The sequence below is a fragment of the Homalodisca vitripennis genome, chromosome 3 (genome assembly GCF_021130785.1).
Source record: "Homalodisca vitripennis isolate AUS2020 chromosome 3, UT_GWSS_2.1, whole genome shotgun sequence".
Lineage (NCBI taxonomy): Eukaryota > Metazoa > Arthropoda > Insecta > Hemiptera > Cicadellidae > Homalodisca > Homalodisca vitripennis.
This window is the reverse complement of record NC_060209.1, coordinates 135,257,326-136,410,758: the sequence shown is the minus strand read 5'-3', so window position 1 is coordinate 136,410,758 and position 1,153,433 is coordinate 135,257,326. Positions and strand designations below refer to the sequence as shown.

General features: G+C 31.3%; 1 protein-coding gene and 1 pseudogene across 1 annotated transcript; one reads left to right on the top strand and one right to left on the bottom strand.

The window, feature by feature from the left end:
- Positions 1-891,108: 891,108 nt before the first annotated feature.
- On the top strand, positions 891,109-891,868 carry LOC124358365. Its single transcript, XM_046810665.1, has 2 exons — positions 891,109-891,198; positions 891,521-891,868. The coding sequence occupies exons 1-2, from the start codon at positions 891,109-891,111 to the stop codon at positions 891,866-891,868; spliced, it is 438 nt and encodes a 145-aa protein (XP_046666621.1).
- A 56,023-nt stretch (positions 891,869-947,891) lies between these two features.
- LOC124358364 lies at positions 947,892-956,254 on the bottom strand (annotated as a pseudogene).
- Positions 956,255-1,153,433: the final 197,179 nt, after the last annotated feature.

Genomic DNA, 1,153,433 nt, shown 5'->3' with positions numbered 1-1,153,433 from the left:
TATTCCAGTTTCTTTTATTTAAAATGAATTTTATGGTATCTAGTAGTATTTGTAACAGAAATTTTTTTCGTATTAAACGAATTAGTAATTATCTAAATTTCAAGTTCATAATAATTCCGTGCAAATTGTAACTAAACTATTATTATGCTCTAACTATTGCTGTTCTAGAAAATAGAGAGTTTATACCTAGAACTAATAAACAGGCGACAGACTCAAATTTACTGAAGGATTACAGAGTTGCCAATTTGCAATTTGATATCTACAGCTTACGTTAAGTCGACAAGGAACAGAATGTGTACTACTGTGATTTTCATCTCCTTGCATAAATGTACAGCAGTAGAATATTCTAGAATCATATTCTACTGGTTCCAATTCCCTGTACGACTAAACATAAGATATAAAAACAGATGTAGAAATTAATGTGTACTATCAATCTTATGTGATATATATTTTATTGCTTGAACTTCATATTGTAGTGGTAAATATTATAAAAATTGAAAATTTTAAAACACTATTTTATTGTACAAATATGAAAAGTTTGATACTCTTTTACTTTAATATTTTTGCAACATTTTAATTCATTTTTTATAATATTTACTTCTAAAATCATTAACGCCTAGTGAAAAGTATTATTTGTACTATTTAATTCCAGTAATTAGAAACACAAAATACGAAATAAATATTAAGTAGTTAAACCCTAAATATGTATAGCCCAATATGATCATTTGTAGAAAATCAAACTAATATTTTAACGTCCTTACCCTAGAGACTGTACTGTTAAAGCGTTTCATAAAATTCATTTGCTATATTGCATGTTTTGTATCACTTTATAGTTCGTGTTAACTATTTGTGTTTGTCCAAATAAAAGGTCAACTGTTATTTAAGTTTGATGGCCTGAACAGTAAACGTAATTTTTTAGTTGCATTTTAAATATTGCAACCGATCTCTTCATGGTTTACCTATTACTCTTGATACGTGTCATATAGGTATAGGTGACAATAGATATGGATTTACTCGTTCTAACCGTAAAATTTTTTATAATAGTTAAATGTTAAACAGCACAAATACTAGAGTAGATACAAAAAATACAATATGTTCTAAAAGATATGTCAATGTAATTTATAAGCCCGCAGGGGCCGTTATAATCACTCTTATTATGATAAGAGGTTTTCATCTCATGGTTGCTTTATCAGTTTAAAAGAGGATTGTTAATTTAATGTTAATGTTTAAACATACAGCATATAAAATTATGGTATTGGAAAGGTGGATTATAAGATATGTAAGTATTGATTAAGTTTTATTAATACAATTTAATTCCGTACAACAAAAAGTGACTCTATTTAGTTTGATATAAACCATTTCGTTATCGTATGGTACTAAACCAAACTACTGTAAACGTTACTAAAGTAAATCATTTGCCATTTTACGTATTATCTTTCTATATGATATTGAATAGGACTTCATATGGAAAAACCAGTTAAATTTCAAATTTCTAAGAGAAAATGTAACTTTGTCAATTATGTTCTATTTGTGTGAGATATAAAGCTAAAGTGAAAGCACGATAAATCCAGTTAATAACTGCAATGGTAAGTAAACAGCTGTTATCTGAGGCTATAAACGTGTCAGTTGCCAGATGATGAACTCTCCTAATGCTGTAAACCTCACAACAAAAACAGTTTTTCCTGAGTATTTCATTTATAACTACTTGTGTTTTACTTTCAATTACCTATACACTGTTAAATCAAACGTATTATGTTTGAATCCATTATATTTATAAATTACATTATTTTTATCTTATGACATTATTGCATTATTATGTTCTGATACGGGATTAGTAAAATCTGAATTACTCTCTTATCTAATTTTAGTATACACAGTGCTAAACATACAATATATTTTGTGCATGTGTAACGAAAGAAAAATAAGGATAAGAAAAATATTAGAAAATGTTTTAAGATTATACTGAAAATGGAAAGAAAACATAACATATAGGATAAACGGTATTTGAGGAGATCTTAACGGTAAGTTGATGATATCATCGGAAGGAAGAGGAGACAGGGACCTGAGAGTTATTGAATATGGCTTTTAAGGATTTGGGAGATACTTAAAGAGTATAGGAAGTAGAATATACTTAAAATAATATAAATATTAAATGATTTGTAACTGTTATTGTGCGGAAAGAAAATGTGTGAGCTGAAATGTGTGAAGAGAGGATTTTACGACGGAATTATGTGATCACTATTTTGGTTAAAAGTTAAACCTAGTTGTATATGTATTATGAGGAAGGATAACAATTTAAGCGCAACTATTAAATAGGTATAACGTATTTGGGTATGTTGTGTATAAAGAGAGATAAATCAGTGGCTGAGTAGGATATAAAATGTGGAGAATGTTTTATAACGTTAAAAATCTGATAAACCATCTTACCATAATATATTAGTAGAACGTGATTTATAAAAATCGTCTGAAATTGTTACTTTCCTATGTATGTTCAAGGAAAAGGTGATAGCAACATATTATGAACAATAAGTGTAAAATAAGAAAGGGAGAAGATATATATATATATTATATATATAGCATATCATGTAATATCATATAATAGCACTCTATGTTCATTCCTGTATTGCATTATGTTCTTAATATTATATCATAAAGCGTGTTAAGAAGCTGATAATAAAAATTAATTTCAATTAGCGGGTTGAGTGTTATTTACGTATATGTTACACTCAAACACCGAATTCGGACAATGTCCGAAATTTTTACTCACTCCGCGATGTGGACAACGTGAATTACCCACGTCGCGTATTGAGCATTTTTTTCGGACATTGGCCGAAGCGAAATACCCAGAACGCGTTGTGGGTAAGCGAAAGTACTCAAGAGACGAAATAAACACGTTCATCGGAGATTGAGCAAAACCATAATACCCATAACCCGACGTGGGTAATCTAATTTGCCCACGTCGGGTTGTGGGTATTTGTAATTTGCGCAAACGCCGAAAAGCCTCCAAACACAACCATACCATACCCTACACTACTTCCATTATAACAAGTAAAATAAAATCAAATTTTCCTTGAAATTCCATTTTATTTCAATCAAAACAAAAACTAAACAGTAAAATACAAGTATCTTATTATTGAAAATAGAAAAAAAAAGTTATTTTTCACACATGTACCACTTTCAATGTTTATTAAAGTTCTTTTCAGAAAGTATTCACTTTACTTGTTAGCACAAGAAGTGCTACCGTGACATTTAGAATTGCATTTTAAATTTGATTTTACACATTTGCAAGATCTGCCCGAACACTTCTTCTTGCATCCACATCTGATGAAACCTTGTTTGGACCCGGATGACTTCATTGCTTCTTTACGGACATTGAGCTGTTCATCAGGTACATCGATGTTATTAATAAATTTATTAGGAGCTACCTGGAACTGGTTTCTGGAAAACTGTTTGTCAAGAACTCCATGCTTTGTACCAAGGGTATAGGAATCATCGTTCTTATTTATTACAACAGCCATTACATTTCTTGGAGCTAGTCGGCCCCGGTCGACATCAGGAATGTTTACCAAAACGTTATCGCCGACTGAGACTGGAGTTAATTTTCTTTCAGTACGCTTTAACATTTTGGCTGCCTGACTTTTCAATGCAGTTACACAGTTTTCTCGTATTGTGTCTATGGCAGATTTTCTTGAGCAAAGAGTGCACAAAGGTAAGCCTAGGTCTTCGTTATTTAAAACTTCATAATGTATGTGCTGACCACATTCAAAACAGCTGTTTGCTTTGTCACAATCTATTGCTTTGTCACAATCTATTGCTTTGTCACAATCTATATTACAGAGTGTTAAGTTATCGCTGGACATAGTTTCTTTTTCTACGTGTTCATTGTTTTCTACAGTCCTTGTCAAAATCTCCGAAGCATCTTCATCCACAGCATTTATTTCTTCGTTGTCTTCTTCATTAAAACTTTTTTCAAGCTTAGAGAACTCTCCTTCTAGTTCTTCCTCAGTAGTTATATTTTTTTTACGACGTCGGCTGTCAAAGGGGAATCTAATAATCCATTTTTCTGTGGTGAACCAAACATTGCCTCATAAGGGGTTCTCTTGATCCCACTGTGGTAACTGTTGTTCTTAGTATTCTGAATGATCCTGAGACCATTTGCCCATCCTGAGGTGTTGTTATCAGTCATCCAAGCCACAAGACTATCTCGAACGTCTTGATTGGCCCGTTCGACAGACCCTTGACTCTGCGAGTGTCTTGGTTTTCCATGTACTAGTTTTATGGCACTCCATTTACTGGCTAGGTTCTCGATAACCTGAAAACCGTACCATTACCATTACAAAAATACTAAATTCTAGGGTGGAATCTTTTCACTACAGTAATTTGTTTTTACCACTTACCCGGTTACAAAATTCCCGTCCATTATCACTGTGAAGTATGTATGGAGCCCCAAATAAGCAAAATATATCCAAAAGGATGTCGGATACTTCATCAGCAGTTTTAGTTTTCAAGGGACGTAGAACAACAAACTTGGTGAGATGATCTTGATAATTAAGGATAAACTTGTATTCGCCGTCAGGCTCTGATTGCATATCAATTAGATCCACCTAAAATACAATAAAAATACATAAATCGACTCAACATAAATGTTATGTCAACTATACCATATACCTCATTATAACAACTGCCAGTGCGTAATACGCTTAGGTATTTGTCAGCAAAGGAGAAACTGTCTTATTTAGAGAAATGCTATGATATCTTACCTGGCAGCGTGAATTTAATGCTGTCATAATGATGGGTTTAACAACCAGCCCTTTACTTTTTGACTTTTTCTTAAGTGCGCAAGGTTCGCAAAGATCCAAATATATTTTAATTACCTCCCTGGTAATGTTACAAAATTTCTTTTTTAGCTCGGCTTCCATAGCTTTTTCTTTTTTATGACCAACTCGTAAGTGAGCTGAATGAATTGTGTCATACATTTGATCAATGCGACAGAAATATTTTATATCTGTCATTTCTTCAGTTGTTTTTTCAATCAACATTTCTTTATCGCCAATGTTTATGACATCAAACCGATTGATTCGGCGATAATCTTTAGACATCAAGGACTGACCATTTTTCCTCTTCTGTTTTGCCTCCTTTACTTCGCTGATAATTTCTTCATAGCGTGGCTCCTCGATAATAAAATTTCGACTTGTGAGACCATTCTTCTTGGACATCAGATCTTCCAATTTACTGTGAAATGATTCCTTCATTTCAAACAAAATCACAAAACACAACAGCACTTTAAAATAAGTCAACACACGCCACTTACGCACAGAACAAAGAAAAACTGCTTGTGTATAACGACAGTGCACTAATGTCAATGAAAATAGACAGTAGGCCTATTTGTTGCTAACAGTGACGATAGTGGGGGGGGGGGGCGCATGTCTCGACCTGCACGTCTGGACTGTGGGAAACGGATTTCGGCGTTTGCGCAAATTACAAATACCCACAACCCGACGTGGGCAAATTAGATTACCCACGTCGGGTTATGGGTATTATGGTTTTGCTCAATCTCCGATGAACGTGTTTATTTCGTCTCTTGAGTACTTTCGCTTACCCACAACGCGTTCTGGGTATTTCGCTTCGGCCAATGTCCGAAAAAAATGCTCAATCCGCGACGTGGGTAATTCACGTTGTCCACATCGCGGAGTGAGTAAAAATTTCGGACATTGTCCGAATTCGGTGTTTGAGTGTAACATATACATAATATCGGACGTGATTGGATATTAAATCTCTCTACATTAAGATTCATTAATAAAACTAAATATAAAATATAGGATAATTACCATATTTTAATTTCTAGTTGATCATATAGGTTACGCTATTTCAGATGTAAAGTAACTAGAAATAGTTATTTTATTTTATTAATGCAGTAAAGTAAAAAAAAATTCCTTAAACATTAAGATTATTTATTAATTTTTTTGGCCTATAAGTAATTTTTTGAAAATTTATCTAACAACGCCCATAGCACCGCGCAAATATATTTTTATATAAATAAATAATTAAAAATAATTTCAAAATGTTCCACGTCATGGTACCAGAAAATTTTTATAACACTTCAAAATTGTATTATAACTTACTGCTACCAAAATGAGTAAACTCAAAACTATGCTCTTAACCTTCTTACAAATTACACTTGTAAATTATATAGATTTAAGGAAAAAACATCCAAAATTTAATAGGATAATAATCCTCATAAAACATGCTTTTCTTACGTGTATTTATAAATAGGTCCTTGTAACAATATTATTTAACTTAAGTTTACTGCTGTTACTTCTAATGTGTATTTAATTTATTAATTTATGATATGTTTATTATTCCCTCAAAAATAAGCTAAATATAGTTGTAAAAAAAATTCCTTTTAAGGAATTTAAAAAACTTCTTAAAAAATTCCTGTATGTTGGTTTACTGATATAAGTTTTAAAACTCTTGCAATTTTCTTACGCAAGGGTCATACATAAGTAATAAAATTGGTAATAATTACGTTGTTTTTGGATAAATTAATGTTCTCGAAGTCATACTAAATAACATACTAGCCTTTGGCATCACCCAAGCTGTAATATTTTTACTCCCATATTTAAATAAAGTATACGTATATGTAAGTGCAATCATTTACTTTGTTGCATTATTTCATTAAATTTACGCACATTATCAATTTGGGTGATTACAAGTTGTACACTGAGTCAGGTGTAGGTTGGAGGAAGATTTATGTGTATAGGACGGTTTATGGCTGAGCAAGACGGCGATAGAATGTTGTGCAAGTGTGTAGTTGTACGTGCTCTGAAACTGCAGTGTGCGGACGTGATGCCGAGGTCCAGCCAACGCTGCAGAAAGTCAATATGTATTTCTTGACGAAGTAATGGATTGTCCTGCTACATCATTGTTTTCAAATTTTATGAAAATACTACTGTAAGGATACAACCAATCTTAAACAGTAGACATTCGTATTTGTACTATATTAATTACTGTATTTTATATAATTTATTCTTATGTTCCAGAAAAAATTCATTTAACATACGGTTCATTGTTTTCAGATATCATAAAATAAATAAAGTTACCGTTTTGTACAATAATAGCTAAAATAATGATCAAACTATCTGAGCAATATTTTAGGGAACTACAAGCGTCTATTTGCGTGGACTCGTACAGGCATAGAACTAACAGATCTATTACATGAACTAATTAAACTTCACACAGTTTTATTCTATTGCTACTTTTACTGGTTAAAAACATTACATTTAATCATTTGGTTTATTGAAAGTTTTTAAGTCGTACGTCATTTGCTCATTTAATAACTATCGGAGTAGATCTTACTTACAAATGTTGCATTCTGTTTATGTTTAACAGTGAGTGAGAGAGAGAGAGAGGGAGAGAGAGAGAGTGCAATAAAGTTGTAAGGGCTCCTTCCGTCATATACAAGCTGCTAGGCCTCATTAGATGTCAGTTCGCGTATCCAAGTAAATACAAATCCGTAAGATAATATGGTGAAATATAACCAGGTCTGTACTCACCAACAAGGAGTCACAAGGCAATCATGCATACGATTGGTCCAGACCGCGACGGAGGAGGTCGTAGTGCGTCTCGGTGCGACGCGAGCGCATCCGCGGAGTTGTAGCAGTACGGCTAGGAGAGTCACTGAAGCGGTTCAGTGTAGCCCAGAGTACCTACTGGTGGCTCGGCAATAAAGCCACAAGGCTCCATGAGCAGTCCAGGGATGGACCAAGACAAGAGCCCAATAGCCCTTAAACACATCCACTCCAATATAATTATGGGCCAAGCAAGCTTCTTATAGTTAAGTATAACACACCTAATTAGTTATTTTTATTATAAAAGAAAGAACACAAAAAAACAAAAACCTTAACCCCCTTCCCTTATACAAGATTGAATAAGGTTAGTCTAAATATTCCAGTTTCTTTTATTTAAAATGAATTTTATGGTATCTAGTAGTATTTGTAACAGAAATTTTTTTCGTATTAAACGAATTAGTAATTATCTAAATTTCAAGTTCATAATAATTCCGTGCAAATTGTAACTAAACTATTATTATGCTCTAACTATTGCTGTTCTAGAAAATAGAGAGTTTATACCTAGAACTAATAAACAGGCGACAGACTCAAATTTACTGAAGGATTACAGAGTTGCCAATTTGCAATTTGATATCTACAGCTTACGTTAAGTCGACAAGGAACAGAATGTGTACTACTGTGATTTTCATCTCCTTGCATAAATGTACAGCAGTAGAATATTCTAGAATCATATTCTACTGGTTCCAATTCCCTGTACGACTAAACATAAGATATAAAAACAGATGTAGAAATTAATGTGTACTATCAATCTTATGTGATATATTTTTATTGCTTGAACTTCATATTGTAGTGGTAAATATTATAAAAAATTGAAAATTTTTAAACACTATTTTATTGTACAAATATGAAAAGTTTGATACTCTTTTACTTTAATATTTTTGCAACATTTTAATTCATTTTTATAATATTTACTTCTAAAATCATTAACGCCTAGTGAAAAGTATTATTTGTACTATTTAATTCCAGTAATTAGAAACACAAAATACGAAATAAATATTAAGTAGTTAAACCCTAAATATGTATAGCCCAATATGATCATTTGTAGAAAATCAAACTAATATTTTAACGTCCTTACCCTAGAGACTGTACTGTTAAAGCGTTTCATAAAATTCATTTGCTATATTGCATGTTTTGTATCACTTTATAGTTCGTGTTAACTATTTGTGTTTGTCCAAATAAAAGGTCAACTGTTATTTAAGTTTGATGGCCTGAACAGTAAACGTAATTTTTTAGTTGCATTTTAAATATTGTCAACCGATCTCTTCATGGTTTACCTATTACTCTTGATACGTGTCATATAGGTATAGGTGACAATAGATATGGATTTACTCGTTCTAACCGTATAATTTTTTATAATAGTTAAATGTTAAACAGCACAAATACTAGAGTAGATACAAAAAAAACAATATGTTCTAAAAGATATGTCAATGTAATTTATAAGCCCGCAGGGGCCGTTATAATCACTCTTATTATGATAAGAGGTTTTCATCTCATGGTTGCTTTATCAGTTTAAAAGAGGATTGTTGATTTAATGTTAATGTTTAAACATACAGCATATAAAATTATGGTATTGGAAAGGTGGATTATAAAATATGTAAGTATTGATTAAGTTTTATTAATACAATGTAATTCCGTACAACAAAAAGTGACTCTATTTAGTTTGATATAAACCATTTCGTTATCGTATGGTACTAAACCAAATTACTGTAAACCTTACAAAAGTAAATCATCTGCCATTTTACGTATTATATTTCTATATGATATTGAATAGATCTTCATTTTGAAAAGCCAGTTAAATTTCAAATTTCAAAGAGAAAATGTAACTTTGTCAATTATGTTCTATTTGTGTGAGATATAAAGCTAAAGTGAAAGCACGATAAATCCAGTTAATAACCGCAATGGTAAGTAAACAGCTGTTATCTGAGGCTATAAACGTGTCAGTTGCCAGATGATGAACTCTCCTAATGCTGTAAACCACACAACAAAAACAGTTTTTCCTGAGTATTTAATTTATAACTACTTGTAAAGTGTTTACTTTCAATTACCTATACACTGTTAAATCAAACGTATTATGTTTGAATCCATTATATTTATAAATTACATTATTTTTAACTTATGACATTATTGCATTATTATGTTCTGATACGGGATTGGTAAAATCTGAATTACTCTCTTATCTAATTTTAGTATACACAGTGCTAAACATACAATATATTTTGTGCATGTGTAACGAAAGAAAAATAAGGATAAGAAAAATATTAGAAAATGTTTTAAGATTATACTGAAAATGGAAAGAAAACATAACATATAGGATAAACGGTATTTGAGGAGATCTTAACGGTAAGTTGATGATATCATCAGAAGGAAGAGGAGACAGGGACCTGAGAGTTATTGAATGTGGTTTTTTAAGGATTTAAAAGATACTTAAAGAGTATAGGAAGCAGCATATACTTAAAATAATATAAATATTAAATGATTTGTAACTGTTATTATGCGGAAAGAAAATGTGAGAGCTGAAGTGTGTGAAGAGAGGATTTTACGACGGAATTATGTGATCACTAGTTTTGTTAAAAGTTAAACCTAGTTGTATATGTATTATGAGGAAGGATAGCAATTTAAGCGCAACGATTAAATAGGTATAACGTATTTGGGTATGTTGTGTATAAAGAGAGATAAATCAGTGGCTGAGTAGGATATAAAATGTGGAGAATGTTTTATAATGTTAAAAATCTGATAAACCATTTTACCATAATACATTAGTAGAACGTGATTTATAAAAAAATCGTCTGAAATTGTTACTTTTCTATGTATGTTCAAGGAAAAGGTGATTGCAACATATTATGATCAATAACTGTAAAATAAAAAAGGGAGAAGATATGTATATATATATACAGGGTGTATATTATGTCTGGAAACACCCAAATATATCCTTTAATAATTTGAATATAAATTTGAAACCTCTTACAATCGTGATAGAGATTGGGCATCTACTTTTTGGAACAATGTTTTGTTATGTCACACCAACGGGGGACGTCCTGCCGAGGGTATCGTGAATATTCTTAATGGAAGCCTATACCTTGTGATACATAATTTTAAAGGTAATAGCTTACTGAATTGAATGCCACAAACCGCATCTCAAAGGAATTATTCTATCAGAAAATAGAGCATTTTTAGTATTGAAAATTTACTGATGTTCAACAATGTAATTTTAACATGGTTCTTGCCACAAAATGTGTTACACTAATTTTTTAGCATTTTTTAAATGTTCAATTAAAATAAAATAAACAATTTATTTTTAAGCTGGTTTCATTAGTACAAATTTACCAGTTTTTATTACAATGAATAAAACTTATGAGTCACTTTCTCTGATTACTTATGAATCTGTACTTGGTGTTTTCCAGTCAGCAGGAAGGTTTAAAGAGACAAAGGTCACTAGCCTATGAGAAACATTATTGTGTTATTAATCATCTGGTCTACAGGTTTCAGTTTGTTGAGCATGGAGCTTTCACTAGACAGGTCTAAGCTTGGGAATTACAAATGGACAAAGGTCATATCATTCCTGTCGAGTTAATCAGTGTCTCTGAAGCATTGCTGTCAACAAGTTATCTAATTACAGTAGTTCAGTTTTTATTTGGCATTTTAATGGAATTGTCTGAAAGAGAACGAATTACTCTGTTGATGATGCGAGGATATGGCGATCGTCAAAGATCTTATCGGGAAGTTTGTAATTTGTTTAATGACACTTTCCCAGAAAGGAATCCCATAAATGTTTCAACAATATCAAAAACTATTGAGCGTTTTGAAATGACAGGGAGTGTACGTAATCGGCCAAAGTCGGGTAGGATACAATCTGCAACAGATGAAGAACATGCACTAGATGTTTTGCAAACATTTATTGAAGACCCACATACATCGCTCAGAAAAGCTGCACAGCAACATGATATGCACCCTATGTCTGTGAGTAAGATTTTGAAAATTAATAAATACAAACCATTTAAAGTTCATTTAGTCCAACAGTTAAGTGAGGATGATTACGACAGAAGAGTTGAGTTTTGTGAACGTGTGATGCGCAAATGTGATGACAATAGAGATTTTCTGACCAACATACTATTTTCTGATGAGGCAACTTTTTTCCTAAATGGCAATGTTAACAGGCACAATTGCCGTTACTGGGCTAGTGAAAACCCACATTGGATTACTGAGTCCCCATTCACAGCAACCACAAAAACTGAACGTATGGTGTGGAATTTTAGGTAACAAAATTGTTTGACCCTTTTTCATCAATGGAAATTTAAATGCCGAACTTTACTACAATATGCTCCAAAATGAAATAATCCCAGCTATTCAAATTGCATCAGGAGAATACTTTGATAATGTATGGTTTCAGCAGGATGGTGCTCCACCCCATTATGGGAGACAGGTAAGAGAGTATTTGGATTTAAGGTTTCCTCATAAATGGATTGGCCGAAGATGAGAAATCGAATGGCCTCCAAGATCTCCGGATTTGTCACCAATCGATTTATTTCCTATGGGGTCATTTAAAATCCAATGTTTATAGAAGAAAGCCTCATAATTTGGAAGACCTAAGAAACAGGATTATAGAGGAGATTGCTTTGATAACTGAAGAAATGTTAGGCAAACTCTGTCGAATCATTTTACACAAGATTGGCTCATTGTCAAACCGTAGAAGGAACACAGTTCGAACAATTGCTTTGACACCAAATGCAGGTAAAACGTTTGTTGTAAGACTTTTCTAACATCATACATTATTTTTTATTTGTAATAAGAAATCAATAACATAAGTATTTCCATAATTGTACTGTAATAAAAACTGGCAAATTTGTGCTAATAGAACCAGCTTAAAATGAAATTTTTGTTTTATTTAATTTGAACATTAAAAAAATGCTAAAAAAATTAGTGTAACACATTTTGTGGCAAGAACCATGTTAAAATTACATTGTTGAACATCAGTAAATTTTCAATACTAAAAATGCTCTATTTTCTGATAGAATAATTCCTTTGAGATGCGGTTTGTGGCATTCAATTCAGTAAGCTATTACCTTTAAAATTATGTATCACAAGGTATAGGCTTCCATTAAGAATATTCACGATACCCTCGGCAGGACGTCCCCCGTTGGTGTGACATAACAAAACATTGTTCCAAAAAGTAGATGCCCAATCTCTATCACGATTGTAAGAGGTTTCAAATTTATATTCAAATTATTAAAGGATATATTTGGGTGTTTCCAGACATAATATACACCCTGTATATATATATTATATATATATATATTTATATATATATATATATATATATATATATATATATATATATCATATAACAGCACTCTATGTTCATTCCTGTATTGCATTACGTTCTTAATATTATATCATAATGCAAAAGCGTGTTAGGAAGCTAATAATAAAAATTAATTTCAATTAGCGAGTCGAGTGGTATATTACATATACATAATATCGGACGTGATTGAATAGTAAATCTCTCGAAATTAAGATTCATTAATAAAACTAAATATAAAATATAGGATAATTACCATATTTTAATTTCTAGTTGATCATATAGGCTACGCTATTTCACATGTAAAGTAACTATAAATAGTTATTTTATTTTATTAATGCAGTAAAGTCTAATAAAAATTCCTTAAACATTAGGATTATTTCTTAATTTTTTTGGCCTATAAGTAATTTTTTTGAAAATTTATCTAAAAACGCCCATAGCACCGCGCAAATATGTTTATATTAATAAATGATTAAAAATAATTTTAAAATGTTCCACGTCATTGTACCAGAAAATTTTTATAACACTTCAAAATTGTATTATAACTTACTGTTACCAAAATGAGTAAACTCAAAACTATGCTCTTAACCTTCTTACAAAATTACACTTGTAAATTATATAGATTTAAGGAAAAAACATCCAAAATTTAATAGGCTTGAAATAATCCTCATAAAACATGCTTTTCTTACGTGTATTTATAAATAGGTCCTTGTAACAATATTATTTAACTTAAGTTTACTGCTGTTACTTCTAATGTGTATTTAATTTATTAATTTATGATATGTTTATTATTCCCTCAAAAATAAGCTAAATATAGTTGTAAAACTATAATTATATATGCATATTCTTTTTCAAAAAAATTCCTTTATGTTGGTTTACTGTTATAAGTTTTAAAACTCTTGCAATTTTCTTACGCAAGGGTCATACATGAGTAATAAAATTGGTAATAATTACGTTGTTTTTGGATAAATTAATGTTCTCGAAGTCATACTAAATAACATACTAGCCTTTGGCATCACCCAAGCTGTAATATTTTTACTCCCATATTTAAATAAAGTATACGTATATGTAAGAGCAATCATTTACTTTGTTGCATTATTTCATTAAATTTACGCACATTATCAATTTGGGTGATTACAAGTTGTACACTGAGTCAGGTATAGGTTGGAGGAAGATTTATGTGTATAGGACGGTTTATGGCTGAGCAAGACGGCGATAGAATGTTGTGCAAGTGTGTAGTTGTACGTGCTCTGAAACTGCAGTGTGCTGACGTGATGCCGAGGTCCAGCCAACGCTGCAGAAAGTCAATATGTATTTCTTGACGAAGTAATGGATTGTCCTGCTACATCATTGTTTTCAAATTTTATAAAAATACTGTAAGGATACAACCAATCTTAAACAGTAGACATTCGTATGTGTACTATATTAATTACTGTATTCTTATATAATTTATTCTTATGTTCCAGAAAAAATTCATTTAACATACGGTTCATTGTTTTCAGATATCATAAAATAAATAAAGTTACCGTTTTGTACAATAATAGCTAAAATAATGATCAAACTATCTGAGCAATATTTTAGGGAACTACAAGCGTCTATTTGCGTGGACTAGTACAGGCATAGAACTAACAGATCTATTACATGAACTAATTAAACTTCACACAGTTTTATTCTATTGCTACTTTTACTGGTTAAAAACATTACATTTAATCATTTGGTTTATTGAAAGTTTTTAAGTCGTACGTCATTTGCTCATTTACATAACTATCGAGAGTAGATCGTACTTACAAATGTTGCATTCTGTTTATGTTTAACAGTGAGTGAAAGAGTGAGAGAGATAGAGAGAGATTATTAGTTCAGTTTTAAACATTACCAATAGATTTTCCAGGTTTCAAGGAAAGCACACATCTTAGTTCGAATTGTAGATTAGTACAAAGTGTTTACCGTTAGTGATTTTAACTGTTATTCCTATTTGTTTATTCATTAATTTTACGTGAATTAGCTATTAATAGTATGGCGTGCTTCTATACGTACGAAGTGCAAAACAGAAAAAATCAGTTTTCTAAAACCATAGATTTGTACGTCATAAGGCAATTATTTTCCTTATCATCACTTGCAAAACTAACAGGATTATCCTACAATAAATTATGTCATTGTTTTATTTTACAGTTTATTTTAAGAACCAAAAATTCATAGCAGCTTAAAATGTAAATGAAACAATAAAACATTGGTGAACGATACGGAATTACAAATTATAATAGGAGTGATTGTAAATATCTTAACATAGACCATATTATAAAGTATATTTATCTGAACAGTGGAGCTTCGATTAGTGTAATAAATGTGGCAAAAAAATGAGTGTGCATCTTTTTATTTTTAAGGGTAATTTCTATACAGTGGGTACTCTGTTTTAGTGAGTCTAAGGCAACTGCAGTCAAATAATGAACCTTTTTAAAACAAGTACAGTTTATTAGGCTGACTAAGGAAAGTAAATATTTCACATTATATAATAATTTTATATAGAACGTTGTTTGTTACCTTATTATAAAGATAAATCGACTAGAAATATTAATGAAAGAATCTCTTACTAATTTATGTATAAAGAACAATCTTGACCTACAAAAATTTAAACAAAACGTTAAATGATAAATATAAAATGCCTAACGTATTTAACGGTAGTGGTATAAAATTGATTTGTCTTTCTAACCTAACTATCACCTTATCTTAATTATTTCACCTTCAGTTTTCAACGTGACATTTATCCACGCTTCCTCTCGGATCCGGTAAGTCTTAAGTTCTGTTTTCTATGATCTTTCTCTCATCTGCCTCTTGATTTGAAGTTATCATATATTAAGTATATGATTATAAGTCTAGAATCTATTATAAGCCTACTATCCATAATCTTTCTCAGCGATTTTCAATTGAAATCAGCTGACGCATGTTTAACCTTTTAATGTAACTTCCTTATAAGGCATACGCAAACAATCGCGGTTTGATAAGAAGTGACGTCAATTAATTACGTTAATATTTACTTGATGATAAAATTGCTGCCTTCATCAAAATGATTACTATCTGCCCAAATAAGCCGTCCAAATTCCGTCATCAGTTTGACGTTTACAATAGTTCTTTCGGCAGTTTATTTATTTTGTCGTTGATAAATTTTTATGCAAATGTAACTCCCATATGGATTTAAACGCAATGTGATAAATAATGTTAAGTGTTATCGGATAATGTTTACATTTTATTAAGTCTTTTTTAATGTCTCGAATTATACTACAGGCAGCGGTGCTGGCAAAGATATTTAAACTAATACCTTTTAATCGTAGTTTACCTTGTTAGATATCCTTTAAGAGACTCATGCTATTAGATATACAATTTTGGAGCCAAAAAAGTGATTTAGTAATAAAATTTTACCATTATTTTCTACGGTTTGGCCAAGTGGATCTTTGTCTTTAAATAACTTTCTTTTATTGTCCACTGCCTGGACCAAATACGATGTCATGTCTCGTCTCGGACATCAAAGAATTTAATAACAAAATACCAAATCTCACGTTTAGTAATGACAAATTTATTAAGTAAAAAAAAATATAATGAGAATATATTTAACATTCCTACGGTTTATAGTTGTATGTTATTAACTAAAACACATGTTTTAAATATAAAATAAGAAGCTTGTTTGTATTTATAAGAAACGGAAAAGTTTGTATGCCAAATTTAAAATTTCTTATTCTGAATTTCTTGAGACAGTATAAAAATGTGCTTTGATTGTAAACAGTAATTTTTGTGATAGTCCCTTTTAATTGAACGTTATAACAACTTTTTAAAATATAATACTATTAAAAATCTAAAAAAAATTAAAAATAAAAATATTGATAAAAACATGTCTGTAATTTTACTAAAACTATATATTGTAGCATATAAAGTACGCTTCTAAGATCTGCTGTAAACAGAGTAGACAATGTTACCATCTGCTGAAAGTTAGCTGTTTGCTGTTTCGTAAAGCTGAAGGATGTGTATAATTAACACAGAGTTACCTTGGTCAAGACCTCCTTTGTTCTTGTGCGGGAGTTGTCTTGCCAGTTAATTAAGGCTATACACCATCATACACTGACTACACCCAGCCGCACTTACTGATTACATGGACTTGGGAAATAGGACATAAACTATTAAATAAGAAACTTAAACATTTAGGGATCACAGAAAAGACAACTCTACAAAAATAAAATTTTACTTCCATTATAAATATGACTAATTGAATGTAGTAAATATAAATTCGATGAGTAGCGTAATATAGCGATATATATATAGGTATATATATAAAATTGTATAAATGGCAATAGCCTTATTTAATTTCAATAAACATTGAATCACAAAAAGTACTTGCTCCGCTTTGTGATTCAATGTTTATTGAAATTATATATATATATATTATATATATATATATATATATATATATATATATATATATATATAAAAACACACACACACACACACACACACACACACACACGCTAAATTGATGTAAACAATTTCATTATTTGGATACGTTTAAGACCCAAAGTTTAAGGTTTATTAATAGTGCGATCATACCATAAAGCCAATAATATAGAAGACTTATAGGGGGTGGGGGGGTTTAAATTTGTTACTCAATTGGACAGGCTGAAATGCTGTACTAAAATCCATTATGTACCAATAAACCCATGAGCTTGGTCAGGTAAATAAAACAGTTTTCTTATTCATAACTGTCATATATTTTTGAGTGAGTTCTAAAATAAAATTATAATAGGATTTTTAGGACACTTGCCGTTGATAAATTACTATGATACATAATGTACGAAAATACGTTTCGGGGATCAAAGCCCATCCTATTTCTTAGCCGTAAAAAAGTTTTATACATAATCATGAATTTAAAACCTAAAACGTATATCGTACGATATTAGTAAACCATCAGCTTTAGGTCTAGACTGTAGAAAAAGTGCCCAAGTTTAGTTGATGACATTCTGTAAGGTTGCCTACTCCATAAGCTTTTTAATATTGGTAACCAAAGAGGTCTTGCCTCTAACAGAGGTTGACAGAGGTTGGTCTAATTGTACGTATATAGCCACAATAGATTTGCGTTTGAAGAAATTCTGTGTGAGGTGTGTTATATTAGCTTTATACCATGTCATGTGAATGTTTACTGACTACAAATGTTGAGGAGTTTTTAAATTTTAGATTTTTTACTTTACAGGTTTCCATACTTACCTTACGTTGTTTAGTGCATGACTTTTTTCTTTCAAATATGCATTCCTTATGATGCATATAACAAATATTCAATAAAGAATTTGAAATATGATTCTTTCATGAAGCACAATTGTAAGCATGTTTTAACATTACAACATACTTATTTACTCTTGAATGTGAAATGTGTTGTTCTTAAACAATAAGCTAGTGAAGCTGCAATACCAATTTGTGTAAATATAATTACTTTTTTATTATTTTTAATCTTCTTTGATAGATGTATAAGTGTAACTGTCTGGTTTCCGTTAATACATCCTAAAAATATTTATTAATTTATACTACTAGTATTTCGTTGTCATTCATAAACATTTTATTTAATAAAACGCTATCTATACGTCAGATAAAGATATTTAAATATACAAAATATCTAGTTCAATGGTGTAATTTTGAGCTTTGTAAGCAAGTACAAAGTAAATACGATTTTCCTTTAGTTTGAAATTCAATTTAAAATTAGTGTTTACTAATAATATCAATGTAACTATTTTTATATGCAGTAATTTTCAATCCGATGTTTAACTTGGCAATAAAAATACACAAAGTAGTTACTTACTTATTTAATAAAACTAATTTTTAAACATGATAAATACGTTGTAAGTTGAGAAACATACAATCAAGTAATTTGCGGAATTTTTGTAAATAAGTTATGAACAATCTGCATGGAAGGAATGTAAAGATCATTCATTGGGTATGCCGAATGCTCTGTCAAAATGACACCTGAATACCATGATAACGGAATACGCGTGGTATTACGTTATTTTCCCGTCACTCCTGTACCTACAATGGTAATGAACCAACATTGATTACCAACTGATATGCTTTTCTACCTCAGCTTGGCCCTGGTAATAAACCATATTAGCAAAGTATTAAAGCCCTTGCTCATAGCTACACTATAGACTTAATAGAAACCTTTATAATTAAAGCAATTATCTAGGTAGTCAATTTATAGCATGATAATTATTGATTCGTTTTAATTCATGCAATAATTTAAATTAAGACAACAATATTTCATTAATGTAACCAAAACATTTATTTTATAATCATGCCAATAAAAAATATGTATTATATATAATTGCGACGTAATTACTGATTAGTTTGATCTAGACGAATGTCACACGATGGGATTTGGCTGTGCGTTAGTGAACATGCCTTATAGGTATACTTAATGTAAACGATAAAATAGCACAATAAATATATATTCGTCACAAAAATCAGTAAGACCTAAATAAATTTTACTATGTGTTAGACTAACACGTTTAGCTAGCCTATAAGGATGAAATATGATATAGACATGGAATTTCTCGTGCATTCTGTGACGTCTATTACGCAGGTTTTTTATTTAGCGCACTCCTATCTTGTACATTTCTATATATTTTTCAAAGGTAATTGGAATTGGATATGCTATTTATTCTTTTAAGTAAGATGGTGACACTTCCTAAACATTCTGCTTATATAATTGGAACTGATTTTATGCTAACAATAAAGTGTTCAAAAGAACTACATATAGGATACTTGTAGAAACAATAAAATATTATGATAATAAAATTATATATTCAATTTAAAGATAATAAACCAAGCAGATTAAATTTTAAACATTTATTTATTGTCCAAACCCACTTTATTACATCATATTATATCAAAGATATTTATCCTTTTTACAATCGAACCACTAAAATTGTGTAATTTATGTGACCTCTATAAATCACATCCTAGCCTCAAATCTCAACAATAAAGTGAGTTATTGAGGTCAGTGATTTCCAGTTCCAGGAAAGTCCTGCCATCAAACGATTACACAGGGATGACATCAACTGCTACTGTCCAGTTTCAATATCGTTGTTTATGTATTTTAAACAGTCTTATAGAATTGTATTTTCTTATACACAGTTATAAGGATAATGAAACAACTGTTGGGTTCATAATTAAAATTATAAAGTATTAAGTGTTGTTTTGATAAAATACCAATGGCATAATTTTTTTTATCTCGTTTAACATTATGGAACAGTATCTTAAATCTATAGAGAGAGTTATGACACAGTCTAAATTTATTTTTATAAACGATATTTTGATCTTAACATATTATACGAGCAGTAAATAGCCCAAAAATATTTATTTTACATCCGATAATTCATCACAGACACTAATTTATATTTTAGTAATTAAGGCCCATGACTATCTCTATAAATAGGAAATAGTAGTTTTATATATTTATGTAATAACACGGTTAGTAATTCAGAGTATTAAAAAAGTTTTCCTAATGTGAGTATCACAACTTAAGAAAACGAATGTAGAAAACCATTTTCAAGACATACTTGTTCCATTAATAACACTATATTGCTATTTTAGGCAGTCTAATGTACCATATAGTAAACATATTTTCGGTTTACCTCTTCCAATATGGCTAACGAAATGCAAACCCGAACAATCACGTAGAAAGTATTACAGTGGTTGCAGGTTTAATCAATAGTGCGGCTTAATTAATGTGAGATAGTTGTTTATTGTGTAAATAAATTTGTGTTGTATATTAAATAATTTCAGGGTGTTAACTTAATATACACTCTTCATTTCCGATTGTTAATATTAATGTTAACTATAGCCAATTCTAATGATGAATGAATAAAATGCTATATAGAAAAGTGGTTGGTACCTTGCCCATGTAAATCTCGTTTTCTTTGGATCCTAATTTGTAATAATCTAGACCACTAAAAAGAGCCTTGTATGGTGGCCTGGCAAACCCATCAGCACTGAGTAATCTTACATAGATTCCATTCATGAAGCTGTCCAATACAATAAACTCGTACAATCTACTATCTACTGCCTTGCCGGAGCAAGGCAGTAGATACCAGCCCTTCTACCTGTTAGGTGCATATAATAACAAAGTTACTCAGAAAGTACCTAATATCAGTTAAATATTAACCTTGGATACAGAAACAGAATTATCGTTTTATTACAACTATACTAAGCTTTTCGATGTAAAATGTAAAAGAAATTATTGTATCGTTGGCCTCTTCATCATATTAAATCATAAATTGAATATTTACGATACACTACATAAACACAAGGTAGGACTACGTCATGCTATGTGACGTGATTTGCTAAGGTTGTTCTCGCCACATACTTAAAAAAGTTTGTCTTTGAGTTGTTTACATATAAGATTGACACAATAATAATCGTTTGTGTAAGCTAGAGACAGTCCAAAAACAGAACAATTGTAAAATCATATCATGCTATTGACTTTTAATATTAACTTTAATGTCTAAGTAAAAATAAGATTTCATGCACAATTAACAATTTTTAGATGATATTTTTCTCAAGATTTACCACTTGTTCAAAAAATTGTTCATTAGGTACAGTTACATAATAGAGTTAAACAATAATAAAGGTTACAAAGAAGTAGAGAGGGTACTACAACACAACAGTTTACTAAAATGAAATCCGTCACCCATTTTAACACTGAATCTCAACTCTATTACTTTTTTTCGACTGTATAATAAATCAAACTTACACGTTGATTCATACGATTAGACAAATTTCTTCATTATGATTTTTGAGATAGCTATTATAGTTGTACATAAAGCCAATATAAAACTTGTGAATTAATGTGCACCATCACCCAACTCAGTGTTGGCTATATTGAAATGAAGCTTCATGCAAACATCTATTGGTCAGTTTCTCTTGTGTACATAAATGCAATTCCTCAAGCCCATCAAGTTTTATGGTTCGCTTATGCTCATCCACTAATATTTAATACTCACTATGTCGAGTTTGACTGTATGATAAATTAATATAGATAGTCGGAATTTTTACGTACCTCCTATAAAACGCTAATATACTTTATGTCCTCTTCCACGCATCATTTGTAAGTTATACAAACACTACAAACCTGAGATGTCAAAAAAGTGAAGGCATGTGTATATAGAGCATTTATATTAATTAGCAAAAATGGAAAAGTATATTTTCTTCCATACTGTAAAAACAGATTACATTTCTTTAAATACACCTAATTTGTAATATTATTTGTCAAAAAATTACCTCAGTATATTATTTTCTACCATATTATATGATACTACCATTCTTTTGTACAGTTTATTTTTTAAAGCAAATTCAGAATTTTTTAATTTAGAAGTGAATATTTCCAAAGTATTTAAATATATTGCTGATTTAGTATTGTTTTGCATTTGTAAAGAAAAAATATGAAAACATGAGTTTATAAATCAGTTACAACCGAGAAATGCGTTGTCTCACTTCCTCATCAACAGTGGAGAATTTCAATAAATGTACAGCATGGTGCAAGTTAAAGTTGGCCTGGTGATGTCTCCACAAGTTACAGTAGAAACTTTAGGAGACACTGCCTACTACAATCTTTGCTTAACAATTAAAACCTGACCATGCATCGTGCAGAATACGTTAAAATCATAAACGGCAATTAACATTTGTTATTTTTTTTAAACTAAACATAGAGACTTCATTTTGTATGAAAGCATTTTGTTGCATTTTTATTTTATATTAGAAAAACGGTCGTAATAATACAGCATGTCTAATCGATATGAAGTAAGCGTAAATAGCAGGTTTAGACAGACCACTCCTGTAGTACGTATAGCTGTCACACTAACTTCAAAATTGTTTACCTCCAAATGGAAGTAAACGTGCTATTTGGGAACTTTTCACATGTAAAGATGGATTGTATGGCATATCAGTTAAAGTGACAACCTACATTGATCATATTGGCACTAACAAAAGTTATTAACACGCTTTTATAAGCTTCGGTTTTATCTACGTAACGGAATTTTAGAGCACAATTTTCACCAATTTCCAGAAGTCTGATTAATTTGAAACATTGCATACGTATCAAGGACCGATGACAAAGGAATAATTTGATCGATCACAGTTTTCCATTACCCTTATAAGGATAGCCAGGATAAATTCTTTTATAGATCCTCTGTAGTGGAGTAAAAAAGATAGAACTAGAGCGCGATCTGCGCTAACCCAGCGTTGAAGACTCCATTCAATCTGCGCTAACCCAGCGTTCAAGTCTCCATTCGTCTCGGTATTCTCGGATGTGCTTGACTCTTTTAATATAGTAATATTATAGTAGTCATCCAGTCTCTGCCATTTCCAGTGGTTTTCTTGACAGCCAGATCTCTAAGTACACGATCCATGCATGTTCTTTGTTTACTATACATTACATAATACTAATTTGAGTTGTTGCTTACAGAAACATAGGTACATAATATTTTTATCAGAAAAAGCCTTTAGTGTTTTTTTTTTAAATTCCATTTCAACAATATTCCAAATTTTTCTTGCATTTTCAATTTTATTTACTATAAAATGAAGTTACCGAAAGTTACATTACCGAAGATGTATAGCTAATAAATTAAATAATAAATGTACCAAAATATGGGTATATTCAAGTCTGAACTACAATAACCATTAATTTAATTATGTATGTGTATGTTTGATATATATATTATATATATATATACATATACATATATATATATATATATATATATATATATATATATATATATATATATATATATATACAAATTAATGTAAATAAAAGTCGTTTGACAGTTATTTGGTTTTCCGATCATATGTTAGTTTGCTTATTTAAAGCATATGTGTCAGATACGGCCAAATACAAAATAATTGAATCGGAAAAAGTGAGCGCTCTGTGGTGTAATGGTAGCACATTCACTCGGCAAGTGAAAGATCCGGGTTCGACTCCCGGCGGAGCAAGTACTTTTTGCGATTCGATGTTTATTAAAATTAAATAAGGCTATTGCCATTTATACAATTTAATGTATATATAGCCATTATATGATAAAAATATAAAATGATTTACGATACGAAAAATTCAACTCATTTAAGGGTGTAACATTTTATAATAGTATATCTCAAATACTTAATAGCTTTAATTCAGCTCAGTAAGAATGATATATACTAGCCAACATTACGTTTATTAAATACTTCACATACCTAACCTTCCATCCGGCAAAGGTGTTTCAAAGAGCCACAGATCCTTGGTAGTTTAGATGCCAGCCTTCGATTTTTACGACAATAATTAATCTAAAGAGAACTGCGAATCTCCGAGTCTCCAGGGATCAGAGCCGACATCTTAAGTGCAAGCTTGAGGAGTCATATTGAGGCGATGCAGGTTGCTATTTCCCCGTTGGTAGCTATGAATAGGCCATAACCTTTTATGGGGCACCGATGACAGAAAAGCACCAAGCGGGCAAAACCCTGTCCGACCCGACATCCTTGATCTAAGATCGCGATTGTTTGCTGCTGGACAAGCCTATGTAGCACTTAGTCGTGTAAGATCTTTAGACGGTATACGGATTGAAGAACTTGATTGCTCTAAGTTAACAGGAAATACCCCATGCAATAGTGAAGCTTTAAATGAAATGATGAGATTGCGGAATGATTCGTAAGAAATACCACATTTACACAAGAAACTAATTGATACATCGAAAAAAAAATGAAAAATAAATAATACTTCAAAAAACTATAAAAACACGCTTTTATAGCTAACGAAACTAAAAATTAGAAAACAATTTTTAATTACAACGAGTTTATATTATGGTAGTAGAAGGCAAAACAATCATTCATAGTCAATCACCTCAAAATTAAATTATAATAAAATTTAAGTTATTACCAGAATAAATTAATTCAGAGTAAAAAGCGTGGGGTGCATTTTACTACATTTCATAAGTCTCCTCTCAAAGATAATTACCGATAAAATGATTGTAATATTTAATATATCAAGCAACCCAGGCTTTTTAATCTGAATTAATTTATTATGTTAATAACTTGAATTTTATTATAATTTTATTTTGAGGTGATTGAATATGAATGATTGTTTTGCCTTCTACTACCATAATATAAACTCTTTGTAATAAAAATTATTTTCTATTTTTCAGTTTGGTTAGCTATAAAAGCGTGTTTTTTTAGTTTTTTAAAGTATTATTTATTTTCTTTAACCAGATTTATAGGGTGTATGAAAACGTTATGAAATAGAACATTAAATTAACTACCGTGTAGGTAGGTAATGAACAGGGGAACTTTCATAAAAATTTTCCGAAGTTTCTTTTTAATTCTGAAACCTAAGAATAAATAAAAGCATAGTTTTCTAAATTCTCCAATAGTAATTTTCAATATACTATTGTGTCTTTAATAAAAGATATGTTTAAACATTTGTTTTAAATATTTGAACTGTATTTTCTATAACTTACTTTATGGCAGCCGCAGAACAACCGAATTACATATAAGTAGTATATATGTTATTTATTTTTCAATGTCGTAAATCATAAGTACGACTAACAACACTCTAAAATATGATTAAATTAATCAGGGTCTGGGGAGTGCTATACAATCAATAAGAATTGTTGTAAAATTTAGAGAGCTCAATAATAGTTTTGAGAAAATAACAAAAAACAAATAAATATCTAAATTCAACTAGTTATGTTTCTAATTTTTATTACTAACCTATAAAACAATTCATTTCTGTTAAGTAGGTTTTATAACTTTTTGTATGGTCGGACAATATTAACCTGAAATTAACTTAAGATTTTCTATAAAGCTTCATTGTGACACATAGTTCGAGGATGGTGCATGTCTCTCCATGGGGTTTCAACAAGGTTTACTGAACAGGTTTATAGGCTTATTGAAAACCACTAATGTAACTGTTGTTTATTTTTATATAAACATTGCTATGAAGCACAAGATGATTCTTCAGAAAGATGTATAAGTCTCATGTGGAACATATCTAGGGAAAGATAATATCTGTTGACAAAAATGTTTGTATTATTTATAATTTGTTAATGTTTAATAAGGAGTATTAATAATGGTGCATTTACAACAATTCAACTTGGCTGACCGTTAATAAAACTTATTACTCAGTAGATTGACATAATTCGTCTTTTGTCTGCCTCTAGAATTCACTTAAGAATTTCTCTATTATTTCTTGTCACTCTGACAATTTGGCGGAAGTCTGGAGAATGAAATGAGATACTACAATTCACAGCAGTGATTTACACTGCACAGTACATTATGTCTGTATAAATACTGTCTAATACTGCTAAAAATTTAGGTTTCATTCAAACGCAAAAAACATTAGCTGAGTTATAGCGAAGGGACTTTGAGAAATGTCTTTGTCGATCTGAACGCAGTGTATTATTACTAGAATATAAATAGATTAAATAAACTATCAATTTGAAAATAGTTTTAAATTGCACAATTTTGTTTGACGATGCAAATCTAATCATATATATATATATAGTATATATGATATATGAATCATACACATATATATATATATATATATATATATATATATATATATATATATATATGTGTGTGTGTGTGTGTGTGTGTGTGTGTGTGTGTGTGTGTGTGTGTGTGTGTGTGTGTGTGTGTGTGTGTGTGTGTATTATATGTTACGTTACACATGGTCTTGACTACACCAAAAAATTTCAACATCTATACTATTATATAAAAATATAATACTCCTGTCTATGTGTTCATTTATTGTGTTGTTCAATTACATAAAAATTACTGAAATAGTGTAAACATAAAGACAGGAAAACTTTTGAAAATTATGCCTTACTCTAATTCCTGATAAGAAACCATTTTGTAGCGCTCAAAGCTTTTGAAGTGCGGTATGGGGTATTCTCCTTTGCTGACTAGCTCTTAAAATTGATGTGCAAGACGATCTATGAATACATTTAAGATTTTCCACCGAATCCTAACTTATAGCCATCCCCTTGAGGTGGTGAAGAACTACTCGTTGCATTATAAAATTAAATTTATGCTCTATGTCACTGTATAAAGTTTAATGTTCGTGAGAGTACAATAACTCATTTAAATTATTTAGTATTTACTAATATTGTAAATAATGAGATACCTTAACATAAAAATGCTTTTCTAAACATACTGTCTAACACGTTTATTCATGTCATAAATGTGTTTTTATTCAATAACGTAACACATAATAATTATTTCTTGTTTATAAAATTTTTTCTATGTAATTTGATTTAAAAAAATCAAAGAATGAGAATTATAGTATTTGCAACGTTTATTTAATGTGTCAGGTAGAACTTCTCCTAAAACATAGATGTAATTAATTCCTTTATAAGGGTTTCGCTTTTGCAGAAAAATGTATTCTTAAATTTTCCTTGGGCAAAAATATAATATTACGTTGTGATAGGTTTTAGGGGAACCAGCTTTGCGTCACAGACTCGGAAAAAAGGTGTAGTAACTACAGATGTATATTAGAAAGCTGGCGTTGATCCCTAGACACATAAATTAATTGTACTTTCAGCTTCTGTATCTACAAAGACCTTCTGAGGATCAGCAGATGTTACGTACATAGAGAAGCAAGAACGTAAAATAATGGTTTTTTCGGATATAAAAATCAATTATATTATTACCAAGTTTTTTATTATTTGTATACTGCTTAAAAAGTAAACTATATATTATCTATCAAAATTTTATACAAGGTGGTACTACTGTCATTATTAACAAATACGCTTCAAAGTAACAAATATCCATTCTGTAAATTAACAGGAATTGCTAACATTCAAAGCAACACAAACTATGTTTAATTAGTTTGGAGCTGTTCCGCTGAGGCTTTTGATATTTAATTAAATTCAGCTCAAACTCTAAAGGCAGTGCAGCAATGCCAAATGTATTGTTGCATGAACAAAGTGTACGCTCTAAGGATACAAATATGTTGTAAAAGATTGGATATCAACAATTTTAAGATAATTTATAGTATAAACAAATTTGCCTGTAATAACTACTACATGTGTAATTTTCTACCTAAATAATTGTTTACAGAATTAAAATTATTTGGAAATTTTCATAAGGGCTTTCAAAATCCCTTAATCTAAACAATTTTTATTGTAAGTAAAACATTAATGCACTAAAAGAGAAGTTTTTAAAATCTCTAAACATCATTATAAAATTGCCGTATTCGGAAATGTTTGTCCCAAATTTTTTATATAGCTCTGAAAAGTATTTTGGTTGTATTAAATATTGTATCTTTTTAACCAACACTAATGTTAATTTAGTATATAATTGAGTTTGGTGATGGAGTTAAAATTGTATTTTTTAATGTTACTGTTTTTAGAAATTTCATTAACACAACAAAATAAAATTTTCGTGACGTTTGAATAAATATTAAGATCTTGCTAATGTACTAGAATATTCTTATCAATAAAATCTATAAATCTTTAAGAAAATCAAAAATTTCTTATAAGCCATTTAAAAGTTATGTAAGTATGAACGTATTAATATCGAATAACAAGTGATTGATTAATTCTTTGATCTATTTATTTCCAAAATTTACATACATATTAAATAAAATACATGAAATATATATATATATATATATAGGAAACTATTCTTACATGGTCATTAGCCTGTGTGTAGGAAACGAGTTTATCAGTCTGCACTATACCAATAACACTCAAAAATCTTAAATCAAAATAAAGGAAAAGCAACATCAACAGTTGTGGGGGGTGACTAGGGGGGGACAATCGATTGATGGTTTCGCAGAAGTCGCTTTCACAATTTGTGGCCAGATTATCTTTAATTAAACAGAGTTGGAAACATCTTCACTACATTCTGCGGCTTGATTAAGCCATACTCCGCTGTAGCTTAGTTTACGTGGCAAATTTAATAAACTACCGCTTTAGTATCTAAGGTCTCCAAATATCCCAGTGAAAAATTTCCGACCATGACATAAACATTTACGAAGCAATAGTTTAACATAATTTAATTGTATTCACTTATAATAATGTTTAAATTGTAAATGTTTTGAATAAATTATTCTTTGCTCACATTTTTAACAAACTTGATGGATAGATTGTGAAGAAAACTATAATGGGTGTCATTTACGTTTCATTAATTGATTACGTAGTGTTACTAATTTCTTGCATCACTTGCATTCCGGACGGTTGAAAATGTCCGGAAAAAATTAGTTTAATGTTATTGTTTCCCAGTTTCAAATACTTAAAAAATTTAGTTTCGAAACTATTACTATCAAAATATAAATGAAAACGTAACAAATACAATTAATGAATAATGTTTATTAGGTTAATCAAACATTTATAAAATCTATTAAAACTAGCTTTAACTATGTAATACTGATTTTGAATATATTATATCAGTTTTAAGTGTTAAATGGTCACTCTTTTGACATTGTATGTTGAAATAAAATACAATTGCCAATGTTTTTTTACTTGTTTAATACTACTATATTGAATGTCAAACAATGAATTAGCTCTAAGTACGTGCAATATTCCCAGGTATGGTTTGAGGTGTATTACTTCATTAATCTAGAATTTTGCAGTATCTTCAGATGTTATGGAAATTATAACATACTTAATCTTTAAGGTTTTAGTAAGTTTTATTCTCAAAAACATATTGTGAAACTCCTGTATACAAAAGGCCATCTCTGATTAAAAGGTAATTAAACAGTATTTTACCCTATAAAAATTTTTATTTGAAGATATCGAGCTTTGTACGGATAGGCTAAATAATAAAAAAAGATTATATAAATATCATACTAGGTTCAGAAAAAGTGGCCTTACAAAATCATAAAACAGTACTAATTACGAAGTAATAAAGTTGTAACTGAACGGCAAGTATCACATAAATTACACTAGTCTTATTACATTACTAAGGTTCTACTGCTTATTAATAATCAGATGTTTGTTACATGTTATAGCTGAATTTTGTTAGGTAATTTTTGTGGCTTTAAACATTTGTCAAAAGTTATTGAATGGATAGCATAATATTTTTGAATTTAAGGAACTGTTTTTTCCTTGTATTCTGTACCAATATACCTGTTATTAATCAAGTATTTGTTTAGTTTATACACTTATCTTACTAATATATTTCATCTATGCTCAGTTTTAATAAATCAGTAATTTTAGATCTTAAATATAATATTTTTAGCGGAAAACCCCAAGAAACCCCATGAAAGACAAGTTTAACTAATTAAATTTAAAAATACAACATTTCGTGTTTTAACTGGCTTTATATGGGAGGGATTCACACAATCTATGTTATTTTTTACGAATGTCCACCGCTATATACAAAACTACTAAACCCATTAAACTGAAAAAGGTTATATATATAACAACTTTATTTATTATAACATAAAATAATAACAGCATTATATATACGCAAACCGGACTTCAAAAGGTGGATTCATTCAGTAGTTATAGCTATTTGAATTTTATAACAATTTAACAATGTAAATTATTAAGTATTACAAGTAAACACCAATTTTTAAGTACCTGTGATCAAAGTAAGTGTTCAAAATGTTCCCCTCCCATCGTCTGACAATGTCCTAGGCGGTTTTAAAACCATCCACTGCATTTTGAAGGTAGTCACGAGGAATATCTTGAGCTTCTTGGACTATGAGATTTCTTAGGTGCGCCAAATCTCGAGGCTTAGTACGATAAACTTTATCTTTGAGGTATCCCCAAAGAAAAAAATCCAGCGGAGATAAAGCAGGGGAACGAGCAGGCCACTCTACTGCACCACGTTTTTTCCAATCTGTGATGGAATATTGTATCCAAGTATTCTCTAACAAGGAGAGCAAAGTGTGGTGGCGCGCCATCTTGTTGGAAATAAATTCTTTGAAATTGTCGACCAAGAGCAGCTTGTAGTGCAGGAATTATCTCATTTTGGAGCATTGCTAGATACGAGTCACCATTTAAATTACCATTGATAAATAATGAGCCCATAATTTGATTTCCTATAATACCTGCCCAAACGATAAGTTTCTGTGGATGCTGTGTATGACTCAATCTGCCACTTTCTCATTCTAACAGTAATTGTGTTATTGGTAATAATTATTGATTCCTGGCTTTGATTACTACATTGTTAGATGATGGGAGGGGAACATTTTGAACACTTACTTTGATCACAGGTACTTAAAAATTGGTGTTTACTTGTAATACTTAATAATTTACATTGTTAAATTGTTATAAAATTCAAATAGCTATAACTACTGAATGAATCCACCTTTTGAAGTCCGGTTTGCGGCATTGTACTCTGCTAAGTGAGACCTTTAATTTGATACCAAACTTGACCTATGCTGCTATTTAAGAATTTTGTCTGACTCCTTGTGGACCGTCCCCCAAAGGGAATATCTGGTCGGTAATTGGGCAGATGTGTGCGTTACTATCACCAGTAAGCACGTTTGAACTTTGGTATTTCTTTCTATTGTGGTTCAAAAAATTAAAAAGGGGGTTCCAGACTTAATTGTCACCCTGTATATATATATATATATATATATATATATATATATATTATATATATATATATATATATATATATATATATAAAGCTCTAATTTTTTTTCTTGTGTATATATATATATATATATATACAAGCTAAAAAAAGCTATCTCGGTATTTCACAAGCGGTTAAGGCAATCATTTTATCATCATCATTACTTTAAGTGGCTTATGAACGAGTTGAATATTTAACTTACGTATCCTGAAAACGTAAATAAATGATGTAACGAACGCACTTGTGTTTATAGAATACTTATTTATTATGGCACAAATTTAAACAATAAAGATAATTTCTGAGGAATTCGGTACGGTCTTACTATAAATCACTCCGCACATTTATAAAAATGGATTATGTATTGAAATATATATTTATCTATTTACTTTTCTACCCATTACTTGTTATGACTCATAGCAAATCCAAAATGTAGGGTCGTATAAATTTAATATTGAAAAGAACGCTTTTTAAAACGGTCCAAGTACATAACCATAAAAAAGCTTTATTCCACCAATAAATGCATTTTATTTGGGCGCGATTACTCGTTCCTTGTGTTAGCAGATCGGAAGATTAAAGGAAAATAAATTAACAATATTATCCAGAACTGATTTTGATGGAGTAATAATTGTATGTCAATCCAAATCTGATGATAGATTCCTGAATAGCAATTTTAATGATTAAGTAAGAAGAATTATTAGGTCATGTTTGTTCCAAAAATAATATCTTACGTATGAAATTATAAAAATAAAACAGAAGCTATGGTTATTATAACGAACAAAATACACAGTGTAATTTGCTTAAGGTATGGTTGTGGTCTTGTATGTGCAGTTTCTCCCGTGTTATTCTCCTATCATTAATCATAATGAACTTCTCCTGTAGCTAACATTTCCTGTCTTTGTTTTAGTAATGATGACATTCCACTTGTTTTCATTTTACCACCCCTAACTAGACATTGTCCTGCTTTGTTTATCATAATAAATCCATACACTCTGGCTTGTATTAGAATTTTGTAATAAAGCTGAATCATTATAAGGTTTTCTCGCTGGATTAATATATCTGTGAATTTTATATAAAGCAATTATTATAAATTTATTGCAACATGTTGGTTTGACCTTGGCCGTTTCCTTTAAATAGAAATTAATAGTATTTTATGAATTTTGTTAAGGAGAGCCACAGCACGGAACAATTTTGTTAGTAATTAATGTTTTTATTTAGCCATATTTTATAAACATCCATATAGTACTACTTATAATAATCGGTAGTGTTGTTTGCTTTTACGTTGGCAACACTAATTTAAATCTATAATTTATTCTATCTACAGCTGGGATTCTTAATTTGTATTATCAGACATGCTTTTATTTGCTTTGATCTTTGATTTGTGTTCTGTTTTTTTAATTTTGGAATTTGCAGTGAGACATTTTTTTGTGTAATTTTTGTGAATATTGAACTATTATTTATTGATTAGTGTTGCAGATAGCTATTTCGTAGAGGAAAAAATTAACAAAGTAGGTTCTGCGAGTAAACTGTATAAGAAAGAAGTCTTACTAAGAGTAGTAGAAAAACTCACAAACAACCTAAATCTTAAGGAGAAACTAGGAAATTTTACAGCTCCAAGGTAAAGCTTTGTTAAATTGCTAATTATTTTAAGGCGCATATTCTGATAAATAAGAGTATGAATGTTTAGTCTTTAGCAATAGAAAGTGGAAAGTGGCCTAGCAGATATTGCAGTTTCATATTTTGTGTCAATAATTTGACAATATCAAAGAAGTCACTCGTAGGCGTAGTAAGAAAAATTATGATATTAGTTGTTAGAAAGGTAGTTACTGTACATTTTAATCCGATAGTGTATGGCATTGGACGGTTCTTGCCCAAAGCGAAGCCACCAATCATTTAATGGAACAGTTTAAAATTCCGCTGTATATAATAGTATTGTGATTGATATTCCCTGCAGATGAGAATTTATTATGTCCAAAAATAATGCAAAGTGACCATAAATGTATTACTAATGACATAGAAATAAATAGAGGGCTGGACTCCGAATGAGAAGTAAAAATTATTTTGTTAGGTCTAAACTCTCTACAATTTTGAATACAAACAAAAACTCAAAATACCCGTACAGTCCAAATTCTGTCTTTTTAATCGAACTATATAAAATTCGAGTACGTCATTTTTAAATATCAAAAAATAACACATGATTAAAGGTTACTGTATACAAATGTTATTTAGTTATAGACTTCAACGGTACAATTTTAAGAACATCGGATGCTAAAGAAGGGAGGTAATAATCGTTTAAAAGCCAAGTAATAAACAAATGTAATCTTTATCATGTGGCTGAACTGCTAAATATCTACAAAAATCATCTGCTTTATTTTAACAATTTTAGTCAGCTGATTATAACATTTTATTGTTGTATCGTGATTATAAAATATCCTCGCCTATTTTAGCATTTTTTATACAAAACTTTTTTTGTTTTTTGAATAAAGGGAAATCCTAATCATGCCTCAACATGCCTCAACATTTAATACTTAACATTAGTTTTATGCTAAAAATTACTTTATTTCCATGAGAATTGTAATGAATTTTACACAAGTTTTATATTAGATCAGATTATAAAATAATTGATTGAATTAAAATTTAAATTTCCACTACTGAACAATTTGTTTTCAGTATTAAACCAAAAGTGCTTAATATGACTACCGCCAGGTTAATTGTAGATTTGGAACCATGTTAGAAAAGTTACCCTAACATTAAAAAAGTTGATAGCCTATTGTATTCTGTTTTATAAAAAGAATTATGAATACTAAAAGTTTATTAGTAATCCTATGTAAATAAAATTGGTATTTCTGCAGTTTATACTTATATTCCTATTCCCATATGATTTAATTAAAGAAACCTAAATACTATAAAAGGGCAAGAATATTATGATCACGATGGAACGATACAATGATATATTCAGCTGATTAAAGAAGCCAAATTTAAAACAAGTGATTCTTGTAGCTAACTGGTGCTGTGGCATACTGAAACTTCATGTTTCAGCACTCGGCATGTTAAAGCGGAATACCTCCGTTATTTATAAAACTAGTTTCTTAAACCAATATCGTTGGGTTTTAACTAAATTGTGTAACTAAAACATAGCAACATAACAAACCAATTTTGTTATGTGTTGATTTTTAGGTATTTACGTTTACAGCTTTTAAGAGGCATTATTTAGAAAATGATGTTTCTTAAAAATTTAGTTTTTTTAAATTAGGTATTTAGAATATAAGACGGCATAACAAATTACAATTTATTCCAACAATTCAATTTCAAATCAAAAATATATACACGAAAAATACTAAAAGGTGACTGTACGAATGCTTATTGAGTTTCCTACATTGTAAATACGATTTGTTGTATTTTTGTATGGAAATGATATATAAGATATTGTTAGAGATTTCTAAGACACATTTTTTAGGCTATCAAGAGAAAGGATAGCCTAATGGATTTAAAGAAATAAAGCTTTTTCTTAAATAAAAAACAGACAGACATGCATAGGTAAATGAAGCAAGGTAGGAATATCCTTTACATGACATTATTTATTTTGACCCGACTTATCAAGTGGTGTAATATGTGGCATTTATGGACACTCTGTATATTGAATACTCTAGTACTTCTTTAAGCATTTTTGTCGGTTGGATGAGGTTTGTAATTGGCACAAATGGGAATATTTATTTATTAATGACTTGTCCCTAAGTAAGTGTGAGCTATTCCCTTTTCAAGAAATTTAAGTCAATGTATTCCCATTGCCCCGGATCTGGAAACATTTCACCTACAATAAATACTAAGCATTACTTATACATGTACAATGAATCAGGTTATAATTGTTTAATAATACCTGTTTTTTGCGTTCACCAATTTCTTGGATCCCAAGAACGGTGTAGGAATAAAACCTTCCACATTTTGTATTTGAAATTAAACGAAATAACTATGTTTATTGCAATTTTGAAATCATAATGGTAAAAATTATAAAATTATTAAGTGTATGATTATATATCATCAGATTTATATTTTTACGTCCAGAAAAATGTCTAGAGAAAGGGATATAAATGTTTGTACAGTTATTCAGCACAAAACCATTTCGACTGTCAAGCTGCCATGATGGAGACGAACGACCCCACTATCTGCTGTTGCTATCATCTGTCAATGTTTATATCGTGCTCCATATTTGCTGCTCACCAATACTTTACGTGTCATTTTCGATTACATATTTATATATATATATATATATATATATATATATATATATATATATATATATATATATATATATATATATATATATATATATATATATATATATATATGTGTGTGTGTAGAAAAAGGCCAACATATTAATATTAATTGACTATATTTCGCATTACGCTTCTTCAGGTAAAAAAAAAAATATATATATATATACTGTTTATTTATGAGTATATATATATATATATATATATATATATATATATATATATATATATATATGTACTGTTTATTTCATGCTCGGAGATATATAGCTATATACACCTAAGTACCTAAAACTTAAGATATTTTATCATTAAACAAGAGAATTTTATTTTAAATATATCCATACAGTTTATTATACAAATTAATAACCTAATATCATGCTAAACAGTTAGGAATGGAAACTTAATAGAATATAATTGATACGGTTAAGATAAAAATCTTGTACATAAAAACTATCATGGAATTAATGAGAAATATGAATTAATCTTTTAAATCATTATTTCTGATAAAATAAAAGTTTGGGAATAGACTATCCCGATCTTAAGGAAGGAATAATAGGGAGAATTTATTCGGTGATATTTGTAATTTTTTTCTTTAAACTTTGTGGAAAAACGTGTGGACATCAAAACATGAAATCATATTTAAAGTATTAGATAAAGATTTTCTTTAAATAAGTATTAGATTTTCTTTAAATAAAGAAAGTATCGTAAAATTTGAATAACAAAAAGAATATCTATAGTTATATATATTTAACACATTCTTTCGAAGTCATTCAGAAGCAACCGCATCAACCAGATTACGCAATTTAATTTAACAATTAATATAAAAAACGTTTGACCATACGATAAGTTAGATGAAGAATTTGAATTTTAAACGAATCCTTAAACTTAAATTCTAAAAAACAGCAATTTTGGGGTTTTAGATAAAATTATGTAAATAGTCAATAACCACATAAAATGTTTTTTAATTCCACTACGAATAAATTAACTATAATATACGTGTTATGGCATCATGAAAGTGCGAATATAACAAACTAGATTTGCCCCCCCCCCTCTCTGCCCCCCCCCCCAACCACACACACACATTTGTTTATACATGAGCTGATGTTTATTTCAATGTAGATTGTGTATTGTATAACAATAATGAACTATATATTTATTTCAACATTTATAATTACCCGAATTATAATATTATACTTGGAATAAATTGGAGAGGCTGAATTTATCCCAAAAGTAACATATAATAATACAATGTGTAATAAAACACGTAATTGCAACTGATGCCATTCAATTGACAAGTATCGTAAATTATAAATAGTTTAATAACATATGAATAACTAAGTTAAACTTAAGTAATACACATATGTATTAGAGTAATTAACAAACCGTGGTTAAACGACGACGTAATTAGAGACGATGGTAGGTATCGTTGTTCTAATTGCATCTTACAATACGTTACTTAATGACACAATTAGCGGCTTATACAAAACTGGAGGAAATGTGATAGGAGAATAGTATTCAGCGTTAAGATATTTACCCTAAGCTGAATATTTCGCAGTTCCTTTGTAGTTGATATAGGATTTGTATAAGTAGTTTATATCCAAATTGTGTTCATGTACAGAAATTATTTCAATTTCTTATCAGACTGATTTCAAAATATTTAACACCGAATAATCAGTGTTATTTCCTAGTAAATATGTTTGATGTGTTTATTTAAAATTTTATATAAATTATGGAAATAAACTAAAAAATATACAAAAAACTAAAAAATAAAGTAAAACTATACTTTATATGTTGTATAATTCTCATCTCAACCCAATAAGTGTGGGTTGTTAACTTGCAAAATATCTCTCATCCCTATATATCCAGAGAGAGCGAGAGAGTAAATCACGTGATATCTGGAAGCCTATTGGCAGCCTTCAATATATCAAGTATATCAAGCCAATAATCCATTACCGTTCAGAGTATGATATTAGTGTGGTTGATACAATTTACCACCCACTAGATATAATGTTGATGGTTTAAGTTTTTTATTAAATAATTAATTGAAATATCAATATTAAGTTTCTGATTAATCACTAACGCATAAATAAATCGATTACGTATTTCCTCATTTATTTATTTAACTACTACAATAAAGTATTTAAACATTCTACACTGCTTTAAATGCTATTTATTCTAACGTAGTCTTCATGTAATTAACCGATAGGCTGCAAATAATGTTACATTTTTTATCATTGATTTTGTTTGTCTGCCTTTCTGTCCAAGATGCTATACATATAAATACATACCGTAAACAAGCAGAACAATTTTATTACAAACTATAACCAACATAATCATATTCGATATTAATATGTAACAACAAGAACATTTAAAAATTCTATTTATTAATTGTTTAAAATATTCTAGAAATAAACATAATATTATAGCCTGTAATTTATAAAATATACGTTCTCTATGGCTTTTTGGGAGCTAAATGCAAAGTTACAGAAATGTTTAGAAATTAATGTACTATACAAATTGAACGACTATGCGTTATTATTCAGGAAATATCAACAATAGTTATGTTTCAAACAAAATAAATGATTAAGTTCATTGGATTGAAGGAAAATACTATTTATACTTAATTGTATATAATATTTTATTTAAATAAAAAATACCATTCAAAAATATAAGTATCATTTTATTTACATTACAAAGCCACACCAGAGCGTATTATCGTAAAAGGTTTCCTTTACATAGCAATAAAGGATATTTTGTATTCTGTTAATAATAGAAACTGGTTATTTATAAAGTATCTTTCCCAAGAGATTGTCCTTAACACTGTAAAAGCGATTGCTCTCTGTTAAGGTAATAACATTATCAGAGTTGGCAAAAGTCAACAGACCTTGAAATCCCATTCCAAACACTCTTAGTCTCAATAAATTAGTGCTTTCAAGTTTACATTCTACGCATTATGAGTTTATGGACTAGTTTTAGTTTTCTGCATTCAAGCATACATTATCATACAGGAATTAATTATGTTATGCGTATATTTTTAAACCAACATAATCAATACATACAATAAGGGTTTTCAAAATTATACACATTGATATTATACATCGAGCGGCAGACCACCCGTGTGGTATGTACAGGTGTTACTATTAACTACCCCCTAATTCGAGCTTCAAACAGTTTTAAAATTGTAAATTTAGGGAATTCAGGTGCTTTATGAAGAATTTTTAAATTTACACTTGTTTTCGGTAATTCATCATTTTAAATATCTCTCCACTCAGACAATTTTGTAGCAAATAAGACTTATTTATAATTAACTGTATTTATTTGTTGTATAATATCACTGATCGATGGCAGATGTCCGAAATAGGCCTTTAAATTATGTTCTCTTCAGCATAACGAAACAGGGATCAACAAGAAGTTTTTTAGGTATTAACATTTTTTATTTCTAATTGGTTAATAATTGCAGCTAAAAATATATTTGTGTATGACGTATAAAAATGAAAAAGTACTTCAAAAAGACCAAATAGAAAATTGTATATAATACGATACAGTAAATATTACTAAACCTAATTATGTCGCGTCATTCAAATGAATTTTTATTTTTGTTGGACTTGCAAGCACTTTTACGTCACCTTGTATTTCTGGCTTCTACGCAGGTAATCGTAATATAGTTAAACTAATATTATGTGTAAAATGACCAGTCAGATTTATACAAATCTCAGTGAAATAAATGTTATCAATTAGATTTTATACATTATTAGAATGATTTTATGGGATGAGGGTCTGAGGATTGTTAGACGGTCAGAAGTGTATTTAGTATTTAACAAAGACACAAAACTATATTATTAAGCGGTGTTAAGTATAATACTAGATATTGAAATGTCGGGATATAGACTCAGTCATATATATATATATATATATATATATATATATATATATATATATATATATATATATATATATGAAATTTTTGATATTTGTAAAAATTTTTATCTGAAAATTCGATACCCTTAAAAATTTAAATTCATTTTACTTGAAGTCAACAAATATATATATATATAAATTACTACGTGTCATAAATACAACGTTGGACACACACACACACACACACACACACACACACACGCGCGCGCGCGTGTGTGTGTATGTGTGTTGTGCGCGCGTTTGTGTGTGTGTATGTGTGTTGTGCGCGCGTTTGTGTGTGTGTGTGTGTGTGTGTGTGTGTGTGTGTGTGTGTGTGTGTGTGTGTGTGTGGCAATGTATAACTTGACATCTCCTTAAAGCACTGCAATTATAAAAATCTGGATGTTACGTCAGATTCTTAATAATATTTTCCCTTAACACGTATATGTGTATATTATTCTTAATAATTACTTTATGTTTCGTATCAACACGAATATGAACAAAAGTGATCAAGATGTCAGCTAACAGTGAACGAGATCAAATACAACAAAAATACTATATCATGTTTGGCATGGAAAAAACTTAAACAATATAGGCTATAAGATGAATCTTTTCTAATCAGGCTAACCTATACGAGCAAAAAGCAGAAAATATATCAAAGTTTTGTATTTTTATATTGTAAAATTTTAAATTGCCTATATGTGATAAGTTATGATTTTTCTTAGGTAAGGAATTAGACACACATGGGTAATGTTCATTGAAATCTTTTTTGTAATTTTGCAAATTATAGTTATAATAATATACGTTTCTAATAACATCAGTAATTGTATAATATTCTAATGTTACAAAAAACTAAAATTGCCATCAAAGGAGAAGGAAAACTTATATTAGGTACTTTTAGTCTAGATGTTTAAAATGACCTACTATGACTGTAATGCGAAGTGAGATTATGCAAACGAGGATCTAGAAGACGCGGGAAACTAGAGCGGAAGAAATGTTATTGTTCAAACTATCTTATTACTGTCATACCTTTCTTGAAAGCAAGGGTTTGAGGACGAACTATCCAAACTGTCACAAAGTATTGGTCATTTACAACTAAACCATCAACGAGATATATAAATACTATATAAAAATTTGGTCTCCACCTAAAACATTCATGCTAAACAATTGTCTTAATGTGAGAGTATGACAATGAAGTTTTTCTTAAGGAAATCGTGTTTATTTTTTGAAAATGAAGTAATGTTATTACTTCCACCTTTCTAGAAATACATATCTAGTTTCTAAGGTCTCTTACCCTATCCGGTGTGTAGTATATGCGTTTCTGTGACCCTGCACAGGGACGTGTTTTGTGTTTATTCTGATCACTGTGGGTTATTCTGTATACGCTTCACATTTTACTCGAATTCTTGTTGTCTTGTTTTACTTAGCTACTGCATTGCCACAAATTATATTTTAATTTTTGTACAAATGTAGCCTGATGCCCTATCATTTTGATTACAATCAATTAAGACGATAGATTCCAGTCTTTAATATGCAGTGTACTATATTTTTGTAAACATATTTCAATTTCAAACGTACAAAAACCTAATATAGTAACATCTAAATTCAAATTGTGTATATGAGAGTGCCAAACGTGTTTTTAAGTTACTCAAAGTAGATGATTAAGTAGAGATGTGTTATGATTACCCATCCAGCCTCTATTGTTACAGGTCATTTTTGTTTTTCCAATAGTGTAACTCAATTCAAAATTTCAGTTGGGGCTTAACTCACTATCGAAGTTAGTTCCCTAAGCTAAGTTCAAGCAAAGCAAAGACTTGGATAGAGTACTTATTTTTTATAATTAATCAAATAAATTGTGGATATGACAATGCCCTTTTTTCAAAACCCCGTGTTCGTAGTTTCATTATTAAATAGTTTAAAATCCATTTTTACATAAAATATTACAGCAGTAGCGTTTCTTTTTAATCAATATTGAAGCATTTCTGTGTTATATACGAGATTAGATTAATGTAATTAAAATAAGCATATTGATGTAACATAATGAAACTTGTTCAATTTAAAATACAGAATTGTAACATCTGTAATCATAAAACTATCTCTTTCAAATTTAAGAACTACGATACGATCTGGTAAAAGAAGTAAATGTTCCCACTGTGGCACAGCTGATAAAGTAAAAGGATGGTACAACAAATAATGTTGATTCAGACAGAAATACAATAGAAATAATAGCATTAAAATCGTTTAAAACGTGAGTTTCTAATATACCTATTCTGGAAATAATTTTAAAGAAGTCAACAAATATTATTTATTTATAGTATAACTATAATTAATGTTCATTATTGTTACAAGTATTGACTTATATGTTTGTCATTGCGGTAATGTGAAATCTAGCTTACAACCTTCTCTTATTTAAACCAAAGTTAGATTTCTTAACTGTTTAGAACATGATTATCCTGCGCCATACAACCATATAACCGATGTGTAAGGGTCGTGAAATTCGAAAGAACTAGACCAGTCGCTAGGATGACTGCTTCACTCCCTCTTGTTCTCGGTGTGGTTGTCTGGTTAGAATAAAGACGGGCCGTGGAATTGGAATAAACTCATGATACAACTTTAAGAAATCTGTAAGATTTATTTAGATCCCTTCAATACTAAGAATTCTAAAAAAACAACAGTTAAGTAGTTTTAATAATATATAGTGAGCACAAGTTTTATACCAACTAGAGTATTATTTATGATACTGAACGTGGGAAAAGGAGAGAGAAATCACCTTTGAAATTTCTAATGTTTTGCGGTATTTATAATACTTCTAATACATTTAAATTTACCATTAAATGAAATAGAATTATTAGAAATATTAATTAATTTCGTAGAAAAAAAACAAAATACCGTAAACCATTACTATGAGTTAATTACTGTACTGTGGATTGTATGTAACCAATTAGTTATCCTCTTATTTACGAGGTCAGTTTAATACTAAAAGCCAATATTCGACCAAACGCCGTCAGCTGGTGCGATAAGAGCAGAAAAATTATTGAGTTCAGTTAACTGAATACAATAAGCTTTTTAACAAAAACAAAAATATAATGCTGTTGTTGATCTGTAAGAGGGGTCTAATTAAACTTAATATGAAATAAATGATTATTTGTTAAATATGTTACATAATACATAAAGTACTTTTATATTATATTGCAATTGATTGTAGTTATTTTAATTCTATTTAAATTCCTTTTGGTTTTTTTCTCCGTGGATTGTAAATGTTTCCCGGATTATTTACGATTCTTTGCCAAACATAGGTTAAACCTTTGTAAGTATAGTATTGGCTTAAACATGCAGTTTATACCAATCTCCACAAGATTATAGGATATCTTACTCACATTTGATACTCGTATTGAATAAGGAATAAATGTAATAGACAGGAAAACGCCTACGTCTTCGTCCACACAGTTCATTTAAATAAGTGTGACGATTTAAAGTACAAGTTTTATAACCTCATGAGTAACTTCTTCTTTATAAAACTAACTTACAAAAAAACTTTATGCAAATTAATTTACCTGCAAGTTCCATGTTATTATTATCTATTTTTCTTACAAATATAATGTTAAAGCTTCCTTAATTTTAAAACTATTCCGAGCGAGTGCCGGTAACTAACTAATACACATCACAAGATCGTGAAGTTACTGACAGCTTTAGCATTTACCTGGAGTAGAAAATATACAACTATGGTTTTTTATAAATGTATTTGAATAATTGTAAAGCTGTTATGAAATAAAATCAAAATACTTTATTTGTATAACGTACATGATGTACAAGAGGGCGAATTTAGGGTCATAAGGCTTTGTCTTACAATTAACCCTTATCAGTTTACGCAGAACTAGTGTAGTGTTGGTCCTCGTTTCACAACTATGGCAGTAAAATAAACTGTATTTTATTTGAAATGACGATGACATATCATATGGACTCTATGGTATATAAAGTGGTTCATATACGTGTTCAAATTAAGTCTCTTTCGGATGGAATGTGGAATTTACGCTAATGAAGCTAGAAACGGCAAAGAGTGTGCTTGGAATTCTTTTTCCAAAAAAATTTACTTCCGTGATTTTATAGAAATATCCTACTCATATCTAGGACGCCGCTATTAATCTTTTAGCAATTCAAGGTTCACTGACTTCATTATACAAAATAGGAGTACGCCATACAACGTGTCGCGTATCACAGTTTGCTGATGTTGTTCGCAAGGCGTCAAATAAAGAACTAATTTCATTTCGAAGATGTCCTACTGTCCGATTGACAGATGAAATTCGTACATAAAAACAAAAGGTATTTTAAATTAAAAAAATTAATAGTCAAGGATGAAATCTTTCTCGGGATATATTGCAAAGTAATACCTTATATTTTTGTTTATTAAGTTAGGTTTCATAGCGGGGACACATAGTATAAGTTATGGTAAGTTACGGTAGACAGTGCAGCGTAGGAGGGCGCTAAAAAACCTTCTCGCCGGCTTTAAATATCGACTTTCCACTGGATTATATTTTCGTTATACACTATAGCTATTATAAAATAACTAATTATTAATGTAACTGTCACATAATAAAATCTTAACAATCTTATTTAAATGTACTAAACCTGTTAAAACATTTATTTATTCTGCTCCATGAAGTGGCATCCACCTTAGGTGCTGCTCATCAGTTGGAAATAAAGTTTATGCCAATTTTAGGTCCATATATTTTTACGTTTTTATTACATATTGTGGAGACAGACATAGGGACATAAATTAATTCTCCAGCCTTTTAGGCAATAGGTCTTTCTAAATTGAATGAATGATCCGCGTAAAATTGGAATGGTCTACTACAAAATAACATATATCATAATAAAAATCACTGAACGTCACTTGTCATACTCTAAGTATATCTGTCTTGATGCCTGGTGTATTTAAAGGCTAAAAAAGTAGCTACTAAACAATTTTGAACAATGAAAAAAATTTTTTAAAACAAAACGACTATGAAGATCTGTAAAACATTTAGTAACAAAATAAAGGAACCAACAAGTTTAATTTGAGAAAACAACAGTTATTCCTAGCTGATGCCACATGTCTTTCGAAGCCGATGCCGTATAATATGAAAATAACACTAATATCAGATCTGATCAAAATTTCACTTAAAAATAAAAAGAAGATACAGTACATATTTTTAAGCCGTAACCATTCAAGATTTAATCCTAATTTCTTCAGTCATCATCATACTGCTAATCTTCAAATGGTTTTACTATTGACTCCCACGCCAGTGGCCGTCAATCAAGATTCGAGTCTACTGTCACAGCGACTGACAACCTCATTACGTTGGATTAACAGAGAGCAAAACTATCTGACAGGGCCTTAAGTTGCGTTTGGATATCAACGACACGGTTTAACTGTTGCCAACCGGGTCTGTGTAGAGTATGGATTACACAGAGTACAAAAACAATATAAAGTAAACAACTGAAATTTAGTATACAGGATATGGTATTGGCACGCATTTATACTTCTAAATTAGTTTCGCACGATAATAAGTTGGCAAATTATGAATTACGTTAAATTTAATTCGTTTATAAGCCTCAGAATTCTATATATTAGACATTATATAATTATGTACTGGTCAAAATCTCATACATTATAAATTTAAAAATAATTTATTTACAGAACAGCACTTTATTATTAAACTATATTTATCTATGAGGAATTTGAGCTGTATTAAACTTATGCTTACGAAATTATACTGTTTTATGAAATTATGACTTTTTAGAATTTTAACTGAGATTACATGTTTAACAAGTAAATAAGCACCACATAAATAAACAATGGCTTTTATTACATTCCAGTGCATGAAATCGAATCGTAATTTGTCGCATCGTGTACCTATATATAAGTATACTATTACGTACGTGACATTAGTTCGTCTTTCTGTCTGGGCATCGTTAATACAGTATAGTGATATGGAATTTAAACAGTGTCTTAGTGAAAACACAGAAATGAACACCAGCATGCCTCAACGATTCGTATTACAGATTTCAATAGGCCTTATAAACAATTATTTTTAAATGTTGCATTAACCTAAAAGAATTCTCCATAGACCGTGATCGTCTTCTTAGGTCTTCGAATGTATTATAGTACTAGAAATAGTTTAGACTTCATGTACATTAAATGTGTAGGAAGAAGACTCTTTTTGACCGACGTAGATTTTCGAGCGCTGCAAACGTATATAGTTGATTGAAAAAACCCAAACTCACATGTGGCACTATAAGTAATTTTATAAGGTCAGAAGTAGACAATTTTTAAACGATGTAGGCTCCTCAGACCTACGTATATACTTTTTGTTTTCTTCGTCGGGGTGAAAGGCAAACTATAATATAGCACTGGAAATATTTTAAACCAGTAGTTGCATGACAATGTTTTAAGTAAACGCTTTTGAATGAAGGTTACCGAAGACCCTTGGAAATACAGTTAAATCAAACCAGAAGTGCTCATACACGGTTAAATGATGATAAATGTATAAGTTTAACTCTGATAATCTTAAGAATGTACACAAATTAGTATGTACCCGATGTACGCCTACTTAAGATTATAAAAATTGTATATGTCTAATAATATATAATACGTGCTTTTAATTAATATTATAATAACTTTGATATTGAAAAATTCTTGTTTAGCCGTGGGTAACATCTAGTTTCCTAAATCCTAGTTGTATGACTTTCATCTACCAAATTGGTCATACTATGATTTTATCAATCATGTTATAGTTTTGTTACGTAATTAGAAACTTTCTCATCGTCAAGTAGGATTGTATGTAGTACCTAAACTATATAAATCTATATATATATATAATAACGAAGTAATCTAAATAAAGCAGCTGATAGTAGCACGACGCAACCGCCAGACCTAGTAATAACATTGTGACATACAGCTCCACTATTGAGATCCGTTGACTTGTTTTAGCTACTAAACTCAAAAAGATGTTGTGATTCATTTTTTTTTAATTAAAAGTTAAAATGAAAAGTTAAATACATTTCAATCATTTTCATCATTATAACAAATACGCATTCATATATTTCACCACATTTAATTATATTGATTTTGATTAAGTTCAACACATTTAATTTCATTAAAATTAAACTGACATTAAACAGTTTAGATTTATTTGACATAAAAAGGTTTGTGTTAGCGCATATAAAATATAATATGATGTATAATGCGATGGGGTTGATTCGAATTTCTAATGACTTTTTCATATTTACTTAAGTGTCTGAAATATTGAGAGAACGTTTTGTACCTTTATATAACATTAATATGTTCAAATTTCCTGTAAAACAACTTAACCACTGTTTGTTTCATACATTAGGGATAGGAAACAATTAATTTAATTATGTATTGGTTTATAAAAATCAAAACATACCGAAATAGTGAGATACGCTGAGAGGACGTGACAGGATCTACGTTTTGACAGTGATGGATGGGTGTGACGACAGAGTAGCGATATCAGTCTTCATCGATAGGCTACGGCCTGTCATGTAAACGTGAATCCGGCTATTTGCATTGTCTACCTGTAAATGGGACCTAATATGTTATATGGACTCTGCATTCATTTTTTACTATAATATTTCACACTACCTAACATGTACAAAGTAGAAAACAGTCGTAAGAAGAGTGCTTTATGAGAATAAATAGTGCTTCCTAACCTAAAGTATTCAAATTGTAAACGGTATTCTGCCTAAACTAGTATGACTGGAAGCAAAAATTATAGCTAATGCTTTTTACTAATAAACTGTAGAAAATTAGATATTTTGACTTTTAACTTAAATAATGAGTGGATATAAATATAGACTAAGTATTTCATTATGCAGTGTACGTCTGTAGTAATAAAATATACAGAGAAAAACTTTACTAGGAAATATACGAATCAAGGATAGTGTATTAAAGAAATACGATGTATTCAGACAGTTTTCAGAATTCTACCACAACAAAAAAACGCTGCATGATAAATACTGTAAAATAACTTTCTTAATATGAGTTTTTTATCAAGCAAGATCCGTTACTTGCAATTTAAAACAGAAGTAACGTCGACCACAACTGTACAAATTAGTCAGTGATAAAATATGTTACTTTTTAAAAGGATAAATACATGAATATACATTATGAAATTCTGGATTTGGTTAAACATATTGATAACAAATAAACTATTAGCTCACCCCTATGCCTTCAAATTTAGTTTTTTTATGGCATGGTATTGAAATATGATAGTTAAAGTTGCTCCAATATTGTACAAAATGCAAGGAAGTTTTTATTACTTTTAAATTTAGTTTACAGTGTAAATATTTAGTGCAGTTCTTTAATAATTTGTACTCTTAATTTTCATTTGATAATTATTGAAACAAATTTGAAAGATAATTCTATACAAACTATAGTAGAAAATGTTCATAATTTGTGCCAAATATTTGTTATATTTTGCGATTATAATTTTTTGGCTGCTCGTACATTAAAACTTTCGTACCGCGGTACATTACTTGTACAATTGATTTTTGTTTTTTAGTTTCTATTTGTTTTGTTTGTAACCATTAGTGAAGACTAATTTTGTGTTGGAATTTGTTGTGCATTTAAAGTGCTGTCTGTGCACAATGCATATTTAAGAATGGATGAATCACATACCAATAAAAACATAAACCAATAGAAGTGTTACCATCAAGCTTTCTTGTCGTGATAGTAAAATTTTAAGCGAAATTATCATTTTTTACTAACCATACAAGCTGTCTATTTAGAATTAATAAACAGAAATACAAGAACATACATACCCACGTGGGTATTTTATATAATTAAAGTTAATTTCATTTATTATTTTTGTATAATGTCTTACCAGATTCCCGTTTATGTACAATTATTAGTAGTCCAAGATTATAAACAAAAATATGTAGTGTTAGTCACTGCATTGTTTAAAGTAGTTTTCTTAGCTCATACTTAATATCAATGTTGGCAAAAGAACTGTAAATATTAATAACCACAAATCATAAATCGTAGTACTAATTTGTTCCAGGTTATTTGTTGATTTTATTTCTTAAAACAAGAAATACTTTCTAAGGAAAGAAATCTCGACAGACTGGAAACAGTTCCCAATAAGCCCGGAAATCCCGTTTGATACTCAACGCCCAATCACCTATCTTATATGTCTCTATATACCTTATCACATATAAGATCCTATTACAAAAAGTAATAATGTGTATAACATTCTATATAAATGTGCAACATGTTTATTAACTTTAAATCAAGCACAACCTACTACATTTATTGCATGACTGTCAGTATTAATATTTTAATCAATACAAAAACTCTAACAAGATTGGTAGTAGTCTCACTATTGTAAGGTCCCACTGAACCAGTGTCCTACTTTCGCCAGTGCTGGTGTGACGAGACATAGTACTATTGAATTATCGTGCCGGTGACTTGTATCCTGTGTAGTGACAACGCCTAGGTTGATTATCTCCTGTCTAGGCACCAAGCAATGTTTGGGTACGTTTGAATCCTATTTCCTTTCTTTTATTTTTATATTTCTTTTATATCTATTTTACTGTATTAACTATTTTTTCACTCAATCAAGAGTATCGATTTCAATCCTGAAAACGTTGAGTTATATATTTTGCAACATAAAATTATAGTAAACTTCACACCATACTTTCATACTTACCACCGCTAATAAAAAGTTTGATCTTTAGAATTCGATAACAAATGTACGGTAGTCATAATAAAATCACATACAAAAACACCTGAGCCTAGACCACCTTCGTTTTTAATTTTATTGGGCCTAGTGTAACGAAAACTAATGAGTTACACATTAAAATATGTTAAATTTACCGTATTGTATTTGATTTTTATTGTGTGTAAACATACTTGTTTTTAGTTAATGAGGAATAGTCTATAATTATGCTTTCTATAAGAATTAATTAAAAACAACATAACTCGTTACTTTAATAAGAATATAAGAGACGCTATGAACAAAAAGTAACATAAAATGTAAATTTTATTGTATATTAAGAAATTCCTTTTACATTGTTATACACATATGAATAGTTAAACGACGCGACGGTTTGCACTTATGAATTACTTAAAAAGTCACGCTCAGGATAAGATTACATACCAGCAGCCGTTTACTGTGTACTATTATCCTCAACACAACAACTTATGTCAAGTGGTGTTTGTTTTACCAACCACTCCAGATACTCGAAATCACATCACACTCATTAATTACCTCAATAAAAAATATGCAAAACACACTCATTAACTACTTCAATAAAACAACAATGCACAAATCATGCATATCTTTTAGTAGCTTTCTCTTCGCTACAAACAAACTCTTCAATAAGTCATAACCATTAGAGACCATTTTATGTATTTACACTCTATCATAACAAGGTAATAAGTAAACGTGTTAACATAATCAGGCTATGTAAATACGAGGTAGGATTTCACCCCATCTCATGTCAAATACCAGCCATTAATGAATGTGCATTCAAAATTTCAAATGTTTAACTACTTGACTTACTATATCACATTTTATTGTCAATTGGCTTCAGAATTTATTTATCTTCTAACTTTCTTGTTACCATCACAATGATGAAAACCACCAAAGTGATCATAACGGTTCAATCAAATCTCAGGTGACATGTCGAAATATACGTTTCTGATTCGGTATAGAAATTAGGCTTCAAGAAAAATCTTAAATTACATAGGCTATTTTACTAATACCAGTCAATAAGGCAGATAAATGTGAAGGCAGAAATAAGATTTTATTAGGCCTATAAGTGATAGATTTAAATAACGCTCAGCTAATAATTTTGGCGTGACATTTTTTATCACTGGCTAAGAAAACACAGTACCCACCTAAGTAATTCTTTGGAGTTTGGTCAAGTATAAGTTATGCCATTGAAAAAAAAAGTATTTACTATTTTACTTATAGAAAAATTGTCTAGTAAATAGTAAGATGTATCCTTAAATTTACATACTTTTCTTGATCATAATGCATTCTACACAATACTACCTGATGTCTTCTAAACAAAATATATATATTGCCATATTTTGTCGTTCCTAAGCACAGTGCGCTACACTATATTTCAAATACTTTTTTTAACCACATATTATTTAATTATAAAACTGTACATACATATAATCATATTCTGTTACAAAAATGTATCCACAAGCAAAATCGAAGTGTTGGTAAAGTTATGTATTAAACCACCATGATAAAGATCAGTAAGTTAAACAATTATAGTTTAGGCGTTACAGAATGATCTTATAGGAAAAATGTGACATTTTAATAAATGACGGCAGGCTAAGCCGGGCAGGGGTGCTAATAATAATGACCAGAAGCGAAGAGGCTGTGACTTATGACGCTCTTACACCTGATGTTTACATTCTTCGGCATATATTTATAGTGCTGGTGTATCAATGTGATGAAAGTAGCTAGTTTTATTGAAAGCTTAGGTATTATGGAAACTATATCGTGTCACAGGTAAATTTTAACGTGCTCCAGCAGGTTTCATTCTTATATAGTTTATATCTTCAGGTTGAAGGAATGCCTGATAAACCGAAACTGAATTCACTTAAGCCATCATTACTAAAATATTGCGGTTAAATTATCCATCGATATGTATAGCCCATAGCAGTGTATAGGGTAGGTGAAGTTCCCTTAATGCCCCTAGCCTAGAATGTGTACCTTACCCAATATGATTCAACTAGAAGAGTCTGATATACAGATTTGCTCTTCTTCTTTCATAGTGACCTAATTGAAATTTTAAAAACCGGTATTCCTCCTTTTGGAAGATGACTATAGGCGGCCTATACCACTAACCATGCTCTATCTTAAAATCGATTTAGTTTGGAAGGAAGTTAAATGAACTTTTACGGCTAAATGCAAGCAAGGGTGTCCGTGTGCATTGATTATACTGTTTCTTCATATATACTCATTTAATAGGAATGCATACCTTATTACATATTTTTACGAAATAACGGTCTTAAAAAATCTAGTAGCACTGAAATAACAAATATCTTTCAAAACGAAACTTTTATTACAATTTTCAGTAACAAGAAAATCACAGTTCCACAGCAGATGACGACGTTCTTGCAGTTTCTGGTCAGATTAGCTTTAATTAAACCATGTCGGAAATATCTTTGTAATATTCCACGACCTCGAGTAAGCCGCACCCAGCGCCTGTTCAGTGTAGCCAAATTAATAGGCTTACTGTTCAATAGCTAATATGATTAAAACATTGTATATTTTAGTTTATAATTCATTTACATAAACAGTTTTTATAAGTTATACATTACGACTCTCTCCGATTATTAATTTTAAAATACTATGATTTCCTACTTGTACCAAATGCAGACCGTTTTTTACACTACAACACAGAACGAGGCATTTATACTGTTGAGGTATACTTTTATTATTAGTTTTCTTGTGTATATAAAACTATGACACGACAGAATCCTTACACGTACGAATTCCGTATTTGTCTTCAATCTTATAAGCTTTTCATAACAGCCATTTGTCACAAAGTAAACTCGCCTAAGTGTAAAGGTGTTATTATTTAACAAAAAAGTGTATTGATTGAAATTATTTTTACTTATCGACAAACATACATAATAAATCTTAATATAATATCAGATCACAAAATTAAAATTTATACGCAGTACGAACACGTAAGAACTATGTCACAGACAGTATCACTCCATTTACAGTGTGAAATACATGTTATTCGGCTTAAGCATATTAAGATTAGTATTACAAATTTAAAGTAAAAATTAAAAAGTGTCGAATTTGCTCACATATCACAGTAAGTAAAGATCACGTGTAAATAAATACAATAAAAACAATTATTATTGTTACTCATTTGTTATTCTGAAAATATAAAACAAGTAATAAAGAATATAATCAGTGGCACAAAGGTTTCTTGGAATCCAAGATGGGGTAACAAATACATATGTTTCCACGAGAAATTAATGAAAATTCCTGCCTGACATAAAAGCTGAAAAATAAATACGATAAACACAGTATTTATATTGATATAATTTTTAAAATGAGCTGGCGTAACTTAAAATGTTCTTTGCTTTAACCTCTATAATTGTTATTTGTATTGATTTTAGTAGTTTTTTTATTGTTTTTGTTGAGCAATAAAAAATCACTGCGTGTTATTGGTAACATTTACGGTATGAACCTGTTGAGTTATTATTTAATAAAAATTTAATAAATCCTTTAAGTATTAACTTTTTGTACAATAAAGTTATTTCTCACATAGAGACTTAGAATTCTTTGGTTGAAATTATTAATCAAAATCGATTTCGACTACTTCATCAAACACTATTATGAATCAAAGACCAAACCTACTTTTCCTTTTAACAAAAGTACCATTTGAAATTAATTAAATGTTTGGTTATAATTTAAACATATATTCTAAAATATTTAATATATAATTTTTAATAATATATTATGTTTAATATATTTACAGAAATCAGCAAGTTAACAATATTTTATATATATATATATATATATATATACATTTGCAGCACTTTTTAATGAACGAATTTATGAATACCATTAAATACCTTTATTGCACCCTTCCCCAGTGAATTTCTTTAATACTGTAAAAGCAATTTCTCTCTGTGGAGGTAATAATATTATCATAGTTTGTAAAAGTAAGTGGCGCTTGAAATCCTATTACAAACACTAATGGTCTCAATCGCTTACAGCTTTAAAGTGGTAATAGTTGACATACATAAGTAGTAATACATAGTTTATACTTTCCACTCTTGAGTATCATGAGTTCAAGGATTTAAGCATATTACACAATTTTTTTATTCATAGTAAGACATATCTCACTACATTATTAATATTATTTACAAACTATAGGCCTGCTATTTTTGACTAATATAGAATACTTTTATGAACCTAGATATTTTATTACCTACAAATACATACGCTAAATTGAAAAATGTTTTGCTTTTTATTTAGTTACAATTAAAATTTAATACAAAATGTTTTATATATAAATTTTGGTGTACAACTTTGGAAGAAATGTATGATTACAAAATATAGGCTCCTTTAACAATTCAGCTTCCTCTAAAAATGAAGTATTATTATCAAGATAACGCCTATACCTACTGAACGGTAAAATCAGCCAACAAGAAATTAGCCAAGCATTGAGTAGACTCTATCCTACCAATCAGTGACGGAATTTGTTCCTACTGTCATAACTTCTTTGCAAACAATGAAGTGTAAGGAGTGATTTACATATATTTTAAATGTTTATTAATATTAGTGTCATTAGAAAAGTTTAGGACACACTTATTTCATCTAAGTACTTAAACTTTTAAAATTTCATAACTCAAGTTTCATGATAAGAACCTAATTGTTGTGATAATACAACTCTGTATGATATTAACACTTCAGAAATTAAAACTAAGTTCATCTGATTAATTAGAATTTTGGAGTTGGAACCTAAATCAAAAATATCACCTATACAATGTCCTCATAAACTTTTCACCTGTGAAATAGAAACTGACGTATAGGCATACAAAATAGATTTTCTTAAATTACTTAATATAATTCATTAAAGGTTGATTGATAAACTATATATATATGTATATATATATATTTATATATATATATATATATATATATATATATATATATATATATATATATACATATAATCCATTTGGAATATATCCAGGCGAATCAGGACTTAATGTATAGTTTATATAGACACAAGATTAAAATATCACTCTAAACACTTCACAATTATTTAAATACTAGCTATTTAAATACTTTTTTGGACTTTTTTAAGAATAAACATAACTTCTCTCTTTTCCAGAACGGGGTAAAGGGGAATCACTTTACATTTTGTAACCTCTATCTTATTAAATGTCATTTTCAGGTAAATTTAAAAGAAGCACAATCACATGAACAAAATATATCTACGACGATCCTAGTTAAACTTATAGCCAAACAACCCCTTATATATACCCAATGTCTGTCGGGTCTGCTAGTATATATATATATATATATATATATATATATATATATATGTGTGTGTGTGTGTGTGTGTGTGTGTGTGTGTGTGTGTGTGTGTGTGTGTGTGTGTGTGTGTGTGTGTTGTGTGTGTAAATTAAGACCTGGTACGACAAAATACATTCCAAAAGGATTGAGATCGATGTAAAATCTTCACTATACCTATTAAAATACATTTTGGGATTTTTGTTATGTAAAGTAGTTTCACCTCCCTTTTTGAGGGGGTAGAAGGGGTACCTTTACATTATATGATTGAAACCTCTATTGGCTCATAATTTATGACGTTGTAATTCTACCTAGAAAACATCTTTTACCAAAACCTTGCACACCAGAAACATTTGATACTACATAAAGGGAAAAACTCCTCAAAGTCTTACTAAAAGATATAACGCGGGCATTGTGTTCATATTTACCAAACATTGGTATTGTCCCTAAACATTTTCATGGTATTGCATCATATGACCATAACCTTTGTAATAAACGGTTTAAGGGTGTTTTCTACCCTAAAAACCGTAATTTAAAATGTATGGTGAAGGTTGTACATTGATATCTTAATCTGTTTGGATTATATCTCGGCGTATCAGAACGTATACACCCTTAGACGCAATGAGTTGTTTTACTAACATCAATACTGTACCTCATACATTATTTAATAGTCAAATTATCTACTTTATATTTGAATAAGTAGGACTAAATAATTATCATATTTATTTATTTCATATATTTTGTTAAAAACTATATTATCATATTTTTATACAAAATATACAGGAAATATATTCCAAGGAAAGATATCTGGAGGAGCTGGAAGCAGTTCTCAATAAGCTTGAAAATCCCGTTTGATCCTTAAAGACCAATCACAAATCCTGTATAGCTATTTATTCCTTATACATATATAACTAGTTAAAAAAAGAATTATTATACATAAAACATTTTATATAGTATGTATTATTCTTTTTAAAAATGAAAGTAAGCATTCTAAAAACTTAAATTAGTTTTCTTCAAGTTGGATATAGAAAATGATTATTTAATTCCGTCTCAGTATATTTTGATCTTCCGATCATATGTTAGTTTGATTATTTCAACGCATATGTGACATATACGGCCAAATACAAAATAATTGAATCGGAAAAAAGTGAGGGCTCAGTGGTGTAATAGTAGCACAGTCATTCAACCGGCAAGTGAGAGATCCGGGTTCGACTCCCAGTGGAGCAAGTACGTTTTGTGATTCAACGTTTATTGATATATATATATATATATATATATATATATATATATATATATATATATATATATATATATATATATATCTATATATTAGGTTTGGTCATCAGGTCCTGTTGGTTTATAAATCATTATAGATATCTCCTTTCTTTAAATATATTCCATACATTGTAACATCAGAATAAGAATAATTGCATGTTACGAGTAAGCAACAATTGATCAGATTTGACTTATTTAAAATTAAAGAAATCTAATCAGAGAGTTATACATTTATCCCTTAACATTTTTATATTAGTACACATCAAATAACAGTGATAAACATTCTTACTTATTTGTATACAAGGGATTGTCTCTAAATGCTTGTGATTACCATAGCACCTTTCGAATCTTATTTTCCATAATATACTATTTAATGTTTTATATTATTGGCAAATAGTCATTTTTATACAATTTTCGTACAAATTCAGTGATAAAATGTATGGTTTAACTATTTTTTGATACTTGAATTCATGTAAAAGAGTTTTTACTAATTAGCCACTGATAAATAAGAGAAGAGCGAATGGTATATTTCATTATTATGAAAGTAGTTATGTATAATTTATGTGGCTTTATTGAATGATTACAATTGTTTGTCTATGTGATTGTCTATATATTCTGTGCAGACAGCCGATAGATACATAGTAAAAATATAAACCAATCGTATCTAACAACTAAATTATATTTTACACTAAAAAGAAGGACAGTTGTAAGTATTATACACCTCTTTACCAAAATATACTTACGTTATTCAAATAACGTTTTAAGCATCTCAAATAAACTTCACTTATTTTTCTTTACCTTTATACATTTGGAAAAAAATATGTGATCTGTTTAACAAGAAAAAACAATGAAAATAAAAAAAATATAATTTTTATAGTGGTAGTTTAATACCTAATTTTAATACTAAATGAAATAGGCTGTAGTGATATATTATTTACTATAGTGAATACTAAACCAGATTTTTAAGTACATCATACTAATGCAAAGAGCATTGTAATATCTGATTTGATCACCCCAACAAGCCGGTTAAGTGTGCAACAACTTTCAAAGTAAAGACATATACAGCCGAATCTTAATTCCCTCTTTACCGGAAGTAGCTTACGAGTTGAAATTACTTCTACATGGTAAAAGAATGATGCTTATTAACATAAATTTATCGTTATTAACACTAAAATTCGTTTTCATTTTAATATTTAATCATTTTTACTTCTTTGCGCAGTGTATTTGTTTGTCGTTATTTACATAGTCAGAAAACAATATGTAAGCTAATAATAAACTGCGATCTTATTACGGTTCTTTTTTTCCATTTAGTGGTCTTTTCTTAACTTACCACATAATTTTAACTCGATCTTACCATGTAAATTTAATCGTTTAGATAACAAACAGGGAACCAGTACTGGATAAAATTTATACATGACAATACTTTTTAATATAGGCTATTTACAATATTTAATGTAGGAAAGGATATGTTTCACGGACTATAAAGAGTAAATATAAAATTGTGTTTATCAATTAACTTTATTATATAGCTATTTTAATACTTATATTTTCATACAATTTTCGAAATACTAATGTGTTTAGTTATCTAATATAATGTGAATTATATAAGTTTCCTTTACTTATAAAATTTTATGTCTTACAATTTATTAAGATTTTTGTAACTGTTTAAAAAATATATATATATATATATATATATATATATATATATAAGCTAAATTAGAGTTTATTCTATTTTAAAACTCAACAGAAATGAAAGTTTAAACAGATTTATTAACTAGTATTGTACATAATTGTCAAACAGGGCATTCAATTTTTTTGATGGCTATTTATGGATCACCATTATATTTATCATTTAAAAGTTTCCACCTATCAGCAAATCGTTTATTGATTAAACACGTGATTGGCTAAGGTAATTTAATTGAATTCGTAATCAGTCAGCCTCCTAAACTCCCACAGTACAACACTATATCTCTAATTACAGTGTGACTAATGGCACGTTGTAACTGAATACTTAAAATTAAACATCCTTTTCTTCTTCTCTAGTCTGTTTTCTGGTTTAAAAAACCTTTTGGAGCTTTTATTAAGAGAGGATATTTACATTAAAACTCACTAATATGTAAGTATAAAACAAAAACCTTTGAAAGGAACTCATTACGTTTTGGTACATAACACTAATGTAGTAACTGTTATGTATAGGATGTCTGCATATTAATAAAGGCTGATACATATTTTAAAATCATAGGAAAAGCTTCCAACCTTATACATTAAAGAAAAAGCCTTTTAAAATATAAGACAGAATAAGTAATTATAAAAGCAGTGGTTATTACGTAAACATCAGCTGAATCTTTCAAGGGCTTGTAATTGGTTAGTTTTTTTATCGACAAGCGCTACTGAATATTTTACAGCAACTTAATTAAGAAGTCGGCGTTTGCTCATACCTTAATCCAGGTAATTCATTTCAATATAAAGATTTATTGAGGGTAAAATGATATTAAGTTTGGCAAGAATATTCCTCATCACACAGAGAAACCATTTAATTGTTTTAGTATGTATTTTTGGGAGAAAAAATAATTTTGGAAAACCATCATCAGTGTCTAACTTTTACTATAAATTTACAGACTGATATAAAACCCATCTTAGCTTTCTTTTGACAAAAGGAGCCTTCACATATATGTGCATGTATTTATATGTTCTTGATTGGAAAACAAAGCCAACTCAACTTTGGTACAAAAGTACTAGGACTGAAGTAGCTTAAAATGTTTTTGAAATATTTTTCGATCATAGCAACAAGTCAAACTGAACATTCGCGTTGGGAATATAACTTATTCGAACCAGAAGTTCTCAAACACGTGCAAAGCCTAAAATATTTCCTGCGAGGCTTCTGGTAACTGCTACTACATAGTATTTTCTCAAACTTTAATGTAAATAAAATTCATGTTTTGTCCTCTTGGATTTTTTCTTTTTGGAAACAACAACAACTGTTTAGTTTTTGTCAAATTTAGATTATGACATATAAATAATATTATTATTTTTCCAAACTCTAAGTCATCCTCGGATAATTTTCCGACCTACTTGAATAAACCTTCCTCGGATTTCATCAGATATGGTAAAAATATATTAACTGAGTTGGTGCAGCCGTTCTAGAGATTATCGCTTTTTTAAAACACATTTAGTGATTTTCTTACTTCTAAGATTGTAATGCCAGTATAGTGCGTCCCTAAGACCGCACTGAAACCTCGTTTTTGGCGTTAAGTCCTAGGTTTGCTTCAGAATATACTTTGTTCTTATTAAGACTTGGCGATCAATGAGATGCTGATTACGTATATAATTTATCATGATTAATGAATTATTATGTTATGATAGGATTCAATACAGAACCTTTGTTTGGCACCTAATATTTGTAACGAAGCTAAGTTTGAATAATACCGCCACCTTGTGTTATACTTCAGAAAGATGCCAATGCTTAAAAGACTAATACTTTTTAAATCATAAATTTTCCATTTACATTATTAAGTTGAAATGTTCACCATGGGTTACAATAAGGCCAGCCTACTATTTAGATATCCATTTTCACAGTGCCTTCTAAGTGATTGGTGTTTTTAAAATAATACATTATATTTTATGTGAATAGTGTTCATCATTATTAAAAAAATGTGTATAATTAACATATAGAATAATAACTAATATTATTATTGATGACTAAAACCCCTGAGTTGAAAGTGTTATCTAAGATTAGATTGTTTACGTTCATTCCTTTTACTCAATAATGATATATTTACGCTTGTATTTGGTCAATTAAAAATTCTCAACCTTCAAGTAGCATATTTTAGGACGTCCAGAAGGCGTAAATTTACAAAGAAGATATTACGTTGGAAGAATTTGCTGCAAGTAAATTAAACTTAGTTTTTTGTTAGAAAAGTAGTCACGTTTTCAATAACAGTTTTATAAATAACACTACTTTATATGAACAGAAGTGATATAAACTGTATTTCATAAAAAATTGATTTTTGTTTAGTAAGAATTTGTAATAAACCCCTTTATGATATCTGATTGACTATTATTGTAAAGTATCAATGGTCTTTTACCAAGTAGGTTACATACTTTATACAGTTCAATACATAAGCATTTGGATAATTAAGAATCCCTGCTTAAACGACGACGTAATTTGAAAGAATGGTGGGAGACGTCGTAACTAAATATCGCAATACGTTTCATTTTGCACAATACTGTACCAATAATTAGTGGCTCACACAAATCTGGACGAAAGATAGTAGAATATTCGTAATTAACCTTGGCGGTGATTACTCTAAACCGAAAATTTCAGAGTTGCTTGGTAGGTAATTTAGTAGTTGATTAAGTATTTTATATCCAAATTATTTTATATCATCAGAAAGTAACCCGGTTTTATATTTGATTGTCATATTTATTGAGTGACATCAATTCCACATATCCGCTTTTTAAGATTATAATCCCAATAGCGTGTGTTATCAAATTACAAGGGTATCTCTCATCCCTAAATGGTAAATGGTAAATGGTAAAGAGAGAGAGTAAATAACGTGATATCTGGGAGCCAACTGGCAGCCTTCAATATATCAAGTATACGAGTATCAGACCAATAAGTCATCACCAGCGCGGACTATGACATTTGGCTTGCTGATACAATTTACTAACCACTATGTTACATTTAACAATGCTTTATTTTAGTCTCTAATAGTTCGTTAGCGTATCTCTATTTACGTTTCTAAACAAATAGTAAAAATTATTAGTAAATACAACTTTTTTTAACTTGTAAACCATAAAATAAAATGTTCTAAATGTAAATAATTTTCAAAGCTTAAATGGTAATTTTTTGTAAAGGTATGCCCTTAAATAAGTTTTGGTCAATTTTTGAGTTTAATAAATTGTGCAATAAATTATTAATTATACAACATCTGGTAAAGCTTTTATATTTAATTTTAGACCTTTACTCCCAGTACATTTATAACAAGATATATTGAAAACATTATACTTGTTATACGGCTGAAATCAGTGACCCAGATTGCTTAGTTATCATGGACACAGTAAAAAAAGATCGATACTGGTGAATGTTCTTACAAAAGAGATTGCTGAGCGTTAACACTCTGGAGTATATCGCATGAAAAAATTGAGGGATAAAATATAGTGTATTCTTTTATTTTATCCTTATGTGTCACTGAGGATTCTGACAGTCTGTCTATTCATCTGCCTCTCTGTTGTTTTCCTCTGTATATCTAAAAATGAATATTGTGCTATAAACATTTAGTCAATTTCAAAACTGTATTATTAGTGTAAGTCGGGTGGAAAAGATATACGGTAAAGATATTGCAAATATTGTTGTGTACCATAATTTTGTAATTTTTTTTATATTTAAAAAGAAACGATCATCATTAGTAATAAGTCTATAGTTGTCAAAGACTCAGAATTTTTACTTGTATTCAGAAGTTTAGGGTAGCCTATGTAACCTATTTACCTGAGCGAAGCACATTATGTGACAGATAACGTTATGTAAGATTTAGTTTGCTCTGATAAAATCTTATCATAAAAATAAAACTGAAACAAATTTTTGCTGACGCGAATATCACAGATATATAACAATAATTCCTGATTTGTAGGAGGAATCCAGTGAGTTAATTTACTATTATAGTGCACAAATGTTTTTATCTAGCTCTCATAGCCTAATAAATATTAGGAAATTCCTTTGTTATTTACACTAAATGTCCATGTGATTCAAATAAAAATCAACAGTAGTTCTGCTTCATAAATCTAAAAAGTAATACTTCGGATTGTGAGTGAAATACATTGCATATTTTTTTATTTTTTATAAATATCTAAGTATTGTTTCGTTTCTTTAAGGGGGGAGTTCACGCCAAAAATGGCCAAAATATGAATTTTTACAATTTTTTTTTATTATTTTTTTATTATATATTAAATTCTGAACATAAAACAGTTAAAACCAACCTTATACGATTTTTTTTTTCTCATAAAAAAAATACTTTGAAGTTGCACTTTATTTTAGTGATTTTTGCACCATTACACAATCTTGACATAGTTTGCTTTTGTAGATTGATTACTTATTCTAAACTAAATCTAGCCACTAATTATAGTACTGGCATATAGTATTATGGATTTACTTCCAAAGCTAGAACCCATCAGTTGACTGAGAAACTAGTTCCAGGGAAACTCAAAATAGCAACGAAAGTTTGCACAGCCACATTTGGCGCAGATGCGACAAAGCCAAGAATACTTCCAAACGTTTAGTATAAACTGCAGTTTATAATGCTATCAGTAAATACAATTTTGGAAACGTTGCCACCATAGCAGGTCTTGTGAGAGCATCGTTGAAGCCGGGCGCAAACACCACAAGAATCGCCAAGATCCGTGACCGACGTCGTTGCCAAAGAATAGAAAAGGCTAAGTGTGAGAGGTTAAAAAGACGAAGACACTACTTAAAGTTAAAGAAAATCCATGAAGAAGAAGCAAAGAAAAAAAATGAAGGAGTCACTTATGGACCTGGAGAATTTTAATGTAAGTAGGTCTTTGTCAATCACTAAAAGCACCGTGTTTTGGTTTTCGGTCGTTTTTCAAAAGTTTACTTCGCATGGGAACATAAATATCTCAAGTTCTATACGAGATAGAAGGATGAAATTTTTTTATTTTGTTCAGTTTGACAAAATCTACAATCTCTAGCATGGATTTGTAAAAATAATGTCATTAAAATATTTAAAAAAATAGTTTTTACCAGTTATTTTGGGGAAAGAAAATATTTCGGAATTTAAAGATTTACTGTAATTTTATTTTATATAATTTCCTTAAACCCATGCTAGAGATTGTAGGTATTACTCTCAGGAACAGATTAAAAAAAACAACCCTCTATAACTTTAGAAAAACCTGAGAAATTTATGTTTTCGGAAACCCTTGCAATACACAAAAAATCCCCCCCCCACCATTGGGTAGCGGAAAAAAAAATGTTTCCAGTTTTTTTCTGTATGTTTTATATAACTTCACCTTAAGGTGTAGTATGAGTAAAATTGGTTTGTAAATAAAGATTTTCACTTTTTATTTGAACTCCCCCCCATAAACTCACAAGCACATGTTAGCTACACAGAATTTCTGTTTAAAGCACTAGAAGCAATAGAAGATTTTGGTAATAAATGAATTCGTTTATCAGTATATTACCATTCAGTCATTCCCAGAGAACTGACAAAATCTTGTAAAAGCGGTTTCTCTCTCCGTGGAGGTAATAACATTATCAGAGTTGGCAACATTTAAAGGCCCTTGAAATCCCATTCAAGACCCTCTTGGTTTCAAACGTTTACAGTTTTCAAGTGTAAATTCTACGCCTAATGAGCTTACCTGTTTCGCGTTCATAGTTTGTATATTAATCATCGTAAGAATTAATTACAAATACTTTACAATCGGCTTGTACAATATATATATTAAAGACTTTAATCATGCCATCACAAAATGATCAGATAATATTGTTTTTTGACGAATTGTCAATCAGTGATTATTAATTACCGGGATAAACTTAAATAGAATTTGGAAGGGATTTTGTATAATTACTTTTTTTGCGTGTTTTAATAAACCGTTTTTACTGTTCAGTGATGTTATAAGAAGCTGTTGCGTGTTGCATTTTAATTTATTCCCGAATTACATAATGAATGTAGCTGTAATTGTGCTACATTTGACTAAAGAACATGTCTACCTAAGAACTTAAAAAAAATTTGTTCTAAAGATGTGAGATTTTGCTGAAAAATTTAAAATGAGTTTACTATAGATAAAATACATTGTTTTATATGCCTATAACCAGTGCTGAAGAATAAGTGGGAAGGGAACTTTCAACAGGGTTCTTAAAAGATTTTACCAACAATATGAGGGAATAAAACAGGGATCGAAATAACAAGTGAGACTAAAAGAGAGAGAGAGAGAGAGAGAGAGAGAGAGAGAGAGAGAGAGAGAGAGAGAGAGAGAGAGAGTAAATTAAGTCTTGAAAATGAATTCTTATAGAGAATCAAATCTAATAAGTGTCGCAAAACTAGATCGAAAAAGTCATTACAATTGTAAACCACTTATATTACTTAAAAGTACTTAAATAATCGGAGGATCACAGATTTTAAAATTCTTACAGGTTCCCTAAATTCTCTAAACTTTATCCATTTACAAAATAGGTCTTTTAGCATCAAATGAATACATTTAACTATGCTATAATTTTATAAATGAAAACTTTTTTGATTTGTTCACAATATACATTTTTTAATAATATAAAAAGAAACTGTCAACTTCTCTCCTACACATCGCTCACATTAATGTGGTTCATATGCTGGCAAAACATTAAAACTAAAAGGGCAGTTAAATAAATGAAACCAATGTTTGAACAAACGCCGTCGGCTGGCATGACAAGAAAGGAAAGGTTTTTAATTTAATTTATTTAATTGTATACAATTTTAACGTTTTGGAGCAAGCATAAAATATAACTTTGTTAGTGAAATGGATATGTATTATACATTAATTATTATGAAACATTTGAGGATTAAATGTTAATAATATGTTATATTTTATCAATAATAACAATAATAAATTTAATATTACAATGGTATTAAATGTTACACAAGTAAACGATTTTCCCCATCATTGGTTTTTAAAACGCAATTCGATTTATAGTTTTTATTTATTTAAAGTTGCGGCATTTTTGGTAACATAGTAACATTTGATACGTGCAAGCTTTTCCAAGTTTTAGAAAATGTATTTATTTAATTATTTTTATTGTTTCAAAAGTTTATGTAAGTAGTTAGGCAGTATAAAAATAAATAACAATATTTGGGTAAAACAAACATTAAAATGATAAACATCATTACATTTCAAAAACGCTATATAAACAAATCTGCATGACTCTACTTTCTTGGTTAAAATATCTGACCCTGCTTTCACGTTGTCACAGCTGAATAAAAAACAATAAAGTCAGATAAATAAGTTATTTCCTTTTTTTATTTTTTGACAAGATATGTTTCTTTACTTGTAGAAACCTTTATAGTCAATAGTGCTTTTATTCTATTTAAGATGACAAGTTACCCATTAAACCTTCAAGCTGACATGATATTTATGTGTAGAACCTTCCGCATTACGAATCATTTCTTAATCGACAACAACCTACCCGTTCAACACTGCTGATGCTTTTTAACGACTTCAGGAGAATCTTCCAGCGAGTAAAGGAAGATCAATGTATAAGTACTAGGCAGTTAGCAGCAATACCCAACGTAGACCTCGTAACAGTATGGCGAGTTCTTCATGGACACATGTTGTATCCGTACCATTATAGGTTTGTAGAAGCCCTTAGCCCTGCTGACTCTCCATCATGTTTGCAGTTTTTCAAATGGTTTTATCAACAACCTAACAACGCTGGCTTTACATTATAAGCTTGTTTTAATCGATATAGAATAACTAAATACTACAATACGCATCAACGGGCTGATAAAAATCCACACACCATTCACGAATGAAGACATCAACAGTAGTGTAACATAAATGTTTGGGCGGGTATCATCGGAGACTGTTTGTGAAGGAAACAGGATTTTTTCCGGACATTAGCCATCAGTGAAACAAGAATTTTGTATTACCTGAGAGAGCACTGTTGTTTTATGCATGATGGAGCTCCCCCGCATTTTAGACTGGATTCGGAAACTTTCTGGACCAAACTTATGGAGAAAGATGCAGATAGGCAGAGGGGGACCTGTATTATGCCCGCCTCGGTCACCTGATCTAATCTAATAGATTTCTTCCATTGGGATAATTTGAAAGCTCTAGTTTTTGAAAAACCCGTTAACACCAGGGATGATCTTTTACAGCGTTTTACTGCATCCTGTAACAATGTAAGGAATACACCAGGAATATTCAGAAGAACTCGGCAATCAATGACCAAACATGTTATTGCATACATCGCATCAAATGGATGGTATATCGAACATTTGTTGTAAAGCGATCCCTAAGATTTAGCAATAACTGCTATACTGTTAAGTTGTTCCGTATTTCTTAGTAATGACAGCTGAAATTCTTTCTGATGGTGATATTTTTATGAACTTTGATTAACATGTATAATATTTTAATGTTATGAAACTTGGAAAAACTTGCAAATATGATATGTTACTAGTTTCAGGAAAATGTCACAACTTTTGTTACCTCTAGAGCGATTTCAATGAATGATGTACGGTATTTTTTAAATAAAATTTAAATATTGTTTGAACAAAGTACGTTTTTTACACAAGAAGTATTTTTTAAGATATTTAATATCAAAAATTTTAAGAAGCCACGGCTTAGTTTTTTTTGGACTATAAGTTAAAATTGTTTTTTAATTGACGATATTTTTTAGATTAATATACGTTGAAATTTATTTTCAATGAAGTAATTAACAGTGTATATATATTAAATACTGAATTGAACTAAATATATATGCAGAATGTCCTGGAACTTATACTTTGAAGTATTGCCAAAGACCAAAAACAAACCTGAATATCATATTAAAACTTTCGAAAACTCAATAATGAACCAAGTAATTAAGCCATTTGCTTTGTTCACAAATATTTTTTTAGAAAACGGCTTGTTGTTAAGTTAACATTTATAGTGCAATTTTAAAAATTTAAGGCTTAATACAACAAATTATAGAAGCTTTATTTTTAAAATGCCGGCATCCTAAACTCTTTAAACGTAAATATACTTAAAAAAACGTATGATATGAAAAGTCACAGTTATTAGATTTTGGTTATAGAATAAGTTAAATCAATATAAATAAATTATAATACTTGTAGGAAGCTTCCTAATATACACCGGAGTTACCAATAGTAATCTTATAACTCCTGTAAAATCCGATACCAAAAATGAATCCTTTCAAAGAAGTCATGATTGTATATTTGAGAGACTCACGTAAAATTAGCCCGTTATCTGTTGGTACTTATTAGCATGTTCTTAAGAAATATATAAATTAAATGTATAGACTCGAGTCAAGATCATGTGCCAGGACCTGCCCCTCTTTATTTATGTAACTGATATGAAATCGTTACGAAATATTGGTAAAACAATTAAACACATAGAATAAGATTTTTAAAATATAAAAAGAACTGAATTAAAACATTTTTAAAAACGATATTTTGAAGAACCAGAAAATTTAAATACATAAATAATTCAAGCAATTAAAAGATAAAAACAAGTTTTTAAGGCCTTTTAATATAATATTGTCCATAATTATACTATCTGACAAAAATTTCACATTTGAAGTTAGTGTCCAGTTTTAATCAAGGGACATTCTGGATGTGAATTTATTTACCAGGAGATCATAATATTGTTAATGATTAAACCAATGACTCCCACGCCAGCGGACGTCAATGAAGATTCTGGTCTACTGTTATTGCGACTGACAACCTTATTAAGTTGGATCAACAGAGAGCAAAACTATCTGACAAAGCTTCAAGCTGTGTTTGGATATCAGGCACGGTTTAACTCAAGCCAATCGCGTCTGTCGAGAGTATCGATTACGAAGAGTAAAAAAACAATATCAAAATTCTTGAATTAATATTTACTATATTGTAAAAGAATATTTAGTTATAAGTACTATTTCTAAGTTTTCCAGCGCTTTGATGTTAAATTTAAGTATAAGTAATGAAAATTTATATACATATATATATATATATATATATGTTTATATATACATATATAAACATGTATATATGTTATATATTACATAGGGAAACACTTCATATATGTTATAAAAAAGTGACCGCTCATACTGGCAAACGTACGGATGAAAAAATAAACAAACAGAAATCGTCATAATAAAAAACTAGTCATTTTGGCCCAATAATTTTAGCCATTTCATGTGATCAAAAAGTATTGTCAAAATATAGTTCGTAGATTGAAAACGTTGTTAATTCAACAAAGAGTTAATTTTAAACTTCATTTTCTTACGCATATAGGCCAACACTTTATATATATATATATATATATATATATATATATATATATATATATATATATATATATATATATATATTGTATAAATGGTAAGAGCCTTATTTAATTTCAATACAGATTGAATCGCAAAAAGTACTTGCTCCGCTGGGACTCGAACCCGGATCTCTCACTTGCCGGGCGAATGTGCTACCATTACACCACAGAGCGCTTACTTTTCCCGATTCAATTATTTTGTATTTGGCTGTATCTGTCACATATGCGTTTAAATAAGCACACTAACATATGATCGGATGACCAAATACCTGTCAAACGACTTTTATTTACGTTAAATTGTATAAATTGCAATAGCCTTATTTAATTTCAATAAACATTTAATCGAAAAAAGTACTTGCTCCGCCGGGACTCGAACCCGGATCTCTCACTTGCCAGGTGAATGTGCTACCATTACACCACAGAGCGCTTACTTTTTCCGATTCACTTATTTTGTATTTGGCCGTATCTGACACATATGCGTTTAAATAAGCAAACTAACATATGATCGGAAGACCAAATACCAATGTTTATTGAAATTAAATAAGGCTATTGCCATTTATACAATTGAATGTAAATAAAAGTCGTTTGACAGGTATTTTGTCTTCCGATCATATGTTAGTTTGCTTATTTAAACGCATATGTGACAGATACGGCCAAATACAAAATAATTGAATCGGAAAAAGTAAGCGCTCTGTTGTATAATGGTAGCACATTCACCCGGCAAGTGAGAGATCCGGGTTCGAGTCCCGGCGGAGCAAGTACTTTTTGCGATTGAATTTTTATTGAAATGATATGTATATATATATATATAATATATATATATATATATATATATATATATATATATTCAGTCAGTCAGTCTTCCTTCCTCAGTCAGTCGAACTGAGCGGTTCTCTGATAAGAGCTTATCGCTTATCGGCGTGCACGTTGAAACCTACATCTGACTGATCGCTTTTTTTGCATACTCTTGCATGTTTGTTTTTTTAATTATTTTATATAAAATATAGTTATGTCGGCGATCTGTAGCGTATGTGATGTGCTCTGTGACGGACTCTGATGAAGTGATTAAGTGCGGCGGGTAAGTGTGGAAAGGTCCTTCACCTAAAGTGTCTAGCAAGCAAATATCCTGAAGGACTCAGTGAAAACCCGTGACTCCAGGAGAAAGTGGTACTGTGAGGCCTGCAAGAAGACCAAGGGACCGTCAAGCTCTAGCATTAAGTCAGGTGAGACTGGAGCCACAACCCTCACTAAAGAGTTTATGGTTAGCCTCATGGACGCCTTTAAAAAGGAGGTTTTTGATGAACTAAAGTTGCACTCAAACCAGTTTCAAGAATTTAAATCGGCTCTAGATTTTTTTCTGAAAAAATTGATGACTCTAACAAGGCAATGGCTGAAATAAAAAATCAATACAGAGAAATTAGCCGAGAAAATCAGGAGTATAAGGCTATAAACGCACAGCTAACACTGAAGGTGTCTTCCCTGGAAACCAAGGTCCGAGATCTGGAGCAGTACTCTCGTCGAGGATAACATTGAGATTAGCGGACTGCCAAAGACAGCGGGCGAGGACGAGAGGAGCATCCTGCGGGACGTGGGACGAGCCATCGGTCTGGAGGTGAACGAAAACACTGTAGTCGCTGTCCATCGAGTTCCTACCTACAGCAGGACAAGAGCACCCCCCATCGTGGCCAGGTTCACCACCAGAGACCAGAGAGACGCCTGGATACAAGCCTTCAAAAAAGAAAAAGACGGTTATGGCCTGTGATATTAACGACAGATTCTCTGCCACCAGGATCTACATCGGCGAACACCTCACCCCTGATAACAAACAACTTCTGCGTAAGCTTAAAGATGCCTGTAAGGAACTTAACATCAAGTACGTGTGGTGTGTAGGGAGGGAAAGTTCTATGTAAGAAGAACCGAAGGTGCGAACCAGTGAAAAGGGTGAACAGTGTTGAAGATCTGCGGAAAATCAAATAACTTTCATACCGAAAAAGGTCAGATACAGCAAGAAACCTTACTTTTTTATTTAATATTTCTCATACAAAATTGTTACCAAGCGGTACATTATTTACCTTAGTATCTTATTTAGGCCTTAATATTTTATTCTGTTTAGTTACTTTTACTATGTATAGCAAAGTATTTATTTATAAGCATGGCGAAATATTATGCTTGTGAATTATAGTTTGTGCACGTTTTATATTTTTGGTAGTACTTAACAAGAAGTCACTGTCGTTTCCAAGAATTAAGTTTTATTCTTTTAGAGCTATATTTTATAACTATACAGAAACTGTATTTTATTTTGCTGTATTCATTAAAAAACTAGTAGTGACAAAATATTAACTACTTTTGAATCGTTATCACTCACACCAATGAGTTTTTATTCTGTAAATTGGTTTATACACATTTACTTTTCTGGCAATCAAGTTATTCCTGTCACATTTGTAGTTTGATACCTTAATCATGGAAGCTGAAACATCTAACTTTATTTTTTGACAGTTTAGATCATTGTACTTTTTACAGTAAACAAAAATGACATAGGTTTAGTGCATGTAAATATTCGTAGTATAAGAAAAAACTTTAATACTTTTTTAGCTATATTTAGAAACTTGATTGAATCAGGAGGAATCAACTTTATTGCTATGAGTGAAATCTGGATAACGGAGGCGGAAGTTAAGTTTTTATCAGATCCCAGGGTTCTCTTGTTTTGCATTGTTGTAATGAGACATACAGGGCGGGCGGGTCACTCGTGTACGTTAACACCAATATACCAGCTGCCCGTGTCGTCTGCCGTCTAGAGACGGCTGATTGTACAGTGATTGAGTTCAATGTAAACAAAACTCCGTTCTCTCTTGCGGTAGTTTATAGATTGCAGGCGTTCAATTCTAAGCGTTTCCTTGATGAATTCTCTAATTTGCTTCCGACACTTAGATGTAACTCTATGGTTGTAGGTGATTTCAATATTGATATTTCGTACGATTCTAATGATTTAGAAAAAGATAACTATTTATCAACATTAAATAATAATGGTTTTTGTTTCAACTTGTAAATAAGCATACGCGAGTGACACAAATTTCGAAAACTTGTTTGGATCATATTCTTTAAGATATTCGTAATTTTGAGAACTTCGAAATTGCTATCTTTGATATTGGGTTAACGGACCACTGTGCAATCGGATTGTCTTTTTTGGCTGATAAAAACCGCAACGTAAATACAAGAGATATTAAAAAATATTTTAAGTTCAAAAAGGGTTACCAATTTCGAAAAACTAGTAGACGACCTTCTTAGTGTTAAGTGGGATAGTTTGCTACAAAATAACAATATCGATGTTAGTTTTCAAAATTTTCTCAGCAAAATTACTGATTGCATAAATTTAAAGTACGCAAGTTACAACTATTAGTAATAAACTGGCTAAGGCTAGAGCGATTAGTCCCCTGGATGAATGAGGCGCTACTTAATCGTTTAGAAAGAAGAAACTTGCTTTACAATCAGTTAAAACGCTCCCCTTACAATCAAAAAATCTCAGGAGCTACTTCACACGTTTTAAAAATAAACTTACAATTGACCTCGACGAGAGAAAAAAAACCGGTACTATGCTGAGCTGTTTCACAAATGCGGTGGCCGTCCAGCGGAACAGTGGCGCTTGATAAACAGTTTATTAGGAAACAAAAAGCAACCAATTGGTAAAATTACTCTTCAAAATGGCCGCACTATTGAAAGTGAGGATGTTATAGCAAATGAATTTAACAACTATTTTCGAGCACCAAATTTATTTATCAGAATCTAGGCCAAAGTAACGAAACGTTTACTAATTTACAAAAGACAAAATCAATCAATGTTTCTTTTTCCTGTAGACAAAGATGAAGTGGAAAGTACAATTCGAAGTATTCAGAACAAAAAGTCTTCCGGCTTTGATAGCATTAATGTAATTCTTTTAAAGAAAATAAATCATGTCATTTCTGACCCCTTAGCCAAACTAATCAATATAAGTTTTTGCTACCGGAGTGTTCCCTACGGTTTTAAAGAAATCAATAGTTGTGCCAATTTTCAGGGCGGAAATCCAGAATTGTTAGAGCAGTAATAGGCCAATCACACTGCTCTCAATTTTTCTCGAAACTGCTGGAAAAAAACTTATGAGAACAAGATTTTTAAGTTTTCTTTATTCAAAAAATTTTTTTTTCTAACAATCAATTCGGTTTTAAAAAAGGTAAAAGCACAGAGGACGCGATTGAAAAACTTATGCATATGGTTTATACAAATTTAAATTCTGGCAAAAAAGTAAACAGGCTTATTTATTGATTTCAGAAAAGCGTTTGACTTAGTCCGTCATGATTATCTTTTAACAAAACTAGAAGTAAACCGGCATTAGAGGCCCTACACTAAATTGGTTTCTAACTTTTCTTCAAAATAGAGAACAACAAGTTCGGATACGCAACGTTTTGAGTGACATAAATTTAGTAAATATCGGCGTTCCTCAAGGCTCAGTTCTATCGGCAGATCTCTTTTCCTTCTTTATTAATGATCTCTTATTAGAAAAGTTTCGTGGAGAAATCATAGCATTTGCCGATGATATTGCATTCTTGTATTCGTCTGAAAACTGGGCTACAATTAAAGAGTCGATAATTCATGACTTAGCTTTTACTGAACAATTGGTGTAACAGGAATGCAATGGTAATAAATGCATCAAAAACAAAAATTTTAAACTTTGATTTGACTGGTTTTGAATTTGACTATGAGTTTAAGTACCACAACAATTGTTTTAGGTGTACAAAATTGTACCTGCGAAGTTATTCAACAAACACCCGAAATTAAATACCTTGGAATTTTAATTGACAACAAAATAACGTGGAAAAGTCATATAAATAAATTACACGCCGAAATCAGGAAATCAATTCGAACATTCTATTTCTTAAGAAATATCTGTGACATAACTTGCTTAAGATCACTGTATTACGCGTTGATAAACTCCCGCCTTCAATATGGGCTGCAGTTTTGGGGTGGCGCTTATGATAACTTAATTTAATAAACTTTTTGTGAGCCAAAAACACTTTGTTAGAATTATGCTTTTTAAAAAACAGCGTGAACACACTGACTATCTTTTCAAACAATCTGCAAATTTTACCTATAAAAAAACCTTTTTGTGTTTAAAGTTCTTCAAGCATTTTTCAAAAAAGAGCGGCAACAGTGGAACTGAAAATTTGTTTTATTTCAACTCGAAGCACAGTCCGCCGTTTTTTTTGTTAGACCAAAGGTAAAACAGATCATTCTTTGTAAAAACATTTGTATACTTAGGTCCAAAATGCTTCAATCTTTTACCTGATAATATAAAAACAAATTACTAGTTTTAAATTGTTTTCCAAAAAGGTTTAAAATTTGGCTCAATAATATTGACGATTTAGGCCATTTTACTGTATATTGTTTCCTAACTTTGACTGTCTAGCTTTACGATCTAATTTAGTATTAATCTATTTGTTATAAATTTTGTATATCTTTAATGTGTTGCTCTTCAATTATTTTCTCTTTAAACGGTGATGTAACTGTAAAATAGGTGCAATTATTAAATATGGTTTTTTTTTCGTTCTCTTACATACTTATTTTTATTATTATTAGTTGGTATGCGCTACAGAAGCCGAAAAAATAATAAAATGTTAATTTATTACGGAAGACTACTAATTTAAGTTGTAATTATGTTATAATTAAATTACCAAAATAACCACCGAATACTGGCAAATGGTGGTTATTTTTGCCTTTTCCAAGTTGTCATCTTATTATGTAACATAAATGAAAAAGATGGAAATAAATATATTCTATTCTATTCTATTCTATTCTATTCTATTTAGTAAAAAACAATAGGTTTTTTAATGTTATCACTAGTCTTAAATACAAAAATTATCAAAAAGCTTATTTAAAAAGATATAAAACATTATATACAGAGGGTGGCCAAATTATTAGACTAAACACTCAAATTTACTACATTTTTAGTTATCTCATAACTATGCTTTATAATACTGGAAATATATTGTTATTTTATCATATATTTACATTCAAAACTTTATATTTATATAGAACTTTATATTTCTACTTTAGGTATTGAAGTTGAAGTATTAGCCAGTTGGTAGCGCTTAAATCAGCTGATGCTTTTTAGGCAATTTTAACTGAGCATAATCTCAATATTGGCTATTCTTGTCTGTAGTGCTTTTTAACACGCTTTTTCCTTGTAATATGAGCTGGTAACAGTGTAAGGAGTGTTTTAAGGGTGTAAAACCATCAAAGATTCCGTATTATTGTGACATAATATTGTGAAAATACTTCAAGTGTGTGGGCACTTTTTAACGGTCATGGAAAAATTAATTGTGATTTATCTTCTACGGGAACAGCTTCAGTAAAGATTCTTTTGGAAGAAACGTGCTATTCACAAACTGAAATAGCGAAAAGGTTGGGTATTTTTCAAAAACCAGTAAGTAGGATCTAGTTTACCTGTGATCAAAACTTAATTTATCAGTCCCATCGAGTTGGCAAATGTGGCCGCAGGCCCAAAATGAATGATAGATTGATCAGGAAACTAAAGAATATTGTTAAAACAAACAGGAAACATACTAAAAAACTACTGACTGACCAGATAAATGAGTATATAGCCAATATTTCCCCTAGAAATGCGAGTAGAGTGTTAAACAGACAAGGACTCAACGCTCGCAGACCAAGGAAAAAGCAAAAGATCGCGTCTACAATGGGAAAGATGCGACTAGAGTGGGCTAAAGGCTTATACCATTGGACAACAGAGGAGTGGAAAAATTTAAGTCACAAATATCTAATAATTTTACTCAATTTATAGTTTATATACATTATTAATGCTTGTTCCAAAGGTACATAACCGTCCATCAATTTTCCTTAATCTAACCTTAATCTAATATTCAACCAAATTTAGCCTAACCTTCCTCAGCCTAATGGAACTTTTTGTACAATATTTTGTATGCTTCTCAGATGAATCAATAACTCAAATCAGCAATGGAAGCTATCAGTATGTACGGAGGAATGCTACGTATGAATTTTATGAAATTTGTATCCAACAATATTTGAAGCATCCATCTTCGGTTATGCCCAAGAAGGCTATACATAGTTGAAAAGACATTGAGGCAAAATCAATATTTGAATGTGCTACAAAGAAGGCTAATTCCACAGGCTCAAGAATGGTTTCCAAATGGGGAGTTCATCTTTATTCATGATGGTGCTCCATTACATAAGGCCAAGGCAGTATAAGATTTCTCAGTGAATCAGACATCTATGTGTTTTCTTGGCCAGGTAACAGTCCTGACATGAATCCAATTGAAAATTTGTGGTCAAGTAGAAAGCTATGCTATGTGGTCAAAAGAAGAGAATGCTAAAGTAGAATTTAACCGCACGTCAAGGGCTGATTGAACTCTTAATTTAAAGTGTAGCACCACGATGAAGAAATCAAAGAGAACTGTAAAACATTGGTACACAGCATGCCGAAAAGACTTAAAGTGTTGATAATGAACAAGGGTATTCATACAAAATATTAGTTATACAATTTTTACGTACACATACATTTATAAAACGATTTAATAAAATAATTTTCCCCGAAAACTGGTTCTAGTCTAATAATTTGGCCACCCTCTGTAGATACAAAAAAATTTAATTTAGTATTCCACGAAGTGCACTTTATATCACATTCATTAACATTCATATTAAAAAAGCAAACTAAAGCTGAAAAGTTTTTAAAAATAAAATTTTACCTTAAAATTATTAATATTGTTACTGGTCTCTCAGCAATAAGCTTCGTTTCTGAATGGTTTATATCCTACACTTGGTGCAGAAAATACGGATTTGTAACTTAAATATGTGTAATCCAAATAGAGGTCCAAAACTAGCACATTATTAAACACAAATTTCGAAATATAGGATTAAAACATCTATATTCATTTATGTATGTACAGCTCTCCTAATAATAGCAGTAAAAAGCAACATTAGGAATTAAATACTTTTAGTAGCTAATATTAGTTTTTACTTTCTGGCGATACGAGCAATATATTATTAGTTTAAAACTGAAGATTAAACGTTAAATTTTTTCAAAATATCCTAAAAAAAATTTATTTCGTAGTATTTAATATATATTGAAATGATTCCTAAATTCTGATTGCTCCTTGAACATCTATACAAATAAAAGACGCGAAACAACTGCGTCTATATAATGGAGTGAGATAGTTACAAAATATAAATCTACGTTGACAAGACTCTTGGTTTCATAGTCAAGCCTGCGGGTAGTTAAAGTCGACTGTGCATTAAGTATGTTGGAATGGATGAATAAATTACCCTAGCCGCAGGTACGTATAAGTAAGTACATATTCAACTAGTTATTCTCCTAATTTATTAAGACTTCCTTATCACAGTACCCGCAGGAGAACTACGATGCTAATATGCAACCCCATTGTTTCTTACAGGTTTCACTGCACATATTGTTAATAGTATTATAAACAACATTATAAATTTAAAAAATATTGTTTTATATATATATATAAATATATATATATATATATATATATATATATATATTGTTTACACACACACACACACACACACACACACACACACACACACACACACACACACACACACACACACACACACACACACACACACACACACTACACACACACACACACACACACATATATATATATATATATATATATATATATATATATAACAATATATATAGCATTTTCATTTATGTTTTATCTTTTTTATACTTAAGTATAATTATTAAAAAAACCTTTAATTAAAAAGTCAAACTAATAAGGGCCATAAAAGATGGCACTTTCATTAAACATCCTCCAAGACTCAATTGTTAGTACAAATTAAGTTTAATAAAAATAAAAAATAAATCTAAAACATTATTTAAAGATGCGTGTGATCAAATTATTTATACAATAACCTTTACCTGGACAATAATAATAACTTATAAACACAAATTTTAATTTTCCTTAAATAAATTTATGAAGTTCAAGCAATTGAATTTGAATATATATTTTTTACATTTCATTTACTACATTCTTTTCTACACCACTGTATGCATATTTCAACATAAGGGAGTTATTTCCAATTCTATTATTTGTTAGAATTTCTCGTCATAAACAGTGTTTCTATGGAAACTAATTTTCGTAATGCTAAATTAAGTAGACGGCCATCGAAACCTATACAGTTTAGTTTGTTTTAATGTTTATCGTATACTTTGAATTAAGAAAAACAATTATAATAGACTAATATGAAATGTTACACATTTTTTTACTTTACCTGCACACCAATTAGTCGAATGCAATTTCTACTTAATTTGTATGAGAACCTAATATTAAGCAAGGAATAACACACAGGGTTCCATGAGTATCGTGTTAAGTATTTAGAGTTTTTACAATCATGGTATTGCATTAATAATAAAAGCTAAACCTATCTAAATGCTTTAAAGGTAAAACGAATACAAGAAGGATGTTTGATTTTTTACAGAGAGTGTGCATTTCTGCAATGTGGAAATTACAAAGCAATCTAGCATTTTCGAGTATTCAGTTTAACTTTTAGAGTACTGACTGTTTTTTTTTTACTGTTACATAGATTGTGCATAGAAGATATTTAACCTAAAGCGTAAATATTAAACTAGGTTTATCTTAGGAATGTATGACGCATGATACTAATAAATACTATAGATTTAGTTACATTTAAATTATTTATTATGGATTAAAATGTACAAATTTATAACGGTTTCATGGTCTTTGAAAAATCTTAGCCTAAATTATATTTTATATTACTGTTTAGTAATTCCTAACAATTATTCATTCTAAATATTTTTTGAAGCACTTTAATATTTAAAATTAGCATGGAAATCTTGTCATTTTAGGCATTTAGACATAAATAATCTTCCAAGCACAACATCAAATCATTAATTTAAAATTTTTCTTTTTAAACCACACTTGAATAAGAATCTGCTTTAAATGTCTGAATTTTTTTATCTAGAATGACATTCAGAAATAGTTTCTTAACATAATATATCGGGACTAATGCGGTATTATTAAATCGTAAAATCGTCGTTTAATGCAAATTACAATGTGGGTAGACAATAACATTCTAATGAATGTAGAGATCTCCGTTGTGAAGTATTTATATTGCACCTCTAATCTACACAGAATAGAAGACACTTAAACAAAAATTACATTGTTTCATGTTTTCATGTCCCACTAGTCCTTTTAGATAAACTAACGATAATATTGCTACAACGATTGTTTACATTGTAAGTAATACTGTTAAAATCTTATGACTGATACTGTACTCAAAATAACCAAAAACAATTAGTATCTTACCTTTATTAGCAGTCAATCTTCAGTTATGATTATTATAATAATGTTGATTTATATCCTAAAAAAGTTGAGGCTACTTACTTCTGGAATTTATGTTTAATTGTGCATTAAAAAAGTTTATTTTTTAGTATAACATAAGTTTCAAATTACTTATAAATAAATATCACTATGGATATATTTTTGAGTGTTGTAGATTTAAAACTAGGTAACTGTGTCACTGGTTTCCGAAGTAACCAAAGATTTGTGAAATAGTATGACAGTTGATACAGATGAATAATATAGAGTATGTCCATGTTGCTAGTGTCCTGGGATTTTACTGGATGTGACGTAAGGGCTGGTACCGTGACTGTAGGTGTCCTGTGGGAGCCATTGGAGATCGCAAGGATAACACATTTGGGATTGTCTTAGCACTATCTTAGATTGTGGCGAGAGTAACAGGTTCTCAACGTATACAGTAATGTAGCATTTGTCACTTAAAAATTAATTTGTTACTTTACTTTCTACTAATTTATTTACTACACATATCGTTTAAAGATATTTCCATTATACCAAATAAAATCTCCATAATACAACATTGTTATCTTATTCTAAAAGAGTACACTCAACTTATGTAAGACTCAAAGATGTCACTATATCCCATATCAGCTAGAGAATGGCTTTGATGAGGATACTGTTTCATACAACATAAGTTATGCTTACGTATTAATCCAGTTTTAAAATAGTTTGCATGTAACTTTAGTAAACCTGTTTAATTATCTTAATTTAAGGCATCGTAAGCTACCATAAAAATCATTGAAAATTCTTTAACGATCTTTTTTCACTCTAGAATTTTATTGCGTAATCTATTTAGACAACGCACCCTACATCCTAAAAATAATCCCTTTCAAGAGATAAGCATTATGAGTCTGAATCCAATCCACCTATACCTTCCCCGTATCAGTGATAAAGCCTTCTTAATGTGCTTATCTCATTTATTATTTATTAATAATGTGATCTTGTTTATTTCAAATTATTCATTCGAGTGGGCCTGTCGGTGTTGACAGTCTGTGCATTACAGTTTATAACATATTTGCCCCTGAATAATGATTGAACATTTGTAATGCATTTTTAGCTATGGAGACTATTTCTTCAAGATTATTTGACTAAACAAAGTTTATTTTTTACGATGGAAGGACTATGAAGGAAACCGGATTGTAAATAAATTTGCCATTGTTCAATGAAACATAAAATCAGTAACATTACGTTCCGAGATCTGTAATCTGATCTCTTTTTCAGGTAAATAACAAACCTAATACATAATTGCAAACGAGGTTAAAATAAACAAATCATACCAAAGCGTTGTGTGCACTCCTAAGTCAGGAATCACAACTGCTATGTTGTGTATCAACTTTACTAACTCTAAAACTATGGATTAATATAAAAGAACTATACTCAACACTAATCATGAAAACTGAACTAAAGAATACAGGTCACAACACGTCTGCATTCGTCTACCAAACTCTTATGACCGACCAGAGCTGATTGGCAAATGGCAGTCGTCACGGCAGAAAGAAACAAGATGGCGGAAATAAAAAGAAAAGGGGACAGGAATGGGCCTTTATTATTATTATTATTGGTTAGGCTAGATGAACTTCTTAAAAACATATTGTGAGCCCGCATTAGTTTATTACAAATATCTGATCCGTTTGATACTTTTGGTTTTCTTTTTAGTTCATTTTTATAGAATTAGCCACTAAAGCGGCCTAATCTCGACTAATGGTTGACTGATTCGTTGGTCCGCCAATTTAATGTTGTTGCTCTATTAATTTCCATTTGAAGAAATGTGGTTCTCCATGTATTACGCTGGCTTCATCCCAATTCATATGATGGTCTTCGGACCAACAATGATGTGCAATATATTGCATAGTTCTAACAGTTCCATAATTACTGGCACGGGAAGTTTAGTTCTATCATTTAATGTTTGATCTTCTTTGAGACGTTATTCAATAGTTCCATTAGTTTCTGGGACTGATATATTTGTAAATAGATTTTCAACGTCAAAACTTACTAATTTGTCGGTTTCAGTCAACTTCAGGGATTTTGAACTCTTTAAAAACTCCCTGGAATTTTTGATAAAGGAGTCAATTTATCATACCAATGGCGTTATGTTGTCCAAGAGGACTTTAGGTAATTCTCTGCAAGGTGAATCCCGAAAACTAATGATGGGCCGGAAAGTGATAGTAGGTTTGTAGATTTTGGAAGGCCATACATATGGGGGATTTTGGAATGGTGAGGAGTTAATTTAGATCTAATATAACTAAAAAATATGCTTTGTGTTTTCTTTAGATGTTTGCTACTTTGCGTTCAAACAAATCAATAGGGTTGTTATTAAAACTGTATATTATTTAATGTTTCCGCAATCTTTTCTTTATACGCTATTGAGTCAAGTACAACAGTAGCGTTGCCGTTTTCGGCTGGTAGGATTTTGACCGTGTCGTCTTTACCAAGGATTGACATGGCCTTTTTATCCTCTATTGTCAAATTGGGTTTTGTGGGAGAAATTTTCATGAGCAAAAGACTGGCGTCACAATGAAACCGGTCACCCTGCTCCTCAGATAACTGTCAAAAAGCCGACTCGATTCCAGTTACGAAATCCAGTGCCTTTACCGATTTTTGTGCCACAGAAAAGTTTACATCCATGGATAAAACGGATATTTCCACTTCATTGAGGAGTTTTGAAGATAGATTGATTACGTTTTTATTATTTGTATCAAAATCTACCTTGCCATCTTTAGGAAAATCATATTGTTTGGGCCTATTTTATTCAAGTTTGGAGATTTTCTTTTTCTTGTATATTTCAGAAAAGTTTTTACATCTATTTAGGATGCTTTCGAGAATGTTGTTAAATTCTGTACTGATCATTGTTTTTAATTCAGTTTTTTGCACTCTATACTATACTTTACTCAGACAAGATTTTAATGGGTTTGCGACTATGAAAATGAGGTTTGGAGTTAACCCTATAGGCATAAGTTTTTCAACCTTACATTTATTCAAAAAAGTTTAATGATTAGTGTCTTTAGTTAATTTAAGATGCAACCTCTAAAAGCCTTTGATTTGTTTACTAGTTCCGGATCCGTACTGAGAATCAATTCTTTGTTTAAACGATGGAAGGATTGTGAAGGTTACAGGATTTTTCCGTCGTTCAGTGAAACAAAAAATCAGACGCACTACGTTCAAGATCTGCAATCTGATTTCTTCTTCAGTTAAATAACTAACCTAATACATAATTACACACTAGGTAAAATAAACAAATCATACCAAAGCGTCGTGGCACCCCTAAGTCCGGAATCACAACCACAACTCTAAAACATGCACTTAATAAAGAAAACTGGCATTGATGATTGCTATTGGCCTCTGGTCAGTCGTAGGTGGGTGGTAGACGAACAAAAACGTATTGCAACCTGTATTATGTAGTTCAGTTTTAATGATTAGCTTTGTGTATAGTTTTTTATAATATTATATAGGGAAATAACTTAAAAACAAATCAAATCACTTAAAAACAAACTATGGTATTTTAGTGAGTCTCTAACATGCGTTTTAAATACTTTTTACCGTGATACCGTGATAATATCTTTATGGTATACAAATTACTAAAAAGTCTACTAATTGTAGAAAATATGCCCAGGTGAAATAATTTTTAAAAGTTTAAAATAAAAATATTACACTTAAACTAAAAACAATGAGGCCTGTTACGTTTATGCCATTTATAAGGAAATCACATAACCATACTAAACATGTGATAACCTTATAAAGAAAAATTGCGTCATTTTATTCATAAAGCAGAATAGAGAGAGACAGTTGTTAAACTCCCATACTGAGCAGCCAGTTTAAATATGCAGTATTAATTAATTGTATTGTTACTTGTATATAATATTAACACAGGGTCACAAATAAAAAGTTTTCACATCAATCAGATAATCGGGATTATCACAAATTAAAGTACAATTCAACTATACGATAAGAATCGGTTTTATTTTAAGCGAATCAGTATTAATTGTTCATCATTCACTCATACTTGTAATCCTAAAACGGTAATGATACTAATTCAATGTCTTATATACTAGACTAATATATACGACTTATATTGGAATATATAAATAATATTTATTTTTCAAATAAAAGAGCATTAAATTTGTACGGCGCCGTACAGAAGAGACCATACGCTGAAAAAAATATAATTCCAATGAGAAAGGAATCATCTAAAACCGTTGTATGTTTGCATTAATCACGCAACAATATATATATATATTAGATATTACGATTTAGCGTTCGAAAAGAAATAGTTTTTTTACGTTTTCTTATTATAACTCTTAAAATGTTTCAATTAGTAAAAATATCTTTGTACAAGATATTGATTCCTGGTTACGTATTTGTAACAGAATAATTATGTAGGAAATATAAACGTAGTAAAATAGTTTGAAACACATACTGGATATCTTGTGAACATATAATTTGTTGGTTTAACTAATAATTACTTCTAAAACGGAATAATTTGTTTTAATTTTTTCAGATACTGTGAACAGAAAATAACATTACAGATTATATTTATTCACTTAGTAATATTTAAGACTTGTCAAAGTAACATTTTACTACTCAACGAGTACTACAATAATTGTTTTTGTTAGTTCAAAATTACATTCACAGTGACTCAATTTATATTATCTGGTGTCAAGGATGATCATAAAGTATAATCCGATCATTTATTATCACATTTTAGAAGGAATTTCTATATTTTCATCACATAGCGTATTCCAAACATCTCTTTAATTCCTGAAACGTGTTTAATATTTATACATTATATTTATTGTAGAGCTTTTTGTGTATCCTCACCTTAGAATTCTCTGGAGCAAATAGCGTTAAAGAGATAATCGTCTTCAACTGTCACCGTACTGTCTGGACAAAGCAATAAAATCAGTGAATCTAGGTCTCAATGTATCCATGTTAATGAAAACATTATAATAAAACTACTTACATAGTTATTGCAAAATTTTTTTAATGAAACCACAGATATATTTTACCAAAAAAGATTATATTAACAGCTTCTTTCAATGCCACTGCATCCTAAAAATATTGTATCTCAGTTTTCGAAGAATTTTTGTGACGGTTGCACCTAAGATTCCTTACAAATTCCACACTCCGACTAAGTATAATATGTCTTACAAGACCTCAGTAAGCTTACAATGCTGAAACCAAGCGCATTATTTTGTATGAGTGTTTCCCCTTTTGTTGCAAAATATACCATTCTAAATTATTTCTCAACAACTTAAGACCCTTTTGAGTAAATAATATATGCTAAAAATAAAACTTTTAATAGTTATTCAGGTTATATAGATATAATTATCGCCTAATATTCAAAATATAATTATAAAGGTGAAAGTTCTTTGTTGTTTTTTTTTTTTCAATTCAACTGATCTTATGAGCCCTAATAGGGATATAAGTTTATTCTAGATTTATTCTTATTTCAAAAAGCTCTCCTGTCCACACCAGACTGGTCTTTAAATTAGCGAATTATCCCAACTAGGTCTCTAAGTTGTGAAATATTAATTGAAAGAGCCTGTCAAATGTAATCAACTGAAATTGACAGCATAACCATGTTTAATTAGTTTAAAAATCATGGCAAGTTGTTTACATTGTTACTATACAAATTATCTAAAGATTAACCATTAGTTTTAAAGAATTCTGGTTTTCAGTGATTATTTATGTACTCATGTACCTCAGAACATGTCCTAAAACATTAGGAACTAAATTGACTCCAAGGACTCCCTATGAAGCCGTCCATAAGACCTTTGCTATATGAAAGTTCATGCTTTTAAACTAAGTTACCAGTTTTAGCTGTTCTAAAATACTTAAAATATTTTTCCTTTTGTAATGAAACGAAGACGTAAATAGTGTCGTTGTCAATGTTCTTTGAACTGTATATTTTTAGTAATATTAAGTATTAGACGTAAAAGTCAAAGTTACTATCAAATTATTATGTAAGGATAAAGACTGTTATAAAACTAGTCTTCGTTGTCTTTTGACAGAAGTAGGCTTATCTAATGAACTATGGACAAATATTAAAAAGGAAGTAAATTACAGTGCAACAAGGCAAACTCACCGTTGGCGTACCGAAAGATACAGGCGCAACACCTACTAAATTGTGAGTAAAGCAACGTGTAACTGCTAGCACTGTAGATACAATTGGCTAATTATTGGCTAACTACTCAAATCTTTTACTATACATTTAAAGATTTTATGAAACCTATCTTAGTTGCCTTTTGACTGAAGTAGGCTTCTGAAAGCTGAGAATTGATGAGCTGAGATGTATGGTTTATTGATGAGGAAAACGGAAAAATGACCATGGAACAAAAAATGCTAATACCGGAGTGATTTAAAATTACCATTAAAGTGCACTTTTTAATATATATTATTGATCGTAGGCAAACTCATATTTGGCATCGGAAACATCATTCCCTCGTACCAGAAGTGCTTATTCTCATACAGGTGCAAAAACTGCGAAATTGCGTGCAAAGCCATGGGTAACTTCTAGTAAAAAATATTGTACATTGAAATTTCTTCTCATCTCCAAAGGAAAACTCTGCCTACGTTAGTTGCTGTATAAGCTTTTAACTATCGGTTCAGTTAGGTTAAGTTCAAATAAAATTCGTAAATAAGATTTCCATCAGGTAAGAGTAAATTTGAAAAGAACCAGACAAAGCTGTGGGTGTGAGATCCGGGTTGTGGCAAATTCTAAATTTTAAGGCAACAAACATTCACACAGCGTCTACTACGTACTAATTACTATAAATTATATAATAATGAACAGATTGCATGTATTATATCATGTAAGTATTAAATATCTTTACGAAGATGAAATATTACGTAGAACGCCATAATTCCAGGAATCTACAATAATGATTGCTATGTGTTGTATTCTAATAGTTTATGTATCTATTTCAAAGATATAACAGTGAATTAATTAAAAAATAGTTTAGCGATAACCAGCTTAATACTGATATTAAGTTATCCATTAAAAATATGTGTTAATGCACTTCTATATAAAAAGTTATACCTAGTTTCTTGTTCACTTAATTATGCTGCTAAATTTTACCCATTTCTGAAGCACAATAGGTTATACTATTTTAAATTTCCGTATTCAACTAAATTATAATAGTTTAAATGTAAACATACAGCGATGTTTACTAAAACTTTATTGAGTGGCAGAAAAAAGCGCTGAAAAGTTATATTCGAAACCAAAGAAATAGGTATGAATCACTTAAATATTTATATTATAGCTGTTAAATAGCATTCTTCCAAGAAAAATGAGATACTTTTTATAAATGCCAGTGGGCCGAGCCGGGAGGGCCGGCAATATTAATGACGTGAGAAGCGAAGAAGCTGTGACTAATATCGCCTTTATCATGTGATGTTTACATTCATCTGCAGTTATTTCAAGATCAGGGGTATAAGTGCAATGCAAGTTAAACATTAACAGTTTTATTGAATCCATTAGTATTATGATATTTTAAATAAAGACCATCAGGCTTCACTTCTAGTTGGTTTATGGTTCACCGGTTCAACCTGCTATGTACTACAAAATCTACATGTCACATATATTTATCTGGGGAAACCCATTTATTTCCAGAAGCGGTGCACCGTTAAAAAGAGTATTGTAGTAAAGGGCGCTTTGATAGGTTTAGTCAAATACAAAGGATAACTGTTGGAGTTGGTGGAGCTCCCTCTCATATAAAGTCTGTGATAGCCTTAACATGAGAACTCGCTTTGGCTGGGAGAGGATTGAACAGAGCGTGTCTTTACTTTTCTCAAGGCGACATGACCTAAATATTGAGCTATCTGTCCCTCATCATATGATCTCCCATATGATATATGATGCAGCCCCCACCTTTCACTTCAGAAGGTAATTTTGCAGATAAATGCAATTAGGGCTGTCCTAAACTTGTTTTTCTAAGTGACAATTTAACTGACATAAGTATACATTGCTTGATTGGGTGTAGTATCCATAAATACGTTTATAATATCACAAAGGGTGATTCATTTTCTAATTATAAAAGTGGCTATCTGCCTCTACTTTACACAAGTAAAACAAACAAAATTTCACAAGTGAAATAGTGTAGATATTCTTTTTACACGACTTCATGACATAAGGCATATAATATACTTTATTATAGCAATTTACGAACTATACAAAAGTAGTGCCTTATAATATTTTACAAATGGAGTGTATGATTTGATAATAAAATGGCATAACGCCATTAAAAGTTTTCGTTTTATACATGAAAACCAAACGTTAACAGGCAGCTCCCAGTACCACAGCAGATGTCTCCACAGTTTCTGATCAGATTAGCTTTAATTAAACCATGTCAGAAATATTTTTGTTATATTTCACGAGTTATATTAGCTCTCAGTTACCAACTTAATAAGCTTAATTAATAATTATAACCTTAATAATTCTTCAATAGTTTAAAATATTAAAAATATTTAGATATAATCCATTTTTTAATACTTTATTTTCCGGATCATTTATAATCATAATAATTATTGTAACACATGTTCTCTTCCCTTACGAAATTAAAATGGTTGTACCTTATTTGGTCTCCGTTTATGTGCTATGAGACACAGTGTAGATGAACGTTCATAATTATGCAGGAGTTTAAATAACAAGTGATAACTTGGCGGTACTTTTCGAGCAAGCTGTTAAAAGCTCGAGTACCGGAACTGGACTGACCGAAAATTTTCTAAACTCTTGGCAACCAAATACAACAAAGTCGTTCCGTTATTCAAGTGAGGAGAATGGACAGAGGCACAGTTGTTACATTACAGTGCTGAGCAATCAGTGTATATCTATGGTATTAATTAAGTGTAATAATGTCAAAACTATTTAGTACTAACACACGATCACAAATAAATAGTTAATAAGAGCAATCCAATATTTGGGAGGATCAACCACAACACCAGCACAATTCAAGTATACATTACGTATCAGTGTTATCTAAAGCGATGCGGATATTCCTTGTCCATCGTTCATGGACACAGGTTATTTAAATTCCATACTGATCTTTATTTATTTCGTGTATATAAATAGGCCTATATATGACGCATAAATACACATGTACTGCACATTTCACTCCCTCCTATACATTAAAATTAAAAGTGCTTGATTAGGTTTTAGAAAAGACTTATATATACATATATACTTACAATAAAAATAGTATGTTTCAAATTACCTAAGAAATCAGCTTTAAATGTTGAGTCCTAGCATTATACATGCAATATTAGATAAGATATATTACAGTTTAGCGTTTCAATATAAATAATTATAAATATTTATTATTAATAATTTATTATAATTTATTATATACATTTATGTATTATAATAATAAAGAAAAAGTTTTCTAATTGCATTTATATTATTACAGCATTCCCTGGATATGTCATCGTAATTGAATAATCGTAACTGAGTATTTGAAATTCTATGTAATATATAGTTGATACATTTTTAAGATAAAACGTATTTGTTGGACCTCGCGGCAAATTTGTTTCGTCTCTCTTTCATTTACTATGAATTAAATTTATTATAACATTACATGAGGGTCGTGTTGGAAACATCGTAGGCTTCTCAATTGTCTACATGATGAGAAAATAATTTAACCTATTCCCCTATATTACACTGTATATTGCAAGACTAAATGCCTCTGATGTCGTAACTTTCCAAAGAGTTTCTTTTAAGCTTCTTTGTCATAGAATTTTTTTGGATCTCCTCGAACGAACACGACTCGAGATTCCAGGATTAAAGTCTACGGCAGCGTCAGATTTGGGATGTTGCACTAAAAAGGAATAAATATTATACTTAATTGAATCGACCCTTCTTGCCGTAGCTACTTTATGTGTAGAAAAATCGGTTGTCACATTAAGTTTTGGGACTGTGTCAGAAATCTCGTAGTGCCCTCGTACGTACACCTGATGAGTGAGACATCGAGAATACCTTTTCAAATAGATTGCTATTTTTTTGCTACATGTCTATGATGTCAAAACGATCTTTTTCTTGATGTTTTACTTGGTATAACATTCTCAACATGTATCCCAATATATTAGGTTTTGAAACGAGGTGATATTTACGCAGATGCTGCTATTTTTGGAGTGTGGCTTTGGAAGTACTTTTACATGTAACTGTCAACGAAATGTATTCTTCCGACAAAGGTACAATGCCAGTCGAATGAAGTTACATAGAAGCAGCTTTTTATTTAATTGTCATCTTTGGTGGTGGTATATTGGGATATATGTTGAGCATACTATGCCAAGTGAACCTCATGTATCACACCTATGAACAACTCAGTTAACCAATGCTCTAAACAAGCAGATCTTCTTTATGAGTGGCTTTCCCCTATTTCATTTAATATCGTATACTAAATGAATAAGTTTACAAATGCTTGAGACAATTGTGTGTATTTAATCAATGCTATTCAATTTAACACTTAATAAAGTTCAGGTTACATAATCAATGTCCAATATATGTAGTTATCATAGTTTGAAGTTCTTCACCATTTCCAAAATAGATATTTTTACTACCAGAGTAGGAATATTATAGTTTGGATTTTCAGGTCTGATACACAAAATTAGAACGAATGTGATCATTAATGGGAATAGGTTACAGTAAATTTGGAAAAGAACAAGTAAAATCTGTGGGTGTAAAATTTGCATCAAACGAGTTAGAACTGCCTCATTCCTACCTAAATATTACAACCATACAACGTCTCCAATGCATCAAACCGTCAAAAATCTGGGTTGTGTACATGTCGATTAAAACATAATTACCGTATATTATGTAATAATAAGTAGACTACATATAACATGTGATTAAATTAAATCGGTGCGTTTTTATTAATAGTATAAATATAATACACTATATTATTATTCATTTAAATATTTTACATAATTAAAATATTACCTAGAACACTATAATTTCAGAAAAATGTATCATAATGATTGTTAATGGCATCATTCCAATGTATTGTGTAGCTAGTTAAATGGTGTAGCATGCTTTGAATTAATAAACTACTTTATATTAGATAATATGTACATATTCGTAAACAGAAAAAGTAAAGTGCTAAAATGTAATACTTGTAACCATCGCGATAAGCATCAAGTATATAGTTATAATATAGCGGTTAAAGAGCTATCTTCCACGAAAATATGAGAAATATTTTATAAACGACGGCAGGCCGAGCCGGGCAGGGCCGGCAATATTAATGACGTCAGAAGCAAAGAGGCTGTGACTAATGACGCCCTTATCACCTGATGTTTACATTCGTCTGTAGTTATTTACAGAGAAAGTGTACCAGTGTGAGACATGTATGATACAAGTTAATATATGGCTAGTTTTATTGAATCCTTTATAATATTAGATCAAAACAAAGTTTCATTAATAAAATTTTAACGTTGGGTATAGCAGACATATTTTATCTCGTTGGTTATTACTACTTAAACTTACTGATTACAAAAATCCGACGTATAACATCTATGCACATGTTAATAGGTCTACAAATAAAATGAAGACTAGGAGTGGCACATCACTAATAAGGATGTTGCAGAGAAAGGGTGTACGATAAGTGTAGTGTGCTGCAAAGCATACATGTTGAAGTAGGTTGAACTATATTTATGATGAAAAAATCTCAAGTAGCCTAAACCAGAGTACCTTTCTCCACTTAAGGCGATTCAAAAGAGCTTGCTTGCGTTTGTTTAAATGACATGAATGAAATATTGGACAGCTATCACTTATCATGAGATTTCAAATGAGGTGGCCCTAACCACCAATGTCATACATCATGAAATCTCTTTAGATCCCAAAGGCCCTTCAACAAAGTGCAATTAAAGGTTTCATCAGCTTGTTTTATTAAACAAAACAATTTATTGAACTATAGTATAAAATGGTTTATTGTGTCCTGCCTATTTCTATTGACTTGAATATATGGGTTCGTAACCATATATCCGATGCAAACAATTATTTCTAAAGCGGTAATCTTACTCCATTGTACACAAGTAAAAAAAACTCAAAACTCAAAAATCTAAATATAATAGTAATTATTTATGTACTGTTTCATAACATAAGACATATGATACTTTTACATTTATTTTAGTTGTTTACGAACTAAAAAAATGTAATGAAAATTAATATTTTCATAATAGAATGTATGGTTTACAATAAAAAGGCATAGAATTTAATAAATATATTTGAAAACCAAACATTATCTTTTAGTTTTAGTGAAAAGCAACCCTCATTTCCACAACAGATATCGTTCCTGATGTTCTTGGACAGATTAGCTTTAATTAAACCGTGTCGGAATTATCTTTGTTATATACCACAGAATTGATTAAGCCGCATCCAGCTCTAGCGTTGTGTGGCCAACGTTTTAAAGTAAATTTAACAATTGTTCAATAGCTTATAATATTAAATCATTTTGATTCTACGCACATTAATTCATTATTGTAATTAGTCATTTCTTCTGATATTCTATTTTAAACGTATGTCTCTCTCCCCTTACTATATTAAGTGTACCTTTGTTCACAATTTGGCCGCAGTTTCAGCATAAACAACCAAAGGCAAATCATTTAGATAGCCAGTTAAATTTTTCTTACATATCAGAAGCCTTGATCTGATAAATGGAACAACCAAACTTACATCTTAGTCGTCAGAGCTTACATGCTTTAATTAGCATGCTTAAACAATGCTTAAAATAATGGTTCTCCTCTTTTAAGCATAAGAAATCAGATATAATATAATAAGGGATCGCAATTAAAAATGTTCTTGCAGAATATTGTATTAATAACTAGGAATCATTCTACATATGACTTTATATTTAGAAGGAAATTTTCAAAAACTCCTAAATTATGTGTGCTATTAACAGTTATTATAATGTAACATGCTGTCTTAATGTAAAAAGTAGAGTTATAAGAAACGCATTATGTCACTTATTTTTTATGACATACAGATAAAAAAGGTAATACAGAATACACAAAAATACTATATTTGATCATAATGGAGGGATTGGAATTGATTTAACTATATATATATATATATATATATATATATATATATATATATATATATATATATATAATAAAAAAGGTTTTATTAGTTTTTGTTTACATGTTATAGTTCTGTATTCATTTTTATTTAAAACTTCCTGAAGACGGGGGTATTAAATCCCCCGAAATATAGAAGTAAAAAATAGTTATTTTGTTTTCTTCTATTTAACACAGTGATTAGTATATATATATATATATATATATATATATATGTATATATATATATATATATATATATATATAATAAATGGCAATGGCCTTATTTAATTTCAATAAACATTGAATCAAAAAAAAATGGATGGTTGCCTGTAAAGTCGGTTTTACGGGCGAAGATTTTACGTGACAACGTCTTTTTCTCGGTAGAATATTTATTGATATGAATATTATTGAATTGCACAATAGGAACAATGAATTGAATGAAAATAAGAATTGCACAAATTTTAACTATAGAAATATATTTTGTTTACTAAAACATTGTACATCATTTGAAATTAATTAAAATTTGTTATTGTAAATGGTAAAGTTGAATAAAACATTTACTAAAATTGGAATTTGAAATTCTTGCTAAACACAAACTCCGCGCGTGGTGATTGGGTGGTTTAGTTCGTTTGTTTGGTCGCACTGTTATGACAGGTTAGAGGTTATAATTTGTTATTTTAAATGTTTGACTAGCAATACGCGCTGTTTCTTCTCAATCGACTGAATTACGATTGATTGCAGAGTGATTTAAACTAATAATTTACTTAACACTATCAACATTTGTCAATAGTATGACATAACCTATAAACTCAGTTTCTCAACTTTTGTGTCAATCTAACAATTAATCAATCAATCATAGTTTACGATAATGAAATATCAGTGTACAATTATTTACCTTTATTGTTGTAGTTGTTGTAAATGACGAATCTAAGCACTCCACATTTTCACGAATAAACATAGTTATCTGCTTTATCCCGTGCGGCGGACCCACAGTTATCTGCTTTATCCCGTGCGGATCCCGTGCGGCGGACCCACTGGACGGGCATCGTAACGTTACCGGGCGTTACACTTTTTAATGAGTGACTCCGAGCCGCAACCTAATTTAAGACGTTGTCACGTCAAAAAGTACTTGCTCCGCCGGGACTCGAACCCGGATCTCTCACTTGCCGGGTGAATGTGCTACCACGGCGGAGCAAGTATTTTTGTGAATCAATGTTTATTGAAATTATAAATATATATATATATATATATATATATATATATATATATATATGTGTGTGTGTGTGTGTGTGTGTGTGTGTGTGTGTGTGTGTTTTTTAAATGCCCAATGAAGTAATGAAGCTTAGTTAGCATGTAATATAAATTATATAATACTCAAAGTACTATCTGAGTTTTCTATTTGTTAAACAATGTCTCTTTTAGTCGGAAAAAAGTATCTTTAGACATTTAATTTTAATCTAAGTAGATTTTGGATGGCTCGTATTACACCCGTTTGCAACGTAAACAGCTGCTTTTCAATACCTGTTTTCAAAGTTATATTTTTTAGGTGATTAAATATATCAAAACTTCAGCCCAGGGCACTAAAAATCGTTGGACAAAAGTAAACATCAAAATACTTACAACGCAGTTTGTTATAGCTAATTATATATTTGAATAAGCTCCTACCAACGGGCAACACATAATTTGGTTGTAAATAATTCCACTACTTGCATAATTAATGTCAAACTGTGCAGTTATAAATATTTAGTCTTTAGTTTGAAATGTGTATTGGTAATAGTAATGGAAAACTAGATATGAAGTTCTAGAATATACTATTAAAGATAATAAAACATTTTATACAGTTTTTCATCCACCGTTGAGGATACAAATATGTTTCTATAAAAAAAAACTAACAAAGGATAGTTCCCTATTTATATTGTGGCGTACTAACATCAAACGGAGTTGGCACCCACTTAGCTAGACTTCAGAACATCTTGTTTCTCCAAAATAGTACAAACAAAACAAAGCAAAACATACAAACACCACAAAGCCTTCTCTTAAATAATGGACAGTTTACATTGTCACTGACCTAGTAACTTTTAAATTGTAATCCATTGTTCACTGCGTATTTTTTTAGTGTGTGGATAAATCTAAATTAGCGTATTTTAACATCATAAAGTGATAGTACGATTTTATGAGTCACATACACATCCACACGTAAGAAGTTACAAATATTAGTAACCAAAATAATACAAAACATTAGTCTCCAAATGTAGTAAGAAATCATCACAAATTTCAGGTTATAAATCATAGTTGATTGATTATTTTATATTTAAATTGGAAAAAATCTTACTTATTATTTGTTCATAATAAATGTGGGCTATTGATTGGATTCTATATTACTTGTTTAATCTTGCTATCTTAAACATATAATGTGTTACATAATCAGTTTCTTTTAACCCCAATATTTCTATTTAGATGTACTATATGAGACTATGATATTACAATTTAGAAATGTTATCATAACCTTCCAAAAAAGTTTAGAAGGTATGTTCTCATCTGTGTCAATAAAACACATCTTTTAAGAGTTTTTTAATATTTCCTTCTGTATATGAAGTAATTTCTAGAGTGAATGTTGTTATTATTACAATATTCTGCAGGAATGTTTTCGATTGCGATCCCGTATTATATTACATTACGGTTTCTTATGCTTAAGAGAGGAGAAATTAAATTTTAAGCACTTATCAATAATGACCACCCTTAATTTCTTGTAAGCTTTTTTGGGATTTAAAATTTGTTACTAACTTGTTTGGATTTTTTAGATATACTAAAATATAACATTTAGCGCTAATTACTTCCATAGTTTATTTTTTTATGTATCTTTTAAGGGGTTTCAAAATTGTTGGTTATAAGTTTGGATTGCTTAGATTTGTTTAAAAAAATAGTGTGAAATAGTGAAAAAATATTTAAATTTGTTCTATAGCTACTGCATAAAACATGTAAGGTCTCAGACTACTACGTTGTAAGTTTAGTTGAGGTTCTATGTATTAAGCCGAGGCTTCTGTTTTGCAGGAACAACTTATACTGGCTATCAAAGTGATTTGCCTTTAGTTTTTTCTTAATGCAGAAACGGAAACCAAATTTTGATCAAAGTTACACTTTAGTTTGTAAGAGGAGACAGACATACGTTTAAAAATTAATATCAGCAGAAGTTACAAATTGCAATAATTAATTTTAATGTGCGTAGTATGAAAACTTATTCAATACTCATAACTATTTAACAATTGTTAGAATTAACTGTTGAGAATGTTGGCCACACATCTAGAGCTGAATGCGGCTTAATTAGTCCCGTGGTATATAACAAAGATAATTCCGACTCGGTTTAATTAAAGCTAGTCTGACCTAAAATTTCAGGAACGACATCTGTTGTGGAACTGACAGTTGATTTTCACTGATAAATAACGTTGTGTTTTTAAATAAATGTATTAAGCTCTATGCCTTTTTATTGTAAATCATACACTCAATTATGAAAATATTAATTTGCATTACTTTTGTTTAGTTCGTACACAACTATAATAAACTAAAAAGTATCATATGTCTCATCCGATGAAACATTGCAAAAAGAATTGCTAGAATATTTCACTTCATGAGGTTTTTTTTTACGTTTGTGCAGTGGAGTCAGATAAAAACGTTAAACAATGAATGTTTGTAATGTTATTAACATATTTAGGGTTACTCTCTCCATATTTTCAAGTCTATACGTAATATTGCAGTAAATAATAAGGCAATTTATACTACATTTCAATAAATTATTTTATTTTAAAAACCATAATGAAAGGCCTAATTGCACTTTTTGAGCCCATCCTAAGTGAAAAATATTTCGTGATTGATAAGATTGGTGGTTAGAAAAACCTCGTGATGAGGGACACCTGGCTCAATATTTCAGACATGTCATTTTTAATGAAACGCAGGCCAGCTCTGTCCAGTTGTCTTTTAATCAAAGTAAGTTGAGGAAGGTACTCATGTTTAGGCTACTACAGCTTTTATTACAAATGGAGTTAAACCTACTCCAATAGTTATCATTTGCATTAGACTAAGTTTAACGAAAACCCCTGCAATATCCTTATTAGTGTTGTGCCACTCCTGGTCAGCATTTGATTTGTTGACCTAATAACATATATATGGATGTTATACGTCGGTTTTTGGTGTACATAGAAGATTTAACTGGTATATAACGACTAGATCAAATATAAGCCTGCTAAACCCTACGTTAAAATGTTACCTATGTTACTTTTTTTGGATCTAATATTACTAAGGGATTCAATACAAATAGTTACGTTTTAACTTGTATCACACGGGTACACATCCTTTGTAAAAAACTACAGATGAATGTAAACATCAGGTCATAAGGGCGTCATTAGTCCTAGCCTCTTTGCTTTTGACGTTATTAATATTGCCGCCCCGTCCGGCTTGGCCTGCCGTCATTTATAGAACATCACTCTCTAACCAATGTATTAGTACTATCTAATTGATTGATCTCTATTGAGATGTTTTTAAATATAGTATTTTAGCACTTTTACTCTCTCTGTCTGTGAGTATATATACATTACGTACAAGTTATTTTGTACTCTTGATATAAACACCGCCTATCCTCATATAAACATGTCTGAGCAAGGTCCAAAAATGCTATGTTTAAACACAGAAAATGGATTATACATTGTCAACAGACTTATGTTTGGTATGAAGATTGCTCCTTCTATTGGGAAAAATATTCTTAGACAAACATTACAAGAATTTTGTAATATACAGTGCTTTCTTCACGATATAACCATTCACGGAGTTTCTCCAGAAGACCTTTCAAAGCTTGACATCGTACTTGAACGTCTGCAAAAACTTATAACTTAACCGAGACACGTTTATTTGTTTCAGACCTGCCAAAAAAGCATTAACAAAATAAAACAATACATTGTTAGTGACAATGTACTTGTACGCTGTAACTTACCTCCTGTTTTCCTGCGCAGGCTAGGCGCAGGTATTTCTTATAGATAGATCGATGAAACTGATAGACCAATAAGTTTCACCAACCTCAAAATGCATTATCATATTAACCAATTGAATATTTCATATACTATACTTTACGATTAATTAAATTCATGATATTGAATAATTTCAAAAATTTAAATGAATCACTAATATGTTGCTAAGCAATAATTTTTGAAAACACCGAGACCAGTTTGGCTTATTATTTTTTTATTCATCCGTTGAATTAAGAGGAACCTTTGCATTAAGAGAAGGATCTGAAATTGAATGACGAATTTACACAATATAATGCATAGGAAATACTGTTTAAACTTCGCTATAAAGCCAACCTTAATGAATTAAGGTGTGTAAATATTTTCACGTAAGAGGCTCAAAACGCTTGGTCTTCCATTACATTGTCTTATTTGATTATAACATGGCTTATGAAAAGAAGAAATAAAAAATAACACGCCACAACGATTCATTATTTTCCAGGCTACTGTCCGTGAAATAGCATGACCTTATTAACGAAAAAACTTATAATCAATATTTTGAAATGTCGCATGAACTTAATAAATGTTTCTAACGACCATGATGGCATTTTAACGTAGCCCGTAACGTACTTCTCAGTCCTCATTATGCACGTATGTTTTCTGCGTTGTGATAAAAAGGCAAACAACAATCCTACTGGAAATACCTTAACCGAAAATAACAAAACAACTATGAAGTAGAAGTTTTGTTACCGAAGTTGATTTCAAACAGCTACATACAGTACGAGTATAGGTATTTTTTCAGAGTAATAAAGTTTACTCAAATTAGCACTGTAGTGAATTGAATGACCGGGAATAGACACAGTTTCATATAAGTAGACTTAGACTATCAGTCACAAGCGTATATTTTATATTTCTGTATTTGGACTTTGAGTCAATTTTTTTAAAGCACAGGAAATATCTTAACCCTCCGTATGTGAAAAGGCTAGATGTATTTTTGACTGAAAAAAGTATCCTGTACCAATGTATTTATATTTTATTGTTCGGGGGAAATAAGCCAACTTCGCTATAGCGACGGAAATCCATATATTTTGAGCTAGAATATCTCCTCATTTTTCATCATAAGTACTTTTACTGAACAGTATAGAACTTCAGTTTTAAAATTTGAAGCCACGAGTAACAGCTAGTATCGTAAAAAATGAATAGCAAAGTGTATGCTAATTTCTAATCTCTAAACCGGCTAAAGGAATTTCGCTAGATCATTGGGTAAAAATGTTCTTTATGCTCCGAGGAAGATCCATATAAATAAAAGTATTAGAAAAATTATCTCCAAACTTTTTGAATTTGGAGAAATGCAAATAATTTATGTTCCATTAACCAAATTTAACTGACTCTAAACATCAGTTCGACTAAAGAGCTGAACATCTACTTACGTTTACAAAAGCTATGCTTTACTTTGTACTTGATCAGTAGTGCGATGGATAGAGGCAGTCGACAGTATCGAATTAAAAACTTCTAATGCATTTTAAATACCATTTAATCTTTGTTATAAAATCAACCTTAAGGAAAGAAGCTGTGCACGTTTTCACATAAAGTAATCCAATCTGTAGGGATTTAAGTCTAAAAAGGTTAAACAAACAGTACCATGCCTCAATAATCCATTCTTCCGTGACAATAACAAAAAACAAGACTTTAAAACGCAAAATCATGTAACCTTCAATTGACTATCAATTATGTCTAGACTTAACTTTAAGGGACTAAAAGGTCAGTTTAACGCTATTTACTGCAGTTAAAGTTGATATACGATTACATTCACATCAAAGGAGCGCTCCATCATGAAACTGAAACTGCCTTTTGCAAACCGATTTGCATACGAGCCTATGTTAATTGATACTTTCAGACCCTTTATGCATAATGTAAACGGTTAGGTAATTTAACAGTTACCTGTGCAAGTTTATTAATGAACAATTACATAATTGTATATGTATAAAAAAGTGTAATTCTCATAATAAATTACAAAGGAGTTTTTGTGATTTCTGTGTTTGAACTATTATTATTTAAATAGCTTGTAGAATTACATGTATCTATTTTCCTCAATCATTAAATGCCTAAAAGATTGATCGTAGATTCAAAGCATTTTATATATTATTTCATGAGAAGCCGATCTCGTTTGTAGCTTTGTTCTCCTCATCCTTTTTGGTCTCTTTCTGGCCTGTGTGGATTATCAAACAGAATAAAGGGGAGTCGGCACAGTACATGGTCGATGTTACTGATAAGTAGGAGAACGGCCACAGATAGGATTTAAACCTATGATTTCTATAACTTATACTTGAAGCTCTCCATTTTCTCACCACTCGTTTTATAGTTTTTAATCATGTAAATCATATACAAAAAACATGATAAATCTGTTTTTATATGATTGTCTTAATTTTTTTTATATGCTTCCATTACATTTAGAAACGTTTCCCAGCACAAATTATTTTCGTCTTATGAAATCTTACATTCAAAATTTGTAAATTCTATTGATTTGTGTTAAATTTAATAGTTACAAATAAATGTAATTATATATTTAGAATATATATATATATATATATATATATATATATATGTATATATATAATTATATAAAAATTTTATTCTAACTTTATTCTTTGTAACACTGCATTGAGATCTTTATTTAAAAATATAATTACACTAAGTGGTAATTTTATCTCTTTATAAATGTATGATTGATTATATATCACATGCAAATAACAGTACCACTTTATATTTTTAATAAAAAAATTGGATTTCATACTTTAAAACCTTGGTTTCATAAATAATTTATAATTATTATGATCAAATACATATCGTGTCTGAAAGTTACTTATTTCCTATAGTAATTGTCTTTAAACATTCAGATAAATGATGTATTCATATATACAGAATGTATTACATCCAGCAGAATTATGCGGAAGAGAGGTCACGTTGAGTGTGGAGTGACACCCAAGTAGTCACACCCAATATCCGCAGTACAAGAGTCTTCAATTTCACTACGCCATCAATTTCTCCCTTTATCTGCTGCAGATCATTGTCAGTTGCCTCTTCAATGTTGTATCAGGATCACCAGAAACTTGCATTTGGGGGAGATATGCAAACCACCAGATACACGTCCCACCTTTAACTCTTGGCACTTTAAAAAAAGAGCAGTGGTTTATATCCAGCTGTACTTGCGTCATATAGCCTACCCGACCTTCCTTTGCTTGCCAAAGTGCTATCAGAATTTTTTTAAAGAAAGTAACGGCAGTTCATTATGACAAAGTAATGTTATTTTAAACTACATTTTTATGTCGAATGTGGAGTGACAAATCCATTGTATGTGTTCATTATCAGCGCGACAGATAATTACCGTATCTTTTTCAGCTGCCACTTGAATATTCTTACTTGCAGTAACCACTGCTATTCATTCCTACTAGAATGCCAAATAAGAGAACTCGTAGAACTAAGAACTCAGTGGGAAAATGGGCAAGTTGAGTGGAGGGTAAGAGGTCAAACTCGATAGCTGCAGTACTATAGTCATCAATTTGCTACACTATCAGTTCCACTCGTTGTCAGTTGAAGTCAGCTGCCACTTGAATTTTCCTACTAACAATCATAACTGGTATAATGTCATGTACCTTAAGCTAAAGCATGATTAAATTGGCGAAAGAGGTAATTCTATACACCGATACTACTGAATATGGAAGAACGCTATGGAATTTAACGAAAGTCTTAACAACTAATACAAACAAAGTAACTTCACCCCTTAAAAAAAGTCAGATAATAAAAAAGTATATGATGTTACCGATTTTGTTTCTGAATTGGTCTATTCTGAGCTTTTATTGTTGCTACATCGGTTAGTTAATATTTAATATTATTTGAATTGTATATTTACCTTTAATTTATGCCCGCAAATCCAGTAATATTCTTTAATGCGCTAAGAGGAACATTATTTTGGATTAAGAAGTATTGCTAACTGAGAAACTTTAAATAATGGCAGGTTCAGTAAGGGTTTTCCCGTTTATTCATGAGTTTCGACATATTATTAAGCAACGTAATTTCAAACAATGATTTCCATTAAAAAAATTTCTACTATCTATTAACTGTCTAGAACATTATGACTTAAGGTATTGAATATTGTAACAGTTTTAAATTTGCTTATACAGGGTGATTCATGAAGTTCTCCCCCCACTTCTACAGCACATTGTACTAGTAAAAATAATGAAAAAATGTTATATAAACATAGGTCCGAAAACGCTTCGTTAGCGAGTTACAGCTAGCGAAAGATTTCGCCTGAATTCCTGGGTAAAGAGTAAAATAAAGCCATACTGAACTTTTGGAAAGGTTAATTAAGTAAGAAATATCGTGGATTCTTATGTATTTTTACCTGATAACGCTAATAAAATAGGTTTCAGAACTGTACCTGTAGTAGTTTTTGAGGGATTCAGGGTTATTTTGTATTACTACTTATGTATGTCAACTATTACCACTTTAAAGCTGTAAGCGATTGAGACCATTAGTGTTTGTAATAGGATTTCAAGCGCCACTTACTTTTACAAACTATGATAATATTATTACCTCCACAGAGAGAAATTGCTTTTACAGTATTAAAGAAATTCACTGGGGAAGGGTACAATAAAGGTATTTAATGGTATTCATAAATTCGTTCATTAAAAAGTGCTGCAAATGTATATATATATATATATATATATATATATATATATATATATATAAAAGTAACAAATATACGATATAAATGTACTTTAAATTGAATAAAAATTATAATCCCTTACATGTTATCCTTGTCGAGTCCAAAACATGAGTATGGTGTTTAAGCCTCGCGTTAAGGTTTACTACTACTGTAAATTGACCGCTTATTTTACCTTGAACGACTGGGCCAGACTTCTGGTAGATAAATTAAAGTCGGATATCGACATTATTCTTTGTTAATAAATTATAAGTTGATTTTTATTTTGATAAAATTATAAATAATCATCTTTTTGTAAGGTTATAATTACAAATTTTAGTTTCAGTTTGTGTGAGCCCCGTAACTAATTGTTGGACCATGGTTTTGTTTTTTACAGCAATTCCTTACTATCAACATGTGTATGTAGAGCTGAAAGGATATTTGAAGATGAATTTGATATTCTACCAAACTCTACTTACTGTTATTATTGAGGTTGAATTATACCCTGTCACGTAAATCAGAAAATGCAAACAGTCGCTTAATTATTATTTCTTTCATGTATAATTGAAAATTCTCTCGCTTAATTTCTGCTATATATGTTGTAACATAGTTTTTTTCTTGCGTTTTTCTACATAAATGTAGTTTTCAAATAATTACCTGTAAGAGGTATTTAGTTCAAGAATGTCAGTCTGTCACAAATCAAATTAGGTATAGTAACGTTAATATGGTAGGGAGGATTTATTTATCTGAATTGTGAACTCAGCTCCAATTCATCTTTCTCTTACGGCGGCTTGTGATATCTGACGTTTTCATAAATTTTACTACTTGATTCTGGAACTAGAGCTTAACAGGGCTAAAATCAAAGCTTGCTTTTTAACGAAACCCACTAGCTAGATGAATTATTATAATTATTCACACTTGTTTAGTAAACAGCGTCGGATTAATTCCTGTTGAAAGTGCACATTTTATAACTATTGAAGATGCCAAGCTTATATTCATTAAACCTACAATAGTCTCTTAAGCAATGAAAGTTAAAGTTAAAAAGGTACTCAAAAGGTTAGAAGACGCCAATTATTTTCAAGGTAAGATTTATTTTTTTAATTATGTCAAAAATAATCATTTATGTAAATAATACCAGTGATTTTTAAGCTACGAATTAAATGAAAAGTTAATCAACCGATTACCACTTGGAGGATTGTAACGCTTGTTGTACAGAGCAATAGAGTTGTCTCAAGGGCTTAGGCTGAATAACGTATATGTGGTCGTTGGCTGTAACATTGAAAATGGAAATCTTATGTATTGTGTAGCGTTTCTGCCACTGAATTACAGTTTATTTTAATATGTAAATGCAAGCATATTAAAATTTCAAGTATCAGTAAATATAAATACTTAAAAACAGTATGGAAGTTCACGTAGTTAAGCTTATTTTCTCATCACTTTAACTGACACACAATAATTTACTTCTAAATTTGTTAAACTGTAAAGTAAGAAAATGTATTAGAAACGTAATAAATAAGATAATGTTTCTATGCTTTTGTTGTTATTTGAATAGGTAACTAATGCGTGTAACAGTTGTAGTTATTCATTTATTCAATCAAGTACACATAGTAACTTACATAAATCAGCGGATGATAAAGAATTATCAAACCATCTACCTCTTTTAGTACTATTACAATCGTCGAGCTTACTTGTTTTTGAAATTTATTTTGATGTATTAATGGACTGCCATGTTTAAATTATAACCAATATACTCGTATTATACTGAAGAATTCAACATGGTGATAGATCTCAATTTTCCACTGGAAATATGTAAAATAAACTATTTCACTTTGTTTCGGTGTTGAAACACACAGACACATCAACATATTTACTGACAAGTGAATATGGAGGACCAAAGCTTACCAAAATATATGTATGAACAGAAAAACTCTTTCTGCTTAAAATGTTTAAGGTAATTATATGTCCAACCTATCCCTGGAATAAAATCAACATTGCCAAAAAGATACACATTATTTTTACTCAACGGCTACAACATTCAAGTATATTACGGAGTTGCAAGTCATACTGTTGTACTGTTGTTGTGAAACCTAGCATGAATCTAACTGGATCTTAAAAGCCTTTAGCCTGCAGTGTACACTAAAAAATCTCTTCAGTAACTTTTGATTTGAGATAAACGTCTGAGAGCTTTGGTCTATAGCGCACAATACACAATCTCATAAATAAACTCTGAGTTCCGGGTAAACGTATGAGAGCTCTAATCTATATTATATACTAAATTTTTTTTAATAACATCTGAGTTCAGGTAAACTTCTGAAAGCTTAACTAATGATTACGATATAATTCATGATCACACCCATCAGTGAATTTAGTTAGAAGTATTTGTATATAGTTCCAATTAACCTGTTAGAGCTTACACCTTTCAGTATCAAGTATACAGTACATTCAGGCTTCTGATTGATTTATGGCTGGGTAGGTGAAAAGGATTTTACAAATTAAATTTAAATATATTTAATATTTAAATTTCTTATATATATATATATATATATATATATATATATTTTTAAATACAGAATTAATTTTCTCCAAACGAAGAATAAAGTTCATTGGAGTGAGAAAGTAAAAACTTATTGAGACCGTGCGACTACCGGATCGCGAAAGATAAGACTATCTCCTATTCAAATAGGAATATTCAGTTTTCAGATAATTAAGATAAAAGGAATTAATAGATGAATTTCGATTTTTTGTCTAGTTTAAATGTGGCTAGTATTATCTATATGGTTTTGCATTAAATATATTTATTTAATGTCGGAATTAGAGTTAATAGTAATAATCTGGAACCGTTAAAGATTCACATAACAAGACGAAATACCAGAATAAACCTCCTTTATTGTATGGCAGGCCTAAGCCTTGTAAACAGGCAAGCCTATAATGTTTAAGGAAAAGATTTTTGCCTATAAAGATTTGTTTAAAAAAAATAGTTTCCAAAGATATTAGAATACTTCGAAAAAGTAAATTTATTTTCTTTTGTTTCATTTCATTTCAATTTATTTTTCATTTTATTTATAAAAAATATCTTGACACACCTAACTGTACATAAACGTCAGTAGAATATATAATATATATCTACTCCTGATACCAAATTTGAAATTGTCACGTCTTCTTTAATGGTTACATCCATAACAGCAGATCTTTATCGTTTCTATTTACTACGAGACATTATCAACACTGATATGTCATGAGATATTGGATCTGACAGAGCACATGGCTTTGCATCTGGAATACGCTTGCTATGAATATGTATTAGAACATCTGCATTCATACAGTCCAGTATCAATTCCCTGATCTCCACGTTTTCTCCAAAATTTTTATAACTAATCAATTCACTAGTATTTATTATATTTCCGTATTTATTCTGAATCAATCCCAACATTAATTCCCGATAATAATATATCATGCATATAATTCTATAAACACCGTTTTAGTGTCTAACATATCTATAATAATAATTTTTAAATTTTTTTATCGTTTAATTGCAGACTGTATAGGATAACATATTAGTAAATACGAGTATAGTAATCGTAGTAATAGTAAATATAAAATAGGCAGCGTTATGCATAACTGTTATGATAATATACCATCCTTAGACGCTAATGTGACTACTTTGCTGGAATATCAAATGAAATCGATAGCCATGAAAGGTTAATGAGGCGTAACTCGTTAAAATAACACCTGTTGACAGCTCTTTTGTCGTAAAACCCCCTTAAAGGAAATATATAGTATTTAACATTTTTTTAAAGGTATATTTTAGCAAATACTGTTAAAAATATTTATCATAAACTTCTACTGATACAAAGTAGAAGTAAGTAGAAACACATGGGGAGTAACAGGCTTCACTGAGTATGATTGTTAATTTCAATCTATATTTGTTTTCACTCTCGAGATCATCAATAGAAAAATAGGCAGAGAGAATGACATAAGAGAATATGAAATTGTTAACTCCGACAAACAAAAATTAAAGTGTGCCTGACTACTTAAAGATAGTTTTAAATTATTTAATTATTGTCTATGAATAAATTAGGTTTCATAAAAACTTAAAGTCTACAGATTAAATTTTTCTCAAAATCTTGAAACATGGTGGCATAAGTTGTTACATAAGTTTAGTTTCATAGGAACTTTTAGTAGTAAAAGGTCCTGTGAGCTATGAAAGTTACTACAACACAAAAGTATCCTGAAGTAAAAATTTATCATATTGTCTTTTCACTCTATTATATTTGTACTCCTTAAATTAAATAATGTAACATTTTAGAATCTAGGATACTTGCACTCCGTCTCTTTTTAAATGTATTTATTTGGTAATTATTTTGTTTCTATCATAGTTACTTAGAAGACCTATGTAAAAATATTTACTAATATTAAGCCAAATCCCATGGAGAGGACAATCCAAACCATCTATCTCAGTGTTGAAATCATCTAGAAATCTAGAAATGGAGCTTCATGCAGAACTCAAGTCAGATTGTTTTAGACATACCATCACCAACACTTAACTAATTAGTTTGTATTTATTACGGTACTGAATACGTGATTGTTACCTTGGTTACGAATCGTGGAGTGAATAGAACTAGAGTTTTTTTAATAAAGGCAATGATCAATCACTTTATTTTTTAGAATTTTTGAGACATTGGTTCACAGTGTCCACCTTAATTGCGACATCATCGGGTTGTCAAAAACGACTAATTCATACGAACGTACAATTGAAGGTGCCAAAATTCTAGTAATTCAAAAAAGTTATGAATTAAAAGTTTAAAAATGTGTCAGTCATTTTGAAACACTAAAGTAGACTTAAAACATCTAATGGAGCGCTATTTGATTGATTGCAATTTTGGGGTATGCAGGAGTCAACAATTAAATTATATAAGGAATTTAATTGGTTCATTCCAGTTCCCCAAACGAATTAAGAATTCTAACTGCCTGAAGTGGTTCGTGGATATTTCATCCACACAACGTCGGTTGGTGTGCTCACAGTGTGAATTTTATACTACTCTGACAAAGTTAAACATACAGTTAGCGAAGTAATCATCCCAACATACGGTAATTTCGACCCAAACTTCAGTTGTTTAATCTAGCATTTACCATTTTTTACATATATAATGCGTACGTAACAAATAGTTCTACTTTACCAGAAAACACAATTACCACACTAGCGTACAGGTCAAAATAGGCCCATATTACTAATTATACATTTTTGTATTAAAATGATATTTAATAAATAGTTTAATCATGTATAAATAATAAATCCAAATCAATTTGTCTTTATATTATTAGTTTTATAATTTAAAAAATTTCAATTAATATACTTTGTTATTCAGCAATATTTTTCCAATTTTCAATGAAAAGAATTGTAAAGTTAACATATTTTAATTCACATAATTTTTTTTAAACTTTGTTTGAGATAACTTTTATTTACTACTAGTGGTCAGTAATACTGGCTGGGTGTTCACAAAAGAAGTAAACGACTTTTATATTAATTGTACAAAAATAATGCGTCCGACATCGCTGCTGTTGGTACTAATGGGTTGGGAGACACCTAAAGGTTTTCCCACACGGCAGACCGTTGTAAAAATGCCAAAAATGTAGCAAAAGTAAGTTGTTTAGTGCTTTGGTTACAAAATAGTATTTTTGTGTGCTGGAGTTTGAAAGCACTTGATCTGCTACCAATGTTCAACGTCGTTTTTGGATACGTTATCATAGGGACCCTCTAAATATTAAACCTATCTGCAATTGACACCGGAATTTCAAGCCAACGGGTCGCTTATAAAAAGGAAAGAGCTCCGGAAGACCAACGACGTCTGATGCTCATGTTATTAATCCAAGGATGTCAACGCGGAAGGTGAGTATGGAGCATTAAATGCCGCATTCCACGATTTGTAACATAATGAAAAAACGTCAGAAGATGTTTCCGTACGAACTGAAGCTGTTGTAAAGACTGAATGCTGACGACAATGTAAAATGGTTTGGGTTTTGTGGTGACCCAGTTTCTGAAGAAACTGCAGGAAAAACATGGTTCCTATATAATAACATACTTCAAAGAAGAAAGTCCAGTTAATTTTCAAGAGGAAACCATCAGAGGAGTTGTTACTTAGACATGCTGAGTAAACGGTTGATGTCTCAACTCGAGGAAGACAGTGAAGACTTTTTTTGGGTGCTAGATGTTGCACTTTACACTGTCTTCACCATGTAGGAGACTGCCTTGACGAAAGTCTACCACAGCGCTGGATTAGACGTGCCGCTGATGACAATTTGCATTTCTTACGTTGGCCTCCACGAAGCCCCGAGTTAATACCGTGCGATTTTTTGTAGGATTTTATGAAAGACAGGGATTTTATTCTTCTTTTTCAGTTGAATCTCTTATAGCTCAGGCATCGAATTACTGCTGCAGTACATGGTGTTAATGAAGCCACTCTTTAAAAAGATTAATCGAAATTAGATTTTAAAGTAGATATCTACAAAGCAAGCCGAGGTTCAAGTGTTAATCACTTGCAGTCTACAGAAAAAACTTGAGGTATTAATCATTCACATGGTGTATGTTGCTCGTTCTATTTTAGTAAAACTTCGCGGTAAAGTTTAAACAAAGTTGTTTACTTCTTTGTATACACCTATTAAATTTCATTTACTAGGACAGAAGGGTTTATCCTATATAATCCTAAAATATGCTCCATATTCTAAGCACGTCACCACTGATACAAAGTTGTTGTAGCTGAATGGCAATGATCACACAACTGTAGGCATATGACGTTACAAGATAGCACGTGATTGCAGTCATTATATGATGGAGGTTAAAATACTATTTTCTTGGGTGAAAAATTATAACTGAATACAATCAATTCATATACCTAATATAAAATTGCAGAAAACATTTTTTTTTTAATCTCACCTCACTATCATAATATTTATTTAACAAATTATTAAGTAACAATAATATATATCATATGTTTATAAATATTGAAATTTCTATCGTTGCTCGTAAGTGTGATTGAACCCTGGATTATCTCAATTAATTTCGTAGCTTTAATGAAGCTTAATTTTAATAAAGACATATTTAAACGTGTGTACTGCATTTTTATACAGTTCCGATTACTTTGTAACAGTTTTATGATGATTTTAAATTGCTGTAGTTCATCAGCAAATAGTTCATTTAAACTCTGTAGCAGCTCATACATTTTCTGTGGTTTTTTAATAAAGGGATAGTTGAGTTACGTACTTCTTCATAAAATAAGTATTACATAAAACATTAATTTATGTTGTGTGAACATTTTAAAATACAGAGTTAAATCTCATAGCACTTTTAAATAAAAATGTAAAACAATCTCAGGGATTTAAACAATTGTATAATTTATATTATTTAAACGGAACCTTCTAGTAATAAATAAGTATCTAAGGAACCTTGCCTATTTAGCATCTTAAAAGTTTGGTGTTAGTTAGGCAAATCTAGTTCGTTATATTCATAGTTTCACTATGCTATTACACATGCCATGTGATACAGTTAATTTATGCGTTGGAGAAGTAATGAAATAATTGTACATGCCAATGATTGGTTTACATGGTTTTCGTCCTGGTGCAAAAACAGATAATTTCCATCGATTCAATTTATATTCTCAGAAAATTTAGATTTCTTTAATTATCTTATTTTAAAAATGTTGGTATATTACTTTTAGAATGAAATTTAATACGATTTTTATCATCGTTATTGTTCTTTTATGGCTCTTTTTGGTATGTAACATATCTTTGAGTCTACATAATTTTATCTAGACACTATCCCAACTTTAACGGTCTCTTTGATGAACTGATACATATAATACAGTTTTTATACTCGAAATACCATAATATTACAAGTCCAAGTAAAAAGATCTGGTTCGAACATATCAATCCTGAATATTCTTTATAAATCCAAAATTTTCACATTTTCTAATTTTAATTTACAAAGTGATTTGATATTAGCATAATATACTATTCCTACTAATAATGTGTAAGTTCAAAGAGAAGTCACTTGTATTATGGTAAATATTTTAAAGACTTAAAATATTGGTGTAAGTCTATTACGTGCATATAGGTTACGGTAAATGTACGAGTACAAAGCTAAGTGTGTGTATATATCAGTAGGAATCATGTATCAGTAAATGTACAATACCCTAATGCTGAGCTTGAAAATGACATATGTAAAGTATTGGTGAGCAGCAAATGTACTGCACGATATAAACATTGACAGATGATAGCAACAGCAGATAGTGGGTCGTTCGTCTCCATCATGGACCTTGGCAGCTTGACAGTCGAAATGGTTTTGTGCTGAATAACCGTACAAACATTTATATCTGTTTCTCCAACCATTTCTTTAGATATTTCAAAATGCTTTGTTGTAATATCCATCATAACTTCTCATGAAACATATTCTATGAAAGTCTATGGACTGTCATTTGATTCGTTAAATATTTTAAGTTGACTAAAGCAATCAGCAATCTTACTTATTTCATAGTTAAAATATAATAATATATTTTACAATTTGACGATGGATTTACAATATAGTTTTGAAATTGTGATACTTTTATTATCTTATTTATTTTCATACAATTAAGGGAATGCATTTATTTGTGTTATTCATATTCTGTTCTTGTGCATGAAATAGTGGAAAACAAAAGCTAAACCGATAGTAGTATAATATAACTAAAATAATCGAAGTCTAACTCCTTATTCAAAGGATAACTGTAACCTAAGGTCTATGGTTGGGCTAATAATTCTAGTCCTAGGTCGGCGAGACGTGCTGCCACACCGTGACCTGGTTTCTTGAAACAAAATCTCGCATACTTACTTCGGGACAAGCCGCAATGTAAATAAATTTTCCCAATAGAGGTAATTAAAAATTTCATCTCATTTTCCAAAAATATCAATATTAGTACGAGATTAGTCAATACATTATTTTACCAAAAATCGCAATTTAATAGGTCAGGTCAAAATATTTAAGAAAATTCACATAAACTACTGTCGTGCGTTCTTAATTTACCTATATATGTCTTTCTGATTGTGTTTTTAAGAAAAACTTTCACTCTTTAAATATATTTAACGCAAAAATTTAAATATAATATTTTTGTGCTTAATTATTTTAATTAAAATTATATCTGTATTTACATTCCATGATTTCTTCATGAAATTACTATTTATAGTCGTTTCGAAACCAGTTTTGGTCTAGTAACATACTATTGTACAAAAAACTGTCCAATTACTTAAAAAAATACTATTAATGTTTTAAGGTTAAGAATGCATAGAATTACTCTGTATCACATTGCTTCATGCTCAACCACCAAGATACGTTTTGTAAATTCTGGGATTAGTAAATTTTTTGTTTAGTTGCATTTTTACATACGGTTTTCCATACATCGAAGTACACCGTAGATTGGATTTTTCTAGTTATTGAAACTTAATTTTTGTAAAGACTAGGCAGGTTAGCCGAAACGGGGTTTGATCGCTCCTCGCCTTTTAAAAATATAGGCTGAGTATTTTCCATCCCGACCAAAACTCTTAAAGAATTGATATCCCCAATGAACTACCAATGAACTCCCTGTGAGATACTACCTGCCATTTAACCGAAGTTCGTAAAGCCTGTGCTCTGTAAAGAGGACTCTGTGTTTATGTTCTTCTAATAGGGAATACGTAGGCGAAATAAAAAGACAATTAAATTTGAGGATTAAAGAACATAAATAAAATACAAAAATAAGGCTAATAGAAATGTTTGAAATTGCTCGACACAGCTGATCTGACAATCTTCATATACAATAAAATGAAGCTAATAAAATTATACACTGCGATGAGATTCCTTCAAACGCATACCTACTGTATGAGGATCATTCGTAAAATTAGCATAGTACACGTTAAGTCAACCTTCGGTTAAGGTTAGACCACTTTAGGTACCAGTAAAGAAACTCAATTAATAGGAAATCTTTTCATCAAACCTTAATAAAAATGATTTAACACTCAAACAACCTCAAACCGACTACGTAAATTTGTACACACCCAGAAACATTAAGATCTTACGCTAATTGGGCTAAAGTATAGGGCTTCTGCCTTCCTGCCTCATTGATTTTTTTAGTTTTTGGCATTTTTAGTCTACCACTTTCGCTTGTGTTGGAATTACGTGTGTTCATGCTCTTGAATTTGTGCAGTTCAAGGGGTTAATTTTCCTCTGCTTGTAATTCTAGCTGTTCCCCCTTTTACTTTTTTTGGTGAATTCCATTGCAGTGTATTGTAGGTTCTAATTTCAGTATATGTTTACGTTTTAATAAACGTGAGGAAGGGCGTAGATTTCATTATTCAAAACTCAGTGTTTAAATTTATAACTTAAAACAATGGAAAATTTTCGAAAACCTATTAGCATTTCAATCATACTCATTCTATATTCAAGCATAGTTATCCTTATATCATAAAATGTTTTGACAAGGAGGTAATTATATGACATGCGTATCCCGATGATCGCCTTAGCATCCATCCATCGTTGTCTCATTTCCTCTTATTTCCTTATGACCAGAGATTCAGCAAAATAGCTTTTATTTTTTTTTAGTTCAAGGAAGTCTTACAAATAAAAACACTTTTCACATTTCAGAAATATGCAGACATTTACTGTTTCTTGAATGAAATTTTATAAATTTGTAGTTTTCGGTTCCACTGATTCAATGGGTCGTTTCTCATTTATATGACGAACGCAGATTATTTACTTGAGCTTGGAACTAAGCTAGAAATGTTAAAGCTTGAATTTAGGTTAATATGGAATGTAATGAATTAGAACCTAAGTTAAGCGGTTTTTGTTAAACAGGGGTTCTTTTAAAATATGGATCGTTTTTTAATTATATATGCTTGTGTGTTGGTCACACAATTTATAATCAGGTGTCGAAATTTATGGATCTACTTCACCTAGAGGAAAAATAACGAAGTACTTAAAACCGGAGGGACACTCACACACAGGGGTTTTGTTAAAGGGCTTTGTTACAGGGAGGTTAGGTTTATTGAGGTAGTTAATTGAATAGACGGTTACTTAAGTGATGGATGAATAGACAGTGATTATGATGGGAATACGCACTGTAAATCACAGGCGATTTAATCAGTTGATAACGGTGATAAGAATTACTCTACACTAGTAGATCAATGTAGTGAACATCTTATAATGACCAAAAGTTCCTCTAAATCTATTTACTGATCGTATTGGAGTCTAAAGACATGTATTTGCGAGTGGTTATTGAAACCTTGAGATAAGGAAAAATCAATGCATACTCCTCCAATTAATATATCTATAAAGCAATCTAAATCTAAACTTAAAAAACACGCTTTTAATAAAACCCACATTTTATTGTATAACATATTTTAATTGTATATTTCAAACATCAATTCATAGGCAGTAAAATAATGTGATGTAGATGAATAAATAACACTTTTCGTGTTACGTAGCTTAGGTAAAATAAAGGTTTATAACGTTCATAATGTTGCTGGCTTATATTATAGAGTCTATAAACCATGGCTATTAATTAGCTGTTTTGTGGACGTCGTTTACAGGTATAAAGGCTTTAGTATCAGTGAAAAAATTTAATACAAGGAACGATCTAAAACCTGGTTTTCTTATCGAATAAAATATGTTTCGGTTCCTATGAAAGCTTGTACAAAAAATATTATTGTGAAGTAACAATTTTCATTAGAAAAATAAATACAAATAAACAACAACAATGTATACAATAAAACACATACATATGTTTTGTATTTTTTACATGTTGGAAATTAAATAAATAAAATGTCATTGTTTCCGGGACCAAAGCCTATCTCTCGTTCATTGTATTTTCATCGTTCTTCGGAGTTTATTATCATAAAATCGCACGTTGTTAAAAGTTGCTCGATTTATGCGCAACCTTATATAATGCAAAATTGGATAAAGTTTAAGAATTTTTTTTTAAATAACTACTATTAATACATGTAGCAAGAATTCTGGTAATTATAAATTGTACGTTTAAAACTCTCAAAACAGTAGAGATTCCTGACCTATTTGGCGTTTATATTATTTTCTCCAACACTAGGCTGTGAGTGAACTCTTAGTCACATCTTAAATCTTATGTCTCAAAGAGAAATACACTGTTACGATTGATAAGTTTTTTTTACATCCAATGATAGAATTACAATGACAAAAAAACTATATGTTGTCTACTTAAAAAACACATATTCTTATGATTTACTTAGCTCAACGGAAAACCTTCATTTCAAAGTCAATGATATCAATATTTTTGCTAATTTCAGAGGGTAGCTAAAAGCCCTTGGTGATGTAGCCTTCAGTAAGCCGATCACGAGTCATTTCCTTCAGTCATTCCTAGTCTTAAAATTACGCTGTTATTGGTTTTATTTGTTTCAGTTCATATTAGAAGATATATATTGAACCCTTTATAGTACTCAAGAAACTGGTAATGTTTAAAATAATTATATATTGTTATGTCATTACTTAAATATAATATAATATATGCTTAATATAATAGAAAAATACTTTGTTTTTGAATTTCGTGTCTGCAAATAAAAACACACTCAATAGTTTTTGCATTCTATGTGTACTGGTTTTATGAACAGAATACTTGGAGCGTAACATTAATATTATTAATACATTTTGAAATAGTATGATTACAGACAACCAAAATCTATCCAATACATGTACTTTATGCTACATATAAAGACACTTATATATTACTCAAAGGCTAAATCTATGTTACGATATCGCTTTATAAAAATACAACTGCTAGTTATATTGTATGAATTTAATATGACATACTGTGTATGACAATGTCTAGTTGGGGTAGTTGATTGAAAAGAACTATAACGTCAACATAACCACTTCAAATACGTGAAACGTTACCTACATTAGGAGTTTATTACGATTAATGGCAGGAGAATTACACGGGAGAAACTGCCACATACAAGTCCAAATCAAGGCAACATCTTATATATTATACTTATAAATTGTGCAACATATCCAATAGTTTTAATCACTTAATCGTTTTAAAATTGCTTTCAAAAATTAATCATCAATTTTGGTTGGACATACTTGTATTAATTCCTTAATAATGTTGACTTACCACTATTTTGGCACATTTATATACTTCACATTACATTTATTTATTCATTTCAACATTGTTTAATCTAATTCGGTTCAGTAGTTCAAGATATATCGGTAAACATATATGAAAAGGAAAATGAAAGCTTATACTACTATAGTCCTATAGTTATAGTTTTTTATAGTCTATGTATGACACTCCTGAGTGATAATCGTGGCCCCAACAATTAAATTTAGAAGATAAAGTTTTCAAAGCGCCTGCACATTGTAAACTGTAAATACGAATTTGTTACGTGTCAAGAGCTAAACACTAATTGAAAGCGCAAATGTATAATGTATATGTACACTTGATAGTTTTGAGAAAAGGTAGTTATATATTTTTAATATCCTTAAGTAATAAGGGTAGTCCAAACGGCAACATATATTTTAAGGATAAAGCAAAACTCATTCAGTACTCGGTACTCTGTTACTTCTTTCTGATGATTTTAGACAAACATGTCCTGTCAATCAAACGTATGCTGACGATATCAACGCCTCCTTGAAATTATCTCCACATTGCCCTAATTTTGAAAAACTAAAACTAAAATTAATTACGAGCATTCATATGCTTCAAGATGTATGTGCTGAAAGGCTCGCAAAACCACTATTATATATTAGCGATGTAAAATTTGTGTATATGCAACAGGATACATAAAATTACCGAGCGATTTCGGCACAATCGTTAATTCATATAATGCTTTCATTGACCATACATTTCTAGGTGTACGCACACACGATACATTAATCATGAAAGGCTGTCAGATATAGCAATTTTAGGAGCAAATAATGTTGGCGTCAATGAATAATTAAATCTCATGAAACACCAGTTGTTGCCTGGGAACATGGTCACACACAAATCGATTGATACAGTTTGTAATGATAGCGTAGCTGTTAATTATCCAGCAGAATTTTTAACTTGTTAGATTTACCAGGTATGCCACCGCATAATTTACAGTTAAAGGTTAGATTTCCGATTATTTTGCTTCGTAATTTGAACCCACCACTGTTGGGCAACGGCACGCTATTAGTTACAGTGTGCTAATCCTTAACAAGTTAATGAAAAACATTATCGAAGCCGTTACTTTAAATGACAAATTCTATTGTATTTGATACTTCCACGGATTCCTATTATACCCACATATGTGTCAATTCAAATAAAACTTTTCCAATTTAAAATTAGATTAGGATTTGCAAAGACTATCAACAAACCTCAAGGCTAAACGTTTTCTGTTTGTGGCATAGATTTGAACGTACCATGCTTTGCACACGGGCAATTATATGTAGCATTCTCTCGATTGGGCAAATTATCCAGTTAGTTAAGGAATTAATTTTTTTGTTGCTAAGTATCATATATGAATATAATTGTCTATACAAAATAAATTGTCTATACAAAAAAACTGAAAAATATGAATGTTTGTTTGTTTATTCTATCGTCGTTTACCGCACTCCATGCTATTCCACTTATACACCACATCCTCACATACTTACAATAGTTTATTCTTTTGTTTCTACTAAAATAACCTCTTAAAAGGATTTATATGGCAAAAAAACATTTGGCAGGTGAGCTAGTATACTTTTTAAAATTTTCTAAATGTTCTATGCTTATGAAAAAATTACAGAAACTTAATGATTTTATACGGACATTTGCCGTAGTTAAGTGATACAAGCAACCATTTACTTAATACAAAGTAATGAGTAAATAAAAGATAAGTGTCACTATGTAACAGCCATTTTTCCAGATAAATCGTTATCCTTCACAATTTTTCCATCGTCATAAACAAACAGGAAAGGAATAGTTCAGTTAAAAAATTAAAATTATAACTGCGTTATAAGTCAAAACAATTAGGTATGGTGCAACATTACTATAGCAGCTTTTAAGGATATATGTACGAAATATGTCACTGGGAAACTTAGGCAGCTTAGATACTACAGCTGGAGTTTATAAAGTTAACCACGCCAACCAAGCTATAGCGGAGTATGGCTTAATCAAGCCGCGGAATGTAGCGAAGATGTTTCCAACTCTGTTTAATTAAAGCTAATCTGGCCACAAATTGTGGAAGCCACTTCTGTGGAGCCGTCATTCGATTATTATTCCATGTGGGTATAGGTATATACTTACGTAACATTTAAATAGTTCGTAACAAAGTTTTAATTTTATTAAATATATAACGCAAAATCCTATGATAAAGAATATTCTAGAACCTTTGCAAGATTGTTTTATTTATTTAAACGATATGAAAAAGTTGATTGAGATGTGTTAAAAGTATCTGTAAATATCTAAAATTTTCAAAACCATTCCCATTTTTAACGATGTAGTAAGGTATCCTTAAAATTAGTACTTTGAAAACGTTAAATATTTAACTACATCTGTATATTTTTTAAAAAGTATTTCAAGAACTAGAGACAAACATAATAAACTACAGCATTTTCTCAATGATAGATAAACGTTTAAAACAAACCTTTTAGTGAACAGTAAGTAAAACCTTTTCCTTAATATTTACAGCTGTTTGTATGTGCTGTACTTTGTATATCCCTAATGTACATAGTTAATCAGGGCCTATATAATAAAAATTTTGAAAACGAGATATTTGTGAAGAAATAGACACTGGTTTTACGTAATATTGGTATGTTTCTTTATGCTAATTATTATCATAAATTGTTCGTTTTAAATATTTAACATTATATTTCTATGTTTATATTAAATGCATACTTTGTTTACGCAACAAAACTAGCTGTGCAGCTCTGCCTTTAAAGTTTGGGCTGATTTTAATTAAATATCCAAAGTTCCTGTGGAGCATCTCTAAACTAAGTAACCATAGCCTCTGTTGCTACGAATATTAGCAACTGCTTTTGATTTACAAAAAAACTTTCGACGTGTATTTGTAAATAAAAGTATTACTATGACATGTTTACTAAATGTTTAATTTTTTAATTCAGTGAGAGTTTAAATTAATTGTAGAAAATTAATTAATTAGTAAATAGAAGAATACAGTAAATTTTAAAAAATATTTAGTTATATACACAATTTTAATAATATTACCATTCATTAATATTATAACTGATAAATTAAATTGTACATATATCCTTTTCTGTCTACATAAAATCTGATAATCCTCAGAAGGTCTACGTCGTTACGGAAGCTGGTATTATAAAATAATCTAGGAGTATATTGATCAACGCTCGCTTGTATTTTATGCTAATGTACGTAATGATTTACGTAAAGATTTACCGAGTCTGTTGACCAACGTTATTTTTCTTAAAACGTATCCCAATATAATAAATCATCTTTGCACCAGGAAACAATCTGAGTAATGAATTGTACATAATAACAAACACAAATTAAAAGAATTAATTAAAGCTATGTGCTCTAAAAACCAATCCCTGACAAATTATATAATTTTTATTTTATTAGAACTCCTTTTTTGTCCGTAATTGTTTAACAAACATACACATAATAAATGAGTCTCTTCAAGAAATAACTGCCTGTTTTGTGTTAATGAATAAAAACTACTTTTGACATCAATTAGTTGAGTCAAAGAAAATATTTGGGTTAAGGTAACTCTTTATCTATATTAGTAACATTTACTAGGCCTACACAATTTAAAATGATTTCAAAAATATATCTCTACTCTCTTTGCTTAACGTTATGCGTATCAGATTCCGTTTTTGGATTGCTACTCTTACACTGCAAATACGATTAACAGCAATAGAAAAGATAAATCGCGATAAAAAAAGAATTACATTTTAATAATTATTAAGTGATCAAAAAAATATAAATATTGCTTTTCAATAACATGTTTACAAATCTGTAGCCATATTGAGCCATAAATTAATTAGTCAAGATTTAAAAGTTTATACATATTTACACATTAAATCCGGTTCCTAGTTTGAGTAAACGTTTTGTACAAACATAATAATTTCTTAAAAAAGGTGTTATTTGGAATATTTACAATAAGATAATCCCTCTTAGATTTCGAAATTAAACATGGTTTACTTTTCAACCTTACTAAAAGTGAAAATTGTCAAACATTTTTATTATCATATTGTTTTTAAATATGTTTCTACATTCAGGGCTTAATCAGAACCTAATTATAAACAGGCATCAAAATAGTTGTTTGGCACTCTTGTCGTACACTTACTATAAACTGTAAAAAATTGAACGGTAAATTGCGTTACTAATAGTTACCTGAATATACAAGTGTTATAGAATTAACATATATGTATTAACAAACCATTTTAGCAGTAATTTAACTAGCATTTAAGTGAACACAAAATGGGTAGGCTCATGATTAATATTCAATGAATCGCTTTAGACAACAATGATACTTCATATAGCCTATATTTGAGCTGGGATGGACATGATCGTGTGCGGCGCGTCGTGCTCGTGTTGTGGTTGATCCACCCAATTAACTGATTGATCTGATCAATTATTGATTTATGATTCTATTAGAATAGTGGTTCATCAGTGTTGGGGAGAGCATACCGAGGATAGGGATGTGCCTTATCAACAATAAAGTACGATCTAACAAATCAATTGGTGTAAAAACTCGTATCTACAGTGCGCTAACTATCAAGTTTGTTACTGCTTCATTACTAGTATACAGTATAATAGCTGGTGTTGATAAGTATACTTTGTATTGTGACTTTACATGGATTTAATGTAATAGAAAAAATATTACTCTATCATGGGCTTCATGGACGCTCAGCCAAGTATAATGATTGTACATGCACCATTTTAGACACTACCCTTATACATGGATCAATTATATTTCTTGGAAAATTATCGACTAAAAGACTAAAATTGAAATAAAAACTATATCTTTCTGTAGATATTTTTTCACAATATACTTGCACATTTTTTCAGAAATTGCTATTCGTAGCAACGTTTAAATAACATTAATTAACAATAACATAAGTGGTTACCCATAATCAACTTGTTTGGTAACGTCTAGTGAAATCCCATGGAAGTACGTGCATGATTACCAAAATCACAATTGCAACGTAGCTTCTTGAAAATCTCAAGTTTCTTATTCAATATTTTGTGCGAATATATGGTCAGATAGCCTGACAGAATGAAATGACATTATTGTACAAAGTTAGGATTAACTAATCGATTTAAAATGCAAGAACCGTTTTATGTATTATTTATAATTTTAGTACCTAAACAAAATTCCACTATAGTAGTTCTCTAAACTGTATAATATTGTCACAGCTCATTGATTGCATTGAATTTCCTGGCCCTGGATTTATAGCGTCAAAATTTTGAGATCCTGTTGCTCGTAAATTAAATCAATATTATGTGTATTTTAGTAATATGTTATGTGTATTTAGTTTTCCGCTGCTATTTTAAAATGTTAAATCTACCAAATTTTCTAATAAAAATATTTTTAAAGGGATTTATTTCCTTCATTTTATTATTGTATGTTAGACAGAATATGTTGAATATTGCTATTTAAGAACTTTGAATCTTTGGCTTTTTGGTATTTTCCATATACATTTAGGCTAAAACAGTATAAAGGTATATTTATAAAACGTTTTGTTACACACTGCAAATACAATTGCATAAAATTAACTTTTCTTGGCTCTAAAATGTTCAAGGTCTATATTTATTTTTAAATAACTATATTAAAATTATATGTGTAAAAATACCCAACAAGTTATTCTACTTCCCTAATTGAGTGTTTTGGAATATATTGAAAAGTTGAAAATAATTGTGTTAGATTCTGTTACGGTAAACTAGGAGAAATGAAAACAAAATTAATTTCGTGTGACAGCCATACATATTGCAGAGATAGTCTAAATCACTCTGCATTTTTTACACTTACTGATAATCGGTAAATTATTCCTTAATATTGCGCCAGACTTTCTAAAAGCAGATCAATGCAGGCAACGAAATGCGTTCAAATTAAACAAAGTCTTTATTTTTATTTCCAAAAATACCAAAATTTAATAAGCCGTGTGCGGTTTTAACGTATAATGCAAATGGTCAGAAGTTTGTTGTTGAGTTAAGATTATAGGAGGCTGCGAAATTGCTGTCCCCTAAAGTTTCAACTCCTGGAGACTTAGTGAAAGGCTAACTTTAACATAACATATACAGTACACTGAGTGAAACTTTCCAATGTTTATTAGGAGGGAAGGAAACGCGTTTCATGGTTGGGACGGATTTATCAATTCATATTTCTATATTATCCTTTGCCAAGTGCAAACTAAAAGGAATATAACAAAACAATATTAGAGACTTTAGGAATAAATATCTATCTATTTTATTGGGATTGTACAAAATGCACTTTATATTCATTTCCAAAGAACAATCAAGAAAAATGCTCGACGATTAGCTCATGAGCTCACCGTTATGTTAGTCATAACCGTCTTCCGGAATAAAACTTCAGTAGTGGTGTATTTATGTATCTTTGGAAACAGTATTGCTTTCTGCAGATTTTCATGACTAACATCTAATCCAATGAAGGTGATTTTTGTTTGCTCTTGAATGCAATGGGTGAAGCCAGAATTTCTTTTCGTCTGCAGCAAATAGTTGCAAAATGTAAGTAACCAATCTAAATCAAGTATGTCTAATGAATTTCTTTTAACCTGCATTGTTGCATAATGGGATTTTAAGTGTGAGACATTTTATAACATGTATGACAATTAGTAGGAAGTTGAAAGCGATTAGGCCTTTAGTTAATTATAATATAATAATGAAATAATGAATATTTATTCCTCAATATGTATACTAACAATAAGCATGTATATTAGGTAAGCATAAGTACTTATCTAATATGAAATTAATAAAATAAACCAAATTTCTGTATACATATATTCATAAACTATATGTATCCAAGATGTAATTCATAGGACCCTCAAATATAACTAAACTTAGCAATAATGTGCTTGTTTAATATTGTATTTATACTTGCTATATTATATTTGCGTATAAAGTTTTTTTAAATATAAGAGTTTATTAGGATTTTAATTGTGTAAAGTATAATGTATAATGGTCCTAGGTTGTTGCAGAGTAGTGATTACGTTAGAGCTGTGAAAGGTGCTCTCCTGAACTAATTTTAACAAAACAATATCACACGAGATTTAGTGGGAAACTAACTTTACCTTTATTTATACTCCATACTTTTCAGATATAATTTTTTAGTAATTGAATAGAGAAATAACGTAATTTTGATTAAGACAAGTGTACAAGTACTATTTATATTAGTTTTATAAAACCCGTAACATGTTTTTGGAGTTAAAAATGTGACCAGTAAAATATATTTTTGTATACTAAATTTTAAAAATTTCCTTCTCCAAAATTATAACATGCCACAAAACATATAGAATACAAGCAAATGTTGAGAATTGGGAATCAATTTACAGTTCAAAAACCAATTATTTATACAATTTTACGATAAATTTAAATTTTATTGCAACAAGATTGTTAACAAATTAACAAAGTATATTAAAGAATTAACGGATATTAAAAGATTTTTCAAAAGTTTTAGAGGGTGGCAGCTAACTTTGGAGGACATTGCCTTCCTGATTAAAATTAAAACTCAGCATTAATATTTACGATTGTACATCTTGTAAGTATTTTGCATCATTATTTTCCTTAGATGCTCTTAGACATACAGTGAATTTTAATTTTTTCCTTCAACGTCTTTTCTATTACAATTTTCATTTCAATAATTTCTTATGCACTAAGGAAGCAAAGAAGCACTATATTTAAATTTGTGATAAAAATTGTATTAAAATTTGTAAGAAAAAAACATTGGCCGAAAAAGTTAAAATAAATAAATTTAGTGTTGCACCATGTGGAAGCTGTAAAATATTTTAATGGTAATTTAATTTATACCTCTAAACAGACAGAGTGCTGTGGAGGCCCTGAATTTTCTCTTCAGCTATGTACAAAAGTCAGTATATTTAGAAGTTATTAGAATGATTAAATACGGAAGGGAACTGAAGGAAGTTGTATTTAGTTACTTTTTAAGATACATTACGTTACTTTTTTAAATATAAATACATGTTTAAGTTTTTATTTAGTGCATTTAGTCATTCTTGTAAGTGTAATTATACTGTTTATGATTTTTAATTAAGTAAGTCTTTCATTTATTTCATGCATGTTCTGTGGCAGAGTATGAAACTAAATCCATTGGTTTATTTAATGCGAAATAAAAAGTTAAAAATAGCTTTATATACAATCGCGTTATATACACAATTATATATACAATTATAGGTACATTTGTGTTCTAATTGCATCCCACAGTTGTTTTTGTAACCGATATTATAAGAATATAGTGGAAGAAAGTTCTTATTTTTTATGTACTAATGAATTTTTTGTGTTAGTGAATTTACGTAAATATAATGTATCATATTTTAAGTAGGTATAAAGTTGTTAAGCAATGCTTTGGTCCAAAAAAGATTTCCTTATCCTACTTATCTAGTGCTTTTAATGGCTGCACACAATAAACTATTTACATTGAAAATTAGTTTATTTCCTCACAGTTGCACTCATTACATTAGTTAGAAATGTATGATTTTAAAGTTTTTAAGAGATTTTTTATTACAGTATTGGTGATTGTAGCGATTTTAAAGCAACATTGATTTATTTTTTTTATTAAAACTTAAATTAAATGAAAATTTTGGGATCGAAATATTGGGATTTAATTTTAGATTAGATTGTGAAAAGTCAGGGTAAAAACGAACATGCAATCCTTTAACAAGTTAGTACTGGTAGTTTAAATTGTTAGGAAGGCAAGTTGACTGCCTGAAATTGATTAGAACTTGTCTTGTTGCGACTATTGTTCTCCTTGTTTGATACAGCTGGACCAATGAGAGAACACCGCGGATGTCCTGCAAAGTTGATTGGAAAGGGAAGTATTTAAGCGCCCGCTCATAATTTTCGCCCTTCTTTTGGTTATTTTCGTGTATTAAGTTAATTAAAGTGCGCCGTGTTTCTTAATTTTTTCCGCGAGTGATTTTGAGGTAAGCACCCAATTTATGTATTTATGTATGTTTAATTGAAATAGTCTTCCAGATCTGATATATAAATAATTTTGTTGTCTTTTTTATACGAAAAAATTAAATTCATAGAAACTATAGAGCAATCTGAATAATTTATTCTCGAGTAACAATAGAGCGTAATAGAATCATACGAGTTACATTTAGTTCATGCTTGCAAGAAAAGTGAATTAAAATTGAACTTTGTTAATAACTTTAATTGAAAGTTGAAAATTTAGTAATTTATTAATATTTAACTGGAATTATTTTATTGTGAATTATTAATTGGAAATTAATTGAACATTAATAATTGTTTGAGAGAGTTGTAATCTGAATTGCAGAGACTTGAAAGTTAAGGTTCAACTAGTGTAAAGAAAATTTTAAATTTGTATTTTTTGAATTGTGAGTGTACTAAGAAGTGAACAATTTTATTTTTAGTTGTTTCCAAGTGGTATTAGATTTTTATTTTAAAGTTTAGTATTTTATTTTATAAGAGAGCACTGATTTTTAGTTTGATATATTTGATTAATATTTTTATTTCTTGCCAAAGGAATTTTTAAATTTATTAAACGGTTTTTCAATTCTTTGTGGAAAATAGAGTGATAAAAATTCTGAAACTTTTAAATTATTAATTTTCCAGTTTAAAATAAATCCATTATTTTTATTTAGATGTGCGAATTTTATTTTAGACAAACCAGATAATATTTAATATTTAACAAAGTTAGTAATAAGTTGTACTGAATATTCAGTAGAAGCTTACTAATAAAAAAATATTTTATATCGTCTTGGATGTTTCATTGATAATTTAAATATTAATACTCTGGAATATTAATATCCACAATCCAAGTCGTTTTATTGACTGCGCCACTCTGCTTGTAAAGTATCCAGTGAATTTTTATAAACTTATACAAACTGTTATTAACTTTGTTAAAAAAACTTTGGCAAGAACTTGCGTTGTCTACAATTAAGTTGTGATAGTTAAGTTAAATTTATTTAACCAAAAATGGCTCTCAAGGTGGACTTTTTAAGTAACAACGAATTAATTTATAAACTGTGGTTCCGTGGTGTGGAAACAAATACTGATAACACTGTAGATAAACTTAGACAGTTATTGTGACAGGTAGTAGGTCTCAACATTGTTGGAAATAAGCCACATTTGTCTAGTAAGTTAAGTGGCAATGAGGAATATAAGCAATGTGCTGCTATGTATGAAGTGTTGGTTCTTCGATTGGAAAAGGCAATTAAGGGTTCTAATAATTTGGAAATTTCGCGGTGCCAGGTTAAAATCGCTCATTGGATAAGGCGAATGAACAACTTGAAGGGTTTATTTAAGTTAACGGATAACTTGATCAAAGAGATTGATAAAATGTCTGAGGGTTTAATAGCTCAGGAAGAGTCATTGAAATCATTAGAGTTAGACGAACAATTATGCAGTGAAATAGAACGCCGACTATCAGAATCGAACCTGGAGACGGAAAATGAAAGTCTAGCACTTGAAAATATTACGAAAGGACCAATTCCCGTTAATGTGTGTAATGATGTTTTCGTACCTGACAATCGTTCAATTGTTTATAATAAGTTGCGTAACCCACTCGAAAGGTATCTTAGAATGTTCAAGGTCACGGACGGGTTAAAAGTGAATGAACTATTGGAGTTTTTAAAAGTTGTTCACAAATTAAAAAACGAAACGAAATGTTCTGATCAAGAAATTCTGGAAATATGCATGTCTTATTGCCAAGGTCCATTATTGGCAACAATATTGGAAGCAAAAGGGTATGGAAAACCCGTCAGTGTTATTCATGAAAATTTTTTAAAAACTTTTGTACCCCTTTGTTATCCACAATCCAAGTCGTTATAGTGATGAAGATTTCTCAACAAAAGCTTATTAAAGTTATTTTATTTTCAGGTAATACGGCAACATTTCCGATTATGCTACAGCAATCTAAACTGATAGTAGCTTGCTAAAAATGTTTTTATATAGCTATATTAGTTACTAAAATGAAGTAACCTTGAAGAAAGGTGATGTACACTTTGTTTCCTCATTACAGATTTAGCTACATAATCTATTTTCTCGGTTTTGTATATAATATGATAATTTTGATGAATAATCTTTATGATTGTTTTAGTAAATATAAATGGCAAATAACGGATGTATTAAAAAGGCGTAGAATCCCGTAAGTTGTTACAGAAATTACTTACTACAATAATCAGATGTTCCCCTTATGGCGTGTCTACGGTCACTTCTATCTCTTTTGTAGAAATGTTGCCTGGAAAACAGATGAATGTAATATAAACGTACGTTAGATATTTCTTGATATTCATTTGTTTATTGTAACATATTTTAAACTAATAAATAGTATACGCAAAGCTTGCAACAGCGTTGGACGTGGGGAGCAGAGTTGGATTGAAATGCAACAGGAGATATCGAACTATTCATGTGGTGGTTGCTGCAATATCTTTTCATTTGCTTTTATATAATGTTTTCATACGATTTATAATATATTATTAATGTAAACATTCATATTTCACATTACAAACCTGATAGCCTATCAAGCTGTTACTGTAATGTAGGATGGATTGAGTAGATGTGGAAGATGACAGATTTAGAACTAGAGACTCTCCATAAACCATTTGTCTCCATAAACGAGGTTGGTTTATAGTATAGCGCTGGTCCTTTGTTTAAATTCGAAAGAGTAATACATTGGATGGAAAACTAACAACCAAATATATTATCGCAAAGGTTTGTCTAATTCTCTCCTGGTAATATATCTACTATAACTGACCAAATACACACTTGGTTTGTATATTATGGAAAGCCGTTTTGTATTTTGCTTCAGGTGTTTACACTATCTTCCTGAAACATTTATTTCCAATTACGATATAGTAATATTTATTGGACCGCTGAAATATAATAATTTGTTAATTCTAAAATTAGTAAGTTAGTAACTAGTTATTGTATTATTCCACTACTAGTAAGTAAGTAGTAAGTAGTACTAGTAATTCCATAAACGTTTTATATACGTGCTACAGTCTCCACATCAGAAACAATAAAATAAGGAATTAAACCTTTGAAGTTATTAATTTCCAAATTTTATCTCTACATTTTTACGGATATTGGTAGTATAAAAGAAATATTGTCCCGTTACACCCAAATGAATTTAATACTTAACATAAAAAACTATGGAGTATTTCTCAATTAAATCTAATTAATGGTTTATTAGGTATGGAAATATTCAAGTTCAACAACTGCAATATTTAAGGGAGAGGATAAAGATATTTTAAATAAATACAGGGGGTTTCCCTATAAAAAACAAGTTATAGGGAAAACAAACAAAACAATTAGCATAATGATATGGCCTATCTGGTTTTATTTCTCTGCCAATCAGCATAAACATACTACTAAAACTGTTTCAAATATAATTTTTCAATATTTATATAACAACCTAACTTCTAAATATCTAAAAAAATTATTATCAACAGTATTTTTACATCCCACGTGTTTTAAAATATTTAATTTACTTCTTCACGAAAACCCATGTAAGGAGTATAATTAGAAAAATTATTGGACCTTATATACACTCAAAACGTTTTGCTTTTATATTCAGATATAAAGGTATGAGAATATATATTAGCGTACACATAATAAAACACAGTACAGTTTATGGATCATACTAGCTCATTTTCTCGCAAACATAAAATTAAATTTTGTATAAGTGTCCTCCAATTATACTAAAACTCAGAATACATTTTTGAAGATAAAGATTTAGAATTCTATTTTCATGTAAGTGGCTAAAGTAATACTTATTACTTTTGTCTGTATAATACTTTTTTCTTCGTAATTTTAATAAATTTAATTACTTTGAAATGGATATTTCAAACTTGTAAAATATGTAAACAGACGTAATCATCTACTAGTATCCATAATCCTTATGGTTACAACATACTATATTTATGTATATTATATAACGATAAAAACATTCTTTATTGAGAATTTTACAAGTACATAGACTAGTCATTTATTTCTATATAACACAAATACTTTTAGTTCTTAGTAGCACTTCATATACTCACTCAATGGAATAAATCTAAACTGCACTGTATATTCAATTATTGTAATGTATATTCCATTTCTAAATCAATTTTATGTCAAGTTATTCCTCAGGTTTTGTCTTTTATTGCAGCTTCTTAATAAATGATATTCGAAAATCGATCTGGTGGGTCTATCAATAACTCTACTTAATAAACTTATACAATATAAATTATAAACAACTCCGTCCTGGGGGTTAACCGTATATCTTATGTCGTAGTTATATACTACGTGTGGGTATCGACTGACCATATACAGTCTCTTATATTTCCAACTCATTGTAAACAAAACAGTTAGAATTACGACAAAGAATTATATTGTGTTTGATATTTATATTTATAAATGTGTATAAAATCAGACAAAAATGATAAATTTAGAAGATATAATTGTCAATCTCAAAGGGTGGGTAACATAACCAGATTGAACCAAATAATTGCACGTGTGCACAAAACTGAAATTACGTTAGACATTTTCCATGAAATAAAGTTTTCTAATTTTATACAAATCGTCAAATTTTTATGAAATTCTTGTCTTACATGTCTTATTTTTCACTAGACTACTCTGTCTATGTAGCTCGAGTTCTACTGATAACAAAGTTAAACGAGTATCCTCTATCTTTGGCAGCATTAAGGATCCTGGTCCTTGGAATTTTCTGACACATGGCGGTAGTCGGAAAGTATTAGGCTAGAGAAAGGTGATCGTAAGTAGAATAGAAAAGTTAATTAAATAATGACTTATTCCAAAGAGTAATTACAATTTCAGAAAACAATTTAATATTATAGAACTCTCAAACCACTCTACCAGTAATGTGTTTAAAATAGTTAAACATTCTGTATATTAAGTTTATTACTATATTCATGAAAGAAGATTACTCTGTCTTGTTATTATTTGTTGGAACACTTTTTAAAATTTTTACTCAGAACATAAAAACCAAACTAATCATTAAAAATAAAAATTTAAACAATTCTACGTTTTTTATTTATTGTGTTTTAATAGATAATCAATATCCCCAGAGAACTTAGAATTTTGTATATTCACATAAATTTGGAAACTTGTAGTATAATTATTTTAAAACGCGGAGTGTTTTATTTTTCCAACTAGCGCTATTGGAAAATTCTTATTTACTATAAAAGTCATACAAGTACGAAGGTCTTGTATTCAATAGGTTATTTTTCTAAGCTTCTTACGCCCCAAGGCGTCAGATTGAAAGGTCAGAAGTCATACCAATAATTCTGCACTCCAATGGCCACTATTTAAAATTGAAATAATATGAAAAAATACATCAGAGACTTAAAGTAAATTTATATCTCTATTTTCTTGTTATTATTGCATAATGTTTACTTTAACTTCGGTTATAAAAAATATCAATCAAGGTAAATAGCTTACAAATAAACCATAGGCTCCACCATTTCTTTAACTATAATTTATAAATTTATAACTATAACTTCGTTGTTATGGCCAAACAAAGGGAAATGACTCCCTGATTCAAGCGGTTCTAAATCACTATTCTAGACGCTGTTGTGCAAATAAAGATGTACACAAGTGTAGTTGTGTAAAAAAACCGAACCAAGAGTGTATTTGTTTGGAGACAATAACGCCTTCGGCATATTGTTATGCCAAACATTTAGTCCAATTCATTTACATTAATATATGCAACAGTAGTTGCAAGATAGTACTCATATTTACTAATCTCTGTAAATATCAGCCAGTAGGATTGTTTTACGTGAGTAAACTATGAAGCTTTAAGAACGTATAGTCTCTTGAAATTTCTGAAGATCTTGGTCCCTAAAGAACAATAACAAATGCATGATCAGAGAACCTCTGGACGTTATGAAACGTCTTATGAGAACTTACAAGCTACAGGAACTTCAAAAAATGTTGAAGCATTTTTATCGGTTTCAAAAAAAGTAATCTGTCTTTATGGGGAGTAAAACGTAAATTGTTTTACACGCTTACACGGTTACATTTACACTGTGGCTGACTGAACAGCACAGAGTTATGAACTGCAAGTTGTCTTGTCAGACATGTTATAGTATAGAATTTAAAAATTCTTGAGTCTTTTCTGTTAGTTTTGTAGGCAACACTGTAGTTGACAAACAACAATAATCAGTTCATTTGTCACATGTTCAATGTTTTGTTTACAGATAATTGTGTTGGTTTAGTCTTCGTGATTTACCTATGATTTTGTTTGTGTTGTGATTTGTTTATTCATATTATATGTTTTAAATCATACCTAGAGAGAAGAGTCGGTGCTGTAATCGTAAGTTTACTGGTAACCAGAAAACTAACTGGAGCCAAAAGTAGTTTATTTAAGCCTATTTCTGCAGAGGTAGGTTCTAGTCAGGCTTAGACCTACCCAGTAAAAATGTGACTAAGCCTAGTGCTTCTACGAAGAAACTGTAAACTAGTTTTGAAGAAAGTGATCAATTCAGTTTTATAACCTCGGAAATCCCAGAACACAAAATATGCATTTCCGTTAAAATTATGCTAAAAAATTAAATATGTTAATTATCTGTACTGTTTAATAATATAAATGGATAGATGGAAAAACTCTACCTTGAAATGTATCTCCTTCTTTTAGCGTAATTAGACAAAAAACTAAGTCAACATTTCCTTAATAAAACAGTTGTAGCATTTTATGTTAAATTCCAAGAGTTATTTGATGTGGACAGTAGCTGTTTGGAGAACAAGATCGAATATTTTAACAATCCATGCGCTTATAGAATGTGTAGCCCTTATATAAATGTTACGCTCTAGGCAATTAGTGTAGTCGGTTTGCATTAAAAGTACATGTAATAATGTATTATGTTATACTAACTTGATAATTTTGAATATACCTCTCTTAGATCCCTTATATATCAATAATAATAAAAATCTAATAATTGTCGTACTGATACGTTTCCTTATTTTCAAAATCTAGTACAAAATTATTGGTAGAATGATTTGTTTCATCATATATTTAGGCAAAATATTTAGTCATAAATATTTTGTACAATGTACATACATTTTAATACACACATCGGTATGGTTTTACTAGGTACGAACATATTTAATTAATTTTTAATATACGCGGATTGTGTAAGGATCAAAATCATAATTACAAGTGTAATATTAAAAGTAAATACATATTTCATAGAGTTTTACTAACTACTTTCCACCTTTAATTTCTCCCTAGTGTTATGTTACTCCTATATCTTAGAATTATCTTACTGTAAATATTCGAATATTAAATAAAACCGCTATTAGTGGAACTCATGATGGATTGAGCAAAAGTGGAATATGACAGATAGTCCTCTGGAGACCCGCAACCATTTTTCTCCATAACTGAGGTTGGTTAATAGTATAGCGTTGCTGTCTAGATTTAATACGGAAGAGTAATGCATTGCATGGCATACTAACAACCGACAATATATCATCACTAATGCTTGAGTCATAAACGCTTCCAAGAAAGAGGTTCATTCTAAAATTTAGTAGTTATTTCACAATGCAGGGCTTCGAAGAGTAATACACTGCATGGCATACTAACAACCGACAATATATCATCACTAATGCTTGACTCATAAACGCTTCCAAGAAAAAGGTACGTTCTAAAATTTAGTAATTATTTCACAATGCAGGGCTTCTAGTTTTACATCTTCGCCTGTTTTGTGACCTAAAATAAAACCTTTCAAACACTTGGTAAAACTCATATAGTATAAAAGCTGAAAGGAACGTATAAATAAAACATATTTTAAAAATAAAATGTGCAACATTTTAAAATGTTATTCAATTTCAATTTCATTTGTTTTATTTAAATCTGTTTATTGTATTTATATTAATAAATATTGTTGTATAAATGATTACCCTTATTGACATTTATGAAACATAATATATCCCTGTATACATTTATTTAATATGAAAATAAAATATGTTACAAATCGAATGCATATAACGTCCTGTGTTCGTAGAGAAAATATATGTGTTTATATTTTAAATTACTCCAGTGATTCTTAACGGAACAGTACAAAGACAGACAGAAATTATCAAGGGGCCTTCGATAAAGTTCGACATTTCATCTAATCAGGGGATAAAGATGGAGAAGCTACAAATCCTTAGCCTAACTAGCTTAACAAATATACATCCGAACGTGAGTTTGTACGTTCTTTACGCTTTCACGCATGTAATATTCTACCAATTTTAGTAACATTTAACATTACGTTCTTAGCATCTTTGTTTAATTTAATGATCTGATCTTATTTTAAAAAAAACCTTTGGCTACGAGCCATTGATCTAAGTACCGAACAATCCTATCCTGGTCTCTAAAGTTGTTGAATAATTATTGAAAGATCCTATTAAATAAATAAATATATATAATATATATATATATATATATCTGTGTGTGTGTGTGTGTGTGTGTGTGTGTGTGTGTGTGTGTGTGTGTGTGTGTGTGTGTGTGTGTGTGTGTTTATACTGTATGCAGAAAAGTGGGCAGAGGCTTCTTAAAACAATCAAAGAAAGAGATTTCATGCAACCCTTCAATATTTCAACGAATGTTGTTGACAATATTTATATACTTTTTGAGAACAACATTATTTGTCGAAATAATAAAGCTTTGCATAAAGTACTTTAATTTTATTTATATGTATGTATATATTCAACCACAATAATTTTAATTCGTTTACGTTTATAGTGTGCGAGCATGATGTAACCTTCATAGTAACAATACTTCTTATTTAAACCTTTTGTGCTACCGCTGTTAAAAACAGGGGAAAATATCCAAATAAGAAAATTATTACAGTTTAAACAGTAGTTAGTTCAACAAAGTCCGCCAATTTATAATCGAGCACGACTATAAGTTAGAATCAGCAAACACTTTGCCTTTTGAGAGGCATCGCTTCGCTTAAAAGATAGCAAATATTTGAAAATGGGTAAACCAGTTATACTTTACTTTTCCATCGAAATCCGTCAACGCATAAGATGACTCAACCACTAGATACGCTTGCACTAGACGTGTGGGCGCCAAACATATAACAGTTAAAACATATTAGTTGTTTTTTGCTCCTGGCACATAAAATGATTTAGTTATGTTTAGTTTTATAATAGTAGTAACTGTAGCTATCTGGTGAAGGATTAGCTTCAAATTCATATTGGAGAAATAATTTATTCTATTTAAAGACTTTATCTAAATCTCTTTTATAAATAATCTATTTTACATGTATTAAAAATTATTTACACTGTTTTATTCTTATTACTGAAACCTATCATAATGTTAAATTAAATATATATTTATTAACGATTTATATTTCAATTATTTTTAATTAATTGCAATGAAGAATTTTTACTTTGACTTTGAATACATACTCCACAAACGTCGTCTTTAACCGTGACATGGCCATTCTAAGTAATTCACATTTCTCTCTAAATAACTAAATTATGTTATTAAACCAAGTAAGTTATCGATTTCAAGTTTAATTCCTACTTTGTAACGCATTTTGTTAAGTTAAAAGATATATTTCCCTGTTGAATTTTAAAAGAATTGCATAGTTCTGTTTATATAACTGTTCTAAATGTAGCCCGATTACTATTTTATTAGATTTAACCATAGTAAAATTAAATTAATTGTTATTTACTATGGAAAAAGTTAGCACATGAGGTTAACAATAATACATTTTTAGTTTGATTCGTATAAGGTCAAAAAATACAATGAATAAGGAGAGCATTAGATAGTTTGAGACTTACACAAGCGTGATGTAGTTTTACGGACAATTAACGCCACCAATGTAACCTTGGAATATATGTCATGATGGTGCTATTAAATCCTAACCTATCCAACAGCCTCATTTTGCAATATTAGTGTCTGTATTGTATAACTATGTTGGATATTTTATTTCCAGTATAAATTTACCTTTACCTGTGTAATAAAGTTGTAAACCTCCAATACAACATATGTTATATATTTTATAAATTATATGGTAACTTTATAATCTGTAAGATAGAAAAAACTATATACGCATTGAGATAACTTTATATCATTGGATGCCGTGATTGATCACATAATTATTGGCACGTAATGTACCCATTACATTGGCATCATGACACGCTTCAAAATATGGAATGTTATTAGATTATGATTAAATCACGCCTTCGGATTGTCACGCAATTACACATTTATGTCTGAATTGTGAATTATAACTCTTACTAAAACAGCAATAATGTTAGTATTTAATTTATTCAGTATGTCTATAAATAACTCTATTAAACGTCAAAACTTTGATTTATCAAGTCAAAATAAGTAAAAATTTCTCTCTGTAAATTATAGTCATACAATGTTTTATTTACGGAATTCTATATGTTTCAGGTTTTACAAGTAAATTAAAATTTATATTTAATAAAGATAGGAGAATTAAATATTTGTAAAAAGTACTGTATTGTATGAAATTTCTTACATATATTTATTTCTCACCTAAGAAATCAATCGGTGAAGTTTTATACAGTACCCAATGCACACCCTGTAGAATTCTCAATCTATGTACTCTTCTTCTTGCTCGAGTAGAGTATTTTTGATGTACTAAATAAAAAAGAAAAATAGAGTAATGCATATTATTAAGACTGTTAATTTAATTGATATTATGACAAACTTCTCACATACGTATATTGTAAATTTTAATCGAAATGATTTTAATAAAATGGGTAACATATTGTATTTATGATAATAAACCCTCTCAAATATGTAATTGACTTCATTTTGGATCATGTATTTTTAAGGCCAAACTTTTGACGCTATTATTTATGTAATAAAAATCTATTTCAGTCACTTAAAATTTTAATTTGAGGGGAAAACATCAAACTATTAATCCACTTAGTCTGCTTAGCACACATGCACTTTTATTATTCAAAAAGTTTATGGAACCTAAATTTTTAAAAAATTGGTTAATCATGAGGCGAGAAATATTTAGTAATGTTTCATCTAAAAACCTTTGTAAATTTTGCTTCATATGTATATTGTACATAGACACGAATGATTTTGTTGATAGCCTACGTCCATAATTAGATATGGGCTGAGCGTCATAGTTTATCATTCAGTAGGTATGATTTTCAGTATGTCTATCTGACCACAGGAAAAACTTTCTGACCACAAGATTGAAATTAATTATAAAAAGTAACATCTTGAATTCAACGTCAGCGAAGCCTGTTACGCGACACATGGTGTGACATACTTCTAACCTGTGTTTAATAAGTTTATCGTGTTATCGTATTTACGATTGCATATGATTTACACTAATTATTATATTTAAAAGTTATCTGGAACTGATATTAGGTACTTTATGCATAACTATGATTCTATACGCACCCAAGCGGGCTGGTAACTACTGCATGAAACACCTGGCCATAGATTGTGGTAGAAAGCATAACTAATGGAGGCAATTTAGGATAAATTACTGCAGATGTGGTTGCTAGGCCGTCCTTCAGGATCTTCTTATCAGTTTAGATCATTAGAAATAAAGATACTAAAAAATAAATTGATATATGATAAGGTCGAGTTATTAGTTTATTGACTAATAATTAGAAATAACTAGAGTAATGTTTTTGTACTGCCCAATAGAATTTTAATTTTGTTTTCTGTTATAATAATTCTAATAATACAAAAATATTTCACTAATAAGAATCTTATAGATTTGGCTTTGATACAGATAATACTACTGATACTGTTAACGTTTTCAATTTGTGTATATATTTGTATATATATCAAATATTACATATTTGAACAGTAAAACTGAAAACATATTTACTATATGGTAGACTGGACTGCTTATACAAAATATGACAAAATAATGTTATTAGCATAACATGGGCGTTTGATATTTCAAGTTGTGTTATTAAAACATGTATAGTACTCAAATATATTCTTAACCATATTATTCTATAAATTGATAGAACCACAATGTCCTATGCATTCAGATAGTGGCCTTTGGTTATTATTAAATTGCAATGTTCCTGTTATGATGAAGCACAAACTATAAATTAAATATTGTATTCCAAGTATACGACCACGTATAATTCGTTAAAATCTACAACATTTTTATAATATTACATTGACAGGGATTTTACAACTCTTTCTACAAAACTTTAAAAATATCGATCGTCCCACAGAACGAAAGATGACAAAATATCAATCATATATGATAAATGAAGAAATTTTAGTTACAATTAAATTGTAGCATTGACATGAAATATTATAGTACTTCAATAATATATTCATGAGTGTTTTATTCGTCTTTAAATAAAACAATTTAGTTCTAGGGTGAGAATAAATGTTAAAGTAAATGAAGCATGACTTCGACTCAGGAATGTAGCAGTTGAGGTCAACCTTGTATAATCGTTAGATGACAGGAGGTTCTCGGAATTGTCCATCACCGAACTCAATAACCCTCTTTATTATTCAGATGTGCTGTGATATATATATATATATATATATATATATATATATATATATATAAAATGTTTTATCAACAATAGTAAATAATATGCCTGATTTTATGAAGGGTTTCTATAACAGTCCTACATATTTATTTTCTATGAGGTCCTTCATGAATGTAGATATAATTTGACCTATATTCTGTAGTTTATTTTTAATAATTATAGTTTACACACACCATGGCTTTTGTGATTCCTGGCTTATGCATGTCACTACGCACTTGTACGATTTGTTTATTTTTATTTTAGATTATAGGTATGTTAATTATTCACCCGAGGAAATGATCAGACTGCAGATCTCAAAAAGTACTTTTACTGATTATGTTTAGTTTTGCTGAACAACGCCAAATGTCCACATAAGTCTGTTTCTTTAATAAAAACAGTGTTTATACGCTAAATATCTACACATTCCATTTGTTACATCTTAGATAGTAGTCTTGAAACTTAATCAAAATTGTATTATACTATATATCCAAATGCTATACATAATTTCTGCATACAACCTATATGTAGTTATGAACACACTTTATATTGTTGGCCTAAAAACAGTTATTGAAGTAAAATATTTTGGAAATGAACGCAACCATAAATATATTTATTCTGCTATTTTATCGTTCATATCATGATTACCCATTAGAACAATGTAAAACTTTTCGCTAACGCACAGCTAAATCCGATGCAGGACAGGCGCGATTATTGAACTCAGTATTTACCTATTAATATATTATTCAAAGTCTCTAGGGCAGGTAGTTTAGAGATATCGAGCGGACAGACAGACATACGGAGAGAAAAAAATTTGCAAGCCAATCGAGTGATAGACATCCCTAACCCTTAGGCCGTAGAAATAGTTTCCTTAAGTTTACGCGTAAAGATGTACTGATTAAAAGTGTACTAAAATATTAAAAAATACATCTTATTAAAACCATTCGCATGAAAAGTAAACATGTTATTAGGAAACATCATGTATGTAATTCGATTTGAAACTATATTATAAATTTTGTGTGATAATTAAAATACACTAGCAATGACTCATCGTGCAATTAGTATTAGAGATAATCTCACTGGGGGCTGTGATTGATTGGAGGGACAATAAAAGAGCTTGAAGAACATGCCCGGCTATTATTGGTGTATTCTGGGGTCAAGAATGTTGTATTTTTCGTATGAATAAGTTAAATTTGAAAGAAACAGATTTTGATAACTTCAACTAAAAAAATAATAATAAATGTTTTAAAATTCTACTTTCTTGTATATTTAGTTATTTGTGTAATATGTTTTTTAATTCTCATATGATGAAATCCGAATTTTAAGTTTGGTTTTCCACTTTCATTAAATAATTTTATAATTAAACATAATAACAGTAAGATACCATTCAAAGATGATGAAATCGGATACAGTTGTAATTATTAATTACAAAATTAATTAATTTTTAAAAACATAGATATTACTACTTCACAGGACTACAAAGACAGTTCCTAAACATGACTTTAAAAATAGGCTGTATACACTTAAATTTCTATTTAATAGCAAATAAAGTCTGTTGTAACACAAACATGTGCTTAAATGTTTAATCTTAGATAGGATTATGTTCCAGGTTTACTCTTCTAATTTTTATTGACTTTAAAAGAAATACAAATGTAAGAAAAAGAAATTAATGAATGTGGGTAATAAAGAACATAAAGAAATTAATAAAATATGCTAGTCAAAGATTTTGTACATTATGCAACACTGCTAGTCTGTGAGAAATTGCATGAACTGAGACACAAAGTATTAGATAAAATACACTGCAAGAATAAATTTTACTAACGCAAACTTCTTTAGGATTCCTAAATAAAACTGGCAAACGAACCACTAGTAAACCTATAGTTAAGATTAGGCCGCTTCGGTCACCAATATTAAAAACTAATTAGGTAAGAAACATTAACAATATTAGAAATTAAACAAAACGCAATCAACGGAGTTTGCTCGTACACTTTTATATTGCGTTCTAGGACCTAAAGTACTTTTTCCCTATCCCATCGACCATCGCCTACGTGTTCTATTTGTTTCGATAGCGCGTCGACCATGCATTGTCGACCTTGATTTTCTCGTTAGTTAGGTACAACTCATTTGCTGGTGAGTGTGTGGCGTGTTTGTGCTCTTGATCTCTGTACAGTGACAATACAGTGACAATACTCTGTACTTGAGTACAGTTCCGCCAGTCTGGACTTCAAGCTTTTGGAGTACTAGCACGTTAAACTTTTTTATGACACATTTCTTCTCTTTTTTGGTTTTAAACGTATGTTTATGTGTTAGGATTTCTCCATACGAAGAAGACAGTACATTTTTATCTTCGAAATGCAGGTGGTAACATATAATGATAAGAATTTCTAAAATCATATTATTATTTAATCTTTGGCCCTCACTTTATATGACAGTTATACGTAAAAAACCAATTTGTTTTATTCTACCAATGCATGTATTTATTATATAGTGTAATATCTACGTCACAATCATTAAGTAAGTAATTTTAAAGTATCTCTTTGTCCTAAGTAAAGTCGGTGCAACATGATGGATAATTAGCATAGAATAAGTGCTGAAATTATAACAAACTACTTTATGCATCACGCCTTCAAATAAAGGAAATAAAGAAGCAGGCGGGAGAGGGAACTAGAATTTCACACATAACGGATTCGAGGGAAAGGATGGATAAATTTCGAAAAGAAAAGTATAAAGTTTTTTAGAAAAGGTTAAGCCCGAAAAATATACTTTAATAGCTCAACACTATTCTTAAATAAATTAAGTTTTAATATTTTTTGTAGGTTTAGAGTTTTACTTTCATTTGATTTTCAAGAATGGTAGTAAGTCGAATTTGATCATTAGTATTATTATTAATTCCTTCTTTCATTTGTATTTTTAGTCGACTTATACTTGTAATAAGGTATTTAATATGTTCTGTAAGAATGTTTTATGCATATGGATTATTTCCTTTGCCAAACTCAGCATATGCTGTACTTAGTTTTATTAAGCTTATTTATTTTACCGCAGTTATCTTGAAAAATGTTGTCCTTAATAATACATAGCACTGAAATACATAATTCAGAAGAAGCACACTGAGTGTTAGACGCATTAATAACACTAATTTAAGCTCCATTTTCCAGCTGGGTGTACTTCATAATTGCCTTGTAAAGTGTAGTCAATAATACAGAGTAACCACTGTGTAGAGGTAACATTTATAATCCAACAAAAGCACACTCAGTGTTGGTCCCATTTATTACACTAATCCAAGCTCTACTGTCCAACTGGGTGTATTTCATGATAGTCTTTGGTTTATGGTGAGGCATTTACAATTATGTAATTTCATAATTTTCAGCAATAGTTTAGTTTTAAATAACCTGCCAAATAAAACTTGTTTAGTACGATAACTATGTATGTTTTTTAGTGATGATTAGGAAAAGATTTACCTAATAAGGTATAATGTGACGGTTTTAGTAATGTAGCATGTCTATGTATTGGAAGAAATAAGAAGATTTCGTAATTTTAGAAGCACTCCACAACAGAAATAACTTAGTGACGTTAAATATATAGACAGAATTATGAAAATTCACAATAATAAAAAGTAGCTTCTCAAACTGGAGGCAGATATATATGACAAAAATGTATTCGAAGTTTCTCAAACTGTAATTAGTAAAACTTTTATAACGGGCATTTAACTGACCACATCCATTAGTGTTATTAGTAGTTTTTTTATTTTATTGTTTTTAACAAATAGTTGTATCTACTTGAATTCTAAATCGAATTGAAAACTATTACTGTATATAATTATGTACAGGAGAACTTTAAAATCCTGGGAATGCTAAATAACTTTTAACATCGTTACAATAGTACTGTAAAATTGTACATCCACATATGGCAATATTAAACTGTCTTAACTATGAGGGAATTTCTGCTAGAGCTTGGTAATATTTTTAAATCGAAAATTCACCCTAAGTGGAATTTAATAAGTATGTAAAAATATTTCGTATACGTTGTGATCAATGCTTGCCGTTATGTAAGGGTTTCAATACATTTATACGTAATGTATCAATGACTTTTCACTTAGATTATTTATATTAAAAATACAGATATTAGTTATTTGTATTGATTTTAATTTGTGCTTCCATAATAAAAAATACATGTACAATTTTTCGATTAATAAATCATTGTTTAATCCCTTATTAGCTGTAAGATCCGGTAATATCTATATATCTACCGTTAGTAACGTTAAACTGTTGGATTACCGGAGGCTCATTAGACAGGTAGTAATCAAAAGTGGCGTGAAATATATAAGAAATATCGCGTAATCTTCTTAAAACCCTTACCTAATTCCTGGTTAGACAGAGACAATCCATACTAGATTCTTTACACGCCTCCTGGCTAAAGCTAAGTATATAGTTTAAAGTGTACTGAAGAAAAAACTAATGTTATACTTATAGACACACAATGCAAGCCTAGCCATGTGGGTAGTTAGCGTATCCCAATTCCCCTGCACCAAGCGGCATTGCACGTTGTCATAATCAGCTGATTCGCAGTTTGAGGCGCATGGCTATGTCGGGTTGTGTACATCCGTTTTGCTCTTTGTCTTACAGTAACTTTGATTTTTTATATTAATATTTATCCTTACGCTCTGTGTTACACTGTAAGCTCGTATTAATCTATTCCGTAAAAATGAATGATTAAGAAAGGTACATGAGTGGGAAAGATGACAAGTAACTATTACTCTATAGTTAAATTCACTCTATTATCTCTTAATTAGTTATTTTTTCGTAAAAGATGACAACATCACGCTACAAGCAAGTGTTCCATTTTGTACTATAGTGTTTGGGTACTGTGCTAACATATTAACATTGAGTTACAGTAAATATCAACAAGAATAATAAACATAACTCTATAGTCAAATTAAAAATAAAAATTTCATGAATTCATCTAGGTAATACTAAAAAAGAAACATACTTTTAAACATCTGTGAAGAATTTTGTAATTATATGAGCAGCTTAAAACGTATAAATTAATTTTTTCGAACATCCGAACAATAAACATAATAAACCCTATTTGCCTTCAATTATTTTTAATCTGTAAAAGGAAAACTTGTTTTTAACTTGATATTTAATATTTCATGTACAAATCAACTGAGAATCTAAGCTAATTTGATTGCACTATGTTCAATCAGCCAAATTTGTATCTGGCAACTTAGTTAGCCAAATCCACGATGTTTAAAATATCACCACTCAGTTGGCTAAATAGGAGGGAATCAATAGGTTTACGATCAATTAAAAGATTTTAGGGATAGGCTTATAACACAATTAGATATCGCATTATGAAAACAAATGCTACAATAAAAGTAATTCAAACATATTTTATTCTACATTGCTACACTATATTTTAACTACACCTTATGTGCACTTTCTTAATGCCTGCAAAACACTTTTAGTGCTGTTTAAGCTTGGGAGAAAATCTACTTAACATTTTTATACCTTGAAGTAAAAGTGCCTTTGTTTATTAGAAGGGACCATCTGCTTTTTCACGAGCACGTAATGGAGGCGAATCACTTGTCCCAAAAGGTTGGTCTTGAACTGATTTTTATGGTTTGTAATGCAAGAATCAGTTGAGGTAACTACGAAGACGAATACCAACCATCTCCATTTAGCACCAAACACTTAATTTAAGGTGAAGCATTTTGTACATTGAACACGCATTGACTACTCAATAAAGAGTTTTTTATGCACATTTTAGTCAATTAATGAACCCAATAAAACGACAAGAGTGAAGTGGGTTCTGATATGTGAAACATTGACTAGAATTAACACACCAGGAGTCCATTTAACTGCATTTGACTAACGCCGTCTAAATTTTATTATGTTCCTATAGACCGTATTTACATTTTTTTGTTATGAATGAGTGCAGCACGTAAGGACGATTCACTACTAAAATAATTAAATTAACAGAGGTAGTAGGAACGTTTTAAAACTAATTGATATATGAACTGAATGTTTTAAATCTAATGTTCCTAACGGGTTAAAATTCGTTTAAAACTCAATTTGGTCTGTAGCTCAGTTAGTTCTTGTTCGTACAAAATAGACTTTTGTATTTTATTCAAATACGCTACAGAATGTCTTAATACTTTACAAAAAATTTCAACCTGTTTAATAACTTCAAAAAATAAAAGGTATTACATTGCATGGGTTTTTATAGAATATTAAGACTCTTATATGTAAGATTATAGAAATTAATACAGTTTAAAGAGATAATTTCTTCAGTGAAATATTATTTTAATCTTGACGGTTTATCTATAAATTAATTTTCAAAACACTTTTCTAACAGCAAAATCTATTTCTTCGTGGAAATACATATTGACTTTCTGCAGCGTTGGCTGGACCTCGGCAGCACATCCGCACACTGCAGTTTCAGAGCACGTACAACTACATACTTGCACAACATTCTATCGCCGTCTTGCTCAGCCGTAAACCGTCCTATACACATAAATCTTTCTCTTACCTACATGACTCAATGTTTTTATAATACCTGTAGAAAAATGTATCGTGGTTGCAATGGTAATTAAATAAGATAATAAATAATATTATTACTGTTACAGTAACTTGTATTACTTTTAGAAATAAAACGAGAAAATAAGCAAAGTGATGGATAAACCAGGAACTAAGTCACAAAGACATGTGACTTTAGTATAACAAGTTATACTTTACTCAAAATATTTCATTATTAATAATTTTATTATTCATGTATGCACCTAGCATGAGAAAATTGCTGAAGTTTCATAACTGCCTTATATATCATTGGAACAACTTAGAAAAATCTGAGAAGTTTATAAATCTCAAAGAATGAAGAAATATAAAAAATTCTTATTGTAAAAAAATTATTATAATTAAATATATTATTATAATTAACGTACATTACTACGTTTATATTTAGTTAAAATAATGTTACAGGGAATAATAAATTTGAATTAACAGCATTAAGATGCAAATTAAACTGTAGTATCAAATTTGCTTATTTTTACATATTATGTTTTCTTCCAAGTTTATGTAAGGAAAATGTAACTGTAGCTGCAAATTTAGCGTTTAATACTAAAGTTTAATAAGTAAAATAACTTGATATACCAATCACAAGCTTAAGAAAAAGCTTCAATTATTTTAGTCTGTGTATGTCATATTTGATAGGCATAACGAGCATTATAGGATTTAATTTATAATTACGTTTTCTTGATTTCTGGTTTAACATAAATTGAGAATACATCTAAATGTTTAAAATATTAGTACTATATTAAACTGTATTAATACACTAGAAGACATATTTTAAGTTACTTTGCATCCTTTCCATTACCTGTAGGAACAACGTGGTATATAAATAATAACTAGGCCTATCTTATATTTTTTTATTGTTCTTTTAATAACAAAATATAAGATATACACTATAGCCAATGGCGTAGTGTAGCGGGTACGGCGGTTATCGCAAGGCTGCTGCTTGGATGGGTGACTGCTGATCGATCCTGTCCTTGCAAGCAGCCCACCTGCCCGGCCATTGGTGGTGGTACGGAAGTCACCTTTAAGCCGTTGGTTCCCATGTTGTGTTAGAGTACTTAGCCCTTACTTCGCATGGTAAAATAAGACATTCTTTACTTTTACTTTTTAATACGTTACCCTTAAAATTGGGGATGAACTGTCCTATCACTTAAGATATAAAGTATATACGTATAACACTTAACTAAATATTAAAAATTAACTTTTCCCAGTTTATTTAAATGTTGATATGTTATTAATAACATAATTAAAATACAAGAAAGAAAATAGAATGCTCTACTGTAGTAAAGAATATCTTTTATTATCATTCGACAGTTATTGTTAATATTATGTTTTGATAACCTTTTTGAACTGTGTAGTATAGTGTCAATTTCTAAAGAGTATTGTAAAAATTAATATAAAAGTATTGGGTATAAACCTGTAAAGAATGTATTAATTTGGTATTCAGATTATAATTTATAAATATTGGTTTAAAATTACCTGAATAATATTGAGACGATTAAAAAAGACAAATAGTTTTGGTTCACAGAAAATACATTTAAACTCCGGATTATTATATACTGAAATATAATACAAATAAAAATACTGTTCATTTTAAATAAGTTTTTCTCAGAAATCAAACTATGTTTAATCAGGCGGCAGATGCCATATTATATATTTTTTCTACATAGATTTTGAAATTATTTCATGTAAATTCGTGTTCAGTTTTGTCCTTATTAAAATACTTAGCTGAGGTAAAACCATTACTTTTAACATTAACATAAGCCATTATAATTTAGCCTATAAACTATTATGCAATTCATTAGTTTTCAGAGTGGCAATAGATTTTGATATATATCTTGATATTTCCTTCCTCATCTCTTATTAATCCTAAGCAGTGTATATCCCTCTTTTTTATACAATCTGCCCATATCTTATTTGAGGTTTATTTAAATTTTTGTCCTAGGGAAATAAAATACTCGTCCTAGGACACTGATCTTAGTTTATATGTTATTTCGTTACAGGAAAATCTATAAGTTATATAATACTTATATTATGTTAAGAGTATCCCACTTGTACTATTCATAAAAAACTTACCCAACGCATTAAACTCAACACACATTAACTCTCAAGTCCCTGTTTTTTATCCTCCCGATATATAAAACTCATAGTAATGATCTACCCCTTATTGGATCTTTAATTTCTTTTCGCAATAAGTTTTTAATATTTCTATACCGTGTGAAACTTTTACGTTCCATTTGCAATAAAATCTAACAAAAGTTATCTTATATTTCATGTTCTTATTCTTAGTTTTACTATGTACACAATTACATACGTCGTTTTCTTCGGCGTTGGGTATAAAACAATGAGCTAGGAGAGCAATTAATATTTTACCTCTTCTCGATTTATAAATATAATGTTTTTAATATTAATAAGGTTTATTTATAAGTTCGTAGTACATTTTACAACAAAAAAATGTTATAAATTAACTACTCAGGAAAATAAACATTATTTGTTGTGCTGTTTACAGCATTAGGAGAGTCCATCATCTGGCAACTGACACGTTTATAGCTTCAGATAACAGCTGTTTACTTACCATTGAGGTTGTTAACTGGATATATCGTGCTTTCACTTCAGCTTTATATCTCACACAAATAGAACACATTTGTGTAGTGTAACATTTCTTTTAGTAATTTAACATTAAATTCGATTTTCCAAATAACGACTTGTCTATTAACATATATAAAGCTAATAGGTAAAGGTCAACATTTGTTTGCTTCAACAACGTTCACTTCTTAATCCCAGTTAGCTTTATATCTCACAAAAATAGAACATGTTGATGCAATATTACACTTCTCTTAGCCATTTTACATTGACTTGTTTTTTATACAGACCTATTCATTAACTTACATGAAGATAATACTTAAATTATGAACATTTTTTCAGTATCGCTTATCGTAATTTTTATGAAATAATAAATAACATACTAAACCATAACTGATTATTGGTGTTAAAATTATTACCTTTATATAAGTCAAAATATTCTCCTCTGTACGTATGTCTACTCAATTTATGTATAAATTATACAAAATGTTAACTTAGTGTGAATTCCTTTGTACATAATATTTTCTAATCACAGCTCTAGTTATAGGTATGTTGGTTTTAAAACTCTTAACGAAACAAAAACATTGATATTATATTATACAAATTAAAACATGGCTGATAAAACATATTGACTGTGTCAAAATAAAATAATACAATTTATCTAAGAACTAAGTTACATTGTTGGGACTAAGAGTAATAAAAAAGTTATTTTAACTTAAACTCATTGTAAACGTGGAAAAATGTTAATACTAAGTCCAATACTGCACTTTAATACCTGCTTTTTAGCATTATTTTATATAAGTCAAATACTTAGTTTTTCCTTTATTAGTTCTTTCCAATCATGCTATACGGTGCCGCGGTGGGTACATATAACAAATTTTAATTTGGTTAAAATGTTATAAAGTGTCTTTATGATAATATACGCTAGACCTCACCGGATAAGTTTGAGGAGTGGTTCTTAACAAACTAAGCACTGTTACGTTTTAGTAATGCGGAATATAATTTAAATATTTAGGATCAAGATATCGAATGAGATGACAAAAAATATCATTTGATACATCAAACTTCATGCGATATTTTTACATCATGAAACCTATTTGACGAACACCCTTAATGTATTTGCCATTTTTTTTAAACAAAAACATTAAACCTATTATTGTTTATCAAAGTTATACAAAATCGTAAGACATTTATCATATTAAAATGACAAAATCTATCTTATTAAGATTAATCATAACTAATCCTTTCTACTTGTAAATTTCATTGACAACCCTTACAGGACAACTATTCTTTTTATTCTACTGTAATGCCAGATTTGATAAAAATGTCAACATTAAAAATTGAAATTAACGTTCAAGTATAATATATATTTGTCTTTAAACTCGTAAATAAAAAGTTACCTTACTTATTATATAAGAATATTATTTTTAAATTATTATTCTGTAACAAATATTTACAGTAAAGATTACATAAAGATTAATGTTAAACAAAATCTTACATGTATATATTTTGAAATAATAAATAATTTTTTACATACTAATTTTACTAGTTTTCATCACTGTAATAGGTTGTTTAGTAAGTCTAAATTATTCAGATATCCTATATAGTACGCATAAATATTTTTTATGTGTGTAGACATTTAAAAAATAGACAGGCTACGAATTTGTAATAGTAAAGTAAGATTATAAAATATTCGACTGCCTTACCTTCATGTAAGGAGACGAAAGTCACAGTAGTACACATTCTGTTCCTTGTCGACATAGGGTAAGCTGCGGATATCAGGTGAGGTAATTGGGAATAAATTGATCTTTTGAAAATTTGTATCTGGCGCTTGATTGCTTATTTTTGTCTATACACCGCTAAAAAATATGTTTCTTAGAGCTATATGTTTTTTGGGTAAAGCACTGTGTGATCAGAACAACCTTGTACTTTGGTCACAATACAGTGATTAATAAAGTAAAAAACCAAAAAAGTATAACACGATGACAAACTAAATTGTTTACAAATAAAATTAACAACGATGGCAATGACAAAGGCAGGTATTAGAATATTTAGCTTAACACCAGCAACTCTATTAAATTGGCCTCTTTAGCAACATGCTCTCAGCAAAAAGGTATGCCTGTTAATTTAAAAATAAAAACTAACTAATTACTTATTAAAGTTTGAATGATTGTCTGTAAAAAGTGAGTGTAACTGACTTAATTAATTGTTTATAAGTGGAATCTGTAAATCAATTAATCAATTATTTTAATTCCAAACCGTTCAAAGTGTTATGTTAATTCAATGATATTTTCATTGTATTTATAAATATTAAAATAAAAAAATCTGCTCTAAACAGATTTTCTCTTTCTTCTACATAATCACATAGATTTACATATATCAATAATTACGTGTTTTTTAAAATTACACCATAATCCAAAGGCAAGATGTGTTCTATGTGTTTTAGCAAAAGTTGTCAATTTATATTTATAAAAATTCTCATGTAATTTGTATGTTGCGATACACTTTTTTTACTTTTAAAGACTTTCATATATGATGCCTTATATTGAATGACTGGGTATGGATTAAATAGTGAAACATTTCTGATTGTTGTTTGAACTTTTAATTGATTTCCAATTTGTTTTGAATATAAATAATATATGTTTACAAAAATTTTTACTGTACATTGAATGATTTAACTACTTAAAGACTTGCTTTTAATATATATCAGATTAAGTAGGATCTATAAAGCTAAATTTGCTATATTCTGGAACTTTAATAGATCTATTATAATTGTTTTATAAAATAGTTTAAGCGTGAGAAACTGTACACATTTTGAGGGATCACATTTTTGAGATAGAATGTTACTATTTATCCAAATGTATTTATTTAAACAAAAATTAAACTTAGTTAATTTTCATAAATTATTGAAAAAATCTTAAAGGTTCGATTGCTTTTGTGAAGAATTTTGTTGAATTTTACTAGTTTATTTCAATATTTTTGTATTCAATTTTTACAATTTCGTTATATTATATTAAATATTTCATTTTTTAAGAAAAAGCCGTAAGTAGATTTTATGTTTGTACTTTATTAATAAACTTTAAAAATGTTTTAATAGATTCAATTCTTAAATATTTATAAAAGGAAATTTATTCAAAATATATTTTAGAATATGAATTGAATATAAGAATTGTTGAAGAATAGGTAAATTGAACATTTTATGTTTGAAGAAAGGTTCCACGACGATAGGTAGATAGCTAATGGGACAGACATCTGATTCTCCGGAGGTCGACTGCATTAACTGACTACGATTCTGCCCTCATAAACTTTAACTGTCACCAATGAATAAAGTTTTACAAGAAATAAGAAAAACTGTCTACTACACCTGCATTTTAGTTTCAATATGTTTTTGGAGTTTTACGGTTTAAAAACTTGTTTCATTGCCAATATCCTGATGCTAATAAAACAAATTAATTTAAGTGTAATATAAATTTTGTAAGTAATCATATATTTAAATAAACAAATTGCAGATAACCTTCAAAAGGAAAGAACACATGTACAATTTTTTTTTACATACGTTAAAAAAACTCAAAATTGCGATAAAAATCAATAGTTTTTTTTAAATAATAATGTCAGCTTGCTCTGTTTCCTAAAGAGACGTACAAAATGTGCGCCTGATAGATGGAATCAGTAGAGAAAGCTTTTAGTTTTTCCTGTTAAACCCTCTTAATCTTCCATTTTTTCTGGTGAATGAAAACGTTTTATACATGTTGTTTGCAAAAACTTCTATACTTTTGAAGTTGACTCTTGATATTTGCAAAAGTGTAGAAGACTTGTATTTTCTCTTTTTCATGTTGATTATCTGAAATATAATGTATTTAATTTCATGTCTGTACTTTAATTTTTGTTTAAAAGTGTAATCTTCAATTCATATAAGTCATCAGCAAATAGTTCTTCGATCATCCATTTTCCAATGTACACCTACTGAACATATTTTACAAAGTCTGAAAAATCATACACCATTCCACTAAGCTTCATGGGTAATTCCATTTGTTGATTCAAGGAGTCTACGGCCATGAACATATGACTCGGTTCATCATAAAAAATTTCAATTGTGTTCGCAGACATGTGTGGACTAAAATTTACTAGTTTGGAAACTACGGTTCTTATTTGTCCTGAATAATTTTCTATCCAAATGCAAATATGTTTAGTATATTTATATTGAAAAAAAGATATGCCTGTTCCGTTTTCAATATCTTCTTGTTGCTATATTTAATGAGCGGTGTATATATGTTATAGATACGCAGATCTAAAAGTCACATCCGCCCTACATGACAAGAGTGACAGTAACTGACACCATAACCTGTGTTACAGCTGAGCATGAATAAACACTTCATTATCATTCAGAGTCAACAAACAATTCCATCTCTTATACGCAGTGAGCACTTTACCACAGTTGTCACGTATTATTATAGATATGCAGATATGATAATTACATCAAACCAACATGACTGGAGTGATAATAACAGACACCTTAACATGTGTCACAGCCGAGCATGAATAATCATGAGGTAACAAGCGGCTCTGAGTTTAAAACCTGTTTGTTGAAATGATTAGTAACATTTTTAAACCAGCATACGTAAGTTCAACATTTAGCTTCTAATTTTAAATTATAGGAGTTAGACCAGTTTGAATAACAAAACGTTTTCCTCTTAAATAACATTTTGGTACATTGCTATTTTTAGTTTTTGGCATTTAGTATTTTTTTAAGTTTGAGCAAAGTTTAAATTTATAAAACGTAATAAAAGTGCCTCTACCCAACTATGATACATAATAGTTCAATAGTAACTTTGGAAAATTGTTATGCATTTCCTATGTAAGTTAGATTATCAGAGTACTTAATTTTAAAGGGCATGAAGTAGGGATGAAATTAATCAAGCTTTTTGTACCAATCGTTAGTGTAAATAGACCTATAAATTGACACGTCTTGCCAAGTAATGCCACATTGGGTCTTTTTTGCATTTACAAAGTTTAAAATATGACTGGTATACTAACGGCAAAGGTGGTCTGCATCATCCTGTATATAAATGAAGATTTAAGTAAAACTTGGGTTCTATAGTCCAGTTTGTTTTCTTCCAGCCAGAGAGACAGACAAATCGACCTAGAGAAATGACATTCTTCCAGCCCTTAAAGAAATAGGCTTTGCTTATGCTCAGGTAATCAACAGTTGTACATGATGGCTGTCAATCACTTTAATTCTTACGTGTAAATATTTAATAGTTTTAATAAACGCAGTAGAAATTATACAAAACTGTTTGCATAATTTTCATCACCTTTCTTTGTTTTTGGCTAAGCTTTCGAACATTTCATTTTTGAAGCTGATTCTTATTAATCAAGATAAGTATGTTTTGCATATGTTTGAAGCTAATGACTTTGACTCTAGAATGGTATCTGATATCCCAATACTTAATTCTTGTCAAACTTCTCAAAATTCTCAATATGTTTACCAAAAGAGTGAAAGTTGATCAAATGATATTTTATCACTACACTCAGCTAACCAGTATGTTTATGTGTTTATAACTTTGCTAACTTATTTAACCATTAGAACTAATACCCAGAGTATCTTTTTAACGAAAAAATAATCTACACATCCAATCATCAATGTTTGCATCCACCATTTGCATCATTGGTGTAGACTTAGTGGAAGTAACGTTTTTCACCAAATTTCAACCATCAAAGTCAACTCGTGTGATAATTACCGTACGAACAGAAAGGTAGGAAACGGATTACCATTATCAGAAACTGGCGGAACTCTCAGTCATACAGGCTGCAGTTGGCTTTGTATCACACCCATCAACGAGGTAGCGAAATGAAACCACGAAGGAGCCTATGAGTGCAAATAATAATAGAACACTATAATATATATAATAATAATAGTACAGTCAAATCCAACGTAGCGGTTCATTAAGTAAAATGGAGCTTATCAGAGTGGTGGTTTTCACAAAGGCAAATTTCGGGGTGAGCTAATTATTTTTGTGCGTTTATTAAATCTGCAGTTGCCCACGGCTTCGGACGTAATTTTATACGTACTTGACATATAACAATTCTGGGTCGAGTGAATTATATTTCCAATAATTTGTAAAAAAATTTATATTATAGCCATTTTAATTTACTCAAGTCTCAAGAATTGTTTTATTCGTACTTGAATTTATATTTTTAAATTTGCGGTACAATTAGATGGTTACTTTGATTTTTATCTAATAATAATAATAGAATATAATTATATGTATTGCGCGTGTGTTTAATTGTAGGCTAAAATTTACTTGCTAATAGTGTAAAATCAATAGTATATTAGCAATAAGACTATTTATATTTTTGTTTCATTATAAATTGAAAAATATTTTTAATATTAAAGAATATTTAGAGCTGAAATTAGTATATTAGTCCAAAATTAAAGGTTTAACAAACTCAAAGGGAGTCTTCGGAGTGATATTCTGACTATCTTATTTGTCAGGATATTTTACAAGATTTTATAAGAAGTTATACTCGCTGAAATCTAGAAACAGCGTGAAAACTAATGATTACTCCTTAAAGAAGTTAAACCCTTTAAATTTAACAAACTGAAAATAATTGTAAAATTCATTTAAAATATGGTCATGCTGTTATAAAACAATGTTTGCATAGAATAGGTTAATTACATTTGACAAGCTGTTTCAAGTGATATTTCACAACTAAGACAGGAATTTTTCCTAGTTTAGAAACTACTTGTACGTAGCTTGAAAGGATTTTCGAAATGAGAATAAGCCAATATTCATTCCAAGAACCGTAAAAATATCTATGTAAAAATTTCAATACAATTAGTTGAATAGTTTACGCATGAAAAAGAAACAAGGAAACATAGGCACTTTTGGATTGCAATATTATTACGAATTCTAATATTATAGACTCTCATTTGTCGATAGTGAAACTAAAATTCCTTTTATCATTTCATTAAAATAAATCATGTATTATTATTATAATATAAATTTAAATCACGGAAAGGACCAAAGCGTAAGTTACAGAGCGGAATAATTAGAGGATGGTTACCATAATACCCTCTGCCTTTACCTAGTACATCGCAGTCCAGTTATTACGTAGTGTGTAGCCATCTGGTAACAATTAGTAAGCTGACTCAGTCTACTTTCGAAATTACCCTATATGCAAAAAACCGTTAGAACTGTAAATAAGAGCATTATATCAGCATTGTCTTTGAAAGTAAGTTTTAAAAATATTTGATTAAATAATTGTACTTTAACAATAAAATTCAACAATAACATTTTATATGACTGTTCGTTAATAAAAAAGGGAAATTGTTTGAATAACCAAGCCTATATTGGTTTCCATCTGCTTGTATGCATTATTCAAATAATTTTCAAGTATATTTAGCTTCACAATAAACATTCAAAAATCCACTAACTTTCTATACTTATTAATTCTGTATGTACACTAAAAAAATATTTTAACTATCCAGAAAAATTTGAAATGGAACCATTTAAAATGAGTCTATTTCGAATGATAAAAGATTACTTTTTTTGATACTAATGATGTCACTGCTGTAAAAGTGCACGGTTGGCACTAGCATGACTCATTTCACCGTATTTATTCCATTATTTACGACATAGTTAATTTGAACCATACGTCCAGGTCTTATCATAAAAATTAATCTTAAATATTTTGTTTGTATATGTGTTTTTACGTAATAAAAGTTATTGACTGAACGTTACTCGGGGAACTGGGACAGTTTTATTACTGTCTGTCTGATCACATAATATCTCGAAAATAAGCTGACATGTATATTTAAAATTTTGCACGATGACATTTCTTAAAATAGATAACAGTAATATTTATGATAGGGCATCTAAATAAGAGGGATTTGACTGAATTGTAATTGTAATCTAGCGAGTATAATTACAATGGTTTTATGTCAATCAAGATGGCGATGAGAAAAGAGTAAAATAAATTATAAAATAATAACAGTGTGATTTTGTGAGGGAAAGTGTTCATTCACATAGTAAACCGAAAAACACAATAAAGTTAATATTTGGTTGTAAAATTTATTGACAAAATCTGATTTTACCGTTCAAGAAGTATCCTTCCCTAGCCCTCCGAAAATGCATAATTTGAACACTGCTAAAATCCAAACCTCATACACAAAAGTATGGAGTTATCATGTAGCAAGATATCTCAAGAAACTTTTTATCTGTAAACTTTACATTTGCCCGAAAATGTTTTTCTTCATAACCAAGAATGAATTTTTAGGTCGTTCATATCCAACCATGTAATTTAGCTGTGCTTATTTGTGCTTCTTTTTATTCCGCACTGGTAATGTAAAAATGAAAAGACGTGAAGTTCATTTATGATAGCCTGTGTGTCTTGCTGTCCGCCGGCCATCTTGTAAATGAAATAAACTATATATTTGAAACTGTGCATGTAAGCTCAGTAAAGCATATTCTTGCCTTAAAATTTAGCAGCAAATATTGTTATATTTGTAATTTTTTATTTTGATACAACACACTTATTTTTATTTAATAAATGTAATAATTATGTGTTGTGATTTAAATGGTTTCAATTACTTCTTTTATTGTATAAAGCACAATTTAGAAGTACGGTGTCTTAAATGTCAGTTTTACTATGTTTTATCACACCGATAGCCATGAAAGCGTAATAAGGCGTAAGTCGTAAAGGTATCAACTGTTAACAGCTCTTCAGTCGTAAAAAACCCTTTAACGTATACCATTTAATATACATATACATATTTGTATATTTTAAGAATGATTTGTAATTAGTTTAAAAATATTATATTTATACAAGGCAGGAATACACTACACCTCGTCTCGCGTAACAGGCTTCGCTAAAGTAACTTACATAATTTAAGATCTATAGTTTATATTGTTCCTGTGGACAGATAAACAGGCAGAAAAGCATAAAGAAAAGAAAGGGTATTTTCGACAGACAAGAGAAATATTGTTAGACTACTGAGTGACAGGCTTAAATGATGTCACTATTGGCTACGTACATATAAAGATTCAATAAAAGTTAAAATCTACCAATGAAATCTTTCTCAAGGCATCTTTCAACATTTTACATTTAGAACTGTGTCAGTTAAGTTTGGTTTCTTAGTCTATAAATAATAAAAGTCTCTGTCAGCTAGGGAAGATACATAAAGGCGAAGAGGCTCTGTAATAAAATTTCACAGACTTCACTTTATTATTATTTCTTACCTTATGAATAAAATATTTTATTAATATCAAATACGTGTGCTCTATGAGTTTAAAAATTTATTTATTTAAATATTTTTTTCGTTACCGCTCAGGCAAATCCCATCGATTAAACATGGCTCCATCATATAACTCAGTGTTCCTTATGTAGAATTAAAATGCTTCGTTTCAAGTAAGTTAGTTTTGGAGATACGGTGTGGACATATAGCGGAATTTTGCTAACAGCCTATTGGTATAAAATTATTTTGTTGAAATTGAACCAAGTGGATGACTCATAAAATACAAGTGTTCAATTTAATAATATTAACATAAAATCAGTGTATATTTACTACGTTACTGCAAGGGTGATTGATAGTTACCAGTCGATGAGGAATTAGAACTATAGTTTAGTTAATCAACACAAAGATTGTTCCGCTTAATTATATTAAATTTGGTATGTGTGTCATCGTTTGTGTTGCACACTGTGTCCATATTACTGTAATATTGTCGGTATCTCAAAAAAGAAGAAAGTTACAAATGTTCAAATTATGTTATTGACCAAAAATCGGTTTGCAAATTATGAATTTAGAGTTAAAAATGTTGACGTCATTTTTTAATATGGTAACCAACTAAAACTTTGTAATGGGATGCAATTCAATTCTTTTTGCTTTTTGATACAAAATAACTAAAAATAAGGTTATTTTTAAGAGTATTGCAAGTTACATAACGGACGTACCAAAACAAAATAAATTTGTGTGTGTGCCTGTTTGTAAAAGAAGGATTTATCCTTGCTAAGTCAGAAATATGCTGTATATGCTTCCACACACAACCACCGTTACAGAATTGTTGCAGCTGACAGGCGATAATCACACAACTGTCGGCACAACATGACGTCACAAGATAGCACGTGACTCAACTCCACTACGTGATTGAGGTTAGAATACACGGTTGTTTGGTTACAGATTTGTACATGAATATAATATGATTATATTTAATATTTTCTTCAAGTTAAATAAAAAAATTTACTTCTCTTTAAATTTTTATCTCAAACTAACACAAATTTATTGTATTAGTATTAGTAGTTTGTGTGTTGAATGTTGTTACAAATGTATAAAACAAAGTTTAAGTTTAAAAAACATACTTTTACAGTTAAAGAGTGGTACTTTGATCATGAGTGATGATTTTCAATTAATACATAGATCATTTCCGAATATTGAAGCATTTTTAATGCTATTATTACATGCAAATGGGCTACAAATACTATAAATATGAATTTAACTAATGTATAATAAATTGAATAGGGGTACGGATTTACAGAATAGGAATTACATTGTACGTATCACGTATGCTTCAATTTATGGTGTAGCTAGTTTTTGTTTTGGTATTAAACACATTTTGAAACATATTCCAGTAATATTTAATAACAGGAACTGGAAATTTTAATACTATTAATTCCATTTACAAACACGAGAAGGAAGGACCATCTTATGACATAGAAATAATAAGTCAATTAACTAAATCACTATTTATTGTTATTTATCTGATATCCCAATGACTAAAAGTACTTCCTTTGGTGAACTGTTACTTTAAAAAGTGTTTTGTATCTGGTTTTAAAAGTTTTACAAGTACAGATAAAAAAATAAAATTTCTCTAAATCAATTCCTCCGGCTATTTGTTCTTCAAGAATGGACGATTTTATCTTAAACATTTTCGTCTGCAACAATTGATTAGATGATTTTGAACATTTCTTATTTATACCAAAATGGGACAAACGTCAAAATGTTTTTCCGTAATATTAATTTTAATTAATGTCTGACTAGATTTTTATACATACCTTGTAAGGAATCTTTTGTTATCTAGGTAGTATGATATTTCTTCTAGTATTGTTTTAGATAGAAAAGGCTTACTTGTATTATGGTTAAATATTTCAGTTACGTAAATAAGATTTGTATGTCCATTAAGTGTATTTAGGTCTTCGTAACTTATCAGCAAATGTATAATTCCCAAATATATAGCTTTAAAATGACATATGTAAAGTATTGGTGAGCAGCAAATGTAGTGCACGATATAAACATTGACAGATGATAGCAACAGCAGATAGTGGCGTCGTTCGTCTCCATCATGGACCTTGGCAGCTTGACAGTCGAAATGGTTTTTGCGCTGAATAACTGTACAAACATTTATATCTCTTTCTACCATCATTTTTCTAGATATTCGAAATAACTCTTTTGTAATATTATCATAAAGACTTATAAATTATATTCTACAATACTTTTCAAAAGTATTACTTATTAAATAAAAGAAATATAATCAGAAACTTGATTATTTCACAATTGATTAACATCAAAAAGTATAAATTGGATACACTTAGTTGTATTTGGTTTATTTTTAGTAAAACTACTACCATGCGTAGTAATGGATGAAATCGATAAATACAAACTCAAACCTGATACAAACTAAAATCCCGTAAAGCCATTCTCCATACAAAGTATAACTGTTCTCTAAGATGAATAAATTATTTGTCTCGTATAAACATCATTCTTTCCTTTCATTCCTTAAACCATTGATATATTAATAGATAACCAACTCCGTTCTCTGGATTTGTTTGTAGTAACACAGAGGGAGGTCTTAAAGACAACAGTTAGAAAAACACACATGAGGCTATATATAACATTTTAATCAGACTTATGTGATGAAACTAACATGGGATAAAGAAAGGAATACAAGACATTGAATTATTAGTGAAATTAGTGATTAGTGGGTTGAAAAAGCCTCTAAGTTATGAATTAATATAGTCAACATCCTTCTGGTATAATTGATGATAAACTAATCTGTAAACATATTTAGAAAATAACAATGCGACAATATGGTAAACGGAATTGAAATCACTCTTTCAGTATCAAATACACTACCGTAAATACAACATTCTAATCAAAGAGTGAGTCCTGAAGATAATTAAGTAAAACTAGTATCTAAACAGAATTCTGTAAGTCTATTTTTACTAATTTGGTCGAAAAAAAGTTTTATTAAAATGTGATCAATTAAGGATGAAATGCATTCTAATTAAATTTACTCTCTCCTTACCAATTACTTTTATAGTATAACTGTAAGTCACTCTTTAACTATTTATTGAAGAAGTTATCAATTTGAAGTAAAGGTGTAAAGAGGTATAAAGAAATAAAACTATATCAAGAATTTAAATTGGCTCTTACCCCATGTACTACCTTTAGATTAGAGTTAAAAGAATCATGAATGGGTTTTTCGCGATACTCTAAAATCATTTCAATCTTGAAATTTACACACACACACACACACACACACACACACACACACACACACACACACACACACACACACACACACACACACATATATATATATATAAATATATATATATTCACCCAAATTACTCTGATTTTAAACACAAATATTCTTCTATGGAATACCCACCATGGTTTATACTAAACTTAAATAGATGTTTTGAAAATGCAAATAAACACTATTACACTAATAATGATATATAATGGTGAAATAAATTATGTTTTTTATAGTAATATAACCTTCATAATGTTGGTTTACATTAAACAGTCATTAAAAGCCACGGCTTTTAAAAATTTGTTTTATAGAAAGTAATTTTCTGATTTAACATTTTGTAGCACTTACTAAGTTCAATATAAGTGATGATTTTAAACCAATATTTTTTTATTCTGTATGTGTAGGTTATTTTGAGATTCAGAGTAGTACATACTACATTATGTGATACAATAACAAACTAAAATGAACTTAGAGGTTAAAACGTTGAAAAGCTTACCTGTAAACTAACCTAATAATTAAAAGTTGTGATATGCCTTCTTATGAAACACTCTCTATACGTTTTAGAATTATTAACATACCATAGAATGAGCTACAAACTTTAGTATTTTAGGTTTGGAGGCAATTAAAATTAGATGTATTGAATTTAAATTTTTTGCACACGTATATTAAAGAAACATGTTCAAAAGCTATTTGAGAATTAAATAAATTAAAGGAACCAAATCAATAGATCTCGGTTTATTATTCTGGGTCGTAATCACGTTTGAAATTTACGAGCCCGCGTGAGCTTAAAGCAACATAGATCTTCCTGTCTTTGAAAGATACTAAACTCTGAAAGCTCCCGGCTCCTGTGAGTACCTAGTATGTTAGTCTTTAGGGGATCTATCCTCCTAGGAATCTCTGGCCTTGGATATTCCTAAACATTTAAGTTTCTATATTAAGTAAAGCCTTAAAACCCCTAATGTACCCACCCTCTAAAATCTTCTGTAAAAAGCATATTTTTTCTAGATGGTCCAAGGCTTTCAGAGGTTCTAGCACAATATTTCTGCTTCTATCACTCCTGATATCTGGGAGATTCATTACATTACTAAACTTTAGGTCAACATGGACTAATTTGATCTCCGGAACTCTGGGAAGTTTACTTGGGCAGTTAGATTCTTTACTCTTGAACTCGGCAACCTTGTCTCTTATAATCTATAAACATTATTACGATTTACTGTGCGGTTTTTTTATGTGATAGAGATTTTACCAAGATAATTCCAGCACATAGTGTCAAAAGAACCTCAACATTTTTTTCCTATTATATATTCCATGAAATATTTATATCACTTTATATTTATATCCCTATATATATAAAACTACTACGGTTGTTTAGTGAATATTATGACGTTTAAATAACCTTTATTTTTTCTAAAAGAACTTTTAAATATTCAACCAATTATGCATATATTTAATAAAATGTAGCTAATTTTAGGATTTTATACTCTGATCAACGCACAACCATATTTAATGCAAAATTAATTGAAATTTAAATTTCTAATAGTTCCTCCACAAAGTCAAATTTCAAACCTATTTTTTTACCTGTCCTGTCTTTTCTCTAAAGCTCGGCTGTGGGATAACTATTTGAACTATCATAACTTAAATCTTATTTTAGAAAAAATTTGTTTTATATTCAGTAATTTTTGTTCATATTCAATGATTAAGTACAAAAAAGATACAACATATATACGTCTATTTAATTTTCTAAACGTTCTCTATACTATAACTAGGTCAACGAAAAACTTAAAATTTAAAGTAAAATACAGGTTTTAACTAATTTCAAGTTTGACCAAACAGTCCTTGGTGAATTCGGCGTCACCAAACCGATCACGAGTAACTATCTTCAGTTATTTATAATTTTCAAATAACGCTATAATTATTCTTACTTGTTATAGTAATAGAAGAGCGTGTTGGATCAAAAAATAAATTTGTAAGAGAGTTGAATATATATATATATATATATATGTGTGTGTGTGTGTGTATATATGTAAATACACATACATATACACACACACACTATATATATATATATATATATATATATATATATATATATATATATATATATATAGAGAGAGAGAGAGAGAGAGAGAGAGAGAGAGAGAGAGAGAGCATTTAATATATATGCTGTAGGTATGCACTAATTACGTATTGCTATGAATTATTAGTCTTTTTTATTAATCAATTATATGTGTTTTTACCATCTATGTGTAATAGATTTTATTCTAAATTATTATTTAAGGCTTTAGCTTCATTCATAGTATACGGTCGGGAATTTTTGAATAATTAAAATTGAATACACTAAATTTATACTGTTTTAATAATACAGTTACAAACAAGCCAACACGTTTTGATTAATGTATTATATGCTATATGCAAAAATCACTGTGGGGAAGTCCGTATTATGATACAGCTTTATAAAAACGCAATTGCAAGTCAGAGTGTATGAATATATTATGGTACACAAAGCAGGAAAGATTCTAGTTAAGGCAGTAGAATGAAAACAAGTGGAACGTCATCATTGCCAAGACAAACAGAGGAAACGTTACCTACAGTAAATCTCATCATGATTAATGACATCATGAAAACAACACGGGAGAAACTGCTATACAAATAAAAATTCAAGCCTAAATCTTATTAAATGACACTGCGTTCTTTTTTCGCTTTAACTACCATGATTTTTGTATTTACGTTTCATCCTATTTCTTAAACATATATAGTACATAGACTTGTTCAATAAAGTTTTTAGTTAATCGTTTCAAATTTCCTATTAGGAACTTGTTCATCAGCTTATGTTAGTCAAATAAGTTTTACATGCTTAATGAGACTGACTTAGATCTGTTTTAGAACATAATTGAGTCGTTAAAAAGTTTAAAACAAATAGGTTTAGTATTTTTAGAGATTTCAGTGAACGTACATAAAAAGGAAAAATATATTTTAAAGATTATCCCCTTTTAAGGTCTGCTAAAGAAACGGGGCATACTGTGTAAATCAAGCTGTCAAGTAAATTATGCAATCAAATGTCAAATTCCACAACGTAGTCTTTACGTTTTTCACTGCTTATTACAATCGAGATCTAAAATTACTGGTCCACTACATCTTATAATAAGATAAAATATATTAGTAAACTCATTATGTAAACCAACTTATTATGTGTTTATTAACCACTCGTTTATTGATGTACAGTAAACAAATGAAAATTAATAAATAATAGTTCTTTAATAAAATAAGTTCAGCTTCGAAAAACTTGTTATTTAAAATAAAAATAGCTAATTCACTTCAATGTTTACATGTAACAAACATAAAGTTATCAATCAGCAGCTAATTTTTTAGCACCTTCAAAGTATTTTAGTGGACAAAACAATATTAGTGGACTTTATGTGAGAGAGCCTGTTATTATTACTGCTTCGACGTTTGGCATAGTCACTATGTTTAACCTGTGATCATATGTACATAAATTAATTTCACGGGTTCTAAGATGTTCTCATTGAGTACGAAAGGCGTCACAAAAATAAAAACATATTATTGGAGAGTTTGTTTTAAACTAATATATGAATTCATTTGTTTAATTTCTATTGATTAAACTATCAAAGTTGACAATTTTGAAATATACACCTTCATTACCTAAATTTTCCGTTCATTAAATTTTAACAAGAGCGAGCCTATAAGTAGAATAATATATCATGATCGTAGCAGTTCCTATCACTGCTATCAATTGAGTATCATTCAACGATTAACTAGTTTTAAAATGACTATTTTCAATTAAATCTAAAAATATTGCACAAAAAGTGGAGTCAATGGAGCAATACCACTGAAATCTCTACGTGGGAATATTGTATGCATTTTGAACATAGCATTGTATGAGGTTTAATATGTTTGTAATAAATTAATAAAAAAAGACACTAACAAATTTTTTTAACGCAAAATACCATGACAAATGACAGTCTATTAACATTTTAAAAGTGAGGTATATTGTCTTCAACGGCAGTATTACATAGTTAAGACTAGTTTATCTAGATTTTAAAGATTTATCGTAATATTATTACGCCTTATTTATTTATAGAATTCGATATGTTTCATCTTAATTTTCAGAAAAATAGTTTTAAAGTAATAATAACAAAATATTTTTGAAAATACGAAACAATAACAGGAAACTTCAGTATTCTTCCGGAAATTTAAAATCCTTTACTGATACACGAAACACTAAGTAATGAATAAATACAAGGTAAATGATTCGGTAATAAAGGTAAAAGGTAACTTTTAATTAACATTTCATATTGGCGAGGAACTTTTCATAGAATATGTGACACATTAGGTGGAAGTTCGGAGTGATTATGAACCCCGTTTCCATTATAATAACACGTAAGCGTGCTTACATATAATACAAATGAAATAAAGCACAATTTTCACTATTCACGCTCACAAAGCAGGTGTATTCCATATATAACATTTTCGTATAACTAAAGCACTAAAGACAAGATTTTGTTAAGCTTCTACTTGTTTTTAAGTGTAATAGATAATGGTCATAAATTTTTTGATGAGTAAATATTACAGAAGAGGAGCGATAATTGCGTTGCTAAACTAATTCCAACAGAAAAATTTTACATGAGATTTAGTGGGAAACTAACGTTACTGCATTGTATAGGATATATTTTCACAGATAATCTTGAAATGAGATAAAGAGAGATTCAGGTTAACTTTGTTTAAACTAAATTTAAAAGCAGTTTTTATATTTTTTATAAAATACACTTAAAAATAATAACCTACAATAAAATACTCTAATTGAATCCTACAGTATTTCTAAAAACAATATTTTAAGAATATCGTGAGCCAAACCCCGTATTATTGATGCATAAAAGATTTCAACCTTCAAGAAACTGTCTGAAACGAATTGATAGTATCTGGAATATTGGTAGAAATTTAAAACTATCGTACAGGATAACCTCACATGAAACAGAGCCTTAAGCACAGAATTTTACGTAATTTCAGTGATCTGTCATTAGTAGTTGTGCACAGGTTGTCTCAAAAACTTATGATTGAAATTAAACGTATGTAATTTATTTCTATATATTAAAGTCTACTGAGGTTTCCTCCTTGCACCATCTTTTATGTGTATACTGATAAATAATATACGCAAACCTGTCAACTGCGTTATCTTGGAGAGCGGAGGGGAATTGAAATGCAGCAGCCAACATCTGACTATTTAGGTGGTGTTTTCTGTAATCTGTTAATTTAGTTCAATATAACGTGTTGGAAAGATTTAGAATCTATTAATGTAAACATTCATATATCATCATTGCAAACCTGTATTAAATATATCTCAACCTATTACTGTAATTTATGATGGATTGAGTAGAAGTGGAAGATGACATAGAGTCCACTGGAGACCCTCGACCATTTGTCTCCATAACCGAGGTTGGTTTATAGTACAGCGCTGCTCTCTAGATTTAATACGGAAGAGTAATGCACTGCATGGCATACTAACAAGCGACTATATATCATCACTAATGTTTGTCTAATTCTATCCTGGTAAAGTATCCACTACAACTACCCAAACACTTACCAGTTTTAAATATGTAGGCAAGTGCCTACTTATGTAACATCTTAACATAAACATTTAAGCCAGTTTTTGGTTAAAATATTATTAAGTGGCATTTTACACGAGTTTTATTCTTATGGTTTAGTTACAAAAACTTAATTCAAATTATTATTTATAATTACGATATTTTACTTTACATTGGACCGCTAAACTATAATACATTAGTAATTAAGTTTGGTGCTTGTTATTATATTCAATGAGTAAATCTTTTACTATACAATATTCATAATGTTGTCCTATTAAACGAAAATAATGTTAACTAAACATATTTGAATTATATCTAAGTATAAATTTCAACTATTATATGAATACATTATATTAACATGTAATTCTTAAAGTTTTGTACGAAAACAGATGTTTATAAATAAATAACATGTTTTAATCTTGATGTTTAGTTTAGTAAAAGGATTAATTCTCAGTAGTGCCTCTACGCCTAAACAATCTGCAGATAAAATATATATGCATATACTTCTACTTTTTTCAATTAAACATATCATTCCATGAAGGGTTTATATGAGTGTGACACGGGTATTTTTATTTTAAGTGATATAGAGTGTACTTTATTCTGAAATAATAAAGAGAAATATAAAACTGAGAATAAATGGAAGTTACCCATTTTACATTTCACGTCTGATACATATTCTCCTGTTACACTCAAATAAAACAGTTTGGATAAAACACCATAGAAGATTATTTTTAACATTGGTTCGTTATTTTTTTAATAGTTATAACCATGAAATTAATGCATACTTGCAGCTCATTTATTTATGTCTAGAATAAAATAAACTAATGTTCAAATAGGTACTAAAGTAGTAAAACATCATTTTCACAAAGCTAGTATTTTTTACACTAACGTGCTTTTTATTATGGAAGAATAAATTATATAAACGCATTGATATAAGTTTGTGTTATCAGTTGACGTGCCACATCTCATTATTATCGGCACGTAATGTAACCATTACATTGGTGTCATGACAAGTTTCGGAAATATGAAATGTTATTAGCTTATGATTAAATCAAACCCTTCCAATTGTCACGCGATTGTCCATTTTCGTCTCTATTATGGATTATAATTACTTTTTAAACATGCTCATAACCTTAGCATATTATATAAACTTAAAAAAGAAAAAGCTATGACAGTTTGTAAGTAAATATGTAACATAAATATAAAACTAAGAATAAGAATACTAATTTTCCTTATTTCAAAACGCTCGAATGTATGTCTCTGTATCGTCGGGGTCTAATTTATGACGCTAATATTCATGTAATAAAAGAAGAATATAGTCCCTTAACGTTGTACGTTAAGGGGATGTCGCAGAAATTATTAAAATTTTTGAAGTTTGCGAAAGTATTAATTTAGAATTAATAAGTTACCAATATTTGATATATTAGTCTATAGTTATTCCATACCAATTAAAAATGGTTTTGTAATCTTTCTACGTTTTCCCGTGTCCGTGGAAGAAGTTTACCTTCCTTATTATACGAAATACACTACTTTTCTATTATTAGATGGATAATTCAGACTCGTAAGTAAGTCAAGATAAATAGCCATCTACTAGCGTCAATGAGCCTCAAAGTTACAACCTATTATATTTATGGATCGGCTATAACAATAAAAACTTCTTTATTGAGAAGTTTACAAGTGCTTAGTCTAGACATTGCAGTTTATTATAGCGCAATTACCGCAACACTTCATAGTATAACTCAAAGGCCTAAAATTAAACTATACTTATATTTAATTAAATCCCAAATACAAATTAATATTAATAAAAAAATGTGAAGTAATAGGCTACTTTTATATTTAGTTATCTGACAAGAAAATGGTAAATTTAGAAGTCAGTGTTTGAAATCACGAAGAGCAGCTAGAATAAGGAAATGGAACCAAATAAATGCCTGTGTACACAAAACAGGTATTGCATTAAGTAACTTATATGTAATACAATTTTATAATTTTTAGGAATGGTTAAATCTTTATAAAAACGTATCCTCTTTGCATGTTCTCTTTGCCACTAAATTCCAGTAGTAGAATTTAGTGGCAAAGAGAACATGCAAAGAGGATACACTGTTTATATTGTAGCTCGAGATCTTATGATATATAAACTTGGACGAGTAGCCTCAATCTTTGGCAGCGTTAAAGAGGCTGGTCTTTGAATTCCCTGACCAATTGCGGTAGTCGCAAAGGACAAGGAACAGGAAGGAGAGATGGAAATTATCGAAAGTAGAATATTATCAGCTTACGATTATAACTAAAAAATATGCTGCATATTTACTTTATTACCTAAATCTTACTAGAAAAGTGATCTTGAAGGTTATAATTTTTTAGAACACTTTTTTTAATACTTAATTAGAACTTAGAAGAAAAAAAATATCACATGTATATATAGCAATGTTTTATTTATTATCTCACAGTCAAGATTACAAAAAAATTCCATGCTAATACGTATTTGCCATCACGTTATTCATTATAATTCTGCAATAAAACATAGACTAACCAAGAAGATAATAAATTTATATAATCATACAATTTGAAGTTGTTGCGTTTTAAATATCATTGTTCACAAAAACGTTCTAAAGATTTTTAAAATGTTTTTATGAAGCTTAGTGCTGCATTTATTCCAAAATATATTCAAAGGTATATTCATCAGAGGTCAGATATGAACGACAGGCTTGTATTCAATAAGTTACTTGGCAAAGCTTCTTCCCTGTCATACCAATAAAACTGCACCCTAAATGTAACATATAAAATTACTCTTGATATATTTTTTTCTAATTTCATAAATACTGAATTTGCATTTAAAATAAAACTTTAAAAAAGATTCGTGGTACAATACAATACAGAATAAAATAACATATTAAATTTTATAAATCTACACTAAATTATGTTTATTTACTGAATAATAGCCTGGTTTAATCGTTTGGAAGAAATCAATCGGTTTATGCTTTCAAAATAAATATAAATGCTCCAAAGACACTTGCCTTGAATGTTATGTTAGAAACAATACTGAAACGTTTGTAGTGTTCGTACGTCTTATAGATGATCCGTCAGAGATAGCATAAAGGACATTAGCTTTTTCTAAGTATTACTTCACAAACTCAAAATGTCCTATTGAATGTATTTTAGACGCAAACTAAATCAAGGGATCAATAATTATCTGTGCCTGAGCGTTACTTAAACCTGCCTCTCGATGGGCCAAATATTGCATTTCTATTTATTTTTCTGTACCCACGATATCTCGAAAAGGAACTAAGCTATAGACTTTTGCATAAAGGTTCATTTCCATATATGCAACGCTGAGTGCGATGATGGTTAATGTTAATCAGTAGGGTATGGCTGATTGTTATTATCGAATATTATCACGTTGGTTTTATGCTTAACAATAATTGCAACGGGATTATTACGTTTTCAGTTCTTTTTGTACCATAGTTGACTTTGTCTTGTTTGCCAATTAATAAAATACATATCACAGATCAGAGACGCCTTATTTCAAAAGGCAACTAAGATGGATTTCATAACAGTATTTACATGTATAGTAAAAGTTACATACAAAATTTATCTCTTATATCTAAAACCTAATATTTGCCCAAAATTAACTGTTAAAAGTACATTACATGGCACTATTTACATGTTAGTTTTTTAGTAAACAGAAAACATTTAAAAAATTTTAACATTTAGGCATATAATTGGTACAGTATTTTAAAAGCACACTCTAGCAAACATTATTCTAGTTCTTGCTGACTGCTTCTAATGGAGTTTTCAGAGTCGAATTCTTACCATCTTATGTTTTAGGAAATTTTCTATGGTACATTAGTACTTATATAATCGCTGAAATCTCAAAACGGCCTAGAAATAATGGTTACTATTTTAAGAATCTAAACAACATAAATGTAAAATAATTGAAAGTATCGTTAAAATAATTCTATGATTATTCTAAAATAATTCACATGTGGTTGTTCTATGATACATCAATTTTACACACAGAACATTTAATTACGTTTCACAGGTTCTAGCTATTTATATTTCACCACATTAGAGACCAAGAAAGCATATTTCACTACTTTCAGTACCAGTAACGCATATCCTACAGGGATTTTCTAAATGAGAATAGGTCTATGTTCATCGCAGGTTCCATGTTAAATTTTACTACAACAGTTTAATAGGAAGCATGAAATTAAAACAAAGAAACGAAGACACTTTTGAATTTGTATTATTATTATTATTATTATTATTATTAAGTAGAACTACAACATTCCCGTTATATAGATAGTAAGAGGCCTTGAGTAGTTACGAAAAAACACGAATTTCTATGACGATGAAGCACATACGAAATATACATGTATATTTTGTGGAATATTTACTGCCACGTATAGTTTGGTTAGATCAAAGTTTTGATTAGAAATATACATTGAGAGTCTTTTATAACTGTCTCTACACAGACCTTAAGATAATTTTTCATAGACACGAAAACTAAAACTTATGTGATTGGTATTTTACAATACAAAAAATGACACTTAAAACTATTAAAATGTAGCATCAAAAATAAATATTTTTTATTAATATTTATATTACTACGTATGACATATTAATTTTAGTATAATTTTGTATGTGACAGTATATAAACCAAGACGTTAAACCTGGACAGTAGCAGTTAAAATGACACCTGTCGAACCATTTGGCGACAGGATGTTCCCGGAGTTGGCCATCAATGACCTCAAAAGCCCATTTTATTGTTTAGATGTGAGGCTAGGATGTAGGAGTCAAAATAAATTATACAAATTAAGAATCTTCAATTATTAAAACTTTAAATATTTTAAATAGTAATATTGTGAAAAAATAAAGGGGTTTTGACACTAAATACTTGTAAATACAGTGAACATTATTGCTGTTATTGTAAAGCTTATGAAGCGTTATGAAGCAATATATGACAATAAAATCTTTTTCGTACTGTATTATTGCCTTTGTAATGTTAATATACTGTATTATTAAAACAGAAAGTGAGAACGTAATAACATACTTTCATTTTTCATTTATTACTTTCTTAATAATACATATGTACATATTTTTACTTATCAAAGGCCCAATCAATTCTTTATTAGCTTTAATGTCCATTGGAACCGATATCGCTATCCTTAGTAACGTTAAGCTGGTGGATTACCGGACGCTCTCCAGGTAGGCAATATCCAAAAGTGGCGTAAAATACATAGGGCAGCTAAATACCTCTTAATCTGCTTAAAACCCCTTCCTATTTCATGGTTGGCCAGGAATAATCACTAATCGATTCATTACACGCCTCCTGACCACAACTACGTATATAATTTAAAATTAACTATAGACGTAATATTATAATATATTAATAATAATAACATAATAATTATAATTATAATATAATAATAAGATGACAAATTATTGCTCGAGTTTGGATACATTGAATTCATTGTTACTTTACACTTGTCACGCTTTAAAAGCACACGGTTTCGAGTCATGTCGTTTTTTTTATTATTTTATTTCCAAACCACAGAATACAGGCTGCCCTAATTTTGAATTAAATTACGAAACTTATTACACTTAACTATGAAATAAAATGTGTGTTTAAATAAAACATTGCTTGTGTTTTAAATACTATATAATTACTGAACTTATTATTACTTTACACTTGTCAAGCAATTAAAACCCCACGTTTTTGAGTCGTCCCATTTTTTTGTTCATGTATGAACCTAAGAACATAGTGCATCCAAATTTTTAATCAAATTTCAAAACCTATTGCACTAAGCTGTGATGACTCCCATGACACAATATTTTGTCTATTTCTTTTCCTGATATATTTTAATGAAATTAAATCATCACTATTGCAAGGAAAGCTTGTGCAGTACGCAGATAACACGTCTCTCGGTTTTAGAGGAAGCTTACAACTAAGGGTAAAATTTCTGGCCGTTGTTGGGTTTAAAAAATTTGCCTAACGCTTCAATAGCACCAGTATTCTAATAAACTCATCAATATCAAATATCCTGAACTTTTCAATGCGCTTCTTAGGAGTGGATAGTGGTTATGCTATTATGTTTGGACATATATTATTAGAGGAGATACATTTTCAAAGTTGTTTGGAATACACCTTAATCGAGATTTGACATGAAAAACGCACATTGATCATGTTTATGCCAAATTAAATTCATAAGCTTATGTCTTAAGGACTTTGAGAAACTATTTTCGGTACGAAAAAATATAATAAAAAACACAATATGCATTTTTTGTATTTTGAACTTCAAACAGTTATACAGGAGAGTGTTCTAAACTTTGCAACAGTTGACTTTTACATATTTACAAATCTTAGAAAATATCTGTTGTCTAAATTTTGTTTATCGAAATTTGCATTAACCGTAGGACAATGCATACATGAATATGATACAAGAGGCATACAGGTACGCAAATGCACAGCACGGAAGTCTATAATCATTTTTCTTCACTGGCAGGTGTGTATTTTGTAATCAGATTGCCAAATTCATTAAAAATAGCTCTATGCCCAAAAAAGTCGTAGTAGGTGTTAAATACTTGTTTCAAATTCTGCAAGGCCAAATATTCATATGCTTTTTACAGTGTTTATGACTTTTTGGCATTTAAGTGGGAGACTAAGCGATACGAAAAATGACTCCACCACTGGAAGTGGGGGTTGGGTTTGTATTAAATGAATCATGTTCGAATTTTGTAAGTTTGGTTTTGGCCTACATGAGGATGAATACATTTTTTCATGATTCAATAATAAATGGCGTTAGCTATAAAATGTATATTTTTTACTGAAAAACAAAAGATTAGAAGATTTTATTTTATTTAACATAGAAATATTCAATTATAGTAAGAAGCAATAAAATTAGCTTGTATAATTGCATGAGCGTTATATAAAAGATAAAAGTTATAATGACATAAATTCATATAATAATCTATTTTTATGTTTGTGACCAACTAGTAATTCGATTAGCAGCTTATAAACTCGGATGATGTTAGTCTAAATATTCAAACATTCAAACTGTAAAACCGTATTTATCCTCAATTATTGTTTTTTACTCTGTAAAAGGAAAAGCTGTTTGTACTTTGCATTTACGTCTCATCCACAAATTAACTGTCTTTACTTAAATCTTGAAAGGTTTGAATCTATTATACCAAATAAACCAAATTTGAATCTGAAAATATACTTAGACAACTCTATGGCGTTTAAAAGTTTCCAATAAGTGCACTACTAACATTCCCAACCTTTATGGCAGAACATTTTAATGTTATTTTAGACTTCACCCAGGTCATATTTTATTGTTTTTCATTTAAAATAGGAACTTCGTAAAATAGAGGGAATTCATCAACTTTAGGATAAATTTAAGGATTTAAAGATAAATGTATTACAAAAGTATGTATAAAAACTGCAACCGCAAATACTACATTACGATATAAAGAGTATCGTCTCCTTGGACCTGCGAAACTCTATTGGTGGTGTTTGAGCTGAAACCAAAACTATTTAACAATGTACTACCTTGTGGTGAGAGTTTCTTTGTGTATATACAAGGGATTACTTACCTTTTTTACTAATATGAAACGGAGACGAGAGTCACTTAAATGTCCTAAAAGGTTACATTGAATACACATGGACTATTCAATAGGAAGTTCAATATACATTTTAGGCAATGAAAGAATAATAAAACCACAAGAGTGCAGTGAGTTTTAATATGAGGTAAATCGGCTATAGTGACCGTAACAGAAGTTTAACTAACTGCTTCTGACTCATGGTAAAGGTGGACTCGGGTTATTCTTTGATTAGTACCTAGATGGGTAGTTATTTTTGTTTTTTCATCACTGTCTTTCATTTAAAAAGATAAACACAGAGTCATCACTTGTGAATACTATATTATATAGTAATGAAAGAACATAAAGTCGTGGGTAAGTTTTAAAAACAGGATTTTGCATAAACAATGTTTTTTTGTTAAATTTGGCTTTAAAACTGAAATACTTTATTGTGTTGGTTTAAGTTTAGTTAAAAACATGGTATGAACCATATATCTCTTCGTTTGAATATACAAAAATAGACTGGTTTTTCGTCAAATATGATCGATATGGTTTTATTGATTAGCTATTATTGTGAAAACTGTAATTTGTTAATAATATGTCATAACAATAATTATTATATATTTTTTTTTTTTTTTTTAACGGAGGGCCAGGTTTCCTAGGCCTGGTAGTTGCCTCTCAGCCATCCGGCTTATTGTGCACCCTCTCCCAGGTTTAAGCTGTATCAAATCCCAGGCCTTTACAAAACCATGAGATCTTCTGACAACAATGCTTTCTGTTTCCAACCCCTCTTCCGTATGCATAAGAACACCTAGGGAATCTTGAGCGTTTTGCTCTGTAATGCCGGACATTCAAAATATGACGTGCTTGGCTGTTTCGTCCAGCCTCGCCACATTTCCTGCACAGTGTTTTTCCTGAACTGGAAATACCTATTCTGTTCAGGTGACTTCGGAATATCCAAGACCTGTAATAATAACCAGTCAACCTTTCTGATCTCCGTTCTACTCATTCTAAGGGCATCTGCTGCAATGTTCCTTGCTGGTCCCCTTGAGCATCCGCTTTGCTGTACATTCCCCTCAGTGTTTTCTCCAATGTTGTAGGTGTTTTGTTAGCCATCCCACTTGGTAAACTGATCTACGTGCTAAGTTATATGAGACCCCACACGTTGGTTTCAGGACCGGTAAGAAGACGGTTTTGGCTCCCAAGTTAAGCGCAAAAACCGTCTGCCCTTCATTTCCTCCTGTGGATTCCCTCTATGTCCGAGGCACCCAAGTTAGAATAAACTTTATTGGTTTTCGCCAGCAATTTCAAGACCTTATGGCATTCCCAGACTGCCTTCGAATTACAGTCAATGGTTGGCCAAGGCCTGCAGAGCAGCCCTGCTGTCCGAGTTAATGTAGATGTTTTTTGCCTTTGTAGCCCCTTTCCACATTAAACTCTTTGCACATTCTGCAAGGGCTGTAACTTCAGCCTGAAAGACAGTTGCCAGTTTACCTAGGCTAAAGCTTAAGTTAACCTTCGGTCTGGCTCCCCAGACCCCTGCCCCAGTACCCTTCAGAGTCTTTGACCCGTCCGTGTACCAGGTTAGAGCCTTCTTCATGTAGTCAGGCTCACCTTTTGACCATTCCTTCCTCTCAACAATGTTGACTTGAAAATGGTTTTTTTCCCCAGTCCGTAACCTTTGCCATTCTGTCAGACATCATTTCTAGAATATCCAGTTTTTTGGAAATGTCAACGATCTTGGAGTGCTTACTAGCATGGTGATAATGCCCAGTTCCCCATTGCACTTCAGTCTGTAGGCAGCCATCCTAGCCTCTCCTATGACGAATATGTCTAGGGGTGGGAGATTTAGCACTACTTCCATAGCAGCGGTTGGTGTTCCTCTCATGGCACCCGTTGTCCCCAAGCATGCCAACCGCTGTACCTTTGACCAGGTTTTTTGCGGCAGTCACCTGTTGGACTTTTGGCCACCATACCACTGAGCCATACACCATCATCATTGGCCTAATGACTCTGGTGTACAGCCAGTGTGACATGTCGGGTCTAAGCCCCCATTGTGCATCCTACTGCACGTCTCACCATCATCAATGTAGTCTGAGATCGTCTGATTATGTATTTCCAGATGACAATTCCAGGTGAGTTTTATCATCCAGTTTTGACACCTAGATATTTGAACTCCCTGCTTAACTGTATCTGGCCCCCACATAGGACTGGCTGTGTGATTTCCATTTTTCCTTCTTCTTGTAAATGGTATCATGACGGTCTTCGAAGGATTTACTACAAGTCCTTCTTCGTCACACCATCGCTCCACAATGGCCAGTGCTCTCTGCATCATTTTTCCAGACCACGTTACCATATGCTTACCTCTTATGAGTTATAAACAACATCATCTGCATAGCCTTGAGCATACATACCCTGTTCATTCAGAGTCCAGAGTAAGTCATCCACAACTATGTTCCACAGGCTTGGTGATAATACACCTCCTTGTGGACATCCTCGCTGCGTTTTTGACCTCTCTTGTGAATTCCGCACAGAGATGCCTGTGCTCTTCTGCTCTTAAGCATGTTGCTTATCCACCTAACAACAGTTTTTCTCCGTACCCCTGGATATAAGCTTAGACACTATAGATGAGTACTCGTATTATTCAAAAGCTCCTTCTATGTCCAGGAACACTGCTTAAAGCTATTTCCTTTTGTTCAATAGCTTGCTCAATCTTGCCAACCAGACAGTTTAGGGCTGTTTCACAAGATTTACCTTTTTCTGATAGGCATGTTGATTTGGATGTAAGGGACGATTGATGAGGACTGGTGTCCCTTAAATGCCTATCCAGGAAACCTTCTCCATGGTCTTGACAAAGAAGGATGTTAGGCTTATTCGTCTATAAGCCCTTTGCAACCTCATAGGAGGGTTTGCCTGGCTTCGGGATAAAAATATAACCCTAGAGGTCCTCCAAGATGAGGGTATGACTCCTGTCGCTAGACTAGTTCTAAACAGTCGTAGGAGCAGGGTATCACCAAGTCCCCACTCTCCTGCCAGTAAAAGCGGGAAAAATGCCATCGGTACCTGGTTGATTTGAACGGCTTAAAAGACTCCAAGGCCCGTTTTTATCCCTAAGTAGTTGATGACAGTCTTTTGCACAGTTCCAGTCCACCTTAGACGAGCTATCTCTAGGTTCTCGCCGCCAATTCACTAACAACTGTTTCCACTGGTTTGAAAACGATTCCTGGGAAAGTGTGTATTCAGTAAACACTGAAGAGTCTCCTCAGGATCCTTTGGTGTGGAGTCCCAACTTCCCTAAGTATAGTACCCCCACCGCATTTGTGGGGCTTCGAGCTAGGACTTTTTGGAGTTTTTGCGCAGTCAGGGAGCCTTATCAATTACTCTGACAGAATTCCTCTCCACGAGTTTCTCTTAGCTCTTCTCACCTCTTTAATTGTACTTTGTTAGGGCAGCAGAGTACCCTATCCCAGTTCTCTGCACGTTTGCATGTATTATATGCTCTGCGAAGGTTTTTTTCCTCAAAGGTTTCCAAGCCCCTGGTTCCACCACCAACATGCTTTTTTCCTTGAGTTTTTCTCAATCACGGGGCAGGCTTTGTGGTACGATTCTATCATGGCGTTTTTCAAAGAGTTCGCCATGTCCTCGACCCCCTTGCCCCTGATACCCATTTTTCTCTTACTAGATTGTTTTTTAGCTCTGCATTGGAAAAGCTACCCAATCTGTTTTCTTTGGGTTTCTATAGGTCTCCTTTATTTTTTATACGACCTCATGTCAAAGGAGATATACTTATGATCTGAAGCAGATGCTTCATCTAGCACACTCCAGTTTAAAACTTTAGTTGCAATATAGTTTTGCTAGTCAAGTTATATCTAAGACCTCTTCTCTTACCCCTGTACCTCTTCTTTGTACAAAAAGTAGGTTTACGGCCTTGATTCATAATAACTAAGTTAGATTCTACTATGAAATTCAAAGAGGCACTCACCCGATTGTTTGATGTTGCTGCTCCCCCCAAGCGGTGTGGTGGGCATTCGCGTCACAACCGACAATCAGGTGCCTCCGCGGTAAGGGTTCCGAACTCCACAATCCGCCTCATCTCCCGCAGTTGGCGGTGGTTCTGGAGAATCGTATGGGGAGGTAAACTGATGCAAACAGGATTCTGATGTTGCATCACCTGTCTGCAAGTGAACCTCTGGTCACGGCTGTGTCTCTAGAACACATTTGTGCCATTTTTAGTGATTTGATTTTTTGTTACTGACATATATACATGCTCTAGGGTTGTTACTGCCAGAATCATATATCAAATTACTTTTAGCGGTGCTCATCCCCATCACACGGCTGCCAATGGTCCATGGTTCTTGGATCAGGACCACGCCTATGTCGTCAGCCAGGATCTTCTGGCCAGAGTGTTGCCGTAGCTTGCTCTGCTGTGGTGTAAGTTTATATCTGGAGCACCGCTGTCATCCACTATTGATCATTACCTCCCTGCAGCTTGAAGGTGGATCCTGTCACTGCCCAAAAAAATGGGCGCATCGCCAGATTATTATATGGGTACGAGATTATTCTGGAAATGATTATAATACATAAGAATATTGGAATTAATACAGTGCAAATACGTAATTTCTACAGTGTAAGATTTTATACTACTAGTATTTTTATAAATTATATTCAAAACGCTTTTGTAGCAAGACAATACATTACTTACGTGAAGACATGCATATTGGCTTTCTGCAGCCGGACCTCGGCAGCACGTTCTCACACTGCAGTTTCAGAGCACGTACAACTACACACTTGAACAACATTCTATTGCTGTCTTGCTCAGCCATAAACCGTCCGGTACACATAAATCTTCCTCCTACCTTCATGAATTAATGTATTTATTTTTTAAGTCAGAGGAAGAGATAGTGTTTGTAAATATAAGTAAATAAGGTACGGGAGAAAATTATTATTCTTACAGATAGTATGCTTTAATTTAGAACTAAAACAAATTAATAGCCTGAGAAAATGGCTGAAGTTTTACAATTGTTCAGTATATCAGTGGAACAACTACGATGAATCTGTAGGAAAGATTAAGGATATGAAAAGTAACTCTAATTTTATATTGATATGTAGTGTATTTTTAATTTAAAATGTTACAACAGAAAAAATAAAATTATACAGCAGCAGTAAAATACAAGTTACATAATAGTGTTATAATGGTATATATATATATATGTGTGTGTGTGTGTGTGTGTGTGTGTGTGTGTGTGTGTGTGTGTGTGTGTGTGTGTGTGTGTGTGTGTGTGTGTGTGTGTGTGTGTGTGTGTGTGTGTGTGTGTGTGTGTGTGTGTGTGTGTTATGTTTGTTGTAACATTTCTATAAAGAAATAGTAATTATAGTGGTTCTATTAGTGTTTAAAACACAATTTTAGTAAGTAAAATTACTTGTTGTACCTTACCTAAGAATAATAAAATGTTTTAAGTATTTTATTTTATGTAGGCCATATGTTGGTTCTATATTAATCGATCTTCTAATTTAAATTTGGTGTCCTTTTTTATTATGAAGATAAACTTTCTGAACTGTTTGAAAACATCTAAGGAAAACATTATTAATAGTGTTATTTGTACCTATATTTGCTTTTACACTTTTTGTTTCAATCGATATAATGACCAACTGTAATCCGGAAGGACGGTTAAGTGTCTTATTTTGAGCATTTAGACAATATAAGATTATACAATATGCAAAATATATGATATTTTATAATACCATTTTGAAGTGTTAAAAAGACTTATCCGCACAATCATATGGCAATAGTAGATACTATCTTAACCACGATTTAATAAGAACATATTTGAAATGTATTATGAGCGTTATGAGATAAAATGTTTAATTACATTTTCTTGATTTCTAGTTTGACATAAATTGAGAACTAATTTAAATGTATATGGAATCATTACTATAGTATATTGGATGCATACACTAAAAGAAATATGTTTAATAAACTTTTAAATAATATAGCGTAACCTCGTATAAGACCAACTAGAAATAAAATACTATAATTGTGTTATATTTTATAACTTGTTTAGACATTACTTTTAAAATTGAGAGACAAGTTATCGAATTAATTCTGATACGAGGTATGTGAATATAACTCTTATCCTATAATTAAAAATTAATTTTTTCTAACGAATTCCTAACACACTTTTATATTATGATATAATATTAAGAACACAGTGAAATACAATAATAAATTAAGAGCTATACTAAATATATCTTCAATTTTCACTATACAGGTATTTATTAGAATATTTTGTTACCACCTTCTATTTGAACAAGAAAATATAAACAAGTGACAATTTTGGAGGGCTATTAAGAACATTCTATTAATTTACTAGGTATTAAACTCTAAAATTTATATAATGACTATATTTTTTAAATACTAGTACGATATTGCAAGTATAATATCGTGATAGTATTGTTAAAAAAAACTGAACCATTAGGAAATTTTTTGTTTAGAGGCTGCCATATTATTCTGATTTTTCTCTAACAACATAGTTAAGCTTATATTATACTATGATTTTGAAAATAGGTAATGTAAATCAATGTAACCTAACGTTTGGTTTTAGTCTTTAGCTAGGTTAAAAAAACTATTGATCCTAAAGTTATTTTTGACCATTATAATATAGTCTGTGATTGACCATGATCTCATTATTTTTTTGAGAATGGCGATACACTTTATCTTGTATTGATATTTCCTTTTGTCTCTGTAATTATTTCCTTGTGGTGTTTTTAATTCTCTTTTCTTCTATCATGTCAGTGCTATATATCAGGTTCATGAAGTTTCTAGGTACTTGAACTAAAATACACGTCCTATTCTTGCCTTATATCGGTTACATACTGCAGCATTGGCCCTAAACCTCTTGTACATACCTTTTCAGCATTTATGTACCTATACCACCGTAATCTTAAAAAGGTCTCCCTATGTTGCAAAATACAAGTTTTTTAATGACTGTTGTAGCCCACGTTCCTTATCCTGATTATCAGGCATTCCCCTGGAGCTTGACCTTCTCTTTCACATCTTCCTCCACCTCACGATCCCAACTTATTACCTTAGGAATGTGTTATTTTCTTGTTTGTCAAATTTTTATCATTATAATAAAAATTATTCTCTTTTTTATTTCCTATCCAGCTATTCTTCCACCTCTATACAAAACTCTCTAATACTTTATTCCAGCGGTGCGCTTTAGGGTATCAGCATTTCACATCTTAAGTTTTCCCTCTACCCACATTTTCAATCCCAAACCAAATACGTTGTGATCATTTAATTATCGCTTTAAAATCCTCTCTCTACTCACCTCAGCTCTCACATTTTATTTCATTACAATAACATCTATAAAAGATCTAATAACGATAATATTTTAAAATATTAGTTTGATCTATTATAAAGAATTTTTTTAACGCATCTAAGACCACATTCACTAAGAGGTCTCTTATATCAAACCCTTCCAAATTTCTAATTACTTAGAGGACAGTTCTTTCATTTCTTTTCCTAATAGTTTTTTTTTGTATATTTTTATTATGTCTAGGATGTTTTCTACCCAACTTCAATGCAACGTAACAAAATTTATCTTATTTTGTCTTGTATTATTCTTATTCATACTATTGTAGCGTATAAAACAGCATTTGCCTTGGCATTGAGTATTACCCATCTACGAGAGCAGTTAAGATCTCTCCTGTTGGAAAATATAATTAAGGAGTAATGTAATAATTACAAGGTAGTTAAAATTTTTAATATAACTTATTTGATAATATTAAGATTAATTTAACAGTATGTATGTGTATTTCGCTAAGAACATTTTATGATAAAATTGTTTATATGTTTACTAATTATAAAAATTAACATCGTTTGGTGTGCAATTTACATTATGAGGGAGAGTCCATCTCTGACAACTGACACGTTTATAGCTTCAGATAACAGCTGTTTACTTATCATTGCGGTTGTTAACTGGATATATCGTGCTTTTACTTTAGCTTTATATTTCACGCAAATAGAACATGTTTATATAATATTACATTTTCTCTTGGTCATTTTATATTGAATTGCCTTCGCAACTAAGGAACTAGTTATTACCATAAAGTAACCGTGACATAAAATTATAGATGCAACGTTTACCACAATAACTTTTGAACTAATAGTTACTCTGCATCATATTTAACCAAGAAATATTTAACTGTTCCGATTAAATTTGCTTTATCCAATGCTAAAAATATTCCTTTTTTTCCGTATATCCATTTCATTTGCTTATAACAGTATATTCTAATGTAGTTCGTGTACTCGAATAAAGTTTTAACATCGTATTTTATACTTTCTAAGTATTAAATATATTCCTACCACAGCTCCAGTTATCTTTTTGTTACATTTAAGTTCTTGTTTGAACAATACAATATATATATATATATATATATATATATATATATATATATATATATATATAATAGAATACAATTTAAAATATCATGTTATAAGTTCTTACTGTACATTTAAAAGAATAATTTACAGTTAAAAAACTTCAGGGAATTAACTACGAGATTGCTGAAACTAGGAATATTTTTAAAAATTTACTTCTCTCAATAATAATGGTACTATACTTTCACACTTGGTCATGTACTGAACTTCTAAAACTGCTTTCCGGTATTATAGTTTCACAATGAGGCAATCCTTAGTTTTGCTAAAATCAGTTTTTCCCAATCATTTTATGCTGTAGTTAGATATACGGAATATAAAATTCAATTGGACAATATCATAAAGAAAATAAAACAGTGTAAGTTTTGTCATACGGAATAGATGTAAACATTTAGCAACGACATGTCTTAACAGAGAAGTAAAATGAGAATTTGCAATGTTATATATCTAACTTTATGCCATACTTATATCTTAAAATGCAATAACCAACTTCATTAGTGTATACGCTATATGTCTAAACATGAAATTAATTTGTAAGTATCTCTTAAAGTCATACAAAATCTTAAATTGTTTAACACATTAAGATGATAATTTTTAATATCATAACGAATGACTACAACTATTCCCATCGGCTAATAAATTACTTTGACAATCCTTACAAATCAGTTTATCTTTTTATTCTATTGTTCTTTTAAGTGCACGGTGTAACATTTAATCACTTTAATAAATTAAAAATTACTTTGAGTTTCTTAATGTTTATTTTTACATATACAATGTAATTTTTAAAATTAATAATTAATCATAAAAAAATCTCATTGATAACATTAAATATTAAATAATAACTAAGTTTAGTATCTATTCTTTCAAACTAACTAAACAATCATACAATTTACACGAAGTATATAAAATAATACTTACAAAACATAAAAAAATCGCAGTTGAATTGAATGAAATGCTACGAAAAATACAACCCCTTCTAAGTAAGTTAATTAAATTATTAGTTTTGTCCTACAGCCAAAAGTATTCTGTTAAAATTATAAAGAAATTTGCCAGAACAATATTTATTTCAAGTTTTAATTAATTGAATTAAAAATGTATTAAAATAGTTTCTTCCAAATTGTTTAAACTGTATTGCAGCAAAGATTAAACACGTTATTAAAAACCTATTATAATTTTAAAGTACAAACATATCGTAAATCTATATATTTTTTAAACTAGGCGTTATTTAAAAACCAAGGTTACTTATTATAATATTAAATATTTTAACAATGTAATATGAAATTTTATCGCTGAATATTATTCTGAGAGGTAATATATTGAACATTAACATATGTTTGTGTTATATACGTTTATAAACATAAGCAGTCAACAAATTGGCACCAGCTAAATAATTTATATAATTTTCTACTGTCATACCTTTATTTGAGGAGATGACAATCACAGTAGTACACATTGTGTTCCTTGTCGGCTTAGGATAAGCTGAGATATCAGGTGAGCAAATTGGCAATATTGTAATCCTTTGGAAAATTTTATTGTGGCACCTTCTTTTCAGTTCTTGTCTAACGCCTGAAAAACTCTTTTCTTTAAGAATAACATTGATAATCGGTTATCACAGTTAGGTAAGAATAATTATATACTTATAGCTCAATCAGATGATAAATCGTAGGTAAAATATAAATAGAAACTATTTTGATTAGAAATATTACTGTAAACGTTATAATCCTTCACTTCTTTATTATACTGAACTTTAGCAATATGCAACCATATTAGTGAATAAACTAAAATAACCGATAACATGAACATGAACTTGGATAATAATAGCAGACAGAAATTCCTCGGCTCTTTTACAAATAATTCGGCCTCCTTTCACATTTTCAACTAGTTACTTTTAAGTTCAGTGCAACAAGTATTTAAAATATAAGAAGCCACTGTAACATATCCAAATGTCATCAATCACATGAAATATACGTTGTTGATGAGAGAAAATGAGTAAAAATAGGAAGATATATCATAATATTCATCGTGGATTCCGAAGGATACAGAATTCTCAAAAGTATTCGAGATATTCCTTGATATTTAGGCTCTAAGAAAATTACTATTCTTTCCTGGAATAATGCAGGGATCTACTTCATACTTTTTCAGTGGATGTTTAGTAAAGGTATGTTTCTCTAGAGTTACAAATATATACATTTCAACAAAGAAAATTTCGCTGCAACGACCCGGGATAGTTATTCCTATAAGCTTTGAAATAAGTCAACTAGCAATGATGAAATCCAAATGGGGTATTCTTAGTTTAACATCATAACTTTAGAATGGAAATAATCGGCATTACCTGCAGATATATGTAATTTAAAATGGCCACAGAACTGAGGAACTTCCAAAGCGATCGATGAATCTCGAATAATTTCAAAGTAACGTTTGTATTCATAAATAGAAATAGTGAAAATTCGTTGAAGCCCTACTAACTAGTATTTCAAGGGAAGGCTTCAATGAAGGCTCAATGCCTTATAAAGACACCAGAATACATCATAAGTCGTATTGTTCAATTTGAGTTCAACCATTGGTAGCGATTTTCCGGACCCATACATCAAGACATACAGTCCGGTTTCTTTTAAGGTAAATTTGCGAGATGCCAATTCCATTAATCGTTAGTCGCAACAGATCAAGTTTGAGGCATTGGACGTTAGGCATGGGTTCTAATGCTAGGAAGTTCACTTGATCTAGATTTTTAGCACTACTGTATATTTAGTGAATGCGGTAGAAATTGGATTATCCGATTCTTGTATACCAAAGTAAAGATGCTATTGTGGAATATGACTTAGATGTAAACATTACACAATATTATTTTATACAAATTCAATCTTATTCAAAACTTTTTTTCAAACAAATAGAAATACACTAGTGAACTAAATCGTTAGGCTAAAAAAGGGAAAGGTGCTAGTTGAACTCATTCTAATCACTTTTTTTGTTATGCTTAAAAAATTTAACAAAGGTAGTATGATGTCAGGACTGGAATCAGAGGCCATATATTCATGGCTAAAGCGTTGAATTGTAAGTACAATCATTGCACTGGAAATTTAATGTCTCCGTGTTTTCAAGAACATATTTTTTACCGGTTTATGATATTGCTTCTTGTATCCTAGTGTGGACTATTACATTTTATGATTAAATTTCCTTTTTTATTAATTTATTGAGTGTTAGTCGTATCATACTGTTCAATGAGGTTTGTAATTATAATTAATACACTCACTACTTTGAAACTCTAAATGACATAACTAATAACTTTTTTCATTATTAAAACAAAAATAAAATTTAAAGTCAAGATTTCTGTTCTGTAGCTTAAACCGTTTTAAATAAACCTATTTTAATATACGGAGAGAAAAGAATTCTAACCATATGACTATATTTTTGTATTTCTTTCCTTCTTTTGATGCTACGAACCAAATCCTGTAATAATGATCATCGGTTAGATAACGCAATATACTCACAATGTACATACATAAATTTACATTATAGAATGTCGAATAACATTATTGCCCTTTCAACAATTTGAAGAACAAAACTGGAATCTTAACTCTAGCTTCAGGTTACGTTATTAAAAATAGTCTATATCTATCAACATTATATATATATATATATATATATATATATATATATATATATATATATATATATATATATATAAGGTATAAATGTTTTACAAGGCGTTCACGTGAGTTGATTACTCTCACAACTCATATGAAAACGTCCCATCCACAGGCGTCCAGTAATAGTATATGGTATACAAAATTACACTATGAATAATGTAAGAAAATAAATTTTCCTTTAAAACTTGAAAAAAAGAAAAGCCTCAGGTAAAATAAAGTGTTAACAATTATATTACTCTCATTGATAGACATCATTACCTGTTGAAAATGGCATGATTAAAAATATACCTAAGTGAACTATAAAACTTGTAATGAAAAATTATATTATAGTGTTATTTGAGATAGAGTTTACTTTTAGCCGCAGACGGAACAACACTTGTCCCATATTATTCAGAGCGATTTTATGCCTCGTTGGTTCATGATTGCGTTCGCAGCAATGATGAGAAAGAGTTTGGTATTTTATCATCTGACAATCTAAGGAATAAACACAAATACAAGCTTTTCTCCAGTCAGAAACTATATTTGTCAGAACAATAATGCACTACTTTCTATCTCGCTGGGCTACAGTAACGTTCGATGAAGTAATGAGAAAGTGTTCTGTCATTTATTGTCTTACAATCCAATGAGTGAACATAGAGTCAAGCTTTTCCTCAGAGAACATATTTGTCGAACCACTTCTAGATTATTTTCTAACTCGCTGGGCTAAAATAACGTTCTCTGAAGTGATGAGAAACCATTTGCAACTTTATAATTTAGCAGTGAACACACACACAAGCTTTGCCCTGAGCAAAATACTCCTCATTCACTTCAGCACGATTTTCCAGCTCAGTGGTTCACTGCAATGTTCTCTGAATTTATATTTCTATCTCAATATACCTTTTAGACTGGTGATATCTGTATATCGCTTTAATATACCCTATATTTCTCAACCTTAAAATTTACATTAATTTTTATATTTTCTCTGTGTTAGTTAAACCTATCACTAAACGTACATAAAAAGGTCTGCCTGTACCACGATATCTGGAGAACGAACATGTATAAAGTAATGAAATGTTTCATAAAAGTTAATTTGTGTATAAGCATTTCTAGTTTAAAATCACAAAATCACACTTTTACTGAGTTTTATCGATCAGTTTTGCATTGCTTTTATGAGTAACCATGGTGGCAGCGAGAAAATCGCTGAAAGTAAAGTAACATAATAATAAAATTATTTTTTTTAATTATTCAATGGCTTTGGCTATGTTTTGTTGTTCCATTAATACTCCAAAGATTTGGTATATTTTTTATATAAACAAGATAGTATGTAATGATGGAGTATGTTTCCCCATGGCATATCGCTTAGCTTTAACAAAGCATACAATGTGATATCCGAGAAGGAATTAGACCAATTAGAATTTTGCATGCAACTTCAGCAAAACCTGTTACACGACTTGTGGTCCAGCTTATCCCTAGGGATAATAGCAGATATCCTTAAAATAAAACAAGAAACCTTTGTGTTTTTACAGAGGGATCAAAGGTAAAGTATGTTTTAAGATAAATTTTTACGAGATTCCCCGCATTTTTGGGGACGCATAAAATTTTCTAAATAACCTACATCTTTTCCACATTGCACCATTACCCAAAGGTTATTTCTTTATATAAATCTTACAACGAATTAAAGGGGAGGATTGTGACTTTGTATTTACCTTTTGAATATACATATATTGGGATATGTACATATGCACAAGAATATTTGTGTGAAAAACTATATGTAGTTATCTGTTGGATCATTAAACTGGACCAACAGTACCAAAAGTTGTTTTTTCCTGAAAATCCAATTGTATCAGAGGGTTATGTTATGTATAAGAAGGTCCAAATAGAGATTCTGTAAAAACAAACATAAAGCAGTGACATTCCAGTTAGTATTCTTTTGCTGTAATAATATTTCAGTTGACCCTCAAGCATAGTTGCTTGTTAATACAAAAACATGTTGATCTGTTAATGAGGAGCTCTACAGACTAAGGACTAAATTAAAATTGTATTTTTAATGAGCTTGTATTTGTTTTGCTTTCATGGAAAGTTGGGTATTTGCAAGTACTGTTCGAAAAGATTTAGAAAATAATATATATCTGTGTTCCGTTTTAAATTTAATAGAAAACGGATATAGGACTTTTTAAAACTTTCTGCTAATGGACTATCTATTTTGTTTAATGCCTGTGGTTAAACGTTCCATTTTTGATATTTACACACCTAGTATCGATTTCAATACAATTAATCTACTCCATGTTGGAATTATTAAGGCAATAAATAAATATGAATACTTAAAAAAATTTTAATAATATATAAGAAAAATATAACTTCGAAAAGTAAATAATAATAGTTAAGCCACCCGTTTTGTCATGGTCAGGCGTGTCTTTACTTTTTTATAGCAATACTGCCTGTTAGGCGATGCATGTTCGAGTTATGAAGTTAGGTCCTATTTTCAAAAGGTCAATAATTTATATTTTAGCCAAATAAGAGACAAACTTATATTAATATTATTGTTAATGTAACTTACATTTAATAATATGGAATGTATTGTAATAACAGATTTGTGTTTTTAATTTTGAGGAAGTACATTATAACATTGTTTTTCCATACAGATGCCGAAAGAAATGAAATTATTGTAAAACAAGAGATTATTTAAATTTTGAACATTATTTTCCTTTAAATAGATAATTTTCCTCCAAAGCAGTATATTCTTATCGAGAACAAATATAGTTATTCTGACCTGACATACTCACTTTTAATATAGGAATTGCTGAGAAATTATCTGGATAAAACCATCGCAAACTATATAAACAGCTATAACACGGCTAAATGTTAGAGAAACGTATCTGATCCGTCTTAGCTGAATATATATACTCAAATATTAGAACAGCCAATTTAGTTTTCATACACGATGTATTTTCATATAAAATTAGAATATTGTCTATTTACTCGTATTAGTGATAGTGAAAATATTTATGACGCTTGCAGGAAGTACAAGATAACACGATGTAAAGGGGTTTGCCTTCTAACCAGTTTAGAGGAGGATACGGTAGACAAAAACGGAAGAATAGCGTTCAGTGAGGAATAATTAGGTCACACTGGCTTGAGAAAGTGAAATGCCAACTTGTAAGATTTACGCAACATCAAAGCAATTAAAAATATACTTGAAGGAAACATCAAATAATATTACCTAGAATATGAAAATAATACATAAATGTGAAACGACAAAACTGAGTAAAAAGAAAGTACCAATAACACTTCTAATTCATTTTCAATTAATAATAAAGATCCTAAAGCTTCGACTGGAATAGGCTCATTAACTACGGAGAGCCACTGTGCTGCCACCACACCAGTAATTTACGTGACCACGGCTCTGACCGACGCAGACATGATTGTGTGGCCTCGGCCTGACAAGAACATAATTGTGTGGTCGCTGCACATTTCCGCGTGTCTGGATTACTTCCGGTTGAGTGTAATCCACGTAAAGGGCCATAAAAATCAAAGGACCATATACTCAATTAATATTGTTGCTTATATAGCAAATAAAATATTGGGCAATAACAGTGTCGTCGATCCCAAAACAAAATTTACTAACGTAAGTACCTCTGCCACAAGATCTAAAGTCCATCATTAATTGTAATTGTTATATTAATTGTTGATAGTAATTTTTTAAACTACAAACATTCCTATAAATGACAATATCAATAAATTTTTATTATTTTTGGATGTCTACCTTGTTGTACAGTAGCATTTGACGTGATCCATACTTTTGGGGACAATTTGGAGAATATTTTTCATTTTGGTCAGAAATTACTTAAATCACGTTATGGAAATACCGATTATGAATACCCCTGGCCACCCCCATAAATGACAATTTCGCCCCTACGCACTTCTGACGGCAAAAAGAAAACCATCTTTCGAGATAGTACCTCAAGTCAAGCTTACATTATTGAAGTGCTACTAAATGTCCTTGTCTGACCAACAGAAAGACGAAGACACTAATGAATTTCAGCGAGCCACATAGCAAATTTTGTGATGTGTCTCAATCATGATATTATATGCAGCTATCAGGTTGACGGTGTTATCTGATCTAATCTGGGTCAGGGTTATTTGCTTATGTCTAGTGATTACCATGATTAATGCTACTTGATGGCACAAGAATTCATACGCCTAACGATAATCTATAACATAGTATATTGCTGTTTGTGAAATTAATAGCAATGTATCTTTATAATTATCGAGTAACAAATAACATAGATATTATCTTCTATTCAATAATACACTACAAATTTTCTTATACGTATTATCAACATGGAATACTAATAATAGCGATTAATAATATAGCATTTAAAACATAGACTACATGTTACCCCGGTATGGCAGGTTATTATGTAGTACGTTGGCACATAATATCTTTCTATTGTCTTTCCCATTCACTAATTAAACACTCCTGAAAATAAGATATAGTTACTGGAAGATATACAAATCTCCTCATATATTTTTGATTACATTAAATTTACATTAAAGCAATTTGTTTGGGCCCTGAAGCTGGACATGTTTTAGGCCAAGTTAATTCTTAAATTTTCCTACAACATTTCATATTTTTTGTTTAATTATTAGACACTTTTTATTAACACTTAAATTATTTAAGGCCAATTTTCTGATGTAAATTGATAAAGCTGTAGATACATTAAAATCGGAAATGTAACTATTTATATATCTACCTATTATTTCATTGTCAATGCTTAAATGTGAAAGGTGCTAGTGAAATACCACTATTGGTGGGATTATTTCAGATATGAAGGTATTCTTTTCCATAGTATCACGATAAAAACACGTACAGGCGTGTATATGAACACTCCGCTTCAGTCAAACTGTTCCAAACATCTTCTGGTCTTACGTATCTTTTTACTGTACTAACATTTAAAAATAAACCCCTAAAATATAAATGGGTATAAGATGTCGGTCAAATAAAAAAACATATAATTTCGCCCTTGTAATCTACATATCTACGAATACATGTCGTAAAAAGATTTCTATTGTTGAAATCTACACCAAGAAAATATATAAATATATTGGTCTTAAAAGTCAACTTGTGAAAAACACGTCCCTTTCTATACATAATAATCTATACGGTATAAGTTATTATCCATTCTGTAATGATAACAAAATAGTTTGACACTTTTATTTATATTGATTTAAAACACGCACACATTTTATTTATGAATAATATTGTAATATTATTACCAAAACACATTACAAAAATACATTAACTTATTAAAAACAAATGTAAAGTTTCATTTTAACAAATGACATAGCTTATTTTATAGTTATACTTTCGCTTTTAATAAATAGATGTTTCAAAACATACCGGTGTGCTTTGTAAATCAAAACCAGACATAATATTTAAAGCATTCCTTACAAAGCCTAGGGTCAGTTATTGTACATTAGCTTTGTGTATATCGGGAATTGCCAATTTGTTCATGCTAATGTACATGTATCAATAATCATTTATTATTTAGGCTTATATTGTGGATGTAATCACTAAACCACTTGAATCACTCAATAAATAATAGAAAATATGTGTATCAATAGTTGTGTGTAAAGTTTAAAGTTTGCCTTGTTACTTTTATTCATTACACAGTTCATTAGGATTAATTATATAAAACCTAGTGAAAAGTATTCGCACTTGTTTGGTTCATTTCATTTATGAGTTTGATTCTATTATATAAATATGTAAATATTACAGAATTCTTCTCAATAAACTATCGACCTAAATAACATTTTGGATACATGAAATATTTGTATCATATTAAGGATAATAAGTGTAAGTTTTTACAATTCCTAAAATATTTATTATCATACTATTACATCAAAAAAGGTATACAAAAAATAAATTTAGAAAATCCACACATACCTTATGGAAATACAATTCATATATATTAATATATATATTTATTTATTTAGAACTAAACAATCGATTCTATCTTGTTTTAAGGAGACTTTTTAGGGGACTTAGAATTTTAACATAAGAATTTATAATGCACTATGAAATATGAGTAACGGTAGTAAAGGTGATTATATACATTAAGTCCGTATGTTATACTATTACAAACTCCAAATAACCTTGGAATCACCATGAAATTAAATTTAAATGCATTATTATAGCATATCAATATTATAAATTCAACATATTAATGAGATTTTACTGGCAATTTATCTTTCATTAAATTGTCACATGAGGAGATGGTGTTATCATGACTGTTCGGGAAAAGTAAACAGCTAATGCTGACGGTTCCAACTCTAACCCGTAATTTTGCAAATTGGATATTTCACGGAGCACAACCAAGTGCATTGCAAAATGTATCTTTGTTTTTTACTATCAGTTATAAGTTAAAAACTCTCTTCAATTTAGTAAAAGCAAAATTATACACTACATACCTTACATAAAAATAGCACAACCGTTTAATAACAAAACAATGGTGTCTGGGACATAGTGTATACTGTAAAGTAAGTATAAAGTAATATATATATATATATATATATATATATTATATATATATATTAAGTTAGAAGGGGGGTAGGTCTTTTGGGACACCCGGTATATATATCCTTGCAGGAAAATTCTAATTTATATTTAGATTCCAATTATATGTGTTAATGTACAATATTTTGAACCAATCATTATCTCGAACACAGTGCTATTCCGGATAATTAAAAAATATCATTACAGCTTTCACTCTCACTAGATTACAATATACGTTTTGAATATGGAATTATAATTCCTAAATGTTTGAGACAAGTACATATTGATTTGAAAATTGTAAAGAGAAATAACTCTATCCTTTCTTAGGTTTGAAATATTTCAGTTAGAGAAATAGTAAGATCATTATTATTCCCAAAATTATCTTAAACTTCTCAGTGACATTGTTAATATATAACAAGGATTAACATTTACCGAAAAAAATTATAACTATCACAATGTTTGGTTACCTTTTTTTACAAATTTCCACATTTTGCAATTGTTTCGTCTTTTGTGCACAATTAGTGGCTTTACCTATTCTGAATGAGACATAACTCTGAGGTCTACCACTTGTAGACGATAGCGTTAGTGAGCTATACACTCTTTTTTATTGAAAATATTGATTTACTTTTATTTCATAATAAATTATATAAAACTTTACAATATACGCATATCATGATTGTTATTGAGAGAAGTAAAACTTTACATGTTTACTGACAACCGTACCGATGCAAGATAAAAATTTTATAGGCTAATTAATGTTAAAAAACCTGTTCACTTAAATTACTAAAGTAAGTTACTGGCAATTGTTTTAATAAAAAGAAAAATAAAGTGGAAAATGCTAAATCTACATGAATAATCAACTAACAGATGTATTTTTCTTTCTTTGTTTTGTGAATTAACTAAATTATGTAAATTGTTGATCCATAAAAAATAAATTACATAAATTTCATAGTTGCGAAGTACTAAAAACAATAAAGATAACACGAGTATTTAATCGAAACCGTTACAACTTCTTAAGAGCCATGTCGGTATTCAACTATGTAAATAATAATCAATTTAAATGATTTAATTTTATATAAACATTTTTTTACCATAGCATACTTTTATTTTCAGTTTATTCAATAGCTTTCTGATTCATGTGTAGCATCTTGAAAATTGTTGCGATTTACTTCATAAATTTAAAAATTTAAAACCAAATAAATAAAAAACTGTATTGAAATATTTTTATTAAATACGAAAGGTTAGTAAAATGTGCAATATTTTAAGATGCATAGAAATTTTACTCCCAATTATAATGTTGAAATTTTCGCCTTTCAACAGAGCTTCTTTTTAAAATTACAACTAAACAAAATCTAAACACGTGATCGCCTCTGATATAAACTGTATGTCACATCCCGAATTAAACCGATATCTGGCATTGCAGGGAAGACTTCCGAGAAACACCCCGTTCCACGCTAACAAATTACTTAGAGTACGTTGTTGGATCTTGTTAACAATAGATCCCCACGGTAAAGACATATATTCCCTACAGTCCTGGTATTATTAGTTTCGTTTTTTTAAGATTAAAATATGGTTTATTTTATTCTTTTGAATTCGTATATCTAGCTTATAAGACATTAACAAATAATACAATCCTGAAAGACTGTCAGTCGTGACGTTACTAGTTATGGTCCGTCCAAATGTCACTTCTACGTGTACGTGTAAAATGTGTATATGTATATAATGAAACAAGTATTTAAACACAAAATAATTTATTCTCGTAGTGAAAAGTAAATTACCTCTCTGTTGCTACTTTACTTATATGTCGTATTTTATTCCAGAATGTGCGAGATCGAGGGATTTAAGTTGCAACATACCGCTGTCAAGCTGCAATAAATATAGAAGTATTGCTGTAGACAGATGTGGCTGATGTTTAGCGATGGATATTGCCTGCATTACGGGCAAGTAACTTTCCCCAAATTTCTCTTCTACGGAAACTAAATATTTGTTATTTCAATTCTACAATTGTCATTTCATTAAAAACCATTATTAACATTAGGTTATAAACGGTTCGGAGCAGTCATATAAGTTTTTTAAACTTGTGTTACTCATGAAAATGATAAACCTGCGTGTTATGTGATAACCAGCATCTTACTTAATGTAAAATACGCACGATTTAGAAGTTTACTATCATAAAATAAAGAAACATTTAAACTTATAAATTAAAATTGCTAATTTATGTTACAGGCAAAAAACATATAGACAATACCTGGTTAAAAATATAACGTAAACAAATTGTAATGCATGTACAATTTAAGAAAACAAACCGAGTATACTAATCACTTTCGTTATTTACAATTGATAATGAAGAAATTGTTCAGTAAAAGATTTTAAGTACATAATATAGTTGGTATAAATATGAAAATATAATACATGTAATTTTAAGTGACACGATAAATATGAAAATTAATTACATAATATTGACAACATTTTCCTATGACCTAGGTGAAATTCATATTTAATGTAAATTATATAGTACAGTGTTGTTTAGCTTTTATTTTTGGTGAAATATAAATAGATGAATTGTATACATATATTATAAAGGGATTTGTCTATTTAAATTTATATACAGTACAGAGGGGAAGGGAAAGGGAAAGACCAGATGAGTAAGGAAATGACTACATTCTTAACTTTATTCCAGTGTTATGTATTATTTTCTTATACATTTAAAATAGTATATCTTTACAAAGGTAAATGTATTGGTACAATATAAAAAATAATACTGATTATCTTATAATTCATACTGCCATGTATTAGTTGCTAAATAAATTCTTAGATACAATTTATTGGTAGTAACAAAACTGCATAATAAATTACATGTGTCAGTAAATTTATCGTGATAGAATCTGGGAAACTTGTATTGTATTGGAATAGTTATAATTGATATAGTTATAGTGTAGCGTTTCCTACAGTGCTTCAATAAAGCGCACAGTTAAACAATCAAAAACTTTACTGATCTACCGATTTTTAAATAAAAATCATACTCATGGAATTCACATAACAACAAGAAAGTACAAACGATCGAAACTGCTTAATACTAGTTGAGTATTTAGTGTTAACTCCGGTAACCAACATTCCGTGTTAAAGGGGATGTGGCTTATTAAAAATGGAGTTCCAATTTAGCTCGGGGCTGAAGAGCACTCGTCAAAAGTGTGACGTAATAGCTGCCTGTGAGCCTTTGTATGGGACTGCGCTATCTCAGTACCACTGTTAACTGCACCTGATCCTATACCACTACGTGACATGTTTTGTACTTAGATTAATCAAATGTATTTTTAGAACCACGCTAATTTTGTCCATTACCATATTTTAAATACCTAATTTGTCGAAATGGCTCTTAGTATCTAAATAAGAGTTGCTATGCGATTAAAAACTCTTGTCCTTTTAGTGTTTGAAATATAGCTTCTAATAGTGAAATATTTACACCCATCATTTACATAGGTAGAATGATTCATTTAACATTTATGAATTAGACAATTTTAAATTTTAGGTTTGAGTTCAATATCTCGTTAATGAAAGAATGAAATACTTAAGTATTTTAGTTAGGGACTCGACTCACCTCTCAGGGGTTACATTTTTGAAAACATTAAATACGCCCATTATTAGTTTCTATTTGTATGCCTTACTTCCGGGGAGTGCATAAGGAACCTGAGGATTAAGTGCATGGCAAAACGCCGCCCCATAGAATAAGAAGTAGAAGTTAAATAATTTATTTTATGGTATCAAAGATCAACAGTATATGCTCACACATATGTTTAACTTATATAACTTCTACGTAGAACACTAAAAGGGCAGAGACTCTATGAAGATCTGATTTCTGGTATTGCTAATTATATAAATGAAAACTCTTTACAATGATACTATTATATTTTCAAAGTACCTGAGGTTTGTGAATGTTTCAGTTTCAGTTTTGTGCAGCGCCTGTAATCTGATGCTGTCTCAGACATGGGACCTGTATTCATGTTCGTCTAAAAAGGTCAAATAAAAATCACCGATGAAGAAGTTCATAACCAACTTTTTGCATCATTTCGACAGCAGATACATGTTTATGCCGAGGCATACTCATTGTCAGTTGTGATAATTGAGATGAGACAATAAGATTACACAATATTTTTATATTTTATATTCGAACTATCCTTTCTATCAACAAATTTAAAGTGTTTTTTGAACTAAATATTAACGTTGAACCAGCCATTCCTCCCATTGCTACGTTATGTGTAGCTGAAGTTTTCTCGTAGGTAGGTTGGAAATAATATAGTATAAAGAATGCTTTATCGGGGACTTGAATAAATTGAAATCATTAAAATAATTTTTAAATATTTTAAATAGAAAAAGTATAAAAAATATACGCTATATACCTAAACAACTAGTCTTAGCCTACGTAATTACAAATAAATCAGTAATAAAACATTATTATTCTTACTTTTTAGTATTAGTGGAAATGCTGTTATTTATAGTGCAAGTGTAAAACTGAACAAATTGCCGTCACGTTTTAGGGACACAAAGGGTTTAATGCCGTGCGGTCTATCAATACACCCATACACGTCGATGGGTATTGCGGTTCTCACATCACCGTGTGGCTTAGGCCTGGTGGAAAAAAATATGTTGTTTATTTATCAAGTAAATGTAATAATGTATCATTATATTTTATGATATTGGTAAAGTTTAAATTATGTACAATAACAACAATTTGCGTATTGTTTAAATTAGTTATGAATATTAATTACGATTTTACACTCTATTAAGTATAAAGCATTAAGGTTTTGATTAACATATGCATTCAATGAAATAATACAAATGTAATGAGATATTTAAACATAATACTCGACTTGGTTTAATTTTTGTGTATAGTTTCCATAACGAACGCTGTGTGTATATTCAGCGTGTTGACCAGTTTTTTCGGTCCGTGGGAAAAGGTTCTTCCAATTATTTAGCTTTTAAGGTGAATAAGAGTAATGTCTACAATTCAAATTTAATCAGTTTTTCTCATGATTATACTTCCTTTACACTGTACTTTTACATTATAACAGTTTTCAAAATACTATACCCGTAAAATATCAACAGTTTTAAGCAAATGTGTTAAGGATCCGTGATGTTTATTACTGCAGTCGTCATAGCTTGTTACATAATAAAACGGGACATTTAAAATATTAACAAACTTCACAAACAACCATCGTTGGTCAAGCAATTTTATTCTAGTAATAAAATATAATTACTATGGTTTGTACCTGTACTGATATCTATTGTGGATTGTATCACAAAGTGAATGGATATTCAGACTACAAATTAAAGTTAATATTAGAGTCATTGAGTCAGATAGGTCAGAGCTAGTTTATATTATTTAATTAAACATAAACACGAACATGTGTATTTATGAGAACTGGTTTCCTAAAAAAATCTTAGAGCAATATTACTGTACTTATACGTCAGTACTTAAACGAACGTCTATGTTTACAAATATAAAAATGACTCTATGATGTACTCATTTAAAGAAATAACAAAGTGATTATAAAAAAATATATAATTACTTCGTCGAATTTTAAGTATGTTAATGCGATGCTACCAAAAGTTGTACAAGGTATCTTATTATAAGCTCTTATTATTGCAATAGCTAATGTTTAGTGCATGCACCCTTGAAGCATGCATTATGTTATATTCTCTTGATATAATTAAACTACTCTGTTGCTGAAAGAGTTTTAACTTGCTTAATAGATCAAAATAGAAATATTGCGATATTTTAAGAAGAACAAGGATAGTTGGATATGTTATTTATTATAACCACAGCTAGTGTAGACAGAATGCCGCCCTAGGGTGTAAGAGTATTACCCTAATAAGGGGAATGACCTCTAACAACACGTCAGATTTTTTGTACAACCTCTTACCCAATTTCTTTATTTTTTAAAGTACTTTTTAATAGAGTATAGAGGTTGGAAACTACAATATTGTTGATTATTCGTATGATGCGTATTTTACGTATGTGATGACAAAAATTATGTTTTTGTAATAATATATGTTCCAAGTTTATTTTTCTATGTTTAACATTTTAGCTGTAGGTTGAGTTTAATTTTAAAATATAATCCAAACAAAAATTAAAATAAAAATATTTTATGTTATATATTTTTAAATATATAATAAGAAACATCAAACCTGTTAACTCTATCCAATATTTACAAGATTAATAGAACCGCCTGAGTCATTGATTTATATATTAGTTTTAGGAATTTAAAAACTAATAGAGCAAAGTAGCTGCGATTTTATTGATTTTTAAAATTCTAAAAAAGTGCATTAAAGTTACTTTCAGTAACAATAGGGTCTAATTGACCCAGGATAAACATTAATAATATACGTATATTTATCATTAAGAAACTAATAACCGCAAACAAAAGAGGCTGTATTAGATGTTACCAATTTTATTTTGTAAATGTTTGATAACATTTAGTCTAGGTTTCGATACAATAATAACTTCTTTACATATAATAAAAAATTTGAATTTCAAAATAAAATGAAAATCGTACTCGGAGTATAATAAGCTCCTCCAATTACACCTAGTGCTAACTCCCTATGCTTCCTCTTTTGCTTTCATTGGCTACTCTCTCGCCCTCCCCTATTCATTATCCGGAAGTCCGGTACCATCAGACTAGTTTTGTTCCATCAGTCACTGTTTGCATTTGAAGGGGATTCAACCTCCAAATCTATACTACTATCATCTAAATCATCAACTTTCTTAGTTGAACATGATGGGCAGGTTCGGGAGTGCACCCAACCCCGAAGGGGGTTCGCAACGCACAACCTCTGCCATACATCTTTAGGCGGTCGCTTTACACCATGGGTTTGGAAGCCCCCAGTCATACAGAAGTATGTGTGTGATACGATTTCGGGCAGACCAATCGAGACTGAGTACGCCCAATATGGCACCACTAATGCGCGCCGCCGAGAGCAACTGCCGAGCAGAGTACACAATCGGGACTCTAGCGTTTATCCTGGGGTTCTGTAACAGTAGGTCCACCTCATGCAGAACGCATAAATAGCATTTATTAAATCCTAATTTTGGTTATTAAATAATAATGAAGTTGCATTGAGTTTTAATACAGGAAAGGAAAATATACCATAAATTAAATATTAACGTTATCGAACTAACAGAATTGAAAACCCATAAATGAATTGCAGCGAGCTACATGACTAAACTAGAGACAATATCTATATTAGGATACTACTGGCAGCTATCAGAGTTATCGGTAATAATTTCACTAATTTCACTCGGGTTATCTGCTTACACCTGTCTGCTAGCTTTTGTGTTACTTGGTCGAAAAACAGTGCAGACATCTAAAAATAGTATGGAAATTATACCGTCGTATGTCCCGGGAAAAACGAAGCACCTTTATAATGAACAAGTACCAAGTAATGTAATGAACACGGAAATCGTTTTTAATTTGATATTACACTAGCGAGTTTCATATAAGTATTACTAATAACTTGATAATAGCGGCTCGTAAGGGATTGAAATGAACGCAAATGTATCACTATTGTGGTTAACTGACTCAGGTATGGTTTTTTCGGATCATTTATTATTCGTTGAGGGTATCCATTGTTTCTAATATCCGATTCAATTTGCTTAAATTCATCTTTTGGTCTATTGTTTTTTGATTATAAGTAGACCTCGCCCGCATCGAGCCCCGCGCTCTGATTGGTCGAGAGGGGGTCACGTGATCCAAGATGGCGGCGCCCATGTATCACGTGATCAAAAAATAGTGGTGTGGGAGAAATTCCCTCATGTGCGGGAGAAATTCCCTGCTCACACTCTTATCCTAGTGTTTTGGGGTGATTTGGGGTGTCAAAACCTGTGTTTTTCTGTAAAATCGGTGATTTTGGGTGTGAAAATCGGTGTTTTTCGGTAAAATCGGTGATTTGTTGGGTCCGGTGAGGGAGAAACGAGGGACGGAGGGAATTCCAATATGGCTGCGCCCATGATGAATTGGCGGGAACAGGGGAACCTAACCTCACTTTCTTGGTTTCCCGCGTATTCAATATGGCTGCGCCCAGTTGGCGGGAACAGTAGAACATAACCTCAATTGTGAAATTGGCGGGAACAGGGGAACCTAACCTCACTTTCTTGGTTTCCCGCGTATTCAATATGGCTGCGCCCAGTTGGCGGGAACAGTAGAACATAACCTCAATTGTGAAATTGGCGGGAACAGGGGAACATAACCTCAAATGTAAAAAGGGCGGGAAAGTAAACTAAACAAGAGAAATAAAGACGAATCGTACCTTATTGTGTGATGATTTAGAGCTGAGCATAGGGGTTCCAGGAGTTTAAAATAAAACATTTTTTGGGTAAAAACTAATTTATTATACTATTTCTAAACAACTATCCACATTGGCACTCTTCACTCCCGCCACACAGATAGCAATATGTGGTGGTGACGTCATCAGAGGAAGTCTGTAACATAAATAGACCTGAGTTAGCCAGCTATGAACAAGAAAATCTCGCGCTTCCCCACTGGCTGGAATAAGCGCGTCCTTGATTGGATGTAAATAGTATCTAAGCGGTCTGATTGGTGGAACCTGAGAGGCCGGCACTCCTTCCTCTCTCTCCCGTCAGATCCGTGCGGGAGGTCAGGGAGATAGGACGTGTGTCGCTCTGAGTTTTACACAATTATTTAAACAATTACGATCTTTTGATATTACTCGAGTAAAATAATTCAATCTAATACGTTAAAATATTTTTACTTACTAATACTTATTTCAATTACCGTTAATACTATTCTTGTAACTATTTTTCTTAATCTAAATAGAAATTATCGTCACTAGTAGCAGTTAAGTTTATTAGTCATTTAGTTGATTTTCTAACGTAATATCGTTTCTATAATACCATATATATCCTTAGTTTTAAACATGTCTTACGAAAATATTGAAGTAGATTCTGAACCTGTATATATGGATATGGAGTTGGATCCTGTAAAAACGCTAGGTAAAAACGAGACTTACATAAAAAAATATAGGGTATACGGTACTAAGACCACCTTTAAATTCAATCCCGTCCCTGAAAACATTAATGAAATCGATTGGCTAAGGGCAGGATTTTCTAAAATTGTAAATGAAATGAAAGCAAATTGCACTGATTCGGACTACCTCGGATTTACACTTCATAGTCTAAATTTAAAAAGTAAAGATCCGGGCTACGTGGCATTTCGACCAGCTGATCAGGTCAAAGACGATATCCTTTTTGAAATTTTCGGGGGGATAATTCAAAGTAACGCGGACTCTGTAAAGTCTACCGATACGTTCAAAGTCGAATGTACGCGTGTCAATCTCCCTGTTGGTAGTGGTGGTCCCAGAAGACCTGGCTTGTACAATAATTTTCACGAAGAATGTAAAGCACGAACAGGTATTGTATCGATAGAAAATGTGGACAATCTGTGTCTGCCCCGAGCTATAGTGGTAGCAAAAGCTTACGCCAAAAAAGATCCTCAGTTCAAAGCAGTAAGGCAGGACAAGGGTAAGCGACAAACTTCTAGAGCCCAAAAACTGATGACTAAAGTCGGGGTCCAAATTTCTGAACAGGGAGCGGGGGTCCACGAACTTAATAAATTTCAAGATCACCTCAAAAAATATAATATTACAGTTTACAACTATAACAGTAAGGGTAGGGACGTGTATTTTAACGGTAATAATGAAAGTGCTCTGTATAAAATTAACCTACTGTACCATAGGGGTCACTACAATGTAATCACTAGTCTGACTGCAGCCTTTTCTTGCCATTTCTATTGTGAGGCGTGCCATGTCCCTTACGACCACAGAGGTTTTCACAGATGCTCAAACATCTGTCCTGCGTGTCAGACAGTTTCTCCGCCCTGTAAAGAGGAGCATGGAGGAATAGTTTGCCCAAATTGTAACATAACTCTAAAAAATCAAATATGTTTCGCGGCTCACCAGGGTGAACGGTGTAAATCTGTTAATAAATGCAAACAATGTCAAAGACTCGTATTTCTGAAACAGCGTAAATCGAAACACGTGTGCGGGGAAGTGTTTTGTAAAATCTGTAATGATTTCAAGGCCCCAAACCACCAGTGCTACATGCGAGTCGACACAGGCAAGCCCAAAACCGAAGACTTTCTGTTCATCTTTTTCGATCTGGAAACAAGACAGGACGAGTACATTGACGATAAAAGGGTTCATAAAGTAAATCTATGTGTCTCGCAACAATTCTGTTTCAAATGTATCGGTGGTGGAAATTGTGAACATTGTAATACCCGTACTCGAGTCTTCAGACAAGATCCTGTAGTTAAATTCATGGATTATGTGATGGATGTTAGAAAAAAATTCAAAAACGTTTGTGTAATGGCTCATAACGGCCAGGGCTTTGATTTTCAGTTCATCTTAAAGTACGTACTGGAACAGACAAAATTCACTCCAGAGCTAATTATGCGTGGCACCAAAGTCATTCTCATGGAATTGGACAACGTGAGATTTATCGACTCACTGAACTATTTCCCCATGGCCCTCTCAGCACTCAACAAAGCCTTTGATCTACCCCCAGAGAAGAAGAAGGGTTACTTCCCTCACTTGTTTAACACTCTGGCAAACCAAAACTATGTAGGCCCCATCCCACCCAAGGAATACTACTGCCCTGAATCGATGTTCGAAAAAAGTTATACAGATTTTGAAAATTGGCATAATGACCAGGTCAACAAAAACGTAGTGTTTGATTTCCAAAAAGAACTTATTGAGTATTGTATTTCAGATGTAGACATATTGGCGCAGGCGTGTATAAAATTCAGAGCAATGTTTCTCGAAGAATGTAACGTAGACCCGTTCATGGAAGCCGTCACCATAGCCAGCGCCTGTAACTTGGTGTTTAGACGTAAGTTCTTAAAACCCAATACTATTGGCCTGGTCCCTAACAATGGATACAGACTTGTTGACATGCAATCCCCCATCGCTTTGCAGTGGCTGACTTGGGAGGAGGATCAGCGTGGCATCCGAATCCAGCATGCAGGGCGGGAAAGAGAAGTCAAAATTGCCGGTATGAAAGTAGACGGTTTTGACGGTGAACGCGTGTATGAATTTCAGGGTTGTTATTTCCACGGGTGCCCTAAATGTTACAAGTACGAGAGGGAAGTGCCCTTACCCGACGATCCCTCAGACTCTTTGCATCTGAGGTACGAAAGGACCAAATCCAAAATAGCTAAACTCCAAAATTCCGGATACGAAGTTATCGAGATGTGGGAGTGTGAATTTAAGAAAATGAAAAAAGATCCTAGATTGGCATACCTAAATTCATTACCAATTCTAAACACGCTCCCACTTAATCCAAGAGACGCCTTCTTTGGTGGTAGAACAGGCAACGCAAGAACATACCACAAGTGTGCAGAGGGGGAGTCTATACAGTATGTGGACGTATGCTCTCTCTATCCTTTTGTTAATAAATTTAAAATGTATGTAAAATCTCATCCTAAAATCTATGTGGGTGACAGAGAATGTAGGGGGCGAGGCATGCAGGCTGAAGGTCTTCTTAAATGTAAAGTCCTGCCCCCGCTAAAGTTGTACCACCCGGTTCTCCCTACACGCATGAACGATAAATTAATGTTTGTTTTATGTAGGACGTGTGGGGAGGACATGTACTCGGGTGACTGTGCCCACACCACGGAAGAGAGAGCATTGACAGGGACATGGACGATGCAGGAAATTAGAAAAGCTGTAGAAAAAGGCTATACCATTTTAGAAATGTACGAATTATGGGAATACGAGGTAGTGACCTATGAGGATGGCGGACTCTTCACAGACTTTGTAAATAAATTTCTAAAAATTAAACAGGAGGCATCGGGCTACCCTTCCTGGTGTCTCACTGATCAGGACAAAGAAACGTACATTAAAAAATATTTTGAACATGAAGGTATCAGACTTGACCAAACAAAAATTGAAAAGAACGCGGGTCTTCGCTCCCTCGCGAAATTAATGCTAAATTCGTTTTGGGGAAAATTCGGACAGAGAGAGAACCAGACAAAGACATCGATAATACGATCACCCGACACATTTTTCAAACTACTAACCAGTCCCGGGACACAAGTAAATACGGTTCAAGAAATTAACGAAGAGGTTCTCCTCGTAAATTGGCAAAACATAGAAGAGGTTAGCGAGTCCCTCAGAACCGTCAACGTCGTCTTGGCCGCTTTTACCACATCTCACGCGAGGTTAAAACTGTATGAACACTTGGAACAGCTACAATCTCAAGTCCTTTACTATGACACAGACAGTGTACTGTACATACATAAAAACGGCATGTATAAAGTTCCTACCGGTGACTACCTCGGGGAGATGACCGATGAGTTGGTCGACTACGGTCCCGGGTCATACATTGTAGAATTCGTTTCTGGTGGTCCTAAAACCTATGCCTACTTAGTGTGGTCCACAAATAAAAATTCGTTAGTTGAAGTCTGTAAAATAAAAGGTCTCACTCTAAATTTAAAAACTAGTAAACGTCTAAATTTTGAAAAATTAAAAGAAATGGTGCTTAGTGAAACGGATCCAACTCTAGAAATAACAGAAAACCGTATTAGACGGACAAAAGACAAAAACATAGTTACCGTAGAAGAGACTAAACTATTTAAAATTACTGGTCCTAAGCGTAAGCGGGAAGGAGAGTACGAGACACTACCGTATGGCTATAGTAAAGTTTCTAAATATTAGTATATTATAGTATACTTACAGTAGGTGTAAATACAGCCTCCTTCACTCTTCTAAACACAGACACCACAAACAATAACCTTCGTAGGTCAATGCTTTTCCCCCTCATCCTCTTTAACTTCTCCCGCGATTGCTCGAGTAGATGCTGCTTCTCCTCCATCACTGACCGAGACTGAACGCTCTCCTCGCAACCGCGTACCCCCACTACCACACAGCGTCCACTGACTTTCCTGTCGCTGTGCTTGCTACCGGCCCTCGCAGACCCAAAAGCCTGAGTGTGTGTGTGTATGGGCTCTGAGGTCCCGGACAGAGTGGTTGCGATCCTTCAGGTGGCCTAAACTCCATAATTCCTTGGGATCATGTATGAATGTGTGTGGCAACGAGGCGGGCTAAACCCCATAGATGTACTCTTGCCGTGAATGTGCCGAGAGGTTCGTGGCCTTGGGGTTTGAATGTGATCCTTCAGGTGGACTAAACCCCATAATTCCTTGGGATCGAGTGTGAATGTGTGGGAGATAGCGATGGACCGGTTCAGCCATGACAAATTACAAATGTATATAGTGTTGATATTACTGTAAAATTGTAAATATTGCTGTAAACACCTATATTTGTGCAAAGTGTGAGGTCTCAGTGGGGGAGTCGGTGGTGGTGGGAGAGTAACCGTGGAGGCAGTGGTGGTGGTGGGAGAGCACTTCATTCTCAATCATGGCGTGGAACCCAAAGAGCCTCTATGATCTTTGTCTGCGGCAAATTGCCCAACACCGTATTGACTTCTTACGATATAACCAGATCCCCGAATCCATCCGTCGGGAAATTAAATCTAAACATCTTGAAAACTGCTTTGAAATGGTAGCCAGATACAAAGAAGTTTACGCCGGAGGCAGACTACGCAGACTTTGTCATACGTGTGCTCGAGACCGTTCAGCTGTTTGGGAAGAAGTGTCGACAACGCATTACTTCACGAAAGATACATTTTACACAATGCGTAGTTTATGGGAGTGCGCATCGTGTAACAGGCAACTCTTTAAGTATACGACCGGGCGTTGCATTTGCGATTATTCCATTGTCTAAGCAACAAGGGATGGGACAGTATTTGATCACCGGGCGACAACCAGTTACTTCTGGACTGGCCCTAAAAATCAAATACTGTTTAACCTGGGCATCGAGCATGCGAGTGTTCGATGTGGGTGTTCCAAACCACACCACTTAGACGGCTATAAATACCGGTATACAGATTTCTTTCTTCATTTACAAAATGGACGCTATAGCGAAAGAACTGCACAAACCGGCTAGGAAAAACTATCCCAGACGCAGGGTTACGCTGAAGGGACTCAATGATCTATACCAGGCTGACCTAGTAGAGATGATCCCGTATTCAAGGGTGAACAAAGGTTACAAGTATATATTGACAATGATAAACTGCTTTAGTAAACTTGCGTTTGCCATTCCTTTAAAAAACAAGACCGGTGCAGAAGTCGCGCATGCACTAGAACCTATACTGTCTAAACACAAGATGAAAAACCTTCAGACTGATCAGGGTAAGGAGTGGTACAACACTCACGTCAAAAAGCTAATGGACAAATATAAAATAAACCTTTACTCGACCTACTCACATCTGAAAAGCTCTATTGTAGAGCGTCTAAACAGAACATTAAAAGAGAAAATGTATAGAAAATTCACGACACGTGGAAGTTACGAATGGTTCAGTATTCTATCTGATATAGTCAAGGAGTACAATAATAATGTCCACAGAACAATCGGTATGAAACCAAAAGACGTTAAACAGAAACACGTAAAACAAATCCTTGTCCGTTTAAACAAAACCACAAAAAGAAAACAAAAAATTAAAATCACTAAATTCAAGCTAAACGATAAGGTAAGGATTAGCAAATACAAAGGAGTTTTTAAAAAAGGTTATCTGCCTAACTGGACAAATGAAGTATTTACAGTATATGCAATAAAACCTACAAAACCCGTAACGTACATTCTACAAGACTCTAAAGGTGAAGTATTGAAAGGTGGGTTTTATGAACAAGAACTCCTCAGGTCCAAAACTGGTAATGTATATCTAGTTGAGAAAGTGTTGAGGCGGAAAGGAGACAAAGTACTTGTTAGATGGCAAGGGTTCGATAAAAACAGTGACACATGGGTGAGCAAGCATGACATCACCACACACTGAGTGTGACTGCAACTGCAGTCGTGGGACCGGATGCAGCTGCACCAGCCGCTGCGTGGGAGCGGATGCAGCTGTGCGCTCCAACGTCCAGGAGGGCTACCAGTTCAGCTCTGTTACTTTATATACTATGTCATAATAATGTGCAACTTAGTTTATCTTCGACAATGAGACTGATTAGTCAATCTGTGAAATTACCAGTGAGAAACTTTGACGAGTTTGTAGGTGGTGGTATGAATCGTACAAATAAAAACGGTCCTCTGCTACCTGACACGATTCGCGGATTAATTGTTGGACCGTCCAATTGCGGTAAAACGAACGTACTGTTTAACCTATTGGTAGATCCTAACGGTTTGAGATTTGAAAATGTTTACGTGTTTTCAAAATCACTCTACCAACCAAAGTACCAGCTACTATCCAAGATTATGCCGAAAGAGATCGGATACCACGCGTATGATGACAATGCATCTGTCATACACCCGAGTGAGGCTAAACAGAATTCAGTAATGATATTCGACGACATAGCCTGTGAAAAACATAACAATATACGAAACTACTTCACCATGGGTAGACACAAGAATATTGACACATTCTACCTAGGTCAGACCTACAGCCATATACCCAAACAGCTCGTTAGAGACAATGCCAACTTTATCGTACTATTCAAACAAGACGAAACAAACCTTCACCATGCATACAGTGACCACGTCAATACCGATATAGACTTTGAAAAGTTTAAACAAATGTGTGCTCTGGCGTGGAAAGACAGACACGGCTTCCTGGTCATATGCAAGGACTGTGACATTGATAAAGGCAGGTATCGTATCGGAATCGATAGTTTCATTCAAGATCTATGATGGTAAGGATATACCACTACAATGACCTCAGAGGTTTCTCAATCCAGAGATCCAACAAAGTCCATTCAAACCTGTGCACCTGGTACTATGCCGATAAGAAAAAGTTTTGCGGTAATTACTGTAGCAGACGCGGACCACATGGTTTTCTCTTCAATAGGAGGTGCTGGAGACATAAGCGTGTAGGGATGTACAGTGCTAGTCTACCACCCGTAATCTTGTTAATGATTTCAGCAAGCGAACGGTTCTACAATCGCGATATATGGATAGAGTTTGTGAAAAGAAGTCAAAACAAAGGGGTACCGCTCGAACTCGTGGTGTACCACGAGGACATGCTAAATAGTACGGTAAGAAATCCACAGAACATGTTATCCAGATTCAGACCGTTTCCCGATCAATTCGGTCAAATCGTACCGTTGAGAAACGCTCATGGTAGTGTAAACTTTGCGCAGACCTGTATAAGGATGCTCCAGTACGGGTGTAACATACCGCATGCAGCTCGCTGTATTCTCATTACAGAGAGAACAATACCAATCAGGAACCCTGTCAAGATCTACAATCGTGCTCTAGCTTCAAAGTGCTACATTGACATTAGCTACAACGTAGGTTACGGCCCCGTCCCAGACGGTTTACCGCGAGGTCAAAGGAAGAAAGATTTTGCTGGTGTAAACAATCTTTGTCAAAGTCTGTTTACGACAGAATTTCTCAAATTGGCTTTACCGACCGTACCAATGTACTGCGATAAGTTCGGAATAACACTGCGTGACGGGACTTACTCAATTACAAATACCAAACAGTTTGAGGCTTGGAGGAGTTTTACAGGAGCTAATCCAAGTGAATTCTGGTTACTCAACTCTTACATGATTCACATACACAGTAGGGTGAACAGACCTATAGAGCATCTGAAACAATATATGGAAAAGCACGTGGAGAGTGACAAGTATACTGTAGCTGAGATACCCCAGTGGAGAGACGGATGGAAAAGGACCTTTGTGTTCAGGGACCCTGATAGACCTGTACAGATACCGAGAACAGTTTACCTAAGAGGGCTAGGTACCGTGGTGTCACTAAAGCAGGTCGTACGCTTTCTAAGAAAGCATAAAAAACGAGCCCTCTTCTTTAGACAGGTTGAACTGCCATAAAGTAGTTAGTATTAAAGTACTAAAACCGAGTCACATTGTCAGTTTAAACAATGGCTTCAAAGGAGAAGGACCTTACTCTCAGTATAACTCGTTTGAGGAAAGCTATAAAGCAAAAGTATAAACAGTTCAGAGAAGGAACTCTGGCCACAGACGTATTTCTAGAAAAACAGTACAAACCTATCCTGTCAGAGTTACGAAAAACAACAGGATCTGTAAAAACTGAACCGAAAACCGAACCAAAGCAAGAAGAAGAAGAGGAAAATGAAGATGAGGCAGCCGCACAGTTCACTCCGGACGTTATGTCAACCCCCAAAACACCTGCGTTCCTGCAGGACGATGATGTGCTTGAAGCAGGACCGTCGTCACCAGACGTCAGTGATATACTCAGCACGAAAGAAGGACAACTCTCAGCATCTGCATGGATACAGAACACGTTCTCCCATCCACTAACCATAAAGTACATGACAAGTATGATGAAGGATATGTCAGGTAAACATAGTAAGATCGACCATACGTACGGACCACGCTACGACAACAATACGCTAATGGTAGGAGATAAGAAGTTATCATTTGGAGATGACGGTAGCATACTCGTAGGTGAACGGTCCTACAGACCTACACAGGGACTTTATGAATTGCTTTTTAATCGTCTGCCTGATGACAAACGTTACAACGTAAACGATATGAGAGCTTACAAGGATATATTGACACTGTCGTCTGCTCACAAGAGAAGTTACAATTATAAAAATCACGTGAACCGTAACGCTTCAACGAAATACAAAGTCATTATTTCTCAACTCTTCCCAAAGACCGGTAGCGGGTATAAGGATGTAGGAGCACCAGACCCTATCTACTATGATGACCCAAACGAACTGTGTGACAGACTCAGACTCCTCGTGTCCTCAGCAGAGACCGGTAACACGGGACATAGGAACGAAATAATAAACATTATCGAAGAACTCAAAGAATCAAAGACTATATCAGGTGATGGTAACGCGAGATTCAGATCATTGATGAGATGACCGTCAATAAGTTTGGTCAGAGGCCACAATCTCTGAAGAAGCAAGACATTCAGAGAGTTACGAATACTGTAAACAAAAAGCTAAAGAAAGATGTAAGAAGACTGTACTCTCAAATTGCAATCCTTCAGAATCAAGCGCTTATTCAGCAGAATCAAATAAACAGCTTACAAAATACAAATGAAGAAGTTATAAGACGTCTAGCAGTTCAACTATTTCACTGGATCAATAAGATACACACTACCGTACCTCCAGCTCGCTTCCACGGCGTCTTAGATGTTGATGAAAACACATATATTGACTGGGATAAGATATTTATAAAGAGCAATGTACAGGAGGAGTCTTCATCACTTGCACAATGAGTGTTGACAAGTTTGGTCATACGGTCCGTGAAGGAAGTAAGAGAGGTCCGCCTGGACAAGGATTCAGTCTCACAGTCGACGGCAACTACGATATCAAGGGCAAGCGGTTATGTAACGTGGCCGACGCCCAGCACAGTCTAGACGCTATAAACCTGCAGACCTTGAAAAATAATGTGGATAGCGCAGTCCTCAAGACTGTGTCTGACGTTTCGCTTGTATCCAAGAAAAATGTGATGGACGCTAAAGGTAACAGAATTAGCAACATAGGTGATGCTCTACTCTGGACCGATGCTCTGACTCTTCGTCGTCTTGCTAGGGAGGTACCCTATAAGGACACGAACAGCAAATATTACAGGTTTGACAACTACAGGTTGCGCATGATAGGTGATCCCGCGGAGGATACAGATGCAGTGACGCTAAAATATCTTAAAACGAACACTCTAAAAAGAAGTAGTGATGGTAAAGTCTGGGAATGTGATAACAAAAGACTCGGACAGATGGCTGATCCTCTTCTCGCTGGCGACGGTGTAAACCTACAGACTTTGAACAGGAAACTGAATGAAAAAACGCTGGCGATAGACAAGGACACGATCGACGCTAAAAAGAGGAGACTAGTGAATGTAGCCGATGGTCAAGGACCAAACGATGCCGTTACACTCTCTCAGTGTCAAAATCTATTGCCTGCTACTAAAAGTATTGCGGACGGAACAGTTATCTTTAATAATTACAGAGTTTCTAATGTTGCCGAACCTAAAGAAGGTACCGACGCTTGCACTGTAAATTATGTGAAGGAAAGAACACCGGATACGGATAAGGATAAATGGTTATTTGGACGTAAACGATTAAGTCAAGTAGCTTCTCCGCTGTATGACGGAGATGCTGTTAATAGAGGATACCTTAAAGTGAACACTCCGATACTCGACGGTGACACGTGGAATTGTAGGAATAAAAGATTGAAACTTGTGGGCGACCCTGTCGACATGAGTGACGCTGTGTCTGTTAATTATCTGGTGAGAGTGGTGAGCGAAGTCTTTTACGGTATGTACAAACTACTGGCTCCGACGCTAGACGCTATACACCTAACCGATAAAGACGAGTGGATTAGGTTCAACATTGTCGACCCATACTTTAAAGACCCAGTGAGCAGGGTGAGATCGAAACCGTGATGGTTTTATTTATATGTGAGCAGCTGACATTTTTACCGCCAGTTTACTTTGGAACCTGGCGAGATGAGGTTCTTGGTATTTATTCTATGTGTAGCTCCTCTGATAGCTGCTAATAAAACTTTGTTGTACTTGGAGAGATACGGCTATCTCGATACTAATACCTCAGAGCTATCCACAGACATTACACAGGCGGTCATTAGGTTTCAGGAGACGTTCGGCTTGAATGTGACCGGATATGTAAATGAGGAGACGACTAACTTAATGAACCAGCCCAGATGCGGCAATTCGGACGAATTAATAGCGTCTTTCACTGCAAACCCAAACTACGGATGGCGGAAAAACGATATTACCTGGTTTATGTACGGTAGTAATTATCAGTATGACCAACTATGTCGGGATGCGTTCGCCCTATTCTCAAGACATTCCAACCTGACCTTCCGGCGGGACCCTATAAACCCCACAATCATTTTAAGTATCGCTCCCAGGAAACATCTTTTGTATTATCTACGGAAAAATTGCAGTAGAGTGTTTGATGGTAGGGGTGGTTTAGTGGGTCACGCCTTTCTCCCTATATTGGGGATGAACCAGACAGATGTTCATATGGACGGTGACGAAGATTGGGATTATACAATGGATCTACCTGCACCTGGAAAAGTTTCATTCTTTTTGGTTCTATTACACGAAATTGGACACGCTCTAGGCTTGCAACATTCATCACTTTCGTCGTCTATAATGTATCCTTTTTATTTTGTACCACATGGTATTTCAAATCTTTACCAATATGATTTAGACAGAGATGATCAATTGGCAGTACAGTATATTTACGGACTACCTGTTCCTCCATACACGTCCACCACTACTACTACAACATCTACAACAACCTCGAGCACGACTACCACTACTACCAGTACCACCACACCCACGTCAACCTCTACGTCCCCTACAATACCTACAGAGTTGGACATTTGTACATTGAGACATAGAATCAATACATTTTTTATTGTAAAAAATAGATTGTACGCATTTTACGGCAAGTATGTATGGGCTCTGAGTCTGAATCACGCGCTTAGAACACGTGAGGAGTTTACCAATCCTCTAATAATCACCGATTGGTTGCCGTTTTTACCGTCAGACTTTACAAACATTTCGGCTGTGTACCAAAGACCGAACGGAGAGGTGGCTTTGATTGTGGACAAGACATTGTACATTATTGAGTATCCGTCACTCGTACTTTTAAGACAGAAAAGAATTGATACAATCTTACACTCCAGAATAAATAAAGTGAACGCAGCGTTGAACGGTAATACAGGTAGGACCTTTATTTTTACCGATGACAAATTTGTTGTAGAACTTAACGAATGCACTCTCAGAGGCACTATGTTGGGTATGACCAGTAGCGTGTTGCCAGGAGTCCCTGATGGAATTAGAGGAGGTTTCAGATATATAAATGGCCGTCTGTACTTTATAACAGACAGTCACGTTCTGGAGTACGACGAGTTTACAGGAGTGGTTACAAGATCCGAGGCGGATATCTTTGACGTACTGCAGATCACATGTGTTAGGGAGACCCTGCTCAGGCAACTCTATAACGTATTACGGTATATAAGGGAATAAAATGGGAAAGCACAAAGTAAAGCGAAACAGATTGAAACGAACCGTCAAGCGAGGAAGAGGTCTGGTTTCGAGCGCTTTGCAAAACGCCGGATCGGTCGCTGGAAATCTTTTGAACCGTGCAATTGACGCTCTACCTGTCGAACTCCATTTACCTGGTGGGTACCGATACTGTGGTCCAGGTACGAAATTAGGGGTGAGATTGGCAAGGGGTGATAAGGGTATAAATCCCTTGGACGAATATTGTAAAATTCACGATATAGCGTACTCAAAATACAGGGATTCCGAACACCGAAGCGAAGCCGACAAAGAATTGGCCAAAAGAGCCTGGGAAAGAGTCAAATCGGCAGACGCAAGTATTGGGGAAAGAGCCGCAGCCTTAGCTGTAACAGGAGCCATGAAGACCAAAACAGCCCTCGGTGGAGGGAAGAGGCGGAAGAGCAAGCGAGGGAAGCCCAAACGTAAAGGTCAGGGTATGTACCTCAAGCCGTATCCAAAGAGAGGCGGTGGGGTAAGAAAGAAGAGGAGGTGTTGCAATAAAAAAAAACGTCGATACCAATAAAGCCGTTATCAAATTACGAGCTAGTACACTACGCGAAACTACTTAATATTCCGAATTTCCGTGGAGTCTATATGAGAGACGCTCTACCCAAACGCCCGCGATCGTATGAATCGGCCATAATTAATCTGGATAACTCGACCGGTGAAGGTACACATTGGGTGTGTTACAGGAAGATAGGTGACAGGGTATACTACTTTGACAGTTTTGGTAACTTAAGACCACCAATAGAGCTTATATCATACCTAGGACCAGACGTTAACGTACGGTATAATTACGAGAGAAGACAGAGTGAGGGCTCAGTAGTCTGCGGACACTTGTGTTTAAAGTTTCTCAGCAGTAATGTTTTCACTTAGCGGTCCTGCTCCACAGGTATCATGCGAGGTATTTCCTCCAATGGACGTGAGCGATGGTGATTACGAAATTGGTCTAGTTGACCTCTCCACATACTATACGATTCCAAATATTGAAACGGGAATAAACGATATGTTTTATTACGGTGACAATAAACAAATCAAGATAGCAGAGGGGTCGTACGAAATTGAAAATATCGAAGAATACATCAAATCCCATTTAGGCGCGGATGTGACATTTAGTCTGAAAGGAAACAATAATACGCTAAAATCCGAAATCACTTGTAATAAAATCATACACTTTGACAGAGAACAGACAATCGCTCCCCTACTAGGGTTCAGTAAAAAACCACTTTTTTTGTGTGAGCCAGGCAGGGTACACACATCCGATGTCCCCATAAACATAATGAATGTAAATACTATACGCGTTGAATGCAATATCGCACGAGGATCCTTTCAAAACGGTGTAGAGGGACACGTGCTGCATGAGTTCTACCCTGAAGTGGCCCCAGGCTATAAAATAGTTGAGAAACCCGCCAATGTAATCTATTTACCGGTGAACGTTCGTAGAGTGAACAACATTTCCGTAACACTCAAGGACCAGGACGGCAGATTGATTAATTTCCGTAACGAGATAGTCTCACTACGCTTGCATATAAGAAAACAATAATGGGTCTAGTATTTAGAGAGTTGCCGAGCCACACACTGGTCAGTAATCACCGAAAGGTGGCAGCGTTAACATCAAAGAACATAAAGTTTCTAAAGTCTCTAGGCTTTAAGTATGGCGCTTCTATCGATAGAGTCCGGAGCAATGTACGATGAAGTCGTAACGGGGTGGGAATTTCATACCCATAAACCGTACGCCTCGTCTACGTTTAAGAATAACGATGAAATCAGAATACCGATTAGTCAGCAAGACATAATCACAGCACCGTTCGAAAGCTTCATACATGTTAAAGGGACGCTGCAGGCTAAAAAAGCTGACGGCAGTGCTTGCAATGTAAATCTAGTGAACAACTCGATGGCACATTTATTTGATGAGATTCGTTACGAGTTGAACGGTCAAGTAATCGATAAAACACGCAGTGTCGGCATAACTACGACGATCAAAGGACTGGTATCTTTTAAGGAAAATGAAAAAATGAGTCTGGCTAACGGAGGGTGGCTCGGGGCGAATAATTCCGCAGACGCTGTTAAAGAGTTCAATTACGCCGTTCCCGTTAGGACATTGATGGGATTTTTCGAAGATTACAAAAAGGTAGTGGTTAACAGTAAACAAGAGTTGGTTCTTCTGAGAGCCGCCTCTGATAACAATGCTGTAATTTCAGCTGACGCTGCTACTGTTGATCTTGATATAACTGACTTGTACTGGAGGGTTCCTTACATTACAATATCAGACAGCCACAGGTTAAAGCTGTTGCGTATGGTCGAGAAAGATACACTGATTCACCTTCCGTTTCGATCATGGGAAATTCACGAGTACCCCAGTTTGCCGTTGACAACACGTCATAGTTGGACAATAAAAACGAGTACCCAAATTGAAAAACCTCGTTACGTGATTTTAGGTTTCCAGACTGGAAGGAAGAACAATTTGAAAAAAGACGCTTCCAGCTTTGATCACTGCGATCTACTCAATATCAAACTGTTTCTGAATTCACAGTACTTCCCGTACGATAACATCCATGGTGATCTACGCATTTTCTACGACATGTTTACCAGATTCCAGAGCTCATACTACCAGATACAAGGTGCCCCTACAGTTGATTTCAACACGTTTAAAAGTAACGTACCTCTCTATGTTATTGACTGCTCCAAGCAGAATGATTCAATAAAAACTGGCCCCGTAGACGTGCGTCTGGAGTTTGAGACTAAAAACGCTATTGCTGCAAACACTGCGGCTTACTGCTTAGTACTATATGACTCACACCTGGCATACACTCTGCTCACGGGTAACGTTAAGCGGATGGTGTAGGAGCGGTGGTGGGGTAAACACTTATAAGTAGCTGAATTTTGTACGTGTGTCTCATTCTGTGTCATGGAGAAGCTAAACAGTTTTCTAAACGAGCCTGACTCGGTCGAGGCGACTCGATACTTAACATTAAAGAACGAACTACTCTACAAGGTCGAGGGCATGCGAAGACTCTTTGCTCGCTTTAGACCTACAGTTAGAGTGCCCAGTGACTCTTATAGATACGGTCATTTCAAGGAATGCGCGTGGGCACGGCCCGACGCTACGTCAGGTCCTGACACTTGTCAGTGTCACTATATGGATTCATACATTAGGGGATCGATTACGATTTTGGATCAGTTAGCTGAAATGAACGATCCGTTTCTTTCGAGATTACAGGTTCTACTTGAACCCTTCCGTGATACCGCAACACAGGGGCTGTATTGTTAGGGTGGGGGTAATTGTTAGGGTGGGGGTAATTGTTAGGGTGGGGTAATTGTATAAATTGAGCGACTCCTACGCCGACGTACATTACCTACCCAGTGTTGAACACTCTCGCAACGATGGCGTTATACATTCTCAGTTATAAGGAAGACGAAGCAGAGGGGAAATTATTGGGATACTTCGACTGTACTAATTGTACATCCTATACCGACTTTTATGATGTTAAGGACTTTAACAAAATTGAGGTTTGTTTTGAGGTAGACGATGAGCCCGAGGCCTACGACACGGATGATGAGGATAATCCTGTTAAACAGGCTCTAAATAGGTATAGAGAGGGTATAAAAGCCGGAGTGTACACTTCCTTGTGGAAGGACGGAGAGATGAAGACATGTAAATACCTCGACTGTGCTAATTTCACACCTAATAGTGCGTTTTATGATGTGACGGGTTTTGACAGAATTAGGGTTAGATTTTGCAGAGAGGATGATGTGAAGCTGAAAGGGTATAAAAAGGGTATCAAAGCCGGAGTATACGCTTCCTTGTGGAAGGACGGAAAATTGAAAACAATTAAAACCATCAACTGTGCTAATTTAACATCCCATGGCGACGCCTGGGATGTGAGGGACTGTGACAAAATTTATGTCTCTTTTTCGATAGATCCTTTCACATACGAATGGGAGGAGGAGGTGGAGGGGGAAGAACCACCTGCTAAAAAATCTCATTGGTCAGAATAAGCGCGTCTCTGATTGGTCGAAATTCTCCTGTCTAAAAGTAAAATTTGAGAATTTACGTCAGACGTTGAGATGGAGTCGCAGACTATGGACGTGGAACCCACGCGGATTCCAAAACGTAAAGAGCGTATCAATGCGTTAACCGGGGTTTTTCTTAGATCTGTCTACTTTTTGGATAGTGATCTTTCAAAATGCGTAATTGTAGGGTTTGTTAAGAATCGGGGTGACTCTCTCGGGGTTCTCTTTAAGGGTAAAAAGGGATGCGTTTATTGGTCACACGATGTGTTCAATCAAATCACTCCTCATTTCAATTCCATAACCCTGGCTCTGGAGAATAAAACCAAATTTTATATTAAATCGGACACGGAGGAGGATATCAAGGTCACAAATGTTTTCGGTCGTATGCACGTGTTTCTCTTTGACGGGGAGCATACTTTAACGCTTAACGAGGCCGAATGGACTCAGTTTACAAACAGCCTTCCTCTGATGTACATTGCTCTCAGAGACAATTTTATTATCGAAGAGTCTGTACGGTTTACTATTCACGCACTAGCATCAGGGTTGGTAGAGGAGGACGTATTTGCAAAAGCAGATAGTCAGGGACTCCTCTGCTCCACAGCTCATAAATTAGCTCTTGAAGTGGCCTTGTACAAACGTTGGCCCAATGGATGTGGCAGTAGTTGAATTTCACGCATTTCAAGGCAATAAAAGACCCTTTATTCTTAAAGAGCTCGCGATCGTGGGAAACTCTTTTCAATGTCAAATTATATTTAAACCACCTTTTCCTAGAGAACGGTTGAGCGCCAAAAATCGTACAACAGCTCGCTGGCTTGAAGATAACTACCATAAGATTTCTTGGGAGGAGGGTGATTATCCCTACAGAGCTAATGTACTTCGCACTCTATGCAAACCCTTTGCCGTGATTTACACGCGCGGGTTGGAGAAGGCAGAGTTCTTGAGAAAGTTTCACGGTGATGTCCGTGAACTGGACGATATAGTGTGCGAGGAGGCCGGCAATCCGTGTAGCTGTAAAACAACACACAGGTTTGCTTGCTCGTTGCCACAACATACGTCAACTGAGGATCCCAATGTGAAATGCGCAATGATTGCAGCAAAGTGCCGTTTCGAGATCCTTAACAAACAGCTGCACAATACCAACGCTTATTAGTATCGGCGAGTGATTAGTAAAGGGGCGGAGGGGTTCGGCATTTAGTTGAGAATCCCGACGTGTTGGCTTGAAAGGACTCGCCGACGGGTCACATTGAAAGGCTTCACCGAGTAAAGTGACTTTTGACTGTAGGTTAGATACGAAAAATTCTAGAGCGGGGTGAGTGATTGGTAAGCTCCTAAGGCTGGCGTAAAACCTGTAAGTCCTGGGGCTCTTTACTGCTCTTACGGCAGGCCTAAACTCCGTAAGACCGGGAGCAGTTGTGTGTGTGTGTGTGTGTGACAGATACCTCTATGGCAGGCCTAAACTCCGTAAGTCCAGGGGTATGTACCTCGCTCTAGATGCTGTAAAAAATAAAAAAATATAAAAAATGTAAAATTCTCCGGTAAGTTTTTGAGTCACATTGAAAGGCTTCACCGAGTAAAGTGGCTATTGAAACTTACAGGAGACAAAAATATGTTGAGGAGCGATACATTGTAATGGAGTGAATCGCTATCGTGTACAGCGGTGGTTGGGGCTGTACACAAATACTGGTCACATTGAAAGGCTTCACCGAGTAAAGTGATTAGTAAAGTGAAAGAGTGAGAATAGGCCTACTGGGGAAACTCACTATAATCAAAAACGCACTGGGACCCCTACGGCCTAGCCATTCTGGCTTACCGTGGTGTGGAAACGTGGGTCACAAATTGCAGTTAATGCGGTGCAAGTGCGAGTCTCGGTGGGGGAGAGGCGTCCGCGTATAAAAGCGCGGTGCATCGGCTGCAGCTGCACTTGCTGTGATAGCTTTGCTATGTCTGTGGCAACTAGTTTTACCGTTTTCGCCATGTTGCTGTTGGTGGTGGCTGGCAACGATCTCGAGGTAATTATTGTTTTGATTATTTATTGTTCTGTCGAGTTGTCCCTCAACACTGTTTCTAACTTGTAAAGTGTTTTTTAGGAACAACCATCCACTTCAAACGGTTTGCGTAGGAGTCAACCGATCCCTGTGCCCGGGGCTATCCGGGATCGATACTTTACTACGGATAGCGGGTCTATAGTCCATCTGAATATGGTTAGCTCACATTTCAATACTCTAATTTTTACTCCTTAGGTGTGTGGCAGCTTTTCTAACTTTATTTTTCTCTTTTTCAGAATAATGGTGATGATCGGGCTACACTTCCTGTCCTTCAGCGTGAGGTGACCAGGGTCAGTACACTATTGTTACCGTTGTATTGTACTAATTACGCATTACTGCAGTCCCTATAATCGAACTCTATTTCAGAACGAGTACGAGGCTCAGATCCAGAGGATGTTCAGGTCTGGGCAATGGGTGACCACTCGACGCGGCCGACTGCATGTCATAAGCGCCGGTATTGAAGAGGTGATTACCATTATCCTATTTTCCATTCGTGCAGTATTCGTGTCTGCTAAGTCCCGCAACCGGTGGCGGGACCCGCCATGTATTAATTCACTTGTGCTTTAGGATGAGTCTCAACCATCGACTCTCGGGTGGACCGGTGATGCTAACCCAAACATCACTCTCCCCTCTGACATCTCTGAGGAGAGTCTAATCGCTGCTGCCGATAGGGCTATAGCCGAGGCGTCGACTTTTCCCGACGAGGCGACTCAAAGGGTGGTGATGGAGGAATCTAATTCCAGCTCAGATGAGGCGATTTCGGTTAGTATATAGGGCATTCATATTATATTGCAGGTTTCGCTCTGTTTACAGAATCAAAAAATGGATATTTCTTGTTGACAGTTGAGTACTTCTTGGGACTTCCGACGCAACCCCTCGACCCGGAGACAGTCCTCTGAGGATCTCTCTCAGTTCTATCGGAGGTTGAATCAGTCTACTCCACCAACAGTCTCGCCCATCAGTAGTGGCTCCTTCCACTCTGGTTTCTCCCCCGACCCCACCTCACAGGAGTCCCTCATATCCATGGAAGTGGCTGCCGGCTCGCCACCCCTCCTCTCACCATCTGCAGTACGTTTCATTCCCTACATTATCCATGCCACTACGTAGTGTTTCATCTGTTTAATTCGTTACCTATGTTACAGGACATAGATCCCCAATGGGAGGCAATGAGGGCGGTGTCAAGGTCCCTGAGTATAGTCGCTCAGGTGCAGGGCATCAGTGAGGGGGCCGTCTACGACACCGAACGGTGGATGGTGCGGAGACCCGAGGAGGAGGAGTTCCGTGCCGCCGCTCCAGCCGCTTGGGAGGAAACCCGCGAACGGTGGATGGTGCGGAGACCCGAGGAGGAGTTCCGTGCCGTCGCTCCAGCCGCTTGGGAGGAAATCCGTAGCATCCTCGCGGATTTCCTATACGAGACAGCTACCCGCATGGAGGAGGACTCCCGACGTAGAAACACCGCTGTGCCGTCCAACGGATCAACCCCTGCCACTCAACCCCGCGAAGTGTCCTGCCCCGTTTGCTTTGCGAATCTACCAACAATCGCTCTTCGACTGTGTGGGCATACACTCTGCCGTCCATGCTCCAACAGAGTGGGGGATAGATGCCCCACGTGCCGTGAGCTGATTGTGGGAAGATTCACAATATATCTCCCCAGGTAGATCTCTCTCTACCTCTATCTTAATTATTCAATTGGCTTCACATTCAAAATTTATATTCCAAATTCCAAAGGGACGGGACATTATCCAGTCGTAGGATGTCTACCAGTTCTCTGGACCGATTCTTATACTGGATAATGTTTAACCTGGGTACTATACGTAGTGCGGATGTTCCGAAACCACATCCAGGCCCACATCGACTCACCGCATCACACAATAAGGTACGATTCGTCTTTATTTCTCTTGTTTAGTTTACTTTCCCGCCCTTTTTACATTTGAGGTTATGTTCCCCTGTTCCCGCCAATTTCACAATTGAGGTTATGTTCTACTGTTCCCGCCAACTGGGCGCAGCCATATTGAATACGCGGGAAACCAAGAAAGTGAGGTTAGGTTCCCCTGTTCCCGCCAATTTCACAATTGAGGTTATGTTCTACTGTTCCCGCCAACTGGGCGCAGCCATATTGAATACGCGGGAAACCAAGAAAGTGAGGTTAGGTTCCCCTGTTCCCGCCAATTCATCATGGGCGCAGCCATATTGGAATTCCCTCCGTCCCTCGTTTCTCCCTCACCGGACCCAACAAATCACCGATTTTACCGAAAAACACCGATTTTCACACCCAAAATCACCGATTTTACAGAAAAACACAGGTTTTGACACCCCAAATCACCCCAAAACACTAGGATAAGAGTGTGAGCAGGGAATTTCTCCCGCACATGAGGGAATTTCTCCCACACCACTATTTTTTGATCACGTGATACATGGGCGCCGCCATCTTGGATCACGTGACCCCCTCTCGACCAATCAGAGCGCGGGGCTCGATGCGGGCGAGGTCTACTATTATAAACTCTGCTCTATAAAAAAAAAAGAGTAAACTACTCCTTATTTGATATTTTGCTTGGTATTATTTATAATTTAAATATTTTTCTTTGTGTAATTTCTTTTCCTAAACCGTAAAACATCTCTATCTATTAATACACACACTTTCAAAATAAGGAAGCTGTTTTGAACTTGAACTTCGAATGTGAGGCGGATGGAAGGATAAATACTAATAATATGATTCAAAACTCATTCAATTTAGTGTCTCCATTAGGTAAAGCAACACAGGTATCAATCACATACATCCACCAGATCTTCCGTTCGAACTAAGGTAAAGCCAAGTATTTTTGATCAAATTCCTCCATCCGTATGTTGGCAAAAGTAGGAGACAGTGGAAAACCCATTGTTAAGCCCTCATCTTAACGGTAAATGTTACCCTCTAACTCCAATTGCATTGAGTGCACAATTCTATCAGTTCCATAATTAATGGCACGCGAAGTTCAGTCCTTTCACTTAATGTTTTGTCTTATGTTTACTTGATTCAATGATTTCGATAGTTTCTGGGACTGTCACATTTGTAAAATATACTTTCAACGTATTAGTATGTCATTTTCAGTCAACATACCTAAAATCCTGGAATATTTGATAACTCCGTAACTTTTTCCATCCAATGGTGTTAAAATATTCCAAAGGACTTTAGACAATTTCTTGCAAGGTGAATCACGAGAACTGATTATAAGCGTTAGAGGTGTGGTAGGTTTGTGGACTTCGGGAAGGCCGTAAATTGGCCATGGATTAGTGATATACTGAATACTATAATCACTATAAAATATAATTAAACTTTAAAATCTTTTAAGGTTTTAGCCATTATAAGTTTAGTTAAATTACATATGACTGGATATAATATGTATGGATAAACTTGATAAGGGATAAATACGTCAAACGATGTCTACGGCTCCTTTTAGAGAACGGAATATTCAATGATTACGCTTGCAATAATCGTTTCTGTAATGTACATTTTTCTATACATTATTGAATTGTTCTTGATATGTATAACAATAAGTGATCGTATGGAAATCTCTATGAGTAAGCCCAAAATGTGTCTAAGTACACTAATTCAAAACTTATAGTTTAAAATGACAATACAATAACAATCAAATAACAGTCTCAGTGCATTGCTTTGATTGTCCTTTTTATATTCATTTATGAATGGATATTTTGTTATTAGGAACACAAAATACCAATATGTATGTAAATTTCCTCACTCCCAGCACATATTTACCCTCCTGCTTCTACTCATACGGGTTCATGTGCCAACCAAACAATGTGCGTTGCTGCGTGTGTACTGGTTATATTAATTTATGTATGGAAATCTAGTTATTAGAAATACAAAATATCAATACGTATGCAAATTCCCTCATCCCCAGCACAAATGTACACTCTGGCTGATAATCATATACGTCAATGTGCTAAAGAAACAACGGAAAATTTATCCTATAAAACGGCTTCGCTGTAGACTTTAAAAACACGAAATTTACAGTTTACGAATACAAAATCCAGTTAAGGAATATTAAAAATTCCTGATAAAAAAATACGTAACCTTCTAAAATATGGAACCTTGTAATTTTTCTTTACTATTAAAATACCAAAGTACTAAAAAATTTAAAACCACAATTACTATTTCCATGTCTTTTGTGAAAGTATTTTTAAATTATTATTAATAACTTGGCCTTATCTTAATTTTTTTATTCAAATACTAAGATCAAATTTGTATCTAATATAACAATTTACCAGATTTTGGCTTTGTAAAATAATGGCTTTGATAAAATATTGGTACTTATCTGTTTTTATAATATGGTAGTATATTAATTACCTAATTTTAAGATTTGAGAGATTATATAAACAAAAGCTTTTTCACAAATATTCCTCTACATAGTTTTAACGTATATTTTAAATCATAATTTACTATAAAATCTAATATAATGCCAATAAATATTATTTAATGTTTTCCTTATACTTGTTTTATATTTGTATAATGTGATGTAATATAAAAAAATAATAGGGTATAATCGTATATCATGGTTAATATTAGATTAAATATTTCAAATACTGTTATGTTAATATATACACACAAGCGCACTGTTTTGTGAACGAAACAGATGTTGAAAAAAATCAGTAGAGTTCATCTGCAGTCATCGTTAAACAGTATCTTACACACGACCACTGCACTCCGCCGCCCTTGTCGAACTCTTATTTATACCTTATCTGACTCATTACCTTATCTTCGCCCATTGGTCACGTTTGTATCAAATAAGTACTGTTTTTAAACTATAATGCATTAGTGTTTATTTTAAAACAAAGGCTACTGAAATTGGTGAACTAAACAAGATGAGTTGGAAACACAACAGGAATGAGTTTATTTAGCAATACTTATTTGGCAATACTTAAATGAATAATAATTATAAGAATACAAGGGTTTTAGTTTTATATTGCAGTGTAAATAAAAGAGTAGTATTCACCAATAGAGTAGTATTCACCATATTAAACTCAATATTGTTTATATTGAAATGAAGCTTTTTGAAAAGTTTCTTTAAAATTAACACGAGAATGGGAATATGATAACAAAGGCTACTGAAACTGGTGAACGAAACAAGATGAGTTGGAAACACAACAGAAGTGAGTTTATTTAGCAATACTTATTTGGCAATACTTAAATGAATAATAATTATAAGAATACAAGGGTTTTAGTTTTTTATTGCAGTGTAAATAAAAGAGCTAGCTAACGCTCAGCAAAATCCAATAGAGTAGTATTCACCATATTAAACTCAATATTGTTTATATTGAAATAGAGCTTTTTGAAAAATTTCTTTAAAATTAACACGAGAATGGAAATATGATAGGAAGAGTAAGAAGTGTTAGACAACACGTGCATATGGTTGTGGAATGTCCAATATGCTTTGAGAGATAACCTAATAATGTACGTAGAGTGGTAGAGATGTAAGATCTACGTCATAATAGAGTGTTACATATGTCAGAAATTGGGCTACTTAACCCAATATTATTTTCAGTAGGAGTGACCATGAATATAAGAAATGCAAGAAAAACTACAATAAATGTTAAGTAGAAAATGCTGGAAGAGTCATATTACAGAGTGGATAACTATATAACCTAAGCACTAGGGACGTTGTATGGGGTTCAGCAACGTATAGGTTCTTATACAAATATAAAAGGTAAACATAAAAGATAAGACTAAAGTGAGGCATCGGGCACTAACATGATTGAAAGTATATATAGTTTATAAGTATATATATATATATATATATATATATATATATATATATATATATATATATATATATATATAAACTTTGTGGTGCATGCGCTCGCTCCTTTTTTCACACCCTCGGTAAATGTTTTTCGAACATGCATATATATATATATATATACCTGATACAGTACAGAAAGTTCCCTTCCTTCTCAAATCTTGAACAGTTGCGTTTAGACTTTAATTAAAAACGTAAAAAAGAAGCTCTATTTTATGTAAATGTACCATCTTAATGTACCTGTAATTTTATTGCCAAAGAACATTCTTATTTCCATTTCATTTATTTGACGACGCAAAACATTTATACTACACCTGGGTCATAACATTATTTACTACTAGCGGTTTTTGTTGTCTATGTGAATATTTATCGTCTGTTTTTAAAAATTGTTTCAGATTACTCAAAAGAAATAGGACTGTTGAAGGATACATTTTTATTTTTCTTCTTAGTGATATATTTTCTTTTTAAGTTTAATTTTGATTTTATCTACGTGAATTTTACTTGAAATTTACTATACAACAGTAATTAGAGAGTAAATTGTAAATTTTAAGTACGCTTGATAAATAAAGGCTTTCAAACCTATCCTTCCCCTTTAGACTTTCGTGTTGATAGTTAATTATTATCTACTCCTTATTAGCTAAAATAAATAATTTATTAAACTTAACTAAATAATAAGTTAAGTTTAGTCTCTTTCAACCTTCGTATTTCAAAAAAATGATGAACACGGCAGCTGAAATACAAATTACTATCTCATACTCACAGCTTCGCCTTCAAATTTCTATGCAAAATCCGTTTTTATCTGAATATCTCCTCTAATTCCAGTAACACAAACTAATTTGGACTAATGTAGTGGAACTCCAAAGCCGATGTTTGTATCCTTCTTAGTGATAGATAGTAAGTGTGATGTAAAATGATAGGATCCTATGATAATTAAATAATTAAAATATCCATCAGGTACCTATTTTTCAGTGTGAATTTTCTAAGTGGACCATAGGATGAGCTTTGTTCTATATAACCATTACGAGTTTTCTAAAGTGTATGGTTAAAGATACTGTTTTTGATCATTTAAAAATCAACATCTATATTACTAACACATTTCAATAATTACATTATGCCAGTTTTCATCCATATGTAAAGATGATACAGTAGATGTAATACAGTAAAATTCTTGCATCGCAATCCGTATTCTCTATATCATACAATTTTAATTACAAATGCTTTAAAGAATCACATCATATCATGCTAAAACCCAGTCTCTACGTTTTCTGTTCCTTCAGCTACTGTAAATATGTAGTCCTACAATGTCTAGGGCAAACAAATTCAATAACTTACATGTTCACATTCACAATTTTATTCATTAAGTAAAATCCAGAATAATTTTTTTTCGTTTGAATCGTTGCTATATTGTTCAACTTGGAATTTGGGTTACTATTAAACATATTGACGTGGTATGATATTACAATTGTTACACAGAACATGGAATTATATTTGACACACTCTTTTAATTAATATTTCACAACATCATGGACCAAGATCGAATTGTTGTACTGTAAACACCAGTGTTTTGTAGCCTGCAGGTATTTTCGAAATAAGAATAGGCCTATATTTGTAGAAAGGACGTAATAATGTCCTTGTAAAACGTTATACAATCGGTTGAATAGTGTATGCGTAACAGTTCAACAAACAAAGAAGGCACTCTCGCATGTGAAAAATTATTAATATAATTGTAATGTTATAATGCAATACGTTACACATTAATACTTCAATAATTAGGTTTTAACTGATCGTAAATTATAGCTAAAAACATTTTAACCGTGATCATACAACTAAATACTGGACGAGAGAAAAGTACTTTCCAGCTACAATGGCGCAGTTTATAACACTGGAATAACTAGATCCCTGCGGCTTCCCACAGTCATCTTCCACGTGGCTTCCTCAGGATTGGTTTCTCTTTATATGTTTATCTTCCTCTCGATCATTACAGATATAATACTACACTAATAGCATTGTAAATTATGGCATTTTACACGTTAAAATATACATAAAGTGTTTTTGTACATTAAGTTAAATAGTTTTGATACTTTTCAGACCGGTTTGAGGTGTAGAGGACACACTCGTAACGTAGTTATCGGAAACATTTTGAAAATTTAAATAGCCGATGATTTTCGGAATTCTCTCTGTGTCTGTTATAATCTGCAGTAGCATATATAGTTCTTGCCGGACAAAGACTATGATGTATCTTAAACGGGATAATTGGCTACTTGTAATTGTTTCCACTACAGTATAATGACAGAAAAATTAAAGTTGGCCATCATGTTGGAAAATGCCGTAAATTGTTTAAAAATTTATTTTGAAGCTAACAAAAAGTTTAAAGGTCCTCCATTTACTTTTCGCCAGTCTCATGGTTTTAAAGATACCAATGCAAACCACGTTAAGATAACCCTGTATATGATACTGTATTAAAAACAAACTATATAGTCTTAAAACCAAATTATCTAAAAAAATATTTTTATTGTTTGGAGACTAAATTTTCTTTGAAGATTTTTAGGTGTCTTTGCTAATAAGCTGTTACAATTTTCAGAGAAATCGGGTAATGCTCTAAACAGAAACTGAAATGAAGTTCCTCAGGGTAATAATGACGAAAATTCGTAAAAAAATTTCTAGTAATATGGAACATTAAAAAATGTTGCTATGATGACTTTAAATGACTTATATTTTTGAAAAATAATCTATCAACAGAATTTTTCAGTCGACACAAATCTAAGAACCAAGCTGGCTAACCTATATTAGTTAAACTTATAGTTTATATACGGAAACTATACATGAGAATGTTTTAAATAATTTTGACATAATATTAAACTTGACATAATGAAGTAAACTTCATAATATTAAAAGTTATATTAATATTAAGTGTGTTATTCGACATTTGTTCTTGGAGTAAACTGTAAATTTCATATGTTTATCTGCTTAAATATAACATAAGCCGATTTCCGTTGTTAAATGTAGCTTGTGCTCATCACTCAACACCGACTTTAAGTAAAGTAGTAAAACTTGATATTTCTCTGCATATTATTCCACTTTCCCTATAAGCATTGATTGGAAGTTTTACGAAGTTTTAGTCCGATTAATGTAAATATCTTGCTAAAATGATTTAGAAAAGCTTTATTAAAAGAATGATTAGGTTAATTTCCTTTATGCTCCAATGGCCAATAGAATAGAACTAAAAAAATTATATTCCGTTCGTAAATGTTTTAAATATCTTATATTTATTAAATATATAATAAAATATATATTAAATAAATAGTTAAGTACAAAAAACAGCATACGTCTTTATGGTGTAAGGGATGTCATTGTACATGTCTGGGCCAAAGTAGCTGAAGCTTCTCTGCCCGACTTCAAGCCACAGTTAAGGAAACGATAATACAGTTTGTGTGCCACAAGGTTATGTGTTTTGGCATTTTTTATTTCTACAAGCATCCCTACCTGAGATACTATTTCTGTATGCAGGGTAACAGTAAAGACAGACTGACATAAAGTGACTGCATGATCCTGCAGATTTGCTGGCTTTGACAGCATCTAACAAACACCGCTGTATACCCAAGGCACGCTGTGTAGAATATGTTACGTGGTCACTAAAAGTAAGGTCTAAATACAGTATGACTCCCAAAGTTTGCACTTTGTCACATACTGATAGACTTCTGCCACAAAGCCTGACATGTAGTTGGTCTCGCCGAGGTTCTGTAAAATAGTGTGTTTGGCTACGTTTCTTAACGTTAATATAACACAGTATAACACAGTATGTTATGGTCAAACTACGTTCTTACGTAGAACTTAATTTGACCAATAGCTTCGCCGAACTGCATCGTTAGCTATACACTTAAGGTTTTGCACGCACCCTCAGCAAATCCTGTAACTTGAAACGTAGCGTAGAATTCTTCAACATATTACGTATTAAAATTTACAAAATCACCAAGAAGAACAATTAAATGTGTGTGTAAACGTGCTACATTTATTAACTTTATATTACACCAAGCAATACTAACAAGTTGGCACGCAGATGTCTTTATTATATAGTGATATACATATTTAATTTTCATATTTTAATTTTTCTCATATTAAATGATAGTATTACACTTACGACCTATATTTATTACAAAATTTATTATTGATTGAAACTATTTACTTTAAAGTACTGTATTTCAACTCGTTTGGAGAGTATGTTGAAATTGTTACTATATATAAGTAGCATAATTACTTTTATTTTATGAGAACCTAATTTTGGTGCTTAATTAACATAGTTACTGAAATTCTATTTATAAAGTATTTCGTCTCAAAGTGTTAAAACCTCGTAATAAAATATGTGTTTATGCATCAAACATTAACTAAGTATAAAGATTAACACTAAAGTTTCCACATCACATTACCAAGGATTAGCGCAATAGCTCAGTTGAAATTTAAACGTTCTCTCGGTTTAAGTGTGCACAATCTACCCCAGCTGACGGAACTAAGCCCATTTCATCTCTTGGACTCTACTCCGTCAGCTGCTGTTCTAAACCGTTTATTTAATGTTTCGTAACTTGTTTAAGTGGTTTGTAACACGGTAGGTTGTAAGATTTAACTTTGAAATAATATGTACTTAAGCATTATTTACATCTGAGGTACGCGGAAGAACGCAGTAAAAATGTATCTTAGATGAAAAATAATGAATATATTACATTACCTGGGTTATGACATATTTATTTTACATAGTGATCTCCCAAGCTTAATTTAACCTGTTTTTGTATTTTAGACGAAACATATAACTAATATTGTGATTTGTATTAAGATGGGAACCTCTTATATCTCCTTTTGAAACTTTTAAAGTTTAATAAAAAAATTGTAAGGTTATAAGAACTGTTTGTAAGGAAGTTTACAAGATATTAACCACGCAAAACGTAGCTATGGTGAGTGGTTAATTCAGTATTAATGTTCATTTTAGTTCCAGTTAACCTTAGTCGTAAGTCTGAAATATGAAGCTGCAACAGAATTCAATCCTGGAATCAGTGGGAAAGCTTGTTTGAAGAGATAAAAAAAGCCCGTGATAAAAAAGAGGAAGTAGTTATTTATATTAGAGTACAGAGAAACATGATAAACTTAACTGAGGTAGCAGAAATAAACTAGACCCTGTCATTTACAATGGCAGTATGTTAGTTTTTAACCATGTCGTATTATCATACCGGTCCCGGTAAACTCAAACCATGATGTTTGAAATACAAGTATAACTAACTCGAACCATAAGTACTCAAACATGTGTACAGCCTTCAGTAATACCTTTCCAAATTTCGTATAACGTTTGAAATCCTTAACGATAAGTACAGTGATATATAAACTCAAAATAAGCCTAACCCCATTTTAATGTTATACTCTTTACTACGTTATAAACATTTTAGCCCGAAAGTAAAGTTAGTCAATGTTAGGATTTTATTCAATACATAATTGTAGATTATTGGAGAGTTGTTTCTCAGTGACGTATAACAACAGTATAATATTTCGACTTATAAAATATAAATCTACTATTTTAACTTAAATCTAAAATGGATATGCCAATTTAATGCTTTTCACTAGATGCCACTTATCACAGGAGTATTTAGAATGTCATGAAAAGAAATTTGACCAAGATGCAAAGTAAAGTAAAGATGTTTGATTTTAACAGGCAAATTTTCGGCTAAGTAGCGCTCTCTAACACCTACTGCTAAAAGGTAACTTCCGAATCACCACCAATGGTCGGGTAGACGAGATGCTTGCAAGGACCGGATTACCCATCCAAGCAGCAGCCACGATTGACGTTGCTTGTTCCGGTTATCTTGCGATATCCTTTGTACCCGCTACACTACGCCATTGACAAGATGTCCTTGTCTTTCAGTAGAATACTTCGTTCGAAGTTGCAGGTCTGTTTTCTTTTATCGACTGCAAATACAAACAATTTGTTAGAATAAGTAACAGGTATATTACACTTTAGAAATGTGAAAGGGGCATTTCTTATTTTTTACTTGCTGTGTGTTGGTTATAAACATGTATGCTATAAATCAAATAGTAAAACTCTATGTAAATCAAATAGAGTTTTAGTCAATAACACGGTAACCAATGCTGTAATAATCTAGTTGTAGTCAAAAATTTTTAGAGATAACTTATACGCGTTACTCTCCGCCTACAAGTGATAATACTGGACATTGGAAACATCAAATACAATAACTGTGTAGGAGGTGAGAAGAATCCTTATTTGGTCTAAAAATGTTTATTACTTTCCGATAGAATATACTATAAATGATATGACCATTGAGTTATGCTTCATCATTTTAATTCACGAATAATGAATTTAACATATAGTATACACATTTCAGTTTACATTTTTGTTATAATTATTCTTCGTGAAATATGACGGAATTTATAAAAAGTGTTTTTAGGGGTTGGTTTGTTTTAAAGAAATATTGCACATTTTCTATGAGAAATAGAAAGGTATAATACACTAAGAACAATGATAAATATATTTTATAAATAATTCGTTAGAGTTATAAATAAATCGACAGTAATGTTTAAACCAGTAGTTAATCTTGAATATAATGCAGCTTTCTACAATAACAATTTAACCGTAATACAACTCCTACAGTGAAGTGTCGTCGAGTTAAAGTATTAAGTCTCAGAGGCAAAGATGAACAGTTTGAATATTCCCTGAGTTAGCGGCTCCAACGTAAACTGTGTTAGGATGATAAGGCACATCTCCACACTACCTAGTAAAGTTCCTAAGTCTATATCTTCGAGGTTTACTCGTGAAACGATTTGTTGTTACTTAGTTTTTTCGTTAGAATCACGATTACTCATTTGACCTATACAAGAATATTTGCCAAGGCTTAGCAAATTACCATAGAGTAACATACACTATCATCGAACTCAGTGTTACTAACTGAAAATGAATATTAAATCGAGATATGAAGTATGTATGTCCGTTAATTTTTCGTAATGTCGTGTAGAACGGTAGATACACACATTAAAAAATAGATTAATTACCCCACGAGGGATTAGCTTCTATAGCACACGAATGATTCAGGGCTTTAATTATTCTGTTGGAGCTTGAGTAGCTCCCATTGCATAAGAGCACAGCATAGCATGTGATAAATGTCAATGTTAGCAATCTTAAAATGTTAGGTATCACACAACCCTAATTTTAGTTAAATATTGTTATTTATTTTTATAAAATAACAAATTCTAAAGTAAAGGACAGAGGTTTCTATGCATTAATTTTATTTTGTAGGTTTTCGTTTCAAGTGGTAATTCAAGGTTTTTTCATTTCAGTTATAACTTTTTAGCATAGTCTTACATGTCTTTAGTAAGAGGAAATCTTTATGCATAAAAACTTACTAAAGACTTAATATTTCACTTGTTTTCTACTTAAATTAGTATACTCAAATAACTCTCATCATGTAAATTCTTTGAAAGTGGTAAATATTCGATGTTTTTTTTGCTTAAACAAATACAATCAAAATTTTACGAGATTTAGTACAGAAAACAAAATACGTATATCCTAACATGGTACACATTTCCTCCATTTAATGTTTAAGGACAGGGATCGTGGTTTTGTGATGGTGATTTGTGAGTAGTTACTAATATTCTACTTACATATAGGATCGCCCGATCAAAACGTATTATTAATTATTGTAGAATAACTAGCAAGAAAGTGTTATAGTCATAATTCCAAAGAAAATAAATGTTTATAGAATCAAAGACTGTTAAAACAGTACACTGAAAAAGGCCTGAATTATAACTCAAACCTTGAAATTATCCTAACTTAACTTTCTAGATATGAATATTTGCTTAATCTCTCTGCATCGTGTTACTCATCATGCAGTAGCGTGACTGATTTTATGTAATTACATCCACAAATAAAATCTATAGGTCTATTATACGTCCCATCTATTGAAATTGGACGTTTTTACAGTCTTTAGGATTTGTACTTAACTCTACGACAATAAATCTAAACATAAAATTCAATGTGGCTCATCAAATAAGGATTTTATATCCTAAAAATTACAGTTAGATGGCATTTCAGTGCTTTAGATTCTTGCTAATGCTATTATTAAAACTTTTGTACTATAAAACGTTATTATCCATGTAAGGAGAATACCTTGGTACCGTAAATTAAACACTAATGTGTAAAAGCTTTAAAATTACTTTTAATCCAAATGTTTTAAGAATAATGATGGGATTATTTTATTTCCAGTCAACACATTTACTGCTGGTTAACCCTCAATGTGTAACTGGGCCGTAAGACGTGCAGGTATTTATCACACAGGAGTTAGAATCCTTGTTGCTAAAAACATAAAATTATTACATGTTAACTTCACGGACAATGGATTCTTAGGGTGTCTCTTTATATTAAGCCCTCAGTAGAAAATCTTATCTATTTTTTTAAAGTAAAGGACCAATATCAAGGCCCATTCAATAAAAGACTCGACGCAATAAGAATTTTATGCTAAACATTTCTCAGACTTTCAGATCAAAACCTTGGATTGTATAATATTAATATACTTATTTTAATCTTTCAATAAAACATTATGTAGAAACAAAATTGTATGCAAAAGATAAAATAACTTACATTTATTAAAATTAATTTTTTAATAATTTTGAAGCATGTAAGAGACGAAATTGAATTAAATTAAACACACTTATTATGCAAGCTGTATTAAATTAAACATAATATTAGTTTCATGAAAAATATAAATATTACTGTAAACAATAATATTATATGGATGTTCTCAACATGTTATTATAGGTATTATGTATGTATTATTAAAAACTGTTTAGCTAGTAAAGGAAATGAACATAGGAAGTAAAAAGTGCAATCGAGTTGAGAACAGATAAACCAGTGAAGCGCGTGGTTAACATCACTTGGCGGGAGATCAACAGGTCTACCAACACAAGGGCAACAATCAATCAAGTGGTAATCCTGACAGTGGCGTGTCTACCTGTTACTGACATCACTCTCTCAATCACTGACTGAGGAATTGTTTTTACTTCACAGCGTTTACGATTTAAAAAGTTAAACATTTAAATGGTAATTTTTATTGTCACAAGTATATCTTTTAAAAATATATATCTTTTCGTTAATGGTCTTACGTGTTTTTTTAATATAGTGGTCCAGATTGTAATCATGCACAGTTTATAACAGCAACGCAAAAATAATGTTGAACACTATAGTTGACATCAAATATAGTAAATTTGTTCAAAACTAATACAGTATTTATATATTATTCGAATAAGTTAGTTGGCTAGTCTCAAACAATATGTCTGTTTAAAGATGCTTATTTTGGCGTAATATTATCTGGGGTGTTTCAGAATGTAAAATTAAAATTTGTATTTTTCATAAAATTTTCGAAATTTCATACAACATTTATTGATACTCATATTTTGATAACAGTTTAGATTTTAAGTTGGCGGTCGTTAAAATTTGTTTATGCAACTAAACCGTTGTAGAGGAACGTGTTTGAGATACTATTTTTTTTATAAAACCAATTTAGAGTTTATCTCCAGTTCACCTACCTCTTACGTATAGCATCTAAGATTTGATGAAACGATGATAACCTCTTCACTTATATTGCACTACTTTTCTGTAGTCTGGGTGTTTCTGGTGTGGGGGTTGGTTTTGAGCTTCTTCCTTCTTCATCAGTGACTAATTTAGGACCCCTTCAGAGGAACATGATTCCAGATTACGGAGTCAAGTCTGCAATAGCATTATAACTAATATGCTGCACGTAATAGGTAGGTAAACTGGAGCCAACTCAAAATTTGCGTTGAATCAACTATTCTCACCATTGCTGCATTATGTATAGATGACAGATAACTCTTCCTTGCAAGGGTATTATGTTTAAATAAATTACGCTTACTTAAAAACGTAAATGATAAAATTGTGTTGAAGTAGGCCTACTATATTTTCTGGTCTGCTTTTAGTGTAATAACGATTATTTATTTTATAACTTCATTTAAAATACACTAATACTAATAACTTTTTATTTTGTGAGGGCTTTCGATAGCAAGGTTATCTTCTTCAGAGACATCAATTACATTAACATTATTGAGTTGTATGATAGATAACTAAGTTTTTTCTTATTTGTAATGATTTCGTTAGGAGCCAAGAAGTCGTTATTCCGTTTTCAAAGATAAACAGCATCCTAGCAGGTGGAGCTTGATTATCATTGCTATTATGAATAATAAGCTTTATCCATAAAGCTGCTGAGCTTCTCTATTGCACTTTAAATGTCTCAACATGGTTGCTTAGATCATAAAATTTTATCATTAGTGCTTTTGGTAAAACTTTTCTAATTCGTATATATATAAAACTAAGGTTTTATAAAGATTATAAAAGAGTTATTTGGAGAAAGTATATTACTAATTAAGTACACTTAACGTATGATAGCATTGAGTAGCTCTTATCATACACACGAAATAAAAAAACAATGATTTGCAGTGGGGTATCATACAGCAAATCATGAGCCCCACAGGTTTGAGTTTGTAGTTAAATCAGTTACTTATACGTATGTACTCTAATTACGCGTTATTTTTGTGGGTTTCTTCCTTATTTATAGCATGGTATTAGTTAAAAATATCTTAAACTTATTCCTATGTGATTTATTTAGTTATATGAAGTTTTCTTGAAAAGATATTATTTAGTTAATTTTTTCGAGTGCGAAACGTGCGTAGTGTTTGATTATTTAGTGTAACTCTTTACTGAAATTTCGTATTTTCTCCTAACAGTAGTTGGTGTTGAAGGAGTAGATTTGTTCTGAGGTTAGGGATATCAATATATTGTAGTGTTATTGTGGGTTAGTCATGGTGTAAATTTTGTAGTTATCTGGAGTTAATTTTTTTCCTTGAATTTCAAATGTGGGTAGGATAAGTAGATTAGTTTCCTACTAGTTACCTACAAGTACTACTATATTCCATCGTTCCCGTTTGCATACTGACCAGACCTTTGGCCCTGTTACGAACATCCCTACTATACCATGCCGCTTTTCTATATGTTTAAAATATTTATTATGACCACATATTTCGATTTTGTTTTCTGCAGCTAGTTATTTGGCTATTATAACGATTATTTTCACGGTTTTTTTAGGAATTAGTAAGGATATTTTTCCCAACCCTTCTATGGAAGGTAAATATTACAAGCGCCGGACGTAGATTGTTTTTATCGAAATAGTTTTACCAGTCTACGTGTTTATAGGAGTATGTTTTCTTTGTTAAGATATCAAAATAAATTGAACTGTGCGTAGCATTCTAAATACACTACGCCGGAAGAGAATTTTACCGGCCGTAACAGACGGAATAATTTTACTTAAACTACGATCATTAAGCTTGAAAACTAAAATAATACGTTCATGATTTATGCCTCCTTTTATTTAAAAATATTGCGGGAATCTCTAATATTAAATAATGTGTCTTTCACTAAGAAGCCCACAGGATCATTGGATTCTTTAATTTCCTGCAAATCCGAGGTTGACTGCTAGTATTTATTTAAACTGTACAATAAAATATGTATTACAACCAATTCAATTAAAACATTACCTTGACGTATTGTGTGTAGAGCTGCAGTAATTCAAACATTTGAGCAACATAGTTTCAATTTGATATCAAATCCTGTTACAAGCGCTGCATTATCGATTAGGTCAAGGATTTCTTATGCAAAACCTCTTGAATCAACTATTTTTCTAAAGTTTTTACATAAAATCACTTTTACCCTTTGTATTAACTACTTACGTTTGAAAACTTTAACTGCATTATACTAATATGAAGATATACATAATTTCTGAACTTCCCATTGCAAGAGTTTGTTATTATTTATCTTATTTCATATAATTACAAAACTATCTACTACATCTGTTTTGAAATTTATATTATTAATTTAAAAAAGCTGTGGGACATTGAAGTTTTAAGTAGTTTGGAGTCTAATTGATTTTAGTCATAAGCAAGAATAATAAATAAGATAATTAATTGCGAACTTAACTTAATTTTTATGATCATTTTATTCCTACCAGTACAAACTATATTTTAAGAAACGTTCCAGAGAGCTATTAACAATTAATATTTATCCGGGTTTAGCTTTTTCACTATTATATACATATAAGTAAATAGCTACCACCAGCGATGACGTGTAACTTAATTCCAGATCCTACTCAATTAATTTATGAAAAGTGATTTATTAGCAACTAGTCATTCATCTTACTGCAGTCAAAGGTTTAAAAAAGTTATCAGAGCAAGTCAAGTTCTCCATAATGATGGATTACAATGTGGTTGCAAATAAACGTTGATGTCTTCAGGTCCCACTGCTTGGTAAACGCGCAGCATCAAAGAACAGTATATTCCTTTTATACGCAATACTGATGTCTACCCATATAACTCGTCATTACTATTATTCTTTTACCTCAATTAAAATTAATAATAAAAACTACGATTAATTAGCGTATAAGCTTTATCTTTTGCAATAAAGATACTCAACTTGTGCAAATGAATAAGGAAGATTTTAAATAATCTGTATGTACGACTGAAAAAACTTGCCGAAAATGTTGATTTACATTACAGCAATGCACACGCTCACTCAACTATTTTCTTAGTCATTTATAAATAAACATATTTAATGTAGCAATGAATTTAAGAAGTATCAAGCCGTCTAATACTCAATATTCTGTTATATTAAACTATACAGTTATATAAGTGTATTGTTTAATATAATAATTAACATTAAATTAAAACGTTACGATACGTTGCCTTTTTTAATTTTGTTACTTAGTATACGTAGAATAAAAATAACAGTTAATAGTTATATACAGTTATGAATAACTCAGCAAAACCTGTATTATCTATTGATTTTCACCTCTTCTCCTAGAAATGGCATATGTATTTAAGTAAATAAGTAAATTTACAAATTATGCACAACCTTATGTCTTAAAAGTGATTCATTTGTTAAATTTTTATATTTACACATTTAAAAACCAAGCTACCATTCTTACTTATTTAATTTGTAACGATTTATTTGACATTGTTTACAGTTACTATTATTTTAATATTACTGTGCAATCATATATAGGCAAAAGGGAAACTTAAACAAGTGAGGGCAGCAAAACCGACTAATGCTAGTTATTATTATGCAACAGGGTTTTATAATTAATTCTAAATACAGATGTGTCTATACATAAACCGTATTATGACATTTCGCTCAGATCTCCCTCAGATTTTAAACCAAAAATTAAGATAATTATAACCATTATCGGTTTAAGCATTCAAACAGCATATCAAAGGAATACTTTCCATATGTTTTATTTTAATATTTTAAGTGGAAAATGTAAAATAGGAGTATGACGCGCCATGTGTCGCGTAACGGGTGTTCCCTCAAGTATATAGCTCATTTCATTATCGTGATGGCCTGCAGATAGTCACATAGAAAGGCGATCAGACAGTGAAGAACCTTTTACAGCCCCCAGGCAGAAAATTATTTTCTTCGTCCACTGAGGGACGGTAAGTCAAATCGTATAGGTATAAATACACCTTCATAAAACAATTTTTTTTTCTCTATGAATTTTATTTAATATATAAAGTATGGAAATGAACTTGAGATATTTTTGGATATTTATCCTACGACAATGTTCAGCCATCGTGCTACCAGCAAACACGGCGACGTTCCGTATGAATATTATTTGCCATGGAAAATTTTAAAGTGGTAGCTCAACCATGTCTTAAAATATCCAGCGGAAAACTGACACACAGGCAAATACACAGACATAAATTACAATAAATATTTTCCAAAACCTTAGTAATAGCTAAGCAAAATATAAAGAGTTTTGAATTTTTATCTCCATTCATTCTCTAGATATCACCCTCACATATAGCCTTTGCTAACGCTCAGCTATATCTCATGGAGTACATGTACCATTATGGAACTTAATATTGTATGTATAAAATAATCTAACACAAAGGATTAACGAAGGACGCGATATAATGTAAGGAAATACCAACCTATCTACCAAATATCAAGGTAAAATTCATAAGGTTATTGACCTCAGTATTTTTGTAAATTATTCTATAATTTACTTGTTGCTATAACCGTTACCCATATAACTAACTGTAATAGAATATATTAGAAGACAAAAGATCACTGAGCACTGGCTGTTCACTTGCTGTATTCTATGCATTTTAATCCGTTTTAAAGGAATTGTGTATATACATTTTCTGCAATCCCATTATAAATACACATTTGGAGTTCTTTTTATCCAATAGTAAAGTTTGAACTGGATATTGAAATTATTATTGTGGCAACAAAATAATATATAATTATTATGTATATAATTAATGATAGTGCTATATTTAAATCAAATTTCGTGATAGAAAATAGATTTGATTCAAAATTCTACTTATGTAAAAACATGAGCTTCTAAAACTCATACTCGGTAAACGATACGTTACAATAACTGCATCTTACGTTAATTTTAAAGTTTATTTATTTATACACACAACAGTGTATCCTTCATAACTGAATTGATAAGTTTACATTCACTACCTGGCCAGGAATCAGTTTAAAATTTGTATTGACAAATAAATACAAACATCTAATGTTGTGTAATATTGCTTTAGGTTTTGCAGAAAAAAGAACAATTTAATACTGAACAATTATAAAAATAATAACCAGTTTTATATCCATATTCTGTATAAAATGCCTAAACGTTTGACACGTTCTAAACGGTTTTTACCGAACGTGATCGCATATAGCGTAAAATTGTATAGCATGGTTCTAGTTGATTGTTTTATATCATTGAGATTACCGACTGTATTTATTTCCCCTTTGTTGTACGTTTGTATGGGTAGAAAATAGGATATTACAGGTAATAGCAAGTCTATTGAATGTATAGCGGGTACGTTGGTGTTGTGATTGGATTCGATATCTCTTTCAATTCACGGTGATGGTTGATATGGATGGTAAAAGCTACCGTTAACGTTAACAAAAGAAAACTATCTAACAAGTTTCAACCTTCGAGGGCTTTTGTATGAAGGATCAACTATAGACGGAAATCGCACGTACAAGACGCGATGTCGAGGCACTGCAGGGAATCATATCTATCTTCAGATGAAAAGCACTTTTCTAAAAATGAACCATAATTTTCAGAGTATTTTAAATACGGCAAGTGAAACAAATTATAATGCTTACTGTTGTTCAGGTCTGAAACAAATTAATTATTTACTTTACTATTAACGATAATTTAAAATAAAGCATAGCAAAAATAATACAAAGAAAATAAAAGCAAATACATATTTCTGTTGTAACAAAACTACCAACTTATAACACAAACTTAGTATATTAAATGCTTAATAAAGTTAAAGGAAACCAATTACAAATCCTATATTGAAACATTAATTTTAGATGCAATAAACGATTATATTTACTTTGCATTCAATAATGGAAATATCTGAGACTATATAATTGGTATATATAGTGTATGTGTTAATGTTGATATCTGGCCAGATATGGCCAGTTAGTGTAGTTTTGGAATTCTATATCTGGCAACATTTTTCTGTATAGGTTGCATAGCTAGTCTTATATACTATTACTATTTCAAAACATTATTAAAACTAATCATTATCAAGATAAAACTTAAGTTTACTTATGAATCATATTTTTCGTTACTTAAAAAGGCAACATATATAACGATGATGAAAAAAATGAATTTATGAATACGTTCATTAAAATTTAATGTATCTTTATATTACGCCTTTTATTTATTAGTGACGGTTGCAGTAGCCTAAAATTATTATTAATTGTTTCTTGTAATAAAGAATACTATTATTATTATCACTTCATATACAACTTTGAGTCTATATGCTCAATCTGTGTGTTTTATTTACCTTTTTGTTTTTATATATCATTACAAAATGCATATGGTTTGAAGTTAAACAATCAATACATATTCACACTCATTGCAATAATATACAACATTTATAGATTTATAATAAATATGCCATATAATAGAAATGCAATTTATTTTGTATTTAAAATCTAACATATAAAGCAACATATCTACAGAACTCAAAAGTTAATGTAACCCCTTATATATAAAGTGTTTATATTGTACGTTTGTGCGAGTGTGTTTGTACATATTTATAAACAAAACAAATACATAACTAATCCTTCCCCTAACTTGAATGACTTTATACTTTATAATGTTATATGCATTAAATAATTTTAATGTAACATACTTTTAAAACAAGATAAAAATCTAACATACATTTTACAGTAATTATTATATAAGACATAACTATTGAGTAAAACTAAGCAAAACAAAATTCTCATGGTTAAAAGAGTTTGGATTTAAATTAACCTTATTAATTATACAATAAAAAAAATATAAAAGAACAGAACTTGAGTCACTGCATAATATGCAACTGTGTAAACATTTATATTATTGTGTTAACAAGTTAACATATTAAATGCATAGGAATATATTTAATGGAAGATTTATTTTTATGTTTGCATTGGTTTAATTAAATGTAGGTATATAAATGATATTTGAGGTTAAAGTATACTTTTTAACTATTTTAGTTTTGCGACGTAAGACGTTTTAAAAATAAATAGGGCACAATATTTGTCCTAACGATAGTAATAGTTTATTCCTACAACCGAATCATAAATTAAAACAAACATCAACGAAACTGCTAACACTGTTTATAAACATTTGAGAATAATTTCGAAACAGTTTTATTAGTTGTGCCTGCCATTACTAACTAATAATTCTATCGCAGACGTTACATTTTGTCTTATGTTTCATAAATATACTATTTTGTTATCCAGCATTTCATTAATTTGTAAAGTGTATCGCTACAAACATCAAAATTACTGTCTTTGAATGCATTTCTCATTGTATGGTATAATAAATTCAATAACACGATGTAATAGATTCGAGATAAAAATTATTATTAAAGGAAATTTATGTAACAGTATATAAACAATAAATACTACATTTCATAACATGAAATAAAAATGTATTTAATACTCAAAACAAAAACAAATCGAGAAGATTATACAACTATTCCTACGAAATAGATATTCAAGACGTGGAAATACGTTATTTTCCGTAAAGTAAGCAGAAGAAATACTTTTTACAGTTCTCGTTTTCGTCAAGAAACTCTCTTTAAGTATTTGAATAATGCATACCACTAATATGTATTTATTAATTTTAGTAGCAGGTGAAAGTATTATTAATAATTTTATAATGTTTTTGATTGTGAAAAATAGTAACCATAGTTGTGTGCTCTAAGGAATTCTTTATAACCCAAGAAGAAGTATTTTATATTATTAAACAATGAAGGAGGTACACTACTGATTTCCGTCGATGATGGAGTTTTCAGTGATTTTTAGTGAATAAATTTAATCGTGTATTTACTTTTATAACATGAATCGTTCGTAGTTTAATATATTGTATTTCGCTCGTGGTTTAATGCATTGTAATTAGGTAGTTAGTTTACAATCTGCCCAATTATATAGTTAGTTCCCTTGCTATTTAATTATCGTATATTGCGTTTTTAAATGTCTTTAATAATGTGCTGCTTATTTGAATTTCCAAAAGATTCTTCTCTATATATTCTTCAGGAAAGCCAAATTTTATGCGATACAAAAGTCAGTAATGGTCATACATTCCCAGCTATATAAGAAAAAATTATAAGGAGAAGACATGAATATGAACCTAAAGTATATTAACAGTCTCACGTAAGAAAAGTACATTATGTGTGTAAACTATACATAGCACTATTGCTTTAAACTTAACCAATGAATAATCGTCTGCATTATAATAACCGGCACATACACAACCGAATTATCAATATTCATGATTTTATAAACTACTGAAACCAAAATTTAAAAAAAGATTACCTAATAAGTTTTTCTCGTTCAATTTATAGTAGAGTTCAGCTGTTTAATATTTTAAAAGTTGTAATTTAATGATGAAATATAAACTACCTAGGCGATGTGTAATTATACAGTGTAATACAAAACCATTATAATTTTATCGTTTTGTATTACTTTCAAAGATAAACGTGTCTGACAGTGTTAAAGAATAAATAACATATGCATATTGGCACATTGCCCTTGTAATTATGGCTAGTAAGTGACGTATGACTAGTAAACAACTAAAATAAAATAAAATACGATTTTACTTTGATTGCAATAATTTGGGATGATATTGTTACTTAATTGATACTTAATTGTCAAAGCCTTTAATTCGAATTTTTGTATATTCAATAGTTTAGATATTTGTAATCGATAATTTGATGTTGGCTTCTTACTATACTGCAGCCGTCCTTTTTACGAGGATTTACAAATATGTTCTCTTTCTAATACTTAAATGTTTTCTACTTTTCGTTTAGAAAATACAACAAATGGGCTACAGAATAATAAGTGACCACCATCAAAACCGAATTAGAATATCAATATATTAATTAGAAATATCTAAACTATTGTATATAATAACGTAATTGTTGTTAATAACACTATTGCTCAAAATTTATTCAATCAAAGTAAAATAACTTTTATGCTATTCTACATATTAATAGCCACAAGCAAGAATGTACATGCGTTATATATGTTGTAACATTATCGGACACGTTTATTTTTAAAAATAGTAGAAAGCAATAACTATTTCACTGTTAAGTTTGTGGAATTTTAGAAATACGCATAGATAGAGTTTTTATTCATGATAATTATTTTTATGTTTTTAGATACTAAAGAAGCTAGACTGTAATTTTATTTAAAATAGGCCTACCTACAAATTAATTATGAACTTAGTATTTGATTCACAAATTAATTGAGCAATTTAGATAAAAATTGCACTCCTATTTATTTTTGTATGTAGTTCTTTAAATCATAATATTTCACATTCACTGTCATGATTCTTGGTTTGGTGGTAACAGTTCCTTTATTATTTATGAGACTGTCATTGTAAATTAATTATAATATAAGTGTTCAAATTCTATGAATTTCAATAATTAAATTCTAAGAATATCCATTTGATAACACTGTGGAGTGGAAATATTGCCAGTGCAGTATCGTAAAAAAATTCTGATGATATAAAGTATCGAAAAAGAAAATACAAAAATTTTGAACTGGTAGGAAAATATATAAACCGGATTATAGTACTGTTTAGCTTGATCTTAAATACAGAAAAGTGTTAACCCACTGATAAATTTGTTAAATTTTAATAATTCTTGGGAGATATTTAAATGCTCTCGCGTGATAGGATTTGCTGACACTCAGCTAATTGTCCTGTTGTAACATATCATTATATTAGTACAATGTTATTTTGATAAATGGATTTCCATAGAAACCTACATTTCAGAACAACATTTTAATATGACGGGTAAATTGTATACACATTCCCTCAATGATCACATTGAAAATATGGATTAAACCTTACCAATCTAATGTCATTTATTAATACTATTATATTATAATTCTCGAACTATTATAGGTAGTCAAGTGTACTTAAGGCGTAATATTAATTGAAAATATGGATTAAACCTTACCAATCTAATGTCATTTATTAATACCATTATATTTTAATTCTCGAACTTTTATAGGTAGTAAAGTGTACTTAAGGCGTAATATTAATTAGGCCTCATCATTATTGACGAATTTTGTTCATCACTAATAAGGTATTACGTTTGATAAGAATTAATTTAGCCCAACAAATATTTATTTTAAAATCTTTTTCGTTAAAATATGTATCTATACGTATGTAATCACTGTCTTGTATGAAATAAGTTTTACTATTATCATGTGTATAAAATATACAGAACAAACATTTGATAACAACCAGGCCTTAATGTATTATTCTACATATCGTTTTATGTTCCATCTGAGCGAATAAAATACATTTCATGACCACACATTGGAACAAACTAAGATGAGATCAAGTTGTTTATTCTAAAACAAATAGGAAAATCAAGTCAATAATAGGAACTAAATACAATGTGTTGGAAAACAGTAAATTAAAATATGACTAAAGAGAAAGATAGAGAATGAGACATACTGGGATGTGTCACTTTAGTTCTGAGGGACCACAAAAGTTGTGCACATTAACATAGAGAGATCAAATATAGCCAACAGATAAGGATAGTCCAAACTGAAAAGAGTCCAGGGACTGTTGGGGTGCTGGTCGTTACCACTAAGAATGAGTCTGGAAAGTATTTTTCTTGTCAGATCACTTTCAACGAGTAATGTTGATGATGTCTTCGTTGTCCAGTATCTACGTCTGTAGTTCTTCCATTCGTTAACTATGGAAGGTAACATTATGGACATAATCCAGAAAGAGTTAAGCTCCTCATGCATTCCATATAGTACGTTTTTCAAGATCGTATTGTTCTCGTAATAATTATTAATAAATATCATTGGAATGATCAATATAAGAGCCGAAGTTAACAAAGCGGTAAGTAAATAATACAGTTCATTGGATTTAAACTCCAAATCTTTAGTCTTGACGTGGATTTTCACCCATCGTTTACGCCTACAATGCGACTGACTTTGAAAATGGTTTGAGGTTCCACACTGCTCCAAGTCTTGTACAACATATATGGAATTATCTGTTTCGTCCATGGACCAAACACTCTGTAATTTACCTGCTTCATTATCAGTAAAATCTTCTTCAATTAAGTTTTCTGTAAACTCTAGTAGTTTTAAGGACAAAATTATCATATTGTAATACAGTGTCCAACCTGAAAAACTATCTGGAATATGAACAACAGCGTAAAACAATCTTATCAGTGCAATTTCTCGAAAGAAACTCATTAGACTGTTTATTAAACTTATGAGTACACCTAAAGCCGTAAACAATACCAGGGAGTGTTTAAAGACGATCAGATATACTTTATTACTGCCATTAAAGCAAAGCATATCTTTTTCAATTTCTAGGAACCTCGTGATATTTCTACTAATATTTCTTCGTCTTATAAACATTGTTATCACAGATATACAGTCCTGTGTCCAATATAGTAGCCATGCAACTTCGAAGTAAATTTCTACGATCAGTGCATTGCTTGAAATTTTTGATACAAAATATGATATTGACCTAGCAAGAGCCAACGACCGGCTAGCAAAACCCCAAATGAAAAACAAGGTTTCAATTTTTAAAATTGTATTACCCTCAGATAGTATAGGTACACCATTCATCTCGTACAACACGACCCCAAAACGCGTAAAACAAGAACCCTCTCTAAGAATCATTTTTGCAATAACAGTCCAACACAATACATACACAATTCACACTCAAATGTATGATGAACAAAATGTTCTGTTTGCGTTGTTTCCATGGAATCAAGTTATTGATACTCTACGAGTATACCATCAGCTAATTAGATTATTTGGTAATCTATATTGCGTTGTTGCAAGACCTAATAACTTCTTAGCAGACATAGTTTGAACAATTAATGTAAAACCATCCATTACTTCTAGATTTATCATTTGCAAAGTTTGTTAATTGTGAAAGTTTTGATGATTACAATTTCTACAAACTGAATTTTCTAGTATAATTTTGCCTGTGTTTTTTAGAAATATTGTAATATCCAAACTGGTTTGAAACCATAAATGATCCCGTTTCTTTCTATTATCTAAAGGGTAAAATTATTTTTAATATGGGTATAAGCTTCATGTAATTATTAAGAAAATTAAAGATATCTCTTAAAGTGCATAATTAATAAGATTGATCTAATTAGAACTCTATGCACTATAAAACAAAAAATTGGATTTGAAAAAAATAAAATACTCTATTATGTTTTGTAAAAGTGCTTATTGGGCATGTTCAGGGTACAAAACTTGATTTCTAAATTTCTATGACAACATTTAAAATGTTTTATTAATTTATAATCTTATCCCCCACCACCAGATATTTATAGTGATAAATAATTTGTGTTTATAACCTAAACTTGATGGAATTTGTTCCTCACATAATTATTAAGAGGAATGCATTTTTTATATAAACGCATTTGGCATGTGTTCTTTTTCTTCTAATAGGCGGCCCAATGCCATGCACTTAAGACTTAAGGGCCTTTTGCCTAAAGTATACCAGAAGGCCAATCAGTTTACGGTCTCCGCAGTTCTCTATACCATCGAAAACAACCGATTAGACCCTACTGTGTAAATTAACTACTTTACCCAAAGTTCCAATGATGGGGTAGTGCTCCCTTGCTACTGAGAATATTGATTCTCTGAAGATGCTTCCATAGGTGACCATGTCTCGTAATTTGACCCACAATCCAATAAGACACCAATCTACTTAAGGCGGGAGGGTCAGATGCAACCCTGGGGGAAGAAGACTGTACGAGCACTTTCTGCTTAGTCTTAAATCTGAAAGCAGCCTTCACCTTCTCTCATGTTCATCGTGAACCTATATTGAGACAGCCCCAAAGGATTCACACCTAGAACTACCAGAGAAATGTTAAGGTCCGTCATATTGGACCCTGAGCTCAAGTTGGCTAGAGCGTCAGCTCGTTCCTAGAGGCTCTTCATGAGCAAACATGAATCCAACTTACAGTCAAAATTTGTATTGTGCTAAGGGTAGAAAAGATATATCAATCCCAGAATTTGAAGTTGAACCCACGTTCAACGTGTCAAACGCCTTTAATTCATGCCTCAATCCGCCTTATCTATCAAAATGATAATCGTTTTTTCATATACCGGTGATGAGGAGCACATTTCCTTTATATAAAATGTCCTTATTTCCTACAACCAAATGTCATAATAAAGACTCATAGGGACCACTATTTCCCTAAATTGTTTCACTCCTGCAATTCAAATGCTTGTGCCACTTTTTCTTTCAAAGCGATCCGTATTCATCCAAAACCCCATAGTGGAAGAGTTTTATTTACCTCTAACCAAGCCTCTCTACAAGATGTCAAAATCATTCCTGAAAAAAACCATTTAACGCTATAATATCTTGAAATGAAAGAATCGTTTTATATACAAGAGACCACCTGCTTTTTTCAAGCGCAGGAAATGGAGATGAGATTTCCTGTTAATTCAATTAAATTTATCAATAGGTTTATCCTGAAACATTTTGAACAATTTGGTCTGCAAAACTCCGTTAATGTAATCGCAAAGACGCAGACTGAACCGAGATGCTGTAGATCTGCATTTGACTTTAAAACCTAATTTGAGTAGAAAAATGGGTTATATACTTTTAATACATACACATTCTGAGTAATGCATATTCACTAATTATGTAGATTTTTAGTAATCGAAAGACTTCATAACATTTCAAGAGTTATGATATGTGGTACATCTGCTATACCTTGCCAAGGGTTCAAGTAATTGCATCTGACTTATGTTAAGGGTAAAAGTCTGATATTATTTCATTTTTACCTATAGAGTTAATTATCAATGCTGAATTATGCATCACTCTCTCTCAATCCAAAATATAAACAGAGTGCACTAATTAATACTACTTACTGCTGTAGTAATTTCATAAGCAAAACATAGGCATGTCTTAAAAATATAGTTATACATAACCTGAAAGTTTTAAAACTAATTCAATTAACAGGTTACAAAATATAGAAAACAGTTTGGTCAAAATTTATTACCTCATATTAACAGAACGACGTGAAGTCTTCCCTTGTACGAATACAAAGAAAAAGACGCTTGAATTCCCGGCAAATATGCTAGTGAATATTTATTTTGATGGCTGATCAAAAACGCTAAATTTCGCTATTTAAATAGTATTCCAAAACAATAAATTTGATATGAAATGAATATTTTCTGAAACGTAAGAATATGTTATATGGCAATATAAGAATTATTAAAGTGGAACGAAGTTATTTCTACAATGGAGTAGGCCTATTGTTTGTATCTTAACAATATTTGATATAAATAAAAATCAACAAAATGATGATGTAGCAGTACAATCCATTACTTCGTGAAGGAATACATATTGACTGCCTGCAACGTTGGCCGGACCTCGGCAGCACGTCCGCACACTGCAGTTTCACATCACGTACAACTACACACTCGCACAACATTCGATTGTCGTCTTACTCAGCATTACACCGTCCCATCCACATAAATCTTACTCTAAAATCTGCATATTTTTAAAGTTATACAAACAAGTCGTAATGAGCTATTTGTAGTACCCATGTGCATAAAAAAGATATTTCGACTTTGACCGGTGTAATTTCTTCTATTATTTTATCCTAACCATACTATATTTGAGTTTCACGTAGTTAAGTTCTAGTGAACAAAAATACCCATTTTGATTCACCCCTAACCTCAGGTACATACTTAAGCATTAACCTATGAACTCATTTATATACTTAGCACGGCATTCTTTTACATACATATAGAGTCAGCCTTCCACTGTCTTCTAATATTTGATAATACGAACGAGTTTTCTACATTACGATTATATTCTACGATCCTTGGCATGATTTTCAGGTATTCTACTGAAGCTTGTATTTCCAACTCACACCTTGCTCTCTTTACGATACAAATTTATTTATAAGCTATGTTTTAACATCCGGTGTATAAAACTTTCTACATTAGAAACAAAATCCGTACTTTTCAGTCCTAGCTAGTTACTCCTCCCTCTCTATTAACCACTCCCTAAAACCTTCTTCAAGTAGTACGATTAAAGTAAAGACCTTAAAGGTCCTGTTTTCCTCTACCTACATCTCAATGTCGAATCAAACTTGTCTGTGATCATTTACTTATACCAGTAAAAATTATCTCTCTACTCCCGTCATCTATTACATTTCCTTTATCACGATAAAATCGATAAAATGTTTCTATTCTATTTCAAGGGTATTTTACTTCATTAAGAATCTCCTCAATTCTTTGAAAACCAAATTCATGAACTCTAAGGCTTGTGTCTCATATTCCTCCCAAAAAAATCTTCAACTTAAGTTGAAATCTCATCCGATAAATACTCTTCTTTCTCTGATCTTCGTAATAATTTTCTGAACCTTTTTATACTGTCCATGATGTATGTATTGGATACTCAATTAACTATTACAATATTTACAATATGTTCTATTTTCCTAACATTATTTTAAATTTCATTATATCTAAAAGCAATGTTTGCTTCGCCATTGTGTGTACTTTATTGCCTATGAGAGCATTTAAGTTTGTACTTTGCCTGTAACAGAACATAATTTAGCAATAATGTTACGATTATGAAATAGTAAAATTTTTAAATAGAATGAACTCAATCGTAATAAGGTTTATTTACAGCTTTGTATGTATTTATAGATAAGAACAGTGTACAATAAAGGTTGCTATAAACTAACTACTCATGAAAATAAACATTGTTTGTTGTGCGGTTTACAGCATTATGAGAGTCCATCATCTGACAACTGACACGTTTATAGGCTCAGATAACAGCTGTTTACTTATCATTGCGGTTGTTAACTGGATATATCGTGTTTTCACTTTAGCTTTATATCTCACACAAATAGAACACATTTCTGTAGTGTAACATTTCTTTTAGTAATTTAACATTAAATTAGATTTTCCAAATAACGACTTGTCTATTAACATATATAAAGCTAATAGGTAAAGGTTAACATTTGTTTGCTTCAACAACGTTCACTTCTTAACCCCAGTTATCGGTATGTCAGTTTAAGGTCTTGATAGAGAAAACATAAGAAAATTTAAGAAAATAAATTTCAGTAACGAGCTTTTTTAACTGCTGATGCTAGAAATAATTTGAAGAAAGTTCATTAAACTCATGGTTAATCGTTAAGCCTTATTGGATCAACTTAGTCCTGTTCTGAACTTCGAGAACTGCATTCCAGTATTATTTTATAATTGGTCAAACCCTCAGGTTGACTATTAGGTCTTACCGATTATGCCGTACTATAATATGCTAGAATACAGTATTTTAAACTCAATATTGGTAAACATAAAAAAGATAAACCAGTGTTCTTAGAACAAAATACCGTTTCAGTATAAGTTATACCTTATAAGTATAAGGAATAGGTAAAAAGCTATGTCTTAGTAATACAAGTTTTTAAATGTTCTTGTTATTAGGATAAAAACTTTTTAAAATATTAACAGTGATCAGCACTATATCTTTTGGATTATAAATTACTTCGAAAACCTTTACGGGACAATTTTTGTTGTTATTTTATTTAACTGGGAATCACTCAGCGTAAGATTTAATAATGCTAATAAATTATTAGGTCTTACCGATTATGCCGTACTATAATATGCTAGAATACAGTATTTTAAACTCAATATTGGTAAACATAAAAAAGATAAACCAGTGTTCTTAGAACAAAATACCGTTTCAGTATAAGTTATACCTTATAAGTATAAGGAATAGGTAAAAAGCTATGTCTTAGTAATACAAGTTTTTAAATGTTCTTGTTATTAGGATAAAAACTTTTTAAAATATTAACAGTGATCAGCACTATATCTTTTGGATTATAAATTACTTCGAAAACCTTTACGGGACAATTTTTGTTGTTATTTTATTTAACTGGGAATCACTCAGCGTAAGATTTAATAATGCTAATAAATTATAAGGTTAGTATGAATTACTTAATATCTATTGTCACATATAAGTTATCTATACAAAAGAAATAAATAAAATCATAAATAAGTTGAATTGACGCTGTAAAATTTGGGTAAAAGTACAATTTCCTGTCTATTCTTTGAAAATTTTTAAAATCTTTGATACTTAAAAAAAAATTAATAAATTGCATAAACAGTATAACCTTAGGACCACTACCAGGTATATTCATTATATTGTAGTTTTTTCTCAAATTAATATATTGACTTAAAATTATTAGGAATTTACTAAGACAATATTTATTTCTTTTAATATTTTATCTTTTAAATAGTTGACGTGAAACAGTAAGAATAAGTTATTCAATGTGGTGTTTGAATTTTATTACGGTCAAGACTAAAAATATTATTAAACTGCTAAATATAGGCAACACATTTCTCATACTAAATTCTGCACTATTTTCTAACTCCAACGTTTTTTAGGCCCATGGTAACGTTAGCTGCAGTGATGAAAAACCGTTTGGTCCTTTATGATCCCACAAGCCAAAGAATAAATACAGACTCAAGCTTTGCCCTAGGCAACATATTTGTCAAAGCCTCTCAGCATGATTTTCTAGCTCGCTGGTCCATGACAACGTTCATTGCAGTGATGAGAAGGTTTTTTTGTCATTTATCATATACAATGTAATGTTACATAATACCAGATACAATCGTTTTCTAGGCTACATATTTAGTAGACTAATTCTGCACAGTTTTCTAACTCTATAAGTCATGATGACATTTTCTGCAGTTATGAGAAGCCGTTTGGTCTTCTACCATCTTATAATCTAAAAATTGGGCATAGGCACAAGCGTTGCCCTATGCAACATACTTCTAAAAGCACCTTTGCACAATTCTCCAGCTCGGTGTACCACAATAATGTTCTCTGCTTGGAAAATTCTATCTTGATATAGTTTTTGGCTAATGGCATCTGATTATCATTTTAATATATTAGGCATTTTATATATGTTATGATAAAATGGATATTTTTATCCTCAAGTTTACATTAAACTTTGTATTATTTAGTTTTGGTTATTCCTAAAAGTAGAGGGATTTGAAAGTTTTTTTCTGTTTGTACCACGATATCTCTACTCAATAAACTGACGAATAGATACGACACATCACCTAATGGTTCATTTTTATATAAGTTGTCGAGATCAAGTCTCACATTCAAACCTTAACTAGGCGTTATTGGACAGTACATCATTGCTCTCAGGGGTAACAATAGTGTCAACGAGAAAACAGCAGTATTATTTAATTAGTAACATATTTATTGATATTACGTAGTTCAATTATTCGGTATTACTTTAGTTATGCTTTGTTTTTCCGCCAATACTGCTATGTTTCGGTTGTTTTTTTTAATATAATGTGATGACGGAACATGTTCCTCCATGGGATATTGCCAAGCGTTAACAAAGCATATAACTCAAGGTTATATCCCGAGAAGGAAATGACTTTCAGAATTTTGCATGCAAATTCAACAAAGTCTGTTACACGACTTGCCGTCTGGCTTACTTCTACTATGTACATGTTATATATGGATGACATCAAATAACGCTTAAATATAACAAGAAACCTTTTTTAGATATATATAAGATAAAATAATATATATATACAGATTAAGTGATAATATTTTATTGTAGAACTTATGTAAACTAAGTATAAAACTAATCTTAATATGATGAACAAAATATTTACGATCAGACAATATCAGATTTGTCTTTAATTGGCGTAATAGAAAAAATGGTATTAGCGTTAAAAAGTACTTTAACAAGAATGGGGAGATTAATTGAACTTTTTACGTCATGCAGTGATCTAAAGCAAATTTATATTGCATTATGTTTAAATATTAGAAGTTCCTTATCTGGGAAAAGTATCATTAAACAGATGCCTTATCTCTTCACATGATCTAATACGGTCACCAAACCCGCGCATCATTAATAAAGTTATTCTTTCTCTCTCGGAAAGCGCCATAGCAAAATAAACTAGCACTACTGAAACTACTTGCAAAATTAGGGCTTGAAGACTTCTAAGTGACTGAGTTGATAAAACAACTGTATCTGTCAGCTGGCAATTTCATTGTTGTCTTTTTGGTCTTGTTTGCTCCAGCTGATTACCTTCCAGATAAGGAAGGTAATAACCTTACCTGCTGATAAGGATTTTCCAGATAAATAATGCGATATCAGCGTTCTACAATCGATTGGGATATTGTCAGAAAACTGAAGGCAAACACTTTGAACATTTGTTATAACTGTTTTGGTAAGTGATTTGAAGTAAAAGAAGTAAAATAAAAGATTAAGTGTCTCAGTTTTCTCTAACAAACAGAATGTTTGCATTTGAAAAATTCTGTATTTTATAATCTTTGAGTGTCCGCCATTTTGTAATGCGTCAACTGTTTTACGTCAGATTTTGGCCAAAATGTTTCAATTAAAAAGAGCTTTAATTTGATGTACGACTCGACCTATGCTTCTATTTAAGAATTTTCACTAACCCCTAGCGGGACGTCCCCCATAAGCAGGATATCATGGTGAAATACATAAAATAATATTTTTATATGAGCAAAAGCTTGATGTAAATTTTGGTTCTTATATTGTAATTAGTTCAAAAGTTATTAGACCGTCCCGGGACTTTTCAGCACCCCTGTATATATATATATATATATATATATATATATATATATATATATATATATATATATATATATGTGTGTGTGTGTGTGTGTATATATATATATATATATATTTGTGTGGATATATACATATATATATATATATATATATATATATACATATAGAGATACATATATATATATATATATATTTAAATATATATATATATATATATATATATATATATAATATAAAGTCACCTTCCATTATTGTGCTTTGTTACGGTTAATTGATAATATACATAAAGAAAGGGGTTAATGTTATATTACGTTAAGCTCTGTTCATTGTGTCGATCTATTTAAAGGAAATTGGCACAAAGAGTTTATAATATTTTAATCTTAAGTGCATGTTTATTTATAAACTCAACTAACCGTAACAAAGCACAATAATGGAAGGTTCTTAAACCTTCAGGTACCTATAACAGGTACCTATAACAATTCCAAATAAGCAATTGAAGAAATGATTCATTAGAAAACATACATGTTTACGAGGATTTTGAAACTGAATATTCTAACTAATGGCGTATAATCAACGTGCGAGCGATGTTTATTTAGGGAGGGCTCTATCTGCAACACCTATTTAGCATATATGCTATTGTTGGAAATACGTCAGGTGAGAATCAGATGGTAATGTAACTTTAAGAGCCAGCTGTAATGGCGGCTATCTTTATTTTAGCTCATGAAGAAAAGTTATTACTTAAGACACTTTTGGCTCTTAGTTTTCGTCGTTAGATTATGATACATGACCATTTACAATATATGAATAATATACGTATTACCTAATTTCATAAAATTATATGTTTGTAGAGCCAATATTGGGTTAAGCATAGAGAGTTTTGATTACAAGTTACATATAACTAAAACAATATGCAATAATTTTATTTTGGTTATTTATTTTAAAATCCCCTATTGTCACTAAACAGTTGTGTTACTCAACGTTTTATTTCTTGAGATGCTCTCTAAGACTAGCAGTTAGTTGAGATGCTAACACCCTGCACTAATTGATAAATCCAGAAAAAAGTGGCCTATTTCAGTATAAAAATTTAAGACATTCAAGTTTGAAAGTGAACCACAAAATAACTAGTGGGAGCAACAATAACACTTGGCTTATTATTTTATTGCTAATGAAAACCAGTTTTTATGGCGATAAAAATATGTACTGATTGCTGTGCCTTTCAACCAAGCTGCGACTTAAAGAATTAATAACTCCAACTGTAAAATAAGAAATTTAAAATCCGAATAAAACCAAATGTTTGATAGAAAATAGTTTAAAATTTGAACGGATAAAGTTTGGCCTCTTTGAATGTATAAAAAATGATCATGAATTATAAAATAACTGTTATTCTTGACTGGACCGTTCATAGACTGCGTAACATTTCATACTGGAGCTCCTAAGTTACATTAATCAAAGCGTCCATGATTTAATTGAGTAGATTTTGTTAATTAACCGTTGCTGGCGCCTGCTTGATGAAACACGCAAACAACAGGACTGCCGAAACCTGTGCTGCCTGTCCTCAAACTTGGGTAACGAATATTTTAGAACTAAGAGTAACTGCAGCAATCGATAGTAACCATTTACATATTGCAAATTGCTTACCTTAGCTCAATTGTTATGCATAACAAGTGTGAGATTGGTTATGTTTTATTTACATTTGACAGACACATAATATACAACGCTTTCTTTAAAATCCAATTGGATTAGGTAATTTCTTTTTTTAATTTCGTTATGTACAATTGAACAAAATATTTTTATTATATATTTTATAGATAAGTATGTTAAACAGGAATGTTAAATACGTAAACTGTTACTTTAGTCTTCCCGTTGATGTTAAAAGATGAATAAAGTATAAATGATAAATTTTTATCAGTGATAATACAGGATATGAATAGTAATATAGAGTATCGCTACGAAACCGACCTTAAAGACCGTTGAATATTAACTATTATATTACTATGAAATATTTACAAAATATTTCAATAGCTTTTCTAAATTTGCACCAGATTCCAGGTGGCGCAGGCGTCTGTTGCCAATCCATGAAAATAAGAAGGTTCCACTGCCTTATTCATATCAAATAAGTTTTTGGTTCTTTATATAATTGCCTTGCCATATTAGCCATGTAATTCATAAATAATCCTATTTTATAAAGATCCTATTTTCAGTTTACCATCGGATAGACGCGTGTTGCTCATTTTTAGTTCAGATTATGCAACTGTGTGACCATTCTTTTCATTACATGTCACACACATTATAAATGTTTATGTCATATGAATTACCTGCCTTTACCAGAAACAATTAAAAAATTTCATATTACTTTTACAAAAAGTATAGTGACATTACAAAAAATATTCTAGAAAGCCAGAAGGGTACAGATTTATTATAATTAATTTATCTTAAAGAGTTAAAGTAACATTGTCACACCAAAAATGGTATTTTCGTGTTATCAAATGAAATTAAAAAAATATAAAATTGTTTTTATTTACCGTTGAATTCCCTTGATGTTGGTACTTTAGCTAGTAACGTATTACTATACAATACCCTCAGACCCAATGGTTTACCTTAGCAATTTCAGGCCTAGCAGTCTATTTAAATCAGCAACCTAAGTGATAATCCTAAATCGCAATTTCCACCTGGACCCGATATTTTAAATCCGTTCAATTTCCATTGGTTATTTGGCAAGTTTCGGTTTAAATTAAGTATAATTTTATCACTCATGTTGCGGATTTGCTTATAAAAATAAACTACATTATTTAACTAAAATATATAGTAGGCTACTTATATCTTGGTTATTTTAAATATTTAATGTTGGGCTTGAAATGGGTTTAAAAATTACTTATTTTTAGCGGATGATATTGTATTTTTATTATGCTTATTCAAAATGCAACTTTCGAAAAACGCGTCTATTTGCTATCAAACCCCTCTTGTTTACAACAACAAACCCTGTGAAATTGAAATGCAGTTCTATTCATAGTCTAGAAGGTTTTAGGCACAATAAGCCCCTCGTCACAATAAGAGCGCACATTTCTAGAAATATCAAAAAAATGAAAGCGTAGAGTGGTTACTTTAGGAAAAACATTTTTAAAGAATGAGAAACCAGAAACTTTGACTTAGAGGAAAGTGGTCTTTTGAGCAGTTATAAAACCTAGATTAAAACCTAGAACAGTGTGCCATAAACATTTAACAACAGTAATATTAGGAGAGGAATCGTATGTAATCTATATGATTATCGCGATGTAAAATAATTGTCTAAATGTTCTGTACTATGGATCCTATACTTATAAAAAGCAATATCGTCTATTTTTAGAGCTAGATTACCGTGCAAACAGCGGGGTAAAAAGATTAGTATGTCATATATGAAGAACACTGTTATATACTTATAGATAAGTGATGGTAACAAAATAAGTATTTAATACTAATGACCGAGGTCTAAGGATGAGCATATGTGGGTCCCTTTGTAAAATATACTGGCATTTGACAAGTTCCAAATAATAAATGACTAGATGTACTGTTTAGGAAAGCTTATCTTTATCTTTTCGGTCAGGATGGACAACATTTAAAGCAGTCAACTACCATTAAAGTCAACAAACCTCGTATCGGGGTGAATTTTAAATTCCGTAAGCTTTGCACGCCAGGACTGCAAAATATTCTGATAGGTTGTAGTGAAATAAGAAACACACACACGCACACACACACACACACACACACACACACACACACACACACACACACACACACACACACACACACACACACACACACACACACACACACACATATATATATATATATATAGGTGAGGAAGGTGTCAAATATCTCACAGTTGAACCACAACCAGAATGTTGCAAGCTTGTGACTATAGGAATCGCAGACAACTTACCGAGTAAAAACACCGCACATTATGGGAACAATACCCCAGTAAAAGGCTGGAAAAACGTATCTGCCACTTCCTAGTAGCCCTTATATACTCAATACTAAGAAAAGTTAATTTGGTTATAAGATATGACTTATTTAGATATGAAATCAAACTGCAAGTATTTTTAAACTAGAGATTGAGGTAATTTAAACGATGCTTGCAAAAACAAGTATGAAAGAAAATTTTTTAGGATACTCAAAGTTGTGGAATAATAAGATATAAAGGGATTCGCTTTTTAACTAGTTTAGAGGAGGATACGATAGAAGGTAAACGAGGAACAGAGTTCAGTGAAGTACGTCTTACACAGTAGCCTGAGAAAGTTATTTGACAACTTGTAAGATTACTGGAAGAATTAAATGTAAATTTAAGCAATACAATACTGGAAGGAATCAATAATATAAAAAGGAGACACAATTATAGAATATTAAAATTGAGTAAAAGGAAAATGACAATAACATTTATAAATACATTTTCTACTTATGAAAGAGATACTAATAACTTGATGAGGATATCCACGTTAATTACGGAGAGCCATTGTGCTGCCACCACACGAGTAATTTACGTGACCACGGCTCTGACCGACGCAGACATGATTGTGTGGCCTTGGCCTGACAAGTACATAATTGTGTGGTCGCTGAACACTTCCGCGTGTCGAGATTACTTCCGGTACAACGTCAGAACTATCATCCTAATAAAAGGACCATATACTCAATATTGTTGTTATAGCGAAAAAGTTATTCGACAAAAAACCTGTGATCAATCCCAAAAACTCTTTCACTCAAAGTATTACCCCTGCAACAAAATAAAACGTCCGAACAATAATTGATAATTAGTAATTATAAACATACATGGATGTTTACGGGAGGAAACGACAATATACTATTAGTTTTAATTATTTTTGGACGTCTACATTGTTGTAAATTAGCATTTATAAGATCTAAGTCTTTTAAACAGGGGAATAGTTTTCGTTTTCAACAGATATTGCGCACATCACGTGAAATGATTTATTAAAGAAATCGTAGATTTTCCTGTCCACCTTCATAAATGTTATCCTCACCACCACGCACTTCTGGCGGCAAAAATAAAAACACCCCATGAGACTGCACCTCAATTTAAGGTTATTACGAAAGTGCTCATTAATTTTAAACAATTAAGCATTACATTATTCTAACCAACGCAAATGGGAACGCAGAAATGAATCGCAGCGAGCGACATGACTAAAGTAGAAACTGTATCACAAGCAGGCTACTACTGGCAGCTATGAGTGTTAACGGCGTTATCTGACTATTCTGGCTCGGGGTTATCTGATTATGTCTGGTGGCTACTTCGACTAATGCTACTTGATCGCACAACATCGCAGACACTGAACAATAATCTAAAACCTAATACTTAGTATATTGCCGTTTGCCTCAGTAAAGCTCCATGCATCTCTATAAACAAGTTCTAAATAATGTATTGAACATGGGATTTGATTTCAATTCAATAATACACCAGAAATAATCCTATAAGTATTACTAACATCAAATACTAATAATAACATCTACCAATAATTACCAATAATTATTCTTAAATTTCTCTGCAACATTCCATATCATTGCGTTAATTATTAGCTTTAAGAATTTCAGTAGCAACTAAATTATTTAAGGTTAATGTTTTGATGTAAAATGATTAGATAATTTAAAGTGGAAAATTATATATTTATATATTTAAATATTATTTCAGTGTCCTTGATTAAAAGAATTTCCTTTACGTTTAATAAAAGATTCATTTACATTGATTTGAATCACATAAACATTTTATTTTTGAATAACTATGTAATATTTTTTAACAATAAACATTAAAAAACGTTATTGAGATATTATTATAGTTGGGGCTAAGTTTCATCTAAAAATTTCAAAGCTAATTTTAAATATATTCATTCACTTTTAATACTAGATTTTTTAAGGCAAACATAATGAAATGTAATGTGTAATTTATCAAACATAAACGAGCATGTTATTTACAGCATTCATTACAGCCTAGGGACATTGTTGAACATTAGCTTTTAGCATATCGGAAGTTGCCAATTTGTTCATGCTTATGCACATTTATCGTTAATCATTATTTATTGAGGCAATAAACAACAATAAGGTTGTCATTCTTAAATCACCTGAAACGTTGACTATATAATTAAAAATTATGGACCAATAGTTGTGAATGAGGTTTGAATTTTGTTGATTATAGAATTTGTTACGATTAAAAACATAAAATGAAGTGAATTGTCTATTGCATTTGTATGGTTCGCTTCATTGATGAGTATGATTGAACTATGTAAAGAAGTACAAAATACGAAAAACAACTTTATGTAATCTTGGATGTAAAATATTTTGCTTTGTGAAACATTAAGATAATTGTTATTTCCAAAATCATCTTAAATTTCAAAGTGATTTTATTTTAGGCGTAAATATGTACAGTAATTCTTTTATTATCATTATAGATACATTATAATGATAATAATAATAATGATTAATAATAATAATATGATCATTATTATATCATTATAATGATATGATATAATAGTATTTAACTATTATATTTATTCATAAGGAAATTACTATCGTATTATTTCTCAGTTTTTTACCTGATTATATAAAGATTACCACACAGTAGTCAATACAGTCAATTTTAGTAAAAATATTGTCATATTAAAACGTAAAAAATCATAGTATGAGGAGAAATCTTGCCTACTTCATATTACTTCGTTTTTCCTTAAGCTACTATTAAAATGACCTATTAGTAATTTAAGGAAATCCCCTAAGTTTGGAGTATTGTACGTCAAGTAAATCATAGCATTTTTAATTAAGGTTTGTTTTATAAATGTATTAAAATAATATTTGTAACGTACAAGACGTTTTCAGATCGTGTTCAGTGTAAACATATGTCTAAGCCTAATTATCAAACTTCAGTTGAAAGAGGCAAAAGCTGTTTATTGTCAGTAAAATTTAGATCAGGAAAAATAAATACAAGTTTTCCATAATTTCCTATAAATATAAAACATCTTAGTATTTCAAAAAATATTTTACAATAACAATCATCCGAATTAACTAGACATTCTGGAGACCAACACTTGGCAATACGTATTGCGGTTAGTTGTTATTTATAGGAGACTCAATGGTTTGTATAAACTGCCTATACAAACATACACGATTGCGTTTAGTCAGGTGCCCTTTTGAGTGGTCAGTAACCTAAGAGGCACCACTTGGGCGGTCGAACAACGCAACGTCACTCCGCTGCTTTGGCCGGAATTTTGTAATGTTAATCAGAGACTGTTTGATTTTGATCTTATATCACATTGAGAAGAACACATTCCCTTAGTATTCTCTGTATTTAATTGTACTCGCTTTTAAACAGACTTCCAACATGTAACTCTGGAATCTATGGCTTTTCTTTTCCCTTGTCAGTCGTAACGTTACTAGTTTTGTCCTATCCAAATGTCGCTTATACTCTATATTATTTTCGTTTTCGTTAAGCTAGATAGATGTGCTCTCATGTACTGCAATATTTCAACCCTTTGATACCGGGGGAATGTTGTCTGTTTGGCTGAGGGAACATAAAGTCTTGACTCCCTCAAGCCACATTTCCTCCATTATACGACGCATTGTTACCACTTGTTCATTGTAATAGAGATTAACCCTTACATTCGTAATTGTAGCCCTTTGCGGTCTAATATTAAAGTTTGTGCTTCAATAGTAAATATTTATTTATTTAATTAGTTATTACAATTATTTATATGAACTTTTTGTATACTGAATAGAATAAACTCAGCAAAATATAGATAAACATTTTAGTTTACAAAGGTTTTGCAAGTAGAAATGTAATTGTACCAAGTCTGAATAATACCTAATGAATAAACCGCTTGATTAATAAGACACATAGATTTACTTGCCGATGATAATTTAGTCAAACGTTAGTTGCCTAGGCTTCTTTCTTCGTGAAACGAATGTGCAATGGATTTGTTTGCAATAATCGTTTCTGTAATGTTAATTAATTAAATATACTATTGAATTGTTCGTGACTAGCAAAACAATGAGCATGTACATTAAAATTAGTAAGCCTTAAATGTGTAACCGTACGTTTTTTTTGTGTATACGTACGTCTTATGTCTATAAGACTTTTAATCATATGTTTTAAAAGACCAAACGATCACAATACAGTAACAATCTCAGTTAACTGCTGCGTTTATCTTGTTTAAATTCTTTTATGTATGGATATCTTGTTATTAGGAACACGAAATACCAATATGTGTGTAAATTTTCTACTCCCCTCCCTACACAAACAGCACATATTTACCCTCCTGCCGCTCCTCGTACGGATTCATGTTCCAGCCAAACAATGTGCATTGCTGTGTTTGTACTATTTACATTCATTTATGTATGGGTTTCTTGTTATTAGGAACACAAAATACCAATACGTATGTTAATTCCCTTACCCCGGCTCAAATGTACCCTCCTGCTGATTCTCATATGGGATAATGTGCTAACTAAGCAATGCAAAACTCACCATGTAATACGGCTACTATACAGAATGTAAAATAATTGCCTGATTAATACAGTACCCTCTTGAAAATATGCGATCTTTACGACATTTTCCTTTTCGACAAAAATATATACTTTTTTATCTTTTTAACCAGATTAACGATTGATCTGTCGTTATATATTCCATTAAATGTTTCAAATAAAGATTAAATTTAAAATCATACATAATAATCAATTCAAATTATTACCTAAATATAACTTTACTGCCTTTTTTGAATCAAAAACAATGATCAATTTTGTATAAAGGAAAACTGTTTTACCATATATCGGCTTTATTAGATAATAGGCTATGTATTTTAAACTAATCTTAAATACATATTATCTAACAAAGCCGATATATGGTAAATATAAAATATGTCGGAAAAGCATAACACTATTTATAGAAAAAAAAGATACATTCAGGCAAAGTTACATTGAGAACTATCTCTAATGTGGCTAGTTTTATCACTGTGGAGTATCTTTACTCGCATCTGAGGTATGGGGTGGTATTTTGGGGAAATGCTGTGTTATAAAAACAAAATTTAAAACTCATTATATACACCAAAAGAATATATCATTAGAATCATGTTCAAAGTTAAAAAGAGGACAATCCTGCAACCACTTTTTAAAACCATAACATTCTCACTTTACCATATCTATATAATCTGGAAACCCTATTTCTATTTAAAACTAAACAACTCTTAAAAAATCCAATATTGCGACATTATAACATCAGAAATCAACCCTTACAGTACTCCATACACGATTAAAATTATTAGAGCAGGCTAAAAATCCATCTTATTCGGATCTCAAAATCTATAATAAAGTACCTCAAAATCTAAAGAGAGAGAATTACATAAATACATTTAAAACTTCTCTAAAATGCTACCTCATTAACCGGGCATAATATTCAGTCGATGAAAACTTAAATGAATGAAATGTGACGTGTATTTTCTCAAAACAACCCGTTACTGTTAAGAATGACACGTATCGCATACCCTAGATGAGCCCGATCAAGCAGGGATTCGATCCAGAGTTCTAAATTTTATTCTTATTGTTTATGTATCTCAGTTGGGTTCAGATATATTGCTTTCACATAAGGTGGTGGTAAATTTTAAGCATATAGTAAATCATCATTACCCAACTGACCTTGAAAAAATGGAGAATTTGAAATAAAATGGTGCCAAAGTGTAAGGTATCAAAAGCAATATATCCTAGTATCATCAATTAATGAAAAGGATTTTATACAAAAGCGTAACTACCTAAATCTCTATCTAAATCAAAGCTATCTCAACCGCTACACACTAAATGTTATATAAAATAGTATGAACAAAAGTAGTATCAACACTAAGAATAATATAATGTTTGGTCAGTATCGTATGAAAAATGATTAAGGAAGGGGATAAAAGAAGTAGTAATAGACCCAGAGCTATAATCTATGAGGTCCATATTGCAAGAATATAGGTTAAGTAAGATAGTAAGTAAAGTAACCACCAGTACACAATTTAAAGTTTAGGTCCGTACTGCACGAACATAGGTTAAGTAGGTTAGTAAATAAAGTAAAGAACCACTAATACCAAATTTAAAGGTTAGGTCTGTATTGCACGAACATAGGTTAAGTAAGATAGTAAGTATAGTAAAGAACCAGTAATACAAATAACAAATAACCAATTTTAAGGTTAGGTCCGTATTGCACGAACTTAGATTGAGTAAGATAAAAGAATACCAAGAATAATACGTTATAAGTTAACTTCGTGTGGCACAACATATAAAAACGATACAGAATATGAACGAAAGGATAATTATGATAAGTATAGTAATTGAAGTAATAAATTACCAATAGCAATAAGTATTCGATATGTCCGTATATCACGAAAAAATTCGGAAGGAGTGAGGTTAAGATCTCAGCGCACCGTAGATCTAATCGTGATGACCGGATTGTGTAGAGTGTAGACTGACCTCTCGCTCCTCTGCTGGTCGGTCCGTCTGACGAGTTTGCGTTGGAGCGCATGCGCGAGTGATCGTTCATGCCGCAACCCGTCAAGCGTCGAACATGTCTTGGCACGATAGTTGAGGCGAACTTGTTTTATCTGGATCCCGTTACTCATTGTTGACGGTTAAACCAATCCCACAATAAAGATTGAATGGAAGACCCAAAAAAATATAAAAAAATTACACTGTACTCTTTAGTACGTCACAGAAAAAAAGTTGTGTTACTTAGGTGATGTACATATTATTAAATTTTTTGATTAAGCCTATTAAGCTTTGCAGATATGTAACTATTTCTTTATTGGTTTAGTTTAGTTTATTTTTAAACTTTGACAAATAACATGTTTATACTTAGACACGCTGCAAATTATAAACCTACGTGAAGCATATAATTAATAAAATTTATTTAAGGGTTAAAATAATAAATTATACGTACTCGCGCATTATTGTTAACATTAAAATCAATATCTAAATTGTTATGTAACACGTACTCATATGTACACACTAACACCTTGTTGTCTGACCCAAACAGATATAAAAAAATCAATGGATTATATCTGCAGTCATCGGTAGAATATAGCTTACGACACGATATTGCTGATCTGCGGAGCCTAAAGCGTGAACACCGCTGCACTCCGCCACCCTTGTCGAACTCTTAAGTCTTATTTATTACGTTCTTGACTCATAGATACTACCTCTTTGCCCTTCGCTTCCATTTGTACCAATTAAGTTTTCTTTTTAGGCTATATGATTGAAATTTAAAATAATGTATTAGTGCTTGTTTTAAAACAAGGGCATCTGGATTTAGTGAAAAAACTAAATGAATTAAATAGTGCTCAACCGTAAATTAAGCATAATTAACAGGGCAATACTTGCCCTGTGCCCTAAAATAATTCATTAACAAATGAAAGATTTGAAAAAATGAAAGTGTTCTTTATTTGTTATGCAAAAAAATAGCGAAAATATTTTAAAAAAATTTAGAACTAATTTTAATCAATAAAATAAATTTTAAACTTTCGTTTTACACCACTAATATAGTAAAAAGGAGGCCTACGTCACCTCACCTAACAAGGCATCGCGGAGGTTGCATCTAATTATTAAATTATACATCTTATTTTATTAAGTTATAGATGTTAATAAGTTGATATTAAAATGTTACAATATTATATTATATTACGCACTTTTACCAATTTATTTTTTGTGCGAATTACTCGTTTCCGTCATTGTTATTCATTACACCTATGTAAAAATGTATGCTAACGTGTAGCAAATTCCAATTGAGTAATACGCACCATATTCCTACTTAATTTTGCTTAAATTGAAATAAAACTCCATAATATACTATATCTTTCTGATAGAGAGGCATATTAACAGACAGACATAAATGAGTGTTTCAGCCTCAAGAGTGATAGGCTTCTATAAACGAGCAATTAGTTTTATACTATGTATCTATCCAATGTTAATTTGTTAACGGAATATTACTTGAGAAGTGAAGACGAAAAGATGTTGCTAGAGAAGTGATTTTTTCAAAGACTTAACGAAGAGAGATGTAGCTTGTGAGAAAGTAACCATTGATATTATGATGTTCTAATTGAGCTGGAAATTGACTAATAATAGGGTTATTGAAATATATCTCAAGGAGTTTACAAGTATTAAACACTAGTGAAATGGCTCTAAGCTTTAAAGTAAAATTAAACACATGCGTGGAATGTTAGGGGAAGTGTAAGAATTATTAGAAACAAGGTGCATACGATTGGGGAATGTCAGATATGTGTTGAGAGTTAAATAAACTATGTACATAGAATGGAACAACTGTAAGGTAAAAGCTACATCCTAGTGAGATACTACATATTGCAGAACCTGAGCTATGTGAGGAAGGGTTGCAATCGACCAAACCCTTCTGTTTTTTTCTGTTGTGGGTATGACCTTAACCCTTCCAGGTTCAACTTACTGTAGCCTTAGATTGCCTATTATTCATGTGTTGGGGTACATTTCTTTTACCAAAACTACTCAATTTGATTGTAATTTGCTTACCTGTGATGGAAAAATGGAAATCTATCCATAAATAAATTTTCCCACCTTTTTTGTGTGATGGACCAGTATGCGTATATAAGCTTCATTCAGCCTTCCACGAATTGACATGCGTATATAAATATAATTGATGTTTAGGTTTAGCGCAATAAAAACATTTTATGATTAAAAATAAGTATGTATTACATTATTAGGGTTAACATGCAAAAAAATAAAGTAATAACTAATCATATAACAAAGGAGATTGATCACTGTCCAGTCAAATAGTCCTCCATGTTATGATAAGCTCGAAACAGCTATCTGGGTGAAGGAACGGTTTGTTGACACACGTTTTACAAAAAAGATCGTTTCTTTTCGCAGATATTTTTTGTAGCAGATATGGCATCGATGACCCTTTGCGTCTCTTCCCATGAGATGAAGTGTTTCGTCTAGCCGTGGTACGCAGAGCGACTGAGAAAGAATGACGCAGGCAGCCGATAATGACCTTGACTTGCCGCTACCCTTCCCCCACCTTACTGCCTCAAAACTACTTCACTCAATAACTACAGAACTGATTGCAAATTTACATTTGAGAGTACAACTGGGTGAGATGTAGGAATAAAATATTCATGACTTATTTTAGGGCAACGTGCATTATAAATTTTATCTACATCAATTCAATAGGTTTGATCGAGTATGAAACAACCTAACAACTTCAGTTCAGTACGCCGAGTGGAGAGCGACTCAGTAAACAAAGAGGCAACAGACAATGACCTTCATTCAGTTGCCGCTAAAGCCCCTCCCCCACCAGGCAGCTCAAGTCACTCCGGCCCCCCCCCCCAACCATACTGCCGCCAAACTACTTATATTATGTTCCCGATTAGCAGGCATAGCTGACAACTGCAAATAATAAGGATATTCATAAACATAATTATGCGAATATACACGCATTTGACGCTTGGCCAAAATAAGTGTATGCGTAAATATACGCATATGACCCCCGGGAGATGTTAAGTTGGGCGTATATAACCGTCATTGACCCGGGAAGGGTTTTAAATACAAGACATGCAAGGAAACAGCTAAAAGGGTTAAATAGAATGTGTTTAAGGAGTCATCTTACTGGGAGGAGAGTTCTATTACCTAAGCGCTAAGGGTGTTGTATGAGTTTCAGTAATGTTTAGGTCTACATACCACTTTAAAAGCTAAAGATAACAAGATACAAAATACTCATTGATGTTTACAATTTGTAATAGTTATATGTGTACCGATTGCTAATTTACTTAATTTTTTATATCATCATACTTGAGATAAACTTCTTGATATTCATAGACTTACTGTAATATATATCTGGCATTTTGTGAGTTTGTAGTGAAATTAAAATCACCCTTTTATACGGTTTTCCTCTAGTAATGTAAAGCCCGAAAAGAGTAAGCAGGTTTACTCTTGTAAAGAGCAATCTGCTTCGAGACAGGGTTGCTTACGCTAAAATTCATTGTGATATCGGAAAGACCTAACTTCCTTGAAAAGCCAAGTGCCTACTTTGAATTCTACATTTTAAACTAATCGCTGAAAGCATAGTTAAATACAAAATTATCTTATATTTTGAATAAGCAAACCAAATACTTCATACTTAATGTTTGTTTCAAATTGACATTACCAACAAAACTTTAAATTAAATCAGAAGTGTTTATGTACGTTATATTAAATATTTGAAATGGTGAAGTGTGTTTTTGTGATTTACGGGTATAACAGGCGTTAATGTATAAGTTCTTGGGGGGGGGGGGGGGTGGGGGGGGGGGGGGGTGGGGGGGGGGGGGGGTGGGGGGGGGGGGGGGTGGGGGGGGGGGGGGGTGGGGGGGGGGGGGGGTGGGAATACATTATCCTCAGGTGTACAAAATTGTGTAAGCAATTTTCGACGAAAGTAATAAAAAATATTATGTCGAACCTTGAAAATTTAATCATCGTAAAAAAAGTATTTTTATTTCTGTAAGCAATATTTCCTCTTATGAAAGCTGTTATTCGCTTATAATTTAAACAAAATAAGAGTTTTAGGGTGAACCTTATTAGGAGCCTCTTAGTTGACATTTACTTGAGTTATCTTGGTATTGTAAATCACCTCCTCTCTACGTTGAGATCTACATAGTTCACCAAACTTGTTTTCGAACCATTACTGTTTTAAATCTATAATAAACGACCAGTAAGCCGGTAAAAGTATATAGAAGGGTTAATGAGGATTAAATTCATAAGGGTCCACATTTGTGAGGCAAAAGTTATATTTATATGAAAAGAACACATTAGACCCAAGTATCAATAACACCGTTATCTATATAAATGTTTGACACCAAACTATCTTAACTTATAAAATTGATACATAATAATAACAGTTACCGTAGTTAATTGGGTTACGATAAACTGTCGCATACGTATAAAAAACCCATAAAACCGACCTTCTCCATCTTGTTCAAAATTAACGGTATAGTCCTTTTTCCGTTTTTTCGTAGGATGATCAGAGCGATTAAGCAATTCACCTATATTTTAAAAGCAAATAAACTATCCCAAATTTGCGATAATAAAGTTTAGAAAAATTTTGTTTTAACCCAGTGAGTTAAGGTTCAGAACAACCATAAAAGTCATTCCTAGATGAAACATTTTGAATAGGATAATCATTTTCTTTGATAAACTACCACAATATGATTAAGTAATTTACATATACATACATATATATATTATATAATATAAATATATAAAAACAAATATGAAATATATATATAAGAGCAAACATATTAAACATGTTTTTTAATTTAGTAATGTATCACTGACGTGTTCACAAAATGTTTTCCCTGACGTCTAGTTGACTTGTAGTAAGATGATTCATTTAAAACAAATAATAGTATAATTTTTTTATAGCAGAAGTCAATACATGCCTCGTTTAGAACTACTAGCCACCAGCTTTGTGGTTTTTTTATTTAAAGCTAAAATTCCTATAGAACTTCGATAAGGTAAAAAAATTGCCTACGTGGGATTTTTAAATATATATATATAGTATATATGAAAAAATTTTTGTTCTTTACCAATTCATGTAAAAAAAATTTCACACCAGTGGTTCGATTTAATATCTTAAGTTCCAAATAACACAAAAAAACGGTAACATTTGATAGAAAAATCCCAATATAAATTTTAACTGTGTTATTAATCGGTTCAACAACAATTCAAACGGTACTTATAAAAACAATGGATAAAGTAGGGTCTGGGTTCTACATTACTCCAACGATCCTGAGCCCGACGACTCCCAAGCAACAGTTTTGCTTAAAATAGAAGGAGGGTTAAGTTTAAACCCAATGATCACGTGATAAATCGGGATCACACATTTGGTTTGGTAAAGTAGAAAACAATTAACATATAACGGGTCGATTTTGCCCAACGAACCTTGTTTTATAATTTAAAGACAGCCCAATTTATAATCAAGGTTAGTTGGCCCAATAATCTCAAAATCTTACTTATAGATACCAGAATGGAAGCATTGTATGGTTTCGGTTGTTGGCCATCGAACCCCATTGGTACAGTTTTATAGATTTCAGGGTCGATTACACAACCTTTGGCGTTTTGATACCAAACAACCCGATGAAATACAAACTCATTGCATTTTCAAACCAGAAACGGTTCGATTACTCCACTGACCTGGTTGAGTCCACTAATGGTCAAGGGCAGGCGGTGGCTTTGGCAGCCGTCGCCCTCCTGCCCACTATACCAATTTTAAACGGCAACAAGGCCTGATTTAATCATTATTGAAATCTACATTAGTATCCGAATTTTTTTATAATTATACATATACATTGTACAAGTAAAATAAGCTGCCCAAAGCAGTTGTATAATTGTTTCAGGGGAGTGGTGCAGAACAATATTACAGTAAATAATAAAGAAAGGAAAACTATATAAATCATTAACACTTAATTCCCTCGAATATGTTGCATCCAGTATTAAAAAAAAAGCCTCTGGAAGAAGTTAATGCAGATTGTTTAATAAGATGTGTGAGAGAGACAATTACGGGAAATTACTACTTAAAATTTTAAAATTTCCCATTTAAGTCCAAGAATAATTTCTTTTCATTAATCAAAATTTAAAATTTTTCAACATAAGTGATAATTTTTGTTTTTTATTTATTGTATTTGCTATTTAAAGCAAATCACAACCATTAGCATTTTCATTTTCTTTTTCTTTATCTAATAACCAAGGTTGGCAAAATTTTTGTATTTAATTTTTGGAGGAGTCCATTCCCATGCTTTTTAGTTAATTTTTTAAATGTAGGGCGTGGGCTATTTATATATAAACAAATGATAGGGAACTATTAATAGTACTACAAATATTTAGTATAACAACATACATATATATGTTTAAAACGTTATTTACGGGGGGCTGCTTGCTGAAAAAGTTTTCAACAGAGGCCTCTTAAAAGAAGTGTTATGTAAGCCTATATAAATATATAGAAAAACGCCACGAATTTTTTCCAAAACTTACTATTAAACTATTTACCTTTAAAGTAAAAAGTGTAATATGGGCACTTTTTCATTTCATTACACCTTAGATTGCATATCGAAGCTCTTTAAAAAAACGTTATCAAGTAACAAACAATGTAATTTTGTTATGACTTGTTTAATATAAAATTTAACCTAGCTGTGAAAACAAGGTGTTTGATTTGTATTTAAAAATATAAACTTTTGTATGATTTAAAAATTCAAAACTATATTAATGAAACATTTCAAGCAAAATATTGTAAAGCCAATAAAAAGTAAAAATTTAATTTGCTTTTATATTTTGCTGCCCATTTATTTATTACTACGAAATGCTGTTTCAACAATACAGCACTATAATCATAAATGTCTTAATAGCTATGAATATTTAAAAACACAAAGACATACGTTAAATTTAAGCACGGGAGATCAAAACAAAAAACATGTATGTCAAAACCTACATACAATACTACAGAATCTCTTACATGTACCTCCGATTTTCATATTGCCTAAGTAGATATCAGGACGAATTTAAATCTCAGAACGTACCGTGTTTTATAAACCACTTAAACAAGTTACAAAACATTAAATAAACAGTTGAGAACAGCAGCTGACGGAGTAGAGTCCAGAGGCTGAAATGGGCTTAGCTCCGTCCAGCTGGAGTATATGTGCATACAGTAAAATGAGAGAACGTTTTATATTTCAACTACGCTATTAACTATAATCCTTGGTGATAGTGGTGAAAACTAATAAAAGTGTAAGAGAATTAATTTGAAAGCCAATTTAAAAAATGTAGTTCACAGCCAGAAGTACTAAAATTTAATAAAAAGCAAAACTACAATTTTGGAAAACCATGTGCTCTTAACCTTCACAATTTGAAAAATAAAAATAATCACTAAAATTTAAAAGAAAGCAAAACTTACTCATCAGTGAGGGGCCGTAGAACTTAGCCGCACATGTCAGAAGGAAAACAGCTCAGCAAAACTAACAAAACACTTAATTAAACAAAATTTTTAAACTGGAGCTACTCCTAACCAGTACACCACGGCTCGGAGTCTTGACGCCCACTCTACCGGAAAAGGCCAAACGCCTTCAAAAGGTCAGTGGCCTCTGCAGCTAATAAACCACACACACACATACACTATATAAAACACACATGAGCCGGGGAATATAGGTATTGAACCGGCTCAATACCTTGACCTAGTATTTAAATTCTAAGAAAAACCAGTTTATATTGTATACTCGTATGTTCTTTAATTGATAATAATGTAGACGGATTGATGTATAAGCCAATAATTTTATTATTATGTCAATAAAAATTAATATAAGTTAGTATGAGATTTCAAATTGGTAATTGTGATTACCAATTTTCATTATATAGAATATTCAACAGTTTGCTGCTTTGAGTCTTAGTCTCTAGTGGTCCAATGATTTAAACCATGAACTTGTCGATTGAGTGGAAAGCCTTTGCAAAATTGTAGCCAATAAATACTTTAATTGTTTATAAGTTATATCGTCGTTTATAGGAAAGGCTATTAGAAGATGGTCCATTTTTATTCCACGTTATGATAATGAACATCTTTTAAACTTATTATTATTAGGAATTGTAGAAAACACGTAAAATTTACTACTGTTTATATCCGGCATTCCTTAGAATTGTTTTAAATAGCTATAAAAAATAAATTTGCCCGTGGAACATTTAAGACCAGTGGACAAGTTTTTCTTAGTGACGATGTTTTTAATTCATTATAATGTTGGTCTGTGGTAATATGTTGTTTTAGGTAAATATTTGAGTTTTTCAGCCAGATATATAGTTCATGATTTTATATATAATTAAAAATCAAATATACCTGTTGGTTTAATTTATCATGTTTTTACTTTTCCTAATTTATTCTTACACACAATTACTCCTATATTTCGATCATTATTACAGTAAAAGTATTAGTAAAGAAATTTATAGATTATTTTCCTTAAACCAATGTAAACCTTTAGTATTATTAACATGTTCCACGATTTTTCTGAAAGCGTAAAAATGTGTTGAATGCAAAACAATACTTTCTGTTAAATAGTACCTAAACAAATAGTTTCTATGTGTCCCTACTTAAATATTACCCCTAAACACATACAACTCGTTTTTCGGCATGAATTTCTCACAAATGCCACCAATTTTTCTATAATAAGTATTTTGTTTATGCTTTTTATAACCTAATTCAATTTATCATTTTATACCAATTTTTCTATACCCAATAGACATGTAGTGACACGGTATTCAAAATTATAAATATTATTTCTAAAAAAAAATGATTATTCTATTCATCAGAAACATTTGTGAATGATATAATTAATAATAATAAATCATATGAAAGCACAGTATCTTATCATTATAAGGCACTAAAAGGCAGTAGGATAAGGAAAAACAGATTCTTCCCATAATTTATATGAGCCATAACGGTGCTAGCCTTGCACCACTAAGATGCAAAGAGTTATATTTTGTGCTTAGGGTAATCCACAATTATATAACTAAAACCATCGGTTTGACTTACTCATCAGCCTCGTTAACTTCCTTATACCGATAATAACAAGAATTGACAGTCAAGTATAATTTCAAAGTGTACAGACATTTTCAGTTTCGTATATAAAACTATCCAAGAAAAATCTGCCTGTTTAACATAATTTAAAGCTATGTAAAATTAGTAAATAAATAAGCAATATACTAAAAGATTTATCTACATCTCTATGAAATTAAAATGTGAAAATGGGAATTCTCATTACATAATTTTAAGTTCCTGAAAAACAAACACCATATACAATACAGATCACTTTGGCTAAAGCAGTTTTAAGTTTTTCTAGAGTTTGAGGTATAGTCTAAGGTTTTGAACAATACTATGACTCAGAAATATGTTTTGTAGGCTATGAAATGCCTAACATGTGGGGATTCATAAGAAAGGTACATACTATACAAAAGTTTCTTGTGTGTGTTTTTTAGATACTAACACAATTTTAAATTGTTTCCGTAAGAGGAAGTTTCTAATTTTACAATAATTGATAATGTCAATCAATTAACATATAGAAAGTAAACAGACGCTAAAGGATCCTGAGAATTTACTGTCTTAAAATGGCTAAATTGCAATGTGAGGGGAATGAGCGCGAAAGAACTTACAACAGAATTCGGAAACATATTTTCTCGTGGCTTAGGTGTGAATGCATGACGTTGGGTTTTCGTTCAGAGCTATGATTATCCATAGCAATTATAACAATAGTCATAATATTTTAAATGAGGCTCTGCAACCAACGGTCTTTAGGCTTTAAAAACTATGTCTCGATGAGTTGTGTATAGTGATGCCTGGAGTATCTGTTGATGATGTCAGTGGTCTCATCACAGTCTTACGCCAGTGCCGACAACCTTACGGGTGGGGCGACATCGTTCCCATAAAACATGGTTTTTGTTTTCCCAGAGCAGAATATCTCAAAACATTGGAGTTATTCAATATAAAAGATTCATATAAAAGAAAAGGTAATGCTATCCGCAAAGCATACATTACTTTAAAGGTTGTTTACAATATACATACTTTCATTTAAATGAAACCTTGTTAATACATATTTTTACACTATTACAAATGTCCATTATCTGAGAAACGTAATCGTATATATTACATTGGTAAAACAGTAAAAGTACACAGCACGAAATGTCGTGTAACAGGCTTCCCTGAAGCCAACATTTTGGATTTAACATTTTAGAGACTGCAGCTTATTCGTTAGAAGAGGATTTATATCCAAAATGATAAACAGACAATTATGTATGACTCTTTTATGTAGATAATAAATGGGTCCTTCCTGCAGTAAAAGTAGAAATTTGGTCTTTCTCGGAAACGATAACTCTTTTATAAAAATATTCCATCTATATTAGGTTAGCTGCGATTTAATATTTTATTTACGCACAAAATGGTTAAATTTAAGAGTGTCAAGGTAAGAAAAAATACAACGTGAATAATATTATCATTTCACGGTTTACCATTTTTTGATATCCTTATATTTTGGCTTCTAACTATACTTTTTTGAGAAATTTTGCTATTGGCAAAATTAGCTTTCGGCTTATGGACCAATTCCAAATGCACTAATGCATTAATGTTAGCTCTGGAATTTTTAGAACACACAGACTGTTATTTATGTTTAAAAATACCATTGGTTCCAATCATAACACGTTGAAGAATTTTTCAGAAATTGTTGAGAATTACTTTACACCATACATGCATTCAAATAGATTATGAAACAAAGAACTTGGAGGATGAATAATACCCTTAAGTTTAACACGGGTAAAATTAAATAATGTAAAGTTGTGTCTTCATAATTCCCATATTTCAATATAAAGCGTCTAGTGCAAACCACGTTATTACTAAACTTTCGCTTTTTTTTTTGATGATGATCCTGACTTCAAAAATCTTTTTATCCTAAACAAGATGAATTATTTGCGCTAATGACTTCACAACTTAATAATGAGAAACATTGTCATTAACCTTTAGGCCGTGATCTGAACCAGTATAACCTTTAATGATGTATGGACATATCTTACAAAATTGTACAGAACGTATCTCGTTTTAAAAAGTCTGAGATGATTTAAATATATTAATACCTATAGTAACCATAATTTTTTATATTATGCAGCTATAAAATATCTAATTACAACAAGGATTAGAGTGTAATAATTTCACTGAAAATTAGTGTATTTTATATTTTTTATACAAATAATTAATTAGATATATTATTGCAGTTAATCTAGTACACCTGTATAACCTATTCATAACTTGAGATGAATACTGTAACAATAGATTATGAAATATATTATTTTTCTCCCAAAGTATAAAAACAATTATTTTCTGATAATACAAATATTTCTTACCAGTTTATCTTCAGTTGTGTTTCTAGTTTTAAAAATATATTATTTTAGCTGTTTATAGAGGTAGAAAGGAGAATACTTTCTCAATTTATTATATTAGTTAACTATTAAATAATAGTTTAATAAGACTCCAAAAGTCAATCGACAGTCAATAAAGAAATCGTGACCAATATTAGAATGACTTACATTTAATTATAAATTGGCTAAAGAACCACTTCAATTTTAGAAAATATCCCCAGAATACACGAGTGATAATATAAAATAAATAAAATACTTCTACACTGCAAAATAAAAAATCTAACTAAAAACGACTTTTTTATCACCCACAAATAAAATAAATATTTCTAAATATAATTCAAAACCATTCACGATTATAAGCATCACCAAAAAATATTTAAATTAAAAATTTCCTTGAAATCTTCCCGTTAAAATTTAAACTATAGTTATATTAAAGTACTTAAAACCTAATAACTTCAAACCTTGTAATTTCTTTTGCAAACAAACTATAAATAGAATAATAAATCTGTAAACTAAAACCCTCTTTAAAATTCTTTTATTTTAAACAAGTGAGTTCATAACATAAAACTATAAATAGTAAAATTTCAATTGAAAAATATACTTAAAAAAATCTTACTTTGACTGGTTATATCTTGCTATACTGTGTTAAATATTTAATTATTTTTGCAATTTGGTAGTAATTCAATTGTAATTAAATAATAAAATATTGCCTGTAGATACAAAACTTTATTAGTTTAATATAATTTCAGCTGCGGAAATCATAATTCTATAAAAAAGTTTTACTTCAGCAAAATTTCTTAATATCTGGTTTTGGACACCGAAATATTTTAAAACACACAAGTAAATATTACTTCCAGAGACTAATAAAAGTAGGATTCACAGATCAGAGCCTTAAGTACCACCACTTCCCTAACCTACATTATCTTATATCCAAAGCTTTTAATTGGTCTGCTGCGACCATCCAATTGTAAGACTGAAGAAGTTTAATTTTCAACTGTTTCTACTCAATTATAGTAAGTTATCGTCCACTTCCATATAGTTATCATTCTGTACCATTACCTATCCTTCGCGGATCCTTTCTTAAGATATTACATTTTTAATTTACAAATGTATTAATAATTACTACTTATTATCTAAAGTAATTTTTATTTTATAACCTTTTTCCCATGATTAGTAATTTATAAATATGTGAAATAACATGTAACATATGCTACAAATGCCGATTGCAGTGGTGTAAATGTTCATTTTCGCTAATTAATAAAGCGGGGAGCTATATTACTCCAACATTTTGCATAGTCTAAAATATTCTCCATTCCCAGACAACCCATACTTACCCATAAATCATTAACTATTTATTTTTCGCCAGGAGGACAGTAAAAACTGTATGTGGTATAATAAAATTAATCTTGTGCCATAGCTCTTAATCAATATTAATAGGTTTGTTGTATCTTATTTAATCAATTAATAGGCACAGAATGCATTGAAGGGTATATTAAATATTTTTTATTTAGATTCTGTGAATAAAAACACGTTTCAAGATAGGAGTTTTCAGCCCTTTATTATATCACCATCCAAGCAGTTGATCACAGACACAGGTTTAGGCCTTAGGTAACATATTTCTCAGAAAACCTCAGCACGATTTTCTACCTCAGTGGGCCATAATTAATGCCTAACCTTACTGCAGCAATGAGAACTCCGCCACAACGAGGAAAACCTCTTTGACGATGCTGACATCATTTTATCTTATCATGTACATAACATACCAGGAAAAAGTAATTAAGTATTTTTATCACCACCTTTAACCTAATAAAACTAACTAATTTTTATAGTAAAATAGTGATGCCCTTTAAACACTTAAAACATGCAAGAGTGATACAGTGTGTTATACTTTTAGAAAACATACTGGTAGAATATGATTAAGTTATCAGCATAATAAACTGTGAAAGATTTTTTAAATACAGATTTTATAGTTTTATTACAATATACAATAACTTTATTTCTATTTATATAAAAATTCATTGGTCAGGATACATTTTCTAACAGATATTGAATAAAAAATAGTAAGTAAGGAATAACAAGTACTATTACACCCAATGCGTGAAAAGTAGTTAATCCAGGAAGCAAACCATTTAACTCAAATTATTTTTTCTCGTCTCTCACATGCATTGCCCATTTTTACGTATGCTGTTTATAGTAAATGGTAAAATTTTATTTTCAAATTAGAAAAATTGTGACGATTATTAATTTTAATACCTTTGAAAATGTATTTTAAAGGTTTAAAAACCTAACAGGTATTACCACTGTCAACTGAAAATCATCTAAGAGGCTGTAAGTTGGTTTAAGTTTAAATGATTTTAAACAGTGTAAAGTGCTTGATTAGTAGTGTAATAAAAATGCAAAAACGAAGGTATTATCTATTTTTAAATTTACATTGCACCAATTATCAATTAACCATCCAATGCAAAGGAAATACTATTAAAAACTTCGTTATAAAAACTACCTTATTATATAAAGCTACGAATATTTGCACACAAAGTAATTAAAACTGGTGATATATAAATTAACTTTAAAGAGCCAAAGGAAGACGCTCGTATATATATATATATATATATATATATATATATATATATATATATATATCTTATATATATAAAAATCTTGAGTCACGATGTATGTTGCCAATAAACTCCAAAACGACTGAACCAATTTCAATCAAATTTCACATGTATCCGTAATTTAGTCTAACTTAGAAGATAGGATAGTTATTATCTGAATTATTCGCTTATGTCGTGAATATAAACGAATAAAAATGTATTAATTAAATGTTTATTAAGCAAGTGTTTATTTACTATTTAGTTTTATGAAGTGCTCATAGATGGCGGTTTAATTAATTTATCGATCAAATTCTTCAATATTGTTTGACATCTAAGTTGCAAATACACCTAATAGATAGCGCTGTGTTCTGTTTTTTAGAATATAAATTCTACAACTTTATTCCACGTAATATTTATTTATATTCACGACATAATCGTACTTATTTTAATTGTTTGTGACTGATATTTTATAATTATTCTGTGTATTATGTTACAATATTATTATCATTGTTAATAGATAAATTTTTGTACTACTTTTATTAGAGAATTATTAAAGTCTTGGCGCCAAATTCGAATCAAAGTCTCAAAATCTGGCGATCAAATTCTATCGAGTCGCCATCTCTGATTAGAATGTCCAAAGCTTTAGTATCTCATTCGCTCTCGAGATCTGCTCTGAATCTAAATAAAGCTCTCTCTCGAACCTTCGAGAATCACTATTTCGAACAATCGATCAATCGATTCTTCTCGAAGCATGCGCACTAGAACGTTCGGGAAATTCAAGGCCCAGAATATAAATACTGGCGTCGAGTGTCACTGCAGTTCAGTTCCTTTTTTAAACGAGTAAATACTATCTCCCGGAAAGATACTTATTTTGATTTTTAATCTGATAATTGTTAATTAATACATTCATTAATTTCGATCTAATTTATTAATTTATTTCAATTATAAATATTTTCAGTTTCAGAATAATGCCGCGGAAGAAATCTAACCTCCAACAATCCGTGTAGCAGAAAGGTACGACTCCAGCGCGCTCGGCGAGCTCGAGAATCAGAAGAAGAAACTGCAGCAAGAAATGCAGCTCAACGAATTAGAACAGCAAAATTCGTAGTCAAGAATCTCAAGAACAGCGTAATAAACGTCTGCGACAAAATGTATTAAGGGCAAGAACTGCGCGACAACAGAATATAGCCAGATTTAGAGAACTCGAAAGAACGAGGCAACAAACCAGTCGTGTATTAACACGTGCATCATTCTTTCGCCTTGCGTTTGAGTATGAACCAGACATTAATTACTCGGCACATTCTAAAATTACAATTGGTGCGATGGATAAAATATGTCAATATTGCCACGCGTTAAAATTTCGAAATGAAACAACTGGAATGTGTTGTGCATCAGGAAAAATTGTACTGCCACTTCTTCCTACTCCACCAGAACCTTTGAAATCACTTCTTGCTGGCGAATCAGACGATTCGAAATTATTTTTATGTAAGACACGTAAATTTAATTCTTGCTTTCAAATGACATCTTTTGGTGCAACTAAGATTTGCGATTTAACATCTGATGGACGTAATTTTGAAACGACATTCAAAATCCAAGGCCAAGTGTATCATAAGATTGGGTCACTAATGCCGATGCCTGATGAGGATTCAAAGTTTCTTCAAATTTTATTTTATGGGCAGTTGTGAGGATCGTGTGACAACTAGGTGCCTGCATAATTTCATAGAAGAAGCACAAGAAAGAGCAATTGTGGAATCGTTGGAAGTTTTTTTCGAAAATTAATAATCATCTTATTCAGCTATTTAAAAAGGTATCACCACAATTAATAAGTGACAATTGTCAAATTGTCATCAAAGCCGATAAAGTACTATCCGGGGAACATGCTGGCAGGTTCAACGCGCCAACTGTAGATGAAGTTGCTATTATTATGGTTGGTGATCCATCTAACAACAGAGACATTAGAATTACACGTCGAGATAGAATTGTTAGTGTAATTTCGGATATACATCGTTCATATGACGCACTTCAGTATCCTTTGATATTCTGGCAAGAGCAAGATGAATATCACATCAACATCAAACAGCGTGATCCAGTCACTGGTAATGAAACAAATAAAAAAGTTAGTTCAATGAACTACTATGCGCACCGATTGATGATTAGATTTAATCAAGACAATTATATCTTACGATATCGTCAGCTGTACCATCAATACGTTGTAGATATGTACGCTAAGATCGAAAGTGAACGTTTACGATTCATTAGATTCAATCAAGCTAAATTATGATCAGAGGAATACATCCATTTACGAGATGCTATTATTCGGGAAACGTCGACGAAAACTTAAGCATCAATGATATTGGAACTGTATTTATTTTACCTTCAAGCTACATAGGCAGTCCACGGAATATGCAAGAATACATGTAAGATGCTATGACATGTACGTCATTATGGTCGACCTGATTGTTCATTACATTTACGTGTAACCCAAATTGGGAAGAAATAAAAACTTTGTTATTATCAGGTCAACAATCAATACATCGCCATGATATCGTTGCACGTGTATTTAAACAAAAATTGAAATCTATGATTGATTTAATCGTTAAATATTCTATTTTTGGTAATACGTGTTGCTGGCTGTATTCTATTGAGTGGCAAAAGAGAGGTTTACCTCATGCTCACATTTTGATTTGGCTTGAAAATAAAATTCGTCCAGAAGAAATAGATCAAATAATTTCTGCTGAAATTCCGGATTCATCAACTGACCCAGAGTTGTTTGAGGTTGTTACCAGTCAGATGATCCATGGACCATGTGGTACTTTTAACATGACGTCGCCATGCATGGAGAATGGAAAATGTAAGAAACGTTTCCCAAAACCATTTACGAATGATACTATTACGGATATCGATGGTTATCCATTGTATCGCCGTAGAGACACTAACCATGGTGGCCGTACATTTAATATGCAAATGTCAAATTCTACAAATCAAGTTGAAATTGATAATCGGTGGGTAGTTCCATACTCACCACTGCTTTCCAAAACGTATAAGGCTCATATTAATGTCGAGTTTTGTAGTTCCGTGAAATCCATTAAGTACATTTGCAAATACGTTAATAAAGGAAGTGATCTGTCCGTATTCGAAGTACAAAATATTAACCGAAATGACGAAATAACACGATACCAAATGGGGAGATATATTAGTAGTAACGAGGCTATCTGGCATATTTTTAGTTTTCCCATACACGAAAGAGATCCTCCTGTTCAGCATCTTGCAGTACATCTCGAAAATGGTCAGCGAGTATATTTTTCTGAAAGAAATATTGTCCAAAAAGCACTTCAGCCACCAGAGACGACTTTAACTGAATTTTTTACTTTGTGTCAAAAATCTGATGTGTTTGGCCTATTCGCAAAAACATTATTGTATACCGAAGTTCCATGCTATTTTACGTGGAATAATGTAAGCAAAAAATGGGAACCACGTAAAAAAGGAACACCACATCCATCAATACCAGGTTTATTTAAAGCCAAGACATTGGGACGGCTTTACACTGTACATCCCAAACAACGTGAATGTTTTCTTTTTGCGTTTGTTGTTGGTAAATGTTCCTGGACCAACATCTTTTGAATTTTTGCGCACAGTTAATGGTCGCGTGTTCAATACATATCAAGATGCATGTTGTGAATTGAAATTATTGGAGGCAGACAATCATTGGGACTTGACACTTGCTGATGCAGCGTTAACATCCACACCCAATAGTATGCGTCAACTATTGCAATAATCTTGACGACATGTTATCCAACACATTCATTGACTTTATGGGAGAAATATAAAAATTATATGACTGAAGACATCCAAACAAACAAATCAATGTCCAAATCTAGATTTCACACCAGAGATGTATAATGAAGCATTAGTGTTGATTGAAGATTTATGTATTTTAATTGCAAATTTACCACTTAGTCATTATGGTATGCCAGCACCTAATCGTCCGGCCCACTGACTTACTTAACACTGATTTGCAACGAGAAACACATTACAATGAAATTGATTTAGCTTCAATTATTGCGAATAATGAGCCATCATTGACAACTGAACAAGAAAATATTTATAATCGAATTATAAGAACTGTTGATGCTAAACAAGGTGGATTTTTTTCTTAGATGCACCAGGTGGAACCGGGAAGACATTTTTAATATCATTAATCCTTGCAAAGATACGGTCGCAACAAAAAATTGCATTGGCAATTGCATCGTCAGGCATTGCTGCCACATTACTAGATGGTGGACTAACAGCACATTCAGCATTGAAGTTGCCATTAGACATTCACAACAAACCAAATGCAGTGTGTAACATTAAAAAAAAAAGTGGAATGGCTTCAGTGTTGCAAAAGTGTGCAATTATAATTTGGGATGAGTGTACAATGGCCCATAAGCATTCACTTGAAGCATTGGATAGAAGTATGAAAGATTTGAAAGGCAACGATAAAACTTTTCGGTGGTACTGTTTTACTATTGTCTGGTGACTTCCGACAGACATTACCAGTTATTCCTCATTCTACTTTTGCCGACGAAATTAACGCATGTCTAAATCAATCGTTTTTATGGCGAAACGTCGAGACTCTTCGATTGACCGTGAATATGCGAGTACAAATGCAAAATGATCCATTGGCACAAGTATTTTCTAAGCAATTGCTGGATATTGGAAACGGTGAAGTTGAAACTGTATCAAGATACTCAGTATATCAAACTACCAGATAATTTCTGCACTGTTGTTGAGACGAAAAGTGAACTAATTGAGAGTGTCTTCCCGGATATATTAAATAATTATTTAGATCATGATTGGCTCTGTAATCGTGCTATTTTAGCAGCAAGAAACGTTGATGTCGACAAAATTAACTTCCATATACAACAATTATTACCCAGTGATTTGATGCCTTTTAAATCAATCGATACAGATGTTGACGAAAACGAAGCCGTAAACTTTCCCACCGAATTTTTTAAATTGCCTAAATTTATGCAACGGTACACACGTTTAGTTATCAAGAGGATCACTGGAAATATTCTTGAAGCAACAATTTTGACTGGAAAGTTTAAAGGCGAAATCGTCCTGTTGCCGCGAATTCCATTAATAGCGTCAGAATGTTCAATACCATTCAAAAGACTTCAATTTCCCATTCGTTTAGCATTTGCGATGACCATAAACAAAATCGCAAGGTCAAACAATATTGACTTGCGGTTTAGATTTAGAAAATACGTGTTTTTGTCATGGACAACTGTATGTGGCCTGTTCACGTGTGGGAAAGTCATCAAATTTGTTTGTATTAGCAAAAGACAGATTAACCAAGAATATTGTGCACAAATTAGTATTGAGATAATTGTCAATTTTAATAATTTAAGAAAAAAAACTTTAAATCAAAACAATTGTTCAAAATCAATGTTATCTACCCTCATTTATAGATTTAGATTTAAATTATTCTCAGCTTTATTAGTGAATAATAATTTAATTGTATTTAGATAATGAGTAAAATATTAATTTAATCTATAGTTACTGAGCCACAGCAAACGCGTGGCCGGGTCAGCTAGTATATATATATATTCCTTTGGCTCTTTAAAACTTAATATAAAATCTGGTAGAGTATTCAGGGATGGTTCTATAACTGATTGAAATAAAAAATTAAGCTTATCTTAGATATATATATCTAAGATAAGCTTAATGTTTTTATTTCAATCAGTTATAGAACCATCCCTGAATACTCTACCAGATTTTCCGTTAGAAATGTCATTAATTACGATTCAAATGGAGCTGATGTATGCTATGCTCGTATGCACTGTGAAAGTAGATTTAGTAGTATTATTGCATAATAAATCTATGTTGAGACATTTCCAACATATCCAATCTTTAGGTTACCTTGAAGTTACTTTCCAATCATTAGCAAATATTGTACATAACAGAAAGGCAAAGGGAAATTATTAAAGTTTTCTTTCTGAAAAATTATAATTGAATTCCATTTGCGTCAATAATCTAAATTATATTGTGCTGCTACGTTATTAATATTCGTTATTAATGTCTCGTTATGGAGACGACATTCATTTTACTGCAAAATTGTAAACCTTTTTATTAAAAAAATATTAAAAAGTTCAACTACTTTAAGACAGAATTTGAAATTTCCACTAAACTGATAATTACTATTTTCAAAAACAACTTTGAGAGATTGTAGAGTTTGTAGTTTCACACTACTGTAGTCTTCAAATCATTCGATATTCATCCCATTCACAGACGGACGCAAACACAGACGTCGGACTTCATCATCACAACTCATAGAAAGCCTTTTTAGAAACTCAGCCATTTAAAATGTAAACAAAGTTTTTTAATAAGACCTAGAGGACCAAAGAAACAAGGGATTACAAAATTCGAAGCATAAAACCTATATTGCTTATCATAACGTCATACGCCTCTCGCTGAATAAAAATAAGCTAGATATGAATCGTGAGTGAGGTAGGTATGTAACGAAGTTCCATATGTTTCAAGTGAGTGTTATGTTTGATTAAAAGTAAACAGTCGATAGGTTTTATATTTATTGTAAAATTTTCGAAATGTTATTTTTCTAGTTCAGAAATTTCTTCAAGTGATTGAGGACCATGAATAATTAGTTAGACCCAGGTCTGCGCAGAGGATGAAAAACTAGATATTCAACGTAATTGCTTGCAATCAAGGGATGAACGCTGTTTATCTAGAGATGCCTTCATCTACAATGCCTATTCGGCACAACCTTTACTGTGTAAATGACGTCGTTCATGTGTAAGGAAAATTTTTAAGAATTCTTTTGCAAAATCATTATTTAAAACCTATTCGGATTTCTTGATAAACATATACGAGAGTATATATATATATATATATATATATATTTATATATACATTTTTATGCCGGAATATACGTATTTAAATGTAAAAGTATGCCTATGCCTAACAAAATATTTTTGAACTACATATTTAACTTAAAAACCTTTAATGACTCTACTAATTGAAAAAAAAACTTTCAGATACAAGTTTAATTATATTCCAGTAAAGGATTATAATTGAATATAGTGACAACAAATATTAATTTTAGCACTTTTTCTGACAGCACTTTTCTTTGAGTCTAACCTACAGTAAACCAACAAATATTGTTTATGTAACAGCAATACAGGCTATTGTTTCATACATGTTTTATGCACTTTTTTATAATATTCAATATAAACAAGGTACATAAAAAACAAGTTTTAGTGATAGTCCGTACGTTCTGTTTAGATGCATAGGCACATCAAGCCTATCATAAGATAGTGAATCACTCTCTTAGCCGTAAAAAGTACTGTGTTTTATATAAAAATGTAATATTATACTGGGTGTCCCAGAAAGGAATGCACTTTTATTTTGGGAAAGCCGAATGTCCAAGAGAGATAAGATAAAGAGCTTATCAGGACTTTGTAGCCATGCTCGCGGAAATCATTTGCCATGGATCGCTTTACCGGTGATCAGCGTGCTTTCTTGTGTACGCGAGTATTACTATACGCTTTTCTTATGTGACAGTTCGACGACACTTCCGCGCTCAATACAGACTTCATGATCTCAACCAAACGCCATCATCAGTGAACATAATTAAATGCTGGGTGCGCAAATTTGAAGCTACAGGATCAACTATGAACCCTCGTCCCATCGGTCGCCATAGAGAAGTGCGTTCTGAAACATAATATCGAGCATGTCCGAGATGCTGTGGAGGATAATCCACATCGATCAGTAAGAAAAACACGCTGCTGCTTTGAATATACCCCGAACCAGTATTCAACGCATTTTGAAACAAGATTTGAAGTTACACCCGTACAAAATCCAGTTAGTACAGGCATTGAAAGAGACTGACTACTCGCTTCGGCTTAACTACGCAAACGAGATGCTTCGTAGTTTTAGAAAATTTCAATAACCTAATCTTCAGTGATGAAGCACATTTCCATGTTGATGGATATGTGAATAAGCAAAACTGCCGTTATTGGTCTGCAGAAAATCCAAGGGTGAAACACCAACGCTGTTTACATTCCCCGAAGGTTACTGTCTGGGCGGGAATGACTCAAACAGGCATCATTGGGCCGTATTTCTTTGAGGATAACCAAGGGAACACTGTGACAGTAAATTCCCAGCGATACATAACAATGATTAATGATCATTTACAGCCGTTCTTGCAGACGTTACCTCGGGCTAACAGGCAAAGATTGTGGTTTCAACAGAACGGAGCTACGTGTCATATAGCAGGAAACTCCATGACTGCAATAAGGCAGCTGTTTCGTAGGAAAGTCATTTCCAGATTTGGTGACATCAACTTTCCTCCGAGAAGCCCAGACCTAACTCCCACTGGACTTTTTTTGTGGGGGTATCTAAAAAGTCGGGTGTACAACAACGCTCCTGCTACCCTCGATCATCTGAAGCAAAATATTCGTGAGGAAATTGAAGACATCCCACCAGAACTCTGCCGTCGAGTTTTCGCAGATGTAAGGTTTCGTTTGGCGGAGTGCCGGCGCCGGAGGGGTCTACATCTGGATGATGTAATCTTTCACAAGCAATTTCCCTGAAGTGTAAAAAAAACAGGTAATCCTGGGATAATAGCTGTAAATAAAGCCATTTTTCTGTTTTTTTTCTTTTTAAAAGTGCATTCCTTTCTGGGACACCCAGTATAATGCCATTTATTAGACTTCACGGTATAAAATTTCCGTTAATATTTCGGCATTTACCGGTTTCAAAAATGCATAATAAAAAATAACACACCAAACAAAATTAACATAATTAAATAAATGAAAATTTACATAAAAACATTAACAGAAACTTTTGGACATGTAATTAACAGCAAAGAGAATTATCATGAACACAGAAAGAATTGAGAAAAAAGTGTGATATATATATATATATATATATGTTCCATATATATATATATATATATATACAATTTAATATTCTAATTAACAAATTATTTAAATTTAATTGGGCTTTTAAACTAGTCTATTGCTAACTATACTAAATGTATCGCTGAATTTTTGAAAAATCTATAATTTTAAAAATCAATAAAAAACTCGATGCATAATCTATTGATATAATCGAACAATGTATTGAAAAGCTTCTTGTGCATACTCAGGTTTTCTGTCTACTGTATAGTTTTACAAACGTACAAAACTTTACCAAAAAGAAGTAGTAAATAATGCTAATTTGAAATGAATTTTGTTAGGTTACTTTTATATTAGTGATTTCCACATCAGTCAACACTAAAACAGTTGAAGTGAAGGTTAATTTTTCAAATATGACATTTAACTGACAGGTAAGTGCAAATTTTGTTGGCGAACACCGATATATCACCAGCCATTATATTGGTCGTCACTTTGTCCTCCATATTAAATTCCACAGCTGTCGGTCTCTTTGGAAGCTTTTGTAAACATGCCCCGATGATATTGCATCGCTACATATTTTATAATACCTTACATAAAAAAATGTTTTAACCAACAGTGTGTTGGAAACTGCGTGGATATATATATCAGGAGGAGAATTCTTACTTGTACATGGAAAAACACATTTATTTTACAAAGTATCTTCTCCGCGGTTCTTATTTTCAATTGTATATTTTCCAAGTAACCAATAAAATTGATAAACAAATACACCATTGTTAACATGTATATTATTTGGATGTTGTAACTATATACCTTCATTTTTATACAGAAAGTTTAAAGTCAATAAAACATGTAGTTAATTGTGTCTGTGGTGTTTCTATCTTTATTTTGAGTAAAGTTTATTGGAACAAACACTAAGAAATACTTTCCAAGATTATCAATGTTTGTAAAATAAAGTTATATACATATATTGGCGTCGATTTTAACATTTTCATCTTTTTGCGAGAGTATTTTCTAAGTACATAATATATGTTTTAATGAAACATAGTATTGTAAACTTATGAATGGAGTTTTTTTTTAACCACGTGTTTTCATGTTTTTTAGAATAAACTGGGAAGTATTTAATAATATTAATAATTTGTCTGTTATATTTCTATAAATTTATATCTCAAAGTAAAAAATTAATCGCTAAATGTGTTGCTAAGCAAGAATCTCAGGAACAAATTAATCAATTCTAAACTTATTTTTCTAAATATTCGTTGAAATTCGAGGAAATTGTTCATGGAGACTAAAATGTGACAGTATTTTCGGAAACGTTTTCGATCTCATAAAAAATTTATAATATTTACGAACAGAACCCAGATGTACCTGAGTATAAAACATTTGTTGACACTCTCAGCTATGGTACGCCAAAAAAAGCTAAAATATTTCTTTTCGCTGAAATGTTTTTAAATATAAAATATGAAGTACTTGATCAGTTGTGTAAGGTACACTGCAAAAGATTATCTAATTATTTATACTATAGTTAGGGCATTATAAATACTATCTCTACTCTGTTATAAAACCCCACCTTAATTAACACAACTTTGCATATTTGTACATACTGTAAGTAGAACCAAAAACTGGTTGGCTCCAGTTATTTTTTAAGGAAAACATGGGGGATGGAAAAAACACGTCACAGCGAGTTATTCTTCTCTACCTACAGCCCGAATTACAAAAAAAACTTATATTATGAAAAACTGACTTTAAACAATTATTTTGAAATTTTCAATAACTTAGTTTCAAGTTTCATCTATTCCACTCATTTCGGAGCAGACCAGAAGCGACTGTTGAAGCAGATGCTTTTCGACATAAGTAGTCTTTTTAAGTTTACGAATACATACGTATATATTCTTGATCGGTGCGAAATATAAAAAATGAGCCACCATTAGTAATATAGACAAAAGTAGACGCTTTTTAAAGTAAGTTGATTTTCGACACGTGTTCAAGCTTAAATAGGAAATTGTAAGTAAATTAGACAGCAAGTGAAATAAAACTGTAGTAATATAAATTGATTGGCACAAGTAACTTTTAGTCGTACAGTGTGATGTATATTTTCTGTATATATGAAAAGGGAAACTTATCTATGGCACGTGATTTATTTTAAACCAGAAAAGATTACTGGAGCCAGAGGTAGACTTAAATGGAAGTAGGTTTCCCTCGCCTTTATATTTAAGTATGTATTGATAGAGGAATTGGGACAGGCAAACTCAACTTTCGTGTAAGTAATATAATTGATTTTGACGCTAACGAACACGAATGAGTTTTTCGTTCATATTAAAAATATTTTATTTAAGTTTTTAATAACTTAAATCAGACACTAAAATAATAAAAATCAGATCTATTACTACTTCTGTTTGAAAATCACATGGATCCATCAAACATCATAGACGCTTTTACTAAGAAGGCCACGCCTTTTTATTTAGAAAGTTACGTGAAAAGCCTTGGTTAAAGTTAGTTTTAGTCAAAAGAGTTCAAAAAAGATGGAATAGACCAAAATGACAACTATATATTCCGAATTATCTATTTGTATCTGTCTTTTCTTATTACGGAAATTCTTAGTTACGTTACAAACATTGTGTTTTAAAATATATTTTTTTATTTACAATATATGAAGTTAATTAAGAAATCCAATTGAAATATGCATATATATATATATATAAAAATAAATATGTCACCTAAAATAAATCGTATGATGTTTATCTTACAACACTTATCATAAAATATAGTAAACAAAATTCGTACTACTAGTTTGTAACTTATTGATATATAAAATATGGCACCAATGCAACACTTAACTGTATATTAAAAATTAAAATCAAATGTTTAATATCAACATAAATGGTGTTACCTATACACTGTTAATTTTATATTTACAATGTATTGGAATTGTATTGCCAATGTTGATATAACTATGATGATAATATATGTAATATAACTAAATTTACAAGTACAAAACAACTTGTCTGTAAAGGAATAGATTCTACGGGATGACAATTAAGAGAAAATTGGCTGCGCTTGTGCTACCAAAGGTAATTACTATGCAGAGGAGGTCAGACCAGGTGTCGGCCCATACATAACACTAATCTAGGTACTTCGTCAGGTCCTGGAACTAGTAATTAATAACATGCTTTGAGACCGAAATGGCCACTTAAACCTGCTTTAGTAAATATAACAGTAGAGTATCTTCTAAAGTATACAACTTGTTTGATACGTGGATGATTAAGACACAGTAAGCACATTAAAGTTAGTACTCCTCAGAGCTTCAAAGTGATTCTGTAATTAACCTTCCTAAAAGTTGTTCACTCAATTAACTAACTAACGTAGAATTGTTTACAGTAAAATTTGTGCCAAGTACACTTTGCAGAAGTCATCCTCATATAAGCTGCGTTTAATTATGATAAGAAACAAACGACCGCGACCGGTTTAATCCGCATGATTGGTGGCAACGTAAAAAAATTACTATGATGAGCGAAGAAATACATTGTAACAGTTCATTGAAAGACAATTACTTGAAAAATCTCAATACATACATACTGTCTTGTAACTAAACAGTAAAAAACATATTTATACTCTTACGGTAATCATTACTTTGTTCAGTTATGACCATCAATAATTTGTTATTCCTTATAATTTTGCGCCTTTGTTGAAACAAAGATTATGTTACTTTGAAATTATATAAAATGTAATAAGCAAGAAAATAGCTTAATTAGGAAATGTTTCCTTCAACTTCTCATAAATATAAGTAATATTGACATATAAAACCCCAAGAAAATTAAGTCCTACTTACAATATTTTTAATTTTATGCAATTACGCAATAATAAAACAGGGTAATGTAAGTAGATCTCAGTGAACAATGTAAATAACTTATAAAACCCTGATATTTATTAAATATTGGAGGTTGTATTAGAACAATTTTACATGATTCCATTGTTTTTATGTATTAATTTGTATTAGTTTACGAGGAAAATAGGGAACTTTAATTAATCCTTCCGATATAATTTGTTTTAAAGGATACATATTTAACGTGTAGTTTAGTCTTATGTTATATAACTCATTCATATACGGTCCTAGCCTATAAATATTGAAAATAAAACATTATATTGTAACTAGTATAACACATTCAGTGCATAAATATGCAACAGCTATCCTGGCACTAACCCTATTGTAATACTTATCATTAACCACAGCTGAAACTTTGTTGCTTGGAATGAGAAAACGATTCCTCCAGTCAGTGATTTAGAGAGTGATGTCAGTAACAGGTAGACACTGCACTGTCAGGATTACCACTTGATTGATTGTTGCCCTTGTGTTGGTAGACCTGTTGATCTCCCGCCAAGTGATGTTAAGCCACGCGCTTCACTGGTTCATCTGTTCTCATCTTGATTTCACTTTTTCAACTGCTTCTTTCATTTTGTTAAAATTCTATAACGATGTTGATAAAATACTTTCAAGTGTTATTATTAAAGATCTATTTATATCTTTCATGAAATAATTTTAATATTTATTTTCGTTTATTTAATCCAATTAGATTACTTATTTACAATAAAAACTTCACAAGCATTATTATTTAGATAATATTACCTCTTATAAATATTTTATTTTCCAATAAAATATTTGCTGGAAATCTAAAGTAAATTTATTACTTATTATATCAAGAAATGTAGACAAATTGAGGTTTCAAATGTTAAGTCAGAAAATTATACTATTTTAAGGTACTCATTGCTTGAGATATGCCCTTTGGGCCTAACTCTTGAAAAACATTTCTGATTAGGTTTTATATTATGAGTGAATGATAATTATACATCCTAAGGTTTTATTGACAGGGAATTTAAAAAAGTTGTTTTTGTAACAAAGATGATTTAAACTTTTGTGAGATCACACATATAAGTCAAGTCCTGATAAGAAGCATTTGACATAAACATGTTTATCTGTAGTGGCAATCGTTTTACAGCGCAGTTTGATAGTAGAAGGTTTCAGTCAGTATTGACGAGGAGTGTAGTTTTATAATGATTGACTGGTAATAAAATAATTCTATCATTAAAAATTGAGATGGAAAAGTAATTAGTGGTTTTATTTACTCTTTTCTAGTGCATGATTTCAAGGAGACTTATAATATCACATTTATGGATAAATAATCGTATATAATGTTTGGTTATTCAAGCAAATGATAAGTTTATTTAGATTAAATTCCAAACAGAGTGTGTAAGAGTGTAAGGTTTGTAAAGTTGGTTTAGTTTAGATTAAGGTCGTGAAATATTATAATGTATTGTGAGCAAGGGCTGCTGTGAGAGGATTTTATAATAGGTTAGATTGGCAATACAACACCCTCAAATGAACTAACACATATTTTATTTGTAATAGCATCTCATTAGCGCATTATAAGAGCATTTCATACAGAGCATTATATTGATTAAAATTTTATATTAACAATGGATAACGTCAACCGACCATATTGAGCACAAACTTTAATACCTTAATTCTTTGAACACATGTTAAATTATTCATTACAATTCATGTTTAATTAACTATAACATTTACTAGTAATTTTTTGGAGTATTGCAATAAATATGTGTTCATGGACTAACGAGATAAAACTTTCATTAAAAATATCTAAACAATTACATAAATTTACATGATTAAAACAATGAGTGATTTTCGACATTTAAATAAAATATATGAAATAAGAAAATATGTATTTCGATATTAAACTATTCATTTGAATTCCACACATTATAATCTTTTTTTTTCATTATTTAGGTACAGGTACCTTGGAATAGTAAATGATTAATGAACCCTAATATATATATATATATATATATATATATATATATATATATATATATTTTATATATATATATATATATAACACTACGTTCCTAAAATGACTTATATTTTATTGCACTTCACACTTATTACGCCTAAAAGATTTTTCCCTGGGAGCACTGGCACTCCCGAACGTCGCTTTTCGAATCCCGTCCTCGACTTCCTCCTCTCCTCCTTGTTCTTCAGTTTTGATTGTAGTTCTCCCGCCAGCTCTCCATGACCACGCCTATGCCAAATCTCTCCATCATAATTGGTGAGTACCAATTTTTCATATCAGCACGGCTGTCCCTTACATCGTCGCACGGTTTTTAGAAATAAGCATTACCGCTGCTAAAACAAGCATTTCCTGTTTGTTCATCATCAGTGTCTGGGCGGATGTGCGTATCCACTTACATCCGGAGGATGTTTGTATCGAATTGTAATACAAGACTTCCTTTCCAGCAACTATCTGTACATTGATTCTAAGAATTTTTGTTTATACTAATAATTACGTATGTCTTACAAGAGGAAGAAGTATACAGGCTATAACCCAGGTCTATCAAAATAAATGTACATATAATACCTACTTACCTATCAATAAACTTAAAGTTTATAAAACTTTAATATTGTGTAACTTAAACAAAACAAAAACTTTATATCTCTGGGATATAAAAAGGCCGTCATAGTGTTTTAGTCGTGTAGCTTAACGTTAAAAATAGATTTTATAACACAAACATAACAAATGTAATAGACAGTTTTTGGCTTCGTATGGCAGAAAATGTAGTTGAAAGTGCATTTATCTAACAACAACCACAAATATAGAGCAAGACTATCTTTTACCATTTTACAACATTAATATAAGTTTATAACCATTTAGTATTCATAATCAGCGTCGCCTTCATTTCCGATTGATTCCTCATATAATTCTATGAAGACAAACTTAACGTGCCATTTTAAATCTAACCTGTCGATGTCTAACTACTAGTTAAATTTAATGCGTTGTGTCACGAAAGCCAATGATGGCAAAATGGCACGTTCAGAAATTAGATCAATTTATTAAATTGTAACCAAAACTAATGCATAAGAAACAAAAGTACCCTACTCCAAAGTGTATTCACGAGAAAACTTAGAAATCTTTTTTAGGATTGTCTGTTTTATCATCATAAATATTTATTTAATACTGGGAAACATTTTTGGTAAATAAAAGCCTTTGATTTTAAAACTAACACACAATATTAAAACATATTTAATATAATTATTTCAATTAATTATAGTCTGAATAAATGCTAGGTGTTCGGTACGGTTCTTAAAACGGTAGTTGCTATAATTTACATGAAGTGTGAACAGACTAGAATATTATTCCCTGTAAGCATTCATCCCTTGAGACTCTTCAGTGGGACCCTCTTACATTGAATCGTCAGAGATAAGTGTTTGGTTATGTCATTATATCGTTACGAGGGCTTCGTCTGTGGTAGTGACTCATTAAAAATTGTAACTAACAGTTTTATATTATTGAAATTACACCGTAACATGAGTGCCTCTTTATATAAAACAAATAAACACAACATAACAAATTTAAAGTAATATGTTTTACACCTGCTGCAGGTTTTCAAACGAATTTAGTAATACAGGTCATCAGGCATATCATATACTAACACCAATTAACGAAACGACCATTAGCATCTTCTTTAGACTATTTTTAGACTTGTCAAAATACTTTTCAATGTTTGATTACATAAACGGTTCTATACCCTGTACTAATATAGAGTTCCATTTACATAGTATATTCATGTTAATTAGTATTTACAATAACCGTAAATGATATAAGAAACATATTATTTTCCTTACTGTTGAATGAATAGAGTATATTCCGTTCTAAAATTCTATAAAATAAAAAATAATAAAAAATTGCAGTTTTAAAATCATTAATCCATCTGAACACTAACTTTATGTTTAATACTAAGTATTTTACAACACTAATATACTAAATATTCGTCATAAAATTAGAGTATCACCTATCTGTATCTTAACACATATAAATATCATTTGTAAAGTAAAAGATTGTATGAATTTGTTTGTTGTTGTTAAGTTAAGTTTTTTTCTGATACTCACAGACATTCTAGGAGTAACAATTTATAATGAAATAAGAATTTCAGTTTTGTTTTATTTGTGTAACCAATGACAAATACACTGATTAAGAGCCTTCAGACGAGCTGGAAGTATGTAACTAAATAAAAATATACGTCGATATACAACAATTAAAGAAAGAAGATCAGAAAATATGTATCGTACATATGTCAAGGATGACACTGATATGTTCGAGGGTATATAATAGTGCATGTTATATAATACAGTGAAGATTGCTAATAACTCAGTTGTAAAGGAGTTTCAGAAAAACAGAGGCTAATAAAAGAATTATAATTTTCCACCCATACTAACAATCTACTTTTCGCTCAATACATAATAGTATATATTTCAGCTTCATCAAGCTGAGTGAAACACTATACTTCAATGTAAATATGTTGAGTTTAGCTCCAGTTCAACTTCTTCTTACTGCAGGGTCTGATATCTGACGATGTCACGCCCTTGACTCCCGATGACTAAAGGATTGTCTGCATAGACCTAATAAATGTCAGCGATAAAAAACCCAAAATAAGGTCTTTACATCGTTTAGACAACAAAGACACTCTAAGTACAAAATATACGGTAATCTAGATGAATATGTATTATCATTGTCTCATCAGGGGCACTACAATATTTTAGACACGATCTCTAAAAACAATGGAGCAATGTTAAAAGTTTTACAAATCATTAAGTGGCATTGTAAAAATCAACTTATCTATAGTCCAATCACAGAATCGTTGTAATTTTATTTAATAAAATATTTTCTGTTTATGTAATTGTAATCATTAGATATAATAAATCATTAAGATTTTAACTTAGGGCTGTTAATGGTAATTATGTATCATCAAATAAAGTCACTAAAAAATAAATACTTTAACAACCCAAATTTTTTATATAAACTAAATGTTTCTATTATCGTGAAAGCATAGTAATATCTAGTAATAAATTGACGCAATATCTGTTAGTTGAAGTATGTCTGAGAAACTTGTTGTTGATTTACGAAATGACCACCAGGAACGCTAAACACATGTCGTAAACAGCAATAACATCATCAGCAATGCATGACATGAGCTGTTTGTGTAGTTGTATAGACGTGATTTTTACAGTGGCTTATTTGCAGATTTAAATATTGCTATATGCAGTAAAACATAACTGTATAAGTCGAACATTTAAAATATTTAACCTGGATACATTGTTTTTTTAAATAAATCTATATAGTTAGAATGTTTGTCCTATAGCCACAAATAGTAAGTTATGAAAACATCGAATTTTTATAGTACATAATATAGAATTATTTATATTGAAATCGTAAGAAAGATTATTTTAACATGTGTTATAAATATTTACGGTTAAATATTCGCACTTTAGTGTGTAAATATTGTTATTGTTTTAGTTATATGCACCTTAACTGTGTAGTAGAAAGTTTCTCGGTGAAGGAAGTATTTAAATTTATCAATATTTATTGGTAATTGAATGTATTATGTATAAAAATATATTAAATAATAAAAATATTCTAGCTGGTAAGATGGAAATTCTTGTATGCCGGGCACAGTAAAATAAATCAAAATTATTATAAATAAAGTATTATAAAATTGATATGTTATCAACAACTACGGGCTTGCGGAATAGAAACTCTAGCTCCCATAGCTTTAACATACAGGTTTATATACTAGTGGTTCAAATTCGTTTAACCAATCCATAAAAGATTTTGGAAAACTAAATTATATCAAAGAAAATTCTAAAATATTTTGATATTATTACACAACATTTAGGCATCTCCTTAAACTAACGGAGTATTTAATTATACTGTTTTAAGGATTTTTACCATCTCAGGCACTATAGAGATTAAGTAGATTAAGTAAAATAATAAATTGTTGCTTTTATTGCAACACAGAGGGAAGTAATGCGATTGCTTTAGATATAGTAGTAACGTTAGTATACATAATTAAGAATTTTAAATAACTTGAAATTTTAGGCTTATTCAAATTCGAATATGAGTCATTAAATTTTAGTTGCAATAAAAAGACATATTTTTTATTAAAGAGCAAGAATTTAGAAACAATATCCGTTAAGTACGTGGTGTCCATATAATGCATTGGGCCGAACACTCATTCTGATAGCAAAATTTATGTAACAAATAAAAGAGCCAAGAGTGATTTAACGCAGATTATACGGCATATAACGTGTATTTGTATTAAACTTGCGTATTTGGTGTACATGTAACGTATATTGCCCGACAGATCATCCTGTCTGACGGTAAAAGTCACGTAAGAAAGCAAAGTACCATGATTGACGTAACGCAAATTGGAAAATCCATGAAATTTATCTTGCATTAAATCTATGTATTATTTTGGTAAGCATATTAAGTATAGTGCCCGACGAGCACCCTGTTCAATGACAAAGCTCACGAAACAAATCTAAGTGCCAGGAGTGACACAACGCAGAATAACCGGCCTATGACATGTTTCTTGAATTAAACTTGTGTGTGAACCGGGACCATTATTATCGGATTAATTTGAGAGGTAGTGTTTTTTGTAAGTTTTAAATGGAAACATGATATTCCTCAGGTTGTCTTGGATGTATGAATTGCGTTATTTTAGTGATATAAAAGAGATTTAAATTAAGAATTGTGGAAATAAGGACATAATAATATTTCAATTATATTTGCTTTTATGTTTTCAAACATTTTTTTGCACCGCTAGAAAAGCTTTATATCTGAGATTAGTAAAATTTTATTGGTGAGGAAAGTTTTATAAAAAAATGTATTTACAGTTATATTGAATTCTTGGTAATAATGCTAATAGCAAACTCTATAATTTTCGAGGGGCCTTTCAGAAGACTTTCTATGACACAACATTATCATATCTATTTGTTCTAAATTAATGGAATTCTATATAAAATTTAAATAAATTCAAGTCACAGCTAATTCAGCAGACAATTATTGATCCCATAGCTTCAATATATATCAGTATATTATATTTTGTTGAGGTTAAGAAAACTTTTCGTATATTCCAATCGCAAAACGTACAAATTCCACTAAAGGACAGGTTTAGAATAAAAATTTTCAATTATTTTGGTAAAAAGCATGGAAAAAATATATACATAATTTCTTTGTATTTAATTATATTTTGAGGCATTTGATGTTAACGTTTGTGATTAATATTTCCCTACTAAAAGACTGTTTTTATTGAACATTATATAATTGGAGGTGTATCATTTAATATGAGTTAGACATAAATTTAGAGCTGAGTGCTTATGGAGTAATAATGTGAGATTTTTAGAGGTGTGAGGCCAAGTAATCAAAGGAAACTATATATTTATTGATTTCAACGGCATGTTTTGTGTCTAGTTTGCATCCATTTTGTCATATTAAGAGCCTGTAGACTTAAGCTTTAGAGGTGTAAGACTTGTTTGCGGATAAAAATTGATACTTGAGCAGGATTTTGCTGCATGAAATAGATATAATAAACGATAATTGAACTGTACTTCACAGATTTAATTAAACGTTGGTGGCAGTAAGTTATTGGTAAAGAAGAAACAATACGATTGTTGTATGCATGCTGATATATATTTTGTCAGTTAACTTTTATGACAGAATATACAAAGTGAAGTTCGATGTCAAAAAGAAGAGGGGACTTGATATACAACAAATTGACACGATACAACACAACTTGATTAGGGGTGACGTAAGCTGACCACTTCGGAGAAAATAACAAGAAAAGACAGTACGTTGAAAATATTACTTCATTGTTTGAGAAACTGAGACTCTTCTCAAAAGTTTTCTGACCTATAATTTTTTATAGAAATGAGTCAACTAGGGAACAGGAAACACATAGTTCTATTTGTATATTAGACTAGCAGTTATCAGCGACTTTGCACGCAGTTTTTAAAGCTGTAGGTCGTAGCTTTTCTTTATAAAGAATGTTCACTCAACATTATAATATAATCGATTACAAAAGTGTTGAGTGTTAAAAAGTCTTGTTTATGGACAATAATAAGAGAAATATTTCATAAATTGTGGCATTATACTATTATACTGTAGGCTATTAAAGTGACAAAAACCCACCTACTCACAGACATCACCACTAGATTTTATATGAGAGTATAGTTAACGTTAAAAAATAAATAAATTTTTTCAGAATTATTAATTGTACGTCCTAAATCAACGTGTACTCAAGGAGAGATGAGCTCTCTGTTTTTCAACAATTACAAAACATTAAGGAAAATCCATAATTAAGTTATAATAGCTCTAAAATATGTCAATACAAATGCTACCCTGTGAATATAACAGGTGAGCTTATGACTTGGTATGGCGCAGAATTAACGTTTACAAACACCAAAAAACTCACAGTTTTTATATAAATATAGGAAGAATATATGAGAAGTATTTATAGGGAATTTAACTCAGAAAACAGTGCTTAAGCTACAACAAGTTGTATAATTGTTATATTCAATTAGAGCTTTGATACGAAATGAAATAATATATTCGTAAATAAAATTTACATTAGAATTATACCTCTAACCAAAGTATAAGCAAAACATATAACTAGACACTCTATGGGCAATTAAGATAAATTTTGAATTTTGGTGGTAATTATAATAAAAAATATTTGTTCTAAATATTTTACTAAAGGGTAGAAGCGTATCATTATGACATTTACAACACTTCTGTTTAACAGAAACGTATTTGCGTATGTAAATTGTATTACTAAATGTATTATTTTATCTACAATCATGTATTCCGTATAAGACTAATATTATTTTAAAATTATTTTTGTTATTAAAAATAACCAATTTCGGAAGTAAATTTGTTGAATAATGTGCCGCAATACAGATTCTGTTGTCACCATGTAAATCTCATGATTTTACTCAAACTGTGAGGTGTGAAATCCCTCGCTACTATAACTATTAAAATTGTTTAACAAATCATAACTTTGTCGTTTTATTATAATACAATTTAAAGCATTTTATCTGTTACATCAGTTATTACAGTGAGCCAACGTTAACACACGAATTTTAATTAACTAACCACACAATAACAATTAGCCGTCAAAATCAGTTATTGAGTGCATTTTTTACGAAACCTCATCATAATTATTATTCTTGTTTATTATGAAAAACCTAGACTCACACAGGGAACTGACCCTTAAATTGTAGCAATAAAATTGTTATAAATCTTTTACAGAGTCTCAGAAGAAACTTTGTAAAGTATGAAAGTATTTGTTTAAAACTTTAGTATACTTAAAATTAATATACTTCTGTATTCATAAAAATAACAAGCACACGTTTTTTTAAAGTGACATTTTGTACAATGATTGGCATGGTTATAGGTTGGAAAATAGTTTTATTTTGAGTTTTAATGTGACTAAACTATGGAAGTTTCACTTTTAAATATATTTTAAAAAATATTGTAATTACAATAAATTATTTGGTATAAATACTAGTAAAGAGCATCTGCTGTTATCATTACTTTATAAATGTGAAGGAAAATCATGTTAATATCACAATCAATCATGTTAGCATTGTGAAATGTACATAATGAATTATTTAAGGCTTTAAGAAATACTGTTAAAGATAAAATACAAGTAGCAAATAGAGATTACATTTCTTCGGTAGAGAATAACATAAAATCCTAATAATTTCTGGTCTTTTATCAAATCAAAACGAAATAATGACCATTTGAGTGTGAGTGAATTTAATAATATGTCTTGTTTTGATGATACATATACTGGAGATAATATACCTGATGCTTTTGCAAGTTACTTTTCATCTGTTTATGACCCACAACCATCCAGTTACAATCTGGATCAGTTGATTAGTAGTCAATCCTTAGACAATTTTTTTATACCCAGTTTTAATTCTAGTGATGTAGTGAGTACTATTAGAGAGCTGAAATCAAAAAGGTCTTCGGGCCCAGATGGAATTCCTGCGTATATTGTAAAAGGTTGTGGGAAGATATTAGCAAAACCACTGTGTTTTATTTCTAATCTTTCACTTTCGTCATGTGTGTTTCCGGACAAATGGAAGGAGGCCAAAGTTACTCCTATTTTCAAATGTGGAGAAAAAAATAAAATTGAGCATTATCGTCATATTTCGTTGATAAATTCATTTGCAAAGGTTTATGAGCTTCTTTTGTATAAGCGGATGTTTAGTGCAATCAAGTCTAGGATTTCCTCAGAACATCATGGGTTCTTACCCAAACGCTCTTCAGCAACAAACTTAATGGAGCTTTCTTTGAATATATCAGCTGAACTTGATAGTGGCGGTAGACTAGATGTAATATATACTGATTTTTCAACAGCATTTGACAGGGTAAATCATGATATTTTGCTGCGCAAATTATTTCTCTTAGAATTTTTATTTGATTTTTGTATATTTATGGCGTCATATTTACAAAACCGAACTCAGTTTGTGTCAATATTAAACAAATCTTCTTGTGTTTACACAAGCTCCTCGGGTGTTCCTCAGGTCTCAAATTTAGGACCTCTCTTGTTTTTAATATTCATTAACGATCTCCCCCGTTGCTTTTCTGACTGTAAATGTCTATTATTCGCAGATGATATTAAATTATACAGGCCTATAAAAGATGATTTTGATGTTAACTTATTACAAAAATTCCAGTTGTATGTTTGGTGTTCGACTAATAAGTTGGAATTGAATATAAACAAGTGTTTTGCCATGTCATACTCACGGAGGAGGATTCCTGATTTTAACATTTACTTCATAAATAATAAAGCTTTAAAAAATGTTTCTAAAATTAAAGTTTTATATGTAATTTTTAGTTCTTCATTCTGTTTTAATGATCATGTCCACATGCTGGTGTCGATTGCATACAAACTTCTGGGCTTTGTCAAGAGAAATTCAAGATATTTTGACATTAAGATATATTTGAGACAATTATGACTTTGTATAAAACTATGATAAGAAGTAAATTAGAGTATTTTTCTGTTATATGGAATTCAATAAATGTGTTAGAGTGTAGCAATTTAGAGATAATACAAAAAAAATTTCTTAAATTTTTATTTTACAAACAACATAATTATGTATGTCCTTACGACATGCCCACTTTTAATTTCAGGGAAATGTTTGAGATTAAAAAATTGTCCATAAGAAGGGAACTAGCCTCAATAAGTTTTTTATGTAAGTTACTTAATAATTCAGTTGATAGTTCGTATTTGTTAAGTCACATAGGTTTGCATGTACCACATCATATATTTAGAGAATTTAATTTATTTGCTTTACCTAGATGTAGAACAGTTTCTCATTATAATTTTCCTTTGTACAAGACTCTACGGTTTCTTAATTTAAACCAATTAAACTTAGATATTTTTAATGATAATTTGGAAAATATTTTAAAGATATGCAGCAACCTTTGATTTTGATTTAATTTATTGTTCATTGTAGAAGTGTATGTGTACAATGTAGCAAGTTGTTATTTTTATTTAAATTGTATAGAGTTCATTTATTTATGCTGTGTAAAAAAAATTAAATATTAATTTGTGTAACTGCCAGCAGTTTAGTTTAGTTTGTTATGTAAAGTTCATATTAAGAGTACATTAATTTTAGTTAGGATGGCTGTTTTGGGAATAATTGAAGGTTTTGTACTTTGTTTGTGCTATATCATGTCCTCTAGCTGTCATGTAAAATTGAAAAATAGATAAATAAATGGGATATACGAAGTATTTCAAAGTATGTTCCATGATTTGTATTAATTATACAGTAGATAAGTTCTCGTATGTTATTTCACAATCATAACAGTAACTTTTTTAAAAGTTTGATATTAACTCTACATATAACTTTAAAACAACGTTACTATTTTAAAAATATATGTACATTGAAAAATAATACAATTACTATACATCAGAATGGCTGAAAAGATGAAAAAAGGCATATATATTTGTAGGGACTAGACTAAGGCCTTCAAGCAGAATATAGCCTTTAAAGTTGCCAACAGAGACATAGCAAATCGACGTAAGAGTAAATTTTTTTGATACATTATAAATATTCACTAGCATGTTGTAATCTCTAATAAACATTGTTTACAGACATTAAACAGGACCTATTGAAATACATTCCTCAATAAGATAGTAAAATATTTAGTTTAAAAATAATATACATAAAATCAAGGAAATAAATGGTAATATTTTACTTTCATTTATGTATTCATAAACTTATTATGTATTCTGACTATTTATTATTTATGTATTCTGTACTACACCTATTAATTTGGCGCAAAATTTTAGGAAACATGTATATTAGAATATTAACTAAATTTATACGTTATCTAGACATTTTATCTGAGGGAGTATATAGAGTCCTTTTGAATTGCGTGTAGTGTTTCATAAGCAACAAAGAGAACCCATCGTTGATCATGAGCCGTTGTATATTAAATACTATGATACTATGAGTTTGTGTATACAAGAGAGGTTGCACGAGTTTTTGAAAGTATGAATAATAAATAGAAACATTTAATCTGCCTTTCCAGCGAAGTAATTCAATTCTCGCTGTAGCATTCCATTTATAAGACAATGTGCTGAGAAATTTATACTCTTTAAACGTGTTTTATAAAATTGTTTTTATCTTCATATTGAATGCATTAAATTCTTACTTTAGTACCACATGTATAGTAATACAAATATTTAATATTTATATTTGGGCGTCGTCTTTAAAAGTGTTATGGCAGTGAGCAAAATTTGTTCTCTCAAAGTAAAATTATTTGCAAATTTTACATGCTAACTATTATAAACTGACGTTTAATACACCCAAAACGTTATCCTTACTCCAAGTAAGAATATGTTATTTTGTAGAAGGGCGTGATATTCGTCGTTGGTGGTGTATTTAATGAACGTATAGGCCCTGGACTTAATCCGTACTATTTTCCATGTTATGATAAATATAACTTATGAATTACCATCTAAGACATAACATAAAACGATAACATACATTTCATGTAAGGTTTACAGTCATGAAGAGACGTCTTAATCTAAACCTTCAATTCAGTCCCCCTGCTATGTGAAAATTATTTCCTGTGTACTCCAAGTGAGGTGGCATTTGCAACAAATTAATGAAAGTTAACTAATATCGATTCTTAATGTACCCATTTAAATATAGTCTGCTCCGCATAAAAATCTATCTCAACTGGTTCTTTTGTTAGGAGTCACTACCTGATAGATTAATATGAACGACGAAACATCTCCTGGCTACGTTAAAGGCTGCAGTTTAATAATTCACAGCTTATCTACTACATCTGTTATCATCGCTGTAGAATGTATACCAGAGTAAATTATAGAAAGCTTCATTTACAATAGTAACACAAAAAGAAAATATTTATAGACAACGCTGAGGTAAAGTAATACGTTTACCAGTTGTTTGTTAGTTTCAAAGCCTTTCCAAAGGAATTTTACTATAAGCTGAAAAGTAATTCTAAGAGTTACTAGTTTAATCTATGTTTTTTTTTAAGGAATTCTATTCTTTACTGTCATCTATGAAATTGCTATAGGATTGATTCTAAATCGGCTATAAAAGGAACACCAAAAGGAGTTTGAGTAGCAGAAGGTTTCCTAGATTCCGTGAATAAATAATGGTTAAAGGAAGAAACATGTTTAAAAATATTTATTCATGGTTGCTCTTAGTTATGTTTCAAAGGGCTTTAAGAAGAGCACAATCTGGGATCCATACAATAACAGTTAAATGCCCCATATATGCGATTAAAGTAACTTTCAACGAACTTCTAAAAGAAGAAGATTATTCATTTCTACCTATCTAATAGTCTTCTGAAGATTATTCAATTCTGTCAGGAAATTGGTTATGTTTCTTTTTTATATATTTTCACTGATTTTTCCGCAATTACTGAAATGATTTGGATGAAACCTTTTTCAAACGAAGAGGCTTGTCCCGTGGTAGTCGCATTTTAAATCTTTTTGTGGATTAAACAAGTGTCTGATCAGTAAATTACTTTAAAATTTTTTATATGAAACCATATGAAAATGTCAGAAAAAGCTATTCGCGTGGAAGAGGTATTCTTACATTTATTACGACTTGCCTCGTAATTTCTAGGAAACATGACGTTTCATGTTTGTCTTCTGAATGACGAACCTATTGGAAAAATAATTATCTCACTGTTACTGTAAGAAGTCTTGTTACAATTTCAGTCTATATCGTGGATTCCAGAACACGATCGTATAAAAGTAATTTAAATCATGACATATAGTAACGAGACGAGCTTTACGGATGCTAGGGAAAATTTCTTGTTCATAGTGATTTTTAGAGCTGGAGGCAATCTGAAATTCGTTTTGGAGCAATGATAGGATTAATTGCATAGATTAGAATTTTTCAAATTATTATAAGATACATAAGAGCTATTGTGTGGGATTTTCTAATCTGCAATCTCGGTTCCATAAAAAAAGATCATGTAGGAGTCCTTTGAATCACGACTGTGGTAAACGTTACGGAATGAGATGTAGTATGGTTTTCATCCAAAATCATATCTTACCTCACAGATTATAGGGCTCTACATGCCTTTGAGAGATGATAAGGATCATTGAGATAGAATATGTTCCCTTTACGAACTTTTGTTGCTACTAATATCTAGCTACTGCTGCATGTATGCGAAGACATATTTCAGTTTAACATTGAGGGATAAGTCACGCTCCGTTAGTCTTGACTACATTAATGACCTAGTAGGAATCGGTTCGACCTATTGGTTCATAAAATACCAAATCTACTAAATTGACTCAATAAATGTTGAGTAATAGTGCCTAATCATCTTCATCTTAAATATTAATAACTGAATAATAAAACACTCGTAATGAAAAATAAAAAATGCAATTGTTAAAACAAAAATTAAACCAAATTCAATACTTTTCTTTAATATAAGGAGCTAAAACGTAAATAACAACAAATTAGTTCATAAAATTAAAGTTATTCTACGGTAATAACATTCTGAAAGGAAATATATAGAATAATTATATGCTAAGAAAGATGAAATCTTAATAGAGGTCGTGGTTATACAATACTAGTTTAAAAGAATATAGTTTTTTTTCTTAGTTCATGGTAATATGAATTAAATTATGCCATTGAATTAATTCACAGACAAAGCAGATTAAATACGTGTTCTTATGGTTCTGTTATTTATAGAAGTTACTACCTTTTGCATCCACAAACTCACATTATAATATGTATTGTAAATTCATTAAAAATAGTGAATAATACAGTGTACTCACCAATATACAACTACTGAATGTATAAATTACTATGATGTAAAGTTATAAAATGTTAAATTTTCCTTTCGTTTTTTATAAAATATTATATTTAGAAGGAAACATTATATTAATAAGGGAGAAACTTTTATTATTATAACTATATCATTAGTGGTCCTTAAATTTCATACTGGTTTCTACATTTGTTATAATAGTTGGCGACGCGTTTCACATATTTATTATTCAGGTAACTAAACCAATTTTATTTACCCTCTTCACTCTGTTTAAACCCTATTTGGATAAGGAACTGTCCTAAACAATTGAAACAATTAGTACTCTAATTGTGTATGTCGCTCATAGGGTTTAAAAGAACATAATTGAAGCGTATCACACATTAGGATGGCATAATTTATTTTGGGACTGTCTTATTACTGTCAAAATTTACTTTATGTATGGGTGTTGGCTTTTGTGTTATATCCGGAATGATATGAGCAATAGTCAAAATTTATCACGCGACTTCACTCAACCTATTATATGTGGTGTGACGTATACCTACCTTTTACGTGACAACAATAGAATACAAGCTTTTACAATAGTATTTGTTCCATTTATGATGCGTAAAATCCTAAAAATATAATAAAGACCAACACAATCAGAAAACTAAATCTGTATATATTAATATGTATATCTATTATAACATATATGCATAAAGCACATCGTCAAGTGGTCAGTACGAGCTTTAAATGATGGTAATTAATGCTACTATACTACATTTCCATTTCGGCAAGGTGCTTTTAAAGAGCTCTAATGTCAGCTTTGAAACATGCTTCTGCTGTACAGAACCAGCTATAATAAAATATTATATTATCCTTACATTTTTCCTATTTGAATAAAAATATGTTAACCTCAAAACCAGTGTCAAGAACTGAATTATGTTTAGCTTCATTCAAATGGTTTGAACCTGTTATCATAAATCTAAGTATTTTATAATATCTTCCTAATTCTCAAGAAGTAAATTGTTTAGACTTTTGTTAATTTAAAATAAAACCTAAATCAATGTATAGCACAACGGTTTTGAGGAAACATATACTTTTAAGGTTTTAAAATTTATTATTTCTAACAAATAAAAAGTGTCACACATTTACGTTCATTACGTAACTAATCTAAGGGATCTCGTGTATTCAAAGCGATGCGCCATGTTTGGTGTAATGTGTGCTGTAAGGATGATAGATGAAGCCTCGTGAAACGAAGTGGAAAGATATTTCAAGCACAATGATGGCTACGGCTAATGTCTTATTGTGCGTGAGTCAATATGATATCTAAGATACAAAACTATGTTGGGATTTCGAGACTCTTATAGCCCATAAGCGATATAAAATGTTTTGAAGGAGCATATAGATGACAAATATGGAAATAATGTGCTATTTGCCAATAATATATGTGTAAAAGTTGCAATTGTCAATTTGATACTCTTTTTACTATTCATTTTTGGAATTTTATTTTAGCACCTTTGCATACGTAGTGTTAAATATGTCTCCTAATATGTAATTGGCGGCAATTGTTACTAGTTTCAATTGTTTAATTAACGGTTAAATTCCAACTCTCGTTATTAAAGATTATACTTGAATTGTTTACGTGAAAAGTTATTGTTTATTTCTTTTTGGGAGGCTTTCTTTTCTTTTCTTTCTCAGATAATTTTAATAATATGTGCTGTGAATCTTTAATTCCTCGAAAATATTTTAACTGATTGACAATTACATGAACTTCCTTACAAAGAAGTAATTAAAAAACGGATTCTATGCTAAACTTACTAACAAGGGACAAGTTATTGGTTTCTTACAACAAAGCCAAAGATTAGTTCAGCTACTGTAGACTGTATGCGCCTGGAGTTGTGCGAGTGTTCACGTAATAAGAGGGAACTTCTCTCGCTGTGGGGCAGATTTGAAATACATGTTTTATAAAACCTCTCCTCCATAGCCTTTTATATCTCAAGTCTTAACGTGATTCCTGCTGCAGAAAAGAAACATTATATTATTTTTATAAGATGTTGTCTGATTGGAGTTGTGCCGTCTTTATAAACTTTTAAATAAAGTAAATAAAATCTATTTAGTTTTTAAATGGAAATTGGTATATCATATTTAAATTGTTAGAAAAGACATATGCAGTATCACAACTAATTCATAAACATACTTATAAGTTTCCTATTGAAAATATTTTGTTCTAATCTAATCGAAGTTCTCGAAGAATAGTGAATACATTATCTCAGTGTAAAAATTGTGAAGTAATTTAGATGAAAGTAATAAAAATATTATCGACTTTGAAAATTTATCTAACAGAGTATTTTATTTTTAGCAATATTTCCTCTTATGCAAGCTGTTTTCCTTATAATTTAAACACAGAAGAGTTTAGGGTGAACTTTTAGGAGCCTCTTAGTTGAATTTACTTTTATCTGGTGTCACCTCTCTATGTGATTTACATAGTTCACAAAAACTTGTTTCGACCATTACTGAATGTATAAACGAGCAGTTGCGTAGAGTATATAAGGGTTTATTAGGATTAAATTCATAAAGTCACATTTGGAGGCAAAATATATTTATAGAAAGAACACTTAGACTAGTATCAATACACGTTATATAAAGTTTATACCAACTATCTAACTTATAATTGACACATAACAGTTACCTGTTATTGGATTACGTAACTGTGCATTAATATAAAAACCCATAAACCACCTTCTCCATTTTCAAATTTACTGCAGCCTTCCGTTTTTCGTAGATGATCAGAGCGATAAGCAATTCTCTATATTTTAAGCGAATAAATATCCCAAATGGCGACAATAAAGTTTAGAAAATCTTGTTTTACCAGTGAGTTAAAGTTCAAAAAACATGGAGTTATTCCTAGATGACAAATTTGAATAGGAAACATTTTCATTCATAAACAACACAGTATGATTAAAAAATTTGCATATATATAAATATATATAATATGTTTTAATTATATATACATCGTGTTCACGAAATTTTTTCCCGGACGTCTGTGACTTATAGTAATGATCATTAATATATATATATATATATATATATATATATATATATATATATTTATTTATATATATATATATATATATATATATATATATATATTACCAGAAGTCGATACATGCCTCGTTTAAAACCGCTAGACGCCACTTTGTGTTTTTTATTAAACTAAAATTCCTATAACTTGATAAGGTAACGAAAATTGCCTCGTAGGTTTAAATAGATATATGGACAAGTTTTTTTTTCTTATATCTGCAGTTGTAAACTACCGAGATTCCAATAACTGTTAAATATGACCTCTCTTTCTTCATTACTGATTTTTTCATAACATTTTAGCTTACAGTTTTCTGGGCAGGGTGGTTGAAGTGCTTTTCCTTTAATTATTTGGGGGTTTTCCGAGAGTTAGAAATGTATTCTTTCCCAGTGTTTCTGCACAACTTTTTGCTATTTTTCTTCCACATTTTAGGTTTTGCACGTCTTTTTTTACTCTTCTTCTTCATATTTTCATCTCCTAACTGACTTTCTATTACCGGTACTTCGGATTCATTTAACTCTTCTGTAGTGTCGTCTTCAACTTCTGATGAATCATTAGATGAAGTACATGTAAAGTTGGGGTCTTCATCAGTGTCATCCACATCTTCGGAACTTGAATTATTATTTTCCAAGCTTTGTTCTTTTATTTTACGTAACCTTAATTTCATATCTCCCGTTCTTTCTGTAGCTATCCAATTCGAACATGAGGTAGCTTCAGCATTTACAGGAACAGTGTTTTTAATTTGAGCAAAATCAGTTATGTCAGGGTCAGGAACAGTATTTTCAATTGAGACATTACTGTCGTCCTTTTTTGCAGTCGTGTGTGTGCAGTGTTCAAACTCTGTTACGTGTTCCTCTTGTTTCTTTTGTTTTATTTCTTGTTCTCTCGTTTCTTCAAGCATAGCAGCTTGCACCATTCTCTGGCCTCTGGATGCCATAGTCAACCTAAAAATAAACACATCGTTGTTGTACAATTGCCATGACTACCTTTTTATTGATTTTTAAATTTATTTTACTTATTTACTATCAATGAATAAATCAGATTTAAATGTTCATAATCATGGCAATAGTGACACAACTCAAAATAACAAGCTACAACCTTAAACTAATTTGTCCAACTAAAAGTAATAACGACACAACTCAAAATCAGAAAAGAAGAACAGCGGTTTTAGTTGTTAGTTGTCAGGATAATAATGACACAACTCAAAATGAAACGTTGCAACGTAATATTGGATATATCTGTGAAGCATTAATAATGACATAACTACAAATAACTAAGAAAGGAAATGAAAATGTTATTACCTTCAGTCAAGAAGAATGCCACAAGTCGAAAAGTGTCAGTATTTCAGCAAAACATCACATAACCTCACTGTTCCAAGTCAGAAGTGACACTGTTCACTGCTGACGGGAATCAAAATGGCATCCTACTAGAACGACACTTCTGCTGCCTAGCGGCGAGTTTTGTGACTGCAGAAGTGACACTATTCCAGATTTGTAGAGGGAAAATATGTTAGATCAAGTATGGGGCTAAGTAAAAAACTGGATATTTTGAGTTGTGACATTATTCTTGCCGTTGTGCGATATATAGAATTTGTATAAACGACAACAGCCTGATTTAAACATTATTTAAACTACATTAGTATAGATTTTTGATAATATACATGTAGATAAACAAATGAAATAACTGCCCAAGCCGTTGTATATTGTTCTGAGCATTTATACATTTTCATGTATCTAGTAAACTTCTTAAGATAGATATAAACTAAATTTACAGTAAATAATAAAGAAAACTATATCATTTATTAAAACTTAATTCAGAATATGTTGCCAGTATTAAAAAAACCTCAAAAGAAGTAATCCAGATAGTTAATAAGATGTGAGAGAAGGCATTATATTACGGGAATACTACCAGAGACTAGAATTTCCCTTAAGTCCAAGAATCATTATTTTCATTATTCAATTAGAAATTTTCAACAAAGTGCTATTTTTTTGCTATTAAATCAAATCACATCATTAGCTTTTTCATTTTATTTTTTTTATCATAACCAAGGTTGGCAAAATTTGGTATTTATTTTTTGAGGTTTCTATGCTTTCTTAGTAATTTTAAATGTAGGCGTGGGCTATTTGATACAAAAATTATGGAACTATTAATAGTATCATTATTTATTAAACAAAATCATATAATCTTTAACCGTATTTACGGGGCCTGCTAAAGTGCTTTCAACAGAGGCCTCTTAAAGAAGTGTTATGTAAGATTATATAAATATAGAAAAACACCACGAATTTTTCAAAAACTTACTATTAAACCATTCTTTAAGTAAAAGTGTAATATGGGCACATTTCATTTCATTACATCTAGAAGAAGTAATAAATAGTTGGGAAGCTGAACATACTACATGGCCTGCCTCAACCTGTAAATTTGTGCATTCGAAGCTCTTGAAACGATAACAAGTAACAACAATCTAATTTTGTAATGACTCTTAACATAAATTTAACCTAGCTGTGAAAACAACGTGTTTGATTTGTATTTAAAATATAAACTTTTGTATGGGTTTAAAATTCAAAACTATTTAAGAAATATTTCAAGGAAAATATTGTGAACCAATAAAAAGTAAACATTCATTTCTTTTATTTTTGCTGACATTTATTTATTACAGAAATGCTGTTACAACAATAAAACACTATAATCGTAACTGTATTAATAGCTATGAATATTTAAAACACCAAAAGACATACGTTAAATTTAAGCACGGGAGATCAAAACAAAAAACATGTATGTCAAAACCTAGATACAATACTGAGAGGCCTGTACAGAAATTATATATATAATTTCAATAAACATTGAATCGCAAAAACTACTTGCTCCGCCGGGAGTCGAACCCGGATCTCTCACTTGCCGGGTGAATGTGCTACCATTACACCACAGAGCGCTTACTTTTTCCGATTCAATTATTTTGTATTTGGCCGTATCTGTCACATATGCGTTTAAATAAGCAAACTAACATATGATCGGAAGACCAAATACGTGTCAAACGACTTTTATTTACATTAAATTGTATAAATGGCAATTGCCTTATTTAATTTCAATAAACATTGAATCGCAAAAAGTACTTGCTCCGCCGGGAGTCGAACCCGGATCTCTCACTTGCCGGGTGAATGTGCTTGAATATATAAATATATATATATACATACACACACACACACACATATATATATATATATATATATATATATATATTTATATTTACACGTTCTTAAACATACCTCCGATTTTAATATTGCTTAAGTAGGTATTAGGACGAATTTAAATCTCAGAACGTACCGTGTTATAAACCACTTAAACAAGTTACAAAAACATTAAATAAAGAGTTGAGAACAGCAGTTGACGGAGTAGAGTCCAGAGGCTGAAATGGGCTTAGCTCCGTCAGCTGGAGTAGATTGTGCACACAGTAAAACGAGAGGACGTTTAAATTTCAACTGCGCTATTACTCTAATCCTTGGTGATATGATGTGTAAGCTTTAGTGTAAGAATTTATATTCAGTTAATGTAGATTGCATAAACACGTATGTTATTACCGTGTTTGACATACTATGTGGAGAAATGATTTAATGTGCGTTTCAAACACTAATGAAATGTAACACAAAAATTACATTAACAGAAAAAACTATATATATAATTTAATATTTATTATTTAGTGTAAATTCCAACACACTCTCCAATGAGAGTTATATATTTTTAAATGTATAGTTGTTCTAAAATTAACTGCTGTAAGAAATGTAGGTCTTAATTTTATTATAGATTATATTTTAATTTTTACTAGTAAATATTAAATTATAATATTTATATTACTAGATAATGAAGACTTCGATGTGAGAACAAGTTGAGGTTACTTAATGTAATAATAGGTGGATAAATTTAGGATATTTACACCCAGATATAAACGTCTTCAGGTGAGATTGTCAATGGACCTAAAGTGTGGAAGTATCCCACGCTACGTGGTACGTTACAGGCTTTGCTGACATTGCGTGCAAAATTTCAAGTGTGCAGTTAATAATGTAAAAAACAATGGAGTGGAGCAAGGATATTGGTCAAAATATCTCAGACTTACTCAGTGTGAGCCTATGGAGAGTGACTAATAGCCTTAAGCTCAACACACAAAAGTGCACAGTTCTTCAAGTGTCCCATCATACTATTTTACAGAGCCTCAGTGAAACAAAATTACAGATAATGTTTTGTGGCAGCAATCTAGCAGTGTGTGAAAAAGTGCAAGCTTTGGGAGGCATACTGTGTTTAAGCCTCACTTTTAGTAACTTAGTTACTTAGTGTAGCATAAGTCACTAAAAGTGACTTATAGTGACTTATGCTACACAGCGTAACTTTAGTAGACTAAGGAATCTGTTTTGATTTAGAAATATGCTTCCAGAGTCCGCAAAGCTGTTGATGATGCAGTCACTTACTGACGGTGTTTTAATACTGGCTACCCAGCATGAGGAAATATTAACTCAAGTAGGGATTCTTTTAGAATTTTAAAATTGCAAATATTGGCTCATAAGTTGATTTATTGCCTAAAGAAACATTATACCCCTTTAGAAAGAATGTCGCTTTGGTAATAAAAGACTTATGCAGGGTTCTAAAGAACTTCATAATTCACAAAGTCGTATGTTTTCGAAGGCATCTGCATCTTGGGCACGAACATTTGTATCGGGGAGATATCACACAAAGAAGTACACGCTAAGGCAAAAATCTTAACTTTTCGTACCTGTGGCTTGATGACGGGAGGGGAAGCTTCAGCTACTTTCGTTTAGTTATGTATAGATGACCTCCCTGGCACTTTAAAGTGCCAATACTATTGGCTTACTATAGATCTTAGATCAATGGACTATTGATAAGAAGCGAGATGATGCTTTTTAAAACCTTTTACCACAGAAGATATATAGATAGTAAATGCATCATTTGATCCTCGAAAACTAAAACCTATCCTAAAACTACTGGACTAAAAATTTTATAACTTACTACAAATATTTTTTATATATGACGGTTGTAGACGCTGGCGCGTTGGAAAAGAAAAAAAATCAAACAGGCCATGTATTTCTGTAAGGATAGAATGTACATACACAAATATCGTAAATGAAATCGTACTATGTTGAGACATAGTACGTTGTTATTGAGATAACTGTTGTAATTTTCTTTAATTATTTTTAACACAGGTTTGAGTGAAATATAGACATTTTAGCTGTATGAAAATTGCTTTTGATAAGGATGGGAAGGAAAAACTAATCATTCTTTCAATGAAATATTCAAAATATTTTTTTCTAAATATTTACTTATCAAAATTTGATTTAAGCTGATAAATCTATCAAGTTAGCTACAAGAAGAAATGTTCGCTAACAAATGAAGAAATATATTTAAAGTTATTGATAGGTACTAACATTTGCTAAACTTTATGCGTTGTTTATTTTATCGCATTAGAGGAGGGAATTTGCAATGCTTTGAATATGTGGTTCCCTTATAAATCGAGATAAAGAAACAAATAAAAAGAAACCAATCCTGAGGAAGCCACGTGGAAGATGACTGTGGGAAAATAAGCCGCAGGGATCTCGTTATTTCAGTGATATCAACTGCGTCATTGTAGTTGGAAAGTTCTTCCCTCTTGTCAGGTCTTTAGTTGTATGATCACAGTTAAAATTTCTTTATGCTATTATGTGAGAGCAGTCAAAATGTTATCATTGAAGTACCAAAGTTTAATATTTTGAATTGTACTATTAACATTTATATATGTATTCCAACTGATGTTATTTTGCTTTAAATCAAAATACTAAAAAAATACATTTTATTTATTAAATTTAAAGAAATTAATTCAGTTTCAAATGAAAATTTGTAGAGCAAGGATATGTATAAAAAGGTTTAAATAACTAAATAAAAGATTTTACAGAGCTATCATATTTAAAAGTATCAAATTTATATTCAAATTAACTGTTCTTCAGTATAAGTCGTTAAAACATAATGTTAAAACTGGGCGTTGACGTCTAATGAAAAAAATGAGTATAAAATTTATATTTAACGTAGAAGATGAACAAAATGTTAGTAAAAGTTGAAATAACAAAATATAAATTACGTTATCCTTATGGCTTGCTATTCCTTTTGAGTACGTCTTTAAAACTATTTTAGTCATACTTCATAAATATCCATGTTTATGCGATACATGTAGTAAATTATGTTACAAGCCGGGCATGATATAAATGTACTTCGTCATTAAAGAAATGGTACTCGCGTGTTCCTCTGCAATCAGGACTAGAGGTAAACTAAGATTGTCTTAACTATCGCACATTTATGTCAAATAAAGCCTATTTACAATGTCTAAACGCAACTGCGTGTTTTTTAATAATTTACTAATTGCAGTGAATAAATCTAAATAAATATCCCCGTAATTCCTAACGCCAATTTCAAAAATCAATTTATGGACTTTTTAGAAATTAATGTAAAGAATAATTTGGTTACTTGGATCAATAGGACTGAATTTGGATAGAGCTCCAGTGTAAAATCCGTTTCTATTACACCCTCTAAAGATGTCATGATTTTTAAGTCTTTAAATAAGATTAGCATTGATATTCAATATTATAAATTTCATTTCAGCGTGTATAATTTTTCATTGCTGAGCCATAATATCAGAACTATAATATTTAAAATTAGGTTAAATGGGTTAAAAAAGTATGGATTAAAAAAAAAGATTTTTGAGGAAGGCTTACAATACCAATTCAACCAAAGATAGTTCGTAAGTGACTTTTTCATTAGTATAAGACGCTTTAAAGATACATGTACTAAAATCTAACTCATGGTTGTTGTTTGCCAACCTTTAAGTTCACCCTTTAAGAGGTGAAGGTTTATAATAAAATTAATTTTATCAATAACTATCACTCGCCAGCGGCCCCATATCTATTACTTGCCTAATAAGAGAGACGTAATAGGCATATACATTTTGAATGGCATACAAAATAATATGGAGGCTTGACCAAAGATTACATTAAAAAAAATAGTCCAATGGTCGGATCCATACAATGACGATGGTCTTTGAGTTTGTTGAGCAGTGTTCTTGAGTCCTGAGTTCTGGGAGTGAAACCTAAGTTATTAATACCAAAAAACTGCAATTTTCTGAATTCCATTTACTTAAGACAATAGCCGCATCAATTTCAGTTACATTATGGACTATATTTAATTAATGATATATTGAAACTCAAACAAATCTTAATGAAAAATTCTACCTAATTTAAATTATGGGTTTAATCTTTCAATGTTAGAAGATATATTTCCGTTATTAAAAGAAATCAAACGTCTTATTGCAACTTATATTGAGATACTGAGATAAAAGTCTCAAAATAGTTTATTTAAAAAATTTTTTAGATAAGATTGGGCTGATAATTATTAATTGTCAGAAAATATATCGGATTATTCTAAACGCAATCTAAGTAATACTGATCACATGATGTTATGTAGATCAGATCCAGTTAACAGTGGTACGCAGATAGCGAGGTCCCATACAAAGGCTCACAGGCAGCTATTACGTCACACTTTTGACGAGTGCTCTTCAGCCCCGAGCTAAATTGGAACTCCATTTTTAATAAGCCACATCCCCTTTAACACGGAACGTAGGTTACCGGAGTTAACATTAAATTCCAAACTTGTTTTAAGCAGTCTAGATCGTCTGCATTCTATGTTAGCGATGTTAATTTCTTTAAAGATAAGTCGTAATTTTATTAAAAATCACTACATTTGTTTTAAATTTTACAAGTTCACACTTTGATTATTCACTATATACAAAGATAGATTCAATATTACAAAAATATAATATATAAATATTCTTATATTATACATTTTTCCTGATTCAATGACGATAATTATTGTACATATTTAATTCATAATTTAGTACAGTAGTACTTTATATATTTGCTACTAATATAAGGAGCATCCTTAGTAACAAAGAAACGAAATTATGCATTTAAACATACAACAGTTGTTTTGTTTAGTTTGTTGTTTTACTTTGACACATAAAAAAAATAATCCATAAAATTGGGAACAAATTTTTAAAATATTTTGCGAATAAACGGTTTAAAATAATGTATTTTCTTTAGTCTTTGTTTATCTTTACTTTGAACGTTATGCTTAATAACCTTCATTTTTGAGATCTGAAATACACATTGTAAATTTATTATAAGTAAATGTCACATTGTACCGATAATCAATAGACGAAATCGTATGATAATAATAATAACAATAATTAAGGTTCTTGACATGTTATCAACAAATAGCGTGAATATTTTTGTATCCATCTGAACTATAAATTTTGAACTGTTTATATAATAAAATAGACAAAACTATCAATATATAGTTTATAGAGCACTAAATAAAATTTTTAAATATACTTTACTACATTGTACAATTTGGATTTTATTAAGGTTATAGTAAAATATTTCTTGATATTCTGTAGGCAATTTGCTCTTTTATTACAACTAATATTTTTGTGTTGCATAGATATACAAATATTTTACCATTCTTGATGTTGAACTTAAATATTTCAAGTATTCACCCTTTTTAAGTGATTAGAGAATGTTTTATATTCTTTTTGTATTCTTTATACTATAACTCTTTCATCCTTATGCATAAAGTTGAACATGACGATTGAAGTATATAAAGATAAAATTTTACTTTCTAAGATGGTCAAATTTCAATCATGAATACTATATGTCAAGTAATATGTGAGGTATCAGATACTATGCAAGTTTTATTTTTATGAATAACTTAAGTATGTAGTCTTCTTGGAAAGGAATTTTAGGTAAAGTTATTTGACCTTATTGCACGATAGCTGTCAGGCGCATCTGTCCACAGAACTCTTCTATATTTATTACTACTTAATAGCGTTATGTTGCAACTCAGATCAGTCAATCTTGTACATTATGGAAATAAATCATACCATAAATGTACCACTGTTAAAACTGAAATTTAATTCACGTTTCAATACAATATAAAACTATATAGGTTTGTGTTTAAATAATCGGTTGCTTAGTATACTACATCCATACACGGGGTGTTGCAAAACCTTGTACACAAACCTTGGGATACTTTTCCTTATGAGGAATGAATAAAAATTAAATGTAACCAATTGTTTGTCTATTTTCCTTAATCTCTGTCTACTGATCTGTTTTTTTATTAGTTAACATTTAAAAAATCATTTAACCAACTTGATCACTCAATTAGTTACCATGAACTACTGTTACAATAAGATTTTAAGTTCACAAATTCAATTTAACAAAGCGGCTGTTCAAAATATCATAACTATAATTTTGTAACAAGTAACAATTAAAAAATAACACAAATAGCGAAAAAATTTTCTTTTTATAAAAAAGTTACAAAAACTTAAAATTTCTCATTTTTCAAACGATTAGACGAAAACCAATCACAAGTTCCTTCACAATCATAAAAAATTTTGACAATGGAACAAATGACAGATACAAATGGCAAATATTGAGTTTGGTCGTTAATTTACACGGTTTCATTGGGAATAAGTGACCCCATAGTGCAATGTTGAAGATACTGAAAAAAGTGTTGTGGTCTAAAACAAAATATCAACATCAAATATAAAGTTCAGCGTTTTACACCGCTGGAACATCAACTCTTTTAATTAATACAAGTATGTTTTTAATTAAAGACCTTTGAAAATGTTGTTACGTACTAGATAAGCTCTTTTGTTTCGTTAAATGTGTTCCCAAATTAGATAGACGGTGAAAAAAGGCTGAACTGGCAATACTAATTATTAAATATAATGTTTATCATCATAAGTCAAATCCCCAGTGATTTTAGGCTTAATGAACTTATAAATTAACGCCTGTTATACCCGTAAATAACAAAAACACACTTCACCATTTCAAATATTGAATATAACGTACATAAGCACTTCTGATTTAATTTACAGTTTTGTTGGTATTGTCAATTTGAAACAAACCAATTTTCACGGAGTTAATATCATTAAGTATAAAGTATTTGGATCGCATATTCAAAATATAAGATAATTAATAATATATATTAATATATATAATATATATATATATATATATATATATATATATATATATATATATATAATATATTAGCAATAATAGATAATACTTGCTTTTATAAAGTAATAACAGATTTCCTTCACAAATTATTTCCTAATGGTTTTATTTATCGCATGTATTGTTTCAAAGTAAATATTGAATATGTAAAATAAATTCAGTACTGTAAAACTTCGTGTTATAAGAGTGTTCAAGATATGTATTAAAATTTTTTTATCATATATAGATTTAAATGAAACAAATACTAACAAATACGTTTCAAGAATTTAAAATAACTGGTGTTTATTTCAAAACAATATTCTATACTTACTAGCTACTTACTCAAATTATGAGATTTCTTGAGTCCAGTATTAAATTAAATTATTAACTTGTAAAAAACTTATTTTACGTTTGATATAAAAGAAATAAAGGTTCAAGTTTATTGTTTTCTATCCAATTCATGTATTATTTCATATGCTCTAAAAATAACGTTATTAAAAATGTAAGTTTGTAAAAAACTAAACTCTTTGAGGAGATCATCATTAAAATCCTTCACACCTAATAAATTTAAAGTAATGCATGGTTTTATATGAATTGTGCAAACACCCATGATGGAAGGTAAAAACATTACAATATAAAGGATTGGGTTTGAAGATAATCCTTTAAGCTCATGATATAATATGTCAATAACTTAATAGGTTTGATTCCATGGAAACAGCACCAACATGCTAGTTTTGTCGCCTTACATGTAGGCATAAGTTGTGAATGCAATGTGTGATAGTTAGTTATTGCAAAAAATGGTATTTCAAGGGACTTCTTTTTTTACTCGATTTGGGGTCGTGTTGTACCTGATGAATGGTGTACCTGTACTATCTGAGGGTAATCCAATTTCAAAACCATCAAATCGTACTTTTCATTTGGTCTTTTTTTAAACGTTTTTTTATTCTAGCAAAGTCAATATCTTCATTTGTCACTAAAGTTTCAAGTAATGCACGTATTGTAGAGATCTACTTCTCAGTTTCAGCACTCGTATACTGGACACAAGACTGTGTGTCTGTACTAACAATGTTTGTAAGACGAAGAAAAAGTTCTAGAAATATCACGAGGTCATTGGAAATTGAGCAAGATATGCATTGCTATATTGGTAATAAAAAAACATATCTCCGTGTGTTGATACCTTTCGTCGTATTGTTTACGATTCTAGGTATTTTCATGAGTTTAATAATTAATGTAATGACTTTCTTAGAAGAGACTGCATTAAACAAGCTTTTTATTGCTATTGTTCACATTCCAGATTGCTTTTCCGGTTGGGACACTGTATTACAATAAGATGCTGTTTATGTTAAAATTACTGGAGTTTACAGAAGCTTTCATTCAAGAAGCTTTGCTTAAAGACGAATCAGGACTGTTGAAGAGTGCTGAAGCTGTTTCGCCCGGCGATGAAATGAATAATACAATTTATGTTGTAAATGACTTACAGCAATGTGGACCCTCAAACCATGCTGAAAGCCACTCGGGTTGTAGGCGTAGAATTTTGATCAAAATCTAATCGATGACTAAAGATTTGGAACTCAAGGCAAATGAACTGTATTATTTACCAACCGCTTTGATAACATCTTGCCTTATAATGAAAATTACAATTATTTTTACTAATTATTTCTACGGGAATAATAACATATTAAAAGAATATAGAAAGCATGTGTGGCTTAACTCTATCTGGATTCTGTCCGTAATGATACCTACTATAGTTAACGAATGGAAACATTACAGGCGTAAATACTTGACAACGAAGACATCGTTGAGGTTGCTTGTCGAAAATGATACTCTGACAAGAAAGGCACTTTCCAGACTCGTTCACAGTGATAGCGCCCAGTACCCCAACAGCCCCTGGTTACTTTTCAGTTTGAACTACTCTTATTTGTTGGCATTATTTGATCTCACAATGTTAATGTGCACGACATTTGTTGTCCCTCAGTAGTAAAGTTACACATTAATGACTTCTCATCGCTTCTTTTCCTGTTCATTCAATAGTCTTAATTAGATATATTCAGCGAACAATATTATAGTTTAAATTGTTGAAATGCTTCTCCTATTTGTTTAAAACAAAAATGTGTCTCCTCGTAATGTGTGGCCATGAACTGTATTTTAGTTGCTCGGATGGTTCATGAAATTATATTATTTCAAAAAGATACATAGAAGGCCTGATTATAATTTAACGTGAAACCTAAATATTACATAGGCATAATAACTATAATGCCTCTGTAATATGATATATTGCAGAGTTATAATTACGTATTATTACTAAAATTTACAATTATAAAAAGTACACTGATAAAAATATTCAAAAATACTTTATTTATTAAAGACAAATATCTATTAGCACTATTTATTACTTTACAAATATTAGAACTCGAATATAATAGTTTTATTAATTCAAATAAAGTTGAGAAAGTTCAATGTTTTTTTGTTTTTAAAAACTAAATGCCTTGAAGATTTGCTCGTTAAAAATGTAATATTTATAATAAAGATGTTATGTGTTATGAACATTATGATAGCACACTAAAATTTAAGTTATGTATGGATTTGTCTTAGCAGAATAATAAGTGAGCGTTAATGAGACCGACACTCGAGAGGCTTTAACAATTTTAACTTGTTCCGTCTGTCACATATGAACTAGACTATATCCTTTAAATGTTGCATGAAGCTTGAATTCGATAATGTTTCTTTTCACGGTATAGAATTTTTATAAGCTTCAGTTTAAGTTTTTATATTGCTTTTATGGGTAACAATTGTACTATTGCAGAATCAAGTTTGTAAGTAAACGATTCAATACATCCATACGACATTTTAACATATGGCATTTAAAACATGCAGCTTGGTGTGCCACTTCGTTAAGATGTCATACACAATTTAGTTTAGAGCCCTTTATTTACTATACTTGTGTAGTTATTATACATTTTAAAGTTTAATATTTCAATGTTGAACACGATTTATATTATTGTTTTATTTTACAAATTTGTTGATACTGATATTTGTTACTTTCCATAATGGTTACCATAAGACCAATGAAACAATGTTTTATCATGCTCAGCCAAATTCAATGGAGTGGCATGTGCCATTATAAAATTCACTATTGGCTTTATAGAAATGAAGCTCAATGCGAAATATAAAGTCTTAAATGCAGTTAATTCCCTATCTTAGTTCTGAGAGACGGAGAGAAATGAAATGTATCAGTCATTCAAGTGATAGGCTTTATTATAGAACAGGTAATTACGATTAAAATGCACGATTATATTATTTTAGAATAATCACACAGAGTTGTAACGTCATAAGTATCCAAGTAAAGAATGAGGAATAGAGGCCAATAAGCGAGTTTTCCGGAGTGAGTAAACCTATATACCATTAAAACTTATTCAAATGGTTTCTTTACAAGGTGCAATGGAAATATGCTAGTTATTAGTGCCTATGAAGAATTTTCTTATATAAAAGATGGGATTAGTATCTTCAGTTATGTCATTATAATCGATTTATTTCATTCATTTGTATAAATGTAGTTGTATTGTCACTTGTATTTGTAATTACCAATCTTTATGTTTACTCATAATTTTCTTAAACTACCTTTTCGATGAACAAATTATTGATAATTATTAATTAAATTAATATAAATAAAATATTTGTTTAAGACACAAAAACAATAAACATGATGATTTGTTTTACTTGTAATTATTTACAGAATGGACAATATATTTTCATTTTTACAGAATTGCTTCATATTTAGAGTTATGTATAATTGTAAAAGACCTGCAGTGCTTTATTAACATGGAGTATTTGTACACCCGTCTCTCTGTCTGACGTTAACATTTATTCAAAAGTCCTACGAACTTGAAACTTGGTTGATAGATTTCTTTTATTACATTAAAGGTAGTTTTTACGATCTAAATACTGTGTTATAGTAAAGTGATAATAATTTAATCTGTCAGTTATACACACTGTAGAGACTATTGAGTTAGGTACAAACGTTAAGACGTGATTTAACAAGAATCGTTTCTCACTATGTAGCCACTAGGAGCAGGATTATAGCGGCCATTTTCATGTCTGGGCGTCTCTCTCTCAAATCAGTAGTTATCCAGGCGAGCCAGTGGGAGGTTACTGACACTTTTGGCGGATTATGGATGCTTTCAAAGAAGAATGACAACTTTACTGAAACGTAAACAAACCGTTATATAAACATATGATCTGAACTAACAAAAGTTGACGGTAATGTACAATTTGTTAGAAGATATTTAAATGGAAATATAAACAATACTAATATATAACATTGTAATGTGTTACTGTAATTTGCTTCATAACGGTTCGATCAGTTTACTTATATTATTATTGACGTAAATGGCATCGTCTGGATCTAACCCTGTTTTTGCAGACTTTTTGTGTACATATCTTTTTAGTTACTTAACTACCAATTTAAAAGCTATCAAAATATAATAAATTAATAATTATTCTGATATTTGCAGCTTTATTAACTTTTACAGAATTAAAAACTTCCAACGCCAAATAATTAATACAAAGAGGCTAAATATAAAGGATAATTAATTACTGGTTTGAATAAATCTAGGAACTACTAATTTATTTATTAATGAATCCATTGTAAAATCGATCAACTTCCTGCATCATTTAATAACAGTATTTAAAGGTCATCGGAATATAAATTAAATTTTAGCACGTTTGATAATAATTCCTGTTTAAGTTCACTACTAGTTTTGTCCTGAAAATATTTTAAAAATGATTAAAAATAAATTAATACAAATTAAATCTTAATTATAACGTATTATAAATACTTATAATTTAATATTTAGATATCAGTGACCATTTTAATATATGATGTCTAAAATATATCACAAAAATACGTATACAAATTATTAGTATAAAACTATTTACGTTAAAGAATTGAGTGTCTCATATCACTTTCAAATGTAAAAAAAAACTAACCGTTTAACTTTAACCTTTAACTTTAAAATATTTAACACGTATTTTTTCATGATATATATTCATAGACCGTTAAAAGAATTTGTCACTTCTGGCGGTCAGAGACTGTATTTAGATTTCTTTTTATTAATTTGTATGTGCTAAGCGTCGTCATTGCAAAATATAGCTTTCACGCTCATTACTCCTAATTTTTAGCATAATCGAGGAAAGAGAATTCTTTATAAATTGATTAAGGTATTTCAGCACAAAATTATTTGTTCTCTGGAAAATCCCTTCATGCTGATAAAACTTAGGAAATTTTGTACGGGTATTACGCTGTTGCAAATTGATATTGCAATAGCCAGTATTGCCTCTAAAACGGCTGTTTTGTTTCTTTGATCCGTTTGCTAAGCGTTGGATGTGACATCACCAACGTTACAAGCAATATTTGTACACATTGCAATATTTATTTGTAGAAAAATTTATTTGCTCTAATAACTTTTCTAATTATTGTCACTGATATGAAAAATGCATTAAAATTTGCAAATAAGTGCAAGTAAGTTTTAATTTTGGTTACCAAATGCATAGCATTAATTAGGGCAATTAGTAACACCTTCACATTATAATGTATGTTTACTTACACGTATACAGCAATCTTAAACGTTAAACATATATAAATATGAATTATTATTGACTCTCAGGAATATTTTTGTAAGAAAAAACTTTGTACTCCTAACTAAAAGTTTGTGCAAAAACAGAAAATTATGTTGATAAGGTAATCTCCCATTTGACAAACTGTAAAAGTTGATTTTCACATAGCTCTTATAAACTGTATATAAATTCTAAAACAGTTATAATTTCTTTTTTATCCAAACGAACACATAATTGGTTCTATTTTGCGTACCTTTTTTACGATTACTCACACTCATGGGTACTGACAAAAGTGTTGTTTGATGGATAAAGATCATGATTAGTAGCCGAAGGGCACAGTCACCTTTGTGCGGAGTCACAAGATAGGTCAAAACGAAGTGAGGATGTCCACAGGGCGGTGTACTATCACCAAGCCTGTGGAACATAGTTTTGGATGACGTAATCTGGACTCTGAATGAACAGGGTATGTATGCTCAAGGCTATTATGCAGATAATGTCATACTCATTAGGGACAAGCATATGGTCACGTGCTTAGAAATGATGCAGAGAGCACTATCCACTGTAGAGCGATGGTGTGATGTAGAAGTACTTGCAGAGGGATTCTTTGAAGACCGTCCTAATATAATTTACAAGTAGGAGGAAACTGGAAATTACACAGCTAGTCCTATGTGGGGGCCAGATACAGGTAAGCAGGTAGTTCAAGTATCTAGGAGTCAAACTGGGTGATAAATTCATTAGAACAGTCATCTGGAATACAAAATTGCCGATCTCAGAACAAATTGATTATGGTGAGACGTGTGGTAGGATGCACATGAGGGCTTAGATGCGACATGACACTTTGGATGTACACCAGAGTCATTAGATCGATGCTGATGTATGACTCACTGGTATGCTGGCCAAAAGTCCAAGAGGTGATGCCGCAAAAAAATTTTCAGAGGTAAAGCGGTTGGCGTGCTTAGGGACAACGCGCGCCATGAGAGGCACACTAACAGCTGCCATGAAAGTAGTGCTAAATCTCCCACCCTTTGACATATTTTTTATAAGAGAGGCTAGGATGGCTGCGTACAGACTGCAATTCAATGGGAACTGGCATCATCAGCTTGCTAGAAAGTACTCTAAGATGTCTGAAATTTTCAAACTGGACATTCTAGAGATGATTTCTGACAGAATGTCAAAGGTTACGGACTAGGAAAACCCTTTTTAAGTCAACATTGATGAGATAGAGGAATGGTAAGAAGGTGAGCATGTCTACATGGAGGCTATAACCCGGTACACGGACGGGTAAAAAAACTCTGCAGGGTACTGGGGCAGGGGTCTGTGGAGCCAGACCTAGAGCTAGGTTAAACTTTAGACTAGGCAAACTGGCAACTGTCTTTCAGGCTGACGTTACAGCCCTTGCAGAATGAGAGAGAATTAATGTGTAAAGATGCTACAAAGGCAGAACCATCTACATTAACTCGGACAGCAGGGCTCCTCTGCAGGCCTTGGCTAACCATGACTGTATTTCAAAGACAGTATGGGAGTGCTATAAGGTTGTGAAAATGTTGCGAAAATCAACAAAGTTATTCTAACGTGGCTGCCTGGACATAGAGGAATCACAGGTAATGAAGGGACAGACAGTTGTGCTAACTTAGGAGCCTACTCCTCTTACTAGTCCTGAACGAACTTGTGGAGTTTAATATAACTTAGCACGTAAATCATTCGCCAAGTGGGTGTTTAACATACACCGACAACACTGGAGGGAAACTGAGGGGAACGTACAAACAAATCGGTTGCTCAATGGCCCATCAATGAACATTGCAGCAAATGCCCTATGAATGAGTAGAACGGATATTCGTAAAATGATTGGTTTTATTAAAACTCATTGGATATTCCACAGCCATCTGAACAGAATAGGTATTCCGGTTTAGGAAATACTGTGCAGGTGAAAATTGACGAAACAGCCGAGCACGTCCGTTTGAATATCCGGCATTACAGATCAAACGCTCAAGGTCCCTAGGTTTTCTTAGGCACATGGAAGAGGGGTTGGAACAGGTGAGCATTGTTCAAAAGATCTCGTGGTTTTGTAAAGCCTTGGGATTTAACACAGCTTAAACCTAGAAGAGTGTGCACAATAAGCCGGGTGGGTGAGAGGTAACTACTAGGCTCAGGAAACCTGGCCCTCTGTTAAGAAAGATCAACACTGTACTCGATAGGAGTAAAAAAATTATTTCACCCTATGCTTAAACTTACTGCGTTTAAAACATAAGAAAAAATGGCGTTAAAAATATTGACTATTGCAAGTTTATATTTTTTTTAAAGGTATGATACAAAATATATAATAACAGTTCCTTGCAAAGGAAAAGTAAAACAAATTCTGTATAATGCAGTTAAAGGTTCTAAACTTAAGTGTCTTCTAATACAAACATAAAAAAGAGTCATTAAATCTTTAGAGAACTACTTTATTTAGAATAGTGTCACTCAACGAGATACTTGACATAACAATAATATCGTAGCGTTTGTAACAGGATATGATATCAACTTTAAGTTGTTTCTGATGTTTAGAATTACTATAACTATTCTAAACAACCACCATTGTAATGTGTTTTTTTATTGTGATGTTAACTACAGACAATTACAGATGTTCAGGGTATTCTTAAACTCCGACTGAATTTTCTTCTTAGTGACAAGGCTTATAGTGTAATACTACGTAGGAACACATCAGTTACGTTTTTATTTTCAATTTTTACGTTTAAACGATGTGTTAACTACTGGTTAGTGTTTATATTATACACAATTATTTATGAAGCATATGTTTCCATTCAGCCGTTATTAAAACTTTTAATTTAAAATTATTGTACCATACAATTTATTTACCACATTATAATATGCCAAACGCCTAATTGAAACTTAAAGAAACTAAAGTAGCTGACGATTATTTGGTCGCAGAAAAATCACTCAAAATGTATTGTGGTCATAACGTGCATGATATTCTTATACAAAAGCGATTTGCTATATTAGGAACGTCGGTAAACGTACAAGAGGTCATTAGAATAAAATCGACAGGAACCCAGATTTTAAACGATATAGTTGTCATTATTTTTAATAATTATAGAAATAATTTTACTATTATTTACAATAAAAAGTAATAATTAAATGTTTATATTTTCCATTCACCTTAAACACTCTGAAATCAAAAAGATTACTCTGGTCAGTGATTGAGACAGTGATGCCAGGTAAACACATTACTGTCAGGAATACCACTTGATTGATTTTTGCCCTTGTGTTGGTAGAACTGTTGATCTCCCGCCAAGTGATGTTAACCACGTGCTTCACTGGTTTATCTGTTCTCATCTCTCTTGCACGCAAAATAGAACCAATTATGTGTTCGTTTGGATAAAAAAGAAATTATAACTATTTTAGAATTTATTACAGTTTATAAGAGCTATGTGAAAATCAACTTTTACAGTTTGTCAAATGGGAGATTACCTTATCAACATAATTTTCTGTTTTTGCACAAACTTTTAGTTAGGAGTACAAAGTTTTTCTTACAAAAATATTCCTGAGAGTCAATAATAATTCATATTTATATATGTTTAACGTTTAAGATTTCTGTATACGTGTAAGTAAACATACATTATAATGTGAAGGTGTTACTAATTGCCCTAATTAATGCTATGCATTTGGTAACAAAATTAAAACTTACTTGCACTTATTTGCAAATTTTAATGCATTTTTCATATCAGTGACAATAATTAGAAAAGTTATTAGAGCAAATAAATTTTTCTACAAATAAATATTGCAATGTGTACAAATATTGCTTGTAACGTTGGTGATGTCACATCCAACGCTGAGCAAACGGATCAAAGAAACAAAACAGCCGTTTTAGAGGCAATACTGGCTATTGCAATATCAATTTGCAACAGCGTAATACCCGTACAAAATTTCCTAAGTTTTATCAGCATGAAGGGATTTTCCAGAGAACAAATAATTTTGTGCTGAAATACCTTAATCAATTTATAAAGAATTCTCTTTCCTCGATTATGCTAAAAATTAGGAGTAATGAGCGTGAAAGCTATATTTTGCAATGACGACGCTTAGCACATACAAATTAATAAAAAGAAATCTAAATACAGTCTCTGACCGCCAGAAGTGACAAATTCTTTTAACGGTCTATGAATATATATCATGAAAAAATACGTGTTAAATATTTTAAAGTTAAGGTTAAAGTTAAACGGTTAGTTTTTTTTTACATTTGAAAGTGATATGAGACACTCAATTCTTTAACGTAAATAGTTTTATACTAATAATTTGTATACGTATTTTTGTGATATATTTTAGACATCATATATTAAAACGGTCACTGATATCTAAATATTAAATTATAAGTATTTATACGTTATAATTAAGATTTAATTTGTATTAATTTATTTTTAATCATTTTTAAAATATTTTCAGGACAAAACTAGTAGTGAACTTAAACAGGAATTATTATCAAACGTGCTAAAATTTAATTTATATTCCGATGACCTTTAAATACTGTTATTAAATAATGCAGGAAGTTGATCGATTTTACAATGGATTCATTAATAAATAAATTAGTAGTTCCTAGATTTATTCAAACCAGTAATTAATTATCCTTTATATTTAGCCTCTTTGTATTAATTATTTGGCGTTGGAAGTTTTTAATTCTGTAAAAGTTAATAAAGCTGCAAATATCAGAATAATTATTAATTTATTATATTTTGATAGCTTTTAAATTGGTAGTTAAGTAACTAAAAAGATATGTACACAAAAAGTCTGCAAAAACAGGATTAGATCCAGACGATGCCATTTACGTCAATAATAATATAAGTAAACTGATCGAACCGTTATGAAGCGAATTACAGTAACACATTACAATGTTATATATTAGTATTGTTTATATTTCCATTTAAATATCTTCTAACAAATTGTACATTACCGTCAAATTTTGTTAGTTCAGATCATATGTTTATATAACGGTTTGTTTACGTTTCAGTAAAGTTGTCATTCTTCTTTGAAAGCATCCATAATCCGCCAAAAGTGTCAGTAACCTCCCACTGGCTCGCCTGGATATCTACTGATTTGAGAGAGAGACGCCCAGACATGAAAAATGGCCGCTATAATCCTGCTCCTAGTGGCTACATAGTGAGAAACGATTCTTGTTAAATCACGTCTTAACGTTTGTACCTAACTCAATAGTCTCTACAGTGTGTATAACTGACAGATTATTAAATTATTATCACTTTACTATAACACAGTATTTAGATCGTAAAAACTACCTTTAATGTAATAAAAGAAATCTATCAACCAAGTTTCAAGTTCGTAGGACTTTTGAATAAATGTTAACGTCAGACAGAGAGACGGGTGTACAAATACTCCATGTTAATAAAGCACTGCAGGTCTTTTACAATTATACATAACTCTAAATATGAAGCAATTCTGTAAAAATGAAAATATATTGTCCATTCTGTAAATAATTACAAGTAAAACAAATCATCATGTTTATTGTTTTTGTGTCTTAAACAAATATTTTATTTATATTAATTTAATTAATAATTATCAATAATTTGTTCATCGAAAAGGTAGTTTAAGAAAATTATGAGTAAACATAAAGATTGGTAATTACAAATACAAGTGACAATACAACTACATTTATACAAATGAATGAAATAAATCGATTATAATGACATAACTGAAGATACTAATCCCATCTTTTATATAAGAAAATTCTTCATAGGCACTAATAACTAGCATATTTCCATTGCACCTTGTAAAGAAACCATTTGAATAAGTTTTAATGGTATATAGGTTTACTCACTCGCTTATTGGCCTCTATTCCTCATTCTTTACTTGGATACTTATGACGTTACAACTCTGTGTGATTATTCTAAAATAATATAATCGTGCATTTTAATCGTAATTACCTGTTCTATAATAAAGCCTATCACTTGAATGACTGATACATTTCATTTCTCTCCGTCTCTCAGAACTAAGATAGGGAATTAACTGCATTTAAGACTTTATATTTCGCATTGAGCTTCATTTCTATAAAGCCAATAGTGAATTTTATAATGGCACATGCCACTCCATTGAATTTGGCTGAGCATGATAAAACATTGTTTCATTGGTCTTATGGTAACCATTATGGAAAGTAACAAATATCAGTATCAACAAATTTGTAAAATAAAACAATAATATAAATCGTGTTCAACATTGAAATATTAAACTTTAAAATGTATAATAACTACACAAGTATAGTAAATAAAGGGCTCTAAACTAAATTGTGTATGACATCTTAACGAAGTGGCACACCAAGCTGCATGTTTTAAATGCCATATGTTAAAATGTCGTATGGATGTATTGAATCGTTTACTTACAAACTTGATTCTGCAATAGTACAATTGTTACCCATAAAAGCAATATAAAAAACTTAAACTGAAGCTTATAAATGCAACATAAGATGTTAAAAAACATGTAAAAATATTATGAATAAAATGAAGAAACTAAAAGATTTATTTTATTTTATTAAGGAACTACAAGCCGATACCAGACTTCTTAAATCGGTGTCATATTTAAATAAACACGTGTATTAGAAATTAATATTAAAGTTAGATAGACATTTCAACGCTATATAGTTGCATTGTAGCATTACTTTGATATAGCGTAATGTTCAATAAGAATATAAGAGAACCTGTAATGTACTTTAGTTTTTTCCTTTATAATGATATAGATGTTTATAGTTGCATATCGATAGCTTCACTGCATTAATCGTTATTTTGGAAACAAAATTATAAATACAGATGTTTGATCTACCTTGCAAGTGAAGTAGCTCAATTATCGATGTCTGCATTATATGTTTATTGCCATTTATTGAGTAATTTATTTCCATAAACTTGTTTTATATAACTGAGTTCTACTTTAGTATCACATGTATAGTTTGACATTTAGAATTAATATATTCTGGCACCACCATAAAAGGATTTGTGACATTAAATGTAAAATAAAATATATTTCCCAAAATAAATGTACGTTTTACTTTTAGAGGAGAAATATTTGCTTCCTGTGCTATAAATATAAACACATTAAAAAATTAAATGGCTAGAAACCGAAATTGAATTACTTGATGTAAACAATATGGTATTTTGTAAGACTCATTTATGTCATTAATAAATATAACCTTCCTCATTTATAGTTTAGGTTACGTTAATTAATTATAATAATTATCATTCTAAAACTCATATCAAGAAGTCCCCGTAAAGTCTCTCATGTTTACAGTAATTTGGAGATATATTCATCTCTGCGCTGTATACTGCTTGTTCCAATGTGAATTATATTCAATAAGTACTCCAACCAAGGGGCTATTGCAAAATATGTAGATAAGAAAACATTTTTTGATTTTTACTGTATTCAATCATAATACAGTAGACATAGCTCTGCTCAGCGTACTTATATAATAACTAATAAACTAATATAAACTATCTGGGTTCCTCAAAGTTGGTTCTTCTGAAACTAAGCGTTATCTGGAACACACATATCATTGACAAAATATCTCCTAGCAACATTAAAGGCTACAGATTTGAGAATTACAGAAAATGTATTCTATCCTTTACTATTACTCTGGAATGGATCCAAAATTACCTCAGGACATTAGTAACATGCGTTAAAATAATATACACAAACTTTAACATCAAACTTTAAATATTTATTATAGTTCCCACGACTAAATGATGGTAAATTAAAATAAAATATATATTAGAAATATGATAATTTTTCCCTCACTTGTTTGCACGATATCTTGACTTTTGAATACGCTTAAAATTTTTGCATGACTTTCTTTTCTGTATAAGCATAAAGTTTGTCTCAGCGTTAGAGAATATTGGTACATTTTGCTTAATGTACCCATAACATAAAAGGATAACAGACCAACTGATTTGTAGTGTAATACAATAAAATAAATTAACAACGTGCGTTAATGTATGTAGATTAAATATCCAAAAATGTATGTAAAATATTTTTTGTAGAGACTTTAATTTTTGTAAAAACTTCATTTCCATATTGTCAAGAATGATGTGTGCCTATGTCTGGCATTTGGCTGACTGTGAATAAAGCGTATTACCCAGGAAGTAGGCACGATTTACCTTTTGCCGTTTTCAGGCTTAAAATCCTAAATCACTATGATTACAATGCAAAAGGTATAGGACTAGCACATGATGAAGAATACAACATCAAAGTTGTAAAAAAATCTGTAAGTAAAAGAAAAACATAAACAAGTAAATAGAAAACATCGATAAATTTTTATAAGTTTCAAACCAGTGCTATTTTTGTGTGTCTACATTATTGTAGACCATATTTCTACTGTTATAGCACATAACCTATGTAACTATCTGTAAAAGTAATATCCTCACATCTTCCCTATCTTCTTGGTATAACTTTCCTGTCTAACAAACAACTTATTTAAATTCCGCAAATTTCAAGTGGTTTTGGCCTTTATTTATTTATACAGGATGCAAAAAAAATTGGGTTTTTTAAAGCTAACTAAGCATTTTCAGATTATAAATAACATTCTGAGATAAAATTCGACAGTAATTTTTATCCAATTTCCACTTTAACACCTTTACATTAAATTTATATTTGTTGCTACCTTTCAGATTGTTACAAAACTTGGTAAACTGGTCAATGTCTAAAGGTATTATATTATAAAAAAACAGATTTTAAAATAAGTCTTAATATTTATAATATAGCGGCCATTTAAGTTTTGTTTTATGAAATAGAGGACTGTTTTTAAAAATTGTTGAGGACAAAAAAGATTATTAATTATTTTTTTCTTTTGAAACATACCTCTTATGTAAAATTCGGTTAAGAAATAAATATTTTATGGAGGCTTTGTATTGCACATTTAAACTAAATGGTCCATTATTTAAAAGTATTTTAACAACTATTATTTAATTTATTTGTTACTGTAATTAAAATGAAAGTCTGAAATTGACTATTGTACTTTTAACATCAAATCAGTCTAAGCATGAACAAATTAACATGTTTTTAAGACATTTTTTCCATAACATTGTCAATTGAAACTAATCTTATAAACGTAGGCCAATATTAACCATTGCTTAAATTTTAAATTGAAACTGTTCAAGTTAAATATAATTCTTAAGCGAACTATAAAGTTTGAGACTATTTTCAGATCAATGAAAAAATATCTGCTGTTAAACGATTACATAATGAATTTTAAATGATTAACAGTTATATTATCCTTATATTATTCTTAAAAACAAACAATTTATAACAGTTTTCAATGCTATACTTAATATTAAACAATAAGTTGTTGGTTTCATAAAACATTATTTTGCTATTTTGGTCTGAATGATGGCTGGAGTTATGCATATTAAGAGAGACTTACTTTTTAAAAAACTATTTGCATACATGCTTTTATTGATAAAATGCGCTTAACTGTATACATAATCTAATTATATAATTGGTATCCTGAATATGCTTGAAATCTGAGCAAATCTGTACATGCTGATAACGAAACATATATTAGCAACGACAAATTTAATCTGGGCCTCAATAATTACCAGATGGATAATACTCAACTCGTATATGTTTTATATACCGTACACCAACTACAAATTTGATAAACGGTGAAATTGCGTACATACGTACTTTATAAATATCGTAACATTTCGAGATATAAAGTACTCTAAACATCTCTGAATTATTAAATATTTTGTGTATGCAATTACATTAAAATAAGCAGTTAAGGTTGTTAACATTTTCACAATAAGAGGAATGTGCTTTAAGACATGTTTGAATATGCAGGCCGATAAATATCAGGCCATTACTGGTCACATTGTACAATAAAATGTACGACATTTAATAGAGATATTTGAATGCTACCGATAAAAGTAATTCTACTTTATAAAGTTTTATTTAAAGTAAGTTTCAAGCTATTTTTTATCGTTTGTGTAATGATTGAATTAGGAGGAATGAATCGAATAATCCTATATGTGAGTTAATTATATTTAAATTACATGTATTTGATATTGTTTAATTAACTATGATAAAGTATTCTTGTTTATAGACAATGACTCTTCAGATATCAAAGATATTAGTAAGTTATGTGCGAGAACAAAGCATAGACATTGTGTAAATCTGAGATTTGAGCTTATAAAATCCCTATTTCAAGAGCCAAAATTAGTAATGCAACAAAGCAGTAGTTGATATAAAATTACAAACATCTCTAATATATAGGAACGTAAAGTTTCAAGAGAAAAGCCTCCAAGATATAGACTTGAGAGCTTTACTAACTCAGGGAATATTCAAATTGTCGGTCGTTCCTCTTGCATTTAATACTTTGACTCGACGACACTCCGCTTTAGAGGATATCAATTAAATGTTTATCTGACAGTGTTGCATATTAGTCCGGATACATTACTGCTTTCAAACAATTACTGGCATTTCTCTATACTCAACAGCATTTAACAAATCAAATCAATACAATATTAGTTTATATTAAACATTGTATGGAACTCTAATAATTAAAAAACGTCACACGTTCATAACTCTTTGATGTATCATATACAGAATGGTAAAAAAGTCCCGGAACGGTTTAATATATTTTTTACCAATATAGATAAAGTAATAAGACTTAATATATCAATAATAGCCATAAATTTCTAGTTTTTTGAGGTATTAAAACTTTTTTATCCTTTATGGGGGACGGCCCACGAGGAGTCAGAACAAAATTCTTAAATAGCAGCATAGGTCGAGTTTTATATCAAATTAAAGGTCCTTAGTTAGCAGAATACATTGCCGCAAACCGGACCTCAAAAGGTTCACTCTAACTGAAATGGCGGCGTTTTAAAAGTCTGTGATGCGATAAATTAGTTCTTCTGTGTTGGCAACATTCATTGCAACAATGGGATTTCCGGGACAGTGTATAATTGGTCTTGAAAACTCATTAGTGTTTACAATCCTTTCTATTCAGTGAAAGTTGTTTTTGACATTCCTGTTGAAAGTCCAACTGCAGGGTCATTAACTGTGTATCTTATCATTCTGAGGGTAGAATGCGCTTAGACAGGGAAACTTAATTTTCCTCATGAGCTGTTAAAAAGTCGATCTTAAGTTAAGATTTGTAAAGTGTAGATTGGGTCTAATTTAATTGTTAACAGTGACTAGTTTTGTGAATCTTGTGATAGGGATGTCCTCTGACTGAGACTGAGAGAATAAACCTGCTTATGATGAGGGGGTATGGTGACCGTGTACGATCATATGACGAAGTTGTGCATTTATTTAATGACACATTTCCGGACCGGCCACCAATATCAAAGTCTACCCGTCTGTAGAAACAGTCCCAACGATTTCTAGATACTGGCAATGTTAAAGACCGTCCAAGAAGTGGTAGACCTTTATCTGCTACTGACGAAAATACATCCATAGAAGTATTACAAAGTTTCATCGAAGAGCCACACACATCAACAAGAACTGCAGCAACTAATCACGGAATAAGCCATGTTTCAGTGTTAAACGTTTTAAAACAAAACCACTATTATCCGTATAAGGTTAGATTGGTCCAGGAGCTTTCGGAAGACGATTTTGACAGAAGATTGGAATTTTGTGAGACAATGATAAATAGATATGTACAAGATCGAAATTTCTTAGCAAAAGTTGTATTTTCAGACGAAGCTAGCTTTACACTTCATGGCGATGTAAGTAAGCATAACTGTCGTTATTGGAGCGACGACAATCCTCACTGGATGAGGGAAAGCCATACCCAGAAAAACTGAAAAAAGTTAACGTGTGGGCTGGGATTGTTGGCAATCATATTGTTGGACCTTTCATAATCAATGGAAATTTGAATGGGGTGACATATGAATTGATGTTGAGAGAAACCATTATACCGGCTTTACGTGCTGTGTTGGGTTTGAAAGTTATAACACAGTATGGTTTCAACAGGATGGTGCACACCTCATTATGCTTTACAAGTACGAGCGCTGCTTGACAGAGAGTTTCGCAATCGTTGGATAGGACATAGGGGAGCAATAGAGTGGCCACCTAGATCACCTGATCTAAATTTCTCTTGATTTCTTTTTATGGGGTTTATTTAAAACAAAGGGTTTTTTTTAACTAAGCCTGCCAACACAGAAGAACTAATTCACCGCATAACAGAGGAAACTCATCACATACCTCCTGAGATGATTCAAAAAAGTTATTGAAGGCTTCTACCACAGATTGGGCTATTGCCAAGAGAAAAACTTGGACAACATTTTGAACACTTTCTATAACTGTAAGTACTAAATTTTCAATTCTAATTATTAAATTAATGTTATCTTTATGTAAGAGAATGACTTATTTGGATAAATGACGAATAACTTTAAAACGCCCACCATTTCAGTTAGAGTGAACCTTTTTAGGTCCGGTTTGCGGCAATGTGTTCTACTAACTAAGACCTTTAATTTGATATAAAACTCGACCTATGCTGCTATTTAAGAATTTTGTCTGACTCCTCGTGGGCCGCCCCTCATAAAGGATAAAAAAGTTTTTAATACCTCAAAAAACTAGAAATTTATGGCTATTATTTGATATACCAAGTCTCATTACTTTATCTATATTGGTAAAAAAATATATTAAAACCGTTCCGGGACTTTTTTACCATTCTGTATAATTCAACTTCCTAACGCAAATATTTTTCATATCTTTTAAAGAGACCTTTCCTTAAAATTTGTAATTGATTAAATCATTCTGTTAGAAGTTTGTATTTGTTATTTTTTTATACATTTATCTTTAAATTGCTTATACAAATATTTAACTTAAAAAACCATAGTTTTCATTTTATGTAGAGTGGTTAGAAAAGAAATTATCCATGAGATCCTTGCCAATAACACTCATAATTCTAGAGTTAAAAATAGGATGTGTGCATGGATTAGTCACCTTATTATAAAATAATCTAGTTATTGAATATTTTATGCATTCTAAAAATATAGCATATAACATACCACATTCTACTGCATTTTACTGCAAGTATTTTTCTCCACTTTTTATAGAATTAGCTATTACGCATTCTATATATCTAAGGTTCTTAAGAGATTATCACAATGAGACAGTAAATAACACGTATGGGTTGCCTCTTTTATCCAGTAGGTAAAACTACATTTTATAGCAGACCTAACCCTTTTAATTGAGTGAAAACGTATTAGGTTTTTACTATAAAACTGTACAACCGGTAAGTGTACAAAATCACTCCAATTCCTCTTTTTCAATCAATACTATTCCTAGAATTACATTTTTGACTTACTGATTTCTTTGGGCAGTTTGCTGTCGTTCACTTTTTTTACAAATCATTACCAGGATTATATAATATGATTTGTAACAATGGTTTATACAGCTAAAATAAAGTCAAACATGAAAAATTTACCAATGTGTTGCTCAAACATCTAATGTTGAAAATATTCAAAATAATAGAGTCATATTTCAATAAAAGTGATATATTTTTATAGTGTTTCTAACTACTAATATTTCTTTATATATAAGTGCAAAATCACATTAGAAAATTATAATATCAAATAATACCTTTTAATATTTTTACGTATAGCCCAATATTAACATATATAGTACAGCGCAAATATCATTAAATAAAATATTATATACAACCCAAATAATCTGTATAGAACAGCGAATCCTGAAGGATTAGTTGTGAGACACATAAACGTAACAATTATAAAACAAGTTATTGACTATTAGCTAAAGAAATTGTAACACTAGTTTGGCTTCCCTAGTGAGCATAGCTGGCTAATACTTAATCATAATTCTTATTGGTTGTATTTTGCAAGTAGGAGTAACAGTGGTAATATGGTGATTGGGATGTTACTTTAAATGAAATAAAACTTAACAATATTTAGTTTATACCTATTCCTATGAATATGTCTTTGTTTGAAATAACAGGAATTTTATTACATGTGTAGGTGACATTTATTTGTAGATCTTGAAAGTTTAAATTAGCAACAATGCCATTTTGCATTACCGTTAATATAATCCTTTCCGAAAAGCCATCTTTTGCAATTAACAAAGATTATTTAACTGCTTTTCGATTATTAAATTTAATAAATTTTAAATTATTGATGCATACTTCTTTTATTTGTTTTCCATACAAGTTGTATGAATTACGTATACAACAATTTAATACTACATTTCTGTAATTTTAACCTTTTAAGTGCTAAGGACTTTTAAAAATACAAACAGAACTATAAATACAAAATTAGACTCAGGCAACTCACAATGATAGTAAAAATTACGTTTGTAAGAACAAATTGAACAGTACAACAAAGTTTGTCCAGAGAGTTAAGACAGATATATCCGCATATAAGTGTATTTAAGTACATAATTTTACGATGTAAAATCTGTCAATTTACGGTGACATAAACCAAACACTTAAACAAAGTCACGAAAACATTAAACAAATAGCTGAGAACAGCAACTGGCGGAGTAAAACCCAGCTGCTAAATATGTGCACACAATAAAATGGTAGAACGTTTAAATTTCAACTGCGCTATTACTGTAATCCTCGACGTTGTGATGTGGAAGCTTTAGTGTGAAACTTAATATTCAGTTTATGTGGAATGCATACACGCGTATTTAACTGCAAGGATTTTCACACTTTGTAGCAAAACATTATAATGCATGTTTCAATAAAATTATTTATTTATTATTGTTCGTGATTTTGTTTTTTATTCAAACCACTGTCGTTTATTAATATTTGAAAAAAAATAATTGTTATGATATTTTATAATAATATGAGTACGATTCTGCTATCTGCTTCAAATAGAATGGAATATGGCCAAATATATTGTTTGACTGAAAATTACAATTACATTTTTAACCATTATGGATACTAATCATTTGTACGTTTTATACTATCAATCAATAACTCTTAAGGTACTAAAATTATTCCACGTAAAGTAATTATATGTAAGTACAATTTACTATTTTTTTAGCATAACATTGGCTGTAATAATTTTGTACTTTTCCAACCAGAAATGTTATTACTTTAGTTGGTCTGTAAACTGATAATTTTATACCTTTATTTAGTTCAGTTTTGTACCTAAATATCACCATTTGAGTGTTTAGATTATGCACATTAACGTGACAGAATGTAGTTGCAAAACGAGAAACAGAATGTAGTTCCCTTAAGCCTAACCGTCCTATATATTTATAGCGCAGTACATTATATATGCTTTCCTGCACATGCGCATTTTAATTACCTATATAGTCAATCCTGTTGTCTAGAAACATAGCTTTAAGGTCAAGTGGAATGTTGTGTAAATTAGGGAAGTCTTAATTTGTATTATCAAAAGGAGTCCTGTAGACTTCATAAAATAAGTCAGAGTGACCATCACAGCTGCAAGGGCTATGTACAGAAAGTAAGCAACAACCTAATGTTGTTTACTTCAAATACTATGCCTTATTTAAATAAAATTGGATATTTAAATAAGATAATAAATTTAATAAACCTCACTTCATTTACACCTATTAAAATCTTTAAGTTCGTATCAGAATACGTTATTTATATATTCATATTATTGTTACTTGTAATTTTTCACAAGAAAGATACTAGTTTTTTTATATAAATTATAGTTTGTTCGTTGATGATAAAACAATAATATTGGTACTAATAATATAATAATCAACAGAGAGCTGAAAGTCTCCCTCAGACACGTACTTTGAGGTCACGCCTTAGATTATCGCGTCATGTACAAGCCATAATGTAATGTAACATTTAACTTGTCATTTACATAATCACTTTCACTGAACATAAAACAGTTCCGGAAACAAACCGCTAATAGAAACATAAATTTGGGAAATCGAAAACTATGTACTAATACGATAGTAGTGATTTATCGCCTCACAGCAAATCCACGTTGAAAGTTCTTGACTTAAACACCAAGATTTTAATCAAGACTCACTTAATTTACTTGAACTTAAATAAAAAAACCTTTGACAATAACTCTTTTTTATTTTATTATTACTTTAAAAATATTTAAGTTATTTTACACTAATATAAATTGTCAATAGTTTCAGTTAATTTTTGATGTTATTATGTTTGTTGAAAGATTTAAATTTCTAAGCCTACTTGTAAAATACTTAAAATACTTAACCTACTTGTCTGATCACTGCACAACATGAGGTGTTACAAAAATATTGAAGGCCGTTTCAAATAAATAAATAAAACAAGAACCGTTATGAAGACGTATTTCAACAATACAAATATCATCACAATAACATATTTATGCTTTATTTATAACAAATTAGGAATAACAAGTTTATAATTTTTTATTTCATAATTTTCGTAATAACTATAAAAATAATATAAAAGCAATATAAAAGAAGATATATACTCTCTGGAACTGGGTCATCAGTTCAAGACTGGTAGCTGCTGTCACCAAAATGAGAAATCTATTATCCCATTACCCTACTTCGTATTGTACTGTCACTCAGTTAGAGTGAAATTGCTTGTTACGTGGCTTAATCTTGGCCACTTGGCTCATATGAATCTTTATTCATATGCTAAATATTTTTCGGTAGTGATGAATCGTAAAACATGTACAAATGAAGCATAAAATCTAAAATTGCATAGCATCTAATAATATTTTTTGAGTAAGCAATGCAGTATATATATATTGAAACTTAAGGCAGCAGGAATGTTTAAGTTTGTTTAATGTTTCGGTTGTACAATTTACCTCCTAGTAATATCTCAGGGATAACTTATGCTCCACCCACTCCACATAAAGAGTGTTCAAATTTTGAAAAACTATAAAATAATTTAATGGAATAGAAATTTTGAGAATTAGTGTTCTTGAATATAAGTGATTTATTTCTTTTAAGAATTTATTATATAATATATGAAAAAGTTACACACATATTGCATTATATTTATTAGAGTGGAATATAATGATCATAGAAAGCTAATATTGTTTTGATTTGGTTTATTATATACATTTAAGCATAGTGAAATGCAAGTAGTAGTTTAGATGCAGTAATGCATCCAGACTAATTTGAAGCAGTGTCAAACAATCACTTAACTCAAATCCCACACAGCTATGAGTAGTCGACTCTGATTACAGTATTAACATACACAGTACATGTGTCTGAGATGAAAAGTTGATCAGTTTGAATATTTCCAGAGTTATCGTTTGGCTCCATCTTAATCTGAGTTACGGTGATAAGGCACATCTCCATACTCAATCAATCAATGCATATTTTTATTGCTTTCAAACAATTTTACATCGGCAATATGTCACAGAGATACGATTTCAACCACTTCAGTTGGCAGACCACGTACCCCATACGATTCCAGTTTTCGCAAAAGAATGGCATGGTGAACAAAGTCAAAGGCCTTCGAAAGATCACGAAATACACGAATTATATGCACCCGACACTCAGAACCCTCCACGATCGCCTCCATAAGGCTTGTGATAGCATCAATTGTTGACAAGTTTTTCAGAAAATCAAATTGGCTTGAGACAAAATGTCATTTCTATCGAGGAAATCCATGGGCCTTGCAAGAAAACGTTTTTCAAATACTTTACTTAAAACTGGCAGAATGGAAATGGGAAGATAGTTGCTTGCGAGGCAAGGATCGTCCTTCTTGAAACTGGAATCAATTTAGCTGTTTTTAGCTTGGCTGGAAACACTCCTATTTCAAAGGACATGTTAACCAGTCTTGTCAATGGTTTCACAATGTGCTTTAGGCAACTTTTGAGTAGCCACACTGACATTCCATTAATGTCACATGATTTTTTTGTGTTTAATCCCCGTATTACCCCCGCCACCTCCTTCTCGCTAGCAGGAGAAAGCACCATGTACGATACCGGTCCCCTTATAGGTTCCAAACTAGATCGACTGCCTCTCAAAGGCAGGTTCGGCACCGCGATGGCATAAAAATTACTAAAACCCCTGGCCACTTCTTCAGGGATCTGTAAAAGTTCAACTACTACCTAGTAAACCTTACAAGTCTACATTACATCTTCAAGGCTTTTCTGGTGGTGAAACTTTACGTTGTCCCTTATTAGCGAGTTAAGAGCCTTCGAGTAGGGATTTTATATTCTCCAAATCTACTTTTTATGGAATTTGTATGCTTTCCATCTTTGCAGATAAACTTTTACTAATATCTCTGATATCTGAGACGTCATTGTAGTTTTTTAAAGAGGTATGTTTTATAGAACCATTTAAGCAATATTAAATATAGATGTTTAGAATACATTTTTATCCTACATATAGGTTTTATCAAGGATTTCTAAGGCACTCCTTACACCATTGATAAAAAATAGCTTGAATAACTACTACATACCTAACGTATACCGTACAAAGTAGTTTTTTTTACTGGCAGCACTAAAATGTCTGTATTGAATTTCAAAATGTTTATTTAAATTATGTAGAAGCAGTAACGGCCTGAAACTCTGCTATGCTATATATCTATGGGAGAAACGTAATAAAAGAATTCCTTGTGTTAATTTAACAAGACAAACTAGAAATTATTTATTTTACACATAGTTTTAATACTTTAGATTTCAAAATATTAATCCATGTTTAAGGTTATTTCTAGACAATTTCATAATTATCTATTTTTATTCATGTATATAATATTTTTAACGTGTTGATAATTATACATCTGCTACAAAATTATTATAATTGGGATTCCCAGATAGACTGAGTTGGAAATGAGTACACATGTGTGAGTAGATCTCTAGCCAAATTGAACTTTGAATTAGTAAATATCTCATCTCCGCGAACATGTAAAAATTTGCTTTTTTATGTATATTCCGTAAAAAATTTATATAATCAAAATATTAAACTATGACACTATATAACCACAAATAACAGGTATACAAATAGTGTTAGGGCCATCTTTCTGCAGTTATTGATTTCCTAAATCGAAATTAATTGTTCTTCTTTTTACAAACAAATGTAAGAGTTACCTCATGTATCGCGAAACAGGTTTCGCTGCGGTTACATGTAAAAACAAAATGTATACCTAAATTCTTTTGTGGGACAAATAAACAGACAAAATCGTACAGAAAAGAAACTGTTGCAATCCTCCGACATAGAAATTATGACAGATTATCAAGCGATAGACTTCAGTGACGAAAAGCCAAATTCCATGTTTGCCAATCCCCCAACATAGAAATCCATCTTATCCATCCATAGACGAATAAATTGGTACCGCGGAAGCTCGTTACCAGAAGGACTCTACAGAATGTAAAGAAAGTCATTCCAACAAATTCATTAAAATATAACTTGTTAAAATGTGAAATTATGGATATCAGACTGTTTCTAACTTTTTCCATTCTAGAATTTTCTCGTTGCCATCTTGGTAGCCCACAAGACCAATGTAAATATAAACAATTACGCACAGCCTAATTCAACTGAGTGTCATACGCAGTCATTGAACTCAGTTTTGTTACCTTAGAAATGTAATTTCACTTATACTTTAAAGTATATAAATCAGCTCTTGATTGAAATATCTTGCGGACAGAAGACAGGGAAGAATTTAATGTTCCCAGTCTCTCCACTAATAGCCTTTACTAACGATCATCTAATTAATTCAAAATATTAGTAGTTATATATATAGTATATATATATATACATATATATATATATATATATATATATATATATATATATATATATATATATATATATATATATATATATATATATATATACATTTAACGTACGATACATTTGATAATGTTACGTATTGTATTTAACCATATATATGGTTTGTCAAAAGAGTTTGGGTTTTCATAGATTGTAATCCTCGTAACTCGTATGTAGTCTACTTAACTGGTCCAAATGTTTATGAATTTTCAAGTGGTCGAGAAAAGATCCTGCTTTTTGTAGTTCACGTAAAGGCGGTTCAAGAGAAAACTGCTTTCCACTGTGAAGGTCATGGAAATTAAATTTTGTGACTGCAATAGTTCTTGATTTAAAACATACAGTCCCACCAGTAGCAATATTGCAAGATAAACAAAGCTTGTAGAAAATGTAAAAAACTCTGAAAATGTATTCACGAATGATTATTCCTTCGATTATATATTTTTATGATGTTCTTGCAAGTTTACTAAATTTTTCTGCGAAGAGACTCTAGAAAAAATTATACTCTAATCATAGTTTTAAATACATGTTACACAATTTTTTCACAAAAGTATAACTTTAAATATTTAACCAAATATCGTAAATAATTATAACTGTAATGTACACGGCAGTTATTCCTCATTTTCAGTAATACTACTAAAGTAAAATGACACAAAAGTATTGCAAAAACGATCTCAAATAGAATGTTACAACATTTAAACATAAAGTAGTGACGATACGTATGAAAATATAACGTATTGTATAGGAGGCTTTCTATGCTCTTTCGAAAAAAGTGCTCTTGAGTCTTGAAATAGCAACAGTGAATCTTAGATTTCGTATTGACTCGCACGCACAATGAGACATTAGCCGTAGCCGTCATTGTGTTTGAAATATCTTTCCACTTCATTTCACGAGGTTTCATCTATCATCCTTACAGCACACATTACATCAAACATGGCGCTTTGCTTTGAATAAACGAGATTCCTTGGCAGTTACATAATGAATGTAAGTATGTGACATTGTGTATTATTTACAGATGCACATATGCAACAGCCTAAAACCTATTTCGATTTTATGTTAATAGGAATTGATTTGGGCTTCATTTGAAATGGCCAGAATTATACTGTTCATTTAAATTATAAATACAGGATATATAAATACATAAAGTTATAGTTAATGATAATGTGTACAAAACAATTGAAATGTGAAGAATATAATTCAGTTATTGATAAAAATGTTTCAGTCTAATTAGGAAAACAAAAGAGCAATAAAATTAGAGACAGCTGCGTGAGTTATGAGCTAAAATAGCCTAAATACGGTTTAAATACTGATAAAATAAAAAGTTAGGATCTGTAATTTGATGCTGTTACAGACTTGAATCTCGTTTCTGAATCTGGAACCATATTTATTTGAAGAAATAAAAAACTTGAAGACAAAGGAGATCAAAACAAACAATTTTCATATTTTTGACATCATAGTCACTTAGATTACAAAATATAATATACAGTGTAATTCAGTTAAATTGGACTTCTATTGCCTTATTATGTATGTGCACAATTGTGTCAGTCATTCCCACAATAGCTACGTTTTATGTTAGAGTGACTTGAGTGAAAAATAACAGACTCCAAATTGTCGTGTTTTATAATGTAAATAAAAAGGTAGAACTACTCCAGATCAGTCGAAACAGGCTTTACTGCTGTTATATTTAAATTTTAAAGCCAATAGCTTGTTTTGAATTTAAAATGTGTTAGGAACAGATAGATATATTATTACATTAGATATATTATTACACAAACAATAAACGCTTAAATCCCACAGATCGACAAAAGAGACGTTATGCCAGCCTAATGAGTGACGCTTTAATTGCGGTCAGCTAAATTACTTTGATAAACATACATCATCATATATACACGTATCGCTATAACGTATTCTTGTCTATGGAGAAATTAAGATTCATACGAAATTTAAAGTGTGCAGATGAAACCTTTCTCTGAGTAGTTTTGCGGATAAATAATATACATGTTAATACACACATACACATGTTATATACATGTGTGGTTTTGATGAGGTTAAGTGGTAGAGAGGACTTTATCGTCCTAACTTCGCCTGTAATAAAGTCATTTTTCATTTCATTTTTTTTTTCATTTCATGTGTTACCAACTGTATTCACTTTACACATCTGTTCATTTTGTTTCACGTTGCTATTTTGGGAACCAATAATAAAATCTTTAAAAAAATATTCGGTAAAACATCAGTGTCTAGCCCTGAACATCTTCATATGCATTAACAATTTCAGTACAGGTTGAAAAACATTAACCCAGAAACTTTTAATGTAAATTTAGTTTGAAGACGGTCCCAAAATATAAATCTACTAAACATTTATACTGTACATGTTTAACCAAGTAGAGCATTAAAAAACAATTTTAAATGAATATAAATTACTCACATTCTTTTGAAGTTAATTCTAACAGCGGTAATTGAATTACTTCTCTGGCATAGCCACATTAAATACCTGCATTATTTATTTACACTCTCATAGAGGGTACATCCTAAACATAATATTTAATACATAACGGCTATTTATGAGAGACTTAATATGCAAGTATCAAATTGTATATAATTTTGACATAAAGTACTAAATTGAATGACAGCTTCCTTTGTCTTCTTGTCGAAGTACATCACACATCCAAATGTTGTAGCGAGGGTAAAATTTTTAAATAAACCTAAAAACTTCAAATTCGTTTTATAATTCACGGTTATAAAAAACGTTAGGTATAGGATTGTGTGTTTTTTTTTATTAAAAAATTACTTATTTGATTTGAGGTGCCTTATTTTATTTATTCTCAAGGTTTTTAAACGTTTTAATTTGGTATATTTATACAATAGAAAGAAGTATATTTATACAATGAAATATATAGACCTGAATGAGTTGTTACGATACATCAAATAATTGTACTCTTACATAGAGGTACTCTGTCTCAGTTTTATTACAGTTTGAGTTGTAATAGCCAGAGGAAAGGGTTGTGAGAAGAAACACCCGGGGGTGTACGCCTGAAGATCACAAATGTAACGTACCGCACAGTTTACGATGTAGGGGCAGGACTCGGTGACTCAGCAACTGGAATAGGCGCGTTCAATAGTGCTATTTGTGTCGTAAACAGAACATTAACTTGTGAAAGCACCATGTGACTTAACAGTGATAGTCTAATTTTTACTAATGTATTCCCTACCCGTTATAGAACGGTTAGTTTCCTTCTTTGTAAAGGTAAAGTAATATAAATCTCTTTTCTTACTTATATACTGTTATGAAAATCGTTACGTTAGATTAAAACAAAAGAAGAACGTAAAAAAATATTTAATCACGACAAATTTGGTGCACTTGGAAAATTCATCTTTTAGAACAATGGTAGGCTATTTTCCCATAACATCTTAAAATAGCAAAAGTAATTCCCTTATACAAAAATGTTGATTGAAAGGCGTCTGTAAATTTAGACCGTTATCACTACTGTCTACCTTTCCAAAATTTATGAAATAGTAGGTTACAACTAATTAATATATTATAGCGAGACTCAGTGTTTACATGGTTTCCGACTTAACCGATCTGTTATAACGACTTCCCTTGATTTTATTAATTCAGTTATCAACTCTGTGGATTAAGGAGATAAAGCAGTTAAAATTTCCTTTGCACCTAATAATTAGAGCATTTAGCAGTGTATCTCTTAAACTTCTTTTGAACAAAATGGAAACCCTGGGAATTTGCAGCAATTCTTTGAATAGGCTTTAAACTTAATTTCTACATGTTTGATAATCTTACTAGGATATATAATAATATGTGAATTGTACCCATTTAACGAGTCAGGGATTTTGAATAAAATTATTCCACTCATAAAGCAGTAATATCTTTGTCATGATATGACTTTCTAATGATAATTTTGAACACTATAAAGGTTTAAACTTTTTAGAATTATTATATTAGTTTTTTTAAGATATAGTTATTGCCATTATATGTGTTACTTCAACATTGATTGAATTTATATCAGAAATGAAATTTCAGTTTCATAATTTAAAGACTATAACAATAATGTTCTATTAAAATATCAAAATATGCTTCTGGTATAAAAAAGACTCTATAAACCCGCACCCTTTAATGTGTTTTGCAGATCTATGTTTAAAACTATTTACAAAAATGTATTACAATATTAAATTACGTTGTAATCGTAGTTTCATTTCAACCAATTTTTTTGAAATAGATATATTAGGATTTAAGATCTGCTGTAGACTGTTACTATGATGACGATGTTACTATATGCTGATAAAATCTAGCTGTTTGCTGTTTTGTAGATCTAACCACTGTGTATAATTAACACAGGGTTACGATTGTTAAGACTTCCTTTGTTCTTGTGCCCGAGTTGTCTTGCCGGTTAATTATGGTTACACAAGTATTTACACTGACTACCTATTCACACAACTGATTACATGGACTTGACAGTGGCATGTTAACTCACATAAACCACTGGTAAATATTAAAACCTGAAATTTACAGCATTAAATCTGTATTTCATTCCTCTATATATTGATTCAACATCAATGAGATGGACGAATAAACTACAGTTTGATAAGAATTTTAGTGTATCAACTGTAATTACACGTATGTCTTAGTTTCGTTATTTAACCGAATTAAAACTTTTATCTTCATTCTGTACCTATCTACAAAATGATATAAAAATATATAGGAAATGGTCAAGCAATAGTTAGTACCACTTTTGCCTTTTTATGTTCAAAAAATCATGGTTTCTATGAATTTTTAATTGTGTAAATCCTAAATATTGCGAAAATAATTTCATGAAATAGATCTATTTAAGAGAAATTGTTTTCTTATTTAGAACGTTTACACATTTAAGCATGATACTGCAGCATCACTATGCACAAAACTAAGTAAGAAAACACTTGATAATGCTCATTAACTGCTTTGCAAAATCAAACTCTTCAATTTTTCTTACAGAATTATGAGCTTAGGTATGACATCTTTAAGTGAAAAACATATTTATTATATATGTTCACAAATTCAGTTCAACGAATCATATTAAACATAACATACTTTTATTTTAAAAAATATAACTGTAATTTAAAAGGATTATAATAACTAGGAAAATATATTTGTTATATGTCATATGCTAAGGCCTCAATTTTAAACCTCATAAATTATACTAAACAATAAAAATTATTTAAATAATTCTTAGGCTTCTTTGTTAATTTAATGCACATCATATTTTAATACCTATAATCTATAATTAAACAATAAGATATATCGCACGGTTGGTCTAATACTATGGATGTAATTTATTGACGACAATTAATTACTCTTTATTGAAAATATGAATCAGTTCAATTTTAAATCAAACATGAATGTGACTTTAAATTATGAAACATAATAATAAAAAATGTACTAAATAGATCCTTATCCTATCTCTAGATCTTTAGAGTGCTAATAAATAAAAAAACATATTAACCATCACATTACTATGATAATGAATGTTTCTGAAAACATCTAATAGAAATGTTTGTGTTGAGCACTTGTCTTGTTTTAAATATGTGTGGACATATTAAAAACAATACTAAATCAAGAACAAACCTTTACTACTTCATTGTCCGTTTGGATAGTAGTTGAACTGACCTGACAGGTTCTATAACATTGTACGTTATTTTTCATATTGTATGGTCCTGAACTGCGAACTGACTAGTAACAATAACTACGTACCTTCGTCAAACAGTTCAAACTGTACTCATGTACCATAGTTGTGTATGACAACAGTTTCAACTGTTTGACGAAGTTATGTTATTAGACTATTACACGCCCCTTTCAGTTATTACATGCGCTTCCTCTGCTATCATTTATTATCGAAAGTTTGTCTACTAAACACAAATCGTATAGTTATAGACTCGGCTCACTATAATTTTAAATAAGCAGTTAGTTGAATTACTAAATCATAAATTACACCCATCTTGCTATTTATTTCTAATGCTTTATAACTTATTACATTTCTTATTCTTGATATTCTTTTTTGGTGCGAATTGGTTTTTACTTCCTGACAGTAATGGGTTGCACGAAGTTAAAAGAGGGGTGTAAAGTGGAGTAGCTACCGATGTAGTAAGAGAAGATAAAATTTACGAATATATTGGTCATATATTGCACCCATTTTAAGGTAATTTCAAATATAAGAGAGAGCGCATGTTTTCGCATGTACCCAAATACATTTTGAAGGACTATAGGCAAGGTTGTGCTGTAACTCTCGCTAAGAGAGAGTGTGTAATGATTTATTTAACGAGATACCAACTTGAATGCTGTAAATACACTTTGTCAAATAATTTTTGTGTTGGTTTTTATTTAGTATAACACATTTTGTGCAAGACGATCATGTCCATTAATGCTTCGCGATTTAACTGTAGAATTGCCCGAAATCCTAACAATGTTGGTGTCAAATTAAGCCAGAAAAATACTAAAATATGTGAAGTTACAGTTTTAAACTCTGATGCACTAAGTCCATAATTTCCTGGAATGAAATATGATTATTATCAAGGACTATTCCATTCACCATTGTAAGGAAATGTTTTTCTATCCACAACCAAGCCGGGGATCCAACATTTACGAAGTTTGTTGGTTTTAAGTGAGTGAGACTTCTTCAAATTCTCGTGATTGGATATGAAAACATTCCAAAACCAACCATTGTAAGTGTACCCATTGAACACATCTGGGATTCTAGTGGTGTTATTATGTTTTAATATTTCTCAGTATAACAATGTACATAGGTAGCGCTCGAAATTTTACCGTTAGACCGTTACGTTTTAACCTCACTTATTCTACGATAATAGTACTTGCTATGTTTATAATAATAACAATAGAAAATAAATAAATATATAAGCTATAACAATATATTACATATAAAAATATAGAATAAATATAATATAGTTGTAATAAAAAAACATTTAAGCTGTTTGAACTTAATCGTATTATAATATCAATTATTTTCATTGTCATTGTAGTATATTTTATGTTATTAGAGTGGTTAAACATTAATAATAAACAGTTAGTTAATAATATAAAGAACGCTCTTTGAAGAGTGTTTTGAGTTGTTACCGATTTATGTCGTTTTGAATAGTCTAATTGTTTTTATATACCTTCAGCACTATGGTTTACAACGAATATTAAAAGTTTATGTCTCTATGGACTGTCTTGTACCTCCTTTTAAAGATTCTGATTTTTCTCTCTAGTTGGAGGATAACTGGGCTATGAGGTAAACTGACTCTAGAGAGAGCGTACGTAAACTGACGATGGGAGAAAAAGTAAGTCCAACGATCTATAGCATCCACCGTCAAAGCCTGTCACTAATTTATTAATTGTCGTGGCGTAACACAGATTTATGAAAATATTATTTTGGTGAAATATGACAATTACGTGGTGTAAAAAAATTCTCCATGATTCACGTATATGAAAATTTTAGCTTTTATAACACATTAATTTGTGAATCATTCCCATCATTACAAAATCTGAAGGCTCATAATATTATATAAATATATATATATATATAAACATCACACTATTCTCGAGTTTCAAAACTTTTAGTTTAAAAATTTGGTTTTAATAAATTTCAAGGACGATTGAACATTCCGACACTCTCTCGCCCCGCTAACGTTCGTATATATCTTGGGGAGTATATACTAATAATTACTTAAAACTGACGGATTAGAATACATTATATGGATAAATGTTAAAGAAGGCTTAAAAAGTTTTATTAATAAGATCTTGATATTACATTGCAATGAAATGGGGAATGAGAAAAGTATTTCAAGACACCACACATTGTAATAAAATATAATTGGGAATATGACAAATTATCGTATGGGTTTAGATAATTTTTCGACTGATAAAATGAAGAGCTACTACCAGTTTAAAAGTAATTGTCTCATAATAAAATATAACGTCCCCACTAAGTACTTGTAAACTTCTCAATAAAGAGTTATTCATGGTTTTATTTTATACATAAACATAAAGGGACATATCTATGAGTATTGAAGCTTGTAGGTAGTTGCATTCAGTTACTTGTTCAAAACTACGAGGCATAATGTTTTGTCAAAGGCGCAGTGTAGTAGTTACGGCGAATCAAACAACGTCGAGCGTGGCTACTGTTTGGATGGGTGACCGATAAGCGTTCCTCTGCTAGCAAGCAGCCCGCATGCCCAGCCATTGGTGGTAGTTCGGAAGTCATCTGTAAGTCGTTGGTTTGCAGGTCAAGTTAGAGTGGGCTTATTGACCTTAACTTTGCCTGAAAAAATGATACATTCTTTTACTTCTGACTTTTAATGTATAACACTTCTATACGATACAGGCAGATTTCTTTACATAAAGTAGGTTAATACAGAACGCGAATGGAGACTGAAGAAAATTTCAGCAGATCAGTAATATCACACCAAATAAAAAAAATTAACACAATAGACGAGGGTTTGGTTCAAGTAAGGGGCACATGCTGGAGTTATCACTCCAGATTTCAAAATCTTGTAGCTGAATTCAATTAGTTTGTATTTATTTAATAATTATTACAATATATTTACTTTTATTTTCTTTTTTTTGTGAAATATTTTTATTGGAAACCAAAATGGCCAGACCATTACTTAGTGGGTTTTCTGCAAATAAAAAACAATTGTCTTAGCGATGTTTCCGACCTGTAATGTAGACGGTTTCTTACCTTTTCCATTAGCCATTTATACGTCTTATCTTTATATACCGAAACTCTCATTTTTGAGATCTAGATAATGTTGTACATTTGAATTACAGGTTTAATGGTGACTTTGTATTTTCCTTTTGAATACTCTTCTCTTAAGAATGCTTTAAATTTATAAAATGCATAATCAAAAATAGGTAATTGTGTAAAGATCATTGTGTTTAGAGATTCGAATATCGAAAAAAATATAATTAAGTTTAGTATCACCGTGAAAAAAGAGTTTTCGATCATTTTTAACTAAATCCTTGGTTACAATTTTGTTAAAGTCAAAACGTTTTTCTCTTATTATACAAAAATAATGGTGGTGGACATTGGCGATGTGGGAAACTCCTTTAGTGTTCACCTATCTTGATAGTAAGTTTATTCCTTAGCTTATATATGTATATGGAGTTCACAACTATGACAATTCAAAGACTGCTGTTTTTAGAAAATTAGTCCTCTAGGTTTTACATAAACTCCGATAAACGAGTTTCACAACGTTTAGTGAACAAGTTGTCAGTTATCATAAAAGCGAACCTACTTTCCTGCTTCATTAGAAGTTTCTATGAATTATTTAAATTTCTTAGGTTGTGACATGACCTCTCAGAATATTTAAGATAATTTATTACCTGATACCGTTTACAAGAACCAGAAACAAATATTATATTATATATGACAGTAGATATGAAGTTTCAGCTTTATTCTTTTTTGTAACGTATAGACTTTATTATATCACACAATACTGTATTTGTTTTTAATAATCTTAGATATATAACATATCAGATATGCAACACTAGTTAGGATGCCGTGCGTATAAATAAATCACAACAGCGTCCTGAACCACAGAGCGTGATTTAAACGTAAGCTGATAACAATGTTTATTATTTTTTAGCGTGACATGATACCAATGTAATCGTCTTATTACGTGCCAATAATATTATGATGCGTCACGCCAACTAATAGTAGTAATATTTTACACTGAATGTTGAAATGTTTTTATATATTATACAATTAAAATAGTTTTATTATACTAGTATTAAATCCACTTATTTTGTCTGATTGGTAACGTTTTATGATATATATACATAAAAACCTATGAATGATCGAAACAACAGTTATCCCTGTAATGATAAGAGTATTAATTAAAGAAATCATAATTAATTATGATCACGTAATTTTTAACAATTAATAGACTACATCAAGGTGTTTATTTTTATTTCATATGATTATTATTTTAAATTAAAATCCTAATATCCTCAAGTATTGTCACTGTTTATATGGTGTTGCATATTTTTGTATAACCTTTCTGTAGTGTTATAAGTTATAAACTATGGATTTCGACAATAATTTTGAATTTATCTCAAATATTAGAGAAATTATTTAGACTGACACACTATTTAATTAGGTCTTCTTATAGGTAAAAACTATTGACAAACTTATGTTAAATGGTGTTGTTCTAAGCCAAATTGGATAATAATGACCCACAATCACGACGACAAATCTTTTATCTTGGATTTTTAAGAGTATTTGAAAGATAAATTTGTTATTTTCTCTGCATTTCTGCGAAATTTGGTAAGTACTCATATATAGTCAGTCATACATCCCCTGGGCTAGATGACGGTAAGAAGACATTACAGGATTGTAGAGAATTCAAGAAATACATTTCATGTAATGGCAATAAATATCTGTTCTTATACTGTTTTTTCTATTTTATTTGTTTTCATGTTATTCTAAATATAGAAATACATATGGTTTCATTTGATAACGATTGAGTGTAACATTTTAAAGCTACATCACCATCATCAAAACCTAGATGATATACGTGGAAATAAATTCACATAAAAATTTTTAAGTCAATATCTCTATTATTTTTTAAAACTTCCAGGTAAAAAACAGACTCACAGGTAGGCAAATAGTAGAAAAAAGAGGAATGTTCCCATAAAAAATATACATAGTATAACATTATATTTAAATTTATTCTTGATATTTCACCATTATGTATAACCTTTTGCTACATTTAGCAAAATCACATAAAGTGGCATCACTCGTCATCTATATAGTCTACAATAAACAATATCAGACTAACGAATACCTCATAAAATGTAAAAAATGGATCACAGGACAATTTTACGAAGTAAACTATTACACGTGTTACTATGTTAGATATTAAAATATAAAATAAATGTATAAATTATAAGACGATTATGAAATGTCAACAATTACTCTAAAAATTTCCATGTTATATAAATGTAAAAACGATTGGTTCGCTAACGCTCAGAAAAACAAGGTTAGCGTAGTTTGATTCTTAATTAAATTTCGTTATTACTAGTTTAGCAAACAGCACTTTCGGCTTTTCCTGTAATCTATGCTCAACAAAACACTTAAAACCGTTAGCCATTAGACCCTAACACCATTAAACTCTTGTATCTTGGTACTAAAAATTGAAAAATAATTTTATCTGCTAAAGTTTTTGTGCTATCATTATCTATATTTTAAACACAAGTACATAAGATTACACAATCCATAGGTTTAAAAATAAACTATTTTGCAAACAAGGAAATTTTTGAGGTACATTTCATTATTTCGACTGTCATATTAGTTAAGTATAACAAATTCCCCTTAATAATTAGATAGGTGGGATTTGAATGTTAAATATAAATGATTATAAGAGAGATAACATTGTTTATTTTATACGCTGTTTTATATTTGATTATATTTATTATTTTTTAAATTTTAATTTGTTTTGTAATATACAATCCAATATTTTGTTAAAATTATTTTATACTAATCGTAAATATTATTCAATTAATATATAACCATAAATATCCCATTTACTAACCTTTACTTCAAACTTATACATCTCTTTGAAAAATTATTAGAGACCATTTCGTATAAACAAAAGTGATTTTATAAAATATACAAATTCATTAATTAAAGATTAGCCTACAGTAATAGATTTTCAAACAAGAAGGCTACATAATTGTAGGCTACGTTAAACAGCCTATGCAGATATAACAGTAAGTCAAAAAATTATACTGCAACATATTTCGCTTCAAATCAGCAATCCAGTTTTTACATGTCGAATATTAATACCTATACAATAGGAAATAAGCAGAGAGTTAGTAATTATAAAGTTCGTGAACTAACGAATTTGCATTTGGATAGACTGTAATGAAACTATGAAACTTGCAGGTTAATTATAACAAAATCTGTATTATATACACATAACCTTCTTGTAATACCACGTTAACTATACAGTTGGTGTGTGATACCTTTTTAAATGTTGAAACATTATAAAAATAATACGTGAAGAATATTGTGAACGAATAAATTGCATATTTTATACATTATTATGCAGTAAGATTAATACGTTTAATTTTCCAAAAACTATCAAACTAACAAAGCCGAAAGGCACCTAAGGGCAAGCTATATTTTCCTAATAAATGACTTATAAAAGATGAACAAAAAAGTAACATCATTAAATAATCAGAGCAACCGATTGATTAACCACAACACCAGCACACTGGACACTGACATATCTGACATACATTACCTATACATGAGGTATCAGTGTTACTTAATGGGGTTCGGTATTCATTATTTAAGGACACTGAAAATCACACTTCTACTCTATTTAGTACAATACATTGTTTATTTTAAAGATTTTGATCAAATAAGAATAAGTGTTCTTGAAAAGTTAATGAATATTTTATATCAGTCGAAATAAAATTCCCTATATTGAATATATAAATTTACTTCTGTAAACGTTTAATGAGTTTATTTTATTAATAAGGCGGAAAAAATAGAGAGGAAGTAAGTTGTAATTATACATGTAAATATGATCCTGGGGACAATTTGAAGAGTTCATACTACTCATAACAGAAGTTGATCATGGGTTAAGCAAATCCATTTCAATAATTCTATATTAAAAAGAGTTGTTAGTAATAAAATATGATTCGTAGATGTAGAATCTAATGCTCGGATTTACTAAAAGGAGATGGGATTCATTGCCTGAATAGAGAAACCCCTAATAAAGAAATTATAAATATCTCACAGTTATACGGGACGTAACAACGACGAATAGTGGCGTAATATAAAATGTCTATTAATTACTAAATAAAATACTATAATAAAAGATTAGCAACTTCTTTAGTATAAAAATGTAATACATTTGTCTTGGCTTCTAAGGCTATTAGTCTATAATACATAGCATGCACGGTAATAAACTACTGTAACAGGTGATGAATGTTAGAAATAATAAAAAAATATTGACTTACAAAAATTCCAGTAAAAATATACAAATGCAGTGCAAATTGTTAATCGACCACAGCATTATATATATACTACTTATAGATTTATATACCTAAAAACGTATTATGTTTTTTATGTGAAACGGTTAGTATATTGAGCTATATAGATACTTTACATACAAATAAATATATAATAGCATAGAAAACCAGTATTTGCATACTAACGTGTAAAAAACTGACGACTTCAGAGAAGATATAGAGCAGAGAATAGCAAAAAAATTGCCATTAGCTAAATTTTGGATCTCAAACCCTTTACCATGTTATATATCACATTGCCATTAAACTTAATGTAATAGTCATTCACATTCATAATGTAGGAAAGTAATGAAGCTTTGCCAGAAATTTCTCCATAACTGTACTGTATCTGTAAATTTCCTCATGCTGTACAGGAATAATAGGAACGTATGGGATAGTTTAACAAATTTTGGGTGCTACCGTAAAATAAACATTCTTCTACCTGCATGTAGACAGAATGATGATAACATGAAAACCAGAACATCGAACAAATAATTCAGTTAGTTAAAAAGATAGTACTAGTATAGGCTAGATACTGACAACATCAACTTACACATCTTATTGACATTGATGCGCAGAAGGCCGTCTGCCGTCTTATATATAAGACGATAGGCTTACCTTCACGCTTAATTTTACGGTCTCAACGAATCGTCAGACATGTCCACTTGCTAATACCTTTAGACGGATATCAGACTAAAAAAGGATATATTAACAGTTGTAATGAAAAGCTGCAATGAAATTATGTTGTTCGTCTGCAGTGTTTAGAGAAATGTATTATTAATATGGGATACCATTGGATGGAATCATTTTTTAAATTATTTGTATACCTCTGTAATGGATGGAAAATCGATTACCAATTCGTAGCGTTTTAAATCTCTAACAATAAAGCAGCACAACACTTGATCCATGACTGTGATACAGACATTGATATGTCAATGGTGACGAACGACTATACGGCAAGACAAACACGAACAAGGAATGGCAAAGATTCAAAGGATCTATTCATGCTGTCATCGCAACTGGGATTCGGCTTTCCGGAGGCAGTCTAGATATTATTACGACTGTAAAGGACGGGACTATAAGTCTTTTGTGAAATATGTCATTCACTTTTCTATGCCCCGATGAACATAATCGAGGCTTGCGCTTTGTTTTGTAGCAATATTTAAAATAGTTCAATGAAAAGCCCTCAGTTTAAACACTATTCAATAGGTGAGTTATAAAAGGCCCACGTGAACGGTTTTAAGGGTATAGAGGTCTCAATAACAAAGCAAGTAAAATTGTTTACATTTTTTAAGTGTGTAAGGAATGTACACGTAATTGTTAGTGTGTTCAATCGGGAAAGATTTCTTTATTAGAAAAATGTACGTATTTAAGTTAAAAAAATCTATGTTACACACATAATTTACGTGGAATAGATCCCTCTAATTAACAACTTCAGTGCAGAAAGCAGGACTGAATACAGCTCACAGGCCCTAGTATGCACCAAAATGAATGGCCACTGATAATTTTTGGCTGCAGTCCGCAAGGGGATAACTCTGACAACAGAGCGCTACGCAGCGGATTGTTTTAGCTACGCCTTCACACACACTATACGACGCACCAATGTACGTGTGGCTCCCTAACAAATGATGCTTTCCTAAACTTGATTTAAACAATCATATTTTTTTACCATCCATTAATAATACGTTCCATTCGTGATATAATGCATTAATGATCTAGTATTATATTATCACAGGAACTTATTCGAACTAAAATAATTCAGATGTTGAATGAGACTTAAAATTTTCAGAAAGTTATCTAGAGTATACGCATAATTTTCCTATCAGTTTTGTTGTTTTTTAGATTGCAGGGTTGTTAAATTACTAAACTTATAAAAATAAGAAATAAACGGTAATCTGCCATAACATTGAATTGTATTTTCAGAACCACATTTTTAAAACATAAACAAAAAAAACATCTGATGGATTAATTATAAAAGGCAAAATTAAATCAATCATATGTATCAATTCTCCCCCCGCCTAAAACTTCACATTTCAATAGCTGGTCAACATGCCTCCTCCAAACACTTCCATCGTCCATTTTAACTTTGTACAGTAGCGAACTTTCTTTTTCCATAATTGTTCCAAAAACTCCACTTGTATCTTGAGTTGGTGTAATCTCGAGCCTGTACTCTGTCTCCCACCTGAAATTGTCTGCGTACATTCGTGTAACTTCTTGTGCATTTTTGCTATCTGGTATTAATAGGCTCAAGTGAGTTCGAACACTTCTTCCAAACATTAAGTTGTATGAGTTTGAGCCAGTTGTGTTTGGAGATTGTCGAAGTTGCATCAAAAGCCTATATAATTTTAGCTCAATCTTTCCCCCTCATCTTCCATTGCCCTCAGTGATTTTTTTACTGTTTGAACATAACGCTCAGCTTGTCCATTAGACGAAGGATGGTAGGGAGCTGTAGTTTTGTGTACAACACCATTAGCAGATAAGAACTGGCGAAATATTGTAGATGTAAATTGGCTTCCATTGTCTGAAACTAAGACCAAAGGAAGGCCGAATGTAGAAAACATTTTTCTTAGCTCCTTCATACACCATTCTGCTGACGTGTTTTTAGTAGGGATTACTTTAACCCCACTTGGTAAAGGCGTCCACAACAATGAAATACCACTGACCTTGTATCGGGCCAGCAAAATCTATGTGTAATCTCTCCCATGGTCCTTGAGGGGTCAGCCATGGATGATTCGGTCCTTTTGCAGGTTGATTTTGTTTTTAGTCGACATTGTTTACATGTACGTACCATTTGCTCAATATCTCTGTCAATACTTTTCCACGTGCAAAAACTTCTAGCAAGGATTTTCATCTTCTCCATGCCTAGATGTCCAACATGTAGTTCATTTAACACTGAGTGTTGTAAAGCTTCTGGAATCATTATCCTGTAGCCCTTGAATATGCAACCATTTTGTAGTGTTAGTTCGTGTCGTGGAAACCAAAAGGTTCGACCGTCTCTCCTGTTTCAAGGGCATGTAGTACTGGTTGTAAATATTTATCTTGAGCAGTTGTTCTGGATATAAGCATACTGTCAATCTGCAATGAATCAAGTTGATTAAGTTGAAAAAGGCTGCAATCGTCCACAAAGTTTGTAGTGCTATGTTCAGTAGGAAAACGAGACAAAAAGTCAACGTTGGCATGGTCAGAGGTTCTTCTATATTCAATTGAGTAGTCAAAAATCTGATAAAAAGTGTGCATAATTGAACAGTCTTGTAGCAGATATTGTTGGAAGGGTTTTGGTGGGACTGAATATTGACACTAAACGGTTTATGGTCAGTCACTAAAATGAACTTTCGCCCGTAGCAGTAAGGGGAAAAATTTCTTGAGTCCCCAGTAAATACCTGTTGCTTCCTTATCAATTTGACTGTATTTTTGTTCACATTTGGGTCAAAGTGCGTGAGGCAAAACTAATTGGCCTCTCACTTCCATCGCTGTATCGATGTGAAAGACAGGCTCCAAGGCCCACTGGAGACGCATCGGTTGCAAGCACTAATGGGAGTTCTGGATTGTAGTGGACAAGTACATTGTTTACTGGTTATTTCCGACTTAACCTTCTGAAAGCCTTCTTCACATTTTGAAGTCCACATATAACGGTTGCCTTTCTTCAGTAAATTATTGAGTGGGTGGAGGATTGTTGCTAAATCTTTGATGAACTTGTTGTAATAGTTTGCCAGACCGAGAAATGTTCTAAGTTCACTTATGTTTTCCGGTCTTTTGCTGTTCATGATAGACAAGACTTTGTCTTTGGTTTTGTGAAGTCCTTGAGCATCAATGACATGCCCAAGATTATTGGATACTCGTTTGAAAAAACTTGCATTTATCTCGGTTCATCTTTAAGTTATTGTTTCTTAATCGTTCTAGAACTTTACGTAATCTAGCCAATAATTCTTCAGCTGTTTTACCCTGAACGATAATATCGTCAAAGAAACATTGTACACCAGAAAGTCCCTGCAAGGTTTTGTCCATGAATTGTTGCCAGAGAGATGGTGCTACCTTCACCCCAAACATCAAACGATTTACTTGTGTACATACCTTTATGGGTGCTGAGTGTCTGCATGTGTGCACTTTCTTCGTCCATTTTCATGTGGAGGTAAGCATTAGAAATATCCAAGGTACAAAATATAATTTTCCTCCGTTCATTTGAGAGAAGATTTCTTCAATCCTGGGTAATGGATGGTTTTCGTCTTTGATCACTTTGTTTAAAGTCACTTTATAGTCAGCACAAATCCGTGTTTGACCGTTCGGCTTGACAACAGGTACGATGGGTGTTCCCCAGTCTGAATGATCTACTTTTGTTATGATTCCACATTCTTCTAGTCTCGTAAGTTCATTTTCTACTTTACTTCTTAGGGGAAACGGTACTTGTCTTGGTTTTACAAATATTGGCGTCGCGCCATCAGTAAGTCTAAAATGTCCCAGATATTCAGGTATAACACCAATTTTTCCATCAAATAAGTCACTAAATTCACTTAACAAGCTTCCTAGATTTGAAGTCTGACTCGTTTGTAAGACTTTTAATCTCACCCCAATCTAATTTTAACTTCTCTCAACCAGTCCCTTCCGAATATGGCGTCAACGTTTTTGATCAATTAGGTAAAGTTTTCCAACAAACTTCTGAGTCTTGTACGTGCATTTAACAAATGTTACTCCTTTCGGTTTTATGTTTTCTCCTGTATAAGTTCGAAGTTCAATGTTAGTAGAAAATATTTTCTGTGGGATGGCAAGCTTTTTAAAACTCGTTGTAAGACATTGTACTAAGAGCTGCACCAGTATCTAATTCCATGGGTAATGTCCTGCCTTCGATGTTGATGTTAACCATAAATTTGTCATTATTTCTGTCACTAATTACATTAATCTCATATTCATTCTCACTATTCAAGTCACTTTTGTTTTTCAGTTTGATGTTGTCCAGGTTTCATTTGTAATTGAGACAAACAAACACTAGCTATGTGTCCAACTTTTCCACATTTTTGACAAGTTGCATCTATGAATCTGCAGCTATTAGCACGATGGGAGGGTGAACCACAACGATAGCATTTTCCTTTGAGCTTTTCAATGGCTGAATTTGTTGAACGTGGACTAAGTAGAGGTTTTGGCCGAGGTGAGACTCTCTTAGATGTGTTTTCTTCATTTGAATGTCTTTGCTGAACCTGATTTAATTCAATGTGTTCAGTACGTGTTCGGCTAACAGTCATACTTTCTGCTTTGGCAAGCTCTATAGCCGAAGCTATGTTCACAATGTCCTGATAGGTGTGTTTCTCGCGGTCTTGGAGTAATTTAGTCCGAATATCTATGTCTTTCAATCCACGAATAAACTGTAACTTGAGAAATAAGTTCTGCAACTGATTTACCGCAAACCACAATTGAAGTTACAGTTAATTGTCATCTTCTTGAGAGCCACCGAGAACTCACTAACTGATTCATGTTCTTGTTGAGTCCGTGAAATAAATTTATGCTGCAAGGCCCACTGGCTTGGTTGCGGGTCGATAAAATCCTTGAGAAGCTGTACTAACTCGTCGTAATTCTTTATCTAACGGGTCGTTGGGAGCACAAATATCGTACAGTTGTTGGTGCAGTTGGGGAGTGAGAGCATGTAGCAATGTGTAAACTTTAGTTTTATCATCAGCTCTTTGATTCTTTAGTGGTAAAAACACTTCTAATCTTCTCACAAAATTTGAAATGGTTTCATCAGGGTGGTAGGGATTGAAATTTAAATTCCCTGAAGTGTAGTTTGAAACCGTACAAACAGCTTCACTTGGAGATGAAGTAGATGTAATGTTTGTGTCTTTGAGATTGTGTACCCTTTCTTGTAATTTTTTTGTAAGGTTTAAATACTCATCCTCCACATTACATCTGTATTCTATTTCATGTTCTAAATAGTTTTCATTCTGTCAAACAATCAATGCCATTCTGAACCTGCTTGTAACGTGTCCCAGTATTCAGTCACAGCCTTGATTTTTATATTTAGTTCGGTTAATGTAGGGTTACCTTCAGCAAGTCTTTTGCCCTTTGAAAATTGGCCCTTAATAATAGATCGAGCTTTTTTTTTAGTTTTTGTAACTCTTCTTCTTCTTTAGTCATTTCTCCTTCTTTTATACCTCGTCGCCACTGTTAAATTACTAAACTTATAAAATAAGAAATAAACGGTAATCTGCCATAACATTGGAATTGTATTTTCAGAACCACATTTTTTAAAAACATAAACAAAAAAACATCTGATGGGATTAATTATAAAAAAGGCAAAATTAAATCAATCATATGTATCAAGGGTAGCTTGACATAGGTAAGCACTATTGTTCCTTAGTCTCAAGCTCTTTTCAAGTTATACATAGTTATTTTTATAAGGATTATAGGTATTAGAATATAATAACCTAAACTACTTGCTAACTACCACCCTCAGTTTCCTTTCTGCCCGCTCTGGAATTAGTGTTTCTAACACTAACATTTGTCTAAACTGAACTTTAAATCCCATTATTCTTTATACACCTGGGTTGCTACACCGCTCTACTTTAATACTCGCTGTTTAAGGGTTTTTACAGAATTACAAAACTTACTTTAACAAATTAAACATAGATAATAACTTTTACTATAACTTATTTTTTAATCTGCTATTTATCAGAGGCTAAGCACACACCTATTCTCGTTATATTTTGTCGAACGTTGATAAATCACTAGTCTAATAGTATAATAAATCAATAATTGATCAGATCAATCAGTTAATTGGGTGGATCAACCACAACACCAGCTCGACTCGCTGCACACAGACATGTCCGAATCAGATCAACTATGCATGAGGTATCAGTGTCATCTAAAGCGATTTTGTATTTATTGAAAATTATTCATTGACAATGTCAATCCACCCTTTGTATGCTTAGGAAAATGTTTACGCAGTTTAATTATTGCTATAAATGGTTTGTAAAATTTATAACCGGGCCTTGAATAAAGTATCAACACCTGTTTATTACTACAGATAAGACATGTACATTTATATGACTGCAGATGAGATAATATAATTACGTGACATAAAACATTTAATAGAAGAAGCAATAGTTTGTTACATACAATATATTCATGTTGTATAATATTTAATTAAATAAGAATATACTTGGTCATGTAACGCAACTATACTGATTTACCAAAGATCACCTGGAATTGTGATGCGTGTTTTTGTACGCATTACCGCAAGTTTTTTTGCACAAAAAGTCATTTTTTATAAACTCACAGGCACAACACTATTTACTATGAAAATAAATGTATATAATAACATTCAATATCGTACACGATGATATGTGAAGACAACGCTGTGTTAGCAAGCTAAAATTTAAATGCGTTATTCCATCGAAAATCTAAAATGTGATGTAGAAAAATATAGGACTATTACAGTACATACACGCAACCGGAAGCCTTTGTCCTAATTCACTTCTGGATCCACGATCAATAGCAGTGTATCTAAATGTATATATGGGCACTCGTTACAATTAATAACTCAATAAAGGGTTTCCCCTCACTTCCCTTATCAGTGTACACAACATTATGTTACACCTTTTGCAAACTATATTATAATTTGCCTTTTGAATTTAGAGTCAACTATCTCTTCTGGTGCCTTTTTTCCGATATTTTTTTCATATCCGGATTATAATGTTTACAAATTAAATTATAATTTTTTTTTAATAAGAAACATAAGAAAATCTTTCATTCCTACACAAAGTATAGACAAATATCATTTCATTAAAAGATGAGGATTTAAGAGAAAATATCTGACTTGGATATACCGAGTACAGATTTACTTAAAGTGATTTCTGTTAAAACTCTATACATCTGTAATATAACCGACGATAACTACAGTTTTTAACTGAAAGAAATTAGGAAATGAATGAAAAAGATATAACTTGATATAAAATTATATTTATCTTTAAACAAAAGTATCAAAAAAAGAAATTGAAATTTTATTAAACCAATGTATTGATTTAATTTGATAAAATATATTGCATAGACCCTCTAAGCACATCTTTAAGCGAGTCTATTTAAAATGTATTTAATGCCTATTTTATATGTCTACACGTAATCACAACTAAAAACAAATATTATTGTAGGAAAATGTATATAAATTTTAATACATCCTATTATAACGTGTGCACACAATCATACCAATGTATGCAACACTTCCATTAAATTATTACTTATGGATCTAAATGTTGTATTACACAGCAAATTCTAATAACACCCAAAACAGGATATCCCATGGTATTATTGTGTTAATAACGTTTCAAATGCAACGTCGAGTATCTGAATAAATACAGTGTATAATATTATCATATTATATAACTAACATTATCAAGTACAATATTTTAGATGCAAATGAGATGTATCCTTTATATATCGATAAACTAATGCATATCAAGTTTTAGTTTTAACTATTCAGAGAACGCTTCTTCTGGGTTATAGTACTTATTCGGGTTATTTAATATGCGTTACGCTTTGCACGGGATTGATCCACTTAGATTTTATTGTGCAGAGAGAAAATATCATCAAATAATGGATTGTTATGAAAGCAATAGTGCTAAACAAACTATTATAGTAAGCGATAAATAAGTACAGTACCATATGGAACAATCGGGCTTTTTCCAATAATTACTTTTTAGGATACATAATTGCCACTTTTTGAGTGGCCTTCATATACATTGTAATAATGATAGAACTATGTTTCTAAAATTGAAAGATAGTTCAGTAAATTTAAAATTGTTATTTCAAGATAAAAGTTTTTTTTTGCAAGCAGAACATAATTTCCTGTCGTTTTATTCTGTAAACAAGTATTACATTTAACTATATTCCCATTCAGTAGGACTTGTTGCAAAATAAAATTTCATTAAAGTTAAAAAAATTACTATCAATTAGTTACCAGTAATTTCCATTGCTACAAGCAATATCTAGTTGATTGATCCACAGCAATGCTAACATTCATAGCAACACAAGCAGTGTTTAATCAGTTTGAGGCTGTTCTGCTGAGGCTTTTGAAATTTAATTAAATTCAGTTCAAACTTCAAAGGCCGAGGTGCAAGGCTAGCGTTTAGTCGCGCATACAACATTAATTTCTCCATTTGAAAAAAACCAAAACTCTTAATATATTCAAGAGGGTTAATCAATAATTTCAATCTCTCATTAAAGAAAATAGGATACCAATGTTTAGTAAACAATAAAATAATTGTGTATTTGTGCCAATTTACTACAGTCTTTAGCACAATTTTAAATATATATGTGATCAAACAATATAATAAATTTAAAGCACCAGCAAAACAAACTCACTCAGGTTAGTTTTAGTTAAGCATAGTTGGAAATATCTTCCTTAGCTTCCACGGCTTGATAAAACCATACATTGTTTCAGCTTTGTTGCCGTGGAATATTTAATAAACTTCCGCTTTAGAATGTAAGCTTCACTAAGTTGTGATAGAAGTTGGATTTGCTTCACGTAGCATTGAAAAGCTTCAGATTAATGTTCGATATCTATAGATATGAATAATTCAATTTTTTGTATTATGAACACAGCAGAAATTAATTTTTTGTTTAAAAAATATAACAATCGTAATTTGATATATTTAAAAAATCTTGATAATTGGTAATCATGATCTTAAAATTTTTTTATAGGATAGAAAATGAAAAATAATACAAATCAGTATTGTTTGATAATCCAGTATAAATTTGTAAGGACCCAATTCTCATTACGTTATGGCGGATCACATTGTTTTCGTATACGACATTAAGTTTGAAAGGATACATAAGTAATTGTTTTACATTGTATTTTACGTAATATTACGTAATTAAATATGTAGGTAACTGTTTCTTGTTTTTTATATCCATATTAAGTACATTATTTTGTATTTTATTTAGTAGCTCAACCCAGTTGTATGTTCTACTCGTATATTACTGATATGATTGACAAGGGTTGTTGATATAACTATAAAACGCAATGAAATGTATTATAACACACAAATTCCCCATTGCACAATGCTTAATATTATTACATCTAAAGTCTAAAATATATTCTCAAATGAAAACCACATATATTTATCCGTGCGAAAGCCACCTCTGACCAACGTGTAACACTCAGAACCACCTTGTCGCGCACCTTTATCTTGTCTTTAAACACGAATGGATCATATATATATATATATATATATATATATATATATATATATATATATATATATATATATTATATATATATATATATATATATATATATATATATATATATATTTTCTAATTATATCACAAATTGTGTAACTCTGTCACGTGGGTTACTCTATCAGTGATCACCTTGATTATATTTGATGAGCATATAAGCGACTCGTTTCACTTATCATTAGAAAAAGTCTGATAACATTTGGTTAAATAAATAAAGTAATTAAAAAATCTACCAATAAACCTAAATACTCACATTAAAATAGAACTAATAACCGAAGTTTAAGTCCTTCAAGGTATTATAATACGTATCGTATCATATCGAAAGAATTGTAAATCTAATTCAAATTCATGTTTTAATGCTTACTCATTTCATAAATAATGATTAAGATAATAGGAAAACACCATACTGGAAAACATATCAGGCAATAGCATATATAAATACTTGCTTAGTTTCTATAACTATGGAAAATATACACGGAAGTTATTATTCTTGTATAAAAACATTAAAAAGTAACATTTGACTGAATAAAGCGTAGCCTTCAGGTTGTACTTGCATGTTGCTGTTCCTCTAGTGTTATTCTTCTGTCATTAATCGTAATGAACTCCTGTAGCAAACATCTCCTGTCATTGTCTTGGTAATGATGACGTTCCACTTGTTTTAATTCTGCCGTCCCTAAGTAGACATTGTTCTACTTTCTCTATCACAATGAACTCATACAATCTGATCAACGTGTTATTTAATTTCCCCCCAAAAAACACGTATGTTATGTGATTTCAGTAATAACTTAAATACCACTTATTAAGCAAAAATATTATAACAGTATAGTAATTATTTTAAACAACCAATACTATATAAAATTCTTCACTGTGGATGTACACTTGCGAATTACACTTTGAGATGGGAAGATTAAATTTAAAGAAAACTTTAACTTTGTGGCCTGAAATATTTGATAGGTTGCAGTTTTTTTATATTGTAATTCATTGTAGATTTGTAATAATGATGACTGTAGTACTGATTTATTCCACAATACCAACCACTTTATTAAGAGGTTTTCTATGTTCTCAATTCATTTTTAATGTCAGTTTTTCCGTTTAGCCTCGTTGGCCTTTAAGACAAGTGACAGTTACATTGAGTATAGTTATAGTAAACGCTCAAAAATTTAAGAAAGATCCGTGTTGGATATTTCTATTTCCAAACACTTCACATAGGAGTAAAAAGTAAAACACTGTTGTATTTCACAACAATAATATAGTTAAAAAACTTTTTAAACCTTTATACTTGTACTAAGTATATTAAATTTAAAGAACTCGTCACCAGGTTTGTACTTGATAGTGTTTTTTGAGATTGAAATGTAAATATCCCAAATTGAAATAGTTTTAATTAATTCTTTTAGTTATTATACGTGCTTGAAACAAACGTTACTTCAAAAAGGTGTAATTATATTGATATATGTTCAATTAAACAACAAGAATATTGTTACTCTTTGAATTGTATATTTTAAAACAATGTAGGAGTATACCACACAATTTATTTTGTAACTGGTTTCACTGAGTTGTTTGATAACTTTAAAATCTATAGCTAATTTAATTCTTGAGAAGTCCGGAAACAAATATATAGACATATAGACAATCATAATTAATAGAAATGCTTACTTCATTAGGCAGACAAATGAGATATTCTGCCAAACTTCTGGGTAAATAAGCTTGACCAAACTTCAAAGTTAGACATAAACCATCATAAAATTTACATTCCAGGTATATTCCACTATTTGTTCATAAAACTAGGTGCCATAATAGTTAAACATTTGTCATGTGTCATCATTTTATTATTTCCTCTGAGGTGAAATAATATAAGATTTGGCGAGTTGGGGAGGATACTGCAACGCAAAAGTGCACAAAAGTTTAATAAAATGTTTTAAATTATTTAAAACACGAAATTTCGACTCCATTAGTTTTTATTTCACGTCTACGAATAAAATTTCACATTTTGAAACTTCATATTATTGAACTTAGTTTGTTTAACAACATATTTATTCTGGTAATATCTCATCGCCATTACATCTATTTAAAAATACCAACGTACAAATATCCGCCAACTCTCAGACAAATCCAAAGAGGTTTAATGCTCCAATATATAACTCATGTATTATTCATATACAAATTAAGCTTCGTGAAAACTTTAAAATCTGTAGATCTGTTCGTTTCCGAGGTATCATACTGCAGAAAGATACACATACGGAATGACCGAATTGAAAGTTTTAGTCATAATGAAGATATTTTTAAATATAAAAGGTTGTTATTCAATATTTTGCGTTATATATAAATTTAATAGTTTTAATGCTATTGATTATTCTTTAATTAGTTTCTGAAGTGAAAGGCAAACAAAGTTTATTCACTTGAAAATGTTTGTATGATAACAGAAAAAAACAGACCATGTAAATTAGCAAATCGTATTTGCATAGTGACAATATACACGTCACGTTTGAGAGACTGTTATTGCTCTTAAAGCTTGTGCATAAATTGTATACGAGGGATTTTACGGTGTTGATTACTGACAGAGTTTTAGGTCGTATGTCAAAACTTTGAGCCTTTTGTGGAAATATTAATAAAACACATCAGTGTATTAAAATGCTCACACTATGCAATTAAAAATAAAATAATTATATCGTCAATCACAAGCATTAAAATGGATTAGTTTTAAAATAAATAGGTTTATATTTCTACACAAATAGTTTTTATGAAAAGGTTTCGAATTATTCCGAATTGCATTAGTTTAAAGATGATTGATTTAAATTTGGTCTGAAAATAACTAGTTTAACGAATCAACTTTACCTAACACAAGTTGAATATTCCCTTCGATACCCTTATAAATATTCACTTGGTCCCATTGATGGGCATTACAATCAATACTTTAAGCAATAGTTGTTTCATACTTATATTATGAAGAGTATAACTAATAATACATCTGTCATCAAGATACGTTCCATTGATAATTTTTTTCTACATTTTTCTCGAGGTTTGAACTGTACATCCAAACATAACTAAGATTATAATTATGTTATATTATACAGGGCTATTCATTTCCAACATATCAATCTAGCATATATCGTAACCTAAGTTCCACTACTAGAGCCTGTCTAACACTGTATCTTCAACGAGATCCAAGAATTTCTTAACGATGCTGATGTCAAAGTAATCCTGCTCCAACTGTCCAAACAGAGTGTTGTCCATACCCTAAAGGCTCTCACGATCCAAAATAATACTATGCAGTCTCCTTCAACGGATTATACAGTCTACATTTAGTGATTCATAAGATGTAGATTCGTTTTCTGAATTTTAAATTGAAAAAGGATAAGTTTATTTCGTTTAAACATTTTACAGTAATAAATTTGATTGTTCAATTGTACACAAATTTGCATTACGGTATTGCATGTCTCCATAAATGCATCCATATATGCATGTTTCCATCTTTTAGAAGTATCATACATAAACAAGTACCTGTACAATAATACCAAAATTGCTGCTTCATACTGAAGAAAATTATTTTAATTGCTACAAAATAGAATGAAAAGAGAAGGTAATATATCAATTACAAGCGAACACTTCCAGTAACAAGATCAAATTAATTTAAAAATTATTCACTCATTTATAGGAAAGCATTAGTGTATTTTACGGTAACTGCTTATTTCGTTATATTTTTCTTTTCGCTGTACGCCCTCTGTGCATTATTTCAAGAACCAACTGACCTGTACGATTGTTTGAATCTTAATTTCTATATAAGAAACATCTAGAATGATATGCTGAGTCTTAGCGAATACATTTACATTGTTCTTGTGGGTTAGTATGATGAAATCATAAAATAAGAAATAAAGCTTGTAAACTGGCACAGGTACAAGAGTATCAAATTTCAAAATGTGACATTTTAAGAATTAGAATTTAAAGCTTTTGTTACGTTCCATGTGTTACTAAGAGTTTTCTCAATACTGCTTTCTGTTTGTATGTCTGTCTACCTTCCTCTTTGTATGTTTTCCACTGAATATCTTACGAAGGAGTTGAACTATGTACACTAAGGCCATAATGGAACATGTTTGTAATAAAACTTAAATAATCTATTTCTAAGTGACATATTTAGTAAAATCATGATTGGTTTCGATAATTAAACTAGTTAAACATTATTGTAGACAAATTGCACTTTACGTATATAATATTGTGTCATTGAATATATCACATAAAAATATAATTGTTAATCAGGAATTATTATAGTAGGTATTTAAATACATCTACTCTGAATCATAAAAGGGAGTTATCATTAATGAAATAAGTAACAAGCTTTATAAATCAAAGCAATGAAGAATTAACCAACCATTTGACATTTATTCATAAGATCCTAATGCTGGTTGGATGGAACAATAGTGTTGTCTTAAGAGCTTAGGCTGAATAGCGTGTGTGTCATTGCGAGCTGTAACGTTGGGAAATGGAAATATCATGTATTGTGTAGCGTTTCTGCGTCTGAATTACCGCTCTCACATATATATATAAAAGGACCGCAATACACAAAATCGTTGTAAAGTGTGATTTTAAACACAAATACCTCTTATTTTAAGCTTTGGAAAATGTATTATTCTGGTTAGAATGAATTATATATATTTTTTTATTAATTTCATAGTTAAGTTAATTTGTTGAAGCTAATCAAGAATATACATGAAAATATAAATGTAATATATACTAAATTAAAAATTGTAATATTACATTCTGTGGATAATTTATTTCTCAGTGTGAATCATCATTGTACTAGGACATCGAGGAATTGCAAAAAGAATATAATTCGTTTAGGGATTGCAACCTTGTTTCTTCATATTTTGGTTATTGGTGTGTAAAAAATACAATTATTCTTTCTTTTGGTAGAACGAGGCATAGATGTGTGTTCTATCATTGTAAGTCATAATAAAATTGAAAATAATCAAGTACAGTTCTTATACCTGCAGCCCTATCTCAACCCCTTGACGTTAATCTTTCTGGACATATTGACGTGACAACGTCTTAAATTAGGTTGCGGCTCGGAGTCACTCATGAAAAAGTGTAACGCCCGGTAACGTTACGATGCCCGTCCAGTGGGTCCGCCGCACGGGATCCGCACGGGATAAAGCAGATAACTGTGGGTCCGCCGCACGGGATAAAGCAGATAACTATGTTTATTCGTGAAAATGTGGAGTGCTTAGATTCGTCATTTACAACAACTACAACAATAAAGGTAAATAATTGTACACTGATATTTTCATTATCGTAAACTATGATTGATTGATTAATTGTTAGATTGACACAAAAGTTGAGAAACTGAGTTTATAGGTTATGTCATACTATTGACAAATGTTGATAGTGTTAAGTAAATTATTAGTTTAAATCACTCTGCAATCAATCGTAATTCAGTCGATTGAGAAGAAACAGCGCGTATTGCTAGTCAAACATTTAAAATAACAAATTATAACCTCTAACCTGTCATAACAGTGCGACCAAACAAACGAACTAAACCACCCAATCACCACGCGCGGAGTTTAAACTGTGTTTAGCAAGAATTTCAAATTCCAATTTTAGTAAATGTTTTATTCTACTTTACCATTTTACAATAACAAATTTTTAATTAATTTCAAATTATGTACAATGTTTTAGTAAACAAAATATATTTCTATAGTTAAAATTTGTGCAATTCTTATTTTCATTCAATTCCTTGTTCCTATTGTGCAATTTAATAATATTCATATCAATAAATATTCTACCGAGAAAAAGACGTTGTCACGTAAAATCTTCGCCCGTAAAACCGACTTTACAGGCAACCATAATTTTTTATTTTTTGTAAAGGTGTCTCAGGTCATCGGTCCGACTTACAATGTGTGTCAGACAGGCTGTCCTCACCTAATAAATATATCTATTATTCAGAAATGACGTACATTAACTTGTATTGATAGAGCATACTGTGGCCGACATGCTATCTAAATGTAAACAATGTAATATGATTCCGAAATATCTCTTCATTCCAATTAACTAGGTAGGCTTGCAATTTCCAGGTTAAATGGACCAATCTCTATATTAAATAAATATTCGTTCATTTGTTTATTATGTCAAAAGGTTTATGTTTTAGTACCATTCCTAAGATTTCTTCTGAAATTAAGCTTAGTTATTTTCAGAGTTTATAAAACTCGGTTTTTAAAACCAATTAAGTATAACTTCTCACAATGTATGATCATTTGTTGGGAAACTGTACTGTATAAACAAGCATATAAGTGGTACATTCAAACTTCGATTTTCTTATACGAAGTATTTTTGTGTGTTTGTAGTATTTTACAATAATAGCAGAAAGGTTTTGGGAGATACACGAGAGAGCGAAAAATAAAGGGAATATTTGGCATTTTGAAGTTAAAGTTTTAAAATAATTCACCTATAAGCTTCGTAATTAAAATTAACACTTTAAAGACTATTTTATTTAAAACTTTTTAAGCATCGCAGTACCAATTTATATTGTATAAGAACATAACCGGATTGTTTAAATTAGTAGATTAATTATGTCTAAGAAACATAATGGACTTTAAACAACGCTAGGCTTGACGTATTGATAATTAGTTATATCACCGTCATTCAACTTAGTAACGGGATCGACAGTCACCACTGTAAGGGTCTATATAAGGTTAGCTGGCGCTTATTAAAAATTCATTTACGTGTCTAATGGTTGTTTCTGGTGATTCAGGCTAAGTAAAATATGAACTAATAAAACACATTATTTCATATTATACCTTTTAATACCCTCCTACTAAGACAGACACTCAACAAAGCTATCATGCCTGATAATCGATTCCTTTCTTTAACGAATTTTCTCTAATGGTTTCAAGACAAGTCTGATTGTGTGCTAATACAAAGCGATTTCGTCCTGTCCTCTTGGACCATACTCACAGACGTTTCAAATCATGTATTTATTATTGTTTATCAAAACAAACAAATATATTTTGTGAAGTATGTGGAATTTCTGTTACATAATTATGTTGATATTTAAAATTTCTATTATCTTTCTGGGTCTTTCTAATCCTAATCTTATCATCCAAAATAACATTTCCTAATATCGTCTCAATCGTTTGCCACTATAAAATACATGACCGCATTTCTTGTTAACGGTTTATTTTTATAGTTGATAAGAGGAGTGAATTCAAATACCAATGTGTTCTTTCTTATTTGTAAAAACAACCTTTTTATGAGATTTCTTTATAATTCTGACAGTTCAATCTAACAGATAGAATGATATGTACCTGTATATGGATTCGATTTTTCAGTAAGGAACATAATTAATTGGTGTGCATCGGTGGCTGTGTCTTCTAGTGGCCAATGAAAAACATAACTGATGAGTACCAATGGCTGCAGCTTGGGGTTGTCAATCTAGAACATAGTTGATGAGCACAGGAGGCTTCAGCTTCGACTTTTTGAGCATGAACATAGATGGTGTTCACCGGTAACTGCAGCTTCGCAGTTTTAATTAATAACTTAATCCATAAAATAAATAACATCAGACAACGGTTTCTAACCATTATTATACTTGTAATAATACTCAAAACGTAAGAGGCCATTTCATTGTCCATTTGTACAACCAAATTAGGTACTAAGATTGTATTAAAATTAACTTAGGTTTCCATAATTACTGACTTTTACTAAAGGCACAGTACCAAATTCCAAACAGTCACTAAAGCTCACAACGCCAATTATGAAATCAAAGGACAGGGTTGATGAGTAGGTATGCCAAAGTTAATTTATCAAGGCATTCAATTTCATAGGCAGGCATTTTTTCATAATCAGCTGGAGTTGCAAAGTAGTCTTACTATCAAGTATAGTTACAAGTGAACGTATACTTCCTTCTTGCATGCCAATTGACATTCCATTTTGAAATTTTGTGATTCAATAGTTTCTATGGACATCTTCTTCCTATGGACTCTGGATCTTTAAATACCCTAACCAAAATAAGAAAGAAATATACACTATCCTAGAACCTTGACTATCGCTATCTTATGAAATGGATTCAAAGCTCAAAGGATTTCATTCGGAACACAAGCAAAGCTCTTCACTTAGGGGATTCTTAAACTAATTATTAATTAAATTATAGTATTACTTATAAGGGCGAAAATATTAAAATCAATGTCAAATTTTCATAATTAGTAAGCAATAAGATTTGTATTAGGTGAAAGTAAGTATTAAGTATAGTATATTTTAAATATTAATATTATTATTTAATATATAATAATAAATAAGAAGAATATTATTTCATTTAATAACATTTTACATTCATCATAACCAATACCATTGTTCTTAGATAAGTTTAATGAGATGCTTCGTCATGTAAGCAAAAGATTTATAAATTTATATATTCGAATAATATTATGTAAAATATATAACTTACATAATAAAGGTTTTGTATGCCTATAACTACCTTATTGGATTAAAATCCATGGATAAATGTCAAGCTTTTTTCGTGATCAAACAGTAAATCCAAACAAATATGTAATTGAAAATGTCCTGTTTTCTTTAAATATCTGCCTTGAAATTAGTGCAAAAATGTGTTACTCTTATGCCATTAACTCGTATGCCAACATAGAATAAAATATATATTTTACATGTTTAACTTCCTTACTTCCGTTTGTGACCCTCATTTGTTAAAAATACTATAATTTAAAAGGAACAAAAAAGGATTTTTCTAATTTTGGATATATAAAAAAATATATGTCATGTTATGCGTTGAATTTATTTGGTAAATTCTGATTTATTTGTTATACATATTATATTTATTTATCTGATTGTTTATTGGATTAAGGCATTTTGATAGCAAACTGTATCATCAATTGAAGGTATTTCGTTATATCAAGAAAGACGTTGATGTAAAATTTTCTGCTCAGACCTTTGGAAAGAAATCAACAATTAAATTCCATCGAGGAACCAATTTAGCATTCCAGTTCCAAATACGAATTACGAATTCTAACTGCCTGAAGTGATTTGTGGATATTTCATCCACACAAGGGTTGCCGTGCTCACAGTGTGCATTTTTAACTACTCTGACAAAGTTAAACACACAGTTAGCGAAGTAATCATCTCGACGTACATTAATCGATCCAAGCTTCAATTATATGCCTCTAAGGAATTAACTTACATATACTAAAATACATATTCGCTTCTAATTAAGGTAAAGGGAAGAGGTGCAATAATGAGCATAACCTAAAATAAAAGCACTATATAAATATTTACCTATTTTGTTGTAAATCTGATATTAAATAAACTACTATCAAATGAATTATGAATATATAAAGAAGAACTATATGAATGTCTCTATTTAAATTATAGTCATAAGTAGTACAAAGGTAAATACTTTTAATATTCTTATATTTATGCAAAAAATATGTTTTAGTAATTAATTATTCTTAGTTACCAAAGAAAAACATCATGTATACTTCATTTATTCATGTTTTATAGTTTTATTAAAAATGATAACAATAAAATATTAAATTTACATCATAATTTAAAATGTATCATAGAGAAACTATATACTTCTATTACTATATATTTGTTCCTTCTAGTGGTCAGTGAAATGTGTGGTAAATATGGCAAGACAGATTTTCACTAATAAGTCTAAAAGATAGTATGTGACCCTCCACTTACAACCACCGTTACAGAGTTGTTGCAGCTGACAGCTGATAATCATACAACAGTTGGCACATGACGTCACAAGATATAACGTGATTACACTCCACTACATGATTAAGATTAGAATACAAAGTTGTTTGATGAAAAGTCGTACAACTTTAATGTAATTTAGTCATGTATTATGTTTCGATGACGATTCACTACCTTGATCTTGTGTAGATAGGCTTGTATATAGGTTTACATTTTAATTAATTAAACATTAATTTACGTTATCTTGCCATATAAACCCTATACATATTATGATAAATCATTTAGAAATTTTTATTATCAATATTAATTATTTCAACGAGAAAACCGCAGAGAAAATAATTTGTAAGCAAACTGAGTACAATCGTAATAGATTTTGACACATTTAGCCTAACTGCTTCAACACTGCAATATAAACTGTTGGGACTTCGAGTGTAGAATGTTTTAGGTTAAACACTTAAATGACTCATGGATCGATGAAAAAAATAAATACATGATGTAAATATAATTACCAATATCGCATTTAAAATATGTTACAGTGCACAATTATTGGAAAAATGTATTCATATAATGAAAATAGAGTAAGGGTACTCAGATAAAACTCTTATGCAATAGCTTTTAGTGATCAAGCAAATATTCAGAAATTTCTATTATTCTTTGTTCTCCTAGAATATTAGTTTAGGAGGGAAATGTTCAGGTCATACCAAAGGAGTATAGCCATACACCTAACCTTCAGACTTTTTGTCTGTATACCGGAGGGTACAAGTTCTAAGCATATTACAACTTAATTCTCAATTTAAAGAGAATCTTGCTATTTGTTTTGACCATTCAGCCTAATGATATAGCCCTTTCACAAGTGATGTCGATAAAAATTATTCTAGATACTAATTAGGTTTTAGATAACCGAGGTTAGATCTATAAATCTCATAAAATAACAACGTAGTAGCTAAATATTCTTAATTATTTGCGACAAGATCTGCAACTTCTTGAGCTATATAATGTTCTAATATTAAATTATTACACAGTCTTTTCTCAAGCCAAAATAATTTTAGATATACTATACAATATTAAAATATATTCTCCATTTTTTAACATTTTTATCACTTCGAGGTAAGTGTTGGGGTTCAGAAAAGGACGGGAGAAATTAATGGCATGGTGAATATGGGGACTTCTATTGCCTATAATCTAATCTAAAGCATATAAATATAATTGATTGTTGTAAGTGATAGTATTAAAGTGGCAGCTGGCATAACGTGCACCATATGTAGACCATAAATGTTATGACATGGCAATATTAAAGAGCCTTGTACTGCGACGATCAATCTTAACTCAACTTAACCTACTTACAATTCAGATTTCCTGCATCCTTCTTTATATCTAAATCACCCACCATCTAAGTGACTCTTAATAGTTAAAAAAAAATCGCAATATATAATTAAATAAATAGATTAGTTTATGAATTAGATAATATAAATGATTATTTTAAACCTTTGTTCAACTTTTATTTTGTTTTGTAAACTACACTGACTACCTATTCACACAACTGATTACATAGACTTGTCAGTGGCATGTTAACTCACCTAAACCACTGGTAAATATTAAAACCTTGAAATGTACAGCATTGAATCTATATTTCATTCCTCTATATATTGATTCAACATCAATGAGATGGACGAATGCACTACAATTTGATAAGAATTTTAGTGTTGTATCAAACTGTAATTACACGTATGTCTTAGTTTCGTTATTTAACCGAATTAAAACTTTTATCTTCATTCTGTACCTATCTACAAAATGATATAAAAAATATATAGGAAATGGTCAAGCAATAGTTAGTACCACTTTTGCCTTTTTATGTTCAAAAGAACATGGTTTCTATGAATTTTTAATTGTGTAAATCCTAAATATTGCGAAAATAATTTCATGAAATAGATCGATTTAATAGAAATTGTTTTCTTATTTAGAACGTTTACACATTTAAGAATGATACTGCAGCATCACTATGCCACAAAACTAAGTAAGAAAACACTTGATAATGCTCATTAACTGCTTCGTAAAATCAAACTCTTCAATTTTTATTACAGAATTATGAGCTTAGGTATGACATCTTTTAAGTGAAAAACATATATATTATTTATGTTCACAAATTCAGTTCAACGAATCATATTAAACATAACTTACTTTTATTTAAAAAAAATATAACTGTAATTTAAAAGGCTGATAATAAATAGGAAAATATATTAATGTTATATGCTAAGGCCTCAATTTTAAACCTCATGAACTATACTAAACAATAAAAATTATTTAAATAATTCTTAGGTTTCTTTGTTAATTTAATGCACATCATATTTTAATACCTATACTCTATAATTAAGTAATAAGATATATCGCACGGTTGGTCTAATACTATGGATGTAATTTATTGACGACAATTAATTACTCTTTATTGAAAAATATGAATCAGTTCAATTTTAAATCAAACATGAATGTGACTTTAAACTATGAAACATAATAAAAAAAATGTACTAAGAATCCTAATCCTATCTCTAGATCTTTAGAGTGCTAATAAATAAAAAACATATTAGCCATCATATTACTATGGTAATGAATGTTTCTGAAAACATCTAATACAAATGTTTGTGTTGAGCACTTGTCTTGTTTTAAATATGTCCACTCATCAAGAACAAACCTTTACTACTTCATTGTCCGTTTGGATAGTAGTTGAACTGACCTGACAGGTTCTATAACATTGTACGTTATTTTTCATATTGTATGGCCCTGAACTGCGAACTGACTAGTAACAATAACTACGTACCTTCGTCAAACAGTTCAAAACTGTACTCATGTACCATAGTTGTGTATGACAACAGTTTCAACTGTTTGACGAAGTTATGTTATTAGACTATTATACGCCCCTTTCAGTTATTACATGCGCTTCCTCTGCTATCATTTATTATCGAAATTTTGTCCACTAAACACAAATCGTATAGTTACAGACTCGGCTCACTATAATTTTAAATAAGCAGTTAGTTGAATTACTAAATCATAAATTAGACCCATCTTGCTATTTATTTCTAATGCTTTGTATCTTATTACATTTCTTATTCTTGATATTCTTTTTTGATGCGAATTGGTTTTTATTTCCTGACAGTAATGGGTTGCACGAAGTTAAAAGAGGGGTGTAAAGTGGAGTAGCTACCGATGTAGTAAGAGAAGATAAAATTTACGAATATATTGGTCATATATTGCACCCATTTTGAGGTAATTTCAAATATAAGAGAGAGCGCATGTTTTCGCATGTACCCAAATACATTTTGAAGGACTATATTCAAGGTTGTGCTGTAACTCTCCATAAGAGAGAGTGTGTAATGATTTATTTAAAGAGATACCAACTTCAATGCTGTAAATACACTTTGTAAAATAATTCTTTATGTTGGTATTTATTTAGTATAACACATTTTATGCAAGACTATCATGTCCATTAATGCTTCGCGATTTAACTGTAGAATTGCCCGAAATCCTAACAATGTTGGTGTCAAATTAAGCCAGAAAAATACTAAAATATGTGAAGTTACAGTTAAACTCTGATGCACTAAGTCCATAATTTCCTGGAATGAAATATGATTGTTATCAAGGACTACTCCATTCATCATTGTAAGGAAATGTTTTTCTATCCACAACCAAGCCAGGGATCCAACATTTACGAAGTTTGTTGGTTTTAAGTGAGTGAGACTTCTTCAAATTCTCGTAATTGGATATGAAAACATTCCAAAATCAACCATTGTAAGTGTACCCATTGAACACATCTGGGATTCTAGTGGTGTTATTATGTTTTAATATTTCTCAGTATAACGATGTACACAGGTAGCGCTCGAAATTTTTACCGTTAGACCGTTACGTTTTAACCTCACTTATTCTACGATAATGGTACTTAATATGTTTATAATAATAACAATGGAAAAATAAATAAATATATAAGCTATAACAATATATTACATATAAAAATATAGAATAAATATAATATAGTTGTAATAAAAAAAATTAATGGTTGCCTGTAAAGTCGGTTTTACGGGCGAAAATTTTACGTGACAACGTCTTTTTCTCGGTATAATATTTATTGATATGAATATTATTAAATTGCACAATAGGAACAAGGAATTGAATGAAAATAAGAATTGCACAAATTTTAACTATAGAAATATATTTTGTTTACTAAAAACATTGTACATAATTTGAAATTAATTAAAATTTGTTATTGTAAATGGTAAAGTTGAATAAAACATTTACTAAAATTGGAATTTGAAATTCTTGCTAAACACAGTTAAATTATAACTCCGCGCGTGGTAATTGGTCGGTTTAGTTCGTTTGTTTGGTCGCACTGTTATGACAGGTTAGAGGTTATAATTTGTTTGAAGGTTATTTTTGACGATGGAAGGATTGTGAAGGAAACAGGATTTTTCCGAACATTTGCCATCGTTAAGTGAAACAAGAAAACAGTAACACTACGTTTCGAGATCTGCAATCTGATCTCTTCTTCAGGTAAAGAACTAACCTAATACATAATTACAAACTAGGTTAAAATAAACAAATCTTACTAAAGCGTTGTGGCACGCCTGAGTCAGGAATCACAACCTACATGTTGTATGTCAACTTCACTAACACTAAAGACATGCACTTAATAAAAAAACTATAAAAAACACCAATCATTAAAACTAAACTACGGAATACAGGTCACAATATGTCTTCACTCGTCTACTAACCATTTACGACTGACCAGAGGGGGTAGCCAATGGTAATCGTGACGGCCGGCTAAAACAAGATGGCGGAAATACAAGGGAAGGGGAAACAGGAATGGGCCCTTTCGTTATTATTGGTTCATGCGAGATGAACTTCTTAAAACCATATTGTGACTCCGCATTGGTTTATTGCAAATATCCGATCCGTTTGATACTTTTGGTATTCTCTTTAGTTCATTTTTTAGAATTGGCAACCAAAGCGGCCTAATCTCGACTGATGGTTGACTGATTGGTTGGTCTGCCAATTTAATGTATGTTGCCTCAATTAATTTCCTTTTGAAGAAATGTGGTTCCCGATGTATTATGTGGGCTTCATCCCAATTCATATGATGGTCTTCGGACCAACAATGGTGTGCAATTTTTGACTTTTCTGTGAAAACCCTTTCTCGTGTTTTCTTTGTGTTCTTTTATCCTTATGTTTAGTGGTCTTTTTTGTCTCGCCTATGTATTCCCTATTGCAGCTACATTTTATACTGTAAACACAGTTTTTGGAATCCTGTGTGCCATTTTTTGGTTTTGTTTTTACGAGACTTTGTCTAAGAGTGTTGTGTGTTTTAAACGCGGTTCTAATGTTGTACTTTCTACCTACTCTTCTAATTTTCTCCGATAATCCCGGCACATAGGGGATTGACATAAACGCAAATTTATCACAATTCTGTTTTTCTGACTCAGGAATGATTCTTCTGGTTCGTTTGCACTTATTAATTACTAATTGAGGGTATCCATTGCTTCTGAGATCCGATTCAATTTTCTTAAATTCTTCTTTTTAGTCCATCTTTATCTGAGCACAAGCTCTTTGCTCTATCAAACAACGAGTAGGCTACTCCTTCTTTGACAGATTTTTGATGGTTGGATTGATAATTTAAATATTTTCCTGTGTGTGTTATCTTTCGAAAAACAGTTGTCTTAAGGACATCCCTATCTCTTAATACACACACATCCAAAAAGGGAAGCTTGTTTTGGACTTCCACTTCCATTGTGAGGCGGATGGAAGGAGAAATACTGTTAATGTGATTCAAAAAATTATTTAATTCAATGTCTCCATGAGAAAAAATAACAAAGGTATCATCCACATACCTCCACCAAATCTTCGGTTTGAACTGAGCTGAAGCCAAAGCTTTTCGCTCGAATTCCTCCATAAAGATATTGGCGAAAATAGGAGACAGTGGAGAACCCATTGCCATCCCCTCATCTTGACGGTAAATTTTTACCCTCTAACTCAAAATAATTGCATTGAGTGCATAGTTCTAACAGTTCCATAATTACTGGCACGGGAAGTTTAGTTCTATCCTTTAATGTTTGGTCTTCTTTGAGACGTGATTTAATAATTCCGAGAGTTTCTGGAACTGGTACATTTGTAAATAGACTTTCGACATCAAAACTTAACCAGTTTGTCAGTTTCAGTCAACTTTAGGGATTTTGACTTCTCTACGAAATCCCTGATTTGGTGGAGGTATGTGGATGATACCTTTTGTTATTTTTTCTCATGGAGACATTGAATTAAATAATTTTTTTGAATCACATTAACAGTATTTCTCCTTCCATCCGCCTCACAATGGAAGTGGAAGTCCAAAACAAGCTTCCCTTTTTGGATGTGTGTGTATTAAGAGATAGGGATGTCCTTAAGACAACTGTTTTTCGAAAGATAACACACACAGGAAAATATTTAAATTATCAATCCAACCATCAAAAATCTGTCAAAGAAGGAGTAGCCTACTCGTTGTTTGATAGAGCAAAGAGCTTGTGCTCAGATAAAGATGGACTAAAAGAAGAATTTAAGAAAATTGAATCGGATCTCAGAAGCAATGGATACCCTCAATTAGTAATTAATAAGTGCAAACGAACCAGAAGAATCATTCCTGAGTCAGAAAAACAGAATTGTGATAAATTTGCGTTTATGTCAATCCCCTATGTGCCGGGATTATCGGAGAAAATTAGAAGAGTAGGTAGAAAGTACAACATTAGAACCGCGTTTAAAACACACAACACTCTTAGACAAAGTCTCGTAAAAACAAAACCAAAAAATGGCACACAGGATTCCAAAAACTGTGTTTACAGTATAAAAATGTAGCTGCAATAGGGAATACATAGGCGAGACAAAAAGACCACTAAACATAAGGATAAAAGAACACAAAGAAAAACACGAGAAAGGGTTTCACAGAAAAGTCAAAAATTGCACACCATTGTTGGTCCGAAGACCATCATATGAATTGGGATGAAGCCCACATAATACATCGGGAACCACATTTCTTCAAAAGGAAATTAATTGAGGCAAACATACATTAAATTGGCAGACCAACCAAATCAGTCAACCATCAGTCGAGATTAGGCCGCTTTGGTTGCCAATTCTAAAAAAATGAACTAAAGAGAATACCAAAAGTATCAAACGGATCGGATATTTGCAATAAACCAATGCGGAGTCACAATATGGTTTTAAGAAGTTCATCTCGCATGAACCAATAATAACGAAAGGGCCCATTCCTGTTCCCCTTCCCTTGTATTTCCGCCATCTTGTTTTAGCCGGCCGTCACGATTACCATTGGCTACCCCCTCTGGTCAGTCGTAAATGGTTTAGTAGACGAGTGAAGACATATTGTGACCTGTATTCCGTAGTTTAGTTTAATGATTGGTGTTTTTTTATAGTTTTTTTATTAAGTGCATGTCTTTAGTGTTAGTGAAGTTGACATACAACATGTAGGTTGTGATTCCTGACTCAGGCGTGCCACAACGCTTTAGTAAGATTTGTTTATTTTAACCTAGTTTGTAATTATGTATTAGGTTAGTTTCTTTACCTGAAGAAGAGATCAGATTGCAGATCTCGAAACGTAGTGTTACTGTTTTCTTGTTTCACTTAACGATGGCAAATGTCCGGAAAAATCCTGTTTCCTTCGGTTATAATTTGTTATTTTAAATGTTTTGACTAGCAATACGCGCTGTTTCTTCTCAATCGACTGAATTACGATTGATTGCAGAGTGATTTAAACTAATAATTTACTTAACACTATCAACATCTGTTAATAGTATGACATAACCTATAAACTCAGTTTCTCAACTTTTGTGTGTCAATCTAACAATTAATCAATCAATCATAGTTTACGATAATGAAATATCAGTGTACAATTATTTACCTTTATTGTTGTAAATGACGAATCTAAGCACTCCACATTTTCACGAATAAACATAGCTATCTGCCTTATCCCGTGCGGATCCCGTGCGGCGGACCCACTGGACGGGCATCGTAACGTTACCGGGCGTTACACTTTTTCATGAGTGACTCCGAGCCGCAACCTAATTTAAGACGTTGTCACGTCAATAAACATTTAAGCTGTTCGAACTTAATCGTATTATAATATCAATTATTTTAATTGTCATTGCAGTATATTTTATGTTATTAGAGTTGTTAAACAATAACAATAAACAGTTAGTTAATAATATAAAGAACGCTCTTTGGAGAGTGTTTTTAAGTTGTTACCGATTTATATCGTTTTAAATAGTCTAATGGTTTGTATATACCTTCAGCACTATGGTTTACAACGAATATTAAACGTTTATGTCTCTATGGACGTCTTGTACCCCCTTTTAAGGATTTTGATTTTTCTCTCTAGTTGGAGGATAACTGGGCTATGAGGTAAGCTGACTCTAGAGAGAGCGTACGTAAACTGACGATAGGAGAAAAAGTAAGTCCAACGATCTGTAGCATCCACCGTCAAAGCCTGTCACTAATTTTATTAATTGTCGTGGCGTAACACAGATTTATAAAAATAGTATTTTAGTGAAATATGACAATTACGTGGTGTAAAAAAATCTCTCCATGATTCACGTATATGAAAATTTTAGCTTTTATAACACATTTGTGAATCATTCCCATCATTACAAAATCTGAAGGCTCATATTATATACATAAACATCACACTATTCTCGAGTTTCAAGCATTTTAGTTGAAAAATTTGGTTTTAATACATTTCAAGGACGATTGAACATTCCGACACTCTCTCGCTCCGCTAACGTTCGTATATATCTTGGGGAGTTTTATACTAATAATCGCCTAGAACTGACGGTTTCGAATACTTTATATGGATAAATGTTAAAGAAGACTTAAAAAGTTTTATTAATAAAATCTTGATATTAAATTTCAATGAAGTGGGGAATGAGAAAAGTATTTCAAGACACCACACATTGTAATAAAATATAATTGGGAATATGACAAATTATCGTATGGGTTTAGATAAGTTTTCAACTGATAAAATGAAGAGTTACTACCAGTTTAAAAGTAATTGTCTCATAATAAAATATAAACGTCCCCACTAAGTACTTGTAAACTTCTCAATAAAGAGTTATTACATGGTTTTATTTTATAAATAAACATAAAGGGACATATCTATGAGTATTGAAGCTTGTAGGTAGTTGCATTCAATTACTCGTTTAAAACTACGAGGCACAATTTTTTGTCAAAGGCGCAGTGTAGTAGTTACGGCGAATCAAAACAACGTCGAGCGTGGCTACTGTTTGGATGGGTGACCGATATGCGTTCCTCTGCTAGCAAGCAGCCCGCATGCCCAGCCATTGGTGGTGGTTCGGAAGTCATCTGTAAGTCGTTGGTTTGCAGGTCAAGTTAGAGAGGGCTTATTGACCTTAACTTTGACTGAAAAAATGAGACATTCTTTTACTTCTGACTTTTAATGTATAACACTTCCATACGATACAGGCAGATTTCTTTACATAAAGTAGGTTAATACAGAACGCGAATGGAGACTGAAGAAAATTTCTGCAGATCAGTAATATCACACCAAATAAAAAAATTAACATAATAGACGAGGGTTTGGTTCAGGTAAGGGGCACATGCTGGAGTTATCACTCCAGATTTCAAAATCTTATAGCTGAATTCAATTAGTTTGTATTTCTTTAATTATTACTATATATTTACTTTTCTTTTCTTTTTTATGAAATATTTTTATTGGAAACCAAAATGGCCAGACCATTTTGCAGTGGGTTTTCTGCAAATAAAAAACAATTGTCTTAGCGATGTTTCCGACCTGTAATGTAGACGGTTTCTTACCATTTCCATTAGCCATTTATACGTCTTATCTTTATATACCGAAACTCTCATTTTTTGAGATCTAGATAATGTTGTACATTTGAATTACAGGTTTAATGGTGACTTTGTATTTTCCTGTTGAATACTGTTCTCTTAAGAATGCTTTAAATTTATAAAATGCATGATCAAAAATAGGTAATTGTGTAAAGATCATTGTGTTTTAGAGATTCGAATATCGAAAAAAAATATAATTAAGTTTAGTATAACCGTGAAAAAAGAGTATTCGATCATATTTATCTAAATCCTTGGTTACAATTTTGTTTAAGTTAAAAAATTTTTTTTCTTATTATACAAAAATAATGGTGGTGGACATTGGCGATGGGGGAAACTCCTTTAGTGTTCACCTATCTTGATAGTAAGTTTATTCCTTAGCTTATATATGTATATGGAGTTCACAACTATGACAATTCAAAGACTGCTGTTTTTAGAAAATTAGTCCTCTAGGTTTTACATAAACTCCAATAAACGAGTTTCACAACGTTTAGTGAACAAGTTGTCAGTTATCATAAAAGCGAACCTACTTTCCTGCTTCATTAGAAGTTTCTATGAATTATTTAAATTTCTTAGGTTGTGACATGACCTCTCAGAATATTTAAGATAATTTATTACCTGATACCGTTTACAAGAACCAGAAAACAAATATTATATTATATATGACAGTAGATATGAAGTTTCAGCTTTATTCTTTTTTGTAACGTATAGACTTTATTATATCACACAATACTGTATTTGTTTTTAATAATCTTAGATATATAACATATCAGATATGAAACACTAGTTAGGATGCAGTGCGTATAAATAAATCACAACAGTGTCCTGAACCACAGAGCGTGATTTAAACGTAAGCTGATAACAATGTTTATTATTTTTTAGGCGTGACATGATACCAATGTAATCGTCTTATTACGTGCCAATAATATTATGATGCGTCACGCCAACTAATAGTAGTAATATTTTACACTGAATGTTGAAATGTTTTTATATATTATGCAATTAAAATAGTTTTATTATACTAGTATTAAATCCACTTATTTTGTCTGATTGGTAATGTTTTTATGATATATACATAAAAACCTATGAATGATCGAAACAACAGTTATCCCTGTAATGATAAGAGTATTAATTAAAGAAATCATAATTAATTATGATCATGTAATGTTTAACAATTAATAGACTACATCAAGGTGTTTATTTTTTATTTCATATGATTATTATTTTAAATTAAAATCCTAATATCCTCAAGTATTGTCACTGTTTATATGGTGTTGCATATTTTTGTATAATCTTTCTGTAGTGTTATAAGTTTATAAAACTATGGATTTCGACAATAATTTTTGAATTTATCTCAAATATTAGAGAAATTATTTAGACTGACACACTATTTAATTAGGTCTTCTTATAGGTAAAAACTATTGACAAAACCTATGTTAAATGGTGTTGTTCTAAGCCAAATTGGATAATAATCACCCACAATCACGACGACAAATCTTTTTATCTTGGATTTTTAAGAGTATTTGAAAAGATAAATTTGTTATTTTCTCTGCATTTCTGCGAAATTTGGTAAGTACTCATATATAGTCAGTCATACATCCCCTGGGCTAGATGACGGTAAGAAGACATTACAGGATTGTAGAGAATTCAAGAAATACATTTCATGTAATGGCAATAAATATCTGTTCTTATACTGTTTTTTTCTATTTTATTTGTTTTCATGTTATTCTAAATATAGAAATACATACGGTTTTCATTTGATAACGATTGAGTGTAACATTTTAAAGCTACATCACCATCATCAAAACCTAGGTGATATACGTGGAAATAAATTCACAAAAAAATTTTTTAGTCAATATCTATATTAGATTTTAAAACTTCCAGGTAAAAAAACAGACTCACAGGTAGGCAAATAGTAGAAAAAAGAGGGATGTTCCCATAAAAAATATACATAGTATAACATTATATTTAAATTTATTCTTGATATTTCACCATTATGTATAACCTTTTGCTAAATTTTAGCAAAATCACATAAAGTGGCATCACTCGTCATCTATATAGTCTACAATAAACAATATCAGACTAACGAATACCTCATAAAATGTAAAAAAATGGATCACAGGACAATTTTACGAAGTAAAACTATTACACGTGTTACTATGTTAGATATTAAAATATAAAATAAATGTATAAATTATAAGACGATTATGAAAATGTCAACAATTTCTCTAAAAATTTCCATGTTATATAAATGTAAAAACGATTGGTTCGCTAACGCTTAGAAAAACAAGGTTAGCGTAGTTTGATTCTTAATTAAATTTCGTTATTACTAGTTTAGCAAACAGCACTTTCGGCTTTTCCTGTAATCTATGCTCAACAAAACACTTAAAAACCGCCATTAGACCCTAACACCATTAAACTCTTGTATCTTGGTACTAAAAATTGAAAAATAATTTTATCTGCTAAAGTTTTTGTGCTATCATTATCTATATTTTAAACACAAGTACATAAGATTACACAATCCATAGGTTTAAAAATAAACTATTTTGCAAACAAGGAAATTTTTGAGGTGCATTTCATTATTTCGACTGTCATATTAGTTAAATGTAACAAATTCCCCTTAATAATTAGATAGGTGGGATTTGAATGTTAAATATAAATGATTATAAGAGAGATAACATTGTTTATTTTATACGCTGTTTTATATTTGATTATATTTATTATTTTTGAAATTTTATTTTGTTTGGTAATATACAATCCAATATTTTGTTAAAATTATTTTATACTAATCGTAAAAATATTCAATTAATATATAACCATAAATATCCCATTTACTAACCTTTACTTCAAACTTATACATCTCTTTGAAAAATTATTAGAGACCATTTCGTATAAACAAAAGTGATTTTATAAAAGATTCTAATTAGGCGAAGAATAGAGGACGAAAACTTTTACGACGTACGTAATTGTCGTAATAGAGCACTATACTAAATAGCTCATTGAAATGAGAACTTTATAATTTCAACAACATTTAATATCAAAACATATTATAATCATTAGTAATAAGTATAATTAACAGACAATAAAATTATACTGAAGTAACACATTTACTATAGCCTATTATAATAAACCGTATTCTTTGTTGGGATGAATGAATTCTTATCCAAATAATGAATTAATAATAAATTTAAATAAAATTGTAATACAAAGATAACTATATATTTTTACTAATGTAGGTTACACATTGAGTTTGATTTATATGTTTTATATTGGAATTCATAAGTATTGAAATTATAAAATATATTGCCTTTCATATCTTCATTGTCTAAGTACCTACTAGGCGCATATAATAAAATAATAGTCATATAAATATTACTAGATGCAACCAGCGTTACTGAGGTTTACGTAATTTATAAGGTTCTATTTCGTTATTATATTTAAACATATTTTTTCATGAAGATAATCATTACAGACGATGCAAGTAACTGTCATTGATTTATTTTAGGATATAAATGTAGGCCTTCTAGGCCTTCTAGACGAATCAACAACAATGAAGAATAATAAGAAAAACGGGAAAGCAAACAAAATGAGAATAAAATTGTTGTACAACCTGTATAACCACCACAATAATAAAGTCAACAGTAGTGCACGTTCAAAGCCTTTGGTAAAGTCAGTAATTTAGTTGCCAGATACACAAGTCCCAGTAATACTTTTTGTGTACAGCAACGAATACGTCATAGCGCTTGAGGCTAGTACATGTTTTTTTTTTGTAAATAGTAATTAGGGTATCAAAATAAACAATTGCATTATTATTTTGAATTGCATAAAATTATAACGATATAATAGCTTAATAAATTACTGAGAATGTATCACTTAGTTTATGTTATCACACACACAATATTAACACTCGATGGATTGGGAAACGTTCATTACTCTTTGTATATTTGTCTCTATGACTGTCCACCCAATATTTTGAGAACGAACTAACCTGTACACTTGGAAATATGCATGGAAACTCATTATTATTCAAGCCTCTGAAGGTTGGTGGTTGTTATACCATGGGACTTTTCTCAGCATTTGGAAATAACTTTACAGTCGTCGTATGGGTCGATAATAACACGAGAAAAACACAGAATAAACAAATGTTTAAACAGACTTTTAGAATAGTATGACATGTTAACATATGATATTCGGTGAATTGGCTAATAAGACTTTTATTGCATTCTGTCTGGTGCTTTGTCGTTCCATAGTATCAGTGTTTTTGCATATAGAAAAGATATAGTTCGATTATGATGTAGCCTATGTTTTCCATTAGCATTAATGTAACCGTTCTAAAAGTCTATAGTTTATGGTTTATCTTAAGTACGAGTTAAGTTTATAACTTGAACTTTTATAAATTTAAGGTCGTATATTTTGTGTTGTGTTTTACGAAATTCTTCTTTAGGCTGTCACACGATCTGTAAGTAATTCGCTGGACGTCTAAAGAACGAATTGATCTACGGACCTAAAATTTTTCATGGTAATAAATTTACACATATCCAACGTTATATTTGGTGCTCGGCTTGTTTCCCTTCATGAGAATTCGCTGAGCTTATACTTATTTGAAACCTCCATAAAATGTCTCAGGAATGATTTTATCTGTCATGAAACTTTATATTATAATAGATAAACAGGAATGAGTTCGATGCTGGTGAATAACTAATCATACCATAAGGGTGAATCTCAGTTAAGAATATTCAAAAATACTCTAAGATCTAAATATAGCTTTCCACAACGCTAAGTTAAAAAAAAAATACGTTCAATAGACACAAATTAAAAACGTTTATTTAATTCCATCAATGACTAATGTTACAATACTAAAGTAAGTAAGATGATAAATTATAACAAACGTCAACAATCTAAGATAGTGCTGAGACACTCCCAGCTGTGATATCCTTGAGATCTCCAATGGCTCCCACAGGACACCTACAGTCACGGTACCAGCCCTTACGTCACACCCAGTACAATCCCAGGACACCTTCAACATGGACATACTCTCTATTATTCAGCTGTCTCAACTGTCATAATATACCTCTGATTGTGTTACCTCCGACGAAGATGACAAAAATATCTACTTTAATTCTAAACAACCTATATTTCTCATACTAGTGTTAATTTAAAAGTACAGTAAGTTTCATACTAACCTTTAGTAGACATACGTTAAAACTTAATTTTTTATTTATAGAATATAATTTAAATAAGATAAACAGAACTAAAATTAATTACAACAATTTTACAATGTTTGTATTAGTAACTAGTAAACTGTGTTTTGAAACATATTATGATTTATACTGACTGTTGGCTTATGCTCGGTTCCGCTAATTCCTAGTCACATAGCTGAGTTTGCCTTGTCCCGATGAAGAAAATATACTACATACGGAGGACTGCGCACCCTACTTTAGTCAAAAAGCATTTACTTCCTGTATATGTGAGGTATCCTTACTAAATTCATGCAATATTAAAAAAATATCGTTTATATTTGGTTTTGTGTTATTGCGCGTTGAGTCACATAAGTGTTCATTTCTCAGTTTTCCACTATTGTAAGGATGCCTTATTTGTAAGCCAAGGAAGCTAAATAGTTGCGATTACGATAATAGACACATTCACGGCTTTTTTCACTAAGCGTATTGAATTACCAAATATTTATTTTCAGTTTAACAAACATATAAATGTTTCCTTATAACACTTGACAATGATAACTTTGAAAAATAAAACCATAGTATGAATTTTTTATGATTTTGTTACAATTCATTAACAGTTTTAACTGTCACAAGTAACTTTATACGTTTAATTCTTTATTTAGTATTCTGGTGATGTTATGGATTTTAATGGTTGATTTTGTATCCATTGTTTACACATATTAACCCGCGTATATATAACTATTACTATAATTTCCTTAAAAATATTAATAGGTAAATATTATTATATTTTTTGTAAATTTATTTTCAAATAATGTTTACAAGTAATAAAGAATACGCAATATTTTGCACTGGTATGATTAACAGGTATGTATGTTATTAACATAATACGTTTAGAAAACGAACATTAATTTATAGTTTGCATTAGTTGTAGATGTTTATCGTTAATTGACACAATTAAAATAATAATATCGTGTTTTTTTAGAGTTTAAAAAATTACAGAAATACACAATTGACAGAGTTTATTCATGTGTCTCAGTGGTTTGAACTTCTATTGAATGGTTTTTTCTGGGATTTGGATCCTTTACCTTAAAGTAGCTGAGCGCTAGCGAAGTCCATCATTCAGTGGGCAGGACAAATTTTATTTCTTCCTGTGTAAATTAATATATAAAATATATCAACGTGTACAGAACAGTTATAAAAAACAGATGTTCCATGCTTTTGAGTGTCAGAACAGCAGCAGCTAATTGAGTACTGATGTATCCAGTCAAAAAATAAAACAAACTTAGGGAGTGGCTCTGAATTATTAGAGATTACAATTGTAGATGATATATTTAAGAAGTAGTGAAATAACATTTAGGTTTTTGAACAAGTGTTTAATATCAAAGATACCACTATGAGGCATAACTTAACAATATAAACATGATTGCAAGGAACTTAAGGTACAGTTAATATCAGCTTAAAAGGTATTATGTCCCTAAAGGTATACATATTTATAACAATACATTGCTTTTCATGCTTTCAATAATTTATAAATGTTTAGACTGTTGCCAAACTTAGCCTAGATTGTCTAGTAATTTTTCTGTATAGCTAATTATTATACTATGTTTAGGTTACCATCCATGAAGATTCAACTTATTGATGTTTTCTGATCAATAGTAGAAAAATTCGTACTGGATTGAGAGCTCAAGCAAGTTTATACAAACTGATGGCTAAGCAGATATTTACAATGACAGAGTTCGATCTGGTTAGTGACGTCATAGTCATAAAACTCTTCCCTCCCTCACTACAACCCTACACACCTGGAAACCTCGTACTTAGCCCAATTCGGTATCAGATGCAACCTCTCTATGCGTTAAAAGCTTAACGTACACAACTTATATAGTCGGTATATCATAAAATTTTGTACATCTTCATTCTTTTGTATCTTTAGCAAATGTTTCCAATCCCTGAGGTAATCAATTTGTGATTTACTTAACAATTAAAAGCGTACATTTTATAATATTTGTTTTTTATAGACTGCAATAACAAGTAGTTTGGTTAAATTATGACCATAGGAGGATGGGCAAATAAGTAAATTTTAAGAATCTTTAGTAATTACGCACTTGACATTATTCCTCCTCGTCTTTGTAGTATAGACAAACAATTTCCTTAAAAACAATAAATCCTGAAGAATAATTATTTATCTATTTTCTTGAATTATTTATGTGATTATTTGGCTAAGTTTTGTAGGAAACAACTAGTAAAAGTAAAGTAAAGTAAAAGTAAACACTTTAATTTTACATTTAACACAACTAGTAAACCGTATATTACATGAAAAACCCATTACTGAGGTAGAAAAATCTGAATCAAGAGAACATTAATGAAAAGGAAGTTAAATGATATTGAAACAGCTGGGGATGAGGATGATCTAGAAAACCGCACATATAGTGCAGAAGCACATTGGATTATGTAGATTACTATTTTATTTTAGAATGCCTTACTGTCTAATATAGTTTGTAAGATTGCCAAAAATAACTTATTTAATATAAAAAAACGTTATTTTTTTCTACAATTTATTTAGATAAATATCTATTTACTGTCATGGGGATCGTTTTTATGTACATTACAATTATTAACTAATCTATAACAATAAAACTGCTTTTGAAATAGAGTTTTAATTTTTTTTTTTCATAATAACAAATTTTATGTTCATTAAAATCTCATATGAACTGTATAAAAGTCCATTATAAAAATACAAAATCAAATCAGGTTAACTTTAGGAGAACTTGTGTAATGCATATATATATATATATATATATATATATATATATATATATATAGAACATTACAAGGATTCTTAGTGGCCTTAAATTACTTCACTTACTTCATCTTTCCCTATAATTTATACCATATTTATATTTATAAATAGTTCTTGTTCTTAGTAAGATTTCCCCCTAAATGTTTCGCTTTCAAAATTGCGTTTACTTCCATTTATTGGCCAATTCATGAAGGTTTGTTACTATGATTAATCCAAATCTTTTGAGGCTAAGGTTATGTGATAGTGACCGCTACTAAATCACCTGTTTTTGCAGACGGATATTCAACAAAGTTACATTTAGTAAATATTTGTCATAGCTTTTATGACTTATTATTTTAATATGTTTTGGAAATAAACTTACTTGATAGAAAAACACTAGTATACATAAATAAATAACTTTAATTGAGTCAACAAGTAAAGAATGCAAATATAGTTTGAACATTAATTTAAAATAAACTGTACACGTGGGAAAAAAAAATATAAAATAACAACTATTGTCGTTGGGAAAGTAGAGCAAGTAAGCGATTTACAAGTACTTGTTTATGGAAAGACTTTGAATAATTTATTTTCACATTATATGACTTAAATATTTATGTATACAAAAATCATGTAATGGTTTAATTTATAACTACGTCTGCTTGAGCGAGTGTGTTAACGGACCAACATCAGAAAACAATGCAAGTCGCTAGTTGTTGCTTTGTCAACGAGCACATATAAAACATACTAGTGGAACACAATAAACTACAAATATCGTAATACGAGACTACGCCATAACATTTGCGATTGCGTGATAATTTAACATTAAATCATTGATTCCGTAAAATTACATGACTTGGTTTCTTCGAGAAAAGCAGCATTCCGTAAAATTACAAGATCTCCAATTTTGGGCACTTTTGGTACATTGTAAAATACCAAAACTAGAAATAAACTGTTAAATAAATACGAGGGTTTCTATTAACTGTAGACTCTCTTTACAAAACTTGTAACATACTGACGTATTGGCTCGGATTTCTTCAAGAAAAACAACGCTAAGACGAAGAATCAGCCCTTAGGCCTGAGAGAGTGTATGTATCTATTAGATGACAAAAGGGCCCGTAACCAATTCCACGTATCATCTCTTTGTACCATGCATGCCTTTATGTCTCTCACAATGCTTTATTTCAGAATATGGCTAACTAGTTTGGTCACTGTCCCAAAGAAAATAATTCCAACAATCTATACATTCAGAACTGCATGTCAAACCGTTGAAGACTCATGCAAAGACTAATTCCTGCGTTTACCTTTTCTCATCGTTGAGCCAAACATTATTTAATTTTACATACAACACAAAGTTTAAAGACAAGGTATTCTTTTTTTATTCCATCCGTCTTTAAAGTGATACTTTATAACTTTATATGTGTAATGTATGTATATAAAAACATATAGATCCATATTAATCGTCTTAAATATGCCTTTACAATAATTTAACAATTCATAACATATATAAATCTTAAGGAATATTATTAATCTTTTATTTACATCCCAGTTATCTTGATCATATTGCTTCTTTTCCCACAGCTATTGTAAATTAGTTTTTTTTTTCACCTTACATAGATGACACTTTTATATTCAATGTTACCATCAGAAGATGTGGGTATTTACTATGTGATTAAATAATTGCAGTGAAGGTACTTGAATATGAAACTTGATAAATTGTACTGAAAACGTTTGTGTGAAATAATGGAGAGATATGATAAAATACATTAATTTACCGCTTAGGCGACTAATAGTTAGAATAATGAGTCATACGAGGCTATTAACGTAATATTTTACGTTACTGGTGGAAAATTCCTCACACGAGATAATAAATAAAGCTTTTAATTTGAAGCCAGAATACTGTTATCTGAAACAGGCTTAATAAATATAAATTACTTAGTACATACTCTTACAAAAGGAATGCGGACAGCGAGAATTGAATTACTTCGCTTGCAAGGCAGATTAAATATGAGTATTTATTATTCTTACTTTTATAGATGGTACACCTTATTTATGTATATATAACTCATTGCATCATAATATTCACTTCATGTCGTAGCTAATATGTAATGAACGTATCCATATTTAACTATCAAAATGTATAAAATTATATATAAAAAAAATTATGGTTGCCTGTAAAGTCGGTTTTACGGGCGAAGATTTTACGTGACAACGTCTTTTTCTCGGTAGAATATTTATTGATATGAATATTATTAAATTGCACAATAGGAACAAGGAATTGAATGAAAATAAGAATTGCACAAATTTTAACTATAGAAATATATTTTGTTTACTAAAACATTGTACATAATTTGAAATTAATTAAAATTTGTTATTGTAAATGGTAAAGTTGAATAAAACATTTACTAAAATTGGAATTTGAAATTCTTGCTAAACACAGTTAAATTCTAACTCCGCGCGTGGTGATTGGTCGGTTTAGTTCGTTTGTTTGGTCGCACTGTTATGACAGGTTAGAGGTTATAATTTGTTATTTTAAATGTTTGACTAGCAATACGCGCTGTTTCTTCTCAATCGACTGAATTACGATTGATTGCAGAGTGATTTAAACTAATAATTTACTTAACACTATCAACATTTTTCAATAGTATGACAACCTATAAACTCAGTTTCTCAACTTTTGTGTCAATCTAATAATTAATCAATCAATCATAGTTTACGATAATGAAATATCAGTGTACAATTATTTACCTTTATTGTTTGTAGTTGTTGTAAATGACGAATCTAAGCACTCCACATTTTCACGAACAAACGTAGTTATCTGCTTTATCCCGTGCGGCGGACCCACAGTTATCTGCTTTATCCCGTGCGGATCCCGTGCGGCGGACCCACTGGACTGGCATCGTAACGTTACCACCGGGCGTTACACTTTTTCATGAGTGACTCCGAGCCGCAACCTAATTTAAGACGTTGTCACGTCAAAAGTAAAGAATGTCTTATTTTACCAGGCGAAGTTAGGGCTAAGAAGCCCTCTCTAACACTACTAACTAACTAACTTATTAACTTATAGAACTAAAATGAGTGACGGGTTCTTTTTGGTTGGTTTTGGAATATTATTTTCCATTAACCAAATTTATTTTGTATCTTTTAGTTTATACAATTTCTAAAATTTTCAATTACATTTTAAAACTTTCAAATAAGTATGTCAAGGGACCTTGGATAGAGAGGACTATGACACTTGTGTTGCAGGTGAAATTATTGAAACCAGTGTCTACTCGTAAACATTTATACATAAAAACAGTATGGATATCTCAAAATTCTAATATTTAGAATTAGTAAAATAGTTTAAACGAACAGCCAATCCTAAGGAAAACCAAAAAAAGTGTTTATGAGGCTGAATTGAATTCTTAAAACTACAGTTCCACATTGAAATTAAATAAAAAATTTATATTTCAAACCATATGTAAGAAGAGTTAATAATTAACGTATGTGAATACAAATAATGTTAAGTATTGTACGCCCATAAATACAACTGCAAAATAGATATCTTATAAAATTAAAAATATTAGTGTTAAAGAAGTAAAAAAATACTATTGGTCTTTAACTGCTAAGAAATGAAAAACTGTCACTTTATAAGCTCCACCACAAACCATTTCATCAGGACTCTTTTGGGACTAATATAAAAAGATATATCTTATTAAAATGACTTTGTTTCTACATATGCGTTATATCACATGCTTTATCAGAAGCAAACTGTATCTTTTAGATTTTAAGTACGTTCGTAGATTGTCTCTTGGGACATCGTTTGTGAAAGCATGTTTAATTCATAGGATTATGAAAGGTTAATTAGACAAAGATTGTCTAAAAATGTATATTTATCTCTGTAGAGCGAACCTATTATAAGGATGGTTTACATTTCTAGAAAATTTCTTTATTTACTCAAAAGAGTGCAATATTATGAATTTACATGTAAAAATCTTTAAAATAATCATAGCGAAAATTTTAATTTTCTTCACGAAATATCTAAGACTCGGATCGTAATGGAAAAATAATTTTCGTATTTTTTAGAATATAATTTAAAATGTTTTTAACTGTTTTATAACACATTCCTTTAAATTGCTATATATAATTTATTACACAAAATAAACTTTCATTAAGTTGTTTTTTTTATATATATATTTTCTGCGCTAGTACAAAAACAAGTTTATTTTATCTCCTCGGCGAGAATGCTTTTTGCCCCACATATCTCTTAATTTCTGTTTATCCATTATTTAGTATCTGACAGTGCTTGCCACACATGTGTTAATTCAGCTAAAGTAAAATGGAAGACTTTACCTGTCCAAATTACTTTTATTATTAGTTTAACTTTTATATATGGTATCATCAATAATTAAACTGTAGGAATTGTTCAACCCAAACACTTTTTACTATAGAACTGATTGGTATATACAGTATTGAGAGCAATAACTATGTTTGCAGCCTATTGTGGAAATATGTCAGCTTAAAGCGAATAATTTGGATCACCTATCACGTGAATATTTTTTCTTGTAATTTATGAACCAAAATTACTGAATCTACATTATTTTGGATAAACGTTCATTGTCTATGTAAATTATAAAAATATATGCAGTTATTTTGTAATAATACTACATTATTATGTATAGGTTGAGCTATTGTAACAGTGTTCGCTTAAATAAATTACTCAACTATCCATCACGTCTATGTACTAACACAAACAGCTCATGTCATGCATTGCTGGTGTCGTCGTTGTTTACGACGTGTCCAGCGCTCCTGGTGGCCATGTCGTAAATCTATAACACGTTGCTCAGACATACTTCAACATACGAACACCTCATCTATAAATTACTAAACATTATTAGTAGCTTTCATTATAAAAATAATGTATTTAGTTTTTGTCTTTTCAGTTTTATGTTTAAGTTTTGGGGAAGGCGCTCAGTTTATTTTATGGTTATTTTATTTTACACCATAACACCATCAGCATAAACAGTCCTCTGTTAAGTTCTTAATGACTTATTGTTAAAAACAAATATAGGTGCATAAAAAAAATTAATACATTGAGATTGAATCAGAACAAAAATTCAAAACTTTGTATGGCAATAATTATCATAATTATTGAAACCGAAGTATAAAAATTAACATTAAGGTTCTATAAGAGTCCTCTCATTACGCTAAAGACTTTTTTTTGTTTTCATAAACAGTAAAAAAAACTCTTGAAAACCTCTCATAACAGCTGACATAAACAAATTACGAGTGTTTTTTAATACGGTTACAGAATTTTGAAACAGAGAGATGTTTACCCCTAAGTTATACTTCTTACTAAATGTAAAAAACGTGTAAAACGCGTGAAAACATTAGTAATTTGTAACGCCTTTAATAAATTCGAAAAATTGAGAAAATGTTATTGCTTATTTTCACTATCACGATGTTTCGGAATATGGAGCTTTTTAATTTTAGGTAAAGTGTAGGAAGAACGCTCAAGAAGGAGAATTTTTTTATATTAAAAAGTTGTGAGAACACGTAGTAAACCACAAAAAAGTCATTATTCTTATTTAAAGATTAAAAACCAACAATTTGAAACAATCCTTTACTAGAATAAATGTGCTAGCACATTCAACTATTGTCCTTTAATTCATTATCAAATAGTACATTGAGTTAGATAAATTCCTTGAATGAAATCCAATAATCATGCAGATATTAATTTATTTACATAATCAATAATGTAAAAAAGTTTATAAATTGCAATCAGGGAAGGCCACTGGTCGTTATGTTTATTCTTGTCTGTACATGTCCTATCTGATGAGCTTGATTACTATATTGTTTAGGGCGCCCGCAGCAGTAAATATTACATAGCAGTTATTTTTTATGTGTTTTTATATGTCTTTGTAAAAGTGTTTTAAAAAAGGCATTTGGGAATCCATTAAATTTGGCCAACAATGATTATAATACGTAATAGATAATAAAAGTATATTATTGTTACACAATATTTTGGTAAACACTTTTGTATTTCCACTAAATGTAGCCTTTTTCAAATCTAAGGAAAGTCTACTGTTTTTACAATTTTTTATGGATTTAAGAGATATAGTATTACATTTCTCAACTGGCGCCATAAGGAAAATATATTATTTATGATGGAAAGGTCAGACATTGTACGCTGGTCTCTTATATCCAATATAATATTTTTCAAAGCTTCTTACACCCCAATATATCAGATTCATAGGTCGAGATTCGAACCGATAATAATACCCTCCATGGTAAACTGTAAAGATGATCTCTAAACATCTACTAGTGGAATATCGGATCAAAATTTGCATTTACAAATGAGTCATCAAAATCATATATTTTATGTAAAGAGATATTAAATAGTTTTTCAAAGGTATGATTAAAACATCTATAGTTTTAAAATGGCCCGGACTCTTTTAATCTTGGCACGTACTTTTAATTTACAATCGACCAGGATTTGAATTTCTTAGCATAATTATTGTAACTTCTTAAGAAGTGATACATAATACAGGGCTCAAGTACAAATAATACAGATAGGTATTCGCATTCATGAGTTTGTCCTGTTAAAACATTTCTGGGGGAAGGCATGCATAAAACTATGCATTGAAAATTACTGACAAGCTAATGAACATGGCTCTACGTATGAAGGAATAACTAATGTTATCCGTATTATAAAATATATGATTCACACAGATTCTAATGGGGTGGTTTTCGAAAGTGTTGTCTATTCTTCCAGGGAACCGTTTTGGTTTATACACAAAGAACATAATCTTATGAGATTTTGAAGCATATGCCAGATAAAATTAGGCATACTGCACCTTATATTTTTTTAATATAAAAGAATTGCTTGGTAAGGGTAAAAATACAGCATTCAAGTTGATACCCCGTTAAAGTAATGATCACTTTGAGGCATAACCACCAAAACGTCTACAAGTCTATTTTTAGCGGGGATTACAATTGAGTCTTATCTTGAGTCCGTTAAATATTATTATTACCCAAAATAGGAAATTTTTTGCTCGCTTTATTTTATTTAAATTGACTTCAAGATGTGCCAACTGGACAACTTGAAAATGGTTGCTAATAATTACAAACTGAAATTATCCTTGGTAAACTGAAAATATTTCTCTTGACTTTCTATTTGAACTTATAGGAAGTAATGTCAGGAAATAAAAAGTCCCTTATCACTTAATAAACTCAAGAAATCTAACTTGTTCAATAATTAATATACACATGATTGATTTTAAATTCTAACATTGAATGTTCATTAACCTTATAATATTAACCTTATTTCTAATGGGTAACAGTACAATTTGTTTCATTATGAGTATAAATATTTTAAGAAGATTCATTTCAGGTACGCAAAAAGGCTTTTGTCTAAACAACATTTATCTGTGTGCGTGATAGTGATAACATAATAAATATTAATTATTCGTTTGGTAACAATATATTTCGAAAGTTGATAAGTTTTTTATTCATTCCGTTGCCTAACTTAAACTCACATACATATTTAGTTCTTTGGATAAATTTACGAGTATTACAGTTGTTGGTAATGTCAAGAATATTAGACGTAGCGTGCAATAAAGTGTATTTTTTTATTTTCTTATAGGTTTTGTAACTATACTTTCTTTTAAACTAACCGACGTTTGCATTAAGTTTTTTAAGAAATCGTACACAATATTTGAATAAAAATAAGTCAAATAAAGTTAATAAAACGTATACATTTATTTATTAATCTTTAAAAACTGTCGGAAACAAAAATGATTCTAGGAGAATGCGACGTGTTACAGTAAATAAACCAAGACGTTGACTCTGGACAGTAGCAATGGAATCTTTGATGACAGGACGTTCCCGGAATTGGCCATCACTGACCTCAAGAGCCCACTTTATTGTTGAGATGTGAGGCCCGGATGTGATTTATAGAGGTCACATAAGTCACACAACTATTATACTGTACCCGACGATATAAAAACTTAGATGTTTAGATTTTTGCGAAAATTTTGATTATTTTTTTTCCTAATAATGAAAATAAAATCTCAGAATATTTTATAAATTCATTATGGAAATGGGGGAATGAAGTGAACCAGATTCAGCCTCTTCTATTTTTAGTTTTTAGTAAAGGAAAGTAACACCGGTTCATTTGCTGGGTAGGTATAGTAATGTTAAACCAGCGCGATTTTACGGCACAATCCTTACTTTGTATTTGATTTCCTTTACGATTCATGGAAATATTTTGAGATATCCTGTAGGACAGTCATACGTTAATAAAAGAATTCTAGGATAATTAGTTCTTAGCGTTTTGCTTAGGAAAATTGCAAAAGGCTTTCATGAATAATTGGGAATTTTCTTTGAAGAGAACGCCCTTCAGTAATATTATACTAAATTTGTATAACACGTGCATATAAAAGCACAATTATTGACGCCGCTACCGTGTTTCAAAATGTGTGGACAATCACGCTCACTGGAAGCTAATAGAGCGTCTACTACTTTGCAACGTGATATTTTTGTAACTCATCACATTACAATGTCTGTTTCAGTGTTTTATCATAAAATGATTGTTGTTCCAAGCAATAAGGATGATTCATTTGCTCTTATACAGAAGATCGTCCTGTATTAACAAGTACACGAAAAACGAAAAAATATATATAGTAAGTAATATACAGATATTGTTACTTGCATTTTAAACTGTAAATAAACATCAGATTTGTTTTATTCTTGAGAACTGTGTTTTAATATTGAAGCTTGACAACAGTAAAATTCTACTTACTATTGAAGCAGATACCTGGAAATTCTTATGTATGAAATTGGTCTTATAACATTCCATCCAAAAAAGAGATAAAACAATGTACGTTGATATATAATAGCAAAACCCTGCCCACCGAACAAAAGTTTTGAACATACACCTTACACTCAGCAAAACAATAGACGTTGTAAGAAAATCACTGATTTCCCTCTCAATAATTACATGTTTTGCACAGAGGAAGTGAAAAACAAATTAACAGAGCAAAAACTTTACCAAAGTCAACGTATTAACCAGCCTTCAGCCCTCAACCCACTAGACAGGCGACCTTTTTTTCAATAGCTTAATACTGTTAAACTTCGGTCATGAAGACTTATCAAGTTCTCTTAAATTATACTTTAGCCATATCAAATAGCTTTAGTGTTAACAAGGAAACGAATGGCAGGTAACATAACTGATGACCAGGTTAAAGCGGATGACGAAATCACGACTGAGCTTTCTGGAAGGTAAGAATGATTTTCTCAGCACAGACATCGTTAAAGTGATGATAGTTAAGGTCAAATACATTCAATTTATAAGGATTGTGAGTCACGGTCATATGGACGTGCTTTACAATAACTGTCGTGATATTGTGAAAGTATATTTTTCGTAGGTTGTATGAATAGATTCGACCATACTAAGGTCGATAATCGTCATAACCCATCGAAAAACGTAATGATCTTAACTTTTCGATACAAGGTGAAGACTAGAACCGGATGTTAACATCAGAATTTTGTTACAGGTTACAGGTTTTATAAACAAGTTTTACAAAATTTTATTTCATGTTTTAAAAAGACAATTAATTTTTCCATTATGTTTAATAATGTTGGAATGAAAATCTATTTCGGTAAAAAGCTCAAAAAGATTTATTAGCCTTCGATATTTTTCAAACATTTATTTATTTGGTGTAAGTGGGTATACTAAACTTAAGTTTGTACAGGTTCCTTATTTAGCTTTCCCTACGAACTTTATCACATTACAGTTGCCTTGCAAATTGTTGTTGCTAATACAGAGTGCCGAATGTGTAGAGGTCACATTTATAATTCAACAGAAGCACACTCAGCGTTAGTCTCATTTATTACACTAATCCAAGCTCCACTGTCCAGCTGGGTGTACTTCATAATAGCCTTTGGTTTATGGTGGGCCATTTACAATACAACCATCCTATTAACATTGTGTGATTTCATATCTTTTCATCAATCGTTTAATATTTTATTAAGACAAACTAGATTCGTTTTTAGAAAAAAAAAACTGGATCTGTATTTGCTATAGCTTTAATTTAGATTAAACCATATAAACAAAGTATACATGATATAGGTTAGTCGTAATATGTAGATGCAAGGATAAATATAATTGTATTGTATCTCTAAAACAAATACTTATAAATATCTAAAAAATAGAGATTTTACTCAAGCAATCAACCAAACATCACTCCGCTGCAGTTCGAACCTGGAGCTTCAATTTTCCGGGAAAGTTTATTACCATTACACCTCATAACTGATAAATTTCATAAAAAACACAAGTTCTTAACAGATTTTTTGGCCTTACATATCATAAAGCTTAGGTCAGGTTCAAGAATCAGTAGATGGAGACTAACTCTCGACGGATTGAGCACATTTGAACAAATCATTATTGATAATATGTATACATTATACTCATATATTCAATTCAAATTTGTTTCTATTCAAGTAACAATAAGAATTTAAAATTAAGCAATATTTGTAATTTTTTAATGTAGGCCCTACACATGTAATTACAATTTTCAACAAATATATTTACTGAATTTTAACTATAAAATCTTTGGCCTTTATCGTAGTCAACAAATTTATTTAACAACGTCGTATTTATTTCCACTAGACTTTTTGAATTATAGTAAGATTAAAATTAATCCTTGATTAGAAGTAAGATCCGGTAGGACCAATATCGCCATCGTTAGCAACGTTAAGCTGTTGGATTACTGGAGGTCCGCCAGGTAGGCAATATACTAAAATTCCGTAAAATACATAGGAAAGCCAATACGGCTTAATGTGGTGAAAAACCTTAACTATTTCATGGTTGTCCAAAAATTATTATTAACACATTCATTGGACGCTTCCTTAACTAAATATTTGTATAAATTATAGACTCAAATAGTTAAATTGAAAAAATATGTTTATTACTTATAAAAGATATAAATGTGTAGTTAATATCAATATAAAAATAACAATGTGATCCAAATGCAATAATGTAAATAAAATTCCTGATTCGTTTGAATAATTACTCCTTGGAGATAAAAAAATAGCTCTAGTGCTTACAAACTAACAACAAAGTTCGGTAAGCCCTAAAAGTATGATTCGTGTGGATAGGTATAAATATTTAATTTTTCATTGTTTGAAAACTGTTTTTGTTTTGTTGAGGGAAGGGGCGTGAGGTGAATATAATAATACAAATTATAATTTACTACAATACGTATATAATTCAGGTTAAAAAAGAGCGCTCATCAATGAATTTATTTAACTCATAAAGTTACTGAAAGATATTTACCAAGGAACCAACGCAATAAAAAAAGAAACAAACATTATATTCATCAGGCGTATACTTTGGCAATAAATATTCTTCAACCTGTGAACTCACTCATAATACAATACACTTTTCATATAAATAGTGTTATGGTGTGATTTTAAATTTATTTGGCTATATGGTTCCCCCTGATGATACGAGTATTAGGATGTTACCTGATCCCATTTAACCCCATTAACAATGGAAAATGTTCACAAATTCATAGTATATTTTTAGATGATTTAAATATTAATCAAACATGAATATTATAAAGTTAATAAGAAACTTGGAGTCACATATATTTAGGCCTACCAGAGCAAGTACTTTTTGTGATTCAATGTTTATTGAAATGGAATGTTTTGTAGAAATTTCATTTATATATATATATATATATATATATATATATATATATATATATATATATGTGTGTGTGTGTGTGTGTGTGTGTGTGTGTGTGTGTGTGTGTGTGTGTGAAATGAGCTGCAAATTTAAAATTTTGCATGCAGCTTTAGCGAATCCTGTCCCGCGTTGTGTGCCGTATTCTTACCTTTTAACATTTAAAGACCGAAAACCGGAACGGTTACACCTTCTGCATATATGTTTTTTTCTATACATTTATTGTATTTCCTCTTTAATTTATACTAAGGGATATACGAATATTCTTGAAAAATATGTACGATAAATCTGAAAAAAGGCAAATTATTTTTTTTATATTTAAATAAGTTTTTTACAGTTATAGACTTCGCTAACGCTTAGCAAACTAAAGACAGCAGATTTTATGATTGATAGGCAGTTTGTTTTATCCTTACAGCAAGTTTTAAAATAAATGTTTAAAGTGTCGAAGCAGGAGAATCCATTACCCATGAAGGAATACATATTGACTTTCTGCAGCGTTGGATGGACCTCGGCAGCACGTCCGCACACTGCAGTTTCAGAGCACGTACAACTACACACTTGCACAACATTCTATCGCCGTCTCGCTCAGCCATAAACCGTAGTATACACATAATTCTTACCAAATTTCTTACATGCTTTTATTCACATACCTTGACCTAGTATTTAAATTCTAAGAAAAACCAGCTTATTATATTGTATACTCGTATGTTCTTTAATTGAGAATATGTAGACAGATTGATGTATAAGCCAATAATTTTATTATTATGTCAATAAAAATTAATATATGTTAGTATGAAATTACCAATTTTCATTATATAGAATATTCAACAGTTTGCTGCTTTGAGTCTTAGCCTCTAGTGAACAATGATTTAAATCATGAACTTCTCGGTTGAGTGAAAGCCTTTGCAAAGTTGTAGCCAATAAATACTTTAATTGTTTATACAGTTATATCGTTGTTTATAGGAAAGGCTATTAGAAGATGGTCCATTTTTATTCCACGTTATGATAATGAACATCTTTTAAAATTATTATTATTGAGAATTGTAGAAACACGTAACACTGATTACTGTTTATATCCGACATTCCTTAGTATTTTATTTAATAGCTATAAAAATAAAATTAGCCCGTGGAACATTTAAAACTAGTGGACAGTTAATATTTTTCTTAGTGACGGTGTTTTTATTTCATTATAATATTGGCCTGTGGTAATATGTTGTTTTAGGTAAATATTTGAGTTTTGCAGCCGGATATGTAGTTCATGTAGTTCATTTATATATAATTAAAAATCAAATATACCTGTTAGTTTAATTTTACCATGTTTTTTACTTTTCTTAATTTATTCTTACACACAATTACTCCTATATTTTGATCATTATTACAGTAAAAGTATACTAAGAATTTATAGATTATTTTCCTTAAACCAATATAAACCTTTAGTATTAATAACTGATCCACGATTTTTTCTGAAAGCGTAAAAATGTGTTGAATGCAAACAATACTTTCTGTTAGTTAGTAACTAAACAAATAGTTTCTGTGTGTCCTTTTTAAATATTACCCTAAACATACAACTCGTTTTTCGGCATGAATTTCTCACACATGCCACCAATTTTTCTATCATAAACATTTTTTATACTATTTATAACATATTTCTATTTATTCATTTTATACCAATTTTTCTATACCCAATAGGCATGTAGAGACACGATATTCAAAATTATAAATATTAGTTCTAAAAAAAATGTTTATCCTATTCATCAGAAACATCTGTGAATGATATAATTAATAATAATAAATCATATTAAAGCACAGTATCCTATCATTATAAGGCACTAAAAGCTGTAGGATAAGGAAACACAGATTATTCCCATAATTTATATGAGCCATAACGGTGCTAGCCTTGCACCACTAAGATGCAAAGTTATATTTTGAGCTTAGGGTAATCCACATTATATAACTAAACCATGGGTTTGACTAACTCATCAGCCTCGTTAACTTCCTTATACCGATAATAACAAGAATTGACAGTAAAATATAATTTCAAAGTGTACAAACATTTTCAGTTTCGTATATAAAACTATCCAAGAAATATATGCATGTCATTTATGAACCTTTCATAAAAGATCTGCCTGTTTAACATAATTTTAAGCTATGGTAAAATTAGTAAATAAAAAGCAATATACAAAGATTTATCTACATCTCTATGAATTAAAATGTGAAATGGGAATTCTCATTACATAATTTTAAGTTTCTGAAAAACAATCATATATACAATACAGATCACTTTGGCTAAAGCAGTTTAAAGTTTTTCTAGAGTTTGAGGTATAGTCTAAGGTTTTGAACAATACTATGACTCAGAAATATGTTTTGTAGGCTATGAAATGCCTACCATGTGGGGATTCATAAGAAAGGTACATACTATACAAAAGTTCTTGTGTGTGTGTTTAGATACTAACACAATTTAAATTGTTTCCATAAGAGGAAGTTTCTAATTTTACAATAATTGATAATGTCAAACAATTACATATAGAAAGTAAACAGACGCTAAAGGATCCTGAGAATTTACTGTCTTAAAATGATCTAAATTGCAATGTGAGGGGAATGAGCGCGAAAGAACTTACAACAGAATTCGGAAACATATTCTCGTGGCTTAGGGTGAATGCATGACGTTGGGTTTTCAGAGCTATGATTATCTATAGCAATTATAACCATAGTCATAATATTTTAAATGAGGCTCTGCAACCAACGGTCTTTAGGCTTTAAAACTATGTCTCGACGAGTTGTGTATATTGATGCCTGGAGTATCTGTTGATGATGTCAGTGGTCTCACAGTCTTACGCCAGTGCCGACAATCTTACGGCTGGCGACATCGTCCCATAAAACATGGTTTTTGTTTCCCAGAGCAGAATATCTCAAAACATTGGAGTTATTCAATATAAAAGATTCATAAAAAAGAAAAGGTAATGCTATCCGCAAAGCATACATTACTTTAAAGGTTGTTACAATATACATACTTTCATTTAAATGAACCTTGTTAATACATATTTTTACACTATTACAAATGTCCATTATCTGAGAACGTAATCGTATATATTACATTGGTAAAACAGTAAAAGTACACAGCACGAAATGTCGTGTAACAGGCTTCCCTGAAGCCAACATTTTGGATTTAACATTTTAGAGACTGCAGCTTATTCGTTAAAAGAGGATTATATCCAAAATGATAAACAGACAATTATGTATGACTCTTTTATGTAGATAATAAATGGTCCTTCCTGCAGTAAAAGTAGAAATTTTGTCTTTCTCGGAAACGATAACTCTTTTAGAAAAATATTCCATCTGTATTAGGTTAGCTGCGATTTAATATTTATTTACGCACAAAATGGTTAAATTTAAGAGTGTCAAGGTAAGAAAAATACAACGTGAATAATATTATCATTTCACGCTTTACCATTTTCGACATCCTTCTTTTTTTGCTTCTAACTATACTTTTTGAGAAATTTTGCTACAGGCAAAATTAGCTTTCGGCTTATGGACCAATACCAAATGCACTAATGCATTAATGTTAGCTCTGGAATTTTTATGTTATTTATGTGAAAGGCAAACAAAGTTTATTCACTTGAAAATGTTTGTATGATAACAGAAAAAAACAGACCATGTAAATTAGCAAATCGTATTTGCATAGTGACAATATACACGTCACGTTTGAGAGACTGTTATTGCTCTTAAAGCTTGTGCATAAATTGTATACGAGGGATTTTACGGTGTTGATTACTGACAGAGTTTTAGGTCGTATGTCAAAACTTTGAGCCTTTTGTGGAAATATTAATAAAACACATCAGTGTAATTAAATGCCCACACTATGCAATTAAAAATAAAATAATTATGTCGTCAATCACAAGCATTAAAATGGATTAGTTTTAAAATAAATAGGTTTATATTTCTACACAAATAGTTTTTATGAAAAGGTTTCGAATTATTCCGAATTGCATTAGTTTAAAGATGATTGATTTTAATTTGGTCTGAAAATAACTAGTTTAACGAATCAACTTTACCTAACACAAGTTGAATATTCCCTTCGATACCCTTATAAATATTCACTTGGTCCAATTGATGGGCATTACAATCAATACTTTAAGCAATAGTTGTTTTATACTTATATTATGAAGAGTGTAACTAATAATACATCTGTCATCAAGATACGTTCCATTGATAATTTTTTTCTACACTTTTCTCGAGGTTTGAACTGTACATCCAAACATAACTAAGATTATAATTATGTTATATTATACAGGGCTATTCATTTCCAACATATCAATCTAGCACATATCGAAACCTAAGTTCCACTACTAGAGCCTGTCTAACACTGTATCTTCAACGAGATCCAAGAATTTCTTAACGATGCTGATGTCAAAGTAATCCTGCTCCAACTGTCCAAACAGAGTGTTGTCCATACCCTAAAGGCTCTCACGATCCAAAATAATACTATGCAGTCTCCTTCAACGGATTATACAGTCTACGTTTAGTGATTCATAAGATGTAGATTCGTTTTCTGAATTTTAAATTGAAAAAGGATAAGTTTATTTCGTTTAAACATTTTACAGTAATAAATTTGATTGTTCAATTGTACACAAATTTGCATTACGGTATTGCATGTCTCCATAAATGCATCCATATATGCATGTTTCCATCTTTTAGAAGTATCATACATAAAAAAGTACTTGTACAATAATACCAAAATTGCTGCTTCATACTGAAGAAAATTATTTTAATTGCTACAAAATAGAATGAAAAGAGAAGGTAATATATCAATTACAAGCAAACACTTCCAGTAACAAGATCAAATTAATTTAAAAATTATTCACTCATTTATAGGAAAGCATTAGTGTATTTTACGGTAACTGCTTATTTTGTTATATTTTTCTTTTCGCTGTACGCCCTCTGTGCATTATTTCAAGAACCAACTGACCTGTACGATTGTTTGAATCTTAATTTCTATATAAGAAACATCTAGAATGATATGCTGAGTCTTAGTGAATACATTTACATTGTTCTTGTGGGTTAGTATGATGAAATCATAAAATAAGAAATAAAGCTTGTAAACTGGCACAGGTACAAGAGTATCAAATTTCAAAATGTGACATTTTAAGAATTAGAATTTAAAGCTTTTGTTACGTTCCATGTGTTACTAAGAGTTTTCTCAATACTGCTTTCTGTTTGTATGTCTGTCTACCTTCCTCTTTGTATGTTTTCCACTGAATATCTTACGAAGGAGTTGAACTATGTACACTAAGGCCATAATGGAACATGTTTGTAATAAAACTTAAATAATCTATTTCTAAGTGACATATGTAGTAAAATCATGATTGGTTTCGATAATTAAACTAGTTAAACATTATTGTAGACAAATTGCACTTTACGTATATAATATTGTGTCATTGAATATATCACATAAAAATATAATTGTTAATCAGGAATTATTATAGTAGGTATTTAAATACATCTACTCTGAATCATAAAAGGGAGTTATCATTAATGAAATAAGTAACAAGCTTTATAAATCAAAGCAATGAAGAATTAACCAACCATTTGACATTTATTCATAAGATCCTAATGCTGGTTGGATGGAACAATAGTGTTGTCTTAAGAGCTTAGGCTGAATAGCGTGTGTGTCATTGCGAGCTGTAACGTTGGGAAATGGAAATATCATGTATTGTGTAGCGTTTCTGCGTCTGAATTACCGCTCTCACACATATATATAAAAGGACCGCAATACACAAAATCGTTGTAAAGTGTGATTTTAAACACAAATACCTCTTATTTTAAGCTTTGGAAAATGTATTATTCTGGTTAGAATGAATTATATATATTTTTTTATTAATTTCATAGTTAAGTTAATTTGTTGAAGCTAATCAAGAATATACATGAAAATATAAATGTAATATATACTAAATTAAAAATTGTAATATTACATTCTGTGGATAATTTATTTCTCAGTGTGAATCATCATTGTACTAGGACATCGAGGAATTGCAAAAAGAATATAATTCGTTTAGGGATTGCAACCTTGTTTCTTCATATTTTGGTTATTGGTGTGTAAAAAATACAATTATTCTTTCTTTTGGTAGAACGAGGCATAGATGTGTGTTCTATCATTGTAAGTCATAATAAAATTGAAAATAATCAAGTACAGTTCTTATACCTGCAGCCCTATCTCAACCCCTTGACGTTAATCTTTCTGGACATATTTTATTTTATGTAAAGGGTGTCTCAGGTCATCGGTCCGTGTTACAATGTGTGTCAGACAGGCTGTCCTCACCTAATAAATATATCTATTATTCAGAAATGACAGGCATTAACTTGTATTGATAGAGCATAGCGTGGCCGACATGCTATCTAAATGTAAACAATGTAACATGATTCCGAAATATCTCTTCATTCCAATTAACTAGGTAGGCTTGCAATTTCCAGGTTAAATGGACCAATCTCTATATTAAATAAATATTCGTTCATTTGTTTATTATGTCAAAAGGTTTATGTTTTAGTACCATTCCTAAGATTTCTTCTGAAATTAAGCTTAGTTATTTTCAGAGTTTATAAAACTCGGTTTTTAAAACCAATTAAGTATAACTTCTCACAATGTATGATCATTTGTTGGGAAACTGTACTGTATAAACAAGCATATAAGTGGTACATTCAAACTTCGATTTTCTTATACGAAGTATTTTTGTGTGTTTGTAGTATTTTACAATAATAGCAGTAAGGTTTTGGGAGATACACCAGAGAGCGAAAAATAAAGGGAATATTTTGCATTTTGAAGTTAAAGTTTTAAAATAATTCACCTATAAGCTTCGTAATTAAAATTAACACTTTAAAGATTTTTTTTTACTTTTTAAGCATCGCAGTACCAATTTATATTGTATAAGAACATAACCGGATTGTTTAAATTAGTAGATTAATTATGTCTAAGAAACATAATGGACTTTAAACAACGCTAGGCTTGACGTATTGATAATTAGTTATATCACCGTCATTCAACTTAGTAACGGGATCGACAGTCACCACTGTAAGGGTCTATATAAGGTTAGCTGGCGCTTATTAAAAATTCATTTACGTGTCTAATGGTTGTTTCTGGTGATTCAGGCTAAGTAAAATATGAACTAATAAAACACATTATTTCATATTATACCTTTTAATACCCTCCTACTAAGACAGACACTCAACAAAGCTATCATGCCTGATAATCGATTCCTTTCTTTAACGAATTTTCTCTAATGGTTTCAAGACAAGTCTGATTGTGTGCTAATACAAAGCGATTTCGTCCTGTCCTCTTGGACCATACTCACAGACGTTTCAAATCATGTATTTATTATTGTTTATCAAAACAAACAAATATATTTTGTGAAGTATGTGGAATTTCTGTTACATAATTATGTTGATATTAAAAATTTCTATTATCTTTCTGGGTCTTTCTAATCCTAATCTTATCATCCAAAATAACATTTCCTAATATCGTCTCAATCGTTTGCCACTATAAAATACATGACCGCATTTCTTGTTAACGGTTTATTTTTATAGTTGATAAGAGGAGTGAATTCAAATACCAATGTGTTCTTTCTTATTTGTAAAAACAACCTTTTTATGAGATTTCTTTATAATTCTGACAGTTCAATCTAACAGGCATAATGATATGTATCTGTATATGGATACGATTTTTCAGTAAGGAACATAATTGGTGTGCATCGGTGGCTGTGTCTTCTAGTGGTCAATCAAAAACATAACTGATGAGTACCAATGGCTGCAGCTTGGGGTTGTCAATCAAGAACATAGTTGATGAGCACAGGAGGTTTCAGCTTCGACTTGTCTAAGCATGAACATAGATGGTGTTCACCGGTAACTGCAGCTTCGCAGTTTTAATTAATAACTTAATCCATAAAATAAATAACATCAGACAACGGTATATAACCATTATTATACTTGTAATAATACTCAAAACGTAAGAGGCCATTTCATTGTCCATTTACAAAACCAAATTAGGTACTAAGATTGTATTAAAATTAACTTAGGTTTCCATAATTACTGACTTTTACTAAAGGCACAGTACCAAATTCCAAACAGTCACTAAAGCTCACAACGCCAATTATGAAATCAAAGGACAGGGTTGATGAGTAGGTATGCCAAAGTTAATTTATCAAGGCATTCAATTTCATAGGCAGGCATTTTTTCATAATCAGCTGGAGTTGCAAAGTAGTCTTACTATCAAGTATAGTTACAAGTGAACGTATACTTCCTTCTTGCATGCCAATTGACATTCCATTTTGAAATTTTGTGATTCAATAGTTTCTATGGACATCTTCTTCCTATGGACTCTGGATCTTTAAATACCCTAACCAAAATAAGAAAGAAATATACACTATCCTAGAACCTTGACTATCGCTATCTTATGAAATGGATTCAAAGCTCAAAGGATTTCATTCGGAACACAAGCAAAGCTCTTCACTTAGGGGATTCTTAAACTAATTATTAATTAAATTATAGTATTACTTATAAGGGCGAAAATATTAAAATCAATGTCAAATTTTCATAATTAGTAAGCAATAAGATTTGTATTAGGTGAAAGTAAGTATTAAGTATAGTATATTTTAAATATTAATATTATTATTTAATATATAATAATAAATAAGAAGAATATTATTTCATTTAATAACATTTTACATTCATCATAACCAATACCATTGTTCTTAGATAAGTTTAATGAGATGCTTCGTCATGTAAGCAAAAGATTTATAAATTTATATATTCGAATAATATTATGTAAAATATATAACTTACATAATAAAGGTTTTGTATGCCTATAACTACCTTATTGGATTAAAATCCATGGATAAATGTCAAGCTTTTTTCGTGATCAAACAGTAAATCCAAACAAATATGTAATTGAAAATGTCCTGTTTTCTTTAAATATCTGCCTTGAAATTAGTGCAAAAATGTGTTACTCTTATGCCATTAACTCGTATGCCAACATAGAATAAAATATATATTTTACATGTTTAACTTCCTTACTTCCGTTTGTGACCCTCATTTGTTAAAAATACTATAATTTAAAAGGAACAAAAAAGGATTTTTCTAATTTTGGATATATAAAAAAATATATGTCATGTTATGCGTTGAATTTATTTGGTAAATTCTGATTTATTTGTTATACATATTATATTTATTTATCTGATTGTTTATTGGATTAAGGCATTTTGATAGCAAACTGTATCATCAATTGAAGGTATTTCGTTATATCAAGAAAGACGTTGATGTAAAATTTTCTGCTCAGACCTTTGGAAAGAAATCAACAATTAAATTCCATCGAGGAACCAATTTAGCATTCCAGTTCCAAATACGAATTACGAATTCTAACTGCCTGAAGTGATTTGTGGATATTTCATCCACACAAGGGTTGCCGTGCTCACAGTGTGCATTTTTAACTACTCTGACAAAGTTAAACACACAGTTAGCGAAGTAATCATCTCGACGTACATTAATCGATCCAAGCTTCAATTATATGCCTCTAAGGAATTAACTTACATATACTAAAATACATATTCGCTTCTAATTAAGGTAAAGGGAAGAGGTGCAATAATGAGCATAACCTAAAATAAAAGCACTATATAAATATTTACCTATTTTGTTGTAAATCTGATATTAAATAAACTACTATCAAATGAATTATGAATATATAAAGAAGAACTATATGAATGTCTCTATTTAAATTATAGTCATAAGTAGTACAAAGGTAAATACTTTTAATATTCTTATATTTATGCAAAAAATATGTTTTAGTAATTAATTATTCTTAGTTACCAAAGACAAACATCATGTATACTTCATTTATTCATGTTTTATAGTTGTATTAAAAATGATAACAATAAAATATTAAATTTACATCATAATTTAAAATGTATCATAGAGAAACTATATACTTCTATTACTATATATTTGTTCCTTCTAGTGGTCAGTGAAATGTGTGGTAAATATGGCAAGACAGATTTTCACTAATAAGTCTAAAAGATAGTATGTGACCCTCCACTTACAACCACCGTTACAGAGTTGTTGCAGCTGACAGCTGATAATCATACAACAGTTGGCACATGACGTCACAAGATATAACGTGATTACACTCCACTACATGATTAAGATTAGAATACAAAGTTGTTTGATGAAAAGTCGTACAACTTTAATGTAATTTAGTCATGTATTATGTTTCGATGACGATTCACTACCTTGATCTTGTGTAGATAGGCTTGTATATAGGTTTACATTTTAATTAATTAAACATTAATTTACGTTATCTTGCCATATAAACCCTATACATATTATGATAAATCATTTAGAAATTTTTATTATCAATATTAATTATTTCAACGAGAAAACCGCAGAGAAAATAATTTGTAAGCAAACTGAGTACAATCGTAATAGATTTTTGACACATTTAGCCTAACTGCTTCAACACTGCAATATAAACTGTTGGGACTTCGAGTGTAGAATGTTTTAGGTTAAACACTTAAATGACTCATGGATCGATGAAAAAAATAAATACATGATGTAAATATAATTACCAATATCGCATTTAAAATATGTTACAGTGCACAATTATTGGAAAAATGTATTCATATAATGAAAATAGAGTAAGGGTACTCAGATAAAACTCTTATGCAATAGCTTTTAGTGATCAAGCAAATATTCAGAAATTTCTATTATTCTTTGTTCTCCTAGAATATTAGTTTAGGAGGGAAATGTTCAGGTCATACCAAAGGAGTATAGCCATACACCTAACCTTCAGACTTTTTGTCTGTATACCGGAGGGTACAAGTTCTAAGCATATTACAACTTAATTCTCAATTTAAAGAGAATCTTGCTATTTGTTTTGACCATTCAGCCTAATGATATAGCCCTTTCACAAGTGATGTCGATAAAAATTATTCTAGATACTAATTAGGTTTTAGATAACCGAGGTTAGATCTATAAATCTCATAAAATAACAACGTAGTAGCTAAATATTCTTAATTATTTGCGACAAGATCTGCAACTTCTTGAGCTATATAATGTTCTAATATTAAATTATTACACAGTCTTTTCTCAAGCCAAAATAATTTTAGATATACTATACAATATTAAAATATATTCTCCATTTTTTTAACATTTTTATCACTTCGAGGTAAGTGTTGGGGTTCAGAAAAGGACGGGAGAAATTAATGGCATGGTGAATATGGGGACTTCTATTGCCTATAATCTAATCTAAAGCATATAAATATAATTGATTGTTGTAAGTGATAGTATTAAAGTGGCAGCTGGCATAACGTGCACCATATGTAGACAAAATGTTATGACATGGCAATATTAACCCTTTTCCGGGCCAGGCGGCAATATATTGCCGCCATAGATCGTGTCTGAAAAGTGCCAGGCGGCAATATATTGCCGTCGGTGACATACGCCGATATTCGTAATTTTCTTTAAAAAATACGACATCAAATGATTAAAGTTTTATGTTTTTTTATTCCCTGGTATATTTGTAGATATTTAATATGAATATAATTTTTATTTTGGAGGTCTATGCATTTTTATTTCGTAATTGTCACGTGACATTATCAGGTGACTCGATCTATTGTTGTTAATTCTTTATGCTTTAGTGCAATCGTACCATTGTATGCTGGATTCTTCTTCATTATTTTATTTTGTGGTTGTAAATATTAGTAGTGTTACCTGCTTAGCTATTGTGTGTAGTAGTTACAATGACTGACAATTTGCGATCTCACGGGAGTGAAATTGTAAGTAGCATATTTGTAAATAGAAAAAGTGTAAATAAATTTCAAATAAAATTGTGTAAATATTTCTTGGTAAATAGTGTTTTTAACTGTATTGAAACTGCTTATGGATCCTACAATCATCTGTTTACCGGTACATCCGTAATGTGAATATTTATTTTAAGTTTCTTGCAGTTAAGAGTCAGTTGCTTTATCACTTGTTGCGAAGTACAATTATGCGTATTTATACAAAATGTGTCATAAAAAATTTATTTATGAGAGAAATAACACAAAATTTTGTATGGTTGTTCCTTTATAAATGTACAATATAATAACATAGCTTTCTACGGTAAAATTATTTTTCCTTTTTTAGTTATTTACGAAAAAAATTAAAAAATTAATTTTTTTTTTTATGTAATCCATTAAAACATTATTTTTTTTTAAATTTTAAATTACTTAAAACTACATCTTTATATTTTTTTGTTGATAGTATATATCTATACGAGTAATTTGGTGCAACTTTTAGGTCATTCTCTAATGTTTATGAAAAGTTATAAAATTTTAATCTAAGAGACTGCAAAATCGCCAATTTTAGCCTGGCACTTTTGACTAGTCACAAGGGGATAGATATGTGAAAAAATTTTGCAACATCTCATATTTGGTCCTGGCCCTGAAAGGGTTAAAGAGCCTTGTACTGCGACGATCAATCTTAACTCAACTTAACCTACTTACAATTCAGATTTCCTGCATCCTTCTTTATATCTAAATCACCCACCATCTAATTGACTCTTAAAAGTTAAAAAAAGTCGCAATATATAATTAAATAAATAGAGTAGTTTATGAATTAGATAATATAAATGATTATTTTAAACCTTTGTTCAACTTTTATTTTGTTTTGTAAACTACATCTTCATTATCCACATACTCCATATCTGTATGTACGAGGTTTATCTTATATGTAATCAAGATTTAATATTAAAAATTTGTCATTGACTTTTAACCCATGATTTTTTTGAAGTGTATAATATATTTCCAAAACAGATTATTTAGTTTTGAGGTATTTCGCAGCTCAGCATATAGGCTGTATCAGTAACACATTCTTCGAATCTGAACAGACTTAATAATATATTTTTAGTAAAAAGAGATACTTCCTTTGGAAACTTTAATTAAAATAACCAATATCTCGTAAGAAATTGAAACCATATGAGTTAACCATTCTAAACAGATATTTTTGTTATTTACATTTTAATTCTCATTATCAAGAAAATGAAACATCACACCTTCTGAACTTAATAGTTCAACACTTTGGCCTTAAACATTAAAATGTTTAAATTAAGTTAGAGTCAGTACATTTAGTATAGTTAAAAGTTATTTAAGCAATATGTTGATGCTAATCAATCATTTTTATCCGAAACGGCAATGTAATTTGTTAACTATTTACTTTGCTTGATAAAATAATAATATGTAATTTATAAATAATATACATTAGTCTTGCCTTAATTTTGCCTTTAATCTTCCCCGCACTATAGCTATTGCTGTATTAAGAGTCACAGACTCATTGCAGGACCAGGCGATTGTATGAAAAAATTTTTATTTTTTCATGTATCTATTATAATTACTAAACCACATTGCATGTAGGAGTTATTGCATTGCTGTATAGGTTTCAATCTTTACATATCATGCTTATTACATATGATTTATTATTAATGAATATCAAGAGTAAAAATATTGATACAACTTTTCATACATTGCCATATCTTTACAGCCTGTTACCATTAAATGTACATATCCTTATATTAAGATTTATACATCATAACTAAAGGCCATTTTATATTATAGCCTTATAAATAAATTTCTCTTTTTATTCTTTAAATTGACTCCACTTCGTGTAAATTATATCTAAACACAATATATCCTATACAATTCTAATATTTTAGCAGTAATGAAAGAAGTTTTTATGTAAAAGAATGCAATTTCCGGTGTTTGTTATCTACATTGTAAGCCATATACCACTTGATTTTTTTCATTGTGTCTCTCTGTTGTTTTCTGCTATTTAAATTATCATAAATATTAACGTTAACAGTATACTATGCCTGCATCATCTTCCCGGTACCGTTTAAAAATATAGAGAGATTAAACATATTGTTATTTAGTAGCCTAATGAAATAAATTTCTTTTTCCTATAATGTGATGAAATATTATTAAAGCTTTATGTTCACCCAACTATACTATTAATTAATTATAGGTTTAATGTGTACTATCCCTGCCTTGTGGTTGACAACCTAACGAAGGACGTGATATTAGTCTAATTAAATATTAATTTTTACATATACAGTATAAATAACTTCATGGTTTTTGTTTTATCTCAATCCCCAAAATTTTATCTCTTCGTTTTTAATTGCATATGTTTTAATTGAATTATAAATTGTTTGTATTATTACTTTAACTACTTTTATTTCATTTATGCGGGTCTGGATATATGGTCCTTGAATATGAAAAGCCTTACAAACATAAAGTCTCCAAATTATTGGAGTGTTTGTTTATAAATTAAGTATTCCTCTGATATCAACGAATATTTTATAACAAGAATTAGCCAAATTAGTTCGGTTATTCTTGAGTATAGTGCTTAGTAACACATTTCGCGAGAAAACTAGTAATAAGATAAATGTAGCTGTAATATTATAAATATATAAAGTTATAGATCTAGGTTTTTAAGCTCAAAACTAGTACAGGTAGCAAATACTTAAATGTCATGCTGAACACTTGGAAGACTAGCATAAATGGGACTTAGTCTATAAGGAATAATACCAAAGTTCAAACATGCACTTAAGAACAAGTCTGCTTGTTTCGTACGGTAACTCTTGATAAACAAATCCCTAAAGACTTAAAAGTAGGCAAATCTGTTTATCTAGATCCAAGAAATTCTTGATGTTTTGGATATCAAAAGTTAAAAGTAACAATATAAATCAAACTTTTTTTAAGTTCTTAAATTTTTATATAGGTCTTAAGTTTGACCCTGACAACAAAGTGATTTTTTTTAGAATAAACATATGTTAAAGCATTTGAATAAACGGCTTTGCAAGCGATTACATTTTTATTAATAAGTACGCCATAGGATATTAAACGGATTTTAAAAAACACACATGATAGTAAGTGATCACCCAAGGAAGAATCTCCTGACCCACTTCAAAATAATTAACCTTAAGTATAATGAGCAATGTTCTGGGGTCTTGAAGACGGAAAGTGGACAGTATTTATAAGTAACGATGAAAACACAAATTTATCTTCTACATTCCATAAAATTTGAATGAATGACGTTAAAAGTTCCAGTAATCCTTATGATTTATATACATTAGAACAGAGTGGAGAAAGTCTAATAGTGTAATGGAGTCCTATAATAGTTTTGAATCTGAATTAGATTTGTTTATGATACGTATGCTTAAGTGTTCATTGCAAAGAAATTCGTAGTGTAAACAAAATTGTGTTTAAGTCACATTCATTGTCCTGATGAATATTTCGTAAAGAATGTACTTCCTACCATTTATCTACACTGCGGTCTAAACTATTTTCAACGATATAATCAGAGTAAATCTAATTAAAACATAATCAGAGATTAATAACACATATAATTATTTGTAACTTTGCTGGATTCATTGGTGAGATTTTCATTAATTAAACAGGGAACTTGATACTCCTTTTTATCGTTTTATGCTATTAAACGATTGCATAATTTTTATAGTTGATATCGTAGTGACCTTCAATCGTTCACAACTGTACATTATTAAATTAATTATATATTATTATAGAATTATTTTACACACTTCATATAATGGTGGTAATTAAAAATTGTCATTATAATTCTATTTGTAAATTAATAAACAATCCGAAAACATTTATAATATTGTAAAATAAACAAAATTTCGCTCATTTAATTTTTAAATAAAACTATATAAAATCTAACTTACTTTACTGCACCTACTTTAAATACAAAATGTTATCTTTCTACGTTTATGTAAAATGTGTATATTATTACGAGGAATAAATACTTATTATTTAGCACAAACATTTATTCTTAGATACAAAATTAGAATATTATTTTATAAGCATTGATTTCAATCTAAAAATATATTTATTAGAAAGAGTTTCAATTTTTATTTTCTCATAGTTAAATAGCACCGTTCACAAAAATATTTCTTACATTAACATAAACTATTTAACTAATGTAACTTTTAAGAAAAAAACCTACTTTTTTCTTAAACTATCGACTTTTACTTATGATATGTGTAATTATGCTAATAAAGGGGATAAACATAAATTCTTCGCTCTTAAAGTACTAAAATGAGCATCAATTATTGATAAAATATACGACAATATGTCACAACTGTTGTGAAGTGCTCTAATCATATACAGAATGAACAGCTTGTTTAATCAATATGATAATGATGTGCTTATTCATGCTAGGTTGTGACACAAGTGATTGTGTCAGTCGTTGTGACTCCTCTCATTTAGGGTGGATGTGTATGTCATGCCTGTATATCTATAATAATACGTTACGTCAGTTAAGAATTGCTCATAACGTGTATAAAGTGGAACAGTTTATTGACTCAGTATCATAATGATGTGCTTATTCATGCTCGGTTGTGACACAGGTGATTGAGTCAGTCGTTATGACTCCTCTCATTTAGGGTGGATGTGTATGTAATGCCTGCATATCTATAATCTTACGTAATGTTGATAAGGAATTGCTCATAACGTGTATAAAGTGGAACAGTTTATAGATTCGTATCTATTGATGCTATTCATGGTCGCAGCACAGGTGTGTATCAGTCGTTATGACTCCTGTCATGTAGGTTGGATGTGTATGACATGCCTGCATATCTATAATCTTACGTAATGTTGATAAGGAATTGCTCATAACGTGTATAAAGTGGAACAGTTTATTGACTCAGTATCATAATGATGTGCTTATTCATGCTCGGTTGTGACACAGGTGATTGTGTCAGTCGTTATGACTCCTGTCATGTAGGTTGGATGTGTATGTCATGCCTGTATATCTATAATAATACGTTACGTCAGTTGATAAGGAATTGCTCATAACGTGTATAAAGTGGAACAGTTTATTGACTCAGTATCATAATGATGTGATTATTCATGCTCGGTTGTGACACAGGTGATTGTGTCAGTCGTTATGACTCCTGTCATGTAGGTTGGATGTGTATGACATGCCTGCATATCTATAATCTTACGTAATGTTGATAAGGAATTGCTCATAACGTGTATAAAGTGGAACAGTTTATTGACTCAGTATCATAATGATGTGCTTATTCATGCTCGGTTGTGACACAGGTGATTGTGTCAGTCGTTGTGCCTCCTTTAATGTAGGGTAGATGGGTATATAATGCCTGCATATCTATAATCATTCGTTACGTTGTTTAAATATTGCTCATAATGTATAGACAGTGGAACCGCTTGTTAGGATGATAATTAGATAATTGGTCCGGCTGCGACACAGGTAATTATTCGTTTTACAAATAGCTAAACTTAGAGGATTGATTGTGGGATTGGAATCCTCTAGGGCCATAAAATTTAAAAAATACAAATAAAAACAATCTGAATTTTTATTATATAATACAACATATGGACTAACATCTAGGCCGATTTACTTTTAGTTCAGTTTGTATTTTTTCAGTTTTATACCATATCTCCATGTACGGTGTACTTTTCAATAACATATATCCCTCATTTAAAGCCAAGTTCTAGGTAAACCAATTCTATGAGCCCTTTTTCTAAAAAAAAACATTTTTTATACTTATTAATTTGAACTGTTATTTAAAACAACTAATAATCAGAATAGTTTAATTGGTTGTAAGTTATTGCCTGAAATTAAAAGTTAAATTTAATATGAATATACAGAATAGAAGGACCAAACAGTGTACATAACCAAAGAGGTAAGTTTATTTAGTTAAATATGTCTTTGTTTGATAAAATCTAAAAACAATTACGTTACATGACTGTTTTTCCTTCTTCTACAAGTAACCGACTTAATACTGGATTTTCTCATTAAAACATATAGTAGTGATAATTTTAAATTTAACTTTCAGTACATCATTATCTTTGTACCAGTTATAGGAAAATTTTTATGGGTGGCATGTCACATAATATACCACCAATATAATTATAAAACATAAGTATCTATGATATTCTTATTAAGGTGGATACATACCACACGTTCTTATTATTACACATATACATGTTTAATTAATACGTATACAGTACCTAAAATATAATTATAAATAAGTAGAAACATAATAAATATGTGATAAGCAATCGTGATTTACATAAGCTAACAAAACTACAGAGCACTGTAAAGTTAGATATATGTTAAATACGGCAACACACAATAGATGTTGAAAAATCCATATGAACTCTGACACCAAAAAGTTAAATTATCATACTTTCTTATAATAACGTTTTATTAAGTTAAAATTCATAGGTTTTGAAGTAGAAGAGTGAAATATTTTTCAACATCCATGAAATTGATCAAATAATTTCTATGCAAATTCATTCATATGTCAGCATTACTTAGTTTTTTGATGGTGCACGTCAATTGATGAGATTTTATTGGGCGTTAGCGTATATGTTTACATGATTCTTATGGGTAACCATGATGGTAACGAGAAGAGCAGAGTAAATAAAATTTCAAGCAAACTGAATCCATTCACTTCAGATTTCAACATGCTACTAATATTCGTAGCGTAATAGGAACACGTAGGGAGAGTCAATTTTAATACTCTGTTACTAGAATGTATTTCGGCACGCTCATGCTTTTAAGTACTCTGCTTATTAACCGGAAGCTTTACTATTTGAAGACTACTATTAAACCTTAGTTAATGCAACAAAATTGGAACGCAATAAATAGCTGGAAACCTCCAGAATGAATGTTTTCTATGATCGTTAAATCAAACTGTGGAATTTTGCTGAGCGTAACTGAAGGCTATGACTTAGTACGCTGACACACGCCCACTTTATCAAGCCGGAAAGGATGGAAAATTTATTTATGATTGTCTGTTTTTTCAGTTGTCCGCAGGCTATCTCAAGAATGAAACGAGGAATAGATTTTAAAGTTTATAACCAACTTCAGCGAAGCCTGTTACGAAACACGTGGTGTGGCCTACTCCTGCCTAGTACAATAAATACCAGTAAGTTATGTAATAAAGTTATATAAAGGTTATTCAAGCACATACTACTATAATCACTATAATATGCATCAAATAGACTTCATATTTGACTTGTTTTTCACTATCATCGATTAATATTTTTGTTCGTAAAGACTATAAAGTATCCTCTCGCTGTTAACAGTTTATATAACCTCATTGGTCCAGCAAGTCTTGACAACGCCGGCGCAACGTTTACAAGCGATCTTTCCCCTATGGACTGGGCTTATATTGCAACTCCTGTAGAAGTTATACGTGGACGATCTTCTGTCTCGTTAGATGATAAATTTTCTAGCAAGCCTTTGATTAAATTTTGCCAATCTTGACTGCAAAACTTTATCTCTTATATTTTATTTAATTGGAAATTTTTCAATATCACGATATATGTACAGGAACCTACAATTAAGGTAAACAGTATCATATTTGTTTAGTGATATAACAGGTGTTTTAATCTGTGAATAATGGCTTTTAGTGTAGTGAATCACGAAAAACGTTTGAGATAATAAACTGTTTTTAAAATGTTTTATTTACATGGTTGAGTTAAACACGCCCTTCCGATACAAGTGTTGTAATTCCGTTTTAATGTAAGATTTTCTATCTTAGTCGTTGGCTAATTCCTGCTAGTTCTGTCTTTAATGTTTAATTTATACGTGTTAGAATAGTTATTAAGTTATTAATTAAGTTATTATTAAGTGTTAATAAGTTAATAAAGAAAGAAACATGTGTAAGTTTTGACTATATTTTTATTTAACATACAATAAAATTATATTGTTCTTAGGTTTTTAGAAGAGTTGTGTGTATTCACGTACATATCCGTTCTGGTAAAGAGCATGTTATTTTTTAGTTTGAGATTTGTTTCCTATTTGTTCGAGGAGTAATTTTGTTTTGTCAACATCATTTCATGAAAACATTTATGGACTGAATCATTGGATAGTAACACTATTTTTTATTCTTCCAAAGCCTTCCCTGGTGTAGTACGAGCTATAGAATGGGTGTTCAGTTACAAGTGAAGGTGCAAAAATATACAGATTAGGAGATATTAATATTGTGAACTTATAGAAAACATCTCGACAATTAGGAGAAGTCCTCATAGTTGGAACTATGATAGGAGTTACGCATCATAACAATTTATCCTGAGCGTCATGAAATTTAAAATATTACTTTTCAAAATGGCGCGTGGTACTACTTAACTTAAAGGATCATCATGTGCTCTATGCATATACTTGTAAAAATAATATTACTTAGTAGTTATAATAATTCCTAGAATATGTATAAAACAATATGAATAAACCTTTTAGCACTTTTTTAAACTTTTATTTTTCTTACAACGTACATTTTGAAATCTGCGATTTCATCTTCAGGTACTAACTCTTAAACTTAGTACCTGAAGATGAAATCGCAGATTTCGAAATGTACATTTTAAGAAAAATAAAAAATTAAAAAAAGTGTTAAAAGGTTTTTTGTATTGTTTTATACATATTTATAAAACACTTTTCGTGGCTACATCTCTAATTCCTAGAAGTTTGGAATTGGTTGATTATTGTATTCAATCCGATTCAAAACAACGATTGTCAGTAAATGCGATATTGTTTGTACCTTTTAAACCAGTCGTAGAGTATTGATTTAGAATACACAGTAAATATATTGGTTATAATAGTAGTAATGAAATCATTGTTGTCATCTGAACTGTGTTAGAAACATTCCCACTATAAGGTTGATTGCTGGAAACGCTGCAACTGGAAACCGTGTAATTATTCTACAGAGAGAACGTGGTATCACCATATTGACTTTACAATTGTTACTTTAACCAAAGTATAAGTTTCAAAATTATCTCATACTTACGGATTAATAGTAGAAGTATTATGAAGCACGCTTACAATCACCAAGACTAATTAGGTTACAGAAATGTTGTTTCTCTCAATAAACATGATTGTAGCAGCAAAGCTAAATAATTTGGTTTTACTGGTTAGGTTTAAATTTATATCTCTTTTCAAATTGTAATTTAATTATTACAACAGACATAACATATTATGGACATAAAACAGTTTTTAATGCTCGTAAGAATTACTTTATATTTCCAGATATTATTTATGTCACATATGCCTCATTATTACTATATCACACTAAGCTACATATAAGGAGTTGTTTTTAGACAACATATAGTTTTACATCAAAATTAATTTGAAATTAACAACGGTTAATTACCAGGAAACAATCAATTAATGCTAAAACCATAACTGAATATGTCAATATCCTAATGGACAGTGGTGATGACCCTCAGAGAAACACATTGGTTGTAAATCATCGTAATGTTTGATACAAACACAAGTACATTACCGCTGTTTCAGGAAATAAGCTCCAAAATACTATGGGCCGCTTAAAGGAAATAATATATATTATAATGTTTTGCTCAACGTTTTTCTTTACTCATTGTCTTGACTTGGGCCGTCTACAATTCAATTACATATCATTATACAGGTCATAATGTATTCAACGGCTGAGATCATACAAAATGCTCGTGGTATCGAAGCATTGGTGTTAGGCTAAACGTTAAATACCGGGTCGTACCAAAGGATCAGATCCAGGATATTCTGAGTCTCGAGCTACTCATAATAACGGTATGTTTTTTCACCAACTTCTCAGTTGTAATGTGAATTGTTAAGACATCTCTAAACGAATTTAAACTTTCTGGATACTGAGCGGAGTGCAATTTTACCACATATTTATACGCCAATTCTGGACTATCAACCCAATCTGTGGCTAGTCTCCATATGGTTAGCAGACCAGCGTCTCGACACTTATACCGATACACTAGTCAGTTAACGATATGAACTAAAACAACGGTTTAAAGTCTTTTTCTGTAGGCCTTTGCGAATCCTTGGTAATAGTATATTTCATTTGAGCAGTTTTTTGCTGTAGCGTATGAAAATATGTATTTAGTAGTTTAGCTTACAATATTTATGGTCATTTAATTTAAATATATATTATAATTTCGTTTTAGTACTTTTGTATTAAACCTGATGGATTTTTAACAGCTATCCTACTGTTAGCAAAGATGTCACCGTTTATTATTAAATAAGCAAACAAATAAAAGTAGATTGTAACCGTTGTATAATTTCAATAAATATGGAATTACAAAAAGTTCTTGCTCCACCGATACTCAAACCCGGATCTCTCACTTGCCGGGTGAATGTGCTACCTTTACATCACAGAGCCCTTATTTCTTACGATTAAATTATTTTGTATTGGCCGTATATTTCACATATGCGTTTAAACAACCATACTAACATATTATGATCGGAAAACCAAATACCTGTCCAACGACTTTTATTTACATTAAATAAATATTTTACATATATATATATATATATTTGTATATATCTATTTATATATAATATTTAATATATATGTAAATATAAAATTTAATATATTACACAAATACAAAAATATTTACTATTGGTATTTTACGATTCTAATTATTATAATGGTTATTAAAGTGATTGTTTAAATTGAATTAAAACACCGATTTCCATTTCTTATTTATTAAATTTTGGTCTTTTTAATTAGGGACCTGTAAGTAGTTAGCAAGTTGCGTATTATGTATTTTTTTGTAATTTTAACTCACGGAATTGAACCTAATTAGCGATATTTAATGACTTTAAAGTGCACATACGTTACTAAGTGGATATTCTGGGTGTATTAGATGATGTCACGAGCTAATACAAACAATTGTGACAACTCCAGATTTCGCTTGTTAGATTGTTTGTGATACGTAATGCTTGAAAACAAAGGAGGCTTGTAATTTGTTGTTATCGCAACGATGTCAATGTATCAAACGGTTCGTTAAAGCTAGATTTGTACATTACTACGTAATTCACCTCGATCGTCTTGTAAAAAACACTTGTCACATGTGGGTATCGGTGAGATACACAACAACTGCTTAAACTTCGAATGAAAAATGGTTTTCCTTACCTGAATTATAATTTAAAATGAACTGTTTATGTTATACTGTTTTAACATCAATTATCTTCCAACAACTGTAAACAGAGTTCTCCAATAAAGTTTCATATATCATTTTCGTTGTTGTGACTTTCAACCATAATTACTTAACTCCCTTATATTTAAAAATAATATGAAAACCGTTCAACGACGAAACTTATACGCTTATAATTTGAAGTTAGCCACGAGCAAATATTTTCATATAAAAGAATATTAGTCATCCAAGTACTGAAAATAGAAGCAAGAGAGCAGTCAATGCTCCGAGAGCAGTCAATGCTCCGAGAGCTGGAAGAAATAAACAATTAACCCGCCCGCCCGCTACTCGCGCGTATCAGACGAACACTGTTACTCGCGCGTTAGATTTTATCTAACATAAGAACTTGATTTAAAAAAAAACACCCATTTTGTTACAAAATGAACTTATTATTATTGAACATGTTTCAACAGCAATATAAATGTATAAAAAGAAAAGAACCATATTAACTTATTTTAATGATAAAATATTAGTTAAAAATGTAAAATAAAAAATATATTTTGTATTACGTTAAACAATACTTTAGAAACGTAATTATCTTTAAGTAAATTTTAAGTAGTTTTAATAAGTATTAAGGAAGTAGTTTTTAGAAGTCTTAGAAATAAAATATACTTTGATTTCAATACTAATAAAAATAAAACTTCGATTGTACACATAATCAGGGCCTTTCTAATCAGAGTCTGCTTGTACATTCTCGCACTCTAGGCAGCTAAGTACAGTCTTCGCCGTGTGTTCTTTACATATTCTCACAGGCATTGCACTGAATGTTGTGTGAATCTGTTTCTTTGAAGAGGGCAGAAAGCACACTGTGGCTTTTGTCCTTCTTGACGAGGTGCAGGCTCAGGTGCAGGAAGTTGAGCAACACGTCTTATTTTCCTGACGAAGTTCGCAAGAAAGGTTTGGTACTATTGCTCTTCTGACTAGATGCGGTTTAATCAGTTGTGTTGCAAGTTCTGTAAGGTAGTTTCTTCTTACCATGGACACTTGAGTGTGTTGTTGTTGAGGATGATCTGTGCGTTTATTCCACCAATGTTCAAAATTGAACAAAACAGTGTCAGAGGCCACCGATGACTGATTCTGGATACGCTGTAACTCGGTCTTAATCCTGTCTACAACGTCAACTCCTCCTTTCGTCAGTTTTTGAAAAGGATATCACCTCAGTTCTACAGAGGTCTCCAAAACTTTCGTCGATAGTATCATCTTTGTGCATTGTAGAGATCATGAGCACATTTTCGTTCTTTTTAGGCACATAAGAAGCAAGAAGCCACCTGTTAGGGGATTTGCCATAAAAAATAGAGAGCTGTTTACTGGACGATCCTTGATGAAAGTGTCCTGAGGTGGCAACTGAGGCTTGTTTCTACGGATGGTACCAACTACGTCAGTCTATGGTTCGCAAAAAGATCATTTGCAAGAGGGGTTCCGGTGAAATAGTTTGTCAATTGTGATGTTTCGGCCAGAATTACTTATAGGTGCAATTAGTCGCTTCAAAACACTAGCTGCAGTACGGGAATCTACCAGAGCATAAATCTTAATCCCGTACTTCGCTGGTTTGTTCGGTATGTACTGGTGAAACTTGCAACGCCCTCGAAATCCATCTAACATCTCGTTCTAAGGTTGCATATTCACTTATTGTATAGGAACCTTGACACTTTTCTACAAATTTGACAAATAGATCACGAATTGGGGCAAAGATTATCGTATCTTTGTCGCTCATCTCGGGTGTTCATGTCATCAAATCTAAGAGCTTGAAGTAACGTTTGGAACCGTCTCTTAGACATCATTGCCACAAAAATATCAGGAGGCAGTTCCATCAGTACGCCACAATTCTTTTAACATGTAATTGACCAGCTTTATTAACACCTATTAGGTACAACATACCTATTACAGCTAATAGCTCATTGGCGTCAGTTTGAGGACAACCTCTTTGCCCTCTTGTGTACGAATCACACATCAAAAGTAACCTTTGATTTGTATAACGGACTATTTCTTCAATTACCCTCATCGGGGAAAAAGGTCTCCAACTATCTAAAACTGATTTTACTGTTTTTGGCTAAACCTTTTGGTACCAGGCAATTTCGTTACTACATTTTGTCTAATAGTTCTTGTAGTTGCAGAGGTTGGCTTTGTGATTGTGCCAAGGTGTAATGCTATCTTTTCCAACAGTACGGCCTACAGTGACATTTTGACGTTGATTTATTTGTAGAGTAGGTTGAGGCTCGGTTGGTTCTTGATGGCCTAAGTCAACATTATCTATGTCCATAGATTCTATACCTTCCTCATCACCCGTTTGGTCAGAAGCAGTGGTCGTGATTGCTGTGTTCACTTTCTCAGACACAGAAACGTTTCCATGTGGATCTCCATCAACAACTTCATTCTTCCATACACCTTTCATTCAACCATGATAGTATACGAAACCCTCCACTGCAACCATGAGGCCACTTAAGACATGGAAAACTTAAAAAAAATAACAGAAGAATACTTAAGGGAGGCAATGAAGAAACGGCGGCACTGTTAAAATTTTTTTACAACTTTTATGTAAAAATATGGCAAAAATGTTTACATATTTTCTAAAACACGGGAGTAATCGCGGGTTAATTACCAGTCGCACCTACAAACGTGGAAACACGAGAATACCGCTGGAGGCGTTCGGCTCGCTACCACGCCCTATTGTTTATTAAACAATTAAGTTAACGGGTTAGCCTCCGATTGAACTAATAGGATTCTTATTAGTAATACGTATTTTCCCTTTATTCAAAAAGTCACGATATATTAAGTTGTTTGTCTTAATATTGCATGAGTATCTTAATTATAAACTAATTTTTTGCTAGCTTATAATTGAAATTTATTGGATTTTTGAAATTTAATACTTTGCATCTATAAGCATTGGAGACATTTTACTTACTTTAAATGTGTTTTAATATAATGTCAAGGTTTATCTTTATTTAATACTTTTTGAAATTTAATACTTTATAAGCATTGGAGACATTTTACTTAGTTGTTTAAATGTGTTTTAAAATATTGTCAAGGTTCATCTTTATTTATTTAAACTGATATAATGAATTGACCTTGTTAAGTATTAACAATGTATTTTTTATCTAAATAAACTCAAGATCGAATCCTAATATTATATGAAATCTGTATCAGATTGAAAGGCTTATAGTATAAATATATGTTTCAATAACCTAAAAATCGAACCGTTAGAGTGGGGTCAGTAACAACTTGCTTTATTAAGACAAAAACCACCGTTTTGATAACTCACATATACAATTTATTGTAAGTAAGTTCAAACTCTTGTAGCGGTAAGAAACATGACATTATATATCACTATACATAATATTATAATATAATATTATATACTATTATATTATAATTTGTAATCTTATAAAATAGTTTTTCACGCATGCCTCTAAAATATTACAATTTACTATTTTCAATGTTATATACTTATATGGTAGTATAGTCGCATACTTCTCACTGAGCTGAGCAGGTTTTTATTCATATTAACTTATTGATAGTAACTGCAATTATCATAAATAAACTAATCGTTTGTAATCAAATACATTTTTTCCCACAACAACTCATGATTTTAAAGCAATAAAAAAATGTGTACATTGTGCGATTAAATAAAATTAAATACTAAAACTTTTGTTATCTGATTGCATTTAACAACTTAAAATGTAAGTAATGGGAACCTTCTATTACCTAAAAACCCTTGGAGGGCATAACGTTTCTTATTTTCTTTCCTGTTTAACAACGTAAGTGAAAATTTTAATTTATTTTTATGTCTATGCGTGTTTCGAAGTCACTAAATGTCATTATCTATTTGATTATAAAAAATTTCGGATATTGTTTTGTATATATGTTAAACTGTTACCTATGTTATTATATAAAACCATAAAACTAGTGGGTTTCTAAAACTTTTAAACGTACTAATAAAACTACGTGTAAAAGTTTTGAAGATGAATCCAAACACCAGATGATAAAGACATCATTAGTGATAGCCTCTTCGCTTCTGACGTCATTAATATTGGCCCGGCCCTGCCCGGCTCAGTCAGCCGTTATTTATAAAATATTTCTATTTTTTTTTCCAGAAGACCGCTCTGTAACACTATATTAGAGCCAACCAATAATTAGCGATCCCTATCACGCCGATCACTATTACACTTTTCCAGCATTTTTATTCTATTGGTGCATAACGTTTTTGGAATATTTTAGTTTATAATCGTATAGTTAAATACGATGATTTGAAGTAGCCTATACGAGTACTGTATCACACCGTACTTTTTTAGAAACCACATAAATTGTTATTAATAAAAAATAGTACACTGTGACGTTATGTGACGTCATCCCCTTCTTACCACCAATGAATGGTCATGGACGATCCCAACACTAAACTAGGCAGATAGTTGTCATTGATCTAACTGGATGAGTGTAGACTACGTTACAGTACTTGTTTCATTTTTCATACCTACTTGGGGTTGAAAGAGAAGACATATGTAGTGATTATTTTTTTACTTTGAGTCTTCTTTAACTTTGTAAAATATACTATTTGGTATTAGAAAAACATAATAACATTGTCAGTAATCAACAGGTTTGACAAATAACACGTTTTCCTTATGAACTATGTTGAAAGTAGCTATTTTTTTAGCTCAAGAATTATATTAAATATAGGAAATAGAACTTTAAATACTGGAAAGTCAGGCACCTAATGATTCTGATCACTGTTAAAGAGATTTGGGAATCGTAAAAGTAAAAATAAATTTACACTAGTTACTTTTTAATTCATATGTAAATAGCATAGGTTATTATTAGTACTTTCTATTAACTTCTTTTATGGAATATTTGAATCAAAATTTTTAAATTAAAACCGTTAGTTCCAATTGTAATATTAGTAATTGTATTACGTTTGTTTTTTTGTTACTTTTTATTTGTATTACAATTATTATTACATACATATTTACATTGTATGTAATACATATTACATATATACATTATTACATTGTGAATTTAGCAACATGACGCAATTCAACTTAATATTGACCAAATATAATGCTGTGGAGGAATGCTTATGTTACCATGACGACATTCTTGGTATATTAGTGACGTCAAGAGCTAAAACCAACGATTGTGACAACTCTGATTTTGCTTGATTAATTGTTCGTGATATGTAATGCTTGTAATTAAAGAAAGCTTGTCAAATGCTGTGGTCGCAATATTGTCAATCTATCAGACGATTCATTAAACCTTTGTTTGTACATAACTGCAGAGTTTACTTTTATTGTTTTGTAAAAGGCATTTGTCACAAGGCTAAAACATGGATTTTTGAGTAATACATCAACATAGAAAAAATAATTCGTTTTATTTAAGTTGATACAATTGTAAATCTTTATCAATCTTTTTATAACTCAGCAGAGATTTTAATTCCTCATGATTACTAAAATAATATAATGTTGGCATTTTTTGTACCGACACTTGCACGCAATTATTTATATACTAGGTGTCTAAATAGAAAAATCTTGGAAACAACTATGGAATATACGATATCAACTGATTTTAATGTGGTAAATAATTATAACTTTTACCTCTCCTGCATTACTGCAAACTGAAGTTTACTTAATAATATTGATATATTACTAGTATTGAACACAAAACATTAAGCTACATCAGCCTAATTAACAAATCAAACCATGGAATTAGTATACTGTCGACAATTGCTGTCTTAAAATTATACACATCATTTCTTTACATTATTCCTTTCCAGGTCTTGCAGTTCATGTAGGTATTTATAGAAGGTATTTTTTTAAATAACATCATTTATTGATACTTGTTTGATCATTTCACAAGTAGATGCATGTGTACAAAAAATAGCATAAATATATTCATAGTAACAAGGCGTACTTTCAATAGTGCTAGTAAAACATTTTGAATACAACATGTTGGGGTTTCACTAAGAAAATTCTGTACGTACGTTATGTATAAGTCCATTTCAAACCCTTTGTAGAAATCTGTTGGTATTTTTATACTCACAACTAATTAAACGTTTATACATTTCTTACAGTTCAATAAAGGATCTTATTTAGATAAAATAAAATACTAAAGAAACTGCAAATGGTTTATATTACATCTTTATTACCGGGAACATTAGCAATATGAACAGTCAATGAATCAACAGAAGACTGTGTTTTTTGTATGTTTTTTATTGTTTTCAGTCTTCGGTAGAACAAGATTTACTGACACATTGCTAAGCTGGTGCCAGCTCAGTTTGTAGTCAGGCCGCCACAATGCACATCGGGAGTTAGTTCTGCGTTGTTAACTTTAGTTTAGCGAAACCAATCTACATACAAGAGTGTTTCTGTTTTATTTCTCTATTGTGTGGAATGTCACACCCAAATACTTATGTCTGGTTGTACAAATTTTGTTTATGTATAATAGGTTAAAACTCATAAGTGATTCCATTCGTAACGAAGTTTTGTTTAAAATTTTGCCTCTTGATAGTGTAATTGTAAACAAAAAAATCTATATTTTCCACATAACTAGAATTGACTTTAAAGAAAAATCACTGGTTCTAGTGGTTGCATTAAGTTTCAGAACAATATTATACATTTTTTGTTTATTCGACATTTTAAGATACCTTCGAACTTACAGACATCGAATATGCCTTTCTATAAGTTTTCCTAATCGAGTGAGTGAGTCTGTTCATGGAGTTAGAATTTTTACTACCCGAGGCATATTGCTAGATTGGTGTCGAGATATTATGAGATTATACCGTGATTATATGATCCATATAGGGGTTTTTACTTTATTATATTATATATTACGCATTATATAAAAAGTTTCATTTATATAATATGCAGCTTTTATTTATAAGCTAAATTGTTGATTTTAAATTTAGTTTTTCGTAAGAAACTTTCAATAATACTATGTAAACAAAAAGAATCAATGTGCTGAGCGTTAACGAAGCCTATCACTGGAGGACCTAAAAATATGTTTCTATTAATTGTCTGCATGCCTATGCGCACGATACCTTACAAAAAGACCTGGGTTATAGACTAAAAACTTTTCATAAATTGTAATTTAAAATAAATCTTATATGGAATTTTACGATGCTCCATTTCACTATATGGGATGAGACTAGATGATGGAGAACAGTTATACATGTCTTATCGTTACCTATATGTAGTGGAAATAAGAAAATCGCGGAATACATTAATCTGCAATAAACTGAGTACAATCTCAGATATATATTTGAACGAGTAACATAGTAACACGTCCAATTAAAGTTAAGGTCCCAAAATTATGTTCTCTAAAGTAAGTTGCAATAGCTGTTTAATCAACCAAACTGTTATATGTAGCTGTACGAATATTACTTAATTACTGTTAAGTTACAAGTAGTAAGAAACATTAGGGAAAACCCAAATATTATATAGAAAGAATCATAAGGCAAACTTAAATATGTTTTAGCAGAACAAAATTTAAGCTCATAAAACCTAGTAAAATAAACAATAGATTCTTTTCCTTTGAAAATGTACCAAACATTTACTTACAAATCATTACTTCAAAACTGAAGCAAAAAGCAATCTTGAATGGAAAGATTGAGGAATCGATTCTACTTGGTAGTAAGTAAATTCAATACATGTAAATAAAATAGTTGTTGTTTTGTACATATTAAAATAAAGTAGCCCTCGTACAAAACTCTTCGGTGTACGTAATTATTGCGTAAGCAGGTTCACATGACTTTTATTATTACATTTAAAATGTGTAGTAAAACAAATAAATTTTGTGTCCACTAACTCCTGTTAGCGAGAAGCATAATATAACTTACACAAATGAAGCAAAATGTTTAGCTTCAAAATCCAAGAGCATTTAGAGGGAGCGCGTTCAGTGGACGGTGGTTATAAAAGAACGGTTGTCTTTAGAATGACAGTTCCACCTTTATACAATAGTCATATTATTACAAACTATGTAGACTTAACTAATCATTATTATAGTCACCACTCTTGACATTAGTGTTTGTCACTGTATGATTAGTCATCATATTATACATTAAGCATTGGGTCATGCATATATTCCCATATTTGATTACGATGCGCTCATTAATAGTAATATCTGTCTCCAAAATGATCTACAGTATTGAATATTGGCATCTTAAATGTATTATTAACTAGCGATAAAGTCCTTACTCACTGGTAACTAGTACATACTTTATAGGGGGGCCTTTATTTATTTCTTGGTTTTTTGAACAACTTTAAAACACTGACAACATCATCATAGCCAGTAGAAAATTAGGCCGTTGTAATAAATATCTGCCTATTGTAATCGCCCTATGTATGAATTTCCGGGAGATATCTTTAATTTCTTTTATTATATATATATATATTTTTTGAATATAATATATATGCACACATATATGTATGTTTGTATGTGTTTATGTATCTACCAACTTATGCAATATAAAACGGGCTTATGATGAAAGCGATCACTCTCTTTAAATATTCAGAATAAACGTGGTAAAAAGTTAATAATTACACTGATGAGTTCGTTAGCCAGTCATAACCTATAAATCATTCAAAGATAATGGCTACCAAACATTTTAATTTTTAATTTTTCTGGACACATACAATGAACTATAAATTGTTTACACAAAGTCGATAGTTAAAACAACTTTCATTCTTTCACTTTTTAAAATATCGGTTTCAAGATTGCAGCCACTCAAACTTTCGAAAGTTAAAGTTAATATATCAGTTATCATGCATCATAGCGTTTGATAGGATTTGTAGGTGATTTGCAATATTGTTAGAATAGTTTTAAGACGCAGTGTATGTTTTATACATAGTAATATTTTCAGGTAGCTGGTGCGCATAATTTTATTGTAAGAAATATAATGCATTACAGGAATAATTATGAACACTATGAGTACCGTATTTTGAAATAGATTCAGAATAATCTTGGAAAAAAGGCAATGTATTTATGTAGTTTGGATTAGATATTTAACAAGTCTTAACCAATAAAACGTTTTATGAAGATGGTTATTAGCGATTTGGGAAAACATTTTCCCTCAGCTCGTTCATAAAATAATATTTTAAAATTCATAAGAATTTATGAACAACAATGAGATTGTATATAAAGTTTATCCCATTATACTGAGCCCTGTCGAAACTTCTAACCATACTTCTCTTTCTCTGTGGCCTCCCCCTGCTCAATTAATTATGACTAGAATCATCTGATATTCCAATTTTTGGCTTAGCATACAGTTCGAGGACTTTAGCGGCGCGCGTGGCCTTTAGTGTGTGGTGATTTTCGGGAGGGGTGGCGAGGTACCGTTATGCGCTTCGTCCCGAAAACATTTCCTATCACTCATCGGCGACAGCCTCCTTTCTCGAAATCGTAATGACGCAATAATATCATACTTACTAGCTAAAATCAGTCTGTTTTGTGACGGTGCTGAGTTTGGTGGTTGCTGGAGCTTTGTTTTTACTGATAATGTCTGATCAGCTAGAGTTCTAAATTCAAAGGTAAAATCGTTAGTAATGTTTATAAATTTATGACAGACCATCAAACCGTTAATATTCCGTTGTCGAAGGCTTGACAAACAACTGATTCAGCAACTGGTGCGCCAGAGCGAGTTGTGACTCAAATAAACCGTGAGCTTAAAAATTGAAGATTAGTAATCAGTGCAAGGCAAGTTCTACTACATAAAAACGCCTAAGACGTAGAAGAGTTACTTTTTTAGATGACTAGATAAGTTTGTAGTTAGATGACTAGTGTAATATTTCACATTATAAAACGTCGGATATCGATTGAAAAACTATTGATGAAGGCGCTAAGGAAACAAATATACTTCCAGGACTGTGAGAAAAGTTTGAGGTGGATATTAAAGAACCTGAGGTTTATTTGACGAGGGACAGCAAACAAGAGAAAATTATTAATTGAAAAACCAAAAATCTAAGAGAAAAGGATAACATGCGCCTACTTCAAAAAGTATGAAGCAAGATGGAGGCTTGGCTTTCAAAAAACGGAATCGCATCCAGCGACGATTTGTTTCTACCTGAACTGTACAAACTTGTGCAGTTACATAAACCAAGACATGCCCGGTACGCCTTGGAAAAAACTGTTCAGCTGGAGCGTCATGACATCTTACGATTTCCACCCTACCACCTAGATCTCAATCCATTGAGTTTATATGTGTCGAAGTCAAAGATTATGTTGCTAAAAGGAATACATCATATCTATGTCTCAAGATAAAGCTCTTTGAGAAAAAAAGACATCAAGTATGGGCGCAGAAGAGTGGTCAGTAAACTGCATGCACGTGGAGAAAATCGAAAGGAACTTTGTAGCCGCAGAACCCTAGATTTATAATATTAAGGAATCATTTATTATATCAGTTGGAGATGGTTCGGATACAGACATTGAAAAAAATATTTTTTCCTGTATTTTAGTTAACTAATTAATAATGAACTCAATGAAAATTAATTAATTAGAATTCAAATAATATCAATAATATAGCATACATATATATGTTCAATATTCGTTTAACGTGTTTTTCACAATAACTTATTTGTCGGAAAATCGAAATCGTGAGTTTAAACTGATGTTAAAACGATTACTGCGCCTTCATCTCAGCGTCTAGCACGTAGATGCAACCCGCCACACAGATAGCGTTTATTTGTTGAAAGGGTACTATTTGGGTTCCGTGAGCTCAGCTAAATTCCTCCAACTGTACTTAAAACAAAACTCAATACTATATTTTACCATTACGTTGTATAAAGTTTTTACTTGTAGTACAAACTTGGTCATACATTTTAAGTTTAAAAAAAATGAAATGTCTTCATTTTATACACACTGTCGCCATATTTTGTGTTTTGTCGCGTGATATATGTTGCTTCGTCTACAGTTCAATCGTATTCATTAACTATTTCCAAGAATTTAAAAACAAAGTAAGCGTATACATCTAATTTTCCCTGCAGTCATAGATAGATTCTAGTTAGGCGAAGAGTAGAGGACGAAAAATTTTACGACGTACGTAATTGTCGCAATAGAGCACTATATTAAATAGCTCATTGAAATGACAAATATGAGAACTTTATAATTTCAACAACATTTAATATCAAAACATGTTATAATCATTAGTAATAAGTATAATTAACAGACAATAAAATTATACTGAAGTAACACTTTTACTATAGCCTATTATAACAAACCGTATTCTTTGTTGGGATGCATTCTTCAAATTATGAATTAATAGTATAAATTAATAATATAAACTTAAATAAAATTGTAATACAAAGATAACTATATATTTTTACTAATGTAGGACTATTAGGTTACATATTGAGTTTGATTATATGTTTTATATTGGAATTCATACGTATTGAATTTAGAAAATATATTGCCTTTCATTTCTTCATTGTTTAAGTACCTACTAGGTGCATATAATAAAATACTAGTCATATAAATATTACTAGATGCAACCAGCGTTACTCAGGTTTACTTAATTTATTACGTTCTATTTCGTTATAATATTTAAACATATTTTTCATGAAGATAATCATTACAGACGATGTAAGTAATTGTCATTGATTTATTTTAGATATAAATGTAGGCCTTCTAGACGAATCAACAACAATGAAGAATAATAAGAAAAACGGGAAAGGAAAAAAATGAGAATAACATTGTTGTACAACCTGTATAACCACCACAATAATAAAGTCAACAGTAGTGCACGATCAAAGCCTTTGGTAAAGTCAGTAATTTAGTTGCCAGATACACAAGTCCCAGTAATACTTTTTGTGTACAGCAACGAATACGTCATAGCGCTTGAGGCTAGTACATGTTTTTTGTGTAAAAAGTAATTAGGGTATTAAAATAAACAATTGCATTATTATTTTTAATTGCATAAAATTATAACGATATAATAGCTTAATAAATTACTGAGAATGTATCACTTAGTTATGTTATCACACACACAATATTAACACTCGATGGATTGGAAAACGTTCATTACTCTTTGTATATTTGTCTCTATGACTGTCCTCCCAATATTTTGAGAACGAACTAACCTGTACACTTGGAAATATGCATGGAGACTCATTATTATTCAAGCCTCTGAAGGTTGGCGGTTGTTATACCATGGGACTTTTCTCAGCATTTGGAAATAACTTTACAGTCGTCGTATGAGTCGATAATAACACGAGAAAAACACAGAATAAACAAATGTTTAAACAGACTTTTAGAATAGTATGACATGTTAACATATGGTATTCTGTGAATTGGCTAATAAGACTTTTATTGCATTCTGTCTGGTGCTTTGTCGTTCCATAGTATCAGTGTTTTTGCAAATAGAAAAGATATAGTTCGATTATGATGTAGCCTATGTTTTCCATTAGCAGTAATTTAACCGTTATAAAAGTCTATAGTTTATGGCTTATCTTAAGTATGAGTTAAGTTTATAACTTGAACTTTTATAAATTTAAGGTCGTATATTTTGTATTATGTGTTACGAAATTCTTCTTTAGGCTGACACACGATCTGTAAACAATTCGCTGGACATCTAAAGAACGAATTGATGTACGGACCTAAAATTTTTCATGGTAATAAATTTACACATATCCAACGTTATATTTGGTGCTCGGCATGTTTCCCTTCATGAGAATTCGCTGAGCTTATACTTATTTGAAACCTCCATAAAATGTCTCAGGAATGATTTTATCTGTCATGAAACTTTATATTAATAATAGATAAACAGGAATGAGTTCGATGCTGGTAAATAACTAATCATACCATAAGGCTGAACCTCAGTTAAGAATATTCAAAAATACTCTAAGATCTAAATATAGCTTTCCACAACGCTAAGTTTAAAAAAAAATACGTTCAATAGACACAAATTAAAAACGTTTATTTAATTCCATCAATGACTAATGTTACAATACTAAAGTAAGTAAGATGATAAATTATAACAAACGTCAACAATCTAAGATAGTGCTGAGACACTCCCAGCTGTGATATCCTTGAGATCTCCAATGGCTCCCACAGGACACCTACAGTCACGGTAGCAGCCCTTACGTCACACCCAGTACAATCCCAGGACACCTTCAACATGGACATACTCTCTATTATTCAGCTGTCTCAACTGTCATAATATACCTCTGATTGTGTTACCTCCGACGAAGATGACAAAAATATCTACTTTAATTCTAAACAACCTATATTTCTCGTACTAGTGTTAATTTAAAAGTACAGTAAGTTTCATATTAACCTTTAGTAGACATAGTTAAAACTTAATTTTTTATTTATAGAATATAATTTAAATAAGATAAACAGAACTAAAATTAATTACAAAAATTTTAAAATTTTTGTATTAGTAACTAGTAAACTGTGTTTTGAAACATATTATGATTTATACTGACTGTTGGCTTATGCTCGGTTCCGCTAATTCCTAGTCACATAGCTGAGTTTGCCTTGTCCCGATGAAGAAAATATACTACATACGGAGTACTGCGCAGCCTACTTTAGTCAGAAAGCATTTACTTCCTGTATATGTGAGGTATCCTTACTAAATTCATGCAATATTAAAAAAATATCGTTTATATTTGGTTTTGTGTTATTGCGCGTTGAGTCACATAAGTGTTCATTTCTCAGTTTTCCACTATTTTAAGGATGCCTTATTTATAAGCCAAGGAAGCTAAATAGTTGCGATTACGATAATAGCCACATTCACGGCTTTTTTTCACTAAGTGTATTGAATAACCAAATATTTATTTTCAGTTTAACAAACATATAAATGTTTCCTTATAACACTTGACAATGACAACTTTGAAAAATAAAAACATAGTATGAATGTTTATGATTTTGTTACAATTCATTAACAGTTTTAAATGTCACAAGTACCTTTATACATGTAATTCTTTATTTAGTATTCTGTTGATGTTATGGATTTTATTGGTTGATTTTGTATCCATTGTTTATAAATATTAACCCGCGTATATATTTATTAATTACTATAATTTCCTTAAAATATTAATAGGTAAATATTACTATATTTGTTATAAATTTAATTTCAAATAATGTTTACAAGCAATAAAGAATATGCAATATTTTGCACTGGAATGATAACAGATATGGAAGTTATTAACATAATACGTTAGAAAACGAACATTAATTTATAGTTTGCATTAGTTGTAGATGTTTATCATTAATTGACACAATTAAATATTAATATCATGTTTTTTAGAGTTAAAAAAAATTACAGAAATACACAATTGACAGAGCTTATTCACGTGTCTCAGTGGTTTGAACTTCTATTGAATGGTTTTTCTGGGATTTGGATCCTTTACCTTAAAGTAGCTGAGCGCTAGCGAAGTCCATCATTCAGTGGGCAGGACAAATTTTATTTCTTCCTGTGTAAATTAATGTATAAATATATCAACGTGTAGAGAACAGTTATAAAAAACAGATGTTCCATGATTTTGAGTGTCAGAACAGCAGCAGCTACTTGAGTACTGATGTATCCAGTCAAACAATAAAACAAACTTAGAAATCTGGTAATAATTTTTGTTTCTTATAGGGTGTGGCTCTGAATTATTAGAGATTACAATTGTAGAAGATATATTTAAGAAGTAGTGAAATAATATTTAGGTTTTTGAACAAGTGTTTAATATCAAAGATACCACCATGAGGTATAACTTAACAATATAAACATGATTGCAAGGAACTTAAGGTACAGTTAATATCAGCTTAAAAAGTATTATGTCCCTAAAGGTCTACATATTTATAATAATACATAGCTTTTAATGATTTCAATATTTTATAAATGTTTAGACTGTTGCCAAACTTAGCCTAGATTGCCAATTTTTCTGTATAGCTAATTATTATACTATGTTTAGGTTACCATCCATGAAGATTCAACTTCTTGATATTTTCTGATCAATAGTAGAAAATTCGTACTGGATTGAGTACGAATAAACTGCTCAAGCAAGTTTATACAAACTGATGGCTAAGCAGATATTTACAATGACAGAGTTCGATCTGGTTAGTGACGTCATAGTCATAAACTCTTCCCTCCCTCACTACAACCCTACACACCTGGAACCTCGTACTTAGCCCAATTCGGTATCAGATGCAACCTCTCTACGCGTTAAAAGCTTAACATACACAACTTATATAGTCGATATATCATAACATTTTGTACATCTTCCATTATTTTGTATCTTTAGCAAATGTTCCAATCTCTGAGGTAATCAATTTGTGATTACTTAACAATTCAAAAGCGTACATTTTATAATATTTGTTTATATAAACTGCAATAACATGTAGTTTGGTTAAATTCTGACCATAGGAGGATGGGCAAATACGTAATTTTTAAGAATCTTTAATAATTACGCACTTGACATTATTCCTCCTCGTCTTTGTAGTATAGACAAACAATTTCCTTAAGAACAATAAATCCTGAAGAATAATTATTTATCTATTTTCTTGAATTATTTATGTTTTTATTTTGCTAAGTTTTGTAGGAAACAACTATTAAAAGTAAAATAAAGTAAAAGTAAACACTTTACTTTTACATTTTACAAAACTAGTAAACCGTATATTAAATGAAAAAGCCATTACTGAAGTAGAAAAAATCTGAATCAAGGGAACATTAATGAAAAGGAAGTTAAATGATATTTAAACAGCTGGGGATGAGGATGATCTAGAAAACCGCACATATAGTGCAGAAGCACATTAGATTAGGTAGATTACTATTTTATTTTAGAACGCCTTACTGTCTAATATATTTTGTAAGATTTCCAAAAATAACTTATTTAATATAAAAAACCTATTTGTTTTCTACAACTTATTTAGATAAATATGTAGTTACTGTCATGGGGATCGTTTATACAGTATATACATTACAATTAATAACTAATCTATAACAATTAAACTGCTTTTGAAATAGAGTTTTAATTTTTTTTTTTCATAACAAATTTTTTTGTTCATTAAAATCTCATATGAACTGTATAAAAGTTCATTATAAAATACAAAATAAAATCAGATTAACTTAAGGAGAACTTGTGTAATGCATATATATATATATATATATATATATATATATATATATATATATATATATATATATATATATATATATATATAAAACATTACGAGATTCTTAGTGGCCTTAAATTAACATTCACTTACTTCACCTTTCCCTATATTTTAAACCATATTTATATTTATAAATAGTTCTTGTCCTTAGTAAGATTTCCCCCTAAATGTTTCGCTTTCAAAATTGCGTTTACTTACATTTATTGCCCAATTCATGAAGGTTTTTTACTATGATTAATCCAAATCGTTTCAAGCTAAGGTTATGTGATAGTGACCGCTGCTAAATCACCTGTTTTGCAGACGGATTCAACAAAGTTACATTTAGTAAATATTTGTCAAAGCTTTATGACTTATTATTTAAATATGTTTGGAAATAAACTTACTTGATAGAAAAACACTAGTATACATAAATAAATAACTTTAATTGAGTCAACAAGTAAAGAATACAAATATAGTTTGAACATTAATTTAAAATAAACTGTACATGTGGGAAAAAAATATAAAATAACAACTATTATCGTTAGGAAAGTAGAACAAGTAAGCGATTTACAAGTACTTCTTTATGGAAAGACTTTGAATAATTTATTTTCCCATTATATGATTTAAATATTTATTTATAAAAAATCATGTAATAGTTTAATTTATAACTACGTCTGCTTGAGCTAGTGTGTTAACGGACCAACATCAGAAATCAATGCAAGTCGCTAGTTGTTGCTTTGTCAACGAGCAGATATAAAACATACTAGTAGAAAAAATATTAACACAATAAACTCCAAATATGGTAATACGAGACTACGCCATAACATTTGCGATTGCGTGATAACTTAACATGAAATCGTTGATTCCGTAAAATTACATGACTTGGTTTCTTCGAGAAAAGCAGCGCGTACCGTAAAATTACAAGATCTCCAATTTTGGGCACTTTTGGTACATTGCAAAAATACCAAATCTAGAAACAAATTGTTAAATAAATACGAGGGTTTCTATTAACTGTAGGCTCTCCTTACAAAACTTATAACGTACTGACGTATTGGCTCGGCTTTCTTCAAGAAAAACAACGCTAAGACGAAGAATCGGCCCTTAGGCCTGAGAGGTTTATGTATCTATTTAGATGAAAAAAGGGCCCGTCACCAATTCCACGTATCATCTCTTTGTACCATGCAGGCCTTTATGTCTCTCATAATGCTTTATTTCAGAATATGGCTAACTAGTTTGGTCACTGACCCAAAGAAAATAATTCCAACAATCTATACATTCAGAACTGCATGTCAAACCGTTAAAGACTCATGCAAAGACTAATTCCTGCGTTTACCTTTTCTCATCGTTGAGCGAAACATTATTTAATTTTACATACAATACAAAGTTTAAAAACAAGGTATTCTTTTTTTATTCCATCCGTCTTTAAAGTTCTACTTTATAACTTTTTATGTGTAATGTATGTATATAAAAACATATAGATCCATATTAATCGTCTTAAATATGCCTTTACAATAATTTAACAATTCATAACATATAGAATCTTAAGGAATATTATTAATCTTTTATTTACATCCCAGTTATCTTGATCATAGTGCTTCTTTTCCCACAGCTGTGTAAATTAGTTTTTTTTTATCTTACATAGATGACACTTTTATATTCAACGTTACCCTCAGAAGATGTGGGTATTTATTATGTGATTAAACAATTGCAGTGAAGGTACTTGAATATAAAACTTGATAAATTGTACAGAAAACGTTTGTGTGAAATAATGGAGAGATATGATAAAATACATAACTATAGAAATTTTAACTATAGAAATATATTTTGTTTACTAAAACATTGTACATAATTTGAAATTAATTAAAATTTGTTATTGTAAATGGTAAAGTTGAATAAAACATTTACTAAAATTGGAATTTGAAATTCTTGCTAAACACAGTTAAATTCTAACTCCGCGCGTGGTGATTGGTCGGTTTAGTTCGTTTGTGTGGTCGCACTGTTATGACAGGTTAGAGGTTATAATTTGTTATTTTAAATGTTTGACTAGCAATACGCGCTGTTTCTTCTCAATCGACTGAATTACGATTGATTGCAGAGTGATTTAAACTAATAATTTACTTAACACTATCAACATTTGTAAATAGTATGACATACCTATAAACTCAGTTTCTCAACTTTTGTGTCAATCTATCAATTAATCAATCAATCATAGTTTACGATAATGAAATATCAGTGTACAATTATTTACCTTTATTGTTGTAGTGGATGTAAATGACGAATCTAAGCACTCCACATTTTCACGAATAAACATAGTTATCTGCTTTATCCCGTGCGGCGGACCCACAGTTATCTGCTTTATCCCGTGCGGATCGTAGCTGCGGAACTGGACGGGCATCGTAACGTTACCGTTACACTTTTTCATGAGTGACTCCGAGCCGCAAAATTTAAGACGTTGTCACGTCAAAAGTAAAGAATGCCTTATTTTACCAGGCGAAGTTAGGGCTAAGAAGCCCTCTCTAACACTACTAACAAACTAACTTATAACTTATAGAACTAAAATGAGTGACGGGTTCTTTTGGTAGGTTACTGAATATTATTTTCCATTAACCAAAGCTATTTTGTATCTTTTAGTTTATACAATTTCTAAAATTTTTAATTACATTTTAAACTTTCAAATCAGTATGTCAAGGGACCTTGGATAGAGAGGACTATGACACTTGTGGTGTAGGCGAAATTATTTAAACCAGTGTCTGCTCGTAAACACTTATACATAAAATAGTATGGATATCTCAAAATTCAAATATTTAGATTAGTAAAATAGTTTAAACGAACAGCCAATCCTAAGGTAACGGAAAAGTGTTTATGAGGCTATTTACTTTACTTTTAGTAAGCTCATCCTTGAATTCTTAAAACTACAGTTCCACATTGACATTAAATAAAATATTTATATTTCAAACCATATGTAAGAAGAGTTAATAATTAACGTAAGTGAATACAAATAATTTTAAGTATTGTACGCCCATAAATACAACTGCAAAATAGATATCTTATAAAATTAAAAATATTAGTGTTAAAGAAGTAAAAAAAAACTATTGGCCTTTAACTGCTAAGTAATGAAAACTGTCACTTTATAAGCTCCACCACAAACCATTTCATCAGGACTCTTTTGGGACTAATATAAAAAGATATATCTTATTAAATGACTTTGTTTCTACATATGCGTTATATCACCTGCTTTATCAGAAGCAAACTGTATCTTTTAGATTTTAAGTACGTTCGTAGATTGTCTCTTGGACATCGTTTTGTGAAAGCATGTTTAATTCATAGGATTATGAAAGGTTAATTAGACAAAGATTGTCTAAAAATGTATATTTAAAGGAACTTTTGTAAAGTATATATATATCTCTGTAGAGCGAACCTATTATAAGGATGGTTTACATTTCTAGAAAATTTCTTTATTTACTCAAAAGAGTGCAATATTATGAATTTACATGTAAAAATCTTTAAAATAATCATAGTGAAAATTTTAATTTTCTTCACGAAATATCTAAGACTCGGATCGTAATGGAAAAATAATTTTCGTATTTTTTAGAATATAATTTAAAATGTTTTTAACTGTTTTATACGCATTCCTTTAAATTGCTATATATAATTTATTACACAAAATAAACTTTTATTAAGTTGTTTTTTATATATATATATATATATATATATATATATATATATATATTTTCTGCTCTAGTACAAAAACAAGTTTATTTTATCTCCTCGGCGAGAATGCTTTTGCCCCACACATCTCTTAATTTCTTTTTATCAATTATTTAGTATCTGACAGTGCTTGCCACACATGTGTTAATTCAGCTAAAGTAAAATGGAAGACTTTACCTGTCCAAATTACTTTTATTATTAGTTTAACTTTTATATATGGTATCATTAAATAATTAAACTGTAGGAATTGTTCAACCGAAACACTTTTTATTATAGAACTGATTGGTATATACAGTATTGAGAGCAATAACTATGTTTGCAGCCTATTGTGCAAATATGTCAGCTTAAAGCGAATAATTTGGATCACCTATCACATGAATATTTTTTCTTGTAATTTATGAACCAAAATTACTGAATCTACATTATTTTGGATAAACGTTCAATGTCTATGTAAATTATAAAAATATATGCAGTTATTTTGTAATAATACTACATTATTATGTATAGGTTGAGCTATTGTAACAGTGTTGGCTTAAATAAATTACTCAACTATCCATCACGTCTATGTACTAACACAAACAGCTCATGTCATGCATTGCCGGTGTCGTCGTTGTTTACGACGTGTCCAGCGCTCCTGGTGGCCATGTCGTAAATCTATAACACGTTGCTCAGACATACTTCAACATACGCACACCTCATCTATAAATTACTAAACATTATTAGTAGCTTTCATTATAAAAATAATATATTTTGTTTTTGTCTTTTCAGTTTTATGTTTAAGTTTTGGGGAAGGCGCTCAGTTTATTTTATTGTTATTTTATTTTACACCATAACACCATCAGCATAAACAGTCCTCTGTTAAGTTCTTAATGACTTATTGTTAAAAACAAATATAGGTGCATAAAAAAATTAATACATTGAGATTGAATCAGAACAAAAATTCAAACTTTGTATGGCAATAATTATCATAATTATTGAAACCGAAGTATAAAAATTAACATTAAGGTTCTATAAGAGTCCTCTCATTACGCTAAAGACTTTTTTTTGTTTTCATAAACAGTAAAAAAACTCTTGAAAACCTCTCATAACAGCTATGACATAAACAAATTACGAGTGTTTTTTAATACAGTTACAGAATTTTGAAACAGAGAGATGTTTACCCCTGAGTTATACTTCTTACTAAATGTAAAAAAACGTGTAAAACGCGTGAAAACATTAGTAATTTGTAACGCCTTTAATAAATTCGAAAAATTGGGAAAATGTTATTGCTTATTTTCACTATCACGATGTTTCGGAATATGGATCTTTTTAATTTTAGGTAAAGTGTAGGAAGACGCTCAAGAAGGAGAATTTTTTATATTAAAAAGTTGTGAGAACACGTAGTAAACCACAAAAAAGTCATTATTCTTATTTAAAGATTATTTGAAGATTAAAAACCAACAATTTGAAACAATCCTTTACTAGAATAAATGTGCTAGCACATTCAACTATTGTTCTTTAATTCATTATCAAATAGTACATTGATTTAGATAAATTCCTTGAATGAAATCCAATAATCATGCAGATATTAATTTATTTACATAATCAATAACGTAAAAAAGTTTATAAATTGCAATCAGGGAAGGCCACTGGTCGTTATGTTTATTCGTGGCTGTACATGTCCTATCTGATGAGCTTGATTACTATATTGTTTAGGGCGCCCGCAGCAGTAATATTACATAGCAGTTATTTTTTATGTGTTTTTATATGTCTTTGTAAAAGTGTCTTAAAAAGGCATTTGGGAATCCATTAAATTTGGCCAACAATGATTATAATACGTAATAGATAATAAAAGTATATTATTGTTACACAATATTTTGGTAAAAACTTTTGTATTTCCACTAAATGTAGCCTTTTTCAAATCTAAGGAAAGTCTACTGTTTTTACATTTTTTATGGATTTAAGAGATATAGTATTACATTTCTCAACTGGCGCCATAAGGAAAATATCTTATTTATGATGGAAAGGTCAGACATGTACGCTGGTCTCTTATATCCAATATAATATTTTTCAAAGCTTCTTACACCCCAAGATATCAGATTCATAGGTCGAGATTCGAACCGATAATAATAATACCCTCCATGGTAAACTGTAAAGATGATCTCTAAACATCTACTAGTGGAATATCGGATCAAAATTTGCATTTACAAATGAGTCATCAAAATCAGATATTTATGTAAGAGATATTAAATAGTTTTCAAAGGTATGATTAAAACATCTATAGTTTAAAATGGCCCGGACTCTTTTAATCTTGGCACGTACTTTTAATTTACAATCGACCAGGATTTGAATACTTAGCATATTATTGTAACTTCTTAATAAGTGATACATAATACAGGGCTCAAGTACAAATAATACAGATAGGTATTCGCATTCATGAGTTTGTCCTGTTAAAACATTTCTGGGGGAAGGCATGCATAAACTATGCATTGAAAATTACTGACAAGCTAATGAACATGGCTCTACGTATGATGGAATAACTAATGTTATCCGTATTATAAAATATGTGATTCACACAGATTCTAAAGAGGTGGTTTCGAAAGTGTTATCTATTCTTGCAGGGAACCGTTTTGGTTTATACACAAAGAACATAATCTTATGAGATTTTGAAGCATATACCAGATAAAATTAGGCATACTGCGCCTTATATTTTTTTAATATAAAAGAATTGCTTGGTAAGGGTAAAAATACAGCATTCAAGTTGATACCTCGTTAAAGTAATGATCACTTTGAGGCATAACCACCAAAACGTCTACAAGTCTATTTTAGCGGGGATTACAATTGAGTCTTATCCTGAGTCCGTTAAATATTATTACCCAAAATAGGAAATTTTTTGCTCGCTTTATTTTATTTAAATTGACTTCAAGATGTGCCAACTGGACAACTTGAAAATGGTTGCTAATAATTACAAACTGAAATTATCCTTGGTAAACTGAAAATATTTCTCTTGACTTTCTATTTGAACTTATAGGAAGTAATGTCAGGAAATAAAAGTCCCTTATCACTTAATAAACTCAAGAAATCTAACTTGTTCAATAATTAATATACACATGATTGATTTTAAATTCTAACATTGGAAGGTCATTAACCTTATAATATTAACCTTATTTCTAATGGGTAACAGTACAATTTGTTTCATTATGAGTATAAATATTTTAAGAAGATTCATTTAATTCAGGTACGCAAAAAGGCTTTTGTCTAAACAACATTTATCTGTGTGCATGATAGTGATAACATAATAAATATTAATTATTCGTTTGGTAAAAATATATTTCGAAAGTCGATAAGTTTTTTATTCATTCCGTTGCCTAACTTAAACTCACATACATATTTAGTTCTTTGGATAAATTTACGAGTATTACAGTTGTTGGTAATGTCAAGAATATTAGACGTAGCGTGCAATAAAGTGTATTTTTTAATTTTCTTATAGGTTTGTAACTATACTTTCTTTTAAACTAACCGACGTTTGCATTAAGTTATTTAAGAAATCGTACACAATATTTGAATAAAAATAAGTCAAATAAAGTTAATAAAACGTATACATTTATTTATTAATCTTTAAAAACTGTCGGAAACAAAAATTATTCTAGGAGAATGCGACATGTTACAGTAAATAAACCAAGACGTTGACTCTGGACAGTAGCAATGGAATCTTTGATGACAGGACGTTCCCGGAATTGGCCATCACTGACCTCAAGAGCCCACTTTATTGTTGAGATGTGAGGCCCGGATGTGATTTATAGAGGTCACATAAGTCACACAACTATTATACTGTACCCGACGATATAAAAACTTAGATGTTTAGATTTTTGCGAAAAGTTTGATTATTTTTTTCCTAATAATGAAAATAAAATCTCAGAATATTTTATAAATTCATTATGGAAATGGGGGAATGAAGTGAACCAGATTCAGCCTCTTCTATTTTTAGTTTTTAGTAAAGGAAAGTAACACCGGTTCATTTGCTGGGTAGGTATAGTAATGTTAAACCAGCGCGATTTTACGGCACAATCCTTACTTTGTATTTGACTTCCTTTACGATTCATGGAAATATTTTGAGATATCCTGTAGACTGTCATACGTTAATAAAAGAATTCGAGGATAATTAGTTCTTAGCGTTTGCTTAGGAAAATTGCAAAAGGCTTTCCTGAATAATTGGGAATTTTCTTTGAAGAGAACGCCCTTCAGTAATATTATACTAAATTGTATAACACGTGCATATAAAAGCACAATTATTGACGCCGCTACCGTGTTTCAAAATGTGTGGACAATCACGCTCACTGGAAGCTAATAGAGCGTCTACTACTTTGCAACGTGATATTTTTGTAACTCATCACATTACAATGTCTGTTTCAGTGTTTATCATAAAAGGATTGTTGTTCCAAGCAATAAGGATGATTCATTTGCTCTTATACAGAAGATCGTCCTGTATTAACAAGTACACGAAAAACGAAAAAATATATATATAGTAAGTAATATACAGATATTGTTACTTGCATTTTAAACTGTAAATAAACATCAGATTTGTTTTATTCTTGAGAACTGTGTTTTAATCTTGAAGCTTGACAACAGTACAATTCTACTTACTATTGAAGCAGATACCTGGAAATTCTTATGTATGAAATTGGTCTTAATACATTCCATCCAAAAAAGAGATAAACAATGTACGTTGAGATATAATAGCAAAACCCTGCCCACCGAACAAAAGTTTTGAACATACACCTTACACTCAGCAAAACAATAGACGTTGTAAGAAAATCACTGATTTCCCTCTCAATAATTACATGTTTGCACAGAGGAAGTGAAAAACAAATTAACAGAGCAAAAACTTTACCAAAGTCAACGTATTAACCAGCCTTCAGCCCTCAACCCACTAGACAGGCGACTTTTTTTCAATAGCTTAATACTGTTAAACTTCGGTCATAAAGACTTATCAAGTTCTCTTAAATTATACTTTAGCCATATAAAATAGCTTTAGTGTTAACAAGGAAACGAATGGCAGGTAACATAACTGATGACCAAGTTAAAGCGGATGACGAAATCACGACTGAGCTTTCTGGAAGGTAAGAATGATTTTCTCAGCACAGACATCGTTAAAGTGATGATAGTTAAGGTCAACTACATTCAATTTATAAGGATTGTGAGTCACGGTCATATGGACGTGCTTTACAATAACTGTCGTGATATTGTGAAAGTATATTTTTCGTAGGTTGTATGAATAGATTCGACCATACTAAGGTCGATAATCGTCATAACCATCGAAAAACGTAATGATCTAGTGGGATAGTAAACTTTTCGATACAAGGTGAAGACTAGAACCGGATGTTAACATCAGAATTTTGTTACAGGTTACAGGTTTTATAAACAAGGTTTACAAAATTTTATTTTATGTTTTAAAAAGACAATATTCATTTTTCCATTATGGTTAATAATGTTGGAACGAAATCTATTTCGGTAAAAAGCTCAAAAAGATTTATTAGCCTTCGATATTTTTCAAACATTTATTTATTTGGTGTAAGTGAGTATAATTAAGATAAGTTTGTAAGGATTTCTCATCTAGCTTTCCCTACGAACTTTATCACATCACAGTTGCCTTGCAAATTGTTGTTGCTAATACAGAGTGCCGAATGTGTAGAGGTCACATTTATAATTCAACAGAAGCACACTCAGCGTTAGTCTCATTTATTACACTAATCCAAGCTCCACTGTCCAGCTGGGTGTACTTCATAATAGCCTTTGGTTTATGGTGGGCCATTTACAACCATCCTATTAACATTGTGTGATTTCATATCTTTTCATCAATCGTTTAATATTTTATTAAGACAAACTAGACTCGTTTTTAGAAAAAAAAAACTGGATCTGTATTTGCTATAGCTTTAATTTAGATTAAACCATATCAACAAAGTATACATGATATAGGTTAGTCGTAATATGTAGATGCAAGGATAAATATAATTCTATTGTATCTCTAAAACAAATACTTATAAATATCTAAAAAATAGAGATTTTACTCAAGCACTCAACCAAACATCACTCCGCTGCAGTTCGAACCTGGAGCTTTAATTTTCCGGGAAAGTATATTACCATTACACCTCATAACTGATAAATTCCATAAAAAACACAAATTTTTAACAGATTTTTTGGCCTTACATATCATAAAGCTTAGGTCAGGTTCAAGAATCAGTAGATGGAGACTAACTCTCGACGGATTGAGCACATTTGAACAAATCATTATTGATAATATGTATACAGTATCCTCATATATTCAATTCAAATTTTTTCTATTCAAGTAACAATAAGAATTTAAACTCAAGCAATATTTGTATTTTTTTAATGTAGGCCCTACACATGTAATTCAAATTTTCAAGAAATATATTTACTGAATTTTGACTATAAAATCTTTGACCTTTATCGTAGTCAACAAATTTATTTTAACAACGTCGTATTTATTTCCACTAGACTTATTGAATTATAGTAAGATTAAATTAATCCTTGATTAGAAGTAAGATCCGGTAGAACCAATATCGCTATCGTTAGCAACGTTAAGCTGTTGGATTACTGGAGGTCCGCCAGGTAGGTAATATACTAAAATGCCGTAAAATACATAGGAAAGCCAATACGGCTTAATGTGGTTAAAACAGTTAAATATTTCATGGTTGTCCAAAAATTATTATTAACACATTCATTGGACGCTTCTTTAACTAAATATTTGTATAAATATAGACTCAAATAGTTACTTTGAAAAAATATGTTTATATACTTATAAAAGATATAAATGTGTAGTTAATATCAATATAAAAATAACAACGTGATCCAAATGCAATAATGTAAATAAAATTCCTGATTCGTTTGAATAATTACTCCTTAGAGATAAAAAATTGCTCTAGTGCTTACAAACTAACAACAAAGTTCGATAAGCCCCAAAAGTATGATTCGTGTGGATAGCTATAAATATTTAATTTTCCATTGTTTGAAAATTGTTTTTGTTTTTTTTTGAGGGAAGGGGCGTGAGGTGAATATAATAATACAAATTATAATTTACTACAATACGTAATTAATTCAGGTTAAAACAGAGCGCTCATCAATGATTATTTAACTCATAACGTTACTGAAAAATATTTACCAAGGAACCAACGTAATACATAAAGAAACAAACATTATATTCATCAGGCATATACTTTGGCAATAAATATTCTTCAACATGTGAAGTCACTCATAATACAATACACTTTCCATATTAATAGTGTTATGGTGTGATTTTAAATTTATTTGGCTATATGGTTCCCCTGATGATACGAGTATTAGGATGTTACCTGATCCCATTTAACCCCATTAACAATGGAAAATGTTCAAAAATTCATAGTCTATTTTTAGATAATTTAAATATTAATCAAACATGAATATTATAAATTAATAAGAAACTTGGAGTCACATATATTAGTCCTACCGGAGCAAGTACTTTTTGTGATTCAATGTTTATGAAATGAAATCTTTTGTAGAAATTTACGTATATATATATATATATATATATATATATATATATATATATATATATATATATGTGTGTGTGTGTATGTGTGTGTGTGTGTGTGTGTGTGTGTGTGTGTGTGTGTGTGTGTGTGTGTGTGTGTGTGTGTGTGTGTGTGTGTGTGTGTGTGTGTGTGTGTGTGTGTGTGTGTGTGTGTGTGTGTGTGTGTAACACACAGGTTACAACCATACGACATTGTAAATGTAACATATTTAGCCAATGAAATGAGCTGCAAATTTAAAATTTTGCATGCAGCTTTAGCGAACCCTGTCCCGCGTTGTGTGCCGTATTCTTACCTTTTAACATTTAAAGACCAAAAACCGGAATGGTTACATCTTCTATATCTATGTTTTTTCTATACATGTATTGTATTTCCTCTTTAATTTATACTAAGGGATATACGAATATTCTTGAAAAATATGTACGATAAATCTGAAAAAAGGCAAATCATTTTTGTTTTAATTTAAATAAGTTTTTTACAGTTATAGACTTCGCTAACGCTTAGCAAACTAAAGACAGCAGATATTATGATTGATAGGCATTTTGTTTTATCCTTACAGCAAGTTTTAAAATAAATGTTTAAAGTGTCGAAGCAGGACAATCCATTACTTCGTGAAGGAATACATATTGACTTTCTGCAGCGTTGGCTGGACCTCGGCAGCACGTCCGCACACTGCAGTTTCAGAGCACGTACAACTACACACTTGCACAACATTCTATCGCCGTCTTGTTCAGCCATAAACCGTCCTATACACATAATTCTTACCAAATTTCTTACATGCTTTTATTCACATACCTTGACCTAGTATTTAAATTCTAAGAAAACCCAGTTTATATTGTATACTCGTATGTTCTTTAATTGATAATATGTAGACGGATTGATGTATAAGCCAATAATTTTATTATTATGTCAATAAAAATTAATATAAGTTAGTATGAAATCACCAATTTTCATTATATAGAATATTCAACAGTTTGCTGCTTTGAGTCTTAGTCTCTAGTGGTCAATGATTTAAACCATGAACTTCTCGATTGAGTGAAAGCCTTTGCAAAATTGTAGCCAATAAATACTTTAGTTGTTTATAAAGTTATATCGTCGTTTATAGGAAAGGCTATTAGAAGATGGTCCATTTTTATTCCACTTTATGATAATGAACATCTTTTAAAATTATTATTATTGAGAATTGTAGAAACACGTAAAATTTACTACTGTTTATATCCGGCATTCCTTAGAATTTTTTTAAATAGCTATAAAAATAAATTAGCCCGTGGAACATTTAAGACCAGTGGACAGTTTTTCTTAGTGACGATGTTTTTAATTCATTATAATGTTGGTCTGTGGTAATATGTTGTTTTAGGTAAATATTTGAGTTTTGCAGCCGGATATATAGTTCATGATTTATATATAATTAAAAATCAAATATACCTGTTGGTTTCATTTATCATGTTTTTACTTTTCCTAATTTATTCTTACACACAATTACTCCTATATTTTGATCATTATTACAGTAAAAGTATTAGTAAGAATTTATAGATTATTTTCCTTAAACCAATGTAAACCTTTAGTATTATTAACATGTTCCACGATTTTTCTGAAGGCGTAAAATGTGTTGAATGCAAACAATACTTTCTGTTAGTTAGTAACTAAACAAATAGTTTCTATGTGTCCTATTTAAATATTACCCTAAACATACAACTCGTTTTTCGGCATGAATTTCTCACACATGCCACCAATTTTTCTATCATAAGTATTTTTTTTAATACTTTTTATAACCTATTTCAATTTATCATTTTATACCAATTTTTCTATACCCAATAGACATGTAGAGACACGGTATTCAAAATTATAAATATTATTTCTAAAAAAAAAAGATTATCCTATTCATCAGAAACATTTGTGAATGATATAATTAATAATAATAAATCATATGAAAGCACAGTATCCTATCATTATAAGGCACTAAAAGCGGTATGACAAGGAAACACAGATTCTTCCCATAATTTATATGAGCCATAACGGTGCTAGCCTTGCACCACTAAGATGCAAAGTTATATTTTGTGCTTAGGGTAATCCACATTATATAACTAAACCATGGGTTTGACTACCTCATCAGCCTCGTTAACTTCCTTATACCGATAATAACAAGAATTGAGAGTCAAATATAATTTCAAAGTGTACAGACATTTTCAGTTTCGTATATAAAACTATCCAAGAAAATCTGCCTGTTTAACATAATTTTAAGCTATGTAAAATTAGTAAATAAATAAGCAATATACTAAGATTTATCTACATCTCTATGAATTAAAATGTGAAATGGGAATTCTCATTACATAATTTTAAGTTCCTGAAAAACAAACATATATACAATACAGATCACTTTGGCTAAAGCAGTTTAAGTTTTTCTAGAGTTTGAGGTATAGTCTAAGGTTTTTAACAATACTATGATTTAGAAATATGTTTTGTCGGCTATGAAATGCCTAACATGTGGGGATTCATAAGAAAGGTACATACTATACAAAAGTTCTTGTATGTTTTTAGATACTAACACAATTTAAATTTTTTCCATAAGAGGAAGTTTCTAATTTTACAATAATTGATAATGTCAAACAATTACATATAGGAAGTAAACAGACGCTAAAGGATCCTGAGAATTGACTGTCTTAAAATCATCTAAGTTGCAATGTGAGGGGAATGAACGCGAAAGAACCAACAGAATTCGGAAACATATTCTCGTGGCTTAGGGTGAAAGCATGAAGTTGGGTTTTCAGAGCTATGATTATCTATAGCAATTATAACCATAGTCATAATATTTTAAATGAGGCTCTGCAACCAACGGTCTGTAGGCTTTAAAACTATGTCTCGATGAGTTGTGTATATTGATGCCTGGAGTATCTGTTGATGATGTCAGTGGTCTCACAGTCTTACGCCAGTGCCGACAATCTTACGGCTGGCGACATCGTCCCATTAAACATGGTTTTTGTTTCCCAGAGCAGAATATCCCAAAACATTGGAGTTATTCAATATAAAAGATTCATAAAAAAGAAAAGGTATTGCTATCCGCAAAGCATACATTACTTTAAAGGTTGTTACAATATACATACTTTCATTTAAATGAACCTTGTTAATACATATTTTTACACTATTACAAATGTCCATTATCTGAGAACGTAATCGTATATATTACATTGGTAAAACAGTAAAAGTACACAGCACGAAATGTCGTGTAACAGGCTTCCCTGAAGCCAACATTTTGGATTTAACATTTTGGAGACTGCAGCTTATTCGTTAGAAGAGGATTATATCCAAAATGATAAACAGACAATTATGTATGACTCTTTTATGTAGATAATAAATGGTCCTTCCTGCAGTAAAAGTAGAAATTTGGTCTTTCTCGGAAACGACAACTCTTTTAGAAAAATATTCCATCTGTATTAGGTTAGCTGCGATTTAATATTTATTTACGCACAAAACGGTTAAATTTGAGTGTCAAGGTAAGAAAAATACAACGAGAATAATATTATCATTTCACGCTTTACCATTTTTGATATCCTTCTATTTTGGCTTCTAACTATACTTTTTGAGAAATTTTGCTATTGGCAAAATTAGCTTTCGGCTTATGGACCAATACCAAATGCACTAATGCATTAATGTTAGCTCTGGAATTTTTAGAAAACACAGACTGTTATTTATGTTTAAAAATACCATTGGTTCCAATCATAACACGTTGAAGAATTTTCAGAAATTGTTGAGAATTACTTTACACCATACATGCATTCAAATAGATTATGAAACAAAGAACTTGGAGGATGAATAACACCCTTAAGTTCAACACGGGTAAAATTAAATAATGTAAAGTTGTGTCTTCATAATTCCCACATTTCAATATAAAGCGTCTAGTGCAAACCACGTTATTACTAAACTTTTGCTTTTTTTCTTGATGATGATCCTGACTTCAAAAATCTTTTTATCCTAAACAAGATGAATTATTTGCGCTAATGACTTCACAACTTAATAAAGAGAACATTGTGATTAACCTTTAGGCCGTGATCTGAACCAGTATACCTTTAATGATGTATGGATATATCTTACAAAATTGTATAGAACGTATCTCGTTTAAAAAGTCTGTGATGATTTAAATATATTAATACCTATAGTAACCATAATTTTTTATATTATGCAACTAAAAATATCTAATTACAACAAGGATTAGAGTGTAATAATTTCACTGCAAATTAGTGTATTGTATATTTTTTATACAAATAATTAATTAGATATATTATTGCAGTTAATCTAGTACACCTGTATAACCTATACATAACTTGAGATGAATACTGTAACAAGAGATTATGAAATACATTATTTTTCTCCCAAAGTAAAACAATTATTTTCTGACAATACAAATATTTGTTACCAGTTTATCTTCAATTCTGTTTCTAGTTTTAAAAATATATTTTTTTAGCTGTTTATAGAGGTAGAAATGAGAATACTTTCTCAATTTATTATACTAGTTAACTATTAAATAATAGTTTAATAAGACTCCAAAATTAAATCGACAGTCAATAAAGAAATCGTGACCAATATTAAAATGATTTACATTTAATTATAAATTGGCTAAAGAACCACTTCAATTTTAGAAGATATCCCCAGAATACACGAGTGATAAAATAAAATAAATAAAAAACTACACTGCAAAATAAAAAATCTAACTAAAAACGACTTTTTTATCACCCAAAAATAAAATAAATATTTCTAAATATAATTCAAAACCAATTCACGATTATAAGCATCACCAAAAAACTTTTAAATTAAAAATTCCTTGAAATCTTCCCGTTAAAATTTAAACTATAATTATATTTTAAGTACTTAAACCTAATAACTTCAAACCTTGAATTTCTTTTGCAAACAAACTATAAATAGTATTTCAATTGAAAAATATACTTAAAAAAATCTTACTTTGACTGGTTATATCTTGCTATACTGTGTTAAATATTTAAATTATTTTGCAATTTGGTAGTAATTCAATTGTAATTAAATAATAAAATATTGCCTGTAGATAAAAAACTTTATTAGTTAATATAATTTCGGCTGCGGAAATCATAATTCGAATAAAAAAGTTTCACTTCAGCAAAAATATCTGATTTTGGAAACAGAAATATTTTAAACACAAGTAAATATTACTCCAGAGACTAAAAATAAAGTAGGATTCACAGATCAGAGCATTAAGTACCACCACTTCCCTAACCTACATGATCTTATATCCAAAGCCTTTAATTGGTCTGCGACCATCCAATTGTAAGACTGAAGAAGTTAATTTTCAACTTTTCTACTCAATTATAATAAGTTATCGTCCACTTCCAGATAGTTATCATTCTGTACCATTACCTACCTTCGCGGATCCTTTCTTAAGATATTACATTTTTAATTTACAAATGTATTAATAATTCTACTTATTATGTATAGTAATTTATTTATAACCTTTTTCCCATTTTTAGTCATTTATAAATATGTGAAATAACATGTAACATATGCTACAAATGCCGTTTGTAGTGGTGTAAATTTTCATTTTCGCTAATTAATAAAGCGGGGAGCTATTTACTCCAACATTTTGCATAGTCTAAAATATTCTCCATTCCCAGACAACCCATACTTTCCCATAAATCATTAACTATTTATTTTTCGCCAGGAGGACAGTAAAACTGTATGTGCTATAAATAAATTAATCTTGTGCCATAGCTCTGAATCAATATTAGTAGTTAATTCTTATTTAATCATTAATAGGCACAGAATGCATTGAAGGGTATATTAAATATTTTTATTTAGATTCTGTGAATAAAAACACGTTTCAAGATAGGGTTTCAGCCCTTTATTATATCACCATCCAAGCAGTGATCACAGACACAGGTTTAGCCTTAGGTAACATATTTCTCAGAAAACCCCAGCACGATTTTCTACCTCAGTGGGCCATAATAATGCCTAACCTCACTGCAGCAATGAGAACTCCGCCACAACGAGGAAAACCTCTTTGACGATGCTGACATCATTTTATCTTATCACGTACATAACATACCAGGAAAAAGTAATTAAGTATTTTATCGCCACCTTTAACCTAATAAAACTAACTAATTTTTATAGTAAAAAGTGATGCCCTTTAACGCTAAAAACATACAACAGTGATACAGTGTGTTATACTTTTAGAAAACATACTGGTAGAATATGATTAAGTTATCAGCATAATAAACTGTGAAAGATTTTAAATACAGGTTTTATAGTTTTACAATATACAATAACTTTATTTCTATTTATATAAAAATTAATTGGTCAGGATACATTTTCTAATATATATTGAATAAAAATAATAAGTAAGGAATAATAAGTACTATTACACCCAATGCGTGAAAAGTAGTTAATCCAGGAAGCAAACCATTTAACTCAAATTATTTTTCTCGTCTCTCACATGCATTGCCCATTTTTACGTATGCTGTTTATAGTAAATGGTAAATTTTATTTTCAAATTAGAAAAATTGTGACGATTATTAATTTTAATACCTTTGAAAATGTATTTTAAAGGTTTAAAAACCTAACAGATATTACCACTGTCAACTGAAAATCATCTAAGAGGGTGTAAGTTGGTTTAAGTTTAAATGATTTTAAACAGTGTAAAGTGCTTGATTAGTAGTGTAATGAAAATGCAAAAACGAAGGTATTATCTAATTTAAAATTTACATTGCACCAATTATCAATTAACCATCCAATGCAAAGGAAATACTATTAAAACTTCGTTATAAAAACTACCTTATTATATAAAGCTATGAATATTTGCACACAAAGTAATTAAAAATGGTGATATATAAATTAACTTTAAAGAGCCAAAGGAAGACGCTCGTATATATATATATATATATATATATATATATATTCATATTGTGTAACATGAGAAATAGGACATCTCCCAGAACTCTACCAATAAACCTAAGGTTCTAAAGTGACCGAGACTTAAAATTGTTGTTAAAACCCGACTCCTCGGCTCTACTGATAACATTATAAGTGCGAAAGTGCATTTGTTTGTTTGTTTTGCTTTCATGCGTAAATTATTCAACCGATTGTGCTACAATTTTACATAGATTTTCTTAGGGTCTACGGCATGAATATAAAACCTATTATAAGGCTATTGCCAATTATAAAATTTTACGTATATATATATATATATATATATATATATATATATATATATATATATATATATATATATATATTTAAGATAAGCTTAGTTCTATTCCTGAACTGTACAGAATCCCACCATGCATCATATTATTAATTGCTATTGTCTTCAGCTTTAGGATTCCTCCACACTAGACTAAAATAGTTCAAATGTTACAGAATTCGGCGAAGTTATTCAATGAAGTATCATGGAATGTTGGAGGAAAATTCGAATATTGTAAAAAAAAATTTAATCTACAACTTCAGGGTCCCAAAAAACTGTTCTTTAAACTTAAATATAAAGTAGATTACAATATTGGAATAGCTTTGACTGACTACCAATTATTTCAGGGGTGTTTAGAATGCGTGAATACAGTGTCTTGTTTTTCAAGAGCATATTGCGTGCAAACCCGCGGGTAGCTGTTAGTAAAGTATATTTTTGAATAGTATAGTGCTGTCAATTTTTAATGCGTGTCAATTATGGTTTACTAAAAATATGTGTTACTCAACCCTTGTGTAACGAGATTGCACATAACGTGTATAATTTAATTTAACATTACATGCTGAATTAAGTCAAATGCTTTCATGTGTGTAGGTATAAAGCGTAAGGATAAATTTAAGTTGTCGTTTGTAAGACTGACATCAACCCCATTTTTTGATGATAAGTCGTCTTGGATAAGATTTTATTTTGCTCTCCTCTGTACATAAACGTGAATAACTTGGTCCAATCAATTGTCAATGATTGCTGAGCTACGAAGATTCCGCTTTGCTTTCAAACTATTAAGAAAAAATACTCATTCAAAATCTCTATCAGAAGATTTCTTATTATTAATCTTAAGAATGAGCCAGTATCTATAACGTTATTCCACGAAGTATGGGAACAAATATGTAAACCTAGAGTAATATATTTTTATTGCTAAAAAATATCAATAAGGCAAAACGCAAGCCATATTCCAGGCTTTACAAGAGAATCCGTTTAGTACATTTAACACCTTAAACACCTTAACACCTTAAAAGTGGAGATGGGGCTGTACACCAAATTTTGAACTCCTGAGTTAAGTCACTTATATGTTATCTTGCGTACAGGCAGACATAAATAGATAGATCTTTTATTTCAATCAGTTATAGAACCATCCCTGAATACTCTACCAGATTTTCCGTTAGAAATGTCATTAATTACGATTCAATGGAGCTGATGTATGCTATACTCGTATGCACTGTGAAAGTAGATTTAGTAGTATTATTGCATAATAAGTCTATGTTGAGACATTTCCAAAATATCCAATCTTTAGGTTACCTTGAAGTTACTTTCCAATCATTAGCAAATATTGTACATAACAGAAAGGCAAAGGGAAATTATTAAAGTTTTCTTTCTGAAAAATTATAATTGAATTCCATTTGCGTCAATAATCTAAATTATATTGTGCTGCTACGTTATTAATATTCGTTATTAATGTCTCGTTATGGAGACGACATTCATTTTACTGCAAATTTGTAAACCTTTTTATTAAAAATATTAAAAAGTTCAACTACTTTAAGACAGAATTTGAAATTTCCACTAAACTGATAATTACTATTTTCAAAAACAACTTTGAGAGATTGTAGAGTTGTAGGTTCACACTACTGTAGTCTTCAAATCATTCGATATTCATCCCATTCACAGACGGACGCAAACACAGACGTTGGACTTCATCATCAACTCATAGAAAGCCTTTTTAGAAACTCAGCCATTTAAAAATGTAAAAAATTATAAATAATAATGTAAACAAATATTGTTCTACTGTAAAATAGATAAATTTTTTTATATATTTTTAAAATTTTTTTATAGTAAAATAGACCATGAAGTACAATATTACCGTGATGAAATCTTAGTTTTTTTAGGAATAAATTGAACCACAATTCCATCAAATTTTTCTAGTTAACGCCGATTAAAAACTTTGGTAACACAATTAAATTCTTGAAAATACTTACCTTGCTGTAGAGTAACTAAATTCAGTTTTTTAACAAAGTTTTGGCTTAAATTCTGCTGATTGAAAATAACTCTCTGTGGAAAGTTTTTAATAAGACCTAGAGGACCAAAGAAACAAGGGATTACAAAATTCGAAGCATAAAACCTATATTGCTTATCATAACGTCATAGGCCTCGCTGAATAAAAATAAGCTAGATATGAATCGTGAGTGAGGTAGGTATGTAACGAAGTTCCATATGTTTCAAGTGAGTGTTATGTTTGATTAAAAGTAAACAGTCGATAGGTTTATATTTATTGTAAAATTTTCGAAATAATTTTTGATTTCAGAAATTTCTTCAAGTGATTGAGGACCACGAATAATTAGTTAGACCCAGGTCTGCGCAGAGGATGAAACTAGATATTCAACGTAATTGCTTGCAATCAAGGGATGAACGCTGTTTATCTAGAGATGCCTCCATCTACAATGCCTATTCGGCACAACCTTTACTGTGTAAATGACGTCGTTCATGTGTACGGAACATTTTTAAGAATTCTTTTGCAAAATCATTATTTAAAACCTATTCGGATTTCTTGATAAACATATACGAGAGTATGTATATAAACATATATATATATATATATATATATATATATATATATATATATATATATATATACATTTTTATACCGGAATATACGTATTTAAATGTAAAAGTATGCCTATGCCTAACAAAATATTTTTGAACTACATATTTTACTTAAAAACCTTTAATGACTCTACTAATTGAAAAAAGAACTTTCAGATACAAGTTTAATTATATTCTAGTAAAGGATTATAATTGAATATAGTGACAATAAATATTAATTTTAGCACTTTTCTGACAGCATAGAGTCTAACCTACAGTAAACCAACAAATATTATTTATGTAACAGCAATACAGGCTATTGTTTCATACATGTTTTATGCACTTTTTTATAATTTTCAATATAAACAAGGTACATAAAAACAAGTTTTAGTGATAGTCCGTACGTTCTGTTTAGATGCATAGGCACATCAAACCTATCATAAGATAGTGAAGCACTCTCTTAGCCGTAAAAGGTACTGTGTTTTATATAAAAAGTACAATAGAGAGCTTTGTGCTTAGTACAATATATAAACATAAAATAATATGTATGACATGGTTGCATTATTATTAATTTGGCCTTCATGTAACCAAAAAGTTATTATTTATCATTTTTCGATTTGGTTTGATGAAATATTTTTCAAATTAAATCGTTTGTTCATAAACTATCGATTTTTCCAGCAATACCATGGCACTCGTTTCCGTTTATCTAACCGTATGCTGCTAAATAGAATAAAAACATACAATATACTTTATTATTTAGTAATTTAGTAGATTGAGACCAGCACTTCAACAAATTGTGCTAATATAAAATGTATAAAACTAGGAATTATGACAAATCATTATTGCTCTATCGAGAGGAAACTTTCCTAGATATTATTAATACTAAGAATAGTTCCCATATAGGAATATTATTATTTAAATGTAAACATAAAATACCCGTATTAGCATAGACTTTAATAATATAATTAAATCTGTATGTACACACACACACACACACACACACACACACACACACATATATATATATATATATATATATATATATATATATATATATTTATATATTGTATAATGCCATTTATTAGACTTCTCGGTATAAAATTTCCTTTAATATTTCGGCATTTACCGGTTTCAAAAAGGCATAATAAAAAATAACACACCAAACAAAATTAACATAATTAAATAAATGAAAATTTACATAAATATATTAACAGAATCTTTTGGACATGTAATTAGCAGCAAAGAGAAATATCATGAACACAGAAAGAATTGAGAAAAATGTTTTATATATATATATATATATATATATATATATATATATATATATATATATACATATATATATATATATATATATACATAAAATTCAATATTCTAATTAACAAATAATTTAATTTAATTGGTCTTTTCAACTAGTCTATTGCTAACTATACTAAATGTATCGCTGAATTTTGAAAAATCTATAATTTTAAAAATCAATAAAAAACTCGATGCATAATCTATCGATATAATCGAACAATGTATTGAAAAGCTTCTTGTGCATACTCAGGTTTTCTGTCTCCTGTATAGTTTTACAAACGTACAAAAATTTACCAAAAAGAAGTAGTAAATAATGCTAATTCGAAATGAATTTTGTTAGGTTACATTTATATTAGTGATTTCCACATCAGTCAACACTAAAACAGTTGATGTGAAGGTTAATTTTTCAAATATGACATTTAACTGACAGGTAAGTGCAAATTTTGTTGGCGAACACCGATATATCACCAGCCATTATATTGGTCGTCACTTTGTCCTCCATATTAAATTCCACAGCTGTCGGTCTCTTTGGAAGCTTTTGTAAACATGCCCCGATGATATTGCATGGCTACATATTTTATAATACCTTACATACAAAAATGTTTTAACCAACAGCGTGTTGGAAACTGCGTGGATATTTATATATCAGGAGGAGAATTCTTACTTGTACAAGGAAAAAACATTTATTTTACAAAGTATCTTCTCCGCGGTTCTTATTTTCAATTGTATATTTTCCAAGTAATCAAATAAAATTGATAAATAAATACACCATTGTTAACATCTATATTATTTGGATGTTGTAACAATATACCTTAATTTTTATACAGAAAGTCAATAAAACATGTAGTTAATTGTGTCTGTGGTGTTTCTATCTTTATTTTGAGTAAAGTTTATTGGAACAAACACTAAGAAATACTTTCCAAGATTATGAATGTTTGTAAAATAAAGTTATATACTTATATTGTCATCGATTTTAACATTTTCATGTTTTTGCGAGAGTATTTTCTAAGTACATACTATATATGTTTTAATGAACATAGTATTGTAAACCTAAGAATGGAGTTTTTTTTAACCACGTGTTTTCATGTTTTTTAGAATAAACTGGGAAGTATTTAATAATATTAATAATTTGTCTGTTATATTTCTATTAATTTATATCTCAAAGTAAAAAATTAATCGCTAAATGTGTTGCTAAGCAAGAATCTCAGGAACAAATTAATCAATTCTAAACTTCTTTTTCTAAATATTCGTTGAAATTCGAGGAAATTGTTCATGGAGACTAAAATGTGACAGTTTTTCGGAAACGTTTTCGATCTCATAAAAAATTAATAATATTTACGAACATAACCCAGATGTACCTGAGTATAAACATCTGTTGACACTCTCAGCTATGGTACGCCAAAAAAAGCAAAAACATTTCTTTTCGCTGAAATGTTTTTAAATATAAAATATGAAGTACTTGATCAGTTGTGTAAGGCACACTGCAAAAGATTATCTAATTATTTATACTATAGTTGGGGCATTATAAATGCTATGTCTACTCTGTTATAAACCCCACCTTAATGAACACAATTTTGCATATTTGTACATACTGTAAGTAGAACCAAAACTGGTTTGCTCAAGTTATTTTTAAGGAAAACATGGGGGATGGAAAAAACACGTCACAGCGAGTTATTCTTCTCTACCTACAGCCCGAATAAAAAAAAACTTATACTATGAAAAACTGACTTTAAACAATTATTTTGAAATTTTCAATAACTTAGTTTCAAGGATTTTCATCTATTCCACTCATTTCGGAGCAGACCAGAAGCGACTGTTGAAGCAGATGCTTGTCGACATAAGTAGTCTTTTTAAGTTTTCGAATACATACGTATATATTCTTGATCGGTGCGAAATATAAAAATGAGGCACCATTAGTAATATAGACAAAAGTAGACGCTTTTTAAAGTAAGTTGATTTTCGACACGTGTTCAAGCTTAAATAGGAAATTGTAAGTAAATTAGACAGCAAGTGAAATAAAACTGTAGTAATATAAATTTATTGGCACAAGTAACTTTTAGTCGTACAGTGTGATGTATATTTTCTGTATATATGAAAAGGCAAACTTATCTATGGCACGTGATTTATTTTAAACCAGAAAAGATTACTGGAGCTAGAGGTAGACTTAAATGGAAGTAGGTTTCCCTCGCCTTTATATTTAAGTATGTATTGATAGAGGAATTGGGACAGGCAAACTCAACTTTCGTGTAAGAAATATAATTGATTTTGACGCAAACGAACACGAATGAGTTTTTCGTTCATATTAAAAATATTTTATTTAAGTTTTTAATAACTTAAATCAGACACTAAAATAATAAAAATCAGATCTATTACTACTTCTGTTTGAAAATCACATGGATCCATCAAACATCATAGACGCTTTTACTAAGAAGGCCACGCCTTTTTATTTAGAAAGTTGCGTGAAAAGCCTTGGTTAAAGTTAGTTTTAGTCAAAAAAGTTCAAAAAAGATGGAATAGACCAAAATGACAACTATATATTCCGAATTATCTCTTTGTATCTGTCTTTTCTTATTACGGAAATTCTTAGTTACGTTACAAACATTGTGTTTAAAAATATATTTTTTTATTTACAATATATGAAGTTAATTAAGAAATCCAATTGAAATATGCATATATATATATATATATATATATATATATATATATATATATATAAATATGTCATCTAAAATAAATCGTATGATGTTTATCTTACAACACTTATCATAAAATATAGTAAACAAAATTCGTACTTCTAGTTTGTAACTTATTGATATATAAAATATGGCACCAATGCAACACTTAACTGTATATTACAAATTAAAATCAAATGTTTTATATCAACATAAATGGTGTTACCTATACACTGTTAATTTTATATTTACAATGTATTGGAATTGTATTGCCAATGTTGATATAACTATGATGATAATATATGTAATATAACTAAATTTACAAGTACAAAATAACTTGTCTGTAAAGGAATAGATTCTACGGGATGACAATTAAGAGAAAATTGGCTGCGCTTGTGCTACCAAAGGTAATTACTATGCAGAGGAGGTCAGACCAGGTGTCGGCCCATACATAACACTAATCTAGGTACTTCGTCAGGTCCTGGAACTAGTAATTAATAACATGCTTTGAGACCGAAATGGCCACTTAAACCTGCTTTAGTAAATATAACAGTAGAGTATCTTCTAAAGTATACAACTTGTTTGATACGTGGATGATTAAGACACAGTAAGCACATTAAATTTTGTACTCCTCAGAGCTTCAAAGTAATTCTGTAATTAACCTTCCTAAAAGTTGTTCACTCAATTAACTAACTAACGTAGAATTTTTTACAGTAAAATTTGTGCCAAGTATACTTTGCAGAAGTCATCCTCATATAAGCTGCGTTTAATTACGATAAGAAACAAACGACCGGTTTAATCCGCATGATTGGTGGCAACGTAAAAAAATTATTATGATGAGCGAAGAAATACATTGTAACAGTTCATTGAAAGACAATTACTTGAAAAATCTCAATACATTCATACTGTCTTGTAACTCAACAGTAAAAAACATATTTATACTCTTACGGTAATCATTACTTTGTTCAGTTATGACCATCAATAATTTTTTATTCCTTATAATTTGGCGCCTTTGTTGAAACAAAGATTATGTTACTTTGAAATTATATAAAATGTAATAAGCAAGAAAATAGCTTAATTAGGAAATGTTTCCTTCAACTTCTCATAAACATAAGTAATATTGACATATAAAACCCCAAGAAAATTAAGTTCTACTTACAATATTTTTAATTTTATGCAATTACGCAATAATAAAACAGGGTAATGTAAGTAGATCTTAGTGAACAATGTAAATAACTTATAAAACCCTGATATTTATTAAATATTGGAGTTTGTATTAGAACAATTTTACATGATTCCATTGTTTTATGTATTAATTTGTATTAGTTTACGAGGAAAATAGGGAACTTTAATTAAACCTTCCGATATAATTTGTTTTAAAGGATACATATTTAACGTGTAGTTTAGTCTTATGTTATATAACTCATTCATATACGGTCCTAGCCTATAAATATTGAAAATAAAACATTATATTGTAACTAGTATAACACATTCAGTGCATAAATATGCAACAGCTATCCTGGCACTAACCCTATTGTAATACTTATCATTAACCACAGCTGAAACTTTGTTGCTTGGAATGAGAAAACGATTCCTCCAGTCAGTGATTTAGAGAGTGATGTCAGTAACAGGTAGACACTGCACTGTCAGGATTACCACTTGATTGATTGTTGCCCTTGTGTTGGTAGACCTGTTGATCTCCCGCCAAGTGATGTTAAGCCACGCGCTTCACTGGTTCATCTGTTCTCATCTTGATTTCACTTTTTCAACTGCTTCGTTCATTTTGTTAAAATTCTATAACGATGTTGATAAAATACTTTCAAGTGTTATTATTAAAGATCTATTTATATCTTTCATGAAATAATTTTAATATTTATTTTCGTTTATTTAATCCAATTAGATTACTTATTTACAATAAAAACTTCACAAGCATTATTATTTAGATAATATTACCTCTTATAAATATTTTATTTTCCAATAAAATACTTGCTGGAAATCTAAAGTAAATTTATTACTTATTATATCAAGAAATGTAGACAAATTGAGGTTTCAAATGTTAAGTCAGAAAATTATACTATTTTAAGGTACTCATTGCTTGAGATATGCCCTTTGGGCCTAACTCTTGAAAAACATTTCTGATTAGGTTTTATATTACGAGTGAATGATAATTATACATCCTAAGGTTTTATTGACAGGGAATTTTAAAAAGTTGTTTTTGGAACAACGACGATTTAAACTTTTGTGAGATCACATATAAGTCAAGTCCTGATAAGAAGCATTTGACATAAACATGTTTATCTGTACCGGCAATCGTTTTACAGCGCAGTTTGATAGTAGAAGGTTTCAGTCAGTATTGACGAGGAGTGTAGTTTTATAATGATTGACTGGTAATAAAATAATTCTATCATGAAAAATTGAGATGGAAAAGTAATTAGTGGTTTCATTTACTCTTTTCTAGTGCATGATTTCAAGGAGACTTATAATATCACATTTATGGATAAATAATCGTATATAATGTTTGGTTATTCAAGCAAATGATAAGTTTATTTAGATTAAATTCCAAACAGAGTATAAGAGGAAGAAGTATACAGGCTATAACCCAGGTCTATCTATCAAAATAAATGTACATATAATACCTACTTACCTATCAATAAACTTAAAGTTTAGAAAACTTTAATATTGTGTAACTTAAAACAAAACAAAAACTTTATATCTCTGGGATATAAAAAGGCCGTCATAGTGTTTTAGTCGTGTAGCTTAACGTTACAAATAGATTTTATAACACAAACATAACACATGTAATAGACAGTTTTTGGCTTCGTATGACAGAAAATGTAGTTGAAAGTGCATTTATCTAACGGCAACCACAAATATAGAGCAAGACTATCTTTTACCATTTTACAACATTAATATAAGTTTATAATCATTTAGTATTCATAATCAGCGTCGCCTTCATTTCCGATTGATTCCTCATATAATTCTATGAAGGCAAACTTAACGTGCCATTAAATCTAACCTGTCGATGTCTAACTACTAGTTAAATTTAATGCGTTGTTTCACGAAAGCCAATGATGGCAAAATGGCATGTTCAGACCTTAAATCAATTTATTAACCAAATTGTAACCAAAACTAATGCATAAGAAACAAAAGGACTCCAAAGAGTGTATTCATGAGAAAACTTAGAAATATTTTTTAGGATAGTCTGATTTATCATCAAAAATATTTATTTAATACCTACTGGGCAACATTTTTGGTAAATAAAAGCCTTTGATTTTGAAACTATCAAACAACATTAAAACATATTTGATATAATTATTTCAAGTAATTATAGTCTGAATAAATGGTAGGTGTTCGGTACGGTTCTTAAAACGGTAGTTGCTATAATTTACATGAAGTGTGAACAGACTAGAATATTAGTCCCTGTAAGCATTCATCCCTTGAGACTCTTCAGTGGGACCCTCTTACATTGAATCGTCAGAGGTAAGTGTTTTGTTATGTCATTATATCGTTACGAGGGCTTCGTCTGTGGTAGTGACTCATTAAAATTGTAACTAATAGTTTTATATTATTGAAATTACACCGTAACATGAGTGCCTCTTTATATAAAACAAATAAACACAACATAACAAATTTAAAGTAATATGTTTTACACCTGCTGCAGGTTTTCAAACAAATTTAGTAATACAGGTCATCAGGCATATCATATACTAACACCAATTAACAAAACGACCATTAGCATCTTCTTTAGACTATTTTTAGACTTGTCAAAATACTTTTCAATGTTTGATTGCATAAACGGTTCTATACCCTGTACTAATATAGAGTTCCATTTACATAGTATATGTAAGTTAATTAGTATTTACAATAACCGTAAATGATACAAGAAACATATTATTTTCCTTACTGTTGAATGAATAGAGTATATTCCGTTCTAAAATTCTATAAAATACAAAATAATAACAAATTGCAGTTTTAAAATCATTAATCCATCTGAACACTAGCTTTATGTTTAATATTAAGTATTTTACAACAGTAATATACTAAATATTCGTCATAAAATTAGAGTACTACCTATCTGTATCTTAACACATATAAATATCATTTGTACAGTAAAAGAGTGTATGAATTTGTTTGTTGTTGTTAAGTTAAGTTTTTTACTGATACTCAGAGACATTCTAGGAGTAACAATTTATAATGAAATAAGAATTTCAGATTTGTTTTATTTGTGTAACCAATGATAAATACACTGATTAAGAGCCTTCAGAAGAGCTGGAAGTATGTAACTAAATAAAAATATACGTCGATATACAACAATTAAAGAAAGAAGTTTAGAAAATATGTATCGTACATATGTCAAGGATGGCACTGATATGTTCGAGGGTATAATAGTGCATGTTATATAATACAGTGAAGATTGCTAATAACTCAGTTGTAAAGGAGTTTCAGAAAAACAGAAGCTAATAAAAGAATTATAATTTTCCACCCATACTAACAATCTACCGTTCGCTCAATACATAATTGTATATATTTTAGCTTCATCAAACTGAGTGAAACACTATACTATGTAAATATGTTGAGTTTATCTCCAGTTCACCTTCTTCTTACTGCAGGGCCTGATATCTGACGATGTCACGCCCTTGACTCCCGATGACTAAAGGTTTGTCTGCATAGACCTAATAAATGTCAGCGATAAAAAAACCCAAAATGAAGTCTTTACATCGTTTAGACAACAAAGACACTCAAAGTACAAAATATACGGTAATCTAGATGAATATGTATTATCATTGTATCATCAGGGGCAATACAATATTTTAGACACGATCTCTAAAAACAATGGAGCAATGTTAAAAGTTTTACAAATCATTAAGTGGCATTGTAAAAATCAACTCATCTATAGTCCAATCACAAAATCGTTGTAAGCTTATTTAATAATATATTTTCTTTTTAAGTAATTGTAATCATTAGATATAATAAGTCATTAAGATATTAAAGTAGGGCTGTTAATGCTAATTTTGTAGTGGCATCAAATAAAGTCACTACACAATAAATATTATAACAACCCAAATTTTAAATATAAACTAAACGTGTTTTTGTCATGAAAGCTAGTAATAATATCTAGTAATACATTGACACAATATCTGTTAGTTGAAGTATATCACAGAAACATGTTGTTGATTTACGACATGACCGCCAGAGCGCTAAACACATGTCGTAAACAGTAATAACAACATCAGCAATACATGACATGATCTGTTTGTGTAGTTGTATAGACGTGATAGATAGTTAAGTAATTTTTCAAAATGGCTTATTTGCAGATTGAAATATTGCTATATAAAAAATAACTGTGTAAGTCGAACATTTAAAATTTTTAACATGGACACATTCTTTTTTTTGTTATAAATCTATACGGTAGAATGTTTATCCTTTATCCACAAATAGTAAGTTACGAAAACATGGAATTCTTATATTACATAATATAGAATTATATATATTGAAATCGTAAGAAAGATTCTTTTAACATATGTTATAAATATTTACGGTTACATATTCGCACTGTAGTATGTAAATATTGTTATTATTTTAGTTATATGTCTCTTAACTGTATATTATAAAGTTCCTCGGTGAAGCAAGTATTTCAATTTATCAATATTTATTGTCAATGGTATCAATACTATGTATCAAAATATATTAATTAATCCAAAATATTCTAGCTGGTAAGATGGTAATTCGTGTGCCGGGCACAGCAAAATACTAAATAATATATTATCAACTATTACGCGCTTTTGGAGTAAAAAATCGGGCTCTCATTTCTTTAACATACAGGTTTATATACTAGTGGTTCAAATTCGTTTAACCAATTCATATAAAATTTCTGAAAACTGTAAATTATAGCAAAGAATATTCTAAACTATGTTGATACTGTTACACAACATTTAGGCATCTCGTTAAACTAACAGAGTATTTAATTAGACTGTTTTAAGGATTTTTCCGTCTCTAGTAATAACCTTAGTGTACATAATTAAGAATTCTAAATAACTTGAAATTTTAGTTTAATAAAAAATTTGTATAGGAGTCGTTAAATATTAGTTGCAATAGAAAGACATATATTTTATTAAAGAGCATGAATTTAGAAGCAATATCCGCTAAGTACGTGGTGTCCATATAATGCATTGGGCCGCTACAGAACACCCAATCTGATGGCAAAATTTGTGTAACGAATAAAAGACGTGCCGCAGATTAGACGACATATAACGTGTATTTGTATTTTTGGGTATTTGGTGTACATGTAACGTATATTGCCCGACAGAGCATCCTGTCTGACGGTAAACGTCACGTAAGAAAGCAAAGTAGCATAATTGACGTGACGCAAATTGGAAAATCCATGACATTTATCTTGCATTAAACCTATGTATTATTTTGGTAAGCATATAAAGTATAGTGCTCGACTAGCACCATGTTCAATGGCAAAGCTCACGAAATAAATGTAAGTGCCATGAGGGACACAACGCAGATTAAACGGCCTATGACATGTTTCTTGAATTAAACTTGTGTGTTAACCAGGACCATAATTATCGGATTAATTTGAGAGGTAGTATTTTTTGTGAGTTTGAAATGGAAAGTTGATAATCCTCGGGTTGTCTTGGAGGTATGAATTGCGTTATTTTAGTAATATAAAAGATATTTAAATGAAGAATTGTGGATATTAGCACATATTAATATTTCATTATATTTGCTTTTATTTTTTCCAAAATGCTTTACATCTGAGATTAGTACAATTTTCGTGGTAATTAAAGTTTTATTTAAAAAATCTATTAACAGCTATATCGAATTCTTGGTAATAATGCTGATAGCAAACTCTTTAATTTTCGAGGGGCCTTTCTGGAGACAGTTTTTTATGACACAAAATTATCATATCTATTTGTTATGATACATAATGGAATTCTATATCAAATTTAAATAAATTCACGTCACAGCTCATCCAGCAGACACGTATTGATCCCATAGTTTCAATATATATCAGTATATTATATTTTGTTAAGATTAAGAAAACTTTTCGTATAGTCCTATCGCAAAACGTACAAATTCCACTACAGGACAGGTTTAGAATAAAAGTTTTAAATTATTTTTGTAAAAAGCATGTAAAAATATATAAATATTATCTTTGCGTTTAATTATATTTTGAGGAATATGATGTTAACGTTTGTGATTACTATTTCTCTACTAAACGACTGTTTTTATTGAACATTATATAATTGTAGGTGTATCTTTTAATATGAGTTAGACAGAAATTTAGAGCTGAGTGCTATGGAGTAATAATGTGAGATTTTGAGTGGTGTGAGGCCAAGTAATCAAAGGAAACTATATCTTTATTGATATTTTCAACGGGATGTTTTGTCTAGTTTGCATCCATTTTGTCATATAAAGAGCCTGTAGACTTAATCTTTAGAGGTGTAAGACTTGTTTGCGGATAAATATTGATACTTGAGCAGGATAGTGCTGCATGATATATATATATAATAAACGATATTTGAACTGTACTCCATAGATTTTATTAAACGTTGGTGGGAGTAAGTTATTGGTAAAGAAGAAACAATACGAGTGTTGTATGTATGCTGAGATATATATTTTGTCAGTTAACTTGTATGACAGAATATACAAAGTGAAGTTTGATGTCAAAAAGAAGAGGGGACTCGATATACAATAACTTGATATGATATACAACAACTTAACACGATATAAAACAACTTCATTAGAGGTGACGTAAGCTGACCACTTCGGAGAAAATAACAAGAAAGGACAGTGCGTTGAATATATTACTTCATTGTTTGAGAAACTGAGACTTTTCTAAAAAGTTTTATGACCTATAGTTTGTTATGGAAATGAGTCAACTAGGGAACATGAAAGACATAGTTCTATTTGTATATTTAAATAGCTGTTATCAGCGGCTTTGTACGCAGTTTTAAAAGCCGTAGGTTGTAGCTTTTCTTTACAAAGAAAGTTCAATCTACATTGTAATATAATCGATTACAAAAGTGTTGAGTGTTGTTGTAGTCCAAAAAGTCTTGTTTTTGGACTCCAATAAGAGAAATATTTCATAAATTGTGGCATTATACTATTATATTGTAGGCTATTATAGTAACAAGAACACACACATTCACAGACATCACCACTAAATTTTATAAATACCACTACGTTCAAAAATAAATAAATTTCTTCGGAATTATTAATTGTACGTCCTAAATCAACGTGTACTCAAGGAGGCATGAACTCTCTGTTTTTAAACAATTACAAAACATTAAAGAAATTCCTTAATTAAATTATAATATCTCTAATATACAGGGTGTACATAAAGTCCTGCACAGGTATAATATTTTCTGAACGATAACAGATAAATCAACAAGATTTGGTACATCAAATCTACACCTAAAAATCTAATTTTTGAAGGAACTATCAGTTTTCTGTATTATCATGGGGACGTCCCGCTAGGAGTCAGAAGGAAATCTTAAATAGGAGCATAGGTCAATATGCACATCATTTTAAAGTGCTTATCTAGCAGAGTTTAATGCCGCAAACCGCACTCAAAAAGATTGATCCAGTACAAAATGGTGGCTGTTCAAAGGTTTTTACTTGGTTACATTTTATTAGTAGCCATAACCCCAGTATAGCAAAACTGCAACCAAAGAATACTGCAGCTAAATACTACATTATGCTTGTCAGTTGTACAGAAGTGAATTATGATGTTAGTTATCCTCAATGGTTACAAATTTGGTCCTAATATATTGATAGCGGGGAAAACCTGGTAACAGTAACAATTAGAAAGCTCTTATCTTTGGGTTGTAGTTTGGACTTTCCTATAAGCCACCCTGTATTATATATATATATATATATATATATATATATATATATATATATAATATATATATAATGTATGTGTGTGTGTGTGTGTATGTGAGTGTCAATACAAATGCTACCCTGTGAACATAACAGATGAACGAAGAATATATGAGTGGTATTTATAGGGAATTTAACTCAGTGCACAGTGCTAGAGCTACAAAATGCTGTATAATTGTTACATACGATTAGGGCTGAAAGAAAATGAAATATATTGGTTTAAAACATTTGTAAACTAGCCTCTGCAACGTCGCAATATTAAAATTACACCTCTATCCAAAGTATAAGCAAAACATATGACTAGACATTATATGGGCAATTAAGACAAATTTTGAATTTTAGTGGTATTAATAATGAAATAGTTCTAACTATTTTACTAAAGGGCAAAAGCGTATTATTATGACACTTACAACACTTCTATTTTACATAAACGTATTTGCGTATGCAAATTGTATTATTTGATCTATAATCATGTATTCCTTATAAGACTAATGTTGTTTTTAAATTATTGTTTGTAATAAAAAATAACCAATTTTTGAAGTAAATTTGTTGAATAATGTGCAGCAATACAGATTCTGTTATCACCATGTAAATTTCATGATTGTTCTCATACTGTGAGATGTGAAATCCCTCGCTACTGTAATTATAAAAATTGTTTAACACATCATAATAATATTGTGTTATTATAATACAATTTAAAGCATGTTATCTGTTACGTCAGTTATTACAGTGAGCCAACGTTAATACACGAATTTTAATGAACTAACCACGCAATAACAATTATCCGTAAAAATCAGTTATTGAGTACATTTTTTTACGGAACCTTATTATAATTATTATTTTTATTTATTATCAAAATCCTAGAATCACCCAGCAAACTTACTCTTAAATTGTAGCAATACAAAAGGTTATAAAACTTTTACAGAGCTTCAGAAAAAGCTTTGTAAAGTAATTGTTTTTTTAGTTATAGTTTCACTTTTAAATAGATTTTAAAAAAAGTTTGTGATTTTAATTGTTTGGTCTGAATAATAGTAAAGAGCAACTGCTAATATCATTACTTTATAAATGTGAAGGAACATCATGTTAATAACACAATCAATCACGTTAGCATTGTTAAATGTACATAAATAGGATATACGAAGTATGTCAAAGTATGTTCAATGATTTGTATTAATTATACAGTAGATAAGTCCTCGTATGCTATTTCACGATCATAACAGTAACTTTTTTAAAGTTTTATATTAACTCTACATATAACTTAAAAACAACATTACTATCTCAAAAATATATGTACATTGGAAACTAATACAATTACTATACATCAGAATGGCTGAAAAGATGAAATAGGCAGATATTTTTGTATGGACTAGACTAAGGCCTTCAAGCAGAAAATTGCCTTCAAAATTACCAACGGAGACATAGCACCTCGATATAAGAGTAAAATTTGTTTATACATACTATGATAATATGAGTTTGTGTATGCAAGAGAGGTTGCACGGTCTTTTTTAAAGTATGAATAATAAATAGACACATTTAATCTGCCTTGCCAGTGAAGTAATTCAATTTTCGCTGTAGCGTTCCATTTGCAAGACAATGTGCTGAGAAATTTATAGTCTTTAAACTTGTTTTATATAATTGTTTTTATCTTCATATTGAATGCATTAAATTCTTACTTTAGTACCACATGTATAGTATACAAATATTTAATATTTATATTTTGGCGTCGTCTTTAAAAGTTTTATGGCAGTGAACAAAATTTGTTCCCTCAAAGTAAAATTATTTGCAAATTTTACATGCTAACTATTATAAAACTGACGTTTAATACACCCAAGACGTTATCCTTACTCCAAGTAAGGATATGTTATTTTGTAGAAGGGCGTGATATTCGTCGTTGGTGGTGTATTTAATGATTTAAAATTTAAATATAACTTATGAATTACCATCTAAAACATAACATAAAACCATAACATAAATTTCATGTAAGGTTTACAGTCATGGAGAGACGTCTTAATCTAAACTTTCAATTCAGTCCTCCTGCTATGTGAAAATTATTTCCTGTGTACTCCAAGTGAGGTGGCATTTGCAACAAATTAATGAAAGTTAACTAATATATTATCCTTACTGTACCCATTTAAATATAGTCTGCTCGGCATAAAGATATATCTCAACTGGTTCTTTTGTTAGGAGTCACTACCTGATAGATTAATATGAACGACGAAACATCTCCTGGCTACGTTAAAGGCTGCAGTTTAAAAATTCACAGATTATCTACTACATTTTAAATCTTTTTATGGATTAAACAAGTGTCCTGATCAGTAAATTACTTTAGAATTTTTTATATAAAACCATATGAAAATGTCAGAAAAAGCTATTCGCATGGAAGAGGTGTTCTTACAATTATTACGACTTGCCTCGTAATTTCTAGGAAACATGACGTTTCATGTTTGTCTTCTAAATAACGAACCTATTGGAAACATAATTACCTCACTGTTACTGTAAAAAGTTTTGTTACAGTTTTAGTCTATATCTGGATTCCAGAACACGATCGTATAAAAGTAATTTAAATCATGACATAGAGTAACGAGACGAGCTTTACGGATGCTAGGGAAATTTCTTGTTCATAGTGATTTTCAGAGCTGGAGGCAATCTGAAATTCGTTTTGGAGCAATGAGAGGATTAATTGCATAGATTATAATTTTTCAAATTATTATAAGATACGTAAGAGCTATTGTGTGGGATTTTGTAATCTACAATCTCGGTTCCATAAAAAAGATCATGTAGGAGTCCTTTGAATCACGACTGTGGTAAACGTTACGGAATGAGATGTAGTATGGTTTTTATCCAAAATCATATTATCTTACCTCACAGATTATAGGGCTCTACATGCCTTTGAGAGATGATAAAGATCATTGACATAGAATATTGTTCTCCTTTACGAACTTTTGTTGCTACTAATATCTAGCTACTGCTGCATGTATGCGAAGACATATTTCAGTTTAACATTGAGGAATAAGTCACGCTCCGTTAGTCTTGACTACTCTAATGACCTAGTAGGAATCGGTTCGACCTATTGGTTCATAAAATACCAAATCTACTAAATTGACTCAATAAATGTTGAGTAATAGTGCCTAATCATCTTCATCTTAAATATTAATTACTGAAAATAAATAAAACACTCGTAATGAAAAATAAATGAAAAAAAAATAAATAAATGCAATTGTTAAAACAAAAATTAAACCAAAATTCGTACTTTTCTTTGTTAATATAAGGAGCTAAAACGTAAATAACAACAAATTAGTTCATAAAATTATAGTTATTTCTAAGGTAATAACATTTTGAAAGGAAATATTTAGAGTAATTATATGCTAAGAAAGATGAAATCTTAATAGGGGTCGTGGTTATACAATACTAGTTTTAAAAGAATAAAGTTTTTCTTTCTTAGTTCATGGTAATATGAATTAAATTATGCCATTGAAGTAATTCACCGACAAAGCAGATTAAATACGTGTTCTTATGGTTCTGTAATTTATAAAAGGTTACTAACCTCTTGTATCCACAAACTCACATTATAATATGTATTGTAAATTCATTAAAAATAGTGAATAATACAGTGTACTCACCAATATACAACTACTGAATATATAAATTACTATGATGTAAAGTTATAAATGTGAAATTTTCCTTTCGTTGTTTATAAAATATTATATTTAGAAGGAAATATTATATTAATAAGGGAGAAACTTTTATAATTATAATTATATATCATTAGTGGTCCTTAATTTCATACTGGTTTCTACATTTGTTATAATAATAGCTGGCGACGCGTTTCACATATTTATTATTCAGGTAACTAAACCAATTTTATTTACCCTCTTCACTCTGTTTAAACCCTATTTGGGTAAGGAACTGTCTTAAAACAACTGAAACAATTAGTACTGTAATTGTGTATGTCGCTCATAGGATTTAGAAGAACATAATTGAAGCGTATCACACATTAGGATGGCATAATTTATTTTGGGACTGTCTTATTACTGTCAAAATTTACTTTCTGTATGAGTGTTGGCTTTTCTGTTATATCCAGAATGATATGAGCAATGGTCCAAAAATTTATCATGCGACTTCACTCAACCTATTATATGTGGTGTGACGTATACCTACCTATTACGTGACAACAATAGAATACAAGCTTTTACAATAGTATTTGTTCCATTTATGATGCGTAAAATCCTAAAATATAATGAAGACCAACACAATCAGAAAACTAAATCTGTATATATTAATATGTATATCTTATTATAACATATATGCATAAAGCACATCGTCAAGTGGTCAGTACGAGCTTTAAATGATGGTAATTAATGCTACTATACTACATTTCCATTTCGGCAAGGTGCTTTTAAAGAGCTCTAATGGTCAGCTTAAAACATGCTTCTGCTGTACAGAACCAGCTATAATAAAATATTATATTATCCTTACATTTTTCCTATTTGAATAAAAATATGTTAACCTCAAAACCAGTGTCAAGAACTGAATTATGTTTAGCTTCATTCAAATGGTTTCAACCTGTTATCATAAATCTAAAGTTTAATTTTTATAATATCTTTTCTATTATAATAGTATATTCAATGAAGAAGTAAATTGTTTAGACTTTTGGTAATTTAAAATAAAACCTAAATCAATGTATAGCACAACGGTTTTGAGGAAACATATACTTTTAAGGTTTTAAAATTTATTATTTCTAACAAATAAAAAGTGTCACACATTTACGTTCATTACGTAACTAATCTAAGGGATCTCGTGTATTCAAAGCGAAGCGCCATGTTTGGTGTAATGTGTGCTGTAAGGATGATAGATGAAGCCTCGTGAAATGAAGTGGAAAGATATTTCAAGCACAATGACGGCTACGGCTAATGTCTTATTGTGCGTGAGTCAATATGATATCTAAGATACAAACTATGTTGGGATTTCAAGACTCTTATAGCCCATAAGCGATATAAAAATGTTTTGAAGGAGCATATAGATGACAAATATATGGAAACAATGTGCTATTTTGCCAATAACATATGTGTAAAAGTTTTAATTGTCAATTTGATACTCTTTTTACTATTCAGTTTTGGAATTTTATTTTACACCTTTGCATACGTAGTGTTAAATATGTCTCCTAATATGTAATTGGCGGCAATTGTTACTAGTTTCAATTGTTTAATTAACGGTTAAATTCCAACTCTCGTTATTAAAAATTATACTTGAATTGTTTACGTGAAAAGTTATTGTTTATTTCTTTTTGGGAGGCTCATCTCAGATAATTTTAATAATATGTGCTGTGAATCTTTAATTCCTCGAAAATATTTTAACTGATTGACAATTACATGAACTTCCTTACAAAGAAGTAATTAAAAAACGGATTCTATGCTAAACTTACGAACAAGGGACAAGTTATTGGTTTCTTACAACAAAGCCAAAGATTAGTTCAGCTACTGTAGACTGTATGCGCCTGGAGTTGTGCTAGTGTTCACGTAATAAGAGGGAACTTCTCTCGCTGTGGGGCAGATTTGAAATACATGTTTTATAAAACCTCTCCTCCATAGCCTTTTATATCTCAAGTCTTAACGTGATTCCTGCTGCAGAAAAGAAACATTATATTATTTTTATAAGATGTTGTCTGATTGGAGTTGTGCCGTCTTTATAAACTTTTAAATAAAGTAAATAAAATCTATTTTGTTTTTAAATGGAAATTGGTATATCATATTTAAATTGTTAGAAAGGACATATGCAGTATCACAACTAATTCATAAACTTATAAGTTTCCTATTGAAAATATTTTGTTCTAATCTAATCGAAGTTCTCGAAGAATAGTGAATACATTATCTCAGTGTAAAAATTGTGAAGTAATTTAGATGAAAGTAATAAAAATATTATCGACTTTGAAAATTTATCTAACAGAGTATTTTATTTTTAGCAATATTTCCTCTTATGCAAGCTGTTTTCCTTATAATTTAAACACAGAAGAGTTTAGGGTGAACTTTTAGGAGCCTCTTAGTTGAATTTACTTTTATCTGGTGTCACCTCTCTATGTGATTTACATAGTTCACAAAACTTGTTTCGACCATTACTGAATGTATAAAAGACCAGTTGCGTAGAGTATATAAGGGTTTATTAGGATTAAATTCACAAGGTCACATTTGGAGGCAAAGTATATTTATAGAAAGAACACTTAGACAAGTATCAATACACGTTATATAAAGTTGACACCAACTATCTAACTTATAATTGACACATAACAGTTACCTGTTATTGGATTACGTAACTGTGCATACATATAAAAACCCATAAACCACCTTCTCCATTTTCAAATTTACTGTAGTCTTCCGTTTTTCGTAGATGATCAGAGCGATAAGCAATTCTCTATATTTTAAGCAAATAAATATCCCAAATTGCGAAAATAAAGTTTAGAAAATCTTGTTTTACCAGTGAGTTAAAGTTCAGAAAAAACATGGAGTTATTCCTAGATGACAAAATTTGAATAGGAAACATTTTCTTTCATAAACAACACAATATGATTAAGAAATTTGCATATATATATAATACCGCTAGACGCCACTTTGTGTTTTTTTATTAAACTAAAATTCCTATATCTTGATAAGGTAACCAAAATTGCCTCGTAGGTTTAAATAGATATATGATGGACAAGTTTTTTTTCTTAAATTCATATTAAAAAATTACACCTGTAGTTTGATTTAATTTATTAAGTCAAATAACAAATAAACGGTACATTTATAAAAACTATCAATAGAAATTAACTATTTATTACCGTTCATAACAATTCCAACGCTACTTATAAAACTGTCAATAGATAAGCATGGTCTGGTTCTATTACTCCACCGATCCTGAGCCCGACGACTCAAGCAATAGTTTGTTTAAAATTAGAGGGTCGTTAGCCCAACGATCAGTGAAATCGGACCGATTTGTTAGGTAAAGTAAAAGATAACTTAAACGGGTCGTTTACCCAACGAACCTTATTTATAATTTAAACAGCCAATTTACAATCAAGGGTAGTTTGCTCAATGGTCCAAAATTTACTTATATATACTAATAGCTTGTATGGTTCGTTGGGCCAACGACCCCATTGCAATAACAAGTACAGTTGTAAATTTCAGAGTCGATTACACAACGTTTAGTTGAGCCAACGACCCGTTATATGAATTTATAGAGGTTCGATTAAATCACTGGGTTTTTGGCCCAACGACTCGATTTAAATACAAAATTGCATTTCAAATAAAACGGTTCGATTACTCCACTGACCGATTAGTCCACTATGGTCAAGGGCAGGCGGCGGCTTTGGCAGCCGCTCCTCCTGCACTATACTAATTTTATCTGTATTATGATTGTGAATACATTTGATGAAAATATTATTATGATAAATTACATATAATTAAAATACAGATATGAGGTAACTTACATTATTACTTTTTGTCAGTTAAAGAAAAATCAAACTACATTTGTTAACATAAACGTAATATAGTTTTATTATTTCCCATGTTGAAGGCTCAGGGGAAGAAGGGGGGCAAGTCAATTTTTTTTTTTTTTAGTTTGCTATACCAGCGGATAGGTCAGATAAGTAGCTACCTCGTGTTAAAATTATACAGGAGAAGAAAGAGGCTAGTTAGTTTAAAATCGTATTTATAAAAAAATATCCATACAGGTTATAAAGGAGGTAAGTCTGAGCGCTTCAGGCTAAGAAGGGGGCAAGTCAGCTGGCGAAGTAAACAGGAAATCGTCTGCAGGCTTTTCGTATCTGTAATATTGATTTGTTCTCCAGTATTGATCCGTCAGTGTAGTTGATTTTGAGGTTATGTTTTAATGTTTCTGCTGTTGTAATAGTGTTCTTTGCAGTTTTAAAATCTTTTGTGGTGAATAATGGAGAGTGAAAGTGAGTATGAAGAGCATAGTGCAGTGAATGAAGTGAAAAATACGAAGAAGAGAGAAAACAATTTGGACGTTTAAAGTGATGCGAATAAGAAGTTGAACCTTCAGAGCCATACTCCAGTGGCCTGATTGCCAATGTAAACATCTCAAATGCTTTGAAAATGTCCCACAACATTGCCGGAAAAGTATTTTGGTTGAATTTTAATTTAATGAATTCTGTTGACGAACAAAAATACTTATCTTTGTGGGCTTATTTCTGTGCAACAAATACAAAAACAGGCGCCCTCGTTTAGCTGAAGATGAAGCTAATTTTCGTGATGCAACCTATTCTTACAGAGTCAGATTTTTGTGTGTGATGAAACAGTAAAGGAAGTAACAGGTTTGCCAGCAAGCATTTCGTTCAATTCACGGGAATTGTTGGAAAGAAAAAACTACAAATCCTCCAAAGAGGTCTTAAAAAAGAAGGTAAGGCACCCCGAGACGGTCGATGGTAAGCACAATGTAAGGCCTAATAAACTTTCAGAAGAAGCCAAAACAGCTATAGTAGAACATATAGGGTCTTTCAAGGGCAGAAAAGGCCACTACAACCTGTCACAGGTCCAACAAAATATATTTACCAGAAGAATTAAACATAAAAAAAAAATGTTTGATATGTTCTGTATTAAGCATGAAAATATAAAAGTGTCCTATGAAACATACCGTACAATTTTCTCCACAGAATTTAATATATCATTTGGCTATCCCCGCATGGACACTTGTGGCACATGCGATGAGTACATTGCAAAATCAAAAATCTTAGAAGCAGAAAAATTACATTTAAATGTAAATACAGACACCGATCAAATAGAGCAAAGAGGATACTGAACTAAAACGCTTGGCGTAATTGAGAACACAGTTCATAAGAAAAAAGCTGAAAGGTTCTATGAACGAAAAAGGATTGCAAAGCTCATTAGCAGAAAAAATGAAGACCTTGAGGCAATTTGCTTTGATTTCCAGAAAAATCTGCCAAGTCCCCCAACTTGTCGACAAATGATGGTGTACTATAGACGCCAGCTGTCAGTTTATACCTTTAAAATTCACATTTTATCCACTGGAACCAGCGTTTTTTATACGTATCCACAGACTTGTTGGTAGCAGAGGCAGTGACGAGGTTTGCTCCATGATTCACGATTTTGTATATAACTTTTCTAGATCCCAATGTTAGACGACTGCGCATTTTTTGCGATTCATGTGGAGGGCAAAACAAGAACTGGAATGTTTTTAGATTCCTTCACCAACTGGTACATGAGCAACACAGATTTGATGAAATCATTGTTTGTTTGCCCATAAGAGGTCACTCCTACATGGAGACAGATAAGAATATGGGAGTTATTAAGCAAAAGACTAGAGTTCGAGCTACCAAGCCAATGGGCAGATGTGTTCAGGGCAAGCCAGGGTTAAGCCTCGACCCTTTGACGTTGTAGAAGTAAAGCAATCAATGTTTCGGAACTGGTCTGGACTTCTCAATAGCATGTATGTTAACAAGTGCCCCTTCAAATCCAGGCCAATAAGAGAACTTAAGATAACTGGAACTCATCCTCGTTTCATCTTTCATCGAAGCTCCTACAGTGGGCATTTTGATTCTGCAGTGGTTTGTAACCGACAAGTGAAAAAACGAAGGAACTTGGCAGACAACGAATTCATTCTTCCAGATTATCTATATGAAGGTAGGTCTTATAACGTTATGGGTGGGGGGGGGGGGGGGTGGGGGGGGGGGGGGGTGGGGGGGGGGGGGGGTGGGGGGGGGGGGGGGTGGGGGGGGGGGGGGGTGGGGGGGGGGGGGGGCTTGTATTTTATAACCATTTTCTGAAGGATATCTTCCTTCCTTACTAAACAATTGAAAAAACATTTGCAGATTCAATTTTGAAAAACATCACATGTTTTATTGTATATCTTAAGGTTTCTGAAAAGTTAATAGATTGCAATCCTCGAAACGTATTGTTCTTTTTGTGTAACATAAAACGATGGCTAATGCCAGAAATTATATTATGAAGGCCTACTAACTAATGCATACATTTATTAATGTAGAAATAATTTAAAATGCAAAAACCCTCGAAAGTAATACATTAAAACTAACTGAGGCATAATTTATTTATGACATAAACAGCGTGTATGAATAACTTTAAATTTGGGTTTACGAGCAAAACGTAAATGTATGTGTGTGCAAACACTCATGTGACAGACACAGCGGTTGAGCTGCGATGTGTACACTGTGGATTCTGGTATTGTTTCACCACTGAGGATAATCTCTCTGCTCTCAAATCACATTACTATTGATGCTAACTACGCCATCTGGCATAAATATAATATATCTTTCTTAATTGTTGGATATTAAGATAAGATTTTCGAGACAATAGAAATTTATATATCTGACATATTACGAGAACCAAAGAGCTTAATGATATATATTTAATGTATGAAAACGTTTATTAGTCGAAATAAAATATTTTGTTCCATGAAATACTTGTTTATACAAATATCTGTACTGTGTTTAGTTTAAATCGTAGAAACTGTGGCAATGGTAGTATCAGCCATTTTTTCCATTGTTTACTGTATAATATGTTATTCAAAACTGCATATGGCTGTTCTATATATCCCCTTAGAGATATAAAAAACAAAAACAAACATTGCATACGCCCCGAAAAAAAAAAATTTGGAAAGGTTCATAATAACTGAGTTAAGATAATTAATTTTTTCAAACTTTTAATAGTCGAATTTTTATGCCTAAAACATACACACAGGAGTAAAAAAATCAATTTGGTGAATGTTTTGGAGCTCCAAAAAGAAGTGATTACAATAACTGTTATCAATATCAGAAAGTCTTTTTGACTAACTTTCAAAAAAGTTGCAACTGTTAATCCTGCTAGTCTATATTTTTTTGGAGACAGTTTAGTACTGCTTATCTAAATGTGCTTTAACAAGGGACCAAGACGTAGACGGGTGTTACACAAGAGGCAAGACACCTATCGAACTGGGAGGCTCAGGATGTTTAACAGAACCTTAGCAGGCAGTTGTCCACTTTGTCAATAAATTGTCATACGCCCTAGATGTTAAACAAATATTTCAAAGGTTTTTTAGCGTCAAACGCACTCTATAACGGGGAGTTGTGTTATGTAATTGGGAGAACCACCCATCAAGAAAACTGACTGGCATGGCAGTGAAGGAAATTGTCGTATGAAAAGCAAAAGTGTATGTGAAATAATAAATGAATGACGAAATTATAATATCAATCATACATTTTTCCATATGATATATTTTTTTAAACGGCTATAAAAAGTTTGAGTTTGATGAGATTCTCATACATTCTGCAGTCTTCTTGGAAGGGACTGTTTTACAGTCCTGCCTTTACAGATAAAAGGAAGATTTTAAACGGTATTTTCCTTAAAATATTTAAATTGAAACAGCATACATAAATTATGTGGATTTTAATAATACTATATGTAACTTATACACTGTGAACAATTCATTATCAATTAATTACCCGTGATGTTTTGTTTACTTCAATATAAAACTTGAACATATCTTTTAAACACTTTGTGTAATTGCATTGGAATATTTAATTTTTTACTTACATTTCAAGACACATTCTTGTGAATTTATATAAATTTTTTCAGATGTAATTGGACGTATCGAAAAAATGAAACAGAATAAATATTACATTGAATGAAAAAACACATTTGAAAATACAAGCAATGTAAGTGAAATGATTTGGCTTTCACAAAAGCGAGAAAAAATATGGTACAAATTATCTTATTAGTTCAAAGTTTGGATATTTATGTATATTTCTCTGTGAAAGATGTTAAGATATAATAGCGTGTTCATTTATCACCAGAGTTCCAGTTTCAAAAGCTCTTTCATCGTTTACTTTTCCGCAAATCTTACAACCATCAATAACGGCAGTCTTGTGAACCAAGAGCTATGCTACAACCTTCTCACCCTCCAATATATTACTTCTCCTTGAACTAAAACTGTTTCAGATGGTATTGAGCGTATTTATCTAAGAAAACACCTTATTCGTACAAAAATGAATAAGAAACCTATGACAACAAGAGTAGTATATCAGTTATTACATTCAGACATTACATTCACCCCTTAAACATGTAACTTAATTTAATAAAACTAACCACGTTATCCTTCAAGAGTAATATTAAGAAATAAATATTAGTACTGGAAATCAAATTACTCTGCAATCGTTTATCCGAAATGCAAATGTGTACATTCACGACACGTTCAGCTATGGAACACTCTTTATGTGTAGAGCAAATCTTTAGTGTGAATATGTCATTAAGTATTCTAGCTTATATAACTGAATGTAAAGATCGAACTAGTATAATCGCTTTTTAAATTTAAAGCTATATATCAACAAATTTTTAGAAATTTAATTAAAAGATTAAATTATATATTTAAAAATACTAAATAAAAGAGACTGAGCATATATACCGATTATATACACCTTTCAGATGCAACTGGGCAAAACGCAATAAACTAATAAAGCCTTCTGCGGTAATTGATGAAAAGCAATCCTTTCATATAATTTGTAATATCTAAACAGAAGGTAATAATTTCAACAGGCTGTAGATATAAAAGAACAATCAAATGAAAAGGTAATAGTATCTAATAGGAAATATAATCAAATTCAGCAAGCCTTGTGCAGCTCTCTCAGTTATATGAGCTCTAGCAATAAACTGAATTAGCAGCTAATTATGGAGCATGAAATCGTAATTCAGCATGCTGCATTCTGGGTAAGTAAATCCGCTGATCAGCCACAATTCTTAACTTTCTGGTAGTGAGTAGAAACCACATGGTGAAAAATATTAGTTTAATTTGACCTTAACTACTTCTACTAATCATGCAACACAATTTTCGATTTGTTATGGAATAATATATTTTATATTGAAACTTATCACTACTAAAAGTGGTTATATTTGTTAGTTAAAACAGGTGTTGATCTAACCAATAACTGAAGTATTATACGTTTTATATAAAGGCGAGATCTGTACCTTGTAGTTATAGAACATTAAAAACAGAAATAAAAAAGTATCCTTGCTATCTTTTCCCAAATGTTAACCACCGATCATGAAAGGAATTCAGGTGATGTAGCATCAATGAAAGTCATCTAGCATATAACAAGGGCTACTTTGTAAAGTCTATACAAGCATTATTTCTAACATAATAATAATAAATATAATATAATAATATATATAATTATTTAAATGGTGAATTATAAAGTCAGACCCCCCCTTCATACTTTTTCATAGGTAATATAAGGAATACCCTTTGGTAAGGTCAATATGGAAAGGAATTCCATTTTATTATATTGAAAATGTTTTGTGTCCCCCTTTGTTGAGATCAAAAAAAAATTTTTTAAACAACTTTTTAACATTTTTTTGTATTTCCCCCCCCAAAAAAACCAAAAAAAATTTTTCCCGAGAAAAGCCCCCAAAAAAAAAAAAAAAGGGTAAAAAATTAAAATTTTTTTAAATTGGAACTTTTGGGGAAAGTCTCTCGGTTTCCCCTTTTTTAAAAAATTTTTTCTTTTTTTTAAAAAGGGGGCCCTTATGGGGTTTTTTTGAATTTTTTGTTTGCCCCAAAATTTTTTTTTTTGGGGACCAAAATTTTTTAATTTAAAAAAATTTTTTTTGAATCCCCAAAATACTCCTTATTTTCAAAAAAAAAAACCCTATTTTAAAATTTATTTTAATTTGACCCCCTTTTTAACCCCAGGGGAAAAATTTTAAAAATTTAAACATTTTTTGAAAAAATAATATTATTAAAAAAAAGGGTTTTTTTTTTAAAAAAACTCTTTTTTAAAATTTTAAAAGGGGGGTTAAAAGTTGGGGATAATTTTTTTCCCCCCAAAAAAACTAAATTTTGGGAACCCCCGGTTTTTAAATTTTTAAGCAAGATATTAAAAGCAAAAAAAAAATTTTTTAAACCGGTAAAAAGAAAAAAAATTTTTACCTAAAATTTCAATTTTTTTTAAAAAAGGGAAAACCCAAACAAAAACCCCAAAATGGACAAAAAATTACTTTTTAATTTTTTTTTTTTTTAAGGTTGTTGATTTTAAAAAAAAAAAAATTTTAAATTTTTCCCCCTTAAAAAAAAAATTCTTTTGGAAAAAGCCCAATTTTTAGGGGAATTTTAAAGTTTGGTTAAAAACCAAGTTAAAATTTAAAATTTTAACAAAGTTATTTTTAAAATTTTTAAAAATAAATACAGTTAACCTTTTTGGGGGGTTTTAAAAATTTTTAAAAATTTTTTTTAAAAATTTTTTTAAAAAACTACTTTTTTAAAAATTTTCGTTTTAAATAAAAAAAAATTATATATATATATTTTTAAATTTTTGGGTTTTATTGATTTTTCCCAAATACTTAAAAAATTTTTTTCCTTTCCTGCACGGGTAAAAACCCATTTTAAATAACCGTTTTTATTTTTAAACGTAAGGATTGGGTGTTTTTTTAATTTAAACAAAGGGTTAAAAAAATTTTTTCCCTTTAAAAATTTGTTTTTTGTTTTTTTTTACTTTTTTTTTTTTAAAAAAGAAATTTAATTTTGAGATTGTATTTGAATTTTTATAAATTTAAAAAAAAAAAAAAAAAAAATTTTTAAAAAAATTTTTATATTGGCCTTTTTTTTTCCTCTTATAAAAAAAAATAAAAAAAATTTTTTTAAAATTTAAAAAAAACAAAAAAACATTTAAAAAACCTAAGCCCCCTTTTTTTAAAAAAAAAAAATTTTTACAAGAATAAGGGGGGTTTTTTGGGATATAATAAAAAATAAAGAACTTAAATTTTTAAAAAATTTCTACAAAAAAAAAAAAATTTTTTTAAATTTTTTTAAAACCCCCAATTTCCAAAAAAAAATTATTTTTAAAAATATAAACAAATTGTAAAGAAAAAGACAAAAAAAGGCTGGAACCCAAAAGAACCCCCAAAAAAATAACCAAAAAACCCCCGGGGGGGGTTTGTAAATGGATCAAAAATTTTTTGTCTAACCCCCAATAGTCCAACCTTTAAAAATTTTAAAGTAAATTTGAAATTTTTTTTTAAACGTTCAACCCCACTTTTAAAAAATTCGGGGGGAAAAAAATGTGAATATGGGGTTTTTTTCGAACAAAAATAAATAGTTGATGTTTTTAATTTTCTTTATAAAAACGAGAGAAAAAGAAAATTTGTTTTTAAGAAAATTTTTTTTTAATTTAATAAAACATTTTTTAAAAAAAGAATTTTTAAAAAAAAAATTTTTTTTTTTTTTTTTGGGAAAAAATAAATTTTATTTAAATTTTTTTAAAAAAAAATTTAATTTTGGGAAATTAATTTTTTAAGTTTTTTAACTTTTAAGGGGTTTTAAAAATTTAGTAAATAGGTTAAAAAATGGATTTTTTGTTAAAAAATTTTTAAAAATGTTTAAAAAAATTTTTTTTTTTGGGGTGACCGTTATTCGTAATCCCCGGGGGAACCTCCCCTATTTTTCCCGGACCTAAAACCAAATTTCTAAACAGGTTTAAAATTTCCCCTCAAAACCTTTTGGGCCCCCTTTGGTCATTTGGGAAACAAAAAAAGGGAAAAATTTGGGGGTTTTTTACCTGGGCCGGGGCCCTTGTAAATGGGCTTTGGGGGGAAAAAAATTTTAAGTAAAAATTTTTTAATTTAAAAATTAAAAATTTTTTTTCTCAAAAAGGGGTTATTGTGGGTAAAACACAAATTTTCAATAAAAACATTAACTTATTATTTGAAAACCTTTTTAAAAAAATACTTTTAAAAATTTTAAAAAAATTTTAAAAAGAAATTTAAATTGTTAGGGGGTAAAAAATTAAAAAACCCCCAGGGTGGTTAAATATTATTTTTTTTTAGGTACTTATTCCAAAAAAACAATTTTCTCAATATTTCAAAAAAAATGGGGCCCCAATTTAAAATTTTTTTTGAAAAAATTAATTTTGTTATTTTTCCCAATTTCCAAACAAATTTTTTGGGTTAAATCTTCATAGGGAATACCACTTGGGGGGTTTTTTTAACAAAAATTTAAAATTTTTTTTCAAAAATTTTTTTTAAAATTTTTTAAAATTTTGTTATCGGTTTGATTTAACCACCAAAACCTTGTGGGTTTAACAAACCTAAACTAAAAAAATTTTTTTAAAAAAAAAAAATTATTTTATTTAAAATTTTTTTGGTTAAAAAAACCCCAAAATTTTTTTTTTTCCCCAAAAAAAAAATTTTTTTTTTAAAATTTAAAAAAAAAAAAATTTTTTAAAATTAAAAAAAAAAAAAAACGTGAAACGTTAAATTGATAAATTTTTTTTAAAAAAAAAAACTGGTTTTTTTTTTAAAAAATTTTTTAAAAATAATTTTTTGTAAATTGCAATTTTTAATTTCCTTTTTCCCCTTTTTCAGGGAAAAAAAAATTTTTTTTTAAAAACCCTGAAATTAAAAATTTGAAAATTAGTAAATCCCCAATTTTTAAAAAAATTTTTTTAAAATTAAAATTTAAAATTTAATATATTTTTTTTTGGGGTAAAAATAAATAAAATTTTTTTTTTATATTAAAAATTAAACCGGGTTTTGGGGAAAAAACATTTAATTTTAACGCTTGTTTTTTTTTTTAAAACAAAAAAAAGGTTTTCCCCAAATTCTTTGGGGTTTTAAAAATTTTAAAAATTTTAAATTTTAAATTTTTTTTCCCCTAAAATTTTTCCCCTTTTTAAAAATTTTATTTTTTTCCTTTTTTAAAAAAAAAAAATTTTTAAAATTAAAAAAATTTTTTTAAAAAAAAAAAAGGGTAAAATTTTTTTTTGAAAAATTGTTTTCCCCATAAAGATTTAAATAAAAAAAATTTTTAGCCCTTTATAAAAATTTAAAATTTTTGAAAAATAAGAAGACTGAGAAATGTTAATTGGCCATCAAGTTAAAATTTTTTTTTTTAAAAAATTAATTTTTTTTTTAAATTATGAAAACCAAAAAAAACCCCCTGCTGAATAACCTTTTTAAAAAAGGTTTTTTTAAAATTTTTGTTTTTTTTTTTTTTCCCCCCTTTTGTGGTTAATTTAATTTTCCAAAAAAATTTGGGTTTTAAAGTTAAATTTTTTTGTAAACCATTTTATATGGATCGACTTTTGGAATCCCCCCCCAAAAAAATTTTGGCCCAAAAAACCCCCGGGGTTTTTTTTTTTTTGGGGTGTAAAAAAGGAAATCCAATATCAAAAAGTACCAATTGATATCTGTACTCCAAACTTGAACTAAAATTTGGAGGGGCCGAGGGGTTTGTTTCCACAAGTTGGTAAAAGTAGAGGGGCCCCCCCTCCCCCCCCTTTTAAGAACCACCCACACCCGTTAATGACCTCTTTCACAAAAAACAAACATGCAGCAAACAGCACGGGCCCCCAAAAACCCGGGAAACAATCCCTTTACTGTAAACTTGTTCCCTTTTTTTAAACATTGAAGTGGAAATGAAAGATGCATTGCTTACCAACTAAAAACCCCCCTTTTCTCACATATTAACCAATAGTTTTTTTTTTTTTTTTTAATTTTTACATATAAATTAATTTTTTTAATTTATATTAAATTCTGATTATCCCTTGCCCTATTTTTTTTAGTTTATTTTTTAAAAACCTTTCCCTGTTTTGTTTGTAGAAATTTTTTTTAGTTTTAAGTTTTATAAAATTAATTTAAGGATTCTGAATATAAAAATGGAGAAGTATGTTTCCCTTGGAAAATTAAAAAAAAAACTTTTTTTAATAATTGATAAAAGTACACAGTTTTCGTATTTCCGTATGGTCCCCGAAAAAAAATTATAAATACAAAGAATAATACAAGGCAAAGATGTTTTGTCACAATACAGGGAAATTTGAATGTAATGGGTTTTTTCTTGTTGTGGCTTTTGGGTCAATTCGAGCTTTGCAGTTTTTTTTCACCAAGGATAAGAAAACCTTTGCTTACATCCATATCTGAATATTTAAAAATTCATTATAGTTTCCACGATGATTGAAAGATACGTTCGTCGTCTGTACTTCGTTGGCCACCTATTTTTAAAAAGATTCTTTTTATATCATTATAGCGATGGTGTTTACAAAAACAACGGGGAAAGGTTACGTCGACTAAGTTTTAAAAGTGAGTTTCACCCTTTTTAAATTCGCTTGATAATAGGTAGGAAAAATTAGCAATGACTTAAACAAAAATTAATATTTCTCATTACCAAAGGTATTTAAAAAAATTTTTCATCGATAACAATATTTTTTGCGTAAGCTTTTACATCTACATATATCTGTGTTCGTTTAATGTAACATATTTTGTCTAAGGGCTTTGTATTTTTTTTGACTTAACTTGATTTGCCTTTTTCTAAAATGTATGCATAACTTTAAAAAATCAGAATCAGGAAAAAATGGAATGACTATTTAAGAAGAAGCCAAGGGATTGGTTCTCTGCTGGCGCGTCTGTGGTCATGAAATACGGGTTTCTGCTGCGCGGTTTTTGGGAAAACCGACTTGTGGTTTACTTTTTAATTATGAATGTTTCATTTTAATAATTTTTTATTTTTACTATTTTATTTTTATCACTTGTCTGTGTGAACCACGTTTGTATTTGTGGGTAATATACACACTCTAACTTTTTGGAGGATCGCTTTTCAAAAACACAACGTAAAAGATTGGGTATTGCCTCAAGTTCCAAGCACGTTTCGTATCCTAATTAGTCCCCCAAAAAAGGATTTTAATTTATTTATTTTTAAAAAAAAACGTTTTTTTAAATTGAACAGATTTTAGAACACAAGGTTTTAACTTTTTTCCCCAATTTTAAGTAATGTTTTAAGAAATAAAATTTTACAATTAATACTCTTTACTTTTCAAACTGCGTATAATGCACACAAAATCGGAGTTTGGGTGGTTTTTACTTCTGGTTTGTACTAGCCGGAAACCACATTGGGGGCACAAAACGATGTTCATCTACATCTGAGTAACCTAAATAATGTCCAGGGTTAGTACACCACTAACCGCAAATGTACGATTTTTTGTATTTAGGGTTTTTTGGTTAATTTCAGATGATAATTTTTTGCGTGAATTTTCATACTTAGTACTATACGAGCCTTTATTCCACGTGGTACTGAATTTTGAAACCTAAAAAAAAATATAATAACAATTTCCCGCCTATATTATAAGCAAGAGAATTATTTTTAAGCTTGTATTGTCTATTAGATAATATTATAAAAGTAATTTTTAATTTCTTTCCATGTTTATTTTTATGATTCTCCCCCGCGTTTCAATTGAGCAGAAACAAATTTTTCTGTGAGGGGGAAAAGAAAGGGGTTTAATCCTAAGCACAACAGTGAACATTTTTTTGAAGGCAGCTACTTTTATACTGTTCAGCTTTGTTCTTTACAGATAAATTTTTTTGTAGTAGCGGGATACTTAGTACTTTCATACGACCTTTTTTCCACTGCTACTGTTTTTGGAGCCTATTTAAAAAGTACATAGTAAAAATTGCAACCTATATTGGGCCCCAGCAAGGAATTATTTTCACGCTTGTATTTTCTTATTGGTAGGGTAAAAATTATAGATAATTTAAATTTTTATAAGTTAAATTTGCTTTCCATAGTTTATTTTTATGTATCCCTCGCTTTTTTAGATGTGAGTCAGAACCAATTGTTCTGTAAGGGGTAAGAGGGATTTTTCCCAGCATCAACATGAACAGTGCGTAGAGATAGGGATCCTACTTTATACTTACGAGCTTGTGTCTTTAACAAGCAAATAAAGAGGGCTATAAATGTTTTTAGATTACATCCAAGTGATACTTTTACTTTTTTTAAAAAAATTTTTATAGTATTTTTCTTTTCCCGGGTTTAATATTGCCTGAACAAAATGTTTCTGGAAGGGTGGGGAGGGGGTTTAAAATTCATCATCAACAGTGAGAAATGTGTGGGGGAGGAAAAGCTAAGTACCTGTACGCGGAGCGTTGTATCTTTTTCAACCGATTTACTGTTATTTAAATTTTTATCAGCAGTTTATACCTTACTAAAGGCTGGATCCTCGACCCATAAAATATGCCTTATTATACTTAAATTTATTGTAAAATTTTATAAAATTTCTGTCCTTAGTATCGGGAAAAATGGGGCCCCCAAATTTCAAAACTCAAAAACTTTTTCACTTTTATAAAAGAGATCACTGGAAATTTATAGTTTTTAGATTCTCCCCCAAAACTAACGTAAGAAAATCTTGCCCCAAATTCGGGAAATTTTTCATTTAAAAATTTCTTAATGAATTGGGGAAAGTTTGAAAACATTTACATTACTGCATGAGCAATTTGGCAGCAATTCATTTGAAAATAAATTATTAAAGATTTAGTTTATTTGACTAATAATTTTTTGTTAGATTTTAATTTATATACTAAAAAATTTGGGGGAAAATTTGTGATGGAAAGCCAAAAAATAGAGAATAAATTTTTTAACATTTTTATATATTTTAATTCTTAATAATGAAGTGATTTAAAAGCTATAATTTTTAAGACTCCAAAAATAAATATTCAAGCGTTTTTTACTAGAAACAATTTAATAAAAGGTACTTTTTAAAAAAGAAATAAAACGATTACCGGTTTACCTTTGATTTCCTGATTTATACTTATAAATTTATAAATAACTAAAAATTTGGTTTAGATATAAAATTTTTTTTAGCCTAAAAAAGTTTTAACGTATGTTACTTATCGTGTTTTAAAGGTTTTTCATTTCAAAAACCCTTTTATAAATTAATACTAAAAGGTTTTGAAATTTTTTGAAAACAAACACATTTTAAAAATTTCCCCCTACCCAATCCAAAAAATTAAAAAACCCAAAACTAAAACTTAGATTACAAATTTTCGAATTTTTATTAGTTTTTTTAAATTTATATCTTTAGTGTAGGTAAAAAAGAGATTTGGGTATGGTTTTCCCCCCTCAAAATGAAACTTGTTTAGGGGAAAAGGGATTGAGAACCATCAGATATAATAAATAAAATTTGGAAATATTACTGCATAAAAAAAATAAAAAAAAATGTATTTATTTTTCAATCTTTAATAAAAAAAGTTTTTTTTGGGAATGGATAAATTTTGTTTTTTCCCCCCCCAAACAATATTTCTATTAGAGATTCATTAAAAATTCCTCATCCAGGCACTCAACAAAAAGGGGCCCTGTTGTCAAAAGCCTCAAACCCCCCAAAAGACATTAAACAAACAGCTCATCATTTTTCATCAGCCCAACTTGAACTTTTTTAACCCAAGAGCTATAAATTATACACTTTGTTATTGTGTGCTTGCAAAACCCATGGGGTTACAGTATAGTCAAAACGATAAAGGGGATTGCGATTGGATTTTAAAAATACTAAATAATGAATTAAGCACAATTTAATATTTTAGAAGATAAAAATTTAAAAAATTTTAATTGATATAAATAGTCCTCACTTAAACAAAAAATTTTTTAAAATTTATAACTTCAGTAATTTTGAACTAAAAAATACGCCGGTTTTTTTTGTAATCTCAGTATTCCCAATTAATATTTTTATAAAAAATTTTTAACGTTAAATGTATTGATCGATGAAATAAAAAACCCAACAGAGATACCAAAGAGTATTGCGTACTTTTAAAACACTGAAAAAAAATTAAAGGGCTGTCGGGTTTACTTAAAATAATGAAAATGCTTTGGGGCCAATTTCTTGAAGAATCGAAAAGGGTTACAGAGATCTTAGAGATGTCCCCCGGCTAAAAGTGACTAGCTGCGAAAAAAAAACATATAAAACGTTGGGGACCGATACGTTTTTTACACCAAAAGGAAAAAAGTAAAACAAATCAGCTAAATACTTAGTTGATTGAAAAAAAACCATGTTCAAGTTGTTGACCACAGATGATGACCCCCCACAACATCTCGGATCACAGTTTCGTAAAAAACAATAGAAAAAAAACTGAAGAACTAGGAAACCCGCTTACTTTTGGGAAAAGCAAAACAATTTATATTTCTTTAAAAATTTCAGTCACAACAATGCTGAATATTTTCCACCAGTTTAATTGGACATCGTGAAAACCGTATTAAAAAAAAAAAAAAAAAAAAATAAACTTTCCTAACATTTCCAAATTAATTTTTTCTTGAAATTTTGGCCGCATTCTTCCCACTAGGTCCATTTCAATTTCCTAAAAACCCATTTCCTAACAATTTAAAAAGCCCAATAAAAATAACCAATTGTGGTTCGAGTTCCATTTAAATTAAAAGGGTATTAAAACGTACATTTAAATGTTTTGTTACACTCCCCATTTTTTTTTTGATTTAATACTATAAAAATGTCTTTTTAGGCAATAAATAGGGGTTATTTTTTTTTTTTTCTACTTTATTTGACCCAGTTCATTGGGACTTTGTGACAATTTACAATTATTATGGGTTGGCTCACTGGCGAAAAGTTTTAGCAAAGACGAAGTAAAATAGCCATAGATCTCCCGGTTTTTCTACCCCTGTCTACCCCATGTTATACAGAAAAAATATATATCACATTTTCATACAGTGTATCAAGTTTTTTTTTTTTCCCAAAATGTGCACGGAAATTATTTTTTTAAGGAGAGGCCCCAAACCCCTTTTAAAAACCTTATTCTGTCCCCTCCTCATGGGGCCCCGGCCTGTGCGGGATCTTATCAAAAAAGAATAAGGGGGGGAGCGATACATATAAGATCAATGGTACGATAAAAATGCAATGGTCACAGAAGGTTTTTAAAACCTGCGCTATCCCCTAACTCAACCCCAAAAAATCTAACCCCCCTTAGACTAAAACCGTTCAGCCCGGCTCTGCAAAATTTCTAATTTGATAAAAAAACTTCTGAAAAACCGAATTTTTAAGAGGTTCACTTGGGGAATATAGTGACATAATGAAAAAGGAACATTTAATTCAATATTTTGACATTTAAAACAATATTTAAAATTTACGTAAAAAAATGTTAGGATGTGACTTTAGGGTTCCAATAACACTTTAAAAATTAATTTCCGCTAATACCATAGTATATTTTTTAAAAAATGTGATTTTCATTTCTTTTCTTTTAATTTTTAATAATATAAATATATAATAATATAATATATTATATATAATACAAAGACATTTTTAAAGCTATAGAATAATATATCCAAGGGACTCTAAGCTTTAAAAATTTTCAATAAAATGAAAAATAGTAGAACAGTTTAAAAAACCCAATAGTTTCGTTTTTTTTTCCTTAAAATCTTAATTTTTGAAAAAAAAGACTTACCACATCCTACAGTTATTATTTGTTTGTTATACCTACTATTAAAACACAACATTTTGAAACAGTACATTCACTGTAGTAAAATTTTATTCTGAAATAATAAAGAGGTTCCTATCGATTTGTAAGGAAATGTTATCGATCGACAGGCAAAAAAGCAATTAATAGTTTTTTGGACTGAAAATTTAATTTTTAGCTAAACTTTGCTGATAATGTAATTCACTCTCTTCGTTCCCCAGTTAACCTACTTTGAATTTAGCCGAGTCCAAGATTCTCTTCGCTTTAAGCTAACTTTTTGAAGAACTTTTCAAGCCGATTTGACCCAGGCTTAGTTGTTATGTTGGTGAACTTTGATACATAGTCACTTTTTCATACCCCTTTTTTTTTTCAAAAAACTGTTGTATTTTCTGTGATCGATGATGCATTAAAATTCGCTTTAATTCAAGTTTAAATAGAACCTTTAAATTGAGTATATATTAATTATCGCTTCTTCGTCTCATAAAATTCAGCTTTTTTTTCGTATAGTGTTTTGTTTTTTTAAAAACTCTGTATTTCCCCGATCTTTCTTTAAAACGCTAGTCTTGAGTTCAGTATTTTGTGTTTGTACGGAAATTTTAATTTTTCAATTTGGGAAACGATACGATCATGTATGTCAATCTTCTTATCCAACCCTTTACATTTTATGGAAAGGCAATAATTTTTAAACACTAAGAAAAATTTTTAAATTAAAAATTCGAATATCAAACCTTTATTTCGAAAATAATTATAGAATTTATTCAAATAATGAATATGAATTAAAAAATGAAGAACGAGAAATACATGAAGGCAACGAGACAGGAACGGAACGGTTTTACGGGATGAGGCCAATGCTTCCAGAGGGAGTTTGCTCAACTGCGTATCAAAAAATTTTAATCTTGTCAATATAAAGCTCTCAAAACTGAGGTTTTTTTTTCTTTTAGAGATCTACGAAGTGATCCTCTAATTTTTTTTGGAGCAAAATTGATTGTCATCTATTTTTTCGTGAAAGAAAGGTAGTTAAGATAATATTTGAGATATTTAAAACTATTCTTTGCCTACACGCATGGCTTTGTTGTGTGACTAAATTTAAAAAGTTTATTTTCTTACAAATCACTCAACGAGTATTATACCAACTGATTTTAGAATAGACAGAGCGGGCATTGTACCCAATGACATCTAAACTAAACTAGCAACTATAGTAAAAGATATAAATACAATAAACTTTACGTCTAAAATTGCTTAAAGACTACAAACAATTTTTGTTACTTAACAATACTGCATATTAATATATGAGGTATTTAATCTATAATTAGTTCATAAAAAATCAAATAACATTATTTGCGAGTCGTGGCTCTGATTGTTATTAAATAATGCATAACATTTATTTGTGATTAATTGCAATACATATTATAATGATTGCTCTTACTGTTACCGTATAGTTTAAAAAATATACCTAACACGCAAAAAGTTATTCAATAATTTTAAATTTTACAGTCTGGTGAAAACTGTTAAGTTGTTACACGTTTATACTTTAAAATATTTAAGAGTAGCTGTGTGCTAATGTGCAAAATGTATATGCAACGTATCAAAAAATTTGAAAGCCCTATATTAAAATCTGGTTTTTTATATAACAATGTTGCGATAGGATTTGTGGATTGATTTTATGTCCTCCAAATTACGATCCTCCTAATTGTATGGCAGTAGGATAAGTTCCATATTCCATAAATTTAATAGAAGCAAATGTTTCTCTTAAAAAGTCACTTCAATCGTAATTGAGACTGATAAGTAAAACAAAAATAGATAGTAGAATAAAAAAGCTTGTAAACGCCCAACCTCACACTTACACTCCTATTATAAGTGAATACAGATATTTTAGACGAGATATTATTATTTGTGCTACGAAAATCAAATGCGTTTCAAACAGGGTTTGATGTCTCTAATTTATCCTCCATTTAGTAAATTATATTACACTAGGACAAAGCGAGACATTACTCTTTGTCCTACGTGAGGGTAGATCTTAGATAGCGAGGGAACAGTTTAACATTGTGTTGGAACGGCCGCTATAAAAGTAGAGATAACATCCCCATTGTATAGACGCCTATGATTCACTCATCTCTTTATGGGCAAATTGATTTATCAATATTTTTATTCCCACAAACGATCCTATTGTACGTAATAAAAAGACATTAAAGGATTCACGAATACTTACGGGAAAAGATGACACTATTAATGAGGACCACCTTGAATTGTGAACGTCATGAAAATATTTTAATAAGCCATATAATAAAACTGCGGGCCCTATAATTACGTAACAACCGGATTTTGATGGTTCTTGCAAAGCACAGAAAAATCAATAATATCCTTGAACACCATTATATTTATTAGCTGAGCGTTATCGAAACCTATTTACACGAGGGGTTATAATATATTGGTCTCTCTGTCCTGAAATGCACCATATATTGAAAAAGAACTGACCTGCAGAATTGATATTGTTCATCAAACTTTATTTCTATACGAGGATAACTGATTCTGGTGATAGTGCATACACTTTTGGACAGCTATGATGGCAATAAGAAATGACAGATTGAATAAATGTATAAACAAACGCAGTACTTTAATTAGAAGTTTTTAAATGTAAAATATTAATATAATATAAATAGTATTTACTATTATATTTCATGTAACCTAAATATTCCAGCACATATATTATTTTATGGTATACGGTGTGAAGAGCTTGATTATTATAGTGAAATGAAACTGAACTAAATGAACAAACATTGAAATGTATCTTGTCTTAAGATATCTCAAGAAAGATTTCATCCATAAACTTGAAATTTTGCATGAAAATTTCATTATTGTATAGTCAATAATGAGTTATATTATAGTGCATATCAATATATGGAATTTCAAAAAGTATCGTTGAAGCATGTTACTTAGTGGACTTACAATTACTATTTTTTGTGGAGGAATGTAAAGTTTATGTTGATTGGGGAATTAATTCAAAAAGGGAATCAAGTTTTGAAGAGTATTAGGTTATATATGTATACAGCTTCCACCATTCCAAAAGCAATCTGAAATTCAATCTGAAATACTACAGTAATTTCGGAACCATAGGTGGTTTTTTCTGATGTAAGTAAACTTTCCCTTAATATATGTAAGTCTCCTAACGCCCTGAAAATAAGCATCGAGATCTAAGTGAGTGTGGAGATAACAATTTATTTGAATTACGATCTCTTAGTTTGAAAATATTGGAATAATCTCATCCATTCCCGAGTGTAGATCACTCTCATTGACTTAAGCGTTATGGATGTGAAGTAATATAAACGATGTAAAGTTTTTAGTAACCATGATAACTACTATTAACATCACACTCAGTGGTTCTTGGATGATTAGTACTATGAATAAGCTTGTATAGTCGTATTAATGTATAGTCCGGTAGAAAATCATAAAATTTGAATAATACGATCAAAATCTATGTTTAGAGGATACGATTATTTCTCATAACGATTACTGACTAAGTTATTTCAGGAATTTAAATTAATATATATTTCATGCTGACACCAGCGGTAAGGATAGGAACTTAGAATGTCTTGCGATAAAGGATTGAGTTTGGAGATATCTGCTCCCAATGAATCGTAAGGACATCTCGATGTCCAGTAAAGGTTTCAAATGTCTCCCCTGAAAGTCCAAAGCTTCCTAACCTAGGCGTTGAAAGTGGGCAATTTCCTCGATCATGAAAATGGTGTGCGCATCATGTGTTTGTAGTAGTGCGCTTTAATGGTATTTGGTGTGCTCTTTTGACTTAGTGCCAGGTTGCATGGTCTTAATACATTTTTTGGCGTACAATATTATGCTACTAAGAAAGGTTTTGACATAGTTATCGCACTTTTCATTGGTATAATAATTATCCTTCATACTTTTCCTTAGGTTGTGAAACTTAAAAAAATAGGGCAAATACCAGTTTCTTGATGGTATCTTTTCAAAATGTAATTGTTATTTATTTTTTTTAATAGGCTTAAAAACATTTTTGTTCCTAGTTCGATTTCATGGTAAATGATCAGTGATTCACAAGTGATGTCTAAATACTAACAAATGTTTTATGTACAAAGTTTTACTCCACTAACTAACGCAAACCGTAATTAAATTTATCAAAGTCTTGAGTAACAGTAAGTTATAATATAAACGTTCTAGGATAGTAAGACTGTTGTACTTCATTATATATAATGGCATGAAGTTAATTAAATCAATAACGCTCTGAAAGAAAATAAATTATAACTGTTCAACTTATTGCTTTGATATTACATACATAATTAATGTAATGAATTCATGTTTATTGTGTGTTGTATTGCTAATTAAAGTCAGTAATAAAATTGTGACATTGAAGATTGGTGAACACAAAGTCCGAATATGTCAACAGACTGTAGACACATAATCAGCTGATTCATTTTGGTTATTATACTTAAAGACTTTCAAAACAAATTAGTTTCCTTTTAAAACGTCCTTGATGAGACGTCGTACAGTAACTACTCGTATCTTTGCTTCGTCTTAATTAATTCTTGTAATAATCTGATAATTAATTCTTCCGGGTACTGTATCGAACTGGATAATAAAAATTGCGGTGTACACAAAATATTACATGAAAAGTAATATAAGAAACAGGTCACGTTTATTCAAGGTAATTGGGCCCCCCCAAAAGTAAACCCAAACCAAGGTTTGAAAGGGGGGAAAAATTTTCCCCCCCAAAAAATTCCCTTTTTTGGGTTACGGGTTTTTGCCCCCAACGCTTCAAAGGCCGTTTTTTTTTGGGTAAATTTTGTTTTTGCAAAATTAACCCCCTTTTTTTTAAAAAACTTTAACTTTTTTATTTTGCTTAAAAAAAGGGGAAAAACCCAGGGGGGTTTTTTAAATTAAATTTTAACAACCCCCCCAAAAAATTTTTTTGGTTTCCGGGTTTTCCAAAAAACAGTTCCCCCTAAAAAAGGAAAAAAATTTTCCCCTAAAAATTTTTTTTCAAAATTAAACACAAAAAAAACCTTTAAATTTTGAAATTTCCTTAAAAAGGCCCTAAAGAATTAAAAAAATGGAAAGAAAATTTTAAAAACTTTCCTTTTGCTTTAAAATTTTCCAAAAAAATTTAAGGAAGTTCGTTTTTTTGGGGTGTTTGCAAAATTTAAACAAAAAAATTTAAAAATTTTAAAAAAACCTTGAAAAGTTTGCCTTAAATCAGGCCCTTTTTAAAAAAGGTTTTAAAAAAATTTTTTTAAAACCCTTTGGAGGAACGCCCTTTTTAGTAATAACTCCACTTTTTTGTTTAATTAAAATTTTTTCCCTTAATTTTTTGGTTTTTTTTCCACTTTTCGCTCAAATAAAAATTGGGTTTTAAAAAATTTTTTACTTTGGTTTTGGTTTAAATTGAATTTAAATTTCATTTACCAGCTAAAAAAAACTTGTAAAATTTTTTAAAAAAAAAAAAACCTTATTTTTTTTAATAAAAAGTTTAAAACAAATTTTTTGGGAAAAGGAAAACAAAATGTTTTCCCCTAAACTTTAAAAAAATTAAAACTAAAGATATCAACAAATTTTTTAAAGAAATTTGGGTATATTAAAAATTTTAAAAGGCCAAAAAATTTTTTTATATACCAAAAGCCAACCCCCAAAAAGGGCGAAATTAACGAAATTGGGGAAAGTTTCCCCCAAATTATTCTTTTTTTGGGGGGTTTGCCCCCAAAAAAAAAAACCAAAAACCCCCCAAAACCTTTTTTAAAAATTTAAAGGAGCCTTTTAAAAACCCCTTTCAAAAAGGGGGGGTTTAAATTTTTTTTTTCCCCAAAATACGAAAAAAAACAAAAAAAATTTTTGGTTTTTACTTTTAAATTTTTACAGGGCACAAATCCAAAAACCCTTAAAAAAATAGAAAACTTATTTTCGGTTTTTTTCCTTTCTTTCTCCCTTCCCCCTCCCCTTCCCCCTTCTTTTTAAATTTTGGGGTTAAGAGAAAAAATTTGGGGTTTTACTTTTAATTTAAAAAAGGGAATTTTAATTTTTATTGACCAAATTGACCCCTATTTAAACTATTTTAAATAATTTATTTAAAAAAATTAAACTTCAATAAAGGTAATTTAAATAAAAATTTTCAACCAAAAAATTTTTTTTAAAGGATTGACAAGTAGTAATATTTCTTATTAAAAAGGGTTTCAAATTTTTTCCAAAAATTAATTTTAAAAAAAAATTACTATTTTTAAAACTAAAAATAAAAAAATTTTAAAAAACTTTTACTTCTTTTAAAAAAGTTACAAAAAAACATTTTAAAAAAAATTTTACCCCAGGGTTTTTCAAAAGCTGGAAAAACCTTTCCCAAAAAATTTAAAACCATTTCCTGGTAAAAAATTGGAAAAACAAAACTTTTTTAACTTTCCCAAAAAGTTAGTTTTTAAAAAAGAAAATTGAAAAATAAAAAGAAATTTTTTTCAATCTTCAAAGCTCATTTTTTCCCTTTTCTCCCCGGGGCAAACTTTAAAAAAACAAAGTTTAAATAGAATTATTAATTTGGGGAAAAGGACAATTTTAAAATTTCTTTATGGAAAAAATTTTAAATAAATAAATTTTTTTCCGTATAACTTTCCCTTAAATTTTTAATAATATAAAATTATATGGGGTCCTATATAAAACCAGGGCCCGATTGATTTCCAAAAACCCAATGAACCAAAAGACCAAACCTTGTTGGTTTTTTCCCCTTTTTTCCCTTTTTTTTTTTTCCAATAAACCCCAAAAAAAATTACTAAGGGGAAAAAATTTTAAAATTTTTCCAAAATTCTAAAACCCTCAAAAAAAACTTAATTTTAATAAACCAAATTAAAAAAATAAAAAATTTTTTTCCCTTTCCCAAAAAAAAACGGGGGGGAAAACCCCTTTATTTTTAAAAATTCAGAAATTAAAAAATTTCAAAGTTTTTTTAAAAATTTAAAAGATTTTTTATTAAAACATCGTCACATTTTTTAAATTTGGAATGGGGAAATAAAAAGAAAAAAATTTTTTAAATTTAATTTTTTGTTTTTTTTTTTTTTTTTTCTTTAAAAAAATTTTTTTTTTTTCTTTTTCGGGAAACAAAAAGAAACCCGGTTTTAAAATTAAAAACAAAAAACCCCGTTTAAAGGCCCTTTTTTACGGGTTTAAGATTTTTTAATGCTTTTTAAAAAAAAAAAGGGAGTTTACCCTTCAATTTAATTAATTTTAAAGGCCGTTTTGGGAAAATGGAATTTCCAAACAAACCTTTTAAAATTTAAAAATTTTGGGTTTTTTTAGGGGGTTTCCTAGCAAAGTGGGGGTTTTTTTAAATATTGGGAAAAAACAAAAAAAGTCACAAAATAAAATAAACAATTAAAAAAAATTAAACCGAAACTGGGAAAATTTTTTTAAAAAAATTTTTTAAATTTGGGGGGGCTTACCTTAACCTTTGTGGGGAAAGAATCGTTTTGGGGTTTTTTTTCCAAAAACCGGTATTTTTTGGGGTTTACAAAAATTTTTAAAAAAAATAAAACAAAAAAATAACCAAAAAGTCTTTAATATTTTCCCCAAATTTTTTTTTTAAAAATTTTGAAAACAAAAATTCTAAAATTTATTGGTTTAAAAAATTTTTTAAACAAATAATTTAGCTTTTTCAAAAATCACTTGGGGCAAAAAAAGGGCCCCGGCCCCTTTTGGGTTTACATTCGGTCTAATTTTAAATATTTTTCTTAAAAAAAATTTGGACCCCCTTTTATAAACCCAATTTTGTTTCAAACCTTCCTGGGTATTGGATGTTTTTTTGTTTATGCAAATTATCAAATTCAACCCCCCAAAATTTTATTTCACTTTTTTTGGGGCCAATTAAAAATTTAATTAAAAAAAACTAACTTTCTTAAACAAGGGGTTTTTATCCCCCCTTTCCAGGAAACTTTTAAATTTGCCCTTATTAACCCCCCCCAACTATTTTTTCCTTAGGGCCCCAAAAAACGAAACCCCCAATTTTATTTTGCCGTTGTAAAAAATTTTTTAACCAGTTTTTAGTGACATTGGGAAATTTTTTTTATTAAAAATTTTTTAAGAGTAAAAATAAATTTTAAATAATGCAATCCAAAAGTTAAATACGCCCAAAGGTTTTTAAAAAATAACGAGATGTTACTCAAAAGCCCATTTTTTAACTTTAAAAAGAGAAATTTGGGGAAACCGTTTCCCCCTAAAACCCGGAAAAATAATACTTTAAAAACTTCAGAATTTTCCCCTTTCCCTTAAAAATTTTAAAATTCCCTTTTTTTAATTTTTTGCAAAAAAAAGGGCAGATATTTTATTTTCTGGAAATTTTACTTTCCCTTTGATTTTTTTTTTTTCCCCAAAAAGCCTCTCAACCCCCTTTTTATAAATCTTCTAAAAAAAAGGAAAATAATATTAGTTTTTTTCCCCCAGTAAATTTTTTTGTTTTAATTGAAAACCTTTTTTTTTAATTTTTTTAAAATTTAAAAAAAAGGAAAAAGTTTCCCCCCTTTTTTTAATTTTAATTTTTAAAAATTTTTATTTTTACTTAACAAAAAATTTTAAAAGTTTTAAAAAATAAAGGGTTCTTTGAATGCAAAAAATTTTAATTTTTTAAACTTTTTTTTTTTTCCCGTTCGTGTAAAAATTTTTTTTTTATTTTCAAAAAAGTCGTATAAAATTTGTATAAAAAATTTTTTAAAAAAGGGCCAAAGAATTAAAATTTGTTTTTTGAGATCAAACAAATTTTTTAAAGCGTTTTTGGCCCAAAAATTTTTGCCCCCTACCCCCCCTCCTGTACCCAAAATTAGGAACCCCGTTTGAAGTTTTTTCCGGGGAAACAAAACAAAAAAAACTTTTGGGGTAGATATGTTATTTGGTGGGAAATAACGAAAACTGATTCTTTTTAGGATTTTTAAAAATTTCAAGGATAAGATCTTTACTTTATTCTGTATTTTTTTGTACTGAAAAATTTTTTGGGCGCCCCCTTGAGCCCAATTAATAGGGAAAACCTTTTTAAAGAGACTCGGGGGATATTTTTTGGGGAAAATCGTTGTCTTTTCTCCCAAACCTCGGGGTTTGAATTTGCCCCTATTTTGGTGGGTTCACGGCCCCAACTTATTTTTTAAGGGAATTTAAAAAAAAAAACCGTGTTTTCAGGGGTTTAAAAAAAATTTAAATTTAGGGGAACTTTTTAAAAAAAGTAAAAAAAAAATTGGGAAAAAAATTTTTTAAAAATTTAAAAAAAAAGAAAAAAAAAAGCTTTGATACAGCCACTTAATGAAACAGCCATTTTAAAAAAAAATTTTAAATCATTGTTGCCCACCCCCAAATTTGATCCCTTTTTGACAAAAAAAAACCCAAAGTAATTTTTTTTTATAAATTTCCTTTTGGGAAATTTAATATGCTTTTTTTTAAAAAGGTAGCCCCCCCTCTACCCTTGTGTTCAAAATTACCATTTTAAATTTTTATAAAAAGAATTTTAAAACTTTTTTTTAAATTAAATTTTGGAGCGTAAAATTTAAAATCCACTTTGGGTTTAGTGGGTGAGGGGAATATAAATTTTAAAATTAAATTAAAAAATATTAATTTCCTGATGTATTCCCCTTTAGGGGTTTTTAAATAACTTTGAAAATTTTTAAGGGTTTTTTTTTTTTAAAGGGGGTTGGGTTTTAAAAAAAAATTTAAAAAAAAAAAGGGCCCTTTAAGTTTTGAAACAGTTTCTATGTGAAAATTTTGTTTTTCCCCAAAATCTGGGAAAGAGACTTTTTTTTTTATGCGGGAAAAAAGAGCGTCCTTTCTTCTTTTCTATAAACAAAACGATTTACGTAAAACCGGGCCTCAAAGTCGTTTTTGTTGGGAAAATTGGGAGTTGCTGCATGACCTCACGAGTCCCCACAATAGAGGAAAAGACGCCCTCCCTTGCACGTGGACCTCGCACCACATGTTTTAAGCCCTCTACAAAAAACTTTTTTAGCTAGAAAACCCCGAATTTTTGGAAATGAAACCCAATTTTTGTGTAAATTAATCCCCCCTTTTCCCATTTACAATGCTGCCCAAAATGAAATTGCTTACCCCTTCCCCGGGCTTTTTATTTTCCCAAAGGGAAATTTTTCAGGGCAAGGGGCCCTGTTAGTTAATGAGATGACTGGGGGAAATTTTTTCATAAACAAAAGGGGAAAGGGTTTCGAAAAATTTTTAAACCCCGGCTTGATTTGGGTTTTTAAAAAAAAGGGCCTAAATATCTTCCGGGGTCCCCTCTAATTTTCCCCCAATTTTTAACCCAGCCGACCATATTTGGTAAATTTTTCCCCCAAATTCCCAAAACCCCCTTTTGGTTTCCCCTAATTAAATCCCCCCCCAAAAGGGTGGGGGTTTGATTCTTAAAACCCCCCGGGCCCCAATTGGGTTTGTTCTTGGAAAACCCCAAACCCCAAAACCCCCCCAAACAAACCCAAAAACAAGATTTTAAACCCCAAAAATTTTTTTAAACCCATTTTAAAAGAAAATTAAAAAAGATTTTTCCGCCCCCCCCACAATATATTTTTTTTAAATTGCGGGAACTTTTAAAAGTCGAACATGTATCCTTTTTAAAAGGGAAATAAAAATTGCCATTATTTTACCCTTGTAGTCCCAAAAGGCTCAAAATATTCAGCTTTTTAAAAGATTCCTTTAAAATAATATAAAAAAAGGGCCTTTTTTTTTTTCAAAAAAAAAAACCCTCAAAGGGATACACAACCCTTGTGCTTTTAATATTATAATTTAAGGGTTGAAGTGGGAAAATTTAAAAAAGGGAACAAAAATAAAGATATTACCCCCCGTATCATCGTAAAAAAAAATTATTTATATATTTTTAAAAAGGGTTACAAAAAATAAAAAAAGGGTAAAAAAAAAGTCTGTTGTCGCAAAAACAGGAAGTTTTGGGGAGTTAGATTTGGGTTTTTCCCTTTTTTTTGGGCCCCGGGGCTAAAACCCCGAGCTTTCCCAAGTTTCTTTCCCCCAAAAAATAGAGCAACACACACAAAATGTTTTTCCCCCATGCCCCAAAATCAGAATAAATCCCAAATTCAAATATAAGTTTCCAGGAAGGTACTAAATAAAATTTTTTTTTCCTCCATAAATTTTTGTTGGTCCTCTTTTTTAACCCAAAAATTTCCATCCTATAAAACCAGTTAAAAATTATTTCCCTTGGTTTTGATTCTAAACTAAATTTACAATCGTTAATATCCCAATTATTTCCCCATATCCCATGTAAAGGTTTTGTAAAAAAAAAATTTGAAATAAAAATGCTTTTTTTGGTTAAGAGCCTTTTTTAAGCTTTAAAGAGCGTTTGACCAAACAGCCCTAAAAAATCTTGTATAAAGTGATTTTGAATAAGCTAAATATTTGTAAAAAACAATGAATTTAAAAATTTGAAAACCTTTTTAAAAAAAAACAAGGGGGGTGGAATATTAAGGGACTGTGAAAAAAAAGGGAAAAATACGGTGAAAAAAACCAAACGATTCATTCCACAGTATTAAATATAAAAATTAAAAATCTCAAAGGGATTTGGGTTTTTTTTTCCCTTATTGTTTTTTTAAATCTAGTGCATTTTTTTGTTTTTTTTTTTTTTTTTTTTCCTACAAGGGTTTTTTTCCCCCATAGGGGTGTAAAATCTTTTTCCCAATCGCAAAACTGTAATGAAACCCCCCCAATTTTTTTTAAATAAAACCCCTAAAAAATTCTTAACTTGAAATTTGGAAGTCCAGGGAGGGGGTTTTTAAAAAAATGTTTGGTAAAAATAACGTTTTTTTTTTTAGTTACAAAAGGGGAAAAACCAAAATATTTCATCTCGAAAATTTTTAAAAACCCAGTATCATTGTCCCCCTTTTCAAAAAAAAGGGGAAACCCGGTGTTTTAAAATAATAATCCCGTAATGAGATTTAAAACTTTGTTTTTTGGGAAAATTTTTCTAAACTTAACAAAAGACTTTTTTTCCGCTTTTAAAACCCGGGAATAAAAAAGAATGTTTTTTTAGGGGGTTTTTGGGCCCTGAAAAATTTAAAATAAATAAGACTTTAATTTTTGGAAAGGGGTTTTATTATTGGGCGCAAAATTTTTTAAAAAAGGGAACCAAAAAAAACTTAAAAGGTTGGGTGCTCTTTCATTGTTTTTTTTTTCAGCCAATAAAAAACGGGGGTTTATATCAGACTGAAAAGGATATTTTTTAAAAAAATTTAAGCCCCAAGTTTTTACAGCCCCACGATGATTTATTTAAGGGGAATCACATATGTTTTTAGTTTTTTTTCAAAAATAACTATAAACCTGTTCCAAAGTTAGCAGGAAAAAGGAAAACCTGAGCGGGAGCTTTTGAAAAAATTCTTTTCATTTCCCATTTTAAATTTTTAAGCGGGGAAAGTAAAAAATTTTTTTTTAAAAATTTCCCTAACCAAAAATGTTTTTTTCCTGAAGAGTTTTTCCCATTTTAAAAAACCGTAAAAATTTTAGTGTAATTTTCTAAATAGAATTTAACAATAAGTGTCCCTTTTTTTATGTAAAATTTTTTCCCCAATAGTATTTTAAACCTTTAAAAAAACCAAATTTAAAAAAAGGGAATTTCTGTTTTGATAAAAAAAAAAATTTTTTTTTTTTGTTAAAAAAATAAAAACCCAAAAATTTAAATTTTTTTTGAAAAAACCATCCTTTCTAAAAATAAAATTTTGGAAAAAAATCTTTTAACAAAATCTAATGTTTTTAAAAAAATAAAATTGAATTGAAGGGAAAAAAATTAACCCCCAAAAAAATTTTTCAAAGGGTTGAGCCATTTAAAATTTTTTCCCCCCCAAAATTTTTTTCTGTTTTTTTAGGACAAAAATTTTAAAGAAACTCCCATTGCCACCATGCGTTTTCTTTTGGAGTGTTTTTTCGATATTTATTTATGTTTAAAATTTTTTAACAAATAAGAAATTTTCCTCTCTTTTAATTGTTGCATATGGGTTATTTTTTTACAAAAATTTGGCTTGGAAACATTTCTGATCCATCCAGATGAAATAACTATTATATTAAAAAAAAAAACATTTAATAAAAAAAATTTTAAAAAAAGGTTTTTTTTTAGCTGGGATGGAAATATTCATTAAAAAAAAATTTAATGTAAAATAACACATTTTTGTAGAACAAAACTGAAAACACCTCAAAAGGGGAATTTTAAAATACATAAATTGGGTTTTTTTGGGGAAAAAAACTTTTTGGGCCCCCCCAAAGGGTAGTTGGGGGTTTTTTCCCCCTTTTTTTTTTTGGGGGGGGTTTTAAAAAAAAATTTTTTTTTTTTAAAAAAAAAAAAAAACCCCCCCCGGGGGGTTTTTCCCCCTTTTTTTTTTGGCCCTTTTTTTTTTTTAAAAAGGGGGGAAATTTTGAAAAAAAAGGGGGGGGGAAAAAAAAAAGGGGGGGGCCCCCCAAAATTTTTTTTTTGGGGTTTCCCCAAAAAAAAAAGGGTTTTTAAAAAAAAACCCCCGGTTTTAATTTTTTTTAAAAAAAAGGGGGGGGGCCCCCCCCCTTTTTTTTTTCCCCCCCCAAAAAAAAATTTTTTTTTTTAAAACCCCCCCCCCCTTTTTTTAAGAAAATTTTGGGGGCCCCCCCCTTTTTTTTTGGCCCCAACCCAAAAAATTTTTTTTTTTTTTTTCCCCCAAACCCCCCTTTTCTTTTAAAAAACCTTTTTTTTTTTAAAAAAAAAAAAAAAAAAAATTTTTTTTTAAAAAAAAAATTTTTTTTCCCCTTTGGCCCTTTCACCCCGGAAATTTTTTTTTTTTTTCCAAAAAAAAAAAAAAAAAAAATTTTTTTTTTTTTTAAAAAAAAAGGCCCAAAAAAAAAAAACCCCCAAGGTAAAAGGGGGGGGTTTTTTTTTTTTTTTTTTTTTTTTAAAAACGGGGTTTTTTTTTTTTTTTTTTCCCCCCCCTTTTAAAAAAAAAAGGGGGGGTTTTTAAAAATTTCCCCTTTTTTATTTTAAAATTTAAACCCTTTTTTTAAAAAAAATTTTTTTTTTTTAAAATTTAAAAAAAAATTTTTTAATTTTTAAAAAATTTTAAAAAGAAAAAATTTTTTCCCCCTTTTTTTTTTTTTTTAAAAAAAAAATTTTTTTTTTAAAAAAAACCCCCCACCCAAAAAAAAAAAAAAATTTTTTTTTGGGGGGATTTTTAATTTCCAATTTTTAAATTTTTTTAAAAAATTTTAACCCAAAAAAAAAAAAATTTTCAAAAAAAAAAATTTTTTTTTTTAAAAAAAAAATTTTGGGGGGGTTTTTTTTCTTTTTTTTTTAAAAAATTTTTTTTTTTTTTTTTTCCCGGTCCAAAAAAAAAAAAAAAAGGGGGGGTTTACCCCTTTTTTTAACCTTTTTTTAAAAAAAAAATTTTTTTTTTTAAAAAAAAAAAAAAAAACCCCCCTTTTTTTCCAAAACCCCTTTTTAAAAAAAAAATTTCCCGGGGGGGCCTTTTTAAAAAAAATTTTTTTTTTTTTTTTAAAAAAAAAAAAAACCCCAAAAAAAAAAAAGGGGGGAAAAAAAAAATTTTTGGGTTTTTAAAAAAAGTAAAATTTTTTTAAAAAAAAAAGGAAAAAAAGGGAAAAAGGGTTTTAAAAAAGGGAAAAAAGGGGGGGTTTTTTTTTAAAATTTTTTTTCAAAAATTTTTTTAAAAAAAAAAACCCCCAACCCAAAGGCCCGGGGGGGGTTTTTTAAAAAAAATTTTTTTTTAATTTTTTTTTTGGGTTTTTTGGGGGGGGGGGGAAAAAAAAAAAACCCCCCCCCCCCCCCAATTTGGTTTTCCCCAAAAAAAAAGGGGGGGGAAAAACCCCCCCCAAAAAACCCTTTGGGGGGGGGGTTTTTAATTTTAAAACAAAAGGGGGCCCCCCCCCGGGGGGTTTTGGGGAGGGGGGTTTTTTTTTATTTTTCCCCCCGGGCCCCAAAAAAATTTTTTTAAAAAAAAAATTTTAAAGGGGGGGGGGGGGGGGGGGGTTTTTTTTTTTTTTTTTTTTTTTTTGGGGGGTTTAAAAAATTTTTTTTTTTTTTTTTTTTTGGGAAAAAAAAATTTTTTTTTTTTTTTGGGGGGGTTTGGGGGGGGGGGGGTTTTTTTTTTGGGTTTTTTAAATTTGGGGGGTTTTTAAAAAAAAATTTTTTTTTGGGGGGGTTTTTTTAAAAAAAAAAAGGGGGGGGGGGTTTTTTTTTTTTTAAAATTTTTTAAAAAAAAAGGGGGGGGGGGGGGAATTTTTGGGGGGGGTTTGGGGGGGAAAAGGAAAAAATTTTTTTTTTTTTTTTTTGGGGGGGGGTTTTTTTTTTTTTTTTTGGGGGTTTTTAAAAAAAATTTTTTTTGGGGGTTTTTTGGGGGGGGTTTTTTTTGGGGGGGGTTTGGGGGGGTTTTTGGGGGAAAAAAAAATTTTTTTTTTTTTTTAAAAAAAAATTTTGGGGGTTTTTTTTAAAATTTTTTTTTTTTCCCAACCCCTTTTTTCAAACCCCCCAAAAAAAAAAAAACCCCCAAAAAAAACCCCCAAAATTTTTTGGGGGGGGGGGAATTTTTTTTTTTTTGGGTTTAAAAAAAAAAAATTTTTTTTTTTAAAAAATTTCCCAAAAAAGGGGGAAAAATTTTTTCCCCAAAAAATTTTTAAAAACCCCCCCCCCGGGGGGGTTTTTTTTTTAATTTAAAAAAAAAAAAAAACCCCCCCGGGGTTAAGAAAAAGGGGTTTTTTTTTTTTTAAACCCCCCAAAAAAAAATTTTTTTTTTAAAAAAAAACCCCCTTAAATTTTTTAAAAAAAGGGGGGGAATTTGGGCCCCTTTCCCCCCTTTTTTTTTTTAAAAAACCCCCCTTTTTTTTTTTTAAAAACCCCTTAACAAAAAAAAAGGGGAATTCCCCCCGGGGGGCCCCCCCCCCCTTTTTTTTTTTTTTTAAAAAAAAAAAATTTTTTTTAAATTTTTAAAAAAAAAAAAAAAAATTTGGGGAAAAAATTTTTTGGGGGGAAAAAAAAATTTTTCCCTTTTTTCCCTTTTTTAAAAATTTTTTAAAAAATTTTTTAATTTAAAAAAAAAAATTTAAAAAAACCCCCTTTTTGGGGAAAAAAAAATTTTAAAAACCCGTTTTTGGGCCTTTTTAAAACAAAAAAAATTTTTTTTTTAAAAAGGGGGGGCCCCGGGCCTTGGGGGTTTTTTTGGAAAAAAAGGGGGGGTTTAAAATTTTTTTTTAAAAAAAAATTTAAAAATTTAAAGGGAAAAAATTTTTTTTTAAAAAAAGGTTTTTTTTCCCCCAAAAAATTTTTTTCCCCCCCCTTTTTTTCCCCCCCCCCAAAAAAAATTAAAAAAAACCCCCAAAACCCCCCAAAAGGGTTTTTAAAAAATTTTTTTTCCCCTTTTTTTTTTTTTTTTTTTCCCTTTAAAAAAAATTTTTTTTTTGGAAAAAACCCTTTTTTTAAAAAGGGGGGTTTTTGGGGGGGGTTGGTTTTTTTAAAAAAAAAAAAAAAAAGGGAAAGGTTTTTTAAAAGAAAAAAAAACCCCCCGGCCTTTTAAAAAAATTGATTCGATCTTAATATTATCATTATTTAATTTGGAGTGTCATAATTGTGAAGAAAGTCCATGGTCTCTATTTATTTCAAAAGGATGGGGTCCACTTTTTCAATATTTGATAAAGTGGCGATTATGCAAAATTGGAAAAATAACCCACTGCCCTTCTCACCCTCCTCTACTCCAACCATCTTCTACGGTTCCATAACATGAATGAAATAAATAAAAACCTTTTGTAAATTTGTTCACTTCAAATATTTTTAAATAAAACTAAACTAAAAGCTAAAATCAATAATAATACTATTAATCAACTTTTGGAGCTTTAAAGTTGTATATGTTTTATTGTAATAGTCGAAGAATAATAAAACACTAAAAATACAAGGTCTTGAGATGAATAACATAAAATACGATCCTGATCATTTGATTGCCATTGTAACGCAAATATAAGTAGTGAGCTCCGTTATCTGGAGTGAGCACTTTTTGAGGGCTGTCAATTCGATAAGTGTAAGTATGTAAACATTTATTTTGGTACAAAACATTACAAGTTATGGTCATACCAACAGTTTCACCATTCTGTTTTCATAATGAAATGAAAATCATATATTTCTTTTATAATTTTTAATAGCAACAAGACTTTCCTCAAGCACTTCTCAATATCAAAAATTATATTGACCTGAACCCATAGAAATTCTTATAAATGGGGTAATTTACCCACCCCTGTGTTCCATTCTATCCCCTAATCTCTGGGAGAACATTTGTTTATTTCTATTGCTTTTCTATTCCTGCAGACAAACGTATCACTTCCAGCAATTAAAACATTGTTATTTGATTAAAGAAGAGAGTAATGGTTTGATGAATGTGTGTTTTAAAGAGTATTTAAAACTAATTAACTGTGGTAAGGAATAATCACGTTAATCAATTTTAAATCTGTTGCAATAAAATAATTAGCAAGCTACTTAAGAAAAAAAAAGAAGTACCTACCCAGACAGAGAACTCAGTCTTGCCTTCAATTCAATTTGTACAGTGGCGAGAACTAGAGGTTTACTCAAGAAATCATCTGATTTCCTTTGCATTTTAAATTGTGATTTTAAATTTTTATCTTAGGAAAAATACTGATGAAAAAGGCCGGTATCGTCTTAATTGGAGAAAAGAATAATGAGAGTCAAATGAAACCTCTTTCCTATTCCTTAATTAATCACATTTCAATATATAGGTAGTTTGCTGATTATTACCGAAGCTTATAATTTGAGGGGCTGTTAAACATTCATGTCTGTTCCGAAAACGAACAGATCTATAGGTTTGAAGTTTTGCATGAACCTTAACCTTTATATCGGCACTGAGTTTAGAGGACGGTGTTTGTAAATCCATAGCATTTGGCGACCGTTAGAAAAATGGACATTTACATTGGACATAACACATTTACAATGGTGACAACGAAAAATTACATAATACATAAATGTATTAACAAAATGAAGCATATGAAACTCATATTAACATATATGTAAACCTTACTATCCAATTACACACGACATAAATATTTTGCTGGTTTGGTTTGTAGCATGTAGTAAGACAAAAGTGAATAGACTTTTATTATTTAAAATCTGCTATGAAACTTAAAAAAACCTATCGGATTTGACTGAGCGTCAGTGAAGCTTATAATTCAGTAGGCTGGTGCCTACTTGTCTACCGGAGGTATGTAAACATTTCTTTTCTTTTCATGTGGAGTCTGTCTGTTTATCTGTCCACAGAAAATCTCAATAATGAAATGAGTTATAAGTTTAAAATAGCTCATGCAACGTATAGGGAAGCATGTTACGAAAACACGTGGTGTGTCTTGTTCCTACTTATTATTATTAATAATATGTTTAATATTTGGATTGAAGTCTTAATTATGATTTTCTGATTAGTTTTCCGGACCAATGAATTGCGATGTACTGCTGATAGTGAAAACACGTTTCATTATTCAATAGATGGCATTAACAACGTTGCTGTTTTTTTATTTGTAATATGTACAGGATTTATTTGCACAAAAACATTATTAATATTCTATTACCTGAATTTATTTTATGTATTGGTATCATTAGCAATATCTCATCAAGAGCTCACTGTTGAAACAAATACACTAAACTATCATGGTAACGGGAGTCCTCTCAGAAAAACTTTGGCTAACCTCTGAGCAATACTCATTTTTGTGTTGTACGTATGTTATAGTTTCGTGCATTGTAGCCGCGTTGCTTGGTTTGCAATAACCACTGTACTCACTGCACAAGGCCATTGGCTTCATTTTGCTGTACTATCATTTATGGATTATTTCTATTTCTCGAATTAATTATATTCTTAAATCTTGAAAGAAAGCTCAAGCTTCTGTTCCGGGAGCCTTTTGTAAAGTTTTAATAGCAAATAAAGGGGGATAAGTGTATGTTTTTGAAAATTTTAGTTTTGTTCTATGGGGTTTTAGGTAAATTTTGTATACAAAATCAGCTTATTGCAATTTGTTAGTAGTAACTCTTGAAGAGAAATTCCTACATAACCTCTCCGAATATTACATCCTCCGTTAAAAAATCGAACATATTTATACATTTATATTTTTTTAATGGTTCACTCTTCTCTTCAGTTGCACTGATTGAAGCGAGGTCTACATTTGTAAAAAATTTAAAAAAATGTTAATGTAATCATAGAATTAGTAATTTACTGCATACCAAACCGAAAACCTTTTTAAGTTACAAGGAGCAAGTGTTCTTTTTTAGTAGGAGTACAACTCAAATAATATGTACTGCCTGGAATTGGATGTTTTTAAAATGTACTTATAATCCGTTTATCACAAACTAGATAACGACAAAAAGCGTTAAATAATTATTACATGTCTTAATTATTATATTTTCAATAAATTATTAAATTAACAAAAATTAATTATTTTTAATTATTTAAGAAACATTCTTCCGCACAGTGATTGCAGTCTCATTGCAACATATCACTCTCCGTGCCGCGTGGTGCCTTGCTTATTTTATCGCTGTAAGATTAATAAACGAGATTATCTCTATTCTTTTGTTTGACAAGTTTCTGATGAATAGGGTAGTTTTTTTTATCTACTTTACTACTAAACGTTGATTGACGTAATCTGTAACCGTATTTAGGTACGCCATTTTCAAAAATATTGCTTTACTTTTATTTACATTAGTACTTCTTTGTTTGAAGTTTATTTTTGAGGATGGTAGGATTGTGAAGGAAACAGGATTTTCCGGACATTTGCCATCGTTCAGTGAAACAAAAAAACTCAACTACAGAATACAGGCTACAATACGTCTGCATTCGTCTACGGACCACCTACGACTGACCAGAGGCCAATGGCAAATGGTAATCGTGACGGCAGAAAGAAACAAGATGGCGGAAATAAAAAGGAAGGAGGGTAGGAAATGGACATTTGTTATTATTATTGGTTCATGCTAGATGAAATTCTTAAAACAATATTGTGACTCCGCATTGGGTTGTTACAAATATCTGATTATTTGTAATAAACCAATTACATAACATGACAAAAACAATACTTATTTATTTATTTTATTGTCCTAAATGATACAAATATACTGGCTTGTAAGGAATACATTGTATTGTTAGACTGTATATCTCTATCATAAAAGCACTACTGATAAATAGTCATTCTTTGCACTGTAATTACAGTACCGTCTGCCATACCAAGCGGAACGCGAGTTGTGTTTATTTATTGCTGTAAGATAAGCCCTCTAGAACTCTCGGGGTTATCTCTACCCTCTTGTTTGACACACGTTCTGCAGAAAAATACATATCTCATTTCTTATTTATCGAAACAGCGCACAGCATCACAAGCAGCTTTACAAAAATACATATCAGTAACACGAGTATTTTTGAAAGGTTCAATGAGTACATATAGTCAAATCGGAAACATTTCAATTCAAGTTTTATATAATTAATAAATATTAAACATTACTTGCATATTTTTGAGATGAAACCTCCATTGTTCAAAAATACGTTAACAGTATATTTTTAAACTGCGATTTAATTTCTTATTACAAAATTCCATATAATATACATATAATAATGTGTATTCTTTTTAAATACTATATCTCAGATGACATTAAGTTTCATATTTAAAATAATATGAAATGTAGTAGAGGGGTTTCAACCTATTTGTTCCTCTTATTTGCATTAATAATCCCCTAAGTTCAGGAAAGCGGACTTATTACATCATACAATTATTCTGCTATTATCATATAATTTTTAAACATAAATTATATCTGTATTACATTTATCTGAAGTGATAATGAGGTTTCTCAATTTGTAAGGGAAGGTGTTATCGTGTCGGCAGACCAGGCAGTTAACAGTTATTGGACTGCATTCATTTGCACTATCTTTGCTGATAATGTAACGGTAAGTCTCCTCCTCTTCGTTCACTAAGCCTACTTTGTAATTTAGCCGAGTCTAAGTTTTCTTCGCTTCATAGCTTATACTTTGGGGTTACTTTCAAGTCGAGTCGAATGTTTAATCGTTTTTATAATTAAGGACTTTATTATATGGTTTTTGATCTCAACACATCTGCTTTTTCGCTGATTGATCATACAGTTAAATTCCTTTTAGTAAATGTTTTAATACTTATGTAATGTACTTACATACGCCTGAATATAAATTTTATATTGTATAATAGTGATAGATTTGCTTAAAAATTTTCAGAATTTAAACATTGTCAATTTTACTCTATGAACTGCACTCTAGGAAAGACCGCTTTGCGTCAGACAACCACGATTGTATTATTTATTGATTGGTTAAGCGCTATTGAAGTCCATCCAACGTCTTTTATTTGTTTATTTGTATCTGTGTTCAAACAGTAATGAAATAATGGATAGTGATTGACTTGGACCTGGAAATTGTGCACAGTTGACTTACATAGAAAACAAAAATTGATTTTGGTAATTATCAGCTCTGATAGAAGTGTACTTTCTATGACAAAGATTGGTTAGAATGTTAAAAAATTGAAGAGAATATTTTAAATTTTCAAAGAAGTTGTTCTTTTAATTTACAATTTTTAAATAAATAAATAATCCTACCTCAAAAACTATCGTACTAATACTAAATAATAAATAATTAATCTTAAATAAAAAGTATAAACTAATAATACAATTATTTTGTATAGAGCTTAAAAAATATTAAGGAAATCTATTTCAGCGCAGAATCCAGCAAGGAAAGACACGTAGGAATGAACATTAAATACAATCATTTACACTTAAACATCACTTACACGTGCGTTATCCAAATTATCAATGCATATGACACAGTGATGAAAATTACAAACCTCATAAAAGTTAGTAGAAATTTAAACTAGTTATATGTATATAAAAGAGCAACCTAAAATTGAGAATAAATATTATTCCTGGTATGTAATGAAAAATAAAATTTTTTAAAATTCAAAAATGTAACTAGACGGGCTGATTAAATACAATCATGTAAGTATTTTAGTATCGAAACTAAAAAAAACACTTTAAAGATAATGCGTACGTATTATATTTTTGTTGAATTATTTTACTAAATTTTGAAGTTTGTTTTTGACGATAAAAGGATTGTGAAGGAAACAGGATTTGTCCAGACATTTGCCATTATTCAGCGATACAAATGTTGTATCACTGTAGTAATCGTAGTGTTACTGAATTTTTTTAGCAACTCCTACGTTTTTTGGCGTGGTATGTTGAAAAAACGTACCTCCTTCATTTATTGTCAAATTTTCAATTTTGATTTATTAAACTTCACTTTGAACTTACGGCAGTGCAAAATTTTTTTTAAAACCAAATGGAAACTAGTTTCCTGCTAAATTAAAAACAGAGATCTACAATTTCCGGTTTCGATGTACAAAGGAAACGAGCCTATATGGTAAAAAACGGTGGCCAATTCACATGACGTAACTGTCAGTCCATTATAGCTTCTCTGACACAACCTATGAAACTATGAAGCAAGACATAGCGTATAAAATGATGTACATCAAACAATCCATAATCTGATAGATGAAGGTCACGCGCTGGCCCGATAACACAGGTGTCCGCAATTATAATTATACTGCCTTATTATAATATTATATTAATTTAGAGTGGCAATTCAGATTGATAACCGACTTATAACGTAAATGAAATGTAGTGTATTTTAATTAGAATTTATCTATAGCTTCATTTTGATAATGCGTTCTATGCCAATCATTAACTTATAGACATCTTTCACTCACTATTTTTTATTTGATCTCTTTGATATTTGATTTGAGTTCTCACTCTTTATTTGACCTGATAGAAATATATATATATATATATATATATATATATATATTTCCATATATATATATATATATATATATATTATATTTTATAATTATATATTATTATATATAATTATATACATGTAATTTATCAATTAACATGTAAAAATGTGCAATGGATTATGTTTGATTGACAAAAAATCCATTGCACATAGGAATGAATAATCATCGTTGTTCGTAAAAAAAAACAGGATGAAAAATTGGTTTCACAACACGCATTAGGCCACCAACAAAATTTTGAACAATGTTATTCACTGAAAGGTATTTGCAAAGTACCCGAAGATGGAAACAAAATTTACTTGTAAAATTTAGAACAGGCACATTAGTTAATATTAAAATGAAAAGTACCCTTTCGTCTGAATAAAAGATGAAATGATAAATTGTTTTTATTATGTATTATTTTTTCTAAATTCTCTCTCTGTTCATGATATTTTTTCTTTGGTGTTAATCACATGTTCAAAAATTCCTGTTAATTTATTTATGTACATTTTTATTTATTTACTTTTGTAAATTTTGTTTGCTGTGTTGTTATTTTTATTATACCTTTTTGAAAACGGCAAAGCCGAAATATTAAAGGAACTTTATATCAAGAAGTCTTATAATTGTTGTTATAGAGCAATCCTGCGTTTATACACCCGAAGTGAATATATATATATATATATATATATATATATATATATATTATATATATATATGAATAATAAAGCTCCTTAAGGTTCCACCACATGCCTGGATGTTACAGCGTTTGACGTTGTAGGGGTGGGTATAATTGAACCTACCAAGAAACTATTGAAGGGTATCAAGTGAACTTTAGGACTTGACGTTAAGTGCTCTCAAGTGTCTCATTAGAATTGCTGTTCTCGCGATATCAAAGCGTTCTGTGACCTAAATTAAAGAACTTACCTTATTTCACCCGCCTTCTCAGACCAATAAATTTCTCCTTTATTCTATAACATACGTTAGGTTAAAAGACGTGTGATTTCTAATACTGGTTATGAAATATTTTTGGGTTTGGCATATACATAAATAATGTACCTTTACCTGTAAACACATAATTTGTATCATTAAAGGTTTGCATTAAACATATATGTTGTAACTGAACTAAAATATAAGTTAGATGTTTTAAAGTGTTTTCCAATAGCATGAATATTATATAAAAATATTCTGGATTCTTTGACCCCTAAAGATAATTGTTTAGTAACCATATTAGCATTTTATTTATTCTATTAATTACTTTGTACATCACAAACGACTCACAAATGTTGTACGAGGTTAATTTATCTTTTATTTGTCTTTAAAAGATCAAAATATTTACTGTAAGTGATTTAATAAACTTTAATGAATAGCCAAGTATCATCTTATAATGAATTGTAGGCTCAACTTTAATTGTAATATAAATAAAGTGTGAAGTAAATGTTAGAAATCTTACCTAAGAGAGCTAAATTATATCCATACACCTTGGTCTAATGTTATGTTCAACTAATCAAGACAGCAGAAAAGCTATGCAGCATTTCGGTATAAATCAAGCCATACACAGAAACAAAAGCAGTGTTGCCAATAACCAAGAGTCGCAATCCACAATCACCTCCCTGGGACTGTATCCTTGATTTCTTGTTACCTTCACAGCCCACATAATTCTTTTCAAATATCCATGACGTCGGAAAAGCAGTGTAAGATGTTGAAACGACCTTTTCCTTAGCTAACAACCTTTAAAAAGTGCAATAGGGCTTAAAATAATTTAAAATAAATTTCTTTACATTAAAATATTTCGGTAATATAAAAAGATGTTTCTTTGTATACCCTCGATAGTGTAATCTATCACCTAAAATAAACTTGAAGAGAAAAATTGAATTTTCAACTTTTCTACCAATGTGCTTAAGAATATACAATAAAGCTTAAAATACATGTAGCACTAATATGATCAAAAACCAATTTTACATAACACGTTTTTCTACAACCTGTTTTGGAAATAAGGAACAGTAACACAAAAATACAAATTAGTTTGTTATTTTTTTTGTATACAATAGGAAAGTAACTATCGACTTTTTCGAGATTAAGCTATGAGGGGGGTGGGAGTGAGGGAGAGAGGAAGGGGAGAGGGCGGGAGAGAGGGAAGGGGGTGGTGAGAGAGAGAGAGAGAGAGAGAGAGAGAGAGAGAGAGAGAGAGAGAGAGAGAGAGAGAGAGAGAGAGGAAAGTAAAAATTATATAAAAGAATGCAACTATACGACACTAGACGGTAACGGTTTTATCGGCATCAGGCCAATGCTCTCAAAAGGAGTTTGCTCAACTGCGCATCAAGCATATACTTATATCTTATATCCCGTTGATATCATCCTCTCAAACTGAGAGTTCCCTTTAGGAGATCTACGAATATTCCTCTATTTGTTTATGAGCAATATGAATTTCCATATATTTTGCTTGAAAGAGTATCAAAGTTGTGAAGAGAAAATTTGATATAGTTTTGTATTATTAGCCTACAAGCGTCGCTCTCTACTGTAACCGAATTTTCTACCAACTGATGTTTGAATAAACATTACGGGTATTACATTAAATGACAAACAATTAACTAGCAATACAAATAAAAAAAGATAAATATAAAAATCATGACGCCTATAACTACTTAAAGACTAAAGAAATTAGTTGTCACTTAAAAATGCTGCATATTAATACATGAACCATTTCATACATAATTAGTTCATATAAAAGTAAAAGAATTTCATATCCGAATACTGGCTTTGATTGTTCATCAGAGTGATCAATTGCAGTAAATTTATGATTACTTTTAATGATACAGTATAAAGTTATATACAGGGTGTACATAAAGTCCTGCACGGGTATAATATTTTCTGAACGATAACAGATAAATAAAAAAAATTTTGGTACATCAATACTACACCTAAAAATCTACTTTTTGAAGGAACTATCAGTTTTCTGTAATATCATGGGGACGTCCCGCAAGGAGTCAGAAGAAAATCTTAAATAGGAGCATAGGTCAATATGGACATCATTTTTAAAGGGCTTATCTAGCAGAGTTTAATGCCGCAAACCGCACTCAAAAGGATTGATCCAATACAAAATGGCGGCTGTTCAAAGATTTTACTTGGTTACATTTTATTAGTAGCCATAACCCCAGTAAAGCAAAACTGCAACCAAACGAATACTGCAGCTAACTACTACATTATGCTTGTCAGTTGTACAGAAGTGAATTATGACATTAGTTATCCTCAAGGGTTACAAATTTGGTCCTAATATATTGATAACGGGGAAAACCTGATAACAGTAACAATTAGAAATCTCTTATCTTTGGGTCGCAGTTAGGACTTTCCTATTAGCCAGTCTATGCATAGTAGGCTATTCTAGTTTTCTTGTTTTAGTAGTGCTGTCCATCCATTTTATCAGTGCGCTTTAGTACAAAAGAGTTTGTCGTATTGCTTGTAGTTCTTCAACTACACTATGTCGCTTGGCGAACGTGAACGTATAACACTTCTTATGATGGTTGGTTGGGGAAATAACAGACGATTACACGAGGAAGCATGCCATTTATTTAATGACTACTTTCAGGAGAGGCAGCCAATTTCTAGAACAACTGTAGGGAGAACTGTTCAACACTTTATGAAAACAGGAAGTGTTTCCAATCGTCATAGGTCGCTGAGATTTCTAATTGTTACTGTTATCAGGTTTTCCCCGTTATCAATATATTAGGACCAAATTTGTAACCCTTGAGGATAACTAATGTCATAATTCACTTCTGTACAACTGACAAGCATAATGTAATAGTTAGCTGCAGTATTCGTTTGGTTGCAGTTTTGCTTTACTGGGGTTATGGCTACTAATAAAATGTAACCAAGTAAAATCTTTGAACAGCCGCCATTTTGTACTGGATCAATACTTTTGAGTGCGGTTTGCGGCATTAAACTCTGCTAGATAAGCCCTTTAAAATGATGTCCATATTGACCTATGCTCCTATTTAAGATTTCCTTCTGACTCCTTGCGGGACGTCCCCATGATATTACAGAAAACTGATAGTTCCTTCAAAAAGTAGATTTTTAGGTGTAGTATTGATGTACCAAATCTTGTTTATTTATCTGTTATCGTTTTAGAAAATATTATACCCGTGCAGGACTTTATGTACACCCTGTATATAACAATATTATATATAAATTAAACGTTTATTTTTGTTACATACAGAAACGTAGACATAACGTTTCGAAAAGCGAAAACCATATATTAAAAAGGAACTGCATGCAATATAATGGATTACTGTAAGAAAATAAGTGAGCAGACAATTGAAATTATTATCAAAATTTATATTTTGATTACCTTTCAAAATTGTGGGATAACCTTTAATAATTCTTGCGATAGGACTTGTGGATTGAAAACTGAAAGGATTATATAAATATTTTTAACCTTCAAACTACGATCCTCCTAGCTCTGTAACATATAGATAATTTCCATAGCAATGCAGTTAATGGAATTATCTGTTTTTCTTGAAACGTCACTTTAAACGTACGCAAATGTATCATATTGAGGAATATCTGAAGTAAAATTTCACCTGTAGACTTGAAATTATGCATGAAATTTCATTCCCACTTAGTCAATAATGAGTTCTGTTATGGTGCATGTTTATACATGGAATTTGACAGACCGTCTTAAAGCTTTTCTTTTCCCTTAGAAAAAACATAGTACTTGTCACAATGATGATAATTAACATCACACTTAGAGGTGTTTGGACGATTAATACTATGAGTAACCTCGTTATAAATGTAACCCGTAACACCTGAACAGCACGAGCATCCGGTTCAGTTAAAAAAGTCTATGTTCAGAGAATACGATTACTTCTCATAACCACCATTGACTAGTTATTTCGAGGCCTTTTACATTAATATTGTTGATTCCACTTGCTACTGTTAGATGATATAAACGTAGAGTGTCTTGGGATTAGGGATTGAGTGTCGAGATGAACTTCTGCCAATGTAAGTACATCTTGACGTCTAGTAAAGTGATCCGAATTTATCCCCTGGAAGTCCTAAGCTTCTAAGTATAGGGGTAATTTTATGGACTAGAAAAATCCAGTCTCCATCCAAGCTCTGTTGTATGAGGATCTTGCGTTTGTAGCAGAGTGCTGTTAGCATCCTTCTCCTGATTATGGTGCTAGGTTTAATCATAATTTAATTTAATTTTACAAAATTGTGTAGTGAATTATGATTTTTGAATGTCCAAGGCACTTTTTTATTGGTAAAATAATTTCCATGTATAATTTATCTTATACGAAATAGCGCAGTACCATTTCTTGAAACTTTTGTATCACATAACGCGAAAACTATAATCCTGAAACTCTTTTATCTTCAAGGTAATTGATATCTATCGCCAATAGTCTTTAATTGCATTTGTGTTCCTACTTCGATTTCATAGTGAATGAATGATCAGTGGTGCACTATGCACTGAACTAATTATGCAAAGAATAATTAAAATAAAAAACGTGTTGAGTAACATTCATTCATAATATAAACGTACAAGAGTAGTACTACAGTTTCTGCTGATAATATATAATATTATGAAGTCAATTAAATGGGCAATACAAATAATCAAAATGCATTATAACAGTTTACATTGTTGTTTTAATTTTAAGTACACAATTAATGTAATCTAGTCATGTTTTAACGCGTGTTTTATTACTAATAAATGTCAGTAATAAATGCGATATTAAAGATTGGTGAACACAACCAAGTCAAGCTCTTTGAGAGAATATTGCAACAGACTCTAGACACATAAACAGCTGCTCCAATTTGGTAATAACAGTTATACGTTCCAAACAAATTAGTTTCCTTTGCAAACGTTCTTAGCGAGACCTACTTTAGTAATTACTCGTACTTTGCTACATGTCTTGTCGTGTCTTAATTATTTCTTGGAATAATCTGGTACTTTAATATTTCTACTTGCTTATCGAAATTACGATGTACATAAATAACTGGTAGAAAATAATAAAAGGTTAAGTAATTGTAGATTTTGACATGATAAATCATGTTGTAAATACGGTACAAAGGGATATAAGCGGAAAGCAAGTAATTAAGTTTTCATAGAATAATCAAATTCACCTTAATCCTCATTTTGTAAAAGATCTATTTACATTTTCTATTAGATATGAGTATTCTATTACTTAAAGGACTTAATTATCATAGTATGCTGAATTAAGATTGCCCACAGTGGTAAAATATTGGTAGACAAATAGCAATCAACGAAAGGGTGATTATCATTATCAAGGGGATAAATACCAGATTAAACGCACGTTAGGATTCGTGTCAGCGTGACAGAACTAGTCAGGAGACCTATTCCCAAGGACCAGTGTTTACCATGTCGTTTATACATGCACACGAATAAAGTCAAATTGTTTTCGTTATAAACTGAAGAGAGAGACTCCGCTTAGGACTGAGCCAAGTAATGTGTTGATAAGTTACTGAAAAAATCGTATAAAGACTGGTTAATGTTTATTAAGCACTAGTTTTAAATTAGCTATACTTGGAAAATGATGAGGCAAAAGTATAATTTGCAAAATATTAACAATAATAATAATAATAATAATAAATTTCTTTATTGCCGTAATAACAATTTTTACAACATTGAATGGCACGCGTCAAGTCATGTAGATATTTAAATAAAATAATATTGTAGTGTTTACAAAGTTATATGTAAAAACTAAGCAAATAAAAGAAAGCACTTAAAATTTTAATTCTCAAATAAAACAAAACTTAAATAGAGAGAACATTATGGCTTATCATGTAGGCCTAAAGCCTGGCACCCCCCACTCAACGGTTGTACCAACTAACCTCCCCGGTCCACGAACTCGCCGACGGAGTAAAAGGCCCCTTGCACCAATAGGTTCCTTAGCTTCCTCTTAAACAGTGGTTGCGCATTTTCAGCCTGTAGGTCAAGAGGCAACTTGTTGATAAGTTTGGCCCCGACCTCAGATGGCAGGGCTTCGAAAGCCCGGAGCCTGTGCTGCGCTGGTCTTAATGCATCCCTACCTCTAGTGTTGTCGTCATGGACGTCTCTGCCCCGCGTCACTTCACATTTGTAACGACAGTACAGGACAGTCTCGTACATGTAGAGGGATGGGAGCGTTAACAAATCGAGACTTTTGAAGTGCTCCCTGCAGGATTCTCTCATTCCTATTTTCGAGATGATTCGGATTGCTTTCTTCTGCAACATAATTTATTATATTAACATCATATTTTCCTGCCTAATGCATTCCTTCTCCAGACACTGACTACAATCCCAGAACAGATTGGAGATGAACGAAGGTCAGCTATCAGCGACAGACGGTCAGCTGTGTCTCACTTGAGGTCCTTCCAATTACAGTTAGCCAATTCCATACAGTTCTGACTGATACAACTCACTGAACATTATTTCACCTCTCGAAATTCTCTTGGAATATCATTTACCAAACGAAAATCCTTTAAAAACATTCTGAACTGTGCATAGTATTCTTAATTTTTTTTAACAAATCATAAAAATCCCTCAGGAAGTATTCTCTATTCAAACAGCAACAAGGTTACGTTGTTTTGAATAATGTCTTATGTCCATATACAAATTCATTGTTTTGTTTCATTCTGTTTCATTTTTAATTTGTCATTAAATAAGCCCTCAAGAATAAAATAATTTTAAAATGTATTTAAAGTCTAAAAGTGTTAGACTCATAAGTTTTTTATACTTTATTAATTTTGTAGAAACACTAGAAACATGAATATATGTTAATCCTACACAAGTTTTAAAAGTATTTGGTGTTTTTTTAAATTCGAGTTTTCTTAATGTATGCTAGTTAGTTATTATTAACCTATATCATAATATGGCCAAATAAAATCTGCTGAAGCCATCTAGTTATTTTGTTTCTTCTATAAAATGTCACCAGATTTAGTGTTATTAGAATCTTATCATTAATACTTCAAGAGAAGAAATAAATGTTACAAAACAATCTCATAAATAAAATAACTTTTAACAACAAGGTATTATTCTATAGTGACTTTACTTCTGAGCAATTGGACGCTTCCATAAGCGGAAATAATGCTTTTTAGCTTCAGAATGTTCATCCTTACAAATTACTCCAACTGCTTTAATTATGCAAACAAAAGCTGATACTTATCTCAAGCAATTTACTTATCTGATTTTATCCCCTAGAAAGCTCTCTACACCTTTATAAATCTTCTTACCAAACAAAGTAATTAGTCTCTGCAGCAAATTTTTGATTTCTGTGTTTTCCCATTAACGTTTATTCAAGATAACCTTATATTTTACTTAACATGACTAGAATTATATGAGCTTGTATGAACACTAATATGAAACTCAGAATTTAGTAGTTTTTATAATATCAAATGCCACATTCCCCAGTGTCTCATGTAAAATTGATAAATTTCTCGTTTGAAACTCGGAAATTCCTGTCTGATCAAAAAACATCCAAAGTGGTTCCAATCTTTGAAATGATGATCAACACAAGAAATAAGTACCGTATAATTTAAATCCTTTCGATATTTAGTAACATTTTTGAAAAGGCTTCTACGAAAGAATTTATAGCTTTCTAGACAGGTATCCTATCTGAAACTCTGAACAAATCGGTTTTACAAAAATCAGATACACTATTGACCCTATAAACAATTTAGTGGACACTGTTGCTGAAGCATAGGAGAGGTGAGAATATGTGTTCAGCATTTTGCTTGACCTCTCCAAAACTTATGACTGTGTGCATCATAAGACATTGGGGAATGTAGCTTTTGAGGTCAGTAATTCTGATGGCTTGCTTCCTATTTAAAGAACCGAGACGAGAGTGTACAAATCTCTAAAGATCTTTCAGAATAAATCCTAATTACCCATGGGACCATCAAGGATTGATTGGGTCTCTCTTTCGTTTCTGATATAAGTCGGGAGATTGAACTTGGCAGGCCAGGATGGTCGTCTGATTCAACATGCTTCGACTTTGTATTTCAGAGAAGAAACTAAGAAACTATAAAAAAAATCGAACCAAACGTATGAATTCAGAATTTTGCAGAAACAAAATTTCCTATCAAATTAAGTCCAGTTTAAATGAAAAAAAGGATCTGTCACTCAAATAGCTTGCTTCCTATTTAAAGAACCGAGACCAGGTTCCAAACCTCCAGGTCATTTCAGAAAAAAATGATGATGGCAATAATATGGGTCCCTTAAAGATCGATTCTTGAGTCTCTCTTTGTCTTAAATTACGTCGGCAAGTTGAACTCGGCAGTATAGAAATGTCATCTAGTTAAATATGCTGAAAACTCTTCTAGTTGTTTCAAAGAAAAAAACTATAATCATCTACCAATAAGATTTGCTATTGAAAAATTATATATTTTGTTAAAACAGATTCGAAAACTAATAATTCTAAAATCAATTTTTAATTTAGTATGTAAAATGTTTAATCTCTGATATTGTGAAAGCTGTACTGAAAATAACTATCTTAAAACCATTTACTTATTTATTATCACCAGAAGACGTTCTTTGTAGTTTAACGTGGAAAACCACAATCTCACCAAATGTTTCGTTGTCTTCATTTCAAACAAAAGGATAGATTATATTTATATTAAGAGAAAAATTTACCTCCCTAAAGAAAAGCAACTGACTTTCTCCACGTTCAATCGGGAATGAAAAGAATGTTTACGAGGTTTGGCAGTAATTGAAATCATAAGACTCGCTCAGTCTTTAATGGAGCTTTTATTATTCGCCTCAATAACTTCTTTTCAGGACTGAATACAAATTGAGCTCACGATCCTTTGTTCATTGATTTTCAGCGCAATCAAACACTTTGCTGCCTGAGAAATGAATATTTATGCAGTTTCAAATCATATTGTATTGAATTAAATGAAAATACAGATGTGTTATTTCCTTTAATAATTCTACTACGTTAGAAGTTATGAAGATAAAGGAAAACTGTACTGAGCTTTGGAAAACTAGCCTAATTTGTATATTATATGAAACTGGAAAGCTGAATAAACTTCTCAAGTTGTAACAGATATATTATTTTAAAGATATTTTAAGTTGTGAATTGCCCCCCCCCCCTAGAAATCGGAGATTGAAACAACTTTTGTGAGTACCAATACAATACATAGGTTCTCTGCGAAAATTCCATAATATACGAATTATAACCTCCCACAAATTCAGTTATACTTGAAATATTGTTAGCCAGAGTGGAGGAATATTATGTCCGTAGTAGTCTTATTGAAATCACTTAGGATTTAATAAAATTAAGCTACACGATGACTTTGAATCGGAAGTAGACATATTGGGAGCACATATTTATCCAGTGTTAATTGTTAATAAGTTCAAAAGTTAAAAAAAATTGCCACTGACTCATATTCCATGTTTGGCACGTGAATAAGCATTAATGGTTCGAATTGATTCTATTTCATATTCCATAGTACTGTTTGTCTTCTTGAAAAGGTCAAAAATATATTAAGTAACAATCAGAGAAGACTATTTCAGTCAAAAAGTATCTAAATTTGGCCCATGTAATATTATTCCTGTGTACATTATTCTAGGTACCCTAGTAGCATTTGCATTTTTCCCTGATAAAGTAAAATATAAATGCTTTCCTCAGTCACAAAGAGTCTACCTCCATTCATAGTAATATATTTCCGGTGTTTTCAGTGATTTATAGGTGTTTACATTGTTGCGCGAATCAAGAAACTATATACAAACATAGTTTGGAAAATTATTCTCAAATCAAAAATGTCTAACTGCCTACATAGTAATCTACTTCCGGTCTCAGGTGTTTCTTGTACCGTGTTAGCGATTGCCTTGTTGTTCCGGTCATGTGAGTATATACATACGTCAGGCTGAAAAAATAAACTTCAGCTTATAACCTATATTTTGGGCGCCATAGTTGTGTTTGCTTTCCTGTCATGATCAAGAAAAACTCCTTTGGTCTGAAAAGACTACATCGGCCAAAAAACGTATATTTCCGGGCATTGTGTTTTAATTCCAGTATAAGGAATTTCAGATGCCGGTAGTCTGTTAAGAACACTCTTTCAACGCCTATTGTAGAAAGGCCTTCATAAAAAATTATGGTTGCCTGTAAAGTCGGTTTTACGGGCGAAGATTTTACGTAACAACGTCTTTTTCTCGGTAGAATATTTATTGATATGAATATTATTAAATTGCACAATAGGAACAAGGAATTGAATGAAAATAAGAATTGCACAAATTTTAACTATAGAAATATATTTTGTTTCCTAAAACATTGTACATAATTTGAAATTAATTAAAATTTGTTATTGTAAATGGTAAAGTTGAATAAAACATTTACGTTAAATTCTATTGGTGATTGGTCGGTTTGAAATTCTTTGTTTGGTCGCACTGTTATGACAGGTTAGAGGTTACACAGTTAAATTCTAACTCCGCGCGAATGGTGATTGGTCGAGTCTAATAATTTACATTTGTCAATAGTATGATATAACCTATAAACTCAGTTTCTCAACTTTTGTGTCAATCTAACAATTAATCAATCAATCATAGTTTACGATAATGAAATATCAGTGTACAATTATTTACCTTTATTGTTGTAGTTGTTGTAAATGACGAATCTAAGCACTCCACATTTTCACGAATAAACATAGTTATCTGCTTTATCCCGTGCGGCGGACCCACAGTTATCTGCTTTATCCCGTGCGGATCCCGTGCGGCGGACCCACTGGACGGGCATCGTAACGTTACCGGGCGTTACACTTTTTCATGAGTGACTCCGAGCCGCAACCTAATTTAAGACGTTGTCACGTCAAAAAATCTATGTTATGTCTTTTGGGAGCATAAATGCGTATTTTAAATGTCAACGTTCTATTCCATCGGGAAGTATAAAAATTTAAAATATTTTTTTGGCAGGGGTTGTAATTCCCATCCTCTTGATGATACAATGTCGTGAAAAAGCTTTTGTTTCTTATGTACGTCCTGATACACACCTATGTTCAATTTAATCGTTCTAGGACACAGAGAATTTACAAAAATAAAATATAGGTTGCAACTCCGTTTCAATCGTTACGCATGTTTGATCTTTATAAAAATGCTTTAGCTATCATATTTAATTTATGAGGTCTAAACGTGCCAAGCTTCGACTTTTTAAGATATCGGGCGGGAAGGTGGAGTAATGAGTAAGGAATTTGCATTTTATAAATATACTAGCAATCGTTGTAAAAACACACATGGCCAGTATAGAATACACATTCAATATTTTATTAAAAAATTGGTTTATAAAAATTCAAAACAGTTTGATACCCCGGTATGGTAATATTCATTGAAGCAAGAGATGTGGAATGTAATACATTTTTGTAGAACAAAGTGACAACACCTCGGTAAGGAATCTTAACTACACAGTACAGTTGGTGTTATTATGCAAACAGGTACCAACGACAACTCGGAAACTTTTGGCATCTCGAGCAAAGGATCGTGCTGGAATTCTCTCATTTTGTTTATCCTTGTAGACCTTAAAGCACATATAGGTCCACTATGGCTTGAAAATAACTCTTGCCTAAAATACTAGTACGTAAAATGTGATTTAATAACTTGTACAATAGTTGCAGAATCTTTTACAAATAGAAGTAAATAGAAAAACATACTAAATTGTCATTGGAAGTAGAATAAATCTTGCGATAGGAAAAAAAAGATTTGTTCATAATAACTCTGTAGATGTTATGTGGAGCAAGTGGAACTTTTGCTTTGCTATTAAAAACACACTCAAGACTCTGTCGAGCAATTAAATTCTTATCACTTCAATTTATATTATAAGATGCAATCTTGTTATATGTATGTGCATAGCGCTTAAAAACTGCATAACAACTATAGTATATAGTAAAAATACTTTTACTTTAAAATAACTTATTTAAAACGCCAAGATTAATTATGAATATTTAAAATCTTTATATTAAGAAAATAAACACAGTTTCATAGCAAGAGTAATTATAACAATACTGCAATGTAGCATTGCAGTATATTGTCAGTATTGTTATTATGTATTGCTGTTGTTCTTTAACTAGTTTTCTTTAACTTCTCAATTTCATAGTTACATTTACAGTTTTCTGTTAATTATGTTTATTATGTTGTTCAATCAACTGTACAATTACAAATAAATTTCTTGTACAAACAATCAGGTCAACTGATGGAAACAAATAATGCTAAAAAAACGAATAACTGAATTATTTAGATTCAGAAGTAGGTATGTATTCTTACGAAAAACGTACAAGAAATACAATAAAGTAAAATTAGGCACGTAATGAGAAAATATATTTTAATTAACAATTGCACATATGGTACAAAGAAAGTTGGACTGGGAAAGGTTAATAAGGAGTTAAATTGGGTTCAAAGAGAGAGTAATACAATAGCAATACTGTAAAACTGTGAAACTGTTATACATCCATATATATATATATATATATATATATATATATATATATATTATATATATATATATATATACATCGTAGAGTAATTTGCCATACTAGAAAAAAAAATTTCAATCTCGGTTCATTTATAAGGTTTGTGGCTTTAGGAAGATCCAACATTGGCACAGAAGTTTTTATCCAGGCAAGCTTTCGAACTCACTTTCAAACAACTTCTTGCTACACTCTGTATTTTTGTAAAAACAAACTCATTTGTATAAAAACTGCAGTTTATTTATGAGTTCATGTAAATCATAATAAATAGACTATACTTGCCAATCAACTTAATTCTACAAGCGTCGCATAGTTTGAGGGGCATAGTAGAATATTACAGGGTTATAGGATAAAGTTAGTTTTCCTCAATTTCTTGTAATTCTGAATGAACCAAAATTTACTAAACTGCTTGAACATAAAGGAGCTCCTTGTTATGCACATTTCTATATTGATAAATTTAAACTCAATACTTTATGTTCAAATTTTATTGCGATTTACCGCCACCAAGTTTACTGTAATAATATAAAATACAACATTTCCAATTTAGGTAGATTGCCTTTTCCAATCAGAAAAAGTGCAACATAATTTTCCTAAATAAAACACGTCGTATATAATAAATTGGGTATTTGAATTCAAAGCGATCTTTTAAATACGAGAGCAGACAGCCACGTTTATTAATGGTTCAGACTTAACTAGACATGACAGTAGCTGTTATACCTGCCTTGGATACGGTTGGGCCAGATGGTGGCCATGCAAATCATCTGTTGTTAGCGTCTAGCAAGGGTACTACACAATTTAATACAGAGATAAAACTTATTTTTTTTTACTTTTACTAACAGAAACACAAACGGAAGCAAAAAGGAGAAATGAAAGTATGGGTGGATAATACCAAATCCTTATAACTTACAAATTCAACACCCTCCCACAGTAGTTTACTGTAATGATTCACCTAAATTAACTAGACCTGAGAACCGAAATTCTCAAGAATTTGACACCCATAGACGAACAAATTGATCTCAATATTATACCTTTGAGTCAGAACAAACAAAAAGTAAGTCACAATCCATTTTATCGCGGTCATACTGAAATTCTATGACGACAAACCTTTAAAACAGATATAGTTTAAAAGCTAGAGTTAAACAGATATAAAAACAAATGTAAATTAGTAAATAATGTAAAATCAACACACCCTAATTGACTGCTAATCGAAGTGCAGCCACCTCCTCGTAGTGAGTTCAGGGTTCTTTAAATATAGCTAAATAATACCTAAGAACACGATATTATGATGTACATTATAATAGAATAGGTGAATAATATTCAGTTAAAAGATGACTTGTGGTAATTAAAGTTTTGGTTAGTAAAAATCCACGAAATTTAATTTTATGGATTTAATTGAGCTTGAGCGATTGTATTATACGATTTTAAGGAATATTTGTTTATTAATGCGCAGTATACACTGTAAGACTTTTTTTAAGAAGATATAGACCAATTTAAATAACTTTTTTGTTTTGAAATAATTAACTTGAAAATTTTACACCACTCTATTCTTCATCACTAAAATAACTCGACCAGCATATGCATGCATTCTGGCAACAGTCTCCAATACCTAGCAATCGTAATCTATATCATGTTCTCCTTTAGAATTTGTACATTCGAAGACACCATATTCTAATATATATTAACTGGGAATAAACAATATCTGGGATCCAACGGTAAACGGAGTCGACACATGTGGTGATATTCGATTCTACCTTAACTCTAAACATTGATTAATCTGTGAAGTGTTCCTGGTTAAAACTTCTTCCGCAGTCATTTTTTAAAGTAAGTCGTTCTACTCTACTGTAACGAGAGGTCATAAAAAATTTGCTGCTCAGCGAGTACGAGCTTTTCAAACATCTAACCAGGGATAATGGAAACCACAGGAGGGGATCATAGCCCACTGTAGCGCTCTAAAGAGTGGAAATATCCAGAAACGTCATACTTGGACAGCATGCATCTTTTTAACGGTCATCTACACAGTTCAACTTTTCTAGGGCCGGCCTTAGCTTATGCGGGGCCCGGAGATATGTTTACTGCGGGTTCCCTGAATTTAGAGAATATCTTGCATTCCTCCATCTATCCATAATTAGGACTGTAAATTAAAACAATGCAGTAAGAAACGCTTATACGAAGAGATAACTCGTTATTAACATTAATTAGCTGAGCGTAAGCGAAGTCTATTTATCTAGGGGCTAGAAAAATTTCACTTTTGTTTGTTCGAACAATATCTTAAATTCAAACTGATGTAAATATTAAACAAGATGGCAATATGAAAATAGTACAATAAAGCAATAAGAAAATAGTACAATAAAGCAATAAGAAAATATTACAATAGAGCAATAAGAAAATATTACAATAAATGAATTCGTGAAAAAATTATGTCCAATCATATGAGATTTTAACATGTAACTTTTAATCGTAGTATAAAAACAAAAACCGAGGGAAAATTAAATGTAAAAATCTGTGACAGGATTAGATTTCAGCGCACTCTTGCGTTGTAGCCCCCTTAGTCCACAGGAACTTTTTTTATTGAAATAATACGTTGGAACCTATTTTAATGAACAAAAATATAAATTTATCGTGTGGAAAGATATAATATTTCATATAAAGATTTTTTATTTTGCATAAAATTTCATTTCTACATGGAAAAGAGTACATGTATAACACGATTTTGGCTGAGCGTCATTGAAGCATACGACTCGGTGGGATTACAATTTCTTTTGTCTGCACGAGAATGAAATGACCTATAGACCTGAAATTTTGCACGTAACCACATACTCATTGCCTGACATACTCATACCTGGTAATACATAAATATGAAATAAATTAAAAATTAAATTAGGCTATTATTAAATTAAAAATAACTCATCGTTGGAAAAATTTCATAAGTTAATATTCTTTTGATCCTGTATATCTGCTGTGACCTGTAGAACTTTGTCGTAAAAGAATAACATTGAATAATGTTCGTTATTGTCTGAAGTCCTGTTAAATTTGAAGTGCTGGGACACAACATTCTGTATCATACAAATAAATTCTTCTTTAAAATATAGAAGAACTTTGTAAAAAAATTATCTTTGGTTTTAAATTGCTTGAAAAAATATTGTTTCCGTTGTGGCGGACAAATAACGATTGAATACTGTACACTGCTCAACAGGCTACGCTAATTCACAAACTAACAACACTATCACACTAGTGGCCGGATGAAACCCACTATCTGTAGCCAAATCCCTTAAATAAAAGTATAAATGTCTGTAAATAAATGGGTGAAACATATTTTCTTGAATTTCTAAACAGACACAATGCAATAGAGCGACCTCAAATTTTGGACTAAAATAGTGATTTTAATTTTAATCTAAATTATAAGCCAAAAATGTGTGCAAAGATTAAATGTTTTAAAACTCATTTTCTAATCGTTTTAAATTATCTCGTTCGGTATTGAAGTTTTTAGATTTTTAACTGTTAAAAATACTATGTAAGCCTTTAAAGAGCCAACTCTGTACACATTAATCTCCAAAAGCAAAAGATTAGTTAATCTGCATTAAGATAAGTTCTAATAGGTTATATGTAACCGAATTCTCATTCGACAGCACAGGGAACAATACTTCATTTTCAATCGCCTCCTTGAATATTAACTTTAAATAGAAATTTACTATTTGCTGAATTACTGTTTATTATTATATTCAGTATTTATTAATTATAGTACTGAATGGTTACGATATTACAATCATAATGATGGCTTACTAGATTATATTTTTCTATGCAGTTGTGCTAACTACCCTCGTTCAGTAAACGTGAGATTAATCTATCAGACATTAATACGCCTTCTTTTATCTCAGTCAAGTGAACAATCCAGCGAGTATCGTTTCGTGTAACAGAATTGTACTGAGTCGAGAAATGTTTGTAAATAAATAAACCAATATAACTAAGTACTGACGGACCTGACAGAATGCAATGAAAGATTATATAGAGTGCAGACGGACAGACGGATTACATTTTTAACAATAATTTTTTCTAAACGATATGAAGAAATGTGTTTGTACAAGCTAAACTCTACAATAGCACCGTAGTGTAATACATTTTATTATAAGTTCTAAAAATTATGAATACTTAGGATATTTAAATTGTATATAAATAGGTCAAAAATTGCTGTTATAAATTAATAACCATTACAAAAATTAAAACTCATATGTAGAAATACCGAGCCTCATGTTTGAAGAAATGTTTGAATGACAGTGGTTTGGGTTGTAACTGTTGGATTCTTCTAAAAATCAGCTAAAGTTATCTAAATATTTAAACCAAGTAATGCGATTTTACAATATAAAATTGGTTTTATATGCCATATGCCTTCTACATATTCATATATTGTATTAGTCATTTTTGGAATAGATGTATTCGTTCTGAATATTATCATAATTTAATTTTAAATCCAATTAATTGTGAAGAAATTCAATATCTGTATTTATTTCCAAAGATCCCTATTTCAATATTTGATAAAGTGGCAATTATGCAAATTGGAAAAATCACCCGCTGCGGTTACTCGCCCCCCCACTACTCCACCCCTCATCAACAGTTCCATAACTTGATCAAATCAATTTTCATCTGCATCAGCAAATGCTCTCTATTGAAAGTAAATTATTTTTCGTTAATTTTTTATGTTTAAAAATAAAATCAAACTAACCAAGACAGTGATACTATTAATGGGATAGAACTCATTGCAGCTTTACAATTAGTTGTATATGTTACTGTGGTGTTTTTCATTAATAAAAAACCAAAAATACGAAGTCTTAATTTAAATGTCTGTTATTCCGGTTATTGTCATATTAATGAAAACGTGAGCTGGAACGTTTCGACAGTGTAGTTTAGTCACATTTTTCGTGGGCTGTCAATTGGTTTTATTTGAGTATTTAAAGATTTATTTTAGTAAAAAGAGATATGCTATGATCACTAACAGAGGATCACCCTTCTATTTTTAATTATGAAATACAAATCTTGTTTATTTTTATGTCTTATTTATTTTTATATCTTATTGATTCTTAATAACATCAGGACTCTTCTTCAAGAGCTTTACAAGAACCAAATGCATTTTAGAATTTTGCATTTCATCCTGTATGTTAACACTGATTTGTAAATTTTGAAAAAAATATAATTGTCATCACTGATCATGAGTAAATTCACTCCTCCGGTCCATTCCATCTCCCTGATTTCTATGCGGAAAAATTATTAATTAAATTAGTATTGTATTCTTACAGACAAACTGAATCATCTAAAATAATAAAACTATTATTTTATGAGCAACGGTAAGATTAAAGATATTTTTCAATCTGTGGAAAAATAAATTATTTGGTTTTGAGGTCTCCTTAGACGTTCGGTTTAAATGCAAGTTTTCACTAATTCGCCATCATAAACAAGTTTGCCAGTTTCAACTAAGTGTAACATGTTTTGGATAATTCTCAATCAGCAGCCTCGTTTTAATGTTTGTTCTTAGTACAATTGTTATATTGGTATCGCATATATATGTTAAAATATAGCACTTTTTGTACTCTGCTCTGATCTATAAAATAGGTTTATTTCATTAGCTTTTAAATAATGTCTGCATATATTATACTCTTTAAACACATATGTTTTGGTTACAAATAAAACAAAATGCATTATTGTTTTCAACCACAAAGTAGTCGAAACTCCACATATTATTGAACACACGGCACTCACTATCAACTTGCTTGTTTTTGACAAAGCTGTAACTCAACTGTAAACCCAAACAAACCACACGCTCAAAACTGCAGATGCAGCTTTTAATCAAAGTGAACAACAGCGCGGAACAGTCACTGACAGTGAGAAAATAAAGTTAGGTTAGACTATTGAGGTTTGTGTGGTGCACCACACAAACTCTTGCACTTTTGCCAGAATGCACCAAACCAACTCCTGCACTTTCGCCGAAACTTTCGGATGAAAATCTTGTTGTAAAAGTTGTCCGAGACCGCAATGGTGGCTAACCGAGGTCATTCTCGCCTTTTTTGGTACCTATACATTTGTGTAGGGCCTACTACGTAAGTATGTCCATATATTCCACAAAACAATAATCACAATTCATTGACACATCGTCAGAACCAAATAAAAAAAATACTTATTAAATTTTCTGAACAAAGTAAACAATTTTACTTTAAACTTTGTGTTCACCATAAATTTATAAGCATTGTGATCAATGACTAATTATTGATTAATTGTCTCCCCACGATAGGCTTAAAGAAACTTCAGTGTAGTTTCGTTTAACCAGTTAATATAAAATGACTTTACCGGGGCAAATGACGCGAAGAATCGACTGAAGGCGAGATTGTACTAGGTGACTGAGTCACGCAGGGGTATCACCTCCCGGGAGATCGACACTATTGCACATTCGGATCTCACGAGTTATGGTGAGCCCGAGACATGGTGAATCGAGATGGAGCGAGACGTCTCGGCGAGAATGTACTGTTAGCATTACTTGTCTGTTGCTGTTTATAAATCGTTTTTCTTGTGATGAATCGCATACATTAGATTACTGATGGCGTCCACTTTTCCTATACTTGGGTAATAATGATGAGGGATTGCAATGCAGTGGTAAATGTGAACGCTGATTCCATAAAGATTGTATCGCAATGAGCACAGCAACATATAAACGTCTTTGCCAATGATCTCAATGAATCCTGTAATTGCGGTAGAGGTAATTGTGAAAAAAGTATAATATTTCTTGTTGACAGTACATTGGATACTATATTAAATAAGCTCTCACTCCTGACCACCAAATCTGAGTCATCCGAAGTGCTTAAGGAAATAAACCACGATCTAGATAAAACTTAAGATAAGATAAAATTAGAAGAGTTTAGCTAAATTGGAAGCAGAAGTTTCCTCCATCAATCACTTCCATACCATGCTGCTCAACATTTCGAAGACGTAGTCTTGGAGTGCAATGACCGAAATCGTCGTTTCAGAAATATCATACTCGCTGAGTCCAAACATATCTTCTTCTATGGCTGCAGCAAGAGCTCATGATACGGGCTTGATCAATGAGTTTTTACTTCACGTGTAATTCCAGGTTCACTTATCTGATATTCATCACTTTAGACTGGGGAAAAAATTCAAGACAAAAATCGCCTTCTGCTTACATGTATGCCATGTGAGAGTGATGCAGTATCCATCTTTAAACATTTCAGTGACGAAGTATTCCAAGGTAACTTGCAAGGCATATCACTTTTTCATGACCGCACTCCTTGCGTGAGAAAATTCTTAGATAAACTTCTCACTACTCTGAAATGTCATCAGGATGCTGTAGAAACCTAACTATTAAGTACGTAAATTAAGCTCCTAAGATAGTGATAAAATCTAATTAAATTCAACGGAAAACACCTAATGTATCTTAATATTTACTACCAGAATGTACACGGCCTTCACTAGAAACTCATGGAATTAAAAAACAGTTGGTCTCCCACCTTCAATGACGTTATTGTGTTCTGTGAAACAAACCTTTCACCCGATATCAGTTGATTCTGAAATTGTTGGGGGTACTGACTTCATCGTTCACAGATCCATATAGATCAGCCACAAACAGTATGTTGGTGGATCTCTGATAGCAGTTCGTAATAAAGTTTCTAGCAAACGGCTTTATTACAGAGTGAATATGGAATGTACTTTTGTATTTCTTGCACTGGGAATTGGTGCTAATCAACTATTGGAGTGCTTTTAGATTCCTCCAGGAAGTCATATTTTGCTCTGAACATGAACTAAAGGCTACAGAATCCGATGATCGTGATTGCGCCTGACACTCACCATCCTACTCTGTTATTGGTGCTCTTTATGCAGGTGACCCTTCTGTCAGTTGAGGGCTGTCAAGGATATAATCTCCGAAAATGACATCTACCGTCGGTCTGTACAGTGCTCTCAGGCTTCATACATATGGCAATACCAATCGATGACTGGTCTACTGGGAATTCTAGAAGACTTCACCCTCCAAGCCAGACCACTGAAAAAGTTTGGAGTATTAGTTTTGCAAATGGTTCTCATAATATTTGAGAAAAATAATTCTGAAGAAGATAGCCCACAAAAGTTCCAATGATAGTCTTAATCTTGCTGGTTATCACAGATTCTCTCATCTCAGAGAAGCATGTAAAATAACATCTCGGGAATGTTACAGGCAATACTTGTCGAAAGTAAAAGGAAACATGCACAAACGCCCTTTCCTTCTAGGATCTGGTTAATGCACAGAAAAAATGCTCTGTCATACCTTCTATTTATTCTCGATGGTGATCAAGCCAAAGAAGACAAAAGAAAATTTTAGCTTTTCTCCAGCTACTCTACTTCCGCTTCTTTCCTCCTTCACTGAATGCCCTAATCTTCAACTACCCTACCCTTGACTGTTTCAGCTATATCAGAGTCACTAAGAAAAAAATATTATGCAAAATTGATAACTTGTATATCAGCCGGAGATCTGGTCTTGACAATGTCTCACCTTCAGTACTTCGCCATCGTCGGACTCTTTTAGTTGGCCCTCTTCAATGAATAATTGAGTAAAGGTGTCTTTCCTGGAGTTTTGAAATATGGATTTATTTTTCCTCAACAGTAGTCTGGGCAACCGGGCAATGTAAGTAATTATATGCCAATTATCGTTATCCCTGCGATTGGTAAGTTGTTTAAGAACATCATAGTAGGCAGACTCAATTTTAATATTTCATTTAATCTATCCATTTTAATGATATATATATATATATATATATATATAATATATATATATATATATTTCAATAAACATTGAATCGCAAAAAGTACTTGCTCCGCCGGGACTCGAACCCGGATCTCTCACTTGCCGGGTGAATGTGCTACCATTACACCACAGAGCCTCACTTTTTACGATTCAATTATTTTGTATTTGGCCGTTTCTTTCACATAAGTGTTTAAATAACCAAACTAACATATGATCGGAAGACCAAATACCTGTCAAATGACTTCTATTTACATTCATTAAATTTGTATAAATGGCAATAGCCGAATTTAATTTATTTCAATAAACATTGAATCGCAAAAAGTACTTGCTCCGCCGGGACTCGAACCCGGATCTCTCACTTGCCGGGTGAATGTGCTAAATTACACCACAGAGCCTCACTTTTTACGATTCAATTATTTTGTATTTGGCCGTTTCTTTCACATAAGTGTTTAAATAACCAAACTAACATATGATCGGAAGACCAAATACCTGTCAAATGACTTCTATTTACATTCATTAAATTTGTATAAATGGCAATAGCCGAATTTAATTTATTTCAATAAACATCGAATCGCAAAAAGTACTTGCTCCGCCGGGACTCGAACCCGGATCTCTCACTTGCCGGGTGAATGTGCTACCATTACACCACAGAGCCTCACTTTTTACGATTCAATTATTTTGTATTTGGCCGTTTCTTTCACATAATATATATATATATATACATATGTTCAAATATATATATATCCACTCCTTAGTTATTAAATACAGTATATATAGAAAGGGAATGTAAACTTATATTAAATGAACTTTAAGAATATATTTAAATATAATTAATAACATTATTCCGAAAATTGAACATTACTAATTAAACATTTACCAGTATCTCCTGTTGTGGTAGAGTTGTGTGATAGCAATACTTTAGGGTAGGGCTAGCTTGTTCATTGGTGTGAAGCTGTATTTTATTGTAATTTTTTAATTTGTTAAACTAATTCCGATAATGTTTTAGAGGTAACAGTACAAGCAAAGAATTCAGAGTGTTTGCTTGATAACTGAAATATTCAAACAAGAAACTCCGGGACCTTATCAGTACTTCAGCGCCGAGACTGGGGTGCAATGGTGTGACCTGTTGATAAGGCAAGTGATAATAAGACTCCACTAGTCAACTCTTTTCGCTTTGTTTATCAGTTCCATTTAAATGAGCAACCTAGTGTACTCTTAAGATTGTTTGATCCTGATATATAAACTAAATCATATATCAATGCTCATAAATACCCTTTCAATTTAAAAGTTAAATATACATAATTTGTTATCATGTTACAATTAATTAGTCTTTAACGTGGATTACTAACATCACTTTACATTGTTTATTGTTATCTTCTCTCACCAAAATGTTAAAGGAGAGACAGTGCAAATTTAGTGGACCAATAAAATACATGTGAAAGTACTTGGCTCGTCTACTTCTTAAAATCTACCATTTGGGCCCAACAACGAAAAATGTTTGGAGACCCCTGCGCTAAACCAAGCCACAAAACACCACCCTGGGCAGTGAGACGGTTTGCGCACGCAAATTACAGTCGCCAACTACTGTAAATGAACAAAACCTGCTCAATTAAAACTTTGTTGAGAATTAACGTTTTGAAAATTGGTTTACAAAACTATAAGCCCAAGATAATGATTGTGAGTTTGAATCGCAAGAACACTGCGAATTTTTAACCACGAGTCTGGTCAGGAATATAAGTCAAAGTGAAAATTTAGTGTCAAATTTTTCGTATAACTCTAAAATTTTATATTCAAAACAAGTTCACTTGTCTACTTGATCACTTGTGTGCAAACTTGGCCTTAATTATATGAAAAACTTCCTGAGTTACTACTGTTGGAGACTAATTTGCTTTGTATTCCTTAAGTACATTGATAACATCCTCACAAGTTGTGTTGGTGCCATTGGGCACTTGAGGGACATAAATTGAATAATTCTTTAGGGTCGCCATTGGGTTACATATTAAAACACATACACATGAACATAATCACACACTAGGATTACGCAAGAACGCTTGTTAGAAAGTGAGGGATTTAGAGATGCATTTGGTTTGTTTTTGTATCAAGTTAATGCAATATGTATATTAAATAATGTTAACCGTTCTTTAATACATTCTTTTACGATAATTCAACTGAGTGAACTTTCTTAACTAAACGAATATCTTAGAAACCTATTCAAAGAACTACTCACTGCGAATTTTTAGGACGTTCTGGAGTTCACCATGTTTTAGTTATACCTTTTCATCATTAAATTTCATAGAATCACAGAATAAAAAATTGATTAAGCCTGGCTATTAATTTAAGTGAATACGTTAATAATTCAGTGCGACAATGAGAAGAGATGCAGTAGAAAAGACAGTGACAATCTCGCCAGTAACCAGGTGCCCCTGCTCGTGATCAGCTAACGTTGTTGATTAATTTACCTTGTTATCCTCGACACTCAGCTGCTCGATTTGTTTTACTATTTCTGTCCACAAGTCACCACCGTCCACATCGTCAAATCTACTGTTGCACATTTCTCATATTGTTATAATGTTTTACTTGTTGTCTGGTTATTTCAGATGTTCTCTATTCTTACATACATTTATTTTTGTTCAGCTCACAAGAACATGTTTCTTTAGAACACGTTTTAATGCGATTGAATTATCATCAGTTCGTCATATAGATGTTGTTGATTAACCAGTTCAAAACATATAACATGAGGACATGGTTGGCTCTTTATCTCGACTTATCATTCTTATGAGATTGAAGAGAGACAGGTGTACTTTTGTTATCGAGATAACGTTGAAAATGCGTTTAAAGATAATAATAGTATTTCATAGTCAGAATAAAATGCACTGCGTGGTTAGTAATAAAAACATATCTTTTGATTATAGTTTCAAATCCTAATTTTTATCAGAGTGAAAGACTGCAATAAGCAAATTAGATAGTTCCTGGAGCTCTCCAGGTTCTAGCAACGGGTGCGGAAGCAGTGACAATTATAGGGTAGGTTCAACGGCACAACCGACCTTCGCTGAGTGTAAAGGCGGTGAAGTAAGCCAATATGGCCTCATCCATTAAGGAACAGGTCTGCGGAAAGCCTCTAGAACCTCTCTAGGTAGAGTTTGTCTATTCGCACTGTGCCGCGCCGGGACTTCCTGTGAGGACAGGGTGGAGCTTTCTTGCTCATTGAATTCTTGCTTCCGGGTATTGAATAGTTCGGGTAATGAAGTCTCTTACCTATATCTGACGTGAAAAAGAGCATAAGTCCCTTTCAGGAAGAAGAGGACGCAGCGAAAAGGAACACCCCGAAGCAGGCAGCGAAGATCAGACTCTCGGCAGATCTTGGTGGATTCTCGAGTGCTGCAAATCGGGATTCAGCGAATACCCATTTTAAACATCCCCTGAATGACTCGTCGGCTCGGCGCCTTATCTTGGAGAGACAGTGTGTCACGCTGGCCCCAACCAATTATCTATTGACAAGACGAATATGCAAGGGATGTGTCCTACCACCCGACGGAATTGCATTTAATTTGTCGAGCCCAGCAAGCACACCCGGGGTGCCTACGTACTTGGGTCGACTAATTCGTATGAATTTAGAACTGATTCAATCCTATTCCGCTTTAAATTAATCATCAAAATACCGAAAATCTATTGACTTCCTGTATAATAACGGAGAATTTCTTAATTAACAATGAATATGAGTTCTAATCTATAACATTATAATCTGTGACAAACATTTAAAAACTTCCAGCCCAGTTATAAATATTATAATATTTATAAATGCCATAGAAAGGCAGATTTAATGTAGCTGTCGTATAAAAATATAACACTGAATATGTGTTATTAGGTTTAAAGGTTTACTTGTAATGCAATTGCGAATATTTATTGGTTGTCGTTGTTAATGGTATATGTTTAAAAGTCAATCCATCTTAAAATATTAAATTTTTAAACCGTTATAATAACTTTATTGGTTTTTAAAAACACGTAAATTTTGATACAGGTATTGTGTAAAGTGCCTATTCAATGCGATTGTTGATTTTACTTAGTGCAGCGTGGGAAATATGACACTGTTACAGTCTTCAAGCCTAATTCCATATTCAAGACTCCAGAATTTGTATGGAGTGCATGTCTGTCTAAATAGATCCAGTAAAATTATAATACTTTAGCAATACTACTCAGTACTCTCTATTACTTTAGTATCCTTAAACGCACCAAAATCACCATGGTGCAGATATAGGAGGCCAACCAAAGGAATATCAAAAATATACTTTCGGTGACTCACAGAGTTCTTAGATGTTTCCGTATTGCATCATTTCGACTATGACGCAATTTCGACAGTGATGCAACCCGAGGGTGGCCCATTCCCAGGTATCGAGTATCCCATGCCTGGATTCATATAGAAAATCCTCATATGGGGATCGCATTGATTTTGAGATGCGGTATATTCATTATCAGTCTACAGCTCCAAATGACTAATCGTGGAGTTAATAGTTTTCATATATTCACCAAGCTACACTTGGAAACTTAATCTGAAATAGTATGTTCTTTGTACGATTGGAAGTGAAGTGAAGTTATCGTTTATCAATAACTAGATATAGACATAAAACCGTTGATTCATAATAAGATTATTTTAATAAATTTTTAACTGATTAAAATCGCTTTGTACCAATGATTTGCCAGTTCACTTATATAGATAAAGCATAACATAGTTGTGTTTCTCTAGCTTTGAAAAAAAATTACTTCTTGAACATTGATTTTAGTCCCGTCTTTTTGGGCTATATCTCGCCCCCGTCAAGCCGCGCCTTGTGTTTGTTTATTGCTGTAAGATAAGCCGTAAACACTTGGAGTTATATCTGCCCTCTGGTTTGACACATCTATACAAAATGAGGACCATTGTTTCTTATTTATCAAACACAAATATTTAACATCATAATAATACCATTGCAGGGTAAAATTATATACGAATATATATTTACTATACAGAAAATGAATATTGAGTTTCAATATAGTCAATAACTACTTAACTTTACTTAACGATTTTGTAATACCATTAAAAAGAATCATGTTGCTTTTTATTGATGTAAGAGAGTATTTGATACCCTCCTAGTAATTTAATATTTGTTAACTTCTACTTGTCTTTAGTTTTTTAGAAGTTTTCCAATAACAAATAAATATCCATTTTGTACTAGTCATTCGGTTCATGGCTTAATATATTAATGACGAGGTGCCATAATAAAACATTAAATCTGACAGTTAACTACAAAACACTCTAAGCTAATAATGGATTAGAATCCGCCATAGAATATACCCTAGTTTAGGTAACAGCAATAGCCGAATATCTGCTGAAACATTTACCGCTAAATCGAAGTTACAAATGTTATTTAAATATCTTAATGGAATTCTTCGTCGTTAATCAAATGTTCATTTTCCAATGGCTGTCTCCTCCCCTTTCCACAACCAAAGATAATATCATGATATACTGCTGATTGCGTGGGCTCTTGCTATTACATTTATTTTGCTAGCTATCATTAGGTACGATGTTTTATTCATCTCTGTAAAGGTATTACTAATTACAATAATACATAATTGACTGCATTTAGTTAATTACAATTTGTGTAATGAATACTTGACTAAAGACGTAGAGGTAAACATTTTTATCGAGAATATTTTTATATGAAAACGTTGTCTATTTAATGTTATGTGACGCAGTAGGTATTCGTACTTAACATCAATATTATTACACAGCTACTTTTGAGGCTACTGTAAAAACGTATATCTTTAAAATGAAGGAGGGTTTTAGTTATTTTAATAATTTTAGAAAATTCTCCTCTCTAACTAAAATAACATTTTATTTCTTAACATCCGTCTTTCATTTTCAAAAAATAGACTGGTAGTCCATATTACACCACATAGTTGTATATCCGCTCACTAGAATGTACAGCATACGGCAATACGGTTTTAGTACACCTCCCCAGCCAGATATATTTTAAAGTAAGAAAAGAATATTATATAACGTATGGATAGATGGGCCATATATTCTTGATAAATTAGATTAAAAATCCAATTTTTATCAGGTCTTATGCAGATAATATCAAAAAACGTGTTTCGCTAGACATTAATTTCGATAATCCTTGACCAGCGAAACATGTAGAATCTCTTGCGATATTTATGTACACTAAAGACACAAAGTAAAGTTCAGTGCCCTGTGTTCAGTAACAAGACGTAATGTTGCAACTTCATGCGGATAACAAGCACAGACAAGAGGAATTGTGCCAGGAACATATTTATCACAGTCAATTATTTTTCATGCAAAGAAGAGTTTGTTGACTTAACATTATTTCGTCCTATTATTCACGTTGTACATTTTAAAAACCAAATGTTTAATATTGACTCATGGATCTTTAATTGAACTATCCGTTCAACTAGTAGCTTATCTATAGTATTTTTTTACTCTTTTAATATAAATAAAATAAAGAAAACATAAGCAGGGATCTATCAATCAAATAAAAAAAGGAATAAAAACAGTTTCTTGGTACCCACAGTCGATGAAGTCCTTCTATTACATACTACTTTAAAAATTTTAAATCATTTTCAGATGTAACCACTGTATCTCACTAATGTGAAACCCATTCCAACAGAAAGTATAAGCAAATAACCCAAATTATTATTGATTTAAACTCCACTGAATTGACAAATATTATATATATCAACCTTTTCTAGACAATATATTTCTTTATAACAATATATATATATATATATATATATATATATATATATATATATATGAAAGAATATTGGTATTATAATGTATATATATCTTACTCTGTAAAGTTGTGAAATATTTATTGTTGGAGGCTGTTAAATATAATCAACTGTAATATAATTACTATTTTCAATTTGTTTACATTTATATTTTGTAAATTCTCTAAAGAGTATTAACGCCATTTTTAGATTTCAGTGATTAGGTAAGTACTGTACCTTAGAAATCTACCTTAGAAAATGTCATAAAACATACAATTATCAGAATTTGACTGCGAAGGATCCAGTTGAAGCGTTGACAAGAACTAAATGAACTAAATGAAAAAAAAAAACTAAATGAAATTTCTAAAATGTAAAAAATATTTTCTTAGTTTTACAGAAATAATTACGTTAAATAGTCTCTCGTTTGATAATTTACTTTTAACTGTACATATTTTAGCAAATATTAGGAATTATACAGGGTGACCATTAAGTCTTAGGACGACTTTATAACTTTTAAACGACAAGAGATATCACAACCAAATTTGGTATACCGTTACTGGAAATTGTAAGCTACTTTTCTGTGTACATGGTGGTTGGATGTCACCTTTGGGGGATGGCCCGTCGTGGGTTATAAGAAAATCTTTAATGACAGCCTATGATGAATTGTACATAATTTTAAATGTCTACTTAAACTGAAAACAATGCCGCAAACCGGACTTCAAAAGGTTGATCCAGTCGGAAGAAATCGCTGTTCAAAGTTTAAAAATTGTTTAATACCATTATTACATAAGAAATAACTAATACTGTAGCTGTTAATAAATATACTGTAGGAATTCAATAAATATTTTTTTGACTGTTGCGGAAGGCTTGTGTTGTCAAGACGATGCGGAGAAAACAAAATTTACCGAATGAATTAGCAAACTTTTTTGTAGTTAAGGACGAATTATCATCATTTTTCGTAGGACCTGTTTTGCCTGATGATTTGACTTTAGCTGATGTTAATTCATTACGGAATGGCAAGTCACCTGGATTTGATGGTTATAGTTCTTTTTTAATCAAAACAATTTTTTCCACTCATTTCTCAAGTATTTTTACATATAGTTAATTTAAGTTTTACGCTGGGTGAATTTCCTGAGTGTCTCAAAGAATCTATTGTAATACCTTTACATAAGAAAGGCTCGAGAACCTCGTGTGACAATTACAGACCATCTCCCTAGTTTCGACCTCTTCTAAGATAATTGAAAAAATTAATGAAGCAAAAACTCATAAATTTTTTGTCAAAAACAAAATTTTTTTAGCAAAAAATCAATATGGTTTTAGAGAAGGGCTTAACAAGGAATCTGCTATTCTTAATCTTGTTAAATCGATAAAACAAAGGGATAAATAATACGAAGAAAGTCAGTGGGTTTGTTCTTGGATATCAAAAAAAGGCTTTTGACACGGTCAACCACAACATTTTATTAAAAAAAAATGTACAAGAGTGGAATAAGAGGCGTTGCGTATGATTGGTTTTCATAGTTATCTCAAGAATAGGCGACAACGCGTTAGAATAAATGGCGTACTGAGCGAAAGTGCCATAATTAAGTATGGGGTTCCTCAAGGCTCAGTTTTTGGGTCCAATTTTGTTTTTAATATACATAAATGACTTGTGTAATGGCAATTTCAAAGGGTTGGTAACATCATTTGCTGACGATACAGCTATAACTTACATCAAAGGCAGTAATGTGGAAATTCAAGAAGCTATGAATGCAGATTTGGCTGCTCTCAGATATTGGTTCGCAGTTAATAAAATGATTTTAAGTCCTGAAAAAACTGTTTATTTGAATTTTTCCTTAAGACAAACGTGTATACTTTTAAATCCTGTAACTTATAAATGTGTTGACTGTTTAACAAAATATACGGCCTGTAGTCAGAATTGTGTAAATTTAAAACAATGTAACAATATTGGCATATTTTTTGGATGAAAATTTAAATTGGAAAATACATGTATCAAGATTAGTAGGGCAGCTCAGCAATCATCTAAGAATTTTTTATTTCCTTAAAGATATATGCAGCAGTGAAGTGTTACGTACCGTATACTTTTCGCTTGTTCACAGCAAACTGGAATACGCAATTTCAGCCTGGGGTGGTACTTATGCAACGAATTTAAATTCTTTAATTGTTTTACAAAAACAATTCATTTCGTATAATTAATAAATCTAAGTCGAGGGAGCCATCTTTTCCATTATTTAGTCAAACAAAAATTTCACCAGTAAGATAAATATTTATGTTTTTAAAGTTTTGAAATTTTTCCACATAAATCGTGATAAATGTGCCGCAAGAGAAGAGGTTTTACATAGTATGGCATTGCGAAATAGAAGGAATTTTTTGTGTCCCGAAACCCTATATAGGTTATTTTAGAAAAACATTTAATTTTATAGCTCCTCGTATATATAAACGTTATTCTGGAAATATAAAAGCTTTACCAAGTTTAAAGTTATTTTTACGCAGTCTAAGAAGCTGGTTGTTCAAACAAGACAGTTATAGACTACCTATTCAATGTAGTGGGGCTAAGGCGTGACTTGTGGCTGGGGCGCCTCGCATTACTGCCTTCCATGCATGGACTGAGCTTTGACGGGCGGAGTGTCTCCGCTCAGAGCCGCATGATGAGCAAGTGGCGAGGATGCCTTCAGTCTGAGTGGGCGACCTTGCAGCAACATTCACAACAATTCAGTACACTTACACCTACATACATACAATATTATCTAAGTAAAGAATGCACCCATACCAACACATAAACCGACACACACTCACACACACAAAACGCTGCTCAAATCACGAAAACCTACAGACAGACAAAGTCATTTTTTTTCTTTTTTAGTTTTTTTCTTGACACATTTAAACTTTTACGGCCAAAATTAGGGACATATGATCAGCATCTAAAAATAATATTTTCCTATCATTATTTGTAGTCTATTAATTATATAAATGAGTAAGCTACTATATTATTTATTTAATTATTATGCTCGACTTATAATATTTTGTCAATGTAGAAGATGTACCTCTGCACAGGCTTGCCTTTAGAGGTATATTATATTTCCCAAAATATAAAAAAAAAGATGAATTATTTAGAGCTGGGGGAGAGTATTTTAAGTATGTTAGTTAACCAAAACGTGTTTTTTTTTTATTTTTTTATTTTAATTTTAGTACATTCTAGGAAAACAGTTAAGTTAAACTTTTAGATTATATTGATGTCTATGTAAATATTAATATTTTAATTTTGTGAGCTTCAATTATCTTAGTGTAAAATCTTATAGCATATTTTTTCTGGTCGACACCCTGGCAGGTCAAGGACTTTATTGTATACATATCTGTTATTGTTTATTATGTATTAACTATGTTTTATTTTTGGAAATAAATATTTTCTTTCTTTCTTTCTTTCTTTGTTAGAAGTTAAGGGGAATACTTACTGAAAGTCTTTCAAAGTAGGTGTTCAAAATGTTCACCATCGGTCGTCTGGCAATGTGCTAACCGGTTATAAAAGCCGGCTACTGCATTTTGTATGCTGAGTTCTATACGCTTTGTCCTTGATGTAGCCCCATAGGAAGTAGTCAAGCGGATTTAGGTCAGGGGAACGAGCCGGCCACTCAATCGCACCACTTCTTCCAATCCACCGGTGTGGGAATACTGCATCTAAGTATTGCCTTACACGAACACCATAGTGTGGGAGTGCTCCATCTTGTTGGAAAACATGTTTGGAAGTCAGCGCCCAGAGTAGCTTGTAAAGCAGGAACAATCTCATTTTGGAGCGTATACTGTTGGCATACTTGTTGCCAACATACTTGTTGGCATTTAAATTTCCATCGATGAAAAATGGTCCTATAATTGAATTACGTACAATACCTGCCCATACGTTTAATTTTTTATAACCGGTTTCATCAGGAGATAAGGCAAACTCAACTGTGGGGCCGTAAGTGAATGTAGATGCTCGGAAGTAGACTCCTTTTGGCAGAAGTAGAATTCTCAATTCAACGTACGTATGTGAATTTTCTTCATCAAGACTAAAAGACAAACTTAACTTGAGACTGAAAATATCTTAGGCAGGAAGTTTATGGTAAGCGTTAGAAGAAACGATTTTTTAGCGAAGTAGGTTTCTTTGGTCTATGTATTTGTATTTTATATAATGTGGCAACAAAGAAAACTCAGCTGTGTCTTCGGATATATTCGGGCCTATAACTAATTGAACCAAAAATCTTCCTGAATGTGAAAAACATGATGTAAGAGACAGGTTAAACTATAAAATATAATTAAATATAAAGCAGTTTTTAAATATAATTATTTCTAACATTTCTGATCCTTAATTTGCAGATACTTTACCAAAAAACAATAATTTAACAAAACTGCAGCAAAAAGCTATAAATTCTTTAAAAAATAAAAAGGACAAAATAATACTTCCTGCTGACAAGGGGGATGTGACTGTAATAATGAATATACAGGATTATATTGCTGAAGCAGAAAGATAACTGAGTGACACAACTAGTTATAAAATTTTAAATAGAGATCTTAATGAAGAATTTTGTTCAAAAATATCTAATTACATAAAGAAAAATGCCTTACAAGAAACCTTAAGTGATCATTCCATCAATTTATTAATAAATAAATCTCCAAAAACTCCAACATTCTACATATTGTCAACAATCCACAAGAATATTTCAAATCCACCAGGAAGACCAATTGTAGCTTCAATATCTTCATCAACTGAGAGAATTTCTTCTTTGTTGATGACCATTTAAAAGAATTTGTGACTAATCTTCCTTGTTTCGTGAAAAATAGTAACGATTTTTTGCACCTTGTGGAAAATGTAGCTCAACCTCTTCCTGAAAATACTAAATTAGTAACAATCGATGTTCAATCATTGTACACAAATATTGAACACCAACAAGGAATTGATTATGTCAGATACTACTTAAACAAAAGTCCCAAAAATACACTTCCTTTGTCAGATTTTCTTTTAACATTAATAAATTTCATTCAAACTATGAATTGCTTTAGGTTTCAAAATAACTTTTATCTACAGCAAAAAGGGACAGCCATGGATTGGAACAAGAATGGCTCCTTCTTACGGTAATCTTGTAATGGGCAAGCTTGAACATGATTTTCTAGATACACAACCATACAAACCCATATTTTGGAAACGTTACATTGACGATATCTTCATGATATGGACATATAGTAACGAACAATTACAACATTTTTTACAATCACTAAACACTTTCTACAACTTAAAATTTACGTGGGAGGTATCTGATTCAATTGTGAGTTTCCTGGATATAGATATTTTTATTGAAAATCAGAAGTTGAAAACTAAAATTAATATAAAAAACACCAACACATTTCATCACCTACATTATGACTGTTGTCATCCGTCCTATGTCAAAAAAGCCATTCCAAAGAGTTTATCTAAAAGAGCCCAAAATTTATGCAGTGACAAGTATCACTTAGAACAATATATTGATAATTTATTATCAGCATTTTCCAAAAGGGGTTATCCACGCAAACTTTTAAACAACAAACTGAACACTAAATCACTATCAATTGGAACAAATAAATCTAAATTTGACAATAATGATCCAAAGTTTTTAACAAAATACCACCCAGGACTTTATAAAATTAACAATATACTTCGAGTAACATAAAGTTTATTGGACAGCTCTGCTTCAACTAAAAAAATTTTCAAATACATTCAAAAAATAATATTTAGAAAACCACCAGTTTTGAAAGATATTTCAGTCCATCCAAAATTACCTAAGCACAAAGACCAAGAAAAAGTGACAGTTGGGTCACATCCTTGCAATAAACCCAGGTGTTTAGTTTACAACATGTGCTCTACATCAAATACATTTACAAGTAGTTCTACAAAAAAATCATACAGTATATTTGAAGACTTATCATGTGAATAAAAAAATATTGTTTACCAAATTCAGTGCAAGTTATGCCATAAAGATTATATTGGCTCAACGATAAATTCTCTTAGAACAAAGATGACAGGGCACAGGTATACATATAAACATAAAAAGACAGAGCAAACTGTAGTGGCACATTGCTTAATATATAATTTAAATTCTGAAGAAATATATTCAGTGAAACCAATTAGAAAAATATCTGAAAATTTAAGTACAAAAAGTCTTAGAACCATGGAACAAGCCCATCAGCTCGTCACTAAATCAAAATTTCCAAATGGATTAAATTTAAAGTGATTTAGTCAATAAAATGAATTTATAAAATCAAATCATATGTTTACAATTCTACATAATTCATTCTTAATTTACATTTTCTGTGTTGATGTTTTATGTTTATTTTATCCTTATATCCGTATTTATATTGTTGTAATTTCCTGAAGACGGCTTAAGCCGAAATATAGCAACTGTTTAATTTAAAAAATTGAAGAATTATTATTGAAGATTAATATATATATATATATGACATTAAATTGAAAGGAAAACCCATGTTTATTTAATTTTCTCAACCGATCAAAACTATTTTTTCGTAAGGTATACATTTTTATTTTCATATCTCAGAGTGTGATAGTTCGGTGTTGTTCCAGCCAAGAAAAAAGGCAGAGAAATAAAGTCATTCCTTGCATTGTAATTGCATTCTCATCTGTTTGCGTCACACCGCCCCGAGCCGGAGCCGTGCTTAGTGTTTATTTATTGCTGTAAGATAAGCAGTACCACTCTCGGAGTTATCTCTGCCCTCTTGTTTGACACACGTACTGCAGAAAAAAGACATATCTTACTTCTTACTTTTGCAAACAGTGCACAGCATCATAGAGCAGATTTATAAAAATATGCTTAAAAAACAAATATATTAAAAGGTTTACTGAAGAATATATCTAACGGGAAATACATTAGTTAAATATCAAGATACTTAAAGAAATTTAATAGACTGTAACCTCGAGTGTTCAAAATCGTTAATTTTTCGCTTCTTTAATGTTTATTTGTTATACATACCTGTGATATATAATTTAATTATAATAATGTGATTTAATAAAACAATAATATAGAATAATAACATAATGAATAAACCTGTAATTTTAATTTTTATTCCAGGAAATAATTAATAAAAAATCTAGTAATGAAGTTAATCTCCACATTCACATTGAAATGCCGCTGAAATCATTGGTTTTCAATGGAGAAATATCCCTCTTTGCATTTTTAATCCACACAAAGCTTTCGTATTTTGCGAAAGAAACTTGCGTATTAGGAAACATTTATTTTATATCAGGTATTTCCAACCGGTCAAAGGATAAAACATTGCTATTAGATAAATGTTAAAAAAATACCATTTCATTTTTGTGTGTGATGTATATGCACGTTTATAATAAATTTATTGTCAGTGTTGTATTAATATGAGCTTTAAGAAGTTAAAAACATCTAATGGTCATTTGATAATTGAGTGATTCGGTTGGTCAGAGCTCAATTCGTATATAAACGTGTTTATTATTAATTTTTGAAACTCAATTGAAAGCTGTATCCACGATACCTTGTGGTGTTTTTCACTAAAAAGATATATACTACCAAGATTTTAATGAAAAATAATACTTTTTTCCGATTTCTTATTTTATAACTTTATTTCAGTTCAGGAAAAACTAACTTAAAAGGTTTTAAGTTTTTTCCTCATATTGAAAACAATTGAAATTCAATTTTCTGTTTTCTTAGTAAATTTTTCGAACAGTAACGTTATGCCTTTAGTAAGTTTAACTGAAGAGCAGACCTAGTACATCATACAATTATTCTGCTACGATCATATATATTTGTAAATATAAATATTATCACTGTATTACATTTATCTGAAGCGATAATGATGTTTCTATATATTTGTAAGGGAAGATGTTATCGAGTCAGCAGGCTAGGCAGTCAACAGTTATTGAACTGCATTTATTTGCGCTATCTATGCTGATAATGTAAGTGTAAGTTTCCCCATCTTCGTTTATAGTAAAGCCTAGTTTGTAATTTAACCGATTTCAAGTATTCTTCGCTTCATATCTTAGATTTTATAGTCTGCATTAACCAAGTTCAAAGGCTTTTTAGGTATGTTGGTTCATTTTGATACTTAAGTAGACTACTTATTCCATCTCAAATATTGTTATTTTAAAGTCAATTGTATTGCATGTATTTATTGTAGAGTAAATTAACTTTTAGTTTAAGTTTTTATATTATTTTTTTTAATTTTACAAATATTCGCACTAGTATCAGTCATATATCGTACAATACTTCATACCTGTTTGAAATGGCAGAATTGAAACATTTAAATATTACTTATGAGCAGCCCAATCTGACAGTGCATTCTGTATTAGATATGTAATATTTTATTGTCTGAGCATTATCGAAGTCAGCCCTGAAAGTGCGGTTCCACGTCTTTTTGTTTGTTTCTCGTTTCCGTATGAAAAATATAATGTAAGAACAGATAATGGCTGACTTATGACATTGAAATTATGCACAGCTGTTTTTATTTAGAAGGCAGAAATGAAATTAGGTAGAGTTTTACTAATAGATACTTGCAGAATTTAAACCAAATCGTGTCTGTTTTTAAGAACACCAATGCGATTTGGTTTTACAATTAGCAGAAAAATAAATGTACTTTCAAACACTGAAATATTTTGTAGTGTTTAACAAAAAATCCATAAAAATGATAAATCTATAATCTTAATATTACATTGTTACATTACTTTTTAATCAAGCTTGAAACAAATAAAGAAATCGATATCAGCCCCAGTAACCTTGTAATAAGTACACTAATACTCACTAGTACATTTAAAAAATCTACGTAACATGCGTTATTCAATTGCCATTGCAGATTGCGTAGGGCTATAAATAGCAAGCATCATAATGGAACAGAAAATAATGTGAACATAAATAGGCGAATATAAGATTAAGAATAACAATTTTTGAATAGTGTAGTTTTCAGTAAACACTCAGTTACAACTAAAATTATATAGTAATGTAGTAGCGTTTCTTGTTAATCACAAACATACAATATCATTAAAACAAATTATATTGATGTATGAACACTAAAACTTCTCATTCCATCACATCCTTCAACGTTACAGGCCACTTGACGTTGTAGGGACGTGTGAAACTTAACCTAACAAGATACTACTGAAAGGTATCGAGTGAACGTTAGGACTTGACGTTAAGTGCTTTCAAGAGTCTCATTAGAATTGCTATTCTCGCGATGTCAAAGCGTGCAGTGACCTACATCAAACATCTTCTTTTATTCCGTCAGTAGCTTTCTCTGACGAAAGAATATTTCTTACTATTGAATAATACACGTAAAGCTGAAAGAAGATATATATTTTTTATATTTTGAAGGGGTTAGGGGGACACGTTAACTTTATATTTAAACAATAATTTTTTTATTTATCATATGCAAGAATATAATATAATACTATAAATAACTGTAGGTAGTGTAAATATTTTAAATTCTAAAACGTGTGCGCTAATGATAAATTATAAATCAGAAATAGTATAGTAATTAAATAAAAACAGATAACAACAATAATTCAGATAAATTAAATATTTAATGACACCTTATAAAGCATAGAGCGCAAAACTCTTAGTAATAAATTTGATCATGACATAATCATGATTTATATTTATTTAAGATACAAACACAGTTTGTAACATTCTCAACAACATTCCCTTACAAGCTAGTGCGATATAAATAGTGGTCATCTTATTTAGGAGAGCGTACTTATATCTTGGTTTATAATATCTTGTTAACTATTCTAAAAGTCTATACGGAAATAAAAGCGGTTTTGCCAATAATCTAGTGCCGCAACCCGCAATAAACTTCCTGGAACTGTATTTTTCCATTTATTGTTACCTTTACTAACTACACAAACTTAAAGGTCACTTCGTCTCTTCGAAAATCTGTGTAGGCAGAAAATAACTTACTGTGGTATTTCTAAACGATCTTTTCCTTAGCAAAAGTTCTTAATATTCCTTAATGATTTAATGAGGCTCAAAATACTTCCAACCGAAGTCTTTTTTATCCTTCCATAGTGAAATTTATCTTCCAAATTGCTAGAAAAAAAATTGTAAGTGGGGAAATGGATCTGTAACTTTTCTACCAATGGATTATGCTCCAACACAAATTATAGGAAGCACAAAGGATCAATAAGGTAAACATCATGGAGCTGTTACTCAAAACCATTATTGTAAAAACTTTCCTTAATAACTTTCTTGAAAACAAGGAACAGAATTACAAAATCCCATACCATGCTTCAAATATTTTTCTCGTTGTAATAAAAATAATTATCATATTCTTCGTTTCATATAAATTTAGGTTTTTATAAATTATTAACTAACTTATTTTAATACGAATAATCAGTGCTAACTCCACTAAACACATGTTCGTATTATTTTTATATTATTTGATATATTATTACGTATTATTTACACTGAACTGTCAGATTTACCAAAGGAATATTTTTTTTGGTAGGAAGTTACAATAATAACCTAAGTGCTCAACACTCCAAGATATCTTTGATCTTAATGGCCTTGGGGTTATTGAATTCTTCCATTTATCATAATTTAGTGGCGCCCATTATCTCTAGATTTCCTTTGCGGTAAGTAAGTAATAGTAAGTAAATTCTAAATAACTCTTAGTTAACCGTAACATTAATACATATACCATCATTATTAGTTTGTGATAAATATAATAACTAACCTCTTACTCAAAGATATTCAAACATTTAGATGTGAGGTTTTATTTAATTTATTCTTAAAATTGAGGTACATATACAACTATAAGTTACTTTGACTTTGCACACAATTTCAGAGTACATATGCATATACTTTTAAATAGTATAATAAACAATCCTGAGATAAGAAACGGTACCTATATATAAATATTATAATATCTTGATATATTTTTAAATAATTGGATTTGAAAGAATAAAACAAGTTTTATAAGTACCAAAGAAATTACTATAATGAGTAACTTAACAATATCAGTAACACACATCTTTTTGACCTATGTAGATTTATCTGGAGACTGTTAAGCTCACTAACGAAGGAAGAACATTTAGGAATTAAATGGAGGTTTTTATGTTCAATGCCTATATTGTTCCACATTTCTCCATAAGACGGCTTGGCCAATAGGGCGATAAAACAGGGTAACGAGGATCTGACAGAACGTAACGAAAGCGTTATTGCACAGCCTGACTGGGCTTTGACATTTTGACCTCAAGATCAATAGTGATCTTTCTTGCATCAAAAGGAACCTATGTAACGTACAAATATTGAAGTCTATAGGAACTTTCTATCAATATTTGTTGGTTATGATGTGTTGATTTGATTTCTATCAATCGCATTGTGTTAAAGAATGCACCCATATAGTTAAATCTTTTAGGAATCTATTAAATTAGATAATACCTAGATGATTGTTTGGATGCATTTGGCTTTATTACGAAAAATACTAATGCAAATTCATTTAAATAAAGAAAATAGGATTTTTAAAAGTGGAAGATATGAAAAAGATATAAAATATAAAAAAGAAAAGTCTCAACCGTAAGAGACATGAAGTTAACGATTTTATCGCCATCAGCCAATGCTACCAAAGGGAGTTTCCTCAACTGCGTATCAACCACTCATATTGACAATATAAACCTCTCAAACTGACAGTATTTTCCTTTAGAGAACTACGAAATGATCTTTTATTATTTTTCATCGATTTGAATCTTCATATGTTCCTCTCGAAGCTAATTGAGTTATGAAGAATCTCAAACCCTTTAAAACTTTTGATTGTCTACAACGTATAACACTGCTGCGATTGAGTATTAAAAAATTGCTCGTGATAAACAAGACCTTTTTTGTTATATTTAATTGATAAATAAGTTGTTTATAATATTACGAACTTTTTTGCTAAAAATAATTCAAATTATTGAATTATTGATTCCGAACTAATAAATTATTATATAAAAAAATGGTAGGCTATAACAAAATTATTTAAAAATTACAAGTTAAATTATGGTATCCTCTGTTACACAGAACCAATATTACCACTCAGAGTGTCTGAATTACATAGAAACTAACAGTAGTTTTGATTTGATTTTGATTTAAAGTGAGGGAAATACCACATTCAACATAACACTGAGGTTGAATCGGATGTTACGTCGCAAGGTAGTAAGGTTAGTCAGGGAGAGGTGTTGTAGGAAATTCTGTCATTGTAACTAAACAGCTTTTGATCAGGGCAAATTTGCAAGGAGGTAAAGTTGAAGAAGATTTTAATTTACTATGAAACGAAGTGAACTAGTACCTTCACCAGGGTGTCAAATTGACCCTCTTTTTGAAGCTCTAAACTTACGGACCTGATGCAGTAACATATGGAATATTCAGTGACGGTGATTTTCTAAACATGATTTGCTAATCCATTAGGAATTTTGGTAAATTATTGCATATTTGGTGTATTATTCTATTGATATTCTGTAAATGAACGGATCTTCCCCTTAGAGATCAGTTTAAGAAGTTTAAGATCACAATCTTTAGGCTTATACACAAAATTTCTCGGGCAAGGAAATTATATTTTCTCAATACAACCTTTGACTTTATTGAAGCAAAGATACTGCAGACCATTTAAAGTTCCTTTGATGCTACTTTATAACGCTATGAAGTTTACTATAGTACACTCGTATATTTATACTCTTAAATGCCAGACTAGGCCAAGTGCAGCACAAGTGTAGCAGAAAAGTTTAATTTCTGGAGACTAGAGTCACCATTCACAAGTGGTAGGGGGTGCTTCATGTTTACTGCAGTTCACTTGTATTGTGTACTCATAGTATTTTGCGAGTGTTTTTCCTCAATTTGATGCTAAGTCTCAAGTTCATATTTTACTTGTGAAGTACTAAATTTATGCTGGCTGCAATTATATTTGCATATCAATCGTAGATTTCAAATGTCCGAAATCCTGTTTTCATTAGAAGTTACCCATCATAAATAAAGACTACTAAACAAATGATGTCTCAAATTCAATACCATGATGTATAATCAATTATCCAAAATAAGGTTTAAAAAATAAGGAACGGTTTACACAACGAAACAAAACCGCTAATTATGCAAGGATCGATAGAAAAGGATGGAAAATAAATCACTTACAGTAGTTGATTTAACATGTATTGATTCCAATTCGTAACGTGAGATTGATGGGTAAATTACTTCTTTGTATCAGTTGTGACGTAGCACTAAGTCGTCACATAGTAATACAACCAAAATAAAACGATTAGGTTTCCATGGAATGAACAAGGAATACTTTAGCCATCTTTCACGTGTAAAATATTTCGTTTAACATATCGCCTTACTCAAACACAAAATGCCAGTACCATTACACAGTATTTAACAGCTACATATAATAGTAAAATGTCAAATTATAAAGAAACAAAAAACGATAATAACGTTAAGTAAATAGTTTAATGCGTGTGTTTGTAGTGAGTAAAACTTAAATCGCTTGTTTGAATCATCTAAGCTTAAAACATTGTCTTGCTTACAGGGTCGTTCCCAAAATAAAACCAAAAGATTACCCTATCTTAGCCATTTCTTCCCCAGAGACTGAATACAATCCAAGAACAGATTGGAAAGAAGTAAAGGTTAGCTATCAATGACAGACGGTCCGCTGTGTCTCGCTTGAGGTCCTTCCAATTACAGTTAGCCAATTCAGCATAGTTCTGATTGAGACAACTGGCCTGACCTTAGTTGGCTTCTCGTCATTCTCCTAGAATATCATTTACCAACCATACCTCCCTTAAAACTTTCTGAATGGTTCATTATTTCAATTTCTTCCACAAATCAATAACATATCTCAGTAAATAGTTTCTGAAGCGATGCGTGATGCTGTATTTTAATTGTAATCAATAACGTGTTTATGCAAAACATGTGTATTAAAGTTAATAATGCCTTATATATTAAATAAAAAAATAATCGCCGTAGTTTCTGAATCTCTTAGACAATTAATACAACTTACAACTCTTAAAAATTCCCAATTTTGAATCCTAAATATGTGTAGGAAGTACTAATTTCTTTATAACATTTGAAGCATTGCTCTAAGTAGTTCCCTTATTAAAAATTGACCTTCAATCTTAATATGAAAATTAACAAAGCTTTATAACTATTTTGTAACATATTCTTTAAAATATCACCAGATTTAGTGACATTGTGATCTTATCATTTAAAATACATGAGCAAATGATATTAGACATGTTACAGAACATGAATGACATAGCGTTTAACAACCAGGTGTTACTTTATAGTCCTGTTATTTTCTGATTAAATTGACGCTTCTCTACAGCGGGAATAATACTTTAACTTCAGAATGCTCATCTTGACAAATTACTCCAACTGCTTTAATTATGCAAGCAAAAGCTGATACTTATCTCAGGCAACTTACTCAGCTGATTGTATTCTGTGCTAAGCTGTATGCACCTTTATACATTTTCTTACAAAGCAAAGTAATTAGTCTCCACAGCAAAGTTTTGATTTCTGTGCTTTCCCTTTAAGAGTTTTACGAGATACACTTTCCTTCTTAACATAACTTAAGAATTATATAAATTTATAGAATTAAAATATGAAAATGTTAGCATTTAGTCGTTCTTGAAGTTAAAATCACAAAAAGCTATTTTTAATTCTATAACAACTTATTTTAAAGATTTCTTTAAAATACAACATAGTATTAAGGCGTTGTTGGATCTTTTCGCATTTCTTTAAACTAGCTGCGAATTTATATTTTGTGATTTAGGAGCATAAGTGATAAATAAGTTGGTCATGACAAGGGGCTGAGTTTGGAGCATGCTTTAAAAGAAACCTCGTATACGTGTATTATGGCAGGGAATACAGATGTGTCTTTTATGTTCATTATCTTCTATATAGACATATTTTTATTTTACGTGGAAAATAACAATCAGTGATAAAAATATAGTCCATTGGTATTGTAAATAACAAATTATGCTTCAAACGTTATCAAGGCTTCTTTGAACGAACTTAGTCACTAATAACAGGCTATACTTAGACGCTAATATTTTAACTACGAATCATATTACTCTTCGTATAAAAAATATTGCATATAATTTAAAACTTGTGATAAAAAACTATTTATAAAATTAAGTCATATCTGTCAAATTATTGAAATTAAATAATTAGTAAATACACAAACGAGGTAAGCACATAAATACAGGGTGATTAAAAAAGGGTGTCACTACCTTTGTCCCTAATTTAATCATCATTTGAAACAAAAATATCATATACACATAAGTCGAGAAATGTGTCCAGAGTTTAGAAGGAGCACAGGGGGTATGTCTGCATAAAAAACGCTCATCACACCAGAGAAAGCAAATAAAATATGTCCAAAACTATGCTGCACTGGTCGTAGACTTGTCAAAAACTAATTTGTAGGTATGTATTAAGTCCGGTTAAACTTTAAAAATAATTACCCTCGAAAAAAAACCTATACAGATATATTTTACAAATATTAATGAACTTTAAAAAGTAATTGGTTTAAATCATAGAACTATACGAAATGTAAGAAATAAATATATATATAAGCCATAAACAGATTTAGGACAATTATGAATAAAGTAAAAGGCATAACTGCAAAACAAATAAGGTATGAACGAAAAATAGATGTAATATTAACAACTAACAATAGGATAATTCTGAATGACGTAGAGATCAAATTTGGAAATTTACAAAAATGAAATTGTCTACAATGCCGTATAGCAGAAGAAACCCTAGATCTAATTTCCTTCACAACTTATTCGGGAAGTATAAATATTTTAATGTTACTTTTGACCTGCATGTAGGTTATGCAGTTTTTCATCACACTTAAAATTATACATTTTTCTTAATGTATTCTAAAGACCATACGCTACATTTTGAAAAGGTAAGAAAGGTAGTGAGTAGGATAAATAAATACCGACTGAGTGATATAAATACTATTGAAGGCGAGGTTCTGTTTTTATAAAGTTATACCATAAAAAATAACACTGTTTGACTGGAATTTCTTCTAAACTTATCAATACCCTTCTGAAATGTGTGCCCTTTTAATCAGTCTTAAGGGGGAGGAGAAAGCTAAAATATGTGTATACATAAATAAATTCTTTACAGAGGTCAAATAAACTATAGTCAAATCTCCTACAACGCTGTGTACCCCTTAATAAACTACTACTATCTCGTCCTTACAATGGAAAAGTTCTGTTAGATGTGCTAAAAATTTCAGTTTCAAATTATCTGAGAAGCCAATGAATTGTTTTACGCGTGCTCAACTTTCCCACAAACTCCGGCCATTAAAAGTTGAGCTCAAGTTATAGTTTTCGAGCTGAACATTATAGCCCTAATAAATATCATTACCAACCTACCGTAATTTTAACATCCTTCTTTATGTTCCCTTCAAATAATTTAATGGTATATATAGTTAACTTCGGAATATAATACTACCTTTCTGAGTAGGTATAATCTTACACCGATGAAGTAAGTATATTTAATGGATATGTGCAACACTGCTTTAAATTTTAAACAATACTTGAAAATTTTATAATTATTTATAATATTTTATAATTAATTATTGTATTTTGTAACAGGGAGAACAAATGTGTGCATATAATATAGTTTTTTTTATTAATATAGCTCCTATACACATGATTTCTTTCGCGATTAATAATAGGTCTTTTGGAATTTTTTCAACAATAATTTTATGGAGGTTATAATTAAATTCACGTATTCACGTATATGGTGTTAAGTATTCACGTATTCAGTATTCAGAGCAATAAAATACTCATACGAGTATTAAAAAAATATATCCAAGCAAAACTTCAATGGAATGAAAATTCTTCTAATTGATTAAATCTAGTTTAAAAGTATAATCGGACTACAAAAATAATTCCTCATAAATACATATACACCAAAAAAATACTCATGAATGTATTTTTATTCATCAGTAATTCTTAAAATGTGATTTATCACTTTCCAGTATTGGATTCTTAATATAATTGTTTTTAATTTAATTAAAATTTTTAAATTCATAATAGCATGACATATAAATATACTAAAAATACTAATTTTGAGATGTTTTAATACTAAAATTGATACTTAATATAAATTTGTAAATTATTTATCTTTTTTATTTGCACTCCTTTATGAAGATTTTAACTGTTGAGGTAAAATTTGTACATACTAAACATTTTAATAATTGTACGCTTTGTTAAAAGATATACTTACGTAAATGCAGAAATATTTAACAAAGTTTTAATTTGTTAATAGTTTCTTTTATAATTACCTATTTTAATGTGAAGTAGATTGTTCTCTTCGAAGTAACTTTAATGAAACTATCATAATAAAGTTTTAAATTTGTCTGAGGAGTAATTAATCTAGTCTCTTCGTGTTAAGTTTACTAATGACGAAACTTACCGGTTTGTTTTTGTTAAATTAACGAGGGAATATGTCCAAAAATGTGTTATCCATTTAATATCCTCAATTTTGTTTAGCCTTTTCTCCTAAAAGTTCCACACGGACTCTCAATACTGATAAAAAATCAGCAGACTAGTCAACGTCATTCATCAAGGTGGATTTATAGTTGTTCATTACAATGGCTAGCTTTATCCTGTTGATTTACTGCTTCATTCTTTAATATAGTACACCAAGAGTTAGTCTATATTATATTGTATATCCATTTACTCCAGCTTAAATCTGAATTTTATGTGAATTGTTTACACTTAATTACGATCACCGACGTTCATGTGTTGTCAGAGGGTTCTAAAAAATGTACTACATTCTATATTCTTTTACTTTAATAAATATTTCCATTCCCAAAAGTCAAAGAGCCTGACTTTTTAAAATCCTTATTGTGTAGAAAATATATTTAAAAAAATATAATAACTAGATACTAAAGATATAAATAGCAATTGCTTTATCATAATATAGTGCAAAGTTTAAATTAGTGTTTATCGTGCTTAAAACGGCGCAATACCAAAAAGCTGATAGCTTACAAATAGCAGCTTAACAGCGAAAATTATTATAACAAATTCTTTTCTGATAATCTTGTCTTACTTTTACTTAGAAGGAAGAAGGAAGGAAACCAGTGAACGGGCTTTTACCAGGAAAAATTGATGAATTCTGTAGTCGCGACATCACACACACTTTTACTTATTACAATACACTTTAGAAGATTAGTTGGAGTACTATTCGAAAATTATTGTGTATTTGTGGAAATGCTTCAATGAATATAATATAATAAGGTGTATAGAACATTAACGTGTGCTGTTATGTACGTTATTTTCTGATTTAACTGCAATTAACATTTTAAAGAATTACTGTTCTTAATAAACCAATACTACGGAATACTGAAGGACCCAACAGAACGTAAATAAAGTGCCATCGCACAACTGACATGTGTGTCGGACGGACTGAAATTTGATCTTTTGACCCGAATATTAAAATGTTCTTTGCACCAAGAGAGACCTTTGCAAGGAAAGTTAACTATCAAGGACCTTTCTATCAACGATTATCACACAGATAGATGGACGGACGGACACGCAAACTGCAAGGTCTGTTGGATACTTAAAAAGATATCCATATTGTATACTTTTATGATTATCAAATAAACAAAACACTAAGTACAACCGCATCATAATTGTGTAAGACACGAATAATATCTACGTTTTCCCGCTCTTTTTGAAACATGGTTAACACAGTTTACATCTTGAAATATTTCGGCCTGAACATGTCTCCCCATATTGAAGCTCAAATATTTCAATAAATTATTTGCATCACGACGCGGTGTAAGCGGTAAAACATAGAGGATAATCGTGAAGCCGCCCGCGTAACCCTAAGTACTGCGTTTTGTCTAGTGTAGTTTTTCTTAAAATGTGTAAAAATATATTTGGCACACGTTATGAAAATTATTGGAACCAATACTTTCTAACTGGCCTGTAAATTTAAGTCGAACTTCCCTTCGAAACATTAATTCTTTTCAGAATAAAATGTCTAACAGAACTTCAGAAGTTTATTCCCCTTTCCATTTTCATATAATATGCAAATGAAAGAAGTTTTCCAAAGCTCCGCTCAGTTTCACCTTCCCCTGCTGTAGCTTAGGATTAGTTGTTGAATTAATTCAAGAACTTAATAATCCGTGTTTTGTTAATTTTTCAATAAAATATAATTTAAAATTGCAATAAAAGTTTATTTCTTAGACATTTATAAGTCAAAGAGTTTGATTTTATTGAAAATCAATGTACAAAGCAGCGTGAGCTCAATTTTTATTCAGTCGTGAAAAGGAATTATTGAGGTTAATTAATAAAAGCTCCATTAAAACTGAACAATCCTTATAATTTCAATTACAGAACCTTGTAAACGTTCTTTATATTCCTGATTTAGCGTGGAGAAAGTCAGTTGTTTTTTCTTCAGGAGGTCATTTTAGTTTCAGTTAAGATGAGAATATTATAAAAAAAAGATCTCACCACACAATTATATTTATAATACCCTAATATATTTTTTAAATAATTGAACATACATACTACCACCTACCTTTCCATTTCTTTTCTTGTTTCTTTTCCTTCGGAAAGTCATTTCTAGTGTTAGTTAGGATCAGAATATTATACAAATCAATGGCTAATTCTCATCGCACAGATGTGTTTATAATATCCATATCATATTTAAAATATTTGAACATACATACTCTTTTATTTAACTATTGCAACTATTTACTTATGATTTGAGCTACTGTGATGTTTTGCGATGTAAAACAAATGGATATTTAGTCATTCCTTCATATAAGAATGAGTAATGAAAACCTTTCTTTAAATTATGAATTCTATACAATTAATAACTCCTCTATTATTTAAGTGCTTAATCAACTCGTCAAAATCATCATTTAAGGCGTTAAAATAAGCGTCAATACGTGATTCTTATCTCTAGTAATACGTGATTTATTAAAAGATTTTTGCTTAGTTTAGGTAGCAATAAAAGTTAATTGAAATGCATTAAAGGTCAAAATAGAGTAAAACATTTCTCAACATATTTTTTTTTAATTAACCTCTTACGAAATTGAAATCATGATGATGTTAACAAAATAATATAGTGAATAGAACGGTTTGGAGCTCCTTGATATAGGGTACACTCCGGCGTTTATGTTGTGTCGCTTAAGCATATATATATAATAATAATATATATTATATATATATATATATATATATATATATATATTATATATATATATATATATATAATATATATATATATAATATATATATATATATATATATACAGGGTGGAAAAAAAGTATGGAAACGCTTTTCACTAATTTTGTATGGCATCACTTATACAAATTAAATTTTGTATATCACCACTTGTATTAAGAACCTAGTTTTTGAGACCATTGGGGGACATTTTATCTTTTCAGGGGGACGGCCCCGTGAGGAGTCGGACGAAAAATCTTAAATGTAAAGCATAGGCCTAGTTTGGTATCAAATTAAAGGTCTAGTAAAGAGAAACTCATTACCGTAAACCGCACTTAAAAAAGTCGACCCTATCCAGAGTACGGGCCGTTTGAATTTCATAAGTAACGTTTGATTAATTATTATTTCTCCGCAATTTCACAGTCTCAAGTAAACTGTTCTGACTGAAAATGACACGTTTATGGAACACAACTATCCAAAAGAATTAAATTAAAAATTATCTATGTATTACAAAAAATAACCATACCTTTTAAATGAGGTGCTCAAACTGCTCTCCGAACACTTGTTGGCAATGAGCTAGTCTATTATAAAAACCTACTGCAGTCACATTTTGAAGCATCTCGGGTGTAATTCTTCTTGCTTCTTCTAATAAACGATTTGTCAGCTCCTCAATGTTGGCTGGTTTAGTTTTATGCACATTATCTTTTAAGAAGCCCTACAAAAAGAAATCTAGTGGATTAAGATCCGGTGACCTAGCCGGCCACTCAACGGTTACCCCTGCGACCAATCCAACGGTTAGGGAACACTTCATCTAACAGATTGCGCACCCGCAAATAGTAATGGGGCGGTGCTCCATCTTGCTGAAACCATACTGCATTAAATTTGCCCCAAGAAGAGCACGCACTGCTAGCAAAATGTTATTTGTCAACATATTGAAGTAAATTTCGCCTGTTAGATTTCCATCTATCACAAACGATCCTTACAATGTTATTGTTTATTATTCCAGCCCACATATTCACTTTCTGAGGCCTTTGTGTGTGGCCTTCTATCATCCAGTGTGGATTATGGTCCCGCCCAGTAACGGCAATTATGCCTATTAACTAGTCCATTAACAAAGAATGTAGCTTCATCTGAAAACAATATCGAACTTAAAAAAAATTTGAATTTCGTCACACTTTCTCATCATTATTTCGCAAAATTCAGTCCTTCGATCAAAATCATCCTCCTCTGGAAGTTCTTGGGTTAGGGTTACTTTAAAAGGGTGATACTTGTTTTTGTGTAAAACTTTCAACACTGAGGGTATGGCTCATATCAAGATCTTCTGCAGCCACTCTGGCCGAGGTGCTGGGATTTTCAACAAATGTTTGGAGTATATCCAAAGATTTTTGTTCATTTGTTGCAGATTTAGGCCTGCCACTTCTTTCGCGATCTTTGACTGTTCTAGTTTCTTCAAATCTTTTTACTGTCTTAAACACTGTTGACTTACTAATTGGGGGTCTATCAAGAAAAGTGTCACTAAACAAATGCGCTGTTTCTTCATAGGGACGAACTAGATATCCATACCCACGCATCATAAGCAGCGTGATTCTCTCAAACTCACTAAGTGACATTGCTTTTAAAACTAGTAGAATAAAATGTAAACACTTAAGTAAAAAAATTTATAACTATCGCAGTACCTTCTAGTGAAGACTTTCACCTTTATCTTACGTGGACGAAATTATAACGTAGACTAAACACCAAGCTGATATTAAAAATACAAAACTGTGGAGTTTTGCTGTGACAGTACTGTTTGTATTGCCTAAACCAGTTTATGTTTGCCTGAGATAAAAGGGCTGGAGGGACTGGACCTTGACCTCATGTTGATAAGGAGTTACGGTGGTATTATTGAATACTCTCAGTTTCTTGAAGACAAGCCAGGAAAACCCTATTTACTGTTATCCAACAAATGTAGAGGTAAAAAAAATAATTTTTTTGTTGGAAATTGTTTTTCAAATTTACATAACCGACATAAAACATACTGCTGAAAGTAAATTAGTTTACTTACTTCACAAGACAAAATTACTAAATTTCTTTGTCATGAAATTCATACGGCCCGTACTCTGGATAGGGTTAACCTTTTTAAGTGCGGTTTGCGGTAATGAGTTTTTCTTTACTAGACCTTTAATTTGATATCAAACTCGGCCTATGCTTACATTTAAGATTTTCGTCCGACTCCTCACGGGCCGTCCCCCTGAAAAGATAAAATGTCCCCAATGGTCTCAAAAACTAGGTTCTTAATACAAGTGGTGATGTACAAAATTTAATTTGTATAAGTGAAGCCATACAAAATTAGTGAAAGCGTTTCCATACTTTTTTTCCACCCTGTATATATATATATATATATGTATATATTATATATATATATATATATATAATATATATATATATATATATATATATATATATTGTGTGTGTGTGTGTGTGTGTGTGTGTGTGTGTGTGTGTGTGTGTGTGTGTGTGTGTGTGTTATTATAAAGTGGTTACTATTTTGTTTCAACACTACAGACTTCATTTGGAGATCCATTGCATACTTCAAGCCAATAATATATTAATATAATTAAAATTATTCTTCATTCACAATTTTCAAAGCTCCGCTATTCCGTGTTGAATGCAGTTATGTTAGCAAACCACTAAAAATCCATTGCAATTCAAAGTAATGGAATTATTTACTATTACCAAGATTTAAGGGATTAGGGTTGATTAAGAAATGCAGTTTATATTGTTTTATTCCAAACAATGCAAAAAACTTATCTTTAATTGTAAAAGCAAGATTTACGAAGAGTTGTTCATTCATCATGGCTGCGGGAGATCCGCTTTTTCATCTTTAATTTCCACAAATGGAAGTCATCAATAACAGCTAACTTAAGAACGTGTTCCAGATTTCTGTTATATGATATTTTGTTTCTCTCTTTTAAATAGTTAAATATTTAATAATCCGTACTATATAAGAAGAATTGGGTAAAATTAAATTGCAAAACAAAACCCCATTATTCATTGGCTCAACATTGTTATTTTTTTAAACCTAAGATAGTAGACATAATACATGCTCCCTTTTAAAAAATCTAATAGGTCCAAAATTATCTCGTTGTCTGCTCTTTGGTCCAAGAAAGAACTTTATTCATAATGATTTTACTGTCAGATTGTTAAAGGACAGACCCTCCTAGGGTATAATACATTTTCCGTTGAATTCTTTCGGATCCTTCAAAATTTCGTTTGTCCATTTGTGCTAAAAGCGTTACATCCTAGAAATTATAATGACATACATGACGTATAGATTTACAAACATAAAATAAAGATAATTTCGAGAATCATTCAGTATGTAACGTTGAATATAAATGTTATTTTCTTTCATATTTTCACGTCTACTACACTTCTCCCCACTTCAGGTTATATTAAATTAACCCTTTGACCGCCAACGTCCGATTGATCGGACAGTGTAGGTTTATGCCAAAACCGCCAACGTCCAACTGATCGGACAGCCTAGGTTCGTTCCAAAACCGCCAACGTCCGACCGATCGGACGTTCAGGAAAAAATATTTTTTAAATATACATATGAACTTTAAAAGTTTGTGTCGACACTGTTCGACTTCCTTTTGACTAAATAAGATGATATGTGAACAATTTTAATGTTGGCAGTCCTGGAGACCTTGACTCAGTGTTTGTTTACTTCTCTAACTCGCCGAGCGTGCGCTAGTGTTTACGACTAACCTATTTGCCAAGTTCCCGCCTTTCTCATAGATGCCTACTTGGTTTTTTGTTTAGTTTTTCTCTGAAGTTAGTGATCTGTATTATTTGTGCAAGATGAGTCGTTCGCCGGTGAGTGACAACACAATCCACAATATTATTGTTGAGGACGAATTTCTTAGTGATAGTGAAATAAACAATTTGCAAAACAGTTCGTCATCTGAAGTAAGTGAAAGTGAAGCTGATGATACTGACTTGGATCCTAGTTTATACTCCTACCCCTAGTACAAGTTGTAATTTTCAAGGAACTTTAGCTAGCAATAGGCCTGTAAATAGGTCAGTAATTTCGTCATCTGAGGATGAAGATCGAAGTGCAGCAACTACAACTACGCCGCGGCCACGTGGCCGGCCCCGCCTTCCTGAAAACATCTCAAGCAGTGAGTCTAATAGCGACGATGATCAGTGGGAAAATATAGAGGAAAAACAATGACCCTGGGTATAACCATTCTTTTCAGTTCAATGAAATTCCTGGCTGTAAACATTGTCCTCCTCGAAATTCAGCCCCCATAACTTATTTTGATCTTTATTTCCCTATGACTTTTTTGAACATATTAGTGACCTACACTAACTTGTATGCTAAGAAATTTTATTCAACAAAACCTCCATAAATTAGGAAATCACAGCAGAAGTCGAGCTTGGAGGCCTGTCAGCTTTGTTGAGATAAAAGCTTTCCTAGCTGTTGTAATAAATATGGGTTTGAATAAAAAGCCTACGATTGAGTCATATTGGAGTACAAAGTCATCCCAGAATTCACCTTGGTTCGGGAAAATGTTTTCTAGAAATAGATTTCGAATCAATTCTGAAATTTTTCCATATGCTAGATACGCGACACTTGCCTTCACCAAAGGAGCCTGGATATGACCCATGTGCTCGATTTGCTCCTATTGTTGATCATGCTAACAATGTATTCAAGCATTACTATGCACCAAATAAAACAGCTGTCTATTGACGAAAGTTTAGTGGGCACTAAAAAATCACACACAGCTGCTACAGTACCTGCCCAACAAGCACCATCATAAGTGGGGAGTAAAATTGTGGTTGTTATGCGACAGTGTTACTCACTACTGTTTATCTTTTTTTTGCTACAAGGGTAAAAGAGATACAGAACAAAGCAATGGACGTGTCAAACATGGACTTGGGTATACTGTTGTAATGAAATTGTTAGAAATGGGAAACTACTTGAACAAAGGGTTTCATGTATTTGTCGACAACTTTTTCACCTCATTTCCGTTGGCCAATGATTTGTACGCAAAACTTACTCATCTGACAGGCACTTTACGAATAAACAGGCAAGGAATACCCCCCTACCCTTACACAAAAAATTTGGTGTAGGGCAACTAAATATTGTCGCAAAGGAAAAATGCTTTTGGTTGCTGCCCGATTGAAAAAATCGCAAAAAAGCAAGTACTTTTCTCTTGTCAACTAATGCTGAGGCAAAAAGTGAGTTGAAAAGTAAAAAACGGGGGAAATAAAGTATTTATTACCAGCAAGCCTTCTGTCATTCGTCAGTATAACTCCTATATGGGTGGCGTAGACACGTCAGACCAAATGTTGTATTGTTACCTGGACGAACGACGTACGCTTAAATATTGGCTAAAGGTAACATTCCACATTTTTGGACGGATGATTGTCAAACTTATATATGTCCTATACAAAAATAACACAGACAATCCGATATCGAGACTAGATTTTTACTGTGGCACTAGTCGAAGGACTTGCTGCCGAGTGGCTCGGTGACCAAGCGCCAGTTCAAGCACAACGTGCTGGCAATGAACCTCTTGACCTATTACCTGGTGGAAAAGAAAGAAATTGCTCTGTGTGTAGTAGGTTGAGCACAGCCCAAGGTGGCAAAAGGAAGAAAAGTAGGTACATTTGCAAAAACTGCAAGAAAAGTGTTCACCCTTTGTGCTTGCCGAAAACATACATGCTAAAGGAATGTGAACTGATTGTATATATTTGTAAATATGCTTCTTTACTAATATTTGATAATGTTATTTGTGTATTTTTCCTGTGTTCTTTGAAGAAACACTTTTAAATTGACAATTATCAGTACCTATAAAACTTCCCATTACTATAACACGTAAGTATTTTTTAAGCTTATTTAATATAAGTGGCTCTTGAAATATTAGATTATTTTCAAATGTTTAACATTTCAAATTTACTTTTTGTAAACACACTAATTTTTCTAGATAGAGTTCTAAAAATTTGTAAATAGTTAGATATGTAACAAGTGCACAAATACAAATGTTTGCCGATGTATAAAAATATTTTTTTTTACCACTGATTTTTTAGTCTAAAGTTAATTTTTTAAATAAAAATATTTTTACTTTAGGCGTTATCACATTATAGAAAAACTTTTTTTTATATGTAGTGTTATTTAATCAACACTATTCGATAGCGTATACAATATGCTAGAAAACAAAAAAAAAATCGTTCCATTTGCATAAAAAATAAGGATAGCACAGAGCGGAACGTAAAAGGTTGTTAAAACGTCAATTATGCCTTGGCGGTATTGGGTAGTACAGCGGCTGAGACGCCTGGCGGCGACGGGTAAGGCCGCGGTCTCGGGCGCTGGCGTTCAAAGGGTTAAAGTTAAATATTGTATATCGGCCATTAGGAATAAAATACCTCATAATGACACAGGCGGAGGAGTAAATAGAGCCTTGTATGGCTGTTTTAAGAGTATTTCTGTACTTAAGAATATAAAGATTATATTATCACTACGTCGTGGCAATGCTTTACATTATTGAACTTGAAATCATATGAGAACATTAAGATATTATATCATATATTATTACCTAATAAAATAAATTAAGTTCTGACAGTTGAGTGCTTACTGCGTGTAAAGTGTTTAAATCCATATATTTTATATAATTTGTCTATTGAGGATTCTATAGAAAAGGGATAGGTTTGTAACACTACAGGTATAATGCATATATATTATTACTAAAATCCTGAAAACAAAATTAAATACATATTTAGACGAATAATTTGCTATAAATCGGTGTGGTATATTCCTGGATATAATAACAGTAAAATCCTCTCTGTTCTCTTATACACATTCACCGCTCCGACTATAGTGTACGCTGAGGCCTGCCTCTCTACATCCTGCACATAACACACTAGTTCTGAAGGGAGAAAAAAAAACAAATATAGAAATCGTTACTAAGTAAGGTATAACCTCCTCTACACTCCTCATAGAACACAGTCACAGCGCTCCACGTACAGTTCACCTGCCTCACACACTGTTCACTGTTGATGTTGAGGATTAACCTCCTCTACACTCCTCATAGAACACAGTCACAGCGCTCCACGTACAGGTCACCTGCCTCACACACTGTTCACTGTTGATGTTGAGGATTAACCTCCTCTACACTCCTCATAGAACACAGTCACAGCGCTCCACGTACAGGTCACCTGCCTCACACACTGTTCACTGTTCACTGTTGATGTTGAGGATTAACCCCCTCTACACTCCTCATAGAACACAGTCACAGCGCTCCACGTACAGTTCACCTGCCTCACACACTGTTCACTGTTGATGTTGAGGATTAACCCCCTCTACACTCCTCATAGAACACAGTCACAGCGCTCCACGTACAGTTCACCTGCCTCACACACTGTTCACTGTTGATGTTGAGGATTAACCCCCTCTACACTCCTCATAGAACACAGTCACAGCGCTCCACGTACAGTTCACCTGCCTCACACACTGTTCACTGTTGATGTTGAGGATTAACCTCCTCTACACTCCTCATAGAACACAGTCACAGCGCTCCACGTACAGGTCACCTGCCTCACACACTGTTCACTGTTGATGTTGAAGATTAACCCCCTCTACACTCCTCATAGAACACAGTCACAGCGCTCCACGTACAGTTCACCTGCCTCACACACTGTTCACTGTTGATGTTGAGGATTAACCTCCTCTCCACCCACCACAGAACATACCAGTTCTGATGCACATCTGAAATAAAACAAACTATATACATCGTTGTAACTCATAAACATAATAAACAATTATTTTAATAATAATTAAGTTACAATAATAATATATGAGTACATGTTAAGGTAAAAGCTATTTAAATTTATTAAAACACTTGCTATTGATTCTGTTTTACAGGTTAATAATAATAATGTTGTCTTTATTTTCATCAAGCGTTTCTCAGTTACATACAGAACAACTGCTTTTCAGAACAACTATCGTCACATACGACATATACATGAAAATTAAATACAAATAAATAAAGAAAATCTATATATTAAGCAAATTCTGCCTCATCTTAATCTTAAATGTAGCTATTGAACATTTTCACGTTTGGTGGGAGGTCGTTGTACAATTTCAGGCCGATATAAAAGAAGCTCCTCCTTCCCAACTCCAGCCTAACTTTGGGAAAGTGAAGAAGATTCCTATGGCGGGTTCTGCGCTGAGAGACCTCATCCCGAAATGAGAGCTTCTCACTAAGGTACTGAGGCTCCTGATTAACAAGAGCCTTGTGGACCATGCAGCACGTCATGACCCTGCAGACGGTCTCTACCGACATCATCCCAGTGGCATCTCTGTAAGGAGAGACATGCTCAAATCGTTTCAAATTAAAAATGAAACGGATTGCAGAGTTTTGTAACTTTTGAATGCGATGCATGTCTTCTCCAGAAATGCTATTCCCGTAGGCTGGGAAACAGTAGGCGAAAACGGACAGGACTAGTGACTGCATGATACGTAGTGTCGCAGACTCAGGTAAAATATCTCTAAATCTGTAGAGTCCCCTCAGTCTACCGAGTGCTCGTTGACAGGCATGCGTGACATGGTCAGAGAACGTGAGGCCGCTGCCTAGCACAACGCCAAGAGTCCTCGCCCTATCAAATACAGCCAAACTCTGGCCATCAAGCCTCACCTTCACTTCTCTTTCACTGAGGGACTGCACAATGTTGTGTGGAACCGTATGCAACACAGTGCCTATGTTTAGTTTCAGCCCATTCGCCATTGACCACCCCAGGTTACCCCAGGAGGTTACTTGTATCAGTACATATGTCTGCATTGTAAATACATTTTTATACTTTCTATGCACCTAAATCTTTAGGAGAAATTGGAGAAATTAGTCGATAGCCATACCATAATATATCTAGAGTGTTAATTTATCCAACAGCGGTACTTGTCTACTGTTAGGACTTTACGATTTTTGGATTTGCACATATTCCTACCTCATTGATCCAACATAAATTTCAAGTTGTTTCAAAAATGGTCAGCGATTTCTATGAACAGCGATATGTTTCCAAGTATCTGTGAGGTAAGTTATGTATTGAGATTGAAGAAAACAAATTTTGTCTTGTTAATCCACGTTAAGTTTAATTTACAGGATTCCTACAGGTGAATCTGGAACACTAATATAAATAACCACTCCCCACAGCAACTCTGAATTGTCTAATAATGACTGCAAAAATATAAATCTCTGCATTGTTAGTACAAGATGAATGGATGTTTCACCTGACTTCGAACAGGACGTAATTCATCCATTACTATAAAACATAATACGTTTTCTACCGTAAGGTAAGTTCAAGTCATTGGAAGAAAGCTACATCTCGGCTTCATATTCCAAACAGTTGCTCTAAGTCGTGATTAAAAGTACTCCTACAGAAGTTTTTTTACCGTAATGTAGACTAAGGAACTACCCACAGAAATTCTAAAAATCCTAATGTTCGCACTCAGTCCTATCTAAATGCTTCAACAGGAATTTTACATTGCCTCCAGCTTATGGGAAATGGTAGGTTCCCTAGCATCTATGATGTAAGTTGTGGGCATTGGAAGAATCTCGACATCTTAATTCGTCTAGTTGCTGCATGTTATATTTCAAATTACTCTTAAAGGAGTATTTTCTGTAACATTGATAATAAATCCTGTCCTGCTACTTCATTACGATCTTTATATACTGCCTCCAATAGGAATGGCATTGCCTCCAAATCTGAGGAGAGTCGTAGTAATTGTAAGAAAAAATTAATTTTACAAAAAATTTGTCTGGCTTCGTTATATATCCATGTTGTTTTATACGTACAACTTTTAAATTGAGTTTTTGGTAAGATACTAGTCCAATTCAGTACTCTTTCGTTTAAAAAATGTCATCCAAATCGGTTCAATAATTTTGGAAAAATTGGTTAACATACATAAGGAAGGAACATAGAAACAAGTCGAAGTGTATAACCTTCTTTTTGAAGTCGGTTAACAAGAATACAGAGATCTTGCTGAAAGCAGAGGCGTCTCTATATATTAACAAGAAAGTTTATGTCAGTTAAACACGTATATTGCCTGGTGCACCTGTACCTGTGAACTAATCAATATACCAAACTGAAGTGGTTAAACTTTTCTCCAATAGCACTGATTGAACAAGGTCTATATTTGTAACCATTGTCTAACAATTAAAGGCAGCCGAAAACAACTCAAACGTAAGACTAATAGATATTATTTAAATCAGTCTTACACAGACTATGTAGTCATACAGTTGTTAACGTATTGCATAGAATACATTTTCCGAAATTATATTGAACATTGAAGATGTACCATTAGTTTTAAAGATTTATTAGTATTGTATTGATGCAATTTCTCGTTAAAAGTTGGAATAGTTTTAATGTTCAATAATATATTCTTAAAACACCATCCATCTTATAAACTTAAATGTTTAAGCAGTTATAATATTGTCAGAGGTTTATAAGAACACATATGTGTCACAACTATGGTGAAAAGAGTTGATTCAATGCAAATGTTGAGTTCACTTAAATTAAAACTTCCTTTTAGCCCAGTGTCTGAAATCTGACACTGTCATAGACTTAACTCTTAACTCCAGATTTAAGAGTCCAGAGTTAGTAAAAATAGACAAACGAAAAAAGACGGAAAAATTACAATACCTTGGCACTACTAATTTCTTGTACTATAGTACTTGATATGATTTCAGTACCCTTGAACACAGTCATTACCAGGGTGCAGAGATAAGAGGCCAAAAAACTGTTAATAACCAACCTAGCCATTCGTTGACGAAGACTTTCAAAAATATTTACTCCAGTTACTGAAAAATTTATAGCTCTTTTCGTGTTGCATTGTTTCGACTGTGGGTAATTTCTACAAGATGGAACATGAAGCTCTCCCATGCCCAGGTATCGAGTACCCCATGCCTGAATAATCATATAAGAAAAACTTAAATACGGAAACCCCATTGATTGTGATATCCGGTAAATTCATTATCAGCGTTCATCTCCGAATCGCTGGAAATTGAGTTGTTATAAATTAATTAGTTAATGAACTCGGAAAATTAATTCAAAATAATAGTTCCTCTCCACGATTAATCCACGAAGTAAAGTTAAACTGCCACATACTTCTTTTACCACCAACTAGATGATAACATAAAAGCATTAATCCGTTATTAGATTATTGTAATACATATCTTGACTGATTAAACATGCTTTATACGAATAGGTTTCGTGTAGAAACATAGATAAAGGAATAACAAACTTCTGTTGCACTAGCTTTGAAATAAAGTCATTCCTTACACATTGACAGCAGTCTCGCCTCTTTGTGCCATATCTCGCCCGCGTCGCGCCACGCTGCGCCTTGTTTATTTATTGCTGTAAGATAAGCCCTAAAACACTTCAGGTTATCTCTGCCCTATTTTTGACCTTTCTTTGCAGAATTAAGATCAATTTAGATGGGATATACACATTTAACAAATAAACTACACTACCAATATTTTTATTAAGATGTTTATACTTTAAATTACACACACACACACACACACACACACACACACACACACACACACACACACACACACACACACACACACACACACACACACACACACACACACACACACACACACACACACACACACACACACAACACACACACACACACACACATGTGGATGGCAAATGTTTACATTAACACAATGCAAGAGGTATAATCTACCTAAAAGATAAGTATATTAGAAATTTGTATAACTAACTAATTACTACAAATTTTAGGTGTTCTTAACAATGCAGCACATTCATATGCATGTCATTTGATACATAGTTTCATAAATAAAATTAATACCATTATTTCCGAGTTTTGGTTCTATTACTTATTATATAATATAGTTAGTTGTACTTAATATCAATGTATAATGAATGCTTTTAAGCTTTTACCGTATGTATCATTTGAAAACATATCTGAACATAAAATGTTTCAAACATTTGATTCTTTTTAAGTCTAGTAAAAGTTAATCAATATACCAATAAAATATAAACTATACAATTTATGTGTGTTTTAAAATAATTACTGTTAGTTGTGTATTAAGGGTACAAAAGGTATATATAAAGTTTAAAAAAGCAAGCGGCATTATTGAGTATTACAACTAAAATCGTAGGAATATTTTTAAACGTCTTATAAAAACTCATATTTTGTAATCTTTAACATTACTTGCTCTAATTTAAGAAATTTTTTGTAATGGGTTTTGAATTGAAAATTGTAATGATAACATGGCTATTTTATGTCCTTTAAACTAGTATAATATGTAAAGGAAATATCAATTATAATGTACTGACGTGAGTGAAAGGAACTGTTTCTTTTGAAAAGTGATTTTGAACACGATTCAGAATGATAAGTAAAAGACTTAGATAGGAAAGTTAAAAGTACAAAATAACTAGCTCGTGATTTAGACTGAGAGGAAAGAAACACTAGATAAGAGAGTATAAAAGCTTATAAAGCACCAATCACACTATTATACTCCTACTATACGCGTATTTGCGTATGTATCTGTATCTGTCCAGATCTATAAGGCAATTTATTTTTGAATTATTGTTCGTGTAATAAAGAATTTTCTCCAAAAGGCAAGATGTAGGATTTGTGGCATAAACATCAAATGAGATTGTAGCAAGTATTGGAAACTTCTAATTTATATCCTCCACTGTAAACTCTATTTCATTAGGACAAAGGGGGACATTATTACTGTTTTAAGTGTAGATCTTAGATCGCGAAGGAACAGTTTAACATTGTGTGGACTGGCCGCTATAAAAATAAAGGTAACATCCACAGTGTCCACTAGACGAATACAACTCACTTATCTCTTTTATGTGTCAAACTACGATTGCTATTACTAATTGATCCTAATGTGCTCAAACAATTGACGTAAGAAGAAGAATGACGAACGCATACAGAAAATTGACATTCTATAAGCTGAATATTGCGTATTTCCTAATTAAGTAACTTTCTATTTTAGCGATACTTTGCCAAAATCTAATAACAAAAATACCGTCTTAAATGTTTGATGTAAAATAACATTGTTAAATGACCAATAAACAAATTGTTTTTCCTAATACAGATTGCAGAGAATTTAATTCTGAAAACAACCATAATAAGCAAAGTTAACTAAATGTGTAAAAAAGTTATGAAATTGACTCCTCACGTATTACACTACATAGCAATTTTTTGCTGTTTTATAATAAGGAATGAGTATCTGATTGGTAACACTGCTGAAAAAGAAACATATTTTTAGTTCAAAATTTTATTTTTAATACAATAAACATCTACAATTGCTTTAAGGCTCGCCGGAAGATTAAAAATGATGCTCTAAATTACCTCCATTGTTCAAAATGCACGCGTTCAGGCGTCTTCTCGGACCCGTTCAAAAACTCCAGGTGTTCTGCTTAATGGTTTCTATTCTATTAGAAATGTTTAATCGGAGTTCTTCAATGGTATCTATTGGGGAAGATTAAACTAATGTTTTTAAATGTCCCCAAAAGTAAAAGTCCAAAGGATTTAAGCCCGGTGATCTTGCTGGCCATGAAACTGGTCCATCTCGGCTATCGATTGATTTGTAAAAACTCTCATTTAGGTGTCCACGAACAGCCAGAGAGCAGTGCGCAGGTGCCCGTCGTGCATAAACCACATATTTTGGCGCAAATGCAGAGGTACATCATCAAGTAGGTTTAGGTAGTTCGTCCCTTAAAATGTTCAAGTACACCACGCCATTAAGCCTGGGAGGAAGCACGATTGCGACTAAATGATCTGCTAAGATTCAAGCCCAAACATTTACTGAAAACTGATGTTGTTGGGCGATTAGGTTAGATAGCATGAGGATTTCTGTCTACCCAAATGTGGTTGTTATGGAAGTTAATGATAGCGTTCTTGTAAAGTGAGCATCATTGGTAAACAAAATTGTATTTATAAAAGTTTGGATCAGCACATTTTAACAGAAGCCATCGACAAAAACAACATGGGGAGCGTAGTCTTGTGGTAAAAAAGTTTGGACATGCTGGAAGTGGTATGGGTGTAACTGGTACTCGTGTAGTATTCTCCAAATACTAGATTGGCTGGACATTGAACTGTAGTGACAATGCTCTAGTGCTCTTTTCAGGATAATCAGAAATTTCATTAAGAACCAACTCTTCTAATTCAACAGTCCTACATGAGCGGGCGATGCCTCCATTACTATGCTCCGAAAACTTCAAAGGACCTGTTTCAGATAGGCGTTGATGAATAGTGGCAAAATCTTGCGCTTGGACACCTGCGGTTAGGAAAGTTCTCTTGATACAGACGCCTTGCTAAAGTACTATTGCAGCGTCCCAAAACATACATTAAAATGCATGTCTACTAATTCAGAGTTTCAATACACGTGAATATTACCTCCATTTTTAATGAATGAAACACACAACACAAAAATCACTAATAAAATGGATGGAAATAACTGGTCAAAATACTTAACACAAAGCACATAGTATCTTTACAGTTTGTTGTTTTGTCCAACAATGAGGTGACATATGTCATCTAATATAAAATGCCCAGCTGATTATTTATTATTTAAAAATGTTTAAACAGTTGTTGTTTTAAAAGATTAATTATTTCCAGCTGTTACCAATCAGATACTCATTCATTATTATAAAAACAGCAAAAAATTTCTATGTAGTGTAATACGTGAGGAGTCAATTTCATAACTTTTTTACACATTTAGTTAACTTTGGTTGTTTTCAAAATTAAATTCTCTACAATCTGCATTAGGAAAAAACAATTTGTTTATTGGTCATTTAACAATGTTATTCGACATCAAACATTTAAGACGGTATTTTTGTTATTAGATTTTTGGCAAATTGCATACTTTTTCTCAAAAACTATTCACAATACAACCTCTAGAGTGGTTTTATTTGATTTTTCAGGTGATTTTTCTTTATAAATATATCTTATTTGAGTTAAAAAGTAAGAACAAAACCTTTCAGAATCACTTAATTTCACCAGGTGAACTGAAAACAAAGCAAAATCTTTCGTCAGCCATTACTCCGTAATGGAGCGTTTCTGGACCTTACCTTTATATAACATTTTTTTTCTTTTTTTTTTAGCTCTAGAATCACGTCTTAAAATATTTTACCATATTTCTGACTCACCCTGTATATATATATATATATATATATAATATATATATATATATATATATATATATATATATATATATGTATCTGTTATTTATCTTTAGGCTTAATTATCTATTTAATGGGAACTATTGTGATGGAACACTGGACTGGACTGGATTATATTTGAATGTGTGGATAATATTGCATGTTATCTTGATTTAAACATGCACAATGTAATTGGGTGTGTAACCTGTATTTTTGCATGCAAATAAAATAAATAAGTAAATACATTTTGTTTTTTAATTTTCAAACATAAATAATTATTAACGTAATACCAGTTTTATGTGTTTAGTTTAAAGAAATTCTACGAGTTCAGTTTCTGATGGTTAATAACTATTAAAAATTAGTTTACTTTACGTATTCTAATTTTAACCTTGATTTGTAACGCCATTTTACAAAAATTAAAATGCTTTTAATTAATGTAAGAGGCTAACTGATGCCCTTCTAACAACTTAATACTATCTAACTTGTAATTGGCGTTTTATTTATAGATGTTTTTTAGTAACACAATAAACAAAAATCGATTTTGTACGAAACTCTTGATTACTAACCAACAATGTATTAAAATGCACTACAAAACCCTAGAATTTTCGATCCCTTGTTTATAGGTAACAGCAATATCCGAATATCTGCTGAAACCTTTACCGCAAATCGAAGTTACAAATGTAATTTCAAATCTTAATGGAATTCTTAGTCGTTAATCAAACGTTCATTTTCCAATGGCTGTCTCCTCCCCTTACCAAAACCAAAGATAATATCATGATATACTGATGATTGCGCGGGTTCTTGCTATTACATTTATTTTGCTAGCTATCATCACTTGCGAAATGTTTGCACCTCTGTGAAAGATTTACTAATTACTTCAATATATAATTACTAAATTTAGTAAATTATAATGCGTGTAGAGATTTCCTGATTAAAGACGTAGAGGTACACATTTTCATCGCGCATATGTTCAGATGAAACATGGTTTATTTATTTCATCTGTCACAGTAGGTATTCGTATGTAACCCCAACGGTATTATGCAGCTACTATTGAGGCTTACTGTAAAAACGTGTATGTAAAACAATGGAAGAGTTTGAGTTTAAATGTGTGTTTTTGTAAAATTAAAAATCGAAATAAAAATATTTGTTACATAATATAAGAAACTATAATTCGTTTTGCATGGAAATAATTAAGATTAGGCTATCATTTTCACCTATCTACTTATTTATTCATTTAATTGCTAAGACCCATCTTTAATTTTTCCAAAAATAAACTGGTAGTCCAGAATGCACATTGTTGTACATCCCTTTACTGGAATGTACAGCTTATTGCGGTTTTGGAACGCCTCCTCAGCCAGATAGTTCGTACTGTGAGGTAACCTCAGGCCTTACTCGGTTCTGTTCTCGGTCACAAGTATTTTCCTTGACATGTTACTACGGACTATATGAATGAACACGTTTTGTTAAAATATTCTGCCATCTGCTGGATATTCATTATTTCAGAGTAGGAAATCATTGATAAAACATATGGAAACATATGCCATGTCTTCTGGTAAATGAAATAAAAATCTAATTTTTATCTGGATTTAAAATCGCTTGGGATATTTCTGTACACTACAGATACAAAGTAAAGTTCAGTGCCCTGTGTTCAGTAACAAGACGTAATGTTGCAACTTCATGCGGATAACAAGCACAGACAAGAGGAATTGTGCCGGGAACATATTTATCACAGTCAATTATTTTTCATACAGAAGAAGAGTTTATTGACGTAGCATTATTTCGTCCTATTATTCACATTGTACACTTGTAAATAATAAATGTTTAATATTGCTTTTTTGATCTAGAATTGTGCCCTTAACTAATTATAATATAAGAATAATATTTTGTTTGACTTTTTGCATATTAATAAAATAAAGAAAACTTACGAAATTATCCAAGTATGAAGTAAAACAAAAGTGATAAAAATATTCTTTTTGTACGTGTAGTTGATGAATTCCTTCAATTACCACTTAAATAATTTAAAGTATTTTTTAAGTGTACCAATAGTATCTAACTGGTGTGAAACCCTTTCCAACTTTTATCTGAAAATAGAAGAATCTTACACACATTAAATATCTATAGGTAATGTATGTTTATCTATACTTTCCATAGTTAATATACTGAGGGTGTATACTGACTGAACATGACTAATCGTATAGAACCTGACGTCCTAGTTCGTCAACCGCAGTTATCATATTAAAAATGCTGTATATAACATTAAAAAAACCTTCAACGAAAAGTTTCTAAGTTCAATAAACATTTTGTTTAATGTTACTGGAAATTGTGTGACTCCTTAATGACTTCATTAGAATACATTCACGGATTTAACTAGCAGGATTTGGAGGAGGCTAGTTGATAGTTTTAACCCACTTATTGGACATATATATTACAGGGATTCCATTGAAATATGCGTATTGCAATCACCCTAATGACGGATTTCCCGAAGATTTTTTGTTTTTTTGTTATACGATCATGACGCAGGAATCCACAATGATCTTAATCCGAAAATGTATATATGTCTATACATATATATATATATTATATATATATATATATATATATATATATATATCTAAATTAATTTTCTCAGTATGTCTTTTATAGTGTAAGAAATTATTTGACTGATCATTGGGAAAATATGTACGTATGTATATATATTTTTTTTTTTTACATTGAAGGTTTATATGCTATGCCTATTGATGTAACTTACCACCTGGCGGCGCTGCAAAATAATATACAGGATTTCAAAGTGCCTGCACATTATAAACTGCAATTACAAGACAATTACATGTATTAAACAGCCAAAAACTATTTGAAGGCGCTAAGTTTTCATGTATATTTGTCTTTAAAATAAATTTCCGGTTGAACTTAAAACTTGAGTGTTTGACTACATTATAATAAAGTACATGTACATGTACAATGGCTATAAACATACATTTTTGACAGATTTTCGTGTTCGTTGCAACAAGGTAACCTCTACATCGGCGTTGGAAATATAACTCACTTAAAACAGAAGTGCTCATACATGGACAAATATACCATTATAAAACGGGTGCTCAAAACGTTTTCCATTCTGAAGGGAACTTGGAAACCATAACAGATACAGCAAAGATTATTAAATAGACAAAATTAAGTGCAATAATAAGAAAAAAATCTATGTATTAATTATTTATTTTCATTGTTGTATCGTTTATTCGCTGCACTCTAAAAACGATTTTTTGTCAAAAATTTCATACTGTCACTGGCCTCTTATTAGTACATGTAATGGAACGTTTTTTAACGAATCTTCATGAAATTCGTTCTAATCGTGTTATATTATAATGAAAATAAAGTTTTTACCAACTACGAGAGGTTTAGGGTGAGAGTAATTTCTTTTAATGTAACGTGACCTACTCTTTTTTTACTGAAAGAAAGTAGATTTTTTACTTTGTAAGATAAAGATAAATGTAAAACTCTTCTCGTGAGTGTTATCAAAGTATTCATAAAATCCGCTTTTTGCATGGTTGTTTCAAGAGAATAGTTTATAAATGATGAAATATAATGAGATGTTATAGACACGATATCTGCCATACATTTACTAATATCTTGACTAAACTTTGTACAAAGTCTGTAACTGCACAAAGCTTGGATGAGTTCTTTAGTCAGTTTGAACCAGTAAAAGGTTACACGGTGGCGGCCCAGCAAAACTTTTAGTGGAACTAATTTGAAATTTAGGCAATATGTTTTTAATACACCAAAAAATTATAAACCAATGTTATTGTTTGATTGCATACTATCTTACGGGTTTAAGATAGCGTCCATTTTACGTGATATCGTATAGAATTTACTATACGATATAGCGGAAAAGAAAAAAGTAGTTTTTAATTACCAGGTTATTTACAAAAAGTTTTTTAGTACGTGCTTTTGACGTCTCGTATGATTTCTAGATAGTGGACGGACAAATTTTTACGTAGTTTGCGCAATTACGAGAATAATTGTAAACACGTAACTATAGTATTTGTTAATAGATTCAGACTAAAGTTAATAATTGCCGATATACAGAAAACGATAACGACCGTAGTTCTTAATATTTAGAGACTAAACTTGGTAAAGAAACAATACGTATACATGTCTTGTTTGAATTTTTAGCCAGTGTTAACCAATAAAGCGTTTTAAGATGGCAATTATTTGCATTTGGGGAAAATAAATAAATATTAATACTTTCCTTTAAATATAAACAATATTTCTTCTTTCTTTTTGTATAAATCCTAAGGATTAAGGATGGTGGCCATTTAAATGTATAGAATTGTATAATTGAACCATTATAATTTTATACGTTTACGAACGAAAATGTGGATTAATATTGTAAATAAGCAAGCTTACGTTTTTACAAGGATATGTATATAATTATAATAATTTTTCTTTTAAGTCTTCATGGTTATGGAGGTTTTAAAGTGTTACAATAATAATTATGTTTCCATAGAAAATTTTCAAAGCTTAAGATTTCAACTAGTACCTTTAACTGAAATGATAATGAGGTTCCTATCAATTAACAAGGGGAGATGCTATCGAGCTGCCAGGCCGGGCAGTTAAAAGTTATTGGACTACATTTGTTGCGTTATCTTTGCTGGTAATGCAACGGTGTCTTCCCATCTTCGCTCGCAGGAAAGCCAACTTTGCAATTTAGCCGAGTCCAAGTTTCCTTCACTTCATATCTTAGACTTTAGAAGCCGCTTTAAGCAGGCTTAAAGAAGGTTTATTCATTATGTTGTGTGAACTATAATACGTGAGGACTTTTCTTAAATCAAAGACTTCGAATCAAAATCTATTATTTTCTCTTCAGTAATTGGTGTTAATTCCATGTAATTTCTGTACCTGTATGTACCTGTGAGTATTAATCTACATAGGCACTAGCGTCCACGATATATCGTGTATTACTCGATAACTTAGCTTAATAATGCAGATTTTAAACAATAAATTTTAAGTTTTGAGCAGCACGATCTGAGTAGTCGTATTGCATCTAGATCCAAGATTCTATTATTTATTTATTGGCTGAGTTATGCATATTGAATTCAGCGTCTTTTTGTTTGTTTCTCGTTTCCGTGTGCACACAATGGTGTACGGAAAGGTAATGCCTGACTTTTGACCTTAAACTTGTGTACAGATGACCTTACTTAGAAAATATAAATAGATTTCGGTAGTTTTTAACTCAAAAATACGTGCAGCTTTACGCCAAAGTGTGACTTTCAAAGTGAATGAAAACGTTTACAAACTCCAAAACAAAGAAAATTATTTTTAGCTTTACAATTGTAGAGAAATACATGTATTTATTTCAACCTTTTTTATATTAGTGTCAAACAAAGAATCAATAAACGTAAACAAATCTAAAAGCTTAATGTTACATTACTTTTGATTAGAGTTATGAGAAACACTTTAAGGAATAGATTTCAGCCTCAATATGCAGTAAGAAATAATACTCACAATTATACTTAGAAACCCTAACACAAGCGTTATTCAATGAACGTTATTAGTTGCCATTGCAGATTCCGTAGTGATATAAATCATAAGCTTCATAATGCATTAGAACAATGTAAACATAAATAAGCGATATTGAGAATAACATTTGTTTATATAGTGTAATTTTAAGAGACAGTTATTTAGATACAAAAATATTATTATTGATCATCTCATTAAACACATTTCGATTTATTGTTCGAGAAAGTCTCAAATGTATGAGTTAAAACCACAAGTCACATTTGTTTGTAGAAAAATGTAAATAATGGTAAAATATCACATTACACTGATAAAACGTATTCTTAGAGACAAGATGATTCTCAAAACAGACTAAGAAGAAGACAAAGTATTGCTGCATTTAACATTTTCTTCCATGCCGATGTACAATGGAGGCATGCCTGCAGCATGAGCATGCATAGTGTCAAGTGAACGTGATGTAACTGATAGTCTATGGTATCACAGGATAGGTCTAAAGGCGCAGTCCACTATGACTAGCTTCTCTGATATATAGTACAAATCTACAAAGAGAGAAATTGTGCGTCGTGTAAGGTACGTACAACAGTATGTAATGTGTGAGTTGAAGTTTAAGCGCTGGCCCGAAAACCTAGCTGTGCATTTACCTTATTATAATATTATCTATACATAATTTTCTGTAATAATGTGATACTTAATCTAAATAGTATATTATAATATTTATGTCTATTATTTAAAAAAAAATTAAAAATTAAATTAAATTAAATTATTTGTAAATAAAAAATTTACAGTATTATATTTAGTCCATCCTAAATCACTTATTGACTCGAAAAATGTTTGATAAGGGCTGGTTCTCAATTAAAACAAACAAATTACATGCATATGCAGTAGCGTATTTCGTGAACAGTAAAGAGAAGATATCCTTCAAACAAATTATATCCCCTTGATAATATTCGACCTAAGAACACGTTACGGAGTGCTTGAAGTTGTAGGGATGGGTAAAATTGAACCTACCAAGAAACTATTGAAGGGTATCAAGTGAACGTTAGGACTTGACGTTAAGTGCTCTCAAGTGTCTCATTAGAATTACTGTTCTCGCGATGTCAAAGCGTGCAGTGACCTACATCAAATATCCTCTTTTATTCCGTCCGCAGCTTTCTCCGAAGAATGATTTTCTTTATTTAGTAACATACGTAAAGTTGTAGGAGTGACGTAAAATGTTTAATATTTTGAAAGGGTTACAGGAAACATTAATATCACCATTTTTCATGTCTCAAATATTTTATACTGGAAATCGTGAGGAAGAAAAATATAGGATGTAACTGAACTGAATTAATAGTTTCAAGAAATATTGCTGATAATTTTTATATTTCTTTTAGTAGAGACTTATAACAGAGTCTTACGATACATAGCGTCTTTGAGGGAAATCTTCTTAAACCCTCCAATCAAATTGTGAAAAGGTGAAAACATTTTAAAAGAACATATTTTAAACAGTATGGTAACTTTAAATAATGTTCATCTGTAAGCAGTTTTTAACAAATTGCTAGAGTAGCTAGTATTAAATAAATTTAATGTACCTTTAAGTTTAAATACGTATTTTTTATTCCCCAACAGAAACAATATAATATAATATTATATATACATAACAAATATGGTGAACAAACACATAATGTACCTATACATCTAAAACTAGGTGTAATGTCTTGATATCTATTCTAGTAAGTAAAAAATGCTCTATAGCTTGCTTGTTCAGTATAAATCAAGTGCTAGACAGAACAACAGCCAATAGCAAGAGCCGAAAGCCGCAATCACCTCCCTGGGACTGTAACCTTGCATTTCTTGTTACCTTTACAGCCTACATAAACTTAAATGTCACTTCGACTCTTCAAATATCTGTGGAGTCGGAAAATCGGTATGACATTTTGAAACAAGTTTTCCCTTAGCAAAGACCCCTTACAAACTTCAATAGGGCTCAAAATACTTAATTACGAAGCTTTTCACACAATTTACTATTTAATAACAGAGACTTTATTAAAATACTTTTAAATAGCGTAATAAATACTCGTGAGGTAAGTACTGGTACAGGAAGACATTCCAATATCGTTTCCTATTTTAAAATAATTGGAGTTAAAAAGGCAATGTTTTTAGGCTCTGAAATACCAAAATAATTACTATATTGAGTAGCATCAAAGATTTCAATAGCACATGAAATATTTTAGGCCAGGGTAGAGGAAACCTAAAGTAGGGGTCTATAATTTCCTTAGCAAAAACGTGTTTGATGTAATATAATGTAACTGTGTGAAAATATAACGTAGGAAAATGTAAAGTATAAATAATGTTGGTGCTCATTGTTTCAAAATTCAAAAGGTAAAGAAAATTGTGACTTACTCTTATTTCACATATTTGCGTATGTAAAACACTTCTAATTAAACTGAACTATATATAAGATACCGTACTATACTTCTGGGTACGATTCAAAAAGTATAAATTTCAGTCAAAAGGCGTATACTTCTGTGGTTTCAGTTAGTTTACCTCGGGTCTAAGGTATTTATTGTGACTCAAATATTAAAATATTGTAGGAATGTATAAAAGAGACAAATATTCGCAAATAACTAATGTTTGGTATTTAGAATACAAAACATTTATTACGAAAAATACTCATGCCAATCATTGGACCAATGAAAATAGAATATTCGTAAGTATAAGATAGGAGAGATATATAAAATAACCATACGAGAAGAGACGAGACAGTGACTGTTTTATCGGCATCAGACATAAGCTCTTAGACGGAGTTTTCTCAACTGCGTATCAAATACTTATATCTTGTCAATATCAACCTCTCAGACTGAGAATATTTTCCTTTAGGAACTCTACAAAATGGTTGTTAATTTTTTCAACAATCAGAATTTCCATATATATATACCTTCGAAACTAATAGTCATGAAGAATGTCAAGCCTTTTAAAATTTTAATTGTATAAATTATTAAAATCTCCTGCAATCGAGTTTGAGAAATGGATCGTCATAAGCAAGACAAATAAAAAAATGATATTTGCATTTTCGAGTGTACAGCGTACCCTGTCGTCTTAACCCTGAACAGCCGACACAAGGGTACAAAATGTGCAGTCATTTGTTTAAATCATTGATTTTGCATTTTTTAAATAACTATACAACATGTTACCAACAACTAGTAGTTTCATAGATAAATGACAATATTGTTGAATCTTAGCCCCCACCAACGTTTATTATGCACAAACCTGTTGTTGTTATGATTAATTCAAATCGAAAAAAGAAGAATATATATCGAGTTAAAATAATGGGATTTACTTTAAATTTTACCTTGTTTATTTTCTAGTTTAGACATATACATCAAATTATTATTATTTACAAACAGTAACTTCCAGTTTCTGGCTCGGTAAGAAAGAAATAAGGTACCGGTTTTTGGCGTTTTTCAACCTATCTGCAACTTTGAAATTTCATAATTTGAAAACTTGTGATCCTGGGAAGTTTGTTAGTTACACATTTTTAGCGAAAAAAAGCTCAATTGCAATATGAGCTCTCGTTATCTTAGCTGCACTGGTTAGTTTGTGGTTAACGTGGAAAATCGAAGATCTATAATTTTAAATTCAAGAGTGAGCCTAGAATAGGGGAAAGTTTAGTTTCAGGAGACTTGAGTCTCCAATCACAAGCCGTGGGGTGTGCCTCATGTTTGCAGCAGTACGCTTGTATATCGTGGTATATAGCTTATTACTCTGTGGTGGTAGTATTTTGCGAGTGTTTTTTCACGTTTTGGTGCTAATTTTTAGGTACATATTTTACTGTTAAGTGCAACATTTATGCTATCAGGAATGACTTTGATTCAGATTTTTACTGATGTTTTAATTATTTTCGTACGTGCTTAATCTTAGGTTTTGAAAACAAAAGACAGGCGCAAGGTATCAAAGCAAGATGTTAAATGTCCGAAGTTCTATTTTCTATTTAAGTTACCCATCGCCAATAAGGAATTTTGAACAAATAGTTCTCCAAAATTATACCGCGGTGTATAACAATTATTTATAATAAAGAACTAAGCAATAAGGAATGGCTTATAGAACGAGATAATTCTGCAAAGAGTAATATAACGTGAATGTCAGTCAGTTATAAATGGAATGTGCTCAGATGTTACTAACATCTGTTGTTTTAGACACAACGTAACAAATTTAACCAAAATAATAAATAAAATATATTCTGTAGTTAATTCATAATACACATTCAACAGTAACGTTCGAGGGAGGGTGGTATTGAATAAGAATTATTTGTAACGATTTACGATTTAAGGTTATACACACAGCTATTATAATGTAATAATAAGTTCAAAATGATTTTAGGTGTAAATAGTTTTTAGTTATGATTAAAACTCGTCACAGTTTCAATGTTTAAACGTAACTTATTGATTGAGAACACCAAGTACAGCTCAATGACAGAACACTGCAACAGAATGTAGATATAAATAGCTATTCCATTTCGGTAATTATAGCAAAACGTTCACAACAAATTAATCTTCCTTTGAAAACGCCCTTTGCGTAGTAATTATTTTGTTACATATCGTTTGTCTTAATTAACTCTGGGAATAATCCTGTACATAATTGTTTCGAGTATTGTGTCGGCTTTCCAATTACTAATTGTGATGTACAAAGACAAAGCAGTTGTTAATGAGCTGAGAATTGCTAGAAAACTTATGGAAAATAAACTAGTGAAAGAAATTGAGTGAGTGAGAAAGAAGTGAGTATATTACTAAATTCTAAGCAAATAACTTAGGCAAAAGAAGATAGAAATTGATGACTAAATTGACTCTTCTGATTAATTTTGACGTTAAACACAGTCGGTATTCAGTAACATACAAAGAATAAAACAAATAGGGGAAAACTATTAATGAAACGATTTGTTGTAATTGATTTTTATGTTTTAGGTGTCAAAATGTTTGAAATTAAATTTAGTAGTTTTTTATTCTTTAAAAAGATTGATAATAGTGTAAGTTTTTACGTACTAAGCAGCTGTCCGAAATCTTTAAAGGTGATATAATGATATAATAAAAAGTGATATATTACCTTTTTAAGTGTAATCATTTACTCATACCCATCATTTCATTACTATAATATATTGTTTTCAGAATAACATATGGAGGTAAAATTGTATTAGTCGAAGAGGAAACCTAAACAAATTGTTGATGTAAAATAATTCAATGAATGTGTGTTTTTGTGACTAGTAGACTTTACTTACTAGTTTTAAACCATCAAGGCTTCAAACCTTGACAAGGTAACAAGTTCGTCCATAAAATAAAACTAATACACTACCAAGTTTCAACCCTTTTCTCCCCCAGACACCGACTAAACTCCCAGAACAGATCGGATTGGTCAACTATCAGCGACAGACGGTCCGCTGTGTCTCGCTTGAGGCTCTTCCAATTACAGTTAGCCAATTCCGTCTACTTCTGACAGAGCCACCTGACTGGATCTTAGTTTGCCTTTCTCATTTCTCTTGAAATATCATTTACAGACAGTAGTTCCCTTAAACATTTCTGAATGGTTCATTGTTTCTTCAAATTCTTTCACAAATCAATAACATCTCTAAGTAAATATTAGATGTAAAGTGCTTAATATATATATATATATATATATATATATATATATATATATATATATATATATATATATATAAACAATAGAAGAAAAAGACTTCATATAAATCCTTTAATATTTCGACTATATTGGTCGTTTTCAAAAAGGTACAAAAAGTGTGTATATGTATATACCTATATATATTTTTTTTCTTAAAAAGCAAAGTAATTAGTCTCCGCAGAAAGATTTGAATTTGTGCTTTATTAACTTAAAATCGAAAATATTAATTTATATTGTTTAAGGTTCACTATATTGAGTTTAAAAAATAACTCTAATATTCTCTTTTTAAAGGTGATACAGAATACATACATTATATCTTGTCATAAATGATAAATGCTCACTATTTTTGTGTGTTCAGGTTATAACTAAAATTTTTTTGAAAAAGAGAGGTTCCGGTATGGGGCCTTTGTGGTTGCATGAAAAACTACACGAATTGTGTCTGTAAGTAAAAATTTGCGTTATTGTAGGCAATGGTATAACTAGGATTTGGTTAAAAGGGGGGGGGGAGGAGAATCCGATTAAGGAGCACAAAACATCAGGGGTATATAAAGAATTTAAATATATCTATAAACAGATAAACCAAGTTCAAGGGAAAACATTTAACTGTTACATTTCAGATAGGTTAGATTAATATTATGTGAATGTTATATTTATGTTTAATGGTTCATGTTATAAGGTTTATAATTTATCCCCCTGACCCCCCCGTAATTATGGCACTGATTATAATAGTTATTAAGCCGAGAACTTGTTGTAAATAACAATTAAATTGTTTCAAGTTTGTGATTTTCAATCATGCAGTTACTTTGATTTTATAAATGGAACAAAGGGGTAATATTTTGACCTGTTTAATCTTTTTGATAAGGCATTTTTCTTATATCTAATATTAATATATATTAGCTTAATGCTAACTAGTTTAGGGACTGTTTTTGAAGGATTTGTTCCTTATTTCATTAGTCCATTACTTTCTAACAATTATGCTTCATCTTCATTCATCGTAAAATTTTGCTTCTGGACCATTTTGGTTGGACGACAACTTAATTACAACCATTCGTTTACGATCGGCTAGTAAATCTTAAATAAGGGTGGAGATAACCAATAAAAGGTAATATTATTTTATAAGTTGAGAACATTACCCATTATTTTGTTAAGAACATATTTGGGAATTGGTCACATTTTAATATATAGATAGAAGGTGGAGTTTCAAATAGAATTTTTACTTCGTTTATCGCCTTGCCAGCTGTATCTGTTTTTGAAGTTATTTTTTTGGAAACGGGTAAAGGTATAAAATCCAAATTTGGTTGAGTTATATTTATTGTAGCTGTAAAATAATATAAAATTTGTATTATTTATTTATTTATTTCAACGGGAGAAACCCAATACATCAAAAAAATATACAATGAAAAATTTACAAGTGGTGGCTAACATGCATAAACTAATGAATGACTAGGAGCTACGTATTACTTACAAACAAGCACATAATTAATTGATATCAAAACAAACATCCGTAAGTTACCAGTCAACAACAAATAAAAAAATAAAATATTTAGAAGCAAAAAAAAGATAACAGAATTAATATCTATGAAAGGATAACAATTTATATAAAAATCTGAAGTTATGAGAAAACGAATAATAAATACATTTCCAAAGAATCAAAGCAGCGCATCTACATATATACATACACACAAACACACATACGTACCACACACCACACAACACACACACACACACACACACACACACACACACACACACACACACACACACATCTATATATATAAAAATGAATGTTTTGTATGTTTGTCCTTTATGGAATCGTGAACTATTGGACCGATCATGATGAAAATTTGTACGTATATGTATTTTTCCACGGAGAAGGTTTATAAGCTATGCCCATCCCTTTCCCGATTCAGGATTCCGCCCCACTGGTTACAGAAATACCCATAAGAAATGCATTGCAGCAAACATATGTTAACGTCTTTTCAAATTTTTAATCAGCTGTTCTTTGTAAACATATATTACACTTATAGTTTTAAAGCATAGAGTAAGCTTAAGAGAAACGACAAATTTTGTTTAAACTGTTTTTGCAATCACTGTTAAACATAGACTTTACTATCCAGATAATACAATTCAAATTTGACGTAAAAAATTCACCTTTAACTGCAATATTTATTTAATATAAACCATGCTCATGCTTGATCAGAAGAGTAATGCAGATATCATAATTTACTATCTTACGTTGGCTACAAATATAAAGAATGTTATATAAAATCAACCTTAGTTGTTTTTTTTTGACAGAAGTATGGTTCTCAAAACTCCGTGTGTACATATTCTCTCGATCGAGACAACCAAAGCAAGCTCAATCGTGGCATCGGAGATATAACTAATTTAATCTAAAATTTATTATAGTAAAAAAAAAAAAAATTTACTAAGTAATATAAGGACTTCGGTTTCTTAAGATTTGCGTGCGAAGCCGTGGGTAACAGCTAGATAGAGGCAGGAATATGGTACATACCTTCATAATACGCCCAAGAGGCTCACGATGGAACGACTATCAATTATCTCAGCAATGTTTAGAATGTGATAGAAAAAAGAATAAGTGAATATAGTGTACTGTTTTCAACGGGAAATTGCGTGCGAAGCCGCGGGCAACTTTTGCAAAAAATTATTGAAATGCGCAGCAAAGCGCGCCGGGCCCGCTAGTTGATAATAAATAATAATAACAATAATAATATCTATAACAAATGTCGCTAATAATATAAATTCAACAAAAATCAATAACCATAAAATGACGCTTGCAATTTCTATAATACCAAGGCATTTACAGTTTTCTTCTTGACCACAGTGGACACTATCAGCGAAGAAGTCCACGTGAGGAGATACTATGTTTCCAAGACGTTGGATACGTATGAGGGTACTATTGGCTTCATAGTTCGAACCAACGTGACGTCTGCCGAATAGTTCTGAAGATCTCGTACCCATTGGACAGCGAAAGAAAACTCCTCTCAAGATCTCTGGACAAACAATGCCGCCAGTGATAAGTTTGTGCAGAAACATAACCCCTTGGATACTCCTTCTGGTTTCAGGGAACAAAGTTCCAATTCTTCCTCGATAAAGCCGCAGCGGGACGTCTCTGTAGGCGAATCCCAGCCTACAACCAAATAGACGGATGAATTTGTCTTGTATAGATTGAATCTGGCGCACCAAAGTTACTTGATGAGGAGACCACATGACACAACTATACTCAAGCAGAAGTCGAACTAGTGTGCAGTATAGCGTCCCGAGTACAGTAGGATCATGAAAGTCTCTGGAAGAGCGAGTTATGAAACCAAGTGCCTTTAGCAGCTCTGGCACAAATGTTGTTAATATGTTCGTGGGGGGTTAAGTCTTCACTCAGAACTATGCCAAGATCTCGGAAAATGTTGCTTCTTGATAATAGGGCATGAATATATTATCATATCCCCTTTAAAGATGGCGGACAGCTGCTTAGTACCGTAAAAACTTATAAAATTACACATGTTTGTAAAGAATACAAAATATACTAAATTTAATTTCAAATATTTTTAAAACTAAAACATAAAAATCAGTTCACCTATGCTCTGGTTAAACTAACAAATAAAGTTGCCAATTTGTCCTTACTATTGAAAAAATACTGTGGGATGTTCAAAAAATTGCAATTACAAATTATCTGAGAAGATTAGATTATTGCATTCTAGGCTCAATGAATTGTTTTACGCGTGCTAAAGCTTCCCACAAACTCCGGCCATTAAAAGTTGAGCTCAAGTTATAGTTTTCGAGCTGAACATTATAGCCCTAATAAATATCATTACCAACCACCGTAATTTTAACACCACTTCTTTATGTTCGTTCAAGTAATTTAATGGTGTATAGTTAACTTCGGAATATGATATTAGCTTACTGAGTAGGTTTTATCTTACACTGATGAAGTAAAAGTACATAATGGACATTTACATCACTACTGCATTGAATGCGATTTTTATTAATAGGGTTACTGTAAAAATCTCTTTAAACATCTTATGATTATTAGTAATAATTTTGGCAAAATAGGTAGTTGTAATTAATGTATTAAAACTATTCATCTCGGATAAAATATTTATATTAAAGCAAAATTGTAATGGAATGCAAATTATTCTAATAAATCACTGGAAAAAACACATTCGTAGTATAAAAATAATTCCTTATAAATGAATATAAAAATTAAATTACTCATAATGGCATTTTTACTATCTAGTAATTCATTAATGTTATTAATTAGTTTCAAGAGTCCAGTCTAAATTTTGTTTAAATAAGTATCGTAGTTGTTTACAAAAATTAGTAAATTGTATTATTAGAATTATTTAAATAAGATTATATCATTATTAAAGATTACATGCTCAAAAATGTTAATTCTGATCTATTTTAATTACCAAAGTATCACTAAACGTAAATTTGTAATTGTATTACTATTTTTTATTTGTATTCGTTACAATCACCAGTTTTATCCTTTTCATGTACTGCTTCATACTTAAATGAGTGTCATAATATAGTCCACTACGATCTATCCTATATTATGTTTTATTTTGTATAATTTTTCTTGCTGCAACTCCAGTACGACTGTGTATTGTATGTGATATGATGGTCAATGCCGAGATATGGTATTGTCTACATATAGTGAATTCACGTTGACAGTCCGTACGAGTACGTAAGTTTTCCCACCGTTAGTATGTTACATTATTTGTTTTCTCTAAAGTCAAGAGGCAGTGCCACTACACACCTGCCTCCTGCTTACTCACACACTCAGTCGCAGGAGATCTTATGAACGTTACTAGTCCCCGAATACAATCACTAAAATTGTGGTTAGTCGTACTAAACTCTATTGCCTTAAAATCCAGTATGGTTCCGTTATCTGACCCAGTATTATCTTCTGAAACAACTTAAAACACTCTCTCGAATTAATTTATCAATACATCATCTTTGAAAACCACTTGATTATTTTTCTTTAATCTATATATAAGACATATAAACGTTACTTATATGAATGTTTCAGTTGATTTAATACTTGTAATTTTATGAACATCGTGTTATACGTAAAACCAGTAACGGTCTCGTTTTAAACTATTAATCAGTTTCTTTTATCGCAGAGAATTCGTGACTTACAATTCAGAAACTGTTATGAAAACCTAACACGTTTCAAAGAAATCATACACACAATATCGTAGCTATGGTAGGAAGGGTTGATTGAACTAAAGTTTGAGTTTAGCTCCAGTTCGAATTCCTTTTATAGCAGCGTTTGGTATCTGATAATGTCTAAGACTTGATTTCTGGAATCTGGAGACATTTTCGTATGAAGAGATCGAAAAAGAAAGTCAACAACGAAGATTCCAGGAGTCAAGTCTGAGATAGCGCCAGATAACAGGCGCTGCAATAAAAGGAAGATAAATGGAGCTGTACTCAAAAAATTGAATCAACCCTTCTTACCATAGCTACGTTATGTGCAGAAAACACGGTTTCTCCACCGTGCTTTGAGGTCGTGTCTATCACAACGTAGTGCACTCAGTCGTGTATCTGATGAGACATTGAGGCTACAAATTCCTCTATGTATAGGCGTCTCTATTGTCGAAACGATGTAAATGTTTCATTTTGAGCATTTTCTTCGTCGACTTTCTTTGGATCTCTCCAGACCAACAAGACGCCATATTCCGGGAGCCAAGTCTGAGACAGCGTCAGGTACCAGAAGCTGCAATAAAATTGAGGTGAGCTGGAGCTAAACTCAAAATTCAATAAACAAAATGTTATTAATAATACGAGATGTAATCCTTATTCACTAAAGCATAACTTTTCAATAAAAATATCTGTGTCTATATGGTTACAGTAGGCTGTATCGGGTTAAACAATTGGTATAATAGCAAGTTTAATGTTATCATCTAAACAACTAATACACAGTGAATATACTAACTAACTACTAACTACTAATAATAACTGTTTTTATATAATATCATATATAGTGAGATACAGATGACGAGATCAAACTGTTACCTGTCATGAATACCATGTAATCTGAAAATATAGAATCATATGTTTGTCGCTATCAAAGCAATATAAACCTGTAGAGTGGGTTTCCTTGTTGTGAGTGCCGCTCAACTCAAGCTCAGCAGTGTTCCTTCACCATGAGACAGTGGAACACCGTCTTTGTTGAATATGTTTATTCAGAATATGTGCCACTCATTAGTAACTCACGTAAATATGAAGGTCCATTTGTTCACTAACATTTTTATTTGGCACTAAAATATTAATTTAATTATAAATCCATCTTAAACAATTTAAAAATAATCTGTAAGAGAGGGGTTTTAATCGCGTTAGTTCCACGTCTCACCTATAGATGTCGCAAATGCACTTAGCAAAATATATGAGTCACTTTACCATTGTTAATATTTGCAAGCTATTGTAACTGTATTAAGTGCCGTACCAAAAAATAAACAGTGCTTGCGGCTGTTAGTAGTGTGTGCTGTTGTTTAATACGACGATTATGTGTAATTGATACGAGAATGTCCTTGCGATGAGCTTGAATACAAAAACTTAAGCCATAATTTAGATAACCTGTAATCAAGGCTAATTCTGACTCAAGCGTTGATGACTGAGGCTCATAAGATCGTCTTATAATTGTGCACATTTGGTAAATACAGACTCTTGACTTGAGTTCAGAACTCACCTCACTGCGTACAGGTATAACCATAACGATTTAATGTAGAAGTTATAAGACCTTTTATACATAGGTCAAGAACATCAAAAGACCTGTGGAAGATGTGCATTGGTCCATTTATACATCCTACATGTGGGGGGGGGGGTTGGATAGATAAATTGTATTGATTCAGAAATGTGGATAACAGGTCTTCCTATGACCGATTACTTCCCATATTATTATCTCATTTCCCTTTTGATTTTGTTAATATTGCTGGTAGTGTCAAAATAAAGAGAACTTGTTTGAAACATTGTGTAGTAGTCGTAAAAAATTGTAAAAAGTGCTTTGGCATACAGATAAGTTTATAATCTTGCAAGTCATTATTACATTTGCCAAAGTAAACAAACAGGTATAAGATCTACCTAAAATTGAGAAGTATATCATATTATACTGTATAAATTTTAGATCTTTTTAACTGCACGTAGGATAAATTAAGTAAAATGTACACAAATATATTTTGGTGTAACACTTCAAATATTACTATAAAGGATTTCACCTACCTTGTTTATAGTCAGTTCTCATAAACTGTTGAAATACAAAATGTAGCTGAAAGTTGTGATAAGTCAGTTTGGAAAGCTTGATGGATAAGAAACTTCTCTTTCAAAGTTCGATCTTGCTAAAGCCAAAGTGCTGATAAATGAACTAGGACTAAAACATTACTTTTTTGGTTTACAAAACTATCCAATCCATCATTGTAATATTCTTTAAATTTTATAATGTTATGATAATGTATTTAAAACTTTATCTTCAATGAAGAGCATTCAATTAATTTTATAGTATGAGCTTTAGTAAAGCTTATCAATCGTGGATATATATATATATATATATATATATATATATATATATATATATATATATATATATATATATATATATATATGAAATGTTTGCCTCTCCGTCTGCACGATATCTTGAAAACGAACTGACCTTAAGAAATGAAATTGAAACTTTATTTACCTTGAGTTCAATGGTCAATGATGGTGTATGTTATGGGCAACCATAATAGCAACGAGGAAGTAGCAAAATAAATAAATTTGAAAACAAACTCAATACAGCTATAAAATATTATTAAAATATAAAAATATAATATTAATATAATGCTATTAATATTAAATATATTATTAAAATATTAACACATGTAGTCTAACTTTCCCAACATATACAAAATTGTTATATATTGACTTTGTTGTGTAGACTTTTGATATTTAATCGAAACCTAATATGAAACCTAATTTAATGCATACAAATCTAAATGTATCATTTGATACTAAATATCAAAACATTTATTATGTAGACTTTTAATTTTGCAAGAAACTTTATATCTAAAACAATAAGTTCTATGCTTGCGAAACTTAATGTCAACTTATATTTTATGATTTTCATTCTGGAAATTTTTTCATCTCGAGGAAGAAATGAGGTATAGATTTGAAATTTTTCATGGAACCTCAGCAAAACAGGTTACGAAACGTGGTGTGGCGTTATTCTGCCTTGTTGTACCAGGAAAGTCTTTAATTTTTCTTCCTTACAGGAACCAAATTTTACTTGTAGCTGGTAAACTCGAGTTAACTCAAGTAAGATCAAAATTGGAATATGGTTCTGTTGTTTGGCACCCTCATTTAATATGTCTCTCAGATATGTTGGAAAGTGTTCAAAAAATTTTTTTAAGATATTTGTATTATAAAACATTTGGTCACTACACTGATATTATTCCGTATACAGAGCTTCTCAACATCTATAATATGGATAGCTTAACAAAGCGGCGTAAATTAGGCATGTTGTTGTTGTACCTACATAAGCTAGTGAACGGAGTGCTGGATGACAGTGCCTTGTTATCTATGTTGGACTTTGCCGTCCCCCGCCCCAACTCCCGCTCTATTGCATTGTTTGTTCCGCGATTTTCTCGCACTAATTTGGGTTACTTCTCCTCACTTAACACAATTATTAGACTTTGTAATGAGCACTCAAACTCTTTAGATGTATTTAATTCCTCTTACAGAGATTTTAAGGTTAAAATACTCCTGATTATCAATTAATAGTTAAAACATAGATTTTACATATTGTTATTGTTGTTGTTATTTATATAGTAAATATTTATTGGTGTTTTATATTATATATATATATATATATTTTTTTTTTAACTGAATCAAATTTTATAATTGTTATATCGTTATATATATTTTGTTAACTAGTTTTAGTACGTGTTTAAATTGATTACTTTTGGACAGTAGTTTATTGATTATCGATTGTTATTTATTTAATTTATTTAAATTATTTGATTCATCTTGTTGTTAAGTTATTTATCGGTGCTTCGGTGGTGTTGTCAACTTTAAAATGCTCTTTTTTGTGTATAGTTGATATTTAATGTAGTTGAGCTGTTGTTTTGGATTAAATTGTGTGTGTTTTTTTGTTTTAAAGTTATCCAATTTTATTCATATATAATAATATTAATGTCACAGTGTAATTGGCTTCGGCTGTATTGTAACATTATAAAATATAAATAAATAAATAACTACTTTAATAAAAAAAACACAGTTTACTTACAACAATGTTTGTCCTGCCGTATTTAACATAAGTCCTTACGTAATTTTCTTAAATTTAACTTGTAATCACCATTATCCATTATTTATTTCAGTGGTTTATAATGTAAATAAAGCATGAATAAATTAATAAGTCAACAATATTTACTTCATTACAATCATCTGTTATTTATTTGTGTATGAACGTTATGAGATCAAGGGTGCTACATTGATCATCCCTTACGTAAACATTACTTGACTTTTGGCGTCTTAAGCATTTAAAACAACATAAATTGTTTTTTTTTAACTAATGAAAACATTTATATGCAAATAATAGAAAAGCTAATAGGCTACTAAGAAGGTTTTGAAATTTCAATAGACCACCATTTTAATTAAGATCAACCTTTTATGATCGAGTGTCTACCATTGTTTTCTACTAACAAAGACCTTTAATTAATTGTACTACTCGACCTACGAGGCGTGGGAGAAAAGTTATGAGACTGATTTTGTTACTTGAACAATTTAAATTTATCTTTACATATTTGTTTTATCGGCTTCAAATTAATTGCCCTATACAATTAACTGGGCAGCTACACAGCGATGGAGGTGTTGCTTGCACTCTCCATAGCAGTGCTGGAAGGCTTCAACTTGTATCGCCTTGTCGCACGTCTTCACGGTTACGCTCTGTTGGATGTTATCAATATTACAAATATGACGCTCTTTCAAGTGTTTCTTTTTTATCTTAAGAAACAAAAGGAAGTCACAGGGACTGAGATCTAGTTAATAAGGAGGCTGGGAAATTACAGGAATGCCTTAATTGGTCTAAGACTTGTTGATAGTTGCCGTGTGACAAAAGGGCATTGTCATGATGGAGGATCGAACGGTCTAGAATGTCCGAACTGACACGAAGTAACCTTTCCTGAGCCATTTAAAGACTTCTTTAGAAAAGACTTGGTTAACATGTTGTCCTGGAAGCACAAATTCCCTGTGATCCACCCCTTTACTATCAAAAAAACAAATAAGCATGGTCTTGATTTTAGATTTGTTCCTGTGAGCTTTTCTTGGTTCAGGAGATTGGGGAGTGTGCCTTTCTTCACTTGGTCATTTTGCATCGCGATCATATTCGAAAAACTATGATTCGTCACAAGTGATCACGTTTTCATTGTCCGTTGACTTCAACGCACAATAAGCTCCGTCCGTTGTAAGCTATTCGACGTTCTACAGATAGAACGACGAATAGATTTTGTACAAATTTATAAATTATATCTGAGATGCGAGTTCGTTTGTTGTAGATAACAGTCGATGTTAGGTCTCAGCAAACTCATTTGTTGTACAAGGATAAACATATTGAGAAATTCCTGCACGATCTAATGTTCTGGATATTAAAAGTTTCAGAGATATTGTGGGTACCTAATCCCGCGTAAAATTAAATTATTCAATTATTCAGTGAAATTCTTTGTTTAGTTGTCAGACGATTCTACAAAAATGTACTACATTCTACATTATTCCGCTTCAATAAATATTTCCATTCCCAGAAATCAATTTGTTTTGAGTTTTTATAACCAGTATCGTGTAGAAATTATCTTAGCATATATTTAGCCATTTACCATATGTTATTTTTAATTAATTATTAGAAATTAAAGACATATTTCCTTTATCTAAATATAATACAAACTCATAGTTCAGTATTTATCGTGTTTAAACATCGTAGATCTAAACAGTGCATAGCTCCTAAATAGCAGCTTAGTAGCGGCTATTGTCCTAACAAACACTTTGGGACAAATGGACGGATTGTTCTTTGATCTCTTGACCCCAAGATAGAAAATGTTCTTCTTTGCACCAATAGGATTCTAAGTAGGCAACAAAATTCAAGTATCATGGATCTTTCTATAAAGAGTTATCTTCTATATCGAACAGGTAGATGGACGGGTGGGCTTAAAAACGACAAGACCTGATGGATCATTAATAAAAACCCCTATTGTAAACTTTTATTATTATCAAATTACAAAATACTCAATACGACCACATCACAATTATGTGGAAATAAGTTTTATCCAAGTTTTTACCGCTCACACTTTCTTGAAATATTGTTAACACAGTCTAAATCTTGGAATATATTTGACCAATCATCTATTACATAAATATATCCCCAAAACGAAACCGAAAATATTTCACGAATTTAACTGCATTATGACGCGGTGGGAACGAAAAAACTTGCAGGATAACTGTGAAACCGGCAGCGTAAGTTTAATAACTACATTTTGTTAAGTATGGCTTTTCTTATAATGATGACAAGAATATAAACATATATTGAAAATGGTTGAAAAATATTGGAACCAACAGTTTCTTTCTGGGCTATAAATTCAAGTCGAACTACACTTCGGAACTTTAATTCGCCTCGGAATAAAATTTCTGTCACAACTTGAGAAGTTCATTCCCCTTTCCGTTTTCATATAATATGCAAATGAAAGAAGTTTTCCAAAGCTCAGCTCAGTTTCCCCTTCAACTGCTGTAGCTTAGGATCAGTAGAAGAATTAATTGAAGAACTAAATTATCCGTGTTTTGATTAATTATTCATTAAAGTACAATTTAAAATTGTTTAAAACGTTTACTTCTAGACAGCTATAGGCCAGAGAGTTTGATTTCGCTGAAAGTCAATACACAAAGCAGCGTAAGCTCAATTTGTATTCAGTCGTGAAAAGAAATTATTGAGGCGAATAATAAAAGCTCCATTAAAAACTGAGCAAGCCTTGCGATTTCAATTACAGCCAACCTCGTAAACATTCTTTTTATTCCCGATTGAACGTGGAGAAAGTCAGTTGTTTTTCCTTGAGGAGGTCATTTTAGTCTCAGTTAAGATCAGAATGTTATAAAAATAAGATCTCACCACACAATTATATTTATAATACCCTAATTATATTTTTAAATAATTGAACATACATACTACCACCTACCCTTCCATTTTAGTATGACGAAATATTTTCTGAGTTGAGCCACTGTGATGATTCGCGCTGTAAAATAAAAAGCTTTTTTAGTTATTTACAGATGGAAATTGAAGAGCTCAAAATATTTCTGTAAATTAATTATTCTATACAACAAATAATTACCTCCATTATTTAAAGTGCTTAATCCACTCCTCCCCATCATTATTTGAGGTGTTAAATAATCTTTTCGATAAGTAATTTCAGCTTTTACTATAAAGCCTCTTTCATATTTAGACTTTAGAAAGAGTACCATGAAAGTTAAAAAGAATGCCTCAAGACATTTGGCGAATAGGAACGCCAAGATTTAAGAAAAAAAAATCCCTCTAACTTTAAACTTTTTGGAGTAGTGTATTACGACACTGAAATCACAATTATCTATATAAAATGAATAGTTTGTATAAAGGTTTGGAATTTCGTGGTATATGATATACTTCAGCGTATATGTTGCCTAGTGTTATATATATGTAACCACAGGAATTTGAGTACACGATAAGATTTTTTGAGCTGCTACAATAAAAACATTTACTTTCTGTTTCAGTGGCACCGACTTTATCTAGAGATTCATCGGATACTAAAAAAAAAATAATTAATATAATTATAATTATTCTTCGTAAACCATTGCCATAGCTCCTATATCCAGTATTGAATGAAATTATACAATAAAAATTATGACATTCAGTGCAGAACTACAAAGTAACGCAATATTTTACCACTAATATGTGTAGGAGATTACGACTAATTAGGAACACCAGTTTATGTTTTCTTTTTTATTCGTAGCAATGTACAACAGAATCGATGTGTCAGTGGAACAGTAAGATTTACTAAGGGCGCTGTACATTCATCATGGCCGCGCGTTCATCTTTACTTCCCACAAATCGAAGTCATCAATAACAGCAGCCTTGTGAACATGTTACAGCCTTCCGTTCTCTGATATTTTGCTTCTCTCTTTTAAATGGTTCAATACAATTTCCCTACTACATAAGAGGAATAGAGTAATATAAAGTTGTAACAAAATCCTATTACTGATTGGGCTGAACCTATTATTCCTGAAACCAAAGAAAGTGCAAACACTGCTTGCTCCTTCTTAAATCCAAAAGGTCTTTCTTAAAACCGTGTCATTGTCTTCCATCTTGGTCCTTGGAAAAACTGTACTATTTTACTAGTATTTATTTTGAGGTTAATGGTCAAAGGGCAGTTCGTCCGTTTATATATTCGTCTGCCTGTCCGTATGTAACTCTTAGGCCCAGCGCACACGGAGCGCCTGTTCTGCAACTACAGTTGCATACCAGTTTAGCACGCAACTATTGGGTGACCTCGACAATGCATTAAAGTGAGGAGGCGCACACGACGCGACCGGTTTTTGACTATCTAAAACCATTCTGAAACCAGTAACACGCAACCGTAGGCGCGCAGTTACAGTTGCGTTGCAGACTTCAGTTTGCACGAGACCACGTGGTGTTTCGCAGGTGTTTTGACGGCCGCATAGTGTCTCATGGTGTTTATGAGTGATCAAGAACTCAACATTAAGCTCGTTGGAACAGTGGAGAAGTATGAAGTTATGTACAACTACAAACAGTAGCTGAATACTTCAGGGCCAAATAGGCTAAATTACTATCAAACGCCGAGGAAGATACGAGCAAATAGCAGATTGATAGACAACAGAGGATTAAAATGTTTCTGCTCAGACCAGAATTGGAAGAATTGAGTGATGCGGATATCAATCTTTTCAAACGACACGTGTTAATTGACGATTGGTAATTGGTGATTGATGACATTTAACTCTCGGAACACCATCAACAGCCACGGTCATCGGGACCAACACGGTCAATACTCACCTCTCCAACGACGTACGACTCAAGAGAGTCACAAATGAACATTACTCACTTGTCCAATGTAGTTGATCAAATGTAAACTGCAGATCTTTATAACACCTTTTCTGATAGCTTTCTCAACACTAATATGGAAACACTTTTACCCAATTTATAAGGTTACCATTTATTAATCATCTTATTACCTATATATGATAATGTAATTAATTATAAAATGACAATAAAGTTGACTTGTTAAATTTATCTCACAGTGATCATTAATCTTTCCCACGCTGGAACAAATTCCCTCATGGTTGTGTCTAGCTTCTCCCAGGAAGAACCAACCAGTCTTGTAAGTTCCAAAAAAGAGTCTTTTGTCATTCGGTAAAAAGATCTAAACTATCTATCTGACTGACACAGCTCTTTAGCTGCTACAAATAGCCTAGATTTCACATTGTTGCTTAAATAAGGGTGAACCGAATGCTCTGTCTGTACCCTTCACCGTCCTCGGTATTGATAGTAGTTAACAACGTTTTCTTTGTCTAAGTCTGACATAGTAAGCGCAAACGGTCAAGCCAAGGTCTTAAAAACAAACACGTTTAAATTAATAAACTCTCCACTAAAGACGCAACTTATACAAAACCAACCCTTCGACGTGTGCGGACATAAGTTTTGTTTCAGTTGTAAACTGGTTGCAGACGCAACTGGTTTCCAACTATAGTTGAAGAACAGTCACTCCGTGTGTGTGCGCTGAGCCTTATCTGAAAGATTTTGGGGACTTGCAACTTGGTACATGGGTTTCTCATGGTCCAAGGATTCTACTGAATTTGATTGATTTTGGGGCTAAACAGTTACAGCACTGTCGTGTGTGTGATAAACTATTCAGTAGATTGTGTCGGGCCCTTCAATATTTTGATTCTTGATTTTTTTGCTAACACACTTAAGCCTAGAAGTCAAGTTACCATACGAGACGTGCAGATTTACATACATAGAATACACATAGGTTCGATACGCGTATCAGCCATTACCAATATATCAGCCGTTAAAAATAATAACCTGTAGAATGACACAGAAGGTAGACAATTGGACCCTTGGTTTCCTGGGTTCTGAGTATTTCAATGCTTAAAAATCGAACATTATATTATGACGATATCATGCGACGATTCACATTAACGAACATGACTATAATTAACCTGTAACCCCCGGGCCCTCTGTTTGCTTATTAAGACATCCATCACCCCGCGTACAGTGTACAGCTCAAAACACAACGCTCCACGTACACTGTACAATAGCTGTTGCCTGCCTCCACACACTGATCACTGTTGATAGTAAAGATTAACCACCTCTCCACCCCTTACAAAACACAGCGCTCCGCGTACAGTGTACAGTAGCTGCCGCCTGCCTCCACACACTAATCACTGTTGATACTGAGCGTTAACCCTTTCTCCACCCCTCAAAAAACACAAAGCACCGCGTACAGTGTACAGTAGCTGCTTCCTGCCTCCAAACACTGTTAACTGTTGATTAACCCCTTCTCCACCCCTCACAAAACACAACGCTCCGCGTACAGTGTACAGTAGCTGCTTCCTGCCTCCAAACACTGTTAACTGTTGATTAACCCCTTCTCCACCCCTCACAAAACACAACGCTCCGCGTACAGTGTACAAGTAGCTGCTGCCTGCCTCCAGACACTTAGCACTGTTGATACTGAGGATTAACCACCTCTCCACCCCTCACAAAACAAAACGCTCCGCGTACAGTGTACAATAGCTGCTGCCTGCCTCCACACACTGATCGCTGTTGATACTGACGATTAACCCCCTCTACACCCCTCACAGAACACATTCACAGTGCTCTGCGTACAGTGTAGAGTAGGTGCTGCCTGCCTCCACTCACTGTTGACTGTTGATGATGAGGATTAACCCTCTCTCAACCTCTCACAAAAGTGCTCCGCATAATGTACTGTTGTTGCTGCCCGCCTTCATACTCTGTTTACTGTTGATTCTGAGGATTAACCATCTCTTCACCCCTCAAAGAGCACACTAATTCTGACGCACATTTGAAATCCGGAAGTAAATAAAACATACTAAAGAAATCATATTTGAACTCATAAACATAATAATTTATTATTTTAGTAATAATTACAATACATTACTATGGTAATATAAATTTTGAGGTGAAAAACCAAACGAATTGTTATATCTCTTGCTATTGATTATGTTTTACAGGTTACGTGCTCATAATTATTTTAGTTCTTCTATATATCTTATTCTTAAACAATTTGTGAGGTATGCAACTTAATAAGACTGAAGTGCCCATTGACATCGTTCAATAACACCAAGTGAAGAATGTTATTCAAGAAATTCACACTTCATTCCCCTAAAACTTTATTTCCGCTCTCAGAATCTTGAATTTATTAAAATAATGACAACCTGTCCGTCATTGCGACCACTCTTTATAGAAGAGTCGCGGAGACTTGTTGGTGTTTTGTAAATTGTTCTCTTACGTCAAGGAAGAAAAATGAAAGGGTTAATATTTTTACATTAGTATTTGTCGGTAACCTTATTTCAATGAAACGATTACATAATGAAAGCAAACTAAATACAATCATACAATATTTTATTATATGACACACTAACGCATGTGATAAATTTGCATGGTAATACTTTCGTTACGTTCTGTCAGGTCCTCCGATACTCCGTTGCATCTATTAGTGCAGTCATTGAAGCATTGTTGGTCCGAATTTTTTTACTGTGAACCGAATTGCATAAAATTTTGGAATAAATTAGGTTCATCTTACCCTTAAATTCAAAAGTGAAAATGATTTGAACTCCGCAACCACCCTGGGGGTGGTTGCCACCCCTTCTCGGGAGTCAATTTATTTTTTTCAAAATAACCTCGGATGTCGATAGAAGGCCTAATTGTAAGCAAAAAATCATCTATAACGTTTTTCGAAAAATCGAATACTTTTCAAGTTATTGGCAATTGAAAATTCGCAATTGTTTTCACGTTTTTCATCGGTTTTTTGCAAAATATCTCCAAAAATGTACGTTTTATCGAAAATTTTATAAAGAACACAATTGTAGCAGGTTAAAAACAATGAACAATTTGGTTTTTTATAAAGTATTCTAAGTACAATATTAAGCTAGATATTAAAAATCAAAGCTGTTTTTTATTTTTGTCTGAAATTTAATCGATGTGGTCAATGCCATCTAGCGGCGAGCAGATGCATTTTAGGCATTCTAATAAAAAAGAGTTTTTATAGTACTTGAAATAAGCTTTAAAATGAGCACTATTAAAAGTCTTTTGCACGTAAAATAAGTGAGCTGTATTGCAAATAAGAGGAGCATCTAATGTTTTTTCTTTTAAATCAATGGGTTTCATAAGTGCCATTTCCACCAAAATTTAAAATTAATCGTATTCCGCCTAGAATCAACTTTATTATGAAGAGTTTGATAGATTGTATAAGTTTGGCTGCTTCAGGACACATATTTTTCAAAAAAGTCACGATTAAAAAAAATTTCAAATTTTTAAAAAACCACCTTTTTTCATAATATCTCAAAAATTTACGACATATACGAATAAAAGTGTAGGTATAAAAAATGTAGGTATATTTCTGACAAACAATTTGAATTTTTTTGATTTTTCTGTAAAACAAAAAATTGACGGAAATATGATTGTTTTAAAGAGCGCGTGGCAGCGCAATCACAGCCTCTCTTAAGCCTTTTAACCCTTCAACCGTTTGAGAAAAGGTTTTTTTTACTATATATTGCAATAAAGGATGTTGTAGCTCTCTTAATTACCTTTAAAATGGTTTTTTTATTTGCGATAGCATGAAAATTGAAGGAGTTATGGTCAAAAAACTTATTATATTTTTTTCTACTTAATAACTGAAAATTTCGACCGTGAATATTCGGAGCAATGTGAAAGTACGCAGTATAATAGAGACCCAACACTATTGTAATGTGTATATATATACATAATATGGCGCATATATTTTGGAAACGTAGGCATGAATACATACCAACTTTCTTATATGTATATATAACACATTTGAGTGAATTTTTGTATAATTTGTAAATATTTTATCCAATAAAAGGCAATTTTTTTTTTTACTCTAAATTAAATTATTTTTTAAATAATATGTAATCATATATATTTAATTGTTTTAATTTAGGGGTAGTTGTAAGGGTAGAAAAGCTTAAGAATATGATAATCATTTTCGAGAGTGTGGAATATTATTTAAATCCTTTTCATTTTATCAAAAAAAATATTTAACAATTTTTTATCAAGGGGGTAGTTTTCAAGGGTTGAAAGGGGGTTAAAAATTTGATAATTATTACAGAAAATATAAAATATTACTAACTCTATACTTACATCTTTTTATATCATATCACCAAAGTATTTTTTGTGATTTTTTCAATTTAGGGGTTGTTTGCAAGGGTTGTAAGGTGTTTCAAGGGGTTGAAAATGATTTTTACTATGAGGTAATTGTGTTAGAAAACACTTTAAAATTTCACCACTTACTATTAAACATGTTTTCTAGCGATAAAATGGCTCAATGTCGATTTTTCCATTAAGGGGTTGTTTACACCCCTTAAAAATAATAGGCGGAGTTCAGATCATTTTCACTTTTGAAGTTAAGTGTAAGATGAGTCTAATTCCAAAATTTCATGCAAATCGGTTCACAGTAAAAAAAATCGGAGGTAAGACCGTATTTTTCGCTTCAATGACTGCACTATATGTATATAAATAATTTTCACTAGAAAGTTTCTACTTAAATTATTGGTCGTGATTTATTCTTTGATAAAAAACTAATAGTGAAAGACAACCTAATTTCTCTTCATGCTATCTAAAATTTCATCAGTTGGGACAGCCACAAAATCCTAAATAATTGGATGTTTCAAAGGAGTTCTAACTTTGTATTAATTTATTCTCTTCTAATTTATCTATAATTATTCATTAATCATAAAGACCATGGAATTTAGTTTAAAAGCATTTACTCCTCCCCTAAATCTATAGGGGTTTCGAGGGCAAGTAAAAGAAACCTCTTTAGAAAATTATAGCAGTACTATGATACTATAAGTTGGGAGGAGGAGCTTCTCCTACTTATGGCCGGCCATTTACAATAGCGTTACTGATTGTCTAAAAGCGTAGGTTAAGCGAATTTGATAAGAATTATAATAATATATTTTAGCATTTTAAGTAACGGATTTATTTTATTTAAGTATCTACAGTTGGTCCAAAAGCACGATGTAACTGAGACACACTCGCAGTAAAAGTAATGTTATTTAATTTATGTGCTATTCTGTTTAAGATAATGTTTATTAATGTTTTAAAATGTATTGTGGAATTCAGTTTTTTGTACAATTAAATTGGTAATATCTATAAAATATTTTATTAATGCGTCAAGGGCATAAGTCAATTTATTAAAATTTTGATTCGAAATTAATATGGTCATAATTTAATTTGGAATCCAATTAATTGTAAAGAAAGTTCATCTATACCTGTATTTCCATGGAACCGAATTTTTCAGTATTTGATAAAATGACAATTATGCAAATTGGAAAACCACCCGCTGCGCTTCCTCGCTCTCCTCCCGACACCCCTCACCTTCAGCTGCATGACATGAAACAAACAACGTTTCAATATGATCAGCAAGTTTAATGCTCGCTACCGCACATAATTTTATATTTCGTTTATTTACCTTTGAATATATATTTTAAAATATAAACCAAATAAACTAAAGCACTTAACAGTAATTTCATATAGTATAGAAATAATGTTTTTGTTTTTGTTCTGTTATCCAAATAGTAATAGCACTAATATGATACTTTGAAGATAAATAGCATCAAATTTACTCATGCATCAGATGATTGTCATTGTAGCATAAAAACAAGCTTTAATTTCCCCATGGTGTCTTTTTGCCACATGTGTTATGTACACCGTTTTAGCATGATATGATCATCTATGATCACCAAAATATCTCACTGTTTGATTTTATATAACTGACTTCTAAGAAAAGGATTGCTATCAGGACTCTTAAGTGGAAATAAAAAAAAACCCAAATATAAAATAATTATTATTGCAGATCCTTCTGGGTATTGATATTCTGGGTATTGCAGAAATCTGCATCCCGTCCTCTATATTTACACTACCTGGAAATTAATGACCTTCGTTAATAACATTTGATCAAGGATAACACCCCCATTGTAAAAATTTTCGTATTCTTTTTAAACGGTCAGTTGGATTTATTGAGATAAATTCCTACCTCCATACACTACTCGTTTTTACAGTTATATGCCTCGAGGTTCATTGACTTCAATTGAGCTAGTTTCTCAACTTCAATAATAAATGCATGTAGACATTCTTGTGGGAAATCAGTGTTATTAAGGTTATCTTTTGGTCTTTTCGCAGATAGAGAGCTATATTTATATGTATTCGAACGGCCTCTAACAATATCGTTACAGTGGAGAAAACAATAAATCTACACGTTTAATATTCAGTCTACTAAGAATCTGTACTAAATCTGACATCTCAGGTAATCAGTGCAATCCCATACCCTATCCTGCATATTGAGACCTTTTCAAGATCATGAGATTTGGAGCATGAGGTTTCCTACATGGAGAACATCAGAAATCCTCACTTGATTAGCGTTATGTAAAGCTAATAACACTGAACGTAGAGTAATAGCATTCATTAACCATTGACTTATATAAATCCGTCATAAATTTACAATTAGTTAGTTAATTACAGTTGCTTAGGATGTATAAGTTTCTCATTAAGGGTAAGTAGTTAATAGATCGGTGGTCATAAAAAATATGACCGTCTTCAAGACAGACTGAGAAGCGAGAATACACATTGTGCAGAATTTGAATTTTTCTGTAACTTCACGAACTTTTTTTTTCCTAATTGCCTTATTTACTAAAGTGATTAAACTTTGAAAGCACCTCACAGGATCACAAGTAAATAAAGTGTTATCACTAACTAATTAATACAGAGAGCAGTATTTCAATTGGTTTTAAATTATTGCAAACATACTTAATCACTGCCGATAATTAAGCCCTATTACTTGTAAGCAAGGAATTAGATAATGATTTATTCCATCTGCTTTTTTAAAACCTTTAAATTAATAATACGCTAATTGGCTAATTAATAAGAGTGTTAATATGCTGATTTGAAATCAATCTTTCAGTAAATTAATTAATTATATCGTTAAATCCTAATTAGAAAGCTACTTATGAAACAAAAGAAGTACCTGTCCAGACAAGGAATGCAGCCTTTTCTTCGATTCAATTTGTGCAGAGGGAAGAAGTAAAGGTTTGCTCAAGAAATCGCACAATCATCTGATTTCCTTTGCATTTAAATTGTGTTTTTTAAGGGTTTGAGCGGAGAAGAACTACTTATATAAAAACGGCTATAGCATTTTAATGTGTAAATTAACTGTATACATTACAGCCTAAATGCGTACCAATTTCCTATTTGACTTTAATTTTTTATATTTCATTATTAGGAAGACTTACTTATTATTATAACAAGTTTTATTTTAAGGTACATTTTTATACTAGTAGTAATCGGAGCAATCTTTTGGATTAATTTCATACATAGCATAAACAACTTTATATTCCAAGTGTTACATTCTTGCATGCCACAACTAATACAGAGACTGTTGATATATTATTATATTATTTCAGTAATAAAAGTAAGATACAATTGTATAAATAACTTTTTACTATATATGAACCTTTCTGTATATCTAGACCATAATTACTAATACTAATACTAATTACAGTAGATTTTATAAATTTAGTGATAGGTAAAAACATGTCATCAACTCTGCTTTTATCTGATGAAGAATATAATCTCACTTCCGATAAATACAGGGTTATTTAAAAAAAATAAATTATAAACGTTCTGAACTATTTGGATAACTCCACGTTTCCCGTAAGTATTTAAGATTGCGTAATTATGCAGATTAATAGGCCGGGAACTATCTTAGTACATATAAAACTTATTACTTAGGAAAGTTGCCTACTTTTATGCTGCTACTACTTTCATATTCTTAAAAGCATGCTAACTGTTATTTTGCTCAAACTCCTTGTTGTATATAATAATGCATCAGTGTGTTAGGAAATAACCTATAGAAATTCTTCATGCTTCACTTTCAATAAAGGAAACAAATTGCTAAATTTTAATTCCACCTTTTTACACAGGGAGTAAAAAGTTGGTTTTCATATTAATTGAAGTTATGTCTTTTGAATAGATCTGAAGCAAATTTAGTCGAATCATGTTATAGTTATTCGTGGCGGCAGGCCGCAGAAAAAAGGTTTGTTTCACCTTATAATAGTATGCCACAGAAAACATATGTGGTCTTGGGTGATAAAAATGTTCAAATCTTGAAATTGCCTAGGTGGAAAGAGGTCAAGCCGCTTGCCTGGATAAAATCACTCAGCGGTCACACACCCACAAATCAGCGATACTTTGTTCCTTGACTCAGTCAGCTTTCAAGGACTGCTTTAATCCTAGAAAAGGTCATTAAATTCTCTACAGGAGTAATAAATGTCTTTAAAATCTTAGAAGGAAAAGAAGATCTTATTTAGGATGGTGCTGTTTAAAAATATGTGTTTTATTTATAGTAGGTTTTGTCCGATTGAAAGTTTTCCTAGAATTATAAATTTTTTAAAATTTAATTCGCACCACCATTTCCAACTTGGATGAAGGGACGAATATATTTATTAGAGCTATCGTAAAAATATCAATTAGTATTGTTAAAATTCATGTCAAAGCCAGATAATTTTGGAATGGTAATACTGTATGTTGAATATTTAACATGAAAAGAGAATTAAATGCTGTCTATGAAAGGTATGTTTCAGTTAACATGTTTGGATCGCCCACTCGTAAAGTAAACTGGAATTGTGCATTTGGATGCACACCGCTAAGCAACAATAAATATAATTAACTATTGGAGTATGTTATAATCACTTACCTTAAAAACAGATCACCCTATTTCATTCAGTCTCAGCAATGAAGTAATGTTAAGCTCTAGAGTTTCTTGTTTGAGTATTTTCAGTTCACAGGGAGACACTCTGACTTCTTTATTTGTGCACGTGAAAAATGATTTGCTCTTTACATACTTAGAAAATAGTCTATGAAAGATCGGTTTGATAATAAATTATTAATACAACAATAAATATCAATAATAAACAAATAAACAATATCGACAACTGTAAACTTTCAAGAACTATATAACAACAGTTTAAACAAAATATTTTATTAATAACATAATTAAAAAAAAACAATAAAATACGATTAAACATATTTATTTACACGTAGCAATGTTTAAGAATTTTGCTAATGACGACAAACTCTCATATTATAGTCAAACTATCTCTTATTTATTGAATCATAACTAAATAATTATTCTGCTATCCCTGGTTCCTGTGCTTTCTTTATAGGCTTAAGCATTGCAAAATTGGTTAGATTGATACTTAATGATGGGTAAACAAGTTATTTAGTTTTGTTGGAAGTAAAATAAACCAATTGTAAAATTACTTTCAGTATTACGTATTAATGTTTTGCAATTAAACCATAATATTCTATAATTCCTTGATTAAAATTATGGTTTGAATTATTATAAATATAAAATCGTAATTTTAAAATATACTTCAATAATTGGAAGCGAAGTAAAACACTATATCAAAATCTAGTACATATATTTTGTATGTGATTACAAATATTACACAAGTAGCTGTTTAACTTGAATTAAGTATAGAGAGTGGTACAGTAGAAACATCAGGATTCGTGATAGTGTGTAAAAAGGTGATAAATATTTCTATTACTAAAAGTAAGACACAAGAGATATACATATTTTGCAGAAAGTGTGCCAAACACAAGGACAGAGATAACCCCGAGAGTTCTAGGGCTTATCTTACAGCAATAAACATCAGCCACGATGCAACGCGGTGTGGCGCAAGCAGGCGAGACTGCAATTACAATACATGGAATGACTGTTTTATCTCAATGATATGTGCACTAAAGTTTATATGCAAAACATGTTTAATCGGTTGAGAAAATTTCCCAATATGTTATTATACTAAGTTAATACTTTTACGTGTCTTGTTTGTGACAAACGTATTATTTGATAATTTATAAAAAGTCTAATATATGGACCGAGGGTTTAGGAAACCAGATTATTTTATTTATATTGCAAATATATACAAATTTAATTGTTGGAGACACAAACTGACGTTAAGTGAACTGGACTTGAAACTCTAGCATAAAGGTCCTAAGTATCTGGCCAACGTTTTTTTTTTACTTTTCGGTTTTGAGCTCATCATAATGATTTCCCACGACACTCTTCTAGTATTAAAACAATGTTTTCTTTTTAGTTAATATGATACATTATGAAAAAGTGCAAATATTGATAATATATTCTGATTAAACAGATAGGCTTTTATTTAATAATAAAATTTAAAACTATGAGAATTCATAGTATATTGCGCTTTACCCCAGAAGCGATAAAAGTCAGAACGAAATCTGAAGAGGTAAAAGCTATTATCATTGATTCATCATGCATCTACAATAAACCATCTATATCAATAAGTGATTTGTGATTATTTTTTTTTACGCTAATACAAATTCTTGTTGTAGTTGCGCATTTGGTAAGTTATGTAACAATATTATGTACTTAAGTAGAGAGAAATATTTAAAATAATTTAAGATAGAATGTATATGACTCTGGATTATATAAAAATGATTTGTATTTAATAAGTTGTTGTATATAAAGCTGACATTCACACTACTTGTGTAAATACTTCGTTACTATACGTTGAATAAATAGTTCCTCAGTGATCAATGGTTTTCTAAATTTACGTGAGATTGACGGTTTATTTCTCAGTTAGTAAAACATATATGAGTGTTTTCCTTTTTATGGATAATGCCTACGAATGTAGGTCACGTTTCGGCAAGCACTACTGGAGAGAAGTTGTTCCATTTTAAGTTTAAGATATTGATTACTTTACAGGCACATGTGTTCCAGGACATGTATGTGTTGTGTAACAGAGAAGCCCGCATTCAGGCAACATAAAAATCTTTTTGTCGTTATTATTAAAGAATCTCTCAAAATATATTTTATAAATTAGTTATATTCCTTTCTGAAGTAATAATTAAGACTTTCTTTCATAAACATCAAATGATTGTTGGATTTCCGAGGATTAATCTTTATTATAAATAAAATATAAAATGTGTGTATGTTATATAAACCTTTATAGTACTTCTCAATATAATAACGAACGCCAGTCAGCCACTGGTTGCCCATCTGAAGGACTCGCTAATTCTTTTAAAAGGTAAAACCTCTCAAAATAAGTTTTATTAATTAATATTATTTGTTTCTGGGCTTAACTAATATATATATATATATATATATATATATATATATATATATATATATATATATATGTAAAATATATTATTCATCATAAATTTAAAGTTTCCATTAGTTCTCTGATAACAAATCACTGATTTTACGCTTTCAATAAAATAGAAAATGGGTGTCTTTGGCTGCCTTTATACTGTTTCTACCATATAATTCAAAACCACAAGATAATGTCTGACAACTTAATAAATAATAAATATTATATCAGTAATTTGCATCCAGTTTTGATGTAAAGTTTTGAATTATCTTCCGTTATCGTTGTTGAGTAAAGTCTGAACTAGAATTTATTGTAGTCCTCGAACTGTTACGCATCGTGTAGGAATGATGGAAGAAGAAGCCGTAAACGTAAATGGAACTACCATCACTAAAGGGAATTGAATTAAACACTTTTCCAAAGTTGAAGCCCAGAAGGTATTTTGATCGAGACTGTTTCTAATCTGCAGCGCGAAAATGCCCACTATTAATTTTAAATGATGTGTAAAACTGCGGTACAAAAATAATTTGATCTACCTGAACGTTATTCAATACTAATATTTGTGACAACGGTCATGTTGTTCTGAGAGAAATTTCTGAAGCAGTCCACTTAGAGTTCAAAACCGAAGTACAAACTAGATTACAATATAATTGTCACATACATAAGAAGATACGAATGACGACATAAACTAGTAAACTAGCTCTCTGAATATTTTTAGATTTGCTGGTACATGGGTCCATCATACCATCATGGGCGTAAGGTATCAAAGAACATATCGACAGCTGTTGTTGATAGGTTGCATTCGGGATCGATAAATCTACTACCATTTCAATATAACATTCACCACATGAAAAACTAAAATTCTATATTCTATCCATCTACGAGTTTGTTAATATTAACCAATTCCGGGTTGGAAAAAATCACATCACTCCAAAAAGGTTTGCAATAATGTGCAGAAAAAGTAGAAATTAAATCATCTCAACTACATGTGAAACATAAACGTTCTTGTTGATAAACACAACGACCTTCTTAAAATTACCGTTGTTATTAAAATTAGTTTTTTTTTTACTTAGCATGTAATCCAATGTATATTTATGTATAAGGTTTTTGAAAAATGACATTCAAATTTATATATTGATGTCAAAGACGTATGTAACGATATGACTTAATTAAATTTAAAATTTGTAATTTTGGAACATTTTCCTAGTGAACGTGTTCCAACACAATAAACTCTGCGGATGACTTGTGGAGACAAATAGTAAAATAAAGTGAGCGCCTGAGTGTCGAGGATACAAGGTGAATGAATCAGGAACTGTAGCAGATCACTAACCGGAGCACCGGGTTACTGGCGACATTGTCTCTGTCTTGTCTACTGCATCTCTTCTCCTTGTCGAAGTGAATTATAGATTTTAACATGCCTTTTTTAACGGGTTGGTGTTACGTAACTGATTCTGATGTGTTGTTAGTAACCGTAGCATCCAAATCGGGGATGAGGATTGCCCGTGTAAGGATTCTCGAAGATTCCGCATTCTGTTGTTCCTAACTTCCGGATATAGTATAGGCAAACAGAGTGAGACACAGTTATGGGATTCCACCCGTCACCTCGATTACCTCGCTATGCAGATTAGGGTGGGCAATGACGTTCGTGTTTATGTTGACGAGTTAAACGTGATAAGATACGCTGCAGAGATGGGAATTTTTTGTGTAATCATTATTGACCTTACTTAAGACCATAAACAATGTGCTGTTCATGTGAAGATCCCAGATCCAATAATCATTACTGACCTCAGGAGTTTGTCACATAGGTGCATTGTTGTCTAGAACAGTTTGACCTGGCAAAGCAAGATGATATTGGGGAGGAAATGCATATATTCGAAATATCTGTTTCGGTGTTCGGGTATGCACAGACTCGCTGTCAATTTTTATTTCCAATAGATATCCTTGTCACCCGTGTACATGTGTACAAAGAAGGTACGGCATTTAGTTTTGAGATGATATTTTTATAGTTAACATCACTACCGTCGGGGAGATTTTACGACAACTTATGGGTACTAAAGAGTTCTTGGAGGGTTCATAAACTGGAGGGCGTGGTTCTGTAAGGCATGATGTGATATGTTAATTTAGAAATTGTTATATGCTTTTAGTGATGGTTACCTTTGGAATTTTTAAGATGTAAGTATGGGTTTCTCTTTGCATCGTGTTTAGCGTCAATTAGTTAATACAAAAGTATGGACATATGTTATAATTACTAATAAGTAAAATTTTCAAACAAAATACGAATACAATTTTTTTTAAATATCTTCCTTTATGAAAAGCGAATATTCAATTTAAAAGAATACGAAATATTTGGAGCTTTCTAAGCTTGTTTATTTATTCATATAACGATATTTTTATCATAGTTTTTAAATTGAGGTTTTCGATTGGAATTTTGCTTAGTAATAATGTATTCGTGAATGGTGCAATAGATCTGCATAACATCCCAAATAAATATTATATTAGTGCAACTAAACATGTGAGAAGTTTCCTCCCTAAAATTGATCCCCTTGTAATAAATTCCACTTCACATGAACATTTGTGATAATTTTTTCCTGTTCTATTTAGATATTATTTAAAATTTGTAGTAATAAAACATTGAATCAGACACTAAATGAAGAACGCTCTCAACCAAGAAAGGATTAAAATTCACCTCAGAACTTCGGTAAAGGCAATCTCAGAATATCTGTTGAAACATGTACCGCAAATTGAAGTCACAAACGTTATTTCAATATCTTAATGGAATTCTTAGTCGTTAATCAAACGTTAATTTTCCAATGGCTGTCCTCTCCCCTTCCCACAACCAAAGATAACATCATGATATACTGCTGATTGCGCGGGCTCTTACTATTACATTTATTTTGCTAGCTATCATTACGTACAATTCTGTCGTTAACCTTTAAAGGAAAGATTTGTCTTGTCATCGATGCAATTTTAGATAAATTTATGCCTAGTTAATAAAATATGTGTCTATAGATGTTAGTACTTAACCGGTGATAATATTATATTATAATAATTAACACCTTAACTCTAAAATATAATCTTCTTGTAACAATAATAATTAAAACATTTTAGTTATTTCAACATTATCATTAATTAACGAATTGAATCATTATAATATAAACTAAATTAGTGTTTAATACTGTGTAAAGAAAAAAAAATTCTAAGTATTAATTGTAGTATATGCCAAAAGGAACTAAACTTTTTTGTATGAAAATAAAGAACTTTACAAGAAATTTCTATGTACAAATGATTTATTTAAGACTATTTCTTCTAAGGAGCTAAAGGTACTAAAGGTAAATTGAAAATTACTACCATGTAAATCCGTCTAAATTTCTAGTGGATATTGGACGCCTAGAATTTTATTGTTAAGCACCGCTTCGCTGGAACAATGATTTCACGGAATGACTGATTTGAAATGTTGGCGCCAGGTGAACAAAACGTTCATACTGTGAGGTCAACTTGGACCTTACTCGGTTCTATTTCATAATCAAAAGTACTTTAATTTCAAAAAGTAAAAATATGACATTTGCCATGCGTTGTATAATGTTCCGGCAATAAAAAACTGATTTGATTTGATTTGATTTGATTCACAACTTTGCATTCTTATTACGTTATGTAGCTCTTCTCACTCGTTCATTTTAGAACATTAATACTCGCAATTTGATTCAGTACTACCTTCATTTTGAGATTATTGAAAACAACTGTCTGAATATATGTCTGAATATTTTCTAAGTTAATATTCATATTTTATACTAAGAAAATCATGGTGTAATAAATACAAGTAGGTGATTTATGCATAGTGGATGAACTAAATATATGATCTTATTTCGATGGTTAAGACTAATGCTGACAAAACAAACAAAACCTTATGTATTCTACAGACTTAAATCGTTACAACATAAAATTCTGTATTTTATGTTCAGTAACAAGATGGCATGTTATAGCTGTTACTTCATGCGGATAACAAGCAGATACAAAAAGAGCTGTACCTGGCTGCTGGATGTCTAACATATCGCAAAGTGAAGGACTTCTTATGTACAATACATTTTGCTGACGTAACACTATTTTAATCTATTATTCACTTAGTATAATGTTACATCATAAAATGTTTAATTTAATCCTAGATACTTAATTAGAGCTTTGCTTGGACGTTTAATATAACTAATTTTTTCAAACATATGTCTTATCAAGGTCCATGCACAAAAAAGAGAAAAACCTAAGGCGGATGTAAAAAGTATGGAACGTAAACTGGTTTTACGTGTTATTTTAACATTACAAAATACGATATAATATTTGTGTTATACGGTTGAATTTTATACTTTCCCAAATGCATTAAATACTTCACTCGTTCCGAAAAGCTCATTTGCTTGTTGGTTAGGGCGTAACATAACATCGTAGTTAATTTGAGGAATCATCACTTACGTTCTTCTAAGCAAACTCCATTCTATTTATAATTTGACGTTTGTGTGTTATAATCAAGAAAGGTTCAAATTCTTGCACATCGTGTTATTAATAGATGTTACTTGTTTTCTATAGAAGCAATTATTATAGAAAATATTGTGATACTATATTAATATAGTTTTAACAGTGATACAATACTCGCGTTGGATATTCAGGTTATTTCTGAATTGTTTTTTACAGTAGTTACACTGTGAGCATACCTCCATCTCTCATTCCACACATACAGACCGCAGCACTTCTTAGTAAGGCTTAAAACTATGACAGTCAAACCAACAAAAACACAGGTGAACATTAACATAAATTAATTTATAATAAATCTTATTATTCTTAAATTCTCTTGCATATAAAGGGGTATAACACTGAAACATGACACTTTTTCACGGTTACACGATTTTCTTTTGCTTTTACACATGCTTGGCCATGACAAAGGTTTCGTAATGGCAAACATAAAGGCAATTTTTAAAACAGAAATATTTAAGCTTTGGCTACGATATTACCCACTGCGTGTTCCTAAAAAAATTATTTATGGCAATAAAAATACAGAAAATCGTAAATCTGATGAGGATAATGATCATCGAATGCGTAATTCTCTCTATAACTGTCAACAAGATTTCAACATTTTTGTGGACAAAAACACATTTATTAACCTTTCTCCATCGTGGAATCAAATCACAAGACCTTGATACTTTTTAAGATCAGGCACCCTTCCCCTAACAATTTCTCGAAGTGAACGACCACATTAGAAAGATCACATCTCGTGCCCCCATCATCATATAACTTAACCTGGCCTAAAACAGAATGACCTTCAGCCTAAGGCAATATTCATGGGTCAGATATTTTCCCGTCTTAAGGCTCTTAAATATTCGAACTCTTAAAACAACATATTTCGAGTCTTCATAAAAATAGTTATCAAATAATAATTATAAAATTCTTTAAATGCTGAGTGCAATGATATCCATTTTATGTATGGTTTGGCCAAGGGTAACCTAGATTTTATACTAACCATTTCCTACGTACTCATCCAATTGAAATATGTTCAATTCATAATAGCCCCAGGAAAAATGGAAAGTTTCATAAGCAACTAAGTTTTGCAGATATACCTAAAACAGTGTGTTTGTAGATTTTGAAGAAGACATCTAGTCGAAAGAAATCCTTTTATTAGTACGATTGCAAATTATATGAACGCATAAAAATCTACAGGAATGGAACATATTGCACCATCCTCTTAAATTACAAAACGTGGCTGCTTGAAAAGCTGAGGATTATCCCAAAAGAGTGGAATGTGCTCATTGGTTTTTACGGCAAGAAATAGATTCACCCAATTTTATAAAAAATATTCTATTTACTGACGAAGCAGGGTTTACTCGTGAGGGAATATTTAATGTATAGAATAACCATGTGTGGGTTCAAATGAATATACTAATGCTGTTGTCTATCGTGGGCTTCGTTACATTTTCAACTAATGTGAGGGTTGGAATTCTCAATGATATGCTTACTGGAACGCACATTCTAGCTAACAAAATGTGCCTCTTCAACAGAGACCAGACCTATGGTTCCAGCACAATGGAGCACATGCACATTTTGCCATTGAAGTTCGTGAGCATTTTAATTTATATTTATTTATAAAAAATGAATTGGACGTGGTGGGCCGGTCCCGTGACCTCCACGGTCTCCAGATTTTACTGCTGTTGATTTTTCTGTTTGGGGAAAAATAAAGCAGCTAGTATATTCAACTCCTATTGTAGAGAACATGAACCTTGTTCATCGAATTGTTGAGGCAGGAGCTCATATCAGGAGATACATACTTTTCAAGATATCCAACGATCGAGTTCGCGACACTTCAGACTCTGTAACGAGGAAGGAGGTGGCCATTTTAAACATTTGATTTGATAATTTGTTTTAAATCATTCAAGAAGAATTCAAAGTATTGCCTGTATCACTATTTTTATTTATTAAAATCTGTATTTTATATTATTTTCGTGCCCTCTATACTGTTGTAACACAAGTTTTGCAAATAGCACAATTTGTAAGTTAAGATGAATAAATTATTTCTTGTGAACATATTGAAAATGATAATAATAGAAAGTTCACTCGTCTCAAGAAAACCCTCCATTTATTTATGTCTTAAATAATTTTCAAATATTCAGTCACTTATAGAGACTTTTGACAGCCCATCAATGAAATAATAAGTTATGTAGTTTATGGATTACACCGTAATATGAGAAAGTTTTATAATAAAAAACATAACACAGAAAATAATATAAAGTAAGGTTTAATAGTTATGTGGTTAAAAATATGGGAATTTCAATAGGAAAATGCTCCTAGAAAATATGGAATTCAGTGAGTTACTGGAACCAAGAGAGTTCCATCTGTTGAATGCACAAGGCTCTCGTACGTGTTTACAGGGCTGTAAACCCTTTATCTGAGGCGGCCCCTTCTTTACTACTTCAAGCGTCTTTGTTTCTGTCACTCCTCTTTCAATATCACCTTTTTACAATAGCCTTCATAAACCAAAATAAACATTGTTTTTAAGTCTCCTTCATACGGTTACATTTTAGAATCTACGTTGAATAACATTTGCTGTGAACATGCTTTGCACGTAGTTTAATCTAATAAAAATCTATTATATATAAAAAATAAACTAGTAGAGAACGAAATTTGGGAGGATGAAAAATTTAATTTGAAGATGACGATAAATCAACTAATGAACGGTCTCTCGTGAACTATTTGTCAGGTTGATGATGCTCAGGAGAGCAGAAGTTAACAGGATCTCGAGAGTGTTGTTTGTCTTGTGTGCTCAGACATGTTGCTCCTGATAGTGACGGAGTCAGAAAATATATTTACCTGTCATTAATCAGTTATAAATACGTACGGTACGCGTATACATACACGAGCCCAGGAGAGCAGAATTCAACTCTGTGTCGTTTTTATTATGTTTTTAACATTATCTGGCTGTAGTCGTTAGTTTTTAGCGGCTATCAAGGGGAAATTTATATTTTAAGTGTGTATATTGTTTTTGTGTGTGTGGGCCTACATTATATTGTTGTTTGTGTATGTAACCAGTAAATTACGATAAGCACGAAGTAATACTTAAAACTATAGAGTAATATCAGCAATCACGGAAACATGCCCAGATGATTGAATCATAGTCTACTAGGTGCAGATGCAAAACATAATGTTTTTTGAATTACATTATATTGAAAGTTTTTAGTAGGCCGATTGAAAGTTTTTAGTAATTATAGATTTTAAGATCCACATTTTTTTAAAGTGATAGACCAGCATTGTGCTATAAGAACAACTAAGAAATAAATTCATTCCTTGCACAGTGATTGCAGTCTCGTCTGTTTGTGTCGCAACGGAGCCTTATGTTTATTTATTGTTGTAAGATAAGTTCTACAACACTCGTAGTTATCTTTGCTGAAGAGTTAGCGCACTTTTTACAGAATGAAGATATCTCTTGTTCATAATTCTTCCAAACAGAAATGGTTTACTTTTATAAATAAAAGAATGAGTGAATAAATGTTATTTGTTTATTACTAAGTTAAAACAAATACCAGAAAAAACTGTTGTCTTAACTTATTTTTAGCTTAAAAGTTGAACACGTTAAAGTGGAAAGAGTTAAGGAGATTTGTAAAATAATTTAAGTGTTCATGAGAGTAATGCAACTTCTATCAATCTGTAAGGGAAGGTGTTATCGAGTCGTCAAGCTCGGAAGTTTTTGGACTGCGTTCATTTGCGCTATCTTTGCTGGTAATGTAAAGGTAAGTAATAATCTTCGATTACAGCTAAGCCTACTTCGATTAAACTTTAGCCGAGTCCAAGTTTTCTTTGCTCCATAGTTTAGAATTTAGTGCCGAGTATAATCGTTATGTTGGTTAACTTCCAACATAGAACCTTTCATACTTATAGGATCTATATTGAAAAATGCATCATAACCGTGTTTGTAAATTATAGAGTAAAATTCCTTTCAATTTGAACATTCAAATATAAATTATACAACTGTTTTACTTTTACTATATTATTAAAAATCTGTGCATCACATAATATCACTTCAATTATTTATAGTTGAAACATACAATTAATTTCGGCTCCTAATTTAACACCACTATAAGTATTGCTGAATGCGTTTTGCACCTAATAGCTATGATTGTATTTCTTAACTGGCTGAGCACAGAAGCCTCTCTGTTTAAAGGTAAAACCGGCGTCTTTACTTAATTTTTTTCTTTCCACATCCAACATGGTAATGGCTGAACAGATAGTGGCTAATATATGCACAAATTGAACAGAGATGGACTCATACAGAAAAACCCGTTACAAGTCCAGGCTTCTGACATTTTGGCAGGTAAATGCATCTGGACGTACCCGACCATGATAGATCTCTGTCTTTGGCCGATTCCAGCTTCTGGCAAATCCTGATCACTGGCAGCTCACGGGACTGTGTGTTTCCGTCCTGTATTAGCTCTTGAACTCTAGTAGTTCCCGGCTAATGGGTAGGGATAGTCAAACAACTACAAAGCTAGATTATTATGAAAGCGGGAAATTTCAGAGAATAGGAAATGCCAGAAGTCGGGAACTTCTAGAGTCCAGGAGCTATCAGAAGGCGGAAGATGCCAGTGCTGGGTATTACCAGGGATCAGGTGTTGTCAGAGAATGGGAGCTATCAGAAGCTGGACACTACTAGAGACCAGGAGCTATCAGAAGCCAGAAGATGTTAGTGCTGGGTATTACCGGAGATCAGGTGTTGTCAGAGGATGGGAGCTATCAGAAGCTGGATACTACTAGAGACCAGGAGCTATCAGAAAGTGGAAGATGCCAGTGCTGTCCAGCAGGAGGTCAGATCCATATTTATCTTTCGGTTTCAAATTGTGAGGCAGCTGTTCTAAATACCAATACTTCAAATGCGACGTCCGTCGTTAAACGCTTGCTGTCTCAAATAGGCGTGAGACTAATCAATAAGCTCCTGTATTAAGTATTAACATCTAAATAATCCCAAACAATTGAAATATCGATTAAAACACTTGTTGGTGTCAAATTAGAGGCGTTTCACTCCGATGAATATTTATGATGGTCCGCTGAGAAGAAAATATTTGAATTCTATTATTTATAGTGAAATTTAAATCCCAGGACTAATATTAGAAGTGATGTCGAAAGTCTTATTGTTGGCATTATATGTAATTGTTAATATGTTACGCAATTGTACGATTATTCATGCAAGAGGATATTATTATTAAAGAAAGGAAAACGTCTAAACTGAACAACAATATTTTCATGTTAACGTTTTTTTAGATACTATGCTATAGAGGTTTTGTTTTTTATGGGTTTATTTCGTTATAAATTATAGGAAGTATTTATTAATAAAGAGCTTCTAATTCTATTCAAGTAACAAAACTGGTGTCTGTGGAAATATTATGTCATGTATTTCTTCGTTCTAAAGGTCCAGAGTTCTGATTGACCGATAACATTATGAGAGGAAACCTAATCCGTAAAGCTATAATTCATTTTACATACACAAAAAATGTAATATAACTTTATTGAAAAACTCGTGTAGTTAAAAACCTTAATATTAATTGAATAAGATACGTTTTAAAATATCACTTCAACTGTGGGGACTTTTCAGTTTAATTAATTACGTTTAAGTGATATTGGAGGCAAAAAACCGAATATGCTTAACACTTTACTAGAAACTTGCTTACTACTTATAACATTTTTATGTTATTCACGTAATCTGAAATATTTATTTATATGTTTTAATATTTCAAATTAATACCTTAACATCGAGGAGTATTAAAACGAATGCAAATAAAACACGTAAACGTATTACCTCAGTACAGTCAATGCAACTCACTGTGTGTAATTATAGTACTCACTCCTGCCTTCCTTGCACCCTCTCCTCTCATTAACACCCACCCCTCGCTCCACCGCAAGGTGTAATAAACGTAGAGGGTCATATGCTGGAACAAGAGGGGTTAATTAACTTAAGCGGAACACTTCACCATGGCGTTGATTCCACCTCTTAACAAAGCATTCAAATTGGAACTTGAGGCTCCGTTTACTAATCTGAATGCAATTCTAGTTGCTTATAGAAAAGTATAAAACCAAATTCAAAATGTTCACGTTGGAATTATAATTATATTTCATTTTATTAGATACTACTGCTTGAATAATATTTCTAAACAAGATTTAAGTATAGATTTTCAACGATTACTAGGTAAAAGCTAGGAATATTATAAAATGTGATACATGAATCCTTATAACCATATTCCAAACACACGCATTGCAATTATAGTTATAATTTATTTTATTACATATTACTGCGTGTATGGAAACTTTAAATACAGATTTTTATGTTATTTCTAGACAAAACGTTAGGAGTATTATAAAATGTGACACAAGAATCGTGTTCTGTAATTATATATATTTTATAATTACGATTTCTTTACTCAGTTAATCTAAAACTGTAAATCAGTGGTTTTCGATAGATCGTAAATACTTTAGTTGACGCTCAACATGTTTCCTTTGCTAAATATTGAATTTATAATATGAATCAAAAGCAGAAAAAAGCTGTCAAGAAATTAAGCACAATAAATCATGAATCCTCCAATATTTATCTTTTGTAATAATGACTATACAATCAAAGTATGTGGAGAATGTTTATTAGATTATTTTAAGTTTTTTATGGCTACGTTGCCCTACCCTAGGAAATTTTCTTTATCAACTGTTCATATGAAAGTGACCATGAGAAAATTTAATTACCACCTTGTGCCCTATACATAATTTTATTTTACTCTTATCTGTAAGAAAATAAATTCAGAATGTGTTGAATCAAAATACAAAAATTATATATATATATATATATATATATATATATATATATATATATATATAATATATGTATACCAAGGAGAGTTTAAAGTTTTTAAAGTAGATAAAACTTTAGGTTTAATTTGAGTTGAAACAATCACAAAGTCATCTAATACACTATTGTATTTGAATCATTTGTATAGTTTAGAAAGTCAAGTAGCTTCTATTTAATGGTTTCTATAGTAAGTTAATCACCAAATATTTGTCAGTAATTTTGAATTTATAAAACATCGTTAAGAAAGCCCAAAATTAAATAATACTCTTGTTTATAGAAAATTTAGAAACTACTTTCGAAAAAAATTCAAATTACTAACAGTTTAATGGGGAAGGTAATCCTCAAAATTATAAGGGCAACTCTTCCGAAAATTCAAAATGTAAGTAAACTATACATACTAATATGATAGTATTAAATAGTACTTTAAACTAAAATAGTATATCTTCTTTATTTACTAAAGTAATTTTTTGCAGTACTTGCTCTCATTGTGGCTGATTTAGCATGGTCACGTTTAATTATTTTAAGTTTAAAAATTTAATATTGTTACAATCATTGATAAGCCAAATAATAATGGACCAAATATGTTAAAAATGTTAACAATTATATTGTAAAATACGTTCCTTTGCTGAAAATTTTAAAGTTTACGTGGAAAATTAAATCCAGTGGAAACACAGTTAAAAAAAAAAACTCTTATGGTATTTCTGAAATTATTTTGGATTTTTTTGCATAAATTAGTCAATTTACTTAAGTAACTGTTACATAATTATATGGCTATAAATAAAACAAATTAATTAGCTTTATGGGAACTATTTTTGTGTCATACGAATAAGCTAGTATATTTCGAAAATAAAAACCTACTTACGAAAAATTCTACAAATGTAGGTTTAAAATCAGTGAGAAAATTGCAAAATAAAATGCTCACGTCTAGTGAAGTTTGAACAAGAATGTCACAATTCCTGGACCTAAGTTTTTATACTACCCACTTCCATTAATCATATTAGGTCATCACCTGGGAGTTCGATTAATTCCCGGAATCTGAGCTTGAAATACGTAGAAGCTACGTAAACACCAGTAAGACTTTGTATCGCTGTAAAGACAACGAACTACCATATTAAATTCTCCCTTCTTTTCAACATACTGTATTTATGCAAGTAAACTATTTTAGATCCTTTTAAAAGAAATTCATATTATTTTATAAATTAAAAATTTTGCGTAAAAATTAATAAATTATTAACTTTTTAATTAGGTTTCATAATTTTATTAATTAAATAAATAGTAAGATGTAAAAAATATGCCACACCTCCACAAGTGACAAAAAAATCGAACACGGTTTAAAAATATTTTATTTTGTTTTTATAATTTTCTTTTGGCTTCTGGCTTCTGTTTATCACAATACAGCCTGAAATAGAGATTATATTATGTATCTGGAAACGCAGTATTACTTTTTTTTACTAACGATGAAACATTTCAGGAAATATCCTACAACCTTTACAAATTTTACGTTTTTTTTCCTTAAATATAGGCACCGAACATAAATAACACTAATATTGTAGATATTATTCTTTAATCATACTTGATTTCATGTGGAATATATTACGAAATCTTAATTTACTTTACAATGGCTTAAATTTCAAAAGTATTTCGAAGAAGAAAATGTCAGCAGTAATTGTAATGCAACAATAGTACAATCAACTATCAATATCGCTTTTGGAATGATTAATAATACACGTTTTAATTAAAAGTATACCGCGCAAGTTTTTAATCCAATTATTCATTTGAAAAGCAACGAGTTAATAATAAACCCTGCAGGATTCTAATGAATCAATCTACCTTTACAAATATCAAGCTTTATTTATGTCGTACTTGATAAATTAATTATATTTCTTCCGGTTTAAAACTATTGTCAATATTGGTAGTATTGACTATTTTATAAATGAATTTTCATGCGTTAAAAATATAACACCCTGTCTTTGAACTACATAACTGTTGAAATCCTAGAAGCTGGTTATTAGCAGGGATGAATTACATTGCCTTTGTCTACTTATGTAAGTTAATTGCAGTAAAATTATACTCTAGATCTTAATAATTAACGTTTAAAACTCTATTTGTGAACTGAAGTCTGTATATTAAATGTTATTTCTATTATTTTATAAAGTCAATATAGTTTCTTTATTTAACATTTAAAAGGTAAGAATATGTCAAAATATATGTCGCATAAGAAGATTCGTTGAAGTTACATGCGTAATTTCATGTTTATAGCTCATTTAATTCACGAGGAGTCCTGTATACTCACTTACTGCAAATACACTAGAGAAGAAATTTTCACATCCCATTGCAAATAGAATAAAACCTTTCTTACCCCACTGGGTTATAGGATTCAATGACACTCGACCATATCCCATAGATGCACTGTGATACAATACATATTTTCAATGTGTCATACCAAGTTTCAAACCAAATAATAAACTCCTTCTCGAGATATCATGCCAAATGTTATATTACAATTTTTGTAAATTGGTTTTTCATAGCACTGTTAAAATAACTGCATGAGGTGCATGTGCAGTATGGAATATACTATAGTGCGGTATAAAATGGTACACATAACAGAATAACCTTACATTATTGGAAGTAAATCGTTTTCGTTCTAGACGAAAATGATGATGCCAGAAAAACTGGACAGAACAGTGCCATGGGCAATAATGATGATGGGAATACTAGACAGAAGAGTACTACTGGCAGTTATGACGACAAGAAACGGAACAGACGTGTACTACGTGTAGTAATAATGACAGGAACACTGAATAAAACAGAGCTATGGATAGTAATGATGCCGGAAAAACTAAACAATATAGTACCGGCAGTAATAATGACATGGAATGGACAGAAAAGTACTATTAGTAATAAGGATGACAGGAAATCATGATGACATAATTGATAGCAGATTCCAATAACTTAACAGAACAGAACGAGGAAATAAATATGAAAAACTACGTAGTAAGAATTCTCTTGTTCATTTAAATTCTTGCATTATAGTTATACAGTTATTGTACAGTAGTTTAACACGTTGTCTGCAGCAGACACCTTCCAACGCACACTATTAGTGTTTTTACGTAATATATTTTTACGTTATTTATCTTTAAGTGAGTATAAGGTAAGGTTGAATGTAACTGAGTAAAGGTTATATTTATAATCAGCAGAAAGACTAATTTAGGTTCAAATTACACGACGGCTTTGTTAGCCAGATAATACCCAATTCATTTATTTTAAACTCCTTTTTAAATCCCACTAGAAAGGAAACTAGCTATGAATTGGAATACAAATTAATATTAACCGTGCTGTAATTCAATTTAGAATCCTATGAGCCTTAAAAACTGTTCTCTTTGCATTGATTGTTTGGCGTTGGAAATCTTAAAGTCAACATAGCTACTAATAGCTGAGTATGATTTGATTTTGTAAATCTTTTGAATTGGAGCTTAAGTAATCTAATTAAACATTTTATAACCAAGGAAAGTCTGCAGAAGCAGGGATAGATCCAGACAATGCTCTATTTCGGACAACATTTACGTCCATAATAATAAGAGTAAACTGATCGAACAATTAGAAAAGAAATCATTGTAAAACACTAATAGATTAGCGAGGAGTTTCGTTATTTCCCTTGTCATATATAATGTTGTATGTAATTATGATTTATTTTTCTTTTAATTTCTCTTGCGCAACATTTTGTTAAACCTCTTAGACTCTACTGATGTTCTTTTTCTCACGGTTTATACAACTTATCTGGGAAAAAATAACTCTCTTTTTTAATGAGCTACGCATTTCATACTTTAGTTTTTTGTTCAATAGGGTCATTGCAAATGAAGTAACTTTAGTTTTACAACAATGTAAGAGAAGTTTTCCAGCTTGAACTTTCATTCGAGGCGTTTTGGTTTAAAATTTGACGTGAATTCTCCACTCTGCACTTTCCACTATATAAGTAATGTTAAGATTAATAGTACAAACGTGTTTAGTAAACATTCACCAATGAAAGATACCTTATTCATGAACTCGTAGTAAAGAAAGTGAAAGGAAAGTATATCCGTGGGTTAACCTGTATTCATGAAAACTAATATTGGACTAATATATCCAAGTTAATTCTAGATATACTCGTAAGTTCGCTCTGGGTTGGATGGTATCACTAGATACTTACATTGCATATTATTATTTTTAACAGATAGTCCACATAATGAGATTGACATTAAAATGTTTTATCCTTTCAACAAAATTGTGTTGTAGAGGTAGGTGAATGCAAAGCGGTATAAAAAATTCACGTTTTATTTTAACGTAACTAAACATATACTCTTATAATGAGATATGCTTAGACAGTGTCTGATGTTTATATGTAAATGTCTGAAGAATCATAGTGAAATATATAAAATCTTAATTATAAACAGAAGGCAAGTTATATAAAACACTTTCTGCTCCTGGTGTCTGAAACTTTACTACACATTCTTGTAGAGAGACATAGATGCCGGTGTTTAGAGTATTGCAGATCTTGAATTATTTTAATATTTTTGACTTCTTTCTAAGTGAACACGTAATCGGAAGGATTTTTAATCCTTCAAAGGACTTTAAATTGTGTATAAAGTTCCCTAAATTTAATTAAAGCGTATTTATCAGTTATGATAGAAATACGCCATGAAAGTAAGTATTGGAGAGAAAAGCTTTGGTACGCTCCAAATTAATGATGGAAACTAAATTAAGCCTGCAAGAAATCTAACTGAAATTGCAGTTGGATTCTTGCCTGAGGAAATATAACTAAATGTAACAATTATAATGTGTGTTTAGAGATTGATTCAAATTTTGATTAATAAATTATTCATCAATATAATTATCTGTAACTGTGTTATTAATAACTAATATCTTGTACATTATCACTTATACTAAAATGTTCATATAAAAACATAAAATTTCTGCTTCACATAACTTCAGATTTACTCACTCTATTTGCTATTCCTTTCATGACGTACATAATTTACAATTGTGTGCACGTATCTCGTTTAATTCTTCATTTATAACAAGTATTCAATAAAAAGGTAATATTTTTACGTGGTTACCTTTCTTTAATCTAAAACATAAAACTTTTCTATTATGACATTTTTCCCTTTGAGACTTGGTGATGAAACCCCACCATGACCATATGTGTCAAATATTTAAAAATCATTTTATAATTAGTTTAGGTACTTTATGATTAAGCCCAGGAATGTTTTCAAATATGGATGTTTGACATAATACGTGACCTAAAAAGAAACGATGATCATCTACATCGAGATGGGTGAGGTTTCATAATAGCGTTCATCTTCATCAACTTCAGGCCAACATTTGCCTATATATTACCATCATAAACTTTTGCCAGGGTTCGTAATTTTTCCAGTTTACGAACCCTTTATTTGGAGTAGAACTCTTCATCATATTTAAACATTGAATATTCAACTTTCTTTTTATGATTTTTGTATTTAACATCTTATCACCGAAATATTTAGTTTACTCATTACTGAGACGCGTTATCATCATAAAATGATCAAGCATTATTAATGAATTGAATAAAATTACTTCTTGAACACAGTTAAATTTAAATCATGCCAACTATTTCCGGAGCATGCTGACTACAGTACGATACCTAGTGCCTAGTCGCTAACTCTCTGTACAGTTATAAAGCTCGGTAGCATATATAAGTTAGTGTTAGTTCACCTGGTACTCATTTTAAAACTATGTACTCGATATTGTACCACTTTTTGTTTCACTCCTTGCTAATCAAACACATAGCAAGGATCATTAACAATAAGCTGCACATGTGTTCAGTCCAAATATCCAAGCTATCGACAAGATATATGTCATAATCTTTGCTGGTGATTGGTCATCGTCCCACATTGCCAGTGAGTTTACCTCCGAACTTACGTAGAATAGCAGCTGGAGTATCACACGTTTCACTGGTTTTATTATCATTTTGATTGTATTAAGGTGCATATTCGTATGTCTTATCAGGCGCGGGGTTCGTATTATACGCGTTTTAACTGATTTTACGTGTTACTACGGCCAATGCTATTCAAACCACAATAAACTAAAATGAGCTCTACATTCACTTTAAAAAAACTTAAAAAACTATAAAGTGCCAAAAAATTTCAAATTACTCCACTCTACGGTGCTGAAAATTTTAACTTTTGTCTGTATTAAATTAGAGATCTCGAGGCATGCAATACATTTTATTAATTCTAAAATGTAAAAGCGTTTGTTGTTTAATCAGGATTAAACGAGTTGTAAGACCTCTTTAGATATATTTTTATAAAAATATACACAGTTTATTTTATTTACTTTGTATCTTGAAGGATATAGGAAAATTAAAGCTCGATCAACTAAACTGTGTCGGAAGTTATATTTTGCAGAAATTAATTGTAACCCACTCACAATTTCTCTAAGTGTAAGAGTTTATTAGTACAAATATGGTATTTCGTGCAGTTTCTTTGACAAAATAAGATTAATTGAAATCAGTCAAGGATGAAGAAACTATTGGCGAACATTAAAAGAATAATGTACCAAATGTCCTCTGGAATCACACCTGCAAGAAAGACATTCGTAATTCTGTTAGTAGTACTATGTGAAGAGTTCCATGTACATCTCTTTGTAACTTACAGAAAGAGGAACTACAGCCGACGAAAATTGCTATAATCTATGGATCATTTAAAAGTATTCCTTGGAAGAATTCCTCCTTAATATTAAAACTGCACGACTTAATTCAACAAAACTGACCCAAAATCTTAGTGTTTAAGTACAAAAAATATTTAAAAACAAACAAATCTATTTAGGATAATTGATAAAGTCAGCAAAAGTAAGACAAGTTTAATTCCAAAAGAATATTTTCTTACTTGAAAGTTGTAACTTATACTGTATATAACATGCTCCTCATAAGCCTCAAAAAGGTTCAAGTACCTGCCTCCATCAGAAAGTGTAGCACTTTCACTAAGTGTAGTGAATCACTTAACGTTGTTAATATGTTTTTCAGAACCGCTTTAATCAACGTAAAGAGAGGCGTACTTAATGAGATATCCAGTAGTTAAAGAACAAAGGAATTGAGGTGGAGTACAAGTGTAAAGTTGTGGTAGTCATTATAACTTATGATATTTTTTGTTTCTAAGTGAGTATTTAATTTAAATTACATTGTATTTCTCTAACCAAATACATAACCGGACTTACTGAACATGGTTTGAAAAACATAAAATTAAAAGATATATCACCTTAAAATAATTTAACTTGAGAACCCATTGTGAGCGGTAGTAGAAGTCAAATTAAGACAATACTGGTTGCTTATTTAAACCAAAGTAATTATTTACTCTAAACTTAGAGCCGGGATACAAGTGCAGTGTCTCTACACCACATAATTAGAAATCCAGTTTAGAAGCGTTGACATGGTGGGAGTGGAGGTTTAGTCATAAATGGCACATTAGTGTTATATTTAAATTAAGCAACAAATAAAATAAAAGTATATTGTAGCATCAGGTAAGTAGGCGTTTTTTGATTGTAATCTTAAAACAGTACGTTAAAATTTGTTCATATTCTGTTTCTAATAATAATAATAATAATCTTTTTACAAATATAAATGAACATTTTCAATTTCATATCAACCCGAAATACCACTCTGTACATAAAAATAAAATCTTACATAATGATACAAAGAAGTACATTCACTGTTAAATTTGCGACAATAAACTAATTATAGAGAAATATTCCAGCCCCAGCCTGATTGGATGACAAAATCTAACAAAATCTAACATATTTTAACAGTTGGTAGAATAAAATACAAATGAGATAAATAACCATGACTAAATATGACTGAGTGTCAGTAAATAGTGCTACTAAAATGTATTATTACAAAGATAACAAAATGAAGAAGACATTGATAAATTGAGCTATGAATACAGGTTGCAGCGACTTCCCTCCCCCCACGCAAGCAGACCGAACAGCTGATAGTGATAGGCTCAGGCGGGGCAGGGAGGGGAGGTCACCAACTTCGATTAATTGAGGAACAACAATACAATCCAATAACAACTTATGTCATTAAAACTTTTTCAAAGCGTGCTTGTTCTTCGGTTGGTTTGTGTGAGTGTTAAAGTGTTTATATTTGTACTGTATTTATTGTGATCTAAATGGTATGTAGTTGTGTTGGTGAAAGCGAATAAAATGTTGTGTCATTGGAATACTGTATCAAGGTATGCTACTATTTAAAACTTAACCTAGAAACTAACTTACTCGGATTTGCTAGGATACAATAACACAGGTTTACACTTCAGGATTTAACGCATAATAACTTATATTATTAGTTACTTGAAATATTGCAACTAGGATTTATGCTACTGCACAAACATTTATATTTTATTCAAATTAGTAATAATATTCAAATGGTACTTTGGGATTATACCGACCACACCAGTATGAAGAACACAAAAATATAAATTTATAGAAACAAACATGATAGAACGAAAAAACAACTGTTTAATTATAAAATTACAAGTGTTTCCAGGTATTGTGATCGGTATCGTTGTCGCTGTTATCTTATCTTTCTCGAGAATCCCGATTACGGCCGCGCGGCATCACATGATTTGCACGGTACATAATTGCCTTTCCATTACAATTCAATTTATATTTCTGATCAGCCTCTCTAGAATTTGATATTTTACTAATAGGTACTATCTCGAGGGATGTTTTTTCTTTCGTCGATATCAGCGCGGGCTTCGGCAGCACCTTCGGTGCTGCCGATGCCCGCGCTGATGACCGGAGGCACTCGCATTTTGGGTGGCGGAGTGTGATCAAGAATAAAAACAAGTTTTAAGTGTTTTTTCAATAAAGAGTTTAGTCATGTTTGTTTTTGTTGAATTTTTGTGTGTTTAGAGAAATGTAGAGGTAAAACACGGAAGTACAACAAAGCGACGAACCAGCTGAACGGGTGGCGAGACTCTGCAATCACGTTATCTACTAGACCGCTCGACTTTGACCTCTGTCTGAGGATGGGGAGGGGTTTGCGATAAGACAATTCCTGTTTTATATTGACGAAATATTGTTCTACGCTAATCTAGTAATCAGTAGAAGCAAAATGTCAAATAACGATTCATGTCTGGGTGTGGTCGGTATAATCCCAAAGTACCATTCAAATTAATTTAATTTTAATTTCAGTTTGTTACTTTAGAAGAATTTTAGTTAAAAAAACTAAAAATATCTTTCCTTGCTAACTTAAATAACTGTAAAACAAAATAAAAGGTTTAAACTTGACATTGAATCTCTGAATAGTGACGGGTTTTAGTTGGGTACTCTTATCATGAATAAAATGTTACTATGGATACCAATATTTGTATTGACTATCTCGATGAAACACCTAATAAAGTTTAAGAGAATTAAAATAATTTTGTGAATACTTAGTAAGAGAATTCATCTGCTAGGTCAAAATACAAATGTAGGTTATGTATAGAGTTACAAAATGTTAAAGTGACTTTGAAAATCTTTTGATATTATACGACTAAACCATCAAAGAAAAGCGGTATAATGTAATACAAACTCCAAAAAGTTTTGGTTTATATTTCAAATATCACAGAATCTACTTTTATGCCCTGATAATTCTATTTATTTAATTTGGTAAATTAATATCTTAAAACAGAAAATTAATTTTTCCATTACTTATGTACCTACTATTAAATTTAACGATTCCTGGATTAAGAGATGAGTTTTATAATAAAATGTTAAGTCTGTACGAGCTAAATGTTCTTCCTCAGTATGTGGATATACCAAATATGGTTAATCTTTTGTAAACTACTTGTACTGTAAGTATTATTTTAATGTATGTACTAATTGGATTAGTCTATAAAATAAATTACATTTATTTTAATTATGACTTGTTCACAGAAATATAAACATCTGTAAAACTTACCAACTCGTTCTTAGTAACGTGTACATTACATAGTAATATTATAAAACTAAGACGCAGTATAATGAGTATAGAGTAAGTACAAAGTACTTCGGTTAGGTTATGAAAAGAAATAAACTGAGAAAATTCCTGCACGATCAGTTTAGGATGCCAACAGTTTCAGAATTGTCGTTGTGCCTCTGCTCTCACAATGACACTAACACAATTCTCACAATAAGGATTCCTTGCTGAGACATTGTTAGTCTTTGTTTTAAATGAAATATTACATTCCATTATGTCTCTCAACATTTATCTAATTAGAAACCTAATTTTAATAGTATTCTTAAACTACTAAAAATACTAGTAACTATAACAGATTTTTCACAACTCTATCTACCGTTAATAATAATAGTTTGCTCGCATAGGTTTGTTCAATTTTTTGGGAATGAAAGACAGTCGCTAAGCAACATTTAGAAAATAACTGAGTCCAATACCAATATGCTCCTATAATATTGTACTTCTTCTCTACAATCTCTCCTAACAGCCTTCGGTGAGTACAGAACACGAGCGCTTCCTGATAGCTCAATATAATTATATTAATACAAAATTATATTAATACATGTAAATTTAATTATATTATTGTGAACGATACTTTGGTTTTTTTAAATAGCTCTGACGTACAACATCAGCGGGAATCACGTATATCTTATTAAGTAAAAACTAGTATAACTCAGTTAACTACTTTAACTAGTTAAGATTCATGTGATTCATTAGAACAAACTATGAGCTACTCAATAAAAGAAATATACTAAATAAAAATTACATCTTCATGAAAATTCAATGCAAAAAATGTTTTGAACGAAACTTTTAAAAATAAGGTTTAAACTCAGCTCCCTTACGATACTTTTTAAATATATAGCCCATGAAACAATAAGGAGAAAGTGGACAAACAAGGCTTAACAGTCCAGAAGCCGAAAGCCAATTTGCATATTTTAAGCACACAATCTAGTTTTTTTCTTTAAATTGATTAATAAATCCATACTAAAAAATCGTCAGCCACGCTATTTTTGGTGGAGGTTTCAAAAGGGAAAGGTTTCCAAAGGTTTAAAATATGAGGTAATATTCTTTTTCTGATATAATGTTTTTAGCTTGACACACTTAAAACCAATCGCCAGGCTCATTAATAAACCATGTAGAGATCCTGGAAAAGTGACTTTTAGTCTATTTATCTACCTATCTGATGGTAATATAACATTCATTCATATAACGCTACACTTATTTGTCTAACGGTCAGTTTGAAGTGTATTAAGCAAGGAAATATATAATCTAATAAAAATAAATGGTTTCATTTTTAACGCATTCGATACTCTGTTGTTATGACCTGTTCCTAATTAGTGTGGATGACAATCAATTTATTTTATATGGAAAACTCCCCTATTGATTTGAAGAAAAGCCAGGTTGTGGATTATACGGTGGAAAATGGCTTTCGACTCCTATCCTGTAACGAAAAGACAGTTTTTTTTAGAAAGTTAAAAAACAACAAGCAAATAATATATTGGTATTTGCCTATTTGTTTAAAATTAATTATGATATTGTAAAAAATTAAGGATACAAATGAGGGGAGTAAAAGATTAATCTTAGCTTTCGTATTTCGTGTCACCATGTTTGTCTTATGCCAATAATAACTAATATAACATGAAGTAGAAATTCCTATTTCAATCTCCATTCAAGATTTAGATGAAGGGAAATTTAGAAACATTTTCCAAAAATCCAATTTTAAAATAACAAAGGCTTTTATACAAAAATCAGATATTCAGATAGCGGTTTATCTGTTAAGGAACTATAAAACAGTATACATGGGTTATAGTGTAGTTCGATTGTTAATATGATGAAAAAAATAAAAGGTCTGCAACCCGCCATTATTTCACTTCTTATTTAAAGTTATACAGCCTAACTACTATCTATTGTACGTGTCTAAAGGTTGGTTGTAATCAAACGCATTACCCGTCAAAATATCGTTTCTGACGGTGCATCTCTTTCGAGAAATTCCTCTCGATTTTAAGTACTGCCATTTCTTGAAATCGATGGGGGGGTTTCCTTATAAAAGAAATTGATTGTCAGCCACAATAATTAGTAAGAGGTAGGTATATCGAAAGGGTTAAGTTATCAAAGAAGAAAAGGAGATAGAACTATGATCCTGTATTATGTAATTAAAAATAAACTTGATAGAATTAGTAATACAAATATTCACACTCTGGTTAGATGTAGTAATATTATTATCGCATACAGCTAATGGAACAAAACTAAAACATAAATAAAAGCAACGTGTATTTTCTTTGGCATAAGCGAATAAGCTGTATTGAAACGATGAAAAATGATCGAAGCTTCTTGTGCACGGTGATATTATTTCATAGGGTTCAATATCGTGAATGCTACTGCCGAAGAGAGTAAACAGGAATATTGATGGATTTGTATTCTGCCAAGTCCTTTCATCAGTAACACAAAGACGAGCTTATTGCACATTGTTTCCTTAGAATATATTACAGAGGTGGGTGGTTAATACAGACTTTAATTCAATTGTCTATGTATATATTACAAACTAAACTATTGAGCAAATGTCACCTTCCTTATATAGTGACTCGTTGCTCATATATATGATATATACTATACTATACAATTTATATAATATATATTTTAATCTTTAAAGGAGGTTAGGTGCCAAATGACTTACATATTCACAGAAACAGGTTAATCTTTTCAACAAATAAACCACGGTAAAAGGGTTAAAAACATTTATGAATTTTCGTGTATCTAAGTACCCTTCTTCAGATAAATATAAATTGTATAAATATTTACATATGGACATAAAACAGTTATTTATAAAAGTGAAGTTTTAAAGCTTACATTATTTACATATAACATTCCTGTAGACATGGTGGAATGTTAGATTTTATATGAATATTGAATTAAGTTGCATTTAACTTTCCGCATGGTGCAGCGTCTGAATGTTTTTTTTAATAACTTCAGGCATACAAGGAATCCAGATTTCAGGAGTCAAGTCTGTGAAAATGTCGGAATTCAGACGCTGCATTAAGCGCAAGGTGAAATGGTGCTAAACTCGTTAAATTAGGAAAATCAAGGAATATTTTGATTAGCTCAACATAAGTAGTTACAAACAACATACAAATACATTTTCTCTTTTAAATGCACAGTCACAAACACTAAAGAGAAAATGACATACAAACGAATGTATACTTATAACATATACTATGAATATAAATTCATTAAAACTAAATATACATTTTATTAATTACTTAGATGTAATCACTTAGAAAAAATATGTGTACTGATTTTCAAATAATTTAATATATTTAAAAAATACATCCTTTATACACAGATACGTGTCGAGGATGATCTCGTATCTGATAACGTATATAGAATTACAAGATGTACGCGCCAGCAATGTGCAGATATATCGTTTAATACCTCCATAACTTGAGATTATGTTAAGCTGAGATACGAGTTCTCTAATGAATGTACCAGTCCCCTTGATAGTATATTTTATCACTCTTTAATTTACTGTCAAGTTGAGTGATCTTTAATACTACACCTGAGACAATGTCTTCTTCTGTTTTGAATCATTTAACATATTTATAAATTAAACTACTTTGACGTATAATACGCACGCTCACACACGTACACATTTTACAACCTGAAACTCTATCCCAGATCTTTGTACCACATTTCTACAGGCTAGACTTTTTATTTATCACCATTTATAAACATTGGTATAAAACAATAGTAGTATTAAAAACTGAATGATTCTGATTAAAAGAAAGAAGAAAACATAATGAATTTGTTGTTTGGCTTTTAGTGCATCCTACTCGTTATAATATATTACTTAGGTAAGTCTTAGTTTCAGTGTTAAAACTGATCCCACATATAACATTAACGTAGCGATTTCAATCCCTTTGCACGTCCACCTACATTGCTTAGCTAATATGAAGTATTGGAAATGTTTCAGTCAGCCAAATGTTACCTTTTGAAAAGACTATATTTAGAAATGGATAAACTAAAGTCTGAAATAGCTCAATACAACCCTGTGTGATGTTGGCTTTGACAAACGTTTCAATCATATCTGAGGCAAATTATTATGCACACTTTACAAGAAGTTGAAAGGAAACCTGTTTCAAATTAAATTCACATAATGATCACGTTGTTTTGGTATGTGAGTAATAAATTGTAATTGTCAGAAGATATATTATTGGCAACAACTTTTGCGATGCAAAAAGAATTGCGTGTTGTATTTGGATGGCACTAACATCTCCTAATTAAAAGATTGTTATGTTAGCGCTGGTTAAAATATCTAATCTTACAATTTTAAAAAAACATTTTACATGGAATAATTTCCTAAATATGGCTTTTTGTACGATTAATCCACTTGATTACAACTGAAAAACGGATTAGTTCTATTTTGGAAACATTGGCCAATAAAAGATGTAGTAATAACCATTAATATAGATATTCACCTCTTAGATCTTCAGATTAAACTTATGATGATTTTTCAATACCGTAATCCACGAATTTAAATCTCTCAACGTGTCTCAGATGGGTGACAAGCATGTTATATGATTATGATTCGCACCAAAATAACTCATTGAAATAATTGATACAAATCTAATCTTTAAAATTTTTGATGTTTTAAAGAAATAATTGATACAAATCTAATCTTTAATATTTTTGAATTTTAAACACAACCAGTATTCAAACCGCTAAGAGCTTTGCGGCTTATATGCAATCAATTACTTACTAAAAATAGTTAACTGAGGGCAGAAATGTTGTCTTACAGAACTAAACAGAGTATTCGCTACACAAATTCCGGTCTATATTCGTGTACAAAATACGCACTAATGATCTTCATGATAACTTTAAAATTTAGATAAATTTTGCTTTTCAGAACGGAACATAAGAACCGTGTAACATATTGTCTGGTTGAAATAATTTACTACTACAGCTGTCCTAAAGTCGGTACCTGATCCGTGTTGCAGTGAATGTGTTAAATTTACAAATTTGAGTTTTTGAAATAGATTTTTTGCCATTGTATTATATAGTAACAATATTAAAACACTACAAATCGACACTGGGTTCTTTTATGTATAAAACTCATGTATAAAACTATATATAAACCCTTACTGTTCACGCAGATTGGCAAACGGACAATCATACAAAAATGACACGGTGACATGGAAATGACGTACCGTAGAACTCATTCTTTTAGAAACTCATACAAATTATAAAGTACGTCCATGATAAATTCAGATTTTTGTTAATATAATTGGGATGCATATCAGCTTTTTAATAATAAAATACTACATACCAAGTCTATTTACAATTATCAATGTGTTGGGATAGTTAGTCTATAAGTGTTAATAAGTTACATAATTGAATCTTTTTTTGGAGTATTGAATTTGTGTACAATTTTATTTACTGCTACTTTTTTCTTGCCATCGTGATTACCCATAAAGCCGGTGTACAAATATTCGCTAACGCTCAGCTAAATGCCATGAAGTGACATGTACCATTATGAAACTCAGTGTTGCCCATATATAAATGGAGCTTCGTGCACAATTTCAAGTCTACAGGTCAGTTCTTGTTCGAGATATCGATGATATTTTAACTTATTGGTATTTACGAGTTTTATAGCTGTACGTAGATGAGTTTAACATCTTACTCGATTATTTGTATATTGTAGTGCAATGTGTGTTTCAAATACTTTTATATTTATATCTTTTACCACAAATTAAAGTAAAAGATGGAGTCAGAATTATTTAGCTGCGGTCTCATTACATACTAAATTTTTACTGTAATAAAAACGAAACCCATTTGCTCCAGTCAACAAGCACCATCATGAAACGTTATATTGCATTTATATAACTAAAGAGTTATAACAAAATATCTTGTCTATAACTCAATTCGTTCTCAAAATTCCTGTTAACATATAAAAGAGAAAAAGTCAGACCCCTAAGTAGTAAGCCTTGTTAATGTTCAGATAATAATCGAAAGAGGTCTTCTAATTATAATAACGAGGTCTGATTAAAGGAATGCACTCGTGTTACATAAGTTTCACAAAAAGTCAAAAGGGAGCGCGTTGTTGTGGTATGAACTCAGTGCACATGTCTTCTCTGTATTAATCTTACGTGCTTCTCATCCATGTAGGGATACAACCACTGTATTCTATACTTTCGTTTTTTACGTATAAAAACACAGTGGTTTATATTCAGCTTTTATTTTGAATGTTATTATTACTTAAGAATGTCAATATTAATGTAATTATTTCCTTTCAGTTTGAACTATATAAACTAAATTAAATGTTTCCGTATATTTATGCCTACTTTTCCTTCTTTATAAAAATAATTTCAGTACAAGGTCAAATGAAGTAGGCATGCCAGCATTACCGTCATCATAAGTTAGTTGTTCCTTATACAGTTTATACTAGTGTCGTGGACACTAGGAGACGGTTCAACTCATAAATCAGAAATCACGACTTACTATTCTTCGACATACAATAAAGTTATTCTATTTCTTAATTTCTAAAGTGATGGCGTACTTGCAAGTTTCTAAGCAACGTTTTAAAACTTTCAATTAATTAAGATATGTACGCAATCTGCGTCATGAAATAAGCAGTGTAAAGTTAAGCGGAATGTGTGTGAATGAGTTTCATCCAAACTATTTTGGGAAGGAATATTTGCAGATGTCATATCTATAACAAAAGATTTGAGCGTGTGTGTCTATGTGTATATGTTTCGTAATATAAATTTGTAGAAAACATATACTAAAATTAATGAAGCATATAATGATAACATTATTTTATAATGCTGTAAAATAGTTCTAAATACACTTGAAGATTGTGTTAAGTACAAAATTAAGTGTAAATCATTTAATGAAATCTGCTGAAGTTAGGAGTATGACTACAAGAAATGTATCTTAATTAATCATTTTAAATCCTATTACCCAACATTTTAACGTAGTATTAATCGAAACAAATAACTGACAAAAATCCGATTAAATTACGATTTAAATTGTAAATATAAGCGCTGGACACCGTGGGCAGCAGCGGTGTGGACGTTGGTATTGTTTCAGCGGATTTTCACCACAGAGACTAATCTCTCGGTCTCAAGTTACAAAGCTATGCTAACGTTGCCCACTTACTGCATTTATAAGATTGACTAACGTTTTCAAAAAACTGTAAAGCTGAATATTACGCTAAATATTTCTAGTTTTATTTGATCGATTGATTCGACAACATATCATTTATGAGAGTAATTTTGATTATGTTTTGAAATGTGTATGAAATTGTGTTTATGATGTCGAAAGAAGAGCAACAAGTAGCAATATATACAACACTATTTACACCATTCAAAGGGTAAAAACTGTTCCTAATTGATAACAACATCAAAGTTACTGCTGTGCTGTAATTTTTAGTTATTTCAAGAGTGAAACGTATCAATACAAATACAAGTGTGATAGATTTCTTTAGTAAACTAAACCAAAAGCGTCTGAAACACTTTTGGAGGAAGGAAGTAATATATTGGAGGGTGAGAAGGTTGTAACATAGCTCTTGGTTCACAAGACTGCCGTTATTGATGGTCTTCGATTTGCGGAAAAGTAAACGTGAAAGAGCTTTTGAACTTAGACTCTTGTGATAAATGAACACTCTATTATATCTCAACAGCTTTCACGAAGAAAAATACATAAGTAAGCCAATTTCTAATTAATACAATTACTTTAGCATTATTTTATTATTTTTAGAAAATTCAATAAAAACGTACGTCGACAAAAGTAATATTAGGCTACTTTCATATAATTTAACTATCGGTACATTATTTAGAACAACACTTTGTAACTAATATAACCAATGCATTTAAAATTTGTTTGTTTCATAATACTAATTTGACCTTTAAATCAAATCAAATCAAATCAAATTCTTTACTGTTCATTGACATGATACATGCATGGAACATGGTCAGGTATTATAGAACCGATTAATACTAGACAGAAGAATACAAAATCACACATTTAAATATCAGTTAAAACAGTTTAAAATATAAAATAGTACAACTTAAACTACAAACAATCTAATTTATATCGTCCACTAGGCTGGAGCACCGCTCACCAGTTCGTTAATGGAGTAGAATGCTTGTCTGATTAGGTATTTTTTTAAGTTGTTTTTAAAAGACGTCTCAGTCTCGCATGCTGTGATACTAGAAGGCAAAGCATTAAAGATTTTAGGGCCCATATATGACATTGATTTTTTAAATGTGTTATTATGGTGTTGCGGAATAATTAGAGCATCTCTGTTTCTTGTAGAATACACGTGGTTAAATGATGGGAAGGATTGAAGGTTCTTAAATGTAAATGTGGCAACCGAATATATATAAAGTGATGGCAATGTCATTAGGCGTTTCCCTAGGGAAAACCTCCCGACAGCTCTCACGATGACCCAGACCACACATCAGTCGAACAGCCTTCTTCTGCAGTTTGAAAACCCTACTGAATCAACCTACCTGAAGGCCGTCCCCCAGAAAATCAATCCATATGTTAAAATGGGCACAAAGTAACCAAAGTACACCAGCCTAACGGTATCTCTAGACAGAAAACTTGTTAGGTACCTTAAAGAGTAAATGCTGGCACCAAGTCTTTGACAGACATGACTGATGTGATTTGACCAATCAAATCCTGGAATCAATGTGAGTCCCAGGAAGCAGGACCGTTGAAGAATGCTCGATAGGTATATTGTCAAGGACAGTAACTAACGCACTCTCATTCTTGTGGGGTCTAAAGTGGACTATTGAGGTTTTTTTCAGGTATTGAGAAATAAATAGTTAGCAGAAAACCAAGAACTAAGACTCTTGAGTGAAAAAGCAAGCTCGGTGGAAAGAGATTGAGCTGTGTCAGCCTGAATAAGTACACTGGTGTCGTCCGCATATTGCACCAAGTGGCCCCTCACAGATGAGTTAAGGTCATTCACGTATATATTAAATAAAGAGGGCCAAGAATTGAGCCTTGCGGCACACCAACCTTGACCGGTAAGAGAGCAGACCTACCCCTACCCCCTTTGTTGGTGATCTCACACAAACTGAGAGCGACCAGAAAGATAGGAACGAAACCACTCTAGAGGGATGCCTCTAACACCGTACATTTCCATCTTGTCCAGGAGACGTTGGTGATTGACGGTGTCAAAGGCACGGGAAAGATCACAAAAAATGCCCGCAGTCTCACTGCCAGAGTCAACAGAAGAGAAGGCGGTATTAAGGAAATCATTTTATCGCGTGAGTGGTTGATTTATCTTTAAGAAACCCGAATTATGAAGGAGATAGTAAGGAATTTTCGATAAGAAAATTAATCATTCTATTGTGAATTAATCGTTCAAATACTTTGCTCAACGTGGGAAGAATTGAGATGGGGCGATAAATTGGTTAACTGAGGTTCTATTCTCCCTTCTTTAAAGACAGGAATGACCTTGGCGGATTTTAACGCAGAAGGAAAAGAGTCCTTGGTTAATAGAATTTATTAAACAGGACAGTTTAAGGGACACGAGAGTGAATCTGCAACCCTCCTGACAATGGATGGAGACATATCAAATACATCAGAAGAGGAGCTGGCCTTGAGACCCTTAGTCACACTCAAACACTTCACTGTACGAGGCAGGAGCAAAAAAAAATGCTCGATGAACATGGAGAGCTGGGCAACCCCGAAATCAGTTGATGTTATTTTTGCTCTGAAGGTCCAACTGATTACAAGCGTTAACGAAATGAGAATTAAACCCTGCAGCTATCAAACTAGGTTCTGAGACCAAAAAGCCATCATCAATCAAACCATTTATGCGTTTGTTACCTTTGCACTTCCCTGAATATTCAGCCACAATCTGCCAAACCCGCCTTTCCTGTATTGTCACTATTCTCAATATGAGACCTAGCCACAATGCTCTTCTTCGATTGGATAAGCTTTCGATACTCGGATTTTCTTTTATTATACAACTTGCGATGGAAAGCCGATGGATAATCGCGCTGGAGGAAATATAGATCCTTCAACGCCTCCCTCGCTCTGACGACCCCAACAGTGAGCCATTTAGGACGTACTCTACGTTCGGCCTTGCGAGTGACAAGAGGAAATGCTAAATTAAAGATATGTACAAGTACATCCATAAAAGAAGAAAATTGGACCCTCAATATCCTCCCTACCATCATTGAATACATGTTTGTTCCAGTTAACCTGTTGCAAAAGACTAGAAAATCTATCAACGTTTATTGAGGAGAACCTTCTCGCTTTTACCATCTTCGGCCCGCTACCAGTCGAACCAGAGGTGTCTGAGACGGAGAACAACTGGGCTTCGTGGTCCGATAAGGCTGTAGGGAGTATTTCGGCTGAGACCTGATCGACCTCAATGTTAGTCAAGACGTTATCAATGCACGAGCCACCAGAAGAGCAAGGACGTGTCACTCCTCGAATAAGAATTTTCAGTGAAAAACTATTGAGAACATCTAATAGTTGAACAAATTTCTTGTCAGTTTAAAGGAAACAAAAAGAAATATGTTCCACTTATTCGATACTAAGTGATTATCAATAGTTTTCATGTTCAATATCACAACAGGTTTCATTGATTAGAAAATGTTTACAAAAATTAAATTTAACTGAGTCATTACAGAAACTAAATAATTTATATATGCTCCAAGAAAATCACTGTTTTAAAGGAGATATTTTAAAATCGCTTTTAGCTGTAATCAACCCTTCCCAGTAGGCTGCAAAATGTATGAATATCTCATCAAAGAGAATAAACGGCAGTCTCAGGTGTAGCAATAAAAGACGTTTATTAAAAAAGAATTATTGTGAAATAATTGCTGTTATATCACTTAGTAGCTTTTGTGTTTCATTATATAGTTAAATTCTAAGGCTATGTTAAACTATAAACGCCTTAAACCATGTACGATATTAGTTGAATTCCTCTGAATATAGCTAGAGGTAAATACTGGAGTTTATAACTCACATCTCTGGAGTTATAACCAGTCCTGACTTACACATGGTGTACCATTTACACTTACCTTGTTTCTGAAAACACGTAGATATTAGTAGCTCGATTTATTTAATAATTTATGCCATATATACAATTTACCGGCATGTACAATATTAATGAAATTCAGAAACCCAGCATGGTCCTCTTCTGCCTGGTTTTAAACCGGTCAGTTGAACCTTTAACTTCAAAAATCTATGTATTTTTTATATATGAGCAACCCTTTGGATGTCCTACATTCTACTGCAGAGGATGACTGATGGAGTGGGTGGAGCTCCTTTTGTGTTAAACGCTGTTGTTATTCTGCACATGAGGGTATCCTTCCCGTTACCCCTTTTGATTGGAAAGCAGTTCTATCCGTCGTACATATCCTATCACCCCGGAAGCAAGCGCAAAGATACTTTTCAGGACTAAGTGTAATGAAAAGTTTCTCAACTTCTTGCTATAAGAAGTGAAGAAAAAACATTTGGTTAGGAAAAACTATAGCTTTTAAAAGCTGAAAAAATGTTATTATTATGTGTGATTAAAATAAAAGTATTATTCATGTTTTAACTTTCAACTTTTTATACAAAAGAAATAATCCTTCAATACGCTTAAATAAAATGTATATTATTAGAAACAGTACTGCAACATTATAATAAACTAACTTAAAGTTTAATATAATTTCGTAACCTTTTCCCACTCAACTAATTTCCAACAGACGCAGAAGCGATATATTTTTATACTTCCTAGGTAAATATAAACAACTTTTATACTTTTACTTCTTTCAATATCTCAAGAAGTTTCAAGATGGCCGCCGTTAAGTATGAAAAAGGAATGGTAATATGTCAGTTATTATGCATTAATATGTGTTTTTACCACTATCACGTCTTAGATCCTTTTTATACAAATTAAATAATCCTTTAATTCGCTTAAATGAAATCTGTATTATTAGGAAAAGAACTGCAACATTGCATTTCAATTTTATAGCAAACATAAAGTTTAATAAGACTTTATAACCCTGTCCCACTCAACTTTTTAACAACAGACTCAGACGTTATATATTTTAAAACTTACTAGGTAATTATAAACTAAATGTATTCCTTTACATTTTCAATATATTTAGTTCCAAGATGGTCGCCGTTCAAAGTTTAAAAAAGGAATAAGTATATCTCAGTTACTACACATCACTATAACTCTCATGTCTCTTGCTGTATATAATATTTACAATTATGTTTTGTTAGTGTAAGATTTAGCTATATTCAGTGCATTCAGCATTTGTATTCGCAGAGAAAAAACAATAAGCTGAGCTAAAGTGTATATTGAACTCCGACGCACAATCAGGTGATCGTTTCCCATCGGTGAGTTGACATGACGTGATGTTCTGATAGTTTAGGATAGCATATGCTGTACGCTGACCCCGACTGTGTGCTGTTAGAGAGGTTACGACATGTCATACTGTGAGAGTTGACATGACGTGATGTTCTGATCGTTTAGGATAGCATATGCTGTACGCTGACCCGGACAGTGTGCTGTTAGAGAGGTTACGATATGTCATAGTGTGAGAGTTGACATGGCGTGATGTTCTGATCGTTTAGGATAGCATATGCTGTACGCTGACCCGGACAGTGTGCTGTTAGAGAGGTTACGATATGTCATACTGTGAGAGTTGACATGACGTGATGTTCTGATCGTTTAGGATAGCATATGCTGTACGCTGACCCGGACAGTGTGCTGTTAGAGAGGTTACGATATGTCATATTGTGAGAATTGACATGACGTGATGTTCTGATCGTTTAGGATAGCATATGCTGTACGCTGACCCGGACAGTGTGCTGTTAGAGAGGTTACGATATGTCATATTGTGAGAATTGACATGACGTGATGTTCTGATCGTTTAGGATAGCATATGCTGTACGCTGACCCGGACAGTGTGCTGTTAGAGAGGTTACGATATGTCATATTGTGAGAATTGACATGACGTGATGTTCTGATCGTTTAGGATAGCATATGCTGTACGCTGACCCGGACAGTGTGCTGTTAGAGAGGTTACGATATGTCATATTGTGAGAATTGACATGACGTGATGTTCTGATCGTTTAGGATAGCATATGCTGTACGCTGATCAGGACAGTGTGTGTTGTTAGAGAGGTTACGATTTGTCATACTGTGAGAGTTGACATGACGTGATGTTCTGATCGTTTAGGATAGCATATGCTGTACGCTGACCCGGACAGTGTGCTGTTAGAGAGGTTACGATATGTCATAGTGTGAGAGTTGACATGGCGTGATGTTCTGATCGTTTAGGATAGCATATGCTGTACGCTGACCCGGACAGTGTGCTGTTAGAGAGGTTACGACATGTCATACTGTGAGAGTTGACATGACGTGATGTTCTGATCGTTTAGGATAGCATATGCTGTACGCTGACCCGGACAGTGTGCTGTTAGAGAGGTTACGATATGCCATACTGTGAGAGTTGACATGACGTGATGTTCTGATCGTTTAGGATAGCATATGCTGTACGCTGACCCGGACAGTGTGCTGTTAGAGAGGTTACGACATGTCATACTGTGAGAGTTGACATGACGTGATGTTCTGATCGTTTAGGATAGCATATGCTGTACGCTGACCCGGACAGTGTGCTGTTAGAGAGGTTACGATATGTCATACTGTGAGAGTTGACATGACGTGATGTTCTGATCGTTTAGGATAGCATATGCTGTACGCCGACCCGGACAGTGTGCTGTTAGAGAGGTTACGATATGTCATACTGTGAGAGGGATATAACTTTCTGTCGCATCAAGATAATGGGTTACTCGTAACCATCTTGTTCTCCTTTTTTGGTGTTGTAAAACCCGTTATTGTGTGATAGATAGATGGAATCCTTCCAACCACGTGTCCAATCTCGATGTCTGTGACTTTGTGAAATAATAGCGATGTCGCCAATCGCCCATCCACCCATGCACATTGAGACGATTCTATGGGAGCCCTGAGGATACGGGGCCAGACGTACCGCTCAACCCGTCTGAACTGAACGACGTCAGTGAGTTGGCATCGCTCCATATAAATCGTTTTGACCAACCGCTCTTCATGACCTATCCTATATTTGTTTTATAGTTTGAATGATCGAATAACACACTACTCATTTACAATAGTGTTGGTTCTTGTGTATTTTATATCTTGCAAGATTTCCTGATAGCGGGCATGGTAGGTTTTAAGAAGTATACAAAGTTGCAGTAATATAATTGTGAACACGATAATTAATTATAGTAGTTTTAATACATTCAGACTAAAAGTAGTACATAGACAATATTTCCACATGGCTTGGATGAGTTCGTTAGCTAGTCTTAACCAATAAATGCCTTCCGGATGGGGCTCACTCGCATTTGTTCAATACTTTTCACTCAGATAATTTTCAGTACAGATAAAAAATTATGTATATTTGGTAAATATGAGCGATTTCAATTCTTTCATAAACCTTTGTTGGTGATAGAGGACGTTGCTTCAGAGTCTCCATCTGGTGTTCTCGGGAGATATCTCTTATGGCTCTAACTTTTTTTTCCTCTGTAAGTGCTAAAATTCCCATGTCTGTAGTTTAGAAAGATGAAAGATATCTAATTCTCCCTTACGCACATAACCTTTCTACTCAGCGTAAAGGTTCGAATAAATCCTTTCCAATTTTTAAGTTTTCGAATAGTTTCCTTTTCACCTAATCAACGGGCATATTTCAAGCATATAATGTTTTACCTCTCCGAAGTGCCTTGCGTCTTTCGTCTGATTTCGTCTTATAAAGTCTAACGGTATCGTACTGGCCAGAACTGTTTCTTAATATATCTTTTTAAATCGCTGAAAGATTGTCAAGAATCTATATTTATTCTAAGCCATAGCAGACACTGTCATTTCAACAGCTTCGAGAGTTATGAAATGCTATATAAATTTATAGATGGAAATAGTGAGCAATCGAACCCTCTGTGGAGTGAGATGTCAGGCTTGTAACAATTACTGAGCAGTAACTAACAAAATTACGCGCAGTACTAACACTGGATCTCTGATGTAATTCCTCAGATCTTAGGACACCACCTGCGTATAAATGATTCATTTCCTGTGTAACTAATAAAATCGTAGGTATAACGATGCTTGTATATGTTTAATATTATTTCAGGGATTTATTGAGAAGATCTTTGGTCTGAGTACACAAAACGGAATGGACTCAGATTTAAATACAGGAGGAAATACATGAGGCCAAAAAGTATCCAAATATACGTTCGTTATGACCTGGAACTCACGAGATTATCACTGTTTAGGCAGGGGTGCTCGATGTTGTATATTAAAAAATTATTATTCAAAATAACAATGGGTTGTTTTTATTATCAATGTTTGTTATTTTCCACGTAAAATAACAATATGTTTATATAGAAGATAATAAACATAAGACACAGCTAAGCTGTATTTCCCATCATAATACACGTATAGGTTTCGTTAATAGCATGATGTGATAACATTGAAAGCATGTTAAAAATATAATTATATTGTTCTTACGCTCATTGTCGTGTTCAATTGCAATAATAGCATAGTTTGGCTTTTTCTGACTTACACTTCTACATCAAAACATTTTAATTCACGACAGTTTTTAGGGGGACAGTAAAAAGGCGCAACAACGCTTTAATAGTGTTTTATTAAAATAAAAAATTAAATTAAGGTTTTCTCTTACCTTCAAAAGTGTCATTATAAAACCATAAAGTACGTTTTAGGCATTTAAAAGTTATATTATATGGAGAACTGAACTCTAAAAGTTGCCTATTTGCATAAAAAAATGGAAATAAATATAAAGTTGCGTTAAGTAGAAGTAAAATACATCTCGAATAAGTATTAAAATGACAACACAGAAATCAAAACTTTGCTGCGGAGACTAATTACTTTTCTTTGTAAGAAGATTTATAAAGGTGTATACAGCTTAGTAGGGGATATAATCTGCTGAGTAAATTGCCTGAGATAAGTACCAGCTTTTGTTTGCATAATTAAAGCAGTTTGAGTAATTTGTAAGAATGAGCATTCTGAAGCTAAAGCATTATTTCCGCTGTACGGAAGAGTCCAATGGCTCAGAAAGTAAATTGACTATACAGTAACATCTCATTGTTAAAAGCTATTTCATTTTCGAGAATGTTCTGTTACACGTCTAGCCTTTTTATTTTCTTTAATGATTAATGTCACTAAATCTCCTGACAGTTTAGACAAAAAGAAACAAAATATCTAGATCGCTCCGTCATTTAGTCATATTATGATTTGTTATAAGTTAAAAAAATTATGCAAATCTCAATAGTTGTCGGGTTCTTTAAAAACTTACTTAGGATTAATATACAGGGGAGCTGAAAAATCTTGAAACGGTGTAATATTATCTGTACTCGTAAACATACAAACCCAAAACTTGTACATTGACATAGGATATAAAATTGAACTTTTTGATGCAATCAGTAGCTCTTCACCGCCTCAGGGGGGATGGCCTGTAAAGAGTCGCTGGCAAGTCGTAAATTTAAGCATAGGTCGATTGCGTAAATTTAAAGGTCTTAATTAGTAGAACATCATACCTCAAAAGATTACTCAAAATGGCAGCTCCCGCAATTTTCAATACTGATCTTATGTGATAGTTAAAGAATGGATTAATATTATTGGAACCATATCATATGAAACTACAAAACTTCACACATGATTACTGTACACAAACACCTAATTTAAGATTTATTCAGAGGCATGCTATATTTCTGCATGGAAACATGGAAACTGTCCACGAGGAGTCAGTAGAAAATTTGTAATATAACCATAGCTTTATCCGTAACAAAATGGGGGCGGTTAAAAAAATTTATAAGTAAACTGTAAATTCAGTAGAAAATCTAGAAAGTTTTTTTAATTATTTTACTTTCACATTAACAATTTTTAGTGGTTAGTAACAATAGTAACACAAATCCACCTACATAGATAGTTATAGGAGGTGTTCAAATTGTTTCCCCTTGGACTTCCTTTGAATTACGTGCAAGTTAAATTATATTCCAAGAGAATTGCGAGAGGCCAAATAAGGTCCAGTCAGTTGGCTCAGTCAGAACTACTCGGAATTGGCTAACTGTAATTGGAACGACTTTAAGCGAGACACAGAACCGTCTGTTGCTGATAGCTGACCTTCATTCCACTCCAATCTGTTCTGAGCTTGCATTCAGTATCTTGAAAGAAAATGCCTGTCACGATTAACCTCTGATGTTAGTATATTGTAAATTACCACCTTGCCTAATCAATGTTTCAAGCCTGGGTAATTTAAAACCAGTGCCTTATACCTGTTGACTGAACTGTACATGACTTTAACATATTCATAAAATGTATGATTTTGGCTTAGATTTCAGCGAAGCATGTCTCACCAGTGGCTGATGAATGATATCCGGTATCTGCCTATTCGTCACGATGACTGTACAATGTTACGTTTCTTTTGGAGATCTAGAGGGTTGAGGTTTGGTGTAAACTCTACTTCCACTAACTCTACGTCTTTATTGTATATAATAAACATAGGATCATTGGTAGTCTTGAATTTTTGTCTATTAAACAGTGACTCTTGTTACACGGGTCTTATGAATATCATATGAAGCAACGAAATAAACACAGATTTAACAAACTAGTAAAACTGATATGTGGTCAATATTAAGCATGTCACACTTTAGTTACTTTTAAACACACGTGAAGAATTTGTTTATTGATCGGTTTGTTTATTACATAGCTTGTAAATTGTATCTTGACCTGCTGCGTAATTTTCGTTACAAAGTAAATGATAAAAGGCTTTCTACTGTGCATGTATTACTGATGGAAATTGGAATGGACGGAGTATGGATACCATGTATGGTAGTTCAAAAGGTTGTATTAGTTCACTTTCCTGTCTATTTAGTACAAATATTTTATATAATGTAAAACTTATTTAAAAATAACATTGGAAAGGAAAAACTCTTGAAATTTAGACAATATCAAATTCATTGCTTTACATAGTAAACAATTACAGACATATATGTATGTATATATGGGTTTTGAAAACCCAAGAAAATAAAGTAAAACTGCATTGATTTTAATGTTGGCTGTATTTCGTCTTGTTTTAAGGGCGTGACCCTAGAACATTCAAATACTCTTATAAGTATATATATATATATATATATATATATATATATATATATATATATATATATATATATAAAACAGAGTTATGTTTTAAGTTTAAGTTAAGCAAAACCAACAATATATATATAAATATTGTTGGTTTTGCTTAACTTAAACTTAAAACTTAACTCGGTTTTTGTCTGTTTGTGTATAGGAAATGTACTAGGAAATTTCGCATTATATTAATTGACTAATCTAATTTTGTGCATTTAAAACGCTTACACACTTTACTGGTCTGATCACTAAGAGGAGTCTAGCCACAAGTTGAGAAATAGCTATTTCTGTCTTTATGCTTGTGTGTCCGTCTGTATGAACATAAATGGATACTTCTATTAATGGAAGATATTTATCGAATAGTTTTTGCGAAAAAGAGGATTAATGTATACCTTGATTACTTTGTAGAAGCTTAAATATTTGCTTTCCTATTTAATTACTAAGTTATCGCGTTTTATTATAAGTCACGATTTACTTACCAATTACATTATTTCCCTTAAATAAATTATTTCTATCTATGTTAAATTGCTTAAAATAAACTATTTATTCAAAATATACACATTAGAATCTATGTAATATACTTTTTAATTAGTATGTCATGATTAAGTTGTGTACATGGCAATTTATACTAAGCATTAATACGTTCGTATTTGTATCAAGTTTACATAATACTCGAAACAATTATGTACCAGATTATTGCAAAAATTAATAAGGACACACGATATGTAGCAAAGTACGAGTAATTACTAAACTTCGTCTCGGGAAGGACGTTTTCAAAGGAAACTAATTTGTTTTGAACGTTTAACTGTAATTACCAAATTGGAACAGCTGTTTATGTGTCTGCAGTCTGCTGCAATATTCTGTCAAAGCGCCTGACTTGGCGGTGTTGTCTAATCTTTAATATAGCATTTATTATGGACTTTCATCAGGAATAAAACCCACAAATAAAATATGACTACATTAAATTACTTTTCATTTATAATATAAACTGTTATAATGTATTTTTATTTACTAGATTACCCATTTAATTATAATAATAATACTTTATATTATGAGTTATAACTGTGGTAGTATCCTAGTAAGTTTATGCTATGAGTGACTAACTTAAGGCTTTGTTCGTATCAATTAATATTTGGTTAATAACCGGAGTGGTCATATTATATAAAACTTACGATGGTGTTTGAACTCCACTCATGAATCAATAGTCATTCACCATTAAATTGAAGTACGAAATACAATTTTATTAATTGCCATTGAATTAGCAAGTATAACAGGTTTTCCAGCTGGTTGCTTCCATTATGACAAAAAATACTCAAATTTTTAGGAATGGTACTTTCCGTTTATTAAGTCTTTACAATCTAAGATATACCACACATCTCGTGCCAAGGTGATTAAGCGCGTATGAGAATTAGTACATCAATAAAATTTGCGACGAAGAAGACAAATCCATACTTAACTGCACAATTATCTACGTCCAAAAATTAAATATGAAAATGAGATATAGCATCAAAGTTAGAAGAAGCAAACATAAATGATACTATTACGAGCATACGACACCAGTACACTAATGCAAACACACGGTGAGCACACTACGATGCGTTAATGGAGGCTCCATTTTGCAGAATCCTGAAATCTCCCTCTTTCACTGCACTAGAGCTTTCAGGGGAGACATTGGACACCCTTTATTGGGCGACGACATATTATGAATCGTGACGATTCATTGGGAGAAGTTCATCACCTTATTGGATTCCTTATTGCAAGACATGCTAACCTCCACAAGTGGCGTCAACAACATATACGCATGTATGTATGTATGTATATATATGTATGTATTATATAAAGGCCCAGAAGTGACTTAAAGTCATTGGTGGCTATGAGGAATTGTTGTATTCTCTCTAATTATACACGTTTTCATTTGAGCCGGATGTTCGTGTTGATGTTGCACCAAGATAGACATTCACAACAAGAATATTTTAAGCATTGCTCACCAAGCATCACTAAATGTGATGTTAATTTTTGTTATAAATACTATGATATATATATATATGTATATATATATAGTTTCACAGTTATGTAAATAAACTTGACATCGTTAACTGCATTAAGAGATGGTTACTTCTCTTAATTATTGAACAAATTAAATTATTATTCCATGATTTTTAGACATATATTGATTGATCTGTCATAATTCCACTCTAATTTGCATTAATAATCGTACAGATCCCAAAAACTCATCAAATGCCAAAGACGAATTTTCCTGATTACAAGAGACCAGTCTACGCTATCCAGCTCCCTGCGGGGCGAGTACAGCACAGGCTCTCCCATTCCCCTGACCACCCATCACGCACTTTCACGCTCACAGACCGTGATGTCCGCGTGTAACACAGACGTGTTTATAATAATCTTGTTCTTACTGGAAACTTTCATATAAGCACGATCAATGCAAGTTTCAGACTGTTTTGTAATTCGTGTTTGGTTCCTGTATTAAACTCTCAAACCTATTTATAGCCATAAGAGTTTTATAGCTGTCTTCAGATGTATATAAATTGTCCAACATAGAATATTTATATGAATGTCTCCAATAAGTAAAACATTTGCCATATATCTTTAAATTACCATTTGACTAGTTAAAAAAGTAAAACTTTCGTTAACGCTCAACCAATAAATATAATGGTGTTCAAGATAATTTTGTTTTTTTTTTTTATGTACAGTTTAAAGTACCGTACTTATAAACTCTAAAGTTACTTCATTACAAAATAAGCAATAGTAATTATTGAAATAGTGTCACGACGTTCACAAACCCAAGTAGGTCTCTCTTATATAATGTCGATTTTGCGTATAGGTTCGTCATTCTTCTTACGTCAGTTGATTGAGTACATTAGGATCGATTAGTAATGGCAATATAGCTGGACCATAAAAGTGGTAAGTGAGTCGTAGTCGTCTAGACACTGTGGATGTTATCTCTATTTTTATAGCGGCCAGTCCACACAATGTTAAACTGTTCCCTCGCTATCTAAGATCTACAATAACAGTAGTTTACTAAATGGAGGATAAATTAGAGGACTTCTATACTTGCTCCAATCACATTAGATCTTTACAAGGCCAATGCTACATCTTGTCTTTCGAAAAAATGCTTTGTTACATGGACGAAGATTGACAATTAAATTTCCTTATTGCTATACGAATATATAATAGTAGTATAATTGCACGCTAGTTCCTTTATAAGATTTTGTACTATCCTATCTCCTTTTATTTACTTATCAGTCTAAATTTGTGTATCTAATAGCTTACATATTAATGTGCTGTATTGTTAAGCGATAAATAATATTTGTAATTTTAGTTGGTTATTCAAATTAATATATATACTACTTATTAAAAATTGGAAAACGGTAGCTCTAAAGCGACACTTAATTGTTAACAACTGTTTTATAACAGTATAACAAAAGATCATGATCACTGGGCCTGGCTTTTTGCCCTGTGATAGGGTGTTTGCCTTGATTGAGCGGAAAAAAGGGCTGCAATGGTGCACGTACCCTATCAGGGGGTAAATGTGATTGCAAATGCTGCTAATGAGTTCGAGATTCTGCTAATGGCTTGTGAAGAAATCAAAGACGTATCGATTGTAGAGGAATCCTTCAATAGAGGAGATTTCCGAATAACTCAATACTTGTGGCTCAAGATTTTGCACGATAACCATGGACAAGCTACTGCATTGTAAAGAAGATGAGAGGTAAACTTAACCTTCCGCCAGTGAAGTTACTCAACTCCCCAAGCTGTATGAGGGACCTCTTTCTATCTAACCAGCAAAGAAAAATGACGTCATGTCGATGATGTCTTACATTCCAAAGGACTTCCGGCAGTTCTATGAAACAATCACCACAGAAACTAATTTTTATCATCTTTTTACAGTTTTTAAAGTGAAAGCCAGTTTTGCATTAAGACCGTATATGAGTAATACAAGAAATGTTTTTTTACCGCTACACAGTTTATGTCGTTGTATTACTCATATACGGTCTTAATGCAAAACGTAGCACCTTATGAAGAAGGACGTTTTTAGTGACCAGGGTGACCAGATATCTGGCTTTTAGAAGACGTGTCTTCCTTTTTAATGTTTGTCCAGTCCTACAAGATATTGAAAATTATATAAAATGTCCGGTTTTTCGGCAAAAACCCTTCAGTTTTCAAAAATAGTAGCATCACATTTAAAAAAATCCTTCCGATTTCGGATGTCCCGAAGATAGGCCATGAACAATTATTGCAGCGCATACGTAAAGCCATGGCATGTTACCTACTGTTAGATTTTGTTGTATGGTAGGATCACTGCCTCACTGTTGCTTGTATCCACTTAGCTGCACTGGCGCTACTACCCTTTGATTTCCTATTTATGTATTATGAATGATTAATTTGGTTTTGAAATAGTTAATTTTGTCATAATACATTATATATGTTTCTTTTACAGTGATAATCTCATAGATATGTTTCCTAGTATTGCTTTTAATAATGTAATGAATCATTGCAATGATTTAACTCTAATTATTTCACAAAAATACAAATTCTAACAATAATTTATTTAATCTTATACCACATACAAAATAACAGCCTCAAATAATACTTGAATCTATTAATATACACTTGAATAATACGAATTCTTTTTATTTTTCAATTTCTATGCCATTATTATTTATAATGGCAAAATTAAGATCATTGTTTTTATAGGATGAGTAATAAGTATAGCAAGGATAGGTCATAACTGGATTTGAAGTCAAGTAGGCTCAACTTCCAGGCCCAAAACGTTTCATGTACGAATACTATAGACACCTTGCGTTAGATGTTTTTTAAACACAATTGGCAGGATCTTTCTTTTCTATTTCATGTGTATGAACCAAAGATGGTTGTTCAGCGCTCTTATAGACAAGAGGGCGGCGTGTTAGGATGAAGTCCATAGCAGGTACAGTTTATTTGAACACCTTGTGGTTGGATGTATTTTATTAACAAATTACTTACATATTCTACAAAATAAATAATAACTAAGAAGAATCCACGGTCAGTTTTGGAGATTAAACTTGTCAAAGACTGAAAACTCTTAGTAGCTGGGAGCTCTCAGAAGTCGAGATTTGTCACAGGGCCGGGAGGTTCTAAAAGTTGAAACCTCCCAAATAGTACTAACTACCTAAGGTGATGAGCTGCCAAACCTGTCAAAGGTTTGGGACAGCTGAAGACTGGATATTGACAGTAATCCGATGGTTCTACAGTCCGAGTACTTTTAGAGACCGAGTGGTCAGAGGGCAAGGCATACCAGAGACCGCAATGTCTTAGAGGCTGAGAGTTCTGAGAGCCCGGGGTCTGCTAGAAGTCAGATTCTACAAGAGATGGAAAGTACCAAAAGACCAAGTAACGTTAGTACTGGAGGTTGAGAGCTCCCAGAAGCTGGTGTCTGATAGAGATCGGGGCCTGCTAAAGTCTGAGGCCTCCTAGAGGCCGGAGTCTTCTGGGGACCGAGGCCTTCTAGAGAACGAGAACTGCTAGAGGTAGGAGCTGGTTATAGGCAGTGACTTGCCAGGGACTGGGAGGGTCTGAAGGCTCTTAGCTCACAAAGCCTTAGGCCTGCTAGAGGCAGGAGCTGCTACGAAAGTCCTAGAGCCTGAACGGTCTAATTTTATAGAACCGGGAATTTTATTGACGTAAGTTTCAATACATTAGGTTTACAAAATTCAATAGAAATCTACTTGAATTTTGTGACTGGTGAACCTATACGTTTTGTTTTACTTGTAGCCAGTTTAGTGTCGTCATTGTGTATATCAGTTCCGGCGATTACAAAATAACTTGGTACAGTAGTCACAGCTTGGTGTGTATAGACCAAATTTTGAAATTTAATCACAGTCGAGTATTACACGTGTAGGCAAAGAACACTTTAACATATCTCGAATATCACATAACTTCTTTGAAATTCGTTTATTGAAAATATTTATAAATTATATAGCTCAAATAAGTAGAGGTCATTCGCAGATCTCGTAAAGGAAAACCACTCTCAGTTTGAGAGGTTGATATTGACGAGATATAAGTGTTTGATACGCAGTTGAGCAAACTCCCTCTGAGAGCACTGGCCTGATGCCGATAAAACCGTCGCTGTAGCGTTTTGTCTCATATGGTATGGTTGTCTGACGTCTCTCTTTAACTATCACTTCCCCACGTAGTAGGCTACAATCTCATATTTATTATTTGAACACATTTACATACGCATTATTGTTCCTACGGATTTGTAATTATTTTGTTGTTTATGAAATTTGAAAATATCTGAAAGTTGAAATTACCACTCCATACAATGAAATTTACTGAAAAGAGTTTGTTTTCCTGGTATTAGTTTTTCATAATGTAATATAAAAAAATGTAGTTATTCATTAAAATAGTTTACAGTATTAATTACAGACAATGATATATAGTTTTTACGACGTTCAATATCACTGTATATTTTACGGTAAGACCCAAAGTATAATATGTTAATATAAACTAATATTTTATATTATACCCTCAAAGAGAGTATATACTCGAGTTTGAACCATAGAAAACACAAATGCGGCCGTAAATTTACGGACCGACCCGACCGTACGCTTCACGTCGATCTATGTTCACGACTACAATAACCCTGGTATCCAGTTGGAAGTCAAGGCATGAGATCTAAAAGCTGTTGAGCTAAACCTAGTTTCGCCTATATCTGATTATCACAAAAAATGGCGAGACACATCGATAAAACACCAAGGACAAAGAAAATTATAATAAATTACTAAAGTAAAGTTCTATTTGCAATATAAGACAGACAAAATCTAAAAACCAATCTTAGTAGATGAGTTAAACTAAAAGTAACTAAAATTAGCTTTGACTCTCTGGTTGTCAGCTATAAATTATCTGATCAATGAGTTCAAATTTTACAACCCTAAGTTACGGATTAAAGCGGAGTGTATAATAAATATATTTCAATAGCAATAAAAATGCAAATTTTGATGTAATAACATAACTGAATAGCTCTTTAAAATTTTAATTTATAAAACCATTTTAGGCCTACCACTGTTGGCGTTACAAGTTTGACGGTGACCTGTTAGTACCGTCTGAAGCTTGATCAGGGGAACTCTAAATATCATGCATCCTTCGCCACACGCCCTTTAAAATCCCAAAAGAATTTTTACCCGTACCAAATAATAATTAATAATAGTGTGGTAAGATATTAAAAGCCCAAAAAAAGAATTAAAACCAACTTTATACACAGTCATGCAAGTCTGGACAAGTCACTACAGGCCCACTCATGCTGTAAAACCACCCCTTAGTATTCATAGATGAATGTAAAGCCGTGGCAAAAAATTCTAGCACTTTTGCAAGCTAATATTAACTTCATACAACATTGTGCATTTCAATACAGGCACATAGAAATAAATTGTATATTTTGTTGATGCGTAAAGCCTATAGGAAACTAAAAGTCAGAAAATCTAAAAAACATTATTTTACTTAATCTTGGTAGTTACAAATTTCATAAATATATCATTAACTGAGATGTAAAGGTCCAGACCATTGGTTGATTTGACAAGGCATGACCCAATTCTTGAATTCTACTGAAATAACTCTTTTTCTCTGAAATTTTAGGAAACCTACAGTTAGTTACTTGCTAAGGGTTCTTTTAAATGATTTCATCAAGTTCAGCAGTTTTAAACAAAACAGGCAAAAAATCAAGATCGTATATTTGAAAACTAACCCTTCAGCTTCAGTGGAAATTTATAGATTTAAGGTTCAGGTGCTGAAGGATTTTCAGACGGCAATAAAACAATTACTTCCTTATCATTACGTCTTGCACTGAGGAATAGTTAAATATATTTAAGTTTTATTACCCACGGTAAACAAGCCTACTTCAGCTCCGTTTAGTTTACAAAATAATTACTAGCACACTCTGTTGTGATTTCGAAAACTTTTTTCTGTCCTTCATAACTATTTTAAAATATTCTAAACATTTTTCTTTCTCTTGAATGATTTAAATCTTACCATACACAAAAATATAATCAACAGAAAATTCCACAGAACGGCGCTACAACCACATGCTGCTGAGAGTGATACATTAATAATAATCTAATTTAATACTAACCTCATGACACTTGAAAGTCACAAACTCACAATTAAAACGCACGCGATACAACTACGAACGTGAACTGATGGACGGGTGCGTACACATTGACTAGCGCGGGAAGTAATGGAGGAGATCATAACAGACAGACAGGCTCGTCGGTCTGTCGAAGGTGTATCGGTGGCGGCGCGTCGGCAAGCATCACTCACCGTCGCCTCGGTTGTGGGACTCGGGGAGCCGCTGCCGCCACCGCGCCGCCACTATCAAACGATGTATTGTATTCTTTTGGTCACGGTCACGACTTTTTCGTTCGTAGGTTTTGTAATTAATCAATGATTTAATATACTGCGGAGGTAATCAGAGAGATATTTTAGGCCAGTATACTGAACATTATTTTCATCAAAACAATACTTTTTTACTTATTGTTTACTTTAGTGTGAGTAAAACATAGCTGCGCGAGGCACGGAGCAGTCGCTCCACTCGTTCCACTCTAACGATGTCCCAGGCCAAGAAATATTGAAGTTGCTATACAGATTAATAAATTGTATGGTTAATTGGCAATTAATTACAGTTCGAGGACTTTAGCTGTGCGCGTGACCTGGAGTGTGTGGTGATGGGCGGGAGGGGTGGCGGGGTAGCATTATGCGCTGCGTCCCGAAAACATTTCCTTTGACTCATGGTTAAAACCCTCCTTTCAGGAATCGTATTGACCCAAATAACTCATCGCACTCGCTACAATCAGTCTGTTTTGTGACAGTGCTGAGTGTAGCTTGTGCTTCGCTTTTACCGATAATGTCTGTTGAGTTAAAGTCAAAAGTCAAAAGCCTATTCATAGTCAGGCTCGCGAAATTGTGAGTAATGTTTATAAATTTATGAAGGAAGAGGCAGACCATCAAACTGTTAAAATTCCGTTGTCAAAGGCTCGCCAAAGAACTGCTGCAGCAACTGGAGTGTCAGAGCGAGTTGAGACTAAAATAAACAGTTAACTTAACAAGTTGAAGGTTAGTAACATGTGTGAGGCAAGTTTTACTAAACCGTCAATGACGTAGAATAGTTGACAACTTCCATGTTGAAGAACATCGAATACCGACTGCAAAACTTTTGAGGGAGGCGCTAAGGGACAAAATATATTTCCAGGGTTGTGAGAAAAGTTTTAGGTGGGTATTAAAGGACCTGGAATTTACTTGGAGAAGGACGGTAAACAATAGGAAATTATAATTGAAAAGCTGGAAATCCGAGAGAAGAGGATAACATACTTGAGAGCGTTGAAAAATTACAGGGAACAAGGACGCCCCATAATTTATTTAAACGAATCTTATATACTATCGTCTCATGTATCTAACCAAACTTGGTCAAATGGCTCAAATGAAGGGTTACACGTGCTGATTTCCAAGGGCGAGAGACTAATAATTATCCATGCGGATGGAGAGAAAGGGTTCTTGCCCAATGCTTTTACATGTTGGAAAGCAAGCAACCATAGTGGAGACTACCACGACAATGTGAATGGGGACATTTTTATGAAGTGGATAAAGGAAAAAGTGTTACCGAATTTAGAACCAAATTCAGTACTAGTATTCGATAACGCGCCCTACCATAACATACAAATGGATAAAGCTCCTACTTCAAAAAGTAGGAAGCAAGATATGAAGTTGTGGCTTTCAAAAAACGGAATACCATTCTACGACGATATCCTTTTATCCTGAACTCTACAAACTTGTGCAGCTATATAAACAAAGGCATTTCCGGTACGCCTTGGACGAAACTGTTCAACTACAGGGTCATGACATCTTACGACTTCCGCCCTACCACCCAGACCTCAATCCCATTGAGTTAATTTGGGCCGAAGTCAACATCATGTGGTTATAAGAAATACATCTTTCACTACGTATCAAGCTAAAGCTCTATGCGAAGACAAGATATCAAGTATGGGCGCAGAAGAGTGGCCAGTAAAGTGCAAGCACGTAGAGAAAATCGAAAGGGACTATGCAGCCGCAGAACCCGAGATTGACAATATTATAGAATCCCTTATTATATCAGTTGGTTCGGATACAGACAGCAGTGACAGTGAGCCAGAAGAGGAGGACAACTTGAGTGGAATTGAAGAACTCCAATGAAAAAACAATCATTGTAAGTAACATTTGTTATTAGAAAATTATATTCTAGCATTTGAAAAATTAATTAAATATTATTGAAGTGATTATAAATTAAATAATAAGAGAATACCAAATAATAACAATAATAGGACTTATGATTGTTTTTCAGTTGTTATATTGTTGTTTAACGTGTTTTTGAAAATAACGTAAAGTCGTTAAGAGATTCTTGCGCCTTCATCTCAGCGGCTAGCACGTAAACGCAACCCGCCACACAGATAGCGTTCGTTTTTTGAAAGGGTAGTATTAGGGCTGCACGAGCACAGCTAAATTCCTCCAACTGTATACAAATTACGAAATACTAATCTTTGGTTAGAGACGTTGTCTCGAAAATTGTTTGATAAATAATACAATACAATAATAAAATAAAATACAATAATACACCTTTTAACACCTTGTATTGATTTTATTTTTGTACAGTGTACATTTCGAATTCAATGAATTCATTATTAGGTATTTGTAGGTTAAGTTAAATGAGGTAAGTAAATAGATAATTAAAAAAAATTTTTATATGTTTTTAAGTACCTTAGTGGCTAAAATTTGTATTTAATTTTATATGCAATCAATTTATGTCGTTGAAAAGTCTATCGAATAATACATTTTTGCTAGAAAGTCTTTATTATTTAATAATACATTAGGACTAATTTTGGCACTTTTTAAAATTTCAAAATGTTCTAAGGTTGACAGAAGGTCACTTTTTTGCATGTGTGACAAAGTTTTTTTCACAATAAATTTAGTTAAAAACATATGATAATTTGGTTTAAATTATTTATTTACCTTAACCTACAAGTACCTGACGATGAATTCATTGAATTCGAAATGTACATTGTAAAAAACATAAAATTTCATCAAAAGTGTTAAAAGGTGTATTGTTGTATATTACTAATGTTTGGGTTCTTTTATTTCGTATATATTCTTATTTTAATGACTCGAAAATTTTAAAAATATAATATTTATGTCTCATGAAGTAGTAGCAGCTTCAGTGTAATGTAATTTGAGAGCGGAGAGATCAGTGTCAGTGGTGAAACAATACTAGAATACACAGTGTCTCCATCACTGCTCTACACTGTGTCACGTGTGTTTCGAGTTTCCACATTTACATTTCGCTCTTAAAGGCAAATTTACTGTTATTCGTACACGCTAATCCTACCATTCCTCAAGCGGATATGGTGTATTATTTTTGCATTCTTAGCATTTTATATCATACCATTTTTACAATGATGAATTTATGAACTACTTAGTAGGCTATCGTAATATTACTTCTGGTATTTGATATAATATTACAAAAATTGAACCCTTGAGGATTAGAATATCCACCTCCTCAGGCGTTAAGAAACCATAAGATTAAACATACACATGTTTAAAAAAGTAAGGTAAACAATGTGTTAAGATGTATTTATGGGATAAGGACAAAAGGCCATATAAAAAATACACACGTGTCAATATCAACATTTTTAATCGAACCGTGAAATATCTGTCAAAAAGAAGCTGCTTACTCTTTGTTTAAGAAATCAAAAAGCTTTTACTTGGCTAAACAGAAATAAAATAATGTCGAATCGGATCTTATACAACACCCTTATTCTGTCATATTTATGACATTATCTTATTTAAGCACAAAAATAATAATAGGAAACACCTTTAGTCAGGAAACGAAAAGAAAGAAACATTTGCAATCATACACGTCCCATATTTGGCGGATTATCATAGGATATTAAAAGAATACGAAGAAATACAATAGAAAAATCATCATTAAAGCCCAAAAATCTGTTTGGGAATGTCTCGTAAAATCGGAACTAAGGCACAATGGACTGAAAAAATTATTTACAGTATAAGGTATTCTTGTAATATGAACTACATAGGCGAGACAAAACGCCACTAAATACGAAAACTAAAGAACAAGAACCCAAAACGAAAAAGGGCTGGTGGAAAAGTACAACCTATAATTTCTTGACATAGCTGTTCTGAAAATAATTAGTCTACATCAAATGGGTTACAGCATTACGATACACCATGATAGTAAATTTATCAAACGGAAATGTATTCAGGTCTCATAAATCACACTGGTAGATCAACTGCTAACTCAAACTTCTTTAAAGTTAGGTTACTTTGGCTACCAGTATTTGAAAAGAATTTTCTAGAAACCTAAGAATACATAACAATCAAACAAATAACAATAAAATCTATATCAAATCCGTTTTTACATGTAACGTGACATTGACATCCAGATCCGTAATTTAAGGCCGGAAGTATCTCCACTTTACCTCTTCCACTCATGACCATCGTCTTCCTGTTCTCTTTGTTTCATATGAAGCGCCGCGATACATCGGAATATGGCATCGATTTCTCCTCAGTCTTCCACCTTTCCTGGCGCATTTGACATGTATTGTGTAGTGCTCTTGTTCCGTACACGAATATCGCTGGGTTTCATTGTCATCAGTCTGGCTTTATGCTGGATATTCTGACGTACAACGTACTTTGTTGCTAGATTTAGTCTAAGTCAACACACTTTTTGTGCGTGTTAAACTTAGTTTTAAAATTGTTTATTTCTGAGGAAGAGATTTTCAAGAATCAAATTTAGTGTTCTATTTTCGTAACATATTACGATGGCAAATGTCAAAACTTCTTCTGCTTAAGTATTTAAAATTTAACTGGAACCTACCACAACCGAACCTCATGCACAATTTATGCGACTATCTCATAGGTAAATAATCGTGTCAGATTAATGAGAAAACAAAGCCGAATCTGCATCTTTGTTTGCTGTTTATAAACTTAGCTATATTTTAATTACATAAGAAGCAAGCTGTGTATAGGAGATATTATTCCTGTAAGCAGTTTAATTTCCAAAAACAATAGTGTCATCTTAAGTTTACTAGAAAGCTTGTGGCGACCAAGTACAGAATTACACGAGCACTTAACACCTGGTGACACTTATTGAGGTCTTTGTGTTGTCCTTTGTGACCTAAACAAGCACTCGGGATGGTTCTTAATCTTACATCTACCTTATTTAATTAAATTTACTCATTTTCATCAAGCCGCTCACAATGAATTCAAAAGGACGTGTTATTTCAACAATATTTTCATGTAGTAGAATCGTAAGTAACATTATATTGAGTTGTCTTGTTTTCATGGGTGTATATCACAATCAATTAAAGCAAGGCTTAATGAATAAAAAGCGTATAAATCTATTCAATTAACCAGCCAAAGGTCAAGAATTTAGATTAGGCGATCTAAACACTATCAGAGAAAACGTAATGCGTTAAACACGACTCACTGTACCCGTTAAAGAAAAATGTGTTGTCACTTTATTGGAGAACTCGTTTGACTACATAAAAAATCGTAATTGAATGAGATACGTTTTAACGGATTATTTAAATTCTGTTGACATATCGGTTTAATTAATTACGCTAAAGTAGTATTGGGCTAAATCGCTGAATATACTTTACATTTTATAAGCTACTAGAAACTGGCTTTATTCCTACTTTATTTTACTTTATTCGGATGATAAAACATTTTTATTTTTAATATTTCAAATAAAACTAAACATTTATATGATAGTATGATAAACCCTTTTTTCCAATGCTCCAAGATTCTACATTTATATGACAATTAAAAAAATGCGAATAGTAGTGTAGCATAAAACAAATAAAACATGTTACCTCAATAGAGTCCTCTGTGCGTAACTATAGCACATTTACTCCAACCTTCCTTGCGCGCTCTCCTCTCATTAATAGCGCCCCTCACCCCACCACACAGTGTAATAAACGTGGAGAGATCATAACTAGAACAAGAGGGGATGATTTACTTAAGTGGAACAGTTCACAATGGGGTTGATTCCACTTCCTAACAAATAATTCAAATTGGATCTTGAGGATCCATTTACTAATATCAACATAACAAATTCTTGTCGCTTATAGAAAATAATAACCAAATTCAAAATATTTACATTGGAATTATAATTATATTTCATTAGATTACATACTACCACTTGTTCAAAACTTCTAACCAAGTTTAAGTATGGATTTTCTATTTTGGAACAATAATTAATTAATATTACGATTCTATTAATGAGCCTATCTGAAACTTCTATAGAAATGGTTTTACTTGCTTACAAATATTGTAGTTTAGTTACTTTGGTTGTTGTGTGTTTGAAACTAGTGTTGAACAGGTTCCCTTAGCTAAACACTGAATTTAGAATAGTAATCAAAAGTAAAAGCTAAACTATTGTGAAATTACAGGCTATCGATAATGTTGTGACGTGTACTTTTCTGTTTTACCTGAGCAATTGTTATGTAGAACTGATCACTCTACATAACGAAATTTTACATCCAAATGAAGAAGCGCGCATTCATTGTTGCTGCAATAACAGAACGGTCACTGATTAGACGCCCAATCAGCTGTTCAAATAAAGGAGTTAGGCTAAGGTGAGCCATTACCATGCCATTGATATTTTGTCGCTTGCGTATGTCAGTTAGTAAAATTTCAGTATAATAATTTTGTCTTTACAGAATTAAATATCTACGGTAAACTAAGCCTTGGGCCTCGTAGTAAGATTGTCAAGTCCTGTCGATAAACGTAGGAAATTAATACGTTATCTGTAATAAATTAATACTAATCTAGTCTTTTAATAGTTCACGGAGATAAATAGTTGTAAATACGTGTTCATAGTGTCAAATACTGTAACCACAAATTGTTTCTGTAAATTGTACATAATTAGGCCGAGATATTATCTCGTAACAATTGCATCGTCTCTCATAAATTTTCCTTACTAAACTTGTTAACTGTTCTATAAATAATTGAATCGGTAACTTTATGTCCTAATGTTTGTATATTATTTAGTTTTACTCAGAATAATGTAAAGGCCGTTGTCATGAAATTTATACCTACCATTGCCGTGAAAGTGCATACATTAATGCATTATGTTAATACTTCAATACTCTTTACTATAATTTATTGTAATTAATTAGTTTAAGTAAGAACAAACGTATATTAATTTTTTCTGTGTCAGAATAATTATGCTCTGGTGTTTAAGACCAAATATTGTATATCATTGTAAATTGGCAGATTCTGCGCTTTTTTAATGTACTTATGTTTATACATTAAACGTTTCTTTACATTTTACTGGCCGCTGTAAGCTAAATACGAGTATGTTAGACACACCAACAATAGTGACAGATGTTGCTGTTTTAGTCAGCTGGTTTCTTTTAAGTTAAGTTTGACATTGTTTTCATGATTGATTATAAGTAGTGTTTACTGATTTCAATGAGCCGCAGAAAATGAATAAAACTGACTTTATGAAATTAAAGTTTCAATATTGGATTGCACGGGACGATACAATCGACGGCTCGTGTGTGTGTTTTGGGTCCGCCCAGTTGGTGAGTAGACTTTACACTACTTATTCCATCGTGCTCCCGTGGGAGGTCGGACTAACTCCGTCAATGCTCATTGTGGAGCCTCTTACCTATCGGACTAGGCCTGAATAACTGCTTCAGGGTGGATCCAGTTCCGACTTTGACAAATGGGACTCAACTTTAATTTAATGTCTAGCCATTATGTATTCATGTGAATTATTGTTTTGTAATTTTGTAGTTCAGGAATATGGTCATCCATGATTTTGGCCACTGTAATTTTGTATTAGTAATCGGAGCGCTCCTACCGTAATAATCTTTAGTATTTTTATTTCAATTGGCCAACGAGTTAAGTTTAAGTTAAGTTAAATAAATTATTTGTTTATTTAGTTTAAGACCTTAGCACTGTGAGAGAAATAGGCAATACAGAATGAAATATGTGAAATATTGGTTTTAATTTCTAATTGCCTGATATTTAATTAGAGACCTTGCAACTTACTATTAGAAAATAATCAACCGAAATCTGTGGCTAATTTAAGTACCTAAGGCTTAGTGTCGTAAACCTAATAGTTCTTGCGTGCATGGTAGTGGTCTCGATTGAGCATACCTGAGGGCAGGAAACTGTTCCTTGTTGGAGACCTGCGACTATCACACCCCATCAAACAAGGTGGCGCCCTTATTACCGAGCAAAAACCGTAACCATCTGGGTATCCGTCAATCTTAGTAGTCCTCTGTCACTGCGCAAGAACTTGGTTGTCTTGGCGCTCTACCAATACTCACGCCCCTTCTCCACTGAGCGAGGCCGACAATATGCTAACCCCGCGAGGAGGGGTGGCAATGTATCCTACAATAAATTTTTTTAGTTAGTTAATGTAAAATCAATAGATGTAGAGAATGTTCATAAGATTATTTTAAGTTTCTTCTTTACAAGTTCTGTTTTTTATTTTGGTAAATATTCTCTGGAAGTAGATGTTGGTGAATACACAAATGTTTAAAAAGAAAGGCCCCCTTAGGAAGATATTAGATCAAGGATTTGTTAAATAATTAAACTGTTGATTTTATTCTCTGTACCAAATTCAATTAATTATAAAGCTATGGAATTAGAAGCTCATCGTTCTCAAGTGTATAGTGAGTGTATCGTAATAAAAGTGACTAGGAGAAAGTTTGTGTCAAGGCTAGATATAGTTTCGAAATTTAATATTACTATAATATATATAAAGAGAAACAACTTAATTAGCTTTGTAAATCATATATTTTAATTTTTATCATATCTGATTTGAATAACCTGGTATATTTTCATTTTTACACAAAATCCCACACTGATAAGTTCACAATTTTGAAGTCAATTACAAAATGCAAACCTTACGCTTAGTGCGCGTTGGATGTGACAAGAATGGATCAATTCCCAGAACTAAGTTTTTATACTATCCATTTCCATTAATCCTATTACATCGTTACCTGGGAGTTCGATTAGTTCCCAGAATCAGAGGATACAATACGTAGAACCTGTAAACACCAGTAAGAGTTTTTTATTGATGTAAGACAACTAACTACCTTGAAATTGAACTCTCCCTTCTTCTCAAGTTACTGCCCTCATGCAGGTAAACAGTTTTAGGTTTTTGCACCTGTTTTGAAAAACGTCATATTATATTACAACTTCTAAATTCTGCGGATTAATTAATAAATCAATTAAGTTTCAACTTAGATTTTATAAATGTATTAATTAAAATAGAATATTATTAGAATGTAACAAATATACTACACATAAACATTAAAACACAATAAATTACAGAAAATAAAATCCAGCAACGTTTTTAAAACATTTTATTGTGACCTTATAAGGTTTTTTGTGACTTCCCACGTCCGTGTATCACAGCGTAGCCTGAGAAAGAGATTACATTATAGATCTCGAAACACAATATCACGTTTTCTACTTTTTGCGTAGGGATAAAAAAGTAACTGAAACACACATGTACAAATTTTGTTTAATTATCTTAAAAAGAGACACAGACCATTAATAAAATTCAAATTGTGTATATATTTTTTCATAATTCGATGAAAATGATAAAATATTCCGAAGAAGGAAATGACACCAGTGATTGTAATGCAATAATAGTAAAATCCTCTATCAATATTGCTTTTAGGAATGATTATAATATACATTTTAATTAAAACTATACTGTGTAAATTTTAATCAATTGTTCATTTGAAAAGCAATGTTAATAATAAACCCTGCAGGATTTTAATGAATCAATCTGTCTTTCCAAATACCAAGCTTTATTTTATATGGTATGTATTAAATTAATTATATTTCTTTCGGTTTCAAACTATTTTTAATATTCCAGTACTGATTATTTTATAAATTAAAATGTATGCATTCATAATACAACACTCTATTGCATTAACCTTCAGTTACACTTCTTAGACTCAACTGATGTTCTTTTCTGAATCGGTGAATCTGGTCACATTTAACAAAGTAATTCTTTCCATAATGAGCTACGCATTTCAAATTTGGTTCTTGATGAGATAATTTCATTGCAAATAAAGTAAATTAATATAGTTTTAAAACTGCGTAAGATAATTATTCCAGCCTGAACTTTCACTAAAGGAGTTGTGGTATAAACCTGACTTCTGAGTTCTCCAATCTGCTACTTTCCACTTAGTAATACAAAAGTGTTTAATAAATATTATCCAATGAAAGAAACCGTATTTATAAACTCATAATAAAATAATTAAAAAGAGAGTCAGAGTCATATGCATAGATTAACCAATCTCCATCAACACTAATATTGGACTACTACATCCAAAGTAAGATTCGTTTCATCAGTAGTTAATTTCTAGAATCACGTTAGCTCCGTGATGGATGGAATTACCAGATACCTTTACAGTTTCCTATTATTATTAAAATGAACATAACACGATGAGACCTTTATTAATACGTTTTATCCAATCCAAAAATGTAGGTATGGTACAGGTGAGTGAAGTTAACAGTATTCCCGTCTACTAACTCTTCACTTTAAAGGTTTAGTTGATACAACGTATTAGTAAATTATACCTGTGTTTAAACAGTAACAATTGTTGGTAAATGATCAAAAATAGATTTTTTGTAATGGGTTTGGTCTCCTGGGGACTTTAATTAGAGGTATCTCTATCTATATTTGGAATTGTAAGTTTCTTCCTACCCTGCATGTTTTGGGGTTGGGGCAGAATATGTAACGAAAAAATACTTTCCTCATAAAGGTATTACGGTTTCAGAAAAATATTTAAACTTGTTAACATTTAAAATTAAGTGTATACATCTGTTAAGAATTTATATATATTTTATATATTATCGTATTGCTTGATACAACTATTAGACTGTTTACGATATAACATAAAGTTACTTGGGTTAAGCCGTCTGGATGCTATTATTTTTCAAAAACAAATACAAAATAATTTCTTTGCTTAAATACGGTGCAATGAAGTCTCTTTAAAATGACCATAAAATGGTTGAGAGAAAGGCGATCTCCGCGATGAATCTTGAGTTAAAAGATTGTATATGAGATTTGACTGTACTTAAAATTTAAGACACTTAGAATTATTGAGGGTTCTATTATTTATTTCAGTTATTCTTTTAAATGTCACTTCATTTGTTTACGGTATAAATTATTAACAATCAATTTGAACAATATGATAAATATACAAAAGTGTAAATATAGGGATTAAGGGAAATGCTACATAATATGTCCTGAAGTGTTGTCGCTTTCACGTACCTCTAAAGAGCACACATCGTGTGCACTTCATACTTTCTAAAAGACAAACTTATTAGAAGTTCCAGAATAACTTCATTCACATTTCATTCACGTGGGAGGTTTACATCATGTTGCAGAAACAAATTATGTTATGCTAATCCAATATTCTCGCTCTCTGTGATATGTGTTAACCAAATCAGATCTTAAATCATTATGTAATGATCATGCAGATTACTAGGACGAGATATCCTGGAAAAAGATCTTGTATACAAAATATAACTTGTTTGTATTTTAGATCATTTTAAAATGCCAATCAACGTCACGTATTGCATTTTAATTAATAATATTAATCAAAACAAGGAACTAAACATAAACCTTATTAAATTACGGTTTTAAATGTAAATATATACGCTCGACATCGCGTGCAGGGAAGTCACGGTGAGCAGCGGTGTGGACGTTGGTATTGTTTTAGTGGATTTTCACCATAGAGGCTAATCTCTCCGCTCTCAAATTGCAAACCTACGCTGATGTTGCTGAAACAAACTGAATTTATATCCTAAAATGTTTATGATAACGATATATTTAATTCATAAACAACTTTCATTTAACATTTTTAAGCACTCATTTTTTAAAATTACTTCATTGCTGTTATATTAAGCAACTACTTTCGTCAAAACTGTAATACTAAAAATACGCGATCCTTGTTCATTTCATGCACTAAGCAGCTCCCAGAATTCCTCACTTTGTGCCTTGGCACTCTCTAGCTCCGATTGATGTATATATTCATCCCATTCAAATTATGGATGCTTATTTGTTGACGACATTTAGATTTTTGATAGTCTAACACATAGCATCTGTTGACAGTTGACAAATTTAGGCAAAATGGTGCATATACGTATATTGCTTGAATGTAAGATTAAGAAATAAGTTTTCAGTATCACAGAATATTATTGTGTACTGTAAATAGTAATAGCGGTGTTGCATAACTTTATACAGCTGATGTAAAAATCTCAATCAAATTTTTAAATGCTGGATCTTAGATGATGAAATGTCATAAATATGGGTATGACACAAACTCTTTACACAAATTTACACGTATATCAAAGAATGATTAGACCTGTTCGAGTTTGGCTATATTCATACAGTAGGTTTTCTCTGTTACTACGTTAATAGCATATTCAATATTATTTACAACGTTTAAAGGGTTAACAACTACTAATAAAAGGTTGCACTAAACAACACTTACGAATTTGATGTTACTGTAAGCTTGAAACTTATCAATACAAACCCAAGTGTGATAGATTTCTTGAGTAAACTAAGCCAATAGCGTCTGAAACACTTTTGGAGGAAGGAAGTAATATATTGAAGGGTGAGAAGGTTGTAACATAGCTCTTGGTTCACAAGACTGCCGTTATTGATGGTTTTCGATTTGCGGAAAAGTAAACGTGAAAAAGCTTTTGAACTTGGACTCGAGTGATAAATGAACGCCCTATTATATCTCAACAGCATTCATGAAGACAATACACAAGAAAGCCAACTTCATATTAATATAATCACTTTACCATGATTTTCTTTCCTGTTCAAAAATAAAAAAATAATTCTTATTAATGTAATTTAACTATTGCAAAATTAATATTTTTTAAGTGAATCAATTGATACTTGTTTTATTATTGATTTCCTAAATGTAACTTGCCCTTTAAATTTAATACATGTTTAGCATTTTTTAGATTCAAAGATTAACAGATTTCCTTACTATATAAAACTATATAACAACAAATATCATTCATCGTAAAATGTTCACAGCAAATGAATAACACTGTATTATTACAAAAACTAAGTAACTTATTCATGTTCTTATAAAATCACTGTTTTAAAACAACACATATATTTTAATATCGTTTTTAGTTGCAATCAACTCTTCCCAGTAGACTGCAAACTGTACGACAATGTTGTCAAAGCGGTGGTCTCAGGTGTATACGAGAGTAATGAATAAGCAGTGAACGACGTGTATTCAAAAAGAACATACAATATTTCTTATGCCAAGAAGTTTCTGAAACATTTGCTATTATATCACATGGTAGCTTTTTATTTTATTACTTGAATTTGAAATCTGATACAAGAACATTTTTTATATCGAAGGGAATTTATGTACACTCTGTTACACCCAAACCTAAAAATCCCTAAACTCTGTACGGTATTAGTTCCATTCCTCATGAGGTGGCTAGAGATTACCAGCTATTTACAGTTTTTTTTACAGTCCTAAATGTACAGTTTTGAACTGCTTTCCACTGGAGTTTATAACCGACGTGTCTGGAGCCATAACCAGTACTGTATGACACATTGTGTACTATTTACACTTACCTTGTTTCTCTAGACACGTTGAAAAGTGTCCAAGAGAGAGACAGGAGTTCGTGATCGCGTGACCCAATGTAACGCCCATTCCGGGAGCCGTTTAAGGGCTGCAGAACCAAGATTATCGGGACCAGCAGCTTGTCTATGACGCAGCCGGGAGATGGAGGCAGCAGCTTCTGCATAAGTGACGGGAGGAAGGTCACCCAGGCTTTCGTCACCCGAAGCCTCTCGATCGAAAGCCTCCAACCACATGTGTACTTAGTCACGGTGGACTGATTCTTCAACGCTAGGATTTAGAGAAAATTGCTGTTCCGCAAAGGCTTCAGCTTTATCCTGAGGGAGATAAACCAGACCTTGTCCATCAACAAGGGGACGGTGTACTGGCTTCTCAGACCACAGTGTGGGCGCTAGATGCCAGAGGAAATGTAAATTTCCCACAGCGTCCATACGGGAGATAAGTACGCAGGGAAAATGTAAGAATGTCAGAATTCTGGAAAATGTGATTGAGTTGCAGGAGCAGTAACAGAAACATGCCGTCCTGCCGAAACATAGGAGTGGAGATGATGACCGGAGGTGTTTGTTAGATTGCAGCCCCATTTAACATTTTAAAATTAAATTTATCAGCTAGGATAACCGGGCGGCCAAGACGATGAAGCTGATCAAGTTCGGTGGGAGTAATCTGTAAACGAAGAGGGTTATAAATTGAAGATAGAAGGAGTTCAGATCCGGCGAAAGAAGCAGCAACCATAGTGACTTCGCTAACAAAGTTTTGGTGAGAGACATGGCAGTGTAAAATCCGACAATAAACAAGAATAGCAGTACCACCAATAGCAGTACCACCAGATGGAATAGCACCATGTTGAATCGGTCTGTAGGTACGATAAACAAAGAAATTGGGAATGGTACAGGAATTTTGAGGAGTAAAGTGAGTTTTCTCAACAAAATATGTCAAATTCATTGTAATGAAGGAAATGAATGAGTTCCTGACGTCAATTTCTGATTGAGCTTCCACGCAAATGAGACGGAACTGTCTAGACATGGCAAATGGGCATGAGAAGGGACAGAAAAATTCTAGAGGAGAACAGTAGTTTTTTATAATTCCCCAATACTTTCCTGACGTGGTGGGGAGCTGTCTGCTGTGCACAGTCAGAAACGGTGTTGTGGCCTTTGAACAACACTTTTCATCGGCGTCAGTGGACTTCATCGGAAAGCCCTAGAAGGTCTAAGCATTTGTTCATAAGAGCAGCTTCGAAAGGCGATCCCTAGGTGAGATGACTAAGCCCAAGGAGTCACAGGAGAGTCACGGAGAGAACGAGTTGGAGATTTTTGACGGTTGCGCTGGTGATACCTGGCGGGGTGTCGTGAGATGGTCAACCTCCCTCGAAGAGCATCAGACCACGTTCGGGCAGCAGCCATCAAATTAGCCGGGTTCCGGGGCTGTCGACGGCAACGCCAATGAACAGGCTCAAAGTCATCACCCGATGAGGAGGAGGCTTCACCCTTTTCGACGTTGTGGCTATAATCCAACTGCGAGCAGACTCGTTGGTGATTGTTCATTGAAGCTGAGGGTGGCTGTGAATGACCGCGTAGCGGAGCCACTGAAAGGTCAGTATAATTATTGCTGCCTTTAATAAGGCCGTCATTTTATATGCCATGTTATTTCGTCGGTTAGGGCCTAAACTCTTGGTTTTTTTTATTGATAAACACGACACCCCCGATAACTATCATTGTGCGCTTACCCACAATTGCAACAATGACCTACTTTGCCAGTCGTTTTTTTACAAAACCAAGATGAATGTTGTTCTCCACATCACACACATCTGGCCGCAACTATCCGACCCATGTTAAAACTGTTGGCATCGGTGGCATAACAACACGTACGTAGAATAACTTACCTATATTGTAAACTTCTTTGGTGGCCAGGCATTATCACATTCCCAATCAGAGTTGCAGTGAAGGGAGACAACCCAAAGGTTTGTTTTTCCCCTCCTAGTGTGGAGTTGGAAGACACCGCCCACAGAGAAACGCTGCTCTGTGCCATCGCGTTTTCAACCGCTCCTGCGGTATCAAAGGGGGAAGTTAAGAAAAAAACAACCTTTGCGGGCTGGGTGCCAGGCATGGAACGTGTGAAAATACTGACATTCCGTTCTGTGAGGTAAGCTTGAATTGTACGGAAGTTCGGGATGATTGCCGTGGTAACAATAAGCTCACCCCTCGAACAGCGGGCGGTGAAATCCCCACCAGTCAGATGATGTAGGGCAGCAGCATGGGTATGCCATTTTTGGAATCTGGTCAATGTAAAGTGGCAGTATCCCTGGTTGGGTAAGAGGCATTGTGCCCATCTCAGCGTACCAAGTCAAGGATGAGGCGAGACTAGGGAAACGGCGAGGAGGGTCCTAGACAGATGAGCAGCAGCCTTCCTTTTCCTCGCCGTAGAAATAGATGAGGATAATCCCCAATATCGCCAATGTCCTGCGATGCACTTATTTCCGGGCGTCAAAAATAATAAACAATACAATAATGTTCGCGTACCGCCCAATTAAATGGGTTCCTACGTACTAAGACATAATCGAACTGAAATAAAAACAATGAATACCTAATATATTGCAAAAGATCAGTATACAATAAAGAAGAAACTTTATAAGATGAAACTACTTTTATAACCCTAAAACATAGGACTCATTTACGAAACAAATAAGAACACTATTATTGACTTCTCTATTGTATACACATTTAAAATATATCAAAGTGTATTAAAATAAACACACATAAAGAACACTAATAACATAACAATGACAGCTGTCAGAGAGATGTTAAAGAACAGTTGACAGGTTTATAAACTAACAAGCTGAACTAGTTTCAGAACTCACTACCAGGGACAAGTACTAGATACAACTGTATAACTAACATGAAAGCTAGTAAAATTATTTTATAACTGTACTCAATTTTTTTAACTCTAGAATACTCACCTTCCTTAATAAAAAGCGTATATATTTTTACGAAAACCCTGTATAGCAACATTTCAAACAGTAATTGAAAATATGACATATACTCGTACTTATAATAAATATCGTATTTAAGAAAATCAAATGTACAACTTCTTAATGATCAAGCTTCTCTTAATATATCAGTGTAATCAAAAGCGAGTTATGTGGAAAAAAACGGTTAAATTATTAAATTAGATTTTTTGTTTGTAGTTATATATCGTTGACTTCTTGATTTGGTCATATCTTTTCACATTCCATATCATTTTGTTTACTATGTGTTTTTTGAGCAGAAACCTAATTTTAGGCCTGAAGCGGTGTGAGATATAAAATAGAGTCATTTTAATTGTTGTTAAGTTTGAAAATAGTATTTAAAATGTGTTTCTGAATTTATATTTTTCAAAAACTATAAGTAAGTATAGTTAAACAATTTTATAACTTTCAATACAGTATATATTTCAAGTTGTAATTGGAGAAGTATTATTATTCAGAGTAATAAGTTTAATTGAGGCAATAGAAATAATCTTGATATTGGATTAGAAAATGTTATATACTTAGTTTTTAAATTTCTGCTTCATTTTGAAATGAATAAAAAAGGGTAAAAAGTAAAAATTAACTAACGTTAATTGTATAACTAATGTTTTCTCTTGTTACAAGCTTTAAATAATATCTCACTTGTCTTGTGTTTAAATTTAAACTTCAAGAATCGAACCCATTGTCATCAGTTTCAAGAATACTCTGGAAATTGAAATATTTAAAACAATGATGTCATTGGTTATAAAGTTTATTTTTAATATTTCTAGGTCAGACAGTATTTCTCATATAAATAGTAGACTGTTGGTTAGAAACATCTAATATATAATGTTCATTAAAACCAATATGGGTTTTAGATTTCGAAATCTACATTATTGGAGTTAAATCTAAATATTTCTATTGGTAAGTTATTGCTATTCTATAGCATTCGGGTAACGGAACAAACTACAAAATAGAAGAAAGCAATATGTACTTTCTTTGGCATACGCGAATAAGCTGTATTAAATCGATGGAAAATGATCGAAATTTCTTGTGCGTGGTGGTATTATTTCAATATATATATAGTATATAAGTTTCAATATTGAGAATGCCGCTGCCAAAGAGAATAAACAAGAATATTGATAGATTTCTATTATGTCGAGCCCTCTCATTAGTGGCACAAAAGCGAGCTTATTGCACCTTGTTTTCTTAGTACGACAAGTGGTTAATACATGCATAATAAAAAGATTAAATACATTAGTACACTGTATAAACTACATTATCAACCAACGTCAATACACAAATATTTCATGAATTTCTGGGAAAAAATGTTCAAGAATTCACTGTAAGTAAATGAAACGAAATATTTTATTTGCATTTATTACGTCATATTACTGTAAAATTCTTTGATTTAAACAATGTGACAAGTATATTTAACCGTAAATAAAGAGAAAGCAAATACATATAAATTTATTTGCGACATTATTTAAGTAATAGTACTGGAATTTAGTTAACAAAGTAAAATGTTTCAACTAAAATCAATAGGCTCCCATAGAAGAGGTGGTCAGAACTATTAAAAACGACTCGTACAACTTCACGAAAAATGATTATATAGTATGTGTAGCTGGGACTAACAGTATGAACAAATATAATTTGGACATCGTGAAAACTATACAATCTTACAGAAGCTTGGCAAAATATTCTCCAGATTCAAGATTTGTTATCGCAACAGTGCCCACAAGACGCGCAAAGTCTCAGTCCTTACTCGCGTGAAAACATAAATATAAGAAACATTAACGCTAATTTGAAGGATTTGGAAAAAAAAACATAGACAACATAAGAATACTGCATCTAGGTTCTAAACAGCGCTTCCTATTCAGTGGTGTTCACTTCCATCAGGCAGGCAAAAGGAATGTCACCAATGATCTGTTTTCATATCATTGAAAACTGGACAATGCAGTCACTACCTCTGCCTTCCAACTCCAAAACACCCGGCAAAATTCGATTGTCCGTCGCCGGTCCGTCTGGTCTTCAGGCCGTGGAGTTGTCTCAGACTATGGACGGTATGGTGGACTCACCGCTGGCACTGCCTCGCCCAGCTACACCCGCCTCACTCGCATCAAGCCCCTGCCCGCCCAGTCCTGAGTGTTCGCTTTCTCGCTCTCATGCATGTTTCATCAACCCGAACTACACCAACATCAACACCAAGTGAATCTTTTTTAGCCACACCAGCAATAGCTTGTATGACCAGATAAACTCAGTTTATGATGTCAACAGTGGCAGGAATTCTGTGAACTGTCACAATGTACCGGCATTGGATTGGTTTAAAGATACGGAATTGTTCAGATCTAATTATAAACTTTCTGTTTTTCATTTAAATATACAGGGATGTTTGCATAAAATTGATGAACTAAGTGACACTTTTCCAGTTTTAAAATTCCATCCAACTATTGTCTGTTTTACTGAGCATTGGTTGAGTAAATCTTGTAAAAATTATCTGGATACTTTTGCAGGATATGAGGTTGCAGCGTTTTATGGCCGAGAACACGCATTTAGGGGTGGTTCTTGCATACTGGTGAAGCAAGGTGTGCAGTATAGCTTGGAATCTCGACTTTGTTACCGTAGTGTACCTTTCAGTTTTGAATGTTGTGCTGTCACAATTAAGCTTGCTTTTTCTGATAGGATTGTGGTGGCTGCAGTGTACCGATCTCCTAGTTCCAGCATTGATTCTTTCATTGATGCGTTTGAATCGCTTGTTGATGGTCATGCTCGGGGTTTTAACAGTCTCATAGTGTGTGGCGACTTCAATGTTGATTTTCTGAGGGACTCAAGGGAGAGGAAACTGTTTCTGGATGTCGTTAACTCAGCTAATGGAAATTTAAATATTACCTGTCCTACCAGAATAGATGGTCGTGGTTCCAGGACATGTATTGATAACATTATAACCTTCTTCAAAGAGTTTCAGTCACAATCGCATGTTTTTGAAACGGGACTTTCTGACCATCTGGCCCAGCTGACTGTGTTATCTCCACTTTCACCTCGTCAGTCTTCGACTGTTGAAATGAAGTTTCGAATGATAAATAATGAAAACATTCACACTCTTAATTCCTGTCTCCAGCATGAAAATTGGGTGGATGTCATTGAAGCTCCTGATTGTAATACGGCATTTAAGTCATTTTAAAATACCTTCCTTCGTTTGTTTAACCATGCTTGTCCTGAACGCTCAAAAAAACTTAAAGGTCCTGGGAAAAAGCCTTGGATAACGGCAGGAATAAGAACCTCTTGTGCGCGAAAACGGGAGCTTTATGTTGTAAGTAAGAGCAATTTTTCCACAGATTTCATGTCTTATTTTAGAAGGTATAAATCTATTCTTCGTAGGGTAATACTTCAGGCGAAAAGGAATTTCAACATTGATTACATTTAAAAAAGCAGTAATCTGAGTAGGGCAACTTGGAAAGTTGTGAATGATGAGCTTGGTAATTCAAAATCTTCAAACAACCCTATTATCCTCACCGATGGTGATGTAGCTATCAGAACCCTAACTGATGTAGAAAGAAAGTTTAACGAATATTTTGTTTCAGTTGGTAATCAACTATCACAGCTGGCTTCTTTTGATTCGGCTCTCGAGTATGTTGCAAATGTCCCAGCTCTTCAACAATTAGATAAACCTTCTCTTTTTTTGTTTGAACCAACCACTATGGCTGAGGTTCTAAGCTCGATTTCAAAGCTGGGAAACTCGAAGTCGAGTGGGTGGGATGGGGTTACATCTGAAGTTCTTAAGAAGTGCGCATATCTTATAGCTTTTCCTCTGGTACACATAATTAACCGATCTTTTTCTGAGGGAATTTTTCCAGAAAATCTAAAGCTGTCTGTCATACGCCCAATCCATAAAAAAGGCCAAAAAACTGAGATTTCCAATTACAGGCCAATCAGTCTGCTCTCTTCTTTTGCTAAGGTGTTTGAGATGATCATTCTGGCAAGACTTCAATGTTACTTTGACTCTAATACTCTCTTGACTGCATCTCAGTTTGGTTTCAGAAAAGGGTTTTCAACTTCTAGCGCTGTCAATGATGTCATTGGTGCCGTGTTGGGAGCCTTGGATGGGTCGCAGTGTGTCGGTGCGATATACTGTGATCTGTCCAAGGCTTTCGAATGTGTCAACCATTCTGTTCTTTTGGGTAAACTTGAAAGATATGGCTTGAACGGTGCAGCTCTCTCTCACTCCTTTCCTCATATCTCTCTGAGAGAAAGCAGACAGTTTCTGTAACAAATAAAGGACAACTTCAAAGAGGTTGGTTGAGGACCAGCTCAGGAGTACCTCAAGGCTCCGTACTTGGTCCTTTTTTATTTTCTATATATATATATATATATATATATATATATATATATATATATATATATGACCACTGGGGTGGTACTTATGCAACGAATTTAAATTCTTTAATTGTTTTACAAAAACAATTCATTCGTATAATTAATAAATCTAAGTCGAGGGAGCCATCTTTTCCATTATTTAGTCAAACAAAAATTTTACCAGTAAGATATATTTATGTTTTTAAAGTTTTGAAATTTTTCCACATAAATCGTGATAAATATGCCGCAAGAGAAGAGGTTTTACATAGTATGGCATTGCGAAATAGAAGGAATTTTTGTGTCCCGAAACCCTATATAGATTATTTTAGAAAAACATTTAATTTTATAGCTCCTCGTATATATAACGTTATTCCTGGAAATATAAAAGCTTTACCAAGTTTAAAGTTATTTTTACGCAGTCTAAGAAGCTGGTTGTTCAAACAAGACAGTATAGACTACCTATTCAATGTAGTGGGCTAAGGCGTGACTTGTGGCTGGGGCGCCTCGCATTACTGCCTTCCATGCATGGACTGAGCTTTGACGGGCGGAGTGTCTCCGCTCAGAGCCGCATGATGGAGCAAGTGGCGAGGATGCCTTCAGTCTGAGTGGCGACCTTGCAGCAACATTCACAACAATTCGTACACTTACACCTACATACAATATTATCTAAGTAAAGAATGCACCCATACCAACACATAAACCGACACACACACACACAAAACGCTGCTCAAATCACGAAAACCTACAGACAGACAAAGTCGTTTTTTTTTTCTTCTTTTTTAGTTTTTTTCTTGACACATTTAAACTTTTACGGCCAAAATTAGGGACATATGATCAGCACCTAAAAAGAATATTTTCCTATCATTATTTGTAATCTATTAATTATATAATGAGTAAGCTACTATATTATTTATTTAATTATTATGCTCGACTTATAATATTTTGTCAATGTAGAAGATGTACCTCTGCACAGGCTTGCCTTTAGAGGTATATTATATTTCCCAAAATATAAAAAAAAGATGAATTATTTAGAGCTGGGGGAGAGTATTTTAAGTATGTTAGTTAACCAAAACGTGTTTTTTTATTTTAATTTTAGTACATTCTAGGAAAACAGTTAAGTTAAACTTTTAGATTATATTGATGTCTATGTAAATATTAATATTTTAATTTTGTGAGCTTCAATTATCTTAGTGTAAATCTTATAGCATATTTTTTCTGGTCGACACCCTGGCAGGTCAAGGACTTTATTGTATACATATCTGTTATTGTTTATTATGTATTAACTATGTTTTATTTTTGGGAAATAAATATTTTTCTTTCTTTCTTTTCTTTCTTTCTATATATATATATAAACGACCTTCCTTCCAATATGAAATCAGACATTGTTTGCTATGCGGATGACACAACTGCTCTATCTTCTTGTCGTGATATTCACAACCTCGAAATTATTATGAATCAGTCGTATGTCAGCTTGAATCAGTGGTTTGAGTCAAATGGTCTCCTATTGAATGAAGAAAAAACTAAAATCATGGTCTTCTCACCAAATTTTCGTGATATAGCGGGTTTCAGCGTAAATGGTATCAACCCATCAGAGTCTGCCTCTCTTCTTGGTGTTGTCATTGATTACAAGCTCAACTGGTCTAAACATATAGATACGCTATGCTCAAAGCTGTCTTCAATTACCTTTGCTTTTCGAGTTTTAATGCCTGCAGTTGGTAAAGAAACTATCGTTCAAATTTACTATGCTTATGTATACAGTAGACTGAAATACGCTATTGGATTCTGGGGATCTTCTAGTGAAATTTTAAGGGTATTTAGATTCCAAAAAAGATTTGTTCGCATTATGTCTGCAGCGGGTAATCGTGCTCACTGTAAGCCTTTTTTCAGCAACTGAATCTCCTCACTCTTCCAAGTATCTATATACTTGAAGTTTTCACTTTCTTCAAAAATAACCCACATCTTTTTGCAGAGAACACTTTTAATCATCAGTACAATACCCGCCACAGGGGTAATATGGTCTACCCGATCCATAGATTGACAATTTTTGAAAGGGGCATGCACTATTCAGCTCTACGGCTCTATAACGCGCTGCCTCGGCACCTAAAAAACATAACCAGCTCACAAAGTTTTCTAAAAAACGTTAAAACTATTTTGCTTGAAAAATGTCCGTATTCTGTTTAAGAATTCCTGTCAGATTGCACAAACGTGTTAAATAACCTATGTTGGCTATTTGATTGTTGATTTTATTTAATTATTATTATATTTATCTACTATTTTATCTATGACTTATTTCATGTAACTTTATGTTATTAACGAAATAAATTATTTCTGATTCTGATTCTGAATTGGTTGAAATGGATTTTCAAGTAGGGTGTCCCTGAATAAAATAATACAGTTACATTTTTCATTATAGGTATTGGTAATAGGGGTTGTTAGTTCGTACCTCCAGTACTACAACCAACTTAAGGGGCCTGAAATTACTATATAGCGCTCATGTGAGACTAATTCTAGAGTATTGTATTGTAGTGTGGACCCCCTATCAAGTTACTCTTGCAAGACAGTTGGAACACATACAAAATATATTCCTGTGATTGATTGGCTATAGTTTGGGAATTCCATCTAGACATTTCCTCTCAATGGTATTAGAGGGTATTAGACTGAGACTCTATTCGCTCGCATGCAGAATGGATGTTCTGGATGTCCTGTTCTTGTATAAAGTCATAACAGGAATAATTAAAAGCCCATCCATTCTCAGCCGTATTAACTTTCACAGATCTTCTGTTACAAGATAAAGGAAGCTTTTTCCTAGGAGACATATTAGGGGAATTATGAATTGTACAGTGCTCTGAATACGAACAAACGTCATGGAAATGTAGCTGCCACTCATTGACTCATTGAGACTTTTTTGCATGAAATCTTATCGCACTTAAGGGGAATGTCACAAGTTGTATGTATTATGAGGATCTGCCTTGTTAAGTGGAAGGATATTTACTTATGTATATACAAGCGCGCGTACTGAAGCTTGTAGTTTAACTTGTTGTTTTCTTGTTAAACCTATTTTATATGTATACATATATTTATTTTATTTATTAATATTATTTATTAAGAGTATTTACTATATAAAGAATTAAATTGTTCTATTTTACACTTTATACTTATATATTACATTAACATTTACTTGTTACTATACCTTATTACTATGTTATTATAATAAATGTACACAAACACACAAACCCACACACGAGAGTGTTTTTAAGTTACCATTAATGCGATAAAGAGGGATAAGTGTTGTGATACTGTCCAATAGGTCAATATAGCATTTTTGGCCAAAGTGTACAGTTGTATTATTGGCTAACCATAATCGTTCTCTTTTTCTCACTCACCTTTCACGCTCCCTCTCTCCCACCTTACATCTCTATAAGCCTCCCTCTCCCTCATTATCGCCTTCTCTGCCTTCCACTCTTAGTCTTATGTTGCTAGGGCTATGTTTTATCATAATGTCCAAAAGGTTAATATTGGACTTTTACCCAAAGTGTACTGTTGTATTATTGGCTAAATATGTTTCCCCTCCCCCTCTCCAACCTTACAACTCTATGTGCCTTCGTACCAGCTTCTTTTCCTTCCGCTGTTGTTATGTTCCTAGGGCTCAATTTTGTCATACTGTCCAATAGTAAAATAATGCACGTTAGGCCAAATTGAGTAACATCGTTTACTCTTCCTATCTTCTTCCCTCCTACCTTGCACCTATATGTGCCGCCATTTCCCTAAGTAAAAGCTTGTCTCTCCGCTCTCGCTCTTATTTTACTAGGGCTAATTTTTGTCATACAGTCGAATAGGTAATTATTAAGTTTTTGGGCAAAATGTACAGCTCTCTTTCTCTCTCTCCCTCCCCCTCCCTCTCACTCCCTCTATCCCTCTTCCTCTCCCTCTCAAAGTGCTTTTCCCAAAGTAGTATTGGCCAACAATACTTTCCTCTCAATTCTCTTCCTCTTTCCCTCGCTCCCACCTTACACTTGTACCTCCCTTCCCCTCCTTATCAGCTTCTATTCCTTCCAGTCACATCCTTATGTTACTAGCTTTCAGTTTTTTCATACTGTCCACAAAAATTGTATTTTTGACTAATGTGTACTTTATAGTATTTTGTGTACTAACATAGTTTTTTCTCTCTCTCCATCGCTCCCACCTTTCCCTTCCCCTCCTTACCAACTTCTCTCACTTCCCCTCTCACTGTTATGAACCTAGGTCTTAGTTCTGTCATACTTTCTAGTAGGTCAATATTGGATTTTTGGTCAAAGTGTACATCTTGAATTATATAGTGTTTTTATTATTATTTATTGGTAATTTTTTACCGTAGGAATAAATTATAAATAAAGCTACGGTTGGAAATGTAAATATTAACGCTCGACATCGCGGGCAGCGACACGACGGTTGAGCAGCGGTGTGGACGTTGGTATTGTTTCAGTGGATTTTCACTACAGAGACTAATCTCTCCACTCTCAAACTGCAAAGCTATGCTGACGTTGTCCTCTTACTCAAACTGAATTTACTTCTTTAATAATGGTTAGATGAACATATATTTTGTAGTCTCACACTACTTATGTAATAGTAATCGTAACAGCATCAATTGGCACATTCTTGTCCTCTAAGCGGCTTTATACAACAAAGGTTTCCTTGTGCTTCGGAACTTCCTGACTCCATAAATGCGGTACTCGCCGAGCTGCTGCTAAGTAGTGAGAAGCCTATCTTAGTCACATTACAACGAGACTATGGCATATGAGTTTAGAATATATAATATAAATTAAGAGAAACAATTTAAAATCAGTCAGGAAAATGATTGAAGAAATTCAAATGAAATCATATAAATAATACACAAATAATGTGTTGAATAGGAATAAAGTAGAGTAAGCATAGGGTAAGGAGATTTAAATAGAGTTCAATAGAAGCACCGAGTTACAGAACGTTACGACGTCATCGCTGACAAGCCGACCAGTTCACTTGATTCACTTCGCCTCTGAAAAGTTTTTGTATGGTTTGTCACTGGATATCCACAGTCTATTGGCACTTTCTGAAGTATTACTAATCAAATTTGAATGAAAGCTTGTATACAGTCACTATACAGCTTAGAGGAGAGGAAGCGGCGATATTTGAAGAGCCCATAACGTGCTTTACTACTAATTAAGGGTGGAGAACATCAGACTGGGAGTCGAGGAAATGAGAAGCTGTAAATGACACAAATATGAATCACGAGATGATCAAGAAGGTGGTCAAAGAGTAAACAAACTATAAAGGGCGCGCTGTTCCTATTCTTGCCCACAGAGATTCAGAGATTCAGCGACCGAATGCAAGCACGAAATAGTGAAATAATGGTTTTATTTTTGAGCTGAGCTGACTATCTTTCCAATACTATAGAGCAAAACTAATGTTATGTGTAAAACATGTAATATTAATGGATAGTAATTAAGTTTAAGTTATATTCTAAGCACTATTTTTCTCTTTTATTCCCTCTTTTCACTCCTTTAGTGAGCATTATTGGGTACAAACTACTAGTGTTTAATGTAATATATTCTACTACATACATATTCTCTCTAGAACTGAAAATGAATGAGATGGGAGTGATTGATTCAGCCACTGATATCGTGTTTATTTTACTCTACATATTTAGCTTTAAATTGAAAAGTGTTCACATTTGGTTTTAGATATTTAAAGTTAACTAATGAGACACGTATTTGTGAAATTTCACCTTTATAGGACAGCGGAAATCTTGAAAAAGTGGTTGAAAACAAAAATATGGTTCTTATAGGTGTTTTAATCCATTTCAAAACCTATCGATATTTGATCTTTGGGCTGTATTTTCTATGTTTAATTAATCAGGCATACGCGTGCCAAATTTTAAGGTACAATGTAGATGAAGGGATATTTTAAAGAATCGTAGATCAACGTCTTCGTTAAATTGCGATAATTATGAAAAAAGTTAACTTATTTGTAACATTTAAAATATTTACGGGTTGAATGCTAGAAAATATTTCCTTAGTACGCATCTAGAACCTGTAAACAATCGATATCTGCTCTTCCAAATCCCTGTTTATAAAAGGGATATTCTAATCTCCATATAGCTGTAATAAATTCCTTATAGTTCACTGCGAAACTTACGAGAGACTCATCAAAGCGAATAAGCGGCTGTATCAGGTGGATACTAATGAATACGCAATAAAAGACGCATATTTAAAAAGAATACAAAATATTTATTACGCAGAGTATACCACGAAACGTTTGCTGTTATATCACTTAGTAATTTTTTATTTCATTATTTACCTTTGTATAATGATACAAGAACGATTTATAGGTCGAATGAAATGTATGAACTCCCCTAAACCCAAAAATGTCTAAGTCCTGTATGATATTAGTTCCATTCCTGTGGCGATGGCTTGAGGTCAATATGTGAAAACAGTTCCAAACTAAAAGTTTCAAACTGCTTCCACTGCAGTTTATAATCAACATATCTGGAGTTTATAACCAACTTCCTGACTGACACATTTTGTTGTACCATTTACACTTACTTGTTTCTGTAAACACTTAATTGTTAACAGCTCAAATTTATTAATTCATAACATAATTACAATTTATTACGTATTACTTTAAATATTAATGAATATTTATAACCCCAGGAAGGTTCACTTCTGGCTGGATTATACCTCCAGCTAAAACTACAGTGTTTACCGCAAACATCTATGCTATTTATATCTCAGCAGCCTTTTGGATGTCCAGGATCAGTACATTAGTAATCACAAAAGCTGAAATCTTCGGGTGGAAATAGATCGGAACCCACAACTTAACTTAGTGAAAAAACGTACTTGCTTATTCATAAATTTCATTGGACAACCATAGTAAGGTCTTAAAATATAAGTTGTAACTCTACTATGTTGTTGTAATAATTCATATTTATAACGCATTCTCATGTTGTACTTACAGCAATTATCATTATCAAAACATTCACATCTGATAAATTGTGTCTGAAGTTGTTTTAGTTGTTATTTAACGTGTTTCAGAGAAGTTACAAAAATTAGTAAAATAAAAATAAACTAATCTTTATCTCCGTATACGGTTTCCTCTCCCTACCAGAAAGCTGTGAAACTGTCTCTCAGATTTACTGACTCAGAATGTAATGTGCTGAGTCACGATTCCAGCCCTCGTAATTAGCTGCTAATTCACAGTTTACAGCCAGTTCATAAAACTGTGGAAGCTGCACAAAGTCTGCTGAAATTGTTGAATGCGCTTAGCTGACTACAGTAAACCTGAGCATTTTAATTGCGTTTTGCGTTGCAATCTACGATAAGAATGTTTGCTTTATTTCAAGTAGTTTTTTTTTATTTATGTTATTTAAAAACAGTATACCTGTCCATATTATTAAATTCTATTTCTTTATCAAAGTCTTTAGAACCGATCCACAAGTAGAAGATTTTAAAAATCGAAGACACTATTGTTAGTTATCAGCATCAAAAATTGTTACAGAGACTGCATAAATTTTGCGTGCAGCTTCTTACCTAGAGAAAACTCTATTAACTCCTAATCGGGTTTTCTATCTAAACATAGTTAAATATTGGATCCCATCATATTTATAAAATACTGGATACTATTAAATATTGGTTCAAAGTTCATAAAATTATTGGATTCTACTTTACACCCTGCTGGAAGCCCGAGTCAATTTAAAACAGATAATCCTCCTCCATTTAACCACTACCGAAATATATGTGTATGTTCATCGTATGCAAAATAATTTAAAAATATAATTGGTAAACGCTGCTACTTATAACCTTGTCGCATTCCAAGCATGTTGCATTTATTGTTTAATTAATTTTTAAGCCAAAGAACTGAAGTCGTTTAAAGTTCAAATCAACTTACTAGATCCACGGAACTAAGACAAGGAGTCCAACAGGGCTGAATAATCAGTCCAAGTATTTTCGTGTTTTATGTCAAATATTTGTATTTATTATCGCTACACGAAAACATTGTCCAGTATGTTCATGTCACGACTCTAAGGGGAAGGTTAAGAGAAAATCTGGAGCCTCGGAAGCTACTTGACCTTAACGGTTGTGTACAATGTTTCAGTAGTCATAGCCTTAGATAAACTCATCAAAATCTGCCTGTGTATATTATCATGAGAATGTTGTAACATAGTTCTTGGTTTACATGGCTGCCGTTATTGATGGACTTCGATTTGCGGAAAAGTAAACGTGAAAGAACTTTTGAACTGGAACGCTAGTGATAAATTAACACCCTATTATATCTTAACATATTTTCCGAAGAATAATATAAAAGTTAGCTAACCTCAAACTAATAACGTTATTTTACCGTGTTTTTCTAGTTCTCTCTTTCTCTAAACCCAAAAATTTCTCTTCTACAGCCAAAAATTTACTATGAACTCGTGCAATTTAAACGTAACAATGTTATTTAGTAATACATTCTACGTAAGTTTTACTCTGGATTTATAACATAATTTTTTGGAAAGTAATTTTAAATTTTTAACGAAGGTTGCAGATTCACCCCGGAGGTGTTATCAGCAGATTCCAGACATTCAATACCAATAACACAATATAATGACAAATAGTATTGACCGTGAAATATTCACTATCGGTGAATGAAATTGTGTTGTTCCAGAAGCCAAATAATTTATCTATGCTCTTCGATTCTAAGTAGAATGAAAATTATATGAGTCTCATCAAAGAGAAGCGGCGTCCTCAGGTTCTCAGGATAGGAATAAAAAAGCACCTGAAGATGAATTGTAAATGTACATTGTACACAATGAAATCGATCAAAAAGTGTTAAAAGGTGTATTATTGCATAATAAATAAAAAGTCTTAAAGACCGTGCATTTAAGAAGCACGCACAAGTTCCATAAGCACAGAATATTTTTAAAATGGTTGTTGTTTATAAAATAATTTAGTAGCTTTTATGTTTTATAATTAAATTCTTATACTGATTCCTGGAGGAATGAAAACTTGTACAGAAATACAGATTATAACTTTTGATGGTTTGAGAAATTATGTGGTAATGTCAAAGTAATAAATTACTTGTCACAAGAGTGAACCAACTGTGTCAACCTATATATCTGAACTTGACACTCCTTGACTGATACATGGTTTACCGATTAGACTTGCCTTCTAAGTTTTATTGCATAGATATTCACTATTCAAATAATTTTGTAGTAATTTAAATCATGTTTTCATAACGAATTAATAAATATAAATTATAACATAGTTCTAGATATAAATATTAGTAGAAAAATATATCACTTTAATATATGGTTTTCTCTTTAAAGCGAGATACACTGAATATAGTACGTAAAGACAGTTTTGACTCAAGTTAAATTAAATGTAGTTAGTTATTTCCTTAGAACAAGGAGTAACGAAAATTATCATATTAATGATCGAAACAATCAAAACTTAAACATCCTTTTAATGTTATATAATTACAAATAGTAGATTTATTTACTGTTGTACTGGATCCTTTTAATGGTTTTCAATAACACTTCTGTTTTATTTTTCTGAGGTTAAATTTGTTATGATATTATAATAACTTCAGCCGAAGAGAACATACTTGGCTATTTGTATTAAGGTTAATTATTGTAGTAATTATCACCACGGACTATTTTCATTTGGTTATTAAGATAATATAAAAAGAAGAATTGTGTATTTAAAGCAGGAGGAAAATGTGTCAATCATCTCAAGCTAAAACATCTCTATAGTGTTAAAATAGTGACACATTCTTCCTTTTATATACAAATAAACCTATTTTAATCTAAAATAAAAAGTGTAAATTTTCCATGCTTTATGATTAAACAACGCACTTAACATCTTAAAAAGGCGCTGGGTAATTTGATCCATTCTCACACCCTTCGGCAAATGGCCAATACGCTAAAATTGTTATTTATTATTTTATTGTTACGAGTTTATTTTATAAGTTTTTTCCTGATGTCGAGTAAAAACAAGTTGGTAAAGATATTCAAATAAATTTTGACCAAAAAAAGCAGCCTTTTTGAATTTTCAGCACCGTTCAGAATCTTCAGCTCCGTTACATTCTCTGACCCATCTTAATCACAGTGCCCCAGATAAGCTACTCAGACATCAGAGATTTAGTTGCCTTTCTTACTGGATACTGATGATGCTCTCGTTCTGTGAACACAAATGGATTGATTAAGTAACAGGTTAGTTGGAATAGTTTGCAACCTTGTAAGTAATTTATTGATGAACTTTTCTTTGTTCCAGGCTATTACTTTAAATTATAGTAATATAATAACAATGTAAACTATTCTTATTCAAAATGTAGCAATGATTAGTTTAATGCATGTGGTTAAGACAAATGTAGGTGTTAAATTTAATTAAAATATATGTTATGAGACATAATGTAAAAACACGATGAAATAGAAAAAAAGTTAGTTTATTAAGTACTAGTATTTTATTACTACACATACTTAATTTGTAGTAATAATGTGTAGTACTCCGCAAGGTAATTTCGGTATCAACTAAAAGTTGTTACTATATGAGAGCCGAGAGATTACCAATGAGAGCCTGAGTGTTGAAACAATACCAGAATCCACAGTGTCCACATCGCTGCTCAACCGCTGTGCCTGTCACATGTGTATTTGCGGTGTCGTTAACATTTATATTTCACTTTGAAATCTAAGTTATAGTTATTTATACAAGATATTGTAAGCAATTAGTATTCAACGTAAATATTATTGTTTATATGGTATATGTATTAATATATATATATATATATACATTGAATTTTATTGGATTTGATTTTAATAATGTCACATGTTATTACATATTCATGAACTAACAATTAGGCAGTTATGATTGTCTTTAACTTATGGAAAGATACTTTCTTCATAAATAAAATAGTTTAAATGTAAACATTTACAGGAAAATATTTGGGTATCATGGATGTAAAAAATATGTACTAAAACACACACAGACTCTAGACACCGTCAAAAATAAAGTATAATAAACGTCAACAAAACAAGACTACTTATGAGTTCCAGAAAGTCAACTAAATAGATAGAGTCAACTAAAAATAAATAGATCACTCATTAATAGGTCAGAACAGCATAGTCCTGGCTTGCACTGAACCTGAAACACAACTTTAACATGAAACTAATACTGAGTCCTCTTCTTACGGCATTACTGGTATTGTTATTTTTTAAAAAAAAAACATCACATTGTGTATGAGCGAGTAATCATAAATAATAAATTACAAAGTTGTTAGGATTAAAAACCAACGTTATTAATTAAAAACGTTTTACCAGTGGTAAGGTACTGTCATTCCATCGCATGCGGGTGCCGGAACGAAGCTACATAATAGAGGAAAGCTATATGTACGTTCTTTGGCATAAGCGAATAAGCTGTATTGGGCCGATGAAAAATGATCGAAGCCTCTTGTTCACGGTGATAATATTTATAGGGTTCAATATTTTGAATGCCGCTGTCGTCGAGAGCAAACAGGAATATTGATGGATTTGTATGCTGTCGAGCGTTTCATCAGTAACACAACGATGAGTTTATTGCATCTTGGTTTCTAGCCTGTACATACTGGTAGTCAATACAAACAGGAATATTGATGGATTTGTATGCTGTCGAGCGTTTCATCAGTAACACAACGATGAGTTTATTGCATCTTGGTTTCTAGCCTGTACATACTGGTAGTCAATACAAACAGGATATTGATGGATTTGTATGCTGTCGAGCGTTTCATCAGTAACACAACGATGGGTTTATTGCATCTTGGTTTCTAGCCTGTGCATACTGGTAGTCAATACAAACAGGAATATTGATGGATTTGTATGCTGTCGAGCGTTTCATCAGTAACAAACGATGAGTTTATTGCATCTTGGTTTCTAGCCTGTACATACTGGTAGTCAATACAAACAAGAATATTGATGGATTTGTATGCTGTCGAGCGTTTCATCATCAGTAACAAACGATGAGTTTATTGCATCTTGGTTTCTAGCCTGTACATACAATACAAACAATAAAAAATTCAAAACATTCGTAGGTATTTGAAACTTCATTATCAACCAGTTTAAATTTAGTATAATCATTTATATTCAAGGAAAATGTTATATTACTGTAACACTCTTTGATTTAAACAAGTAAAAAAGTAAGTGTTAAATAAGTAAATATAACTTTAATAAAGGAGAAATAAATTACATACCAATTTGTTTCCAATATTATTTAAATAAAAAGAACATAAACGAAATAAAATTTATAAAATAAAAAAAGTTCGTTCACGTTTATTTTAAAGTAGAACATCCCCAATAACATAGTAAATTTAATTTAATTACGATAAGTATCGCTAACTGTTTATGAAATAAATAACTACATTACATGATAGCAACAGTTTTATGTTTGATATATGTGACTTAAGGCATTTCTTTCTTAAATCATATTTGGCCTAAACGTAGAGTACATTTCATAATTGAAATAATGTCTAGGAGATATATAGCGATGACTTGATATATCTGTCGTAAAAACAATCAAATATTTCTATAAAGTACATACTTAAAAACCTTTTATGAGCACGTAAGAAATTATATATATATATACGTTTCACGAGATTACATGATTAAGATTTTATGAGGGAAGTATTGGAGCCTCCATTGTTATTATTTTTATTTTAAACGCCAATATATTATTAGTTACATTCAAACCTAGTAATATACTAAGTAGTAATAAAGTAACAATGGAAGTACATTGAGTAACGATTGATTGAAGATTAATTTAAAATAGATAAAATTGTATAAAACGTTGTTTTAAAACGTACACAAAGTATCATGTTACATAATGTACACAACGTACGTAATGAAACATCATATTTTAACCTAAACTATCTTTTCACATGTTGATAGGGGATAATCTCTTATATGAAATTTCTGTGAACGTACAAGAAATATAAGCGCCAGCGATATGCTGATATATCCCTTAATACCTTCATAACTTGAGATTATGTTAAGCTGAACTGCGAGTTCTCTGATGAATGTACAACACCAAAAACCTTTGTGACAGTGTTTTGATATTCAATCTCTCTTTGAGTTATTGTTAAAGTTGCGCGATTATTACACAAATGAGATACAGTCTTTACTTTTTTTGAATTATCAGTGAAAAGACGATATTTAACTGTGTGAATTATACAGTGATTTACACGTTAGAGTGTATCAATAAATTATTGCACAATTAAATAAATTTTTAATATGAGCATTGATTGTACATTATTAAAAGCCCATTTAGTATTGTATGTAGAGGTCAGACTCGAGATAACGTAACTTAACAACGTATTCTCTTTAGATTAAAACAAAGTCCGAAGTCCTTGTTCCCTCCCCCACGTATGGCACACACATTGTACCTATACATCAGGAACATTCTTTCCGACTGTGTTTCTTTTATTTTATTTTTGTTTTAGTCACCTATCCTTTAAACGCTTGTCCACCTCACCTCAACATTTAGGATTATTGTTTTACTTTAATTTAATATCACTTATTTATTATAATCACTATATCCCTTTTGTATTATTTTTCTTAGTCGACATAGTCAAGTGTTTCTTATTTTTCACTATTTTTGAGCTAATACTCATTTGCTTTTATGAAACTAAAGGCTTCATATTTCGTAAAACGTTTGTATTTCTCAAGTGTCATTCATTTATTCATATGTAGAAATTCTCTCGACTTCCTTTCACTTTTCTACATTAAATTCACACTACATCTCCTTCGGTTAGTTTTATTAAAAGCTCAGTTTGGTTAGGTCACCATAGAATACATATACAACGAAAGATTGCGCTGAAATCTAGTACTATCAATTCAATCTTAACATTAACTTCCTACTCTATTATTTTCCCTTTTACTGTGTCGAACAGCAAACAAATATATCATGATGAAATCTCTTTAACATTGCACTCAGTATATTTACAACATTATTTATTCCGTATTTTCTTGTTGTTGTCATTGTTACCCGTAAGGTTAACGTAAAAAATATTCGCTATCGCTAAGCCAAGTCCAACGGATTGGCACGCACCATAATAGAACTCTAAGTTTTATGTTAAATCAAAGCTTCGTGCAAAATTTCAAGTCATGGATCAGTTTGTTTTAGAGATGCGGACGGACAAACAGATAAATAGACAGACAGACAGAAATGAAATTTTTCAGCCTCTCGAGTGATAGGCTTTGGTAAATTTAAGCCAATAAGAGTAAATGAATTGGGATGAGTATAATTGTCAGCTTAACCCAATGACGGTAAAATTTAATGCTTGTTTTTCATAAAAAATAGTTTCTATTCGGATTGAGAACACTTTTCAGAATTATGCTTTGTATAGTAACATTACTGCTTGTTTGCCATAAAACTTTACTTTTGCTCGTACTAAAAACAACATTTGAAATATCTCCGCTTAAAATTAATCGTTTTACTATATAGTTAAATGGTTGTTCGAATTAGAATAATAAGACCTGATTAAAGAAACATATTATATGTTTAGTAAAATATGTCAAGAGAAAGCTCGCAAAAACTCTTTGCACATGTCTTTTCTGCAATAATATTTACCGTGTTTTGTTTACGAATTTTGAGATGCAGTCATTGAGTTTTTCTACGTCTAGTTTTTCTCTATTAAAAATATAGACTTAGAGTTATATAATTTGTATTTGAGAACGAAGATTATTAATATTTAGAACTTTCTATTCTGGCAGCCCACAGTTAAAATAATTAGATAACTAATTATCGTTCTTTATAACAAAATATAACTGCGGCATAGTATCTTAGGATATCCTGTAATAAAGCTATTAATTATCAACTGAGTTAATGTTTCCTGTTCGTTATTTATTATCTGAGTCCGTTCCTGTTCATGTGTTATTACATTCATTTACAACTTCAGACACACTATTCTTTATTATAAAATATAATAATATAGACAGATTTGAGGATTCAAAACTGTGATAGTGTCAGGTATTAGACTCTGCACTAAGCGGAAGGCGATAAGGAGCTGAACTCCACATACAGATTAAATTAACTCTTCCAACTATACCTACGCTATGTGAAGGCATTAATCATAATAATATGACTGTCTCTTTAAAAAAAGTGAAATAACATAAATTTAACATATATATTACCGACCATTTTTCAAAAACGTTCACTACTCGTAAAACAAAAACCTCAAATTGGATCAGTAAATTGGAACTTCCTTCAGTAAACTTCTTTTAAAACAATATCCTTATAGTGTTCCTGTTTTTTAGCTGTTGCTACTTGAGTTCTTTGACTTGTAAAAGAATTAACCTTTAAAATTCAGATGCCAGGGAACGCGTTAGAAGTACCTTGTGCAGATATTCTGACACTCTATTCATTCTACAATTATATTGAAAAGTTAAATACATTTAATGGTTCCTGTAGACAGCTAAGAAAAGTCAACAGTTTCAGCAGACTTTGCGTAGCTCTTTAGTGTTATGAACTGGCTGTAAACCGTAATTAACAGGTAATTGTGGGGCCTGAAATCGTAACTCAGCACATTAATTCTGAGTCAGTAAATCTGAGAGAAAGTGTCACACAGCTTTTTACTGGTAAACGGAAACCATTCATATAAAGATAAAGATTAGTTCATTTTAATTTTACAAACTTTTATAAGTTCTATTAAATTCATGAAATAACAATTAAAACAATATATCAGATATAACTGTTTTCGCATTAATGCTTGTTGTAATTTCTGAATAATATTGAACTCATAATGTGAAATAAAACTAATAACGGTAGAATCATATTAAAAAGAAATATATAAACTGTTGTGTTTTTATTTATATTTTTATAATGTTTTTTTATAAAGTGTTGACTTCAAGCCGTTTCATTTCCATGTAATAAGACCGCGTGTTATTAAATGTATACATATATATCGTATTAGTCAAAAGATTGCTTATACTTGTCACTAGGCTTTATTAAAACAAAGAAAAAACACAAACTATTTTCAACCGTATAAAACTTATATATAATTATAAACATAACGTTCTAAATTAATTATAACTAGCAATAACATTTCAAAATCCTGTACCGTATATTTAACTCGAATGGAATCCAATTTAAAGATTTATTCAATTCAAGATATAAGATTTTAATAGCAGTTTTCTTTCGTTTCCCAGCTTGGAACCGAAATTCGTCATTCTTAAATATGTCCATCTGTAATATATAAAGAGTTTCTTGCTTTTATTCAGCTATAGTACCCTACCCTATGACCTTAAACATTCCAATATTAAAATTATTTAATTTTGTTTCTTTTAAAACAGCTCATGTCGATATAACTCAGGGAGTTCTCTTTCTTTAACTAACCAAGGCCAGAATATAAGACCCAACTAACCTACTTAATATCAGCTAATTGGTTATGACATATGACTTATGCATACATATGGCACCTGACAGATATTATACACTCATAAAAAGTTAGTGAGTTTGATTTTTTTTAAGTAAATATCAATTGTATGTTACAAATGATGAATTATCAACAATTCGGCCACGAACATCAGCAGACTTACTGTCCTTACGATTTCCTTGAATTGGAAATTTAGATTGATTTTGATAATTTATCTTGTAATTATTTCAACTGTGTCTTTCCACAATTTTTATTGGATTATGCAACTGATTCAGCTGTAATTCCAGATCAATTCTTCACCTCTATAACAGTTGATTTTGTTTCAAATTGGCACCGATAAGACGGTGTCTCTAATTCTTATTTTCAAGTAAATAATTACACTTATATTTAAATCAATGCAATAGTTGGATTGTTATTATAGTCATAGTTACTAGTATTACTCTTCCAAGGGATGTTTAAAGTTTACTTCTGTTCGCTTAAATAAACTACATGGATCTGTTGACTATAACACCAACAGGAACATAAACTCAGTTATTTAACTGTGGTCCACGATTGTGGATTCTAAGGGATTCGAATTAACTAATGAAAGTAATATTCGGTTAACTCTCACCACTGCTAAGCAAAGTTAAAGGTTGAACGACGTGATATTTTCACACTGGGAATCTTTTGTTGGATACTGTTTTAGTGAACATCACTTTAAATGGATTCCACAAGCTACACTGAAAAGCTTACAACGAGATGAATATATCAAGGAATGCAAAAACACAAAAAAAGGAATTGAATAAAAGTACTCAGTCTACCTGGACTAGAATTTTAAACGTTAATGCCGAGTGAGGATTTGATCTGTTTCACTACAGAGTTCTTACTTTTTTGTGTATAGTCATTTCATGTACTGATAGTTACGTGTTAGTAATCTAAAGAAGAAGAAGTATCTGAGTAACAAATAATACTACTCAATAATTTTCTATATGTATGAAAGCTATAGTTCTCGCTCCGCCGTCAGGACGTGGATCCAGACGTTTATACATTGTTTTTATATGTCCCACTTTTCATGTATATCGATGAGTTGTAATTAACTGTATAGCCCTACGTAGGAAATTATTAAAATCATTGATTTAAATCACATATTGTTTAAATATTTGAAACCTACAATATGGAGCCTAATAAAGTAAACCTCGCTATGTAATTTGTTTAGTATTATAAGGTCAGAGCAACGAAATATAACAAGAAAGATTTCTTTAAGGTCAGGAAATAGAACAAAGAAAGGAATTACTGCAGAATCCACTGTTCAGGATGCCAACATTTTCTGAGTCGTTGTTGTACCTCTGCTCTCACAATAACACTAACACGATTCTCATAATAGGGATTCGTTGCTGAGACATTGCTACCTTGTTCCAAAAGAAATATTACATTCCACTGTGTCTCTTTATATTTTCATGATTATGAAACGAAGTTAGTGTTTGTATTATTACTTTTATTAGCAATACATTTCTAATAAACTCTCTTGTAGTCTCGTGCATATCATTTATTGGATTTATTTACTGGAAATGATAAAATTTTAAGTACATATTTACATAACAGTTTCAATATGTTTTTCAAGTTTTCAGTGAGTACAGAATACAGAATTAGCCTGCTAACTAGCCGCTTATGTTGAAACACTTCACTGGCAGTAACATGTTCATAACACAACATGCTTTTTTAAATACATACCTATCTTTTTTTATAAGTAAAAGCAATGTGAGAGAGTCTTTCCTACCAAAATAGAACAATTTGTATATAATAAGAATAAAATATTACAATTTTTAAAATTTTTTTCTGGTTGTTATATATAATTTAAAATATATAATTGTTGCAGATTTAAAAATATTCCTCTGACCTACAATCTTTTCAGAGCAATACGTTCAATTCAGGACAAGAAAACTTTGCATATTAACTATTAATATCTCGAGCATATCGTTGTTATTCAATTTATATTAAATTTATTACATTTAAGTAAAAATATTGCATTTGAGAAGTTTGAACTAGAACTAGAACTTTTTTTATTGAACTAGAAGTTTTATTAAAAAAATTATCGTATTAGAAATGTTATGGCAAGAATAAACTATAAAAGCTAGCAGAATATCTTTTCTTACTGTACTAAATATTTTTTAACTTTGCAATACTCACTAACTTTCATGATAAACTAATATCTTTGCACGAAAAGTATAATCTGAGTACTCCCATATTACTGCTGAGGATCAGATAAAAGTTATGGGTCTTCACCTTAATGTGAATTTAAAATTCCATTCGCTTATAGAGCATATTGCTAAACGTCTATCATCTTTAAATCTTGTCTTGAGACGTAGAGTACACACAAAGACTCTTCTCACTCTTCAAAAAAGCTGTCAATATATAAATATTGTTTGGTTATTTTATATTATATATTTAAGAGGAATTTTGAAACGTTGCGTCTTTCACTTAGGTAGTACATAAGCTTTTGTGTATATTTAGATACATATATGCTTCTATGAAAGTAGGTAATAAATTGGATTGATCTGACGATGTTAATATGATAGATGTAATTATAAAATTATATTGATACTGTATGTAGGTTTTTAGGTGTGTGTCAATACTGTGTGTAAAATTCCATTTTCTTTTGCAGTTCAATATACATTAGTACAGATTTGCATATATTTAATTTCATATTAACTTTTATGTGAATGTAAATGACAGTTAACACCATTTTATTCTTTAGAGTTAATATTATGATAGTAACCCCAAACGGGATAAGCCTAAGGGAACTGATTATTTAGCAAATTGATTAAATAATGTAATTAAAACAATTTAAATTAATTTATAACATTAATTTTGGGAAAGAAAGAATTAATTGTTATTATTTAAACAATGATAATTACTGTTATTAGATAGCGAATAGTTTATTTAGCAGATATACAGTTTATTATGTGGTTCTAGATTATACATCTTCCCTCATTTAATTAGTGGATGGTTATTTTAGAATGAAAAGTTAACATAATTGAAGTAAAAACTAAATGCTTCTAGTGGTAAGTTATAGTCATTCTATAGCATGCATTCTATTGGAACAAATCTACATGTATTAGAGGAAACAATATGTACGTTCTTTGGCATAAGCCAACAAGCTGTATCGAACTGATAAAAAATGATCTAAGCTTCTTGTGCAAGGTGATATTATTTATTGGGTTCAATATTGTGAAAGCCGCTACCAACGAGGGTAAACAGGAATATTGATAGTTCTGCCGAGTCTTTTGTAAGTAATACAAAGATGAGCTTATTGTACCTTGTTTTCTTAGCATGCAGTAAACAAGCAGTTTATAGAGACTTAATAAAAACGTTCCATGCATTAGTAAATTTTAGAAACTAAATTACTAGCCAGTTTTAATGAAGTATACATATTTATCATAATTGTTTTAGGCAAAATAAAGGATTTTTCATTGTAAGAATACGAAAATAATGATTTCCATTTCAGTAATTAATTAATATTACTGTAACATTCTTTGATTGAAACAATGTTTAAAGAGTATTTCACTGTAATTAATTAGAATGAAACTAATTCTAAAGTAGTTCTCGACATTATTTCAATTACATAAAAATAAAATTGTCAAATTGTAAAAGGGAAAACTGTTTGTTGGCACGTATTTTAAAGTTTCTGACCAAATATTACAATGTTATTTTTGCTTGGTTAGTATTACTAAAGTTTTATGAAAGTATTGCTAACTTCACATTATTGCTATCAGTATGTTTTTGGATTTATGTGCTTAAGCTGCAAGAATTAGGTTTCTTAAAAAATTTTTGGCCCAAACGTACATTACGTTGCATTATTCAATTAACGTTTAAAAGTTACATTGTGATGACTTGATAAGAGAGTAAAAATCGGATTATGAAAGCAAGCAAATATTTTCATGAGAATACTTAATAACACTTCGGGAGCACATTGTAAATGTCATAGGTTTTAGTATGCTAAATGACAACTTTATATGAGTTCTTGTATTTTTCTCATAGTACATAACGGTCTTGAGAAAAGTCAAGTCAACTGGTAACTAAACAAACTAACAAAACAAACTTATCATGCTAATATTGCATTGGTTATATATGGATAATTGTTTTAGGCGACTGAAACATGTCAATAACAGTAACAATAAAATGTGTTTCCTGAGATTGCACGTTAGTGTTTTATGTGGCAAGTTTTGGAACCCCCACTATTATTATATTAATTTTAGGCTTAAGAACACAAAGAAATAATTTTAGTAGCCTAGAATTATTAGATCAGACCTAGTTATATTATAAATAATAATAATAAAAGTTACTCTATTAACGGTGGAAATACTTTGAATAAATATTAATTAAATGAAGATTGGCCTAAAATGTATAAAATCTTGATATACAATGTTTTAAAAACATATTGACATATTAATTGAAGCAAAAAAGTCTTTACACTGGGAACGTACAAACACACAAGAAATACGCACCAGCGATGTGCATATACGTGTACATCCTTTAATACTTTCATAACTTGAGCTGAACTGCGAGATTTCTGACGTGTGTACCACAGTTACTTTGTGGCAGGGTTGTGTTATTGGAATATTCGCTCAATTTTTTATTTATTATCACAGTTGAGCAATTAGTACTGAAATGTGTTTTAGCATCGTTGTCCAATAATTGAAATCACTTTATTTTTCCTCACCTCTCACGTTTTTTCTTCCTTTTGGTACAATACTCAATATTACCCTGCCACCTTTCTAGCTAATAGTATTATGCATTCTATTGTGATGATACTGCATTCTTTAATCACCTATAATATTTTCGGTTGAGTGCTCCTCATAATATATCTCACTATCCCCACTGCTTTCAATCATAAAGGTCTATTGGCTTCAAAGATCATGTAAAAGATTCCATATAGTTCTCTTTAATATCTTCTTTGGTTCATATTTTCAAAATATTTAAACTCTTGTAAGCGACTTTTACCAATCATTCATATTCCTTAGAAATGAAATTGGATACCGAATTTAAATGTTATTAATTTCTTTATGACGATTATCAATAGGTTTATTCCATTGATATACATATTCGTACCTTTTTCAACTTTGTTATTTGCATTAGTATTGCAAAAATCATGACATTTAAGAACAATCGTCACCGTTTTCTTTTCCACCCTATCATGCTCTCCTCTTTACAACGCGTTACAGTTTCTTAAGCTCTTATATAATTCATTGATAACCCATCATTGATTTAAGTATTCAATATCATTATATTCATATATTAAACTGAGACACATTTTGAATAGAAGGTTTATTAAATGGTAATTTTGTATAGAAATTTTTGCCTCTTCACTTGAAAACTCCATTATACGAAATAATCCCTCATTACAGAACACGATTCATATTCCTGGGGCAGTCCTTATTATCTAAAGCTCAGTTATACTTTCTATTTGTTATGATAGTTAATTAAAAGATCAATAAAAAAATATTCGCTAACGCTCACCCAAGGCCTATGGAGGTACACACACCATAATCGAACTCAGAGTTGATTATAAATAAATAATGCTTCATGAAAAACTTCAATTCTGTAACTTAGTTCGTTTTAGAGATATCATGCAAACACACAGACGTAAATAAATGAACTTTTCCAGCCTCTCCACTCATAGGCTTTGCTAAATCTCTGCTAATTTGACTAATTTAATTGGGATGGCGCACAATTCTAAGAGTAACATTAATGCAAAAATTTACCAGAAAGGTTTTCGCTCGTTTGAGATGAATACTTTATTGTGCTATGCTTTTAATTAGGAGTAATACTACGTATTTGAAAGCGATATTTTAAGTAGAATAATGAAACCCGATTGAAGGTTTGTGTTTTACAAAAGAAGTCAAGAGAGATCTCGCCGTTGTGGTCTGAACTATCTCTATTAATCTTTAAAGTGATTTTGTTCTAAATGGTGGTCAATTACTGTATTATTTTGTGAAGAACGTATAACTGAAATATTTTATAAGAATTTAATTTGAAAATTTCATTGAAAATGTGTTAAATGTTAGCATGTTTCATTTCGAGTGTACAGGGTGGTATTTACTGATAAATAAAATTGGATGTTGTTACAGTGAAAACTAATTATATCCAGGTAAATTGCAATGTAAAATGAGATTACGCTGAAACTTACTTTCGCAAGGATTCACTAAATTACCTGGCATTACAGTAAATGATGCAGCTGTCACGTTTTATCTACGATCTCATTATAATAAACTGTAAATAAATGCTGGGAAATTGAACACATTTATAATTGCTATAAATTAGTTATGATTACATTTATTTCTAATAAGCGCAAGTCTGTGATAGTAAAATCAGTGTATTTTTCAAAAGAAAAACTTTACTTTTATTGTACAACATTTCGTAAAGATACGCTTGGAATTTGGATTGTTACTGTATGATTCAAAGAGATACTCTAATTAATTAAAATAATGAAAGCTGATTAAAGGAACTTACGTATGTGTTTCACAAAAGGAGTCAAGAGTATGCTCGCTGTTGTGATATTAGCTCAGTGCACATGTCTATTCTGCATTAATCGTTAACGACCTTTTAAATTATAAGCAGATGAAATCATTGTCTTTATACAATTAGTGTTGTTTTATAAATATAGTCCTAATTTGGCACTATATCTTGTATGGTTGGGAACGAAGACTGTCAATCTGAATAGTCTAGTCTGAGTAGTCTAGAATTATATAACTGAATACAGGTATATATTTGTCGCTAGTGAATAGTTATATAAATTATAAGTTTCAGTGTATATCGTTCTTTATAACAAAATAAAAACGCGCAACAGTTTCTAAAGATTTCCAGTACTACCGTTATTATCATCTGAGTAAATAGCTGCGTATTAATTTCCTGTATGTTTCCTTCTCATATGACTTCGTTCCTGTTAATAGGGTATTACACGAATTTACTTCTCAAGACGTAGTATTATTATTTCTTGTTATTCGTCATAATCACTTGTAATACCTTGGAAGCTGGAAGAAGCTGAACTCAACATTCGGTTACCTATGTTACGTATAGAAAACTCATTTGCCCACCTGGCCTTAGGAACGTGTCTATAACGTCGTAATGAGCTCAATCATGCACCTGATGTGACAGTGGGAGAACCTTTTCCATTTAGATATACTTAACTTTTAATGTATAGGAACTTTTAATATTGTATGCTAGTATTGCCTAGGTATTTTTAATGATTAGTATAGGTATTTCTAATGACGAAACAATGCAAACGGTGGGTTTTGAGGTAATAACTCGCCGACTTGTTTTGCATCTCTTCAGACGGATGTGAATTCGACATTTCAGAAATCTTGAAAAGTTTGTGGCACCGTCAAATGTCAGACGCTGTATTAGGTGGAATATGAAAAGGAGCTGAACTCAACATTCGCATTGAATCAACCCTTATCACCATGCTTACGTTATGTGAAGAAATTGGTCATAATATTACGATATACGATAGTCTATTAAAAGCTAGGCTTAGAAATGTAAATACTAACGCTCGACACCGCGGGTAGGGACGCGACGGTAGAGCAGCGGTGTGGACGTTGGTATTGTTTCAGCGGATTTTCACCACAGAGGCTAATCTCTCCGCTTTCAAGTTGCAAAGCTATGCTGACGTTGGTCTTCTACTCAAACTGAATTTACCGCTATAAAAATAATTATATTAGCATATATTTCATATTCTAACACTATTAATTTAGCTAATGATTTAATAGTAACAACTAGAACATTCCTGTCCGCATTGTCGTTTTATTTAAGAAAGTTTTCCTCCCCCATGTTCCCGGGAACTTCCTGACTCCACACATTACGGTACTTGCCGAACCCATACTAAGTAGTGAGGAACCTAAGTCACATCAAAACGTGTGTGTGATATCAAAAATTAAGAAAATAATTAAGAGAAAGGGATTCAAATACAAATATGAACATATCAGTTAAGATAAAATAAATGGTCTATGCTTGAATAAATTAAAATAATATAGTATGAATAATGTCCTTAATATCTAAGAAAAAACATATCACTAAATGTGTTGCTAATCTAAGGACGACTGGCTAATTCGGCTAATTCATTTTTCTATATTTTTTTGAAGTCCGAGAAAGGTTTGATGGAGATAAAAATTGGAAAATTTCCCCAGAATATTTTTAAATACTGAAAATTAGAGAAAGTATTTACGAAACATAATTAAAATTTTACTAACAGTAAACACCTGTTGACACTTTCAGCTGAAGTTCCCTAAAGAGGCACAACAAATATTTTTTTACATTAACTTTTAGAACATAATTAGCATACAGCTCTTGGTCAGTAGTGTAATGCATATTGCAAAGACGATGTTACTATTTAAATTGTATTACAGATTACACAAATGACGAGTTTAAACCATTCATACATTGTAAATAATATTGGAGCGGTGTTATAAAACTAACCTTAATGAACAAAAATGTGAATGTTTGTACATAGGATACTCGAAATTTTTACTGAGCTAGAACAAACATGCTTCAAACAACCATTAGCTTACATTCCAAAAAATACATTTAAATGTGGTATACAACAAAATACAGCTTAAAGTTAAAAATTAAACAAAAAATCTTACTCTTGGGTAGGATTCATCATCAACTTCTTAAAAAAACTAATCAGTAAGCCGATATTTTATAATAAAAGTATAATACAGACAAATGTAATTGTAAGAAAATTAAAATAACACATAATAATTAGTGAAATCCAACTTATTTTTTGTACGAAAACATATATTTAGAAGAGAGCAATATATGCATAGTTTTATCTGATCGGAGCAACAATGCAAACTCAAATATATAACTGTAAAAAAATTAGAGCGGAGGATAATTTAAACTGTTTGAATGGACACTTTTTTACCGCTTCAACCTTTTAGTGGTACGTAAGTATGTATCTATTTTCATTGTTATAAAAAGGAAAACTCTATACTATAGCACAGCACTTAAACCTGAAGTAGATGATAAGGCCCGGGGGTATATGCGTTTTTACCGTATGTATGTGTAACATAATTATAAATTTAAGGTAACTGTGACAGGAATAGTATTTGAATACACATAACTTTAAAGGCTAAAAGGATCAATATAATGTCCAAACGATTAAATAACATTTTGATACTTTTACAATAATAACATGGTGTTATTTCACGTATGAGTTATATTCACACAAACATGAATGTGGTAAAATTCTCGGTTAAACTAAGCAAATACTAACTGAAGCTGTTTGGTAGTGGGAAGTTTTTCTATTTGAGGGTGAGAAGGTTGAAACATAGCTTTAGGTTCACAAGACTGCCGTTATTGATGGCCTTCGTTTTGCAGAAAAGTAAACGTGAAAGAGCTTTTGAACTGGAACTCTGGTGATGAAATGAAAATACTATTACCAGCATTCATGGAGAAAGCTCTTAACACTAATATGGCCACTTTACCATGATTTCTGTCTTCTATGACCCAAAACAATCTATACCAAAGAAAGTACCATTATTTTCGTTAAATTTAAGTGTTAAAAGGTATTTAATATTACATTCCAAATAGATTTAACTCTGATTTTATTACATACTTTTCAAGAACGCATTTTAAAATATTTATTGAAACCAAGTTTTAGTGGCATAAGTCTATGCTGCAGATTCTCATATAACCCGTTATCAACAGATTTTAACTTTTTAATATTTACGCTTATACAAGAGTTTCATTCATAGTGTTCATTGTTAACAAGTGAAATTGTGTTGCCCCAGAAGCCAAATAATTTATATGCCTTTTGAGTAAAATTTTATTTCATGTTAGCTGTAACCCTTCCCAGTGAACTTCAGAATGTACGAAAGTCTCATCAAAGAATAAGCTGCGTTATAAGGTGAGCGGTAATAATAAAATCGTGCATATGAGAAGCACGTTCAAGATTCCATAAGTGGAGAATATTCAAAACATGTTTGATGTTTATAATATCACGTATAGTTACTTTTATGTTGTATAACTTAATTTCTCTGCCGACTTCAGATACAATGATAATCTCATACGCAAATATAAGATTTAGATCGTTCGATCTTTAGAGGTGAATGTAAAATAATTCCAAAGTAATGTGTTACCTTGTCACAGGAGTTTAACTATCTGCGTTAACCAATGTCTAAACCTCCTGACTGACTGTCGGTCTACAATTTATACTTGTTTTCTTACTTTTGTTGTACATTTTAAACTTCAAATAGTTGTTTATGTATTCAGATCATATTTTTAATTATAGCGACTTAATACTTGCAAATATATATATATATATATATAATATAATACATTTTACCAAATAAAAATAACGGTAGTATAAAAATAGGAATTTAAAATCTTTACCGTTGAAAGTAAGTTTTTCTCAATGTAGTTCTCAAAAAAATTAGTTAACTAGCGAGTAAAATAAAGCAGTACATTTTATGTTACACAAAACACAATAAACAATCAAAACATAGGAGTGTCACTGTGGTTATTTACTAACTAGGACAAGTGAACAGGATTCACTAGTGTTGTGGTAGCTCCCATCAATGTCACATTTGTACTAGACTCGACAGTCGAAACAGTTTTGTTTCAGTGACATTTCTGTGTTTTGTATTTTCTGCGGTGTAACATTGTCATAACATTGTTACAAAGGTTTACAAGTAAATTTAATCTATATTAAAATGTATAGTTTAAATTTGGCCTTACATACCATTAACAATGCTATTAACATCTTATCACACAGTTACAGGATTCTTTTCACACCTTGTGGCAAATAAGTAATTGACTAAAATTTTTATTTTTTGTTGTTAACACAGTTCTGTGATACTGACTGTTTTTCCTACATGTTGCAAGTTAAATAGCAGATATACGTGAGTTGAAGGTGAGTCGAGGAAAAAATAGTGGTTGAAGATATTCAAGCAAATCTAGACTGCACAAAGCAGGCCCCTTGAAGTCAACCATCTTTATATAAGTGTCACAGACAAGCTACTGAAACAGATAATTAGTTGTCCCTCTTATTGAATATCGTGGGTGCTCTAGTTCTAACACCGATGGAGTAATTGTACATAAATATTTTCAATTTTGTAATTGAAATATAAATTAACCTTTCTTGTACCTTGTAACATTGTAAAATTAACTTGCAAAATTTTTTGTTCAACATGTATTAGTGTTTCAGTTTTTTAGTGGGTGGTTAAGATCAATAATATGACATTTCTAACTATATATGTTTAATGTGATAAGTGTTATTATCACATTAAGATAGACTAATTATGTATGCGTATATATTTACAGTTCATTGGACTAATTATGTTTCTCCACCATGACGTAGTTCCGGCATCATGGTCATGTTATAATATGACAGCCGAGATATTATCCTGAGTGGTGAAACAATACCAGAATCCACAGTGTCCACATCGCTGCTCAACCTTGTGTCCGTCACAGGTGGTCTTGATGTGTCGTTACCATTTATATTTTAATTTCTATCCCAAATTTACAGTAATTTTCAAAAGCATTTGTCTTCGGAGATGAATTTTATTGTGCTATTATTATATATTACCTATTTGTATAAATGATGTAAGGAATTATAATTTAATAAAATTATATTTATATACTATTATATATTAAGTGCATTAATTACGCATTAAATATGAGTATTAGGTCGTTATGCTTAGCGTTTTACTTTCTGATAGAGAGTTGTATTGTGTATTATAATGTATATTGAAAGAGTTTTACAAAAGGATTTGAGTATCTAGGATTTAAAATAATAGCTACTAAAACACACACACACAAACTCCAGACACCGTTGTAATTAAGTAAAAGAGTCTCCAGCATATAAGCTAGTTACGTGTTCAAAAAAAGGAAAATGGGGTTTTGAATGCACAGAGCTCTAGCTTTGAAGAGAACTACAGATTAGTTCCAGGATAAGTAACATAATTTGGAAATGAATTGATTATTAAGTAATTTTTACCCATTTTTGAAAAAATTTAATTTTGACAGTTTTACTAAAGTTCAGGAAGAGTGATATAATTTAGCTCTATAAACAGAATAATAGCTGTTTCCTAAGTTACTGGATTTGTCACTCCAGAGTTACGTAGCGAGGTGATAATATTAACATACCTAATATGCCATTGTGGTCATAATTATTACACAAAATCACTGAGTTAAATAGGCCGTCTATGTAATCTCTCAAGAGAAACATGCTCTTGCTGTGTTCCGTTTAATTTACAAAGACAATATTGTCAACTTAAGTTTACTAGAGAGCTTGTGGCGACCAAGTACAGCATTACACGAGCGCTCAACACCTGGGTGACAATTATTGAGGTCTTTGTGTTGTCCTTAGTGACCTTAACAAGCACCCAGGTGGTGCTTAATCTTGCACCAACCCTCACTCAATGAAATTTAATAATTTTCAATGAATTACTTACGTGAGTTGAATTAGAAAATTGTTATTCTATCGTTAACTAACGACAAAGTGTACTTACAAAAGATTAAATTGAGTTCTTTTTTGTGGTTATAGTACCTAACAACATATTTAATATATGAAGCTGCAATTAGTAAAGTTTCTTGTTAATGTATTCAATTAACCAGAAAGTTATCTTGAATTGTAGTGCTGCAAGGTTTCTCTTCAAAAGTTAAAGATTTTAAAATGCCTGTAAGCATTGCAATAGATAACTTAATTTAAAAGGTCGTGGCTTTACTGTACCTGCAAAAAATGTGTTCGATTATTATGACACGAGTCAAATAGAATTCAACAGATCATTTTGACTCTTGAGTTGTGGACTTTTTATTTAGTCATTCAAATTTGTAATTTGTAATAATACAGCTCAAATAAAATATTAATATAATTGAATACTTTAACATGTTACTTGAAAACTCTAAATATGCTGAACATTTTAAACGTGAACCTTACTAGATATGTTTGTTACCTACCACATTTTATTATATCAAGCGGTTATAAACATTTATTTATATTTGTTGATGGTTTAAAACAAAACCTGCACTTCACGAGGTATTATAAAGAGTGTGAATTGTGGTTTGACAAAAAATGCCTTGAACTGCCTGTGGGTAATAGTAGTAATCACTGCAGCCTTCCTTATGCTCTCTCTTGCCATTCCTCTCATTAATGCCCCCCTCCCCCTACTCCTACACCACACAGTGTAATAAACATGAAGAGGTAATATGCCGGAACAAGAGAGGATAATTTACTTAAGTGGGACACTTCACAATGAGGGTAATTCTACTTACTAACAACGTATTCAAAGTGGAACGTGTAGCCCAATTCACTACACGTCAGTTTAAGGCAGTTATTGAAAGTGGAGAAAACACATTTTAGTTTTTTTTTTTAATTTAGATGTAATAATTTAGGAATTAATTACTCAACGGAAAAAATTACTTTCCATTTGGAAACAGTGCTAGGTAATAGGTACTATTAAGTTTCACATGTTTCCTTTGCTGAAAAACAACGGTAGAATTTAAATGGAAAATGGAAGCAAATTTTTTTCAGAGCAGGAATAAGTAATATTTAGATCATAATATAGCCTAAAAATAATAGATATAAGAGTTCAACGCTATACTACTTTAAATTGTTGTTTTGGTGATATTTTAGTCCTTTACGGCACACTTTTTCATAATATGTACGTTCAAAAAAAATGTCTAAAGAAAATAACCTATATCATTATCTATATTAAATGGAATTAATTAAAACACGAAAAGCTATAAAGGGAAACACGTAATAATAGTTGAATTTAAATATTTGATATAATTTGAGTTAAAAAAGTTTTACGTTTTCTAAGCGCCATTCGTTATATACATATTGTCTACAGTAAAATTGAGGTGGGTGTAAAAAGAGTACTATACGATTGGGCAAAAGATGTTCTTTTTTTTAAATGTAAATATTTTGCAAAACCTATATATATATATATATATATATATCTTTAAGTATATCTTTAGGTAACAGTTAGCTATACTAATGTAAAATAATAATTTAATACAATATTAATTTTCTTAACATAATGTATGATGTGATAGATGTAAAAATAGGAACAATGCCGCATCGGATGTTTGTAGCACCGAAGGGATTCCTTGTCACAGCCGGGAAACTTTGTTATTTACTTCTGGGCTACTTTCCTTTAAGGGAACTCATATAGCTTATAATGCAAATTTATCTATGTTTTATACGTTATGCAGCTAGTAAACCATATCATTAGGATAGTTCAGCATTTTTTGAATACGTAAACTTAATGAAAATGCGATTCCATAAAAATTAAGGTAAATTTATAAATAAATATTTATAAACAAAGGTAATTTCATACAATTACGTAAGATAATGTTAATTTCCCTTTCATATTTATATAATGAAATGTAATTAACAATAATTACTTACAAATTGTAACACTTTCTAAAAAAATATTTATAATATTTGAATAAACTCACATGAATGTTTTGCATGAGTGCTTTTAAACCTTGTTGTTTAGATTATGAAAATTGTCATTTAAAATATTTGAGGAAGTATAGCCTACCCTAAATCCGATTTTAGGTTATCTTTTAAATTCTTAAAGTACTTCTTGCTTTATATGTAATTTCAATATACACAACTATATAAGAGCAGCTAGTTGCTCTGGAATCATATAAACGGTATTGAATAATAGTGCCAAACTAAACAATTGGCACTTCCGTTTACATGAATTGAAATAGCTGATTGCTGCAGCAAACGAAATACATTTTAATTAGGTTGTGTTTTTGTCTTGGCTGCTTGGTTGACTAATAGTATATCACAAAACAAGACACAGAATTTTGTGGTTTGGACTTCACTCGAACTCACGCTCCTGTTAGTGTTTAAAGGAACTTCCGAAAAAAAATACAGGAAAGAATCCTACTCGCCGGAGCTGCACAGCTCGTTGAGTGAGGCAGTATGAGACAACTATATATAGGGTGAAATGATGAGTTCAACTTCATTCAATCACCTTACGTTTAGTGCAGCGTTTGAAATCTGATGTTGCCACAGATTGACACATGGAATCAAGCCACATCCGCTTGATGGGATCGAAAAAGTTGGCGACGAGAAGCTCAATACGACTCTGCATCTGTTTGAAATCAGAGACACGTAGGATACAAAATCAAATGTAATATAGGTGAATAGGTGTTCCATTTTCTTTTTCCGTCTTCAAACAGATGTGGCTCCAAATTACACGAGTCAAGTCTGTGGCAACATCAGATTACAAACGCTTTACTAAGCAAGGTGAAATGGAACTGAAGTGACCATTCGAATTGAATCAACACATCCCACCATAGGTACGTTAAGTGTAGAACTAACTAAATGTTTGTGTGCCAATAAAAGTTCGGTTTGCTCTGGGTGTAATTAAAACTAAGTATGCACGTTGTTTTGATACATCAATTCGCAAAGATATTAGGGAACTTCAGATACGATATTATACAGTATCTTGGGACTTGCGAAAGCGGATGTAACTTAAACCGTAAAAACCGCTAATGTTATACGCAATCAAATATATTTAAGAAATAAAATACTACATATACCTGGATTAACATTACCTATATCCGTATAATACTTCGAATCGCACAGATTTGTTTTGACTTGGTGCAGTTGTGCTTGTACTCGTATGTATGCTACGAGGGATGGTGTGGCTTGTGAGATTTGTTATGGGATTAGTAACCAAGACCATCACCAGAATTTGCTAACGCCCCACCAGAGGTAGTTCCTAGGTCTAATCGTCGGATGTCGCTGTAAACGATGTGCCATAGAGAGTTAGGTGCTCTACACTTTCTGTGGCTTGGAGTGAGGTATGTAACTGAGAACGTTGGAGGGTATAAAATGAACAATTGCTCCTTACTCTTAGAGTTATTTGGATGTGTAGAGAAATACAAAATAATTAACATACGGAATGTTAAATCTTTTGTTATATAACAAGATAGATTCATAATATCTTATGATAGATTATTAATGTAGTAATTTTTATTTCTTTGTTAAGAGATTAGGTATAAAATATTTGTTTTGTAAAATTATTTTAAAATAGAATATAAAAAGAGTTCATCCTAATATTAAGTCGTCTACTAAATGTGCTGTTATTTCATCTAATTACTGAATGTAATGACAATTAAATTTTTTGCTAAAATATTTGTTAAGTATAAACGCTATAAAGTTTCTTTAAATGGAAAATCAAATGGTCTAGAAACAAATCTTGAATTTCAAGTTACTTTCAACCGGGAATGAAAAGATTGTTTACGAGGTTTAGCTGTAATTGAAACAATAAGACTCAGACTCAGTAAATTCTTTATAGAGTCATTCATTCTTTCCAATATCTTTTCAAAAACTTCCGCCAAATCACATTTCACTTTTTTAAACACTTATAAGAGAGTGTTATCGAAGCCTATAACTTGAGGTACTTTAAATTGTGTTTCTGTGAATCAGTCTATCTGTTTGTCTATCATGAAAATTAAGTGGAGTTATAGATGTAAACATACAGCGTAGTCATTTCACGTTGTAAGATTTGATTTTTTACTTGGGATAAGAAAGTGAGGAATTTCTCTTTGCACTTAGTCATAAAAGAAACTATGTGCTTGCTTCCGGAATGACGGAAAATACAGAACGGGTAAGGTTGGGGGTAGGGGCCGCCTCGTGTGCTGTTTAACGTAGTAAGATAGTAAGATGAGGGATAGCGAGCCCTATATCTTAGTAATTTTATGTCACGTAGGGATCGCTTCGTGTCAAATGTACCATCGTGTATTGAGATATCCTGAAGAGGGATAACGAGCCCTATATCTTAGTTATGTCATGCCACTTAAGGATCGCTTCGAGTCAAATGTTCCATCGTGTATTGAGATATCCTGAAGAGGGATAGCGAGCCCTATATCTTAGTAATTTTATGTCACGTAGGGATCGCTTCGTGTCAAATATACCATCGTGTATTGAGATATCATGAAAAGGGATAACGAGCCCTATATCTTAGTTATGTCATGCCACTTAAGGATCGCTTCGTGTCAAATGTACGGTAGTGTATTGAGATAAAATGAAGAGGGATAGCGGGGACTATATCTTAATTATGTCATGCCACTTAAGGATCGCTTCGTGTCAAATGTACGGTGGTGTATTGAGATATAATGAAGAGGGATAACGAGTCCTATATCTTAGTTATGTCATGCCACTTAAGGATCGCTTCGTGTCAAATGTACGGTAGTGTATTGAGATATAATGAAGAGGGATAGCGGGCAATATATCTCAGCCATGCAACCGTGGAAGACGGCTTGCTCTATTCCAGCCTCTTCCATGCAAAACAGATAAGGATCCAGCAATCCCTTTTGCTTAGAATACTCAGCTTGTGGCCACTTTATATCTTAAAATGAATTTATGTAGAGATTGTAAATGTTGAATGCAACTTAATTTCTTCGTAGGAACGTTGTGTTTGATAATGGGCATACATCTCTATGGGATTTTTCTGAGCTTTAACGTAGCCTAACTATCCGTGTGGGAGTGTCGTTGAAGCCAATCACGTAGTAGGTTGGTACAATATCTCTCTGCCCCCCCCCCCCCCCGGAGAGATATAAACACCCTCATTTTTGGACGAAATTTTGGATGCAGTTTAAGCTAATCCTGTCATGTCACATCTAGTCTGGTGTTCCACCACTTTGTTACTATTAATAATTAACACGAGTCGTATTGATATTATTTATGTTAGTTCACTAAAATGCATATATCCTATAGTCGAATAGATACAACTTCCGTATCGGCGTGCTGGGGCGTTCTGACGTTGGAGTGAGAGGGAGAACTGCCTGGTTGGCTACCTGACCAATAGGAGCGAGGAGCGTCTGACGCGGTTGCCATAGCAACTGGCACTGTTGCCACATACATCGCACCGCGGCGACCGCTTCTCTGCGCAGTCCTCAAGTGCTACTAGAGTGACTACTTCGAGTTTACTGCTAAATTTGTTGTCTGTGTTCGGTGTTTTTGCTGTTCGTTGCGAATATCAGGGTGTGAGTGTGTGTGTGTGTGTGTGTGTGTTTTTATATACTGTACGTTGTACATTAACTATCACCGTAATGGAAAAGAAGAGGAGGAACCAGTGCTAATAAAAGAGGCCGCCCTCGCGTTCGCCCAGTGAGACCATCACCATACACCAAAATCGGCCAGGGCTCTGCTTTGCGCAGTCAGTCACGAGAACTTGTGGTTAAAGTCCGGAATTTTTTCAGCAAGAAAAGGATAACGGGGCTATTTTAATACCAGTAGAGAAAGTGGTAGAAAGATCCGCAGCTGCGTTAGGCATAAACAAAAGCACCGTAGTTGCAATTTGCAAGGAGAAAGAACGTTTAAATGGGGTTGGTAATACGACCTTACAGACTCCTGGGGAAAAAAAGGAGGAAACAGAAAACCGTTACTGCCTTAGAAGGTTTCCAACAGGACGCTATTCGCCGCCATGTATATGGTTATATTATGAGAAAAGAACATCCTACTGTAAAAAAACTGTTAGTTTCATTAAGGGACGCAAATTTGTTTAGAGGCAGCATTTTTTCTCTCAAGAGTGTTTTAGTTACTTTGGGGTCCGGACGCTGAGTGGCGCGGATCTGGGGGGCGGTGTTTGAAGTATTTTGACAACCCCCGCAATAAATATATTCGTGCTGTGAATGCAATATTAGGTTTTCAGAGTTCCCAAATTATTTTTCCTTCACGATATCCGAATTATTTAGTAGTTGTAGATTATTATATAGTATAAAGGTAACATATTAATATCGTAAATATTTGTGTTAAATTAGAGAAATTTCGTTTCTGATTACTAGTGTAAACAATTAAAAGACAACACACACTGACGCGTTGTTTGTTGGTAAGTACGCTGGCGCGCACCGTCTGATGTTCTCTTCTCAGTGTTCGGTGAGAAAGTGACCGCTCACGGCAGTGCCCGCACCAACGCGGCAACACCGCGGCATCAGTCTCCAAATTGCTCGCTGCCCCTCCACACCCTTGCAATACGGAAGTTGTATCTATTCGACTATAAGCACATGTGGTTTACGCCGGTTCTACTTAATAACTTTCAATCAAACAGAAACATATGAAACTGGTCCATAATCATGTCTGAAGATATATAGATTAAGGAATAATAAATAATTATGATATTTTATCGCCCTCATATGTTGTTTCATAATTGAAATTTTTTACATTACGACAAAAATATTTTCTTTAAGAGTAAAATTTTATTCCCACCAAGAGTTGAAGCACTTAAGTAAGTTACATACAGTTGTTAAGACGGTATTTAGTCCCTTCAAATTCTTATGTATGGTATAAGAGGGCGGGCTTGGTTAATGGGTTTGGAGTAATTAAACAGCAAAAGGACTTGATATGCAGTTTATGTAAAAGTTGTGAGGCTATTAATTCCGAATTCTTGTTCATTCAGACAAAATTCCCTTAACATATAAGTTAATCTAAAAAACACACATGATTTTTTGATGGAAAGGCAGTCATGGGACTAACTAACAAAAGTGACTTCTTATAACGGGCTGTGAATACATATCTTGAAAAAGTACGTTTGCTAATTATTAAATGGTTATTTTTATATTTTTAAATATTATGAGGCATTGAATTCTTTAACGTAACAAGTTAATTTTATACATGTTTTGTAATATTCTGTGCATTTCATACATTACACTATTTTATTATCATCATTGACTTTTAAATATAAAAGTAATAAATATTTTTACATTTTCTTTATTATAGTTTGTATTAGTTTCTATAATTTTATCAGTATAATTTTTAATACAATCTCGTATTTCCTACTTCGTTCTCATTTTAATTATATGCTAAACATGAAATTATGGGTTTGTACTAACCGAAAAGAATTTAAACTTCTGGAATAAAGTATGTAATAAACATACCAATAAATACCTTATAAACACAGCATCTATTGTTTTTCCATATCTCGTTGTACTTATGTTTTTATTGTTTAACATTGTTAAATGTAATATACTGTATGTTTTAATGGTATACGTCAATTAATTGTTATGAAGTTTCTAAAGAAAAATTTGTATTAAAATACGTTTTTATGTAATTTATTTTTTAAATGGGAATGTAAGGTAAGGCTCAATGTAACTGAGTAAAGTTTATAACTATAATCAACAGAAAGATAATTTTTTTTCAGGATGAAATTAAAGTACGTTTGCTAGAAAAGATCTAATAAATTTATTTTTGATCCCTTGAGTAAGTTATTATTATTATTACGTTGGATTCATTAATACATAACTTAGTAATTCGTAGATTTATTCAAACAAATCCATAACCTGCCAAAAGAAGTAGTCACTTCAAATATATAATTTTTTTTAAACAAGATATATACAACCCATTGGGTGTTGTTTTAACGAATACTAATATAATCTAATTTACACTATCTAAAACTTTAAATAATGAATTTGTTAAAAGTAGAAATAAAGTTTATAAGAATACCATAATGATGGTTTAAATTGAATGGAATTCAATTTCTACGTTTAACTAAGTGATATAAGATTGTAATTCCTGTTTCAATTGTTTTCCAGGTCGGAATATAATATCCAGATTTGTTCATTCCTGTTTTTATGCTATTACATTATATTGTTATATATTACCGAATTCTCTTCTACTGTAGATTGGAAATTCGAATGAGATATATCTGATCAAAATTCATTCAAAATTCATTAATTTATCAATCATCAATTCATCAAATTAATCAAAATTCATATGGGTTAAAATATATTAGTTCAGAATATTTATCGACTTTTGAAACAGAATCTGTTATTATGAATATTAAACTACTGTAAAATAAATGCTTCTCCTACATGACAGCTAACTTTTTAAGATTCAAACTCGGAGTCATAGCATAAAGGCACAACTCTCAATTTTCAGTTTAAAATTAATTTATAAATTTTAAATTAAGAAATTAGTAATATTCATCCGAAGTCAGAGAATTGTTAACTATAAAACCATCAGAACATAAACTCAGTTATAAACAGTGATCTACTTTTGTGGTTTCAGAGGGATTTGAGTTGACTAAAGAAAGTAAGAGTCAGGTAACTTTTCTTCCCAACTCACACAACTGTAAAACTAAGTTGAAGGTTAAACGACGTGATACTTACACCTCGGGAACCCACTTTATTGTGTCTGTTTATGGTTGGATACTGTTTTGGTGAACATCAGTTTAAAGTCATTCCACTACCTATGTTAAATAGTTTATTATTATAAGAATATATTACCTGTACTCAAAAGTAAAAATACAATAATTAATAAACTAAAAGTATTTAGTCTAGATAGGCTACAATTTGGAACTTGAATGCCGTGTGAGAATGTTATATTTTACAATACAGAGCCCTTACTTTTTGTCTATCATTATTTCGTGATTGACTATTCCGAAATGTGGTTATGATTGACAAAACATCTTAATTTGGTTGTTACATGTTATTAATTTCAAAAACATTTAGGAGATTGTTTAAAAAAAATATTTCTCTGACTTACCACGGATAACAAGAAGTGAAACGTTTTATTTAACTTTATAGCGGCCATGCAAGTAGTTTAGAACATTTCTGACACGTATTAACAAGCACAGATTCATTACAGTTGTTTATACATTAATATTGTTATATATAATTATCATGCTCTCCTTTATTAGGAGTGTTGCGGTATCATATCACATTTTAACTGAGTTAAATTGGAAAATTGGTAGAGAAACGAACTTCTGAATGATTGTTTTTGTAATAATTTTGTTTGGAAAGGTAACAATTTTATGGATATCGTTTTTAAATAATTACTAACCGAACTAATAACATACTAATAAATAACTTGATTTTAGATACGGTTCGTTTGTAGATGTAACAGAGGTTTAAATATACCATGAGAGGCTGAGGAAAGAGGAAACTGCTACTTAATTTACTTATCATTACTGTAAATAGCAAACGTAGTGTAATGGTAAGGATTTCTTAAAGGTCAGTAAAATACAAAGTAAGAGAATTACTGCACAATCCACTGTTCAGGATGCCAACAGTCTCAGAGATGTCGTGCGCTCACAATGACACTAACACGACTCTCATAATAGGGATTCCTTACTCAGACATTGTTAGTCTGCTCCAAAAGAAATATTACGTTCCATTGTTTTTCAAGTTTTACTTTATTATAGGTTTTGCGTGTTTAGTTCTTCCTGTATTACATTGGGTAATAAGGCATCAATAATTAATATAGTTTGGCGCACATGCTATTTTTGATTTTAATTACCGGGAAATGACGCAATCGGCAGTACCTTTTTACATAACCGTTTTAATCTCCTTATCAGTCTTCAATGAGTATAAAATGTTAATATGATAACCAGTTGCAGTAGTTGTAACACATCACCTCATAACATAACCTTTGTAAATACATAACTATCTTGGTTTATAAGTAAAAACAACTTAATAGTCGTTATTATTTCGAACATTTCTCCGACCTTTCGCGCCGGATCAAAATGTGTATCATGTAGGAGAATAAAACTTGCAAATCAACGTACGTTTGAAGTATTAAACAAAATTTATTAAAACAAATGTTCAATAAATTGACACTACTAAACATAGATGACATGTGTTAGAAGTTTCATAAACATATCGTAATAATTGTTATACATTTATAAATGTTCATGAATCAGGTTTGTAGTGTACCATTTGAAAAGCATTAATACGTATAGCAAAAAATTAATCGCAAGAAATTATTATATAATTCTATTTTGTATATAATAAAAACTGAAAAGATCCTTATTTTACACATATATTCCTTAATTTTGAAAAAGAAAGAAAAATATTAAAACAATTTGCTAAAAAGTTAGATAACGAATAGTTTTTTTAATAGTTATGCAATTTATTCGGTGATTAGACGTAACACAGTTCCTCCTGTATGTACCGTACGTAGGTGTAGGGTTGCCCTGAAATATTCTGTATATTACGTTTATAATAACATTTTATTTATTTAAATTACTAATCATCATTATTGTGGTAAAAACAATATGATGACTTTGGTTAGCTATTATCATTACATCGCATGCAGGCAACAGAACAAAGCTACATAATAGAGGAAAGCAATATGTATATTCTTTGGCATAAGCGAATAAGCCGTGTTGGATCGATGAAAAATGATCAAACCTTCTTGTGCATGGTGATATTATTTATCGGGTTCAATATTGTGAAAGCCGCTGCCGACGAGAGTAAACAGGAATATTGATGGATTTCTATTCTGTCGAGTGTTTCATTAGTAACTCAAAGAAGATATTATTGCATCTTGTTTTTAGCATGTACTGTAGAAGTGAGTGGATAATACAAAATTGGTAAATACTTCCTATATTTTAGTACTTTTTGAAGAATTTATTAATAATCAGTTGTAATAAGTAAAGTTCTAAACTCTCACTACGAGAATTACGGTTCTTTATTTTTGGATGTCTGTGATTAAAATACAAAAAGACATTTCATAAACTACTTATAGCCCAAACGTAACTACTGTTTTTAGTAAATTTAACCTAATGCCTCTAAATTATATTGTGGTGTGTTTACACATAAGTAATATCCTCTTTTTCATAATTAGTTTCACATAAAGAATGTTTAGGAGAATGGAAATAAATTTACGGTGTTTTAGTATGTCAAATTTCAATATTATAAAGCTTGTGGGTTTTGGAGAAAATTACTGTTAACGTAGGAAATAATATCTGCAAAAACTAAGTAAATAAGAGTTTGTGCTAACACGATATTGGCTGTACTTAGATAATGTTTTAGTAACCGAGCATAGCAATAATAGTAACAGAGAAAATATATACATAAAATTGTTTAAAAGTGGAAGGTTCATAATTGCACTCCAGCCATTGATACATACTTTGAGCTATTTTTTATAGTCTTTTTAGTCTCCCCACATTTAAAATTTATTTTCACACCCTGGTACAAAAATAATAAAATATTACAGAGTAGCCTATATGTTCCTGGAGCAGGGTCTAAGTATCATCAAGAGCTCCTCCCATGAAACATTAAACAAGGTTTGTACTGAGAGTGCCGGCGTCTTCGAGATTTTCTTTGTCCTTTACAATTATTTCTATATTTCTACCGTGTTGCTGTTAGTGTAGCATTTTGTTTCAATGATACACTACCAGATTACTACCAGAGAATGAGTATAATTTTGCTATATATCTATAACAATGTGCTCGTTTAAGTTAAGTATATGCAATCTTAAATTAATGCACGTTAATGTATTGTACAAACGTGCATAGGTATGTTTTCATATTATATGTTCTACTGCCCCTCCTAAGTACATTTAATAATAAAACTGAACGTGTCTCAACAAAGCGCAGTCCATTGGTTAAACAGTAATCTCACTTTTATTATAGATGATATAGTAATTTATAAATTTTGGCCTATTTATATATAACAGTTTTCCAAATGTGTTATATTTACATGTTAACGTGTATTGCAATATTTCACCTCTCATACATACTGATAAGCATTTAAATTTACTGTTAATATTAGCGTAAGTAATTTCTTTATTTATCCTGCAAAAGTCTTGGAAACTTCTATGTAAATCAAGTATAGTTATGTTGAATTTCGCCAAATGCACGCCTATTCATGTATCGTAGAAGTCTCTTTGCAATGCACGCTTCTGGTTTTGACAGTAAATTGTTTCTGAGGTAAATAATTAAGCATGAATTTAACATGTCGACCAAACGTGAGACTGAGGTTATGTTCATGGAATGATCACTTTGTTTTGGTACGCGGGTAATTGTACAGAACAGATGTCATTAGCAAGCAGCGTTTGTAGTTACCTGCTGATCTAATTAGCTGTCAGTGAATTCTCGCAATTCTAAGTTTACGTATTGCTTACAAAAAATTAATATTAATAATTTAGTAATTAAATTTTAATCACTCTGATATGATTTGCAATTAGTAAACTATTTGGTAAAATCTGATTTAAAATTAATAAAATCGTGAAAATGTGAGTAATGAACAGTATAATGTGAATATTACTTAATTGATACAAGACAGTCCTCAATGTTTTCTTAGACCTAAGAATGGACGTTGTATAAACCAGTAGTGACAACCAATTCAGATGTGTAGAGATTTCTCGTAACATATTGGGGAAACAGATTTGCTGTGGGTTGTATTTATGTTTCACAAAAGAAGTGAAAAAGGGAGGGCGCTGTTGTGGTCTGAGCTCAGTGCACATCTTCTCTGTATTAATCTTTAACGTGCTTCTGATCTATGAGGAGATGCAACTACTGTACTGTTGTACATTCAGTTTATATGTATAAAAATAAGGACCTCTATGAATTTATTTTGGAATGAGTTTCTGTATAAAAAAACGGTACTAACATCACAGAAATGTAAAACAGTGGCTACATGTATAATGTTCTTTTGTGGGCTATTTGCTCTTTTCTCTCTAATTTTTAATATCGTATCACAGAGAGGTACACTTACGATTTACTATCGTTCATCTTACAATACACGATAGTTTATGAAGTCTCTTCCTTATTATTCTTGTACGTGTAAATATTTAAAATTTGAAGTTTCCGTCCAACAATTTCTCAGTTTCGCTAATCCCCTACGAATGTTCACATACTTATTTTGGTAACAATAACCAATATTGCCAATATGCTAAGTTGTCATGAGCATATCAATCACATTTCCAAAAAGGCTAATGCAGCACTCTATTTTGTTATTAGGACCAGTCGTGATATTTTTTCTGTCCGAGCTCTGAATATCCTCTACGTCCACCTTGTTCGACCCATACTTGAATATTCTTCTACTGTCTGGAACCCTTACCTTGTTGGTCACATTGATAGGCTTGAGAACATACAGACCCGCTTCATTCGTTTGATTGGGCTGCGGCTGGGCTTTGAGTACCGTAATGTGCCGATTAATGACCTTCGAGTTCAGTTTAACTTGGAACCTCTCCATTCAAGACGTATAGTTCATGATCTGCTTTTCTTGAAGAAGTTGATCTGCTCTGTCATTGATGCACCTGATCTGCTCGAATTGCTGGACTTCCGGGCATCACGTCTTCTTCGTCACCCCCAGCTGTTTGCAAGGCGGCACTACACCACACAGTACATGTTCCACAGTGCTTTTCCACGTCTTTAACGCCTGGCAAACAACCTCCCCAGACATCTGGACTTCTTTGGTATGAGCTGTGATGCCTTCAAGAGAGAGTTGAGACTAGCCTGTCATGACTTGCATATCGTCTGATAACTTTCCCCCCATTATTCTTGTTGTGTTGCTCTGTTATTGTTTTTCCTTGTTTTTTTGTTACACATTTATAATTACGACTGTGCCTCTTGGTTTATATATTTACATTTTATTGCTTGCATTTGTTGTTTTTATAGTTTTTTTCTCTGTTGGTACCTATATATATTTTACTCTTGTTATTTACTTAAAGTATTTTCCCCATTGTTGTTTACTTTATATAGTTTATTTGCACTGTTATTATTTATCTCTTTATTTATTCATATGTCACGTCTTAGTCAGTAATGTGCATGCATTTAAGTTATATATGCATTTAAGTTAAATATTTTGTATTTTTTTCAGTTTTTTATTTACCACTATCAGTCATTAATGTTAATATTTTTTTACTCTTGTTATTCATTTAAAGTTTATCTTTCATTGTTGTTGATAATTGTATAGTTTATTTGCATTGTTATTATTTGTCTGTTTGTTTCTCCATATTGTATCACACCTTACAGTAGTGTATTAAGTTAATATTATCACTAATTTATTATATACTTTCACTAATTTTTAATATAATTTATACTTTCTTATTACATTATTTATACGTTAATTATGCCTAGATCTGATTTAGAGTCCAGTTGCATGTTTGGTTTGGCCCTTTTGTTTAAGTATGTTTTAATCATCTATTATAAGTTAATAAATGTAAATTGGTTTTTGACCGTTGGAAGGAAATAAATAAATAAATAAATATTATTGTTATTCTGAAATTTGAATAAGCTTGTATACAATGCAATTGTTTGGTACTGATGGTAACGAAGTTCCTGCAATAAAATGCACAATAAGCTTTTACGAAATTAAGGCCAATTTTTAAATTTTAAATATTGCACTTACGAAAGATGAGAATTAAGTTGAATAAAAACAACGCACATACTTTAAACGTTATATTTTACATTTATAAATTCATCTTTAAGTCAGTTTTTTACAAAATTAAAGAACAATGTATTTTCAATACTTTTAAAATGAAACTAGTGCCTTTAAAAGTAAAACAAATTGAAATATGTAAATTTTTGTTAAGAACGATTTACTCGATGACGAATAGTAAACAACGTTCTGAGTTGGAACCGAGCATGATGATCCTATACAATCTGACAGAAGTTAAGCCGTAAAGATCCGGTTTATTACTTTCAGTTTTGGTTCGATGGTTCCAAAGAAAGTTTAATAATGTCAACACATAATGTCTAATGTGTATGAAAGTTAAGAGATTTATACCACTGCAATTGCGTTGTTGGTTCAACGCCTTTCTTTAACACAGGCGGCTTTATACCAAACGACATACATTTAACTTATACAAATCCTACGCATACAGCAATTTCTGCTTTTTTAGGTCTATTGTAAAGGGTACTAAAAGGTTACAGATAAAAGAAAATATTATCTTTCATTAAGTAAAACATATAAATTTATAAACAAAGTTTGTAGTTTTGGTAATTTTAAAGTTTGAAAAATGAAAATGTTAATTTTTGAGATCTTTGAAGCTGAAGCAATATATCTTTACATTACCTACGAATGAGTTAAATCTTGATAGCACCCTAATTATTATTGATTGATATATTTACTCAATATGACCATGAAAAATTACAGGTGGATATCAATGTATTTATTTAACTTTCTTATTTTTACTAGTTATAGCACTTATTGTCATATAAACACATTATAGACTGTCGTTTCCAATAGCTTGGTTTATTCAGGAGGAATAGACAGGCCTATATTACAGACCAAAAGTTTGAACAGGTGAATATAGGCGTTTTTCTCCATTGAAAAATTAAGTAACCATTGTTCAACTAGACAAGTAGCTCGTACTTGTAAATACTGTAATTTAAAGTTTATATTTTACCCATAATATTGAGTACGTGATAGAAACCATTTATCTACAGTTATTAAATATTGTATTAATTAAAATTAACCTCTACTAGAAGGCTTTCTTTACTGTTTTCACTGGTCGTTTTACATTTGTCTGTTGTACAAAGAGTTCTGTGTGTGTGTGTGTGTGTGTGTGTGTGTGTGTGTGTGTGTGTGTGTGTGTGTGTGTGTGTGTGTGTGTGTGTGTGTGTGTGTGTGTGTGTGTGTGTGTGTGTGTGTGTGTGTGTGTGTGTGTGTGTGTGTGTGTGTGTGTGTGTGTGTGTGTGTGTGTGTGTGTGTGTGTGTGTGTGTGTGTGTGTGTGTGTGTGTGTGTGTGTGTGTGTGTGTGTGTGTGTGTTGTGTGTGTGTGTGTGTGTGTGTGTGTGTGTGTGTGTGTGTGTTGTGTGTGTGTGTGTGTGTGTGTGTGTGTGTGTGTGTGTGTGTGTGTGTGTGTGTGTGAGTGTGTGTGTGTGTGTGTGTGTGTGTGTGTGTGTGTGTGTGTGTGTGTGTGTGTGTGTGTGTGTGTGTGTGTGTGTGTGTGTGTGTGTGTGTGTGTGTGTGTGTGTGTGTGTGTGTGTGTGTGTGTGTGTGTGTGTGTGTGTGTGTGTGTGTGTGTGTGTGTGTGTGTGTGTGTGTGTGGTGTGTGTGTGTGTGTGTGTGTGTGTGTGTGTGTGTGTGTTGTGTGTGTGTGGTGTGTGTGTGTGTGTGTGTGTGTGTGTGTGTGTGTGTGTGTGTGTGTGTGTGTGTGTGTGTGTGTGTGTGTGTGTGTGTGTGTGTGTGTGTTGTGTGTGTGTGTGTGTGTGTGTGTGTGTGTGTGGGTGTGTGTGTGTGTGTGTGTGTGTGGTGTGTGTGTGTGTGTGTGTGTGTGTGTGTGTGTGTGTGTGTGTGTGTGTGTGTGTGTGTGTGTGTGTGTGTGTGTGTGTGTGTGTGTGTGGGTGTGTGTGTGTGTGTGTGTGTGTGTGTGTGTGTGTGTGTGTGTTGTGTGTGTGTGTGTGTGTGTGTGTGTGTGTGTGTGTGTGTGTGTGTGTGTGTGTGTGTGTGGGTGTGTGTGTGTGTGTGTGTGTGTGTGTGTGTGTGTGTGTGTGTGTGTGTGTGTGTGTGTGTGTGTGTGTGTGTGTGTGTGTGTGTGTGTGGGTGTGTGTGTGTGTGTGTGTGTGTGTGTGTGTGTGTGTGTGTGTGTGTGTGGTGTGTGTGTGTGTGTGTGTGTGTGTGTACGTTAGACCTTAGGTGTCTGTATGACATTTTTTATCAGCTGTGTAAATACAAAAACCAACACAATATATATTAACTTAAGTTACACTGAAAGTATAAATTAATATTTCGTTTATATCGATTATTTAATTATATATATCTATAAATATATACATATATATATATACTATTTTAAAATTCAAGTTTCATTCAAGTTTCATTCATTTTAGAAGGTTTTTCAGTGCTTACACGTTTTTTGACAGTAAATGATTATGACCTTCTCGGCCATATTATACTTAACAGGTCAAGGCAATATAAATAAACGCACCTTTGGTAAGGTCTGATTTATGGCGGGATTACTATTAGTAATACCAACAACTTAATACTTGATAAAAATATATGTCATACATTTATTGTTGTCTCGAAATAGTATTGATAATCTAATACATTTCTACAGCATCAATATTGCATTCCTAACAATTATTCGTTTGAGTTCGAGGGGTTTGGAGAGAGAAAGAAACTACAATGGGAAGAGATCAATTAGCTTTAGAACATTTAACCAGGATATTCGTTTAATATTTCAGTATTGGCTTTCGTTTATTTTTTGTAAAATATATATCTACCTACTCATAACTTGGCTATTGATTATTGTACCTAGGCACTGCATTAATAAAACTAATGGAAGACAATCTTGCACCACCCAAGGGCGGATTAGGAATTTCGATTTTTGAGAGTGTAACATTTCATAATATTTTTAACTTTGTTCTTTCATAACAGAAAATATAATTGTACATTCAATCTAATAGTATGGAAAGCTTTATAGATTTCACTGAAATTCAAACCTAAAACTCCATGCAAATCATAAAGAATGTAACGACAATTATTCACTAGCAAAATAAGTACGTTGGCTAATCATACTGCTTTCACAAAAACGTACCACCACATATTGTGTTGTCTGTTGCTTACTCTCGCGAAAAAATTAATGTTCACGTTATTTAATGGTAATAATATTTATCAGTACATTATATAAATTCCTTTAATACAAGTAAGCAAATATATTTGTATAATTGTTATTAATTACCAACTGTTAATCTATTTGTTCGTCGAAAACAACTGCCACGCACTGAACACTAACAATTCTTACTAAGACTGTTTTATTAAAGATTTGAAACTCTATACTTAGTATTAAATGGTTCAACTAAGATTGCTTTATTTACTTGCAACGTGAAGGTAAAATCCGCATAAATGAAAATCGGAAATGTCACGAATAAAAAACAAAATTAGTGCAATTACGTGATGATAAAACCATTTATTTAAAGCCTAATGTTATTAATATGTTATGTATCTGGATACTGATAATAACATTAGTGACAGTTATAACGTCCAGAACCATCGATTTCTGGGACAGAGCCAATGTAATATCCACACACCAGGCCACGCTACCGAGTTGTCACAGTATCTGTAAGATACGTCTCTGATACTGCTAATGGAACATCCACTCTTAATGGCGCACTGCTACTGATTGGTTGGTTTGGTTATATACGTTCTTTATTCTTCTATCATGTTATTTTTCGTTCTAAGACGCGTAGAAAGAAAGTACCAATGATTTAACTTTTTGAAACCTGTATGATTCGTACATTGTAAAATTAATTAAATCCTTATTCAATATAATATAACATAACATAAAATAGGAACGATTATATTGATAGTATATTTATTTCTAGACTACTGAGAGTAATGCTCTGCCCAAAGTGCGGCGAATCTCTGGAGTTGTGACCACAGCGACCAAGCTCGACTTGGTGTTGGTTGTTGTTTGTGACTTGGTGCGCTACTTTAGACCGCATGCTGTCAAGGCGTCTTAGAAATGGTGGGCGGTGCCATACATTTTTTAAATCTCTTTATTACAGGTTACTAACATAAAGGTCTGCTAGGAGTATTGAACATTATGGATAATCTTCCAGGAATGAAAAGATCTAATTAATGCCATATGTTTTGTTTTTTAATATATTAGTTTGAAATCCTGAATCCCTCATTCTAACACTGACAAACCTAGAGTAGCCGTGCCACTCATATATATATATATATATATATATATATATATATATATATATATATATATATATATATTATGCATCTATACTCCCAGAGAAATAATGAATATACCCTGAGAGCATTTCTCATATTAATATAATGGTTCTCATATTGACGTATTTCACTGTTTGTAGCTTAATACGCCTCGTTAAGTTCAAGACAGTGTTTTTATTTATGCTGCTGGATTTTCTTTCTACCGTAATAAATTATATATATATATATACAGGGTGATTCAAAACTAAACGGCAATCTCTCGAGAGCTTATTCTATAGCTAAAAACAAGTAAAAAAGTTCATATAACCATATGCCCGGAAACGCTTCGTTAGCGAGTTACGCCTAGCGAAAGATTTCGCCCGGATTTCAGAACCCTTGGTGAAGTCAGGCCGTATAAAAATGGTAAAGGTAGTTACAAAGATACAAATACGATTGTTTTTTATGTTTTTATATCTGACAAATTTATTAAAATTCGTCCCACAGCTATAAATGCAATATTTTCAGAGATATCTTACGTAAAACACAAGAATTGGTCCAAAGAAATAACACATTTTTGTGTTTAACGTAAGATTACTTCCATAAATGTTAAATAAAGGTAATTTTTTTTCTTAAACCGATTTGTAGAACATTTAATTCTGAAAAGATTCATGTGAATTACTTAGGAAAAAAATTAATAATAGGTATTGAAATTTAGCTTTATTTAAAAATAAAACAGACGCACAAAAATGCAATATTCTTATCTTATTTTTGTATATTATTTTATATATATATATATATATATATATATATATATATATATATGTGTGTATATTTGATGTAATTTTTTGATGTGTAATATTTCGTTGTAATTAACAACTTTATTAAGTACACTTTTAAAACATACACAGAATTAAATAAACAATATATATATACATAATATAATATAATATTATATATATATATATATATAATATATATATATATATAATATATATATATATATATATATATATAGAGAGAGAGAGAGAGAGAGAGAGAGCCTATACATTTATCATTTTTTGGACGAAACAGACACAGTCTTTACTGGACCAGAGCCAATGTGTTATGTGTTACCCACACTATCATAGAGAGTTGCTGAGTCACCCCCAATATTGCTGACCTGCCACGCTGATACTGCTAATGGAACTTTTACACTATCATTACGGCAACAAACGGGTATTTTATTAAACTTTATAAATGTCATACAATTATTTTGCCCAAAACTGTTCTATCACATAACTATGGAGATAAATTCTAATCCATCTCATGCATTAATTCTGTTTTGATCATTTATAATTTGCATAATATCTAGATCCACGATTATTAGGAAATTATGCAATACCGATTATTGAGATAGCAGGATTTACGGATACAAAATGTAATCTTATCAAATCATATTAGCTCAAACAATAGTCCTGAAAATGAAGTATATATTAAGTGCGATAGTAATGCAAACATGTATAATTTAGTCACATGTCTAATCTGAAAATATAATGTCCTGCAGTTTTCTGTATTGTTAAATATTATTGTTTTTCATTCTGACCATTTCCATTATTATTATAATAAGATAAACTTCTATTATTATATTCTATTCTATTGAGGATATTTTACTGTTGGAGCTTTGCAGTAAAAAATCATGGAGTTTTGGATTTAAATTTGAATTATTTCACTTTTACTTATAAAACAAGTTTCAATCTCTGACACCACGCGCTCAAAGCACCACTATTTAAAAATAAATATAAAATGTCTGGTAAGGAATTGTTTTACTTGCTATATTTTTAAGTAAGTAATTATTTAATAAGCTGCGGATAACTGCTTGTAAACTATATTTTGTGATGGAGACCGTGAATTCAACTGTGCGTGAAACGACATTACGAGTAAGAGTGTCAAGGGCCCGGGACACTTAAACGTAAACTGTCCATGCAACCACTGCCACGAACAATAATGACAGTATTGCTGGCAGTATGCCTTATTTTCATAACTCTGAGCTGAAATAGATTTTTATAACAAAATACAGAGAGAAAAATATATAATAATATTTCAAATGCATGCGATTGTATTGGAGTTGGTATATTATTAATTTTAGTGTAATATATTTATAAGAATAGTAACGATAGGCTTCACCCAAAATCCCAAATTAAAATAATAAAAATCCGTAATCTTTATACATGTAAAGTAATAAACTGAACGCACAAGAATACAGTGGTTGCATCTCCACACCAATCTAAAGCACGTAAAAGTTATTGTATAGAAGACTTTGCACTGACTTCATATCACAACAGCACGCTCTCACATGACTTCTTTTGTTAAACATACAATATTTTCCTTTAATCGGGTCTCATTATTCTAATTAGAATATCTATAAATTATATAGTACCAGTACCAATCCAAAGTATATGTATAATATAAGTGTGGTTTAAGGTACAAGTAAAGAATATGTTTTTACGAAAACGTTCATTAATGGTACCGTTATTGGCTTACGCTGAGGATATCATCTCAAATTATTTTGTCTAAAAATAGAACTAATTTTCAATCCTGTGGAAAGAGCACGAAGATATTTTTTCTGCAACGATTGAGAGTTCTAATAAAATTAGAACTCATTTTCAATCCAGTGGAAAGAGCACGAAGATATTTGTTCTGTAACGACTGAGAGTTCTAATACTAATTTTTTGCAAGATTGTATTTTAATTTAAAATGTACTTGAGTATTATTAATTGCAATTATTTAAAATAAATTTATTTTAAATGAAATATGTTCCTACTAAAGGTGAAGCTGTAATACAAATTTTTTTGTAACACTAATTAAAATAAACACATCGAATACATCATGCATACGGGAAACATACCACATACATTCCCATAATGAGAGGGCTATAAATTATTTAAAATTTCGTCCCTAGTTTCATTATTAGAGTAATTATACTCAACTAAAAAGTCAACTTATTACGTTACTAGCTGTTACCCGCGGCTTCGCACGCAACTTGTAGAGCCGAAGTCCTTGTAAAAAGCAATTATGATGTAATATGATGGGAGTCCTACAAACATTTTAAAATGTAAGTAGGCATACATCAGGTAGATGTTATTTAAGTCCGTGGTAAATAGTATCAGAGTTTAACTTAATTATTATATCATGTTTGGCAAGTGTAGTAGCATTTCTGGTTCTAATTAATTATAAAAATAACGTCACATCTGAATCTGCCTTGTAATCCCAATCAAGAAAACACAAATCTCGGATCACACAGGTCTCGGAAACTTACTTTGGTCAAAAAGCTTATATTTCCAGTCCTTGTCATATATTTCAGGTCTAAGATATTTCCAGTACCATAGTAGAGTTTGCCTTGTTGTTCTGACGGAGAAAAAATATATATACTTACATAGGACCGAGATGCCTACTTCGGTTAAAAAGTGCCTACTTAAGACATTTTAAATTCACTTACCTACTATTTCACAGGTTAGCTTGCCATATTGCCTCGATTAAAATACTATATACGGTCGACTATATAGTTCTCTGAAATCTATTTTGGTCAAAATCGTGTTGGCATAGTTGAGTTTGCTAGGACTGAAAAGCCTATTACGACCTAGGGGGAAGTGCTACCTACTTCTTATGTACTTCCGGTATAAGGGGGAAATCCTTATTAAGGTTATGCAACGTTCCAAAATAATCGTTATTAAAGTTTTGCGTTACACTTGTTTTTTGGACTGTAGCCAGGGAAAGAATGAGTCGTTAAGGTATGTTAGTATTCATTTTTCTGTTTTTCCGTAAGCTATTGTTAAATGTAATATCATAATGTCAAGGAAGCCAACCAGTTTAAAGTAACTTTTGTGAAAACATTAATAACTTTGTTCATTAAGGTTAATTTTATAACAGTATTTAATGCATTAGATGATTTTAATTCGTCACTGGCGCAATCTGGAGTAAAATGTATATATTAATGTTTTATTTACTATCTGCATTACACTACCGATCAAGCACTGTTTACTTATTATTGATAAAATTCAAATATAAACAGATGTTTCAGAAAGTTTGTCGACAGTGATGTAAAAAATTTTTTTGTTTCGTTCTTATCATTACATTTGAATGTAAACAAACTAATTTTTCAATTTGAATTCGACTTTATTTGGTGAAATGGATGTGTTATGGGTGGTAAAAAGCACTCTACATGTTAATTCAGACCAAAAGCTATACCTGTTCCAAATTTCAGCACAATCCGTATAGCAGTTTCAGCGTGATTCGAGGACAAACTTCCAAACATCCAAATATCCAAACATTCAAACTTTCGCATTCATAATATTAGTGAGATCCAAACGTCTGTTTACGAATGACATTTATGACTTCTATAACGAGAATAAGTATCATGCCTATCAATTTATTTCTTTCACAAAACTGCACTAAAGTTTAAGTTTAATTGTTCTGATTTTCAAGCTGTGCATTTCATAACTAGATATAACCCCTATTAACTTTAGAATAACATCATTGCGATACAAAACTTTGTAATGTACCTACTCTTCTGAGAGTTCACTACGTAGAAACATTAGCGGGCATGTTCTAATAAATAGTCAGATAATTTATTACAATATTTCCAAGAATAAAATATTGTTAAGGTTAATTTTTTATAACGTATTATAATAAGATCTAAGTTATTTAGAGCCTTGATAATGGTCTCCTAATCCTCCAAAACTCAGAAACAGAAAGTTCAATGAGGAATTTTAATTTTTCATGTTATGTAATTAATATGTTCGTTAAGCCTTTTTCTTTAAGTGTGTAATACGTTTATAGCAAGACTATTAATAGTTAACTATTTAAAAATAGAGAAATAAAATTCTTTTTAAATAATTAGTTCAATACACAACATAAACACACCGAGTGCATTAAGCAGACAGTGTTTATTCCCTCTAAAATATTTGAGATTTAGTTTCTAGTTTCACTTTTTAGATTACTTATCCTCAAATAAATAGTTACTGTACTCTTTAATCTAAACGCTTTAGAATAATTTTTATCACTACTATCGGGAAAGTAATGTTTCTTACTTTTTCATGCCTATTATTTTTTTCTTTTACTAAAGGATGCGTGTTTCAGTTTAATCGTTCTATTTTTCAAGTTGTGCAGTTAAAATTAGCGAGGAATAACCTAATTTACAGACTGAGGAGTTGTATTTTGCAGGACAAATATATAATAAATATGATTTCAGCTAACACTTACAGAGTAGTTATTATTTGTTTACTGGTTTTTCCTAACACATAACGTACAGCTGCCTAAAATTTATCATAGACCTTAAACTACCAATTAAAATCCGTACAAATTATTATATAACCGTTTGGTTCTGATTTCACAAATTATGTTCGCAAAGTTGCATGACATCTGAAAACCTTGAGTTTCTAACTTCCCATGATTGTATTCACGTCAGTGTTGTACACAGATCCTCTCCTCAGTCTTAAATGAAAACATTTTCAACTTAAACAGCTTACATATTCTTAATTACATGATTCAGCCTGACTCTAAATTATTTTCCAACTTTAGAGAGAAGTCTGAAAATTATCCTCTCTACTCACATAATATTTTGTATAACGGGCTCCTTCGTACTTCATTACAAAGTTGGATATTTTATAGAATCTTGTTTGGTCATCTTTAGCCACCTTCACTCATACACTCATACACTCCAGTAGCCAATAACCTTTAACCAATACTTAAAAAACATGTTATTTACTATAGATTTTGAGGTTTTTTCTTTTTCAAACAAATACATTATCTTGCATAAAACCTCTATAACAATTTTAAGAAATACTGTAGTTCAATAAACTAAATATTAATCTATAGTACAGTTTTAATTGTTAATCAGTTTTGCTAAAATCGAAGGGTTTTATATATACTACATCACTACATCACTGTGCTGATATCACACTAGTCGCTTTAGCGTAGCCTCCAAACGTAAATGAGACAATCTGCATAGTCAGATAGAAACTTACGTTATAAAAAGTCTAGTTACAGACGATGTAGAAGACCTACCAAAGAATTTTAGAGCAAAAACACTACATAACTGTGCTGATATCACACTAGTCGCTTTTAGCGTAGCCTCCAAACATAAATGAGACAATCTGCATAGTCAGATATAACTTATGTTATAAAACGTCTGGTGACAGACGACAGACGATGTAGAAGACCGAGCAACGAATTCTAGAGCAGGAAAACTACATAACTGTGTTGATATCAAACTAGTCGCTTTAGCGTAGCCTCCAAACATAAATGAGACAATCTGCATAGTCAGATATAACTTATGTTATAAAACGTCTGGTGACAGACGACAGACGATGTAGAAGACCGAGCAACGAATTCTAGAGCAGGAAAACTACATCACTGTGTTGATATCAAACTAGTCGCTTTAACGTAGCCTCCAAACATAAATGAGACAATCTGTATAGTTAGATAAAACTTACGTTATAAAACGTCTGGTTACAGACGACAGACGATGTAGAAGACCGAGCAACGAATTCTAGGGCAGTAAAACTACATCACTGTGTTGATATCAGCCTTCGCAACGTATGTCGTAAACAAATTTAAACAACCCAATTAAATTCAAACACAAATTATTTTACTCTAAAGTAATAGTTCGCTGGTCCGCATCTTCACACGTCTTGGCACGATTTGATGTTTGTTGTTTGGGAATAAATCACACATAATTAGGTTGTTTAATTATTTTTATATGATGATTTTTTTATTATAAAATTATAAATAATGATACAATTTGAAACTAAGATGCTATTTGGCTAATCAAAAATTACAAAAATGTCAGTAACAATACTTTTGAGACTGACCTTGTCTGATAATTTCAATGTTTTACAGAACACCTGATGCCATGCATGTGTGCAGTGAAATATCAGTGAAGTTTACCAACTATCCGAATAGTGGAATAAAAATTCCTTTGAAATAACTATACTAAACGGGGTTTTATGAATTATTTGATGAAAATCAAGAAGAAAGTATAACATATGTGGTATGTTTGAAATCGGTTAAAATCTACTTACTTTCGGATATGTAAAAAATGTGTCGTTAAATTAAAACCGAAATACTTGAACCTCCACTACAGCTCCTGAATTCTTGTATTGAAAAATTTGGTATTATAATATTTAAAAAGTAAAAGAAGTTTCATGCTGATTTCATGAAAAAACGTTTCAATACATCTTCTAATAAGAGAGTTGTGACAGTTTGAAAATTTTGGTCAAAAACAGATTTTAGAGCGTAGCGAGTTACGCAACCAATAATCAACTTGAACATATTAATTTCTTGGTCTAGTTATTACTCACAAATTTGTCCATTTAATCTTTGCTGTCTCTTTTATAGTTTCCAAGATCGCTTCAGTGTGCATAAAATTTAGAACACACGGTATACAATAGTATTACTGGATATATACTACACAAAAGTTTTAACCCCTTAACTTTTAAATTTCCTTACCACTGATAATAATATTATTATTACATAGTTTAACAAATATAGGAGCTATTTAAACTTATAAGGAGAAACATTTAAAATCAACTCATTAGGAGGAAGGACATTACTTATAGTTATAACATACATCAACCATCTTTATTGTGAACATTGACGTGATATCATAGCATTGGTCATTCAAGAGACTGATATATTCACTACTACGGTTGTCAGTTCACAGCTGCCATGATTGTTTAACAGTGACCTGACAGCGACAGCACCGTAATGGAGAGGTAACTACGTATATCCGTGAGTGGGAACTACTTCCGTTTAGTGACAGAATTACGTCACTCACTGTAGATTATCTGTGTTATCATATTTGTGTTATCGCATTCTCAAAGTAACTATATCTACTAAGATCATAATTACAAAATGATAACGAAACACATTTTGAAATTTTAGGAGACTCTCCTCGGAGGAAATACTTTACATTTATTTTTGGATATTGCCACAGGTGTTTCAATCAGCGGATGATTCAAACATGTTGATGTATGATCAGTGATCGTTAGGTATATAATGTCTTATTGAAACTATTAAAATATATTGCACCTGCACAATTAGAATATTTTTAAACTACTATACTGAATTATAATCCCGCTGAACGCTGTGGTTAATCACATACATTATAGAGAAACTGATATATTTTGGTCCTTAATTTGTAGTAATTATTAATTAAGTACAAGAGTATTATAACCTGTAATATTCAGTTGAAGAGTATTCAATTTTGCGAGGGCTGTGACCTAGCAGGTTTTTACAATAATTGATACTTCATTTGTATCAAAGTATTAGAATTTGTATCTATCGATTACAATATTTGCAGCGCATTCGGTTGTAGACAGGCGATTTCCTAGTCTGGCACCATGGAGTTGAACTGACACTTGCACAGTTATTAGTACGTAATATACTATACATAAAGTAGTAGCCACACCACGTGTCACGTAACAGGCTAAGTTGAGGTTTCTTGCAACATTTGATATCTATAGTTTATTTTATTCTTGAAATGTGCTGTGCTGTACATAGATTCAAACACATAGAGAATATAATCATTTTCATTCCTCCAGCAGGTAAAAGATAAACAGTGTCAGCCGCGTTAGTGACAGGCTTCAATAACGATTAGACAAATTACGTGGTTAGACGTGCACCATTACATAACCCATTGTTGTCTATGTACAAATGAAGCTTAACGCGAATTAAAAAGTTTATAGACGTATGCTTTCTCAAGATATCTTGCCACATAGTAAATTCACATTTTTGTTAGTTGAGTTCGGTTTCATAGCAATGTTCGAATATTAAAGGTTCCCGTGATTGTGTTGAAGTTGAATCTTGTTATCAATTTATAACATTGACTCTATTATTTTTTTATTTGCGACTATGAGTAAAAATGATACATGGTGAACTCTCATATTTAGTCCCCAATCAGTGAAACATTTATTTAATCTGTTATTTTATTGTGGCTATCATGGTTACCATTAGAACAATTTAAATATATTCGCTAACGTTCAGCAAACTTCAATTGAGTGACATCCACCACCATCGAAATCATTCTTTTTCACACAAGAAGCACCAAGTAAACTTTAAAATCTGTAGGTAAATTCGTTTTTGAGAGTTCATACAGGCAGCAAGACTGAAATTAAATTTACCAGTCTCTCGAGTAATAGGCTTTGCTAACGTTTAGCCAACCACTGGTTGACATAATATCAAAATATGTAGTTATCAGCAACAACAGTTTACATCAAGTTCGTCTATAATTGTTTAATTATAATTACCTGACCGTATCTAATACTTAAAGAAATAAAATAAATAGACATATACTTTGAAATATTCAATGAAATGCGCCAAAAATTACTTTATTTGGGATCAATATTGAACTGAAAATAGATTATGGGTTCAGGTGTCACGGATTATATTCATCAAACTGCACACAAAACACTTGTTTTTAATACTACTTTCGTCTATGAAAAAATAGTTCTTTTGGTATCTTATGACGGGAATCTATAATACCAGATTAAAAATCAAAGATATGTTTTATTCTTCAGGACGCTAACCTCAAATTCATTATTACCTTAGTAAAATTAAATAAAAATAGAAAAACCCTCAGGTTAACTATTGTACTTCTCAGTGGTGTTTAATACGCTAGTTAAATGTCTAGTACGAGACTGTCCAATCTAGTATTTTGAAAATAAATGGCACTGGTTAATTACGGTTTCAAAATAGGTTTCATTTTTATACAGTAATGGCTAGAAATTAAATATATATATATAATTATATCCTAGGGGTTGTGGAACATTGGTAATATTTAGAGTTACCAATCAATTGGTAAATAATATTGGTAACAGTAAGAAAATATTTACTTTGTATCGTAAATTGTTTTTACTGTTAAGTTATACAATCATTGTCACTCGAACCCTAGCAGGGTAACTGATGCCAACCGAAAGGGACTAGTAATCCCGTCATTTGTGTAACGAGACAGCCATTAGCTGGACATCTTGAGTTGTCTCAGGACAGTTGTAAGTGGTTGTTTCTAGGCGAAACTTCTGCTGATAGTAAAGTTTGAATATAATGTACAAGTTCGAACCACGAAAAACATCGTTAATTGATATTAACTTAAGGCAGAATCACTAAGTTTAAAAATAAACGCATTCAAACCATTTTTACATTTTTAAACCGTGTTTAGAATTAAATAATACTCTAAACAACCTAATTATTAGAGTTTAAGAACCTATTTAACTCTTCTTTAAATCTGTAACTTTTAAACACATTACCGATTTTCCTACCCACAATCATATATATCCCACCAGAAATAAAAATAGTTTAACAGTACCCCACCATAGTAACTATATGTTCCGCAAATCAATAGAATATTTAGGACCTACAATTTATAACAGATTGCCAGATTATTTAAAAGCCAGCACTTCACTTGCATCTTTTAAAAACAAACTAAAAGACTTTCTTGTGAAAAACTGTTTTTACTCACTCACTTTCTGAATTTTTGTGCCCCACCCAACCTTACAAGTAAAACTATCATTAGTACTGTTTTTCAATATATTTTTAATTTGTAGTTTTACCAGATATAGCAATATTTTTAGTATTTAGTTATTTTATACATATTGACAATTCTCGATACATGTTAATGTTAATGAGAAATAAATGATTTTGATTTGATTTGATTTGATTTTGTAACAAACCATATTTGTATAAAGATTTAACAGAGTATGGGTGATATTGGATAAATATACATATTTTTTGTTGCATCGCTCTATGTAGTTTTAGATATAGCAAAGTAGTTTTTAAATAATCATGTTACGAAAAATACGCAAAACAAGTAATACTAATTTTTCGACTTTACTTATATAACAATCTTTAAAAAAAAGTTGTTATAGTTTCTTTTATTTTTTTGTTATGAATTAACTAACACATTATAAATCTTTATGTGGAGACAAGTAGATTAAAATTGTTTTATGATTTCTTATCCAATCAAATTTTAAATGTTATTTTATTAGTTAGAATTTTTGGCTGACCATGTGGTGTATTAAATGTATATACAATATTCAGAATAAAACTGTATGCAATTTGAGGCAGAAACCAACGCATAAACTTGATCAATCATTGTTTATTTTAAAATTGGTTAGGTTCAGATGCCACGTAAATTACTAAGCTTATTCCATATCTAAAGCACATATTTAGCATACTGGATGTCTGAGTAGGTCAATAAATAACTTTTTCTATACTTTTAAAGTACTTCACTTCAATCTTTGCCATTTTAGTTCTTGTAATCTTATACAAATTAATTGTATAGAATGTGTTTTAGGCAAATCATCTATAAATCACTAACTATAAATACCATTATACGTAGTACGTATTTTAACACTAATGCGAATTGACGGTAATGGAATTTGTAGGCTGTGCTAGACAATAATTAAGGCGTTGTTGTTAAACTACTTTATAATATTTGTTATATACCTCTATTTGTAAAATTGAGTAACATATCTTTTTATCACAAGTAAATACAAATTCTTGCTTCACAGGAGTGAACTTTCACAGATTAGATTTCGTGAGCAATATTTGCAAAATATATGTATATAGTATATGTGATAAATACACGATTTTTGCTTAACTATTTTACTGTCACGCTAACAAAATAATGCAGATACACAGATGTGTATATCATTTACATAATTAGGCAATGTATTTAGCAAGTCACGCCTGTATAGTTATGACTGTGGCACAGGGTTGACTCATTGTAATGTGACTGACTAGCAGAAAGAACACTGACATGTTGTTTTTCTCTATTTTGACAATTATAGTTCTGAGGAAAAATGTAAAATAATTAATTTTTTACAATTAATTTTTTTTTACTTTAGAATTACAGTTTGTCAGTAGGATACCTTTTTTCTGTTTAAAATTTAACGACCCAAGTTGTTCTGATTATAATATAATTGTATAACACAACCATAAATGTTTTTTTACGGATAATAATTAATATAGTTTTAAGGAATATTGTATTTTTTGTTATTTTGTTTGTTACAACGTAAAAGTAAATTATACTTCCCTTCAATAGGTTTAATATAAAGAACATGACTTAAAACGTTTTGATACAAAAACCTGTTTTAAGAAAAGTGTATTATTTTTATTCACAAAGAATTCAGATACATTACAACAAATAACTATGGAAATTTTCGGATGAGTTAGTTTGATCCACGTTTGATTACTTTATGACCATGTAAGAGTTCGATTATGCAGTAATCACTATAACATTTAATATTATATAATTTAATATTTAAGACTAAGTTACCTCTTATAGTTTTCAATAGTTTCGTTGTATCACGCTAAGATCAATGCAACGTTTTGCCAGAGTTTAAAAGTAATAATAGAAAAGTATTTAGCTGCAAGCGCTTTTGATGTATGATTAATGCATTTTAGTTCAGTTTTAATTCAACTTTCGGACAACACATAAAATAAATATAAAATGATGTTTTGAATCAATCATTAGTTCACAGTCAAACCATTATTTATTAAAATTATTATCATTCCTGTATTGTTGTAAACAAGAACTACATTTTATCTTTTACATAATAGTTGAGAAGTTTCATAGTTTCAGTACATATTACTGTTCAGAACTACTAGATAGGGACTAGATATAAGTAAAAACACTTCTAGATATAAGTAAAAAAACTAACCTTCTTGTTTATGTCGAATATTCTTGGTTCTTCAACCTATCATACAGTATTAAACATACATATGCTGTTAAGGGCATACAAAAAACTGCATTAGTGTGAGAATATGAAAGGTTACAGTTCCAAAACCTTATGTAAAACAACATTTCAAAGTGATAATAGTTTTCAAATTGCTATAATAAAATTAAACTCATTCAGAAAACTATTGACGATGCAGAGTTCTCATATTTGTATTAATGTTATTCGGAGTTTAAGCTGATTTAATTTTGAGTAATCAAATGTTTACTAATGAAGAATAAATTATGTTAATACGAAAGTAACACTAAAAATACCGATTATGAATGTTTTACCAATTTGACCAACTCCATTGACATCCATCTATTGTTCATTACGTTTTGTTTTATTGGATATTGCCAATTCCCATGCAAATGCATAACATATGTAATCAGTGCAGTCGAATTTAGAGATACGCTTGAATTAGTTTATAACGGTGACAAATCTCTGACTGGAACACAAAAATAAATGTTAATTCCTCCCTTGATAGATGACGTATTATGAAATATTTGTACCATTATCAAATACATTTGTACATTCGGAAATAAAAAAAGTGCGTAAAAAGCAAATTAATATTGCAGAAAATTGTTTAATGATCAGATTACAATTATTTTCCACTGTAAATTGTAAAACTCGTTTCGGCTCTGATTATTTCAGCTACACTTTCATTCGTCCCCAAAACTATAATAATACAGGTATCTGAGCTATGTTTTCGGATGATACATAATTAATGGTTTGATATAATTCCAATAAACATGGACTGCTTACATGAATACCTTCAAAATTGGTTATAGAGCAATAGTGGTTTCGTTCCCTGTGATTTTTTTTGTCATAACAATTTAGGATACAGATAATTTATTTGACCATGATTTTATTCAACATCTATCTTCTTGGACTTTTCATAGATTAAAAACTTGAAACGTTTATAGTGCTGTTTGTGACTCGGCCGCATTCTATCCGATGATTGGCCTGTTGAAGACAAGCTGTTCTATATAGATGAGAAATTTAACATTTGATGGCAGTTATTGCGGCAAGACAACTGGGAGTATTTCGTTCCACACTGTAGGATTCAAGACTATTCTATTCTACTGGAGCTGTGGTGATGTTTAGTGATATCGATATCTGTATTGAGGCCTTTTAATGCTTTTTTAATGGTTATAATGAATACATCGTAGTAAAATTGAATTAATAATATGTTATAACATAAAGTATCTTCACATGTATGCTATTAATAGTGGAATTAGTGCTATGAACTAAAAGTTTGTAAATTTTCATTCTTACATAATACACAATAACAAGAATGATCACCTTAATCTATAGACTTCCTACCATAGTTGTAAAAATTACACATTTCTTTCTAAATTGAATTCAATATGGAATTTTTTTTCACGCGATAATTTGCATACATATGATTCCTCGTAAGTAAACAACGCTTAGGGTTTGAAAGTGACAAATATTTTACTCAAACGTCAATTATTTTTTAAATTTTTGCCAAATTATATTTATAATAATAGATAAACAAGAGTGCTGAACTGTTATTTGAAGTATAGTTATGATTGAGTGACATCTTATTAAATTATATAAATTTAAAACAACACTTTAAAATATTAGCAGCCGATATAATATATTTCAGAAAACGTATTTTACTGATTTATTTGAACTTTATCTGTAAAAATCTTAGGGTTACTCAAATATAACTATTAGTTCTTAATAACAAATAAAAATTACCAGGTAAAAACATTTCCTCTTAGTTACTTTTTTACCTTTATTGACTGCGCGTTATTGAAGGATATCATCCTGGGGCTGGACCATTTTAATTCCTGTTTATCTGCCTGTTGATCAGCTCGATATCTAAAAAACAAACTGACCTATGGACTTGAAAGTTTGCATGAAGCTTCATTTATAAACAACCAAGACTGAGTTAGAAGATGGTGCGAGTCTCTCAGTGGAATTTGACTTATCGTCAGTGAATGTTTTTTACATAGGTCTTATGGCTAAGATTAACAAGAAAATAGAGTAAATATATTGGTACACAAAATTAATACAATTGAAATATATATTTTAAAATGGGATATTTGTATTCAAATAAGCAAATGGAAGAGTAACTAAGTGGAGAGTCAATGTCAAAAGTCTGTGACGAGATTAGAATCATTGCGTTGTAGTACACTTCAAAGCTCGCAGGAACTTTCATTGTTTAAAAATTTCTCAAAAATCTAACTTAATGAACAAAAATATAAATCTAGAATGGGGCAAAATATCTTATGTGCAGATATAAATGGACTTTAAATTTTGCACAAAACTTAGTTTCTACTAAACAAGAATGGTCTTAAGTAGTATTGTAACTTCCGCTTGGATTCTAATATAAAACACTATAAGCTACAATGTACGCACTTGATACTTTTGTATTCAGAAATTTTAAAACAGAAAGATCAAAACCAATGTTTATATGATACATACGTATGTATATTGGAGGATTGGTTCAGTAAATAATAAAATAATGTATTCATTGTTTCGGATTGTAACAATAGTGCTCAATAAAACTCAACAGTGACTAAATGAACGAGTGCAGCTAGCAGTGGAGATGCTTATACACTGTAATGTTCGCAGAGGACAAACCTCTCCTGCTGATTTATTCCCTACAACACTTGACTGTCAACCCGCAGTCACTATTTGTTCCCAGCCTGTTTTATTGTGATAATAATCCCATGGTTTCGTTTCACCGCACTAAACATGTTGAATGTGATCGTTAGCTTTTTATTGCTTTATGCAATAAACACATTCTCCCGCACTAACATTCACGTTTTACAACATCGCAGTACTTAACAGTTACATATAATGGGCATATATGAAATTATTTATACAGCTGTGTTGACAAGTATTGTGCTGTTTTTATAACATTTCAACTTGTTAATCATAAAAATATAACTGCTATCGATGTAGGATTAAAGTAAATATTTATGACAACAGTTAAACATTTTTACATGAGGTCGATGTGTAGCGAGATAATGGAAAAGCGTAGATAGAAAGATGAGATTCTAGCTGAAACGTAATTTCAAATCTCAAGCCTCATGTAGTTTCTTGAACATTAGTAAGAATAATATAAAAAACGGAATTATTGAACAAACAAATATATTACAATCTTTAATAACTTTTTTTAAATAATACGATTTTTTAATGTTTCACAAATCATTCCTTCTTAATTATCTTTGATTTATGTTGATCCCTTAGTTTTTTTATTTTATTAAGATAAACAAATGCCAATACACTCAATTTTTCTAAACTTGTGATCCCCAAATTTGGATTATCTTAAAGTTTAGAAATAAACATGGAGTGTAAGACACTTTTTTAATCGATTTGCAAAAATTATTTCACTCTTTTGTGGTTAGTTGTTAAAATTCAGAGTGTCCGGGTACTTTTAGGGAATACGAACAATAAATGACCAAATTTTATCCTGGGGTTACTCCAACACCTTTAAAAATAACCTTTAAATAATAGTGGTTGTACTATCACCCTTTCAGTTTTTTGTTCTTTCTTTGATTAGACTACTACAAACTATACTGAGTTTTATTACAGGTTTGCAAGATTTTTGATTCTACAAGGATTCATAAAAATGTTACAAAACTATACATATCTCAGTATTGCTGTAGACAGATGGAAGTGACGGATAGGAATAGTTATTGTGTACATTACTAGTAAATAACTTTCCTCAAATTTCAATTCATTCAGAAACAGTGCCTAAATTACAGATTTTTAAACGCCAAATTTTGCACGAATCGTAAGCTACGCTATCTTGAAGTTTTATCCACAAAAGAATTATTATTTATTTAAATAATTGCAACGAATAATTTTACACATTTTTCATTACTTTGAATTATAATGCAGCTATAATACTAACCTGATCCTTGACCATGACGTTGTTACTATTGCTAACCGAACACACACACGCGCGCGCGCCCACACACACACACACACTCTCTCTCTCTCTCTCATCTCACTCCTCCATAAATGGATTAATTAGTTAAGCCACACATACCATTTTTATTTCATTTGTTTTGCCACAGCTTCAATAAAAACAATCATTAACACAGTAAAATTCAAGAAGCAATAGAAAATTACCCCTTCATATTTTTTACTTTATTTTTACTCTATTACTAAGATATCCAGCGTAATATTAAAATTTTATGTTGGCGGCTAGATGCAACTAGGCCTACGCACAGGCAGATTGATTATGTAGGCTTTCCAGTATTGTTGCATTTATTTTGCTATTTGTTACACATCTTACATTTCTTTTATATATTAGCTGCTGTATAAATAAATAAATAAATTAATAAATAAATATATATATATATATATAAACATACATACATAATAGCTATATTTCATCTCAGGAAGATTGTATATATGTATATAGAAACTGGTGGAATAAACGTCTTCATTTATTCATTCAATTATTATTGCAAATAAATTTGTTTTGTGCAGGCCACTGTTGTAGATAACATAGGGTCTGTTCAAACGCACAAGTATTCTACTTTAATCCAATATTTCTTTAAAACCTCACCAGAACTAAGCTAATATTCTTTATTACTAATAATAACTATACGGTTTTTATGTGATAATAACAGGATGTATCTTATACTGTTATACAGCAATGTTGTACGCAACAGTATAATAACCTGTAAAACATAAATAAAACTCAGATGTCTTACTATATTTCTAAATAATTATAATGTCACCTGTGTAACGAGACCTACCATTAGCCATGATTTGTCTAAATATCGATCTTGTTGGTGTTACTAGCTAACACGCCTGTCCCAGGAGACTAACCGCAACAATAATCTAGCAGTATCCTCAATCAATCAATCAATCAATCATTTTTTATTGCAATAGACATGTATAACATGTATAGCAAACGTCACTATAATAACTAAAATTTTGTCCACTCTCCCCACATCAAGATCACACTCATACATACAAATCCGCATTCACTCATCGCACTTCCATTCGCCAATTTCCCCACCTCCTCAGCCAAAGTCAATCTCCCTGTTGGGTGGTCTCCCAGTTAAATGCCAAAAACTCGGCCACATTGTAAAATGCTTGTGACACTAAAAAGCTTTTCAACCGAGTTTTGACCGCCTGGGGCGATGGTGCATTTTTGATCACATTGGGCAGCTTGTTGATGAAATGCACACCTGCTTGTGAGGGCAGGTGTTCATAAACCCCCGTTCTGTGTTGTCCAGTTCGGTAGTTTTCCCTGCCTCTAGTCTCATACGAATGAATGTCTCGGCCAGTTGTTAAGGCACACTTAGACATACAAAACAGCGTCGTTTCGCAAATGTAGAGACTAGGCAGAGTCAATAGCTGCAAATTTTTGAAGGTTTCTCGGCAGGACTCTCGAAAATTCAAATGAGCGATTATCCGAACCGCTTGTTTTTGCAGTTTGAACACTCTCATCAACTGGTTGTTTGCACTGGCACCCCACAATACTACTCCGTAGGTAAGGTGGGGGTATATCAAACCATAATATGCCGTCATCAAGACCTGAGTAGGGCAATATTTGGCTAAAGACCTCAAGACATAAATGCCTGAGGACAATTTTTTGCAAACATGGTCGATATGAACATTCCATGTCAACCCCCGATCGAGGTGTATTCCAAGGAATTTGATACTGTAAACTTCTTCCAGAATGGAATCTGCCAACATGATGGCAGGGTCACACTCTGAGTCTACAGATCGAAGAGAAAAGTTCATGGCGTTGGATTTTTGTGTGTTTGTTATGAGATTGAGGCTGTTGAAGTACTGAACACAGTTGTTGATATCAACAAAAGATCGTTCTTCCAACAAAGATTTTGTCTTTTCACTGAAACAGAGAGTCGTGTCATCAGCATACTGCACAATTTTTCCATGTAGTAGTGATGACCCAATGTCATTGACATAAATGAGAACCTTTAATCCTTTAATCCTTTCATTAGTGTAACGAGACCTACCATTAGCCATGATTTGTCTAAACATAGATCTTAGTGGATGTTATTATCTGGTACGCCTGTCCCAGGAGACTAATCGCAACAATAATCTAGCAGTATCCTTTAATCCTTTCATTAGTGTAACGAGACCTACCATTAGCCATGATTTGTCTAAACATAGATCTTAGTGGATGTTATTATCTGGTACGCCTGTCCCAGGAGACTAATCGCAACAATAATCTAGCAGTATCCTTTAATCTTTTCATTAGTGTAACGAGACCTACCATTAGCCATGATTTGTCTAAACATAGATCTTAGTGGATGTTATGATCTGGTACGCCTGTCCCAGGAGACTAATCGCAACAATAATGTAGCAGTATCATTTAATCCTTTCATTAGTGTAACGAGGCCTACCATTAGCCATGATTTGTCTAAACATAGATCTTAGTGGATGTTATGATCTGGTACGCCTGTCCCAGGAGACTAATCGCAACAATAATGTAGCAGTATCATTTAATCCTTTCATTAGTGTAACGAGGCCTACCATTAGCCATGATTTGTCTAAACGTATATTTAGTGAGTGTTATTATCTGGTACGCCTGACTGGAGACAACTGCAACAATAATCCAACAGATTGCTGTAATCCCGTCATGGCAAGACCAACCATTAGCTATTATTTGTCTATATATATATATATATATATATATCGATCTTGTAGGTGTAAAAGGGGGTGGAAATCGTAAAAGGACCTGTTATGCTTGTCACAAGAGACAAGTGCAACCATATATATTCATATTTTTCTATTAGATTGTACACATGCAATTGTTGATTTATAAAATTTTTGATGTATACAATTATATATTTCATAGAGATTCTACAGTAACATTTCAATGGCGGTATTTTATAGAATTAAAAGTTTGTAAACTGAAATGATTGTAATACACCTCGATTGCTGCTACAGTATTAAAAATGTAAACTAACTTTTTACATAAATAAAAATTTCCCCTAGCATAAAAATAAACAACAAGCTATATTACATAACTGTACAAAATCATTACTTCAAACTGTTAACCGTTAACTGTTAACTGTTGTTACTGTTAATTTCAAATTGTTATAATTGCCCTGCCAAGAGATAATAAATTGGCTTGGTAATTTGATAGTCACATTTGCTGTACATAATACAGTGTGTTAATTAGCATTTCTTATTAAAGTAAAGTATATGTTTAAAATAGAGTGAAAACAACTATCTAAAGTGGCTATCGTACTGCAACCGTACCAAAGGGGATGGCTAGTCCGCAGACTAATCTAGTGGTGAGCCACGGCTGATGTATCTGATGTATCACCTGGTCTCGACCACAGTGTCACTAACCAGTAAGTGCCCTCTCGGAAATGTTATTCAGGCATAATTGTGTATCACTTAAGTTCTTCTATAAATCTCCTATATTTAATTCTTGAAAAAGTCATATAACTTATATATATATATATATATATATATATATATATATATATATATATATATATATATATATATATTGAATACTATGGCGAATTGAAGTGAATACAAAAGTATATAATGGTACGAGATCAGGCAACATCTTTAATCTAGACTTAAATAAATTTCTATAAATACCTTACTGGACAATATTAACTTGGCATCTTGACTATGGGGACTAGTGATAGTAAGGGTTCGACACACCATGCCTTGCGTAACAAGTCCATAGCTTGATTCTTATTGACCGATAAAAGACAGAAAATCGTACGACAAAGACATTTTTACATCCAAGGAAAACAAAAGAGACGTTGTGTCAGCCTACTGGGTGATATATCTCAACTTAGCTCATATAAATTCAATGTTTGTATATTTAATAACATAGAACCCATTCTTGTTCATGTAGAAATAAAGTTTCACGCAAATTTTCAAATTCCACATGGTTCATTTTTATGATTTATGGACCCTAATATCTTAGTTACTATTCCACCTACTGAAAGTTTGTTATTGATTAACTAAGTCCTTTTATATAACGAATCATAGGCTCAGTTTATTCCATGGTTATTAATTTTGATTCTTTTTTGGTACTTAGTAAAATGTCAATCTAAACGTAATGAAAACTCCTAAAAAATATTAATGTATGTTTAGTTAAACTTTTTCTGCATAAAAAAGTGGTAAAATGAAATTTTGTTATGTAAAAAAGTAATAATTTCCTACCTAAGGCACATAAATTATCAATTTAATATAACAAATTATTGAACAAATTACAAGATTTATTTTTTAGGCCTGTTAAACTTAGTAAGTTAGTAATAAGAAGCTCAGAAATAATACGCTATAGAGGGTAATTAAAATTTTAAAAATATTTTGGGATATAGTCAATTGGTGAAAATAAACAAAAACGTCCTGTAACACAAAGTCTACTTTCGTTTCGTCAACCTTACATAATGTGGAAACTAAAATTTCACTAAAACCGATCATAAGAGCATCAACACATGCAAAACATATCGTGTAAAAAACAAACAGTAAAATAAGTTTTTGTGAAAAAATTATAAAATATAACGGAATAAGGACATGCTCACTTCTCTTAAACTTAGTATACTTAGTCAATAAATATACATATACAGGTTGCAAAACCAATTAAACATGTGTGCTATTAATAAAACGAATGGTAAAATTGGTTAAGTTAAATTAGTGATATTTAAATCAATGGATCATATAGAACTCATCACTGTAATGCGATTCTACACATAATGGAACGCACCTCATAAATTTATCAGACCCTAACATTATGATACGGTTTATAGTATCTGCAGATGATAAGATATACATATCTCGGCTAATATCTCCGTACCTTAGGGGTAGGGTTGCGGCTCTCTAACCGATAGGTCATGGGTTCTAATCCTAGGGAGGTCAATATATCTTTGTAAGTGGTTGTGAACAGTTTGCCCGCAAAAACGTTTGGTATGCTCAATTTAAATCCCGTTGGAAAAGAGAGTACCCCGATAAAAAAGAAGCATATATATATATATATATATATATATATATATATATATATATATATATATAATATATTATAAATTTGTATAAATGGTAATAGCCTTATTTAATTTCAATAAACATTCAATCACAAAAAGTACTTGCTCTGCCGTGACTCGAACCCATACGTCATATGCTAATTTCAGTGTTTTTAATATTATATTGATACGTTAACATTTAAAACCACAAGCATTATGTTTGTGTTAAGAAATTCTTTCATATATGTTCAGATATGTTATAGTTGTCTAAGACACAGTGCAATTAAACTTGGTGTAGTAGAGTTCAGAGAGCTTCGCAGGATCCATATTAGTTAAATCAAAATTGATCTTTCAGTGTTTGAACATAATTATTAAATTTCTTGACTGACAGATACGATTTCATAACATTAATTACTAAATACATGTATCTAATTTAGATGCATCACCCTAACTGATCTAGACTTTACCCAAGCACGGGTATCAATCACTTACATATTTGATTGGCAGATCAGTGCGACATATTTTAGTTTTTAAAAGTTGTTATATGTGTTGGGATTATTTGTTATTTGACACTTGAGAAGAAGAGTTTAGATTTCAGCTCTCAAATCGTAGTGTTATATTTTTTCTAAACATTACGATTGATACAAATTATAAGAAAGTCTGTCAAAAAACCCAATTTAATGAATTTTTCTTAAAAAATCTAATCCTGATAAGTTTGTTCCGTGATGGAAAAGACATCTTTGTCAGGCAGTTTTGTAATATTGTCTGCTAGATAGTATTTTAAAAACGGCATAATTACTTATTTTTTGTAAAACATGTATCTTTTAATCTGATATATAGAAGATGACTAATACGCCTCTGAACCACCAGAAACTGAAGAGTCTCTGCTCTCAAAACCATTTTCTTCACATTCTAGAGAACCTCAAAGAAACGCGAAGCTACATATGGATGGTATAAGATTTACATTATTCAACCGCTACAGCCCGTAGTCTGATATCAGTTACAGTCAAGTTATTGGAGATGTAAAATTTCTTTCTTGGAACTGAATTTTTGTACCGTATCTAATCGGTACAAATTGTAATGTGTGATATACTATATATTAATAAAATAATAGCCATTATCAATAGAACAAAATGTTTACACACAACATAAAGTACACATTTTTTAGCCGCTTATTTATGAGTTTTATGTTAAGCCTCTATGACATAGAGGCACTAAATAAATAAAATGTAATAAAAATATATATTAAAATCATTAATATAGTGTGTATTCAAAATAATTTACTAAACTGTAAAAGAAACCAGTTTTATGTCGTCCGTCTTTGGCTGACCATTATCGAAGCATATCACTCGGGGGTCTGACAGATTTAATTTCTGTTTGTCTGTCTACCAGCCTGTCTGTAGGCCACGCTATTTCATGAACCATACTTTGTATAGACTTGAAATTTTACATGAGCTCATTTCTGTATTGGAAAGTGCATGAAAAGTAGGGATTTTGCATTTCCCTCCATAGGAATAGGCAGAGCACCTTTAAAGTAAATCACCGTAGCCTGACTTCATTCGAGAATGAAATGAGCTACAGACTTGAAATTGTACATAAAACTTCCGTAATACTTGTTATGATCGTGGTATGGCGTACTCCTACTGTGTTTCTTTAATGAAACCAGCTTCATTGTTTAAAATAAAACAACTTATCTGACCACGAGTAAATTCACGACTAATTCATATGACTTCACTGAAAATGCTTGTAGGATTCAAACCAATTACTAAATTGCACGGTTACAAACAGTACGGTTTTAATTTTTCCAAAATAAAATATCATTACTCTATTATAATTTTTCTTTGCCATTATTGTAGCTCGGATCTGCAATGTTTATCTTCATTTTGGATAGATATGAAGCCAATAAAGACTAATTATTTTGGTTGTGATTGCACAATTGTTTTTAAACATTATTGTATTTCTGAAAGAAGACCAGGGCTGCTTATTGTATGGCTTATATACTGTATGAATATTTACTCTACTTCCATTGTTCATAATGCAGTTTATGTGCCTTCTCATTTTGCTTATTTATGAACAGATTACTGAATAGCAAAATAAACATAACTTACATATATAGAATTAGATTAAACAGACACACTTAAACATTATATATATATATATATATATATATATATATATATATGTGTATGTGTGTGTAATACATATATGTATATATACATCTGTATGTGTGTATATATATAGTAATTTCTTATTCATTTAACATTTTTAACCATTTACTAGATTGTTGAGGCAATTCGTATGCAATGGATTATAAAACACATTTTCATAAATATTAATAATTTTATTTCATGTTGATTTTGCTATAAACAAAGAACTTAGTTACATCAATGTGATGAGGGATTTACGTTGCATCTTAGTAGTAACTTATAATACCTAGCTTGCTCCGAAGGTAATAAGGGGAGTTGGCTTATTAAAAATGGAGCTCCAATTTAGCCCGAGGGTGGAGAGTACTCTGCACAAGTGTGACGTATTATACCTGTCTTTGTTACGCTCAAGGAGCAGCTGAGAGTTCATGTCACATACAATAATTGAGCGTGGAATCACATTGACAGAAAAATTAGAAACGTGAACTTTAATGCACAACTAAATGGAAATATTGCATCACTGTATAAACATGTTATAATTCGATTTCAATCGTACATTTAAGATAACGAATTTCAAATTTAGAAAAATATAACACAGATCTAGTAATTATCCTCTTTTTGAAACTTTAAAATATTTCCATTTAACAGCAAACAAGTTAAGCCTTAGAAGTAAAAGACAATGGAGGAGAGGTTTTATAAAACATGTATTTCCAATCTGCCCCACAGCGAGAGAAGTTCTACCTTATTATGAGATTACTCGCACACCTCCAGGCAGTATCCAGTCTACAGTAGCTGTGGTTATAATAGAGCTCTGATCTATCTTGCTTATTTCTTATTCACTTCGTTTACTATTTTCTAATAAAATATAGGGATTTAATTTTTATAAAATAATTTTAACATGTATTGTCCTATCTACAGTCAATAAACTTTTGTAAGTTAAAGTTTATTTGACATATCTGGTTCAGGCAATGTTAACTTACTTTTCCAAGAAAACCCAATCTTGGAACTCTCAGACTTTGTCTTTTGAGAAAAACATAAATAATATATAGCTTACACAACAAATAAAAAATAATTTATTGATAATACAAAAAATAAAGCTATATTGTAAGTTGATACCAACTTATACTGTTTTAGTTCTCGTTATATACTATTCTCTGTTATATTTCCTATAAAGAAGCGCTATTGATGTGGTTCTTGTCGGAGTTTATTGCTTTAGTTGCTCTACCAGGCCTTGTTACCGTAGATAGCCTATAACTTCACATTATAGCTTGGAGAATAAGTACTATAAGCCTAGGCAATGTCTCCCAAGGCATTAATAAACATTTGTTTACAGCCATTCTCGTCTAATGTCTACCAGTTAAGGTTTATTGACTAATTCCTTATTATTAAAGTGGGAGTTCATTATCGACAGCTTAATTCACAATATCGTCTTATATTGTATATATATATATATATATATATATTATATATATATATATATATATATATATACTGTTTCCTGGTACTTACAGTTTAAATGGAAAGAGTGACAACCATCTTAGGTTATATTCTTCACTAATCTTTCTTAAAATTATTTTGGCCTCAATATTATAGTGATTTCGTTTGTCGGCAGTAATAAAGTAAAAGAGGCTCATAAGATTACTTGATATTAAATAGAATGTTATATTTCATTATCTGGCCACTAGGCTAAGGAGTTAGGCAAGTTCTTAATTAATTGTGATCTGAATATCTAATATATTATTTTCTTATGTAATATTTGAATATGGTGGTTTGCGTTGAAAAATAATCTTTTCTATTATCAAAAGATGCACTAGCATTACTGGGTAGTAATTATAATTTTATTCCACTTAATTGATTTGATATTGATTATATATAATTAAACATAATGTCCTTATATGGAGTTCATACCTAAGAACTTTCACAAAATTCTTATCTCTTCAAATCTTTCTTTTTTATTGCAAAAGGTTAGAAGCTTGTTTATAATAGACCACCATGCATCGCTTACTGGAGTTGGATACATAATCCTAGAATCCTAGGAACAAGTAGTGTTAATTGTGAGAATTATTAATCTTCGAATCTAAATCCGTCCTGTTACATAGAGTGTGAAAACAAACACACAAGACATTATTAGGCAATGATAGTACCTATTCACCTAGATTACACTGGAAAGAAGCTGGGTAACCAGACAGGGATCCTTTGTAGCTTAAGTGTCTCTAAAGTCGAGACGATGCAATTTGTTTAAATGTCTTCGTCATTGATTTTTATTGATTTCTTCATACTGACGTTGATTCCACATTCGGGGCGTCAATCTCTAACAATGTCAGATCTCAAACGCTGTACACTGCGGAAAGTGAAAGGGAGTTAAATTCAATATTTGTATTGAATCATCCCTTCCCACTATAGTCATGTTATGTGTTCAAGCAAAAGTTTATTATCCTACCTAATACTTTTGTGGTGAGTTATATGTACTTGTGGAATGCCAGCGTTGTTAAAAAATTTACAATATCCGTTATTACCCAAGTCGTTTTTTATAACTTTCTTAAAATATTGAAACAGTTTGCAAGAGATAATTCTCCCGAGCTTAGCCAATTGATATAATTATAAATGTTCATAACTACATTATAATTTTAAGTTTACATTAAAATAAATCTTACATTATTAAATGTTTACTCAAGATTTCCATATTTAGTGACTTCGATTGTAGAAAGTTGGGTCTAAAATATCTGTCACCTTTCGTAAATATAGAAATATTAAAATTAGAAAAGAATACAATATGACACATTTCTATGCATATTTTGCTAGATAAAGTCAATAAAAAATAGGAAAATATTTTAAAAAGTTTTTTAATATCTTCACCACTAACTAATTGGGTTTGCGTACCCAATCAAATTTGTTATAATACCTTTTCTTCTCTTATACATTTTACTTTATATATTGCTCATTAAATATTAAAAATCTATTAAGGGCAAAAAACAGCAAGTATATACGTTTTGTTTTATTGTTAACACTATTTTACTTGTATTATTCACAAGGAATATCTAAAAAAAACTATCCCAAATATGGCTAATGGTGGATTGAACAAGTATAGTTATAAGCAGGAATGTGAATATTTACAATGGAGTCCCTTTAAATCAGTCATATTATACCACAAGTTCGACAAGATTGTGCGTTGTGCGAACATCAACCGAGATGGCTTTATAGTGTAGTTTATATCTACATCCTCATCTCTAGATTACTTCCGGTAGTTTGACAGTACACACTCCAATCTGTCTAATGACAATATCCACTAGGACATGTCCTCTACCTATCAGTCAGGAGTGATCGTGTCTAGTTGTTTGTCATTGATACACCAACAGATATATATGTACAGTGCAGTTGCTCCATGCATCCACATATCTAGATTACTTCCCGTAGATTGGAAAAGTACCCTCTAATCTGTCTAATTTCAATATCCACCAGAACATGTCCTTTACTCATCAGTAATGTGTGATCGTGTCTAGTTGTTTGTCATTGATACAGCAACAGAGATAGATGTACAGTGGAGTTGCTCCGTGCATCCACATCTCTAGATTACTTCCCGTAGCTTGACAGAGTTTTCTTTAATCTGTCCAATGACAATATCCTCCAGGACATGTCCTCTACCCATCAGTCACGTGTGAACCTGTCTAGTTGTTTATCATTATTGCAACAGCCGATGGTCGTTTATCTATACATTGTATTTGGTTACTAATGTTATTATCTATAAGGCATCACACTACTGACCTTAGAGTCCTACCTATTGGAAATATGCATTTATAAATAAGTTTAAAGTATAAAAATAAGGGTCAAATTTTGATGATTATAAAAATAAAAAGGTGTCCTTAAATAAATTTACTAAACAGTATATGTCTTAAGAAAGTATTGGACTTAAATCTAATCTGTCTCTACTTACTAAATAAATTTGTGAAACTGACCCTCAGCCCCAAGGGCTTCTTTTTTTAGTTTTAAATTTCATATGTACTATCCCACACAGGTTTATACCACGGAGATGCAGACTTTTTTAGTCTAAACATAACTTTTTATGTATATTGTTTGTAACTAATAGAGAATTTAATTGCTCATAAAAGATAAATAGTAAGCATTAACAACCATGAACCATGGACGTGTTTTTTATGTATCAATAGCAAATAATCTTGTCTCTTTACTTCTAGATTGCGACTTTAATAAGTAAAAAAAATTGTTTTTTCCTCTATTTAATACTAAGATTTTTCACTTGGATTTAAACAGACTTATTCAATACAAAAATATAGTTTTATAATTAGTGTTGGCAATGCTAAGACATGCGGTTGTACTATTCTACCAAGATACACATTTAACACTCATGTAATTACACATGCGGAACAACACCAACTGATTTTTTATACCTGTAATATTTTAGGCCTAACAACATAAACATATGTTTACTCATGGCATTACAAACGCCGATCCACAGCGACCAATATAACACACTTTTTTATTGATGTACTGCTCAAACAGAATGCATATACTTCTTATGCGAAGTAACGTCTTATCGATATTAATGAAGCATGGATATTTTCAAATATCTAGATGTCATTGTGGTCAAGATCTGAATTTTGAATGGTACCAATAATAGATCTGAAGCTATTTGGGTAAAAAATAGCTCACAAAAGCGTTCATTGCTTATCGATATATACTAATGGATTGGGCACAATATACTGATATTCCCTTGTGAACTGCGGTCTAGGTATATGGTGCTACCGCTACCACAGTAATGCGCGGTCTGAATGGTGGTACTTACAGTGATAGTACATTGACAATGATAGTGATTACTACCCCTTTTCATACAGCGTACTAATGATACATGACCTTAATATAGACGTCATCAGAAGAAGTATTTGACCACTATATTCTTTCCGAATCAGGCCTGGAAGTTGTTTAGGGTTAATTGTAAGACAGGGCCTTATGGCCATAAATTCGCCCTTTTGTGTATATGATACAAATAAAGTCATTTGAATTTCAATTTGTAAACTTTTGAATAGATTATATAATATCTTTAGTTGTGGACATGAGACATTCTTCTCAATTAAGCTAGAAATTATTAAAATTACTAAATTGAATTTAACACTATCTACATGAATTTATGATTCGTCAAGTATTTATGTAAATTACCATTCATATCTGCCTCCTTTAATATCTGCCTCTTCTCGTCGTTAACGTTTTTAAAGAGTTAGGGATGACACGAACTTGTTAATTAAAATTTAATTAATCACATTTAATAATATTTTAGGCTGATAATTACATCATATTTAGGTTTCAAATTAGAATTATTTATTTTGCTGGTAGTCATTTTAAAATTCATAACGACATCTCACTACAATCGAAAAAGTGGGAATAAGTAAAAAATATTTAAATTTTAACAAGACAATACGCAATAATATTACATTCAGCAGGATATATTTTTCAAACTAATTGCAATTTGTTAATTATCCAGTATTTATAAAGTTTAGGTGAAACCGTTTTGAATCCGATTGTGTATGTATCTATTTCTTGCTCAAATTATGTTTTAACCATCATATTTTCGCAAAATAATATAGAATTATCTTATATCATGCTGAATTCACATGTATACCCACATTAATTAAAAATGTGTAGCTGTAAGAAGTTTGAAGGTACTGACTTTCCTCTTTTTTTACATAGTATCACAATAACAATACATGATTTAACAACCAGCTACTAATTTATGAGAACATTAATGTTTAATGAGATAAAGTCTCAAACTCTTACAACTATTCTGTAACTATTCCTTCTTGTGGGTTAACTGTTCTAATCCTGGAAAATTGTAACTGGCACCGGGTGCTTACTAATATCGTCATTTACACTTTTCTGCACTTTATTGTTTTTTTTTTTTTTAAAAGACAAATGGATATTATGTATATAGACGTACAATAAGCTTTAATACATGATCTTGATATCTTATTATAATACCATAACCTTAGTGGAATTTGGTATTTTATCTCCTATATGCATGAATTATCATAACATTCATTAGCACCAAGGACAAACACATTATTTTCGTCGCATGGATATAAACACCAACATAAAAATGTATTAAATAGAAGATATCCTAAAGTAAACGTCGAAGCCCAACTTTATTCTTCACCTCATAGCAGTTTGTTTTGCTTCAATAAACTAATATTATTTTGAGTGATGTAGGGCTGTTTATTGCCCAGAGACCGAGGCCAATTTGCATTATTTAGTTGAAAATCCAGGTTTTGTTATTATAAAAAAACCTGGTGTTCATTTAACGCGATAGTTAAATTACAACTGATATAGAAATCGATAGTAACCACGATAGAGTTATAAAGGCCGAAATTCTTACGTTTAAAACAATACATACTTGACTTTTTTACATCTCTATGTAAAAGTCTCTACTTTCAGTCAGTGATATAACTATTATTTGTGTGTTTGAATATTATTTTTAACTACATGAGCTATTGTACATAAAGCTAGGAAATATATTACTGTAGAAAAAGATTTTCTTGTCACTATTTAACCCATTTGGAAGGTTCCTATTGCCAACAGCACAAAAACTAACGTGTATGACAATACATTTCTTCTTTGGAAAAAATGTCTCTATTAATTTCAATGAAAACCATGCTGTTTACTTATGCTTTGCAAATTTGGTTTGGGCTATTACACTGTTAAGAATATACAAAATGAAGAAATAAGAAAAACATTTAGAACTATTGGTGATAATCAAATAACGATTGATTAAAATTTAATATGAAATAAAATTATAAGGTGTCATAAAATATGTATTAGTATAATTCCTTCATTTTATTTTCGTTACGTTACGGGAAAATATAAAAAAATCGAATAATAACAGTAGCGAATGTGTCATGAAAATAGTACTTAAAAGTAACCAAAAAGCAATATATATATATATATAGAAAAGTGTGCAGTTTATTGAGGTGCTGTTGCATAGAGAGTCATTTGGCCAAAGTGTTAGATCTAAGAGGTAAAGCTGAACACTCTGCATATTCCATGAGTAAGCGTCTGGCTCTGACGTAATCTAACTTACAGAGATAAAGTACACCTCCACACGGCCTAACAAGGCTTAAAACTTGTCAGCCTGATCCTTTCATTTTATCTTTATATCCAATAAGTCTTACAGAAAGTTTGTGAACTAAAATGTTAGAGGAATCTCCAAAGAAAATCGTGAATACAACCATTTTTACTGTATTCACTTGTTAAAAAGTTTATTTAGAGTATAATTTTGTACATAACATTTGGAAATAAAATGATTTACTAAGGCCCTTAAGTGAATACATTGGCATTCGTTTTATTGCTTATTCTCTAATGTTATTTCACGAATATGGATTTGGACAAACTGCAATTTAAAGAATTCTTAATAAATTGCCAAATTTATAAAATGGGGTAAGCTAAATATTTCCTAAGAATTGCTTATTATTTGGAAAAATGCATGAATGGGAAATCTTTTGTATGTAAACGTTATTTTATGGTACGATTTTTCACTTATCTCTTTTATATATAAAAGGCAAAGCCCTTACATACTCACTCACTCATCACTAACTCTCCAACTTCCTGATATTCCAGGATGTTTAAATTGGCAAATATATCCCTCATGTCACAATTAAAAACCAAAGCATTTTAATTAAAATATAAAAGCAACCCACTCAAGAACTTCCCTTTTCAACTTCCCCATATCATAAAAGGATAAAATTTGACTAACATGTTTATTATGCTTATAGTAGAATAATAATATATTTTTAATGATGACTAGTTATTTTTAGAGGCTGAAAATGGTTTGCAATACCTATTGGGATACCAATGCATACTCCCCAACGGCATCGGAAGTAGATTACAATGACCAGAACTAGACACTTTTTGACCAAAGTAGGCGGTCCAGATTGAGTTTCAGTATATTTTATGATCGTTCCATCAAGGCACACTCTAGAATGGCGTGTAAAAATAATTTATTTTCAGAAATGCCTCTCCACACGCTAAAATTTAGTTAAGAACCAGTGGAAATTTCTTTTTGCTTTGCACCTTTTTACAAGAAACATTAAAATAATACGTACTCTTAACATAACAAATTCTGATTCAATATTATTTTGGAGATTGTGCATTCACTTAAATTACTACTATGGTTGTTAAAACTATCTTCAGGACCCCAAAACATTTGCTCTGAAACTCTTAAAAAACGATCTTTAGAATATGGCGTTTTTCTAGTCGTGCAGACTTTCTACTGAGTCATCCATCTATAACATATGGGCAAGAAATTATGTAATATTTTCACTAGATGATATGAGAACCACGAGGCATAAAGTATTTAAATTCAGTTGCCTTGTATTTCTGTGCAATATAAAAAGATTTATAAAGACTGTAAACAACCAATTCGTATAAAATAATTGAATTGTGCATTTTAAACAATTTTGATTAAACAAATCATTCCCATAAGAAGAATATATTTCTTGCAGATACGAACTTGCAGCATATTTGATTAAGTCTAAGATGCAAGGTTTTAAATTTTGTTAACTTGTTGCAATGAACATCGCCTAGCATGAGTTTTATCAAAATTACTAACCTAACAATACTTGAAAAAAAAGGAAGTACGATATCTGATGGATTTAATTACGTAAATCGCCCTAGTTGTTTAAAGGGTTAGTAAAATGTTAAAGAAAGGATTAACATTACTACGAAAGAAATTAATTTCGTGCTACTCCAACAAAACATACAAGGTAGTATTACACCACATTAAATGTTGCGCAGTAGAAAAGTTAAGGTGCCTCTGTATGAACAACGTCATTAAGTTAAGGATTGCATAAACTATACGAGGTGTAACTGACAACTATAAAACGTTTAACTGTCAAGTCGTGCCAACACCGAGTTATATAAGGGAGGGTTTCACCACCAAACCGAACAAAAATGTAATGTGTCAGTTATGTTTTGTTGAAAACATCTGCAACTCCTGCTGATAATCGTAATATCTTATATTAAAATGAGTGAAGTCCTTAGGATTTTGGTTCAACAAGTAATATTTCCGCAAATAATACGAAAATTTTAAAATAATAGGGTTATAATTTTAATATTGATGTATTCTGTACGAGCTATTGTTATTTTCAAATGACATGTTTGTCATCCCTTTGACCTTGAATCTCAGATTCCACAGTGATATTAGGCGTAGTTTGCATATCTCTTAAAACGTAGCTACAATGGACAGAGCGTTAGCGAAGACTATAACTAGAGAAATGAAAAACTTCGATCCTGTCTATCTATCTTTCTGCACCATATCTTGATATCGAAGTAATATACAAATTAGAAATTTTACATGGAGGAATGGAATTTGGCTGAGCACATTAGTGCACATTTTGGTTTCATTAGAACCTTTTTTCACAAGTATAAAATTTTAATTAGTATATTATGACAAATTATGAAAAACATTTGGTGAGATTTGATTGATTTCAGTAAACATATTTTCATACGTCACATTTATATTAGATCTAGCCTATTTATATTAGTCCGCATTTACTAGTGAAACAATTTATAAATAAATGTGTATCTGTATTCACATTTTATCTATACGTAAATTATACTTGAGATGTAATGTGGAAATGTCGTTTGGGATTCCCATAATCTGAATGAATCAAAGAATACTAGGAAAACTAAATACTATTTATACCTTCAACCTTGATTCTCGTAAATGTTTTAGTCACCATTTTGGTAAACAATAGATTAGCATAAAAATATATCAGACTTTTAAATTGTATTATGAGTTTTATAAATGATCTATTTTATGATGTTGGATTGATCGAAACTTCATTGCTTACGCACAAATATAAACATAATGATTCCTTTCAGTTATAACGTAGCTGTAATTTAGGTATTGTTTTAACAAATTGTCATTCATCCTAATAAAAATTTAGGGGATAAGGCTGGAAAAGTTTTTGAGAAATTGTTAAAACCACTAGGATAATATAGGACGATGGTATTATGTAAACAGAGGCGGGCAGTAAATATGGAAGTAAAGTCCAGTTGCTATAATGCCCTTAACGCAGTCAGCTGAAGTAAATTGTAGACGCAATTACACATGTGAAGATTTAAATGGTCCACTCGCCCGTCCCCTCAATTCACAGTGTAGTACTTTACGTGTAAATTGTTGTTTTCACACCTACTAAATATTTTTTATACGCCTTGTTTTTTGAATGAATTTATTTTAAGTGTATATTACACTAATAAATTGATATCATCCAATATAATGACACGTACCATCATCCAACTCAGTTTTGCTCATATAGATATTAATCTTCATGCAAAATTTTAAGTTTATAGATGAATTTTTCGAGGTATCGTTGAGACAGCTAGAATGGCAGTCAGATCAATGAAAAATAGTCGTTATTGCGCAGCGAAATACCATGGAGTGACATGCAGCATCATGTACTATTGAATTTAGTTTTGTGTATATTTCTATCATGCAAACTTTATAACTATAGGTCAATTGGTTTTCTAGAATCGTGCTAAAAACAGAAAGACAGACATACATAAATACAAATTCTTCAGCTCCTCGAGTGATAAACGAGACAAACCGTCCATTCATTAGAGGCTCGCTTCATAAAATCCAGTCCAGCTGTCGAAATACCTAACAAAAACTTAAACTATAATGTAGATAGTAGGCTGGCTCATGACATCAGTTATTCAAGCGTTTGAAAGAAATGTTATAGCAAAGCTATGGTCAAAATACAGCTAAAACAGAAAATAAGTTAGTTTGTTAGAAATCACAAGGAAACAAGCGTTTGTTAACAGCCAGAAAATATAATTATTGCTCTTATGGGTAGTTATGATGGAAACGATAAAATATCAGAATAAATCAATTAAAAAACTCAATACAGCTATAAATGTTTAAAAAATGTGATACGTGAAAATTATTTTATAGCGACTTCGTGAGTCTTTAATTTTTCACTATCCACAAGACATCTCAAGAATAAAACTCTTTATCAATATGAAATATTGCATACAACCTGAGCGAAACCAGTTATGACATGTGGTGTGACTTACTTCTATCTTGTATATTATTTAGAACGAAAATGAAATCATACACATACTTAATTTAAAATAACTTAGCTATGCGTTGCTATCAGTCTAAATACTTCGTCAAAGCCATAGCTGCTAGAATTCACAATTACACTCACAGGTCACAATTATTGCAAACACTATCATAATAGTTACATATTATATATATATTGCAATTTGGTAACCCAACCTCCTGGGATTTAGAGTGTTGGTTCAGAAACATTATACAATCACCGGAAACGGGCACGGCGCGGGGCAGAGCACTGTACTTGGTGAAACATCACAAACATTTCAATGCAACGTTACAGGAAAACAAATATAAAAACAGATATTTCAATAGAGGCATTTCATTTGATGTTATGCGTAGACCCAAGCATTGAAGTAAATTGTTTTATAATTTAAAAAGTATTATATTTTGTACTAGCTCTTACCTTCGGCTTTACGCGCAATTTTCAAAATAAAAGTCCATATAACGCTTTGTAAAGGCATTTACTATGTAATATCATAAAAGTTTTAAAACCTCAGATACGTATTGTGTTCATGTTTAAGAGTATAACGGTTTTACGTAACTCGATCGAATTAATTATATTTCCAAAGCCACAGCAGAGACAAACTTACACCTTTGTTCACTAAGGTACGGTTTAAATTAGTGTTAAGACCATAATTAGATGTTTTAGCTTCTTAGATGTTCTTAGTCTCTGTGCAACATAGAGTAACAGTTAAAATTTCAATTAAAATGTTAATGTAACGACATGTTTCAGCCTATTTGTCCAACTTCAGCTTAAAGTGTCAATAGCTATATAGTGTCTGTTAAATTTGGATTATGAAACAAAAATACCAAACTTTTTCGGAATTCTAAAATATTCCAGGTAACTTTTATTATATTTTAATTCTTTTAAAACTTTCTCGGATTTCAACGAATGTTTTAAAATGAATTAGTTAAATTAGTCCAGCGGTTCTAAGGATTAGAGCTTAGCAACACATTTTACGCTTTATTTCACTTTATAAAATACCATTTAAATACATCAGACTATAGTACATTATAATACTGCTTTGTAGGGAATGTTAAAAATACTAAGGGCTATATTTGAATTACACTGCAATTATAATCCAAATTTGAATAAAATGCCTTAAAAAAGTTTTCAATAATATATCACGTTTATAACACCTTTTAAATACTTTTTGGTCTGTGATAAAGAAAGTTAAACATTTCACCAGGATTTAACATATTGGAATAAAAAAGTTTAAAATAAAATTACTATACAAAGGTATTTAAAAAAATGAACTTGCATTAAATATTGGAGTAGTTATCAAGAAAACAATTTAATATTATGTGATAAATATTAATATAAACAAATATAAAGAACTGTAGAACTGTTCAATATAAGGGATAATTAGTAAATTGTGTAAGTGCAAAATATAACCTATACCAAAAAATACATGAAACGTAATATATGTATCCTAATTTTGTAATTCAATGTTTGTTTCTTCAAACTATTTACATAATTGCTTGAAATTTACGTTTCATTAGACGATTAGCCTTTCAGACTCAAATGGGCTTTCATTTCAATAAAAATGAAATATGTAACTATATTTCAAGTGCTAACTTTTCATATATTCATACATTTTTACACCTTACAACAGTGATCTTATGACCACTGTGATACAAAATCGGTTGTAAACACAATGATTTGTAGAATATCGTTTGGCTGAGATGAAAAGCAAGTAAGACTTTACTTAGCAACTTTAAGTTAAATGAAAAATTTAGGAAAATTAATTATTACCAGTAGTCTGTTTTTTATTGAGAGGAATTTTAAATTAAAATAAAAACACATAAAAACGCGAGCATACTCTGTTTATATACAGGAGACTTATTTCGACAAAGGCCGAATCTTAATGACTTATTTGGTTTAATATTTAAAATCACCCCGGCAGTTTGTTGTGCAGTTTGAATGATATGTAGAAAAATGCATTATTCACATCAAGTGAGCTTCAATCTTCAGCGGGCCAAGGCATATTCAGAGTGATCATGCGATCTCAAAATTCTCAATGCTACTTTACGACGCATAAAAATGTGGTGTGGAAAGACTTGGATTGAGAAACTAATACAGTTCGGAAGCACTGCTTGAGTCTCAACTAAGCATTTGCTATCCAATCAATGCATTTGTGGATATATCAAGCTATCTTTTTCGGTCCAGTCTCGACCTTGAAAAGTCAAAAGCAACCATCCGTGATTAAACACACCATCTTCTCAGACAAAATAAAAAAATATGGAACTGTAACTAATTTGGTCTTCTTAATATTGCAGGTTAGACACAATACATATTAAAATATATTTGGATGAATCAAATTTAAATTGGTGCTCACTGCACCTTCTTAACCTATCCAGAGTTGTTCGAAAACCCCACTTTAACTCTCCAAATGAGAAAATATTAGTAGGTTAATAGTAGTTGAAAAGTGTTTGGTATAAATATCCAATAATGCACCTTTTAACACTAATGACCTGATGATGAATTCATTGAATTCGAAATGTACATACAAAAAGTGTTAAAAGGTCTTAAGTTATCTTTAAAGGATCATCTTTACTAAACGTGCACAAATATTACTTTTACTTCCAATTTTCAGTATCTTTTATTTTAAAATTGTAAAATGTTCAGAAACAAATTCATTACTAATTAACTTGTATTGATATTGTGGCTTCCGTAACTTCCAAAGTGTTTAAAAACTAAACTGTTCCTACAAATCTATTTGCATGGATGGTTTTACAAGGGTTATTATAATTAGAGCTCTGCCAACTAATAACTAAGGTCTAAAAAGTTGAATGTGGTACTGAAATGGCGAACCTGAATTTTTGATTACTTCACTTACTGCACTAAGAATTATATACAGAGAAACACTATGTAGGGTTACTATTTTAAATACAGAATGAGTTGCATACATGGAGTTGCAACATCCACTTTAGCGTATAAAACAATATGTACTGATAACACACAGCATATCGTAACGTATTTGTTGTACACACGAGTAAAGTTTGTGATGCTGTAAGTTTTTGATCTGATATTAAATTAGGCCAAGTACAGGGCTCCCGGTAGGTAGTGATGGAAGGGGAGGAGTGGAAGGGGTTTATGGCTATGACGTCACTAGCCAGATCGAACTTTGTCATTGTAAATATCAGCTTCACCATCAGCATGTACAAGCCCGCTTCCCCACTAAAGTATGCTACATCACTTTATATCCATAGTATAAAGTAGTGTTATATTCAAATCTTTATCAAATATAAATCATTACCAAAAGTAAACACTGCACATGAATACATTATTTTAAAATTGATATAGTTTGACAAAGGCACAGGAAGAAAATAAAACTAAAAGGCTCATTTGTCTTAATTAATAAAAGGAAGTTTTTAATATGTGTTTAATTGACAAATGTTTTTAAATTAAGATAATGTAACAAAATAAGCTAAATATAGATATAATTATTTTTAATACATTGACTTTTTTAAATTGTTATAATATTACATCTGGGTCTGGCAATTAAGTAACTCAAAATTTATGTTGTCATGGCCAGTGCAGAATTGTTGATAATTGAAGCGAAGCAGACTAAAATGTATTGAACTGAGCTTAGAAAATACAGTTGTCTAAACAGATAGTTTAATCTCTCGACAATCCTTATCTTGATGTGTAAATAATCCCAAATTGTAAAATATTAAGAAATGATTCAAAGCTGATACTTTGATTTTATTTATAAATTGTATTTATTAACAGAATGTTTTACTTCGAGATACACATATTTAATTTTATTTTTTTATGTTTTCTTAGGATAAGGAGCAGACCTAATCCTTTGACTGATTTCGTAGTTACAGGATAATCAGGTTGGATTTAGTGTCTGCCAACTGTCGAGATCCGAGAAGAGGAATTGTGGGTACTATACCTTAGTCACGCCAGCTTGGAAGAAGAGAGACAAGCTCTGAACCAGTCACTTCATTCAAAAGCAGCCAGGGATAATACGCCCCTATGCTAGAAACTGCCATTAACACTTATGGAGTCAAAAAACTCCATAAGTCCCGCAATAGAAATTTTTGGTTAATGATTTTCCACTCCTAAATATTGGATGTCCATAGTTACCCAGATTAAAGTGACGTATTGGTTTTGCAGTACCCTGTATATGTTAAACTGGAGGTATTGAAAGTATTGATATCACGCAAAATAAAACATTTATTTTACGACAGCAAAGAGATTTTTATATTACGAAAACTAATGCAGTATGTAAATTGCTATTGCCTTCAGGTTACAGGCTTCATATTTCCTCCTGAATTGTCTTGCCAATTTATTATTAGGACGGTATTTAGAACATATATTTTAATTTTTTTTTGTATCCAAGATGTGAGGGCGTAACTTGGTAAGAACTAATGCTCTAAGGGTGACCGAATTCCTTTGCTGATTGAAAAGAGAGAAAATATGAATGGTTATACATATGAAACGATAATATTTTTCTCAGACTTAATTTTAATAGCTTGATAAAACCGATCCACAGACATATGACACAGAAATTGATTAGTTACATCACCGTTAGACAAATAGATAAAGAGGTTCAAATTTACTGCGTTAAGGGCTTACGCAAATGTTAGGTCAGATGACACAGATTTTACATGTCATTTAACGTATTTCATGATAGTTACTGAGAGTATCCAGATAAAATATAAACGAACCGAGAAAAAACATCTTTATATTAATTTTTTGATGGTAGTTATACCCTTCCATTTCGATACTCACCAAAATAGTGCGTCTAAAGATTAAGAACTTTTTTGTACCGGTTTAGAGAAAAACCCGATTACGAGTATATACATACCATGCAAACTATATCTAGATTACTATAATGATATTATTATCAACTCATTTACATCTAAATCAACTGCTTTTCGAAAAACAATGCTCACGATACGAGTTAAGCGTCATCTGATGTCCAGTTTCATCTCTGGTATGTGTACAATTCGTCGGTAACGATGTTCATTGTATTTTAATGGAACATCAAGTTCTTGTATTGAGTATTGGATCTAACGATACAGAATTGGACGTATTTGAATTATTTTAAGCATGTCCAGTTCGTTGAGCTATGAATATACGACACATATGTGTATACATCGAAATTAGTGTAAACGTATCAATTCAGCTATTTTGAGTCTAATGGAAGAGATTTTTTGCAATTATTTTAGAAGTGCAAGAGTGATGCCAAATTTTCTTCAAAAGTACTTTACTTTCATCTTTAATTAAAAACAATTTCAAAGTGAAGACGTCCAGTACAGTGATATATTGAAGGATGTGTTTTAATAGTTACAAACCAATAATATATGAAATATCTATATGACTTTAGTATGTCTACAGAAATAATGTGTGCAAACAGCACACTCCGGCAGCTGTACCTAACTTACATGCTTAAGACATGTTTTATTATAATCTGTGTATATTTTTTGATAACTTCGGAACATTTCTAATTAAGCGGTAAACAGCTTTGTTTACTTAAAATGTCATATTAATACACTACAGTTAAAAACATGATTAATCGATTTATTTTTATTAACCGTCGTTAAAGGGTTTGTAGTGTTTAACTAATGCAGATACGTGAATTTAATTTTATGAAATATCTTAGGTTTTAGCATGTAATTTTTGATTAGAAAATGACAATGATATAAAATATAATTTTCTTGTACTTTTAATGGCCTAACAAAATTTAAAGAACTCAAATATATATTGTTAATTAATTAAACATGACGCGTAGTCGTGTAGTCAGTTCTAATATTTTGAGGTCAATTTAGTGTGTAATTACATCCCATAACAGACCCATCAAATTACTTATGCCCGATGTACACAGTTTCAGGCAGACCATACATTATAAAATAGACTGGTCTTGAAAACCTTGTCATAATATGATGATTCCCAGACGAGCTGCCTTTATATTGCTTGTTATCTAAAGGTAAAATCATATAACTTTGTCTGGTCAAGTATATATCCCACTACTAGCAACATGAATACAATACCAATCACTGTAAGACTTCATAGGCATTATATTTTTTATATCCACACAGCTCTTTATTTAAGGTTCATTGTTCAAGATGATTAATTGAAAGAATAATATGATTTTGGCTATTTTTTTATCGTTATATGTTACAGAAATAGAGTAGATTTGAATGTGTGTTTACTCACAGTGTCTTACGCTTATAATGCTGCTTTATAAAAATAATGTGTACTGGCAAATCTTATACACGATTACAATGATAAGTTTCTAACGTTACAATAATTAAAAATTACTTCATCTAGATATATCTGTAATTTTTTATCCACATTATTACTATGTACTAATGAGTAGCTTTTAACTCCCATACTGATTTACATACTCAGCATGGAAATCATTATTAAGATTACCAACCAAGTACCAAGTAAACAAATTTAATAATTCGTAGTTTGATATGATATTAACATTTCCTTGCAAAACTTATGGAATTGAAAAGGAGTATCAACTTATTACAGAAGTTAAGAAAATATGCCTCGACACTTTTTACACATTTTGAAATATATTTCAATTAAACTAAATTTTAAGTTTAGGTTTAACTTTATATTTAACTTATCGTTGTGGATATGTTTTGTGTCAGGAAAAATAAGTCTTAATATATTTGCAGTACATTTTTGTTACTGCAAATATATTAATTTATAAATAATTTCCAAATTGTAGTGAGCTTATGATACTGAAAAAAATTAATCTTTACTTTAAAAACTTGCTGTAAATGTTTAAAATTTCATACGAGTATTTCATATCTTACATTAAGAATTTTCACTTTATATCTCTGTTATAAATAAACGAAGGAAGTATATAGTTGTCACACTTTTTAAAATTAAACTAGTAAAACTATGAAATATATTTAAATATGGGTGCAGTCTAATTTAGAAAAATATTTCTTTATATATAATTGTTCTTCTATGACGAATGGTAAACCAAGTCTGTGTTGAAACCGAGCATCATGCTCCTATACAATGTGACAGAAGTTAAGCTGTAAAGATCCAGTTTACCAGACCATTTTATTACTTTCAGTTTTGGTTCGATGCTCCCAAAGAAAGTTTAATAAGCTCAACACAGCCCCGTAATCTGGATGAAAGTTAAGTGATTTATACCACTGCAGATGCGTTGTTGGTTCAACTTTCTTTAACACAGGCGGCTTTATAACAGCATTTAACTCATACAACCCCTACACTTACAGCAAATACTACGTTTGGAAATCTATTGTAAAGGGTGCCGATAAAGTTCAAATAAAAAAAACTTTTACAGTTACCAAGACAAATATATGCATTTATAATCAAATATGTTACTTTTAGCAACACTACAGTTTGTAAAATGATTCTTTATTTCTGAAGTAGAAGCATTACATTTTTACTTTATCTATGACTGGATTTGCTCTTGCAACCTAGGTATTATTGATTTACACTGTGTATTTACACAATACAAACTTACCGATGGGTAGCAATGTATGTATATCTTTTATTTTTAATAGTTATAGTAATTATTGTTCTATAAAAGATTTAAAAACTCTAGTAAAAGATATAGAAAAAATTCATAAGAAATATAAATTGTAGCCCAAATAGAAGAGTCAGGAGGTGAGAGTGTAGGCATCCTACGTGATTCTAGAATTAAGTAACCATTATTTAATTAAATAACTAGTTTGTATTTGTAAAAACTGCAATTAAAATTGGGTACAGTGAGCTTTGAAGCGATAGTTGGCTCATGACTAGGGCTCTTTGTCACAATCACGCAACAACTTGTGTCTTATATCTGTCTGCAGGCCGCGGTTTGTTGTATCGAAAACGCGGCGATCCTAGCGAACGAAGCTTGCTTGTTCTTCTGTTTAAATCCTGGTCATTAGTGACCTGACCATCTCACCTACCCCTCCCTGCTCCACCATACGGCTCACAAAGTGCTGGTGGCTCCCACCTACAAGCACAAAAGGGCGGCGTGACTTTGGTCCTCCGGAGGAATTTAATATGAGCTGGGCAACAAGGTGGGTTTTCCAATGGAGGTGCTGCTCTGGTTTGTTGCTAGAGTCCTTTCCAGTACCACCTCGGGAGATGGTCACTTGCGTGGGTGTATCCTGTACCTCTGGGGATATGGTGGTGAAAGCTGGATTGAGGTGGCGTATCCCAGATTCGCTTGGTAATGGATCCGATGGTCAGAGTCTTCAGAGGAAGGTGGGCTTTAGCCCAACGTTGCCTGTATCTTAAGGGATAAGTCAAGGGGCTGGTGACGCCGATATTTATTGTCCCTTTAGAGGTACACCTGTAGAACTGGTCTTCCGGTATCCTATCCTAGGCTCAGAGGTCACAGAGCTAGGGGACTGACACCTGTGCCTTTTGGTGCAGAACCCGTGAATGGTCATTCCAGGTAAGAGGTTAACTGGTGATCTCTCATTTTGATTCTAAACAATATCCCGATGATCTGCAGTACAAAGGGTATTCATGGGAGGGATCACGGTAAGGATTTGCCAATACGGCCTCCCATTCAAATAGGAGCGTCGTGCTTCAGAAGTTGACAATCCTGAAGTCAAGGAAAAGTGAGAAGCGAAGAAGAACCCACGCAAACTGAGGGATGGATGAAAGATAAATTTGACTCGAGGAACTTACTAAGGATGCCTTGAGGCTATAAACAGAGCTAGAGGTGGAATTCCCGCGGGAAACCCCAATGATCCGTGATTCTGCTACCCTCGTCCTGGCCTAAACTGAACTGTTTTAACGTACGTTGGGCCAGTAACATTTTTAGTAACTCTTCAAAATAATGCGTGACTCTTTCGACCGCAATACTCGTACTCATCATTTAGATTGCTGTCAAATTTTGTAAAATAGTTTGATATTTTAGGGTAGACAGAATTCAGATAGCGTGGCAATGTCCGTATTGTCTCTTTGCCGTTTTCGTTTTTAGTCTCTCTAGAGATAACTCCGTGCGTAGAGTCACTATTTTGGGCCTAACAAATGACACCGTACTTTGTCAAGTAGGTGTAGGCTTGATCCTTCCCAAACCGCGTTTAAGTTTGCCGTTAGTGGGTGATTTTTTCATTTTTGTCGCATATTTACCCAGTGACAATCCATTCATGACGCTTGATTCTTGCCTTATGCTATGACGTATGGCAAATGAAATTAAAGTCAGTAAGTCTGATAATTAATCCATCAATCAGTAACCTTTCTCCACTTGTATACCTTCTTATCTCCTACCCGCAAACCCAATATCATTCTAACATGTGTTCCACTCTGTTCGTCTCTCTCATAGTGATTTAAATGTTTTTATTCAATACATTTTCTTTGAGAGTTACAAGTCATTTAAATGTCGTTATCGTTACACTTTTTGACAATTTCACATGATATTTTAATTGAACCAAAAGGCCTCTAGTCTTAACAGCTTCTCTTGACTTTGAAGTTTGCGTAGACTTTTGCAAAGCATTTATTACAGAGCCTATTTAGTTCCTAAACAACTGTAGGACATATTAGTATATATATATATATATATATATATATATATATATATATATATATATACACATATATAGTATATATGTATATATATTAGTATATATATACACATATATAGTATATATATACAAATATATTTATTTAATCGTATATATATTTTATAGTAATACTTTAAAATATACACTAAAACATTCATTCCACGAGAGCCTATGACTTATTTCCGGGACGAAACAGACACAGATCATACTGGACCAGAGCCAATGTGTTACCCACACTATCAGGGGGAGTTGCTGAGTCACCCCCAATATTGCTGACCTACCATGCTGATACTGCTAATGGAACATTTACTGTGTCGTTATCGCTACAGCCACGTTTTGTATTATATTTTAGATTTGTTATAAATTAATTGTGAAGAAATTGTTAAAATTTTAGCACTTAGAGTATATATTACAAAATTTTTTGGGATTTATTATTATTTACAAATTGTATTATATCATGGCCCAGGACTACTAGGAAAATATGCCATAACGATTATTATAATGAACTATACTTTCCCACATGATACAAAATGTAAATAAATCATATTTGAGAGGAGCAGACCTGAAGTTGTAATATATATATATATATATATATATATATATATATATATATATATATATATATATATATATATTTAGTGACAAAACGGTGAAACATGCAAAATTTATTCGGAGTAGATTTTATTGCATATTAGAACGAATTAGAAAAACAACTACAATCAACCAACAACAAAACAACATCAAAATTTTAACTGAAAGATCTTGGACGGTCATAATTGTTACGGATGGAACCAACTTGTTTGAATGCATAGTAATAGTCTTTCTTTAACAGAAATTAACCGATTTGTTGACCCTCCCTCATTTAACCATAACATGACAATATGGCATCAGCCAAGGCCACACTAGAATCCCAGGCCTCGCTGCTGCCCTGCTACTGGCTGCGTGACGTCACGGTAAGGGGCGGGCTCCGGCTCAACCATCTCGGCGTTTCGCACCCGGCGTCTCATACTTTTACTTACTTTCACTTGTCATTGACACCAGTCTAATTGTGAACGTTTGTTGACTAACAGGACACATCTGTTGGGGATAATGTGTGTGTGTGTTTGGGGGATTTTGTCAGAGCCCTGGTTTAAGTATGCCGAGTAGGCTAAATGTTACGTTCCAGAGATAATTATGTTAAGCCATTTGTTAATGTTTTTTCATTTCCGAAAGATCCTGAGACATTCCGTACGTGGCTAAGAGCGATTCACAGAGATAGTTATGAGGTTACGTCCAACTCCCGCGTGTGCATTAAACATTTTGACGAGCGATATATAATAAAGGAAGACACTGTAACTCGACTTGACGGCACCATTTTAACAGTAAAGCGGGATCGGTTGGAACGATGCGGTTCCAACAATTTTTTGAAAACTTGCCTAACTACATTGGAAAAAGATCTGCCGGCTGAGAGGAAGGATTCCAGAAGGAAGAAGAAGGGAAGCAGAAGAGCGACACAACCAAAAACAAATCCAAGAGGAAGAACGGCGGGACACAATTGACTCATTCAGCTGTCCCTCACAAATAATTTACAGTAAGATGTGAAACTTAGAACTTAACAATTGTATATTCTCAACAGGACAACAACCAACTATTTTTATTTTTAGTTTCCATTAAAGACAATATTTACCCTACAGTTACATTGTCCTTAAACATTAAAGACGACTTGTCCTTTTATTTAGTTTAAAAATAATAACTTGATCAAGAATAGTAGTTATTTGCGAACGTTTTCACAGAACTTAAAAATTGACAGTTGGTCCCAAGCTAAGAAATATAATTAAAAAAAGCTAATCTCTGAAGTAATAGACATACCAAAATCAGACAAAGTAGAATGTATAAGCAGTTTGTTGGATGGGGATGTTAGAAGAAATAACAGACACTAATGTTGCAGAAAAGTTAACTTTCTTTAAAGAACAAATTAAATTAGCAGCTTCAGTTAAAATTTCATATTGTACGTCTTCCTTAATTTGGTTTGCAACGTTATTCTTTTGTTTTCCAGCTGCATACAAAAAGATTAGAGATGCCAAAGTTTTGACTATGCCCCATCCACGATACTTGCAATCTTTTACCTCAAAGTTAAGGAACTGGTAGCTCTGGAAAAGATACTACTCATATTAGATATCTAAAAAAAGTTATCCTGTACGAAAGAAAATGAAAATGTATGTAGCTTACTTATTGATGAAATTTATGAACAACCAGAAATGAGCTATACAGGTGGTAAATTGGAAGGACTAGCTCATAATCAAAACCAAAACTCTATTGGATTACCAACAAACCATTCAGTCATTTATTATAAGCTCACTACTACTTTCACACAATAAAGATGTTGTAGGGTTATTTCCCTGTAGAGATTTAACCAGTGATTATTGTATAGTCTAATTTTTACAAGTATTGAAAATGTTAACTGATGTTGGTTATATAGTGTTAACAATTATTTCCAACAACAATGGTGTTAACAGAGCTATGTTTACAAAGCTTTGTGGTGGAACACTTAAGAGTAGTTTTTTCAATCCTTATAACAAACAACAGGAAATTTTTGTTATGTTTGACACTGTTCACCTTTTTAAATGTATAAGAAACAACTGCTGAACCAATCAGACAGTAATCAATCATTTATCTTCCCCGACTTTTATGATAGTGAAAATACTCATTTTGCAAGTGTTTCACATCTAAAAATTATTAAAAATTTAGAAGAAAGTAATGTTGTTAAAACAGCCCTATCATTACCAAAAAAAGTTTTATTTCCAACTAATATTGAGAGACAAAACGTAGATTTATGTGTGTGAAAACTGTTTGATGTTAAGAACATAGCTGCTCTAAAGCACCATGCTACTCAAAATAACAATAACTGATTGTCTTAAACTCTTTAAACTTGTTGTAAGCGACAGGTATGAAAAAATGTTTCTAATGTTAAAACAACAGAGAAAAGTTTTGAGCAATTTAATGTTAGATCACCTTAGCGACTCATACATTTTTCCATGTAAAACTTGTTCTATCTATTAGTTCTTTTTGATTTATGTAAAAAAGTGCATAAATATCTTTACTAATATTCTTTTAAATAACTATAGCAAACAAACAAGGGAAAAAATTGTAGAAAAGGAGCGTGGAAAATGTAAAAAAAGAAAGATTAATAAGTTAAGCCGATAAATAGTAACTTTTATAATAAGAATAACTTTTGTAGTGCTTATTTCATTTACCTAATAATTCCATAATGAATTAAATATTCATGTACTATGATGAAGTATTTGTGCTAAAAGGGATACTCCTGAGATGTGATAACTACCTTCACCGGTTATGCTGAAATATTGATAAGTTTCACGGTGAGTCCTGGCGGCCAATGCTATTCTTACGAGACGAGCGCTGCTCGCCCGCCCCTTACTGTGACGTCACAACATGAGCAGCGCGGCCTGGGATTCTAGTGTGGCCTTGCATCAGCCATCTTCCTCCTTTTACAAACTTGTTTATGCAACTTATAGGAAGTTTCAGACTGTTTACAGGTTTACCTACCCCTATGTTATGTCACACATTAAAAATAGCAAATAATAGCCAGTGTAGAGAAGGACTTTACGTTAAAAGTTTATTAAATTAACTTACTGGAGTTATTAAAATTCAAAGACTATGAAGAATTAATGTGTATCGAAAACAAAAAATATGTCAGCAGTCGCAATTAAATTCGCACTCGCTGGTAAGACTGACTGACATTCACTACCTCTTCTCTTGGATAGGTGGAGAGTCTATACGGTAGGAGGGAGATGGAGTTACAGTTTTTTATACTTCTTCATGTTAAGCATTTGAAGAGACCTGATACTGGTTACAAAAACACGTATAAATATAAGGTTTTGCATTGTTATATAGTTGTTAAAGATTAATGCGTTTTTTGAATTATTGCTCATATTAAACGTCAAGGACATGAAAATTGCAAGAGGATTTGGCGGCTTCTACAAATATTTCACAAGTCTAAAACTTTATATCTATAAAGTTTGTAATATTATAGTCAGAATACCTGCAACTTTCCTAAGAGATTATTAACTTCAAAAACTTGGCCAGGTGAAAATTCGTGTGGTCTGGACTACTACAAACACGTCGCAAATGTGCTCTGGATTTTGATAATGAATGTTAATTAATTTGCTCATGCGAATTTAAATTAGGAAAGTTTTGAAAGTTACCTAGTTATACTACTCGTTTTGATAAAATCGTATGTTGTATTATAACGAACTACAACATGCCTGTTCGTTCTGAGTGGTATGACCGTTATACATTCAAATGAAATTCTTAGTTACTCACTAAAGATAATTAAATTAATCGAGTCATTATGTCAATTGCAACTACATATTGTAAAGTGATTTTTTTATTCTTGATATACATAGAATCTATGTATCTGATACACGCTTTTCATAAAATACATACTCCATTCTAATATGAAATATTTATCTCCAACTACCTCTCCAAATTATCTTCATAATAATTAGTCATCATGGACAAGCTTGTGGGGCATTAGCGTAGCTATTTACAAGTACATTACAAGTAAGAAAGATATTGCATAAACTTTATTTTAAAATTAAAAGTAGTAAATCGTAAGTTTAACCCAATAATATGTAAAAAATAGAGAAAAGGCGAATACTACACAAAAGAATATTATCAATACAGCCACGTCCTCAAATAGCGATTACGTTAGTCCTAGCAATCATTCTACTTTTTATAATCGTGAACCTAAGTTTTTATTGTTGTAAAGAAAGACAAAAAGACATTTATAGGAAAACAATTTCAATTTCTACTAACATAGGTAGAGGGACCAATAATTGAGTGGTAATTTAAATTTATTTGTAATAATGGACTCCGCTCAAAATTCAAATTCAATACGTATAAGACTTTATTTCATACACATACACTGAAAGAACAATGCAGTGGTTGTATCTCCTCATAGATCGAGAGCGCTTTAAAAATTATGTAGAAAAATCGTGCATCGATTTTATACCACAACAGCGCTCTTCTTTTTAACTTCTTTCTGAAACTTAGAATAGGTTCCTTTAATCAGGTCTTATTATTTTAATTAGATTCTTACTTTGAGATATTTAGTAACAATCCTAATACAAAGCTTGGCTAAGAGTAGATAAATACTGTATATCAAGTGTTTTCAATACGAGTAGAAACCACTTTTTTACACATAATTTGTACATATCTTAATGCATTTAGAGTTGGAATTGATTTATCACTTCCAAATTACAGTTGAGCGAAGATTATCAAAGTCCTTGTCGACTGCTTGAACTGTATTGTCAGAATCAAATTCTGACTATCTTACGATTTATCACATTTTCTAAAGTAGTACTTATTTAATCACTAAAATACAAAACGGCTTTAAAACTAATGGTTATTCCTACCATTGTTATAGATTACTTACATTAAAATATACTCACTGTTAATGAAAACAAATTGAAAATAATAAACAGTATTTACTCAGAACAGTTGGGTTACAAATGCCCTTTTAATTAATATTTAACAAGTTTAGTGACCAAGATACGACTTTTAGGGTTTCTAGAAAAAAAGAATATGCCTATATTCACCCCATGGCCGTAAGAATTGCCATGTAAAATTTCAGTAAAATCGGTTAACTAGTTTATGCGTGAAAGCCAAAAAACGTAAAAGGCACTTTCGCATTTATAATATTATTAGGATGTAATGTTCTTAATATATTTTATATTACTGTCATTTTCTCGAGTTCCTTAATACTTATATAATTCTTTATCAAATTGAAAAATACTTCGGAGTAGTTAAAATTAATAACAAATAAATTACTATTAATGAGAATTAATAGTCATAATTACTTATCATGTTTATTACGTATTACAAATAATTACTTATTAATCAGAATTAATACGTAATAACGCATTGCTTAGCTAAGCAATGCGTACAACAGAAACTGCCGAGAATTCACTGACACGTAATTATATAAGCAGGTAACTACAAACACTGCTTGCTAATAGCATCTGCTCTGACAATTACCCACGTACCGAAACAAAGTGATCATTCCATGAACAAAACTTCAGTCTCACGTTTTGGACGTCATGTTGAATTCGTGCTTATTAATTTGCCTCAGGAACGATTTTGCTGTCAAAGCCAGATACTTGCAATACAAAGAGACTTCTACGACATGAAATTCACGGAATATAATAGAACTTTACTTCTTTTAAGTGCAAGTTTTCAATACTTTTACTGCATAAATAAATACAATAACAACACCAATATTAAGGATATGTTTTATTGTTTATCAAGATGTATGAAAGACTTCACAGACTTGTTTATTTTTTGCAAACAATTACATTTAATTCTACCAACATGTAAAGTGGTAAAATTTAGCAATTTACGTAACTTTTTTAAAATATATACATTTGGAGAACTGTTATATATATATATATAATATAATAGACAAAAAGTTATAAATTAATATATTAATCGTAATTACAATTAAAAAGTGGGATTACTGTTTAAGCTAAAACGCCACGCTGTAGTGAGACACTTTTAGTTGTTAGTACAAAATTGGGCATGGTAATGAAACATGTAGTAAAAGGATTTTATACGTATGCCAAATTCATTACCATGTATCGATTTCAGAGCACGAATACCAAAACAATCGCTCGTTTATCAATCTTTGTAAATAAATAACAAAATTATAATTATTTTTCGATAGTGGACTATGATTCATTAAATTACAATGCTGAATTGACAACAATACACACGTGAAAAGGATAGATACAATTGTAGAGGACTAGGACTATCTGAAAAGAGTTAGAACTCACAATACAAACTTATTTAATGTACCAAAATTTTCTAATTGAGAAGCTTCTGATAATAATAATACTTGAGTTATTGCCCCAGGAATACGTTGATTGCGCTATAATAAGGAATTATTTTGTAAAAGTGGTATGCGTGGTGGGGGGGGGGAGAGATGAAGATGACAAATAGTTGCATGTCAGTATCAACTCCTAGAACCCTATAATACAGGGTTAGCCAGTGAAACAGGAAGATTTAAATAAGTAACTAATTCTTTAAGAAAATAAATTTTATTATTTAATTGTTATAAATATAAAGAAAAAAAGGTAGCCATTTACTGTACAATAAGTGAAAAATTATTTTTCGAATATAACACTTGTCATATGTCCTCCATTGGAATCTATGCACTGCTGCAGCCGGGCCTGGAAGTTTCTCACGACATTTCGCAGTATATTGATTGGTATTCCTTCGATTTCGTCCCGAATTCGTTTTTTTATGGCAGAGATAGATCTATGTGGATCGTTCTGAAAATCTCTTGTTTTTCAGTAACCCCCATAAAAAAAGTCAGGCTGTCAAATCTGGAGAGCGAGGGGGCCAAGGTATGTCCCCGTTTCGGGAAATTACGCCACCTGGAAACAAAGCATTTCATAGCAACTCTTGCAGTGTGGCTTGTTGCCCCATCTTGATGGAACATTGTGTGTTCATTCACTAGAAAATGGGAGAGTTTTGGCGTAAGAAAGTTCTGGATCATTGCAACGTAACGCACAGAGTTAACAGTCACAACACTTCCATTGATATCCTCAAAGAAAAATATGCCTATGATTCCTCTTGCTGACATTTCGCGCCAAACCGTCATTTTTTCAGCATGAAGAGGCGTTTTATAAAGTGCGCCAGGGTTTTACTCCGACCATTATCTGAAATTTTGTTTATTAAAAAAAACCAGAGAGGTGGAAATGCGCCTCATCGCTCATCCACAAGTTGTTTACTTGGTCGACATTTTCTTCAAGTCTTCTGGCCATTTCCACAGAAAATTGTAATCGTTTCTTATGATAAGTTGGTTTGAGATATTGCACAATCTGTATTTTTTATGGGTGAAAATTTAAATCTTTATAAAGAATCCTTCTCACCGAAATGTTACTTATTCCAAGGCGTAGAGCATGTTGTTTGGCAGATCGGCGTGGACTTATGAGCATTACCTGTTGAACAGTAGTGACATTTTGAGGGGTTCGAACTCCCACCTAATTTTTTCGACGTTGATCCAGTTTGTTCAAGGTTGTTTATCTACGAACGAACTGCGTTATCCGAAGGAACAGGCCAGTTACGCGGTATGTTGAAATGGCGTAGAAAAGCACGTCGCTTTTTCACCAAACTCTCACCATTCGTATAATACGCTTTAACCGCGTAGCCGCGATGTTCACCCCGTCCAACGATCTATCTCAACTAAATGGCGGGACACGCAGGTAGAAAGGAGCCGGCCACTAGTACCCCCACCACTCACATTCCAACTGTCAAGGCCATCTCCAATCTTCCAGTTTCATTGGCTAACCCTGATATAACATTTCTATCATATTTTTAAGGTTTCTATGCGAAAGTCATAATAGTGAGTACTATTGCATAATGTTGATGATTTATGCAATTGTTACGTGCTGTATAGAAGATGTTAAGCTGGCTAACAAAATGATGAATAGTGTTCTTGAAAGTCAAGATTTTAGAAATGGTAGTGCATAACTAAGTCCAAAAGGAACGAGTATGGAAATTAAAGCAAGAACACTATTGAGAATATTTGTAAGAAAATTAATAAAGTTAAAAATTCGATATCCAATGTGAGCAACTAATTAGGAAGATGTATGTTGGTACTCGTAATAGATGCTTGTAAACTTGTGAAAAGACAGGTATTTCAGTACAATAAGTGCAAATATTGGCAAAATATTGAATTATATTACAATTTATTAATAATCATCAGTTAATAAATTTAGGCATATTATACATGATTGAAAGAATATTTGTTTATTGATAATTGAAATACTAAAAAGACACTGTCATTGTATATTAATTGCTAATCCTTGAAAATGAATCGCAGATTGATTGAATATTTCAAATTCAAAACACTGTTACACAATGAAAGAGAGGTTCATTAACAAACTCTCAGCTCAGCTTAAGAGTTATGAAGGTATTAAACGATAGTATATCTGTACATCGCTGGCACTTATATTTATTGTGACTACGTGTACGTTCTCAGAACTTTCAGATAAGAGATAATCCTCTACTCGTATCTGTGTGTAAAATTCATTTTATTTAAAATATTAAATGTTTCATGTTTTCAAAACTACAGATATTTAAAAATCAAACATCCATGATTCTCCTAATGCGACTTTAGAACTAAATTACAACTAATTATTAATGCTGTTTAAAAAAGTACAAATGTATATACAGTTTTTATTAATTCTGTATTAACCATATACGCCTATACTACATACTATTGCTTTAAAATATCTTGTTTGAAAATAGTATAAATGTCTGGATAAAAATTTATTTTTAGCACATTTAAAAAAGGGATTTTGGTTTTTTTGTATTAAATTGTAATTAATAAATTTTAAGATAAAAACATCTTTTAGTTGGTATTGTTTAGACAGAAAATGTCACTGATTCCCCCCTAAAAGTGGGATAGAGACCCGATATTCTTACCTACTTCTATATAAACAAAAATTTGATTTCCTTATATATATATATATATATATATATATATATATATATATATATATATATATATATATATATATATATATATACAGCATAAACATACATATATGTATTTTACCGAATAATTATAATTTTATACATTCTATCTGTTATTCTAATATTCTTCTATAACCACGGCACATAAGGGATTCCCATAAACAAAAATGTATCTCTATTTCGATTTAGAGATCAAGAATGATACTCTTTATTCATTTTCACCTGTTTATTACAATGGATTTTGAGCAGTTATATTGAAATATATGTATTATCGAACTGTTCACATGTTTTATCGAATTGTGCGATACAGTTAGTTGTTCTTAAAGTAAAACTAAAATAAATTATTCTTCTCTATAATAACTGTTTTTAAAACTGAGAACCATGGGATGGATCCCTACTCTTATTTGACGGTTTCAAATTGCTTTACCAATTTGGAATAAAGTAATACCGTTAACTATAAAACCAACAGGAACATAAACTCAGTTATTTAACAGTGATCTACTTTTGTGGCTTCAGAGGGATTTGAGTTGACTAAAGAAAGTAAGAGTCAGGTAACTTTTCTTCCCAACTCACACAACTGTAAAACTAAGTTGAAGGTTAAACGACGTGATACTTACACCTCGGGAACCCACTTTGTTGTGTCTGTTTATGATTCGATACTGTTTTGGCGAACATCAGTTTAAATTCAGTCCACTAGCTATGTTGTTGTATAGTTTCTTATAAGAATATTAAATATAATATATTAAGGAATCCAAGGAATATAAACCTTATGTGCTCTAAAATGAAAAATCAATCAAATATTACTCAATCCACCTACATTAGAATTCAGGACTTTAATCCGAGTTATTATGTGACCTTTTAAACTATATTGTCCTAAATTCGTTTCTATAGTAGATTAGTACTTGACTGCTCATGTTACATGTGTGTATGCATCTTTTTTGTCGTAACATGTTATTAATCTAAATAACAAGTAGGTATCTAAGAAACGCGTTTTAATTCTTAATAAATAAATAGTAATAGATATATATATATATATATATATATATATATATATATATATATATATAGTACGCACCATGATACAGCTGTAGTTATTGCTCTGTTACGTGAACTATAACATTACTTTGAAATATGTTTTAAATTTCAGTAAGTAAATTTAAGTATAATTACGTATTTCAAGGAGCCAACCTTGAACGAACTTATTCTAACAAACTTATTCACACATTTTGTGTAATTATTTTCTTTCAAGGTGTGAAAGTTCTCTCATTTATGTTTTGAAACAAGTACTAAATATCGTATAAAAAACAATTCCAGCTTGATTAAAGATACAGTCAAGTTTTAAATATACACTGAGGAGACTAATAGAATGAACACTGTTGTTTCACTATTTAAAGTGAGCAACATAGAAAAATTGCAAGGACTTCTGTAAGGCCAGGAAAGGACACAAAGTGAGAGAATTCCTGCACGATCCATTGTTCAGGATGCCAAGAGTTTCGGAGTTGTCGTTGTACCTCTCACAATGACACTAACACGATTCTCATAATAAGGATTCCTTACTGAGACATTGTTAGTCTAACCTACAAAAATATTATGTTCCACTGTTTCTAATTTCTTGCTTAGTTATAAAACGTGTTTATTTTACTAGTAAGATATCACTAATTAATAAAGTTTTATGCTTTATTTGATTCTATTTACAGGAAACGACCAATTCGTGAAATGCATGTTAATATAACCGTTTTAATTTCTCTTATCAGCCTTATATGAGCAATAAGTATGAATCTGATAACCAGCAGCAGCAGTTGTAACATATCACCTCATAACACAACACGCCACACACACACACACACACACTTAAAAATATATTTCTATTTTGATTTATAAGCTATAACATTGAGGGAGCTACCTGATGATAAAACCTTTGGTTTTGAAAAGCCTCGTCCAAAAATAAACCATATTGGAATAGTACTGTTTCATTAACATTACATTTTATTTTAAAATGAGGGAGTCGTTGCTACTTTGGAGATTGATCCAATCTACTACGTTGGAGAAAAAGTTGTCTTCATTCAGGAGAACACAACGTATATGTCAATCAATAATATGTCGAGTAATTCATTGTTATGACATTTAAATACATTTTTTTAATTACGACATTGACACTTATAAACCGAGATGATATGTATTAGAAGTTTAATAAGGAAAATTGTAAGAAATATATGTGAAATGAAATTGTGAAGAAATAATGTGAATGTTATTTACATTTTCTTACTGCACTAAATAATTCTCAACACTGAAATACTCGCTTGTTTTAAAAAATAGCTTATATATTTTTACGGAAAAGAGTACTCCATTATATACATAAAGCGACATTTTAAAAAGTACCGAAGGTTCACTTCAGATGCTTATAAGTAGCTTCTGTTCTGGCATCTAAGTCGTGAAAAGCTCGGGGGAATGCAGGGAAACATGTTATTCGTAACGTTTATGTACGTTATATAATAACGTTATATAATGTAATGTATTATATTGCAAAGTAATTGGAAAAATTCATTATGTTTCGAAAGCTAAATATTTTATTTATAGTATTCTTAGTATGCCAGTGTAACGTAAAGGGAATCGTGAGACAAAATTATACTTCAATAACGAATTTTAGTTTTATTTTGTTTCTAATTATACAGATTTGACTCTTCTTTGCTAGTTGTTCCCTAGATTCAATATTGAGATTAATATATATTTTTCATTTTGCGGCAAAATTACAGTTATTCATCTTAATTTTGAAAAAAAAAAAATTGGAGATACAAATCAAATTACAGTGATATCTTACTATAACGGTAGGAATATCTACTTATAGATTATAGGAATATCATAAACTTTGATGATTTTGTTTTGTAGTGTACCGTTTGAAAAATATTTTTATGTATAGTACAAAAGTAAATAGAACGGATTGATTACGGTAATACAAATGGAGTATAAGGCAATTTTGAAATAGATAAAGTAAAACATTTAAAAATGTGAAATATTTATAACTTTTGGCTTTACACAAGCTATGAAATAATGTATCACTTACCTTATTATGTGATAATAACATATAATGACATATAATGAATCGAGCCCATGGTCCTCAGTTTTAGTAATATTCTGTAAATAGGAATAGTTAAAACTCGTTTCATGAAATAGTGATAAGTTTTATTTGGTATAAAGTTTATTTGGGGGTTCTGCGCTATACAGTTCGACTTGTACCACATATTTAGTGGACGGTATTAGTCTGAATACATGTATATTATGTTTATAAGGAGTATTTTATTTACCGTAACAGAATTACAAATAAACAGTATTGAGGTGTAAAAATGTCTTGACTTTGGTAAGCCATTGTTATTCCATCGCATGTGGGTACGGAACAAAATTACATTATAGACGAAAGCAATAAGACGTTGTTTTGCATAAGCCTATAACATGTACAGAGCCGATGAAAAATGATCGAAGCTTCTTGTGCATGGTGATATTATTTCATAGGCTTCAATATTGTAAAAGCCGCTGCCAACGAAAGTAAACAGGAATATTGATGGATTTCTATTCAGGCGGGTAATTCATTAGTTACACAAAGAAGAGCTTATTGCACCAAGGTTTTAGCATGTATAGGCATAGGTGGTTAATACAAACTTAATAAAAACTGTCTTTACATTTTGTACTTTTTAAAACTGCATTATTAACCAGTTGCAATTTAGCTCTAAACTCCACTACGAGAATCATGGACGTTTAATATTTGGATTTCTGTAGTTATAACATATTTATGACCCATCCTATTCATAATTTAGTTGTATTTTGGTGAGTTTAAAAGTAGGTAAGTTAAACAAAACAAGGGCCCTTTAACACAATTGTTTGTGTTTGATGATTTTATAGGAGAATAAAAATATATCTATAGTATTTTAGTATGCCAAATTTCAATATTAGCCTTTATTTGTGGGTCTTGAAAAAAGTAGTTTTAGCGTTGGGCAGACTATCATCACTAACAAACAAAGGTTTTTCTGAAGATTAGAGTTACTATTATATTTGTTAATTGATATGTTTTGACAGAAAATGTTACTGATTCTGCCCCTAAAAGTGGGCTAAAGACAATATATTGTGAAGAAGGTTCATGTCAGCCAAATAAAATTAAAAAATTAAAGCAATATAAGGTGTGAAGAGGAGGGTAAAGTATAACAATCCAATAGAGGTATATATGTAGAAATAATTGGTGTTACAGAGAATATGATTAACTGAAAAAGGACTAGCATAATATTTTATGTATATATATATATATATATATATATATATATATATATATATATATATATATAAATATAAATAAGTGTGAAAGTAAGTGTTGGACAGTTTAGGAATGTGCTACGGCATTAAGAGTATGTATGTATAGTCCAAATGATGAAGACGAATGTTGATCGTGATGTAATAAAAAATAAAAATAATTAATGTGGGTGTAAATAACAATGTTGGTTGCGGAATCCAGCGTGGCGACAACACACACTGATACAGACTATGGTATTTGACAAAAAAAAATACAAAGAGTATATTTTGAATGCTGTGTACGGTAACATATATTTACAAATCCTCGTTTATGCGGACAGACTAGGTCAGCAGAAAGTCTAGACTAGGGGACTGTACAGCGTTGGGTCAGCCCCATTATCTGGTTCTTATCGGGTCTGCGAGGTACTCGACCACCAGGGACGCCAGGGACGCCTCACGAAAAGGGGCTTCGGAGGGCGACATCTACATTACACGAGAACAACATGACCAGGACGCGAGAACCACATGACGAGGACTACAAATACGGGACAGCGCCTTCGGCAGCTAAGACTTTTAAAATACAACTATAAAAGTATGAATGTATGTGATTCAAATTAAAATTTCCAGGGTAAATTGCAGTTTTGTACGTAGGGTGATGTACCGACTATAACAGTAGAGTAACTAGTGGGGGCATATTTTTTTACTGTAATTACCCGTGGAAAACAGGCTCCGTGAGTCAATGTACAAAATTTGTTAATTTTGTATTCGCTCACCGTCGGTACTCTCGAATCGCGTGACCGCGGCGCGTGGCTTGAGGGAGACCGGGGTGACGTCTTGGTTTTGTCAGTTAAATCAAACATTACTATATACGTAACCTGTTTGTCGGGTTTCTGCTTGCTCGGTAAGGTAGTAGACTGTGACTAGCGACCAGTTCTGAGTTACGAACCGAAGACTTGTGCCCTACACAATTAAACTCACGTATCTTGACTGTACTGAAGCTTACCGGGTAAGTAAACTGCTGCATATTATAATTAATTTGTACATTGAGTCTCACCCTTTTGAATTTTCTAGGTGCCCCGGTTATTTGATGTGAACTAGCTTAAAAATGTAATAGTTTGCCCTTTTATAAAAAATTGCTATATATCGCGTAATATTGTCGTAGCTATTTGGTAATCTGTTGTTGTCTGTTCATAGGTACTTTCAAGAAACATTTTGTTGTAGGAGTATAAAGTTAAAATATACTCAATAAAGTAAAGTGAGAACGAATCGATATGTGGTAATATATAAATATATCGTAGCACCAAACAAGTAAATGAGGAGAGCAGAAATTATCTAAATTTGAGTGAAAGGATATATATATATATATATATATATATATATATATATATATTTTAGTTTATTAGGATTTAATAAATATTTTTTTAAAAGATCTTTTAATTTCATTTTTATTTTGACAATTAAAAAACTTCGAAGTGTAAAATTTTTATTTTTATTTAGATTATAATAAAAACCTTTTATTTCCAGAAGAAGTTTCGTTTTCTTTCTTTTACCAAGTAAAAGTCCACCACGTAATTCATTTTATACCGACCTTTCGGTATATATATATATATATATATATATATATATATATATATATATATTAGCCTGCACACACACACACACACACACACACACACACACACACACACACACACACACACACACACACACACACACACACACACACACACACACACACCTACAGGAGTTTGTCAAAATGTACCATCCTACTTGAAAAATACTGATCATTTTATTGAAAGATTAAAAGAAATACTTCAACCTATTGCAACAGATGTGACGTTAGTTACGATCGATGTAACTTCCTTATATACCAATATTGACCACAATAAAGGTATGGAAGCTGTGAAACACTTTCTAAATAAAAGGCTTGGAAATTCTAAACCAAGCACTAACTTCATCATTGCTGTCATAAATTTTAAATTTTCTTCCAATTGTTTTCGATTTCAAAACAAATTTTATTTACAAAAGAAAGGAACAGCCATGGGTATCCGAATGGCCCCATCATACGCAAATACTTTTATTGCAAAATTTAAACAAGATTTTCTAGATTCTAAAACATTTAAACCTTTATTCTGGGCTAGATACATAGATGAAATTTTTGTGTTATGGACAGAGAGTAATGAAACACTTTTAGATTTCTTAAACGCATTGAACTCCTTCGATAACAATATGAAATTTACTTGGAATATTTCAACAGAGTCAGTTACATTTTTGGATATTGACGTTTACATCAAGAAACACACGTTAACACGTTTACTGGAAACACAAAATTAATGTAAAACCTACTAATACTTTTCAATATCTTCACTACAGCAGTTGTCACCCTGTAAATTCCCAAAAGTTTGGTTACACGAGCAACCAAATTATGCAGCGAGAGTGAAGATCTTAAAAATTACTTTAGTAACATATATGATGCTTTTTTTAAACGAGGATATCCTGAGAAGCTATTGAATGAAAAGCTACATCTCAATGAAAATAACCTTAATAATGATTATCTAAAAAAATATTATAATGAGCCTAAACTAATAACACAATATCATCCTGGTCTTTAAAAAATAAACAACATTTTTAAACTAGCTTACAAAATTCCTCAAAATTCTCCACTGACTGACTCATTTCAAAAAGTATTCCACGTATTGTTTTAAAAATACATCCTATCTTAAAGGACATTATATCGAAACCAAAATTACCAGCTGATTCTGATGTGGAAACTAAATTTAAAGGAGCACATCCATGTAATAAAAGAAAACTTTGAACCTTTTATTTTATTCAGTTTACTTCTTTAAGCAATTTGAATTCCTGGTATTTTGGCATTTATGTTACCATCATTGAAGTTAGCGTATTTTATAATCCTGGCTAAAACACAGCCTATTTTTATTATCTTATCTAAGGTATGTTCCTAAACCGGACATGGTATCAAAATATATGGAAACAAAACACAGGTTGTTTAATAAAGAAGAAATGTACATACGCCTTACGGTTGCTTAAAGCACTAAAAATATTTCAGTTTGGTTGAAATTGTCTCGCTTTCTATTAAACTTATATGGTTATTATAATGATCATTGTAGCGATTTACATGTTCACTGTGGTGTAAGGCGAAGCATTAAACACAATTATGTCAGAAAATCCATATTTGTTTGCTGGTAAAATGAAAAATTTCCTTCACTTTCATTTGCAAATAAGCTTTGTTTATAAAAGCGGTTTGTACGCTTAAGTTCCTTGGCTTAATTAAGTCATGACATAGTATAGGCTGAATTATCTGAAGCTATCTACAACTGAGAGAGTAGCTATGGTGGGAAGGGTTCATTCAATTCGAAAGATGAGTTGTGGGACCCGAAAGAGGGTAGATTATGCCTGACCAGGACTAATTCAAGGGAAGCCTTGATGAATTCTGACGGACAACTTAATCGCCAGAGCCGGGTACAAGGCCAAAAGACTAATCGAACCAGAAATAAATAGTATATAATCTTACCATTGTTTATTATTCCAAAATATTATGCATAACTCGTTTATATTGATTTATGGGTTCTACAAAATATTTCCTTGATAAAAAACAAACATCTAAAAATCTTATAGTTCTCCTTTAGTTTATTACTAGTTTTGAACAGCCAACTTCCATTGTACTATAGAACGTAACAAAGCTCGTTTCATCATTTTTACTATAAAAGTTCTAACATAAATAAAGGTGTCTCTATTGCATTTAAAACCGTGCAAAAATATAGTTTAAATTGAATATGTTAAATGGGCAGAGAATTAAAATTTGTATTTGTACAAAAATTATTTTTATGTTCTACTACTTAATACAGACATGGACATAGGTTATTTACTTTTAACTTAACCATTATGGCCATAAGAAGAAAACTGCCAAAAACATAAAAATATCACGATATAGATCCAAGTAGTAGAACGAAAATTACTTTAAAGTTTTATTTCCTTATATATTATTATTTGAAGATAGATTTATTGCTACCTCCCTTTTCAATAATACATTTGTTTCGGTTTTCAGTTGTATTCTACACCTGATCTTCATCAAAGGTAACAACTCAATATTTTCTATTACAAAGGATTGTTTCCAGGCTTACAGCATTTTAAAATTTTGATGGCTAGGTACATACTTTAACACATCACTTTTAGATTAATTCCGAAATTTTAACTACTAAATTATCGAGGAAACATTACTTGTAAACCACAACGTTTTTCATTTACTTAGTAACTTTACCGTAAAATAGCCATTATCAATATAAATGTGTTTGTTTTAATAATTACAATTTTTAATAACTCTCAATAACTGGGATAAATTGACGTGTAGTAGATTAGGCCACACGTTCCAGTTTGAATTCACTGTTAGAAAGTGGAACCAAGGTCATTGTGAAGTGTTCCTCTTAAGTAAATTATCCTCTCTTGTTCCGCCATATGACCTGTCCACGTTTATTAAACTGTGTAGTGTTGGAGTAGGGGAGGGTACTAATGAGAGGAATGAGAGGGAGAGCTCCACTAAGGCTGCTGTGTTTACTACAATTACACAGGGAATTCCCAGGAATATCGAGGTAACACGTTTGGAGTGTTGTATGTCAAACCACTCGCTTTATTACACCTTCCAGTGCAGGTTTTGTTTTGAACCATCAAAAATATAAATGACTGTTTTCATATCGCTTGGATAAAATATGTGTCAGGTATCAAACTAATCTAGCTACGTTTAAGTTTAAAATGTTCAGCATATCTAAAGATCTTTCAAATCGTTATACTAAATTAAATTAGGACGTTGTTTTAGTCGTACTAAGCTGACAAAACATTACTTAATACATTAAAATTATGAATTTTCGTACCAGAACGAGCCGTTGAGGATTACTAGACTTTTTTCGTAAAAATCGGTATATATTTTTTGCTAGTCCAGTGATCCCAAGGCCTTGGAGATTAATTCATAAATTGTAATGCTTATAATATATTTTAAAATATTGGCATTTTAAGAAGAAATCTTACAGTATACATTAACAGACAATTTGCTGGTTATTAGAATATATTATTGCAATTAACATTTAATGTATTAGTACCTATAACAATAATAAAATACCTCAATTAGTTCTTATTTAATTTAATGTAAAATTTTCGGTAATGTTCCTTGGTATTAATAACAATCTCTAATTCAAGTCACGTAAGTGATTCGATGAAACTGAAGTAAGTTTAATTAAGTGAGGTAGTTGTAAGATTAAGAGCCACCCCGGGTGCTTGTTAAGGTCACAAAGGACAACATAAAGACCTCAATAATTGTCACCCAGGTGTTAAGTGCTCGAGTAATGCTGTACTTGGTCGCCACAAGCTCTCTAGTAAACTTAAGATGACAATATTGTCTCTGTAAATTAAACTGAACACAGCAATAGTATGTTCCTCTTGAGAGATGAAATAATAGGCCTACGTAACCCATTAGTTTTGTAACTACAACCGACAACAACATCAAGAGAATGGACAGTATGACAGTGATTTAAGCTCTAAAAATTATTTTATTTTGGAACTTGATTTAAAAGTGATTTATCAGTTCTTCTTCTTTAAATTAAGAGAAGTAATTTTACCTAATGAATTATTCTATATAGAAAATATATATCAAAAAGAATTTGATGAAATTTATTATGGAATTTGCCTATTCAGGATTGCCTCAATATTCCAGTTCTCTTGTTGCATTTATCACTTACATATAATTTATTATGAATATTAATTGTGACATAAATTTCATATTACGGATGATGGTATTATGACCTCGCTACCTAAGTCTGGAGTGGCAAATCCCGTAACATAGGAAACAGCCATTATTCTGTACGAAGAGCTCGTACGAGCAGTCGAAGTAACTTTATTGGTCATAAATGAATATTAAAATTGATAAACAGTCTATTTATTTTCAAGATAGGAGCACCTCTTTAGTCCTTTCTTACCTGAAACACAACTTAAAATTAACCTAATCCTTAGTTCTCTTCCTACATTAGTGTCAATATTATGTAATTAACTCATGGAATGCAAGAGCTTGGTGCACTCATAAAATCCAAGTTGACTTTTTATAACACGTAAATACGCGTAGCGTTCTTGTTGAAATTCTTTTTATTCAGTACGGTATTTGGAGTCTTTGTGCGTTTTAGTAGGTATTATGTTTATCCCAGATACGTAAATAATTTCCTGAAATTCTTTAAAACTACACTATTCTATACACAATAAAATCCTCTGTCATAAAATCAAAACACTAAGTATAATAACCCAATACTTTTTAATTTGAGTATTTAATTTGTTTAATTGATATATAATAATATATACATATAACCGCAATAAATTTGAATTCTTTAAATCCTTTATAAGCATGAGTGATAAATAAGATTCGCCGAATAATATTCACATTTTAGACGAAAGCTTATACAAATGACTGGAAGTGTGGGGTTGAAATCAAAATATAAAAGTTTAGACACCGCAAGCACACACATGACGGTTGTGCAGCGATGTGGATACTGTGGACTCTGTTATTGTTTCACCACTCAGAATAATATCTCGACTGTCGTATTACAGCATCACGTTGGACCACACATCTACTGTTTTATGGGTGAGAAACATAATTAATCCGATAAACTGTGAGTCGTACATAATTTCTTTCTATTTTATGGTAATCCTAAAACTTGCCACATATTAAATAATATTTAACAATATTACCAAGTGTATTGATCCTATCATTCATACTTTCTGAACAAAACTTTTTTACGAAGCTAATTTTGTTTCAAAAAATGAAAATAACAACCACGTACAAAGAAATTACATTACAATTTTGATTACAAGGTTGCAAATATTGCTATTAATAATTTTGTTACTTAATTAATCAATTGATGTTAACAGAATGAGAGCTCCCACAATTTTCAGTAAGAGAGGTAACTAAATCTGTAATTTTTCAGTAGCTTGTCTGTGACACTGTAGTAAAGATGGGTATGAGAACGTAACGGAGCTGATGATTCTAAGTGCTACTTCAGTTTCAAAGGAGCTGCTTTGTTCGGTCAAGATTTTCTTGAATATCTCCACCAACTTGTTTCCCTTCACTCACCGTCAACTTCCGTATACCTGCAATATAAATTCCAACGTCTGGGAAAAAGCGGTCAGTAATAGTAAACTGAGTAAACAATTTACAATTTTAGTCTAATGTTTATTTGCTACAAGATGGGGTCATAGAGGACCATACAGACACTTTTCAACGTACACTTAACGATTCTTTCGTAAATTTCCTTCGTCTTAATATAAAAATTGGATTACACTGTGTTAGTTACATTTAAACTCACTGGAATCGTTCCAGTGCAGAACCAAACAAATGAAGAGATATTAGGGATGCATTTCCTTAGTGAGATAAGCTAGAGTTACTTTCTTTATACCTTATTTGCAAAAATGTTATTTGCCCTCATAACAGTGTTAATAATTATACAAATGTTATAGCAGTTTTAGTCATACACAAGACAAAACACAAAATTGTCAATGAAACAACATTTATTCAGAAGTCAAGTTTAGTACAAGTATAAAAGTATGGGACCTACCACAAACTAGTGAATTCTGTTAACTTGTCCTAATTTGTAAAAATCAACAGTACGACTTCTAATTTAGATGATTTTTTTTCTTTTTTGAAACTGAAAAGAGCTTTTTTACATTACCCCATAAGAAATACAAATCTGCAGTCTCTCTAGAGATTTAAGTAAGCCACTACTCCCTGTTCAAAGGAAGTTAAAAACTAATTTTAATCGCAGGTGAGTCATCATTCGTTTTTTAAAGACTAAATTGAAGAAAACTTAGTTTAAATAGTAAATAAGATATTAAAGTCATATTTTTATTCTACCACTATTTTTATTTGGTAAAATTCATCAAATTGGATTAATTTACAATTATTGTCACCATAAATTGAAAATATGACGAAAATGAACAAACAACTATTTTGAAATCTAAAAACATATAAAATAAAACTCTTTATCTATGTTTGAAATTTTATAATAATATTTCACTGTCGTATAAAAAACTTATCTAAATTTACTAAAAGTTTTAATTAATACATTTTCAAAAAAAGATAATTTTATTTAAATTTAATGAATTCTTGAAAGATGAATACTAATAATAAATATACTTATATTTTATATATTTTAAACATTTTAAATGTTTTTACGCTTTAGATTTAATTTATGTTTTAATATCAATAAAATATATATCAACATCAATGTTTTAGAATAAGCTTCAGTTATATAATTTTAATCATTGACTATGTACCAATTTTTGTATTGCATTGTGATAACAGAAAACGTATAGTACACAAATATTTGTCTATTGTCTATATATTTATGTTTTAATTCCAAGCATAGTCATTTTTGTCTTCTTCATTATTTTATTTTGTTATTTATAATTTGGCCGATATAGACAGAATATGTCAACATTGTTTCACTTTTGTTCATTATGGTCTGGTAAAAGATTTGAAACTCATTTTTTATTGCGCACAAACGTTTATTTAGTGTATGCAAAGTGACTAAGTGTTTATGTCAATTCAAATACGTAAATGTACGTATATGACGTACACATGCCAAAGTAGGGAGAAATAAACAGGCGTGTTTAAGTACTCATTGCTATATCTCTCATTCCGAGTAGGTATCATCTATTATCGATGCTCGAATTTCTTTTACCTATCTGTATTTTGTATAATGGCTTTGGAAATATCTAGATTAGATTGAAAATGGCTTGTGGTAATTTTTAACTGTGTGGCATGTAACCTTATGGTAAAATATTCAATAACTATCGTGAATCAACGTTAAATTACTTTTAATATAATACTTAATATTGCTAGTTAAATAATATTAAACAGTTTTCAATTCTATTTCATAATATTTTTCACAAAGGAACGTTTTAAATGATGATGTTTATTGTCTTCTTCTAGAGGCACCACGTACGCTTGAGTTTTTACGCATACCTTTTGCTGTTACCAAATTAAACTTAGGCTTGTTTATTATCGAAACGTGTTGTTTATTTGCCGTTTTTTACAGGTCTTCCGTTTCGGCATCTGAAGAAAAGGAAACACTTGTAGTTCTCAAAACTTTCTATTCTAATTTTTAACATATGGTGTTTGACATAGTGTTATACTTTTAAATCATTTATTTCATAGTAAATAGCAATTTTTTTAATAAGATATTTCTTATCATGATTTAATATTTTTCAGGGTGATAGTGGCGGTCCTCTGCACGTAGTCTTCAATGACATTCATCACGTTGTGGGTGAGTAATTGATATGTTGTTATATCTACGTTTAAAAACGTATTACATATTGATTGAGTTATTTTGTACAATATATCATAGCATGTATTTGATCAAGAAATAAAAATCCTTCTCACTTCTTATGCATACATAGTCAACACACACTACGTTAGCTTTTCGATAGCAAAAATTAATAAAGTCTAAATTGTAGACCATGTGTCAGTCAGGAAGTGTTAAGTCAAGTCAACTAATTGGTTGACGCAGCGACTCCTGTGACTCATTAATTTGGAATTACTTCATATTAGCATCTAACGATCGAACCGTATGATCTGTATTTCAATATAAGTTATCATTGCATTAGAAATCGTTAATGAAATTAAAAAACATAACATTTACTCAGTTATGTTATACACAAACATTTTGTGTATATTCTCAGGTTATGGCATCTTGTAAGTGCTTCTTAAATGCAGGTTTTCAAAGCTATTTCTTTCCTATCCACATGAGAGCCTCCCTTATTCTCTTTGATGAGACTCCCGTACATTCTGCAGTCTACTGGGAAGGGTTGATTACAGCTAAAATGTAGGAAAAATGTGATTTTAGTTTATGAATTATTTTGCTTCTGGAATAACATTCATGAGGGTGAAAAATTCAAAATCATTGGCAGTCTTCTATGTCATTGTTTTTATGAATATTAAAGTGTTAAAATCTTTGTTGATAACGGCTTAGAGATTTATTTGGAGCGTATACACATTTCATTAAAAAGGTGCTTACAATAAATGTTTTACGCTTTCTTGAACTTTTTTTTATTAAATTCAGAATTACATAAACCTAGAATGTATTAGTAAATATCCATTATGAATAATTTCACGAAAGTATTTTTGCTTTATTGTTAATTTCTCGACTATGGAATGTTTCGGGACTTTGTTAAAGTGATCTAATTTAGTTAAAGTGATCTAATTAGTTAAAGTGATCTAATTAGTTAGATGTAGTTATGTATTTCTTCTTTGAACACTATTAAGATATAATAGCGTGTTAATTTATTACCAGAGTTCCAGTTCAAAAGCTCTTTCACGTTTACTTTTCCGTATATCGAAGACCATCAATAACGGCAGTCTTGTGAACCAAGAGCTAGCTATGTTACAACCTTCTAACCTTGTAATATATTACTTCCTTCCACCAAAACTTTATCAGAGAATATTAGTTTAGTTTACCTGAGAAGTTCATCTAATTTATATTTGTGTTTTTATTACTAGTATAGTAACACAATATAAGGATGATTTTAGAAGTATAAAAGTTTAATTTTATCATTTTTACATTATTTTGACCCTTTCAATCTTCAAATTTTTATGTTCGAATACTATTGCTATCGCAGCTAACTGAAATTCATAATATTGAGCAATATTATTATTTTAGGGTTTTAAAACATAACTTTTCCAATTGTCGTATGTTATTGATTAACATTATTAAAAAAAATATTAATTATGCACCTTCAAAATTAAATATTTTATATTATAATCAATCAATTTTTTCATTTTTCACTAGTTAAAAAAAATTTAAATCTACCAACGTGTCCTGTATTTCAAGAAAATATCAAAAAATCGGTCAAAATCAATCATAAAATACAACATATTTAAGTATGATTCTTTAATCCTCGTAGTAAACTCGTAAGGGTACATTAAAAATATATTTATAGTATTATTATATTAAAGATTGCTAAAAACCTACCTCTGATAAAGTCCTGGATTTGAAATTAATTACTCTCTAGTGTACATATTTTTCGTCGTCACTCTCTTATAGATCGTCAATCTAGTTTTAAAGCAACATATACAAATATGAACAAACCATACACAATCCCAAGCATTATAAAAGAATAATACTTTTTATGCAAAGACATTCTGATCTCTACCTGGTTTGGTAACTAACATGTATAAGATTTACATTTACTAAGAACTTCCTTAGTTTTCAAGTAGGATGCAAGTTGAAACTATTCTGTTTTCTTACAGAAAACATACAACAAAGTGAGTCCTTCTTACCGCATCTGCAAGAGTTTAAATTGTTACGTCTGCTTGAATGCAAGACAAGCAGACGTAATAATTTAAACAGGCCTTTTTAAGATAACAAAAGTTTCATTTCATATCCTACCGGTAGTTAAGAATAATGGGAAAATTTTATAAAGTATTTTATAGGTGATTTGTTGGAGTACGATAACTTCAGGCTATTATCTGGTAACTAAGCATGCAACGACTATTAATACAGTCAATATTTATTTGTTGTATAAAATAATATGAACTGCATCAACATTCAAACTACAAGCTTGCAAACAATCATGGTACAGTCTACCTTTACCAATTATAACCCGTTTTCAACACATGGGTAAATATTCACTGCGTAGTGGACTTATCATATTCAGAAACATGTTAACGCTATGAAACGCAGCATTTCAGGCAGTTTCCTATGACAACTGATGCGTTAAAGCGATTTAGTTGAATTAGACAATCTGCTTATAAAATGAATACCTTCTTGTTATGGCTCCTTGATATCATTATAATATATGCTTAGGCCTTAGGTGAAAACGTATTTAGACACATGATATAGCACTGTGTTTAAGATAAAGGGACATGCCAACGTCAACAGATTCCAAGGGTGAAACTTCTCTTACGCAACTCTCAACACTTAATGATTCATTGAAGAAAATTTATCTATTTTAAGCAGTCTTAGATTGCTTACTGGAAGTTAGGGAATATCAAAAAATGTAATTGAACTTAAACTAATGTTGTAAATCTTCCAATATTTTTAGAAATATGTTAAGATCCAATGTTTCAGCTACGTTGAACTAGAAAACTGATTCAGTCTACTGTAATATATAGTTCAATAGTCTTTCTGTATCCAAGTTTTCTGCTAGCAAATAAATATAATACTACGATTTTATAAAGCTTCCATCAGTGGAAGTTTTATGAATTTTGAATTGCAAAAAATGATTTAATAATGAAAAAACGCTTAATGTTCTATCAAAGTAGAACGAAATAAAAATGATCAGGGTTTCTCTAGTCAGCACACTTTGTGCAGCTTCCACAGTTTTATGAACTGACTGTAAACTGTGAATTAGCAGCTAATTACGGGGCTGGAATCGTGACTCAGCACATTACGTTCTAAGTCAATAAATCTGAGGGAGTATATCACACCTTTCTGGTGGTGAGTGGAAACCATGTACGGAGATAAAGAATGGTTTATTGTAATTTTACTAAACTTTGGTATCATCTCGAAAAAACATTACATAATAATTAAAACAACTTATATTTTTCAGATGTGAATGATTTATATTAATACTCGATCTAAGTACCGAATTAAAACCTTCTAATATTGTCGAATTATTAAAGATACATAGCATATTTACAAATGATATTTTATAACCTTTGTCGAAGAATTATTTTAATAAATAACTTCTATATGGTTATTTATTATTAAAAATGTATGAGTAAAAACAACCTTTTACCCTAAGGAATCTATCTACCCTTCCATCCCAACATCTCAAAATTTGCGATCAGTAATCTGCCATTACTAGATATGTTTAATATATCTCAAATATAAATGAGACATCGGGTGTTGTTGTAAATGTTGTAGGTACAGCTGTCAGGTATAATCCAGCCAGAATGAAAGCTTCGTGAGGTTATGGACTTCAATAATATTTTAAGTAATACATGTCCACATACTGTAATTATAGTATTAAGGAATACATTTGAATTATTAACCTTAACGTGTCCACAGAAACAAGGTTCGTGTAAATTGTACACCGTGTGCCAGTCAGAAGTTAATTTATTAACTCCAGTGAAAAACAGTTCGAAATTATGGATTTAGAACTGTTTAGCATACACTAACTCTACAGGAATACACCTAATATCTTAGAAGAATTATAATGTTTAGGGTTTATAAGAGTTCAAAGATTTTGTTCTAAAGGATATAAAAGTAAACATTTCAGAACATTCTCTGAAAAAGAAATCTTGTGTGCTCTTTTTGAATACACGTCTTTTACTGCTTATTCATTACTATACATCTGAGACCGCCGCTTATTCTCTTTGATGAGACTCTGGTACATTTAGCATTCTCCTGAGAAGGGTTGATTAAAGGTAAAACATAGATTAAAATATCCAATTTGAAACAGTTATTTTGTAAGAGCATGTAATTTTTGATACACTCGAGAGCATATACTTTGTATAGCAAATTTACATAGCATTTCCAATAACACTGCTTTTTTCATTCATTGTGAACCTTTAAAAATCAAAGAAATCTGATATTCCATTCTTGATTTGGATATTGAACTGTTGGTAATTACTAAATATCAATATAATGGCATTCATATTTATTACTTTGTAAATCAATTCTTAATAATGTTGCATTATTTAAATTATATGAAGAAATTGCTATTTTTTGTTATTTACTTTTTAATTTAAATAAGTAAAAGTATTTGAGTTTTATGTTGGTTTACTTATGTATTATTATTGGTAAAAGCTGTTGAGATTCAATGGTTCATTTTCGCTACAGTCTAAGTTCAAAAGCTCTTTTACGTTTACATTTCCGTAAATCCAAGATCATCAATCTCTTCAGTCTTGTGAACCAAGAGCTATGTTACAACTTTCTCACGCTCCAATATATTACTTCCTTCCTTCTAAACTTCAGGTTGTTTTGGTTTATTGTGGTATTGACATAGCTTAATTTCATCAAATTTGTACTATAAATAACAATAGATCAGTTTAAAATATCCATTTAACTAGGATTGCACCTATATTAACCGATATATAGTTTCCATACAAATAAAGAATATTTCACATCACATTACAGTCATACAGTAGGCCTGCTCATTTATTGTTAATTACTATTTAACTATTCGAAGTCCATTAAGCTTCTCCAGTGGCGGAAGCTTCATGTAATTGTGGTATTTTGGTCACTTGTGGCAGCAAGCTCTTCCTTTATACTTTGTCATACAAACAGAAAGACCGATTATTTAGTGTTTTAAACAAAGCTAAATTTAGATCCTCAATTATTGGATACTATTAAACATTAGACACACGCTTCTTAGAGTTATTGTATTCTGACTTGCTACCTGGAGGAAGTTCGTGTTAAATAGTCAGTATTCTTTAAAAAAATACTTCTTCAATATAATCTTTATAACAAGGAATGCTTAGTTTTGAACAGAACCGACTAGATTTCCTCTGATTACTTTGTTTTTAGAGAGAGTAAATCTTTACACTGTATTTTATCGTGTCAATCTATTCAATTATAAATTAAGTCTAAAGCATTTCCAGGTATGTCGCGTTTACAGTTTATTTATTTTTATCTACAAAACTTAAGGAGTTCAAATTTAAAATACACGTACCATTAAGTCTAAGATAAGCTTCTCAGCTGCTGAAAATATTCAGTCAAACCAATACATTTATTGATTTTTGTCAAATAAAATTATTTATTACCACTGCACGAAAAGATTGTGCAGCGTGGTGATATCAAGCCACTATTTCAGAGAAATCTAAAGACAATGTTTGGTGTCTCAGGAGTTGCTTGATCTTAAAGGTTTTGCACAATATTTAGGTAGTCTCAATATATATATATATATATATATATATATATATATATATATATATATATATATCATTTTGTTAATAATTTATTAATAAACATTGAATCACAAAAGGTACTTGCTCCGCCGGGACTCAAAGCTTCATTTTTATATGTGGAACACTATAATTTATTCTTAACCTACAAACCACTATCTCGTTGAAGTATGATTACGAAAGTTTCCTCACTATTTAGTAAGAGTTGGGCGAGTACTGCATGTATGGTGTCAGGAAGTTTCGAGGGACATCGGGAGGAAAATTTTGTTAAATAAAGCCGTAAAGTAGACAAAAATGTTCTATTTGTTATTATTGTAATTTAACTTAACCAATAGTGTTAGATTACGACATGTATGATATTCTAACCATTTTTAAAGAAGTAAAATCAGTTTGAATAGAAGACCAACGTCAGCGTAGCTTTGTAATTTGAGAGCGGAGAGATTAGCCTCTGTGGTGAAAATCCGCTGAAACAATACCAACGTTCAACCTTCGCCTCGCTGCCTGCGGTGTCGAGCGCTAATATCTACGTTTTGTCCAGTTTTAGCTTTATGAATAATTAACCTTGTAGAAAGTTTTAAAGTAAGATAGTTGTGTGTGTTTATTTTACTCTTCGATAAACTCTATTATTATTATTATGAACAATTTCTTCACATAACGTACGTATAGCGGGAAGGATTGATTCAGTGTGAATGTTGAGTTCAGATCCTTCCCATCTTCCGTTTATTGCAGCGTGTTACAGCTGACGCTGTCACAGACTTGACTTCTGAAATGTGGGACTTCTGACATATGACTTCTAAATGTCATATCTGTCTGAAAAGATTTAAAACGCGTTGGCGGGGAAGAAGCTCATAACCAAATGTTCGCATTGTTTCGATATCATACATATAGACCTCAAAATAAAATCCAATATAGATGCAAAGGTGCCACTCCCACTGTCTCATCAAGTGTATAATAGAGAGTTGTTGACACGAACTTTAAGCACAGTAAAACAAACTAGGTTTCTACATATTACGCAGGTATGATTGTGAAGTGTAGATTCAATGCAAATAATAAGTTTAGCTCATTTTCACTTTCAACCTAGGGCACTTAAACTTTTCTTCCGGTATAGTTATGTTTAGTTAAAAACTGAAAAAAGGTAGAGTAGTACATTATTATGAGTAGTTCATAATATCCATTAAGAATATTATTTGTCTGTATACATCAAAATAACATGTAGACATCACCGTAACTTAATATTTGAAAGTGAAATATAAATATTAATGACACCGCAAGCATACACGTGACGGTTACAACGGTTCTGCAGCGTTTAGGACATGTGGATTCCGGTATTGTTTCATCATTCAAAATAATCTCTCTGCTCTCATATTACGAGTATAACATTAAGTGGACGCCGATACTATGTCATGGGGGTGTATTATAATTAATCTAAATGAATTACGCGTCGAAAAAATACTCGTATCTAGTGACTTATTTTTTAAATAATTTTTGTTACATTAAATAATTCAACATATCATAAATTTTATAGAAATATTATCAGTTATATTGCTCTTATCCTTGTACTGAAAAACTGTATCATAGGTACATTGTAAACAAGAAATATTTGCAAGGTACTTTTCTCTCTCTAATGGAAAGTAATAACCAGATACAAAGAAAAGTACACTAATATTTCAGTTATAGGGTTGCAACTATTGATATTACCCTGTTACTTAATTACTAAATTGGTGTTAAGAGAAGACAAGACCTACTTGTCCGTTACGCTTTGATAAAGATGGGTAAGAGAACGTAACGGAGCTGAAGATTCTAAGCGCTACTGAAGTTTCAAAGGGCTGCTTTGTTTGGTCAAGATTTATTTGAATATCTTCACCCACTTGTTTTCTCTTGACTCACCTAGAACTCTACGCTTATTTGTAATGTAATATTACATCTTATAAAAACAGTCACATTTTCTAAAATAATATGTTAATAGTGCATTGGTTTTTTTTGAGCAGGGTGTGAAAAAGGCTCCTATCACCCTACGATAATACTCACATGGTACTAAAAATATTCTCCCTAATTTTACTTATTGTAGATTTAATACAACAATGAGTCTATAAATATTCCTCATATCTCGCACTGTTGTCCTTTATATTTTATTTTAATAAACAAAGTGAACGGATATACATAATTACATATCACTATCCTTTATAATAATAATAATTAATAACATACTGAACCATAATACGAATAGTCTAGTATGTTCACTTCAGTAGCAGATATAATAGATTCTACCACAGAATATATAAAACAGAGTTGTCACTGAAAACCACCGACTGTTCCGACATTCCAGTCTAATGCAAATTCTACCATTAACGAAACCTAGCGCAACACTAAATAACACACACACACACACACACACACACACACACACACACACACACACACACACAATAACAACATAAAATCCGCTAGGTTCTACCTTAGTAGAATGTCTACGTTTTGATTGTTTATTGTCTTTTGTTGTAACAGGAAAACTGCTAATTTACTTTAATAACTAGAACTAATAACAAATTTAGACTCTCTTTTATCTTGAATAATTTTGTTCTAACGTTACTTTGATCCGGAAGTATGGTATAATTTAAAAGTATTAAGTTGTCATGAATGAAAATATGATATATTATTTGAATTGTGAACATCTACGCACTAAAACCGAAAAAGGCAAGAATCCAACTTAATGGTTGAGGCAGTTGTAACATTAATTTATTATTTTGACATTACTAGATAATTCCTCAAGCCATCGAATGTTATAATCAGTATTTCTGTACAAGTTTCTCTTTCCACCAAAAATCAGTATACGAATTAAATTATAAAACATGTAAGCTACTGAGTGATATTATAAACAATAGCAGTTTATGAAATATTTTCTCCTTATTGAACTTTTACGTGTTTTTCATTACCGTCCAATTGAGAAATAGAAACGCTTATATTTGATCACTACATTTTGCAATCTGTTTAAATTTGTTTATTACAGCTAAAAGGATGAAAAATATTAATCGAAGAACATACATAAATTATTTGGCTTGTGGAATAACACAATTTCACTCACTGTGAATAAATATTTTACAATGAATGAAACCCTTGCATTTTCATTGTTTTTATTGATATTTAAAATTTTTAATCTGTTAATAAATATCTTTTGGGCGAATCTGCAAGTGAACTTATATCATTAAAATCGTGCTTTCGTTAAACGTTTATAGATCCAGGGTTACATCTACCAAGACTGTATTAATAAATATTTTAAATTTTTTTTATTTACGAAATAATAGTAATTTATTAGTTGTAGAAGTGAAATGTTTGGGTTCACAAAAATAAAGTAAAATAAAAAGATGGAAAAGTAATATTATTAGTTTGAAGTTAGCTTATTTAAGTATTTTATCCGTGAAAGGTGTTAAGCTATAACAAGGTGTTCATTTATCACCAGAGTTCCAGTTCAAAAGATCTTTGACCTTTACTTTTCCGCAAATCGAAGACCATTAATAACGGCAGTCCTGTGAACCAAGAGCTATGTTACACCATTCCCACACTTCATATATTATTTCTTTCAACCAAACTTCTTCAGATGATATTGACTTGTTTTTTCCAAAAAATACATTCAACTAAAGTTTGAGTCAACTAAAGTAGTATACATCTTACTAGTAAAATACCGGAAAACAATTATTATTGAAAACCAAAATTTTATTTAATAATAATTCTGAAATTTGCATTATTTGTATTCAAATACTATTGCAGTGACAGTTAATTTAATTGTGTAATATTTTGCCGAGATAACGTCTCCATTTTCATCTTTTAACTGATTAATTTTCGACGTAAGACCTCTGGCAGTCTTAGCCAAACTGTTTTGTAGCGACCATAGTTGATATATTATGTTAGTTCTGTTACTTCTTGTGTATTGTGTTATATTAATGTTACAGTTGGTGTTTTCTTTGTGTATTTGTCGCCAAATTATCTGTTATATATCCAGGGTTTTAAGGAACCCCGTTCTTTTTGCGATATACTAGATCTAGCATCCTCCGAATTACTTTTGTCATCGGAAGTGCATCTGGAGGATTTGTGAGTATTTTAGTAGGTGTAAGTTTTATTATTAAATATACGTATATATATATATTTCAGTTTGTATTTTGTTTTTTTTAGTAATTTTTATCTAGTGTTGTCCACATTTTGAGTTACGAAACATTTAATTGGTCATAATTGTTAGGTACTTATAAACACCTTAAAAGATTGGTGTTCTTTAAACATGTCACTACAATCTTTTTATCCTTAATATCTAAAAATCTTTCACTTAATACTGGAAATCCTTTCTAATAAATTGTTATTAAGTAAAATTCTTTGAGAAGCGTTTTAATTTCTTTAACCTAAAGTTTGTAAGCTACACTGTTACGTTGCCCAACTTCTATTAAACTATCAACACATTTAACTAGCTTTGTTATATAGATTACTAATTGTAAAGGTATGTATTTTTGAAAAGTTTGATGTCGAGTGAAACGGGGATTAAAATGGGGGAAAATTAAGGAATTGACTAGTTTATAGCCTAGTTGGCACCAAATAAACAGAAAGTAGCCATGTAAAGTTACAAATACAGGCGTAAGTGTTATGTATTATGGTATGTGTAGATTGTATTAAGATACAAAGGGAGGGTTGTTATTCTCTTAGTTTAAATATAAATGTAGGTAGCAACTAGCTAAAGTGGAATTTGAATCTTGGTGGTGTGACCAATGTTCTCGCAGGTACCCATAAAAGCGGTAGGTGTAGATTTAACATAAAGCTAAAAGCATAAAATCGTCAAATATGTTTTGTTAAACGATGTCCGTCCACCATAAAAATATAACTTATTTATCTCTGTAGCCTAAGAGTAGATTTGGGATTAAGTTTATTTATTTATCTGTCTTACGTTTTATCATTGTTACTTTGGGTTATTTTTCCCCTATCACAATAGCTAGATTTTGTTTAAAAAATTACATTTTAAATTCCTTTTTCAAATTAACGTTAAACGTTATTATCTGTTGTCACTAGTGGGTTTGCAATCAGTAAATTATATTGTCTACTTTGTAATATGTTGTAATAGGTTAGTACATTGGCTTTTGAATAAATAAAACTATATGGCTTTATAGGCTACTTTTCACGTGAACATTAAGCAGGCGTTTAATCCGTTACCACTAATGGGGGTGTTATGCATTTATACATTTTATAATGTGTTTTAGTTTGTTTGTTATTTGGTTTTTGGATCCATAAAACTGTTTGGGTTTTACATTTGTTTTTTTCTAACGTAATGTGAATTTTCGGCTCCACAACAATTTTGTTTTAAAATATAATAAATTTAAATTAGTTTGTAATTATTTATTAACACAAGGTTAAATTTAGCGTTTTTTCTAAAAAATATTTTTTTCATGTCCACCTACCAGAATGATATAACTTAACTGTTTTTGATGTTTTATACATATATATATATATATATATATATATATATATATATATATATATATATATATATATATATATATATATATTTTAGCCCTCTCACTTTTTGGGTCCAGCTTTTTTTCCTCCATTACCGTCTGCGGAAAAAGAGAGAGGTCTTTAAAAATGTAGGTATTTAAAACATACGAGTATTTAAGTATTTACAAGTGTTCAATATTATCTAATACGTAAATTTATTAGTACCCAATATTTGACTATTTAAAAAAAATTACATAGTGAGGATTCAATAGAGCTGGGTAGCTAAGCTGAACAAAAATAATAAGCATTACTTCTGTATCCAAATTCGCTGCTGGAAAACAACCTTAATTCCTAGATTTTATAATGCTTTTACTATTCGTAGTTTTATAATTTTTTAATAGTTAAATAAAATTAATTAACATAGAAAGGCGTATATTGGGGTAATAATAATAATAATGTAGGTAACTAAACAGATTTTAATAATGCAAACATGCTTATCGTAGATAGCAACGTATACCGAAATGAAAATGATCAGGTTTACTGGAGACATTTAAGTAAATTCACAAGTTATGTAAATCTTTTGTTATTGATACTATTGTTTTTGGTTTAATACGCGCTGTACGCACAGCGTTATAACTGTATTATATAGTAGAAATATTGTAACAACATTGCCGAGTGTCAACTAATATTTTAAGGATTTGTATGGTTATTCAAAAGAACTTAAACCTGTCACTAAACTTAATAAAAAATGTACCTTTCCACCTCAATAACTTGACATTTGCGATTAGTGTGCTGTTACTGGTTATCCAAAAGGCTGCTCAGATATAAATGACATAGATTTTTGCGGCAAATACTGTAGGCAAGTATAATCCAGCTGGAAGTGAGCCTTCCTGATATTCGTTTTTATGTATAATACGTGTCCATAAATTGTTATTATGTTATAAATGAATAAATTTGAGTTGTTAACATTACGTGTCTACAGAAACAAGGTTAGTGTACATGGTACAACACATCTAATATCGTATAGGAATTTACATATTTAGGGTTACACAATTGAAAGATTTTCTTCGATCTAAAAATCTCTATTTTATTAGTATACAACGTTAAATAATAAAATACATAAACTACTAAGTACTAGAACAGACAACCTTTTAGAATATTCTCTGCTTATGAAGTTTTGTGAGTTATTTTTGAATACTCTATTTTCCTGTTTATTCATTATTATACACCTGAGATCAACGTTTATTCTCTTTGACGAGACTCTCTTATATTTCTCAGTCTACTGGGAAGGGTTGATTACAGCTATATGGAAGATTAAAATATATCTTTGAAAATATAGGGATTTTATAAGAGCATATGTACATTATTTATATGTTCCAGATACGTAATAAGAAAGGATTTTCAAAAAAATCAACCCTTAGGTATTTCAAATATTGCAAATTAATTTAATGTTGTCCATGTAGCTTATCGCAATTTATCGAAGAGGTTGACCTAGAATTTTTAAATATAACCCTTACGACACATAGAACCTTAATATTTGGCATGATTCTACTTCATAACTTAAAAATAAAAACTACAACATTTTCATAAATATTAAACACCAATAGGGGTTGAATGAGCATTGCAAACCCAAGATAAAGTACATTTTTTAACTTCCCACTTTTTATATTTAACGCTTTCATAGAATTTATACAAACACTGTGCCTTGAGTGTTAATACTTATCAATTAACAAGTAGAATAATATATATATATATATATATATATATATATATATATATATAATATATATATATATATAAAATATCTTTAACTGAATCAATTACTCACATCTTATACATTTCACGTTATATATTGATATGTAATAGAATTGAATAATTTACACATTAGAAGTTTGTCCAGGAAGACTCACTGATGGATTGAATAGTGTGAACTAAAGATAGAAATGGTGTACTACAAACAGGCAACATTTTCTCTTTTTACCCGTCAAGTACTGATAATAAAAAACAAGTGCTTGCCAAGGTTTGTTTTTTTAATAATATCTATGATGTTATGTTTCTTTTAATACCGTAATTTATATCTAGCAATATTAAATTTTATTTTCATAACACTAGTTTGAGTTTATAGTACTTTTGAAAACAAAAAAAAAATAAAAAAGTAAAAAAAAAATAAATAAATTAGTTCGGTAGAAATTATTCCTTTACTTTATTATACGAGGGTCGTCCAGAAAGTAAAGAACGATTGCGCATCACGGGCGGCGCGCAGTTCCCCCACCACCGCGGTAGATAGCTTGTTCGTTAGCCACACCTTCTGCCTCAGTGTGAGCTGAGTAGCGGTGCCGTGAGGTCACGTTTTGCGTCTCCTGTGAAAGTTTAAAATGGCGGCGTTAATTGAAAATCCCGCCAAGTGTGAACTGCGTAGTGTGATACGGTTTCTGAATGCACAGAATGTTCGACCTATTGAAATTTATAGGCAAATTAAGGCAGTTTACGGTGACAATGCGATGAACGAGTCATCAGTGAGAAAATGGTGCATTCAATTTAAGGAAGGTCGAACTAATGTGCACGACGAGGAACGAAGTGGAAGGCCGTCACTCGTTACTGACGAGTTGGCAGCGAAAGTTGATGGAAAAATTCAACAAAACCGTCGTTTCACTTTGAGTGGTCTAGTGGAATTTTTTCCACAAATTTCAAGGTCGCTTTTTGCACGAAATAGTGACTGAACGTCTTGGTTATCAGAAAATGTGTGCTCGTTGGGTGCCTAAGATTCTTACTGATGTCCACAAGACTAAACGGATGGGAGCAGCTCTTGAGTTTTTTACTCATATGACGAAGAAGGTGATGCGTTTCTTGACCGCATCGTAACGGGTGACGAAACTTGGGTTTCCTATCGAACCCCGGAAACAAAGCTCCAGTCAATGGAATGGCATCACTCGAATTCACCAACAAAAAACAGGAAAGAAAAACCAAATTTGTTCACCAGGAAATTGATGGCAACAGTTTTTTGGGACCGAAGAGGCCTAATCCATGTGGAGTTCATGCCGAGAGGCGAAACAATCAACTCAGAGGCCTACATCGAGACCTTGCATCGGCTTCGCCGCGCTTTTCAGAACAAGCGACGCGGAATGCTGTCGTCGAAAGTGGTGCTGATCCACGACAATGCTCGGCCTCATTGCAGTGCACGAACCAAAGCAGAACTCAATTCTTTCAAATGGCAAATCTTCGGACACCCTCCGTATAGTCCAGATCTGGCTCCGAGTGACTATCACTTGTTTCCAAAGTTGAAAGTGTTTTTAGGCGGAAAAAACTTTTTGGGTGACGTAGACCTCAAAGAAGAAGTAAAAAAACGTGGCTTCATTCCTTGGCGGCAGAACAGTATAACGTCGGTATAGAAAAACTGGGTGCCACGCTACAACAAGTGCCTTGACAGTTCCGGCGATTTTGTAGAAAAATAGAGTAAGTTTATAAGTATTTATAAATAAATTTTCATGCTCTTATCTTTTGTTTTTATTGACTTATAACAAAACGTTCTTTACTTTCTGGACGACCCTCGTATTATGATTGCTTTACGTTGTTGAATCTCTGTGGAGCAAGATTAGGAGCAGAGTGCCGCTTAAACTCATCTTATGATTTCTTTAACTCTTTGATTGCCGTGTTAGTCACCTCGTGGTTCACAGTTGTGTCGTTTTCTCCTTTTTATTTATTTTTTATTCTTGGTGTAGTGTTCTCTCCCTTTAATTAGTGGTACAACTCGTTATGGGCTCATCCAATTACCATTTCCTCTCCTCGAAGCTGCTTAGTGCCTATATTTTAAAGCTGGCGGACTTACGTCACTAAACTAAACATTTTGGAAAAATGGAGTGTTCCAATCGACATTGGATATCCAGTGACAACCCGTAGACCATGCAAGAGTGCAAGCCAACCTAGTGAGCCGTTCTGTGTAGCAGTGAAGACATCGTACCGTACTGTATCATGTTGATCTCGTACTAATTCCTAAGTATCATTGCCGTATGGTTACTAAGAGTAGTTCATACTCAAGGTATTATTTGCGAACTAATTACGTTGTTTGAATATTTTCAAGCATAGATCAGTTAGTTTACCTAACTGATAGACTCCTATTTGTGTTTATCTCTCTTAACATATATTATTTATTCTTATTTCATATAGCACAATCTTGTTCAAGTGTGACTACGATAGGTTCTTCCACAACAAGTACGAGTGATTACTGAATTTATGGAGTCAGGAAGTTCCATGCACAAAGTATGTTCTACTTTTTTACTATTTAAATTTTAAATAAATAAATAGTGTTTAAATACTACATATATGAAAATCTGACCAGTTTTAATAACTCAATTCAGTTCCGGTAAGCGATGAACCTCAGCGTAGCTTTGTAACTTGCGAGCGGAGAGATTAGTCTCAGTGGTGAAAATCCCCTTGTACAATACCAACGTCCACACAGCTGCTGAACCATCGCGTCTCTGCCCGTGGTGTCGACCGCTTATATTTACATTTCCAACCGTAGCTTTAATCAGGTTTCGCTCGATTTTAGTTTTACGAGGAATTACGTTGTTAAAAGGTGATAGGTATTATAGGTGTAAATTTTATTCGTTGATGTTACTTTTGTTAATAGATTGTTATATTATTACGATCAATGTCTTACTATAACGTAATTTTATAATGGAAAGAGTATTAATTCAATTTTATTATTGGCTTCAGCTCCTATTCACGTATTTAGTGCATTAATACTTCCATATTTTCTAGTTATGAAGTTAAGTCATAAAAAACACATACAATTAAGTAACATAGTACATTTATGTAGCTTTTTATTTACTGACGCCTGTTTTGGCAATCATGCAATGATCTCAGTAACATAACCTCACAATTAACTATGAGCAAATAAAAATAATAACACATGTGATGATTACAATGTAATAAACTTTAAATATTTGTTGGTAAAGTCTACGTTCAAAATTACTTTCTTAATTTAGATACTTGTTCAAATAATGGATTACGTTCTCTTGTATTAAACCTGTTATTTGAATCTTTTTTTATTTCAATAAATGTGTAGTTTTTTTTAATTTAAATTTTCTCCCTTTTCTGAAACTCAATAGTTTTCATGTTTTCTTTCATATTTTTATAATCGTGACGTGTTTGTAACAGGTGTTCTGAAAACTTAAGATTTCACATAGGTTGCGTTGTTTGTTACTTGGCTTGCCTATGTTTCCTTGAACAGATGCACATAACTTTACTCTCGGCCAAAATAATTAAAGTGCAATTAACACGCAAATCTGATGAATATAATAATCTTTCTAAACTTAATAATCGGCTAATCTTACAACAGTTAACGTTTGGCTATTATTTCATAAGTACTAATTGCATTCAGTTGAAATCCTGATAAATAATTCTCTAAAAAACCTCTATATTATTTAAATTCGCCCATCACTTTACTTTAGGCCAAAGTGGAAATTTATAACACCATGCCATACATACAATTATAATCTAATGGACAATTTTCAACATTTTGATAATTGGCTAGTCTTAAAAAAGTGTATGTTTGACCAAGAATACAACAGTACATATTTGACCAAGAATACAGCAGTACATATTAGACCAAGAATAAAACAGTACATATTTGACCAAGAATACAACAGTACATATTTGACCAAGAATGCAACAGTACATATTTTACCAAGAAAACAGCAGTACATATAAGACCAAGAATAAAACAGTACATATTTGACCAAGAAAACAACAGTATATATTTGACCAAGAATACAACTGTACATATTTGACTAAAGCTTGGAATATTGACTAAGGAAAAGCTGAAGGAAATATCTAAGCAAACATTTACTCAGTTTATAATTGCGTTATAACTAAAAATACTAATAATTTTTGTTTTAAAATACAATGTATATGACACCAAGTTTATAGTTTTGACGCAGAAAAACTGATAAACGTACAATTCAAAAGCACTTTCAAGATTATTCCGCAACAGACACGTACAAAACATATTTTATCAAACATATGACACGTTTCTTTAACCAGGTTACAGAATTTTGGTTAGAATATTTCTTTGAATTATATTGCAACGATCATAATTCTATGATATGTTTTCAATACGAGTAAAATAATGTCTTATAAAAACATGCAGTAATGTTATCTTTACCTAAAATTAATAGATTATGACATTATAACTAATTTAGACTAATTATAATTATTTCTCAACTTCCAGTATAGTAATAAACAGTACAGTACAGTAGAATGCGAGAGTAGCTAAAACATGACAACTACATCATTTACCGTAATCCCTAGCAATTTGCTGTCTCCTTACGAAAATGAGTTTGGGCATGACAGAATGAAGTCTAAAATTTTTTATAAAATATTTAGAGGAATTATAAAAATATCGACCAGCTGCACATTTTTCGGATAGGTTTATTAGTCAAAATAACAACCACGCCCATCTTAGACTATAGTCACCTTTAGTATGTCTAGTGAGATTCTAGACTGTTTATTATTGATTCCCAGTTAGTGGACATTTCTTTCTTCCACGTGATAGGGAGTTTTTGTTTTAAAATGTATGATTAGGAAAATATATTATGTGTATATTTAAAAAATTAATTCTACAGTCTTCCAAGAAATATCATTTCACGTTTGTAATGCCTGATTCAAGTAGCATTTTTGACTATAATAGTAGGTGGTCATATTACTATAAGAAATATATAGCTTCCAATGGAAGCTAAGGTAAATATATACAAAAAATTCCTGTTTTTAAAATAGTACGTTTTAACAGCTTATTCATTCTCAAACTGTAAAAAAATAAAGTTCAGGTTCAAAAATTCATGAATAGACTTCAGCTTCAGACATTTAGTTTAAGAAGGTCTAACAAGAACAAGAGGCTTTAAGCTACTCTGGTGGGTGTGTCACAATTAAAATTAAAAAGATATAACAAAAACCCAGCTCTTACCCCCCGAATGACGAAGAAGTGATTGAATTTTATGAGGAATTAAATGCTTGGTCAACAGTCCATTAGGAGGGCCCAGATATGGAAAATATTTAGTTTAAAAACACTGATATACCCAAAAGGTTGTTAGACATATTCTTTTTTTGGTCTGTATAGCAGTTTTTAATATTCTTACAATACGTAATAAATATTGTGGCATTGTGTGTTGGAGACTTCAATTATAACAATAAATGCCATAATTTATTGTTAAAACTCTCGTTCACTTGGGAAACTTCATAAATTAAAGTAATTTTTTTCCAAGACGAAAAATCAAACCAATAATTTTACATCATAAAGTGGACTTATAACACATTTGTAATATTTCTGTGTTCATGTTTATTTTTATTGGCTAATGTAATGATAGAGAAGTTTAGTTTAGGTTTCCTAACGATTACTATTTTAATAATTGTGTTTCTCAAATTACCCATTTATTTTTTAATGCACATTCCACAAACTCGTTTTGATGTAACTAATAATACGTAATACGTTTCTCGCGACTTAGAAGAAGCTCGTCGATTACCGCACGTATGGATTCAGAAAGTTCCCAGGTGAAGAAAAAGTGTTTTGAATAAAGCCGGCAAAAAATATATTATTGTTTAGTTACGACATATATGAAAATCTAACAATTTTTAATGAGGTAATATCAGTTCGGTTAGGCAACAAACCAACGTCAGCGTAGCTTTGTAATTTGAGAGCGGAGAGAGTCTCTGTGGTGAAAATCCGCTGAAACAATACCAACGTCCACACCGCTGCTCAACCGTCGCCTAGTTACCCGCAGTCGATTTGTTTTCAGTAAGACTAAAAGTAAATTTTAAGGAAAAGATTCTCCGGGTTAACTAGTATTTACCATTGACTATTAGAATTATACGTCACCTGATATAATTTTGACTTATTATAAATACGTCTCATTGCCCAGTATCAATTCACAGTTTAGTATAATGAGATTGTAGATAAAACATTACGTATGCGTAAGTCACTGTAATACTATGTAATTAGTGCTATTAGATGAAATTAGTCTCTCTAATATGATCTCAATAAAATAAAAATGTGGCTTTGTAAAATTATATTTAACATTTAACTGAAGCTGCATATTCAAAATAAAATAATATTACAAGTTGACATGTTCTATAAATGTATCATATTTAAATGTTTTAAAACAGTTTATGTAAAATCAATAAACCTCCTTATTTGTTTGGTACAGGATAACTGGACGTACAAACATATGTACAGTGGTTGCATCTCCCCGTAGATCAAGATCACGCTAAAGATTAATACAGAGAAAACATGTACAATAATGTCATACCACAACAACTGTGCGCTCCCTCTTCACTTCTTTTGTGAAACATATAATAGGTTCCTTTAATCAGGTCTCATTAGAAGACCGCTTTGAATTATACAATATCAGTCCTAATTTAAAGTGTAGCTTTATAAGATCTTGTTTTCAATACGAATAAATCTGTTCTACGAAAAATGAATTTATGTTACCGTCATGTAGAGAAACAAACTTTGTACAAGGCACAGAGACTTTAGATCGATTTGTAACAAATGTAACAATAGAGTAAACAAAGGAAAACGATATAAAAGTGAAAATGATGTAGGAAGGAAATAAAACTAAACAACGTCTAATTAAAAAATAATACAAGAACGTTACAGAGATTGAAGAAAACTAAAGCAAAACAATAATTCAAAACATTATAAAATATTTTGATAAAAGAAAACAGAACGGAAGTAATGTTTCTGATGTATATGCTTGATATTTGCGGCATACTGTCAAAGGGAACGAGGACTTCGTCCTAGCTTATACCTATACACGTAAAACGCATATAGTTTCCAGTTATGTTTGGTTGTGAAGAGTACACGTTGTTAAGAAAAACATACGTAGACTAGTGTCTATTTCTTAATAAGGTACTAAATAGGCTTCCACTAAAGTAAAATCAGTGAGCATAGCGATATTGAATTATAGAATAATTTATTACTACTCAGTAATCTATAATTCACTGAACTCAGGCATATTATACATACAAATGAATAATATAGTATGTTCGTTGATAAATTTAAACACAGAGAGACGCTGTCTTATTTGTATACTAATTCCTTAATTGTAAAAATAAATCAAAAAGATATTGAATAATCTAAAATCTAAAACCCTGTCATTAAGTTACTGTGGCATATTCGCCAGAAAAATCGTAGATCAGATTACAATAATCTCAAGTTATGAAGGTATTAAATGATGTATCTGCACATTGCTAGCGCGTATTTCTTGTGATTCTATGTACATTTCCAGCACTTTAATATAAGAGATCATCCCTACCAACTTTTGTAACGATTGTCTTATTCCTATACGGTGCGTTATGTGCGTTAAAAAATGTCGTTTAAAAATGTTATACAGTTTTAGTTCAATCTTCAACTATACAATATTTATCCTAATTATTTTCATTGTTAATAGAATTACTCTTATTCTTATTATTTATGCTATTACTAGGTATTAGGGTAGCTCAGATTATTTCGTACTGTCTACAATAAAAATAATGGAGGCTCCATAACTGCCACAGAAATCTCTAATCGCAGATTACTGTAAAATTTAATTGTTAGTATTATTGATATATGTCATTTACCTAAACCCGTTGTCCATAATTAGGCAATGCAGTATTAGTACGAAACGAATATTTTGTTAGTTCAGTCAGGTAGCCTGTAAATGTACAATTATTTTCTATACACCTTAAGAGACAAGAAATATAAAGCTAAAATTGGCATTAAAAATTGACATGAAAGTGTTGGCTAGTCTTCACAACTCTGGATATTTCTTACTGATAAAGTCATCACAATATAACTTGTAAACATTACATTTATTATGAAACGTAGTGAACGTTAAGGCTAAATGCCCTTAAAGAAAACATTACTTGCTCCACTAATTAAAAAAAATTGTTGTTATTATGATATTAATTTATTTTCTGTCATAAAATATTAGCTGTACTTATAATAAAAATGGATACTTTTTTATTTATTCATGAGTTTATTACACTGAATAAATTCAAAATGTTTCAGTGATATGAGCATTACATAATTAATGCTAAGAAAATACTTATTTTATTTTTCAAGTTTTTAAACATTTTCCTAGGAAATGTATTAAGTTGTAACAGTTTACTGCATTAAAACTAATTGAAAATGTAGTTCCTAAAATGTATTAGTGTATAAGAATGTTTTAATTAAACCTGTAATTAACACCTGTATAGCACATGCTAAGAAAACAAGATGAAATAAGCTCATCTTTGTGTTACTGATGAAAGACTTGATATAATATAAATGTATCAATATTCTTGTTTACTCTCTTCAGCAGCGGCATTCGCATTATTGAACCCTATGAAACAATAACACCATGCACAAGAAGCTCCGATCATTTTATCGGTTCAACACAGATTATTTGCTTATGTCAAAGAACGAAAATTTTGCTTTTTTTTCTAATCCGTATGCGATGGAATGATAATAAATTATCAACGTGAAAATGTTTAACCATCAATAATATTGATTTTAATTCTAAACCATACAGTAATATAATACGTGTAAACGTATTTATGTAATATATGTATAATATGAAAATATCATGTTCCAGACTAACAGACCACTCACAACTGGCATAACAAGGATAAATGGCATTTAATCTTGGATCTAGAACTACCAAATAAACTTTATTCCTACTAAATAAACTATTGGATATCTCATAACAGTAGTGTTAATTGTTTAAATGTACAGGGTATGCCTGAAACTGATAATCATGGTTTCAATGCAAGAAAATATTAAATTTAATTGCAGTGTAGGTAGTAAATTATTAAAAGCTTGTATCACGTCACAATGTTTACATTTTAAATTTCTTTCTTTCACTTTAAAATGTAGCCAAAATTTACAAAATAATGCTGCCTGACTTTTGAGATTATTGTTATTGGTTCAATTTAACTTATTGCTCTAACATGCAATAATTTTAAAATTATACCTGACTAGATATACTGTCTTAAAAGTTATAAATTCATTAAATGCTGAAACGTATTCAGAATTTATAAAAATGTAAATTTAAAATAATTAAACATTTAAATAACATTTTGAGTCAGAGTTATTTTTATTTTTAAGTTAGCATTACTGGTATAATCCCTGATCAGCCGATTGATTAACACTGTTGTTTTATAACGTAAAAAATACGAATTGAAACGTAATTCGTGCTGATAGCCGAGTAAATGTTGAAATTATAGTTGAAAAAGTGCATGTGGGTATGAATACAGTTCATAAAATATTAAAAAAGTTGAAGTAACGCAAAACATGTACAAGATGGATCCAAAAGGAGTTGACACGGCTACACAAGGAAACAAGGTTGCGAGTGTGCACAGAGCTACAGGAACGTTATGAAAGAGAAGGTGAGCACTTCCTCAACACAATTTTAACATGTGATGAAACTTGGGTTCACTATTATGGAGTGGAAGCACACCAGCTCACCTGTCAGGAAAAAATTCAAAACCCAAGCCTCAGCAGAAAATGCCATGTTTAACGGTGTTTTGAGATGCTGAAGCTCCGGTTTTTTGTGATTATCTTGAAGAGCAGCGTACAATTAACAGCCAATACTACTCGGATATGCTTTTGACCAAATTGAAGCCAGTCATGAGAGAGAAACGTCGTGGATCTCAGAAGGGATGTGTGATTCTCCAACAACACAATGCACGTCCTCATACTGCTTAACTAACCCGAGAAGCTATCTAAAAAATGGGCTGGGAAGTACTGCCTCATTCCCCTTACGTCATGATTTAGCACCTAGTGATTTCCACTTGTTTAGTCCGCTGAAGGTGGCATTGTTTGGGAAGAGTTTCCAGGATAACGAGGACGTCAAGAAGTTTGTGGGAAATTCGCACAAACACCAAGATAAGGAGTTCTTTGCAGCTGGTATAAAAAAGCCTTTGGTCCGTTGGAAAAAATGCATACATGATCAAGGGGATTATGTTGAAATGTAGAAAAATGTAGATTGGTAAAAATAAATTGTTTGCTGTCTCTACTTGGTTGTCTCTTTAATAATTGCATTACCCTCGTATATGTTACATTTTCCATTATTTTTACTAATAATAACCTTTCTTAAAATATATACAAACAAGACTAAAATAAATTGCCAATCACATAATAAGCTTTCGAAGGATAACATTTCTCTAAATTACTTAGCGACTTTGTCTTTCCATTAGATTATATAGTTATAAAGAAAGTCCAAAAGCGTTACAAAAGGCTTGATCCCTTCATTCCTCTGAGCTTTCTACGGCTTACATGTCTTAATTAACCCTGCGCCCAAGAATGTAATGTGAAATTTAATTTAAGTTATAAAGTGTTGCTGTAGGTAGGAGTACTCAAATTATACTTTTCGACAAGATTCTTTAGAACAGGAATGGAAAAAAACTTGAATAAATCCCAATAAAGAATACGGATAAAATTATATAATTTATTACTAATGAAGATAATAAACAACTACTACATCTAAATGGGTTTTATATTCATACAAATGTAAAGGGACACAAGGATTGTAATATTTCTCTTACAACAGGATAACAATGTCTCAGTAAGGAATCCCTATTATGAGAATCGTGTTAGTGTCATTGTGAAAGGAGAGGTACAACGACAACTTTGAAACTGTTGGCATCCTGTACAGTGGATTGTGCAGGAATTCTCTTTCTTTGTTCTGTTTCCTGACATTAAAGAAACATTTCCTGTTATACAGCTTTGATCAGGCCTCATATTTGCTACGCAAACGACATACTGGTGTTCACTTTATTAATCTCAATATGGTAGGTTTAAAATCTGTAACAAACATCTATGTCTTTTATTATTTATCAATATTATAGCAATTCTCGTTCTATCTGTCCATAGTTAAATAAGCTATAGAATTGAACTACAGAGAAGCCTGCTGGTTTATTATACCCCTACCTAGTTACAAGAAGGAAATTACCATTTCAAATGATTTAACACCTACTTCCCATTTCAGAGGAAGTAAAGCAATTATTTATTTTGTTTTTTAACATTTTGAACGTATGTAAATCACACACACACACACACACACACACCACACACACACACACACACACACACACACACACACACACACACACACACACACACACACACACACACACACACACACACACACACACACACACACACACACACACACACACACACACACACACACACACACACACACACACACACTCACACACACACACACACACACACACACACACACACACACACAAACACACACACACGCACACACGCACACGCACACGCGCGCGCGCACAAACAAACAGACATGCACAAACGTGCCACGTGTATATATATATTTATATATATATATATATATATATATATATATATATATATATATATATATATATATATATATTTAGTCGTACGTAATAGAAACTATATAATCATACTTGTTTAAACAGAACTTGGGTTTATGTTCCCATAGTATACAGCTGTGGGCTATATATGAGAGGGACGGGCAAAGTGGCCACTTTTTTGTTTGCATATTTTTTACAATGCCTTTTGAATCACCAAATTCACTGAACCTAACACCAACATCTTCTATTACACATTAGGTTTAAGATAATATAGTATTTTATTTTTACCCTCATAATTTAAATTAACTTTAAACGGTTTTTTAAAAAAGTACAAAGTGGCCACTTTACCCTCACAGGTCGGGTAAAATGGCCAGCCCTTAGCCACTTTACCCGCTGTGTAAGGTAACCACTTTACCCGGAACGACGCCATTACGAGAACTGTGACAAAGAGCCTAACATGAGTGAAAAAACACTTTCAAGTAAACATTATTTGGAAGCTTAAATTAAGACTACCAATTAGCTCTATAGCTCATAACTGTATTCCTAATTATTACGTAGTTACGTGTATTGAAATTTTCTACTTACCAAAAGTCAGACATGTAGAAAAACGTAAAAAATAACACGAGAAAGAATTTAAGAACAATTTCTCTCTCAGACGCACAGAGAATACTAAGGCCATCGGTATGAACTAGTTGCGGCGATTTCCACTAGATAGCAGACATTTCCAGCAGAATAACCTGGAGTAGCCACTTTACCCGCCTTGGCCACTTTGCCCGTCTTTCCCCTAATACTTTTAAACTACTTTTAGAACGCTTGCTTAGCCAATTCCTAATTCATACTAAGTTTCAATTAAGGAAGATTTTATTTTTCATTTTACACATTTCTTTGTTATTACGTAGGACACACTTTTTGACACTCTAATACTTTAGCCATAAAGTATACAAATGTGCCTGGTTTACTATTAGTTTTAATTCTGTATTAAATTGAAATGTTGTAAATAGGGCCACACGTTCCAGTTAGAACACGTTGTCAGGGAGAGGAATCAACTATATAGTGAAGAGTTACACTTAAGTAAATTATCCACTCTTGTTCCGGCATACGACCTCTCCACACTTATAACACTCTGTGGGGAGGGGAGGGAAGGGTATTAATGAGAGGAGAGAGCAAGGAAGGCTGGAGTGAGTACTACAATTACACACAGGGGGTGCCCGGGAGGTACACATTTTACGTGTTTTATATTACACTACTATTCACACTCTTATTAATACTCCTCGCCGTGCAGGTTTTACTTTGAATTATCTAAAAATATAAACATAAATTTCCAATCGCTTAATCGCTTAATAAAATAAAATATGATATGCATCAATTTACCTACTTATTTTTACGTTTAAAATGTTGTACAAGATATTTGAACATAATTTTACAATATTCAATTACGTTAAATCTGTTTGTGTAATGGAATATTTTGTCAAAATATAACTTATTAAAGTAACTTTAGGTTAGATCTTCCTCCATTGATAACCAGATAATTCGTTTTATAACCAAACACATTGTGAATGGTAAAGTGATCCCTTGGCGGCGTTACAAATTAAGTTCCCTATCGTAACTTTAAAGGAGAAACTTTTTGGTAGTACTTCCACAGATAGCTGGCTGGTTTGTGGAATAGTTTGGCAAGACACTCTTTATTGCATTGTTTTTATTACTTTATATACTATAACCATTAAAATATAAATAATTTTAATCTAAATTGTCAGGGAAATATTAACGGTTGGATTAATACTCCCTAATATAATGTACCGTAAGTGATTCTATGTAAATTAATGAAATTAATGAAGCATGTAAGATGTAAGACTTAATCCTGGTGGTTTTTTAAGACACAAAGGATAACACAAATACAAATAAAATTGTAACAAAGGTGTAAAGTGCTATTGAAATACTGTAATTGGTCGCCACAAGCTCTCTAGTAAATTTAAGATGACAGTATTGACTATCTAAATCAAACTGAACATAGGAAAGGCATATTCTTCTAGTAAGTTACTAATAACTTTTGTATAAATCAATACAGGTTTATAGAAAGAGAATAAAAATACGACAGGGATATCAACTGTGACGAATTTTGAAACAAAGAACTTTAAAAATGTATAAACGTGTCTATTAGTTTCTGTTGTTACCTGAGGTTTAGCGAAACTATTCCTTTTAGGGCTGCAAAAATGTCTATTATATTTGTTTCTCTATTTGAATATCTGTCTCTTTATTTGACTGTCTCCAGCCGTGTATCTGTCTGGCTGTCCACACGATGCCTTGAAAACAAATTGGCCTATGGACTTGAAATTTTTCATGAAATTGATTGTGCTCATACACTGAGTTCGAACATAGTGCATGTTACTGCATTAGATTGAGCTGAACGATAGTGAATATGTTTAGATTAGTAATATGGGAAACTCTGAAGACAAGGAGAAAATAGCGGAGTACACAAAATTAATACACCTTAAATAAAACATTAAACATATTAACACATGTAGCTGGTTATGCACCAACATGTACGTCATACTTTTATATGGATTTGGTGTGTAGTTTTTGATTTGTTTAAACATTGATATGAAACCTAATTCAACGACCAAAAGTATGAATATATAAAAAATAGATGAAACATGTAGATTTTATATTTCGCATGAAACTTCATTTCTACAAGGATGAGGTCTATGGTGCGTAATTTTCCTGTGATTTTTTTCCATCCGTCTGTCCGCAGGGCATATCGAGAATTAAATGAGCCATACGGTAGATTCAACATTTTCCATATAACCTTAGCAAGCAGGCTTTGCCACGTGGTGTGACATAATCCTACGTGGTGTGGCATTCTTTAATTAAATTAAGAGAATGTATATTATTTCATGAATTATATTGCCTAAAAATTATTAAGGAAAGGATTGGTGAAATGTATTATGTTTTTATTTACAAATCTTATAAATAAAAATGAATCGTTAAATGTGTTGGTAAGCGCTAATCTCAAGAACGGCTGAACCAATTCGGTTAATTCTTTTTGTAAAATGTCCATTGAAATCCGAGGAAGGTTTTTATGAAGCAGAATATAAGGAAAGCTACCTGGAATATTTTGAAATTCAGAAAAAATGTAGTTTTTACGTTTCATAATCCAAATTAAACTGGCACTAAACAGCTGTTCACACCTTCAGTTTTATGTCGACAAATTGGCTGATACATCTGTTTACATTTTAATTTGATAAAATATGAACTAAACAGTGCTTGATTAGTAGTGTAATGCAGATAGTAAAAAATACAAAGTTAATATCAAAATTTTACTCCAGATCGTGCCAGTGATGAATTTAAATTTAAATCATGCAATGCATTTTATATATTATTTCAACACTGTTAAAAAACAAACCTTAATGAACAAAGTCATCATCAATGTTTTTCACATACGTTACTTTAAACTGGTAGGCTTTCTTGACATTGTGATATGGCATTTTAACAGTGGCTTATGGGAAAACAGAGAAATTAATACTAACATGCCTCAACCTAACAAAACACTTTTATTTTGGAATGTTGCATAACCTTAATAAGGATTTCTCCCTTATACCGAAAGTACATCGGAAATGGGTAGGACTTCTTTCTAGGCCGTAATAGGCTTCTCAGTCCTACTTATGTGTATATTTTCTTCATCAGGACAAAAAGGCAAACCCAACTATGTCCCTGGAAAAATGTTAGACGGAAAGTATATTACAGAAGCCCATAGTAGATGATTTTGACCAAAGTAGATTTCCAAGAACTGCATAATCGAACTAAATAGTATTTTGATCGAGGCAATACGTATAAATAATAAATTGTGACATAGTAAGTGAATTTAAATGGTCTGCACTAGGTGAACTTTTTAATTGAAGTAGGGTTCTTGGCCCTACACATAAGTATACTTTTTTTCTTCGACAGGACAAGGCAAACTCTAATATGGTACTGGAAATATCTTACACCTGAAATATGTGATAAAGGCTAGAAATAGACGCTTTTTGACCGAAGTAAGTTTTTGAGACCTGTGTAATGTATTTTCTTGATTGGGGTAACAATGCAGGCTCAGCTGTGACGTTGGAAATATAATTAATTTGAACCAGAAATGCTCTTCCACGTGCAAAACATGATATATTATTTAAATTAAACTCTGATACTATTTACCATGAACTTAAATAATATCTACTTGATGTACGCCTACTTTTGTTTTAAAATGTTCATAGCACTCCATCATATTACATCATAAGTGCTTTTACTAAGTAATATAAGGACTTCGGTTCTAAAGATTGCGTGCGAAGCCGCGGGTAACAGCTAGTTACATATAATTTATTTTGGCTAATAATCATGAGGTCACCTTTATATTAGGTACTATAATATTATAACGTCACTATCTAATTCCGGTAAAACAAATCGCATAACTCAGCCAACAGCCACAGATTAGTATGTAAGGAGAGCAGGAACATACAAGTTGTCCTGGACTTATTATCAATATATGGATGAAAAATCTTGTTATGTTTAGTTTAGGTCTATATGATTTTTGCTTACACTTAACATAAAACACAACATATCATGAAAATAACCATTAGTTCTCTTCTTACGACATTAGTGATATATAATAAAAAAAACCTCATCGTGCAAGATCTTTGTGCAGTCGTAACCTGCAATTTGATCTTAATTGAATACTTTTGTTTTTTAGCAATTTATTTCGCTTTATTTACTACTACGGTATCTGGAGTCCAACCGTGTATTATTACATATTATTGTATACACTAGGTACTCAAACTTTCCCCTAAAATTCTTTCAATCTAAATTACACTATTCTATGTACAATGAAATTATCTATCTAAAATAACAGGTAAAGCAAAATAGAATAATAGTTCATAAATACATAATTTCATATAAATATAATATTTATGAACTAAATTTCAATAAATCTAATATAGACATGAGTAGTGTAAAGTATTCAACAAGAATATTTCTACGACAATAGTGTCTATAATTACCCGTAACTGTTAATGTTTTAAAGCTAAATATAAATGTTAATAATACACGTGGCAGACACAACGGTTGTTCAGCGATGTCGACTCTGTATTCTGAAATTGTTTCACTACTCAGATTAATATCCCGGCTCTAATATTGCAACATAAAGTTGTTGCTGGAATTACAAATAAAAATCTAAAAATATGGAGGAATAAAATACACGTACTTGAGAAATTAGTATTTTTTCTTTGTTAATTTAAATAATGTCGCATTTGGTCTGTTGATGCATACCGAGGGTCCTGTGAGAAAAGTTTAAGTCAAACCCATATTGTAAAAACAGGGGCAATGGAAACACCTTTTCATAGCTGTAATATGAACAGTGTCTAGTTTTCAGCTGTTATTTCAGCTTAAAAGGAAGATTAGTGGCCTACTGGGCTGCAGCTAATAACCATACACTACTAAATCGGCATATGAGGGTTAGCGACCTCTCAACTACTCAACCTCAAATCATATTCACTAAATTAACAATAACTGAATACTGGTACACGTAAACTTCTATTATACTCTTACGTGTAAACAATAAAAGGTTAATTCACATAAAATAACCGGAGAACTTAACAATATAATTCTTAATGAAAGATAAAGAATAAAAGTTAACAATACAAAATTAAAATAAAAAGAACAATAACACATGCAACCGCTCTATCACGCTGTCTTACCTCGCACACGCCGCAAGCACCACCTCCTATAATCTCCATAGCCCCCCAGTAGTAAGTCCTTGTCACTCCCCCGAGGCATGCACGCCCCTCATACTTCGAATATCATCAGGAGAGGGTTCCAAATAATATCTAAACAGTAAATTATCACTTAAAAGTTTTTGATCTATGACCTGGAATTTATAGCAAAGTGGCTCCCCTTCTATATTAGTGGTCATTCACTAATATCATAGATAAAATTGATTTTATAAAACAGATAAATAGCAGTTTAGTGATAATTGAATGAAGAATAAATCAAAATAATATGAAATCGGTGTAGTAAATGATTGGTAACTGCTGACAACATTGTGAAACTTGCTCATGATGTCTAATAACAAAATGGAATTTAATACAGTCATTCTGTGCATGCTGAAGACGTTTATTAACCAGAATAATTTTAATATTGAGAAGCAAATACAAATCAAACACGCTTAAACTATGGGTGCAAAGATATTGGGACATATTATTGTAACATGGTCATCCCATTTAAGGCTTGTATTAATAGTTAGTCGGGTATTCTTTCTTAAGTTTTTACTGGTATAATGTAGTTGACTATTGTTAAGTTTTAGTTTCAATGTGCTATAAGGGTAAATATGGTAATTCAATCTTAAATGACTTTCAATCCATGTAGTTTATTAAGCCTATAATTAAATCACTTCAACATCCCAGTTTTTTTCAACACAAACGTGACTAGTTGGTAAATTAAAGAGTGAACGTATATTGTGATCGGCGTAAATATGTATATTTGAATACCTTATGATTGAAGTAATTTAGTGAATGTAAAGTGAGAATTGAAGGGGCTCAAGAACAGAACCCTGCCATGGCTGGGATGAAAAAAGCTTGATTTTCAATAAAGTTTTGGTTGTACGTCAGTGCGAATAGACTAGACAGGCGCTGGCGAATGTATGCAAGGGTGTATTCGCGGTCAGCAGATTCTCTCTCTCTCTCTCTCTCTCTCTCTCTCTCTCTCTCTCTCTCTCTCTCTCTTTCCTTCTCTCTCTCAATGTAGATTCTACACCAAAAATCTCAGGTGATGTTTGGAAACTAGTGATCAAAGAAAAATACATCTACATTCGAATTACAGAGATGCAAAAATTGCTATTATCTTGTTATTTAATTACTCAATTCGTGTTAACAGAGCAAGAGCACCCACAATCTATAGTAAGAGATGTAACAAAATCTCTTATATTTCAGTTAATAATATGCGACACTGTAATACAAATGTGCCAGAAAACGTAAAGGAACTGATGATTAAGTACTACTAAAGTTTCAGAAGATTTGCGTTGGTCAGTAAAGGTTTACTTGGATATCTTTATCTACATGTACCCCTTGACTCACCTTGAACTACTACTCGTCTATCCTCAATATAAATTTCAGCTTCTTTGAAAGGCAGTCACTGATCTCAGTTAATAGTACATAAGGTATTTGAAAAAGAGTGTGAAGGCAAATTTATCCTTAATATTTTAATATAAATTGTTTATTTGTATATAAAGGGAAGAATGTATCACTTGCTTACTATGGAAAGATATGTCAGCTAAAGATGATTGATAAATTTACCTCCTTTCTTACATACACACTTCTACTTTACATATTATTTTAATAAACAAATTAACAATGACAAATGATATCTTTAGTAGAAGATATAACAGTGTTAGTCACAGAAAAGGTAAAACACAAAAGTGTTACTGAAACAACAACTATTCCAACGGTGAAATCTAGTAAAAATTTACCATTGATTTGAGCTACCATAACACTATTAAATTTTGTTAAAGTCAGTAAAAAAACTCTGAGATTTGTAAGTTTTGATAGTTCATTGTCTTTTGTTGTAACTGTGAAAACTCTTTAAATTTTTTCGCTAGATCTACAAATAAACTGTGTCTCTCTCTAGATATATAACTCTATTCCTTTTTAATATTAAGTAAATAAAAAATATTATTAGACTGTAAGTAAAAACTCATTTTAAAATGACTAAATTAAGGAATGTATACTTAAAATGGTAAACAGGATTTTAAACATCTATTTTTATACTACAATTTTGTTTGTTAACATTCGTATTTGTATATTAATTTACAAGTTTTAATTCACTATAAATTGAAGATGTGTTTTAAACGAATAAACAATTATTTAAAGCTTTTATATATATATATATATATGTATATAAAGCTTGTTCAGTTTTATGATATATATAGTAAATAAATATTCATAAAATATATAATAAAACTTAAAAAAGCGACTTGAATTGTTATACCGAGAGTAATTCAGGAAAAGTTAAGTCCAGACTTATTAGTTGACGAAGGTAGACACTCCTGTGACAAGTGGTTCATTACTTTTGCATTACCTTATGTCAATCAGTAAAAATCGAACGTTTTAATCTGTATTCCTGCATAAATTATCATTTAATTTGAAGTCGGCACAGGAATTAAAGTATTAAACATAACTGTAAAGAAGTTACCTTTATTAACACACCAAAAACGTTTAGAATATTATTCGCTTATGAAATCGAGTACGTGATTCTTAAATGCAGGTTTTAAAAGCTATTTTTATTATCTACATGAGAATATCACTTATACTCTTTTATGAGACTTTCGTAAATTTTCTAAAAGGGTTGATTACTACAGTTATTTATTTTAAAAACAATTTACAAAGAGTGAGTTTAAATGTGTAAAGCTAAGACTACTGCGACTCTTACCCATCACATCTTTTCTGTGATAACACGCTTTATTCTACTTTTAGAAAATAAAATCATTTTATATAAAACATTTAACCATAAAAAAGTATAGACTTATTTTCAAATTTTAATTAAAACCATAATGGGACACAGTTACATATATTAACCCACCGCCAACCCTCAATCTTGTGTTACAAGACTAAGACGACTCCACTACATACAATTTGAAGGGCCTTGCCGAAAAAATATATAATAATTGCAAGGCGTGATGTGCGGTAGCTATCCGCTCTGACTTGCCTCAGCAGTAAAATGTAGGAGATTTAGGAATGGATAATTTCGACTCAGCCGGTGTTCACTCTGCTTGTCCTTAGCAGTCAAATGTAGGGAATTCGGGAACGGAGAATTTCGACTGGGCCAGTGTCCATTCTGCTTGGACTCAGCAGTTAAATGTACGGAATTCGGGAACGGAGAATTTCGACTGGGCCGGTGTCCACTCTGCTTCGGCTCAGCAGTCAAATATGTAGGGAATTCAGGAACAGTGAATTTCGACTCGGCCGTTGTCTATTCTGCTTGGCCTCAGCAGCAAATTGTAGGGAATTCAGGAACGGAGAATTTCGACTCGGCCGGTGTCCATAATAATAGCCATCATCCTCCACTCTACTTTATACTTTATTCTCTGACAGGGTACCATACACTCATCTCTGGTAAAATTGAGCCAGAGGTGGTACATTCTTCTTGGCCCAAACGGGGTGGAAATCTAGTCAAAATGCTATTAAGAAGCTCTTTAACAATCCATCATTCGTTATGGAAGAAAATCCTATATGGAGGTGACAGCTAGGGTTTTGAATTTGAATTATTTTTTTAAATTTGACTTATACTTTTATAGCTACTCTTCAACTTTGAATTTGGAATGAGCAACTAGTTTTGATTACCATAGAAATAATGATAAATGTTTCTAATTGTTAGAATCTAAAATTACAAATTATTTTAAAGTTTACTAATAAAAATCGTTTAGCCAGATATCCTTTAACAGAAATGTATTGTGGTAATGCAGTGGTAGTAGAGGCTATGCGGTAAAGGTGTTGAACGAAAATACTACTGTGATTGCGTTAACTCTAGAGCACTTACCGCTATAGGAGTATCCGGGTGGGGGGAGGTTGTGAGTTGTAGCCCCCTCGGTATATACTCTTCCAAGTAGTTTAAAGTTTAAACAAAAACAGAAAATCCAGTGCTCATGATTTAATTTTCAAGTTCTCAGAACCCTTCCTCAGAAACAAATCGAATTAATAAAACAAAGAAACATAACCCAAATCAAGAACTAAAAACAACCAAAATAGAATTTTAAGAAATAAATACCATAAACAAATAGATTCCAATCAGCTATGTAGAGTGTTTACATATACCTAAAAATTTATATATGAAGGAAAAGAGGATCATCTAAGGTTCAACCCATCTGGTTGCCTTGATTTTAGAATTAATTGATGTGCGATTTCAAGATTTCTTAAATTTATCAGATTAGTATTTTGATTGTTGTTTGGCTCTAAATTGTAAATTCCTTTAAGGCCGAAGCAGTTTTCTAATTTATTTTGATTGTGTTTAATCGCATGAGCAGGTAATGGTCTCTCATAAATTTTAAGAACAACATAATAAATGTAGATATATATATATATATTATATATATATATATATACATAATAATATATGTATATATATATATATATACATATATTATTTTTAGTAAATTACTGTACAACTAGAACAAAGTGTTTTTAAAACATTGGCACTATATTTCGGTGAAAACCGTCTTCAGGTGCAAAAATTGTATAAGATATAAAAATATAAAAGAAAACAGTACAAACGAAAGTAAATAAACAGTGAATAAATAATAATAAATACAGATGACATGAACTAAACAATTTTTCCATATGTTGATTTCAAATTAAGACGTTTTTGGCTAAGTTATCTGATGTTGAGTCCATGTGGAATTTTGCTCTTTAAAACCAATTGGCGTGCTTGTTCTAATGTTCTGAGATAAATTGGGTTTGAATTTGTATGTACTTGCCGAATAGGTTTGACTGAATATGTATTTTCAAAAGTTTCATTGTGATTTATACCATGAGTCACGACAGTTTTCTCTAAATCTTGGTGATTATAATCAAATCGGTGTCCTGTCATTCTTGTCTTCAAGGTACTTGTTGTTGAGCCAATATAATCTGCTGGACATTTTTTACATTGAATTTGGTAAATCACATTTTTAAATTCACAAGACAAGTTGCCGATGATAGGATATGCCTTGCGTGTTTTGCTACTAGTGAATTTTGAAGAATTTGGTAACATTTTACAAATCAAACATCTTGGTTTATTACACGGATGTGATCCTTTTTGTTTTGGTATTGATTTTTCATTGGTGTTTGTCCTTGGTAATTTAGGTTTGACCAATATATCTTTAAGAATAGGAGGTCTTTTAAAGATTACTCTAGGAGTTGTTTCAAAAATATCATTAGTTGAACTAGAATTTTGTAAGGTATTAAATGCTATTTTAAGAATATTATTAATTTTGTAAAGCCCTGGATGTATAATACATGTATATATATATATATATATATATATACACATAAAATATCTATATTAAATATGTATATATATATATATATATATATATATATATATACATAAGGGCCTGTAAATTATTATCATGAATGGTTTGAAATAAGCAAGTAAACATTTACATGTATACTACTTATTATTTTAATAGTCATAATGCATTTAAATTATCAAGTAAAAGACGTCAATTCAGGAAGCCCATTTTACAATATATAATAGTTTCGTATAGGTCTATGATTGAGAGTAAAAAAAAGAGGATGTCACTTGTAGTTCTTAAGATAAAGCATTTCTCTATGGCCTATTTAAATTCCTTAAAATAATATCGTTTTCGTATCGTATATGTGTATGTTATTAGGTGGCCCTCAACAATTTCGACTTAAGTTATAACAGTTTTGAAGGACATGAAATTAAAAAAATCTACTCTCAAAAATGGCTGCCAAACTTGCAATCATTAATTGTATAGATTTTAAATATATTTCGAAATAGTGCCCTTGCGTCGAAGGTTGACTGGATGGTATAGAGAATTTTCAGGTTTTCCGGTATTAGTAACCCCCCCCCCCTCATTAGGTGATCCTAGATTCGCCCATGATTACAACTGTCAATGCACCAATTCTCCAACTAACTAGGGATCAAATGCGGGTTGTTTATAATGAAATCAACTTATGTTCAATAATAATACACAATAGAAAAATTTGTTTTGATTTTCTGAAAGATATGGCTATTTATATAAGAAATACAATTAAGGGCTATTTTAGTTTTAGTTATAAGTTATTATAAGTCACGGAGATGCAAGAAGTCTGATTGGATCGCTCGTTATAATATCGCTCATAAAATATTTGGATTGGTCCCAGGTTTGTTTTACTCTTAACCTTCAAATCTCTGGATACTTTTCTGACATTATAACAATTACATTCTTATTTTTTTAAATAAGATTTAAAAAAGCAAAAATATGTCAATTTAGAAGATTTAACAAGTCAGTATTAAAATCAAATGACGATTATGATTTTCTCACAATTATTTTATTCTGTACCGATAAGTACACAGTATCTTGTAATTGATCAAGTAATACATACATTTTATACTGTTTGTTAGTTAAAATAGAATATTACGTTATTTTCTGTTGCTACTCGCAAACTCTGTACAACTTTTGTACACAACGGAATTTACACTATGTAAATATGTTACATATTATAAGCATTTGTCACCAGTCCCTCCAGAAGTTTATTCTAAGTGAAAAGCACTATTTCCAGGCACGTTTTTTCTTCTTCATCGTCACCTTTAGTGTCAGATCATTTGGAAAAATACTTCCTAATCTTGTTCATACAATCATACAGACAGTTCTGCTTTTAGTACTACATCAGTAGTTAAAATATCGTAGAACTAAGATTGAGTTTAGCGAGAAGCTAACTTAATTTAACTATATACTGTGTTTCATATAACAAAGCCATGACTAGATTAAGGGAGGTTTGAGATTATAGGGAGTAAAGGCGGTAAGAGAAATAACGAGTATAATTAGAAAATTAATTGAATTATTTATAGAAATGTTGCCTAAAACTTGGTTTATTTTGGACTACTATTTATACGTATTTATGATGAGTTCCATTTTTACCTCCAGCTTCTTTACCTAAAATATTCCTTGTAGTATAGTCATTATTGGATCTCTTCAGACAGATGTAGACTAATGATTACATGAGTCCCGTCCGTTACAGACGCTGCACTAGGCGGGAATAAAACCTTCCCACCATAACTACGTTATGTGTTGTATATACGGGTTTTCTAAACAATATCAACAACATTACATCAAATTAGAATTTTCATTTAATATTTTAAGTAGTTAAAATACCATAGTTTAACTGGACTAACTTTAAGCGAGTTATTATACGAATTAAATATAAATAAACCCCAAAGAAAAATAACCGAGAATACAGACAAACAAGATTAGCACTAATGATATAGTTCTGTTGTATGTTTCGAACTTGAAATAATCACAAGGTGTACAAGGGTAGTTGGGACGAGCCTTACCACAACCCTGGGGCTCCTGTACATATTATTAATGGATCAGCAGTAAGTACTTAGAATCACATGACAGAGCTACTTTTTAGCATGATGGACCTGAAGATCTGGGCTCATGAGCACCAATAGAAGAGACCTGTCTACAATCACGAGGAGTAAAATGGTAATTGGGATGAGCCTTACCACAGCCCTGGGGCTCCTGTACATATTATTACTAGCTCAGCGAGCGGTAAGTACTCTATCACATGATATAGCTATTTTTAGTATGGTAGACCGGAAGATCTGGGCTCATGAGCATCCATAGAAGAGATCCTGGCCTGTCTTCAACCACAAGGAGTACAATGGTAATTGGGACGAGCCTTACCACAACCCTAGGGTTCCTGTGCATATCATCACTGGCTTAGCGGTGAATACTATCTCACATGATAGAACTAATCTTTAATATGCTGTGATACACAATAAGATCATAATTCTAAAGATAAACCTATAATGCAACCGATAAAAAACCTATAATGAAATACTGCAACCGTGTGTTTTCGTGACTGGAAGAGGTCCTTCCATGGGAATAATTAGGACATTATTTACTGCGGATCCGCCTCTAAATTTCCTGTATTGAAAACTAACCAGCCTTGATCAGATAATTACTTAAACTAATAATTACGATATAATTAGAATGATTTCCTAACATTACAATTTGATCACCGGACCTACATTGAAACCTTGTCCTTCTATACACGATAGCCGCACAACGACCCGACACAACATCCGCCCTGGCAGCTTGCCTATCGGTGGCAGGAGTATGCTGCCCAGAACCTGTCCTGGAGTATTCAGTGATAGCAGTAGGCTCCCATTGTTGAGGTAATAACTAATTCGTCGGACCAGCTGGTTATCATGTCCACGGCTACTGATAAATTACATGCAAAATTCAAACATATTGTGGCACTTGTTGCAGTGTTACAGTTTTAATAACAAATTTCGTTTAAAGCTCATCATGTCAATAATTTTGATGATTTATTTTCAATGATTGAGAAACCACATGAGTTTAGGAAACCTAGTGAATTGAATGTGGTGTTGTGATATTGACCATGTGAAGATGTAAGCGTGTGTTAACTCTATATTTTGTTGCGTTATAAACTGCCATATTGAAATTAATTATTGAGGCAGGTTACTACATAGCAAAAGCTTTTACTGAATTATTCTCTGAGAGTCAAAGTACAAGAATCTTCACCATCTTTAATGAATTGTTTGTACAAAAATAGTTTTATTAATTTAGTGGCAATAACGAGTAGATTTTACTATTTTCAAATAATAAAGCAACAAAGTCTATTAAATCAAGTTCTTTGCTAAACACAGAACTGTTTTGTTGTTGGTTTTGTATTATTTTTATTTTTTTATTTATTAGCTTTCAAGACTAATTTTTTCACCTAGTACAAAATAAAAGTTGATTTTTATGGGTGAAACAAAGTTGATATTTTTTTCTCTAGGTCTGTGATGAAAAGACAGATTCCTTCATTCCTTATTCTCGAGATTAGTCAGTGTTCCGATCGATTGATTATGGCTATGCTCGCATGCAGATCTTCAACTCTTCCCATATATTTACCTGGAGCAGGTGTCCGACAACTTGGTGTGTTTGAACACACACAACTTTATTAGAAGATATTTTGCTTTTTAAATGTTTGTTAAATATTTCTGTTCTTAAATATTGCAGTAAAAAGGTTTTTATGGATGAAAAAAATGTAATGGATGATAAGTAAAGAATGTATTTGAAGATTAAATATAACAATATCAAAGTATTATTATTAATATAATAATAAGTAAATTTTTGAGATGTGCAATACTTCTATCAAGAAGACAGTGTCAGATCATAGTATTTGTATATGTCCTTTTTTGATTGATAAAAAAGAGTTTCACACTAATCAATAAAACTGGTTACCCACTTGCCTGACTTGTGTCTTGGAGTCATTGTTTATACCAGTCTCTTATAGTGGTGCATACACAGGCTTTGGGACTGGAGCCCTTCCCTTGTAAATCTACTTCCTCTTGAAAGTTAGCAGATTGGTGGGAATAGCTCACGCAACAAGGACAGCTGGTTCTCATGTGTTTTATTATGTTGTATCTAATGTTGTCACTGGAAATCTTCCCATGTCTTGTACCCGCACTAGAGCATGCAGTGCATAATAGACATGAACAGGACGGTTTGCTCACCAGAGGCTCAACCGAATCAGAAAAATACTTGAAAAATATTACTTTGTCCATTCTACATGGTGAGAAGGATGAGATAAGTTTTTTTAATCACATTTGAGTCCCTGCTCACCCTATCAAGGATTCTCTTTATCACTGGATTGAGCATCCACTATTTCTTATCCACTAGTTCTTGCAGTAATACTTATTACTTATGGGAGCATCATCGACTTTTGCCATGCGATATGTCTCAACTTACAGATCATTCTGTCATAAGCCACATTCCGTAGATTCAGTTTTTGGATTACACCCGAGGTGCTCTTGTGATATCATGGTGTGGTTAAGAATGCTGCATATTTTTTCAGCTACCTATTTTTAAAGTATCTGTGAAGCATTCTTAAGAGGTTGACATGATTGTAGTAGTTAAGATGCCTAGCATGTAATCCTGGCTGAATTAAATGCATTTCGTAAACATGTTCATTGTGGCCAGCATGAGCATAGAGACTATATATACGGTCAGAAAGTCTTACCAGGGTTGGTTGCTTCTACGAGTCTTAACTTAAAGTTGTGAAATATATATTTATTTATTTTCTTCTCTAAGGGAAAAAAGCAGAGAAACCTCTCATCGCACTAGCTCCTAAAAGGACCTCTGGGCTGCTTCTGTAATGACGGGATATTCAGGAAGAGTAAGGTTGGAGGTAGAGGCCGTCACCTGTCGAGATCTATGAGGAAGGATTGCGGGTATTATATCTCTGTCATCACCTTGGAAGAAGGGAGATCAGCTCTGTACTACCTTCTCCAGTCAAAGCAGACAGGGGTAGCACGCTCATGGCTAAGCTAGCAACTAGCTCTAACACTTAGGGAGTCCCATCAACTCCAGTGGTCATCTTACACAGTACACTGGATATATAAAATACTCTTATACTACAATACCACAATATTTGTGGTTAGTGGTGTGCCACTTCTGTACATTCACAGGATTGCCCAATTAAGGCAGAACATCGATTTTCCTGTACCCATTGTAGGTTCAACTGCAAGGTGTAAAATAGCCTGATTTAAGCCATCGTGAAAGGAATATTTATTTGGTGTATCTAACATAAAGATGAATGAACTGTTGTTAGTAACTAAAGGGATGTCATACACAGAGAGTATCCGACTGTGTAATGTTGAACTCAGCATTTATGTATCAATGTCTTATTCCATAATTTTTAACATTTGAACATATTAAATAGAGTCCCTCACATTTCTTCTGTTATTTACTTTTTGTAACATAGATTTCCTGATAATATGTGGATGCAATATCTTTTTTAGTACATATCAGATTTGTTTATCCTAAAGAAATCCTGCCCTATAATGATGAATTGTGGACTATGAAGTTATTACCAAAGCCTGTATTATCAATATTTATTCCTCTTTTTACTTTTATGATATTTTTAATTAAGACGTAATTCATTTTATACTGTAGGAATAATACAGATTTGAAAACAAATGTTTGAGTACTTTATTCCTACGTTCCCTAGAACGAAAAATAACATAAGAGAAAAATAAAGGACGTTTCTGACCAAACCAACTAATCAGCGGTAGTACGCCATTAAGAATGAATGTTCCATTAGCAGTATCAGAGACGTATCTTACAGATACTGGGACAACTTGGCCTGGTGTGTGGATATTACATTGGCTCTATTCCAGAATATGATGGTTTTGTATGTCATAAAAGTCACCAAAGTTATTACAAGTCTCCAGATACATAATATATTGTACATATTAATCATTTTAGAGTTTATATAAACGCTTTTTATCGTTATCTAACCAATCATTTTTCCGGATTCCGATTAATGCAGAGTTTACGTATATTTTGCAATAAATAAAGCAGTCGAGGTAAATTTCTTGTATATTTCTGATTATATTCTAGTAAAAACAGCAGTCGAGGTTGAATCAATTTATACAACTCATAGAGCTTTAAACCTTTGCTAAAATAATCTTAATGATAATACTTACTAATATTCAGTTGGTCTCAGGTGTAACGATTGACTATTTGTACCATCTGTAAAATATATATTTGATAGTTGCATTAAATGAACTTTATTAATAAGAACTGGCGGACCATTATTTCCATAGAATAATATAAACATCCATTTTTTCACGAGAGTTAGGAACATATAACCATATCAAAAAATTGTAGTTCATCAATACTTATACAGTGATCTGATATGGCATTCTTAAAATCGTGATTATCCGTCTGCCCATCTGTGCGATAATTCTTGATATAAAGGTATTATAAACAAGAAGCGGTAAATAGGTTCCTCTTGATCTAATTAAAACACCAATTTTGTGTTTGGAAGATCAAATCGAAGTATTTTCGAATGTTCACCTGATTTCGGTATGAATAACCTATAAGCATAATGTATTTTTATAGAATCTTTCTTTTACAAATCGTTATTGCTTCTACTAGTTCTGCCAATGGCACAGTACAGCGGCTACAGTGGTTATTACAAGATAACCGGATCATCAGGCGTGACTGCTGCTTAGTAGTATAGTCTGCTAGTAAAATATTTTCTGTTTTTGTTTTTGTTGTTGTTCATCTTATCTTATTTTGTTGTTCTGATATTAAATATTTGTAATATTATTTATATTTATAGTACAATTTACAATTATATAGGATATCTTACTGCTATTGTTTGTAGCTGTTACTGCAGTTTACTATCGCACTTTGTTGTGGCTTGTTACTGATGTATTTATTTGCATTTTTTGTGCTCACTGTGTACTATTGATTTATAGGTTATGTACTATTTAAACTTTGCCACCTAACTTGCACCTTTATTGTAAAAATTTTCTTTACCATTGGAATAGCTTTCTGTATTTTTATTAATGTTTGTGTAAACTAATAAAATAAATTATATTTTTCTCATTTCCTACAAAAGATTACACACTCCTGTGCCTTGTACTTATATAATTTATTAAATTATGAATAGATAAAATTTTAGCTAAAGATGATCAACAGGAATGGTTAAATTTGGTGAATTTACGGAGGTACAAGGAGTGTGCCGAAATAGCAAATTTGTAATCTAAAACTTGGTGATAACACAGGAGAATGATATCCGTATGTAAAAGACCAGTACTGAGGTAAGTGAATTGCACAGGAGGTTTCACTTCTAGCTGGTCCACTGCACTGTACAGCCATACCCCAGCAAACCGGGCAACCCTATGGATGTCCAGGTGGGACATCATTATCGGTAAATTTCTAGATATTGGTGTGCAAGGTTGACTAGATAGATAGGCGTAGTCTACTGCTATTCGAAATCGTTTACTTGGAAAAACAACACAGCATAAGGGAAGAATCTTACCTCACGAATAGATTGTCACAAGATTACAAACTTACTGGACTCTTGAAAGTAAATGAATACACAAGAGGGAACACAATCATAGTTCACAAAACTTGGAGATATTGATGAGGCGGGAGGCCAAAACCAAGGGGTATTTCTCCTTTCTTTTTTTTGTTTGTAAAGAATTTTAAAACTTATACATTAAAAGTAATGATGAATTGAATGTGTACGATATTGATTCGTTTATTGTTATTGTTTCTCTTAACATTAAACACTGAAATACTTTATTCCAAAGTACCATAGGACTGCACCGTAGTATGGATGACAACTGTCACAGTGTTAGTGTTGAAAGTTGTTTTTTTTATTAATATTCATTATAGTTTATAATTTCTATTTTTTATATCAATATATATTTATAAAACTTCAAAAACTGTACTGTTTTTAATCACCCCTACAAAACTTTCATATATACGTATATAAATATTGTATCCTTAATTTGTTCTTAGAAATATGATTGGTTCGGACCAGAAAGGCTCTAAAGATCACATAAACCGAAGTAATAATTACTCTCAATTTCATTTAAACTGCGACCCTTTTAACCACGAACACTGAAAGATGAGTACTTAAAGCACGATATATGACTAATTCCATTTAAAAAAACATGATACGAACCTATCGTGTCCTAATGTGCTTTTACTAAGAAAGCTATGAACTTTGACTTTGGAGTTCCTTCACATTGGTTCACAAATAGTTCAAGAGTAATTGAAATTTTGAGAGCTATAGAATACAATACACGGAATGTTGCATATAAATATCAGGCGAGGCGGTTATGTACTAGTACTAATATAAAACGACCAATTAACCCAATATAAAAAATCTTTTTGTTGAGGTTAGCTTTAAATATACAATATTTTTAATAACAGTAGATAAACTGTTTCAAACATTTACTTTATATTGTTGTTATACTATAAAATTTAATTTACGTTTTCACAAATACCATCTAGTTATTTAATTATAAAACGGATATTTTGTTTTACAATTATGTAAACGCCTGTACCTCCTATCCTAATTTGTGTCTATAATATAGCCGTGTATATTTCTTCTGAAACCTGTATTTAAAACCCTTAGCGATAGTCTATAATGTGTTTATTTAACAATGACTGAGCTAAATAATACAAATATAAATAGAAATACATTGGTATTGTTTCTTCGTCATATTGTGTAAATAAAATGAATTAATAATAGCTAGACTATTGTAGTAAATACATTCTTAGTTAATGTAGAAATACATTTCTTCTGACTCTGAAAGAATAAAAATAAAACGTTTTTTATTTTACAAAATATTAGAATTGATGAACTACAATTCTTTTTGTAAATTTATATATACGTTAAAATCCAAACTTTATTATTACCCTGTAAAATACACCTACAATAGCAAAATTAGCTCAAGTGTAGGATTTGTACGAGTAAAATTGTATGGCATTTGGTGTAAAGTCGCCCACGTTTAAGAAAGTTTAACCACTAATCAAATGCAGTAATATAAATAATTTATCCTTCATACAGCTTAAAGAGTTGTGTATTCAAATTATTAAACTTTCTTTGGGTACTGGAAGTAATAAAATGGTCTGGTGAACTTGATCTTTACGGCTTAACTTCTGTTACATTGTATAGCAACGTAACGCTCAGTTTCAAAACAGGCTTTGTTTACCATTTGTCATCAAGACAAGTTTTATTAAGGAAATAAGTTTTTAAATTTGAATTTAACCTAAAGTTAAACATGTTTCATAGTTTAAAAAATAATACTTGTATTTAAAAACTTTGAAAGATTTATTCACAACAGAAAATTATATATAAAAATAAGAGATAAAACTAAAAATTATTATCATTTCATTATTATATAAAAAATATGTTATGAAACCTTTGGAAAGGTTTTATTCTCATATGAGTTTCTTTTTTGTAAGTGGAATATAAAAAATTTAAATATATGCTTTATGTTCATAAAATCGTGCAGCACGTGTTTACGGTAAGAACTTTGTTCTCTTCAGTATCAGTCAAGTCAATGGAAACAAGTTTGGAAACATTTGAGAATCACATAAAAATATAAGTTGTAGTTATAAAAACAGGTAAGTGAACAAAGTATTAACTGTTCTGTAAATATCAATTATGATTTTGTTATTCTTCTGTAACCATATCTATCCACAACGATAAGTACAATTTAAATTTATAATTAAACTGGAAGTTAAACGAATTGAAACAATTCGTAAGTTTATATTAAGTGTTGTGGCATCTTCACTACTGTATTAGGTTGATTACCCTTTTTATTCCAGCATTTAGCAACGTAATGTTTATGTCCTATCAAACCCTCGTTTTTTACAATTTGTTTAACTTTACACTGAAATAAGTTCAAGAATTTCTATAGTTAATTGAAAACATGTACTCGTATAAAAAAATTAGATTTATACAACAGAAACATGTTAGTATTTCCCCAATATTGACTTGTTTTCAATCGTAAATAGAAAAAATGTTAGTACACCTACCTATCTGGTTGATAACATAATCTTGGCGTAGTTTTATAAGAAAGCTACATTTAGTTTTTTATATCTTTGTGTAAATTTATTTACTTAACCATAACGTATTTTAGCACTACTATTTAAGTCTTATTTTAATACATAACTATATTTATATAACTGATTAGTACTAGTTTTTATATTTTCAAATTAATACTTCATTAAAAATATATTTTTCTATAAAAATCTTAAAGAATATTATTTTCAATTGAATACGCTCAGTTAAATATGACATATTCATTTTTTATAATATATGTCATTTGAAAAATAATTTAATGTAATAATATACAGGGTGGTTATAAATTATTGTACACATTTTAAGATTGAATAAATAAATAATCAATAAACTTGAAAACATGGAAATTGTTTTATTAAATAGCAAATTGAAAACAGTTTTATTACCAATGAAGGACAAAAATATTACTGTTACTCATACTTTTACAAGGAAACTAAACTAATTCCACGTGCTCTCCGAGGTTTGCACGCAAAGTTTGTAATCTAAATTCAACCTCACACCATGTGTTTCTGAGCATTGCTGGAGTTATGCTTCCAATAACCTCTCGAACTCTATTCTTGAGTTCCTCAATATCTTGAACTTTTTTGGCGAAGACTCTGTCCTTGACATAGCCCCACAAAAAAAGTCTAAGGGTGTAATGTCTGGGGAACGTGGAGGCCAAGGAATTGGACCATCCCGTCCAATCCAACGACCAGAAAACGTGTCATTTAGGTAGTCACGTACTATCTTACCCCAGTGTGGAGGGGCATCATCTTGCTGCCAGTAAACATTTGGTTGTCTATGATCAATTTGCGGTATTGCAAAAAGTTCAAGCATGTCGAGGTATACCTCTTTAGTGACTGTCGGTTCTGCGAAGAAAAAGGGTCCTATCACTTCATCTATAGCCAATGCACACCAAACGTTTATTTTAGGGCTGTCTCTTTCTTGTTCTCGAACATTATGAGGATTTTCAGTACCCCAAATCCTACAATTGTGTCTATTCACCTTACCAGAAACATGAAAGGTTGCTTCATCAGAAAAAATTACTTTTTTCAAGAAATTGCTTTCTCCAATGTTTATTGTTTGTTCTTCGAGGTCAAGTAATATAACAGCAAAATCGTAGCGTCGAGGTTTATCGTTAGGTTTTAGTTCATGTAATAACTGAATTTTGTATGGATGGAGCTTAAGGTGTTTGTGCAAAATTTTTAAGACTGTTGATCGAGGTAATCCTAATTCCAAACTTGCACGCCGAGTAGACTTACCAGGGCTCCTCGTAAACAATTCTCTTACTTGATCAACAATAGCTTCAGAAACTGGAGGTCTACCAGCACCTTTTCTATGTTGGACACTTCCCGTCTGTTCAAACTGCCTATACCAGCGTTTTATAGAATTGTTACTCGGAGGATTGCGGCCATACTCTAAACGAAACCTTCTTTGAACAGTTATTACAGATCTGCTTTCATGAAACCAAAGAACACACCTTGCTTTTTCTTGCACACTAGCCATTTTGATACTGAGGTTAGTTTAGTGTTTGTTTAGTCAACTATAATTAACAGCTGGTGTGGAAAGATCCATTGTTGACCAGCTGACTATGTCACAAAAAAAAGTCATTAAGAAGAATCATACCTTACACCCACAGTTTAAGTGACATTTTTACTTTCTTTTTATAACTACTTTTTATAATTATTGTAATGTGTACAATTACTAATTTTCAGTCAGTATATAAAACTGTTTTAAATTTACAATTTAATAAAACAATTCCCATGTTTTTAAGTTGATTGGTTATTTATTTATTCAATCTTAAAATGTGTACAATAATTTATAACCACCCTGTATTATGCTATGGATATAAAGTGATGTAGCTTACTTTAGTGGGGAAGCGAGCTTGTACATGCTGATGGTGAAGCTGATATTTACAATAACAAAGTTCGATCTGGCTAGTGACGTCATAGCCATAAACCCCTTCCACTCCTCCCCTTCCATCAATACCTACCGGGAGCCCTGTACTTGGCCTAATTTAATATCAGATGAGGCCTTGCCACAAGAGAAATTTATTGTTCATTACTACAATTATATTACAGTACATTTTGTTTATTTTTCTTGTTCATATTATATTTAAAGTTAATATCTAAATACATCTTTCTAAAGTGGATTTTTGACAGTTTAATAGTTTTGATTAATTTATTTATTTAATTTATTTGAACAAAATAGGGTTCTAAGGAATAAATATGCATGGGATTTAGACATTTTAAAATATAACTTCATATGAAAATGACTTGTAAGGGCATCAAATGCCTTATGCAATATAAATAGCCAGAAAATATAAATTAGCCAGATTTGATGTAAATTTCGGTTTTTAGTTTTCTGTATTAAAAATCATAACGTTGCATAATTTATCTATGTAGCATATATCATCCTTAGTGCAGAAATTAAAGTAAACAAAAATTCAATTTAACATTTTATAACTTTATTTATCTGTTTAGTCGTAAATTTTTGATTTGATGAGATCTAAATATAATATTAACCTTTTAAAAACCTACAGGAAAATTTAGGTTGTATACAAATTTTAATTCTAGGGAAACGTTTTAGACATGTTTTTTTACTACAAAAGATAGCGAAATTAACAAATAACAAAAATTAACAATTGAAAAATAAAATGCATATAATAAGGAAGTGCATATTATTTTTCGTGTTGGATACATTTACATATACATTTTTATGTTACGAAAACATAAACTTGAGGTATAGAATACCCCAGCTATGGATAAGTGCAACAGTTTCTCATGTGCCGAGCTAAAATAGGTTTGTCGGATAGCTCCCATAATTACTTATATCTTCTGAAAATAGTGTGCTTTTATCCCCTGATTTTTGCTTGTTTAAATTCCCAGGTAAAGACTGAAACAAACATTGTGGGTTGAGATGATTACTAATATCTTTATCTTATAGTAAATGCTTATTTGAGAATCCAGCATTGCTCTAGAATCTTGAACTAGTTCTCAATCCGTTCCACATCATATTTTTATGCTTAGTAAAGCAGCATTGAGAATCTTGAGATACATTAACCTCTCTCGATGTGCTTTGCCTCCGGTGAAGTTTGGAGCTCAAATTATGTGCAAAAGGAATTTTTTTACAACATTTGAATTGCACAAAATTCTGCTTAATTAATTTAGAGCTGATTTTCCTCGAACTAATAATATTAACTCACCTCTGCCTACATAGCATGGGAGTTTGCATGTGGTTACCTGGAATATTTTATTTATAAAACAAAAATCCACAGGTATAAAGTCATCGATAATGGCAATAAATAAATTAAAAAAAAAATTACTTATTTTACTTAAAAGTCTTTTATAAAGTTTAAGCTGATCTGAATGTCAGTCAAACGATAGTCCTACCTATATTAATTGTACAGCTGACACTGTTGTTGAAGTAGTAATGAGAACACTGTTGTAAGGTGAAAGAATTAAGGAATTGAAATAACTCGAGAAATATAGGTTTCTGTGTCATTTTTAATGAAGTGGAAACCCATTTGTAAGTAAATATGGCTCTTAAGGGCTATTTCCTCAAGCGAAATGTAAAATTAAAGCATTCCGCGAATTGATTTAAGAAACTTGTTTGTATCTGTTGTATTTTGTGGTTATATAATGTTGAACAGTACATGCTTTGAAATTTGTTTACATTCCTGTTACATACCATATACCAATTTGTCGACAATTTCTCCAATATATAATACAACTTCATATGTGAAAATTTGCCTTTGTTAAATATGTCTACATTTTTATTGCAATATGCCAAGATGTTTAACTAACCATTTTTACAGGTTTAAAACTCTATAGGTGAGTAATAATGTGAGGAATTACGGAAAAACTTTTTATTTTGTTCTAGGCCATTTATTTATTTTTATTCAAATATAGTGTTTGGTTGAATTTTAAAAATTAATAAAACATCCTTTACAAATCACCATTATGATTCACCTTAGTCTATTGTATTTAATTGTCATACTGTATAAAATCTACAGTATATTTACAAATCACCATTATGATTCACCTTAGTCTATTTTATTTAATTGTCATACTGTATAAAATCTACAGTATATTTACAAATCACCATTATGATCCACCTTAGTCTATTGTATTTAATTGTCATACTGTATAATATTGAAATAATAAAACAGTTTCCTTTCATTGCTTATGCTTACGAATAACACCATATGAAATGCCTCTATTGAAGGGTGTATTTTCATACTTGTTTTCCTGTGACAGTGCGGTGAAAGCTCTGTGTTGTTTCACCAAGTACAGTGCACCGCGCCGCACCGTGCCTGTGTCCGGTGATTCTATCATGTTTTGTCGACAAAAATCCAGAGGGTTTTCTCACAAAAGTGCATATTTATCTCCTCGCCAATTATTGAGTTAAAAGCGTCTTTAAAAAACAATAATGTGTTAATGCATATATGACCAAATGACTTGAAAATGTAAACAATTGTAACCGTGTTTGACGCTAAACCACAAAATGAAATTGCTTTTGTCTGCTCTTGGATCTGAATTTGACTCACTTGTAAGTTATTTCAAATAACGTGTTACTGCGATACATATATAATGTATCGTGAAAAATGTGTAAGTGCTCATATTATCATAATGTAAGGTGTTACAATGCTTGCAATAATTGTAATCTTTTCCGTAATATATCAAGGATACTTAAGGTGCATCATAATAGTACTTTGTAAAGGATATCTTTATTAATTTTTAATACTCTTCATACTTTCAACCTCGATTGTTATAAACGGTTTTAATTACCATTTATTAAACAATATTTCCGAATTTTCTAGATACTAAACTGCGTATCTATTCATAATTCCAGATTAAGTTTTTATTTATTTTGAACAGTACTCTCTACACATTATGATAAAATCCTATTTCTAAATAATAACTTTAGTAATCTATTTATCTTATAAGTTAGCAGGTAGATAAACAGACAGAAACGACCTTTTTCCAGCTCCTCTAGTAATAAGAGTAGCTTCGTTGTAGCTAACGTTGTTTGTTGTAACATTTCTAGGTTTTACTTTAGCCACGTCAGTTATAACAATCTCAACCCACTTTAACAATTCCTACTAAAGTAGAGCACTGAATTATGTAGTTAGTTAGATATTAGTTTTTTTATTATGATTTTTAAATGTTGTTATTCATTATTGGAGTAATTAAAACAATTTACCAGTAAGTTTAAGTTAATTGCACAACTAAAAAAGCATACATGAGATTTTTTTCTGTCTGTCCAAACACTATCGTGAGAACGAACTGACCAATAAACTGGAAATTATGCACAAAGCGCCCTTTCCATGTAAACAACACTAAGTTAGATTATGTCGCACCATGGAATTTAGATGAGTGTTAGTGAATATTTCTACATTATTCTTATGAATTGTCATGATGGAATAGAGAAATTTGCAGAACAAATTTGTAAGCTAACTAAGAACAAACATATGTTATCTTAATATGTGACATAGTAATAAAGGTAACATAATGAAGGGAGCTATAGGCTTGAAATTTGGTCGACCTTGTTGAGTAGCACTATCTTGAACTATTTAAAGTGGCTGTGTAAAACCATCAGGTACAGTAAATCAAATGTCAAAAACCTTGCGCAAGTAACTTAAACTTACTGAAACATTTTTAGAATTACTTTTACTACAATAACGAATAACAACATTTCAAAATCGTACTAATAACACTAATATCTAACTAACTACATAATTTAGTCCTCGACTTTAGTAGGTAAATAGTTTACTAAAGTTGTTTTTTAGAAACAGGATTGTAGTGGTATGTGTACAGAGTACCATTTTAAATTAAATTAAAACTAAATGTGGAATCCTTAATAGATACGCAGTTTATTAGTTAATTATCATATTTATTTTGAGAACATACTATTTCAATGTAATCTTTACTTTTGAAGATAGAATTAAACTGATTAAAATTAAAGAAAAATCAATATTACAATGCGTTTATAAAAAGTTTAGTATGTGTACAGACAAGAATTTAAACATAAAGTACAAACCTGTGAATTGAGGGGACGGGCGAGTGGACCATTTAAGTCTTCACATGTGTAATTGCGTCTACAATTTACTCCAGCTGACTGCGTTAAGGGCATTATAGCAACTGGACTTTACTTCCATATTTACTGCCCGCCTCTGTTTACATAATACCGTCACGTCCTATATTAATGTAATGATTTTAAGAAATTGGTCCTAAAACCATTGCATTCTTATCCTGTAAAACTGTTGTTAGGGTAAATGGTAGTTTTTAAAAACTATACCTGCATTCGGCTACGTTGTAACTGAATGAATTATAAGAATTTATATGTGTACTAGCAGTTGCCCGCGGCTTCGCAAGCAATTTCCTGTTGAAAAACGGTACACTATATTCACGTATTCTTTTTTTTATCACATTCTAAACTTTCCTGAGATAATTGATAGTTGTTCCTATGTAAGCCTCTTGGGCGCAATATGAAGGCATGTACCATATTTCCTGCCTCTATGTTTCAAAAATTTCAAAAAATATGTAACAAAATAATTAAAAAAACTTTTCCAGTGGCCCAATTGTGAATCTAAACCATTCCAGGATTCCATAGAAAACACACAAAATATTTTATCAAAATCGGTCCAGTCGTTTAGGAGGAGTTCATTCACATACACACGAACACAAGATATATATATATAGATTTGAGCGTACAAATAAAGTTTCGACCGATCGTACACTATTTTATTTAATGAATGCATGATTCGAAAATATTGTTTAATAAATGGTAACTAAACCCGTTTATGAGAATCGAGTTGAAAGTATGAAGAGTATTCAGTTTCTTCACATTCTTTTATTCGTTGGGGTTACGAGCATCTCACTCAATATTCCAAAATAAGTCTCAAGGTCGATTACGAGTTTATGAGAATGTGAATATAGATTGACACACTAATTTTAAAATTGTTTCAGTCATCACTATTAAATCTAGATTAATACAAATAGGCCAAGTAGGATGTTCAGAAGGTCAATATTTCAAAAAAGGGCAAAACCCAAATCAAACAAACGAACTTCAAATATTTCTCGTAATTGACTATGTAAAATTATATATTTGTAAAACAGATTTTTAACGCTTAGCCAAATCCTGTACATCATTACCGACCTCGAGGTTGCGTTTATAAAACGAAAGCTTCATGCAAAAATTCTAATCTATACGTTAGTAGGTAGATAAACAGACAGAAACGACGTTTTTCCAGCTCCTCGAGTAAGAAGAGTAGCTTCGCTAACGCTATTTGTTGAAACATTTCTGGGTTTTACTTTACTTTAGCCACGTCAGTCATAACGATCTCAACCCACTTTTCTCAATTCCTTAAAATATTATGTTTTCATTCCCAGATCGAAGTTTTGGAAGGTCGTAATACATAATTGCACAATAACTGGTAATATGTTTGAAATTTTAGGTTATATATTTTTAAATTATGCAGTTTTCGTCAAATAACACCAAAGCGTAAGCATTAAAAAAATTCCAACTTTTACTTGAAGGCCATTATGAATAGTTTGAATAAATATTATATTTAAAATAATCTTGTTGCTTAGTTATTGCATTTAAAATTGTTTAAAAACTAAATGGCAATTTTCACGAATTACTCATGGGTTTCCTCAAAATTTTGGATTTTAAAACACACTATAAAACTTATTGAACATAAAGATAAAGTAAAAGGATAAGACTGACGAGCTGTAAGCCCTGTTAGGCCTTATGGAGATGTGCTTTATCTCTGTAAGTTAGATTACGTCAGAGCCAGACGCTTACTCAGCGAATATGCAAAGTGTTCAGCTTTCCCTCTTAGATCTAATACTTTGGCCAAATGACACTTTACGAAACATCAGCCCAATAAACTGCACACTTTTCTATACAATACACATTTTTTTACTTTAAAATACCTTTGTAGAGTAACACATTCGATATTTTTTGTACTTAGTTTTTCTTTTATTATTGTCCCATATCTAGACAAACAACAATTAAGAGAAAAATATACTTACTGGATTGCTCAGGATTAGCCGGGAACTCATAATGTTTTATACTAAACTATAACATGTTTGATTTGTATATCACGAAAAACTCTGTTATTCTTTTCATTTTGGCAAATTCTTAATAGTATTAATAGTGGATCCGACAGCGATGGCCAGACTTGCAAATTATTGCGTAGTTGAAATAGGTGAGTATTAAAGATTTAACATTATGGAGCAATACAGTTTTCTCTAGTTATATTCTTTCTAATTGTTATCCACTTAAAACAATAGTCAGGCACATAAATAATTGTTATATTACCACCAGAAAACGAGATAAAGAGATTCAAAATCTCCACTTGAAGGTCTGCATTTGGAATCTTATATTTAAAGCATTGTGATAGCTTCCCATTTCGTTCTCCACCAGAATTAGCTTGGCTAAAACAGTTTTAATATCAGACGAATATTTTATATCAATTTCAGGAAAACAAGATTGTACGCTTATGTAATGGACATTGGCTTTTGTTTCCCTGAAGGCACTTTACAAAAAATAACAATTTATCTTAAGTATAAAAACTAAAATTTTTGGAGAATAACGTGAGGCTACAACAGTTAATTTAGCAAATACTTAATTTAAATATGATTATTGTTGTGGTTACTACGAATTTATGGGACTAAAGTACTGTGTTTGTCCTTGGTGCTAATAAATCGTATTCAGGATCGTTCATGCATATGGAACAGAGAGGATGGTTAATTCCATAGCATATTTGCTCAGTAAATGGCATTAGAATAAACCTCAGGATTGTTTACTAGAGCATATTCTACGTCTATATATAGTGTCCATCTTAACTGTGACACTAAGCTTAAGTGTAAAACCTAATATACTTTTTAGAGTGTATTTAAAATATTTAAAATTTAAAAATTTTATTCAACTTGTTATCATTTTTGAAATTAAAAGGATTGTCAGAGACAAAAATTCAATTAACTCGTTTAGTGAAACAATGGAACTACACTGAAAACATTAACTTGAAGATCTTAAATATTGAACCGAACCTAATTCCTTCTACCTATTTTTTAAAATTCGTCAAGTGTCTAGATTTTGTCAAAGCTGTATAGATAGTGATTACTGTAAAGTTAACTCTTCCACTCTAAGACTTTGAAAGAGAGTTAGAAGGATTGTCAATGACAAAAAGTCAATCAACTCCTTCAGTAAACCAATGCAACTACACTGAAAGCATTATCTTGAATATCTTAAATTTTGAGCTAAAGCAGTGTTCCTAATTCCTTCTATCTATTTTTCAAATTCATCAAGTCTAGATACTGTCAAAGCTGTATAGATAGTGATTACTGTAAAGTTAACTCTTCCACTCTAAGATCTTGAAAGATAACAGAATGTGTGTATTTTGTGATCAATAAAGTAGTGCGGCTGAAAACATTTGTCCATCTAATTTCCAATTCTTGCCGTACAGTCATTTGCCTGGCTTGTTGTCGCACCCTTGAGCCGAGTTGTCGTGACGATGGACGTGGCGAGTTGGTTCTAGGCCTTAATTATATGTTGGAGTTTTATGGCAAAAGCTTTCCTACTTTTGAAGTATTATAATTGTGTTCATCACCATTTTTTGTTTTTTTAGTTTCGAAACCCGAATAAAGAGAGTTACTGAAGTCACAATTAGCCATTGTATTTCACGGTCTGTGTTATATTTGTGTTTGTGTAAGAAAAAGGGTCTTTTAGTTTATTGCCTTCTACATAAAAATTTGTATGACAACTTATTCTAACGATGTTTGTAAAACTAAGCAGTAAAACTAAGTATTTTTCTTGAAATGTTTAGGATAAAACAAAATTTGTATATAAATATAATATATTTGTATATATAAATTTTACCCGTATAAGTAAATACTTTCTACTCATTTGTTCCAATTATTTAAGAATTAAAAATTGGCCAATTTGGCCGTTTTCGAACTAACAGATTGTCACGAAATATACCTTGAATAAAGAACACCTTTAGAATGAAATGATACTTTGATATAAACAAACAACATGATTTAACATTATCTATAACATAACTATAATTGATAAACTTTCCTGTCAACGTTGAAAAATTTAAACTGATTAATGAAGCCGCTCTTTAAGAATTTCTGAGTATATAAAGATAGAAATACAACTGAGAGGGTGTATTTTAAAAACAATATTTTAACTCTCTTTAGTTCTCTTCAAGAAGCTAACTGCGGAAATACTTGGATGTATCTACTGCACATCCGAAGGTTCTCAGTTTAAACCCTATTATTTAGTTTCCGCATTTTTATTGAGATTGTATGAAGTAAAAATATACTGAGCAACAAAATAATGTAATCAAATTACTAAAAACGTGTGGTAATTTTGAGGAAAATTCTTCTTTGACTCCACTAATTTCGCTCCTCTAACGCAAAATCTATACGGTGTCCACTTACCAAGGAATAATTAGATACAAAAGCACCCGGTGTTACAATATTCCAGGACAAGAAGGGTGGAAGAGTTAGAAATGTATTTAAGTTAACAGTACTTCTCTTAGAAATTACTAGCTGCCTGTTAAATACTTTTATTTGTTATTGCTATACTATATAAACAACGAGAGAGAATAGTTTCTCCAAAACTCATTAACAATATGAATTTGTTTAAATTTTTATGAGGTACACAGGTGAATTTATTATTTTATATAATAATCGATTAATATTTCGAGGAAATATGACGGTTGAACATAATTTGGACACGAAATGGATTTGCAAAATTATTGAAACCTACAAAATATAATAAGAAACGATTTTACATAAACATTAGAAAGGCAGTGTAAAAATATATAGCTTACATTCATTTCGTAGAAAAATATCCTGGAGAATGAAGTTTATTTGATTTAAATATCTTTAAACAAAAGGTTCAAATTCATCTAGAGTTAAACATAGCAAAAGAAATTGTTTAGCAAAAATATTCTAAAAACTAGTTTAATTAAATAATATACTTTTTACCAAAGAGTTACCTGGCCAAATAATTTTAACTTAAGGAATAGTTTATATATTTTTCTTTCAACGTAACAAACAAATTTTTACAATCTAAAATTTTAATAATGTGATGTGGTATTTTAAAACCCATACATATATTTTCAAAGATATCAGATTGTCAATTAAGCCTTAAAACACAAAATAACAGGATGAGCACTAGCGAAGCGTATCACTCGAGGGCTAAAAAGGTTTTCCTGCCGTTGTTGTATCTCACTTTTAAGCATTTATTTGCCCTCGATTTTCTTATTTGTCACAAAATTAAAATAAACATTTGGGTTGTTTTTCTTCAGAATTTCCCTTGTACTACTGCATAAATAAATTTTACAAAATATTAAACCTTAATTTTATCTCTATTTGTGGTTTCTAATGAGTAAACTATGTAGCAGAAGCTAGCTGTGTTTTGGGCAATATGTCCTCTGAGAGGTACAGAAGAGTTTTATCCTAAGTTGGCAACAGGGATTACCACTCTTTGATATTCCTTGGTTGCTGATTGAAACCTGTAGATCCGGAGGATGGCACAATTAGTATTTTGTATGCCGATTGAAGTAAACATTTATTTGTAAAATGATTATTTGTTTTTCTCTCTATCAGCAGAACATTTCAAAAGAAATAAGCTTAAAAAAGAAAATGTTCATGCAGCCTTAATGAAGTTGCCATTTTTTGCATATGGTGAAAGTGGATCTCTCTTGTCCAGGAAATATGACAAAAGCATATATTTTCTAGATAGATACTTTGAAATTTTATATAAAAACATTTGCTTTTTATTTTTCATTTTACCATCGTTAGCACTTGATAAATGATTTTAACGAGACTAAAATAAACACTGTTATTTTGTAATGTTATTTAATGACAAAATAACATCAAGCATCAGAATTTATTACACGTTTAGGTCTAGAGTACTGTGATGTCAATTCAATTCAATTCAATTCAAAACCTTATTTATTTCCAAATAAAGAAATTACAGTTCCATAATAGAGTAATATATACTATAGTAATTTTCAAGTATGATTAAAACATTAAAATTACTTAAAATATAGGAAAAAAAGTACCCACATAGGGCAAGCCTGTGCGTGGGCACGAGTCGTGTGAAAAGATAGGTCGACCCACATTGCCGATTAAGTTTTAATCATATATAACTCAGATACGTAGCACACTTAACACACTCACGTACATACATAAATACATAAACCTAGCTCCCATTACAATAGAGCTAAAAAAAGTAAGTAAGGTAACGGGGCATAGGCTAGTAACAGACATGAGCTTGAAGTAAAAGAAAAAGAAAATCCTATCTGTAATTGGATGTAATAACGTTCTCCGTTGCCTTCCCTCCCAAATCCGTGAGCCAATTAACCAGTAGCTTCTTAAATATTCCAATTTTTATATTATAAAAATCAGTTAATGGTCTCGGTAAATTTCTAATCAAAATTTGCATTATATAATGAGGGAATTTAGTTAATGTAAAGCTTTTAGTTAATCTATCTGTTAAAATATTTACTGAAACCGAAATCATAGTTCCGTACCTATGGTTAGTTCGTTTTAAAAATTGTGTTATTGTTTTTATACATATACAAAACCAATGTTTTTACATATAGCTGCCTGACCCCCAAAAACTCCCATATCATTAAAAAAGTGCAGATGATGCATAACAGTTACCTTTTAAACAGGGCAGTCTTAAGAATGGCTCTTTGAACAACATTTATAGGTTCTAATTACTGATTTATAGGCACCACCCCAAGCTATAATACCAACCAATAACATTGATTGACAATAAGCAAAATAAGCAAGTTTCAATTCATTTAAAATTTAAAATTTCACGTAGCTGCCTAAATACAAAAATAAATTTTCTTAATTTGTTTTTCATGTAATCTATGTGCTCTGCCCAACGCATCCGTTTGTCAAACATAATTCCTAGATATTTTATATGAATCGGACACTGCTTATTAGTGTCCACAACCGCATGTTTCACTCGTGAAATTGCCACAGGAATGAAGTTTTAGACTATTTTCATTAAAATCATTATTAGTTCGTAATGAAATTGGCAAGAATTTCGTTTTGGAAACATTTAAAGATAATAAGTTTTGATCAAACCATTTTTTTTTTACTATGGATAAGCCACGTAATGTCTTAGTTTTGACTTCTCCCCCAATTCTTTCCTTCGTATAGTATTGCGGAATCATCTGCAAAGAGAAACAACTCACCCTCCACATACAGATTGGCAAGATTGTTAATATAGATCAGGAAAAGAATGGGGACCAAGTGTACTTCCCTGGATGACTCCGTAGTCTACTTGCTGTTCACTACTCTTTGCTCCACAGATCGATACATATTGCTTCCTGTCCGACAGGTAGCTCTCAAACCATAAGTATGTGCTACCTCGGCAGCCTATACAATGTAACTTTTGTAAGAGCTTACCCCGTGAAATGGAGTCAAATGCTTTAGCCAAATCTAAAAATACAATGAGGCAAACGCCGATTCGAACTAATAGCATCGTTAATTCCTTTAGTCAGCATGTACAACGCATCTGTTATGTTTTTGTCTCTTCTAAATCCATACTGACATGAGGTTAAAATATTATTGTTATTTAAATACTTAACTAATTGATTTTTAATTATTTTCTCGAGTACTTTAGAAAAAAACGCTTAATAATGATATTGGACGGTAATTACTTTTGATACGGAAATCATTATTTTTGTAGAGCGGAATAACTTTTGCCAATTTAAAAACAGATGGAAATTTGCCTGAAATAATGCTCAAATTAAAAGATATGCAATAATGGTTTAAAAAAAAATTCAATGTTATTTTTGAGAAGGGAGGCTGATACACCATCACACCCAGGCGCGGACAGTCCACGTAAGTTGTTAACCTGTTCAATAATGTTAGTCTCAGTTACAGTGCTTAAAGTAAAAGTGGAGTCGGTTGAGTAATCCCTGTCACATAACACTGGTGGGCCGCTTGAGTCGATTGCAGTTGCCAAGTTACATCCCACTGTTGAAAAATAGTTATTGAAGTCGTCGGCTATGTCCACATAGTCACAGTGAGTAATGTTACTGTCCGTCCCCTGCATATATTTCCCTATTGGGAAAGAATCTTTATTTTTTATTTCTTCCTGACAGTTCATTAAACTGTCTTCCAAAATAAACGTTGATTATTCCCAAACTGATTTATTTTTTCTCTTATAGTAAATCAAACTAGTCTCTTTTAAGCAGTTATTTAAGGAATTTCGATAGCGTTTAAAATAGTTAATAAGTTCTGTGTTAAAAGGTTGTTTCTTAACCAATTTGCTTAGCTTGTCACTTTTTCTAATTGACCTAATTAAACCAGGCGTGATCCAAGGTTTTAACTTAGTGAGACGAGAACCACCCATATTTGATTTATTTGCCTTGCGCGTAATTTCGTCAACTATATTTTTAAAATTGTTTGCACTAGTTTCAATATCATTTGATAAAATGATCGAATTCCAGCTTTCATTTCTTAACATATTCCGAAACATACTTGTATCTATATAGCTATTATTTGTCTGTTTGCACCCTAACTCCTGAAGCACTGAACTGTATCTCCAGTGCAGTGCTGTAGTGATCCGTAATGCCTGTGTGTGAGACAGCTGTCCGAACGTTATGGAAATTTATTCATGATTAACAAATATATGGTCAATTACACGAGCCACTGTCCCTGTCATCCGTCAAACGTGTGGGTATATTTATACAACTCACAAAACCAGTTTCTGTCAAAATGTTAAGGTAACGCTCTGCATACATATCAGTGTTCAGTAAGTTTAAATTTATGTCACCTAAAAAGATGTACGTTTTATTCTTTGTTGTACTACTATAATACCGTTCCAGTTCGTTAATAAATAGGTCAGTGTCACTGTCATGTGTTCTGTATAAAAGCAGTTAAGTTACATCTCCTACCATAAAAAACAAAATCAAACGTAGCCCATAAACATCACCCATTGCTACCTCAGCGGACACGACAGATAAGGACCTCTTCACATAGACAAGAGTACCATCGTTACGATTTCTTTTTCTTGCAGTCTTCACTACCTCATAACCGTTTGAGATGCGACACGATCATGTCGTCACCAACCCAGGCCTCGGTTTTAAAACGATAATATCAATATCTCTGTTGAGTGATTCCAAATAAACCAATAAACTATCAATATTTTTTGAATAACTTCTTATATTCAAATGGAAAATTTTTTAAATTTACGTTATTTAAATTATTAGAAAAAAAATATTTAAAATCAAAACTATTTTCAAACTCTAGACATTCATCAACAGTACTAGAAATATCCCAAGTCGTTAGGTGACTCCATTTATTTAGTAGCCTCCCACTGATCCGCTATGTTTTGCGACCTATATTTTTTCCGAACTCATAATTATCAATTTAGAAAACTACTTAGAAAATTAAATATACATTAAACTAGAAAATAATACAATAACACTCATTATAATCTTCTAAACAGTTGTATAAGTATAAGTGCTGCCTAATAAGTGCACTATACACAGATAATTTATACTGATATAAACAAATGATATAATATGGTATTTTATTAACAAATAAGCACCAATCATCGCATAAATAGAATCACACACACACACACCACACACACACACACACACACACACACACACACACACACACACACACACACACACACACACACACACGCGCGCACGCACACGCACACACACGCACTCGCCACACACTCACTCACTCACTCACTAACACACCCAACGTACTGACAAGCAATCTCTCTCATTCCCAAGCACACACTGAGCCCTAGTATAATACTAACAAACATATACACACTAGCATGCTAGAGGACACCTTTACAACAAACATACTCTATTAATCCTATAAAAAAAAAACTACATAAATTAAATCAAGTCTTACATTTCTATTCAGTATTATTTATGTTAATCATTGGTAGTATAAACTAAATGTATAACTGGTTCAAATATAATATCTGGTTACTGCATACTTTTGTCTATTCTGGGGTAATATAATGATATCTGACTATAACATAACTTAATTTGAATTTAATAAGATAATATTAACGATGAGAGGATATTAAATCCTCTGACATGAACAAACATAAAAAATTATATCAGATTTGTGACATAAACAATGTCAATATAATTATAATATACACACACAAATACAAGTCCATACATACACATATACACATATATAAGGGGAATTATTTACAATCATCATCATCCTTACAATTGTGTGTATATGTTCCTTATGCATAGATTTAAACCAAAAAACATTACAATTTCATTTAAGTGTTTAATTAACTTGTTAAAGAAAATAAACTTTAAAATATTTCTTATTTGAAATACACAAATAAAATATATCTTTCATATTTAAAAACAAAACTCTAGTGATACATATAAGGTAAATAAATATTATTGTATCATTGCTTTATCAATAAATAAATAAAAATACCCACTTCTATTCCATTTTAATGAATGAAACTATGTTGCATTTGTAAATAAAAATAATCTTATTTAAAAAACTAAGAAACAAATAGTAAACTATTAAAAATAGATAAATAATTAAGTTTTATCGTGTGTACTTTATAAGCGCAAACAAAATCTCATGAATTAAATAAATAAAAAGCTTTCTCTAAAAAATTTTATGTTGAGAACTAAACATTCAGGTTTTTATACAGTTAGTTACAAAGTTGTGTGCAACATATACAATGGTAGACTGTGTCTGTCCAATACCATAAAAGATACTTATCTAATCAACCAAAGTAAACGCACACTCGTTAAATACATACGAAACTTAAAAAAATGTATTTTTTAACTAAACAAGAATATAAAAAATATAAACCCTGAGCAGCTATTACAAGTTTGAAGTGTTCACTCAAGTTTCTCACTCATCCTACATGCAACTAGCATTTTTATTAATTAAATTCCCAAATGGTATCTTACTAATTTACTTGTCCTTTTGGGGGGCTGATGCTGCTGTTGTTGTTCGGCGCTGATCGTTGGCTGTCTTCGGCCTGACTCTCGTCCGGCAGTCTCGGGGGAAAGGCGGCTTTCGTGACGTCTCCGGTCAAACCACACCTGGACCGCTTTGGAACTCGGAGTCTTCCTCACAAGTATCTTGCCGTCTTTAATCCAGGCGTAGGCCAATCTTCCTTCCTTCACCAGAGACCTTGCCATCCATAACACCGACTTGTTGTGGGGAGTTAAATGCTCATTTATATAAACAGGGCCGGGCGGAATTGACCGCGACAGATCTGTTGTGTTCACCCTCTTCTGTTTCGCCGCTCCAGCCATTCTGCTCGCCGAGATCTTGAAATAAACTGCGCTACAATGGAATTGCTACGCCCTGGCAACCTGTGCGCTATACTAAAGTCCTGTTTAGTATAGGAAACACCAATAACTTTAGCTAATGTCTCTAGAACGGCATAAACATTCTCACCTGCTGTCGGCGGAACACCTCTTATTTCTATGTTTCTGTTCCGTGAATACTGTTGCAATTCGTGTACCTCACATTGTATATCAAAACACCTTTTTCGAAAGATTTCCTATTTTCGGCCTTCAAGACTTCACAGTCCGCCTTTAATACAGCATTCTCGGCTTCCACCGCTGACAGCTTGTTTCTCACGTCATCCAGTGATTCTTTGACGGAAGTCATGGTGGCTTCCAGAGTCGCGAAGCTCTTGGAGTTTTCTTTGCGAGATTGTGCCATGTCGTCCTGTATATTTTTTAAAAACCTTCAGTATGTTGGAGTCCTCACTATCGGAACGACCCTGGAGGGACGATGAGTCTTCAGAACACTCATCACAACGCCACCTAGAAGAGTCATTATTCCGCATTCTCTGCAACTTCTTCGCGGTCCGGAGTCGGCAGCAGGCCGCATGATGTGTCTCCTAATATTGTTAGATAAATAAAATTGAAACATATTACTATTGTTTAGACAAGGAGTAGCTGTAGCTTCTATACAGAATACTTTTGATGTTAATATGTTAGTTTTAAAATATGTATTCTGTTTTGGATTATTTGAAGAAATAAATTATTACATTCTTTATACGAATAAAAAAAGAATAGGAAAAGAAAGAAAGAGTGAAAACAAAGACTAAACTCGTTGGGGCCCATGATGGTATATAAAAAAAACTTTCCTTAGGTAACCCTTCACCAAAGAAAAAAGACAGAACCAAGAAACCACAAGTTCTTGCTCTACAAGGTAGCTTCTCCGAGTTTTATCATATAACACTCAATTGTGCATCTGATGAGACAGTGAGTATACCTCTTTATCTAATTTACAATATAATTTGTGGTTTAAGTGTCTCTATGTGTCTCTTAATTCAATACGATGCAAAGCATTTGAACTAGATACAAGTAGCCAAGTCTCTGACAACGTAAGTTTTCTGAGAAAAATGCAATAAGAAACATTATTTAATGTTAAAATGATTTTAAGAAGGCAGTGGCCTTTTTAAAATCAGGTACGAAGGCGGGTCTGACTCTATTCAAGCTCTTATGAGTAGAATAGAGTCCATGATGATTTTACCCTTTTTATGCAAACTGTAAGTATTAGGGAACAATATATAAAATGAGATGACATTTTGAATGAAGCCGTCGTCAATAAACCTTACCTAATAGACATTAGTGATGAGAATAGCTGTAAGCAAATGTTTATTATTGCCTTGGGAGACATTGTCTAGGCTTATAGTACTTATTCTCCAAGCTAACGTTAAGTTATAGGCTATCTACGGTAACAAGGCCTCGTAGAGCAACACATGCAATAAACTCCGACAAAGACCACTTCACTAGTGCTTCCTTATAGAGAATAATAAGAGATAATAATATGTAACAAGGACAAAAACAGTATATTTTAGTATCTGTTTACATTGGATATATTGTTGTATGATCAGTAAAGGCTTTGTCTTGTTAGCGTTTAAATAAAATAAAGGAAACATAAAATATACATAAAATAACATAGAACATCCTAAATAAAAATAACTATTATTTTGTTCTTGGTTTGTTATTTTTGCACATTGTATTTTATGGATTACATTTTTGTTGCAATGGTTTTTGAACTTACATTTTTACATTTATAAAAATCTTATCTTACATTTTAATAATAAATTTGATCCTAATGAATTCATTGTGCATTATGAACATTACAAATTTGAACCATTCGCTGCCAAAATGTGTTTACTTAATTATGTATTTTCAAAACAATAAAATTTAACAAGTTGTAGTAAACTAGTCACGTAAGATTAACTTGAGTTTACAAAATTACGGTTAATTAAAGGTGAGATAGTATTCATTAAAGAGATTTTACATCACAAATTCGTAAGTTTGATTACAACATAGTTAAATAAATTAATAAGGAAGTAAGCAAGATGGATTAGAGTTCTGTTATAGCCACAGCTTCTGTAGAGAGGATGCTGCCAAGAGTTGGGCGAGTAATCTCATAATAAGAGAGAACTTCTCTCGCTGCGGGGCAGATTGAAAATACATGTTTTATAAAATATCCCCTCCACTTTTCTCTTACAATTCAGTCTTAACATGCTTCTTACTCAAATTTGATTGTATCCATAATTTTAACTTTAAATTTTATAGTTCATGTGTATTTCAAAAAGAGTTAGGAAAGTACTGTACAGTAAGTGACACTCTGAAAATCAGACGTCTATAAGAAGAATCTGTATGCAATATTGTAAGCCATTAGATAATTATTTGGTGTTGTCAATCTTTTTTCTGTTCACCCCCAATTACATTCTTTAGGTTTAGGGTCACATAATAGATTTCATAATAAATTATAACTTTCAAATTATCACTTAAATTGTATAAAATATAATACTTTATAGAAAGAATAACTTGTACTACATGTGGGTCAACACCAAGTTTACCTATACATTTGATGATCACTATCTAACATTTAATAGTGAATTCTAATTATAATCAAAAAAAGTATTTGCTCCGCCGGGACTCGAACCCGGATCTCTCACTAGCCGGGTGAATGTGTTACCATTACACCACAGAGCCCTTACTTTTTACAATTCAATTATATTGTATTTGGCCATATGTATCATATGTGCGGTTTAAATAACTATACTAACAAATTATCGGAAGACCAAACAACTTTTGTTTACATTAATCAAATTTTTGTATAAATAGCAATTTGTATATATTTTCGTTTAGTTGTTCATTAAAGTCCCATTTTTTTATTTTTCTGTCAATGTCATTCCACGCTCAATTATTGTATACGACATGAACTCTCAGCTGCTCCTTGAGCGTAACAAAGACAGGTATAATACGTCACACTTGTGCAGAGTACTCTCCACCCTCGGGCTAAATTGGAGCTCCATTTTTAATAAGGCAACTCCCCTTATTACCTTCGGAGCAAGCTAGGTATTATGTTACTACTAAGGTGCAACGTAACTCACCACATTGCTGTAACTAAGTTCTTTATTTATACCCAGATCTTTTATTGCGCATGGATTGCCTTGACAATCTAGAAAATCTTTATAAATTTTTAAGGTTTATATAAACATTTTATTTTTTAACTAACTAAAACAGTTACTTTCACGTTCATGAGTCAACATCGACTTTCTGTACTACGCAAATAAAAATCACTTAATTATTATATGTGGTCATTAATAAAGTTTACTTAAAATGATATTTACTTTACAGAGGTATGATATCCATTGATACCACCTACACGATTCTATATTATTTTAGAATCATTATTAAATGACGTCACGTCATACAAATATGCTAGTACAAACTTAAAAAATGGTAAATCTGTTTTAACCGTCAGCACGTTAGGCACTAATAATCATACAGTGTCTGAAAAATGAAAATCTATTTTCATTTATTGTTTTTTACGAAAGAAAAACTGTTAACACCTACATAATACTTGTTTAAAAAGAAAATATTAACTTATCGAAGAATAATAACTTCTGAAAAATATTCGCATTCAATAAATGGCATATGATAGTTTACAGATGAGATATATTGGTACACATTGGATACCAATATATGAAGATACTGTAGACCGCATCATAGTGTTAGGGTCTAGTAAATTTATAAGGTGGGAGCAATTATCTGTAGATTTATGTGACCATAGTACAGTGATGCCTAATAATTGATCCATATATTTAAACCACTAATTTAACTAAACCAATTTTACCAAGCTTTATTTAGTACGCATATTTAAAAGGTAATGCAATTTCTATATTGGCTTAGGTGCGTTGTTCAAGATTAGTAAGCATGTAGATTTTCCTTTACTTGTCATCCTTTTATGACAAATCATCGATTTTTACATGATTTACGCCTTTGTTCTCATATTATTGGTTTCTATGAAATTTGCTTCCAAACTTTAAAAGGAAGCATTTTTTTTAAACTATTGACAATATAACTTTTCTTTCAGACGAATGTAGCCTCTTAATAATGTTTATAAACAAGGTAAATTATAGCAATGTAATCTCATTAGTTTCTGAGTTATGATTTTGTTTTATAAGCATACACACAGACTCTAATCTAAACGAAAGAAATTATAGTGCTATAAAACGCGTTTCTGTGTGTTTTACGTACTGAGCAATATCACAAAAGACTTTCCATATTTTAAACATCCTGTATAGTGTAATATTTCTCACCATTTGAATAGTGACTTTCCAAACATCGAATATGTCCCAAAAAGTACGTTTTTAGAATATATATTATTCCAAGATATATTATCTTGTTATATTTCAACAATTATTGTACGTGAGAACTGTTTTATTTATGCACTTTTTAAGTAAAAAGGTTTGGAGCCTTATTCCCATGGAATTAACAATATTTTATCTATAATTTAAGATTTTCCATAATACCGTTGTCATCATGATTAGAGTATATTAGCATGTTTTTCTATTAATCAGCGTGAAGAGGAAATGTTAAAAATATGGTTGAGATTCTGGCTACAATAAATTAATTTAAAATTACTCCCATCCATTCTTACAAAGGAGGAGTAGTAATTAAAATTCTAGGGCCAATAAATAATGTAAAAATTTCCATCTCTATGTAAATGATACATTCACTTAGGAGTTGCAGTAAAATTGAAGATATCACTTTGGATTTGAAGTTTTGCATGGCATTATATTTCTAAACTGACAAGAATTATTTCTATGACTTAACATGTCCAACAATAGAATTTGGCAGGCTTCGTGGAGGATATAACTTAGCAGGGTGGCACAGTTTCTCATTTATTTGCGGGGGGATGTTAAAGTTTCTTTTCTGTATGGTTTACTGCTGTTCTTTCTATCAAGAATGAGATGACCTATACACCCCAAAAGTAGTGTAACTTATATCAGGTGTATTATTAGCGTAATTTTGGAAGAAAGTGGCTCACCTGTTCGTTTGAACAGATCTTGTGTACCTCTAACCTAATGTATAAATTTACGTTCCATGCAACTGAAGTTATCCTACATTTTTTATAGATAACTTTATTTACAATAATAGAGCTGCTTTATAATCCTAAGTGATAACAAGTATAAAAGAAAATTATTTATTGTCAAGTATTTTGATAAATTTTTGACAATAAGCGTAAAAGTTTACGTTTATAAAATGGCCATTTAGTCATACTTTTTCTGAGCTAAGGGAAATTTGAGGAAAGTTATTTACCCTTAATGCATGCAATAGCTATTACTAACAGTCAGTTCCATCTGTCTACAGCAATATTGTAATATCTATAGCTTTTTAACACTGTTATGGGTCATTGTTGACTCCGAAATCTTGCAAACCTTCTAGTAAAACATATTACAGCTTGAAAATAGACCAAGCAAAGAAATAATATCAGAACTGAGAGGCTAATAACAAAACCATTATTTTAATGCGCCTTACTTGTTAGTTTATATAACCATCTACTTGGTAAATTTTATTTTAAGTGCTTGATTTAATATTTTTAGGAATAGTATTAAGCTATTTAGTCATTAACCAAAAAACATCCGGTACATTTATTCACTCAGACGATATATTTAGTTTCAATGCGGATGCATTTTAGTGCTATGTTTTATTACTATTTAAACAATTTTCAGTAATATATATATATATATATATATATATATATATATATATATATATATATATATATATAACTTATATATATATACAATTGTAGCTCAATGTTTCTTGCTAATGAAATGCAACAATTTTCAGTAATATATATATATATATATATAAAATTGAAATTAAATTAAATTATTTGCTTCATAATAAAACTAGAAAATAAATATACAGTTATTATACCTTTTTTTACATATTTCGGAAAAGCTTACACACACACACACACACACACACATAATTTCAATAAACATTGAATCACAAAAAGTACTTCCTCCGCTGGGACTCGAACCCGGATCTCTCACTTGCCGCGTGAATGTGCTACCATTAAACCACAGAGCCCTCACTTTTTACGATTCAATTATTTTGTATTTGGCCGTATCTGTCACATATGCGTTTAAATAACCAAACTAACATATGATCGGAAGACCTTATTAGACTGATTGTTTGTGTAAATGATTTGTTGTTACCTAAGATTTGAATGTAGAAATGAAATATTGATATTAAAATTCGTAAATGGTCAATCCTTAAAGATTACAACCATAATAAATGATTATTTTAAAAGGAATCTGCTTAAAATATTTAATAAACTGTTCTAAAGACAGTCCTAAAACGATGAACAAGAGGACAACTAAGCCCATGTAATCATACGTATATGTACAACGTAATATATGCTATTGTTCTCATCCATATGTATAGAGAGGGTCTGTCACAATATCTGTCATTGCAACCAACACATTGTTGCTTACGTACCGGTATTCATATCAGTTCAGGAGACAATGAAATGTTAAGATTAAAAACTGTCAAGTTAAAAGTTAATTACCATAATGTTAATATTTTAACTAGTTTATAGAGTTTATAAAATACATACCGTTATTAATAATTAATATGACTAATAATTTTACCATCTCCTTTACACACGAGTAGTATTTATTGCTAATTAATTAACACCATACAGTTAAAAAACCACAGAAATGCTATGTAATGAATTCAACTAAAATATCATTATTCTCAGTACTTAATACATATCTAATACAGTCGCAAGCCATTCATCTCCAAAACCGCACTATTGTTATAATCTATACTATTATAAAAATGTAATAACTTAGATTAAAAAGAAGTTATTTTATGACAAATTTAAATGAATTGCCTCGAAAAATATATGTTACATTGTGTTTTATTCTTATTTTAAAAACTTAATAATGTAATGATATCTAATTGGTTATCGTGATCAAATTATAATTTTCCTTCTACTCAAATATACGGTTGTTGTAAAAATCTATGAATTTTTTGTGTTCTTAATTCCTGATCTCCTTTGTGGTCATAAAATAAACCATAGGAACAGAATTTCACTATGCATAAATTAGACTTTCGAGCCATATCGTGCACTGATTGATGAATAAAATATTATAAAAATGTACATTGATTAGTCTGGTAGAAGCTTCATTATATATTTCCGAAGAGAGCCGTGTACTTGAAAATTATGAGTACCTGTTAAGATATTGTCTTTTCTTAGGTATAAGGGCTTAGTCAGCCTTTAGAAAAGGGACAAGACTGTTTTTTTTATTTATTTTTTTTATTAGGCTTTTCTCCATATCTCAGATTTGCGTCTCTTTCCCAGATATTTATTAGAGCATATTACTAGGCATTACGTGAAGAGAACTCCACAGTAATTCTTGTAGAGTTGTGTTTCCATGCGAGCCCGTCCTATTTTTTATATTTTTTTGGTCTGTCGTAAGGAAATAGTTTTTCGAGCCCTTTTCGACACACGCACATTATGTCTTATTTCCAAGCAATCCCTCATAACCGGCTCCCAAGAATTAATTTACTTTAATATTAAAACAAGTTATTATTATTATTATTAAAAACACAGCAGTAGCTGTCACCACAGCTATATAAACAATTTTATAAATGCATTTTATATGTATATGTATTAAGTATGTTGTAAAACCTGAGTGCAAGCCCAAGAGCATGTGTTTAATGCATAAAGTAGTAATAAAAAGGTAACGACCACATTCAACATGTTCAGTGCGTTTATAGTTTTGCTAACGCACAGCCAACAATAGTAAAGAAACCGACTAGGTGTCAATTCTTCGATTTTACGGAGAAGGATAGTGTTGATTTTTATTAGGATTTATTAGTTATATTTAAGCAGTCCTAACACTTTTCAAGTTCAAATCTAAATAAAACAGGTAGAAAGTTTTTCACATATACTTTATTGTTAAATCAATTTTGTTTGAAATTCATATCAATTGATAAGTTTTAGATAAATTCTAACGATATTTCAAAAGCATTTCATTATTAATTATTACATAGTTATGCAAATATAGATAAGCTGACACATACCTAAGATTTAACGTTTGAATAGGATTTGTGTTTTAGCCCCTACACACCAACTCTAAATGGGTTTGAGTTATAAAAAATCTAAATGTATAAACATTTTCGCCTAAAAAATCCTAATTGAGGTATTGTAAGAAGTATAAATATTGTATTTATAATATTAATATTAAAAATATAATTTATAAATACACACACACACACACACACACACACACACACACACACACACACACACACAATACATATATATATATATATATTATATATAAAACATATATCCAAATATGTTTTTGGAAATAAAAAATGTTTCTATTCTATTTTATTCTATTCTAATATATAAATGTTTTTATTGGTTAAAGTGTAATTTTTTTTAATGATGGAAGGAACTCTATAGATTTGGATAACAATATTCATTATTGTATCTCATATAAAGAAGTTAGAACTAAAATATAGTTCAATATAACTGTGTCCTATTGATATTTGAGAGATGAAGATACTCTTACTTTTATTTTCGCAGTAATTGCCATCAAATGTGGAATCTCTCACAACAATCTAGAACAGCTTTCTTTTGCAGTGGACTCGCATCCAATAGATCCTCCGCAGCTGAGTCATATCTTCTTCATATTATCTTACACTCTTGTTTCGAAGAAGTGCTTACATATGATAAATCTAAAAGATAAATTATGAATACAGCCCAGACAAAATATATGATCTCTAATTTGTTAGGACCGGAAGAAAATCATTGGAAAACGGAACAATTACTGATATTATAACTAATTTTTAACGTATTCGTGTATGAAATCAAATTTTTAGTGTAGTTTTGTATGAAATCCATCTTTATTGAAATTAGAAATTGAAAAATTATTTACATTCAAAAACTTAGCTCAGCTACAATATTATATTTTTGGGAGAAAAAAGTATAGATAAGGTTGATCTATATTTCCCGTACCTGACCTGAGTGTTATCGTGAGAGCCGAAAGGAGTAGGTCATGTTTTATGAGAACTTTGAAAGCTGACGAACAAAGCTATTACATTTCTTTAGTTTTACTGTTTTCACACAGTTTTCTTTCATTTTATTAAAAGTATTTAGTAATAACAACAAATATTCAGAAATAAACTATCTATAAAGGAGAAATTAACATTTATTTGGTGCTACATTCAGAGATATGTCACCTAAATTAATTCAAATGTAGCTCTAATTTGTACAGATTACGTATGTTGTGAATTTGAATGTGAATTGGTAATACCCAATAAAAGAAAATGCAATGAACACGGGATGTTTGTGAATAGATGAATACTTACAAATTTATTTTTAATTGTTAAAAATTTGTTTATTGCGTAGATTACTGAATGAGTTTATTTTTAGTATATCAATTTGAAATTTATAATGCAACTTATATTATTTTTAATGTTGTTTTACATGAGCTGTTGGAAATAAACTCTTTATATTCATTTAATAACTTAGTTTCTAGTATGTCCTATAACAGCAAATATATTTTCTATAATGTAGAATATAGTGAAGAATCAAGAATACTCGATACAAAGAAGAAGGTTAGTCTATGCTTCCACGTATACCTAGTCTCGTATCTAGTAGTTCTGAACAGTAATATGAGCTGAAACTTTTCCACTATTATTTAAAGGATAAATATAGTTCTCGTGTATATCATTATAGGGATGATAAGAACTTAAAAAATAACAGTTTGGTGGGTAACTAATGATTTATTTAAAACACATTTGTCTATCTATTTTATATTTTGTCCATAAGAATGCAGTACTAATGCAATTTAACTAACATTGTTTACTCTAAAATCAAAAACAGTTTTAGTTTATTACTTGCCTAGTAATAGTCCGAAACACTGGCCAAATATGATATTGATCTTCCTATGATTCTCGGAGGCCAGAAAAGAAAAGGTAACTTAATCTTAAACGTTGAATTTTAACAAGTCCAATGGTATTTTGCTTACTATTGAACTCTTAATTATTGGTATTAAAAGTAAGCAGAACTGGACATTTACATTTTTGTGAATAAACATAATGAGCTTTTACCGAAGCCTTGAATTGTATCAAAAGCTTTCAAGACCTGCTCAGAATATCATACGTAGTAAAGGACAAAAATTACTTACTATTATGGTGCAACATATGACACAAATAAACAGCTATTATATGTTTTAATAATATATTAATTGTTATGATTCTTTAAAAGTTTTGTGGTAGATTCATATTCTAAAAGAAATCTTGAGTGGGTGAATTTATAGCAGATAAAAGATATTCCGCCGATACACAGACATTCTTAATAGTTTTTACTACTTAAAACTAAGGCGCTAATTAAATCTATTTGCATATTATCACTTTTGTTCATTGAGTGTAATGGATCCAGTGTTAATAGCCTTATAAAAACGATGCCTTGTTCTTCCATAAAACTATAATCAAGGAACGGTATGGTAGTGTCCAATCTTCCTCTTGTCTGACATGTTGAAATAGTCCAATGTTATCCTCATAACAATACAATCGTGAACTGACAAATACATCGTTTAATTGTGTAGGTGCAGCCCAGATATGCATGTAGGAATAACTTTTGGTGACATGACAATGATAAAAGCGGAACAATAGCATGGCAGTGTCCTATCTGCCGTAGCCAGTCATGTTACAATAAGTGTAACACAATATCATCGTCACAACTATACGGTCGTGATCGCATAAATGCATCGTACTCCACACACCTGCGTGTCTACATTACTTTTGGCAAAGTGAAAATGAGAAAACATTTTAAAAAGTCTTATATTTACTCTCACAGATACTATATTATACTATATAACACATATAATTATAGAACATATTGATATTTTTCAAGTTCTGTTTTAGTAATCTATTCATGTATAAAATTTCACTCCTTTGAAGTAAGGATTTGAATTTACTATTGGTAAAAAGAGATACTTCTTTATTTTATGAATTAAAGTAACACTACATAACAAATATTATAATCTGGTATAACATTATAATATATATATATATATATATATATATATATATATATATATATATATATATATATATATATATATATATATATATATATAGTGCACGCACATAATATACATAGTCTTCCACAGCGTATTACTTCCATTTATCATCTATATGTATTATAGGTAAAATAATTGTACATAATTAACGACATTGGATAAGAGATCGTTGAAAAATTCTAATTTACATGCCTACACATAGAGTTGGTATAAATAACACGAACTAAACTGAAAAAATGTTGCTTTGCATTGACAAGTGTGGAGTATTACTTGCTCTATATTCTTTTCCCAACATATTTATTTTAAAAACTACTTTATCACATATATAACTTATATCAATGGTATAACAAATATTTATGTCTATATAATACTACTCAATATTTAATTTTTATACCATTATGGGTTCTTACCGATTTGAAGGAAAGTTATACGTTCTAAAAGTCAAATATTCAAAACCATGTCAGTTATTATTGACATTATGAGTACAGCAAAAAATTTTCTTGAAATACAGAAAGAAATACATACTCCATGAGATCTATTGAACTCGCGCGTAATAATTGTTACAATAAAACATAGTTAAGAAATAATCAGGTGGCATGTGATTTATGCTATGTAGCTATACTTATCTACAGCTAACACAATTCACAAATGTTCTTAATTTTAGCTTTTCAGAATTATAATTAGCAATTACAAATAGCATAGTACTACTAACTATGAACCAGCCAATGTTATTCAATATTAAATTTAAATATAATATAAAATAAAATAACAATGACCAACTAATAAGAAATTTAAATATACGAAATATCAAATAAATAAATAAGTATAAATAAAAATAGATATACATATGTGTGTGTGTGTGTGTGTTTGTAAATAACAAGAATAACTTAATGGGTTTTCTTTAAGTAAATGACTGTTAATGATGATTGCCATGGTTTGAATTTGTCTATTATATACAAACTTACTCTCAGTAGAAGTTCTGCATACAAACAGCCACTTAGAACTGTCCTGAGACAACTCAAGATGTCCAGCTAATGTCTGATCTCGTTACACAAATGACGGGATTACTAGTCCCTTTCGGTTGGCAACAGTTAACCTCATAGGAATTGAGTGAAAATGGTTGTATTATTTAACAGTCAAATATTACAGTACAAAGGGAATATTTCTTAATATTATGAGCATGATTTAAATTTTCTAAAAGACACAACAACAGTAAAATAAATACAAACATAAACATATATAAACATGTTTTATAGTTATATAATATTTAATTTTATTAAAATACTTAGTGAAACACTATGAAGGTACCTCTACCCATCTAAGAAAATGATTCAAAGCGATTGTTTGAAACTCAACATAAATATGTTTCAGCTGAGCTCTTAAGCGTCTAAATGAATCTTTCAAAACAGTGTAATCGAAAACAGTGTATGCTGTGGTTTAAAATCAGTTTGTCTTTTTGGATCACCAATTCTTCTCTCCCTCGCACTTGCATGTCGCTGATCTTTAACGTGTCCAATTTTGAATACCTAGTTATGCAATATTAGTAGTACCGTATTGTGTAACATGTTATTAAAATATTCTTAAAATCATGGATTATATCGCAATTATTTTTAAAAGCAAGTGAAACGACTATATTACTTATTTATTAAAGTTTTATCAATTAAAAACAGGAATGCCACCACGCAACGCTCGTCCGAATACCTACAATATATTTCATTTAATTTTACCAGCACATACAGTCATAGCACTACTGGAATTTAAACTACACATATACTAAATGTGTGTACAAAGTTGTAACAAATCTTTGGTATTAAAACTTTCACCTCAAACAGAAGAGGAGTTACAACGCGATTAAACCCTGCAGGGTGAAAACCAATTCAGAAATTTCTAGAATTTCGAGTTAAAAGTAGTACAATGATTGGTACCTAATTTGCACTAAATAGGACAATGTTGCCATTAATATTACCAGTATTCCACAAATTCTAAATTTACAAAATTAAATAGCCGTTTCTGTATTTAAAATAAAAAAAATAACCTCTTTAGCAACAGTAAGTAACTAGTGCTATTAATTTTCAAAATACTAGATTTGAAACACTCATGTATACATGTTTAGCGTATTACCTCATTGAAATATAAAATATTTTGCCTGAATAATTTTATTGTGCACGTCTAAACCTGGAATTTATGTTAGACATACTAAGCGTTAGTGGAAGCTTATTAAGACACAATTCCTCTTTATTCTTTGTGTACTTCTATCCTTCGTTCCATAGGATATCTTAACAATGAAATAAGCTATACATTTTCGATTTTTTAAGCAACCTCAGCAAACCTTGTTACGTGTTGAGGCGAAATTCTTTTATGTACATATTAGGTACTAATGATTGGTCAAGTTTCAGTTCAACTAAAAATTCCACGATGCCAGGGTATTAAATTGCTGGCTTGTCAGAACCAAATGCGCTGCAGTTGTTGATAATGAACTATAAATATTTTATACTTTGCAGCAAACTAAGTATCAATAAGTAATAAGTAAGTATCAATAAGAAAGTAAGAGTTTTTCGTTAAAATGTCAGTCTTGTACGTCACATCCCTCGCAAACTCAAATGGCCCGCAACTGAACACTATTATAATACAATGGTACTTATTTCCCACATACGATACAAGTTCTAAGAAGTATTTATAACTCCATGATAAGCTATTAACCATAATATTTTATGGGATAATTTTGTAGTACTAAAATACTAATTATATAAGTACAAATTATATTAATAGTTTCAACAGGACATTATACAACTAGTCAGACACTCCTATCGCGTTTGACCCATCTGCTGATTGCAACACAGTTAATCTACAGTGAGCGACGTTATTCTGTCATAACACGGAAGTAGTTTGCACTCGCGAATTCACGTAGTTACCTCTCCATTACGGCTCTGTCAGGTCACTGTTAAACAATCATGGCAGCTGTGAATTGACAGCAGGAGTAATGAATGTATCAATCTGTTGCATGACCATTACTATGATATCATTCAAAATCAAAGCTTTTATATGCTTGTCTAATTATAAGTAAACTGTTAGCTTTCCTTCGTAGTCATTCATTTTAATATTTTCCTTCTTTTGTTCAAGGTGCTCCAATCTTAAACTATTTCATAGTATTGCAATAACACTATGGTAAGTATTATAATAATACTCAATAATATAACTATGGTATGAAAATAAAAAATTAAGGTAACGTGCGAGTATATATAAATATATTGGAAACACATTATTGATAATAAATGCTGACTCTTACATTTCTGATACATTTAACTTTTTATTATATCTTCAATTATGTTACTGCTTTGTAATAATACGCTAAAACTTGTGTCACAAGAACAACAAATAGTTTTTTTTTAATACCTTCAACGAAACACACACACTAACAGTTGAATATTTTTTATAAACAGTTTATTTATATTTATTAGCGTTTTTAGATTATTTTTACTAATCGCACGGTCCTTTTCGACCGTCAGTATATAGTTTGTGTAGAAAGAAACGTTTAAACAAAGTGAACCATAGTGATTTTAGAAATGAAATATTCGACCATTGAAAATATCAGTAAACCTATCCAACTATGCAGATAAAGTCACATTTGCATACATTTATGTTTGGAGGCTACGCTAAAGCGACTATTCTGATATCAGCACAGTGATGTAGTATTACTGCTCTAGGATGCTTCGGTCGGTCCTGCTACAGCGTCTGTAACCTACATTAATGCAAGTTTCTATTCTAAGTAAACATAAATGCTTTATGCTCGGGTTTTTAATTTGTTATAAATTTCTTTCAAATGCAGTGTGTTTTTTAAGGAAAACTACGATTACTGATTACAGTAACTTCAAGAATGAATTGTTTTGATAGTATAATATATATACCGTAATATAATATGATTAATATAGTCCTGTTAATCCTTACCTAAACAATAAAGACAAGGGGGTTATGTCCGAAATTTTTATTTCGTAATTTTATGACATTGACAGTTACATTAAGTTCTATCTGCATGATGAGCTGAAAAATATGGCTTCGCTGTTGTTAAGGTAATGTTGACACACTATTTTAAAAGTTCCTCTAATTATGTGTTTATACAATTATTGAGTGAATGAATTGATGACAGGTTTGATAACACTTTTTACAATTTAAAATTGGTTGTATTTTTATTTATTTAATGTTAATGCTAATAATGTAAGCACCTTTTTACAAACGTAATAATTTAAATATTTATAACATTTAAATCTAGACTGTTGGAAAGATCAAACTTTTACGGCACAAGTGGCTACTCTGGAAATGATATTGAAGTCATAAAAACTTATTAAAATTAATTAATCCTTTTCTACCGATAAAAAGCACATTTTATAAAGTAACAACCATGTAATATAAAAGAGAAACATTTTTATTTTCTCAAAGCTACGAGCTACTTCCTAATTTCGATAAATATTAAACAAATTATCACTATAGTTATCTAAAACAGTACATGTCGAGTAATAGTAAAACGTGAAATACCAGTATAGTTATATATACAGGAAGCAGATATTGTACATCCCAATAATGAGAGAGATTTTAACTTAACTCTTTAAGGTTTAGTCTCCAGTTACACCTTTCAGAGTAATTATACTAAAAAGTCACTTTACTCACTAATCCAAATGTCTTCGAAGGCAGGGCAATTACTAAAGAAAAAAACAACATAATTATATTATTTAATTGTTTTATTCCTTATAGTAACCTTTTCCATGTGAGCTTCTAAATTTTCAATTTTTAGACAATTTAATTAAATTTTATTTAAGATACCAATGGAAATTTCGTATGTTCATGTTAAAGGTAATAGTGTAAGGAATACAATAAAAAACAGAATTGAAATATCCTGTTTTTTCCTTGAGATAGTGCCGCTTTTGTAGAAAATAACCACGAATTTTAGAGACGATTTTAAACATTGCATTCACACCTAACCATAAATTATACCAATTTTTGATCTAACCTATTAGTGGCGGGGGACATTTGGAGAGTTATTTGGGTCCTCTGCCTCCTCAAATTATCCTCTAGTCTTAGCCAAAGCATTCTGTTTTCTTCATTTTTCTCATACTCTTGAAGGTTTTCCATGCCCCTTGGTAACCTTTTCGATGCATCGAAACGCATGAGCTTACCTAAAATTTACTTCTGCTTTCTCTTTTGGCATTTTTTTTACTGCTATTCATAGATACTGTGTATATGCAATCATTAAAAATACTGTATAGCTCAGTCGTTTTCTTTTACTTGGGAATATTGAGAACGAGCCTTGAAAGCGCGAGCACACAACGAATTTGTTCATTAAAACTTTCTATATTTACTAGGTCGTATGTGTTATTTTCGTCATTTTGAACAGTATATAAATCCTCCCTGTGTATCATAGATCCTGCTCTTTTTTATGGGCTTTCCATCTTTACAGGTGATTTAGGCTTAGACTCAAATTCACTTAGCTTTTGTACTGAGCCACTTGAATTAACCTCAACCTAAGACAACTAAACACAGGCTTCGTTTATTATACACTTTTAGTGTTGGACTAGACATTTTTATGAAGTAACACTCGAATATCACTTCAAAATCTCAAAAACGTTGCATTTAGTTATTCACAACACAACACAATACACTGAAATAATTATTGTAAACAAAATATTACAGCTGCTGAAAGCAAAAAGCAAGGCAACGTGTTACCAACGTTTCAGTGCTGCCAACAGTAATAAGGAAAAGACTGAATAATTTTTTTTTTAAGCGGCATTCTAAAAATAAAATAAAAGTGGCAAATTATACCTTTGTTGCCAGTTCCACGTATATTACTTCTGTCGTCACGTTCATGATAGAAATGCTTGTTACTATAGTTTCAGTGAAAGTAAATTCATAATTTTGATACAAAAAAATCATGAATATATGGAAAAAATATAATAAAAATGTTTTAGTAAACTCCCCTTGCCGAAATATACCTTATTACTGGTAAGAAAGTTACCCTGGACGATTTTACTGTTTGGAATTAGTTTCTACTCATAATATCTTTAGAATAGTGTCTTATCATACTTCTCAACAAAGGTAAATATTTGATATAATTCGCTCTGTTAATCTTTTCACACTTTTCTTACATCATACACTTGAGTTGGATTAAAGATAGTATTCGTAAGAGCTCCTAACCTTATCACAAGGAACAATTTTATAAAAGTTGTGGGTAAATATGTTTAAAATTGTGATACTTTAAAATAATAAAAGATAAGATTGTGATAAGATAAAATATTGTAAAAGTTTAGAAATGTTAAGCATTGCTATGATCTGAAATCCGTTTGATTAAACAAAAAAAAAACTAGAACCAATTATACACAGTAGCTGTATGCACTAATTTTAAGAAATACTATTTAAATAAAAAAAACCACTAAACTACTTAGAAAATAACAGAACAGCTTTCATTATTAATCTGTATTGATAAAATAAAAAGGAACCTGCATTGGATTTGGCATTTATATTTTCTTATAAATATACAGAATTTAAATTTAAATTTCTTGGTATAACCATTTTTAACAGCATTTTAACATGGGAAGAGTTTACTTAGATACTAGAAATTTTATCAATATTAACGAAGATAACAGGTACATGGATGGTTGGGTGATGGTTTACATAGTAAAACAATTTTGACGTTTTAATATAAATAATAAGAAATATAAAATTATTATTATTTGGAATCGGTTATTGAAAAATATAAATGCACTCGACAGAAATAAATTCAATGAACATATTTTATTTTTATGAAATATATTAAGGGTATTTGTGAGACGTTGGTACAATTTCGTTCCAATTAGAATAATAGACCTGATTAAAGGAACGTAATTATATGTTTCACAAATGAAGTCAAGAGGAAGCGCACTGTTGTGGTATTAACAAAGGAAACATATCTGTTCTCCATATATATTAACGTGCTTTTGGTAAATGGAGATGCAACTAATACATTCTTGTTTGATCATTTTATTAAGTAAGGAGTGTAAAGAATAAGGAAAGATTCATTTAATTTTGATCTTTGATTACAATGAAGTTTATTATTACAATTTCTTATATATTACAGTAAAATAATTAATCTCTCTTCAAAACAATTGCATACATTGGAGATGTTTTTCTATATTGACTATTCTTTTATCTTATAAAAAACCATTCTGCCCTGCTAAGCGAAAAGACCGTAACTGACAAAATTAAGGAATTTGAGGTTAGAGGTGATTTTTATGTTATTGACAACGAGGAATCCAAAAAAATAAGCTAAAAGACCGTATCTACAACAGTTTTTTGAGATAATCAATATGAAATATACCGTAACTACACTTCAATTCTGAATTTCTAAGCCAAAACACCGTATCTACTATGTCTAAGCAAAATAAACGTATGTGCGGTGCAGATACGGTTGTTTTGCTTAGTCTCGTGCAGATACTGTTTTCTTGCTTAGAATATCTATTACGTCACATGTAGTTTACCCATTTGGATTAACTTTTGAGACGTGTGCAATTAAGCTTGACTTTGTTAATAGTGTAAACATTACAGTGTAAAATGACATCAAAAAACGCAAAATGAATAACTAATAACTATTATACCTCATCTGATTAAGCCGTAATATAACCTCAAAACAAAATTGTTTAGGTTTGAAGTGAATTTCTTTATAAGCTCTGAATTTGTGATTGGACTGTGAGTTTGAAACCTTGAGAAGAAGTGTTTGATTCAGATGGTTTAAAATGGGTTATACATGTAATGTGTGTAAGAAATCATTTTCTAGATGCGCATTTTTAGTTCATAACTCTGACAGCAAATGCAATCCTGCCCCCTAAGGAAGTTTTTGCCAGTTAGGCCTTAGGCCTAGTACATCAACATCGTTTGAGCAAGTAGAACAGTCTCTGCCATCTACTTCTAGTAATGCAGATGTAAGTACAATATTGATTAGGCCTACCATAATATAGTTTTAATCCTAAGCCTAGAAATAGAGCTTTTAAAACAAACTTAATTTATCAATATGCAGGATTAGTCTAGATTAAGCCACTGTAGCCTAAATGCTTTTTGTTTTGCTGGTCCCTGCAAAAATTATTTACAAAATTATTATTTTTTTCAGCCAAGCGCTCCTACAGTTCTTCAAAACGGATCACTTTTATGGTCGTCCACTTGAACAATGAGGAAAACACGTAGTAGGCCTTATGCTAATTTAACAGAAGTTGATATCAGACATGAAGAGTCTACGACAACTACAGATAATAAAAAGGTAATTTGCTTAATCTACTATGCCCTATCAAACTGATAGCCTAAAATATATCGGTAATATATATTTATTTAAATTCAGTTAAATAAAATAAATAAGCGAACTAGTTGAATGTAGGCCTACCAACGCCTCATATTTTGTTAGCTTTTGTAGGGTTATGCAATGTTGTCTATAGGCAACTTTTATGTTTGATTTATATCTTACTACTGTCATAACTCATTGAATTACCAAATATGTAAATTGCATAGGATGAAAATATAGCCTACATGAAAAAATATATAAAATATAGCCTTAATGAAAAACTCATTTATTTCACTTTTTGCAGAGCTATGAATCAAATGAAGACAATGCCAGTGATTTTATTGAAGATTTGTTTGATTTATTGCCTGAAGCGGCAGAAGAACAACAGCTACAGAATGTCGACGTGCTGTTTGACATAGCTCCAGATTTGGTAGAAAATGTTGCCATTGTAGTTGAACAAGTCAACCCAATAGAAGTAGCGCCAACAGAGGAACACCAGCAGATGGAGACAGCAGAGTCGAACTTAGAACATAATAATACAGCTGCTTTGCTCGAGGAAACAGATGAAGCTCCTAAAGGGTTCACCAAAAATGGGAACCCGAGGAAAAGAGCTGCGCCGAGGTGTAAAGAAGACATTAAATCAAAAACGTGAAAAAAATAAAGATAAACATGCACTTCAAGGCCCCCATGTAATAATACATGTAAAAGAAAAATGCACGACCAAACTTACAGAACACAGAAGAATGAAAATCCACGAACACTTTTGGGCTATGGAGGAAAATGAGAGAGAAAAGTTTTTATTTTAGGGCACATTGATAAAAGCAAAGTTAAAAGGAAAACACACCCAGAGGAAGAATCAAGGAGGGGAAAAACATTCTTTTACTTCCTTACAGACAGTGACGGAGCAAGAAAGATGGTTTGTAAAACATTTTTTCTTATCCACACTCGGCTAACAAAAAAAACAATGACATGTTCATTACTAATGTTTTGAACAAATCAACTGATGGCGTTTTACCGAAACGCGATCAACGGGGAAGACACCCCCCACATAACTTTGTGGATAGGAGTATTATCAAGGATCATATTTTAAAATACAATCCATGTATATCACATTATAGGAGAGAACATGCTCCTAACAGGAAATATTTGCCCTGTGAACTGTCAATAGCAAAAATGCACGAAGAATTAATGAAAGATCACGAAGCAGAAGAAAACTTTCATTGTTTCATACGACTTGTATCGAAATGTAATATCAGAAATGAACATTTCCTTTGCAAAATTGGGGCCACGAGGAATGCGAAAGATGTGAAAAGTACAATCTACACAAACAAGATCATGGCCAAATCGATGAACTTTTGTGTCCGGAATGCAATGAATGGAAAGATCATAAAAGAAATATACTGAAGCCCGAGAAGCATATGAAAAATCAATTGATAAAGACAATTTAGATAGTTATAGGCCTTCTGGTACAGTTGTCTACACAATGGACTTGCAGAAAGTAATTAATGTTGCCTCACATTGAACAGTTCAAAGAAGCAGTGTTTACTCGTAGAATTGTCCTTTTCAATGAATCATTTGTGCCTGTTGGAAAAAACCAACCATGGATCCTTTTGCATGCATCTGGCATGAGGGAATTTCCGGTAGGAAAAAGGAGGACATTGCGAGTGCATTAAATTCTTTTATCATGCACAAAAAGAGATGCAAAAAAAAATACACATTTGGATGGACAATTGTGCAGCCCAGAACAAAAATTGGGCTTTTTTTTCCTACCTGACAGGATTGGTAAATTCAAATGATAATTGAAGCTAATGAGATTGTTTTAAAACTATCTAGAGACAGGACATACATTTATGTCTGCAGACCATTTCCATCACCAAGTTAATAAACAGGTAAGCAATGATAAAATTTGAATTTAGAACCTATTATATTACAAGTACCTCTACTTTTATAATGTAAATGTTATAAAATTAAGTAATCTTTTACGTTTCCACTTTCGGCGCAGCTTTTTATTTGTTTCTTTTTTCCTTAAGTTATTCAATTTTAAATTTTTTGTATTGTTTCAGATAAAGTCAAAAGGAAAAATGTATGATTTTGAAGACTTCAAAGATGCTGTCAAAGCTAGTAAACTCTGGAAAGGTTACTGTAAAGAGCATGGAGCATCAGGACTTTTTCACAGAATTTAAACTATTCTTCACAGTATAAAATTATGCATAAAGTTCCTCGTCCATATCTTAGTGAAATGGTACATGTTCTTTTCCAAAGAGGAATCTTTTTGACATGTTCTACAGAAAATCATTCAGTGGGGAAGTCTTTCAATTGTCCTTTTTAAAAGCAGGATTTTACGAAGAAGAGAGAAGTTCCAAAACCAAATACAAGAACCAGCCCCAGAGGTGTGAACAAAGAAAAGAAACAAGACATTATTAAAAAACTTGTGCCTTTGATGCTCCCCAACAGACATGGCTTTTGGGTTGATCTAGCAGTGAGTGAGGGAGCCTGATCTAATCACAGAACATGACATTGACTGAGTTGTATAGACAATATTCATGTAAATTTCTAAAAATGTGTGTAACTTTGTCATCATAGTAATTAGAAGTCTCATTTTATCATTAAAAACTAACACTAGATAAATATTATGTGACTTGTTACTGTGTTTTAGCCCTACAATCATGCTGTTGAAATCGCATAGAACAAGAAGCCAAAAAACCGTATGTGGCAGATACGCTTTTTTGGCTTAGAATCGCTTAAGGTACACTTATGTAACTACAAGTATTTAAATGATAAATGAATTTTTTTACTTCATAAACTATATTTTTAGATTCTGGATACAATATTACAAAATTGCCTCAAAAAACCAGAACTTAATATTTAAAATCTACTGCTTGGCAAGAGCAAAAGAGTAAAGTCAGCCTAGCTCAAAATAGGCCAGATGTCAGATACCCTTTTTCTTCCTTAGCAGGGCAGCATTTTAGCACAGAGTCATTAGAAGTAGAAAGATTGCAATCGTTGTTTGTGGCAGTAACTGCAAGGAAAGTTTCCGTTTATACTATGTCCTGTGCCTTGAGTGTCTTTCTTGTAATGTCGTTTCACGCATAGTTTGAGCACACACGCCTTACTACCCTCCATAACAAAACATAGTTTACATAAAAACAGTGGCTTCGTAGACAATTTCCTTTTTAAAAACAGCGACATCAAAATACTGCGAATCAAAATTATAAATTTTTTTAGAAATAAATAGAACAGCCGACACACTTATATTTTTACGTTTTTATTTAATTCATGTTATTTCTCTTAAAATTTTAACGCAAAGAAGCATAAGAAGTCTTCCCTTACCCTGCTCTCCTACATTGAAGACTCTCCCTTTGCACGAGAAGAGGTAGTTAATGTCAAATGGCTTATCAGGGGAGCATGAAATTAATTGTGACGTCTATTTTGTTTTGAATAAACCTCAATTATTCGTAGTCTGTGAAGGCACATAAATTCATGCAAGATATATTAACACGAAGGCTTTTCTATATATATATATTGGTTATTTATACAAGTAATAGATTTTCAAGCTACAATTAGTTCGCATAAACAAGTTATTAGGGAAAGGAAGATGCTTGATAATTCTTTGTTTCCGTTATAGGGGTAAATGATGGAAATTATGTGGATTTAAATGTTAATCTTGCTGAGAACCTGCATTGGATTTGGCATTTATATTTTTCTTATAAATATACAGAATTTAAATTTAAATTTCTTGGTATAAAACCATTTTTAAACAGCATTTTAACATGGGAAGAGTTTACTTAGATACTAGAATTTTTATCATATATTAACGAAGATAACAGGTACATGGATGGTTGGGTGATGGTTTTACATAGTAAAAACAATATTGACGTTTTAATATAAATAATAAGAAATATAAAATTATTATTATTTGGAATCGGTTATTGAAAAATATAAATGCACTCGACAGACATAAATTCAATGAACATATTTTATTTTTTATGAAATATATTAAGGGTATTTGTGAGACGTTGGTACAATTTCGTTCCAATTAGAATAATAAGACCTGATTAAAAGGAACGTATTATATGTTTCACAAAAGAAGTCAAGAGGATAGCGCACTGTTGTGGTATTAACAAAGGAAAACATATCTGTTCTCCATATATATTTAACGTGCTTTTGGTAAATGGAGATGCAACTAATACATTCTTGTTGATCATTTTATTAAGTAAGGAGTGTAAAGAATAAGGAAAGATTCATTTAATTTTGATCTTTGATTACAATGAAGTTTATTATTACAAATTTCTTATATATATTACAGTAAAATAATTAATCTCTCTTCAAAACAATTGCATACATTGGAGATGTTTTTCTATATTTGACTATTCTTTTATCTTATAAAAAACCATTTTAGCACAGAGTCATTAGAAAGTAGAAAGATTGCAATCGTTGTTTGTGGCAGTAAACTGCAAGGAAAGTTTCCGTTTATACTATGTCCGGTGCCTTGAGTGTCTTTCTTGTAATGTCGTTTCACGCATAGTTGAGCACACACCTTACTACCCTCCATAACAAAACATAGTTTACATAAAACAGTGGCTTCGTAGACAAATTTCCTTTTTAAAAACAGCGACATCAAAATACTGCGAATCAAAATTATACATTTTTTTTAGAAATAAATAGAACAGCCCGACACTTATATTTTTACGTTTTTATTTTAATTCATGTTATTTCTCTTAAAATTTTTAACGCAAAGAAGCATAAGAAGTCTTCCCTTACCCTGCTCTCCTACATTGAAGACTCTCCCTTTGCACGAGAAGAGGTAGTTAATGTCAAATGGCTTATCAGGAGTATGAAATTAATTGTGACGTCTATTTTGTTTTGAATAAACCCTCAATTATTCGTAGTCTGTGAAGGCACATAATTCATGCAAGATATATTAACACGAAGGCTTTTCTATTATATATATTGGTTATTTATACAAGTATAGATTTTCAAGCTTACAATTAGTTCGCAATAAACAAGTTTATTAGGGAAAGGAAGATGCTTGATAATTCTTTGTTTCCGTTATAGGGGTAAATGATGGAAATTATGTGGATTTAAATGTTAATCTTGCTGAGAACCTGCATTGGATTTGGCATTTATATTTTCTTATAAATATACAGAATTTAAATTTCAATTTCTTGGTATATCCATTTTTAACAGCATTTTAACATGGGAAGAGTTTACTTAGATACTAGAAATTTTATCAATATTAACGAAGATAACAGGTACATGGATGGATTGGGTGATGGTTTACATAGTAAAACAATATTGACGTTTTAATATAAATAATAAGAAATATAAAATTATTATTATTTGGAATCGGTTATTGAAAAATATAAATGCACTCGACAGAAATAAATTCAATGAACATATTTTATTTTTATGAAATATATTAAGGGTATTTGTGAGACGTTGGTACAATTTCGTTCCAATTAGAATAATAAGACCCGATTAAAGGAACGTATTATATGTTTCACAAAAGAAGTCAAGAGGAAGCGCACTGTTGTGGTATTAACAAAGGAAACATATCTGTTCTCCATATATATTTAACGTGCTTTTGGTAAATGGAGATGCAACTAATACATTCTTGTTTGATCATTTTATTAAGTAAGGAGTGTAAAGAATAAGGAAAGATTCATTTAATTTTGATCTTTGATTACAATGAAGTTTATTATTACAATTTCTTATATATTACAGTAAAATAATTAATCTCTCTTCAAAACAATTGCATACATTGGAGATGTTTTTCTATATTTGACTATTCTTTTAACTTATAAAAAACCATTTTAGCACAGACTCATTAGAAGTAGAAAGATTGCAATCGTTGTTTGTGGCAGTAGCTGCAAGGAAAGTTTCCGTTTATACTATGTCCTGTGCCTTGAGTGTCTTTCTTGTAATGTCGTTTCACGCATAGTTGAGCACACGCCTTACTACCCTCCATAACAAAACATAGTTTACATAAAACAGTGGCTTCGTAGACAATTTCCTTTTTAAAAACAGCGACATCAAAATACTGCGAATCAAAATTATATATTTTTTTAGAAATAAATAGAACAGCCGACACTTATATTTTTACGTTTTTATGTAATTCATGTTATTTCTCTTAAAATTTTAACGCAAAGAAGCATAAGAAGTCTTCCCTTATCCTGCTCTCCTACATTGAAGACTCTCCCTTTGCACGAGAAGAGGTAGTTAATGTCAAATGGCTTATCAGGGAGCATGAAATTAATTGTGACGTCTATTTTGTTTTGAATAAACCTCAATTATTCGTAGTCTGTGAAGGCACATAAGTCATGCAAGATATATTAACACGAAGGCTTTTCTATATATATATATATTGGTTATTTATACAAGTATAGATTTTCAAGCTACAATTAGTTCGCATAAACAAGTTATTAGGGAAAGGAAGATGCTTGATAATTCTTTGTTTCCGTTATAGGGGTAAATGATGGAAATTATGTGGATTTAAATGTTAATCTTGCTGAGAAAGAAACTTCCGGTTACCTGTGACCATATTTGCGGAGGTTTAAAATGGTATGTCCCTGTCGTTATACGTCTCCAAAAGGAGTGATTTTGTTCTGATATGTTAAAATAATGAAATTATGGATTAGTTGTCATATTTAGATTCGATTTTGGGAGGCGGTGGCAGTGAGAGGAAGATGTGATAGTAATATACTATATAAATCTTAGTCGATAAATATAAGTTTTTTTTATATATCACGGTAAGCTGTAGGATTGTTGGGGAGTCAAGGTAGAGAGTTTAGGGGTTTTAGTTTAGTGATTTTTATTGGAATCACTCTGACGCCGCTAGTAAGGGTTATTCATGTGGACAAAGGAAGACATTATAAACCGACTCTGATAGTGTGCGGAACGGTGAAAGGTTTAAAAAGGTTTCAGCAAAGATAGCTGGCTATGGCCTTAGCACTCATCTACAGGAGTGACTACATGAGGATTTTTGAACTAATGACTCATATCTTTCTCATGAGTCCATTAGAAAATTAAGAGCTTAACTTTAAACAATAATTGGAAAAGCAAGGGATTAAGTAGGATATAGTTCTAGAAAATTCCTAGACTCAAGAGTTAACATCTACTGACTGTCGCAAAACTATTAAAAAACAATTAATAATAATCAGTAAATTATGGAGTGTTTGGTACCTTTACAAAACTAGGCGAAACATTAGATTGTAAAGTTGAATTTATGTTTAGCAATATTAATATAAAAATATGATAAATAAATGTTTGTAATTATTTTTAAATTGTGCGTCGAATATACATTTTTATTAAAGAAATAAGTTGTTGTTATAACTTTATATAAAGATGTATTTAAGTTTTTTTTTCAAATTTGTAATATTGAAACTACGAATTTATTTCAGTGATTTATAACATAAAAACACATCTAACATGATAATATATGAACATGTTTTTGCACGATAGTATGACATTTAAATTATAGATTTTTAAGGCTCTGTAAAGCATAAATGACCTTTTACGGCTACCTATAAGAGGCCAGAAAGAAAACCTAAAACGAAAATATTGTTTAACCGCACAGTAAATAAATAATTGGCAGAGTGGTAGTGAAGTCTATCACTCGAGGTGCTAGAACAATTCATTTCTGACTGTATCTGTACACGATAACCTTGAAAAACATTGATTTAACTAACAAAAATGTTCTACGAAGCATTATTTCCACACTAGAAGTCACCCGTGGCTTGGAAAGTATTTCTTAGGCTTTTCACGTTATTGAGCACTCCTGGTTCGAATTAATTATATATCCGACGCCGATGTTGAGCCTACCTTGTTGTCATGATCAAGAACACTTAAAGTGTAAAGAAAGAAATAGAGGTTACAATATTTTATAAAACTTTTATAGTCTAAACATGCAATAAGTAGATTAGTACTTAATATGATTATACAATATCATAATGGTGTCCCTTAGGAGAGTGGAACACCATCATAAAACTTAGTAAGTTATTAAAACCTATAAGTGTTATAAGAATATACAGCACTTTATGATTTTTCAGTAAAGTATTTTACCACAAGTGCTTAAAAAATTTAACTGTTCCTATTGGCATGATTCACTAAGTCGCCAAGGGCTGTATACTAAAATGTTATTAGATATAGATTAAACGCATTCAAGTAATGTCTCGTCTCGTATGCGTTTCCGATTTGATTTGAAATATTTGCATTGCTCTGTAGTTAAGTGTAAAAATATGTAGTTCTAACGATAACGGTAGTATAAACGTTCCATAAGTAGTATCTGCGTGGTATGTCAGCAATATTGGGGGTGACTCAGCAACTCCCCCTGATAGTGTGGGTAACTGATAATACATTGGCTCTGGTCCAGTATGAACTGTGTCTGTTTCATCTCGGAAATGGGCACGTTATAAACACTCGTGGAATTGTATGGTGTACATTTTAAATTATTAATATAACATATTTAAATTATTAACATAATATTAACATATATCAATAATTATATTTTATATAATTATAATTGTTGTACCAAAAGAAACAAAATATTTTTAGAAATTAACGAATGTTCAAACTGAAATAAAATCTCGATTTTAAAACAAGTTGATGAGCAGTTTAATTTATAATTATATTTATATATATATATATATATATATATATATATATAATATATTATAATATATTATAGAATATTAATTATTAATATAGATTATTTGTTGCATTGAACACAAATGGAAATATAAATAGATTTAATTTGAGAAGGAGCGAAACTGCTCATGAACTTGTTTTAAAATCCAAATTTTGTTTAGGTTTGAAAATTCGTTAATTTATAAAAATACGTTTTTTTGATTCTTTTTGGTATTTCTGATTAAACATCAGCTGTCAGATATTTTCCCACTCTTTATTATTCTATTTCAGTTCTTTTTCATATTTATATTTAGTTTAACAATTCTATTTTATAAATAGTTATACAATATTCAATGTTACGTCTGAAGAAGTACGCTGAGACGTACGAAAATGTATAAAGAGTTTTCCAATATTTGGTTTTTTATTTTTGCATGAAGTGAATTCATTTATATATATATATATATATATATATATATATACATATAATATCAGTTCCATTAGATACTTGTTAAGGATGCTTTGAGATTTTGAACCATATATCTCTGAGTTCCCCGATGATTCAGCTTAAAAAACAATAAGTTTCCAAGCTTTGCAATAATTATAGTGCTGAAAAGCTTCCATAGACGTTTTGGTCACTTCATACTTTATGGCAAGTCCTCGAGTACCTCAGATAATAATGCCTCCCTAAGTACAGGCATAAACATAGGGTGTTCCATGTGCCTTGTACCAATCTCAGAAAGTATTAGGACGATATCGAGCGTTCACCAATAACGTTCAGTGCAACAGCCTCCTATTGAAGATCATCATATTCTATCCAGCACCGTACTTACGAATACATCGGACCATAGATGTTTCAGGATTGTTTCTTTGAACAGTTGATATTTAAGACACTGTATGGAGAACGTATAATACCAGGCTGGGTGGTATGAAATACACAAAATATTGCTGCAATTTTATATAAAACAACATTAAATTACGCAAACTAGATGTTTAACTGCAGAGTTAAAGCATTCACCATTATATGTAAGACAGCTAGTGCAAATAACCATTATAAGACAGTAAATTTAGAGTAATGCTACTCTTGAAATAAATAATATTTTTAAACATTATCAGATAAATATATATTTTTAATTAATTACACAATGCTTATATAATTATAGTTTGGTTTCAAAAAGGTTTTATACTTTCTAAACATGTAAAGTATAGGAGAAATATGTTTTAAAACTACTGTATCGAAAATTTAAAACTATAAGCTTACTTTTGCTTATACAATAGTTTGGAACAAGGTTTGATATATAGGTAGATTTAGGAATAATATACAAACAGGAGAATGCATCTGCATGAGTACTATTATCTAAATAAGAATAACTATTTCAGGAATAATATACAATTTCTCTAGATTGGGAGGATATATACATAAGAAAATATCCTATTCAACCTTTAACATTTTATGTAAAAATATTTGTTATTATCTTACTGCGAGTGGTCCGGTTACTCCATCTTTGTCTAGTGTAAACTGGAGTCTGGAATTTTGACTTATACATTTATAAAACTAATAAATTTATCATTAGTTAGGCTCTCTGATTTTTATATACCATGCTTTCATCTCCCATGCTTTTATAAATCCTAAAACAGTATCGATAATATTGTATACTTACGATATTATGGATTTTAACTTACTTTATATATCGGGTGTTAAGGGTTTTCGTTAGTAGGGCTGCTGCATATTGAAGTAAGCAAGTAATAACATTAAATAATGTTCAAAGGTCTGGTTGTTTTCACTTTGTTAAACAAGTGCTACTATATAAAAAACTAACTATATTCTATACACCACTCACCTCACCGATGACGTCATGACAAAATTACTAATCGTTCACATGCCGTCTAAAGCAGCGCCGCTATATTTTAATTATTTTTATGTGCCATATTTAATCACGATTTATTACATTTTACTTTGTAGAAATCATACATGTTTGAGAAAGCTAAACCATTTTACTTTTTCAACCCTTCCTTCTAAGCATCCTAGAACAAAAAATAACACTAGAGAGGAATAAAAAATCTATATGACCAAACCACCCAATCAGTAGCAGTACGCCTTTAAAATTAGGTTTTCCATTAGCAGTATCAGAGACGTATCTTATAGATACTGGGACGACTCGGTAGCCTGGCCTGGTGTGTGGATATCACATTGGCTCTGTCCCAGAATTGGATGGGTATCTGTACGTCATAAAAGTCACTAAAGTTATTACCAGTACCCAGATAACATAGAGCTTTTTAGAGTTTAAATAAATGATTCTTATCTTTAAGTTATTACATTCATTTCCAATATCGATGTAACGCAGATTTTAAGTACATGTTGCAGTAAGCAGCCATAGTTAAGTTTTAAACCAGTTTATACCACTTATAGAGTTTTAAATCTCTGGTAAAACAATCTTAGCAAAAATAATTGGTTGGAGAAAATCTGTGGAGATTTGTTTGGCAAACAAATAGCACTTGACTATTTATACCAATTGTAAAAAATACATTTGCTTACTTGTGTTATAGGAATTTTGTATTATTTCTTAATACGTACTAGGGCACCATTATTACCATAAACTAATATAAACATACATTTTTAATGAGAGTTAGACGTTATCTTAGTACGCATTCTTTTGAAAAAGCAGGTTTAACCAACGTACTACATTTGCTAATGAATCATTGTCGTTAGACGCTATATAAATTTTATAAGGTTTTAAATGTGACTTTCACACTAATCTTTACACGTCATTATTTGAATGCGAAAAATAAAGAATAAATCACTGATAATTTTAAGATAAACCTACTGTAGGATGTGGTATTTTTATATGTATTTTTTATTTTTAAAAACAAAAGAAAACTGACTAGAATAAAAAAAATATTAATTCTTGACAGCACCCGGTATAACACGCGATATCATGCGTGGTAAGACAAGAAGGCATTAACTAAGGCAATTTGGCTCACCACAGTCATTACTATCAAACAAATTTTACTAAGGTCCTGACAGGGAGTTCTATAAAATCGTGTTCATCCGTTTGCCCATCCATCGGATTAATCTGGATGGAAATGTATTAGAAACATAACACTCGTTACAAAGTTTCATCTTGGTCCAGGAGAGATATGTATTTATTTAGAGTAAAAAGATCAATATACCGTTGCTTGAATGTAGAGTAACTTTTTTTTTAGGTCATGTCGAGTTCTTCCATACTCCAATAACATATATTATTAAACATTAGTTCATATTTGTAACGCTCAGTGCTTATGTAATATTATGCAAGCACTACAGAAATTAATAACCTTGTGTATTTTTATTGTATTCCAAATTATATTATTGAAAATACATAAATTAACTGTAGTCAAATAACACTATATTCATCTTGTATTTTACCAAGCGTATCATAATATTACAAAAGTAATTATGTACGTGTAATTTGCCTATTTTACCAGAGTAAGAGTTAAAGTTAACCCCTTCCTGCAATCGACAACGTACTTATTATTTTTCTTATCTTAGCACTTGTAAAGTGCTCAAATATTAATTCTCAAAGATACCATCCTCCCCCAGTCATTATATTGGCATTTTGGCTTATATGAGGGTCTGTGCCGCAACTAGGTGTGTGGCCTAAATAGTTTTAAAACAAATTTAGATTATTTTCCTTGACTGAGTTTTAGGACTAAAAAGCCTTTACTAGTAGAATTTGTATTTGAATAACCACTTGATTACCTAGAAAAACAGGCTGTAATCATTGTATTCATTAATTGTGTCGACTTTTTGTGTCGGCATCTGCTAAATGGCGGAGCTATATCGCAGGGTCTGGAAAACTTTTACTGTGCCCCCACGAAATCTCGAGAACGAATTGACCTAGAGACATGAAAGTTTTCATGAGGTTAATTTATATACAGTTAATAATACTTTTAGTGCGTTCTTGCGAAATATAGAAAATTAGTGCTAAAACAAGTAATAAAAAATAATTGTTTCAAATTACCACAAATTACAGTTTATTTTTTTGTTTACATTCAAAAATGGAAAATTTATGACTCTATGTTTTTATTTAGTAAAGTGTATGTTATTGAATTATAAAGGCCCAAAGTGAACCAAAATAAAATATACTGTACAATGATACTAATCAATAATACCTAAGTTTGCAAGAGTAATTTCAATCATATTTAATGTAAAAAAGTTTTACATATGCTTCGGGTACAAACAATCTTTTAAATTATACAAACTATAAAGTTGCTTAGACTAAAAACATTGTATACATATATATATATATATATATATATATATATATATATATATATATATCTTTGTAAATGTAAATATACTTAAAACGTTATTTAGTAACCTTTACAATAGATCTGTCATAGCAAAATTAACTGTAAGCATAGGAGTTAAATGAAAGCTTTTCACATAAAGCCGCCTGTGTTAAAGGAAGTTGAACCAACAACGCGACTGCAGTGGTATAAATCACTTAACTTTAATACAGATTACGGGGCTGTGTGTTGAGATTATTAAACTTTCTTGGGAGCATCGAACCAAAACTGAAAGTAATAAAATGGTCTGGTAAACTGGATCTTTACGGCTTAACTTCTGTCAGATTGTATGGAAGCATGATGCTCTGTTTCAACCCAGAGCTTTGTTTATCATTCGTCTCCAAGGAACATTTTCACGATACAAATATTTTAAAATTACTAAACAACAAAATAGTTTTCATAGTTTTACAAACACTAGTTTTATTTCAAAAGTGTGAAAGGTATGTTATCCTCAATTTGTTTAAAGAGAAATGTAAAGATGGAACTATTAATGTACACTGCAAAAATATACATGTAGAATCTTTTGTTACATTTACAAATTTTTAGTCAAATATAGATTTATTTTGTAAGTTAAAAGTTAAAAATTTTAAGATAGGCTTTATAGTCGTAATAACTTATTGTATATGTTTACGGTAAACATTTCACTCTCTTCAGTAGTAGCATATTTCTTTTTACACGATATTAGTAGAATTTGAGAATTACATAACAATACTAGTTACTTTTCATAAATAAACACGTGAACAAATTAATAAATTTTCTCTAAATATCAGTTATGGTGTTATCATTTTTCTGCCACCAACTGAAGTTTAAATTTGAATAAATTATTTCCAAGTGGTAAGAAGTGTCGTGGCATCTTTTCTTAACTACTGCATTACGTTGATTATCCATGCTTTTTATTCTACGAGTTTTGTAATGAAATTTTAATGTCCTGTTAAGACTACAGGGTTTTAAAACTTTATACTGTAATATATATATTTCAAGAATTTAATTTAGCTTATTCAAAACATGTACTCATATATGAAACTTAGATTTGTACTGAAGAAAAATGTTAGCACTTCTTCAATATTTATTCCCCTTCTCCTCCGAATAGAAGCTATTTGTTAGTTAAACTTACCCATATGGTTGATACCTAAATAATCGTGGCGTGGTGTAATAACAAAGATTAATTAATATATTATATCTTTTGTGTTAATTTATTTGTTTAACCATAGTGTATTATTAAAAACTTTACATTATGGAAAGTTACCTGTTTAATAAATTGTGTAAAAACATTCCATCTTAAATATTTGATAGTAATATGTAAATAGTTTAGGTAAAATAAACTAAAGCTGTGCAGTCTGTCATAACTAGTAGGTTAGGAAGGGTTTGTAACTCTCGCATCCAAGATCAGTAGGTCTTGAGACTCATATACTTTATTAGAACTTTTATCTTCAGCCAATAAACAAGAGGACCAGTGGTTTATTAAATATCGCGAACTTGAAAGGGATCGGTAGTTTTGAGTATAAACTCAATTACATCTCAATAGAATTATACACAAGAGAAGCAGGTCCTGATCCGTGGTTCATTGTTTGAAGTTTGTTTTTGACGATGGAAGGGTTGTGAAGGAAACAGTAATTTTCCGGACACTTGATTTAGTTCAGTGATACAAAAAATGAATAACATTCATCTGCCATATGATATCTTCTTCAGAAAAATAACTAACCTAACACATAATTATAAACTAGGTTTAAATAAACTAATCATACTATAGCGTTGTAACACTCATAAGTCACGAGTCACAACCGCCATGATGTGTGTCAACTTCACGAAATCTCAAACATGCACTTTATAAAATACAAAACACATTGCTCAAACTTAATTACAAAATAAAAGTCACATAAGGTCTGCATTTGCCGACCAACCACCTATGATAAGAGATCCACCTACTGATCCGATCCGGGATATTTTGTTATCACTTAATCCCTTCATCCAATAAACGCGATTCTCGATTAGTTTATGAAAGGTAACAATCAAAACTCTAATGATATTTTTGAGAAGAAGAATTTGTAGAATTTTAAATTTTGCTGGTAAAAACAGCGTGTCTTAAGCTGGACACACTTTTTTAGCAGTTATTAAATACCAAGCCTCTAGTATTCACACTTTGAGTATTTAGTGTCAATCGTAAATACAATTGATTCATTAGAAACCCATTTACTGCTTTAATATTTTGAATGACTAGTTTCAAATTTATGGAAAATTTGGAAATTTTCTATTGAGGCCTTCCACTGATATGAATTAATATATTGAAGTTAGTTGTCCACTTAAGTTTGTATCATTATACCCAATTTTTTCAAGATTTTCCGAATTCTTTAGTGTGAATTTATATACCACATAATCAATCACTCGCTAAGCGTTAGCGAATCTTGTCAATCGTGGTACACTGTTATTTCTCTCTGTCTGTCTGTCTGTCCGTTTATATAATATCTCGAAAATGAACTGACCTGTAAACTTGAAATTTTGCATATAGATGAATTTATATGTAAAACACTGAGTTAATTTCAAAGTACACATCAATGGGATTTGCGCGATTATTAACACATATGTTTAGATTGATCTTATGGATAACTATGATGGCACAGAGAAATTAGATGAATAATTAAATTTGTATTATTTATGATGTTTATTAGTTAAATAAACAAGCTGTGAACAATAATATGGAATTTAAACATTTAATATTTATAGAGTAATAAGAACGAAATCAAGTGGAAAGTCAATGTTCAATGTCGGTGACAATATTTTATTCCAGCGCACTCTTGAATTGAAGTACCCTTTCCACTTGATCAAAATATTTATTATGTAAACACTACCATAAAACATTACTTAATGAAACAATTTTGGAATGTATTCTGTGGCTATACATTATCTCGTGAAAGATTTTACCTGTATATTTCAATTTTTCCATAGTAAGTCATTTCTATATAGAGGAGAATGGTAATGATGATAAACTGTATGATGGTGATATATATTTTATTTATATATATATATATATTTATATATATATATATATATATACATATATAACTGAAGCTTTTCACTCAGGAACCCGACATAGTTCCTCTTTTGTCTGTCTGGGTGATGACAAATGTTTTTTCTTTGTGATTATCTGATTGTCTGTCTGTCAATCTGTCGATAGTAAAATGTCTCTAGAATGAAATGAATTATGGATTTAAATTTTGCCCTGCAGCGAAACCTGATAGGTAGCACGTATACCTTGTATATTATTTAATAAACAAATTTCCAAGTAAATAGTACAAACATCCCGTTTACAAAAACAATTTATAGTAAGACAGCTTACAATATGCAAAAGGATTGTAAAAAATATTGAACATATAAAACTATTCGTGGCTGATGAAATCCACTTTATATAAAACTGTGCTGGAAGAGATTTATAGTTTTGCAAGATCATTGCACCCAACATGGTGTTCCTGTCCTTACTTGAGTGAAACAGACTTTCCTTGCTGTATGAAAAAATGTGCTTGGGAGTACTCCAGCTCATTTGCGTATTTTATTTAAATCGAACAAACATAACGAGTATACGATTAAGAATGCTCTCTTCCGTTAGATGAGAGATATTTAATCATTGATTATTAATTTTTTGTCCGTAATTTTATTTAGAAGTTAGTGTTCAGGCTAGAGCGATTAGTCTAGATAAAATTAACACCAAAATCTTATAAGGCTTAACACATACAATGTAAACATATGCTATGCGCTATCTTTGAAGTTTTATGAAATCAGATGATAACTAACAGAGTGGACTTGGCAGTACATCAGTCCAGGGCAGTATCGAAGTATCGCGGGAGCGGTCAGGCACTGTTCTAGCTCTTATGTAAGCCAGTGGTTATGTCGTATGATATTTTGAATAGGACTCAGTATTCAGGACAAAATTTAGATATTAAAAATAACCTAAAATGTGAGTTTCTAGCAACTACAAACTTAGCAATAATAATTACTGGGTTAATGCCTGGTATAGGTGGCAGATTACCTTTATACGAGTTACTCGTAATCGACTTATTTGGAATATTCTTTAGACACTAACACTATTTGCTGCTTAATAGAGAAAGTTCGTAAAAGTAACGATAAATTGGCACATTAATTGAAAATTAATTTAATAAACAGGGAAAGTGACAGTCAGACAGGCGTATGTTTGGGGTGAGTTTGAGCTAGTTGGTAGGGTAGGGGAGGTAACGAGGTCCTGGGGGTCCAGTTAATAACATTCATCTACAACGTGGTAACAATAGTCCATCTTATTTTGTTTCAATCATGTACAATTGTTATGCATTTAAATTGGAATCTTTCTAGTCTCATCACTAAATTATAACTAAAAAAAGAACTTACTTTTATGCTTCATATGAAATACAATAATAAATTTCCAAATTCGTTCACTTTCTCGTAATATTCCTATAGTATTTTCCGTACATCTTGGAAAAATGTATTTACATTATTTACAGATAAAGGCACAAAGATATACGACTATAGGTGTAAAATGAGGTTAAAATCAAAACACTTATGTTATTAGCGTTGTTTTTATGGAGTTATAAAAGGAAATACAGAAAGCATAAATACAAATAATAAATTCCATATAATCAATTTAATTGTCTATCTTTGCTGTGTTGTTTGTTGGTATGAAACAACCCAAAATAATTATCGTAAAATAGCACGTTTTTGATCAGTCAATTGTGATGGAAATCATCATTTTATGACGTTTTAATTGAGATACTAAAATAAACAAAATTTCCGTGTACCTATTATCTGCTTAGACAAAATAATAAAACTTACAAAGCCAAACTGTTACACTGATACTGTGTTTGCATATGTATTCGACATCTTTAGACCTTTGAACTAATAAATGAATAAATAACTATTCTCAACATAAGATATAAATTTAAGAAAAATATGTAATCTAAACAAATAATCTAACTAAAAATGCCTGGTTCTTGTTAGCGTTCCATACGTAGTATTAGTATACTACAAAAAACCTTTCCCTTCTTAACAAGAGATGAGACAAATGGATAATGATGTATCATCATACTGTGTTACGAAGGCATACAAGTTAACGAAAACTAGCTTAATGCTTTATTGAAACATCAACTTAGTAGAATAATTTGGTATAAAAAATAGAATATACTATTAAGTTCATTAGTAAAGTCTTGTGGAAACCATCCAATTCAAAAACAAAAAAATGTTGAGTAGTTACTTAAACACTGCTTATTTAATATTTAACCCATTTTCTGTTGGAATATTGAGTGCGATTTAGCTTTTAACATAGTTTGTGTTAAGCTTTAAACGAGAACAAATAATCAAATACATTGTGAATCATGGAAGGTAATATTTAATTCTTTCACTGAATTTTAATAACGAAACTCCTAAATAATATACAAGCAACTGGTCTTTAATTAATACAACCCCGTTAGGAAAAATCTATTACATTAGTAATAGTTTATACTATTAACCAATTCTCTACCACAGTTAAGTAAATTATGAAGTGATGCACCAAGTATTTGTCATTAATCACTTTACCAAAATTGCTAATAACCTTTTTAACAATAGGCCTAATATTTTTTTACATTGGAATTAGGTTTTTATATTTCCTTGTAATACTAGGCTGAGCGTCAGCAAAGACTTTGTCTCGAATAGCTGGACATGTTTTCACTTTTTAGAAATAGAATTTTAGTAGTAAATCAGTTACCGTGTGTAGAGTACCATTTTAAATTCAATTACGCTAAATGCAGAATCACAAATAAAAACGCTGTTTTGTATTTAATTATCATATTTATTTTGGGTATATACTGTTTAAACGTATTCTTTACTTTTAGATAAAGTTGAAGTGATTAAAGTTAAGGAAATATAGATGTAACAGTAAATTAAAAAATGTGGAAACAGCAATTTACACGAAACGTACTACGCTGTGAATTGAGGGGACGGACGAGTGGACCATTTAAATGTACACATGTGTAATTGCGTCTATAATTTACTCCAGATGACGTCGCTAAGAGAATTTTAGCCGCTGGAATTTACATCTATATTTACTACCCTATTCTATTTATATAATATCATGTATGTTATGAGATTATGTTAATGTCAAAAAATACTCCTAAAGCTGTTGCAGTCTTATCCCGTAAAACTATTATAAGGACGAATGTACTTTGTTAAAGAATACTTGTTTCTCGGCTGCACTATAAATGTATGAGTCATAAGCATATACGTATTTGTGCGTAAAAATTAAAGTTCGATTAATAAGGGATCACACACTAGTACATTTTTATAGAATTCGTAAACGAAATTTAAAATGACAGATGTACTATGATTGTAATTTAATGTTTACTAAAAGAGCAAATTAAAAGTTTACTAGAATCAGGGTTGAAGGTATATATTACATTCCATTCAATTCCATTCCACAGAACATTCCAAATTAAATCTCAAGGTTCATGTATGATTTGATAAGAATGTGAATACAGATACACATTGATTTGTAAACTGTTTCAGTTATCACTAATAAATTTGGTTAAATACAAAAAAGGCAAATGGAGGATGTTCGATTAAGACAATAATTTATTTCAAATCAAACAAAAAACACCAAATATATATTATAATTTATTACGTAACATCTCATACTTGTAAAAAAGATACGCTTACGCTCAGCCAACCCCCACTGAGGGACATGTATTGATATCAATCTTGAAGCAGCTCTTATAGAAAGAAAGCTCATGAAAATGCGGAAGCTCTATACGTTAGTAGATAATTAAACAGACAAAATATATGCTTTTTTAGTTCCTGTAGTAATGTATTTGCTACACCCCAAATATAGCAATGTTTTGAGAGATAGGCAAACTATGCCTCATGCTATTGAGCAATCACAGTCTCAAAGTGTGTTTTATTTGTAAATAGCAATTTCTAAATAGTAGTAGTTCATACATGATCCCTCATTAATAAAAATTCTATCCCAATTCTGTTGATTTAATCAAGATATTTGTGGAACTACTAATATTTATAGATTGAAATTAAAATTCCTAATGACAATAAACTTTTAAATGAAAGGTGTTTTAATTGTCAACAAGAGCTGCAGATATTAACAAAAAACGTAACTGACGCTTTACATTTGCGTTCGGTTTGATGGCAAAACCTTCCGTTATATAACTCGGTGTTGGCACGACTTGACAGTTAAACGCTTTATAGCTGTCAGTTACACCTCGTAATGAGGCATGGCTTAACGCATTGTTAACATAATGTTCTTACATAAACACCTCTACAATATTTGAACTTTTCTATTATGTACCACGTATTCTGACGTAATACCCCTTGTATATTTTGTTGGAGGAGTACGAAATAATTTCTATCGTAGTAATTTTAATGCATCTCTTTAAAACACATTGTATAAAGAGGAAAAACTACTCAAGTTCTATAAATTAGAATACTTCCACTGAGAACAAGGTTCTATAATACGAACTTCTATTACTTTAAGACTCAACTTCAATCAAATTTAATCATATGAGACAATACCTGTGTCATGTCAGCATAAACACTAGGTTAAGTTACGTGTTAACTCGACTAAATTACAATAGGCTTACATCACTACGCTGTACGTAGCTGGCGGATATATTTGGCTATATCTTACCATATATCTGAAGGTCCCAATGAAACCCTAATATTTACCTTTCACACCTGTAATATGAATGGAAGAAGAAAAAAGACCTTAAGATCACAAAATGAAATTATCTACTTACTAGAAACATAGTAATTTTGAGAAAAATCCTTCTCTGAAATCAACTTATTTCCCTACTCTAACACAAAATCTATACGGTCACCGCTTACGAGAGGATATTTATATACAAAAGCATCTGGTGTTACTTACAATATCCCAGGGTAACAACATTCAACCCACAAGAGGCAACGGATGCAGAATAAGGAATGTGTGTCAGTAAAGAGTAATGCTCTTAGAAATTACTAGTTTATTGTTAAATCCTATATATGTTAATGTGACAATACATGAACAAAGCTTAAGGGTAGTTCTTCCAAAAGTCACTAATGATATACATTTTTAATTGTAGTGATTTATACGTTTGAGTACATTTGCTATTATGTAATAATTAGTTATTATTTTGTGAAGATATAACAGTTGAACATAATTTTGATTTGAAATTAATTTGCCTGGTTATTGATTCCAGCAAAATTGTATTAGAAACTATATATCAAAAAGACTATAGACCACAGAGGCGGCTTCAACCAAATTGGGAAGAGGGAATGTCATTTTATGACATTTCTTAGTTGCTGATTGAAGCGCGTCAACTTGCAAGTTGCTACGATTTGTTTTTTGTCTGGCAATGGGTGTACAAATTACTTTTTGAATGATTGTTTGCTTGTTTGGTAACAGAAAATCTCATAATAAAAAATCTATCTTGGAAAATTTCAGGCACACTTAGTGAAGTTGATATTTGAGACATGGTAAAGATTAAACTTTTATTTTCCATATTATGTAGCAAAAGCTTATATTTACCAGATTTGTAACTTTGAAATTGTATATTGAAATATTTTGGTTTTAATTTGTTTTACTATCATTACTACATGTTAATGATTTAAAAAAGGAAAAATAATTAATATTTTGTAATTTTATTGAATGAATAAATTCAGAGTTAGGCCTAGAGTACTGGGAATAATCGATGTGTTATTCTTATATGTTTATATCAATGAAATTGAAACAGATTACTTTTGCTTAGGCAAGTTGTAACTTAAATAGAAAATTAAAGAGCTAGAGGAGGGTTTGAGCTAAAAAGCATGTTTTACATGTATTCTGCTTAATATCACTTGAAAAATTAATTATTTACACTTTTTACGAATAAAAAAGAATAGGAAACCACTGAATAGTTAATAAAAACAAAGACCGAACCTTGCTGGGCCCATCATAATGTTAAAACTATTCTCCTCAGATAGACCTTCACCATTGAGTTAAGAAAGAGGTAAGAAATCTACAATTTTTTATTCCACACGGTTGCCTCACTGTGCTTTGATATCGTGACTAAACCATCATAGAGCACTCAATTGTGCACCTGATAAGACAATGAGTATACCCCTTCCCCTAAGTTACACTATATTTTGTACTATAGGTGTCTATGATGGCAATACGATTCAAAGTATTTGAACATGAATCAAGACCAGTACTCAAGTCTGTGACAGCGTCTCATTTCAGAGAAGAATGCAGTAAAACATATTATTTAATGTTAAAATAATTTCAAGGAGGCAGTGTATACGAATAGAATAGAGTCCCTGATGACTTTTACACTTTGAATTCAAAATGTAAGTATCAGGAAACAATATATAAAATGAGATGACATTATTTTGAATGAAGCTGTTAATATTGAAATGTTGCCTTTACAATAAGGTATTAGTCCATAAACGTTAACTGATAGACATAAGATGGGAATGGCTGCAAACAAATATTTATTGTCGCTTTGGAAAGCATTGCTTAGACTCATAGTACTTGTTCTCCGAGCTATAATGTGAAGTTATAGGCTATCCACGGTAACAACTACATTTTTGTTACAAATGGTTTTTGAAGTTAAGTTTCCAACGGTTATCAGGAATTGATCTAACATTTTAATAATACATTTGTTCGTTAATAGGTTCATGTAGATTATGAAAAAAAATCAACACATACTATACTGTTTACCAAAACTGTTTATTTAATGGTTAATATTCACAGAATAAAAATTTAAAAACCTGAACTAAACATAAACATATAAATTAACATGAATCTACAAAGTTTTGTTGATTAAAGATGGACTAATATGCATTATAGAGATTAAATATCACAAAATGCCCAAGTTTCATTAGAAAATAGTCAAACTAAATAATAAAAATGTAAGCAAGATGGATCAGAGCTCTATTATAACCACAGCTACTGTAGACTGGATGCTGCCAAGAGTTGTGCGAGTAATCTCCTAATAAGAGAGAACTTCCTTCGCTGCCGGGCAGATTGGAAATACATGTTTTATAAAACCTCTCCACCACTTTTCGCTTAAAATTGAGTCTTAACATGCTTGTTACTAAAATTGTATTGTACCCATAATATTATTTATTGAATTTTATAGGTCATATTTATAACAACACGAGTGGAGAAAGCACTCTACAGTAAGTAATACTCTAACAGTCAGACGTATGTAAAAAATGTAGCTGTAATAATTTGGTAGGCCATTTAACAATTCTTATCTGTTGTAAATCTTCATCTCCTTTTTCTTATAGACTCATTTTCCCGTAGCGATTATGTTTTAATGCATACAATTATACATTCCTGCTAACATTTCAGATCGAAATATCCAACCTCGTGTTTACAATTACACGATACAACAGAAATATAAAATAACTGGGTGTACTTTCAAGAAAAGAAAACTTAAAATACGAAATAAATGCTTTATAAATCATAGTTAAATTAAAAACTTTTATTAACTGACGTTCTTGTCTGTCTGTTATACCTTTATGGACACACCCCATAAACACATCTTCATGTGTAGTTACCATATTTTAAATTATCCTTGTCACACTGACATTATAATTATTAACTTTGAGTACAATACAGCCACAAGAAAAAGATATAATTTTATATTAATAGTTTAACTCAATACGTGTAGATACGTAGCCAAGAATGTCAATGGCATGTACATGCAAAATAACCAAAACGAAAATTTATTTTTAAACAATTATTTGATAGAGGGGGAGAGACATTTTCTTTACCTGCCCCGGCTTAGACCAGAGGTTTGATGTTCCACCAGGACAGCCACCAAATACATTTTAACACAGATCATATTTCGTAATGTTATAAATGCTTAAAAATCAATGACAAAAAATTGCTTGTTCTCAATGCTTGGCATATACTATAAAATATATTGTTAATATAATGTATATGATAAAAGAATTCGGAAAATTATACAAAAACTTTCACTTACCCTAGAAGTTTGCCTTTATTTTATGCCGTAAATTTATATTACATAATTTAAAACTTCGTGTTATCATGTTGATAACATAATGCATTTCATAAGAACTACGTTCCGAAAACTAGCTTTGCTGAAGTTGTATGCAAAATTTCAAGTCTTTACATTTCATTTTCATGATGAAGCCGGCCTACAGATTTACTGATGCTTAGCCAAATCTCATAGACATGCAAACTTACCAAACTATCATGCATTTTAAAACAACACTAATTCCATTAATGATGGATTTCATACAAGAATACCTTCAAAATTAGTTATAAAAGCAATAATGATTCGGTTTTCCAATGACTTTTAAAACGTTCGTATAAGTACAGTTTTAATGATGACGATATATTTTGTACAAGCTTTATTTTATACATAATTTTTCTAATAGGTTTATTATATGTAAACATGTTTCCCGAAACAAAACAGTAAGGTGCTGTATATGAGTCGGCTGCAGAGGATCTATCCGAACTGCAGCAGAATAAAAATTGTTCCAAACTGATGAGAGATTCCACATTTGATGGCAATTATTGCGGCAAGAAAGTGGGAGTATCTTCACCTCCCGTATATCGGTACTAACCTTAATCCGTTGAACAATGTTTTAGATTTTCATCTTCTTGTACGAGCGACAACAGTATACAATCTTTATCCTCATCGACAGACTTTCTTCCATTATTACAAAAACTATATTTGTCATAATTTAAAATTAATCCAATCAAAACATTGGAATATTAAAAATGTTAAGGAATAGAGCCTATGGTACAATCAAGCATATCTATATTTCTTATAATACCACACGTGAAAGTTTTAAGACGAAAATATTCATATGTTTTGATTCTTAATAACCCAACTCCTCTGGTAGTTGGTGTGCAGGGACTTCAACACAAATACTTTTTTAAACTTTAGGTCTTTGGTAGGTTTCAGCTTATTTAGATTTGTATAACGAATTGATCAATAACGATGGAGTGATATTAAAATATGGGTGGAGTTTAATAAAACTTATAAAATTATATATATATATATATATATATATATATTCAAACAAAATATATACGGAAATATGTAAAAATATTGTATATGTAAAATATTATCTAATTGTTTTCTTTACATTTTATCTTAAAAAGTGTTGAGATTGTTCAAATATAAATAATAATTCTAATGACAAACCAATAATACCGTACTCGTTCGAAGAATTTACTACTAGTTACATTCTTTACCATTATTGGCTGACCGTTAGCAAAGCTTACCATCGTCGGGCTGGGAAAATTTCATTTATCTCTGTCCGTATTTTTATCTACGTCAATTTTATGTAAACAACACTGAAATGGATGATGATGCATGTCACTCTAAGGGATTTGTCAGATCGTCAGTGAATGTTTTTACATTGGTATAACGTTTAACCAAGACAGCTGCGATAAAATCGTACAATAAATACATTTGTGTTCGTCAAATAGAAATGAAGCTTTATGTCTAATTTAAGTCAATAGGTAATTTTTTACTATATTGTGTAGACAGTCTGACAGACGGACATTTTTCTCCAGACAATAAACCGTTCCTCTAATATTGATATGGAAAAAATTGATAACCTGTTAAAAAACCATACGCTAAATTTGTTCCAGACAAAAAAAGTATTTAAAATGTGTTACTTATATAAATAATAACAATAAAAAGCTTAATGTCTCCAATATACTATATGCTATATAGTGGATTTATAGTCTTACTGTGCCCTATATCAGTTTTCGCTATAAACAAGTTAACAGAATATCTGTATAATCACATTACCTGACCCCTGTAAAATTTGGCGGAATAAGACTCTAAGCTATTTCTTATGTTGGAAATGCGTTTTCCAAATAAATAATAATGCAAATTATATTTATTTTATTTAGATTTTTTCAAACTTAAAATGCAAAATCAAAGTTTAGATGTATACGTACAGATAGACATCGGGAATTGATTTAGGAAATCACAGTAATTCATTGTTTCACACTGTAGCAGAATGCTGAATAAAAATGAACAGTGTGTAAATGAATAACTCAGCGTGAGAGCACTGCTAGCAGTGGAGATGCTTATACTACACTGTAATGTTCAGAGAGCACAAACATCTCTACAGCTGATTTATTCCCTACAACACTTGACTGTCAACCCGCGTCACTATTTGTTCCCAGCCTGTTTTATTGTGGTAATAATCCCATTGTTTCGTTTCACCGCACTAAACATGTTGAATGTGGTCGTTAGCTTGTTATTGACTTCTGCTTCATACATATGCTCTAGGGCTCACATATACATAATGGGCATTTATCAAATTCTTTATACAGCTTTAGTAACAAATAATGATGTGTTTTAATAATTTTTTTATTTTTTAAATTTAAAACTGGAACTGTAAATCAATTCTTAGAAGCTTAGTCATAAAGGACTGTTAGAAAATGAAATAGAATGTGCACTTGTTGAAAATAGTTAGGCAAACTATTTGCTTACGACAAAGGAACTACGTACCAAATATGACATGCCCGGGTGTAAAGAGAACCCCATGGACTGACTGTGGAGTTCTTTTTCATTTAATGCCTAGAAATGTTCCTTAATAAATATCTAGGAAGACGACGCAGATCCTGGACATGGAGCAGCCTCAGGCTTCAAACATTATACAAGTTCTCTTTCATTTTCCAAAGGCTAACTAAGCACATTGTCCTTAGAAAGGAAATATGTAACAGGTACTATACATTTTAAAAAGGGCAACCATCTTCAGGAATACCTGATGATTATGGATTCTAGCCAGACTAATTGTACATTTGGAGAAAAATTGTATTCATAAATAAGGGGATGATATGGCTAGAAAGTCTAGTTTATGCATAGTGAATGCCTGATCCTACGACTTATTTCATAAAATTACAAAGGAGTTTAGAAAAAGAATGCACAAAACTCAAATATTTATAAGAATCCTTAGATTTTAGATGAAGGAACAGACGTGCTTTTAAAACTAAGTCTAAATTCTTACATCTATCTCTCAGAGGAAAATTATCTTTTGAACACGGATATCAATTAGATATTATTTTATTAATTAAGTATTAAGCATAAAAACTATATATTATTCAAGGCAATTCATTACACATTTTTTCATATGGTAATTTCCTCCCATTCTAAGATATTAAATTTTTGTAAAATGGTATATATGATACTTAGTAGTGGGAGTTTTTAAATGGATCGTTTAAGTAAATCGATTATACTACGTATGTACTGAGTACTGATAATAATGACAATTTCGTTAACTTACCTACATAAAATTTCTATGGCATTTTTAAAAGTATTAAATTATTTAATTAGCAATAAATACTGCTTAAGAGTACTAAAATAAATTTTAATCCTTTTACTTGTTTACTTTTTAGAGAGTAATGTTCGTAAATTAAAGAAAAGTTATTATAATACACATTTCTAGGTTACTAAGATGTCAAAATTGTTCAAAGTAATTCAAATTACTTATTAAAAACGTTTATTGGGGTAGCTTTGTTAAACTTTGAAAATTTACAGTAATTATATTTAAACTTGACAGCTATCAATCTGAACATTTCAGTATTTCCGGATAGGATATGAATACGTTAGCAGCAATGTGTTGGTAGCAATGACAGATATTGTGACAGGCCCTCTCTATACATATGGATGAGAACAAGAGTATATGTTGTGTTAGGAATATACATATAGTCACATTGGCTTAATAGGTCTCTTGCTCATTGTTTTAGGGCTTTCTCTAGAACATTGATTCAACATTCTTAGCAGATTTCTATTCAAATAATAATAACAATCTATTATGGACGTAATATTTAAGGAATAACGACAATTGCCATTATCAATTTTTTCATTTGTAAATTGGAATATCAGGTGACAACAAAAAAATTTACACAAATACAAAGTTTAATTGAGACACAAAGGTTTAACCGGCAACTTAAATTGTTTAGAGCGTTTCATTAAGTTAACCACCTTGAATAATCTGTTTAATTATAGAAAAATTCATTTTTCAGTATTAAACAATTTTTAATAATGGATTTACGCACTAATATCTCTCAAACTCTATGGTAGCCGATCTAGACACAATATCTCAAAAATTAACAATAAGTTTTAATTTCCCAAAAACATGTTCCTGTCATATGTAGGACGGTTAAGTGACAAAACCCCCTGAAGGTAGCACTGGTAAGCCTTATAGGTAATACATATATTTAAGCCTTTCCGTAAGGTGTAAGAAAGGTATAGTAAGTGTATATTTATTATCTCCTTAAAACAAACATAAGCGATCGTTTAATATGTTTAAAAACAAAAGAAAAATTATACCAAAACACCAATGAATAGCAATAGCATTTCCTGAACCTGAAGAATTTATTTAAAATTATTACTCGTTAGAAAGTTTGTGAAAACTCAGAGGAATAATAGTTTTGGTACTATCCTCTCATTTCCGATGTTATTTATTTGCAGGTCTATTTACAAACTGTAATGCGTTTTATTACAGAGTTTGAAAGGTTTTGGGATCTGCAAGGTCCATAACAGTGTTAAAAAGCTATAAATCCACAATATTGCTGTAGACAGATGGGACTGACGGTTCGGGATAGATATTGCGTGCATTAAGGGTAAATAACTTTCTCCAAATTTCTCTTCGCACAGGAAAAGTGCCCAAATTACCATATTATAAACGTAACACTTTACGCTAATCGTCGACTATTTTAATACAATTATGGAAATATTTCTATTACACACTTTTGATCACTAAGAATTTTAAAGCAGTTATAATATTTTATATACACTTTTCTTTGAAAAAAATAGAGGCTAACTTACAGATGTGTGGGAAGTAGGCTCCAATCTAGTGTATACATTACGTTGGAGAAAGTGATACGATTATAATCTAGTAATATACAGTAGTTACCTAGAAAATAATCATAGCAATAATCAGAAATCGTACTAATTATTTTTGAAATATTACAATAAAAAATTAATTTCAATTTTTATATTAATTTAATTACGTAGTTAATTAATTATTTCTAATTATTTAGTGTCCTAATAATTAGAAAATGGAAAAATCCTGTCATAGTCTAGTCCAGCCTTACAGCCTTGAATCTACTGTAAACATTCAAGTATGATTAGGAGTAGATTAAATTTAAATGTGATATACAAATTAAATAAGTCATTCATAAAAAGTCATAGCTACATCATGAAAACATTTTCTAATTAAATATCATCACATTCTTGAATATCTTATAATGTATCTTTAAGGACTATAGATTAAACAATTTATTACTCGCTCAATATCCAAACATAACACACATAAATATTTTAATTGAAATCCACCACCAATTTAGAACTTTAAGTCGGGCAGTTACCATGCAGTCATCATAAAATCATCATGTTTGGACTGATTGAACTAGCAGGATTAGAGCACTAAATTTGATTAGTATGAATCATACAACACTTATGGTTCACGTCATTTTCACTAAAATTTATGGTATGCAAGTATACAGGTCTCACAAATTTACTTACTCACATTACGATTTATGATACGATAGTTATAATTGTAACCTATAAAAAAATATAAAACATTTTTTATGTATTTTTCCCTACGATGTTTTGTACTTTCTTTCTTCCATGCACTCTTTCTTCTTTCTTTACATTTCAACTTATTTATATATTTTAAAAGTTGTATTTATAGAGTATCTCCTCTTAAAGTTTTAAAATAAAAAAAACCTGTTGTTTATTTCATGCATTGATTGCAAATGATATAAATTAGTTAGGTATACGTAGACCATATAAAGCACGATAAAGACTGTAATCCAGTCGTGTGTGTAATAAAACCAACCATTGGCAATGATTTGTATAAAAATATATCTTATTGGTGATATTAGCTGGCACACCTTGTCCCAGGAATCTAGCTAAAACAGTAAATCAACAGAACCCTTTAATCACGTCATATGCTTAACGAGTCTCACGAGGCCTAAATAGTACTTTAAATATAATGCCTTCCTATGCACCGGCTGCAGACATAGGGTGTTCTCGTATGCCTTGTAGTTATATCAAAATTAAATAGTACGATAAAGACCGTTCACCAATAAGTGCAACAGCCTCCCACTGAATATCATCAGACTCTATCTAGATCCGCACTTACGAATACGTTGGGCCATGGATTTTCAGGGTTTCTTCTTATAACACTAGATTCTACGACGTTTTATGGAGAACATTATGTTTGGGTGATTATAAATACAACAAAAAGTTTCGCTTATTCATTTTTTAACTGTAGGGTTATAGCATTTACCTTTACAGCTAAGGCAACATAAAACGTACTACAAAAATAGTAATAATGAAGTTATTAAACAAATTATTCAGTGTTTACTAAATATTCATTATTCTATTACGGCGAAATATAAATGGCGACCATTATATACACGAATGATTTTGTCTTGTACAATTCAGAAATCAAATCTCTGAAAGAACAAAAAAGATAATTCAATTATTGTAAATAGCCATATTAAGCCGGTACTTGTAGACTACTGCTACTTTTGAAAGAAATACTATTTTTATACATTGTCAGGTATATAATATACATATTTAATTAATTACTCAATGCTTACATAATTATCATTGGGTTGTAAAACTCGAAATCATGAATAAGTTTTATAGTTTCCAAACAAGTAAACTATAATAAAAACTGGTTTAATAATTACTATTTAAAACAAAGCATAAATAAATACAATGCCCACAACTCTCTCAATGCCTCACATTTGTTGTAATTTAAAAAATAATATACAAACAGTAGATATATATATATATGAATATCATTATCTACATAAGAATAGCAATTTCATAAATAATATATATTTTATGTATATTGGAGGGATAGATACATAAGACAATAGCCTATTCAATATTGATCATATTCTGTCAACATGTGTTATTATCTATCTATGATTGGTCTGGTTACTCCATCCTTGTCTAGGTTAAACTGGAGTCTGGACATTTTGCAAATACATTTACAAAATTATTACATTTATCATTAGTTAGGCCCCCGGAGTTTTATCTACCACGCCTTCGTCTTTTGTGTTTTTTTAAATCCTCATACAGTAACTATAATATTTTATACTTGCAATATACTTTTCTACTGTCTTTATGCAGGGTGTATATAAAGTCCTGCACAGGTATAATATTTTCTGAACAATAACAGATAAATCAACAAGATTTGGTACATCAACACTATACTTAAAAATCTACTTTTTTAAGGAACTATCAGTTTTCTGTAATATCATGGGGACGTCTCGCAAGGAGTCAGTAGGAAATCTTAAAAAGGAGCATAGGTCAATATGCACATCATTTTAAAGGGCTTATCTAGCAGAGTTTAATGCCACAAAACGCTCTCAAAAAGATTGATTTATTACAATATGGCGGCTGTTCAAAGGTTTTACTTGGTTACATTTTATTAGTAGCCATAACCCCAGTAAAGCAAAACTGCAACCAAACGAATACTGCTGCTAAATACTATATTATGCTTATCAGTTGTACAGAAGTGAGTTATGACGTTAGTTATCCTCAAGGGCTTCAAATTTGGTCATAATATATTGATAACGGGGGAAAACCTGATAACAGTAACAATTAGAAAGCTCTTATCTTTGGGTCGCAGTTTGGACTTTCCTATTAGCCAGTCTATTCATAGTAGGCTATTCTAGTTTTCTTGTTTTAGTAGTGCTGTCCAACCTTTCTATCAGTGCGCTTTAGTACAAAAGAGTTTGTCGTATTGCTTGTAGTTCTTCAACTACACTATGTCGCTTGAGAACGTGAACGTATAACACTTCTTATGATGGTTCGTTGGGGAAACAACAGACGATCACACGAGGAAGCATGCCATTTATTTAATGACTACTTTCACGAGAGGCAGCCAATTTCTAAAACAACTGTAGGGAGAACTGTTCAACGCTTTATGGAAAAAGGAAGTGTTTCCGATCGTCATAGGTCAGGAAGGCCCGCTACTGCGACAACCGAAGACAACTCTTTAGATGTATTGCAGTCATTTATTGAGAACCCGCAAGAGTCCCTACGCTCAGCAGCACAAACTCATAACATCTTAAGGTTTGGGGTTACCTTAAGGACAATGTCTACAAAACAAAGCCTCAAAATTTAAATGAACTGAGAAAAAGAATACTTTAAGAATGTCAGACGATTCCTCAAGTTGCCCTGCAAAATTTTGTTCACAGTTTTTATGTGCGTCTTTCCAACTGTCAAATAACCGGAGGTGAACAATTCGAACATTTACTCTGAAAACATTTGTTAAGTGAACATTAAATAAAACCTTTGAACAGCGCCATTTTGTACTGGACCAATATTTTTGATTGCGGTTTGCGGCATTAAACTCTGCTAGATAAGCCCTTTAAAATGATGTGCATATTTATATGCTCCTGTTTAAAATTTCCTTCTAACTCCTTGTGGGACGTCCCCATGATATTAAAGAAAACTGTAATAGTTCCTTCAAAAAGTAGATTTTTAATAGTGTTGATGTACCAAATCTTTTTGATTTATCTGTTATCGTTCAGAAAATACTATACCTGCGCAGGACTTTATGTACACCCTATGTTGAGTGTTAAGGATTTTTATGAATTGATGAGTGGGTCCTGACCCCTGCTTTCTGAAGTATGCAAGTAATAAAATTAAATACCGTTTCAGAGTTTTCTTTTTTACTTTACTTTTAACCAGTGCTAAACAGAAACTAACTATATATTCTGTTCATTGAGATTTGAGAGGGTGGTGCCACCCACCTTTCCTATGACGTCATGACAAAGTTACTAACCGTTTACTTGTGGTCTAAATCAGCGCCGCCTGGTTAAACACCAACCTACTTATGATTGCTGCACGTACAACCCCAGAAGCTCACCCTCTTTCGGTGATTTATGACTCTCAAAATTCGATGAATAAACTATAACAATATTGATGCTTTTATATTTATTTGCTATAATTATTAACGATTTCATTCTCTTTACATAGTAGTAATAGTACAGTTATGAAAATGTAAAATGGTTGAGTATCTTCTTCTTATGTTCCCTAGAACGAAAAATAACATAAGATAAAAAATAAAGAACGTTTATGACCAAACCAACTAATCAGCGGTAGTACGCCATTAAAAATGAATGTTCCATTAGCAGTATCAGAGACGTATCTTACAGATACTGGGACAACTCGGTGGCTTGGCCTGGTGTGTCGATATTACATTGGCTCTAGTCCAGAATGAGATGTACGTCATAACAGTCATTATATATATTACCAGTCCCCAGAGCAATGACATATTGTTAATATTTAGCCTTTTAGAATTGAAATGTATTATTTTAATCGCTTCCTAATCGCACTAATGTTGCTTTTTTATTCATGAAATTTCCAATTTCAATTAATGCAGATTTTAAGTTCCTGTAAATGAAGCAGCCATAGTTAAGTTTTAAATAAATTTATACCAACTATACAGATTTGAATTTCTGGTTCGTAACAATCTTAGTAGAAGTATTTGCTAGTGGCCACTGTGTGGCAGATATTTCTAACAAATACATATACTAACAGTTGACCATTTATACCAAATTTAAAAGTATATTCCCTTTCTTGTGTTAAAGAAAACTTTTATTATTTTATTAATACAAACTAATTAAGCATTATTACCATTTAATAATATAAACAAAACATTTTTACGAGAGTAAACAACAGACACCATACACATGTTACACAATATCTGAGTGCACATTCTTGTAAGAAAATTCAGGTATAACAAGCGTGCTGGAATTGTTAGTGAATAAATTATCGTTAAACACCTTAAGACGTCATTACTTAATTACTAATAGACAAGCACTACACGAATTATTACATGAATTATTGTTCTTTTGTGCTTTTTATTTTATTCCTAATTATAATATTAAACATTTGTAAAGAATTTGCAGGCAAGTAATTTGCATATTCATCCTATACTCTACGGAGCATGCAATAATGTTGGAATACGTATAAATTGTCTGCTTTAACAAAGGATGAGATGAAGGTAACGCATTTCTACAAATACGTTAACATGGTTATTATTTGTCTTGTTTTTGCACCTGTAAAATGCCGTGTGTATGAATCCTCAAAGATACCTTCCTGTCTAAAATAAGTATATCTGACATAAGACTTTTGGATCTTATGAAGATTTTTCCCGCAACTAAGGCTGTGGCCTAAATTGTTTAAACCAGATTTAGAAGCTTCTCCTTGGCAGAGTTTCAGGAATAAAAGCACCTACTAGTAGAATTTGGATTTTAATAATCACTTGATTACCCAGAAACGTAGGCTTTAATCATTGTATTCGTTGATTGTGTCGACTTTTTACAAATCTGTATTGTTTCTGCTAATTGGTGGAGCTATATCGTAGCAGCTGAGAAATTTTCACTACTGTCACATTACCGCACGATATCTCTATAAGGAATTTACTTACAGATTTGGCATTATTTATAAATCTTTATTTATACCTATTTATACCCATTAATATTTTTATTGCGTTCTTGTGAAATATAAGGAATTAGTGCAGACAAATTAATAAAAAAATTATTTTTTTAAATTAACACGTGCTTTTCATGTTTGCATTCAAAAATGGAACATTTGTGACACTCTATTATGATTGATTAATGTGTATATTATTGCATTATTACTGCTCAAAAAGAAATAAATGAAAGAAATAGAAAATACGGTTATAATTAATGTAAAAATCTCTTACATCTGCTTCAAAGAAAAATTATGTTGTTCGTTTAAAAAAAATGTATAATTGCAAAAAAAAGAAAAGAATTCTGATTAAATGTATATATTTGTCTTTTTAAATGTAAATATTTATTAAAGCTGTATTAGTAGCCTTTAGTATAGACAGAAAAAAACAAAATTTGCTTTATGCTTAGAAGTTTTATGAGTAAATGAAACTTTTTGCTACAAAGCCTCCTGTGTTAACTAAAGATGAAAAAGCAACGCAACTGCGGTGGTATAAATCACTTAACTTTTATACAAATGAAGGCGTTGTGTGTTGATATTATCAAACTTTCTTTGGGAGTATTGAACCAAGACTGAAAGTAATAAAATAGTCTGGTAAACTGGATCTTTACAGCTTAACTTCTGTCAGACTGTATAAGAGCATGATGTTCGGTTTCAGCTCAGAATATGTTTACCATTCGTCACCGAAGAAAATGTTGATATTTTTTAAATTAGAGTAGAACCTAAAGTGAAATGAATTTCATAGTTTTACAAACATTACTTTTTTGAAAAGTCTGAAATTTATATTCTCCTTAATTTGTTTTAAACAGAAAAGTAAAGATGAAACTATGAATGTACTCTGCAAAATATAAAGATGATATGTTACCTTTATACAATTATATTCTAATCTAAGTTTTTTTGTCTAAGTGCACTCTTTAAAATTTAAAGACTGGTTAATATTCTTAATAACTTACAGTATATGTTTACAGTAATAACTTAACTCTCTTCAATATTGGCAAATTTTCTTTTACACAAGTTCAGTAAAATTAGAGAATTACATGAAAATACATATTATTAGTGTTATATAAATGCATGTAAACAAAGTAGTAAATGTCGTAAGTGTCAATATTGCGGTTATTATTTGTCACCAAATATGTCCACAACTATATGTTACATTGAAATTTTAAACTAAACTAAAATTAATTGGAATAATTTTCTAGTTGATAAAAATATGTACAATATTATAGGCTGATAAACCATGATTATTATTCCTTGATATTTGCAAGGAAATTGTAATGTCCTTTCAAAACCAAGTTTTGTAAAATATTTTGAATTAAAACTGAAGTAACTATTTCAATAATTTAATTTAGTTTATTGACAACGTCTACTCATAAAAAATGTAGCTTTCTACAACAGACAGAATTCAGAACTTCCATATTTACTTCTCTTCACCCAAAAATAGGAGCAATGTGTTATTTAAACCTACCCATCTGGTTGATTACTAAGTAATGAAAGCAAAATTTAGTTTGTTATATGTTTTTTTTTTTGTATTTATTTGCTTAACCATAATACATTATTTAAAACTGTAGATCCATAAAAACGAGGTGTGTGCTATATTATTAAGATAGTTTAAAAAGTATTAAATGGAATAAGGTATATCAAGGGTAAAATGTATATAGCTGTCAATAATAAAATCTCGAATACGACCACAAGTTTTACCTGTTTAAACGGCTAAATATGCGAATTTTCTTAACATATTACTAGTAGTCTTAATAATGATTTCTATTCAAAAATAGGTAAAATACTATGTAGGTTCAAGACATCTTATAAGTATACTAAAGTAATTTTAATAAAACATTTTACTTATTGTATAATTCGCCTGGTAAAATAAGACATTCTTTACTTTTTTTTTTTTTTATAATTACAAAGTTACCAGTTCAATGGTATATAACATTTCCAAAGTACATATAATTTATAAAACACAGCATCATCTTTTTACTGCCCAACTAAATTTCCGTAAATATATAATATGTCAGCAAAACCTAATGATATTTTTAAGTAGTAATTAGCTTAAAACTAGTAAGAGGTTAGGTTTTTAAATTAACACTATATAGCAAAGGGTTTTTTTGAACTGTAATAATCATATTTCGCTTCAATTTATATTCATAGATACATGTAGAAGTACTGTCGCGAGACAGGCTTCAAAATGTATAGCTAATTTTATTAAGTTGATGCGTTATATTTCAGATGTTAAAATATCATTTGATTGTTCTCAGTGCACCAGTTGTATTTACAAATGTCCAATTCATTGATTTTCTAACGCCATACACAATACAAATGTAAAAATTTCACTAAAGCTCAGCTAAATCTCATGGAGCATCACTCCACCGTTATCAAACTTAACGTTTCTCAAATTTACGTAAACCTCCATGCAAAATTCTATACATAAGTGTGTTATTAAGATATCGTGAAAACAAACAGAAACGACGTATTTCCAGCCCCAGTGGTAGGTTTCGTTAAAACTCTGCCAAAAAGTTAGATTTATGAGGAGTTTTTAAAAACCATGCTCCCCTCCAATGTTTTATTGGTTGATAGTTATCAAAATTCCTTTGTACGTATTGATATGAATTGAAAACTTTTTTATTTATAAATTCTCTAAGTTATTTTATTAATTCACTGGTAAGTATCTTATTAATATTATTATTAATGGAGATTCGTATGATTTGATAACATCACATTTAAAACAATATCATTAAGAAACAAGTATTTCCAAAAAGTTATAACTTATCTCTATATATTGTACACGTTATCTATTTATTGATATGAGGTTAAGTAATTATGGAGAATGACACATCTCAAACTGTGCTCTATTGAATTATAAAAGTTAACGATAAAACAGTTACAAACTCCTAATATGCTTTTTAACTCAGTCATCTCCGACACTGAACCTTAAAAAACGTGTTGTGGTAAAAAGCACGATGAGTATGAAACGTATGTTTTAGTGACTGGATTTGTATTTATATTGTCAGTAGCAGTGTGTACTTGACCACACTGATTTTTCTTTCACTTATCAAGCAGTGTAATAAAGATAGTCGTAGAATTGTCATGTTGTGGGAAAGTTTTCAAGGCCAGTCTAGTCTTTAGAGGACGGTTTTACCTAAAACTGTGTACGAGTACATCGTACATAAATAATTCGATGGCTCTGATGTGCGATGCATAATTAAATCTGTACTGACCTCCAGCTAATAACACTGACTACAGTACTACGCGCCATCTTTACATAATTAATGATATAATTTGAAATATTCAATTAATGATATAATTTTATATCTTGTATATTACTCTGTGACATAAAAATAACAGTACAATTTATTTGTGACTAAAACACGCACACATAAATATAGACAATTTAATTGTTTGATTTTAATTATATGAGGTCATAACAAATTCATGAATTTGAAGCATTTAATAACATTTTAAATTAAAAAAAACAAATCACATACTAATTTTTGGAATGCCTTTAAAAATTGAACTCATGTAGTTTAAACTCATGTGCTTTTATTTGTTTGATTTTGTTTTTTCAATTCATTCCAACAATATATATATTTTACATCAAAGGGCTCAGTTAAACACGTCGAGTTATTTTTGTAATGATTGCCATTTCAAAAGATTATAACACTAGATTATGCTATGTATATAGGAGTGATGTGGGCTTGTACATGCTGATGGTGAAGCTGATATTTACAATGACAAAGTTCGATCTGGCTAGTGACGTCATAGCCATAAACCCCTTCCACTCCTCCCCTTCCATCAATACCTAACGGGTGCCCTGTACTTGGCCTAATTTAATATCAGTTGAGGCCTTACAGCATCACAAGCTCTACTCATGACTACAAATATTTTACGGTACGTAGGTATATTTTGCTAATTTTGCTTTATTTACATAGTTTATAGTACATACAAAGTAATCTTCAAGTACAACGCTAATATGGATTGTGCAACATTATTATTTAACGTTACGGAAGCCACTATATCAGTACAAGTTACTGTAGTAGTTTAATTTTCAGAGCAATTTTAGAAGAAAATAAAATAATAGAAGTGATGTGATTTTGTGTGGACGTTGAGTACTCTGTGTATAATTACCGTTATGCACTAACATTTGTTTTAAGCAAGAAGGAGATGAAAGGTATTGGAATATAGAACTGTTTTTACCTATCCTTGTTGTAACCTATGTAACAAAAAACTAAATTCATGTATAAAATACATCAACTATAATAACTACGACATTTTATTTGCAATAACATTTTCTAATACAGTTTTGTGGAGATTTAAAATGGGGTCTTCTTGGAGGCAACTGTGGAGGGGGTGAAGAAAGTGAAGGGAGTTCAGAGGCTTCAGTGATATTCAGTAGTTTGTATTACGTCTATCCTGCAATGTTAAGAGAACGAAATTAGTCACAGGTCCCATATTTTTTACTTTGTCTAACGTGTTTAATCCCTGGTGGTTGCTTTTGACTGAAATATAATGTAATGTCAAACAAGAAAAGGAGGGTTGATATATTCACTGTAGTCAGCTCTTACAGAACTAAGGATGTTACCGCACTTCTGCACAATACGACTACACTCGTGTTTCTTTTAGTGTTATCCTTCCACTATTTCACACTAAAAACCCTCTTGTGTAAAAACTGAATAGAGATAATAATGTGTAATTATTATTTATTTTTATCTTAAAGTTTTTTTATAAAGTTCCAGTTGTTTTTAAAATGTCAGTCAAACTATAACTAACATCTTGTTATTTATATAACTGAAATTTTTAGTATAATGGTAAGATCACTATGGAAAGGGAGAATAATTTATGATCAGATCTTGAAAATAGTTCCATATTTCATTTTAAATGAAGTGAAAGCCCAGTTGTAAGTGAAAAGGGATCTTAAAGTATATTTGCTCTAGTAAAATGTAAAACTATAGCAGCTACGTGAATAAGAATGAAAAAAAAAAACTAAAAAAATATGATACTTATATCAGGGGTTTGTTTTTAAATATATAATTAACTAATTTGCTCGATTTTGAACAGTTGTGCGTTCAGGTACTTGTAGCATTGATATTTATTTATATTATTATTTATAATGAATATTTTGTTAACAATTTCTCTATATTTGATCCAAATTCATATTTTAAAATGTGGTGTTGTTTAATACCGTAAAACCTTTTAGTGCAACATGGTAAATCCTTGTGAAATATTTAACTTAACATTATTACAGATTTAAACTATATAAGTTAGGGAGAACCGTGAGATATTATAGAAAGCATTTATTATAAAATGTTAAGGCCATAGTTTTATTTGATCCTAAATATAGTGGTTATATTTAACACATTTAATAAAACATACCTTACAATGAAACATTACGATTATTCTGTTTCATTTAATTTCATTAATGTATACAATATTATTTAAATACTAACACGTGTTCTTTTCATCCTTTATGTTTAAGCATAACACCATATGAAACGTCTCTATTGAAATGTGTGTTTTCATATTTGTTTTCCCGTGGTAGTACGGAGAAACCTTTGTGTTATTTCAACATGTACAGTGCCCCCACGCCGGTGTATGGTGATTGTATCATGTTTGTCAACAAACACTCAAACCCCAGAGGGTTGGGTCACAAAAGCTCATATATATCTCCAAACCAATTAGTGAGTTAAAAGCGACTTTGAAAAACAATAATGAGTTTTGCATATTAAATAAAATAACGTAAAACCAAACACAACAGTTTTACCCGTGTTTGACGTTAAACTACAAATTGAAACTGTTTTTGGCTGCTGTTGGAATGTCACTTGCTTGCTGTATAAATAGTGTTTCTGAGATAGGCGTTGTAATCTATTAAAAATTGCTTGAAAATTCTCATATTATCATCATAATATTCAGTCTGACAGTGCTTGCAATAATGGTTAGTTTTACCATAATACTCAAGGATACTTATACAATTATGCTGATGAATTTTACGAACGTGTATATGATACACAAATCTGGTCAGCTTTTAGAACTCATGCTTGTAAAAATAAAGTTGCATGTAATATTTAATATATATATATATATATATGAAACATTGGTTAACATACCTTACCACGTGGCACATTTTAATTTTTGTTCAATAAAATGGTTTTCATATTAGTTTTTAAATAATTAAAGTCTACACAAATCACTATAAAATTATGTTTTATGTATTACGAAAATCAGGCTATATGTGTTAATACGTCACATGAAAGTTGTATTGGCGTACTGTATATGTTTCAATATTTATTTATTATACTGTTAACTGATTGTCATCATGGTTACTCATAAGACCAACGTAAAAGTATTCAGTAACACTAAGCTGAATCCCATGGAGTGACCTGCACTATCATCAAACTCAGAGTTCCTCAAACAGAAATTAAGCTTCATGCATAGTTTTAAGTTTATAGGGAATTTATTTTGCTGTATATTTTTGACGTGACAACGTCTTAAATTAGGTTGCGGCTCGGAGTCACTCATGAAAAAGTGTAACGCCCGGTAACGTTACGATGCCCGTCCAGTGAGTCCGCCGCACGGGATCCGCACGGGATAAAGCAGATAACTGTGGGTCCGCCGCACGGGATAAAGCAGATAACTATGTTTATTCGTGAAAATGTGGAGTGCTTAGATTGGTCATTTACAACAACTACAACAATAAAGGTAAATAATTGTACACTGATATTTCATTATCGTAAACTATGATTGATTGATTAATTGTTAGATTGACACAAAAGTTGAGAAACTGAGTTTATAGGTTATGTTCATACTATTGACAAACGTTGATAGTGTTAAGTAAATTATTAGTTTAAATCACTCTGCAATCAATCGTAATTCAGTCGATTGAGAAGAAACAGCGCGTATTGCTAGTCAAACATTTAAAATAACAAATTATAACCTCTAACCTGTCATAACAGTGCGACCAAACAAACGAACTAAACCTACCAATCACCACGCGCGGAGTTAGAATTTAACTGTGTTTAGCAAGAATTTCAAATTCCAATTTTAGTAAATGTTTTATTCAACTTTACCATTTACAATAACAAATTTTAATTAATTTCAAATTATGTACAATGTTTTAGTAAACAAAATATATTTCTATAGTTAAAATTTGTGCAATTCTTATTTTTCATTCAATTCCTTGTTCCTATTGTGCAATTTAATAATATTTTCAAACAGATGGACCGACAGACAAAAATGAGTTTTTACAAACCCATGAGTGTAAGGCTTCGTGAAATCTCAGTGAAGTAATCCAAAATTTGGTTTTTCATATGACAAATATTAGTAATAATTTTAAAATTGTATTAATATATAAATCTTTAGCTAAATTCATTCAAGCAATAGATTTTAATTTTTTAATACAGAGATTTCTTTAAAACCATAGTATATTATAATTTTAGGTAATTTAGGTAAAGCAAAAATAAAGTTTAACATCCGAAATATCAATCATCACCAATTAGGAAGAGCTGATGGTTAGTGACTATAGGACAACGTAAGCGTCTTTTCTCTTGCGATAACAATGATAGTAAGTTATTATGAATTGGCTGAGGTTTAGAGAAGTCTAACACTCCAGGGTCTTTTTAAGTGTTTTGATTTCAGTCTGTCTGTACTTTTGCTCGACATCTCGAAAACTAATTGGCCTATAGTCTTAAAAACATGAAGCAGATATATGCAACACCGTGTTTAACGGCATATAATGGTGCACTTAACTCTAATAGATTGCCCGTTATCGAATATTTTTACATTCGTCTGCCTTTTTGTCTGGCTACATGTTTGTCTATCGATAAGATACTTAGAAATCAAACTCATCTACAGACTTAAACAAAATTAAACTAAACTTCATTTGCATGAGGAATATTAAGTTCGATGTTAGTGCATGTCACTCCATTGGATTTTATTAAACTATTCTTAAAAAAAATTTGTTTAATAGAAAATTAACTGTTTGATAAATCGTGTTAAAACTTTTCATTTTAAATTGTTGATAGTAGTATGTACATATTTTAGGGAATGTACAGTTTGTCATGACTAGTAGGTTATGCAGAGTTTGTAACTTTCGTTGTGACACGCATAAATAATCAGGAATCATAGCCACCATGTTTAACACCAACTTCACGAAGTCTCAAAAACGCACTTATTAAAATCAAAACACTCCACTAATTATTAAAACTGAAGTAAAAAATACAGGTCACAATAGGTCTGTATTCGCCGACTAACCACCTATGATAAGAGAACTACCACCTGGTATAGGGTATTTTTTAGCATCTAATCTCTTCATCTATCCTATAATCGCCATTCTAAAGTATTTTATGAACGATAACAATCGAAATGGTACTAGTATTTTTGAGTAGAAACATTTGTAGATTTTTTAAGTTTTGCGGACAAAACTTAAGTTTTGCAGGTCTTGAGCTTAACATACTTTCTTAGCATTCAATCCCTTCTGAAAATTAATACCAAACCTTTAATTTCACACTTTGTGCATTTCATTTTTACAGTAAATACAATTGGGTCACCAGAAACCCAATATTTAACTTTAATATTTACAGTTTTAATATTTACTAAAAATTTCTAATGATCATCTCACACCTTCCACTGTTACGGAAAAATAGACAGAATTTAGTTTTACACGTACACTTATAGCGTTATACCCATTTTTTTTAAGATTTCCCTAATTCTTTAATATGAATTTATATGCCTTCTAATCAATCACTGGCTAGGCATTAATGAATCTTATAAGTCGTTGTAAAATGTCATTTATCTTTGTCTGTCTGTCTGTCTGTTTGTCAGTACGATATATCAATAACGAACTGCCCTTTAAACTTGAAATTTTGTATACAGATTAATTATATATAAAAGCACTGAGTTTTGTTAGATGTACACATCGCTCCATGGGATTAGCGCGGTTATTAATAAATACGTTTAGATTGATCTTATGGGTGACACGTTACGTGTTTAGGGTGACACATAGAAAATAGCAGGATAGTTAAATGTGTAAACAAGCTGAAAACAGTCTTATGATATTTAAAAATTTATAATTTATAGATTAGTAAGAACGAAATGATATAGTGGTTAGTCAATATTCGCAGACGGTGACGATTTTATTCCAACGAACGAATTGAAGCCTATCAATTCGTGCGCTGACCTATTTCCTTTTATGTCTACCGTGGTGATGTACAATATATTTTATCTATAATTATCTGATTGTGTGTCTGTCTATTTTTCGACAGTAAATTGTCTCAAGAGTGAAATGACTTATAGATTTTAAATTGTGCACAACAGCAAAGTCCGTTAGGTGGCACTTGATATGGCGTATATCTTGGTTATTAGTTAATAAAAAATGTAACATGTTATTAGCACAAACATTCCTTTTACTAAACACAATTTATAATAAAAGCACAACAAAGCCTTAAAACAAAGTAAAATGTTCAAAAGTGTTATATACATATTGAAACTGTAAAACAAAAAACTACAAGTATCTGTTGAAATCTAGTTTATGTCAGACTGTGCTGGAAGAGATTTATAGTTCTACAAGTTAATTTCACCCAATATGGTGATTCTGCCCTTAAGTGAGTAAAACAGGATTTCCTTGCTGTATGGGGAAATATGCTTGGAAGTAATACAGTTCAGTTGTGTGTGTGTTTTTTTTTAATCACATACAAATAATGAGTATTTCAGCAAAAATTTTATCGTCTGTGAGATAAGAGACAGACAATCATTGATTATTTTACTTTTTGTGGTCCGTGATATTATTTAGAATTTAGATTTCAGCTAGAACAATGTCTGGATTAAATTAACACCGATATTTTAATCCAGTTTTTATGGGTCTAACTTATGGGTATAAGGTTAGACCCATAAAAGTTAACAATATACCATGCTCTCTCTTTGAAGTTTTGTGAACTTATATGATAGGTACCATAGCGGACTTAGCAGCACATCAGTCCAGGCCAGTAACAAAGTCTCGTAGGCGCGCTTATTGACTGTTCTAGCTCTTGTGATAGTCTTTGCTTATGTCGTCGGATATGTTAAATATATACAATGTTCAGGTGAAAGTAAATAAATAAAGTAAACTAATTTTATATTAAATTTTAAATGCAATATTACAGTCCCAATTTTGGTCTCTTGCCAGTAATTCTCCGACAATATTTTGCATACACCTTGGGAAAATATATTTACATTATGAACAGAAAAAGACACTAAGATATACATACTATAGGAGTGAAATAATTTTTATCTATAACCATTTATAATGTAAGTATTATAATATAATCCATTTTACCTAATTTAATTTTTTGACTATGTTATGTTGTTGTTATGAAACGATCCTATATAATTATCCTGCCTATTTTTGATCAGTTTATTATAAATATGTACAAGCAGCTTTTATTCGGTTTTAATTATAGCGTAGCGATACTCTTATAACTAATACAGCGTGAATGGAAATCGTATTTTAGAGTTCTTAGCAAGACGATTCCACCATACATTTGTGCGTAATGTTTGAAACCTGCCATCATTATCTTATGACGTATCATCGTGATTTTCAAATAAACGAAATCTTAATGAAATAATTTCCTGCTTATGCAAAATAATGACACTAACAATCCACTAATTAAATTCTCACCATTCCTAAATCCCTCATGTATACGGCCTCCCCAAAATCCACAAACCTACGAAAAAAAGGATTTACTAACGCTCATTAAATCCCATGTAGTAATATCCATCATTATCAACCTTGAAATTACGTATATATATATATATATATATATATATATATATATATATATATATGTGTATATATGTGTGTGTGTGTGTGTGTGTGTGTGTGTGTGTGTGTGTGTGTGTGTGTATGAAGCTTAAGAAAATTAAAAGTTAAAGATATTAAAATTATCAACAAGAGCTAAAGATATTTACAGCAAAACATAACTGACACATTACATTTGCGTTCGGTTTGATGGTAAAACCCTCCCTTATATAACTCGGTGTTGGCACGACTTGACAGTTAAACGCTTTATAGCTGTCAGTTACACCTCGTAATGAAGTATGGCTTAACGTATACTTAACTTAATGTTGTTGTTCATACGCATCTCTCAAAGATCTTAACTTTTCTATTGCGCAACATTTAGTGTGGTGTAATAGCCTACTACCTTGTATGTTTTGTTGGAGTAGCACGGAATTATGTTTCCTTCGTAATAATGTTTATTCGCCTCTGTAATAACACATTTTGAAAAGAGGAAAATGAAAATATGAAAACAATTTTTGTATATTACCTTACTTTCGCAGAAAAAAGTTTTATAAAGCGAACCTGTGTTACGTTAAGACCCAAATTCAATAAGCTTTAATCAGATAAAACACTACTTGTTGCGTCATGCCAGCATAAACACAAGGCTAAGTTAGTTGTAACACGAATTAATTACAAGACGCCGACATAGCTACGCTGTACGTGACAGTGACGCGATGACACTGTGGTTGGATGTAGCCTTGAAGTGAAGATTTTGTGTCTTGACGTGAATTATATTTCCGCGTTGTTACTATATCCCTATTCCTCGTCTAAACCTTGACTTATGCCAATGCATCACCCACCCTCACCCACCCTTCAGTCTAGTTGTGACGATTTTCGTTGACGCTGTGATGTTTTTAGTACCGGTGTGTAATACAGCTTCATTACCAAGCATTCTGTACAATATAAAGCTAAGTACTCGGTTTTACGTAAACTCTTGTAATTCTTTTAGCAAAATGAAATTGCGAAAAATTTAATAATAGCTGAATCCTACGTAAACCATTGATAAAAACCTCATTATCCTGAATTGTAAAAGAGTTGTTTTTTTATTAAAGTTCATATTTAGCATATAATATAGTAAAATATTCTCTTGTACTTGTAAATAAAATATCATTACTTATACATGCAATGGAATAAGTTTGCCATTTAGTGTAGTTTCTGTATAAAGGGAAGAGGAGAGCGATCGAGTAGGTTGCGAAGTATGGCAAAAGATTATTTCGTTTAGGGCGCCAGAATAACTTTTGGTGTCCTTATTGTGTGACTAGAGAAAAACCATATTTTAAATAATTTGTTCCAAAAATGTCGTGTGTTTAATTTATATGATCAGTTTCACTTATTTAAATTTATTTTTATGTCAAAATGTTATATTTTTATAACTTAGTGCTATAGATAATTATGTTTTAGACCAATAATATGTTTGAATTAACTAGATTATCAATAATTTTATAAGACATATTATCTATAATTCAATAATATAGATCAAATGTTATTTATTGTAAAAACAAATACATAAGCATCAGGTTACTTATCATGCAATACCAAGATTAAGTAAATGTAGGAAGTTTATATTCAAATTTGAATTTTACTAACAGTTAATCTATAGAGATGAAGTTGACCATACAATTTCATAAAGGTCGCTCTCTCTCCGACGCACTTATTGATTTAATGATTAGCAGTACGTACTTAAAAGTGTAACAGTCACGTATAAAAGCTTTCTCACTAAAGAAACCAGTATTACATCGACAGTTGTGACAATGTTTCAAATTAGACTTTTTTAATATTGCAGTTTTCTTAGTAAGTTTGAAATTGGCCGTTTTCAAAGTCAATTTCCGTAGCTTAACACGAAAGGAAAGCACATGGAAAGTACATGCCAACTTTTACTTAAATTACAGTTTTCCCTAATTTTCAATCAACATTTTAAATAATCATATTATTTATTTACCGCAGTAGAGATTGCTTCAACATTACACCGCCATTACATGTTCACTACTTTTCTTTGTGAGGGAGGTCTAAAAAATGTGAATCAGAAAACACACTGTAAAACGTTAAGATATAAAGATAAAATTATGGTGGTGCTGACGAGTTGTAAGCTCGGGTAGGCCGTGTGAAGATGTGCTTTATCTCTGTAAGTTAGATTACGTCAGAGCCAGACGCCTACTAAGAAAATATGCAAAGTGTTCAGCTTTACCTCTTGAATCTAATACTTTGCCCAAATGAGTCTTATGCAACAGCGCCCCATTAAACAGAAAACCTTTAAATACACATAACAATTATTTGATTACTTTGAAATAGTATTTTCGCAGTAACACATTTGTATTTATAGCTACTTACTTAATAATATTTCCCCCTTAAAAATTAATAAGGAAAAATTACTTTTTAATTAGCTAGAAAAAGATTATTATCGATTCGCTGGGAAGTACAAATGTTTTGCGGTAAACTTTTATCATGTATGAATTGTTTATCATGGACAGTTCTGTCTGTTTCTTGTCCCGTTTTATATTTGGGCATATTTTTAAAAGTCTCGAAGCCTAGAGCGATTGTCATTAACGCTAGTAAAAATTGATTAAAAATTTAATACTATTAAAAAATAATATTCTTGTCAAATATTTAGTTTAATCTACTAAAAAAATGTCATACATATTATTAATAGTTTAAGGTGAGCCGGAAGGTAAAAAATTTTTTTTTTTTTCAACAAAAATTTTTTTAATGTTATCTGATAGCCCTAAGCTTCCTGTTTAAGAAAATATATAACATAATACCATAAAAATTCGCAAATATGTAGAAAAAAAATAATAACCCCCCCCCCGCACCCGATTTTCCCAGTGGGGACGCGTGGTTTTTATACAGTATATTCGTACATAACATCAGGGCAATAGTGCTGAGTATTATGTTGGCAATACTGTTTGCTAATAGGCTGTCTTCTACTGTCTGCTGTTGTTGATGAAATATTAGCAGCTGAATAGTGTTTTACAAATCCGTGGTTACGAGGCTGAGGGCATTGAAAAATCGTACGAAACTTGAGGATGGCAAAACTATGGGTGGCAAAAAGAGGCTGACTAACGTGCAAATAGATAAATAAGCTACAAGAATATTACGGCCTAGCCATCAGAAGAGGTGGAGATGATGTAAATGAAATGAAAAGGAATGTGTGGACAATATTCTTCCACAAGATATCAACCGATGATGAGCCGCAACAAAATTTGTGCCCTGCTGGACCTGAATCCTGGTGCGGATATAACAAAGCAGTAAATAATCTTACATACAAACATAAAGATAGCCTACCCTATGACATTATGCTGGCAATTAAAAAGATATTCCAAGACTTGCCTGATCCTGATCTCTTGAAAAAGTGTGTTCATCAAAAAACTCAAAATCAAAATGAAAGCTTTAATAGCATCGTGTGGTCCAAGATTCCCAAAAATGTATTTGTGAGATACAACACTCTAAAACTTGGTGTATATGATGCTGTTTTAGCATTCAATGATGGGTTTTGCAGCAAGCTAGCCATTTACAATGAGTTGGGTATAAAATTGAACTGTAACGCAGTAAGCATGCTTCGCAATCTGGATGCGACGCTGTTGAGAAAGGCGAACATCGCAGCCCAAGAAATGACCCGAGAGGCCAGGATTGCCAAAAAAAGGAGGAAGCTAGCTTTGAAAGATGAGGAAGAGGCAGCTGATGATCCAAAATATGGTGCTGGGATGTTTTGAAGCACTTAGCTCCTTAGAATGTGAGCATTTTTACGTTTACTCTCGTTTTCCGAAAATGTAGTTTTTTTTGACATAAAGGTACATTTTTCTCAGAAATCATTCAAAATACAGAGCTGATATTTTTTTACATATACCTTATATTTATACCTACAAATGGATGCAACTTCAGTTCCATTACTGTTCATTGAAGCAATAAAAAACATATATATAATCGTAAAAACATGAAATTTTTTAAGCGTATACAAAAAAATTCAAATATACATGAAATATGTTTTGGAAAATTATGAAAGAGCATTCATGTCTTCATGATTATATGTATAATATTGCCTAAAAATTCAACTACCTATCTCTAGTACTTTCTGAGAAAACGTTCCTTAAGTTGGAAAATTTAACATGGGACGGTATACCCCCTTCCGGCTCCCCTTAATACCCATGGGAATACAAAATATACTCAAGTTCTTCACTTTATGCGTCTGAGTATGGAACTTTATATTTTATTTTAATCCGTTATCATCCTACCATTTGTATCTCCACTAAAACTAGCGTAGGTAGCTGAAATCAATATACTTATATTTCCGGTCAAACTTTTCCACCAATTTCAAGAAAAACAGGTTGTAAGTTTCTTTAATGCAATTTGCTGTCAGCTCCTTGACTATAAAGAGCCTTGCGACACTTCCAAATATTAAAATTAATCCTCGGTATAAAAATACTCATCGGAGAGTAACGTGAGGCTTCAACGTTTATTTTAGGAAATACTTCATTTATAATATGATTATGTCGATATTATGCATTAATAAGACTAAAATACTGTGTTTGTCCTTGATTCCAATAAATCATATCCAGGGACATTAATGCATATTCAACCAAAGAAGTTTAATTCCATAGTATATTGACTCAGTCAATGACATTATAATAAATGCGCAGGATTGTTTACCAAAGCATATTCTCCGCGTATGCATAAAGTGACCATATTAACTCTGATATTATCATAGCTACGGTGGGAAGTGTTGATTCAATGTGAATGTTGAATTCAGCTCCCTCTTAAATAGACCATCTGAAATCTGATGATGTCACAGACTTAACTCCTGAAATTTGGAGTCATGCTCGTCTGAAAGGAACCAAAACTAGTAAGTGACGAAAACATTCAACGAACTTCTTGCACCGTATCGACAATAAAGGCATCTATATTACGAATTGTAGTGCAATCTATGTGAAGAGGTATTCTAAGTCCACAACTTAGTGCACTACGATGTTAACTGATAAAGATCTTAAAGAACATTGGAACAACAGAGTTTTCTACATATAATGTAGCTATGGTAGAACGGTTGATTCTATGTGAATGCTGATTTTAGCTCAAGCTCACCATCGTCTCTAAGAATAATTAATAAATTTGAAATTTTCCGCTAATAAGATCCCCGCAAATAAAAATAATTTGTTTTTGTTATATATTAGTTGTATGGTTAAACGTCTTATTTTAAAACATTTTCTCAGTGAAAAATCAATTGTTTTTTCACGGTGTTACATTTCTAGAAAGGAATTTATAATGTATATTTAAAGTTTTAGACATATTGATAAAGTTTAAAAATTAACACACGGTGAGAAGTACATTTTCAATATTATACTTTGAACTTTGATGTCACTGTATTACTAAGAGCCCGGTAGGATACTACTGAAGTCATATTGTTGTCAGTCAGTCCGCCAGCTTGTGCAATGATTTTTTAAAGAGGCTCTAAAGGCTTGAAACTTGGTAGATAGGTTCCTCTTAACCCAAGGACGACCCCTATCGATTTTAGGGATAAAAGGTAAAATGGACGTCCGAGCGTCTCTCTGTGACTCATTCGTTATGTATCGTTTTGTTAGGCCTTCTCACTATCAGATATATTAGTTATTATTTGCAATATTTAATACGTGGTCGATGAAATATATTAAACTTAAAATGCATGGGTAGATAAAATAAAATCCTTTGTGTTATGTTTGTGGGTTTGTAAGATATAAACAATGTAGTTTAATTAACGCAAATGTTGGTATCACGACAAAACATTTACGATACTACAAGTAAAATAGTGAGGATTACCCAGTGGAAATACTTGCAGTCCATTTCCTCTCAGGAAACAGAGTACTCGTTATCCTTTTAGTTTACTAGAGTAATAAAACTGTCTGAGTCAATGTTGGATGTCATATAAAAAGTTCTTATCTTTCTAGTATAATTTCAGTTAATTATTGACTAATAAAGTAATATTTGTTGTATGCTGGTAGATTTAACAGGAATAATCCTTCTAAATTGTCATTTTATAAGTATGAATATTGATAGTAAGAACGAATAGAAACTCACGCTTGGATGAGAGTCAGCGAAACCCATCACTCCTGCATCACCAGCTGTAAAATTGTCCTGTATATCTCTCTCAAAACAAAGTGACCTATGAATCTAAACTTTCACGTGAATTTTCATATCAATATAGGCAAAATCGAGTTTGATGATGGCGCATCTCACTCTATTAGTATGTGGCTGAGTTTTAGTGAGCATTTTTATATTGGTCTAATGCATTAACTCAATGCCATCTAACAAAATTTAATTATAAATTAATTCTAAATCTAACTGAATACAATTATATATAATTTTAGGATTGATATAATAGGTTATGCAGCCTAACCATCCGCAAGCTATTAAAAAGAAGATAGTCATATAGTCAAGTAATTATGTATTATACAAGATAAAAAATTGTGCTTCTGCGATGTATCTGTTTTTAACATGATGGAGGTAAAGATGTTTTTGAATTTATATGCATACATTGCATTACACTTTGTTTATACGTAGAAAAGAATTATTTATATAATATCTAATGATTATGAGCGAGTATAATATATCACCGACTGGCAATAGTGAGCTCGGGTTGTAGTTATGACTCAGCTAAGACGCGAGGTCAACACTGCGTGAGCCATTCTGTACCGATTGCTATCCCAGTGTTAGTGTTAGAATTCATAGTTTTTATTAGTTGCAATTTTCACCCCTACGATAAACTTGTAAGTGATGGTGCAGAAGTACCTCTCGTAATACAAAATTAGTCAGTACCTACCAAATTAACAATCTGTTTGGCTACATGCGATTGCGAAACAGTCACAATAACATATTCTGCCTGTTAAGAATTTAAAGTAACTTTCAAAAGAATACTCCTTTATGTATATTATCTATCTAAAAGTTAATCAGGAAACATGTTAGTGCTTAATATAACTTTTGTATTTCAAATGGATTCAAAAGGTTTTTTCTGATTGCAGATACAGTCCCAAAAATATTGGTTTAGTTTATAAGCGACCCTTTGTATGAATAGCTATACAACCACAGAAACATTGCAAGAAGGTCAGGAAGACTTTAAGTAGGCTGATATTGAGAATAATTAGGGAAAAGCATTATTAATTAGTGTACATAGTATTAAGTTCTATTTAGTAGAGTAAATATCTGGATTTTAACCCAGTTAATAATTTAAAAGCTTAATTATGAAGAATGTCTTTTTTCAATAACTAAGGTCATTCGGTAAGGTCTTGTAAAATCTACTTTAATTTCATGCAAACAATTAACTGTCCTTCTAAACCGCTTCATGGCTTTAATTTTGTTTGTAAAGTCTGTAAAAACCTCTCTTTAAATCTGAGATTGTAAAAATTATTTTAATAGTAAGATATATTTAATAAACATTGTATTAAGATAATGTGTTGCTAGAGATTTTTAGAAGCAAATATATTTTCTTTTTACAACAACATATTTATATATAAAATAAATATATTATTAAAATTCAAACGTACGAATATGTTATCTCGTTGTACAGTCAGATATACATAAGTAAAAAGCAGAAATTACTTAACAAGAAAGTAATAATGTTTTTAGAAAGAAAGTTGTGTAGAAATATGTACTATTGTTTTAGTTAACTTTTCATTTTTTTAATAAATTTATTATGTTATAATTATAGTAATTATACTGCTTTATTACAATAAAATTCATAACAGGTAATGTCTGGATTGCTCAGCGCTGACTATATCGTTACGCATGCAATGCATAGAACATGTCGTCCTTACTATTACTATGGACAAGCTGTTTACCAAAATATATTATTTAATTATTTGTAATGAAAAATTATTTATCAACTCAAACTTTATTGCGTACAAAACTCAACTAACTACTAATAAAAGTAGTAGGAAACTCACTATTTTCTTGACAAACTTTTCACCATAAACGTGCTTTTTCGTTCTACTTATTTTTAACAACATCGATACAAAATTTTCGACTGTTATTCTTTATCGTTTCCATTTGAATAATGCATTATTCAAAAAAATTAAAAAACTTCATCTTAACTGTAACTGAGGGTTCTTATTGTGTTAACGAAAAGCGGAGAGTAAAATTTGTGCGAGAAGCGAACAGTTTTTCGGGTGGTAGAACCTCTGAGTGGTGCAGAAGCGGCTTCAACTCCTATTGTATATTGTGTACACTGGGATTGACACTCATTCCTTGATTGCTGATTGAAGCCCGACAATCTGTAAAACTGTAATAAAAAAAAAATATTTTTGGCACAATTATATGTTTGTCTGCCTATCAGCAAGACATCTAAAGAGAAATATCTATAATCTTGAAAATGGTCATTCAACCTTAGTGAAATTTGTTACTTAACACGAAGTAAAACGTACACGTTTCTAGACCTTATTACATAGGAAAAGTTTATGTTAGAATGATTTGTCACTTTTAAATTGTGTATAGATATTTTTTGGTTATTATTCTTATTTTTCCATCATTATAACATGATAAATTATTTTAAAATGGATAAAGTCAGTTATTTTGTAAAGTTATTGAAATTATTAAATAGCATTGTATAAATTTTGCATCATGCATTAATTTTAAACACTAAATCGTGTGTTACATTTATAAATCACGTAAATAAAGTATCGGAGTCAGTGAGCTTACATCTGTGTAGAATGCGTCTCATCCGAATGTGGTTAAACCAATGCAGTAGAAACAGATTACTTTTGTTAGGGCAAAGTTTAACTCTAGCTTTTATATAGAAAAAAATCAAAGAGCTAAAGGAAGGTTCGCGGTATAATTTTTACGTGGACACCTCTTTATTGTGAATTAAGGTATACATTTTTGATGTGTCGATTGAAAAATTAATGTTTTACACTGTGTTTTATGAATACAATATGAATGAATAGGAAAAGAATAGAAAAGAGTAAAATCAATAAACCAAATGTCGTTGGGTCCATCATAAGATGTTTAAAACCACTCTCCTTATGGTAAGCCTTCACAAAAGAGTCAAGACAGAGCGAAGATATGTACAAATTTTTGCTCTATATGGTTGCTCCACCGTGCTCTGGGATTCAATCAACTCGTTCCACTATAAATACGTTGTGTGAAATAAAACCACTACATCACCGTGCTTTGGGAACGCGTGTAAAACATTATTTTGGATCTCTTCAGATGAACATAGCTCCAGAAACCAGTAGTAAAATCTGTTAAAGCGTCAGATTTTACACTCTGATCTAAGAGGAAGTTGAACTGGAGCAAAATCCACCACACTTCCCACCATAGCTATATTACATAACAGTTTTTATGAACTACTTTTTTGGAGTATTGTAATTTAAACAAAGTAATATATTCTTTATGATTGATCGAACAAGATTAGGCAGCAATTGTATCTCACCGTATATAATAAGGCATCCCTCCATATAGTAAGTAACTTATCTTAATTTAGGAAGGGCCAGATCGAAAATATTACGAACTACTTTAAAGACAGATCTAATGACGGAAACATAATCTAAACCTTGTATTTTATATTAAGTAATCTTATGAACCTCTTTATTATAATTTATCTTACATATATATTTGTATAATTCTAACTTTACAAGCAACACATATTCCTTATATTGACATTTACTTTTATTGCCAGTGTACGCCACTTATTCAAACTTACACTATTCAACATTCATGTCATATTATAGTTTTCAATGACATTATGTTATATGTTTTCAATCATTATTTATCTTATACCATTTACACAGCTCGAGAGCAATAACTTACTGTCAGATGGAAACAAATCACATTGCGTTTCTATAATAATTCATAATTTATTTTTATCACGTTGTAAATTAAAGCTTCATGTTTAATAAGCCAATGTTAATACTACCGTCAACGGAAGTATAAGAAATCCACATCAAGTTACCATTGAAACAGTTTATTCTAAATAAAGTTTGATTTAGTGCGATTTAATACGAAAGTCGACGTGTATTAAGTTTAAAGAACTTTTTTCAATCTCTCTCTCCTACATTTATATGAATCAGCTGGGATTACGTTAAACCGTGCATTTTCTTTATATTACATTAAGTTTTAATTAAATATGATACCATAAATATAAGTAATATTTACAATTTTTATAATAACAATGCAATTATTACTACAAACATTTTAGTGAAAATTGTCTGATGTTTGAAAAGAAAGCTGTACTAAAACACATTATTTTATTGCAAAAATCTTTTAAGGCAGAGCATTACAGTAGAACAGAGTCTATTATAAATTTAATCCTTTTAATCAAACTGTAGATATCAGAAAACAATATATAAAATGAGATGACATTTTGAATTAAGTTACAGATAATGAATTGTTACTTTAATAATAAGGTATTAGTCAATAAACCTTGACTGATAGACATTAGATGAGAATGGCTGTAAACAAATGTTTACTACTGCCTTGGGAGACATTGCCTAGGCTTAAGGCTCACATACACGGTCAATATTATTGTGCAATATATTGCGCAATGTGGTTGAAGGAGTGGGCACACACAGTTCAATATATTTTGTGCAACCAGGGGGTTCTTGAGTAGAATTGTTTTGGAGTAACAAAGGTTTTTGCGTGCTTTGAGTTGCTAGTTAGTTGAAGTTATGTGTGATGTCTATGCTGCAGCATGTGTTGTGATCGCATTGCTATTGATGAAGAAGAAGAGGAAAAAGCGGATATGGATGAAGGAGTGGTTAAAGAGAAGGAATGAATTTACACATGAACGACTGTTGAATGAGCGTCGTATATGTGAACCGAATGATTTAAAGAATTTTGTAAGATTAGACGCAGAATCATTTGATGAGTTATAGCGATTAGTTGAGCCTCATATAAAAAAGAAAAACATTACTATGAGAGATGCTATTCCCTAAAGTCAACGTTTATCAATAACTTTGCGCTATCTTGCTACAGGAAATTCTTTTGAAGAACTGAAATTCGCAAGCGTTATTTCCTCACAAGCGATCGGAAGAATTGTTGAGGAAACTTGTAATACTATTATAAATAGCTTAAAGGATTATATAAAGGTAAGATCAATACATTTTTTTGTTTGATCACAAACTTTATTTAGACTCGTATCAATGTTGTACTTGACAAAATGAACTAGACATAGAAAATATTCTTAGAAAAAGTCATCTGCAATAGCAGTAATAATGTTATTTTGCTGACAATTTTCCAAGTTACAAGGGTGTGAAATTAGTAAGGTAGGTTGACGCACTTGTTGGCGCTGATGATTGGGAATCTGAGAAATGTTGCAATGTTGAATGTTGAAGGACCCTTTGTCGGGTTGGTAATTTTGTGAACTTCCCATGTTACTCATATTATGTTGTAGAACATAATATGCGGGACTAGCCAGTGAACCAGAGAACGGAGTATAAGCACGGCTCATAGGTACATTAATTTACACTAAATCTCTACTTAAGGTACCGATATGTCATATCATTTATTGCCTTTTTGGCAAACAGTTGCGACTTAGTGTCTATTTTCTTAAGTTCCACAGCCCAAGTCATAGCTATCTTGTCATAATCATCGGGAGGTGTCTTTGGCCGTTTACGGGCTTTCGCCAATAACTCTTCGTTTGCGTTGAACTTAGCCCTTTTGGGAGGTCCACCAGGCTTGTAAGGTGCATGTTCATTCCGAAAATATGTTTATTCTGAGATATGCATTGTGACTATTTCAATAACAAGGGTGAGGTTTCTTGGCAATATAATTTCATATGAAACATCAATAGTAGAAATTAATAAAAAGATAAATAATTGTACACATAATTATGCATGTGATAGTAATAAACACATATATTACTTACAGGAGTTGTATTTAATTCGATCCCTTTTATCTCGTCCTCATCTATCATGGTATTTACAGACTCCGTAGGCTCTTCTAAATCAGTCAAGAATTTCATTTCGTCATAGTACCACAACGTCGGCTCAACTACTTCGTCTGAACCAGCACCACTTCGTTTAGAGATTTTTTATTCGTCTTAACTCTTTTCGGAAATTTGTTCGCAGAGAATTAATTTTCTCAACCCAATGCCTTCCTGTCACATTCTGGATATCTTTTGTTGTACTTCTGCAGTAGCTCATCGTACTGCTCGTTCTTCTTTGTCCTGTTGTTGTAAGGCCTTGCACTTATTGTCCCACAATGCCGGTAACGAACAGTACATCTCTATAACTTCCAATAAAAACTTCCTTTTGTCAGTATTCGCCGTTACTGCCAAACAACACAACTAGAGCGAAGCAAAAGAAGAGCACAACACAGCATGTACGCGCGGAGAACTGGCAGGATATTTGCAAAAACTGCCCACACACGATACAATATATTTAAGATTGTACAATATATTTACAGACTTTTTGACTCCACTCAGTATATTGCGCAAACAGTTTTTCACTTTCAATGTAGCTGACTCACGGTCAATATTATTGCTCGACCCGAAATTTACATCAAATATTGACCGTGTATAGGAGCCTTTATAGTACTTATTTTGCAAGCTATAATGTGAAGTTATAGGCTGTCTACGGTAACAAGGCATGGTAGAGTAACTAATAGAATAAACTCCGACAGAGACCACATCACAAGCGCTTCTTAATAGAGAATATTAGTAGAAAATACTACCTACATAACGAGAATCAAATAAGTATATTTTAGTGTTGAGTCACAATTTATATATTTTTGTATTGTCGATAAAGTATTTCCCTTGTTTGTAGAAATTCATTATGATAAAATAACATAGAACATTTGTATTACAAGAATTAGTAGCTTTATCACACTTTTAGTTATTCTTTATACAGTTTTTTTTAATAATTGGTTTTAAATTGGAGCTTTGGCACGACCAAAAAGTGCTCTCATAATTTAATAATGATTTCGTTCTTTAATGGACTTATTGTACATTATGAACATAATAATTTGCATCATACACTAAGAAAATTATTTACTAATATATAAATTGGCATAGTTTTATATTATTAAATTTATAGACTTGATAAGCACAGTTTCAAACAAAATGAATAATAAGTAAGCAAGATGGATCAGAGCTCAATACAACCACAGCTACTGTAGACAGGATGCTGCCTGGAGGTGTACAAGTAATATAATAATAAGATAAAACTTCTCTCGCTGTGGGGCAGATTGAAAATACACGTTTTATACTAGTAAAACCTCTCCTCCATAGCCTCTTATCTCCCAGGTGTAATGGATTAGCTGAATAATGGTAATATTGTGATGTCTAGAGGAAAGTACTATATCTGTGATCTATTATAACCACAGCTACAGCTACTGTGGACTGAATGCTGCCTGAAGGATGTGTGGGTATTTTCGTTATAAGAATGAAATTCTCTCGTTGCGGGCGGATTGAAAATACATGTTTCATAAAACCTCTACTCCATAATCCTCTTAACTTTAGTCTTTTTACGTACTTCTTACTAAAATGTAACTGCACCTATGTGTTATTCTCTAATGCTATAGTTCATTTTTATAAGACAAAAAGAGTATAGAAAGTATTTTACAGTAAGTAATAATTTGAGAAAAATATTTAATCATCAGATGATCATAAAAAGCAGCAGAAAAAATTGCGTAGCCTATTTAGTAATTCTTTGCTGTTTTTACTTACGTTTTTGTATCTCTTTATTCTAGACGTAATTCCTCAAATTACGTTCTTTATACCTAGAGATATACAGGGCAATTTACCTGTATTAATTTAACAATTACATTTTAAATTTCAAATAAAGAACATAACTAATATGTTGATCATATACAGGATTTTTTAAATAATCTTAGAAAAATAATAAGAAATAATGCAGAATTTAAAAAAGTTTGTATAAACACGTGTCCTTCTTTGTATAACACCAAATATTAGTTACAGGAATTTAACCCAGCATTAATGTTTGTGTAATTTTGCTGAAACACTGAGAAAAAGTTGAAGAGCCTTGTAAGAGTACTTGGTAAGAGATTTTCTTAATGGTAACAGCTGATTTCAAGCTAACTTGTGTCTAAGGACAACTCCCAGGTCAGATAGTAATGCCTCTCAATGTACTGTTCTCATATGCCTTCAAAATAATCTAGGGATTAACTAGGACATCGACTGTTCAACGATAAAGCTTAGTACAAAACCCCCTATTAAAGATAATTACACTCAATCTAGCACCGAAGCTATAAATATAATGGAACTCAGATTTTCAGGGATGTTTCTTAAAACAGTAGATATTTAAGACGATTTATGGAGAAGATAAAACACCAGACTATGGGGTATGAAATGGAAAAATATTGCTACAGACATATTTAAAACAATATTTAATTATAAAAATTACAGATTTAACTGTAGAGTTAAAGCACTGACCTTAACAGCTAAGGCAGCTTATAACATTTATTCCAAAAATTTCAAAAACTTACATAATAACGCAGTGTAATAGGATATTTATATAATTATCGAATATATACTCCATTTGCCGTAAATAAAGAAGTCATATTTAAATGTCAACAGTATATACAACGTATAGTGTTAAATCACTACTAAACCTATCTTTGTACATATGTTAGCCAGTTGTCACTTTGTGGCAGTTTTTTCTGACAAAATAATATATTTACAGTTAAATATTCTTGATATAAATGTATTATATAAGTAATACAGTTATGATTATCTAGTTTTTATTATTGAATACTAAAACATTTTCTTGTATTTAAGAAAATAAAGACAAAATACAAATATTACGAATTAAAGTTTTGGTATTATTGTTCTGTCACAAATCAGAATAGCCACCTATGGTTATGTTTATTTTAAGTAGTCGGTAACAATAAGGCTGAGGAGCTTATATATAATCGCCTTCAGGAGGTAAGTTCATATTTATTAAGTGTTATCTCACAGGTAAGCAGTTTTATGGTTGGTACTTAATACCTAGCTCATTATATCTTAACATTTATAAAGTGAATTAAACATTTAGTGTTTAGTTTCATCATAACTTATATTTGTGCTATATCGTATTGCTTTTATCTTATGAATTTAATGTGAAGAGGAAAGAAACAGCCAACAAGGATATAAATACGCTTATGTTTTATATGTTAATTTTAATGAATATTATTAATAACAAGATGGATCAGCCTTCGCTGAGGCTGCATACACAATTTTTATTTATACAGTTTTTCAGTTTATTCTTTGATACATTTCTTATTCCTATCATGGTTATCCACATAGTCATGAATGAAAAAGTTGCACTGATGGTCAGTCCACGAAAATCAAATGGAGTGATATATACACCATCATCGTAATCGATACTACCTGTATATAAATAAAGATTCATTCAAAAGTCATGTGTTTAAGTCATTGTTTAGGATATTATGCTAACTAGTACTAGATAGTATAATACTGGACAGATATAATAAAACTTAATGTTATTGTTCTTTCGAGTCAGAGACTTCACTAACTCTCAGCCAGTTAAAATAATTTCTTTTTATTTGTATTAAAAGTTACTAAGCTGTCAATACTTTTTACTAATACTATTAAAAATACATTAAATACAGAGTACTAATTTCAAATGAGCAGTGAGAACAGTACAATAACATTATAGTCGAGGTTAGCTTTAAATAACACAATACTGAATAACGTTAGGTAGTTTCTTAAAATACGTACTTAATATTATCTTTATACTATACAGTTTAAATTATAGTTACTTCTACAAACTAGTTATTTGGCAAGTGCTAAATTAAAATCGTTACTTATTTTTCATTCACCTATAACTCCTTATCCTACCTTTTGGGCTATAATAATGCCAATAATACTGTTAAAGGTCTAATAAAAATACTTCTATGTGGTTTTCTGTTAGTTAATTTCCTTTAAAATAAAAACAAAACTGAAACAGTTATTTTTTAGATCATTATCAGATGAAATTGTTTCTACCGAGCTTGTACGTCTTTTATGAATAATTATGGATCGGAAACCCACGAAAATAAAAAAAATCGTTCTAGAATTGTTTTTCTATTAAGAAAACTAGTTGATTGTGTACCATCTCAATATACTAGAATTATATTAATATTTTTCTCTTTTCCAGTCTATATTGAGCTGTGGTACAATTTTCTGGGTAACTTCAGTAAAAGTAGCAGAGCTTTCTCTGTAACATAATAGTCACGTAGGATCATTAATGAAGCACATTTTACTTTATAAATCCAAAATTATTAAGTCTTAACATCTTACGGTTATAATTGTATATACGAGTGTCTAATATATAGTTATGTATGCAGAGAAAAATTTATCTTATCGATGTAGTTCTATAATACATTAGTTGAATACTCTTAATTATAATTTACTGGATATTCCTTTAGCCAGAGTGCTAAATTTATGACCCATCCTCAAAGTATGGGCTCCTGCCTTTACAATAGATTAAGAATAACAGAATTCAACTTAAACAATGGGTCAAAAGTCAAACTCAATAATGGATGGTATTACATTTTTTTATTGTATACGCAAATTTTTAAATGAACCTGTGACAGAAGTATTTCTTTGTTAGTTTTACATATTGTTGATGTAAGATTATTTATTTGAGTAATTGTGATCTTCTATTTATTACCTGGTTTAAATTCAGATACGATCGCGTTGATTTTTATTAAACTTTTTATGTACCTATTTGTCTTAATTTGAACCTTTCATGTTGTTTGGTTCGAGTATGTATTATATATTATTTATATCATTTTCGTCAGATTGTTGTGCCTTGCTAGTTATATAAGTGTTTTGTTTATCTGTTTCAGGCCTAAGTCGTTATAAACTATAATATTAGAGAAGATAAAGCATACAAAAACTATAAGCATTACCTTTCCCATCAAGCATATTCTATGGTTTGGGAATGCAAATAAATATTACATAATGCATTATTCAGTGTATTATTCATATAATATAAGTTTTAACATCTATTGCATTGATTGATAATGTTTTATATATATATGTATATCAAACATTATATATATATATATATATATATATATATATATATATATTCTTAGTAAATTTAAATAAATTTGCTAATATAAAATGTATAAGTACTCTTTACTATAGACCTACAAAATCAGAATTCTTAGGAGTTTATGAGTTAAATATACTTAATTTAGTATAACGCTACCTGTGTTAAGAAGAGTTGAACCAGCTACGCAAATGCAGTACTATAAATCACTTTAGTTTCATACAGATGAAGGGGTTGTTGTTGAAATTATACCATTTTCTTTGGGAGCATCGAACCAAAACTGGAGGTAATAAAATGGTCTGGTAAACATGATCTTCACGGGTTGACTTCTGTCAGAGTGTGTTGAAACGTCATGTTCACTTTCAACACCGACTTTGTTTACCATTCGTAATATAGAAAACTATTATGGATTTATATTTTTTTTTGCTAGAATTGAACCTAAAATTTAATATGTGTGAAAACTATATTCTCCTTAATTTCTTAATAACAGAAATTAGGACATGAGTTTTTGAATGTTAACTTATTCTTTATATTTAATATAAAGAATATAGTGTACACGTTATTTATATGTGGATATAAGTGTAATGCACTGGGAAGAACCACATTTCTCCAATCGTACTTTATTTTGTATAATATATAACGATGATATATGTTCAAATTCCTGGTGCTCTTTATATTTTCGACAATCATCTTAAACAATAAGAAGTTGTGGGAAAAAGTATAATGAGCACAAACATATGTTCCAGAGTTTGGTATTGTATTCGTTGCCAGTTGCACGGTGTTCTTCACCAGGTGCATTTATATGATGTTACTATTATTTAGTAAGGATTATAAAGATAAGTAGTCTCGGAATCATCTTAAAACACGGTATTCAAGGCTAGTCTATTATTGCCTGAAACTGTGTACGAGTAGATCGTGCATAAGTAATTCGATGGGTCTGTTATGCGATGCATAATACAAGCTATATTGACCTCTGGCTATTAGTACTGACTACTAGCCGTCATCTATACCTTAATTAACGGTATAATTTGAAATCTTGTAGCCTAATGTGTGACATATGAAGAACAGTAGAAACCAACGTTATATTAAAACACACGCTAGCATAGATGTAGACTTTTGAGTTCGTATTTATAATTTTTAACATTTGTTTGACTCAAAGTTGTTTTATACAGTGGTTTTGAATACCAGGCCAACGATTGTCTATGTCTTAATATTTGTGCAACTGATCTTATTATAGAGGTAATGGGATCATTGTTAAAAGGAGAAAACCTTATTAATTGACTTTATAATTTGAAGCATAGTCCTATATTTCATTTTTAGTTTTAAGCAACAAGCATTGAAATACAAAATTAAGATACATTTATTATATTTATATTCGATTATATAAGATTAATTTAATTATTAATTTTGTTTATTCCAATTATATTATTTACTAATTTGCTCTTATGATAAACAGTTCGGCATACAGTATTTTGATATTTGTTCATGTAATGTTTTAGTGCGTGATATCAAATTATTTTTCAACGTTGTATTTAGTATAAAACTCAACTTTATATTTAGAAAAATGCCTTTCTTTAGTAATTTTTTAAACATTTGTATTGAAATTTGGTAAATTATGGTGAAATGTTTAAATTCCAAAATAATGTAAATAATCGATAACCGTTAATATTACCGTAATACCGTAAAATACCGTAAAGGTCTATTCACACACATCAGTTGAGTCACAGTTCCGTCACAGTTCAGTCTCAGTTCAGTCACAGTTCCGTCCGGAATTCGTCAGTCAACTGTCCGTCAGTTGGCTTCAGTCAGTCGTCAGTCACTTTATACAGTGATCTTACAGTCAAGCTTATTTTATCATGAGTGAATTAAATTGGATAATATATAATTACCTCAATGGCTGATTTTACTATAGTAGAGTTAGCTGCAATAGCGATAGCCTTAGATAACGAAGAGATTGAAAATAAGAGAAAAAAGCGAAGGATATGGGTTCATGATTTATGGAAGAAGAGGGAAAGTCAGGGAGAGTTTCATCACGTTATTTAAGGGACTAATGGACGATGAAACTAAGTTCTTTAAATATTTTAGGATGACCATTTGATGATCGTTATGATCGTAACAAACAGTATTTAAAATATAAACTCAACACAGAAATACAACTTTTATATAAAAACGCAATCCTAATAGCAAACACATCCGTCATGCGACCGTCAGGCGTCCGAACAATCCAAAAATATCGGTGGCAAGAAATCTGAAAATGACTGACGGACGCCGGCAGAGCGACTGACGGACCTGCGCTGGAACTGAGCCGGATGAGTGTAGATAGCGCAACAGAAAATCCATCAAAGAATAAATTTTTTGACTGTGACGTGACTGATGTGACTGACCTGTGACGCGCCGGAACTGATGTGTGTGAATAGACCTTAATACTGTAATAACCATAAATATTATTAAAAACAAATGAGTAAAATTTACTATAAAATTTTTATGTAACAATAAACTCTATTAACATTTTATTCCGTTTTAGAACGACTTTATTTTAATTCAAATATTACCTTTTGTTGTATTGAAAAAAATAATAAAAACATCCCTTACAAAGCAACATTGTGATGTACCATAATATGTTGCATGTAATTGTCATACTGTATACAGTCCTATTTACATATTCAAACAGTTTTACCACATTGTTTATGCTTACGAATAACACCGTATGAAATGCCTCTATTGAAGAGTGTGTTTTCATATTTGCTTTCCTGTGACAGTGCGGTGAAAGCTCTGTGTTGTTTCACCAAGTACAGTGCACCGCGCCGCACCGTGCCTGTGTCCGGTGATTGTATCATGTTTGTCAACAAACACTCAAACCCCAGAGGGTTGGATCAGCAAAACGCATATACATCCCCTAACCAATTCGCTAGTTAAAAGCGGCTATGAAAAACAATAATAGGTTTTGGCTAATTCATCAAGTAACGTAAAACCATGAACAATTTTAACTCTCTTTGATGGTAAACCACAAAATAAAACTGTATTTGACTGCTGTTTGAATGTCGCTTCTTTGTTATATCAAATAAACTGTTACTGCGATATATATATATAATGTATTATACACAAATTAAAAGTGCTCAATATCATCATCAGAATGTCTGGTCTGTTATAATTCTATACACTGAGTCATTATAAAATTATGTAGTAAGTGTTGGGAAAATAAGGTTATATGTTTTATAAAATCACACGCCCAGTGTATTAAGTTAAAAATATATATTTATTCTGATGTTGGAACAATGTAAATATATTCACTAATGTTCAGCCGTATCACGTGGCGTGACACGCACCATCATGAAACTCACTGTTGATCTTACGAAATTAAGCTAAGGCACGATTTCAGGTCTATAGGGCTGTAATTGTTTTTATTATGTCGGATAGACAGATAGATAATCAGTTACCCAAACAGAAGTTATATTTTTCCAGCCCCATGAGACATATGTTTCACTAAAGTACAACAAACTGACAAATACATTATTTTATGTACGACGAATATTAGTCATAGTTTTAAATTACATTAATTTACATACTCCTTTGGAAACTTCATTTAAACTATATACGCTTTAGAACTATAGATTCTTTGTTAAAATGATTTCTTTAATTCTTATAGTTTCTTAAGGATTTTATGAGTAATAGTGCTGTCAATGAATTTGAGTTAAAATAATCGAGAATATTTATGTTTTTAAAATATTATCAAAGGTTGGTTTCCTGAGAGTTCTAATAAACAATCCCGTTTCCTTCCTTCGCCCTGTGCTGCATAATAGCTTTACTGTAACTCTTTTTTTTTCAAACAGCCCATATCATGAATCGGCCGGACCTGTTTAAATATTCACGTGTTTATATTAATAACAGTAGTCCTTTAGTAAAAAGACAGTTATTCTCACTTTGCAGTTGCATCCTTTTCTGTAATAAGTGCAGTAGAACAACAGATTAAATTATTATTCAAACCACCAAAAATCGAGTAGATATTTAGTTATAACAATGATAATGAAAGTCATTGGCTGAGAATGAGCGAAGCCTATCATTCCAGTGGCTGAATAAGATGTATTTATATATATTGTTTCCGCATGTTATCAGGGAAACGAATTAGCCATTAAACTTGAAAGTTTGCGTCAAGTAAATAAAAGGAACCCCAACGTTGAGTTCGGTGTTATATAATAGTGTATGTCACGCTGTTGTATTTTGAGCGAATACCTTTACATTATTCTTATGGGTTATTATGATAGAAAAATTATCTTAGATTTTAAGAAGTGCCAATTTTTTCATAAATAAAAAAAATGAAAGTAAAATGTCAATTTCATTAAAAAGATTTAATTTCAGCACAATATGTCGATATGTCTGCAGTATTCTTTAGTTGTAACAACCTCACTAGGGCACCGCAACATGTATCATTAATATGGAACCTAACTTAATTAACAAAAAGTAAAGGTATTGAATGAAAAAATATCTTGGCAAAGATTTCATCGTCAAATTTTAAATTTTGTATGAGATAGGGAATTGAAGCCTATCACTCAATAGGGAGACCTAAATGCTATTATGTTATGATTGTTTGCCAGCCCATCTGACCGCATGACGTATCGAGCAATAGATGTGAGACAAAGCCTTTTACGAGACACGTGGTGTGGCTTACACTATCCGCGAGTTTACTTAAACATAAAACTTCGTTTAGTGTACTTTTTAAAAATTTAACCTTCTAACTTAAATGCTTTAAACATTGTTTAACTAATGACTAAACATTTAATTATGAATAGCTGTTTGTAAATCGTGCATAATGTAGGTAAAATAAATTATAGTTGAGCGTTTGTCATGGCTCGTGCAGATTTTGTAACTAACGACTACAGAAGCAGCATTTTGTAAGTGAGATATACTTTGTTAGTACTCCAGCTTCTGATTGATAAGGTAAGCAAACAAGTAATACTGTTTCAGTTGTCATGACATGCATATATTGTAACTATCACATACAGGGGCAGCAGATGTTAAGCTAATGATATTTTGATATACTACAGCTACTATTTTGATAATGCTAGTACTACAGCATCCGGTATTTAAGGTAAGCGACCAAGTAATACTTTGCCGGTTGTCATGGCATGCAGATTTAGTAACTATCGTATACAGGGGTAAGAGATCTTAAGCTATTTATATTTTGCTATCACTTAATACCGTCTAGCAACAAACTCGAGGATCATGTATTTAATGTAAGTGAACAAGTGAAGCTTAGCTGGTGGCCATCACTAGAACCTTCTGCGGATACACTATCTGCACATGTTCAGTTCTCTGCTAACCATCCCGTCTCACAATTTCTAGCTTACCATTCTCCTTTACTATCTTACCTACATTTCCTACCCATAAAATGTATAATTAAATTCTTAGGAAGCTGGAGACCCCGACTGGGCCTCCAAAGGCCTTTTAAAATAACTATTATCTAATAAATGATTGATATATTTCAATTATTTTCTCTACATGACAATGAAGTAGATGTAGACGAGAGTTGCAGATCTTGAGTTGAAGACATTTCGTTAGCAGGTTAAACCACCACCACTAGCACCACCACTGGTAGCAGGTTACCTTCTACCAGTTAATGTGATCCTTCGTTAGTTTATAGAACTTAACAGTTAATGCTGGATCGGTTTTGCTAAGTTTTATGAAGGTATTTAAATACATATAAGTATAACTTTTATGTTCACAATACATTTTACTATCGATTGTACAGGTGCATTTATAATCGATTCATCTTTTTATATAGACAGATATGTATATTTAAACAGTTTTACTGCACAAGTAAAAATCTAATAAAGGGAAAACAGGTAAAATAGATTTGTGAGATTGTAACATTCAAATAAAACAGTTCTTTATACAATACTATTTATATCAGTGTGCCCATTCAAGCTGTCATGACATGTAGACATGTAGCTCTCATACTTATTTATACGAAAATTATGTACTTAACGTTAGATTCTGTTAACAGCAAACCTAGAGGAGATGCTAAGGTAGGTAATACAACCTGTATTATCATTCCTAATCCATCAGGTAACTGGATTTAATACACCACACATAATAGTAGACTGTGCTTTCTTAACGTTTTGATTACATGTATTATCAATTTGTATTTATTATAAAGGACTTTTAGTTGTATACTTCGCTGGGATGGTGGTTTTTTTCTAATGGAGGACGTATTTGTGAATTAGGTTGTGTTTGTTGAATGAATGGTATAATTAGGTTAAATAATTCACTTTTGGTCTATTCTTAGTAAAGATAAGTGAATTTTTCGCAATGTGGAAATTGTCGCAATTTACGTTTATATGAGATTACAGAGAATAAACCGTTAATATTATTTGATACCTTGTAGTCCAAAATATTATTTTTAATGGAGTGTTTTTACTGCAGCAATAATGTTACCCTTGAAAATGCAAATATAAGCTATGTGCTTGCTATCTTTGGAGTTGTGTAAAGTTAGATGATAGCTAAAGGAGCGGACTTGGCTGTACATCAGTCCAGTAACAAGGTCCCGCGGGCGCGGTCACTCTCTGTACTAGCCCTTATAAGAGCTAATGATCATATCATAGTATATGTTGTATAGGATATTCACTATTAAGGTGAATGATACCCAATTAAAAATCATCTAAAATTTAAGTTTCCGGTCATTAAAAGCTTAGCTATAATGATTAGTATGTTTATAGGTGACATATTTCCTTTAAAAATTATACCCGTAAATAACTTACTTCAGTTACTTTTTTGGGTTTAATGGAGCATATGAAACCAGTGATAAAGTAAAACATTAAATAAACAATAATTGAATACACGATGAAACTGACTCTCAGACAGGCATATGTTTAGGGGTAGGTTGGACCTAGTATGTAGAGCAAGGGAGGTAACGAGGTCCTGGGTGTCCATTTTATAACACCCACCATGTGGTAATACCAGGATATAGACCATATTTTATTTTGTATTTCAATTTAAGTTTGTAATTCTCTAAAATTTTATAATGTATTCGTCCTCCAGACTCATTGTATATTATGAACGTTTTCGTGAATAATTTGCATTATAACCTACCAAAAGTGTTTAACATTCAATACTAAAATTAACAAAGTTTCGTAAAAACCAGATACTTGAAATAAAAACAAAATGTATAGTAATTAATTGAATAAAGACTATATGCATTAATTAGATTGCACATTACTAAATGTAAAAAAAAGTAAAGAATGTCTTATTTTACCAGGCGACATAAATAAATGTCTAGGTTTTATTAGAAAATTGTCAAATAGCCACAGCTACTGTAGACTGGATGCTGCCTGGAGGTGTGTAAGTGTTCTCATAATAAACGGGAACTTCGTTCGCTGTGATGCAGATTGGAAATACATGTTTTATACGAGGAAACCCTCTCCTCCATAGCCTCTTATCTCTCGGTTTAACGTGTTTGCTGTAGAAGCAAATATCTTGATGTTTCATAAAGAGAAAAAGTACTAGATCTGTGCTCCATTATAACCACAGCTACTGTGGATTGAAAGCTGCTCTGAGGGTGTGCGGTTCTTTCATAGTAAGGAAACTTCTCTCACTTAGGGGCAAATTGTAAGTTAGAATTTTAAATTTGATTAACCGGTATCCAAGAAAATTTACTAACATGATTATTATCTGTGTTTGTAATTTAACACTACTTGGGATAAGTTAGTTCCTCCTCATCACGGAAACTCCTAATCACCAGTACAAGGTTTCCGAAATATATTGACAAGAAAACACTTGTGAAAGTTTTGTATCATACTTTTCTACAACGTATCAAGGTTTTATTAAAATGAATTGGTCTTAAAGAGAAGGATTGACATTAGTAAGAAACAAATTTATTTCTTGATGTATAAACAGCAACATTAAGTTAACAATGCGTTAGGCCTTACTTCATCACGTGGTGTAACTGACAGCTATAAATCGTTTAGCTGCCAACACCGGGTTATATAAGGAAAGATTTTACCATCAAACTGAACGAACAAATAAACTTTCAGTTATGTTTTAAGGTAAATATCTGCAGCTCTGGTTGATAATTGTAATATCATACATTAAAAAGTGTAAAGTCCTTAGGATTTTTATTTTGGTTCAACAACTAATAATTATACCGCCAACAATACAACTCAACTAAAAGAACAGGGATATTAATATAATATAGATGGATTCTGTATGAAGTATTCTATATATAAATGGTTATTTTGTCATCACTCTGAGTTATCCATATGAATTTGAGACTTTTATTCCGCAGTGATATACCAGTTGATATACTAGATATACTATAGTGATTTAATAGTTCGAATATCTCTTAAGACAATGATGTAATTGGCTGAGCGTCAACGACGCCTATCCCCAAAGTAACAAGAAAAACTTGGTTTCTGTCTGTATGTAAGACTGCACGATATCTTGAGACGAAAATACATTTAAATTTTAAATTTTTGCTTGACACTTTAAAAAATAAATTTAGTTCTTCTATGGGTTGCATCTCAATTTAAAGAAAACGATTTAGCCTTTTTATTTATGACATGAGGAATACGTGAGCTAAATTAAAACTTCCTAAAGTATCAGGAAGTTGGAGATCTAGTGATGTGTGAGTGAGTAAGTGAGGGCTTCACCTTTTATAAATAAATTGTAGAGATAAGTAGTAAAAAGTACAAAGTGAAATAACCTTTGCATGTAATATATTTTCTCTTCATTCATTTGCTAACATAATAACCAATTATCAGGAAGTATTTAGTTTTCTACATTTTAAAAGTTTTAGTGGCTTAATAAGTAATTTATAAGTTTTAGTTAGAATAAGTCGATTTTCATGACGTAACACTAGGGCACAAAAAATAAATGAAGACCAATTTATTCTCTTAAAGGCAGTCATATATAATTTTATTTATCGAAATTCAGATTAAAACTTATATTTTAAATAAGTTTATTAAGAAATTAATACAGTAACGATGGTTTTTAAATTATAGTGTACAAGTCGTGTTCACAATCCTTTTAAAACTTTAATTAAAAAACTGTCTGTAAAACTTTTTGGAAATAAAGCTAAAGTGGAAGGATGAGACTGACGAGTTGTAAGCCCTGTTAGGCCTTATGGAGATGTGCTTTATCTCTGTAAGTTAGATTACGTCAGAGCCAGACGCTTACTCAGGGAATATGCAAAGTGTTCAGCTTTCCTTCTTAAATCTAATACTTTGGCCAAATGACTCTTCTTATAAGAGTACCTCAATAAACTCTACACTTTTTTATACCAATTTTTTTGTACATTTTGTTAACTTGCAATTACATAACATATTAGGTACTATTGTTACTTAATTATTTAATACTATCCCGTAACGTAACAAAAAAAAATATATAAGGGAGTTATATTAATATTTATCTATTATAATTTTTATTTTTATTTTATATTACATTTTTACTAATTCACCAAAAGATCTGATGTTTTATGGTCCCTTTCATTATCTTGGTAAATTATATAGTAGTCGAAGAGCCAATTTTCTCTGTATGTGGGTTTTCTCCAAATCGGCACAGAACATTTTACTACAAAAGAAATTATTTGTCATACACGCTAGAATTGTCGGGGGTTGAAGTGGGAAAATGTCAAACGGGAAAATTAGTTATGAGACCAAAACCTTTTTCAAATTTAATGTTTCCTAGCTTAACACACTTAAAATAATATTGAGACAAGGATAGTTATATCAGCGTCAGAAAATGAGATAAAGAGGCTGAAACTCGATATGATGAAAATTATACAGCATTTCGTACTTTTTACACTTCTAATGTCCCTCACATTTCGACCTCCACCAAATCTATTTATACTGAAGGGTATACAACGTATATATACAGACTGTCTATCTTATCTGTGTCGTCATCTTAAAATGGCATAACTTCATGAAAGTTTAAATAGATGGGGATATAATTTTCGCATCTCGTGCTTTTATTGATATTAAAAATGTCAATATTGATTATCGTAGTTTTGCACCATTTTTGCAATATCTTAGGGTAACTTTAAAAATGTATATTACCTTTTATTATTTACAGTACAAGACTGCCAGCTTTAGAAATATTCCAATAAAGGAGAAGATCCTTTAGCAAAATAATGTATCCAAAAGAAAAAATAAAATAAAATACCTCATTTTTGAGCTCAAGAGTTATTTCTAATTCCCTATAGCGGGCTTTCAAATTCTCGAGATTCACACAAAGTAAGGTAAAAGTGCTCTTTGAAACCTTACAGGATATCCAACATTAGTCACCCAGAACGCTGATACTTGAAAGTATCACTCTATCACTCAGTAGCACAGTTTCTCTTTTGTCTGCAAAAGAAATTCACTAATTTCTTTTATAAAATAAAATAAAGAAAAAATGGAGAAAATAATTGTGAAACCTGAGATTGTCAATGAAACCTCAGCGTAACGTGTTACGTGACACGTGGTTTGGCATACTCCTGCCTTGTTTAGTTAGCCTATATGATGATAGTTGAGTTTTAATATTTTTTAAAATCATTTTGAGAGAGAAGCATATTTCTTGATATGGTTAAAATTACCAAACAGTTTTGACATATTTTAACACATTTAGACAAATACTAAGATTGGTATCGAAATTGTACGTTATTTATACAAGCAGATTGTTGCAGAATATATTTGGGATAATAAAGATCTTTATAATCAGCTGAAACTTGATTATAAGCCAGCAAACTAAACTTGAATTATCATTATCATATTATAATTAGTAAACTTTCCTGTCACCGCTGAAAGATTGACATTGATTAATGAAGCCACCCTTTAAAGTTTTCAGAGAATACAAAGATGGAGTTATAACTTGAGAGGGTATTTTTTATAATTTGTTCATCAAACATCCATCGGAGATACTAGGCCATACTCAAAATCCATCTGAAGTTTCTCAATTGAGACCCTATTCTTTATCTCCAGAATTTGTATATACTATGTTTTGGATGAAGCAAATATATCTCAAGAAATAAAACAAGATTTTCTACTTACTGGACACTTATGGAAATTTTAAAAACCTTCTTCTGTAATATCCACTTATTTCACTCCTCAAACGCAGAATCAATACGGTATCCATAGAGCATTACTAGGGGGATATTTACATACAAAGCAGCAAGTGCAATACAATATCCTAGGGTAAGAACATTCAACCCACAAGAGGGAATTGGTTTCAAATTTAGGAATATATCTCAGTAATAAATAATGCTCTAAGATATTAATAGACAAATGTTAAATCTTGTATTTTTAATTGTGATACTATGAAAACAAAGGGGGAAGAGTAGTTCCTACAAAACCCATTAAGGTAATAAATATTTAATTGTTGTGTGGTATAAACGTGAATTTAGCGTATTATATAATAGTGAAGTAGTATTTTCAGAAAATATGACAGTTGAACATAATTTTGGCATGAAATTTATTAATTAATAAATATAAAAAATAGGGCTAGAAACGATTTCACCAAAACTGTGTAAACGCACGGTAAATAAAACTTCCTACATTGAGTTCGTAAATAATATCCTTCTGAATGCAGTTTCATCGTGTTTCATCAAGTTTAATTATATGAAAATATTGTTTAGGGTAAACATCAAACATTTCTGTAACTACTATTATTAAACAAATGTTTTAAAAGAGTTGTAGTAACAAATTCCCTAGCTGTAGAAATAATTCATGTATGTATTATACTTATTAAATTAACAAATTTGACCAACAAAAATGTAATAATGGCATATCAAAGATTATGTATTAAATTATGAATCAAAGATTAATCATTATTTCATCAAAATTATCTGGCAAATATCAACCTTCTTCGTTTAAATGGGATGGTTTTCAAAGTGTAAATTAAATGTGACAATCTTTTTATCGTTATGATATTGGGTTTTATGGTGGATTCATTATTTATAATAAATTATTTATTACATTTCAAATGCCATCATTGAGGTGGAACAAGTTGTCCAGCCTACTTGACGATTTATCGATATTAGCTGCTCTTTTTAACATGATTTTCCATGATTAATTGCACCATTCTTAGAAAACTTCACAAATTGTAAACATAAGTTTAAATTCTCAGTTTGATTTTCAGGGACGTTTATTAAATAATATAATAATCTCTCTGAATTGTGCATTGAAATGATTTCAATTCTGTTATCGGTCTAAAACGTAAAAGTTTTAAAAGTCAAGTTTAGCTCCAGTTTACCTATTTCTTAGTGCACTGAAATCTGGCGCTATCACAGACATAACTCTTTGAATCTTGAGTCATGTTCGCTGCATCAATGTGAACTGGAACACTTTCAAATTGAATCAACCCTTCCCACCATAGGTACGTACATAAGAGTTTTCATGTGATACTTGTTTACAGTAATAAAAATGCAAACCATAAATATAGTGTGTACGATCGTTTGAACAATATTATAAAGAATTAATACTTATTTACAGTAACAGAAACGAACTAAAGGCATCCCTCGAGATAATAAATTAGAGAAAAAACGTCAGATGTTCCGGACATAAATAATCACGAACTCGCCTAACTTCTTGTCGAAATATAAGCTCGCAGTATATAACCTCTTTTGCAATTATATAATCCATAAATATAGTCTGTACGATCGTTTGAACAATAATATAAAGAATTAATACTTATTCCCACTAACGGAAACGAACTAAAGGCACCCCTCGAGATAATAAATTAGAGAAAAAACGCGAGATGTTCCGGACAAAATTGTCACGAACTCACCTAACTTCTTGTCGAAATATAAGCTCGCAGTATAACCTCTTTTGCCATTAATAATATAAGTTTTGTTAGAATGATTTTGTGTAATTAGAATTTTTAAAACAAAGGAAGTTTTTTTTCTATAATTATTACTCTGGTTACTGGTCATCACTTATCCTTACTTAAACTCTCTGTATTTTAAATTCGTATCAGATGATGCTGTTCAATGAAATTATTTTATATTTTATCTTTGCTTAATTATTTTATATGACTTTTACTTAGTTAAGAGCCATAACTTTATGTCACAAGTATTAAAATCCTATTGCGTTTATAAAACAATTCACAAGTTGTCTTTAGTACGGGGTTAATTTGAAGCTTCATGTTGAAGTTAATACTTCCGCCAAGCGAAATATTCACTATCAAGTTACCATTGAAAAAGCTTCTTTGAATATGATATATCGTTTGATTCAGTTTTATTTAATATTTAAGTAGGATTTATACTAAGCTGAAAGGTCTGTATTCGATATCTCGCTGTAAGGTTTATATCAGCCATGCTATGATTACATAAAATCGCATTTTCCAGTCATAGTGCAGAAAGGTTCAATCACTTATGAGACATTAAAATGAATAGCATTTTTATTATTATAATAACTATGCAACTATAACTTAAAGTTATTTGTGTTAACGAACTTTCAGATGTTTAATGAGTACACTGTAGTAAAAAACATTATAAAATGGCAAAATAATTTTAAGAAGAAAAGTGTTTAAGAGCAGAATAGCGTCTGTGATGATTTTAATACTTTTCATTCAAAAAGTAAGTATCAGAACATTATATATACAATTATATGACGAAATTTTGAATCAAGCTGTTGATTCAGTACCAAACTGTCACTTTAAAAAGAAGGAATTAGTGAATGAACCTTAACGGATAGACATTAGATGAAAATAACCGCAAAACATGTTTATTAATGCCTTGGGAAACATTAAGTAGGCTTACAGTACTTATTATCTAAGCTATAATGTGAAGTTATAGGCTATATATGGTTACAAGGCCCGGTAGAGCAACTAATGCAATTAACTCCGATAAAGTCCATAACAAAAACGCTTTTTATAGTGAGTATTAGGAGAGAATTGTTTATAAAAATAAACTTAAAATGGATAAAATTTTTGTCATCATTATTAAGAATCGTTTACACTGACAGTAATATAGTATATTTTATGTTAAACTTATTGTAATAGGAGTATATTTTTATTTGGGAATCTTCTTTCAATGAAACTCATAAATAAAACAGTAATAAATGATTGTTTTAACTTAAGCATTGTACATTAATAAAAATTAATTTATATTTGATATTATTTTTGAATATAACTTGTTAATACAATTTTTTTACTAAACAATTTTTAAGTTAAAGTTTTATACATTACCGAAAAATGTTCCTAAATTTTAAATAATGATTTTTTACAGTATATTTATAATAATTTACATAAAACTATACGAAAAGTTTTATATTTTTACGATTATTATTATTTTTCATAGTATTAAAATTAACAAGGTTGTAGTGAATCAGACACGTATAATTAACTTGAATTTACAAAAGTTAGTTGATTATAGGCAGGTTGATTATTATTTATTTAAAATATTTTGTCACTAAATACCTAGAGTTGATTGCAAATTAGTATTGCAAATTAGAGTGCAAAAAAATGTATTAGGAAGTAAGGAAGACAGATAAGATGTCTATTATAATCACAACTACTTAAGACTGGATGCTGCCTGCAGGTGTGTAAGTAATCTCATAATAGGAGAGAAATTCCCTGGCTGCGGGTAAATAGGAAATACATGTTTTATAAAATATTCCCCTATCCATAGCCTCTTACTTCTCAGACCTAACTTGTTTGCTACAAAATTTAAATATTATAAAGTTTCAAAAGAGAAAGCTACTAGATCTGTGCTCTATTATATTATAACCACAACTGGCTGGATACTGCCTGTAGAGTGTAAGGGTATTTTCATTATAAGGGAAAAGTTCTCTTGCTAAAGGGCAGTTTTAGAATACACGTTTCATAAAATCTTCGCTCCACTTTCCTCTTAACTTTTAGTCTTAACATGCTTGCTACAAAAACGTTATTATACCCATATTTTAATCTTAAATTTTATAGTTCACGTTTATTAAACAAGAAGGACTAGAAGTGTAGAGAAATTATTCTACAGTAATTATTATACATTGAGCATGAAACGTACATATAAAAACAGTTGTGATAAGTTCGTAGGCCATTTAATAATTCTTTTCTGTATTGTTTCTGTCATTCTACACAGATTTATCCCTAGTTACATTCATTAGGTTTAGAATCAGATAAATAATTGTTTAATAATCTAATTATAACTTTCAAATTATGACATAGTGTAAAATGTAATAGATTACAATGATTAACAACGTGTGTTGAAATATATATAGTGCAGTGAGGCATATTTTCGTTTAGATGTTCATTATAGTTCCATTTTATATTTTGTCTGTCAATGTGATTCCACGCTCAATTATTGTATGTGACATGAACTCTCAGCTGCTCCTTGAGCGTAACAAAGACAGGTATAATACGTCACACTTGTGCAGAGTACTCTCCACCCTCGGGCTAAATTGGAGCTCCATTTTTAATAAGCCAACTCCCCTTATTACCTTCGGGGTAAGCTAGGTATTATAAGTTACTACTAAGATGCAACATAAGTCCTTTATTACATTGTTGTAACTAAGTTCTTTATTTATAGCAAATTATATCTAAAAATATCATTCACACATAATTCAATATCAATATTATAATCTTTTATTACATATGGATTATGTTGACGAAATAGTAAATAGTTTACAATTTTAAGCCTTATTTATAAATGTTTAGATTTTATCTTTAAAATATCGGAAGAAGGTTCACAGAATTAAGAAATTACTATATACATAAACAGTCAAGTTACGTGTTCATGTGCCAACATTGACGTAACTGTTGACAGTAAGTTTCTATGATAGTGCATGTCCAGTCATGGAATTTTTCTGAGCGTCATTGAGCACTATGACTCAGTAATCTGACAAAATCTATACCTTGTATTCCGGAGGGGTGTAAAATTTATTTATGATTGACCACCCTTCTATCTAACTGCATGACATGTCGAGAATTAAATTATCTAAATATATGAAAGTTTGCATTCAAACTCATCGTAGCATTTTACGTCACACACATGAGTGTTAAGATGTGTTTACTCCTACCTTGTTTAAACTAATGGTATGTCACCAGAGTAAACTCAAAATGAAATTTACTAACAAACATAAAACTCGGTAAAGAGGGGGAAGAGAGCAAGTAACAGAGAGAGGAGGGAGAGGGAGAGGCGGAGAGAGAGAGAGAGAAATTGTCCTTATCTAATAGTGCCTCACATCTACGCGGAACTTTCTCCTAACTTCTTGTGACATAACGGCGTGGTCATCATCCTTAATCGTATTCTTACTCGCCATCCTTAGTCATCAGCCCTAGCTGTCAATCATAAAAACTAAATTTAATGGCTACGATGTTTAATCTTAGTCACCTACTACAACTAATGTCGTATACTGTATAATGGGTAGGCTAATGTGAATTAAGCTCTTTTGTTTCATTGCCGACAAAATTTATATTTTTAAGTGTTCATGTTATGTACATAATCACCTAAAACAACATGAACAATTAAATCTTACTAACAGTTGTATTCATTACATTGCTTGCGAGACAATCAAGGCTGAGTTCAAACATAGGGTGCTATCGCTTTTTAAATAGCCATTGCAAATCAATAACCACTCGAATTCTTGTTTATGTTGTATTTTATTTACATAAATATAAGAAAACAAGTTAAACGTTTACAAGAACTAAACTATAAACTATAAAATAGTATTCTCCTTTTAGAATATTATTAATACTAGAACCTGAATATGTTTTTCAAATTCGCTATTTAATATTCAGCTAATCATATGCGATATGTGTTTGTTATCTATTTTTAATTTTTGGTTAGTTATTCATAAAAAAGCAAAATACTAAAGCACAAAAACTGCACTATCAACAACAACAGTAGAGTAAATGTTTACACCGGAAGCAGCTCTTGCCTTCTTTAAGCGATTCACTAACGTTAATACAGTTTTATAATAACAGTCAATTAGCCATATTGCAGTTAAACCTCGCAGATCTGATCATCAACAGTGCTAAAAAACATTTGGCCAGCCGAGCAGGTGATTGAAGTATATACACAGTTTTTTAAATTTTGTTTTCAATTTATTCAAATTGTATTTGTAATATAGTAGTTTGTTTGAATCCTAAAAGCAAATTCACTTAAGTTGTACGATTTAGAAATTAATCCTGTAAATTATTCGTTTTAAGAGAAGAAGTAGGAATACGCTATACAAGGTGATGCATAACAAGCGCCCTTGAAGTGCAAAATTTAAAGTCTGTAGCTCATTTCATTCAAGAGATAAAGTCATCCTACTAAGTTATAAATTAAATGGCGCCATATCCTGTCGATAGTCATGCACAACCATGCAATCGATATTCCCTATGAAGAAATAGGACTTATGAAAAATTCAACATCATAAGTAAGTCCTTCCGTGAGGTATCTTGCGAATAGACAGTCAGATAGGCAGAAAATTAAACTAAATTATTTTGAAAATAGGCTTCGCTAAAGCCTAGCGAAAAAAGATATGAAAACTGTTTCCTGTACAGCTCCTTATAATTATTTTGAAAACAAATACTATCATAATTGTTTATGTATATGTGTAATATTCTTTAGTTAGTACCCTTATTATATAGTTTCAATACTTGAAACTCATGAACAAGTGGCTTATTTACATTCTACTTTTGTCAGTGTGTAATATTATCTCGATTGATAATAATTACTATTTTACTAATCAAAATATATCATACACTAACATTTTATCGATTGTATCTGGTGCAATAATTCAGTTTCGTGAAAGAAGTTTTACATCTCCAATAACTCGACTGTAACTGACATCAGGCTACGGTGTAGCGTTTGAATAATGTAAAGCTTATACCATCCATATGTAGCTCCGCGTTTCTTTGAGATTCTCTTGAATGTAAAGAAAGTGTTTTTGAGGGAAGAGATCCTTCAGTTTCTGGTGCTTTAGTGGGTATATTAGTTGCCTTTGATATATCAGAATACAGACATAATTTTCAAGTAAACATTCAATTGACTATACCGTTGTTGAAATACAGTGTAGCTCACAATATTATATAACTGCCTGACAAGGATAGCATTTTCAACACCTAACTAAGTGTGTGTTTGGATTATTAATTAGTTTTTGTAGTATGATTATACGGTATCGTACATTAAAATTTATTGCTTAACTGACCTGTACGTTTATAATTAAATGATTAAATGTGTAAATTTTAATAGATATTCGATTATGTCATTACAATAAGAGTCACCTGATATTATTCTAGAAATACATACTTTAACCGAAACGAAAAAGCCATAGTTAAAAAAGAGTAAATTTAAGGTATAAGTTGAGTTTAATTTTTAATTTAAATTTTGTTTAATGATATACTATGGCCATTAAGTTTTTGTATTCATGTAAGCATATAAATAAGTAAACTGGTAATTTAATCCAAGACTAGTTTTACTGTATTTATTAAGTATAATTACATTTGTCCCGAGAAATCCGTCGCGGAAAATAAAACGTTATGTACAGTAATATTGACGTCTTGTGCATAGGTAACTAGTCGCCACTAAACTATGTGTTATTGTTGTTATTAATAAAATAGCCTTTGGTCATGCACGATGTAACATGACTTTGTAACATTACTCTACGTTGTGTACGTCATTGTGGAATAACCTCATTTTGTCTGAAAAACCTCTAAAGAAAAATAATATACTGGTATTTAATTTTCAGTGGTATTACTGATTTCCTAATAACAGGATTTTCTAATAAAATTTGTCGTACACAATCATTCAGGGCAGAATTTGGCCTCGTTTTTGTGTACAAGCTTGAATAAATCACAAAACGTTGTCATAACCCTATCATTTCATTGTTGCATATTTATTATTCGTTTGTTGTTGTTATTATGTTTTTTAATTTAATTACAAGAAGCATATTACAACTTTATTTCAGATTTGTAACTACTTAGGTTCTTATATTTCTGCACTTCTAGAATTTTCACGAAATATAGCAACATATTTCAATAAATACTAATGTATAATAGATGTTATGTTTGTATTTTTACAAAAATCAAGAATGCGTCTATTCGTAGTGTGAAGTATGTTGTAACATGAATCACTACAGATGTGAAAACTAGTACGACCCTCAAGATCGATATTGAGACAAATATTACGTAATGGTGTGTCTAGTTACACAGATGACGGGATTACAGTTGACTGTTGGAGTATTGTTGCGGTTTGTCTCTTGGGACAGGCGTTTTAGCAGCAAGTAACACCCACAAGATCGATATTGAGACAAATCTTACCTAATGGTGTGTCTAAATGCACAGACGACGGGATTACATGAGACTGTTGGATTATTGTTGTGGTTTGTCTCTTGGGACAGGCGTTCTAGCAGCAAATAACACCCACAAGATAGATCGATTGATTGAACAAATCTTACCAAATGGTTGGTGTCTAAATGCACAGACGACGGGATTACATGAGACTATTGGATTATTGTTGCGGTTTGTCTCTTAGGACAGGCGTACTAGCAGCAAGTAACACCCACTAGATCGAAATTGAGACAAATCTTATCTAATGGTTGTGTCTAAATGCACAGACGACGGGATTACAGGAGACTGTTGGATTATTGTTGCGGTTTGTCTCTTGGGACAGGCGTACTAGCAGCAAGTAACACCCACTAGATCGAAATTGAGACAAATCTTATCCAATGTTGTGTCTAGATGCACAGACGACGGGGTTACCTGAGACTGTTGGATTATTGTTGCGGTTTGTCTCTTGGGACAGGCGTACTAGCAGCAAGTAACACCCACTAGATCGATATTGAGACAAATCTTACCTAATGGTATGTCTAAATGCACAGACGACGGGGTTACAGGAGACTGTTGGATTATTGTTGTGGTTTGTCTCTTAGGACAGGCGTACTAGCAGCAAGTAACACCCACTAGATCGAAATTGAGACAAATCTTATCTAATGTTGTGTCTAGTTGCACAGACGACGGGGTTACAGGAGACTGTTGGATTATTGTTGCGGTTTGTCTCTTAGGACAGGCGTTCTAGCAGCAAGTAACACCCACTAGATCGATATTGAGACAAATCTTACCAAATGGCGTGTCTAGATGCACAGACGACGGGGTTACAGGAGACTGTTGGATTATTGTTGTGGTTTGTCTCTTGGGACAGGCGTTCTAAGCAGCAAGTAACACCCACTAGATCGATATTGAGACAAATCTTACCTAATGGTGTGTCTAGATGCACAGACGACGGGGTTTACAGGAGACTGTTGGATTATTGTTGTGGTTTGTCTCTTGGGACAGGCGTACTAGCAGCAAGTAACACCCACTAGATCGAAATTGAGACAAATCTTATCTAATGTTGTGTCTAGTTGCACAGACAACGGGGTTACAGGAGACTGTTGGATTATTGTTGTGGTTTGTCTCTTGGGACAGGCGTTCTAGCAGCAAGTAACACCCACTAGATCGATATTGAGACAAATCTTACCTAATGGTGTGTCTAGATGCACAGACGACGGGGTTACAGGAGACTGTTGGATTATTGTTGTGGTTTGTCTCTTAGGACAGGCGTTCTAGCAGCAAGTAACACCCACTAGATCGATATTGAGACAAATCTTACCTAATGGTGTGTCTAAATGCACAGACGACGGGATTACATGAAAACTGTTGGATTATTGTTGTGGTTTGTCTCTTGGGACAGGCGTACTAGCAGCAAGTAACACCCACTAGATCGAAATTGAGACAAATCTTATCTAATGTTGTGTCTAAATTGCACAGACGACGGGGTTACAGGAGACTGTTGGATTATTGTTGTGGATTGTCTCTTGGGACAGGCGTTCTAGCAGCAAGTAACACCCACAATAGATCGATATTGAGACAAATAGTACCTAATGGTGTGTCTAGTTACACATATTATGGCATTACAGTTGACTATTGGATTATTGTTGCAGTTTGTCTCTTGGGACAGCGTTCTAGCAGCAAGTAACACCCACTAGATCGATATTGAGACAAATCTTACCTAATGGTGTGTCTAGTTACACAGATGATGACATTACAGTTGACTGTTGGATTATTGTTGCAGTTTGTCTCTTGGCACATATGTACCGGATAGTAACACCTACTAACATATATTTTTAGCCAAATAATACTTAATGGTGGGTCACTTTCACACTAGACGGGATTACAAGATACCGTTCGGTTATTGTTGTGGTTCGTCTCTTTGAACAGGCATGACAGCATGTAACGAACACAAGATCTATGCTAGATAAATCATAATTATTTGGCTAGTTAGGCATATGATTACATTACAGTTTTTATAATGCTTTATGTGGTTTTTTATATATTAATAAACAAAATTTAAAATATATGAAGAAGTTAATAATAAAAATACAAAGCATCGTAATGAAAATACATTAAAAGATATTTTTTACTTTGACAAGTTAAAACCATAAGAATCATATAATGAATTGTATTGTGAATGAATCGTATTGTGGGTACATAAAACTTTCAGACCTTTATAGTTTCACACAATAAAGTGAGTTGCAGTGAGTATCACATGAACCATAAGATTTGTATGATTATTACACATCCAATTTGGTAAACTAATCCTACTAAACCAACTAGTCAAACATTGTTGCTTTTAATAGGATTGTATGCAATCTCAACAATTTAAAGCCCTAGACTAGTAGAGGACTTACATTGAAGCTTTTTGTGTGGATTATGTTTGGATATTGAGCAAATATTGAATTGTTTAAAACGTATTCCTTAATTATATTTTGTAAAATGTGCAATAATGTGCTGTTACTTAATAAGAAAATAAATTCATGACGAAGCTATAACTTTTAACGAACTAATTAATTAATTGGTATAACACATGCAAATTCAATATACTCCTAATCATGCTTGGATATTTTAAACAGATCAAAAGCTGTCCACTCCTCTTTGTTTTCTGTGGACGTTGGCGGGAGTTTTTCATTTTGTAATTAGGGTCCTAAAACTGGGTGCGAAATCAATGAAAGTAAAATTTTAACGGGCTAGTATTCTGTTCACTGTTCATATTCGTCATGATAACAAAATTAAATTGTTTATCATATGGAAGCTATTTTTTTGCTTAAATAAAAATATTAATTTAAATTATCATGATTATCACAATTTTATTAAAAGTAATTAGTACGATTTAAGATTGTTATTATGAGACTTTTTGTAGGTTATTGGATTATTCGGTTATGTTCGTATTTTATTCTAGATTATATTGGTAATGTAATATATTATGTCTATAAAATTATACAGTTATTGACATGAGTTACGTAGATTGGCTCAGACCAGGTGTGGCTTTAGGGTAATTTTGGAAGAAATTAGATTACTTGTTTGTTTGAACGTACCTTGTGTACCTTCAACCTTACGTATAATTATACCTTTTATATATATATAAGGTAAGTAAGCTTGAATTTTTGTACAGAAAACTGTATTTGTAATAATAGAGATGCTTTATAATTCTAATGCATGAAAATTGTGAAAGAAAATATTTTAAAGCATTGTAAAAAAATAGTCCAATAACGGTGTAAAATGTTACGTTTATAAAATGGTAATTTAGGCATTCTTTTTCTGAGCGAAGGGAAATATGGGTAAAGTTATTTACCCTTAATGCACGCAATATCCATCCCTAACCGTCAGTCCCATCTGTCTACAGCAATATTGTAATATTTATAGCTTTTTAACACTGTTATGGGTCGTTTTAGACTTCAAACTCTCGCAAATCCTGTAAAAAAACGCAATACAATTTGTAACTACATCAGATATATATATATATATATATATATATATATATATATATATATATATATATATATATATATATATATGGTTTTGTATGTATATATACCAACAGCCAATACAGCTGCTATCCTTCCGACCTAAATAAAAAATATCACACTATGTTAGAAAATTAAGTTTTGAGATTAAGAAATTAATAATGGACATTTGTTTACATACATACATATATATACAAACATAAACGGAAGTGAGAGTTTATTAGAGACAAAAATTATTCCAATACTATTAGTTTGTTAATACAACTGTATGATTTGTAAAGTCTGTTAAACGTGTTTAGGTAGGTTTTTAGGAGTAAAATATTGTACTCCCGTATAGTTCAGAACAAGAAAGAAAATGTGCAAGACAACATTTAGTCAATAACCAAAAGTCAGTAACCCAACATTAATGTATGCACTTAAAGTTTGCATTCTCTTTTAATGCCGGTGTCTCTTTTCAGCACTACACTCTCTGATTCACAATTTTTCATAATGTCCACCTAGTAATAGCTGTAGTAGCTGTTGCAGGTAAAGGGATTGCTATTACTATACTCATACATTGCTCTTCTTGCCTTCATTGCTTATGTTCAAAACACAGGAAAGGAGCAGTTAATTTTTTTTCATAGTAAACAAATAGTGAGGTATTAAACCTTACTTACGTCTTCCCTAAGGGCTTACATAATGACGTAAATTGAAAAAATTGATTGATAAAGAGTATAATAACATATATACTTCTAAGTTTTAGATATATCTAAATTTGGGCACCAAAGTTAATGTTATATATTAAAATGTTTATTTGTGTGAACTTTTGCCACCTCAGATTGTAATTTAAAAAGAAATATTGATACTGATAAACATAGATATTTACAGCTGAATGGTTACGACCATGAGAGATTATTTTATAATTTTAATGGAAATCTGATTGAAATATTGAATTAACTGCTACAGGGACATACATAAACAATGAGCTTGAGGTCTATTAAGCCCATGTAACTTGAAGTATATGGCTGACATTATATATATTATGCCCTTGTTCTCATCCATATGTATAGAGAGGATCTGTGACAATATATGCCATTGCTACCTACACATTGCTGCTTATGTATTCATATAGTTTCAGGAGAGCCTGAAATGTTAAGATTAATAGCTGTCAAGACTAAAAATAAGTGACAGATTATATTTAATTCCTCAATTTTGGGATATTATACAATTAATATACAATTATTAAGAACTACAAACAAATTAGGTTTTTTTCTTTTTTCTTGGAAATGCACATTTGTTCTTAGAGTTGGAACTGTAAATACTAAATCATTATTATTATTCTAACAAATTAAATGGTGTGCGTTATAAATATATATGTGTCACTTTGAAATGAAAACTTAGTTCATGAAATAATACTACTTAATTGGATTAATACTACTTTACACGCTTTTATTATACTCAAAATCATTTTTACACTGTTAAGAAAGTAGGTAGTACCAGGATGTATGTTACTTTGTCTTAGTTTGTAACGGTAAAATATATGATGGCCTTCTTAAAATAAAAATTCAGTTTAAGCCTACAACGTTTAACAGTACCATTTTATCATTTAAACTTGAAGAATTATTTAAACTTTGTAGTATCTGTCATTAAATCTGTACGAATAATTTGTCATAAACGCATTATAGTACGTTACTACTAATTACAGCGATGTTGTAAAACGTGTATGTCAGCGCAAGATTATGTGTTTATTGCATAAAGCAATAAAAAGCTAACGACCACATTCAACATGTTTAGTGCGGTGAAACGAAACCATGGGATTATTATCACAATAAAACAGGCTGGGAACAAATGGTGACTGCGGGTTGACAGTCAAGTGTTGTAGGGAATAAATCAGCAGGAGAGGTTTGTGCTCTGTGAACATTACAGTGTAAAAGCATCTCCACTGCTAGCTGCACTCTCACGGTGAGTTGTTCGTTTAAACAATGAAGATTTCATCTACCACTATGTTACAATCTGAAACAAAGAATAAATTTACTATGATTTACTGAACCAATCCGCAAATAGCTATTCGAATGTATTCATTCTATACATAAAAATACATCGGTTTGGATCTTTAAAAATCCCTGAAAAATCATTCTTGTGTCAATAAAAACGAATTTATTTGCAAAATATGAAGTCAATACAGATTACATATTCCTTGAGATATCTTGCCACATGATAAATTCACATTCTTACAGCCTACATTTTATAGCAATATTCAAATAAAAAAGGTTCCGGTGAGCTAGTGTGGGTACTATATCGCAAGAGTGCGGTGAAATAAAACCTTGTCACCGACTTTTATTGTTTAATTTTTACTCTATTATTTTGCCTCCTTCAATATGAATAAAATTGCCACATTTTTAACTCTCCAGTGTTGTATGAGTTTTGTATACTAATTGATTTACTCTGCTGATTCCTTGTTATCATCAAGGAACTACCCATAAGACGAAAATAAAACACTCACTAATTATAAGCCAAATTCCTGGGAGTAATATGAACCACCATTTAAATTAGTATTTTTTACATAGGAATACAGATTCAAAACAAAATTTAAAACCTATTGGTCAGTTTGTTTTTGAGATATCGTGATGTTGTCAGACAGTATACAAACAGACAGAAAGGAAATTTTCTCAGCCTTAGGAATGATGAGCTATACTAACGATAAGCTAATATGGATAGCTGAGATACAATTGAGTCACAAAAAACATCATAATCTTTTGTTTCGTGGAAGTTTTATTAGTATATGATAACCCAAGAGGATTGGTGACGAATAAAATTATGCTCAGACAAAATAAAAATACCTGGTCGCTAATTTGTTTCTGAAGGGATGAAAAATTATCAGGAAACAGAATTATTTCTGCTAAGTAGTTTTAAGAAATAGCTAGTTTTAGCTAAGAAGATATACATGTATGGGTTCAATGTTTATTTCAGTTAAAATAAATTTTAAAACAATAAAAGTAAATCATGAATTCTTATGTATCTAAAAATATTTCATACACATGATTATATTTTCAGGAACAAATTAAAATGTAGGTAAGATCGATCGATATTTTTATCTCACCTGAATGTTATTATGAGAGAAGAAATTAATAGTTCATTGTCCTTGGGAGTTCATTAAATCTGTCGAACAAAGCTATTAAAATATAAATATTTAAATAGTCCTTCTTTTTTAAGTATTAAGTAATACCACCAACAGTTTCCTGGTAAACAATCTGCCAAGGGAGGAATTTAAATTTATTTTGTACTTAGTTTAGAGATTTGTCATAGTTATAATATAAATTGTATATTGTTTACTGCATTATAGAATTCTTACCAGAAAACATATTAAAAGTAAGGGGGGCTGAACCAATCTCAAATCTCCAAAAAACATAATTGCTATTTGATATAAAATATTTTCATTCTTTGTGAATACAAATAATCAACTTTTCTCGAAGGATAGAAATGTAACAAAACATTAAAACAACTGTTCATAATACCTGGTGAAGGTGGGAATAATTTTTTTATCGTACGGATGAAATATATAAAAAAGTATTATATTACTTTAAAAAATATTAATCGTTATGCCTCACTTAAAGTTAAGAATTTTGTATAAGACAGATATTCTAAGAAGAAATCTTGGGTGGTTGAGTTTATACCACATAAAAGGCAGTCAACTGACACATTTGAATTTCAACTAGGGTGTTGAAAGTAATAAAATTTAAATAAATCAATTATATTAACATCTCGTAATTTTTATTGGTTTGCTATTCAATCTCAATAATAGAGGTGTTTAGTTTTTAGATGAAGCGTAAAGAATCTAGTGTTTATTGTTGTAAATGATGTTTTGTTTTTTTCTCAGATGTATACTCGCCTTAAATGGTAGTGCCTCATTTGGAGCTTTTAGTTACAATGAATCACACGCAATACCATAGTAATAACTTTATAGAAGTACAATAAAAAAACATATCTGCTAATTGTCTACGTGCTGTTCTTATAGGCATGTCGGGATAATTCTTTGGTAAAATGACAATGATAAAAGCGGGACAACAAAATAACAGTGTCCTAGTCAGTAACGCTACAATGGGCAAATCACAATGCCGTTCCCAAAAATATTTGGGCGTAACCTGTATATACACACACACACACACACACATATATATATTTTACATATATATATATATATATATATATATATATATATATATATATATATATATATGAATACATAATATGGTAAATTTATAAATAATAGCTTACATATTTTTTTCTGCGAAAGAGATTGTAAAACAAATTTTTTTATCTTGTGTATACATTCATGTCCCTCATGACAAGAAGCTAAAGGAATCGTACCTACAATTGTAACAAGGGTGTTTTGTATGCACAATAGAAGCCTTAAATTGTTTATTACTTGTGACGCATATTTTTACACATTTAGTTTATCGAATACTTTTCATATCAAACTAGTTACAAAATACAAAATTATGTATACCCATACATATTAACTCACTTTTTTATTTTTATGATATTCTTGTTGTTACCGATTTCAAGGAGATTTAAAAATGTAAAAATCGACTATTTATATAAATATAATAAATTAATGTAAATATTTAAGTTGATTAGTATTCTCACTAATTCTTAATGTACCCTAAAAGAGCATCTATTGTTTAAGAGTGTGATTGTTTAAATTTCTTAACCACTTTATGTAGATGTCAACTAACGATATTTCTCGCGGCTAGAACTTGTAATTGTATTCAAACTCTCATCAGATGTTACACCTAGAAACAGCTATTTAGATTGTCTTGAGACAGCTCAGACTGTCCAGCTAATGACTGGCTCGGTTACACTAATGACGAGATTACTGGTCTCTTTCAATTGGTAACGGTGTACCTCCTAGGATTGGATTGACAATGATTCTATAATTTTACAGTACCAAGTGAATACCTTTATACAATTATCCATATGATTAAAATCTTAAATTTTTTACAAAGCAATACATGATTTAAAAATTAGTGTTTCACCATTTTCATAATTTTAAGCACAATAAATATTTTTAAATTAATGTTACTAAGGAAAAACGAAACACAAAGAACGAAAAGGAAGCAAAAACATATTAGAATTGGATAACTTGACTACTATATGTGTTGCGTAAAGAAGACAATGTAAGAAATAGTTACACACCAAACTATATTTAACTTAACATTACAAATTTAAGTGTAAGTATCGCGTTTTGTCACGATAAATTATATGTTTTTACTGCATTATACTGATTAAATTATTATTAAACATATCCTGTTTACAATGATGTATGAAAGAAAATAATAAACTAAATTTTTAAAAGAGACATTTTATCCACAGTAAAAGAAAAATTACCGTGACAAAACAATTCATGTTATTAACATACCAGTACTTAAGAAAACACTTAGAAGTAGCCTGAAAATGTTTAAGAATAGGATTAACAGCGATTTCGCGATCCTAAAATATGCTAAAGCAGGACTCTTAAGCGTATAAATGTAACTTTCAAGATATATTAATCCAAAAAGTGTCAATATACAAAAGTGTGTATTCATGTGGTTTAGAATCAGAATGTCTTTCTGAATCATCGACCCCATGGCCTTGTAAAACTTGCTTATCTGGAACTTGTGAAATTTTGATAAAAAGTTGTACAAAATCCGTAGTACCTCATTCTGTGTGTGTGTGTGTGTGTGTGTGTGTGTGTGTGTGTGTGTGTGTGTGTGTGTGTGTGTGTGTGTGTGTGTGTGTGTGTGTGTGTGTGTGTGTGTGTGTGTGTGTGTGTGTGTGTGTTATATTCTTCAAAACATTGGAGTAAATAAATGTATAAAAAAACTGGGGAAAATCATGTGAGTGTTTAACATATAAACATTTTATTTATGGACACGAAAGAAAAAACATTTGAGTGGAAATTCAATCCTTTACTTAATTAATTCAATGCTAAACTCATATTAATTGGTCGAAACATTTACATTCAGTGTTTCTTGTGTTGTAGTACAACCGTAACAAACTGATAATTTTATTATTTGGACATGCTATAAAACCTAACTTAAAGAAGACAAACTGAGAGTATATCATATGGCAAGAAAAAGCTTACGTTTGTAAACTTTTCATGTTACTCGAACCTTAATTTTGGCATAGACAAGAATGAGTTCTATGACTTTGCACTTTTAATCCTGGAAATTTTCTAAGTGGTGTTAAAGCCAATCACTCAGTACGGTGGCACAATTATATTTTGTTTACCGGAGGGATGTAAAATGTCTTTTATGGATGAGTGTCTCTAGGTCTATCTGTCTACAGGACATTTCAAGAATTAAATATACTATAGATTTGAAAGTTTTTAAGCAACCTCAGCGTTGCCTGGACACGTGGTGTGGCATAACCCTACCGTGTACAATTTGTATCTAATAATCTGTATAGGAGTTATTAGGTACTAATATTGGGCAAGTTTCAGTTCAACACAAATATTCCATGATGCCAGACTAGTCAATCACTGACTATCAGAACCGAACGCACTACAATTATTGTTACTGAACGATTCAAAATGTAGTACTTTGCTACAAATTAAGTTTGAATTATGTTACGAGTTTCACGTTACAATCATAAATACCAGTCTGGTACGCCACAGCCCTCGCAAAATCGATTACGCTACAAAAGAAAATTATAAGTTCTGATATTGTAGTATTTAACTGGTTCTTGGCTACAAATTAAATAATAAAAGGTATGGGTTTCTGTATAATAATAGTGTGTAATAACCGCATTATTCCTTGGGAATATTTGATAAACACTAATTATAAAAGTACTACATATTTTTATACCTTTACCGAGAAATTATACAACTTCTGGGATATACTTAAAGCTTTTAAATCACCTGATTGAAACATTAGTGACAAAATATTCATAGTATAAAGTATTTTTTCCCGAGGACAGTCTTTTAGAATTTCAAAATTTGTAGGGCTATGATTTGTATCTACGGTATTAGTGAATATCGTTACTTTGGTAATGCGGTAGCACAGATAATGTACGGAGACTGACGTAATTGTGTCATAAAATGGAAGCAGTTTGCACTCGCGGATGTACGTAGTTACTTCTCCATTACGGCGCTGTCAGGTCACTGTTAAACAATCATAACAGCTGTGAACTGACGGTTAAGGTAATGAATGTATTAAGCTGTTGCATGACCAATACTATGATATCACTTCAACAACTATTGCGCATCTTCGTGATGCATGTCCAATTATGAATATCATCTAGCTCCTTAGTGATTTGTTTTTAACTTTTCTTCTGTATTATTTTAAGCTGCTCATTGCTTAATCAGTTTTATAATAATACTAACATTAGTGAGAAATATATACATGAATATAACCTTAGTAATACATTTTTACTTTTAATACTTCGTCGTGTTGTATTCTCAAAATATTACGATAAACATAATATGTCATTAGAATAACAAATAGTATTTTTTTATTCATATTATCCTATTTTTATAATAACAGTATAACATTTTGATTAATCTGACAACACTTCACCGTATCTTTGGTGCGAAAATAAACGTTTAACAGTGTAAACCATGCTGATATTTGTAATTCAAATGTTCAACCATTAAAAATATCAGCAATGCTATCTAACAATGCATATAAATTTACATTTGCATACATTTATGTTTGTAGGCTACACTAAAGCGAGTAGTGTGATATCAGTTTAGTGATGTAATGTTACTGCTCTGGAATGTTTTGGTCGGTGTTGCTACAGCATCTGTAACCAGTCATTTAATAATGTAATTTACTATTATAACATTGTAGATAAAGTCACATTTGCATACATTTACGTTTGGGGCCTACACTAAAGCAACTAGACTGATATCAGCACAGTGATGTAGTGTTACTGCTATAGAATGTTTAGTCCGGTGTTGCTACAGCGTCTCTAATCTCTCGTTTTATAATGTAGGTTACTATGCATATAATTAACACAATCATGATATAAAAACAGCTATTACATCGTGTAATAATACACTTTATATATCAGAACTTTCATGAACACATAAAGCAAATAATACACATTCCAATAATGAGAGGTCTTTAAAATGTTTGGGATTTAATCCCCAATTTAACTTTTCAGAATAACTATATTCAAATATGAAGTCACCTTACTCTGTAATCCATGTTTTTATGACTTCCATACTGAGAGTAAGAATCACGCCTATCACTCCATTCCTTACACTAAAGTGTGCCAGTTTCAGTTTAATAGTTCTGATTTTCAAAATTTTAAAATAAAAAGTGGCGACACTTCTGAAATTAGAATAAATGCGATTAACAAATAATATACAAAAATAAACGATATGCTTCTACTATGCAAAGGGTCTTCTAAGTAAGGAAGTTACTAAAGAGAAGATGAAAGTATTACCAACAGGTAAAATCAATTATTAATCTATAATCAAATGGATCCATACAATTTATGTATTCTATTTATAAATAATAAATATAAATATTCTATTTATTTTAATACAATTATTTATTAAAATCAGTTTCGATATCAAATAATTAATTAAATTTAGAGACCAAATCTTCTATCTGTGCATTTACAAAGTTTAAAACCATTTAAGAGATTTAATATTATGTTTTGTAAAATAGGATTTGAGCTAACATTTTTCAACACTTGAGTATTTATATCCTTGTTTTTTTTTTTTTTTTTGCTAATAATTCACAGTTGGCCTAGAAGGGATATTAAACTTTAAAACTTTAAACTTTACTCTAATATATTTTAACATGCAGATACAACTCTCTGGTTCTGACGTCTCGAGTTATGATGGCAAAGTTAGATAACATCCGGAAATTTCAAGTTTCTAAGCTATCACGTATTTACGGCAGTGTTGTATACACATACTCTCCTGAATCTTCAATGCACAAAATTTCAACTTAAACAGCCCAAATTAAACAAATTTCTTGCTTTAGAGACAGGTCTGCGAAACATTTTTCCTTCTTATGAAGTGTTTTTCGTACATCGTAACATGTTTTCTAGAACTCTCTGATCATCTATGGGCACTTTCACAAGTTAGTAGTCCGGACTGCCCCCCCTTTTCATTGGTCAAAAAACACTTATTGAAGTTCATAAAGGTCTTTTCCTCACTTCAACAATGGGCGTAAGTTCTGACTTCTCTTCTATCCCCTTGGGTTTTCCTTGGAGCACAAGTGTTCATCGGCACTTTTCGCTCATATGACCTACTACCATACTGATAAATACGTATTCAATCGATTTCTTTGGGTTGAGATAACTGCATTTTACAGTTTAATGTTTTATAACTTTGATGTCGACATTCAAAGTAAACAACAAAGTAGTAAAAACAAGAATTTACTAAATTATATTTGACACAACAGCAAATTTTCTGTGTTTCTTATTCAAAACTAATTTGTAGTGTTTAAAATATTCCATATATGTTTATAATGTGTTGTATAAGTATTTTGAGCGCTTCTTTAACATAAAACGTAACACATGAGATTCCAGGCAACTATTTACTTAAAATTAGTGATTAAGAAACTGAAACATGTAAATTGGCGCTATTTATGCTAAAATACGTTGTGTGTATTTATAAGTAGGCTAACAGTAAAAACGTTTGAATAAATTAACACAATTATAATAACTATTATTTTTAACCTTGTATATCTATATTCGTAAAATTTGATCGTATATTCTGGATCACATATGGTACTCGGTTAAGTTTAATCAAATAAAATAGGAGTTATAATGTTTACTGATTTAAAACTAATCGTTAAAACTAATAATGCAATTTCAGTATTCCAATTTTTTATCATTATTTTAAAATGAAGAAAAAGAGAGGGATTTTTCTAGCTATTAAAAATAGTAAGTTAGTGAAAGAAAAAGTGTCAGTACTTAGTTCAGTTTCCCAGCAACTTTCAATGGAGAAAAACTAAAGTATGATACAAGATGTGTCTCCTAAAACAACCTAAGCTTATATAAAGATAACGATTAGAGATCTATACGAAACAAAATGCAGCCCCAATAAATCACATACAGAATATGTTTAAAATTGTTCATAAATTTAAGGAACAAGATGACCTAAAACTGGAGGTCCCAAGTTTAATCCTAAAAGTTAACCTTTGGCATAATATGGCTCATTGATATAAAGTTCTCCGCGAGAAAATCATAATGGCCAAGAGTTCCCCCTAGATTAATTAACTGACCACAATATAACAATAGTTGAGTTTTAAATTAATCCTAGTGTTTTATATAAATTAAAAAGTAAAACATTGAAATCAGCGACATTTTATATGCAATAAATTATTTTTAAATTGATATATCACATGAACATGTCAATTAACTAAAATTAACTTAACAAAAATGTAAATAGGTTACCGAATTGTACCTCTCTCGAATCTCTTTTAAAAAATACATGTTTATCCATTAAAACCATGATACTATATCAAACAATCTCTATGGAAGGCTTATTAAATTACCCTGTTTTATATACTGAACGTTAACATGCATTCCCATATTATTGCTGTAGGTTATTATAGCTATATAATTCACTAATTAATATACATTACGACTTAAATCCATACGTGTAAACTAAAACCAGTAACATTTTAATTAGATAATGTGTACCTAATTTAGAATAGGTTTTTAAGAGTAGGAAAAAGGCGTACCAGCTAAACCTATTTTATTGATATTACATTTATACACTATTACATGTAATTTATAAATAAATTATTATTAAATTAGTTACTAAAAGAGTTACAAACAATTTTATTTCAGAAGCATTTGAATTAGTTTATTAAAATAAAGCATGACATTTGTTAAGCCTTAATAGGTGGGTAGATTAAAACCATGCATAGTTAATTATTACCTCATTACTTATGCAAATGAGCAATTGGATTGCAAACTATGATATATAGTTTTAATTAAGACTTTGTTATTAACCATTTAAAATGAATCGAATTGTAAATTGATTTTACTATTGATACGGTATAATTAATGCTTGAGAAATTTTACTACTGTGTAATTTGATATTTCAATTGTTTAATACATAAATTTCTAGGAAATAAATAGGATTATCTAGGGTTTTCGATAGTGAAAGCCTTTTAAGAGTAATACATTTTTTGATTAGAAATATGTAGGTTATTAATTCTTTATATACATACAGGTAAGCTTTTGAATTATACAGTTTTTTAATATTCCTGACCAATAGTTCCCGACAACCATGGTAAATCCTTATTTAAAACATTCATGATATGTTTTCATTTCTGGAGAACTTCCAAAGAACGCTAACCAGGAGAATGATATCGACTATTATTCCAGTAAAAGAGTAGTTGCAATTGGTACGAAAGAAAAACTTTCTAGGAAAATTGGGGAGATGTTGAACCTCAAGCTCTCTGAAAACCTGTTAGACAAACTTGAGGAAAGGATACAGTGGTGATCGCAAACCTGAGTCACCTAATGGTGGAGGACCGTCTCAAAGCAGAAGGAAACCGTTTGTGACAGCGGCTCAAGTAGATTGTGCTGTAAGGGGTTTATATCTGTGCACATCATTTGAGACATTAAATTGGTATACACTAAATGTAACTACACGTTGTTAGAGGGTGGAATGAACTGTATTGTAAAATATTCCACTTAACTAAATTATTCTGACTTGTTGCGGCATACGACCTCTCCACGTTTATTACACTCTGAGGTGGAGCGTAGAGGGTAGGACAAGGAGGGCAGGAGGGCAGGAGTGAGTACTACAATTACCAAAAAGGGAGTTGACAGGACCCTACTGAGTTAACACTTTTTACGTGTTTTTTGCCACAGGATTTTAGTTAAAACATCAACTAAAGTTTCCAGGCACTGGAATAAAATAAAATTATGAAATTTTTAAATTTATATGGTTTTTAACATCCTCATTTAAACTGCTTAGCATATTGAGAGTATATTTTCAGTATTTAATTTAACTGCAACTTTGTTTGTGCTAAACTAATGCATTATAAAGTTAACTTACTAAATTAAAACCGTAGCTGTTTCTGACAGGATTTTCCTAAAAAATATTAAGACTCGCCTTAAATCCAAACACATCTTTTAACAATACAGAGAACTGACAGTTTTACGGCAAATACGTAATATTCTAACATTTTGCGGGTATTTTAACGTGTAGCCATTCTACTCACAAAGGCTGTATCATTAGAATAATCGTTGAATATTAGGACGCTCTTTATTAAGTATGGTTTATTATAAATATCTCACTTTGTTATAAATTATAACTTTGCCACGAAATGATTGACGTCAAAATCTCAACGTAAAATATTTTAATTAATGTTACTACATTTAATTACATGAAAATAAATAAACTAATTTAAGCGTGGTGTATTTAAGATTAAGAGCCAGCCCGAGTGCTTGTTAAGGCCACAAAGGCCAATACAAAGACTTTAGTAACTGTCACCCAGATAAGTACTCGTGTAATGCTGTACTTTGTCAGTGATTAGGCAAGCTATCTGCGGCAGATATATTAAAAGTAACTAATCTAATAAACCAGTAAAATGAATAAAAATGCTTTTATACTACTCTTAATTTATACTTAGAGAGACTAAGTTGTATGACGTATATGATTATAATAACTGAAAAGGATGTTTCAGTATGGTTGTGAGAGTTTTCTGTTAAATCAGTAGTGCCTCATGGCTACAATTTGTGACATTTGTTTTTATTATGATTTATTATATATGTATATATAATATAAAAGTATTTCCCGTTACTTTAATTGAACATCCTACTCAACCTCACACATTATCGATCACCCAACACTTTTAGTATCTCTGTTAGATCACAAACATGAAAAATATTATTACCGGAATAATTAATGGCAGAGCAGGAACTCCAAGATACTTTTTCATAGACACTCAGTCGTGTTCTGATATATTTCATACAATATATATACCTGGTAAACAAGAACATTGCTATCACATTAAATTAAACAGAGAAAAATAAACTGTAGCACACTACTGTATTAATACTGGACACACCATATCAAAAGAAAACTTCAAATTATTAAAACATATAAACACTTCATGATATTTAAGATGTGTCGAGGGGCCTCATAAAATAAAAATTTATAGACATTGGTTCTTGTGATTTCAATGTAGTGATTTAAATTACGAATAACCAATACAACCTTAATCTTCAACATCCCAATAGCTGTCATTTAAGCTGTATAAACGATGTTTTATAAGTAAATTATATACAAGTATTAAGTATTGTGGTGTTGTAAAACGTGAATATTGTTGTGAGAATGTTTATTGCATAAGGCAATAACATGCTAACGATCACATTCAACTTGTTTAGTGCGGTGAAACGAAACCATGGGATTATTATCACAATAAAACAGGCTGGGAACAAATAGTGACTGCGGGTTGACAGTCAAGTGTTGTAGGGAATAAATCAGCAGTAGAGAGGTTTGTGCTCTGTGCACGTTACAGTGTATAAGCATCTCCACTGCTAGCTGCACTCTCATGCTGAGTTGTTCGTTTACACTGTGTTGACTGTTATTCATCTCTTCGTTACAATCTGAAACAATGAATACATTATGCTGAACCAATCCTCTAACGTTTATATATATATATATATTGAATCACAAAAAGTACTTGCTCCGCCGGGAGTCGAACCCGAATCTCTCACTTGCCGGGTGAATGTGCTACCATTACACCACAGAGCGCTTACTTTTTCCGATTCAATCTGTCACATATGCGTTTAAATCTGTGGTGTAATGGTAGCACATTCACCCGGCAAGTGAGAGATCCGGGTTCGACTCCCGGCGGAGCAAGTACTTTTTGTGATTCAATGTTTATTGAAATTAAATAAGGCTATTGCCATTTATACAATTTAACATATATATATATATATATATATATATATATATACATATCTGTTTACATACTTCCAGCAAACTGAGGTTTGGATAATTAGTTTTTAGTTTCTTATTTTTGAGTATTATAAAGAACATTGTTTTTATAATTTTTTTGTTGTTGTTTGAGTTTTATTGTTTGTAGTTTTGTGTTTATTACTACTTAAGGTAAGATAATTAAACGAAAAGACATTCTTGTTCAGTATAGTTTAGTGCAAAATGTAAAGTATATATTGGTGAAATATTTCTCAAAATCAATTGCCCTATGATAAATTTAATTTTTTTTAAAGTTAAGTTTTCATAGATTGCCCTGTAATAAAATATTTTGTGTAAACCAACTTTCAAATTTACTTCCTACTTTATGATATTTCTTTTACTATATAATTAAAAATTTCACATGTTTAAATATCATATAATTGTTATTATTATATGTACCAATTTATCTGTTATTTTCTTTTAGTCATGATATATACAATTTAAACTAATCTGTTTAGCCAAATACAATATAGTGATATGCTCCATCATCTATCTCAGACTTAGTTTTTAAAATGAAGCTTCATGCACACATTCACGACATATATACGTCAGTGGGTTTTTGGTATGAACCGAACCGATAGACGGATACACAGACAAAAAGAAATAACACTTTTCTAGCCTCAGAAGTTATAGGCTTTACTAACGCTCATAAGTCATATGTTATAAGTCATAAGTTTATAACATGTAACTAACGGAAGATTTTTTACTACGGTATCATGTATTTTTACATGTTATTAAGAGCTATTATTTATTTGTAAATTATATTGGCTAATATTTATACGTGGTTTTAAAAATGTATATAATTTTTAAGATGCCACTCTATCACAAACATATTTCAAATATCATTCCTTCGTGATTGTGTACTTCTTTTTACAAATTTAAATAATCTATAAACCTAAAAAGAAGTGACGTTTTAAAAAAAATATGTGTTGAATTACGATTATTAAATTTGTACGATTAACATTTTACAATAATCTTTCATTCGGTTTTAACAAAAAACCGTTAAAAACCGAATGAAAGATTATTGTAAAATGTTAATCGTTTATTCGTTATTATCCACAAACACATCTAAGGAAAACACTGTAGTTTTGGAGACAAATAAGTTGTGGATAAGATTGATCCATATTTTTAAATACCTGATCCAAGTGTTATAATACATGTTGAAACAAGTAGTATCATTTTCTTTGCAAATTCTTTAAACTTGGAAAAAATTACTTTTTAATCATATGTCTCTTATTATACTCTTTTAATTCACTTAGCAAAATTATTTATATATACTTAAAAAAATAAAAATCTATAAGTTAAAAATTTACACTTATTTTGTATTCTAGTCAGAGATTTATCATCGTTATAAACTAATTCAAACGTAGCTGTAATCTCGATTGTACTGATTATGTTGTGCATTTGCATGGGAATTGGCAATATCCAATAAAGTAAAACGTAATAGACAAATGATTGATGTGAATGAAGTTAGTCGAATTAATGCAAATTTTACAAAAGGAATTTTCGGTGCCATTTTCGTAGTAACATAAATTAATTCTAGTTATTAATCATTTGATGAAATAAAAGAAAACTAATTTCTACGTCATATAATATTTATATATGTAGGAATCTTTTATGTTCAGTAGATTACTTAATGAGTTGACTTTTAATATGGTTATAAAATGTAATCAAAAATAAAATAAAAGTTATAACAACTTTTGGAATTGTTTTATATTTTTGGGACTTTTGGAACTGTAACCTTTGGTATTGATACACTAACGTTTATATTTTTGTATATGTTATAAAGCAGATGTATTTTTTTATATTATAGAATACGGTGAAGAACCAAGAATAATTGATATAAACAAGAAGGTTAGTCTCGTATCTAGTAGTTGTAAACAGTCATCTGTACTGAAATTTCTCAATAAATAAATTTAAAGAATAAAATATATTTGTCACTTTCAACAGTGTAGGAATTAACAAAATTTTAATATTGACGTTTTATTAAGCAATAAAAGATTAATTAAACCATGTTATGAGTATTTTATAAGTTGTCCTAAGTTAACTTAATAATGCAAAAGAACTCAAATGAATTAATCAACCATCTAAAGCGCATTCGGAATATTACTTTTCGTAACACTAGACAATTATTTTATTGATTTTAATGTAATATTCTTAGGCCAGAAAAAATATAACTTTAATAGTGAATTTTATCATATTAAAATGCACAGTTGTTACTGCATAATTAAAATTTTACTTTAGCTCAAAATTAAGCAGAACTAACCTAAACGTAATTCATCCATATTAATTGTTTTATTCCTAACATATAATTACATTCTTTGTGAACGAATTGAATTGTGTGTTCATTTTGAACCCTGTGTTGTGTTGTAAAAAACGTTTCAACGCCTGTTCGTAATATAAATCCTAAAAGAGGGAAATATAATTTTCTTTTAAGGTACAACATATGAAATAAATAAACGAAAGTTATTATATTTCTTAAAACAATAAAATTATTCTTTATTCCTAACTTAAATTTAAGAGTTTTGTGGTATTAAAAAATAAGATGTGTGTAGATGAATTTATAACACACAAAAGGAAGTACACTGTCAGACTACAACTCCTAATAGGGTGTTTAAGGTAATTAAATCTAAATAAATAATTTATATTTACATCTGATCGCTCTTATTTTCTTGCTGTTCAAAGTGAAATGAACAGAGTTATTTTGTTTTCTGATTAAGTATAGAGGATTATGCGTTTATAGTTTAAAATATAAACCATTTCATGTTTTTTTTTTTTCGACGTATACTCGCATTAAATGACAGAGCCCTATCTGCAGCTTGCCACGTTACAAGGATTCAAACACAATGCCATAGTCATAAATACATGATAAGTGCCCTGACAAAATCATATGCTGTTTGTGTACGTGCTGCTCACATCTGCATGTCGGGATTACTTTTGGTAACGTGACAATGGTAAAAGAGTAACAACAAAATAATTCTGTTATAGTCAGTCACGCTAGAATCACTAAAACCAATGCATCTCCATAATTATATGGCCGTGACATAAGAAATACATCGGATAATTTAATACGTACGGCACACATCTGCGTGTTTGCGTTACTTTTGTTAGCGTGACAATGATAGTAGCTACAAAATATTATATTTACCATCACACTTATCATACTATACAACTTATTTCATACAATCATATAATACATATATATATATATATATATATATATATATATATATATATATATATATATATATATATCAAGTACCGTTAAGGAAATCTTTTAATCTTGACATTTCAAGGAAAATATACACTTAAGTTGATTAGTGTTCAAACTAATTCTGAATCCAGCATAAAATTTTCAAAATGCTGTGTGAGTGAAGTTGTTTAATTAAATAATGTTGTTTAAAATTAATGTCAATTAGTGATGTTTCTCGCGGTTTGAACTTTACTCTCAGTGGACGTTACACCTAGAAACAGCTACTTAGATCTGTCTTGGGACAACTCAAGATGCCCAGCTAATGGATGGCCTCGTTACACAAATGACGGGATTACTAGTCCCTTTCGGTTGGCAACAGTTGATCTGCTTGGAGTAACAGTGATTGTATAATTCAACAGTACAAAACTTGTATCCTACAAATATGATATACTGTTTCTTACTGTTACCAATATGATTTTTGTATCCTTTTAGGAAGCAGTATATTATTGTAATGATTCATCATTGTTCATTATTCTTATTCTTCTAAACATATTATAAATTATTTTATTGAGGCAAAAAGAGACAAAAAATTGCAAAACGAAGCAAAATGACGAAGTACCTTTAAATCCTTATGAGAAGTTTTAAGGTGAGGATTTAAGGCAATAGTCAGCCACCCTACACACCAACGTTTCTTCAACTGAACATTACGTATTTAAGTTTACGAATCGTGATTTCTCTCTGTATAATTTAAGTTCTTTTAATCTTTTGCACTGATTGAATAGTTATTATACATATAAGAGTAGCAATGATATTACAAAGCCTGTACCGTAATGACGATAACACATGGGGGTGGTGACTTTTGAAGGTCGTAGTAATAAAATACTAGAAATACAAAGTTTACTTATAAGTTCAGTTTAATTACGAAAACTTAAAAGCACCACTTTTAGATGGTAAAGGAAGAGTTATATAATGCCACGTTGCTGCCAATTAGAATATAATAACTAAAAAAAGTATATCTTCTAGGTGGGCCTAAAATATCCAATGTTCTATTGAATTATGGACGACGACGTTTTACTTTACAAAACAATAATATTTCACTTCCCTTCACAATAGGTAGACTCACAACCCGGGTATCGGCGTCTTGGCACGAGACATTGAAGCTGTAGTCTAAGAACGGTTATTTCTAGAAGAGGAGTAGAGGTTGGGAAGTGGTAGCCATCTATTCAAACAACACGTGAGATACATCAGCTACGCAAACTCGCCTACAACAAATTCGCGACGGTATTAGCCATTTAATGATACAAATTACTATTTATAACAACGTGCTCGTCGCCATAAGGACGACGCCACAAACCTTTTATCTATCTCCATCAAGCAAATAAAAGATCTTCAAGGGTAAGTTACTTTACTGTTCACATCTTTACTTTACGTTACATTCATGTTTATACGTTTGGCATCAAAGGGCTAATTTAATAATACGAAAAGATAAATTTTACTTACGGACAAAGCGCGCGAGGTCTGATCGGTTACGTAGTTGGGCTGCTACAAAGGGTTAGAAGAAAAAATTCATACGCGTGCCAATTAGATAGTTACTCCTCCGCCCAATAATTTAGTTTCCGGAACATTGGATGTAAAATAATATTATAATATATACTGGCTGATTAGGTTTGCGAAATTTACATTGTATGAAATTTAATTAACTAATTTACGGTACAGAATATCCCCCCTGTTTTGATTTCGCAACCTAATTAGTCGCTTTACTTTAAACATATTCTAAATAACAAACTTAATTCAACCTTTTATTCATTACATAAATTCAAATTCAACCATAACAATACGGATAGCGCGGGGTTTCAAAAGTTTCCTATCAAAATCCGCTAGATCGCATGCCAATGCAGTTCTATGACTGCTCGCTTAGGGACCAAAAAATAGAAAATCAATTTAGGCAAACTATTTTTCATGCAGTGCACGTTGCAGCGTTTTAGAAATTGCGGGTCGTTGAAAGAATAAGAGCATTTTAAGGCGATTAAATCGTAAACAAGTGTAGTGTAGTGTTTTGTTATATAGGCGCCACATTCATACTTCTTTTTGCATTCATACCAGTGTTTTGTGTATAGTGTTTTGCCATTAAATACCCTGAGACCTTGCGGACAAGTTACCAATATGGATCGAATACTTTGGAATGAAACGTCCCCCTCACGAGAAGCTAAGTCTCACATTTCTTATTAATACTCATCACTCTTAATATACATATTTACATACAACATCCATATACATCTTACATCTACATGAATTTTTAACACTTCAAATACATCCACAAAATTCAAACTTCAATATTTTGACATACATACAAAAGACAGCCACAACTTTTCATATTTGTTTCCTATATTACAAACAGGATCAACTCTGTCCTCCATTTCTTTATATAAAGTCTACCTACAAACTCTTTTTCTATATTTTACTTCCATTGAAACATTCGTTAAGAATTCACCAAACAATTAACTTCCTGGATTTTATCTTATCTTTTAAATTTGGCAGCAAGTGGTTCCTTAAGCTAGGGATGCTACAAAGTTTTTTTTTTATACAGAACAGGTATTAATTTGGTTTTTAGATCTACAATATGAACTTTTTTTTACATTCAAAACATTTTCAGTGTGTTGTACAATAGAAGTTACAGGGCTTAAAAATATAAAAATTCTATAAATTCCTACATATTTTGGTGCTAATTTTGCACAAAACTTTTCTACCTTATTGCTTAAATAGTGGGTTATTATCCATACTAAGGAATGCAATTTAAAGGGATGTTTTACATTTTGCTCTGAGTACTTTTTGTCTATTACTGTTATGTGCTATACTCCTTTTTTACATTGACCACAGCTCTCTTTAAATTGTTTACAAAACAGTTTTCCTTGGACAAATTCTCACCAATTAGATCATTTAGCTTCCATAAATTAGATAAAGCATTATTACAGGAATGATTAAACATTAAATCAAAGGCAGCAAAACCAGTGCTTTCATTATGGGCGGTGTTTAAACTTAATTGCGTATAGCCTAGGTCATTATCCCAATTACTATGACAGTTGTGATAGAAACTACGTAATAATGTAGATATGTTTCGTATATGCCTTTCTGATTGATTTCCATTAGCCCTGTAAGGCGCTAGTCTAACGGTGTTCAATAAAATTCTTAAATAAGAACTTCTTAAATTACAGTGATGTAAAATATGCGGCATTGTCTGACACTATTATTTTAGGTACAGAAAAGTTGTTAAAAATTATGCGGTCTAATTTACTACATATTTCAGCACTCTTACATTCCCTCAAAGGGATTAGCCATAGAAATTTACTGGCAGCATCTACAACTACAAGTAAATATACATTACTGTTTCTAGTTTCTCACTAAGGGACCTAAAAGATCTATGAATAAACATTCCATATTGTTCTTAAATGGCACAGATACTAATGCGCCTTCATATTTTCTTTGGCACACATTACTCATTTTACAAACATTACATGTTTTTCACTTTTGCTTTTATAATTTCGTCTAAATCATGTCTATAAAAATACTGATTAATTTTTCTTTGCGTTCTAGCAATGCCTAAATGACCTCCTATTAAAGAACTGTGGAAGAATTCATATACTAAACCAATTAACTGTACAGGCAAAAATATCTTACTCTTACCTTTTACATTCCTTTTGTACATCAGTAAATTGTTTTTTATAAAATAAACATAAATTGTTACTATTGCTTTTTTACAGATTGAATGATTTGCAGAGTTTCTTTATCTTGAAGTTGATATTTTTCTAAATCTTTAAACGCTAATGGCAAATCATTAATTAACAACCACAAATTATCCTTCTTATTGCACTTATTATTTTATCTGCATTTTAGGCTTTACATTAGATGTTCGTTTATATTTTTGCCTTCGGGAGGAGTTTTGAATGGCAGAAGGCAATCGATAATCTATTTTTATCCTGGTCTGGAACGTTCCGGCAGTCACTGGGGCTCGGATCAGCTGTTCCCGTCGACTCGCCCTCAAAAATACGTGAAAGGGCGTCTGCCAGCGCATTATCGGTGGAACTTTTAAATTCCACCTCAAATGGCAAATTCAAAATCCTCTCGATCCACCGGGCAAGTCTTCCTACCTTCCTTTTGTGATTGAGGAACATAGGATAAAGCTTGGTTATCAGTTATTAATTTAAAGGTTCTTACTTCTAAAAATTCGTGCCATTTTTCTATGCAAATTAATGCACTCAGAGCTTCTTTTTCATAAACAGTATATTTTAATTCGGCATCAGTAAATTTCCTAGAGTAATAGGCTATTGGCATTAATTCATTTTGGTCGTTTTCCTGTAACAAACAACTACCTGCGGCTATTCCACTAGCATCTGTCGTTACTATAAATTGCTTTGAAAAATCGGCTAACCGGAGTACAGGAGGATTCATTATAGCTTCTTTTAACTTTACAAACGAATCTTGACATTCACTTGTCCCCAAACAAATTTAGCGTTTTTCCTTCTTAAACGATTTAAAGGATTACATAATTCGGCATAATTATTTATAAATTTTGAAAAGAAAATTGGTCATACCTAAAAACTGTGAAATTTTGTTTGGCGTTCTTAGGCGGCATAAATTCTCTTATACTCCTTGTTCGCTCGGGATCTATAGTTACTGTATTATTTTTTATTAAGTTCCCCAAAAAGGAGATTTCCTCAAAACAAAACTTTGCTTTCTCTAGGTTTGCCGTTTAAGCCATGTTTTGGCTTAGTCTATTTACACAATCTCTCTGACATGCACTAAATGCGAATCAAGGGTCTTTACTGTACACTAAGATATCATCACAAAAATTTATCACATATTTAAATTTTATATTGTCTAGGACTTTATCCAGATAGGCGGACAATACAGCACTACCAACATGTAAACCAAAGGGTACTCGTTTAAATTTATATTTACCAAATATAGTGCTAAATGAGGTAAGATCTTGACTATCAGGTGATAATGGACATTGCAAAAAACTTTTTCTTAAATCTATTATTGAAAAATATTTGGCTCCACTAAGATGGTTGATAATAATTATTTAAATCACTAATGGGAAAATCAATTTTCTGTAACTTTTTATTTAATTCGGTATAATTGACTACAAGTCTGTCCTTTTTGGTTAAAAAGGCTGGACTGGAGTAGGCTAAAGTACTGGGTTCAATTATTCCTTGGTCCAACCAACCAATCCTGTATTATTGTTTTCATCTTATTTCTAGTAGGAGGGTTCATAAAATAAGGCCTAATATTTTTACAGGGTGTGGGGTCATTTCGAACTAATCTCACTTCCAAATCTAGAGCCTCTCCTAATTTTGGATTAAAAACATTGGAAAATCCCCTATAAAGGTTTTGTATCTCAGCCTCAGCTCTAGTGCACCCTATTTTTACATCAATGCTGTTTACTTCATGTTCAAAAGGCTGTTGTCTGACAATAGTTATTTTCTCATTACAATTGAATTTAAAATAACATGATCTCCATCAAGATCTAAAATTAATTTGCTATTAGATATAAATGGGGTTTCCCAATACAATGTCCCATTTTAAGTTATCCAATACAATAAATTTTACCTTCCAACAAAAATTTAGAAATTTTTATCTTAGCATAACAGTAACCAAAACATTTTATTTCAGTGTTATTTGCAGCAAACATTCTATCATCTGACTTAATTAATTTAGAAACATTTTTTATTCAACAATAGGCTATCATAAAATTCTTTACTAATTATATCTCTTGTAGCACCAGTATCTAATAAGCAGTTTGTTTTTACATTTTTACCCACTATAGCTTCAATTAAAGGCATATTGTTACATTTCTAACATTTAGTCTTAAATTAGGTTTTCTATAGTTTAATTTACTCCAATTTTTAATTACCTTACCATAGACTCTCATAAAATAGTGTTTTTCTTTTCTTACTGTATTACTATTTATAAAATTATTATTCTTAAACTTATGAAACCGGGGAGAGATATTGTAGGTGTTTATGTGTAATACCACTCCCCTACCAACTAGTTTTTTTGGATTCCTAAAACAGTTTTTTGCTAAGTGACCAGGCCTATTACAATTGAAACATAACTTTGGGTTTTTGACAGTAGCCTACTTTTTCTAAGTTTCAACATGTGGTGGATACATGTTGTTAACATATGTCTTACTTAAATTGTCCCTTAAGTTATCATTAAAGGTTATATTGTTACTAGCTATACACACATTTTCCAAATCTGTAAAACAAATGGGATTGTTTTCAAAAATTAACTTATTTCTATCTGTAGGCTTAATACCTCTTTTTTATACAAGTTACCAAGTCCTGTTCACTTATGTTACACAATAAAACTTGACTGAGCTCTTTGATGTCATAGATGTATTCATACAGTGGCTCATCAAACCTTTGTGGCCTATAAACTAAATCTAGTCTCAGTCTTTCAATTAGGCCTACAGGGATAAAAGCACTAATTAATTCCCTGTGTAGATAGTTTGACATTTGGCATGACAGACTTACACTGTATTATTTTGGCTAAAAGTGGACCTTTTGCTTAACATGGTAACAATGCTAAAATTTCATTTTCTGATAGGCTAGTTTCACATTTTAGTTTTAACAAAGTTTTCAAAACGTTTATTAGCTCAGGTACTACTAAGCCATTTGTTACTGTAACATTTTGTAAATAACATTCTACAGGGTTGTTTAACTTATTAAACCATATTTAAACCAGACTTAGGTTGACTAATACAATCATTGTTTGCATTATAAATAGGCATTATAGGCAAAGTGGGGGTACTGGCAGTAGGCTGTGATATTGTTGGTGGTTGTACAGAATTAGGGCCTATTTGTTCTTTCACTGCCTGTTACATAGCCTCATCTTGTTCTAATGATTCATTTAAATTGGCTTCTACTAACACTTTAAGCTGTTCTAGCTTCACTGTAGGTAGCAAGTTTTTAGCTAACTGTTGTTCAACATTTACTAGCCTACACTTTAAAGCTGATAAGTTTCACTATGTACAGAACTTAGTTCTAGCTGGTTGTCTAAAAATAAACGGTTTATTAAATGTTTACACTTTTCTTGGAATTTGGTGATTTCTAAAGGTGAACTAGCACTGTTCAATTCACTGCACCCATGTTCTAATAATATCACTTTTTCACTGAGAAGTTTTACTTCCTGATTGTGGTCTATTTTTAATAGGCTACTAGGAGTAGGTAAAATATTGTTTCTCAAACACTGTCTTAAGGACTTTCCTGACTTCATTTACTGTACTGTCACTATTTAATTTAATACCTCTAGATATCAGTTCAAATACCAACTCATCTTTAGACAAATATTCTATTTTAATGGCAGGCATTGTGGCGTTTTCCTCAGTTTTCACCACCCAGTTGATGGCAGAGTAGGCACATCAAAAGCAGAGTTGCGCAATAAAATTGTGTGTACCGTATGACGATAACACATGGGGGTGGTGACTTCTGAGGTCGTAGTAATAAATACTAGAAATACAAAGTTTACTTATAAGTTCAGTTTAATTACGAAAACTTAAAAGCACCACTTTTAGATGGTAAAGGAAAAGTTATATAATGCCACGTTGCTGCCAATTAGAATATAATAACTAAAAGTATATCTTCTAGGTGGGCCAAAAAAATCCAATGTTCTATTGAATTATGGGGTACGACGTTTTACTTTACAAAACAATAATATTTCACTTCCCTTCACAATAGGTAGACTCACAACCCGGGTATCGGCGTCTTGGCACGAGACATTGAAGCTGTAGTCTAAGAACGGTTATTTCTAGAAGAGGAGTTGAAGTTGGGAAGTGGTAGCCATCAATTCAAACAACACGTGAGATACATCAGCTACGTAAACTCGCCTACAACAAATTCGCGACGGTATTAGCCATTTAATGATACAAATTACTATTTATAACAACGTGCTCGTCGCCATAAGGACGACGCCACCACCTTTATCTATCTCCATCAAGCAAATAAAAGATCTTCAAGGGTAAGTTACTTTACTATTCACATCTTTACTTTACGTTACATTCATTTTATACGTTTGGCATCAAAGGGCTAATTTAATAATACGAAAAGATAAATTTTACTTACGGACAAAGCGCGCGAGGTCTGATCGGTTACGTAGTTGGCTGCTACAAAGGGTTAGAAGAAAAAAATTCATACGCGTGCCAATTAGGTAGTTACTTCCGCCCAATAATTTAGTTCCGGAACATTGGATGTAAAATAATATTATATTATACTGGCTGATTAGGTTGCGAAATTTACATTGTATGAAATTTAATTAACTAATTTACGGTACAAGCCAATAAAAACTAAGTTTTTAAGTCAAGGCGGTGTATGTAAGGTTAAAAAGTTATTATTTTCCGCTATATAACAATAAATTTTATTAAAATACGATTACTGAATGAAACACTACAAGGTAACCTCTATTTGTCTAAAATTGGAATAATAGCGATTTCTCCACCCTCAAATTTGCTAAAGCAGAACTCTTAATCATCTAAATGAATCTTGTAATACAGAGTGACTCAAGAAGAAGCAATGCAAAAAAGTGTAAAATCGATAGTGATTTAAAACCAGTATGATTTTCTCGATCATCTGTTCCTCTCACCTTGCAAAATTGAGTGTCACTGACCTTAAACTTGTGAAATTTTAAATGGAACGTTGTGTAATATCCATACTGTCTTATTTTGTTCCACATTGATAAAATAGCACCTATCAAGAACGGGGATTAAAACACAATTTTTCTTAAAGACAAAACGAAATTACAATCTGTAGAGTTTATTAGAATTGAATTTCTTTGGATACAAGGATTAAACCACGTTAAATTGTGCGGACGTATATATGTAGTTAAATTGGATCTGTAAATTAATGTAGGTCCTTTATTTATTCCAAATGGTATAAAATATAAGTATGCTATATGTACTCCCCTATAAAAGGTGATATAGAGCATTACACTCAGAAATTTCGGTAACCCGCCAACTGGAACTAGTAGAGTTTGAGCAAACCACACAAGCTCACCAAAAAGTCCAACAAGCAAAACATTAACCTACAAAATAATCCTAATTTCACACATATTTACTATATTATCAGCATTTATGTCCTCTAGACACAGGAATACTATTGAGTTTAACTCTTCCAGGCCAGGACGCATACGATCATAGCATACTAATAAATCTGAGTTTCTTCATAATGTACGCGATTAAATATATTTAATGAAATAGTTTTATAGCGTTTTAGTTTTTATAACTACTAATATTATATAACTACGTCCTATTTAATAGCTTCAACAGAAGATTCAGACTTAGTGACATAAATTTCTTGCGTTTCAGTCATCTGCTGATTGAAACACACATAATCTACAGTGAGTGACGTAATTCAGTGATAACACGGAAGTACTGTGCGCTGCGGATGTACGTAATTACATCTCCATTACGGAGTTGTCAGGTCACTGTTAACAATCTTTGACGCTGTGAACTGACAGCAGCAGTAATGAATGCAACCATCTGTGGCATGATCAATACTATGATATTACTTCATGTGTAATTATAAGTAATATGCGCTAGCTTACATTTATAGTGATGTTTTGAAACTTTCCTGCCTTATTAGAATGAGTATCTCATATATAAAACTAATATAATATTTTAAAAATAATATAAGTATAGTGAGAAAATATAAAGAGTAGGCGGTGGTAAGATGCGAGTATATATTAACACATTGTAAATTTACAAATGATAATAAATTCTGACTCTCAATTTTGTATTGTATTATTACTTTCAATACTTTTTTCAGTTATGTTACAGTTTCAAAATATTGCGCTAAAAGTAACAATATCACATTACAATAGCAGATAGTAATTTTTGTTGGTAATATTATTCTATCTGTACAAAAACAGTTTAGTATTTTCACTAATCTGACAGTCCAATTCAACCGTCGCTATACAGTTTGTGTGGAGATAAATGTTTAAATAGTGTAATCATGATATTATTTGAAATGAAATGTTCGAACATTGAAAATATCAGTAAACCTATCCAACTATGCAGATAAAGTCACATTTGCATACATTTATGTTTGGAAGCTACGCTAAAGCGACTAGTCTGATATCAGCACAGTGATGTAGTGTTACTGCTTAGAATGCTAGAATGCTTAGTTCGGTGTTGCTACAGCGTTGCAGCGTCTGTAACCTACAATAATGTAAGTTTCTATTCTAAGTAATCAAAAATGCTGTATGATCAGATGCGTTGCAAATATAGTGTGTATTTTGTAAGGAAAGTTATGGTAATTGATTACAATAATTTCAAAAATTATTTATTTTTATGGTTTAGGTTCATATACCTTGTTGTAGGGGGATCCAAGTTAATTCAGGTTATGTTACTTGTCATCTAATCAATGTAATATAAGAGATAGAGGTTTCTAGTCGCAATTTAAATTTCTTAATTTTATGAAATTGACAAATACATTCAGAATTTTTCTAAAATTATGTAACATGTTTTTAGCGAAATTATTATTCAACATTTACAGTCTGCGCAATAAAGTTGTATCTGCTCAATCATATGAAAAAATATGGCGTCGCTGCTGTTACATTATGTTAATTCACTAGATTAGGAGTCTCTCTATTACGTATTTATACAATGATTAAAATTTATAAATTAAAGAAAGTTTTAATATTGTAGCTTGTTAAAAGGGTAGTCTGACCGAAGAAAATTTTTTTGTGTGATTTTTAGTTTATAACACTTTATTTTTCTATGGAATCTCCTCTTTCTAACGATATATAACACATATGGTACAGAATATTCTAAATAAGTGAAAAAAATTATTTAAAATAACCTTGCACACCAAAAAGTCGATCCAGCCCCGCTACTATAGTCAGACTCATAAAAGCAACCCGTGAAAATGATACCTATGACCACACCAAGCACTTCCATTTGCCTGAGGTGATACTTGAAGAGATCAAACCTATATTCAGGGATCTTGCCAAGCCAGAACTGTTGCAAAAATGTCTCAGAGGTAAATCCCAAAACCCCAATGAATCTTTGAACAATGTTATCTGGAGTAAAATACCTAAAAGAACATTTGTAAATCTTGAAACCCTAAAATTTGGTGTATTTGAAGCTGTTTTGACATGCAGCAGTGGACACTTAGCTAAAGTAAAATTAATGGAACACTTAGGCCTACAAATTGGAAGGATTTTACTTCAAACTGCAAGACGTCTCGATTTCGACCGTGTTTCCAAAGCTGAAAAAGCTGTTTCCGATATGGAAAAAAAATTAGACAGTCAAGAAATGTTACCAAAAGAAAGTTAGAGTACTTGTATGAGGCAGAAGATGATCCAGACAATCCTAGTTACTGTGCTGGACATTATTAAAAGTAAGAAAATTTATTTATTACCTATATTTTTGGTTTTTTGCTGTTTACCGAAACTTAATTTTTTTAACTGTAACTGTATAAAACCTACACCGATTGAGATATCTTAATGAAATTTTTAACACAGATTCCTTGGCTAAAATACTAGTGCCCTACGAGAGGGTTTTGGGATATAATTATCCTAATTTGATTTAAAAATATTTATATATTAAAACGTTTAATTTTTAAACACAAAAATATTTAAAATTCATAATTTATTTATTAAAAGAAAAAAACTAAAAACCTCTCCTAGGGCGCTAGAAAAATACATGATATTCAAAATAAAACCAAAAGCAGTAAGCTATCTTATATAGTTTTCAAGTTATGCAACATATAGTTAACATTGCGTTCTTATGGGAGTCGGACTCCCCTTCTGAAAGCTAAATAAGATTAATATTTTTATTTGTAATATGTTACCGCGCAAACAGTTTTACAAACGCAATTTAAATGCTTCAAAAAATTCCAATGTTTCAAACTAAGTTTGACTAGAAATTTACTGGACACGTTAGAATGAGGTACTTTCGTCAGTAATGAATAAAATATGTTCACCATTTGTATTTCCGATCAAAAGTATTTTCGTGAAGTAACAAACGTGTTCACTAAAAGAAACCCTCAATGGCTCAAAATGGACTACTTCTCATATAACACTATTTTCTAGGACCCTCTCTGGTCATCTGTAACCACTTTGTCTCCCTTATACACTCGAGCTGGATTAAAGGTTATTTTCATGAAATCCCCCTTTTTCAGGCGTGGAAAACACTTATCAAAGAAAATAAGGATTCATTCCCTCACTTTTTCCATTGGTGTAAAGTTCTAACTTCTCTCTATCCTTTTGGGTTTTCCGAAGAGCACAAGAATTAATGGAAACTTTTCGCTCGTGTTATATACTATGATACTGTTGAACATTTACTCACTAAGTATTTTTGGGTTGAGATAAGTACACTTTATAGTTTGACGTTTTATAACTTTGATGTCGACATTCAAAGCTACCAACACGATAGTAAGAACAGCAACTAACTACATTATATTTAAAACAACAGAAAATTGTTGGTATTGTAGACTTCAAATTCATTTCTTGTATTTAAATAATCCTATCTATGTCCTTTGCAATGTCTTTATAAAAAATTGCGAGCGTAGTCTTAATTTTACATTTATTTTTTCTTATTATTTTAAAGTGAAATCCAGAGAGATTATTTTTATTTCTTTTTAAATTGAGTAGATAAAAATCATATAAAATCTAATAATTGAGATTAAATAAGTGTAAATTTTCAACACATGAGATTCCAAGAAATCATTTAATTCTACTAAGAACTACAAAACAGAAACAAGTATACCAGTGTTATTTGCGCTAACTTATGCTCTGTATATTGCTAGGTAAATTAATAACGATAACGTTATAATTCATAAACTATAATAATAATAACTCTATTTAATATAGCTTGTATATTTGCGTTTACGTTTAGCTAATGAAAACCGGGTCCTTCATGTTTAACTAATTAGAAACGAATAATGTTTAATTAAACATAAGCAATTTATAATTTTATATAAAAGAATTGTGAGAAATAAATACTCATATTCTTTTGCTTTTTTATTTTTTATTGAATTAGAAGGTAATACTAATTATTTGTAGAAACTTTTGCAATAAATAAAAACGTTGTCCTAAACTTTTATAAGGTGATCGATTTATTTATTATTTATATATTACTTATAAGCTATAGCAAAAAAAAAAAACACACACACAGTACGTAGCCCCTGTAAATGAGATAAAGGGAATACATTTAACATATTTTTTTATAAAATTTAGGGAATATGATAAGCAAAAATTACAGGTCCCTGATTACTATATAAAAATTTCAAAAATTAAAAAGTTTAGAGATTATATGAACTGTATTATTTTCTACTACAGTGAAACCACTAAATTATTATATGCAATAAATTCTCTATAAATTGATATGTATAACCATATTTACTAGAATTTCCCTAACCACAAAGAAGATTATAACTTTTAATGGGCATAACAAAAACATATAAATAGGTTAACAATTTGTCCTCATTAACACGTTAAAACTATTTATCTATCTAAAACAATCTTTGAGAGTGATCTAATATATAACCGTTTTTGTATTATTGAACATAATATATATCCAATGTTATCGGTATAAAAGTTTATTAGATAATTACAATTTATTTTTGACTACCTTTTAAGAATAAGAAAAATGGTTTATTAGCGAATATTTTATTAATAGTGTATATATTAAAACAGGTATATATAGTTTCATTTTTAAAGTAATTATCAATAGAGAATTAATAAAGTTTACCAGGAATGAGCCGAATTAGTTTAATGAAATAAAGCTTAGCATTCGTTAAGCTTTAATAGTTTGGTTGATTGAAACCACGCATAGTTAATTATTAACTCATTGCTTCTGAAAATGAACAATTGGACCACAAACATATGAGATGTTTTTTTTTAATTAAGCCTTTTTTAATAATTGAAACGAATAGAATTAACAATTGACTGTACTATTGGTATATTATAATTATTACTTGAAATATTCGCCTACTTTGTATTATTTCGGTATTTAAATTAATTTAATATATAATTTCTTGGACAAATTACCAAGATTATCTATGATTTTGTTATATAGAATATCTTTTTTTTAGTACTATTGTTTATTACATTTATATACAAAGACGTAAGGTTTTGATCTATAAAATATTTATAAATTCCTATGCAACAGTTTCTGGCACCCATCGGAAATACTTACTTAAGCAATTATAATAACCATTTTCATTTCCTTGCCAAGATCCCTAACCAGGAGGATGATATCAACTATAATTACTTTTCAGGAATTAGGGAGTGACGCTGAGCCTCAAACTTTCCGAGAATAGGCGAAGGTTGGTCTCAAAACAGAAATAACCTATTAGTAAGAGTGGCTCTGTAGATTCAGCTTTAAGGACTTGACCTCTGTGCACATCCGATGAGTGCAGAAAAACTTCGCACACGTCAACTAAGTGGGGATTTTCTGTAGTAAACAAACCTAGGCAGCTAAGTCGTCAGAACAACAACATAACTGGCATTGCTTTGTGACTCTGGCTTAGAACTATATCGTGATGAAGTGCTTTGGGGTTGATAGAAGAGGTCACAGAGAGTATGAGGACGATATGGCCGTTAATGAGAAGCTTCGTTAATTGGTCAAAGTGCAAAATAAGGATGGTGTTACTATTTTGCGTAGGGTTAGTTGAACCGCAAGAGGGAGGATGTGGCTTGAGTGGTCATTGGAAAAGAACCAGGTTAGATGGAAGAGGCAGTTTTCGTGGTAGATATACCACATTATAAATCGTTAAATAAAATCGCCAACATTTTGGTGACATGAGTAGCATTTAGTTCTACCCCGTTGATTAAAAGGCATCCTGTCTCTCTGCAAAGCTAAAATAGAATATGGGCTGATCAATGCTGTTTTTTAAGAAAAGTATTTAGAACTTTAATAATTCTCAATAATAAACAAGTGTACCAGCTGTATAATTGCTATTGCTATAATATCTACGAGGAATGTTGACATTTGTATTGAGTCAAGACAATAATTCTGTCAAGAAAATAATTCTGTCAAGAAGTCTGTCTCCACTAGAGCACTATTAAGCTTGCATGAATAAGTAAAGAAAAGTATATGTAGGTTTCCCTGCGGTGGAATCATAAAGTAAGAGGCCAAAATTACCTCGTAGTGGTCATCCCAGTATATCCCAGGCTGATTCTTGATGTTGGAGAATAACCACTTTCTCAATGAACACATTGTAGGTAAACAGTTTATAAATACAAAATACCAACAGAAGTTCATCAGGTGCTAAAATAGTTGCATTTTTCCTTCTTATATACTTAACATAGCTACTAATTTATCATAGTGAGATGAATGATCAATAATGTTATTATATTATTCATGTTTAGTCATACAGACGACCCGCATACCTTACAGTGGCGACGAGGATAACGTAGTGGAACATCGCTTACAGTGGCGACGGAATAACATAGTGGAACGTCGCTTACAGTGGCGACGAGGAAAACAACTGCAACAGTGGAATACAGTGATATAGTGCGAAAGGGTAACAAGCGTAATGAACACGTGCAAATAACAACGAATGTGCAAGGACATTCGGGACATTGAAACAGTGAATTACAGTGATATAGTGCGAAAGGGTAACAAGCGTAATGAACACGTGCAAATAACAACGAATGTGCAAGGACATTCGGGACATTGAAACAGTGAATTACGGTGATATAGTGCGAAAGGGCAACAAACGTAATGAACACGTGCAAATAACAACGACAAGGACATTCGGGACATTGAAACAGTGAATTACGGTGATATAGTGCGAAAGGGCAACAAGCGTAGTGAACACGTGCAAATAACAACGAATGTGCAAGGACATTCGGGACATTGAAACAGTGAATTACGGTGATATAGTGCGAAAGAACAACAAACGTAATGAACACGTGCAAATAACAACGAATGTGCAAGGACATTCGGGACATTGAAACAGTGAATTACGGTGATATAGTGCGAAAGGGCAACAAACGTAATGAACACGTGCAAATAACAACGAATGTGCAAGGACATTCGGGACATTGAAACAGTGAATTACGGTGATATAGTGCGAAAGGGCAACAAGCGTAATGAACACGTGCAAATAACAACGAATGTGCAAGGACATTCGGGACATTGAAACAGTGAATTACGGTGATATAGTGCGAAAGGGCAACAAACGTAATGAACACGTGCAAATAACAACGAATTTGCAAGGACATTCGGGACATTGAAACAGTGAATTACGGTGATATAGTGCGAAAGGGCAACAAACGTAATGAACACGTGCAAATAACCGCGAATGTGCAAGGACATCTGGGACATTGCAACGGTCGTGAGTAGTAAGGTACGCCGATCGATATAACCTATTCTTGGTGTAAGCAGCGCACAGGCTGATATTTTTATCGTTACAATTAATGCGGTTAGACGATTATTTTTACCGGGGACATTTTAAACAGTTATTACGGAGTGTACAAGAAGACAAATTGGCAACTATCGGGTCTATGGGTCATTTTGATAGTGCGGAAGAATCGTGGCAGTCTTATATAAAGAGATTTGAGCTTTTTATGGATTGTAATGATATCGACAATTCAAAGAAACTAAGCGCGTTGTTGACAGTTATGGGTGTAAGGACCTATACGTTACTGAAAGACTTAATTACACCAGACAAACCGTCTGACAAGTCGTACAAGGAAATTGCGGACACTATAGCTAATCATCTGCATCCCAAGCCTTCTTTTATCACGGAAAGATTTAAATTTAGTAGGCGGAATCAATTGGATCATGAAACGGTTAGTGATTATATTGTGCATTTAAAACAGTTATCTAAGTATTGTGAATTTGGTGATAAATTGCCACTCTACTTGAGGGACAGATTAGTCGCGGGTCTGCGAGACCAACAGATACAGAAAAGACTTCTCGGGGAGGAAAACCTCACTTATGAAAAAGCCGTGCAGCTAGCTACTGCAATGGAATTTGCTGAAAAGGGGGCGGCCCAGATGACAACTACAGGAGGACGTATTCACCGGATGCAGAGCAGCGGGTCGATACCGAAAAGGACACAGGCGGCGAGCAGCGCAGCGAGACGGTCATTGGACGGCGGGAAGGCGCTGGGAGACATCACCTGCTATTGTTGCGGCAAGCGTGGGACACACACACAGCATCGCAATGTCGGTTTCGTGAGTACACGTGTAATCATTGCAAAAAGAAGGGACACCTTGAAAGAGTTTGTAGATCGAAAAATTATGTTAACAAACCTAATGACAACAAACCAAATGTTTTTACAAATAGGTGTAAGGAGCCTTCAGCTAAAGGGAAACAGTCTTACAGCAATAAAAAGCAACATGTTTATAAAGGTAGGCAGCACTATGTAGAGGAAAGTAAAGAATCAGCAGAGTCAGGTTCAGATAATCACTGGAAACATAAAGACAATGACGATGTGTATGACATTTCCAATCTATTTACGGTTAAAGAAATAGAAACTAAGATTAATAAAATTGAGCCAATAACGGTACAGTTATTAGTGGAAAGTAAGGAAATTGTATTTGAAGTCGATAGTGGAGCTTGTGTTTCAGTTATGTCAGAAAAATATTGTAAGACTAAGTTAGGAAATGTAAACATGCATCCAACTAGCTTAGTATTAAGTTCATATACACATGAAAAGATCAGACCTTTAGGTAAAGTTATGGTCAATGTACAACATAAAGGTAAAGAGAAACAATTAGCTTTATACATCGTAGCTCATGGAGCTAATCCCTTGTTAGGGCGTGATTGGATGCAAGCATTAGATTTGACAGTTAGAGTGCCTAGTAATGTAAACAATGTAGTCAGCTGATCACACGAGCATGGTGGGGGTTGTGCCAACTGCAGGCGGCAGTGCGGCAGACGCATGCGCGCCTGTCAGTGGAAGCCACAACACACCTGTAGAGGTAAACAAACAACATCTGTCAATCCGTCTGTTGTCAACAAACAAGTAGAACTACTGTACAATGAGTTTCCAAATGTATTTACGGATAAGTTGGGATGTTACAAGGGTGCACCAGTTAAATTAAAGTTTAAAGAAAATTAAAGAAAATTTAGTACCAAAATACTTTAAACCTAGAACGTTACCTTTTACACTTAAAGAAAAAGTAGAAGCCGAGCTGACTAGACTAGAACAAGAGAACGTTATTTCACCAGTAGATACCAGTGAATGGGGGACTCCCATTGTACCAATTATTAAGGCTAATGGGAAAATAAGAATTGTTGGGGATTATAAAATAACTGTAAATCCTTTCTTCAGTAGCGTAGCCAGAAATTTCGTTCGGGGGGGGGGGGTTCGAAAATTTGTGTCCGAAATCGGGGGATCCGGGGGACGTTTTGTGTGTTATTTACCAATGAGTTCACTGGTAAAAGGTAAATACCAAAAATATGGAGCTTTAATAACTATGAATTATAGAAAGTGGAAAGATGTAATAGGCAAATTCACCTCTCACAGCAACTCTAGTACCACAAATTTTCTAGTACAGCTACAGAAACTTTACGAAGTTCAATTCTGGCCGAATAGAAGGCACCAAAGTGATGTTGGATTCACTGGATAAGAAAGAAAAAGAACAAAACAGAGGTTCACTCAAGCGTATAATTGGCACAACTATTTGCTGTGGAGAAAATGAAATGCCCCTTCGGGGACATTGGGCCTCTGACGGCTGAAAACCCTTTAGAAAAGGAGGGCAATTTTCGAGCGTTGCTCGGGTACAGATCAAACTAACGGTCGGAAAATGCACCGGAAAAACTTTACTACCGACCGAAAGTGGTTTTTATATTTATTTCGCCTAAAGTTTAATGGCACCTAAAATCAACGTCGTAACTTAATTCTAAGCAGTCATTTTACGTCCTCAAGACGAATTTGAAGAAGTGGTCGCTAACTTAAACTGTTCCCCGTGTTACGGTTCAGGTTACTTTGCGACGTCACGTGACCGCGCCCTATAGAAATACCGTGATTACACTACACTATCCGAAAGGCCGAGCCCAAAAGTATCGTTTGATACTTTATGATTTAAACGAAAGGACAATTATATTTTTAACAACGGTCACTTTAATCAATTAATCAATCAATTTAATGTTTGTAGACAAGAGTAATGATAACTCTCCTTTTTTCTCCTGCTCCATGCTTTATTTTTTAATATGTCTAAAAATTTCGGGGCGGGGGTCCGGACCCCCTGGACCCCCCCCCCTTCGCTACGCCACTGCCTTTCTTGGAGGCAGACCGACACCCGTTACCGAAAATTGAAGAAATATTTGCCAGCCTTCAAAATGGAGTAAAATTCTCTAAAATAGATTTATCTTCAGCTTATCAGCAGCTTAAACTAGATGTAGATAGTCAAAAGTATTGTACAATTATCACACACAAAGGATTGTATGCTTACAATCGCCTATGTTTTGGTATCAGTTCAGCACCGGGAATCTTCCAGAGAATAATAGATATAGAATAATAATAATACAAGGTATCCCGGGGGTAACTGTATTTTTAGATGACATTCTAGTAACAGGTAAAAACAATGAGGAGCACATGCAAAGACTTAGACTAGTGTGTCAAAGACTTGAAGACAATGGGTTCACAGTGAGCAAAAACAAATTTAAATTTTTCTGTGACAGTTTAGAATATTTAGGTTTTGTTATCAGTAAACAAGGGTTGCATACCGCACCTAGTAAGGTTGAAGCAATTGTCAAGGCACCTGAACCTCAAAATGTGACACAGCTTAAAGCCTTCCTTGGTCTTGTTAATTATTATTCACGTTTCATTCCTAGGATATCCACTATTTTGACTCCAATGTATCAGTTGTTAAGAAAGGATACCGATTTTGTATTTAATGTAGCATGTAAGAAGGCATTACAAGAGATTAAGCAAAAGTTAATCTCTGCTGAAGTTTTAGCGCATTATGATCCTGCATTACCACTAGTGGTAGCCAGTGATGCTAGTCCATATGGCATTGCGTCAGTTTTGAGTCAGATTCAACACGACGGTACAGAAAGACCTATATCATTCGCAAGTAGAGTGTTAAATAGCGCTGAGAAAAACTATTCACAAATAGATAAGGAAGCATTAAGCATTGAATTTGGTGTCAAGAAATTTAGTCAGTATTTACATGGTACCCAGTTTTTGTTAAAGACTGATCATAAGCCTTTAGTGGCTATTTTTGAACCAAAGAAAGGGTTACCGGCTTTCGCAACCAATAGGTTACAACGATACGCTTTGTTTTTAAGTGGTTTCCAATATGAGATTATGTATGTTAAGTCCCAAAAATCATGGCAATGCCGATGGTTTATCTAGATTACCTGTAAATAGTACAGTAGTTTGAGTAATTTTCTGTTCACTTATATAAATACAGTGCATTCTACTACCAATCTATCGCCAGCTCAATTAATGTTGGGCAGATCGCTAAAATCTAGGTTAGATTTAATTCGGCCAAATGTTAAATCAATAATGTCAGATAATCAAGAAAAACAACAATTGTATTATAGGGGTAGTAAAACTAGACAATTAGCTACTGGACAGCCAATCATAGCCAGAGATTACAGAGGTAGAAATAAGTGGATACTAGGTGTGGTAGTTTCACGATTAGGACCAGTACACGTATTTAGTTGAACTAAATAGGGGCATGAGGTGGAAACGACATATCGACCAGTTGATAGGTTTACAGTGTATAAAAAAAAAATAGTCCGGAAATGTCTGAGTTGACAACTATGCCTAGAGCCCCAGACGCAACCGTGGCAACAGAGCACACGCAGGAAACGATCGATATACAGTCACGGGACAGAGCGAGCGCAAGGTCGCCAGTAGTTTTAGCAACGACCTTGCCCCCCTCTCCGCAAAACCATAACAATAACAGAAACGCTCAGGGGCAAAGCCCCAGCCCACGTACAAATGTAAACAATAACAGTTACAGCGTTTCACCCAAACAAATGACACCTGTTAGACGATACCCACTAAGGGATCTTAAACCTGTAGTCAAAATGGACTTGTAAATACAACCCGATTGTGACTTGTATATAATTAATTTTTTTTAGGTATTATTATTATCGATTTGGTAATTGTGTTCATTCAATCTGTTATTCATTGTTATATTCTGATTTATTGGTTTTGATTGAAGTGTTTTGATTTGTGTTAAATGATTATATTGAGTTTGTATTTTGTTCTCTATAATCTATACTTACAATTAATATAAGATCAATTTTCTTATTCATTGTAATTGATTTAAAATTGGAGAATAAAAAAAAAATTGGAAATTAATAAATATCTAAAATTGTAGGGGACTTATGTATTTAAGGGGGAGGATGATAGTGTATTTTTAGTGTGATAAATACTAAGTTGGTAATGTACCCATAGCAATATTTAATGTCTGCACCAGTTATGTTGGCAGTATGTATTGTCAGGCGATGTATCATACGATGTGGTCTGATACGAATAAAGAATGCTCATAGGCTGCTCTCCTGTGACGTCACATCACGCCACTACCCTACAACCAACGGTCCAAGCTAGCTAGCCAGCAGTCCACCACCAGACACCGTCATGTAAACCTCCTTGTCCCGTCCTTTCCTTTATGAGCGGTCTTAGATCAATGGTATTCTAAGATGTAATATCTATTATTTATCCCGTTCCATATAGTGTACAGTGACGACCCGCATACCTTACACGTTATATAACTGCTTGTTAAGTTAAAAATAAAACTAAAAAAGTCCCCATTATTGTCCATAAATCAACATATATTTTTCGATTATACTCCTTCTCATTAAACAGTATATAACTTATTAACGTCGATTCAAGAAAACTTCGTTGGAACAATCAGCACAACGATTGTTTACACTAATTCAACAGCTGGTTCAAAGAAGGAATATTTCTGACATAATTTTAGTTACTTTTAATTTGCCATACGTACAAATTTCAAATGTTCAGAAACAGTGCTAGTTTTGGTTTTTATGTTCTTTCAATATTTTTTAAAACAAATAATTGCCATTTTCTAATAAATACTATAAGTTTTAAGCATGAACGTTAATGAACCAAAACTAAGTTTTTGTTATTATAAAGCACGACTATTTTTACATTTAAAGAGTTATCCATTACGAATTACATATGCTTTTGCAGTTTTTTGTTAAAATTGTTTATTGATAATTGATAATGTGAAAGGACAACATGATTTCAATCATTTGTCATTGCTATACATTATTTTGCACAAATAGAACTCTACGTTTAAATTATTGTATTTTATCCTCTTCTTCAATTGTTATAAAACATAAGACGAGAGGATAAGTAGCACAAATCAACGTAACAGGATAAACTTGAAAAGTCTAAATTAACAGAAGACTTTGTTGGTAAGATGGACTCTGATAGGTTGAGCCCTGTATTGTAAAATACCTCGTTATTTGCCGTCAAACCATTTTATAACATTTAAAATACACTCTTCATAATATTGCTTACACTCGTTACTACGTATATGATCCAATAATTTACATTAAATTGATAAATAGTAAATGGAACCATACGTTTCAATTAAATCAATTTGCTAAGAATTAAATGAGTTAATGAATGTAATGAATTAATGACCCCATTTCATCCAAACGTCCTATAACTAACAACACTTTAACCATAGAACAAGTGAAACAAATTTATTTAGTTACGGAATACATTAAAATTATAGTAAATTTAGTTTTAATCTAATTTGGCATTAACTACCTAATTTCAGCTAATATTTCAGAAAGAAGACAACATCAATCTGCCCTATGTTATACAAAGACCACGGCTATAACTTGCAAAGAGTTTGGTAAAACAACAATGTGTAGTATAAAATTATTAATGTACCTTACATATTTAAATTAGTTTTACATAACTAAACAAGTATGTTATGATTTTAGTTATATTCATGTTTTTAGGGGGGGGGGGGTGGAATAAACCCCACTGTAAAGTGTTCCATTTAAGTAAATTATCTTCTCTTCTTCCGGTTGTATGACTCCTCCACGTTTATAACTATGTGTTGTGGCGAGGGGAGGGTATTAATGAGAAAAACGCGAACAAGGAAGGCTGGAGTGAGAACAGAAATTACCCACAGAGAGTTGACAGGACTCTACTGAGGTAACACGTTTTACGTGTTTTATGTGACAGGTTTTGGGTTGAAATATCAACGTATATAAATACATATTTTCAGGCGCTGGAGTAAAATAAAATAATTCATATATTTCATCTCTCTGGTTAAATTCTCGTATAAACGGTTCAGTAAATTTACAGGTTCGAAAAATATTATATTAAAATATGTAATTAAACTTAAACGTTTCCTGAGCCTGATTGATCTATTAAAACGTAAATTACTATATTAAGATCGTGGCAGGATTTCCCAATAAAAAGTCATGACGATTCGCCCCGCCTCAAAATCAATCACATCTTTTAAAATTACAGTGTATCCAAAGTTTTATGAAATATATTTTATATTTTGATGCTTTCAGATAATTTCAACTTTTAATCTATAAAAGAGAAAAATCGCCATATAATTCCAAAGGCTGGTTTTTAAAATACTCATGGAATGTTAAGACGTTTTTTGAGTTTCGTTTCCTGTAACAAACGGATAAATTATTTTTTTAATGTAGTTGATTTAAAAGTGTGTCAATGAAATAATTAAATCTCAACGTAAAAAATATAATTTAGATCACCGTAAGTGATACGATTAAAATGAGTGAATTTAATTAAGTGAGGAGGGTGCGAGGTTAAGAGCCAGCCCGGGTTCTTGTTAAGGTCACAAAGGACAACACAAAGGCCTCAATAATTGTCACCCAGGTGTTAAGTGCTTGAGTAATGCTGTCCTTGGTCGCCACAAGCTCTCTAGTAAACTTAAGATTACAATATAGTCTCTGTAAATTAAACTGAATACTGCAACCTATATATATAACTGAGCAAAGGTATATCCTTTTCACGAAAGAATATTGGTGCTATTAATAGCTAGTGTTTTGGTTTATACAAAGTTATACGTATTTGTATCATACTAGTTGAACCCGCTGCTTTGCACCCAATTTTCATTATAGAAGAACGTAGCATTCTTAGTGAAAGCATTAATGATTTAATATGATGGAGCTTTATGATAGGTTTTAAACAGAAGTAGTCATATTCAGTGGCCTTCGATATGAGTGGGCAAACATTTCTGGTTGTAACCAATTACACTTTTGACGCCCCAATTGATATTGCCTTTCCTATTAAAATGTTCTGGGACCTGTGGCTAGCCACGATGTTGGTGCCACCCAAGTAAAAGTCCCATACAATCGTGGGTCCAAAAATCGTTTTTTTGACTGGTAGTATAGCTTATCCAAGAACACTAAAAGTAAAGCTGATACCTGCAATATCCTGCCTTGGTACACTACTATCTTCTCTTATAGGCCTTAACGGGTATTCTGATTTCCTTTCGCCCCAGGCAGGGATCTACGTCTACATCCATATAAAAATTTGGGTCTGCTCTGTCCACAGATCTTCTACTGTGCACCCCATTATTAACAGGTACGTATATCTTTTTACTACTGGTAGCATCATGACTGGTTGAGGCGGTTGCGTTGGTCGCCAAAAATCTCCCCGAGGAGGCCCTGGAGTCTCGTCGTAGCTCGTCGCCTGATATGTCAATATTGCGTCGCCCCGTTGTAAATCCAACCAGGAGTTCTCTGCTCCTCACTAGGAGAGGAGCCACCAAAATCTCGATTTATCTGCTGTATATGACATTTACTTAGTTATTATGTTTTCTTAAACCAACCCTAAACTCCTACTAGTTATTCTACTCTCCCCTTTCAATCCGCAGAGAGGGAGGTTGTGGTGCTACCCACGATGTTTTATTTTCGCCGTGCCATAATCTAAGTAAACATTACATGAGCAGAGGTAGTACGTGTCTCGAGACGAGGCGAGTCGCAATCGCGTGTAGTGGAAATGTTTCAGGAAATCGTGGAAAATTAATAAATGAGGAGGATTCCTTGCCGACATGTGGCAGCAGTGTGGGAAGTACAATTCACCCATTCCAGTTATCCTTTTACAAATTTTAGTTGAATCTTTCATTAGGTATTCTACAGTTTAAATATGTATTAATAAGGAAACCGAGGTATTTTGGGGTTACTGTTACAACGATACAACGCTATTGTAAATTGTAATACAAAAATGAATCCATCCAATTTCCATAAAAAATTTTATTTACTTCACATAGGGCCTACACACTTTTACAAGTAACATCTTTTTCGGAGATAATTTTGATATGAACTGTTGTAGTCTGGTTATACACAATGTCGTAAACAAAAGCTCATATACTCGTATATATGAAACTCTATCCTAAGCGTTACTATTTAATAACACACTAGTGTTATAAGAGTCATTTGTTAAACCTCTACGTCCAAGGAAGTGATATATTAAATTTTGCTGAAGAAAAAGATATCAATACAAAGTAAATTATAAATAAAATATTACCTTGGAAAGAGTAATTCTTGTGTTATTTACTTGGACGCAAGATATTTTAGGTTTAAAAAGCTATCTATATTTACTCATATAATAATGACGTAAATATTTAAATACAATAAAAAGAAATAAAAACACTATTGAAACATCAAAAAAATAAAATAATGCAAACGTAAATCTAAATAAAATAATAGTATATATCTGATTTTACATGCTATTGAAATAAGAACGTTTGCGTTTAAAAACATCGCTTTGTGTAAAAATTTTGAATATATTTGACTGAACTGTGACATTTATACTAAGACGGTGGGTGAAGAGGACGGAGCTTTATAATGTAGGGCACTATATCCTGGCTCAGTACTACCCACCATGTACTTGCTTCCTGCTCGAACATGTTGTCGTTGTGGATTACTGCCATCCCACTTATATGCACATGAGCGCATCAGCACGATTCCTTCCTTATACATTTTCACAGCATGTTCTTTTAAGATCACTATTTGGTGAAATATACGAGGAAGTGTGCTATTTAAGGCAGAAATGAAAACCTCATATAACGCAGTTTTTATCCGTTTTGAAGGTATTACAAAATAATTTAACAATTAATAAATTTGAATTATGAAGAAAGAATAAGTTTTGAGGTTTAAAACTGCTTTTATTGTGTAACTATTATTACTAGTTCCTTGAATTAGTCTACATGTATCCAAGAGTAGAGGAAATAAATCCGTTATTTTTAAAAGTTTTTAAAATTCCTCTGCCTTGATATGTTTTCTTGAAGATACGGATCACTGTAAGGTCTTAGAATTCTGGAATTAAGATCCATGAACCATCGTATTTAGCTGCACCTTATCTAAAGAACATTCTACTGTTTGAAACAAGTTTATCATGTCTTCGTATCTACTGTTTAATAATATTCCTAAAAGCCACGGAGTTATGATACTACCTTGTATCAAAAAAGCCCATTTCAGCTTCAAGCCTTCTTTCTTTCCGTGAACTCTTACGGCCCTATAGAACCCTCAAGCAGAGAGTTTGCGGCCTGTGGTAGAGATTTGTCACAATAAGCGCTCAATATTTGGGATGTTCCGCTCTATGACATTTACAATTCTTTGCTTAACATCCATGCTACTTACTATTCACAACCAAGACTTGAACTGCAACAGACACCGATATAGTGATTTATTCATACAGTTATAGTAGTGCGAAGGCTAGAGCAAAGCTTTGCGTATTCATTGCTCATTGGTTTTGAAACGTATCTATTATTGAAATTGTAAGGAAATTGCTAAATCTTTGTTGTGATCTTTTACTTCAAATATAGTTTCAAAACGTGTTTCCAGAAAATGCCGACACGATCACGATGCCCCCAAACAAATAAGTAGAAACACACGTGTGTCATACCATTTTTAATAGGGTTTCACTAAATTTTCATTTTCAACAATCGCTTTTAAGTAATCCATGAAGAGATTTTGTACGCAATGCGTGTATGCCAAGAGCGGGTGTTTTAGATCCTAATACATTCCACAAGCATTCCAGATACTGAAGCTGGTAGTATAAATATGTGATTAACTGTACTAACTTCCTGATTGCTGGTTAACCGAATTCAATGAAAAAGAATGTTGACGTCAACATCGTTGGCCCCTGTTTACGAGAACGACACGGCATTGCTTTCTTAAATTCACACAGTTTCCTCATCATGCAATAACTCTTTATAGGCATGTTCTAGAAACCGAGAAATGTGATGAACAGTTTTCTCTTGGCATAAGAAAAAAACTCTATGAATGTTGATAAAATACACCAAAATAAAAAAAAATAAAATTTAGTAATTATTTTATGGTTACCCATGGTGGCAAAGATACATCTGGCAGTTAAAGAATTTTTAAACCAACTGGGACCAATTATATGATGTTGTATAATGTGGCGTAATAGCTCGTGTTGCTTTGTTGGATCGGTTGGTAAGATTTTTGACATGTATTGTCACGTCCTTCCATACTCCATTGTATCGATTTATTAGGATAGTAGAAATTTTATCCATACAAATAAAGTTCTTCGTATTAGGATATGACTTTTTTCAATCAGTTAACAACAATAAATTATTATTACTCATCAAACGTACCTAAAATTGATTAATCCTTATGAAACAATAAATTCCTCTTATAATAGTAAATGTAAGACGGAAGAGAATGTAAATGTTTCTGGGTTTCCATTTAGACGTCGGATAATTAGAGCAGACATGCAGACAATTTCACCCTCGCTCCAACACGGAGAAATAGGAGAAGAGCTAATCTTGACAACCAAACACTCCTAACCTAGTTATCTTGTTTATATAAAACGTTATACGAGTTAATCCAAACTTAACATGAATAAATTCGATTATGTGAGTAGTATATTACTCATATTCCTGAATTTAATGATAGGTTACAAATATTAAGAATATTAGAGAATATTAAGAGTAGATTAAGTTTGTACAAGTTTTAACATTACCTATAAGGTATTAAATACAGACGGTGGTAGTGACGACAACACATGTGTGTTTTATTTATTATTAAATAAGTGTTACGAAACTCAAGTAATAAAAAATAGAGTGTGATTTAAATATTTAACAAAGGTGAATTACAGGTGTGCAAAACTTTTATGGCATATATAAGCGTTCCAATGAAAGAATACTATCAATGATATATTTTAGGATGTCAGGTTTGGGCTGTATACTAATGTACTTTACTATATTGAGATGTAGAATCTAACCTCACAGCTACACGGGGATTTTGTTTCCCGCATATCATGTAAAAATAATTAAATATTCCATTTCTAAGGAAATAATTTTGGTAAGTATTGGATAATAAAAAAGGAGGTATTAAAAAGGTTACGGACAGTAAAGTCCGTAAAAGTTAGATTTATACTTAATATAGTATTTTACTCAGTGAAGTCAATTTGAAAACCAATCAAGCTACGTTTAAAAAAAATCCAAAGCCTGTAATGATTTTATTCTAATTTTTATAAAATTTACCAAATATTTATTAAGGGATTTGTTACATATTCAATGTCTGTTTCAAACTCAGTTTTGTGAGTATAGAAAAGAAGTAGCTTGAATATAAATATATGTTGATATTAGGATGAGTTTACACAAGTTTGTTGGTTTTCTCAAATATAAATGTATTTATAATTTATGTCCCTTTAAAAGTTTTAAACCAATACCCTCTTGGTAAAGGAATCATTTAATTATGTACAGCTTCAGAAAAGGTTGACTTTAATTCAAAGGATTAACATTTCTCGTGGTGTATGTTTAAAAGAAAATCCAACATTAGGTTTCACTAAACGAGATTTTACACATATACGCTTATCGGTCCTTTGATTCATAGCATTTTTTATGCCGTCGACTACTTTTCCTAAAGCTTAATGTACATCTAACAATTATAATAATTAAGGTTCAGTACTTCTTTATGTTCGACAAACTTAATAAAATTATATTAATATTATTTTCAAACTTTGTCTAAATGGCCCTAATACGCTCGTGCAACACGGGTGTGTTGTTTCACGGTGTTTTCGGTTACCGTACTGCTGAAACATTTAATATAAAATTATATTAGTTCTAATGTCGTTCTACCTTAAATTTAAGATGATGGCATGTGCTATCTAAGAATAAATCTATATCTCTGTTATTCGGTGTGAGAATTAGGATTTGAATTATCTTCAAAAATACATAATTATAATAAATTATACAGATTCCTATCGAAACTGACTATCTAAATAAACTGTTTGAACTGTGAGTTACACTGAAAAAGTAATTTGTTATATTTATAATTACACATTACAGTAATTATATTCAGACTTCAAATTAAAAAAGTTAAAATAAAACACAAAATTCTTTAGGTAGTCTATGTATGATCTGCACTGAGGCATATATTTACATCTTCCAACGGATAAGCGTAATCATGTTAATTTTTAATATGTTTTATTTGAATGGTTTATATAAACCTGTTCATTACAATATAACATCACAATTTCTCACCTTTTCTTATCATTCCTTACAAGTGTCAATGAAATTTAATACTTACTATAAGTACTGCAGTAAATTAACTACTTTTCTCTCAAAAAGCACAATTTTCACTCGTTCATACTTTTAGAGAATACATATTTTACAAGTCAGTCAGTTCCGTACACATACATGTATGTCTTTTGGGCTAAATTGCTATGAAAATCATACCATTATGTGGGTTGAATGCTCTGAAATGAAACAGGGATCCTTTGAATCTACTGGGTGTTTTTTTTTAAATCAATAGACATCTTTTATTTTAAATATAATATTTTTCTGGTAAAAATAATACCCGTTATTAAAGATCGAAATTAATTCATACGTTGCCTTCTCTAAAAGTTATTTTACTACAGCGTACCATGTACTTTAGTGTTGAAAATACATTTCTGCACACTTCTTTGAACATTCGCCTATGAGGATTGCAGGATGTGTTTTGGAATGTGTTTGGTATTCAATACCCAATTTTGTGTCTCTTGTATACAATTTGTCAAGAATATGTGTAAAACACCAGACAAAAATTACCTAATCTCAAAAAACAGAGTGCGGTAAGCGTTAAAAACCCTCCAAACCCCAGTAGCAGATATCCAAAGGCGGTGTTGCCAACACTGGAGAACATATTGAGCTGTACTTATATAATTTATAGGGAGGGAACCTTATTAATAAGTTTCGTTTTATACCAGTCACATATTAATTCATCAAACACCTCGAATTCATCTCTGTAGATGATAATAATTATTATTATTTGAAGAAGTATGGTCATTGTTATGGAGGCCACACAAAACCTGTTTTGAAAAAAAACTTTAACTATGAAGGATTTATATCCATGACTCATAAATTAAAATTAGAAAATTTTGCACATCACTATCATTATATTAGTAAACAATCTAATCTTCTTTTTGATGTAGCCCATCTTATTATACTATATGCGGAAGATGAAAGTAGAATAAAAATCGAGCTTCCACCCTCATTTCAATGTGTATTTAGGGATATTTTCTCATTATCATTATCAAACCTAGAAAACATTAGAACTAAAACATTCGTTGATTGAAAACTCACTAAATCCTGTGGATTTATAAAATGTATTGGATGTTGAAGGAGACATTATAACATTGTAAAAAGTACACCCTCTCAAGTTATAATTCCATCTTTATATTCACAGACTCTTTGGAAGTGCGGCTTCATTAATCAGTGTCATTCTTTCACCGGTGACAGGAAAGTTTACTAATTATAATATGATAATGATTAATGAAGTTAAGATTGTTTGTTTATACCAAAGTTTCATTTGACTCTAAAGATCTTCATTAATCAAAATCAACTCCTATTGAAGCTCGTAACTGCACTATTTCCTCAATAACGAGAATTTAAATATCTGGCAGTGTCTTGCAAACTGCTCTTTCACCATAAGAAAGAGAAAGAGCAAATAAAACTATTTGATCAAGTAGGAAATAATAAAGCACTGAATGGAATCCTGTACATCACTCTAAAAACAGGTATCAAAGCAGCACCGGCATTTTTTCTAGCAGCCTACGACACGCCTTAAGGACGGAACTTTTTCACGAAAGTGGAAACAGCGACGACTGGTATTTTCTAAGGGGAAAATCCACCAGATAAAACATCATCCTATCGGCTGGTGTGCATGATAAATACTGCGGGCAAGATACTGCAGAGGATAATCAATCAAGGGCTTGAATCAGCAGTTGAACCGCTCCTTGCTAAGTACCAGAAAACGCAATCCATAGCTAAAGATGCAATTGAAGGGAGCAGATAGAAAAGGGGCATAAAGAAGTATTGATTGGTAGCCTCATTAGAGATTTGAAACGATTTGAAATTCGCCAACGAGAAATAAACTGTGCGGGCCTTTGTAAAGAAGAATGTATCAGAGTATTTTCGTTAGATGGTAGCGACCTACTTTTCGGGGAGGCCTCTAAAACACGACACGAAGGACGGTCGAAGGGAAAATAAAATAAATGAAAAGGTACTCCTAGCTTCAGTTTTAGGCCCTTTATTGTGAAATATCACGTATGATGGTCTGGTGAGACTAGTCCTGTCAGGTAATATTGATCTTGTGGCGTACGTAGATGACGTGGCCGTGGTTATCGTCGCTAAACAACATACAGAGATCTATATCGCACTTTAGAGAGATTCAACCAGCGGATGGACAAAGTGACTTGTGACCTCTGCACAAGACTTATTCAGTGCTCGTCACTAGCAGAAAGCAGGTGGATTTCATCACGCTGGGGAGTTGGATAGTACGACTTAACTTCTCAGCTGTTTATTCGGTAGTTGGGAGTAATCCTCGATGCCCGAATAAGTTTAAAGCAGCGCATAGAGCACGTTAGTGCCAAAGCATCTGTAGAAAGGGCAAAGTTATCTCAGCTAATGCCAAATACTAGAAATGAAAAGCAGAGCACTATGATTTGTCTTATTGACTTCGATGCTTACCTACAAAATTTCCATCTAGGCTGACTCCCTCGCAGTCAAAGAAACAAGAAGTGCCTTCTGCTCAGTATCTGAAGACTAGGTGGGCGTTATTGTTGGAATGCTACTAATTCGAGTGCTATCCGAAGAAAGGCAAGCCATCTATCTTTGGTGAACATTATCTACTTAGAATTCTTATGAACTCAGAACTGAAGAACCATAGTACAGTATACATCAATGGCAAACGCAGTGATATACCGCAGAGAACGATATGTGGCCGAAACGCCTAGTGAGGAAAATAGATGCTTGGATAAACTTAAACCATGGAGAGGTTAATTATTATCTGATCCAGATGCTTTCAGGACATGGTTACTTTCGAGCGTATCTTCACAGCTTAAGCGCAATAGTTCTGCAGAGTGCTTGTTCTGCCCTGGTGTTCCGGAGGAGCCGGAAAATGTGTTCTTTACATGCCTCCGCTTCAGATTGCAGCAAAACAATATGGAGACTTTCTTCTAGCAGATAATCTAACTGGAGACAATAGTGGATGCGTGATATGATCTAAGACGGTCTGTAGCGCGACCAATACTTTTGCAACAAAATTACTTCAAGACCTGTGTTAACCATCATAAATCCATATTACAACTACGTTAACTCTTATACTCTCTCTCACCACAATACGTTTATAAAGAATACATGGCTTTCCTTACGATTTAAATAGAAACAAACTTATTAAAACCTAAAATCTAAACATTAAATTAAACACACATCTTAACTAAACACCATTTATTTAGACTTTAAGGAACTTGCACATCATGGCACTGATATAACTTGATATCATCATCAACATAAACAACTCATCTTGAAGTATAAACAAGAAATTAGACCTCTTCTCAGAACTGCTGAGTATTAAAACATTAACTCTCAACTCAACCAAAGACAACATATAAGTTTATACACATTGGCCTCAATTACACTCCCTTCTCTATAACAGTACCCAGTGCTGTAGTTCATTTCCAACTTTGACGAGGATAGATAGCGTTGAAGACATTCGAGTCTTAATTAATCCGTAAATACAGGAAAAAAGTGCTAAGAGATTGTTCTATATGTGTTTGGAAAGTTGGACTATAACGATGTACAGTCTGTAATGGTTATTAGAGTAACAGTTAGTATTGAATAGTTTACTCGAGACTAAGTATTTATAACGTTACCTTAAGGTTTTTAATGTGAATGCAAAAATGTCCCTCCACAATACTGTAAAAAATTAGTTGAAAAACTTGAAAGTAATAACAATAATTTGAAACATTTTTGTTGTTACATATCATACTTGATTTAAATATATGCATAGTATGGTTATTATTTGATTAGATTTGCAAACTAGGTATATTATCAGTTGCCACAGTTAGAAAAGCGAAGTTATAACGATGGAACTTGATTATAATTAACTATATGTAGATCCCATCGTCATTAAATTTTAATATACTCGTCACCTAGGGATGGAACTTTCTCTTTCCCACAACATTCGTTCAACAGATGCTCAGATTCTTACCCAATAATAAAATTATCATTCAGGGTTTTAATGTCGATCAAATTCAAGAAAAGTCAATATTAAGCTACAAAATGTAATCTTTGGCAGGGTTTTAAATCTTAAAGAGTTGTCTCGATATGTATATTGTATGTAATTCCAAGTTATACTTTAAAAGCATCTGTCACAAGTTGTTTGGGATGTGAAAATAAGTAATTTAGTACAATACCCATAACTGACTCTAATGATACGTGAGGATGTTTCATAGTTCATAATCTTTTTTTAATTATTGGCAGAGATAAGGGTTCACAGGGCCTAATAATAAATCTTTCTAATCGTAAAATAAATCTATAAAAATGAACGTGTCTAATAGTACGTGATCAATGTTAAAGAGCATGTTCAAAAAGTAGCGTTTGGTGGCGTTAATTGTGAATCAACTACCTATATAAAATATAAAAGATGCTCATTTTCCATGTAGCATATGTGGTTTAATAATTCAAAAAGAATTATATTTATATAGTAGTAATATTTAATAATACACATGTATGATTTATTGTTTGTAGATTGAAAATTTTACAATCTTTGCAATAATGCACGCACTTGTAAGGCGAGTTTCAATATAATTATACATAACCAGCAGAGTGTCAGAGTATAATTATAATAAAGCTTATATATATATATATATATATATATATATATATATATATATATATATATATATATATATATATATACATAGGATGTACTGCTATCAGCTTATAGTTTCTTTTATTGGGATCGGTCATTTTACCTTCCATCTTACAATAATGATTCTTAAGAATATTAAATGTTAAATACAGCACTTTATTCCATTAATATAACATAATGAGAAGAAAATATTTAAACTGGAGTACTTCCCAAAGTATAAATTCCAGCCCGCCATTTTTATTCAGGTAGCAAATTTTAACAAATAATATTTTTTATTATAAGATAAAAGGTTCTTTAAAGTATCCCTATGTAAAGGATGGGAATACGATTATAGACAGATATTTGGAAATATATTAATAATAATTATATATGTTCACTCGTTTAGCATAAGCGAAGCTTGTCAGTCTTGGAACAGGAGAAATGTTTTACTTACGTTTGCCTGACATGTAGATTTGAAATTTTACATGATGATTAATTTCTGTGCAGTTAACATTCAGTTCAGTGATAGTTCATGTTCCACACTGAGATTTTTCTGGGCATTGAAACATGTTTACAATGCTCTAAAGTTTAATGAGAAGGTAGTATTATATTTTAACATGTGGCGTTGTAACTTGTCTACTCTAATGAAAGTATTTAAATATTTGAAATTTTGCATACAACAGAAAATTCCTTTTACGTGACACATTGTGAGTTAAACTCCTACCTCGTTACAAATATAAATGTAAGTTCTCAGCCTATCCAATGCAAAGCTTAGGTATATATTCCCTTGATTACTCCTTTGTAAAGTTGCAACAATATAGTAAAACTATTAATACTGATAATATACAATGCGTTATTCCAAAATGATCCATCAACATAAACAGCGATATCGACTATGTATAAGAGCGTGTTTTATTCTGTTGCTACCGTATGCAGAGTCATTTGGCCAAAGTATTAGATCCAAGTATTCTATGCTGCACACTTTGCATATTCCGCGAGTATGCGTCTGACTCTGACGTAATCTAACTTAAAAGGATAAAGCACAGCTTTCCACGGCCTACCCGGGCTTACAACTCGTTAGCCTCATAATTTAATTTAATCTTTATGCACAATACGTTTTTCAGTATGTTTGCAAATTGAGGTCCTTAATAAAACCCAAGCAGAACTGTAAACATTACTCGGCGTAATTTATAATCTAAGTTTTTAGCGTATACGTCATGGGATTCTTTTATTCGCATACTTTGACACAAATTCAAAAAACTTAAACGATCTACACTACATTTAAAGTAAACATATATTATGAATATATTGATTGAGTTTTAGTGTTGACTGTTGAGTAAAAAAAATTAAATTCTCAGATTTAATAATATTTGTATATAAATAACAATGTATTTAGATATGTTTAAATTAAGTTTTAAGTGTATAACATATATAATCGTTACTCACCGTAACAACTTGGCTTTTAAATGACATGATTTTATCTAATTTGGAAAATATAGTTATTATAACAGTTTATCCTGTTTTAATATTATTATAGCCCTAATGGTACTAAGAGTATTTACATAATACATCAAGCAGTATTTCCTTTATAAACATAACTGTTTTTATGTTTAAGTGTGTTTTACTCGTAAGTGAGAGTTTTGTCCTTAGTTAGTTGACATCACTCCATCTCACCGTTATCGTGTTACTTCTGATTTAGTAACGTTACTGATATTATTAGTTTACTCTATAAACTAAAAAACCGTTTATTGAATAAAACACACTACGTATCGCGTAAAGGCTTCACTTTTGCAAACAGAGAGAAAGGCTTATAATTAGAGGGAAAGAAAGATTTATAAATTACTGGACAGACTTTCTCGAGATATTAACTTGAATTACAAGTTTTGTTAAGGTGCATTCAAATTCCATGAAGTGACATTCACTATCATCTTTCTCGATGTTCTTAGTATAAAAATGAAGGTTCACGAAAAGTTTTTTAAGTTTACAAGTTTATTCGTTGTTGAGATAACGTGTGGCTAATATATACAGAGATGACATTTTCAGCTAAGTATTAAGCTTGGCAAAAGCTCGGCTAATAAAAATTGTTATATTTTAAATAAATTACTAAATTAAAGAGTATGGCCAAACAATCAGAACACTTTCCATATGTTTTACCGTAAGCACCAGTAAATTATCTTAACTAACATAAAAAATATTTTACTAATCGAACAATTCTTTCCACGACGTTAATGATAAATATGACAATTTAACACATATTTTAACACAGCCTCAGTCGAACAACGGGAATATTATATTACAAAATCACTTCCGTCCTAGCAATATTTTTGCAGGGTACTAATACAACAGTTTTAATAGCAGTTACTAGCAGCAGTAACATAATATAGGACGTGACGGTATTATGTAAACAGAGGCGGGCAGTAAATATGGAAGTAAAGTCCGGCGGCTAAAATGCTCTTAACACCGTCAGCTGGAGTAAATTGTAGACGCAATTATACTCATGTGAACATTTAAATGGTCCACTTGTCCGTTTCCTCAATTTACGGTGTATTTATTGTGTATTGTTGTTTTCACACTTGCTAAATATTTAATGATGAAATGTTTCTTTCTTTTGTTTTAAGAACACTTTAGTAAAATTCTCTGTTCTGGAATATACAATGATTGCTAAAATTAGTGATTCTGTACTGTTCTTCCTAGCGACCATATATTTCGACCATTCTTGTAAAAGTAAGTAAAATGTATTATAGATTCACTTTAACACCATTTCAATCTGAAAAGCATTGTTGTAATACAAAACTTGATACATTTTTCGTCCAGAAAAGCTTGCATATTCGTTCAGATGGAAGATTTAGGTGACTTATTTGTAATTGAAATTAATAGGAAGTTCTCCGTGTATATTTTATGATTAATCAATACTAGTTAAAAGTAGGCCTATTAATAGTTCATTCTCATAAAACTTGGTTTACAAGTACTGTTATTGTCCATTGAAAAACCCTTTATTATGTTTATCCTCTCTCTTTGTAATTATACGTTGGTAATTTTTAAAGAAAGAACTGATCGCGTATTGTGCCCGCGCATTCTGTCACGTAACGTCTGTTCAAGACCCCCCCCCCCCCCACCACTACTACCCTTGGCCAGTCTCTCATTACGCCGCTATTTCGTTTCACGTCTGTTCCGGTGTTGGTGTGAGATTTTTAAAAGTGTGTAAGGCCATTGTAACTACTCCCGTCCAAGGTATTAATAATTACTTAGTTGAGTGCTTTGTTTCCCGTTCAAGAAAAACTAGTTACACATATAGAGTCTAAGAAACCTACATGAATTACGAAGTCTTCTCATAATTTTGTATGTATAACCACTATCGCATATTATAATTTTCTACCAGTCTAAGATATTTCTAGTGCCACACTTGTTTGTTTTGTACCCGTGACTAAGGAGATAGATACGCAGTTCTGAAAAGCCTACTAATATCAACGAACAACTTATAATATAATTTAGAGAGTAGCCTTGTAATTTATATAATTCTGCAATACGTTTCTAACTAAACTGTATAGTTAATATGTTGATACTATAAATATCACTATACTTTCATGACAATGTAAAGAAATTTAAAACGGTAGTAAAAATAGCTCAACATGTTGTTTTGCGCTAATTTCACAATATTTTACACAGAACAGTTTATTACATTTAACAGGGTCTTACTTCTTATTCATTAGAAGACTGTTTAGTGCAATACATTCCTTATGAATATTTTCGTAATTATGGGTATGTCAGTGCGGCAGAGCCTGGAGGTCAGAATGAAAAATTCTTTCTCATTCTGCCTCTAGGACAGAAGATCCCATTTAACACATGTAATTCCTCTATCTTTCATGATATTTGTTAGGCGTTGATAAATCATCTGTCAGCTTCATACGCTATATAGATTGCCGGAACGTAAAATTAATTATTTTATGCAATGTTTTTTTATAATCATAACCATTTAAATAATATAATACATATTTTACGCCATTAAAATAATTACTTTTATATTTTTGTTACGTTTTAATAATTTTTTATAGAATAAAAGCTAAAAATAAGTTCTCAATGTCTAAAATGTAACCAAATTTTAATAATACTTTTCTTCAATGTTTTATTTTCAAAACATAGATAGCTTCTTTGGCAAATATTATCCCAAACCAATGTCGTAGAATATTTGATGCTATGTGCACAAATGAGACAGTTAAGAAGTTTATGTTATAAAGGAAGAGTATATTCAGTTCATTGTTTTCTGGTTGAAAAGTTTAAAGGAAAACAGTTACAAATGATATAACTAACAAAGGTGGGCAGAATACTGGTTTTACCACGTGGTGGATGATTGTGATAAACTGGACCCCAGGTTCTCGTTACTCCCCCCCCATCAATAAACTCTAACTCATCCCAAAACATTCGCTTGCTCGACTGTCAGTTTCTCTTTTTGTTAAATCACTTTCACTTTTAAACGTTCAATTTACAAACACTTATAAATTATTATATCGTTTTTGTACGTGCAACTTTATTAGAATCTTTAGTCATTTACAAATAACAAATCTTTCACCAATTTATTAATATGACTCTTAAACGGTTAGTGAAAGATTAGTTACATTTCACTTTACATGTAGTAACATATGTTTCATCTTTCAAATTACATTCAATGCTGCATTACCCAGCAATATGTCAGGTGCAAAGATACGATTTTGGTAAAATATTTGTAGGACATCGACTATGACCTATTGTATGCATTTATATCTTTATTTCTGGTATTAAAAAGTAATAACTTATAAAATATATGGATATTTGCTTATCATGTGAGAAATAAATTGAAACCAGAAAGTAACGGCGGAGAAGATTTTTGCGGATGTTTGCTTCATACAGTGGCAAGTTTTAAGCAACCCACTTTTTATTCTTGAATACAAATAAACGCCATAATACGTCATAATATTGGCACGTTGAGTTAGTTCCTGTAGACAGTGTAACGTTTGTTACTACTACTGCTTATGGGGTTAAAGTAAACTGTGTTCGAGTGTTTTTGTCCATTTAGTAGACTAAGTCTAAAAAAAGAGAATTTGGACGGTGTTAGAACCGACGATCAGAGTGCTCTAATAAAATCGCTATGCAACTTCACAGTGATGGTGACATTGAATGTTGTTAACCAAGTACCTGATGGCTTTATAGATTACAGAGGATTTAGTAGCTGCTTTATGACGCTGTTTCTGTTCGAGATGAATCTATACGTTTAATTTTAAGGGTGCAATTATAAGCTAGTATATAGCATTATGTAATGCTTTGTTATCTTTAGTTCTTTTCGTATTATGTTTTAGTAATGACAATTGCTATGTAACTTGTACATTTTACATACCAAAGGCTTTAAGGAAATTACTTATAATTCATATTATTAAAAGTAACAGTTTTTCTGTAACCAGTTTTGTAGTATGAAAATTGCTTAGAACTCCAGCATTGAAATAAAATCTACTTTTATAAAGGCTGAACAACAATTTATTTTATTGTATAATAATATTGAAATTTATTATACTCATGTAAACATTATTTATATACTTTATGATAAATTATTATCATAATTAGACATATTTTTAATAATATTTAACATAGATAAATATATTTATAATATATACATAATATATTATAAATATTTTTTTATAATATATTATGGAAAGAACTATAAAGTAATTCAACGTTAGACAGAAATCTTGTATACAACTACAGATTAATGTTTAAAAATTTGTATTTTATAGCGAAATAAAGAAATAAATCAATACGTACGTTATAAAAAGAATAAACAATACATTACAACTATTTTAACAGTTTTTATTGCAAAGAATGCACTGACCATAATATTTCTTATCAAGTTTATGGTTTCATAAATCCAATTCATGGTAAATAATGTTAGCATTTTTATTTCTATATATATCGAAACCTTCAAATAATTCAATTTATGTCTCCTAACTATTATTTATATTACTATATAGTATGATCCACAATAGCAAAACAATTTAGTATATATAATACATATGTATATAAAGAGGTTGTCTACTATTTTGTACTTAATATATTGAAACAAATCAATTATTATTGGATACAGCATTAATACATAAAACGTTGATATTCATGAAAGCACAAATCATAAAAATATTTAATTTTTATAACGTTTACATAAACAGATAGAATTGCCTTATAATTTGTATGATAAGGCAATTCTATATAACATTTATATACTTTTTTATGGTTTTCAGATGATTATTTTAACATTTAACTATTATAGAATCCTGATTTTTGTCTGAAATTTAGAAATGCTCAATATTTAACAGTTTACTACAAGTTTGTACGCTTTGCTTTGCATTTATTTTAGTGTGTAGTACACTTTAAACCTAATAAATAAAGTAATAACAAAATCTATTATAACTGGTAATTTAATTTAAAGAGAACATACGTATATGGTAACGCTTTATATGATTTATTGTTAAATCGGTACCTGAAACCTTAAATAATACTAGGAAGTACAGTAAACCATATTTTAGTGGTGGTATAAGTTTACATGAAAACAAGGTTAAATTCTGGTATTCCGTGTTAAATTTTATAACACGGATGGCGATAACACCAAATGTAAAATATAATTTATATTTGGGATAGTTAACTACTATATGTCATATCATAAAAACATAAAATAATATCATATGAAACTATTTATGACTACAGTTTATTTCACTCATTTCTCTTTTATTCATAAAAATAGTCCATCAATACCAACCATTGTGAGTAATTACTATACGATATAATTTAAAACCTGTTTGCGAATTGAGTATATAGAATACCCTACTATCCCAAATAAAACCATTTTTTAATGTGTTTATTTAATGCTAGTGCAGTGATTTCCAAAGATGTAGAAAATATGGAATCACATTTAATTTAAAGACAGCATGATATTGTAAATAATAGAACGAATATACTATTCTAATGGTTAGAATTCACTAACAAAATGGATTTATTTGTAACTATATATCACGAGCTCAGGAGCTGCTGTTTTAATATGCAAGCCTCACCAAATTTACATAAGCTTCTAGTCAAGACAGCTGGCCCAGCTTTAGTTGTTAGCTTGCATAAACTATTAGAGGCCCGTGTTCACTGTAAGATAAGATTAAGTTCTTATGTAATATATTCATTACAAGCTCAGCTGATATTTTATGTAAGTCTTAGAAAATCTACATATTAAATCAGAATTTATTACAAATAAAACTGAAGCATGGTGCTCCCCAGGGATCAATACTTAGTCCATTGTTGATCTTGAAGAACAAGTACGGGAAGAACGCTGGTTTAAAGCTGCAGCACGGAAAATGTATGTCATGAGCCCATGACACAACTCTTCTATTCAAGTTTCCGTGAAGCGAAAGATAATAAACGCTGGTGTTTATCTAATGGAACAACTGAATCCATTATTTAAGTGAAATAATAATCCCTATATTAACGACAATATAATCAAAATGTCTTAAATTCCCAATTAAATCAAGTTTTTAGGGTTCAGAAATACCGTAATAATTGACAACGTTAATCTTGTAGAAGACCGATTTAGTCCAGTTACTTGTTAAATATACACGTGGATAGTGGGTTGACTTGAGACGACCATGTGGTTAATGTTCGTTCAAATGGGTTATGAGAAGACTTTCTAATTTCTGCACTAGGCAATTATTATGAGCCTCCTATACAGGCCTTTTTATACACAGAACTGACACGGTAACCCACTCTGAAGAGGATCTTTAGAAACTGGTAGAAGAATATTTAAAGTGAAAATGGAAGCTGTTTTAGTTACACATATTTGAATAAGAAGGTTTGTGTAAGCCAGCTTTCAGAGAGGTGGGTCTGTTAATATTACCCTGCTTCTGTATACTGGAAACTGCGCTGTGCTGCATGACTATAAGTAGTTTCTCGCGTAGACGAGACATCATTTCATGGAGAGGAAACTAAAGGTAGGTATTGGATAAATGTACTTAGGTTTTCTTCAACACACTTGGACTAATTCTTAAGTTAAATACATGTATTATAGTTGGACAGTAATACTCTAAAATAGTTTAACAATGTTATACTTTAATAAATAGTCTATTAAATACTTAAATACATGTAAATAATAACGCATTGAAAACGTAACGATGAACTGATTTAAAACACATTTTACCAGTTACATTACTCAGGAATGTTTAATAGAAATCTGATAATTACAATCGCAGCAATTAAAAATGTTTGGTATTTGCATTTCAACCGCTTTTTATTTATAGATTCCAAAATTTTCCTACTTTGAATATACGTGTATATTATATTTTTCTAGTTTTTTAAATAAAATAAGATTCATATAAAATAACATTATAAATAGAATTGCCATATTTTTGAACATTATTGTTATATTATTTGCTTCCATTTATATTAAAATGAGTTAGTTTATATTAAATTAACTTACGCAATGCATTAAGCGTGAAGGAATCGGTGGATTTAGGTGCCTGAGCAGAGTGAAAACCAACATTTCATTTGGAACGATAATTTTCAATTCTAGTTTAATTTTAGTATACGTCTGCCTGTTTGTAAATAATATCGAGGCCATTTGGTCTACGGCTATGTTCATTTCGTATAATTCGTTCAGTAAATTTGGGTAAAAGCATTTAGTCTGCAATTCAAAATATAGCATCGCAGTCAGCTATACTCTTTGCGGAACATAAAGTTGTCAGCCGGAACATAAAGTTTGGAAGTATATTGGTAAATTTAAGAAACTTACACTTAAAATCTTTTCGTTGTACACCAGTCTGTATCTGCCGCATTATCTTTTTATGGAAAATGCATCGAGACTTGAAATAAAGGTTCCTCTCACCCCGTGGTAGAACGCTTTCGACATTTCGTCTGTCTGTCTATTCATTTGCCCCTCTGTGCGATAGCTTAGAACTCATGGTAATTATAGATCCTAGAAACTTAAAACTTGGTACGTTGTTTACTCATGATCTTCAGGAAGAACCCCATTGATTTTAAGGTCATCCCATGATTTAATTTTAGTGAGTACTGTACTTACAGAAATGCGGTAATGTTTCCCTAGCCAGCATTTCAGAAAACTTGGTTGAAATAAATGTGTTCCGCATGTCCACAATGTCCAACCTGTGCGTGCAATGGTTATCATGCTACTCCGTACCGAACACACTTACTATTTCTGCCACCGTTAGTTGACAGCCTCACTTTTATTACTTATCCAATCGTGGAACTATTACTACGTACGGGTGTTTGGAACGACTAGAACGTGTTTGTTGCTTTCCCCTACTTCTTACGATTAATTGCTAACCACTTTGTTTTATAAACATGAAATTGAAAACTATACAAACACGAATAACATTTATTTGCCGAGTTAGAGCGAAGTCTATTACTTGACGGGGTGGAAACTTTTTATATCAACCTGTCCTTCGTGTGATCTTATCGATAGTGACAATGTCAACGAGAAAATCATTTTAATATGTAACATAATATCGCTTGTATCCCAATGAAATGAATTACAGACTAGAATTTTAACATGGAACCTTATTCAAGCCTGTTACGCTATGTGTGATCTTATCGATAGTGACAATGTCAACGAGAAAATCATTTTAATATGTAACATAATATCGCTTGTATCCCAATGAAATGAATTACAGACTAGAATTTTAACATGGAACCTTATTCAAGCCTGTTACGCTATGTGTGATTTTAGAGTAGTTAGTACCTTCAATAAAATCCAGTGTAAGCGTAAACACTTTTCACAATGTTAATATTGATATCCGTTGTGAAAGCGAATAGGTAATCTAAAGTGGTTATTTTATAATTAAAAATACAAGACTACAGTGGTTGTATCTCGACATAAATTAATAGCACAAATTACTATAGAAAATAAATGTATTCTGATTTCATTCCACAGCAACACGCTACTTCTTGACTTGTTTTGAGAAACTTGTACAATAACTTTCTTTAAACATACCTCATTTCTCTAATAACAGTAATCCTTTATAAAAGTGGAAAGTACAGATGGTTGTTTTCAATGAAAGTATTATTAAGGTTTACAGTTAACAAGCACTAATATTAATATCATTGAAATGTGATTAGATTTGTACCTTACCGAATTTATTATTTAAATGGTTTTAAATTTTAATGTTATAGTATAATGTATGCTGGTATTAGATTGCAGATATGACTGATATATCTAGTATAAACTGATCATTGATTAATGATCAGTTCATGTTTTTTATGTCAGCGAGTCCCCCAATAACTTGTTTTCCTCATAATTAATTCTGAATTGAAATTATCGTTTATTATAAGTAATTTAAATAGATTGTTGATCCAAAGGAGTATATCTAAACCGAAATATTTAATTAAAAAAGCGTAGTGTAGTACCATACTACACCGGTGGATTCTCCGTAAAGTCTCAAATTATCTAATCAATATCAGAGCAGGAAGCACTGGTACTCGGCATGCCCTTTAGCGTCCTCATTGACATTCCGCATCACAAGCTTTCTGGTTACCCCGTGAAGTCTCAAGTTATCCAATCAATATCAGAGAAGAAAGCAATGGTATACAGCATGCCCTTTAACGTCCTTAGTGACTTTCTACACTACAAGCTTTCTGGATACTCCGTAAAGTCTCAAGTTATCCAATCAATATCAGAGTAGGAAGCAATGGTATACAGCATACTCTCTTAACGTCCTTAGTGACATTCTACACTACAAGCTTTCTGGTTACTCCGTAAAGTCTCAAGTTATCCAATCAATATCAGAGAAGAAAGCAATGGTATACAGCATGCCCTTTTAAACGTCCTTAGTGACTTTCCACACTACAAGCTTTCTGGTTACTCTGTAAAATCTCAAGTTATGCAATCAATATCAGAGCAGGAAGCAATGGTATACAGCATGCCTTTTAACGTCCTTAGTGACTTTCCACACTACAAGCTTTCTGGTTACTCCGTAAAGTCTCAAGTTATCCAATCAATATCAGAGCAGGAAGCAATGGTATACAGCATGCCTTTTAACGTCCTTAGTGACTTTCCACACTACAAGCTTTCTGGTTACTCCGTAAAGTCTCAAGTTATCCAATCAATATCAGAGTAGGAAGCAATGGTATACAGCATACTCTTTAACGTCCTTAGTGACATTCCACACTACAAGCTTTCTGGATACTCCGTAAAGTCTCAAGTTATCCAATCAATATCAGAGTAGGAAGCAATGGTATACAGCATACTCTGTAACGTCCTTAGTGACATTCTACACTACAAGCTTTCTGGATACTCCGTAAAGTCTCAAGTTATCCAATCAATATCAGAGTAGGAAGCAATGGTATACAGCATACTCTTTAACGTCCTTAGTGACATTCCACACTACAAGCTTTCTGGATACTCCGTAAAGTCTCAAGTTATCCAATCAATATCAGAGTAGGAAGCAATGGTATACAGCATACTCTTTAACGTCCTTAGTGACATTCCACACTACAAGCTTTCTGGTTACTCCGTAAAGTCTCAAGTTATCCAATCAATATCAGAGTAGGAAGCAATGGTATACAGCATACTCTTTAACGTCCTTAGTGACATTCTACACTACAAGCTTTCTGGTTACTCCGTAAAGTCTCAAGTTATCCAATCAATATCAGAGTAGGAAGCAATGGTATACAGCATACTCTTTAACGTCCTTAGTGACATTCCACACTACAAGCTTTCTGGTTACTCCGTAAAGTCTCAAGTTATCCAATCAATATCAGAGTAGGAAGCAATGGTATACAGCATACTCTTTAACGTCCTTAGTGACATTCCACACTACAAGCTTTCTGGTTACTCCGTAAAGTCTCAAGTTATCCAATCAATATCAGAGTAGGAAGCAATGGTATACAGCATACTCTTTAACGTCCTTAGTGACATTCTACACTACAAGCTTTCTGGATACTCCGTAAAGTCTCAAGTTATCCAATCAATATCAGAGTAGGAAGCAATGGTATACAGCATACTCTGTAACGTCCTTAGTGACATTCCACACTACAAGCTTTCTGGTTACTCCGTAAAGTCTCAAGTTATCCAATCAATATCAGAGTAGGAAGCAATGGTATACAGCATACTCTTTAACGTCCTTAGTGACATTCCACACTACAAGCTTTCTGGTTACTCCGTAAAGTCTCAAGTTATCCAATCAATATCAGAGTAGGAAGCAATGGTATACAGCATACTCTTTAACGTCCTTAGTGACATTCTACACTACAAGCTTTCTGGATACTACGTAAAGTCTTAAGTTATCCAATCAATATCAGTGCAGGAAACAATGGTACTCGAAATGTCTTTTTGCGACCTCAGTGACATACCACAGTCCAAGACCTCTGGCCATTCCATCTGTATAGGAAAGAAGCGACATAACAAAGGTCTAAAACTCAATGTACGAGTTTTAGTAAAATATACACAAGAGCATTGGTTATCCACTGAGATATACTACTTGGCATCAGTTACATGGTTAATAAATAACTTAAATTTTATTTTATTCCCCCAGTTAAATGTTCTTATACATGAAAATTAATTGCTATATAAGTTACTAAGCGCTAATCCTATGAATAGCTAGACCAGTTAGGCTAAGTCTTTTTTTAAGTACTGTTTGATATCCCTGAAAGCTTTTTATATGAAGATAGAGATCTGATAAGATACCTGGAATATTTTTTTAATTCTGAGAAAAGTTAATATTGCGTTTCCTAAGAAAAATTTGACTGACACTAAACAGAAACATAAATACTTTCGATTGCAGTCCGTCAAATGCCCAGAAAAGCAATTTAAATATAAGATAAATGCTTAACTAATAGTGATGCAGAGAGAAACATAAAGTTAATATCTATCATTTACTCCAGATTGCACCAGTGACGAATTTAAAACGTCTGATACATTGTAAATTCTATTTAAACACTGTAAAAAACTAACATTAATGAACGAAACTATGAAAGTTTTCACACAATGTACTCAAAACTGGTGAGCTGCCTAGGGAATTTAATGTGACATTTATCAGTGGCTTAAGGAAAAACAAAGAAATGAAGACTTGCATGCTCCAGCGATCCATTCTTTCCTTACAGCCCGAAAAACAGCAAGATATAAAATACAACGCAAAACATTATTAACGATATTTTTTTAAATTTTCATAAACCTAATAAGGATTACCCTTATACTGGAAGTAGATAAGGTATTTCCCTAAACTGAAATATGTTTCTCAATTCTCTGAATGCATCTGTATTTTCTTCATTGTGACAAAAAGCAAACTAAATTATGGCACTGAAAATATCTTACACATAAAGTAAGCTAAAAGAGCAGGAGGAGATGACTATAAACCGTCTTACGTATGTATATTATATTTTCTTCTTCGAAAGTACAAGACAAAACTCAACTGTGCACCGGAGATTTCTTAGAATGAAAACAATATGACTAGGACTAGAAGTAAGCCGAGATAGGTTTCCGAGAAAATACGTATTTGATTTTTCTTCATTGGAGTAAGAAGGCAATCTCAGATATTGCGTCGGATAATAATTAAAACTCTGTCATATTACATTATGGGTGATTTTACTAAGAAGTATAGGGATATTGGTTTTAAAAAGAGCTTGCAAATCAGCTGGTCTCCTAATATTCTTCCGTAATAGTACACATTTTCCATGTATGTAAAAAGTGAACTTATCTACACAGTCCAAATTTGTTTGTGTTTTCTGTTTTTATGGGTCTGTCTGCAAACCTGATGACATTGACATAAGATTAAGTATTGTTGGCCAACGAATGAAGTATAAAGTTTTAAATTTAGAGATTTGCTAATGTTTGTTCATATGTGTTTTTTTATAACTTTCATCTCAAAAACCTTTACAGCACTTCAGAGGATATATCGTTTACCTTCCTAAAACCTAAATAATTGTGATGTTTCGACATAAAAACCGAGCTGAGTCATAGAAAAGCAGAGGGAATGTTTTATCGAATGTTGTATAAATAAAAATTTGAACTCACATTGAATTGAAGTAACTTGCATACTATTTTTTTAATGTATAGTAAATCACAGTTTACTCGTTTAGACAACACCACTATTAATTACTAAGCAGTTGTGATATATGGATAGACCAGACGTTCCAAGAAACCTGGGTTAGGCTAAGCGATCGATATACTTTACCTTTTACTTAAGCCGACAAATTCTTCACCCCATACTATGATACATGAGGCAGGTTTCTTTTATTAGTAAATTGTTATGCTACACATTTTTACTGTTAATCCGCTAAGTGGAAAGGTGCACAGTAAAGGCAGTGGTTAAGTTTGTGGCACAACGCCTCCAATGAATGTTCAAGCCTGAAAACTTCCTTTGCGTGGTTTTGCAAATATAAAAGAAATACTTCGTTTATTAGAAATTATTGAATCATGAATAAGGATATAAAATGCGTACTATAGTGAAAATAATTAGGTATTATTGTTTATTTGTCCATTAAAGTTAACAATTTATCAATTTATAACTGAGTGCTACAGCGAATCCAGTACAGTTTAAAAAACAAAGTAATGTGAAAGATTTGTGTAAGCGTAACATAATTTAATACAAAAGATGTTATTTCGAGCTTTAGTTTTCAGTTTATTCCATAAATAAAATACACTTAATATGACTAGAAGCAGAATATCGTGGAAAATAATGTTTTAATAAGGATACTTAAATAAAACTATGTTATCAATAACGCTCTACTGTATGTTATTGAAGTAATCCATCATTTTTTTTTTTAAGAACAGAAAACTAACGTATTTTTTATAATGCTTTTGTCCAATTTGCTAAAACGTATGTAACTAAAATTTCATAGATACGTGAGTAAGAACAACAAAGGGGTTAAAAGTCCCAGCAAACTCCTTACTGTGGGTTTAACCATTGTTAGAACTATATTCAGAATCAATTCTATCTGCAGCTGTTCGGTCCTAGATATTCGGACGCTATGTCATTGACAATTACAGACCTGATGTAGGTTAATCTTCCTTTATAAATCCACAAACGTTTATACATGCTATCTATCACATCGTTTCGTTGATTCACTTCCTACTTATAAATTTGCTTTGTCTGCACCGTAGATGTATCTAACAATATTTATATGTATGTATGAGAAGAGTTGTAATCTTTAATTATCGATATTACCATCAGTATAGTAATATAAAATATTTTAAATTACCCTTTTATAATTTAATCTGACGCTAATTTTTACTGGATTTCAAAAATATTTAATAAAACATCTGTTATTCTTTGCTCGAATTAAAACTTGCAAACTTCAAGCTCCATTCTAGTGGAACAATTGAGTTACTTGATTAAGATATTAATTTCCTCTCAGTTAAAGTATTAGAAATAACACTAAAGTTTATCCTTTCGTTAAAAGCAACTGTTCACCTTCAAATTACTGTCCATCTAGTACTCCCTGTGTATGAACTTTGATCGGAAGTAATTCATAGCCACTGGATTTTTAATCATTTGTTGTTCATTCAATACGTTTTTTCAATTAATAACTGTTTATACTAGCCCCAATTATTGTACAGGTTTGGTAAAAACTTTAAGAGCATTGGTATAATCTTCTTTATTGCTAAAACATGTAAAATAAGGAATTGCAAAATAAATGTTCCAAAAATAGAACGCTCTCACATGGCCTCTGTTACTTACATTATAGGGATTTCAGGTAATATTCCTAACTTCTCTTCACAAATGAATTCTAAAAAGGACCCAAAGTTTCTGTTTTATTTCTATACCCTCAGAGTATAACACATAGTTAACGTAATCTTTTAATCCAAAACTAAAATTAAAATTAAGGTTTTTGTATTTAGAGAACAATAGTTTCAAAAGGACAATTTTAATTTTATTTGCTTTTTTTGATGAAAATATTAATGCTTATTCTGATCTTTGAATGTTCTGAGATAAACTCTACCTCCAAAAAAACCATAACCGCTAAACTATATCACTTTTACTTTAAAATATTTATTTATTTAATTTAATATTAAGCTAAAGAAGCACTTTCAATACCAATAAGTATAAAGTATCAGTTAAATTATATTTTAATCAATGCACCAATATTTTCCTTTTGTTCAATAGATTAAAGTTCTACTACACAAGTTTTTAAAATATCTGAGTAAGTAACTCTTTGATTACTGGTTGAATTTTAGGGAACAAATTACAATAGCCTCATTTTACAAAAATATCTTGGATTTATACTCGTATGCGAAAACCATTTGTTAAACACAGGTAGTTATGAATATATAGGGGTTCGTAGATTATTTTTGGACAGACAGAATATCAATGTGAAATCTCTGTCTAATACACCATAAACAATCCACTAATTTTACGTAGAAATACTTCATTAAAATAAAATAAAATATTTCTTAAAAAGGAAGAACATTTGCGAAAATACAGAAAAATTATATGATAAATCTGTTTAATATATATTGAAAAGTTGATATCAAAAAATAGTATTACAAAAATGATATTACATTTCTTAAAACTAATAAATGTGTTTATTTAACACATTACTGATGAAAAATTAATATTTTAAAAAAGAAAATTATTTTTAATCTATTAAAATTGAATAAAAATATGTTCAAAACAATTTAAAAATCCGTTAAAATCAATGAAAATCTATAGAAAAGAATTGAAAAATTTCGTAAAAGCAATGAAAAACATTTATTCTATTAAGTTATTTGTAGCACATTGTTTATCTTTAGTGGCCTTTTATCCTGTGACAACTAAGTGTAATTTCTCACTTTCATTGATTCCTTTAATCATTTTATAATCGAAGACAGTCAAAAGTATATTATGGAAATATGATTGAAATACTTCTAACCCTGCAATAATAATAAATAAATTAATCTTTAATTTTTTCATTTAAAATTTATACTTCGTTGTGTTTCCCAATCAATTTCATTTCTTACTATCTTTAAATGTTAAATCACCTAATTGTTTAATTTTTTAATAACCTCCATTATTATATAATTATATATTTAAAAAACTCATTTCTTTTAATATTTGATAAAAATTTTAACATTATGCATTCTAAATTTCAGGGACTAAATTTATATGAATGATGCCAAATAAAAATTTGTTTGAAAAAACATATTTCAGTCCTTTGTTTGAAGTTAATTTTTGATGTTGGATGGATTGTGAAGGAAACAGGGGTTTTCCGGACATTTTCCATCGTTCAGTGAAACAAAAAATCAGTAACACTGAATTTCGAGATCTGCAATCTGATCTCTTCTTCAGGTATATAACTAACCTAATACATAATTACAAACTACGTTAAAATAGACTAATCATAACAAAGCGTTGTGGCACGCCTATGTCAGGAATCAGGAATGTTGTGTGTCAACTTCACTAACTCAAAAACATGCACTTAATAAAAACTATACCAACACTACTCAATAATACTGAACTAAAGAATACAGGTCACAATACGTCTGCATTTGTCTACCAAACACCTACGACTCAAATAAGAGGTACTATCGTACTATCAGTTTGGGATTTCATGTTTGGGTATAATAGACCCTACTAATGTACCTTAGTATACTTAGATTTAGAACAATAACATAACAGCAACACGTAGGAGTTTTTCCATATTCCAAGCAAATAAAATACTTATATTAGTCTACTGGCCCTATAATAATTTTAGTAAGTGCTGGATTTTGAAAAACGAGATATGAAAAGGATTTTGAACACTAATATTTATAACATTTACATACGTTTAACATGATATTTTTGTAACTAAAGGTATGTCTGGTTTGTGACACATTCCATTAGAAACTCGAACAAGCTAAGATTTTGAAAACAATTTTTTAAAATAAATTAATAAGTTAAAATACTTTTAATTTATTTTGTTGTAAATAACCCAAATATTATTTAAGGAATTGTTATACATTTAAACGTATGGTTTGAACTCAGTGTTGCGTATATTGAAATGAATTAGCATAAATTTATATGTTGAAATTATTATGATTAATGTTTTAGTTTATACAACTTTGTTAGATGTGTCAAGTAGAAATATATTTATTATTTAATGTATTGTAAAAGTTTTAAACCGATAGCTCTCTTGATGAAGGAATCATTTAATTAGGTTCATCTACAATAAATTAAATGACATTTACAAATGAACATGAACATTTCCCTCAGAGTATGCTTAAGTAAAACTCCATTCCCACATTTGGTGTTACTAAACGAGATATTAAACAAATAATTGATATTAATCTTTTGCTTTTAAGCGGCTTTTTAATGACGCCGATAAGGTTTCTTAAAGGTTATTAAAACATAAAACCTATATAAATTAAGGTGTAATATTCCTTTATGTTCGACAAACTAAATAAAATTGTATTAATCTTATTTTTATACCGCGTTTAAATTACCTTTATACACCGGTGTTACTTATGAAATCACAATGAAGTAGAATAGTGATATATTCAACGAGAAAATAAGTATATGTATATTTCGTAGTCATATGTTTTCGTTCACTGTGAAATTCAAACATTTAATATAAGTTCATACGAGTACTAATGTCGTCCTTTAGTTTAGATAAAATATGATGCTACCTAAGGATAGATCTATGGCTTTTCCCTATCCTTCTGTGTGCAAAACGGAACTGGATACCTAATGAAACGTATTATGTATAAAATCTATTATGTCTGTCATTAAAGTTACACATATTTATACTATCAAATTACAGAAATTTTAAACTGCTATCAAATCCAAATAAAAGTTGAAAAAACACACAATTCATTAGGTAGCTTATTTTAGGAACTGCATTCTGGTATTTATATCTTCAACGGAGAAACATAATAGTGTTAACTGTGCATATAGTTCATTTAATAGGTTTAGATAAACCACTCAATTCCAATATTACATCAGAGTTTCCGATCGTCATAAACAAAGTAGTAAATTATATGCAAATTCTTGTGTGTCAATCAGCCAACAAAAATACTGAATACAAGTACTGAAAGATTTTCAGTAAATATTTTTTCTTTCAAAGGACACAATTTATACTTGTACATAGTAACAGAGAATATATATATTTTGCAAGTCAGCCTTAACTTATACAGGCTTGTATTCCTTCTAAGCTAAATTGCTATGAAACGCATACCAGCTTATGGGTTGAATGCCCTGGTAGTGAAAAAGGCATTCTTTGAATTTACAGGATGCTTTATAAATTTACTTATCTTATATTTAAAACAAAATATTTTATTTTTTATGTTGAAAGTTGTGACTGTTATAAAATGAAAGGTTAAATCATGTGTTTACTTTCCAAAAATTATTTAACTACAGTTCACCATGTACTGCAGTGTTAGAAACACACTCCTCCATCCGCTTGATATTCAATACCAAATTTTACCAAAGTTTCAGTTGTATACAATAGTCAAAAAGACGTTTCCAAAACAAAGCTACAACTTGTTTCTGATTTCCAAAACAGAGTGCGGGGAGTGTTGAAATGCTGCAAACCTCAGTAGCAGATGTCCAACGGTGGTTGGAGAAATGTGCTGTCGACATAGGAGTACATGTTGAACTGTAGTTGAATAATTTATAGGGAAGGAACCTTATGAATAAGTTTTCGTTTTATGCCAGTCACATATTAATTCATCAAAACCTCTGTATTTATCTCTTTAATTTATCTGTCTATATATGTATCTGTTTATACATTTTAACGATTAAGGACCGATACCCATAATTATTAAATTAATATTAGAAAGTTTTACCATCACCATCATTGTAATGGTATAACAATATTATTTTCGTTTTGCAGCAGCCTATCTTATTACACTACATGCTAAAGCTGAAGTTAGAGTACGAATGGAGCATCTACCCTTATTTAAGGGTGTATGTCAGAGTATATGTATGGATATTTTCTCACTCTTAAACAAAAATATCCACACATATATTACTTTTTTCTTTTCATTCTAGGTAAATCTAGAAACAATTTTATTCCAAAAATGTCGCTCCGTAAAAACTACGGATTCCTGTGGCTCTATAAAGTTTATTGGATACTGAACCGGAGGCGTTAATACTCTCTCAAGTGTGAATCCCATCTTGATATTCACGGAGACTTTGAAAAGGCAGCTTCAGTAATCAGTGTCATTCTTTTACCGGTGACAGAAAAGTTTACTAATAATAATATGATTAATGAAGTTTAGATTGTTTGTTTATAGCAAGGTTTCATTTGATTCATAATTCTAAAAATCTTCACTATTAAAATACAACTCCTATAGAAGATCGTTAGTGAGATGTTTCATCAACAACGTGAATTTAACTATCTGGCAGTGCTTTGCAAACTGGAGGAAATCCCCTCAATGAAATGCAGCTCCTCCCGTCGGGACTGGTATTATTTTCTAAGGAGAAAAAACCACCAGATGAACCAACTTCCTATTGGTTGATGTGCATGCTACATAAGTCTGGCAAAATACTGGAGAGGATAATTAATCAAAGGTTTGAAAAAGCATTTGAACAGCTCCTGGCCAACAACCAAGAAAGGCACTTAGGATACGATAAAGTATTTTTGATTGGTAGCTACATTGGAGATTAGGAATGCCTTTAACTTCGTCAACTGATAATACATTGTGCGAGATCTTGAAAAGAAGAATGTATCAGGGCATTTGCGTTGGCTGTAGCGAGATATTTCGCGGAGAGGTTTCTGAAATACGACACGATAAGCGGTCCAAGGAATCCAAGGAAAATAACTGGAGAAATACTCCAGGGTTCGGTACTTGTCCCTCTGTTGTGAAACGTCACGTATGATAGTCTGCTGAGGCTAATCATGCCAGGTAATGTCAATCTAGTGGCCGTGGCTATAACTAGTTAAACTGCTAATTTGAGTGCTAGCTGAAGAACGACAAGCCCTATATCAGTGATGAAGAACTTCTACGTCGAATCCTGATGTACTGAAGAACGGTAGTACAACATAAATCAATGACAAACGCAGTGGTATGCCACGGAGAAGGCTAGGTGGCCGTAACGCCTAATGATAAAAGTAGATGCTTGATTAAACTGAAGCTATGTTGAGGTCAATTACTATATGCCCCAGATGTTTTAAGGGCATGTCTGATTTTGAACGTATCTTCACAGCTTTAATAAGCACGATGCTTCTGAAAAGTGCTTGTCCTGACCTAGAGTTTTCCGGAAGACCCGGAAAATGTGTTCAGTATATGTCCACGGTTAAGACTTCTGCGTAACTATTTGGAGACTGTCCTCCAGCAGCCAAACTAACTGAAGAAAATAGTGGATGCGATGATATTATCGAAGGTGGCTTGGAACGCGACCGGTACATTCGCAACGAAAGTGCTTCAAGACCTGCGTTCCACATAAAGAAAGAGAGCAAGAGATAATAACAGGTAGCGAAGAGAAGCAGTGGCTTCAACCATCAGAATCATTAACTAGATCCTCTCCCCACGATGGCTACCGTGGGGGAATCAGTGGCTGAAGAAAAGAAGGTTCAATAGTCGGTATTGAAATTTCAGTCCGACACTCTCCGATGATACGTAAATGTATTTACCCAAACTCTATTAAAAATTAAAACAAAACACACACACACACACACACACACACACACACACACACACACACACACACACACACACACACACACACACACATATATATATATATATATATATATATATATATATATATATACTCAACAACTCATGGATATATACATCCATAATCGGTGTAATACTTTTATTAGGAATACATGGCTGCAATTATGACTAAAATAAAATAAAATTTACTAACACCAAAAGTTTTCGCATTAAATTAAACACACATCTTAACTTAATAACAGCATCTTGACTTAAAGGGACTTACACATCATAACACTAACATAACTTGATATCATCAACTTAGAGAACTCGTCTTTAAATATAAACAAGGTATTAACCCTCTTCTTAGAACTGCTCGGTATTAAAAAATAAACTTACAACTCAACCAAAGTCCACATATAAGTCTATACACATTGGCCTCAAATATAGAAAAAGCGTCGCTGTGATTCGAAAATGTATGTAACTGTGAGCGTTACATACAGTCTACTTTATAGACTACAACGTTATGAAATCTGTTATGTTTACTACGGCTAGTATTCAATATTTTACGTGAAACTTTGTATTTATAACGATACCTTTTAAATAGTTTTTTACTAAGCAAAGATGTCCCTCCTCAAAACTTTAAAAAGTGAGTTGACAAAAGTTTGCAAGTGATTAAGAGTCATTGATAACATGGCATTTTATTGCTACATATCATACGTGATTTAATGGTATGCATAGGAGGGTTATTATTTTATGTGTTTTTCTCTAAGGAACACTTTATTATCATGTAATACTGTTATAAAAAGCGTTGTAGTAAACATTTAGTAATGTTGATATCATCGTTATTAAATTGTAATATTTCCTTACAATATTTAGGGAAGGATCTTTCTTTTTCATATAACATTTGTTTTCTAACGCAAACCACTAGAGGATGACAGTATTTTTAAACAGATATGAAATTTACCATTTAGACCTTTAGTGAAGATTTAATTCAAGAAAAGTAAAAATTAATCTACAAAGTATGTAATCATTTCAAAATCTTAAAAAGTTTTCTCAACATGTATATTGTATGCAATTCTAATTTATACTTTACCGGTACCTTATAAAGGTTGTTGGGGATGTGGGAACATGTAATTTAGTACAATACCCATAATTGACTTAAACGATACGTTGGGATGTTTCACAGTTCATATACAAATTTAGTTATAGGGATTATTTATAAGGGCCGCCAGGCTCTTTCAATACATCTTTAGACTTAGTGTTCATCCAAGTCGAGAAAGTTACAACTCAAGCATCTTATATTTAGGATCTTGGCAAATAGGGTGCAGACTTAAACTTTTATATGCTTAATTCAAATGCAATTAACATGGAGTTCAGTGATAGTTCAAGTTCCTCCAAGAATTTTTCTGAGCATTGCCAACACATTTACAATAGTCTAAAGGATAATTATGATGACCATGTAAAAATAGTACATATTAATACGTGACGTAATAACATATTTACTCTAATAAAAGCAGCTAAATAATTGACATTTTGCATACAACTACAGAAAAGCCTTTTACGTCACACTTGATGAGGCAAACTCATACTTTCTTACAAATATATAAAAAAGTTCTCAGTCTATCCAACGCAAAATCTGAAATATATATTCCCTTCATTACCCCTTCATAAAGTTGCAACAATATAGTAAAACCATGAATAACGGAAGTATCGAATGCGTTATTCCAAGACGATCCTTCAACATAAACTGCGATTTCGTTTCCGTATAGGACCGTGCTATTTTTTGGTTGCTATCGTATAAAGAGTCATTTGGCCAAAGTATTAGGTCCAAGAGGGATAGCTGAACACTTTGCATATTTTCCGAGTAAGCGTCTGGCTCTGACTTAATCTAACTTACAGAGATAAAGCACATCTCCACACGGCCTACCCAAGCTTACAACTCGTCATCCTCATTCTTTCATTTAATCTTTATGCCCAATGAGTTTTCACTATGTTAGAAAATTTATATTTTTAATCAAACCCTAAAAGAGCTGTGAAAGTTACTTGGTATAATTTATAATCTAAGTTTAAAGTGAATAATTCATGGGGTCATTTTAATTCACATACTTCGACACAACATTCATAAAATGTAAATTATCTACAATACATTTCATGTAAAAATATATTATATAAATGAATTTATTTTTCGTGTTTTACAGCCAAAAGAATTTAACGAAATACTTAATAAAAACGTAAAAGATCGGTAGATCTTTTCTTAACAAAATGATAATGTAAAAATGTGTTTATATATGTAAATATTATCAGTTAAGCATATTTCTGGTTAACCTCTATGGAGATTAACAGCAGTGAGTCGTTGATAGTATACATATATAGTGTATATATATATATATATATATATATATATATATATATACATAGTAACACACGAATACTTTGGCGCGTGACTTTTAAGGGTTTAAAATGTTTGTTATAGAAGGTAATATACCCTCTCCCCCTTTGTTATAACAAGTGAACACTGCGCTGCTTCAAGAGAATATGCATATACAAATATTATGATATATTGGATATGAGGTGAACTCCTTTTAAGCATTGTTATAGCTATCTCAAGGACTAATAACGCTGGTGGGTTAGTTAGACATGATATTTGTCATAAATAAAGTTTACGTAAACCGCATCAATAATACAATTAACATGCTGTATTTGGACGTAAAGTAAATTGTAAAATAATTCAGCTATATTCTTTTATTGTTTATTAGATCAAAAATTATTTTCGGTAAAGTATACTTGAGAGACCATAATCATAATATAAGGAGTATTTTATTATTTTGTGAAATATATTCGCTGCAACTAACAGCGACATCCTGAGCCACTTACATCAACACTCAAATGAAACATTACACTAGCTTTCGATTTGACGATAAAACCCTTTGCAGCTATAACCTGGTGTTGGCACGACTTGATAGTTGAACGCTTTATAGCTGTCAGTTATACCTCGTAATGAAGTATCCATGATGAAGTAATGTAGGTTATAAATTATGGTCTTTCCTTTCTGCATTAGGCGTTCCCTACGTAAAGACTGTCGTTGACACAAGAACATGTATGGCTTAAGTCTTATTTTAGAATTGTCTAAAAGTATTGGAACTACACTACTTTATATACTAGGTCTCACTGCTTACTGATAAAATATAATTTTTTTTATCTAAATGGTGTTTTCGTTTACATAATAACCTGTCACTCTGATGTAGAAAACAGTCTCATAACTAGGATGGGGCTAATTACTGTTTGAAAGGTATATGATATAAACTGTCCTAAGGTCTAAGTGGTTCCAGATATATCAAAAGACTTATTTTATTTATATTTAATTCTCAGATGATGAAATATTTATCCTATAGATAAGAATTGATTTAAATATATATAAATAAGTGTTTTGTATGTACATATATAATCGATACTTACAGTAACAACCTGGCTCGGAAATTTCATAATTGTAATTAACTTTAAAATTATACTCATAGTTAGGGGGAAAATATTTTTAAAAGTACTATACAGACGTTCTCGAGATATTAACTTGAGTTACAGACTTTGTTAATGCGCAGACAAATTCAATGGAGTGACATTCGCTGTAATTTTTCTTGATGTTCTTAGTATAGAAATGAAGCTTCATGGAAAGTCTATAGATTTGTTCGTTGTCGACACTTTAACGTGCGGCTAGATAGACAGAAATAACATTTTCTATTTTCTCGAGTAATATTTTTGGGCAATGCTCAGCTAATAAAAATAGTTGTATTTTATATAAATTATGTAATCAAAACGTATGCCTAACTTATCCTAATACTATCCATATATTGTAACCTAAGCACCCGTAAATTCTCCTGATTAACTTAAAAATATATATTTTACTCTTCGAATAATTCTTAGAGTTATGACAAATAATAAATTCCGCCATATAAAAGCCTTACTCAAACATTGTGAGTTATATATTATATTACAAAATCTCTTCCGCCCCAGCAATAGTTTAACAAGATAGTATTGCAACAGTTTTTAGTTTATTGATAAAAACTAACATAACATAGGACGTGAGGGTATTATGCAAACAAAGGCGAGCAGTATATACATATATGGATGTAATGTGCAGCGTCCTAAATGCTCTTACCGGCGGTAGCTGGAGTAAATCGTAGATGCAATTACACATGTGAACATTTAAATGGTCCACTTGTCCGTGTCCTCAATTCAAATCGTAGTAGTTTATTGTGGTCTTCACACTTACTAAACATTTTATATATGCAAACAATGTGCATATTTCACATTACTGAATACTTCAGTGAAAGTTTACCTTCTGAAATTTACAATGATGGCAAAATCAGTATTTCCTTACTGCTTTTTCGTAGTGACAATATATTTCGATCATTCTTGTCAAAGTAAGTAATTAAGTAAGTAAAGTAAGTAAGTAGTAATCCATTATAGAATCAATTTTATACGATTTAATTCTGAAAAATTGAATACTGTTGTTGTAAAAAAAAAAACTTAATATAGTTTTCATCTCCATAAGCGTTCAGCCTGAAGATTGAGATGGCTTATTTTTAATTATATATTATGTTTTATTCTCCGTATATATTTTATAATTAAGTTTAAATCAATAATGGTTCATTTCCCATAAGAAATGTTGAAATATACAAAGTGTCGTTACTGTCTATTAGAAAACCATTACATATTCTCTGTTCTCACTATTTCATCACGCTTGGGTAATTGTTAATTCAAAACCGATTACGTATTGTGCCTGCGAATCCTGTCACGTGACGTCCGTTCAAGGTCATCCACACTTGGCCAGTCCTTCACTACGCTGCTATCACGTTTCACGTCTGTACCGGTCGGTTGCGAGTTTACACTGCTTTGTTTCGCACCATGTCAAACATTTATCCCGCCAATTTAAAAGTGCGCTCAGTAATGCGACATTTCAATTCGAAATATTCGTCTTGGTGAAATTCACCGGAAGCTTGTTCAAGTTTATGATGATGGTCTAATGAACGATGGAAATGTGCGAAAATGGTGTAGGCTTTTTAATAAAGGAACATGTTCGTGATGTACAAGGACCTGGATGGCCTACTCTTATGAATGAAGATGTGAAGCAAAAAATCGTGAAAATTCGCCAAAAGTGTCGCTTTACTATTAACAAACTTCATCAGATATTTCTACAAGTGTTAAGGTCTGCAGTTTATATAATCATTATAATCTCAGCCTCTACCTGTCAAAGAAGGCAGTAATCATTATTCTCTTAGTTTGTTAGTCTTGCAAAAACCTTTATATTGAGGAAGGCCGGCTCACTCAAACAAGGATCTTCTGTTGTAAACTATACCTAGTCGACAACTAATCTCATATCGAGATTCTGTATGTGTGTGGTGTGCCGCTGCATACATCGCTATGTGATGAATCCATTGAAATCTTTATTGTTAGGTATGAACCTTCATGGGATCTGTAAATTAGAAATACTGTAACTTATGTACAGGTTTATATCGTGTTCAGAACATTTCTTACATAAGAATTTTGGATCGGGAGCCTTAAAGCTAAAAGTCAAAATAAGTACCAAACGTTGTAAATCAGTTTGGCTACGCTCATAATAGTCGTCGAAACGTAAAGTTACTTATTGTGTAGAATTTTTATTATAAAAAATATGGAATTAATATTTACATGATTCAGGCTATTTAAAATACAGTTATATTTTTATTAACTTTGCACTAAGCAAAAGCTAAAAGATATTTCCTCATAGTCTTACACACAACCAAACTTAAAAAGTAAATTTCTTAAATTATATTTTTACATGATATGACACAAAGTTATTTTTTTAAATTCTATTCGAAATAGGTTTTTAACAATTATACTACTAATCTATATCGTTTACATTCGTAGTCTATAACATGATGATTGAATGAATTGAACAATACTAGGCATATATAGCCTTTTTGTAAATAGCCCAAACCAATGTCGTATATAATATTTACTGCGAAATGTATGAATGAGGCAGTTTGCAATTATCTTTAATAAAGGAATAAGAGATTAAGTTTATTGTTTGCTGATTGAAAGTTGACCATGTAAAAGGAAACAGTTGCAAATGATTTAACTAAAAAAGGTGGGCAGAATAATGGCTTTACCACGTGGTAGATGATTGCGATAAACTGGCCCCCTAGGTTACTTCTCTTCCCCATCAATAAACTCTAATCCACCCTAAAACATACGCTTGCTCGCGTGTTAGTTTCTCTTTGTGTTATTTGACTTATATTTTTAAACATTTATTATCAATTATAAATAATCAATGCGCTTTTGTACATGCACCTTTATTACAATCTACAAAGACAATTACAATAAAAACATTTTACACACTAATACATTAACATTTTTGTATTAATGACTCTTAAACAGTTATTGAATCTTTACACCTGAAATATAGGAATAATTAATAATAATATTTTTTATATGATTTTTAATAAAATATTAGTAGGATAAACAGTTTGACATGATGAATGTAATTTTGCAAGTATTTTTAGTCAGGAACAATAACATATAATATATAGATTTTGCTTATCAAGTGAAAAATTAATAAGAACAGAATAAAATAGTGCAGAGACTCGTGGCTTTTAGAATAAGTGGGTATAATTAAACTCTTAAAAGTAGTTAAAAAGCAAAATCAAGTATGGAACAAAACATACTAAGAACAATGTAAATTACAATGGCCATTATTATAAACTAGTTGACGTATTTTCTTGATCATGACAACAGAGCAAAGTCAACATTGCCGTCGGAAATATAATTCTATAGAACTAGCAGTGGACATAACGCCTACTCAATTGCATGCAAAGATGTGAGTAACTGCTAGTAGTGTAAATATAAGAAACATATATGCTTATATGTAGCTTAAAATTTGACATACATTTAAAGACTTATGAAATCTATCAAAGCTATATTTTGATATATTAAATCTATACATTCTTGATTGGGAGATAGGTGAAATCAGTTTTGGAACAAAATATGATAAGACTGGGCTAAATAAAAACGACTATAAATATACACTATTTAACACAGTTTTTTTATTCGTAGGAAGAAGGAAAACAAAATATTAGTAAACATATAATTTTCTCAAACCAGAAGTGTCCGTACAAGTAATGAAGTGAATTCATTCATTGAATTGAATTCATGCGTCAAACATTTCTCCAGATTTACTTTCCAAACAAACCGTTCAAAACGAAACGTCATTACTTGTGCTTTAGTGAACAATAAGAGCAAGAACTTCGAACCGCGGTGTTGATGGATGATGTCCTTCCAGAAGAAGCATAATCCATTAGGTTCCTTGGAATAGACCTCAATCAGGGGCTGAACATAGGACAAGGGAACATAGGACGATAACATTGAATACGTTTGTCTTAAGGTTGTCCCATGAATTTATGTTCTGTGATATTTTGCAAAATTTTGTTTGGTGGATGTATTAAAAATGACAGTTTGGTCTGATAAATGCACATTTGACATGCGGCTTGGGATTGTGGGGAAGCTGTTCCAAATACAGATTTAAAAGTTTCAGATCTCAAAAGAAAGCCGTCAGAATTCTTTCAAAATTAAACCCCAGAGAGTCATGAAAAGATGTCTTAAGGGAGTTTGGAAAAATGACCTTGACCTGTCTCTATATTCTTGAGGTTGCCCTGTACCACCGACTTAAATGCAAATTGGTACGGAGCAGAGATGTTCACCAATACTGGACTAGAGGCAGGGAAAACTTTCAAGTCGAACAGCACAGAAAGACAGCTATTGAACACAAGCTGTCAAAAGTTAGATTCGGATTAATCAATAGACTCCCTGAGGGCATAAAAAAAACTCAATGAAACAAAATATTCAAAACTCGACTAAAACAGTTTCTTGTGGTAAAGGCGTTTTACTCTTTTGGTGAGTTCATAATGGGCCGCTGGGATGAAAAGTTTTGAAATTAACAGCAACTAAAAACCTCCGGTTCTGATAAATACAAATATTGCATTGCACTGTATGTACTAAGGTTGACAAAGTTAATTTATCTGATGCAGTTTTTATTTATTAGTCACGTCGACTCATGCCATTGCAATATTGTAATTATTTAACGCAATTTAGAATATTACTATTCTTGCACTATCAAAATGCACAACCAGCGAAATTGCGTGCGAGGTCATGGGTAACTGCTAGTCATTTATACTTGGAATAATTAACTACTGTATCTATCATATCATAAAAACATATAATAATGCCATAAAACTAGTTATATCTACAGTTTATTTTACTCATTTAAATATTATTCACATAATGGTACATCAGTAGCACACATTGTGAGTAATTACTATGTAACATAGTTTAAAAAATGTTTGCGAATTGAGTATATTATAGAATACTTCAGTACTTCAAATAAAACAATTTTCAAATATGCTTGTTTAATACGTTTCATTAATACTAGTGCAGTTATTTCCCAGCATTTAGAAAAAGGAAATCATATTTAACTTAGAGATGACTTGAAATCGTGAAAGATATATAACTAAAATAACGTTCTAATGGTTTGTATTCACTAGTGAAATGGATAAAGTTGTAACGAAATATCACGAGCTCGGGAGCTGTTTTAATATGCAAGCCTCACAAAATTTACATAAGCTTCTAGTCAAGACAGCTGGCCCAGCTTTAGTTGTTAGCTTGCATAAACTATTAGAGGCCCGTGTTCACTGTAAGATAAGATTAAGTTCTTATGTAATATATTCATTACAAGCTGAGCTGACCTTTTATGTAAGTCTTACAAAATCTACTTATCAAATCAGAATTTATGACCGTTAAAAATGAAGCATGGTGCTCCCCAAGGAGCAATACTTGATTTTAAACTAAATGTGTGTGAAAATTACCTCGAAGCTGCATCACGAGGTCTAAGACTAGACTCTCCTACTCAAGTTTCCGTAAAGCAAAAGATAATAAAAACTGATGCTTGTTGAGCGGAACAACTGAATCCAATATTAAAGTAGAATAATTAATCCCTATATTAACGGTAAGATAATAAATATTTCGGGTTTAGGCCAACGATAATAATTGACGTTACTCGGGTAGAAGACTGACTTAATCCAGTTCCTTTTTATATATCTACTTGGATAGTAGATTGACTTGGAACGCCTAGGACAGTGTTCGTTTAGATACGTTATGAGAAAGCTTTCTAAATTCTCCACAAGGCAAGTGTTGTGAGCCACTTCATAGGCCCTTCTTGTATCCAAAACGCACACGGTAACTCACTCCGAAGAAGCTGTTCAGACACTGTAATCACAAGAATATTTTTACTGTAAATGAAAGTTGTTGGTGTTACAAACATTTGAAAACGGAGATTTCTGTAAGCCAGCTTTTACACAATTGGGTCTGTTAATATGATCCTGCTTCTGTATACTCGAAACTAATCTGTGCTGCGTGACTAAAAACGGTTTCTTGCGTAGACGATATGTAATTTTATGGAGAGGGAACTATAGATATGAATTGGATAAAATAAGTAAAGGATTGTTCAACAGCAGAATAGTTTCCACACACTTGCCGGATAGTTTTTCTGTTATCAACATCAAAAGTGGATATAATGCTTGAAGGCGTTTTAACTCGATAAGAGTTAATTTATTTTCCTCAAAATATATGAATGGTTTAAAGTGTATAAATGTTTATAAATTTAAAGCTTTATAATTTTTATTTGGGGGAGAGGTTGTTGCTTATCACAATTTGTCATGCTGAACGACGAGCAGTATGCAATGTGCATTTTGTCCTATCAGTAACTATATTCAAATTTAACATTAAAATATCATTTGAATGATCATATAATACGCAAACAAGATTATTTAAAAAAGAAGAATTAGTTTTATCCTCATTTACTATACATTATAACAGCAAACTTTGAATAATTGCTAGGTTGGCTACATTATAGTTAGTCAGTATAGTATTATAGTTAGTCAGTAATATTGTAGAATCATTTAACAATGTTATACTCTAATATGCATTTATTTCTTAATATTTAAATATATAAGTAAATAATTACAAGTTGAAAAAATAATGATTAACTTATTTAAGACACATATTGCGGGTAATATTTAATCTGCTAATTGAAATCGTAGCCATTACAGAATTGTCCTTTTTCAAAATTTAACCAATTGGGATTTACAGGTCCCTAAAATTGCGCTATTAATTTATGATATACAAATATTTTATTATTTTAGTCCTTTATTTAATAAATAGACTTTGTTTCCTAACACACCGCATATAGAGTCACCCAATATTTGAAAATGCTCTGTTAAGTTATTTCCATCCATTTATCTCAAAAGGACATATTTTATATGAATAAACTTACACAATACACTCACAGGGAAGAAGCCTTTTTGAAATCGGTGGATTTAGTTGCCCGAACAGAAAGAAATCCAACATTCCACATCGACCAATAAATTTGCAGTCTTGTTTGATATCAGTATCTATCTGTTTATAAATATCCCCAATACCATTTGGTCTATGACTATGGTTGTACTTGTTTTAAAATTCTTTCAATACATTTTGGTAAAAATATTCACGTTAGGATTACGAAACATAATATAGCACTTAGCGTCATATTAAAACGCCAGAACACCAAGGTAAACAATCCATTAAAATAGTGTCGTTGTCTATCGTATGTGCAGTAAATACTTATAGAAGGATCATAGAAACTTGAATCAAATTTTCCTCTTAGTTTGAGGAAGAACGCTATTGACTTTGGTGTACCGTAGTTATAATAATTCTGCTGAATCGCGGTAGGAAGTAGGCTCTTTGTTAACTAGACGCGGTGCGTGGACATTGTTTTGTTGGTTAGACAAGTAAAACAGCTGTTAGAGATCTACACGGTGATACGTTCCCGAGCCGGTTGGTTTGAAGAAGAGAGGGGGGCAGTCTTCCAGTGGAGAGCAGAGCGTCCAGACGTTAGAAGCGATAGTACTTCCTCTAATCCTATACTTTTGGGATATAGAGTAAATTTTTACCCGGTGTGATTTAAGTCCATGTTTTTAAATTTCTTTTCTTTCCTTAAGTGCGTAGTAGTTTCTTTTCAGCCTCCATAGTCTTCAAAGTAGTAAGTCCCGTACCAGCGTTTAGTTTAACATGTTTTATTTTATACTGTTGTGTTTAAATTTCTAAAGTTTGCCATATAACAGAGTCTGATAATTAATTCATTTTTTGAAGTATTGTAAATTAGATTTTGATTGTAAAGTTAACATCAAGTTTTGTGTTATTTTGATTTTGAATATTTTGAGAAGAGAACTTTTTATTTTATTTTGTTAATTTAAACCATTTTGGAGAAGTATACATTTTTAGTTTCATTTTAATTTTGATCAGACTTTTAATTAGATTTGACCGATTGAGAGAAATTTTTGAAGAAAATCAAATCAAGATTTTGTAAACTTTGTTAAATTTTGGGTGAAGTTTAAATTCGGAATAAATTAAGTATTTCCGAAAAGTTGTTCTGATTTATAGAAAATTAGCTCCAGACTCTATAAATATATATACTATAATAACGGTACATTGGAATGATAAAGGAAAGGGCATTACGTCTTTGTGTCTACCCACTTGCCCTGTGTGATAACTCGTGACAACTATAGATCCTAAAGACTTAAAACTTGGTACATTGGTTACTTATGATCCTGTTAATATAAGTTTGTATGCAGAATACGCTTGATTTTAAGGTCAAGATGTGAAGTGAAAGTTTGTATCTCTTTCTGTTCACCCGTCTGCCAGTATGCGTCATAAATCTTGATAGAGAGGTCTTAGAAACTTGAGATTTCATGCAAAGCTTACATGTGGTTAGGTAAAAGCTCTATTGATATTTGGTTTAAAAAGTACCAAGCCAGACCTCCCGTCTTTTTTGTTATAATTACTCTAACCCTTTCTTAAGGTCATGATTAGTCACATGATGGTAAGTCGCGTGATTAAGGACCTTTATGTTAATCCTTACTTAAGTATGGTAGAATTTATTGGATGCCAGCACAGAAATGAAAATATTATTATCGCTTTTCATCAGTTTATACAGCCGATCTTACATTCAACTCCCCGAAGTTTAGCGTCTGATTTTCTCATCTTAACTAAATATTAGGGGACATGAGGGGGAAACATAGAGGTGACATTTTCAAGGATGGTCTAATATTTAGCGAACGTCATGAGCAGGAGAAAAGTGATTTTTGTATTTTTGTCCGCTACAGCTTTACATTTTGGATTTTACTGATTTTGAAATTTGTATATTTCCATTTATATAAAATGAAATGGAAAGTCCTTATTAACACACTGACTGCGGTAGACGCACAAAACTACCACTCCCACTGTTCTAAAGTGAGTACACACCTACAGTCACAGGAGGTGGTATAACCCAAACATTTGAGTAGCATGGCTCTAAATAACGATTTTTATAATAATGAAATTAACATGAGAATTCAGTTATAGCAAATTATAAAAAAATTAAAATACATAAAAATTCTAAGTTGAGAGGTTGTGAAAGAGTTTGTAATATTTTTTAGAAGGGTAACAAAGAAACATTTATACAATAAAGCTATGATTTAATTGCTTGCTAGTTATTAAGAATGATTTATACATGTGTCATATTAACAATTATTTTATTTGTATAAAACGGGTGAAGCAAGAGTTGCAGCATGAGATAACAAATGTTTATTTAAGTAGTTACACTTTAAACAACGGTTAAAACTGTTTACATTATTTCATAAATTATGCAACACTCAATATTGTTCTCAGTGTCTATTTTAAGTACCTAATTGTTTACGAGATATATATGCGATTCGGTGACCCAATCCTATGGGAGTTGAGTGTTGGTTGACAAACGTGATGCAATCACCAGACAGCGCTATGCACTGTACTGTGTGAAACAACACAAAGGCTTCACCGCACTGTAACAGGAAAACAAATATGGAAACATACCTTTTAATATATTCATTTCACATGGGGTTGTATTACCATAACTGAACGAACTACTAACTGGATATTGGTTTTACTACTTTAATAGAGTTGTGCATAAAATTTAACAGACTATTAAAATAATAACTAATTACAGTTGTATTGCTTTGTAAGAGATTCTTTGATTATATTCTACAACTCGGTCAAACACAAAGCTCGAAATTAATAAAATTGTTATTATAATTTTACATTATATTTAAATATTTGTACTTTACATATACACAAGAATACAGTGAGTTTATTCCTACATACATCAAGAGCACGAATACATCCTACATACAGCGATACATGCGCTCTGATTTCATTCTATAGCAACATGCTCTCTCTTGACGTCTTTTGTGAAACTCATACAATATGTTTCTTTAATCAGATCTCGTTATTATAATTAGAACATTACTCTGATAATGGAAATCCCCATAATTCAAAGTAGAATAGTAAAAAGTGTTGTTTCCAATGAGAGGGAAATTATGTTTCAACGGTAACAAGGACTAATCACATTTTAATGTATTTTTCTTAGAATTATACGTTACCATAATTAATCCGCAGAATTATTTAAATGAGCTTAAATTTTTCTTCTTATGGTATAATGTATGCTTATACTAGATTGTCGATAGACCGTAATTAGTTAATATTTTTTTATGATCCCAGCGAATCCTCCAATAATTTAGTTTTCTTACAATTAATTTGTAATTTTAAAATATTATTGACAATTCATAATTGTAATAGGTTATTGCTCTACTAAAGTGTATCTAAACAGAAATATTAAATGCAATAAGTAAAGTTTAAGAAAAGTACATAACAATATTCAATCGATATTTTAATACCCCAGTAGGTTTCATGTCTAGATGGTTTGTACTATGTAGTTGACCCTACACTTGGCTCAGGAAAAACCGATATGTCACTTACAGTTCAGGACATCCATAGGAAATCTATAACCGAAACTTTCTATTAGGATGAAACACTCTTTTAGTGCTAAACATCTTTTAGGCCTGGACGTTAGAGACTGCTGTCCCCTACCCGCTTTTACTGGAAAGACTGGAGCAGAGTTGGCCTGACCTTCTTTCAAGTTAACATGGCAGATAATCTCCGCTACCTCTCCTCATGGGATCTCGAGATGAGGCTGAACCTAGCCCACTACTTTACCTATCCTGAAAATTCAATCCGGAAACAAGCACAAAGGTCTTTTAGGATTAAGTAGTGCAGTGAGCGGTTTCTTAATTACTTGACTCTCTGACCGTGACTAAGCGATGGTCTCAAAGATTATTATACATTTGATATGTATTATGTATTAATCATGTTTTAAATTTTAATATTAGAAGTAATTGTAATACTTGCATGGATAATTAGCGTGTTTTGGCATTTGGAAATAACGTTTTTCCTTGACTGAAAATAAGAATTGTATGATGTAAAATATAAAAATAATAATTTAAAGACGTTACAATGAATGGTCAATGGTATATAGGGATATATTGTGGACGATACACAGCTAACTTCAGGTTAGCGTGAGATATATAATGACCCTCACACAACACATTTTGTACTCCTCGTACTCATAGTACGGTTTTATACGCCACAGAAATGTTTACTTGATATATATCATAGATACCAAATTATCTTATATCTTACCTAAACAGTTCAGTATTAGCTCCACACTCTCCATGATCTATGCATTTTACAAACAGTTTCACAACCGCACACTAAGAAAACAATGTGAAATAAGCTCATCTCATTGTTACTGGTGCAATACTTGGTAGACTAATACGCAGTGTAAATAATATGTTTTGTATACTAGTCGTAGTTTATTTATTATTTAAAACTAGCTATTACCCGCGGCGCTACACACAATTTAAAAAATTAAAGGTCGTCTTAATGGAAGCCTCTATGTTGTAATTATATGGAGAGTTATTATAATGATAAAACTATAGAAAGCATACATCTGTTCCTTATAATTTAAGAATCCATGGCTACGTGATTAATACTTATTAATGAATAAGTCGAATTCATTTTTTACAATTTGTGTGTTTTCCGTCCCTTCAATGGCTCGATCATGAAAATATATATGTTTATAGGTAATGAATAACTCCTTCTATCAATAAAGATATACCTTCGTCTCTTGAAATCCTCGTCCGGTTTAAGGTATCTCCAGTACCATTTAAGTATGCCTTGTTGTCTAGGTAAGAATGAATAATTAAATAAATAAATATATATATATATATGTGTGTGTGTGTGTGTGTGTGTGTGTGTGTGTGTGTGTGTGTGTGTGTGTGTGTGTGTGTGTGTGTGTGTGTGTGTGTGTGTGTGTGTGTGTGTGTGTGTGTGTGTGTGTGTGTGTGTGTGTGTGTGTGTGTGTGTGTGTAATAGATCATATAAATTTATTTAAACATTAACGTAGGAGTTGTAATTTTACTGATGACAATAGCAACAGCATTCCAATATATATATAATATTATTATTATCTATATAAATTAAAATGATTTTCCGTTCATTAGTCTCGCTAAAACTCGAGAACGGCTGAACCGATTTGGCTAATTTTGGTATTGAAATGTTCGTGGAAGTCCAGGGAAGGTTTAAACGATGAAAAAATATAACAAAATTGCAAGGAAAATACTAAAAACGACAATTTGATTTTCCCATACAAACTGTTCTTACCTGTCCAACGTTTGATTGATGTTCATGTATCCATAATTAGTTTAACAGCTGTAACAAATACACATGACGAAGTGTCTCAGTATCATATGTTTACTTACTACTGCATGCAATTTTGGGTAAAAAAGCTGTCGCCACTATCAGTTAACATTATTAGTGCAAGAAAACATTAATATCAGATACTGCTTACAATGCCGAGAAGAAAACGACCTAACATTGGTCGTCGAAGTAGATCGAATGTGCGGCGAGCTACCTCGCGCGGTAATCGCACTGATGATCAGCAAGAGACTGATAATGATAACAGTCGTATTGGTATGGCACATTTGCGTTCTACAGTAAATCAGAATGAAGTGGATAAACAAAGAATGTAACGAGTTCGGGCTCATCGATCACAAAAGCAGCGAGCCCGGGAAAAGGAAATTGACCGATTCCGCAAACGCAATGCTCCGGTGAACCTGGAACGAGCAGCATTCTCCTACGATCCTGAAATCGATTATAGTGCCGAGAAATACAGTACATCCAAATAACGCTGAATGTTATTATCTTAGACTGTTGGTGAATGTTCGTGGTCAGAAATCGTTTCAACTATTGAGAACAGTTAAAGGACATCTGTGTGCTACTTACCGTGAGGCGTGTCAACTATTACAGTTACTCGAGGATGATTTACATTGGGATAATACGTTCAAGGATTCCATCATATCTTCATAACCACATCAAATTCGAACATTGTTTGCGATTATAATATCCACATGTTTCTCTTCGAATCATGACATGTCTGAGGATGTGCTACATCGTGTGCGATGTCAAACTTCGAATCCTACACTACTAATTATTGCGGAAATTTACGATGAGACATTGATCATGATAGAAGATATGTGTTTATTGATGTCAAATAAAGTACTGTCGAGTTTGGGCCTGACAGCACCCAATATTTTATGTCTAAGATTTTTGTAACACATTGTAAAGTATATATTTATATATTTACTCACCGCAAAAAAGACAAAAATATAGTTTACCAGAAAGCTTTAAATTGATTACCTGAATATTTACCTGTATTGATTGCCTTCTGTCCGATATGATAATGATGATAATTTAACAATAAATGTGTTGTATTTATAGTATGCAAAAATTTAATTGTTTATCATTTCTGATTCCAGGTGCTGAAACCAACAAAATAGTCAGTGCTATGAATTTTTATTCATACAGATTCATATTTCCGTGAAGGTTAAGTAAATCACATTTTGGTGTGTAAACGGCTTTTTCATCAGTTTGCAGTTGACATGTATGTCAAATTGAGACCGAACGATTGACGTACATCCGTCTAAACCAACAACAGCTTCGACCTGAAGAGTCATCTTCGTGATGCTATTAATGCCGATGCAAATTCAGAAAATGTGAGGAAAATTACAATTTTGCCGGCCCCTTACATTGGAAGCCCGCGCCACAAGCACGAATACGCGCAAGATGCGATGTCGTATGTTAGAAAATATGGCCGTCCAGACCTATTTATTACATTCACCTGTAACCCACAATGGATAGAAATTAAGAAAGAATTGCTACACGGCCAAACACCAGTTGATAGGCATGAAATCACTGCCAAAGTGTTTAAGCAAAATTTAAAATCTTTAATGAATTTCATTATAAAGCATCATGTGTATGGCCAAGTACGTTGTTGGATGTACTCTGTTGAGTGGCAAAAGCGTGGTCTGCCACATGCGCACATATTAGTTTGGTTAGTTGATAAATTAAGGCCAGAAGACATTGATTCCATAATTTCAGCCGATATTACCGATGAAACACTTGACCCAAAATTGCATGCAGTAGTAAGTAAACATATGATACATAGACCTTGCGGAGTTTTCAACAACAACTCACCCTGTATGGTCGACGGCAAGTGTTCTAAGCGATACCCTAGAGCATTGATTGCTGAAACCATCTCGGGAAATGATGGTTACCCGTTGTATCGTCGGCAATCAGTTGAGGACGGTGGGAAATCTGTAATTGTGAAGATAAAATTACAAAATTTTGATGTAGACAATCGTTGGATTGTGCCGTACTCGCCAATATTGTCCAAAACTTTTGAAACTCACGTCAATGTGGAATTTTGTAACTCTGTAAAATCGATAAAGTACATATGTAAATATGTTAACAAAGGTAGCGACATGGTCAAGAGGTAAGTGAAACGAAGTTCACTGGGTCAGCTAGTAATATATATATAATAGTAAATTATAGAATAATACTATATGAATCGTTTATAATTATTAATAAGGGAATTAACATAAAATATCTGTCACCGTTGCCTTAGTATATTGTGGAATTTATATAGATGATTTTATGATATTAAATATCTTCTGTGTAGACCAGAAGTTATGAATACATTAAGACTATAAACATTAAAGGTGACTAAGTATTTCACTTTTACACCTTCGAATCTCTGTCATTAAGTCGCTTATTGTTCTAAAGTGTTGTTTCCAACTTTATTTTTTACTTTATGCCATAAATGAAATAAAAGGTACATGAAAAAATGTATCGTGGAACCATAAGTTATAATAAGGATACTGGAATAAAACCACGTTATCCACTAACGCATCACCTTTTAATATAGCGTATATCACGAGGCCTGCTCCTTTGAATTACGAAATTATGATTTGTTCGAAGTCTAAGACAAACATTATTTGGTATCTAGATATTGGAAGATATAGGACAGGCTATATATCCTCTATAGTGTATTTAGACAGACTATCCTAAGTATTAGACGAATTAAGTAACTAGTATTTAGACAGAAAAGATATAAATTTCAAAGCATATGAAGTTTTACGCTTCATTACCTTTGGGCAACTAACTATACATTAAATAGAGTGATTAGTAAACGTTGTAAAAATATGAATTTACAATATGCTCATTCAACTGTCATCAATGGATTTAAACATTTTATGCCTAAAACATCAGTATTAGTTTTATGGAGGAACACACAATTAATATATTTTTAATATTTTAATATTTTTGTCCAATTTTCTAAAACGTATGTTAGTAAAATTTCATTCATACATAAGTAAGATCAAAAAACGTAAATGTCTGATAACGCCATTCTACGCGTTCTACTAATCAGTTCGATCTGCAGCGTAGCGTCCTTGTCAATTACATACATGATGTACGTTAATCCTCTTTTACAAATCCACAAACGTTTATACCTGCTTTGTATCACATAGTTTGGTCGATTCGCTTCTCATTCAGCAATTAGCTTTGTCTGCACCGTTGTTTTATGTAACAATATTTATGTTGGTGTATGCATGATAACAGTTTGTAATCTTGAATTATCAGTATATCCACCACTATAGTAATATAAATTTGTTCTAATCCTCCTTTAGATTTCAATCTGACGCTAATGTTCACTGGCTTTCAAAATATTCAATATTAGAACATCTGCTGGTCTTTGTTCAAAGTAACACCTGGAAACGTGAAATTCTATTCCAGTGGAACAATTAAATTACTTGATTAAGAGATTAATTTCATCTCAATTTCAGTTAAAATATTGGAAATAACTCTAAAGTTTACACCTTGTTCAAATCAATTATTCACCTTCAAATTACTGTCCATGGCCCCTGCGCATGGTTTTTTTCTCGGAATAAATTGATAATAAATGGATTGTATTCATTTGTTGTTGCTTGATAAGGGATTTACACTCAATATCTTTAAAAAATATAAAGATGATAATAATAATAATTACATAAGTAAACATAGAATGAAGTAGTACGTTCAATTAATTACTAACTTCTCATACAATATTATTGTGCAGGTTTTATGCAGCTTTTAGAATATTCGCCTTACTCAATTTTCGCCAAAACGTTTTAAATAAGGAATTGCATAATAGGTCATTGAAATTGGAGCCTGTCACATTTCCCCTTTTCCTTACATTAAAGCAAGTAAAGAGATTTTTTACACTATTCGTAACTTTTCCTCCAGAAATAAACTCAGATTTTATAAAAAGGACGAAAGATTTTGGAGAGTACTTTATGGTGAAAGGTTTTATTTTTAGTTTATGTGTTCTTTTTTAATTGTAAATCGTAATACCTGGGTTGATCTCTGAATGTTTTTGATATAACCCTTACCTCCCCAATAAAAAATGCTAAAATATATTTTGAAAAATTATAATAAAATGTTAGAAGTTTTATTTTAACAAAGAGACAAAAATGTTGCGTTGATTTATTTGTATCTTGTATATGTAAAAAACCAACAATTTTACTTTGAATTATATACCATTTCATATTTGTTAAAGGAAACATTTTCATTCCCATTACGTAACATCAAAAATGCAGTTTAATAAAACCAAACAAATTGTTTTCCGTAATGGAGCAGTCCTACCACACAACGGTTTAGACCTGAGTAAGTGACTGCTTGATTACAGCTTGAATTTCAGGAGAGAAAATCCATCAATCTCATTTAAAAACCATACATCGAATTTTATGTGCACATCAGTTAATTAATACAATATTACAACTTAAGCATTGCACTTTTACACTAACGCTATGTACTTTTTAACAATGTTATTATTTGTTGGGGGAGGGATAGTATAACTATTGGGATTAGTACAATTATCCACTGAGAGTTCCGAGGACTCCTGACGTAACACGTTTTACTTTTTTATGTCACCCCTATTCTCACTCTTTCTTATACTGCTTACAGTAGAGATTTTTATTTTAATCGTCGCAAAATATAAATACGTTTTTCCAATCGTTCAAAAAGTCTAATAAATTATTATAATAAAATAAATACTTTTAAATAATATTGCACTATCTATATTTAGTCATAACATACATAACTGGTTACTAAATTAATATGAGCTTTGCTTTATCTGTTTCCTACATAAATAAAAAACAATATACTACCCAAAAGGTTCCCAAATATCGGTAAACCTACTTATATCAGTATATACTGTTGTCTCATCACACAAGGTTATCGTGTTTACGTTATTCAATATAGTAGTCGAAAACCAGTGTTAATCAAGAATAAAAGAAAGTATTTTAGTATTTTTCCCCTTCCTTACTTATAAGTACTAATTAAACATTTCGTAATCGTTGTTAGTTTTAATTCATATATCCTTTCAAAGTCCCCAAATAAAAGAGTTGCAAGTTGCAATTTGAAAGCATTCATAAAAAAATATCAACTCCTACCTAATTTGGGCCAAAATAAAATAATACATTAAGAACATGCTTAGAATATTTCCATTGAAATGGCATTTGTTTTAAAAATTAATTGTAATAGGGTTTTTTGTCCTAATATTCCTATTCTTAAATGCTTGTTCTATTTTTACCCGTTAACGTAAAATCTATGATGATAAATACTCTGATTGTGGTGCATGTTAACTTCATTCAGGTTGTGTAGAGTCACATGAGCGCTGAACATGTGGGTGATTACAAAACTCAGACAACTTCGTCATTAGATTCTTTTTAAATTTAAGACAGGGTTTAACATGTAAGTTCTTATCAAAAGTATATCTTTTACTTCATGGTTATGCTTTTTTTACTATCGCACATCCTGATATCACGTTTATTATTATTATTATTTTTAGTTGTGTTGTCAATAAACTATTTATTTGTGTTGTTATTTATGTTATTTTTTTAGTTGTTACGTTATTTTAATTAAACTCTATGGCATCTATAATACGATAAATTGTAGTGAGGTTAAGTAGAGAGAGGACTTCATAGCCCTAACTTCGCATCTAATAAAGGAAAGTTTCTTGTAATTTTATTTCAGATAGCTTATATAGTGGGATAAAGTACTACCAACCATGTACTCGTATTTCTGCTCCTCTCGCTAAACTTCTCAAAGAGTATTACTGCAGCCCCATTCTCTTAATTATCAGCACACGTGTAGAATTCATTAGTTAGAAAGTAAAATAAAACGTTGTTATTTATTTTGTGAAATATACTAGCGTACATACTACTGAATTCACATATAAATTCACACATTTGATTATATTTTACTAGCTAACTATTTTTTACCATGTAAAAAGGGATTGTATTATTTAACTATTTAAATATTATATATTATTTACTAATTTTCCTTAAATTAGTTTAAATTTATTGAAGAGCAGATAAACTGAAAACTTTGCTTTCAAGAATTTTGAAGCCTTCTCTGTCTTGTTACGTACGGTTCATGAAAGGCAGTGTAAGACTCCGGATCTATAGAAATACCTAATATTCATGGGTTTAATCCTTAGCTGCACCATATCTATATAACATAATGTCTGAAACACGATTACCTAATTTTTTGTGTGATGTTTCTGACAAAGATAGCCTTGCTATTGAATGGCGTCACAAAAATAAAAGTTTTAAGTATTGGTTTTGTGTGTTTTTTTTAAATTTAATTAAGCTAATAGTAGCCAATAAAAGCTTCATCTCTAACAACAATGATTACCTAATGTGTAATTTCTGTTCACAACAATGATTTGAACTGCTAGTTATACATAGAGAGAAATTCATTCATAAATGTTCAGTGTCATTGCGAAAGCTAGAATAAAGCTTAACGTATTTATTGCTCATCTGTTTTACTGTCTCTATTATGGAAATTGTAAGTAAATTGATAAATATTCCTCGATATCACCTGTTACTTAAAAAATTATTTCAACTGTTTCTTTCCAGAAAATTCCGATACGAATCCAGGGTTCCCAAGAATTGAAAAACATGTTCACTATGCCACTTTTGATACGTTTCATAAATTTTTTTGAAATTAGAAAGAATAAAATGAAATTTTAAAATTTAAATGGCTTTAAATTCAATACTATGTCATGTCCGAACATATAGGAACAAGAGATAACTTAAAAATATGAATGTAGTATAAAATATAACGACATCACCTATTAAGACACTATAAGCATAAAACAATATTTTTCTTATCTTATTACGAAATTTCAGCTGCTATTTTGTAAAGAAATTCATAGCAAATTCATGTACCTCGATAACTATTCAGTAATTTATTACAAAAAATTTACCGTCATTATAATAATTCATAAAAACATTTAGTTTATTAAGAACAAAACAATAGACTTTAATAAGCAGTGCACTCTGTCACTAGAGTAAGCTTATTTTATCGCAATACTTCGTATCAGAGCGTAATCCTCAGAATTTAGTCAGATTCGGACTGAAAATAAAATTAATTGTAGGTGGCTTGCATGTTACTTACAATGGTAAGTATTAGTCAATCTTTGAGTATTTAACGTTAAGTAACTGATGGTACGTAATCTATCACGTGCTGCAATTCTCGAAGGGAGTAATCAAATTCAGATAAAAGAATTTAATTCTACTGCTGATTATAGGACAGTGAAAAGTGAGTAGTACAAACCATCCGTGAAAACAAATTTACAAACACAAATATTTTGGTTACCAAATTTGATAAAAAGGGAACGAAAGTATACAAAAATCTAACGTTGCTAGTGTTTTAAAAGAGCCAGCGCTACCCCATTAAACTAAAACAAAAACGTTACCCTCGTAGGCCACTATTTATCAAAGGACCAGTCAGGTGTTCTTAAGATTATGTAGTTTCCCGTACGCCACGCTGGCTGTCCGTGAGATAGGTCATAATAAAATGGTCCTAGATACTTGAAACTTGGTAAATAGCTTTATCTTGGTTTAAGACAAAAAATTATTGGTTTTTGGTCAGAACTTTAAAATGAAATAATATTCTAATGTTTTATTCATTGATCTTATAGGAACCTATGATGATAATGACTATAGGTGAACCGCTAATAAAGAAACCTGCGCAGAAGCAAATATTTGAGCAGCACAGCGCAGGAGGGGTCCCCCTCCGGCGGGGGGGGAGTGGTGAGTGGGCGGAGCATCTTCTTGTCAGCTGTTTAAATCTTGCCTTGCTCGCGCCATATTGTTTATACTGCAGTTACTTACTTGGACCGTTCAATTCGAACGAGTCAGTCAGGTGAACGAGTGATCCGGATCGGAGTGTTTCAAAAGACCCGTTCACTTTGAAAGTTTTGTTCAATTTGGCCTGGCAACTGAATAAATTTGATACTTTTTTCCAAATCAGGTGAAATGAAAAATGAAATGAAAATGGTTTATTTTCTTAAAAATAGTACAATAAAACACATATACACGTTTTGCAACAAACGTAAGCAAATATATAGCCTACAATGTCTGAAATCATGTCTCAGAGTGTAACAATACGGTACTTATACGTAGTTAATTATTTCTTATTATAATAAACATTGCATTAATTTTATTTAATTCAATTAAAATTTGAAATAAGAAGAGTAGTATAACCGGGATGAGTCTACATGGGCCTAGGACCTGTGCGTAGGCTCTGGTCGTGAATATTGGAACTCAAAACTAATAATAAAACAAATGATTTTATAAGTAAAAATAGTAGTTTAGTAATTTTTTATATTATTAATGGTTTTAGAATTTATTTTTAATCCGGCTGGATGGCAGCATCGTCAGTAAAGCAGTCTCAATCCTAGGGCTTATATGCCGCACCTGTCGTCGTGGTTTCTCTGCTACTGTAGTCGGGACCCTGTATGCTGTTCTGGTCCGTCCGGTCCTCGAATTTTCTTCTGTGGTCTGGTCCCCCTACCAGGTTGGACACATCTCAATGCTTGAATCTGTTCAAAAGCGGGTGTTCAAAACTGTTGGTGTGAAGCTTGGTTACCAGTATCTCGATGTCGATTTGGAGACAATGTCTAATTTTCTTCACCTTCCACCGCTGTCAGTTCGCAGAACCTTAATGGACATGGTTTTCCTTTTTAAGATCTTGAATGGGATGATCGAATGTCCAGCCATTCTTCAGGCAATAGACCTTCATATACCTCGTAGTCAAGCACGGAGCTCCCAACTGTTCACCAGACGTCACCATCATACCAACTACCTTTACCACGGTACGATCCCGAGGCTGATGAGAACGGGCAACAGTATGTGTTCTGACGTGGACTTCTTTGATCCGTCTTTTCGTCACTTCAGGAGAAACGTACTGGCAGCTATAACTTCACCAACTGGAGCCTGAAAATCGACAGTGTGTTCTAAGTGATGAGTGCCTGGGTGGTGCCTTTAAAGGGCCACATCGTGCTTTATGCACGAATATTGGCTGTGATAGCAACTTAATAAGGGTCCACATAGTGCTGCGATGTTATATATTTGCTATCGTTACTGTTATATATCTGTTATCTATATTTTATTATTTATGTTATTGTTACAATGTATTATATAGTTTATGTCCATTGTTATTGTCCTAGTTACTTATATTGTTATGTACTGTTATTAATTTATTATTGTATATATTATTGTTGCACGCTGCTTCTAAGTTACTAGTCCTCTTCTGAGCTAATTATTGATATTTTGTAAAATGGTGTATTGCCGTAAATGAAATAAATAAATAAATAAATAAATGGCAATGAGAACAGTGACCACGCAGGCAATTGATGAGTTACATTGATAATGATACGTAACCGAGTATAAATCTAGTTTTGCTGCACTGTCGTATGAAGTATTAGTTATGGTAATTATAGTGAAGGACAGACCGAATAACAATAAATAGCGAGGAAGGGTTAGAAGTTCAGCGATAACAAGGGACAATAAGTCTATATACTTCTTCGCCATCTAACGATAGTAACCCATTGTTCACGAGTTTTTAAACCAGTTAAGATTAGGTAATTGCAATACAGAAGCAAAGTTGTAACTCAAACCCACGTTACGGTACAAAACTTGTGAAATATAATACAAATTTGTTACGCTGAATGTGTTTTTTTTTTTAATATAGAAACTGTAATGACGACTTGTTGCGAGTACCGTGTGTTATGAGTATAAGTTGTCAACGCTAAAAGAGTATGAAAATTAATGTATAAGTAAATAAGAATGGTTTTGATTAACAAATGTCTCATAGTCATTAGTTCTTCCTCGAAGAAAATTAATTCTAAAGAATATGTTGTACTCTTAAAGAACATTATTTTTAGTATTGTTTTTTGTTAAAAAATTATTGGCTCAAGAATAGTTTTGAAAGCAGCACCATGGACTATAATACCAAATGAAAGTTGGGATTGAACGAAAGCAAAATAGACCACTTTAATTTCCTTATCTGTGAGTACTTCTCGTCATTGTCTGAAGGCAAAAATGTACTTGTGGATTTTATTTGTCAAAAAATGAATGTGTTTTATACATTCACATTATGATGTGATTTTTTTTAAATATACTTGCAGGTATTGAATCGTGCCCAAGAGCGAAATTTCCTATCAAACTGGATACGTAACATATAACCTCTTGTAACAGTGCGTAAGTTAAAGGTCGAATGAAGCCTATAAGATCTGTCTTCGAAAAAGATTGTTATATTTGAGCCATTAGAGTTCGCCAAGTTCTGACCCACATTAGTAAAGAATTTATTAAATTCGTTAGCTACTTCAAGCTTAATTTTGTCATTGAATAATTTGGTATTTGGCAAATATTTATTTAAGGAAGAAACTTTGTTAACCCCTCTATCACTCAATTTAATTAAAACCCCCAAAACATATTTAAATCCTCATTAGCTTGGTCGAATTTATCACAAAAATAATATTTTTTAATCGCTTTAAATTTCTGCTTACAATGTTCCTGCAATTGACATAGCGGGTTTTACGCTCCACATTAAATGGTTGCTTTTTCACTAATTTACGTAATTTATCTCTTTGTCTTATAGCATGAACTAAATCTGAAGTAATCCATGGTTTTAGCGTTTATTGACCTCGTTTTAAATTTATTCGATTGTCTATTGAAATTGTAATAATATTCTGTAGTTGTAATGTAAAAACATTAACATTTGTGCTGTTAAAAATTGATTGCCTATTAGCATTTAAAAGGTTATCATGTGGTCGATATAGGTGCGATGTTCAGGGTCGATCTGAGAAGAGGCGTTCTGTGTAAAAGTGTGCGTAATATTATTTTAATGACTCAGCCTGGGTATTATGAAAAGTGGTGGTAACTTAATCGATTAAATGGTTAAAATGTGTTGTTATTTATAAAAATAAATTATTTTCAAACATTGCAATGTGTCTGTTTGATGTTTAGTAATTTATCGAAACATTTGTAGTGAAATAATCTTGTGATAAATTAAAGGCATATGAATCAACCAAGTCCATTGTTCTTAAGTATTAACGTTTAAAATATTTAGTAATGCATATAGTAACATACAGTTAATTTTTGTTAATCAGTTCTAATAATAATATATATTTACATTTACTAGATTCCTGAAACAATATATTTATTGTTATATATCTATCCATTCACTGTAAAATATGTTGTTTCTTCCTCTATCCGAACACATATTTGCAAGCAGATCCTTTCATTCACTTGGTCATTACATCCAGTCGTTCATTTTGTTCAATCAACACGATGACCGGTAAAACACTCTCTAGCGGGAAGGCTTAGTAACTCTGTACTGACCGGTTCAACTGAACGGGTCGCAGCAGTGAACGATACCGACTGAGCCGGATTAGTCAGCTGATTTTATTAGATTGAAATAGAGTGAGCGCCGAGCAGTGGTGGGGATGCTTGGAGGGGCGGCGGAGGGATATTTACCCCACCCTGCGTGAACTCAAATCAACCAAGGTTTTTTTTTAGCGGTTTACCTATAAATCTCGCAGTTAAAACATAACAAAAACTGAGACAAATCACATTATATTGTATTTTGACACATATGCTGAAGTTACCTTTTTAGATCGGACCTCGTTACGTTTTGTAGAGTCCTTAAATGCCCCATTTAAATCGATCTATAAAAATACAGGGCATAATTATGGAAAACATAAAATAAATATCTCCATATATTACAATAGAATTCTGGCCCTCTAATTCTTACAAACATCTTTATAAAATATTACATGTATATAAAAACCTATTCATCAATATTGATCAAACTGTTAACCATAACAATATTTACTACCTCTCTAGGTGTTTACCTTTCATATGAAAAAGATGTAAGAAGATGGAAGAGAATGTAAACCTTTGTGTGTTTGTATTCAGCTGTAAGGTAATTAAATAAAAGAATGCAGTCAATTTTATCCTCGATCCAACAAGGAAAAATAGGAGGAGGAAAAATCTCCACAATCAAGCTAACGCTGATAACCTAGTTTGTATAAAGCTTATACGAGTCTGTCCAATTATTGAATCAACACAATTTTCGTAGTTTTGTGTTTATATTAGCGTATAAAGTTGAGAGCCTGTAACTAATAGGCTACTATGCAGGGTATGATTGTATAGCATACGTCATGTGTATTTGGTGTATTCCTAGTTGTTACGAATAAACAATATACTCGTATATGATAAAACACTTTTAATATGTAAGTGTAAATGTGTGTTATTCCCATTTGCTTTTCTTCAACTGCAGTAAAAATAAAATTCATAATGTCAAAGTAGCTAACCAGATTCGATTACCTTCTATGCAAATATTCACAGCTTTGTACAATAAGGTATTTTTTATAACAGCGTATAAATAGTATTTACATGGCATTAGATCGTTTATTGATTATTGTCGGAATTAAAATTAAAATTTAGATAATAACTTCGTCTTTGCAATCTGCATTACACTACTGATCAAGCATTTTAATAAAATATAATATTCTCAAAAATTTAAATGTAAACAAATTTTTCTGCCTTTTTAATGAACTTCAGCTGTAAGTTTGAACTGCTGTTAACTATCAGTTAACTTTATATTATGTGTCGTAGCGCAGTCTGTCGGTTCAATGTAAAACACTCCAAAATCCACAACAATTTAGAAATAAAAATCGAAAAAATAAACAATTTAAATTGGACCGAATTGTAAATATAAAGCATTTCGAGAATAAACCACCTGAATAAACACAACAAATTTCATGAAAATTGGTCCAGCCATTTAGGAGGAGTTTATTGACATACATACACACACATGATATATATATATATATATATATATATATATATATATATATATATTTACGTTAAATTGTATAAATGGCAATAGCCTTATTTAATTTCAATAAACATTGAATCACAAAAAGTACTTGCTCCGCCGGGAGTCGAACCCGGATCTCTCACTTGCCGGGTGTGAATGTGCTACCATTACACCACAGAGCGCTTACTTTTTCCGATTCAATTATTTTGTATTTGGCCGTATCTGTCACATATGCGTTTAAATAAGCAAACTAACATATGATCGGAAGACCAAACACCTGTCAAACGACTTTTATTTACGTTAAATTGTATAAATGGCAATAGCCTTATTTAATTTCAATAAACATTGAATCACAAAAAGTACTTGCTCCGCCGGGAGTCGAACCCGGATCTCTCACTTGCCGGGGTGAATGTGCTACCATTACACCACAGAGCGCTTACTTTTTCCGATTCAATTATTTTGTATTTGGCCGTATCTGTCACATATGCGTTTAAATAAGCAAACTAACATATGATCGGAAGACCAAACACCTGTCAAACGACTTTTATTTACGTTAAATTGTATAAATGGCAATAGCCTTATTTAATTTCAATAAACATTGAATCACAAAAAGTACTTGCTCCGCCGGGAGTCGAACCCGGATCTCTCACTTGCCGGGTGAATGTGCTACCATTACACCACAGAGCGCTTACTTTTTCCGATTCAATTATTTTGTATTTGGCCGTATCTGTCACATATGCGTTTAAATAAGCAAACTAACATAAGATCGGAAAACATATATATATATATATATGATATATTTTCTTCGTACTTGTAGATGGCCCTCATTTTTGTTCTGACAGTACAATAAAACCTACAAACCATTTTACTGACTGAGTGTTATCAAAGGCTCGAGGGATTGAATAGTGTAATTTCTATCTGCCTGTCGGTATACAAGATGCCTTAAATGAAGAGACCTATAACTTAAAATTTGCCAAAAAATACTTTTTGTAATGTCCCAAAGTATGTGACATTGTAACAAGATATGTCGAGAAAGTTTTAACCTACAGACTTAGGATTTTGTATTCACGTTTATACGCAGACAACAATGAGTTCTATAATTCTTTCATATGTTCAAACTTTGAGTTTGTCTGAGTGTAATTGAATCCAATCACTCAGAAGGCTTCCACAATTCCCCTTTCGTTTGCCGGGGATGTAACGATTTCTATTTTGTATGACTGTCTACCCATAAGGACATCTTGATAATGAAATGAGCTATAGAAATGAAATATTTGCGAACCATTTAGTGCAGGAACATAGGATATTCTGGAAATTCTATATTTGTTAGACAGGATATTTTTTACAGCAGTGCGAGAGAATAATAATCGGAAAACGTGTATTTACTTTTAAACTAATTTCGTTACTAGCAATTACACTTTGTGAGCCACGTGTGTGAGCAGATCAGGACTTCAGTGGATTACTTTTTGACACCATCGCTTTTTCACAGTACTCCTGGTCTTGGGTTTAGAAGAACGATTATTATATCAATCAAAAAATTGTATGAACAGGGAAATTACATTATTAATATTTTAAATATAAATAACTATTGTAAAATCAAAGCTTATAGAATAGTTGTCCACGTCCCGTTAACATAGAGTCGACATCAAAATCATACTTCTCACAGACCTCTTGTGGGAGGCCTAAGCCGGTCCATACAGTAATCTTGCCCACGAAGGTAGCTCTTAAAACTTATTAATCCTACTTACTTTACTTTGTTATATTAAAATGTAAAGTAATAATATAATACCGTATGCACACTACTCAAAAAATTTAAAAAATATAACCTCACAATTTAATGATAAAAAAAAAACTTGTTTGCCCGCCTATAACATAAATTTTTAATTGTTATTCGTAAGTAAGTGAATTAAGGCTTTTATTGATATAAAGATATAAAAAAATATTTAAGTTATAATTAACAATGTCTTGACTTTGGAAATGTATGTTTGGATCTATACGTTTGCTAACTTAATCATGATTACATATGTGTGGTTCAAACAATGTTTTATATTTTTTTGGTAGAAATGTATTAAATATTTATGTCCCTGTTGAAGTTTCAAACCGATACCTCTGTTGGAAAAGAATAATTTAATTATGCGTATCTACTGAATTAGATTGACTTTTACTCAAAGCATAAACTTTCCCCTGTAAGACAAACTCCAGCCTTACTTTGAGATTCATTAAGAGAATTTGAAAAAAATAAACTTATTGATTCAATACTTTGAAACAGTTTTTATCACAAACAACGTAGCCTGCTTACAGTTACATTAATCGAACTGTATCAAAATTAAATGGAAGATATAACATGTTAATATTGTACCAAAATTACATTTATAGTCCCGTGCTAACTAAAATATTCCAATAAATAGAATATTGATACTAATCGCTAAAATAAGGAGTAATAGCAATAAAAATAGGAATCGAGTTTGTGGGTGTATATTGGTTATACGTTTTCTGTTATTTTGTTATTGGAAATATGTAGCCTATTTATAAATATAAGATTTGTGCCATTAATAATTCGGTTTTCCCCTAATTTTGTTGATGACAGCTGGTGCTGCTACACCATCAAAATCTGAGGCCTTTGCTTACGCTACTGTGTTCGAAATTAATCCGGAATGTGTTTTTCTTATATTTACTGAGAATCATTAATTATACAGATTGATATGCAAACAAACTATTTTTAATTAATTAAGGTCTTCATGAAAGTTACACCAGACATTTATATATGATACCTAACATAAAATAGCAACAATTTATAATACTAACTCCAAATAAAAGCACACACATATATATATATATATATATATATGTGCTTTTATTATATATATATATATCTTAAACCGGTAGACGTAATAGTGTCTAATGTGTAAATGTATATTTGTAGGAGTTCAAAAATTCTAATACTGTACCATAACTTTATGTTTTCTGATAATAATTAAGAAATTCTTAAATGATATCCTGAAATGTCATGTGTTCAGACATCCACCAAAAACATTCAAATCTTACTATGATTTTTCCAATGACTATGGTTTCTCTCCGAGGACACAATTTGTAATCGTACAGAGAGTACTAGAGAGTACTTACAGTTGCAAGTTAGCTAGTCACTTATACACATGTAGGCCTTTTGAGTTTAATTAGTATGCGACGCTCACCATTGTCTCTATAAGGTCTTGGATAAAACGATTATAAAGATTTATAAAAATTAAATAAATTAATAAGAGAGGGTTTGAGGCCAATTAATTATTATCTGTACAGTTAATTGATTGAAATATGTCTTATAATGAAACAATTAACATGATTGTAATGTCAAACATATTTTTAAGATGATACAATATAATAATTGATGGTAGAAGAATGTAGAAGAATAAAAATCTGAAAAGTAAAACATTAAGTTACTTAATTTGGAATATTAAAAAGCTCCACTGATTCTTGTGGTAAGTAAATTTTTCTGAAGAGAGGCGTTAAAATATTGTAAAAGAAATAGACCCTCTCAAGTTATATTTCCATCCCTATATTCCAGGAACTTTGAAAGGCAACTTCATTAATCAGTTTCATTCTTTCACCGGTGAGAAGAAATTTAACTAATTATAATATGATAATGATTAATCAAGTTAAGTTTGTTTGTTTACACCAAAGTTTCATTTGGTTCTAAAGAGCTTCATAATTCAAAATATATTTACACTGCAACAGTATGTTTTCGATATCTTCTATTGAATCTATGTTCATGATTATGAGTTAATATATTATAATTATGAGATGACTATTATCATATGCTATGATTTTATTAAATGCATAAGATCAACATAAAAAGTGAGTATGATATTTTATTCAGTTAGTCACCGATATATGTTTACATCGTAATTCATAATAATAAAACATCGGCTACAATTAAACGTTATGTTCGAAGTATATAAGAAAATCTTACAGAATATTGAGCATAGGATACAAACTCATTTTAAGATTACATTTTGTTGGTGTAACAGACGCTTATAATGAAAAATAAAATCAAAGGAAACAATAGTCTAAATTAAGTAGATAAAACCAAATTACTATATTTATGACTTGTATTAAAGTCCTACGGGAAATAAATAAATTCAAAACGAAAAACATTTTTTTTAAACTGGTCCATGTCCTCTGGTGTACAATTGAAGACACGTTAAAAAATGACAGTTAAAGTACTTGTTGCTTACGTGAAAATATAAATAAATTATCAGATTTGTTCCTGAGATGTTGAAAATATTAATTTTTAATAAGTGGTACATCATATGTATAAATCGGCACAGTCAACCGTTAATTCTAGATGGAAAGTCAACAGACGGACATACTAAGTATGGGATGTTTGGAATACCAAGCTGTATAACATACTAAACTTCCTTAACAGTCGTGGTAGTGGAAGAGAGGTGAGGTAATTAATTTTTACTTTTTCAAGTATATCTGCGTAGGGGTGTGAAAAATTTCAATTTATAAAATCTTAGGACAATGCAAAAAAAATCTCTTACTGATACTAGTTTTATAATACAAATCAATACCGATTATCTTTTTTAAATATTGCTTATTTATCCTGTTATTATTCAATATGAAATCACTTTGTCTTTTTATTGTTAATATTTAGACTGGTTTACCAAGAGGTCAAATTGAATCTTTTCGACTGAATAGATCTCTAATAGATTTCACAATCCGATTCCTGGTCTAAAACCTGAATTGGATCTATAGACCCTTCAGAATGTACTCGTATTGGTGCAATAGTTCACACTTCTGCAATGGCTTTAGAGGAAGCTGATACTAAATAATTTCAGACAGCAGATAAATGCCATTAGAAAGATTTGATTAGTGACGTAGTTAAAGTATAAATTTGACATTTTCTTTAGTGAGTCTTGCAATAACATCTTTTCCTCGATGACCAAAGGCTCCGTCCAGCAACTCACAGTCAGCCACCTCCTTCATTAGTACCAAGCGCCATAGCTTCCACGGCTTTTGCTCCGGTCTCAGAGAGGATTGATAGGAAGATTGCTAGAGTGATAAGAGAGCTCCATTCAAAACGATCAAACGACTCTAATCACGTTTCAACATGGCTTCTGAAGCAATGCTTAAGTGATTTGCTTACACTACCAGAGCATCTAATTAACCTCTCTTTTATTTCTGGATCATTCCCCTCCTCTCTTAAAATTGCAAAGATCACACCAATTTTCCAGAAGGCCGACCCCTCCTGAACCCAAAATTACCGCCCCATCTAAATACTGCCAGCTTTAGCAAAATATTTGAAAAAGCCTTCCTTACACGATGCGTAATTTTTTTAGAAAGCCATAATTAACTCTCAGTAAACCAACTCGGCTTCCGAAGCGGAAAATCGACAATAGACTCAGTCGTGCGTCTGTTTGATTGGATAGTAGAGGGGACCGAAGGTCACAGAGATACTGTAAGTGTATTTCTGGACCTTTCTAAGGCTTTAGACTGTGTTGACCAAAATATCCTCATTTCCAAATTAAAGCATTACGGGGTGGCTCGAGTCGTTTCTCAGTAATCAAGTTCAATTTGTAAGAATTTCAGACGTTCAATCAAAACAGGAAATACTGATGTATGGAGTTCCGCAGGGCTCTATTCTTAGCCCCTTACTCTTTCTTATGTACGTTAATGATGCCAGCTCATCTGTTGAACAAGGACGAATCGTCCAGTATGCAGATGACACGACTGTCTGTCTCAACGCAAATTCAATAGTAGAACTCAAAAAAGTAAATTCATTCAGCTCAACAACACAGTTCAAAACTTTAATGAGCTTAATATCAAAACCAATTCATCAAAGTCAAATTTCAACCAGTTCTTTTCGCAAAAAGCAAACGCTGACAAAAGTCCAACATTAATGTTAGACGATATTGAGATTGAAGAGGTCTACACAACAATATTCCTGGGAATAAACCTTTATCGAGGGTTGACTTGGGACTCTCGCGTAGACCACGTTTGCTCAAACTATCCTCAGGAATATATGTTTTGAGAAAAATATCCGAGTATTGCCCGACCCAGATATTGACGGCAGCATAATATGGAGTAATCTACCCACACCTGTCCTACCGATTAACTTTGTTGGGAGGTTGCGTAAACTAAAATTTCCCAAGAATCTTCATTCTTAAATAAAAGCGATTCGAATAATGGCCAAATTGCAGAGTAGAGAGGGTCGTGTAGGCAAGCTTTCAAAGACTTAAAACTGTTGAAATTGCCCTGCCTCTAAATTTTAGAGACCTGTCTTTTTTTAAATCTAAATGTAGTGCCATAAGAAGTAGTGACATACACTCTTATGTAACTAGAGGCAGGAACAACTACCGAACTGGAAATATAGGACAGTACTAATTGAAGGGTTGCCTTTCCAGGTAGGAGTTCTCTTTCTCAAAAGATTACCAAATACGTAAAAAAATGCCCCAATGCCGAAGGCATTTAAAGATCGTCTGAAATAAACTTTAGTCTCTTTTTACTACACGGACGAGTTTAAGGCATTTTATTGAGAAACCCTCGATTGGCATGCTGACTAGGGACTGGAGTTGGACAGTTCGAATGAGTGAGAGAGTGTGACCGCGAACAATTTATGTAAGAAAACTTTTTGTGGTAGCGTATGGAAAATTTTAGGTCTATAGATTTGACGATTCCGAGCCATTTCCTGTAAAATGGCTCATGGAATAAAATATTTATTATTATTAAATGGTTTGGTTTAGCAGAATATAAACAGGCTTTATGTAATGTAATATTGTTCTAATGGCAAAAAAAGATTTGAGTGGCATTAAGACGGCATTTCTGTTTATTTTAGGTATCTAAAAGCAGGCAGTGCATTTTTAACAACCACAAATCTTATCCTCTCACTATCTCTCCCATTTAATCCCCATATATATATATATATATATATATATATATATATATATATATATATAAAGAGGCAGTGCTTTACTTATTACAAATATAAAAAATTAATGTCACAACCTAAACTATTAAAAAAAATTACTCGAACTCATCCTGAATCAGAAAAAGGAAGCTAAACCTCTTCTCGTACTTCTTTCTCAGTAACAGTACCCAGTTCTCTGTCTATTTCCAACAATGACGAGAACAGAGGGGATTGCAGAGATTGAAGTCTTAAGTAGGCAAAGAATTCAAACACAAAGAAGGAACGCATCACAGGATTGGTTTTTAATTGCGAAGAGGAATGCTTCGCAGTGTGATTTGAAAATTAATCTAAATTTAAGTGGTTAATAGTTCATGTATCACGACGTAATACATGATTTAGTTTATCTTAGATTAAGCGTTATTGGGAAATATCTTATATGAAAATTAAAACTATAAAGTTATCTAAAATTTGTATAGAATCGTAATTAATTAAGCGAGATATTCCCTCTGTAGAAACTGGTTATATCTTAACTTATTTAAAGTATTCTTCACGTTATGCTTTTTATTATGTGTATTTTGCGTTAACGGACGATTATACGAGTTCAATCATTTTACAGACTCAAGGATCTAGAAATTATTATTATTTTAATTAACCATTAGTATATCTCTTATTTGCCGATTTTTAATATACTCGTTAGTTAGGGAAGGATCTTCCTTTTTCTTTCGTTTTGCATACAACACTCAGCTCCACACTCTCACCAAGATAGGATAGTGGTATCCATATACCGATAAGAAAATTAACATTGTTCATAACGTTGTTTTGAACTGTAAGTAAAACCATTAGACCAATAAAATACTTTCAAAATGATGAAAATGTGACACTTTGTACATCCAAGTTCAATTATTGCAAAAAAGCAAATAGCAAAGTCTGTAACCATTGGTAGGTTTTTAAAATATTGCAAAATTTTCTTAACATGTATGTAATATTTAATTCCAAGTTATACATTATCGTTCTTTCACAATGGTTATTGGGAGTGCAGCAAGAAAAATGGGATGTAGGAATATGTAACTTCGTAAAAAGCTGATAACTGACTTGAACGATACGTGGGGTTATATTTCATAGCTCATTTAAAAGTTCCTAAAAATTACGAGGTGGGGTTCGGGTAATCAGTCACCTTGATCTGATGCTACAAGATCATTGTCTAGAATATTGTCTAATAATAAATCCTCAGATTTAGTTTTCATCTAAAAACTGATTGCGACTCACGATCAGTTAAAACTAAAGTCTCCTATATTTAAGAATGCAGGACACAGGTCTTTTAGAAATCCTCGTGTTATTTAATTTGCTATAAGTATATAACAAAATAATTATAAAATAGGTCTCTAATATTAGCCGATCAATATTTTCAAATTAATTTCAAATAATAGTTTTCACGCGAGTTTTTGAATATACCATATAAAATGTAATAGTAGCGCATTATCCATGTGTTTTCCTACCTTAAAACATTATTTTAAATACATAATTTACAATTATTATTGTATTTTTGAAAACTAAGTTCTCAATAATGTACGGACTTCCTAAGTAACGTTTTATGTAATTAAACCCAACCAAGAGGGTTGAGACTCACCCTCCCGTGAGGGGTGTAATTATAATATAGCTTATAATGCATATAGTACCATCAGCTAATGGCTAACTGTGATTGGTAATAGCCATTTTCCCATCCATCATACATAGGTGATTCTGACATATTGCGTTTGTCCTTAAATATATAATACTAAGATAAAAAGTGTTGACTAGATTATTTTTAAAAGGACATATTTTTATTATTTGTAATTGAGTAAAGGCCATTTCAGTTTATCCCAAAGTAAAGAGGTGAAACACAATAAGAGACTATGAGCTGAGCACTAAACGGCTAAACGTGTTTACATTGGTATTATGGATAACTTAATTTCTGTTTGTTTTGCAACATGTAACTCGAAAATGAATTGACCAATAGATTTTAAACTTAGCATAAAACTTAATTTATGTATCGAAAATTTAAGTTTTGATGAAGGTACCTGTCACTCCATGGGTTTTGTTTGAGAGTTAGCGATAATATTTCCATTGATTAAATAATCGCGATATAAATAAAACTGTAAACAAACTTAGTTATATCATATGGCAATTTAGCATGTGAAAGAGTAACACATGTCGCCTAATAAAATGAAATATAGGAATGACTTTTGTTCACACAACCTCAGAAAAGCCTGTTACGCAGCAAGTGGTATGGCGTATACCTTGTTGTAAACTAAGAATCAAAGTAAACAGTCAATCTAACGCAAAGCATTGAGTTTAAATTGTCCTTGATTATTATATTAATTTTTAAAAAGTGATTTCATATGTGTAGAGGACTGTGCAGTATATTGGGCTGCTATCGTGTAAATAGTCATCTGGCCAAAGTATTAGATGCAAGAGGTAAAGCTGAACACTTTGCATATTTCCCGAGTAAGCGTCTGGCTTTGACGTAATCTAACTTACAGAGATAAAGCACATCTTCACACGGCCTACTCGGGCTTACAACTCGTCAGTCTCATCCTTCCACTTTATCTTTATGTTCAATAAGTTTTATATGTGTGTGCAAATTGAGGTTTCAGAATAAACCCCAATCTGAGCCGTGAAAATACTTGTTACAGTTTATAATTTAAGAGTTAACAATACAAGTCATTAGATTATGTTTATTATATTATTTTATAATAGTTAGAATAAGGATTCAAGAAAATTAAACGAAATTAAGTAGAAAAGGTGTTATAAATTTATAGTTTATGCTGTATAACAAATAAAGGTTGGTAGGCCTGGTCCTACACATGTTGACGTGCGACGGTTACGCTCCTGAATTAAATGTAGTTTTTAGGCCGGATTTTTATCTATAGACATTTATTTTAACAGTGGAACTGACTTAATTTAATTGACTAAATTGTGTTTTGAAAAAGTTAACTTGGCTTAATTCGACCTAGAACGTGAGTAAAGAACGGCTTCGACCTACTTGAATTTATGGTTAGATTACACATGAAGTAAACCGTTCTACTCACCTGCCTTGTTTATCAAAACTTCCAGCGCCGCACTACTTGTACAAAAATATCTAACGCCGTTCTTTTCATCCGGCGTGGCCCAATAGATACACGCTCCTACCCACTGACCTGGAGATCGCCGGATCGGAATCCACTTCTGACCGTCAACTTTTTATTCGAACTCTAGTCAACAATATACTTTTTATTTAAAATCTTTACACTGCCTGTGATAAAAAAAAAAAACTATTTTATTTATTTTATGTGCATAGTTTATTTATTGTCTGCTCGTCTATTTATATTTTATCCGCTGTTTTATTTATTTTCTGCTCGTTTATTATTGTCTGCTCGTTTATTTATTGTCTGCTCGTTTATTTTATTGTCTGCACGTTTATTTATTATTTGTTTTCCTGTGAATTGTTAATTAGCCTATTTATTTACTGGTCTTTTGTCTTTGACACATTTGCTAGTTTTTTAGGTCGAGTAACTGTACATGGTCCCACAGAACATTATGTCTTTTGTTTTAGAAACAGTAAAAAATGGCAAAGACTTGATATTATATAATCAGAATAAATACCGGGGAGAGTTACGTGGTTAAATGTGGAGACATCGTCTGGCGCTGTGTAGGGAAGGAACTGTAAAGCGAATGTTAGGACTGATAATAAAAAAACTATCATTTACACCGCTAATGAGACTCATAGTGGACCACACCCAATAAAACCATGAGGGTCCTGACACCATCTCCACATCCACAGAGACGTCTTCCCCTCGTCACGACTCCAAGACCCTGCGGGATCTTCACCTTTTACGACCACATCTTCCAGCACACCCGAGTCCGCATCCTCGACTGATATTCCGCCTGCTCCCGAACCCGCTTCGCCACTCCATTCCAGCAATGCTCCAGCCACTTCATCACACAAAGCACAAGACTCATCGGGAGAAATCACAACATTAAAAAATGAAATAACTCGTTTAAATAACGAAATGCGGGGTCTTCTTTTCTAGACCACGCCATCGAGGTCGGATATGCGCCTGCTAAAATTTACTGACCAAATCTTTGTATCAGACGCATCAATCTCCGAATAATAAGGAAAATAGGCCAGCGACTCAAGACTGCAGTATACAGTGCGATCTTCCTGTGAACGAAAGCTCGTCTGAACCTATTGCAACACGCACATACACAGACGTGTCTGCGCAGTGAGTGACCTAACAGACCAGCGGGCAGCGTGGATGGAATTGGAAGAATCGAGTGCGTAGTTTAAGAGGAACAGTGGAAGTTCTGGAAGCAGAAAACCATAGTTTTAAAGCTCCAACTAAAGTCCTGCAAGTGTGCTGAACAGTCCCGCCAACCATTGACTGTGATTCGCAGCAATTCAGATACATCTCCTCCAGTAACAACTCAAAATAAATCTGAATTATTGCAAACAAAAAAATACAAAAAAAACACCGACTACAGCTTGACATCAAACAGCAGAAAAAATAAAAAGTAATAAAGCTCAAAAGCACCGGCTGCCGCTCGCAAAACATGCTCTCAACCTGAAATCTATTTTAATAAGAGGCGATAGTCACACTCGGCACATCGCAGGTCTTACAAGAGGACTGGTCGACTCCTCTACTTCGATCACCGGTGTTTGCAAACCCGGCGCCCGCCTACTAGACATTGTCAGCCTGCCTCAGCTCACACCTCCACCTGCGAGCACTGTCGGCCTGGACCAGCCCGCGTCTCCACCTGGACCTAGGCTTCATTGCGAGGTGCTGATAGCCGGAACAAACGACCTGGCTAACCGGCGCCAGCCAGCACACGATCTACCAGCATCTGGAGCAGTACATCACCAACAGACCGGCCGACACTCAACTAGTAGTCGCCACTATGCCACATCGCCACGACCTGCAAGATCCTGACAATCCCATCCATGACGAGACCATTCTCGTGAATGCTTTCATTAAAGAGCAGGCTGCCAGACACGACATCCAAGTGCTTCGTCTTGACACCATTAGCCGGAAGTATTTCACGAGACATGGTCTACACCTGTCGATGCGTGGCAAAAGACTGCTGGCCGAGATGTTGGTGAGGTGCTTGACTACGCCCAAAACTCGCCCCGTTTGCACAGATAGCAGACTGTCAGCTATCGCTCCTACGCCTCAACCGTGCACCAGCAGAGAGCGGTTCCTCCGGTAGCACCACCACCGGTACCGACGTCCCTCCATTACCCTCATCTCCAACGCCTTTTCTGACACTTTTGGGGCCAGCGTCTTTCACCGTCGTCTCATCAACGTCCGCTCCTCTCACTCTGCCGCATATCACCTTTGCTGAAGTTGTCGCTAGGACCATCTAAGCCCAATTCAATTGCAGAAACAAACCAGCACTCAGTCTTTTTTAGTAGAAGCTCCTCAACTCTGATCCCCATACAAATTTGACTGACAAAAATAAAATAAAAAATTCCAATTTAAAGAAACACATTTCTATAACAGTGTCATTTGTGCATCAAAATGCACAAATGGCTACGAATAAGGTGGATGAGCTTACTCTCATGTGCGAGGAGCTCAATCCAGACTTGTTAGTTGTGACCGAACACGGTTTTAACAACAAACAATATCGAACACTTTAAAATTCCAAATTACCAATTGGCAAATTTTTATTACTGCCGCAACTCCTTCAAAGGAGGAGGTGTAGCAATATTTCTGAAAAATGAGCTCTCCTTTACCCCTCTCACTCTTTTCAAACCTACAGACAAACACTGTGAACATACAGGTGTAAAAACTCAAAACCAAACACTCTCATATTGATGTGATTGGTCTCTATAGGTCTCCCAACGGAAACGAGGAATGTTTTTTTTTTCAAAATTCGATCAAATCTTGACTGACGTTGCAATTAAAACTCGCGGTTTCATAGTCATGGGAGACTTCAACATTGACGTCTTAGATGTCGATAGTCCCATGACAAGGAGATTGGCTGACTTGCTGGGGTCGTTTGGCCTGAACTGGTCGGTTAACTCGTCCCAACAAGAGTGACGGCCAACTCAGCGACCGCGATTGACAACGTCATCACAGACTTGACAGACAGTTGAGGTCTTGGTGGTCGACACAGCCATTTTCAGACCATCTATGGCCAACAGGCCATCATCAATGGTCACGAGGCACCAAGGGGTCCCATCTCAGAGAAAACATTCAGAGATACAAGGCCCACAAACATAGCATTGCTCAACTTTCAGCTGGCAAAAGAACGTTGGAAATTTCTGAATTCTAGGGATCCTCTTGAGTTGCAATTTCAAAAATTTGAACACACATTCAATTTTTCATCTAGACGTGAGCTGTCCTCTAAGGAAAAACCAAACAAAGACCTAAGAAACGAAAGTGCACATGGATTACCAAAGGTATCCTGGTTTCTAGAGAAAAAATTTCATTTTTCTCGGAAATAAACAAGCACACAGTTAACGAAGAGTTCAAAGATTTTTTCAAAAGTACAAACAAATTTATAGAAAAGTCATCAAAGCTGCGAAAGCCTATGATGTAAACAAAGCGTTGCTCACGTCGAAAAACGTATCAAAAACTGCATGGGCCTTCATCAACAATAAAAATTTATTAATTGATAAAACCGATTGAACTACAGATCAAAGATAAACTCATCAATGATCCTTTAAGGGTAGCTGAGGAGTTCAATAAATTCTTTTCCTCGGTTGGAGCTGAACTAGGACATCGTCCTCCATATAGCCAGCCGGTTCACATGTCAGTGCCGAGTCCAATAGCTTCATTGGCTTCTGGTCCCGGTATCAGAGGAGGAAATTGCTAGAGTGATACGAGGCATCCCATCAAAACGGTCTAATGACTCAAATTATGTGTCAACGTGGCTCCTAAAGCAATGCTCTAAGCATTTATTGGGCCCGCTCGAACACCTTATCAACCTCTCTTTTCACTCGGGAGCGTTTCCTTCCTCTCTCAAAATCGCTAAAGTCACTCCAATTTTTAAGAAGGGTGACCCTCTTTCAACTCAAAATTACCGCCCCATATCGATATTGCCGGTCTTCAGCAAAAATCTTTGAGAAGCTCTTTCTTTCCCGTTGTGTGAATTTTCTGGACAAACACCATCTACTGTCTGTAAACCAGTTCGGATTCCGAAGTGGTAGATCGACGGTGGACGCAGTCGTGCGTCTAGTCGATGCGATAGTGGAGGGAGATTGAAGGTCGAGGAGATACTTTGAGTATTTTCCTTGACTTATCGAAAGCGTTTGACTGTGTCGACCATCAAATCCTCATTCGCAAACTGGAGTATTACGGATGCGAGGAGTGTCGCTCAAGTGGCTCAAATCGTATCTCAGTGATCGAACACAATTTGTAGGCATTTCAGGCGTCAAATCGGGAGAGGAGGGTCTGAGCTATGGTGTTCCTCAGGGCTCCATACTTAGCCCTTTACTCTTCTTGATTACGTAAATGATGTTGGTTCATCGGTTACAACAAGGGCGACTCGTCCAGTACGCAGATGACACGACTCTCTGTCTCAACTCAAAATCACAAGAAGAACTTGAAAAAATTACGTTCATTGAGCTCAACAGTGCAGTTCAACATTTCAATGAGCTCAATCTCAAAACAAATCCTTTGAAATCAAAATTCATTCAATTTAGTTTGCGACAAACAGATTCAGATTGTAGTCCTAACAGTCATGTTAGACGAATCTGAAATCACTGAAGTGTACTCAATGAAATTCCTTGGAATAACACCTAGATCGAGGTTTGACTTGGGATTGTCATGTAGACTATGTTTGTTCAAAGTTATCCTCAGGGCATTTATGTCTTGAGGAAACTGTCCGAATACTGCCCAACGCAGGTACTGATGACGGCATATTATGGACTGATCTACCCACACCTTTCTTACGGATTGGCATTGTGGGGAGGTTGCACAACCGCAAACTTTTCCGGAATTTTCATCCTTCAAAAAAAAGCAGTTCGAACAATTGCAAAACTGCAATGGAGAGAGAGTGCGTGCAGGCCAGCTTTCAAAAAAATCTAAAATTGTTGACATTACCTTGCCTCTACGTCTTGGAAACGTGTCTTTTTTTCAAATCCAAATGCGAACACACAAGAGGTAGTGATTTATACACTCTTATGCAACTAGAGGCAGGGATGACTACCGAACTGGAAGACACAGGACGGTAGCTCACGAGCGTTTGCCTTCTCAGGCAGGAGTTCGAATTGTCAAACAACTTGCCGAACTCGATTAAATTGTGTCCCATGCTGAAGGCATTCAAAGCTCGTCTAAAAACAACATTGATTACACATGCGTTCTACAGTATAGACGAGTTTATGGCACACAATTGGGAGACCTCTCAATTGGCTGACTGACCGGGGAAGTGGGTGGATCAATTCGAATGAGTGAGAGAGAGTGAACGCAAAAATTGTATGTATGGAAGGGACTTCGATGGTAGAAACGAGTGGAAAATTTAGCTCGATATACGTGACGATTGCTATAACATTGTTTTTATGTTCTACGCAATAAATAATTTATTATTATTATTATTATTATTAAAGTATAAATCACTGCAGATTGACGTGCAATAACAAAGATTTTAAACTATTAAAGGTAAAATTTACTCCCAAATTTCTAATACTTACCTATATTTGAAACGTAGATCATTAATCGCAAAAATGGATGTTATGGTTGCATTATTTTATGTTTTACATAACTAAATGCCTCTGGGTGAGAAAGACGTTTTGCTAATTTTTTCACGTAAACATACGCTATGTACCTACTAACGGAAAGGAATCGGTATGATATAAATAGTTTAGCTTTTATATGTAATGCATTTATGTTCATCTCTACTCAGTATTTATAGTTGAATAGATGTAACTTCCGTATTGGAAGCGTGTGGAGGGGCAGCGAGCAGTGGGGAGACTGTGCCGCGGTGTTGCCGCGTTGGTGCGGGCACTGCCGTGAGCGGTTACTTTCTTACCGAACACTGAGAAGAGAACATCAGATGGTGCGCGCCAGCGTACTTACCAACAAACAACGCGTCAGTGTGTGTTGTCTTTTGATTGTTTACACTAGTAATCAGAAACGAAATTTCTCTAACTTAACACAAATATGTGTGATATTAATATGTTACCATTATACTATATAATAATCTGCAACTACTAAATCATTCGGATATCGTGAAGGACAAATAATTTGGGTACTCTGAAAACCTAATATTGCTATCACAGCACGAATATATTTATTGCGGGGGCTGTCAAAATACTTCAAACAACGTCAGCATACATTCTTTTGACGTATATTTCCTGTGTTCCTTGGTCCAAAATCTTCAAGGTCACTAGTTTCACTGTCACTGTCATCTCCATTCACGTGAATTGTCATTTCCTCTACTGCTGTTTCAATGAGACCTTTTTGTGCCCACGCTTCTAAAATAGATTTTTTGTGTGCTTTACGATATCCGTCCATTCTACGGTTGTAACTTGTTGAAGTCCTTCTTCGGTTAACCTCCTAACTTCAGTCATGTTAAACGTTTTATTGTTCCGAGCAACGTGTCCCTTAACTTGTGCCCAAACCATCTCTATTGCATTGAAATGGCAATGGTAAGGTGGCAGTCTGACAATTTTATGTCCTTGGGCTTTAGCCATCTCATCTATAATATACTTGGGGACCGGTGGTTTATTCATTTCACATATTTCTAACAACTCGGCTTTTGTAAAATCTTCTGCAAATTGTATGTTATGCTCGCGAAGCCACGCCTGAATTTCCGCTTTTTTGTTACGTTGCGTTGGGGCCTTATCTAAAATCTTGGAGTGATATGGGGCGTTGTCCATAACAATAACCGATGGAGCAGAAAGGTTAGGTAGAAGTGATTCTCTGAACCATTTTGAAAAAGTGTCATGGTTCATTTCTTCATCATGGTAGTCTGTGGTTTGCTTTGAAGCAAATAACAAGCAATAATTAGGAACAAACCCTCCAGAAGTACCAGCGTGCAGTAAAATAAGCCTACCGCTTTTGACAATATGCCTTTGCCGATGTGGCAACATCGTTATGGCAACCGCGTCAGACGCTCCTCGCTCCTATTGGTCAGGTAGCCAACCAGGCAGTTCTCCCTCTCATTCCAACGTCAGAACGTCCCACCTCGCCGATACGGAAGTTATATCTATTCGACTATAGTTCAATTCATTCAGATAACAAAATTTTTAACCTGTATGAATCAAAATCTATGGTACAGTTTAATCCGTTATCATCTATTAGAGCTCTATATTTTAATTGTTTTAAACTATTTTAGATTTAATAAAATTATATATAAGTTCCCCTGAGTTGAAATGAAACAAAATTCTTATAAATAAAGTCAAAATCATTGTAGAAAAGCTCTAACTAAAGATTAATGTATATAACAGTCAAATTAACATAGCTATATTAATTACACGATACATATCTTAAGAGATAAAATATAAAAATATAAATTTTTGTAAAATTTAGAGATTTTATAATAACTTTACAACAAGATTTATCAAGAGACATTTTATTAATTATATACCACCGTAATGCTAGTTATGAACATGAAATATATTTATTAAAGTAACTTTTATTATATTAAAAATATGTTTGAAATCAAACACATGTTAATGGAGTAGTTAACTTCAAACGTGAGTTAAAACATTAAAAGGATTTGTATTATATGATAAATTATTCAAAACTCACTATGGTTTTTCAAATGCTCTTTTAACTAACTAATTAGTGAGGATATATCCATGCGATTTTGTGACCCAACCCTCAGAGGTTTCAGTGTTTGTTGACAAACATGATGCAATCACCAAACACCGCCGCGGCAAAGCGCGGTGCACTGTACTTGGTGAAACAACACAAAGCTTTTACCGCAGTGTCACAGGAGAACAAATAGTAAATCTCACATTTTAATACATTAATTATATATGGTGTTTTTTGTAAGCATAAACTATGAATATAGTGGTTTATTAATTGAATGGGACTGTTTATAACAATTTGGCTACTATAATAATACTCACATTGTTGCTTTATAAACAATGTTTTAATTTAAATTTTAAAATAGCTAAACTCTGCAACTGCGCTTGTATTAAATGCAATAATTATTTATACATTTGAGGTAATATAAAAATATTCGGTAAACGTAACCATTTTCCAAGTTAAAGTATAATATTATTATGTAATTAGCAGTATATAATATTATAATATTATTATATATTACAATATAATATAAGATTAATAATAATTATTATTATATAATTAAAATAATATTAGCAGTACAATCGTCGTGAATCAATCTATTTTATCCGACTTCCTCATTAGTAGGTTTATACGTATTTGATGAGTAAAATGATAATGCTCTCTCAGTAGATACTAAAAAACACAAATTTTAAATTCTCAACTACTAAAAATACCTAACGAGATGATCCCAACCTCAATAAGTATATGCTGAAATAGGATGATATCCCTGTATACCATATGGAATAAATCATAATTTTTATAGCACTATTAACTATTGTCATGAGCGTTTCTTTTTTACGAGGTTGATTTGAAAACCCATTTTCTGTATAAGTGTGATGAAATCCGTTTAAAAAAGTGGCTTGTGCCAGCCATGGAACCGAACTGTCGTCAGCTATGCACGAAGTATTAATTTTCCAATGTATATTAGGCAACAAATACTTGTAATTTTGCAACAAATACTTAGTAGGCCGAGAAAATCATGTAAATATTAATACAATTATTATATCTCTACAATAATGATCCTAATGTGGGTATTGATGGGAGGCAATAATCTTAATTCACCTTCTTCTTGGCGCAGCGCCTGGAATCTGACGCTGTCACAGACTTCACTTCTGTGAGAACGTTATGTGTAAAAAACTCGATTACTCCGTACAGTAAGTGATAAAAATATTTTAGTTCTTATCTTTTTATATGTTTTTTTATGGTTGAAAGGAGTACTGCTGACTCGAGACGTAATGTCTCAGGTTGCAGCTAATGATATGGAGCTTTTTAGGTGGGTTTATCGTTAAAGATCTCATGATATAAAATCGTGGCAATATTCATTTTGAAATGAACATTTTCAGGTCACCACCTTGATCATAAGTTTGCAATGGAGTCGACCTAAAGAGAATTATATGATTCAAAAACTTATTTTGGAACTTAGCGTTGATAAAGAAGTTTGGGGCTATAGAACTATGTTGTTTTAACGATTTGACAAATGTCAGTTCATAATATCATACAGAGTTACAATACATGACTGTGATCTCTAAAGGCTAACATTTAAGATGTTAGTTAAGTTATTTACCCCTGAATTAAGTATATCGGTAAAGTAGCCAGCATGAAAGCGAACTTGATTGAATTAAATGTGCTTGGGCCTTTCACACGGTCAACCGTTGCGAGTAATGGCTTCACGCTGATCCAACCGGGAGATACTCATTTGTAACATCATTAGTTTACAATATCACCTTGATTACAAATGCAATTTTAGAACCATCAGTACAAAAGCCGTACTGGTACATAGAAAGACCAACAATTTCTTCCACTGTTTTTTCTACCCTTTTCTGTAAACGTTTCTCTTTTATTATGCAGATGATAACACATTTTTGAACATGAAAAAAAATAAATTAAAGTTTCAAAAAATCTTTAAATTGATATCAAGAAGTAAACTATCGGTTTAAATAAAATTACAGTCTTCTAACCGAGGACAGAAACTTCCGGTTCTAATTATAAGCAGACTTGTAAGACGGTTTTGATCTTCATCGTTTTGTAAGAAATCTTGCTAAGAGAAATTCGTGATGTACATATTGAAAACAATGTTTAGATAGCTGCCTTAAGCAGGTTCGTAAAATAAATATAAACTATTGTTTGTTTAGATGATTTATATGTTTTTTACATACTCTATTAACACGTTTACGACGTTAAATGTTTTTCAGGACTTTTTTATTTATCGTTGAATTTTTCAATGAACAATGGCAAAACACCGTAATAATATTATTTTTACAACGGACGTGTAATTATAATGAGAAACATATGTAGACATCGCACTTTTGCACAATAACAATTATTTCATTTTTTTTATTTATTTCCGTTTACCCAAAGTTGTATTTACTTAAAAACTTGATTTACCTTAAAAATTAAGTATTCGTGATCCGACGGGGCACACGATAGTCTGAGGTATTTATTTAGGTACGGGTTAAATGTAACAAACCACTTACATAGGCTAACAATACATAGGCAAACAATAAAAACCTAATAATTAAATGCATATCGTCATGTGCACATCAGGCGCACGACGCACTGTACCCTGTGTGTACCGAATCGGGTACACGACGGCAGTTGTGAAAGGTTGCGTGTACCCGATGGGGTACACGTCGTCGTGAGCGTGTTCATGGTATAAAATGATTTTGTTTTTTTATTGTTTGGTGTTTGGAAAGATATTTTGGAATTTTTCATAATAAAATATCAACCTCTGATGATGAAAAAAATGTTTCAAAATCATAAGAATATATTTGAATATTGCTATTGCTACTTACAATAGAAAAGAAATGCGAATTCTGAATTGTTAAAATCTCGTTTACTCTAAATATCTTTAGGGCTAGTTAATTATTGTTCGAAAAATGTATATTTAAACCGATATACTATATTTAATATATTAAATAAAAGGAAACTACATATCAGTGTTCAACTGATACTTGCCTACTATGTACGCATTAACTAATTGATGGTATATATTTATACACTGGGTTCACCAAGAACCGACATGCAGTTACAGTATATCTGGGATATCTATGGTTCTTCAGGGATAGCACATCGATAGTCGAAAATGTCCAATTGTCGGAATGGAATATCTCTTATTGTTAAAGGCTGCAACTAGGATGGACAGGAGGGAATGCTACCTTCTGCCCACGTTTAGAGGAGAGGCTTAAGTAAAGCCTTGTATTCAAAAGTGACGTGAGTGACATATGGCACAGTAACCCGCATTATGGGATCTCGATAGCAGGCTTCCTTACCTATCCTGAATATTCACTCTGAAAGAAAACGCAAAGGTCTATTTAGGTCTTAGTACTGAAATGAGTGGTTTCTTAGTGTCCTGTACCCCTGAAAGTAATGAAACAATGCTCTTAAAGATAATTAGATATTTATTATTAACTGAGTTAAAATAATTTTTCTTATTGATATTTCACAACAGACTATGAGGCATGAAAATGTGTTCAAGAATTATTGTTAGTGCCTATTAAACTGTTGTAAACAACATAATATTTTATACTTACGTATATATGAGTGACGATAGCTTATCTGTAAGTTCTGAGAATGTACGAGGAATCACAAGAAATACGCGCCAGCAATGTGCAGATTTATCCTTTAATACCTTCATAACTTGAGATTATGTTAAGCCGAGCTGCAAGTTTTCCTGAGAATGTATAACGGTAACCTGATGACATATTGTTTATGATAGAATATCTTATCACTCTTACATTCAATAAATTAAAGCAGTGTGTGTTAGTAAAAGAGAAACAGCGTGTTTTCTATCCATAATTATTGATATATGACCCGTGAAAAAATATGTTATGTCGTATTTTAACACTTTAATATAAGCTACTATTTCATTTAAATCTCATTTTAAATTAACGGTTATACGATCAATTCATTTACCAGGGTTTATTCTTTTATTGATTTCACTATAAATTACACTTTTATTATTTCATGGATAAATTGAATATTTCAATCTTTCATGCTAAAGAAGTACTGTATAGGGTATATTCGTATTGATTGTTTTCGTTTTTTTATTGTATTCGAATTGATGGAAAAATGTGCCTTTTATGGCTTAGGTAAATAAGATTTATTGAACCTATGAAATATTACAGAGCTTCTTGTGCATGGTCTTATTATTTTATTAGGTGCAATATTATGAAAATCCCTGCCACAGATAATAATTACAAATATTTATGGACTTCTATTCTATCAAGTAATTTCATCAGTGACTCAACGAAGGTTTATTTAACGTTGTTTTATTAGGTTTTACTGCAGAAATTTTTAATCGGGTTTTAAGATAAAAATTCTATACTGTTGTAGAATTTAGAAGTTATGTTTCATTCATCATACATGTGTGTTATACATTGTTTTGAAAAAAATATAGTCTGTAATTTTATCCAATAACATTTAATTACACTCACATATATAGGTTTAATTATATTTTTAGATATTAAAAATTCGAAGTTTATTATGAAAAGGATAGTTAGATATTTTATTAAGGAAATATTCCAACAAAATTAAAAAGCCTTAGGAAACAAATTCTTTAAGATATATCTTTAAGTAGTCACAAAATAAAATAGTTCGAGTTTATCATATAAACTCTTATGCATTGTCATGCTTATACATACAGTTTATTTATAACTGAGAATTCATGAAACCTAAATACCACACATTACCATTATCTTGCAATAAGTTAATTAATAATGAGATCAATATACTGTGATTTTGGGAAATGTTTGAAATAGAAGAATTTTCTTTGAGAAATGAATCGATCGTAGAACCAATAATTTTGAATGTGACCTAAATGGAAGAATATCAAACAGTAAAGTGTTAAAATACCACATAATAAATTTTTTCTCAAGTCATATTTTAATTACCATGTGACGCTTAAAAACCATCAATAACTACTTAAGTCGTTATTATCAACTGGTATATTTTACGTGTTAAATCTAATGATACAATAACTTAAGTTTGTACAATTATATACTACTTAAACGTTTTGTCAAAATTATCATAGTAATATTTTACTTCATGATTGACCGTTTGAAATAAAGTGTTTTTTTATAAGAAATATTACGCTTTACGCCTCATTTTAAGTACCAATATTTAGAATTTTATAAGGAAAAATTTACGATCCAAATTGCTAAAAGTTTAATTAGTAAAAATTAATTCATTTCATCTTTAGTTGTTTTAAACGAAAATTTACAAAAGTACAGGATGTAAATATTTGCTATTTTTAAAGAAAAAAAAGTTTTTTTCGAGTGAGTTTTAACATTTAAATTGAAATATTCTCGTTAGATAATCACGTACTACTATAAACGGCAAAATACTTTATGGCAGATACTTCTTGCTTTGTTGTATGCCCCTGAAAGTTTACAGTTTTACGTATTTTTTCACATACGTTCATAAATGTTTCCTGTATGTTGGTATTGATTTGTTTTTCTAAAAATACACTTGTCATGTAGAAAGACAAGTACTCTTGGATTAAAAATGTTAAAGGGAACAGATTTATTGTATTGATTATTATATTTAATTTATAAAGAGTAATTTTTACATGACTCCAAAAATTGTATTAGGTACCAGTGAAGATGTAATAATCTTTATACCATTGTAATGCATTTTATTAAAAACGTATCTGGCAGGCACTTTCGAGATATTAGTCCTTGACTTGCACGCATTGTTCTATTGGGTGATACGTGTTAATTATATAGTCAGTACTACTTATTAACTCCAACGGGATAAGATATATAAAGTAAAATACAACAATGTCACAAAAAATAGTATGTCTATTATTGTATTAAAATAGATAACAAATTAAGGTAAACATTGCACAGGAAATATATTTCCAGCACTGTGGTGAACTTTATAATACGTTTTATACTTGATGTTTAACTAATACATGTTTTATTATACTGAAGAATATACATTGTATTTTATTTGGTGATATACGTGGATTAGTGATACATGCTTTGCTGTGACAAAAAAAAGGTTTTATGATAGATATAAACATAGATTTTATTTATATACAAACACACACACATATGAATTTATATAATTTTGAATTTGAATATTACGTTATGAACGTGTTGCTACAGGTTGTGTGGTACAAGGTTAGCGATTAAGGGGAGTCCAAAGTAAAAATATATTTTTTTAAATATTTTTATTATTAAAATATAGTTTATGCTGGACATTTTGATACCAAAAACATGCATTTTTCAAATGTCTAATGTGGTAAAATAAATATTTTAAAACATGCTTGCACGGACATTTTTACGTTTTGATCACAACACAGCGGATTCAAGAACTGCAGTAAGTGACAATAACGTTTATGTTTACATTTTTTATAGTCTAGAAGTGAAAAAATACAATATTAGGTATTTCTGTTGGTTGTGTTGGCAATGTTGAAAATGACAAACATTACACAATTTGTCATATGTTATGTTTTGTTGACAAATGTTATATTGTGCTAGTTCAGTTTTTCTGATTTCTGTTGGTTGTGATTTGTTGATTCATATTGTAATAAACTATGCCGAGACAAAAACTTTGGTGTTCTAAACGTAAGTTTACTGGTAACATACGTACTAGAAAACTCAGTGTAGGCACAAATAGTTTATCTCAGCCTAGATTCAACAGAGGCAAATTCTAGGTTAGGCCTATCCAGTGAAAAAGTGACTATCCCTAGTGCTTCTAAAAAGAAACTTTCGACTTGTTTAGAAGAGAGTGGTCAATCCAGTTCTTCTTTCAGCAATATAATATTCTCTTTAGACATATTGTCTTCTATAATATCTCAATTTTCAGCTTGTAAACAATGTGGTTCTGATTTGATACTCATAGAGAATATCGGTAGTCGAAATGGACTCGCCTGTAAGCTGACATTGACATGCAGTAGTATAAACTGTGCGTTCAGTGCTGATTTTTGGAATTCAGGTAAATGTAAGGAAACATTTGAGGTTAACTCTAGATTTTTCTACGGACTCCGCTGTATAGCGAAAGGTCCTGAAGCGGGGAAAATGATTTGTGGAATATTGAATTTCCCCAGGCCTAGTACTAAGCAAGTATACCTCTGAAGTTAGGGATGCGCTTCATGATGTAGCCGAAATTATGATGGAACAGGCTACAAGAGAAGCAATTGAAGAAAATTCTGAAGCAACAACACCTAGTGATATTGCAATAGCTTTTGATGGAACATGGCAAAAGCGGGGATTTGTCTCAAAAAACGGTGTGTGTACCGTTACTAGTGTTGACACCGGTAAAGTTTTAGATGTGGAAATTTAAGTAAATATTGTAGTCGATGTAAAAGGGATGAAGGATCTTTAAATAAGAAAAGTGCTCATGAACCTAACTGCTTGAAAAATTATGAAGGAACAAGTGGTGGGATGGACACAATCGCCGCTGAATCAGTTTGTTGACGATCTGTAAACAACCGGGGTGTTCGCTACGTTAAATTCCTCGCAGATGGCGATAGTAAGGCATTCGATGCAGTGTTAGAAAGTAGGCCTTATGGTGATATGCCTGTAGAAAGAAAAACGAGTGCATAGGAACACGTATCTAGGCGTATGGGTTATCGTCTTCGAAAATTAAAACAAAAGTTGGGCGGAATATTGTTATCTGACAAAAAAGCAATAAAAGGTGCTGGAAGGCTGACTGATACCCTCATTGACAAGTTCCAGCAGTACTACGGTAATGCGATTAGGGGCAATGTCAATGATATAGACAATATAAGGAGAGCTGTTTGGGAAATTTACACACATAGCCTATTTACTGATGAAGAACTGAACCATATTCTTTGCCCAACAGGTCCTCAAACGTGGTGTAAATACAATGAATCTGTTCATGAAGGCAAAGACGGCAGAGATTACAAGCACAACCCAGTACCTAAAGCTGTGATGGAGGCTATCAGACCTGTATTCAAGGACTTGGTACACCCTGCTCTTCTAAAACGCTGTCTTCATGGCAAAATCCAAAACGTTAATGAAAGTTTTAATAATGTTGTGTGGAGTCGAGTGCCGAAAAATGTTTTTGTAGGGCAAAACACTCTTGAAGTAGGAGTGTATGATGCCATAGTAACTTTTAATGAGGGAAATATAGGTAGAATCAAAGTATTGGAAAAGTTAGGGATAACAGATTTAGGCAAGAACACATTGGAAGCACTCAAGACAGCTGATGCATCGCGTGTAAGGAAAGCGGAACTAGCGGCTCAGTTGGTTACCAAGGAGGCTAGGATCAAAAGAAGAAAGCAAAGATTGGCAGTAGAAGAGGTTGATGATCCTGACTACAGCCCTGGTGAATTAAAAAAAAACAATTGTAAAATAAGTCTACTTTATTTGACAATATATTAGTTTTTCTTCATTTTCCGAAATTCCAATTTTTTTTTACTTAGGTACACATAAAAAAAATAATTTAACATAATGTCATGAAACTTTTTGTGAACCTTTAGTACTATCTAATACATCTTTGGACGAAGAATCATTATGATTGGGTTGAAATTGCGATAGGTAAAAATACATATACATAAAAAATTATTAAAAAAGTAGTATTTCCGAAAAAAAATCATAAGTATGGTTGCTTTTGACTTTTTTCATTTGACTCTTCGTTGAAATGTACCTTAATAATAGATGAACAAATTTGGAACATTTCATTTCTTTATGATTATTAGTTTTATAGCAAAATGTACCTAAAATAAGCCAATTTAACATGGGCAGTATAGGGACGTTGGACTTCCCTTAAATAAAAGGTTTTATTCTGTACTCATTGAATGTTTGTTATGTAAGAGGATAGGATAGACAAGTATCAAAATGTGTAAACAGGCTTTATTGAAATTAATTAGTTTCATAATTGCATACAGCATTTGTGTGGATTTTTTGTCAACGAAAGAATAAAACTGTATCTACAAATTTATATTATGTAGTGATTTTTAAACATAAAAATATGAATACTAGAGTAAATTATAAAAATTGTTTACATTATAAAATTATAGAGAGACACATCAATTTCGAAATTACTGTTCCAATAGACTAACAATGTTTCAGTAAGGAATCCTTATTATGATGATCGTATTAGTGTCTATATAAGAGCAGAGGCATGACAACTCTGAAACTGGTGGCGTCATGAACAATGGCTGTTACAGGAATTCTCTTACTTTGTTCTTATGCTGACTTGAAAGATGTCTTTGATCTTATACCATGTTCATCAGGTTGTATAGTGATAACAAATTCATTTATTGTACTTGATCACTATCTACATTAAATATATAAATATATCTTTCATTTTTATATTTATCATATAGATATAAAAAATATATCTATATCTTTTATATATAGATATCAAAATGTCTTGCAAGCCAAATCTAAATAATTGATATAAGTTGTTCATTATTTAGTCTAGAGAATTACACCAAAACGTAACTCTGTAAGCTATCATATTGCAAAAAATTGATTTTTATTTATAATTAAATGCTCATTCCTAAACTCATACACAAACATAAAATATTTAAAGCTGTTTTATGAAATTATATAATCTGAATCGTAATTTTTAATATAGCTTTCATCAATTATTGCCATCACTCGAACGGAATAAAAACAAAATCAGACACGATAATGTGGGTTGCCAAGGTGTAAGTATCACGTCGTTAACATTTAACTTGGTTTCCAGTTGTGTGAGTTGGCAAGAAAAGTTACCTGACTCTTACTTTCTTTAGTCAACTCAAATCCCTCTGAAGCCACAAACATAGATAACTGTTTTGGGACAGAGTTTATGTTCTCGTTGGTTGTGTACTTAACAGATCCAAAAATATAACACCATGTCCGAAAACAGAAAGAAATCTGTGAACTCTACTGTATGTGAAACAACATCATGTCCGATTGCTTCCAGCATGTTCGAAAACATAAAATATTTTAAAACGGACATTTTTTTGGTCAGTGTAGTATTTTAAAACATAAAACACAGCCTAATTAAAAATTAAAATAATATTGTAAACTATATTTAAGAAGGAACGGGGACCTTTAGACCCCAAACAGAATTTTTCATTCATAATGAGGTGAAGAGTGTCATTTATATGATGAAAATTACACACTGAGTGGATAGGGCAGAATTTATCTCATGAGAAGGAGAGCCCAAAAAACGGTGTGAGTGTTATAGCCAGTACAGGTATAATTGTAATAACCGGCCAGATTCCAGGCTGAACAACAATTTACCAGATGAAGGCTACTTTTTAAACTGTATCTATGTTGTAGTGTTTCCTACAGGTCTGCATGTCTTATTCATGTAGATTTGTACATTGATACTCCTTGGAAATATTTATTTATTCAAATAAGCAACAAACAGCTGTTCTTTTAAAAGCAAATTGTAAGAAATTTATCTGTAGGGAAACTAATTTATAAGAGACTGAAAAATATTACAATAATTTTACTCATATATATTCTTGACTTACCAGCTCTCTTTATATTACCTAACTTAAAAAACAACTTTTACACTTTCATCATATAACATTTTATCTTATTTAAAAATTCACAATGATATTCTAAAATTCACAATACTATTACAGATTTGTGGTTTAAAGTGGAGGCAGGTCCAGATAGAGCTGTGTAGGACAGTATTTCAAAGGTACTCTATAAGTTTAAATAAGCTCTTAAATTCAAAGTGTTGACCGTTGAATTTACTAATGATAACTTTAAACACGTTTTACACTTTAGACATTCTGAGTGGATTGAGGAAACGTTGAAGTATAGCTTAGGCTTTTTTTAATGTAGGTTGGCATTTTATTACTGAGACTAATGTTAATAACGAAAAATATTAATCCTGTTTTAGGTGAAGTTTTTATACAAATGAAAACTTCACAGCATACATAACTTATAATATAAAAACAAACTCTAGACTATAAAATCGTTCAACAAGCATCATATGGAATGAATCTATTTCGTATTTATTTGACTCAGAATAGAAAGTACACTAGAACTAACTTAATCTAACGGAAAATAATCATTTTAATACAATCGTAATATTATGACATAATTTATTTCTTAAAAATAGTGGAAGGCTTCTATACTGAGTTACGTCAATGAAGCTACTCTAGAAATACCAATGAGTTTATTTTTCAGAAGGTACAACAGGATTTGAGCACTTTAGGGATACGTGAAGTCAACGTAATATTATTTAAATGTATGTCTTAACATGTTGCATGTTAGGTTTAATGTTATCCTAAGCTACACTATTGCCATCTCAATGTATCTATGATAAGTGGTTCTATATAAATAAAAATTCACATTAGAAAAACATAAATATTGTTATAAGGATGAATTAAAGAATTCTGGAACTTATAAAAGGTTTCAATAAGAAACAAGAACCCTATGTTTTCAGCAGTTATAGCTAGACAGATAGACATTCTTTTCATTTCCGTATGAACGTTAAGAATTTGCTTGATTGTCATGATTTTATCCTGCTCCATTTCATTACCACTTTAGACAGGTGTCACTTAGCCTTTACATAATTTCACTATAATAAATTTATTTCTATGCATATGTTCTTTTGTCGTACATAAAGTATATTTTAAGATGGCACAAGCCATGATACTCTCTTGGGTAGATTACCATTGCACTTTTTCAAGGTATTTTTATAAACACAAAATTAACGCCCAAATCATTACTGAGGAAACTGATTTGTTTACAATCTTCAAGATCTATTAAAATGAGACGTATTATCATATTAACATATAAATTTAGATATTCACTTATGGAATTTTGAACATTTTACTGTTTTATGAAAACTATCAAAACTGAATATAGAAGGTATAAAGGTAACCAATCAATGGCAGAGCAAAGAGCAATGGTAATAGTTTTGGGAGTGTCGATGGCCGAGCTGTCTAAGTCGTTGGACTTTGGGTAGAGATAGCGCAGGTTCAAATCCTGTCTGTGACCGTTGCACTTTTTATCAGTACCATCAACCTCCTACTGTATCGACTCTCCCCCTTATTCTGTTTGATAAGATCCTCGCACAGGCCAGTGGCCCATGTGGACGGACAGAATAAGGCTTAAAAGGAGATCGGTCTCTCCTTAAAAAAAAAATAAGAAAATAGGTATGCACTTTAGCGTTTCAGACTGGCCAGTCCATCTGTACATTGTAAACCTGTGGATCGGAGAATATTACATGCTAATCTTTACAATTTACAGTAAAAGATAAAAACAATTTGTTACCAAGATAGCAAATACATAGTCACAAAACTTACAGTTACTTGTAGTAAAAATAAAACATACACATTTTATTTTATTCCTTTGTAAAATTGTTTACAAATATTAAAAATGTAAATAAGTCAATATTATTTCTACATTAATTTAACTCAGTACCTACCGTTGCACTATTAATTTGGAATCGATTTTAAATAAAAAGTTCATATGAACATATTATGAGCAGATACTTTATTCATTTTGATTTATAGTAATTCAAAGTTTACTTGCTGCGGTAACATTACTAACACATTAACTTCCCTAGCAATTATGTTAGTTAAATATTCCAATCGTTTCACGAAACATCGGTTAAGCCTTTAATGTATCTCGACCTATACTTATATACAATTTACACCATACTGCGATGCATGCCCCAGGCTTCTTTCATTGGTACACGTTTTTACTGTTAATCAGCTAAGTGGAAAGTAGCAGAGTGGAGTCAGTGGTCAAGTTTGAGCCACAGCGTCTCAAATGAAAGTTCAAGCCGGAAAACTTCCTTTACGTGGTTGTGTAACTATAAGGGAAAGTTACTTTATTTCGATTAATCTTATTGAATTAGTAATAGAGATAAAAATATATAAATCCTCAGTTGAAAGTACGAGCTTATATTAATAAATTATGTAATATAATTAGGATTTAAATTTTTAATGTAACGTATGGGTGGTATATAGCTCATACAGTACAATTTAAAATTATACTTAGATGTGCAACATCAGTTTGATTTCAGTATTTTAGCTTTATTAGCTTAGCATAATTTAATACGTTTTGCGTGTATATGTATATTTAAAGTTTTTTATGTGTGTTTTATTTTGTAGAAAAAATACTAGTTTATTCAATAATGAAAAATATAATGCTACACGAAACAACTGTTATTAGTTAAATATAACACTATTAGCAATAAAACATTATTACCACCATTGGCATCGTTGTCGTATTATATTGTGGATATAAACATGACTCCGTGATAGAAAACAGATGTTACGTATAGACCATCAGTTATAAATGCATAAGAACTATGAGTATTGAAGGTGTCTAATGATTAGATTAGAATTTGCATTTTCTTTTTTTATTGTCTTAGAACTTTAGTTACTAAATCGTTTTTTCAGGAAACTTTCCATCAAAATCTACACGATTCAAGGATTTAAGATCACAGTCAATTAATGTGTTGATATTGTTTTAGCCCAAATGGTAAAACTTATGTTATTAAACTTTTCCAAACGTCAGTGAGTAAGATCAAAGTATGTATTACGGCATATCTCAGTTCTGCGCGTTTTGATGTCGAATAGGCTGAATCAATTTTATCTGCAACAAAATACCCGTGTCTATTGAAATGCTTGTGTAAGTGATTGACGTGATGTATGTAATACATAAATTTGTAAAAATTAGCTTCTCAACGCTGCAAAATTAATGTTTTTTAAAGACTTTTAAAATGAGGGTTATCTTTAAGATTGAAAATTTTAACTTACTCTCTGTGATTAAAAACCTGTGTATTTTCATGAAGACCAACTACCCATAGAGGTTTAAGGGTAGTTGTAACAACTAAGAGAAATTTATCTTTAATTTTAACTTGCTAAAGGTGAAATTTGACACAAATTTGTCTTATGCTCTCAACAGACTTGAATGGTATAGAAGAATTTCTAGTCCTAACTAATATAAAGATGTGTTTTTTCATTTCATTTCTGAATACCGAAACTGAGAATATCTAAAACCGGAATTACATTATAATGTACGGAATTAGCAAATGTTTAAACGTATACTTTTTGTACCAGAGTAAGTAAGTGCCTTCAGTATGTTCATGACTACAGTTAATACCTTATAGATTACATTCCAACTAGTGAGGGAACTTGTATGAACCTTCCATGAAATATGACAATGGAATTTGTTATTAATATTGATCTTTCTGTAACAGCAACTGTTCTATCACTTAAGGATCTTAGTTTAATTGTTATGTTCTACCTATTTAATTTATAAATTTAAAAAAATTAAAAATAAATCAGTAGCTAATTATATTAAAGCACAGAGAAAGTGTTTACAAACATTTAAACAGGAAGAAATATAATAAATTTAATAATTTAACTTAAAACATAGCTTGTTATTTGTAAATAAATAATTTAACTTCCTAATTTTGTGGTATTTAAAAATAGGCAATTTATATTTATGTTGTACTGAAAGTAGCGAAACAACTCATTCAATATAAAAACACTCTGATTACATACGTTGTATTTACAAGATTTAAAACTTGGAATATTGAAAAGTTTTTAAAAAAAAGGGAAAGCAGCCAAAAAGTATGACATTTAAATGTGTGAATACTGATATATTAAATCTATAAAATATCAATTTTGGATTGTTTCGCCATTATTTCTACTTGTTTGAATAAGTTGTTAAACGCCACGTGAGAACAAAAGCTCTAGTTATAAGATGTTAAGGAGTGGAATCAACCCCATTGTAAAGTGTTCCACTTAAGTAAATAATCTCTTCTTGTTGCGGGATATAACCTCTTCACGTTAATTACAATGTGTTGTGCGGTGAGGGGAGGGCATTAATGAGAGGAGAGAGCGCAAGGAGGGCTGGACTTATTACAATTACCCATAGGTCAAGGAGTTCCCAGGACTGCTATATGTAATACTTCTATTAGCATGCTCCTTTAATATTCCTCACATTATATATTTGAAATTATAATATAAACTAATGAAAATGAATATTTCAAACCCGTACTGTAGCATATTATATTATCTGTACTATTTAATTTTGTTTCTGGTAATGTATGAAATGTAAATTATATTTTTCCGAGGTTTGGCCCACTATACAATTTTAACGTATTTTATTACATTTAAATATCGTCCGTGTTTAATTAATCTGTTATAAATAATTTAAAATTGTGGCTTTAATAACGAGTTCTACAATTGGGAATGTTCATAGATGGTGGTTGTAAGATTATAACTGGTGCTTGTGTAGGTCACGAATCCAAAAAATATCTCAAATAAATATTACTGATATAACTGTTATAGGTCACAGTACTTACTGTATGAAAATAAAATTGGCTATATTACATCCTTAAACTAAATGGAGAAGAGGTAAAAATATATATATACACACCTCAGTACTAATGCAACTACTTGTCGTATTAATTCAAAACTGTAGAAAGGTGTTTAGTGAGACTACGGCTTTATATGATATGTTTTTTATAGTTGTGAAAGCTAAGCTTTAAATTTGGATCGCAATCTTCCCCATAGTACTTCAATTTAAAATAACCTTGTTACGTAATTTAATGATATTGTTAATAAATACTTTATATCCATTATTTATAATTATAATTTTTCATCTAGAAAATTGTAATCTCAAAGTAATGACATTGAAAAATGCACACAGTTTTGTCTAGCAAACACATTATCATACAGTTATTATCGTTTTTAACACTACAAATTTACTAACTGATTTTTAATGAAATCAACTAAGGTAAGGAGAGGTGGTTGCAAGAATAAGATCTATCAATGTTTGTGTTTAAGGTTACAAAGGACAACACAAGACCTTAACAGTTATTTTAATTGGTGAAAGTAAGTTCTCTGACAATCTTAAAGTAACTACACTGTACTGTCTTCTTAGATTAAACTGTTTATAGTATAAGAATTTCGAAACAAAATTTCACTTCTTATGTAACTAAAGTATATATAGGATTAAATAAATTGAATAAACCTGCCAAATGTGTGTGAGTAGTCGAATAAATTGATCGGAAAAATCCTCTTACCTTATACGACGAGTAGTTACCTTATTGGATGTTTCAAGCTCTACTACCTAAAGTGGATATTATTTATAGTACAACTTATTTAAGTGTATTTGTATTGAATAATTGTTTTGCTGATAATTCAGTTGTAGTGCACTTTCCTTGGCCCATATTTCACAACGCTGAACATTTTATAATTACTCCCACGCTCTTCTCCTGGAGGAGAAATACCAGTGTCTATCAATTAAAGAATAATCACCCTTCTCAATCATTATATAGTTAACACAACAAACATATTTGTTTACCAAAGCTCATACTACTGTTCACAAAACGATCTATAGCATTGTGAGCATCCATGTAAGCACTAAATTAATATCAAATTGGAGAAGATAACTTACTACATAGTTCATTAGCACTAGTATGTATAAAGATAACATTATTGATTGTAAAATTAAGATTATATTTCCTTAAAATGCAAACAATAACGGTCTAATGGATAATTCTATACGCAGTTTTGAACGGAAAACAAATATTCAGTTTTTTATGATTTTATGTAACATTGATTCACTACACTATATCCATTAGGTTTTTCAGTACTACAATAATGAAAAAAAAATTGAAAAGTTCTTTTCTTCTATGTTAAGAGAAAAATATATGTATACAATATTTTTTATAAATAAGGAGAAATGTATTTATTAAAAAAAGGGTTATAACTAAGAGAACATGTGATATTGTTTATATAAAAGAAAAAATAATTGTTTTGGTACTTTAAATATGTAAAAAACATCTCTGCAATCTGTTGTAAGCGTTGATTATTGGATTGAAAATAATGGAATTGAAGGAACGTGTAAAAATACCGATAATTAACCTATATTATTATAATGGTACGTACAGGACGCTAGTCAAGATAGTCTCAATACTCTACAGACAGGTTTTAGTTATAAAAGATTGAAAATGTTTCCAAAATAGTTTATGAAAACAGTTAATAGTATACATAACAGTTAAACCCACATTATACTATTTGTATACCTACATATATAGGACGCCTTGGTGTCATATATTAACTGTCTTTACACATTAGAGTTTCAATACTTGACCGGAAGGCGTGAGTTTTAATAGTCCCGACAGCAGTTTAAAATACTGTATAACAAGAGTTTAACGTACATCTTACTATTTGTAGGCTCACATATATCGGACGCCTTACTCTTACTAGCATAAATTACATGTCATTAGCCATTAGAGTCTTAATACTCAAACAATAGATCTGAGTTATTAAACCACATATAACTTAAATATGTTTTTTATGGTATGTTGATTGAGGCTATCAAATGAAAATAGTATGGACAAGAATACCCGTTAAATAATGTTGCGTTTTTTGTTAGCTGAAGATTTATTATACCACACTGAGATAGCTGGAGCTGGATTATATGAGAATTTATGGCCAAATACCATTAAGGACAGAACGCAATCTACTTTTCATCACGGATGGAAGTGCTGCTTTAGAAAATTACAATCGTTCGTTATGGAATGAAACATTGTTAAAGTAATGTAAGTAACTACTTAAAGAGCTACGAAACTATATATATATATATATATATATATATATATATATATATATAAATATTGCACAAACAAGTATTGAATACCAAGTTACTTTTTATATTGTAAGTATTCTATTTACATATGTTCAAAAAGTTTAGTTTTGCATCTAATCTGTCATCTTTTTTGTAGTGACCTTGTTTGACTGCATTAAAGCTAAAACTATATTTAGGCTAAATATTGCGTGTGGTAAGTTCCCAATTTCCCATTGTTTGTGTTTGAATGTTTTCTGGTATCGATATTGAACCACCACTTACCATTCTTGTGTAGACATAGTTTATTATTATTATTGTTCATTCCAATGGCACCTCATGAGAAATATAAAATCTTTACCACAACTGTCATATACAAATTCTGTGGTCTCTAGATACTTCAGAAAATAAACAAAACTGCAATTTAATAAGTACTTAGTGTATGTGAGAATAAATAAATCGTAAGAGCGAAGTATCAACGGGCCCAATCTAACCTGATAACAGAATAATAGGACAGATAGATAGACAAAGCTCATGCCATTTAACCTGTTTGATCCCAAAATAAATAGCGGAATTCTTTGGACCAAGATACTATAGCTATGTACTAAGTTTTTGCCTTTAGAACTTTTATATCTAGGTATATCGCAAAGTTTGACAAACAGAGAGATTGGTAAAAAGACTAATCTGTTTATCTTTACCACATAACCAAGAAAGTTATGTCCTTCCTTAGACAGACTGACGGTCAGACAACAAAACGACATAAAGTGAAGTAAAACTGCCCTGTTATATGACATTCTCAATAATTATAGTTACAATAATATGAAAGGTACTTATAATTATGGAAAGTTACCCTACAAAATCTAACCATAGAGATAATGTAATAACTTACACCATATACTTTGATATATTCTCTTCTACTTCTGTGCTTTTACAAGAAAATAACCTGGTCTGTTATATGCTTGGTTACAAACACACCGAATTTTAGGCATCACGTCTCACTTCACGCATCGCGTCCCATTTCACATATCACGTTCCAAGTTCGCTTCACTACGTGTTGGTGCTTCCACATGTTATTTTCAACGAAAGCCTTATCGTCACACCCGTCCGATGTTTGATGTACATATTTTACTCTTCTATTCCAATATCTTCCTCTCATCAGTCCCTTAGCATGATCCTACTTCCGGAAACCTAAACAAAATACTAATTTTGAAATGCAGTTGTGTTTATTGACGTATTTAATAAAATAAATATTAGTATATGATTTGGTAAACACACACCTTACGCCCGTTGTGTTAACGTATATTTTGTAGAAAAATGACTACATTGCTATAAGAAGGCATAATTGTTTTTAAAATTGCATATTTGTATTCCACTATATAGCTTTTAACCCCACTATAAACATTTTAACAATGTTATTAATACCACTATTCAAGTAGAGCGTTTAAACAAATCCAAACCTCCAAAAACAGTTAAAAGGAACTGTACGAATCATCCAAGTTTTGTGATGTAAGGAAAACAAATTTTCTTCTTTCTTGTTTAGAAACTAATTGGAGAGAAACACAAAAGTCACCTAATGATAATTTATGTATGAAGTTAATGCTCCATTATACCTATCGGTTGTAGCTGATAGGTAATCTGAGAATCTGAGCTTTTTATCTAGGCATACGAAAAAAAAAATTTCACATACTAGTTTATAAAGGAAAGTTTAAAACATTATAGTGTAGTAACTGCTTTGTAATAACTTGTAAGATAGAAACGTTCATCAGTTATTAATCCTAGCTGTTGAAGCATAACCTCATTTCTCCATAATGTAATTAATATATCATTAAACTTAACTGAAGCTATGAACGTAGACTCCATTGACGTTTTATACTCCTAAAGCGAAACTTTGTGCTCAATACGATTTGTATTCATAGAGATTATATTATTTTTAATCTATCGTCTAAATCTAAACAGTCTTAAACTTAAATAAATTCAACATCAATGGCTTAATTAGGTCTTATTAAACTTTACTTGTGGAATACTGATATATTACACCTTAAATCAATATCGTATTCTAATACTACATTATTTAATGAATAATAATTCTAGCAGGTTTATTTTGCATTATATTTTTACGAGTACTGAACTATTTTGTTATCTCGTAAACGGAAATTACTTGGGGTAAATGTAGGTAGGTTCATAAACAAGTCATACTTCCCTCACATCGTCTAATTTCAGAAGTAAGCAGTATTTCAAGAAAAAATAAAGACCAATAACTATTAAAGATTAAAAACATTGGTTTTTGAAAACTATTTGAGGAGAATAATGCTATGCAATATTTACTTTTAGAGGATTAAATAACAAGTAAATAACTTTAGGAACACTAGTGTCCACTAACTTGTCTACACTATGTTTACAGATGAAAAGACAAGTTTATAAGTTTTTTCATATAATTAAGAATTTAAATATATTCCTCTTGCACGTGTGAAAATTCTTTATCAAACCTGTGGAACAAAAGATTTAACACAACTAATATATATATATATATATATATATATATATATATATATTTAATAACGTATCATTGTTAAATAACATAATTTTTTTTATAACCGTAAAAAGTTTCCATACAGCGGCCTTTAAAACGTATATAAAATCAAAATATATACATACTGAGAGTTTAAAGTATAGTTACATGCTGTTTAGTTTTAAGAATAAAGATGGAGGGATGGAACTCAGAACACATTTCTAGGAAATAGAAGTGAACTCTAGTCACCGTTACAACTTACCCCTTTCAGAAGAAGAGCAGTGGAAAGTAGAGCGTTCATATCTCAACCCAGTACAAAATGGCAGCTCATTGAATTAATTGAGGGAAAACATTAACATCCACATTCAGAAGGTAAATAACTTCAACAGACAACCACTTTCCATACCAACTCAAACTTGTTTTATGTCATTAACTGCTGCACGGCAGCCATCCCTTATATTTTCAGTTTTGAGGAAGTCGATTATTATGTTCAGTTTGTGGTTTGAATTAAAAAAGTTAATTTAAGACTTATTTTTGTGATACTTTACGTTGAAATGAGTATTAAAGTGAGCGTATAATGATCCTGAAGATGTGAGGCTACGGAAACCGGGTAAGATCTTATTTTGAATTAAGGAATTTATTTAATAACACTTATCCCAATCGAAACCCTGTACATAAATCAGGAGTTCCAAAAAACAAGGAAATATCCAGCGTTAAAGGCCGTTCCGAACCTGGACGACCAAAATCGGATACAACGAAGCACTGTCACTTGATGTTTGATAGTCTGTTGTAGAAGATCCTCATACCTCAACAAGAATTGTTTCTCAAATATTAGGTATATCTCAAACATAAGTTTTACATGAAGATGATTATAAAGCGTAAAAAATTTGTTTAGTGCATGGGCTAAGTGAGGACTATTTTGATCGTAAATCGAATTTTGTGAACATAGATAAACATTTATAGTAACAAACAGATTAAATATGTTTTATGTTAAATGGTAACATTAACAGACACAATGCACGTTATTGGGCGTATGCTAACCCTTATTGGATGACAGAGACATGTACCCAGCACCCAGAAAAATGTAACGTTTGGTTTAGAAATGTGAGGTATGGATGGTCGGGCCCTATTTTTATTAATGAAAACTTAATGCCAAGGTATACCACGAAACGTTACAAAATAAGGTTTATCGCGTTATCCAAGTAGCAACCAGTAACTGTATTGAGTTTTGGTTCCGGCAGGATGAGCACCTTCACACTAGGGCCTGCATATCCGCTAGTTTTTTAAACAATATGTTTTTTAAATCTTTGGATAAACAGAGGAAGAAGTATGGAATGGCCACCAATATCGCTATAATAGCTTTAAACAAACTGGGTACATTTTTCATAACTTATTAACATTTAATATAATAAATGTCATATTAATTGAACTACAGATTTTGTATTTTCAAAGCAACCTGAACGGAGCCTGTTACCTGGCACGTGATGTGACGTACTCCAATTTTCTTTTTTGAAAGGTCTGGGGTATTAATAAATAGTTTTAAAACCCTTCTAAAGGAAGTATATATTTGAAGAATATCATTATTAAGATTTTAAGCATGTATTAACTGTAAACAAATACTATTTCACCTCAATAATTAATAAATACATTAACCTTGTAACATTCCAATTTTGAAATAACACAATTACATTACAAGTCGGGAAGTAGGTACTACCATTTCCATAAAAGGCAATTTCCCCAGTTGCCAAAACGGATCTGTCGGCGGTATCCGTGTAAATGTGCGGAATGTCTCTAACCAGCTCGTGACATTCCATCTCCGGTTTAATCATCGACTCAACATAATAATTCACTTAAGTAATTTATTTCGGTACTTCCCTAATGCATAATATACAACTAAAGATTTATTCTTATTAAATAAAAATAAACTATATAATGGACATTCATATATAAATAATCAGCAAAGTATAAAATAATCTGTATCCCTTGACCTGGCTAGTGCCACTTTGCGGCTGTCCATATACCCAAAGGCAAGCTCTTTGAATACGTCTACGGATACATTAGTCTGTCCAATGAAAATTTTACGCTTGTATAGGCCTATACACAAAAATAGGCCTAATGTTTTATATATATATATATATATATATATATATATATATATATATTTAGAAATAGAATAGGTAAGTAGCTGCAGTGTGAACAAAATTACGCGAGGGAGGCACGATCAACAAAGCTGATAACATAGAGACGAGGATATGCATGTCCCACTCCACACAACTGGAGGGAGGTCCCTCTTGTAACAGGTATAGAATTAGTTTATTCTTTTTTACAATGTGTTATTGTTTTTAATTTTAGCAGCAATTTCTCTCGACTGGATCAACTTTTCGAAATCCGGTTTCTGATATTGTTTTCAGTTTAACTAAACCTTTAAAATGGTGTATAGCTAAACATAGGCTGGCATTAAAGATTTGCTTCCTACCTCCAACGTGCCGTCACCCAAAGTAGACATCCGATCACCATTTACTCAAAAAAGTAGCTTACTATTAGTAGTAACGGTATGCCAATTTTTGCTGTGATATCTCTTGTCGTTAAAAGCTGGAAAGTAGACCTTAGACTAAGTTGTCACCCTGTGTATGTATATTAATGAGAAGTTGCAATCGATTCTTGGTTGGATAGTAGTATTTTCAATTTTTTATTTATAGCCAACTTAACTCAATGCACAAAATGTTAAAGACATAAAAAGACTCTACAAAGAATTACATTTCATAAAATTAAGAAATATAGGCAATTGTTTACAATATACTTACCAGCTGCCGACTTACATGTATTTTATTTATGTATAAGAAAAATTATTGTTTTCAATTTAATAGAATATTTTAAATTTATTTCCATTAATAAGTCTTTTTTTATAAATAAAACAATTGTACTCCCTCCGATCGTTTTTCCTACAATATTCTTATCTTCAACACTTTTTTTACTAAAATGATATATCAAACTTCAAATTGATACCACTCCTCGTGCAGTTTTAAAACTACGCTTTTCCTTGAAGCTTCTTGGAGCAATTGGAAAATTCTTTAAATATTACTACTAAATGTTAATGAAAACTATTTTTCCAAATTGTGTATGTAAACCGAAACTAGTTTTACCTACTTAAAAGAAACAGTTGTCACATTTTATTTTATATCAGCGTAACTAATATCCGGTTGAGAGCCTTGTTGTATAATAACGACTTTTGGCAGTTCCATGCCTTTGGTAGCTTCAGGAACCTTTCGGTCTTTTGGAGATCCCGGCTAATCCGGTGTAACACCCTGATTGTCAATCGTTCTTGCTAGATAGCTAGCCTCTTACACAGTAGGGGTGATGACCGCAGCTTGACCTACTGAGCCAATCGTCAGTTGCGTTCAAGATTATAGGTAGATAACATCTCGGTTCGCGTCCTCTGTCTCTCTCGATCTAGATAGATAATGAAACTTTGTTAAAATTAGCTTCTAAATTTAGTAAATTCTAAATTATTAAATTAATTTTTTATAAAACATATAAAGAAATCGGTTGTGTAAGAAGTATAAGTCTAAATGAATCTTTTCGATTTCGATGAATAGTTCTCATTTAGCTGAATCAAAACCATCCGAAGTTCCAGTTAATTATTTAAGTGGGATTAGTGAAGTCTAAACTGGCAGCTCCAACCTTTTTTATCAAGATAATCTTTTTACAGGATGATACTCCTAATTCAAGGAGTAAAATATACGTAAAACTATTAAATACTTTGCCCATAAACGAGTTAACTCAATCAAATATTGATCTTGTTAAGTATTAATTTTATTTATACTTGTTTGCTTAATTTTTTTGTTTGTTAAACATTATGGTAACATAATAAAGATAGTATATACAGTAACAATAGATAACACTGTTATCAGCGAACATGTAGAATTATTGGGAAATTGTCACAGATCTTCAACAAATTATACTATAAAATGTCGTTTTTACTGTTGAATACCGACATTAGTGCCGATCTAGTATACTAGTTCTGAAAAATACGTTTAAGATAGTATAACGTTAAGTTGCTGATAGATAAAGTACGTACACACCACGAAACACATATAGATGGATTTAATCTTTTTTTAACATATTCATGCAAATTTTCAAATCTTCGTGCAGATAAGTAAGCTTCTATGTAAGCAGGCACAAACACATTAAAATTCTTAACCATATAAAAAAATTACTAATTTTAGTTTTGTTTATTACAATTAAATTTTTATGCTACTGAATTTCTTACGCGTAAACATTTTATGAATAGTTTTATAGAAAACTATTGATTTGAATCTTTCCGATAAACCTTTAATATAGTGTTCAGTTCCAATATTGACAAAGGCCTAAAAAACTAATAAATGGGATTTTTCAACTTATTTTTCAATGTACAAGTTTTGGAAATGCCAGTTAAACTATAACAGGTAATTATGTTTATTGTGACGTAGTTTTAAAAGATACATATTCTTCAGTTGTGTTAAATAAAATGGATACGAAAAAGTTGCCAACGAACTCTTAGAACTTCTATAACATTGACTAACGTTAACAAACACTTTTAATCTCTTATAGTTTAAACAACTATCATATTTTAACAAATATAACTGCCGACTATATTGTTGTAGTCTAATAAAACACTTCATACTAAGCCACTCATACGAAGACAGTAGGCACTAACTAGGCAGAATCATATATTATAATATATTTTTATATTTCCTCAGTTGCTTGTATAGTTTGTTGACTATCGCTGTATAACACCTTGTGTTTCACCATCTCACTACTTGACACTATCTAAATGATCCTCCTAAATTAAATGTCCATTGTTACGTTCACGCGGAGAGTAATTATAACTAGATAACACTATGACTCATATGAGCTCTCTATGCCCAAGAAGGTATCAGTGAATCGATCGTTGATTCTATTTATTCTCTCTCCCTGATGATCCCGATGTCTTTCTTGGATCTTGTACCTTGCCTGCTTCATATGTTCTTGGCTTAGAGACAAAAATGGTTTATCCGTCTTATCAGAATTATGTTTCTCTAACAAGAAGTGGATCATGACGTTTCCATTCTTCACCACGGAGGGCCTCTTGTCAGCTGTCTGCACCATACCCTTCAGCTTGGCGCACAACTTGATGTCTTCCTCCAAGTTGTCTGCTTCCACAATAGCATAATCTGAAACACAAATTTCTTTTATATTTGAAAAGACGAACGATTTTTCAAAAGAAAGTATCAAGAAGTAGTTCTCAACTGAAAACGGTATTTTTAATACTCCAAAAGAAAAATAGCAGATTACGATATAGAACTTAGTAAAACAGAAAGTAAATATTACATTGTAATAAAAAAATTGGAATAACATGTCTGTAAATCCCAGTAAGTGCTCTTGTATAACTTATCACCGCATCAAATCCCCAGTCATATACGTATACTCCATTTCTGGTACATCCATTCCACGGTCCCAGTGTATAAAAGACCTAGGCGTTATATTTGCCAGCGACATGGGATTTTCTGGACATATAGACCACATCAGTAGCAAAGCAAACAAGATGCTTGGTTTCATAGCAAGATTCTCCAGAGGCATCGACAACCCTTCTGCTCTTCGCTCTCTGTATTGTTCCCTTGTGAGACAGCTTGTGGAATATGCAAGTCCCGTGTGGTCGCCTTACACTGTTGGCAATAGGACGAGACTGGAGGCTCTACAAAGGCGTTTTCTTCGCTTGATTGGTGTCCGGCTGGGTTTTGCCTATCTTGATGTGCCTGTGGAGGAAACTGTCCAGCAATCTGAACTTGTCACCTCTTGCCCTGCGACGTGACGTGGCTGATGTTGTCCTTCTCTGGAAAATAGTGAATGGTCGCATGAACTGTGCAGATCTCCTAGCTGAAATCGACCTCAGAGTTCCGGCAAACACAGATCTCGAGATCTGCTGGGTCGAAGATACCACTCAACCAACTTCGACTTCAACAGTCCTTTCGCAAGGTTTATTCGTCTGGGAAATCAGGTTGCGTCTGGGTGTGACCTGTTCTTCGATGGACTTCACCAGGTTCGCCGGCAAGCCTTCTCTCTTCTTTCTGTGAGGGACTAGTGATTAGGACCTACAGTAGTTAGCTTTAATCTGTGTTAAGTGCATGTTCATTGTATTATATGTTGTATTTATTTAATTTCACTGTTATTTGTTAAATGTTAACGTATATTATATTTTAATTTATTAGCACAATTTATTTATGTTCGCTCCATACTTGAATAATTATTGTTGTTTGTTAATCTTTATTTTTATTTTTTGTTATGTTTTGGATATTTATAACTTGTTACATCTTTGAATACTAATTATTTATTATCAAATTTTGTATGATACCTATTTTGTTACTTTATGTAGATTTTTCATCTGTTCGTATTAATTTTATTTTCCGCTGTATCTACTATCTATGCTTGTATTTGTAAATTGGCTGCTGCCGTTGGAAAATAAATAAATAAATAAAAAAAATAAAACACTAATAAAAATAGGTAGCCAGTTACTTTAGAGGATTGTCGTCAACAATTAAAGAACAATTTAACAACACAACTCTAGATTCTGGGTATTTTACAGTATTGTAGACAGATTATGTCGTTGTTACCAGAGTTATTACTTACATTAGTAATAATATAACCGTATAGATGTATTCTACGGAGATGTAGGTGACACATGGATTTACGTGGGTCTTAATTTAATTTTACTCACATATTATAACGAACGGGACCCTCCACTCAAATTGTAACATTTTAAATATAGTAAAACCTCAATATACATAATTGTTTTTCAACCCTTTGTATTAACGTATAGAAATATTTTAAATTATGCAAATGCCACAAAGAGATATAAAATGCTACTAATGTCTCTAATTATCAACTCTTAGTGTTATATAACTCTAAAATAAGCTATTCATATTAAAGATCTTCATCACCTCTAACATAACACAAATTTCTTACCAAAAAGCCTAAGGAATATGAAGAAACGATTAATATTCCTTTATGTTTGAGTACTACACGATAATTGATATAAAGTAAATACCAACATTATATCAAAAATATGATATTGAGTTGTTTTAAAATATTAATGTTTTATAACAGTTCCAACAGCATGATTATCAGTGGTGTTATCATCTATGAATTAACATGAATGGTCTAAGTAACATTTAAGATTTATAAAGATCTATAAATGCATTATTACTTTATTTACTAATTTAATGCAATATTTCTCATTTTCAGATTAATTTAGTTTACTATAAATATATGTCTTATTTTAAAAATTTATTCCCCAGGAGTACATTTTTGTGTATTTTGATTTAACAGGAATATATATGGATGGTTATTGTAGAATATATAGACTTTACAGTATTCTTTGGCGCTTAGTTGTATTATAGTATATTCCAACTTCAACTATTGCGTCAAAGAATACTATAAAGTCCATATATCCTTTCCTATATTATTTAGGTATGGTAGGCAAAATGTCGTAAAACATACAGTATTAATTTAAAAAATAACGAGAAAAGTTATTTATGATCATAACAATATGTTGACAATAGTTGAAAACAATACCAATGTTTTTCTATAGAATTAAAAGTATGATGTCTATTTATTGTGTTTTTATGTGCATAATTCGTGAGAGGTAGTACGTTGCTTTAGCAAAAGTTCCCGTTTTAAAAATCAGATAATACGTTATATTCTACTTTGTATTTGAAATTGTGAGAACTTTTAAATGTGCAACTATTATTATTCTTGAAATTAAATTGTTATCCTTCTTTCTTGAAATTCTTTACACAAGAAATACATTTATTACATTACAAGCCATGTTTATTTCTATTTAGTATAGCAATATTACCGTCGATAAGTTTGAATGATTTACTAAACACTTTATTTGTTTAAAGTTTTTCATTGACGATGGAAGGATTAAAATGATAATAGGATCTCGGACATTTTCCATCATAAATTTACAAAATGCATAACACAACGAGGACTTAAATCTACCCTCTTTATCATACGTAAGAAATTTAATGTAAGGAAGTACTTAAATAATATGTTTGGGTGGCAATGGATTTACATTAAAAAATAATTAAAACAATTTTATAATCAACAATAGTTTGAAGTCCAGGCAGGAACAAATGGACTCAAGCGTTGTCACTGCATATAAGTCAAGAACACAATACTAGTCACACTGTCACAGACGATAGTGGAACTTTACAGAACAAATACTGTCGGTATTTCCTGTTTAATCGAGGCATGTCATCTTTTATGATGAGACTAGAAGGCGATGGTCGAAAGGGAGAAGGATATGTCCGCAATCTCAGGCCCTTTGTTTTGGTCAGACCTAAATATCTTGGAGTGTGTATGAATGGTTTTGGTTGAGGTTTGTTTGATTGTTTTTGATTGTAAATATTTTGTTACATTTTAAGCACTCTTTTATATATTATTTTTTGGGTTACAAAACATAGCCAAAGACAGTTGAATATGGGATATTTTCTAGATTTATTTTTAATCGATCATAAGATCACTATAGACCGATGCTGTATTTCATAGATTTCTTAGCTTTAGAATCTCAATCTTAATTAATCTTAATCTTAGTTGTAATTACAATATTTAAATTTAAAATAGTGCATTAAACACAAATATTAAATATTTTGTTATAATTTTCATTAAAAAGTATGTATTTTAACCTCCTAATTCCAATAATTTATTATAATACTTAAACAATATAAATAGCTTCAAAAATGCTCCAGTTTTTGTAATAAATGTTATAAACGAAAAATTAGATGTTTAAGATATAAGGTTTTATGCAAAAATTAAAATATTAAAATATAACTCCATGATGCATGTGTGCAGGTTTCATTTTAACAAATATAACCCCAAGCTTTATGCTAACTAAGCACTCCGATCTATACTGTATTGCAAGCTCAATAGACAAAAATACGCATACTGTGACCTGAGCATGTGCTTGCTAGTGTCCACACTCAACACGCCCTCCGATATTTTAGTATGACAGCCTTTAGTTGTGTGTCATTTATATCAAGATAAATCACTATTTAATAATATACATTCAATAAATAAATAAAATAACCGTTTGAAATATAAAAATGGTTAAAACCTTTGCAATATATTTAATTATTAATACAGAACATTGCGTCTTAATATTACAGTTTTATGATCACCATGTTTTTCCATTTTTAACAACAAACATGTTTAAATGTATCGGATAAAAACCGCCATTTTTGCTTTAATCTGCTGCCCGTCCTCATTGGTCTCTTGCCTCCACCAGAGCGTTATCAACAGAATAACGAAAAGAACAGGTACTGTACAAGGCCAAATGTACTTGTAAAAATGGCAAAGACCACATTTCAATCTGCATTGTATCCAAATTCAGATCCAGATCACGTACCTGAAATCAGGGGCTACCAGATCTCTTAACAATGAACTAAAGCTGTTAGGAGTTAAAATCTGTGCCGCTATTAAAATTACTATAAATTAGATTGCTCCATGTATATAAAAAAGGCTAAATTGGAACATCTTACTCCGATTGTAGCAGAAGTTGTGACGGCCCATTTCACAGTCGTTACGGAATAGTCTGGCACCACGGGTAGGGTCCCAGGCACACACTGGGTCAGTCAAGTCCAAGCCGCACAGGTAGATCCAGCAAGGCTTGTACCAAGGCGGACTCTTGCATTGAGATACTGGGAATATACCTTTTAATTAAGGAGGAGCAAAAGTGAAATCTATATTAAGTGAGCAAATTAGCCTAGATTAATACCAGTGTTATTACTATGTTGAAAAATATTAATAATTTTTTTACTAGCTCTGGAATCTGTAGAAATAGTATTGGTAGATTCTAATATCCTTCATGGACCTTACATTATTGAAAATAATTTGAAATGAGATTTGGATGTAAGATGTGTGATGGCTCAATAAAACTTTTCTCTTTAAATGAATATGACAGAAAACTTTTTATTCTTTAATGCGTGTTATTATTTTATATTTTTAAAACTTTCTTAGATTTATCGGTCCAATTTCACATAGTTGGTTGGCTATCAACCAATCATGAGTTCTTTGTTTGAGTTTAGTTTTTTCTATGGAACTACTGTGAAGGTAACATAACATAACGGACGTTGGCTGTACGAATTCATTGATATACGGTTTATTATTACCAATTCAATATAATACTTAAACCGGATATCTAATCTGGTCTCTTACACAGGAATATAACCAAACTAACGCATATTTTCTATCTAGAATAAAAGTTTTGAAACTTACCAAAGTTTTCTGACACGCATAAGTGGAATCACAACAAACATGATGTTTGTCAATCCATTCGTGTTCACTATCTCTATAGCCATAAATTTACCAAAACAAACAATAGGTAGTACAAACTGAAATAAATAATGCAGGGCTATTATGTATATATATATATATAAAACTATTGGTTCACGCGAAAAAAATCAACTACTGACAGCTTGTGTATCCCGGAATATGTATTTTTTATCACCTAACAATAACCGAAAATACCTATTTCCTTCACAGAAAGCACATAAAAGTACATATGAATCTCTAAAGACTGTGGAATACTACATGAAATAAATAAGACAATTACTGCTACCAATTCATAGTGAACACTAATGAGTTGCATAACATACAAACGAAACGAAATTGAATCCTACCTTTGAACAAAGAGAAGAACAGACATAGCTGACATAAGTTTAGTTTGAGGATTTATTGGTACTATTGCTTACAGATACTACTTTCCCCATCATAGTTCAATTAGGCTACTTCCAAATTCAGCCGTAAAAGTTACCCATTCATAATACAATTATAATTTTTCAGTATTTACAACATTATCTGTATTTACAAAATGATTGTAATTTACCATGAACGTCCCGTACTATTAGACACATATTTAGAGAGGTAAAATTAATTAAAAATAATAATACATAGTAATTTTATATTAATTCTATAAACAAATACAATACAAATATGTTAATATAAACTAAAACTAAAAAAATGTGAGCCGGGGCTCAGTTTGGATTATTTTGTCTATTTTTTTCCCCCATCTCGGCCACTTTTGTCAGTCGGTGTGGGGGGGGGGGGTAATTCCCTTACCGTATTAATTATTTTCTGCCTGGATGGACTGATTGGTCGAGGTCAGGTGGTTGACCTTGACTGATTACCGACCTTCTGATTCCCGGCAGCTGCTTCTGGTCGGAGCGGTCGGACACGTTCGGCAGAGGCGACGTGATTCTCTGACTGTTAATTGGTCGTCCTGATGCCCATGGCTGGCTAGTTCTCCGACTTTCGGCAGGGTCCCCGTGAGTGCCGTCGACATGGACTGGTGCGGCGAGTCTGCTCAATGGGAACAGCACTGGTTAAACTGAAATTGAATGCCCGCGCCCTGCCAGCGCTACTGTACCGTCATCCAACTGGACTGTCTGTGCTTCAATTCATCTTGAAAAAGGTTGGAGCTAAAATGTTTTTTCTTCTTCTTTTACTGGACTTGAGAGGATTGGGTTTTATGGAGCGCTGCCAGATATTTATATCTGGAGGAGGGCCAGTGTTAAGTTACCTAGTATTTATTTAGTTTAGTGACATGATCTGTAGGGGAGGATTTCATCTTTGATTAGGATCCGTGGAGGCAACTAAGCCCCCGCCTCCTTCTAAAATCGGCTTTAAATATTTTTTTATTTTTGGCTACAAACTTGAAACAAACTTACTTTTTAAAAATAGTGGGCCTAGAAATTCTACAAAACTTTTCCCTCCCCTCAGTTCATAATAATTACCAGTTCAAAATTTTATATTTACTACATGCCGTACCTGAAACTTTTATTTTTTTTTTATTATCTATTTATTTTTGTTATTTAGTTTGAAAGTTACTCGGTGCACCGTGGTGCTGCAATTAATTGTATTTTGTGTGAAAATGTTTGCCATCTAATTAATTATATTATGTCCTTGAAATTTTGTCTATCTTTGTCTCTCTTCCCACTAGTGGCATGTTGTTGCTTTTTTTTATGCTTTGCTCCGAGTTTGGGAGGGGCGCGCTTCCCGAGACCTCCTGTTGCGGTTGAGGAGACTTACGGTGAAGTCTAGTTTCGCTAACTCGGGACAAAAATGGTACGTGGTTACGCGTTTTTACCCTCTGCGGGCCCGGGTTTTTTTTGCCACTAGTGGTGTGAGGGATGAGTTGGAGTTGTTAGTTTGTGACTTGCGCCTGTGCCGTCTCGCTGTGCTATTTATCGCCGATCAACATGAATTGTGTGAAGTGTTTATTATTTTCTGATTATTGTTACTTGTGTGTTTTTGTTGTACTTTGTCATCGTCGTTTTTTTCTGGTTTGGTTCTGGTACGGCGTAGTGTTGTGTTGTGGTATTTTTGATTCGCTGCCGTGTTTCGTGGACGGAATTCTGGGGACCCTGCAGTGTTGTTCACTGCGTTATTCACTTGTCGCCTTAGTTAATTTGCTTTAGTCGTTGACTTCGAGTCAGTGTGTTACTTGTTAGTCTTTGTTACTCATTGTTATCATGCCTGTCTCTCTGGTGCCTGAGAAACTTATTGAAGGAGGATCTCCATTTTGAGTTGTTGGCTCGTGGGCTTACTCCGGGTTCCGACTGCGAGTCCATGCGGAAGCAACTGCGAGAAAATATAGACCTGGACATTACCTGGCCTAGAGATTTGACGTTCCCGAAACAGGAAGCCTATTTTGGAGGCTAAGTTGGAGACTTTTGAGAATAGTCAGGAGGTTGGAGTCGCCGCCCACTGGCCGAGAGAGGGCTAGGTAGGTATTTGTCCCGGCTTACTCATCTACATATGAGGCTGTCGCTACTTAGAGCCAAGCTTACTAGTTCTGGTGATAAGGAGTGGTTGGAGGAACGCATCACCTTGGTTGACGGCCTGCTGACTGTACTCGAGAGGGACGAGGGGACGAAGGCTCCTGAAAAGACCTTGACTGCGGTTGACTCTGCTGCGGCTGTTAAGGTTGAAGCCCAGATCCCTGGGTCAGTCGTTGCGGACTTTGATGTGGGGGTGGGCGTCCAAGGTATCTGGTGTGGACGGGTCCCGGGGGTCTGTGACCATAATGCCTGGATCAGGATGACTGAGGACTGTCGTGACGGGATCCTTTGTTCAGTATCACAAGCTTCCAAACCCACTTACCCCGTTGCTTGCAGCGACTACCAACGGTGGATGGTCTAGATACTGAAGCTTTGCTGTGGTTTCTATCTGAGATCCTGCGACTCCATGTCTTGCCTGGCCTTCAGGGAGCAAGCTTCCTGCATGTCATCTCTCCGTTTTGTAGGCCACCTTTGAGTGACTGTCTGGTTCGAGTTCTCCAGAAGGGTGGTAACCTGGATGATTTTCATATGGAGGCATTGGATTTCTTTGTTCCGGTCCGTTGAGGGAACGTCTCAGTGTGGAGAAATTCTTTAGGCCTCAGGGCCACGAAGAGAGTTTGGCAAAGTTTGTGGCCGAGGTGAGGGACACTGGTAGGGTGTTAAGGCTCGATATCCCCGAAAGTACTGTGATTCACCACCATTCTTGAAGGTCTCAGTCCTGAAGAGAGGTTCCCGTCTGGTTTTTGCTGGTCGCCCTTCCACCTTTTCTGAACTGGACCGTCTGTGCATTGCTTCGCGCAGCGTGCAGTTTGCTGACCGGCAGAGGGCGGAGAGGAACATTCATCGTTCCATCCATTCCTCCAGGGCTGTGACGGCCGTACAGAGTCCCGCGGCTGGGCCATATCCCTCAGGTGGGCTTCGTCTACCCATCTGCTATGCCTGTGGTGAACGAGGTCATACTCGTCTGGAGTGTCCTAGGAGATATCGCACTGGTCCAAAAACTAGATCAAAGGGGGTTTTATCTGAAGTTCCCCCGAGGTCTAAGAAACGGTTTCAAAAAAATATTACCTGTGCGAAAAGTTTGATTAATAGTTTGGACACTATGAGCCTAGCAGAAAAGGGAAACCTACGGCTTTGGACAGCATCTTCGGTGTGCCCTTATATCAATATCTTTAGTGGGAGATTCAGTGCATAAGCCCTAGTTGATTACGGGTCAGCCTGTAGCCTCATCCTTTCCCGTCTTTTTGAAGCCATTTCAAGGTTAGGTTTGGTGAAGCACACCGAGGAGTCTTCTTTAACTTGCTGGACTGCTTCTAATTCCCAACTTCCAATTTCGAGGAAGGCTTCAATCAAGTTTAAGTTTGAATGTTTTTCATGGGTGTGGAGCTTCCTTGTGGCCTAGGACACTGAGCATGGATTGTATTTTGGGGGCGGATTTTCTTAAAAAAACTGGGTTTTGGTGCTGGATCTTCAGGCGGGCCAGTCTTATTTCAAATTCAATCGCCGAGTGTCAGTCCCCTTTTCTGATAAATTCAAATCGACCACCGCGGGTTAGTGAGGTGGAGTGTGAGGAAGGTACTTCTCCTGGGGATCGTTCGGTCACTTGGATGAGGAGCAGGCTGGGGTTCTCCGTGAGCTTTGCTCAAGATTTCCGGAGGTCCTCCCACCCCAAGCTCGGTTCTACCATCTTATTGTGTATGAAATTCGTCTGACTGACACTCAGCCAGTACGCTCCCACCCATGCAAGTTGGCTCTCTAAAGATGGAGGTTATGCGTGGCATCATCAAGGATCTCTTGGATCAAGGAGTTATTGAGCCCTAAAACTCATCGTATGCCAGTCCAGCTTTCTTGGTTCCAAAGCCGAATGGTAAAAAACTCGTATGGTGGTCGACCTAAGAAAACTTAATGCCAAGATTGAAATAGACTCAGTGCCACTCCCAGATCTCCATTCTGCTTTTGATTGGTTCGGTAATGCCAAATTTTTCACTATATTTTGATTTGAAACCAAGCCTAACATCAGATTCTGTTGAAGAAGGAATCACATCCTCTCACGGCCTGATGATTCTGTGTTCCGTGGAATTTGTATCAGTATCGTTCTGTGCCTATGGGGCTTGCTGTGGGGGCCCAAACGTTAACTAGGTTGCTTGACTCCATCTTCCACGATGTGAGGTTCAGATATGTCTTTAATTATCTTGATGATTTTGTGGTCTACAGTGAGTCTTTCACGGAACACTTTTAAACATCTTGAGGAGGTCTCGGTTAGGTTGGGTAGGGCTGGCCTTACAGTCAATCCGGAGAAGGTGTCTTAACGCCAAGTCTGAAATATCGTTTCTCGGTCCACCTCGTGTCGTCTAGGGGTGTATCTATAGACCCTGCGCAGGACCCAAGGCATTCGGGATTTTCCTCCTGCGAAGGATGCCAAGGGTGTTGCCAGATTCATCGGCATAGTTAATTTCTACCGTAGGTTTATTCCTAACATTGCCGAGGTGGCCGCCCCTCTGAACGCTTTAAGAAGGAAAGACGCAAAGTTCGTTTGAGGTGAAGATCAGGAACGAGCTTTTCACTGCTTAGGGAGGCAATTATCCAAACCTCCTGTGCTACGAATACCGGACTTTGGTAGGGCCCTTCATCTTGCAGACTCACTCCTCATCCTATGCTGTAGGAGCTGTGCTTTCTCAAGAGTTCGACGGCGCTCGGCAAAAAAATAGCTTTTGCATCTAGGACTTTAACCCTTCCAGGAAAAGAAATCTTCGATTTATGAGCTGGAGTGTCTAGCGGTCGTTTTCGGCATGGATAAGTTTCGGAGGTTTCCTAGAGCATTCCGAATTTCTGTTGGGAAACTGACAATCAGGCTCTTTCCTGGCTACTTGGCCCATCCTCGACAACTCGGGAAGATTGGTCGCTGGGTTGTCAAAATTGCGGCATTAAATTCAGGGTGCAGCACATTCGCGGCACCCAAAAACTTCGTCGTTGCCGATGCTCTTTCTAGAATGTATCATCTACCCAGCACAGTTGATTCTCAAGCACCGGTTTGTGGGACCGTGCTGTTGGATTTCTCTGCTGCAGTTAATTGTATTTTCTGTGAAATGTTTGCCATCTAACTAATTATATAATGTACTGGAAATTTTGTCTCTCTTCCCACTAGTGGCATGTTTGTTATTTTTTTATGCTTTGCTCCGAGTTTGGGAGGGGCGCGCTTCCGAGACCTCCTGTTGCGGTCGAGGAGACTTCCGGTGAAGTCTAGTTTCGCTAACTCGGACAAATGTGATTTAAATCCTTGAATTTAAGAGAAGTATGAGTTAATTACATTGTATAATGTACACCGCTCACTTTGCTAAGTGAAAAAAACCGATGCACACATTGAGTTCTGCCCCAAATGTCTCATAACATGAAGTGTTTAACATTTGTCACAAATAAAGTTGTAGCATATCTTGAGACCATATTGAGACCAATGTAAAATATCTACGTTAACCTTCACCTAATTCAAATTCATATAGTGTGACATGCACCAACTTCAAACTTTGGTGTTGCTTATATAGAAATGAAGCTGCATGCACAATGTCAAGACTATAGATGACAACGTTTCTCTATGTATCTTACAGACTGGCAGGCGGAAATAAAGGTTTTCATCCGCTCAAAAGGTATACTTCACTAAAGCTCAGCCAATTAAAATACTATGGCAAGTATTAAAATATATCTTGACTAAGACTACTCCAAAATCCATTTTCCCTTACATTCCATGCTTCGCTAGTATAAACTATAATATGAATGGTTATTTTGATTTTTATTATGTGTTGTTTTTATTGTGTGTATTTTTTATTTTTTGTGTGTGTTGCCTGCTAGTTAAAATGTTTCTGTAACTTAATGACTGTACTTCCATAGTAAAAACGCTCAAGGTGTAATACATATGGTCGTATTTAGTTGATTTCTACTGAAACACTCAATATGACGTTGAATGCAACCTCCACACCTAAAAGATAAACTGTTTATATTATTCTCTGGTTTTATTTGAGAAAAACATAATCCCAAATAAGTTTTTTTATGAAATACTAATTTAATTACACATTCCACAACATTTTAAAGTAAACACTGAGATACATCTATGGTTTCTCGTATGTTTTATAATCCTCTATTTCAACTTTAGACAGAAACATTGGATTAAATTTATAACCATTCAAAATTATTTGGATTAGGTTATGAGAATTTAACAATAACTAGGTCGTTATTGTTATAAAATAACATTACAATATGTTATGTGTAGGTTGACGAACTAACTATGAAAATAATATGATTTACGTTTATTATGGTGTTAAAATTAATTCATAACATCAGAAATAAACTATTTTATTTAAAAATATACTAGGATAAGCCATTCAGCCTTACATAAACCAAATGGCAGTAATCAGTTCCGTACTACTATGTAATGATAGACAGTCAAAGTTAATAAGTATAACCCTTATCAATGCCATGGGATATATGTAAATAATAGACTCCATTTAAAAGATACATGGAAGAATAAACCAAAATTAAACAATATTATTATTTTATGTAAATTGATTGGATAGGTATGTAAAATTATAATTTTTCGGTTTTTACAAGTCTAAAAGAATCTTCACTAGTAGAAATTCCTGAATACAGTACTCTGCATTAAGATCTATGTAATGATTTTTGTTCAAATAAATTTGCTGAATGATGGATAAGGCATTGAAATATAAGATTTGTTACAAACATTGAGTAATAACAATTTTAGACTAAAGGTTTCCCTCAGATCATACAGCTAATCTATTCAGTCTGGGATGATAACACAGAAACCGTGTAATACCGACCAGAAAGGCTTAACTATGGCAATCGGTGGCAGCCGTTATAATGATCAACTGCTAATAGCGTGCATTAGCTCACCTGTTATAAATGGCATGGCTTACAAGTCTGTGATTGGTTCCAACATCAGCTGGCTCTAGACCGTTCCTCCGTGACTGAGGTTAATAGACTCAGAACCTTGCTCATCAACTTTACTCTCTCACACAGATACAATACTGGAACGTAACTAAAGATCTTTGCAGATAAACAATCAATACATTGTTAATTACAAACTTTTATTTTAATCAAATGACTCGCTTTTTCATTGGTATTATAAATGACCATAATAAATCGGAGAAAACAATATTTTTTTAAACTGAGTACAATCATATGGCATTTTAACAAAGTTACAGAGGAAAAAAATTAGTCTACTTATCCGCAGTATTCCAAAAATACAATTATTCTGCGAACTTAAAACTTTTTATATATAAGATTTAATTTTAACATAGACAGGAAAGAAAAAAAAAAAATACTTTGCCAATTTGTTTGTCTGTCAGCAGAACATCTCAAGAATTAAGCGAGCGCTAGACTTAAAATGTTGCATATTAACTCATTGAAGCCTGTTACGCGACAGGTGGGCTAATATACCTTTATAGTTTACAACATTAGACAATAACTAAATACAATCACAGATAGATAATAAAACATTTATTGTGACCTTTTATTTTAATACATGTTAAATTAATCCACACAAAGATTTCAGAATTATCAGGGTGAATGGACAGATGGGATTAAAAATCTCACGAATGAATATTATTATCATAATGTACTTAATCTTGTGGTGGATTATTCTATAGATAATGTTGGAAAATTCAAATAAGTTTAGGACAAGTTTGCGTTATTCGGGCATGATAAATAATAATAATTTCATACCTAAAGTGGTAGTGGTTGATTACTTAAGGACTGCAAACTATAAATCATATATGTTAGCGCAAAAGATCTCAGAAGATATTACCGCTTACCGTATAATACACTCATATTAGCAGAGATAAATATGACTATAAAATATACCGAAATAGTGAAATAGCGAAATCAGCTGCAGAGTAACAGATATAGCCTATACGAATATATTACAATCACTACTACATTATTAAACCGGTCATGCTCGTGTCATTGTTTTTTTATAAATTTTCTGCTCAACGGTCGGAGTTCTAATTAGTTCCATTTTGAACAATAATGTGACAAAAAAGTCAACATAAATAACTGGAGCTGTTTTCCCGTATCACGTGTATTTAATATCTATTTTAGGTTTTAACTGTGTATTTATTAACGTTACTCGTTATTTATTGTAGGTATATATTAAAGGTTTTTATGAATGTTGTGTTCTTCACCATGCCTTCAAAACACGTGTAATCTAATCTAAATAGAATAAACTAAAATAATAATGTACTGCTTTTGATATATAATAGATTCAATGTTATTGATAAGTACGTACATAAGCTTTTATACTGAAGGAAATAAACAAAATTAGATATTTGTCGTTATTTGATAATGTGAAAAACATAACAAAATATTTACTACAATTTTATCTATTATTAAGTAGTTGTTACTTATTGTTATCCGCGGCTACGCACCCAATTTCCTGCTGAACAACTGAGACATAATAGGCGTATCCTTTTATAAATAACTTACCAAACTTGTACTTTGATAGAGATAGCTACTGCAATATATTCCATCTCCCATACTTTTATCGAGTAACTGGAATCTATAGGGCTGTATTTCGAGGACCTGAGGGAATTTCTTTGGAAAGTTCCACGATATTTGATTGAATGGCTTCAATGATTTCAGCAGCACTTGAAATATTATGCAATAATACAATAAAGACATATAGTGATCATTAAACAGAAATAGGCTTATGTAAAGTAGATTCCAGTTTGCATGGTAAATAGAATCACGGGATAGACAAAGTTGCGTCTGTTTTATAATCTTCAGGTTTAATGCCTCTAAGAGTACTTCTTTTTCGGGTGAATTATAATTTCGTAGTTAGATTTTTTTTGCCTTCTAGCCCCGATCAAGAACTGTCTAACAATATTGTTTTGGATTCCATTTACAATAACCAGTGGTTCACTGCTCTTGTTTAGTTTCTCAAGTTTTAGTGACATAGCCAATGGTTTGTTAAATCATATTAGTTCCTGGTCCCAACAATTATGTTCCTTCAACTACTGTAAATATGCCGTCATGCAATGAGAACATAAACTAATATGCAGGAAATTCTAGGTTTCTTTCTAATTTAAAAGTAATAATACTTTTTTTTTCGATTTCATATTATAAATGTGTTGTAATTCTATGTACTTAAATAAGTAAACGCAGAGTTTAAAGAGGTATATTACAGCCACTGTTTCACACCGTCGATGTGAAACTGAGTTTTTATTTCATTTTTCGATGCTGAGAGACGAAATAAGACCAAAAAGAAATAGAGCAGAAATTGGAAGAGATCATTCTACTAAGCATCAGTGGCCTTCTAGACTAAGGTAATCTCCTAGTTTAACAATAATATGCAGTCAAACTATAGCTGAGATGAAGCTGGAGAAATTGGACGTTCAAAACACTGGATGAGAGGTCCATGTGATGTGACTTGAATTTACGAATAATACTATTATTGTTTTAACGATAGAGCCAAACTTGTAGTTATTTTAGACTATAAGTCTAGTCATATTTTTGTCTGATATATATAAATGTACGCTTTAAATATAAGACATGTAGAATAGAAATTTTTAATTTAAGTTTTTGTGTTAAAATTAGTGTTCTATAAACTTCAGGTACAAATATTTTAGAGCATTTAAAATATTTCCCTGAAATATGAGTGAGAGTATCGTCAGCCTTTTCAAGCTAGCAGCTTACATTAAAGTAATAGAAAGTTTAAGAACTTCACGGAAAAATAATTGTTAATAAAGAATACGTGTGACAAATATTTTGATAAACTGCATTAAAAGCCTTAAAGGCAAAGAAAATCTGAAATGTTTGAAGACGTAGTAAACACCAACAACAGCACAGGAAGTGTCTATGTTTGGTTTCCGTTTGCGCAGAGTGCTCGTATACGATATATTGTTTAGAATATACAGATTCAACTACAAACCATGGGTTTCGTTAATACACTTATTTGTATGCATACAAAAATTGTTTTATTTAAAGTGGTGTGTAGTTTTAGTGTTGCACATTACAATACTAACAAATATGGTATTGGTGATTGATATGCATTGTATCTTAGTAATTTGTGAACAAATTCTATTGACTGATTGGCCAAAAGATACTTTTAGATTTTTATCGAAGCTTTATCGGATGCTTGATAGCTTCCGAGTGCTAAGTCAAGTGTTTCTGGTAGCTTCTGGTCTGTGAGTGTACAGTACACTGTACAGACTTTAGCTCACAAATAACCTTATCTCTTGAATAACTCAGTTACTTGGAGATCCTCGTCTATGGAAAGACTCTAACACTAGAATCTCGTTGCATACTGATAACAGAAAAACACAAAAAGTTCTTTTGATTATCTTCTTCTTTTACTAAATATATTGCGAAGTATGAAACATATGTCAGTATGTTATATTTTACTTTTACATAATAAAAACAAATTTATTAGTATAGGCACCTAATAGTATAGGTTAGAGGTGTACGAACGTCCTAGTGACACAAACTCTTGGTTTTAATTTAGTTTTAACCACGTTGCTAAGTAACTTATTAATATTAAAACATGAAAGTAATGTTTAATACTTTTATTTTTGTGATGCCTTTCGATAGGCATAGCCTTGCTATCGAAAGGCCTCACAATAATAAAAGTATTAAATATTGGTTTTAATTTTTAATGTAATTAAATTAACAGTAACCAATATAAGCTCCATCTACAACATGTTGCTAAGTATTAAAATAATTGAATTTATTCGTTAAACTAAAAAGTTTTCCTGAACGAGTTAATACGTTATCGCAAGACAAGCAATCAGCACATTTTTACGATTATTTGGTGGTTTGTTTCACATTCTTAGTTTTGAACTGATAACAATATAAAAGTTTTCATATTTGGATATGCACGTGAAAGTAAGTCTGCCTTTTTGAGTTTTAGGTGGAAGGATATAAATATATAGTACGCATACAATATTATAATATAATATGGTAATTTATGACACCCAAATATCACAGTTGTTAAACAAGTAAAAGTAAGTTGAGAGAATACAAACTATTATTATGAATATTCAAATAGCCTTGCACTTGATCCTACGGAGACCGCTACTATTTATTGCTTAAAGGCGGTAACACTCAGCCCTGATCCAGGGATTATTGTGTTTAGAGTCGGGTGACACGCTAATATGAGCATGACCTGAATACTTGTTATTACGTCGGTTTTGTACGTGTAAACACATTACAATGGTTATTATAAGTGGAACACATCCTAATCTATATATTCGGTACTGTATCACTTGTTAATACTAGAAAATTTGATTAGACAAAAGCATTCATTGGAAACGCAATTTTGTCATGTATTATTTTGAATCAGTTCTAAGGCATTAACAGTAAAGGTTTACTATTAGCTTTCGCTCAGCCAACCCCATGTAAGGATATCATAAAATGCACCATCATCAAACTCAGTGCTACCCATATATAAATGAAGATTCATGTAAACATTAAACTCTTTAGGTTAGTTCCTATTCAACATATTATTCGAAAAGGTAGATGATACAAAATTAAACTTGTCTAGCTCTTTGAGTGACAGACCTCAAAGCTAAAGATCAGCTACAATCTAGGTTGTAAATGTAAATGTATTTATCTTTTTAAAATTTTTTATTTACTACTATTCTGGAATATGTGCGAGTAAATTATAATTGTTAATATATCAAGATTAATATATTTTGCGTGTATAATTTGTTTGAAATAAATTTATCATTTATGGATTACAGTTTTCTGTCTTGCCTTGATTGTAAATGTTCTGTAATAGTGAAATATTTTGTGATATTAAAAGCTTTACAGTATGCTATCTGCTTAGTTAGAAATATGTAACATCATTCTGAGGTTGTGGACTAACTTGCTTGTTTGGTGATCACATTCTTTTTTATCCACTTTACACATCCCATAGTAAAAATAATATCAAATACATGATATGCTGGTTTTATAGGCTTCATAAGCTACAATTAGCTGCTCATATTTACGTTTTATCTAAGAAGCCCGTGTATTGAGCACAGATTAGCAATGGATTAATTTTAAGAAGGAACTTTAGGTCCATTAACAGTAATTTGAATAGAGAAAATAAATTTTTTTACCTTTTACAGATTTTTACTAAAATATAATTAAAACTAAATAACGCTGTATGTATTTGGCAAAACAATTAACCTTACAATATCACTGTACACATAGTTTAGATTATTACACTAATAACTTCACTCTATAACGTATATGCTAATATAAGTTAGGCTTCCATGTTAAGGTTACGCGGACGTTGGCCCCTATCGGGCTTATTCCCAATACTTCTAAAAAGGTTTCTCTCGTATAATATTTTAGTTTTTTTTAGAAAATGTATGAAAATATAGTTTTTAATAACGTAGTAACGTCCTTGGTCTTAGGAATAAATGGATTGAGAATGATACTTTTCTGTTAACTTTGATTACGAATAAAACGTGTAAATGTTCGGCTCGTATGCGATGATGTAAAAGTCACGTTGGTCGCCTGGAAAGGCCTTTTGTCAAGCTTGAATGGAGTTAAGAAAAGAGGTCAATACTCCATTCTTACGGCCAGCTTTGACATCGTATTTACAATTTAATGATACAGAACACGATAGCAGAACACTTTGCCATTTGATCAGATAGGCTATGTATTTCAGTTCTAAATAGTATCTGACAGTATATCACTTTATATATATATATATATTTGAGTGTATCATTTGTTTGGATGAACTGACTTATGTGGAATGATTTTATCATTTATGAACTACAGTTTTCTGTGTTTTACCTTGATTTTAAATGTATTTTAATAGTAAAATATGTTTATTATATTTATAATTTTACTGTATACTATCTGCTTAATTAAAATAAAAGTACATACCATCATCCTGTGATAGAGGATCTATTTGCCTGTGTGGTGATGGAATTATCTCAATCGAGTCCAGCAAATAAAATCCCAAGAGGTACATTTTCATATTATTTACACACGTCATAATACAAATAGTAAAGTAAATGATATACTGGTTTTTTCTTTAATACAGCTACGATTAACCGCTAATATATAAAATCTTTAACTGTGAAAATCGCTACTATTAAGAGCGCATACATCAGCACAATTCCTGTGAGTAGTTTTTAATTTGACTATCATACAAATATTATTTATACTATGCAATTTTAATAAACTATATAAAAAAAGGAGAGGGGGTTTATTAAAACAATAAAGACCATGATTAGCCAGGATATAGTATTTATTTTGTAACGATGCAGATGAATAAATGTGTTTGGCTACGATTTTCGCCAAACCTGCTATAGCCGAACACAAAAGGGAAAGCAGGTGAATGCTCATAATGTGGTAGTTACAGATAATACGAATGTTGAATTTAGCTCCAGTTCACCTTCATCTCACGTACAGCATCTAAAGTCTTTCAGGAGTCGAGTCTGTGGCAGCATCAGATTTCGTACGCTACACATATGAGGAAGGTGAACTGGAGCAAAATTCAACATTCACTTTGAATCATTCCTTAACACCTTAGTTGCTGTGTGTGTAACAAGGAGATTATTCCATAGAAGTGTGTTTGGTTTGGTTGGTCCTTATTTACTCCAAAAATGTTAAGTATGAGAGTTCTAAAGAACATTCGATGTCTATTTATATTACACTTTACCGCTAGTCGTATTTTTATATTACAGCTCGTGATCCTTTTTTTACGTTGATTATGGTAGACAAACTACTGCATCAGACTCCGTCTATCCAATTATTCATATCGAATACAAACCCGAAATTAAGTGGTTACTAGCCTACGTAGTACACTGATGACTAAAAATCTGTTCAGTAATAAAAATACACAAAAATATTGTGATTTATAAATATTCGGTTTACTAGGCTCCCTGAAATAAAATATTATTACAGTATAAATCAAAACTGTTCCTTAAATATGACATATTCTCAGCAATGATTATTAACTACTCATACGACGACTTTAGTAACGTAAGTTTTTCTATTTAAACAAAGTGCATAATTGGTTTTGGAAATGTTGGGCTAATTCTAGTGATAGTGTTCAAGATATGTAAGTAAACTGTCTGTTGTAATACTGAATTTATTTGTCTAATACTGGACTGACACTGTCCAGCATCAAAACTTGTTCTTTTAATTCAAAATGATTTTGTTTTCGGTTTTAATATAGAAATTCATTAGAAGCATATGTTAATAAATTATGTTTAAGTTTAATAAATATAAAAATACATATTTTCAAACAAAAAAATTACAAAAAATCTAAATCTTAAAGAAATATAAATTTTACAGGAAAAAGAGTGTGACAATCACAATCCAACAATATTGTATTATAATCAGCTGGTTAGAGCAGCTAAAATTAAACAGCTGATTTGTAAGGCTAGCAAGCAGTGCTTTTACATAATTATATATTATTAATTCCTTAGTACCCGGCATAATAACCGAATTGTACTGCTATTTATTAAACGATACTAATAAACCTGATAACGTTGGATTTATAGTTAAAGTTTAAAACTAAATTTAAATAACTGTGACGTATACAACAGTTATCGTTTGATTTTTATTCTGAAAATGTTATAAAGAGGGTATTTTTAAAATAAAGCTAGCAAAAGCTATTAACTTTTCCGAAAATTAGGCCTTTCAGGTATACATAACTAAAACGTATGTAACATTACTGTATCCATGCATTTCATTATACTCTGGTGGCTACAATCAGTTCACGGCCCTCAATTCAAGATCCTTCGATTTTTAGGATGGCCTTTCAGAATTACGTTAAAAAAATGCAGAGAACTTATACGGAAAAATAAGCGTAATAAAATAGAGAAGATATGATTGATAAGTGTGGAAGGAGAAAAAAAGAAAATTAACGAAGCAGAGATCCTGTCTTGGAGGACCAAAATGTTAAGTTAACCCAGAGTCATTGCAATAAAATTGTAATTAGAGAACAATACATCCAAAGTTGGACGGATGAGTTTGAAATTAGGTATAAAGGGTGCATTTGAGGATAGATGACAAGTCCCCAATGTTGATCTTGGTTCTTGCTTCTTTCATACGAGGCGGGAGGACTTCCAGCTCGCCAGGGCTTCCAGGGATGCAGTGGGATCCATGGAAGAACGAATAACTTTCACTGAGAATCGTCCCTGGCATCGGGGTAGGAACAAGCTTAGAGAGGAACCATCACGAGACAAAGAGGTGAGCGATCGCGGCTGCACCAGGTACACCTCCGACGGGAGCTACAATACACACACATTAACGAGTACGAGAAAGAGGGCAACGAAACCCAAGACGGCAACTATTTTGCACAAAAGAGACTACAACAAAACAAAGTACGAGACTTTGGAGTGACTGCAACCGGAGCACATCTCGAGAACGGTTCCGTCATTACAACTATACACTTCTAACGACTACGATAAATAGGGCATCGAGGCCCAAGACGGCACTGGGGTATGCCCAAAAAACTTTGTGAATGACCGTGACCGGACCATGTTTCCTCCGACAATACCATGGATAAAGTGACCAGACGTCCAAGGGACGCTCCTACACTACTGACATACCGACGGGACCTCGCGATGTCTATACCAATGCGTGAATTCGTATTTACATCAGACGACAAGTACAACAAATCATTGAGGCACACCTACTATTAGTATTGTTATGACAACCATACAACGTTATTTTGAACAACAAAACTGTGTTTTAATACCGATCAAGCAAAATGGCCACAGCACTTTTGATCTGCCGAACAAGATTTAAATTCGAAACAAACAATCAGCTTTTACTGTGTACCCAAACTAATTTGATATAATCATTGGGCAGTTACACATACAAATACGAGTATCTTAAAATACGTTTATTATTGGCATAGAATATAAGAGTAATTTAAACCTAGAATTTTAGCAAATATAGGTAAACATAGACGTAAGTTCGTTCTCGAGATATTGTGCTGAAACACAAAAACAACATCTTTCAGTCCCTCGAATGATGGGATTTCCTAACGCTCAGCCAATTATGAGCTTTATTGTAAACAACAGAAAATTTAAAAAATTCGAAATAGGACAAAATAATAATGATAGTGGATAAAAATAGCAAACTATAAACTCCTGTGGTTATTGGATGAGCCTTAGCGAAGAAGGTGGTCAAATTTCGTTTCCGTCAGTCAGTTCACACCTTCAAAACAAAGGTTCAGATGTTATAGATGTTTTGTATGAAACTTAGTTTATATGTTAGAAACATTTAGTTTGATAATGGTGTATGATAGCCTACGGAATGTTTAACTGAGGTATCAACAATATCGTTTATATAGTCATTTATAAACAAACTAAGTGACATAGTAACACGAGTAGTCTAATAAAATGACCTTGTTACGTGACACGTGGTGGGGCGTACTCCCTCCTTGTCCATAGAATGATAAGGTTTACCTGCTCCTATAGGCTGTCTCGCAGAACATAAACTTGCCTCCTCCAAAGCAGCTATAATTTTGGGACCAAATCCTATGCCCCAGAAATCTTCCCTATATAACAACCTAATTCTGTGTTCTCCCATAAAAATTTTATAACAATATTATAGAAATATTATCTTTGACTCTGTGATATTAATCATGAATGTGTTAATAACTGGTTCACGGAACTTCATGAAGTGGCCACCACTAAACTTCAAATGTCTAATAGTTTTTTTCCGTAAATATTTTTACAAATTTAGTTTCTTCTGCATGGTTAACAGGAAAACACATGGCTGGCCGTAAAACTGTACTAGATGTTCCACATTTCTTGACGGGAAATATTTTGTCATTGACGATAAAACTATTACGAACCGTATTATTTGTATTGAAAATTCAATGTCACAATAAAGAAAGAATATATAGCAGCAGTTCTATCAAATTAAATTTTATCTATAAAATAAGAAATATTCATTTCACTTATTAATTATTTAGTTAGAGTATATCTATGATATAGTAGTGTATTACAAATTAGATTCTTAGAAATAAGCTAAATAATTATGTTTCATATAAATTATTTTTAATTTGAAATAATTACAGACTATACAATAAACAAATAATAAATTAATTAATACTATACATTTAAATATGTAGAATAGTAATAATAATATATAATAAATATTACATAACGATAAACGAAAATACCTGTAGGTACTAAAGGGTAATAACGTTAACGGAAATATAATAAACATAACGAAGAATGGTGAAATGAACAGTAATTCAGTTACATTATGCCTTCTTGTTGTCACATCATAGGATGAAGTGTTGGTAGCGCTATTTAATTACAGGAGGGAGGCCACTAACACCTCGGGTCATGCACCACTATTAAATTAGATAGTCTGATTAAAAAACAAAATATTATTAGTTTTATAGGTTTCAATTAAATTTTATATTTCGCTAAAACCCAATACTATTGAAATACACCTCTCATAGTAGTAAGCCGCTCTTAGAACAATGTTGGTTTATCCTCTGATGCAATGCTTGGTTTAAAAATGCAATTCAGTATTAATGTATAAAGAAGTATATGTATATATATATATATATATATATATATATATATATATATATATATATATTTACACTTATATATACTTGTTTAGATGCACAAAGCTTAAAATGAAAGTGATGAGTAGTTTTCCTCAAATGGGCATTACATCACAGATGCTAGGGAACATGCCGTCGATCATGGTAATTTAAATTTTTAGCTATTACTAAAATTGATCTCGTGGATACCAAGATCTATCTTAGAACAGCAGTACGAAATAAATCAGGGTTCATAGACGTGATTAAATTAATGCACTATTAAGAATCAGCTCTGTCCCCTAAAAAATAGCATATCCAATAAAGGTAGTCACTTAATGTTGCTTTATAGTCCATGAACATTTTCAACTGTATTCCTTATTACAGGACGGAATACACAAAAATTTAAAAATAATACTACATTTAAAATTAAAACAACCCTAATTTAATACTTGTATTAATAATAAGCAACTCCAAAGTAAACATTAATTTCAATTTGACAAAATAAAAGGTACTCAAAGTCCAAACCACACAATTGAAGGTGAAACTAAACATTAAATATACAAAAAAATAATTATGTTATACAAGATGATGTAATTTAAAGATAGACTGTGGTTATATACATAAATGTAAAAAGGGTATAGTTTTCTTAAAACATGGTCTTTTGAATTAAATAATGTCATTGAATTACTTAGATGACAAAGCAGAATAAATACCTGTCCCTAAGCTTCATACTTTCATAGTGTGTATAACTTCTTTTTCACAAAAACACATAGGACAATAATATGTATTTTAAATGCATTGAACACAATGCGGTGTATATATCAATGTCCAATTATCGAATGTATCAATTATATTGATGTAAAGTTTTAAATCTGTAGTGAACCACCACTTCAAATTCAGTATGTGTGACATTTTTATGTCTTTGAGTAATCAAAAATAAACCAATTATACTAGGGGATAGTTACTTGCTGATAGGATGAAATTTATTGATATGACTAAAATTTAATTAAAAAAAGAAAAAAAACACAGTGTGAATGAAAAAACACACATATCGCGTAACATTAATTTAAACATGTACTTTCCAACAGTTTCAAGAACATAAGTTTCTTTAATTGTTATAATACATAGATATAGTAATATTAATTCAGGAAAATCATACGTGTAATAGATTTTAACATCAGAAAAGGGCTTTTAATAATGTTCCGGATCAGCGTATATATCAGGAATGTGTTAAGTATATTATATTTCTGGAGCAAGGCATTAACACCCACATGTTAATTAGTAAAAAGGGCAGATTTACCTGTTCACGGATTTTGAACTTCCTAATTAGTTTCAACTCTTTGAAAATAATATTCTCTAGCCATCAATTTAATAGTTCTAAATGATGAATTATTATAGTTTTGTATAAATACTTGAGTGAACATCGACCACATAATTAGCAATAATAATATTGTTTTGTGATTGAAATAAGGAAAATAGCCTTCCAATATTTATTCTTGCTTACATGATCATGTACATTCAAACATTTCTTACTTGTTTCAATAATTTGGTATTATTGTTACAATATTAAACAAATAAAATGGGGATTACAAAGTGTTAAGATTTTTGCAATAGATTAAAATATATAATTTTTGGTATAAAATACATGGTCTCAAAGCGAAGGTCCTGGAATCTCTAAAGTATGTGAAAAACTTGGCCACGTCGCAAAGAGTAAGGAATATGTTGGAATAAGTTAAAAGTTAATAAATAATGCGTCATATTGCATGCCATTTTAAAACCGTTGTACTGCGCAATACTTTTACCGTGTACAATTAATTATTATAAGAACGCTTAAATATAATTTAATTCTTTCATTACTTTTCCTGGAACTCTATAAATAAAATTTTTAATGCACGACTACAAAGCATGTTGTGACATAAATTGTATATGATTTTATTGTTATTTTAAAGTTATAAAACTAATTAAAAAATATTGATAGCCAAAATAAGCACCATAGTTTATAATTATTAATAATATATCAATAATGTAATATATAAGTAAGTTAACATCAACCCTAATATTTAGACAAATTCCGTTAAAATGATGTAAACAACCTATTATCTCTGAAATAACAGTTAATTAGATTTTAAATGTAGTGTTTTGCATTCACAGGTAATTGTGGTTTGAATATAAAGTATTTCGTAACGCATGAGGTTTTATTGTTAGTGTGTTAAAAAATATTTAATTATACCTATCAAATGCATTTGTTTTATTAGTAGTATTTTAATTTATAAAAATCAGCAAAGTATGACCTATTTTTATTATTTTAATAGTTTTACTTATTCATTGATATTAACAATAATTTAATAAAATTATGAATACCAATTATTTATAGTGTAGTAAATACCTAAAGACTTTCTGAAAACTTAATAAAAAGGCGTCACTGCAGTGAAAGTTACCTCTTTTTCAATACATTAGATGAAATAGAAACCTGTTATTGTTGTTAATACTTTTTGTGTTTTAAAATTTAAGTATAACAACTGCGTATTAAAAACTAAACCTATGTGGTTGCCTGGTTTAACTAGGCATAATAAGCTAGGTAGACATACACAACAAGCCAGGGAGCTGTTGTGGTGAATGGTGCAGAGTGGGGGGAGGGGATGTAATGAGATCCTGGGGGTCCAATGCTTCACAATCATCCAACACGTGATAGCGCTCGTATACTGCACACTTTTATTCTTTCACTCAGTCATTCAAACGGTAGCTCTTCGGCGTTAATTATTTTTATTCAGTACATGCCTATTGAGTGAATTATACAACAAGTTTGTGAAATTTGACGAACAATTAAATTATTGCAAACCGTATTTTTTTACAACAAAGGAAGAAACAAAGTCCTATATAGCACTATGTGATTTATTTTTAATTCAGAAATGGTTAAAACTAATAGAATTACTAGTGTTTAAACAGAAATTATAACCACACTTTTGGATCTGAGAATAACACCAACAGAAAGGAAACTTACTGAACGTAACAACTTTAAAATATTGTCTCTTATCTGGGAAAATAAAAATATAAATACGTGCATCAACACAAAATCTCTTATCGTCATAGAATCGGTAACGAATTTCCGCAAATAATATTATCAGTAAGATTATAGGAACGCTTTAATATCTTATTCAGTCTTTAGACATTCCGAAGAACAGATATGTCTCTCTAGATGTGAGAAACAACATGAAAATTAACTCTTGGTTTAATTCACTTAAACCACTAATACATTTAAAACAAAACAGCAGTTCTATTCTCATGTGTTATTATTAATTACTTTGGTCCTAAAACTTCGAGAAAGTTTAAATGCGAATTAGGCATCAATACGTTAAGTAATAGTTAATAGCATATTAAATAACAATTGAAGCAAGATAGGTTAAATAAGTTTTGTGTAGGTATCTCAAGAAAGTTTCTGAACGAGAACATTTAAATTTATTATTATATTTTCTTCGTTTCCAAGAATTCTCACTTTGAGAATGAATCGTAATAACCTAGAAAAAAACCCTGTCAGTAACAACAGTTCAAAAACCTTACATTCATTTAAAGGATCTGATTATCAAATCATTATAAGAAATAATTTTACTGTTTCTTAACACACCCGTGGTTGTATATGTATTGTATTGAATTGAAATTTGGATTGTGTGTGCTATTAATAAATAATAGGCGAGACAATTTTAACGCAAGTGCAGTATAAGAGCCAACAGTCATTTTGTGTTGCCTAAGCATAAAATCTGGATTTCCTTAAAATCTACGGAGGAATTCAGACATTTTGTTTATAATGAACGAACAGTTACTTGAAGATTCTACTGATAAAGATAATAAGTAAACATATACTCTCTCAATAAGTGCCAACTATAATATTATTTACATGTTAAAGTATAATATGCAGGCTGAACAGATTCTAGTTTTTCGCGCCTGCGGGCAGAGAACAAAAGTGCCTTATATTGATTAGAGTGGAAACAATGAATGCATCCCATAGGAATGAACCCCTCACTGGATATAGAATAACTTCCTCAATGTATTCTACAATCTCCACTGAACCCTATGTTGGTCTACGTCTTTGACTGAGGTAAATTGGTAACTTATTTAATCTAAATCCGGTTGTTTTTTGTAATACAGTAAAACAAAAACATTTATTCTATTTTACATTGCTTAAAAATATTAAGAACTAATGCACACAATTATATTTTGCACATCACTAATTCCTTTCTCTTTTTTATGCTACATTTTAAATTGACACTCATATTTTATTACATTTAATATATTTCTACCTTAAATAGTCGTAAATATAATATAAACCTATTTAAAAATCTTGTTGTCTTCATACGTACATTTTGACCAAACCTTTTACCCTTTATTGAATAACCGATAGTCGAGTTATTACGTAGCAATGTTCCAGTATGGAATAATTAGCTTCACAATAATTGGGTAACCGGTAGTAGTTATTTGAACATGTTCAATGTCTTTGATGTTATTTTCTACATTCAGAATCCTTCATTTATATTTTTATTCACAGTATTACTGTTCAATGTATATATCCAAAATCAAATTGCAGTCCTAACTAATAATAGGTTTCATTGGGTCAAGTTATTTTATGATATCCGATTTCTAACCTTTTCTGCATAAAAAGATGATAAATTTTACAAGGAATGATAGTATAGACTGAACCGGCCAACATACGTTGGCTAAGCTGATCTAATCAATGCTTTATTAACTTTTATGTTCCTAATAATTTAGATTAGCGAAAACCCTTTCCTGATTGGTCACTCAGATGGCACCATTTGTAAGCAACAATCTGTAAGAGCATTTTTTTCAAAACCTAAGTTATTGGACCTAAATCAAGGCATGGCTTAACAAAATATATGTATTATGCTGATGAAAAAATTTTTGAAATATAAGGTTTCAAGTTGATGAAGTTTTTGTAAATGTTAGTGTCATAAGTATATCAATATGCCAACACTTAGTTATCGTGCTATCAGTGATGAACAAATTAAATTTACATTTAATTTACACTAATCCATTTTTAATTTGATGTTTTGAATTAATGGTAACACGCATAATCGCGGAAGGTATATTTTAGATATGTCATTATTTAATGCCTTATTTAAAATCTTAATTCTTCCAAAGTCATTCTATATGTTGAAAGACCTGAAAGGGATTTGTTAATAACAATAAAAATCAAATTTAAATTTGTCTTGCAATAGAATTTGAGTTTTGAGGACTCATTTCTATGAATTGATTTGCTGTCTCGTTACCTGGCAGAAGCTGAAAATGTTTAGCTTTATCCTTAAAAATCCTTTTATGACAGCGTGTAATGCAAATAAGGTCTGCCTATTGTAAAAAAACGTGGTTGGACGTTGGCTGATATAGATGGCATGTATTGCAAATTAACACAAGGAAATTAATTCATGTACCAAGTTTACGTTTCTAAAATAGCTGTTACATTTGAAGAATGAAAACGAAAAAAGCTTGTAGTTTGCATTCATTATCAGGATGAAAGTTTACACTATCCTAAAGATATTGTACTAATTATGCTTTTGTAAGTTTTTAAAGTTATTTTAGGATTAAAATTTAAACAAACTTACTTACTTACAAATATATTTTATTAAAGTACACAGTTTTGAGATTATTTTGTTACTGTGCATGTTATGAACAGAATTATTTTAAGAAATGTTTATTGACCAAACATTATTCCTTCATGAATAAATGTGTGATTTTTTAAACATTAAAATCTTGGTTTTCATCGAGATTTCCATACAAGAAATTTACATTTTAACTGACATAGTTATAATTAAAATTTATAAGGCAAGTAAATATATTATGTATATATGAATGTATGTTTAATAAACATTTGCTGATAATTCCACCATAATAACGATAGCAATAGGCAGATCTTCATTACCAGAGAGTATAAAGACGTTCCGTTTTTGCCTTTAGTGACAAATAAGGTGTGATGTTTTCCTTTTTATAAAGTAACAATTATGTATATTTTTATCTCGATGATTTTCATGTAGTCTTGCTGTAAAACTATAGAAAGCTAACATTTCGAAAATATTTGCAATATTTACTTTCTTTGGTCACAATTTACACGGTAATATGGAATACATATATAAAATATTACAACCCCATTACTCAAATTGTAAATGAATTTTCATATTTATATATACGAATAAAGACTAACATACGTGTAATAAATCAAAATATACCAAAGTGTTAATGGTAGTTTTTTATTTTCGCCTTTTTAAACATACCGCAAAACGTTTCCTCATATTTTCTTTTTACCCTGTACATATACTCCTAAAATGTTTTAAACGTTGAACACTGTGGATTTATGAGCTGGAAGCTCTCAGGCTGATGAGTTTTGGAAGAAAAGACCTCCGTATACTTAGTTGCTATTGAAGAAAGAAATTATTGAAAACACATCTTACCTTTGCAGTGATTGAAATCGACCTGGAGATCTTTGGTTTGGGCACAGAGGATTGGTTGTGTACTGCAATTGTACACACACCCTCCGGGAGGCAGACGACTAAAGCCACCTACTCAGTATTTGTGTTGTACGTCCTTTGTTTGTCTACCATTCTACACATCAGTGGAACACCGCTAGATAATTGACTTCTATACCCTTTGCGTTGTTTCTCTCGATAGTGTTCCACAAGAAAATAGGTTTTTACTTATAATAGTACTGACATGTTGCTTGGTATTTAAAACAATAATTTCATTAACTTTTCCCTTTATTTTTAATTATTTTAAATCATACAGTTTTTATATATCATACATTATTTATAATAGTTTAAAGTTAAAACTTTGCTGAAAATGAGCATTTATCCAATACAACGTTTTGTCAAATTGTTTATAATTTGAAGTCTCTACCTTTGGGCTATAGTCAATATGATATTATATTAAATTATTTGGGAAAGTTATGGATCAATTAGGAACGTATTGTTTGAAATCTAAATGTTTGTCTGAGAATGTAATTGAATATTCCGTATAAACGTTTGTAATCAAGGAGATGAACGCTGTGTATCTGAATATGGTTCCAGCTGCCGCATAACGCGTGTATTTTGCGTATATACATACAGTACACTCTTTTCGACAAAACTTTTTTAGACGGCGTTAGTTGAATTTCTCGCGAATATAAGTAAGAGGAGCTCAAAGCTATTAAAGACCTCTTCTTTTTATAATATAGCTATTATTTTTGTATAAACTAAACAAATTTCAGATTTACTGCTCATATCATTATAACGCTTTGCCACCTATTGTTTAAAGTAAATCATGTACGTAGTGTATGATCATTTATTATTTATGTAATGTAAAAATATCAGCGATTTAAGTTTTAATATTAGACGTAAAACACATATGTTATAAAACAATATTTAAGACTCCTATTTTTGCCAGATAATTATGGAAATTGGTAAGGTGTTGGGTAACTACAAAATCTTTTTGTAAACAAAACATATGTCGTTGAAATTGCGCTAAATGTGTGAATAATGTTTATGAATATAAGATGCCAATATATTATTTGAATCCATTGTTTTGTTATTGATTGAACTTTTTTGTGTATATTGTTGACTCAAATGCCGTTTATATTTTAAAGGAAAAGAATTAATGATTCGCAAACAATGTTAATACATTAAATTAGAAGATTAATTTAAAAAGAGCTTTTGATATTGGAACTCACTCCTTAAGATCCAATTGGCCCCAACAATTAACTTTAACTTGCCACTCCCATGTATAACACCGACGACATGTGTAATAATCATGTGTTGAAAGTTTAGCATTAATCGTATTTAAAAGCATATAAACAATTATTAAAATAAAAAAAAAACAAATTGAAATAGGTAGTTTAATAAACAACCTAAAACATTGTTTATCGACCTTTTATCTATTGCCTAAAGCCAGAATAAAATGGTCACAGGGAGATAAGTATTAGTCCGTAGACCAAGCAGACTTATCTCATGGTTAACTATAACGTTTTATGACCAAGTAATTTGATCTACAAATATTTTATGTAGCTGAAGCTACGGACTCCTCTGTCCGTAACACCAATATTATAACATATCACAAAGTTCAAGGTAGTAAAATAAACTAATTTATATTTACTGTTACATTTGTGATCATTTTCGGTGGAATATCACTGAATTGTATTGTACACATAATATAATATTATTTTAATAATTTCATATATAGTACTCGTTATAGTCTGACACGGGAAATGCCTATCCATTTAGACCAATTATCAACTTATATTGTAGTAATTGTAAACCTTATATTTTGTGTAGAAAGGTAAAACACATTTTCCTGATACGAAGAATGATAAAAAGAAGTAAAAGAATAAATATTTATAGATTTTCAACGAGGAAAGTGGGTTCGGAAGCTCTGAATATGTTTGTTCTTCATTTGCATTGGGTACATCTTTGTGTTTACGTTTTGTACACATTTGAATTTTGTGTACTTTACTTTGCTTCTTTGACAATACCATTTTATGACGTCTTTATCAATCAGGGACTCTTAGTAAATATAGGCATATCTTGTGGGTGTTGATATAAATAAAATATAATCTTGGAAAAAACAATTTTTTACGTATTGTGAGAGTTAAAAATTACTATTAATTTTTGATTTAAATTACTATATTGAAACATCCTTAACACGTTCAAGTTGTTCAAAATTTTGGCCAGACCTTTAAGTATAACTTTGCATTTTAGCATACTCTACAGCTCTATTATAAACAACTGACAATACAGTTGGACGTTTTTCACTATTTTAGCATATTTAGCAGTATAAATATTTCAAATAAATAAATTGACCTCTTCAAATTGTATACTATTATTAACTATGACAATAATTTATTATTTAAAACTTATAATTTATACCTTTTGTATACCGGTGGTTATAATGAGTTTGCTAGACATTTAAAGGCATATTTTTACAGTAACATACGCTGTAGAATGTTTATGCTAATTACGTCACCTACTACGCTCTCATTTTGTAGTACACGCCACATTAAAGCCACCTGTATAGGTCTATACTCTAATGTAAATTTATAATTACTATACATATTTTCCTCTTATTCAAAAATATACAAAGTATTATTTGCTATTGCATCAAACGGGCATGGTAGTAAGTAACAATTGTATACTTTGCCTGATTAGTTTACCTTGTCCATATTCACTACTACATAAATGACTCAAGACAATCATTAAGCTGACGCAGCGGTCCGTGGTATCAGCAAGTTTCAGATTTCACGTTGTGGTGCTGACACAGTACCCGTGTCCCCAGTCGTCGTCACATTGTTATCCAAATAGGCGTCATTGACTCTGCTACCGCATAATAGGCTAGAATAACTATAAGCTAGCATATACCTAAACCGGAGTGGAGGGCGTTGAACGACTAATAGATTAATAATGTTACCACTTACGTAGCTCAAAAAGAATTGACATCACCTGTTTGGTTTTTCACGACGTACATATTGCCTTAACGATTGAATCTGAATGTTTTAAGTGTAATTTAACTTTCCGTGACATATTGACGCTTCCTTCACAATAAGCAACAATCCTAGTAATTAAGGAATGTATTTTCCTCAACTTTCTTGAATTTAGGCGTAATAATAAAAAACCATGGGCATGGAAAATATTACATGAACTTTTCAAAACGTTTGATTTAAAAAATGTTATATGTTATTTTAAGAGGTATTTTCACATCTATCCCAATAAAAATCATTTAGACGAAAACATCCCTACCAGCGCAGGCGGAAGGAAGATAGATTTTAAACAAATTTTGACACATAATGAATGTGCCAAGTATAGTCTGAGTACATTAAGAACTTCGGTAGTTGAGTGTTCACTATTAATTTCTCTAAGTTGTAAACTAAGGCCCAAGTTGAGATGGCGAGACCAG

Excerpts from the sequence above, each read along its gene's own strand:
- LOC124358365 (XM_046810665.1), top strand. The coding sequence starts at position 891,109 with ATGAGGAAAACACGTAGTAGGCCTTATGCTAATTTAACAGAAGTTGAT. Across the intron at positions 891,199-891,520 it reads CAACTACAGATAATAAAAAG|AGCTATGAATCAAATGAAGA; the intron begins GTAATTTGCTTA and ends CACTTTTTGCAG.